General features: G+C 44.9%; 6 protein-coding genes, 2 long non-coding RNA genes and 1 pseudogene across 11 annotated transcripts; 5 read left to right on the top strand and 4 right to left on the bottom strand.

Moving 5' to 3' along the window:
- Positions 1-3,644: 3,644 nt before the first annotated feature.
- Positions 3,645-16,375, top strand: TNFRSF1A (TNF receptor superfamily member 1A). 2 transcript variants are annotated; one of them, XM_055315494.1, is made up of 10 exons: positions 3,645-3,947; positions 11,147-11,300; positions 11,561-11,689; positions 11,896-12,045; positions 12,288-12,366; positions 14,290-14,363; positions 14,491-14,601; positions 14,909-14,937; positions 15,096-15,375; positions 15,487-16,375. In XM_055315494.1, exons 1-10 carry the CDS (start codon positions 3,909-3,911, stop codon positions 15,801-15,803), a joined length of 1,362 nt encoding a protein of 453 aa, XP_055171469.1. In that variant the 5' UTR covers positions 3,645-3,908; the 3' UTR covers positions 15,804-16,375. The 2 variants fall into 2 exon arrangements, with proteins under 2 accessions (XP_055171469.1, XP_055171470.1); XM_055315495.1 differs by lacking the exon at positions 3,645-3,947 and adding an exon at positions 4,263-4,431.
- Positions 16,376-16,562: 187 nt separating this feature from the next.
- PLEKHG6 (pleckstrin homology and RhoGEF domain containing G6) lies at positions 16,563-32,771 on the bottom strand. Of its 3 annotated transcripts, none has more exons than XM_055315491.1 (17): positions 32,530-32,767; positions 32,032-32,198; positions 31,122-31,327; positions 29,675-29,830; positions 28,993-29,157; positions 28,561-28,656; positions 28,224-28,274; positions 27,686-27,835; positions 26,676-26,786; positions 26,371-26,520; positions 26,038-26,175; positions 25,611-25,730; positions 25,082-25,214; positions 24,850-24,965; positions 18,371-18,540; positions 16,989-17,681; positions 16,563-16,797 (listed from the first exon to the last, which is right to left on the bottom strand). In XM_055315491.1, the coding sequence occupies exons 3-17, from the start codon at positions 31,257-31,259 to the stop codon at positions 16,788-16,790; spliced, it is 2,397 nt and encodes a 798-aa protein (XP_055171466.1). In that variant the 5' UTR covers positions 31,260-31,327; positions 32,032-32,198; positions 32,530-32,767; the 3' UTR covers positions 16,563-16,787. The 3 variants fall into 3 exon arrangements, with proteins under 3 accessions (XP_055171466.1, XP_055171467.1, XP_055171468.1); XM_055315493.1 differs by lacking the exon at positions 16,563-16,797 and adding an exon at positions 20,284-20,401 and having other exon boundaries at positions 17,550-17,681; positions 32,530-32,771; XM_055315492.1 differs by lacking the exon at positions 32,032-32,198.
- A 51,123-nt stretch (positions 32,772-83,894) lies between these two features.
- Positions 83,895-85,234, bottom strand: LOC129503470 (TATA box-binding protein-associated factor RNA polymerase I subunit D-like; annotated as a pseudogene).
- A 25,673-nt stretch (positions 85,235-110,907) lies between these two features.
- Positions 110,908-144,020, bottom strand: CD9 (CD9 molecule). The gene is made up of 8 exons (XM_055315365.1): positions 143,820-144,020; positions 123,084-123,186; positions 116,177-116,274; positions 115,433-115,507; positions 113,631-113,729; positions 113,387-113,476; positions 112,648-112,731; positions 110,908-111,489 (listed from the first exon to the last, which is right to left on the bottom strand). The coding sequence occupies exons 1-8, from the start codon at positions 143,883-143,885 to the stop codon at positions 111,424-111,426; spliced, it is 681 nt and encodes a 226-aa protein (XP_055171340.1). The 5' UTR covers positions 143,886-144,020; the 3' UTR covers positions 110,908-111,423.
- LOC129503358 (uncharacterized) lies at positions 139,409-165,804 on the top strand. Its single transcript, XR_008663164.1, has 3 exons — positions 139,409-142,580; positions 161,787-162,991; positions 165,680-165,804. It is a non-coding gene; the product is annotated as an uncharacterized LOC129503358 (long non-coding RNA).
- A 39,016-nt stretch (positions 165,805-204,820) lies between these two features.
- VWF (von Willebrand factor) lies at positions 204,821-346,171 on the top strand. The gene is made up of 52 exons (XM_055315447.1): positions 204,821-204,965; positions 206,153-206,207; positions 207,691-207,855; positions 218,003-218,105; positions 218,392-218,600; positions 226,181-226,305; positions 239,044-239,260; positions 241,156-241,278; positions 242,150-242,261; positions 243,067-243,113; positions 251,862-251,998; positions 252,474-252,612; positions 253,686-253,786; positions 257,504-257,699; positions 258,380-258,595; positions 262,346-262,586; positions 268,286-268,380; positions 272,166-272,326; positions 282,752-282,855; positions 284,115-284,253; positions 286,797-286,931; positions 289,038-289,184; positions 290,297-290,437; positions 290,653-290,766; positions 292,219-292,375; positions 293,416-293,574; positions 294,255-294,390; positions 296,496-297,874; positions 300,032-300,148; positions 300,247-300,387; positions 300,652-300,795; positions 303,392-303,556; positions 304,506-304,549; positions 305,077-305,254; positions 309,717-309,937; positions 311,345-311,537; positions 311,705-312,046; positions 313,762-313,961; positions 320,056-320,158; positions 320,592-320,666; positions 321,914-322,018; positions 323,026-323,231; positions 325,626-325,775; positions 331,028-331,138; positions 332,050-332,230; positions 332,950-332,990; positions 333,585-333,701; positions 339,798-339,896; positions 340,566-340,694; positions 341,202-341,241; positions 345,293-345,390; positions 345,838-346,171. The coding sequence occupies exons 2-52, from the start codon at positions 206,153-206,155 to the stop codon at positions 346,024-346,026; spliced, it is 8,442 nt and encodes a 2,813-aa protein (XP_055171422.1). The 5' UTR covers positions 204,821-204,965; the 3' UTR covers positions 346,027-346,171.
- Positions 346,172-350,503: 4,332 nt separating this feature from the next.
- Positions 350,504-691,495, top strand: ANO2 (anoctamin 2). The gene is made up of 25 exons (XM_055315496.1): positions 350,504-350,609; positions 373,293-373,459; positions 374,706-375,032; positions 431,840-431,938; positions 450,836-450,987; positions 453,481-453,535; positions 456,065-456,116; positions 468,787-468,842; positions 470,208-470,249; positions 477,186-477,250; positions 517,402-517,536; positions 524,425-524,585; positions 529,477-529,559; positions 535,567-535,677; positions 614,150-614,224; positions 625,518-625,713; positions 643,429-643,540; positions 645,704-645,761; positions 645,923-646,023; positions 654,380-654,525; positions 674,625-674,777; positions 675,144-675,196; positions 677,274-677,455; positions 688,466-688,571; positions 690,578-691,495. Exons 1-25 carry the CDS (start codon positions 350,588-350,590, stop codon positions 690,845-690,847), a joined length of 2,979 nt encoding a protein of 992 aa, XP_055171471.1. The 5' UTR covers positions 350,504-350,587; the 3' UTR covers positions 690,848-691,495.
- Positions 691,496-753,752: 62,257 nt separating this feature from the next.
- Positions 753,753-823,166, bottom strand: NTF3 (neurotrophin 3). Its single transcript, XM_055315564.1, has 2 exons — positions 822,933-823,166; positions 753,753-754,818 (listed from the first exon to the last, which is right to left on the bottom strand). The coding sequence occupies exons 1-2, from the start codon at positions 822,948-822,950 to the stop codon at positions 754,024-754,026; spliced, it is 813 nt and encodes a 270-aa protein (XP_055171539.1). The 5' UTR covers positions 822,951-823,166; the 3' UTR covers positions 753,753-754,023.
- A 586-nt stretch (positions 823,167-823,752) lies between these two features.
- Positions 823,753-824,587, top strand: LOC129503464 (uncharacterized). Its single transcript, XR_008663176.1, has 3 exons — positions 823,753-823,848; positions 824,030-824,143; positions 824,485-824,587. It is a non-coding gene; the product is annotated as an uncharacterized LOC129503464 (long non-coding RNA).
- The last annotated feature ends 290,331 nt before the right edge of the window (positions 824,588-1,114,918 follow it).

The following is a 1,114,918-nucleotide window of genomic DNA, read 5'->3' as shown; positions in this document are numbered from 1 at the left end:
TGCTGAGCAGGAGGGCCATGCCATGGTGCTGCTCCCCTCAGGACACCTATTGGGGAGCGCTTGCGATGACTCACCCATGTCTACTGTTTGAACTTTCTTTCCCTCCCTAACTTTACTTACCATCACCAGACATCACCTCTTCAATTGCTAAGTGCCACTCTACACCCAGTTGCAAGATAACGCCCTCACTGCCCACCTCCCTATCAACTGACCCACAGTTGGGGGTGGGGGGAGAGGAGGAGGAGACTAGGGCCAGTTTCTTCTGGAACCTCAAAACCTGGTATATTCTGATTCTCTCATCATTGCAGAGAGGACAACAGCACCAACCCTCCTGCTTTTATTAAAGGAGAGACGGAGATGTGTGAGTGGAACCCCAGTTTTTTGGAATCCTGGTTCCTTCCTCCATGGTAGCCTCAGACCTGCAACCCGGAAGTCACTCTTCCTCCTCATCTTTGAGGACACCTCCCTGCTGCCTTGGTCTCATCCCCTCTTCATTACAATCTTCCTGTCCAGAGAGAGGGGCGATGGGAATCCTGGTGAGAAAGGGGGAGGTGCTGAAGGGAGTGGAGAAGTAGAAAAGGTTGTAACCAGAAACTGACATGAGGACTTCTGATTCGAGCCCGTGAGGGGAAATGGTGGTGTCACAACAGGCTCCCCTGTCCGAGCCCTTGGGTCCAGCCTGTCCTGGTCTGCTCTCTGCCGCGGCCCAGCCTGGGCCTTGTCCCTCCCCATCCTCAGCCCCTCTCCTCTGGCTGCAGGACAAAGCTGGCTCTGTTATGAATGACAGCTGTCTGCTCTCCACCCCCACAACCCCAGGCCCACTGCATTTCCATTCTGTGCTGTCTCTTCATCTTTTCCCTATATGTATTTAACTTTCTTAATCTTTTATCTCCATATACCCCTGGACCCCAGGATTAGGAGTCAGAATGTGGGTCTGAGAAGAAAGGCTTCAGGTTGCCTTTTTTTCTTACCTGATTGAAGTAACTTGCCCAAGCTCATAATTCTTACAGAACCAGCCTGGAGCCAGGTGTCCTGCTACTTATGACACATCCTGCCTCCCTGTGAGACATGGAATCAGATGACAGGGCTGGGGCTAGAACCCCTGGCACCCAGACTTGGAGTCCAGAGTCCTTTCTATCTGCTGCTACGTGTGTGTGTGTGTGTGTGTGTGTGTGTGTGATGTGACACGTGATGGAGGAAGAGGGGAACCTGTGCTCTGTTCTCGTCACCTGTTGCTCCACAAGCCCTAACAGTCATTCCTTCACCCCCTAGTTCACCCCTCTCTTATGTCTCCATCTCTGCAATTCCCTCCCATTATTTCTGCTTCCCTGGAAGGGGTCATGGCCACCTTTTCACCTCCTCCATGAGACTAGTTAGCCTTTCATATTCCTACAAACACCTACCTCTCACCATTTTTTTAAGACTTAATTTTTAAGAAAGATTTTATTCATGAGAGACACACAGAGAGGCAGAGACATAAGGCAGAAGGAGAAGCAGGCTCCCTGTGGAGGGCCCACTGCAGGACTTGATACCAGGACCCCAGGATCATGACCTGAGCCAAAGGAAGACACTTAATTTCTGAGCCACCCAGGTGCCCCTAAGACAGAATTTTATTGAACAATTTAATGCCACATTTTTCAAAATTTAAAGTACGTGCACATTTATCATAAACAAAGAAAGAAACTCTCTTTTTGTGCCAGGCTATGTATGTAATGGCTTTGACAGTTGGCACAGACTATTAAAAATTCCTCGTAACCTTAAAAACAGGATATTAAAGTTGTTATTAATTGTGAATACTATTAATTGCACAACTCCTAACATTACTACCGCTTATTGAATGCTTAATATATGGTAAACACTTCTATTTTAAGAAGCTGGAGGATGGGCTGAAGTCAGCCAGGGATGGAGGGCATCCGAGCTCCATTCTTATCTACAGATGCCCTGCCTTTGGGATCCAAGAGGGGAGGCCAGGGAGGGTGGAGTCCAATATGTGGGGTCAGCTGGTAGATCAAGGGGAGAAGGGACCAGGTGCTCTGATCCCAAGTTACAAAGACCTCTCCCTGTATCTCTAGCAACCTCAGTGGCTGGGGGACCTCAGGCCTGGACTGGGTATTGTGAAAGTCATTGTGCCCAGAGGCTATTTGGGCACCCTTGTACCCCTGTTGTACCCTTGTTGTGGGACACATCTGGGAGATATTCTGCACAAATGGGGGTGGCATGAAATACCCAGAGTATGGTATCTGACTCAAGGGGACAGACAGAAAAGTGGCAGTGTTATCTGTCATAGCAAAACGGGCACTCAACTGAAGTTAGGGTTTGGGGATTTCAGGGCTCAATTTTCTTATAAAACAAAGGGTTGGGATCCCTGGGTGGCGTAGCGGTTTGGCGCCTGCCTTTGGCCCGGGGCGCAATCCTGGAGACCCGGGATCGAATCCCACGTCGGGCTCCCTGCATGGAGCCTGCTTCTCCCTCTGCCTGTGTCTCTGCCTCTTTGTCTCTCTCTGTGTGACTATCATGAATAAATAAATAAAAAAAATCTTAAAAACAAAACAAAACAAAACAAAAAAAACCAAAGGGTTGTGGTAGATTACATCTAAGGTCAATTTGGATTGGTATATCGGAATATCTGGTAAAGAGGCAAGAATGTACTGGTAACGTGATCCAGATAGCTGTAATTTCCAAAGCATTTTCACAGATATGATCTCATTAATCCTTATGACATCATCTTCCCCATGTAGGTGGGCCAGGCAATGTTACCCTCACCTAATAAATGAGACTTGGTGGGGCACCTGGATGACGCAGTCGTTGAACTTCTGCCTTTGGTTCAGGTCGTGATCCCGGGGTCCTGGGATCGAGTCCCACATCAGGCTCCAGGTAGAGAGCCTGCTTCTCCCTCTGCCTCTCTCTCTGTGTCTCTCATGAATAAATAAATAAAATCTTAAAAATAAATAAATAAATGAGGCTTGGTGGAGGTTTTGCCGAAAGTCCCTCAACTTTTTGTGGCCGAGCCAGCATCAGCAGCTGGGGGCCCTGGCCAGGCAGAGTAGATGAGCACCAGACTGGTGGGAGGGTGTCAGGGCCCCAGTCAAGGCAGAAAGCCAAGGTTAGCGTTTACTTTGAGTCTGGGTTGGAGGGATAAATACCCAAGAGAGTGGGAGATTAGGGTGTCAGTGGAGAACTCTGGAGCAAAGGGAGGACTTACTACGGAACGCTGAGTGCCTGTCACAGGTCAGACACCTGTCCTGTCTCAGGAAATCTTCACAGCCACCCCATGAACTAGGTTCTCTCCAACTGGCAAACTGAAAAACAGACTCACAGGCTGTCTGTAGGTCGTTCGTTGGTCCAGGACCAGACAGCTAAAAAAGTAGAGGATTCTGAACTGGAACCCAGTGAATTAGATTCCAAAGCCCTGAGCCAGTCTACTGCTGGTCACGTGGGAAAGGTCTTGGGTGGTTGGGGTGGGGGGCTGTTCGCTCGTCGGGTCGGGGCTGGAGGGGTCGGATTGCTGGGCTGACGGCCCCAGGCTGCCGCCAGAGCCAGGGCTGCAGGCGCCTCTGACTGAGCTCCAAAGGGTTACAGCCCTTCGCCCCCCCTCCCCCGCCTCCTCCCTCCTCCTCCCCCAGGCTCTTCCTGTCCCGCAGTTGCGACACCCCATCTGCCACTCTCTCCCTTCCCTCCCACCTTCTCTCTGCTCTCTGCTTTACTTTTCTCCCAGTTCTCGGGACTCAGCCTCCAGCTCTGGCCTTTGGGGTTGGAGGTCCCGGGGACCGTCTCTCCAGTCCGCACCCGGGCTCCCCTGCCCGCCGCCCGGGCTCCTCTTGGGACCCGCCGGGCCCGCGCATCCCGGACCCCGCCGCCGCCACTGCCTGAGCCCTGATGGGGGAGTGAGAGGCCACGGCTGGCCGGACATGGGCCTCCCCACCGTGCCTGGCCTGCTGCTGCCACTGGTGAGCCCCGGGGCGGGACGAGGGCTGGGGGGCGGGGGGTAGGGGCCGCTGGAGAGGGCGCCGCCCGGCAGGAGTGGGCCCTCGCCGCCCGTCCGGACCTCGGGCCAGCCTGGCCCCACTTCCAGCGCGGCCAGGAGTTGGGGTTCCCCAATCGGCCGCCGGCCCTGAGTCGGAGGCAAGGGAGAGAGCGAAAGGCCAGCCGAGGCCAGCCGAGGAAGTCAGCTGGGGCTAGGGATTGGCTGGGAATGTGGGGGCAGGTGATCGCTGAGGGAGGGGTGGGGCCGATTCGGGAGAGTGAGGAAAGGAGTGCGAGAAGGTCGGTCAGCCCTCTCCCTCTCGGAGGCCAGATGGTTCAGAGTTGTGTCCTCGAGTCAGCTGGCCAGCGGGGGTGTGCGGGCCCTGGCCGAGCAGACCCCGGCGGAGGGGAGGAGCTGGATGCTAGGGAAGGGGGAAACTGAGGCCGGGAGCCGAGATGGATTGGTGGGTAAGTTTGGGATGCTGTGTCTGTGTGTCTGTGTGGAGGCGGGTATTTGGGTGTTGGGTGGGAACTGGACAGGGGCAGGGCAACCCCGTGGAGAGCCAGGACGCCCACCTGGAGGCACTCCCCACACTGTGCCTCTGGCTCAGCTTTTAGATGGGTGGCCTGTGTTGGACTGGGGACCCTCTCTAGCAGCCAGCACCACCTCCACCTGGTCCTGGCCCTGTGCCGGCCTTCCAGCCCCCTTCCCTCAGGCCTGGACAACAATCTCTTGGTTTCTTCTTTTACAGCTGGGTTTAGGGAAGTTAGTAGAAAGTTGTTTTCGTCACTGGAAAATGTCCCTTTCTTATGCCTCAGCCTTGTTTCAATGCTTCCCTGATCTCCTGTGCCATACCCTGGGTTCCTCTCTCCCCTACCTGGGTGGATGTTCCTGGCCTGCACTGGCCCGTTTCTTCGGGGTCCTTGCCCTTCCCTGGCCCACGTCCTCCCCGCACTCTCCTCTCCTCTGGATCTTGTCCTGTCTCTCCTAAGCATTCACTCCTTTTCTGTCGGTTTCTCCATGAGTCTCTTTTGAGACTTTTTTCCCTGGTTTCTCCCTCTCTTCTCTGCTGAGTCCACATTTCTAGACTCTGATTCCCCAGGCAGCACCTGTCTCCATCTGGGTCTCACTGTTCTTTTCACTGTCCCACCTCCTGTCTCCGCAGCCCACTGTCTCTTGACTTCTCTCAAGGCTGTACTTCTCCCAGGCTCCCTCTGCCCCCATCCAGTGTCCTGGGCTTACTTTACTTCTCTTCTCTCTTTTGGGGGTAGATCCCTTGGATTCAAATCCTAGCTCCCTCACAGACTAGCCACCTGAACCTGGGTGGCTTCCACGTCTTAGCTTCTTTATTTCTAAAGTGTAGGTAATAATCACAACCTCATTTCGAAGATGAAATAGATTGAGAGACAGTTGACCTTTGAACAACATGGGTTTGAACCATGCCATTCCACTTATATGCAGGTTTTTTTCCACTAAATACAGTATTATAAATATATTTTCTTTTTATGATTTTCTTAATAACATTTTCATTTCTCCAGCCTTCTTTATTGTAAGAATACAGCATACGATACACATAACATGCAAAATGTGTGCTAATCCATTGTTTAGGCTATTGGTAAGACATCCAGTCAACAGTAGGGTATTTGTAGTTATGTTTTAGAGGAGTCAAAAATTATATGTAGAGTTTTCACTAAGTGGGGCGGGCTGGTGCTCCTAACACCTGCATTGTTCAAGGGTCAACTATGTATTAAGAATTCAACTTATTAAATGCTGGGTCTGTGCTAGACATTATTTTAAGTGGGATTACAGTAGCAAGCAAAATCTCTGCCCCCATGGAGTCTACAGTCTAGTAGACGAATAAGGTATAGCAAATAGAAAACAATAAATGTTAGATTTGTATTGTTAGTATTTATTAGTAGTAATTACTTGGTGGCTACTGTGTTTGGAAAACATAGGGTATGGGTAGTCTGAATTGATAAAGGAAAGTGTCTGGGGGCTGGGGAGGAGGCTCCAGCCCATGTGGGAGTGTGACTGTGAAGGGACCCAAGCTAAGCCTGGAGCTGGAGGGGAAACAGAAGATATGCAAAGTCTGAGTTTTCAATTGTTCACCATTAATACTGAGCACTCTAGTATACTGTGTGTGGGTGGATAGGGGGAAGAATACTGGAGAGAGGATAGTAAAGCTTATAGGGTTTTGTTGTGCCTCAAAGAGTTTATGGTCTGTAAGACATCTTACAGCAAAAAAAAAAAAAAAAAAAGATTTCAGAACAGTCTGGGGGGGAAGACCCACAAAAGTGTTTTGATGCGGTGAACACCGAAGGGAGACAGACCAGGGAAGGGAATGAGCTGCCTTTTCTTGCTTAGCAGACCTCAACCGTGGTGTCAGGGCTCCAGGAGCACCCCCTGCCTAGAGCGCAGAGCCTACAGTGGATTGTCTCTGACCCAGCTGAGAACTTGACAGCGTGGGCTGTGTATTCGCTCTAAACCCCTAGAAGCCATATGGGACCTGGTGCCTAGATGGTGCTTCCTAACTCTTTGTTGAATGAATCAAGGAACAGGCATTGGTCAGATGGAATGAGGAAGAGAAAAACCTCACAGATAAGTGGATTTGGAGCTGAGATTCGAAGTCACTCATTGGAAAGATGGCTAGAAAAAAGGGAGACTGGTTTGAGGGAGAGTAGGGGAATGGAGAGGTGGGGTTTTGTGTTGGGGTTGGTGGTGGCAGGAAGCTGAACATTGTTGCTGGAAGTGGAAGGAGCATGTTGAAGAACAAGAAGAAATGAGAAAACTGAAGGGTGTTGGGGAGAGGATGAAGAGAGAATCTTGAGTGTGGTCCCAGGTAGAGGAATTCCTTCCTTCCTTCCTTCCTTCCTTCCTTCCTTCCTTCCTTCCTTCCTTCCTTCCTTCGACACAGTTCTCTGAGGGCCCATGCATCTGGGAACATGTTCAGGTAGTGAGGTGCCTCTGCAAGTACTCATTCAGGGAAGGAGTGACCTGTGGAAATGATGTTTGAGGTCAGGCTCTGGAGAGGAAGATTCCCACCCAACCTGTGGGTGCAAGTTGAAGCATGAACACAGATAAGAAAGTGTGTAGGATGGATTGGAGCAGGAAAGAGGCTGGCAGCTGAGCAGTCAGCGGGGAGACAGTTGCAATAATCTAAGAGTGAGGCAGCCCATGGATACGGACAGGACCAAGAGATCCTGTCCTCCAAAGAAGGACTGATGAGATGAACTGACAGACCCGATGGGCTCAGGACTGGGATGGGGCCTTGAGAAGAGAAGGGTGGCAAGGTTCTCAGTACCGGAACTATGATATTTGTCTAGACCAGGAGATTGACCAGTTGAGTTTGGGGCATGTTAAGGGTCAGAGCCAGATGAAGTGCACACCTAACAGGCTAGAGCAGGGCTTTTCAAACTCTAATCTGCCTTCATATCATTCATATCTGCTGCATGCAGTCACCAGTGATGCTCAAAAGGAGAGGAACACTGGTCAGACTCTCCAGTGGGGGAGTGTGTGTATGTGCGTGTGGGTGGGAAGGAGTGGGTATGATTTGAGAACTCTTCCTCCATCCGCTCTAATGGTGAGGGAGAGGAGAGAAGTTTGTTCCTATAAGGGGGCGCTGACTCTACTTCCCTCACTGGGAATCATTAGCTTTAACTGGAGTGGAACATAGATAAGTCATCAGATTGGCCAATCAATCTGTATTTATTTGGCTCCTCTCATTCTGGGGGCTGAGAAGATACCCAGGAGGATAAGACACTATCTCTGATCACACAGTCTCTCAGATTGCTCATCTCATAGAGTCTATGGTCATTTGTGGGAGATCATATCTACTCACCCAAGATAATTATATTATAGTAAAAGCCGAAAGTAGATACAGTTAATTCACGTTATTGAAGTTCACAGGAGGCTGAGCAGCTAATGAGCTTGTGCGGAGGAAGTGGTGTTAATAATGGAGGGCTTCGGGGCAGGGAGGTGGGGTCTCAGCTGAGCTCTTGGAGGAGAAGCTATCCTGAGCTCCCCAAAGATTTTGACACTAAAAGAACAAACACATCTTAATTTAATGAACAAATTAATGCAGGGGAAGGGCACAGCTAAGGTCTTGAGGTGCTGGGTCAGGGTTAGACCACAGGGTCGCTCTCTGCTCTCTGCTTCTCCGCCCCCTCTGCAGCCTCAACACAGGAAGTCACACTTGAAAGTCTCCCCAGGCGGAAGTTGTGGGGGAGTCGGAGGGGTGCCAGGCCACCCCCTCAACTGTGTCTCCACAGGCACCTCCCAGTTTCCTGCCTTTCCCCTGCTCCAAATGGCAGGTGCAGGCTGGCTAGTGTCTTTGGGCTCAGAGCTCACCTCCTAATTTAGCTGCAAGACGCAGCTGCTGAGGACCCGCTCCCTAGAGCCAGCTGGTGGGACTACTAGGAGTCAGAGAGGGCTGGCTGGAGCACTGCTAGGGGCTATGAGGGATCTGGGAAATGCTGTCCTCCATCCCTTCTTGGCCTGTTTCCTCACTCCTGGAAAGTGGGCCTTTCAGGGCTCTGGAATTTCTCCTGTACTGCCAGTGGACTTGGTGGGGGTAGGGCTGTAGAAGCCCAGAACTGGCCTTATTTCCTAAGGGTTGTTGGGGGACCCCAGGGAGGTCCCCGAACCCACCCCAACTGGCCAGAACCAGCCAGGCTGTGGGAATGCAGTGAACCCCGAGTGGGAGGGCAGCCTTGGTTTGCCTTCCTTTGGAAATGGGGAGTGTCAGGGGGCTCGTGGGAGAACCCAGGCAAAGGGTTTGTCTGTTGGGTACTGGTTAAACCCAGAGGAGGAGCAAGGGCAGGGCCTGGTCTTAAAGGAAGGATGCAGAGGGGCGGGAAGGAGCTGAGAGGCCCCTCAGGGAGGGGTGGGTAGTGACCTGATAGGAAGAAGCCAAGGGTCGAGGAGATTTCCCTTTGGGATGGAATGGGAGAGGGAGCCATTTCCCAAAACATGTGTGCCAAGTGGAACAGGGGTCTCTTGCCTGGCTCTTTTGAGGAGGAGGGGCAGGGGAGGAAGTATGCTCTGAGTGGGGATTGGAGGGAGAGCCTGGCCCCCAGGACAGAGGGCTCAGATGGGGTCTTAATGGCTGGCTGGTCCCCTCAGTCGTTCTGCTGACTCATGACCTTTGAGGAGCTGGGGAAGCTGCTGGTTCTCTCTCCCTTCCCCTAGCTGCCCTCCCTCCCTGGCCTGAGTCACTGGGCGGAGCTGCCGGGAAAAGCTTTTTCCCTTTCCCGGATCCGATTTAACCCCCAAAGTGCTGGAGAGGGAGGGAGACACGAGGATTGAGAAAGCCTCCCTCCCTCCTGGGACATTTACTCCTCACAGGCCAGGGGTCCCTGAAAAGCTGCCCCCTCCCACCAAGGCTGTCCCAGAACTGGAGCCTCCAGTTTTTCTTCCCGACCTTCGACCTCCTCTGCTGGTCCACTTTGCCCCCCTGAAGTGGTGGTGGTGGGGGGGGCGCGTGGAATTCCAAGTGCCAGCAAACTTAGGCGCAGAGAGCCCTTCTTCAGGCATAGGAACCACACTTTCAGGATTGAGAAGTTCTTCCCATTACCACCCCCAAACTCTTCCTGTTGCCTTGGACACCTCAGTCTTGTTGGGCGGGAGGTGACAGTGCTGGAGTGGGCCAAGGATGATGCTGCCATCTGGGTAGGGGAGGCGGTTTGCTGCTGTTTCCCAGGGTGGCTTCTGTTTGTGGCTGAGGCTCCAGCTTCCAGGTGGCAGCATCCCCCAGAGAGTGCCTCAGAGCGGGACCCACCTGCCCACCCTGCCTACTGGGCTGTGGGCTGCCATGCCCTCCTGTCCCATGCTGGGGTTTCTGTGATCAGATTAGCATGCTGCTCCCCAGGGTTGAACACACTTCGAGGACATCCTCTTATCTTTACATAAAGTGGCTCTCATAGCAGAGGGCAAAACAAATCAGGACCCAGGGAAAGCCAGAAAGAGGCTGACAGGAGCCCAAGGGGCAAAGTCTGGGTTGGAGCTAGACACTGACTCCTGGCTTTGCCATCTGGGGCTCAGAAGCCAGAACAGAGCAGGTGGTTCAGTTGCTGGTGGGGTTGCCCCAATGGTATAAAGCGTGCCTCCCAGAATGCCTGTGCAGAGGGCCACAGGGCTCCCTGATCCACCCTCAGCTCTTGACTCGATAGTCCTCTGAGCAGGACCAGTGGCCCCTGGCCAGCTTTAGTTGGTATAAACTACATATGCCTTTGTCCACTCCTGCCTGCCCGAAAAACTTTATCATCTACCTCATTCCTGGTCCAGAACTTTCCCTTTTACCCCCTCCCCTTTTGCCCCTGGCCAACCTGAGGCCTTTGTGCAGATTTCCTGGTGGAAGGGGATAAGGCGTGGAGCCTGAGGGCATAATCCTAAATGAGGTTCTGATAGAGATTTATAAAGAAACCCTTCAGGACACCTGAGTGGCTCAGTGGTTGAGCATCTACCTTTGGCTCAGGTTATGATCCCCAGGGTCTTGGGGTCAAGTTCAGCATCGGGCTCCCTACATGGAGCCTGCTTCTGCCTCTGCCTTTGTCTCTTGCCTCTCTCTGTGTGTCTCTCATGAATAAATAAATAAAATCTTTAAAAAAAAGAAATCCTTCCTTTCTACCCACTCCCTAGGAATGGTGCCCACAGAGACATCACTTACTTCCACACCAATCTGATTTTATAAAAAACCTTTTAACTGGTAGGACACAATCCAGGAAAGTAGACAGATCTTAACTGTTCATCTGTGAATGTTCACAAAGTGAATACACTGTCAACATAGCACCCCGATGGAGAAACACCACCTGAAGCCTTAGGGCTCCTGTTGGAAAGAAGGGCCATAATTGAGGTAACCAGCCAGTTCCCAAAAACACAAAACAAAAACATTCCTTAAACACTTGCCCCGTGTCTAGCACTATTAGCCGATATGGGGAAATAAGGATAAAATATAGCCCAGGCCTGGGGTCTACTAGCCTTGACTTGGAGGAACAAAAATTCGTACGAGGGAAGGATCAAGCACCAGATTCCATGGGGCCAGCCGGCTAAGCTCAGAGGAGGAGGAGTTGCCTGGGGAGAATGTTTTGCTGAGAAGGGACTTGAGCTGGGAAGGCTTTGGACTTGCCACCTCTAAGGCTCCCACCCTCCCTCTCCTGATGGGATCTCCTCTGATTCTTTCCCCAGGTGCTCCTGGCTCTGTTGGTGGAAATATACCCCATAAGCGTTACTGCACTTGTTCCTCACCCCCGGAACAGGGTGAAGAGAGCTATTCTGTGTCCCCAGGGAAAATATATTCACCCTCAAAACGATTCCATTTGCTGTACGAAGTGCCACAAAGGTAGGAGAAAGCGGTAACAGTGAATCTGCTCAGTTATGGGGTCCTGCTTCTTCCTTTGCCTTTTCCAGAAGTTCTAGAACCTGGGGGGGGGTGTCTTTCACCTCCAGTCTCCTAACTTTGCTGCCTCTCTTGGGCTGGGATTTCCTCCCATCTTTCCTCTCTTAGAGACTTGGGTGGAAGATGGCCCCAACTGTTCTCTCTAGCCTGGGGCTCCTTCCTTGAGCTCTCACTGCCACCTAACCTTGCCCCCCCCATCACAGGGACCTACCTGTACAATGACTGTCCAGGCCCAGGGCTGGACACGGACTGCAGGGAATGTGAAAACGGAACCTTTACAGCTTCAGAGAACCACCTCAGACAATGTCTTAGCTGCTCCAAATGCCGAAAAGGTGAGTCTCAGGAGGTTGCAAGGGCTCTAAACTGTTAGAGGAGCTTGCGTGCCTGTCTCTGTGTGTGGGCAGACAGAGCTCTGCTGGTGGGTGTGAGTGGGACTGCGTGTGCATGCATGAGTGCATGGGTGGGGATGTGTGTACAGAGAAAGGCACACACGCTGCGGTGGGTCGAGGGCTCATACCCCATCTCCTCCCCACTCCAGAAATGAACCAGGTGGAGATTTCTCCTTGTACTGTGAACCAGGACACGGTGTGTGGCTGCAGGAAGAACCAGTACCGGTTTTATTGGAGTGAAACCCTTTTCCAGTGCAATAACTGCAGCCTCTGCCTCAATGGCACGGTGCAGATCTCCTGTGAGCATGGCTCTCCCGACCCCAGCCCCCTCTCTGCCCTAGGGTGTCCCCATCTCAGGAAGAAGCTCTCCACCTCTGTGCCCCAGCCCCCTGATGCAACTCTTCCCCTCCTTCCCACTCCCCTGAAGTCTGTGGGACCACCTCCACTCTGGCCATCCACCCTCTGCCCTTCCTGGTTTTCCCTGTGATCCTTGGGGTGCAGGGCAGTCCTCCCTTAGCTGTGCTGTAATCTCTCCCCACAGGCCAAGAGAAGCAGAACACCATATGCACCTGCCACGCGGGGTTCTTTCTAAGAGAGCATGAATGCGTCTCTTGTGTGAAGTGAGTATCTCTGCCAGCTGCTGGGCATTGGATTGAGTGGGAGGGGGCTTGGGTGGGATGGGGTGGCTGCAGGTGAGAGCCACCGGCAGGGCAAGGGAGACACCCCAGGATGCTCCGGCTCTTAGTGACAAAACAGCAGAGTTCCCTCCACCTCTGACTTGCTCCTAAAATCTGAAGAAGTCTTTGGGGAGAGAGGCTCATGGACTTCCAGATCTTTTAGAGATTTGGATTTGGGGATGACAGGGTATACTGTAGTTCGATGATTCTAGGATGCATATTTTCACATTTCTGAAATCAGACTGCTTCTAACAATTGATGTGTCATGGTTTAGCTAGCAGCTGTGTGTGTGTGTGTGTGTGTGTGTGTAGTGGCATGTAAATAATGGTGTTTCTTATTACTAATGGCATCTTTGCTGTGATATGGTATTTCTCCCCCAGTCTCTGTTCAGGCCTCCTCACCTGTTTTGGCTCTACAGAGCTTGTTCTTGCACACATACTTGCAAAGAAGGAACTTGGAGGGCTCTAACATTCAAGTGACCTGGGTTTAAATCTCAGCTGGGCCACTTATTGGCTGTGTGACCTTGGGCAAGTTACTTAACATCTCTGAGCCTTAGTTTTCTCACCTTTAAAATAAGGATAATGACACCCACTTGGCAAGCTGTATAGCTACAAAGTGTCTGACACCAAACTATTTGTTTTCTTTTTCTACTAAGTCCTCTCTTACTTCAAAGAGCTTTTACACTGATTCCATGTGGTTCTCTCTCTCTCTCTCTTTTTAAGATTTTACTTATTTATTCATGAGAGACCCAGAGGGAGAGAGAGGCAGAGACATAGGCAGAGGGAGAAGCAGGCTCCATGCAGGGAGCCTGATGTGGGACTTGATCCCAGGTCTCCAGGTCTCCAGGATCACACTCCAAGCTGAAGGTGGCGCTAAACCGCTGAGCCACCAGGGCTGCCCCTCCATGTGGTTCTCACCAAGAACTTGTAAGATAGGCAAAAGTGCCTCTTCCTGTTTCAGATTCCTCCTGAGAGTTCACTTTCCTGAGTTCCTTCTAACCCCCCAAGAATTCTCATCACTCCATGCTGCCCAGTGACAACTCCTAACAGGGGAAGATGTGCTTGTTCTAGAGTACTCTTTGGCTGTCCCCCAACAATATGTATTTCAAAATTTTTCACACACATGTTTGACCCTTTTCTCAAAGTCAGGGATTGTCACTAGCAGTGTTATCTTTTTTAAAAAATATATTTTATTTATTTATTCATGAGAGACACAGAGAGAGGCAGAGACATAGCCATAGACAGATGCGAGACTCAATCCCAGGACCTGGGGATCACGACCTGAGCCAAAGGCTCAACCACTGAGCCACCCAAGCATCCCACTAGTACTGTTATCTCAAGAGAAAGCTCTTCAACCTCTCTTTACCATGGGATTCTCATCAGTGAAACAATTCAGTGATAGTTACCATTTTCTGAGCACATACTGTATGTCAGGCAGACTGATCTCACCTACTCCTCTATTCTGACAGGTGGGTAGGAACCTTATTTTACTCATGAGCAAACTGAGGCTTCCACAGGTAAATGACTTGTTTGGAGTCATACTGCCAGCCAATGAATGGGCTGGAATGCATGCTCTGCCTCTGATTGCTTTTGATTTTTTTCTACACAGCCTCCTCAAGATCATTTCCAGTTCTAAAGTTAAGTGATTTTGTGATTAACTTGTGTTTCATTCCCCTGAATCAGGACAGGTTTCATTTCCCAGGAGAGGTTTAATTTCTATTATACCAAGAGATACCTAAAAATATTTGCAGAGCAAGGAATTTCCAACAATGTGGAGGTTTTTTTTTTTTCTTTTTTTCTTTGTCTTTCCACCCTGTCTTCCTCTTATGGGAGGGCTCCTATCCACCTGTGCCATCTCTTCTTTTAGCTGTAAGAAAAACACAGAGTGCGCGAAGTTGTGCCTACCCCCCGTGGAAACAGTCAAGGTCCCCCAGGACCCAGGTGAGGAGAAATAACCCGGTTCCCAGGCTCACCTGCCCTGTCCTCATCCTTGCCCCTCCACTCAGCCAGCCAGCCCCACTGCCTCCTGCCGCGGCTGCCTTCTGACCACAGCCTGCCTTGTCTGTAGGCTCCACCGTGCTGTTGCCCCTGGTGATCCTCTTTGGTATTTGCGTTTTATCCTTCTCCATCGGTTTAATGTGTCGCTACCAACGGCAGAAGCCCAGGCTCTTCTCCATTGGTGAGTGGTGGTTGGGGGGGAGGGGGGGCCCAGCGTGCTGGTGGGGACGTGGGAAGAGGTGGGGTGGCATGATGGACCAGCACAGAGGGAAATGAGGAGTGTCCCCTCAGTTCTCTGCCAAGAACCCTGTTGGCAGGAGGTAGCCCTGATGGCTTGTGAGAGGTCACACTGCGTCAGTGCTTCTCTGGTCCCTGGGGCCGCTTTGGCCCTGAAGCATGTCACCACAAGTCCTCGTGGCCAGCCCCAGGATGGGCGCAGGGCTGAGAGAGGAAGTGAAATTTGTGACGCTTTGTTTCTTTTTTCTTAGTTTGTGGGAAACCAACACCGACGAAAGAGGTAAGATGAAATTAGGACCGTAGCCCCAATCTTCCCCGGTTGTCCATTATAATCATACCCAAATGGCCCTCGGCCAGCCCTACCTGCCTGTAGCCCCAACCCCTCTCCAGAATGGGGGGTTCCTCTTCTCCGCTAATGCTGTGCCTTCTCTCTTTTAGGGGGAGCCTGAGTCCCGGGCCTCAGTTCCGGGCTTCAGTCCCACCACGGGCTTCAGTCCCATCCCCAACCCCACCTGCACCCCCAGGTCCATCCTCACCCCCAGTCCCACCTTCACCCCTAGTGACTGGCCTAACGGCAGGGCTGCACGTCCAGTCTCCAGAGAGATGGCCCCACCGTGCCAGGGGGCTGGCCCCATCCTCACCTGGGCTCCAGCCTCCACCCCCGTCCCCACCCCTGTTCAGAAGTGGGAGGACAGCACCGCCACTCCGCGCACAGAAGGTGAGTTCCCAGCGGGTGCAGAGGGCCGGGCTCCTGGAGGGGCGTGGACGCGAGGGGAGCGGCGGGGGCGCGGGAGGCTCACGGCCCGCCCGCGCGCCCGCCCGCCCGCAGCGGACCCGGCGGACCCGGCGACGCTGTATGCGGTGGTGGACGGCGTGCCCCCGTCGCGCTGGAAGGAGTTCGTGCGGCGCCTGGGGCTGAGCGAGCACGAGATCGAGCGGCTGGAGCTGCAGAACGGGCGCTGCCTGCGGGAGGCGCACTACAGCATGCTGGCGGCCTGGCGGCGGCGCACCCCGCGGCGCGAGGCCACGCTGGAGCTGCTGGGCCGCGTGCTCCGCGACATGGAGCTGCGGGGCTGCCTGGAGGACATCGAGGAGGCGCTGAGCGCCCCCGCCTCGCTCTCGCCGGCGCCCCGCCTCCCTCGATGAGGCCGCGCCCCGCGCCGGGAGGGGCCTGCCCGAGGACCGCGGCCTGCGGGCGGGGCGGCCGGCAAGGACCCCTTCTTCTGGACCGGGCCCGTGGAGGGGCAGGCGTGGTTGGCAGCCACCTACTTGGTGCTACTCTTTTAGTGTACATAGGTTTTCTCTGCAGCTGGAGCCCTTCCGGAGGCTCCGCCTTGTGTGCGTGGCAGGTGTGAGTGTGTGCGTGTGCGCGCGCGTGTGATCCTGAGAGAGGTTGAGTGTGCCAGGAGCCCAAGCTTGTGGCTGCAGAGATAGGAGGCGCCCTGACCCCCCACCCATTTTGGGCTTAGAAAACCCAGAGAGGCGGCTTAGGGGCCTCTGGGGGGCACCTGGGCCTTTTTCACAGTACATAAGCAATCTTTGTATCAATTATGTTACACTAATAGAAACCGATTGCCCTTCTGCCACTGCTTGGACAAGCACAGAGGAAGCTGAACGGTTCCAAGGCAGGGGCAAGCACAGAACGATGGGGCCGCCAGCTGGAGCAGTGGACTTTTGTAAATACACTAAAACTTTGGAATTAAAGCTCTGCTCCTGGAGGGGCTGCTTCTGAGTGGTGGGTGTGGGAGGCTCCTGATGGGGTGGGATGGGAGAAGCCCTGAGCTTGAGCCAGACACCCCACCACCGTGATGCCAGCTGGCCGAGGAGTAGCCTGTGCTCACTCTGTGACCCCCCTCCCCACCAGGTTCTCTTTCTTCCCACCCTCGTCCAGCAATCACCAGGCAGTCATTTTTACGCACCACTTTATGGGGAGCTCTGGCCGGTCTGTGGTACAAAAATGTACAGCACTTGACCCCAAAGCTCTCAGAGCAGAAGAGGCGGAGTGCCCGAGCCAGGCTTCTTAGTGGGGAGTGTGGTCCTTGAGGTAGAGTCCAGGGGTGGGGTGATGACCAGCACTCTTGGGGGCAGAGATTTCCTCTGGGGAGAAATGCCAAAGGTCCTGAGCGTTCCTCACACCTCTCTGAAAAGAAAGGTGTTAGGTGGGTGTTAGGTCAAGTCAGATGTGGGGTGCCCTTCCTTGCCATCACCCCTGTGCTGGTAGTGCCCTCCTATCCTGACTCAGTCCCCACCAACATCCTACTCTGACACCCCTTTCCACTCCATACCAGCCCTCTTTGCTCCCTCCCAGGCCACCTTCCTTTCAGCACTTACGATGTGGACAGGGGGGTGTCCAGTTGTATGATGTAGGGCCCACGCATCCTCTGCAGTTGGCCTCGGGTCAGCTTCCGAGGCCTGCTGTTCCCAGGCTCCTGGAGGCCCTCAATCCTTTGGCTGGCCAGTTCTTCCCGGATCTCTCTGAGCATATCCTCAGCCCGGAGAGGGCGGGGGGAGGGGGTGCAGTCAGGTCCCACAAAGTGGGACACTTCTTCCTCATCCCCTGAGGACTCCCAGGGGCTTTCCCCAGCAGAGTCAGTGTGGGTTGGGGATGGAGGGTGCTGTCCCCAGAGTTGGGCCCTATGCAAGGTTTCCACTACCACGTTCCCGCCCACTGAGGTCCCATCTTCTTCCTCAGACCAGGTTGGTGTATCTCCCCTGGGAAGGCTGCTTCCTCTTCGGATAACTTGCCTTGGCAGTTCAGGGGCGCTTCGGCGTTGGGGAGCTTGGGGGTTGGCAGGCCGAGGGCGCAAAGGAACATCTCGGAGGTCCAGGGTGGAGAAGGTGAGGCGAGGGTCACGCCGAAGGGCCTGTGGGCGTAGACGGCTCACATAGTGGGGCCCCTTGGGGGAGCCTGGGATCAGGGTGCCGTAGCCAGAGTCTGAGGTATCATCCGGGACCGAGGGAGAGTCTTCATCTGTGTCTTCTGTCACCACCAGTTGAGGGATGATGGTCGAAAACTCAGGAGTCCTACAAGTAATAGTAAGAGTAAATGGTCAGAGTCTGGTGCTGAGGGATCAATTTCAAGTCTAGGAAGTCTCATCCCATCCAGAAATGGCCCCTCCTCCAAACTTAACTTTGGTATCACCTTCACACTGCATGATTATTTTCTCATCTTGCTGGCTAGACCGTAAGCCCCTCTAAGGCATTTTAGCCACAGCACTTGGGCTAGGACCTTGTATCAAGCAGGTGCTCAGGTATTTGCTGAGAGGTTCCTGAGCTCCCTTCAGGTTATCCCCAAGTGAAGGATCTTTTTTCTACTTAACCGTGCTGCTGCATATCTGTGTTCCTGTGAACGAACCTCTGACTCCAGGGATTTGGACCTCCTGGGGCCCTGCAGTGAAGCATTCTGCAAATCCATACTGGCTTTCCCTCTCCATTCCTGGCCTGGAGAGCCTGCTCTTCTCAGGGAGCTCACGTCTCTTGTGTCTGTGTCCCTCACCCAGACAACGGCAGACTGGCTAACCCCCTAGGCTGTCCCACAGGCCTTTCGTGTGCCTGGGGCCAACCTGTTCTACTCCAACCCATAACCTAGGTTCCTCAATCTATTCCCAATGCCCCCCAAAGGTGTGATGACACTTCTCTGCCTGTGGGTTCCTCTTCTCTTCCTGCCCTCAGCTCCCCTACTTTGAGAGACTTGTGGTCCCCTTGGGTCTTACCTCCCCTCTGCGCTGCTCTGAGAGCCCTCCGGGGAAGGCGGGGAAGGCGGGGAAGGCGAGGAGGGCCTGGTGCCTGAGGACTCCTGGTCCTGGTCCTGGTCCCGATAGAGAGCCAGGAGCTCCCTCTTCTGTTGGACATACTCCTCTGCCTTCAGCTTTTGCAGCGTGGCCTGGGAGGGGGCATACTTTCATTAACAGCTCTCATTTGTTTGAGACTTGCTGTATACCAGACAGGTGCTAAGTGCTTTACATACATCATTTCATTTGATCTTCACAGATTATGAATATACCATGAAGCCTATGAGGCAGACAGAATTTGTTACTCCTTCTTTACCACAGAAAAATGGAGACTCGGAATAAGTAACTGCCAAGGTCAATGAAGCCAAAGACAGGGGGAATGGAGCAAAAGACAGTGACCTGGCCCTGGGGGTGGCTGGGGTGAACAGAAGGCCCCTTCTCCTGCTTGTACAGTTCTTCCTGCTACTCCTGCCCCCTCTGCAAGCCCTCCATCCAGTCTGTCCCCTCCTTCAGGAAGCCCTCCCTGATGATGGTGATGAAAGTGTTCTGAATGGCTCTGGGCCTCAAGTTACTTCTCCTGCCACCAGGGAGGGTGGGGCCAGGCTTTCTCCTCTGCTATCCTTCAGAGATGAAAGCAAGACCATTGCAAGAGGAATGGAGAGAGGATACACCATATTTTTATCTTCTTCCCTCAACATTTTCACACAGGTGCCCTCAGAATAAAGTAGTGACATCTGAGAAGTGGCTTACAGGGCACCTCCACATGCATGTGGACATTTGATACACACCATCACCCTGCAGGGTGGACAGCATAGATATTAGCCCATTTCACAGATGAGAAAACAAGACTTAGAGAGACAAAGGCTTTTGCTCAAGGTCCCATGGGAAGAGAAGTGGAACTGGCACTGGGCCTTCTCTTTGAGTCCTGGTTCACCAACTGCACTGTTTTTTGAAGGGCAGCCTTAAAGGGCAAAGTGTTGCTAAAGGATGACATTTGCTTGGGAGGGGGGTAGGGAAGGCAGCAGAACCTGCAAAGAGGTTGAAGGCAGAGGCTGAGCAAAATCGAGGTACTGGTGGCAGCTATGGGCAGCTCTGATATCAGTACTCACTGGTATGGCCGTATCACTGTTAAAATATTGGAGTACTTCCATAACTGGTAAGCAAAGGGCTGCTATCTGAGCCTCCTACCTCCCTTCTCTAGGACTACCTGATCCCTCAAGATCCAGCAGCTACAGGGATAATATGTGGCACAGCAGGGGACCTCTAGGACACCTGCCTACCCCTAAGATGCTCCACTCTGACTGGATGATGACCATGCCATATTTGTTGCTATATATTTTGATGATCTCCCCAGCTTGAGGTATACGAACCAGCAAATACTAGACATTTGGACTTTCCCAAAGCCTCTCCAGAAACACAAGAGGTAGCTAGGGCAGGATAGGAGACATGTTGGAGAAATGGATAAACAGGGACAGGAAAATGACATCAAGTTTATATTGCAAGTTTCCTTTCTCTGGGTCTCCAGTCCCTCACTGTTGTGAGTGACAAAGCAGTGCAAAATTTCTTAGCAGTCTCAGAAGACTAGTGATTTGGCCGGAGCAAGGGATGGTGGGGCCTGAGTATAGGAAACCAGTACACTGCGGGGCCAGGTCCTGTGACCTCCTCCCTTGTCTCCAATGTGGGATAGAACAATTAGTAAGGACAGTGGGTGGAGTTGTTCTTGGGGCCAGGGTGGAGCTGGAGCAGCCTGCTTGTCTGGCTCAGATGCCATGCCCTTGGCCCCACATGACCCAAGTTCAACTGAGTGTTTGGGAAGTCCAGGATAGGGATGGTGTGTGGAGGGAAAGAACTGGAAGGAAGGGGTGGGATAATACAAGTATCTCCATTAAACTTACCCCTGGTCCAACTGAAGGAAAAAGAAGGGAGGAAGGGGACCTCCGGAACCAGGGAATGGGGCTGGGTCCTCCCAGACACCTCAAAGCCTCTCTGGCAACCCTGGGAGGATGTTCTCAGCTTGGGTAAGAAGAGAGACAAGTTGGGAAGGGAAGAGGAAATTGGTGCCTGAGCCAAAATGTGACCCCTCCACAAAGCCAAGAAGAGGAAGGGAGGGTTCCTCCAGAAGGAATCCCCCAGAAGGATTCTTCTTCCTTTGCCCTGGTGGAGAACATAAGTCTTGACAGGAAATGCCTCTTCTTCCCACTTCTGCCTCTGAGGTTGCTCCTAGATTCATCTGCTCCTCCCAAAGCTCCTAAGAAGACTAATATGGATCTCTCAAGGTGTCTACAGACTCTGAACAGCAGCTGTGAGGCCTTTTCCCAGGCAGTACCCAACCCTGCCTGGGGGCCACTGACCACCACTTTCTTTTAATGATGACAAAAACAAACATTTATGGAGCGCCTATTAAGTGCTGGGCCTCACGCCAAGCAGCATCAATAATTATCCCATCTCTTCTGCATGGTAGTGCCACTATCACTGCAATTCCCCAGATGGGGACTGGGGTTGGAGAGGTGACATAACTCCTGTAAGAACCACAAATAACACATAAGAGCTGGGCTCTGGATATTCCCTCAGCTGCCTGCTTCAGCCTCCCTCTGGTCTTTTCTTTTACCTCCGTCTCTGACAGCTTTTTCTAAATTTTTTTTTAATTTATTTATTTATGATAGTCACAGAGAGAGAGAGAGAGAGAGGCAGAGACACAGGCAGAGGGAGAAGCAGGCTCCATGCACCGGGAGCTCGACGTGGGATTCGATCCCGGGTCTCCAGGATCGCTCCCTGAGCCAAAGGCAGGCGCCAAACTGCTGCGCCACCCAGGGATCCCTCTAACAGCTTTTTCTATTCCCATCACTGGTTCCTTTTTCCTCTTCCCAGTTCCTAAATATGGAAATTTCCCAGGATTTAGTCTGTTTTCCCTAGAGAAGCTAATTTTTTTTTTTCCTGAAAGTTTAAGCTGCCCAGGTTAAACCTGTGGGGAATAAATCTACACCTACATTTCTGTGAGGGGGAGAAAGAAATAGTCCCACTCCTGGGCGGTTGCTCTATCAAGGGGACCAACAGATATTCTACTGCCCTTATCAATTTACAAAGACTGATGACAATAGAGAGCAGTTTTCTATAAGAATTTGGTGTGAGACAATAGCAGGATACACTAATTTCAGTTTCTTTGTTCTTTGTTTTGCTAAATGAGGACAGGGAGCTTGTGTACTGCTTGGTTATGTATCAGAAGTGACCTCTTTTCACCTGTTAAGTAGGAGTGAGACTTCTGGAGGTAAATTAGTTTGAATAAAATCCTAAGTTTGTAGTGGTCTCCTGGGAGCTCTAAATGTATTAAAAACTATAAATTTGGAGAGTAAAAAATAAATATGAGGATTTTGCCATAAAAAAAAGAAAGAAAGAGGAACGAAAGATAGAACCTCAAGATCTTGTGTCTTTCAGCCCTGCAGGATTGCCACTTCCTTGAATAACTAAACAAGCCACAAGGCTCCCCAGGGCAGCAGAGGGGGCCTTACTAGAGCCCCTTTCCTACACTATTTAAACAGAGACTAAACTCTGGATTCCCTTTTCTTAAACAGGCTCTCCACATTATGATATGATATTATAGATAAGATTGCAGGAAGAATGCTTTAGATCATTTAAAGATCAAAAATATTTTCACAAGTTTCAGAAGCATTAGGGCTTCTAATGTGCCAATGACAAATTATTATTATCTATTCATTAAAGCAAGCCCCACGAGAACCACTAATTTGATTTAAATTGTTAAAATAAGGGACACCTGGGTGGATCAGTGACTGAGCATCTGCTTTCAGCTCAGGGCATGATCCCAGAATGCCTGGGATCTCATCGGGCTCCCTGCATGGAGCCTGCTTCTCCCTCTGCCTGTGTCTCTGCCTCTCTCTCTCCATGTCTGTCATGAATAAATAAATAAAGTCTTTAAAAAATAAACTGTTAAAATAATAATGAAGTTGCATTCTTTAGAAATACTCTACATTAAGATATCTTTCTTTGTTCACAATACCTTCTTTTTTGTAATTGAGGTATAATTGACATTTTATTAGTTTCAGATGTACACATTAATGATCCAATATTTGTATATATTACAAAATAATCACTTCGGTAAATCCAGGTAACATCTGTCACCCTACATTTTATAATTTTTTTTTTCTTCTGGCTGAGAACTTTTAAGATCTATTCTCTTAGCAACTTTCGTAATTCATCTTTTGTCTCCACCTGAACCCCAGGGCTGTTTCTATACTTCCCAAAGCCCCGAAGATACCTCCACTTGGCTATCTCCCACTACATCATTACCCTAGACCCACCCCTCCCAGGAAGCCACAACGAATCCAAAAGGTTTCTCTCTTTGTAATTTCACTTTACTCAGGGGTTCCATTGCCAAAGCAATCTTTCAAATGGGAACTTTGGGAAGGAGATAATCCTTTGTTCTCTCTAACCTGTGACCTGTATCAGGGAGTATTTACCTAGAGTGGCAGTATGCTGCCTGCTTTATCAGAATGACTTCTTTGACTCTTCTCTATGAGGCAAGGACTGTTATCATTTGTGTCCACTGCAGATGAAGAAATGGAAGCTTAGAGAGGCCACATAACTCACCCAAGGTCATCTGGCTAGGAAGAGGTAGACCTGATGTCTGAACCTGGCTTTTCCTGCATTCAATATAGGCTTTTAACCACAGCTTCCTAAGGGCTCACCTGTCTCTTCCTCTTTAATTCTTTACACCCGCCCCCTACATGTTCCCCCCTTTTTGCAACATGTTCCTAAGAATCGGCACTAAACCTCAATATTTCACACCCAAACTGGTATAGTAAATCTCCCGGCACCAATCTCTCCCTCCCCCAGCCCACCTATCACCCTGCCAGCTCTCAATTCAAGAACACACTGATTTAATCATGGTATTCCCTTGCTCAAGAATCAATGGTGGCTCTTTCTTGTCAATCCGTTCAATTCAACCTTGTCCTGTCCACACTCTTCTGTAACTCCTGGGGGTCCTGTAGAACCTGCCCTCTCATCATTTGCTCACACAAACCCTTTGCTTCAGATTTAGACAGATGTGGTCATTGTCCCCAAAATAATCCAACCCAATTGCTCCCTTGATTTTTCTGCTCAGAGTCTTCCCTGTCCTTGAAAGGCCAATCCAAATCTTTAATCTTTGACCTTTCTGCTCCATGATGGGTTGAACAGAAGCCTCAGAAAGATATGTCTAGGTACTTACCTCCAGAACCTGTGAATGGGACCTTATTTGGGTCTTTGCAGATGTGCAAACTTCGTCAGTTAAGGATCTCAAGATGAGATCATCCTGGATTTAGGGTGGACTCTATATCTAATGACTGGTGTCTGCACAAGAGACTGAGTGGGAGATTGGACACAGAGACATATGAGAGGAAGGCCACATGAAGACAGAGGCAGAGACTGGAGTGACACAATCACAAGGTAAGGAAGCCACCAGAAGCTGGAAGAGGCAAAGGTAGATTCTCCTCTAGAGTCTTGGAGAGGAAATGTGGGCTTGCTAACACTCTGATTTCCAACTTCTGGCTTCCAGAACTGTGAGAGAATAAGTTTCTGTTGCTTTAAGCCATTAAGTTTGTGGTAACTAGTACAGCTCCATTTGGATCTTTTGAATTCCTCTAGCCTTTATCATATAAATCTGCCCCGTTAAATACCTTCACTTGCTCCATGTCATCTATAGGACAAAGTTCAAGTTCCTTAGCAAAGCGTCCAGTAGCAGGCATGATCTGAGAGTACCTACCTCCCAGCCTCTCTGCCACTATGCCTGCCTTTGGACTTTATATCCTGGTAATATGAACTACTAGGCCAACAGTTCTCTCAATACACACGATGTTTCATGTTTCTTGCATTTGAACGTTCTGCTTCTCCATTTGGAATGCCCTTCTTTCCCATCCTTGTTCCCCTAATGAACTCCTACATTGTTCCCACAAATGGTGCTCAGACAATAGCCTCTCTGTGAAGGTGTCTCAGCATACTTCCCTCAGCACTGTCCCTTTCCCAACCAACCCACTAGACAGAATGAATTACTCTCTTCTTGGTCATCGTTCCATTCTGTGTACATGTTTCTAATATTTGTATCCTAATTTGTCTAGCTTGGCTGCAGTGCATGTTCCCTGAGGGGGAGGAATGGTGCTTTATTATTTCCTGATTCCCTAGCACTCCATGAATGTTGAATGGAAGATGACATTCAGAAGATCATTGTTTCAGGGCGTTAAAACCTTTAGGGGATGCCATCTTGGGCTCTCCCAGTGACTGGCATAGTAGCTGGCCAAAGGCTTTCCTTCATCCTCTTGTGGATGGTTAAGGCTGTGTCTCCCTCCTGAGAGGCTGGGCCAGACTGAACCTGCATCCACCCCAGCCTCTTTATCTTCCTCCTTCCATCTAGTGCTCCCATTTCTGACCTCTGAGGATCCCTCCACCCCTTCCCACCTCTGGCTTTCACATACCTGGGCCTGCTGGGTCTTCTTTAGCCATTGGGCACAGTCTGTAGCACTGGGGCAGTGCACAATGAAGGCACTGGAGACACACTGGAAGTCAGTGAGATGGATCACCAGGAAGCTGTCTGGGTGGAGGAGAAGGTCTGCTCAAGGGCTAGACCTTATTTGATGCCCATCCTGACTGCTCCTTCCCCTTGCCAAGGGGAAAGGAGAAGGAAAGGTCCCCATAGGAGAGACATACTAGGGTCTCGTAGTGGTTGGCACACAAGCTTCTCCAGCATGAGTGGGGGGCGAATAACCTTGGCTCTGTCTGCCTTGCGCTGGGGTTTGGTCACCAGGAGCACGTCAGAGAAGAGGAAGAGGTACACGTCCAGCTGGGAAGCATGTGCAGGAGAGAGAAAGGGTCAGCTGGAGCAGGGGAAGGGCGGGACACAGATCAGGCTCCTGTGTGGTGTGCATGCATGGGTCTGCACGTGCACAAGGGACAAGTTCAGAACCGTGGAATGCTAATAGCTGGAAGGGGTGGCACTTTGGTCCCACCTCTCACTTTGTAGCCAGGGAACATGGCTGATTCAGGGACATACAAACAACCAGAGCTCAGCCATGCCATGTTGTCTTCCCAACACACATAGACAAAGACACACACACAGACATACAAACACACCTCTTTGCCCACTCCCAGCATTTCTAACCCTTCTGCTGTCTCCCAGCATCCCTCCCTTCTCTTCAATCTACCTCTCATCTTCTCCAATCTTCCTCACACCCCTTACCTTCCCTTCTCGCCCCTCCTTCACTCGCACGGGTCCCTCCAGCAGCAGCTGCCTGATGTGCTCAGAAGCAACTCCTAGCATGGGGGACATCAGGTCCAGGGTGCAGAATGGACGCAGGTTCTGAGGGACATGGGGTAGGGTGGATCGTGGGGCTGGGTAGGGTTGCCTCCCTCTCCCAGCCACAGTGGTTCTATGTTCTGTCACCAGAAACTCCTCCTCTCATCCTAGCCCTCTTGGAGGGAGAGGAAACATCCAGTACTTCCTTCTCACTCTTTGGAACTCCACCTCTTAGGCTCTCCTCATGGGGAAAGAATGCTGGGCAAGGCCCTTCTGTGGCACCTCTGTCCCGAACCCTCCAGGCTTCTGCTCATCTGTTTCCCTGTGGGTCTTGCTTTTTCTGAGCCTCCTTCCCTCTGCCCTCCCTCACCTTCTCCACCTCCTCACTGGACGGCTCCAGCACTTCATAGGGTCCGATGCGCTGGGCTGCGGCCACCAGGCTCTCCTGCTCTTCGCCCTGGCGAACCTGTTGATTGATGTGTCGCAGGAATGACTCCACAGCAGCAATCTATGTGACAGGCAGGGTACGAAAGGAGGAAGAGCTCAGCTCCTTACCCTGTACATGTAACCCAATCAATGACAACACAGGCGGCTAGCCAGTGCCACATGCATATGAAGAAAGAGAACTTTAAGAGTTCCTGGAAATCAGTTCCCACACATCAGTCCCCAGCTCCCAAGGGCATGGCCCTGCCAGGCCACCTACCATGGTGTTCAGGGCCTCTCGGACATGTGCCTCAGGACTCCTCTTAAGCACAGCCTGGAGCAGCAGGGGGTACTTGGTGATGCGCTGGTGGGGCTTGATGAGCAGGTCACCCAGCATCTGCCTTCCGGAGCGCTTGTGCTTCTCACACCACTGCCAGCAGAGGAGGGCAGGGGGTAAGGGGTCTGCAAGTCCCCCTGCTCCCCCATTCTAGTGATGGACTCAGCCTTGGACCCAGCTGGAGATCAGGGATGACCTGGTTGTCTAGGATCCACCCCAGCCCCTTTCCCAGGCTCCCTCTTTCCCACCTGCACAAAGGCATGGAAGAGAGGATTATTGTCTTGCTGCTCCCGGGCGTATGCCATGGTCCGCTTCACTTGTAGGCAGTATTGGACATAGGGCTGGAACCGCTGGCTGAACTGAGGGACAGATATGGCAGGCAGGGGAAGAAGATCATGAAATCCGGCCTCCAGTTACAGAACAGAGGGAGCAGGGCGGAGAGAGCCTCTCACTGACACTTAGTTCAGCTCGCACCAATCCCTACCCCCCATGACGCTATCCCCTGTGACTGCCAGTTCCTCTCTCTGGATTCCAGGGAGAAACTGAGGTCCCAGGGTGGCAGGCCCTGCCACCCTCTGAGCCCCCATGCATAGCCCCTGCTGTGCCCTGCCGCTCTGGACGTACTCTCTCATCATCAATAATTCAGCTGGAATGTTTTCAGAGCTGGACACTGCAGGTCCCATTTCACACAGGTGGTGGGTAGTGACCTGAGGTTTTCCCAGAAGCCCTGATCCTGTGGAAAAGGACTGCCTGTGGCTTCAGGAGACTATCCCTTCCACCTCTGTACCCCATTCCAGCTCTGCAAGGCCCATAGTTTTCCAGTTGGGTAAAATTGAGGAAGAAAGTCTGATTCTAGGCCTCTTACCACATTTCTCCATGCTCTGGTTGCCCTATAACCTTTTGTGTCCCCCTCCCCCAGTCACCCAGGGGATGCCTTGCTTAGGCTCCAGTCTTCTCCCAGCTGTTTGGCAATGGACCTCTGGCTAAGAAGTAAGATTTTGTAGTTAAGAGATTATGTATAACCCTTCCCTGAGATAGCTGCATTTCATTTCAAAAGAGTCACTAAAAGACCAAAGAACCTTTGGGACAGAGGTCATATCTGTGGAAAGAAGGGCAGGAGGTGAGACGATATTCTGGGATGGGGGCTATGCCCTCAGACTCCCTCAAGTCAAATGGAATAGGCATGCCCTGCACACAGGACTTCTCTGGGATCTCCCAGGCCTGCCCCAGCCAGATATGGCCCTTTGTCATGTCTCACCGTCAAGAAGCCATTTTGCAGGCTGACAGGGTCCAGAGGCCGGCCTGAGGTTCGAGTTTCCTCCAGGGTGGGCCCCAGCACCTCCTCCCAAAAGCTCTTGTGGACTCGAATCAGGCTGGGTATATTTCCAAACAAGGTCTCAACTGACACCTGGAGGAGGGAGCAGAACTTAGCCACAAGCCTTGGGAGGTCACTGTCAGGCAGCCCTGGCTATGGATAGGTGAGGACCCATAAACTTGGCTGGCAGAGGGTGGGGTCAGGGATGAAGCCTGCAGGGGAGCTGAGAGATCTAAAGGGCTGGGGCTTTCCCTTCTACTCCTCTGGCACTTCAGCTGAGCTCTTGCTGAGTCCTGGAAAATAACAGAGGCCAGCCTGCTTGGGGTCTAGAGCAGGAAGGGGAGTAGGAGGGCACTGGGTGTCCTAGAAAACAGGGCCATGGGAATTTGGACAGAGCAGCCTGTGGGGCTTTCTGGGATCCCACTCCCCTCCATGGCCTCAGAGCTTGGGATGTGCTGGGTTCTCCTGAGCACGCACTTACCTCGGTTAGCAGTTCCACTCGCTGCAAGTTCAGCAGGCCGGAGACAAGGAGCTGGAGGCAGGGAAAGATAAGGGTTTTAGTGCTTGACCTCCTCCTCTTGGGACCCTAACCTAGCCCTTCTATGTGTCCCCACCTCTGGCTTGACCACTGCTAACCAGCTTCCCAAAGATCCCCAGCAGGTCTCAAATGGGGGGATTTCTTGGTTGCCTGACTCCCCCCTTCTCCCCACACTCCTCCGTGGCCCTCCCTTCCTGCCTTGGGGGAGTGGGGGACAAAGCAAAGGAGGTGGGTGGATGAGCTGAAGCAGGGGCCTGGTCTGGAGCTGAGGGAAGCTCACATCAGTCATGATCTTGAGCTTCCGCACGTAGGTCAGCTCGGTGGTCAGCAGTTCCCAAAGGGCTTCCTGTTGGTGGCAAAGCTCCCGGCTCATCTCCTGGGGTGGGGATAGTGCTGGTTCAGTAGGGGTGTGATAAAAAGAATGGCAGCTACCACGTGTCAAATGCTACTAGAATCTACTTCATAGATGACCTTTTAATCCTCAAGTGTGTAGGTGGTGTTATCCCCATTTTACAGATGAAGCAACTGAGGCCCAGAGAGAGGTTTCCTGTCTCCATCCAGGTGTCACTAGTAAGCAGCAGAACCAGGAGCTGAACCTAGAGCAAGATGTCTCCAACCCATTTCTTCAGGCCTTTCCTTCTTCCGGGCCTGAGGTAAGGTGTATACGTGCATCTACAACACCACAGGGACAGACACTGTGTTCCAGGCCCACCTTGTGCCCAGGAACCAGCTCCTTCCAGGACTTCTCAATGACCAGGCCATTGTCGCTGCCCTCTCCTATCTCCCAGTATCGCCGGTCCTCAGGGGGCAGGCGGGGCATCCCAAACATGCTGAATGTATGCAGCCTCATCTCCAGCTGGTGGGCATTGGTGACTTCCTGGGGGAGCCGAAAAGGGGATCAGTCCTGGCCGTTTCCTGGGCATTCAGACCCCTGGCCTGGGGATGGCTGTCCACGCACATGTGTGTCTGGGAATGGGAGGTGGCAAGTAGCACTGTGAGTGGGGACACGGAAGCCTGGGGTATAGGGGAAAGGGTGTTGCTGGAACATGAATTAGAGAGGCACCTTGGTCTGACAGAGGAGTCGGACCTAGGCTCCCTGACCAGAGAGATACTTTCCAGGGCTCTTCTGAGATAGACCCCTTCAGAGGGATCTTCAGGTAGAGACTAGAGAGGGCTAGGGAACCAGTGGTCTCAGGCAACATTTTGACATTTGCCTATAAAATGGACACTTTAATGAGGCAGCATGGCTTGGAGATGCATCCCTGAGAGGATCTCTACACAGAACTGAATCCAGCTTCTTGGAAGGGCTGGCCATTCTCTCCACCCTGATCATCTGTGGAGGACACTACAGCTCAGGCTGTGAGCATGAGGATGGGAGAAGAGGGACCCCTTACCTTGACTTTGGGGGAGTGTGGTGGGCCAGCCCCAAAATGGCCTCCATGCTTCTTCTCGGGCTCTGGTTCTCGCAACTTCAGGGGAGACACGCTTCGGACGTGGCCAGAACCCTTGGCAAAGGGGACGTAGCCCTGGAGGTGTCGACCACTGGGATCCTGGAGGACAGAGAGCGGGGTGAGCTCTTGGGGCACCTCCCTTCCTCCAGAAGTCTCAGAGAGGTAGTGAGGGCCAGGCTCGACTCCAGATGGTGTCCCCTACTGCTGCAAGGGGGGCTGGCTCACTTCTCACCTCAAACCAGTTTGGGATGAGCCACTCCTGCCCTGAGTCACAGCAGCTGCTGCCAGGGAGGCCACGCTGAGCTGGGCAGGGGAACACCATCTTGGCTCCCCCAGTGGGCCCAGGGCTGGAAGTGGGGGCCTCTAGACCAGGGGCATGGGCACTTATACACCTGAGCCCTGGTGTGGATAATCCCCCAGCATCTGCCCCCTCACACATGTGCTCCTTGTACTGCAGGCTTGCACACACAACACAGAGTGCACACTGTGTTCTGAGTCCCTCACAGCTTCCCCCCACTGGGAGTGGCTTCCCTCTCATGTGGGGATAAGGGCACACACATGTGTGACCTCCTCCCCGGGGGGTGTGGAGCCCTGTCCTTTCCAGTTGGGAGTGGCTGCGCTTCTGCATGAGAGACAGACCACGGCCACAAGTCTCCTGGGCAGGCCTGGTCACATTCCTTGATCTGCCTGTGGCCTAACACCACATACTTCCTAGTCTCCCTTCCTGCCCTCATCCCTGGGAGAGTCCCCAACTGTCCTGCCCATCTCCCAGGGCCAAATCCTCTTCTAGGAAGGCAGGGGATACCCCCAGCTGGAAGCAGAACAGTCCCCAAGGTGGAGAGGAAGCTTGGAGGCAGAGGGAAAGACTATGTGGCCTCCACACTCCTTTCCTTGGTCAGTATTTGAGGTAAGCCAGGAGGGTGGAGCCACAGAGAAGCCAAGGCAGGCCCCTCCACTCCTCCCCACTTGCAGAGTAGGGACACCCTAACCTTTACTCTTCCTTCAGTGTTGACTCAGAGGGAGCAGGTCTCTGGGAGCTCACAGGCTCCTCCCATGTAGAGGCGGGAATCTGGGAGGTGCCCACCCCAGCAGAGTGGTTCGCTTCCCCCTCAGCCCCGCCCCCCCATTCTGCCCAGCTCCAGGCCTCAGACCTGTCTAACAGCACCTCCTCTGAGGGAGGGCCTGGCTTCTCCTGGCTCTCTGCCTCACTTGCTCCATCTGCCAGGGATGGGTGTGGAGTCCTGGGAGCCTGGCCCAACACTGCCCTCCTCTCCCTTGAAACCCAGGAAAAAAGGCAGGGGTGAGGGATAGGAACAGAGCAGGGCTTCCAGAGACCCCATATCCTCCCTCCTGCCCCAACCAGGTCACTTTTGGGGCAATCTGGACTCACCAGCCCAGGACCTCCTCGGAAATAGGGACTGCCAGGAAAACTCTGGTTGGAGGCCTGATGCCGGCCCCCATAGGTCTCAATGCGGGAGGCCACAAGTCCTCGAAAGGGATTCTCATCTGGAGGAGCAAAGGTCTGCATCTCTTCTCTCCCAGGTTACCTCTGAAGGATCATAGCTTCAATGTCCAGGAGAAAAGGATCCCCTGAGGCTGCAAAGAGAAAATAAACGAATGGAAAGGCCAGCCTTGATCAGGGGGAGGGAGGAGGGAAGAATGATGGGGTGGGGGATGGGGAGGAAGAGCCAAGGCCTTGTCACTTATCTGGGAGCAGAGCTGCCTATCTGTGACTTAATGGGGGTAGGGTATGACCCCGCACGCTGGGTAGAAAGCCCCTGGGAGCTATGCCTCCTTCCTCCCATGTATGCACATTTGGGGCACAAGCTCCCTCATGAGCCTCAAAGGATGCTGCAGTCCTAAGAGTAGCTGGGAGCAAAGGTCACAGGCAGGTACCCCGGCTTCCTGGATGTCCCCTCTTCCCACAGGGGTATTCCCTTGGTACCTAGCCACACCCTCCCTGAAGCCTAGGGTAAAGCTGCAGGGAGGCCATGGGGTGGGGGGCATCTGGAGACAGCACCACCTGCCCACTATTTTTGTACAGCTCCGAAGCTAAGAATGCTTTTTATGTGTTTAAATAATTGGAAAACATCAAAAGAAGAATATTCCATAACGCATGGAAAGTATATAAAATTCAAATTTTGGGGAAGATAAATAGAGTTTTCCTGGAACACAGCCACATTTACTCCTTTCTGTCTACCACTGTTCTCTTCCTAGTGGTGACAGAGATTGTTCCTGTAGACTTCAAGTCTAAAATATCCACTATCTGGCCCTTTACTGAAAGTTTGCCCACCCCTTACCTGGACCCTCCTGGCCACAGACAGGGAGGTGAGGGAGGACAGCTATGAGGCCGCGGGGCTTAGCGACGAGCCAAGTGACAGCAGGCTATGTTTGGTCTTCCCCAGGCTTTGGGAACACTCCACGGAGCTGGGAGCCAGGTGGGGGGCTCCATCCCTTCGCCCTAAACCTGGGTAGAGGACCCACCCTTTGAGTGGGCAGGGCTTGGAGAGCAGAGGCCTCCTGAGCAGGTGCTTGTCCCCCTTTGGAGGGGCCTGAGGACCCTGCTCAGCCCTTTCCTTACGTTTCTCTGATTTAGGAACCAAAGAGGAAAACGTTCATGGTCTCCCTGACCCCCTCCCAGTAATTCTCCCTCCGAGGGCTGGCTGCCTCCCTCTCGGTCTCCCTTCCCCTGGGGCTTGCGGAGCGCCGACCGCTGCGCTCTCGCCCCCACCCCAGCCCCCTGCCAGCCCCGCCCCGCCAGCCCCGCCCCGCCAGCCCGGCCCCCCGCAGCCGCTCACCTGGGCCCGCAGGTGTCCCGGCGCCCGCCGCCCGCGCTGCCGACCCCCGCCCGCGGGGCTCCCGGTCGCCGACGGCTCCCCCGGCGATGCCCGCCCCGCTGCGCGGCCTGGGTCTGGGACCGAGCGGCCCGCGGGTCCCGGGCAGCGAAGGGCCGGGCCGGGAGGGCAGGTGGCGGGAGAGGGGCGGGGCCAGCCGGCGGCCCCGCCCCCTCGCCGCGGGCCCGGGACCCGGCAGCTCCGCGCCGGCGCCGCTGGGGCCCTGGGGGACCCGGGTCCGGTGCCCGGGACGCGGCGGCCACCTCCCCGCCGCCCGACCGGGAGAGCTCGCTGCGCAGGGCCCCCTTCCCCTCCCGCCTTCGCCCCCGAACTCGCCAGCCACCTGGCCTGTGCGCAAGGCCCCGAACCGCGCGCCGCCCTCGCGTCCTCCCCTCGGGGCCAGACCCTTCCAGGCGCCCGAGTAATGAGGCACAAGTGGGAGGCTGGGCGTCGCGGGAGGAGGTGGTGGGGGTAATGAGCCAGGGATCTGTGACGTCCGCCTTGTGCAGGTGCAGTGGGCGGCCAGCTCTCCCCTCCTCCCCTGCCTAGCAGAGTGGGACTGCCAGCAGAGGAGGGCACAGGGGCCACGGGACCCTGGGGGCCCTCAACGCCGATTCTCTGGCTGAGTCCAAAGTGTGACCCTTATCTCTCACATGCCTGCCCTGGCCATCGGGTGGAAGGCTATCTTTGGACTTTGCCTTTGCTCCAGGGATGGCGCCGGGTGCCAGGCTGAGGCCTGACCCAACACTTCTCCCGCTCCTGAAGACTAGGGGTGAGAGGGACAAGGGTATCAGATGGGGGCGTCCTCACACCTCCCTGCTAGACAGGCACGGTTTAGGCTTCTCCTCCAGTCAAAGTGCCATCCCAGGACCTACAGCGGCTGCTGACATAGACACTGGAAGGACCCTTTCTGCGCATGACATGAATGGACCACACTTTCACATCCCTAAATCATGACACATCACCTGACAGAAGCGCTGGATATTGGTAATCAGAAGTGTCCACGGATGGGGCATCATTGTAATCTCAGGGTCCCAAAGCCAAAGTCAGTAGTGGTGTGGGCTGGGCAGGCCTGAGGGCCTCCTTCCCTCCCCCCTGTCCTGTGGTCTTCCTCCCACTAATCAGCTGTGCAGTGATTGACTTGACTCCTTCCGTTTGTAGAGCACTCTGAAACTTATGAAACATTTTCTTTTTTTTAAATTTTTATTTATTTATGATAGTCACAGAGAGAGAGAGAGAGAGAGAGAGAGAGAGAGAGGCAGAGACACAGGCAGAGGGAGAAGCAGGCTCCATGCACCGAGAGCCCGATGTGGGATTCGATCCCCGGTCTCCAGGATCGCACCCTGGGCCAAAGGCAGGCGCCAAACTGCTGCGCCACCCAGGGATCCTATGAAACACTTTCAAAAGCATAATCTCATTATTAGTCCTAGGGAAAAGGGTCTCCAGCCACCTCTCCTGTCTGCCACACTTCTTTATTTAAGATTTTATTTATTTATTCATGAGAGACACGCACAGAGAGAGGCAGAGACACAGGCTGAGGGAGAAGCAGGCTCCCTGCGGGGAACCTGGTACAGGACTCTATCCCAGGACCCCGGAATCATGCCTGGAGCCAAAGACAGAAGCTCAACCGCTGAGCCAACCAGGCGTCCCTCCCATCTACCACATTATACGCATTAGGGATTGCACATGTTTGAATCCTCACTTGGACTTTGATGACTCCATTTTGCTTGTCAGAGAAATCTTTATCATTGAATGGTTTCTAATTTTGTCTGCCCTCCTCATATTTACCCTCCAAAATTCTCTTTTTTCTGAGCTTGCTGTTATGTGATTGCTTGGTTGTTTCAGGAGAGTGCCTCCAGCTCCCTGCATCCTGCCTCCTGCTTTCTGCCTCCAGTGGATCAGCATGGATTTTAGGAAGAGGAGTCAAATGGGGCAGGAACCCTAGTGAAGAAAAGCCTTTTTGTCTTCCATTCACAGCCTGTGTGTGTGTGTGTGTGTGTGTGTGTGTGTGTGTGTGTAAGAGAGAGAGATTGAGGGGGGGCGGGAATAGAGATTCAGGGGTGACAAGAGTAGCCACGAGGGAGAGAGAGCTGATAAACCAGAAGATGGTGATTACCGGCAACATTAAATGACACCCCAGAGAGAGCTGGTGCCAAGGGGCCCCTGGCTTCTCCTCCCAGAATCTCCCAGAAGGAGGTGGAAGGAGGAGTAAGAGCGAAATGGAAGTTGAGAGAACACCAGTGACAAGCCTGGACTTACAGCGCTCTGGGGTGAGCCGGCTGGACTGGCCCAGGGGACGCAGGGAGAGTTAACCCTTTCACTTCCCTCCAGTCTGAGATCCAATCTCCACCCACCACTTCCCCGGGGGCCTGTCTTAGCCTCTCTGGGAGGAGAGGTTCCCAGGGAAAGCTGGAGTCTAAAAGCTGGAGGTGTGGCTGGGCACACGCTGTGGGTGGGCCAGGAGGCGGGACTCCTGGGATCTAGCCTTGTCAGATCCTTGCCCTCACAAGCTCTCCCCTCAGCGAGCCCCAGCTTCTGACAGGCTGAGGGGGAGCACAGCTCAGGGAGCTGAATGAAGCCCAGAGAGCCAGGGGCTTGAAGGGTGGCCTCTACTGTGGGGCCCTGGGGAGCACCTTGTCCTTGGCCCTGAGAGGGGCACCTGGATGCGTGTCTGTCCTACTGGCCAGCCCAGACTTTCCTTGCAGCTCTAGCCTGAGTCCTCTCCGTCCTCCGAGCCTGAGTTAGTTTCTCCTTTAGTGTGGGTGCCCTTCACCAGGGTATTTCCCAGCTCCACCCCACAGTTGATGAGAAGGTGTCTGTCTCTGGGGCCATCTGGGTTAATGAAGTGCTCACAGGGGCATCCTCCTTGGCCCAGGGTCAAGGAGAGGAAGGGAGCCTGAGGCCTTGAGCTGGGAGGCACCAGGGCACCTGAGGCAGCTAATCACCAGGAGGCCCAGCCACTGGGCAACTGCCAGTGCCTCTGACCAGAACTGTTGCCCTATTTCCCTTCTCCACCCCACCCCCCCCGCCCCCGCCTTCCTTCCACACTTACTGACAGGCTTTGTCTGTACAAGAAGGTACTAGGAGTGTATAGAACACATATTCCCAGTATGAGGAATATATTGTCCCCTTCCTAGTATAAGAGACAGTCCCTGGCTTCCAGGAGGCTACAGACCAGTGGAGAGACAGACGGACGGTGAAGAGAACACTGATCTGCGAGTCATACATACAAGGAACGAGCCAGGAGCTCCAGGAGCACTGTGGATGGACTAGCAGTTGCATGGAGGAGCCAGGGAATCTTCACAGAGGAGACGAACTTTGTATGGGTCTTGAAGGCTGAGTAGGAGTTTGATCCTCAGAGAAGAGGAAAGGGCATTGCTAGAGGAGGGAACAGTGTGAACAAAGACACTGGCATGTGGAGGAGCATGTTTAAAAAGAAATGGGGGGGGGTGGAGTGGTGGTGGTGCCTGAGTGGCTCAGTCGGTTAAGCATCTGTCTTTGGCTCAGGTCATGATCCCAGGGTCCTGGGATTGAGCCCTGCATCATGTGAGGCCCTGTGCTCAGTGGGGAGTCTGCTTCTTCCTCCGCCCCTCCCCCTACTTGTGCTTGCACACACGTGCTCTCTCTCTCTCAAAAAAATAAAATAATTTTTAAAAAAAGGCAGGGAGAAGGGCAGGCTTTCCCAAAGGTGTCCTGAAAGTCAGCTGTGGTGGCTGCTTGGGGACATCCTACCCTCCAAGCAGCTGATCTCTGGGTGGTGGCTAAGGAGGACAAACCCTCTTTCTGGCATTCAAGGACCTCTTCAATATGACCCCAATTACACTCCCTGCCTTCTACTTCCTTCTTCCCTACTCCATCCCAGGAAGTGTGCCCAGTCTCTGAGTCTGCCTCAGTGGCCCGGATTCCATGACTTTGTTCAAGGGCATGAGCCCTTCTCCTCAGCTGGCATGATGTTCTTGGCCCCCTTTCCCCATCTCCATTTCTGCCCCCTTCAGGGAGCTTCCCAGGGGGCTGCTTCCTTCATGAACCATTTCCTGCTAGTCTCCCAACCAGAGGGATCACTTTCCTTCCTGCTTTCAATGGCCTTGGCCACTGTGTTTCTTAAAAACACACCACTCACACCCTGCCCAGTACTGTTGTTAATCCATATGCCCATGTCCCTCACTAGACACCAAGCTCCTTGAGGGCAAGGCCTGGGAGAGGACTGGTAGCCAGTGTCTGTGAGATTGAACTGCATTGATTCGCTAGAGGATCCAAATAGATTCAACTTATAGGGGACACCTGGGTGGCTCAGCGGCTAAGTGTCTACCTTCGGCTCAGGTCATGATCCCAGGGTCCTGAGTCGAGTCCTGCATCAAGCTCCCTGTGGGGAGCCTGCTTCTCCCTCTGCCTGGGTCTCTGCCTCTCTCTGTGTGTCTCTTATGAATAAATAAATAAAATCTTTAAAAAAAATAGACTTGTGGGTGGACTTGCCTAATCTGTAATCTCTCCATCCCTGATCAAAGGAGCCACCTTTTTTTTTTTTTAAATATCCAGGACTCTTCCATAACTTCAGTTTGGCATTCCTGCTCTTTCGCTGTAGCTTCAGCACTTCCTTGATGCTCCCCCTAAAAGTTTCAGCCCCATTAGGAGGAATACACCGTGTAAGTTTTACCTTGCACATCACTGCTGATAGATTAGTAGTGGTCTCCCTAGAATATTATGCCAAGAAGGATGTGGATGATGGGGGCTCAGGAGAAAGAACCCCAAGATGGTTTAGCAACATATGCCATGTGAGGAGGCAGCGCTCCCTCTGCCTTCTGTTAGTTCATCAGATACTTTTCTCGCATAAAGCCAAGACTGGGGCAGTGTGAGAGCCTGGGTGAGGCTTTTGCCTTTGGTGGAAGCTGACGGAGGAGAGTGAGAAGAAGAGGAGCTGAGGTCTCCAAAGGTAGATTTATCCTCTTGAGATTTCCTAGAGCGAACCTTGGAGTCAAGTGTCTGAATGCCTGGGTCTATGTTCTTACTGTGCCTCCTCCTGATCTTGACATGATCAGTCCCCAGAGGTGGCTGTAGACTCAACCAGACCAATAAGGCTTCATGGTTCAGGATCCCCAGCAGATTCCTTAGCAGGTAAAGCGAAGGCGATAACATGGGGTTCTCCACCTGTGGGCATGTCCCTGATTCCTCTGTCTTCCTAGGCAGCCAAGGCTCCTCCAGAATGGCTCAGTCAGTTAAGCGTCCAACTCTTGATTTTGGCTCAGGTCAGAGTCTTGAGATCTAGCCCTGTGATGGGCTCTATGCTTAGTGCAGAGTCTGCTTGTTCCCCTCTCTCCACCTCTCTGCCTTTTGAGTGTGTGCGAGCTCTCTCTCTCTCAAGTAAAATAAAAATAAAATCTTTTAAAAAAGTTTTAAAAGAATGATAAGAATGTATCAAAAGTGAATAATATCTAGGGCAACCTGGGTGGCTCAGTGGTTTAGCGCCACCTTCAGCCCAGGGCATGATCCTGGAGACCCAAGAGGGAGTCCCACATCGAGCGCCCTGCATGGAGCCTGCTTCTCCCTCTGCCTGTGTCTCTACTTCTCTGTCTCTAAGTTTCTCATGAATAAATAAATAAAATCTTTAAAAAAGTGAATAATATCTAGAGATTATATCTAGAGAATAATCTCTAGATACTATCTAGAGAGTTATTTCCCAGCTTCCTATCTTTGCTCCATTGCACCTGGGGGCCATGGTCTCCCCTAGTGGCATTCCCTGGAAACCCTATGACTTGGTTTCTGCGACCAGGAGTGGACACACTCCCAAGCCTTGCCCTTCCCACTTGAATGGGACCCATGTGTTCTTGCAACCCAACATGCCTCTTCAGGCAAGAACACCGGCTAATGACTTTGGCAGATGGCCCCTGCTGCTACCTGATAACCTCCAGCAATGCTGCTCCCAATGTCTGTGCCTTTGTTCAAGTGGTTTTGATTAGTGGAGTCATTTGATTTCCTCTTTCGGGTCCATGCTGACAATGGGTCTCCACCTCTTCAGCCTGAGGTTAACTCAAAAGTACTTGTAATTGTGAAGCATAAGGCTCCAGTTGGTCTTTGTAAATGTTCTCCAAGTTAGTACAGCTTCGCTCCCTGCCACGCTCAACTTAGTGGCCCTCATTACGTAGTCTCGGATTACGGAAAGGCCTTGCTCATAGCACATGTATTTTGAGGCTCATGAGCCCAGGATGGTTGGCTGTTTTGTCCCATCTCATTATGATACATCTTGTGCAGATCAGAAGCACGGGCAGATATTTTACTCTTTGAGTAGATGACAGCACCACAGTCCTAGATCATTATTTCTAATTTCATTTGACAACCCAGATTTTCAGGAAGTTCCTTCTCATCTCTGACCCAAATACCTCCAGCTCAAACTTAAGATAATTTCCTCCTACTCCCAGAACTGTCCTTCTGCATGAATCCCTTTTCAGATAATTGAATTTGGGTCATTTTAGAGCCTATCCTTCAGAGACACTAGTTCTCTCAGTTTAGGTGGTTTATGTGGATAGGCACCTAGGTCTGTGTGCCAGGTACTGTGCTGGATGCCCCAGTGTAGATTAATCAACATTCCCTTACTACAACACAATGAAACAGGTATGACTGGGATAGTCCCATTTGATAGATGCAAGGCTGAATCTCGGAGGTCAAGTAACTTGGCTAAGGTCACAAAGCCAGAATGTGGAATGACTGGGATCTTATCCCCACATCTAACAAGGCTTTAGAGCTAGGGGTTGGTTCAACCACTAGCCTCCAAGCAAGAGACCTCTGTGTGCATTTAGGAAAGATGTCTTCCTCTGACTTTACCCCCACTTTACATTGGTCTCCACCCTAATTTTGCATTAATCCTCTCTTTCTGCTTGAACAACCTTCTGTCATAGCCTCATGCATTCCTTCCTGCTCTTTGTTCCATGTCAGCATCTTTGTTCAAAGGCAAGCCCTTCACCAGAGTTTCTGGGGCAAGAGGACATGACTTCTCTATATCTTCATCCTTATATGTAAATGAGGATAATGATATTAAATTTTAGGATAATTATTAATAATAACAGCTAATGTTTTAATAAAGCAATTATAGGTGCAGGCATAATTAAGCACTTGACATGTTTCATTTTATGTAATCCTTGCAAAAATTCTTGAGTTAGATATTACCCTCCTGGAACAAATAAAGAAACAGGCTCAGAGAGATTATGTAACATGCTTAGATGACCAGGATTTGAATTCACATTTGTCTCTCTCCAAAGCCTGCACCTTTTACCACTCTCCTTTGAGAAAATAAATGGGTTGTTCTGTGTAGCTTGCCACATTGCAAGAAAACCAAGGAAAACCCACTGTCTTGTTTCAATCCTCAAGGTCATCTCAGCATTCAAAGAAACAGAAATCTAACTCCCAAAGCCTTGAGAAGTAACATTGACCCTTGCTAAAGGCTGCTCACTTGGAGCACAGGGTCTTGTGGCTTACCACACAGCAACACTTCCTAAAAAGAAGCATCTTTGCACAGTTATTCCCTGTCCCCAAAAGAACCCTCCTCATGGTATCTTTTCAAACCTCTCTCATCTTCTTTTGTCTCCTGCCAACCCCTCTGTCTGTGCTTCCCTCCCTAGCTCCACTTCATTCCCTTTACAAAGCCATTCATTCTCATCTTGCCATCTGCAACTCTGTCCACCCTTCTGCTCAGTAAAACCAATGATTTTTTCAGAGCCTACCATTCTCTAAAGGGGGCAGTAAACCCATATGAGTTGAATAGGATTGTCCTTGGCATGCTGAGCACTGAATGCATGCCTGAGGGAGGTGGAAGGAAACCCTAATGAGTTGATGACACAATGGAGAGGGGAGTTAGAAGCTGACTTTCCCATGCCTGGGTGGCTCAGTTGGTTAAGTGTCTGCTGTCTGTCTACAACTCAAGTCCTGATCCCAGGGTCCTGGGATGGAGCCCCCATTCCATCTCTTATTCTCCCCCTCCTTTGGTACCTGGGGGAGGGAGGAGGAAGTGGAGTTATTTGTGCCTTCTTATTCACCGGCTGACTCAATGCTGAACATTGTGCAAGACTCAAATAAACCTCCATTCCTCATGTTTCCTCATGTTTCCAGTGCACAGTGCCCTTGCCTACCTTTGATTCCCGTTGTTTCATCCCTGTACGTCCCCGTACCATTTGTCTTGCCTTTACTGTCACCAAGCCTTCCAGGGTGGTGTCTCATCTCCTTAACGAGACCGTAGGCTCCTTGAAAGTAAGACCTTGTCTCTCCATAGTGCCTACCAACATGCTGGGTACATGAAATGAAGGAACTTAAAATAGATACTACAAAATATTGGATAGGGAGGTTGCTGGCAAATAAGGTTAAGAAAGGTCTCTGAAGTTTGCCTCCTGGCTCCATCACTCTGGCAGATCAGCCCCGGGGTTTTCATGCCTCTGTGGCTCTCTGCCATCCAAGAGCACCTCCCACACTCCCTCTGGGCTCAGCCTGGTGATTTGCTTTGGCCAATAGAGTGACAGAAATAATGATGCACTAGTTCCAGGCATAGGCCTCAAAAGGCTTTGTGCACTTTCATTCTCTCTGGGAACCTTCCCACCATCATGAGAATAAGCCTGGGGTAGCCTCCTGGAGGATGAGAGACCATGCAGAGTAGAGTCGAGTCATCCCAGCTGAGGCTGCTTTACACCATGAGTCCCCTGATCCATGACTGCAAATGACTGAGTGAGCCCAGAAGTGAGTCTAGTCTGGCCCAAATCAGCAGAGCCTCTTAGCCGACCATAGACTCATGCACAAAACTAATTACTACTAACCTGTATTAGAGGTTTTGTGGACATTTGTTACGCAGCATTAACATGACAATAGAGAATTGATACAACCATTTACCAGCTCTGTGACCTTGGGCAAGCTATTTAGTCTCCGTTTACTTCAACTTCCTTATCTGTAAAATGGGGATGCAGTGGACACTGTTGACAGCTTGCAGCCGAGTTTCCCCTTTCATGGTTTGTTTCAGCTGAAGAGCTGCCTTACTCAAGTTACTGCCCTCTCCTCTGGGACAGCCTATATCGTGACTGGCTGATGTGGAAGTATAAAGTTCCAGCCCTCTTGTTCCAATTTGGGCCAACTCTGCAGGATCATCGTTGCTCCAGAGCTGCCTGTGGGATCAACTAAGGCTTTTCTTGCAACTGTGTTGTCTCCCTACTTCTTCCCCAGCCTAGGCCTGTTTCATTTGTCCTCCACAGGAGTTGAGGCCAAGAGTGCCTCCAATAAACCTCTTCCATTTCATATCTTTATCTTACAGTCTGATTTCCCAGAACTCACCCGTGGGAGGGGCCGCAAATGACCATGTGGTGAGTTATGGCCAATGAGGTGGAAAGGGAAGAATCACATGGCAGTTTCCTGAAATGTTCCTTGTTAAGACTATTGTCTTCAAACTTTGTGCTTGTTCCCACTACCAAAAGAATTTTGGAAAACTATATACCCCCTTGCATATTTTTTAGACCTAAAATTTTTCCTTATAGTTTTAAATGCAACTTTTAGTGTATTATTAACATCAAAAAATAATTCACTTTTATTTTAACTTATTTTAAAACATCTTTTTAAAGTTGCAAAATAATACAATGACTTCTTATATACACTTTCCTTAGATTTATCAGTTATGAATATTTTGCCCTGTTTGCTCTCTCTCATACTCTTCACATCAGAATTATAGTATAAAATTGATCAAATAGAAATATATTTCAAATTCACATTAAACTTAAAAGTTTATTGGGATTGTACTTTCCTTCCTAAGTAAGATGGACAGAGCTTCCCCCTGACTTAAATTTTTTAATAGAGGCAGCATAGTGCAGTTGTTTAGCTCATGAATGGAATCAGGCAGCCTGTATTAGAAGCCTGGTTCTGCTACTTATTAGCTGTCTGGCCTTGGGCAAGTTATTTCTCTGTACCTCAATATATAATAATATATGTTATATATTATTGTAGATAATAATATCTGTCACATATGGGTTGTGATGAGGACCCAATGAGTTAATATTATAAGGTACTTAGAACTTTACCTGATGTATTTTAAATGCAATTTATGTGTATAATGTAAATAGAATGCATCAATGGACACATAATTATTTATTGCTGAAATAATGAAGATTCTGAGCAAATTAACAAGACAATATGGCTTACCAGTAAATTGGACACTTATGAGAGATGTATTAATGATTGTTGTTGAATGCATTATTTATAGGAGATCACATCACAGATGTTATTAAATTAATCTAATATAAACATGGTTGGAATAAACAAATGAGCTGAGAAGTGATTGATAATTGACAGCAAGTGGGAGACTCCTGCCCAAATTAAAAAAAAGAAAAGATCATGACTTACCATCATCCAATAATTTGGGGGCAAAAGTTACTGAAAATTTTTTCTATAAGTCAATAAATGTTTACAAAAATATGAAACACTGAAGTGCCTTTGATATATGCTTTTTATTTAAAGATGTTGTGTTCAGCTGTTGAAAGTAAATCTGAAACTTTTCACTTCCTCCTCCTTGAAGGAATGTGCAAAGGAGAAGCGACCCAGATCAGATGACTGTCAGAGCTGGCTGGCCACTCTTTAACCGCTAGTGGCTCAGTGAAGGCACGGAGTGCGCTTCATAGCAGGTCAGCATTGACCAGATCCTTTTTTTAGGAATCACAAATAGATTTTTTTTTAAAGATGTATTTATTTGAGAGAGAGAGAGAGAGAGAGAGAGAGAGAGAGAGAGAGAGAGGAGGGGCAAGAGGAAGAGAATCCTCAGGTAGACTCCTTGCTTGACTGAGGAGCCTGTTGCAAAGTGGGGCTTGATCCCAGGAGCCTGAGATCATGACCTGAGTGGAAATCAATAATTGGGCAATGAACTGAGTCCCCCAGGAGCCCCATGATTAGATTTTTAAGTACTCTCTACACCCGGCGTGGGGCTGGAACTCACAACCCTGAGATCAAGAGGCCCAGGATCTACCGACTGAGCCAGCTAGGCACCCTTAGGAATCATGCATAGTTAAGATGGATAGATGGGGCATGGAGCTCTGGTATGAGTTTGTCGTCTGCATGACTAAATGCCTTTAGTATTTCATTGCTTTGTGCTCAAAGGATTCTCCTTCAGCACTTAGGCATTCTGGGACAACTCGGGGCACGTAGAAATTAATACTGGCATCCTGCTGCCCTGCATGATACTATAACTGAATCCAGAACATCTAAACGTAGGCCATGATATCTTCCTTTTAATTTTGCACTGTGCCTGTAACAAAAATATACACATGACAGAGAAGGCATGAAGACCTATCATAGGTTTGTGTTGATTTCATTACAAAGAGATTCACCAAAACCCATATTTTGGCATCTGTTTTTTGCAGGGGGGGGGCACCAAGTTTTTCCACTCTAAGCATTATATCTTAATAAAAATCGGGAGGGATGAGAGGCTGAGGCTGAGGTGTTTGACAATGGCATGGATTATTTTTAAACACCTTTCTCCTCTTTTAGACAAAATTATTTTCTGCAGTAATTGTGAAATGAAATGATTCCATTTCATGCCTACTCTTACTAAACAAAAAAATTCCCACTTGGAATCTGTCCTTTTCACTGTTTAAATTTCAAACACAAATAAGAAGTCTAAGTAGACAGGTGCAAAATAACTCAATTTACTTCTTTTGTCTTTACATCCTCAGTGCTGTCATCCCTTCCTTTGAATCTCCTGTTTAAACGCAGAGATAAGTAGTTTGCCCAGATGGATGCGCTGAGCTGACCTAGCATGAAGGGGCCGTATGATCCAAAAGGGGCCCACTTGGCCTGAATCAGGAGTCGGGGGGAGGGGTGTATCACTGGAATTTCCAGAATTGAAATTCTCTGTAGAGGGCAGCCCCGGTGGCGCAGCGGTTTAGCACCGCCTGCAGCCCAGGGTGTGATCCTGGAGACCCAGGATCGAGTCCCACATCGGGCTTCCTGCATGGAGCCTGCTTCTCCCTCTGCCTGTGTCTCTGCCTCTCTCTTCGCTCTCTCTGAATGAATAAATAAATAAATCTTTAAAAAAAAAAAAGAAATTCTCTGTAGAATATAATGTTTCCTAAAAAACACATAAAAAATGCTAACTTGCTAATCTATTGTTGAAAGCCAGTGATAACTACAGCACTAGTTTAGATTTAGAACTTAGACCAACAAAATGTTTTCTCAGGAAAGGAATGTTTTTCCACTGATATTTAGAATTGCTGGTTGAGGTGATAAAGCGCAGCTGGCTTTTGGTTGATCACTGTTTTAAAATTCTCCACAACGCGCCCTATAGCCTGCTGGTGGTGGTGAGACCACAGCTGGTGAGAGGTCTACCTTTCTTTTCTAAAGTGGCAAGACAGTGGTGCATGCCAATAGGCAGGTGGGACAAGAGAATTGGCAGAGGCCTTGGCTGCAGACAGGAGTGTCTTAGGAAGGAGGGACAGGGAATTTGAGCTGGTGGAAAGCAATTGCCTTCCAATGGTGCTGAGTACCTGTTGGCAGATTTAATGACCTGTTTTACACGGCAGCCAGCACAAGCCCTTGTTCCTGTCTCCCTTCTGCTGTCTGGAGCAGATACTGCCATCCTGGATCATGAGGCTGAGGGACTCACCTGTAGGGCTGGCAGAGTGGGAAGGAGCCTGAAACCTCGAGGATTCCACGGAGAGCACCCTGTATCTCCAGACCTTATTCAAGTGAGTGAGAAATAAGATTCCATGTTTTCTGGGGTTCTGGGAAGGCCCTGACATTTAAGGGACCTGATACCTAAAGGATGAATAGGTGCTTTCTGAGTAAAAAGAAGAGCATTTCCAGCAGCAGGAAGCTCAGGTAGGAAAGTCAGGAGCCAAGAGACAGCATGATGAGTTTGAGGAATGGAAAGAAGCTCAAGTTGGAGAGACACCTGGGTGGCTGAGTGGTTAAGCATCTGCCTTTGGCTCAGGATGTGATTCTGGGGTCCTGGGATGGAGTCCCACATCAGGCTCCTGGCAGGGAGCCTGCTTCTCCCTCTTGTGTATGTCTCTGCCTCTCTGTGTTTCTCATAAATAAATAAAATCTTAAAAAAAAAAAGAAGCTCAGGATGGGGAAACGCAAAGTTCAAGGGGATATTGGGGGTCTTGAGAAGAAACTCCAGAAGAATTTCAAATGATTTATCTGTGCTTGTTGTTAGCCTTCCTGAATATCCGAGTTGGGAGCTCTGCTGTTCTAGGAAGTTCTCAGAGTCCAAACCAGATATCTAGGGCCCTGCCCTCCCAGGGTTGTTCCAGGCAACTTCTGTTAGTAAAGAATCCTGTTTATTACCCTCTGACTCACAGTCATCTGTGGTTTCCATGGTTGCCACCAACAATAAAGCATAAATCTAGTCCTGGAGACTGGGGAGTGCAGGTGGGGCTATTCTCTCCCTTGTCTGGCTCAGCACCCCAACAGCTTTGTCCAGGATATAGCAGAGGTGATTGGTGGGGAGAATGTGTGTCTACAGAATCTCAGGTGTGAGTTTCCTTGGGAGAAAATGAAAGAGAGGCTGGGGTATGGAGCTAGGGGTTAGGAACAGATCTCTGTAGTCAGGTGTGGGGGTACATACAATGCGTGACAGAGAACTGTGCAGCTCCTGCCTTCTCCAAATACTTATGGGAGGACTCAGGAAATGGAGAGACAAGGAATCTTGGGACACAGAAGAGTCAGAGCAGGATTTGGGAGACCTTGGGCAACCTTCTTCACCAGGGACAAGCAGGGTTCATTCCCTATTGTGGTGGATAGGCCAGATTTACAAATGCAAAGCCAAGAGGAATGGTCTATTTGACAACTGCTGGAGATGTACACAAAGGAACCGAAAGAAGGGAAAACCAAAATATAGATTTTAAAAGATTATCTCATCTCATACATTTGCATAGTCTTACAGGTTACAAAGGGCTTGTTTATCCATTGTTAATTTGCTTTTCACAGAACTCCTGGGAGGAAGCCAGGACAACAAAGAATACCAGTCTATTCTAAAATGGGGAGACTAGGGCTAACAGAAGTTAATTAACAAAGCCAAAGTCAAAACTAGGACTAGAATCTAGCCCTCTTGGCTCCCAGCCCAATGTTCTTTTTACTTAGTGTTTCTCAAACTTTGGCATCCATTAATGGATGTCTGGTGCACACAAGTACCTAAATTTTTTATACACTTAAAAAAATCATCACAAATTTTAAAATAATGTAATAAAGCACTTACAAAGTAACATCAATGGCTTTGTTTTAACTCAATGAAAGAGATATATTCGTGATCTTCACTAAAGTATCTATATTCAGCTTGGTATCCGGTATCCAGTATATTTTTTGAGCCATGGCTCAGATCTTGTATCCAGTATGGGGTTTTTGTTTGTTTGTTTGTTTGTTTTTAAGATTTCATTTACTCATTTGACAGAGAGAGAACAAGCAGGAGGAGTGGCAGGCAGAAGGAGAGGGAGAAATAGGCTCTCTGCCAAGCAGACAGCCCAATGTGGAGCTTGATCCCAGGACCCTGGGATCATGACCTGAGCCGAAGGCAGATGCTTAACTGACTGAGCTACCTAGGCGCCCCTGTTTTTTTTTTTTAACCATTTCTACCAAGTTAGAAAAATGGAAGGAATGGCATCAAGTGCTTCATCAGACAGTCCTTGGTAAGCAGATTAAACTCAGACTCAGAACTGTGGAGAACATTCTCAATGAAAATGGTTGGTCAAACTACCAGGACCTAGGTCTGTAAGCACATTATGTACAAAAGTTGGAATATTGACTGTTTTAACCTAGAAGTTGGGGGCAAATGGATTCCTTATCTAATTCTTGGCTTTGTTCAGCATTGGAAAGCAACTTCTTATCATGATGTACCATCTCAAGACTGTGTGTGTGTGTGTGTGTGTGTGTGGTAATATACATAACATAAAGCTTTCCAAGGCACCTGGGTGGCTCAGTGGTTGAGGGTCTGCCTTTGGCTCAGCACATGATGGCGGGGGGTGGGGGGGGGAGATCAAGTCCTGCATCAGGCTCCCCACTGGGAGCCTTCTTCTCCTTCTGCCCCTATGTCTCTGCCTCTCTCTCTGTGTCTCTCATGAATAAATAAGTAAAATCTTTTAAAAACACATACACACACACATAAAGTTTTCCATTTTATCAAAGTAGTTTTAAATATACCCAATAGCATATTTTTTATTTCTTTCTCAAGTAAAGCAAATATTGGGAAATAGTAAAACTTTGATGCTGCTACTGTGCCAGAGTTCTAGTTTTGAGACATCCTGATATTGTATCCCCATCATTGTGAGATTTTGGTCTTGAGTGATAGGTTCTGACATATCACTAAAGTACATTATGTGAGTAGGCCGTTTGCAATTGGAGAAATATTCTTTGTTGGCATTATCAATGTCATGAAGTGTCACCTTGCATTTCAAAAACTCATGTAATGAAAAGGAAGAAGTAAACTATCTTTATTGGCAGATGACATGATCCTATATATAGAAGACCCTAAAGAATTTACAAAACACCAATTACATACAGCTCATAAATAAATTCAGCAAAGTTGCAGGATACAGGATCAATATACAAAAACCAGTTGTGTTTCAATACAGTAGCAATGAACAATCTGAAAGAGAAATTAAGAAAACAATTTTCATTATAATAGCATCAAAAATAATAAAACACTTAGGGATAAATTTAACAAAAAAAGTCAAGACTTGTACACTCTGAAATACTGTTAAAAGAAATTAAAGATCTTCTATGCAAATCTAAGAACATCTTGTGTTCACTGTCTGAAAAATTTAACATCGTTAAGATGGCAATACTTGCCAAATTGGTCTCCAGATTCAAAGCAATCTCTGTCAAAACTGCTTTTTTCCCCCAGAAATGGGCAAGCTGATCCTAAGTCTCATATAGAGTCACAAGGGACCAAGAATAACTGAAACAATCTTGAAAAAACAAACAAACAAAATTGAAAGACTCACACTTCCCAATTTCAAAACTAATAATAATCACGACAGTGTGGTACTGGTGTAAGGACAGACATATAGAACAATTGAATAGAATTAAGAGTCCAGAAACAAACTCAGACATTTACAATTAATTGATTTTTGACAAAGATAGGAAGACCATTCAGCAGGGAAAAACTTTTTCAACAAATGATGCTGGGATATGTGGATATCCACATGCAAAAGAATGTGGAAGAAGGATTTCTTTCTTTTTTTAAAAAATATTTTATTTATTCATGAGAGACAGAGAGAGAGGCAGAGACACAGGCAGAGGGAGAAGCAGTCTCCCTGAAAGGAGCCTGATGTGGGACTCAATCCCTGGACCCCAGGATCACGACCTGAGCTGAAGGCAGACACTCAATTGCTGAGCCACCCAGGTGTCCCATGAATTTGGACTTCTATCTCATATCATACACAAATCTTTTTTTTTAAATTTTTATTTATTTATGATACACAGAGAGAGACACAGAGAGAGAGGCAGAGACACAGGCAGAGGGAGAAGCAGGATCCATGCATCGGGAGCCCCACGTGGGATTCGATCCCGGGTCTCCAGGATCACGCCCTGGGCCACAGGCAGGTGCCAAACCGCTGCGCCACCCAGGGATCCCATATCATACACAAATCTTAACTCAAAATGAATCAAAGGTCTAAATAAAAGAACTAATGGGATGCCTGAAAAGGTTATAGAATTATCATATGACCCAGCGATTCCATTCCTAGGTGTATATGCCTAAAAAACTGATTACACATTCACACAAAAACTTGTATATGAATATTCATCGCAGTGTTACAATAGCCAAAAATAGAACCAACACAGTTTGTCAAGTTATTAATGGAGAAGCAAAACGTGATATAGCCATATAATGGGATATTATTCAGCTATAGAAAGGAATGAAGTATTGATACATGCTACAACATGGGAGAACCTTGAAAACAGTATGCTAATTGAAAGAAGCCAACCCCAAAAGACCAAATACTGTATGATTCCACTGATAAAAAATGTCCAGAGTAGGCAAATCCATAGAGGCACAAAGTAGATTAGCAGTCGCCAGGGGGTTGGTGAAGGCAAGGAATTTGGACTAACTGCTAATAGGTGTGGGGTTTCTTTGCGCGGTGATTGAGGTGTTTTGGAATTAGTAGTGATGTTTGCACAACATAGTACATATACTAAAACCTTTGGAGGGTACACTTTAAAATGGCGAATTTTATGTTCTGTGAATTACATCTCAATAAAGAAGTTAAACTGGAACAAAACATTCATGTGAGCACCTTTGCCCCATAGAGTCAGAGTACTTTCTAGGCTTTAGGAGAAGGAAGCAGTTTCTCTTCTGTGCTGCTCATTTCTACCTGAACACATTGGAAAGAATGTACCCTTGGTGACTGCATTATGAATCACCGGGAAATGTTTCTATTTCCTTCAACACTGAATTGGATTCAGGAGGCATACTGAAGACTCTCAGTGGTTCTCTGTGAATTAAAATGTTTCAAACTGACCTTCAATACCAGTGACCAACAATACTAATCTTTACTGAGCCTCGATATCTGCCAATCATTGTACTAAGTAAGCCCTTGTATGTACTTCTTCACTAATCCTTACCCCAACTGTATGAAATAGGTATTATTATTATTATTACTACTACTGATCATCATCATTTCCAATGTTTATTTTTTAAGGATTCTAGTTTTGTTGTTGTTGTTGTTGTTGTTTATTTCAGAGAGAGAGAGAGCGCGAGAGAGCGAGAGAGAGAAAGAGAGAGAACAAACAGGGAGGGGCAGAGGGAGAGGGCGAAGCAGGTTCCCCACTGAGGAGGGAGCCCAATGCAGGGCTCCACCCCAGGACCCTGGGGTCACTGCCTGAGCCGAAGGCAGATGCTTAACCAACTGAGCCCCCCAGGAGCCCCCCATTTCCAATTATTTAGAGGGAAAAAACTAAAGCACAGGTAGGTACAGCTTCTTTCTTTCCTTCTTTCTTTTTTTTTTTTTTACAGCTTCTTTCATTACATCTTCAACCTCCTGCCTTCTTGCTCCCCAAACCAGTGCTCCATCTGTACTGATGCCAATGCGTCCCTTTCATTCACAAAACAATCTCTAATAACACAAACTATTTTTCTCTTGTAGGAGGGATTTTTAGAAAGAAACAGAACAAAACTTCGCTATTTTTGCCATCATCAACGTTGTCCCCATTCCAACATTGATTTTACAGTCTGTGTAGCACCCTGTCTGCCAGCTACATGATCTGCATCCGTGGCCTTTGATAAAGCGGCTCTCTAAGTATTTAGGTCATTCATCTCACAACTGCTTTGTCTATTGTTGTGGGACTTGGACCTGTATTCACTCTGAGGGGGGAAGACAACTTTGAGTCATGTGCCGTATTTCTGATGCGTTCTTTTGTCTTTAGAGCAAAATTAAATTTTTATTCTGGGAAATGCTATTTTGTGCTTATTTTGAAAAAGAAAAATCTGTAGACTCTGGCCATGACAAATTTTAATGACTTTGAGCCACTATTTGACATTTCATAGATGATAATGCATTGGGGACAAGGGGTGTACAGTCAGTAAAACATGGTTTCCAGGTAGCTCCTCTCTGGAGGGTTTTTTTTTTTTTTGCTTTATGTGCAAAATAACCACTCTTAACATTTTCCTTTGTCTCAATATATGCACACATATTATATGCCCACTGAAATCCTGCTCACTGAGCATGGATGACGTTGTTCTGAGTTGTCAGATTTATGTTGCTATCATCATTGCTGCTTTTATGACTCCATAAAGCACTTTTGAACCATTAGTGACTTTTTATAATTTGGGGATATAACATAGCACAACAGTATGAATACAGAGAGTATATTTTAAAACATAAACAAAAACATGCATAAGCTGGTCCCTTTAGTTACAGCAGTCCTGAAATCTTCAGGAGTGTAATAATTATTAATATAATGAGATGTCTGTGACAGCCATAAGTAATGTCATGTTTCAAATCTGTGAAACAGAAGGAACAAAATCATTTATCACTGTTCTCCCCTGAACCTACCAATTTACAGTTGATAAAACTGTCGTTGGAAACATTCTACTGCTCCAAGAGATTTTTATTTTTACTTTATTTTTATATTTTTAAGAGAATTTATTTGTTTGTTTATTTATTTATTTATTTATTTATTTATTTATTTATTTATTTATTTATGAGAGACACAGAGAAAGGCAGAGATACATATAAGCAGAGGGAGAAGCAGGCTCTCTTTGCAGGGAGCCCTATATGGGACTCAATCCCAGGACCCCAGGATCACACCCTGAACCGAAGGCAGATGCTCAACTACTGAGCCACCCAGGTGCCCCTCCAAGAGATTTTTAATTCCTATTAGATGAGCTGCGAGGGAGGTGATTAAAGATTAAATAGGGAGACAGAGGCCACGTGAAGTGTTGAGGGTAGACTCCCAGGGTGGAGCATAATCCCAAGGAACCCTGCCTTCCTCGGCGGGCCCGGGAGTCCCCTGCCGGCGGTACAGCCCACCACGAGGGGGCGCTGGACACCTAGGGACGCCAGCCTTGTTCAGCGAGTCCGTTTAGAATCGTTTGCTCCAGGCGTTCTTGAGCGCTATCCAAGCTTCAGCAATTTAATCGCATTCATTTGGTCTTCCTCCTTCATAGTAAAGTTTTCCTTTTTAAAAGATTTTATTCATTTATTTGACAGAGAGAGTGCACAAGCAGGGGGAGTGACACACAGAGGGAGAGTGCACAGCAGGGAGCCCATGCAGGATTGGATCCCAAGCCTCCCACCATGACCTGAGCCAAAGGCAGAGGCTTAACCCACTGAGCGGCTGAGCCACCCAGGCGCCCCTATATAGTAAAGGTTCTTCACCTGGTGACTGTGGTCAGGCTTCTGATGGTCAGTGAACATCTAGAATTTATATATAAAATATGTGTGCCTGGGATGAGCTGTATATTTTGGTTAGAGGAAAGTTTTATAGTGTTAATAAAACTTTCGAAAGGACTTGTGACATTTTCCCTCCCACCCCCACCACCCCCAAAAGCAATACTATCCCGTTGAAGGCATAGAATGTAATGCATCCCCTTGGCAGTATAGAATGCATGATGTTAGGTACTAATCTGTTGACATCTACGAGGGGCAAGCATTTAATACATGCTATTTAACATAATCCTCAGAACCACCTTGCCAGATAAAGAACCTGAAGTTCAAAGAGGTGAAAGTACTTTGCTCCAGACCACACGGCTACCTAGTGGGTAGACCCGGATTTAATTCCAGGAGTGGTTGACTCTCACTGCGATGTTGCTATTCCCGGGGGGGGGGGGGGGGGGGGGGGGGGGAAGCAAGAGAGACTCGCTCACCAGCAAACATACAGGAATACTGGCATGTGTCCAGTGGTGTGTTGGGTGTCAAGGGTAGAGGGGGAAACGGGACAGACTTGCTCCCTGCTTTCCTGAAGCTTAGTGCCTGGAGGAGGTGCTGGTAGTGGTGGTCACGTTAGCAGGGAAAGAGTCAACATACATGCAGGCAATTGCAAAATAAGAAAAGTGCTCTGATGGAAACACTTCAGAAGAGGACAGCTACATAGAAAAGGGGAGGGACATCTGGGTGGTTGAGCATCTGCCTTTGGCTCAGGGCGTGATCCCGGGGTCCTGGGATCGAGTATCGGGCTCCCCCATGGAGCCTGCCTCTCCCTCTGCCTGTGTCTCTGCCTCTCTCTCTCTGTGTCTCTCATGAATACATAAATAAAATCTTAAAAAAAAGGGGGGGGGGAATCTTCAGGTAGGATGGCTAGGGGAGGCCTGTGGAAATAGCGATCAGCTAAGAGTAAAGGATAGAAGGGGGCGGTTCAGTGGGTTAAGCATCTGCCTTAGGCTCAAGTCCTGCTCAGGGTCCTGGGATCCAGGTCCGCCACACCCCGCCCTCGGGGGGGTCCCTGCTCAGCGAGGAGTCTGCTTGCCCCTCCTCCTGCGCGTACCCTCCCCAGCTCATGCCCTCCCCCAGCACACGCGCCCCCCCCAAGTTCTCTCTCTCTCTCTCTCTCTCTCTCTCTCTCTCTCTGTTGACGGAGCAGAAGGCTAGCTGAGGACAAAGCAGAAGCTGCCTGCAACCCCCGCCCCCCACTCCTGGGTGGGCTCTGTGCCACACTCCTTCAGGAAGCTCCCTACTGTCTTGCCTCCCTAGAGGGAAAAACAGCCTTAACTTGACAATGGCAAGGCCCCCACTGTCCTGGAGGTCCTCTTTAGCATATGAATATTCTTTCAAAGGATCCTTGGGTGGCTCAGCGGCCGAGCGTCTGCCGTCCGTTCCAGGCGTGACCCGGGTCCCGGGATGGGTCCGCATCGGCCTCCTTGCGGGGAGCCTGCTTCTCCCTCTGCCTGTGTCTCTGCCTCTCTCGCGAATAAGTAAATACGATCATAAAGAGAGAGAGAGAGAGAGAGAGAGAGAGAGAGAGAGAGAGACGCCTGGGTGGCTCAGCAGTTGAGCGTCTGCCTTCCTCTCGGTCGTGATCCTGGAGTCCCGGGATCGAGTCCCACATCCGGCTCCCTGGATGGAGCCTGCTTCTTCCTCTGCCTATGAATCTGCCTCTCTCTTTGCGCCTCTTATGAATAAGTAAATAAAATAAAATAAAATACTCGGGATGCCTGGGTGGCTCAGTGGTTAAGCGTCTGCCTTTGGCCCAGGACGTGATCCTAGGGTCCCCGGATTAAGTCCCACAATGGGCTCCCTGCATGGAGCCTGCTTCTCCCTCTGCCCGTGTCTCTGCCTCTCTCTCTCTCTGTGTCTCTTATGAATAAATTAATAAAATCTTAAAAAAAGAAAATTCTTTCAAAAGCTTCCCTTCTCCATACCTCCCCCAACTCCCAAGTCTATAATCAGCCACCCCTCACAGCCCCTGGAGGAAGCAGCTGTTTCTGTCCGTGGGTCCTTTCCCCATGCATTAATAAAACCACCTATTTTTACACCAGACGTCTCAAGAATTCTTTCTTCGCTGTTGGCTCTGGACCTTACCAATGCTACTCCAAAAAACAAACTACCTCAATATTCTCAGGGAAATGAGAAGCCATTGTAGGATTTAAAACAGGGGAGAAAGGCCAGCTAATTTATATTTTTCTTATTTTATTTTTAATTGTAAAAATAAACATAAAATTTACCATCTTAACTACTTTGTTAAGTTTACAGCTCAAGTAGCTTAAGTGCATTCATACTGTGCAATTCTAGAAATCTTTTCATTTCCCAAAACTAAGACTCTCCACCCATTAAATAACCACTCTCCCCCTGCTCCCACTTCTCAGACTCACTACTCTATTTTTTTTCTGCGAATTTGACTACTCCAGGGATTTCCATGTAAGTGGAATCATACGGTACACAAGTATACTGTATTTTTTGGTGACTGGCTCATTTCACTTAGCATTATGTCCTCAAGATTCATCCATGTTGTAGCATGTGTCAGAATTTCCTTCCTTTTTAAGACTGAATACTATTCCATTGTATGTATGCCACATTTTGTTTACCTAAGTCATCTGTCCATGGACACTTCGTTGTTTCCACCTTTTGGCTACTGTGAGTCAGGCTGCTGTGAGCGTGAGTGTACAAATATCTCTGCAATACACTGCTTTCAATTGTTTTACTTTTCTTTCTAATTCATGTTTTAGAGATGATAATACATGAGTCTGACACAAATTTCAAAAGAGTAATTTTACTATGTCTGGGATGGAGAAGCCCTGGAGACCGTCAAAAGCGTAAGGATGTTATGTGGTCCCAGTCAGCAACCGGGGAGCCTGTCCTGAGGGGGCAGGCCTGCTGATGGGGAATAGTGGACTCTGTTGTTCCATTTTTAAAGTCCTGGGAGTCCTACAAGGGGCCATGTCAACTAGACAGTTGGGTATGAGTCTTGTGGGCAGGAAATAAACTCGGGGAGTCTCTGTGACATAGATAGTATCGGAGGTCATGGGGATGGTAAAGATGGCCAGGGCAGAGCAAATTGGAGACAATGGGGGCCTAGGACCAGACTTTGATGTTTACAGTTGGCTGGAGGAGGCAAAAGCTGAGGACCAGAAGGATAAGGAGGAAGTATGGGGCCCAGGGGCCAGGAGGAGGGAGTGATCCATTAGGGGGTGGTCACTGCCGTGACAGTGGTTGGGCCGGGGGGGGGGGGGGATCAAGAGGGATCAGGAGGCACCAACAAAATGGTGGCAGACCTTCCTGCTTGTTGCCCCCACCTCAGAACTTCCCCATCACCAGCAGACTGCCCAGACTGCCCGAGGACACGTAATCAGGGGGATACTGGACCTATGCAGGAAACCTGAACCATACTTACCCAGACCCCATATAAGGGTATGGGCAGTTATTGCCCCAGGCCAATTTCACCAGTAATCCGACTAATACCAATCATCCCCTGCAGACACACAACCCCTTACCCCCCTGCCCCCCCACCCCCCCACCCCCCGCGGGCCAGGGAACCCTGCCCCAGAGTGCATCCCATTAAAAGCCTGTCTAGACCAACTTTTGCCTGGACTCTCCATTGATCAGATTAAACCTGACAACAGTGAGAAGGCAGAGAAGCAATGTCCCCCTGGCCTGGGCCACATGGATCTGTTGGTCACATGGACTAGAGCAGTTCCAGCCCAAGCTAGGGGCAGAGGCCAGCAGAAGGGAGAACAGGTGTGCGAGCATGCAGACAGTGCTATCAAGAAGTTAGGCTCTGGGATCCTTGGGTGGCTCAGCGGTTTGGCACCGCCTTCGGCCCAGGGCATGATCCTGGAGGCCTGGGATCAGTCCCACATCAGGATCCCTGCATGGAGCCTGCTTCTCCCTCTGCCATTGTCTCTGCCTCTCTTTCTCTGTGTTTCTCAAGAATAAATAAATAAAATCTTAAAAAAAAAAAAAGTTTAGGCTCTAGGGCAGCCCGGGTGGCTCCGCTGTTTGGTGCCGTCTTTGGCCCAGGGCATGATCCTGGAGACTGGGGATCGAGTCCCACGTCGGGCTCCCTGCATGGAGCCTGCTTCTCCCCCTGCCTGTGTCTCTGCCTCTCTCTCTCTCTCTCTCTCTCTCTCTCTGTCTCATGAATAAATAAATAAAACCTTTAAGAGAAAAAAAAGAGAAGTTAGGCTCTAAAGATGGACAGAGAAATGGGCAGTCCTGAGCAAGAGGGATATGGAAAAAGAACAGAGTTTTTGGTAGTTGTTTTGGCTTTTAAAATGCATTCCACTATGGAAAACAGTATGAAAGTTCCTCAAAAGTTTAAAAATAGAAATAGCATTATGATCCCATAATTCCACTGTTGGGTATTTACTCAAAGAAAATGAAAACACTAATTCAAAAAGATATATAGGCATCCCATGTCTACTGCAGCATTATTTACAATGGCCAAGATAAGGAAACAACCTAAGTGTCCATTGAAAGATGAACTGGATAAAGGTGTGGTAGATAGACAATGGGATATTACTCAGCCATAAAAAAGAATGATATCTTGCCATTTGCAATGACATTGGCATGGACCTAGAGGGTGTTATGCTAAGTGAAATAAATCAGACAGAGAAAGGCAAGTACCATATGATCTCACTTACATGTGGAATCTTTCTTTTTTAAGATTTTATTTGTTTATTTGAGCATGTTGCACATGCACATGTGAGAGAGAGAGTGAGAGCGAGAGAGAGAACAAAGGAAGAAGGAGAGGGAGAATAAGTCTCCCTGTTGAGCACAGCGCCCAGTGTGGGGCTTGATCTCAGGACCTGGAGATCATGACCTGAGCCAAAGGCAGACACTTAACTAACAGAGCCACCCAGGTGCCCCCGATATATGGAATCTTAAAAACAAAACAAATGAACAAAAAAGGAGAAACAGACTCATAAATACAGAGGGCAAACTGGTGGTTGCCAGAGGGGAAGATGTGGAGAATGGGTTGGAGCATATGAAGGGGTTAAGAGGTAAAAACTTCTAATTATAAAATAAATAAATCATGGGGGTGAACAGCATAGGGAACATAAGCAATAATATTATAACTTTGTATGGTGGTGGATGGTAACTATGCTTATGGTAGTGAGCATTTCATAATGTATAGAAATGTAGGATTACATGTTGTACACCTGAAACTAATATAATGTGTGTCAACTGTACTTCAATAAAAGTAAAAAATAAAGAAAATTGGGGCTCAGTCAGTGTTGGAGGGAATGATGGGGGTGGCAGAGTGGGGTAAGAGGAGAAGTCGAGAGGATGGGATCCAGGGCTCCTGTGGACTGTTGGTCTCTGGGAGAAGGGACCCATTCTCTGGGGTGTCAGGAGAGGAAAGGAGATGGGGTCTGGTGTAGGTGGGTGAATTTGGTCATAGAAAGTTGGGAAAGCTCTTGTGTGATGGCTCTGTGTTCTGGAGAAGTGAGAAGAAAGCTGTCAGGTGAAATCTGGGAGGGACAGGGGGCCAAGAACAGTTTTGTGGGACAAGGAGAGTGGGAGAGAAAGCTTGCTTCAGAAATGTCTTAGGGGGCAGCCCCGGTGGCACAGCGGTTTAGCACCGCCTGCAGCCTGGGGTGTGATCCTGGAGACCCGGGATCGAGTCCCGCATCGGGCTCCCTACATGGAGCCTGCTTCTCCCTCTGCCTGCGTCTCTGCCTCTCTCTCTCTCTGTGTGTCTCTCATGAATAAATAAATAAAATCTTAAAAAAAAAAGAGAGAAAGAAAGAAATGTCTTAGGATCGCTGGCTGCCACTGGGGTCCACTGGAGGGTGGTAAGCAAGAGATCATAGCAATGTCATTGCCTGATTGATGTTTGTTCTCCAGCAAAGCTTGACTGTGTGGCCTGGAGAAGTTCATCTGGGGCTGAGATTTTGTTAGGTGATTATGATGTGAGGGAGGAAAGGGGATTGAGGATTTGTGCAAGGGAGTGACCAATGACGATCCATTAACCATCTGCTGGTGGGGAGGGAAGAAAAGCCAGAGGAGGGGCGACAGGCTGGAAATCTCTATGACACCAAAGGACTGGTTTACAGGAAGTCCTTGAGCAGGTGACCGGAACTGGGATGATGGGACAGGTGCCTGGGGAGGCGGGGCAGTTTCAGGTACATGATAAGATCCATGGTATGGCTCAGTAATGGGAAGTCGAAGGGGGAGGATTGTCATCAGGAAGGAAGAGGCCCAGGATAACAGGTCATGTGTGTGGATGTTGAGGCTGCCTGAAGGAACTGGAGGAGATGGGTGGAGAACTAGATGTGGACCAGGAGCTAAGTCTTCAAGGAAGGGAGGGGAGTGGCCAGGAGGCCAGATGACAGCAAGAGGGAGGACAGGGTGCTAGAGATGGATGCCCAAATTCTTCAAGGATGTTTATAAGGGATGTCAGGGGTGGTTGTTGGGACATAACTTCTGGAAGCAGCCATGAAAAGCCAGAAGGCCACCAACCTCACTTCTGGCCCCTAAAGTATGTGGGGAATGTGAGAGAGAGCATGTTCAAGGCTAGATTTGAAGAGGAAAATTCTGACCTTGACAGGGCATGAGGCACGAAGACTGGCAGCTGACAGAGCCCTAGAAAGTGTCCTTTCTTCCTGGAGACGTTTGGGAGCAGAATTGTCCCCCACTTCCCAATGCTTCATTTCGCTATCTTCCAATTTTTGTGAAGTCTGCTAGGGGCTGTCTGGCCTCATCTGGTGTAGAGACTTAATTCATTCCACATAATACTACAGAGCCTCAGATATGTAGACTGTTCTAGGCATTGCAGAGGTGACAGGGAATATAACAGAGAAAAAGAAATCCTGGTCCCCAGGAGCTGGGTCCTTAGCAGGACGATTTGTTTAGTTTCTCCTGCCCCCCCCCAAATATTTTATTTATTTATTTACTTGAGACAGAGAGAGAGAGAGAGAGAGAGAGAGAGAGAGAATGAATGGGGACTCAGGGGGAAAGGGAGAGGGACAAGCAGACTTCACGCTGAGCAGGGAGTTGGATGTGGGGCTGGATCTCATGACCCTGAGAACACGACCTGGGCCCAAATCAAGTCAGTCCCTTAATAGACTGAGGCACCCAGGTGCCCCTGTTTAGGTTTGTTTTTTATGCAAAAGCTACCAGCAGAGTAAATTACTCATGGGTGCTGGAATCTGGACGTGGAGTGCATTGAGTGAGTCACTTTTGTTGCTTGGAGGTAGGAAGGAGTGACTGAAAAAGCACCAAGGCTCAGTGTCCGAGGGCTGGAGCTGTGTGACCTTGAATAAATCATTTACTTTTTTAAAGACCTGTCCTGTTGGCTGATCTGTAAAGCAGGGGAATGATCCCTCATTCCTTGGATTGTTGTGGAATTAAATGAAAGTGTTGCCTAAATAATTAAGTTCTCTACAAATTGTCATTATGCTATTAACTCTTTATCTCTTTCTTTGAGGAGGGACACATAAGAGCACCTACTTCCACCAGGTGGCTTTAATAAAATTTATTTATTTAAAATGTAAATAAAATAAAGCACGTAAAAGGCTTAGCAAGATGTTTGGTACACGTAACGAGTAAAAGCTGGCCTCTAACATCAGTCCCCTGTTCATCTCCAGAGAATTCTTTGCTGTTTGATGACCAAACTCCATCAGGAAGGAGAAATGGGTAGTTGTGTCAGGCTGAGGGCTGGGGCTCAGGATCCTGGGGGCCAGGCGTGGGATCCCCCTGGGCTTGACATGGTGAGTGGGCAATTGGGGGAGGGGGGCTGCTCAGTTCCTTGGGGATGAAGCAGGAGGAGGCGGCCCATTGATGAGGAAGTCTTGTGAGATTTCTAGGAATAAGTGTAGCTGGAGGAGTGGTTGGGGATCCCTGCTTTCTTTTGCCTGCCCCTTCCCCTGACCTCCAAACTCCCTCACCCATTCATTCATTTGGTACATTTTCATGGAGGGCCTACTGGGTGAAAATCCTGCGATTTGCATTGGCAGAGTGGGGTGGTGGGGGTGGGGGTTAGCCAGACAGACAGGCTCACTGTTCTCTGGGCCCACATCCCATGTGGGGACAGAGGTGAATAGGAGTGGTAGGTGGTAGCCTAGGTCATTGGTCTTCTCCCTGGAAGCTAAGGGTCTGGTCTTTCCTCTTGGAGGTTGGGGTGGGTGGGGAGGACCTCTCCGCTTCCTGCTCCAATGTGGCATTGGCTTGGGGTCCCCGAGAGGGTGCAGAAATTCATCTTTTTTTTTTAAGATTTTATTTATTTATTCATGAGAGACACAGAGAGAGAGGCAGAGACACAGGCAGAGGGAGAAGCAGGCTCCATGGGGGAGCTGATGTGGGACTCGATGCCCATGCCGGGACCCCGGGTCACGCCCTGACAGAAGGTGGATGCTCAACCGCTGAGCCACCCGGGTGCCCCAAACTCATCTTTTAAAAGGACAATGCACTGTGTGAGAGAGAGAATGAGAGATGGGAGAGAGAAGAGACAGAGAAAGAATGAGAGAATGAGCGATAAAGAGAAGAAAGAGGAGAGAGAGAAAGTGAGAGAAAGAGGAGAGCGGGGAGAGAGGCCCCTGCTCAGCGGCAAGAAGGCGAGAGAAAAAGAGAGAGAGAGAGACAGAGACAGAGACAGAGACAGAGACAGAGACAGAGAGAGCGGGCGGGGCGGGCGGGGGGGGAGCCCTGCGGCTCAGCGGCTGCCCGCGGGCGGGGCGGGCGGGGCGGGCGGGGGGAGCGTGGCAGGGGCGCGGACGCGGGCGGCACCTCCCCGTGTGGCCGCGAGGGGGCGCCCCGGGCCGGCCTCCGGGACCCGAGCCCGCGGCGTGGGGCGGCGGCTCCCGCGGGTGACTCACCGCGGCGGTGGGAGGATGAGTCCGCTGCCGCCCCCCGGCCGGTGCCCCCTGTGCTCGGCCCGGCGCTCTCGGGGGCTCATGCGGGGTGCAGCCCGGGGGCTCCGGGGCTCCCTTCGCGAGGCCTCCCGGGGGCACCTGCTCCAAGAAGGGGGCTCCGGCCTGGGCCGCCCGGGGTCACGGCCCCTGCGGGCGCGGCGGGAGGGATGCGGGAGGGATGCGGGAGGGATGCGCCCCCGGCCGAAGCCCCGGCCCAGAGCCTGCCCTGCTCCCCGGGAGAGCCCCGCGCTTCCAGCTCTTCTCCCAGGAGGTCGGAGGGAATAGGCGCCCCTGGGTCCTGGCTGCAGGTAGAAGACGGCGCCCCGGGAGAGCCCGGCGCAGGACGACGCAGGACCAGGGGCCGCAAGGGCCTGGGCCTGGGCCCTGCGGGGGCGGCGGCCGGTGCCAGGCCTGTGAGGGCAGCCCAGAGCCCCCGGGCCCGCGGAGCCTGCCGCTGCACGCCCGGGGGGCTCCGAGGGCTCCGGGGGCTCCGAGGGCTCGAGGCTCCGAGGGCTCCGAGGGCTCCGAGGGCTCGCGGCCCGTTAACCACCTTGTTTGATTCTCACGACGCGGAGGCAGAAACACTGTGGTTGTCTCTGTATGGCCGCTGAGGAAGCAGAAGCCCAGAGGATTTAGGTGACTTGCCCAACATTACACAGCTAGGAAGTACGGTGCGGGAACGAACCCGGACGGCCTCTAGACGCGTTGTGCATGCAAACGACTTGGAATGTCAGTGGCATGGGGTCATGCCCCGGAAATTGTTTGCATTCAGGGTATCTGAAGAGGACGGTTACACACAGCACCCGAGGGGCGAGCTGTTTCCCTCTGGCCTTGTTAGCTCTGCCCCTCCTGCCCGAGGCCCAAGCTCTGTAGCTTTCCTGGGGTGCCACAGGCCAGCCGAATCGCTGAGTGGCACTCGGGTCCCATTGCTGAGCATCTGTACTGTCCCAGGACCGGGCCTCTGGCCGCCACCGTTATCCCTGCTGGTTTCGTAGGCCACGCTGTGGCTTTAAGGGAAGTTACCTTTAGCAGAGTTTCCCAAATACTTGCCAACGGAGCGAGGTGCACTCAAGGCCCATTAGAATCAGTTAGGGAGCATGTTAAACACACAGATCCCTCACCCCTTGGAGAGCAGAGATTCTCAAACTTGGACGTACACTGATGCTCTGATGCTCGATGAGTATCCTTCAGGACTTGAAGAAAGCCTGGGTTCTTCCCTCTAGGGACTCCGATTGAATACACCTAGGAGTCAGCCTGGGCAATAGGGACGATTCTGGTGTGCAGCTGAGATTGAAAACCATGGCTCCAAGGACTGAGTGAGCAGTGTCAAGGTGGCTCTAGGAACCTGTAATTTTACAAGACAGCTCCTACAATTTTCTTGTGTAGCCCCTGTTTGCCAACCTCTGGTGTAGAACCCAATTTCTTCTTTTTTATTTTCATTTTTCTTTAAGAAAAATTTAAAATATAAACTCGATTAGCCAACATATCATTAGTTTCCCATGTAGAGCTCAGTAATTCATCAGTTGCATGTCATACCCAGTGCCCATCACATCACGTGCCCTCCTTAATGCCCAGTGACCCCATTCCCTCATCTTCCAAACCCATTTTTTTTGCAACTGACTTTGAGCAGTGTCCCAGATTCTTTCAATGGAAGCATCTGTGTCACTCCTTTGGAGTCATGTCCCTTCTCAACCTCTCTGAGCCTCTGCCTCAGTTTATAGGATTTGTTTCTTTACCAGGCACCAGCCTTTTCACCCACATAGTGGGGTTCACTTCTTGCAGGTCCTGGGCAGGGCAGTTATGCCTCTGAGCTTCTCAGCTGGGGTTGGGACCCTTGGGCTCTGAGAGCTCAGACCAACATGCTGGCAGCCCTACTAAGACCTTAGTGAATTTTCATATCTGTCTTCTTTCCCCCAATTTCCAGTAGATTGTGTTATCAAGACACGTGAGTTGGGCAGAGTGATGACTTTCCCTCTTCCTGGGTCACATTGTTTATCTCTCTCTTTCAGTGTTGTATTCCAATCTGGAGTAGAGTTGTATCTGTCAGCTCCCAGCTTGATAGCCTTTTTTGCTTGTCTTTGGATACTGGGTGTTAATATTGTCCATCTCTGCCTTTTTTTGTATTTGAGAGAAACAGAGGGTGAGAAGGGGGAGAGAGAGAGAGAGAGAGAGAATCTTAAGCAGGCTCGACTCCCAGTGCAGAGCCTGATGTGGGGCTCGATCTCACAACCCTGAGATCATGACCTGAGCTGAGATTGAGAGTCAGACACTTAACTGACTGAGCCACTCAGACGCCCCTGGATACTAAGTGTTAAACTGGATCCTAGGTGCACATACTATAGTAGGTGTTAGGCTAGGAGACTAGGGACCTGTGTGTTGAACTAATTATGCGTCCTGAGTCATATTACTTAACCTCTCCGACTCTCAAATTCTGTATCCGTCAAATGGTCACAAGGTTTCTGTGTGGTTCAAATGAGATAGTCTACAAAGGTGTGCTTTGGTAACTACAAGTCAATCATGATGCCAATGTCATCTGTATTCATTGAGTTGGATAAACTGAGCTTTCTCATTCCTGGTTGGCAGAGTAAGGGGTAATGTATACCCTTTCATAGGGAATACGCATGTTGTCAGCAGCTGATATTAATGGTATATCCTAGAAGTTTGCCTCTTGTCCTCATTGAATTGGAGTACACTGACTGAGAGCCTACCCTGTGTACCAGGAATGGAATTAGATGTGAGAGGGTTCTAGGCTTTTTTTTTTTTTTGTTATTTATTTACGATAGTCATACAGAGAGAGAGAAAGGCAGAGACACAGGCAGAGGAAGAAGCAGGCTCCATGCACTGGGAGTCCTACGTGGGATTCAATCCCGGGTCTCCAGGATCACGCCCTGAGCCAAAGGCAGGCGCCAAACCGCTGCGCCACCCAGGGATCCCGGGTTCTAGGCTTTTTGTTAGCAAATCAGGCAATCCACATCAAAAAAGAAGTGGGTAATGGTGGGTGAAAACTCACTGCATGCTTTGGAATTTCAGAGAGAGTGTAGCATTAAGGACCAGAGCTTAAATCCTTGATGTAGATAAAGAATTACAACCAGCCAAGTCTAGAAGGACAGGTTGGAATTGGATGGAGGGAGGGGGGATGCAGGGAAATATGCTGTGAGAGATGCAGAGCTGGGATGAGGAGAGGCCTGAGGGAGAAGTATTGCATTTACAGGCCACCCCTTGTTGCCCTGATTTCTATAGTAACGAAGCTCAGCAGGATTGATCTAGACATGGAGGCCTCTTAGGCACCAGGGTCACAAAAGGGTGTCATAAGCGGTTGTCAGACAAGGCTATGGTTCCTTCCCTTCCTTTTTTTAAGCAAAAAGGCACATCCTTCTTCTCGTAGTCTCTGAAGGGAGACCTGGTGCCATGCCCCTCTAGAACCTGCTGCTCACTGGTAATCATTTTTGGTGCACTGACAAGGAAGGATGAATGAAAGCCTTCTTCCTCCCATCTCACCGGCAGGGTGCAGAGGCAGGGCAGCCACAGTTTGATACGTGTTTATGTTGCCAACACAGTAAAAGTTGCTTATTGACAACAGTTTAAACATGTTAGGTTGCCAGGTCACCCCTCATAGATAACTCCTGCATAACCAGCTCTCCTTCACACTGGGTTCTCTGTCACCCCCTGTGCCACCTCATTGTTATTTCCTCCCAACATAACATCATTTGTCCCAACCCAAAGCCCCCCCCACCCCCCCAGTGCCCCCCATCCCTCCCAGAGCTGCCATCCATTGTTCTCTTAAAAACTCTTTTTGGGAATGGATGCAACAAGGGAAATTACTCTGGAACTGAGGAGGAAGGAAAGAGGGACAGGAATGGAATGGGTGGGTGATGGAAAAAGTGACTTCCAGCCATTCCCAGGGCTTAGGTCTGGAAGGCAGTGCAGTGGTTGCTGTGGTGATGCTCAGAAAAGCACACAGCTGTTTGCTTTCTTCTCAGGACTGAATAATGTGTGTTGTGTCTTTTCCTCACTCCTCTAAAGCCTCAAGCCCGTGCCTCATCTGGAGTACAGATTCCCCAGGTTTAGCTGCTTGTGCTTCAATTTCCCAGCCTGACCGAAGGAAGACAAAGAGAGTATGATAGATATTCCGTTTGCCCCTCCATACCTGCTCCCCACCCTTCTCCACTTGCTCTGCACCCCAGAAGCCTTACCACTGTGGATCTCCTCTAGTGGGCTCCTCTGCCCTCTGGCTTCTCGTCAGCCCATGGGAGGCGCCTCAAGACCTGGAGGATGAGAGGGAGAATGGGATGGGCACTCATCCCCCTGGCTCACTTACCACTGGGCTGCTGATGGGCAGTGGCTTTATTCCTCTCCTGAATGCCCCAGTTCCTATTAGGTAGCCCTCCTCTGAAGCTCCAGGCCTGGCTGGCTCCTGCTCCCTTCCCCTTGCTTCTCCATACGTCGGAGGGGCAGTGGCTTCCAGCTCTTGCCAGCCCCAGAGTGCTTTACCATCCCTCATTGGTTTCCTTCAACCCTGCCTGGCCCTCTATGGTTAGCCCCTGCATTAAACTCTTCACAGTTACCCTCTTTGGATGCATTTCTGGTTTGCTGAGATCTTGGCAGATACAGAGAATGTCTCAACAATGAGGAAGGTAGGTGGTAGTCTCAGGACTCCTTTGTGGTCAGGGCTCTGGCAGGGTGGCTGTGTGGGTGCGGTAGTCTCCTCTGTGTAATTTGAGACATACCCAGACGACTGTCTTGCTCAGAAATAGCCAGGCTAAAATCCTTAAGTCAGAGGGCCATTCCTCTGGATTAAAACGTTTATCTGTAAAGAGGCCACACTTTCTAGCAAGGTGAGCACGTTATCTAGTCATTCATTTCTCAACGAGTCTTAGTTTCATCAGATAACACGCTTTACAGTAAGTTTCATAAATGCAACTTCTGTGTCTTCATTGTGTAAACATGGGTGGCATGGGGTCTGGTGTCTTAAATATCTAAATATCTGGTGTATAAATTTATTCACCATTCAGTGAATGTTTCCTTGTTTTTTTTTTTTAAGATTTTATTTATTTTACAGAGAGAGAGAGAGAGAGAGAGTGCACACACGTGTGAGAGAACCCTCACCGTAGGGGGAGGGGCAGAGGAAGAGGGAGAAGCATGCTCCCTGCTGAGCAGGGAACCTGATGTGGGGCTCAATGCAGGGCTCCATCCCAGGACTCTGGGATCATGGCCTGAGCCAAAGGCAGATGCTTAATTGACTGAGCCCCCAGGTGCCCCTAGTGATTGTTTCCTGAGTGCCTACTGTGTTCCAGGCACAATTCTAGGTGCTTGGGATATATTAATGAACGAAATAGAGAAAGATCCCCCTCAGGCAGAGAGACAGACAATAAATTATATGTATGTATAATGTTGAAGATGATGAATGCCATAGAAAAATAAAAAGAGCAGGATAAAGGAGAGGTGCCTGGGTGGCACAGTTGGTTAAGCATCTGATTCTTGGTTTCAGCTCAGATCTGATCTCAAGGATGTGGGATTGAACCCCAAGTCAGGGTCCACACTCAGCACAGAGTCTGCTTGGGTTTCTCTCTCCTCCCTCTGCCCTCCCCATCCCCCATCTCTCTCTCAAATAAATGAATAAATCTGTTTTAAAAAGAGGGAGCAGGATAAAGGAGATAAAAGGTGCTGGGGCAGGTGTTACTGAAATTTTATGTAGGGTATTTGGGGTGAGCGTTACTGAGAAGTTGACATTTGGGCACCTGGGTGGCTCAGTCAGTTAAGTGTCTGCCTTTGGCTCAGGTCATGATCCTAGGGTCCTAGGATTGAGCCCCCCCCATAGGGTTTTCTACTCAGCAAGGAGTCTGCTTCTCCCTCTACCCTTCCCACCTGCTCATGATCTCTCTGTCTCTTACTCTGTCAAATAAATAAAAAATCTTAGGGATGCCTGGGTGGCTCAGTGGTTGAGCATCTGCCTTTGGCTCAGGCATGATCCCAGAGTCCTGGGATTGAGTCCCATATCAAGCTTTCCAAAGGGAGCCTGGTTCTTCCTCTGCCTATGTCTCTGCCTGTCTCTGTGTGTCTCTCATAAATAAATAAAATCTTTTAAAAAATTAAAAATCTTGGAGGAGGGGCAAGATGGCGGAAGAGTAGGGTCCCCAAATCACCTGTCCCCAACAAATTACCTAGATAACCTTCAAACCATCCTGAAAATCTACGAATTCGGCCTGAGATTTAAAGAGAGACCAGCTGGAATGCTACAGTGAGAGGAGTTCACGCTTCTATCAAGGTAGGAAGACGGGGAAAAAGAAATAAAGGAACAAAAGGCCTCCGAGGGGGAGGGGCCCCGCGAGGAGCCGGGCTGAGGCCGGGGCGAGTGTCCCCAGGACAGGAAAGCCCCGTCCCGGAGGAGCAGGAGCTGCACCAACCTTCCCAGGCGGGCGGAAAGGGGCTCGCAGGGAGTTGGAGCAGGACCCAGGAGGGCGGGGATGCCCTCGGGCTCCCGGGGACACTAACAGACACCTGCGAGCGCAGGGGAGTGCTCCGAGCTCCCTAAGGGCTGCAGCACGCACCGGAGCAGCTCGGAGGGGCTCGGGAGCGGCTCCAGGGAGGGAGCTGCGGGGCGGGAGCGCAAATCCACCAGCGCAGGCCCCGGAGCACAGGGCGCCAGGACACAGCCCAGGATCCGGCCTCCCCCGGGACAGGCAGAGGCCGGGAGGGCCCAGGACAGCAAGGACGCTCCTGCCCCGAACTGAGCAGATCAGCGGCCCAGCCCGGGAGCCTCCAGGCCCTGCAGATGGAAAGCCGAGAGCCCCGAGCCGCCCGTAGTTCCTGCGGAGGCTGAATCCAGGCTTCCAGAGTTGCCATAGCAACTGCAACTGTTCCTCCTGAGACCTCACGGGGTAAACAACCCCCGCTGAGCCCTGCAGCAGGCAGGGGCAGAGCAGCTCCCCCAAGTGCTAACACCTGAAAATCAGCGCAACAGGCCCCTCCCCCAGAAGACCAGCTGGACGGACCAGTTCCAGGGGAAGTCAAGGGACTTAAAGTCTACAGAAATACTCCCCCGTGGTTTTTTTTTTTTCTTTTCTTTTTTCTTTTCTTTTTGATTTCTGATTGCTTCCCCCACCCCTTTTTTTTTCACCTTTCTTTCTTTTTCTTTCCCTTTTTCTTCTCTTCTTTCCTTTTTCTTTTCTTTTTCTTTTTTCTTTTTCTCTTTTCTTTCCTTCTCTCTCTTTTTCTCCTTTTCCCAATACAACTTGTTTTTGGCCACTCTGCACTGAGCAAAATGACTAGAAGGAAAACCTCACCTCAAAAGAAAGAATCAGAAACAGCCCTCTCTCCCACAGAGCTACAAAATCTGGATTACAATTCAATGTCAGAAAGCCAATTCAGAAGCACTATTATACAGCTACTGGTGGCTCTAGAAAAAAGCATTAAGGACTCACGAGACTTCATGACTGCAGAATTTAGATCCAATCAGGCAGAAATTAAAAATCAACTGAATGAGATGCAATCCAAACTAGAAGTCCTAACGACGAGGGTTAACGAGGTGGAAGAACGAGTGAGTGACATAGAAGACAAGTTAATGGCAAAGAGGGAAACTGAGGAAAAAAGAGATAAACAATTAAAGAACCATGAAGACAGATTAAGGGAAATAAATGACACTCTAAGGAAGAAAAACCTACGTTTAATTGGGGTTCCCGAGGGCGCCGAAAGGGACAGAGGGCCAGAATATGTATTTGAACAAATCCTAGCTGAAAACTTTCCCAATCTGGGAAGGGAAACAGGCATTCAGATCCAGGAAATAGAGAGATCCCCCCCTAAAATCAATAAAAACCGTTCAACACCTCGACATCTAATAGTGAAGCTTGCAAATTCCAAAGATAAAGAGAAGATCCTTAAAGCAGCAAGAGACAAGAAGTCCCTGACTTTCATGGGGAGGAATATTAGGATAACAGCAGACCTCTCCACAGAGACCTGGCAGGCCAGAAAGGGCTGGCAGGATATATTCAGGGTCCTAAATGAGAAGAACATGCAACCAAGAATACTTTATCCAGCAAGGCTCTCATTCAAAATGGAAGGAGAGATAAAGAGCTTCCAAGACAGGCAGGAACTGAAAGAATATGTGACCTCCAAACCAGCTCTGCAAGAAATTTTAAGGGGGACTCTTAAAATTCCCCTTTAAGAAGAAGTTCAGTGGAACAATCCACAAAAACAAGGACTAAATAGATATCATGATGACACTAAACTCATATCTGTCAATAGTAACTCTGAACGTGAACGGGCTTAATGACCCCATCAAAAGGCGCAGGGTTTCAGACTGGATAAAAAAGCAGGACCCATCTATTTGCTGTCTACAAGAGACTCATTTTAGACAGAAGGACACCTACAACCTGAAAATAAAAGGTTGGAGAACCATTTATCATTCAAATGGTTCTCAAAAGAAAGCAGGGGTAGCCATCCTTATATCAGATAAACTAAAATTCACTCCGAAGACAGTAGTGAGAGACGAAGAGGGACACTATATCATACTTAAAGGATCTATCCAACAAGAGGACTTAACAATCCTCAATATATATGCCCCGAATGTGGGAGCTGCCAAATACTTAAACGAATTATTAACCAAAGTAAAGAAATACTTAGATAATAATACACTTATACTTGGTGACTTCAATCTAGCTCTCTCTACCCTTGATAGGTCTTCTAAACACAACATCTCCAAAGAAACGAGAGCTTTAAATGATACACTGGACCAGATAGATTTCACAGATATCTACAGAACTTTACATCCAAACTCAACTGAATACACATTCTTCTCAAGTGCACATGGAACTTTTTCCAGAATAGACCACATACTGGGTCACAAATCGGGTCTGAACCGATACCAAAAGATTGGGATCGTCCCCTGCATATTCTCAGACCATAACGCCTTGAAATTAGAACTCAATCACAAGAAGAAGTTTGGAAGGACCTCAAACACGTGGAGGTTAAGGACCATCCTGCTAAAAGATAAAAGGGTCAACCAGGAAATTAAGGAAGAATTAAAAAGATTCATGGAAACTAATGAGAATGAAGATACAACTGTTCAAAATCTTTGGGATGCAGCAAAAGCAGTCCTGAGGGGGAAATACATCGCAATACAAGCATCCATTCAAAAACTGGAAAGAACTCAAATACAAAAGCTAACCTTACACATAAAGGAGCTAGAGAAGAAGCAGCAAATCGACCCGACGCCCAGCAGAAGAAGAGAGTTAATTAAAATTCGAGCAGAACTCAACGAAATTGAGACCAGAAGAACTGTGGAACAGATCAATAGAACCAGGAGTTGGTTCTTTGAAAGAATTAATAAGATAGATAAACCATTAGCCAACCTTATTAAAAAGAAGAGAGAGAAGACTCAAATTAATAAAATCATGAATGAGAAAGGAGAGATCACTACCAACACCAAGGAAATACAAACGATTTTAAAAACATATTATGAACAGCTCTACGCCAATAAATTAGGCAATCTAGAAGAAATGGACGCATTCCTGGAAAGCCACAAACTACCAAAACTGGAGCAGGAAGAAATAGAAAACCTGAACAGGCCAATAACCAGGGAGGAAATTGAAGAAGTCATCAAAAACCTCCCAAGACACAAGAGTCCAGGGCCAGATGGCTTCCCAGAGGAATTCTATCAAACGTTTAAAGAAGAAATCATACCTATTCTACTAAAGCTGTTTGGAAAGATAGAAAGAGATGGAGTACTTCCAAATTCATTCTATGAGGCCAGCATCACCTTAATTCCAAAACCAGACAAAGACCCCACCAAAAAGGAGAATTACAGACCAATATCCCTGATGAACATGGATGCAAAAATTCTCAACAAGATACTAGCCAATAGGATCCAACAACACATTAAGAAAATTATTCACCATGACCAAGTAGGATTTATCCCCGGGATGCAAGGCTGGTTCAACACTCGTAAAACAATCAATGTGATTCATCATATCAGCAAGAGAAAAACCAAGAACCATATGATCCTCTCATTAGATGCAGAGAAAGCATTTGACAAAATACAGCATCCATTCCTGATCAAAACTCTTCAGAGTGTAGGGATAGAGGGAACTTTCCTCGATATCTTAAAAGCCATCTACGAAAAGCCCACAGCAAATATCATTCTCAATGGGGAAGCACTGGGAGCCTTTCCCCTAAGATCAGGAACCAGACAGGGATTGTCCACTCTCACCACTGCTATTCAACATAGTATTGGAAGTCCTAGCCTCAGCAATCAGACAACAAAAAGACATTAAAGGCATTCAAATTGGCAAAGAAGAAGTCAAACTCTCCCTCTTCGCCGATGACATGATACTCTACATAGAAAACCCAAAAGCCTCCACCCCAAGATTGCTAGAACTCATACAGCAATTTGGTAGCGTGGCAGGATACAAAATCAATGCCCAGAAATCAATGGCATTCCTATACACTAACAATGAGACTGAAGAAAGAGAAATTAAGGAGTCAATCCCATTTACAATTGCACCCAAAAGCATAAGATACCTAGGGATAAACCTAACCAAAGAGGTAAAGGATCTATACCCTAAAAACTATAGAACACTTCTGAAAGAAATTGAGGAAGACACAAAGAGATGGAAAAATATTCCATGCTCATGGATTGGCAGAATTAATATTGTGAAAATGTCAATGTTACCCAGGGCAATTTACACGTTCAATGCAATCCCTATCAAAATACCATGGACTTTTTTCAGAGACTTAGAACAAATTATTTTAAGATTTGTGTGGAATCAGAAAAGACCCCGAATAGCCAGGGGAATTTTAAAAAAGAAAACCATAGCTGGGGGCATCACAATGCCAGATTTCAGGTTGTACTACAAAGCTGTGGTCATCAAGACAGTGTGGTACTGGCACAAAAACAGACACATAGACCAATGGAACAGAATAGAGAATCCAGAAATGGACCCTGAACTTTATGGTCAACTAATATTCGACAAAGGAGGAAAGACGATCCACTGGAAGAAAGACACTCTCTTCAATAAATGGTGCTGGGAAAATTGGTCATCCACATGCAGAAGAATGAAACTAGACCACTCTCTTGCACCATACACAAAGATAAACTCAAAATGGATGAAAGATTTAAATGTGAGACAAGACTCCATCAAAATCCTAGAGGAGAACACAGGCAACACCCTTTTTGAACTTGGCCACAGTAACTTCTTGCAAGATACATCCACGAAAACAAAAGAAACAAAAGCAAAAATGAACTATTGGGACTTCATCAAGATAAGAAGCTTTTGCACAGCAAAGGATACAGTCAACAAAACTCAAAGACAACCTACAGAATGGGAGAAGATATTTGCAAATAACATATCAGATAAAGGGCTAGTTTCCAAAATCTATAAAGAACTTATTAAACTCAACACCAAAGAAACAAACAATCCAATCATGAAATGGGCAAAAGACATGAAGAGAAATCTCACAGAGGAAGACATAGACATGGCCAACATGCACATGAGAAAATGCTCTGCATCACTTGCCATCAGGGAAATACAAATCAAAACCACAATGAGATACCACCTCACACCAGTGAGAATGGGGAAAATTAATAAGGCAGGAAACAACAAATGTTGGAGAGGATGCGGAGAAAAGGGAACCCTCTTACACTGTTGGTGGGAATGTGAACTGGTGCAGCCACTCTGGAAAACTGTGTGGAGGTTCCTCAAAGAATTAAAAATAGACCTGCCCTACGACCCAGCAATTGCACTGTTAGGGATTTACCCCGAAGATTCAGATGCAATGAAACGCCGGGGCACCTGCACCCCGATGTTTCTAGCAGCCATGTCCACAATAGCCAAACTGTGGAAGGAGCCTCGGTGCCCATCGAAAGATGAATGGATAAAGAAGATGTGGTTTATGTATACAATGGAATATTACTCAGCCATTAGAAACAACAAATACCCACCATTTGCTTCAACGTGGATGGAACTGGAGGGTATTATGCTGAGTGAAGTAAGTCAATCGGAGAAGGACAAACAGTGTATGTTCTCACTCATTTGGGGAATATGAATAATAGTGAAGGGGAATATAAGGGAAGGGAGAAGAAATGTGTGGGAGATATCAGAAAGGGACACAGAACATAAAGACTTCTAACTCTGGGAAATGAACTAGGGGTGGTGGAAGGGGAGGAGGGCGGGGGGTGGGGGTGAATGGGTGACGGGCACGGAGGGGGACACTTGACGGGATGAGCACTGGGTGTTATTCTGTATGTTGGTAAATTGAACACCAATAAAAATTAATTTATAAAAAAAAAATTAAAAATCTTTAAAAAAAGAGAGTGAGACAGAAGTTGATATTTGAGCAGACCTGAAGGAGTGGTGAGGATCTAGGCAGCTACTGGAAGGAGAGAGTGATATTCATAAAAGGAAGAGCCAGAGCAAGGGCTCTATATCTGGACTCTGCCTGGCACCTATAAGACACAACAGTGTGTTTGGAGCAGAGTGAGCAAGGGGGAAGTGGTTTGCCATGACGTCTTCTTGCTCTTCTTGCTTCCTTTCCTGTGTCTGACCTACATTTTAGGGTCTCTCACACCAGCTTTTAGGCCCCACTGAACCCTACTGAACCCTCTAACCCAGTACAGACTTCCTCTGTTCCCCTTGCTCAAAGTAGCCAAATCTCCTCCTGTTTCCTTAGTGTATCTGATCTCATGGACTGTTGATAAGGAAAACAAAAACTCCTAATAAATGCAACAAATGTTGCTCCTAGGAGTCTTTTTTTTTTTAATTTATTCATGAAAGACATACACAGAGAGGCAGAGACTCAGGCAGAGGGAGAAGCAGGCTCCCTGTGGGGAGTCTGATGCAGGACTTAATCTCAGGACCCTGGGATCATGACTTGAGCCCAAAAGCAGATGCTCAACCACTGAGCCACCCAGCGGCCCCCTCTCCTAGGAGTCTTTAAAGTGGATATTTTAGAATCAATTCCAGGGCAGCCCCGGTGGCGCAGCGGTTTAGCGCCGCCTGCAGCCCAGGGTGTGATCCTGGAGACCCTGGATCGAGTCCCATGTCGGGCTCTATGTGGGGAGCCTGCTTCTCCCTCTGCCTGTGTCTCTGTCTCTATGAATAAATAAATAAAAATCTTTAAAAAAAAGAATCAATTCCACACTGGTGAAATTTAATGCAGTGTAACAGACTGTATTAAAAACAACCAGGTATTGTCCGATCCAAGATAGCAACATAGGAGGCTCCTAAATTCACCTCCTCCCATGGACTCACCTAATCTATAGCTACACTTGGAGCAGTTTCCTCTGAAAGAAATCCAGGAATCAAATCAGTGACTTCTATACATTGGATGGATGAGAAAATACCCACCTCAAAATGGGTAGGAAAGTCTGGGACACAATCTTGCCATAACCCTTACCCCTACCATGGCATAACAACATACAGTTGGGAGAGAATTCACAACGCCCAATTTCTCTTGAGGAGCAAAGGCATGGACCCAGTATCTTATGCCCTAACTTTTAAGATTTCCACTTGAGGGCCGGGGTCCCCAGATACCTAGCTAGGAAAAACAATGGGGCTTGTATCTACAGGGCCCACAAGGGTATAGCAAACAAAGAAATGGTTTCTTAATGGGATGCCCTCCAGGACTCAGAGTAGAGAGAGCAGACAGAAATGTCTACCTCTGTATTTCCCAGAAAGAGGCATATTTGCATACTTTAAAATTTGCTGCCTAAGGGGCAGCCTTCTAATTTAACACACATCTAGGGGCTAACTTGTGATCCTCCCAGAAAGCAGATGTGGGGAGGCTGGCAGAGTTTTCTCCATGTTTACCTTCTGGCCTACTCCAGGTAACCTATATCTCCTTGGGAGAGCTTGTGCACATGTTTGATGCTCTGGCTTTTGCAGCTGCTAGTTAGAGGATGCAGCCCTTGATCACTTGGCTCTGGTGGCTAGCAAAGCTTGTGTTTGTGGATCTCACAGGATTGTGGCCAAAGAAAGAAAGAAAGAAAGAAAGAAAGAAAATTATTCTTTTTTAAAAAATTATTTATTAATTTTGGAGAGAGAAGAGGGGTGGAGGGAGAGGGAGAGAATCCTCAAGCAGACTCCCTGCTGAGCATGGAGCGTGATGTGGGATTCAATTCCAGGACCCCCAAGATCATGATCGGAGCCAAAATCAAGAGTTGGATGCTAAACCAACTGAGCCACCCAGGCATCCCAAAAAGAAACAGTTCTTAACCAGCTATTGTCCTAGGGCTCAGAGGGAGCAGATAAAAATATTCATTTCTCAGTCTTTCTCTGAAGGAGATCTATTTGCCTACTTTAAAAGCTACTGCCTAAGGGTCCAGCTTCTAATAAGCTTGTATTTAAGTGATAAGATCCTCCCCTCTGGGACACTGACAGGTCTTGGTACATGCTAAACTGCTGGGAGCCACTAAGAACAAAAAAGGTGGCTTGACAATCACGTAGTTTTGAGAGACAACTAAGGGCTCAGGATGGGCTGAACAATAAGGTTCATCTCCTACATGATACCAATCCTTCAAGACTAGAAGTGAAGGCTGTTTTATCTAATGTGTAGAAACCAATGCAAAGAGTCAAGAAAAGGGGTGCCTGGGTGGCTCAGTAGTTGAGCGTCTACCTTTGGCTCAGGTCATGATCCCAGGGTTCTGGGCTCCAGTCCTATATCAGTCTCCATGCAGGGAGCCTACTTCTCCCTCTACTTATGTCTCTGCCTCTTTCTCTATGTCTCTCATGAATAAAAAAAAAAAACTAAAAAAAAAAAAGTCAAGAAAAGTGGAGAAACAGAGGAATATGTTGTGAACAGAAGAACAAGGTAAAACTCCAGAAATAGAACTTAATGAAATAGAGATAAGAGATTTTTTTGTATAAAGAGTCCAAAAAATAGCCATAAAGGTGTTGTTCACTAAGGTCCGGAGAACAATGCATGAACAAAGTGAGAATTTTAACAAAGAGATAGGAAATATATGGAAGCACCAAACATAAATCATAGAACTGAGAATACAATTACTGAACTAAAATTGAGGAGAGGTTCAGTAGCAGACTAGAACAAGTGAAAGAAAGGATAAGCAAACTCAGAGACAGTGAAATTCATTTAATCAGAAAAGAAAAGAATGAAAAAGTAAAGATAGCTTAAGAGACTTATGGGATACCATTATAGAAGTCCCAGGAAGGAGGCAGGACCTGGTTGCACAATCAGTTGAGCATTTAACTCCTGGTTTCCACTCAGGTCGTGATATCAGGGTAGTGAAATCAAGCCCCATGTTGGGCTCTGTGGAATCTCCTTAAAAGATTCTCAAGGGGAACCCTTTTATACTCTTGGTGGGAATGCAAACTGGTGCAGGCATTCTGGAAAACAGTATGGAGTTTTCTCAAAAAGTTAAAAATAGAACTGCCCTATAGCCCAGCAATTGCACTATTAGGTATTTATCAAAAGGATACAAATATGGTGATTTGGAGGGGCATATGCACCCCAATGTTTATAGCAGCAATGTGCACAATAGCCAAAATATGTGATATATCATATCTTATTTATCCATTCATCTGTTGATGGACATCTGGGCTCTTTTCATATTTTGGCTATATGTATACATATATACATATATAATGGGATATATATATATATACACACACACACACACACATATATACATTTATATGATGGGACATTACTCAACTATCAAAAAGAATGAAATCTTGCCATTTGCAATGATGTGGATATAACCAGAGGGTATTATGCTAAGCAAAACAAGTCAGTCAGAGAAAGACAAACACTATATAATTTCACTCATATTTGGAATTAAAAAAAAGATTTTATTTATTCATGAGAGAGACAGAGAGGCAGAGACATAGTGCCCCTTATATTTGGAATTTAAGAAACAAAATAGATGAACCAAGGAGAAGAGAGGAAAAATAAGATGAAAACAGAAAGGGAGGCACACCATAAGAGACTCTTAACTGTAGGCAACAAACTGAGAGTTGCTGGAGGGGAGGTGGGTGAGAGGATGGGATACTTAGGTGATGGGCACAAAGGAGGGCCCTTGATATAATGAGCATTGGGTGTTATATGCAACTGATGAATCACTAAATTCTACCCCTGAAACTAACAATACAGTATATATTATCTAAATTGAATTCAAATAAAAATGAAAAAAAAGATGCTCTCTCTCTCCCTCTGCCCCTTGTCCCCCACTCTCTCTCTCAAATAAAAATAAATAAACCTTAGAAAAGAAGCCCCAGGAGGAAAAGAAAAAGAGAAAGGGGTAGAAATATTCAAAGAAATAATGGCTGAAAAATTCCCTAACCTAGGGAAAGAAACAGACATTCAGATCCAGGAAGTCCAGAGAGTTCCAAACAAGAAGATTCCAAAGAGACCCACAATAAGATACATTATAATTGAGTCATCAAAAGTTAAAAACAAGAGGAGACTCTTAAAAGTAGCCAAAGAAGAAAAAAAAAAAACCTGTTACATAGGGAACCCCACAGTACTATGAGAAGATCTTTCAGCAGAAAATTTTCATGCCAAAAGAAAGTGGCATGTAGTGATGCCTGGGTGGCTCAGCGGTTGAGCGTCTGTCTGCCTTCAGCCCAGGGCATGATCCTGGAGTCCCGGGATCGAGTCCTACATCAGGCTCCCTGTATAGAGCCTGTTTCTCCCTCTGCCTGTGTCTCTGCCTCTCTCTCTCTCTCTCTCTGTGTGACTATCATAAATAAATAAAAATTAAAAAAAAGTGGCATGTATATTCAAAGTGCTGAAAGAAAAAAAAAACAACCTGCCAACCAAGAATACTCTACCCAGCAACAATGTCCTTTAGAATTGAAGGAGAGAAAAAAAGAAAAAAAAATTAAGGAGAGAGTTTTCCAGACAAACGAAAGCTCCCCATCACCACTAGGCTAACTTTACAAGAAATGTTAAAGGGATTTTTTAAAGCTGAAATGAAAGGGGGTACCTGGATGGCTAGGTTGGCTGTGCATCTGACTCTTGATTTCGGTATTTCAGCTCAGGTCATGATCTCAGGGTCATGAGATCAAACCCCATGTCAGGCTCTGTGCTCACTGCAGAGTCTACTTGAGATTTTCTTTTTCCCTCTCCCTCTGCACCCCCCAGCTCATGCTATACCTATCTCTCTCAATAAATAAAATCTTAAAAAAAAAACAACAACAACTAAAATGAAAGGATTCCAATTAGCAACAGGAAAACATAAGAATGTATAAATCTTACCGGTACAGGTAAACATATAGTTAAATTCAGGATACTCTAATGTAATGATGGTGGGTTAATCACTTATAACTGTAGTATGAAGCTTAAAAGGTAAAAGTATTAAAAACCATAACAACAACAACTTGTGAATGGGTACACAAAGCAAAAAGATGTAAATTGTAACATTAAAAACATAAAATGTGTGTGAAGGGAGAAAAAAATGTAGAGCTTTAATATGTGCCTAATCTTACTTAAGTTGCTATCAGCTTAAAATAGAGTGTTATAAGATGTTTAATGTAAGTTTCATGGTAATCACAAAGCAAAACTCTATAGTAAAATACACAAAAGACAAAAAGAAAGGTCTCTGAGCATACCACTATAAAATATCACCAAATCACAAAGAAAGTGAGCAAGAGAAGAAGAGGCAAAACAATTACAATTATAGCTAGAAAGCAATTAACAAAATGACAATAAGTTCTTACTTATCAATAATTACTTTAAATGTAAATGGGAAAAATTTTCTAATCAAAAGACATAGAGTGGAGTAATGAAAAAATAAGATCTAGCTACATGCTGCCTCCAAGAGACTCACCTTAGGTTTAAGGACACACTTAAACTGAAAGTGAAGGGATGGAAAAAGATATCCCATGCAAATGGAAACCAAAAGAAAGCAGGCCTAGACAAAAATAGACATTAAGCCAAAGAGGGCCATTATATAATAATAAAGGGGTCACTGGAAGTACCCCAAGTATATAAAGCAAATATTAACAGACCCAAAGGGAGAAATAGACAGCAATATCATAAAAATAGGGGACTTCACTACCTCATTTTCAACAATGGACAAAACATCCAGACAAAAAATCAATATGGAAGCATAGCACCTAAATTACATGTTAGACCAGATAGACTTAACAGACATTTACATCATTCTATCCAGTAGCAACAGAATACACATTCTTCTCAAGTGCACATGAAACATTCTCCAGGATAGATTATATGCTAGGGCACAAAACAGGTTTTCATAAATTTTAGAAGATTAAAATAACCTCAAGCATCTTTTCTAACCACAATAGTATGATATTAGAATGAATTAAAATAAGAAAACTGGAAAATTCACAAATACATGAATGTCAAAAACACGCTGCAGGACAACCAATGAGTGGAAGATAAAGTCAAGAGAAATTTTTAAAACTTGAGACAGATGACAATGGAAGTACAACATACCAAAACATATGGAATTCTAAGAGATAAGTTCATAGCAATGAATGCCTACATTAAAGGGGGAAAAGGCCTCAGTAAACAACCTAACTTTTATCTCAAGAAATTAGGATCAAACTAAGCCCAAAGTTAGTAGATGGAAGGAAATAACAGTTATCAGAGTGGAACTAAATGAAATAGAGACTAAATAGACAATAGAAAAGGACAATAAACTAAGAGCTTTTTTTTTTAAATTAAGAAAATAGACAAGTTTTTCATTAGATTCACCACAAAAAAGTGAGAGGACTCAAATAAAATTATAAATGGAAGAGGAGACATTACAACTAAAACAAATGATCACACAAATACAGAAGACCATAAGACACTACTATGAACAATTATATGCCAATGAATTGGATAACCTAGAAGAAATGGCTAAATTCCTAGAAACATACAACCTACCAAGACTGAATCATGAAGAAATGGACAATCTTTATTTTATTTTATTATTTATACATTCATGTAAATATTTTATTTTTTGGCTTTTAAAATACATTTTGTATTTAAATTTTTTAATAATAAATTTATTTTTTATTGGTGTTCAATTTGCCAACATACAGAATAACACCCAGTGCTCATCCCGTCAAGCGCCCACCTCAGTGCCCGTCACCCATTCACCCCCACCCCCCACCCTCCTCCCCTTCCACCACCCCTAGTTCGTTTCCCAGAGTTAGGAGTCTTCATGTTCTGTCTCCCTTTCTGATATTTCCTACCCATTTCTTCTCCCTTTCCTTCTATTCCCTTTCACTATTATATTCCCCAAATGAATGAGACCATATAATGTTTGTCCTTCTCCGATTGACTTATTTCACTCAGCATAATACCCTCCAGTTCCATCCACGTTGAAGCAAATGGTGGGTACAATGGAATATTACTCAGCCATTAGAAATGACAAATACCCACCATTTGTTTCGACAATATTTATTTTAAAAATATTTTTTATTTTTTTGAGAGAGGGGCAGAGGGAGAGGGAGAGAGAGAATCTCAAGCAGGCTCGATCCCACAATCCTGAGATCATGACCTGAGCTGAAATCAAGAGTTGGATGCCCAACCGAGCCACCCAGGTGTTCCAAAACAGACAATCTGAACAGATCAAATACTAGGAAGATGATTGAACTGATAATCAAAGACCTCCCAACAAAGAAAAATCAAGGATCAGATGGCATCACTGGTGAATTGTAACAAACATTTAGAGAAGAATTAATGCCAATCCTTCTCAAACTCTTCCAAAACATAGAAGAAAAGGAGCACTTCCAAATTCATTTTGTAAGGCAGCATTACTTTTATATCAAAATCAGATAAGTACACTATAAGAAAAGAAAATTGCAAGTCACTATCCCTGATGAACATAGATACAAAAGTGCTCAATAAAATATTAGCAAACTAAACTGAGCAATACATTAAAAGGATCATACACCGTCATCAAGTGTGATTTATTCCAGAGATGCAAAGAGGATTCAACATCTGAAAATCAATGTGATATTCCACATTAACAAAATGAAAAATAAAATCATTATGATTATCTCAATAAATGCAGAAAAAGCATTTTACAAAATTCTGCATCCATTTATGATAAAAACTCTTAATGAACTAGGTATGGAGGGAACAAACTTCAAAACAATATTGGCCATGTATGACAAGCCCACAACTAACATCATACTCAACAGTGAAAACTGAAAGGTTTTCTCTCTGACATCACAAATGAGACAAGAGTGCTCACTCATAACACATGTATTCAATGCAGTGCTAGAATTCCTAGCAGAGCAGCTAGGCAAGAAAACAAAATAAAAGGTATCCAAATTAGAAAGGAAGAAGCAAAACTGTCTTAACTGCAGATGACATGATATTATATATAGAAAATCCTAAAGACTCCACCAAAAAACAGTTAGAACTAATAAACAAATTCAGTAAAGTTGTAGGATACAAAATCAATATATCACTGACCCTTGAACAACATGGGTTTGAACTGTACAGATCTGCTTATATGTGGGTTTTTTTCCCTTAAATAAATACTGTAAATGTACTTTCTAATGTACTATAAATGTATTTTCTCTTCTCTATGATTTTCTTTTTTCTCTCTATGATTTTCTCAATAGCATTTTCTTTTCTCTATCCTACTTTATTATAAGAATACAGAAAATAATACATATACAAATTATGTGTTAATTATTTATGTTATTGGTGAGGCTTCTGATCAACCCTAGGCTATTAGGAGTCAAGTTTTGGCGGAGTCAAAAGTTATACAAGGATTTTCAACTGTGTGGAGGGTTAACACCTCTAACTCCTGCATTGTTCAAGGGTCAATTGTACAAAAATCAATTAGGTTTCTATATGCTCATAAAGAACTACCAGAAAGAGAAATTAAGAGAACACTCTTATTTGTGATTTGCATGGGTAGGTCAGTTGGTTAAGCATCCAAATCTTGATTTTTGCTCAGGTCATAATCTACGGGTTGTGATCAAGCCCTGTGTTGGGTTCCATGCTGGGTGTGGAGTCTGCTTAAGATTCTCTCTCTCTCCCTCTGCCCACCTACCCCAAAAGAAAAGAAAACACTCTCATTTGCAATTACATCAAAAAGGATAAAATGCCCAGGGATAAATTTGATCAAGGAGTGAAAGATCTGTACATTGAAAATTATAAGATGTTGATCAAAGATATTAAAGAAGACACCAGTAAATGGAAGGATAGTTCATGTTCATGTATGGAAGAATTAATATTGTTAAAATGTTCATACTACCTAAAGCAATCCTTATCAAAATTCTAATGACATTTTTTACAGAAATAGAAAAAACAATCCTAAAATTTGTATGGAGCCACAAAAGACCCTGCATAACCAAAGCAATCTTGAGAAGGAAAAATGAAGCTCTAAGCATCATGCTTCCTAATTTCAAACTATATTGCAGAGCCCCAGTAATCAGAACAGTTTGGTATTCGCATAAAATGGGCACACAGATCAATCAAACAGAATAAAGAGCCAAAAAAAAAAAAGAATAAAGAGCCCAGAAATAAATCCACACATATTTAGTCAATTAATTTATGGCAAAGAAGCCAAGAATATGCAATGAGGAAAAGATAATTCCTTCAGTAAATGGTGCTGGGAAAACTGGACAGCCACATGCAAAAGAATGAAACTGGATCCCTAACTCACATCATACACAAAAATCAACTAAAAATAACTTCAAGATTTGAATGTATCTTCAAATACATTTGGATGTATTTTAGATCTGAAACCATAAAATTTCCAGAAAAAACACATAGCAGGTAAGCTCCTTGATATCATCCTTGGCAATGATTTTTTTTTTTATTTGACACCAAAGCAAAGGCAACAAAAGCAAAAATAAACAAGAGGAATTGCATCAAATGCAAAAGCTTCTGCACAGCAAAGGAAGCCATCAATAAAATAAAAAGTTAATCTATGGAATGGGAGAAAATATTAGCAAATCATACCTGCTAAGAGGTTAGTATGTAAAATATATAAAAACTCATACAATTCAATAGCAAACAAACAAACAAAACCCACACACAAAAAACTCCTAATTGGATTAAAAATGGCCAGAGAAACTATTCAGTATTTTTCTAAAAAAGGCATACACATTCAGTATTTTTCTAAAAAAGGCATATCGATGGCCAGCAAGTATATGAAAAGGTGCTCAACATCACCAGTTATCAAGGAAATGCCAATCAAAACCATAATGAGATGTCACATCACACCTATAAGAATGGCTTTCATCAAAACAAAACCAAAAACAAGAATAAGTGTCAATGAAGATGTGGAGAAAGAGAATCCTTGTGCCCTGTTGCTGGGAATATATTGGTGCAGCTACTGTGGAAAACAGTATGGAGTTTCCTCAAAACTTAAAAATAGAATTACCTTATGATCTAGAAATCCCATTTCTGAGTATTCATCTAAAGGAAAGGAAAACAAGATATTGAAGAGATATCTGCACTCCCATGTTCATTGTAGCATTATTTCTAACAGCCAAGGTATGGTAGCCACCTAAATGTCCATCCCTGTGTGAATGGATAAAGAAGATGGGATGTGTGTGTGTGTGTGTGTGTGTGTGCTTGTGTACATATACACAGAGGAATATTATTCAGTCATGAGAAAGAGGGAAGTCCTACTGTTTGTAACAGCATGGATGGATCTTTTTTTTTAAATTAATAAATTTTTATTTAAGATATTTTTATTTAAGATATTTGACATGTGATTCCTTCTGCCGCCAATCACCATAGTTCCACCAAAGCCAGAGTGATGATCTTCAACCAAAATAGCACTTTTAAAACAAACTTTTGTTCAATCCACAGCCGTCACTGTCCAGAGGTCTTCTTGGATCTCCACTTGAATATGGACATACTTCAAAAACTCCCCACTGTAATCTTTGAGGTCCAATTTCTTTAGAGCCCCATTTAGGGTCTAAATAGATAAATGATCTTCCTGGTTCTCAAACATCCTCTAAACATGAATGAGTTCAAATCGTATTCACCCCTAAACTATCACACTCTAGAACTGTACACATTGTTGGGATACGCCAATACCTTTAAGTCCAGACACTGTTTTCAAGTGAAAAGCCTTAATATTCATATTCCTATCTCTTCCTTTTCAGACCATTCTATCCTCTGTCCCATGTTTTTGGATTTTGATGCTCTCTTTTTAGACGAAGCAGCTTCTTCAGTATATTCCTCTTGTCCTAAATACAGATTCATTTTCTTGGTATTTCAGAACTTACTATGAATTCATTATTGTCCACCAATTTGATATCACATCCATCATCATGTTCAAGAGTTGTTGCAGCCTCTTCCACTGTTTCTGACTCTTCAATAGGAGAGAGAGATCCATCATCATCCAAGTATTTGTATCTACGACTGTCAAAATCTTCCCTTTCTAAATCTTCACCAACATTCATTTGTTTCAAGGATTCCTTGAGATAGTATTCATACTTCAATTTTTCAAGGTAGTTGAAAAATCCTCTTGCCACCGCTTGCTCAAAGCTTAAAATCTTTCTCCATGGTAATGGCTTTTTTACATTCTCAGATTCTAAAAATGGGAACCCAGATCCTTTGTCTTTAACTTGTTTCTTATTTATTTGGGAGCGTCTAGTGGTTTTTCTTCCTTCTGGTCTTCCCCTTGGTCTTTCTTTTGGCTTATATTTCCTCTTTTTACGTTTCTTTTTTTTGAATCTTTCAAAAATAGCTTTTAAAGTCAGTGGTCTTGGTTCAAAAGAGGAGTCACTAGATGAATCTCTTGCTTCAACACCTCCAGATGAACGAACAAACTTTCTAATAGGGTTTCTTTGTCCCTGTTTTGGTGAGTAAGGGACACACTGAGTCTTAAATAAGCTGCTACCAGAAGAATTGTCACTTTCATTGTCAATTTCTACAGCTGAATTAGATGCCATTATAGGTTGAGAAAATTCGTTACTTATTCTCCCCCAAGTCCTCTCCAAATTGTATTCACCACTTGTTTGCTTCAGAGTTCCCAACAACCACGCGGAAGGAAAGCAGCATGGATGGATCTTAAGGGCATTATACTAAGTGAAATAAGCTAGACAAAGACAGACAAATACTACATGATATATGTAGAATCTTAAAAAGAAAACGAAGTCAAACTCACAGAGACAATGTAGAAAAGTGGTTGCCAGGAGCTGGAGGCTGGGGGACATAGGGAGAAGTTAGTAAAAAGAGAGGTAAAAGGAGAGGTTAGAAAGACAAACTTTCACCTATGACATGGATAAGGTCTGAGGATGTAATGTATAGCATGGTGACTATAAGTAACTATAATATGTTGGATAACTGAAATTGTTAGGAGTAGAACCGAAATGTTCTCACCAAGAAAAGAAAAGAAGAGGGGGGACTCAGTGGGTAACTCAGTGGTTGTGTGTCTGCTTTCAGCTCAGATTGTGATCTCGGGGTCCTGGGATCAAGTCCTGCAATAGGCTCCTTGCAGGAAGTCTGCTTCTCCCTCTGCCTCTGTCTCTGTCTCTCTCTCTCTCTGTGTCTCTCATGAATAAATAAATGAAATCTTAAAAAAAAAAAGTAAAGAAGATAGAATGGAAGGAAGGATAAATATGTGAGTATGTGGGGTGGAGGTGTTAGTGAACTAGAATGCATATGTATATCGAATCACAGTGCATATGTATATCAAATCACTACGATGATCTACACTTTATCTCACGACTTTATATGTCAATTACACCTTGATAAGGCTGAAAAAAAAAACAATCAGTGTCCTTAGTTGCATATCTAGTAGCAAATATAGAAGTCATTCCTGTTGTGGTCAGAAGAGACATTTGTTTTTGGATATTTGATTCCTGGGGAACCTTGGGGAAGACCAGGGAAACTAGTTTGTAGGCTACCCAGACTCTATGACTACATCAGGAAGGACTGCCACCCTCCCTGGTCACAGGTAGTACATCTCATCCTGTTCGTGCTGGCCCCCCTGATACTCTCCAGCAGCCCCCGAATGCTGAGCCTCCACCTCCTCCATCACCAGGCCGTGCATCCCCTGTGGTAGCTGTGTCCTTCTGCTCTATTTTCACCTACAAGTTAAATTCATCTAGTTACCTCTGGTTGGTGGGGCATGGGTCACATGCCTTTGCACCTAGCTGCAAAGGAGGCCGGTAAAGCAAGTTTTCTGACTTTTACCTTGGGAAAAGGGGAATTCCTCAACCCAGGGAGGGTATTCAAATTGTTGCTTAGCGAGAAAACGTGACAAACGTCCCCCCAGTATAGAGCTATGTAGGGGCTGGGAAGGGAGAGCAAGAAGGGGTCACAGGCTCTCTGAGTCTGTGTTCTCAGCGGCAGCCAAAAGAAATGGACTCTGGTCAACCTAAGCCAAGCGTGTACGCAAAGGAGGAGTAAGAGTCGCTAATGGAGCATCTACCATGTGTTTTGTCACACCTGTTCTTTATTTTAACTCTCCCGTCAATCTTGTGAATTCGATTTTGTTGCTCCCTCTTTGCAGATGAAGAGACTGAGGCTCAGTGAGGTTAAGTGACCACAGATCAGATAGCTAGGAAGTGACAGAGATGTAACATTGAGATCTTTCTGATGTAAAATCCCATGCTGCTTCTGTGATTTATTTTTCTTTATTTTTATGTGCAGGGAGTGTCCAAAATCTCCAGATATTTTCCTGACTGCTGAGGCCTGGCAAAGGTGGCAAGTGGGGGTGGCCGCCAGAGGCTGTGGTGGAGGAGAGTGGAGGCAAGGGTATGCATGTGTGGGCTCTTTGTAGTCAGGTATTTATAAATCTGGACCTTTTCTCTTGTAGCAAATATTGGAGCTATTTCTCCTGGCGCTTAGACTCGGGAAGGTATCCATGCCACTGTTCACAGGAGCACATCCAAGAGAGGCAGGGCTGGGGGTCAGGTGAGGCCAGGCCAGCCTGGAGGTGTCCTGGAGACTTCTGGATGTACCATGTGACCACCGTGCCCTCAGGCTTTCTGGGAGAAACCATGCTGAACCAGGGGCCTGGGATGGGGCTTTAGGGTCAGGGCTGTGCCCACCTGGGTGATGGGCTGCCAGAAAGGGGACATAAGCAGGAAAATGCCTAGAAGGAGTAAAGTGGTGGCTCACTGGAGAGGTGATCTGGGCTCTGAAGTGCCCTGGGTTCTGAGCACTGTTCCCCTTCCTGAATTAGAAGGCCCATGGGTATGGCTGTTCTGGAATCCTCAGACCCTTCTTGCTGTCCGTTCCTTACGAGAATTCCCTCAGTGTTAGATCTACTGAGTGAGAGTGATTGTGGCAACCAGAAGAGGTGCACGAGGACAGTCCCTGATGGCAGAGCCCCATGTGGGCTGCCCTGTCACATTCACAAAGCCTGCGCCTGTGGCCTGTGGCCACCCACACTTGAGTCACTGATTCCTGCAGTTCATAGGGAGGCCTCAGGGCCAGAGCCTGATGCAGGGGTAAGATTTGGACCAGAAGCCAAGAGGGAAAGGAAGGGCCAGGCCTGAAGGACCATGAGGCGGGACAGTGAATTTCTAGTCGTGACATGGTGGCATAGCTTAGTGTTGGGGTGTGTTTTGAGTGGTATGTTACTCATCATAGTCAAAGTATGGTTTGTATTTTAAAGCATAGATTTACTTATTTACCTATTTTATTTTTATTAAATTATTTTTTTATTTATGATAGTCACAGAGAGAGAGAGAGAGAGAGAGAGAGAGAGAGAGAGAGGCAGAGACACAGGCAGAGGGAGAAGCAGGCTCCATGCACCGGGAGCCCGAAGTGGGATTCGATCCCGGATCTCCAGGATTGCGCCCTGGGCCAAAGGCAGGCGCCAAACCGCTGCGCCACCCAGAGATCCCTTATTTTATTTTTTAAAAGATTTTGTTTAGGGGTCCCTGTAGGGGGAACGGCAGGGGGTCTCATTAGGTGGATTTCCTCCTCTTCTTTTCAGGGATGGAGAGGTCCCTTGTGATAGATGACCCCACTGGAGCTGACTGGAAAATCCCAGATTGACTGATTTAAAATTCCACTCCTGGAGAAATTGAAACCGCAGTTAATCTCGGTTTGCTGTCCTGGGGGCAAAATGGGTTTCAAAATGTAGTGGACCTGGGTTCAGATCTCAGCTCCACTACTTACTGCACTGTGATCTGGAGAAAGTTCCTTGATCTGTTTCTCAGTGACACAAGTTACCTGAAACCACTCAGCATGATGCCAGTGGGCCAGGGCTCTGCCCCTGGTTCTGTCCCTAGCTGTCCTATGCAAATAGCCTCTCCTGTGCCTCTCTTCTCCATTTGCAAAAGAAGAGCAGTGGCCAGAGTGTTTCCAAAGGCACTTCCATATATTTTTAAAAGTTTTTATTATTTATTCATGAGAGACACACAGAGAGAGGCAGAGACACAGGCAGAGGGATAAGCAGGCTCCATGCAGGAGCCCCATGCAGGACTCGATCCCAGATCCCAGGATCATGACCTGAGCCCAAGGCAGAAGCTCAACCACTGAGCCACCCAGGCATCCCAGGTACTTCCATATTTAAGCCTCTTTAGCTTGAGGTATACCTCTCAGATTGTACACATTTAACACAGCAGGGAGCATCTCTCTTAGAGGAAAAAGATGGTGATCTTCCTACATCCAGCAATCCTATCCCCATGAGAAAGCATGCCCCTGCTCACCAGAGGAGCAATTAGGGAAGTTTATGCAGATGAAACAGCCTTCATGACAGTCTACGACGGTCTTTTTTTTTTTTTTAAGATTTTATTTATTTATTCACAAGAGACACACAGAGAGAGGCAGAGACATAGGTAGAGGGAGAAGCAGGCTCTCTGAGGGAGCCCGATGTGGGACTTGATCCCAGGACCCTGAGGCAAAGACAGATGCTCAACCCCTGAGCCACTAGGCACCTCCCTACCATAGTCTCTTTAAAGCTGCTTCAGAATCACATGAACTCTGCATCTCACCAGCAGGGAGGCAAGAAGAAGTGATAAGACCCAGAGCTGATAAGCCCCAACTTGTGAGCAATGCTTGTCTCCTTTCAGTTTCACAGCAGCTCTGGGGGCAGAGACTCTGACCACACTCTTATAGCACGCTGGGTATGGGGAGGGTGTTTAGGGCTCTTCATATACATATGTATATCTATCTAGATCTATCTATCTATCTATCTATCTATCTATCTATCTATCTATCATCTATTTATCTATCTATCATCTACCAAGAGAAAGTAATTTGTTTTAGGAAATTGGCTCATGTGATTATGGAGGCTGACAAGTCCAAAACATGCACAGTGGGTTCTCAGGGTAAAGAGCCAGGAAAGAGCAAAGGTTGGGCCATCTGCTGAAATTCTTCTTGCTCAAGGAGGTCAGTCTTATTCTATTCAGGCCTTCAATTGATTGGATGAGGCCCACCCATATAAAGGAGGGCAATTGGCTTTACTCAAAGGCCAGCAATTTTAATGTAAATCTCACCCAAAAATAGCATCACAGAAACACCCAGAATAATCTTTAACCAAATATCAGGGGGGGCGGGGCTGCGGTCAAGCCAAGTTGGTACATAGAACTAACCATCACAGGGCCTTTCTGTCTAATCCCTATGACGTGGGAGGTAGTTATTGGGATCCCTAATTGATGATGAGAGAATGAAGACTCAGAGAAGTAACAAGGTTAACTCAGGGCCACAGAGCTATGGTGGCCTGCAGTCATCAAGGAGTCATCTCCTACACAACTGGACCCAAGAATGTTTTCTGGGTGAGATACTTTGAAAACCAGTACCCTGGTGACCAGAGCAGAGATATGTGTGTAGTCACGTTCGACCCAGACGGAAAGTATGAACACACTTTTACCAGAAAGGTGGCAGCGGGACAGCTGAGTCATCCAACCTCTCAATACCAGGATCAGATTGGCTCATTCTCTCATCCCCATTGTGGAAAGTCCAGCGTTCTTCCTCAAGATTTCTCGGATTGCAGGGGGTGGAGGCGGGAATCCTTTCTCTGTCATTTGGCCTTGGGTCCCTGCAAGGCAGCGATCTTATCACGACTGCCTGAGCAGATCCTGTTTGTCAACCTTGCAACTTTTTTCTTTTTTTTTCAAAACTCACCTCTTCACCTCCCCACGTGACCGTGAAATGTCTGTGTGGCAGGTTTCCCTGATGGCCTGGGGAGATGGAGAGAATTTACAGGGCAGCAGGGAGGACTACAAATTGGGTCTTAGACCACGTGTTCTCCTACAGGCCTCGTGTGTCCATTTCTATAGCCCCGGCTCCAGCTCTGTTGTTGGGCATTCCCCCTTCCTCGTCTTCCTTCCTCTGCCCTCTATTGTCACTATCCTCTTCCTCTCAGAAATAAAATTAACTCCCTCACATTTCTCCTTCTTTCTTTTTAAGATTTTATTTATTTATTTGAGAGAGAGAGAGCACACAGGAACAGGGAGAGGGCAGGGAAGGGCAGAGGGAGAGGGAGAAGCCGACTCTCCACTGAGTAGGGAGCTGACGTGGGACTCGATCCCAGCACCCTAAAATCATGACCTGAGCTGAAGTCAGACACTTAATCCACTGAGCCACCCAGGTGCCCCCACATTTTCTTTCACAGGGGAATTCCACCGTCTTTCACCCTGAGTGTTCATTTTGGCTCCAGGCCTGGCTCAGGGGGTCCTGGGAGTGGGCAAATGCTTTCTGAGAATTCCCTGAGAGTCAGCGCTGCCTTGTGCTCTTGTGCCGGTTGGGGTCTGGCTCTTTCTCCCACAGGAGCTGGGATGAGACAGTGTCTGAGGCCAACCCTGGCGCTGCCCTTCCCAGGACTGGCCAGCTGAGAAGGTCACCTCCACCTGTCTAGCTTGTGGCAGGTGAAACTCTGCTCTGAGGACAGGTCCCCAGTCTACCATGGCAGAAGGCTCCAGGCTCTGATCCCATAGAACTCTGCGTTTTGTCATCCCCTGTGACTTGTCCACAGTGAGTAAGCACCCTGACCAGAGGGCAGGAGGGTTTGGTCTGAAATGGCACTTGACAGACTCTGCTCAGGTGCACACCCACCTTGAAGTCCACAGTGTCCCTCTCCGTCTGGGGCTCATGTATTCAGAGCCCCTTCGATGCCTCCTAGGAATCTTGCCCTGTTCCCTGCTATGGGCTTTGAAGGCTACACATGAAGCTCTATAGAGGTCAGATTCCCAGGCTCTGGTGGGCTTCGTGTTCCTGAAAAACGTGGGGTATGGGATGCTGGTGCTGTGAGTTTTGGAGGCAAACGGACATGCCTAAGTCCTGACTCCATCTCCATCATTTAGTGTGTCAATTTGGGCCAATGACTTAAAATTTCTGAATCTGGGATCCCTGGGTGGCGCAGCGGTTTGGCGCCTGCCTTTGGCCCAGGGCGCGATCCTGGAGACCCGGGATCGAATCCAACATCGGGCTCCCGGTGCATGGAGCCTGCTTCTCCCTCTGCCTGTGTCTCTGCCTCTCTCTCTCTCTGTGACTATCATAAATAAATAAAAATTAAAAAAAAATTTCTGAATCTTAGTTTCTCCATTTGTACAAAGAGGGATCACAACCCTTTCATCCTAGGGGCTGCTCAGAGGACTAGGAAGGTAAGATATGACATGCACTTTGCAAGAGATCCCCAGGTTCAGGACAAGGTCCAGGGAGCAGAGAGGCTGGCCCTGCCCTCTAGAGCCTCTGGCCCCTAAGAGGAGTGGGGCCTCACTGGGTGCCCCCACCCATCCCCCAACCTGGCTTCCTCACTAGACACCATTGGGAGATTTGATCTGTGCTTCCAGCTAAGGTCCCTAACGAAGACAGAGTGACTGCATCACCTATGTGAGTGCTGTAGGTTGATAGCCTGAGCCCTGGAGGCCAGAAAGCTCATACGTGGATGCTGAGATGCTCTGCTTCCCTGAATGACACCTCCAGATGACCCAGCCCTGGGCATGGACAGGGGCCCTTCTGCTGTTCTCTGTGTCTACCTCTCTATGTGAGCTGGTAACCTGTACTCTGGGGTGGGGAGCCAGTGTTTGGACAGAAGAAGAGGGATGGAAAAAATCAAGTTCAGGGTATTCACTGAATAATTTTTAGTGATACATTCTGTTCACTGGGCAGTACCACGTTTAGACCCGGGCCCAGTCTCCACTGCCCTGCTTCCCACTCCAGTGTGCCCTCTGACCCTCTCTACCCTACACATGAACTTGACCCAAGGAGCTCTGGGACTCATGCCCAGGGGCCCTTGGGGGGCTCTATAGCCAGACCTCAGTTCCAGGAAAACAGCCTAGAGTCAGCTCGCGTCTGTTGACAGGTGTGGGATCACAGAAGATTGAGTTGCCAGAATGGTGCCAACATGTTGATTTTATGTGACTCAAACTGTTTATCTAGACAGTGGCCCAGAAAAGGAATCTTTGCCCAGGACTGCCTTGCCTACACTGGAGGTGGCCTTAGTGCCGGGCACCTTGCCAGGCACTAGAACAAAACAACATCCCACCTCCCAGGAGCTTCTATTCTCGTCAGGGGAGGAAAATCAGGGTGATGGGGACTATGGAAAGACAGCAGACAGGTTAAGGGAGATAGATCACAGTAAGGAGGACTGTCTGGGAAGTCCTGACTGAGGAGCTGGCATGTGAAGAACAGTGGGAAAGGTGCCTGTGTATATTGGGGGACGAGCTCTCCAGGTAGAAGGGACAGGAAGTGGAGGCACGCACCTGTGCACCTGCTTGTCCTGAGCCAGAAGGAAAATGATGAGGATCTCAGCTGCACACCAGAGTTTGCAGGGCCTTCTGAAGACTGGCTTTCATTCAGAGAGGGAAAGTCATTGAGGGATCTGAGCCAAGTGCATGATCTGACTTATATTTTTAAATATAAGTGATTCTGTTCCTTCATGGTCACTGCCATGTAGTATTTCTGCACGCAAAGAAAACAATTCAGTTATCCGCTTTCCTGCAGTGACCTCCCGGGCTTCCAACTCTTTGCACTAATAAACAGCACCGTTGAGAAGACTATTTACACATCCCCAGGTGCGCCTGTGCAGGCATTTCTGTTGAGTTAGATACCCAGGAGAGGAATCGCTGAGTTGTATAGCATCATATTGCGACATCATGAGAAAAAGGCCAGGTTGTTTTCCAGGGTAAGCTGTACCCATTTACACTCCTCACTATATACAGGGGAGCCTGTTGTTGTATTGAAATGAAACCTCTTCCCACACATGGTCTTGTCAGGCTTAATATCTATTACCAGTTGAATGATATCAAATGGTACTTCCTGTGGCCTTCATTTTCACTGCCCTGATTACTGATGAAGCTGAGCCTCTCCATCCTCATTTAACCAGACCCACCAGCAGCCTTGGACCAGAGTCATCATTTCTTCCTTTTGGGAGCAGTTTCTCTGCTGGCATTCCTGGATCCTACACTCTTATTTCTCCCCTCCTCTCACTGGCTGCTTCTTCCTGGTTTCCTTGGCCCCTTTCTCCTTCCCTGCCTGACCTCCTGGCCCTGTCCTTGGATCTCTTCTCTTTCCTATTGTCACTTATTCTTAGGTCCTCTCATGCAGACTCTTGGCTTTCATATCAAGTATATGCTAATGTCTCCCAGTTTGGCTGCTTCCCAGATCCCCCTCCCAAACTTCAGGTATTGAACTTCTGACTGTCTTTCTCTATTTGGATTTCTAACTCTTGTATCTAAAATTCAACTCCTGAATCCTTCATTCCCCAGACTTCCTCCTAAGGTCTTCCCATATTGGTAGAAGACAGCTCCATATTTAAGACTTCTCAGGCCCCAAACCTTGGAGTTACCCTTGACTTTATCCCATCAGCAAATTCCACTAGGTTCCCCTTCCAAATGGTACCCACTTCTCACTGTCTCCTTTCCTACTTCCTTGGTGGAAGAGCCACCATCAGCTCTGACTTGGATTAATCCAATACTATCCTAACCTGCATCCTCCTCCTTGGTTTTCCTACCATCCATTCTCCAACCAGAGAGAAATCTTTAAGACATGAATCAGATCAAAGCACTCCCTCTGCTCTACTCAAATCCTGCAACGACTACCCATCTCATTCAGAGGAAAACCTGCCATCCTTGGAATGGCCTATGAGACCACCTGACCTCTTGCTTCCTTCTGACCTCCCCTTCTGTTACTCCTTTGCTCACTCTGCTCCAGCCTTACTGGCCTCTGTGCTAACCCTGGGACCTGTGGGCATCCTGGTTGTTATACTGAAATAGCTTCAGTGCCTTTGCTTATCGTCTGCCTCCTCCCAATAAAAAGCTCTTTCCTGGCAGGGCCTTTGTTTTCTTTACTGCCGTGTTTCTAGCACTTAGAACAGTACTTGGTACAGGGTGGACAGCTAATTCTTGAATAAAAGCAACTCATAGATTATTATTATCAGGAGCTGTGTAATCTAAACCAGATAAAGAGTAAGTTACGGAACTCTACATCATGAGGGGTGAGAGTCAGGGAGAAGGCGGTATGATCAATGGTTAGGAGGCTCTGGGTGGTGTTGGGAATTTATTGCTTCTGGACTATGAGAGACAATGAGTTTCAGTGATGGGGAGAGATTAAAGAGTGTGATACCTGGATTGAGTGGATGAAGGTTTTCTGTTCTTTTGCCTCATTAGTTACTTCACCTCAATCTCCTTTGTTGGTTTCTATTCAGCCTTTTGATTTCCAAAACTCGGAGTGAAGTAATGAATGTTCTAGAGCAGTGTTTTTCAAATTGAGAGACAATGTCCATTAGAGAATCATAAAATTAAGTTAGCCCATCTACAAAAATGAAGTAGAACAGAATAGGAAATAGCAGAGGACCATGCATGTAGCAAGGCTAAGTATCATATTATAAAACTTTATTTCATTTGTGTATATGTGCATGTGGGTTTTTATATATGATGGGTGTTATACTGAGTCACATGTATGGTTGGGTCTTGGACAAATAAGTTTGAAGGCCATGAGAGTGGGTGAGGAGGTCAGACAACTGACAGTCTAGATAGTTGGGCAGATTTTATTGTGAATCCTGAAATCACGAAGACTTTATAGAGGTAGTACTAGAAAGAAAGATACTTTACCAGGGTCCAAACTCTTCAAGAAATGTCCTGGGAGTTTGTAGATGATTGTAATTAAGTGGTGCTTGCTCCTTTCTGTAAGACTTCTAGTTCTAATCCTTATCTGTGCTTTCCCAGCCCAGAGCCTGCTGGCTCTTTTTTCCCCACCAGCACATTCCAACCTCAGTAGTCCTAGCAATCTGCTCCTAACTCCTGGGTCACAACTCCAGGGGCCAGATTCCTCACTCATCCCTCTGAGCATGCTCATTAGTGATTACAGCAATACACCATCAAGGTTAGCCATCATTTCCTGAGCCCCAATCCGTGCTCTATAGTAATCCTGCAAGGTACAAATTCCGCCTCGTTTTAAGGAAGAGAGCTGGGAGTTCAGAGGTTAAATGACTTGGCCAAGGTCACTCAGTGGCAGAGCTAGGATTTGAATTCAGGTCTGTTTTCCCGGTGAAGGCTTTGCAATGCAACCCTGTGGCCGCCCTCAACAGTTGATTTATTCACTCTTACAGACCATCCTCACAGCATGAAATTCAGATTTCATGCTTCAGTGCAAGTATGTATCACTACATTTCATGGAGGTTGGATTCTACAATTCTGACACCAATGCTGATGTGTGGTTTTTTTCCCTACACCAAGTAATTCTCTGACACCAGTGGGGTGTCCTACAATTCCATTCAATTCTGACATTATCCAGAGACAGCATCAGGTGCCACAGGTTGAGGCCTTAGTCCTGCAAGACTGTCTCTCTTTGCTTCAGACCCCAATCACAAGCCTAGATTGTTATTTGTACCTCTGACTGACTGGTTATAAGTGGGAGGTACCCTTACAGAACTTAGGAAACCACTTTATTTCCTAGATGACTGGCTATTACAAAGGATGTTAAAGGATAGGAATCAGCCAGTTGAAGAGATACATGGGACTTCTGTCTCCATGGAGTTTGGGGCCTGCCTGACACAGTAGCACATGGAAATGGTCTTTTCTACCAATGTGGAAGCCCTCTGAACCCTATCTTTCAGGTTTTTAATGGAAGCTTCATTACCTAGGTAATTTGATGAAATCATTGGCCACTGGAGATGAATTCAACCTCTAGCCCTTCTGCTCTCCCCCATTGTCAAGGGGGTGGTACTGAAAGTTCCAACCCTCCAATCACATGGTTGACTCTCCTAACACCCAGCTCCCACCCTTGCATGCTGTTCCAAAAGTAACCTCATTAATATAGCTGCGGGTGTGGTTGAAAGGAGTTTGCTATGAATATCAAGACATCATTATTGTTCTTAACACTAAAGAAATTCCAAGGAGGTTCCTGAAGGAGGTCAATGCCAGAAATGGAAAGAATGCCAAATATATATTTCTTTTTCTTTTTTTAAGGTTATTTATTTATTTGAGAGAGAGAGAGAGGGAGAGAGAGCACAAACAGGGTGGGGGCTGGTGAAGGGCAGAAGGGGAGGGAGCAGCAGACTCCCTGCTAAGCAGGGAGCCTGATGTAGGGCTTAATCCCAAGGACCCTGAAATCATGACCAGAGCAGAAGGCAGGCACTCAACTAACTGAACCACCCAGGCGCCCCCCAAATATATATTTCTTATGATAACTCAATCTGCAGGTTATTTCATAGAGTTGAAATGTAAACATCAACATTCTTTGATTTTTATTTTTTAATTAATTGAAAATTATTTAATTATTTTTATTATTTATTTTTTTAAAAAAATATTTTATTTATTTATTCATGAGAGATACAAAGAGAGAGGCAGAGACAGGCAGAGGGAGAAGCAGTTTCCCCGTGAGGAGCCTATTGTGGGACTTGATCACACCCTGAGCAGAAGGCAAATGCTCAACCACTGAGCCACCCAGGCATCCCTTGAATTAATTAGTTTTTAAAAGTAGGCTCCACACCCAGTGCAGAACCCAGCATGGGGCTTGAACTTACGACCCTGAGATCATGACTTGAGCTGAGATCAAGAGTCAGAGGCTTAGCTAAGGAGCCATCCATATGCCCCAATATCAAAATTCTTGAATGGCTACTGTTTTCACTGAATGCCACTCTTGTACCCAGACCTATATTGGGATTATAGGGAAAGAATGAATGCTGGGCTTTGGCCTCAAGAAGTTATAATCATGGGGACTTGAGACCTTAGAGATTCTCCACATTTAACAAATGACAAAACTGAGGCTTGGGTCATAATGCAGGAAAGAATTAGAGCAAGGATTAAGGATCACCTCACTGTAGTCATTTATAAACTCTTCGGTCAGTCCTCATCATTTCTTGAAGTTTTTAGTACCTGGTGAAAAGTGTCTCTAGCACTATCCCTATAAGATCTTGGTAGCTTCAGAATCCAGGTCTCCTGTCCAGGTTGAGACAATAAAAGGACAGTATGGGACATATATGAATCTGGCTCACAGTGTTAGGGCCTACCTAATCACCAGATCCTACCCTACTCCAGGTGTCCAGAGGCCATGTACCCCAGATGAGGCTGCCATCCCTCCCAGCCTAGGCCCTGGGAAATGAGTCTTGCTTCCTCTGACCCACTTACTGTAATTCCACTCCACTTGCCTGATTTAACAGTGAGTGTGTTGGGCAGCCCGGTGGCTCAGCGATTTGGCGCCGCCCTCAGTCTGGGTCGTGATCCTGGAGACCCAGGATGGAGTCCCACGTCGGGCTCCCTGCATGGAGCCTGCTTCTCCCTCTGTCTGCCTGTCTCTCTCTCTCTCTCTCTGTATCTCTATGAATAAATAAATAAAATCTTAAAAAAAACCCAAAACCAATGAGTATTTAATCAAAGAGAGAGGTGGGAGGAGGAATAAAATGAGTGAAGGTGAGTGAGAAGTACAGGCTTCCAGTTAGGGAGTGAGTAAGTCACAAGGAGGAAAGGCACAGTGTAGGGAATATAGTCAATGGTATTGTCCTAGCCTTTTATGGTGACAGATGGTAGCTACTCTCATGGTGAGCATTGTGTGCCATAGAGACTTGTTGAACCACTATGTGGTACACTTGAAACTAATGTGACATTGTGTGTCAACTGCACTTAAATTAAAAATTTTTTAGAAGGATGCCTGGGTGGCTCAGTGGTTGAGTGTCTGCCTGCGGCTCAGGTCGTGATCCCGGGTCCTGGGATCGAGTCCCACATCAGGCTCCCTGCAAGGAGCCTGCTTCTCCCTCTGCCTATGTCTCTGCCTCTCTCTCTCTGTGTCTCTCATGAATTAATATATAAAATATTTTTAAAAAATTAAGAAAAATTTTAAAAAGTAGAAGTATTGGGAAAAAAAAAGAATGAGTGTAGTCAGTTTTGGCCAATGAGATGTGAGAGGATGTCTTCTGAGGGAATTTAGGGAATAATTGTCATGTTCTTAAAAAGAAAAAGACATGCTGGGGATCCCTGGGTGGCTTAGCGGTTTGGCGCCTGCCTTTGGCCCAGGACGTGATCCTGGAGTCTGGGGATCGAGTCCCATATCGGGCTCCCTGCACAGAGCCTGCTTCTCTCTCTGCTTGTGTCTCTGCCTCTCTCTCTCTCTCTCTCTCTCTCTGTGTGTCTCTCATGAATAAATAAATAAAATCTTAAAAAAAAAAAGAAAAAGACATGCTGACAAAATATTTTCTTTTCTATTCTTTAAATATAGATGTTGTGGAAGGGGATGAAGCCTTGGGTTGGTTACAGTCACCTTGTGACCATGAAGGGACAAACTCTAGGGTGAAAGCCTCTGTGTTGAGGATGGTCAACCATGGAGCTGTTCTACCTCTGAATTCCTTGTGTGTGAGTAAATTCCTTCTTGGTTAAGATTTTTGAGTTCAGTTTCCTGAAATTTGCATCCCAAAGCGGCTTAACCAGTTAAGGTAGAGTTTGGCATCAGGTGGCCTTGGTTCTGAGGGCTGTGGAAGGTCCATGGCAGCCAAAGCTGTAAGCTAGAGGCTATTGCAGGTAAACCTGGGAATTTGGGTTTAATGCAATACAAATTATTTTTCCCTGTGTTACTGGCAGTGTATCAACCCAACAAGGTGGCCTTTTGAGTGGTGGTTCAGGGACCCAAGATCCTTTCTTCCTTCCTCTCTGACCTTGGAGTTTAGCTGGTAGGTGGGGGTGGGGAAGACACACTTGGCTTCTTAAATGCTGGAGGCTGGAAGTTATACTCATCACTTGTAGTTTTATTTCACTGGCTAGAAGTGGGTACAAGGAGACAAGGGCAGCCCCTTCCAGGAACAACTGCATCCTCCAAGAGGGGAGTATGAATATCGACAATCAGCAGGCCCTCTCTGCCTGAAGCTAGGATGATGGGGTAATGAGGGTCTGGGCTGGGCCTCCAGGAGGGAGGGACCCGTGAAGGAGGGAGAGAGGGGCCTTTAGGGTGGAGGTGGGCACAGTGTGTATTAAGGTAAAAAAGCTAATTCAAAGGGGACCCAGTTGGGGTAAGCCCTGCATTTAGTAGAGAGAATGAGACCAGAATACAAGGAGCCTCACCTGTCTGTGCCGGATTTGTTTTGTGTTCCCCAGAGTGGAGTTGCACTGTCATGCAGGTAGGCTCTATCTGAGTCCCTGCCTATTAAGCATTGGGATTTAGGATGAATCCCACAATATTCCATAACATGGATAAAGGACCAACGGGCTTTATTTATTGAGGGGTGGGAAAAAGAAAATTTACAAGCCCAGGGTCAGCAAAACTAAGTTGTCATGTTCTAATGAAGAGACCCTGGCCTTTTTTATGGGGCAGATACAAAAAAAGCAACCTTGTCAGTGGAAACACCCACAGGCCGCTTGGGGCCAGCCAGTCTAGATTTGGGTGCTCACTGTTGGCAATAGGGGGTGACCTGGCACCTGCCGATCTTAGATCCATGGGATGTTAAGTTGTGGAAAGCTGAGTTTGGGGCAATCCCTCCAACTCAGAGAAGCAGATCCCAATGAGCTCTGTGTCCATGCTACCCAGAGTGGGCTCGCAGGGCCACTTTCAGAAGGCTCTGGTCCTAGCACAGTTGGTATCTGAGGGTTTTGTAGTCTTTCATTGAGGTGAGGATCTAACATTTTTGTGTAACATTGTGGGAGGAGTCAGAGCCCTTGGATTCAGTAATAACAAGGCCACTCATTATGCAGCTACTACATGCTAGATACTTTATATTTTGCACTTAATAGATTCAACAAGGGGACGCCCAGGTGGCTCAGTGGTTAAGCATCTGCCTTTGGCTCAGGGCGTGATCCTGGAGTCCCCGGATCGAGTCCCACGTTGGGCTCCTGGCATGGAGCCTGCTTCTTACTCTGCCTGTGTCTCTGCCTCTCTCTGTGTCTCTCTCATGAATAAATAAATAAAGTCTTAAAAAAAAAATAGGTCCAACAAGCAGGGCCCATGTAACTTTACAGCCACTCTCTTTTGTCTCACTCTGTTCTTTTTTATTAGTATTTTATTTATTTAAAATAAATGGAGAGAGAGAGAGAGAGAGAGCACACAGAGGGAGAGGGAGAAGCAGGCTCCCCGCTGAGCAGGGAGCCTGATACAGGGCTCAATCCCAGGACCTTGGGATCATGACCTGAGCCGAAGGAAGATGGTTAACTGACTGAGCCACCCAGGCACCCCATGTTTTGCCCTGTCCTTAAATTGTGTTCAGTGGAAGTGTTCATCTTTGTCCAGGATGGATGTGTGGCAGTCTTGTGACTATCCTGATGACTTTCGGGGTAAAGTCTTAAAGTGACTTTGAGTTGCAAAACACAATCTTCATTCCAGAATTATAAGGTTTAGTCACAGGTGATAGAGCTTCCAATTAAAGTTATGGCTGCTTTCCTTGTGTTGGAAAGGAGTGTGGCCAGCATTTCCTTTCTTACTTGCTCACCTCTGCTCACCTAACTGCATTTTCTGAGCTCCCAGTTGGAGAAGGTTTTAGATATCCCAGGCCAATGATCAGAGGCATAGAATCAGTCTCCCCGTAGCCCTTGGGGTGCCAACAGCAGTGGGGACATGGCCTCTCCTCTGAGTCTCCTCTGAGTCTATAGCCTTACCTCCTCCCTCTGTTCCCCCACCCCTTACTTCTGTGTTCCCTCTTTCTCTTTTTTTTTCAGAAAAGATGTGTCTAACCAACTCTCTGTATTCAATTCTTTCTGATGAATTACCTATTTAAATTCTGTCTTCTTGGTCAGATTTTGATTATACATTTGTTATTTAATGATACCCAACCAGCTATAATTTAAAAAAGATTTAAATTATATTAAATATTATGGTCAATTATATGGAGAAAAGAATATAACATATGCTTATGTATGGCAGGGTTTAATAAGGTACTGTCTCCCTGGAAGAGCTTTGTACTTAGCTGAGTACTATGACCTTCCTTCTCTGCCTCTGCTTTAAACCCAGAGGGCACCTAATAAATCATTCATGGACCAAACTATGAATACACCTTTCATCACATTAGCATCATCAATAGGATCTGGAAGTGAGGAGGAGATGAGGGACTCCACTTTGGTCCAGAAGGAAATGAGGAGGGGCAGCCTGATACAACGGGTGGTGGCCACTGAATTTGAGTCTAGATTTTTCTAGGGCCAGTGGGGGCAGGAGACATGGTGGAAGAGTGGAGAAGATATTCTCCCTGGGTCCCTCTTGACATCATGGGGTTGGGTTTATTTTCAAGAGATTCAGAAGATTCTTAACTTCAATTTGTTGAATATCATCTTTACATTTCATCTTCATTCTCTGGTTCATTTAATTACCGATAACTTCTTTAAAGAGGAAGAAAAGTGGACCAAAGAGAGGTTGCTCCTCTTTATTTCCAAACCAAAGCAAGGTAGCTAGGTAAATGCTTCTGGCTTCTGTCCAAATGTTAGAACAGTTGTCTGTTGTTGACTCCACTCCTCACTGTTTCACGGGAGTCATGTACTCTTGCTCCTTCTCCCTTCTCTTACTCCAATCCTTCTCCTCTTTCTCTCTCTCTCTTCCTCTTCCTTCCCCTCCCCTCCACTCTCCCTTCCTTTTTTCTTCCCTTCTTCTTTCCTCCCCACCCCCTCCTTTTCCCTTTACTTCCTCCTCCCCCTTTCTCCCATTGACCTCCTCCTTCTCTACCTTCTTTTCTCTAATGATTTTTTTTAATTTTTTTTATTTTTTATTTTTTATTATTTTTTTTTTTCTCTAATGATTTTTAACAGACTTTGTTTCATGTGTTCCACACTTTTGGCCAGAAGCTTCAAAAATTACACCACCTTTACTACACTGTAAACAAAGCTATAACTTTACTATCAACCTTGATCAAAGCTGTCTCATCCCATATGTCAAAATCGTTACTCTGGGTGTGCCTGGGTGGTTGAGCATCTGTCTGCCTTCGGCTCAGGTCGTGATCCCAGGGTCTAGGATCGAGTCCTGCATCAGATTCCCCGCAAGGAGCCTGCTTCTGCCTCTGCCTGTGTCTCTGCCTCTCTGTCTCTCATGAATAAATAAATTAAAAAAAAAAAAAAGAATCATTACTCTGAAGGTATCCAAATTGGCAAGGAAAAAGATATGATACTGTATATAGAAAACCCTAAAGATTCCACCAAAAAACTACTAGAACTGATAAATTAATTCAGTAAAGTTGTAGGATACAAGATAATGTACAGAAATCTGTTGCATTTCTAATAATAAAGCAGCAGCAGGAAGTGAAATTAAGAAAACAATCCCATTTACGATTGCACCAAAACCAATAAAATAGGTAGGAATAAACTTAACCAACGAGGTGAAAGACTTGTACTCTGAAAGCTATAAAACAGGGTGGCGCAGCGGTTTGGCGCCTGCCTTTGGCCCAGGGCGCGATCCTGGAGACCCGGGATCGAATCCCACGTCGGGCTCCCGGTGCATGGAGCCTGCTTCTCCATCTGCCTGTGTCTCTGCCTCTCTCTCCTTCTCTCTCTGTGACTGTCATAAATAAAAAATAAAATAAAATAAAACTTGAAAGCTATAAAACATTCATGAAAGAATTTCAAGACAATGCAAAGAAAGGGAAAGACATACCACGTTCATGGGTTGGAAGAACAAATATTGTCAAAATGTCTTTACTACCCAAAGCAATCTACATACAGACTTAATGGGATCCTTATCAAAACATCAACAGTATTTTTCACAGAGCTAGAACAAACAATCCTAAAATTTGTATGAACCCACAAAAGACCTTGAATAGCCAAAACAATTTGAAAAAGAAAGACAAAACTTCAGGTATCACAATTTCAGGTTCAAGTTATATTACAAAATGGTAATAATTATAACAGGATGGTACTGGCATAAAAATAAACACGTAGATCAATAGAATAGGACAGAAAACACAGAAATAAACCCACAATTATATGGCCAATTAATCTATGACAAAGGAGGAATGAATTTACAATGGGAAAAAGACAAATGGTTCTGGGAAAATTGGATAGCTACATGCAAAAGAATGAAACTGGACCACTTTTTTTCACCTTACACAAAAATAAATTCAAAATGGATTAAAGACTTAAACGTGACACCTGAAACCATAAAAAATCTAGAAGAGAGCACAGGCAGTAATCTCTCTGACATTGGATGTAGCAACATTTTTCTAGATATGTCTTCTGAGGCAAGGGAAATAAAAGCAAAAATAAATTATTGGGACTACATCAAAATAAAAAGCTTCTATGCAGTGAGGGAAGCAAGCAACAAAACTAAAAAGCAACTAATGGAATGGGAGAAGATACTTGCGAATGACATATACAATACAGGGTTAGCACCCAAAATATATAAAGAACTGTTACAACACAACAGCCAAAATCCAAATAATCCAATTTAAAAATGGGCAGAAGATATGAACAGGCATCTCCAAAGAAGACATCCAGATGGCCAACAGACTCATGAAAAGGTGCTCAACATTACTCCCCATGAGGGAAATGCAAGTCAAAATTACAATGAGATATCACTTCACACTTGTCAGAGTAGCTAAAATAAAAAACACAAGAAACAACAAGTAGAAGTAGATGGATCCATAGAAAATGTTTACCTGGCACTGCACTGTGGAATCTTACATCTAATGTATTTTGATGCCTGAGTTGAAACCTCCATGTTATTATCCTGTTACATACACATGAACATTTAAAAATTGTTTTAAATTAATAGACTTTGTAAGAGCAGTTTTAGGTTCACAGTAACATTGACTGGAAAATACAAAGTTCCCAAATACCTCCCCCTCCCCAATACATACAATATAACCTCCCACACCATGAACACATATAACCTTTAACATTGGCATCAATGTGGTACATTTGTCACAACAGATGAACCAATGCTGACATATTGTCATCACCCAAAGGCCATAGTTTACCTTGCGTTACTGTAGCTCACCTTGACATTGTACATTCCATGGGTTTTGACAAATGTATTATGCCATGTATCTACATACACTATCCTTCACTGTCCTAAAAATCCTAAAAATCCACTGTGCTCCACCTATTCATCCTCTCTCCCTTCCTAACCCTTGGCAACCACCGATCTTTTTATTGTCTCCTTAGTTTTGCCTTTTCCAGAATGTCTTTTCAGATTAGCTTCTTTCACTTAGCAATATGCATTTAAGTTTCCTCTATGTCTTTTCACAGCTTGGTAGCTCACTTTTTTTTAACACTTTCAATTTTCAAAACTTCCTTGTGAGATATGCTTTATCAGCTGCTACTTATGCATGAAGAAACCAAGGCCCAAGACCATGCTAGTTGAATGCTACACCATAGATCTGTTTCAGTGTCTCCCTCTGAACTTCCCCCATAGCCAAAGGGCTTCTCTGGGCTTGACTGAGCTTTGTGGTCCTGGGCAAGTCACTGCCTCTTTTCTTTGGCCCTCAATGTTAAGAATATAGAATTTGTTAACATTTCTTTGGCCTATGTGTTAAGAATAGAGAATATTCCTCATGTTTCCCTAACTCCCAGGGCAGTGCTAAGGATCAGTTGGACCACCCAAAGTCTGCTATGAGCTCTGTAGGTACCAATGACTATCCTTGCAGGGTGTGTTGGAATAGCCCCCCTGGGTCCCTCACTGCCTTGCTTGGCCAGGGCAGCTCTGGCTCCTAGAGCCCTGCAGCATAGTAGAGATTCTACACTGGGATAAGATCTGATCCTGTCTGCATTGCTACAGGGGAAGCAGATGGTTTGGGGAAATCTAATTTAAAAGTGAAGAAATTGAATTAGCTCTCCAGGGGTCTGCTGGCCAATGCTTGAGTAAAAACTATTACATTAGCTTTTCAGGCCTCTCCAAGCCAGCATTAAAACTGAGGGCGGGTGGGGTGGGCTTAGGGGAAGAGGAGAGAACTTAGCTTGGTGGGGTAGAAGTCCTTACCTTCTGATGATCCCTGGCTTGGGACTAATGAACCTGTAGCTACCTCTGCCATTAACTTTCCATGTTCACAGACCCTCTCTGTAACTTCCCTTTTTCAGAGACCCACACATATAATCCTATTTCTCTTGGAGCGTGGTCACACTTGCTTAAGGAGAACATCCTCAATAGGCATTTTACGCTGAGAATTCCATTGCAAATCCCCTTGGGGTAAAGAGGACGAGCAGGGCTCATCCAGGGTGGCTGACCTAGGTATCCTTGAGCCAGTTAGCTCTGATCAGAAAAGTTGTCCCTGGGAGTCTTTTCTGCCTAATATCCTGTGCTTGGAAGGCCATCCAAAGGGCATCCTGAACATTAACACTACTCCCTTGGCCACAACCATAGAACCAGGGATGGGTGTCCTGACAAGAGATGCCAATGATGATGCTTCTTTCTGGAAGCTTGAAGGTGAGATGCAGGGAGAAGCAGAGATGCATATGCAGAGCCATGATGAGCCCATCTCAGGTCTCTGCTAGGTCTGTTGCACTATCCAGGCTAGAAGTTGTGGTTTGGCTGCTGAGCTGCTGAATATCCTTTTAACAAACCCTATTATTTAAGGAATGAGGTGCTCTTTTCCTTGCATCTTGAAGAGCCCAACAATAGCACTGAGTATGGAAAAAATGCAACAGTTTCAGATATCAAATGCTATTTTGAAATATTTGCAGGTTGCCCATGAAAATATTCACGGTTCTATTACTTTAATCTTTATGAGAGGTCCACCCCTCCCCCTTTTCCCCCTCCCCGCGAATAACGAAAAGAAAAACACCTATATAGAGAACACTGGTTTCCTGATGGAGGGGCCGAGGGCTGGGAGCCCCAAGATGGGCTACTTTGGCATGAACAATATTTTGAGTTAAAAGCAATCAAAACCCAGCAGATTCAGGAAAAGCTCTCCCCCTCCCCCCTCAACTGACTGTTTATACCATGAAGTGAGCTATTAAACAGAGTCCTCTTTACCTAAGACACCTATCTACATAGGCAACCTTTGTTTTCCAAACATCTTTCACCTTCCTGGTCTTTCTCCCCTTTGGATCCTCAGACCCTACCCCTCTCCTTAGCTCATACAAGTATCATGTTGTCTGATGGCATGTCCATGTCTGTGTGGATTCCCTGTACGTATGCTATTAAATGTGGTTTTCTCCTATTCATCTGTCTCATGTCAATTTCATTCTTAGTCCAGCTGGAAGGACCCTGAAGGGCAAAGGAAATTCTTCTGCCCCAACTCTATTTGCTTGGAGACTTACATCTGTATACTGTCTTAGAGATGGGAGGGATGTAGGAGTTCCTCAAGGCCCCATTGGTGCAGGATTTGGCACATCCCATCTCCAGCTTCTCCTGGAGCCTCCTTCACACTTTGGAGCCCACTACTCTGTTCAACAGCCCCAGGTTCTATGGAGTTTTCTTTGTATTAAGCCAACATCTCTTCTCTGTGAATTCTATCCTGAGTTCTCATTGTGGCCTCTGGGACATTATGTCCCTGGTCCACCTTACATCCCTTTAGATATTTGAAAACTAAGAGTGTTGTATTGCTGGTTCCCTCCATCCTACCCAGGTTAGAATCCCTTGGTCCTTCACTCTTCTCTTGGATGACATGGTTTTAGGCCCCTCCCCAATAAGGTCTCCCTTACCTCCAGGTCTTTGTAGTTGGCTCCCTTACTTTTTGAGGAGATGCCTCAGATTGGAGCATCATATTGCCCTGGGGCCTGACTGCTGCCCCTGTTGTGGTTTTATTATCTCCCTCCATCTGGATACCTGCCTCTCTGGATAGAACCCATGACAACCTCATCTCACAGTTTTGGCTTCTTTTAAATTTGTGGTGAGCTACATTTCCTTTTTCATTTTTTTTAAGGTTTTATTTATGAGAGACAGAGAGAGAGAGAGAGAGAGAGAGAGAGAGGCAGAGACACAGGCAGGGGGAGAAGTAGGCTCCATGCAGGGAGTCCGACGTGGGACTCGATCCCAGGTCTCCAGGATCAGGCCCGGGCTGAAGGTGGCGCTAAACTGCTGAGCCACTCGAGCTGCCTCTCTCTCTCTCTCTCTCTCTCTCTCTCTCTCTCTCTATATATATATATATATATATATATATATATATATTTTAAGATTTTATTTATTTGTGAGAGACAGAGAGAGAGAGGCAGAGACATAGACAGAGGGAGAGGCAGGCTCCTCACAGGGAGCCTGATGCGGGACTTGATCCCAGGACAGGGATCACGCCCTGAGGCAAAGGCAGATGCTCAACTGCTGAGCCACCCAGGTGTCCCCCTGGTCTCTTTTTCAAATGAAATTCTTTCTCCATCCTGCATTTATGTAAGGAGTTCTTCTAATTAAGAGGTTCCAGTATGTTCCTGTTAAATTTCTTCCTATGATATTAATCCTGGAGGCACCACTTGGGAAATGTGCAATAAAACTAGAGAAAGATGGAACTGGGTTCAAATCTGTATCCAATATGTTAACTGTACAATTTGGGGGCAAATACTTCTCCAAACTTCAAGTCCTCCAACTTTAAAATGGAGTAAAACACAACTCATTTGTTCCTTCCCATCTTCTTCATAGATTGGAATAATTAATACTCATGCTCTCACCATCTTTGTAACTGAGTACTCTTGTGACAGATTTTGGTCCATGATGTACAAATCTACGTCACCTTCCAGTCTTTTGGGGGAAGCTTTTACATTTTAGATAAAAGGGATACTTGTAGTGAGCATTTTACCTTGTCCCCTATTTCCTGCTGTGAATGTAGAGATGATTGGAGCTGTGGCAGCTACCTTGTGACAGGGGGAGAAGCCAAGAGAATCACAGATGTCATCTTTGCGAGGGCCTAGCTGCTAAATCAACACCTGTGATTGCTTCCAGACTTCATGTATAAAGGAAAAAACCCTATTATCTAGCCAGCCAAACATATGGTTAACTTATTACTCAGCTACAAGTAGGCAAGGGACAGGCAAAGGGAGAAGTAGATTCCCCAAGGTGAGCTTGATGCAGACCTTGATCCCAGGACTGCGGGATCACTACCTGAGCCAAAGGCACTCAACCACTGAGCCACCCAGGTGCCCCATATTCCAAACTATTTATAACACTGACCGGATAGGGCAAAGCAGGGTCACCCACCCAGCAATGGATCTCTCTCTTTATATGGGAGTGCTCACCCAGTTATAGATCTGTCTGATCATGCTATAAGACCACCCATACTACTCCATCCTGTGCCCAAGCAGCTCATGAGATGCTCTTATTTTCAGTGAAAAGAAAAAATACAGTGTCCTTTGGGAGTGTCCTAATGCACTAGTTAAAACCCTTTCCCCAGGGAAATGGCAGCAGCATGGAAGGAATGCTGGGATGCCTGGGGTCTTGCCTCTACCCTTGTACCTCTCAGCTCCACCCTAGGCAGTCCTTGAAGGGCACCAGGTAAAGTAACAATCTTTAATCACTCTTACTATCCACTTGTTTAGGTTCAAATTTATTGCCTCAGCACTGCCTTTTACTGTTGAACCAAGAAGCCAATACACCCAGCTATGTATCCATTCTTCTGCCCAAGGAGGTGCTTTCTGGACCCGCAGCTATTATTGGTATTGGCAATCTATTACTGCCTTTTTGTGACCTAGAACTTCCTAAGGCCTTTGTTCCAAAAGCCCTTCAGGCCCTGAGAGGTGTGGCCTACTTTGGTTTTGCCTTAGATGCAGAGCTTCAACTAGACTCATCTACCATGAGTCAGGGTGAGCTCACTGAGCTAGATGGAGAACAGCATGGGCCAGCTGGCTCTAGTTCTCAATGACCCCTCCTCTTCTGGTCTCAGGTAGTCCATAGGTCAGAGGGTAGCTAAGTGTTTATGACAGGCACCCCTCCACTCACCTTCCCACTGAGTCAGGTATAGATATTGTGCTGAAAATTGGGACAGATTTCTCCTGAAAATTCAAGTGAGGCTACTGGAGGTTGTCTGTGTAAACTTGGGGGTTGAAGACCAGCCTTTTTTCCAAGCCATGTGAGTAGCAGAGATGAGTGGTCTCTTTGGAGAGTAAAACACAGCACTCAGAAGTGCAGAGCTGCAGGGGTTCCTGGTCCATGGTTCTAGCAACTTCCTATGGCTCAACTGTGTTTTCACTCTTGGGTTCCAAGAGACACCACTTGTGTTCTTAAGTTTTCACTTCAGCCAGCCAATTGGCCCATTATTTATGAAAACTATTTAGACAGGGTACAAACCCGAGGTATTCCTTGATTTAATAGTAGCAATCTGTTATACTCTGACCCCATCCACTCTTTGGCAAAGCAGCAGAGTGGAAAAGCATGTAGATGGGACCTGCTTTTCCTAGAGGGAGCTAGCAGTCATGAACAGGGCAGATATTAGAACTAATCAGGGACTGTGATGCCTGACTTAAGATAGGCTCATTCACACTTTCATAAAAAGAACAGTTGATCTGTTATTTCCATATTAAAACAGTACAATTAGCTCTTAAATGCTCAGATTAATAAGGCTCTTGGGGCCACAGAATAGCAATGAGATGTAAGCATGTTAACCTTGGTTTTCCCCCTTCCTCAGCCTGGAAAGGCAATGGAAGCAGCATTTTGCAGCTCACACAAAACTGTTGCTCTTTTGCTGGCTCATGTCAGCTTCTTCAGCTCCTGGCCAGTGTGTGTTTAACTCCACTCCTTAGGGTTCTGGCCTCTGCAGGACCCACATGACCATCAGAGGAACAAGAATTGACACAGATTTGTCCGTCTTCATGGGTGCTAGTTCCGTGCTTGAGGTCTGGCCTATTGCTGTCTCAAACTATATCCTTCTGTCTTTCCCAATGTCTTTCCTGTGGGCTTCAAGTTCCATTGTCAGACGCAAAGACAATTGTCTTAAAGAGACTGCATTACCACTCTAATGATTATACAACGTCAAACCCCTGCAGCAAATTACACATATACACATACATACAAACACACATATATAAAATGTAAATTATAATATATACAATATTTAACACATAATATTCTGCTTCCCTGATCAAATGCTGATAGGTACACCACCATTTATTCAACCAACAAATATTAATTGATGACAAACACTTATTAAGCACTTTTGATGCACTAGACATTAGGTTCCAGGTGCTGGGGGTTCAGCAATGAATAAAACAAAGTCCCTGCCATCAGGGAGCTTGCCTTTACTATTGTCTTCCCAAGATACAACCCAATGCTACAAGAAAAAGTCAAGGGCTGGGATCTGGTGTGTATTCTCTATTAACAAATTGTGTGACCTTGGATCAAAATCCCTTCATCTCTCGCTTTCTTCATTAATCTAGTAGGGAGACCAGCTTTCCAATCTATTTCTCATATAAATGCAGTTAGAGCAAATAGCAGTTGGAAGACATCTGAAAAATAAATAGCTCTAAAAAAAAAAAAAAAAAAAAAAAAAGGAAGCAAAAACCAAAAACCAGTTCAAGATATTGTCATCATCATTTATTATGTATCAAATTGTCTTCAACATAAGTTACAACCTGATTAAATTTGATAGACATTTTTTTTTACTCTATTTAAAGACAAAAAAAAATTCTTTATGTACAATATCTCTTGTCTAGAGTCTAGCAAATATAGTACCTTTCATTGCAGGATTTCTGCTTAATATAATCAGCAAAAACAAACAACCAAAAAAATATAAACTAAAGCCAACCAAATCCCCAAATCTCTCAACTAAAAATACCAATATTGAATAAAGCATTAAAAAGACAAACATGGAATAACCTTTTTGTTTAGAAATGCAGAATGAATACTAAGGTTAGTGGCAAAAAAAAAAAAAAAATCAACAAAAACAACACACCAAAAAAAAACAAAACAAAAAAACCCAACCCCCCCCCCAAAAAAAAATATCCAAAAACACACAAAAAAACAAAACCCAAGAAAATAACCAACAATCTTTAGGGGTGGACTTTCCTGCTCAGGGGTGCAAGCTGACTCTAGACCATCTCTCGGCTCCTGCGGATAGCACAGCACAGGATCATACTGAAGATCATGCCAAATATCTAGAAGACAGAAAGGGACATGAGGAACAGGGCAGTTTTGCTGAGGGAAGGTTGAGGGAGGAACAATGTGAGTCATTTCGGCCAAGACAAACAAAGAATAGTGACCATGCGGCCAGGCACGTTGAAGCGTGCCCAAGTAGGAAAGATGGAAGCTGGGTAATGGGAAGAGTCACTGACTGGTGGGATACGGTGGGTCTGTGGTCACTTGCTCATGTAAACTGCACAAGCCACCTCCCTGAAGACATATCCAGAGTGTGACAAATAAGCTCAGAGCTAAATTTAATGCTCACATGCTAGATGATCCACACAGGCTTGTCCTTTGCATCTTTGTGTGCGTCTGTGTTTTATATTCTATTTTAAAAGGTACCGTTAGGTCTTTTACTGTAAGCGGCCTCAAGCTTTTCTTAGGTGTAAATAATCACTCAGAAAGGAAGCAATTTTCACTTTTGGGATAGTCTTACCTGGGCAGAGGGCCAAGTCCCTCACAGGGTTCTTATCACTCCCTCTTGGGGCAAGGGAGTGGGGGTGGTGACCCCAGGGAACCTTGTTTGCCCTTAATGGTTTTGAGGGGCTGATTAGCAGGACATTAAATCATCTGAAGCCGGGAATCTTCCTTCTGGCCATCTACCTTTGGATGCCTTTCAGACTATGGGTATGTGTGTGTGTGTGTGTGTGTGTGTTTATGTGTGAGAAACAACTCCCACCCATGTAACTTTTACTGAACTACTTCCTCTGGGAAAAGAAAAGCAGGCACATAAGGAATACATGTCCTGAAGATTATCCCAGGATAATAACAGGTCTGGGGGATCTATACCCTCGCTATTCAAAGCATGGTCCGTGGACCAGCAGCACCAGCATCACCTGATATTTACCCCTGAACCTTAACAGTTAAGACAATGTGTTCTGGAGATGCACAGAGCTCAAATCCCAGATGCTTCACCCATGAGCTCAGAGGCCCTGATCAACTCAACCTCTCCATCTCTTGACTCCCTAGCCTATAAATGAGGAATACCAATAGCTCCCACCTTATAGGTATGAGGAGGATTAAATGAGTTGATAAATGAACCGATTAATTAAAACAGTGCCTGGCCAGAGCGTGTGCTTAATAGATGTTAACTGCTAAGACAATCATTCCCTCCCGACATCCTCAATACTCACCATCACTACGGCAATCCCGATGCCCACCGCACCAATGATGTGGAATTTGTTTTGAAAGACCTCTTTTATGGCCTCAGGGCAGGGCTGAGGGGGGCAAAGCAAGACTTAGGTCATATACAGTCCCTGCTCCGGCACATCTCCTCCCTCCCATAGTACCTGTTTCACATAAGGAGCACCAGGAGTCCCAGAGAAAGGGCTAGGGACAGGAGTGCCCAAGCGTGCTGGCTGGGGGATGGAAAGGAGAAGTGAGGGACACGGAAGTGGGTATCTAAAGTCTGGGTAAGAAATAAGGGAAGCAAGGAGAGTAAGCCCCTGCTTTGGGGTCTAGCTCTTATCAGGCCATTGGGTTATTTCCTATTATTCTGAAGTCTGGACATTAGCTCTAGCTTACAATCATGAGCTCTTTGTATGTCTAAAAAGTGAGACTCCAGAATTCAGAGCACACCCGTCCTGATGGCTTGAGGGCTGGGGGACATGGAACAGAAGGAAGCAGTGGGCACTGAAGGCAGCCCAAGCACTTAGTTATTTCCCTGGTCTGGTCCTTGTTTTGCTGCCCTTGGGGAAACAGAGGCCTCCGGGGTGGGAAGCAAAGAGATGGCTACCGTGGGGCCTGTTCATAGGTAAGCAAAGTACTTCTGAAGCCCTCAGAACCCTGTCCTCCCAGAACAAGAGGGCAAGTTTTCACCTCAACTCTTGTGGGACTTGCCCAGAGCAAGTGGGCAGGGGCACGAGAGTTTACCTTCACTGTGATGGATGACAGCACATCCTTCTGGGGGCAGATGTCGGAGATAAACTGTTCCACTCCACCAACCAAACCACAGCAGTTCAACTGCAGAGGGAAGGGCAGGGATGGGAGGAAACAAATGAATAAAACAGATGACTGGGACAGACATGGACATGCCTGGCACACCAAGTATAACCTGTGTGCCCGCGCGTCCCAAAGGAAGGCCAGCAGGGTGGGAGTGTTTGGGAGGGTGACATACCGCGTAGTGGATGGCCTTCAGGGTGTCCCGTTGGGGCTCGTCCTTGGACTTCAGCTTGTTGTAGGTGTCCTTGTAAAACTCCTGGACTTCCTTAATCACCTATGATGGACAGACAAGAGAGGGGCAGATGTGATTTTCTTGAACAAATAAATATCACCTGTTCCATCTGGTGTGTACTCAGCCAACAGATTCCTGTGCTCAAAAAACATCATGGAGCAGACTGAAGCCACCAGACTGGTCAGGCCCCTCCCAGAGCCTCCGGGACTTTCTCGTCTCCACCCACATCCCTAGGAACCACTCAGACCATATTCCCTTCTTTTACACCTCTGGTTGGTCTCTTCCACCCAACATGGCTCCTTCCCATCTATTTGTGAACAAAATGGACTCTCCTCCATCTAAGGAATAGTAACACCACCACCACCACCACCACTACTAAAATCCTACTCCCAACCCAGCTAGTTTCACAGGGTTCCATCCTCTCTTCTTCACTTAGAGGCTGTGTGACTTTTGGCAAATTACCAGACCTCTCTGTACCTCTGTTTCTGCATATGTAAAATGGAAATTACAGCAGTCTGTGCCTCAGAGGTGACTGTAAGGATTTACAGGAAATATTGCATGTTAAGCTCTTAGCACAGTGCCTGGTACAGAGTAAATTTGGAATAAGTATTAGCTACCAAAATATGACGGACAATTGTTCTGCATTTGGGTACCTGGGTGCAACCTGGTTTAACAAACTCCTGTCCCTTGCCCCCAATTAACTGACCAACATCCATAATCTCCCTTTCAGCAGGCTTCCACTAGCATCTATTCCTATGTCTACAGCTCCAGCATTTATATCTGAATAGTTAAAAATCTCTTTCTTTCTCAACAGGGTTCCTGAATCTAGACTCCCTGCACTCCCTACTGCCGAACATGCCAAGATAGCCTTTCCTAAAACACTGTTCTGACATGGCCCATCCTGGCCCACAACTCTTCAGAGGCTCCCTGTGGCAGCCCACATTCAGCTGTCTTTAAAGCACTTTAAAACTACTTTAAAGTAGTTCCCCCTGCTCATTGGGGAACTACTTCTCCTTTTCCCTTTGCCACCTGCCCCCTGCTCATGCTCACATGCTCTCTCAAATAAGTAAGATCTTAAAAATAAATACATAAATAAAGTATTCAGTCTCCCACCAACTTTCCTCCTGAAATCCTGTCTGCTATCCATGGTGTAGGTCAATGCCTGCTTCTCTAGGAGGCCAGAAGAGATTTCCCTTTAGCATGCCACCTTCTTAGACCTCATGGAATTTTTGGATATAAAGGACTTTTTTTTTTTTAATAAAGGACTTTTATGACACTCATCAAAAGCATATCTTTCTCCCACAGGTAGGTGGCAGTTTTTAAAGCAGGGATCACAGCTTGCGCATCTGTGGACCTACATAGGGGTCTGGCCAGCACTCAGCTTGCGGTGGCTTATACTCATAGACGAGGTGAAGCAACGGGGTCCAGCCCACACTAAGCCATCCTTCCAGAGGAGATGGGGCAGAGCTGCTGAGGTGTGAGACAGGCCCAGTGAATGTTTCCTGAACACCTACTATGCACCAGCACCACTCAGGAAACCGGAAGCAGTGCTCGGCACAACACCCACCTTCCCTGTCCCTGGGGAGCTCATGTGGGAATGTGGTGAAGTAAGAGGAACGTTTGATGGATGCAAGCTGGGTGGCCCAGAGTGGCCAGCTGGGACACTCTGCCACCCTCATCACTCCCACCTCCCCAATTCCCAAAACTGTTGATCACTCCCAAGAGATCTCATGGGAGAAACCTACCTCATCTTTGTGGGAATATCCCCAGATGGCTGCAGCTATCTCGATCGCAAATATCACCAAGAGGAAGCCAAAGAACTAGAAGGCAAAGAAGGGGTGGGATGAAGAGAAATCCCAGTCAGCCAATGAGAGCAACCACATGGTATTCTGGAGAGCAAAGAACAAGTCTCAGGGGGGTCGGGCATCTGGTGGCACAAATGAGCAGCCTGGCAGGGACGAGGAAGATGTTCACAGGACTGTGAGCATTACGCCAAGGTGAGGAGTGATAGCGGTAATAGGAAGAGATTCTTCAGGAGGAAAGAACAGGGCATGGCCGACCCCAGAATTGCTATATCTTGGGTGTTAATTACGAGTCAGTGACAAAATGCCATTGCTCACTCACAAAGCCATAGGGAGCTGAGGAAACAAAGGGAATACACTTTGGAATTCAAAGAAAATCACAGCAAATTTTAAAATAAGAGAAGGCAAAGGTACCTGTGGATTCAGGGAAATAAAGCAAATGTGGTTCTCGAAAGAGGGGAAAATAAAGTCCTGGCATTTAGTCGCCTACGGAAGGGATAAGACAGAGGCAGCTCCAGAAAGGAAGAGGAGCAAGGCCTCACTGCAGGGGAGAAGCTGAGGAGAGCTCAAGCCCTCAGGGTACCCTCCTTCACCCCACCCCACCCCACCCCACCCGTCCTGTTCTGTGAGATCTCGGGCCTGAGGCCTGGGGTCAGAGTGGCTGCGGGGGGTGGAAGGGGTACTCACCAACCCCAGCATGCACTGGGACTCTTGCACGGCCCCACAGCAGCCCAGGAAACCCACCAGCATCATGAGGGCACCGGCTCCAATCAGAATATAAACTCCTGAGGGGAGAGGACAGAGGGCAAGGCATGGAGTCATTGTGTGGAAGCCCGGATAGGACCCGGAATTCCTTTTCCCCTTCTGTGAGAACCTGTGTCGCACCCCCATCCTTATTGCCCCTCTCTCAGGGAAAAAGTGTTTTACCCGACAAACAGCCTCCTCCACATCTGCTCTTAGGTCTCCTTCCCAACGATCTCTCTTCTAGGACCCCACCGCATCAAGCCCTCATTCCTATTTTACCCACGCCTTCCTAGAAGGTGCTCATGACCCCCTATCCAGTAGAGATCCACGCAAATCCCCAGATCTCATGCAGGACACAAACCAATCCAGTCTGTCAGATGTTTCCAGCAACACGAATCCACTGACACTAATTAAAATAGACCCTCCAAACTGGGGCTAACTTCCTGGGACACTGATGAGCCTCCTGCTGGCCTCTACTCAACAGAAGACTCTGTCAGGGGCACCTGGGTGGCTCTGCGGTTGAACGTCTTGCCTTTGGCTCAGGGCTCCTGGGATCGAGTCCCACATCAGGCTCCGTGAGGGGGGCCTACTTCTCCCTCTGCCTGTGTCTCTGCCTCTCTCTCTGTCTCTCATGAATAAGTAAATAAATAAAACTTAAAAAGAAGAAGAAGATGATGACTCTGTCAGAGCAAGTTTTCAGTAGGAAGGGGTAGTACACACTCAGACATCCATGCTCAATGGGCCAGCTCTGTCTCACTCCCGGGAGGGATGCTTCCCTGCCCCGCTTGCAGTGAGTGAGTAGGTGAGTGAGTACTTGCTCCAGTGCAGAGAACTCAAGCCTGGTGTCAGAAGACCATTGCTTTGATCTCAACTCTGTGACTAAGAGCTGTGTGATCCTGGTAAGATGGCTTTCCCCCTCTGGGCCTTGGTGGTCTCTTTATCAGTAAAATGGGAGCTTGGTGGCTAGAAAATTTTAAAGCATCCCATAGAGGGCACTGAAGGGATCTTAAAGTTGCGATTCATTTTGATTAGTTTCCTCCAGGTGGGAGGGTGAGTACACTGTTCCTAAATCCTCAATCTGAGTGACTGAGGGGGAGGTGGTGGTGAGAAGGGCAGTGACTGCTGCCTAGGCCCAACTCAATGTCAAACCCTGGGAGGGGAACACGTAGAGCCTGGCCCTCGTCATTCCATCATCACCCCCCAGGGAATGCCCAGAGGGGCCCGCCTTGTGGTTGTATTCTTGAGAAGCTACAGCTGTCCTGCTCCCCAGCACTCAAGCTCCGTAGGAAACCTGGCAGAGAAGCCCTGAGCCTCCCTATGTTGCAGGCATGTTCTGTTCAACCCTGGGAAGGGGGGCTCCTGTCATTTGTCGGAGAGCATGTCCCTGTCACATGGCTGAGAGCATGAACTGGTCTGAGAAGCCAGCTCTGTGACCCTGGGAAAGACACTTCATCTCTCTGTGTGATAGTTTTCTACCTGCATAATGGGGATGGTAGCGATGCCTGCCTTAGGCATCTGCCTTAGGCGTCGTCGTGAAGACTAAGGGATAGGATCCAAACGTGCACAACAAATGCTAGCTGCTGTTCATCTGAATAATACAGAGGATGGATGACAAGCATTCAGAGCCACAGTGATGCATTTTTATATACTTGCTGATCCCTCCCCCTACCAACTGGGCCTGGGGAGACTTCCCTGAAGTGCAAGCTGAAATGGGGAGTGTCTGTGATGTTTCCACACAATGCACAACAGGATAGTGTGCAGTGAGAACCTTGGCAGGTGCTACAGTGACTTCACTGTGCCACATCTGCACCCCCAGTCCAGAGCCGGGGCTTTGCAGGCAACAAACTCTGTGGCCCGCCTGCAGCTGAGGCTCACGGGCAGCCCGAGCAGAGCGCACACAAGGGAGCATTTGTGTCTCTCTCCTTTCCCCCCACATCTGTCGTGATGTCAAGTCACGTGGGCTTTCTGGCAAACCCCTATGCTGTATGAATATGGGTATTGTTCTCATGCATGCCTGGCCCAGACTGGGCAAGGGGACAAATGGAGGTTGTCCCCAAGTCAAGTCCTATCCTCCGGGGCCGTCCAATACTGCAGGGCCTCAGGTGGGACTCGGGTGGGCAGTGCAGCCCTCTGCACTGCACAGGTGCTGGAGGGGCAGCCCCACTTGGCTCCAGGCTCTGCCACAGGGACGCTGGCCAACCGCGGCAGTCAGGTGGCCCCCGTTTCTCCCCATCTCATCGGGGCAAGACAACGAAGGATGAGGTCACTCCTTTGAGCTCCATAGCAGGCGCTAAATAAATAGGAGGTATTAAGAGATCAAAAGGATTTACAAACACATGGAATTGAGTTGAGTAGGAATGAACAGACAGACATGTTTTCTGTAAGTCCAGACCTCGGCTCATAAGCCAGGACAGCCCTAGTAGAAGGCAGGGGAGCTGGGTCAGCAGCAATAGTAAGCTACTAAAGGAAAAAGCATTTCCCATGCAGACATAAGATTCTCCTCCTTATGGACATCTTGATAAATGGTAATTATTCATTCTTGGGCTCAGCAGATGAAGATTGTAGGACAAAGGTTGTTGGTTTTAAATCTTGCTTCAGGGATCCCTGGGTGGCGCAGCGGTTTGGCGCCTGCCTTTGGCTCAGGGCGCGATCCTGGAGACCCGGGATCGAATCCCATATCGGGCTCCCGGTGCATGGAGCCTGCTTCTCCCTCTGCCTGTGTCTCTGCCTCTCTCTCTCTCTCTGTGTGACTATCATAAATAAATAAATTAAAAAAAATTAAAAAAAAATAAATAAATCTTGCTTCAATAGGACGCCTGGGTGGCTCAGTCGGTTAAGTAAAGCATGACCCCCTTTGGCTCAGGTCATGATCCTGAGGGCCTGGGAATGAGCCCCACATGGAGCTCCTTGCTCAGTGGGGAGTCTGTTTCTCCTCCCTCTGCTGCTCCCCCTGCTTGTTTTCTCTTGCTCTGTCAAATAAATAAATACAATCTTAAAAAAAAAATAAAATAAATCTTGCTCAGGTAGCTGCAGATCTGGGGTGTCTTGGCTTCATTCTCTCCAGTTGGAGATGAAGATAAGCTATTCCCTGGCAGCTGTTTACAGGGATCTGAGCAGTGGCCATCAAGCCAGAGGGCAGCTCATCTGTAAGCAGCTCCTCTGGAAGCCATGGAAGCACTGGTGGGCCTGACTGCATCTTAGCAGGGTCATGCAGGCCTTCTCTCTAGAAAGGCTCCTCCTAGCCTACATCCTGAGCTTGTTAGCAAAGGCTGGCAATGATAAATGACAAAGCGTTCCCCTTTATAAAACAAGTGAATGTTAGCTTTCTGTCTGACTCATGGAAAAAGTTATTCGTCACGGAGCCTTCTCTGGGATTACTGTATTAATTTGCTTAAGGGCCTGTTTATTCTTTTTTCAGGCTGACATTATAGGCCTAGGCAGAGAAGAAAAGCCTTTGGTGGAGCAGAAGCATATGCCAGGGTGTCCTTTATACACAAAACTGAGCATTCTTTTCACCGGTGCATCAGGCAGGGCTTTGGGCTTCAGCTCCAGAGTGATACATCCGCCTCGTGTCACCATCTCAGCCCCATCTTGCAACTTAAAAGAATTTATTGTCTCCAAAATACTCAATCAAGGGCTCAGAGGAACCCTGCGCCGTTCTCCTGTGGCTCTCTCTTGGTCCGGCTCCCTCCCATCGATGGCTGTTCCCACTAACAAGCACCACGGGTGGACTCGAGTTTGCCTAGCATGGTACTCTTCTGTCTCGGAGAGGTGTAAGTGTGTAAGCTCTGTCAGCGTCAGGATGGGGAGAACTGGGCACTGAGCAAATAAACAAGCCCTAGGCCACAAGCTCGCTGAGGGCAAAAGCCATGTATCCTAGAAGTTACCAGGCACCTTGTCATAAAAAGAGGGATAGTCCTAGGGAGGGGTGGACATGCCTGACTTCTGACTGGAGCCCCCAGATGCCCTCACTTGGTGGCTATGGTTCTGGAAGGACACCAAGGAGTTAAGAAGAGCTGCTGGCCTGGGACCAAGAAAATGAAGTTCCCCAACATGTTTGTGGCCTGGGATTATGGATACTGCTGATGGGCTGAATCTCCCAGGGCCTGAATTGGAGAAGGCCCATATAAGGCTGTCAGCTGTTCTGGATTCACTAGCGACTGTTCTGAATGTTGGAAAAGTTTCTTTTTTTTCACTTGCTTCTTCTGCCTGGTTATGCATTCTTTCTCTATTTTAAAAGCCATCACCCCCTCTGGAGAAAAGACACCCCTGGGTCTTTCAAGTTTTCTGAAGGGTCAGTTGTGTGGTCAGGCTGGCCTGTGGGCTGCCCTGCAGGTGGTTAGGGCCCCAGTGCAAGGTACGGTCACCCCATGATACCCGGAGTATCAGCAGGGGCGGGGCTGGAACCCTGCCAGAGGAGGGGCCACAGGCCAGTACAAAGGCTGGTGTCACAGCTCAAGGGGGAAGGGGATACAGAGAATGAAGCCTCCTTGGCCCTTTGCCCATGAATGACGATGATTCACTTTTCCAGCGCACTCAGTGAAGTGCATGGCCCAGCCACACCCAAGTGGTCACTTGTTGACTGATGCTCTAGTGTCACTTGCATTGCCCTTCTTTGCTGGGGCTTCTGCAAGCAGAACAGTCTCCAAAGCTAAGCCCTTTCCTAGGGAAGTGGAGTGTCAGTGTTCCTCTGTTAGAGCTAAGGGGACAGTGGCCACTGGTCACTTCGGGTGGGACCACTGGCCATTGTGCATCCTGTGATTCCCAGAGGCAGGCTGTGGCTCCTTTAACCACCGTGCTCATCACTTTCCTGCCACCTTGCAGGACTTCCCCACCTGTCATTGGCCAGCTAGGGCCACCAGTGCTGGGGGCTCCTTCCCCTAACTACAATTTGGGTGAGGTCAAAGGCCAAAGGAGCCTCCTCCCTGACCCTGCCCACCCCCAACCCCCAATGGGGAACATCCAGTCAGTGGAGATACTTTCTCTTCCTACGTGGGGAGTGGAGTCCTCCCCACAATCTAGCATGGATAATCCGAGAAGCAGCTTTCATAGGCCTGGGTTCAAATCCTAGCCCTGTCTCTTGCCAGGTATGAAATCGGGCAAGTTCTTTAACTTTTAAGCCTTCATTTCTTCGAATATAAGTTGGGAATCAATCCATGTACCCTAAAGAATTATGAGGATTATATCACGTAACAATATGTGTGAGACAGTGAGTTACACACAAAGAAGACCCTTCCTCATGATTCCTCCACTCGCCAATGAGGTTCTTGTCTCCTACATCTAAAAACATGGGGAATTGGCCAGGGTCCTAGAAAACAAAAGATAGAAGCTGGTCTGCTGGCACGGGTGCAGCCAGGCACCTTGTGGAGAACTATGGCAGGTGGAGCAGGAGGCCTGGCTCTTCCCAGGGCACCCGGCCCCGACCACTGCCACTCGAGTCCACACTCCTGCACAGATCTACTCTCCTCTCTCCTCCAGAGGGTTCACAGCTCCCCCTCAGCACAGCACCCTTATGCTGCTCCCTGTGCACAGGGCAGCATTCCAGGCCCTCGTTGCTACAGCCCTGCAAAAATGTTGTTGCTAAAACAAGTCAGGGCATGCTGGAAACCTGCTCTCTAAAAACTTCATGTGTGCATGCGCGCGCGCGCGCGTGTGTGTGTGTGTGTATGTCTGTTTTTTTCAAAAAACATACTTGTGTTTTTTTCCCCTCACTTTCTTTCTGGAAATAGAGGGACACACCCTAAAAAATGCCCCAAAACAATAGCAACAGGCAGCACAAGCAGGGAAACTTCCACAGGGTCTAGGCGCATGCAGCCAAGGCAGCCAAGAGGGCCAACGCAGGCCCGCAGGCCCGGCTTAAGAGGCCTCTGGGAGGCGGGTAGGGGGTCTGTGCGCCTGTCAGCCGCTGTGTCCTTCCAGAAGGCCTGGGGGAGGACTCTCTCTAGACTGTATTCTCCAACTTTTCCTTTTCTTTTTTTTTTTTTTTTTTTAAATAACTTCTTTGGTGCGTAGGAAGGAAGTGACCAAACTTACACTTTGAGCTGATGACAAGGCAACATCATCCTAAAAATAGGGGGCTGCTCGTTTTTTGTAAATGAAATGTTTCCTGTCCCAAAACAGAAAAGACAGCTACGGATTTTGTGAGTTGACTAGAAACTGGGGAATTGCATTTGGTGAGCCTTGGAGGAGAGTGGAAGGGACAGAATAATTCTAGAAAAGATAAAAAGACGCCCAGGAGCCACTTGTAAGCTGCTAAAACTATTTGTATTTAAGTTGGAAACATTTGCCCTAATGCTAAAGCACCCTGGAAAACAAACAAATAAGACCAAATACCCAAGGCAGTTACCAGCCCAGGGGTCTGCTGGGCTGGCATCTCTGCCAGTCTCTTCTTCCTTTTGACGGTTTTATCCAGGAGGCAGGTGTTTTGGGTCTCAGCACCCCTATCTGCACAGTGGGGAGGATTCGCCTCTCCTAGTCCTGGCACTCTGGATCCCCAGGACAAACTTTTTTGAATTAAGGAAAATGAGCAAGTTTAAGAAGACTATACATTACGAGAGGGTCAGGGACAAGCACAGAGATTCTTAAACCCTCAAGAGTGGCAGCAACTTTGGCAGAGCCAACTTCCTATTGGGGGGATGGTCAGAATGCCAGACTTAGTCAGCATGATAAAAGAAACCACATCAGTCAAATGCAAATTCCTGGGCTCCACTACACAAAGCAAAGCTTGAAAGGGACGTGACAGGCCAATGTGGCCAGAGCAAAAGTCTTTCCCAAGGCCAATCCCTGGATCAATACAGAATCTCTACAGTTAGAGGAAGTACCAAGCACCCCCACCCCCCAACCACCTCACCTGTGTAGAAGCTAGAAGGCTGGGTGTCTTGCTCAAAGATGCTCTTGGTCTGAGAGTCGAACCGGAGCCATAGTCCAACGGCAAGGACTGCAATCCCAGCAAGCTGTAAGACAGACCAGATGTGGGCATTAGTCCTGGCTGCCAGGGGGAGCACAGTGCCACAGCACGGGAGGGGAGACTTGCAAAGGGCTCTGGGACCACCCTTGGCCTCTGCCTCTGTCTCTCGCTGTCCACCTGGTAGTGACAGTAGCCAGGGGATTGAGATCCATTTGTTAAAAATATCAGCAGGCTGGGAACAATTCACTACCAGCAGTCCAGCGGTAGAGTGGATACTTCATGGATGCTAGAATACTATACAGCAGTGGAAACGGATCACAGCAGCCATGCGCACTATGCGTGCACCTCACGATGCCAAAGTAAAGCAAGAGACACAAAAACATGTACAACGTGTTTTCTTATAGTTAAAAACTGCCCCACTGTTTAGGGGTATATGTAAATGACAAAGGAAAAGAAAAGAAAAAGAAAGCAATTGTCATAAAGCCAAGTGTGGGGTGTCCTGTAGGGTGAGGGAGGGAGGGAGGGAGGGAGGGATTTCTGGTAAGGGAATATAGCACTTGCAAGGGGGGTGTCTAGGGCACTGGCGATGGTCTAGCTTTGGACTTTGGTGCTGAGCTGTGGATATTTATTTCCTAATTATTCGTTAAACTGTTTGGGTTTCATGCACTACTCTGTGTATGTGCCCTATGATGACAAAGGAGACAAGTTGTTTGTTCAGTGGGCAGTTAAGCACCAATGAGGGCAGCTGTGAATCCTCACGAAATCACCAGGCTCAGTAAGTGAGACAGCAGGGTCTCCCCTGAGTGGCTCCCACCTGTCCTTTCCCTTTCACAAAAGCAAACCTCACAGGCTGAGCTGCCCTGGTCCAGGTTTGAGGCACGCGCTTCTGTACAAGCGATCCCTGTACACATCCAGACACCACACGTCTGAGTGATCCCCCAATCTTCCAAAAATTCCATTTCGTAGGTGGGCAAGTTGATACTGGACCCTAGGGCAGACTTGGCCGCTAAGGAACAGAACCAATGGGACAAATCCTGGCCCGGCATTGTTGATCTAGAAGCCTGTGCAGGCAGACCCCTACCGAGTTGTCCTCCACCCCTACTGCCTCTCACTGAGACCAGGACTTGCTTGAGGTGGACTCAGGCTGCAGTGTACGTGTGACTCACATGTGGGACAAGTGAGTGAGTGAGTGGCTCTCTGGGACCCCCCTTCTTGCCAGAGGCGCCATATGTCAGAGCACTGCTCCTCAGGGGGCCTGGTCCTCTGCCCTGGGAGCTGGGACAGCCCATGGGGTGGCCAGGTCTCTCTCTAATTGTTTGCTCCTTTCCTTTTGCTGGGGGCTTGGCGGTGGGTGTAGTGTGTCAGGTGGAGGTAGCAACTGTGGCGACAGGGCCTCTGTTTATAGTAGGGTCAAATCCTTGCTCACACCTCCAGCGATGCGATTCCACAGCGAGGCTCTGGAATTCCTGGCTCAGAGTTCTACTGCCTCAGTTTTCCAATCTGTACAACAGGAATGGTGAGATGTGGCCTTCCTTGCTTTTTAAGTATGGCTCAAAATAAAGGAGGTGATGTGAGAAGTATTTCAGAAGGAAGTACCAAGTGGGCATTGTGAGAATAACTTGATCAGCCCTCAGGTCACTCTCCTCCCCACGGAGGACAGTCATTCACTATCTCCCGAGACCTCTTAGCTCCCATCTGGTGAAAGGCAAACGTCCGGTAAGAAGTATGTGACACCAGATGCCCCGTTTCTACACAGTGAGGAAAGGAAAAACTCCTAGATGCCAGGCTTTCCTTCTTATTCACACAAGACTTGCTGGTGAGTGAGGGTCTCCTGGCCTCATCAAAGACAGCAGACATGGCCCTGTAGGGGAGAAGTAGGGTCTCTCCCTCATTTCTAGCCTGGGTACCCATTTCAGACTGCGTGTTTGAGACTTGGGAGTGCCACCGTTGGGCCCAGTTGGGACATTCCCATATGTGGGACATCCCGTATGCTGAGTTCAGGACAAGCCCGCATTAAGTGAGTCTTGACAGTGGTAGGCAGGCCCTGGCCTAGCTCCCCTGGGGTCCTGGAGAGTTAACAGAAAAAGGCAATACTTTCTCCTCTCCTTACACCATATGGAGGCCCAGTGAGACCCCTGGGCAAGGAGACTGTGGCCGCTGGCCTCATTGTGGATGTGATGGTGTTAACCTGAGAACACCGTAGGCAGGGGCTTCACATGCACTGGAGGGAGGTCTCAGTTTCAGTCAGCACTTGGCCACAAACCTTGTCCTTGGTCCTCCCTCCTGCCCTCATCTTGCTGAGAATACCTGGGGCCTAAGAGAGGCCCCTAGCTCTATGCTTTCTTAGTTAGGCTCAATCATTTCTCTCTGGGAATGATTCCATGGATAACAATGGGGTACCCAAATAAAACCCACCATGGTTTGGCCTCTTCCATTTTATAATTTTAAGGAGCCTGGACCAATGTGTAGAAGTCCAGTCATTTATCTGGTCTAGGCAAGGTGGTGGCAAGCAGAACATTGTGCTGGAGAACTGGAATCAGAAGAAAGACTTCAGGTCTCCCTTGGGGTGGGGAGGTCCCACACGTTTGGATCCCACCCAAAACCTAGCATCATCCTAGCATCAAAGCCACAGAACTTCACTAAAATGAAGAAGAAGCAGCTGGCTCTGGAGAAATGGAAAAAGCAGTCATTGACCTCAGTTTCTTATGCCTATAAACTCACCAAAGGGAGGTGGGGGAGGAAGGATCAAGACACCAAAGTAGAAGGCTCGGGCAGGCCGGGGAGCACATGGCTTACAAAAATCAGAGCGAGCCCTGCTGCCTTTCTGGATTGAATTACTGAGTTAATTGGCCTGAGAGGAAGATACGTAAGTCATGAGCTGCCCTATTTTTTTTCTAACACTATTGGAGAAATTGCATCGGTTGGCTGGGTCTCCATGGATGGCCCAGGGTCACAGGGCCACACAGAACTGGCACCACCTAATAATGGCTCATGGTTGTACAGGGGGCACTATCTATCCTCCAAGAATTCACTTTTTGGTGTGGCATGGAGGGGTGCCCAGCCCACCCCCACCTGGCTCTCACCCCTAGGAACTTGGAATACCGGGAGAAAATAAATGGCAAGAACCAGAGAGAGCCGTAACTCTGGAAAAAAGGGGCACTGAGTCCATTACGAAGGGACTCCATAAAACAAGAAAACAGGGGTCTGAAAGGCCAAGAGGGTACCGGTTTCCTCCCAGGTGAATGTGCTGACATGTGGCCAGAACACTGGCCTGTACAGTTACCACAGCTGCCATCTTGCTCGTGCAACAATGCAGGGATCTGAGCAGGTCTGATGGAGATGTTCAGTTGGCCAACCTTAGCTCACTCCTCCCCCACCCCCGAAAAAGAGTGATCTGCTCAAGACCACAACCTGTGTGGTAGGGATGGAAGTGCAAAGTCCAGAGCCTCTATTCCCAGCCTCTATTCCCAGCCTCAGGCACGATGGAGTCTATCTGGTGACCTCCTTTCCCAAAGGAAGCCAAAGAGAAACATCTTGGTTTTGCTGAGAAAAGCTCCTTTGCCTTCAGGCCAAAAATGGCGTCCTATCCATCTGACAGAGTGCAGAGAAAAAGGATAGCTACCCTTCATTGTTCTATTGGGAATTCTTAAATTCTTCACATGTGTTGGTTTTTTCTTAGACGATAACCATGAGAAAAACCTAAATTGAGCACATTCTACAAAATACTTGGCCAGCACTTCTCAGAACTGCTAAGGTCATCTCTGAGACACCAGGGAAGACAAGTGTCCCAGATCAGCGATGAAGAAGACATAGTAATTGTCACATGGGTCTCGTGGATGGGACCCTGGCACAGAAAGAGGACCTGACAGATAAATAAGTGAGAGCCGAATGAGCCTAGTTAACAGTAATGTACCACGTTGGTTCCTTAGTCATGACACATGGAGTGTGGTAGTAGAGGTATTAACCATAGGGGAAATGGTGGGGGATAAAGAGGCTCTCTATACTCTCTTTGCAACTTTTCTGTAGATCTGAAACTGTTCTAAAACTAAGAATATTTACATATACATACGTGTATGTATGTGTGTGTGTGTGTGTGTGTGTGTGTGTGTAGTATTTGGGAGGACTTCTTCGAAGCTTCCAGGTCTTTCTATCCAAAATTCCAAACAGAAACAAACCCTCTCTTCCTCTAGGCTTACTGCTCCTGGTTGCCGAATGTTCTGATACCTGCACCTTAGCTGGTGGCTTACAGCCTCCAGGTCCCCAGAAAGTAGTCACCATATGACACACCGAGCCTGCCTCCCGCCCTCCATGTGGGAGCGCAGCCATTGCCCAAGAGTCTTACGTGGCTTAGGTCAGTCACTCAGTTTTAAGTTTTAAGGCATTAACTGTGTCTTCAGGTTTCCTGAGGTCTCAGCAGCATGACTCTGCTGAACCCTGACCCCACATCTTCCTCAGCTGCCCCTTAGATGGTATCACTCAAGTTCCCAAATAAGTCTCATGTGTTCTCACCTCTGCTCACGCCAGCCCTCCCTCCTGGAAGGCAGTCTTGGCCACCTAGGCCTGCTGCTTCCCTATCAAGATGTCCTCAGTCTCCCCCTAAGGGAACACAATCCCATGAGCTTTGAAGGTGTTCTCTCCAGTGCCCTTCCTGTCATAGGTGTGCTGGGGTCAGGTCTCACTAGAGCACAAGCTCCTTCAGTGCCTGGCTGCTTCTCAGTCCTTCTAGTCCCCTGCTCTAACCACATCTTGGTCACGATAGTGAGTAATGATAAATCGGTGAACAAAGCATCAATCAATCAATCAACAAATATTTATCCAATAAATGAGAGGATTACTTCAATGGGACAGAATCTCAAACTCCCACGAGAATCCTCTCTCTCTCTCTCCGGTCCTCTTTACTTCAACAAGCCTCCTCTCCCATCTGGCTTTTCATTCAGATCCAACTTCTACTGTCTCACCACCATAGGTAGAAGCTGCCAAGAACAGTAACTTGTCCAGAGCAAATGCTGAGAAAGACCCATGAGGGCATGTGATGAATACTGCAGTGAGACTGAGGACAAATCCATGTGAAGTCTTTTGAAAATGAGAGTTTATGAAAAAGCCATGAGTCACTGTCCTTGCCCCACAAAAAAATCCAGTTTGACATTCCCATCTTTGCTGAGCGCACAGGTAACCCAGTCCCCCACGGCTTATGCCAGTTTCAGGGAACATGAACACCTAGCAGGGCCCCCACTTGGGCCCTGGTCATCTCCTCGGCCACCACCGAAAGCATGACTTGTTAAGGGCACCCACGCCAAGATGAACACTCCAGTGAGTCACACTATAAACCTGACTGGAGGGCCAGGCCCAGAAATCTTTTTTTTTTTTTTTCTTCAGGCCCAGAAATCTTACACTAAAACACACCTGGAGTTACGGGAAATGTCTTTTAATCCCAAAGGAGGATTGAAAACAAATCAAAACATAATGCCACTTAGGTGCACCTGGTTGCTCTGGACCCTATGCCAAGTTTGCAAAACTAGTTCTAGTTAGAAACTGAGGAAGTATTTACATATATTCAGCTCCACTATCAGAAACGCTTGAACAAAACCTGCAGAAAGATATGACAAGAAGGATGGGATCCCTGGGTGGCGCAGCGGTTTGGCGCCTGCCTTTGGCCCAGGGCGCGATCCTGGAGACCTGGGATCGAATCCCACGTCGGGCTTCCGGTGCATGGAGCCTGCTCCTCCCTCTGCCTGTGTCTCTGCCTCTCTCTCTCTCTCTGTGACTTTCATAAATAAATAAAAAAAAAATCTCTAGCTCCATCCTTAAAAAAAAAAAAAAGATATGACAAGGAGGAACAGTGCGTGTGTGTATGTGTGTGCACACGTGCAGGTAGCACTGCATCCCACCCCTCAGGTGGAAAGGGCCCTGTTTGCCTTGGACAAATCCCACTTCAAAGAAAAAATCTTCTCATGGCAAACAAACTGGGTGGTCTTGGCGAGGCCCCCTCTTTCCTTCTGTAATATGACCTGACTGGTCAAACTTTTTTTCAAGGACAAAATACTCATTATGATTTCTCTAACCAACTGCCTTAGGAAGCCCAGAAGAGGGAGAGTGGATCATTCTCCACACCTGGTTTCTGAGGCTGGCCTCAGACTTTCAGTAGTCACACCTGCACTTTGGTGGGGTTGGAGGTAGGCAGCAGTAGGACACAACAGGGGCAGGGGAAGGAGGGGTACTTGCTCTCCTGCTTCCTTTTCATTGTCCCTCTGGAAAACAATGCCCGTTCTTGTTACTTTGGTGAACGTGTGCTCAAGGAGATGCTACCACATTCTTCCGGAAGGGGCAGGTGGCATTATAGAAAGAATGACAGAGCAAGGAGTAGGAGGCCCTGGCTCTGCCACCTGTGCCACTCAGGGCCTGGTCTACATGCCGTGGGTGTCGGAGTCCCCGGAGGGTATTCTATATGTGTGCATCTGTCTCAGTCCCCCATCCTGCCAGGAGAGTCTCTGGCACACTTCTGCCGAGAAGTCCTGGATTAGCGGCAGGCAGTGGACTCTGGATCTAACTCTGGTCTGCCACCTAGGTGCTGTTTGACACTAAGCACTTTCCTTGGCTTCCCAGAACCAGGGTTGAAAGGGGAGGATTAAATGAGGTAATGCATGTACAACCCTCTGAAAACCACGATGTGGCATAGCCAGATTCTGTAAGGAAAATAACGACAACAATGAACCTTGAGAAAGACAAAAGACGACAGAAGGGTGATTCCTGGCACTTGGTGGCTGTCCATTGTGTCCCTTTATGATCTGAGGAGGTAGCTGGGCAGGAGGGAGCAGGGCGATTAAGGACACAGGTTCTGGTTTCTGTGGGTCTGTGCGAGTGCCCTGTGGTGGAGGGACGATGGATAAATTTACCTTCCCCACACCCATACATGCCTCCCAGAGCTCTGCTAGGATGAGGCAGGAATGGTAATTTGAATTACCTCCACGGGAAGGAGGTATTCATGGAGCAGACCAGAGAAGAAGGGGATTTTACCTCTTTACTTCCTTCAGAAAGATATGCCAGAAAAATAAGTCTTCAGAAGGCTATTTTAAGTTTTTTTTTTTAAGATTTTATTTATTTATTTGACACAGAAAGAGAGAGAGAGAGAGAGAGAGAGAGAGAGAGAGAGAGCACACAAACAGGGGAACAGCGGGCAGAGGGAAAGGGAGTAGCAGATTCCCCCTTGAGCAGGAAGCCAGATGCGGGGCCGATCCCAGAACCCTGGGATCATGACCTGAGCCGAAGGCAAAAGCTTCACTGATGGAACCACCCAGAAGTCCCTTATTTTATCTTTTGTAAAAGGTACCAAGCTTGGGAGACCTGTAGGCACACAGGTGGCACCCAGAAGTCAGTAACAGACCCAATAGCAAGGATGTGAGTTTCCCCTACTAGCATTTTCTGGGCCCCAAAATACCAGTCACGCTTTAAGAAAGCCTCAGAAGTGGAGATAAGGGCCTCTATGTTCACACAGGCTTCAACATTTAAAAACAAGTCAGGCCACCCAGACCTGTGGGCTTGGGCCTCACCCATCTCCATGGTAACCCTGGCTCACCACTGACTGCCAAGCCTTGGACAGGCTGATTCACTGTCAGGAGGCTGGGCCAGGCACTCACTGCAAGCACAAACAGGAACCCAGTCCCTACCACCTCTTCTGATCCTCTCCTGGCATGCTCCTCTGCCACCTCCAAATGAAGGCAGACGCAGTCATCTTTGGAAGGGCAAAGGCCCCCATCAGTGAGCAGCGGCTAGAGTCCTCCTGCACCCAGGCCCACTGTGCGGAGACACCACAAAAGCCAAACCCTGCTCTGCTGAGCAGGAAATACTGCCATGACTTTGCTTTCACTAAGGATCACTAGTAAAATGTTACTTCCCAGCAGAATTTAAAGATATCAGCAAGGGTTTGTTATTAACTTTAGTTTTATTAGAGGCAAGTAGAAAAACCCCAGAGGAGACCGACAGTCCTGGAGACTAAGTCTCTCCAGGAGTAGGATCATCCTAGAGGTCATCTCAGCCCTCTTGATAGCTTCTGCTCTGAGGCTTTTACCAAGCCACCCATCTGGGGACAGTGCTCAGATCTCCAGAACCTGGGCCACTGAGAAACTTGTTTCTAGACCAGCAGATCACACCATGTGGTCCCAGGCCAGCTGCTGCAGTAGCACCTGAGAATTCATTGGACATAAAAATTCACAATCCCTGTCCTAGACTTAACTGAACTAGGAACGAGTGGGGTGCGGCCCAGCAATCCCCCCAGATGATTCGAATGCCTGCTCACATTTTGAGAATCAATGCTCTAGGCCTTGATGTAAACACTGAACTATCGAGAAGGCATAGAGAACCTTTCTCTGGTGGGGAGTTCTGAACCCAGAGGCTAGTTTTCTAAACTCCAGGGCTAAAGGGCAGGAAGCCATGGAGGGAGGGTGGGGTGGGGGTACGAGATCTGGCTGGGCTCAGCTCCCCACAGGGAAGAATTTCTCCATTCCAATTTACACCGCAATTTAGAGAGTGTGGGCTCAGCAGTACCCCCTGGTGCTGTAGAGCCACAGGACCACCCCCAGACTGCTACAAAAGGACAGCTAAGGGGGAAGATACAGGACAGGTCCACGGAAGGAAGCAACAGGTATGAAAGAGATCATGGCTGGACAACTCCATGTTGAACCCTGTCAGCCTGGGAAGGCATAGTAAATGGGTCAAGTTAGAACCTGTGTTTGGCTTCCAAGTAAGTTTTCGCACAGGCTCAGCCCTGTGAACTCTCCTCCCCAAGAAGCCAAAATGCCTTCCACAGCCTCTGCAGCAGGGAACTCTTGGTAAAAACTTCCTCCAGATTTCTTCAACCTGTGTTTTCTCTAGGCTGGGCTGCCATTACGTACAAGCGAATTCTTCTCCTCAGCCAACCCTAAATTTTAGGGGGAAGAATTTTTTTTAAAAGAATACATGCAGAGGCTGATGGGTAATGACACTGTAGGTGAGTGTTGGGTTGACCTCTGGCAGGCTTTTCTGTCCGTGAGCAACTCCTTCAGAGGCTAGAGAAAGGATAATCAATAATGTAATCCCAGGAGCTGTTATTCCCGATGAGAATCAATCCATGCATGTCCCACATTACAGGAAGTGACTGGCCTACACCATCTCATTTAATCCCCTCGTCACCTTTATTTTATAGATGAAACAGGTTCCAGGAGGTTAAGTAACAACTCTCTCAGAAAGACACAGCCAGCAAGAGGCAGCGCTCACACTGAGTCAGACCACATAAGACATCTCAGAGCTACTATCCCTCCTGACACTGTGCTCCCTCCCTGCCCAGCTGGTGAATGGGAAGACTGGAAACCCCTGAGAACTTTCCTTGGGGCTTAAGAAGGGCCTCTGGACGTGCTGAATTTGGCAAGATGCTCTGCCTGAAACCTCAACCTGCCTGCTGCAGTGATGTGATTCTAGACTCAGGGCACTAGCTCCAGTCTAGGGGAAGGCGAAGGGGGATGGAGCACACCGCCACTCACTTCTCCTTGGGGTTCCTTCTCTCTCTCTCCTTCCCCTCCCCCTCTGTTGAGGGTGGGAGAGGTGGTGGTTTCAAGCCCCCCCATCACCAGGTAACAGGGAAAATGCTCCCTTCAGGGACAGCTCTGCCTTCTTTTTTCCTTCCTGCACAGTGTCCACACAGAAGCCACGGTGACTTGGGCTCAGCCCCACTCTAGGTAATCAAGAAAGTTCTTGATCTACCTCTTTTTGGGAAGCATGGACAGTGAACAGGAAAGGTGCTGAGGCCACCCTTCCTGGTTTGGAGGCAGAGATTTCTTCTCCCATGGCTACTGTTAAACTCCCATTTCAACTCCACGAAGGGGAGGCCTCTGCCAAATGGCACCAAGGCTATGGGGCCACATGCAGCTAAGGGCAAAGCTGGTCCACCTTTCCCACACAGCGGGAATCTTTGAAATGGGCATTTCATGGACAGGTGGAAAGATGAGTTCTCTAATTCACCTTCTGAAAGGGATGGAGCTTCATGGTAACATTTCAGCCGGGAACAATCCTGTGTGATGCAACGGAAGCAAGGAGACATGGGGGAATGTGAGTGTTTAGGACACTTCAATCTCTGAAATGTTCTGAGAGGCAGTAGTAACAGTAACTAACAGCCATAACTGCCAGAAGGAACGTCTGAGCTCTTGCTCTGAGCCAGGCACTGTGATATGCTTGATATTAAATATGCCATCATTGGGGCACCTGGGGGGCTCAGTCAGTTAAGCCTCTGCCTTAGGCTCAGGTCATGATCTCAGGGTCCTGGGATTGCACCCTCGCATTGGGCTCCCTGCTCAGTGAGGAGCCTGCTTCCCCTCCTCCACATGCTCTCTTTCTCATAAATAATCTTAAAAAATGCCATAATTTTTAACAACCCAATGACTTTGGTGGTATTACCTTCACTGATCAGATAAGGAAAGTGAGGCATAAGCAGAGTCAACATTTGCTGCCTCCCCAGGAATCTGCATTTAGGACAAGTCAACTCCTCCCATCCCCAACCACCACCCGGGTCATCATAAAGCACCCTGCCACCATGTGCTGCTCTTCTACCATACATCAGGGTGGACCCTCCAGGAGGTCAACAGCAAACCCAACCATCCCTGAGAAGCCAGGCTCCCGGGCAGGCACACTTCTGCCTCCTGCGACCACTTACTGCCCTCAATACTGAGAAAATGATGACACCTATCCTATCCCCTATACAATTCAATATTTAAAAAAAATCAGAATCATAAAATAAATATGAAGAAGTTAAAAAAAGTGCTTGTCTTTCCCATGAAGCTTGGGCATATGCTAATGTCCTGAGCACCTGCTTAGGTTGCCTGCTGACCTTGCAGAGATTCACTTTCTGGGGATTCTGTGTACTTGGTGGTGGTGGGGGGGGTGTCAGGGGAGGGGCTCCAGGGTGGAGGGGTTCAACAGCTACAGCATATGAATGCCATCAGTTTGCTAAGCATGGCTCTTTGGGGCCAACATGTATTCCAGCCTGGCCTCAGGCTAGTGTACGGCTAAGAGGGGAACCTGCTCTATAGGAGCAACAGTGGGATTTCCCAGGGAGAAGAGGAATATGAGGGAGCTAGATTTCTATGGTAAGGTCCTGCTGCCCCTTCTGAATCTAAGAGGGCTGGCTGAACTGAAATAGTTATGATCATCTCTTGAAATAGTTATGATCATCCCAGTTGGAGATGAGGAAATGGTCTCAGAGAGGTAAAATAACTTACCCAAGGTCACAGAGCAGGTATGGAGCAACTTAGCCATCAGCTCTCTCCTTCTGTCACATGCATAGCACTGGCCACACAGAGGTCAGTTATTTGACTGCCTGTCACATTCTTGGTGGAAGGGAGCTAGCGACGTCCCCTCTCTGGGGTGTGGCAAGGGATGAAGGGCCTTGTAAGCTTTTTTTCAGCACACCTTTATGGTAATGAGGCCGCGACCTGGTCTGAACAAGTTCAAGAGTTGAGAAATCCTCCCTTCCAAAGACGAAGTCAGCATCATTTAAAAACCAGAGCCCTTATTCTGACCAAGAGAGGAGAAAAGTTTTAGCTAATATGGTATGTTAGAATTAAGTAGTTTGGGGATGAAGGATCCAGAGGGAGGGCCTCTGCCCAAGATAACCTCTTTCTAAACAAGAAAACTCATTGCAAGTTTCCATGGCCTGCTTGCCAGACATGGAGCACACATCAGCCAGCCTATAAATCTGTTTTCTGCTGAAAACAGGCATTCTGATCTTAACCAAAATCATCTGATGTGGGGGATTGTTTTGGGGATGTTTTCCTTTAAATTCCAGAATACCACATATTTGTTTTCCATTGTGTATGCCTAAGATGCCTGGCGATTACAAACACACACACACACACACACACACACACACACACACACACACACATGCTTTCTCTCTCTCTTTTGTTTATACACTTTAGCCATGTGGACCAGCTAGCTTTCATTCCATCTGTGGGATTGGTTACCACTTGCTTGCATGGCCCTGAGTGGTGGGAGATGCCCCTTTGTTTATACCTTTTAAGCAATGCCATGTGGTGTGTGGATTGGCAGTGTTCGCAACAGGCACAGCCAGCACGGCTCAGTTCAGTGGCCCTCCTTCCCCATCATGGGGTGTTCTGAGCACAAAGCCAGGGGAGGGGCAAGAGCTGAGGTCTCCCAACTGCTGTGTCCAACCTATAATCTATCGTATCCCTTTGCCATGATCTCTGTCTTCATTTCAGGTCTCTTAATTATAGCTGCCATTTGCACAAGGCAGGTTTCAACTTATATGAAGATTTTGGGGATAAATTTAGTACAGTCCTGTAAATGTGTTTTCTCTTATGATTTTCTTAATAGCATTTTTATTTCTCTGGATTGCTTTATTGTAAAAATGTAGCATATAATACAGCATACAGAGTATGTGTTAATTGACAGTTTACGTTATTGGTAAGGCTTCTGGTCAACAGTAGGCTATCAGTAGTTAAGTTTTTGGGAAGTCAGAAGTTATAAAAAGATTTTTGAGTGAGTGGGGATTGGTGCACTGTTCGAGGGTTAACCGTGTGCTCCTGGGCAGCTAGCACTTTGATACTTGCTATGTCCCACACCCTGCCTGCAGCATTTCACTTGTACTCTTTTTCACAATAGACCCAGAAAGTAGGCAATGTTTACTTCCATCTTTTAGATGGGAAGACTTGGACGCAGCAGCAGCTCATCTGAGATCACGTAGCAAATAAACAGCTGAGCAAGAACTTGAACCCCGGACAGTATGATTGCAAAGCCCAGTTTCTCTCTGCTAAACTGTCTTTTTGATCAGTGTCATTAATTTCAGAGTCAGAATTTTGTACTTTTGTCCTGTCTCCTTCCTGGCCATATCTGATCTCATTTCAAAACTGTACCTTCTATTCTTAAAGGTCCCAGGAGAGCCCACCTGGAATAGCAGAGGGCTCTACCTTCTCAGGATGGGAAGGCACCTGCAATGGCCACCTGGCCTGGAGGTGTAACCTGACTTACACCCTGGTCTCTCTCTGAGCCCAGCTGCATGATAGACAGAGTTGAGAGAGGTTGAGAGAGAGAGACAGACAGACAGACAGAGACAGACTGAAAATGCATTTCTTCCTGCTGGCCTCTGGCCCAAGAACCTCATCCACAACCTTGCTGCATTGGCCAGAAAGTCAGTGTGGACACAAGCACTGCTCTGGGAAACAGATTCCCCAGAGTAACTTAACATTTCTTCTCATCCCATCTTAGCTACTGGTGCAAGTCTGGCTGCCCAATGGCCACCGTCCTCGTGTCCCCTGTAGGAATGGCCCCAAGGGGAAGCCCAGAACCTCTGCCCTTTCCCCATAGCACCATCCTGCCAGTGAAGGGCATGACCATAAGCCTGTATTAGAGCCCTGGCTATGGAGTCCTGGGAGCCACCTGCCCCCAGAGGATAATGCCAGCTTCTCATACTAACAGGTGGGCCCTCCTCAGCACTAGGAGAGGAGCTAATTTGTTTGAAATAAGCTTTCTAGGTCTCTTAGGGATTATCTGTCTTAGGGAGTCAGAGCTAGAATATGGTGGGAGTGGGGAAAGTAGGACCAGAAGACGTTCTCAGGTTGGCAGAAAGGAAGCTTTAGAAAGCTTAAGCACAAAAGTAACAGATTTAAATCCATAGCCCTGTATCATGAGAATGAACATGAAGCATTCACATTGCATCAGGGTGAGCAGGAGATAGAGTCTTAGTGGGAAGGGATTCTTGTCTCTGGACTGCATATTCTGCTCCCAGAGCAGGGCTGCTGCGGGGATCAGGGGGCTTGCTGCCCACTGTGTGGGGGTGGGGTGGGAGGGCACTGATGTGAGCTAATGAAAACCAGCACACTGCAACTGCTCACCTAGATGGGAAAAGGTGATATGGATTTGAACCTGTAAATAACTGTCTTAGTCCATTTCGGCTGCTATAAGCAACTACCAACAATGGGGCGGCTTAACAACAAAAAATTATTTTTCACAGTTCTGGAGACTGGAAAATTTGAGATTGAGGTACCAAGAGACTTGGTGTTTGGTGAGGAGATGCTTCCTGGGTCACAGAGGGCTGTCTTCTTGCTATAATTTCACATGGTGGAAGGGAGGAGGGTGCTCCCTGGGGCCTCTTCTTTTATAAGGGCACTAATGCCATCCATGAGAGCTCCATCCTCATGACCTAATCATCCCAAAGGCTCCAGCTCCAAATACCATCACCCTGGGTTGCAGGATTTAACACATGAATTTTGGGGGGAATACAAACATTATAGTCTACAGCACACTATCATTTTTAAAAAGCACCAAACTTCTATTGACTTGCAAAGCAATGAGTTCACAAGTAGGATTTTGCTGATCTATTTAAAGTTTTAATAAATCAGTTTTATCATTTATCATGCTATTGATTCAATCAATGTGGGTTTAAAGATAGAGCTAGAATGCTATAGGAACCTGTTTTGAATAATCAGACAGTTTTACTGTCTGATTACTTTTATTGTATTTTTAAGCCCCAGTCAAGGATTTCCTGCTATGATCCATGTGTTGTGTTGTCTTTATTCTTGGACACTGACATGCAGCTCATAGTGGGGACAGAAGGAAGGGGCTGTGTCTTGAGCAATTTGGAGGCAAGAGCTTAGAAGTCACGAGCCATTGGCCTCCCTGGCCTGAGAGGTGTTCACTGGAGCCTGGAATACACACTGAACATAATAGTAACATGATTAAGCTTTGAAGGCTGACTTTCCTAACAGAGCCAGCGAAAGTCACTGTTTCAGCATCCCTGTACAATGCCCGGCATGTGGACTGAACAAGAAGGACCTTTAAAACCCAGATTTCTGGGGCACCTGGGTGGCTTAGTCGGTTAAGAGGCCTGCATCCAGCTCCCAGTAGGGAGCCTGCTTATCCCTCCCAGAGCTCATGTTCTCTCTCACTGGCTCTCCCTCTCTCTCAAATAAATAAATACAGATCTTCAAAAACAAAAACCAAAAAACCCAGATATCTGATTTTTCTCCAAATCAATAGTCCTCATACCTCTCTACCCAGGGATCTTTGCTAGGATCAAATGAATCCAGGCTCCTCTCCATCAGAGGGCTTTACCTACCCCTGCTACTCAATCAAACTGAGTATCATCTCCTCAGGAGCCCAAATCCCTAAACAATCCACACACCCCCCTCCCTTTCTAAAGTCCTCAAGGGGAAGGCCAGGAGAGGTTGGCTGATTTTAGCCTCTATTTGGTAGGGAAAGAGGCGGAGGGAAAGTCAGAACTCAGTTCTTCCTAAACAAAAACAAATCACCCAAGCTATGGGAAAACCCTAACCCAAGAAGCAAAACTTAGCTAGAAGCTCATAAAGTCAGATTCTTCATGTGGACTGGAAATACAGAACACTCATTAAATTAATCGAGAGTCAAAGCCACTCCTTGGGCAATGATTAAGCTGAGAGTCAGAGCAAGTATGGGTGGGGAGGCTAGCTCTCCAGGCTAGGCTTCTCTTGATCATCAGGGAACTTAGCTTTTCTCAAATCACCCCCAGTCTCTGGGTAGTGGCGAGGCAACCCACTGCTCATGGCTGAAACATGGGATTCAGAACAGAGAAGAGGCTGCCTGGAGACCAAGAGAGAAAAACTAATATGAGGTGTTCATTGGCTTTCAGAAAAAAGCCAAAAAAAAAAAAAAAAGGCATATCATTTTTCTGGAGGCAGGTCTTACTGATTTTGTGGAATTCCCTTAAAAAGTAAGTTAAGGTCCATGAGTCTAGGACGATGGCACACAGTACTTAAAAACCTATTCAGAACTAAGTACTTTTTCGGGGTGGTGGAGGTGGTTGGGGCAGTAGAGGGGGGGGAGCTGGAATTACCGGATGGATGTAATTATTATAAAATTATCTCATCTGGAGACAGGATACTGCTTTCCACAGCTGCATGCCATCACTTGATGGAAAATGAAAATGTCCCGGGACCAGCATTACTTTTTCCACAGAATGCAACAGGCAAGTGATCTGCAGTCAGGCTTCAAAACCATAAATTAAAAAAAAAAAAAAAAAGTATTGTTAAGATTAGCCCTTCTGGTCTCCTGAATTCCATCTGTCATTTCCGAGGAGTTGAGAACATGGGGCCAACAGGCTCTTACCCAGAGTTTCAAAACCCTGGAACAAGGAAGTATGGAAGAGATGGAAAAGACTGCTTCTGCACCTCTGTGGTGGAAAAGACCTGCGGGGGGGGGGGGGGGGGGCGCAACAGCAGTCCCACTGACCCCCCCACCTGGGGAGTGGGGAACGCAGAACAAAAGCACGCACCTCCTCAAACATCACTCTCTTTTCCTGGCTGGACACAGGTCTATTGAGAATCCTCCTTGTCTACCAACGGGACAACAGGCCATAGAAGCCATGATAACCCATGGCCTCAGGTCCCTTACCCTGACCCACAGCCAGGTGCACCCATACCCAGGAAAGAACAGTTAAGGCTCCTGTTTTCTAGAAGAAAAGGTGCTTTTGCAGGTTCACAGTGTAATTATGAAATTCCAAACGGTGCGACCCAAAGCCACACCTCCTTATAAAATTGAATCGTACCGGAAAACAAACACACAAGTCAAACATGGGACACACAGCTCTGTGTCTAACAGAGAAGATTCACATCTAGTACAGAAGGGTGTGCGGAGGCCGACTGAGGTCTGAAGCCACAGACCGACTCATTTAGCTGAGTTGGGTGCTCTGGCAAGGAAGGCCCTCCGTGGGGCTGCTTACTAAAGTGGTTCCAAATGCCAGGGCCTCTTCCTTTGAGTACAGAAGAGTAAGGTCCGGAATGGTGCCATGTGCCACTCTGAAAGGAAAGCGGTAGAGTGAGGAACCCCCCTCCCCACAAAATCAGGAGTCAGAGCTTTGTTGTTGACAACCATTACAGAACAAAGTGAGGGGCAGGCCATCAAGATTCTGGGGAGGGGAGCAGTCCTATTTTCCTTAGCAGATGTAGACACCTGGCCTCGCCTCACCCCACCTGTCCCCAGACCTGCCGGCCTCAGTACAAACACGGCCAACTTTACCAGGGCTCCTGCTGTCTGTGTGCTAAAGGTGGAGAGCCATTTTAGGCAACAGTCCCAACTACTGGCTCAGCCCAACCACCAAGGCCAGGAGCTTCTGGAGAAAGCAGCCCCTGCCACTTCCCTGGGGACATCCCCTGCCCTGACCCCAGAGCCTGAGGTCTTAGGGTCTCTCTGCGCTGTGGCTTATTTTCATAAATGGGGCTGCCCCACTGTCAAAACGTGGTACCACACATAAAATGGAGAGGGTGTCCTGAAGTGGGAATCCCGGAGGTAGGGTGGGGATCATGAGGCTGGCAGCGATTCAGGAAGAGGAGCAAAGGAAGGGGTAGGGGGATGTGTGTGGAGTGTGGATTCCTGCCTACATCCCTGGTTTCAATTTCTACCCTCCTCTGGGAAGTGCTCCCACCCTCCCCACTGCCTAAATGTACTTCCAGCTGTGGAGTAACATCGGCCACAGCTGGAAGTTTATGGTGTCTGGGGTGAAGCTACTGTGCCAAGGGCATCACACACACTCTGTCATTTAACCCACAGCAGCTCCATGGGGTAGACACCAGCTCCAGCCTGGTGATGGGGAGACTGCATCCAGAGCAGCCCCACCCAAGGCGACAGAGGGAAATGTGAAGTTCACAGGAGAGAGACCAAGAATCAGGCCCCGGAGGTAAAGGCCCAATGATGCCAGGCTCTGAGGACAAGTCTTGGTAACAACCCCTGTGCATTCCCATCTCCTGACTCAGATTTTGGGTTGTGTGGCAAAGTCCCGAAAGGGACGGTTTGCGACCATTTGTTTCAACCCGTTGGCTTTACAGATCAGCAAACTGAGGTCTGGAGCACACAAACCACCTCCCCAAGGTGTTCAAGTGACACGAGGACAGAGGTAGACCAATACTCAGGTTCTTGTCCAGATTTCCACTGTGGTTTTTGGGAGCGGGGGCGGGGGCAGTGGAGTAGGTAGGGCAGTCTAGAAGAAAATATAGAAACAACGGAGAGCCAGGAAGTTAGAGTTGTGGGGATGTTGGATGAATAGACTGGTTGCTGGTCTGGCTGTGAGCATCAGAGGCCCTACTTGGGGAGGCCAGAGAGGGTAGGTTTAGCTGTCACCCAGGGTCCAATAGGGCTGAGGCCAGGGCTGGGGCAGAGGTATACCATCTTTCCATCCTGATCATCCCACTACCACTGAGGTAGGCTTCTTCTCTCTGGGTCCTACTAGGCCACCCATCTCAGCATCCTTTGTTCATGAGCCACTGGCCTCACAACTCCTGTTTTTCAAGGCCCACGTCAGATCCCAAATGCCAAGTGTATAAATCCCTGGTCTTGGGAGAAAAAGGTAACTGGTGCCATCATAACAATTCAATCAGGGTCCCTTTAAAGATATTTTTGAGAGCTTGTTTCTACCCAGCTGACCATGACAGCAGGCTGGAAGGGGAAGTACACCGGACTTTAAGCTAGTAAGACCTCCCTTCAAACTTCTGATGCTATCCTGCCACATGTCCCTGGATAAGTCACTTTACCCCTCCGGGGACTAGTTTCCTGGTCATCAGTACCATGGGGATAATGCTTCTAGCTCTGGCTTGTATCATGGGACTTGGAAAAGGCCTTTGCAGACTGTAAAATGCTGCACAAGTGGATCCTTATCTCCTTTATTCTATCATTTCTACAAGGACCTTGACACAGGGCTACTGAACAATCGTTACTTCAGAAAAACGTAGCTTCCTCCCCCAACACCAGCCCATTACCAGGTCCCCTTGTTGATTTCACGATGGAGACCCAAGAGGGCGGGACTCAAGTGTGGGACCCAGGCGTGGTGGTATTGGTTCGGTCTCTGTGATCCTGGGCCCCTCTTTGGTTCTCTGTTTCCTCACTGCGGATACGAGGGGCGGACTGGATGATCGCTAAAGTCATTCCTAATTCTGGACCCAAACATTTCCAGATTCAGTCATGTCCGTTTCAGATGACATAGCTGACCAGCAGCGCCTAGCCCAGGCAGGGGTAGCTTTGAATATGGGTGGGGTGGTAGGCTGGAGACAATAAAAGACTGGGCAGACACCAGAGGAGCCCTGGAACTTCCCAACAGACTCTTGCCTGTGCCACAGGGCAGATTGGGGGGGGGGGGGGGCTGGGTATGAGGGCCTATGGGAGTCTGTGGTTCCTTCCCCGCCTGAAATCCTGATGCAGCCTAGGCAGATAGATGAGGACGATGCAACAGACTGGTGGGTGAGATTGTGCTGGGGAGGAGAGAGGAAGAAGACTCCCCAAAGGACAGGGGTGGGGTGGGGCTTATCCGCCTTCTCACATTCTTTTCTGGTGCCAGAGGTTGGTGAGAGGAGGAAGTCAAGCCTGGGAGCGAGCTGGCTGGCTGGCTGGCTGCTGGTGGGAACACCAGGAGGAAAGAATGCCCACTGCTGAGGCAAGGTAGGGGTGGGTGGGTTCCTTAAAACAGGCCAGGTGTTGGGCAGGGGCACATCTATGTGCCATCCTCACTAGAACATGTGTTGTGTATGGTGACTCTTGCAAGGGCAGGTCAGTCTCTTACTGGCAGCTCCTGAGAGAGAATTAGAATCTCAAGAGGTTTGCTCCAAGGTTCCTGGGGACCCCAGTGACCAGCGCCAGGGGAGCAAGTACCGTATAGTTTTTGTTACAAGGCTCTGGTGGCATGCCCGTTTCTAGAGCCATCTCCCTGGTGGCATAGGGGCTGGGCTGCCTTTCCAAACTCCTTCCTGACTGCAGAGGAACAAACACTGTCCATCTGTGTGCAGGGGATGTGGCCCTCAGACTCAGGACACACGGGTCCCCTATTCCTTGCTTCTTTCTGTCTCAGGGTGGTCTCTTAATACCCCCAAGAGAAGGCGCGGAGGGAGCATCCCCTTTGGCACAGCCTCCATCAGACTTTGCATTTGCAGAGCGGGGTGAGCACGGGCCGGGCCGGCAGTGGGAGTCGGTCGGGCAGCTCCCGGCCTGGCTCGGCGTCCTCTCCAGGTGAACTGCCACTCTCCCAGGCCCCGCCTAGCCACTGGGTGGGCTGGCTTGGGGGTGTCCGCCAGGCGGGAGGGCCCGGGCTGCCAGTGGGCCGAGTGATCTTCCCCCGGAAATGGAGAAACACAGGACTAAAAGCGCCAACGGGCAGCTGCCTCTGCCTCGCCTCTCCCCAACTCTGAGCTCTCTCCGCTTCAGATACTTATCGCCTTTGGGGGAAAAAAAAAATCCAGACAAGCGAGTCTTTCAGGTAGTTTCGAGGGAGTTCCGACTTTCTCACGGCGGCTCAGAACCCGGCCTGCAAGCACCTCCTCGACCGTCGAGGGGGTCCCCGACCCTCACTCAGGTCGGGGTCCCAGGCCTCGGTCCACGCAGAAGTGCCATCAGCTCTGGGCCGAACCCTCCCGCCCCACTTAGGTCCTCCGGGCGCCCGCATCGCCCCCTCGGGGACCCCGCCCAGGTCACGAGCCGTCCTGCCCGCCCCCCGGGAGGGGCTCCGCCTCTCCCCGCCGCCTTCCCCTGCCTGCGCTCGGAGGGGCTGGGGGGCGAGGGGGCCGCCGCGGACCCGCGCCCCCCACGCCCCCCCGCGCCCCCCGCTCGGCGTCCCCCGGCGCGGCCAGGGTCCCCGACGGACAGGTGGCGCCGAGGAGCGCGCGCCGGCCGCTCGCCCTCACTCACCCAGAAGACGAAGTTAAAGCCGAAGAGCAGGTATTTGATGCACTTGGTGCCTCCTTTGACCGGCATGGCGCGGGCGGGCTGGCTGGGCCGGGCTGGCGTGGGACCGGGGACGCGCGGCCGGGACGAGCGGCACCACTCTCGGGGCCGAGGCGGCGGCGGCTGCGGGCGGGCCTCGGGGCTGCACTTTTAAAAAGTGCCCGTCCTCGCCGCGCGGCGGCCGCGGTGCGCATGTGCCGCGGACCCCGCCCCCGGCCGGCCCGGCCCGGCCCCACCTGCCCCGCCCCGGCCCCCAGGCCCGCTCCCGCCCCGCCCCCGGGCACCCCGGGCCGCGCCCCCCCCCCCCGGCCCCCGCACGGCCCCTTCCCCCGCCGCCCGCCCGGGCCCCCCAGCCGCCGGCCGCCCCCTCCTCCCAGCCGTCCCGGGATCGCTCCAGGCTCCCCTCCCCCCGCTTTTCCCTAAGAGCTCTGGGGCGCCTCGCCCTTCTGCGCTGGCTTTGTGGGCTCTGGGCTTCCCGCCCGAGCCCCCCACGTTGGGAGGCGTCCCTTGGGGTCGCTGGGGTCCAGTCCCCCCACTCAAGGCAGGCTGGCCGCGCCCTGAGCTCCATTTGAAGGGCCGCCGCCTGGCCTTGTTGCTCCTTGAGGCGGCTCCTTGCACACTTGCCCTGCCGGAGCCCACTCTTGCTCCGCACGTCGTGTGGGGGAGCAGGGATTAGCAGCTGGCAGTCCAGGTGGACAGAGGGGTTGCAGGCTCGTACGAGTAATTTTTCAAATGCGATTACCGAACAGTAACAGGGCTGAGAGTGTCGGGTGGTCCCGGAGAGCTCCCGGGCCTTGGGGTTTCCGTGCCCCGAGAGAAGAGAGAAGAGAGCCTTTGTAGCCGGGGCTTCTGTTCTTGCCTCTACTCCGCAGCACCCTCCCTCTTGCCCCTTGGCCTCCCGATGCTGAGCTCTAGACCTCTGGATGCTGAGCTCTGAGCTCGGCTCTCCTCAGCTCAACAACTTTCTGTAACTCCCCCGTGTTCAATGGCCCAAGGTGAAACTGCGCATCTTGCGTTCTGTTCTTTGTCTTGTGTCCGTGCTCAGCACTGCTCTACCTGGACCACGCCGCCCTTCTCAGCCCCCCAACTCTGCGTGGCCTAGCCCTCGCGTGTGGCATGTGGTGTGTGCCCTCCGGCTGCCTGGCCCTACCCTCTTCAGTTGTAGAAACTGTGAGGCTCCTCAAACATTCCTTTCCTGTTTCTCACCAAAGGATGAAACGATTCCCTCTTCTTTTGAAGTCCCCAAGCCCCTTTGTATCTTTTTTTTTTCTCCAAAATGAAGTTTCCTTTACAAAAGCAAGAAACATCAGAAAATACCAAGAAGCAAAAAAAGAACATAACTCAAATTTCACCCACCAGAAATGGAGGGTGTCGCACTTTGTGGCTCTTATATTAATGCTTATGACCACTCTCAGTTGTCTCATTGATTCATTCAAAAACATTGTTCAGCATCTGTTCATAAGGGGCATCATTAGGGGCAGGAGCTGGGTGTCCACTGGTGGAGGGATTCAGGCAGCCAGACAATGGGAGAGAGTACTGTTTGGGGTCACAGAGATAGAGCTGGGGCTGAGGGAGCTCAAAGGAGGGGCCTCTGGCACAGGTTGGGAAGTGATGCTGCTGAGCCAAAGGAAAAGTTGCTTCACAGGAGAATCTTGGGCAAAGCTTGGGGCTGGAGCTCATAGTTGGGGGAGGTCCGTGGGAAGTAGAGGTGGAGACCCAGCTGATGACACGACGGGGAGCCTCCCCTCACACACTTTGCACTCTGAGGTCTGGGGCCCCTGAGGGGTTCAGGTAGGGAGCGAGTTCCATCTGCTGTGTGATTTAGGTTGATGGCTACCTGTATTTTAGGTAGTTGCGTGGGGGGAGGGCAGGAGGTGCAGGCGGCAAGCCCCTTGGATAAGGATGATTGTTTGTCCAGACCTTGGCACAGAGCTTTGAGGGATTACATGGAAGGTGACAGGTGTCAGGTGATGTCAGGGGCCCTACAACTGAGTAGTGTGAGGGGAGCATGGGACACAAAAGGTGAGGTGAGGACATGTGGAGAGTAGTTAGGAGGCTCTAAAATGGGTCAGGTGAGAGACAAAGTGAAGAGGATGGGGTGAGGGGGTGTAGGCTAGAGAGTGCAGCCAAACCAGAAGAGAGGACAGTGTGTGTGTGTGTGTGTGTGTGTGTGTGTGTGTGTGGGCAGGGGTTGGTGGGGAGGAGAGAACCCAGCCAGAGCAGCAGGAGCTGGATTCTGGGGAACTCCATTCACGTGTTCTAATGCTTCTTGGGAGCCTACTGTGATGAGTAAGGAGAAGCAGAGAGACCAGGGTTCCCCTCCGTGTTGCATAATACCAAGAGTGGCCAAGTGGAGGAATTTTGGTAGTGCTTTGTCACTCACCCCAATCTAGTGTCCACTGAGGATGGTGGGGGCAGGGCAGCGTGTGGGAGTGGTAGAAAAATCAGACAATGTCCCATTGTGCTGCTCTCAGGGAGAGGCCACCTATCTAGAATCTAAGGAAAGAGGATTTTATCTTTTTATATTCTTCTCTCCTCTACTCCTCCCACCCTGCCCTTTCACCAACATAGGTGAGAGGAGTTCAGTAAATATTTAAGCTTATGATAGAAACTACTTCTTAGGGTAATGTGCATATTGAATGAGGTAATCCACTGAGACGGCTTAGTACAGTGCCTGACACACAAGTGTGCTAGAATGTTAGCTATTGTTACTATTACTGTTCCTATTCATACTCCAGAAATAATGGAGGGGGCTATAGTTAAATTCCAAATTACAAGCAATCAAGGGAGTCCCTATAATGTGAGTGTGGAGATCTGAATTCTTGATCCGACCCATGGGTTTATTTTGGACAAGTCGCTTCCTCTCTCTGGGCATCAAGCTCCTCACCTGCAGAACGAGCATTCTGGATTAGGAGATGGCAGGGTCCCCTCCATTCTGACGATCTATGGTGCCTCTGAGCCAAAGTGTGTTTATTACAGGCAGTTAGTTCTACAGACAACCAGGAAGGGTTGAGATGGAAAAAATATGGTTTGCTTTAGCTGGAAGGGGAAAATCTGGGTAAGCCCCTGAGTCAGAGATCACATGGAGGCAGAAAGGGCTTCCAGACTTTGTGGTGCTGGGAGTGGGGAACGGTCCCTCCCTTCCCTCAGGGCATCCTGTTTCTGGAAAAACCCGGATTCAGGCTGCGGGTCCGCTTTGGCTTTTGTGCGCCCCCTGGTGGTAAGATTTGACCCGCCGGGGGCCAGGCGGGCTAATGCCACACCCATCTCCCCGGGAGTGCTCATCCCTCTAGCCGCGGGAGGCAACCGCAGGACCCGCACTCTCACTGGCCCCCAACGCCCTCCTGGCCACCCCGCCAGGGGTCATTCTGGGGGTTCGCTTTCTCCCTGCTCCTGCTGCTGCAGCATTTTACCCTGCTGACCATCACTTCTTTCTAGACAGTTCTCCCTCCGCCTTCCCAGTGCTGTACCATGTTGGTTCACTCCCTTCACTTCTAGAAACTTCTTCCCTGCTTCTCTTAGTAAGCTCAAATGCCGTCCCTTCTCCTTGAACGCCCCAGGCTTTTCCTCCGTGGATCACCTTGTTTGAATCTCCCTCACGTGGGACTCTTGACTTTCATCATGTTCTCTTGTGTGTTCTCCTTTTGGTGGTGAGCTCCTCTAAAGTATACTTTACCTGATGAACTTCTGTGTTCTCCGAAGCAGCCAATCCCTTGCTGGCGGGCCAACCCCCCCCCCCTTCCCCAAACGTGTGTGGAAAAACTGGAGGAGTGGGCCTTCCTCAAGCTTTGCTCCCTGCCATCTGCTCTCCTCTCAGCTCTCTGGGAGCACTCCCTCCCTCTCATCATTTCTCTCTGGAGCTGCCTCTCTCTAAACTCATCGTGTTATCCGAGGGCCTATTAGGCAGTTCTCCTTTAATGGCCCTTCACATCCCAATCCCCCAAATGTGTGAGGATGTCACCTTGTACACCAGAGGGCATTTCATGCATGTGATCAAGTTAAGGATTGTGAGATAGAGGGGTTATCCTGGATTATGCAGGTGTGGCAGGTCTGATCCTGGGAGTCCTTATGAGAAGAGACAGGTAGGTCAGAGGTAGAGAAGGAAATGTGAAGGTAGAAGCAGAGGTCTGAGTGATATGCGGCCGTGTGCCAAGGAATGCAGGCAGCTGCTTCCAGAAGCTGGCAGCAACAAGGAACCTGATTTTCTCCTAAAGCTACATGAAGGAACAACTCATTTAAAGATTTTATTTATTTGACTAGAGAGAGAGAGAAAGAGAGAGAGAGAGTATGAAAACTAGCATAAGCAGAGGGAGCAGCAGAGGGAGAGGGAGAAGCAGGCTCCCTCCAAGCAGAGAGCCCAAAGTGGGGCTCAATCCCAGGACCTGGGGATCATGACCTGAGCTGAAGGCAGATGCTTAACTGGCTGAGCCCCCCAGGTGCCCCAGAACAACTCATTTTAGACTTCAGGCCTTCAGGACTGTAAAATAATGTGTTATGTTAAGCCACTAAATGTGTGGTAACTTGTTACAGAAGCAATTGGAATTTCAAAATAAATATACAGATCAGAGTTCATGACTTTGAGGGCCTCTCTGCTCCAGAAGCCATGCTTTTCACCCACTAGCTCCAAAACTCACATCACCTGTGACCGCTTCTCCCTCCAGTCCCATACCTGCTTCACGAATGTGAAGTATCTCTTGTACCACTCCTGGCCGTGACTGCAGAGTTGTCCAATTTAGAGATAAGGAAGCAAGCATAAAGCAGGAGATCGTGACTTACAGCCAAAGATCAAGGCTTCAGGCCTTCTGCTTCCAGCTCCCAGTGGGTTTCTCAGCCTTCATTCCTCCCCCGTGTAGGCCAGGCCCTCAGAACTCTTCCTAAGCCCAAACAACTGTCCTACCCTTGTCCTGACCCCCTGTCTTCACTTGTCCACTCTGCACACATCGCTCCACCCATTGCCTTGCACTGGGCTTGGGCTGCCCTGGGTTGCTCTACTCCAGCCATACCTTTCCACTGCATTAAACACGAATAGTCAACGTGGGGTCACCCATGTATAGTGGGCAGTTCATGAAGATGCCATGGGGCTCTGGATGAGAAGAGACAGCTCGCAGGCCAGAGAACGCCATTCTAAAAACCCTTCGTGGGAGCGCCTGGGTGATTCAGTTGGCTCTGGTTGTGCCTGATCTTAGGGTCCTGGGATCGAGCCCTGCTTTGGGAATCCCTGCTCAGCAGGGAGTCTGCTTCTCCCTCTCTCACCCAGCCCCTCCACCCTGCTTGTGTGCATGCTGTCTCTCAAATAAATAAATAAAATCATAAATAAATAAATAAACAAACAAATAAATAAATAAATAAATATTAAAAACCCTTTCTGAATGAATCTTTCTGCAAGCTCCCTTTCTGTGACAGCCACCCCTGCCTTTGTCCCCTGCCCCAGCTTCTTCCTCCCCTTCTGTCCAAGCCTTCTGTCCCTATGGAATGGTGGAGCCCTCACTTGGCATTTCCAGTTTGTATACTCTAATTCCACTCCCGCAGCTCAGTAAAGCGTCAAGTATTTCTCAGGGTCTGTCCTGTTTAGAGACTAGGGAGTGGGAAGGAGTTGGAGGTAATGAATATTTAATATATTTTTGTCTTACTCCTAAAGCTTTGCTTTCTTCTTTCCTGCTCATGTTTCCTGCTCCCAAACCTCCCAACTCCCTTTGCATTTACACCATTTTCCTTAGCACTTTCATCTTCTAACACAGGGGAGACTTTTCCCATCTATGGTCTGCTTCCTCCTGCTGGAATATAAACTCTACTGGAGTGGGCGGTTTGGATTGCCCTGTTTGCAGATGTGTCCCACGTTACTTGAACAGTGCCTGACACACAGTAGGTGCTTGATAAATATGTATTGATTGAACGTATGCAAAGCAAATGCTCCAGTTCTAAAATCATCACAAAAGCCCATTGCCCTCTTGTCTTAACTGATGGATATTTACACATCTGGGGTACTGTGTGTGCTCCTGCATCTATGCATCTACGTCTAATTTCCCACTTCCACCATCCTCAGCCCCAGCTCCCAGCTCCAGGCCCAGGCCCATCCTCCTCTCCTCCCCTGGATGCAGCTGATTGGGCTTTGAGGACAGTGGGGCCCCCCCATTCCCTGGTACCCTTGGTCACCTCAGTCTGCTCTGCCCCTTCCGGTACTCTTGTAGAGATTTCTTTCTGGGGCAGCCCTGGTGGCGCAGTGGTTTAGTGCCGCCTGCAGCCCAGGGCTTGATCCTGGAGACCCTGGATCGAGTCCCACGTCAGGCTCTCTGCATGGAGCCTGCTTCTCCCTCTGCCTGTGTCTCTGCCTCTCTCTCTGTCTCTGTCTCTATGAATAAATAAATAAAATCTTAAAAAAAAAGAGATTTCTTTCTGAATCATCCACTAGACTATTCAGACATTGTCTTGCATGATCATATCATACTTCATGCATCTTAAAAAAAAAAAATCTCCCCAACTAGATTATCAGCTCCTGTGGTACCCACTGTAGGTACTCCAGGGATACTCAGTGAAAAATAGTCCAAAGAATAACACTTGGGTGGGCACATATGATGTGCCAGGGGTTCTTCTACCTGCTATATAAACTCATTTAGCTCACAGATGGTCCCATAAGGTTGATAGTCTTACGATTTTTATTTTACAAACAGGTAAACTGAGGCACGAGTTGGTTAATTAACTGCAGCAGAGGCAGGATTTGAACTCAGGCAGCCCAGCTCCAGGGGACATGTGCTAACCTGCCTCTCCACAGGAGAGGAGGGTGAAGGGGCTGCATGTGACGCCTCATGGTGGCCTCATCTTGAACGTGCCTCATGCCTCAGAGCAAGCCGACTCTCTGCATCTTAGGGGATGACCACAGGTGGTATTTGCACCTTGGCCTGTCTTTCTGAACCTCCCTTGCCACAGCTGTGGAGCTAGGAGACTTACTGCTTTTTCTCTACCATACTGAGCGGGGATGGCTGCTGACTTCTGTTCTGAGTGGTAGTTCTAGATTCAGGAGGAGGATCAGAGGCTGGACACAGGCTCTTCCTGGAGTGGCAGTGTGTGTGTGTGTGTGTGTGTGTGTGTGTGTGTGTGTGTGTGTGTAAGACATGGGACCTTAGTATGTGGGTTCAGGCAGGTATGGACGGTGAATTATAGTTAAGGTGAACCTGGCAGTAAGAAGCTTTCACAAGTGTCCACCTGGGGCCTGTGGGAAGGGTTCAGAATGGGAGAATGTTGCCACAGAGCCACTGCCTGCAGACTGTAAAGTCTGGATACCACTGCATGATATAGGAGGCCCCCCAGCAATCTGGCTGTGTTGATGTCTCTCACCCATTTCCCTACTTCCAGTACCTTATACGCTCTAGCCATTTTGCCCTACTTTTCTTTTTTTTTTCCTTTCTCTTTCTTAATAGCTTTTTTTTTTTTAATTCCAGAGTGACTTTGAGTTTACAGATAATTTGCCAAAATAGTACAGCTTCCCCCTAATGTTAACCTCTTACATGACCATGGGATATTTGTCAAAACGAAGACCTTAATATGAATATAGCACTATTAACTGAACTGCAGATTTTATTCTGATCTCACCAATTTTTCCACTAATGTCCATTTCCTGTTCCAGTATCCAGTCCAAGATCCCACAGTGATTTAGTGTTTTGCATTCCTTTTAATTCTCTGAATTTGCTTGCCTCCTTCCCGTCCAGTTGCCTTTGACCCTGTCATTCATTTCCTTTGTCTCCTATAACTTTCCTATTCATGGCAAACTCTTATTCATCCTGCAGCAATCCCTCTGAAATAATGTGGGGAACTGGGGAGGAGTGGGATTTGAAGATCTGGCTGTTGAGCAATATTATCTGGGGAAATTGCCACTCTTCCTTCCACATCCAGGATCTCATTTGACTCTCAGTTGGATTTTATGGGTCCTTTATGTAAATGCACACAAATGCTAAAATACATTACTACCCACTCTCCTGCCCCCCCAACTGTGGTTCCTCAAAGTCCACAGGCCAGTTTCATAGGACAGTGCAGGTGGCTGGTGGCCAGCGAGGACCTGAACTCATTTGTCTGAGTTCCAGTTTCATTTGGTTTCATGCTTTGCCTGTCTCCACAGTTGCCCAGTCTGGGTATGCTTTGGTACAACACTTGGCTGAGTTTGGTGGATGGTGGACTTCCTGTGGTTTCTCACCACCATGCATATTTAGAATGATTGTATCATCTTTGGCTTCAGGGGCTTTCCTCAGGTTACTCCAGGCTAGAGTGTAGTTGGTGTCCCTCCACCCCCACCTCTACCGAGCAAGCAGGGAAACCCGCCAGAATGCCAGACTCCTGGGTTCCCTGACTCCATCTACCACCTGGAACTTTGGGGGTCCTTTGCCCCCCCAACCATCTCCTTTACCCTTGAGTCCCCACTGCTTGAGCTAACTTCACAGAGCACTGGGTTGGTATTTCCCTCTAAATTTTACTTTAGATGATTTAACATCTAAAATTTAACATTTACATGATTGAAAAAAATAAAAATACAAAAGAGTAGAGAGGGAGAAGTGTCCCTTCTGGAAATTGTTCTAGATTAAGATTAAGGAGTCATATTGGGACACCTCGGTGGGTTCAGTGGTTGAGTGTCTGCCTTTGGCCCAGGTCATGATCCCGGGGTCCTGGAATCGATGAGTCTGGTGTTGGGCTCCCTGCAGGAAGCCTGCTTCTCCCTCTGCCTATGTCTCTGCCTCTCTTTCTGTGTCTCTCATGAATAAATAAATAAAAATCTAAAAGACAAATCCTTTGATTAAAAAGAAAAAGATTAAGGAGTCATATCAACCAAGGGCAGCATGTGGACCTGGTTGGAATCCTCCTTCAATCAGATCAATTACTAAAAAAAAAAAGAAAAAAAAGAAAAAAAAAAAAGAAAATAATTTGTAGGCGATTGGGGATATTTAAATATTGACTAAGGAAATATTGTTAATTTTTTTTAGGAGGATGATGGTGTTGCGGTATATTTTTGAAAAATCCTCTCTCTTAGAGATTCATCCTGAAAAATTTTAAGGCTAGAATAATCTGGTGTCTAGGGCTTGCTTTAAACATCTCAGCAGCCCCTTCCCCAAAAGTGAGGGAAAGCAAATGAGGTAAGAATGGGAAAATGGTGGTAATTGTTGATGGACGGTGATGGGCATATGGGTTCATTATAGTTCTCTCCATACTCTAGTGTATATTTGAACACTTCCATAATGACAAAATACATCTCCATCCGACCACTCCATCCCCTTCCATTCTAGTCCTTCCCCAATAACCACTACTGGTTTTTATGGCTTTTTTAAATGCAAATAGTGATATGTATTATTACTCACTCCCTTTCCCCACCATTTTTTTGGCACCTTGCTATTGGAGCATTTGCCTTTTCCCATCTTTTTTTTTTTTAAGATTATCTATCTATTTATTTATTTATTTATTCATGAGAGACACAGAGAGAGGCAGAGACACAGAAAGAGGGAGAAGCAGATTCCTCACAGGGAGCCTGATGCGGGACCAGGCCCTGACTTGAAGGCAGATGCTCAACTGCTGAGCCACCTAGGCATCCCTGCCTTTTTCCATCTTTATCATATGCAGTAGGCAGAATAATGCCTCCTCCTTCAAATGTCCACTTCCTAATCCCCAGAACCCATGCATGTGTGACTTTACATGGCAAAAGGGACTTTGTAGGTGTGATTAAGGTTAAGAGCTTTGAGATGGGGAGCTTATCCTCAATTACACAAGTGCACCCCATCTCATCACGTGGATCCTTAAAATCAGAGCTGTGGTCCTGGCTGTGGTCTGAGGGAGATGTGACAAAATGTCAGGGAGACTGGACAGTGCTGGCTTTAATGCTGAAGGAAAGGAACCACCAGCCAAGGAATGAGGGTGGCCTCTAGCAGCTGGAAAAAGCAAAGGAACAAATTCTCCCTGAAAGCTCCCAGAAATAGGAATGCTGCCCTGCTGGCTCCTTGATTTTCAGCCCAGTGAAACCCATGTGTCAGACTTCTGACCTCTAGAAAATGCAAAAGAATAACTGTGTGTTTAAATCTGTAGTAATTTGTTACAGGAACAATGGAAAACTACTACTGTATATCTCGGAGATATTTCTGTATCAGGACAGGTTGGAACAGCATTAGTTTCTCACATTACACACTGGCTCTGAAGTCTGGCAGATCTGGCTGGAGTCCTGGCTCTGCCACGTACATGCTGTGCAATTTTGGGCAAGTTCCATTGCCTCTCTGAGCCTGTCTCCTTATCTGTAAAAAGGGAGTAATGAGAGCACTTAATATCATAGGGTTGCTCTGAGGGTTAAATCAATAGCACATGCAAAACTTTGAGCCCAGTGCCTGGCAACAGTAAACCTACACAAAAAAAGGACAGCTGTTAATAAGCACTGGGTGATATACTATATGTTGGCAAATCGAACTCCAAAAAAAAAATACATATAAAAAATTATACTATTAACATAAATATTATAACAAGGATCTTTCCCTGGGTACTCCAGGGGAGTGGTGCCCACCACTGCTCTCCCACTTTTTCCAAAGTTGAGGTTCCCTGCTTCCTGCATGAAAGGTGGGTTGAGGGCATGATGGGACCCTAGTGGGTTCCCATTTCACTTCCATGCGGCGTGGCTTCTCTGAGGGATGGGGACTTTGGGGATCCCTCTCGATGACCCAGGAGTCAGCCTGTGTGAGCTCACCCCCTCACCTACATTTTGGGATCACTGTGGGACCCTACAGAAAATATCCCACACATAGTAAAGTCCAAGAAATTCTGACTCCCTTCTCTCCTGCTCTGGGCCACACCTTCTGGGTTCCTTAACTGTTGCACTCCCTCTGGCTACTGGGGAGTACAGGGTGCTGACCTAGGGCCAGCCTCCAGAATCTTCTCAGTGGGAGCACTCTCTTTCCCCTTGGGGGAAGCACTGTCCTGCTCACTGTTGCAGCCCCCCCCCCCCCCCGCCCAGCCCTCCCCTCTTCTCTGGCCTCACAGTGCCTGGTGGCAGACAAAACTCCTCTCCATGCCACAGGAACCCACAGATGCTAATGCTTTTACTCAGCATGGAAATACTTCCTTATTTTTAGCTCTGGCCCTGGGCCATGCCACAGCTCCCCCCTCCAAGTGAACTTGTCCAGATCTGCGCGTTGTTTTCCCAAATTCGTGGTGTCGCAGGAATGTGCTCTGGTCATACAGCATTGCCAGGACTCTGCCCACACTCCTCTCTCCCAATCACCTTGTTTGCTTGTACACATCTGTTTCTGGCACACACACGCCCAAAAGTGTCTCCCCAGCTCCTTCCTCCATCTCATGTACCTGCCCTGTCTCTCTCCAGCAGAAAGGAAGAGTCCCAGGAAACCAAAGCTGGAGGGGACAAGGGAAGATGATGAGAGGAAGATACCATTTCCTTTTTGGCCCAAGGGGCTGGCTGGGGAGGGTGTTGTACGCTGCCCCGTGCATGCGTGCGTGTGCATGCACACACACACAGACACACATGCTGTGTCCTGCCTTGCATGGCATAGGGTTAGCTGTGGCTGGAGTAGCTAGCTTTCCGAGGCCAAAGTGGTTAACCCAGAGATTACTGCACTTTCCCTCCCAATTTAAATTTAAAATGAACAAACAACCCCCTTCTGAACAAAGAGTCTTAAACCAACAATGACATAGAAAACCAGGCTTCTAAACTGAGACCTGCGGTGTTTCCCATACTCCACCCCCACCTCCCACCCGCTGGGCAGACCGCATTCCAGCCTCTCAAGGCAAGCTTGCTTCCAAGCCCATTTAGCATGTATTTCAAGTCTGGGGAATGCTCCACTTCCAAACCTAGACTGGAAGTTCCCTGAAGGCATGGGACAGTTTGCTCCTATTGCTTTTTCATCCCTACATCCTCAGGGTAAAACCCAATTCCTGAAGGCCCACAGAGTATGGAGTACTTCTCCCAACACCCTAGGTCCCCACTCCCCAGACTCTGGGCTGTTTCAAGAGTCAACAGGTGCACTCCTCCTGGGGCTTGGGCACTTGCTCTTCCCTAGGCCTGGGCCTGGATCTCATGCCCAGGATCCCTTTTGGATCTCTGCTAGTGGATGACTTCTCAACTTTACAAATGACTCCGCCCAGCCCAGCCCAGCCCACCTGTTCCCTCCTCCCCTGCTTTGTTACCTCCATCACCCTCCTCACCACCTGCCTCAGTCTACGGTTGATTTGTTGTCTTTGTCTCCTTCCACTTGAATGTAAACTTCACAGGGAAAATAGCTGTTCCTTTTATTTGCCATTCTATCTCTAGGGCCTATACCAGGCCTTCGGTGGGTATTAATACATATTTGTTGAAAAGGAAGGGAGTGCTTAATATGTGTGGATGCATGTGACTTGCAGCAGAAACCTCTGGGCTAGGACAGCTGGGCCCCTGGATAAGGACATTGTCAAGGGAGAAAGGGGCCTCCTTGGCCTCCCTCTGGGGGTTAAGTGGTCACCCGCCATCCAGGTGGGACCCAGAGTGGGGAGGGCTGGTGTGTGGGACTCCCCAGGAGGCCCTGCTAGGCCTGGCCAGAGGTGAGAGGTTCCTGGCCCACCAGCCAGCTGTTCCTGCCCATCCCTTCCTGTGTAGTGAGTCAGCCAGCCTGGGGAAATGAGCCAGGGAACTGGCCCCAGTAGGGAGTATAGAGGGTTAGAGGTCAAAAAAACAAAGACCTTGCTCATCCACCCCTCGCACTCTGCCTGTCAGAGATGCCTGTTCTGTATTCCCCATCTCTGTCTTAGTCAGTGCATATCTACTATGGGTTGATTGCTCCCCCCCTTCAAGTCATATGTTGAGGTACCTCAGAATGTGACTGCAATTGGCAATAAGGCCAATTAATCAGTCAAGTTAAAATAAGATGATACTAGAGCAGAGTGTGGCCTAATCCACTATGATTGTGTTGTCCTAAAAAGAATGCCATGCAGATTTGGATGAATCTTTTTTTTTATGATTTTATTTATTCATGAGAGACACACACAGAGGCAGAGACACAGGCAGAGGGAAAAGCAGGCTCCCTGCAGGGAGTCCAATGCAGCATTTGATTCCAGGACCCCGGGATCATGACCTGAGCCCAAGGCAGCTGCTCAATTGCTGAGCCCCCCAGGAGTCCTGATATGGATGAATTTGAAAGATGTCATGCTAAGTGCAATCAGCCAGACACAAAAGGACAAACATTATACGATTCCACTTATGAGGTACCTAGAACAGTCAGACCCATAGAGACAGCCCACAGAGTGGGGCTCCCAGGGGCCAGGGGAGTGGGGAATGGGGAGTTAGTGTTTAATGCAGACAGAGTTTCAGTTCGGGAAGATGCAAAAGTTCTGGGATGGATGGTAGTGATGGTTGCCCAACATTGTGAATGTGCCTAATGCCACTGAACTCTATGCTTCAAAATGGTTGAAATGGTAAATTTTTTTTTAAGATTTTATTTTTTTATTTATGAAAGACACAGAGAGAGGCAGGGACACAGGCAGAGGGAGAGATAGTCTCCCTGAGGGGAGCCCCACGTGGGACTTGATCTCAGGACCCTGGGATCATGACCTAAGCAGAAGGCAGATGCTCAACCACTGAGCTACCCAGGCGTCTTGAAATGGTAAATTTTTTTAGTATATATTTCTCTCTCTCTCTCTCTCTCTCTCTCTCTCTCTCTCACACACACACACACACACACACACACACACTCATGAAGGCCCTGTGAAGAGAAAGAGACACGGACAAAGGGAAGACATTGTGAAGACACAGGGAGAACACCACCTACAGACCAAGGAGCAGCAGTGATGGCCCACAGACCACCAGAGGCTGGGGGAGAGGCTGAGATGCTGTCCCTCACAATGTCCATAAGAACCAGCCCTGCTCACATCTTCATTTCAGACTTCTGGCCCCTGGGGCCATGACACAATATGTTCCTGCTGTTTAGCACCCTCCTCAACCCCACACCCCCCTCTGTGGTAGGTTCTGGCAGCCCCAGGAAACAGATACAATACCACTCCTGGCCAGTAGTGCTTCCTCTCCACGTCCCTTGAGTTCTGGAATTTAGGGAGAAGGGAGAAGAGGAGCTGGTTTGTGAGGATTCTTCTGGTTCTGGCTTCCTTTCATTCCATTTATTCTCTTGGTTGCTCCTTTCCTCTGCTGCCTCCTCCCCTGCTCTATAGTCCCCACACAATGTCTCAACAGTTACTTGTTCAACATCTTCTCCCCCACTAGACTGTAGGTCCAGGAGGCAGGGACCTTTTGTGTTCATTCAGGGCTGTGTCCTCAGTGCCTGGCTCTTTGGAGCACTCAGTACACATTATAAATGGATGAATTCTGTAGAATGGGAAGGAATGAGCCTTGTTGCTTCACCACCCTGCTACCTCCTGGGCCCAGTCAGACAGGCTTTGACAAAATGTATGGGCTTATAATGAGCAGGGGCAGTAGAGTCCCTTTTGTGACCACAGTGGATGGTTGGGCCTCTCCTGGTGGGGTGGATGCTACCACAGAATGTCCTGAGGGTAAGGCAGGGGCCTGGTAGACAAAGCTGTTCCCTTAGGTCCACTCAACTCAAACCTAGCACTTGTCCAGTAATAGAAAGGCCAAGGAGAAAGACTTCCCATATTATGTCAGGCCGAGCCTGGAGTCCGATTGGGAGAGAAAACCCCTGGGTGGATATTGGAGTAAACATTTCCCTTTCTCTTTCTTACTCTGCCCTGCTCTGCCTCTCTGCTGTGGGAGCAAAATAAGAGGGGTGGGGGTGAGAATTAGAAGGAAACAGAAGGCCTCTCCTCATCTTTTATTCATAGATTCGATGAATATTTATGGGCTGTGTTTAGGCCAAGGATGGAGAGATGAGTAGACTCAATCCCCAACCTCAAGGAGCTCATGGCCTGAACAAGGAGATAGACAAGCAAACTGTCCCAGAACAAGGCCATGACTGCCTTGATGGAGTCTATGTGGGAGCTGAGGAAATACTCTGAGTGTGGGACTTGGTGAAGGCTGCATGAAGGAGGTGCCATCAGAGAAAGGTCTTGAAGGATGAATGGGAGTTTGACATGTAAAGAAGGGGAGAGGGTAGGAAGTGGGGAAGGCGTAAGATGAGCAGAGGGAATAGCACCTGGCAAAGCGGGAAGTCATGAAAGGACTGTAGGTCTGGGGTAATAAGCTTGGGCGTGGGGGTGGTGGGAGGCACTAATGGGAACCGCTGTTGTAGGGAGAGAGTGTGGCCAGAGTGCCTAGTGTACAGGACTCACGAACTTGGGCTTGCTCCTGAGATGGAGAAGGAGTGGATCTAGGTTGCAAGTGTGTGTGCTGGCTATCTTCTCTTCACCCCACTTCCTGTTAGTCCAGTCATCCTCTACCCTGTTCTCCTCCATACACTGCTTCACCTAGGCTCCCTGGCCCTGTGGTTGGAAGACAGGAAGAGCGATAGGTTGGGGTACTTATTTTCCCTAACCCCCCCACCCCCACCCCCGTCACCTTGTCACATTTCAGGCAGTGGCCATAGCTCTGGCTTTCCTTGGCTCTGGTACATGGCTTTCCTCTGTTTGCCACTCAGGCCCAGGAAAGTGGAAGCTTCCCATGGCAGGTAGTCCCCAGGTGCATCTCCACCCTGATCAGTTCACTTCACCCTGCATTAAACTCTCTTCAGAAACCCCTTTGGGGGCAGCCTGGGTGGCTCAGTGGTTTAGTGCCGCCTTCTGCCCAGGGCCTGATCCTGGAGACCTGGGATTGAGTCCCACGTCGGGCTCCCTGCATGGAGCCTGCTTGTCCCTCTGCCTGTGTCTGCCTCTCTCTCTCTCTCTCTCTCTCTCTCTCTCTCTGTCTCAAACGAATAAATAAGTAAAATCTTAAAAAAAAAAAAAAAAAAAGAAACCCCTTTGGGTGTTCCTTCTGCTTTTGTCCAGCAGCCTACCTGATGCAGTAGGGGTTTGGCTTAGCTAGCATTTGATGGGGAAATAGCCCTGGTGATGGTGAAGACCGGGGTGGGGAGAGATGGAGTCAAGGGCGCTGGTTAAGACCCCCCCTTTTTTTTGAAAGAGAGAGAGAGAGAGAGAGAGAGAATGTGCATGTGCCTGAGTGGGGGTGGGGAATACCCTGAGATCATGACCTGAGCCCAAATCAAGAGCCCAAATCAAGACACTCCACTGACTGGGGATCCCTGGGTGGCTCAGCGGTTTGGCGCCTGCCTTTGGCCCAGGGCGCGATCCTGGAGACCCGGGATCGAATCCCACGTCGGGCTCCCGGTGCATGGAGCCTGCTTCTCCCTCTGCCTGTGTCTCTGCCTCTCTCTCTCTCTCTCTCTGTCTGTCTATCATAAATAAATCTTTAAAAAAAAAAAAGACACTCCACTGACTGAGCTACCCAAGTGCTTCTGGTTAAGACACTTCAAGTCCAGGGGAGAGATGCTGGGCAGACATTGAGGCACTGGCTGTGGGATGGAGAGAAGAGGCCAGAACTGGGAGGCATTTCTGAATCGGAACAGTCAAGTTTTGCTGACTTCCTGGGTAGATGGGGGAGGTGAGCAGAAGGGAAAGATGGAGTCCCGAGACCTGCTTGGAAGATAGGAAATCTCGGTCTACAGTTGCTGCACAATAAGCCATAAAATCTGCTATTTCCAATCCAAATTCAGGACTCTAGAGTGTTTGCTTACCCTCTCCTATCTTGAAAACACATAAGTACCTTGGAGGCTGTGGTTAGATACCAAGAGGGCAAAACTGTTGGTAGAATCAGAGACAAAGACATTGAATCAAGTTAAGGTCGGTGACAGGGTCATTCACTTTTAATGTGTGCATCGATAGGCCACTAAGCATCCGTTCATTCATCCTTTTGTGCACCTCCCTTGTTTTATTTATTTATTTATTTATTTATTTATTTATTTATTTATTTATTTATTTATGACAGTCACACACACACACACACAGAGAGAGAGAGAGAGGCAGAAACACAGGCAGAGGGAGAAGCAGGCTCCATGCATCAGGAGCCCGATGTAGGATTCGATCCCGGGTCTCCAGGATCGCGCCCTGGGCCAAAGGCAGGCGCCAAACCGCTGCGCCACCCAGGGATCCCTGTGCACCTCCCTTGTGCTTTAAGAACCACCCTCTCCCCATCCTGGCACTTAAGCTTTGTGTGGGCTTGGCCAAAGTCTTCAAGGCCTTAGCTATGAGTAGGAGGGGCCTGGGCTCCAAATGGAGCCAATGAGACTGTTTGGAAGAAAGTGGGGGCTCCTCAAGGCTTAAGCCTGGAAGCATCAACTACAACTGCTATCTGCAGTCTTCATTTTGTCCTGGTAGGTAGCCTGAGAAGACACCAGCTCAGGGAGGAGATCAAAGCAGAGCTGAAACAGGGAGAGAAACCAGGGTTTTGTGGTCACATAAACTGCAAACAGCCCAGTCCTGCTCTTGTGCGTTTCAGTTTGTGAGCTCATATTGGGTTTCTGACTTTTTCTTTGTCTTTTTTGGTCCTTTGCAGCTGAGAAAGTCCTAGATGAAACAATAGCCCTCATCAAATTTTGTTTTAGATCCTAGTTTTTTAGAGATAGTGCCTCTGGGGCACCTGGGTGGCTCAGACGATGAAGCGATGAAGCATCTGACTCTTGATCTCAGCTCAGGTCTTGATCTTAGGGATGTGAGGGCTGGAACACTGGGCGTGGAACCTCCAAAAAAAAAAAATGTAGAGACAGTGCCTCCTGGTAAGTATAATGGGATTTGGTGAGAACATTAAAATTTCTCACTTGAACTAGCTCCTTCCATCTCAGGTCCCTGTTTGTGAAACACTGCCAGTGACACCTGCCTATTTTGAAGGCAAAATGAGAGAGAGAGAAAAAAAAAACAACTCTAAGGTGTTTTCCAAGTTTTAACTACTGCTATAACTAATTACTGCTATTTAATTATTGCCCTCCTTGTGGGCAGGCACTAAGGTGTTTTCTGTTTTTGTATGTACCGCAGAGACTGATTGGTGTGCCTCACACACAAAGCAGGTGGTCCATAGAGCTTTGTTCGAGTGGAACCGAATGTTCTTCTCGCTCATTCTCTCCAGACTACGGGTGAGGAAAACGGGAGTCACAGAGAGACAAACGAGCAAGCCACATGCCAGGAGCAGACTCAGGAAACCTGTCTCTGAGCGCAGTGGAGGCCAAGAGCAAAACCCTATCTCTCTGAGATGAGGCGACATCAGAAGAAAAGTGGATCCCATGGCTGCTGTGTCACTAGCCTGTGACTTTGGGTGAATCACGTCAGCACTCTGGGCCTGTGTTTTGTCATCATTCAAATAGGGCAGTCCTCACATGTCTCTGAGAGAGAGAAAGGGAGTCTACAGGGAGCAGGATGCAGGACCCCAAATTCATGACCTGAATCCAAGGGCAGATGCTTAACCGACTGAGCCACTCAGGGGCTCCTGTTTTTGTTCATTTTTAAAGATTATATCTTATTTTTTTAAAGGTTTTATTTATTTATTCATGAGACAGAGGGATAGGCAGAGGGAGAAGCAGGCTCCATGCAGGGAGCCGGATGCGGGACTCGACCCTGGGTCCCCAGGATCGCGCCCTGGGCCAAAGGCAGGCGCCAAACTGCTACGCCACCCAGGGATCCCCTAAAGATTTTATTTTTAAGCAACCTCCACATCTAGCATAGGGCTCAACACACCACGCAGAGATCAAGAGTCACATGTTCTACGGCCTGAGCCCTCCGTGCGCCCCCTAGGTGCAAGTCTTCGGAAGTACAAAACACCTTGCTCACTTCCTGCTCCCAGTGCAGACGCTCAGAGCTGCAGGTCCTGCTCTGCAGGTGCAGGTGCAGGTGCAGGTGCAGGTGCAGGTGCAGCGTCAGCAAAAGTGCCACATGCTTTGGGGCTAACGGAGCGCCTCCCTCCACACGATTTCCTGCGCTTCTCCCAGGCTCGGAAACATTCCTGGCAGGTGGTATTTCTTCCAGCGACAGAGAAGAAGCCAAGGCACTGAGAAGTGAGGTGACTCGCTGAAGGCCCTCCAGCTAATCTGAGATGAGGGTGAATTCACATCCAGCTCTTGCGACTTCCAGTTCAGGCCCTGCACAGGGCTCTGCGCCACCTGTCGGGAAAGCCAGTGCCCCTGGGCACTTGCTCGGCCGGTGCTCCATAAATGCTCAGAGGAAGGGCCCGCGCTGCTCTGGCCACGGTGAGAGGGCCTTGCTGCGGCCTGGCTGGTGGGGGCGCTGGAGGCCCAGGTTACCCAGTGGTTTATCTGGGGGGCCTTGCTGAGTCCACCATTCCTGGTGGAGGTGGGGTGCTTCAGCAGGGCTCGGTTGCGCAGCTCTCATGGGTGACGTGGGTGGCGAGGGAGGCGGCACTGTGTGTTGGCTGGGCCGGGAATAGCTCTTCCGGACATTGTGCTCACAGGTGCCCCGGGTCATGAACACAGAGACCCGGATGCCTTTGTAGCAGTCACAGCAACACCCTGTACTTCCCGCCCCACATTCCAAGGAGGCTCCCCAGCCTGCTCACTTATGGGAGGTCTCCCAGACGCCGGCTTCCCCTTCCTCTCCTGGACTCCATCCTCTTGAGGATGCGATGGCCATCTCCATGGTGTGACCTGGGGCGTGTGGGAGGGCCTCTGACCATGCAGTTCTCCCCATGTTGGGCAGCCCTCCTTCCAGAAATTATCTCTTGGCCCCACAAAATAATGTCATAGCAAACATTTTCTGATTCAGGCTCTGCTTAAGAGCTTTACATACTAATTTTGTCAATAGTTCCATGAGATAGATGCTATGGTTATCGCCCCTTTCCTGTTCTTAAGAAGGCAACTGAAGCATATAAGTCTTTTATTATTATTATTTTTTATTTTAAAATATTTTATTTTATTTATTCATGAGAGACAGAGAGAGAGAGAGAGCAGAGACATAGGCAGAGGGAGAAGCAGGCTCCCTTCTGGGAGCCCAATGCAAGACTTGGTCCCAGGACCCCAGGATCATTCCCTGAGTGGAAGGCAGATGCTCAACCACTTAGCTGCCTAAGTGCCCCCTTTTTATTATTAAAAAAGCTTTTTATTTTAGAACATTTCTAGATTTATAGAATTCTTGTGCAGAGGTAGTACAGAGAATTCCTGTGTACTCTCCTGTTCTGTTACAGACCTCCTGTATTAGTAGGGCACATACATCACTATCAAAAAACCAATATCCATACATTATCATTTTTTTTTAAATTTATTTTTTATTTATTTATGATAGTCACAGAGAGAGAGAGGCAGAGATACAGGCAGAGGGGAAAGCAGGCTACATGCACCGGGAGCCCGATGTGGTATTCGATCCTGGGTCTCCAGGATAGCGCCCTGGGCCAAAGGCAGGCGCCAAACCGCTGCGCCACCCAGGGATCCCTCCATACATTATCATTAAGTAAATTTCATAGTCTATTCAGATTTCTTTTTTTTTTTTTTAACCTAATGTCCCTTTTCTGCTCCAGGATGCCACATTACATTCAGCTGTCATGTCTCCTTAGGCTGCTTTTGGCTGTGACAGTTTCTCAGACATTTCTTGTTTTTGATGACCTTGACAGTTTTGAGGAGTACGGTCAGGAATTTGGTAGAATGTTCCTCAATTAGAATTTATCTGGTATTTTTCTCATGATTAGGCTGGGGTTATGGCTTTTAGAGAGGACGATCACAGAGGTAAAGTGCCCTTTGCATTATGTAGCAAGAATACATGCTATCAACATGACCTGTCACTGTTGGTTTACTACATATGAAGGGTATGTACTATCAACATGACCTGTGACTGTTCGTGTTGACCTTGATCACCTGGCTGAGGTACTGTTTTCTGTTGTAGACTTACTCTCCCTTTCCAATACTGTACTTAAGAGTTATTTTTTGAGCACTAAGAGGAGATGAAGTTGCGGACTCTCCTACAAGCAGGGGGGTGGGGTGGAGAAGGAGGGCAGAACAGGGTGGGGGCAGGTCTCCTACATCAGAAAAAGAATTTGCATGTGGCCAGGAGGGGAAGCCAGTGGCTTTTGAGGCAGGCTTGATGCAAGAGAAGAATAGAGGTTCAGGATTGGGACTGGAGCAGCCACTCAGCATGGCCCAGTGGTAGGAGAGCCACCTAGGCATTTCCCAGAGAAACAGGCAAGAGCTTGGGTGGCTTGGCTCTCATTTTCAAGGACCTCCTCTCTCAATAAGTGATGCAGACACAGAGACACGGTGACAGAACAACAAAAAAGGTACATGCTGTTCAGCTTTAAACTGCTATCTAAGGCAGCCCCGGTGGCGCAGCGGTTTGGTGCTGCCTGCAAGCCTGGGGTGTGATCCTGGGGACCCTGGATCGAGTCCCATGTCAGGCTCCCTGCGTGGAGCCTGCTTCTCCCTCTGCCTGTGTCTCTGCCTCTCTGTCTCTCTCTATGTGTCTCTATGAATAAATAAATAAATAAATAAATAAAATCTTAAAAAATATAAACTGCTCTCTATCAAATATAAACTGCTCTCTATCTTGCCATTGGACAATTTGGTGTAAGAGTTCAGGATAAGTAAATATTTGTTATAAATCCTGAAATTATTTTGTACATTAGCACCACAAGATTGCATTATTCAGATGAAAGTGTAAATTTTGCAGCATAAATATTTAAAATAGATCACAAGTTTCATAACCTTGTTTGGACACTTCCTCATTTTATAAAATATAGATACTGGTAGTTATAAAAGATGGCATTGGCCTGGGCCCCCTTATGGGAACCCTGACACACCAGACCTCTTTTGGCATCAGGGGCTGGGAAAAGGTGAACCCCACACTCAGAGGACTTGGAGGGCCAGCTGGATCAGAGCTTCTCTGAATTCTGTGAGCATGTCATGTGCTTACTTACACTCATCTGTCTGTTCCAGGTCATGAGCTGAGCATGTGAGACTGGATTTACATAGTTGATCTGAGAGCCAAGGCCCTGGCTTGCCACACTGTGGTCCCAACGTTGGAAGGAACATGAGAAAATAAAAGGATGCTTTGGACAGAAGTGGCCATCTGTGATTTTCAGCATAACTCCCAATGCCTGTCACTGTGCCGACATTACACAATTAGAGATAAATATCTGTGGATACTTGGGGGTCTAGGAGTTACCTGTTAAATGAAAATACCCCTAGGATCTGAAATCACTGTACCTTTTGGTAGAGGTAGTGGTCAGCCAGCTTCTTGAGAAGAGTGGAGTCCTGTGAGAGAGGGACCCAGGGCAGAAGACTGGAGAAAGGTGGCAGGGCTGCAAAGCACAAGGTGTGGGAGGCACGGGGAGGGGCAGTGGAAGGGAGGCCCCAAGAGCATTCATGAGTCTGTGGAAAGCTGTCCTGGTGACAACCTATTTATGGCTGTTTGGTCTCAGATGAATCACTGTCCCATGTTCCAGTTTCTCCACTTGTCTGTGACATAGGGACAATCCAGGTCGGTCAGGGGGAGACACTTTCCCCCATTTTCCCACCACACACTGTGTCACACACCACTGTTGCCATGGCCACCATCAGCTCTCATACACTATGAGCTCAGGGGCTCTGGGCTGAGGGCACAGCACAGATTATGCCTGATTGAATTCTCACAGCCTGGGACATAGGGTTACTGACTCCACTTTACAGTTGGGGAAACTGAGCTTTATAGAGCTCAGATGACATACCCAATGCCACCTGCTAGGGAGAGGTGGGTGTAGGGCCCCCATGGCTAGGTCAATCTGGTTCAGGGCTGGCAAACTTTTCCTACAAAAAAGTAAATATTTTAGGCTTTGTGGGTGCCATATGATGTCCTGTCCTCTTCCTCCTCCCTCTCTTTAAACTTTGAAGAGTGTCAAAACCATTCTTAGCTCACGAGTGGAACACAAACAGGCTGGATTTGGCTGACAGGCCATGGCTTCCCGACCCCTCGTAACAGGTAAATGGAAATGCAGGATGGTATGCCCTTCCAGGTTTCAGAGGGAATCTGAAGCCCACTCAGAGAATCCTGGGCCCAGGAGGGTGGCAGGGTTATCTGACTGGTCCAGATGGGTGCTGGTTCGCTGAAGACCCACTGGGATGTGGGCTCTGGGGCCTTTCTCATTGCCTGTTCACACCTGCCCCTCTGCCTGCCCCGCCTCCCCTCTGCTCCCTATTCTGTGGAGAGCCTTGTGGTGGTCACTGAGCCCAGGCCTCTCAACCTCCACATCACCTTCTCTTGCTTTCCTTTCTCCTGGGACTTCTGCTCTTGGTCAGGTAAGATCTTTAACCAGTTACCCATCCCTAAGCTTTTCTGCCAGGCTGCCTTGGTGGCTGGCGTGGGGTGGGAGGTGCTGAGGCAGGGAGGAGAAAAGGCATGGGAGAGCCACAGCCAGAAGGGCAGGAAGCTTAGCAATCTCTTTGTTCCTAAGGCATCTCAGAGTTAAGGAGGTTTGGGAAAGGAAGCTCTTGTGTAAACATGAGGCATTCTGTTTGTGTGGGAGGGGCCTGCCTTGCATGTGTATCATATTCAGCCAGTGCCTGTATGCTGGTGCAGAGGCCAGCTGGAAGGAGCAGGGGCCCGCGGTTCTAGGCAGCATAGAAAATAGGCTGGGCGTACACCTGGGTTCAAGTTCTGACACCATCACTGCCAACTCTGTGGCCTGGGTCAGTCCTTCAAACTCTCTCTCCTCATTTATAAAATGAGAGTAGCAATATTTGTCTCAGCAGGCATTGTAGAGTGTAGAAAGTAACACTGTTCATGAAATGCTTCCTACACACCAGGCACTATACTAAAGACTTTCTCTATATAGTTTATCCTCACTACTTGTGGATTCCATCTTTGCAAATTCACCTACTTACTAACATTTATGTGTAGCTCCCAAATCAACACTCAGTGATGTTTTCAGTCATTTCACAGTCATAGCAGTGAGACATTTGAGCTGCCCAGTGTACGTGTTCCCAGCTGAGGTTGAACAAGGCAATGCTCTTCCCTCTTGTTTCAGGTCCTATTGTCCTTTTTCATGCCTATATGGTGCCATGTTGTTCTTGTTTTTGTGCTTTTTGTTGGTGATTTCATGGTTTAACATGCTCCTCAATGTTGGGAAAACTGGATAGCCACATGCAAAAGAATGAAACTGACCACTGTCTTACACCATACACCAGAACAAACTCAAAAGGAATTAAAAATCTGAATGTGAAAAAAAATCTGAATGTGAGACCTGAAACCATAAAACTCTTAAAAGAAAACATAAGCAGTAATCTGTTTGGCATTAGCTTAGCCTTAGCAACATTTTCCTAGATATATCTCTGCAGGCAGAGGAAACAAAAACACAAACTACTGAGTCTACACTAAAATAAAAAGCCTTTGGACAGAGAAGGAAAACATCAGCAAAATAAAAAGGCAACCTGCTGAATGGGAGAATATATTTGTAAATGATATAGCCAATAAAGGGGTTAAAATCCACAATATAGAAAGACCCTATACAACTCAACATTAAAAAAACAAACAAACAATTTGATTTAAAAATGGACAGAGGACCTAAATAGACATTTTTCCAAAGAAGAAACCCCCTGGCCAACAGACATATGAAAAGATGTTCAACATCACTCATCATCAGGGAAATGCAAATCAAAACCACAATGAGATATCACTTCACACTTGTCAGAATGTCTGGAATAAAAAAGACCAGAAATAACAGTGTTGGAGAGGATGTAGAGAAAGGGAAACTCTCATGCACTGTTGGTGGGAATGTGAACTAGAGCAGCCACTGTGAAAGACAGTATGGAGTTTCATCAAAAAAATAAAAATAGGATTACCATATGATCCAGTAATTCCACTACTGAGTATTTGCCCAGAGAAAATGAAAACACTAATTCCAAAGGATATGTACAGTCTTATGTTCACTGAAGCATCATTTACAATTGCCAAGTATGGAAGCAGCCCAAGTATCCATTGATAGCTGAATGGATAAAGAAGAGGTGGTGTATACATACAATGGAATATACCATATACCCAAAAATGAGACTTTGTCATTTGCAACAACATGGATGGATCTAGAGGGTAGTAGGCTAAGTAAAATAAGTCAGACAGAGAAAGACAAATATTACATGATTTCACTTACATGTGGAATCTAAAAACAAAACAAATGAATAAACAGACCAAACAGACTCTTAAATACAAAGTGGTATTTGCAGAGAGGAGCTGGGTGAGTGGGGATGGGTGACACAGAGAAGAGGCATTAAGAGGTAAAAACTTCCAGTCACAAAATAAATGTCATGGAGATGAAAAGTCCAGCATTGGGAATAGAGTTAACATTATTGCAATAATGTACGATGACATATGGTGGCTGCACTTCTCGCAGTGCGCCCTTGAGTAATGTACAGAATTGTGGAATCAGCACGTAGTGCACCTGAAACTAGTATAACAGTGCACACCAATTATAGTTCAATAAATAAAAAAAAAGAACAACAAAAACGTCTGCCAAGTATAGTGCTGAAGCGCTGTCTAGGGCTTGTAAGCTCCAAAAGGCTATAACCTGCCTGACGAGGAAAGTAGGCGTGTTAGAGAAGCTTCATCTGGGCATGAGTAGTAGTGTTGTCGGCTATGAGGTCACGTGAAAGAATCTACAACAGATGTCAAATCATGTATTTTCAAACGGAAACCCATAAAGCCAGGTTATGTACTGAAGGGCTGATAGAAATGTGACTGCTCGCAGGCGCCTAATCCTTCCTGTACTTCCCGAGGGGCAGTGGTTGAATATTTGCCAATTTGATGTGCAGCAACTTCACAGAACATCACTACCTTGAATACCAAGAATCAACTATAGTAACTCATTTCATCATCACAACCAACCTATTAGGGCTAAAATTATCATCATTTTGCTGATGAGAACATGGAGACACAGAGATTGGCTGAAGCCATACAGCTCTAGGGGACACCAAGGCCAGCCAGTGACTTCTGAGTTAGGTTAAGTGACGTGCTGAGAGACTTAGGCAGTGCTCCACACGTTGTGTGCTCATCAAGGCTTTGCCACCCAGCGCCATTGTGGCAGAAAGGCCTTGAGAGACCATCTGAAGGTCTCTTAGACTATTCTAAGGCCTGTGATTTTCCCTCAGTTCTTCTGAGCTTGCTCTGCATTGTAGTAGTGATCTGGGTCTGTGGGCCAGTGGGTGGGGAGCTGTAGCTTCAGGAGTGGAAATTGGGGTGCAGGAGCTGTGGGCATGGGAGGGAGCATGCTGGGGTGGAAGATGCTGTGGGCTTGGGTGGTGTCCCAGAGGAGCCTGGGGAGAATCTGGGCTGTCACCTCTCCTGCTGTAGCAATGTCCTCAGAGCTGACTGGGGGTGGCTGGTGGGAGTATGATAGGCTCATTCTCTTTTGTAGAACTGTAACTTGAGGCAGAGAGAGCTCTCCAAGGTGACATGACACTTTGGGACTGACCAAGAACAGATCTCGTGAGGAATGATATTAAACATAGTCAATGATTATGTGGCTCAGCCACTAACCAATCACCCCAGATGTTGTAGACAAGGAGATTGTCCGCACTGGGGTTGTTGGCTGAATCCTGCCTAGTCCCAAGATCTGTCCTGGCTGCTTAGCTCTACCTCTCTGTCTCTTGTCACATACCCAGATGCACAGAGGTGGGTGGATTTTTCTTCTTCAGCAAGAATGGTACCCTTGTCTGTGTTCTATCAAGTCACACAAATCTTTAGCAGGTGCCTTTCCTGGACTATTCCAGTAGTGATGGGATTAGTGGTAGGGCTTACCTCTCCCTCACATCACAGTAATTATCCAGTAAGTGCCCTGTTAGTGAGACGTGAGAGCCAGGAATCTGGAGAGATGGTCTGACCTCGGACCCCAGATGTCCATCAGCCCATGACCTGGTGCAAGTACTCCTGCCTGTCTACCTCTAGTTCTTTTATAGGTAAAAGCACACACCTCACTGAGTGTTGTAAAGATGGAGTACAGCTTTACAGGTGGGCATCGGTCATATGTTGAAAAATTCCACACAAAAAAATGAAAAGAGTTGACCTGGGTCCTATCCCAAGAGGCTTACGCAGGGAGCAGGAGCTTGATATTTAGGTCAGATGGAACTGCTTTGGAGACTTACAAAGCAGAACCGCTACTTGGCCCCACATTCTCCTTCCCTTCTTTCACAGTCATTGGGTTTTATCTGGAAACACGACTTCCCAGAATAAAGTCTTTATTTCCCAGACTCCTTTTAGCCACTCAGCCAAATTCTGGCCAATGGTGTATGAGCAGAAGTGATGGGAATTGGGCACTTGGGTGGCTCAGTTGGTTGAGCAACCAGCTCTTGGTTTTGGCTCAGGTCATGATCTCAAGGTCCTGGGATCGAGCCCTACGTGGGGCTCCATCCTCAGCAGGGTGTCTGCTTAAAGATTCTCTCTCTCCCTCTCCCTCTGCTCCTCTTCCTGCCCACACTCTCATTCTCTCTTAATAAATAAATAAATAAACAAATAAATAAATCTTTATTTAAAAAATGAAAAAATAAGAAGAAAAAAAGAAGTGTTGGGTGTAACTTCTAGACATGTTCTTAAAGGGTAGCACTCTCTTCTCTGGCCCCCTCCTCTCCCCACTCCTTCCTCTTCCTTCCAGAGCCCGGATGTGGTGACAAGCTGTCTGAGACCAAGAGATACGGCCAGTAACCTCCCCTCCAAACCCTGTCCCATTCCCCCGGGATGGCAGAGCAAACATGGATGGTGCCGGGTCTCCACCGTGCAGAGCTGCTGTAGCAGCCTGAACTACTATGTAGAGAGTAATGCATGAGGGAGAAATGCTTTTTATCTCATTTGCAGCATAGTTGTTTGGATTGCCTGTTACAGCAGTCAGATCTGCTGCTTAACCATGTGAAGGTGAACTCGAAGGTGAAGTAAAAGCAGGTCTCAACAGGCTAGTTGCCAATGCATTGCTCTTATTTAAGGATAGGGGTTGGGCTGGGAATTTGGGAGGGCGGGTGGATATAAGAATACACTTGAGGGATGGCTCAGTCAGTTAAGTGTCTGCTTTGGGCTCAGGTCATGATCCCAGGGTCCTGGGATGGAGACCCATGTCTGGCTCCCTGCTCAGCAGGCAGCCTGCTTCTCCCTCTCCTGCTCCCCCTTCTTGTGTTTTGTGTGTGTGTGTGTGTGTGTGTGTGTGTGTGTGTGTGAAATAAATACATGAAGAACAGAGGGCAGAGAGTTAAAAAAAAAAAAAAAAGAATACCCTTGAGAAGGGCCCAGCAAGTTGCCAGACATCTTTGGGTCATTCTGGGAACTGTTGACTACCAGGCAGGACTTTAGAGATCTTAATGGCATACATACTCTTCCTGCATCTACCCGTTCCCTCACATCCTTCTTCCTTCCTGCCTCCCTTCCTCTCTCCCTTATCAACTGGCCATGCACTGTATCCACTCCCACTTTATATCTCTGAGAACACAGTGAGGAAGAAAAAGACAGTTCCCTATATCAAGGCATGATATAATGCAGACTTAATCCACTTAAGTCACAAGCCTCAGGAGTCATCCTCAACCCCTCTCTCACACCCTATAAAGAATTCATCAGCACGACTGGTCAGACCTACTTTCAAAATAGATCCAGAATCCGCCCTTGCATTCCTAGTCTCCTGGTCTAAGCCACCACCCAAAGTTCCTTGCTAGTTTGTATGCTTTTACCCTCACCCTCTTACCCATAGTCTGTTCTCAGTGGAGCACCCAGAAGGGCCCTCTTAGGCCATAAATCAGATCGTGTCATTTCTCTGCTCGAAAGTTTCCAGAAGTTCCTCATCTCTTCCAGAGTAAACCTTATGTTCCTTTCATTGGTCCCTAAAACCCTATATGACTGGGCCTTCAAGTCTCTGGCCTCAGCTCCTACCACGCTGCCCCTTGCTCAGGTAACATGGGGCTGCCATCAGCAAAGCTGGCATCTTCCACCTCAGGGCATTTGTGTGTAGCTCTCTTGGCCTTGACTACTTTTTCCTGAACTTTTCCATGGCTTGTCCCTCACACAGCTCTCTGCTCCCACATCACCTTCTCTGAGAGCACCTCCTGACTACCCTCCACAACTATCACTTGCCTCATCACTTGCTACCTGCCTTATCCTACTTTGTTTGCCTCCTGACATTTATTACCAATTTATATTTGTTTTAGGTGCCAGTAGGTTGAGTTCATGGAGAGGGCTGTCTTCCTGGTTTGCCTTCTCCGTAGCCTCCCTTGGGCTCCTTGGTATCACATAGACATGGAGATCTTGTGTCTCCTACTCTGCTCCTAAAGGTGCTGTCTGACCTTGAGGGCCCCACTCTATGATCCATCTTAAGCCTAATTACCTTTCAAAGGCTCCACCTCCAAATGCCATCACCCTGGGGGTTAGCGTTTCAACCTATGAGTGTTAGGAGCATACATTCAGTCCATGGCACTTGCTCGTTGACTTCCTCCTGCCACTAGGTATAAGCTCTTTGGGAGGACTGTCTGGCACTCTGGATCTCTGTCGCCTACAACAATGCCAGTGCACAGCTGGGACTTGGCATGTTCACTGGGTGGGGAGTGGGAGTGCGGGACAGATTGCTCTAACAGAGCACAGAGGCAGAGCTGCCTCCTCCAGGGGTCTAGAGAACGTAACTGGACCTGGGACTTGGAGGATGACCAGGACGGAGTGCTTGGCCTCAGTCTGCTCAGATGGTACACCAGGGTAGCCATGCCACTGCTCCGCCCTCTGTTCTGGAGAGTTGGTTTGGGGAGGAGAGAGCTGTCAGGAAGGAGTTGGAGGGATAGATGGTTCCATTACTCAGGAGCTTTGTCCAGGGTGGTCAGAGGGTGCGGTAGGGGCAGGAGGGATAGCTGGGATTAGAGAGAGGGTTCTGGAGGCAGGGGAGGGCCGGGAGGCATGGGTGGTGGTGGGAAGGCAGACTGAAGGGATGCACGTGTGGGACCAGCCTCTTCCAGACCATGGCTGCTGGAGTCCCCTGTGGCGCCCACTGTCCACTCCCAGGCCCGGCTGGGTGTTCACTTGGCCAGTACTTTGGGCAGCCTCGGCCTTTCCTTGCTGAATGGTTATTGCTAAACTCCAGAGGCAGAGTTAAGTAAATACTGGCTACCAGATTGGGGAACTAACATCATACAGGAAATGTTGAGGTGGGAGGTAGTGGGAGGACCAGTTGTGGGCTTCCTCTGCTAGGGGCCCCCACGAGCACACACCCAGCTCATTCATCCCCAGCCCTGTGAGAAGTGAAGTGGGTCATCCTGTGTTCCCAGGAGAAACTCTTGTTCATGATGTTCATTCGTTCCTATAGCTTGCAAAGCCTGGTTGAGCACCACATGCCAGGAACAAGCTGGGAATACAAGAAACCTTAGTGTGCCAAAATTTGTATACAATGTTCATGGTCTCCTTGTTCTGTACCTTTTCCTCCTCTTGCTCTTGAAACTTCTCTTCCACATCAGTTCCATGCCCTAGACTGGTGCCATATGCCTGACAGCAATGGTATGCTGATAAATGGTTAGTATTTGACTCTCTGGGAAAAAAAGCCCTGATCTGTACCTGATTAATGGTGGTGTAAATACTCTCACATGGCTACACATGGCTACATTTTCATGTTGCCACTGTGATGTCACTGAATGCAAAATTGGGCAGAGTAGCCCAGAGTAGATTGTAAAGCATGTCTGCCATGCAGATACAGCAGTCTGTCTGTCTGTATAACCTCAAGAGCATAGATAAGAGTAAAACACAAAATATGATTAGGGAGTGAGTTGTGAGTAGTTATTGTCTCTGTGAAATATAATTTAATTATAAGCTTTTATAATTTAATTTTGAATAATGATTGTATTTAATAATTGAGTCACAAAATTCCCGAAAATGTAACAATCAGCTCTCGCAAGCCAGCTTATCACCGCCTGGGAGCTTGTCTGAGATGCCTTAGAGGTCACACCAAATCTACTGCATCGCAGTAGGAATTTTAACACTTTTGACAATGTCCTCAAGTCATCTGGGTCTTAGAGTTGAGAAATGTGGCCATAGAGATAATCACTGTTTAGGATTTTGTATCTTTTAGAACCTTTTTCACAACAAAGATGCATATAATTTTCTATGATGTTTTTCTGGCTTTCTTTAAACATTTTTAAAACAGGCATTATTTTTTAGAGCAATTTTAAGTTCACAGCAAAATTGAACAGAAGGTACAGAGATTTCCCATAGATTCCCTGTTCCTATATATATATATATATATATATATATATATATAGCCTTCCCCAGTATCAACATCCCCCAGCAGAATAGTACATTTGCTATGAATGATAAGCCTATGCAGACACAATCTTATCACCCAGTGTCCATAATTTACATTAGGGTTCATTCTTGGTGTGTACCTTCTTGATGGGTTTTGACAAGTTTATAACGTGTATCTACCATTGCAGCATCATAGAGAATAGTTTCATTGCTCCAAACAGATGCATATAATTATTTTGATTTGTGTTTTAATAAAAATAAGAGTCACAATGTGTTTTTGCAAGTTTTTTTCCCACTTAATATATCTGATAACTTTCCATATCAGTCTATAGAGAGCTAGTTATTTTTAAGCTCTCCACAATATTTTAGGGACTGAATGAATCATGTTTTTTTTAAAAAAATCATCTCTCGGGATGCCTGGGTGGCTCAGTGGTTGAGGGTCTGCCTTCTGCTCAAGTTGTGATACCAGGGTCCTGGGGAAGCATATCAGCTTCCCTGCAGGGAGCCTGCTTCTCCCTCTGCCTGTATCTCTGCCTCTCTCTCTCTCTCTCTCTCTCTCTCGGTGTTTCTCATGAATAAATAAATAAAATCTTAAAAAAATTATCTCTCTGAGGGGACACATATTATTTTTCCCTTTTGCTTCAAGAAACCTCTTCATTAAATCTTTTCCGCTTAACTTTGTCTCAATTTCTTCATCAAAATCTACCTTAATAAAAAAAATCCTGAAAACTAATTTATACTAAAGGGTTGGAAGCTGAAAATAATAGTTGCAAGTGTCTTCCTTTTTTATCAGATTTAAAAAGCTTAGTTAAAATTTATCAATATTTCTTGAGATATTCACACATAAGTTTGTAAGGAAGCTAACAGGGAATATGAAGAAGTCAGATATAGCTCAATCTTAAAATGCTGATGGCCTAGAAAATGGAATGTAATCTATAGACATATAGTCCTAAAATGAGGTAGAACATATACTATGATTATTTCTACCCACAGAACACTTCTGATACCAAGCAGGTGGATTTCTTCCCCCCACATTAACTAATTCTCTGACACCAACTGAATGTCTTACAATTTTTCTTTTTTTGAGTGTCCTACAATTTAACTACACTGTGACACAGAGTTAGCAAGAGATCACACAAGTTAAAGGACTCAACCTCACAAAAATGACCCTGCATTAGATGTCACTTGCAAGTTGCAGGCTTTCTGTACTTCTGACCAAAAGGCTATAAATTGGAGGTTCCCATGACCAATCCTGCCCTCTGGCTTGATAATTTGCTATCATGCTTCACAGAATCCAGGAAAACACTTTACTTGCATTTATCTATTTATTATAAAGGATATAACTCAGGAACAGCCAGATGGAAGAGATGCATAGGGTAAGGTATGGGGAAGCTTCCATGCCCTCTGGGTATGCCACTCCCACAGCTTGACATGTTTGTTTGCCAACCTGTAGGTTCTCTCACCTCTACTGTTAAGAGTTCTTATGGGAATTCCGTTACACAGACCTGACTGGTTAAATCATCAGCCACTGGTAGTTAACTCAGCCTCTGACCCCTCTCTCCTCCCTAGGGGCAAGGATCGAAAGTTCTAACCCTCCAGTCATGCCTGGGTCTGGGTCTTTCTATAACCAGCACTCCCAACCTCACTCCCTCCACCCTGTCCTGAAGCTAGGTAGGGACCCCAGCCACAATAATCTCATTAGCATACAAAAGGCATTGCTATCACCCTGGAGAATCCAAGGGTCTTAGAAGCTCTTGTGTCAGGAACCAAGACCAAATTTGGACTAAGACCAAATATTAAAACAAAAGGTGTTCCTATCACCCTCTCGCTCAGGAAATTAGAAGCATTTTAGGATCTTGTCTGGAATTGAGATGAAGATGAAATACTTATTTTTAATTATATCACTATATCACCACATGTGTTGGAGACAGGACAGTTACAAGCAGCTTTGGTGCTGTAAGAACATAGAGGGAGAAAAGCTTAATTAAGAAACTGATGGCATTAGAGGCACTGACCAAAAAGTGGGGAAGTGCTCGTTTGTCCAGGGCCCTCAAATAGCATCGTAAGACACATGAGATGGTACTGTCAGCCTTAGGCTTATAGAGTGAGTGAGAAGAGAGCCCCAGCAGCCAGGGAGTGCTTTTAAACTGGTGCAGGGCATGCAACCGTCATGTCCACCCTGCCGTGAGATTTTTTTCCTCTATCCTTTTTTTTCTCCTGGTCTAGTGCCAGGCTCCTGTATTTCTGGGAAGCCTGATCCAAAAATGATGGCCATTCTAGTTGGTTCCTGCCTGAGGCTCAGCTAGGCCTGTGCAGTGGCTCTGGCTAGTTCCTGTTCCTTTGCTGTAGCAGGAATCAGGCTGTGATCAGTCCTGGGATGCAGTCCAGAGCTGGCTACAACCCCAAGCCTCGCCTGGCTGGACAGCTCGGTCTACACATCACTTGTCACGTCTTCCCCTCTCAGTTCCTCACACTTTGCCAGTGGGTGCCTGAGTCCTGAGACTCCATCAGTGAGCCATGTGGCACCAGGATGGCTCTAGCTTTTGCTACTTCCCAGGGTACAGAATGACCCTCCACCCACTGGCTTGAGTCACTTTCATGTCTTACCAGCCCAGGCTCCCAGCGCATTCTAACAGCCCAAGTCAAATTTTGAAATTTTTGCTTCAAGAACTTAAGTCTTGGGATCCCTGGGTGGCGCAGCGGTTTGGCGCCTGCCTTTGGCCCAGGGCGCGATCCTGGAGACCCGGGATCGAATCCCACGTCGGGCTCCCGGTGCACGGAGCCTGCTTCTCCCTCTGCCTGTGTCTCTGCCTCTCTCTCTCTCTGTGTGTGTGACTATCATAAATAAATAAAAAAAAAATTAAAAAAAAAAAAAAGAACTTAAGTCTTGGGGCAGCCCTGGGGGCTCCGGGGTTTAGCGCTGCCTTTGGCCCAGGGTGTGATCCTGGGGCCCCGGGATCAAGTCCCGCGTCGGTCTTCCTGCATGGAGTCTGTTTCTCCCTCTGTCTTTCTCTCTCTCTCTGTGTCTCTCATGAATAAATAAATAAAATCTTAAAAAAAAAAAAGAACTTAAGTCTTTTACCTTCTGTAACAAGGCCTTTTCTGTTCCTTAACAAAGTGGTGTTCTCTTTAAAGGATATTTGTTTGTTTGTTTTAGAATTTTATGTATAAAAAGTAAATGTAAAAAATCTATTATGAAACATATTAACAAAAGGAACATCTTTGAACACACTGCCTCACCCAAGAATTAGAACATGATTAATATGGTTGCATCTGCCTACCTCCCACTATCCTGAATTTTGTGTTTATTATTGCCTTGTCTTTAAGAGTAGCTTTATCACATATGTGTGTATCCACAAACTTAATATTTACTTTTCCTTATTTTCAAACCTTTTGAAAATGGAGTCATAATGTATGTACATAGTTTTGTGTTATAAATAATATTGTTGTTCATAAAAGAAAATGGTGTTTGGAGTGATTATGCCAATTTACAATCCTACAAGCAGTATATACAAGTCCACAATGGTCTACATTATAACAACCACTTAGTAATAGCAGACTTAAATTTTTGTCAAACTAGTTAATGTAAAAGGGGATTTTATTAGCTCATTTCTTTAATTATCAATAAAGCTGAGCATCTTTTTCTTTTTTTTTAAGATTTATTTATTTATGATAGACCTAGAGAGAGGGAAAGAGAGGGAGGCAGAGACACAGGAGGAGGGAGAAGCAGGCTCCATGCCAGGAGCCAGACGTGGGACTCGATCCTGAGTCCAGGATCATGCCCTGGGCCAAAGGCAGGCACTAAACCGCTGAGCCACCCAGGGATCCCTGAGCATCTTTTTCATTCATCAGCTGGGTTTTCTTTTCCTTGGAACACCTAATTTTTATCTTTTGGCCATTGTGCAACTGGGTTATTAATCTTAATGATTTTAGAAGGTCTTTATATTCTGGGTACTGGATCTGGTTATATGCTTTACAGATATTTTCTCCTAGTTTCTATCTCATTTTTTGATAAACAAAATTTTTGAATTTTAATACAGCTAAATACATCAATTGTCTTATGATTAGTATTTTTACATGCTTAATAGATCTACTCTGAAAAATTTAAAGTTTCACCTTTCATATTTAATCTATTGGGATTTCATATTTAATCATCTAATCTATTGGGAATTAAGTATGGTGTGAGATAGGAATCCAATTTCATTTTCTCTTCCATATCCATAACTGATTATTTCAGTACTCATTGAAAGGTCTAACTTCATCCAATTGATCTGGGATGTAACCTTTGTCAAATATGAAATTTCTATATATCTGTGAGTCTGTTTCTTGGCTCTTGACAGAAGTATTCTGATCAATTTGTCTGTACCCACATTAACACCATTCAGTCTAACATGCTATTGATTTATAACGAGTCTTTATATCATGTAGTGTAAGCCCTCTCATTCCATTCTTTTTCTTAAGGAGTCTGTTGATTATTTTTGGCCCATTGCAGTCTATTGATCAATCAATAGATAGATCCGCATGTTCAGGTTCTCAAAAAGCTTATTGAGATTTTGACTGGCATTGTATTGGGTCTACATCTCAATTGGGGACAACTAATATTGTTGTGATATTGAATCTAAATATTCATGATAGAACTCAAATTATTTAAGTCTTAATTAATGTCTTCTAGTAATATTTAGTGATTTTTCCCTACATGTATCAAATATCTTTTGTTTAGTCGGTTACTATGTTCTTATAGTCCTGAATTATGTTAAATGAGTTTCTTTTTTTACAACTGTATTTTCTGTTGCTAGTGTATATAAATGCAGTAGATTTTCAAATATTGATCTCATATTTGGTTGCCTTGCAAAGGATTTGTAATATTTTGTCTGTAGATACTTTTGAAACAATTACATCGTATGTGATTAATGATAGGATTGTTTCTTTATTTTTGCTTTGGTGACTTGAATTTACTTTGCTTGTTTTGTTGCATTGGCCAGGATTTCCAGTATAGTTTATTTATTTATTTAAAAGACTTATTTATTTATTTATTTATTTATTTATTTATTTATTTATTTATTATGAGAGACATAGAGAGAGAGGCAGAGACATAGACAGAGGGAGAAGCAGGCTCCCCGCAGGGAGCCCAGTGCTGGACTCAATCCCAGGACCCAGGGATCGCGACCTGAGCTGAAGGCAGATGCCCAACTACTGAGCCACTTCCCCAGTGTAGTTTAAACAGAAACAGTTAAGAGTGGGCATTCTATCTTGTTTGTTATTTTCAAGGGGATGATTTTATAATTCTTATAGATTTTTATCAGAATGATGAGGTTTCTGTTACTCTTAGTTAACTTAAGGTATTTCCTTCTATTTCAAGATTGCTGAGTAAATTTGCCAAATGCTTTTTCTGCATCAATGGAGATGCTCATCTTAATTAATTCATTATTTTATATTGAGATATAATTAACATACAACGTTATGTATTGTTTCAGGTATACAAAATAAATGATTTAATATATATATGTGTGTGTTGTGAAATGATTACCACAATAAGCCTAGTTAACATCTGTCACCATATATAATTACAGAATTTTTATTATTTTCATCCTTTAGTTTGCTAGTGTTGTGTGTCATAATAATGGATTTTTAAAATACTAAACCACCCCTAAATTTCTGGAATAAGTGAAACTTGGTCATACTATATTATCTTTTTTATATACTATTGGATTCAGTTGCTAATGTTTTGTTTAGGACTTTTTACATTTACTTTTTACTCTGTGTTCATGAGTAATCTGGCCAGTGATTTTCTTTTCTCATTTTTCATTTCTCATGTCTGGTGTTGGTATCAAGGTCGTATTATTAGATTCATATTCTGAAGTATGAATCTACTTTTCCTCATGGATGAGTTGACTGATGATTCTCTAATAGTGATTGAGTCCTTCTTGAACAGAGCACCAACTTTTAGCTGGCCACATAACTAAATATTTTATATCCTAGCTTCCCTTATAGTCCCGTATGTGATTAAATTTTGGCACTATCTCTTTTATTGACATCATAGTAAGTCACTTCTCTATAGTGTTGACCACTGGGATTTGTGTCCTGTGTTGAGAAATAGGTCCTTGAGGGCATTTGTTTCTAATAGTGACTAGTTTCATTAAAACTAAAAAAATGATATGGCATATAGACTTCTTAATGTGTATTTTTCTACATTGGGGTAGGATTAGAGAAATGTCTTCATTGCTTCTTGATATACATTTGCAGCTTCCCTAGATACCTTAACATAGTGGGAAAAAATATCAGTTTTTGAAGTCACAAAACCAGCAACTATTCACATGAAAGGATGTCAATTATGAAACATTTTTTTTCAGCTTTTACAAAGATCTTTAAAGACTTTTTCTTTGATGGCAAGAAAGTTTGCTTCTAAATATATGAACCGATGCATCTTTTGTATTAAACTAATAGTAATAATAATAACTAATAAATGAATTAACATGGATTGCAGCATAATAGACTGAACTTTACTTTTTTGTGATGGTTTTTTCTTTGATCCATGAGTTGGTAGTGTGCTTAAATTTTTCCAAGCATACAGAAATTTAAAAATAATTATATTTTGTTATTTACTTCTAATTAATTGTATTATGCTGAGAAACACCTTGATATTGATTCTTCAAAATTTGTTGAGACTTGTTTTGTAGTTTAGTACTTGGTCAATTGTTGTTAATGTTCTAAGTGTGTCATCCCTAATCGTTGGGTATAGAATTCTGTATACGTCTGATAAATCAAAATTATTGATTGTATTGTTCAAATTTCTTTTTTTTTCTAATTTTTTGTCTTTTTGATCTAACAGAAAGAGAGAGAGGTATGTTGACATCTCTCCATGATAAAGAATTTGTCAATCTCTCCCTGAGTTCTATTAATTTTGTATTTTATATATTTTGGGCCTATTTTATGGTTTATTTTACTAGGTTAATAATAATCATATCTTCTTAATAAATTGAACTTTTTATAATTATTTAATCTCATTCTCTATCTGTAATAATGCTTTTTTTTTCAAAAGTTCATTTTGTCTGATATTAATACAGCCACCCCAACCTCAAATATTTCCATGTCCATAGTTTTAGGTATGTCTCTCATAAACATCATAGAATTATATGGTATCCAGCTTCCAAGATAGACCTCTTATGAGTCTTGTCCCCCACTGTTCACATCCCTTATATAGTCTACTCCACTGAATGAGGCTGACCTGTGTAACTGATAAGATATTATGGAAATAACAAAGTTTGACTGTCAATGTTAGGCCATAAAAGACAATGTGTCTTTCATTTTGCTTTCTCTTGGATCACTTGCACTGGAGAAAGCCAATCATCATATCATGAGGACATTTCATCATCCCTATGGAGAGGTTAACACAACAAGACACTGGGACCTTCAGACAACAAACAGTATTCAATTTACTAGCCTTGTGGGTGAGCCATCTGGAAAGCAGACTCTCCAGCATCTGAGAGACCCTGAGCTAGAACCCCTGAGAGAAGCTAGCTGAATGCAAAGGAATATTTCTCAGCATCCAAAATAATATGGTCTCTAGTTATATTGAAACTCAGCTCTCCCCCCCCCCCCGAGAGAAAGAGAGCATAGGGGTTAGGGGCAGAGGGAAAGAGAGAATCTTAAACAGGCTCCATGCCCAGTGCAGACCTTGATGGAGGCCTCGATCTCACAACCTTGTTATCATGACCTGGCCTGAAATCAAGAGTCAGTTGCTCAACCAAATGAGTCACGTAGGCATCCTTAAAACTCAGCTTTCTCGGAGTGTCTTATTTTATTTTTATTTTTTTACCTTTGATAGAGAAGTGAATATAAAGAAATGTTTCTGTACTCTAAAAAAAAATGACAAGGCACTTGGAATGGCAATAAATGGCAATTGGTCTGGGGCCTTATTGTTGGGGACATAACAGCATGTGTTGGGACTGGTAAATTGGAGGGAACATGCCCATCCAAAGAGAGAAGATGCTCCTTTCCAGCTGATTTTTCCCTCATGAGAATGTGGCCCGGTGATGTAAAACCTGCCAGTCTTCCAACTGACACTAGAAATCCACATTTTAGTGTAAAAGATCCTGAATTTTTAACATTGGCCAAAAATTTAGAAACACACATGGAAATGAAACACACAGAATCATATGCACACGTGTCTGACTACTTTGGGAAAAGTGAGGGCCAAGAAGGTTAATCACTTTCTCAGGGCTGGGTACTGAGCAGGTGGAGACTCTGTGGCTTCTTCCATTTCAGAGATTCTGTGATTAAGTATAAGCAGTTATTCATTCAAATCAAGGATGTGGTTTGATCCCACTGTCTGCTAGCTACAAGGGCAGTATCCTAAATGTCTGTGGTCTTTGCTTTGAGCAAGAGGCTCCATCGTCCTTGAATGACTTGGGTGTGTGTGTGTGGTGGGGGGGGTGTTGCAGCTTGTTCAAGGCCCACAGTTGAGGATACATTAAGTTGTTTACACAAATATAGCAGGTAATTTAGTTTCACAGAAAGAGAGAAGTCAAAAACTTAGGACAGAAGGAAGAGTTTGAGGAAGTAAAAAGAGACCTGTTTTTTTTTTCTCTCTCTCTCTAAATCAACAAATGCTTTGTAGTATGGGAGAAGCCACTTTGTATAGGTAATGATTGTGTTCCAGGAAACCTCCAAGGCAAGTTCTCAGGGTTCATGAATGTGTGGGTAAAAGCCTCCTATGAGAGGGCATGGCCTGGTCTGGAGAGGCATGTTCTGTGTCTCCAAGAGAATGCTAGGACACGTAGACTAAATGAATTAAAAGCAGGAATTGCTTGGTCCGGTCAAATCATCTCATCCCAAAGCTCTTTCCCATCAATGAAGTCTGAGCTGAGAGGATTCCAGCCTGTGTTTCACAATAAACCAGGGAGGACTCAGCCAGACATTCTGGGTCCCTTCAGCTCTGTCCAGATGCCAGCGCCAGTTGGGAGAGTCTGAGCGAAAATGCCCATCCCTGAGATCGTCATCCTTACCTGATGCCTTTGCTTTTGGATTTGAGGGCTGAGCCATGAAGAAGTCTCAGCTTGGACTAAGCAGAGGGGAAGGCAGTGATGGTGTAGGGCAGAGAGCACTGGACCAAGAGTCAGAGGGAAAGGAGTGGACCTGGGCTTTTCCACTTCCTCACCGTGTGGCTGGTGGCAAGTCACTTTACTGAGAATTTACTTCCTCATCTGCAAATTGGGAACAGTATTGCCTGTTTTTGCTAACTCGTGGTGGTGGTATAAGGCTCTGAGGAGGTCATGCTGTGAAAGTGCTCTGAAAACCAAAAAGCACCACAGAAAGGATTCACATTACATCCAGCACATTTATACCCCTCCAGACCTTTTGCCTACCATGTTTCCCCTTGTGTTCTGCGTTCCAGCCATGCAAACTGTCTTTCAGTTTCTTTGTAGGAAGCTCCCTCCTGTCACTGGGCCTTTGCACATGCTGGTTCCATGGCCCAAAGAGCTCCTTTGCTTGGTTTTACTCCTACTCAACCTACGGCTCAGCTCAATTTGCAAACACTCTACCCTCTGCCCCCATCAGTTTAGGTTGGGATTCTCTATTGCAGGTGTGCCTCCATCACCACTATCTTACCAACACAACTCTTATCACTGTTTACAGTCCTAATTTGTTTAGATTCATGTCAATCTTTTTCCTAGATCATAAGCTCCATGAGGTCAGAGAATGACAGGTTTTTGCTCATCTTTGTCTTCACAGAGCCTCACCCGGATACCAAATAAATATTAGTGATTGTGGAGTAGGGTTCAGGAGGGTAGGTTAGCAGGGATTTTGGGTTTAGGTGCCAGGGTTAGGATCCTCAAAGAGAGAGAAACCAGTAAGGGCTGTCTCCTCTCTGAATAAGCTCTCTATGTTTGCACCTTTTCTTCCCCTCCCTTTGAGCCAAGCTGTGCCTCACTTTGTGATGTCCTATTGATGTCCATATATATTCTATACATCAAATTATGGCAACTAATTTATTAACGATAGGGTAGAGGATGCCTCTGTGTCCATCAGGAGAGGCAAGTAGATCTGGGTCCACAGAACAGCCAGCCAGAGCAAGAAGTGGGTTTCGGAACAAGGAGCCCAAGATGGTGCTCTGTCTGGAACACTGCTTGGGAGACTTGAATTATTAATAAAAATTCTAGGAAGCCTGCTTGCTTTTCAGGAACTTTTATCCAATTAAGGGAAGATTAATTCCAAGTATGCTTCCAAGCACCATAACTTTTTTTTTCATTTTGAAAACCTCATATTGATGTACAATATTCATAAAGAAAATCCACAGATTATAAGTACACAGTTCAGTACTTTATCACAAACTAGACACTTTGTGTCATCATCAGCATCTAGGTTAAGAAATTGAACATCACCAGCCCTCCAGAAAGTCCCCTCATCCTGCCTTCCATCACTACCTGCTCCTCCAAGGGGAACCACTCTCCTAACTTCTGACAGCCTAGACTAGTTCTGCCAGTGTTTGTATTCTATGTAAATGGAATATCCAGTAAGTACTTTATTGAACCTGGGTCTTTTCATTCAACATTGGAGTTGTGAAATTCATCTACACTGTAGGGTGTGGTTGGAAATCATTTTCACTGCTATATAATAACCCCTTGTGTGAACAAAACACAATGTATTTATCTGTTCTACTGTTGATGGACATCTGGGTTGTTTCCAGTTGGGGTTATTACCAATAGAAGCATTGATAGGTTTGATTTGTTGTAAAGAGGTATTAAAAAGTAAATCAAGCAATTTTTCACTGTGCTTTTTTTTTAGTTTTTTTTTCTCCAAAATCATTTTTTTAGGGAAGTGAGAATCTAGGTGAATAAAGAGCCTATCCTTTTTCCTCAGAATTCACAGATGATTTCGCCTTCCTCCTCTCATCTGCAACGTTACTTGGTAAGCTGAATTCTCACTAACTTTCTGTGTTTTCTTTTCCCTTGCACCCTTTTTTAACACTAAAAAAGTAAAGATCATTGTATGTATGTATGTATTTATAGATTTTATGTATTTATTCATGAGAGACACACAGAGAGAGGCAGAGACACAGGCAGAGGGAGAAGCAAACTCCCTGTGGGGAGCCCGATGTGGGACTTGATCTCAGGATCCTGGGATCACGCCCTGATCTGAAGGCAGATGCTGAACTACTGAGCCACCTAGGTGCTCCAATATGGAGAAATTTAAATAAGAAAATGACAACCTCTTGCCTCCCAGAGATAACTGCAAATGTATTAGCATATTTTTTTTTAAAAAAGACTTTATCCCTAAGCAATCTCCACACCCAATGTGGGGCTCAAACTCATGAACCCAAGGTCAAGAGTTGCAGTAGATCAGTTGCTCTACTGACTAAGCCAGTCAGGGGCTCCATGTTACGATATTTCTCTACAGTGTTTTCTTCTCCATAGATTTTACATGGTTGAGATTATACGGAATATGCACATTCATCTCTCCTTTCACTTGACTTTAGTCTGTAAGTATCTCGCTATGTCATTTGTAACTATTCTTCAATACTGTTTTTCCTGGCTACGTGATAATTCATCTCATGTGTGTGCCAAAAATTATTCAACTAATCTCCTAAACTGGGACATGTAGGATGATTACAATTTTATTTTGACAATTAGAAACAATGCTGCAGTGACTATCTGGGATGGAGATCTCTGTCCTCATTGTAGGTAGTTTCCTTAAATTAATTCCTAGAAGTGGAATTAACTGGATCAGGAGTATGAACATGTTACAGGAGTCTGGTACATCATGTGTTGCCAAGTTGCCATTTCTACACTCCTACTAGCTTTACAAGCTGAAAGCATGAAAGAACACATTTCATTGCATCTGCATCCACTTTGAATATTGCTTAATAGGGAGTATCTTCATATTGTTTGGTTTTAAGTATTTAAAAATGTCTCTTTCTCTCTCTTATTCTTTTTTTAAGTAGGCTCTATGCCCAGTGTGGAGGCCAATGTGGGGCTTGAACTCACGACCCTGAGACCATGACCTGAGCTGGAATCAAGAGTTGGATTCTTGACCAATTGAGCTACCCCGATGCCCCTAGATCAAACTTATGTAGTGTTTTTTAAAAAATAATTTTAATTTTTAATTTTTATTTTGAGAAGATTATAGATTCGTATGTAATTGTAAGGACTAATATGGAGAGATCCATTGTATCCTTTGCAATTTCCCTTGGTGGTAACATCTTGCAAAACTATAGTAGAATATTAGCTCCAGGAAACTGAAGTGGATATGATTCAACCATTTTTTTCAGACTTTACTAATTTTACTTGTATTCATTTGTGTGTGTGTGTGTGTATGTGTGTATTTAGTTCTGTATAGTTATATTATGTGTAGGTTTGTGTCTCCACCATCATGTCATTGTAAGGCCATCACAACAAAACTCTGTCTCATTCCTCTTTGAACCACAGACACCTCCCTTATGTACCCCCTTCCACACCTCTCTTCTGCCCCTAATCCTCTGTTTCTGTTATTCATATAAATGGAATTACATAGTGTGTCAACTTTTGGGGTTGACTTTTTTCCCTTACATGTTGCGTATGTATCAATAGTTTGTTCTTCCTTATTGCTGAGCAGTGTTTCATGTATGGATGGACCACCATGTGTTTATTAACCCAATGAAGGACATCTGGATTGTTTCCAGTTTTTGTATATTAAAAATAAAGCTGTTGGAACATTCATGTCTAGAACTTAGTGTGAACCTGTTTCCATTTCTCCTGCATAAATGCCCAAGAGGGCAATTAGTGTGTTTAACACCTGTTTAAAAATTTTTTTCCATTTTACCAGTTTGATCTACTTGACCTGTAGATAATTGAGAAAGACTCTGAGTTTGACATAGTGACTTATGTATTTTTGAAGATATTTTATAAGATGCATACAGGTTTAGAATTGGTATAAATTTCTGCCTGTCAAGTGAGAACTTCAGGGCCTGGGATAGTGGTTCTGGGTTCAAGAATCCTCCTGTACTGCTAGAACCAGAAACTCCACCAGACGCAGTGCTTCAAGACTCTGAAACTGTGGCAATAATAATGTCATGTCATAGTTACCAAGAACACGAGAAGATTAGTCTGAATTTATGCCATTTTTTTGACCTTGTGCTGCAAGCACGTCATCACCATCATAATGTCTATGGAGGAAGGAAGTGAGCATGCTATTTTGCCCACAGAAACCCTAGGAAAAAGGAAGTAGAGGAGGATGCCTTCCCTTCAGGTGCTGGCAGTTTATGCTGAGAGCTGGGAGCCTGGCTTGAAAAATCTGGTGTGTTTGTTTGTTTGGAGTGGACTGCTGAGAAAGTTCTCTTACCTTGCATGGCAGAAGAGATGCTCCAAATATACAAAGACAAGGTGAATATGAGCCCTGATAGGAAGTCTTTCCTCTCTTGAGGTTCTTTTGCATTTGTATCAGTTACACTCTAGAGAATTTACTTTGCAAGCAGGCAGGGGTAGACTCATGCATCCCCCCCCCACCTCTGGATAGCATTGCCTGAAGTTCCTCCAACAGCCACAGCTTCCCATGTGTTATTCTCTCTCTCTCTCTTTTTAAAGATTTTATTTATTTATGAGAGACACAGAGAGAGAGAGGCAGAGACAGGCAGAGGGAGAATTATGCTTCCTGTGCGGAGCCTGATGCAGGACTCGATCCCAGGACCCCAGGATCACGACCTGAGCCAAAGGCAGATGCTCAACCACTGAGCCACCCAGGCATCCCTCATGTGTGCTATTCTCTATTTGCATTGGTTCATCTTTCAGGGATTACTCTTCCTGGAGCCTCATAGCCCTTATTGTCCTCTCAACACTAATTGGGCAAGGCTGCCTTGAGACACATCTCATGAGAGCAGGGCTGTGCAGCCTGTGGTCTCTGCCCAAGTTTCATATTGCTGTTGTAAAAAATTGTCACAAACTTAGTGGCTTAAAACAACACTTTTTTTTTTTTTAAATAGTTCTGGAAGTCAGAAGTCTGAGGTGGGTCAAAATCAAGGAGACAGCAGAGCTGTGTTCCTTCTATAGTTTCTAGGGGAGAATCTGTTCCTTGCCTTGTCTGGCTTCCAGAGTCTACCTACTTTCCTTGGCTTGCAACCCCCTACCACTCCAAACTCTTTCTGTGATCACATCTCCTTCCCTGACTCTGACCCTATTGGGTTCTCAAGTAAGAACCTTTTCCATTAGATTGGGCTCACCAGGCAATCCGGGATAATCTCCCCGTCTCAAAACCATAAACTTAATCACATCTGCAAAGTCCTTTTTGCCATGTAAGGTGACATTCACAGGTTTGGGGGATTAGGATGAGGACACCTTTGGGCCTTTACTCTACTGCTCTGGCTGTATCTGCTCAAGCCCTGTGGCCCCCTTTTGTCTCTCACTGTGGATCTTCTGGAAGAGTCCATTGGTCACCTTACGGGTCTCCTTTTGTTTATCTGGCTTCTCTAAAATCCATGTCCACTGCAGCTCCTGTGTCTCACCCAGAGGTTACTGGATAAACACAAACCTCTGACCCTGGCTCAAGGTTCTCGACAGATTGTCTTCCCACTTTTTCTTGTCTTATCTCCTACTAGTCTCCTTTACTTGCTCGAATTACCAGCCTATTTAGCAATTTATTTATTTTAACATGCACAGAACTTTCCTGCTTCTGTGCTTTTATTTCTTCCTGTGCATCTGAAATCCCCATTTACCTCATTTCCATCTATCAACGTCTTGTTTGGCCTCATCATCAAAGACCTTAAAATGTAGATGACCACTGACCAGAAATTCCATGGGAATCTCATACAATGGAAATAGTCCTGAGGCTTATGCATAGATACAGGTTCAAAGTTGCTCACTGCAGCATTGTTAATAAAAAGAAAAAGTTGAACCAACCTAAATAGATATCCAACAATACGGAATTGGTTACATAAATTGTGGAAGCGAAGTGAAACACTATTCAGGGAACAAGAACAAAAACAAAACACCCCAAAATGTTAATGAGTTGAATATTCGTGAGATATTCAAAAACAAAAAACCAGATTACAAAACTATCTGTATGAAGAGATTTTATTTAAAAATTATATGTATATATTTTTCAAAAAGGAAAGTAACATGCTAAACTCTTTTTTTTTTCTTAAAGATTTTACTTGTTTATTCATGAGAAACACAGAGAGAGAGGCACAGACACAGGCAGAGGGAGAAGCAGGTCCCCTGCAGGCAGTTCCTTGCGGGACTCGATCCCTGATCCCCAGAACTGATGATCACGGCCCGAGCTGAAGGTGGATGCTCAACTGCTGAACCATCCAGAAGTCCCAACAGGCTAAACTCTTGATGATGATTCTGTGTAGTAGGATAATGGATGATTTAAATTTTTTTTTTAAATTTAAATTCCTTTTAATTATTATATAGTGTATTATTAGTTTCCGAGGTAGAGTTTAGTGATTCATCACTTGCATATGACACCTAGTGCTCATTACATGCCCTCCTTAATGCCCATCACCCAGCTGCCCCATCCCTCCACCCCGGCCCCTCCAGTGACCCTCGGTTTGTTTCTTATAGTTAAAGGTCTCTTATGGTTTGTCTCCCTCTCTGTTTTCATCTTATTTTATTTTTCCTTCCTTTCCCCTATGTTCATCTGTTTTGTTTCTTAAATTCCACATATGAGTGAAATTCTATGGTATTTACCTTTCTCTGACTCATTTTGGCTAACATAATACCCTCTACTTCCATCCGCCTCATTGCAAAGGATTATGGACAATTTTTATTTTCTTATCTTTATTTGTCCATTGTTTTTTTTCTACCTTAGCCACATGCTACTTTTATAATAATAAGAAAGTGATTAAAGTTGTTAAAATATCTCTACCTACCCTACCCAGGTCAGTTCAAACTCCATCCCTTCCTGCTAGGGAAGGTGTTGGTCTCCCTTGGCCATCATCCTGGATAAGGTGAGTGCTCTTTCCTTTGGCTCTCCGGCATGGTTTCTAAGCTCTTAGCACACTTCCTATATTTTTATTTAAGCAATTGCTACAGGGCAACCTCTGGGAGTAGAGTTCTATCGCTGTGGTATAAAGCCTCAGGGCTGTTCTTTGCCTTAGGGAGCACTGCTGGAGAGAGAGCACTCCCGGAGAGGGATACTCCGGCATCCCATATTATATCCCCCCTCCCCCCGCACACAGCCATGATGCGAGGCGGGGTGACTGGAGCTAGTGATTTGGAGGGTCACTTTTGTTAAGGGTTATGCTCCTGTGTTTGGAGGTAGGGTGGAGTCTTGGAAGGCAGGCTGCTTTCCAAATTCCATTCCTGTTCTCATGGAACTGATGGTCTGATTAGCGAGATAAGGCACCAACACATCACACTTTATAAAAAAAAATACAAAAATTGCCAACAGATATCTCGTGAACAGTATGAGGGCAGAGGAAGGAGAGGTCACACAGTCATGGCAGAGAGACATGCTCTGGGCTGTGGAAACATTAGGCCAATGTGGTTAGAACCCTGGACTGTATATGAAGGTATCTCAAACACTCATATAACTGAGGACTGTCGGCTTAGGTCTAAAGCTCTCATTTAATTTTTCTTTTTTTCTTTTTCTTTTTTTTAGATTTTATTTACTTATTCATGAGAGACATAGAAAGAAGCAGAGAGAGAGACAGAGACAGGAGAAGTCTCTATGCAAGGAGCCCGAAATCGGACTTGGTCCCAGGACTCCAGGATCATGCCCTGAGCCGAAGGCAGACGCTCAACCACAGAGTCACCCAGGCATCCCTTTCATTTCAAATAATGTGCTTTTATACAGGAGGGATTTTTAGAATCCTTGTGTATAAAAGCACAATTTATCGAATTTATAGGATCCCAGGAAAATCCACAGCCTCACTGGAAATATTAACTCAGAAAAGCCTTCCAGACAATTTTTAAATTTATTAACTGCAATTGCATTTAATATGTAAAATACCTAGTAAAATCACAGGGCTTGTACTGTCACATGTAAAACTTGGTGGCATGGCCTCTGACTTGGGATTTCCTTAGGTAATGGTCCTTGTAGTGAATGGCCCAATTCTAGGGATGCTATGTGGAGTCAGGGGTTGGGGGGCAGCCCCCAGTGTTCTCCTCACTCTGGCGGCCTACCCCCCATGCCAGGGTGGTTTATACAGCCCTCCGTGGGGCAGATCAGGAGTCCCCGCTGCATTTGACTATGCTCCCCCTGGGTTAGAGAAATAGTCTTCAGTGTTCCAGTCGAGAGTGTCATAAAATGGACATTCCAGTGTCATTTTAGAAATAGGCGGTGCTGAGTGTCCTATCAGTTATGGCCACAGAATGCCAGATGAGTGCATGACCCTGGTCTGATGTGACTGTCCTGTTGCAGAGCAATCCTGTGACTTTCCTTGTGTAATTTCCTTTGGCCAGAGTGGTGAGTGCTTTCTTTTTTAACCTCTGTGCTAACAAATGGGAGAGCAGCTCAGAACTTCCTCAGATACTGAGTAACGCTCTGCAGTTTCAGCTCTGAAGCTACTTTTTAATATTATATGCAAATTAAACACCATGGGGAGTTCAACAAACATTTATGGAGTGCTTACTATGTGCCATGCTCCGTGCCTAGCACTCTAGGAGACACCAGGATGAGTTACGCATGGTCCTTGTTCTAGGTGAGCTAAGACTGGAGAAGATAAGGCTTGAAGATGAAAGTGCACGACAAGATGAGTCCCACTGGAAATGTCAAGGGGCTCAAAGGCAGGAAAGTGGTTTCTAGTTGGGAAAGTGGGGGATGAGGGAGTGAGGAAAGGTAAATCAGCTCCTGGAAGAGTTACAGGTGTAGCCAAAGAAACAAGGACTTTGCATCAGCTGGAAGTGGGTTCAGATGCCCCAAGCAGCGTGATCCTTTGCAAGTTACTTAGCATCCTCTTTGGTAGGAGGAGTGGTTTATAGGAGTGTATGGTGCTCCCCAAAAGGTATGTCCACATTCTCACTCCTTGAACCCGTGAATGCGACCTTATTTGGGAAAAGGGTCAGAGCTCCAGGCTGGCTCAGTCGATAGAGAATGTGACTCTTGATCTCGGGGTTGTGGGTTCAAGCCCCACACTGTGTGTAGTGATAGCTTAAAAATAAAAATCTTAAAAAAAAAAAGAAAAAGAAAAAGGTATCTTTGCAGATATAATTAGGTTAGGGTTCCCAAGATGAGATAATTCTAGGTTACTTAGGTGGGCCCTAGATGTGATGACAAGAGTCCTGGCAAGAGACACAGAGGGGAGGCAGGCAGAAAGAAGAGTCAAAGGCCATGTGGGGCAGGCAGACATTTTTGTGGGCAGCCTCAAGTGAAGAAACGTCTGGAACCACCAAAAGCTTTGAGACACAAGGAAGTTCTCTCTCTGGGAGCCTTCAGAGGGAGTGTGGCCCTGCTGACACCTTGACTTCAGACTTCTACAGAACCATGAAATAATTCATTTCTGTTGTTTTTAGGCCATGCAGTTTGTGGCAATTTGTCACCGCAGCCCCAGGAAACCAATACAGGAGGATTAAGTATAAGAGTGTGTATGAAGCACCAAGCAGAGTGCCCGCACTAGGGAGGTGTTCACCAAATGACAAATCCTTTCTCCCCAGGGGAGGGATGTGGAAGGACTATAGCAGGCAAGAGGAGTGGGATGAGAGGAAGGTCTTTCGGACAGTGGGACTGAGTGAGCTGAGCACAGGAGGTGTCTAGGAGTGATGCCAGTGTGGGCAGGTGCACAGTGAGGGCGCTCAGGAGGCAGATAAGTGTGCCGGACTGGGGGCATGAGGCCCCAGAAGGAGTGTCCTCCAGAAAGGGAGGAGGGAGGGGCTTTAGAGCTCACCCTGCCACCTTCCCCTGCTGCTGTCCCTGCACTTTGGCTGATCCTGCCTTGCCTACACTTGGGGTTCAGGACAGAGCTAAGCAGTAGCCAGGGGAGCCAGAGGTCATGCTAACAGTGCCTGGAATTTGCTGGGCTGCTAGTCTTTAAAGGGATTGCGTGGGCTTGGGAAGGAGGAAGTGCAAGGGGATGGGCTAAGATCTGAGAACCTTGACTTTGCTTTCTGAGCATATGGCACCCCCTGGATTCTCACATCACCCTGCCTTTAAAGAACATTGCATTTAACTTGATTTATAGAAAATAAAATGATGTGGCATATCTTGTGAATGCACATTTGCGGACTAATATTATAGTCCCCATGAAAGATTGGAAGATAAATGTGTTTTTTTCCTAGATTTCATTTAGTTGTTTATTCATGAGAGATACAGAGGGAGAGGCAGAGATATAGGCAGAGGAAGAAGCAGGCTCCCGATGTGGGACTTGATTCCAAGACCCTGGGATCATGACCTGAGCCAAAGGTAATGCTCAACCACTGAGCCACAGAAGGTGCCCCAGAAGATAGATGTTTACAACTTTGTCCTATTTTTGGAATTTCTTGGCTACCGAAGTAGCAGTAATGCCTCAGAGAAGGAAACTATGGGGCTGGTAAGGTGACCAACTGTCCCAGTTTGGTGAGAACTGTCCCGGTGTTAAGTAATGAAAATCCCATGTCCTAAAGTCCCTCAGTTCACAGCAAAGAGTGACAATTATCATCCAACTGGCAAGAAGGGAGGTTTGACTTTCATAGTGCAGCCTTTCCAACACTTTGTTTTGTACTTTTACTTTGGAACTATGTTACCTAGCACCCCCTTCCCCCACCAAAAAACCATTAAACATACTATTTAATGAGAATAAGAATAATATTCTTAATCTACAAAGAGCTTAAATAGATCAGCAAGAAGACAAACAACTCAGTTGAAAATGAGCTGAAGACACAAGCAAGAACTTCACAAAGGAGGAAATACAAATGGAGAATATTAGAAAATATTTCCTGGGGTACCTGAGAAGGCCGGTTAAGCATTGTCTGCCTTGCTCAGGTCATGATCCTGGGGTCCTGGGATCAAGCCCTGAATGGCACTTAGCAGGGAGTCTGCTTCTTTCTTTCCCTCTGCCCCTCACCCTCTGCTCATGCTCTCTCTCTCTCTCAAATAAATAAATAAAATCTTTTTAAAAAAGAAAGAATATTTCCCCAAAATGAAGGAATAATGTTAAAACAATAATTTTATACCAATTTTTGCCAGTTAAATGACCAAATAATAAAAAAGAATTGCCTTAGCTCAGGTTGCTGACTTTCTTAAAAAAGATTTTATTTATTTTTTTAGAGTGGTGGGAGGAGCAGAGGAAGAGGGAGAGAGAGAACCCCAAGCAGACTCCTTGCTGAGTGCAGAGCCTGATGAGGGGCTTGACCTCACAATCTTGAGACGATGACCTGAGCTGAAATCAAGAGTGTGATGCTTAATCAACTGAGCCACCTAGGTGCCCCGGGCTCCTGACTCTTTAATGGTACTTCGATATAACAAAATACAACAGAGTGGGTGGCCTTAACAACAGATACTTATTTCTCATGGTTCTGGAGGCTGAAAGTCCAAGCTCAGGCTGCCAGTGGATTCAGTTCTTGGTGAGGGTCTGCATCCTGTCTTGCAGTTGCCTTCTCACTGTGTCCTTACATGTCAGAGAGAGAAAACTCAGGTGTCTCTTCTTCTTCTCCTATAAGCACTAATGTCATCAAGGGCCCCAACTTCATGGTCTCATTTAACCCTAACTACTGAAGGGCCCACCTCCCAATATCATCACAGTGGTAGGGAGGGCTTCAACATATGAATATTGGGGGACATATATTCAGTTCATAATAATAATAATAAGATGCTTTGAAAGGGTAAATTAGTATAATTTTTGGCAGAATACATAAAAATCTTAACAATTTTTGTGCCTTTTGACCAGCAATTTTTTTTTTACTGCTATGAATTTGTTTTAAGGTAATAGGCCACATGTGCAAAAATGTGTGTACAAGGATGCCAGTCACTGTGCTGCTTGTAAGGGCAAACGCCACATGCCAAGGTTCCTGGCTTCAGGGCTTTATCTTTTTATTTTATTTATTTTTTTTTTTTTTTTTAAAAAGACTTTCTTTATTTATTTGAGAGAGAGAGAGCACACAAGCAGGGGGAGAGGCAAAGAGAGAGGGAGAAGCAGACTCTCCACTGAGCAGGTAGCCTGATAAGGGGCTTGATGCCAGGACCCCAGATCATGACCTGAGCCGAAGGCAGATTCTTTTTTTTTTTTTTTTAAGATTTTATTTATTTATTCATAGAGACACACACAGAGAAAGAGGGAGGCGGAGACACAGGCAGAGGGAGAAGCAGGCTCCACTCAGAGAGCCCGACATGGGACTCGATCCCGGGTCTCCAGGATCACGCCCTGGGCTGCAGGCGGCGCTAAACCGCTGCACCACTGGGGCTGCCCCGAAGGCAGATTCTTAACTGACTGAGCCACCCAGGCTCCCAGGGCTTTATCTTTGAAATGCAAATTTCAACCATACAGAAAACTGAAAAGGATAATACAGTAGAATGGATACATTGATAATACAGCCAGCTTGGTTTGATCTCTACATGGCTCCATACTTGTCTCATATTTTTGAAATGATTAAATAAATAAAACATACACAAAGAGGGACAGCCCTTTACATATTGCTCTCTGGATCTCATCTTTGTTCTCCCTAGACGCAGCCACTACCCTGAATTTACTGGTTAACACACCATAAATATGTATGTGTACTTTACTGGTGATTAAACATATTTATAAGCAATAGTATACATGGTCTTTAGTTTTACATATATGTCATCACCCTGTAGAGATCCTTGGATACCTGCTTTTATTTCTTGCTCACCATTATTTTGGAATTTATCCATGTTGGTACACGCAGCCTAGATAATTTTTTTTAAAGTAGGCTCCACACCCAGCGTAGACCCCGATATGGGGCTGAACTCACAACCCTGAGGTCAAGACTTAAGCTGAGATCAAGATTTTTTTTTTTGCTTTCTTTTTTTTTTTTTTAAGATTTTATTTATTTATTCATGAGAGACACACAGAGGCAGAGACACAGGCTGAGGGAGAAGCAGGCTCCATGCAGGGAGCCCGACATGGGACTCCATCCTGGGATGCCAAGATCACGCCCTGGGCCGAAGGCAGGCACTAAACTGTTGAGCCACCCAGGAATCCCTGAGATCAAGATTTTGACTGCTGTTTGGCATTTCATAGGATGAATGTACCACAATTTATTTATTCATGCTGTTAAAGTGTGTTTAGGTTGTTTACACATTTTTGTGATTACATTCAGTGATGCAGGGAAGCATTCTGTGCAAGTTGCTTTGTGCACTTGGATGAAAGTTTCTCCAGGGGATATGCTTAGGAGTATAATTGCTGGGTCACAGGGGAGAGCATCTTTAAATATAATAGCTATTTCCACGTTTTTCTCCAAAGTGATATACCATTTGTCCTAACAACAGCAAATAGGAGTTCCAGTAGCCTCACATCCTTGCCAATCTGATGGGTAGATAACTAATTGTGGTATTATTTTGGATTTTCCTGATGACCAGCGGTGTTGAATGATTTTTCATCTGTTTACTGGACAAACGGGTTTCTTCCTTTCCTGTGAATTGTCTTTCTGTATTACTTGCTGAGTGCCCCTGGGTCGTTTGTCTATTTCTTTCTTTTTTTTTTTTTACTTTAAAAGAATTGAGAAATAATTGACATATAAAATTATATTAGTTCTAGTATGCAATATAATGATTTGATATTTGTATATATTATGACGTGATCACCACAATAAGTCTAGTTAACATCTGACATTGCCCATAGCTACATTTTTTTTTTTTCTGGTGATGAGAACTTTTAAGATCTACACTTTCAGCAACTTTCAAATATCCAATACAGTATTCTTTTTTTTAATTTTATTTATTTATTCATGAGAGACAGAGAGAGAGAGAGAGAGAGAGAGAGAGAGAGAGAGAGGCAGAGACACAGGCAGAGGGAGAAGCAGGCTCCATGCAGGGAGCCCGATGTGGGACTTGATCCTGGGTCTCCAGGATCAGGACCTGGGCTGAAGGCAGGCGCTAAACCATTGAGCCACCCAGGTGTCCCCTCAATACACTATTCTTTTTTTTTTTTTTTTAAGAATTTTTATTTATTTATTCATAGAGACAGAGAGGCAGAGACATAGGCAGAGGGAGAAGCAGGCTCCAGCAGGGAGCCCGATGCGGGACTCGATCCGGGATCTCCAGGATCGCGCCCTGGGCCAAAGGCAGGCGCCAAACCACTGCGCCACTCAGGGATCCCCTGTCTGAATTATTCTTAATCTTTCCTTTCCATATGGATTTTGATCAGCTTGTCCAATTTCATGAAAAATCTTGCTGCATTTTGATTGGAATTGCATTTAATTTACAGACTCATTTGAGGATAACTGGTATCTTTACATTATTGTGACTTAATAAGTATGAACACAGTGTGTCTCCCTGTTGCCTTTTCTTTTATGTCTTGTAACACAGTTTATGATTTTCTGCATAAAGGTATTGTACATATTTTATGGCATTTCTTTTTTTAAAATAGCAATCTCTTATATTGTTTACTTTTATTTTCTTTCAAAGTTTTTTTTTTTTAGTTTTTCTTTTTTTTTAAAGTTTATTTTTTTTTTAGTAATCTCTACACCCAATGTGGGGCTTCACCTCATGACCTAGGGATTAAGAGTTGCATGAGAGTAGCATCCTCCACCAATTGGCCAAGTGCCCCTTGAATTCATTCATTTTTTTTTTCCTGGAATTCATTCTTAAGTGCCTTACAGTGTTTGTTTTGCTGATAGAGTCATTTTAAAGATTCCATTTTATAATTATATTGGAACATAATAGGTTTTGAAAATTCATCTTGTTTCAGCAAACTGCTGAATTCTTTTTTTTTTTTTTTTTTTAGATTTTATTTATTCATGAGAGACACACAGAGAGAGGCAGAGACATAGGCAGAGGGAGAAAATGCAGGGAGCCTGATGCAGGACTTGATCCCAGTACCCCAGTATCACGACCTTAGCTGAAGGCAGATGCTCAAACACTGAGCCACCCAGGTGTCCTCTTTGGAATTTTTCTATGCAGACAGTGATGTCTTCAAATAATAACTATTTTGCTTCTTCCCTTCAAAGTCATATATATCCTTGAGTTCTTTTAGTGTACTGGCCTGAACGTCTGATCCAATGTTGAAAGCAGTGATGATACTGGGCATCTTTATATTCCAGTTGTTAAAGGGAAAGTGGCTTATAATGTATCATAATTGTGAAGTTTACTATCTTTCTTAGGTCAAGAATATTCCCTTCTTTTAGCAGTTTACTAAGAATTCTAAAAAATTTATGCATTTTAGAGTGCACATGTGAGAGAACACGAGCAGGAGAGGCAGACAGTGGGGGGTGGGGGAGAGAGACAGAGAGACAGAGTATCATAAGCAGATTCTGCACTGAGCACAGAGCCAGATGTGGGGCTTGATATGACCCTGAAATCATGACCTGAGCTGAAACCAAAAGTCAGACACTTAACTTACTGAGCCACCCAGGCGCCCCTTACTAAGATGTTTTTGATTATTTGTTTCGTATAAGTGAATATTGTTTACTTTTACCTGAAGCTTTTTTTCACTTTGCCTTATAATTCAATAATTTAAAAAATACATTTGGAGCTTATATTATGAAGTGCATGTGAATCTATAATTATTACCTCTTCCTGATGAGTTCAACTTTTTACCGACTTTTTATATTCTTTATGTCTAAAGATGACTTTTATCCTAGGTCAATTTTGCCTGATGGTAGTATAGCCAGCTTTCTCTTGGTTACCAATGATCTTTTGCTTTTTTTTCTTGCTGTCTTTGTGTCTTTATGGTTTAGGTCTTTTGAATGTTGCTGAGCTGTGAACCTTTTAAAAAAAATCCAATATGATAATCCTTCTCTTTACTGCTAATTAACCATGTTTGGATGTTTTGTGCTATCTTAATTCATGCTGTTTGCCCTGCTCTTTTTTGTGTCCCCCCACCCCCCCACCCCGGTCAATCTAGTTTTATTTCCTGTTTTTTCCTCCTTGGTTTGGAAAACTTACATTTAATTCTATTTTTAGTAGCCTCTCTTAAAATTCCAGTATGCATGGTAGCCTTAACCAAGCTACAGTTATTATCCCTTTCTGTCTCCTGAGCAATTCAAGGATCTTGATAATGCTTTCACTCCCATCACCCACTCCTTGTCTTAGGGGCTATTGCTATCTGGTAGTTTGGTTCTATCGTTTTTTTTTTTTTTTAACTCTTTAAGTAATCGTTGTTATTGTTAATGTTTTATGCAATCACTGCCTGCTCAGATATACCTCTGTATTACCAGTTTCTTGGTTTGCCTTTTTTTCTGACATTTTCTTTTTCTCTCCTTTTTTTTTTTTTTTCTGACATTTTCTTTCTGGGGTTAATTTCCTTCCTCCTGAAGCACTTTCTTTAGTAGTTCTCTCAGAAAGGTCTCCTAATGTTAAACACACTGTCATTTTTCTGAAAAATGTTTCTACTTTCTGCTAACTCTGAATGATAATTTAATTAGGCAGAACAGATGCTGCAGTGCCTCTCCTGAACTTTGTGTGATTCTTCTAGCCCACCAGTGTCTGCACCACTGTGCCTGAGGGCCACAAGTCTGGGGGATTAATGCCATCCAGGAGCAGCCCCTGACAATTAGTGATGTGGGTAGGTGTACAAATACCCCTGCTCTCTTGATCCAGGAGTGGGATAATTCTGAGCATGAGACTCACCCTTTCTCCATACTTTTATCACAGGATTAAGTTAAATGGCCCACATGATGGCTGTTCAATAAATATCTTTTATTGCCTGGCCTCCCTTCCTCATGTCATGTCCCTACTTCCCTGCTGGTGTTTCTTTTTCTCCAGATACGTTATCTGCACTAACACTCTCAGGACTGGCTTCTGCAGTGCATTCAAGCTAAGGCATGACATATAGACATCTATACCAAAGGACAGTTTCTCAGCACTTCTCTGGATTTTCTTATTCTATTATGTTTCTTAACCCATCTCTCATTTGTTCATCTCTTTGTCTTTTTGAATAATTTTCTCAGCTCTATCTTCCATCAGTTTTTTCTTCAGAAATGTATTTTGATTTTTCAGTGAATCTACTATGTATTTTCTTTTTTTTTTTATTTTTTATAAATTAATTTTTATTGGTGTTCAATTTACCAACATACAGAATAACACCCAGTGCTCATCCCGTCAAGTGTCCCCCTCCATGCCCGTCACCCATTCACCCCCACCCCCCGCCCTCCTCCCCTTCCACCACCCCTAGTTCATTTCCCAGAGTTAGAAGTCTTTATGTTCTGTGTCCCTTTCTGATATCTCCCACACATTTCTTCTCCCTTCCCTTATATTCCCCTTCACTATTATTCATATTCCCCAAATGAGTGAGAACATACACTGTTTGTCCTTCTCCGATTGACTTACTTCACTCAGCATAATACCCTCCAGTTCCATCCACGTTGAAGCAAATGGTGGGTATTTGTTGTTTCTAATGGCTGAGTAATATTCCATTGTATACATAAACCACATCTTCTTTATCCATTCATCTTTCGATGGGCACCGAGGCTCCTTCCACAGTTTGGCTATTGTGGACATGGCTGCTAGAAACATCGGGGTGCAGGTGCCCCGGCGTTTCATTGCATCTGAATCTTCGGGGTAAATCCCTAACAGTGCAATTGCTGGGTCGTAGGGCAGGTCTATTTTTAATTCTTTGAGGAACCTCCACACAGTTTTCCAGAGTGGCTGCACCAGTTCACATTCCCACCAACAGTGTAAGAGGGTTCCCCTTTCTCCGCATCCTCTCCAACATTTGTTGTTTCCTGCCTTATTAATTTTCCCCATTCTCACTGGTGTTACTATGTATTTTCATTTCTAAAAGTTCTTTCTCAAATCTTCCTTTTGTCTTCGTATCAAATTTGATTCCTTTATGTGTTCAATTCCTGATCTTTAGCCTATGACAGTTTTAACCACTTTGATTTTTTCCATCTCTGTTTGATCATTTTATTATCTGAAGTTCTTGGGGGATCTAATCCTGCTTTTGGTTGTGACTGTCTATTCTTGCTCATGGTGGATTGTCTTCTCAAGTGTTTTAACAGTTGTGATTTTGAGTTAATCCTCTGGAGAGCTTTATCTCTGGATATCGTATGGGAGCTGGGAAAAGGATTATATTTTTAGATAGATTTCATTTATTTGTTTCTGCTGGGAGCCCCTGGTATTGGTCCAAGACTTATTTCTGTGTCAACTTCTCAACTTGGGAGTTCCAGGACTGTGTGGTGATGACAATTTGAACCCAAAAACTCCATGAGTGTGGGCCCATGGCTACAGATTCTGGAGAAAGACTTTATTTTCCCATCACTAAAACCAATGGAGATAGACAAGATCCTTTTCCATGTTGGTGGCAGGGACTTTTCCGGGTCCATCCTTTGGAAGATTCCCTTTCAAATGTCAGTTTTATGCTGGGGTCTTGTCCAGAGCTCTACCTGGGTCAGGCCCAGAGCCTCATTTTGTATTCTTGCAGAGCTTAGCCTCAAGCCTGGAGGGTACCTGGACTCACTAACCCTGTAGACTGGTACCATTTCCTGCTCATGGGGATCCTTGATCTTTGGAAATATCCATTATTCTGCTCCCAGGTTAGCTGTGTGTTTAAAAAGTATTTGGAGGCGCCTGGGTGGCTCAGTGGTTGAGCACCTGCCTTCGGCTCATGATCCTTGGGTCCTGGGATCGAGTTCTACATCAGGCTCCCTGCATGGAGCCTGCTTCTCCCTCTGCCTGTGTCTCTGCCTCTCTCTGCATGTCTCTCATGAATAAATAAATAAATCTTTTTAAAAAAAGTATTTTTCTGGATGTCTGGGTGGCTCAGTGGTTCAGCATCTGCCTTTGGTTCAGGGTGTGATCCTGGGGTTCTGGGATCAAGTCCCGCATCAGGGTTCTTGCATGGAGCCTGCTTCTCCTGTATCTGCCCCCTCTGTGTTTCTCATGAGTAAATAAAATATTTGTTAAAAAGTATTCGTCATATATAACACAATATTTAAAGATATTTCACAGTGGGCAGATTTTCAGGTTTACCTAGCCAAAAAAAAAAAAAAAAAAAAACCAGCTGGAAGTGGAAATCCTTCAGTATCTTTTCCACTCTATCATACGAATTCTGCCTCTACCACCATTTTCTTCCTCAGGAACATTCATCCTCCTCTCCTGGGTGGTAGAGGGAGTGGTGGAGTGTGAGGCATGTGTGTGGGGAGGAGGGTGTTGGGGATGGGTGGTCCCCAGAGTCTTAGGGTAAGTGGTAACCACACATGAGAAGCAGTGAGGTGGGCCTCTTTGCTGAGTGTTTCTGAGTCGGCCTGTCACAGTGCCTGGATCCCCACCCTGAGAGACTCACCTTCCTCCTCTATTTTATCAGCTACCTCTTTTAGCAGGAATGAGTTTAGCCGACTAGGCTCTTACAAATGGGAGATTGGTGTATATGTGTGTGTGGTATGTATGTGGCACATGTATGTATGTGGTATGTGTATATATGTGTATGTGGTGTTGTGTGTGGTGTTCTGTGGGTGTTTGTGAGGTATGGGTAATGTATGTAGTGTGTGGTACATGTGGGTGTGGTATGTGTGGCGTGGTATGTATGATACATGTGTGCATATAGCGTGTGTGTGCGTGGTGTGTGTGTGTGTGGTGTATATGTGTATGGCGTGTGTGATATGTATGGATGGTATGTGTATGTGCATGTGCTATGTGTGCATTCTGTGTGGTGTGTGTATGTATGTGGTAATGTGGTGTATGTGTATGATGTGTGTATGTTGTATGTGTGCTGTGTGTATATGCATATGGTGGTATGTGTGTTTGTGTGGTGTGGGTAGTGTATGTATGCAGTGTGTATGTGATGTCATGTGGGTGTGGGTGTGGTGTATGTGTTGTGTGTGTATGCTCTATGTGTATAGGTGGCATATGTGGTATGTGTGGCACATGTGGTATGTGCATGTAGTGTGTATGTATGTGGCACGTGCATATATGTGGTATGTGTGTGATAGGCATTTATGTGGTGTGTGTGCATGTGTGGTGTACATGGTGTAAGTGTGTGATGTGTGTGTGGTGTAGGTAGTGTACGTGCTATGTATGTGATGTGTGGATATGTATGTGGTGTGTCATGTGCGGTGTGGTGTGTGTAATATGTGCATGTGATATGTGTATATGTGGTATGCACATATGTGTATGTGCATGTGGGGTGTGGTGGCTGTCTGGTATGTGCATGTGCGTGTGGGTAGGCGTTGTGTGTGGGTGTGTGTGTGCAGGAGGTCAGGAGGAGTCAGGCACCAGCAGTGGGAGGAAGAGTCTGTGGGGAGGATGGGAATGAAGCCCGCCCGGCCAACGTTTTCCAAAGGCCTGGGCTTCGGAGCAGGCCCCTCACTGGGTCGTCGGCGAATGGCCACCAGGACGCAGAGGGCCTGTTTTCGTCAGGGCCAGGACTGCATCATTCATACCTCAGCATGGGCAGGAAGCATTATTTCTCTTCTCTCTGCAAACACAGCGGCTAATTTGGCTCAGGTTGAGGTGTTTTTCCAAACTTCCCCGGTGTCTGGCCTTGGAAGCCGGATCCAGGAGCCGTGTGGATGGGGTCCAGATTCTTCCCCCTGCCCCGGGGACAGCCAGCCTTCCCGGTCATCCCCTGTGTGTGTGGAGGTCTCTGCGTGGGGAGGACCAGGGTTGGGGTGCGGGGGGCGTGGGGAGGCCAAGGCCCCTCATTATGGCAGCTGTCCGAGGTCTCCCACCAAACTTTTCAAAGCCTTATAGGCTTGGAGGTATTTCTAATACCGTTTCCGTTCATTGTTTCCTGTTAGTAATTAGCAGGAGGCCAATCCCTGCGGTGGCGGCCCAGGGCTATTGTGGTGGGGAAGGAGGGGGGTTGGTGGACGTCACCACAGGGCTTTATCTCCCCCTGGTCGCGGGCGTGCAGCCCCTGGGTCACTTAGCAGCGAGACAGCCCAGAGCCGCAGCATCCGGGTCGGCCTCAGCTGCTGGGAGCATGGCCTAGGCCGGTGGCACTGTCGTGTGGCCAGCTTCCCAGCGGACCTTCGAGATACCTGTTGGCTCCGCTTGCAGGGAAAGGTCTGATCTTTTGGGAGCAGGACTGGCTGAGTTGGGGGAGGAAGATCAGGACTGGTCTCAGCCCCTGGGGAAGAAGGGGTGTCCTCTGTCCCGGGGCTGGAAGGGCTTGTTTGGAGGGTGATCCAAAGCCAGGGACCACCCTTAGGCTGGCTCTTCACTTGTCATTGGGGTGTCCTGTGGCTGCTTCCGTGCAGGCCTGGCTTACTGCTTGTGATACTTGATGTGGCAAGCCTCGAATGGGTTTTGCTCTCAAGTCTGGGTGTCTTCTGGGAACAGCTTGATCTACCTGTGTGTTGGGAGGTTGTAGAGGGTCACCTGCTCTGAGGCCACGACGTGACTATCCCTGACGTTGAAGTGTTCCTCTCACAGGCGAATGACACATCGGGTTTGTCTCTTTTTGGTTGGTTGGACGAGGAATTGGGTAGCAAAGGAACCCCGGCCCAGCAAATCTCAGGTGATAGGTTCTGTACCCATTTAACAACGTTTTCAAGAGCAGAGGGCTGTGGCAGGGGCGCTAAGGGGTTGGAGTGTGCTCTGCAGCCAGGGTCAACGGTCTCTCTCCGGAGAGGGGCACGCTATGGGGGGCCTTGCCTGGGCCTGGGGCTACCAGCTCATTCATCATCATTCATCAGCTCATTGCCTGAGCCACTCCTCCGGGCTGGCACTAGGCCACGTGCTCATGGTATAGCGCTGGGGACTGACCAGCAAACCTGGTTGTTGAGTGTTCTCCATGTGTGGGTGCCTGTGGTGGGAGCAGAAGCATGAGATAGCTCCTTCTCTCCAGTTTGCTGCCAGGCGTGGAAGGATGAAGAGGCAGGAGGGAATTAGGTGCGTGTCAGCTCCTAGCTGGTGCAGGAGTGCGGGGTAATGAGGGGCCAGGCTGGCCTGGAGGCATAGAGAGGAGAGGCAGAGCTTTCCTCCTCTGTCTGGGCTCTGGGACTACGGTTTGGGGAAAGGCATCTGGGGTCTGGCTCACACTGATTCTTATTCTTGGGCCTGGTCCTGGCTGGGAGTTTTTTTTTGGGACTAGCACTCCATGTTCAAGGGCAAACAGGGGCCAGTGAAGATCAATCTTTTCTTGCTTTAAAAAAAAAAAATTCTTCCCACTTTGCACACGGACAGTAGTACATACCAGTAGCTCTCTGCGAGGACAGTGATCACTAATCATTTCTCCTGCTTCGTGGCAGATGAGTCCTACCAGACTTGCGAGGGTGCTGCTGGCTCTGGCCCTCATCTTGCCAGGTAGGTACCAAATTGCTTCTATTCTTTACTCCTGCCTCAGGGCCATTTGGAATAACTCCCTTTCAGGAATCAGCAGGTGTGTCTGGAGCTCACCTGTGTGGCCACCCTGGGTTAGGCTTGTGTTGGGCCCGCCAGAGTCACTGGTTAACTCCTCTCTTGAAGCTTCTTCAGAGCCCCCTGCCCCTGGCTTGTTTTCCCCAAGGAGCAGGTCCCTGCAAATGCCTACTCTGATTGGACAATTAAGAAGCACAAGGGCCGCACAAGAACAGTCCTCTATGATGGGGCTGCAGGCTGGGGAAGAAGGAATCTAAGACTTGGATAGAGATTGCTGAGGTCATCTAGTTGAACCTCTCAGAGTACCGACAAAGAGACTGAGGGTCAGAGAGGAAAAACAAATGCTCCAAAGTCACATAAAGCAAAGATAAGAGGTCAGTTCTCCTTGGTCCCAGGCCACTACTCTTTCACTGGACTACACTGCCTTATTTCCCTTGCTGAGATACTGAGTCTGTGAATGGTAAGAGGGACCCTTCTCTGTCCCCACTTAGACCACTCAGGGCCAGCAACATCCAGCCTGCTGCTCACAATGTAGAGTGGAGAAAAATGTATATTTTTCATAACTTCTACATCTTCTGACTAGGTGGGTCCTCTGCCAGTGGATCCAGAAAACTTAGAAATTTATTCTTTGGTGCCATACCTGATGACAACACACACACACACACACGCACACACACACACCCGGTGGGGAAGTGGCAGGAGGAGTGGCTAACTCCTGGGAGTTAGCTTGTGGCCCTAAGGGAGCTAACACTTCATAGATTCTATGAGTTGAACACACATACTAATTTATTTGAATATAAACTGTTCAAGATATACTAGAAGATTTATGTATAAGGATGCTCATTACAATCTACTTATGTTAAAAAATTTGGAAAAATGCTAACAGTAGGAAGTCACACTGTATACATTTAGATGCAAAACATACTATAGTCACTAAAAATCATATTTTGCAAGTATACAAAAATGGTATGACAAATTCTTTACAATCCATTGAGAAACAGACGGGTTATACAGTTTGTATGGGATAATTACAAATAAGTAAAAAAATCTGTAATTGTATATATGCTGTGAGATAGAAAGAGAAAACTAATGTTACCTCTAGTTATTGCTGAATGTTGGTAACATAACTTTACCCTATTTGTATTTTTCTTCTGTATTCTTCAAGTTTTCTCTGATAAGCATGTATTAACATTTTAAATCAGTAACTAAATGTCTTAAAATAAATAGATATCCTGAAGAGCTGTTACTTTATTATTGCTATGATTCCTCGGTGATTTTTGAGGGTCCAAAGCAACAACTTTAGTCTTGTTTAGGATGGAAAGTACTTCCCTACAGCCCAATTTTTATCAGACACAGCCTGATTTGTATAAGGCGGGAGTGGGTTGGGTTGATGATCCCAGATCTGCTCACTTGCAGTCTCTCCCTCCAGGGAAACTTTGTACAAAAGGGACTGTTGGAAGGTCATCGATGGCCCGATGTAGCCTCTTCGGAGGTGACTTCATCAACACCTTTGATGAGAGCATGTACAGCTTTGCGGGAGATTGCAGTTACCTCCTGGCTGGGGACTGCCAGGAACACTCCGTCTCACTTATCGGTGAGTCCGGGGCACTGAAGTGGGGGGATCCAGAGCAGGTGCCAGCTAAGCTCAACCCTAGGGTGAGGGCTGTGGGGGTATTCTGATGACAGCGCCTGAGCTTGCAGATTCCTGCAGAAGCACAGACGGGAATGGCCTTTCTATGACCTAGAGCTTCCCTCCAGGTCTCTCTCTTGGGAGCCTAGTGGGGTGGAGAGAGTCTTTCCAGTGGTTGTGTCCATTGCTTTGTGTCCAGGTGGTGCTCTGGGAGCTGTAAAACATCAAGAAAAACGATGAACCAGAAGATGCTCTGTAACACACAGAGTTCCTGGCACTTGGGAGGGGTCATTGCCACATTCTTGGTGGAATTCAGGGTACCTAGCGATGTTGATTGAGCACCTCATGTGCTCCTGGAGGAGTGCTGGTATGGTGTCTGCATTACCTCTGCACCCCGCGGTGGTTCTGAGATGTGCATATGGGTGCAGCCCCCTGTTTTACAAATGAAAAGTCCAGCCTGAGGAGGTGGCATGATCCTGCCAAGGGTTGACAGTTAATAAAAGCAAGAGCTGGATTTTGACCTGCACTTGTCAGGATGCATCAATGTTCTGCACTAAGGAGAGAGGGTGCTCTCCAGGGCTAGGAGTGGGGCTGGAGGTGGTGGTGGAAGATTGTGGTTTAGTGATCTTCACACTGGGAATGGATCAGATGTGTGTGACGTGTGAGTGAGGATGCTGCAGAACCTAGCAAGGACAGAGTTAGCAGCGTCGGGGAGATGATGTGGCAATGGAAGACCCACGTTGTTAAAGCAGTTCTTCATGACTGTTGGTAAAGAGAGTCAGGAAGGCTTTATTCAAGAGGGGCCATTGCCATGAGGGGGGTGCAGTAGGGGAGAGACATGAGGGCTCTACTCCAAATATAACAAGACCACGTGGGGACTTACAGCCAAGGAGCTGGGTGCAGGGTGGTGGTGGTGGTGGTGGTGTCAGTGGATGGGAAATGAAAGGGGAACACATCGGGGAAAACATCTGGCTAAGCCCGCCTGGTAGGGTTCTTGCTGAAGGCAGGCTGGGGTGATAAGATATTGAGGAGGGGTGTGAGGAACTGGTCAGATATTAAGGATGAGGGATTTTTGATAAACTGACCCAGGAAGATTCTTGCTAAACTGAACTAATCAGACCAAGGACAAAGCCTAAGGTGGGGACCTAACTGAGAGGTGGGCTCAGAGGAGCCCAGTTCAGGTTTGGTCAAGGTATGTTTTTGTCAACACTCAGACCCTTACCCAGATGCAGGCAGGAGGGCTCTAGGGGCGGTCACTGCACTGGTCTCCCAGGCTGGATGCAGCCCTCGGTGCTCAGTGCAGGGTGGGCTGTCTGGTTGCTGCGTGGTCTGACAGCTGCTGTAACTAGGAGGCTCCCCTGCTTCTCTGGCTGCTCCTTATGCCTTCACCACCTGCCCTACCTCTGCTAGAAGCTCTGTCTCAGTGTGAATTCAGTGGCCCCAAATTCACTAGGCTGCAATTGTTCCTCCTCCACCATGAGGAGGAGGAAGGACCATGTCCCACTCATCTTTGTTTCCTGGTGCTTGGCTCACTGGGGTCTCTGGCAGCCCTGACCATGCGGGTTCACAAAGCCCGGTGCCGTGTTGTATTGAAGAGCCTCCCTGATTTCATGAAAAGCATGGCATGAGAGGAGCCTTGGGGGAGGGGTTCTGTTGGGCAGAAAGGACAGAGCAGGGTGTGTGTGTGTGTGTGTGTGTGTGTGTGTGTGTGTGCTGCATGCAGGGGTGACAGCCTGAGGCGCAGGGAGGAGGCTGGAGGGTTGGATGACCTCTCATGGCAGCCCCAAGGGGGAGGTGAGTGTGGCTTGCACCAGGTTCTCAAACAACCTGTGTCAGGATCGCTGCAAGAGCTGATTAGAAACAGGTTGCTGGGCTCCATCACCAGAGTTTTTGAGTCCGTGGATCTGGATTGGGGAGTGAAATGTTCATTTCTTTCTTTTTTAAGATTTTATTTATTTATTCAGAGAGAGAGGCAGAGACATAGGCAGAGGGAGAAGCAGGTTCCCTATGGGGAGCCTGATGCCGGACCCAATCTCAGGACTCGGATCATGACCTGAGCCAAAGGCAGACGCTCAACCACTGAGCTGCCCAGGTGCCCCTGAAATGCTTATTTCCAATAAGTTCCCAGTTGCCTGCTGCTGCTGCTGCTGATTTGGGGACGAGACTTTGAGAAGCATGGGGCTGGGGAATAGCAGGAGGAAAGGCTGGGTCAGGGGGTGGGACTGACGGCCTGATAGGGAGTTTGTTCCTCAATTCAGCAGCAGTGAGGAGCTAGTCTAGTGAAGAGGGAAAGGCTACTTTGCCAAATATGGTCCAGAAAGTGAGAAAGGCAATAGGTAGGGTGGTCTTGGCCATGATAACCAGGCAGGGAATGTGAAAAGGACCACAGATATCCTTCGCGCATGACAAATGGAGAAAGCCATTCAGAATACTGAACTTACCCCCATCCACCCCTTGCTTTAGAGGCAGCAACTGGGTAGTGACTCAAGAGAGCAATTGTAGAGAAAAAGCAACCCCTCACCTTCCCTGGGAGGCTCAGGACCAAGCCCCTCCTGCCTCAGGTGGCCCCAATGTTTATTTTAAGTGGATTTCTGTACCTTCAAAATCATAGTGTAGTTACAGCAACATGATCTTCAGGGCATGATGCTAAATGAAATAAGAGAAAAATACTGTATGATCTCACTTCTATGTGGCATCTAGAAAAGAAAAGAAAAACAAAACCCAAACTCTTAGAAGAAGACATCAGATTCGTGGTTATCAGAGGCCGGTAATGGGTGAAGGGGGATTGGATACAGGTGGTCAAAAAATACAACCCTCCATTTCTAAGATAAGTCCTGGAGATGGGATGTACAACATGATGACCATGGCTAACACTGCCATGTGGTGTACAAAGCTCCTAAGAGAGCAAGTCTTAAAAGTTCTCATCACAAGGCAAACACCATTTCTTCCTTTTTAATTTCCCAATTAAAAAAAAAAAAAACAAAACAACCCACAACCCAGAGTGGCTTCTTGTATCTCCATAAAATATCCAAAAGTTCCTGGAGATAATATCTAAGATTAATTTATTTTTTAAAAATTAACATTTTTATTTTCAGCTAATTGTGGATTCAATGCAGTTATAAAAACAAAACACAACAACAGCTTACCCAGTTTACCCTTCATTGGTAACATTGTGCAAAACTATACTCAAATATCACAACTAGGAAATTGACATTGAAACCATCTTCTGATCTTTCTATGTGTTCTTAGTTCTACACATCTTAAAAAAATCATAGAGGGGTTCCATACAGACCTCTTACATAAGACCCCTTCCCTAAGATGAGTCTGGGATATCAGTGGGAATAGAGGATTAGGAGTGACAGGAGAAAAGATTTTGAAGGACAAGTGACACCCTCTCCACTGTGCGGCTTCTGGCTTCAGGAGACTTTCTGGGAAGGGGGACTATACGGAGACACTAGGGGTTGCTGTCTTGACTCCAGCGGCGGACTCCTTATCCTGGAGGTGGATTTGAAACAAGGTGTAATGAAATCTAAAACCCCACTCCGGACCCCTCCCCATTCAGGGTACGCCTCACAGGCGGGGAAACTTAGGCTGTCACTGTCACTTCCTCCAGGAAGCCCCCTGACCACTCTGGCCCAGTCCAGCCCTGGGCTCAACCACTCGTGGGGACCGATTGTTTTCCATCCCCTAGCAGGTGGTGGCTCTGCCCCCAGTGGAAAAGGAAGCTTAGAAAGAGCCACAGTTACAGTCAGAAAACCATGCACTGGTCTTGGCTCTCCTTCTTCACTGAGTCCTTAGGGAAGTGGGCATGCATCCTAGCTCCCACCGCCTCATCTTTAAGATGGAGATACCGTGAGGATCAAGGGAGAGAAAGTGTGAAGTGTTACCCCAATATTAGTGATTGAAAGTAGCCACCTTAACACAGGGTGTCCAATTGTTGGACGTGAACATGGTGGGCCATGGGGCCACGGGGCCCTGGAGGCTGTGTCTGTCAAGGTCGGGGGGACATTAGCTTGGGTTTGTGTCTGAGGCCTGGCGTTTCTGCCCATCCTTTTTGGGGTTTCAGGGGCCAAGGAGAAACTGCAGGGGTGTGTTAGGCCTCTATGTTTCAAAACATCTCAGTGGGAACCCCTCTGACCCCCACTGGGTTATTATTATTTTTTAAATTGTATTTATTTAGAGAATGAGTGAGAGAGTGAGAGAGAGAGAGAGCACAAGCAGGGGGAGAGGCAGAGGGAGAAGCAGACCCTCTGCTGAGCAGGGAGCCAGCTGCAGGGCTCAATCCCAGGATCCTGGGGTCCTGACCTGAGCTGAAGGTGGACACTTCACCCTCTGAGCCACCCAGGAGCCCCTGTGTTGTTCTTAAAACAACTCGTCAGCTGTCAGTTTTCTGGCAGGTAATTGGCCTAAAGAAGGCTATGGGTTAATCACTCTTTTCTTCAAAGATTTTATTTATCTATTTGAGAAAGAGATGGTTCAAGAGAGCATGAGTGAGGGAAAGGGGCCGAGAGAGAGGGAGAAACAGAGTCCCCACGGAGCAGAGAGTCTGATGTGGGCCTCGATCCCAGGACCCAGGGATCATGACCTGAGCCAAAGGCAGCCACTTAGCAGACTAAGCCACCCAGGCAGTCCCGGGTTAATCACACTTTAACTCAGATTCATTTAATTCCTACCAAAATTCATGCTGCTAACATCAGAGAGAATGGGTGGTTACTTTTGTATTTTTGGTGCTGCTGGTGGTGAGAGTGTTGGGAAGAGAGGAGTAATCTGAGGAGGCTGGGGCTGGGGAGGGTGGGTTGGCACGGCTGCTTCCAGGGCCCGAGGCACCAGGCACCAGGGTCAGGCACGCTTAACATGACACTTCCAATTTACACATGCATGTCTGTCCTCACATACACCTCTGCCCCATTGTTCTCCAATGACATCCTGTTTCCTTGCTTCCAAATCACAGATTTCCATTCCTCTAGAGGGCTTGTGGACCTTTTTCACATCCTGGGTAAAGTGTTTATGTCTAAGCATGAAGGACCACCTGGTGCAAAGGGAAAGAGCCTTTCCTTGATCCTGGCTCTTGGTTGGGGCAGGTCCAGGCAGGCCATGGCCACAGGTCCCACGGCCCACCGGTCCAGGAACCAGGCACAGGGACCACTGGAGTGCTGATGCCCACTGCTCAGAGACTGCTCTTCCCAAGGCAAGCTGCAGGATCTGGTTCCAAGCCAGCCCAGAGAGAGCCGTAGAACAACCGCCCCATGTTGAGTCACTTACCCAGAGGACCCTTAGTTTCCATATTAGTAAATGATGCTATTAGACCAGATCCCTGTTTTTTGGCATTTGTAACATGATCACTTGCATCAGAATCGCAGGCGTGGAGGTAGAGATGTTAGATTGTTAGAAATGCACATTAGTGATTTTCGCGTTCTAAAGTCCAGGAAAGCACCAGATCTGACCCTGGTTCTAGCTGCCAGCTTGCTACCCAGTACATGTCCCATCCAACATGTGGGGGAAAGCCTTGCTCCCTCACTTAGTCCCCTCGGTCACTGAGTTCATGAGGCCAGATGAGAGCGCCATGGGGAGAACCTCCCTGGTTTGCTCTGGCCTCTTGTGGGGGACACCCAGCCCATCTTCTCTCAATGGTTATAGGAAGCACTAACCTGTTTGTCTACAGAGTCCCTCCTGGGCTCACTGGCAATTTATAAGCTCGTTGTCCTAATGGCTGTACATCATCAGATCCTCCCCTGCGTTCTGCAGGGAGGGAAGGAAGCAAATAAAATATAAGGCTAATCCGGAGTTCCCTCCTGTATTAGTGGTTAACTCAATCCAGAGCACTCAGAGGCCCCGTTAGGCAGCTTTGTGTTTTGAAAGGAGATTTAGACTTGGAGTCAGGAAACCTGTGGATGGGCTCTGTCTTATGTTAACAGCATAAACCAATGGTTCTCAACCTGGTTGATTTTTCTCCTAGAGGACATTTGGCAGGATCTGGAGACATTTTGGATTGTCACAATTTGGGGGTGGATGCTACTGTCATTGAGTGGCTGGAGGTCGGTGTTCCTGCTAATTAGCCTGCCATACACCAGAAGGCCCTACCACACAGAGGTGCCTGGCCACAAATGTCACTCTTGCTGGGGTGGACAAACCATGTTGTCAACTTAGGCTTCAGTTTCTCTATCTCTACACCAGTGTTTTTCAAAGTGAGTCATAACATATGGATTTAAAATTAATGGGTGTAACCAGCATTTAAAGAAATTAAATGGAATAGATTAGAAAACCTTAGGTGTAGAGGGCACAGCACATGAAAGGGTAAGGGATGTGAAACGTATGGGTGTGTGTATATTGGGTCATGAAGTAAACTGCGTTTTTACTCTGCTTTCTGGGCAAAAACGTTTTGTTTTTTATTTTTTTTAAAAGCTTTTATTTGACAGAGAGATAGAGTAGGAGAGCACAAGCAGGGTTGGCAGAGAAGAAGGAGAAATAGGATCCCCATTGAACAGGAAGCCCGATGCAGGAGTCGATCCTGGGACCCTGTCTTCAGTGGTTGCTTAACCAACTGAGCCACCCAGGGGAGAATGAGCAAGAAGGTTTCTAAAGCCACCTGTTTAGACCATCCCCCAAGAGTTTTCCTGCTGCTATACTGTTTCTCTCTCTCTCTCTCTCTCTTAAAGATTTTTATGTTTAAGTAAACTCTACACCCAGCATGGAGCTTGAACCCACGACCCTCAGATCAGGAGTTGCATGCTCTACCAACTGAGCCAGCCAGGTACCCCCATGGTGTGTTTTTCTGTATTGAAGTCTTCTCCAGGTCACATTTCCAAAAATCTCCTTGCTGCCCATATGCTTTGGGTGTGGAGTTACTGCTCTTAGGGCCTCCCTCTGATGTCCAGTGTCAGGAATCCTGCAGGCTCTTCACAGTGTAGTGCCCGCCCCCTCTGCACTGTCCCCTGGACAAGTGATGATCCTGGGCAGCCAGCCACCCCCTTCCCCTGACAGGTGCAGCCTCACACAGTCTCTGTTCAGCAATGCTCCCTGGCTGCCTAATGTTGATCTTTCCTGGGCACATAGAGCCAGCTCTTCAAATACTTAAACCAGCGCCTGGTCTGAGAGTCCCAACTGTCTCACCATTCACTGGCTCTGTGACGATGGGCAAGTTATCCCGAGGGTAGCCACCTGGGTGGATCCAAGTCCCACTATCAGTGGGGACAGGCTGCCTTTATTATTTATTTGCAAAGAGTGGGGGCTCCCATGCACCCCCACACAGTGGGAGCCTTTCACCCTTACAGGGATAGTGAGCTCGGCTTTCCTAGGGCACCTGCCCTCCATGGAGCAAGCGACTATTTGGGTGATTCTACACCCTCGAAAGCTCTGACAGCTGCAGGGTGGTGGCTCACCCCAAGCTGCCTGGTTGCATCCAGAGCATTTCCTGCCCACCATCCAGCTACATGCTCCCTGGCTGACTTGTTCTCCAGAGCCTTTTGGAATCCTCGTGAGAGGATGGGAGAGCCTGCAGGAGAGGCACATGGGGATTCCTCTCATTTCTAGGAAGGAGATGCCTTTGGCTCAGAGGCAACATACTGGCTGAAGTTAACCCAGTGAAGCAGGGACAGGACTGCCTGTCCATCTGCTCTGTGACACTGGCCATGGAGGGCAAGGAAAATCACATTGATAAGGAGACAGTTTCTACGGTCATAAGGGACCCAGAGCCTCCAGCTTCCTGGGCTTATCATGCACCCTCTCCTGCAGGCAGGAGGTAGATGGAGCCGTGCCCTGTCGGGTAGGCTCGGCTCCAGAGGAGGCCCGGGAAGGGAGCTGGTCTTCGGTCCACTGCGAAGGCCCAGGGGCATGGAAGGCTCTGGGGAGGGTTCAGGCTGTCCAGGCTGAACCAGGCTGTCCCATTTGCTTGTTTTCTTGAGATTTTACCTCGGAAATGTCCAAACATGTAGAAACGTTGAAAGATTGAGACGGCGACCATCCCTCCATATGCCCACCGCTCAGATTCTGCCATTAGTGTTTTGCTCTCTGTCGGATCACCTCTCTGGGTGGCTGTGTTTGTTTTTCTTTGGCTAATTTCTTGCCGTCAGAAAGTTTGCTTAACTATTCAAAGATTTGCTTGCTGCAAAACTGTTCTAAGTGAAAACGCAGAGCCGGCAAGCTCGTTGGGGAAACAGGACAACGTCCCCTTTAATGTGGCCTGGAGCTCTGCAGACCGTGGTTTGTGGGCTGCAGGTGGTCTGGGGGCCTTCTCTGGGGACCCCTGAGTGGCTGTGGATCATTCAGGAATCTATTCTTAAAATGGGCCAGTTATTTACCTGTGACTCCCTCACTGAAATCTCAGCAGAAGCGACTGTATTTTCCGGTTGGTGTGTGCGTGCGTGTGTGCTTGCGTGTACGTGTATGTGTACATGTGTGTGTGCGTGCGTGCATGTATGCATGCGTGCTTGTGTATGTGTGTGTGCGTGTGTGCATGTGTATATGTGAGTGCATGGGTGCATGTGCACGTGTGTGTGCGTGTGTGCATGTGTGCATTGCAATAGCTCATCGCTGTCCTCCGGCAGCTCTGTCCAGCTCAAGCCTCAGCTGGGGAACTCTTTCTGACTTGGTCAGTGGCCCAAGCCATGGCAGCAGCCCATCTAATGCAAACATACCTTCCCACCTCCTGCACTTAGTTCTACATTCTATTATTATTATTATTATCATCATTATTATTACTTAATTTATTTCAGAGAGAGAGAGAGAGAGAGAGAGCACACGAGGAAGGGGGGCAAAGGGAGAAGGAGTCTCTTTGCCAAGCAGGGAGCCCGATGTGGGGCTTAATCCCAGGACCCTGGGATCATGACCTGAGCCACCCAGGTGCCCCCAGTTCCACAGACATTCTTGCCTCTTCTTTTGCTGAGCCACTGGAGCCTACACAGTTCTAGGAGAGGGAATATTTCCTCATTTTCAAGCCTAATTTTTTGCCTGGGTTCTTTGCCCCATTTCTGCAGGACCCTCAGGCGTCGAATTCCATATCTGACTCCCTCTTCTCCAGCATCTTCCATCTCCGTGTCTGCTGCTGCCCCTCATCTTTCTTTCTCATTTTTAGCAACTTCCCAGGCTCTGAGGCTTAAGACTCAGACTCTACATTGTTCCCTCTGGCTCCTTCACTCTCTGTGGCCAGTCAGTTATCTTTAGAGATTCCAGTTCTCAGGGCCCCGCAGTGGGATGAATCTCCATGGTGCTGTGCCAAATGGGGCTCCTGCTTGCTTCCCTGCTTTTAGGTCACTGCTCCCACCCTGGCCTCTGCAGGCCTCTGGGTTTGCCTCTCACAGCTGAACCCTTGTTCAGAGACGATTTTCTCATGTGTTCGCCTATTCACACATATCTCATGGCAATATCAATCATTTATTGCCTCCTTCCTGAGTTTCCCATGTGGATCAAGGCCCTTTGCCCGCAGGATCTCTAACCGTCTCCTAGAGAATCAAATTCAGTAAACTGAGACAGAACTCACGAGTCTCCATTTTAAACAAGAGCCCAGGGATTCTGATTTGGGTTGTCCTAAGAGGACATATTGCATAACTCTATTCTGGGGTACCTGTTACCGCTAACTCACAATGTTGCTTTTATTCACTGCCTTACAGTATGGTCAATTGCTGCCTGCTTCTCTTACTTAGATGGTAAGCTCCCAGAAGAAGGGGTCATGCTTTTTTTTTTTTAAAGATTTTATTTATTTATTCATGAGAGAGAGAGAGAGGCAGAGACATAAGCAGAGGGAGAAGCAGGGTCCCTGTGGGGAGCCTGATGTGGGACTCGATCCCAGGACCCCAGAATCATGACTTGATCCAAAGGCAGATGCTCAGCTACTGAGCGTCCCAGGGATCATGCTATTACAGTTTTCTTTTGAGAAATAGAAGAGACTATTAGTGAACCATGTATCCAGAAGGCACACAATAAGCATTTTTAGATGAAGGGAAAAATGAGTGAGTAAATGATATTTTGGGGAAGATTTTTTTGTTGTTGTTCATTTGTTACATCCTTGGGGAGAGTTTTCCATGAGATGGGATTAATGATGTACATCAGATGATTAGAGGTAAATATCCCGGCTTTTTTGGTAATAATCATAGTTACTGACTCTTTTCTCTTTCAGGGGGCTTCCAAAATGGCAAGAGAGTGAGTCTCTCCGTGTATCTCGGAGAATTTTTCGACATTCATTTGTTTGTCAATGGTACCATGCTGCAGGGGACCCAAAGGTAAGTCAGAAGCCCAGAATGTTCAGGTTAATATGGACCCTGGGGATCACTTTGCAACCCCCCTTGTTTTTTCAGATGAGGGAGCCGGGGCCCAGAGACAGGAAGTAAATGTGCCCAGGGAAAGTGAGTGGCAGGACTGGGTGAAAGCCCCATATCCCGACTCCTGGTCAAGGAGACTTTGCACCAAGGTCCCAAACCTGGAGCATGGGGTTGGGGTTGGAAGGTGGAGGGACATCCAGGAAATGCATGAGAAGCACGCTTCCTGAGCTCCTCCTTGTCCCTCCAGCATCTCCATGCCCTACGCCTCCAATGGGCTGTATCTAGAGGCCGAGGCTGGCTACTACAAGCTGTCCAGTGAGGCCTACGGCTTTGTGGCCAGAATTGATGGCAGTGGCAACTTTCAAGTCCTGCTGTCAGACAGATACTTCAACAAGACCTGTGGGCTGTGTGGCAACTTTAATATCTTTGCTGAGGATGACTTCAGGACTCAAGAAGGTAGGCTGTTCTGGGATGCCGTTGCCCTAAAGTTGTGGTTATGCTAATAATTTCACTGCTTACAAACCTTTGCTGACATTCCTCCCCCTGGCATGTCACGTTTATCCTGCCAACCTTAACTCTTAGCACTTCACCCCACTGCCTAGACCCCCTGGCAAACCACACTTTAGAGCCCCTCAAAGCTGACGGTTCAATTTTGAATTCACCCTAGCAGCTTAGGCAGGGTAGATGGTTGGTAGATGCTGGATGGTTTGAACAGATCATCCTGATTGAGTACAAGAGAACTTCATGGATGAAGTCTATACAGGGTGGTACACTGTCCAAAAAGGCCAGTTTATGTGTGTACTCATGAAGGTAATATGGACAATGTGAAACCACGACTCATCTTTAATTTTCTTTGGATAATTTCAATTACATAAACATTTAGTTAACAAGGCTCCCTTACCAACGCTGAACATCTGTACATGAGGTATTCTTCTTCCTTATGACCTAGTGACCCTCTGATTAAGGGGCAAAGCATCTAGAGAAATGGTTGGCCATTCCTTTCATTTCCCTGTATATGTTGAGAAATAGTAAGATCATTTGTTTTTGTCTTCGCCAGCACTGATTTCTCAAACTTTTTATAGACTGATACGTATATTTTTGAAGCCATAATTTTCCTCTAAATGCTGTCTTAGCCACACCAATTTTGATATTTTCATTTTCATTTAGTTCTATGGATTTTCTACTTTCCATGGAATTCTTTCTTAACCTATTAAAGTGTGTTCAAAATTTCCAGATGTTTAGAATTTCTGGTTATCTTTTGTAACTACATTGATTTCCAATTTACTTATTTGTTTAAAGATTTTATTTATTTATTCATGAGAGACACAGAAAGGGAGGCAGAGACACAGGCAGAGGCAGAAGCAGGCTGTCTGCGGGGAGGCTGATGCGGGACTCGATCCCAGGACCCCAGGATCACGCCTTGAGCCAAAGGCAGACGTTCAACCACTGAGCCACCCAGGTGCCCCTTGATTTCCAATTTAGAAATTTGGGGAGATTTGTTTCTGGCCTCCTACATGATCTGTTTTGCAATTCTACATAGGCTCCAAAATAATATATTCTCTGATTGGTACAGGGTTTTATATACACTTAATTCAAAAGTTCGTTAATTGTGCTATGCAAATACTCTATATACTTACTCCTTTTTGTCGGCTTCAACTACCCATTACTAAGAGAATTGTATTACATTTTTCTATAGTGGGGATGAATTTGTTAATTTCTTCATGTAAAGCTATCAAGTTTTGCTTTATTTTGAGCCTTTGCAATTAGATTTTAGAAATGTTGAATCTTAGTGAACTGTTCCTTTTTGGTAATGACTGGTCATTTTTAACAATGCCTTATGCCTTAAAAATCTGACATTAATATTTAGGCACCTCACCGTTTTCAGGTTAGTGTTTGCTCATTGTATCTTCTTTCACATTCTCAACCCGTCCGTGTTGGGTTTGTTTCAGATATACTGCATGAAAGAAGCACATAGCTGGCTTTCATTATGATTATTTTTAAAAGTCCGATTTATCGAGGTGTAATTTACATACAGTAAAGGCCACCCTTCCAGGTCTAAGAGCCTCCACAAAAGTGGAGAGCCATGTAACCACCACAGACTATGGGGCAGTGTCCTCTTTCGAGAGTTTTGTGCTCCTTTGTAGGTGAATTTTCCCCAAGCCTCTAGTCTTGGTAGCCAGCAACCTTTTCCCTTTTCCTATAGCTTTCTTTTTTTTTCTTTTTCCCCCAAATTCATGTAACTGATTCATGCCATACTTAAGAGTATTTTGCCTTCTAGGTCTGACTTCTTTCATTGAACATCACCCACCAGGCAACCATCTGTGTTGTTGCAGGTATCAGGAGATTGTTCCTGTTTGTTGTTGAGGAGAACTACAACAACGTGTTTACCCATTCACTGGCTGAAGGACGTTTTGTCGTGTCTAGTCTTTGGCAATTAAGGATAAAGCTGCTATAAACATGCATGTAGGGGGTGCCTAGGTGGCTTAGTCGGTTAAGAGTCCAACTCTTGATTTTTAGCTCAGGTCATGATCTCAGGGTTGTGAGATCTGGGGGCAGTCTGCTTTAGATTCTCTCTCTCCTTCTCCCTCTGCCCCTCCCTCCCTCTAAAAAAAATCATTTTCCCCCCTCCAATTTAAAAATTGTGGTAAACACACATAAAATAATATTTACTATCTTACTCATTTTTCGGCGCACACTTGAGTGGCATTAAGTACATTCATGCCACGGTGCAACCAATTTCGGTGTCTGTCTCCAGAACTCTTTTTCTCTTGCAAAACTGAAACTCTATACTCATTAAGCAATAACTTCCCCTTTTCCCTCCTCTTCCCCAGCCCCTGGCCACCACCATTCTGTGTTCTTTCTCTATGCTTCTGACAACTCCAAGTACCTCCTGTTAGTGGAATCATAGAGGATTTGTCTTTATGGGCCTGGCTTATCTCGCTTAGCATAATGTCTTTACAATCCATCCTTATGTTATGGCATATGTCAGAATTTCCTTTTTCTTTTGGTGTTTAAATCATTTCTTTCAACACAGGCATTGTTTTAAATTTGCACCTTATTTTACAACACATGCCAGCATCTAGAGAACAGGTTTGAGAACAACAGCATAAAAGGATTATTTGTCAACAATTTAACAAAAGTGCTTAAGGCCGTTTGTTTCAGAGGCACAGATGTGCCAGTCACAAAGGGGCACAAAGTAAATGGTCATACGCTCACAAATTTGCTTGGAAAGTAAAATATTACCTATTTACATTGTAATGTAAGTGGGGTATTCTGAAGTACTATCACTATTATTAACAATAAACTCTTAGGAAGAAAGTCTCTTTTTTATTGCAGTACAATTAACATCCAGCATTATATTAGTTTCAGGTGGACAACATAGTGATTCAACATTTCCTTACATTAATTACTCAGTGCTCATCAAGATAAGTGTAGGGCAGCCTGGGTGGCTCAGCAGTTTAGCACCGCCTTCGGCCCAGGGCGTGATCTTGGAGACCCGGGATCGAGTCTCACATAGGGCTTCCTGCATGGAACCTGCTTCTCCCTCTGCCTGTGTCTCTACTTCTCTCTCTGTGTCTCTCATGAATAAATAAATAAAATCTTAAAAAAAAAAAAGATAAGTGTAGTCACCATCTGTCACCAAACCACCTTTTATAATCTTATTAACTATACTCTTCTCCATGCTGTACTTTTCATCTCTGTGACTGATTTATTTTGTAACGTTAGTTCATACCTCTTACTCCCATTTAGCTCAGAATTTCCTTCATTTTTAAGCCCGAGTGTATGCTGTATGTGTCTATCATGTTTTGCTTATCCATTTGTATTGTAATGGACACTTGAGTTGTTTTCATGTTAGGCAGAGTGAATAATAATGCAACGAACTGAGGGTTACAGATATTTTTTCAAGACCTTGCCTTCTTTTGGGTAGATACCCAGAGGAGGAATTGCTGGATTACATGGCAATTCTATTCTTAGTTCTTTGAGGAGCTCCCATACTGCTTTCCATGGTGGTTCTGCCATTTCACATTCTACCTACAGGGCACAAGGGTTCCAGTTTCTCACAACCTCATCAATATTTGTTATTTTCTGTTTTTTTTTTTTTTTTGTTAATAGTTGCCATCATAGTAAATAAATATGAGGTGGTATTTGTGTACAGCTTTTTGTGTAGACATATACTTTAATTTCTCTGATAAATAGGAGTGGTATTAGTGGGTGGTATGCCAAGCATATGTTTAATTTTGTAATAAACTTCCCAACTGTTTCTCAAGTTGGCTGTGTCATCTGCATTTCTTCCAGCAATGTATGAGTTCCAGTTGCTCTGATTCATTGACACCATTTGTCTTAGTGATTTTAATAGATGTGTAGTAGTAGCTCACTATATCTCATCCTTGTTATTTTAATGTAACCTAATCTTTCCTGTCCTCTTACTGGGAAGTTTTGCCTCTTTTCATTCATTTTATATTCAGTTGTGGTGTTGATGTATTTGGATTTCTATTACCCATCTTATTTTGTGCTTTCTACTATTACTCCTTTTTAAAGTGTTATTTGTTGTTTTGGTTTTTTTTTTTAAGATTTTATTTATGTATTTGACAAAGGGAGAGAGAGTGAGCATGAGTAGGGAGAGTGGTGGGCAGAGGCAGAGAGAGAGGCAGACTTCCCACCAACCAGGGAGCCTGATTTGGGGCTCGAACCCAGGAGCCTGGAATCATGATCTGAGCCAAAGGCAGATAGATGCCCAACCAACTGAGCCACCCAGTTGTCCCTAAAATGTTACTTCTTTCCTCACGACCTCACTGACCCCTCCACTTTGAATACCACTAAATTTAGCATTTTTATTATGGCTTTACACAATCAGTGCTTCTTTAGATACACCTTCATGTTTATAGGTTCTTTGCCCATGATTTCTCCTTGTATCTTATTCTTTTTTCTAGGTTCAATTTCTGTTTTCCTAAAAAACATCCCTCAGTACTTCCTTCATTCAGGGTCTGGTAGTGATAATAGTGATAACTGGAACAAATACCCCCTCATTCTTATATGATACTTTAGCTAGGTATGGAATTCTAGGACATCAGTTATTTCTCATCGTACTTTGAGGATGTACTTGTTGCTCTTGAGAAGTAGGTTGTCAATCCAGTTGTTATTTCATTGCAGATAATATCTTTTAGCTTTGTATAAAAGTCACCTCTTTGTTCTTGATAGTGTGAAATTTTACTATGTTGTATCTATATGTAAGTTTTATTTTTATTTAAATATCTTTTTAAAAAGATTTTATTTATTTATTCATGAGAGACATGGAGAGAGAGGCAGAGACATAGGTAGAGGGAGAATCAGGCTCCCAATGCTGGGACTTGATCCCAAGATCCTGGGATCATGACCTGAGCCAAAGGCAGATGCTCAACCACTGAGCCACTCAGGTGCCCTGGTTTTATTTTTATTATATATTTTTAAAATACTTTACTTATGTATTTGAGAAAAGAGAGAGAGAGCACAAGTGGGGAGGGCAGAGGGGAGGGAGAAGGAAACACCCCACTGAGCAGGGGGCCCAATGAGGGGCTCGATTCCAGGACCCTTGGATCATGACCTAAACTGAAGGCAGATGCTCAACCAACTGAGCCACCCAGGTGCCCTGGTTTTAATTTCAGTATCTTGCCTGAGACTGTGATTCCTGAATCTGAGGATTCCTATCTTCCATCAGATTTAGAAAAATTTCAGTCATTTTCTCTCCTTCTGTTAGACATATGTTGGATATTTTTATTCCATCCCTTTTTCCCTCCTCATTACCTTACTTATGTTTTTCTCTCTATTCCTGTTTGTTGCTTTTTGGGTGGTGTGTTCATGCTGGCTGGTGAGAACTGATTATGTGTGTCTTTTCCATGTCAACATTCGAGTACTGTCCTATTGGTAGTTTGAAATCAGCAAATCCTAAAAATCAGGACTTTGCTTTTCTCCAGCCAGCTGGCTCATCAGCATATCATTACTTAGATCTATCTTCTAGCTCCCTAATTCCCTCAACTCTCTCTAATCTCCAGATGATGTCTAACCCATCAATTGAATTTTCTATTTCTTTGACTATATTTGTAACTTTAGAATGTAAATCTGGTCCTTCTTCAACTCTATTGTTTTTTTTCTTATTTTCTTGTCCTTTTATCAGGTTTCAATTTCTTCTTTTTAACAATAATTTTAAGTATATTTGTTTTATGGCCTCTATACAAAGATGGTATTATCTGAAGTTTTTGGAGTTCTCATGGTATATTAGAAAGTGGACAAGCCTGTGTGGCATGGTGACTAAGAACCCGGAAAGCACTTATTATAATGCCTGGCACACAGTAGAAACTCCATACATTTAAATTCCTTTTGGGGGATCCCTGGGTGGCACAGCGGTTTGGCACCTGCCTTTGGCCCAGGGCAGATCCTGGAGACCCGGGATCGAATCCCACATCGGGCTCCCGGTGCATGGAGACTGCTTCTCCCTCTGCCTGTGTCTCTGCCTCTCTCTCTCTGTGACTATCATAAATAAAAAAAAATTAAAAAATATTTAAAAAAAAATAAATTCCTTTTGGCTTCTCCCATGGCCAAAAGTCTGAAATTGAGGTGTTGGTAGGGCTGTACTCCCTCCTGAGGCCCTGCGGGAGAACCTGTTCCTTGCCTTTTCCAACTACTGCAAACAGTCCTTGGTTTATGGCTGCATCATCCCCATCTCTGCCTGTTACCACATCATCTTTTCTGTGTGTCTCTGTCTCTCCTCCCCCTGCTTCCCTCTTATAAGGATATGTGTGATTGCATCGAAGGCCCACTTAGGTAATCCAAAATAAGCTCTTCCTCTCAAGATCTCAAGATCACATCTGTTGTCCTATAAGAGAATGTTCATGGGTTCTGGGAATTAGGAAGTGAATCTTTGAGGGGGGCATTTTCCCTGCTTACCATGTCCCAGAAGCCAACTGACCACACCTCAAGGTCCTGCTTTTCTTTCCCCAAGGATAGTTGGTTTTCTATTCTCAAGTACATTATGTGACCTTGAAACATGCTTCACTCTTCTGGACCTGGTTATGCAAAAAGACTATATATATGCCTGAATGCTCCATGAGTCCTTTGCAGTGAAGACTCAGAAAGTGGTATTAGGAATTTCCTTTGCATGGTTTCTCCCTATGCCTGTGTCTCTGCCTCTCTCTCTCTCTGTCTCTCGTGAATAAATAAATAAAATCTTAAAAAAAAAAAAAAAGGGAATTTCCTTTGCAAAAAAAAAAAAAAAAAAAAAAAAAGAATCTCCTTTGGCATGTAAGCCTGCAGGCCCTCCCTTTGTTATGGGAGCTGACGGTGGCATGAAGGGTATAGGCCTAAGGCACAGATGTTGTGAGAGCACAGGGTTGGGGGTGGGGTGGGGGGGTGGGGGATGCAGTGACTGGGGGCTCAGCTTCCATTCTTATAAAAACATTTTGAGTGTCCACAAAGCACCAGATAAGAAGTCACAGATAAGAAACACAGCCTGCAGCCTGAATTAGGGAGCTCACAGTTGAAGGAAGTATGAACATAATCAAAACGAATACTAACACAATAAGAGTCTTGATGGAAAGATAGGGGGTTGTTGCTGAGGGAACACAGGTTGGGGAAGTGGGAAGGGAGTAGAACTAGTTCAGGACTAGTTCAGGAGGGCTTCCTGGAAGTGGCAGCTCTGGAGCTGCACCTCAAAGCATGAGATGAGTGGAAACAGTCAAGGTAATAGGTGGTGGAGAACATTCTGTCTAGATGGGAAAGATATGCAAGGACATGGAGACCGCATGGATGGGTATGCTCCTCATTGTCTTTCATGTTGTCTCCTCGCTCTGCCCACCCATCCAGCTGCCCCTTGCCACATACTGGCTGAGCTCTGATGCCTGTGTCCTGTGGTATTATGCTGAGGGCTGCATGAAAGGTACTCCCCACCCCAGACACCTAGGTACCAATCTAATGGAAGGTTGATTTGGGTGATGATAGACTTAGAGTTTTCACTCAGAAACCCTGGGTCAGGCTTAACTTCATTCCTGAAACTTTCTCCACAGGGACATTGACTTCGGACCCCTATGACTTTGCCAACTCCTGGGCCCTGAGCAGTGGGGAACAACGGTGCAAACGGGTGTCTCCTCTCAGCAGCCCATGCAATGTCTCCTCTGATGAAGTGCAGCAGGTGGGTAGGGCCTAGGCTGGGTGTGGTCGAATGGAGTGGGATTTCTAGGATCAAGAGATAGAATGTCATCTGGTCTCAGATCCTCCATCAAGGCACAGAGAGGGCCTACTTTCTGTGGGTTCTTCAAAGAAGGGTTCCCACATGCCCCTTTTCTCCTGAAAACCAAGTATGGCCAGAGTCTGGTTGGCTCTAATCTAATGCTGTTCTGGGCCTGGAACTCTGAAAATGGGTCTGTCTAATGAGTTGGTATAGTGAGCTACTAGACTTTTCTGTTTTACACTCTAATGCCCTCTCCAGTCTCCAAATATCTCCATCATCGCCTGCTAGCTATCTGAAATTCTGTAGTAGGAAACTATTACTTTTAAGGAGTTCAAGAAGGGGTTGTTATAAAGTGTAAATAGGAGGGCGAGGCCCCAAGGTCTTACCAGCATGTCAGCAGGAAGAAGGTTGCTTTATAGTCGGAGAAGCTGAGGAGGAAAAATGGGCAGGGTGGACCTGAGGTGTTCAACTCAGGCATGGTAACACTTTCCCAAGGCTGTGGTGGCACTTTGTCTCAAGTGAGTGGCTTACAACAATGGAAACATATTCTTTCATGGTTCTGGGGCCAGAAGTCTGAATTTAGTTTCCTCGGACCACAATTAAAATGTCAGTAGGGCTGCTCTCCCTCCGGAGGCTCTAGGGGAAAATCTTTCCTTTTCCAGCTCCTAGTGGCTGTGTCATACCTTGGCTTGTGGCCACATCAATCCAGTTGCTACCCCTGTGGTCACATGGTCTCCTTCTCATCTGCGTATGCCTCTGTCCTGAGACTCTTTCTTTCTTTAAAAAAGATTTTATTGATTTATTCATGAGAGACACAGAGGGAGAGGCAGAGACACAGGCAGAGGGAGAAGCAAGCTCCTTGCAGGGAGCCCAATGTGGGACTCGATTCCAGGACCTCGGGATCATGACCTGGGCTGATGGCAGATGCTCAACCGCTGAGCCACCCAGGTGCCCCATGGCCCCTATTTCTAACCACACGGTGGCTCATGAGCAGCTTCTTGCCCTGCAGAGTTGCCCCTTACCATCCCACTACCAGAACCTTCCCCTTGGAGAGGAGGGGGCAGGACTGCCCACCACCTCTATCTTCTGTAGGAGAGGCCTTGTGCCATGGTGGGTGGGGTGTTGAGAGGATGATGCTTTAGGTGGGGAAAGACCTCACTCAGTGGATGACCCCTCTCCCCCTTGGGGTCTGGCTGTTGGGGCTGAGAGAGGAGAAGCAGCATGGCTCCAGGGTGAAGTTAGGTCCCTGTCAGCATAGGGATTGCCCTACTGAGGCAGTGTGTAGTGACTCACTGCCTGGGGGACAAGGTTTCTTGGAGGTGTTATAAGTCAGCACCCTTGTGCAGGGAGTAACTGGGGACCTATCAGGAGCAGTGTCTGTAAGGGAGTGAGAGAGGCAGTGCTGGGCAGTGGAGAAGATGAATGGCCATGTACTTACAACTGAGGTCTCAGCCAATCCTTCAGGGAGCTCTGAAAGTCAGAGTGGCCCCGCTAGGCAAGCCTGAATGGTTGACCAGTTAGACTTTGGATGTAGGCTTCCTTTGGGTAGGGAAGTGAGACAGTTCTCTTGGGCTGAGGGCAATGCCTGCAGAGTGACTCAGCTGCGAGCCCTTGCTAGCCAGCGCTCTTCACCATGAGGGGGTGAGTCCTTGGCTTTGAAGGGCATCCATTCCGCTCAGATATCCCCTGCGAGCCAGCTTCTGAGCAGCTCTACCTCCCAGCCCCCACCCAGGGAGCAAGCACACTGGTCAGCCCACGGGTGTCAGCCCTGATGGGCGTCTACAGGCCACTGTGGGCCTCTACAGTTCTGCAGAGAGATGGCAAAACCAAACCATAGGAGGCTAAGTACCTGCCCAGAGTCACCAGCTAAGAAGCAGCAGAATCAATTCCCTGTCTCTGGCTCCCCCTTGTCTGCTGTTCTGGCCACCTTGCCTCGGACTACTCATTATCTTTGCCTGTGGTCCTTGAGTTTTCCCTCAGGAGATGGTTTCCAGGATTCTTAGGGTTCCTTTCAGCTCTAGAACTCTGTGTGTTTCAGTGGATTGGGCTAGAGAGACAGTTTCCAGTAAGTCTTAATAAGCGTTCAGTGGATGGATAAATGCCGAGTCAGTGGTGTTATGTGTCTGGGGGTTAGGACTATCCCCATGGTATCCATCCCCCATCAGCAGCTTGCAGAAGTCCGATTTACCCAGCTCTGCAGGGAAGTAGAGAAACTCTAGCCCTCTCCTCCTCCAGGAGCAAAATAACACACACAAGTGTACACACACACACACACACACACACACACACTCCCCTACCTTAGCACAAGAGACCTTCTTTACTAGCTGGTTATCTGTGCCGTGTTATCCATTTTCGTGGAACAATCTGATCTTCTAAACCAAGGGCTTTGTTAGGCATTGGAAAATATTCTAGCTTGATGTTTAGTCCAGCTGCCTAGATGGTAAACACAATTTCCAGTTTATAAACAAGCACATTCCAAATGCCTCTTTTTCTTGGGTTTCCAAGATTTTAGTGGTACTAGGTTTCCGGCTTGTCTGTAAACATCTGTGTCACCTGGAATGTAGCCCGGTACTGGCAACCGGCTAAGGCCGACCAAGTTCTAACACCCGGGAGGAGGGTGTTGTGTGGAAGAGGATAGTTTACTCTTCTTTCCAGGAAAACTTTTGAAATATCTGGTGCTTGCCCCTAGATTTTTTTCTCATCTGTGGGCCTTGGCATTATGCTAAGGATATGGGTTTGGGATCAGGCCATTTCCTGGCTTTGTAACTCTGGGCAAGACACTTACCTTGTCTAAGGCTCAGTTTCTCCATACGTACAACAGACATAGGAAGAGTAACTGCTATGCAGAGTCACTGTAAGGATCAGAGAAGGAGAGTATGTGTAGAGTGTTTGGTGCGGTGGGGCTCAATTGCATAAGCTGTTCTTGTTATTATTAACTATTATTATTATTTATTGACTCCTGGCATCCTCCTGCTGTCATGATAGTGACACATGCATGAAGTTAGAAGGAGAGAAGTTTTTTTTTAGCTTTTATTTATTTGTTCATGAGACACACACACACACACACACACACACACACAGGCAGAGGGAGAAGCAGGCTCTGTGTGCAGGGAGCCCAACGTGGGACTCGGTCCCTGGACCCCAGGATCATGCCCTGAGCCAAAGGCAGACACTCAACCACTGAGCCCCCAGGCATCCCAGGAGAGAAAGTTCCTACTCACATCCACGCTGAGGGGTGGGTGAGGGAAGCCAAATTTTCTTCTGGAGCTGCTTGGTAACCCAAGCGGATTTCAGACTGAGTGTCCTCCAGGAATCACATGCAGCGAGGGGCAGGAAGAGAGATTTTGATCACTTCTGCTCTTTATTTCCTAACTCACTGTTTTGCAGCTGGCAGGTGGTTCACCCTGTCCTGGCTTCCAGTGTTCTCTAGGCAGGAGCAGGGTTCAAGACAGGGGTGCCTCCACGGAGAGGTGGGGTTGTGGGTAACACCAGTCCCTCTCATACTGAATCGACTTTCTGAGGGCCTGGGTTTTGTCTCACTGTATTTTGCAAACGCAGGCTGCGCAGGGTAAGTGCTGGACAAGTATTCTCCCCACCCTCGGAGTACAAAGGGCTCCCCTCACTTATCTGTAAGACGTGGGAGGGGAAGACAAGATTTTCAAAGGAGAACCTGATACAGGCTGGCCCATTTGGGGAGTGAGACTACAGGGTGGGGGGTAAGAATCCATGAGAGAAGCCTGGTTTGTCTCCAGGGGCACTTGCAGGAGGCTCCAGCTGCAGGCTTGCTACTCACTTTGTCTCCTGGGTGCGATGAAGTCTTACTAACCAGTGTCCTGGGAGCAGCCTGACAAACTGGTTACCAAGTTCTTAGTGCCTGGGCTGATAGACCTCCCAAGGCATGGGCTTCTTTAAGCTCAGAACTAGTGTCAGGTTGTTTACCTCAGCAGACAGACCTGGCTTTGTCTCAGCCAATCGGGTTGTGTTCCCCCAAGCCCGGAGCGCGCTCATAGGCCAGGAAGCACAAGGACTCATCTCCTGGGAGGTGATTAGTGCTGGCTTCAGAACTGTTCAGAGGCCTGCTGGGTCCCCGGGGCTCCCCCAGGGTTCAGAAGTCAGGTCTGGCAAATGGGCAGCACTTACAAGTGCTTGTCCTTGTGGCTGGAAGGACCATTTGCAGTGGCAGAGGGTTCTGGGGGGAAGATGACATTGACCTAAGAACTTTCTTGAGAGCCTGCGGAATCTATGCCCCCACTTTCTGGTGCTTTCCCTTCTTTCCAAGCTGGTAGCAAGGAGTCAGCTTATTCTGATCCAGGTCATATTACTTATACCTAGGGGATGAATGTTTCCTTGTTATGCCAACAAAACTCCCCTGAGCCTCTCTCCTGGGACTAAATAATGGCTTGTTTGATTGCACGCAGATTTACAGGTTTTTTTCCCCCCAGCTTTTGAAACAGAGGGCAGGACTGCTGGAGTCTGGACCTCAGAGTGCAGACCTAGTAATAAAAAGCCCCAAGCTCCAAATGCTCAGATAAGTGATGTTAATTTGCAAGTAACTCTATTACACAATGAACATTTTAAGAAGATTCTTAGGTTGCCTTATATATATTTTTTCTTTTTAAATTCCCATTCTGTTGGTCTGGATACTGACTGAACTTTATAAAGGGATCCTGGATCCTGTCCTTGTCCTCAGTCTTCACTACAACAGGAAGCCCAAGGCTGCAGCTAGTCCATCCAGTGCTCTTGCTAATTAGAAAAAGATGCCTCTTCCTCAAGGCACTTTACCACTGCCTGTTGGAAAATTGCCATAATAAACATTAGACATGTGCATAGAATGTATAAATACACGTGTGTGGTGTCTACAGTGGGAAGGATAACCTCTCCACATGTTGCCACCATGCACTGGGGTGACCTGCAGACCTATTCTTTTTTTTATATATATATATTTTATTTATTTATTCATGATAGACACAGAGAGAGGCAGAGACACAGGCAGAGGGAGAAGCAGGCTCCATGCAAGGGGCCCGACCTGGGACTCGATCCCAGGACTCCAAGATCACTCCCTGGGCCGAAGGCAGGTGCTAAACCGCTGAGCCACCCAGGGATCCCTTGCAGACCTATTCTCAGTGGCCAGGACCTTGACTTCACTTCCACTGGGAAATGCTACTGCTGCAGCCATCCTCCCCCCCAGGATCACCTCCCCGCTCCCACCCTGACTGGGAAGGTCATCTCCTGCTTTTGCTGTTGCCATCTGAATGTGAGGACACTTTTAGGCCTCCAGGCGGCCCAAGAATTGTCTCTGTATGCCTCCCCAGAGTTGGTCCTCAAGATGACCAGTCTTTCTTAAGAAGATTGAGGATGCCACTGATCATTCGGCCGTCCAGTGGTCAATTGCCCAGTGGCAGCAACAGCCTCAGGCAGGTGTCTGCATCTATGATTCATCGATGTCAGGAATCATAGGCTTATAATAACTCAGAGGGGCAGTGAGCCTGTGTGCTTGTGGCGGGATGGGGGTGACCTTGACCAGTGTGCTTTCAGGATCTAGCCTTATAGCAGAGATCAGGGGCTGCCACAGGGTTTTAGAGATCTCCCCCTGCCCCCTCCCTCCCATCAAGTAGTACTTATCTGTCAAACCCTTGAGGAGGGTCAGATGAGGTTCTAGTACTCAAGCTTTGAGTTCAAATGCCTTCCTAACATAACATTTTCACAATCCTTTAACAAAATATTCCTTAAGTGGCTTTCTTTCCCTCTCCCTTCCCCCTGGTGAGGCAAGAATCCAATAGTGCCCATTCATACATGTTTATTGAGACATTCTGTGGGGCTTGGGTGACACTAAACTGCACAGGTTGGACCTGCAGTCTTGTTCAAGGGACAAACACCTACGGGAAGCTAAACAGCCATGAAAATGAACAACATAAATGCCATCCTGGGTCAGTAGAATTGCCAAAAGAACGGTGAGTGGTATGGTGGCTCAAGGGATCAGCTACTAGCATGGAGCTGATGGATCTTTCCTTCCTGGGAACAGGATGAGTGGAGAGGTTCCATCTCAGGGCTTGGACAGAGCCCAGAGTGTCTGGGGATAATGCTTGGCCCTTGTCTTGCCGGCCTGCTGAGACCTGCCCTGATCCCTGACAATTGCTCAGATAGCTCCCAGGAGACCAGGGTAGAGGGTAAGGAAATTCCTTTGGGATACGGGGACTGACTTCTGTGACACATCTACTATTACCCTACTTCTCATGAGGGCTGTACCCCAATCATCTCAGATAGAGGAATGTCTAACTCTGCCAAAAAAACCCCACATCCATTTGGTGGAAATCTATCAACCAGTTTCATGGGGGCTTTGTAAGCCAGATCTTGGAATGTGGGTGGGAGTCCCAGGCCAGCCAGAAGATATAAATAGAATCAGCAGCCCTCCCCCATCCATCCTTTGCTGGCTGACCAATGACAAACTTTGCCCTGCCACGAGGATGAATTCTTAAACCCACCACTCTGGACCTGTTCAGGCGCCAGGCGCCTCCAGACCTCCTCCAGTGGCCGTAGCAGGGCACCCACCCCAGGGCTGGAAAGATCAGGGCTTGGATGAACAATCTTGCACTTTATATATTAGCTTCTCCTTCCTTTGTTCACTTCAGTCCTAGGAATGCCCCCTCCCTTCTCCTTTGTCAGCTGTTTGGGAACAAACACAATAGCTAAGCTTTAGATCTCCTGCCACTGCTTTTTCTCCTCCCCAGCCCCTGGCCCCTCTGTGGCTGGGGATATGTGCTGCTTTTCTCTTCCCACCCCCTTAGAACCAGCTCAGCATCTCCAGGGAAGAGGCCTGGACTTCTTTAATGAACTGCAAATGTGATTAAGTTGGGCTGCAGTTGGGTCTGCACAGCCACCCAGGCAGGGTGAAGTCATGGGCTGACGGAACTGGGGCTGGACCCTCCTCTGGCAGCACAGACAGAGATGAAGGAAGACAGAAGCAGCTGATGCTGGGCCCTGGAGTCAGGGACATGCTGGAAGCGTGCACGTGAGCTGACTGGCGCTCGTGTCCCTGCACAAACAGTACAGCAGAGAGCTGAGTAGAAGCCATTCTCGAGCTGTGTGGCTGCTGTTGACAACAGGCCAACGACAATCACTATAAGCCCTAGATTGCCTTTCTTGTATCAGGTCATTTAGTTTTATTTTGCAGCAACCAGCTTCTGTAGGTATCACCGTCTGTGTTAGGGTTAGGTCCTGCTGTGAGTGACCGGCCACCTACAGTAACAACGGCTTATGTGACATAGAAGTTCATTTCTCTCTTGGTGTAAAGAAGCTCGGGTGGGACATCCAGGGCCAGCACAGGAAGCCTTGGTGTCAGATCCAGGGTCCTTTGGTCTTGTTTCTCTGTTGTTGTTGTTGGCATGGAGCTTCCACTTCATGGTCCAAGATGGCAGCTCATGCCCCAGGCATCACAACCATATCCCAACAGTGGGAAGAGAAGGGGCTGAAAAAGAAGTACCCTGCCCTGTAGGGGATGTGGCCTGGAACGTACCCCATGATCCTTCTGCTTATATCCTACTGGGCAAAACTTAGTTGTGGCTACTCCCAGCTGGCTTCTTTACAGGGGAGGAAACAAAATGCAGACACACACCTTGGAAGTGATGGGGTTGGGACTGTAGTACAACCACGCTTCTAAAACCTGTGCTCTATCTGCTGTATTACAGTTGTCTAATCTGGTGTGAGCAAACAGATGGGGAGGGTGGGGGCAGGGACGAAAACCATGTAAATTGTGGTCTGGTGACAGGTGACTGGCGTGTGGGTTGGAATCAGGCTTTGAACCCTGCTCTCTACAGTAGTTTGTAAACTACGTAGTCTGATGACCCCCTGACACTCTTAAAAATAATAGAAGATGTGAAAGAGATTTCTCTATGGATTACCTATTGATGATGAATTTGGATTATCTTCTGATATGTACTATACTAGATCATAAAACTGAGACATATACAACATACTCATTTAAAAAAATGAACACATTATATTTAACAAGATGGTATCTTTTAAATAAAAGCAAGTAAAAATTCCAAACAGAAAACTGGGTAGAGAGAAGAATGGCATTGTTTCACAGTTTTGCAAATATCTTTGCTATCTGGCTTAAGAGAAATCAGCTGGAGTCCCACATCAGTGTCTGTAGTCAGTCTGTGGTGTGATCACTTATCATCATGGAGCCTCTGGATAATTCCACTGTGCACTCATGACAGAGTGAGAGCCTAAAGGCCAAATAACATCTTAGTATTATTATAAAAATAGTTTTGATCTTCTGGAGCCCTGGAAGGATCTTGGGAGTCTATAGGGGGTTTCTGGACCAACCACACTTTGTGAACTACTGACCTAGGAATGCTTTCTTCTCTCCACACCTCAGTTTCCCAATCTGAAAGACTGTTTATCTTGCCTTTCTCTGAGGAGCTGTGTGTTCTCTGAAGGTGTTGCAGGCTTATGCAGGGCCAGTGTGTGGGAGCGGGTGCCAAGGTGGTCTCTGAAACAACTTCATTTGTTCAGGGGACATTGATGATGTGTGAGATGGGGAGCAGGGGTGGAGGGATGAGCTGGAGAGTAGCAGGATCACATCCTGGAAGACCTGGCTCTGCAGCCTATCTAAGGAGCTAGAAGTTTGCCCTTTAAGCTGAGGTGGGAATAGTCATATTTGCCTTATTTACTAACTTGGGCACATGCTAGAGACCTTGAGGCCACACGTCCAGTGTTTGTTGAGTGAAGGTTTGGTTGCCTCCTACCTGCCAACGTCTCTCCCCAGGGTCTGAGAGGACACGATGTGGGCCCCATCTCGGACTTATTTGTCTCAGGACCTGGCCTGGCCTGGCAGGGCTACCTGCGGTGGAGCAGGGAAGGCCGGGAGGCAGAGGTAGCAAGCTAGATGTGCCACCATGCTCCACCATGAGGCCCTTGGACTGTGGTTTCCCCAACAAGCCAATTTCAGGCCAGAGCTGAGCAGAGGAAGACCGGAGAGCAAGACGGGAAGACAGACTTTTCCGTTTGTCTCTGTTGAGAAAGAAATCCTAGCCAGATTATCAGGTGCACACATAAAGGCCAAAGGCATTGTTCTAAGGAGGGAGGTGGCTGTTTCTGCAGAAATCCACTCCCATCCTGCAGGCGAATAAGCAGAAAACACCCTTCTTGCTATAGCTTTCTGTAAACCATTTAATATCTCAAGGGACCTCCCAGGAAATGTGCTGGAGCACTGGTCCCACTTTTCCTCTGAGCAGGGAACAGACAGATTTGGGCCAGCTGGAGACGGGCCATGCAAGACTCTGCCCCATAGTGCTCTCAAAGTGGAAGGGGATGCCTGGATTCCTGGGTCTCTTCTTTTCTCTGGTTGACGGTGTGCTGTGCTGGTGAGAACCCTAGATGCCTGGTCCCTGTCCCTGTGGGAGTGTCCTGTGATATGGCCAGACCACTGTCCTACAGCCCAGGTGATGGCAGCATCACTAGAAAAAACTCATGTGTTGCCTTTTTGTTTTTTGTTCCAAGTTGTGAGTAAAAAGAAAGTTAGGCAAGGGCCTGAGCATCTGGCCCTCTCCGGGGACACTCTTGGATGCCCTTTCAGAGTCCAGGAACATCACTTTCTGAGGGGCATATCTCATGGGGTAGGCAATGTAGCAGAATGGAAAGAACTGGACACAGGCCTCAGCCTCCTCCTCTGAGCCTTAGGAGAGTCTGAGACCTGCCTATCGCAAAGAAGAGTGGGTCCCTCCTCCATCCCCCCACTGGAAAGAAACCCACTTTGGTTGGGAGCAGTGTGAACCTCTCAAATAAAAGATTAATGAGAGCAGCCCCTCTGTTCACTGCAATGTCCTTAAGATACTAGTAAAGTGATCATGTTATCATGGCAACCATTTGTCCCTATTTAGCCCAGTCTCCCCCAGGCGGATACAGGGGGTCAGGGACAAAGATGCCCTCTGTCCTGCTGCTGAGCTGCCTGCCATTCTGGAGGACAAGCCTACTGCAGGAGGGACAGTGGAAGGGACCTCTCTGGTGGCCAGGAGATCCTCGGTGATGATACGGAGTCATCATTTTTTTGGTGAAACCTTTATCCGCATGATTTCATTCAATCTCCACTCTACCATCTCATCATGTAGGAACTGTCATCCCTATTTGACAGAGGAGCAGGGCTTAAGAAAATAGCCCAAGGTCACACAGGTGGAAGAGGCAAAACTCAGATCCGGAGCCGTGAAGTTATAATAAGTCCAGGGCAGGACTCTTCCTGGCACGTTCTTCAGAAACCTCGGGTTCACCTGTGTAAAATACCTGGGGTGGCAAACGGCAAGACCTCGGTGGCCAGGGTCCCCTGGTCCACTACAGTGGGTCTTCATTCATCGATTGGCTTGCTCAGGGCACGAAGTGCCTGTTGGGATCATTCCCATGTTACTCAAGGACACCCCTCTCCAGCGAGGTGCGGAGATATGCCTCAGTCCCCATCGCCAGGAGGTGGCAGGGCCGGGCTTCAGCCTGCGGTGGCTGTGGAGTGTCCAACCTGATGGCAGGTAAGCCAGAAAGGTGGAGTCGTGGAGGGAGCAGCCGCTCTCAGCTGCTGGCTTCCGAGATGAGGAGCTGCTCGCGGTCTTTGCCCGCAGGTCTGTAATCCCCCAGCCCAGGCGGCTGTGGCTTTTCTGACAGGTGCAGCCACACCTGACCGCTTGGGCACCCCGTGGGGCCCTGGGCCTCCTTCTGAGGCCCCCACACCCAGGCCTGCTGTGAACTGGGGCAGCTGTGACATTCTGCCTGCTTCCTAGTGCTGATGCCAGACTCTGAGTCCCTGTGGGCAGGGCATGGATTTTCCCGAGGATGCAGCTTATCCCTGGTGTGGCCAGGGCGCTTCTTGTAGGTGGTGAGCCGCACTGGAGCAGACCGCTGTCCCTCTGGGCTTTCCATGGTCCCTCCATGCAAAAGAGCCTCGCAGTCCTGACCCCTGGCTCTTGGTTGCTCTGGCCATCCTTCTGTACGGTTTGAGCAGATCGATTTCCTTCCCTTCGAAATGGAACTTTTCTTCCCTCCTTTTTACTGTCCCCTTTACTCACACTGATTTACTCTGATTTATCCTTCAAGGCTCAGCCTTCCATTTATTTTATTTTATTTTATTTTTAAATTTTATTTTATTTTATTTATTTTTTTCAGCCTTCCATTTAAATGCTCTTGCACTTCTTTCTACTTCTTTCTTTTTGGCTGAAGGTTTTTTTTTTTTTAAATTTTTATTATTTACTTACTTATTTTTAAAAGTAGGCTCCATGTCCATCGTGCGGCTCAAACTCACAACCCTGAGATCAAGAGTCACGTGCTCTATGGACTGAGCCAGCCAGGCACCCCCTCAACTGAAGGTTTGAAGTCTGTTCACCACCTCTCTGCTCAGGGAGCATGTCTATGCATAAAAGGGCTGATGCCCCAGTGGCGGGGGGTGGGGGGAACCTGTGGTGACAGTACTGTACTGTGTCAAGTCCCAGACGCGTCATTGTTCCATCTACCACTAAGAAAAGCTGAGGAACAGAGAGAAGAAAGCAGAAAATAATGGAGAGAGAGGGAGAGAAATCACAGCGGGAGGCCTATTATCAGGGTTGGTGATTATTCAACTCAGTGACCTGATTTCCTGTAAAAATATAGTAAACAAATTAAAAACTAATCCTTTTATGCATTCTATAGATTCTCTTTGGGGTTTTGTATTAGTCAATATTCTGATGCAGAGAAGAGATTCCACTTTAGACAATTGGAATAAAAAGGATTTATTATAGCAGCTAGATGGCTTACAGGTTATTAAAGTGGCTGAATAAAAATCTGTAGGAGGGGATTCCAGAATCCATTCTCAAGTCTAGAAGAAAAACAGCTGCTGCCAATTGAAGTGTAATATCAGTTGGAAGATGCACTCCAACTTCAGAGACTTATTTTGTTACATAAAGAAAACTTTTATTTGCAGCAAATAAGGAGATCATGGGGAATGACTTCCAAAACTGTGACTCCCAACTTCAGAGATTTTAAATTGCAAAAAAAGAAAAAGAAAATGTGCATTTAGAATCATTAAAACACAGAATGCAGAGATGTTTACAAGTACAATATGTAGGAGTGTTTACCTGGCAGAGGATCTCCAGGACATTTCTGAGAATCCTAGCTAGAACTGATCCCGTCTGCCACCAGGAATCACCTAATGAACATTTGGAAAACCTGTCCCTGAACTCCACCCCAGATGCACCGAATTTGGATTTCAGCAGTGTTTGCTTTATGAAACTCCTTGTACCATTTCCTCCTGTATGGTGGGGAAGACCCAGTCGGGGAGAAGAGGAGGCTAGGTCAGTGGGAAGTAGACATCGATGACCATTCCTTGATGGCCTGGGTCGGTGCCCAGCACCTTTCTGCTCTGTGCTTGCCTAGGATCCCCCCTGCTGCTGCTGTCCAGAGGCCCTGGGCTCTGCATGTTCAGGGCTCAGTCTGGGAAGTAACTTTAGTCTCCAGCCACTTCTTGTAGCATGAGTTCAACATCTTTGCTTTGATGGATACAACTGTTTAATTTGACAAATGTTGACAAGCACCTACCCGGTGCCTGTGTGATGGAGCTTCCCTGGTCTTCCTGGCGGGGCTGGCTCTCCACGGAGCCACATTCAGGAAGGCACTAATCCAACGCACTGTCGAGCCAGGGCTGCATGGGTGCTGTCCTCACTGCCTGGCTTCTCGTTCCTGCAGGTCCTGTGGGAGCAGTGCCAGCTCCTGAAGAGTGCCTCGGTGTTTGCCCGCTGCCACCCGCTGGTGGACCCTGAGCCTTTTGTCGCCCTGTGTGAAAGGACTCTGTGCACCTGTGTCCAGGGGATGGAATGCCCTTGCGCAGTCCTCCTGGAGTATGCCCGGGCCTGTGCCCAGCAGGGGATTGTCTTGTACGGCTGGACCGACCACAGCGTCTGCCGTAAGTCAGTGGCCCACGCTCCCAGCTGGGGCTGAGTGCTGTCTGTCCTGGGGTGTCCCCAGGGAAGCCCTTGGGCTGTATCACCATCCTGAACCTTTGCCACACCCCAACTGGCCAGTGCCTACAGGGCCGATTGTGCCTGGGCCACCTGATCACGGATGGCTGGCCCACAGGGGGCATCCCTTCCCTTAAAGGCTATGGCTGGGAAGGCCTTCCTGGGCCTGTCCAAAGCCTCTGTTCTTTTTTTTTTTTTAATTTTTATTTATTTATTCATGAGAGACACACAGAGAGAGGCAGAGACACAGGCAGAGGGAGAAGCAGGCTCCATGCAGGGAGCCTGATGTGGGACTCAATCCCCAGGCCCCTGGGGATCACGCCCTGGGCAGAAGGCAGATGCTCACTGCTGAGCTACCCAGGTGTCCCCACTAGCCTCTGTTCTAAGCCAAGCCTCCCTCAGCATCTGTGACTCCCTCCAGAAATCTATTCCCTGGACTCGGAAAACCTTTCCCTGCCTTTGGGGGAGATCTCAGTTGTCTTGATTTCAAGTCACGTCTTCACCGCCTGCTAGTCTGAATTGATGAGGAGCAGGGAGTTGTCCACACTGTCCCTGGCGGCGTGATCTTGCAGAGCTTGGCGGGCTCTCAGTATATGAGCCCTTCTCTTTTATTAAACCACCCTTTTCTCCTCCTGGTAGTGCAGTGCTCTCCTTTACATCCACCTGACCTCGTGACACCTGTGGTTTGGATCTCCCAATCTCCCTAGGTCCCTAGTCACTGTCATTGTCACCATCCCCAAATTATCGTAATTATGTAGGATCTTCGGTGGTTATCTTGTAAGGACACTCCTCTCTCCCCAGACTTTCCATGGATCACAAGCCATGCAGAGGGACAACCTGGAATAATTACACAGGTCATTCTGGCTGATGGAGACAGAACAGCCAGCCAAATATTTACACCACACACATGTTTTTCAGTGTGTGTTTTTTCAGCTTATAAATTAGAGCTTTTATCTTTGCTGTGGGGGTGTGAGAAGGTGGCTATTAGCAGCTGGTTTCTCCTCTGTAAGATGGAGTGGCTGTTTTTCTAGGTCTTTGAAGATAGGGTGGGGGGAGATGCCTGGTGGCATCCTGGAGAAGAAGAGGTTTAGAGCAACGGTTTGATGTTGTGAAGCTCAGGAAAGATCATCGGTATGTTGCGGTTCTTGAGCTGCTCTAAGCATCAATCAGCCATAGGGTTGAGACACAAAGGAGGGGAACCAGTTCTTGCCCAGGAGGTGCTGGGTTCAGCGGTGGGAGGACAGACACCTAGGTGAAAAGGTTCTGAAGATAGTCCTGCAGCACAGTAGAAAATAAATATGGAACATGTCACCCATGCAGGGTAAGTGGGCATGGATGGTGTGTACCCTGTGCTGGGCGGGGCCTTTGACTGAGGCCAATTTCATGAGGAAGGGGAGCCTTCAGAGGAGGGATGTGATGGAAGATACCACTTACCCTTTGCTTGGCCCCAAGAGGACATTTATTTTAACCCAGAGGAGTTTGGTATTACCTCGAGAGGGTTTTAGGTGAAAGGACAGAGCATAGGGGAACAACAACAACAAAATACCAAGCCGTTCGTGGAAAACAGATGACCTGGGGGAAGGGATGGTGGTCCCAGGTGACCCTGCTGAGTCTTAGCCCTACAAGATGGAAGATGTTCCTTCAGGGGAGGGGTGGTTGCAGGGTGGTCTTGGAGGGCACATTGGCCATTGGGTTGCCATTGGGGTGGAGATGGTCCCTGGTGCCCTGAAGACAGAAGGGGGTAGACGAAAGAGCATAGAGGGTCTGAGTATGGTGTGGCTTATGAGGTCCTCTCTGGGAAGGAGCTGCTCTTGGGAGATTCTTGGGTCTTTCGTTTCAGGACCAGCATGCCCTGCTGGCATGGAGTACAAGGAGTGCATGTCCCCTTGCATCAGAACTTGCCAGAGCCTTCATGTCAAAGAAGTGTGTCAGGAGCAATGTGTAGATGGCTGCAGCTGCCCCGGTAACAAACTTCTCACTTTATTCACAAATCCGAGACCTTTTCAGTGCCCTTGGCTTGGGGAAGCCAGATGAAGGCCATTTGTGTTTGTTGCCCATTGCTGAAATCAGAAGCCTTTTATTTATTTTTAAGAAGTCTTTGTACCGACTGATCGGGATGGAGCTGGTGTTTATTTTTAATTTCTGTTTTCCCGTTGTACTATATCCATGAAAGCGCATGTGTCTAGGAAACAGAAGGACAGGCTGGGCTCCGACAGTGACTTTGTTTGGGGAGCACGTGACCTGATCTGAGTAGAAACAAATCCTCAGTTGAGTGTCAGGGAACCGGTCTGGGCGAAAGATATTTTAAAATGTCTCCTGGGTTTGCCATTTGACCTCAGCTGAAAAAGAACTTTGCACTAGAAAGTTTTTCTCAGGAGGGGCCATGTGGGCTTTGGTGGAAAATGCTGTTTAATTACTGAGAGTGAGGCCTGTGTGTTTTGACTAATGGCTTCCCCACTGGAAGATCTTGAACACAACTCTTGCCTCCTTTCGTCATCTGTGCCAGGAGATTAATAATGCTGTCTTTTTCATTGCATTAATGTGAAAGGTAAGGGTCATACAACAGGTTCTTCAAGTGTGCTGGGAGAAGCTCTCGGCCTAGACTCATGCCTTCATCACTGGTGGACCTTGGGCAAGGCTCTTTCCCCCAGTTCTTTGCCAAAAGAGAGATGAATAATCCCCCTCCCCCACTAATGGGAAGGAGCTACATCACAGAACAGGTTCTTTGAGTTTCCTGCAGAAGTCCAAAGCTGTGATCACCCACAGGGATTCTGTAGCTCTGAGATGAGTAATGATGATAAGTTGAGTCTTTGTCTTGATGCCCTTGAACCCAGAGGGCCAGCTCCTGGATGAAGGCCACTGCGTGGGAAGTGCTGAGTGTTCCTGTGTGCATGCTGGGCAACGGTACCCTCCAGGCGCTTCCCTCTTACAGGACTGCCACACCTGGTACCTGGGGCTGCGCTGTGTGGTCTGGGAGGGACTGTGGTGGGGGGCGGATAAGAAGAGGATGGCAGGAGAGGCAGGTGCAGGTGCAACAGGATCAGTCTGGGCAGAGGGACAGGAGGGAGAAGAGTTTAAGATGCCAAGGTGGGGCAATCCATGAGGAGGAGGAAGGATGGGCTGAGAGGAGGGGGCGGGGAGGAAAGGACCATTTACATGCAAACATTGTCTCTAGCTTCCCTCCAAACTACGTTTTAATTAATGAGTCTTTCTGAAGAAGGGCTATATGACAGCCACCACACCACAGGCGGTTCTCTCCTTGAAGACATAAGTGCTCTTGTTCCATCTCCAGGCCTCTTCCCTTTGCTGTCTTTTCCTGCTGGGCTGTCTTCCAGGAGCCTCCATGGGCTGCCCAGTGGGGGGTCTGCATGGTACACCTTTCAGCAGTCCTCTCTTCTCCTAGCTGTATAGGGGGTGAGGTGGGGGGTTGGAGGTGGGGAGGGCAGCTGGGGGGTAGGAATTTCATTGCTCAGCTGCTGGGTGGATTTTCAGGAACTTTGGGTCCTCTAGGTTTTCCTCTCATCTCTCCATCAGGGTTTCTCCCCTTGGCCTTAACTCCAAGACCCCTCTCTCTGGCCAAAGCCCTGTGCTCTTCACCTTCAGCCTCGTAAAGATCCCCCTAGTACCAGCTCCTTTCTTTTTCCCAGATCTCTCCCTTGGGGGGCTGTAGGATCTGTGATGGGCTCTAGATCTGTTCATGTGCTCTTGTGTTTGCACGATGACCCATGACCTGTGCTTCTCTCCCCAATAGCATTTGCCGAAATAGCCTGTGGATCTGCAGCAATGAAGAATGCCCAGGTAGGCCACCTTCCGCTCTTCTCCTCCCTTCTCGGAAGGGAACTAACGGTATGTCGCTGGGTGGCCGAATCTCAAGGCAAAGAGAAGGCGGCCTCTGCACAGGCTGGATACAACCCCCTGACCACAGCTCTGACTTTGGATCCCAGCTCTGCTACCCGCCTCACGGGGCCAGCAGAGGGATACCCTGCATAGCTGAAAGGCAGAATGCACCTGGGCTCAGGTTTTATTGTCCTTTTCTTCTCACCTGTTTGCTCAAAGGATTATGGTTCAGTGAGCTGTAAGAACGAGAGGGGTCACAGTCTACTAAACAAAGATGATGCAAATCCTTTGGAAATTAAGAGGAAGAAGGGCCAGGTGATTCTTTATGTTCAAAGTGAGAAGTTTCTGGAATGTCTGACAGGAAGATCTTAGAATGGCCTAGGAGCTAAGAAAATCAGACCTCCAAATGATTTCTTCTACCTCACTCCCTCCCTGGAAATCTCTTAGGAAAAGTTGCTTTATAATCTCTGCCCTTTACTTGGTCTTCTCTTTGGCCCCAAATCTATTCTGTTTGCTGCAAACTTTGCCCATCTGAGGCTCCCTTCTGCCTCACCCTCCAATAACCCTGGCTCTTCTCCTGATAATTTTCCTCTTTGTAATCACTCACACGGTGTTTGCTATGTGTTAGGCTCTGTGAAAACACTTTACACATGGCCTATGAGGCAGGTACAGTTTATTCTAGGTTTACAAAAGAAGAAGCAGAGCCAGAGATTACATAACTTCCTCAATGTCACACAGCGGTAAGAGACAATGACAGGACTCAAACTCACAACTATCTGATTGCTGCTTTTGCCCTTAGGTTTACTCTCTTTCCTTGATCTATTCCTTTGTAGGTATGTCTTTGCCATCCTTCATGGGCTCTGGAGAGGTCCCATGTTTATTTAAAGGCCAGCTCAGCCTCAGCTCTTATGCAGGATACTATTTTTTGAGTTCCCATGGGTTATAGAGTACAATAAAAAAGCTGCAAGGCAAACAGCCGGCTAACGGGCTCCCCTCCCTTTAGCCCCAAGAGGCCATTTGGCTTTGGTGGGCTGATGGGGCTTGAACATGGGTACTGGGATCATATTTGGGGCCTGTTGGCTGGAGGATCACTTAGGACCTTGCCTAGTGCCCACCACATTGGGAAAATTCTGGAACTAGATCAAAAGTGGGCATTAGGGCTAGGTCAATTAGTCTACCAGCCAGTTTACCTTCTATGCAATTTTTAAAGGAAGCGTGAAGAACAAAAGATTGTTCTTCCAAGGAATATTAATGTTCCAATTTAACATCATCCCACCCTGTGAAAAACCTAAGCAACCCTTCGAAAGACATGAAGTTGTTGCCAATGACTTAAATAAAAGTTAATGTCTAAATAATAAGCGTTCATTGTATAAGATCTGTGAGCCACAATGGATGGAATTAGGAATTTGTTTATTGTCTTTTGTTAGACTACCAGATTAGGAATTCTTTCTTTTCTTTTCTTTTTTGTTTTTTTTTTTTAAGATATTTATTTATTTGAGAGAGAGCGAGAGAGTAGGGAAAAGGCAGAGGGAGAGGGAGAGAGAGAATCTCAAGCAGACTCCCCATCAAGCACAGATCCCTATTTGGGGCATGATCCCACAACCCATGAGATCATGATCTGAGCCAAAATCATGAGTCCAATGTTCAACCAACTAAGGCACTCAACCAACTAAGGCACTCCCAGATTAGGAATTCTTAATAACTACTTTCTATATGGAGTATCTTCTACCTATCCATCTATCTGTCCAACCAACCAACCAACCAACCAACCAACCAACCAACCAACCAGCCATCCATGCAAACCTCTATCTGTCCATCCATTCAACCATCCATTGCTCTTCTAACCATCCATCCAACAATGATTTGAACACTCACTATGCATATGATGGAATGCTTGGTCTGGGGCAGATAATACAATCCTCTGGTATTCAGTTCAAAACTTAGAAGATAGTTTTGCCAAGGATGTAAGAAATTTTCTTGATGCCTTGATGGAAATATAACCAGTTCCAACTCTACTGCAGTCTACTGAGTGGTTTGATATTTTGCCAACACAGTCACTAAGCTCTTCCTCTGTATATTCAAAGCCTCAGCTCTGACCCTCTTTTTCTAGTTCTGGAGTTTAGTTGGTCATCTCCCACTCCATTTCTACATGTAGCACATAGGCATATTTCCATACCTTGCCATGATTCAGCTGTAAGGGGGGCTGTCTTATGCCCCCAGTGTGACAATTGCTGGTAGAGCTTCTGATGGGAAGGTTCTGGAAGGGGATATGCTTGACTCTGCTAGCATAGCAAAGAGCAAGCTATGGTTTGCCCACAATCCCTGCAAGAGCTGACATTGTGAATCTTAGAAATAGAGAGGGGTTTTGATTTTGATTCTCTTGGGTAAGATGAGAGTGTACTGGTCGTCTATTGTTGTGTAACAAATTACCTCAAACTTAGCAAACAGCAAACATTCATTATCTTACAGTTTCTGTATGTCAGGAACCTGGGTATGGCTGAGTCTGGCCCAAGATTTCTCATGAAGTTGCAGTCAAGTCTTTGGCTTGCACTGTGGTCTTATCTGAAGGCTCCATTGCGACTTTGAAGCTCAGTCATGTGATGGTTGGCAGGCCCTGGCGCCTCACCATGTGGACCTCTTGTGAAGGGATGCCTCGTGACATGATAGCTAGCTTCTTCTAGCGTGAGTGACCTCAGAGAGAGTGAGGGAGAGCAGCCAAGACAGAAGCCATGGTCTTTTAAAAACCCAATCTCTGAAATGACATCCTTCACTTCTGCTGTATTATATCTACTAGAAATAAGTCAAAGTATCCAGTCCATGTTCAAGGTGAGGGGATCACACGATGTCATGAATACAGGAGGTGGGACCATGGTGGGGAACATCTTAGAGGCTTCCTGGCTCAGGGAGTGTGGTGGATGGGGAGTGGGAGGGAAGAGAAATTGCCCAAAAGAGCATCAGGGGGAGGATATAGAGCATATATGGGGAGGGCTGGAGCTTAAATACTCCTGGGTAACTTCACTGCCCTCTGTATTCCTCTGTTCTTGTTAGGAGTTAGGGCAGCTCCAAGCAAAGCCGTGGTTTCCCCCAAACTTCCCTTTCTGTAACCCCAAGCCTCTCTTCCTCTTCCTTTCCTCTGCAACACATACTTCCCAGAAAAGTTCTGCCAATTTGGTTCCCATCAAACTGTAAATGTTTGGGCAGGGTCAACGAGGGAGGATCATGCTTATCGACAGGGACTATTCCTCGAATAAATAAAGCCCTGGTTAGTATTTCAAACTCCTGATGCAAGAGTGTGGAAGGTTCTCTTCTGCAGCTGGAAAGGTGTGAGTGGAGGGTTTCTCGTTTGCCCATCCTATGCACATGGACAGGTGGCGTAGCAGAGGCCTGGGGGCCTGGGTGGTGGACTTGCTCAGCCTGGCCGGAATTCCAGTCCCATTTCCCAGCTAGGTGACTTCTAGCAAACCACCTGATCATTTGCAGCCCCAGTTTCCTAATCTGTGACACAGGGGTGATAACAACGGCTTCATCTGGAGGAAGCTGTTACCTGACACAAAGTAAGCACTCAATAAACTTTAGCCGTCTTCATCCCCGCAGCCCCTGCAGCCTCATTCAGCAGGATCAGGGAAGGACTGAGACACAGGCAAGCACCCAAAGGAGTCTGGCATGGGGAGGGCTGGTGGGGTGCACGGTGTGGCTGGGGCTGTCGGGGCAGGCAGGAGAGTCAGAGTCTGGCCGTGGGGCAGGGGAGAGCCTTGGTGTAACTTATTACTCATCTGGTTCTGGGTAACTTCTGATGCATTCTAACCCAGCCCTGTGATTCACCTTTAGGATTCAAGCTGTTCTGAAGCCTTCGGGAAGACAGACTTGCACACTGGCTATAACAGAGACAGTGAGCAGGGCCAATGCCTGTCCAGTGAGAGCAGGCACTCCTAGGTAGCTGGGCTCACCTGGGGAATCTGAGTGCCCAAGTTCATGGAAACTCTCCTGGTGCCTGCCCCAGCCAGTACTAGGTTTTTTGGAGTCACATCAGTCCTCCTTCAGGACAAGCCAGTGTACCACCTTTAGAAGCCAGGGCTCTTCAATAAATACATTTATTATTATTATTTTTTAAAGGCATCTGGGTGGCTCAGTTGGTTGCGAGTCTGACTCTTGGTTTTGGCTCAGGTTATGATCTCACAGTCATGAGATCAAGCTCCACGCCAGGCTCTGCACTCAGGAGGGTGTCTGCTTGAGATTCTCTCTCCCTCTCTTTGCCCCTCTCCCCATTGTCTCTTTCAAATAAATAAATGAAATTTTTTTTTTATGATAGTCACACACACACAGAGAGAGAGAGAGAGAGGCAGAGACACAGGCAGAGGGAGAAGCCGGCTCCATGCACCGGGAGCCCGACGTGGGATTCGATCCCGGGTCTCCAGGATCGCGTCCTGGGCCAAAGGCAGGCGCTAAACTGCTGCGCCTCCCGGGGATCCCTAAATAAATGAATCTTAAAAAAAAAAAAAAAAAAAAAAAGAAGTAGAGGAAGCCAGGGCTTTTCTCCACTCAGTCTCTATATCCAGACTCAGCTGTACAGATGCCCCTTGGAATAGGCCTGTGTATGCCCAGGCTCAGAATGACTCAGGCTGGGCCCTCACAAAATCAGGCTTATGAGAAACTGCAGGAGCCAACCCATGAGGCAGTGTTGGGTGGTCTCAAGTGCTTTGGGCTCTGAAGTCAGACAGAATGCCCGCATGCAAATCCCTATCTGAGGACCTTGAGCCTTTGGGTGAGTTTTCCTCTGTGGTTTACTCTCCTGATCTGTGAACTAAGGGTAATGATGACTGCTTCATGGAAGCAGTAAACAAGATGTACTCATGGAGCACTTAGAAATGCACCTTGCAAGCACCTGCATGGCTCAGTCAGTTAAGCGTCTGACTTTGGCTCAGGTCATGATCTTAGGGACTCGTGACGGAGTCCCACATCAGACTCCCTACTCAGCAGGGAGCCTTCTTCTCCCTCTCCCTCTGCCCCTCTCCCTCTCGTGTTCTCTGACTCTCTTTCTCTCTGTCCAATAAATAAATACAATCTTAAAAAAAAAGTATCTTGCACATTTGGTGGAGATCATGTTATTGTGATTTAGAGGCAGGCTTTGGTGCAAACTTACGTTGGGGGAGTCTGTGTTGCTTTGCTAAGGGCCTGGGGGTTGGCATTTCTGTAGGCTGCCAGAACAGGATGGAAGCAGATGGGCTGAACAGAGAAGCCCTGTGGAGGACTCACTTACTGCAAACAAAAGGGTTTATTTTAGAAGAGGTAGTGTGTTTCCATCAGATGAGAGATTTCTTTCCATTTTCTTCAAGACGACAGATCTTTATTCACTTATTGGGTCTGCTTTAATTTCTAGCTGTTCTGCTTTTATTTTTATTTATTTATTTTTAAATATTTTATTTATTTATTCATGAGAGACACAGAGAGACGCAGAGACATAGGCAGAGGGAGAAGCAGGCTCTCTGCAAGAAGGAGGGGCTTGATCCTAGGACTCCGGGATCATGACCTGAGCCAAAGGCAGACCCTCAACTACTAAGCCACACACCCAGTTGCCCCTGTTCTGCTTTTTATGCTATTTTAAGAATCACCTCTTCAGTGATTCACCACACTTCCATTGCCCACCTTCTCCATCAGGTGGTGGGCCAGCTGTTGTGGGGAGCTGCCTTTTACTGGTTGACCAACTATCCGACTGGGAATGTCCTGACTGTCATGCTCTGGGCAGAGACTGGGTGACTTGCCCTGTAGCTTTTGTTCTGGTCAATTCTAGCTCCTGGGGCCAACTCCTAGCCCAGCAACTTCCCCATCTGTGTTCTTGGGTTTCCTGTGCTCTCAGTTTCGTCCTCAGTTATACCAAGTCAATAAACTAAATGTAGTATTTAGACTTGATTCCTGAGGCACTTCAGAACACAGGTCAGTGGGGGTCAGAGCAGGAAATCAGATCGGACAATTAGATTCTAGCTCTGAAAGTTTTGCTGGTGAATGTTTGTACATGTTTGTACATTGACCCATCTTTTCCTAGGTCTTGTCAGAGCTGATGCAGGTCCACTTTCATACTCAGATAAGAGCGCTCCTGAGAAAACAGAGAAAGGTCAGGGGAAGAATTCCCACCCACTTTATTGCCATCGGGTCAAGACATTAGACACAAAGGGCCACCCCACTCTGTTTGCAGGATGATGGTGGGTTCTGAGAAATCGCTGTTTTAGAAAGGCTTTCCTGTGACCCCATGGATTTGGAATTTCAGCACATTTACAATCAGCTGGGATGACCTTTGCCCCCACCTTCCTGCCTGTGCTACTCTGCCTTCCATGGATGGTGACTCCTCACTCTTGCTCCCCTTTGGGGGCAACACAGTGGGAAGACTGTTTCTACAAGCTGTTCCTACTTCAACACTTCTGACACCAAATGTGTGTGGTTTTTCCCCAAGCTAACCAAATCTTCGATTTCTGGAAACCAACTGGGTGTCCTATAGTTCAATTCTGACACTAACGACCAGGAATCAGTGCAGACCCAGCAGGTTAAGGGCTCGATCCCCTCAGACAGCCTGACTTCAGATGCTGATCACAAGTACTGGGTTCTCAAGGTGCCCCCATCTGTCTGGCTTGGCTACCAGTTGGGGGTTCCCACAATGCCTGATTCAGGGTCAGTAATTTGTGAGAGTGGCTCACAAAACTCAGGCATTTTACTTATTATTACTGGTTTGCTATGAAGGATATTATAAGGGATACAAATCAAAAGCCAGATGAAGCGATGCATGGGGCAAAGACCAGAAGTGTCCTGAGCACAGGAGCTTCTGTCCCTGTGGAACTGGGGTGTGGCCACCCTCCTGCTTGTGGATACATTGACGAACCCAGAAGCTTGCCAAGTCCTCTTCTTTAGGGGTTTTAATGGAGGTTTTATTACACAGGCATGATGGATCATCAATCCTCAGCCTCTCTCCTGTCCCTGGAGTCTGGGGGGAGGGGCGCGGGGTGCTGAAAGTTCCAACTCTCATCTTGCCTGGGTCTTTCTGGTGAGCAAGCCTCCCTGAAGCTACTACCCAGGGGCCCACCAAGAGTGGTTTCATTAGAGCAAAAGATGCTCCTATCACCCAGGATATTCCAAGGGTTTTAGGAGCTCTGTGTCAGGAACCAGGAATAAAGACTATATTTTTTATTATCACAGAGGGTGATGCTGACAATGATCTGGGGCCTCCCTAATTTCTCCTAATTTCTTCTGGGCTGAGTGTAGCTTCCTGTCCCAGGAAGAGGTCAGCCGCCCTGGGGGGACAGTCGGAGGACACTCATAGTATGCTGAGGCTCTTCTCCCTGGCCCTGCCTTCCAGCACACACCGAAGGCAGGACCACACCTGGATGCAAAGCTATGCCTGCCGTGCCCTTCAGTGCTAGTGTGGGCCTGAGGCGGCAGGTGGAGGGGGCCTGTGGAGCTTATCTTTGATAGATGAGCGGCTGGAATCTCTCTGCTGCCTCTGAGAACCCCCTGATCATGTGACGGAGCCAGCATCAGCCCTGGGGGGTGGGCCGAGGTGGCACTGGCTATAATACCCTCTTAGGCGGAACTTGAGGTTTAGACAGGATTAGTGCTGTGGAGAACAGGTGTCTGCAGTTTGGAGGTCAAGGGTGGCTGGGTGGGAAGGAGGGCCCCCTACTTTTACAGAATGGCCATGGTGTGTGTCTATATTTATTTTTCTAAAAAGTAGAAGGCCCAGATGGGAGGAAATACATAGAAGGAGTTTGGGAAGGGATCCAGATGCCCGCTTCAGCTTCAATGGGCCCATTGTAGTCTCTGGAGATGGGATTGCCCTGAGCTGGGGTGGGGCCTATAGGGGATCACTGGAGACCCTGGCAGAGGTTCCCCCCCGCCCACCCCACATGGACACTCTCCAGGATGTGTGGTCACTGGTTGGAAGTGCACAGGGCCAGCCGCATGGCTGGGTTGTGGTCTAGGGGAGGACAGAACAGGGTCAGGTGGAGGGTGAGCTGAGGGCTCTGCAATGGGGAATGATGAAGGGGAGTCCTCGTACCCACCCACAGATGTGTCAGCCTGAGCTAGGGAACTGGCTTGGGTGGTGGTGAGATCATGGGCAGATGGCCTCCTGGCCCCCCATTGGCCCCAACTGAAGTCACAACATTGACTTGCCCATGAGAAGGCCTTAGAGCGGCCCCTCGGCTGCGGGGCGAGGATGGCGCCCTGGCCCCTGCCCTGCTGAGCATGCCTGTCTCACCCCCCCACACCCCCTGTTCTCCATCTGGGCTGGCCTTTCTGCCTGCTTGCCTCAGAGGCCTCTCCTGGGTCGGGCCATGCCTCAGAGCCCCCCACAACAGCAGTGCAGAGAAAGGCCTCCCCCAGCAGAGCCAGAACCTGTGGGGTGGCGGTGGGGAAGGACTGGGAGCCACCCTGAACTGGGAGCTCAAGCTGCGGCTTGTGTGTGTGGCTGTCACTTCTCTTGGTTGTCCTTTTGGTAAGTGAGGCATTGAGCTGAAAATCCACCTCTGGCCTCTTGTGGTGTGAGGTCTGGGACCTGAGTTAGAGTCCCCCCCGTCGAACTCGTTTTCAGACTGGGGTGTGGGGAAGGATGCCTGTGGCGTTCCACAGGAGGTGCCCGGTGTGCCCATGCATCCCTCCTTTGCCGCCCCAAGGGGAGCCCTTCCCCTCCTCCTGTGTTTACTGCCTTCCTCTGTGTCCCTTCAGGCGAGTGTCTGGTCACAGGACAGTCCCACTTCAAGAGCTTCGACAACAGGTACTTCACCTTCAGTGGGGTCTGCCACTACCTGCTGGCCCAGGACTGCCAGGACCACACCTTCTCTGTTGTCATAGAGACCGTCCAGGTGAGCTTGACTGCCACCAGTCAGGAGGTGGGGATGGGGTGGGGGCAAGGTGGTCCTAGCTCCTTTATGAGCTGCTGTGCTATGTGCTAGACCAAGCTCCTCCAGAGACTGGAACGAGGAGGGAGAAATCTAGGGTGCACATGGCTCCCCTTGAGGATTGAAGTCCTAGTGCTTCTTTGGAACCACAGGCCCAAGCAACAGGAAGACAGCCAGAGGCCTAGAATAAAGACCAGACCTGGCCAGGGAAAGGGTGTGGGGAGCTGCGGGGCTTGGGGATGTGGGGCTTTGGGCTTCGTCCTGGGATGCCTCCAGGGGGGCCTACTCACTGAGACCATTCTGGGAGAATAGAATTGTTTCTCCTAATGAGGCCTCGGACTGTCTGGGCTTGCGCTCTTTCTCTGAGTAAGTGGGTCCCAGGCTGGGGCGCTGGGCAGGGGGTTTGTGGTAACATCACCCTGGGCGCCCCTCTTGGCAGTGTGCCGATGACCTGGATGCTGTCTGCACCCGCTCGGTCACTGTCCGCCTGCCTGGACATCACAACAGCCTTGTGAAGCTGAAGCACGGGGGAGGAGTCTCCATGGATGGCCAGGATATCCAGATTCCTCTCCTGCAAGGTGCGTTCCCTCCTCCTCCACTGGGGCCTGGGGCTGGTCCAACTCACCCCACAGAGCCTCCGCCCCTGCCCCTCAGCCATGCTAACTGCCCACCTCTTCTGTGAGGAGAGCTATCTGTGGAGGGATGGTTATTCTCAACATGCATCCTTGCAAAGAAGGAAAGCTTCCTGAAGGAGGAGGGGGAGTGGAGGAACTGTCTGGAGGCAAGGGAGCTTTGCTCCAGGCCAGGGAGAGAGGGTAGAGGGGCAAAGGGGACCAAGAAGATTTGGTTTGAGCCAAAGGGATGAGTTGAGGGTTGGGCACAACAGTACTGGTTCTGCTTTGAGGTGGGAGAGGAGCAGAAGCTGATGCGGGGAAGTTAGAGGGTGGCTGGTGGTGGGTCAGACCAGAGCCTGTCATGGGGCAAAGCCAGGCGACCCCTGTGACCTGTGGGAAAAACTTATCCAGTGAATTTGCTGGGTGGCCCCACACCCTTTTGGTAGCATAATTGCCACCTTCACCTTCAAAGTGGCTCTCAGAGCCCTCTGCCTTCTTGCCTGTGACCTCCGTGGACCGTGTGGCCCATTATCCTGGCATTACACATAGCAGGTCCACTTGTGTTTAATGCTGTGTGTGTCTCCCCAGGAGGTACCTTCCCCCAGGGCAAGAGGTATGTCTCCTACCTCGTTTCCAGTGAGAACTGCTGCATTCAGCTCTGCATGCAGCATGGTGCAGCCTAGAAGTGTTGTGCAAGGGCGGCAGGGGTGGGGAATGGGCTTCAGTGGGGGGCCAGCTCCTAAACCAAGGATGCAGAGGAGCCTCTGCCGCCCTCTTGTGCCAGTAGAGTGAATGGCAAGGCACAGCTGGGATCCCGGGGCTCCTTTCTAGGGAAGGCTGTTTGTACTAAACTCACCTGGATTATCCTTCCTCTGAAACCCCCTTATGTCTCATGGACATCCCTATCTGTCCCCAGCTCCTTGATTTCATTGTTACAGTCCTTTGTGAGAGACTCTGTCTCTCCCCACGACACATGGGCCTGTCACCACCTTGCCCTCTCGCTTCGGGGCCTACACCCTGTCCCTGCCCTGTTCCAGGTGACCTCCGCATCCAGCACACTGTGATGGCTTCCGTGCGCCTCAGCTACGGGGAGGACCTGCAGATGGATTGGGACGGCCGGGGCAGGCTGCTGGTGACGGTAGGTGCCCTCCCAAACACTGCCTCCCTGCCGCCTGGGCCTTACAAAGTGCCTCTTGTGCTCTGGCAGAGTGGCTTTATGTGGTGGGAGAAGAATTCCTCTCTCCCTGGGCCCTGCGCCCCCAGAGTGAGGAACAGGCCTCTCTTGTTTCGGAAAGACTGGTGTTTGTTGTCTCTAGGACCCCGGTTTGCCCTGGGGCTTCTGGCTTCTGGGGCTCTGGGACCTCAGGGGCTTCCAGAATGGGTGGACAGAGCAGCAGAGCCGGGCCAGCTCTCTGGGCAGGGCCTTTCCTGCTAGACCAGTGCCTCTCATGTTTTGGTCTTCAGACGCCATGGTACGCTTAAAAATTCCTGAAGACCCCAATCTTTTACGAAGGTTATAGCTGTCAGTATTTATCATATTAGAAATTAAATCAGAGACTTAATATATGAATTTTATGAATTCACTTAAAATTACAATAATAACCTATTGCACCTGAAACTAATGTAATAATATATGTCAATGACACTGCAATAAAAAACCCTAAGCAAAAAATGACAATAAAAAACCCACTACATGTTAATATAAACAGAATTTTTTCTTGAAAAATAGCCATGTTTTCCGAAACAAAAATAAGTAGTGAGAATACCATTGTTTTACATGTCTGCCAATTTCTTTAATGGCTGGCTTAACAGAAGACAGCTGGAGTCTCGCATCTACTTCTGCGTTCAATCCTTTGCAACATCATGTGTCATGTAGCCTCTCAAAAATTCCACTGCACACTTATAAGAGAATGAGAGGGGAAAAGCCAAATAACGTTGTTGTGTGATTAGGAAAATAGTTTTGGCCTCATGGACACCTTGAGAAGACCACACTTGGAGAACTGCTGCCCTAGATCATTCCTAGGATCTCTGGGGAATCCCCTCTGGTGCCCCAGGTCCTGTGTGCCATAAGTCCTTGGTATAATCCTGTGGTGGGCATCTGGGCATTCCTGATGAGATCCTGGTTTCTTCTGCCTCATGACACCATATTCTTTCCCTTGTCATAGAGTTCTGGAGAGAGTTCCATATTAGTGACTTTCCTCTCTTATCTGAAAAAAATCAACCTTATGAACACAGACCACACAGCAGGAAGATTTTGGGAGAGTTTCTTGTCAGCCTCTCATTTGCAATTAGAGATAAAATCCCTTTCTGAAGCAAGAAAGAACTCACCCTGGGTCTCATGGTCATTTGCTTACAGAGTGAGGACCAGAACTCAGTCAGGTCTTCTGACTCCCTCACCTGCTGTGCCCTGGTCTTCAGGGAGGGTGCCCCCTACCCTGCCATCATCCATTCCACCTTCTCTGTAACTTCCCATATCACAGAAAGGGTGCTCTTGATGTGAAGGCTGAGGTTGCTCTTGAGTCAAGCCAAGGGGACTGAAGGGACGGGGGAAGATACATCTTAGTGGGGGGATAGTGTGACAGCAGACCCGAGGGGTGACCAGAGGGACTCTGGGGGGCATGAGGTCACTCACAGTCTGGGAATGAGGGCAGAAGAGAGGGCGCTGAGGCATGGATGAGGAGAGGGAAGACATCATGGATTTCACTGCTCAGCTGGGGCCTGACCTTGACCTCTGGCATTACCTTTCAGCCTGTGTCCTCAGGAGAGCCTCATTCATTCATGAACTTAATCATTCGTTCAATCATTCACTCAACACACATCTAGCGAATGTCCGCAGGCACCATTTGAGAGGCCTAGGTTACAACTGTGAAACAAAACAGATAAGAATCCCTGCCTCGCTTCACTTACATTCCCCTTGGGGGAGACAGACAGTAAACAAAACCAACCAATAAATTATATCATATATTAGAAGATAATAAATCCTGAGGAGATAAATAAAGCAGCGAAAGCGATAAAAAGTGTCAGGGTCAGAGGATTTACATTTTATTTTATTTATTTTAAAGATTTTATTTATTCATGAGAGACACACAGAGAGAGAAGCAGAGACATAGGCAGAGGGAGAAAGAGGCTCCTTATGGGGCGCCTGGGGAGCCTGATGTGGGACTTGATCAGATGCTCAACCACTGAGCCACCCATTTTTACATTTTAAACAGTGACAGCAGGGACGGCCTCAGGGCCTAGTGTGGCAACACCTGAAATTTGTAAAGCAAACAAGGAAACATTATTCTCTCTTTTTAAAAAAGATTTTTATTTATTTATTCATGAGACACACACACACACACACACACACACACACACATAGAGAGAGAGAGGCAGAGATACAGGCAGAGGGGGAAGCAGGCTACATGCCAGGAGCCCGATGTGGGACTCAATCCTGGGTCTCCAGGATCACGCCCTGGGCCCAAGGCAGGCACTAAACCACTGAGCCACCTGGGCTGCCCTATTCTCTTTCTTTTATTGGTATTTCCTTGGGTGCATTTTTATATGGATCCAGAACCTTCCACTAGATTGTTCATCCAGCATCCTGTGAAGTCATAGCTGGAAGCTGGAAGGGGCTCCTAGAGATGACCATGCGGAGCCCAGTCCTAGTGCACAATGGTGTCAAGCCCGGGAGGCCATCCGGCCATGTTCATCACCGGCAGAGCAGGAGTTAGGACTCTGGGGTCCCAGCCCTGGCTCCATCTTTGGATCAGGGCCCTCTCAATAGAAACAGGTGGAGGCGCCCAGCTGTAGAGTGTGAAAGGCAGGTTTGATGCCCCAAGCTGTCCGTGAGTGTGCACTTTGGGATCAGAATGATGGAGAACAAACCAGATGCTGGTGGCCTGGAGTTGGATCCTCAGAACCGTCTTGGTCACCCATAGGAGGCTGCCCCAGAGACCTTGCTGACCCTGGCTCCTCCGATCACACTCCCTAGAGTCCTCCTTGGCTCATGGTCTTTTCTCTCCAATGACTTGTAGTGGCTGAGTCAACTCCAGCTGGGAAAGTGTTGTTCTTTGTCTCCAAATGTGAGCTCTGAGACTCGGACTATCATGGACTTAGCCTGCTACACAACCGCATGTGTGACAGATATAAGTGTTGAGTAAAGGGGTCAAGAGGTGCTGACTTCACACTTGATTCTCATGGGTGGCAAGGCTGGTAGGCTCCAGCATCTCCCTGAGAGGTGAGGGTGGTACAGAGCATGCTGGGCTGCGACTCAACCTGGCTGCTGGTCCCAGCTCTGCCACCTGCTCTGTGACCTTAGGCCAGGCACTTTCCCCTCTCTGGGACTCAGTGTCCCCATCTGTGTCCCTATCTGTAAGAGGCTACATGATCTCTCACACCCTTCTGGCAGGACGGCTCTTTGATTTTTTTTTTTTTTAAGATTTTATTTATTTACTCATAAGAGACACAGAGAGGCAGAGACACAGGGAGAGGCAGAGACACAGGCAGAGGGAGAAGCGGTTCCCTGGGGAGCTGGATGTGGGACTCCATCCCAGGTCCCCAGGATCACGACCTGAGCTGACGGCAGAGGCTCAACCACCCAGCCACCCAGACGCCCCTGCTCTCTGACGGACTCTTAATTAATGACAAGAGCCTCATGTTTCTAATGCGAAGCTTACCCCCCAGGAAGCTCCCTCTGCCCTGCAGCCTTGGGCTTAGCTGCGGTTTATTAAATTCGTCTTTATTTTTCACCCAGGGAGTGTCTTTTTATTGTATTATCATTACTTTTTTAATTAAAACCATCTCATTAGCGACAGGAAGCTGCGGCTGCCTGGGCGGCGGCGGCGGCCCCACGGTGGTCTGCCTCTCCCTGCAGCTGTCCGCGGCCTACGCGGGGAAGACGTGCGGCCTGTGCGGGAACTACAACGGCAACCGGGGGGACGACTTCGTGACGCCCGCGGGCCTGGCGGAGCCCCTGGTGGAGGACTTCGGGAACGCCTGGAAGCTGCACGGGGCCTGCGAGAACCTGCAGAAGCAGCACAGCGATCCCTGCAGCCTCAACCCGCGCCAGAGTACGTAAGCCCGGGGTGGGGGCCTCGCCGAGCCCCCCTCCCTCCCGAGGTCTCCGGCTTCCAGTGCGTTCCAAGGCACGGTGCACCGACGCTGGGGGGACAGGGGCACTTTGCTTTTACCGTCAGCATTTGATGATCTGCCTCTGGATCATTTATGCTTCAAAGTCCCTCGGCTGCGCATCCCGCCCCCCGGGGGCTGAACCCTGGGAAAGGAGAATAGTCCGTGTTTCCTGTCCCTGGACCTTCTCAGTCTGTCGGAGCAGCAGCCACACAGCCCCAGAATTCAATTATCGTCAGATAAACGCACTGGGGTGGCCACTGGCAGATTTATCTGTGGCAGCATTTCGGTTCCGCATTAACTTCCTCCCCTTACTCAGCCCATCATTGGAACTATTTCTCCTTTCTGTCAGCGGGTGCGGTGCTCGGGAAATGCAGTTTATTTGCATTTAAGCCAAACGTAATTAGAAAAGTTTATTGGCTGCAGAAGAAAAATGATGGTGATTTCCAGAGGCACGGGGGAGGCAGTGGCAGGGAGCGCAGCCCAGGGAGGAGCTGGTGGGGGCACTGCCGAGAGCGTCCGGCCCTCTGGGGGCAGGTGGGGGGGGGCGGTGGGCCGAGGGCGGGTGCGGGGCTCGGGGCTGCGCCCCGCCACGCCTGCGCACTGCTCTGTCCCGCCACAGCCAGGTTTGCAGACGAGGCGTGCGCGCTGCTGACGTCCTCCAAGTTCGAGCCCTGCCACCGAGCGGTGGGTCCTCAGCCCTACGTGCAGAACTGCCGCTACGACGTCTGCTCCTGCTCCGACGGCAGAGACTGTCTTTGCAGCGCCGTGGCCAACTACGCCGCAGCCTGTGCCCGGAGGGGCGTGCACATCGCGTGGCGGGAGCCCGGCTTCTGTGGTGGGTGCCCTCCCTGGCCGCCAGCACCCCTCTCCCCGCCCAGGGCCCAGCCGAGCCCTCCTCGGGTGCCTTGCACGCGGCTCGTCCTTTTCTAAGCACTGTCTCTGCATGCGTGCATTCAGAACCGGCCCGAGCGCCTGGGTCACGAGGACTGCCCATGTGCAGCCACTTTCCCCTCCCATCTCCAGCAGGACACGGTGGTGGGGCCTGGCTCCCCTACAGGACGGTGTGATTCTTCTGGCTTGTTCTGGCAGCGCGAGTAGCACCCCCCTGCCTGGACGCCAAGAACCTAGCAGGCGCTGCAAGCAGAGATTGCCTGTGGCTGCTGCCACCTAGCGTTCGATACGCGTGTGGCCCGGTTGCAGGGTGAATGGGTCCCAGATCCCCAAGGGTCTCTGCACGCAGGAGGGTCTCGCGAAGGCAGTGGGGGAACGCACTTACCAATCCTTCGCTTATAACTCCAGGCCAACCGTCAGAGGACTTCTGGCCCAAATCTCTGGCATTGATGAAGTTATGTCAAGTTGGATGACATCATTGTCCAAGGGCGACTTTGGAGTCTCACTCTGCCGTGTTAGATTTCTGCCACCAGAGCTGGTATCTGCTCAACATTCTGGCCCCGTGAGCGGCTACATGGCACTCACTTTGTTGTTGGTGCTGCTGCTCTGGGAACATGTGCTGGGTGGCCCAGTATGGTCAGGCAAAGCCAGTGGTGTAGAGCCTGAACCCTCTACCATTTTGAGGCATAGGTGGAAACTGCTTCTCTACTAGGTGCTGTCACACCGAATAAAAGGATAATTAGATTAATGCAGGGGCAACCAAGGAAGGCTTTCTGGAGGCAGTGTACTTGACTGGGCTATAAAAAGGCACCATCTTGGCAGAAAAGAGCTGTTCCATGGTGAGGCAATGGTAGTGATGGAAATTAGGATATTCTGGGATGAGGTATCATAAATACTCTGATTTTTAGGGTGAAGTAGATGTGGTCAGAAATGAAAATGTTAGTGATCCCGGCAGAAGCAGGAAAATAGGAGCTATGAGAAATGGTGAAAGGCTATAATATATCATGTGTTTGAAAAGAAAGGACGAGGGCTCTAGAAGTGTCACTGTTGGGGCCCAATGAGCCAACTCATGTTTGGAGTCTAAACAATGTCATAAAAAAGAGGAGCAGAGGCAGAAGTAAGGACAAAAGTGTCCATACCATGTCTATGCACGCATGCAGTTGTGCCTCCCTGTCCCTCTGGGTCCAGGACGCCACAGTGTCATGGCCAGCAGCTGGAGGAGTGGAGTCTGAGGCCTTGCTGGAACTGTGACTTCCCAGCTCTATGGCCTTGAACTCTTCATCTCGCCCTCCACAATTTAGCTTCCTCATTGGGGTTTGCTGTTTAGAAATTGGGCAAAGTAATGAGGAGGAATGGCACACTGTTCATGAATATGGTCGTCTGCCATATTATGGTGGTTGTCCACCAATATTAGGGATTCTTCATTATCAGTGTGCTAGGGCATCTGAAGGGTTTCCTAATTTAGGACATTGTCCCTCAGAAGCTGAGGGCTTACTGACATATTCTGTAATCTCAAAAGATCCGCCCTCCTTCACCTCCACTGGGAGCAGAACAAGAGAGAACAGGGACTGGGAGTTGGTTAGGGAGGCAGAAACTGTGGGGGTCCTGGGAAGGCATTTCTGTCTCTATGGGCTTCTGTGGAGGTGAACTAGAGAAAGGCTGCCCAGATGGCCCCAGTTGCCTGAACCCGAGGAGGGTGGGCATTTTCCTTTTGAAAAATGAACAGAGCTCCCTAACCCACTAACTCCATCCTTAAGGAGAGCTCATACCAACTGGGGATGCTCACAGAGTGAAGGCTGATCATGCAGCTACTTTGTGGGATGCTGTGAGGCGATGAGGCAGAGGCACGCACATTTTTTTTCTTGTAACATGACGAGACCATGGGCTCCTTGCAGGCTGGCACCAAGTCTTACCATTGCTGCATCTGTGAGCCTAGCACAGCCCCTGGGACTCAGTGGGCACACAATAAACCTTGTTAAACTGAGGTGTGCACCGCTGCTTCTGGGGAAGAAGGCCAAAGGATAAATCCAGTATGGCTCTAAGCCAGCTCTAGGGACGACAGTCTGTCAGAGAAAAAAACCTCTCAGCTCCAGCTGCTCCTTAGTGGGTTAAATATGACCTTATTATCATAGGTTTGATGGATCAAAAGTGAGTTGCATCTTTATTGCCCAGCACACCCCATCTTAATCCACCCTGCTCTGAATACCCAATCACTGCCCCCAACCTCTCTGCTGGTTCAGAGAAAAATCCATGTCTAATATGGTTACAGAGCCCCCTCTCTTCTCAGCTGCCCTCAAACACAGAAGCAGTTGCAGGAGGCGGGAGCTGCAGGGGCTCCCCAGATGTTCCCACCCCTGTGTCCGGGGTTCCTGGCCTGAGCTTCCTTTTACAGCTTCCATGACACGCGCTGCCATTGGGTTTCTACTGTAGAACTGGATTCCAATAGAGAGCAGAAGGATTCCAGTGGTCTTAGGAACAGTGTCCTCAGAGTGAGGTTCTCACTTCTCGGACAGCAGCTGATTAGCAATGGGAAAGCCTTCAGAAAGGGCAAAGTGCTTCCTGCACCTCCCCCCACCCCGTAAGGAATTTCATCATTGGGGTGCCTATGGGAATAGGCCAGGATCCAGGAGTGCCAGGTCTTTGTAGGCACTGGAAGACCCAGTCTCTGGCCCATCCCTCCCTTCTAGAGCCCACTGAGCTGGGGCTGTTTCCCCAGTCATCATCACGATAAAGTAGCAGGGAGGATTTGCCACATGCTGGGCATTACTCAGACCTGGTTGGTGCACTGAACCTTCATAACAACCCTGGGTGGGTTTTAGTCTGGTCCAGCAAGGAAACTGCTCTAGATCACTTTGTAACTAATGGCAGAACTGGGGCTCGGACCCAGGAATTTGGGAGACAGAGCCCACTGGCTTCCCTATGTTGCTGTTTGCCACCCATCCTCTTGGCTCCTGTGTGCTGTGCTATTTCTCTGTGGGAGGCCAGAGGAAGGGAGGGGGGAGGGGGGGTTAGTGGGGAGGCGGGGTGGCCTACTTCGCTAGCACAGGTACGAGGGTGGCCCTGCTCTCTGTGGCCGTCCTTGAAAGCATGGCTCCTAAGGGGTGGTTTCCTTTTTAGAGCATAATGGTGGAGAGCATGAGCTTTTGGGTCATGGAAAACTGGGTTCACATCCTGCCTCTGCTTCTGCCTGGGAGGCATGATCTTGACGGTCACTGAGTTTATGTTTGCATTTTCTTCCCTCTAGGAAGGGGGCTATGAGATCTAGCTCAATGAGAGGCATAAAAGGTATACAAGCTGTGTGAAGAGCAGGGTATACAGCAGGTGCTAAATTAATTATCATCATCCTGGGAGAAGTGCCCTTGTCTGCCACTTTCAGTTCTTTTTAATACTCATAGTGTCAAAATCCTCCCTATCCCTATGTAGATATCCCAGGCTTTAAGGATTCAGAGATGGCTAAGGCAGGAGCCCTCTGGCTCAGCAGAGGGGAAACTGTGTGCATCCATTATTATCATAGACATCTGCGAGCATGAAATCCAGTTTTGCTCATAGTGGGAAAGAAAGGTGGTGATCATAGAGATATAATTGGGGTCACAGCTGCAGGGGGTGGCAGCCCGAATCCTAGAACCACAGTCCTTGGCATTGGCGTGTTTCCATGCTTCCACTGAGGCCCTCCTTCCTCTACCCTCTCTTCTAGCGCTGAGCTGCCCCCAGGGCCAGGTGTACCTGCAGTGTGGGACCCCCTGCAACATGACCTGTCGCTCCCTCTCTTACCCGGAGGAGGACTGCAATGAGGTCTGCTTGGAAGGCTGCTTCTGCCCCCCAGGGCTGTACCTGGACGAGAGGGGAGACTGTGTGCCCAAGGCTCAGTGTCCCTGTTACTATGATGGTGAGATCTTTCAGCCCGAAGACATCTTCTCAGACCATCACACCATGTGGTAAGTGCGAGCGGCCGGACCAGGGACCTCAGGAATGGTGGAGCTTGTAAGGAAAATGGTCTTCTGGGTCCTTCATTTCACGGTTGGGAAACTGAGACCCAGGAAGGGAAGTGACTTGCCCTGAGTTGCACAGCAAGTCAGAAACAAAGCTTGGACTTCACCCAGCTCGAATGATTTCCTTACATCGCTGGAAACTAGAGCAGACTGCCAGTAGGATTTCCCATTTGCCTGTGCTAGGTCTCAGTTTCCCTTTCCAGAACAGTAAATGGGAGGGCTCCCTGTCCCCTCCCCTTTGGCTTCCTGGCAGTGAAAACAGACCACAGCAGGTTTGCCTTACTGGTGCATTGCTATCCTGACCCGCTTCGTGCACTTCCCTGAAAAACAGCTCCAATCCCACATGCTTCGTGTGGCCCTTTGCCGGTCAACAGCTCCAATCCCACATGCTTCGTGTGGCCCTTTGCCGTGACATGGTCTGTCACGGTCACAGGAGAAATGGGTAACATGTTTTGTTGGGCAAATGCTTCCTTGGCATGTGCTCTGCCCTGGGTGCTAGCCTAGAGGTTGGTGATCTAAAGGTGAACAAGACAGACACAGTGTGGGTCCCAAGGAAGATGATAGTCTATTAGGGAGACCTGATTATGGACTATTTCAGTCATAAAAGTAGAGAGAATAGTGTGACGAGCCCTAAGGCATCCATCCCCAGCTTCAGTGATTATTAACACTCTTCCATGCTTATTTATCCCCTTCTCCCCTCTTTGGCTGGAATAAAGAAAATCTCAGATATTATGTCATTTCTTTGAAAATATTTCATTATGTATTTCTAACAGATAAGCACTGAAAAAAACCAAACCTAACAGTAATATCATTATTAAGCTAAGTATTTACAACAATAAGATGAATGAGATGAATTTGCAGACCTTCCCAATCTCTGGTACCTGAAGCAAGTTGATGACACCTGGAGTAAAATAGTGGTTGTCATTGGACTTGGATGTTGGCAAAATGTGTTTTATCTCCCATCTGGACTGTGGCCTCCCCTAAGAGTAGAAACCGTAACTTAGGCCCTGGTTCCCAGCACCTGACACTCTTCTGGCAGAAAATAAGTACAATTAATGTTTGCTGAGATGAAATAACTATTGTTTGGTAGATTTTCCATTTTGTAGACATAAAAATCTCTACTCATTTGAAGTGGGCAGATTGCTTCCAATTGGGAGGAACTGGAGAAGACAGTGCAGGAGGTAGCTTGGGATTTGAGGAAGATTCTAGCAGTGGGTGTGGGGTAGGCCCATGGGATGGGGGCTTTGGGGTGGAACTGAGGCCCCAGAGCTAAAGCTTCCCTCACTCGTCCCCATGGTAAGTCCTCTGGGGGAGTGTGTGTTGTGGGGGGAGAAGAAAAGCCTGGAGGGATGTTGAGGTTCCTTGAAAGATAGGGTGAGGACTTGAGAGGTTTTAAACAGAGAGCAAGTAAACAGTCTGGAGGCATGTGTGTGTGCGGGGAGGGGGGCAGGGGGAAATGAAGGTTGCTGAAGATGGCCCTGAGGCTCTGAACTGGAATGCAAGGGAGGACCAGAAAAGCAAGAGGGCTCTTGCTTGCTTGTTGGTAGAGGGAAGATAATGAGTTTGGTCTTAGCTGAGGTGACTGAGTTACCAAGAGGGCATATTGGGGAGCAACGGAAACGGTTGCTAGAATGATGGGTGTAGTTGGAACTTGATGCTGGACAAGATTTGTGGGTATAGTCATGGGAGTAGAGAGCTCTACAAGGGTGTGGGCCGAGGAGCAGAAAAGGAGACTGAGTCTAGAGCTTGGGGGATGATCAGAGGGCCAGGAGAAGAGAAAGAGGATCCCATGAGAGAGGCCAAAGGAAAAAGGCCAGCAAAAAGGCATAACTAAGGCAGAGCCATATGGTCGAAGTGAAGGAAGCAGGGGATTAATAACATCATTTGGTTTGAGCGTTGGGCCTCAGCCCAGTGGTCATTTTACTGCAGTTGTCCAGTTGTGATTTTTGGGGTGTTTCTTTCTGGGATCTTAAAACAACACTGTTAGGAGGCAAGCATTGCTTTTTTAGTAAAGAATTTGAGGCTTAGAGAGATGACCACTTTCCTAAATCACCTAGCAAGTGATAGAACCCAGGGATTCTTGAACTCTTCATATTACATGGAGAGGAGGCTGTTGAATTTGGCAATCAGATGGTCATGGTGGACCTCATGTTGAAGTAGTATGGTGAGGAAGGAAGCCAGAGGGTACGAGGCAGGGGTGACTTGGAGGGCAGGAGGCATATCGGAGGCACAGGAAAGGTGGGAGATGAAGTGTCTTCAGGCCAGTTGTCTGGTCATCAAACAGGCATCACAGTACAGTGCTTGCTCTATTGCAAGCCAAGGTCTGGGTCAGAAGTTGATTATACACCTACCTGCAAGGATTTTCTTCTTTTTCTTTCTAAAAATAAAATCAAGCTTTTGGGTTATGCCCAAATGACAGACAGACTGTGACATTTGGGGGAGGATATCTTTAAATCATGTATTAGTTAGAAACCAGAGAGCACAACTTCTGCATGTGTCCAGAGAGGGAAGGGCTGATTCTCTTGCTCATTCAATAAATTTTGATTGAGCAGCAGCCACATTAAAAATATTCAAAATCGTTATATCAGAGAAATACAAATTAAAACTATGCGTGTTACTTCATACCTATTAGAGTGGAAAAATTTGAAATCTGGATAATGCCAGGTGTTGACAGGGCTGCAGAATATGAGGCCCCCAATCTGCTGCTGGTAGGACAGATATTTGTTCAGATAACTCAGTATCTTTCCAAAACCTAAATCTGATCATAATCACATATGATGACATAACATACCCCTGCTTGGAATCCTTAATAGCTTCCCTTCAGGAAGCTTTAGGATAGAGACCAAATCCCTAAGATGGCCTTCCAGGCCCCATGCACTCAAGCCCCTGTCTACCTCTCCCCTCTCCAGTCCCCTGGCTTTCTTTCATGTGGAAGGGACATCTCTTCCTTCAAGTGAAGGTCAGTTGCACCCCAGAGAGCAATTGGCACAGTTTATGCAAATTAGATATCCATCCTTGCTATTCCCACAGCTCTGCTCTGGGGCATGTATACTAAAGAAATTCTCCGGGGCGCCTGAGTGGCTCAGTCATTAAGCATCTACTCAGGTCATGATTCCAGGGTTCTGGAATAGAGCCCTGCATTAGGTTCCCTGCTGAGCTTCTCCCTCTCCCTGTGCCCCTCCACTCCACTCATGGTCTCTCTCTCAAATAAAGAACTAAAATGTTTTTTAAAAATGCTCACACAGACTCTTAAGAGCACATGTTTGAAGATTTTTTAAAAAAGATTTTATTAACTTATTCATGAGAGACAGAGAGAAGGCAGAGACATAGGGAGAGGGAGAAGCAGGTGCCTTGCAGGGAGCCTGGTGTGGGACTTGATCCTGGAACTCTGGGATCACGCCCTGAGCCAAAGACAGATGCTCAAGCGCTGAGCCACCCAGGAGTCCCAGCGTTTGAAGATGTTAATCATAGTTTTGTTTGTAGTGGTGAGGAGCAGGTGACAATCCATGCCCATCCCTGGGAGGGTATGTATGTAAAATGTAATGGATGCATACTATAGAGGGTTATCCAGCCTTAGAAGCACCAGGCAAGTAGGTATGTATTCACAGGATTGAATTTTTTTTTTTGAGAGAGAGAGAGTGGGAGGAAGAGGGGCAGAGGGAGAGAGAGAGAGAGAATCTTAAGCAGACTCCATGCTCAGCACAGAGCCTAACACAGGACTCAATCTCATGACCCTGAGACATCAACTGAGCTGAAATCAAGAGTCAGATGCTTAGCTGACTGGGCCACCCAAATGCCCCAGCAGGACTGAATATTAAAACACGGTGCTAAAGAAAACAGAAGAACAGAGTGTGATAGACAATACTGCTTATAGAATTTAAACATACATATGTGCAAAATAAACACATATTTTATAAGAATATATTCAGGCAGAGATACATGAAACAGAATAAAATTATATTAGTTTTCTTTATTTATTGCTGCATAAAAAAATTAACCCCAAATTTAGCAGCTTAAAACAATGAACATGTATAATCTCACCCAGTTTCTAAAGGTCAGGACTCCAGGAGCAGTGTGGCTAGGTGGTTCAGCTCAGGTTGGCTCATAAGGTTGTAGTCAAACTGTTGGCTAGGGCTGCAGTCATCTGGAGACTTGACTGGTGCTGGAAGGTGCATTCCGAGATCATTCTTATGGCTCTCGGCAGAAGGCTTAATTCAGTTTCTTGCCCCATGGACCTCTCCATTGGGCTGCTCATGAACTGGTTTTCCTAGACTGAATAATCCAGGAGAGAGCACCAAGACAGAAGCTGTAGTCTTTCATAACCTAATCTTAAGTGACATATGGTATGTCACTGTTGCCACATAATGTTGGTCACACAGACCAACCTTGGTGCAATAGTTGACACAAGAGCGTGAACACCAGGAGGTCACTGGGGGCCATTTAGGAGATCAGATATCATAAAAATAGTTGCTCATGTTAGGGAAGGGGATAGGGATTAGCAATATATTGAATACTTTATGCAAAGCCTTTTGCAGCTGTCTGCTGAGGAGAAAATGAGCAAGACCAGTCATGGCTTCTATCCTCTTAGATTTTATAGTCCAGTGACAGAGAGAAAGATGTTAACTAAATATTAATTCTAATACATGCAAAGTCACAAGGGTGGGAGGAAGAGAGAAGTACATGGTCTATGAGTGCTTGAAATGGGCTAGAGGAAGAGTAGGCAGGGGCTTGAGTGCATGGGGCCTGGAAGGCCATCTTAGGGATTTGGTCTCTATCCTAAGGCCTCCTGAGGGGAAGCTATTGAAGGAATCCGAGCAGGGATGTGACATAATCAGCTTTAGGTTTTGAAAAGATAATTGGGCTTCCAATACAATAATAATAGTTACAGGGACATCATCCATTAGGAGTTTTTGCCTTGTCCAAGTCAGAGGTGGAGTGGCTCATGGCAGTGGAGATAGAGAAATTTTGGAGATGAAGTCCAAGGGCTGGGTGATGGGCAGATATAGCGGGTGGGGAGATGGCGGTATCAGGCTGACCCCTCGTTTGCTGGTTTGTGAAACCGGATGGATGGTGGTATTATGCAGTGTATCAGACCCTGAAGGAGCACTGGCTTTGGTGGTGGTGGGGGGGTGGTCATGACTTCAGTTTTGGACATACGGGGTTTGGAGTCTTTGAGACACCAAGATGGCTGTCATGTAAGTGCTTGAATATATGGATCTCAGGTTCAAGGGAGAGATCCCAGCTGCTAATGTGAATGTGCAAGTCATCTCTGTCAAAGCAGCTGGGGATGTGGATGACAGCACAGAGTGACAAAAGAGAGCCGAGTGTGGAGCCAGCACAGGGGTGGGCTTGAAGGAACAACTAGGAAAGTAGGAGAAAACCAGGAAAGATTTTTTTCTTTCTCTAGAAGAACAGAATAGTGACAGTGATGAATACTGTGGGAAGGGATCAGGTGAGAAAAGAACTGAAGAAATTCCATTAGATTCGGTAACATGGAGGTCATTGGCAACCTTAGCAGGCAGTGTTTTCAATGAGTTATGGGACTGCCCCAAGTTGGAGGGGCAGAGAGTTGGTGGGAGGTGAGGAAAAAGAGCTGGCAAGTGTCACTGCTCTTGCAAAGCTGGGCTCTGACCTCCTCTTTGCAGCTACTGTGAGGATGGCTTCATGCACTGTACCACAAGTGGAGGCCTGGGAAGTCTGCTGCCCAACACGGTGCTCAGCAGCCCCCTGTCTCACCGCAGTGAGTACTACCCGCCTCCCCCCCCCCCCGCCCCCTGCAAGGACTCTTCTTCATCTCCCTGCTGGGTTGCTCTTGTCTTTTTTTTTTGGGGGGGGGGAGCTGCTTTGTCTGATGTGCACGTGCGTTTGGGCTTGGGTCAGGATTGACACAACTTTTGTGTTTGTGTGAGTGACTTCAGGCCTTGACATGCCTTGGCATGTGTATATCCAAATTACTGAGGCAAGGAGGAATTTTAGGCAGAAAGATCAAGTTATCTGCAAGATGGACTCAGTGAGACTCCTGCTTTGCCCATGGTGACCTTAACCTAATGAGCAGCTGTAAGTTGGTCTCCTTGATTGTGGAGAAGACCACCTCCTTCATTGGCCTCTTTTTTACTCAGGGACATGCTGATAAGGACATCTATCTATCTATCTATCTATCTATCTATCTATCTATCTATCTATCATCTACCTACTTACCTATCTAATAATTTTAATTTATGTATTTTTCTTCATCATGATAAATGTACTCTTTAATCCCCATCCACTATTTTCCCTGTATCCCCACCCCTTCCCCTCTGGTAACCAGCTGTTTGTTCTCTATAGTTAAGAGCCTGTTTCTTGGTTTGTCTCTCTCTTTTCTCCTTTGCCTTTTTTTTCGTTAAATTTCACATATGAGTGAGATCATATGGTATTTGTCTTTCTCTAACATATTTTGCCTAGCATTATACTCTAGCTCCATCTGAGTTGTTGCAAATGGCTAGATTTCATTCTTTTTATGACTGACTAATATTCCATTGTACGTATATACCACCGCTGCTTTATCCATTCATCTATGGATGGACATGTGGGATGTTACCATAGTCTACTGTAAATAATGCTGCAGTAAATGTAGGGGTGCATGTATCCTTTTGAAATAGCACTTTCATATTCATTGGGTAAATACCATGTAGTGGAATTATTGGATTGTATGGGAATTCTATTTTTAATTTTTTGAGGAACTTCCATACTGTTTTCCAGAGTGGCTTCACCAGTTTGAATTCCCACCAACAGTGCACGAGGGTTCCTTTTTCTCCACATCCCCACCAACACTTGTTGTTTCTTATGTTGTTGATTTTAGCCACTCTGACTGGTGTGCAGAGGTGATATCTCATTGGAGTTTTGATTTGTATTTCCCTGGCGATGAGTGATGTTGAGCACCTTTTCATGTGTGTGTTGGGCATTTGGATGCCTTTTTTGGAGAAAAGTCTTCTGTCCATATTTTAATTGGATTATTTGTTTTTTTGGGGTGTTGAGTTATGTCAGCTCTTTATATATTTTGGATACTAACCCTTCATCAGATATGCCATTTGCAAATAGCTTCTTCTATTCCATAAGTTGCCTTTTACTTTTGCTGATTGTTTCCTTCACTGTGCAGGAGCTTTTTATTTTGATGTAGTCCCAATAGTTTATTTTGACTTTTGTTTCTCTTGCCTCAGGGGACATATCTAGAAAAAAGTGACTACAGCTAATGTCAGAGAGATCACTGCCTGTGCTCTCTTCAAGTATTTTTATGCTTTCAGGTCTCATATTTAGGTCTTTAATGATAAGGACACCTGTTTATTTTTATTTATTTATTTGATGATTTATTTTTAAACATCACAAATAAGATTTTTTATTTGTCACCATTAACTGTCTTAATTTTAAACCGATTCTTGGACTGGTGGCTATATCCATAAGCTCATTCAACTTTAGCACCGGTCTCATCCCCAGTAGTTTTTCCAGAAAAACTACTACCTTCACCATGAAGCTCTAGGAGCTTTCCCAATTCAAACTTGGGCTTCTTCAGCATTTTTGCTTTTCTAACAAAGATATCATGGAGTGGATAAATAGACTGACAAGTCTTTTCTAGATCTTTTCTGATACTGTCTGGAATCAATTTATTGACCACTCCTTTCAAGAAGGACACCTGGTTAGAAAGCTTTTTCAGATGGATTTGAAAGAAGGGAGTTGAGACTCTTGGTTCTCAGTTTAAGGTCCTAATAGTAGCTACACTGGTTAAGGACAAGACACAGAAGGGAGAAGGGGCTGACCTGGCACTGATGGGACCATATTCATGTTTATGGATCAGAGAGAACTAATTGGCTTCCAGAGGGATACGTGCCTCGAAAGGACTGTCCCAGAAGGAGACGGATGACTTTAGGCAGATAAATGGGCCAATTTCAACCTCCAGCTTGACCACTTTTCTCTGCCTTTCACTTCTCTCAACACCCCACCTCTTCCAGTGAACCAGATGTGTGCTATACATTCGTTCCCCAGTTTGGCCCAGGTTAAGAAGTCAGGCTGCTTATGTGACTGATTGGGGAGCATCTCTCAGCCTTGAGCCGGGGTGAGATCCCAAGCACATGGGTGGCTCAGACATTGAAATCAGAACTTAAGATCTTGTCTTTTTCTATTCAGACTGCAGTAGCAAAATACCACAGACTAGGTGGCTTCACTGTGAGAAATGCAGAAATGTATTGCAGTTGTAGAGGCTGGAAGTCTAAGCTCAGGGTGCCGGCAAGGTCAGGTGTAGGTTGCAGGCTTCTCCTGTGTCCTCAGAGGGCAAGAGGGGCTGTTGAGCTTGTGGGGGACTCTCTTCATTAGGGCCCTAGCCCCATCTGTGAAAGCTCTACCCTTATGGCCCTCTCACTTTCCAAAGGGCTCACTTCCTATCACCACTACTTTTGGGGTCAGACTATGATTTTTGGGGGAGGGACATTCAGTCCATAGCAGGCACAAGGGTCACCTAGTCCTTCTGCTCCTCTCCCTGGTGGTTGCTTGTGTCCCCATCCTTTTGGGTGTTTTCTAGCCTGTGGTCTCTGGAAGGTGCTGATTTTTGAAGTCAGGAAGCTCCAAAATTTTTGTGCAATTTGGAAGATCCACTTAGTTTTTTAGGGTTTCGTTTTCCTAACAGAAGTTTCTGTATAAAAATAAGGCTGGAGCTTGTCCACAGGAGATAATAAGTGCTCTATATGGTAAGATATAAATGCCATGAGGTGCATTTATTTCTCTAAATCCAAGTTTTTGAAAGGAAAGTATTGTATCAGTCATCTGCTGTCATCATTTACTCAATCAGCCGTCAATACCTGATTGTCAGGAAATATGATATGTCTGTGAACAAAGGAGATAGAACCTCTGTTTTCATGGAACAGATATTCTGATATTCTAGTGTGGGGGAAGAGGGGTGCGGGCAATCAACAAGTAAGTAAAATAGCATATCAGAGAGTGGCGATAGATGAGGTCAGATGGAGGATAACAAAGCAGGGAGGGCAGGGAGAAGTGCCAAGGGACAGAGTATAGCAAATTTAAAAAGAGTGATGGGTGGCTAGTGGCTGGGCAGAGGATGGGAGCCATGGGAACAAAGTCCCCCTTAAAGATTTTGTGGCTAAATTAGTTGTGACCATTTTATGAATGGTCCATCTGGGGCCACAGAGGTTCCTTTTGAGCACCCGATGCAGGTCCTTTAAAGCCTAGGCCTAGACATTCCCACAGTGCATCCTGATTTCATGCAACCTGCTACAGTGGGTTCAAGGGGCATGAGGAGAGTGGGCTGACATAGGGATGCGGAGAGCAGGAGAGGCGCCTTCAATATTGGCAAAGGTCAGGGGCTCAGTTGAGTAGATGAGGTGGCCATCCAGCCTCACGGGGAGGTGGGGAGCACCTAATCCCAGGGAAGGGGGAAGCTGGGTCTCTGGAAGTGATTGACTGCAATGGGGTGGGCGTGGGGGTACCTAGGACAGTGTGGAAGGGAGATCCATTCACTCCTTTATTTTTCCTACCCACAAGGCAAAAGGAGCCTGTCCTGTCGGCCCCCCATGGTCAAGTTGGTGTGTCCCGCTGATAACCCGAGGGCTGAAGGACTGGAGTGTGCCAAAACCTGCCAGAACTATGACCTGCAGTGCATGAGCACAGGCTGCGTCTCTGGCTGCCTCTGCCCGCAGGGCATGGTAAGCCATCCCCGCCACGGGGTGGGGGTGGGCAGCTTTGCATTTTCCTGCAGGCAAAACTTGGATATGGTGGTTCTGGAGCAGAGAGAGGAAAAACCAGGAATGGTAAGGGGGTAGGGGTGGTGGCTGGTGGAGGTGGTGATGGGGTCAGGGGTGGGGGGGAGTCTCCTGGGGCTGACTCAGCCGACAGAGCTGGGAAGGGAGGTGGTGGGAAGGTGTCCGGAGTCCATCCTGATGTGGTCCGACAAAAACACAGGAACTTAGTGCACAGAGGTGCCATAGGAAGCAAAGTGTGTTATTTCTAGAAAATACTTACAACTGGAGACAGGCATTTCCCCTGGGATTTTCCCAAGAACATGCGGGAAGAGGAGAGGGCACATGCACACATTTGCATATTATTTGCATATAAAGGCCAGCCCAAGTCCCTACCTCTTTTTTTTTTTTTTCCTCTTCCTCTTCTTGAGACTTATTTTCCTCAACCATAAAGTGAGTCAAGAGGTCTTGGCCAGCTCTTAACATCCAGTGATTCTGGGGCTGGGGCTGCTGACATGCAGCCTGTGGCCAGCAGCTCCCCGAGTGCCTTGCATTGTCCAAGACAGGCCGGTTTGCCACCCCCAGGCTATGGATTGCTGCTGGCGGCAGTGATCTGAGTGTGCCCAGGCTCCTAGCCTCCCTCCCAAGTCTGCTTGTAGGCCGGTTATGTTTAAATACATTACAGCAGTCCCCCTACCCGTGGCTAGCTACCTACCGTCAACTGTGGTCCAGAGGCAGACACCTGTCATAGCCTAACGCTTTGTCTCAGTCATCTTCCGTTGTCTCATAATGAAGGTATCTTATTCTCACATCACATCATCTCATCACAAAGGCATGTTATCATCTCACATCAGCACCAGAAGAAGCGCGAGTGGGTACCATACAGTAAGCTACTTAGACCACAGTCATATAACTTACTATAGTCCTATAATTGTTTTATTTTTAGTTATTGCTCTTCATCTCTTACTGTGCCTGATTTATAAATTAAACTTTATCATAGGTGTGTGCATATAGGGGATGAAACAGTGTATGTGGGGGCTCGGTACTCTGCGACTGCTGCATACATGTTGTTATTCTTGTTATACTGCAGGTTATAACTTCTGGGTTTTTATCTTTCAAAAGCATCATGTCTTCTTGCTTTCCCTGTGATTTCCCATACCCAAAATGAGTAGGGTGGGGCTGGGGCAGGAGTTGTAGAGGTCAAAATGGGAGGGAGTAGGATGGCTCTCACACAACCATATAGGGTGTCGGTGATGTCCAGGCCTTGGCTTGGGGGGCGGGGTCCTGGGCCGTGGAAGCTGCCCGTATCCTGTGGGGGGAACTGGTGGCCCTCAGGCAGGCTGTGCATTGGAGTATGTGCAGGGCAGGTGATTTATCTCCTTTCTTCCACCCTTCCTCCAGGATAGAGAGACCAGCTGTTCACTTTCCCTGAGGTGTTCCCCTCTGCCTTTGCCTTTGATGATTCTGAACTGTCTTTTCTACTGGGAGAACTAGAGATTGGCCATGGAGCACCCCCAACCTGGAAGGTCTTGTTTGGTGCGTTTGCAGAAGGTGGCTATTCAAGGATGCTAAAGAAGGAGGGGAGACTCAGAGCTGGGGAGAGGCAAGAAATAAGATAGGGGAGAGGAAGCTTCTATATTGCTCTTATTTGACTGTCCTTTCACTGTACCTGGAGGAGAAATTCTCCAGACATCAGACAAGTCTCTGGTAAGAAAAGGGGCTTCACTCAGGGAATTATGTCAACATCAGAGACTCTTTTAAATAAACCTTTTTCTTCCCCCCAGTGAAGCAAACAGTACAGATCATCTTAGACAATAACCACAACAGTTGCATCACGGTCCCAAATCCCCAGTGGAGAGAGAAACCCCATGCATAGGATGTGGACACACTGTCGGGAGCTCACTGGCATCCCGAAGCCTCTGGCACACACCCTGAGGACAGTCTTTGGGTATCTGTCACACAATGAGCTGACTCTAACCTCAACTGCAGGGGATTCTAAACTCAAGAGCTTGGAGTCTAAGAGATTGGATTATTTTCACAACTGCTTCATGACGATGCTGATCGTTGAGGCCAAATTTGGCAGAGGAGAAAAGTTGGTGATTTATGAAGTGCGCAGTGTGCTGGCTGCTGCACCGGACACGTGTTCCTGGCCACAATGCAAAGACAAAGGAGCTGTGTGGGCCTGTGTGATGCTGTAGACATCCTACCCAGGGGTGTTTCTCCGTGTAGCCTGTCCCCTGTGGGAGGTGTGAGGACGTGGCCCGGACCTGAGGGTTTGGAAGAAGAGGTTGGGGATTCTGCATTCTGCGGACTTGAAAGGGGGCCGGGGTGGGGGTGGGGTGGGGCAGGAGCTCTTGCTGGGGGCAGATCTAGGAGAGCAGAAAGAGCACCTGAGTAGGAACAGGGCAGGGCCACACTCTCTGTTCAGGCTTCACTTGCCCTTGGGTGAGTGTTCCTTCTTTCTCTGAGCCTTGATTGCCTTATCTGTGTCATGGGTGCATAATTCCTGTTCATAATTCCTGCAGCGTTGGCTGTGGGCCCAAAGGGGTTGTAGGTGAAAGTGCTTACAGTATCTTAGGGATAGCTTTGATTCTTTTCATCAGTAACCGAAGCTCAGTCTCAGAGACTCTGCTGACCTCCTCCTTCTCTTCTGGTCCCCAGGAGAGATCTGTGCAGGGCCTGTTTCTTAAAATTTCAATCTGTCTTAGCCAAAGCTTTTATAAATACAATAGAAATGAATGATCAGAAAAAAAGAAATGAAAAAGCAAAGACATACAAAATATGAGCTCACCCCCGCCCTATTTTTATTAGATTTAACAGATGTGATGTATGACTCAGGCAAATTGCCGTATGATTTTCCCAGGCCTTATTCCATTTGTGTCCTCACATCATCACAGATTGGCACTGGTGTAGTGGACCACGCTTTGAGCAGCGCTGCTCTTGGTTGAGGATTGCCTCTCTCCGTACAAGGCATCTCTGGGCGTCCACTGCAAGGCCAACAGCAGCATCTGCCTGAAAGTATTGGGAATAGATTGGGAGTCCCCCCCTCTCTGCAGTTTATGCTAGGCTTGGCACCTGCTTAGAGCTGGGGTTTTCTGGCCATGTCATCTGCTCCCACACTGGTGCAAAGGTCTCCTTGCATGAAACACAGTAGGGGGATGCTTTTGATAAGGGGTCGATGCCCTGATAAATGGTTGGTTTATCAGGAAAAGAAGCTGCATGGAAAAGGCATTGAGTTGGAGTCCTATCCTTTCAGGTATGACTCCTGGCTCCTGACATTTAGTTAACAGAGTGGCAAGTTGCTTAAAATCTCTGACTTTTCTGATCTGTAAAACTGGGTTAGAAGGGTGGTTGGGAGGACTGGAGATGACAGTGGCAGGGTCATGGGAGTTGCTTAGTAAGTGGTACTTTGATGACTGCTGTTAGAAGCTTGTGGGGGAAAACCATGAATCATATTGTGAAAGGAGAGATGCTATAGGAAATTTAGCACATGCTGGGAGCAATTTTAAGACCTCAGTGTCCACATTCAGAGGCCCAGGAGACCAATAAAATAAGGGAGTTGCTTCGGAAAAATTTCTGTCTTTTTCTTCAATACAAAAATTCTTGAGTGGATTTGCCTTTATTGGAATATTACCCACTTTCACCACAAGGTGACAGCAAAGCACAACCCACTGCCCAGCTTGCTCATCCAGCCACCGTGTTAATTCTGAAGGAGCATCATACAGTGGAGGAGTGAGTAAGAGCCCTAAAGACTCATGATTTCTCTCTCTCTTTTTAAAAGATTTTACTTATTTATTCAGGAGAGGCAGAGACATAGGCAGAGGGAAAAGCAGGCTCTCTCCGGGGAACCTGATGTGGGACTCGATCCCAGGACTCTGGGATCACGACCTGAGCCAAAGGCAGACGCTCAACCACTGAGCCACCCTGGTGCCCCAAGACTCATGATTTCAACCCCTTCTATTCACACAAGAGTCTGAGGAAAGATGGGAACCAGAACCACTAAAGGCTACATAGTGATATAGTGGAAACCCTGGTTTCCTGAGTCCCAGACTGGGCTCCTTCATCCCTATTTGCCTCCCTCCCTTCCTTGAGGTGGTCTTGGAAAATGTGGTACTCCTGTCTGGGAGATGCTCACTTACCCTCTGAAATCTTGTAGTGACACTTTCCTAGCTGGTATCCAGTTCTGTTACTATTAGGAAGTCTTTGGCAACTGGGAAACCTGTTCCTTTCTCTGGTACTTTGATGCCTAGTTTTCTCATTGGCCCAGTATGAAGAATAAAAAGACTCTGGCACTGCTTTTTGAAATGTAGAGTTCGGGGCTCCAGGGCCTATCCAGGGTGGGCCTCCCATGTGGGCACTGTAAATCCCAAGAGATGTAATTTTAAAAGGCCCAAAAAGCCATTCTGTCTCAAAAGTATAATAAATATTTGTCACCTACTCAGGCTTACTGACATATAATGAGCACAAATTCATTTTGGTTAATAAGCAGGAGTTTTAGAGAAGACTACAGCCTTATAAATCCTCATAGCAAGTCATTCACAGCTTAGTATGAGTTATTTAATCAGTGTCTTTCTACCTTAGCAAACATCTAGTTGAAATCAGCTGTATTGAGCTGGAAGTATTGATGGGTAGAGAGAACAAATGATAGTTGGAAGGCAAAAAAGATTTTGGAGAATGGGGCAGTATGGTGTTCGTGTATGGGGGTGGTGGGGGAGGATGGGGCCTTTTCAGAGAAGAGTAACAAAGTAAATTTTTTTTCTGTTTCATAATTTTTCTTGGGGCTGCCTCAAGACCTAGTACCATGTTCTTGACATGAACTCAAGATGTCCCTAGTTGATGAATAGTGACAATGCTTTCTGCCTGTTTTCTTCTGAAGTCTTAGAAAGGCATTCATCAACTTTATCTTATCCTTCTCATGTCCCAAAGGGACAAACATTAGGCAGAGATGGTTCTCTTCATTTTAAACATGATGTTTAAGTGATTTTCTACAAACTCCAGGTAGGGACTGCTATCCTGGCTTACCCTATGTGTCTGACCAGTCTTTCTTCTAGATCCTGTTCATGCCCTGTGTTGTACCTTTATCTTTTTTATCTCCAGGGATTTTTTTTTTAAGATTTATTTATTTATTTATTCAGAGAGAGCGAAGAGAGAGGCAGAGACACAGGCAGAGGGAGAAGCAGGCTTCATGCAGGAAGCCCGACGTGGGACTCGATCCTGGGTCTCCAGGATCACACCCCAGGCTGCAGGCGGCGCTAAACCGCTGTGCCACCGGGGCTGCCCCAGGGATTTTTTTTTTTTTTTTTTTTTATAAATTAATTTTTATTGGTGTTCAATTTACCAACATACAGAATAACACCCAGTGCTCATCCCGTCAAGTGTACCCCTCAGTGCCCGTCACCCATTCACCCCCACCCCCACCCTCCTCCCCCTCCACCACCCCTAGTTCATTTCCCAGAGTTAGAAGTCTTTATGTTCTGTCTCCCTTTCTGATATTTCTCACACATTTCTTCTCCCTTCCCTTATATTCCCTTTCACTATTATTCATATTCCCCAAATGAATGAGAACATACACTGTTTGTCCTTCTCCGGTTACTGTGGCCAAGTTCAAAAAGGGTGTTGCCTGAGTTCTTCTCTGGGATTTTGATGGAATCTTGTCTCACATTTAGATCTTTCATCCATTTTGAGTTTATCTTTGTGTATGGTGCATGAGAGTGGTCCAGTTTCATTCTTCTGCATGTGGATGTCCAATTTTCCCAGCACCATTTATTGAAGAGACTGTCTTTCTTCTAGTGGATCGTCTTTCCTCCTTTATTGTATATTAGTTGAGCATAAAGTTCAGGGTCCACTTCTGGGTTCTCTGTTCTGTTCCATTGATCTATATGTCTGTTTTTGTGCCAGTACCACACTGTCTTGATGAACACAGCTTTGTAGTACAACCTGAAATCTGGCATTGTGATGCCCCCAGATATGGTTTTCTTTTTTTAAAATTCCCCTGGCTGTTTGGGGTCTTTTCTGATTCCACACAAATCTTAAAATAATTTGTTCTAAGTCTCTGAAGAAAGTCCATGGTATTTTGATAGGGATTGCATTATATGTGTAAATTGCCCTGGGTAACATTGACATTTTCACAATATTAATTCTGCCAATCCATGAGCATGGAATATTTTTCCATCTCTTTGTGTCTTCCTCAATTTCTTTCAGAAGTGTTCTGTAGTTTTTAGGGTATATTTTGAGAACCATTTGAATGGTAAATGGTTCTCCAACCTTTTATTTTCAGGTTGTAGGTGTCCTTCTGTCTAAAATGAGTCTCTTGTAGACAGCAAATAGATGGGTCCTGTTTTTTTATCCAGTCTGAAACTCTGCGCCTTTTGATGGGGTCATTAAGCCCATTCATGTTCAGAGTTACTTGAACTTCTTCTTAAAGGGGAGTTTTAAGAGTCCCCCTTAAAATTTCTTGCAGAGCTGGTTTGGAGGTCACATATTCTTTCAGTTCCTGCCTGTCTTGGAAGCTCTTTATCTCTCCTTCCATTTTGAATGAGAGCCTTGCTGGATAAAGTATTCTTGGTTGCATGTTCTTCTCATTTAGGACCCTGAATATATCCTGCCAGCCCTTTCTGGCCTGCCAGGTCTCTGTGGAGAGGTCTGCTGTTACCCTAATATTCCTCCCCATGAAAGTCAGGGACTTCTTGTCTCTTGCTGCCTTAAGGATCTTCTCTTTATCTTTGGAATTTGCAAGCTTCACTATTAGATGTCGAGGTGTTGAACGGTTTTTATTGATTTTAGGGGGGGATCTCTCTATTTCCTGGATCTGAATGCCTGTTTCCCTTCCCAGATTGGGAAAGTTTTCAGCTAGGATTTGTTCAAATACATATTCTGGCCCTCTGTCCCTTTCGGCGCCCTCGGGAACCCCAATTAAACGTAGGTTTTTCTTCCTCAGAGTGTCGTTCATTTGCCTTAATCTGTCTTCATGGTTCTTTAATTGTTTATCTCTTTTTTCCTCAGTTTCCCTCTTTGCCATTAACTTGTCTTCTATGTCACTCACTCGTTCTTCCACCTCGTTAACCCTCGTCGTTAGGACTTCTAGTTTGGATTGCATCTCATTCAATTGATTTTTAATTTCTGCCTGATTGGATCTAAATTCTGCAGTCATGAAGTCTCGTGAGGCCTTAATGCTTTTTTCTAGAGCCACCAGTAGCTGTATAATGGTGCTTCTGAATTGGCTTTCTGACATTGAAGTGTAATCCAGATTTTGTAACTCTGTGGGAAAGAGGGCTGTTTCTGATTCTTTCTTTTGAGGTGAGGTTTTCCTTCTAGTCATTTTGCTCAGTGCAGAGTGGCCAAAAACAAGTTGTATTGGAACACGGGGGAGTATCACTGGTCCGTCCAGCTGGTCTTCTGGGGGAGGGGCCTGCTGTGCTGGTTTTCAGGTGTTAGCACTTGGGGGAGCTGCTCTGCCCCTGCCTGCTGCCGGGCTCAGCGGGGGTTGTTTACCCCGTGGGACCCAGGGAGGAACAGCCGCAGTTGCTATGGCAACTCTGGAAGCCTGGATTCAGCCTCCGCAGGAACTACGGGGCTCGGGCTCTCGGCTCTCCGTCCGCAGGGCCTGGAGGCTCCGGGGCGGGGCCGCTGATCTGCTCAGCTCGGGGCAGGAGCGTCCTCGCTGTCCTGGGCCCTCCCGGCCTCTGCCTGTCCCGGGGGAGGCCGGATCCTGGGCTGTGTCCCGGCGCCCTGTGCTCCGGGGCCTGCGCTGTGGGATTCGCGCTCCCGCCCCGCAGCCCCCTCCGCGGAGCCGCTGCCCGAGCCCCTCCGAGCTGCTCCGGTCGGTCCCTCCGTGCGCGCTGCAGCCCTTAGGGAGCTCGGCGCACTCTCCCGGGGCGCAGGTGTCTGTTAGTGTCCCCGGGAGCCCGAGGGCATCCCCGCCCTCCTGGGTCCTGCTCCAACTCCCTGCGAGCCCCTTTCCGCCCGCCCGGGAAGGTTGGTGCAGCTCCTGCTCCTCCGGGACGGGGCTCTCCTGTCCTGGGGACACTCGCCCCGGCCTCAGCCCGGCTCCTCGCGGGGCCCCTCCCCCTCGGAGGCCTTTTGTTTCTTTATTTCTTTTTCCCCGTCTTCCTACCTTGATAGAAGCGCGAACTCTTCTCACTGTAGCATTCCAGCTGGTCTCTCTTTACATCTCAGGCCGAATTCGTAGATTTTCAGGATGGTTTGAAGGTTATCTAGGTAACTTGGTGGGGACAGGTGATTTGGGGACCCTGCTCTTCCGCCATCTTGCCCCTCCCCCGGGATTTTTTTTTTTTAATGCTTGAGGACTCTCTGGGTGTTTTTGGCTGGGCTGGTGTTATTTGATCTTCTCTCCAAAGTCAGAGCTGGTAATAAGGTATGGCCTGGAAACTTTCTTTTTTAATTTAAAGGTTATGCTTTGTCCCCTCTCCAGTTCTGGCTTATGGATTTAACTCTACACCCCTCTTGTCTTTATAGCAGTCCTCATCCAGAACCAAGGTCCTAATTTAATACTGTAATCCATCAGTAAGTCAAGGCAGAGAGGAGCCATATAGTTTATCAGTGAGAGCGCAGAAGTAGCAAATGGCAGCTGTGGCAGTGGTGGCATTATCTCACGATCATGCTGGGATTTAAATTTATGTCCATTGGAGGAGAGCTGGGAGCTGGATGCACCTCTGGGCCAGGGCTACGTGAGCTATGGGTGTGCAGGACTTTTTGTCGATAGGCTGAATATCCTAAAGAGAGGTCTAAAAACATCCAGCGTGCAGACCAGGAGGTGTGGGAGCCTCCAACCAGGCTGCCCGGAGGGGAAGGGGTGGTGCATGTTCTGCTAAGGAGAGGTGAGGTTAGCAAGGCTCTGTTTCCTGGAATCCATCCCCATGCATCACTTTTGTCTCACATAATGTTTCCAGTAAGGAGACTTCTTGCCTGGTCTCCATCAGCTGGAGGTATGGGCATTGGCGAGCACAAGCTTCCCCAGCGGATGCATCCATCATTCTTACTACTTAGCCACTAGGTGGCAGGCCTCGGACTCATGTCAGAGCTGATGAAGCTTGGCATGGGGGGTGGATATGTGGAAATGAACCCCAGTTGTAACGCTGCTGAAGGCTGTGGTAGGGAGACCTTCGCCGCCCCCTCCCTGTTCCTCCTAAGCTGCCATCTTCCCTACTGGATCCTTCTTGGAGGAACAGGGCCCGGCTGACCTGCCCCTCTTCCTCATTCTGTCTCCTACCCTCCCCTTCACTTAGGAGTTGAGGACTTAGGGTTGACTGAAGGTGGTGGTTACCATAGCGGAGGTTATTCTTCCCATCCCCTTCCAACACACACACACACACACACACACAACACACACACACACACATGACTTTTGCCTATGGTCCCTGCCCTGTTCCCAGGGCTCTATCCAGTTCCAAGCCCTGGGAACTCACGCTTGTCTGGGAGTGACTGGAGCACACAGATCCTGACATACAGACCAGGAGCTTCTCACTCCTTGGATAGCTCTGGAACCAAGGTCTGTTCACATGAAGGTGACCCAGAGCTCTTTTAGATCACCACCATTAGGCCATCCCCAGAGCAGACGTCCAGGGCTGCCTTCTGAAGTTGGGACAGAAGCATATCTACACACTAGGGTCAGAGTGGGTTTGGATAGCTCTTCCTGAGCCTACTAGGGCCGGTGGGTCTTAGTTCTTTTTTCCCCTGGCCCCTACAGACCTGAGGAATGTGACATGCTCATGTCCTTTGTGGGTGGAGGGCAGGGAAGCAGAGCATACCCCAGTGGAGGGGGTGTCAGAATCTCAGGGGACGGGGTGAGGAGTGGGCTTGTGGGACTTGACTATGCCCCAGACTCCCCTTTGGTCTATCCCTACCTATGGCCAGTATGCAACCTTCACCTCCACTGCACTAAATGCATTTAAATTTTACAAAATATATTGTCCATCTTTTTTATTGTAAACAATACATGCTCATTGATGAGCATTTGGAAAACAATTTTAAAAACCAAAGAAGAACTAACATTCTCCTTTTCTTCTATTTCACCCTTCCAGTTGGTTGGAACTTCTGTATTTCCTTCTAGTCTTTTTTTGACATATATGTATATATATGTATATAGTTTTGATACATATTTAGTTCTATAATTGGGACCATATGTATATACAGTTTTCCCTGTTGTAAACAGGGTCAGTATTTCTCACAGCATTTAAAAAATATTTTATTTATTCATGAGAGATGCACAGAGAGAGGTAGAGACATAGGCAGAGAGAGAAGCAGGCTCTGTGTGGGGAGGAGCCTGATGTGGAACTTGATCCCTGGATCCCGGGATCATGACCTGCTGTCTTCCCAGCAGGGCTTCAGATCACTCACTGTGGCCCCCAAAACATTTGGATTCCTTTCCTTTAGGTCCGGCATGAAAACAGGTGTGTGGCGCTGGAAAGATGTCCCTGCTTCCACCAAGGCCGAGAGTACGCCCCAGGGGAAACCGTGAAAATTGACTGCAACACTTGGTGAGGCCTGAGAGAGGCGTTCCTGGGGACCGAGCCGTTGGGGTGGAGTGAGCCGGAGTGGGGATGCGGGGGCCAACATGGCCACAGGACCTCTGGCACTTGCCTCCAGCACCCTGTGGGAATGTGGTTATTCTTTCCTTTTCTCTGTGCCTCTGTTTCTCTATCTGTAAAGTGGGGAGAATCTTTGTCCTCACCTGTGCTCACCCTGCATAGACACTCTCCCGGAGAGTAGTGTTTCCAAGAAGGACCTTGGCCCGTATTGATCAATACACATGCGGCCAAGCTGCCAAGAGGCACAGGCTTTGAAGGGTCCCTCTCTGGCCTTCTGCTGCCCCCTAAGCATACTGCAAGTGTGCTTGTCACAGCATGGTTTGAAAAGGACCTTCTGCAGGTGGTTGGTTTTCTTCTTCCTTCTCCGTGGCTACTCTTCATTGGCCTTTTGCTCTGCTCACGCACCATGCTGTGACTTCTGGGTTGCGCACAGCTTTAGGGAGAGATGCACGTGGACAGAGGCAGGAAGGGCTGGGAACTGGAAGGGGCTTCACTGTCTCTCAGGCCTGAGGTCTGAGCTTACCACTTCTGACGCACAGAGTGGGCTTCCTGATGTCAGCTCTGGTTACAGACCGGTGGGGGAGGGGTGGGGTGCTGTGGTAATGGGCAAATCACTGTAGATTTAAACATAGCTGTGAAAAAAAAATAAACATAGCTGTGTACACACAAAATCTCTCCTGGCAGAAGTTGCTGGTTAATCACTATTTTTCCAGCTCAGAACTTTGCTGGTGTTGTGTCTTGTTCTCCTCAGTGAGAGAACCTCAGAAGGCTCTCAGCCTCAGTGTCTGTTCTGTAGAGACCCCATGGCCACTCAGGCAACTTCCAGGGAGGCTGAACTTTAGCAAATCCATAGTGGGTGGTCTTCAGAGGATCTGGACCTCTTCTCCTGGCTGCCCGATCCCCTTGGGTGACCTGTTTGCTTCATTGCCTCCCTTCCCCCCTTGGAACAGGAGAGCAGTGTGGCTTCCCTTTCTCTTTCTTCACCCTATGCTCTAAAAATGTGACAGTTTATGACTGCAAACTGCCCCCCCCCGTCCACACCCTAAAGGCGGTGGCATCCTATACTTCTAGAGGCTTCCTGAAGGGTGCCACTCTGGTGGCACCCCAGAGTGGTCTGCATTCCTTCATTGTCTCTCGTTCCCCAATGCCCAGAAGAGCCCTCACCTCATGTTACCCATCTTGGTCATCCTGGCCATTACTGTTCCTAGTGTCTGTCGGGACCGGAAGTGGAACTGCACAGACCACGTGTGTGATGCCACTTGCTCTGCCATTGGCATGGCACACTACCTCACCTTCGACGGGCTCAAGTACCTGTTCCCTGGGGAGTGCCAGTATGTTCTGGTGCAGGTGAGAGGGATGGAGGGCGGGGTGCTGTTTGTCTCTCTGTGGGACTGGGAGGTGCTGACTGCCCTTTGGGGGTTTCTGGGTCAGGTTCTGCTATTCCTTCTGTAGAAATAGCTCTGGAGCTCATTTCTACTGGAATAATTTTCCAGCTCCTAAAAGAGGTGCCTGAAACTCAGAGCGATGGTCTGTCTTCCTTCAGCTGACATGGAGACTTACAGGGTGGAAGCTCATTTGTTGACCGGGCCGTGTGTAGGGGCCAGGCTATCATCAGCCCAAGTTAGCACTGACATGGACTTAGATAAACGCACTGGTTGCTTTTGGCAGACACAGCATCAGTCAGGATGCACAGTGGGGAGGGGAGCCAGGGCTGGACTGAGCCCCCTCACCCTCCCTGCTAGTGCCCTGGTGTGTGGCCCAGGACGAAGGGACACTGGGAATAGTCCCTGGAGTTGGCTTCCCGCCCTATGATCCTGTCGTCCACCATTTCCATTCCTAACCTAGTATTCAGAAGGCGGGGCGGGGGGGTGGGGAGGAGTCATACTGCCCAGGAAATCCTAACCGGTGAGTGAGGACCCCAGTCCCTCTGCCTTCCTCTCCCCACTGTGTGGATTCCTGTAAACTTCTCTTGCTCGTTGACACCAAAGTGAGTAAGCAAGGAGGTATGAGTGCTTTTCTTATGGGGGTGAGACAACTTGACTTTGTGAAGCTTTAAAACAAATGTGGTCTCTCTGTCTCCATTCTTGGGAGGAGGGGCAGGGGCTTGGCATGGTCTGAAGGGAGGACCGCAAACCCATAGAAGCCTCAGCCCCAGAGATAGAGCTGAGGAGCCCCATGAGTCAGGCAGTGAGAGTGTCTGAGCATGCATGTATGCAGAGCATGCTGGGAATGGGGCAGGATCAGTGACAGCACTGAACAGCTGTGCACAGAGCATGCTGGGAGTGAGCATCGGCACTAACCAAGCCTCTATCTCCCATATCCCAGTGTGGCCCCAGAGAGGCATGCAGCATTCTGGGGAGACAGACAAGTCATGCACATCATGACATGGTTTTATTGACACTTATGAACGTGGTGTGTACCCCCTTTTAGAGCTTTCCTACATATTATGTATGGCAGCCCGTCTTTTGATTATCTGCCTCCCAACCTTGGTTGCAAAAGATGAGGTGACACCAGTCTTGGGGCCCAACCATCCAGCCAATTTTATTTATTTATTTTTTTTTTTATGATAGTCACAGAGAGAGAGAGAGGCAGAGACACAGGCAGAGGGAGAAGCAGGCTCCATGCACCGGGAGCCTGACATGGGATTCGATCCTGAGTCTCCAGGATCGCGCCCTGGGCCAAAGGCAGGCGCCAAACCACTGCGCCACCCAGGGATCCCATCCAGCCAATTTTAAATGTGAGCACCCAGAAAACATGACTAGACCGATTTAGTGCAATGAAAAGGAGCTGGTCAGATCTGCTGCTCTCCAGCTTTCCCCCTGCCCAGCCAAAGCTTTCCCAAGTGGGCTAGTTTTAGAGTCCCTTTCAAATTGTGCTTCTTCGTGGTTGCTTGTTTTCCTTCACAGCCAGTCCTGTTGTTCCCTACTGATACTTTCCCCTGGATCCTCCCCTTTCTCCCTTCTTCCTTTAGGAGATATTATCAAGATTTGAATCTTTTTTAGCCAAATCTCAGTTGATGACAAGAACCATTTATAAAGCTCCTATACCTTTGTTCCCTCATTTATCCTTCACAATCCCATTAACTCAACACAGACCCATTTAACCTCTAAATCCCACTAAGTTGGCTGATCCTGACTTTTAGAGGGGCAGATTGTATGTGTGTATGTGTGTGTGTGTGTGTGGGGGGGGTGTCAGTGACTTGCTCAATGTAGCCAATAAATGGCAGAGCCAAGGCTCACACTTTTTTTTTTTTAGTGTCTTTTTTTTCTCCTATCATACCACAGCAATAGCCACCATGGAGAGATATTTTCTAGAAATGTGTCCCCTTTACCTTAATTTTCCATGCAATTGACCAAGACGGACCAGAACTCCCTCATCCTCTATTCCCAAACAGCTCAGTACCCATAGAGCTGTGTTGAATGACTTCTGGTTATATTTCTGGGCCAGCAGTCCAGAAGGATTCAACCAGAATTGAGAGCCACAGAGTGCCATGTGGTCAGACTGTCCTTAGCTGGGTAAGACTGAGCACTAACAGGTCTGGGTGGGGGTCTTTAGGCTGCTGTGTTTAGCAAAGCATACCACAGGCCTTTCCCCTTTTGCCTCTCTCCCTCCTTCTCTACCTCGTGCCCACTGACAATGGTTCATATGTAATGGCTGAAGATGACACACCTATCCTTTCTCCCCCCACCCTCATCTCATTCTCTTTCTCTCTCAATTTCATTCTCTCTGTCTCATACAGACACATGCACATGTATATACACATGTGCCTGGACATGGTAACATCCTTTAACGCATATCCTCCAATGGTCTGAGATGATGAGATGCTTATCTTCTGATCTGGGGAGAGGTAGCAGGGATAATATTTCTCTCCTGGCACCCCCTTTCCACAGGATTACTGTGGCAGTAACCCTGGGACCTTCCGGATCCTGGTGGGGAATGAGGGGTGCAGCTACCCCGCAGTGAAATGCAAGAAGCGGGTCACCATCCTGGTGGAAGGAGGAGAGATTGAACTGTTTGATGGGGAGGTGAGTGCCAGCCTGATTCCCTCCACCCTCATACCTCCTTTGTTCTTCTGTCAGCTGATTAAGAGCAGGCATTGAGTGTTGTTTAGAACTTGTGTGATGGAATATTGTACAGCCATTAAAGAGCATGAGGTACAGCTATATCATCTGACCTTGACATGTTCTATGAGAAGAACAAGTTGCAGATGACTATGGATGATGGATTCCCATTTTAGTGAAATAAAGTGCAGAGAGGTATGTGGAGAAAAGTGTGTAACTATCTGTAAAAGCGTAGTGCTTACCTCTGGAGGGTGGAGTGGGGATTGGAGGGCAGGAGGCCCTTCCCTTTCATATATCTATATCTATATCTATATCTACATCTATATCTATATCCAATACGTATATAAATATACATATATGCACACATCAGCACACATGTACATATATGACACACACGTATCATACATACATACATATGTATGTACCACAGCATAATATATCTCTATATATGCACATACACATATAATATAGACATATACACACATTTATACATGCATGTGCATATATCACATATACATGTAATATACAGATATATACCAGATATACATATATACATATGTATGTATACAACATATATAATAGATAAAAGCATGTATATATCATACACCACATCCATGTACACATAATATAAACATATGTACACACATATATATACATATATACTTATCTATCATATACAAATATATATGTACATGTATACATATATACATATGTACATGTGTTGTATACATGTAATAAATATACATATACACATATCCATCATCTATACACACACATATATATATACATATATAATATATACACAAATATATGCATATACATTATATGTAACACACAAAAACATTTATTTTGGGAAGTAAGGGTGTTTTGGCAGATTTTTACTCTATGTTTTTCAGTTCTTTTCAGATAAAATCTTTTTAAAAGAGCTCAAAAGAAAAGTAAACAGATTTAGTCCTTATATGCTAAGAGTTTATGAAGGGTTCTCAGAAGGGTGCAGAAGAACCACTTAGCCTCTTGTTTAAGATTCTGATCCTGGAAAAAAAAAGATTCTGATCCTGGGGTCCACCTTGGGATTCTGACTCACAGGTCTGGCTGGGACCCCAGAATCTGCATCTGGAGGACCACATAGTCTGGACACCATAGTTTCGCTTCTGCTGGTCTGAGCATCTTGTACTAGGGAGACCAGGGTCTGGGCTCAAACCTGTTCTGGTATCTTCATTTTGTTTCATGGTCTCAGCCCGCATGAAGCGAATAATGGGGCGAATTCCCCATTATTGACTGTCGGTCAGCAGTGTCAACCCTATTTCAAAGGATAGATGACAGTGGTGATGTCGAATAGGAGGTGTGCACTTATGATTGGCTCTGCATGTGGTATGTCACTAAGGAGAGAATCTTTATGAGGGGATGACAGGCTCTTAGCAACTTCGATTTTACAAATTAGTCAGCCAAACACGCAGAAGGGGGGTCCGAGTGTTAGGTGCTGGTGATAATTCAAGGGCTCAGGTCAGAGTCTTTCTAGAAATTGAAATCCGTGATTCCTGCCACCAGGGCCAAGTTCCTCAGTCTCCCTGTTCTGTCAGTTGTGATGCCTGATGACAGGGCCTCTGGAGAGCAGGGCATGGGGGAAGGAAAGGGAAGAGTACTCATTTATATAAACAGATTTTAAATGAATTGCCTAGAGGTTGTAGGCTTTAAATCATATTCATGTTAAAATCTATTTAGGAGACCACATGCATTTAATGATTAAGTATCAAAAAATCCTTTTTGTAAGGTGATGGCTATCTTCGGCTAGTTGGCCTCACTGTCCTTCGAATCTCACAATTATGATTTTGCTGCCATCTCTGCGGTCATCCCTTACTCATAGGATTCTTGGCCAGTGATAGGCAAGATGGGCCCAGAAATGTCCAGGCAGGGTCTTGGCCTCGAAGGGGCATGCTCTGACCAGGAGAAGCAAATAACCTGTGGTTCCGGAAGGCTGTGGCGGCAGGCAGGGGTTTGGGGTAGAGGGAGGAGCTGATCACACATGCCTGCCCTGCACTCTCCCTCTTCTCGTGCTTTGTCATCCTTCAGGTGAATGTGAAGAAACCCATGAAGGATGAGACTCACTTTGAGGTGGTGGAGTCTGGTCAGTACGTCATTCTGCTGCTGGGCAAGGCACTCTCTGTGGTCTGGGACCACCGCCTGAGCATCTCTGTGACCCTGAAGCAGACATACCAGGTCAGTGGTTTTCTCTGTCTCCTCTTCATCTTGCCTGTGACTTGCTGTTTCCACCTTCTTCAGCTCCCTGAGAAACAGCCCACTGCCCCTGTGCCCACCGTTGCAGAGGAAAGTGAGTGGTCCCCCAGTCTGGTCTCCCTCTCCACACAAATAAGACTATGGATTCAAGGCATGGAGTCAGCTTTGGTGGTTTCCTGAAAGTAGCTGCATGTAGGAAGGATGGTGGCGGGGGCCCACTCCCAACCCTGCAAACAGTTCCTTTTGCCATGTGTGGATCAAGGCATGGGCATCTTTGGGGGAGCTGTAGTGTTGCCCACTGCAACCCTGTGGAGATCATATTCTAGTGGGGCTGTTATTTTAGATTGGTTGGTCCGATGAATCTCACATTGGGAAAGTGGGCATGAACAGAGTCTTCAGGGAAGGGAGAGAGGGAGGCATGTAAATATCCAGACAAGAGAATTTAGGCAGGTGGCGGAGCATGTGCAAAGGCCCTCTGGTGGATGGTGTTTGGAGTATTTGAGCAAGGAGGCCAGTGTTCGGGACCTGTAGCTGCACATGAGTGCTTGTTGAATGCGTGGTAAGTGAACACAGGGACAAATAAGATATTGTGTCAACTTTGGTGGCATTCAGTATCCAGCAGAATGCTGGCCAGCCTGTTCTGGACAGGCTGCATTTGTTCAGATAATGGGCTTGCCTGTCCACAGTAAAGTAGGATCAGAACATTCTCTCTTTGGACCTGTACAGTCTTACTGATGTCATGTTGAAGCAGCTCCTCTCTCTGCTCAGCTTGCCACTGGGGAGATAGAGCCCTGGAGCTACTAGGGACAAGCCTGCCTGATTGCCACCTCTGCCCTTGGTGGATTGTGGGACATGGGCAGGTTGCCTCTCTTTGTGAGTGCCCTCTGTTTAACTTTAAGATGGGTGCGTGAGGAAGCCTGGGAGAAAATTTGGCAGGGACGCTGGTCTGTTTCTGGGTCTCCATCTTCATCCCTTTCCTGGCCTCCCCTTCCTCTGACGAGCCTGCATCCTCTGCTGCCCAGAACCTTCCTTTCCCTGAATCAGAGAGTTTGGCCCTAGGTTTACAATGCTCATGATCTCATCTTGTCTGTCAGGAGCAGGTGTGTGGCCTGTGTGGGAATTTTGATGGCATCCAGAACAATGATTTCACCAGCAGCAGCCTCCAAATAGAAGAAGACCCTGTGGACTTTGGGAACTCCTGGAAAGTGAACCCGCAGTGTGCCGACACCAAGAAAGTATGTCTGGGGTCTCCATGTAGCCCAAACCAGCAGGAGGTCTGCTTCCTGGAACATCCCTACCAGTCTCATGGGGGCTGCAGGGGTGGGGTGCGGTGTGGGATGTCAGGTGGTATGAACTGCAGTGGTGGCAGGGCTCTCGAGGAGAGTCTCTTGGATTCTTCTGGGTTGACTGGTCGGGGGGTCCTTCTGTGTCCTCTTGCTCTGTTCCCCAGGTACCACTGGACTCCTCTCCTGACGTCTGCCACAACAACATCATGAAGCAGACGATGGTAGATTCCTCCTGCAGGATCCTCACCAGTGATATTTTCCAGGACTGCAACAGGCTGGTGAGGGCTGTGGGGCAGACGGGGGCAGAAGAGTGCTAAGGGCTGGCCCAATGGATACTACCTTGGAGGCTGGGAAAGAATCTATATCAAGTCACCCCTTTACTCCCTTCCTTGGCTTCGGGCCGGGAAACAGAAAGCATAATGGACAGGGTATGAGGAGAGCAGTGCCTGGTGAATCATTTTTTCTTCTATTCAAGGTGTAGCTCTTCTGGCCATCTGCCAGCACTTCTCTTTGGGCCTTAGTGTTAAGGCTCTTTCCCCCACAGATTATCTCACCTCCCACACCAGAGCCAGGGATCTCATCTTCCTGTTACTGCCGCATGCTGACCTGAGCACCCTCTGCTTTCACAAAACCCTTCAGCTCCAGGTTCTTGTCTGACAGATACTCTTTTTCAGCCTATACTCTGTAGGGATTTTGAATCCTCATTGTAGGACTTCTTTTTGGGTCTTTATCTCAAATGGTGACAAAAAGTTCCCCAACGTTCAATTCACTTTCTGTCTGTCTCTGTATGAATATATATACACGTATGGGTGTGTGTGGCAACATGTATATATTTCTATACGTACATGCACACAGCAACCTACACACATGCGCTGCTCTGTAGCACCACATGTGGAAGAGACTGGATGAATTCCTGTACCTCAGGGCTCCTTCTCTCCATGCATTGACTTTTAATCCCTGAGGATAGTCCAGAAGACTACACAGGATTGCCTGGTTTGGTGGAAACCCTGGGCATCTGAGTTGGAGGAATGCTGATAGCAAGGCAGCCAGGGAAATCAGGATTGTTGGAATGTCCTGGGAACAATGATCTGCCTAACGTCTGGATTCATTCCTTCCACAACCACCTTGGAAATGGCCAGTGGGGGAGCAGCATGTGTCAGGGTGGGGAAGGTGGGCAGTGGTTACTATAGTTGAATGTGGGTGGTGGGTGGGTCAGCTTGAGGGGCAGGGCCCAGGCTGGCCAGGCTGGCCAGTGGAATAGCCCCACAGCCCCTCAGTGAGGCAATAGGAGCAGTCCTGATGCCTTTCCTCCTCTGTTTTGCTGAATTGAGGCAAGGGAGGAAAGTGACCAGCATGTATGTCTGTTTGCTTTATGTAGAAACATTGAAACACCCATGAGGTTGGGGGTGGGTTATGGGGATGGCTGGCTGGCTGAGCAAGTATGTGGAAAGATGGATAAAAGAGAAGGTTCTGGGAAATTCTAAGACACATTACTTTCTGTGAAAGGCCGGCGGCATTCCTTTATTAAACTTTTCTTATTGGAATCCAGATTAGAACCTAGAAATTATGCCTTTGTATCCACTCCCTGTTTGGGCTGCTGACGAGCATTTCCCCTCCCATGCTGGGGCCCCCATTGCCCTACTTTGACCACAAGAATATTCTCACTCAGATCAAAAGCCAGAGTTCCTAAGTTCTGCCCAGGCCTAGGCCACCCTGAGGTTCCCTTGCAGGTGGACCCTGAGCCATTCCTGGACATTTGCATCTATGACACTTGCTCCTGTGAGTCCATTGGGGACTGTGCCTGCTTCTGTGACACCATTGCTGCTTATGCCCATGTCTGTGCCCAGCATGGCAAGGTGGTGGCCTGGAGGACAGCCACATTCTGTCGTGAGTCCTGATGTCCCTCATGGTCTCAGACACCCTCCCTCATCCTTCATGAAGTTAGACCTAAAGACCTCAAAGTGAGGTGCAGGAGGATTCTTTCATGGGAAAGAAGACAAAGCTTCTATGTGGGGATGGATGGCCGAGGGCTGAAAGGAGTTATGACATTGATGTGAATGAAGAAGGACAGGGGACAGCGATTAAAGACATTGATATGTAAAGTTCCAGAAGAGGGAGAAAATAGAACAGTGATGAAGAGAAGAAGGAAGTCAATATATTCATTAAATTCAGTATCTTTAATTAGATACTATTATATTTGCCAATGGGAGTGAGCAATGCATACGTTTCTATGGAGTCTTTCTTCCTTGGCTGTGAGCAGATGATTGTTTTTTTAAAAATTAATTAATTAATTAAATTAATTTATTTTTTAAAGATTTTATTTATCTATTCATGAGAGACACACACAGAGAGAGGCAGAGACACAGGCAGAGGGAGAAGCAGGCTCCTCGCAGGGAGCCTGATATGGGACTCCATCCCGGATCCCGGGATCATGCCCTGAGCCAAAGGCAGATGCTCAACCGCTGACCTACCCAGGCATCCCAATTTATTTATTTTTAAAAAGTTTTATTTATTTATTTGAGAGAGAGCCAGAGAGCGAGCAAGCGAGAGAGCATGAGCGGGGGCAGGGGCAGAGGGAGAAGCAGTCTCCCCACTGAGCAGGGAGCCGGATGCAGGGCTCAATTCCAGGACCCCGAGATCATGACTGGTCTCAAGGCAGATGCTTATCCAACTGAGCCACCCAGACACCCCAGCTGATTGTTTTTATATGGAAAACTGATTCAGAACCATTCAGTTCCTGGTGAGGTGCTTTAAAACCCTGGCAGCCTCGAATACTGGTGATTCCCATAGCTCTTTAGTTCCCTGCCATCACCGTCACCTCCCCCAGGGCCATCACCACCATGGGTCTCACCACCATCTCTTTGGGGGACTTTGGTGCAGTCCTGGCTTCTCGGGTTGCACAACTTGGTTGTGTTCTGTCTACACAGCCCAGAATTGCGAGGAGCGGAATCTCCACGAGAACGGGTATGAGTGTGAGTGGCGCTATAACAGTTGTGCCCCTGCTTGTCCCATCACGTGCCAGCACCCCGAGCCACTGGCATGCCCTGTACAGTGTGTTGAAGGTTGCCATGCGCACTGCCCTCCAGGTAAGGCACCTGCCCCTGGGGCTGGACAGGCTGGGGGGTAGGCTGGGCTGTCAGGAAGGTTGCTTCCCTCTGGTGCTCCACTTCAGCCTTGCCCTGCGGTGCTCTGTTCCCATCTCTGCCACCCTGGGCTCTGCTTCAAGGTGCCCTTTCATCCAAGCCAGGCCAGCTGTGATTTTGTCAAGTTGAGCTCCTGGACGATGCTTGTGTTCGCCTATTTTGGGCTTATCACTGGGAGCACTTTCTGATAGAACTTTCTACAGGGATGGGGACGTTCTGCTGAAATGTGGTTCACGTGTCTGAGGAATTGAAGTTTCAATTTTGTTTTGTGTCTGTTCACACTTAAATTTAACTAGTCACCTGTGGTTACTGGCTACTCTGTGGGATAGCACAGATGGAGAGTAATCAAATATATTCTTGGGGCAACGTGAAAAGACCCCTGGAGATAAGATTTCCTTTGTCCTGAGGCTCGGGTGTGGTGAAGTAGGGTGAAGGAAAGCCCCCTCTCGGTCTTGCAGAGGGATAAGTTAAGCCCAAAGAAGGAACATTGCTCCCTTAGTGGTGAGGTGGTCCTTGAGAGAGGCAGGCAGACTAGATTCTGGGATAGGTCCCATTAGTTAAAACCGAGCCTTCCTTGTGTCAAAGGTGAGAGTTTTGCTTCCTAACGAGGATTTATCATGCAGGGCAAATCCTGGATGAGCTTTTGCAGACCTGCATCGACCCTGAAGACTGTCCTGTGTGTGAGGTGGCTGGTCGTCGCTTGGCCCCAGGAAAGAAAATCATCTTGAACCCCAATGACCCTGAGCACTGCCAAATTTGGTAAAACAGGCCCCCTGGTGTTTAAAGTGATAAATCCTACTATCTTCTCTGGGTCCTGCTCAGAGGTGTAGATCTGGGGAAGAGCTTTGCTATGTGAATCGAGAGGTTGAGTGTTGGGTTTGTTTTATTTCTTCTCTTTCAGAGAAGAGTTTTCTTCTCTTTAAGGACAGACTATATTGCTTCCTCAGAAAACACCTCTTAAGAGGTCAGGGTTTTTTTTGTTTTTTTTTGTTTTTTTTTTTTTTTGAGGTCAAAGTTTTTAGCCTTTTCTCACTTAAGGAAGGAGGTGATCTCTTACTGTCCCTGGAGATCACATCTAGTCTAGGACAGGTACCTCTGGAAGTCAAATTTCCTTTTTTCTCAGAACTCTGACTCCTCAGTGTGACATAGACACCTTGAGGCCACAACTGAGGTCCCAGGACAGGACTTTCATAATTGGGAGGGAAGACACTCATCGCTGCATCCCTGGGCTCTCCCCTGGATTACATCTGGGAGCTGGCCTTTGGGGAGGTGACCTTTGAGGAGGTGAGAAGGAGTCCTAAGGGTGAGCTCTGAGCTTTCTGAAGCTCTGCTCCCAAATAAGGAACATGTATTCAGATGTTGACGTGTTTAACACCACACCCTGACACTGATCAAGCCTTATGGGAACTTGAACTTGAGAACTTAAATTTTCTGGGGAAGGGCTGTGGCCACAGCTGCCAGCATCAGATCCCACCGCCACCATCTGTACAAACAAGGGGAACACTGCCTGGGGTAAATTTTCTAGCAAACACAGGAAACTAGAAAGTATGTCACTCACGCATTGTTAACCAAGGATTGAAGCAATAAATCGTGTGGACTATGGGGAAGTAGAAATTAACTTCCCAGTAAGATCCTGCCTGCCTACCCTATGTTGAAACAGAGACTGTAAGGAATTAAGAGAGGTGAATCCAACACTGGCTTGGGATTCTGAGCCACACAGGCATGAGAGCTTAGAGCCCTCTCTCAATCTCCCCCTGCTGGCACATGGGGAGGGGCAGCTGCCAGGGTATATACCATGGCTTCAGATAGCTGTGGACAGTAACTCCAAGGCAGGCTGGGGACGTTGATTGGGAGGCAAGCCACAGAGGACACTTCTCAGGCCTTAGGGCACTATGGCTTCCTGGCTTTACTGGGGGTGCTGAAGCCAAGTTGCTTCAAAGGCAGAGCATACGAATAGGAGAAGGTCCCAGGCTCTATGGCTCTCTACCATAGGGCAAGTTGATTTCACCTCTGGTCTGACATACTTTGTCATTTCTAGGACACTGGTGTGGAGTGACCAGAAGGGACTGGAAACTTGGCCTGGTAGTGCCGGAATTTGTAGGAGGGCAGGGGCTCTGCTACAGACTTGGGGTGTGTGCTTGGGGTTGGGTGTAGGGCCTAGACTCTCTCTAGCAGAAGACAGGTGTTTACCACATGGTTTTTGGAGGAATGAATGAACAAGCCAATGTCTTTTGCCCTAACATCTTGCACCCTCCTGAATACTGTTTCCAACTCTGTTCTGGGATAAAATTGGGATTTTGAATCTTTGTTCATCTTTACAAAATGTTTTCACTCCACTTTTTTTCTCCTTTCCTTAAGGCCCAATGTATTAAACATGATATAAAATGTATTCAGCTTCAATTCTGGTATAATAAATATGGTAAAGCATTTATCTTCAATAGGACATTCAAATGCCTTGGTCAGCATCAACATTTTAAAGCAATATTTATTTTTGGAGACACTTGGGAGAAAGTTTGGATTATAATTAAATATGTGTGCTGCTGAGATGTAGGTTGAAAAGACATTGACTTTGAAAGGCTATGTGGAGGGCCTAGAAGCAAGAGAGATTCTCCTCAGGTGCTGCGATGGGTTAGAGCTATGACTTTTAGAATAAAGGGAGGCCTTTGCTGCATGAGTAGGGGTGCTAACTGGGGACATATGCTAAAAAATGATGTGTCACTTGGGTGGGAAGTAACCCATGAGAGCTCAGTTTAGGTAGACCTGGCAGGCAGTTCTATGGGAATCTGTGGAATGGTTCTAGATAAGGCCAAGATGCACCCAGAGGTTCTTTCTGAACTATTTCTGGTTTTCTCTCTCTACTGCAGTCATTGTGATGGTGTCAACTTCACCTGTGAGGCCTGCAGAGAACCTGGAAGTCTTGTGGTGCCCCCCACAGAAGGCCCCATTGGCTCTACCACCTCGTATGTGGAGGACACGCCGGAGCCGCCCCTCCATGACTTCCACTGCAGCAGGCTTCTGGACCTGGTTTTCCTGCTGGATGGCTCCTCCAAGCTGTCTGAGGACGAGTTTGAAGTGCTGAAGGTCTTCGTGGTGGGCATGATGGAGCATCTGCACATCTCCCAGAAGCGGATCCGCGTGGCTGTGGTGGAGTACCACGACGGCTCCCATGCCTACATCGAGCTCAAGGACCGGAAGCGACCCTCAGAGCTGCGGCGCATCACCAGCCAGGTGAAGTACGCGGGCAGCGAGGTGGCCTCCACCAGTGAGGTCTTAAAGTACACGCTGTTCCAGATCTTTGGCAAGATCGACCGCCCGGAAGCGTCCCGCATTGCCCTGCTCCTGATGGCCAGCCAGGAGCCCCAGAGGCTGGCCCGGAATTTGGTCCGCTATGTGCAGGGCCTGAAGAAGAAGAAAGTCATTGTCATCCCTGTGGGCATCGGGCCCCACGCCAGCCTTAAGCAGATCCGCCTCATAGAGAAGCAGGCCCCTGAGAACAAGGCCTTTGTGCTCAGTGGTGTGGATGAGTTGGAGCAGCGAAGGGATGAGATCATCAACTACCTCTGTGACCTTGCCCCCGAAGCACCTGCCCCTACTCAGCATCCCCCAGTGGCCCAGGTCACGGTGGGTCCGGAGCTGTTGGGGGTTTCATCTCCAGGACCCAAAAGGAACTCCATGGTCCTGGATGTGGTGTTTGTCCTGGAAGGGTCAGACAAAATTGGTGAGGCCAACTTTAACAAAAGCAGGGAGTTCATGGAGGAGGTGATTCAGCGGATGGACGTGGGCCAGGACAGCATCCACATCACAGTGCTGCAGTACTCGTACATGGTGACTGTGGAGTACACCTTCAGGGAGGCGCAGTCCAAGGGCGAGGTCCTACAGCAGGTGCGGGATATCCGATACCGGGGTGGCAACAGGACCAACACTGGACTGGCCCTGCAATACCTGTCCGAACACAGCTTCTCGGTCAGCCAGGGGGACCGGGAGCAGGTACCTAACCTGGTCTACATGGTCACAGGAAACCCCGCTTCTGATGAGATCAAGCGGATGCCTGGAGACATCCAGGTGGTGCCCATCGGGGTGGGTCCACATGCCAATGTGCAGGAGCTGGAGAAGATTGGCTGGCCCAATGCCCCCATCCTCATCCATGACTTTGAGATGCTCCCTCGAGAGGCTCCTGATCTGGTGCTACAGAGGTGCTGCTCTGGAGAGGGGCTGCAGATCCCCACCCTCTCCCCCACCCCAGGTATGCAGGCACTTGGCCGGATGTGAGGGCTGCTGGTGGCTGGCAGAGATCCAGTTCTTGGATTCTAATCCTGCTTCCCTGCTCTGCCTTTAGTCAAACCCCGGTCTTTAGAGTGCCTTGTTTTCTCACCTCCTAGCCAGGGAGATGCATCCATGATCCTTTGCAGGAGTGGGGGATGAGGGAGAGGATCTTTTCTTATTGAGTGGGCTTGTAAATTCAAAGGTTATGCAAGGCTATTGTTAAAATGTAAACAATACCAAGGATATAGAGTGAAAAGTACAAGTCCTGCTTTATCACACAGCCTCATCCCCACCCAATCCCACTCCTTGCTTTGGAGGTAGTCTGTTAAATTTGGTGACTCTCAGCTCTGACCATGCTGGGCAGATAAAATCACTCTAAGTAGCTGTTGATCTTTGGGGCAAGGCCAGGAAGTTAGGTGACAGGTAGCGGAGTTAGTCTTCAGATTCTGGAGCCGGACTGCCTTAGTTTGAAATTCAACTCTGCCACGTACTACCTGGGTAATTTGGAGCAATTTCTTTTTGGTAATAATTTTGGGGTAATTTTGAGTGAGTACTTCTGTGTAGATCTCTGCTCCTCTGCCAAATGGAGATAACAGTAGTACTTGTAAAATGTTTAGAACAGTACTCAGCACATAGCCAAGTGCTCGAAAACTGGTTGTCACCAGTGCTCCTGTGACCGCCTTCTTAACTGATCCTAATGTCCAATCAGGTCTTAGTTCTTGAGCATAGGCCTGTTCAAGACATTCCTTGGTGTGTTTGGGACCATCCCAGAATAACTTTTCTTTTCCCCAAAGAGCTGTATTTTTTTTTCACTGAAGTGTGATTAATACACAGTGTTACATTAGTTTCAGGTGTACAACATAGAGATTCAATAATTGTGTTGAATTCTCAGTGCTTATCATGGTAGGTGTTCTCTTAATCCTCTTCACCTATTTCACCCATCCCTCCCACTTCTCCTTTGGCAACCACCAGTGTGCTCTTTATAGTTAAGAGTCTGTTCTTTTCATTTGTGTCTTTTTTCTTTGTTCATTTTTTTGTTTCTTAAATTCCACTTATGAGTAAAATCACATGGTATTTGTCTTTCTCTGACTTATTTCACTTAGCATTAGGTCTGCCCTTCAGCTCTATCCTTGTTGTTGCAAATGGCAATACTTCATTGTTTTTTATGGCTGAGTAATAGTACATTGTGTGTGTCTGTGTATGTATATATACACACCACCTCTTCTTTATCCATTCATCTATGGATGGACGCTTGGGCTGCTTCCATGTCTTGGCTATTGTAAGTAATGCTGCAATAAACATAGGAGTGCATATATCTTTTAGAGGACGTAGGAAGAAAGGAACCCTTGTGTACTGTTGGCAGGAAGGCAACCTGGTGGAAAAGACTATTGGAGGTTACTCAAAAAATTAAAAATAGAATTGCCATATGATCCAGTTATTCCACTAGTGGGTACTTACCCAGAGAAAATGAAACACTAACACACCACAATAACTAACTTTCTGTTAATGTCTCCTGATTCTCACACTTGTTGTAAGTGCATTTGTTTCTTTGTTTTTGTTTTAACCAGAGCCACAGATTTACATTCTTGTGATGCTTCTGCTGAGGACAGCAGTAATAGCATCGTCTTATCAAATCTCAGAATGGTCTTTGGGCCAGAGGTTGTTTCTGTGCTGTGATCAGGACTCTGCCCAAACATTACCATGAGTACACATCATGTATGGCACGTTAAGCGCCCTAAGATGTGAGAGCACATGAGCTGGTCCTCCAGCCCTCGGCTGCCACTCCATCTCCTTTAGCCATCTATCTCTCTGCTGTGCCACTCTGATATTTTGCTCAATTCTAGAAGAGTTGCAGCCTCCAGTTACTGAGGGAGCAGGTGCCTCTTGCTTTCATCTGTAGGCATTTAAGCAGCTTTTGGATAGATTCTGAGTCTTCCCAGTGTCTCCAAACCTAGGGCACTCATGGGCCCCTGTCACTCCTCCCTGGCCCATGTCACCACCAGGCAGGACCAGTGGAGACATCCTCCCCTTTGCGGCAGCCTCCTGCTCACCCTCGGATGCAGTGTCTGCTGCAGTGGGCCTGGTGGTCAGCTCCCCTGCCAGCACCTGTGTGCTCACTCTCCTGGTCTATTTGCAGATTGTAGCCAGCCCCTGGATGTGGTCCTCCTCCTGGATGGCTCTTCCAGCATTCCAGCTTCTTACTTTGATGAAATGAAGAGCTTCACCAAGGCTTTCATTTCAAGAGCTAATATAGGTGAGTGATATACTTGAAGGGGCAGGTTGAGAAGGAATGCTTTCTGGGGGCTCCACTTGATCCAGAGTGGGATTCTCATGTTCTTTCTCCCCCATTAGGGCCCCGGCTCACTCAAGTGTCAGTGCTGCAATATGGAAGCATCACCACCATCGATGTGCCTTGGAATGTAGCCTATGAGAAAGTCCATTTACTGAGCCTTGTGGACCTCATGCATCAGGAGGGAGGCCCCAGCCAAATTGGTAACCTGGTGCTATGAGCGGGAGCCTTGTCAGGTCTTAATTATTGGCATGCTTGACTGAGTAACCTCGGCCAGTCACTTTGTTCCTTGGGCTGCTTTCCTTTCCTGTAAAGTGTGGGCCCAGACGCTCCATCTGGATCTCACCTGTGTGTATCTCTGTCTCTGAATCATTCCGTTTAGACGACCTAAGGATCTCTTCTGAGACAGGCTGCCCAACATTCCTGCAGTTAGGACTGACTTGGTGTGGTCTGTTCTCCATTCTCAGGGGATGCTTTGGGCTTTGCCGTGCGATATGTCACCTCAGAAGTCCACGGTGCCAGGCCCGGAGCCTCGAAAGCGGTGGTTATCCTAGTCACAGATGTCTCCGTGGATTCAGTGGATGCTGCAGCCGAGGCCGCCAGATCCAACCGTAAGTGTGCAGTATATGATCCCGAGACTCTCGGAAACCACTGGAGGACTGAAAGTGGGAGGGTGGGGGGGTTGCTTTTGGGTGGCTTGGATGGCAGTGAATGCCTCAGAGCCCCCTGTGGCCTGGTTTCAAACATCAGGGACTGGCCTAATCATGTGTTACTTAGAAACCAAACCAAACCAAACGCGTTTGTCCTTCATTTGTCTGCATGCTTTCAACTGTCGCCTGTAATCTCTCCCCATTTTCCCTTTGTGTTCTGGGCGGGTCAGACCTCTACACCTTTCCTTTCTGAGGTGGTTTTCTTGCTCTGTCCCTGCTCTCACCACGTCTGAGGCCAGAGTGACTCAGTATAGGGTTGTGGGAACCATCAGACCTCCACATGTGCAGAGCCCTCTCCCGGTAATGGCCTAATGGGTGTGGGGTGCAGATTGGACAAGAGAAAGGGTGCAGCTTTAGGAAAGGAATGAGTGTGGGCATGACCAAGCATGCCAATAAACATGGCACCCCATGTTCTGTGAATAGCAACAGAATGTGAGCTGGGGCGGGTGGCATCATGCCCAGGGAGGGCAGGTGGCATTATGCCCAGGGAGGGCTTAACAATGTTAAGTCCCTGCATGGCCGCCTGGAGACTTGTTCATCCTTCAAAACCCTGCTCTGGAGTTGTCTTTGCTGTGATGTCTTCCTAAGAGAGTTATTCACTCCCTTTTCTGTATCATGTCTGAACAACTCCAAATGTGCAAGTCCCCTTGTATTTATTTGTTACGTTTCTGTATCTTGCAGTATCTTGCAGAACTTGGGGATCTTTGAGAGCAAGGGCAACATCTTGCTTATTTTCATGTCATCTGTGCATGATGCATGAAAGAGGTGTCCATCTAATATTTGCTGAATGAATGAAGGAGACATGTATATGAAATCGATTATTTTAGGGAAAAGGACCCTAAAAGGGAAAAGACATACATTTGGATGATACAGTGAGCTTACAAGAACTGAAAAGTTGCTGGTAGAAAATCAGTTCTAACCTTAGGCAAATTGCACATTCCTAGAACTTTCCAGAGAACTGAATTGTGGGATTTCAGGATGGAGATGCTTCTTCAGTATCATGAGTCCAAAGAAAGACTTTCATCTGGAAGGGAAGTAGTTGCAGTCTGGGGGAAACAGATGTGCCCTAGGGCAAGTCATTTGATGGTTCAAAGCCTCAGTTTCTCATCTACTAATGGGCACGTACATTCTCTGGGCTCAGGCCTATGACATTTTCTCTTCTCTACTTATACTCGCCCCCTGGATGGTCTCATTCAGTGTCATGGGTCTAAATCCATTCATACACCACTGACAATATTCCAATTCTCCAGCCTGGATCTCTCGCTTCGACTCCACCTTGATGTTCTAAAGATAAATTCAATGTAAATCAAATTCACACCTGAATCTCCTTCCGTAATTGTTCCCATCTTAGACAAGGGCAGTTCCATCCTTCCAGTTGCTCAGGCCAAAGGCATCTGTGATTCCTCTTTCTTTCTTAGGCCTCTGTCCAAACTATCAACAGACTACTGCTCCATCTTCAGAATATATTGAGAATCCCACCATGCCATATCATGTCCACCAGGGCCACACTTGTCTCCCACCTGGACCATTGTAATAGCTTTCTGATGGAACCAGGTGGACCAGCTGCCACCTTTGACCCCTGTAGTTCATAATCAACATGGCAGCTATAGTGACCCTTCAAAAATTGATCAGCCCAGGGGCACGTGGTTGGCTTAGTTTAAGGACCTGACTCTTAATTTCAGCTCAGGTCATGATCTCAGGGTCGTGGGATCGAGCCCTGTGTCAGGTTCCATGCCCAGTGCAGAGTCTGCTTGAGGGTTCTCTCTCCCTCTCTCTGTCCCTTCCCCACTAAAATAAATAAACAAAGCTTTAAAAAAATTAGCCCATGTCACTCTTCTGCTCTATAGTCTTAGCTGGCTTCCCACTTCATTCAGAGTACATTTTATGTCTTTACATGGCCTATGAAGCTTTGCATGGTCTGTGTCCCCCTCCCTCTCTTGTTTGCTCTGCTCCCACCACCCTGGAGCAAGCACTGATACTTTTGCTTGGGCACTTGTGCTCAAGACTGTTTCCTCTGCTTGGGATATCCTTATGGCTCCTTCAATCCTTACTTCAGGCTTCTGCTCAGATGCCATCTCTTCATCAAATGCTTCTCCAGTCCCCTTGCATGAAACAGTAACTCCCACTCCTACCACTGGGCACTCCCATCCTCATAGCCCATTTTGTTTTTTCCTAAGCCCTCATGCACATCTGAAATACTAGACATTTACTTATTTCTATGTTTTTTGTCTGTCTCTGCCCATGCGAAGTCCATAAAGACAGGATTTCATCTGCTCAGCTCACTGTATCCCCGTTGCTTAGAATAGTATCTGACACAGAGCGGTGTCATTAACATTGGTTGACTAATATCTTGCTTACAGGGTCAGTTTATGAGACCTGTCTGGAAAACATGAGGCTCTATGCAGATGCTGGGTACAGCTTCAGGCCTGTTCATTGAGGGCCTACCTGACCAAAGCAGGCTGACACAGACCCTTTCTCATTCCTCTGCTAACTCCAGGAGTGACAGTGTTCCCCATTGGAATCGGAGATCGGTACAATGAGGCCCAGCTGAGCAGCTTGGCAGGCCCAAAGGCTGGCTCCAATATGGTAAGGCTCCAGCGAATTGAAGACCTCCCAACCGTGGCCACCCTGGGAAATTCCTTCTTCCACAAGCTGTGCTCTGGTGAGTCTCATAATGTCTTTCTTACCCTCTCCAAAAACAAAAACAAAACCCAAGAACAAAACTCATTCTAGAGACCGGAGGGTGGCCATGCACAAACTATGACCTTGATGAAGATTGTTACATAGACTAGGACCTTCGGGTTTCTGCTTATGGAAAATTTGTACTACAAACATTCAAGGGACTACCAGAAAGTTCTTGGTGTATAGCTCTCCTTCCATCCTAACTGTCTGTCCATCAAGACTTTAGCAGAGGCACCCATGCTTACTCCTGCAGAGTGATCTGGGATGAAGAAGTGGAAGACAGCAGTAGGGAACCCCAGCATGCTGCAGACCATGGTCTTCTTCCCTGTGTCATATATTCACCCTTAGCATGCGGATACAGGGCCTTAGAAAGCCAGTAACATAGAATCTAATATCAGAGTACCAGAGTTTAAATTGACGTAGTGAGAATTTTTTTTTTTTACCACATAGGATTTTTTTTATCTGTTTTTATTTATTTTCCTAAAGTTAACTAGCTGTGAGTCAAAACCTACTACAGAGCTATTGCCCTTTTCTGCTGGAAAATAGCTCTCCTGGTGGGACTCTTAAAGATCTCTTTCAAATTTGGGGGATCTTGCCTCATTTCCTCCCCCTTCCCCTCATTAGGCACTGATCAATGTATGAAATGGGAAAAGGAAATACTGACCATGAGAGGCTTCATGCACTGGAGAGATTTCTGTGTTCTTACTGTTGTTATTACCATAATATTTAAGAACCACAAAGCACATGTGGGGAGAACCACAGAATGGCCACCTCTTAACCTGGTGGACCTGCATCCACATGGTTAAATTCCCACAGAGCCTTTGCAGAGCGAAGTCCACTTCACGGATGAGCCTGAGGCAGACATCGTGAAGGGCTTGGAGCTTCTGCCTAATGGGTGGGACCTCAGATCTTATATGTGTCTCTTTCAGGGTTTGATAGAATTTGCGTGGATGAGGATGGGAATGAGAAGAGGGTGAGTTCCTTTTGGCTGACTTTGTTTTTATAAAATAATTTTTAAAAAGATTTTATTTATTTATTAGAGAGAGAGACAGAGACAGCGAGAGAGCATGATTGGGGGAAGAGGGGGAGAAGTAGGCTCCCCACTGAGGAGGGGGCCTGATATAGGGCTTGATCCCAGGGCCCTGGGATCATGACCTGAGCCAAAGGCTCAGGCTTAACTGACTGAACCACCCATGCACCCCTCAGCTGACTTTGAAGGAAAGATCAGAAATGAGTATTTGGGGTGCTTGTTGCCCCTTGTTCCTCTTTTGGTCTTGGTTCAGTTCTCCCTCTTACCAGTATATCGTGCTTTTGTGTATGAGGGGGCCCAAGGGGGCATGGTTTCCACCTGTAAATCTTGTGTTCTGCATCCTTGCTGCTTGGGCCCGTGTCCAAATCCTAGTCTCTGTGTCCTCGGAGGAGATCAGTTGCCCAGTTGATGGGCTTCAGGCTGGCCTGGCTCAGCCTCTGCCTGCCTGAATCTGCTTCTTTCTTTTGCAGCCCGGGGACGTCTGGACCTTGCCAGACCAGTGCCACACAGTGACTTGCCTGCCAGACGGCCAGACCTTGCTGAAGAGTCATCGGGTCAACTGTGACCGGGGGCCAAGGCCTTCGTGCCCCAATGGCCAGCCCCCTCTCAGGGTAGAGGAGACCTGTGGCTGCCGCTGGACCTGTCCCTGTGAGTCCATTGCTTCACCAGCCTGGTTGGTGTTGCAGGGGCAGTGCTTTTAGTATGGCTGTGCAGAGTGGTAGACCAAGAGGTCCTTTCTCTCCTCACTAGCTGCAAAGTGCTACTTCATCCACTTTCCCTCCCTCTTGTGTCCTTTGGATGTATTTTCATTTAGTCCCAGGGATCGCTGTCTCCTCCTGTGTCTTTGGAAAGCACTTCCCCAGATAATACATAACCAGAAGGAAAAATTGATTTTCTGAGGTCAGTGCTCAGCCTGGCTGTTAGCAAGTCAGCCTTTAGGAGTCTATGCTAGAGAAGTATAGCAGTGAGAGTGACACCCCCAGAAAACTCTCCTCTCATACCTAGAGCTGTATGGGAGTTGGGTGCCATGGTACATCAACACAGTGGCCTGGTTTAAGAGAAGGATGTAGTCAACTCCATCTTGTGCAGATGTGTGGAGGGCATTCATCCATGGGGGCAGGTTAGTTCTCTGCCTATGGTTGGGAGAAATAGCTGCGTCTGGCAATACCTACTCAGCATTATTACTGTGTTGAAAGGACACAACCAGTGAGATAAAAGCAGAGCTGTATTTTATACCCCACCCTCCCTTGACAGTTTATTTCATGGGAGAAATTATCTCCCTGGACTGGATGAGAATGCTACCAGACCTCATGTCATTTTTGTTTATTCATAAAGAGTTCTATGGTTACTTTAAGTTATAAAACAAAGTCTCAACTTGTTAATTAGGTGCCTACTCCTGTGTAATAATCAAAGTCTAAAGTTTCAGTTAGGGTCAGAACAGCTCTCTAATCCCCATTTGGGCTGCCTGCCACCAGGACAGGGGTGAGTTCTGCTTCTCTTTTAGTTTTGGGCATGGGCAGGGAGGATGGAAGGGCGTTTCGAAGGTTCTCATGGGACTGGGGCTTCTGTGAGAGAGCTCTGTGCTCCTTGCCTGGCAGGTATTTAGAGCAACTGCTTTACCTTGTAGGTCTCACAGGTTCCCCTGCTATATTCCTCTGATACTCACTCTTGGGGAGCAGAAGGAGTATGTATCCTTGGGCTGGCTCCTTCTTCTAGCCATGCTTCTGTTTTTTTGTATCCGATCCCTCTTAGGCTCTCTCTCTTTTGGGGTCCTCCTGACCCTAAGGTAGAAGGTCTCTTAGGGTCACTTTTAGAACAATGGCAGGTCACAATTCCTTCCATAGGTGCTATCTCTCCCCCCCACCCCCACCCCCAGGACTCAGGCACTTTAGCCCCACCTTGGGAGTAGAGTGCACCTGCTTCCCCAAACTGCAGCAGTTGCTCTCCTGCTGTCTGGCCACTTCTGGGCAACGGTAATAGCTTCTTTATTTTACATTCTTCAGATATGTTTCAGACACTGGTCCAGGGTTCTCTGTAACTAAATGGTATGCAAACCCATCTCTGGGAGTGGCCTTTTGAAAGTCATGTTCATAAAGCTTGGGTGTCCCATTTGTCCCCAGTGGGGCACTAGAGGTGGGAAACTCACAACACAATAGGAGCTCTATGCAAACAAATTTTTTCTTAAATCCAGTCCCTCAATATGCTTCTTGACTCCTTTTATACCCTTGACTCTCTATATTCTCTTCTATCAGAAGCAGAGGATGAGATTTAGACTATTTTTAAGGATTAAAAAAATTTAAAACTTTTTATTTGGAATAATTTCAGATTTGCAAAAAAAGTTGCACAGATAGCACCAAGAATTCCTGTATATCTTTACCCAGATTGTGGTATCTTACATAATCACGGTGTAATGACTAAAATCAGGAATTAACATCCATAAAATACACCCATAACAATCTTATTTAGTTTTTGTCAGTTGCCCCACTAATGTCCTTTGTTCAGAGGTAGGATTCAACCCAGAATCACATGTGACATTATGTTTTCTTGTCTCTGTATTCTCCTTAAACCTGCAACAGATCCTTAGTATTTCTTTGATTTTTATGACCTTGACCTTTTTTGAAGAGTTCTGGCTAGTAATTTTGTAGAACAGCCCTCAATTTGGGTTAGATTCAGGTTATACATGTTGCCAAGAATACCCCAGAAGGCATACCTTGTCTTTTTTGGTTTATCGAGAGCAGGTACATGGTATCAATTTGCCTCATTACAGGTAATATTAAGTTTGTTGACTTGGTTTAGGTGGTATTTACCAGATTTTCCCACTGTAAAATTACTATTTTCCTCCTTGCAGTGAATAATGATTATGTACAAAGATATTTTGGAGCTATGGAAATATGCTTTTACCCATTAAGTTTACCATGCATTGATGATCCCTACCGGAAACAATATTTATTGTGGTGTTTGCCAAGTAGTGATTTTTTATTTCCTTCTTTTCCTCCACATTTGCTAGTTAGAATTCTACTGAAAGGAAGAGCTTTTTCCTTTTCTGTCATTTATTAATTCAGTTAATTATTTGTATCAACAAATAGACTCATTGGTTATTTTATTTTATGGAGTGTGATCAGTTACTGGCATTATTTGTTATCTTGGTCAGATGGTCCTGGATTTGGCTACTAGGAGTCCTTTCAATTTGACTAGGGTTCTTTTGACATCCTCAGCTCCATCTTTCACACAGTGGGGAGCCTGGCTCTCATTATCCACAATGTATTTCTCTGTTGGCTTAATCCCAGAATATACATAAAGTAGTTTCAGAATTGCTAACCAATGCTTGGATGGAAAACAAATCCACTAACTAGAGTGGGATATTCATATACAATTCTTTTTGACATGTGTCTTTGAGTACATAATACATTTCTCCCCAAAGTTATTTAGGATAGTTTCTCCCCTCCCTACAGTGCAGTTATGTTCTTCATTACTATGAGTTTAATTTGTTTCTGTCTGTATCCTGTTTTGGGTTTCCCTCATTCCCATCCTTGCTGATTTTATTCATTTGTTTGTTTTCAGTATGTGAATGTCTAACATGGATCCAAATGTGAGAATGTACAGAAAGGTTTACTCAGATATCACTCCAGCGTCCCCTTTCCTCCATCCTTTCTACTCATTTCCACCTATGTTCATGCAGGCAACCAGTCTCATTCATTTCAGCCTTCTTCTTCTTCACAAATGAGCTTTGCCTTTTTTTGCTTAAAAACGTAGCCCAGAAATTCTTTCTGTTAGTTCAAAGACAGCAGGGGAGATTGGAGAGGATCACAGAAGTGAAGTCATTTATCCAAGATCACAGTACCAGCAAGGGGTTGAGCAGAATGCAATCTGGAGTTTCCCTGGCTCTGAAGTAGCCTCTTTACTACCTGTGGAGGGCAATGCGATGGTGGGCAGAGCTGCTCTTGCTGGCTTGCACACATGAGTTAACCCCATTTCTTTGCCTGTGACTTGTTACATCCTCACAGCAGTTGGGGCTGATCTCCTTAAGACACTGACACTCTATACAACTGGATTGTTGGGGCCACTTGCAGCATGGGTTCAGTACTGCCACTTGGAAGTGACTGACTATTCCAGGACTCAGGATTCTGAGGGGACAAGCTCCTGGCAGGCTGTTCAGCTCTGAAAGCTGGTGCCTCCAGCCCCCTTCATTTGTTAGTGGCCATGCTGCCTGACATACAGGTCACTCGTGTAGGTGGAGGATGTCTAGACATGGTATGAATGAGGGACATTTGTGTGTTCCCACTGACCCACTGAGTCTGCCCTCTTGGGCTTTTATTTGCCTACCACCGCAGCTGTGGTCATGATTGCTCTGGAAAGCTTATCTCCAACTTCATTTTGGTCCAAGATTAGCTTTCAAATCACACATGGTGCTGCTACCTTCCATGGGGGGATTTTTACAGAATCATCTTATGCAGATGCAAGATGATTAGTATTCCCAAGTGCTGTTTTAATAGGAACCTCGAGAATTTGCTGATCATGTGAAAGAATGAGTGGCAAATAAGGAAGTGCTGAGACCCAATCATTTGTTTTGGCGTCAGAAATATTTCTCTTGTGTGATCTCTTAAAGGATCAAGTCAACATGGCCTCTTGTACCGTTAGAAACTTGGCAGCCAAGAGGACACATGTGTCTTTAGGTGAACTTTCTTTACAATGAGCTCATAAGCTCATGATATGCTTAGCTCCTCATGATTTCATCAAGTTATAACAACCCTGAAACTTAACTTTGTTTCCTGGGCCAAGGCATCCCTGTAGAGGAGATCATTCACTTTGCACACTAAAATTTTTTAGAAGTATGGTTCTATAATTTTCCATGTTTTTGTGTGATACTTGTCCTTCTAAACCTTCTGTAGAAAAATATGTACTGGCCAAGTGTTATTACCTAAGCTACTCTCTCTATCTCTTGGAATTTGTTTCCTAATATGTAAAAAGGAGGAAGTTAGACTACATGATCTCAAAGGGCCCATTCAGCTCTCAGCTCTATTTTTCTGTGGGTAGCTTGATAACATTGGCCTCTTTGCATGTATGGGAGTTTGGATCACATCACATCCAAGCTTTGCTCTCTCCTGTCCAGGTGTGTGTATGGGCAGCTCTACCCGGCACATCGTGACCTTTGATGGGCAGAATTTCAAGCTGACTGGCAGCTGTTCGTATGTCCTATTTCAAAACAAGGAGCAGGACCTGGAGGTGATTCTCCATAATGGTGCCTGCAGCCCTGGGGCGAGGGAGACCTGCATGAAATCCATTGAGGTGAAGCATGACGGCCTCTCAGTTGAGCTCCACAGTGACATGCAGGTGAGAGGTACTTTCTATAAGTCCCATGCATAGCAGGACCAGGACCTTGAAGAAGCCTCTACTGGCAGTTGGTTTTAGATGGTGTGTCTGTTAGGGACTCTGCCTTTTGCCTCATTAGCAGAGTACCAATTTTCTTAGGAAGTACTTATTTCTTTTTTTTTTAATATTTATTTATTTATTTATTTATTTATTTATTTATTTATTATTTATTTATGATAGTCATACAGAGAGAGAGAGAGAGAAGCAGAGACATAGGCAGAGGGAGAAGCAGGCTCCATGCACCGGGAGCCCGACGTGGGATTCGATCCCAGGTCTCCAGGATCGCGCCCTGGGCCAAAGGCAGGCGCCAAACTGCTGCGCCACCCAGAGATCCCGGAAGCACTTATTTCCATCTCCCCTGTGGCACGATTTCATGTTGTCCTGGGCCCAGACTTGGAAGAAAGGATCAATTTTAGTAGCATCAAATCACGGACATAGTGCTGGTTTCTGATGCTGGAAGAAAATTAGGCTTGGCACCAGTGCTGTTTACCCAGCAGGCATTTTGAGCCCCGTGCCTAAGGCATGTGAACTTTCCAAAGGAGAATTTTTTGGGCCTAAATTAGGGCCTTTGAAAATATTTAGGGCCTAAATGAGATGTATGGCTCCAGAATTCAAAAGGAAAACTGCAAAACTGGTAAAAATAAATGTTTGACTAAATGTTTACAAAAGGTTACATTATGCCAACTTCTTTATTTGTTTAGAAATCTTAAGTATTTCATTATGTGAAAAGAACTTGTAGGTTAGCTCTTCTCATTTTATCAGAATTCCTGAATATATGCACACTAATTCCTGAAAAATCATAGCTAGGCCTATATTAAATGAGCAACTCATAATCAAAAACTTCAAAATAATAATAAAAAACCTTCTAAAATTTTTAATATTAAAAATTATGTTCCTTGTGATACATGATTATCTTTTAATATGTTTGATATGATGTATAGTAGGGCCACCAAAGAGCTAGTGACCAAAAATCCATCCATCCATCCATAAATGGACTTACTATAGTCCCACGAGATGCCCCAGGAGACACTGCCCTGAGTTGGCAAAAAGCAGCTTTCACAGCCTATCCGGAGGGGTTGTCCTTCCCTGTTGAATGCACACAGACTCAGGGCTAGCTTTAACTCCTTGGCTTTCAGGTTCCAGGAGCATGGCCATCTGTTTAGGATTCTAATAATCTGTTCTGTCAAGCTCTGCAAAGCCCTTTATCTTAGAAGAGCTCCTGCCAAATATCAGAGTTTGTGGATGACACTGGAGTTGAGTGTGGCAGAAGTGGAGAGACTTTCAGTAACCTCAGGGAGAAGCTAAGAGTGAAATTCTAGGATTCCTTATTGCTATGACTACTGATGAGGCATTTTCTTCTTTGGGCAGATGACAGTGAATGGGAGACTAGTCTCCATCCCATATGTGGGTGGAGACATGGAAGTCAATGTTTATGGGACCATCATGTATGAGGTCAGATTCAACCATCTTGGCCACATCTTCACATTCACCCCCCAAAACAATGAGTTCCAGCTGCAGCTCAGCCCCAGGACCTTTGCTTCGAAGACATATGGTCTCTGTGGTGAGAAATTCTCCTTTGCTCTAGTCTCAGGACTCTTGGCAGCTTATATTCCTGGGTCCGGTTGGTTATAAGGTTCAGACACTGGTGGGGATGGAGACTGGCCAGGTCTCCTGCATCAATATGAAGGCACCCAGGGCTACTGATCTTGCCTTTCCTCATTTGTCTAGGGATCTGTGATGAGAACGGAGCCAATGACTTCATTCTGAGGGATGGGACAGTCACCACAGACTGGAAGGCACTCATCCAGGAATGGACCGTGCAGCAGCTTGGGAAGACATGCCAACCTGTCCCTGAGGAGCAGTGTCCTGTCTCCAGCAGTTCCCACTGCCAGGTCCTCCTCTCAGAATTGTTTGCCGAGTGCCACAAGGTCCTTGCTCCAGCCACCTTTTATGCCATGTGCCAGCCCGACAGTTGCCACCCGAAGAAAGTGTGTGAGGCAATTGCCTTGTATGCCCACCTCTGTCGAACCAAAGGGGTCTGTGTTGACTGGAGGAGGGCCAATTTCTGTGGTGAGTCTCCATATGCATCCCTTACAGTGTGAAGACCAACAAAGTATTGGGCTTGCTCAACCTCTTGGGTCTCATATTCTTTTTCTGGGTGATAAAGCACAAAATCCCTGCTTTCCCTATTACCTAGGATCCCAGTTAAGAAAAAATAAGATGGTAGATGTCTCAGTGACTTGAGTGTGGAATTTCTGTGTAAACAAGAGCATTTCAATAGTTCAGACAAATGTGATTTTAATGTATTGTACACACATAGGCATCAGCAAAGTACGGAATGACCAGTCACATTTCTGACTTTGACATTCCCCCAAGTTTAGCAAAGGCTCAGAGTAAGCCATGCCTGAGAAGGATTTTGAAATGTGAGTGGAATTTTCCTCTGAAATACCAAGCAGCATCTTAATGACAAATACCATTAGGATCACTAGTGGGGGTGCCTGCCCAAGGTCACCTCCCCTATTTGGACTTGGCATTTATTTATCATTCAACGTATAGGGGATACCATAGTGAATCAGATGTGATGCCTGCCTCAGGGGGCACTGGCACGAAAAGAGCACTGAACTTCAGCACCCCCAATTACTGAATATAACCCCTGATGTTCTCTGGAGGAAAGTCAATAATTCCAAGCATCTTGGAGTCTCAAAATTTATTATCATACAGCTGTCACAGCTCTAACTTATGGCTGGAGGACTTGGGCACCCTGGTCTCAGCTTACGGTCTGATCAGCTATTTTCTATCTGGACCTTGCTTTCTGCATCTCAGAATGAGATCGTTGGACTAGATAACTCCTAGGTTCCTTCCAGCTCTGGTGTTCTGAGTCCATTAGATGGAAGTACCTCCTTTTCAACCTGCCTACTGATCAAGGGGCAAATGATAATTTCCTGAATTACCCACAGTCCTTCTCTACTTAGTAATTTTTTTGTCTACCCCTGGCTACTTATTGTGCATTTACGGGAAATGCTTGGTGCTTTAAATCCTTAGACGCTCTTGCCGGCTGCCTTGGCACCATGAGTAGGCAGAGTGGGACAAGAGAGTTATCTTGTAGCTTTTCTTCATGCAACTCTTCATAGCTGTGGATTTCTTATTTAATTTAAGACGATTTTTAAAGGATTTAATACACCTGTATTCAAAAGAAAGACCCATAAAACTTCCTAAGGATACACAGGATCACATTATCAGTTAGGATTAAATTTGGCTCAAGTAACAGAGAAGTAAAATTCTCTGTTACACAGTTGGTCAGAGGGAGGTGGCTCCAGCTGGGTCTGGGTTTCAAACTGGATTCTAGGTTTTTGCTCATTCTCACTTGGGTGTGCTTTTTTTTCTCATGGTTTAAGATGGAGCTCTCATCCTTACATCCAGGTTCCAAATGGCAGCATGGAGGAAAGAGGGGAAGGGACAAAGGACATGTACAGCTGTCCTTGAACAAAAGAATTCTGGAAACTGCTATTGGAGTCTACATTTGCACCTACAGTTATTTGGTCAGAACTATAGTCATGTGACTATAGTTAGCTGCAGGGGAGGTTGGGAAATGTAGTCTGTAGTTTGTGGCCAGGTGCCTAGCTTAAAGGTCTATTTCCATGGAAAATGGAAGGAATAAAATTTAGTAGAAATTGGCCATTTCTGCCCAAGCAAGTTTGTTCAATGTTTAACCTCACTGAAGCAGCTATGCCTCTGTTTCTCTCTGGTTGGTGTGAGCTGAGTGTGACCTTGTTCTCTGTCTGTAGCTATGTCATGCCCACCATCCCTGGTGTACAACCACTGTGAGCATGGCTGCCCTCGGCTCTGTGAAGGCAATACAAGCTCCTGCGGGGACCAACCCTCAGAAGGCTGCTTCTGCCCCCCAAACCAAGTCATGCTGGAAGGTAGCTGTGTCCCCGAGGAGGCCTGTACCCAGTGCATCAGCGAGGATGGAGTCCGGCACCAGGTAGGAGCCTTGACCTTTCACCTGCTATGGAGCTGCTTCTCTCTCAGGTCAGTAGGGTGAAGTGTTCACCAGTGATTGGCCCCCTCCAACTGTGGCAGCCAGGGTTAACTCTTAAGGAGATCACTGAAGAATAGGGAAGCATAAGGCATAATGGCTCTGGAGCCAGACACATCTTGGTTCAAATCCTGGGTCTGTCATGTATTAGCTATGTAAGCAAACACCAAAGTATTAATAACACATTATGACTACCACTACTTCTATTACCATCATTATATTCATGTAAATAGAAGGCTGCAGGAACCCAGAAGGGGATGGGAAAAGAATATTTATATTAATAGCGGTGTCTAGTATTATTACAATATATTATGTACCTTGCATTGTACTAAGCATTACATATTCATTATCTCAACATTTTTTGGAAGTTTGTTTTGCAGGATATTGACAGTTACCTGTGGTCAAGAGAGTTCAAAGAACATTAGCTAGACAAGTTCCTTTATTGCAGGATTCTTAGAGCTTTAATGCGCTAATGTGTGGTGCAAGTGTGTAAGAGGGTTTTTGCTTCTCAAACTTATCTAACCATGGGACTTGTATGTGTGGTGGAGTGAGTGAATGTATATGTAGCATGCCCTTGGACTACGGTTCTACAGAACAGAGTAGGATGTTTTATGTCATTTTAATAAATACTTAAAAAAATCTTTAAGACAAAACCAAAACTTAGCTTACTTTGCCCATGGACATGGTTTGTTAAGTGATAGAATTGCGAATTGGACTCAATATTTAAGGCTCTAACTCCAAAGAACGTTTTCTTTCTTTCTTTCTTTCTTTCTTTCTTTCTTTCTTTCTTTCTTTCTTCTTCTTCTTTCTTTCTTTCTTTCTTCTTTCTTTCTTTCTTTCTTTTTTTCTCTCTTTTTTCTTTTTTTGGAATGTGCTCTTTCTGATGTGTGAAAATGCCTTTTTGCTAGATGTTCTTTGAGCTGATTTTCATGGGAATCGTGGAGTCAACAATTTTTGTAGCCCTTTACAGGTTTTTGAGTACATTTTGAAAGGATATTTACCAGACTCTCCCTCATCTTGGCCTAAGATGGCAATCATAGCTTCAAAGTTGACAACATGTACATTTGTAGTAGCTGGGCAGTGTGTGTGCACACGTGAATGTGTGCAGTGCTCCTGTCCTTCCTCTTTGACAGTGACGCTACAGAACCTGATAGAGGGAGAACAGATTTGGCTTCTAGCAAAAGAGAGTGAGTGTATTCTATGATCAGGGGCTACACCCCAGACCTAACATCTCCATTATCACCAGGGAGGACTTTTGTCACTAAGCGAACTAGGTGAAGTGACTCATATTTAATCACACTGGCAGGACTCAAGGTAAAGCTAGCTAACCAATCTAGATAATGATGGAAACAGTTATTCCCGTAACTACACTATTCTGTCCCAAACAATGTAGGCCATGCAATGGACTGTTTCCTTTGATTCTTCCTCAAACTCCGTGGGGTCGTTATTACATGTGCCATTGAGTGGGTGAGGAAACTGAGGCTCGGATGGCAGGAGGTGATAAAACCGTGGTTCCTATCCATGACACCAGGGCATCCCACAGTGTCCTAGCCTTGCCTTCAATCCCAATGGAACTGTGAGCTAAACTTTGAGCTGCATATTCATGGAAGCATGGGCATTCATCCAGTTATTACTGGATGGTTCTCATCTGCTCTGTTTTGTTATTGGGCTTTATCCCAGTGGACCCCGTTTGTTCTCACTGTGGAGTAGATGAATTAGGAGGGAAGACTAGTCACACTCTACTGCTGTATTTCAATTGCCAAATGAAGTAACTGCCTGTACTGTAATATTCTCCAAAACGAGTTCATAAAACCATACATCACTCTCTCTGATCTGCACAGCTCTTGGGGTCCCTTCCTCTAGGCTTGAAGGGTAGGTACTATTTATGTGTGGTGCCAGCACCCAGTGGTAATTTCAGCCTGCATTTGCTGGTAGTGCTAGGTGCTCTCAGAGGGAGGCAGAAATGGTCTCTGCCCTCTTCTTTGGCATTCTGCGATGAGAAGAAAGCTTGAGCTTGTAAAATGTTACTGGCTCCAGGAATATCATTTGGCTGCAGGGTGCTGAGAGTTGGAAGCTTGTGAATTTTATCTTTGTGTCTCCACCTGCCCCCTCTAACTCGACTTTCCTTCCCCACTCCCCTCACCTTCCATCCAACCCATTGGAATATGCATTTGAGTTGTGTGGAGAGTGCTTCTGAGTAGTGCAATATTTTGGACATAGAAACAGTCTTATAAACGTATTTCAGAACCAAGTGACAGTAAAATTAATCAAAAACTGTGAAGGGAACAAACACAGTTTTAGTTTACTTCAGAAAATATGGTTTAAATGGATGAAAATAGACATCTTATCAGCCACCTGCAATTTCAGCTTTCCCATTCACAGCAGAAAAGGAATAAAAATCTAACATGAAGAACATTTCCATTAAATGAAATTTCCTTAACTGAAAAATAAAGCTGAGACAACTTTTCTTCAGGGAAATAATCCAGAGTATAAATCTCTAGTGGTAACTTTGGAAGGGCAAAATATTTACCGGTTTCCATAGCCCTTGTTTACTTTACAGAATGCAGTGTAAACATATGAGCCTCTGTGGCCGGCTCAGGGGGGATCCAGGGCTGCGGGCTGGCTGTCCCTCTCTGGGTTGGGGGCTGTGTGGGCAGCGGGGACCGCCTCCATCACCCAGGACGGAGCACCTGGAGCCCGAGCTTCTTCCCTGGTCTCTGCTGGTCCGTGGCGGCCCAGGAATTACATTTTCCTGCATCTGCCCTCAGATCCTTGGCTGTGGTGGGTGGTGCTTGGTCGTTTGCTGTGTCCCTTCTCTGACCTGGGGCTTTGAAGACTTCAGTTTTCCCTTATCAGATTCTCTGTAGGCTGTTATTTTGTCGTCTTCATTTAATTTAGAACTCCCACCAGCTCTCATACCTGTTCTGCCCTGGAAATACTCCCTGCTGGCCTGGAGCCCGGTGGGCCATTCAGGACTGGCTGGAGTTGGCCTGTCCTGGTGCAGGAGTGCCACCTGCTGGTGTGCTTGCTGCATAACTAGACAGGTGATGCGGCTGCAGAGCTGGCCGCTGGTGCTTGTAGCTTAGCATTAGGCCAAAAGGGCCTTTACAGGGACCATAGATTCTGTCCCCTGCCTCAGGTATGCCTCCTTAAAGCTTCCTAAAAAAAAAAAAAAAAAATGAAAATCCCTAGGAAAGGGAGGCTTAATACCTAATTTTGGTCATTTATTGTGGTATTGTCCACTCTCAGGATGGTGGGAAAGTTGTATTATTTTTTCTTGAATTTAGATATCTAAAGTTCACATTTAAAAAGAGACAAAATCTCCCCAAAACATATAAAGAATATGATCCTCTCCTTTGACATCCCATCACGTTTGCCATTTAAAGGTCTATATATGGAACCCTTGATTTGCCATTTTCTTGGCATCACCATCCATGCAGAAAGCAGGAGAGAGGCAGGACAGAGAGAGGCCTACGGAGATGTGAGGTGTCCCCCTCCTTCTTCCTCTGAGGCCTGCGCCCTGTGCCCTCCCTGGCCTTCCCAGCCGCTAGGAGAGCACTGATCTCCCGGTGCTGGCTCCTGTCTTCTCCAGCCTGCTCACTCTCACCAGGGATGTCCTAATTCAACGCTCCTCTCTTTGAGGCAGGGTACTGCTTACAAAGCTTCAGGGCTGCTCTTTGCCTACCATATTAAACGCCAGCTCCCGAAGCTGACAGAGAAGGCCTCTAGAATCATCTAGATGTCCACAAGGACTTTTCATCCTCTGTTCCCATTTCTTTTTTCTTCTGCCTGAGTCCTTCCCTTCCAGCACAGGTGCACCTTGGTGAGGCCTTTTTGGAGCACTCCAGCCCCTGTGAACATTTCTTGTGCACCTGCTGTGGCTCTTGTATTTCTCATTTTTAAAAAATGCTTTATTGAGCTCTAGTTTCCATACAGTAAACAGCACCTTTTTAAGGGTAAGATTTGATGTATTTTGACATATGCACATACCCATAAAGCTGTCATCACAATCGAGATAACAAATATTTCCTTGGCAACCCCCAAGGTTGCCTCTTTTTAATGCATCCCTAGCCCCCATCTCCCACCCCCAGGCAACTGCTGCTCTGCTTCCTGACACTAGAGATGTATTACATTTTTTAGAATCTTCTATAAATGGGATCAGGCTGTGTGTACTCCTTTTGCCTGTCTTCTTTCACTCTGCATAATGTTTTTGAGATTCCCCCATGTTGCATGTTTTCATAGTTTGTTTTCATGGCTGAGTAATATGCCCTGCTGCAAATGGATCACAATTCATTTGTCTCATTCCACTTTTCATTGAGGAGTCTTATTTCCTCAATGAGCAGCAGCTGTTGAGGGCTGGGACTGAGTATTCTGAACACCCCCCCCACCCCCCCGCAGCACTGGCAGTGTGACCTGCCCGTGGCAGATGCTGTGATTACCCACAAGAGGCAGCTGTCATACAGAAAACACGTGGTGTCTGGGGCCAGGATGCCAGGTCCAAATCCTGGGATGTACTTACTGCCTGGTCACCACATTCCTTGTCTGTATCTCTATTCAGCATTTGTAAGCATAGATAATGACACCATATCTCCCCGGTATGGTTATTGTAAGGGGTAGAAAGTGAATAAATGCAAAGCCCTTAGAAAGATATCTTGAACATATTTAATGCCAGTTATTGCTGGGAGGCAGTGGAGCATAGTGTCAAAAAGATGGATTGTGGGTTGTATGGTGGCTCTGCCGCTGTGATGGTGTGACCTAAACAGAGGCCTCAGCATTCTCATTTGACAAGTGGGAGTAATACAGATATCCTTACCAGAAGGCTGCAATGAGAATTAAACAAGTCATTTATATAAAACCCATAGAACAGGGGCACCCGGGTGGCTCAGTCAATTAAGGGGGTACCTTCAGCTCAGGTTGTGATCCTGGGATACTGGGATCAAGTCTGCATCCTACTCCCTGTTCAGCGAGGAGCCTGCTTCTCCCTCTCCTTCTGCCCCATGGCCCCCATACCCTCCAGCTTCTCGCTCTCTCTCTCTCTCTCTCTCTCAAATAAATAAAATCTTTAAAAAAAAACCTCATAGGGATCCCTGGGTGGTGCAGTGGTTTGGCGCCTGCCTTTGGCCCAGGGCGCGATCCTGGAGACCCGGGATCGAATCCCATGTCGGGCTCTCGGTGCATGGAGCCTGCTTCTCCCTCTGCCTGTGTCTCTGCCTCTCTCTCTCTCTGTGTGTGACTATCATAAAAAAAATAAAATAAAAATAAAAAAACCCTCATAGAACAGTGGTACATAGCCTATGCTCTTTAGAGATTGGCTGGTATTATATACTGAGCCCTGGGAAGGTGTCAAGGGGGAGAGGTCCGAGGAGGACCAGCAGCGTGGGGGAAGGGTGATTTCCTCGGAGACCTCTGACCTCCTTTCTTCTCAGCTGACTGATTGCTGACCGTGGAAACAGAGGGAATAAATAAGACTCTTTTAACCTGGGAACATTTTAGAAGCCTTTGAGCTACTGGACAAGAATGCGTTTATTCAGAGACAGGCAATTTAAACGTGAATTTAATTTTAACTCTGCATTTGACTCACCGAGTGTAGAGGGATCCCGGGTCCTGGCTCTGCAGCCCGCATCTGTGCTGGTCACAGTCTGCAGGGCAAGGCAGGTCCCAGTGCACTCCCTTTGTGGGTGAGGAAACTGGTCCCAGGGGGAGTGACGCCCCACACTGGAGTTCAGGTCTCCCTGACTTCATGGCCCTCCTGCAGGGAGGGTCCTCTACAGCCTGTAGCTTGTCATTCCCCGAGGTTACAAAGCAGTGGGGCCACCTCTCTGGGCACCCCTGATGCTTCTCTGACTCTTTGCTCTCAGAGCCTCACACTGCTTTCAGCCTGTATATGTTCAGCCTGTATGTGAGACTGATGGAGGCCTGGATTGGGGTTTGTGTCCCCTGAGGGGAGACCGAGCCAGAGATGGGGGGCCTGACCCCCATGACCTCCTAGGCTTTGTGTCCCTGGTGGCATGGGCCCTCCCTGAGCCTTGTTTTCCTTCAGTTCCTGGAAACCTGGGTCCCAGCCCACCAGCCTTGCCAGATCTGCACATGCCTCAGTGGGCGAAAGGTCAACTGTACGTTGCAGCCCTGCCCCACAGCCAGAGGTGAGCCCCCCAACCCCCACCCCTCACCCCCTCTCCCTGCTGCTCTTGGCGGAAGAAGGATCCCTTGAGGCCCTGGCCATCCTGTCTGCATATCTGATGGGCCAGATACAAGCATCTTTTTCCTCCATCGCTGCTGCCCCACCCTTCCTACTGGACTTGGGGTCCCCTTTTCTGTACCTGGGGGGTAGACACTATTAGAGGTTCATCCTGCCCCCCTCTCCAACCCCAGCTTGGCCTTCAGACTCAGAGTCTCCTGGAGGGCACATTTGAGGGGCCACCGGGACACACCAAGGAGACTCATTTGTCAGAGGCCCCTGGGCCTGATTCTTGGCAGGCCTCCCATGCAGGGCCTGTGCTGGTATTCTGCAACATTTTACAGGCTGCATGCTGCAGCATTATTGATCTCTCTGCCTTCTGTGGCATTATCCGTCAGCTCCCACCTGTGGCCCGTGTGAAGTGGCCCGCCTCCGCCAGAACGCAGAGCAGTGCTGCCCGGAGTACGAGTGTGGTATGTGTCCCGCCCTGGGCATTTCTCCAGGGTCCTGACCCTGGCCCTGGCCCCAGGTGACCCATGCGGCAGGTACAGAAAGGTGTGGGTGGGCTCAGGCACAGGGTGCTCAAAAGGAGGTGGGTAAGGGCTGACTCTCTCTCCCCACCCTACCCCACCAAATAGCAAGAGTCACCTTTGGAAAGTAGGATTTGCTTCCTAGGAAACTTCTGCAGTGAATTATTAAATGTAAGGTTTGAGAGCATTAAACAAACAAACAAACAAACAAACAAACAGAATGGGGGTAATCTCTGGTGGGCAGTAGTGCAGAGATTTACTGAAGAAAAAGCCATGCCAAAGTAACCCATGTGCCTTTTCGATAAATTCAGAGTAGACTAGATATAGAGAAGGCCACACACAGGGCACCTTGATTTCAGCAAGTTATTCGTCAAAGTGTTTCATTATAGGCTTGCAAACTCCATGGTGAGTAATGGGCTGAATAAATAGTGTAATGAGATGAATCCAGAGCTGATGGAATTATGGTTAACAGGAGAGGAAATCTCCAGTGCCCCGTTGCTGTCCTGTCCAATGTGTTTATTAATTGTACGGATGGAGACATAAAGCACAGGCGTGTCAAGTTGGCAGTGATGCAAATCTTTGAGGGAGAGCAAATAGATCAAGGGATAGTCTACAGGGTCTAAAAAAGAATGAAATCATCTAGAAATTTATGTATGCTGATGAAATTTATAAGGCATGAATAAAGTCCCACATAGAAGGAGATGTGGCTTGAGAAAAACTTGTGGAAAATAGGTCTTAGCATGCTAACAATAGAGAGAACTGGGGGCATTATTTACCTCAAGCCCCTCATTTTATAGAAGGGATTAAACTTCTACAATGTGCCAGACACTTTGCCTGCATTATTTCATGACACCCTGAGACTGAGCCTGGAAGGTAGACCTTCCCACCTTGCAGAAGATGAGACCGAGGCCCAGAGAGTTCAAGTGATTTGGCTGAGATCTGAAAATCCCAGGAGTGACAAGAGTAATCAACACGAGCTTATCATAGGAATCGGATCTGTCTTTCTGTCTGTCTGTCTGTCTATCTACCTACCTATCACTCCTCCCCTTCTCTACCTCCACCTCCAACTTCATCTCATCCCTACCATGCACCTAAAACAGTAGAAGTCTGGAGGAATAGGAATGTTGGGTGCCACTCACAATAGTACCCTTGCTGACCTCTGAGTGGGCATCTCTCTTTCCTGGCCTCAGTGTGTGACCTGGTGAGCTGTGACCTGCCCCCGGTGCCTCCCTGCGAAGGTGGCCTCCAGATGACCCTGACCAATCCTGGCGAGTGCAGACCCAACTTCACCTGTGGTAAAGCCTCTGTGGATGCGGAGAGGGTGGCACGACCATTCTCTCCTGGCCTGGGGAAGGTGTCTTGTATTATAGTTCATTGAAGTCTAGGTTTTGCATACATCTGGAACTCAGGGGTGGGGGTGGTAAGATCACACCTGGATTGAGCCCTCCTAGCCACATGCTGCTGCAGGTGTACCAGGTGCAGATTACTTGATTTGTATCAGTGGATACAAATCTGTAGGTGCCCCCTGCCTCCGTTATGTTTAACTATTGAGCCACCAAAGAGTATAGTGCAAGCATAAGTTGGACTAAAAGTAAGACATGGCAAGGAACAGAATTGCATATGTAGCCTTTGAGAATATCCACCTTACATCAAGTGGAGTTCCTATCCTATTGATTTAGAGTCTCACTTGAGCTCCTAGATATAAGGCCTAGAGGGTAAGAGGAGATCTCTTTGTATTTGAAGGAAGTTGGGAAGAGGGAAAGGACACAGGAATGGGATTGCCATTTGTAAAATGATACTGTGGATTTGACAGAGTTGCTAGCATTCTTTCATTCAACATTGTTGGAGGACCTAAAACTATAGGGTATTGTTCTAGGTACTGAGCTGGGGATAGGATCACAAAAGCTACCAGCTTGTAAGCATTCTTGCCCACACATGCTGTGCCCAGGCTTATCTGGATCTTAGAGATTCTCTGTCTGAGGTCTCTGAGAATCCATAGCCGGAAGGACTTTCCTTCTTCATAGAGTGAAGACCAGGCAACCTTCACTTCTCCTCCACTAGAAGTCCTAGCTTCACATTTTTCCTTTTGATGGATGTTCTTATTTTTTCTGCAGACGAATTGTCTTTTGGTATGATTGAAAATCCCATAGTCCTTGAGCTCAGCTCTTGGGCATTTCTGATTTAATATTCTGGGTCTGGAGTTCCCTGGGATCTTATTATCATAGCTGAATACTTATGAACCCTGGCTGAATGCACTGCCCAGTGTGGCTGGACTGGGGCATCACTTGGTGCTGCCCCTCAGCCTGCAGGAAAGATGAATGCAGACGGGAGTCCCCGCCCTCTTGTCCCCCGCACCGGACGCCGGCCCTTCGGAAGACTCAGTGCTGTGACGAGTATGAGTGTGCATGCAACTGTGTCAACTCCACGGTGAGCTGCCCGCTGGGGTACCTGGCCTCGGCTGTCACCAACGACTGTGGCTGCACCACAACAACCTGCTTCCCTGACAAGGTAGGGGCTGCTTAGTTCTGGTTGGGAAGATGGCCAAACATTTGCTTCTCATGAAATATTTGCCTACCTAACCTTCCCCTCCTGCCCAACCCGAATACTTTAATGGTGGGTGAGCAGTCAGCATTCACCACAGCCTAATTAGCTTGGGAGGTATTTAGAGAGAACATACTATGTTCTTGGCATGGCTAGGTGCTAGGGTTACAAGCAAGCTATGAGACATGGGCCCTACCATTATAAAAAGCTTATTTTGTAGGTTAGTTGAGGAACTAATAAGATTGCATGAATTATTTAGCGACTGGTTAATAGTTTATTCATTTGTTAATTGCTATCAATTCATTGATGTAACTATCCATCTATCAATCTGTCCTTTCCTCCATCCATCCATCCATCCAATGTTTTTTTTTTACATTTTTTTATTTATTTATGATAGTCACACACAGAGAGAGAGAGAGAGGCAGAGACACAGGCAGGGGGAGAAGCAGGCTCCATGCACTGGGAGCCCGACGTGGGATTCGATCCCGGGTCTCCAGGATCGCGCCCTGGGCCAAACGCAGGCGCCAAACCGCTGCGCCACCCAGGGATCCCCATCCACCCAATGTTTACTGAGTAACAACTATATTCTAGCAGAGCTGGGACTTTGTTAGGTGTTATGGGAGAAATGTAAGATGCAGACTACTTATGATCTTGATAGTATATAGAAGACAATTGTCTATAAACAGAATACAATAAAGTGTCAAGGGATAGTACAGCTGGTATGTGCAAATAGCAGTCTTCTGGGGGAGAGATCCACCAAGATGACCTATCATGAGCCAGAATTGCAGCAGGAAGACCTGGGCATGATTGATGGTGAGCCCTGGAATGAATGACAGGGGGGAGCCATGGTTATCTTTCCCTGGATGCTTGCTGCTTGCAGGCTATCATTGCTTCCAGACCTTTTTGGTGAATAGAGCTTGGAAATATATTTTTAGAGAGAACAAAGCTCATGCACTCATAGTAATATTTTGGATTCAAATTCAATTATAAGGTTTTACTTAACTTCTTTGACTTATACTCCTACTACTTTTTTTCTAAGTTGTAAATACTGGTTTCTTAACATAATTGACACAATTAGTTATTTGCTTTATATTACAACATGCCTAGAATAGTCTCAAAAATAACAATGCCAATATTATTGCCAACAATTTAAGGCAACTGAGAGAGGTTTAAGATTTCTTTGCAGTTCTTTAGTGTAGGAATATAACCCATTAGGGATATATAGCCAAAATCCTGGGTTTTAAAGTTATTTGAAATAATTATTTTTCTTGTGTTATTTTGCCACTGCTTTGATCTAGTTAATCAGGTATTTTGGTTTGTTTTACATTTTTAGGGATTGCTTTTACTTCCTTTTTAATTTACTATTTTTGTACATGAAACATATCGTGGCATAGTAATATAGTTACTAATAATGCTGTAACAAATAGCCTCATACATCTGTCATTTTGTAGTTTGGGAAATTTGTCTTTTGAGATAGATTCCTAGAAGTAAGATTCTGGTTGGTAACATTTTCTAGCAGGCTTCTTAATAGAAGAACAAGGGGTCTCATTTAGTAAGGTCATTATATAGCAGCTGGAAGACCCAACAGAGAAGGGATAATGGCTTATAAATACTTATACTGCTATGATGTGAATGAGAGTGGAGACCTGTTCACAGCTTCAGAGGGCAGATTCAGGATTAATGTCAAAACTGTCATTAAGTGTCCTGATCAAACAGCTTCCTTACTGCCTCATTCCTACAGAATAAAGTCTGAGTATTGTGTACCATGTGCATACCAGGCTTTACATATTCTGATCCCAATCAACCTTTGTAGCTCCATTTCCCATATCCCTTCTATAGCCTACAGTTCTTCCAAGTAGGACCCCTTGTCTCTTAAACATACCCCATTCTCTGTGCCCCCAGAGTCTTTCCTTGTTATGCTCCTTGTCATCTGCAGGCTTCTGGGGGAATCCTATTCACCCCACTCACCTTCAGCCCATTATGTGTGGATGCGTGCTAAGTCCAGGAACTTTACTGGGTCTAAAGATTAGGGAACAGTTTTCTGTGTGATATGGGAGGGAGTTAAATGCAATTAAGACAGCGATGTGCCTGGATTAAGGCCACCAAGTGAGTTATTCCTGAGCCTGTGGTCCAAGAAGGACTCACCAGCACACACCAGCAATGGCTCTCTAAGGCTGGTGGGCAAGGAAGGGAAGAGGGCAAAATCTCCTTCATAAGCATCCCTCCAGGTGGGCAGAGACCATGTTAGTTTTATGTACTGCTGTATTCTCAGCACCTAAAGCAGGTTCCACACATAGTAGGCACTTACTTCTTGTTTCAATGACTGGAATAAGTTTGCTCATGGAAATCTTGTGTTTGTAGGTGTGTGTCCACCGAGGCACCATCTACCCTGTGGGCCAGTTCTGGGAGGAGGCCTGTGACGTGTGCACCTGCACGGACTTGGAGGACTCTGTGATGGGCCTGCGTGTGGCCCAGTGCTCCCAGAAGCCCTGTGAGGACAACTGCCTGTCGGTAAGGGGAGCAGAGGGGGCTGGGCACTGCCTGGAGCAGGCAAGGGAGAGAGTGGGGGAGTGGGGATTCTGGGAAGGGGCAAGAGACCCGTTGAGTAATTTCTGGTTCAGGGCCAGAGATGAGGGGAAGGAGAGGACTGAGGTTGGGTGAAAGGCAGCATTAGGGGAGGATTGCTGTTCTGTCTTTCTGTGAGTCTGTCCTTGGCCAGTGGCCATGTCTGTTGTATGGTCTTGAGTCCAGAGGGCTGTGGAGTTGGTTTGAGCAGAAATTGGATATAATGCCTAGAAAGGAGGACCTGATTTTTCCCCATATCTTCCTCCTCAGATATCACCTCAACCTGCCCCTAGAACAGACACACTCTATTCTTGCACATTTTAAAAAAAGATTTTATTTATTTATTCATGAGAGACACACACAGAGAGAGGCAGAGACACAGGCAGAAGGAGAAGCAGGCTCCATGCAGGGAGCCTGATGTGGGACTCAATCCTGGAACTCCAGGATCACACCCTGAGCCAAAGGCAGATGCTCAACCGCTGAGCCACCCAAGTGTCCCTATTCTTGCACATTTAAGACTGATCAGACCCTTGGGGTGCTTGGATGCCTCTGTCGGTTAAGTGTCTGCCTTCGGCTCAGTTCACAATCCCAGAGTCCTGGGATTGAGCTAGAGTTAGAGTCCAGCTCCCGGCTCAGTGGGGTATCTGCTTCTCCCTCTGCTTCTGCTCCTCCTCCTGGCTCATGCTGTTTCTCTCTCAAATAAATAAAATAAAATAAAATAAAATGAAATAAAATAAAATAATTGGGTCCTAGAAAAAAGGGCGTGATGATGTACAGGGAGAATTGGGGTCAGATTCTGGTTTAGTATTATTATTATTATTATTATTATTATTATTATTATTATTCCTTCAGTGTTATCAGGATGATAAAAGATAAAAGAGGAGTAGCCAGGACAGACAAGTACATATATCTTGTGCTTGTCTTCGTAACAGTAGTGGAGCTAATGCTCTTGATGCTGGTTTGGAAGTGGGTGGTTTGTTGATGGAAGGGGGGGCAATTATGAATCTTGAAGTGGGAGCCTCTGCTTAATTCATCTGCTCTCTACCTTCCTTGCTGTGACTGAGGAGGAGTGGAATTGTGAGGCACCCTTGGGAGAGGATGATGCAGTGGTATCCAGGTATGTCCACTGGGAACACTAAGTTTTGGAAACCCGTTGGTCTGCATCTCCTCCCACAGGCCATGGAAGGTGATGGAAATACTTGCTATCAAGCAAGGGAGTGCTGCTTAGAGGTCATTTTTGTAAAACTAGCACTCTCTCTATATATTTTTAAAGATTTTATTTATTTATTTATTTATTTATTTATTTATTTATTTATTTTTAAAGATTTTATTTATTTATTTGAGAGAGAGACAGACAGAGATAGTGAGAGAGAGCACGAATAGGGAGGAGAGGGAGAAGCAGGCTCCCCACTGAGCTGGGAACCTAATATGGAGCTTGATCCCAGGACCCTGGGATCATGACCTGAGCCGAAGGCAGTTGCTTAACTTGCTGAGCCACCCAGGCGCCCCAAGATTTTATTTATTATTTATTTATTTATTTATTTATTTATTTATTTATTTATTTATGTGAGAGAGAGAGCATGAGAGCAAATGGGTGGAGGGGCAGATGGAAAAGGAAAGAATCTCAAGCAGATACCATGTTGAGTGCGGAGCCTGACACATGACTCGATCTCACAACCTTGAGATCATGACCTGAGTCAAAATTAAAAGTTGGACACTTAACCAACTGAAGCAACCAGGTGCCCCAGCACCCAATATATTTTGTGTATCAGTAGGAAGTTTTGATTGCAAAGAACAGAGTCCACTCAAGCTAACTAAAATCAAAAGGGGATTTATGAAAAAGAGAATGTCTCAGAAATGAAATGCAGGAGATGTGAATGGGCACCACAGTCATAGAACATTTCTTTTCATTTATCCCATGAGCCCCTGTCTCTGCTTCTCTCTGCCCATCTGTTCCAGCTCCTCTACAGGTCAACTGCTGGTGGGAGGAAGTCTTGTTTTCTCGTAAATTTCATTTGCACACGGCTTTTTTGAATCTGGCTTCCCCTCAATATGGCTTTGCAGATCAGGGCTCATCCCTGTATAATCTGACTTCCTCAATCTTTGTATTCCATAGAGTAACTTCTCAGGAAGAAAATTGATGGGCTCAGCTCAGCCTCTGGATTGGGTCCTCTATCCAGTCCTCATCTGTCCCAGTCAACTATTAGGGAGGGTGCAGGTCTTGTGCTATAAACCTACCTGTCTAGAGGTGGTGCTGGAGACAATTTCACAAAAACTATGGGTATGGAGGTCAGGGGAATGGATGGAGGTGGCACCATGTCTAGATCTCTTGATTACATGATTGCTCTAGGGAATTATTTTAGAGACATGCTGGTCTTAGAGACTGAATATTTACACCTTCTGGGAAGAAGGGGGCCTAGTGCTTTAATTAAAGCTGAAGGGATGTGGGAGGCTGTACCATGATGTGTTGAGTTGAGGTGGGAGCTTCAGTGAAGCTGAAGAGAAGTGAAGAGATGGCTTCAGACTTCATTCTTCAGAGAGGGTAGTATCAGCTCTGGTCCAACTCCAGAGACATTTGGGCTCACTTACCCAATGTCTGAATTCATTTACTGTCTAGGTTGTGACATCAAGCAAACATAGGACAGCATTACCCCAAAAGAATAACATTACCACAGCCCTATGATTCTTCTTTTCTGAAGCCACAGTCTGCAGAAATAGACTTTCCCAAACCAACTCCGTGGTTCTCAGCTTTTCATGTCAGAAAAATGTAAAGCTAGAGAGGGGCAATGCTGGCTTCCCATGGAGTTTTATAGGTGGGCTTTTGTGCATATGGCCTTGCTTTCATGTTGACAGCAAGAGAAATTCCCACTCCTTTGTATAAATCTTGGAGGAGTTTTTCTTTGAAGGCTTATGACCACCAGATTCCCTACTCTTAGACTCCAGAATCAGACTACTTCATGGAATTTTAGGAACTGTGTTCTGAGGAACTGAATAAAATGCATTTCATTTCATTTATCTTCATGATTCTCTTCCAGAAGGAAGAGGAAGTAGGGCTGGTCTTCCCACTTGCCAGAAAGGATGCAGAGGACTAGCATAGGCAATGAAGCTTGAGATCAAGCTGGTGGATGACAGCTCACTTGAAGTCAGTAGACAGGGAGTGTCCTGACTACTGGCCCCATGCCCATTCTGATAGGCTAGTATACTGGCAACACCAGCATTGCAAGGACCAGTCTGATCCAGCCCGGAGACAAGGGACCAGAGTCCTATGCCTCCTACCTCCATTTCAGCTATGACAATTGCTTCAAGGATTATGTTACTAGGCACATCAGGAATTTATTCTCAGGGGCATCTGTCTTCAGATTAGGTGTATATTAAATGTACTTAGTTCCGTTCTAGTTTGCAAATATTTATATTTATTTATTTGAGAGAGAGAGAGGGAGAGAGAATGAGCAGGGGAGGCAGAGGGAGAGGGAGAGAGAATCCCAAGCAGACTCCTCACTGAGCATGGAGCCTGACATGGGGCTTTATCCTACAACCCTGAGATCACAACCTGAGCCAAAACCAAAACCAAGAGGTGGATGCTCAACTGACTGTTCCACCCAGTTGCCCCTACTTAGTTCTGTTTTTATTTGCAGAACCAGAGAAAACAGGTTGGAGAAGAGTAAGGAGAAGGTGTGAGATGTAGACTTTGAACAGGTATAAGCTAGAGGATTTGGAGGAGTATGGGAAAAGAAGGAGAGGTGACGTACAGTATGAACCTTGGTTGCACAGCAAGAAGATGGGGATATTGGAAGTGTGGAAGTAATCTTAGAAAGATGGCAGCCAGGAAATTTGGAGTGGAGGCATGGCTAAGAGTACTTGGGCATGCAAAGTTGGTGGGATTTTGGGAACAAGGCCTCTGGTCTGGGAGTCAGGCAACATACGGACATGTTTGCTTGTGATGGGGGAGGGAGGCAGCAGCAAACAGGAAGATTATGCGAATCCAGATGACCCAGCACTCTGAGAGAGACACACAAGACTGACTCTAGGTCCTTAAAGGGATTAATGACTCACTTCTGTGATCCCTTGAAACGTTGCTTCTTTTATGGCACTTTGTATATTCTGCTTGTAGTGGAGGGTGTCTAGATTGTATTTTTCTAATTTGTTGGCTCCTCCAAAGTACCCCAGTACATCATAGATGCACAATAAACGACTAGAATCTCAGCTGATAAAAGACTGGGGATGGCTCAGTGGGCACTGCTGTGATGCAGGTGGGGATATAAGTAGGTCCCATGTAGATGGTGCAAAGTTGAGCCAAGTCTCTGGAGTGCTTGCATTCTCCCCAGAGAGAGGCACCAGCATTGTGTGCATCTCCTGACTCGGCCCTGCTCTTGAGTGTTCCTGTGGAACAGAGCAGGCTTGGCATCCACGCCCATCCTGAACAGCTGCTGTCATTCCTTCTCTCTCAAGGATAGAGCTCCAAGATGAAGCATGATTCTGGGTTCTCTTTCTGTGGCTCCTGGGACGAATGTACACAGCAGTGTTTTGGCTGTTCTTTGTATATTGCTTCGGAGTTTCTGTGGAGGATTTCAGTCCAAGTGCCTAATGCTTTGGCCAGATGGGAGGAACCTCCAAGAGGCAAGAGGGGCTGGCCTATTTATAGGATGCTGGTCTCCCTGGCAGGATTTCTGGGAAATATCCATCTGTGTATTTTCTTATCTTACTATGCCCCATAAACCACTAGGTAATATCAAGCAATAGTCAGGGCAAACCCAGCTCTGCACATTGGTGAGAGGTCAAGATGCTCAGCTTGTATAGGTGTTTATCCCTATTAGAGAAGAGACTAGATCCTAGGCATCCTGATTGTTCTTCCCCAGTCAGTGAGGAGCCCTAGATTTGTCATGATAAACATCAGGCCAGCTAGCTGCTTCTGAGTGAGTTCTGGGCTGTCTTTAATACTCCCATGGACTAGATCTTGGTCTGAGAGTGGAAGCTCTCAGAGAGTAGGGTTATGTCTCTTCAGCTAGCATAAGACCTAGGGGTTGATGCCTCCTGACCACTTCATAGCATGATCCTGAAACTGGTAGATGACAGGGATGAAAGTGTTGACTCCAACCAGTCTGCAAAGCCCCAAGGCTCAGGACACATATGGAGCAGATAAGAACACCTGTGCCTTTGTTGCTGGGCTGTCCTTCCTCTCTGTCCCTTTTATTTTTCAGGGCTTCACTTATGTCCTTCATGAAGGCGAGTGCTGTGGGAGGTGTCTGCCATCTGCCTGTGAGGTGGTCATCGGTTCACCACGGGGCGACTCCCAGTCTCACTGGAAGAATGTACGTCTGGGACCCAGGCGGGGTGGGATGAAAGGTAGTGACCTTACCAGGGTGGCTGTCCATTCTGTGGTCCAGTGTTGCCTTTGACCTTTTTCCCCACCTTTTGGTTTCCCACAGGGAGTGCATCTGGCTGTGGTACTATCCAGATGTCCCCTGGGATTACTTTGCCCCTTAGGAACAGTTGGGATTGCCTCAGACTTCCCATTTGGTAGATGTGGGGAGAGGTCCAGTTCCTGCTCTAAGAGTTCTCTGAACTCCTGGGGGATTTGTGTCCTGTTTACCTTCGAATCTGAGGTCTGGTTTCCCTGAGTGGTTGGTGTGGGGTGTTGGCCTCACCATCCTGCAGGCATTGTAGGCCTACCACTGTTCCAAAGCTCCATGGGCTCTAAGTACTGTTGTGCCCTGTGTTGGGCCACTCATCCACAGGCCCAGAAGCCCCAGGGACAGATTGCTGGGCTGTAGGGGTCAGATGGCATCATCCCTAGCCCCTTGAGGAGTAGGTAGGAAGTAGCCCCTGGCTGGGAAATGGGTGGAGTTTCCCTTCCATACCTCTTCTATGTTAGCCCATGCTACCACTTCTTGGTCAGAGTGCCCTAGAGCCTCTGAACTCAGCTCACAGCCAGTGCCCAGGATGGAGGGGAGTGTCCCCAGGCTCCCCTAAAGTTGTGAAGACAGTGTCTGTAACTCATGGCTCTGAGCTAGGATCGTGGTCAGGGTGACTTTGACCCAGACTCACTGAAGGACTTGGGATGTGCCCCATTCATTCCCTCTGTGGGTCTTACCCTATGGGTGGTACTTAGATGTTAAGCTGGGGCTCATCCCCAGAGCCCAGATTGGCTCCCTGAGAGAACAGCACACTCCCATTGGGCCCTTGGCCCCAGCCTTATTCAACTTCAGTGCTCTAACCACAGGTTGGCTCTCAGTGGGCCTCCCCTGACAACCCCTGCCTCATCAATGAGTGTGTCCGAGTGAAGGAGGAGGTCTTTGTGCAACAGAGGAATGTCTCCTGCCCCCAGCTGAATGTCCCCACCTGCCCCACGGGCTTCCAGCTGAGCTGTAAGACCTCAGAGTGTTGTCCCACCTGTCACTGCGGTAAGGCGTGTGTCCAGGGGCCCTACATCTAAGCCTCTCTGTCCACCAAGGGCTCCTGAATTCTTTGCCTTTTAAGCAACTAGGGAAATGGGCAGGATACAAATTCTCCTTTCCGCTCCTAATGCTTTTGTGGGAAAGCAAATAAGATGAGAGAAAATCACAGGCTCCTGAAGGTCATCACTGTGCTCAGTGACTGTCTACCATTTTACTTGCATTTGCTCCTGTGAGTTAGTGAGTAGCAGACTCACCAACTCCAGACTTCTTGATCATTCACTGTATTGCCTCTACTGGGAAGGGGTACTCCCAACTTTCCACCCCAACCCTGCCAACAAATCAACCAACAAAATAGCGACTCTCTCTACCACCTGCTCTGAGTTCTTAGTGTGATTTGATTCTGGGACTTGAAGTTTCCAGAGCAGAGTTTCACTCTTTCAGAAGCCCAAGTGCCCTCCCCATCACTCCTGAAGTGTGGACCATGAAACAAGGCTGTTGCCTTGAGGATGCAGGGGAGAAAGGTCTCAGTGTGGGCTGGGTGGCAGGACACAGGCAGTCTGCCCTTGCTTGGCAGGCCTGGGGAAGCATGGCCACTGTAGCCCTGGCAGTAGGACCCACGGCACCTGGGGATGGGGCGGGGTGAGGGACTGCAGATGTAGGAGAGGGGCCCAGGTGGGGAGGAGGAGACCCTGAGGGATCAGCTCTGCACTTTGTCTCTCCCCTAGAGCCCCTGGAGGCCTGCTTGCTCAATGGTACCATCATTGGGGTAAGCCTTCTTCTACTGGGCGAGTTGTGGGGGAGGCCTAGGGGCACTGTGGGAAGGGCAGGCAGCTCAGTCATTCTGAAGTGGAAAGGAAAGGAAACAGGGAGCCCTACTCTCCACTTTCCTTTTTATTTTTTATTATTTATTATTTATTTATTTACTTATTTTTTTTTTATTATTATGTTTTACCCTCCACTTTCCATTGGCTCCTGGCTTCCCTGGCATCCTGGTGCCCAGGCTCCTGCTGTCTTGCTGACTCTCTAGGGACTCACCTTCTGCCTCCTACTCGGGCTCATCGGCATCTCTTCTGTGTGCAGAAGAGCACTCTGATGGTGTGACACACCCTTCAATCTATCCTCTTCTCCCCCTGCTCAGGCTCCCTTGCTGGCATGAAAGCTCTGACTTACTATTGCCATACTTGAGGTGGGAGGGCAGGAAGGGAGTGGGCCACTGGACACAGGAGGAGCTTCAGGGTGGTAGCTCATCTTGGCTGTGGGCAGCCAGGCCCCCTTTCTCCTCAGGTGTACTGCTGAGGTGAGTGGGAGGGTCAGGGGGTCAGGGTTCTGGGAGGCCTGACCCTGGTGCCTCTGGTTTCAGCCGGGGAAAAGTCTGATGATTGATGTGTGTACAACCTGCCGCTGCACCGTCCAGGTGGGAGTCATCTCTGGATTCAAGCTGGAGTGCAGGAAGACCACCTGTGAGGCGTGCCCCCTGGTAAGAGGGTTGTCAGGGACCTAGGATCCCTAGGTACCAGGATACTTGGGGGATCCAAGCACTGGGACCTCACTAGGATCTATCAATAAAGCTTTTGTTATTTTCTGATTGTGGATGATATTTAACAACTATCATGAAGAGTCTTACTTTGTAAATTCAAAGAATAAACACAAGACTTATAGTACCATTTTTATAGATCTTTATTTTTTTATACTACATTTTAAGAAGCATCACTACATTCTTTGATAACTTTAAAAATTAATTAGTTAACAAATATTTATCAGACACTTATTATGTGTAAAATTCTATGCAATATTCCTTGGGACAGATGTACCTCAACCTATACTTTCCTTATTGGGCATGGAAGTGGTTTAAAATCTTTCACCCTGTTTCTGCCAGGCCACAATGACTATGTTCACTCTGAAAGGCTCCTGAGGGTGGAATCTGAGAAGTGGAATCATCATTTCTAGTTGAACAGATTAAAACTGCATTTCACTGTTTTAAATTCTGACTCAGCCCCACCCCACAGAGCTGGACCAATGCTTCTTCCTCAAAGCCCCATCTTTGTTGGGGGCTCCTGCTTTTCTTGAAAACACAATTGGTCAGATGAGCTTCTCGGGAGCTAGAGGCACAGAATACAGTAATAGCTCTTTAGATGGTGCAGATGGAAGGCTTTCCCCCTCAACTTTGCCAGAGAGCAGGTCGGCTCTGGGGCAGAGTCTGGGAAGAGTCCTTCATATGAGTAGGAGCAAAGTCAGTCAGAGCAGGAGGGGACTTCAGGATTGTGATGAAGAACACTTGAGCAGGTCCTTCGTATGGAGTGTTCTACATGTGTGTTCTTTCTGGCACTTGGCAGAGTCACTCTCAAAGTAGGGGCTTAATAAAATATATATGGAGTGAATGGGTCTATGGGAGACACAGCGATTTCTTACAGAATGATTCCAAGAGAACATTCCTGCCTCAATTAGAACGAAGCCAATACATGCTTTTTTATTTTTTTAAATCCCAGTTGGTGCTTTAGGGTTTTGGATGGTGTATGTGCATGTAACAGCTCCCCTAGAATACATCTAGGCTTGAATGCAGAATGAAATAATGCTGTGTGGAGTTTGTGGCATCTTTTTCACCTTGGATGCCCACTGAACTACAACCAGTGCAGGAAAAAGTCCCCAGCAGCAGCCTCTGGAAGGAACGCTTTCTGGAGGGCAGGCTGCTACCTCTCTAACAGTGCCCTCTAGTGCCCAGAAGGTAGCACCGTAAGCTCCTCTTGCAACCATAGAAATCCAGCCTTAGAATCAATCCAGTCTACATCTAGGTTTCAGTATTTTAAAATCCATGGCCCTTTTTGGTATTCTCCCTCCTTTCCTCCAAAAATTATGATACCCCCCATGGCAGTGTCTTTACTTCCTCCCTCTTGAGAACTGCTAGATTCGTCCTCCTTCCATGTATCTCCCAAGTTTTGCTGAAAACTGCCTCAGTTGTCTCCATTCTAGATCAGCACCCTTAACTGGTCTTGCCACGCTCCTCTGCTGTGACGGTCAGAGGGGTCTCCTGCAGGTGAGGAGCTGTGGTGAATTGAGTTTCGGTAGGTCTGCTTGAACTGCCTCATCAGACTAAAGTGTTAGTGTCACTAGACAGGTGAGTCCCCATTTCCTCCCATGGGAGACCGTGCTTATACCTAAAAGGGCTATGAGACACAGGCAGGGCAGTGTTAGGGGCAGGATGGGACACGAGTAAGACTGACTGGGCTGCTCAGACCTTCACAGGTGAGGCAGGGAACTTGACTGGCAGGCGGAGGAAGTGGCTGCTCCTGATTGGATGTTCTGAGGAAAGCCCATTAAGCAGCATCTTACTAGGCCACCAGTGGCTCAGACAAGCCCTCTTACCTGGTGCAGCTGCATTCTGGCCTTGTAGGGCAGTGGATGTGCAGAGGGTCTGTTTTCTTTGTTTACTCCAGCAAGTGGGTCCTGCCATGCTCCCCCTCTGCCCCCCTCCCTTGTTCCCAATTCCAAAATCATCGCCCCTCTCCTATTACCTTCCACCCTCTCTTCTTTTTCTTCTGTTCTTTCTCCCTCCACAACACCCTCTGCCTTTCCTTATTCATGGCTTAATTGTGCCCTGTGCCTCTCTGGCATGTGGGTTTTGTCTCCACTGCTTCACTTAGCAGCCTGTTCCTCCCTTTGTCCCCTGCCCACTTTTTTCTCCTGTAAAGATTTTGTCCACTTCCCTCCCCTTGGGCCTGCTGAGCAAAGGGTGTTTCCTGGTCTCTTCTTCTGACACTTCCCTGAAAAGAAAAACACCCAGATCTCCATTCCCACAAAAATCCTGCCTGATTTAAGCCCTGTTAATTTCCTCCTCCTGACTGTACCACCCACACTCACTCATACTGTTATTCCATCCTTTTCTTTTTGTCCCCTTTACTTCAGCCCCACACCTTTCATGAATCATACATTTTTGAAAACACAGTTTAAAGCTCATCAGTGAAAAACAATCTGATGGCCTCAAACTCCAGCAGTGTCCTTCCCAGATTGAACCTGTGGTGGGGACCCAGGATCCCTGATTCTGTGCTGATTCTGCACTCATGTGCTTTCTACACAGCCTACTGCCTGACGATATATTGAGTTCAGAAGCTTGGTTTATGAGCAGCCAGTTGTTTAAATTCATTCTGAGCAAGCTTACTGACTCCTAACCTTGTTTGCCGATTAGGAGTATTCAGCCCATGTGCAATGAACATGGGAGCAAGGGGGAGAGGCCCATATTTTCTGTCTGAGGGCTTCAAACTGACTGACTAGAGATTCATGTTAGGAAAACCTCAGGACCCGAATGAATGAGTCTCTAAGTGGTTATTACTAAATGTGGCAAAATGAGAAAAACAATGACATTGTAGTTGGTTTCTCATATAATTCAACTTATTCTTTAAAAATGTTGTGAGATTATGTTCTTTTTTTTTCCAAAGTGCTGGGTTGCATTAAAATAGCTTTAATTTAGCTCCAGTGATGAAGCAGCTGATGGTAGCTTTTTGGTTTTTATTTTATTAACATTGTTGAAAATACTCTTACTTTGCAAGATAAAAGTTGGTCGCCCTTGGTTGTCTCTTTGGGGACATTTTTGCAAGACAGTGAAATCTTATTGTCTGGAAGCTGTTGCTTTTTCCAGCATAGATGTAAATGAAGGGCTGTCACTTAAAGCCATAGTCAAGGAGTTCCCAGCTCAACTCATCTCAGTGAGTGTAGTAGGCCTACTTAGAGGCAGGTGTGGGGCTACAATGACAACAGCATAGATTTAGTTTGAATTTACATGCTTCTCAAGGAGAACAAATGAAAATTTCAGATTGTGTTAAGTGTTATGAAGAATGTTTGTGTGTGTGTGTGTGTGTGTGTGTGTGTGTGGTATCTTGCAAGACCTCTTTGAGGAATGGTATTTGAAATGATTACTGAAGAATGAGAAAGAGCTAGCTATATGAAGCATGGGGAGGAGCATTCCAGATGGAGGGATAACATACACAAAGACTCTCAGTTGAGGAGGTTGGCATGTTCATGGTACTAGAAGGTGCACACGGGTAGATTGTCAAAAGCCAGAGTATGGTGGTAGAAGATAAAGTCATAAAATTAGGAAAGAATCATACATACAGGGCATTGTAGAACATGCTAAGAAGATTGGATTTTATCCTAAATGCAGTGGGATGCCATAGAGAATCTTATTTTTAAAATTTTTGTAAAATTATTATTTCTTAAAATGGGGATAGATTACCTGTAATAAAATGGACAGATGTTAAGTATATAGTTTGATGAAGTTTGACAAATGGATAAGCCTATGTAACCACTAAAATAGTAGTATGAAAAAATGCAGGTAAAAGGCCAATAGGGGAGAGAAAATGAAATTATAAACAAACAACCCAAAATAATATAGAAATTAATCAACAATAGGATGAATAACAGAGAAGACAAGTGAAATGAATAGCAAAATGGTAGATTTAAACCCAACCATATCGATAATTACATTAAATGTAAATGAGCAAAACAAAATCCCAATAAAAAATGGAGATTGTCAGGCTTAGATAAAAAAACAAGATCCAGTTAGTATGCTGTTTACAAGAAGTGTGCTTTTAATTTTATTTATTTATTATTGTTATTTTTTAAAGTAAGCTCTACCCCCAGCATGGGGCTTGAACTCATGACCCTCAGATCAAGAATCACATGCTCCACTGACTGTGCCAGCCAAGTCCCCCAAGATACATTTTCAATTTAAAGAGATGGAGAGATTAAAAATAAAATGGTGGAAAAAGATACACCAGTCGATGCTAAGAATAGGAATGCTAAGATGAATATATTAATACCAAACAAAATAGACTGTAAGATGAGGAATGTTACCAAAAATAAAGAAGGTTATTTCACAATTATAAAAGAGTAGATTCATCATGAAGACTCAAGAATCCTAAATGTGTTTGCATCTGGTACCAGAGTTTCCAATATATGAAACACAAATTGACAGAACTAGAGGGAGAAACAGGCTTATCCATAACCTTATTTCATAATTTTAATGTGATTTTTCTCAGTAATTGATAGGACAAATAGAAAAACATCAGTATAGATAGAAAAGATTTGGAAAACTGTATACACCAACTTGACCTAATTGAAATTAACAAACTACTATGCTCCCAAAGTGCAGAGCACACATTCTTCTCAAACGCATATGGAATTTTCACTTATCTGGACCAAATTCTGGGCCATAAAAAGATCAATAAATGTCAAAATTTTGAAATCATTTAGAGTATATTCTATAGACCACAATGAAATTTTTTTTAAAGATTTTATTTTTATTTATTCATGAGAATACACAGAGAAGAGAGAGAGAGAGGCAGAGACACAGGCAGAGGGAGAAGAAGGCTCCATGCAGGGAGCCCGACGTGGGACTCCATCCTGGGTCTCCAGGATCACGTCCTGGGCTGAAGGCGGCACTAAACTGCTGAGCCACCCGGGCTGCCCCCCACAATGAAATTTGATTGAAATTAGTAACAAGAAGGTATTTAGAAACATTCCCTCCATCTGATTTGGAACTTAAATAAAATATATTAAAATAATCCATGAATCAAAGAAGAAATCACAAATGAAGATAGAAAATATTTTGCCAGAGATAATAGAAGTTACTCTAGAGATTGCAATATACATCCTTGATTTATCATAATCTACCTTGGTTTGATAATATACATTTCATGTAGGATATACTTTCCCCCAATAATTTGTGCTACTGTTGTCAAACAGTTTACTTCTACATGAGAGATAAACTCATGTTATTTTTGTCATCCAGTGCCTTTCCACAATTGTTTAAAATATTTTGTCAAGAATTTATCATCTCTGTCTACAGAGGGTCAGTCCAATATAAGCTACTCTGCCATTACTGGAACCAGAATTCCATGGATGGTTTTTAAGCAAGGGAGTGACATGACTAGACTCATATGAAAGTCACTCTAGAAGATGTGTGGAGACCAACAGTACAAGGGCAAGAATGGAGGAAGGAAGACAAATTAAGACTATTACCAGAGTCTAGTGGTATATGATGATAGATATGATGATGACAGAGGACATTGGTCATGACAAGCAGAAGATGAGTTAAAGGGACATTTTTGGCATGATTTGATGATGGGGGTGGGGGAATGAGAAAAAGAAAGAAGTCAAGGATGACTCCCAGATTTCTGGTTTTGAGCAACTGGGTAATGAAGCCATTTACTAAGATAAGGTAGGACAGGAGAAGGATGAAATTTGGGACAAAAATCAAGTTGCATTTTGTGTATAAGTCTTGGATAGATAAGATAATTGTCAAGCAAACAATTGAATTTGTAAGTCTGGAGCTCAAAGGAGAGGTTTAATTTAATAGTTCTTATTACTAGAACATAAGCAAGATGTACATGTGTGGAGGGAAGGAATGCCATCTAGGGAACGGAGAACTGACAAAGGTTAGCCAAGAGTTGAATTGTAACTTTGTGAACTTTGGGTAAAACTGCTGGATGGAAAGATGAGAAGCTGGGAAAGTAAGCCTATGTATGATTGGGGTGTTCTGGGCAGGGGGGTTAACCAAGGCTGATTTTTCTCCTGGATACAGGGTTATAAGGAAGAGAAGAACCAAGGTGAATGCTGTGGGAGATGTCTGCCTATAGCTTGCACCATTCAGCTAAGAGGAGGACAGATCATGACACTGAAGGTGGGAGCAAGCTGAACTCATGTCACCACTTGATTTCCTATATTGGCATCTCTTCTTCAAGAAAGAGGGACTGAGTTTGGGTCAATATTAGATTCTCTCCTATTTCTGATTTTACAGACAAGAGATGGGTAGCCTATAGAAGATACAGAATTTTCTCTTTGATTTATTAATTTTTTTCACTCTTCTTGACAAGAGTGGAGTGGGTATAAGGTCCATGATTTGGAGTTGATTGATTTTTAGGATTTTTTTCCAGCCTCAACTGTCTGTAAGACTGGAAGGGCAATCAGGGTGAAACTGAGTCTGATCTATGATAATGAAAATTAGTTGTTAGCTGGGTGGTGGCTCCCTGGTTCATCTCTGGTTCAGTTATTGATGAGCTAGTTTACCCTCCGTATGTCTTAATTTTTAAAGCTTCTAGGTGGTCAGAAGAGTTTGGGGGATTCTCTGCATTTATGCAGCCCTATTCACAGAAAATAAGTTGTAAAATGGAGACTCCACTTCCATTGTGTGCTCTGGGTGTGGAGACTATAGATACAGTCTCATTTGTGTTTCGTAGTCCTCCAGATTGTTTCAATAACTTCAAGGAGTCAGGGTCGTGGCTTGAAGTGTCTTTGCAACCCAAAAAATGTCTTCAGATTTGCTCTACCCATTTCCCCTCTTTGTTTTCAGCGTGATGAGACTATCCAGGATGGCTGTGACAGTCACTTCTGCAAGGTCAATGAAAGAGGAGAGTACATCTGGGAGAAGAGAGTCACGGGTTGCCCACCTTTCGATGAACACAAGTGTCTGGCTGAGGGAGTGAGTAGTTGGAGCTCAGGCCCTACTTTCCTCTTCACAGCTTCATCTTTGACTTTAAGAACAGAGTCCTCTGAAACAGCAGGCAGTCTTCTCTGACATGATGTTCCAGTGTCGAAGGGAGCCCCCTGACCTAGTTTAAAAATCAATGAGGTTTTGAAATCAAAGCTTGTTGGAGAGACAAAAACCCTGTACTATGCGATGCTTTCAATGGATAAACCTTTCCTTGGGGGAGACTGAATCTGTGATCCTCGAATGGGAAGGTGAGAGATCAAATGATTTCTAGTCTCCTGGTGACACAACTGAGAGAGAATCCAGAATAATCAGAATTATTCCAGCTTGGTCAGGTAGGGTGGTAGCCTGTTCACATTTGTGATGGCAACCCACAGTTTATGTCTAGGGACCAAAGCTCGGCGCTGAGTCCAGAGCCAGGAAATAGCCTGAAGTGACCCAAAAGCTGTCTGCTGTATATTTTTTTGTGACTAATCTGGGACTTTGCTGTTTTCTTAGGGGAAAATCATGAAAATTCCAGGCACCTGCTGTGACACATGTAAGTATATTACCAATAGCTTGTCCTTTGAAATCCATCAGATCAAGTCCAGGAACTATCCTTTGGAGGAAGCTTCTTCTGGAAAGATAGTTCTATCTTTCTTTTATTTTGTTATTTTTTAAAAAAGATTTTATTTATGTATTCATGAGACACACACACACACACACACACACAGAGAGAGAGAGAGAGAGAGAGAGAGAGAGAGGCAGAGACACAGGCAGAGGGAGAAGCAGGCTCCATGCAAGGAGCCTGACGTGGGACTCGATTCCAGGTCTCCAGGATTGCACCCTGGGCCGAAGGCAGGCACTAAACTGCTGAGCCATCCAGGGATACCTGTATATTTTTTTTTTATTGGAGTTCGATTTGCCAAGATACAGTATAACACCCAGTACTCATCCCATCAAGTGCCCTCCTCAGTGTCTGTCACCCAGTCACCCCATCCTCCTGTCCACCTCCCCTTCCACTACCCCTTGTTCATTTCCCAGAGTTAGGAGTCTCTCATGTTTTGTCACCCTCTCTGATATTTCCCACTCATTTTCTCTCCTTTCCCCTTTAATCCCTTTCACTATTTTTTATATTCCCCGTATGAGTGAAACCATATGTTTGTCCTTTTCTGATTGACTTACTTCACTCAGCATAATACCCTCCGGTTCCAACCACGTCAAAGCAAATGGTGGGTATTCGTCTTTTCTGATGGCTGAGTAATATTCCATTGTATATATAGACCACATCTTCTTTATCCATTCATCTGTTGATGGACACTGAGGCTCCTTCCACAGTTTGGCTACTGGGGACACTGCTGCTATAAACACTGGGGTGCAGTGTCCTGGTGTTTCACTGCATCTGTATCTTTGGGGTAAATCCCCAGCAGTGCAATTGCTGGGTGGTAGGGTAGCTCTATTTTTAACTCTTTGAGGAACCTCCACACACTTTTCCAGAGTGGCTGCACCAGTTCGCATTCCCACCAACAATGCAAGAGGGTTCCCCTTTCTCCACATCCTCTCCAACATTTGTTGTTTCCTGTCTTGTTAATTTTCACCATTCTCACTTGTGTGAGGTGGTCTCTCATTGTGGTTTTGATTTGTATTTCCCTGATGACCAGTGATGCAGAACATTTTCTCATGTGCTTGTTGGCCATGTGTATATCTTCTTTGGGGAACTTTCTGTTCATGTCTTTTGCTCATTTCATGATTGGATTGTTTCTTTGCTGTTGAGATTAATAAGTTCTTTTTTTTTAAGATTTTGTTTATTTATTCATGAGAGACACACAGAGAGAGGCAGACACAGGCAGAGGGAGAAGCAGGCTCCATGCAGGGAGCCTGATGTGGGACTTGATCAGGCCCTGGGCTGAAGGCAGGAGCTAAACCATGGAGCTACCCAGGGATCCCAATAATAAGTTCTTTATAGATCTTGGATACTAGCCCTTTATCTGATATGTCATTTGCAAATAATCTTCTCCCATTCTGTAGGTTGTCTTTTAGTTTTGTTGACTGCTTCCTGTGCTGTGCAGAAGCTTTTTATCCTGATTAAGTCCCAATAGTTCATTTTTGCTTTTGTTTCCCTTGCTTTCATAGATGTATCTTGCAAGAAGTTGCTGTGGCCAAGTTCAAAAAGGGTGTTGCCTGTGTTCTCCTCTAGGATTATGATGGATTCTTGTCTCGCCTTTAGATCTTTCAACCATTTTGAGTTTATCTTTGTGTATGGTGTAAGAGAATTGTCCAGTTTCATTCTTCTGCACGTGGCTGTCCAATTTTCCCAGTACCATGCATTGAAGAGACTGTCCTTTTTCCAGTGGATAGTCTTCCCTGCTTTGTCGAATACTAGTTGACCATAGAGTTGAGGGACCATTTTTGGATTCTTTACTCTGTTCCATTGATCTATGTGTCTGTTCTTGTGCCAGTACCACACTGTCTTGATGATCACAGCTTTGTAGTACAACTTGAAATCCGGCATTGTGATGCCCCTGGCTCTGGTTTTCTTTTTCAATATTCCCCTGGCTATTCGGGGTCTTTTCTGATTCCATACAAATCTTAAGATTATTTGTTCCAACTCTCTGAAGAAAGTCCATGGTATTTTGATAGGGATTGCATTGAACGTGTAAATTGCCCTGGGTAGCACAGACATTTTTACAATATTAATTCTTCCAATCCATGAGCATGGAATATTTTTCCATCTCTTTGTCTTCCTCAATTTCTTTCAGAAGTGTTCTGTAGTTTTTAGAATATAGATCTGGAAAGATAGTTCTTAACCATTGACCAGTCACTAAGTTTAGCTCTGCATGGGACTGCCATCCTTCCTGAATGTTCTTAGACTGCCCTCTACTCAAATTGCCATTCACATCCCCGTGAAGCAGTCTCTTCGCTTTTTCCAAACTCTTGTTTCTCCCCTCCTAGAGGCAAGGGTGGCTCATGGTCCTGTGAAAGAATATCTTCTTTTTCCAACCAGAGCTCCTTGAAAAAAAGGCACACTTGATCGATAATCTTGACAGAGCAGGCACTCAATACACAAAGAATACATGCATTCTTTGATGGTCAGACAGCCACCTTCCAGAGAAAGAGAAGCCACCAGCTGGCTAACTTCAGCTCCCCCCTGTGGGCCATGAGGGCTGTAGATGCAGAGAACACACAGTCTTCTCAAGGGTTCAGAAGACTGATCTACATTGATTAACCTCCGCTTCTTCAGTCCTGGCCCCTCGTGGCCTTGCAATTATGTTATGCTGGAGCTCACAGCAGTGTTTTTGGGGCCAGAGCTTTACAAGGCTGCCCATCTGACAACAGTCTGACCCCCATTCTTGAGTTCACGAGTGCAAGTTAACTTGCAGATTTCTAGTGTTTGTGCTGTGTTCTCTAGATCTAGAATTACTTGCCTGGGCTAATATTTTTGTTTTGTCTAGTGTTTTGGTTTTTGCTTTATTTCGGGTTCATGGGCCCATGTTTGATATTGGATAAAGAAAGGAGGAGTGAAAGCGTGAATACCTTTGGTGCTCAGACATTCATTCTTTTCCTGATGGCTCAATCTGAGAATCCTTGCAATTGCTGTAACCAGGTGGCAGATTAAGGAAACGTGCTCCCAAGGCTACTCTTTCTGTGATTCCTGTCTGCATAAGTTTAAGAATGTGACGTCAGGAAACTGTCAGAGGAGATGAATGCTCTCTGGGCGCACTTAGCACACAGAATTTGGTCAAGAGACTGTTATCTGCAAAACTGGCAGGGAAGCAACCAGGGGCCTTTGTTGGTCAGTACTTTTGGGAGGTGGAGACCCTTCTTAAGGAGAGGAAGCCAGGCTCAGGGATTTAAACCTACAGCAGAAGAATATAGTATGTTGGCCTAAATATGTTCTCCTTATTCATTCTTGTGGTTGGCAGGCTTTCACTGTAAAATGAAGTTATCTGAAAGTTGGGAGGCAGGCTAATATGCAGTTAGAGTTGATTTAGTCAAAAATGGAAAACTTCCAGTGTTCAGATGGCGAATGGTGAGCTGGCATTAAATCTTAGAATTATCAGTGGCCCAAGTCGAGGTTCAAATCTGAATGCCACTAATCCCTGCCATGCCAGAGACTGGAGGCCACTATTCCCAAAGGAAGAACCCCATAAGGGCTCTTAGGGATCCTTTTAGCCCTTTGTGTGGCCATGACATTTGCCTTTCCTCTTTTCCAAAGGCAAAGATAGATAGATATTAATTATATTTATTGGCTACCTCATTGTCCATTAGCTTCCGGATATAGTTATAAGTCTAAGGAGATTGCTCCAGTCATTATGGTCTTTAGAATCTACAATTACATAAAAGCAAGTCTCATCGATCTCCATCACCAAAGCACAGCGGATCTAGGCTCCTCCTGCAATTAAAACTGTATCATTAAGTGAGTTAAATCCAGCTATAACTGTATCTCTGGATCTGAGGTGAACCATGATAACTCCCCTCCTCGAAGCTGGCTTTGGTGATTTGGTTACTGCGAAACTGACCTTTTTCCAGTAAAATGAGGGAAATGGGCCAGAGAGGATTCTATAGCATCTCATCCAGGCCCCAGTTCCCATCTCTCACCTGTCCTGTAGGTGAGGAGCCAGAATGCAAGGATATCATTGCCAAGCTGCAGCGTGTCAAAGTGGGAGACTGTAAGTCTGAAGAGGAAGTGGACATTCATTACTGTGAGGTAAGGGGGCCCTGGCTTCAGTGAGGTCTGGGTGGGGATGGGTGAGTCTCCTTGCTTGGACACACCTCTAGTTACATGTTAGAAGCACCTGGAAAATTCACAGGGAGAAGTGATAAGAACTGGAAGCATATTTTTTTAAGCAAATAAAAAATATTTTTTAATATAAAAAATACCCTATGGGAGGGTGAGGTGCTGGGACCTTTTGACTGCAGAAGAAAAAACCATAGAAAGATTCAAGTCATTTAAAGAGAATGGAGAGCGTTTAATGGAAGGTGGGAACTATGTTTCCTGATCAAACATGCATAGAAATTGCAGCTAGCAGGATTTGGGTGTAATAGGACCATAAGGATAGTGGATAAGTCAGACCTTCCTAAGATCTAGCTTTACAAATTGTCAAGCAGGATTCTTCAGCATGGCAATGCCCCACCTCTCTATGCTCTGTCACAGGGTAAATGTGCCAGCAAAGCCGTGTACTCCATCCACATGGAGGATGTGCAGGACCAGTGCTCCTGCTGCTCGCCCACCCAGACGGAGCCCATGCAGGTGCCCCTGCGCTGCACCAATGGCTCCCTCATCTACCATGAGATCCTCAATGCCATGCAATGCAGGTGTTCCCCCAGGAAGTGCAGCAAGTGAGGCCACTGCCCTGGATGCGTACTGTCGCCTGCCTTACCCGACCTGACTGGACTGGCCAGAGTGCTGCTCAGTCCTCCTCAGTCCTCGTGCTCTGCTCTTGTGCTTCCTGATCCCACAATAAAGGCCAATCTTTCACTTTGCAAAAGGCTGATGGTTCTCTGTGTCTTTTAGGCCGAGGTGACAGTGTTAGTTTGGGCCTGAGTTCCAAACCTGATTCTGAGGGAGTAGGCACAGGCTCTTTCTGAAAGAACTCCAGCCCCAGACATGGCCAACCTCTGGGAAATAGTGGTGTCTGCCTCCGTGGGGTGAAGACCACATTGTGTGGGAGCAGGCCTCCTCTGAAGTCAGCCCAAGTTCCTAAAGTAAAAGGGATTTGCTCAGGAACACAAGGTTCTCCAAGCTATGGATTGAGGGGCTTCTGAACAGAGCAGAGGGGTGGGTCCTGGAGCCAGGCTCCTGCCAAGACAGACATGGTTATTGCCAGCATGACTGACCTTGTGGTGACCTTGAGCAGGTATGCAAGGGTTTCTCTGAGCCGTGGGCTCCCTAAGTTCCTCTGTACTTTTGGTGGCCCCTACTGGAAACTAAGGTACCAAGGACTGAGGGAACTGGAAATGAGGTGCTGGCAGGTGCAGGACCAGCATCCCATCCAGCAGGTTTGGCCATGGGGGATGAGCCCTACACTTGTGGGCCTGGGTTCTCCACATGGCCCTTGTCCTATCGTATGGCCCCAAATAAGACCATTAGTGGTTCTTAGACTTAGTTCCCTCATCTGGGGAATAGGAATGTTAGTCTCACTCAGGGGGTTGAGAGGGTAAAATATGGCTGGAAGTCTGGGGGTAACTGTAAATTTTTCTTTCTTTTTTTTAAAGATTTTATTTACTCATGAGACAGAGAGAGAGAGAGGCAGAGACACAGGCAGAGGGAGAAGCAGGCTCCACGCAGGGAGCCCGACATGGGACTCAATCCTGGGACTCTGGGATCACTCCATGAGTCAAAGGCAGACACTCAACTGCTGAGCCACCCAGGCGTCCCTAAATTGTTCTTTAATAACATAAGGAGTGGCAAGAATGAAAATGAGAGGAAATCAAGATTTAAAGTGGGGGAATAAGTGCCTCTATTGTCAGTGGCACAGCACTAGGGATTTACTTTATCCTGTAGGGTCAAAGAGCTGAGTTTCTTTAGAGCTGCATGCTGCATGCCCGGGCCCTGCCCACTCCACACATCTTTGGTGAAGGGTAGAAATAACACCAAACTTCACCCAGTCCCCAAATCACTAACCGGTAATGTCAGTCGCAAGGAGAGATGGTCCTTCCTCAAAATTTATGTGAAGAGTTTACATGTATATGCTGGCAAGATGGTGGAGACCCTATCTGGGGAGAGAATACCCATGAGGATAAAGGGAATGCCCTGTGTTTGTGACAGGAATTTGATGGGAGAATTGATTTTTCATTCCAGGTCCTTTTAACACAGGAGAGACTCTAGCCACTGAAAGTGCTGGATGGTGGAGGTGGAAGGGATTTGGATACCATCCAATCCACTGCCCCTCCCCCCTCCCTTTACAGAGAATAAAAGCAGCCTAGAGAACTCAGACTTGTCAAAGGTCACACAGCTGCTGGGTGGCAGGGCAGGTTCAGAAGCCAGGTGCCTTGACACCTGGGTGAGCCCTCCCGGGCCACTCCACCAGAGCCACCCCATCCCTGTTGCTTTACAGTTTCGGTCCTTGCTGGCACATGAACCAACCGCTACTGCATATCTAGGATTCACCCACTTCCAATTCTGTGGGGAATCACCTGGAGGGGAGATTCATTACCAATGGCATGGATTGTGTTGAGCAGTTTTGGTGGGGGAGGTTACTTAAGTAGAGCAAAGGAAGAATGGACAGAAGTTTAATATAACTGCTCAATAATGCAAAGGTTGTCACCTGTCCATCACCCTGCCTCCAACTTCGAGTAGTCTCCGAGGTCTCCGTAGGAAACCAGATCCCCATGGAATTACCTCTCTCTCTTCTTACTGATCGCCTAACACTCTACCTGGGGATGAGCGGTTACTGGAGGCCCAGTAGAAACTCAGCCACAGAGAAACTCAGAGAGGTAGCCTCCCTCTCCAGCAGAAGGTGTCAATTTTCCAACTGCCTCTGCCTCCATTGCCTGAATTTCTCTTCGTATTTACTGATAGGACAATTCACTGTCCAGAATCAAGACAAATCAGAAAACCCGTATGTTTTGATTTTTTAAAAATGGCAGGGAGTAGGGTAAGGAGGCTGCAAAAAGAGAAGGTGGAAATGGAGGAGTGTCTCAGCCACTTCCCCTTACTTTGCAGGGATAATGGGGCAGAGCCTGCCTCTGGTCTCAGGGACTCCCTTCCTGCTGCCCCCAGACCAGGTGAGATGGAGGCTCCCAAGGTGAGTGTTTTAGGGGGAATCTCATGGAGAGAGCTCACAGACTAAGAAAGTGCAGAAGATGAAATGGAATAGATTAAGGAACCATGGCAGCTTTCCAGTGCTCTTGGCATTGAAAAGACACAGAGAAGGGTCCCTGGGAGTGAATGGGGGTGAAGGGCATTGCTTGGAAGAGAAAGAAGTCTAATAGCAAAGTGTTGGAGCGTGGACTCTGAGCGGGCTGGCTGCTTGGGGATTCCTGCATATCTCCTAGAGGCGAGTTGCTTGACTTTCTGCACTGTAGTCTCATCCGTCAGATGGGCACACTAGCAGTAACTCCTCGTGGGGTTGTGTCAGAATCAAAGAATTACCACGGGGAAAGCTCTGAGAAGGGTACCCCAGGAAGAGGAAGTCCTGTAGAGACGCAAGCCCTGATTACTCCCAGTGGCCAGAAGAAAGCTCTGGACAAGGACATAATCCCTTTGGTTTTCCTTCTGTGCTGCCCCTGACTCATTCTGTGTTGTCTATTCTTCTTTGTCCTCAAGCAAGTGGCAAGATATCACCACCAGCCTACCTCATCGGTGGAGGAGACATCATTCTTCACAGTGAAGGATAAATAGCATTCTTGACCTTAACATAATGCCCTTTCACTTTTTGGGTCTCTGGCATGAACGGACGTGTTGAGCTGCAGGGCATGTTGCAGTTGCAGATTCCATCATCCAGCAACAGCCCCCTCAGACAGCCTTCCATTTGTCCACTCATCATCACAAGGCACCTGAACCGGGTCACCTGTCATATGGGAAAGCTTGGTTCGTCTCACGGACGAACCAAGCTTCCTTGTCTCATGGAGTCAGAGAATGAATCTTGCGGACAATGGAGAGTGAGCAAAGTGATAGAGCTTTATTAAGCGGACATTCAGGGATCCCTGGGTGGCGCAGAGGTTTGGCGTCTGCCTTTGGCCCAGGGCGCGATCCTGGAGACCCGGGATCGAGTCCCACGTCGGGCTCCCGGTGCATGGAGCCTGCTTCTCCCTCTGCCTGTGTCTCTGCCTCTCTCTCTCTCTCTCTCTGTGTGACTATCATAAAAAAAAAAAAATTAAGCGGACATTCAGAGAAAGCTCTCAGAAGTGAGAGGGGTTCCGATAGGGTTGCCACCGAGGGCTTTTAGTGGCCGTCTTTTATTGAGAACCTAGGCAGGGAGCCTCGGCCTTGAGATTCTTGTGCAGTCCTGGTTTGAGCACCGACAATTGACAACACCTTAATGACCTATTTCTTTGTGGTCTGTGATTCCTTAGTAGCCGTTAAAGGGAGATACTCCCTTACCTTTTGGAGCTAGGGAGCCAGGCTTCTTTTCTCTGTTTTTACTATCTTAACTGTTTTCTTGGGATGGGTAGGAGCCTGACTGTGGGCCTTTTGGTGTCGTTGGGGTTTATGGGAGCCCACTGGCTCCCCGGGGAGGGGGGGCTGACTCTGGGCCTTTCCCTGTGTAGCCCCAACTGCCCCCAACCCCGTACTACAGCACCTGACCCAGGCGGCGGAGACCCAAGGCGCTGCTCTTGTTCCCCGGGACGGAGCCTCCAGGCTCCCTGCTCCAGCCCCTCGGTCCCAAGCGCCTCAGGGACGGTCCCGGAAGACCTAGCCTCCTCCTGCCTCTCGCGGCCCCTCGGTCCTGTCCTCGCCGCCGCCCTGCGCCCCCGCCTCCCGCCCCCGGGAGCCTCGGGCGACGTGGGGACAGCGGCGGAGCGCGGGCCCGGCGGGGGCGGGGGGGACTGGACCCGCTCGGCCAGACGGGGCGGGAGCTAATCCGGCTGCAGGTGCGCACCCGGCCCGGGTTGGCAGGCGCGTCCCTGGGAGCAGGGGGGCCGCCGCCCCGGCTGGGCCTCGGCCTCGCCGACCTCCGCGCGCCCTGGACGCGAGCCGCCCGCGGGCGAGCTCCTTCCCCGCCGGCGGCTCGCAGCGCCCGAGCCGGGGCGGCCCCGGGACCCCTCTGCGCGGGGCGGCGGGCGGCGGGAGGGCGGGGAGGAGCGGCGGGCGGCGGGCGGCGGGCGGCGGGGGCCGGGGGGCGGGCACGTCCGGGCGCCGCCGAGCGCCGTGGAATTAGCCCCGCGGCGGCCGCATAAGCCCGAGCGTTCGCCGGCGCGGCCGCGGGCCAGTCCCGGTGTCGCGTCCCGGTGCCCGCGCCATGGCCACCCCCGGGCTGCGCGGTGAGTCTCCCAGGGCCCGGCCCCGGGTCCCCCGCGTCGGTCTGTCCGGCCGGCCGGCGACTTCAGGGGGGAGGGGCGGGCAGTCCCGGAGCGGCCCCCCAACTCCTCGCCTTTGGGGCTGGTGACCCCACGTGAACCTGGGGAGGGAGGCGCCGGGCCAGGGTAGCCGAGGGGCGCCTGGGCAGTGCCCCCCACACTTACTTCATTTACTTACTTTTATCAAGGAGAGAGAAGGCAGGGCAAGAGGCGGAGGATTGGTGCTGCGGCTCACGGGTGATGGATGGTCAAGTCTCCCCTTTGCGTTTTGGCCTCGACCCCTTACTGGTCGTTGGCCCTGGAGCTCAGCGCGTCGGGGGCAGGCCGGCAGCTGGGGTTTAATTCTCAAGCCGTCTGCTGAGGACAGAGGTTCTGCTTCATCCCCAGCTACTTTGACGTTGGCCTCTCTGGCGTGTCCTCCGGATTTCAGGGACTCTCTGCCCACCCCGACCTAACCCGAACTGAATCTGCGTTCCAGAGGGTGCAGGGGAACGCAGGCACGCCTTTCCCGGGGACTTTTCTTTTAGGGGAGAAGTTGGTGGAGGTGGACTTTTGGGGGGGGGGCGGGGGCGGGACATTATTCGGCTGCATCTCTCAAGTTATACTGAGCAGACACATGCACCTGGGCAGGGTTGATGTTGCCTGGAAAGGGAATATGTTGAGTGGCTTTCTTCTGGTGGTTCTTGCGTGAGGCAGGAAGCGGGGAGGTGCCCACTGCATTGGCACAGAGAACCAAAGGAACGGGAAGGTAGATGTAAGTCATAGTCCTGAGATCTTGTGAGCTGGTGTGGAGAGATATCTCCAGGAACCATGTGGACCCTGCTTCTGGACAGAAGGCTCCATTGAACAAGGTTAGATCTAAGCCAAAGGGCAAGTGGCAGGTGGAGGGAGGATCTCAGACAAGGTGGGGGCTCTCCTAGGGGACTGTGGTACTCTGGGTCTCTCTGTTTGCCTGGACTTTGTTCTCGGACCTGACCTCAGAGCCCGGGCCCATCTAGCTGTCTGTCACCCTGCCCTGGCTGCTGGGCATCCAGGACCCATTTGCTCCTCTCACTGTGTCTTGCTAGACTCCTGTCCTTTTGGGAGGCAAAGACCTAATAGGATGGTCCTTTCCAGCAGCCTGGAATGCTCTCTGACTTACCTGTATGTGGGAACCTGGGCCACTTTGATGGCCCATTGAAGTGGATGTGTGAGGGTAGGTCGGGGTAGGTTTAAAAGACCTACCTTGGGTCCTGGTCTTGTTTCTACTTGTGCCTTCTCTGCCATCGTCCATTGCGGCACAAGGCTTGAGGACCAGAGGCATAAGACCTAACATGAAGCTTGTCTTTGACTTAATGAAATGAGGACCCGATTTTCTGGAAATCCACCCATCTGTGAACTCTTTCTGCTGGCTGAGAGACACTTGTCCCACTTTATTTGTGGTGTTCTTAGAGCTCATAGAGAACAGAAATTTGATTACTAGACACAAGGATCTTGCCTCTTGTTGCAAAACAGAATCGGTCTCTATTTGTGATCAGTGGTTGGGTAAGGCCTCTTTGCGGAGATGAGTTTGAACAGAGATTGTGCTCAGTGAAAGAACAAGCCATGCAGATATCTGGAGAATGATCTCACAAAGGCAAATATAGGTGAAAGACCCTGCGGCAGGAATGTACTTGAGCTGTCCAAAAAATAGTGGGGAAGCCAAGTGCCTGGGGCAGAGAGATGAAGAGCGAGAATGGCCAGAGTGAGCCAGATCATGCAGAGTCTTGTAGCTCAGGCCATCTGTTGTTGGCATTCAGAGAAAAGGAATACTAATAGTCATCAAGCATCTACTATATCCAGACACTGTGCTAGGTGCTCTGCCTCACAACAGCTTTGTTGTTAGTGTTCAGTCCATTTCATTGAAGAGGAGCCTGAAATTCTGAGAGGTTAAGAAATATGCCAGTTATATTGTGTTAACCACCGAATAATCACAGAGGGGTAAGGTTGGAATTCAAACTTGTTTTCCCCAGCACCTCACCTTGGGGCTTTTGTTCTGTTTATAAGAAGCCATTAAAAGGAAGTGTATGTGGGTACCAGCAAGGGGGGTGGTGGGAAATGTGGGGAGACCTGGGGCTTTAAGGGAGATACTGATTTTGCAAGGCTGTTAGGAAAGTGCCATGGTTACAGTCCAGGCAGGGCTGTGCCTATATACTATAGTTGACCCTTGAATTACATGGCTTTGAACTGCGTGGGTTCAGTAATATGCAGATTTTTTATAGTGTAGTACTAGAGGTGTATATGTTCTCCTTATAATTTTCTTAACATTTTCTTTTGTCTAGATTCTAATAATACAGTATCTAATACGTATATAAAACATGCATTAATTGACTGTTTATGTTACTGGTAAGGTTTCCAATGAGCAGTAGTCTATTAGTAGTTAAGTTTTGGGGGGAGTCAAAAGTTACATGCAGATATTTAACTGCACAATGAGACTGGCACCACTAACTCTGTGTTGAGTCAGCTGTATTTCCAGTCTGGCATCATGGTTAGTTTATCTACCGAGACCAAGCCCAAGAAGGCTGGTTGTCATAACCAAACTTGTAAGGAAATGTGCCACTGTGGTCTACATTGGAGACATGTTTTCACCAGCGTGGTTACCTGAGTTCCACATTAGGGTTTCTAGAGGCATGGGAAGCTGACCTTGTGACCACAGGGTGAAGAAGATGTACTTAGTGTCCTGATGGGCTCTAGCAAATCTGACTCAATATATTCCACTTGTAAGTGCAGCTCAGATCAGTTTAGAGGACACCTATGAGCTGTACTGTATGCCAGATACTGTGCTCACTGTTGGAGTTACAAAGATCAATAGGCACCTGCCTGTCAAGACCTTACATTCTAGACTCTTGGTACCCTAAGATAATCTCAGTACTTTAGCATCCTTATCCACTGTTGATGGTCATGGGAAGGAGGGGATAGAGTCAAACTTTGACCTGTTCAGACCACATCAATGACGTTAGCCTGACCACACTGTAGTTATTTCAATATGTACTAAATGTCTTTCTTGTACTCCTACTGACAACCTTGCTTTTCCTCCAGAAATTTCAAGGAAGTGCCTTTTAAGTCTGTCTGTCTGACAACTCTCCATCTAGGTAACTTTCCCTGAAATGAAACTACTGAAGGATTGCAGTTCTCACAATGAGCTGGTGTCACTCCCTCCCTCTGTTGAGCAAACACAATTTGTTAAAAAACAAATTTCAACCAAGTAAATTTGGAGATCTAATTGGTTTTATTAAATGATACATGAATTGGGCAGCATCCCATCTAGCAAGTAGAGGGGGAGCTCTGAGGAGTCCTACAAAATGGAAGGTTTTCATAGGAAGGAGGGTGAGGCAAAAAGTTATTAGCAAAAGAAAAAGGAATGTTTCAGGCTGGGAAATCATCTTTTGATTGGGGAAAGGGATGAAAAGGGGGAAAGGGATGAAAGTGCTTTTATTGTGCAGTTTATTACTTAACCAGTGCTGATCAGGGAATTTCAGACAAACCTTTCAAAGGTCACATTCCCAGGATAAAAGGTCACATTCCCGGGATAGGTTAGACCTGCTGGTTTGCTGGGTGTCTGTGTGTATCTGTGTGTGTCTGCACCTGTACCTGTGCAAATGACTCCATTTGGGGCCTGTTTCTCTTTTAATACCTTGTATCCTACAACTTCTTCACTGACACAGGGATAATCCACACTTTCTAGCAGTCCTTGGTGCCTGATATTCATCACTAGCTAAATAAAAATAGCTTAAAAAAAAGCAATACTATACTTCCAACGTGAAAAACATCTAAATACAGATAAAATAAAAAAGTTCCCTGTTTTTAAATATTTTTGGTAATTATTCTTCACTCAAATTCCTTTTTAATCTGTTTTTATTTTTGCCTGTATCAAATAACTATTTCTGCTTTTTATTAATCTTCAAACAGTTTGCAGAAGAGGAAAACCTAGATAACAATAATCCTTAAATGAACAAATGCCAAATAATGAAGGCTTGGGAGCACAGTATTATACCATAAAACCTAGACTAAGAATAGGTACTGCAGTTGAACAAAAATTTATCTGTGAACTTTCTGACAGACAGGTCAGAAAACAGCCAGCAAGTTACATGGGTTTCATCGTCTAATAGAAGGAGACTAGTTCTAGTTCATCCACATTAAACTTTAAGAAGAATGTCACAGTGATATTTGTGCTATTTATATGAGACATTGCCCAACCTAATGAGCTGTAGTTTCATTAATAGATTTTTGGAAAGAGTATTATTCATCACGTGAGCATTTATTGTTTCTGATTTTTTTTTCAAGTGGTGTTTGTGTTTTATTCTTCCCTGGCCCACTCCACTCTATTATGTTTTTAAAAATTGCTGTTTGCGAACCTGTAGATCCCCAGCCATTGGGTTAAAACTTCTAATTTGAAAAGTGGTGGCTTATAGCATATAAAAAGCTCCATGGAACAGCTCCCCAAGTTCCATCTGGTATCATTTCTGTTCAGCCTGAAGAACCTTCTGCAGCATGTCTTGAAGTGCAGATATGCTGGTGACAAATTCTCTCAGCTTCTATTTTTTTTAAGATTCTGTTTATTTATTAGAGAGAGTGGAGAGTGAGAGAGAGGGAGAGAGAGAGAGCAAGCAGGGGGAGGGGCAGAGGGAGAGGAAGGGAGAGAACCTCAAGCAGACTTGCCACTGAGCATGGAGGCCTACACAGGGCTTGATCCCATGACCCTGAGATCAGGACCTGAGCTGAAACTAAGAGCTCGAACTCGACTGACTGAGCCACCTAGGCGCCCCTCTCAGCTTGTGTTTTTATTTCATTCTCCTTTTGGAAGAATACTTGCATCAGATGCAAAATTAATAGGTTGACAGGTTTTTCCCTTCAAGACTCCAGGTGTTCTCTTTCGGTCTCCATGGTTTTGATGAGAAGTCAGCCTTAGTCCAGATTTTTGTTTTCCTTGTATGTAATACCTCCTTCTGGTAGCTCTCCATATTTTATTTTTATTTTTGGTGTTCGACAGTCAGCCTATGGTGTGCCCAGGATTGATTCTCTTTGTATTTTTCCTCCTTGAGTTTGTTGACCTTCTTGAATGTGGACGTTACTGTATTTTATCAACTTTTGGGATAATTTCACTCACTCTTTCTTCAATTGTTTTTCTGCTCCATTTTTATTCTCTTCTTTTTCTAACATGTATATTAGACCCATATGATCCCACCAGGTCCTGAGACTGTGTTGAATTTTTTCATTCTTCAGTCCTCTGTTCTCTAGATCAGATTGTTTCTATCAGTCCATCTTTTTTTTTTTTCTATCAGTCCATCTTTAACTTCACTGATCTTTTCTCTGCCTTCTCCAGTTTCCTGTCAGGCTCATCGAATGAAGTTTTTCTTTTGCATTATTGTACTTTTCAGTTCTAGGAATTTTAAAAAAGATTTTATTTATTTATTTATTCGTGAGAGACACAGAGACAGATGCAGAGACATAGGCAGAGGGAGAAGCAGGCTCCCCGTGGGGAGCCCAATGCAGAACTTGATCCCAGGACCCCGGGATCATGACCTGAGTCAAAGGCAGACACTCAACCACTGAGCCACTCAGGTGCCCCTGTACTTTTCAATTCTAGGAATTTTTATTTTGACTACCAGCCAGATTTATTAAGATATAATCACATACCATAAATCCACCCTTTAAAATGTGCAGTTTAGTAATTTTTATTCATAGAATTGTGCATCCATCACTGTTCTCTAATTTTAGAATATTTTCATCATCCAAAAAGAAACCTCATACTCATTGACAGCTGTTCACCTTTTCTCCCTCCCTCTAACTCCTGGCAACTGCTAATGTATTCCCTGTCTCCATGGATTTGCTTATTCTGGATGTTTAATATAAGTGGAATCACACTATATAGTGTTTTGTGTCTGAAACTGTTCTTTCACTGAGCATGTTTTCAGTGTTCAGTTGTATCATAACATGGGCCAATAGCTCAGTTCTTTTTATAGCTGAATAATATTCCCTTCTGTGGATATACCACATTTGTTCATTTATAATTTGATAGACATTTGGATTTCCACTTTCTGGTTACTATGAATAATGCTGCTATGAATGTTCAAGTATAAGTTTTTTTTTGTGTGTGTGTATGTGTATGTTTGTATTTCTCTTGGGTACATACCTAGAGTAGAATGGCTGGGTCTTTTTTCTTTTTTTTTGGCTGGGTCTTATAGAAGCTCTGTGTTTAACTTTTTCAGGAACTACTAGGCTGTTTTACAAAATGGCCATACGATTTGACATTCCCACCACCAACATCTGAAAGTTCTAATTTCTCCACATCCTCACCAACACTTGTTATTGTTTGTCTTTTTCAAAATCATAGCTATCCTAGTGGCGTAAAGTGGTATGTCACTGTAGTTTTGATTTGCGTTTCCTTAATGACTAATGATGCCAAATGTCTTTTCATGTGCTATTGAATATTTCTTGCTTATCTTCTTTGGAGAAGTGTCCCTTCATATACTTTGCTCATTTTCAAATTAAGTTGTTTGCTTTTTAATTGTTGAATTGTAAAGTCCTATATATATTTTGGATACAAGTCCTTATTGTGATATATGACTTAGAAATATTTCCTCCCATTCTCTAGGTTGCATATTCACTTTATTAATGGTATCTGTTTTTTTTTTTTTAAAGATTTTACTTATTTATTTAGGGAGGGAGCAGGAGCAGGGGGAGGAGTAGAGGGAGAGGGGGAGAGAGAGAGAGAATCTTAATCAGACTCAGCATGGACCCTGAAGTGGGGCTTCATCTCACGACCCTGAGATCATGACCTGAGCCGAAATCAAGAGTCAGATGTTCAACTGACTGAACCACCTGGGTACCCCATTCATGGTGTCTATTGAAACGTTTTTAATTTTGATGAAAGACAGTTTGCCTGTCTTTGATAACTTGTGCTTTTTGGCATAATAGCTAAGAAACCATTGCTTAACTTAAGGTAATAAAGATTTACTCCTGTGTTATCTTCCAAATGTTTTATAGCTTTAGCTATTGCATTTAGGTCTGGTATCTATTTTTGAAAATGTTAATTTTTATGTATGGTGTGAGGAAAGAGTTCAACTTCCTTCTTTTTTTTGAGGATATCCAGTTGTCCCGGTACTATTTCCCCATTTCTTTCCCTGCCTCTTAGTGCCTTTGTTGAAATTTAAGGTTTTATTTCTGCAGTCTTGATTCTAGGGACTGACCAAATTTTCTATCCTTATGCCAGTACCACAGTAGCTTTGTAGTAAGGTTTTTTTTTTTTGTACTTGATTTTGTATACTGCAACTTTACTGAATTAGTCTTAACAGTTCTTTGATAGTCTTTAGGGTTTTCTATATGTAATATTATGTCATCTGAAAATAGTGACAGTTTTAATTCTTCCTTTCCAATTTGGGTGTCTTTATTTCTTGTTCTTGCCTAACTGCTGTGCTTGTAGTAAGTTTTGAAATCAGAAAGTGTGAAACCAATTATATTGATTTTTGTTTATATTTTCTATTTCTCTGCACTTTTGCAGTTTCCATATCATCTATTTATTTATGTTTTCTGCTTTAAGTATTTTCTTGTTAAACCCAATATTTGGGCTCTCTTGAGATCAGGTGTGTGTGTGTGTGTGTGTGTGTGTGTGTGTGTGTGTTGTTTGTTTTTGGTGATTAAGCCCTGTTTATTTTAGAAGCATAAACAGCAGAGTTGGAAAGGAGTGATGAGAACAAAACACCAGTCCCTTTGACAGGGCCAGATCCAGCCCAGGCTGTGTCTCTGTGTGTGACCAAGGCTGGCCCAGCAGCCTTGACCAGCCTTTTCCAGTGAGAACAATGGAGGTGTGAATCTTTCATGATGTTGGGGGTAGAGTAAATTCGCTCCAGGTCCCTCTGGACCTAGTGAAAAAGGCCAGAGGACTGAGATGAGTTTTTATTACTTGTTTTGTGCCTTTCATGGGCCACTTATTCCTGTTTCTTGTGTGTCTAGTAAGTTTTGATGGTGAAATGGACATTGTGCTTGATATGACATTATCTTTCTTTCAGGAGAGTTAAAAACTTATTTTAAGAAAAGTTTTCTGGCATGCAGTTCAACTACTGGCCGATCCCTTTGAGCTTAATATTTATGTTTGGTTTTCTGCTTCATTAAGGTATATAATGTGGAAAATGCAAGGTATTTTTCATGATTCTCTAACTCGGTAAGACTTAACCTCTCAAGTCTGTCTCCCCTATTGATCTGTTCAGGGATTGGCCTTAGAAGCTTCTTTTTTAGGGATAGTCTACTATAAATATTTTTCTAGTGTGTGGTTCTCACTCTAGAATGGGGTCTTGTGTCTCAGCTGGATGTCCAAAATATTAGGACATGTTAATGAGGTCTTGCTGCTCTGGCTGGGATGGAACTTCAGCGTCTTCCAGGACTGTTTGACCCCAAACATCTTGTTCTGATCTCAGTGTTGTGGTAGCCTCTCTCTGGTCAGCCTCATACATTTCACCCTTATGCATGTGGAGTCTTGCTCTCAGCCAAGGACTCATGAAGGTCCCCAGAGGTCTCTCTGGAGAATTTTCTTTGCATAGATTCCTCCTCTCTTGTGCTCTGCCCCATAATTTTCAGCCATTGTAGCTGCTCCAAGCCTTGACTTCTGCCTCCTCAGTTCCGTGGGATTTTGCTTGCTTGGATTCCTGCTCCCTGAACTCCAGTCAATAATGTGTTTTCAATGGGGTTACATTTGTGACTTTCTGTTCTCAGGAATTGCAGTTCCATGCTGATGATTGTTCAGTGCCTGAAATGGTTGGCTTGTGTTATTTGTTTTGTTTTGTAGCTGTTTATAGAAGAATTTCCAGCCAGGACCAGTGATTTTATCGGTACTGGAAACTAGTTTTTGTCAGCAGGTTTTTAGTCAAAAAGTATTTTGTTGACAAATATTTTCAGATGTAGGTCATTGGCAAAGGCCAGAAATCACAGGACTTTCTAATATTAATTCTAAAGTGATCTTCATGATTTAGAAAAGAGTGAAATTGTTGTGTTTATTTAATTTTAATGAGAAGCTAAGATCCCAGCCTTAATTTTTGTCTTAAGGGAGAGTTGGACTATGGGGGTGCCTACAGGCAAGGCCACACTTTTCTTTAAAATCAGCTTTGTTACTGCTTAGCAGTACTTAAACTCAACATAACCAAAGTTCTGGAATTCTATAGCACAAAGCATGAGGGGAAGGGGTGGTTATTTTGCACAAAGCATAGGAGAGAAATCCTTCTGCTCATCTTTTCAGCATTTCGATTTTTTAATCCACTCTTTCATTGAGCACCTGCTGTGTGCCAGGCTGCAGTAAAGGTCAAAGATGATATACAGGCCTTACTTTTGAGAATCTCTCCCCATTTGTGGTTTGCAGAAATTATGAGGGGGCCGTTAAATCCATGGGGTTGGGAGAAGTTTGGGAAGGGGTCTGTTGAGAAGGGCTCTGACATGTGGATATTTGACTCTGATGGTATCTCAGAGGGCTAATTACTGCCCTTGTAGGTAGAGTTATTATTGTCTGCATTGCTAGTGAAGGAAGGGTGCTATATTAGTTAGGCTAACACTCAGCTAGCTGCTAAGGAATAGATCAAAAAATAAATGAGTAAAACGTGACAGTTTACCTCTTGCTAAAGCAATAATCCAGGTGAGTAAACAAGTTGGCTTGTTAGAGCTAGGTGGCTCTTAGCCATATAGCTTTTCAGGGAGCTAGCATGATGGCTTAGCCAATTTCAACTATGACTGCCAAGGTGGCCCTCAGGGTTGTCCTTCCAGTTATCTGAAAGGGGAGAAAAGCATGGAAGGGCAAGAAGGAGCATGCACAGAAAGTTTCTATGGGCCAGGTCTGGAAGTAGGACATGCCTCTCTGTTCACATCCCTCTGGCTGGAATTTGGTCTTGTAGCTACATTTAATTGCAAGACAGGCCAGGAAATAGGGTCTAGCTGTGTGCCCAGAAAGAAGAGGAGAGCATAGATTTTTTTGGTAAGCAGCTAGAAGTCTCTGTCTTAGGGGTTTCTCAAAAAATGATAATTTTGGTGTGGCAGGGTCACACTTATTTTCCTGTATTAAAGTTGCAGATTTACACACCTGTCTCTCCAAGTAAGGCTCTTCAAGTTTCAGCAGGACAGGGCAGGACAGGGGGTGGTAAATGCTTATTAAATGGTTTCTGAATGAAGGAATGAGTTTTTTTTAGTATAGTTTTATCTGTCTGTTACCAAAGTCCCCAAATGATGATGATATTGATAATAAGAACTGCTATTTATTGAGCATCTACTGAGCACTAAGCTTTGCAAGCATGATCTCATTTCTTTTTGTTTTATTTTATTTTATTGTTTTTAAAATTCCACATATGAGTGAGATCATATGGTATTTGTCTTTCCCTGACTGACTTATTTCACTTGGCATTATACTCTCTAGCTCTATCCATATTGTTGCAAATGGAAAGATTTCATTCTTTTTTATGGCCGAATAGTATTCCATTTGTGTGTGTGTGTGTGTGTGTGTGTGTGTGTGTGTGTATCACATGTTCTTTATCCATTGGGCTCTTGTAGATAATGCTGCTATAGACATAGTGGTGCATGTATCCCTTCGAATTAGTGTTTTTGCATTTTTTTGGTAAATACACAGTAGTGTGATTCCTGTATCATACAGCAGTTCTACTTTTAACTTTTTGAGGAATTTCCATACCATTTTTCCACAATGGCTGCATCAGTTTGCATTCCTACCAGCAGTGCATGTTGGGTCCTTTTTCTCTACATTCTCATCAGCATTTGTTGCTTGTGTCGTTGATTTTAGCTATTCTGACAGGTGTGAAGTCATATCTCATTGTTGTTTTGATTTGTATTTCCCTGATGATGAGTGATGTTGAGCATCTTTTCATGTGTCTGTTGGCCACCTATGTGTCTTTGGGAGAGATGTCTGTTTATATCTTCTGACCATTTTTAAATTTACTTGTTTTTTAGGTATTGAGTTCTATCAGTTCTTATATATTTTGGATACTAACTCTTTATTGGATATGCCATTTATAAATATTTTCTCCTATTCCATAGGTTGCCTTTTAGTCTTGTTGATCATTTCCTTCACTGTGAAGAAACTTAATTTTGATGCAATCCCAACAGTTTATTTTTACTTATTTCCCTTGCCTCAGTATCTAGAAAGATGTTGCTATAGCCAATGTCAGAGAGATTACTGTGTTCTCTTCAGGGATTTCTATGGTTTCAGGTCTCACATTGAGATCTTTAATTCATTTTGTGTTTATTTATGTGTATGATTTAAGAAAGTGGACTAATCTCATTCTTTTGCATATTGCTGTCTAGTTTCTCCAACACCACTTGTTAAAAAAAGACACCTGTCTTTTTCCAATTGGATATTCATTCCTCCTTTGTCAAAGATTGATTGACCATATACTTGTGGGTCCATTTCTGGGTTTTCTGTCTGACCCATTGAGCTATGTGTCTATTTTTATGCTAGTACCATGCTGTTTTAATCTATCACTTTGTAATGTAACTTGAAATCTGGAAGTGTGATGCCTGCATTTGTTTTTCTTTTTCAAGATTGCTTTGGCTATTTGGGGTCTTTTGCAGTTCCTTACAAATTTTGGGATTGTTTGTTCAACTTCTGTCAATGAAGGAATTAATTTATAGTGAATTGGTATGATATTAGTTGGCCAACAGATTCAGTTTCTTCTTTAAAATATTAAAAACTTTAAAAAAATTTAAAGTGATTAACTGACTAGTGCGAGCTGGAAGAAGCAGATGAAGGCATTGTGAATGTTGTTTTAAATGTGAAATACATATTTTATTTGTGCTTGAAACCCACACAATTCTTTGAGAGGCTACACTTGAATTTGATTTCTTCTTTGGAACTCAATGCTTTTCAGATTGGATTAGAGGGAAGAGAGGGAGAAATTATGAAAATAATGTATGAACTGGAGATACAGTTGCATATTTAAAAACATTTTTTTCAATAAAAATCTCATTATGAAGGATTGAACCAAGGCCCTAGTTATGGGACTTGGCTATCCCTGCTCCTCGGAAGTGAGGTGAAGTGATAAAATTCTGCCTGAGGGTCACCTTTTTAAAAAGTTGCTTTTTAACTGCATACCATATTATGATGGTCCTATATGTTGATCTTGAGGTTTTTCCTGGAATGGCACATATTTATGGTTTCAATTTAGAGGAAGATGCTTGCCTTTCTATTCGTTATGGCAGGTAGGTGAGCCTCCAGTTCATCTATTAACTATATCAAATTATTCAGGTACCAGTTAACTACATTTAATAACATTTAGTGTTTGAATTTACTTGGACTGTGTAGAACTCATTCCTACCCCCTCTGAGTCTCAAGCTTGTATTATTATCCAAGCTCTCCAGTATGCCTTAGAAGTCAACAAGCTGAACCAAAGCTGCAGAAGTGGAGGGTCTTAACCCTGGTTAAAGCACAGACTTCTTCTTCTTCTTCTTCTTCTTCTTCTTCTTCTTCTTCTTCTTCTTCTTAAGATTTTATTTATTTATTCATGAGAGACACACAGAGAGAGGCAGAGACACAGGCAAAGGGAGACGCAGGCTCCATGCAGGGAGCCTGATGTGAGACTCGATCCCAGGACTCCAGGATCACACCCTGGACGGAAGGCAGGCCCTAAACTGCTGAGCTACCCAGGGCTCCCCGCAACACACCGCTTCTATAGCCAGTGGACCAAGGGCTGCTCGTGGGGTGCCAAGCATGGTAGCTTTCTTTTCCTTCTCCAGTGACAGGCTTCCCTTGCTTTTGCTTCTGGGTTCATGCAGCACACCCATTTTTTTTTTTTTTATAACACCCAGGCCAAGGCAGGTCTTTAGCTCAAAATGTTTATTTTGGCTGTGCTAAGTGTCACTGAGTTTTTGTCCTAAGCTTACTTTATTCAAGTTCTTCTTCTTCTTCTTCTTCTTCTTCTTCTTCTTCTTCTTCTTCTTCTTTCTTCTTTTTTTTTACTTTATTCAAGTTCTAAGTGATACTCCTTTCTTTCATATGCCAAGACCTTGTGACTATATCTCTGCTCATATTTTTGATTCTGTAGACCAGGGACCTCACCCCTGGAGGCACAATAGAGCACCTTAGACAAATTAAGTCCAAATCTTGAGGTGGAGCCCAGACATCAATATTTTAACTTTCTTAGGTGATTCTAATTATGTGTCTAGGGTTGAGAACCAGCCAGTTCTCCACTGGTCCTCACTTTTCCCAATTGCTGAACGCTAATATTTTAAGTCTGGCTTCCCACGGCCATCTCTGCCTCCCCATAGAATGGCTGTTGTGTGCTTCTGTTTCTTCTTCTCCAGAACTACTTCTCTTGATTTTTGTCCTTTGGAATGTGGTGATCATCATATCACTGATAGTCAAATGAGGACACATCTGGTTTTAAGTAAGAACAATTTGTATTTGGCTAGGTCACAGCAGCCTAAGAGAAATGGAGTTATGAGAAATTTAAAAATGTGTCTCTCAAGCTCCCCCACCTCACTAGTTATTATGGGATCTCCAGTCCTTTTAAAAAGTTTGACCCAGCAATTATGGCAATTATGGGAGTCCCTTGAAGTGTCTCCAGTGTGTTTGTGAACAATTCTTCAAGCTTCTACGCGGTGTTAGCCATCTTAGTTGGTGCTTGATATTGAGAATTCCCTTTTCCCAAGCTGTGGGAAAATACTTGTCCTGCTCCCAAAGCCAGTTATGTGCAAGTCCTCATGCTTGGGGCTAAACATACCTGGTTTAAACATCCAAGATAGGCACTCTTCCTGTCCTCAAGGAGAGCACAACTGACAGATGTAGCTTATTGTCTATAAGATACGAACTTTACTCATATCAGTTAACCACGTCTGTAGCATAGAGAAAACTTTTGAGCAATTTCCTATAGATTATACATGTATTTGGGATATTTTATAAAATTCTGAGGTTCATCCATGTTCCTCCTGTCTGCTGAATTCCTCGTATCTCATCCAGATCCAAAAGCCTATGGAGCCTGGGCAGGAAGCTATGATTACAGGAGCTTTTGCCTTGGACCCAGTCCATTTTGGGCAACAGAAATCTGTTCCACCTTCTTTGGAGAGCTGGGAATAAGACAGAGATCGTCAATATTGGTTATACCAGGGGGAGGAGATAAGAGGTGGGAGATGTTTGTGGGTGATGGAGGAAGATGGGGGACATTGTGGGGACTCACCAAGTATGTCCAGGAGAGGAGTCAGTCACCCTCATAAAGCGTGTTTGCGTGCGTGTGTGCAAGCACGTGTGTGTGGTATGTATTAGAGGGGTTGGAGGAAGGTTCCATTGCATCATTGTGCTCTTTTCATGTTGAACTTGCACAACAGGTTATGATTAGCTAACAGAACAATTTTGATCAATTATGCTGTAGACTGGCCACTTCCTCCTACAGAAGGGAAGGGACATTTATACCTTAATCTCATCAGCCACTCTCCAAACCACAGTGTATGATGGGCTACCCATGAGTAGGTTTCATTTGGGAAACTCATCCAGATCCCAGTCTGTGGGTTTTGTTACTAAGGGAAGCATGTCCTGAAATGCTTATTCTTTTCTTGACCTGGGTCTGCACTTTTAGGGTCTTGGGTCTGAGCATCGACCACAAGTGGTCTTTGTTAAAAGGCTTTTTTAAAAGGATGAGAGGTGTTAAGAATGTTATCAGGAGGGGACTTGTCAAGTAGTCTTGGTTAAGAAGAGCTGTTTAAGGGCAGAAGGGAGAATAATGCCAAAGATCAAAAACCAAAGATAAGAAAAAGCAGGTCACTTTCTAGAAGCTGCTAATAGTTCAGTGTGTCTGGTATATGTGAGTGTGTGTGCGTGTGTGTGTGTGAGAGAGAGACAGAGACAGAGAGACAGAGAGACAGGGAGACAGGGAGACAGAGATAGAGACAGAGGGAGGGAGGAGTGGCCAGCAGGAGATGATTGATACTGTCAGGTCAACAGAAAAGATAGTAAGGGGCCTTGTAAGCCATGGTAGAAAGTGTGTATTATAAACCAAAAAGGTCCTTTTTCTTTTGCTCCTTCAATCCCACCACATAGCTGGCCACCAGCTGGGACCATGTGGGTGGGAAAGGAACATGAGGAGGAGAAGGCATGCCCTGCTCTCAGAAGGTTGATGATCTGAAACAGCCAGGCCCAGCAGATGATTGCAAAGCACATACAAATGATTGCCTTTCTCCCCACAATCTCTTTTCTTCCCTCACCCATTGGAATATGCCTGCTTACCTTTAGTAGATGCTTCTCAAAAGCCATGTACTCTGGGAGGCCTTTCCTGCTAGCTCTAAGCAGAGCTGTGGGCTCCTGCTTCTATAGGCCCTTGTTCATACTCCAGCTCTAGCTTTTCTCTTGTTCCTGAAATTATCTCCTTATTAGTCTCTTTTCCTCATGAGTCTGCCTTCCTTGTGAGAACCTAGGGCAAGTCTAATATTTCCAATATATTGCATAGTGCCAGGAAGTAAAATCATTCTGAAATGAATAGAGATGTGAAAGATGACACATACTTCTACATACTTCCATGCCCCAAAGACGGACAGTTGTGCTTAGAGCATGGCCAGATGGCATGTGCTTGGTGGGGGTGTGGTGGAAGGGGTAAGCAGGTCAGGGATGCATGTTTGGAGATGAAGGAGTATCAGACAGGTGGGCATGGCCCAGATCATGAAAGACTCTGTGTTCATATCAGACAGTCTAGTCTGGTTTTCATTTTCATCTAAGAAGAATGGAAACCATTGAATGGGAGTAACTTGGTCAGGTTGTGACCCAAGTATCAGAGGGAAGCAAGCTTAGTGGCAGGGAGGCCAGTTAGCTCTTCCTAATCCAGGCTCAAGATAAGGATGTACACTGTGGCCGTATCACCATTAGGAAGGGGATGTTTGGGGCACCTGGTGTCTCAGTGGTTGAGTGTGTCTGCCTTTGGCTCAAGTCATGATCCTGGGTCCTGAGTTTGAGTCCTGCATTAGGCTCCCCACAGGGGGCCTTCTTCTCCCTCTGCCTATGTCTCTGTCTCTCTCTGTGTGTCTCTCATGAATAAATAAATAAAAAAAAAATCTTTTTTTTTTTTTTTAAAGAGGATGTTTGAGCATCAATGGAGAGAGGGCTGTTTTTGAGTCAAGATAAGCAGAGCCCAAGAGGCAGATTGGCTAATGGTTCTTTTGTGTGGAGGGGACTGGAAGACCATTCTTCTGTTACTCTGGCCACAAGCAGAGTCTGAGAAAGATGCTGTTCAATAGGAAATGTTGGGCAGGGCCTTTGGGTCTAAATTTTAAGCTTGGAGCCTCAAATTTTAACTGTCAAATTCGTGTAAGAAAGCAGAGTAAGACTCCAGCATAAGTTAACCATAACAGAATGCAGTCCATCCATCCCAGGATGCTTGGGGAGGGACCAGGTTAGCTTCCTCAAAATCTGAAAGTGCCCTGGTCTCTCTGAGGCCCACCTGGAGTCTTGTTCCTGGCCTGCGAGAGTGTGGATGCACTGTCCCCCATAAGGTAGCCCTGGACTGTCTGGCTTTGCTGGAAGCAGTGGCCTTGAAAGGCTGGTGAGAGAGGTGGCCCTGCCTTTCACTTCACACTTTCCTGCTCATGGTTAGTAAATGAAGCAGTAATTACACCATGAGGGAAGCTTTGAGGAAGAGCCCTGCTGCCTGGAGGTCCAGCTCCCACAGGACACTGAGTCCTGCTGTTCTTTCTTGGAGACTCTGAAAACCTCCTAGGGCCCTGATGACTCACCTCCCCCTCCTCCCTGCCTGGTGAACCCACTTCTGGCTCCCAGTCTGTTCAGCCTGCTGCTGCCTTGCTCTTGACTGTGCCTCTTGGTCCCTTTGCTCCAGTTTTCCTGCCATCCCCTCCTGCCTGAACTCTCCTTACGCCCCTGAGTCTCCACAGCCTGCATGTGCTGGGCTCCCCTACTCAGAAGAGCTGGGCTCGCTCCTCACTCTGAAATGTGACCATGAAGATTCTCACTTAACTGTCCAGGAGCCATGACATGATTTGAAGGGTCCAGAGAGAATCCTTGCCCTGCAACCTCTCTCCCCTCAGCCAGCATGGTACTGCAGTGCCCACCATTGGAGAATTGGAGAATATTCTTCCCAGTAAAACCGGACCTTGGCCCCTGTATATATGCAGTGCTAGGGACATCTCCAGAGCCCTTTAGGGTTTCCAGAATGCTTTTACTTTTGTCTTTTACATGTTGCTTTTACATGTTGTCTCATGTTACATGTTACAATGCTTTTACATGTTGTCTCACGATGCCAACATGGGCTATCTGTACTTTGGAGTGTACTGGTTTCTAAGACAAGACAGCCAACAGCTAAATGGGGGAGTGGGTGTCAGGAACCCCTGATGGCAGATGGGAAAGCATAGCATGGAACGAGGACCACAGCTGGGGGGAAGCCATGGGTGGGCTGGGGGAGGGGACAGTGTGAAAGGGCAGACAATGGAAGGACCTTGGAACAAACCTTGCCTGCTTCTTCATTTAGATTTGGGGTTCTCCCTGCCTTTGGTCTCTGTTCATTTCCCCTCAGATCTCTGATCCTGTGCCTCCTTTGTCTGCCTCTCTAATGTAGCCTCTGGGTGGTGGAGGTTGGATTCATCTAGAAGGGACAGAGTTCACCTTTGAAATAGCAAGTTCTAAAGGATAAGAAAGTGTGTGATGGTCCCTGAAGGGGAAGGAAATTGTAGTAATGGGGGGGGGGGTACACAGCTAGTGCTTCTCCTGCCTCATTTAAGAGAGCTTCCAGAAGGAGGTGAATAGTCAGCAGGCTGGTGGGTGGCAGAGAATGGGAATTCTGGGGACTTGGGGGCAGAGTGACTAGGGTGAAGCAGAGAAGTCAGGGTGGGCCCTGAGGCCCCTGCAGTAGGATTGGGTAACAATCCCTCCCATTTTCTGTAGCTCATGTACCTCCAAGGGGTTGTAATATTTCCTCTTGCTGAATCATCACCCTTCTCCCTCTGGGGAGAAGATACAGTAATGACACCCTCCTCTCAATTGTGGAAGCAAAAACTGATGTTGGAGAAAATGCATTATTTTTCTGAAATTGTGGCAATGCCAGAATGGAGCGCTGAGGGTCCCCCCCCCCGCTCAGTGTGGGGCTCACCATGTGGCAGAGTGCTGATGGCGAGTCCTAGGAGGGTTGTGGAGCATGATGGAGAGCAGTGTGGTTGTCGATCTAGCACTTCTCAGTTGTCTGTAGAGCACACACACACACACACACACACACACAAACACACACACACACCCCTGTGCAACACCCATGTAGTCCCAAATCACGGCCTGATGTTTATTGAATTTCTTATTCCTGGCCTGAAAAAAGACTGTCAGCTGTGGTCTTGAGTCACTTAGGTGGCAGCTCCTCCAAACAGCAGCCTAAGACCAGAATATGGCCCTCCTCAAAAAGTGCAGCTCCCCTTCCCCTCATCACACACCCCTGTGGTCCCACTGTACTTCAGTGTCTTAGCAGATGGAGCAAAGAAGAACATTCAGAAAGACTAGCTCCAAAGAGAGGAATGGGAAGGACGGAGGGAACAAGGTTGGAGAACACATGGAGCATCTTTCTGTTCCCGGTAGAGCTTTTCTGCTCTGGCAATGGAGAGCCATTGAAGGGCTTTCAGTGGGAGAGGGGGGCAATGTGATTTAGAGAGGTCCCTCTGAAGGTGGTGGAGGAAAGTGAATGAAGGCAGCAGTGGAGGTGGGCAGGGCTGCAGCCAGGCTCAGGCTGTCCTCTGTCCACGCTTAGCAGGAGGCCCCTGGTCATTTTCAACTGGTTGCCCTTTGACTAGGTGAAGAGGGCCTACCTTTCCCCCCAGTGCAATCCTCTAGGAGGCTTATGACAGTTTGGCTGGCTGAAAGGTGGGCCAGTCCCATCTGGGGGAGTCAGTCAGGGTGTCAGATCTGGGCAAAAGTTTGGAGCAGAGGGGTTCCTTTGGCTGGACAGTCAACGCGCTGCCACCAATGGGTTGCCTTTATTTGGTGACCCCAGACAGTAAGCACCCCACTCTCCACGGTTCCCTGCTGACCAGTAGAGTCCACTGGATAAAACTTGGAGGCGTTCCTGTGCTGACTTTACATGTGTCTGTGTGTCCCCCAGGCCCTCCTTGTTCTACTTCAGGTGGTGGAATTTCAGTCTTGTCTGCAGAGGAAGCAAATTAGCTCTGCCTGTAGTATCTGAATATTTCTGTCGCTTCAGCTGCTTTTTGAAACAGGGATATGTTACTTTTGATTTTCTGGGTCCCTAATGATCAAAATAGCAGCTGGACAAAGAATCTTGTTCTAGCCGGAAGGAGGAACATGTGTAAGACCCTGGGCTGGGAGACGGTGTGGTGTATCCCAGACACTGCAGACAGAGCAGCATGGCTGGAACTCAGAGATACAGCAGGACACGGGGAGAGGCGAGGTGGAGACGTGAGCAGGCCAGGTTATGCAGGGTCTCGCAGCTTGAGAGTGGTGGAAAGCACTAGAAATCTCTACACATGTGGGTGTCATAGCTCAACATTTTGAAAGGACCCCCCTGGCTGCCTTTTGGGGGAACAGTGAAGGGGAGTTATGGTGGAAGCAGGGGGTGTCTTTTGGGAGGCTATTGGAGTAATGCAGCTGGATGTGCACGGTAGTTTGGATCAGGATGGTAGTCATAGAGGGTGGTGAAAAACAGATCGATTTGGGAGATATTTCAGGGAAAATTCCTAGGATTGGTGACACATTGGCTATGGGGCATGGGGGAAGAAGGCTTTCAAGGCTGCCTGTGGATTTTTGGTTTGTATGCTGAGTATAGCAGTGGCATTCATAGGGATGGGGAATCCTGGAAGAGAGTCCTCTTGCAGAGCAGATTGTAAGTTTGATTTTGACGTGTATGTTTTGAAGGGACTCTGAAGAATCCAAGTGGAGATGCCAAATAGGCAAGAGGATGTTTTGATCCAGGGGCTGGAAGAAAATAAGAGTTAAAGATAAAATGTTGAGGGTCATGATCACATAGGTAATAATTAAAACCATAGGAGTGAATGAGAATATCCAGGGAAAGGGTGAGAGTTTAGAGAAGAGGCCTTAGGTCTAAGCCTTGTGAAAATCCATTCTATTGATCCAGAGTGAGGTGAGCCATGCCCCCCCGGCATCCACAGCCCAGGGAGGCAGCTAAGTCCTGAGCACCTAGGGATCTGTTATGCAAGGCAGCCTGTGCCAAGAGCCAAGTGAAAGGTCAACTAAAGAAAGATCATTTTCAAATGGGTTTCATGTTCCATAGGCTATGTATGATGGTTTTTACTTTCCGATCGAACTCAATTCACCATTTTTCAGCTTCTTAGAGGAGTCCTATGAAGTATGTTCACCTACCCCATTCTTCTTGATGCCCAGGCTTCACTCAGGATGCACGCTCCCCACCCCCCACCCCCTGCCTTCATTTGCTGGTATAGGCCAGCTGTCTTGGGTCTCTCCACTTCTGTGTCGTTACTGCCTGGTATATCTTTCTGGACGTGGTACAACTCAGCCATATACTGTGTTCTCATTGTTGGGTTGGGGAGGAAGGTGGGTATGAAAGCAGAGCCTCAGGCAGCTGTAGTCCATGTGTCAGAGGCAAGAAAAGAGAGCTCCTGGGATGGCTGGTGGGTCTCTGGAGGCCAGCCTCAAACCCCAACTTGTATCTTCAGAGGCTTGTGGCTCCTGGATAGTGGTTTGCCTAAAGTTTGCGGCTGACTCTGAATCTGACCTACCTTGAGTCACCGTTGTGAATGTGAATGTAGCTGTCCAGGACGCTTGAGTGAGCATCCCCTTTGTCATCAGCTCAGCTATACAGCAGAGTGGTCTTGGGCTCCGCAGACATGTATCTGGAGGTTTTTAAGCCTTCCCTGGGCTGTAGAGCGCTGTTCTCAGTCTGCTCTGGGCCAGATGGTGGGCAAGCATGCAGAAAGGCATAAGGGGGGAGAGAAATGGCAAGACTGGGGACCAAAGAAGGAAGCCCCTTCCTTGATGTCCAGAGCTGGAGGCCCTCCATCACATCACCAGCACACACACCTACTACTGCCCTTCTGTGTTCTTTCCCCTGCTTTTTAGAAGTTGTCCACCCTTCAAGACCAGCGTTAGGATCAGTTCCCCTGGAAGCCTTCTGGCCTTGCTGACCTTCCACAGTAGGGATGAGAGCCCACAGTGTAAAAAAAAAGTCAGTTAGGAGAGCTTTGCTCTGCTGGCCTTCACTGTGCTTCCTGCCTGCCAGCTCTGCCTTCATGAAGAGGTGCTAAGTGCCTGCCTTTGGCCCAGGGTATGATCCTGGAGTCCCGGGGTTCGAGTCCCACATGCAGCCTGCTTCTCCCTCTGCCTGTGTCTCTGCCATTCTCTCCCCCCCTCATGAATAAATAAATAAATAAAATCTTAAGAAAAACAAAAGAGGTGCTAAGGTTTTCCAGTAGAGGGACCAAATGTTCTAGGGCTCCTGAACTGCCCAGCAGAGAGCTGGGCGCGGAAGGGGCTGCTCCACGGCCTGGTGACTGACTGAAAGCTCTGTTTCAAGCTGCTTTTTGTTCATCCCTTCTCATAGCAGGTGCTGGGGGTTGAGCTGGATATCCATGGTGTGTTTTCTTCTTAATACAGAGCTCAAAATGAAAATGATAATAATTATCATAATTGCCTTTTCTTGCACCCTCTTGGGCTAATGACTGCCCTGGATGTTTTGCAGATGCTTCTTTTCCTGGATTTCCCACTACTACCCTGCAAGTTTGGGATTCTCAGGTTATAGGTGGAGAAACAGGCCCAGAGAGGTCTCAGAGCAAGTGGTGGAGCTGAGGGCTAAGCCCAGGAGCCCTGTGCTGTGCTGCTTGACTGGAAGGAGTATTTCTTGGAAGTGGGGACAGATGGAGTGTGGTCAGCCTCGAAATCCTGGCAGCCCGGGGGCCTGGTCTGGGGTGTTTGGGAGCAAAGCAGAGTATTTCATGCTTCCGTCCCCTCAGGGTCTGACATTCTGCAATTCTGTCATCAGCCTGAGGCCCTTCCCTCCAGGGGTGAATCTGGAAGTTCTCTGAGATAGCACTGGCTGCTGCGGCAGGTGTTAGGGGGCTGCTCTGGGGAGGGCTGAACAGGGGCTGTGGCACTCTCAGGCCCTGCTGGAGGCAGCAGGTGTGGGGAAACCTCTCACTGGCATTGGAGGCAGCACTTTTGTCAGAGGAGGCCCCTGCCCTCGGGGGACTCACAGCCGGTCTGTCTGTCCTTGTTCTCTCCGACAGGAGGGGTGCAGCTGGCCTGGCTGCGCTCGGAAAGACCCTAAAACTTAAGCCTTTGGCATTAATTCAGGGTGTCTCTCCAGGGAGTGCTCACCCACCCTGGCTCACCTGAGCCACCTTCTCCTCTTGTCTGGGAATTATAAGTGATTATGACAGCCATCATCTGAAGGAGCTCCTGCTGGTGGCTCCTGCTCTGTGGGTGCACGTGTGTGCGTGTGCGTGTTTGTGTTTGTGTGTGTGTGTGTGTGTGTAGTGAGTGAGACCCTCTTCCTCATCCCACTGCTTCCTTCTACACTCTCCCCTACCCTGTGGCCAGTGTGACCCTGGCTAACCAAGGCCATGAGGAGGTGTGGCCTTTTTCTTAGGGATATCCCAGTGTCCCTCCCTCCGTGCCTCAGTTTCTTCATGTACTGGGTTTCCTGTCACCTGAAGCAGCTTTGCCTCCTTTGTCTTTCCCTCTCACAGATATCCCCCTGCTCCCTGGCTCCCCACGCCGGCTGAGCCCTCGGGCAGTGGACAGAGGGGGCCAGGATCCCAATCATGGACAGCAGTACCTCAGGGTACCTGGTTCCCAAGCCCCTGGCCGGGACTCAGGCCTGCCCTTCGGTGGAGGGAGCTCCTGCAGCGGCTCGGTGAGTGCTGGCGTCTGGTCAAGGCTGGCCCTTTGGGGGCCAGAAGGGAGCCTCTGGGCTGGGGCACTCTCCATCTGGGGGGCAGGTTTGTGTGTGTGTGTGTATGTGTGTGTGTGTGTGTGTGAAAGAGAGAGGGAGAGAGAAAGAGGCCCAGGGTTTTTGTGAGGGCCTTTTCTTCCCCTCCTTCTCCAAGTCTCAGCCACCCTGGAGTCTTGTGGTCAAAGGACAGGGAAGGGGAGGTGTGCACGTGATCCTACCTGTTGGTCTGCAGACTCCCTGGCTCCCCTCACACTTCTGAGGAACCAGACCTCTGCTGTGGCTGCTGGGAAGCTCTCCCCTGTGCCTGGTGCTTCATCTGGTTGCCCAGGTGACCTCTCAGGTGGCTGCAGAGGCAGCTGGGTATCAAACCAGTAATAAACAGGGAAACACCCAAAGGGAGGGAGGCAGGTCCCTCTCCTGCTCCGCCTTGTTCTTTTCCCTCCTCTCCTCTCAACCTCCCACCTCCAGGCTGGCTGAGAGCAGAAGTCGGTCCCCCTGCTGTGGTCTCTGGCAGGGTCCCTACTGGTGGCTGCAGAGGAAGGGGAGGAGGAGGAGGATGTGGGGCTGAGAGGGGCATAGTGTAGAGTAAATCTCTGTGGGGTGGGGCTGGGTGGGCCAGGTGACAAGAAATTGGCCTTTGTTCCAATGGATCCAGAGAACTTGCCGGTGAGTAACCTATGTGTGTAAGTATGCATGTGTTTGCAGGCTGGCCAGCAGAGCTGCAGGGAGATGGGTATGTGTGGCTGTGTCACAGTGCATGCAGCGGGCTATGTGTGTCAGGGTGCCCTGGGCTGGCGTGTGCATGCACAGATGTGCGCGCAGGAGAGCTGATGCGAGGTGCTGTGTGTAGGTGGGCTGTGTGTGTGTGTGCAGAAGTGTCATGGGGCTCTGGGGTGCAGGCACGTGTGGATGTACAGGGCTTTGCTGCTGTGTGTATAGACCGTGCATGCGAGCATCCATATGTGTGTGGTTGCCAGAGGGGGTATGAAGGCAATGGTGTCCAGGCTGTGGACAGGTGCGAGGAGGGCTGTGTGGGCTGGGGGTGGCAGAGGAACTTAGGTCACTCTGTCCTTTCACTGGGAGAGTCAGGCCTCTGGCCTGAGGGGTTGGCTTCCTAGTTCGCCTCCCTGACCCAGAGGTTAGCCTCCTCTGTCTCTCATTCTTCCTCACCAGAACTCACTGTCCCTGTCCTGTTCTCTCTGACCAGGTCATCAACAACTACCTGGATGCCAGCGAGCCAGTGTCCTCAGAGGCCCGTCTGAGCCGCATGCACTTCCACGACAACCAGAGGAAGGTCGACTATGTGCTTGCTTACCATTACCGGAAACGTGGGGTGCACCCTGGCCAGGGTTCCCCTGGCCATTCACTGGCGATTGTCTCCAATGGGGAGACAGGCAAGGCACCTCGTGCTGGGGGCCACGGTGACATTGAGCTGGGGCCGCTCGATGCCCTGGAGGAGGAGAGGAAGGAGCAGCGGGAGGAGTTTGAGCACAACCTGATGGAGGCCGGGCTGGAGCTCGAGAAGGACGTGGAGGTAAGGTCCAGCAGGTGGTAAAGGACTGTGGGATGGGTTGGCCCTGCGGGGGTGGGCTTTTGGTGATCGGTGTCACCTGCAGGGAGTGTTGGCTTTGTTCTGGAAGGTGACATTTTTTTATCTGCTGGGCAAAACAGATTCGAAAACTTGAGAAAGAGTATAGCTGGTGCCTCTGCCTAGGGGATCCCAGGTGGTGGTGGTGGTAGGGATGTGCCAGTTTGTTCTGTGGGCGCTGGCCTAGTTAGAGACTGGAGGCAAGACATTTCTTCCTGGTGTTCAAAGACCCTGTCCTGTGGACTTCTTCAAATGGTTTCCTTTGGATGAAGACCCAGATTGCCTGTTGAACTTTGGATCACATTCCTCTATAGGAGATATACGTCACTAAGGAATGTGCTTGCCTGGGGCCCTCTGAGGGAGGTGGTTAATTGGCATCTGAACATTGGACATGTTTTTATCAACTTGTGAGCTACATATGTCCTCACCTCTGGTCAGTAGCAGCCTAAGGGAATCTATGGAAATCCATTTATCTACATATTCATCTGTCCATCTTTCCATACATTCATTTATCCATCGATCCATTTCTTCATATCACAGTGATCTTTTAGAGATGACCTGCCCTAAACATCCTCTCCAGACTCATCTTCTACCCATCCTACCCTCCCGCACCTGCTCCAGCCCATTGGCCTTATCTTGGTTGTGTGTTGGTTACCCTTACCTCAGGGCCTTTGCACTGGTTGTCCTTTCTGCCTTGGGTACCCTTCCCCAGACCCATGCATGTTCAGTCTCTCACTTCAGACTTCTGTGTAAATGTCACCTCTTTCCAGACATCTTCCTGACCATCCTAAGATCCTTCCACCCTATCCCTCCATTCCTTGACTGTGCTTTAGTTTGCTTCATCACACTTAGCATTACTACCTGAAACAACATGATGGATTTTTGTTTCTTATCTGTGCCCCAACCAGCTTCATGAAGGCAGGGGTCTTGTTTGGTTCATTTCTGTATTCTCAGTACCTACGACAGAGTCTGAAGAACAAAGTGTAGTAGGTGCTTTACAAGTGTTAGTTGAATAAATAAGTGATTTCCCTGAATCTTAGGTTCCTCATCTGCAAAATTGTTAAATGCCCTACTGGGCTGTAGTTTTAGAGGTCCCATCCACAGATGGGGCAATGAAAACATTTAGCCCAATGTGTAGTATGTAGTAGGTGCTCAATAAATGCTCATTAGGATTATTTTAAATAGAGTCACGCTGAGGGGTGTGGTGGCATTCTCATCTGTTTTATAAGATTCAAGTTAATACTATCTCCAAATTGGAAGGGACCCCCCCCCCCGCCCCGCCATGCCGCCAAACTGGAATGTCATTTATCCATTTCTCTGGCCTCAGGAAGGATGGCACGTGGCCTGGCTCAGACCCTTGTCCTGCTGACCTGTGCTGCTTATCTAGACCTTTCAACTAGAAGCTGCTTCTCTCATTCTTTCCACTGATGTAGGGACATTGTGTTCTTTGATGACTAACTGGGGCTCCCTTACTCTCTTAATTGTCAGTTTTTGAAACCCAGAGCTCGCTTGATGCCTCAAATTAGAGTCTGGTGGGGAGGCTTCTCGAGGTAATTCTCTTTGAGGATCATACAAGGAGCTCTTGGTACGACCACTTGTGGGAGGCTCAGTCCCCACACCTATCTCTGGGTGTCAGGGAGCGGAGGCCCAGGCCTTGTTCAGCTTCTCAGTTGGGAAACAGCATCCTGCTCTGGCACCAACAAGCCTCACAGCCTTAGGTGAATGGCTTGCTCCTTTGTAGTCAGTTTCCATGTCTGTGTAAAGGGGGTTGCAATACATTCTTTATTGGGTTGTTTAAAGATGAAAACAAGACAAGTGAATTAAGTTCTTAGAACAGCAACAGGTGCATGTCACTGCTATTATTATTATTTAGAGTTGCCAGATTTAACAAAGTCAAGATGCCTAGTTACATTTGAATTTCAGTTTTACAGCAAGTAAATTTTTAGCATATAAGTATGTCCCAGGAAGTACTTGGGACATACTTGTATACTGAAGAAAATTAGTTGTTGCTGATCAACTCTTAACTACTACTACTATCAGTATCACTAACCAGCTTTGCTACCCATCAGCAGGTTCCATTTTGGTTGCTCTGGGATTTTCCTGGCTTTGGCTGGGAATTACGAAGGCCCAGAAATAGCTCTTGGGACTGACCAGTGTTTGATGGGGGCATGGAGCAGGTCCTGGATGGCTGTCCCTGGTTTGTTTGTTTGTTTATTTATTTAATTAATATAAATTTATTTTTTATTGGTGTTCAATTTGCCAACATATAGAATAACAGCCAGTGCTCATCTCATCAAGTGCCCCCCTCAGTGCCCGTCACCCAGTCACCCCCACCCTCTGCCCACCTCCCCTTCCACCCCCCCCAGTTCGTTTCCCGACTCGTTAGGAGTCTCTCATGTTCTGTCTCCCTTTCTGATATTTCCCTGGTTTGTAACCAGCTGGAAGCACCTCCCTCCTAGCCTCTCCCCTCCCACATCCCCTACCCCTGCTTCAAAGCCCTATGTAACTCTTCTCCATCATGAGGCGCTTCCAGGTTACTCAGCTCCTCAGAGCCCCCTTCTGTCAACAGAGCCCCCACCACTTATGTGGCCTTCATGACCTATAATCCTGCGATGTTGCCTCTCTCTCTCTCTCCTAAAAATTAATTATTGTTAATTTTGGGACCTCTGATGTAGTGTACGATTAACTTAACAGGATGCATCATCATTATAATGGGTCTGCAGGAGGACTCTCTCCTTACTTTCCTAAATACATGCCTTGTTCTTCATTGTCTGCTCTCTGCAGGGTGTCCTGCCTGTGTGTTTCTAGGGCATGTATGGTGGTGTGTTTGCTTTGTGCAAGTTTTTTATTATTATTTATTTATTTATTTTAAAAAAAAAGATTTTATTTATTTATTCATGAGAGACACAGAGAGAGAGAGGTAGAAGCATAGGCAGAGGGAGAAGCAGGCTCCATGCAGGGAGCCCGACGTGGGACTCGATCCTGGGACTCCAGGATCACGCCCTGAACCGAAGGCAGATGCAGAACCACTCAGGCATCTCACTTTTTCTTTCTTTCTTTCTTTCTTTCTTTCTTTCTTTCTTTCTTTCTTTCTTTCTTTCTTTCTTTCTTTCTTTTCCTTCTTTCTTTCTTTCTTCCTTTTTTTTTTAAGATTTTATTTATTCATGAGAGACACACAGAGAGAGGCAGAGACATAGGCAGAGGGAGAAGCAGGGGATGCAGGACTCAATCCCAGGACCCCGGGATCACGACCTGAGCCAAAGGCAGACACTCAATCACTGAGCCAGGTGTCTCTGTGCAAGTTTTTCATTTAAAAAGTAGGCTTTATTGTTTAGAGCAGTTTCAGATTTACAGAGAAACTAAATAGTGTTCCCATATACTCCATACCCAGTTTCCTCTACTGCCAACACCTATGTTAATAGGGTTCTTTTGTCACAATTAATGAACCAATATTGATATGCCACCATTAACTAAAATCTCTACTTTCTTCAGATTTAGTTTTTACCATTTGTCCTTTTTCTGTTCCAGGATTCCACCCCAGATACCACATTCCATTTAGTTGTCCTGCCTCCTTGGGCACCACTGGCGATGGCAGTTTCCCAAAACTGTACACATTTTTAATTTACCTAGGAGGCACTCTGTTTTACAACTCATTCTGTTTCTGACTTTTCCTCTCACCTTGTATTTTAAGACCACTCATGTTCTGCATGTGCATCTAATCCATTTTTTCTAATGGATGAGCACTTTGCAGTCACTACAGTTACCTGGTCACTTCCCTAAGGATAACAGGCACACATGTTGCCTCCAGCTGTGTGCCACCCCCACAAGATTGAGTAGAAACTGTCACCTCCTTCTGAGCCAGCACTACTTGATCTTCTCTGGCCCTTCTCCTGTCTCCCTGTCCATGCCACCCTGTTGGTGCTAAACCCTGGCTGGAGATTTATTAGCTGGAGCCTCTGAGGGCCTGAGCAGCTCTTCTAGGGGCCTGTTGGGGTCTTCAAAACGCTTCCCTTTGTCAGGATGCCCTGTCTGCCCAGAGCAGCAGCCTGCAGCTGACACCTCACGGGAGCGGGGCTGCTGCCTGGCTGCACCTGGTGGCCGCGTGCAAAGCAGATGTTGTGGCCCTACCTGTTCAGCTGTCCCTGCCCTTCTGGGTTACACTGCCTTTTAGGCTCAGGTTTCAATTTGATTTTAAGATAAATGGAGAGGAAATGGGTTTCTATCAGAGACCCATTAGAAATTATTTGTTTAGCCTTACAGATCAAGAGAACTTTGCATTCATCAAACCCTAACTGAAATATCATAGGAGCCATTTCTGACCCTGGTTGCTCTCTGTGTGTGCTTGACTCAGGATGTTGATTGGTGCATACCTTCCATTTGGTGTTTTACTTTTTCATTCCGTGGGCAAAGTTCCATGTATTGGCATTGTCCATGTTCATATTTTAAAGGCTTATTTATTTATTTATTTATTGGAGTTCAATTTGCCAACATATAGCATAACACCCAGTGCTTATCCCATCAAGTGCCCCTCTCAGTGCCCGTCACCCAGTCACCCCCACCCCCCACCCACCTCCCTTTCCACCACCCCTTGTTCGTTTCCCAGAGTTAGGAGTCTCTCATGTTCTGTCACCCTCTCTGATATTTCCCACTCATTTAGTATTTATCAGATGACGAAATGACAGTTTGCATATATGCTTTCTTATGTGTAGCCATTTGATTAAAATTTCATTTAAATACACCACTGGAGGTGCCTACAGGTGCATCCTCGCTGCCAATTTGGATACAGGAGAGCAACCTGTCTGGAGATAGGCATCGCCGTCAAGTGGGAAGCTAATGTGAGCATTTGAGGGACTCAGCCACCTCGAGCCTTCAGATGGGGTTGTGGAGTGGGTGGGCTGAACAGACCCTTCTGTGACACACCTCCTCCCAACCTCTTGCCCTGACCCAGACAGTCAGAAGGACAGAGGCAGAGACGCAGATGAACAACGGGCACCAGGAGATCCCAGAGCGAGGCTCAGTGCCATGCATGTGGTCGGCCCTGGGGGCGTTTGTGGACTTAGGGTATAAAGCCCTCCCCCCTCGCAGGTGCTGGAATCCCAGTAGGCATGGCCCACAGCTTCATCTGTGTGGGCAGCTGAACCTTCTGAAGTGGGAACGGTGAGGAGGGCATTGACAGGGAGGCCAGGGGTCCCCTTGCTCCGGACTAGCTTTCCCGGGCTTAAGGCACCAGAGAACGGACAGCAGAAGCTGCCTTTATTCAGGAGGAGCTGGCATCTCTGCCAGGTCCCTGGGCTGCTGTTGGCAGCGGCAGGCATGGAGAGGCAGAGTGCCAGCTGGGAGGTGCCAGGGGCCCACAGTTTCATTCACGAGGCAGTGCTCTCCTCTCTGACCTGGTCTTGGGTGGGATCCCGGGACTGACCAAATCCCTTCCCTCTCTGCAGAGGAGACCCCTCCCCCCAAGCCGTAGGATGGCCCTGACCCCTGACTGTTCACCTGTAGCCCTGGACATCTGACATCTCAACCTGAATTACTGCACTGAGCCAGAGAAATAGGCTAGGGGACATCTGAGATATAGGCCATCGGGATCTCCCAAGAGGGCTCATTTAGGAGAAAAAACGTGGGCTGAGAAAATTAGAATGTCTTCTCACTTTCTTAAAACCAGAGGCCACTGTTTCTTGACCTGTCATTACCGCCTGTTCCCACTTCTTTTACAGAAGAGTTTTTATACATCTGATGAAACAGCATTTGAACGGAGCTGGGGGGACTTGAGGAAATTGCTCTTTATCATTAATCTGTGGTTTTAGGGGAGGAAACCAACTTTCCTGAATGCCTTCAATGTGCCTGCTAATGTGAATCTTGCTTCCACTTGAGCTCCCTCATTTAGTCCTGGTGAATACCCTGCCAGGTGGCTGTTATCCTCATCTCTTGAAGGAGGTGAGGAAACAGACTCAGAGAGGCTAGTGCTCTGTCCTGGGGACATCTACTAAGTGATCCAGCTGGGATTTGAGCTTCATATGAGCTTTTGGGGTCTTTGTCATTCCAGGGGTGACTGCCAAGCCCTTGATAACACTTTCCTAGTCTTCCTTTCCCAGAATTCTTAGGGGAGGCTCCGGCCAACACAGGGCAAATACAAATGTGGATTTAATGATGCCCCAGTCCACGCCGTATCTTGGTGATGGCTGCTGTGCTCTCACAAGTGCAGGTGGGGAGCACTTGGTGATGCTGTCGACTTGTGCTAATGACTGAGGACAATGTGGTGATTTCCCCCAGGCTTTGCCTGTGTTCCTATCCCGTGTGCCCCACCTGGAGGCCACATGTGGTCCTCACCTGCCTCTCTTTGCTACCCCCAGGGGCCCTCCAGGGGACACAACGGAGACAGCCCCAGCAACCCCTGCCCCTGGGACTGCACAGCTGAGCAGAGCGGAGCCTCCGCAGGGCTGGCTGGATCTCATCTCCCAGGGAGCTGGGGGCTCTTGGCAGCCTGGGGTGTGTTACAGAGAGAAGTCGGGGTGGGGGAAGGCAAGCCCCTCAAAACTGGGTACGGATTTCCTTTTCCAAGGAGTTTAAAAAATTAACAGTATTCTCACTTGATGCTAATAGCAATCCCGTGGAGGTGGTTAGAGCAGCTCACGTCCCCTCATCCTGAGAAACATAAAATGCCTTGTTAAGCTGGTGAAGAGCCGGGCTGTGCCTTGCAACTGCTCCCTCTGTTCTCTTAAAACAACTGTCCAAGGGCGGCATTTTGTCTACATGGTCCCCTACCCGGAGATGAGCAGTGTCAGGGTTGTGAAAGAGGTCAGGCAGTGCGGGTCTAGTGGAAGGCAGGCTGAGAGTTTCTGCAGGGGATGGAGGTGGCTGGGGTGTGGCTTCCCTTCAGGTCCAGAGCTCTCTAGGATTCCTCAAAAGGGGCTGGAAGGAGTGTTGGGGCGTTGACTTGCCAGTCCCACCCTACAGAACAGAGGGTGAGGACCAGTGTCTGGCCTGGCCGAGGCCCTCGCCTTCTCCTAGCCAGAGCATCACCCCAGCCAGCTGTGTGTCCTGCTATTGAGGTCTGGAGACATCCAGGAGTCATATCTGGTGCTTGGTAGGCGATGAGGATGGTTCTGGGGCTGCTTCTAGCCTGATATGTCTCCTCACCGAAGACAAGGTCTCTCTGCCCCCCAGGTCAACTCATAAGGGTGCCTCCATACCTCATATCTGATGACCCTGGGGCTATGAGGCAGCGTCAGGACCTCTTAAACCTTGGGTGTTCTGAGAATAGAATTCAGGGGCAGAATTAATAAACTTGGGTGGTAGAAAATTGTCCTTTATTTTCACCAACACTTAACTAGAACTTAATGTTTACTTCAGTTAAGGATATAGGCACAGGGGCGCCTGGGTGGTGCAGTCAGTTGGGTGTCCAGCTCTTGGTGTCAGCTCAGGTCATGATCTTGAGGTCCTGGGATTGAGCCCCATGGTGGGCTCCATGCTTAGCATAGGGTCTGCTTGAAGTTCTCTCTCCCTCTTTCTCTGCCTTTCCTTCTCATGCTGGTTGTCTCTGGCTGTCTGTCTCTCTAAAATAAATAAATCTTTAAAAAAAGGATATAGGCACAAACCTACATTACTATGAGTTTCTGAGAGTTTGTCGTGGATAGAAATCACACAGAGTTGTATTGCATTGAATAGTTGTTGCCCAAATCTCCAATAGCATGTTACTCATCATTGCTTTGAAATTATGACAGTTTTGAGATATGCTGCTAGGTCTTGCTATCTAACGTGTTGATAAGGAAGCAAGTATATGACTATATTTTACATTTAAATGTTTTAGTGATTATATTTGTATATACATAGTCTTTCCTTATATTTTACACATATAAAAATATTCTGAGAAGGGGTCTCTAGATTTTAGCTGACTGTCTTAGGGCTCCAAGGCCCAAATAAGATTATGAACCCCTGAACATAATCCCTAAGACTTAGGAGAAACCAGGCATTGAGTGGTGGTCTCACCTGGCTGCTGTGGGAAGGGAAGAGAGCACATGCAGACACCCACTGGCTACTCTCTGGAGACGGCTGGCCCAGAGAAGATTCCTGAGGAGTCCTGAGGCAGGGGCCTAACTTGAGGGGCATGTCAGCTGAGCACACTTGTGACATCAGCTGAACCTTACATACTGCCCCTGCTATTTGGGGCCTGCATGGCTAATTGCATTTGGAAGCATGTGCTTTAGTCCATGATGTGCTTGAACCCAAGGACATGGAGAGGAAAGAGGGCTGAGCTGAGTGCCAGAAGACCTGGGTTCTAGATGCTGTTCTGCCACCAACTGGCTTCTTTTTGGACCTTGACTTCCTCATCTGGAAAAGGAGAAGGTTGGGCACCATCAGGGATTCTCAGACTGTGTGTTTGAGCATACTAGCTTCCTGTGACTTACACTGATGTAGTCAGTGCTAAACCGATACTGTCTTCTCATTTAACTGGAAAATTGCAGCGATAAAGGTAAATCTCAATTTAAAATTATTCTTAGGGGTGTCTGGGTGGTTCAGTTGGTTGAGCGTCCAACTCTTGATTTTGACTCAGGTCTTGATCTCAGGGTTGTGAGATCAAGCCCCACGGTGGGCTCTTTGCTGGCTCTGAAGACTGCTTAAGATTCTCTTTCTCTCCCTCTGCCCCACTTCTTCCTCCCCCACACCATTTTTTTTCCCTTTAAACCTTTGGAGGCTGCCTGCCATGAAGTACTTGCTGAGGGCAAAGGAAATGGATGAGAAGTACAAGGATATTAATGGGAAAACTTAGGATTGGCCAGTCATGTTTGGTTTTGCAACTTCGTTTTGGTTGTAGTTTTTTGTTGCCTATCTTGTGAGTTTTTCCACTAAAGTTTGTCTTTGTTTGAGTGTTGGGATTAAGCATGTTGGTATTGGAAGGACCTTTGTAAAGGGTTCTGCACTGTGGCCTGGAGGTATCTGAACAGCTCCTGTGGGGCTCCAGGGCCCCTGCCTGGTTGAGCATTTGTGAACATATGGCACCTGGAGATGCATTCTGCTAAGAAGGCTGACCTTTGTTCTGGAAGAGCAAACGGTTAGTGGATTGGTGAGTCTGAGCGGGGTGATGGCTCTTCTTCAGGGGAGATAATGCTCATGTTTACTTCACACCACAAACCAAAGCAATAGTGCCCTGATACATTCCCAGCCTTCCCTGTTCTGTGTGCCCTGACTATGAGGAGGACAAACCAACAGTACTTTGGAAGTAAAGGAAGAAGAACTGGCAGGGTTGTTAGCCATGTCACCATCTTCTGAAGCAGACAGTGCACTGTGGAGACCCCACCTTCCTTGACCCTCCACCCCTGTTGACATGGAGCTCAGCTAAGGCAAGAGCGCTGTGAATCTCCCCAGCAAGAGTCATGAAGATTGCCATTTATGTTGTGATGGCTCCGAAGAAGCCCTGGGTGGATTCTTACGTCTTCCACAATGTGTTCACCATCCGGTGAGCATCGCGGTTTGGGGGTCTCATATGCTGCATACCAGCCCACCAGGGATAACCACCAGATGCCGTGTCCAGCTCAGCAGTCTAAGGGGCTGGGTGACCCCTGGCATTCTCCTAACTGTCTTCTTGAGTTTCCAATCAGGAATCCATCCATGGCTGTCAGGTGTGGAAGGGTGGAGTATGTCTGGCTGTGAATGTTTTAGCTAAAGCTGTTTCTCCCTTCTCTCTGAAATTGTCCAGCCCAGGGAACTTACACTTAGCTCATCCACAGGCCCTGGGAGGGTAGAGGCTTCCCAGGCTGCAGAGAGGGCCTGTGGCGTTTTAGCACCTTTTTAGGAACAGGAAATCAGAAGGAGTGGAATTTGATGGGTATGCTGTTCTATTGTGTTTTCTTGGTCAAGTGCAGACATAGGAACCCCAAAGGCTTTGGAGCTGAAGCCCCGAGGCCCTAAGGTTTTGCGTGGGTTTGCTGCTGGCTCCCTACACACCCCACCCATCCCTGGTTACAGAGCTGTGTGTGTTGCTATGTACTGTTCTCACTGTGCACCATGGGGTTGGGGGTGGGGGCATTCAGACCAGTTCATGCCATGGTCTATGAGCAGGGCCTGGGAGCCCCAGCTCTGCTAGTGGAATGTTTTAGAAAACCAGTGGCTTTCAGTAGGAGTTACTTCCTGTGAGTTACGTGGGCCTGCCCAGCAGCAGAATGTAGTGGGAAGAATTTGGTGTGTGGGGGGCAACAAGTAGGATTCACTGGCATGTGCTTTGGGGCAAGTTTGTCAGCCATGCTGCATCGGTTTTCTTACTTGAGACCTGTAGCCGGCACCTTCCCCAGGTGAAAATACTTCATATTCCTCTTTGCCTTGGGTTTTCCATCTGCCAATGGGCTTGAGTTGGCTCTCCCACCTGTCCATGCTTTGCTTTAATTTTTAATTTTTTTAACCCCCCTATGAGGTGAGTTGAATTTCTTCCTCATGTTCCAAATGAATGAAAATGCCTATTGTGTGGATTTGGCACCCCCAAAGAGAGGAGGGGGTGCAGGGAGTTTACTGTCTAGCCAGGAGACGAGAGACTCATGAGGGCACATGTGCTGACTGAGGCTTTTCTGGGTTAGAAAGTCTTACAATTTCAGTTTTCTGAATACCATGATTGTAATTTTGGATACCATTGCGTACCAGTTTCAAGATTTTCAGGATAGGTGTTTACTATCTATACTGTTAGTTGTTGAATGTTTTTGCTAAAATGGCTCACTTTTAAAGCTTAAATTTATTTTAAAAGGAAATATTATGTTGTTATAAATGGAGAACCAATATCACTGACCAACAAATAGACAATACTGCAAAAATAGACCACACCAGTGATAAAATAAGCTTATTAATTCCTGGCTGGATGCAGCTGGCTGAAGATCTCAGGCTGGGGGACCTGCTCCATCTTCCTTGAGAAAGGAAGCTTCACTAATGTCGGAGATATTGAAAATATATTGGCATTTAACCGTGACTTTATCTTTGCAGAGTGATTGGAAAGGGGCTTTTTCACTATTTAAAAATGGTCTTTTAAAAAATATTTATTTATTTTAGAGAGAGGGAGGGGGAGAGAGCACACACATGTGTATGCATGAATGGGGGAGAGGCAGAGGGAGAGAATCCTCAAGCAGACTCCCCACTGAGGGCAGAGCCTAGTGTGAAACTTGGTCTCAAGACCCTGAGATTATGACCTGAGCTGAAACCAAGAGTTGGACTTGGCTTTACCCACCAAGCCACTCGGCACTCCTAAAAATGCTATTTAATACTCTGTTGTGTCTATTATATGATGCTCCTTGTTCCATGTTCCATGGTTGGGCAACATCACCGAAGCACTTAGCATACCCTCTGAGCTTCACTTGTCCCTAGATAGACTGAAGACTGTAATGTTCTGCTTTCTTTATTTCTTTGTACTGTGTCTGGCACATAGTAAATACTAAACAGTGTTTATTGAATTGATTCAAAGCATAATGTGTTAGCATAGACAGTAAGTACACTGTAGCACTGAGGGGAGGGACAGATCCATAAGAGTTGGGCTTGGCAAGGGAGGCTTTCCAGAGATGGGCCCCTCTCACAGCCACTTGGAACCTGTCCCTTCATTGCTCCTCATAAGCCCTTTTCCCCCTTGGTTTTCTTACCTCCTTCTCCAACCAGGGAAGAAAATGCCACTGCAACCTGCTTCCCCCTCAGAGCCACCCCCCCAGAGAAGGCTGAGGGGAGCCAAGACAGGGGTGGAGGAGTGGGACGAGGGAGGTTGGGGGAGGGAGGGGGACCAGGGTGGAAAGGGGATGGTGGGGGCATGTCAGGAGACCTGTGGGCTAAGCCTGAGTCCTTACGCTGCCCTCAGGTCCAGCATTAAGGGGAGTCTGGTGCCCTTCCCAGGGCAGAAGCTGAGCCCTGGGGGTTGTAGGCTATCCTCTTCTCTCATTCCATCCTCCTTGCTCTCTAGCTGCTTCCCTTTCTTCTTTTTGTCAGCAGCCTCTAGCCCTGCACCGGTGGGTGGATCCCACAGCCCTGAAGACCACTGCAGTGAAGAACTTAGTGGTGGTTGTGCTTGTCTGTGATGTGATTATACAGTCATCTAGGAAAAGACACAGGCACCATTGGCTGTGGACACTGTGTCAGTAGCTGCCTGCATGACCCATGGCTCTGCCCTGAAGGCCCCTCTGGCATTGGGACCCGACTGTCATCCAGTTTCTAGTAGTCCCAGTGTTGCTGGGGATGGGGGCAGTGGTATCTGTTCTCTCCCTCCCACCGTGGGAGTCTGGACCCTTCCCTTCCTGAACATCTTGCTGCTGCTAAGTTATTAGTAATGACCACCATTACTTCCACTGTGCTCGGTCCAACAAGGAGCTAATTTAATCCCTTTAACAACCCTCTGGAGTATTTACCATGACTATCCCTCTCTTGTAGAAGAGAACGGTGAGATTACCTGTCTTGGTCGGTCAAGGTCAAACAGCTGGTGTCAGATAGGGATGCAGACAGACCCTGGGTCTGAGCTCTCAGTCCCTGTGATGTCCGGCCTCTCCAGGATGCTTCTGTCACCTGGGCATGGGTGGGGGAGGGATGGCCTTATTCTTGCCATTGGGGTTGCTAGCAGTAAAGCAGGGTCAGGATTGGAGAAGGCAGCCTCTGAGCTGGACAGTCATCTCTGCTCACCTTCTTGCTCCCTGTGGTGTACACACCTGTCTTCCCTCCTGTCTGCATGGGGTAGGGGGTCATGAATTGGGGAAGAGTTGCACCCCACAGATACCTTTTAATTACAAGGTTTGTAATTTGCGTCTGTTGCAAGAATCTATCTGCTCAGGACTGGCCCTGAGTCCATTACATGGTGTGGAGCCAGCAGGCAGGGATGAGAGGCAGCACGTTGCCCAGGAGGGTGAGGCTGGAGGGGGCTGGGGAAACAGCAAGAACTGGGGAGCACACGGGTCCCAAGCTTCTTGAGGCCCCAGCAGGGAGGACAGTGAACCAAGGTTGCAGGTCAGCTTCCACGGGAAGCAGGGCGGAGACGACCTCTAGGTATGTGTACTGCCCTTTCCTGCCTTCAGGCTTCGGAGTGGGTCTGGGGTGACCAGGAGACATCGGTCTTGAGCATGCTCAGCCTTCCTTCCTTGTGGTTTCTCCCTGCCTGGTTTTGCCATCACTCAACATCCTCTGCATATACTCTCAGGTCTTTCCTTCAGATCCTTCATGTAACCCTGCATTTAGTAGCTGCACCCTAATGGGGGATCAAAGCCTCAGGCTTTTGGGCACCAGCAAGTGGAGCGGGGCTCTGGAAATCACACCCTGCTGGCTCTATTTCCAAGAGCTTTGGCCCCAGATGGGCCTCCCTCCTTCCTTTGCCCCCAGCTGTCATAAGCCGCTTACCTTAGAGCCTAATGCCCTAACAGCCAGGCAACATTTGGGATGGAATGCCCTTAAGTGCAGAGGCCTCTCTGCTGATCTGGGATGAGGGAGAAGGACGCGGTCAGTACATCTGGGGAGGTCAGTGTTTAATGAAGGAAACAGGAGGCAGACGGTTTTTCAGGGTCATGTGGGATGACCCCTGTAAATGCACAGGTTTCTTCCATGTGTGGCTACTTACAGAGGGTGAGTGGTTAATCTGCTCACAGCCTCCTGCATTCTGGGTCATTCCCTCCCACTGTTAGGATGCTCAGGAAATGGAAGCTAATTCAGTCATTAATCTTAGCCTAAGCCACGCTGAATCGGACAGAGACACTTGGATCTTCCTCCCTCGGACGCAGAGTGTAATACTCTCCAGGACCAAAGGGCTGTGGTTGATCCATGCTGCTCCCACCTTCACTAGTTTGGGTAATGGCAAACTGCCCAGACCTCATCTGGGTATATATGTAGGTACACATCCTAACTGTCCTGCAGTAGTGACTCGGACCAAGGGGAACAGGGCTGGAAGGTTTCCTGAAGGAGAAAGTTCTCATGTAAGCAAAGTTGGAATGCCAGGCTGAATCTGAATCCCAGCTCAGCCACCAAGCAATGGATAAGCTTGGGCAAACTGTATGACATCTCCTGTCCCTTTGGTTTTCTCACTGGATCTCTTTGAGTGGTTTCAAGGAAACATCTGACACATGGTGGACACAAAATATTGGTCAAGAAGGGGCACCTGGGTGATTCAGGTTGAGCGTCTGCCTTTGGCTCAGGGTTTGATCCTGGGGTCCTGGGATCAAGTCCCGCATCGGCCTTCCCTCAGGAAGCCTGCTTCTCCCACTGCCCATCTCTGCCTCTCTCTGTGTGTCTTTCATGAATAATTAGGTAGAATGTTAAAAAAAATATTGGTCAAGGAAATGAGATTCAGGGAGATGACACCCCTAAAGCACTATGAGCAGTGCCTGGCATTTGCCAGAGGTTCAGCTTTGGTTGCTATTCTAGTTCCTTAATCTCCGGTCCAGAGATCTCTAAAGAACTTTTGTCTTTTTCTGGCCTCTAGGCCAACCTGTCTATAAATGAGATGCAGTCTTCCATCCAAATGAGGCCCAGCCCTCTTCTGGTCTGGCTTCACAGACCAGTGGCAGACTCTAACACCTGCCTGCTGTCCACATGCTCTGGAGAGCCCTTCTTTAAAAGGCCCTCCCCCACCGCCCCTTCATCTTTCTGGAGTCTCTGGAAAGCTCTCTCAAGAGCTAAGACCCAATGTCCAATACCTTACCAGAAGGCTGACTGGTCTCCTGGAAGCCTCACCTGGGATCATAGAGACTTTTTTGTCTTCCTGGGCCTGTGACTAGGTCTTCAATGTTTGTGCTCTGGGTTGAGCTGACAGTGTCACTTATTACACTGAATACCTGATTTTAAAATCCTCATCCAACTTGAAGTGTTTATATAGTAGTCCTTTTTTGAAGTGAATAGTCAGTGTCATTTATCTGCTTTCTAAACCCGGACTTTCAAATCTCAAACTTGTTTGAAGGGAGGCACTCCTGTACCTTTCTCATGTGCTTTGGTGAGAAATGGCATACACTGTACAGCTCTAAGCACAGTCTAGCCTATCAACCTATGAGAAGAAGGGGGAATATAAACCAGTTCTTTTGCTCGCTTGTGCAGTATCGTAAAACTCAAGAGGGAAGCTCTTCTTGGGGTCTAACCCAACTCCCTCCAGAGCAACTGTCTGTTGGTGAAGGAACAGATCAGATGGCATGTATTTGATTGGCCCCGCTGGGTCTCATGTACGTGGGGATTTGTCCCCAGAGCCTTGTTTTGAAGCTCCCATGTCCTAGGCAATGGAGCCAGTGGGAGGATTGGGAAATACCTTCTTTGTGGGCCCAAGGAGGAAGAAGTCTGGCGATCTGCAGATTGGAGCTCTCTCTTCCCAGCTTTGTCTCAGACTTGGGACAGTCATGTGACTTTTCCCAGATCTTGCATTTCTGTGTTTGTGGCTGGTTTGGGTTCCTGTGTCTTCTGTTCCCTGTGGCATTGGTAAACAGGCCAGCCTGCCATTATCTGCAGAATCACATTGTCCTTGGTGGGCTGCGTGAGATGTCTGTAGGTCATCTTGTCTGCATCCCTGTGTCTGCAGCAGGCTTCCTGGGTCAGTGTCCTTCAAACATCTCCCCAGAGACTTCTTCATCACTTCAGATAATATGTCCCTGTTCTTTGTAGTGACAGGGTTCTTCCTAGAGTCTGACTTGAATCTCCCTTGCTGCCATCTTAACCCCATGGTCTACCTAATCTGGCCTCTAGAGAGGCAAGGAACAGCTGCTTGGCCCTGCCCCTGTTCCTTCCTTGTTCTTGTTGGGGTGTCACCTCCATGCATCCAGCTCGTGAATTCCCCAGCAATTTCTTTGTCACTAGATCACATTGCAAGCTCCTGTCCAAATGCTGTCTGGCCGCATCCTGTTCCAGGCATCTCCCTCCCACCTGAGTATTTGTGTTTCTGATTATTTATCCCCAGATGCAATGGCCACATTTTTCCAGGTTGAATCTGCTCTTTGTTACTTCCTGCCTGGGTTTGCTCACATCTCCAGGTCCCTTTTGCAGCCTCCACTTGCTGGGCGGTGTGCAGACTGAATGGAGCGGGTTGGGGAGAGCCTGTTCCCCTGCTGAGAAGGGCCCCACCCCTCTGAAGTCAAGACCCTCCCCAGGTGGACATCTAAACTGATGAACACAGAAAGCCATCAACTGCTGCCAGCAGGGGGACGACCTACATGGAGACCTGTCCCAGCTGTTGGGCTTTCCCTGAGTCTCCTGAGCGGAGAACAAGGGGACGCCTTCCTGCCCTCTTGGCCTTAGCTCTATCTGAACAGCCATCACCAGTTCTAATTAAATACTCAGCAGATGAAGCCCCCCCAGTGCCAGATGAGGCAGTTGGGGCCATTTCCTGTTGGGGAGGTGGCTGGGCCAGGATGGCAGAGGCCATACAAGTTAAACACAGGGGGAGAGTGAATGATTCCCCCTGCATTTTTTTTTTTTAAAGGAAGAGTTGATTTCATTTTAGTTTTTCCTCTTTTATTTTATTGTAAGCCCCTATGACTCAGAACGTCAAGAGTTACAAGGGACCTTTGAGAGTCTTTAATGCTCATCTTATTTTATAGATGGAGGCCCATGGAAGTTTGCTAACTTTCTTCAATTCCCAGAAGCGTGATAAATTGTCCTCTGCCTTCCTGATGGGTGCTTAGCATTAGGAGTGGAAAGAGTTAAAATCTGTCATGAGGAGGAGGAGCTCAGAAATGGAAGTCTTTCCTAACAAGCCTTCCTTCCTGCTGTGGCTTTCCTCACTCTTCACCTTGAACTAGAGGGCGATGTTGGGTACCATGGTACCTTTCCAGCCTCCCAGGGCTCTTGATTTGCCATGATTGGATCGAGGTCCAGGGGCATGCATGTGGGAGAGTCAGATGCTGCTCCCGGGAGAGTGTCACAACTCCAGTGACAGGGGGAAACCGTTAAAGACAGAACTCATGCATCCTGCTCCCTGCCCCAGTTCTCTTTCTCTCGACCCAGGCACAGCTTCTGAGTTTTGAACACGTTGCTATTTAGGAGGTTTCCTTAGAAGATGCTGATGAATTTGGAGTGATTTTAAAATTCACCTGGGGAAATAAACAGCTGCATCTTGGAACACAAACACATGCATTTGTACTGCTGTGTCTGTGCGCCCCACCCCCACCCTCCAGGCCATCTAGGAAAAGCCAGCATATCCAAACCACATAGAAACACAGAAACCCACATGGATGGGCTGAACGAGTGCTGCAAAGGGCAAGGGAGGAGCTATCCTGCAGATGGGCATATATCGTGCCAGGAGATGGTGTGGTCTTAAGAACATGCGTTTGGACTCCTAGAGACCATCGCATCCCTGGTTTGTGGGAACTCCTTGCAAGACAGGGGTGTTTCTCTTTTCTGAAAACCTTCTACTCTCCTAGGGAAGGGGAAGGAGGAAGGAGGAAAGGAACAAGCATTTGTAGTCACCTGAATATATGCCAGACTTTATTCTCTTCAAGCTATTGTGAAATTATTCCAATTTTATAGAAGCTGAGGTTTTTAGAGATGAAGCTCCATTTGAGAGCCATGCACTTTCCATGACACTGTGCTGCCAGCATATTCCCCTGGGTTCTGTGGGCCTACCTGACTAAGGATCTTAGAATCCATAGTTTTTAAGGGACCATTTGATTTTGTGGGATAGCTGCTAACCCACTATATGCATCTGTTTCCTCCTCTGAAGGTGGAACTCATGCGATTTGGCTGTTTGGCTGGGTTGTTAGAATTCCTAATAACATGAAGTCTGTGGTCCTCTGAGCTGTGATCAGGAATGACTACTAAAGAGATATTTGCTGGCCTCTAAGCTGGAAGCACTGTACAGAGGGGTTGTTTTAACTCATCTACTGTGCATCTAGCATGCTTGGGTATTTGCTGGGCGGAACTCAAGAGTCCCAGCTCAGGGCAGGGAGAGTCTCTCCCACCTTAATGAGATTTTGCAGCTTTTTGGCTATAGCTTGGTTTTACATGCCCATGCTCCCCTTTTTTTCCCTGTCTTTAGGAACCTCTCTTTCAACTCTGTTACCCCTCAGTTATGATCTCCTCAGTCTGCCTCTTCATGCCAGGCTTAACCTTTCTGTTGAAGGGTAATATATATCTGAAAAATATGAGTGTACAAATGTAAGTGTGCAACCAAATGGATACATGTGCGTAACTGCCACCCAGATGAAAAAAATAGAACATTTCCAGCCCTCTCTGGCCCCCTTAGGCCAGAGGGTCATGTGCCCCTGTCCAAAGGTCATAATATCCTTCACGCTTCATGTGTGAATATTGTCTTTTTTTGAATTTTATATAAATGGAATTATTCAATGCCTGGCCTTTTTTTTCCCTTCTCAACATTAAGTGTCTGAGAGTCATTTATATTGTGTATAGTGGTGGTTTATTCATTACTGCAAGGATATTTCTTTTGTTGTTTGAGTGTACTACCATTTACTTTTTCATTCTACTGTCAGTGGATGTTAGGGTTGTTTTTTGCTTTAGGCTATGAATAGTGTTGCTTTGACTGTTCTTTTGCAAGCCTTTTGGTGAGTGCACTTCTGATGGGTATACACTTTGGAGGGTGAAGTGCCAGGTCATATGGTATATATATGTTTGTTTAGCTTTAGTAGACATGACTGACCAGCTTCCAAAGTTTTTGTATCAATTTATACTTTCTCTTTTATTGAAAGATTTTATTTATTTATTCATGAGAGACACACAGAGGAAGACAGAGACACAGGCAGAGGGAGAAGCAGACTCCCTATGAGGATCCTGATGTGGGACTTGATCCCAGGACCCAGGGATCATGACCTGAGCCAAAGGCAGACACTCAACCACTGAGCCACCCAGGCACCCCAATTTATACCTTCCATTATCAGTGTCTGAGAGTTCCAGTCTCTCTACACACTTGACAACACTTGATCTTGTCAGTCATTTTAATTTTAGCCATTCTGGTTACATATGTAAGTGGTATCTCAATGTGGTTTTAATCTTCATTCTCTGATGGCTAATGAGATGAAAACCTTTTCATATGCATTGTTTTCCCCCCAGCCATTTGGAGATCCTCTTTTGTGAAGTGCTTGTTCATGTCTTTTGACCTTTTTATTTTATTATTTTATTTTATTTTATTTTAAAGAAGATTTTATTTATTCATGAGAGACAGACATAGAGAGAGAGAGAGAGAGAGAGAGAGAGAGAGGAGAGAGAGAGAAGCAGAGGGAGAAGCAGGCTCCATGCAAGGAGCCCGATGTAGGACCCCAGGATCATGCCCTGGGCCAAAGGCAGGTGCTAAACCACTGAACCACCCAGGGATCCCTCTTTTGACCTTTATAAAAGTTGAGTTGTCTATCCTTTCCTCATTGATTTGAAGGAGTTTTTCCTATATTCTTGGTACAAGTCTTGTGCTAACTATCTGCTTTCCAAATATCTTTTTTTCTATTCTGTGGTTTTCCTTTCATTCTTTGTATCTTTTGGTGGATAGAGGTTCTTAATTTTATTCTAGTTCAATTTATTAATCTTTTTCTTATGATTAGTACTTTTTATGCTCTGTTTAAGAGATCACCACCTCTGTAGTACAAGTCATGAATATATTCTTTGTTGATATCTCCCAGAACTTTATTGGTTAACGCTTCACATTTAGAGTACAATCCACATAGAATTTACTTTTTTCTTGCATGTGTGGTATGGTGTGAGTTGTGATTAATATTTTCCCCAATTAATATTTTCTGATTGACCCAACAGCATTTATTGAAAGAACCATCCTTTCCTGTGGCTCTGCAGTGTCATCAAACATGTGTAGGGGGCTGCTTCTAGATTCTCTATTTTATTCTATGGGTTCGTTTGACCATGTATGCACTAATATCTCATTATCTTTTATTTTTTTATTTTTTATTTTTATTTTTTAATATCTCATCTTAATCACTGCATTTTACATTAAATATTTCATAGACTTTCAAAATTTTTTACTTAATATTTCCATTTTTTTAATCTTAGGCAAGCTCCTTTAGTCTTCCTTCCATTCCCACCACTCTGCCCCAAATACCTTGTATAAATGACCATTGCCATCTGGTTGGTGTTAAAACCTAACAGAGGTATTTTAGTTTTCAGCTTCCCTATTCTTACAGCAGCATCCAGCACAGCTGACCATTCTTTCCTGTTTGAAACACTATCTAACCTGATGCCATGCTTTCCTGATTTCTCTCCTACTTCTCTGGCCACCTCCTCTAAGTCTTCCTGGCTGGGTTATTATTTTAAATGTTGGGTTGCTTTGAATCTCATTTCTAGGCACCCTCTTCTCATTTTACAGTTATTCTCAAGATGATTTATTTACAACATTTCTGCTGCCATCTTCATGGTAAAAGAGCTCCTAAATTTATGTCTCCATGTAGAATTTTCTTCAGAGCTTGAAATCATGAATCATCTCAATCAGAATTTTTTCTCAGTGGTTCTCTTACTGAATTATTTTTTAACCCAGAATTTTAAAAAAAAGATTTATTGAGAGAGAGAGAGAGAGAGAGAGAGAGAGAGAGAGAGAGAAGAGGGGCAGAGGAAGAGGGAGAGAGAGGGTCTCAAGCAGACTCCCCACTGAGTTTAGAACCTGACATGGGGTTCAATTTCATGGCCATGAGATCATGACCTGAGCTGAAACCAAGAGTTAGATGCTTAACCACCTTAGCCACCCTGGCACCCCAAACCAGAATTATTTTTACCTTCCTGTCCTTCTCTGTGTAACCAGATCCCCTCCAGTTGGGTCTTCAGACAAGGGGTTTAATCTCTTTAAGACTCAGTTTCCCAGGGATCCCTGGGTGGCTCAGTGGTTTGGTGCCTGCCTTCGGCCCAGGGCATAATCCTGGAGTCCCAGGATTGAGTCCCGTGTTGGGCTCCCTGTGTGGAGCCTGCTCCTCCTCTGTCTGTGATGTATCTCAACTTCTCTATCTGTGTCTCTCATGAATAAATAAATAAAATCTTAAAAAAAAGATTCAGTTGCCCCAGATCATTAACTGGGGTGAAATATTTCTCTCCTTCACAAGGAAGATAAGAGAATTACCTGATTTATTTCTGTCAAATTTCTTTGTTCTTTTAAGAGACAAATAATATCTCTATAAAATGTTGTCAACCCTCTTAGATTTCTACGAAACACGCTTCCTCATTTTCATCTACATTTTGACCATCTAGAATGATAGAGCTTCAAAGGGAGGGAAAATGAAGACCCAGACATATCAAGTGGATTCCTCCCACCACAACTGGTGATCAAGAATGCTCTCAGTTTGTCCCATCAGAGTCGCCTCATAAAAAACACTGGTGATTCTCAGAAACTGGAGATCTGATGTCCAGCCTTGATTATTGGTTCAGGGAAGGAAAAGAGCTGCCTTTCACTCTGCTGGGGAATTGACAAACAAGCCTGTTTATTTGTTCATTGCTTAGGCCCTATGATTCCTCCCAATAATCACTTTTTAGAACATTTTTAGGACAGAATCATCCCGTTTCAGTTAAAGCTGGAGTTTCACTATCATAGTGATTACTAATCAGGACTTCAATTAGATTGAAAGTTCCTTGTGTGTGTGTGTGTGTGTGTGTGTGTGTGTGTTCCATTTGTTCTCAAATTGTAGCATGATCAGAATTACCTGAAGAGTGAGAATATATTTCTTTGTATGGCTTTATTGGCCCTAGGGATTATGGTAGATATGCTTATTTTTTCACTGTCTATTCTGACTCATTGTTTTACCACTTCAAGGGGAGTAGAACCTTTACCATCTCATAAGTCCTTTTACCCTTCCTGCTTTGTTTTGTTGTTTTCTTATGTATTACAGTTATATATATTGAAAAACCTGTCAGAAATGTTATAATTTTTATTTTTAACTGGTAAACATATTTTTTAAAAAGATTTATTTATGAGAGAGAGAGAGAGAGAGAGAGAGAGAGAGAGAGAAAACACAGAGGGAGAGGGAGAAGCAGATTCCTTGCTGAGCATGGAGCCTGATGGGGGGGCTCCATCCTAGGACCCCAGGATCATGACCTGAACTTAAGTGTCAGTTGGCAGACACTTAACCAACTGAGCCTGCCAGGTGCCTCTAGACATATTTTAAAAAATAAGAAGAGAAGAATGGTATATTTCATTCACTCAGCTATTTACCATTCTTGTGGCTCTTTCTTCATTCCTGATGTTCTAAGTTTCCTTTTGGTGTCATTTCTCTTCTGTCTGAAGAATTTCCTTTAGCAGTGCTTTTAGAGCAAGTGTTTTGGCAATAAATTATCTTAGTTTTCCCTTCATCTGAGAAGATTTTATTTACAAATGATATTTTTATAGGTTATAGAATTCTGGGTTGATGATTCTTTTCTTTTTGCCTTTGCAAAATGTTATTCTACCATCTTCTGGGCCTTTGTGTTTCCTGATGAGAAATCTGTACTCATTCACATAATTGTTCCCTATTTATCTCTGGTGGTTTTTTTTCCCTTTATTTTTAGTTTTGTCAACAGTTTGATTATGATATGTCTGGGTATGGATTTCTTTGGGTTTATCCTCTTTAGGATTTACTGGGCTTCCTGAATCTGTATGTTTATATCTTTCACCAAATGTAGGAGAAAGTTTTCAGTTAATTTTTTTTTTTCCTGCACTGAACTCAGTCTTGTCTTTCTGGAGGTTTGGTGGCATTAATGTTAGATCTTTTTTGGCAATTTCCCATATGTCTCTGAGGTTCCGTTTGTGTTTTCAATCATTTTTTTCTCTGTTGTTCAGATTGGATGATTTCTATTGATTTTTTGAAGGACTTTCTTCATTTTGTCACCCGCATTCTGTTGTTGAGCCCATCAGTGAGCTTTTGATTGCAGTTAGTGTATTTTTCCCTGAAATTTCTGTTGAGTTCATTTTTATGTCTTCTGTTTTTTTGCTGAAATTTTCTATCAGTGTATTTCAAGAATGTTTGTCCTGTCTTGAGGCAATTTTTATAATAGCTACTTTAAAGTGTTTGTCAGATATTTAGTATCTTTGTGAACTTGACATCTGTTGTCTTTTTCCATAAAGACATTTCCTGGTTTCTTATATGCTTAGTAATTTCTGATTGTATCCTGGGCATTTTCAATATTACGAGACTCTGGGTCTTGTTTAAATCCTATTTGTGTTTTAGCAAGCAATTGATCTAAATGGCTTTGGCTACAAGTTCTGACCAGTACTCTGTGGGCTGTGGTTTCAATATCAGTTTCATTTTCAAAGCCTTGTGCTATTTGGATCTGTCCTGCAGATGCTACCAAGTGGCCAGTTTGGGAAACGGGCAGTGGTCTACCACACAATTTAGTCTTTAAAGTACGTAGCATGCTATTTAGATGTGTGCATATGGAGCCCAGGGGTAAGTGAAGGAATTCATTAACAGCCTTATGGGGCCACTTTGCTGTGCTCCTCTCTCTTCATGATCTTTCTGTGTCTTCTAGTTTGCCAGGATCCTTTTGTCACCTTTCCCCCCCAGAAACCTTGGAATCTGCTTTTTCTCCTTTGCCACATACTTCCTACAATTGCACCTGTATCTGGGACCAAGTGGTGGGAAGACACAGAGAGAGGCAGCAACAAGAGTTTGTTCCCCCCCTTTGGAGGCCTATCTCCTGTATTCAGAGGAGAACATTCCTTTCTCTCTCTCTCTCTCTCTCTCTCTCTCTCTCTTTTGAACATTCCTTTCTCTTAGACTTCTATGGGCCCATAGGATAGGGTGCAAAAGAATGAAGAAAATAAAGAGAGTTTTCTTCCATTCTCTCTGAGTGTTAAGAGACTCCTTTTTTATTTCTCCAGTCAAAACTAGAGGGCTTCTCTTGGGGCTCTTTGTGATGCTGATGATGCCCACATCTGGCTTTTGGACCACTTTGAGTCTAAGCTGGGAGGATACTGATGGAGAAAGACACCAGTTTGGTACTCATTTAAACTCCCTTCTTCTTCCTCAGTCTGCCTACTACTGTTCACTTTGCAGAATTCTAGGTAGCTGCTCCATACCTTCTCTTTGGGTTTTATAGCTTTATTCAGAAGAAGAGAAGCAGAGAGTGTGCTTATGTCATCTTACCTGAAATTGAGACTTTTGGAAGACTTGTTGAAAACACAGCTTTTCAGCCCTCACCCTGAGGGTTTCTGATTCAGTTAGTCTCAGGGCCTGAAAATTTGTATTCCTAATGAATTCCCAGATGCTGCTGATGCAGCTTGTTCCAGAACCACATTTTGAGAACCACTGATCTAGTCTATCCTCAAATAAACATGGGAAAACTTTTTGTCCAGAGTAGAATATAAGTCAAATTACTTCATTTTAGTAATTTTAAGTACCCAGTGGTTTATTATTTAATAAACAGAGAGAGAAAGGACAGTGGAAATCCCTTGGTTGAGCAGATGAGATTAAGGAAATAAAATATGGAGTTTATTATCTATTAGATGGCCAAATAGGAATTATGGTTGATGCTTTATAAGTTTATAGAACTTCACAAGCTTATAGAACTCAAAACTTGTGGAAATGTTATAATGGAGAATTTCCATTATTGAGATGTCTGCTCTAGGTATAAATTTTTAAAGCAGAATATCTTGGAATGTCTAGTAACTCTTGAATTTCTTTGTTTGTGGGCTATCCCTTTGACCATAGGAAAGACAGTAAGAGGAACTAAGTTTTCATCTCATTTCCAAATAACAAGGAAAAGCTGTTTGGCAAAGGAAGAACCCCACTTGGCCATGCCATCTTGGCAACGATGAAAGTACAGAATGTGGGGTGTGGTCAGATATAGATACCAGGCTTTTCATGTATATATATCGTAAATCAAAGAAAAGGTAGATATTGCTTGAATTTATATCACAAGAATCAGAATTTTAGAAAAAAGAAGTCCAGTTTTGCTCCCTGGTCTTTAACACAGGGCTTGAGAAGTGGTTGCTGGGTTGAGTTCTTTCTATCTCCCACCTTAATGTGTCTTGGGGAAAATCCTAGAAGTTAGAGCCACTCAAAAATCATTAACTTCAGATTAGGTATTTATAAATACAGAGCATTCCATCAATCTGTTCTGATATGCACACCTCTGCCTTGGGCTCTGGGTGGAAGGCTCTCCCCTGAGGGGGTCCCAGGCAGGTCTAAGGCAGGGCTTGTTCTGTTGCCCGATGCTATTCCAGTGTGGCCAGCTGGAAGCACATTCTCCTCTGGCCTGTGCACCAGCATTGAGGCTGCGAGCATCTAGAGCAGCTGTCATGATAGGGAAATGAGCTCTGCAACCACAAGAGGCCTTGCCACTTTCTCCAGACCTCTGGGGGAGATTTTCCATGCTGCTAAGGACTCAGTACTGTTGAGAATTACCACCTCTGGGCAGATTTGTTTTTCCCAAGTTGCAGGTCTAGGCAGAAAATTAAAAAAACAAAACACCAAAAAAAAAAAAAAAAAAAAAAGAATGGAATTTTAAGCCCCCAGGGCCACCGACCAGAGAAGGCACAGACTTAATGAGTCCTATTTTCCGTCTGTGCACCTGCTTTTGCTTGTCCACAGACACACGGCCTCTGAGCCTCTGTCCTCTGTCGTCTCAACTCTTAGTCCCAGGGCATTATTTACACAATTGCCCCTGGAGTCCTCCAGGCCACCAGGAGGCAGAGAAGGGCCATGGAGGGCTGCTTGGCTAAGTGAAACTCTGCAAACCATGAAGAGTCACTGTCCCCCTTTAAGAAGGCTTTACTTCTCATTAGGCCCTGATCTAAAAAGGCTTCATTTTCCCTTTGCTTGGGAACCACACTTTGTCATTCCTGAGTTATCTGTCTGGTGGCCAGCACATCCCAACTCTGGCACTGTCAGTGTGGCATGGCAAGGGAAGGACTGTGTAGAAGAGGACACATGGTCCTGGTTCCCAAGAAAGCCACAGGTGGGTGAAAGAGAAAAAGACACAAGACATTTAGAGTCTAAGAGTCCCATCCTTGTGTAGTGGTCTTGACTTCTGTCATGACTCCTGGGGGCTCAATCCGTATGCTGGCCTGCATTTTAGCACATTTCTTCTTGGAGTATGATTGCTCCTGTCCTGATCTTCCCAGCAGCATGTGCACTTCTTGAGGTCAGGGGTCATGTGGCATTAATTTCTGCATATCTGGGCATGAGCAGTATAGAAGAGTGGTTAAGGACTCCTGCTTAGGGGCCAGGCAAGTCTAGATCTAAATCCCTGTGTAAGTGTCAGAAGCTTTATCTCCTTCATTAGGAGTTTGCATTTACATTTTTTTAAAAAAGGAGGGGGTCATCTGGGTAGCTCAGTTGGTTAAGCATCTGACTCTTGGTTTTGGCTCAGGTCATGAGATTGAGCTTCATGTGGGGCTTGTGCTCAGCACGGAGTCTGCTTCAGACTGTTTCTCCTCCTTCTCTGCCACTCTCCTCCATGTAAGATAAATCTTAAAAAAAAAAAAAAAAGAAAAAAAAAAGAGCCTTATCAGTAGTATGCACCTCCCAGAGTTTATGTGAGGTATACAGAAGATAATGCTTGTGAAGCGCTTAGAGCTGTACTGGGCAAATTGCAATGTTCAGAAGACCTTAGGTCCCCTGCTCCTCCTCCTTCATTCTGTTCCACCTCCTTCCTTGTTTCCAGAGCTTCACATAGTGTTTGGCATAGAGAAGGTGTGCATAATCATTGGTTGAATGACTAAGAAAATGCCTAAAGAGAGCAAACGAATTATGACTCAGCAGTATGGCTTGTTGGGCCTCCTGGGACGGTTGCCTGCATGGCCCTGGACACTGGTGGGAATGGGCTGCTGCAGGGCTGTGGGAGGTGTTGGGGAAGTAGTGGGTTCTCTGGTCGGTCTCAGCCCTCTGTGCATGATCTGCTTGGAATCATACATTTTTACTGAGGGCGCTGCTGTATCAGGTAGGGTTACTTACCTAAATAATTGAATATTGGAAGATTTAACTTTCACTGTCCTGGATTTCTGTGAATCCATCATTACATTTTATTGGGATTTGAGGCTAGTGAACATAGCTCCTTACTATCTGTGGATTTTGTGGGTATTAGGAACCTGGGATCATGACCTGAGCCAAAGGCAGTTGCTTAACCAGCTGAGCTACCCAGGCTTCCCCTTTAATTGCTGTTAGAGTCAGGAGACATCACATAATTTTTTTGTAACTGTGGTGAAATGTACATAGGATTATCCATACAGTTTTCCATAACATAAAATGTACTGTGCTAGCCATTTTTAAGTGTACAGTTTTGTGGCATAAAATGCATTCACATTGTTGTACAACCATCACTACCACCCATCTTCTGAACTTTCTCATTTTCCCAAACAGAAGCTCTGTTTTATTAAACACTACCTGCCCATCTCCCCACCCCCACCCCCAGACAACCACCATTCCACTTTCTGACTCAACGAACTTTACTACTCCAGGGACTTCATATATGTGGAATCATACAGAATTTGTCCTTTTGTGTCCTTTTATTTCACTTAGCATAATGTAATTATGGTTAATCTATGTTGTAGCAATCTATGTAATCTATGTTCTTTTCATTTTTTTAAATAAAGATTTTATTTTTAAGCAATGTCCACACCCAATATGAGAGGTGCCCCAGATTCCCTTCCTTTTTAAGGCTGACTAGTAGTCCATTGTATGTAGAGACTAAATTTTTGTTTACTTATTCATCTGTCAACAGATATTTGGGTTGCTTCCATACTAATACTGCTAAGAACATGGGTGTACAGATATTTGAGCACTTACTTCTCCTTTTTGCTTTTCAACTTGCATGGAAGGATCAGGGTGGCTTAGGTTTGTAGGCTGGGAAGGGCCTCTCCTCCTAAAATGCAGGTCCTGAGTCCCAGGTAGGCATCTACCAGGTGATAGGGTCTTTAGTTTCTACTGGCAGTTCCTGTTCATGGAGGGGGCAATGGCATATGTCTTCAGAAAGACACAGGAAAGTTTGCCCTGGCTTTGGATGGAGTCAGCCTTGACAGAGTGCTGCCCATTTCTTATGTGTTGATTCTCAGTTGGGGTCTGTAAGTCAGATAGAGGTAGGACTGTACTGGCTCAGGGTCTTAATTAGCCACTGCACAACCCTTAGAGTCATCGCCAGTGTTGCTCATTAAGGATTGCATGGTTGAAAGGGATGTTCCAAAGAACATAGACCATGCTGGTAGTGTGCTCAGTGGTTAAGGGCTTGTACTCTGGATTTAGACTGCTTGGGTTCAAGTCTCGGCTCTGCCACTTACCGACCCCCTGAGCACATTATCAAACCTTTCATGGGATCACTTTTTTTCACCTGTGAAGTGGGAAAAAAATTGAGACTACTTTCTGCGTTTATTGAGAGAATCAAATGAGATAATGCATTTAAAATCTTTAGCACAGGGGCACCTGAGTGGCTCAGTCAGTTGAGCATCTGCCTTTGGCTCAGGTTGTGATCTCAGGGTCTTGGGATTAAGCCCCGCATTGGGCTCCCTGCTTGGTGGGGAGCCTGCTTTTTCCTCTCCCTCTGCAACTCTCCCTGCTTGTTCTCTCTCTCTCTCTCTGTCAAATAAATAAAATCTTTTAAGAAATAAATAAAATCTTTAGCACAGTGCCTGACATATGGTAAGTTGCCCTATAAATACTAGGTATTATTATATTTGCTTATGGCCGCTTCCCTTTACCCAGCCCTGGTCATTAGTCAGTAAGCATGAACCTCAGACATAGAATGGTTTCTTTAGTGCATTTTCCCTTCAGTTGTTCTCTCTCTGCAAAAGTCTGACATCAGCTCACCCAACCTGAAGGCTTGGTGAAAGCTCTGACACCTTGTAAAGCCTCGCTCTTCCCTAATAATGTTCTGTATGAGTCAGAGGCCGCCCAGAGTGTTTACACTTCCGGACCCCAGCACTGGGGAAGGGGTGGTGGCTGCCACTGGCTTTGTAAGCTTCCAGGCAGCTGGGGCCAACTGGAGAGGTCAACCCCACCAGAGGAAATTTCGTCCGGCTTCCATGGAATAGGAATATTAATCTGACATGGGGCCAGAGCAGACTGGACCAGAGGGAGATGAAATAGTAGAGCAAGAATGTAGTGCTTTCTGGTAGAATCAAGGCAATGGCTGGCTGCAGCAAATCGGAACCAGATTTTTGAACATGGTTCTGATGGTGGTGGATGGGAAAGTATTGTTTTTTCTTTGGGTCCTTTCTGCTCTTCATCCATGGCCCTCCCTTGGGGTTGTTTGTCCTTCACCGTGCTGGGGGGAGAGGGTGGGTTTGCGGGGCTGCCTGCTGGCTTCCTTTCACTTTTGTTTGGTCCATGTTCTGTCCAGATGTTCTAGAGCAATCTGCAGGCCCAGTGTGTTGTCTTAGATCATGGATTGGAGAGAAGGGCTATGAGTGATTGCTGTTTCCCTCCAATGGAGACTATTTGGCGAGGTGGAAGCACCCTCCCAAAGCAGGCTGGACACCCTCACTTGGCTCTCAGGAAATTTCCTGGCTTGTGTGTTGATATTGCCTGTTCACCACCTCTGGAATGGTGCAGAAAGTGTGGGCTGCCCTGGGTGAGGATAGAGATGGCCTCGGGGTCTCAGCGACCCCACCTTGCCATCAAGCTATGATTGCTTTTCATCAGGAGGTATTTGCAATTAGAGCAGCAGGAAGGAGGGGTAGGGTGGGGTGGGTTGGGCAGAAGGATAGGTTCTCAGGTATGCATCTGGCTGGCATTCATATTGTCTGCACATGAGGCTGCTCAGGGAGACAAGGTGAAGATGACACTTGTGAAACTGGAGCTTCCCTCATGTTCAGAACAGATGCCAGTGATTTCATCCTCTGCTCTCATGAAATTTACAATGTCCTTGTGGTGGCAGCTACAGAATCACTGTCCATCTTGGCTGTGAGCAAGTGTTGCTGGGCACCTTGGCTGGTGAGAGGCCTGGATTCAGAATGCCCTTCCCTAGGGGCGCTTGGATGGCTCAGTTGGTTGAGCGTCTCTTGATTCGACTCAGGGTGTGATCTCAGGCGTGAGATCGAGCCCTGCATCGAGCTCTATGCTCAGCTGGGATTCTTCTTCTTGCCCCTCACCCCACTCACACGCTTGCTCGCTCACTCTCTAAATAAATAAAATAAACACATAAATAAACAAACACACACACACACATACACCCTCTCCCCCAAGCCAGAACACCCTTCCCTTTATTGACTGTCAGGCCGTAGAATGTCAAGTTCAGTGTTTAGGGTCTGGATATAGATGACTATGGTTTATTAGCTCCATTTTTTACCAGCTGTGTGACCTTGGGCCACGTTTTAAACTGTTCTGTGCCTCTTTTTCTTTCTCTGACAAATGGTGGTCGTAATATAACCTCACCAGGGCTGTGAGAAGTATAAGTCAGCGCAGGGTTTAGAGAAGTGTCTGCCACTCATGGGCTGACATTCAGAGAGAGGAATCTTGTGATTTTTTTCCTGGGCTGATGTGGTGCACTCACGTTTATAAGATTTACAGCCTCAACCAAATTTCCCCATGTAGGCACAGGGTTACAGAGCTCAAACATTTTGCCTAGGTAAAAGGCTGTGGTCAATCAATGTTTGCCATTATAATTATTTATTATAAATACCTGGCATCATTTAAAGTGCAATAATAAAAAAAAAACATATCAGAGCTAGAAATGACCTGTGACATTAGTCACTGTATCCAGCCTCCTGCTTCTATGGGGCAAGGTGACGTGTCTTGCCAAGGCCCTGATTCGGGCAGTAGGAAAGCAGGAGCTTGAAGTGAGAACCTGAGCTCCCAGTCCAGGGCTCGCACTGCTTCTCTGCAGGGCTCTCTTCTCCAAATTCAAAGAGAGTCCTGCAGAACAGCCAGAGATCCAACAGCTAAGCAGACATCTGCACATACAAGGCTACTCAAGTCTTTGTGCTATTTCCAGTTGACAGTGTTGATGACTGAGCAAGAGAAATTACTCAGGATGCACATGAAATGAACTGCTAAGTGACGTTTCCGTGAGTGTGCGGAGTGGCTGTAAGTTTATGAGTAAGCTCTGGGGCAGAGGGCTTCCCCAGGTCTGGCTCATCCATACAGTAGGTGGACCTACCCCTGGGGTGTGTACGTCTTCTTCCTGGGGTGGACTGCGCTGGAGTCAGAGTGGGCTGTGTATGAGCCTCAGATATTTAGCTGATCTCCATTTTCAGCACCCAGCTGGTGACAGGAAGCCAGGGAAGGGGGAAGCCAGCTGCTCTGAGATTGGAGGTCGACGCACAGGTGGTGGCCTCCGTGGTTTTCAGCAGGGTGTGTGCTAGGGACCTGACACTCCTTGGTAATAAGGGGATCCCGTGGACCTCTAGCAGGGAAGCCACAAGGAGATGCCTCTGCCCATGCGCACCCTCCCTGTGCTCTCCTGCCTCCCCTTCCAGCTCTTAACCTCACCATCTTCTAGAGAATTTTCCTTTTGCCTATTGTCTCTCTGGTGGACAGCCCTGAGTGGCTCTGAAGATCGCAGTACTATAGCCCCTGACCCCAGTGGAAGCAAAGTCATGGCCTTTTCCTTGGGACCTGCGTTTGCTGCTGGACTTTGCGTCAGGAAAACAAAGACGGCTCTGTTTGGGGATGTGGGCGACCAGGCGCTCTCCTTTCTCCTTCCTGTTCTCTAATTGTTCTCTTAGACCACCCAGCTAATGCCTCTCTTAGCTTTGATGTTGGTTTCCTCTGAAGCTTGGAAAAGAAGACCTGTCACATGGCTAGGCTAGTGCTCTGGCCACCAGTCCCTCTGATGTCTGACCAAGCTGTGAATGTCCTCTGTCCTCTGTCCAGCCAGCGGGCCAGGTCCCGAAGCTGGCATGGTCCCTGCTCCATGCCTGTGGGGAGGAGTGCAGATCCTGGCCTTGCCGTTTGAAGGTATGATTAAGGGCCATGACTCTTCAAATGCCCTTCCATAAGAAGTGGAGAAGATCTAGCACAGTAGGTTTCTCAAGTCAAGTGGTCCCAGGAAATAACTCCAAATTTGAGTTTCCCGTTTGTAAAATGCAGACCACAGCCTCATGGGGTCCATCCACCTCCTTCTAGTGAACCTGGATCCCTGATGGAAGCTTGAGTTGGGGAGTGGCATTATTTCTTTCAGACCAAAGGAGAAGTGATAGATTATACTGACTGAGGAGATGCAGGTCAGGGTCTACTGGGATTGTCATGAAGTCTCTGTCTCAGCCTAGAGATGTTTTTGCCTATTCCTTTCCTTCCCACTCTTAAAGACCCCTGAAGAAAAGGCAGCACGTTTGTACTTAGTGCCATCCAGCCTTCCTCTTTCACTAGTGCTTTACATTTTGAAATCTCTTTCTGGGCCTCTCCAGCCACCCACCTCTAACTATAGCCAGAAAGAGTTAATTCGATTCTTGGCCACTGCCAGGAAGTCTCAATTTGCCAGCAGAGTCAGCCCAGGATGAGCATTATTGAAATTGCTAATTTATTTCTATAGCTTCGGTCTCCAGCCTGGAATGGAACAATGAGACCCAAAGTGTTCCAGACACATTGTTTGTTTAATAAAGGAACATTCTTCCAGCTGAACTGTATGGCTGTTGGATTTTCTGGTTTGATTGGTTACCCTCGTAAGCAGTTTGGATTTCTCTTGTTAGAGTTTGTGGGGGTAGGGGACTGAGGGGTCCATGAGCCCCTCTAATTATTATATCATTATTCCCCTGGCCCTGGCCTCTTACCTTGTCAAAAGGTTTGACTTCTGTAACATTGTCCTGCACCCGGAGAATTGGTTAAAGCTGTAAATCTCACAAAAATGAGTGTGCTGTATGGCCCCAGGAGAAATTACAGGATTGCCCTTTCTGAATTTCAACCCCTTTGGCTTTGAGAAGGCTGTTGATTTTATTATTGATCATTGAGTTTGATCTGATGCATTTCACAGAGACTTGGCTCTGTGGTTATGCTGTTGGCTCCAGGGGTAGCAGCTAGGCTGATGACGAGTTTTTCCGTTCCCCCCGCCAGATGCAAGAGGTGGTAGGGTAAGATGCAAAACTACTCCTCCCTTCCTTCTGGCAAGTCTGATTTGGATGCATGCATATGTGGGTTTCTTTATGTTACTGATGGCGTGCGTTAAATATTACTCTTGACATACTGCCAGACGCAGGGGGATAGATGGAATGACCTTTGGAAGACCCTTCTTGGTAAAATAGCTATGAATTTTTTTCTTGTTATTCTATGGGCTGGACATTTCTTTTTATTTCTGTAGATGTAGGTAGATGGACTATATGACTTAGCCTGGAACGGATGCCCTGAGGTCACCTTTGTCTCTCTGGCTCTGGAAAAAACCATCACAAATACAACCCATGATGCAGACAGTGAGTTTAGTTGGGGAGGTTGGGCAGTGGTCAGTATGAAGTGCTTCCTTCTATCCATCCATCCACCCACCATTTACCAAATGTCTGCTGAATTTTGGGAACTATGGTAATGTGCTCTATATTATTTAACTTTGTTTAATATTTCTATTTAGTGAAATCAGAGATAGTTTCAACTCTGTTTTTACTTGATCTTTTTTTTTTTTTTTTTTTTTTGTATTTGACACAGTTGACCACTTCTGACTTGGTGTTTTTCTCTTCCGAAGGTTTCCAGGGTCGTAACCTGATTTGTCCCTACATTTACTGTGCTTCTTTGGGCATCCTTATTCCTTCTCATGTGCTCCCTCCCCCTTATATTCCGTCTGTGCAGCAGTGTTCTCAGGTTCTATCTTCAGCTCCTTTCCTCCTTTTCCCTTCTCTTTTTTTTATAATAAATTTATTTTTTATTGGTGTTCAATTTACCAACATACAGAATAACACCCAGTGCTCATCCCTTTACCCTTCTCTTCAAACTCTCTGGACAGTTTTGCTGATGGCACCATGGCCGGGTTACTATTTACATGCATATGATGACTCTCAGATGCTTTGTTTTTTTAAAGATTTATTTATTTATTTATTCATGAAAAACACACAGAGAGAAGCAGAGATATAGGGGGAGAAGCAGCCTCCTCACAGGGAGCCCAATGCAGAACTCCATCCCAGGACCCCGGGATCATGCCCTGAGCCGAAGGTGGACACTCATTCGCTGAGCCACCCAGGCGTCCCAACTCTCAGATGCCCGTATATGACCTCTGCCATGTGCTTCAGGCTCCTCTGCCTGTCTCTTGGCCACACATACCTGGATGTCCAGGAAGATCTCAAACTCAGCATGTTCATAGTTGAACTCAGCATCTTCTCTGTCAATCCCATATCTTCTTGATTCTGTATCTTGAGGGATGTCTTAACCATTCTCCTTCTCAACCATGCCAGAATCTGGAAGCCATCAATGTCTCCCTTCCGATTTCATTGATGTGGAGACCAAGTAATGTCAGTCTTTTTTTCCCCTGTTTCCACCTGTCCTTCTCCAAAGCCACCACCCCAATTCCAGCACTCAGTATCCCCCCTTCCATTATTACAGTATCTCTTAACTGGCCCCTAGATTGTGCCCTCCTAACCATCTTCATACTGTATTCGGATGGCCTCTCTCCATGCAAATCTGATCAAGTCAGTCCCTTATTTAAAATCTTGCAGTGGCTTCCAAACACCTGAGATCATATTCACACTCCTTATGCATGCTGTAACTGGTTGCTGTGATTAGCCTCTTGCCCAGGAAGGTCTCTTCACTTACTTGACCCCAGACACACACCTGAGGCTCCAGTCACCCCAAACCACTTGCTGTGTGGCTTCTTGCCTCCACACTTTGTCCATGCTCTTCCATCCTCCTGGTGTGACCTTTCGTCCCCTGAGAAATGGGTCTCAGGTCATGCCTGTTCTCTTCTGTGAGGCCAACCTTGACCCCCTATGTTTCTTCCCTCCCTCTTCTATTCCAGCTTGCATAATGATGTATTTTCATGTCTGTTTCCCCACCAGACACAGAGCTCCACAAGTGTAGGGATGGCCTTATTCCTATAACCCTGGTGATTCATACAAGTCTTGTACCCTGAGAGAGCTCATTAGATATTTATGCCCCTAAGATTATTTTTCTTCTTCTGATCTGTATCTGAGCTACAGATATTTCATCATTTGTCTGGTTAGACTTTTTCTGTCTTACCATGTCGAAAATCCACCAGAAGCCATGAGAACTTCTGAAGTTAGTTTTGTTTCTCATGTTGGGTACAGTCAACTTTTATTATCCACTTTCTTCCCTCCAATCAGATGTTAAGCCTGACCTGAGTAGAACAAGATTAGCAATCTGCTTCAAGATGAAATCTTAGAAGGTACACCTTTGCTCCCTGCTCCACTTCCCATGGAAAACTGAAATCTTAATGAAGCTAATGGGTAGTGAGTTCCTCCAGAGGAGTTCTGAGTCTCAATGTCACCTTCCCTGGCTTCTCTAAGTAACAGAATACACATTTTCACCAAGGTTGTGTGTCCGTATAGGATGCTATATAAGTCAGTGGGAATCTGATGTTCCCATCAATCTGTCGGTTCATTTGGGGATTGTTGTCTAGCTCCGTTGCTGTTGGGTACTTCTTTCTATGCTGCGTGGACTGAGCTTAAGAGGAAGTCCATCATGTTAATATTCAGGGCAGTTGAGTGTTTGGGACGCACTTACTAGTATCTGAGTGTTGTGCTGGGGCTGGTAATACAGTGGGGAGCAGAACTGGTCCGTGCCCAGCAGGGCAGTGTCATATGTTGGAAAGACATTAAAGTTATGTGGATCTGAGTGTAAATCTTGATTACATCACTTCTTACTATGTGGTCCTGAGCAAGTTACTCAACCTTTTTGAGCTTCGGGGTTTCTTTACTTATAAATTGAGGATTATTCTACCTCCTTTATGGTCTTGTTGTAAGTATTAGAATGTACATCAGCAAAAAAAAAGAATGTACATCAGACATTCTTTGGTAGGTACAGTGCTTTCCACTTAAGAGAGACTCATAATGACTGTCCACTGTTACAGTAGTGATTATAGTAAAATATAAAACTCAGATTCTCTGGTCTGCTTCCGTTGATCATAATAGCTAAAATTTATAAGGTTTGTCTCTTAACACAGACTCTGTTCTCAGGGCTGTCCATGTATTAATACACTAAATCTTTATGATACTTTTTATTTTGTTGGAGGGGAGACTGAGGCTCAGGGAAGTTAAATAACCTGTCCAAGGTCACATAGCTGGTGAATGGTTGCTGGCAGACTCTGACCCAGGCTGTCTGGCTTCATATAGTGTCGTCATTGTCTTCTTCTTCTTCTTGTTGTTGTTGTTCTTCTTCTTCTCTTCTTCTTTTTTAAAGATTTTATTTATTTATTTGAGAGATATAAGGATAGCAACAGAGATAGAGAAAGAGAACATGAGTGGGGAGGAGAGGGAGAAGCAGGCTCCCCGCTGAGCAAGGAGCCTGACATGGGGCTTGATCCCAGGACCCTGGGATCACAACCTGAGCTGAAGGCAGACGCTTAACCGACTGAGCCACCCAGGTGCCCTCTATCTTGTATGCTCCTAAGCTCCATATTTTACTGCCTCTCCATGAAGTGCTTAGTCTCATAGTATTTCCAAGTCAGTATTTCCAAGTTAGTAACTGTATTTGTTTGTTCAGGCTGCCATCATAAATTACCCTGAACTTCTTGGCTGACGACAACAGGAGTTTTTGCTCACAGTTCCAGAGGCCAGAGTCCACAGACAGTCAAGGTGTCAGCAGGATTGGTAGCTTCTGGAGGCCCTGAAGGAGACTTGGCCCATGGCCCTCCCCTGGTTTCTGGTGGTTGCCAGCAATTTGCGGCTATCCTTGGCTCGTGGCCACATCACTCCAGTCCCTGCCCCTGTCTTCGTGTGACCTTTTTTCTTCTAAGGCCACCAGTCAGTGGATTTAGGGCCTGCCCTAACCCAGTAGGACATCATCTTCACTGATTATATCTGCAGTGGCCTCTTTCTGGGGTTCAAGGTGGATGTGAATATTTAGATGTTACTATTCAACTCTCTGTAATAACCATTTTCTCTTTAAAATGGGAAGTGACAAAGGAATGTTTATTTACTACCTTATTCCAAAAGTCAGGCAAAAGAATTCAAACGATGCTCTGAGAACCTGATTGTATTTTAGACCATGATTCTTTTTTTTTTAATATTTAAGTTATAGTTAGTTAACATACAGTGTCGTATTAGCTTCAGGGGTACAGTATAGTTACTCAACACTTGTATACAACACCTGATGCTCATCCCTAATCTCCATCACCTCCCCTCTGGAAAGCCCCCCCTCCCAGTTTATTCTTTATAGTTAAGGGTCTGTTTCTTGGTTTTCCACCCCCTGCTCTCTTTTGGGGGGCACACGGACAGACAGCGAACTAAGAAGGATATTTACTTCTTTCTCAGGTGGCCATGGCCCTGCCCAAGCCAAATACCATGATCCCTCACCCATACTCTTGCCCTGGCCTTCTCTGTAATCAAACCCCTTCATCCATTTCTCATTGGTTGTGGCCTTGAGTTTCTCTATTTTTCTCATGTTTCTCCTCCGAATGATCTCTGATTTATCTGTCCCTCTACCCCCTTGAGATGCATCAGTGAGAATAGAGTCTTCTCTGTCATTCTGTATGTGGCCTCTGTCATATGAGCTTTTTGTGGCGCCCTCATCATGTTGAAGCCCTGGGACTGGTTCTGATTACTGCTGTGATTTGGAGCAAGTCAGAGCCTCTCTGAGCTCAGGCTGATCTTTCATAGAATGGGGGACATTATACTCTATTGCAAGGATATCCTGAGTCAAGTCGCTTGATGGGTCTGGATGGTATTTCTTACCTGTGCAGCATAAGGAATGTAGTAGTGGTGGATATTGGGCCTGTGCTACAGGTTCAGATGAAAGGCACTGGAGACTTCCACAGATGTCTGCCTTCTGTGGTTGATCCCAGTCCCTGGAGAGCTAGCAGTTGGGAGCGTAGGAGGGGGTGGAGGAATGGATCCAGGAGGCAGAGCGTCTGGTCCAAACTTTTGATCAGGAGGTGCGCCCTTTGATGCAGCAGAAAAGAGTTCCCTCCAAGAGCTGTGCTGAGGCCAGCAGGCCAATTGCCTTCCCCCTGTGTTCCCTGGCAGGCACGGTACAAACTTGTGTGGCAGGGTTTCGGCTCTGGGCCACCCTCCCATTGGGGCTCGTCTACCTCTTGATATCTCAGGGGTCTGTCCTAGTGATGATCTCCCTAGGTCATGAGATGTGCAACCTGTGCCGTCATATCAGAACAGTAATGGGACAAGCATTTATTGGATATATGTATGTAGTATATATAAGGCACAGTATTAGACTGGGATTCAATAGTTGAAAGACACAAAGCCAGCCTTCAAGTAGACAATCACTGTAATTAGAGAAGGACCAAGGTGGAGGTGTATCTATCAGTAAATCCTATCCTAGATTAGTGGTTGGCAGGCTGATCAGCAGACCAAACCTGGCTCACCAGTTACTTTTGTGAATAAAATTGTACTGGCATTTGGCTATACTCATTTATTTGTGTATTGTCTATGGCTGCTTTTACAGGTTAGCAGCAGAGTTGAGTAGTTATGACAAAGACCATATGGCCTGCAGAGTGTTAAAATATTGACTGTCTACTCTTTTACAGAAAATGTTTGCTGCTCCCATCCTAGATGACAGGTCATCAGGCGAGAGAGTTCAAAAAAAAAAAAAAAGAAAAGAAAAGAAAAAGAAAAAGACATGGACCCTATTCTCAGGATATTTCTGGAGTTTTTGTCTATGCATCTCACACAGAATTCAGGGGAAGGTGAACTGGAGCAGCTGGCTGGGGGAGAGCCTGGGAGCCAGGAGTGAGGTTTTTGATTGGGAAGCAAGTGGTCAGAAAGCAGGGCAGGTGTGTGGAAGGCCTGAAGGGTTGGGAGGTGGCTGTGTGTGCACAGGTGTACCCCAGAGCCAAGCAAAGACAGGAGGCTGCAACAATAGAGGATTGCATGGACCTAAGGACATGCTGTAGTGACAAAGGTGACTCAGTGTAAAGCACCAAAGCAGCACATGACCCTGGGTGGGTCCTAACACATCATCTACCCCCACCATTCATTGCATTCATTGCACAAGGAAAGAGAAGAGAAGGGAACAGAGGTGGCTCCTGTAAGCTCACCTAGCTAGTGAATAGCAGGTCAGTTGGAAGTCTTGTCTTTCTCTGCCAGTTGTGATTTGAGCCCCCGGACACTGACCCTGTGACCTGGCTCTTTATGAGAAAGGTCTAGGAAACTCAAGGTTTTCCCCCAGAAGCCCCTCTCTCTCAACTTTTCTGTAGCTCTCAGACTTCCAGTCCCCTGTCCTAGCCTCTTGGGAGGTTACCCAGTCAGACTCGAAGGCAGAGTCTGGGCAGGGCTTCTCTCTGTGAGCTCCTCTGGTTCAGACTGGGGTCTCCATGGATGTGTGCGAAAACAAGGAGCCTCAAGGCCTTTATCCCCATCTTCCCACAGGTGAGGCAAAGTCCTGGTTTCTGGGGGCATCCCTTGGTTGGGATGGGAGCTGGGCCATGTTACCTCCTACTTCACAGCTGTAGCTGGTGTCACTGGGGCTGAGAGGGCTCTCAAGAAGGCTGTGAGGCTGTCGCTGAGGCCTGACCGGCTTTCTAGCTCCCCTCGCGTTTTCACACATGCTCTGGCCACCTTTCCTCCAGATCACTTTGCCACCCCTGAACAAGGAGCTTCTTGAAACACTGACTGTCTCCCAAGAAGGCTCATCAGCCCTGGGAGGATGTAGTTGGGATGCCATGCATTTTCGGTGATTGACAGAAACACCTCATCTGTCCCGATGTGTTGACGGAGTGGCTGGAAACACAGCCAGAGATGAGGCTCCAGCTCGGTCCGCCCCTAATCAACGGGACCTGCTCCTCCCAGCCTACTTTCAGTCTTTGAGCAGACTCCCCTTGGCCCCCCTAGCTTGCTGGATGGGCGCCAGCCACAGTCCCTCCAGCGAGGCCCTGGTGGGTCAGGGATGTGGGTGGGGAACTGAGCACAGCAAGCATGTGGCACAGAGTGAGTTGGACAGTGTTTGCCCACATAGTCCCAGATTTGTCATCCGTATAGCAATAGAATTGTTGTCCAGAGTCAGAGGCTCAGCTGGGATAGAGCTGGAGAACACAGGGCAGATTTCAGGAGCCTGGGGACACCAGGTGTCATGAGAGAGACAAAGAAAACTGCTTTAGGCGCTTACAGGCAACACCTCCACAATTCTGACCCTGGCAGGGTCTCTACCCAATTCAGTCCTCACCCCCTCTCTTTCAGCCCCCTTTGCTGGTCTTATTTATTTCCAGCAATGTAGATGCTGGTCACACATAGTAGCCATGCCCAAGTCATCAAATATTGAGAAAAAGAAAAGAGCCAAATGCAAATAGTACTCTGTCACTGAAGGGGATGACAAAGATGTGCATCTGCCTCGTGTGCACCCTTGGCGGGGGTTTCCCACAGCTCCCCCCATCAGCTCTTCACCTGAAGAATGAAGGATGCCATTTCTTCCATTCTGTGGGCCAGGGCTCTGAGTAGTTAGATGATCCGCTAAAGTCATTCAGAAGGAACAGCAGGACTGTCAGTATCTCTCATGTCTCCTCCCGGGACCAGCATGCTTTTCCTGGGGAAGCACTCTTTAGGAAGCATTTCCAGGGTCCTGACAGGGCTGGCCTTTCCTGTGGGCAAAAATGGAGATGTAGGCAGCATGTTTTTTAAAGAACAGAGAGAATTCTCATACCAGAAAAGCTTCCCTTTTAAAGTGTACAACCCAGTTGTTTTTACTATATTCGCAAAAATGTGTAATCACCAGGTGGGTGGAAGGATTTGAGCCTTTTCAGAGATACCCTTAGATGTTCATCCTCTCCCCCATCACCCTCCTCATGGGCCTTGGCGTCTGCTGTGAGTCCTGGGTGGGAGGAAGCGTTCAAGCCCCTGTCACAGTTCTGCTGTGTGGGACTGGATCTTCCTCAGCCTTTAGCACCTCAACGAGTTGCCTCGTCATCAACTGATGAACATAGTCTTTTGGTTGTCTCACAGTGCGGGAACACGACATTAGATTATGAGCTTCTTCAGGACATCCTGGGCCTTCCTTAGCTGGAAAAGTTGTGGGTGAAGTGACGGGTGAGCCAGAATGAGGGAACTTTCCGAGCAACACGGAAGCAGGTGGAGGGTCCCATGGAGTGCTCTCTGAAATGGCTGTACATCACGAGAGGGAGAACTGCAGACGTATCTTATTCCAACTTCCTTAACCTTGACCTTGTGAAAGCTGGTGGACATCCTGAGACTAGTCTCTGGACTGCTTCTCTGATGTTCTTGGTTGCAGGATAAATAAAAGGAGCTTAGAAAATTGTGTATCTCCAGCTTTCTCTGGTTTCCAGAACATCCATGAAGCTTCCTGAGTGTGGCCTGTGTGCAAAGCTTATGAAGGACTCGAGTGGGATGTGTTGGGCTTGCCAGCCTGCCATGGTCTCTTTGTAGGCTAAGACTTAGGAGTTCTGGGTTCTTTCACTATCCACTAGTAGGTTCTGCATTCCTTCATTGGTCTGTTTGGAGTGAACTGTTTGGAGAGCTGACTCTACCATAGGCACCAAACTAGGTATCTTCATGCTTGAGCAAGGCATGGACCCAGTTTTAAGAAATTGTCACTTTGATCCTTTAACAAATACAGATATTCCCAGGAGGCGTTCTGCTTTGGCTTGCTAATCACTGACAACTTGTGTAGATGAGTTTTCTCGATTCTATTCTCAAGAGCCGGTTTCCTTTGGGGCACTGGAAAAGACACTAAGTGTTCCTGTCCTCTCTCTGGTTATTTTCCTATGGGTCAGCATCCAGAGTTAAGACTGAGGCCACAGCTAGTCCATATGGCATCTTTGTGCCAATTAGAAAAAGGTATCCCTTCCTCAAGGTGCTTTATTTCCATTTTAAAAATTGTTTTAATATGATGATTTTGTTAGATCAAGACATCTGACTGCCATGTGTCATCAAACTATGAACTCTAAGATAACCTCTCTATGGTTGGGACCCCCTTAATGAGACCAGCTTTGTGCAGTACGTGACCCACACAACTGCACAGGATCAGCTTGGTTAGGATAAGTACTAGAGTTGAATAAGTATTCTTGCTGGCTGAGGACTGCTGCATTTTTCATCCTGGAGAAGGCTGCCTCATCCTGAGTTGGATCTTTGATCCTTTCAAGCTTTAGAATATGAGAACAGGAATGGGAGCCTTGGGGAAAGAAGACAGAAGAAATATAGTACTGTTTAGGTGGTGATAGTTTCTGCGACTCTGTGCTGGCGCTCACTCCTGGGAGGATGAGGACTTTGCAGCCCATCAAATTACTTTTGTGGTAGAATGACTGAAAGGCCAGTGCTTTGGGATGAATTGCTAAGAAAACTCCTAGCTTTCATGAAGTAAGAGATCTTTTAGTGTGAGGGGACCTTCTGAGTTCAATTTTATCATTGAAAGCAGAGGCCCAGGGAGGCTCAGGTGTGACACCCCTAAGGTACCAGAGATGGGAAGTGCTGGTATCGGGACCTGGGGCTCTGCATCACCAGCTCATGCCTTCTCTCTCCCACTGCTCACCCCTGGGAGTGAGCAGTGTTGGAATACTGTGGGTTCACATGAGTGGGAAAGACCGTGGGCTTGCTTTCTGCACAGACCCACAATAGTGGTGAATCCTGTTGGCTCAGAATAATGAACCTGCTATGCAGAGAAACACCTCCGTCCCACCCGCTTCTCAGAGGGAGATTGTTCAGCACTTTGGGCTTTTAACTTGCCCCTCCTGTTGTTCCCCGATGCCAAAGTAAGCCAAGCCTCAAAGCAAGTTCAACATTTGCTTCTTTTATCCCTTAAAACACACGTGTTTAGTGAAAATTGTGATATTCTTGGATTTAATGAGGGGCTCCTGCCTTTCTTCTAAGAGCCTCACTTGCCAAAGGCCCCCGGCAGCAGTTTGACTTCTCTGCAGCGCCTCATTTAAGCGCCCAGAGAATGAGCTGTACCTTATTCTCCTGATCGGTGTTGAGTGGGATGATGAATTATGAAGTTTTGAGCGAAAAGGGGGCAAATAGCTCAGGGAAACCCCTGTAGTTTTGAGAAGCCACTGCCTTGTTACAGCCAAATCAGAAGAGTCATCGTCAACTGAGGTGGAGAGGTAGGGGTAGGTGTCCACTTCATTGTGTTCCCCAGACCATTTTTCGTCCTCTTTTCCCTGGCCCTGAGTGACCTCTGGCTTGTGTTCTGGCCTGAATAAGGGTGAAACAGACAATGTGTGTTTGATTCTGGATATGATGCGCTAGACTAATTGCACCAATATAGAGGTGTCTGGAGATAGAGACAGAGGAGCCTCAGAAATCATCTTGACCCGTAAAGGGTTAAGGAGTGCAAATCTTCTCTTCCTTGTGTTGTTTGAGATAATGTCACTCCCCTCTCCCTATTTTTGTTGAAAACCTACTATGGGCTTAGCTCAAGGCAATGCCAGGAGGAACCAGTGAGCCTCAGAGCTGGGTTTTGGTCACCCTGGAGGTAAGGGAATCAGAGATGTCCACAATCAGACCCGGTGCTGCATGCCACAGATGAGTGACAAGTGAGGATACTGGTCTCACTTGCTTTAGGAGTTTGGAGGGACTTCTTGGAGAAGGTGTGACTCCAGTGAGAGGCTTGCCTTTGGAAGTAAGCCTCTGGGCACTAAGGGGGGGCACTTGATGGGATGAGCCCTGGGTGTTATATATGTTGGCAAATTGAACTCCAATAAAAAAATATACAAAAAAAAAAAAGAAAAGAAAAGAAAAGAAAAAGGAAGTGAGGCTCACAGAATGCCTCATGGCCCAGCCAGGTGGTGGGATGCAGGGCACCAGCTCAGCCGGCATCAGCACCTTCTCCATGTGGCCCTCACCATGAGGCTTCCATCAGTCCCTTGTCACTTACCTCTTGCTGCCCATTCTCCCACTTGCCACCTGTCACCACTGCCCCTAAGTCCTCATCTCCTCTCCCAGCTTTTCCCAGCTCCTCTCTCCTCGCTGTTTCTGATTACTCCCCCCAGTTGGTTACTTGCATTCTTCTGCATTGAATCTCATTTCGTTATTTCCTGTCCCATATTTTCTAAACTCCCCAGGTCCCTTCTCATTTATTTCCCCATCCTCTCTGGTGCTGTTTGTAGTGCCGCCCACTTTGTTATCTGTAGATTTAGTTAGCAGGGCTGATGACCCCTTCTCTTCCCGACCAGAGGCTACGGGGAGGGACAGGTGGTCTTAGGCAGGGCCAGCTTGATGGCAGTGTGTGTGCATGCACACGCAGGGTTATGGCTGTGGAAAAGCCAATTTTGGCTGCACGGAGAGGACATATTCCAAATTGGGCTCTCGCTTCATATAGGGGAAAAAAAATGCCCCAGGAGCCAGGTTTTTCTGGGAAAAAAGGGAGGATGCTGGAAACTGGATTGCACAGACCCCCTCTATTTGAATTCCTCTGGCCCTCAGACACCATCTGCAGAATCCAATTACTGTTAGCATTGAACACCTATTATGTGCTAGGCATGGTGCTAGATTCCTTTCTTGTATCACTGCTGGTCTTCATAAGTGCTCTGTGAGGTCACTGCTTTTTTGGATTATTATTTTTCTGTTTTACCAATAAGAAAAACGTGTCCCAGAGAAACTACATACCATATCCATGGTCACACAGGGCTGTAGGGAAAAGCTGAGATGTTAGGCTCTCTGAACTCTTCCTTAAATGTACCCTGCTTCTCAGAGACCACATCTACTGTATTCTCTGGCCCCCAAACCACTCTGGGCTAATGAATTATTTTCATAGCACTCTTGGAAGGTTGGCTAATTCTGGATATTTTTGGAAGCCCCACAAATAATCAACTCTTCTATTCTTTTTAATCATGATAGTGATGGGTCTTTTCTGACAATCTCTGATCAACTCAATATTAGATCCAAGATCTAGATCTTAGCTATTTTAATAGCCTTTATTCATAAGTTAATCTTTTCAAGATCTCCCTTAATGCCCCTCAAGTCTGGATCTTGTTGGGTGTGGCCAGGAAACTGGTGTGATAGATCTATGGGCAGCACCCTGGTTTTCAACTGTAGGTCTCTAAGCTCTAGGGTAGCAATTCTCGCTAGAACATTGTATATTTTAGGAAAGAGAATTTTCCTTGTGTGGGACTTTCCAAAACATGGAAGCATATTTGGCATCCCTTCCTCCATCCACAAAACGACCATGGTGCTCCCCAGTCATTGTGACAATCAGAAGTTTTCACCCATTTCCGGGGCGAAAGGTACAACTCTTGTAGTTTGCATAAAGGTGACACAGAGACTGTCTCAGGACCAAAGATGGGTCCTGAGCAGGTGAAGTTCTGGTCCTCCAGAGCTCAATAGGACTGCCCCTTGAAATATTTGGCTTGAGGAAAGGGCTCTTTAGCTGAAAAAAAGCATATGACTAGTGTTGTAGAAGGCTTTATAGCTTCTTTGTGCGTGTTTAAAGTCTACCTGCCTCTCTATATAAGAGATCTGTTATAAAGGATGAATGGCCCTTAGAATAAAGAGCCAGAGCCCTGCCTTTAAGCAATCTTCCTTTGACCTGCAGAAGGTCACAGTGGCACATGGGAAGTTTGCACCTTATTCTGTTGACCACAGCCTAGACTAGCTGTGGAGCAGATGGACAGTCCCTGCCCATCTATTGTATTTCTTGGACTCACTGGCAAATGGGAAGAACTTCCCAACTTGAGCTCTGCTCAGAGGAGGAAGGCATTTTCTCAGGGGTACTCTTGTTATTCTTTTTCCTACCGAAGATCTAATGAACGTAGGTGACCGTACGGGGTTGATCCATCCAGGTTGCTGTTGTGAAGTTCATGGACAGCAGTAACACAGAGTGGGCAAGTGTGATCAGTACAGGCCACATCTCAGCCCTCTGGCTCCCTGGCTTCCACCCTACTTCAGGCGGGCTGGGCTCCACACCCTGCACACATTCCTCCTTGCATCTTTGTCTGCCTGTTCCTTCTCTTCAGGCCACCCACAACCCTTTTGTATCTGCCAATCCCATCATACAGTGTTCAGAGTAAAACTCACATTCCCTGTCCTCCCATGGCATCCTTTCTGGCTCCCCTAGCCCAGACTCAGCTCTTCCACTGGTTTCTTGTATCAGCGAGAACTCTTGGTTGCATGGACAGAAAACCCAACTCAAACTGGCTTAAACAACAAAGAGAATTTATGAGCTTATGTGATCAGAAAGTCCATAAGTAAATTTGATGAAGTTTGATCCAGCTGCTCAAATGATGTCCCCAAGGACTCACTATTTCTCCATCATTTTGCTTAAGCTTCTGAAGGTTCTACTTCTATTTCCTCAGTGGTCCCTTGACTGACCCAGGTCTTCCCTTTATGGAGCAAGTTGACTGCCACTATTCTCCCCAGAGTTCTAACAGAAAGGGAAAGCTGCTCTCTCTGGAAGCCCTGGCCAAAATTTCTTCAACGTCTTATTGGTTCTGACTGCATTACAAACAGATTCCAGAACCAATTGTTTTGGCTGAGAGGAAGGATATGCTGATTGGCTCAGGCTAATTGGGGTCATCCCTGGAGGTGGTGATAGAGTCAGTTCCACTGAAAACATTGGCTGAGATCTAGGAGGACTGTTTCTCTCCAAGCAAAATCTGGCAATTATTGATGAGGTAAAGGCAAGAATCATATGAATAATCACTAGTTGTCTTGTCCATTTGGACATTAATTACCTCCTCATCATGATATTATTCATCTGTTTCATGTGTTAGATATATTCATCCAGTTTCCAAAGACTCTGAAAGCCATGTGATGGTATATAATAGCTTATATTTCTTCTGTATGCCTTTAGCTCTTAGCACATTGCTGAACACACAGTTGTTGCCCAATAAATACTTGCTGAGTTGAAATATGTCGAGATGATTGAATCATAGGAAATTGTGGGGCTATTCCCTAGGGGAGAGGTGAGTCACGGCTAAGAAAAGACAAGGGCATATCTTTGGGAGGCAGAGGAGTTAATTAATGATAGCCTGAAGATTTTATGCAGGGGTCTCCAGGAGGGAAGAAGAGTATCAAAATCAAAGAATCACATAGGTTTTGAGTTAGGAGGAATATTAACAATAGTGTACTTGTACAGGTAATACAGTGGGCTTTTAAATGCCTAGAAATGTTTCTCTCTGAGTGGGACATTTATCCCAGGGGCTAAAGGAAGGAAGGTGAGGAAGGAGGTACTGGGCACTGCTGCCCAAAGGTTTGATGGCAGCTGAATGCAATGGTACTCATTGCTGATCTGCAGGGTGACCCTAGGATTTATCATCCAATTCGGGGTGTTTTTGTAATGCTACGGTGCTCTATGGGATGGGATGATGAGGCAAGGAAAGTAGACAGGGACTGTCCCAGTCCACCAAGGACCTATCGATAGTCCTTGGTCTGGGTCTGTGTCAGCCACCCAACTGGGGGCCCTCTGCCCACCTCCCTTCCCCTGGGCATTGAAAGGCTCACAGCATCCTGCTGGAGGCGAGTGGGAAGCCCACACACGGCTGAGGGCTAGCCTTTTGCAGCATCTGATTCTACTTGCAGGATGTCGACTGTCCAAAATACTTTCACTGTGACAAATAGGAAAGGGCAGCATTTTCCTCTGGTCTTTCCTCATGGTTCATCCATGACCTTTTCCTGCCCTGTCTGGGGCTTGGCCTGTATGCCTGAAGCCTGGTCCTCAGCCCCCCTGGCCTGCCTTAGTTTGGGGAGAGGCCCTGGCCTTTCTGTCAACGTCTTAACAGCTTATGGATTCTTATCCTCTCTTTTTATAGAAATTTGGTCCCTGGCTTATGGGTTCTGTTTAGCTCTTTACTGGATACAGTGCAAATTCCCAAGAGAAACTTTCTCTTTTATCTTTGACTTCACTTGGTGTTGTTGAGATATGTGCAAGAAACTATTGCCGTGGTGGGCTCAGCTATGATTTCTCTCAGGTAGGACCCAAGAAGTTTAGTAGGATTCCTGTGGAGGTCAAAGGCATATGTTATCTGTCTAAAGGTAGGGCCATGCTCTGTATTTTGACACTGAAAGCAGAGAATTGGCAGTGACTTCCCCTGAGTTCATGCTTAAGAAAATCCTTTTTATATATATGTTATAGTTTGCAGAATACTTTATGTGATCTGATTTGCTTCTGAGATACCATTGGATCAGTATTAAACTCTGAATATTTATTTATTTACTAAAAACTAACATATGGCGTACTGTTAAATAAATAACATATTGATTTAACATATTTTAATGAAAATTAATGATATTTTCCCAAACAAAAAAATGTGAAAAGTGTGGCATTGTTTTACATTTTTCCTCTAACTTTACTGGGGTGTAACTGATATGTGGTAAACTCCAAATATTTAAAGCATTGAATCTGTTTGGTTCTGACGTATGGCCACACCAGTGAAACTACTATCAGAATTGAGGTAATGAATATATTTATCCCCAAGAGAGTCTGTGCGTGTCTTTGTACCATTTATCCTTTTGTCCTCCAGGTAGTATTAGTTATTACAATTATTTTAACATGGTCTCTGAATTTCAAGGGCTTTGGTGACTTGTCCTAAGTGGTGCAGCTGGTAAGTGATAGAGCTGGGCTCCCAGACTGGGTCCTCAGGCCCAAGTACCCACGACCTTCCCACAGCATGTCATATATGGTGAAGATTTTCTCTCATTTCTTCTGCAAGATTTTTGAAGTAAAATGAAGCCCAGAGAACACTTAATCCCACTCTGTTTGTGTGTCACTCCTTCCAGGGTGCCATGCTGCCCTTGGGGGCCTCTGCTCAGGGATTTTGTGGAGCAGCAGGTTCTCTCAGCCCTTGGTATGAAAGAGGGTCTGACTCATCAGTTTTCCTGGATTCACCCTCATGACTTTATCTACTCCTGAGCTTTGAGTGGGGGCTTTCTGGAGGGCTCCTGTCTGGAGCACAGTGATAGATGATACACAGAGTAGATAGACACTATGGTATGGGTCTAGAGATCATCTCCCTTCTGGACACCTGTCCATTTTGGTAGCTGATCCCAAGGGGTCCCCTTTCAGCCTTGGGTGTCTTCCCCTTCCAGGAACTTTGGTGATAGCTATTTACTTTGAAAAAAGGATGAAAAAAGATTGGCTGAATTTTCATTTCTATAGGACCTTGGCTATGTTGTCCCGAGTCTTTGGTTGGGGACTAGGTGAAGCCTTTCCTGTAAGAAAGGACATGCTCTGGGTATTTTTTGGGATGGCAGTATCCCAGTGGGCATTTGGTCCTGCCCTCTGCCTCTGCTGACCCATTCCCACCTTGGCCTGGAGAGGCTGGGGTTCAAGAGGAGGTTCTATTGCTCTGAGCTGGGGCCTCTCAGGAAAGCAAGCTTTCATCTCTCCTCCTCCAGTCAGGACACTCTTCCCTGTGCTGAATTCTAAGTCTCTGGGTCTCCAGGAAGTCCAGGCAGAGCCTGCTCCCTGACCATAGATTGGAAGGTCCCGATAGCTGAAGGGAGGTTAAACTTTGGTCTTAACAGTGACATAGGAGACCAGGGTGTTCCTCAGACAGAGCGGTTCAAAGAACCCCTCATTTCCTGTTCTCATTTCAAAAGTGTCAGGGCCACACCCCGCCCTCCCCTTTAGTCTGTGACGATGGCTGTCCCGGCCACAGTCTCAGCAGCACACAGTAGAACTCCTCTGACTGTGCACTGTCAGCATGGGGATCTAAGAACATGGGGAGTCACCAGGGGCTTCTCTCAACCTCGCTGTGGGGCCGTATGCCTGTGGTCCCTGCCCATCCAAGGTGAGCTAGGCTGCTGATATCTCAGACGAGTCTGGCCCTGCTTTGTCCCTCTCCATCTTCTACACATTCATCTCCCCGCCCTCCCTCTGGCAGCCCTGTTCCTGGGCCATGATGTGCTACAGCAGATGTTCTCAGTGCACAGCGGGGCCCGGGACCAGAGTACACTCAAGCGTCTGGGGTCAGCATCGAGGTGGCTTGGCAGGCCTGTGTGGGAAGGAGGCTTGTGGAGTATCGGTTTCCAGTGTTTGGCCAGGGCTGCCTTCCATTCATTCTTGTTTCTCTAGAGGGAGGACGTGGTCTTGCAAAGCCACATGCAGTCTTGGATAACAACAGCAAGACATAAACAATACAGATAATCTCACCAGGAGTGCTTGGCCTCCGGTCCCTGCCAAGGGCCTTGAGAAGTGGCTGGAACACTGGAGAGAGGTGGCTGGGGGTGCAGTTCCCTCTCCCAACGCTGCTGTTCCTGCATCCCTCATTTACCTCCTCTCTTGTGGAGGGAGAGGCTGTGGGATTGCCCTCAGATGGATTGGGAGCCCTTGGGGACATGTGGTGCCATCCCGCTCACGGGATATGGGACAGACCCTGGTGTCAGGAGCCCTGGGTTTCATTCCTGGCTGTTACTAACTAGCTGTATGTCCATGTCCAAGCAACTGAGCCTCCTCTGTTCTAGGTCTTCATTTGTTATTTGGGAAAGATATGTTAACTATTTTTAGAGGCCTCTTTATCTCCAGAGTTCTTTGGTCAAATCAATTTATTCTTTTGAAATTCTCCATGCCCATCAACTGGCCCTGCTTTGAGCTGTCCACACAGGGATGTTGAATGATATCATAGAAGTCTGATGCTTGGCAAGTAAAGATACCAGAGACTTTTACATTTGAAATGTTTTTTATTTTCCAAGGTATCCCTGATTCTTTTCCTTATTATTTTTTTAATAATAAATTTATTTTTGATTGGTGTTCAATTTGCCAACATACAGAATAACACCCAGTGCTCATCCTGTCAAGTGCCCCCCTCAGTGCCCGTCACCCATTCACCCCCACCCCCCGCCCTTCTCCCCTTCCACCACCCCTAGTTCATTTCCCAGAGTTAGGAGTCTTTATGTTCTGTCTCCCTTTCTGATATTTCCTACCCAATCTTTTCCTTAATGCTACAACACCTTATAAGACCATAAGGCAGAGGGGTTCTAGGTATATGCAGTCCCAGCTCAGTTCAGATTATGGTTTGTGAGCACCAGAATGAATGTGTGCAGATGGGTTAGGCCTCCAGAAAGAGAGAAGTGATCTGCAAATGCAATGAGGACCAGGGCCTACTGAGTAATGGAGATGCCCTCCTACAAGGTCTTCATAAGATTCCTTGTCAGGTGGAATCTTGAATAATGTTAGTTGTTGACCTGAGAAAATGATTCAGAAATGACACTTTTTATTTTTTTATTAATGAAAGACATACAGAGAGAGGCAGGCTCCCCATGGGGAGCCTGAGGCAGGACTCCATCCCAGGAACAAGGGATCACGACCTGAGCCAAAGGCAGATGCTCAACCACTGAGCCACCCAGGTGCCCCCAGAAATGACACTTAAGAGTAATTGAGTCATTCTCTTGAAGTAGAACTAGATTTAAATGTGATTGGCCAAAGGTCACCAATTACTTCTGGGCTATTGTAGCCAATTTTTAGAAATAAATCATAGGATCCAAGAAGAACTAACTAGGTATTGGTGCATAGTAAAGTTACGATACATACTTACCGAGTATGTACTCTATGCCAGTACTGTGTTGGCTGCTGAGGACAAAGCAGTCAACAAGATAGACACGCTCTTTGTCCTCATAGAGCTTAAGGTCTAACCAGGAAGACAAGCATTAGACACCTACTCATAATGATTGTGCTAATGGTCAGTGCTATGAAAGAGAAGGATGGGAGCCATACAGGTAAGAGGGGGGACCACCCATAATCCAGGGTTTAGAAAAAGCCTCCTGGAGGAAGTCGTCTTTCACCTGAGAGCCAGTTAGAAGTTGGCTGGGTCTGAAGGTAGGGGAGGACCTTGCAGAGGAGGGGACAGAGTGTGAGGAGGTTCTGAAGTGGGACACTGGCTGGATGGGGAGGTACCGTGGTGGGAAGCTGGCTGGAGCAGTTGGAAACAAATGGGAAGGGTGTGGCTATAGTCTAGGGAGGGGGCAGAGGTGCTGGTGTCTTAGAGAAGGTACCTATGATCAGGCCTGCTCTTGAGGTGACTTTAGAGGGGAAGGGGGGCGGGATGCACTGGCTGATTAGGCAGGGCACAGGTTCTAGATAGAGATCTGACTTTGCTTTGGGAACTCCATGTTCCATTGATTTAGTTAGTGGTGAACAGGGCAAGGAAACCAACTGACAACACAACTTAAAAGAGACTGAGAGAACCAAAAGTCAGATTATGACTGAGGACTACAGGAGGCCCCCTTATCTGTGTGGATACTTTCCAGAGTCTCCCAGTGGATGCCTGAAAGTATGAATGGTACTGAACTCTACATACACTGTTGCTGTTTTCCCCCCCATACATGCTATTCATTTCATTTGACCAGAATGCCTGCATCCTCTTCTTGGGTACCTTTTCCTGACATCCAGGAGATGGAGAAACAGAATTTGTAGGGTTTTATGAAAATAGAATCATGGTGAAAGCAGTAGGACAATTTTGTGAGACATTTCAACTGAGCTGGAGAGATTTTTCTGTCTCTGTTGTCTATTTCATATTTCTTGCAACTGAGATAGTTGTCCTCAAGATGGATGGGCTTGTGCTTGCTTGCAGAAATCTTTGGGCACTGGTTCTCTCTCCTCTGTCTGATGACCAGAACCAAATGACACATTACAGTTCCTTTTCTATGAACCTGAGTTTTAGTTGCCTGATGAGATTTGGGAGCCCTTCCAGTCACATTAATTACATATTTATAAAATCTTTTCTAGAGATGGCCTATATGCTCTGATACACAATCTATTATATATTTTATGTTGAATTTCATGTTGTGTCAAAAAGTCATGTTTTCTAACTTTGCCCTCAAAGTCTGGAGATGTGCTATGTTTTGAACCTGTGAATTCTTGTAGAACACAAGGGACATTTTGAAAATCCTGTAGAGACTTTTAAAAGTTCAAGGGCAGTCAACAAGGATTAGTTAATCACAATCATAATGTAACAGGAACTGGTATTCCCTGAATCTTTCTGTTGACTGCTGGGATTTAGGGAAAATCTCCTGTGTGTCCAGCTATGTGCTGGGGTGCTGGAGGAACACAAAAGAACCAACAGATACTGTCTCATCAGTCATTTAAGTCAGGTGGAGCAAATCACTAGGGTCAAGGCTGACATCTCGAATGGCCCACATTTCAGGCCCTGTGGCAGAGACTTCGCAGAAACCTTATCTCCAATCCTCACAACAGACCAGTAGTGTTTCTCACCTTTATTCAGATAAAGAAACTGAGGTTCACTTGGTTTAGTGCCCTGCCCAACATCCTACGGCTGTAAAATCCAGGATTTACATCTTAATCTGTTTTTATTTGGAGCTCAAGCTCTTTCCACTCCCCTGCTGTACCAGAGAGAATCCAAATTGGGGGAGAATGGATCAGTTGGTCCCAGAGAAGAAGGAAGCCATTTTTTTTCTTTACAGCTCAATTTGTGTTTACCTCCAATTTTAGATGCCTTGGTTAGTAAAAAAGAGCTTCTGCACTTGGTGATGGTTCTGCTCAGGGGTTTTCAAGTATTTTTTTTTTTCTCCAGGAGACACAGCCAGTCACGCCAGCTAACATTTCACATCAGCTTGTATGATTTTCTTTTTATGAGAAGGTAACAATACTGCATGGATTGAAAGGGACATGACTGGATGTTAGTACCACACGATTGCATTCCAGCTTTTATCTTCATTTGAAACAAATCTCATTTGAGGAGAATGAAGGAAAATTATGTTTTGCTGGAGGGAAAACTAGCAAAGAGGTCAGGCTGCAATGAATAGACCCTCTAAAATCACAATGGCTAAACAATTTTACCTTTCACATAAAAATCCCGGGGACAGGGGATCCCTGGGTGGCTCAGCGGTTCGGCGCCTGCCTTTGGCCCAGGGCGTGATCCTGGGGTCCCGGGGTCGAGTCCCACGTCGGGCTCCCTGCATAGGGCTTTCTTCTCCGTCTGCTTGTGTCTCTGCCTCTCTCTCTCTCTTTCTGTGTCATGAATAAATAAATAAAATTTAGAAAAAAAAATCCCGGCGACAGCCCAGGGCTGTTATGACACTCTGCGAGGATAGGACCCAACTTTTCTCTCAATACTTTGCTGTTTCTGGCCTTGACTTTGACTGCAAGGTCTGATGTGCTTGTCTCTATGTTCCAGGCAGCAGATCGGGGGGAGGAGGGTGATGGAGGGCCAAAGGGCACCTATTTGCTGTCTTTGAAGAGGGTTGCCAGCAGCTGCTTCATGACACTTCTACTTACATACACCATGTTGCTTAAAAATTAGTGTTATGATTACACCTAACTGCAGGGGAGATATAGACTTGTTTCTGGATGGCCATACTCTTAGTTTGCAAGTGGATGAAGGAGATGAGAATGACCATCAGGGGAGAGCCAGCATTTTGTCACCAACGCCATGGGTTTTGACTCTTGTCTTCTCAACCCTTCCTCAAACTTTGAACATCTGCAGCCACTTAACAAATATTCACTACACACTTCCACTACCCATTATAGATTAAGTTAAAAAAAAAGGCATTCATCACAACTTAAAAGTAAGGACAAAACATCATATATTAAAATCAGGAATAGTCATGATTTCATTTCAGTGAGAAGGATGGTACCGTTTGCCGTCTTTCACCAAAAACATCTTTCCTGGGGCCATAGCGGAGAGCTGGGGCTACAGGTCAGCTTCCCAGATGGTTTCCTTTCTTACCCTTCATTTTCACTAAATTAGAAGAGCTTAAATTACAGTTAGGAGTAGCAGCAAGTGATGGATGACTCAGCCTAGTAATCCTGGATATTGTAACCATAGACAGACATGGAAATTGAGGAGATTCCTTGCTGAAAGCCACTTCCAGTGTTTTGTCAGAACAATGTCATCCTTAGAAGCTGGAAGGCTGAGTGTTTCATCTTAGGACTGCCTCATTGGTTCCTTATCCATCTTTTGATTTTGATTTTAGTCCAAAAAGCGTGTCTTAATGTTCTGTTACAGACTTTGGCGGTGGTTTGTAACTCTGCCTGGTAACATGCCATGTCTGTCCCCAGTGGACAAGAAGATCACCAGGTAGAGCATAGACTGCTTGGATCTGAATACTTTTTAAAATCACACTATCTATGTAACTTTGGGCCAACTATTTAAATTTATTAAATTCCCTACCTTGATTTCTTCAACTGTAAAATGGAGTAGGTCATGGTACCTACTGACAGCATGGCTGTGAATATTTTTTGTGCCAAAGTACATGACTATCTGGTTCTGTCCTGGCACATGATATATACTCAGCTAAATACACATCATGGTTATTGTTGTTTTTTTTTTTTCAGGTGTTTGCAAACTCTAGACTCTCCAAGACTCATACCACAGTTCAGTGTTTGTACAAAATCTTAGTTTCTTCTTTTTTATTCTGCCTTACAAATCATAAGTTTTCATCTCCGAAGTGGGGGATAGGTTTTGGATGTGTGAATTACTGAATATATTGTGGGACTGCCATACAGAATCATAGAGAGAGTCTTCAATTGCCTTATGAACATCATCAAGAATCTCTTTATCGTATTCATTGTCATGTGAGCATCGTCATGGCTTGTATACTTCTGTGGGGAAAGCAGTCCTCTGGTTGCCACCTATTTTTTTCTGCCCAGCACAAAAGCAGATGGTCAGAGGCTGCTTCTACTATTATCTTTAACACAAAACCAAGACCAGAGGGTGGACTGTTGAACACCAACTGGTCTTTGTGAATGAAGCTGGAAAATGTTCCAAAGGGGATATCCATCTTTACATAAGCTGTAACACTTTTGCTGCACGCAGAGTTGGTGTCTTCTCAGTCCTGGGCTCTGTGCTTCCTGCTTCACAAAATACACAGTAATTCAGTAGGAACCTCAAGGAGTGTAGGGGGTCAGTGGAACAAAAAGCTATGAGCATTCTCTCTGTAGAGCACACTCACTTCCCTCACTGACCCTTGGCTGTGCCCTGATGTCAGTGGCTGGCTGGCCGGTATACCAGCATCTTCCCACCATGGTGCATGGGTTCTACGTGATTTCTAGCAGTCATCTGAGAAGGGGTGCTGTCGACTTGTTCTCCTTTCTCTGTGAACAAACACCATGTTTGTAATGAATTCTGCAGGTGGTTTAAGAAGCTTCTTACCAATAATGGGGCTTTTGCCTATTTTTCTGACTTGTTTTGGTTTCCTTTCATTCTTCAGTGACAAAACTAAATTGAAAATGTCAGAAGTAGTTGCTTTATTTGTGTGCTTATTTTGAAAAGTTTGAGGTTTTATGTGAAGATGGGGAAAAACTGACAGCTTCATGTCATTTTTTTAAATCACAGACCAATTTTTGTCACACTGTGACCAAGATTACTGACTCATGGAGACCTAATTTTCAAATACTCATTTCTGCATTTTCTTTCCTTTTAATTTTTGGGTGAAATTACTACACTCACAGAATCACTTGTCCTGGGACATAGATTCATATTCTATATTCACACTAGATCTCTGTCCATGATTTATGTTTATGATGTCATTTTTCATTGCATCGTTTACATTATTATTTATTATTATTAGTTTTGGACTTAGGTGAACTACTTTTGCCATTTGGGGCTCTGACACAGCACAGTAGGAACACAGATACAAACTTAACAGTAAACAATGAAACTCTGTGAATGGGATGAGTGGCAGGCTGTTCACCAAATGCCAGCAAAAGTCCTGTAACTGCTACAAAGAGTGTGATAGGATTTCTGTGAAACTCAGAGTTGCTTACATTTAAAATCTGGGGCCATACTCATTTTAATTCTTCTTTTCCTCTGAAACCACCAAACCTCCAGGGACCACACTTTGGGAACAGTACTCTGTGATTTTTGATGAGAGCCTTTCTGGAACAGAACTGGTGAATGGGATATGGGCAGGAGGGGACTGGGTCCTGGTGAAGTTAAAAGACAACAAACACCAGAAACTGAAGAAACACCAGGCTTCTGGTTTGGGAAAGTTGGGGAGACAGGAATTTAAACTATGTCCTTCTAAGTGTTTCCATTTTTTCTTTCTTTGTATCTTACAGAATAAAAGCCAGGGATCCATCTTTGTCCGGATCCACGCCCCATGGCAGGTGCTGGCCAGAGAGGCGGAGTTCTTGAAGATCAAAGTCCCCACCAAGAAAGTATGAGGATGTTTCTTCTGGGTTTGGGGTCCTCCTGAGGGCTGGCTGGGAATAGTGTGGGGACAAGGCCAGGGTTTGGGAGATGAGGGGTGTGGAGTTGAAATGGCAATTGCCTCCCCAGGGATCCTAAGTATGGGGCAGTGATGTGGATAGGGTCGGAAGAAAGTTGGGGTACAGAGAGGGGCAGGGTTTGGGAGATCCCTTTACCACAGAGCTCCCTTGGAATATGCTTCGTGAGAAGTCAGCCATGGCCTGGTCCAGTTTCTTGGCCCCTTTGTTACACTTCCTTTCTCCCTCTTCTTGATGTCCCAACACTGGCAGGCTTTTTTTTTTTTTTTTTTCCTTTTTAAAGAGCAAACAGCAAGGAGAGCAGACAGCAAGTCTTGCTGATTGGGTCAGCAGCATGTAGGCAGAATAGCACTAAACTTGCTGTGAAGATCCTTGTTCTGGCTGTGACTCTGCCACTGAGTACTATGTGGTGGTGGCTTTCACTCATCTCTTCTGTAAAATAGAATGTTCTTAATCAGAAGAGTTGATTTTAAAAAAACCATTTGGGAAAAAATCATTTGGGGAATGTTTTAAAAATGATTGTCAAACAGTGAACAACCACAGACATGAATATCAGCTACAAACATTCTGCCAGTAAGAAGTAAATGTTTTGGGGTCACGTACCTGAGTATCTTGTTTTCACAAGGACGACACCAGGGTCTTTCCCCCTTCAGTTGCACTGCTGTATTGTCTCCTAGTTTTGGATATCTTGCTCCTAATCCCATTGTCCTCAAATGCAGGTGCCATCTTTGTCATGGCCCTCCACTCCTTGTCCACTGATGTTCTCCCCAACTCGCCTCAAGTATTAGTTTTAGACGGAGGCTTCTGCTTCTTTATAGTAGTGACCTAACCTGGCCAACCCTTTCACTTCTCTTTCTTCTGCTTCTAACTAACCTCAATATATTTCTTATCCTTTCTCTGGTTTATGTAAGTATCCAGTGTTCTCTTAATCTCATTCTGTTTGTATCTTGCTTCTTGTGTTTTTTTCTCTGCTGGCTGATCCTTGGAAAGAAGGTGAGCAAAACTCTAATGGCCATGCTATGGCTTCTATCTCCCAGGATGCTCCTTATAACAGGAAAGCTAGAGACATAGAAAAAGTGTGTATCCTTCTGTTCTCTCTTATGCCTCTTTCTTCTTTGCTCTCCTTCCCATCCTTCTTCCTTCCCCCTTCCACATCCCTCTCCTGATGCCTTTTCCTTGCCTCTTCTCTGTTCTTAGGACATCCTGCCATACCTCTTATTTCTCTATCACCTTCTCCTCCTCATTCCTAGACTCAGCCCCCACATAATGCCTGCCCTTGGTCTCTACTCATTATTTCACAGGGTCATATCTTTGAGAGCATAGATCTGCTTAAATGACCCATCTTCCCATAGAGTTACGTGCTCGCCATACTCTTAGGCTACTGGAACTGCCACCTATATAGTTTAGGTAATGCCTGTACTTGAACTTGTAGATAAGATAATGAGGGTAAGGACATATTACAATGCAACCATCTCTGAGTTTCCCTCCTTCTTTGTCTTTATCTTTTTGCATTTTAAAAATAATTCAAATATATTTGACATAACTTTGTGTAAACTTAAGGTCTACGACATGTAAATTTGATACATTTTTGTACTGTAATATGGTTACCATTATAGCAATAATTAACACCTCTGTTACTGTTACATAATTATTCTTTCTTTTTAGTGGTTGGAATAATTAAGTTCTGGTCTCTTAGTGAGTTTGATGGCTATAATACAATATTGTCTGTATTCACTGTACTGTGCATTAGCTCTCTAGCGCTTATTTCCTACTCGTTGCAAATATGTATCATTACACTATATCTCTCCTATCCCTCTGCCTTCTCCATTCCCTGGTAACCACCCTTTTACTCTCTGTTTTTACAGGTTTGGTTTCTTAGAGCCCACATATAAGTGATAGTACTTAGTACATTTTTTCCCTGACTTAATATCACTTAGCATCATATGCTCAGAGTTCATCCATGTTGCAAATGGTGGATGTTCTTGTTTCTCATGGCTGAGTGAGATTCCATCATGCACACATACCACATCTTCCTTATCCATTCATTTGTTGATGGACAATTAGGCTGTGCCTGGTCCTCCTTCCTTTTGAAGGCATAGGGTGGCAGACACTGTGCTAGATGAGTCCTCAGAAGCCCAGACTTTGTTCTGTATGTATTTGCTGGGTGATGTGGGGATGTCACTTCTTTTTTCAGAGTCCCAGTTCCTCACTTAAGGTATGGGCATCATACCTGCCCTATTTTTCTTAGAAGGCTGTTGTAAGACTCTAACTACTAACCGGTGCTATGGAAGTATGGAAGTTTATCACTGTGTCCATGTGCTGGAATATTTTTACGTGCATTCTCAATTCTTAGTGCCCCAGTCCACTTCCCTGCAGCTAGCACCACTGGACGTCCCACTGTAGAGGGTCTTTGGAGAGACACTACTGGGCACGGAAATAATCCAGGCTCTCCAACAGCTTAGAGTCAGAGAGCACAACAGGAGGAATGCACATACCAGACATCAAAGCGTGAATTAAATATTGTCTCAAATGGTGGCTTGTTAGCACAGCACAGCTCTCTATGCAAATAGGGTGGACCACAGAATCTGGAGACAGGAAAGCCAGGTGGTGGCTCCTAGAATGTTGCAGATACAACAGGCGGAGCTTTTCTCTGAAGTTTCTGGGTCCCAGACTTGACACAGGTGGACTGTTGTGGCATAGTTCTGCGGGTTCAGCCACATGGCCCCATTCTTCTTTGTATTCACAGAATGCAGTGGCTGACCTCACAGGGGATGTCATAACAAGGAGAGGGTGGGTATAATTCTGGAGGCAGGGTAGGATGAGTATGTTTTTCAAAATCAATCTGGGAACCTGATTACAAGGGTGAAGGTGTGGAGTACACCCAGTTTGTGAGATGGACCGGGAGGACAAGACTGGGCGATCTGCAGAAGGCTAGCATTGGGACCAGTGGCATTTTTGTCCTGTCTTAGTGGGTTTGGAAAGTGACCACAATGAGAATAAACCACATGTGCAGAGAGCCACATCCTGGTGGTCAGGGTAAAGCGGAGGGAGACTGAGGCATGGCGCGGGATCAGTTGAGTATCCTTCAGGCCGGTGGACATTTGAATTGTAACTCAGCAGGGTCTGGAGACCAGGAAGATGGAGAGGAAATCACAAAATTGAGATCTCAAACCTGGACAAACCCATAGTAATGCGTCCAGGGACTCGGAGTCCTGAACACAGATATTAACTGGGAGGGGGAATCTTGGAAGGAAGCATTTGTTTTCCAAAAACAACAACACGAGAGCCAGCATTTTGTGAGGACACTCCACATCCATGCACAGGAAAGGGGCGGATAGTCCTGGCCTTTGGCCCCGGGCAGCCTGAGAAGGTTTGAAATGGGTGCTTTCTCAGTTTTGCTCCTTACCAGCATTTATGTTTCTCTCTTATTCACTTTTGATACACATGAATGAACATCCTCCCACCCTTTCACCCCTTATTTCATTTATTCTCTAAGTGCTTTCTACAGCAGAGACAAGGCTGGGAACAGACAAGGGGGAGGTAACGGAGTCCATCCTTGAAATCATTTTAATCTAGCCAGAGGCCACTGAATTTGGAAGAAATGACATGCCTGGGGTGGGTGAACATCACTTTTGCCCAGTCTGTCAGAATTTCCGTGGCTGTTCTGAAGAGAGAGACTGATATTGCAGGGGCCATATTTGTTGTTCCCAGGAGCCTGTGAGGACTTTAGCATGCAAGTAGCATGCAAGTGAGCCCTTTGCATGCAAGTAGATGCTGTTAACTTCCAGCAAGTTGTACCTTTTGAGGAAAGCAAGCTTAGAGCAAATCTCTCTTATCTCCAAAACAGGAATAACAAATGTCATGGTGGGCTATTGTGAGGAGTGGTACTGATGTGGGATGCCTAACACAGAGGCACATGTAACACATGGTAGCTGGTACTATGACTTTTATCACTATTGTTCATATGTGATGTACAGAGGGCAACATGGTTGGCAACAAATCGAGTGGCTCTTTCCTGCTATTTCCTATTAGCAGTATTGGGGGGAAATTGGACCCAGTTCCTTCAACCTGCTAAGGCAGCCAGAACCCAGGCTTGGAATCTGTGGGGAGGCAGGAACAGATGGCCTCTGAACTGTGTGCTGGGGGATTTCTGTTTCCTAGAGTGTGGCTCCTTGGGGCATCCCTAGCATAATGGCTACATGTATGAGGTCGGTGAGTTTTACTACTGGCTCTGCCCCCACGAACCTGGCATTCATTTACATTTTAGCCTATTTCCCAAAACAGGACTTGTGATGGATTACGACCAAAATCATAAATACATATGGATCATTTTTAGAAAAGACACATAAAAAATAACTCTGTAATTGGAGGAAAGTAAGTTAGTGCAGGGAAAATGATAGTAAAAATGAAGAATAAAAGTGATTCATGCACATGTGACAGATGTCACTTTGAGCTTCCTGGTAGCGGGGGCACAGGGATGGACTGTGGCTCACATAATCCGTGGAAATGAGCATCTGTTTTGGCAGAGAAGGCAAACTTTTTGCTGTCGTTAAAGCATAATTGTTATGTAAAGGACACCAACAATATAAGGGCAGATTTTCAATAATGAGTTTGTATGAGGCACTAGAATATTCTTTGTATAGCCATTTCTTGACCTGCTTCTGTATAAAAACTGAGAATGTCATGTTAAACTGTTGTGCAGGGTGGATTCTAGTACAAAGTAATGTATGTAAATTTCTGATGAGCCAATGATGCAAAAACACAAGTCCAGAAATGTCATTTATTCTTTAAGTCTCTCCATGGAATCCATGGTTTGAAATATCTTTTATCTACTAAACAGCACTTATTAAAGAATAATTCATCTTTTCATTTTCATTAACTGAAAAAAATATAACTACCAGAAGAAGAAGAAAAAGAAGAAATTTCTGATTACTGTGAGATAATTGGTGTTACCACACTGAACGAATATAATTCCAGCTAAAAAGCAAAGCCACTTGGCATTTTGGTTAGCCTGAGTGGCCTCGTAGAGGAAAATATTAATTCTATTATTGTAAATATTGCAATTATTGGAAGTTGTTCTTGGGTACCTGCTACTGCATCCCAAGAGTTTCTGATTTGGTAACCATGGCTTTTGCAAAAAAGCTCCACAGTAAGACCCTCCCTCCAGCTAATGGTATCCAGCCAGCTTCAGGGACTTGCCCAATTAGGACTAGAGCACCTCTTCTTAGTTATCCAGAGTTGATCCTTGTATTAATCAGGACTCTCCAGAGAAACAGGACCCATTGGATGTGTGTGTGTGTGTGTGTGTGTGTGTGTGTGTGTGTGTTTGGGTAGTGGGTATATTATATATGTTATATAATATATATATTATCACTTGGATTGTTCCAAGTGATTATGGAGGCTGAGAAGTCCCAAGATAGGCAGGTGGCAACCTGGAGACCCAGGAGAGCTAATGGTGTAAGTTCCAGTCAAATGCCCATCAGGCTCAAGACCCAAAAAGAGCCTATTTCAGTTCAGGTCTGAGGGAAGGAAAAGATCAATGTCTCAGCTCAAACAATCAGGCAGGAGGAGTTCCTTCTTACTCAGCCTTTTTGTTCTATTCAAACTTTCAACTGATTGGATGAGGCCCACCTGCAAGAGAAGGGCAAGCTGCTTTACTCAGTCTACCCATTCAAATGTTAATCTCATCCAAAAACACCTTCACAGACACTCTCAGAATAATGTTTGGCTAAATATCTGGGCACCCCATGGGCAGTCAAGTTGACACATGAAATTAACCATCATAAGCACTTGTGCTTTTAAGGTCCATAATGCTTTTTGTAGTGGTTCAAATAGAGGTGTCCAAAAATATATGCCCAAGCCCTAACCCTGGAACTTGTGAATGTGATCTTATTTGGAAAAAAGACTCTTTGCAGATATAATTTGGTAAAGATCTCAAGATAAGATCATCCTGGATGTAGGATAGGCCCAAATCCAAGGACAGGCTGAAAGAGAATTGAGATCCACAGACATGTAGGGTAGAAAACCGGGTGAAGTTCAAAGTAAGACCCTGTTGGAGTCTTACTGGAGCCCTCCTGGGAAGGTTTTTCCCTTAGAACCTTTGGAGAGGATGCAGCCCTGCTGGCATCCTAATTCCAGACCTGTGGCTTTCACAACTGTGAGGGCATGTATTTCTGCTGTTTCAAGACACCCAGTGTGTGGTAGTTTGTTATGACAGCCCTCGGAAATGAGTACACTCTCCCTCTGGGCAGGAAGCAAGTCAATGATCCAAGACCCAGGTGTCAGGTAGGCTTGTGGGCTTGCTCTGCATCCCAGGAATCCACTTTGCATCTTCTCTGTTCATTCCTCAGCACTGGGCTTTGGGCTTGTCTAAAGAAGACTTTGTGCAAGCATCCTCTTGCATGATCTTTCCATGTTTATGCCTATTTCATGTTCCAGATTTCTGCTTTGATGAGATCTGAGTCTGAAAGTGGCTCACCTTAGCATACATGCTGTAAGGAGACCCAGTGTGGCTGCAAAGTACTGTGTATATTCAGTTCAGCAGTTGTTTTCCCACTTGTAGTTCTGCTTCAAAGGTAACTGTGGGTTTGATGAGGTGAAAGCTTCTGCCTTGGTAAGGGATATATGTAAATAAGGATGTTAGCTTCCCCACATTTCATAATTCATAATTGACTTGAAGAGAAAGGGAGGTAATAAAACCACTCTCAATGCTGTCAGTTAAAAACAAAATATCTGAAAATAAAAGGACTTAAAACTGTAGATATAAGTTGGGAAATAATTAAACTGAGTTTAAAATACAGCTTATGCTTCTGATGTGCTATGTTCTTTGATAGGAGTGTTATATGCTTTTCATTTTTATCCTCAAGACAATATGAGGTAGGTGCTAGCTTTAGCCCCATTTTATAGATGAGAGAACCAACTCAGAGAAGTTAATAAGCTTATCTTAGATCACATGCCATGAAGGGGTTAGATCTAGGACTCATTTCTGTCTGACTGCAAAGTCGAGCTACTACCTGACCTTACCAAGGAGTCCAAAATGAGGCTTGAGCTAGCATGGTCTAGAATAGCATTTCTCAGCAAATAGCATAGAATGGTGGTGGTCTTCCATTCCGTTTTTTTTTTTTTAAGATTGTACTTATTTATTTGAGAGAGAGAAAGAGCACATAGAGGGAGACTGAGAGGGAAAAGCAGACTTCCCACTGAGCTGGCAGCCCAACACGGGACTTGATCCCAGGACCCTGAGATCATGACCTGAGCCAAAGGCAGTGCTTAACTGACTAAGCCACCCAAACACCCCTGGGCTTCCATTTAAAAAAAACAACTCATAGTCTAACAAAGTCTAGAAACACTAATTATTATAGTGAATCTGAGCAATTAAAAGTTCTGAGAAAACTTGTAGTGAAGAACATGGTTCCATTTTATCCAGCTCTTCCTGCTGAATGCTTGTAAATTATTTGCGGGTGTATTCCTAGGTATCCTAGGGAACCAGTCATCTGTAGAACATACTCTGGGAAACTCCATCCTAGATAAATATTCCTGGGCTGGGGGGCTGGGAGGTAACACATCTGCATTTTTCCTTTGTCATTGCTTTGGACTGGCATGGTGATTTACTTAGCAGTCCTGGAATATAATATCTTTCTCACTTGTAAGGTTCAGAGGTTGGACCTTGACTTCTCTGTCATATCTTTAAAATGCTGGGGTCCACATGCCAGCCAAATGACAGTAAATTTGTTCATTCTCTCTTCTATTGTTGATGTTAGCAGAGGGACCTGAGGACAGATACTCCTGTGGAGTCATTCACAGTCTGATTGTGTCCAAATACCTAAAAGTGTCCTACATCTGCCGCTTCTTCAAGCTGTGTGTTAAATGAGGTAGTACACTTAGCCTGTGGATCCCTACTCCATATATGGGGCTGCCCTTTGTCCCTGAGCCCAGTAATGTCACTGAATTTTCTCTCAGTTTCCCTGCCCATGCCTCTCTGTGGAGCCTACTCTGAGCTCCCTGATTTTAGACTCTTGTCAAGAGGGAGTACTTTACTCTCTCTTCCAGGGGCTGGAGCCTTTTAAGATGCTTTCAGTATTTGCCTCTGGTCCTGGAATGATATCCCCATCTTCTCTAAATACACAATAAACAATAAAGAAATTCCTTCTTAGTGACCCAGCCCAAATCTCACTTTCCTCATAGAACCTCCTTCATTCCTTACATGGATTTTTTAGGCAACCTACAGTCAGGATTTTTTCATCCAGTACTTTTTCCTTAACTACTTTGGGTGCCTTACTCTTATGTCTCCAAAGGTGCCATTAGCACTCTGGCCCCTCTCCCAAAAGTAGGAACTATAGTTTGTATTTTCTCTGTATTCCCTGCAAATTCTAGTTTGGTGTTACCTAAATAATAGATGAATAGTAAATATGAGATTGATCAGCTGATGGATGCCAGATCGAGCTTGCTCCCCCAGCCCCAGGACCTTCTGGCAGTTGTGATCCACAGTGTAATAGCAGGGTTTTCAGCTCGCAGCTGTGTACAGTTCATGCAGTCTTCTAGAACAGGAGGCACATTCTTTTCCCTCCTCACTCTGGCCAACTTGTCCCTTCATCGGGTGGTGAGCTAATTACTCTTTGGGGGCTGTTTTGATAGTTCATTGAATCCTCTCTGGTGATCAGAAAAGAAAAAGGAGGAGAAACTCGATGAGCTTTGTCAAGGATAGAGAACCTGTGGGCCTCTGGTCACAGGGAGAGGGTCACTGTCTGCTCAGCCTTCAAGATGCCTTTTAGGGCAGACTCTTTTTATTATTACTGGCAGTAATTTTTAAATGAAGCAGAACTGTTGGTGTTTACATAGGGTTGGCTGTAGATGGGGCCTTGCCCCATGTTGTCATTGTCTGTTCCCAGACATTTGTTTTTAATAGAGGCGTAGCTGAGAGGGTAGAGTTTGTATTTGATATCTTTATGGGCTTTTGGTGCACACTCTTTGATTGCTATTTAAATAGGCTGGAAAGAGTGCAGAATACTTTGACTTTTTATTCCTTTTTTGTTTTCAGTAATGCTTCTCATTTTTCAAAAATAAAAACAAAATAATTGATGCCACCTACGTGTTGTAGTTTGAGGAAGGAACCTGACATGGCACACGGCCATGTTCTAGATATGCATATGGGCCTGGTGAGACCGCAGAGGTCTGGCCCACCTGGCTCCATCAGTGGATAAGTCTGTTGCAGGGCTTAAAAACAGTGAAGCTGAAAATATGTAAATGTAATGGGAAGTGAATTTGAATGGTTGTATTAAGTTGTTTTAAAGACTCGGGGCTAAAAAATGGAGATAGAGGTGGTGGCTTTTCTTTCTTTAGGCTCTCGAGTCTTGTCCTTCTGAACTGGGGTAGTACATGCCAGCCTGGGGTCAGCTGGGACCCAGACACCAGACCCAGTGCGGCCGGGCAGTGGACAGACCATTTAATTTATCATCCCAAGGTGTCCTTTGAGGGTGGAAGAGTTATTAATGATCATGCCAGGACACAGTACTAGATGTTGAGTATGCCAGGACTGTCCCGAGTAACTGGCCCATGTGGGTGCTCTTCAGCTCGGCCATGACTGCTCCTGAGGGTGTTTGGGGAGAGGAGAGGCAGAGACGCAAGTAGGGGCAGTCAGCTTCTGGCTCTTAGGGCTCATGGATGGAGAGCTCTTCTTACCCATTAAGAGCTGGGGTTGGTAACATATTGACTCTTAACACCTCTTTAGATCTGATGTTACATTTTCAGAAATTTTGCAAGCTGATTGTTACAGCATTGGTAGCTTGAAAATGACCAGGGTAGGCATTATTTATACCATACAAATCCACAAATGTTACACATCAGCAACCCCCAGCACCTTGTTCCAGTTAGTTGGTAAGTGTTTACCAGCATTGGGTGGATAAAAGCCCAAGGATGGGCACTGGGTGGAATGGCAGAGCGGGACCACTGATGTGTCCCATGGCCGGGGCTAGGTCCAACCTGAGGGTGTTCTGTGATTCCTGCTGTGGGCAGGAAGGGCTGTTAGTCAGAGAGGGGCCAGGAATGAGACAATGTTTCTGCCAGGGACTCTAAGTGGATGCCATATCTGCCACCTCTGGTTCAGAAACTGATTTCCTGCCACTCCCTACTTGCTCACTCTTCTCTAGCCACAATGGCCTCCTTGCTGCTCCTCCAGAATGCCAAGCCCGTTTCCATCTCAGGGTGTTTCGGTTTGCTCTTCTGTCTGCCTGGAAGACCTTCTGTAACTACCCCCAGAACTCTCTTACTTCACTGGGGACATATGAGCAGAGCCATATGTCCCCTTCTCAGACAGGCCTTCCCGACCACCCTATGTGAGGTAGGCCCCCTGCCACTTTCCACCCCCTTCTCTTATTTTTCCTTTCTAACACTTGGCACTGCCTACTCCTGAGTCATGTATTTGTCTTCTTGTTTGATTGTCTCCCCACTACATTGGAAGCTCCATGAGGACAGGGATTTGGTTTTGTGGTGCAGGCAGCACCTAGAAGGGGCCTAGTATAGGGCAGGCACGAAACCAGTATGTGTGAATGAATGAATGATGAGTAATGAAACACATAGCACACCTAATCTGTCATGGCAGGGGGCTGCAGACTGATGCTGAATGGGCTCTTGAGGCCCATATAAGGGCATTAGGGAGGACCACTGCCATCCCTTAGGGCTGTCTGTAGGGGTGGGGCTGGCAGCACATGTACCCTGATGGCCATCCCTGATCTGGGTTTTCAGCTGCTCCTTCAGTTGCCAAGAAATGTTTGGGAAGAGTCTCACTGTACCTTGAATGGGGCTAGGTTGTGTAGAGGGGGTTCATAGCCTTTTTGGAAGGCCGTATTTTTCACTCAACTACCGACCCATCCATCCACCCATCCACACATCCATCCATCCATCCATCCACCTAGTGAATACCTGTTGAGTATCACTATGTATGAGATAACCCAGCTGAGAGTGGGTGATGCAGTGGTGACTACAACTGGTCCTGGCACCATGTGGCTTCGGGATGGTGAAGATTCAGATGATAGCTATATGAACTGGGAGGCACCCACAGAGGAAAAAGCAGGATGGACGGAGAACCAACCAGTGGAAATTAATTTAGGTGGGGGGCAGGGTGAACGAAGGTGCCATTTGAGCTTAGACCTGAGGGCTGGGTTGCGGTTGGTCAGGTAGAGAGGGTACCTGAGAACCTTCCCAGAAGAGGGAAGTACATATCATCCAGTCCCCAAGGTAAGAAAACCCCAGCCAATGCGGGGAAAATGAGAGGATGATCGCACGCCAATGTGCGTGCAGTGGGAGGCAGGAGGCACGGCTCACAAGGCTTTGTCAGCCAAGTCAGTAGACCATATTTTTAAAGTCAGCAAATGTTCATTCATGTGTGGAGGGCATACCAAAACAGAAGAACCATGAATGAATATAGAGTTAGGTTAGGCAATGGGAGAATGTGTATTTTGTACATGTCACTTTCCATGCTCACTAGTGCTTCAGACAGGAAATTGACCTGTAGACACCAGTAGGGATGAAAAGACCACTTCATTTCTACTGTTGGTGTCACACAAAGTCTCCCTGTGGGATCTAGGATACAGCTGACCTTTGGGGCTCCTACTGCTGTTTTCACTTTGGTGAATAGCTTAACACTCACATGCAAGGGTAAATGCTCCTCAGGTCCAGTGCAGAGTGTGTGTGCACATGTGACCCACCCTCTGCCCTCAGGTACCAACATGAGGACAGGGGGACAAATTCTGCTGCATTTTAACTTTACTTCCTCATGACTTCTTTAGTCCAGAGGCTTCTACACTCCTCCAGCTGGTGGTTTGTGATGCCATGCTCCACACTGACTTCTCAGTGAGCCTGTGTCTTTTGCAATTAAATGTCAGTAAGTGGTTGTGATGATAATCTTCAGCCCAGCCCTCCCTCCCATGATGAGTGAGCTATCATAAATAATAACAGTTGGGCCTCCAGTGACCAGAGAAGCAGAGGAAAGCATAAATAGACGAAAAGACACAGGTAATCAGAAGTACTAGCTTTTGGGTCATGGGGTGTGTAAGCAGACACGCATGCTCACAGCTGGGCTCACTCTCCATGTTTATGCCTGGTCTCTGCTCATCTCACTGACTTTTCCTACAAGTTGTAAGGAGAAGCCTTCTTAGGTCACTACTGTTAAGGGACTCATAGATAATCAAGATTATGTTATTTATAGCTTATATTGTTACACCTTCTCCTTGATCTTTGGGGTCATTGGACCTCTTCATGTTCCTATGACATTGGGCATATTAATAAAATTTTCTGTGCCTTGTTTCTTTAGCTGTAAAGTGGGGACAGTACTATGTATCTGTTCATGATAGATATAACCATAGCCTTGGTTCTTTGCATCAAGGAGGGAACATGATTCCCATGCAGGAAGAAAACAAATCAGCCCTTAGACTACAGTGCTGTGTCCCTCCAGAGGGGAGAGGCAAAGGGAGACAAGGGGGGAAAAAGAAGTAAGAAAAGAAGGAATATCGGTAAACCTTTTAGACTGTGACAATGAGGCCAAAGTGAGCTTTTATGAGAACCACATTTGAGCCCTGGAATAAAAAATAAGAGCAACATACTTTAAAAATTATTTATGATTTTAAGCACATGAAAGGCGTATCGTGTACCCAGGGAGGGCATAATGGGGAACAGCTGGCTAACATGTGTCTTGCCATTTCTGAGGATGTTCATAATTCTCTGATGTCCAAGAATAACAGTAATAACGATGCCGCCGCTGAGCATATTAATGATAATAAAGAGGATCGGGGTGCCTTTCATGGATCCTGCTGGACACAAGAGAAGAGCCTGGGCTGCTGGGTTTGGTGGGACTGAGAGGGAGCTCCAGCCTATGTCCCTGGCGGATCATGGAACCCTTCCAAGGATCAAAGGTTGAAGGAAAGAGCCTGGATGGGGAAGTCTGAAAACCCAGGTTTCAGGCCTGGTTTCACCACTGACTCTGGCAATTCCTTGCACCTCTGAGTCTCAGTTTTCCCACCTGTAAAATAGCGATGCTAATACGTCTTGGTAGGCATGGTTGCAGAGTTTTCAGGGAGCCCAATAAAATGGGGCTTGCTGAAGTGCCAGACACATGGCAAGGCATTCTGTGTTGGAAGGGTCATCACTATCTTTGTGCTTCTCCAGCACTTGGCAGATCAACCACCAAGTTCAGCGCCTGGCATCTAGGAGATGCGTACAATGTTGAAACACAGACACATCATGAGTGTTTCTTTTTCATTAAATGTTTAAAGCTGTAGAATGTTAGACTTGGACAGTACTTTATAAGGCACGTAGTCTAGTTCTTTCTTTTATGATTTGTTAAGTGGATCTGGAGCAGTGCACAGTCTAGGGCTAATTATCAACACTGCTGAGTTGACCTGAGCACTCTAGCCAGTGCCCTGTGGATGAGGAGATTTTCCATTCTGCCTGATGGGAAGAGGTGCTATTTTAAGTCCTTTTAGATGCTTCTTTGTCCAGGCTCAACTAGTTCTCTTGTATCCATGTGGCCAAATACTCATGGGGACCTTTTGCAGACTTCTGGGGCTACCTGTGACGCTCTGTCCTTGGGGCTCCTCTGTCCTGTGAACTCCAGTTGCCTTGTCCTCCCCAGAATTACAGCTCTGTCTTTCAGTCCAGGGGGTTTGATGGGTTCCACTTGTCTCCCCTTCCTGTCCCATGGCTGAGAACCTATCCCAAGGCAGTGAGCTGGAGCCACCCAGGAACCATCTTGCTTGTTTCCTGGCTCCCGGAAACTTTGTTGCCCAATGGCCAGTGTCCTGAAAATAAAGGTCTTGGTCCATTGGAGCTGCTGTAGTGAAATGCCATGGGCAGTGTGGCTTATAAATGAGGAATTTCTTTCTCACAATTCTGGAGGCCAAGAAGTCTAAGGCCAGGGTGCCTGCATGGTTGGGTGAGGGTCCTTTTCCTTATTCATAGCTGGTCCTTCCTCGTGTGTCTTCACATGGTGGGAGGGGCTCCACTCTGATGACCAGTTCAGCTCCCAAAGGCCCCATCTTCTGTACCATCACATTGAGCATTAAATATTTCAAAATGGGAATTTTGGGGAAACACAAATTTTCAGACTACAGCACCCATTATTTCATGTTTTTTGTCTGGGTGTTTTGGTTGTTTCAGGGAGTAAATCTGGTCCCTGTTACTTCCTGTTACTCACATGGTGGGAAGTGGGTGTTCCCTGGTTCTCCCTTTAGAGATGAAGAACTTGAGAGGGAGAGTGACTTGCCTAAAGTTCTGCTCTGTGGCGTCAGCAAGGACCAGGACCCCGGTCCTTCACTTAGTAGACATTCTTGTGTTCCTGTTGTGATCCAGGCACACAGGGTGTGGTCCCTGCTCTCCAGAAGTTTACAGTCTGCTGGGGAGACAGAAAAGTGAGCCAAGAATTAGAGAAGAACATGATAAATTGTATTACACAGGTATTCATTCAGAGGGTACTAAAGAAGCATGACAAGAAGTGAGTGGCCAAGAAGTTTTTTTGGGAAAATTGATATTGAAGCCTAGTAGTGAAGGAGAAGTAGGAATAGTCCAAGTGAAAAGGGAGGGAAGAAGTTTCAGGAATAGATCCAATGCATGCTCAGGCACGGAGGTAGGGAGTGGTTCTTTGTCTTATAAGCTTAGTGTCCATGATATTGTGGACACCACAGATACCACGGGGCCACCCACCTATGTTTTATTGTCGGTATGTGTCTGGCTTCATCCCCCAAGAGTCCCTGAAGTCTGGGAAGTCTCTTTCCAGCATAAGTCAATCAGATCTTTCAGCCTGGGCATGTTTTTATAGGGGCTTGGTCAGGGCTATGGATGTTACCTTGATATTTCTGGTGAGACTCGCCTTCTCCAGCTTTTACATTTTTCCTGGAGGCATATGATATTGCTTTCAATGATTTTGAGTACCCATCCTCTCCCCATCAATAAACAGTCAAAACTTACCCTGACCTATGCCTGGTCCCTCTAAAGACACAATATAGGTGCCTACTCCTCTTAAGTGTTTCTCTAAGTGAGCTCCACTAGATCCACTGCCACAGTGAGAGTCAAGAACTGCAGGGAGGTTTTCAGCTAATCTGCCAGAACAAAGCTTCGAGATAGTTGCTGGGTTATTAATCTGTATCAGTTGAATACAGGCATTCCTGGCCTCTGCTGGGGCTGGGCTCCCAAGTACCTTTGTACTTGGTGAGGACAGGAAGAGAGTCAGAGTCTTTGGGCTTTTGACTTTATTCTTCAGTCTGGTTTATTTCTTCCAGGCCTGTTAACTTCTGGCTCTTCTGTCCCCAGCCTGGGCTGCTTCAGTGGCAGCAACTGCCATCGTCAATGCTAATTTCCTCAAAATTTATCATTCATTCAGGCAGTCAGTCAGTCATTCAAAGATAGGGAAAAGTTTGGACAGTATCCTGCCTTCATGGAGATCATGGTTTGGTAGGACAGCTGGACATTAATCCAATAATCTTTCAAATAAATTCTCAAATACAGGAGAGGAATTTGAGCCCATGAAATACCGTGAAGGTGGGACTTGACCTTGTCTGGAAGCCAAGAAGGACTTTCCCAAGGAAGTGATGATTGAGTGAGGCATTAAATGTGGACAGAGTTGGGGTGGGGGCAGGGAGAAGATGAAGAATATGTCGAGCTCTGAGCATGTTGGGAAAACTGAAAGAGGGCCAGCAGTTGGGTGAAGTGAGGAAGGGAAACATGGAGACTCTTACAGGGTTTGCATTAAGATCTTTCTGTTAATCCATGGGCTGTGTTAAGAACTTTGCTGTTGGGGCAGCCCGGGTGGCTCAGCAGTTTAGCTCCTGCCTTTGGCCCAGGGTGTGATCCTGGAGTCCCGGGATCAAGTCCCACGTCAGGCTCCCTGCATGGAGCCTGCTTCTCCCTCTGCCTCTTTCTCTCTCTCTCTCTCTGTCCCTATGAATAAATAAATAAAATCTAAAAAAAAAGAACTTTGCAATGTAACTGTTGAAGGCTTCTTTCCAGAGAAGTGATATGATCAGATTTTTTGCTTCAGAAACATCACAGTGTCCCCAGTGCAGAGAGTAAATTAAAGGTGGACAAGAGGAGGGTTGCCAGATGAAATACAGGATGCCTAGTTAAATTGAAATTTCAGATAAACGATGACTACTTTTTTTGTCTAAGTGTTTCCCAAATGCTGCATGGAACCGTACATCCACTAAAAAATGGCTCACTGTTTATCTGAGATTCAAGTTTAACTGGACATCTTGAATTTTTCTTTGATAAACCCGGTAACCGTAAGCACAGGATGTGGAGAGATCAGTTCCTGTAGTAGTTGAAGGCAGGCTATCCAGACTAGGAAAGCAGAGGTAGACATTGAGGGAAGTGGACCAAGAAGTACCCTGGTGGATCTAAATCTGTCATCCCAAGGCATCTGGAAGACAGAGTCCATCAGCTTCCGTCCTGTTCTGAAACTTCGATTTCCATGCAAGTGCCGTTGAAAGACACATGGTGATGGGTATAATGAGCACCCTGCAGTCTCGGTGCAGGGCCACCTGCCTGGTCAGTACCTGCCCTCTGGGGATGACCTGTGAGGTGTGTGCTGGGAACCCATGAGGGGGTCGTCTTGTTGCCCACATCCTTCTAGGCCCAAGGATTCCTGCATCGCGTTGATCAGTGTGTGAAGGAGAGATTTGTCAGAATGGCCAAGAACCTAGGGACAATAGAGGCACGATTATAAGTTACACACTGTTTTCCCCCCATGGCAACTCATGTTGTAGCAAATGAAGCAGTGGAGCAGAGCATTCAAGAACACAGACTGCCCGGGGGTTCAGCTGTTCCAGCAGTTACTAGCTGGTTTAGACGGTCTATGTGCTGTAAGATAACCAGGCCATTTAAACCCTTCAATGCAGCTTGAACTTTTCTACCTTTTCGTTTGCCCAGAATATCTTTTCCTGCATCTCTTCGAGCCTTATTCATTCAAGCTATTTATAAAGTAATGTTAGTAGAAGTATGATCAAACAAGATAAAACATGTATAGAAAATAAAACAACTGCCCATCACCAGGGAAATGACTAAACAAATTAGCATTTACATCTGCTGTGTAATTTATTAAGGTAGTTGTATATGAACTGACCTGGAAAGATAATATATCTGTGATATATTCCTAAGTGAAACAGGCAAATGGTAGAATAATACATGAAATATGATCATAGTTGTGTTTAGAAAGGAATGTGTGTGGAGAAGGGGATGAAATGTACTTTAAATTGTTAATAGAGATTTCCTCTGGAAAGGAGGGAAGGATTGGGTTGAAAGTAAAAGGGAACTGCTCACATTTAGTTAACATATACATTTATGGTTTTGGTTTGTTAACTAGTTGAAATAATATTTCATTAGAAATTTTGTTAGAATAAACAAACCATGGTTATGTTTCAGTTGTTAGATTGGGAATGTTCTTCCCCTCCCCCTAACTTATTATTTTATTAAAGAACAAAATGATAACAAAGTTACCTTTCTGTGAAAGCCCAACAGAAATCCTACTCCCTGGACGAAACATTTTTCTGATGTGTCAACTGGATGTACTGTCTCCTTTTTTGAACCACCAAATACTTTTTGTGACTTTCGTGGCATTTCTCTCTATCTTGTATTTCATGCCTATTTTATTGCCTCTCTAGATTTAAGCCACTGGAGGGATATCGTGATAGAAGAAAATCAGCTTTCAAGCTAGAAGATCTGGATGTTGGCTCTTGCTCTGATTTTCTTTTGCAGTATGACAAATTAGCCCAAACTTAATAGCTAAAAAACACAGTCTCTTTTTTTTCTTTCTCATGTGGTTTTGGTCAGGAAGTTGAGCAGAGCTGGGCTGGATGGTTCTTTTGTTCCATGCGGGTATTGAGTTGGATCACTTGGTAGAATTTACCTGGGTTTTGAGCTGGACAGGAGGGTTCAGGAAAACTTTGCTCACATGCCTGATGCATGGCCCAATAGCTGAAAGGCTGGACTTAGCCTAAGTTCTTTCTCTTCCTACTTGGTGGCCATGGACTTCCTTCTAGTGGACCTGGGCTTCCGGAGACCAAGGCAGACCAAAACAGAACTGCCCATCTTCTAAGGATGCAGCTGGCATAGTGTCACTTCTGCTGTACCAGTTAAGGAGCTACAGAGTCTGCTCAGATTTAAGGGGGTAGGAACAGAACAGCACCTCTTAAAAGGAAAATTTGTATAAAAAGTTTGTGGCCATCTTTAATCCATCACAGCTTTGCTATGAGAAGTACAACCTCCATGTCTCAATGACTACATCTATAAACAAGGAAGACCAAGAGCTACAGTGTATGCAAAAGCACCCTGTGCATTATAAAAAAAAAGCTATATGGACTATAAATATCAGTAATTGTCTTGGTACTAACTCGATGCCTCGCTCAAGGCACATACTTGTTGGAGGTTTAATGCTTTGAAGGCGGACTCATTTATCAGATATTTCCTAGGAGGAACACAAAAAAATGGATGTGGATGATCACATAGGGGCATGGTGCAGCTGTAAAGTACAGACTTCGATTCGGTTGACATAAGTTAGATCCACGCTGTCACTCAGTTACTATCTGTATGACCTTTCTTGATGCATCACAATTTTCTATGATGGGGAAATTAAGGCTCAGAAAGGGCCAGGGCCCACACCCTTGTGAAAGCCCTGGGCGGTGGGGGGCTGAGGGGAAGGACAGGGCTCTGCTTGCTTCTCCCAAACTCCTCCTCTTTCCACAGTGTGCCCCACTGGGGGTGTGTGTCCCGTGCCACTGTGGTTGTGAGTCATTCTTCTTGCAGTTGGATATGGCCTCTTTTTTAGGCCTGGGGCTTTGCCTTTCCTAGATGTACGAGATCAAATCAGAAGGCAGCATTGCAAAGAAGTTCAACGAGCTTCTGCAGAAGCTGAGCTCACCCTTGAAGCCCAGAGTTCCAGAGCACAGTAGCAACAAGATGAAAAACCTCTCCTACCCGTTCTCCAGGGAGAAAATGTACCTGTGAGTATGGGAGCTGTGGGTAGGGACATGAGAGGGGGCGGGAAGAGAAATCAAACACCACTCAGTGCCTTGGCTCCCATAGCAAATGCCCCAGAGCCTGGGAGATGGGAGGGGTGGGACTTGCTCTCATGGCCAATTGTTCCCTGGCTCTGCTTTCTGAATCCCCTTCCCCAAGTGAAATTATCCCAAAGATCTCCCCAATATTTGCCCAATGGCTTGCGGAGACACCTGCCATTTCAGTCCTTTTGCATGATGGATGGTGAATCATGGAGCACATCACCATACACTTCAGGGCTCTGTGAGAAAATGGTCAGAGACCTGTTTCCCTTCTATGGGGAAATGGTTGTGCTCAGTTCCTAGTCTAATAATAGGGTTTCAACATACTGCAGTCACCCAGAGAGATGGAGGACAAAGCTTCGGGATTCTTGTATCCCCAGCTGCTTACTCATGTACTTACCTCAGATGCCAATTGCAAGTCCACATTATTCCCAGTGCTTCTGACTTGCTGGCTGTAGCTCAGAGGTTTCCATGACCTCCTCTTTGAGTTTGATTACTTTGCTAGAAAAGCTCATAGAACTCAGAAAACTAGTTTACTCACCAGGTTACTAATTTATGACAAAGGATACAAAGCCACAGCCAGATGAAGAGATAGAGAAAGGGAGGTTCTGCAGGAAGGTGCTGGTGTGCTTGTGGAGGTTGGGGTCAGCAGGGTGGCACATGGAAGTGTTCTGGTTCCCCAACCTGGAAACTCTGCAAATCCTTTCCTTTTGTTTTATTTTAAAGCTTTTGTTTTTATTTATACATGAGAGACAGAGAGTCAGAGAAACATAGGCAGAGGGAGAATCAGGCTCCCCATGGGGAGCTCCATGTGTGACTCAATCCCAGGGCCCTGAGATCATGACCTGAGCCAAAGGCAGATACTCAGCCACTGAGCCACCCAGGTGTCCCTCATTTTGGGTTTTTATAGAGGCTTCATTACAAAGGCATGGTTGATTAAATCATGGGCCATTGGAGATTGATTCAACCTTCAGCCCCTCTCCCCTCCCTGGGAATCAGGGGTGAGATTTAAAGTTCCAAGTCTCTATTCGTGGTTGGTTCCGCTGGCATCCAGCTACTCCCCTCTCCATCATTAGGGGATTTCCTAAAGTCACCTCACTGCCATTGTGCCACTCCAGTTGTGGTGGAAGGGGGGAGACAAGACACCCATCTCAGCCTTAAGCGATTTCAGGCTTTTAGGAACTGAGGAGAGGAGATCAAATATTATGACAAAGATGCTCCCATTCCTCTTGTTACTCAGGAAATTCCAAGGGTTTGGGGCGCTAGGGTCAGGAGCCCAGGGTGTATTCATTGTAAGTCACAATATCCTCTCCCCTCATGAGATGGCTATTCACATACAAACGTCTTTCTCTTATGGAGAGGGAACCAAGGCCCAGGGTCTGTCTGTGGTTGCACAGTATCAGGTGGCTGAACTGGGACGGGCACGCTGATCGCCTAGCCTGCCATTCTTTTTGTGCACTGTGCTACTTCTGTGCTTCCCCTTCTCTGGGCCTTCCTTCATGCCAGCCAGTGCTGGCATCTGAACTGCCATCTCCCATGCATCTCCCATTCATTCAGTGCCTGGGACCCTTCACATCCAGGGTCCTGGGACTTCCATCTGGAAGAATCTTCTGTTCTTCCCACCCCAAAAGATGCTCTCCATCCTCTGAGTTTTCATAACAGTGGTCTGGGTACTGCCATATTCTGCTCTTCATCTGTTACTAGGAGACTCCCCCACCCCATGTGACGGGGCCCCTGGGGGTGCTGGGAGCATATTCCTGGCTTCTGGGTGTCCTCTAGCCCCATGCCTGGAGCACAGTCAGCTCTAGACGAGTGTTCTCTTTAGTGAAAGGTCACAATTTGAACATTAGAGCAGACACAGAACTTGCATAATTAGGAGGTTGGTGGCTAATTGATGTGACAGTCGTGACAACATTGAAAGTTTGAAAAACAAAGAGTTCCCAACCCAGCACCTGGAAACTATACTCTTTTTGGTGCTGATTATATTTTTTACTGTCTTTGTTTGTGCATAGGAATCCTTTCTACATACTTTTATGTTTAAAACTTATCATAGTATTAACATTTTCCTATCAGAGTCTGAAATTTTCTATTTATGAATTTCTCATAATTCTAATTGTCAATGACTGCATGATAATCCATCCTATAGATTTTGGAATTCCAATTTATGTCCATAACCCTTATTATAAGTAACTTTGTATGGGACTTTTTTCTTCTATTGAATTTGTATTTCCTAGGATACATTTTCATGGTAAGCTCTCAGAGTTACTGGGTCAAAGAAAAATTATAAACATTGTGTGCCTGAGCAGGTGCGAGCATGTGTGTCTTATACATCTTGCTGTGTTGCCTTCTGAAGGTTTGCTCTGAGTTTGGGATGACAGTGGCATCAGGACAAGGGTCATGAAATGAGTCAACCTTCTGTTTTCTTGGTATCTCCAGGTATAACATCCAAGACAAGGACACCTTCTTTGATAATGCCACCCGTAGCCGCATTGTAAGTACAAAGGTCCACCAGTGGTGGTGGGCTATGGAAGTGAGGGGAAGGCTGAGTACCCAATGTGGCAGGCCTTCTCTCGCTCTCCCTGCTACCTTCCATTGTCATTTGCTTGGAGTTGCCTAGCAACTGAAAGAAGTGTACAGGAGCTTCCTAATCTTCATTGCAAAAGGCAGAGCAAACAACTGTCCACACTCAGGTTGAGAGGAGTGCCTTTTCTTTAGGATTCTCCACCCAGGCCTGCCTTGGAATCACAGAAACAGGAAATGTGAGAGCTGGTGGGGTGACCTTGCTTTGCAGTTGGGGAAGCAGAGGCTCTGAGAAGCAATAGATAAAAAAAAAATTCATACAGATCATTAGTGTCTGAATGAGGACTCATTGCTGGGCTACCATGTTTCTGGTAACTTCAGAGGAGTCTTGTGAATTTACATTCCAGGGAATGCTAGCTAGGACTAGCCCCAAACTAAAATTACTAGCCCATTCAAAATTCATGACTTTAGCTGTTTTTCTACATTTTTTTCCCTTTGAAATCAAATTTTTGAATTTTGTAGGATGATTGATACTAATGAAAATCTGTATATGGCCTTATGGTCCTCATCTGAGCTATAGCATGTCTCTATTCCCTGATCTGATTATTCTCTCTCCGCCTAGAGAACATTCAGCCTAAGGACAGAGAAGAAAAAGAAGGGCGCAAGGAATGCTGCATGCTTACTCATGCCACAGTGGGAACATGGCAGTGTGTTTCCATTGATGCCCAGGGAGGACTTTGTTTCCACAGAGGAGGAGTGAGGGAGGGTTAGATCTCTAGAAGGACTTCCAAATCAGTAGGGTGATAGGAATAAGAAGGGACAGATGATTAGAGGAAGCTGTAGAACATGTCCAGGGCACACTGAAAACATGGCCTTGACCTTTTGCTTGCAGCTTGGGCAGGAAAACACTGCAGGTCTCTTAGCCTAGTCTTTTAGGAAGGTTTAAAATGGGCACATGATTCCTTTTATCATCCTATGGAAAAAAGCATTAACTTCCATTTTTTTGGTTGATGCTATTACAAGCCATTTAAATATCACTGTGGCTTGGGTCTCATGTCTATGGGGGAGTTATAGAGTGTTGTGGAAAGTACTTGTAAAATAGTACAATGCCATATAAATGCTGTTCCTAATTATTATTGCTGTTGAATTACTGCACAGTATTATAAATGAATTAAGCATTATTGGGCCTGATACCGCTGGAAGTTATTTATTTCCCACTCCCTCTAGGTCTGTGGCTGGAAGGTGGGGGTGTGAATGATGATGGAGGAACACATTTATCTCATTCAGTTCTCATTCTGGAAGCTTCTTCCTTTCCCCAGTCCATCTCACATAGTGAAAAGGAGGAGAAAGGAGCCCTAGAGTTTTGTCTTGGGGTTACTCTGCCCTGGACTTTTGTCTGAGGACCTTGTTCACATCTGTAAACATCATCCTTGTACCCTTTCTTTGTGGGTGTCTAAACACCCTGAGTATTTGTCCCAGAGCAGACTGCCTTGCTGGGCACCTCTTTAGAGCCTGGTGCAAGCTTGGGACCCACTAGGGCACTGGAGGGCACTAGGTGGCCAACAGGTTTACCTGAGTCCCTGTTCCCTCTGCAGGGAGGACTCAGCAGCCCTCCTTTGCAGGTGAGGGATATTCCCCTGCAAGCCCCATGTCCAGGCCTTCATTGGCTTGGGCATGCAGTGGCCATTGAGCTGGCAGTCTGTCGTGTGCCCCGAAGTTCTCTGAGACATGGAGTCTGGAGGAAGCATCCAACCGGGGAGACAAGATTAGGACTCAGGAAAAAAAGAGAGAAATAATAGTAACATTGAGCAAGATGTAGGTGGCCCTTTTTCTTTTTTAAAACTTGAAAAGTTACTTTTTAAAAATTTTATTTAAATTCAATTAATTAGTATATAGCGTGTTATCAGTTTCACAGGTAGAGTTCGATGATTCTTCTGTTGCATACACCACCCAGTGCTCAATACATCACGTGCCCTCTTTAATGCCCACCACCTAGTTACCTGTTTTTTAGTTTACAAAGCACTTTCATGGTTTCTTAAAGCAGCTCTGAGAGTTAGCTCCATTACAGAGAAGACCATGGACTGTCAGGGTCTGTGGACGGCTAGGAGCCAGCCCTGGAGCCAGATTCGGTGGCCTCCCTGTCCTGTGCTTTCCCCAGCGTGGCACGACTCAGGGCTGGTGGAGAGGACAGTCTGGCCTGGGCACAGGGTCTGGGCTCCCTGCTGTGTTTTCCTTACCTCCAATAACTGCAGTCAATTTATAGCCTTCCTTTATTCTTTTCAGGGTGGGGGGAAGAAGGTTGTGTGTGTGAGGGGCTTAGATTCTTTGTTTCCTCAAAGCACTTAAGTTTGAATGGGTTTGACAGGCAGGGCACGAGCTTGGCACATGCTGGGCTTCCCCCTCCCTGGAAGTGGGTTCAGCTGTCTGGTCCACTTCATGCCCCCTGGTGCAGTGACACACTTGGTCACAGTGCTCACAGCCCTACTGTTGTCTGTTTTAGGTGCACGAGATCCTGAAGCGCACGGCCTGTTCTCGAGCCAACAACACAATGGGTAAGGACCCCCTTGCCTGCCCGTGGGCCCCCACTGCTGATGGGCTGCCCAGGGGGCCAGAGCTGTCCTTTCAGTGGCTCCCTGTGGGGGGGCGGGCAGCAAAGAACAAAACAAATACCCCCGCTCCCCCCCACTCTGCCCAGAAGAGGGAAGGCTGTTTTCACTCAGGGCCAGAAGTCCTGCTTGGTCTCCAGGAGCAGCAGTGCTCCATTTTTTTTGGGGGGGGGGCGGGGTGCTCCCCAGATTGCTGTAACTTCTCCCAGACCTTCATCCCTGTCTTCACAGTCTCTGAAAGTTTTTAATAATCACCCAAACATGGAAGTAGTTTATTTACTTCTTTTTTTAAGAAGGAAGGCATCTCAGGGGATCCCTGGGTGGCTCAGCACGGTGTTTAGTGCCTGCCTTTGGCCCAGGGCGTGATCTGGGGTCCCGGGATCGAGTCCCATGTTGGGCTCCCTGCATGGAGCCTGCTTCTCCCTCTGCCTGTGTCTCTGCTCTCTCTCTCTCTCTCTCTCTCTCTCACTCTCTGTGTCTCTCATTAATAAATAAATAAAATCTTAAAAAAAACCTCTCAGGGTTGAGTTAAAAAAAAAAAAAAAGAAGGAAGGCATCTCAGAGGCCCTGTAGTGCAGCCTCCTCCATTACGTGTGAAGGAGCTGGCCGCCCACAGGGTGAGTGACTTGTCTGAGAGGCCACATGTTAGTCTGAACATGCGGCTCTGGAGTTCAGCATTCCTGTCACCAAATGTGGCTGAATCTGTTCCCCTTGTGGCTTGTTTTTGAAATTTGAGGATATTAGTCTTTGCAGCAGGAATGTCAGCATTTGGGGGCCCATAAGGCAGGCCAACTGATGTTGGTGGACTTTGCAGAAGACATACATAATGGTTGAGGTAAACAGGGAGCTTGTGAATATGAGCACGTATCCTTTCCACAGGAATCACTCTGCAGGCTGAGCTCTTTCCAGTGGTTCAGCCATCACTCAGAATGGCTTTTAAAACCTTTGAGAGAAATTCCTTCAGAAAACACTCTGGGGTGGCAAATCTCTCACTTTTGAGTCAGCTTTGAGTTAAAAAGAGTCTAGAGTCATTTAGAGGCAAGTGTAGTGAGTAATGTGGTTACTCAGGCCAATGTAGTCACTCAAGCTAATGATAATAATGGCTAATTTTGGAGAGTTTTGAGAGGGACTCCTAAGCTGCCTCACTACCAGGACCAGGAGAATGGTACTGAAGAAGGAACCAGAACAGGTTTTATATAGTGATAGTGCTTTTAGTATAGCACAGAACTTCTCAAGGGGGCGATTTATGTGTGACTGCTTTGATGTACTCCTCTTGCTACAGAATTACAAATAACACTCTAATTTTTAAAAGTCAAGTCTTCTACATGATGTTATTTGTCTGGACCATGGTGCTGATGAGGCCAGGATGTGAATAAGGGAGGTAATTAATTAGCCCAGCCTGATTCCATGGAACAGACTGAGGCCCTTGCTTGGAGCAGTCATTTGTCCTTGGTTACAAGGACTACCAGAGGAATCGAGAGATCTTAAAATGTATTTGTATTTCTTGTGGCTTCTATCAGAATTTTTAAATTTGCCTCTCTTCTTGACCAGTTCACCCCTCCGTTCCATTAATCTGCCTTTTATCATGTTACACCATCCCCAACTGGACCAAACCTGCTCCCTCAGGTGTCTTGGGAAACTTCCTACTTGCCACATTTTGTAGCCTTTTTCTTAGTTCATCTTTTTTAACCTTCTACATCCTCCCAAACCTTCTTTACCAATCTCCGTCTTCTGAGAGTTGATATCTAGAAAGGTGCTACTGCTCTACTAACCTGTTGCCGTTCTGTTTCTGCTGTGGCCACACTTTTTGGTTGATTCTTCTTCCTTCTCCTAGATTTTAGATGTTTTCTTCTACATATTCCCATGGCCTCCTTACTTTCTCTCTATACAGATGACTAGCAACCATGTATTTCTTTTTTTTTTTTTTCAGGATTTGTTTATTGGGACACCTGGGTGACTCAGTCAGTTAAGCGTCTTTGGCTCAGGTCATGGGACCAAGCCCCACATTAGGCTCTCTATTCAGTGGGGAGCATGCTTCTCCCTCTGCACCTCCCCCTCCATTCATGCACTGTCTTTTGCTTTCTCTCTCTCTCAAATAAATAATCCAAAAAATTTATTTATTTATTTGAGAGAGAGAGAATATGCATGAGTGAGGGGAGGGGCACACGGAAAGGGAGAGAGAGAGAGAATCTCAAGCAGACTCCTTGCTGAGTGTGGAGCCTGCTATTGGCTCTATCCCATGATCCTGAGATCATGATCTGAGCTGAAACCAAGAGTCGAACGCCTAACTGACTGAGCTATCTAGGCGCCCTTGGCAACCATGTATTTCTATTTCTCACTTTTCTGACCAGTTCCAGCAAACATTTCCAACTGCCAGATGGATACCTCCCCTGAGATATTCATCAGAGCCTTAAAATCAATATGTGAAATGTCCATTGTATTTAATTCCCTTTCTCTCCCACTTCTCTTCCTGTTGACGTGCCCACTGTCTTCTGTTTTTGCTCACACATTTCCCTTTACTTGAACATCCTACTCCCATTATCCTCATGCCCATCCCCAGACCAACCATGATTGTCTCACAGGTTCTCCCAGTGCCCTCTTCTTGGAGCTCCCACCAGACTCAGTCTCTTTCTTGCTGATCATTATGTCCATGGCTTGGACTCCCAGAGAGTCCTAGAGGTGTATCTGAGTCATCTTTTATGCCTCAGGACACCGAGCTACCTGCCTTGTACATTCTACTCTGTCAGTTTGTTTCAGTGAGTTAATTAAACATGTTTAGTCTGTTAACCCACACCAGTTGCTGGTAATTGTGTCCATGGACAAATGGCTTAACTTCTCTGCAACTCAGTTTCCTTTGATGTCGAGTGGAGATATCTATCTCCATTATCTTGCAGAGTTTTTGAGAAGATGAAGTGTAGAGCTGTTAGTTTGTTTTACGAACTGGAAAGTCCTTAAAAACTGAAGTTTATTTTGAGAGATAGTCTCTCGGTTGTTGAAAGGCCATTAGAGACCTTCTGCTTTAATATCAAATGTCCCCCCTTTTTTTCCCCTTTGAGCATCTGAGTTTTTTGGTGATGTCTCACGTTAAACATCCTAAATATTTTGTTGTTGGTGAGTAGCTTTCAAAAATTTCTTTCTTTTTTGACATTCAGAAAACATTTATTAAGCACCTACTATGTGTCAAATGATGGTATAGAAACTCAGAGATGTCAAGATGAATTTGACCTCATTTCTAGCCTTGAGAAGCTCTTGGTTTAGCCGTATAGACATTTAGACAGACATATAAATAAATAACTATGAAATAATCTGCTAGGTACAGCTATAGAGACATGTCCAGAGTGCAGAGGGAACACAGAAGTGGAAGCAGTTACCTTCATGTATGTGTCTAAGTATCAAGATACACTATCTAATATTCACTTTGTAGCTCAGGGGAAAGTTGGCATGTTAGTAATTCTACAAATGGGGAACGGAGAGGACATGTGACTTGTCCAGGGTCACATACTGAATCACTGTCAGAATTAGGTCTAGAACTTGGGTTTCTTTGCTCCAAATCCTATTTCTGCTACTTTTGGAACACTGTAATCTAGGGGTGGAATTAGGTTAAGTCTTTAAAGCCTGTTACTACAGAAGCAGTCGTTATCTGGCCACCAATCTATAGGCACTTGAAGTGGAAGAGAAGCCTACCTTCTTTTGACATACATTGAACCTGAGTTCCTAAACACCAAAGTAGGATCTTGGCAGGGACCTTGGCAGGGAGACATGGAGAAGTGAATTCTGTCTCCATTAAATTTGCCTAGATTTTAGTAGGCTGTGTTGTGTCCATTAGCCTCAGTTTTCCTGCACTTATAAAATGATGAAAATGAAGGAAAACAGAAGGTAAGGTATCATAAAGCCTCTTTTTTAGTGCCATTCTAATGTAAATTAAATCTTAGGTAAGCAACTCAGTACACAGTAAATTTTGAAATCCCATTATTGATTTCTGTGCTCTAAGCATGGGCATTATATAACAAGTGATGAATGATTTTTTTTCTTTAGATTCTCAGAACTAAATATCCGACTATGCACTTGACATCTATCTTCATGCAGATGCTCTGAAAAAACCTCAGCCACGATTTAAACCTCCCAAAATACAGATTTCTCTTTGGGGGAGACAACCCAACTCCCATTTATATACCCCAAACTTCAGTGAACCCTAGTTCTTAATTTCTCAAGCCAGAAACTATAACAAAGTGCTGTTGAGTTGACCACGTGAACATGTCTGAAATAGGTACAGTTTGACTCTTTACAGCCATTATCCTGCTCTATGTTAAATGTTTTTTTTTTTTTACCCTGAATTTACTATCCCAAACAGTAAGGGGTCTTCTTAGATCCCATTTTGTCCATTTCTAACCTATGCCATAAGATATAGGCTGTATGAGCTTTCTAAAATGCAAATCTGATTCTTTCACTGGTCTGCTTGAAATGGTAAAATAGATCACATTTCCCTTAGATGAAATCCAAACCACTTCATAGTTACATATTGTTATGGGCCTGATGTTTGTGTTCCCAGGCCCCCCACCCCCAAATCCATATGTTGAAGCCCTAACCCCCACCCAAAAGTCTGTTAGTTCAGCAGTAGTTGTCAGTGATTTCCTGGGTTTGTAACAAGGGTCATACGACTGAATTTCTCTGCTTCCTAGCAGAAGAGAACCCTGAGACTGATTTTCAAGTTGTCTTCCAGCTGGGAAAGTCAAGCTCCTCCTAAGCTCTTTGGCCAATGTACCATCTTACTTAGAAAGTCAGAAAAACTGAGAAATGTAGTGACACTCAGAGGCCTCACGATAACATGGCCTTTTGAGCTATGGGGTAAATTTTGATTTTATTGCCCTTCTCTCTGGGTTTATAGAGAAGCACAAATGGCTGGAATTGACTTAGATTCCTCCAGAGGATTGTTGCCTCATAGAAAGAAGAGAAAAAGGGAAAACAGAACAATGCTTGGCACTGTTTTCCAAGGTATTTGTGTTGATTCTTCCCCTTTAATATAGTCATTACTGCAGCCAGTTTACAAAGCTTTATTCCCTTTGTTGGTGTAGCCAGTTACAAAGGGAATCAAGAGATAGAGAAAATAAAGGTTAGAATCAAAGATGGAAAATATGCAAAAGATAATAATAATTAAAAAACATTCCCTTTCACTTAGTACTATTACTTTTTTTTCCTTGTGGAAATACATTTATTTGAGGCTGACTTTTGCAAAGCATGAAGCTATATACAAGTTGCCTGTATGGCATTATTTATATTCCTGTCTTGCTCCACAAAATTTCTGAGGTGGCTCACAAGAAAAACAATAAAACAGCATAATATAAATAAATTAAGAAATAAGAACCAGGAAAAGCACAAATTAAAATAGAATTTCAAAACAGGGAAAAATAGAATACAAATATTCAAACCATAAGGCCCTGTAGTTCCTACAGTTGGGCTGCAAATTTGACCTTGAACCAAAGTGGACGGGGAATATATCAGTGGTTTAGCCCTCAAAGTCCTCAGCAACATCTTTTGGTACAGAGATTTTTCTAGAATCTCTTGTACTCTGCTTCCTTATATAGAATAGATCAAGGTATATCCTCTGTATAGACGCATATGTAACCTTTTCTGGATGAATCAGGATCATCACTAGAAACATAAATTTTGAAAATATTTCCTTAAGGATCTTCCAAGAATCCTTAGGGTCGTTTGCTTACACTCTCTGATATCTTGAATCTTGGACTCTGGTAACCTCTTTCTCTGAATTCTGTTCTTTCAGTTTTGCTTTGCTGTCTCTGGGAGATGGAAAAACAAGCTTATTAGAATTTTGGGTGAAGAGAGAGAAAATTCTTGGAGGGAGGGATTGCAGGATTCTGCTGTGGTTACAGTACACAACATTAGGGAATGGATTTTGTAAGATCTAGGTATCTTTTCTTCTGGGCTCTCTGTTGTGAAAACTGAGATAAGCAGATAAGAGATCTCTGAACAAATAAGGTATTACTGTAACCAGAATAATGATGACCCCTTGTGCATGTGCACATTTTTACTCACTTCTCTTGTGATCCTTGAAGCCACCACACAGAGTAGGGTCAGTAGATGTTAACCAATTTCAGGTCGGAGAGATTAACAGGGTGCCTGAGGTCAGAGACTTAAAGCCATATTTAGAACCCAGGTGCCCTGGCTTCTCTTCATGCTCTTTAAATTAATTAATAAAATAAAATAAATTAATAAGTGGATGAGGTTTTGGGGGAAGGGTTTCTCAGAGAGGTGGAAGCTGAGGCCTTCCCAGTTTAACATCCATTCATTTACTCAGTGGATATTTACTGAGCGCCTACTATATGTCATTCATATTCTAGAATTAAGGAATAGAGTAACGAATCAACCAGACACAACAGACACAAACCCCTGCTCTTAAGGGGCTTACATACAAGGTAACATTTGAGGAGAAGAAGTAGTAAGGTGCCACATGGCTTGTGAGATACATGATATAAGAGAGATACATGCAAGAAGAGCAAATAATACAGAAGACATGATGGGAGCCACTTCAGAGAATCAGGGTCCTAACGGGAACAAATGACACACTCAAAGTAGGATAATTTAAGGTGAGAATATTGAGAGACCATTTACAAAGGTGTGGACAGGTAGTTGGGGATGCTTAGACTTAGCAGCAGTAAAGCTGTTCCTAGCTCTGGATTCAAGAGGTGAGAAAAAGATTGCTAGAACATAGGTGGACAGGGCTGGGTAGAGGAGACCCATGGGGAGAAACAGGTTGCTATTCAGGGAGGAGGTCAGGTGGTCCCATCTCCCTCAGACCTGCCAAACCCAGTAGAAAGGCAGAGAGCAAGGGAGACTACTCATGTCAGATAGAGAAGGGGAGAGAGTGTATCTAGAAGGAGCAAAAGGAAGATAGGTGCACACCCAACAAGGCTGGAGAAGCAGGTGACATTTCAGCTCTGGGATGAACAAATTGAGAACCTTAGGTCAAGTCACATTCCCTTTATGGGCCCATTTCTTTCTTTTCTTGTTAACATAACAAGGGACCCCCTCAGCGTGCTTGAAGCTTCTAATTCCATCTCCAGCATTTCCTAGACTTAGATTCAAAGGAACAACATGGTCTCCTTTCCTTAAGAGCCAGCTAGGCTCAGGGAGGGGGCTGGCTTTCCTATAAATTCACAATGGGCAGGTCCCAGGGCATAGCCAGGACTTGAAGTTGCACTCAAAGAGCATGGGAGTAGACAGTGAAAGGGAAGGTGAGGGCAGGGAGGATTCAGGACCACTGGCCAAGGTGATCGGGAGAAAAGACTGCACTCCTGCATCGATCCTTTGCACATGGCCATGAGTGACATTGCTCAGGTGTGGTCCCACTCCACTGGCATCTGAATCCCCTGGTGCACTTCTGAAGGCCCTAGTTCTCTAGATTCCACACTCGATTTGCTGAGTCAGAATCTGCAGGGGCAGGGCCCCAGAGGCTGCATTTTTAACAAGCTACCCAGGTGATTCTTAGGAACTCTAAGGTTAGATAAAGAGGACTATGGGCTAGCAGCCACAGGCTTCTTGACCTGCTCACATCTGAGAATGGAAAGAATGATGCAGACTGCTCTGTCCTCTGGGGGGTTGGTCATTATTTTTTTGAGGTACCCAAAGATGACCAAGTCATCTCTGTGAAGGGCCTTATTGTTGCTAATACTTTTCTGTCATTTGTCATATGGACATTTAGCATTCAATCCCTTTTGTCTGAGCCAGCAGTAGGGCCTCTTGGACTTTCTATCTCATTTTCTTCTTTTTTTCTTTCCTTTGGTGGAAGAATGGGCAGGAGGGTAAAAATAAGCATAAGAAGGCAATGAAAGGGTTACTGTCCTATGGGTGGATTGGCATTTGCCCATGGTCTTTTGATTGTGAGGGTTTCTTCTGTGACCCAGCTTTTCTCTCTTATTTACCCCTGGAAGTGAGGTATGATGGACTAACACACACACACACACACACACACACTGTCCGAATATATTTGTGAGTTTGGGTTCTGCAAGGTGGTGATAGCACTTGAGCAATCTTGGCCCAGTGAAACTCAGTCTAGCCCCACGATGCCTCCTTCATCGACGTGATGTCAGGTCAACTGTCAGGGCCCTGCAGATTCACCCTGTCATGGAATGCCTTTTTAAACACTGAAGCATAATTACCATAGGATGTTATATTAGTTTCAGGTGTCCAACACCGTGATTCAGCAGATTTTGTACATTATTCAGTGCTCACCACGATAAGTGTAGTTGCCATCTGGCACCATAAAACATTACTGCAGTATCATTGACTGGATGCCTTTAAAGCACACCTTTCTGTAGAGAGAAACCCAAGCCCCCTTGGCCATGTCAGAGGGAGAGAGACACCTTTTCTTTTGTATGGAAGTTATTGCTGCCTTTTTGTGGACAGAAAATTACAGATTGATGGAACTACATTTTCATAGACATTTTGGTGTCAGAGCATTTCAACAAATGTACGCTTTGGGCTTCTCTCCTCCCCGCTGAGGAGACGATGTCTTAATTATTTTGACCGAAGCCAGACCATGTTGTGCGTTGTAAACATCTGGTTTATCATTCATCCAGCTGAACTGGTTTATATTTTGTTAGAAGAAAAGGCTCAGGATTAAAGGCATTTAAGTAATTAAGCACACGTCAAGACAATTTGGTGATGGGTAAATATAGTCTCTGTTAAATGCACCGTCTGGGGCCTCTGGTTTAGATTTACGTCCGGCTGGAGTACGTGGATGAAAGCAGAATGCCGGGCGGACTGGGCCCTGTTCTGGGGGGGGAATCAAAACCAAATGGGTTTTTAAGAGTTCACCATTCCTCTAAGTACCTGTCCCTCTGGATAAGTTTCCTTTGAGTTTGGCCTGGAGGGAAAAGAGCTGCAGTCCCTGTCACCCAGCGGCACTTGTAGATTTAATGAGGCTCTCTTTGGGAGGCTGACCATAAACTGTGCTTTAGTTGACCCTTTGTGTCCGGGAAACCAGAGATGTCTTGGAAGCTAAATGCTAGGCCTCAGGATTTGTGTTCTGAGTGTGTGTTTTCAGATACTGATCCTGGTGCCTGACCCTGGCCCTCTGGATGCCAAGCAACAGCATTGCCAGGCCTGGCTGGGTCAGGCTGTGTAGAGCTGTGGTTGGTGCTGGGCAGAGGAGAAGCATGAGCCTTTTCCTTTAGGGATTATAGTTCTAACAGCTAGAGATAGGAAGAACCTAGTGACTTAACGGGACTGCAGGGATCAGTGAGGAGGTCCTCAGTGGGCAGTGCTGTGTTTGAGCCGAGGCACTATTATTCCTCTTTGTGGAGAGAGGTGAAAAGAAGTGTCCTCTGTGCCTTCTCCTTCCTGGCTGCCCTTCTGGGGACAGTGGGATGAGAGGTTGGGGGTCTCTCTCTCTCTCTTTTTCTATCTTTCCCCCTCTCCCTGGGTCTAGAACAGAGAGGAAATACTAGATGTGATCCTGAAGAGAAAAGCTTTGCCATTATGGCCAGATGGATGGGACATGATGGAACCAATTAGCTCATTTTTGCTGAAAAGAAAGAAAAAAATTCAGAATTTCAGTTTTCAAAGCAGAGACTCTTTTTTGAAAAAACCCAAAAAAACAAAAACGTTTGATTATTTTCTTCTTTCAAACTGATTTCCATGCTAGTTTGGGGGTAGGATCTTTGTTTCTGAAGTCTGTGGGTGACACAAGAGGCCAAAGCAATTCCCATTCTTGGGTGAAATTGTGGATGAATAGTTATTTCAACTTGCCTCCCCCCTCCCCCTACCACTCTCCCCACCACTCCTTCTTTTATGTGCTGTTCCCTCCCTTTATGGCAGCCACTGATTGGGATGGCCCACATCACGCCATCTGGAAAAGAGGAGGTACACAACCATGAAGGACAGAGGCACGTTCTGTTACAGCATTTTGGGGTTCTGCTTCTCTGGGTTGGGACAACTCAGGTTTGATGACCTGAATTGTATTGGCCCCAAGACAAAGAACCATTGGTTGGGCTTCTTCTCTAGGAAATAGACTAATCAACCAGAGTTTAAAGGTTCTTCATCGGCAGAGATTGCCATAGAACACTGGTGGAGTGAGGAAGATGGTGCCTGTGATAAATGGGAAGAGATACTGCAGTGAATTTAGCCATGGGGCTGGTTACTCTCACCAGCCATATCTCTTCCGTGTTCCCAGCAGTGAACTAGGTGCTGTGAGAGATATAGATGAGGGGGGAGGGCTCTTGGGTACCTTGTGAACCTCCAGGGAACACAAAACAGTGGGCTGACAACACGCTACAAGTGAAGAGAGCTACCTGCGTTAGGCACATGGTGCACAGCAGGCTTTATTTGAGATGAGAGGTAGGGTACACAGCTTTAGACCTCCAGTGATTTGAGATCCTTATGAGGATCTGGCAGCAGGACCTGTGAATTCAGGTTGTCAGCTTATTGCTGTCAGACATTCGGCTGCTGTGCTCAGTGCCCAGCAAAGCCAAGAGTTCCACACCTGTTTCACTTTCTCCATGCAGTCTGGGGACTGTCCTCAGGGTGTATGCTACTGCTGTTGCTGCGGCCACCACGGGTGTGAGTGCAGGGATTGGGGGTGGTGGGTAGTGTGCAGGTGCGGTCTACTTTATAGCTCGCCCTGCCTGGGCTGCTTCAGCGTCTTTCTGCATCGATAGCCCTTTTGTAGCTTTGAGCCACCCCTACCCCCTCTCCTGACTCGGGACTCTTCCTCTTGATTATTGTAGGGTGGCTTTGCATTGCTGTGGTTATGGCTCTTGAACTGATTAATGATGCTCAGAGTGAAATTTTAGTCTTGTGAGTAAGACAGATCTGCAGCTCATTCAGCCCCTGGGCACTCCTCCCCCATCCACACTCCCTTTACCCACCCTCTGTCCCCCCCTTCTGCCAAGTTATTTCAGATGGTTTATGTTCATGCCAAGGAGAAAGCTTAAAATCAAGAAAAGACTGACCCACCCTTTGGTGATGCTGCAGCTCTCAACTCACTGCAAGAGCAGTCACTTCTGAGAGCGCCCCCTGCAGTCTCCCGAGGGCCTCTGCTTCCACGTGGGGCTCATGGCTGGTCTTCCTGGCATCCAGAGCCCTAGTAATGAGGCGAATAGGGTTAGGAGGAGGCCCTTGAGGAGAGAGGATTGTTTGAGAGTCTCTGCAGTCTCTGAGTATGTGGGTGGGGTATTGCTTGGGAAGGGGGAGGTGGAAAATGTCTAGATTTGTTATCCATCCTTGTCGTTTATCCAGAGCCATGCAAATGCAGATTACTTAGCATTAGTACATGATACATGTTTTCCTCTAAAACCACTTTCTTCTCATCTCATGACTGTCTACAGTCTCTCTGGAAAGAATGGTTCAGGACCGAAAGTGTGTTTGAGACAGGGGAAATGACCGTGTCCCAGAGCTCACCGACCCTCCTCCGTATCCAGGATTACATGTGCATCCTTGCATAGTAGGGTCCTTGGTACTGCTACTGGGGGTTAGTGGGATATAATGTATCCCATATGGGAGCCAGTGACCCAGGACAGACTATCCTGAGTCAGAACATTCAGGCCATTTTATAGTCTCTGAATAAAACTGTGAATGAAACAAATAAACAGCACCGCCTCTGTGCAGAAAGTTTTCTGTTGTGACTATACTGGAGTTATAGGGACAGAGTCATTTACTCATTTAGCATATGTTTAGTAGAGTCTGCTTTATGCATGTGATGTGAAATACTGTTAGGATTAAAAATGAATCTCTTGTGTGGTTTTCAAACTTTGTGACCTCAAAAACCCTTTACACTTTAAAAATTTTTTGAGAGCATCGAAAGAACTTTTGTTTAGGTGGGTTAGTTAATACTTACTGTATTAGGAGTTAAAACTGAGAAAGTTTTAAAGCACAAGGATACACAAGCACCCATTCTATTAGCTGTCAGGGGGGTGATGACATCCCATTCACAAAACCCCACTCTATACTCATAACAGAATAGGAGGGAAAAAGTAAATAATGTCCTAGTGCTATTAATAAAATTAGTTTTGACCTTGTGAACCTCCTGAACGGGTCATGGGGACTCTCAGTGTTCTTCAGGACACATACACTTTGAGAATCACTGCCCTACAGTCACCTACCTCAAGGAGCTAGCTAATGGTCCAGGCAGACCAGGGTTGGGGAGGGATGAACACTGCTCTGGGAAAGAACAGGAAGGCACCAGAAATGAGTTCCGATACTGAGCTGTGGGATGCTCTGACACATCCTTTTATTGGTCATAATGACAGTAATCTGTAGAGTGATTCCTGCACTGTCACTGAACACAGGGAGCATCACCTGGTGGTGGTAGAGGTGGTGGTGCCGGAGAGTCTGTGGCAGTATGGAGGCCTGAGGATGGGGCAAGTGAGGTTTGAGAGAGCTCATTTGACCTTGGAATGTAACTTTGTATTGGGGAAATACAAATATTGTTCTCAAGTTAAGAACTAAAGCTCCACAGAAACTTCTAGATGGGGGTGCCAGAGGAGCACACAGTGAACCTCAGCTGGGAAGTGGTGGGGGTTAATACTTACCCATAGACAGAGGTTAAGTCGAGAAACCTCTGCCCTACAGTTAACCACTTTCATCTTCTCTCCTTTCACAGGCATTAACTCTCTGATAGCAAACAATATCTACGAGGCTGCCTACCCTCTTCATGATGTAAGTATCTTTTCTGCCACCTGCTCCCGGTGGTCTTCAGATGGTGGTGCCCACAGGCGACACAGTGTATACCAAGCGGGGCAGAGAGGAGTCATGCTGCAGCTCAGAAACCTGGGCTGTTTCTGGCTTTCTCAGGGTGGACAGTTATTCCCACAACTATCTGGGTATTGCCCTGATGGCAAGCTGGTTTCGGTGTAAGTGTACCCCACACTCTGTGCACTGGTTTTGGGAGGCCATGTGAGAAGGCAGATGTGGCATGCAAGTGTTAGAAGGGAGGAGGTGGTGGCGAAGGTGGGTGGGTGGTGGTGGAAGGAAGGTCTAGGGCCCAGGTCACTCAATCCTGGATGGTCAGACCCTAAAATGACCGAAGAATGGCATTTTGTACATGATTGTTTTGTGTGGGTGTGAAATTCCTCGTCCTTAATAGGCAAATAAATACATATTAAGTATCAGATCTTTTTTTTTTTTTTAGATTTTACTTATTTATTTGAGAGAGAGAGTGGGAGACCACGAGTGGGGGAACGGGCAGAGGGAGAGGGAGAAGCAGACTTCCTGCAGAACAGCGAGCCCAACGATGTGAGGCTGGATCTCAGGACCCCCAAGATCATGACCTGAGCCGAAGGCTGATGCTTAACCCACTGAGACACCCAGGCGCCCCAATTCAATTTTTTTAAATAGATTTTAATATTTTTTGAAGAAAATCTCTCAAAATTCCTTACACTATTGTTTGGTTAAGCAGAGAAAACAGACTGTAAATAGAGCTTTCCTTGATGGGAAGTAGTGTTATAGACATCCTGTAACAAGGTGCAGCGATGTTCTTCAAGACGCTTCGTGAAGAACTTAACTGGCCCATGAACTAAATGCCCTCACAGCTGCTCTCCTCACGGACTGGTCACTTCTTTCTCATGTGTTCCACGTGTATGCCGAATGAGGCTGTGGAGCGGGGCTCCCTGAGTCCCTAAGGAACTTCCAGATGACAGTCTGTCTCCAGTGATACTGTTGCTGTGGGCACATATGACGTTAGGTTCAGCCACTTGTGGACGGGGGTGTGTGCTGTGGCACAGGGTGATCTTGGATGGTGTGCTGGGTGGCCACGGGCTCTGGCACTGCCTTTGCTCTGAGGAGGCACAGGCGGGTCGCAGGTGCATAGGAGGGGAGCATCTTTGTGTGAGAAGCTGTCCAGGAGACACTGCAAGTGTCACTGCCCAACAAAATGGAATATTGGCTCCTTACTATGTTGTGCTTTTGACTTTCCCCAAAAGGGGAATGATAGAAAGAGATGACGCCAGAGAATAGAAAAGAAAACCCTTTCTCTGGTTTTGCTAATTCCCTTGGCTTTATGCAGCAGTGCTTTCTCTCTTACAGGGTGAATACGACAGCCCCGGGGATGACATGAATGACAGAAAGGTGAGCGGGCCCTGGGCTGCCGGGAATGCTGGGGCACGGGAGACTGTGGGTGGGTGTGGAACTAGCCCCAGACGTCCTGAAGGTTCTTTTTACCCGCTTAAGTACTCTTCAGCAGTTCTTCCACAGTTCCCTGCCCTCCAGGCATTGGAAATATGGGGGCCATTTCTGGCCATTGACATGACTGTGTGTGTGTGTGTGTGTGTGTGTGCACGTGGGTGCTACTGGCTTTTCGCACCTGGAGGGGCCAGCAGGGCTACTATCCTGAGGTCTGTCCTACAGTCCCACCCAGAAACATCATCCCATGCCTGGTGACCAGAGGGCTTCAACTGAGAAACACTGAGAGCCCCAATTCCTTAATTTATAGGTGGGGAGACTGAGGCACAGTCAGTGCCACAGTGGGCACCTTGCCCATGATAACACTGTCATGGTGAACAGAGAGGAGGCTTGGAAGACCTCTCACTCCCAAAGCCAGTGGCCCTGCTAAAAATGTATTATTATCCATGCCACCGTGGCTTTATTTTTTGGGGGAGGGGTCATCTTTAGCTTATTCTTCTTGCCCTCAAGGCAGACAAGTGGGGTATAACCATGCCCAAGTTAAAGATGAGAAATATGAGGGCGCAGGAGTCTCAGTCATGGTGATGCTCTGGGCAGCTGGGAATCAGAGGTGACAGGAGAGGGAAAGGCCCCTTTGGAAGGACCCCTCCCGTGGCAACCACAGCACCCGCCCCTACCATGCTCTCCAGGCCCTCCTGCCCAGATCCTGGTTCTTCTGTGTGGGTGTGCCCCCCCCCACCATGACATGGCGCTCTAAGGATCACTCGCCTCTTCAGTGGGGACTTCCCCATCTGGCTGTCAACCCCCTCATGCCATCCTTCCACCAGCTCCCCAGCCATCAGCCACTCTGGCAAGTGGAGGAGGGAGGGCAGGGGCAGGAGGGCTGAGGAATTGAAGCCTGAGGAGTTCCCCCCACCCCAGCTCTGTTGTCTGGAAAATTACTCATCCCCCAAGTTGCCTTTTGAGCAGCCTTCTTTTTATCCTGCCTATTAGTCCCTGTTATGAAGTGTTAAGTATTAAAAACATAAAAGGTCTTTTCCAGAAATACTGCTGTGATTGCTTACACATGTCCCCTCTCTGCCTGCCCAGGGAATCTGCTGTAGTATTGCGATGTCTTAACCTCATCTGTTTTCTATCTGATGCTAATAGTCTCGGTGTTTAATTTCCTGAAAAGTCCCGGATCAGTTAAAGGAAAAGGAGGAAGCGTTTCTCCTCACATCTCACCTAGCTCACCCCAACCGTTTTCTGTCCTCCCACTCTCTCATTTCATGTTCCTCCCCTTTAAAGAGTGATCGCCACCACTGCCCACCTAAGAATCCTCCTGCTGAGTGGGTGGTGACCCCAGCCATCAAGGTGGAGCACTTTACAGGAACATTCCAGGGACTAGGAACACACAGTAACTCCTGGGAGGGATCATCCAGACCTCTGTTATCTGCACAGAGGCAGAGGGAAGCGAATTGTAGACCATCTGAAGTATATGTTTATTTGTCTTTGGGATGCTGTTATGTTATTATTAGTGATACAGCCTCGTAGCACAGATTTTTTCTTTTCAGGAGATATTTTGCATAGGCAAGTAGAATGGTCCCCAGTGCACGGCCAGACTGGCGGAATGAGTAGTCTGGGAGGCAGGGAGAGACCAGCTCGGATGGAGCTGTGTCTTGGAGGTTAATTCCCAGAGCTGATGTCAAAAGGCAGCCAGCTGTCTTTGAGAGACAAGAAGCCCATTTCTTGTGGCTTTGCTGTGGGTTTGCTGACCAGTCCTTATTCTCCTCTGCCTGCCGGAGTCCTGATTATGGAAATAGGCTTTGCTGGGGTGGGGGTAAGAGAATCCTTGAGAGAGGGAAAGCTCTTTTTTTTTTTTTTTTTTGCTCCCTATCCATTTGGGTTGGAAAACTGATTCCTGGCAAGGTGAGGAGATGGTTCCAATGGCTTGAAATGATTGTCAAGTCAGGACTAAAACCCTGTGCACAGCGCAGCCAGCACCCTGCAGGCGGGTATTCCACACCCTGTGTATGGCAAGGGGAATTCTCAGCATCGTGCTGGCTTCCTTCCTTCCCGCAGTGTCACGGTGTATGGCTGGGGCCGAGAAGGATCCTCAAGAAGAAAGAGTCTAAACCTCTGAATAAATGCAGCATATTGATTTGTTTTAATTGTATTATAATAGCCTAGTGTTCTTGGAGAGGGCTGCAGGAAGGATTTTGGTTGGGTGCCAGGGAGAATCCTTGCATCTGTTGCTGGAGGACGTGGAAAAGGGTTGGGAGCTGCAGGGGGATCCCCCTCTGGGGGTCTCCAGAGGTGACTTGCAAGGGCATCCCAAGCTGCCGGTCCTGCCAGTTCCTGGATGTTCTTCTTTACTCTACCCTGCCATTTGTGCCTGTTCCCTGATCTCCCTGAGGCCCAGGCTCCTTGTGGGCAGATCCCAGGAAAGCCCAGAGGCCCCTGGGAATGCACTCTTCTTCCCTTCCAGCTTGCCTCGTGTAGTTGTGCGTCTCGATGACTCAGCCCTGGCTAGGGGCTGGCAGTCTCTCTCTCCGGTTCCTGGAGGGTAATTAACGCACCCTGCCTCGGGAGAACAGGGGGTTTCCGCCTTTCTAGAAAGCAAGGCAACAGGAAGAGGAGCAGCATGGGTGTGGATGGTCCCCTCCCTCCAGCCACTGCCAGTAGCCACCTAGTTCCATGTGAGCCAAGACCTGCCTGCTTTTCTCAAGCACCCCAGGGAAGTGACCGTAAGCATCTGAGGGCTCCCTACAGCATCCTCACCCACCTACAGGGGAGCCTACAGCACATCACTGGACTGTGATTCTCTTTAGCAATCTTTAAACCCCGACTCTTGGATTTTCCAGCTTTTTTTGGCAGGTGATTGTCTTCTCTAGTGGATGGTTATAAACCCCAATGAGTGTACCCAACGTAAAAGGTGTACAAAGAGAGTCAGGTCTGTTTTTCTGACCAGAAAGGTACTTTGGTTCTGGGTTTCACTTGAGGATTGATTTTTTTCCCCTTCTGCACTAGTTTTGCTAGTGGAGAAGGCCTAGGGAGTCAAAGCAGCTTGCCAAAAATTCAAACAGTTCATTGCAAGATCTGGGAGTAGCCTTCCCTTCTCTTCCATTCACTTCACCCTGCCCCATCACCACCTCACAGTTGGCTGCAGCTGGCATCTTTGTTCCTGGTGCAGGTCCAGCCCTCTGAGAAGCCTGAGGCCTTCGAGAGAGCCAGGAGTCTCAAACATCTTGCCGTTTTCTGGCATTGCAAGTGGTTTTAACAGTTGGGTTCTTTTTTTAAAAAAATAATTTTTAAAAAAGGTTTTATTTATTTATTCATGAAAGATACACAGAGAGAGACAGAGACATAAGCAGAGGGAGAAGCAGGCTCTCTGTGGGGAGCCCAGTGTGGGACTCGATCCCATGACCACACTCTGAGCCAAAGGCAGGTGCTCAACCACTGAGCCACTCAGATGCCCCAACAGTTGGGTTCTTTTATGGTTTCACAAAATACTAAAACCAACTGACCCACTGTCAAGTGTGAACACCAGGGAGCCAACTGGTTGCTTGAATGCATCAGGCAGGGGGGTGAGTCCCTGTGGGTCATTGCTACCTAAAGGTTTGGGGTCAGGCCGACATGTCTGGAATTCCATCCAGGGCCTCTGATATGAGGCACTGTCCATTGAGAGGGAGCTGCAGACTTTCCCTAATCTATTCGCAGGGTTGGCCAGTCGTGAAGAGGACATGGTGTGGCTCTGAGGGAGAAAGTAGATTTGCTAAAACCTGCATTAGCAGTATCTAGACACTGCATATTTAAAGGGATTGTTACAAGATACTGTGGATGTCTTCCTGCACTTTACTCCACCACACTAATCCCCGTGGGGCAGAGGCTCCAGAGCATACCTCCCTCCACCCTGATGGCTAGTCTGTTCTGGGACACTGCAGCCTGGGCTGTAGTAGCATGACCCACTTGGTCTCTAAGTATGTGTGAGTGAACATTTGTAGGAATGGGGAAGGGTCTACAGTGCTCCCCGCCCGTTTCCTTGCCTCCCCTGCAGGGAGGCATGAGCCAGCTTGGGCAGAGCATTTGGCCCTAACTGCCGTGTCCCTTCCCAGGTTTGGTGCTCTGTAGTGGCAGCTCCCTCACAGGGGCTGCCCCGTCACATCCTCTGTGCCCATACAGCCTGTCTTCACTGAGCTCACGCAGCTCTCTTGGCTCAGCCTCATCTGTATCCACAAACAGAATCTAGCTTTGTGCTTGGAGGGCACTATACTGAAAAAGGGACCTCCAGATGTCCTTACAGCTCTCAGTGTGGGCCGGAGCCAACTGTACCAAACTGGTTCTCAGAGCATTTTTAGTTTTTCCCTCCCAGGTAGTGGCAGATAGGTGCTCTCAGGTTCAGGTTTTGGCTTGTTATGTGACTCAGAGAGGAATCCATTCTGGAGCTGGAGGTCAGAGCCTATGAGGCAGGCAGTGACGACCCACAGCCCTCGGGGGAGTCCTTGCCCGTACCTCCTGACGCACGCGGGCCTCCCTGTGGGCCACGGATGATGTCACTGTGACAGCTGGGTGCTGGTGAGTGCAGGGATTGCACTAGGAGAGGGAATAGAGACCCAGGGCAGCAGAAGCACCTGAGGTGTAAGGGAGGAGGAGATTTAATGATCATGCTGGAATTCGGTTAGGAGCCACCTGTCTGGAGGGAGCAGCATCCAAACTCATGGATTCACATCTTCCTCTGCCAGTCACACAACCCTCTTTTGTGTCTGGGTTTCCTCCTTTGCAGGTGGTGCCAAGTGTGGCTGCAGTTTGCTCTCTCAGGGTCCGTGCAGTTTCAGGTTCTGCTTTGCCGAGAACCTGGAGATACTATCACAATTAAGAGTCTACACCCATGAAGAAGGAATGCTAGTTCTTATGTCAGTTTGTGAAAAAATCATGTCTTTAAAGGGTCTTCAGTGAAAAGGACGGCTTCCTGATGTTCAACTGGATATCCAAAATATCCAGTTAGAGCTGCTTCTCCTGGACAGAATTCCTTGTGAATTCTCTGTGACGTGTAAGGACGTGTGGTGTGTGAGGAGAACAGAGAACATAACAGGACAGCCAGTTGCAAACCTGTCAATTCTAGACAGAGAATTTATTACATGCTAAGGCCTTTTTCTTGTGGGTATCTTGATGATGCCTAATTATTTCATTTACCTTTGGATAATCTGTGAAGCTCGCTGGCCACGTGTTTGAAACTGAAATGCGGTTTGTTCAAGAGTGACACCTAGGTTTTGTCCAGGGGCTGGCTCTGCTAAAGTTGCTGTGCAAACATCACAAGATGACATGGCTTAATGTGGGGGTGTTGCCCCCACACCAGCACAGAAACCACTCTTGTCAAGGTCATGAGTGACCTTAAAGTCACCTAATCTGGAGGTCACTTCTCCATTCTCACCTGACCTGACCCATCAGCGGTGTTTGACACAGCTGGTCGTTTTCTTCTTTTTGAAACCAGTTGTCCTGGGGCTTCTGGGACACCACACACTGCTAGCTCTCCACATCGTTGGCTGCTCTTCTGTCTCCTTTGCTGCTCATCATCTCCTTGGTCTCTTAATGTTGCCACTCACCACTGTCATCCTCTTCTTTACCCACTTCCTCTCCCTTGGTGGTTGCCTCCATAGTTTAATGACCTTACAAGTCATTTCCTGTCAGACATCTCCCAAATTTACATCTTCTTTGTAAATTTAGGAGGTAAACACTTCTTTGAAATCCAGAGGCTTACACCCAGTTGCTTACTCAGTAGCCCCATGGGGATGCCTACAGGGCACCCAGACTGAGCTCCTGCTCCTCTCCTTCCTCACTGGCTTTTCCAAAGCACATGGTGTCACCATTTACGCAGTGCCTCAGGACAAGTCCTCCATCTCACCCCACATCCAATCTGACACTAAGTCTTACTCTACCATTAAAACATAATCATTATCACCCACTGCCTCGGTGCTGAAGGCCGCCTTCGCCTCCCCTGGACCACTACAGAGACCCCTGCTCCTGTGCTAGCTCTCAGTCTCTTCCCCATACAGCAGCTGGCATGAGCGATCTCCAGTCCACACCAGATCATTCCTCCTCATGGCTGCATATCTCTCCCTGGCTTCCTTCACAGTACAAAGGTTTTAGCATGGCCTGCATGCCCCTGAGTGGTCTGCCACCTTGGTACCTTCTGATGTTATCTCTGATTATTCTCCTCATGCTCACGCTGCCCCAGCCACCTGGATTCCCTATTTCCCCAGGACATACCACACATGCTTTCCTCAGGGCCTTTGCACAGGAAGAGCATGCTTCTGCCAGGCATGTTCCTTCACTTCCTTCAGGTCTCAGCTCAATGTCACCTTGGAGAGGCCTTCCTTTGCCATCTGCCTGAAATAACACCCTACCCTACTGCCCTGCCCTTGGTGTTCTGCTCCCTTGCCTTGATTTAGTTTTCCTTATGGCATTTATAAATCTTGTATGTTGATGTGTTTCTGTTTGTCCCCATACATCAGGGCATAAGATCTATGGTAGCAATGACTTTGGTTTACAGCTGTCTGCAGCATCTGGCACGTAGTAGGTGCTCAATAAGTACTTGTTTAAGGAGTGAATGAAGGAATGCCAGGTTCTGTTTTGCTGGACTAAGCCAGGCAAGGGAGTGAAATGTGGGGTTATAACTGGCAGGTATAGCAGGCACTGCCCCGGAGTGTGGTGAAGGTCACCTTTATTATATGGGGAAGGGAAGTCAGCCTGTGTGGCCTCCTGCCTTTGGATACCTTCCTCGTGGATGTCTTGTAAGAATTTTCCTAGAAGCTGGGCTTTGAGGATAAAAGTTTGACTTGCTAAGGTGGACTGAAAAAATGGTCCCCTCGACCTCTAATCTGTTTCCCTCTTTTTCTTGTTTAGCTGCTGTATCAGGAATGGGCACGCTATGGAGTGTTTTATAAGTTTCAACCTATTGACCTCATCAGGTAAGATGTGGGGGGCACTCTTGGGAGGACCCTAGAGTTGCAAATTCTGAAAGATACCCATCAACCCTCTTAACCCTTGGCATTCAGTCTACTGACCAAGCAGAGGCACCTGCTTTTCTGGGCTGTGATAATCCTGCTGTATGTCTGATGCCTGGGGAAGCAGCACAAGGACAGAGGGTGATAGGGTCTGTTTCGGGGCAGCAGATAATGTAATTGACATATCATGACTTCTGTCTTGAAGTCTTCAGCCTATGGTCTCTTTCCTTGCCTGCTCGTGTGTGTGTGTGTGTGTGTGTGTGGTGTGTGGTGGTATGCAGTTATCCCTCGTATATTGTCCTTCACATTTGTCCTGGAGGATGGGGTAAAGCAGATCCTTGGGTTATGCCCAAGTGGCCACGGTGTTGAACAAGAGAAGGGAAGACCTGGCAAATCACATGAGGACTAAGCTGGCTGGTCTAAGAGTGAATGTCAGCTTTTTCTGGTTTCTCCACATTAGAAGGGAGAAGAAACAGAGTCTTGGGATCCCTCCCTTCAGTGCCACCCTCCTGGTACCTTGGGAGTTTTCCTAGCTTCTACAGAAGATTAATGAAAGTCCTTTGAGAGAACTTACTAGAATGCTATAGGTCTGACTAGTCTAAATGGGTCGAGGGCTTCAGAAACTCAGTGGGCCCTTGGAGCCCAGCATCTTTCCCAGCTGGAATGTTGGGAGGCACCACTGTGCAGTGGGAAAGCATGGGCTGAGAGTGGAGGCTGAGCCCACCTAGGGGCTATTGCTTCTTTGGGAAAGCTACATTCTCTCTCTGGTCTTCAGGATCCTGCTTATCACAAATTTGGGGAAAAATGGGAGACTGACCTAAGGGATCAGTGAAGAAACCTGGTAACCCATACTCATTTGGAAAAGATGGGAACTTCTGGCCCATGACTGACATGATGGACTCACTGCCACACGGTCACTTGTGGCTCTTATAATGAGCTAATTAATCAGCCGGTAAACACAGAGAGTGTTCCTGGCTAATTGCCCTGGCCTGGGATTGTGAGAGGGGCAGCAGCCAGAAGGACTGTGTCCAGAGGGAGGAATTCCAGCTTCTTCTTGGAAGAAGAAAGCAGCCTGGGGGCCGCAGTTTGGGTAGGTTCACCTCCCACCCAGAGATATGATGGCCCTCCCAGGGAACTGGGAGCTCGGTTTGGACGTCTCTTGACGGCAGGTGTTTGTTACAGCTGAAGACCGTTAACTGAAGTGCTGGGGTCCAGAGCAGGGCCACGGGGTGCCTGTGAGTGAGGCTTCCTCACCCCGCACCTCCCATTCCTGGGCCGCCTTGTATGAAGCATGGGCCACCTAGACTGTTCCCTGGGCCACACCAAGGCTGTTTCCTCCATGCTTGGTGGGCTTTGATCTTTCTCTCTGCATCCCAAGTGGCCACCCACTCTGTCGCCTGTTTTCTCCAACTACTCATTCGTTTTTTAAAAATATGATTAAAAAATAAGAACTCTCCCTACCAGAGAGCCTTGTCTCCCCCCCCCCCCCCCAGAGACCTCAGGTGACTGGCTGCCAGCTAAGTGGGAAATGGCTCCAATGTGCACTCAGTTTTGGCCACCAAAGCAGCCTCACCTGCAGTGGAAGAATTGCCTTTGGAGCAAAGCCCTGCTCTGGGGCCTGGCGGTTCCTGAGGACACAGAGCTCAAATCTGTCTAGACAGGGCATGGTGTGCTGCAGAATTGGAGGCTGTCCACTGCTCCTCACGCATCAGATGGCTCAGGGAGCTCCCATAGCCCCTGGGTGAAGCCAGCAGCTTGGCTGGTTTGGCCAAAAGGGAGGAAGGCTGGAGCCTCAGGCATCTCTCGAAGGCTGGCTGGAGGGGAAGGGAAGGGGAGGCTGGATAGTATGCCTGGGGGGGGTCCCAGGGGGGGCTGCTGTCTACCCAGTGGTATAAGAAACTCTGACCTGGAGCCACTGGAAGGAAAAAGTGACAGTAATTGGGGGGTGGGTGGGAGGGAAGGGCCGGGGCATTAGGGGCAAGCCGAGTAATAGGTGGGTAAGCGAGGTGGCAAGCAACAACACATTGCTAGAGGGTTCATGAACAGGGAGAAAACAGGGTGCAGGGTGTGGGCCACGGCTACCCGCACTCAGCAGGTGCCACCCGAAACTCATGTTACAATTGCCTTCCAAATGGCCCAACTCACTTTTTCTGATTCTGTCAAGGCCACCTCCTTCCTCCTCTTTGTCGGCTGTCCTTTCTCCTTTCCCACGGCCTGCCCTGACGCCAGGTCCTGTGGGTGCTTCTCACTGCCCATTCTCTCCAGCGGCTTCTCCATCTTTCCTGCCGCCACCTGTCGGGACCCACCTGGCCCACGGAGTCCAGCCGGTGGCTGCCTTCCCTGAGCCGTCACCGGCCCCCACACCGGGTCAGTGCTGTTCTGCTGCTACTTTACTAACGTGGACTATACTCTCTTTGTGCTGCATGTAGAAATTGCACCCATATGTTTGTGTTGAAAGATTGGCAGAAGCAGGGGAGTCTTACAGAAGTTAGAAATGATAATTGATACAAAGCTTACTAGGAGGTATTCCCGCCTATTTCCTTGGACACTCAGCTCCTTATTTTCAGTGCGGAGCTTCTGTTCCTCCTGTGGATTCCCAGTGCTCCTCCCTTATGCCAACCATTTGGAACATTCTAAAGCATTGAGCAGTTGGGAACTCAGTGGAGGGGTGTGGGGAGGGAGGGGAGAACTGTTTGCGTTTTGAAAGCCCCAGAACTGTCTTTCCCCTTCCACAGGCCTTCAAGCCTAAACTTGCAGTTTGGGGTTTGAGGCTCCTTTCCCAGGTGTTGGAAGTGGACAGAGGGGAGGCAAGGCACCCTTCCCTGTACCTTTCACCCCTGCCTCCTGCTGCTGCACCTTCATTCATGCCCAGCAGGCTGCACTGTGAGTCTGCTGATGACTGGTTCCCAGCCCAACAGGGCTCTCCAACCCTGGATCCTATCTTTGCTCTAGAAAGCTTGGGTGGGGCGTGAGCTGAGTGTGTGTGTGTGTGTGTGTGTGTGTGTGTGTATAAACGTTGCCTGGAAAGTTCTCCAGGGAGGTATCCAGCAGGGATGCCACTCACAGTAGTTCTCTCTGGCAACTTCTAGCCAGCAGCACTTGTGCCCTGGCAGGAACACAGCTTATGACCAAGACAATGGATGAAATGATGCCTTAGCTGCAAGTAAATGACTCCTCTGGTCCCTTAGGAGCCATGAGAGGGTCCTCACAGCCAGAAAAGTAGATTTTTTTTTTTTTTTTTTTTGCCTATATACTGCTCTGGGTTTACTCCCTAACATCCTAGGAGGGAATCAGTCTTATTTTCCGGGGAATCGGGGGACTTGGGGCCTCTTGGATTTGTACAGATGTGACCCACTATTAGTCAGGGCCATGACCTGTCTTTTCACTAAGATTAATGTCTGCTCACAGGCTGATTTTTTAGCAGGAAGGTTTTAATATGGATGAGACAAAGGTTTTAAATCTGAGTCTGATTAGCTCCTGTGTTGAAGCTGATCTACAAAATTTTTGTTTTTAACCCTGGCACTGGCTGCATATGATGGTGTGAGAAAGAGAGGAGGTCCAGAAGTCTCCTAAGCTTAGCATGATGGCAGCACATTGGCTTTGGGGAATTCACCCAGGGGATAACACCATAGCGTTTGCTGTACGGAATCAGGAATACAGTCTGGAGAGGAGTGATTCCCTTTCAGGAATGCCCACTTCATGAGGGAGGCTTCCTAAAAATCAGGCTCTGGGCATGAAACCCATCCATGTGGCAGCTCTGGAGTTCTCTTAGAAATGTCCTGGCTTGAAGCCTTCAGATATGAACACTTCCACAGTGGCTTGAGAGTGATTTCTATGGGGTTGTACCATCTCAGGAGCCTTTGGGCCTCATCTGATGAGACGAGTGGCCCTGTGTCCCCACCTTGCTACATACACATCTTTGTCACCTTAGAATCCCAGATCTTTCTATCCTAGCCCGTGGGGAGCCTGTCTGGAGCCTTGGCATCACAGGAGCTGCCTTTCCCTCCTCCTACATAAGACAGAGGGTCTTGTCCTCCCCAGAGTTCTCCAGGAGAGCCTCTAGAAGGCTGTGTGATTTGATCCATCCCTCTTGGTCTCTGGGCCCCACTTCTACCCTCCTGAAATGTGACCCATCTAAATCCCTCCAGAAGGAAGACAGAGGAAGCCACATTCTTTCTTAGGAGGCTTCTCAGCAGGCCAGGCTCAGGGAGGACCAGCTGCAGCTGGTTTGGGGGAGGGAATGGAGAGTAAAAAAATGTTGATCAACCTGTGATTAATTATTTCCTGAGCCCTGCTGCCTCCTCCTTGATCCTTCTCTGGGATGTATAAAGGCAGTTCAGTCCAATGCAGTATAAGCATTTACTGATGCTTACGGTGAGCAAGTCTTTGTGCTAGGCAGCATGAGGAGGTGAAGTGAATCCAGCAGTTATGTAGGGAGGTAGGCATATGCAAGGCAGTATGAAGTGAGGGCTTATAAGGATTATAACATAAGTACAAACCTAATACTGCAGGGCAACAGATGAAGAGTAATTGCTACTAGCAGAATAAGGGAAGGCTTCCTGGAAGAGGTGGCCCTTGAATTAGAAATGCTCCTTTCTGAAAAGCTGAGGTTAAAGGACATGAATGTGTCTTCATAGCCAGCCTGGGCTACTCCATATATGGATTTACTGTTTAGCCTGCTATCAATGGCCAGAAATCCCACTGACCCAAAGTCAGATCCTTCACAACTATTGATTGTGAGTGGTTTAGGTCAAAAGTTGACTTGGAAGCCTTACCTGTGTAGATTCTGTGCCAGTCTGGCCCACGTCCCTCATTCTGCCCTGTGAGTTAGAGAATCCAGTGTTGAAGTTGGTGAGGCTAGATCCAAGGGAGGGGAGGCCAAGGAGAGGTGCAATATAGGACTAGACCCTGGTGTTTGCATGGGTCCCAACATTTGAAGTATTGGATTTAGCTGGGAAGCATTTTGCAGGCTGGAAAGAATTAGCATCTTGTGGGCCTGAAGAATGTTCCTTTTCCTTCCAGAGGTCAAGAAGTAGAGTAGACACGGAACAACAGGCTGTAGCAGATTAAGGCAGGGCCTAAACAAGGATGGTAATGTTCTGTGCTATTATATTCTGGCCCATTTTACAGATGAGGAAATAAGTTAGGCTGTTTATTAAGTCTAGCTTCTCCTCCTGGGGGAAAGCCTGTGGCCTGTGACCTATAAGGAGTTGGAATAAAGTGTTCTCCACTCTAGGCTGTACCCAGAGGCTGGCTTGGTCATAGGAGGGCAGCCTCTCAAGTTTCAGAACAGCCTTCCATGGATGGTGGCTCCTGTTTCAGATCAAACTCTTCATTCTGCCTAGAATGTCAGCCTTATGGTACAAATGGTGGATCCCCAGCACCAGGAAGCCACACACACACACACACACACACACACACACACACACTTCCCAGGCCCACCCGGAATTCCATGGGCAGCACTGGGGTAGGACCAGGCTGTACGGCTCACAGCTCATTGCCTCCTTGATTCTTTTCTATCCAACATCCTGGGGATGGAAGAGAGGCTGCTATTATTCTAAAAATATATGGCAAGCTATATACTGCATGTCCCTTTGGTCCCTCATGAGCAACGAACTCTGAGTTACAACCACCGGTACCAAACCGTGGCACAGAGAGGTGGACAGCACTTACGGGTCAGCATCTTGAGGCCTGGCCTGGAGCGAAGGGATGGAGACTTGCTCTCTCACAGCATACTCATCTAGCAAATGCCCAGCCTTGGCTTGATTTTTCTTGTAGTAGAGAGCACATTGCCTCAGGCGAAGCTTGTTTCTCTGCTGGACATTTCTAGCCACTAGGAGGTCATGGAACCAGAGAAGTAACTTTGCCGGTTTCCCTCCTTTTGATTCCAGTTCAGCTTCCAGGAGCTCAGTCCTTTAAAAAATGGAAAAGAACTCTTGTGTCCCTAACAGCTCTCACGTACCTGAGGTTTTTTTTTTTTCTTTTTTCTGTACATGTATAACACTCCCGGGCCTTTCTGCATGTCCTCATGTGACACAGGATGCTCAGCAGCAGCATCGTCCCGATGCTTCTTTTCTGGGCTCAGTGGCCTGGAAAACTTAGAGCAGGGTCCTTCTACACACCTTACCTGGTGTAGGGGAACTAACACATATTTTCCATTGACCATATATCAGATGCTAGTGCCGGGCACATGGAAATGAGCTCGAGGTCAGGGTCAGACCTCTAAGCCTGTAGATGACCCCTAGCTTTTCTGGGAAATGAAGGGACAAGCTGGTGGAGAAATGCAAAAAGCAACTGTGAGGCTGTAAAAAATAGCACGTGGAAAAGATCATGAGGGGAAACTAGGAAACTGGGACCCCCAAACTAGTTATCTATGGTGATGGGCTCAGGTGAATTGGCTATGCCTAAGGCAAAGATTATTGGGGGTGACCATAACTATTTCTGGGAACATCCATGTGATGTGTTATGGCCCTCAAAGACCCTGGAAATTGTCAAGACACATTTTTAGGATCACATCACTTGCCAAATCATGGCAAAGCCTCACGTGTGTCTAAGGTCATCACACCCAAGGAAAACCTCAGCCAGACTGGAAATAGTTCAGGGAAGAAAAAGCGAATGTGATCAGAGATTTGGAGAGGATGCATCTGAAGACAGTCTTAAACAAATAAGAGCTCCCTATTCAGGAAGAAAATGGAGAGGGAGCGAGGCTGCCACTTACAAAGTTAGAGGATGGATAGAGCATGCATTGAGTCCTGGCTTAGGGACATTCCTGTAGACTAGGAGCAGTGGGTTAAGAATGAAAAGAACTTTCTTTTAGCTCCAGCTTTGTTTCCAGTTGATGTAATGTCTGGACAAGCCATTTTCTCCTGAACCTCAGTTTTCTTGGCTATGAAATAGGGACTATACGACCTGTTCCACATGGCCCACGATGTTATTTTGAAGACTGTGATAAAGTATCACACAAATACTGTGATGATGGACATAGTCTTGGTTAAATAAAGGTATTATTTATCCACTCCCTAGAGGAAAACAATAATATTCCCTAAGCTGGCAGGATTTTGCATAGCTCTCCAGCTCAGGAGTTTTGACAAATACTGTATAATCCTAAGACTATGTTTGTTTTGTTTTTACTGTAAATCAATGCATTTTAACCATGTACCTTTGTGTGTGGGCTCCCAATGATCCTGCAAAGTGGGTATTCTTACCTCCATTTTACAGATGAGGATACTGAATTCGGTGAGACAAGGAGCTTCCATAAGCCACAGAGCCAGCCCATCTGGGGTTCAAACCAAGGCCTACCTGACCCCAGAAATGATTGTTTTTTTTGTTTTGTTTTTTCCCTTGTAACATGTGGCTGAAGGTGACACAGAGCAAGCTAGGTTTCCAGCTATCTGATGTTAAGCTCTGAGGGAAAACTGGTGTGGGGTCAGTACCACTCTGGTCAGTGGAGCTCACTGGCCATAGTCAGCCTCTGCCTTACAGTGGGGTTGTTGTCATGAGCATTCCCCTATGCATAGCAGGAATGATGGGCCACTCTTAGCTTGTTGAGCTAGATAGAATCATTTGTGCCTCTGTTAAGCAGAGAATGCCATGTTTTTGATTTCTCAATTCCACTTTTTATAGTTTTTTTGTTGTGACATCTTCCATGTTGTCAGCTGTCACTTCTTGTTTTTGTCAACTTAGTAGCTCTCTCCATGGCACTACTGTATTGCGGGGTCTCAGTTGTAGGTTTCACAACAGACATCCCCACTGGTTTGCACTGGGCACTGGGGGAGACTCTTCTGTGGCCTGTCCCAGTGCCTGGCTCCTGTCCAGTGTGGGAATTGTGGAGGCTCTGCCTCTGTCATGGGAATGTCTTCTTGTTTTCCAGTGAGAGTGAAGTGGGGTTTCTGAAGCTCTAGGGGCCTCAGACATGGGAGCAGAGTAAGTATGACACCATCAGATCACAGAAACCCAGACTCTCGAAGGTTTTTCTTAAAACAGAACTGAGAGTCTGTTAAACAGAATGGATCTTCACGGGTTCACTGGATGAAGAGCTTTGTCCTGGGATTGGTGTCAAAGCTAAAAGAAGGCAGGGAACAGGAAGCTCGAAGTGTCATCGCGGGACACAAGGTGCTTCCAGTAGAACGCTGCTGATGGAGGTCACAGAGCTCTAAGTAGTATAATTATAAGCGGGTGGCTGACACACACAGCGATCTGTCAGTGTGCCAGGGCCAGGTTGTAGAAGGTTTCAAAGGGGTAGTAATTTGATTTAGTATGGTTTGTGAGAGAAAAAGGCAACTTATGGGACAGGTGAGTTTGGAGTAGAAAGCAGAGATTTGAAAGAGAAAAGAATTCTGGTTGGGAGATTTACAGGACCTGGGTGAAAGCATTCTTGGTCAAGAGAGGCTGACTGGTAGAGATCCAAGTGTGGCTGGGGCCGAGGAGGGGCTGAGAAGCAAGCAGAGGGTTACAGGCAGTGGTTGGAGGAGACATTTGAAACAGTGAGGAAAGAGAGCCCAGGCAAAGGGGTCAGGACAGGGGACAACCAACTGTCAAGTGATTTCTCTGGAATTTAGGCAGGTGGCAAAACAGCTTATAGTGGTTTGGGAACTTGTGTGCTCCTAGCTATGAGGTGAGAGCAGACGGCTTCTCGCCTACTCTCTTGGGAAACTTTGGGCAAGTCATTCAGCCCCTTTGGACCTGGTGTGATCTCTCTCCCTGACAGAGAAAGGGGAATCTGTCCTCCCCGACAAAGCCTCTCGGCTGGCTGTGGCAGGTGCAAGCCTGTCTGTGGGAGTCAAGGACCTCAGGTAGATCTAAGGGACTGATCTTGCCTTAGAAAGAGTGAGAGGACTAGCATGTGGATAAGTTACCATGGACACGGCCCAACTGTTTGATCCCGGGAGCCACTGTCTCACCATGTGTCTCTGGAACCCTTGAGCTCCCCGTTCCTGCTAATGATATTCCCTTGAGTGATGTTCTCCACCCACACCACATGGGTATGTAACCAACATAAACAGAAAATGTCTTAACACGTTGAATAACATTGGCGGATCACACGTTACAACAACAACCACAAGATAGCTAAATTTAATTAGCCTGACACGCCTGGGCTTTTCGCAGAGGGACATGCCTCTGTTTTAGAAACGGAAAACCACAGCATTTTGTGGGTCTGGAAGTTACAGACATAAGCAAGAAACAAAAACAAAACAAAACAAAACAAAAAACTTCAAGATCCCTGCCTGGGAGATTGCTGTCCTCCAGTACCTTTGGGATTATGGCAAGGTATTCAGAGATATGAGTAGTTGGCTAACAGCCAAGGACTGCTGTCTGCCCCTGGTGCAGTGGTTGACTCAGGCTGTGGAAGATGTGGTAGCCTGGCTCACCCAGCCCATTGAAGGGACTCAGGAGAACCCTCCTTGAGGGCACAGGCCCCAGGGTTGTTGGGTCGGCCTCATCATTTTCTTTCGTAGAATCCATGTTCAATTGAACACAAAGAGACAGAAAGGGGATTGGAGGATTGGAGTTTTCAGCTTTGTATTTGGGCATTTTAATCTGGACGAGGGTAAGGACAATTACTGATTTCCAGCTGTTAGCAATAACAAAATGACTGTATTTCCTTGGGTTGATACTCTGTGTACTCCTCAACCTTTAATTAGGAAGGTAAGCTGCTCAGTTGAGAGAAGAACCATGCCAAGGGTGTCTCTTTGCCCCACTCGTGAGCACTCTGCCACCTGGAAACCCCACCTGATAAATCTGATGTACATTATTCCCCAAGAATGTCCTTTCACTTTGGTCATTCCCCATGCTTATTCAATGGTCTGTTTCCCCTCTTTCTCAAGTCCTGTGACATCATATCTCCCTTGGGGATACTAGCACTTCTCTGAAGGCTTGACATCTTTCTATCAAATCTTGTGAGACCATATCTTCCTTTGGCTATATTAGCCCTTCTCTGAAGGTTTAGCATCTAACTGTGCAGTTGGAAAGAAGACTCCATGTTTTGGGAAAGAGATTTCAGAGACCATGTAATTCAGTTTAGTTTTATACAGCATGTTCATTGTGCCAGTTTGTTTTATACAGCATGTTCATTGTGCCAGCATGTTCACTGTTTTAGGCACTGGAGTTAAAGTGATAAAAAGATAGATATGAACTGACTTTGGGTGATGAGATAATTTATCATCTAACCTGGAACACTTTTGACAGTGATGGTGAGTACAATTAATAATTATGCTGACTGTAGTAGTCAGCTATTGTCACAATAATGCTGCATAACAAACTATCCCAGAGTCAGTAGCTTACAACAGCAGTCATTTATTTGTCTATCTCATGTGTCTTTAGGCTGATTGGAAAAGCTCTGCTTCAGGCTAAGGGTTGGCTGGGCTTGGCTCTAGACTCCAGACTGTGTTCAGGTCTTCATAAGTCTGTACATTATCCTTAGATCAGAAGCTAGTTGGAACATGGTCCTCTCATGATGCATCATAAGACCACAAGCAAAGAAATGGAAACAAACAGTACCTCTTATAGTAACACTGACATCACATTCCCTAGTGTTCCATTGACCAAAGAAGTCACATGGCCAAGGACAAATCCATGTTTCTGGGAAGTACACTCTTACTTAAGGAAAGAGGAGTTCATATTTGCTGAACGCCAATCTAACCTACCACACTGAGACAGCAATGTAAACCAGGACTGTCCCAGGAATATCTGAACCTGTGGTCCATGCTAGTTTGATCTCATGGAGCTTGTGATCTAGCAGGGACCACTGATAATGCATAGTTAATTTTAAGGGTGACATGGTTTACAGTATAGGAGCGCGGAATATAATGGGCATAAAGATACAGGATAATCCAACGTAGTTGGAGAAGGACTCCCTAAGGAAGTAAGTTTGAACTCAGATTTGATACATGAGTAAAACCAAAGATAAGCCAGACAAAGGTGAATGGAGTAATGACAGTAGCTAATATTATATGGCACTTCCTGTACTGGTAGGGACTGCTTCAGCTCTTTGCATTTGCTGGCTTACAACAACCTTTGGAGATAGATACTATTATAGTCACTTTATAGAGGAGATACCAAAACACAAAGGATTGTTGAGTCACCCAAGCTCACACAGCTAGTAAGTCAGAGGTAAGTGTTGGGTTCCCAAGTCTGGCTCCAGAGTCAGGTCTCTTTGCCACTGGGAATACTGCTGCACTGTTGGGAGAGGGTGCCTGGGGTGCAGGAGCATTAGGTCTGCACTGAGGGGAGTGACAGTGGCAGGTGTCAGGGCCTAGAGGATCTCGTAGGCTGGTTGAGGATTTTGGAATTTATCCTAAGGACAAAAGTACATCCTGGAAGGGTTTGGCTTATATGGGTGCACTTGTGTGGGTGGCACTTACATGATCCAGTTAGCTTTTACTTTTAAAGGACTTGATATTCTTCCTTGTGGGGCACTAGAAAGAGCTTTCTTGTTTTGTGCCAGACAGGATGGAGGGCCTGGGGGCAGGGTAGGGGATATCTGGGAGAAAAGCAGCTTCTGCTCCTGGGTATCTTCTGTCCTTCTAAGAGGACATGATGCTCTGGGTGGTTTGATGCCAAGTTCAGAGTCTCTTTTCTGTTCCCTCCCTTCATGTCCTAACTAACTCACAGATTTTACTAGTTGTAATGCCCCTGTTCCCCAGTGGTAGCTGTGTCAGTGGGCATGGCAATGACCATTACTAACAGCATCAATCCCCATGCTCACTGTGCACCTGTTTTACCATGTCTGTTGTATGTATGATCTGCTTGAATATTCATGGTAACCCTGTAAACTTTGGACAGTCATCATTCCTGTTGTCAAGAGGAGGATACTGCAACAGAATGGATAAGTCACTTGCTCCAGATCTCAGGCAGTAAAACTTTAGAGCCCATTTATCTTAACTGTTTTTGTTACACCCTGAGGAAGGAAGATGTTGGTGAGACACAGGGGCTGCCTCCTGAAAGGGGCCTCGAGGCAATGGTAGGGAACAGTGGACCAATGTGTTCAGATGTTAGATGGGATGATGAAGGGACTCTAGATCTTTTGGAATAAAACAAATCTGGTTCATTAAGGGAGTATGCTGAAGATCATGAGGACAATTTTAGATTTGGGGAGGTCTTTGAAAGCCATTCTCTCACTTTATAAAAAAGGAATCCAAATCCTCTAAAAGATTTAATGGGGCAGAGGGACAGAGGTATCATGTCTGAGGCTACTTTTAGATAAGGAATCATTAATTTGTGCTTTTGTCACCTGCTGACATTTAATATGGACAGTGGTGACCTGGGAGGTAAAAGGGTGTGTGGAGTTAGAGATAGTGGTGATCCTCCAGGCAGGTTGACTTACTGCTACCTTCCTCACCTAATAGTAGGGGGGTTGGGCCAGGTGATCTATAGCATCACTTCCAGGGCCAACTTTCTAGGCTCTGTAGATAGAATCTCAAGTCTGAAGCTGGTCTGGGGGCAGGGCCCCCTAGGTCTCACAAGGAGGCAATTTGAAGTAGAGATTAGAGCCCAGGAATCTGGATCCCAGTTCTAAACTCCACCCATTCACTCACCACCACCTAGGGAACCCCTGTTACAACACCCCTGGATTTCTCTCTTCCTCTCCCTTTTCCCAAACACCCCATCTCTGTTTTATTTTGCCTCTCCAGCTTTGATCACATCTGGAGCATTTTGTGGAGTTGATGAGTGTGTGTTTTCCTGTTGGGACACATGGTGTATATCAGAGGCACTTAAGAAGCTTTGGACGGGTGGAAAAGTCTGCGTGGCATCTCAGAGGCTGCTGGCCTGGGGAGTGGATGGCAGCTGCATGGCAGGAGACCTGGCATGGGGGCTGGCTGACTCTGGGAAGGCCAGACCACTGCTCCAAATGGATTTGAGTTATTTTAGTGGGGTTGGTGCATGGGAATTAGGTGTGTGTGTGTGGCCACACATGAGTGTGGAAGAAGAATGGAAGGCCCTCTACCTTGTTGCCAAGGGACACGGCCCTTCAAAGCTTTGCTCTCCATGGTAACTCTGGCTCTTATCTGCGTATATGCACATCGAATAACATAAAGCAGAGGTGTTTTTTTTTTTTTGTTTTGTTTTTTTTTTATCGGTACGATGAGTGATGAATGTGAACATGGGGCAAAGAGGCAGCCATGCTCGGTCTGTGAAAGATGATAGTATTTGCCAGTGAACCCCCGGGCAGGACCAGTGAGCAGTGAGGATAGATGAGATGTGCAGTGGGGCCCCCCGTGGTGAATGGGCTGGGAACATGCCCAGTCCCCTGACCAGGATTCTCTGCTGTCCATTATCCCCTCCCTCGGTGTTGGCCTTTCGTCCTCAGGGGCCCAGTTGTGGGCAGGAGGCAGTTGGTGTGTTTCTGTGGAGGTGAAGATACTTTCAGGAAGTATCTTTAAGAAGAATGGTGGTGGTAGAAGCAGACAGATTGTATGAGAGTGATTCTGAAGGACCCAAGTCACCCTTGCCCTACTTTTCTTTATTCTTTTCATGGGTAGTGAGGAAGAGTGGGTGTGCCCAGGCAGATCTGTTTACCACTCATTTAGAGCCTGACTCCTGGCAAAATGTTTCAGAACCCATCAGTGCCCTCCTGAGTCCTTCCCACCCCCTCCCAGGGCTTGAGTTAGTGATCTTCAGCCTTCATGGCTGTGGGTATCTCCCTCTAAAGTTCTCTGGTCCCCCTGCACTTTCCCCTTCTCCCTCCTCCAGTAACCATCAGGCTTTCTTCTTTCTTCCATCTACTTTCCTTACCAGTCCATCCCAGCTGCTCTGTACCCATTCACCCCTAGTGACATCTTCCAGACTTGGAGACGAGTGACCCCCATCGTGGCCTGCCAGAGGGGATTTTGGAAAGTTGATAGAAGGTATTCATTGGCTCAGGGCAGAGGTGCTGTTGGGGAATGCCACACAGAGCTCAGCCTAGAAAGTCACTTATGCTCTTGCAACTCTAACAGAGAACAGTCATTCCTGTCCATGGCTCAAATTAAATTGCAGATGCCCCTAACTCAGGGTTAGGAACGTAAACAGCCAGTGGGTTGTAGACTTCAAACTCGGCAGGAGAGTGGCCTGGAGAGGGCTGGCTGGGGATGGATTTTCCAACTGATGTTTTTCCAGGGGCTTCCCTGACTTCTTGGATTCCGGGCACCAGAGCACCTCTCTTGGGCAGCACATCTGGGATTGTGGCTCCTCCTTGGTTGTGAGGCAGTTGTGAGCGGAGATTTCTTCCATTTAACTTGTCCTGCTTAGAGAGAAGGTTTAGACAGAGACTGGAGAATTGAGTGAATGCCTGCAGAATCACACTGCATGGTCAGACATTTAGAATCTAGTTGTGATGCAGTCCCAGGAGCCTAGGTCTGAGTTCAGGACACCGTGATAAGGGCTGAGCTTGTAGGCCTGGCCTGGGGAGGTAGGCAACTGAACCATGTGCTGGCACCTGGGGAGGTAGGCAACTGAACCATGTGCTGGCAGTTGGCTTGCTATCGATTTCCTCATTGTTCAAAACACTCAGTGGTTCTAACACCTACACTGTGATAGGAATAAATAATGACGACAGTAATAATGAAAAATCCTGGCCTTCGAGGAGCTTTTAGTCAACTTGGTGAGAAGATGAGTCAGCTAGTATATAAGGATGTGTGATGGATGCCCAGACAGGATATGTGCGGTGGAACTCAGAGGGCTCCCAAACTAGAGGATGCTGGGAATATGCATGACTGAGCTGAGTTCCAAATCATGATGGAAGCTGGTTGGAGAGGATGGGGATAGGCATTCCCGGCAGGGAGAACAGCATGGATTGAGGCATGCAGAGGTGAGAAAGCATAGTAATTCAGGGGTTTACAGGGAGCTGCGTGTGGCTGGAGTGAAGAGTATACGTGTGTGGGGAGGAGGGGTGTAAGGCAGGAAAATTAGGCAGGCATCAGATCATAAAACCAGCATGAAATACTCAGCTCAAGTGATGGGGAAGGATTTTGAATAGGAAGCTGGTAAGATTGCACTGCAGAATGTTATTTGAGGGATAAAGTTCCCCTAACTGCCTTTCCCAGAAGTCAGTCTGTCACAGCAATGGCAATGCCAGGCCTTGTGGAAATGGGGCATAGGTGAGTCTCTGGCAGGAAAGATGGTACCAGGGTGGGAGAAAGGGCAAAGCTTCTTGGAGAGGGAGATCTCACAGGAGTAATCAGAAGCTTAGGAAAGACAGCTCAGTAGCCCAAGGCTGTGCAGCTAATTTGCAGCAGGACTGCTGAGTGGAAGCCAGATGTGAATAGTGATCCCACGGTCCTGCTCTGTGGTGGCCCTAGCTTCTCCGTTTTCAGCACTGTTACCTGTGGAAATGAGCAGCAAGAGTATTCGTGGGAACATTTGTGCAAAATCCATGAGCAGATTGCAAATTTACCATCAACCGTGGAGTTTTGCCAAGATACTTTCTAAGAGCTGGTTTACTGGTTTATGCTTCCTCTCCTCTGTTCTCTGTTCTCCCGGGGGGTAGAGATTATGAAGAACAGAGGTAGCACTTGTTGGCCAGCATCAGTCCAGGTGGAGTTGTGTCATGCTGTCTAGTCATTAAGCTCTCAGTCCTTGAGAATAGGAGGCATACTTACCATCTTTTCCATCGGCACACATCTGGAAAAAGTACTTACCTTGAAAGATAACAGAGTCAAAAAAAAAAAAAAAAGAAAAAGAAAAAAAAAGAAAGATAACAGAGTCAAGATTCAAGGATTTTTTTTAAATAAACATTCTTTTTATTAGTCATAACATGGTGACTGTGTATTTGCTGTTTCTGAAAAGTGATCCAAACTCTACATCCAGAGATGAAAAATTCTTATAGAATTTTGTAATAAGTATACATGTTGGGTTAAAGAAATTTTATAGTCGTTGGAGTGCCATGAAATTAATACTTGCAATCCAGATTGCTGTAGTTTACACTTTTTCTGTATGTTTCAAATCAGGTGTGTACCATTTGTACTGAGAACACCACAGAATGAATTATCCAAAGTCCATTGATTTTACTATGTGTTTTGGTTTGTAAACAAATTGTAGTAATTTCTTGCACATTTTTGGAAATTAATTGTTTAAGAATTTATGTATCTGCTTATAGATACAGTATGTAAATAAAAATTTCGTTCACAAAAAAAAATGTTCTTGACAAGAAGAACCCTGATCCCAAACCAACAAGGTGAAATTTAATAGTGATAAATGTAAAGTCAGGAATGTAAATACAGTGCAGGAGTAGGAAAACCTGATGTGGGAGGGATTTGTGTGAATGAAATGGGGGGTGGTAGTGAGTTGAACACAGCTAAACATGAGCTCTCAATTGGTTTTCAAATGTGAGCTTGTCTTAACTGAACTGATGAACTCATGGGGTATGGATAAGGAATAATTATGGTGTCACTGACCTTGAGCCGTCAGTCCTCCATGGAAGCCGGTGCTCAAATCTGGGCATTCCATGCTAAGGAAGAGTCACAGGTGTTGCAGATTGGTGGCTCTGGGGGAGATTTCAGCCAGGAGACATTTCAAAAAATTTGGGGCAGAAGAGGTTTTAAAAACATTACACATGAATGTTTCCAATTGGAACCTATGCTTTCTGGCTCCCCATACCTCCCAGCATTCTCTACTGTCTAATAACCAGTAGCTCACATTTCTGCTGTGTGCCTTTATACTATCCATTTAAACCATGACCCTTGAATTAGAGATTCCCAATTCTACACCTCTCCCCCACACATATACTCTTCTCTCCAGCCACACGCAGCTCCCTGTAAACCCCTGAATTACTATGCTTTTTCACCCCTGCATGCCTCAATCCATGCTGTTCTCCGTGCTTGGAATGCCTATCCCTATCCTCTCCAACCACCAGAATCACCTGAGAAACCTTTTGAGCACAGATTCCCTACTTCTACATCTGGCCATGGTGGAGTACCTGCTATAAGACTAGCTTTTCTGCCATAAACAAATACAGGCCGCATTAAAATTTATGTTAATAACTGTTTCTAGACTTCAGACAGCAGATAAGTAATCCCTGAAAAAAGGTTAGCCCTATTGTTGCTCTGGACAAGTACAAAATAAAATAGCAAGATGGCATACTTCAATCTAAGCATATTGGTAATTACATCAAGCATAAATGGGCTAAACATCAAAGTTAAGAGGTAGAGATTGTGAGATTGTATAAAAAAGCAACATGTAACTATGTGCTGCCTACTACAAACATCCTTCAAATATAAAGGCACAGACAGGTTAAAAGTAGAAGGATGAAAAGAGATATGGCAAACACTAATCCAAAGGAAGCTGAAGTGGCTATGTCCATATCAGACAAAATAGACTTTAGAGTAGGGAATATTATCAGAGGTATGGATATTTGTATTGATAAAGGAGCCAGCTCCTTAAGAAGATGCAATGACCCTATTTATGATTGTGTGTACCTGAAAAAACACATGGAGCAGAAATGAACAAAACAGAAAGGAGAAATAGACAAAATCACAATGATATCTAGGGATCTCAACTCTCTCAATAATGGACAGGATGAGTAGCTGATCAGTTAAGGATATAGTAGCCTTGAACATTATGAATATTTGATATTGATATTCAAAGAACACTGCACCCAAACTGCAGCAAACACATTCTTTTCATGTGCACATGGGCCATTTACTGAGCTAGACCATATTCTAGCCCCTAAAACAAGCTCCAGTGATTTTTAGGCATTGAGGTCACATGGCATATACCGTCAGACTGCAGTGGCGTTAAGGTAGAGATCATTAACAAAAAGGCCCGTGTTCCTCTGCCCCTGTGTTTGTGCAGGACCACATACCTCATTCATCTGTTGCATGATGACCTAAGCCAATTCAGCCACGCACAGTTCTTTTCGATAGCCTCTGAGGTTTTGAAGTAAGTGACATTTAACAAGTGTGAAAAATAATGGTTCATACTATGTGTTCCAAGTGTCCCAACTTGTTCTTTTGTATTCTCTGACCATCTCCATGCATGAAAGATTCACTCCAGGCAAAACCCTCAATTCTAGAGGCAAAACTTTGTTGTCACCTTTATAAACAGTGTCAGGGAGATAGAATCCAGAGACTCAGCTAGACATGGGGCCGTTTAGGGGTTTAGCCTGAGGCGTCATCCCTAGGACAAGGGGTATTGGCCTCCTTGGATATTTATAAGCCAGGATAGGAGTATGTCTGAAATAGGTCAAGCCAGTCCACATTATTTGAACGCCTCTAATTTTGCCAAATGAGAGCCCTTTTCTAGCATTTGCTATGCTAGTCAACAGGCCATTATTTTTACCCGTGAAAATCCATTTCTGACACTCTATGCTAATTAACCAAGCTGTGCTTGTCGACAGAGATAAGCAAAGCAGAGATGCCACCTGTGAGCACGGGCTTTCTGAATAGAGTGCCAGCTGAACACCTGGGCTGTCCTGGCTAGCACCTGCATTAGAGGTTCAGTCAAGTGAGACACATCCTCTCACACTTTATATGATGATGTATTTTGAAGTAAATTCTACACAGTGTAACATTTTCCTAGATGGTTTCCCCTTCTTTCAACGATGGCCAGGAAAGAATGCCCGTTTCCCCTTCCCTTCCAACCTATTCCAATACCTCGAGAAGTGATCAAGGTTTCCTTTGCTCCTTCCAGAACAGCTTCCAGGAACATCTTTATGCTTGTTTTTGGAGCCTCCCTCAAAATATACATAGCCCCTACTGCCTGCCCTGCCTTGTAACTTTGATTTAAGACTCGTAATTACTGAGAGCAGAGAGCGGAGTTGGCTGAGTTTCCCTGCTAGTGTGTTTACAAGTGAGTAGTCACGTAAATGGCTATTAACTTTCTCTCTGTGGTTGTCATACTAATTGTTTTATGCTCAGATAATTACTTTCAGTGATTACTTTGCTCACTTGTAGTCTCTCTCCTGAAATCAAAGGAAAGGCTGCATGTGTTGAGAGACAAGGGGTGGATGTTTCTCTGTTTTCTAACATGATGGCTTGTGGAAATGAAAAAATCGGACATTGCTGCTTAGAGGCCAGGGCCTGGGATAAATGATGCCTGTGAAATGAGGAGAAATTAGTTTTACATATTTTTTACTTTTTATTTTGATGTCATTTCAAACTTACAGGAGAACTGTGAAAGTAATTCAAAGGACTCCCATATTGTTGGTACTGAGATTTATTGGTTGTTCACATTTTACTGCATATGCTCTGTCATTTTCTCTCTCTCTCTCTCTCCCCACATACACAAATATATTATTATTATTGAACCATTTAGGAAAATGTGGCAGGCATCATGCTTTTTATCTCTAAATACCTGAGTGTGTGTTTTCCAAAAACAAGGATTTTTCCTACAGTGTGATTTTCAAAACTGGGAAATTTAGTACTGCCATTATCTATCCTAGAATCCATATTGGAATTTCAGTGGTCCCAATAAGTCTTGTGTTACAATTTAGGGTTGTTATATTTCTTTAGGCTCTTTTGATTTGTAATCTTTTCTTAAGTCTTTCATGACTTTGGCATATTTGAAGAATAAAGGATCATTTTGTTGAAGGTCTCTCAGTTTGGGTTAGTCTGATGTTTCCTCATGACTGGATCAAGATTATGTATTTTTAGTAGGAATCCTACCTAAGCAATGTGTATCCTTTTCAATATATCACAACAAGAGGCCCATGGTGTCTGTGTGTTCATTTCATGGTGACATTAGCTTTGATCACTGGGTTATGGTGGTGTTTGCTAGATTCTTTCACTGAGTGGTTATTGGTTTTCTTCTGTAATTAATAAGAAATTTGTGAGGACAGTCTTTGAGACCCTGCAAATATCCTGATCCTTGTCAGATTTTCACCCATTACTTGCAGCAAACTAGAATTGTTTTTGGGTTATTTTACCTCTTGGGACAGCATTTTGAAGGAAGAAGTCAAGGAGAAGGTCCTTATTAAAGGTTTTGCTTGGTGTATGATTGTTCTCTGTCCCTGTTCCCTAGCAGACATGTAGCATTTCCTGGAGGAAGTAGATTTTTAGATTACTTAACTTGAGAATAGAGAAGAGAGATTAATTTACCTTTAAATGACTGCATGTATGCACATGTGTGAGTATATTTGGGGAGAGGGGAAGTGACAAAAAATGGGGAAACAGGAGAAGGAAGCTTGGCTAGAGAAGGAAGTAAGCAAACTACTGTTGAATGAGTTCTTGATTCAATAATGTCAATGCATAGTAAGTTTCTCTAGTTAATCAGGTGAGCAGCAGCCAATCAGGTTTCCCATTTTAGATATGGAATCCTGGATCTAGGAGGGTTCTCCAGAGGACATCTGATTCAACTCTCTGCCTCTCGGTAGGAATCACTGGAAATGTTGGATGGGTTGGGCTTTCCTTTACTTTTTGATACTTCAGAGGGAAGATACCACCAGTCTTTCTTACATAACATAGAACTGGAACTTGGAGAACAAAAAAGATCAGTTGAGGTCCCCATTTTTAAGAAATCTCTATATTCTTGAGATGCTTCCTGTGACCATTCCCCACTGCCATCAAAGTTCTTTTGGACTTTATTATTGTTATTATTTTTGGCCTTTAAATCTATAATTGATCCCACTGTTTTTGGACTGTTCAGTCTGGACTACACTTACTTTGACACTTCACACTCAAGTGTCCGTTATTGTTCAGTACACTTTTATGTCGAACTGGTCTTAGTTTGAGATGATTATTTCTCATTGATTCAAAGAGTCTGCTGATTGTAAGATATACATTATTTTATGTAATACTTAAAGGTAAACATTCAAATTGATGAAACATGGTATAAGAACATTGGTGGTAGAACCTATCATTTGTACTTGTTCATTTATTCATTCAACATCTATTCACCTTAAAATGATGTGCCAGTTTTTGTAGGGAGGTACAAAGAATTCCCTTCAGCACTTAGCTGAAATTCAAGAAAATAGAGGAAAAAAATTAGATTTGGACAAACTTGAAGCGATCCTTGTTCTACCATTTCCTAGCTAGGAGGCAGAAGCTTTATGATCTTGGGAAGCTCATTTAACTTCTTTATGTCTCAGTCCTTATCTACAAAATGAGGTTAATAATACCCATTCTTGTAGTGCTGTTGTGACGACTGGTAATAATATTTGAAAGTCATCTACTTTGTGTCTGACACATGGTGCAAGCCTTATTGGTAAGCATTCAACAAATATTTGTAAATAGATTGATTTATAGGTGTGTGATTAATATGCTCTGTTATGAGTGCATTACAACTGGTCATTCCTTTTGATGTCTGAACTGTGTTCCCTCTGCTCTAATGGAAGCCATTTTGTTCCATTTCCAGTGGAGATGGAGAACAGCTGGACACCAACCCTTTGATAAAGTCTGAGGACAGAAGTAGACTCCCCTGTATACATTGGTCTTGAGACTGTAGGGAAATGATGCGTCACCTTACCCATCTAAGTGTCAAGGATTTGGGGGCCATTTATTTCTAGTTCCCTCTGGCAGTCCACATGTCTGCTCTGGCTGAATTGCAGTTACTTTCCCGGCTGTCAGTGTTAATGACAGGGCTGGGTGCCACTGCTCTTTGGATTTGTTGACCAGCGACAATTATTTCCCCAGCATGTTCCAAGCTTGCTTAAAACCATACTATGCATTCTGGTCCCTGGCCGTTCTTTTGTTTTTTCCTTTTCATTTTGAAATCTGTGTGTGTGTGTGTTTCTGGCATGAGGAGAGGAAGATGGGGGTGGGGAGATACAATCAAATCCATATGTTTGTGATGCATTTGCCCCGAAATAATAAGACAACATTGCTGGGAAGAGCCTTTGGATGCCTTAGGAGCCACTTTGACAAGCCCCATGCAGCCTCTGCAGCAACTCATCCCAGGCTGCTGCTTGCCAGGCTTTGAGAAGCACATTCACATGGGGACACTGCCCCTTCCCCTCCCTTCCCTTCCCTTCCCTTCCCTTCCCTTCCCTTCCCTTCCCTTCCCTTCCCTTCCCTTCTTCTTGCTGCCTTTGTCTCTAAGACCTTGTCTCCTCTGTATCCTCAACATATGGTGAAAGACTTTCCCTTCTTTCTGGAGCCTCACTGAGGCCATAGCTGATGCTGACTACTACTAACCTCACTGCCTGATGGAAAGACCATTCCTTTTCTCATCCACAGTGCTGAGGATCCTTGGTTGATGCTGGTGCTGCAAGCCACAGCTTAAAGCGATGCTGGACCTCCTTCTTGCCAACTGCCTATATACTTCCTTCAAACTCATGCCAGTTTCCATATCTGATTATTCCCTTTCTTTCACCCTAGCCCTTTCTGCATATTTCATGCATCTGCTATAATGTGTCCAGGATTCCAGAAGTACTTTGGAGGATGTTTGGATAAGGGATTCATGACCTTCCTCTAAGATCTGGAAGCTGAGTTCTTCAGGGCCGGCCATGTTCAGGAGCTCATTCCCTGACATTCTGGTGTGGTCCTCCCAGTTATGGCATTGCTCTGCACTCACATACCCCAGGAGCCATGCCAAGGATCTGTAAGCATGTGACCTTTGACTTAAGCTTTGAGTTCTACTAGACTTCACATTTGTATACTGATGGGAAGAAGACACTGGGACTGAGGTTGCATCTAAGCCTAAAGGAATTCCTTATCCCTGGTCCTTAGGTCAAAGTTGCAGGGAGAAAGCTCTTGGGGGAGGGTGTATGATAAGAGCTGCTCAAAGGTAGATTCTTCCAGGGAATCAGGAGCCTGGTCACCAGAGACTGGTACTGCCCCTGCATGGCTTCAGTCCTAAAAGCCATTCACCCGAATAGTGAATCACTTGAAGCTTGCTTTCTTCTACTTGCCATTACTTGACCCACAGAGGAGCTTACTTCACATGTTCATCATTCATGCATTCAGCGGGGATTTACCAAATGCTGGGAAACAGCAGAGCTTTGTATAATGTCCAGGTGAGGAGAAAAATATGTATAATCCTTGAGGTGTTACAGTATGGCTGGGGAGATAAGATACAACCACTTAAATGGCAAGAAAGTAGTAGAGCTGCAAGAGTTCAGGCAGAGGAGGCAGAAGATATGGTCTCAGTCCCAGCATCCCCTGTCATAGTTCCTTATCTTTGGGCTGATTGTTTCAATCTGTGACCTTTACTTTCTTTTCTAAGGAGTATTTGGGAGGATTACATGTGATAGAGTATGTGAATGTACTTTGTGCAATATAACATGCAGTGCAAATTTTCAGTACTGTTGATTTTAATAAGAAAGCTGCTGTGCAATGCAGAGAAACTAGTTTTTAGAATGTAGGTGAGGTATGAAGACATATGTCTGCCAAGAGTGTTTATGACCTGTGCATGATCTGAGGAAAGAATAAGTGGATTGAGGGGGATATTTTGATTGTCTCCCTTGTGGCCTTGGCATACCTAAGCATCTTTACCCCCAACCATGATATGTGAGGATGGGATTTAGATGTTGGTTTATGTCAAAGTGTCGACATAAACTGTGCTGCTCCATTCATAACTATCATTTGCTGTTTACAACACCAAAGGCTGCAGTGGGTGCTGGGCAGGGCACCGGCTGAAGGGTTTCTGAGCCAAAGGAGTGTATGTTGTCAGAGACCAGGAAGGTGCACCATGGAGAGATGAGAAGTAGAAAACTATTTTGACGAAGCCCTGGAGAAATGATTTATGGTGCTCAGGACAGTGCATCTCAATCATTGGAAAAGCAATTAGGAGGTTTTTAATTTTTATTCTTCCATAATTTTTAACAAGACTCATGGGCACATGGTCATCTTCTGGGTCAAGATAAGACAGTGGAGATTGTTGCTGTTTTGTAGGATCAATTTTTTATGTGTGTGTATAAGACAGAGGGAGGGGGAGGGAGGGAGGGAGGGAGGGAGGGAGGGAATTATCCCAGTTCTCTTAGCCATTAATCATATTCTAGCATTAGAGGAGGGAGGTACAGTTAGTGGAGGAAAGAAGGGATTTGGAGTTGGTACAGTGGGGCAGTGGAAAAGATCAAAGATTCTCAAAATAGACATCTGGTGGAAATTCAGGTGTGTAGCTAATGGGTGTGGATATGGGGCATGGGATTCTCCCATACTTGTTTTCCTTATCTGCAAATGGGAGGATAATTTCTAACTCAGAGGGTAGGGATTAACTTCTCTATGTATGTAAAAAGCAGGGTAGGTGCTTATTATAGGTTCTTTTCTTCCCTTCTTGGTGGATGAGAGGGGAACAAATTCAGGGAAAAAAGAAGTCCTCAAGAAGAGGTGCAGTGCCCAATGGCAGAACAAACAGGGTTATTTTTAAGGTAAGAAGTGTACCTTGAATCAGAAAGAAAAATAACCAGGGCTCAGTTAAGTTTTCACATGGATGAACCCATGAATGTGGGCTGCAGAAGCTCACAACAGCCATGGCCTGTGTCTTGGTAATGAGCAGACGTGGTTTGGCAGGGCTGGGATCCGATTGAACTCTTCTAGAGGTTCCACCATGACGTCAGGTGTTCTTCAAAAACATCAATACCAACATTGTCCATGAGCTTATAGTAAAAGCTGTGCTTTGTATAAAGATGTTCTTTTCATCAACCTTTCAACATGAAATATAACAGGTTTGTTGACATGATTGTTACACATCCTAGTGCTGGTCTTTCTTTCCCCCTGAGAATATTGAAGAACACTGAAGAATGATTTCTTTTCTTTTTTCTTTTTTTTTTTTGTCATACGGGAAAAAGGGCTTATTTTTTTCTGCCACCCACACACATTATGGAATAGTGAAGTCAAAACAGTTCTCCAACCTCTTCTTATTCTAATCTCTGGCCTCTTTTCTTTTTGAAGGAATGTGGAGTAAGGAAGCCACAGCAATTTTTGCTGGAACCTTCTGCTTTAAAATTCTTAAAGCACTTCTCATATGCTGTCTCAGTGGATATTTGTGACTGCTTAATGAGATGAAGGTCACTTGCATTTAACAGTGACAACTAGTTGCTGGGAGACCTTGAAGCAGGACCATTCTGTGACAGTTGTGCAGAGCTGAACAGGGCATCTGGCCGAGGGAGTATTAGGGGGCTGGAATTCACTCCATGTTGTCACCAAGTCATGAGCCTTGGCACTTCTTTCTCATTCATACTGAAGGTGGCAGTGATCCTGCCTTGGACAGGACCTTTCTGGGCTTTGGTTTCCCCACCTACCAAATAGAATTAATTTTAGAATCCTTATGCCAGAAGGATTATGTATTTTTAAGTCCATGTCCCCCTTTTCCTAACTAGACTGGGAATTAGAACATGACAACGACGATGATGGTGATAATCATGCTAGCTACCTAACATTTCTGAGCATTTACTATGTACCAAGTGATGTTTCAAGCAATTCATGTGTATTAACTCATATGAGTCTCTATTGTCCCTGCATCAAATTCTGTTCTCTCATGGTGACTATTCCTTGTTTTTGGTGGGAGTTTTGGACAAGTCTGATAATGTCCTCAGTTCCCTAATCTGTAAAATGAGAGGATTGTAACAGATCAGCAACTTCTAACTCTCCTCACATTCTTTTTTGACTTTTGAACCTTGTATTATTTAGGAAAGAGGTGATACATTCAAATGGGTAATTGATTAAGGGAAATCTAGAGAGGATGGGAAGACAATCTAGGTATCAGCAACAGTGGGGAGCTGTTAGTACCTCCAGGGCCAAAAGGGCAAGAGGAATTTGTGGTTACAGAACTCAAAGAGGGCTGTGGCTCTGGAGCCACTGTGCAGGAGAGGCTCCTGATGGGCACTGTGGCCCCACTGCCAGCCCAGGGCTTTGTGGTCAGATGGTTAGGGGGAAAAAGTGCCCCACTGTCTTTATTCCCCTATCCTTTGATTTCCTGCTGATGCCTTCCATTGGCCAACCCAGAAGCCAGAGAAACAGGAGACCTGGTTGACTCTCTCCACTGAGGCCACCCTCATGGGGCACAGACCATGTGGAACTGGGTGGGTGGAGGGTAGGTGTGTAGCTCTACACAGACCACCTTCATGGCAGTGGATCTCTAATATCCTAAACCTGCTTAAGAACTGTTTTTAAGTCAGTATTTTATGGAATATGATGAAGAAATGATTCTAAGTAAAAGTATTTTATTTTAAATGAATATTAATGGATATTATACTATAAAATTCATTGCATATAATCTTTTATAATACTCATACATAAAGATAAGTTTATTCTTTTTGATAAACATAGTACACAATGTTTATGTTATCACATTAAATTATGCAAAAAGGAAAAACATGTCCCAACAAATACATTTTTAAGTAGCAGAGTGTGTCATCTTGGTTTGGGTAATGATGTATATAAAAAGATTAGATTTTATTATCATGTTACATTTTCCAAATAGAAAAACACTCTTGTGACTTGAAATTTAGTATGTTGTAGTTTGAGTTCAAAATTTAATATTATTCTTCATTCCCAAATTAAGAGCTAAAAGAGAAAGTTTTAGGTTACTTTTGCAAGGACTTCTCTGCAGATGAATGTAGTAATTGGGGACAACCCTTAACTCTCAATATATGAAAAGTCAATTGGATATAATTGGGTATACTAGCTCCTCCCACCTTTTAACATTGAGTTTTGGCAATGAGAATATCTTTATATGTCATATTTTGAAATTATATGTCATAATTTTGATCAGTGGTATGCAGTTTATGGATCTGTGTGAATATCACCTAAAGGTAAATTTATTGATTTCTTTCTTGCCATTTTAATGTTCTCCATTAACATGTTATATTTCAACATCAGTATTCCTTCTGTTTCCATCTTTATTTAAAGATTGGTTGTGGGTAAAAAAAATAAATATTTAAGACTGAAAATGGAAACAATTTTAAATGGTCAAAACCACTAAGTGATAAGTGATCAGGGACTAGGCATCAAGTATGTGTCTGAAATCACCCTCTGTTGGGTCCTGGAGGTCCACTTGCTGCTCATTAATAAACAGAAAATGTCTGCATAATCATTTTATATACATTTTTGCAAATAGAAATTGAAACAGATGCCATCCTGCCTTCTCCAATGTGAGTGTGCTTCTGGGTCATAGGGTATTCTAAACCGCTGAGCAGCGAATTCTGTTTGTTTATTTATTGTTAAGATTTTTTTTGTTTATTCATGAGAGACACACAGAGAGAGGCAGAGACATAGGCAGAGAGAGAAGTAGACTCCCTGTGGGGAGCCTGATGTGGAACTCGATTCCAGGACCCCAGGATCATGACCTGGGGTGAAGGCAGACACTCAACCACTGAGCCACCCAAGCGTCCTGTGAATTCTGTTTTAGATGAGCCTTAGAGTTCTTTTTTAGTTTTTTTTAAATTAAAATAGAAAACAAACCATAATACTTAGTAAACCAGGAAGCTCCAGTCTGCCTTATCATCTACTCTGTTATCAAAGAGAGGCATGTCAGGGGTTACAGTCATGCCTGTGGGATGACTGTAGATTGGAAATCAGCCAGCCCTGAGATGGAGTGCAGATTCTTCTCTTGTTAGCTGTGTGACGACACAAGTGACTCAGTTTCTCAGAGTTGTTCTCAGCTCATGCAGTGAAGAGGGATAGGCCTGATAATCACCACACGGGGTGATTGTGAGGAGTTCATCATCCACTAAACAAATGCATATGAGGTCACTTCTGTGTGTCAGACACATTCCAGACACCAAGGATGCAATTGTGAGGAGGATAGAAAATGTCTCTGCTCTCGTGAAACCTAGACTCTAGCAGCAGAGATGGACCCAAACACCAATAGGCTTAGGAAACAATGTTAAGTAATGAGAAGTGTTATGAAGAAGAAAGAAGCAAGGCCAGATATTGGGTGACGTTTGGGTTGGGGGAGATAATGGAAGGCCTTTCTAAGGAAGTAGCATGAGAAGGTCTGAGGAAAGGGCCTTCCCTGACTAAGGCACAGCCATAGCAAAGGCCTTGAGGTGGGAGCAGATGTGGTGTGCTTGAGGAACAAGAGGGCCAAGTGAGCTGGAGCAAAGCCAAAGGGGAATGGGGAGCAGCAGGAGAGAATGGAATTGGACTTGTTTCAAGGGGATAAGGGGCTTGGAGTCAGAGCTGTAGGTTATGAAAACATTTTCAGCTATTATTGTACATGTTATATAAAGTCATACAATTATCTGGAGCAGAGGATTAATGAGTCTGAGAGATGTTTTAAAAGATTCTTGTCTTCTGTGTAGTGCAGAGATTGTAGGGATAAAGGTAAAAGTGACTCCAGGAGAGGGATTAGAGCAGTGGGGCCAGGATGTGAGTTGTGGAGATGGTGAGATGTGGTTGGATTTGGTATATTTTTGAAAGTGGAGTGTACAGAAATTTGCTGATGGACTGAATGTGGAATGTGATAAACAGTTGATGGTCTTCCATGTTTTTGTCCTAAGTACATGGTTCTGTGTCCTGAAATGTGGAAGACTGGGGAGGACAGTTGAAGAGTGGCAGAGAGGTAGAGAAACCAAGAGTTGCACTTTGGCTGTGTTGACCTTGAAACTCTTAGCCACCCATAAAGGAAGTGTCAGTTCAGCTGGTGGAGTCGTGAGTTTGAAAACCAACAAACTAGAAAAATACCAATCATTTTGCTTTTTTCTCTGGTTTCATCTCATGAACTGGAGATAGATCACACAGCTGGGAAATGAGGCTTTTTGACTATTTTAGGGTTGTTGGGAATCTACCGCCATTGCTGATAACTCTTGGAAGGGCTTCCTGAAAGGCACTCCTCTCTGCTTTGTGATATGGTGTGGTAATTGAGAGCAGGGGCTTTTGGTCCTCAGTGGATTAGAGTTGGAATATTGCATCCACAGCCAAATGGCTTCATCCTCTTGGATAAGGTGTTAGACTTTTGAGTTCCCATCCCTTCATCTATTAAATGGGGATATAAAGCCTACTTCTAGGGCTACACACAGACTTGTGAATTTTGTGCCTTACCCATAGGTCTCCAGCTGACGGGGCAAGTGGGGATGGGAACGCACATCATACTCTTTCTCCAAGCCTTGTGCCTTGATGTGGTATTGTGTATTCCCAGAGGAAGGAGCCTTTTCATTTACACAAGGACACCATTTTTGCCAAGCCCGGCATTCATTCACTCTCAGGATTCTTGTGAGGATCATAGGAGAGAATGCATGAGAGCATTTCCCAGCATACCTGGAATGAAGTGGACAATCAGAGATAGAGATAGTTTCATTTCTTTTATTTTGTGGTCTGTGTTTTCTTTCAGAGGTCCACCCAACTGCTGAAAGAAATCCACAAACAAGTGGAAAGACCCAGGTTCAGCACTTGTCTTGAATATTTCTCCTGGGCTCTGGAGAGAATCCTGCCAAAGCATGGTTGACAGAATCTTGGTTCTGGCTTCTGGAGCTTGTTTTTTACCCCTGCCTTGTTTTTTCCACTTTAACTCACTTTCCTAGCCCTGATTTTTTTGTCTGCCTAATTTACCTACCTGTCGCCTGCACCTCTCTTCTCTGTTTGACCCTGAGCATGGCATCTGGAACTTCTGATCCCTGGCCCTACCCCATCTTCTATCCTATTTGCATTGTCCAGACACATCTGCTGCTTACAGGGCCAGTGATGGGCCACGCCAGCCCAGCCAATTCTGACTCCTGGGCCTAGGCCTGCAGCTTCCCTGGCTTCATACAGTAGTTCTTTATTTGGAAACCTTTTAAAATAGAGGACTTGGTAGGGGAGAGGGAGACACTTGACAGAAGTGGCTCAGGAGAGTGTCATGGACATAGTGTGCTCTAATTCCAAGGAGTGTTTTTTTCCCCTCTGGAACTTCTGAAGCATTCTCATGCCATTAACTGGCATCTGTGTTGTCTCTTAATGTCAGGACTTGAGCCAAGCCAGGTTTTCACAGTCCTGAAGCCTAGCCCTTTTTTCAGTCTACTTTCTGAATTTGCCTCATATTTGCAAAATGCTCTTTTCAGAAGGAGGCCTTCTCTTGGCCTTTCTGGGAGGGCTAAGAACCAAAAGCCTTCTGGTCCTCCATTATTTTTTTTAATTTTTATTTTTTTGTATATTTTTTTATTGGAGTTTGATTTGCCAACATATAGTATAACACCCAGTGCTCATCCCATTAAGTGCCCCCCTCAGTGCCCGTCATTATTGATTGGAAGAGCCAGCTACTATGTCTGCTGGCCTGTGCCCAGGAGAGGGGGAGGCAGCCTGGCTTCTGCAGTCAGCTTTGGCAGAAGGATGACAATCCAGCTGTTACTCCTCAACTAGTGGGACCCCCACACAGAGATGGGTTCAGGCCCTGGATTGCCAGGCCAGTGATCAGAAGGCAGAAGCTGGGAGGTGGGATAAGGGGAGGTCTGGAGAATCTAATGTTCTGTGACCATGAGTCCTTTCTCATGAGCATGTCTGTATTGGGATTATGAGTCCTAAGAAAAGAAAATGATAAGCACCATTCTTTTTTAAAAAATTTTATTTATTTATTCATAAGAGACACATAGAGAGATGCAGAGACATAGTCAGAAGGAGAAGCAGGCTCCTTGGGGAGCCTGATGAGGGACTCAATCCCTGGATCCCAGGATTATGACCTGAGCCGAAGGCAGACGCTCAACCACTGAGCCACCCAGGCATCCCAATAAGCACCAACCTTTAATGACTATAACACATATTTGTACAGAGTATGTTTGAAATGTCTTTTGATACAGTTTCTCTTCTTGGATTTCTTGTCCAAAAACCTTTCTGCTACCCACCCTCACCATTCCTAGCCCCAGGGAAGATTAGAGGGAGCAGTACTCCTTAGGAATGGGGTGGGAAGTAGTGGGGATAAGACATGGGGAGATTCCCATCAGGAAGAAAGGGAATATAAACTTTTCCAATGAAGGAAGATTGTTATAAGAGAGAAATAGAAATATGTAAAAGGGTAAGATTTGAGAGGTCATTATTCTGGTGCTTTCCCTGCCTTGGGGTCAAATGGTTCTGGAGTAGGAGTAGGGGGTGGAAGTAAGGGGAGTAGAAGCACCTAAATATTTTGGGGGTGAATCCTAGTGCCCAGGGTTTGCACCTCGTATCTTAGAATGCAGCCTGGGGAAATGACAAGTTCTTTAGAGAAGCCCATCATCCAGCATGGTGCGAGTGTTCATGATGCTGCGCAGGCAGCTGACTAAGAATAGCTGAGCCTGAAACAGCGCCTCCTAAATCCTACAGACCACAGATGCAGTTTGGATGATCCAGAGGTTTTCATGAAACCCACTGACTTGAAGAGGCTATGACTGGGACAAGGAAGAGGCAGCACATGCTTGGAGGTGCCAGCTGGATTCCCCAGTAGGACCCTGCTAGCCTGCCTATGCCCTGGTAGATGCCTGTATCATACAGCCCAGCTCAGCTACTGAGTAGCAGGGACCAGCGCAAGGCTCTAAGGTCTAGACCAGGAAATTCCCAGAAGCTCCCTCTGCTCTTCCATCTGAAAGATGCATACACTTCCTCCTCACCTAAATTCTATCTTGTGAAGGGGATGGTGTGAGGAATCTCCTTGAGCAGGGCAAGACAGTTCCAACAGGGAGCTTGAACCTCAAATTGACTGTATATTTATCCTAACGAGACTTTTAAAAAACCTGACAAAACCAAGTCACCTTTGGGGCGCCTGGGTGGCTCAGTCAGTTAAGCATCTACCTTCAGCTCAGGTCATGATCCTGGGATCTTGGGATGGAGCCCTGTGTTGGGCTCCTTGTTCAGTGGAGAGTCTGCTTTTCCTTCTCCCTTCTGACTGTCCTGCTGTGCCCTCTGTTGTGCATATTCTCTCAAATAAATAAATTATTTTTTAAAAACCTCACCTTTAACTGTTTTGCTCATCTGAATATAACTTTAATTCCAACACTAATTTTTAACTTGCCTTGTAACGTTTTGCAAGCATTAAATGACATACTGTGTAGAAAGCACTTAACCCCAGAGCTTGGCATATGGTGCATGCTGAATAAATGTTGCATTTCTTCTCTTACTCTCCAGTGCTGACCCCTTATACAACCATAGTCCACTTACATTATTTTCAAGAGTTGAGGGGACAGAAAAGGAACATTGGTAATTTAAAAGGTAGAAACCTCATTGGCCCTGTCTCATGGTATCACCAAGGAGAGGCCTTTGCTAGCTGCCTAGCTTCTTCTGTTCCTGGGAATTTCCAGGCTGTCTTCCAGAGAACCAACCATTATGAACTCTAATTAAAGGCTTCGAACTTTTTCTTTGGCACCCCTGCACCTGCCCACAGTCTGTCTCCTGAGGGGCTGGAAAAGCCTGAGCTTTTCATAAGACTAGGAAGGAAGGTGATGTGCTTGCCATCCTGTCAGGCTGATGCAGGCTTGGCAGGAGTTGAGAGCAGAAGTTGCCCCCCTCCGGCTAACAGGGCCAGCTCCCCTGGAACACACCCTGCTGGCATGTCTGCTCTGCTTCTGATCTGATTGCTTGGGAATGGTGCAAGCAACATTCAACCTCCATCGCTGCTTGAGCTACCCAGCCAAATGCCAACCTTGCACTTCAGGGTTGGCAATCTAGTTCTGGAAGTCTTGTCTTTTGTTAGCATGGCTTTCTGTGCCTCATTAAGGTAAAAACTCCCTGTTCAGGTCTGGTGACAGACTGGGCTTGAATGACATGTACACCTGATGTGGATTATATGCCACTTGGCTTGAAGGCAAGAGAATGGATGAGATGATCTTCAGGGAATCTGCTGGCTTGTAGATTAGAAGACATATGGTGTCTTTTAAAAATCTTTTTAAGATTGCTTTGTCTATTTGGGGTCTTTTGTGGCTCCGTACAAGTTTCAGTATCACTTATTCTAGTTTTGTGAAAAATGCTGTTGGCATTTTTATAGGAATTACATTAAATCTATAGATTGCTTTGGGTAATATGGACATTGTAACAATATTAATTCACTTAATCCATGAACATGGAATAACTTTCTGTTTGTTTGCAACATCTTCAATTTCTTTTCTTTTTTTTAAAGTAGAACTACTAAGATCAGTTTTATTTTTTCAAATTTATTTTTTATTGGTGTTCAATTTGCCAACATATAGAATAAAACCCAGTGCTCATCCCATCAAGTGCCCCCCTCAGTGCCCGTCACCCAGTCACCCCCAACCCCGCCCACCTCCCTTTCTAACACCCCTAGTTTGTTTCCCAGAGTTAGGTCAATTTCCCTTCATTGGTGTTTTATAGTTTTTGGAGTATAGGTGTTTTACCTCTTCAGTTAAGTTTATGGAGTTTTTTTTTTTTTTTGGTGCAGTTGTAAATGGAATTTTTTTCTTAACTTCTCTTTTTGCTACTTCGTTATTAATTATAGAAGTGCTACTGATTTGGGGTATTAATTTAGTATTCTAAAGCTTCACTGAATTCATTTATTATTTCTAATTTTTTTTTTTTGGTTTTCTATATATACTATCATGTCATCTGCGAATAGTGACAGGTTAACAACATCTTTGCTAATACGGATACTTCTAATTTCTTTTTCATACCTGATTGCTGTGGCCAGGACTTCCAGTACTGTGTTTAAAAGTGGTGAGAATAAATATCCTTGTCTTGTTCTTCATCTTAGAAGAAAATTTCTGTTTTTCTGTATTAAGATGTTAGCAGTGGGTTTTGAGATATGTTCCTTCTAACTCTACATTGTTGAAGTTTTTTTTTAATCATGAATTGATGTTGATATTTTGTCAAATGCTTTTTCTGCATCTAGTGATAAGATCATATGATTATCATCCTTCATTTTGTTGATGAGATGTATCAGGTTGATTGATTTGTGAGTATTGAACCATTCTTGCATCCTCATAATAAATCCCATTTGATTGTGGTGAATAATCCTTTCAGTCTTGAGAAAGAAAAACAAAGTTAGAGGTATCACATTTCCAGATCTCAATGTATGCTACAAGGCAGTAGTAATCAAAACAGTATGGTACAGACACAAAAATAGACACATAGATCAATGGAACAGAATAGAGAGCCCAGAAATAAACCCATGATTTTTAAAAAAGATTTTATTTATTTATTCATGAGAGACACACACAGAGAGAGGCAGAGACAGGCTCCCCACAGGGAGCCCAATGTGGGACTCGATCCCGGGACAAGGATCATGCCCTGAGCCAAAGGCAGATGCTCAACTGCTGAGCCACCCAGACATCCCTAAACCCATGATTATATGGTCAGTTAACCTATGGCAAAGAAGCAAGAATTTATGCAATGGAGAAAAAGAGGATCTTTAGTAAATGATGTTGGGAAAACTGGACAGCTATATGTAAAGAATGAAACTAGACTACTTTCTAACACCATACACAAAAATCAACTCAAAATGGATTAAAGACCTAAGTGTGAGGCCTGAAACCATAAAAATTCTAGAAGAGAGCACAGGCAGTAATTTCTCTGACCTTGGCCATAGCAAGATTTTTCTAGACATGTCTCCTAAAGCAAGGGAAACAAAAGCAGTAATAAACTACATCAAAATTAAAAGCTTCTGTAAAGTGAAGGAAATGATAAAACTAAAAGACAACCTACTGAATGGGAGAAGATAGTTACAAATGATATATCTGATAAGGGGTTAATATCCAAAATATATTAAGACCAAAGACAACACCAAAAAAAAATAACCAATTAAAAAATGAGTGGAGGACCTGAACAGACCTTTTTCCAAAGAAGGCATACAAATGGCCAAAAGACACATAAAAAGTTCAACATCTCTAATCATCAGGGAAATGCAAATCAAAACCATAATGAGATATCACTTCACACCTGTGAGAATGGCTAAAATTAAAAAACAAGAAATAGCCAGTGTTGGCAAGGATGTGGAGAAAAAGGAATCCTTGTGCACTGTTGGTGGAAATGCAAATGGTGCCACCATACTGTGGGTTAACAACAGTATGGAGTTTCCTCAAGAAATTAAAAACAAATACCAAATGATCCGATAATTCCACCACTGAGTATTCACCCAAAGAAAATGAAAACACTCATTCAAAAGCATATATGTACCTCTCTGTCTTTGCAGGATTATTTACAATAGCCAAGCTATGGAAGCAACCAAAGAGTCCACTGATAAGTGGATAGGAAGATGTGGCGTGTGTGTATGTGTGTGTGTATGTGTGTGTGAATATCACACAGCCATTAAAGGATGAGATTTTGATATTTGCAACAACGTGGATGGACCTAAAAGGTATTATACTAAGCAAAATAAGTCAGATTGAGAAAGACAGATACCATATGATTTCACTCATATGTGGAACCAAAAGAACAAAAGCACACCAAATGAATAAACAAAGAGCAGAAGAATCAGACATGTAAACACAGAGACCAAACTCATGATTGCCAGTGGGAGCGTGGGTAAAATGGGTGAAGGTGAGTGGGAGAACAGGCTTCCGGTTATGGAATGAGTAAGTCACAGGAATAAAAGGCATAGCATAGGAATATAGTAAATGATATTGTAATAGCATGGTGCAGTGACAGATGGTAGCTACACTGTGGTGAGCATAGCGTAATGTTGAAAGTTGTTAAATCACTGTTTTATACCTGAAACTAATGTAGCATGGTACATCAACTACACTAAAAAAATGAATAAAAATTTAAAAATAAAACCAGTTTAAAATCAAAACATAATATACTTATATAAAGCTGTATATGCAATAAATATACAGCTCACTGAATTCTTGCAACCTGAACATACCCATACAACTAGTGTGCAGATCAAGGAAGAATATGATTGGCCCTACTATCTGGACTCCTAGCACAGTTATTTTGTTTTTCAACTTTATATTAATAGAATAATTAAATATATATTTTAGTGCGTGGCTTCTTTTGCTCCATGTTGTGTTGATGGAATTTATCCATATAGTTGCATGTTCTTGTAATGTGTTAATTTCCATTCCATTGGGCAAGTATAGCACAACGTATTTATTCATTTTATTGCTTATAGGCATCTGGGGGGTTTCCAATTTGGGGCTATTATAAATAGTGCTGCTGTGAATGTTCCTGTATGTATCTCTTAGTGCACATGTGTGCTTTTCTGTTGGGCATATACTTAGGAAGAGAGTTGTTGCATCACTGGGGCCCTTGCTCAGCTGTAGTAGATACTGCCCAGCAGTTTTTCCAAAGTAGATCTACCTATATACATCCCACCTGCACTGTGTAAGCATTCTGGTTTCTCCACATTTGGCCAAGACTTGGTATTTCCCCTCTTTTTCATTTTTACCGTTCTCTTGACTATGTAGAGGTATTGTGTTGTGGTTTCATTTGTTTTTCCCTGATGATCTGATGATTAGAAAGGTTGAATACCTTTTCATATGTTTATTGGTCAATTGGGCATCTTTTTTTTTTTTTAAGTGGGAGTGGGACAGAGGGAAAGGAGAGAGAAACTTAAGCATGTGGAGCCCAAGCCAGGGCTTGATCTCATGACCCTGAGATCATAACCTGAGCTGAAATCAAGAGTTTGGTGCTTAAATGACTGAGCCACTCAGGCACCCCAAATGGATATCTTTTTAATGAAAAGATTTTTTTCTGTTGGATTCATAATTCTTATTGATCTGTGGAAGTTCTTTATGTATTCCAGATACAAGTCCACATATACACATATTTTTTCCCCTATTCCTTGGCCTGTCTTTTTACTCACTTAAGAATACCATTTGAACAGAAAATTTTCATTTTAATGTAGTAGATCACATGGACTTTTAGAATAAATGTCATCCATAACATTTATTAGTTAACATTTATTACTTGCTTACTATGTCTTCCTCTACCTTGCTCATTGCACTTTCACATTAACATATTTTTTAAAAAAGATTTATTTATTTATGAGAGAGAGAGAGAGAGAGAGAGAGAGAGGCAGAGACACAGGAGGGAGAAGCAGGCTCCATGCCGGGAGCCTGACGCGGACTTGATCCCAGGACTCCAGGATCGCGCTCTGGGCCAAAGGCAGGTGCCAAACTGCTGAGCCACCCAGGGATCCCCTGTGCTGTTGATTTTTAGTTTAACTTAATTGTGGTCAGGGAGTAAAATTTTCATTACTTCAATCCTTTTAAATTTGTTAGATTGACTTTATGACTCAGAAAATGGGGCAGCCTGGGTGGCTTAGTGGTTTAGCGCCGCCTTGGGGAGACCCGGGATCAAGTCCCACATTGGGTTCCCTGCATGGAGCCTGCTTCTCCCTCTGCCTGTGTCTCTGCCTCTCTATCTCTCCTCTCTGTGTTTCTCATGAGTAAATACATTTAAAAAATCTTTATGACTTAGAAAATGGACTCTCTTGCTGAAAAGAATGTATTTTCTACTGTTCAGTGGATTGTTCTATAAATATCAGTTAGGTCAAGTTGGTTTGTGGTGACTTCTGTGTCCTTAACTGATTTTACATCTCTTTATTCTCTCCATTACTTGAAAGAGAAGTGTTGGTATCTCCAATTTATACTTGAGATTTTGTCTAATCATCCTTTTAGTTCAGTTGGTTTTTATTCTATGCATTTTGATGTATGTAGGTGATCTATGCATTTTACTGCATGCATTCAGGATTATAAGGCCTCTCTAATGAAATGAATGATAATGTTGTCATTCATTGATGCCCCTCTTTATCCCAGGCTATATTCTTTGTTCTGAAGCCTCCTCTGTATGTCCCAGTTTCCTTTTGATTCATGTTTGCATGGTATATATTTTTTTATTTCTTCACTTTTTTTCTGTATATGCCTTTATAATAAAAATGGATTTGTACATTTACATGTTATCATTAATGTATTTATATTATAAAACCACCATCTTGCTATTTGTTTTCTATTTGTTTTGTCTGTAGTTTGTTTCTGTTTTTCCTCTTTTCATGACTTCTTTGCAAATATGTATATTTTATGGTCCATTTCATCTCCAACATTGGTCTATTAATTATACTTATTTTTAAAATTCAGTGGTTGCTCTAGGGTTTACAGAATCCATCTTTAACTTACCATATTCCATCACTATTACCAGTATTTCTCTGCCTTTTATGTATTATTGCCTTCCTCCATGAAATTTTGACACTACACACACACACACACACACACACACACACACACACACACACACAGTATATCTGTTTATGTTCTGTGGCCCTAAAAAACACTGTAATATGTAATATAGATTTTGGCCTCCAAAGAACTAGTTTTATCCCTATGGGAGCACTATTTCATGTAGTATTCTGGGTTGAGTTTTTTTTTTTTTTCTTTCCATACTTTAAGGGTGTCACTCTATTATCTTCTGGCTTACATAGTTTCTGCCAAGAAATTGACTGTAAATCTAACCTTTGTTCCTTTGCATATAATATCCTCTCTTTCTCATCTTCCCCTCCCCAGCACCACCCTCACCCCCACGTCAGCTTAATTAAAGATTTTATATCTTTGGTTTTTAGATTTGATTAAGATATGTGTAGGTGTGTAGGTTTCTGTTTTGGTTTTAATATTTATTCTGCTTGGGATCCTCTGGAGTTCTTAGATCTATGTTGGGTTGTTTTTGATTAAATTGGAGAAGTTTTTTAGACATAATCCATTCAAATATTTCTTCTGTCCTCCTTCCCTTAATCTTCCTGGGACTTCGGTTACATGTATGATAGACCCTAGGATGTTATCCTCTTTCTTACCCCTCCCCCAAAGCAGACTGTTGATCGTTGTCACTCAGTGATTGAATGAGAGGTGATGCTGGGAGGTGGGTGTACTTCTATGCCTCTCTGCAACTAAAGAGGCCCTTCCCAGTTTCCTACCTTGATCATTACCCTCTTCATGAGTACCAGATGGCGGTCATTGGCTGGGATCTTGTGAATGAGTGTAAACCTCTCTTGTATCTGGAGTTCCCAAGTGATTCTAATCTGTCCTGCTAAACTATACTCAGCCTTTCAGAGTTTACAAGATTATATCTTTTTTTCTTTGTACTCATTTTAATAACGATGGCCTTTTTCTCCCATGCTCTGCCAAATCTGAAACTGTTTGCATGTCCTATCTTTCCTTGGAGGGGCCTGTCATTTTTTTTTTAATTCGGTTCATATGATTACCCTGCAGCCTCCACTCTCTGATGGGTTCAACGAAAGTTTGATGTCCCAGATTATCCAGATTTCCCTGGTTGTTAGGTGGAAGTCACATTTTCTTGCCACTGTTTATATCTGAGATGGGAGCAGCACCTCTGGTAGTAGATAAATAGATTGTACTCACTGTACTAATTCTTTTGTCCTCACATCAAAGAGTGGCCTGCACTCCCATATCCCTACTGTATTTTGTGTCAGAGCCTCTTGGGAAATAAAATATACTGTTTCTCTGTGGTTTGTATTTTTTTCATCAGGTGTCCATCACCAATATTTATTTAAAGGAAAAATTTAGTTTTAGAGACCTTGTGTGATAATTTACTAACTTCCTGCACCTAGGGATCAAAAAGATAATGGATTATTAATTTTCTCTTTAAAATAATCATTTTATTATATTATTAGTTTCAGAATGCAGAAAGATAAAGAAATAAACACCACCTGTAATCCCATCAGCTAAAGAAACCATTGCTAATCTTTTACCAAAATGCTTCTAGTCTTTTTTCTATGAATTTAAGGTTGGTGTATGTAAGTCCACATGCCCACCTAGATAATTTGCATGTTTTGTTCACATAAGCTAGTTCTGAAAAGGTGTGTTTTTCTGTGGGCTGTGGTACTCATGAGATAATGATGTGTTCCTCATGTTTGTTTGGTAAAGATGCCAAAATAGTATGGCCTATTTTCAGTTTGCTGTTAGGGCTGGATTCCTTCTAGGGGCTATTTCATGTGAATAGCCAGGATTCCCTGGTGTGTGTGTGTGTGTGTGTGTGTGTGTGTGTGTGTGTGTGTGTGTGTGTGTGAAAGAGAGAGAGAGAGAGAGAGAGATTCCCAGGGAACATAATTCATAACTGAAGAGACTGGTTCTTTGTGCTGAGGTCCTTCATGCACCACCTAACTTTCATCTCTTTGTTTACACTGACCTGTTGTCAGGTTTAGAACAAACTGAAATGGGGGATCCCTGGGTGGCGCAGCGGTTTGGCGCCTGCCTTTGGCCCAGGGCGCGATCCTGGAGACCTGGGATCGAATCCCACGTCGGGCTCCCGGTGCATGGAGCCTGCTTCTCCCTCTGCCTGCTGCTCTCTCTCGCTCTCTCTCTCTCTCTCTGTGTGTGTGTGACTATCATAAATAAATAAAAATTAAAAAAAAAAAGAAAGAACAAACCGAAATGGGAGAGATGGATGGTGTTTGTCATGTGTGTTGTGATTTTCTTTCTTTTTCAGAAAGTATTTTGGAGAAAAAATTGGACTGTATTTTGCCTGGCTGGGATTATATACATCATTCCTTATTCCTTCTTCTGTAATTGGAGTGATCGTGTTTCTTTATGGATGTGCAACAATCGAAGAAGATATTCCCAGGTGAGATGACTTTAAAGAAAAAGCCTCAGTTCCCACATGGCAGTAGTTTAGAGTTTCATTGCAGTTGAAAGTACAGTTCACATGCTTCCTTCCAAAGTCCTCACCCTCTACTCTCTCCTCCCCTTACCACACACGTAACCTCCCTCCAGAGACAGATCTGGGAACTCCAGAGCCTGGGAATGGCTTCAGAGCCCGCTGGGGGCGGCTCCCTCCCTTTCCTAGTTAAGCTCTTCTCCAGGGCCAGGGTATGATGTGGGCAACTGGATTCTACCTGGTGGAAAAAAAATCCATGCCTGAGAAATGTGTTTTCCCCTCCACTTTATGACTTTTTTCTCTGGATTCTCATAAGACCCAAGGTGGGAAATGCTGAGTGGCATTGGGTAGCAATCACATGTCTATATGGTCAAACACTAATGGGGTAAAATTCTGTGAGGCTGTCCATAGAGGCAGCCAGTTCTGGAAGTGAGAAGGGCCCACCCTCTGGTTCAGGAAGTCAGAAACTTCAGGGGACAGGCCCCATAGTGGGGCTCTTGGAGAGCCAAGAGAAGGAACAAAGGCTGGTCCTTATGGTGAAAAGAGAGTCTTCAAAGAATAGTAGCACTTAAAAATAGCCTACTTAGGGTGTGGGGTGGCTCAGTCAGTTAAGCATCCAACTCTTGATTTTGACTCAAGTCATGGTCTTAGAGTCATGAGATTGAGCCCCCAGGGGCAGGTGCCGCTCCACAAGCACATACAGAGAGACTTGGTCATTGACCAGGCCCTGCTGTCGCATCAGCAGTTCTAGGTCCTCTGGCCTCACAGTCTTACGGCCAGCATGAGCAGCAAATGCCTCCAAGTCGTCACAAAGATGCTGGAAATACCTGTCCAGGCATTTCTCCACCATCTCAACAGCCTTCTTCTCCATGGGCATCTTAGCACAGAAGCTAAAGAATTTCACATAGTGGCTCAGTCCAGTCTTTTGGGGATCTTGACGGGGCCTGGAGCCAGGGGCTAGGGCTCTGGGAGGAAGCCTGGTCGACAGAGGCTCCAGAGGAGTTAAGACTCCAGAGGAGTCTCCAGAGGAGATAAGACTGCAGTGCTAGATGGTGGGGCTGGCTCAAGAAACTGAGGTCACCTGGCCTGAGGAAACTGAGTGGTGCTGGAGGCCAACCCTGGACTTGCTCTTCTATCAAAGATATCCTCATCTTCTGAAGATACTTTTGGCTCATTAGTCTCAACAGCTTCTGTCATTTCTCTATATCCCTTAGAATTTTCTGTCCTGACAGGGCTGGTGCTGGGTGTGGAGCCTGCTTCAGATTCTCTCCCTTCCTTGGTCAGTGCCCCTCCACCCTGCTAACACTCTGTCTCCTCTCTCTGTCTCTCTCTTAAAAAAAATAGCATCCTTTAGGATGGACAGCATTACATAGTAGTTGTAAGAGTGGATAGCTTCATTCCCTGAATCTTCCTTCCCTTGGCTGTAAACAGGGATAATAACATGTGCCTAGTTGTGAGGATTCAAGGAGACAATGTTTGGCACACAGTAGAATATTAATAAATAATTGTTGAAAGAATCAACATACGTGGAAATAAAGTACAAGTCGCAAGAGAGACACTTAACTTATATTTAGAATTTAAATCTCTTGACATATTCAAAACCGTCCTTGAAAACCAAAGCATGGTTAATGTATTTTAATACTTTTTCAGTTGCAAGTGATAGAAATGCAACATGAACTAGCTGAAGAAAAAGAAAAAGAAAAAAGAAAAGAAGGGGAATCTATTATGAGGATTCTGGGGTGTATCAGGGAACACAGTGGCAGGCATGTGGCTAGCATAAGGGCCAATGGAAATAGGGACTCTTGTTTATTTCCCATCTCTGGTTCTTTCCTGTATTTGTTTCACTACAGATTTTCCCCATTGGATATAAACATTCCTACCAATAGCTCATAGGTATTGTTTCTTAGAGCTTTCTCTTTGAGTGGTTCCATATGAAAAAGTCCTATTGACTCACTTTTTTTTTCTATTGACTCACTTTGGATTAGGGTACAGGCCCTGGGCCCATAGTCGTGGCTGTGGGGCAGGATCACATTGTACCAATAGGATGTTCCCTCAGTAGCCAGGTGAATGAGGACACTTGGCAGACTGTGGGTGTCCACTGTAGTTGGAGGAAGTAATGGCCATTCTGAAGAAAGGGCCAAGAGCTGGGCTCCTTTGGGGAAAGGAGTTACCAGTTATCTCTTCTTGTTACCATCTACATAATCTACAGAAATGGTCTTATGAATTAGAAACTAGGGTTGGTGTTTCCAATAGTTAGAACAAAGCTAAATAACGGTATAAGAGACAAGGATTTGGATATTTTTGTGTATAACACTCCAGTACCAGCTGCTCAGTGTTTTGACTTGGAACTCTGTGACCTTTATCACATAACATATAGGTTGGAGGTTCTGCCTCCCTCAGGACAACTAGCATGAGGGAAAAACTAATACTTACCAAATGCTTGCTTTGTGCCAGGTATGGTGCTGGGTGTTTCTCATGTACTAGTTTCTTTGATCCTGTAGAGATCATGGTTGTAAACTGTTAGATTGGTTTTATTTTAAACTAACAGAGATGGAGAAATTGATGCTAGTGCAGTCATATAACTGGTCCGACTACAGCAACTAATAATTGTTACAACCTGATTTGACCTCAATTGTCTTCTACTCCAAAGTCTTTACTTTTCCCATAATATATGAAGTCTTGGGCACCTGGCTGGCTCAGTGGATTAAGCATCTGCCTTAGGCTGAGGTCATGATCTCAGGGCCCTGGGATGAGTCCTGCATTGGGCTCCCTGCTCATCGGGAATCTGCTTCTCCCTCTCCTTCTCCCTCTCCCTCCTGCTCATGCTTATATTCTCTCTCTCTCTCTCTCTCATAAATAAATAAATAAATAAATAAATAAATAAATAAATAAATAAATAAAATCTTTAAAAAAAGATGTAAAGTCTCCCAGAATGCTCATATCCTCCTTGGCAGCCAACTGGCTTTGCTTGGTCATTTCTTAGAAAACATGGCTCCCACGTTTCTCTTGCCCAGTTTGATCCCTAGAGAGCTGGGGCTCAGGTTGATTCAAACTAGAAAACTCTACACTGTGCATGGAGAACCAGGGCCAATGTAGAGGGTGGGCCATCGGAGTGCCGGTTTACATCAGGATTTAGGACGTATGCCTTGGTTCCTCATCTGGGAATACATCCGATGGTGACCATTATAGCTGGAAATGACCATGGTCTACACATACTGAAAAATATATATCTATACACATGCACTCATATATGGTATATATGCATGTAAAATGTGATCATTATCACTGCAGATGTATCTTATTACCTGTCAGAATGTATAATATTTCATAAACTACATATAGCAACCCATTAGTGGATTGTAGAATCAGTGTAATGGTTATTTTTTTAAATGAATGAGAATAAGATAGCAAAGAATAGAATGAAATATAATGTTAGTACTCATCACAAGAAGGAAGTATGGGTATTGCTTCATGAAATTTTAGTTAGCTATATAAGTATGTTTATAGAGGAGAGGGGGAATATATATATATATTTGCATACTGGAATCTGATATAAAAGATCGCTTTTAAACTGTAGGTCACAGTCAAAAAAAGTTTGAAATTGATGTTGTAAAGCTGAAATTTTGGTTGTTGGTTGTTCAGACTCAGGTGGGATGTGATAAATGAAGATGTAAATAATAGAAAAAAATAAGTGTATTATGAATATTTTTTAAAGGACTGCTCTTTAATCATAATTATATACCCATCAAAAATCTAGGCTCAAAAAAAAATCTAGGCTCAATGGACTTGATGAAAATTCATAAAATAGCACTCCCTATCAACAAAAGGATAGTCTTTAAATCCTAATACTGAATCTAAACAAATACATACTCTTCCGGGATCTGTGTCTGTCACCAATGCCTAAGCATGATTAAAAACTTGTACCATTCCTGGGGTTACTTTACAGGGTTTCTAATTTTGACATTAAGCCTGGAGTTTACTATCTATGCATCATTTTTTTTTAAATGTGGCCTTCATCCAGTTCTCCCCAGTGGTTATGTCTCATATAACTTTAGGACGATATCAAAAGCAGAAAATTTACATTATGTGGAACTTTAAATGGTACCTTTTATCTTCAGCAACTTTGATATATGAGATACAAATATGACTTATGAAAAATAATTCCACATGTGAATGAAATATCTATAGAATTTACTATAAGGGTTGGTTCCATTTATTAGGTACTTGCTTATATGGGTAGGGAAGACTGGAGCGTTAAAAAAAAAAGGCTGATTGATCTAAACCATCTTATTAAAAAACAAAAAGGTTACTTCAGGTCTGAGACCTTAACAGCAGACACTGTGTCTGAATTTCTGGAATAATTGCCATGTTGCACCTTCTCCCTTCACACCAGCACAGCCTTGCATCATCTAACTTGTGAGCAATGAGTTACTGATTAAGAACACCACTCACTTTGGGGTTCTGGTTCAGCTGATTGCTGGGCCATTTATCAACCTTCTTGTGCTTTCTAGAGAAAATGATAGACTGGAGAAATACAGCATTCGATTTATAGGCACAGTTGCTTCCAACTAGAAATCCATGGATTATGCAGTTCATGAATAACCCAGATAGGATTTCAATTCTAGCCGAGTTCCTCTCATCTTTCCACTTCTCTTTTCAGCCTTGCCTAGGCAGGCAGCCTCTCTCAGAGAATGCAAAGTCATTTTAATATCATCCTGAGGCAGAATTTCTCCAGAATTCTGTTCAAACTGCTTGCATTCAAACAGACAAACAAGCAAACAATACGACCCAATACATATAAAGCATTCTGACTTCAAATTTAAATGATCTAGGGAATAGCCATGCGATGATGGCTGCCATTTTGTACAAATGATCAGCAGTTGACTGTCCTCCCAAAAACAGACACAGCACTTATGTTTCAAAGTGCTTTGTACTTTGTTAGCTAGTTGCTAGCACATTTTTCATTCCTGACCTTTTGGCATCGACTGCTTTTGATTAGGTTTAGGCTAGGAGTATCCCTCCCCAAGTCTATGTGTAAAAAATAAAATAAAAGCCCCAAAAAGCAAAGTGACATCCCTGACACACACATATACCTGAAGGGCAGCATTGAGGAACCTCTTATGTTCTCAGACATGGCTTAAACGCACAGCCCCTTACTAAAATTTATATGGACCAACAGTTTTCTGTGTGAATCTGTTTTCTAGGAGGGGACTCTCCTCTCTGAAAGTAGAAACTCCTTCTCAATGATACACCAGACACTTGTCTGACCCAGAAGACAGAATAAACCTTGCTCTCTAGTTACCCATAAGAATGTGCCCAAGTGAAACCAGCATGGCTGAACTTACTATTAAGATGTTATTATTTAATATTGTCATTGTGAATGAGTCACTGGTATTGACACTTGCCAATGGAGAGCTTAGCAGCAAGTCAAGTGGAGGAACGAGGATTTATTCTTAGAGACCTAGAGTTTCCATTCTCTCACACAGAAGGCCTTTCCTTGCTGTGGGCTTAATAGCTCATTAAAAACAAACCTGAAAGCTGGGACTTGACAGCCAGGGACAGTCCTCAGGAAAGCCCTTCATCTTCCTAATGAAGGGGAGCTGGACCCAGGCACCCCTTGACTTCTGGGTTTCATCTAAGCACTTCCATTAGCACATAGGGTACCAGCCAGCTCACCCTGGTGATGGCCTCCCACTCATCAGCCATGCTCTGTAGTACCCTCTGCAGCCTTTTTCCAGAGGGAACAAAACAGTGGTTTTCAGTGTAGGACCCTCTGCCTCCCCATAACTGTGTCTCCAGCTGCTCCATGAGAACAGCCAATGCTTCATTTTCATTAAATCTTGAGTTCTCCACCCTGCTGCCCCAAACAATGAACATAACCACCTACCCATTCCCCAGGGGAAACATTACACACCAGAGTGATGAGTTCACTCATTTTCCTACCAATATGTAGTGTGGAGGGACGCTAGGGAAGCCAATTAGGGCTGGTAGTACTTTGGTTCTTATTCGCAAGCATTCATATAAGCCTGAATTTATTGGATAGCTAACCATCGAAAGAGTGAATGGAATTTCAACTATATTCATTAGTCCACTAAATAGAAATATACTGAGACTAGGTTAGAATATAGCTAACGGTTATTTGACTCATGCTTCTCTCTATAAGTATCATAGAATCTAGACTTTGGAAGAAATTACCCTATTCTTTCATTCCCCCTAGTCCCATTTCATGGTTTTGATCATTCTTACTAGGCTGAGGTTAGATCCCATTCTACAAATGTTCATGCAGCTGGTGCATTTGGAAAGGGCCTCTAACCCAGCTCTGACTCCAGTCTTCTTCACGTGGCTTCTCCTTGAGAAATTAGAGCTTGTGTTGATCCAGCCATACTCTTGTGTTTGCTTCTCATGACCAGGTCTCACACATCTGTGAGGCAGCCAGTAGGCTTTAAAGGAGATGGTCTGTGCTTGCATGATGATGGTGAAATCCAATTTCAGACAGGTGACGGATTCATAGTTGTTGGTGCTCCCCACCAATCTCTTAGACTCAGCACATTTTGAAGGGACTTTATGGATCATCCTGCAGTGTACAACATTCCTGGCAGATGCTCATGAATTTTCTGCTAGAATACCTCTAATGACGGGTCCATACCTCAGAAGGGGCCCACCCGTTTCTTTGAAAAAAATACAGGAATAATGCTCTCATGGCAAAGAATCCAATTCCAATGTCTTTAACACACCTCACTTTTGGAGCAAATAAACTTGGCCGTGGATTTGGAGTGGGAGATGTCTTTAGAGCAGCTTGCTTGTGGTGGGTCCTGCCTTAGCTCTCATTGACCCAGCAGCCTCTCTCTTCCTCAGCAAAGAGATGTGTGACCAGCAGAATGCCTTCACCATGTGTCCCCTGTGTGACAAGTCCTGTGATTACTGGAACCTCAGCTCAGCCTGTGGCACAGCAAAGGCAAGCCACCTGTTTGACAACCCTGCCACCGTCTTCTTCTCTATCTTCATGGCTCTGTGGGGTAAGTGGTAATACCTTATTTTGGTAATACCTTAAATGGGTACAGTGACCATGCTCTAAAGCCCATATCCTTTGATTTATGTTCTTTAGTATTTAGTCTTTATACCTTAAGAAGTATTTTAGGGACAATAGATTTCTCTCTTTTACTTTTATATGTGAGTAGTACTAGGAATTCCTGCATAGTTTTATGTATTTTTTAAAAGATATGAGATAGTCATCTTGTATTAATCTCATGTAGAAATTATTCAGAATTTGAACCCAACACATGTTTTAAAATGAGTGGGAAGAATCAGAGAGGGTGACAAAACATGAGAGACTCCTAACTGGGAAATGAACAATGGGTAGTGGAAGGGGAGGTGGGTGGGGGGATGGGTTGGTGACTGGGTGACAGGCACTGAGGAGGGCACTTGACGGGATGAGCACTGGGTGTTATACTATATGTTGGCAAATTGAACTACAATAAAAAAATATACATTAAAAAAAAAAGAAAATCCCTAGCACACGCATGAGGAACTCCAGATGTATCTACTAAGATAGGGGAAGTCATCAATGTCCACTATAATAACACTCAGAGTTGTGGGGTGACTGCCATGGCCACAGAGTTAGCTGGTGGGGAATGTTGGCCCAAACTTGATCTCCTGACTCTAGATTCTGTGCAATTTCCGGACACCATGAGTGCAGACAGTAGAGATTTTACTCAATGCCAGAGTAGTGTTTTCAGTATTTCCACCAAAGGGATTTGTGAAGGAAAGAACAGATAGTTCCATCATTTTCTTCCTCCTCCCTTTGTCTCCCCAGAGTATTAGGGTAATAAACTTTCTCTGGGCCATAGCCATCTGACCATAAACACACACACACACACACACACACACACACACACGCATACACACGGAAACACTTCTGTTCACAAACTGGAATGGAATAACCCAAAATAATAACCCTGTGATAACTGGACATTTCCAAGAAGATACACCCACATGTATCATACAAGGAACAAAGTCAACATGGTTCAGCCCATCTTGAGTAGCCACCTGATTTTCACTTTTTACTCATCATTGGATATGCAGGCCCTTAGTTTCTCCATTAGATCACAGAATGGCAGGGTTGTAATCCCACTGCAGAGGATGCTTGATTATCTCTGACTCCGTGGGGCCTGGAGGACATGCCAGGATGGGACCATGAGTCACACATTCCTGAAAGTGTGAAGAGGAGAGTGGGAGAGGTCTGTTTTCAGTAGTGCTAGGAGTAATAACACAAGCTTTTTCTGTTCCCTGTAGGGACCTCTCCTTGGGTGGAGATAGAACCAGACTGGAAAGATTGCCATATTACTAGGCCACCAAGGAACATTTCCAGGGGACACTCTATTCTCTGTTCTCAGGTGGAAATGCACTGCCTAGGGGCACACAGGCAGTAGTCAGCCCACAGAAGTAGGGACAGAGAGTAGGAGGAAGTGACACTTATCACCATGTGGCTCTGGAAGTGTTCCCAGGAGGAACTCAATAGAACCAGCTGAAGCTGAAGCTTGTTGCCTAGGGAGCCTTAGGTAGCAGCTCTGTGTCTGCTTGTTAAGCAGGACATCTCGTGATTACCCCAGATCCATCAGAACTGATTTGGAACCTGGAATGCACATTCAATGTTCGATACATTGCAATCCTAATTCCCATTTATTTGTCTTAAGGGATTCCCATGACTTGAGTGGCTATAGTTTCATAATACTGAGTCCATGATCCCTTACAGACTTCCTGGGGATGTAATTCCTTGTTGTAGAGAAACTTGGTTTTCAGTTGTACTTTGCCACTCTCAAGCCCCAACAACAACCTCATCTCTTTCCTCAATAGCTGTAATTAACAGATGCCTCCTACCCCCTGGGATCTGTGGTAATTTACTGCCGCTGCCCCTGCCCCTCTTGCTCCCTCTCATGTGGCAACACAGGAAAAGCATAAAGGGTGGGATGCGTCAGAGCTTCCTGGCATAGCGTGGGCTTCAGTTGTGTTTTTTTTTTTTTTTTAACAGCTTTGCTGTGTTTTATGTGATTGTGTATTTCGTTGCAGCAGCCAAGAGCCGCTGGGCATGATTGCCTGCAAATTACAATTAAAAATAATAGTACTGCCTCTCATTACAATGATTATTATGATCAGTGGTGCTGTGCGTGGTGGGCCTGGCCTGAGGCCCAATCTGCCAGAAGGAAGACTGGGGAGAAGTGGTTCTCTGCAGAGAGATTCTCTGTCAGTGGAACCATAGTAGGGGCTACTGAGCCCGGGCACATGGAGGGTGCTGGTCAGTATGGACTGGGTCTGTGGAGCCTTCAGGCCTAGCTCCCAGCTCCTCTGTGGTTTGGCTTCGGATTCTAGGGAGCTTCAGAAAGTGAATGAAGCCTTACTGAAAAGGAAAGTAAAGGGACGGGGTTTCTGAACTCTGTTCTGAATAGAAGTTAAGAACATTGACCTAGGGGCCAGGTGGTCCTAGATGTGTGTCTCACAGTCCTACTCCTTACCAGCTGGGGTCCATCACAAGACAGTGCAGATCTAGCTCTGTGTCATAAAAGTCAGCACTCTTAACCCAGGTACCATATACCTACGGCAAGATTCTTAACCTTTGGACATCATCATGCTCATCCTTAAGAATGGTTAAGGAATACCTACCTCATAGGGTTCTTGTGTTGGGTGAATGAGATATGTGTGTAGAGCACTTAGCATAGTGCCTGGCATACAGGGCACACAGGAGATGTGAGCTGTTCTTTGCCATTATGACAATCCTCCCTTGTCCTCATGACTCCTCTTCAGTGACTTCTTTGCTCCCTCTCATCTGTTCCCATGGTCTGGCTTCTCTTTATAGAGCCTGCAGTCAGGAAGCATTCTGAGCCCTGCTGTATGCAGAGCCCTCCTCAGGCACTGAGACAAGGATAGGAAAAGGAGAAATGCCCTCCTCCCCACCTTGCTCTCAGAGCATCCCCAGCCCCATTCCAGTGTTGGGAGGTCAGGATGCACTTATGTGAAAAAGCCTCAAATCCAAGGGAGAAACCACATGAATCTGTGCACTGTAACACAGCACCATGTAAAACAAATGTAGCTGTTAGCAACTGCGCATTCAACCAATCTGTGGGTGTTTGTTCTGCTTAGTTCTGTGCCGTGCCCGAGGTAAACAGCCAGCTAAGAGCTGAGGAATTTCACAGTCCAATTACTATGCTGCAGACCTGAATGGCAACCAACAGTGCAGTGCTGCACACAGTGAAGGGCACCGGGGGTTTTCCTGGTGGGTGGTGTCGAGGTGTGGGGGTGACCTCAGAGAGTATCACTTCCCTTCCTTTCCAGGGCACTGGACTCTAAGTACAGTAGAAGTGTAGAAAAGAGGGTGCCCCAAGCAGAATGGATCAGGAAAGGATGGTGGTAGGCAGTGGAGGGCAGCATAGGGAGGCAGGACAGTTTGCATGAGTTGGAGATGGGGAGGGCAATGAGGAGGTGACCGTAGCAGTGATGCAGCTGTGAGGTTGTGTGTTGACAGACCAAAGGAATGGATTTAGTAGACACATGGGTCAGGCCACATACAAAGGATCCCCCCATCAAGAGAAAAGAACTTAAGACAATAGGGAGCCATTGAAAGTCTAGATGGGGGAGTGTTGGCATCTTCCCTCTCCTCGCCCCTTCTTCACTGTCCAGGTGTCATTGTTCTTCAAGCTCACATGGCTTCTCTAGCAATCAGAACTCCCTCTGCTGCCTGCCCACAGCCTTTTACTGTGCCTTTCTTAAGGCCCTGATCACTTTGTGCCTTTTATTGTAGTTGTTTACAGCCATTCCCTATAGACTGTAAACAGTTTGAGAGCAACATCCACATAAGATTCACCTGATCTCCCTCGTGGTGTCTAGGACAGTGTTTTGTGTATTACAGATACCTCAGGCAGGCCCAGTTCTTTGTGCAGGGTTGGAAATTTATTCCAGCTTGCTCAAAGAACAAGAGCTATGTTATAAGAAAGCAAGAAGCAAGCTCATGGGTGCAGGTAATGGAAGGGAGCCAGGCTTCTGGGAACCGGAGCTGGAGGAGCTGTCAGAAATCCTGGCCCTTTCTCCTTTTGGGTATTAGCTGTGTGGCTCATCCCATTCCTGCTTCCTTTTGTGTCTCTTGGTTTCAGTTTTCAAAAGAGAGAATCTGCATAGTCCCTCAGCAGGCTCTGGATTAGGTGTTCAGACTTGGTATGACAAGCCACGGCTGTAGAGTGGAGGGGTTGGTTTTCCCTGGACCATGTTGGGCTGGCCCTTCAAGGGGCTGCAGGTGGCAGGCAGACTGACTGGCATGTGGGTATGGGAGTGTAGGGAGGCCCTCAGCAGCTACTTGCTAAACAGATGGAGGGCTGGGCAAATGCCCCTTCAGGGAGAGGACTCTGCCAGCGGCATGCAGGCTGCCTTGGAAGGCTGAGACACTGGAGTCAATGGAACCATTAGGAGACTGTTACATAGTCTCAGGATGGGATGCTTGGGGTCCAGAGAAGGGAAGTGGTGCTAGAGACACAAAGATGGGAAAAAGAGTGAGGGCTCTGAGGATGGGGCAGGAAGAAAGAATGTATGTGTAGGGAAGATGAACATTGTCAAAAAAGACTACAGACCCTTCCATTCTCGTTTTCTTCATCCTTCCATCTTTCTTTCATTTCTAGAGGTCACTGTTCACCCTCTTCTCATAACCTAGATGTGTGTGTGGGTGTATCTCCCCTTAACATCTATCGGGCTCTCAGGGATGGGGAATATTTTGAGCAGTTCCAGCTAGAAGTAGGAGGAAGGGAGTAAGTGCTTTAAAGAGAGTCCAAAAATTTGAAACCTCCAAGTTTATCCTCCACCCCTATTGGTGAACCCAAAGGGTACTCAAAATCCATTCTTTAATAGGATTTCTTCTTTCTTTTTAAGCTACCATGTTTCTTGAAAACTGGAAGAGATTACAGATGCGGCTGGGCTACTTCTGGGACCTGACTGGTATAGAAGAGGAAGAAGTGAGTTCCTTTGCATACTTCTCTGGGCCCTTGCTTGATTTCATTCTGGAAATAGATTTTCTGGAGTGAGATGACCACTTAACATTTGGGGTCACATCAGCTAGTCACTGGCTCCATGGTCTTAACCATGGTTGATATGCACTGAAGTCAAGAGTTCAAATCCCTGCTCTTCTCTTGAGCAGCAAGACATTGGACCTGATGGGTAGTCAGATGTCCTGGTGAACCTCACTGGAAAAAGAAATGGCACGAGAGAAAAGCCTTTGTGGTAGCTTTGAGATTTAACTTGACATTCCTCTACCTCCCATCTCCTGGGTGCTAGTGTGCATGAGGCCAGAGAGCAGGAATCGCTATCATGTAACCCAGAATGCATATGTCAGAACGCCTCTGTAAGCCTACTGAAGACCAAGGGAGAGGTATGGGTGCCAGAGGCTGATTGCCTTTGATGCCTATGGAAGGCGAAAGAAGCAATGAACTACTACAGTGTAAGCCAGTAAAGGATGGGTCAAACTGGCAGATGAGCTAAGGGCAAAGGGTAGGTTCTTTTAGAGTCTAGTTTTATGGACAGATAATACTTAATGACTGAAAACAAATCAGCCTTCCCTCTGGCTCCTATGAGAACTAGAGCCCCATTCCTGATGTCAGGAAGCTGGCAATGAGTAACGTGTGCACAGTTGCTCACAGTTCTTATCTATTCCTGCATGTTCCCATTGACTGAACAGATGTGAATATTGTATAGAGGCTCCTGATATTGTGGACATTGTTGTTGAGGTGCTGAGGACAGTGTCTGGAAAGACCAGAAGACACTGGCATTTGCCTGAGTAGTTACTTGCAAATCCTGGCCACAGGCATTATGGCAGCTGCATGGAGAGCAGGCCTTTTCTGCTTTCTCCCACAGTAATGGATGTGCCTCACCTTAGGCTTCGGATTGCTGGCTTTGTGGCCCTGTTGTCTTACGACCAAACAAATGAAATCTGCAATTTACTCTTGTTCTCAAGCCTGCATGGCTCCATATGTCTATAGCATGATGTCATCTCTTCTCCTTGATGCTCTAATGGAGCAGGTGGGCATTTCCATTACCATGCATTGAGTATGTGTGCTCACTGTATTCCAGCCCGGTGCATTCAGCATATGCTTGGCGACCATCATGGGTTCTGCGGCAGATCAGAGAATATACACTTGGATTCTACCTTCAGAGAGGATACAAATTAGGAAGATAAGCATCAGGGAATAATGAAAGCAATTGCATTTCTTGGGGGAATAATGACCAAATGAGTGCTTCCAGTAAAAGTGGGACTGTGGGGGTGGTCCTGTTGGGACATTCTAATCATACGGGTTCCATCTGCTTCAGCAGAGAGATTGACAAGGGAGTTTTGGCCACGTGTGGGGAAGTGGGAGCTCTGTTCTCCTAATGCAGGGCCTATCATGTCTCCCAAGAAGAGAAGAAGAAACATCCTGGCATCCAGGCCTAAATGGGTCCAGAGACAAGCTAGGTGTGTCTGCTAAGTAGAGCTGTGGAAGCCAGCCAGTCTCTGCTAGGAGGTGTAAACACACACAGAGAAAGCCATAGGTTATGATTCGATGCCTTCAAAAATCTCAGTCACAGGCTCTTGGAAGGGTTGGAAATATAATCAATTTTCTTTCTGTAGCCAGGTTTCCTGCTTTCTGACGAACCCAGAGAGCAGTGGTAACCTCATGGGAGGTACATGATCTCAGGAACTCTTAGGCAGGCTGAGAGGGGTCTGGCCAAGACTGGTTTGCCTGTAGCACAAGGAGATGTTCCTCATGGGCTCTGGTCACATCTGCTGGGTGAACTTACTGCAAAGTGGCTTGGTTCTACAGCATGGTTTGTGTGCCCTGAGTGTGCAAGCCCTGAGCCAGGCATGGTTGAGAGGGAGGACAGCCTTGTCTTTTCCTTAAACGTGTTTATATTTCAGACTAGAATATCAAACATGCTTTAAATTCAGTATAGTCTGAACATAGGCATTAAGCACCTACTATGTACCACCTTTTAGTATGGAGTATGGAACTATGTCAAACAGTCTCTGAGTAGCTCCAAAGGCTTACACTCAGCTAGGGTGCTTTCTGGCCTCTGAATATTTAGAATGCGATGGTGAATATGTAAGAGAAATTTCTTCTGGCTAATGTAGCCAGAAGAGGAGTGCATTTTTTTTTAACCTGAGTTTTGAAGACTGGTCAAATTTCACTGGGTAGCAAAGAGGGGAGAGGGTGCCCACAAGGAGAAACAGCAAGCAGAAGTCTTGATCTGGGAAAATTGAGGTGTAGATCAGAAAAAGCAAGATGTCCAGAAAGTGCAGTGCAGTTGGATGCAGGAACGGGTTTGGGGATGGCCGAAGCAATAAATACAGCCATGTAGCCAGGACAGGGGGCTTATTGACAGCTGGTCTGTGTCTCTTGTAGGTCATGGGAAGGCATAGAGGGCAGGATAGAATTATATTTATGACTTTGCAAGAGTCCTAGGACTTATCTGAAGTGTGAGCAGGTTTAACGTGCATTCAGGTGAGAAGCAGGAGCATACCATGGCAGGTATGACTTGGACACTGGGGAGAGGGAGACAGGAGCCCTTGGAGGTCATGATTAGGAGTTTTTTTCTATTTTAACCAGACACTGTCTCCAGGTGTCAGGAATATTCTCTGGGCCAGCTTTCTGTAACCCTAAGACATCATGCTTCTCTATGGTCTGCATTAGGAGATACTATGTGGGCCACACCAGGAAGAGTTGAACAAGTGGTGTGACTCAAGTCCAGGTGGCGAATCACGGAGAAGGGAAGGAGGGTGGAGACTGCTTTCTTTCAGGGTAGGGAAGGACTTGAACAACCAAACCCAAGATCAGCTTCCTGGGTCGGTGTGGCCCCTGCCTAAGGGTTCCTCCATTTGGAACCAGCAGGGACACCTCGAGGGACTTACTGAAAGACTCTTTGGATCCTGTTCTTGCTGAAGGGAGGCCTGCCAGACCTCAAGAGTTTTTTGCTCTGACATGGGTTAATCTTCAGCTCAGTGGGCCTCCCTCCCTGACCCAGTTAGCTTCTATCAGGCCCCATGTGTTCCTCTGAGAGACTGTGGTCTTATCTTGACACAGATGTCCTCCCCTCTGTCTCTCCCATCCCTCATCTGTCATATCAAATTTTAGGTGTCCTACATGGCTTCCTAGCACAAAGGAAGCCAAATTCTCTACCTACCTTTTCTGACCTCAGTACATATTATTCTCCTCCTTGCTCAGACCTTCTAGCCACATAGACCTTCATTCTCTCCCAGGTTTATGCCAGTCTTTGCACTGGCTATTCCCTCTGCCTAGAATGCTCTAGTCTCCACATGGCCTGTCCTTTCTTGGCTTTTCCATCCCATCCTAAATGTTACCCTCCTCAGACTCCGGGCTTTCCCTGAATCCCCATTCTAAAGCAGCCATCTTGTTTTATTTCTTCTACTCTTCTTATCCCTAGCTGCTGGCTTCTTATTTGTGTGTTCGTTTGCTTATTGTCACCTTCCTTCACTTGAAGATAGGCTCCACTGTGGCCTCAGAGCCTGGAAAGAAGTGCAGAGTGCAGCAGGAGCTTGAAAACTCTTTGATGAAGACATTTGTTGACTGTGTCTCTGGATTTACCTCTTTAGATCAAAGAAGGCTGGTCCTGAGCTGTCCTTCAGACAGCTCCTGAGGAGACCAACCAGGTGGAAGCCACTTTGGGAATATTTCCCAGGGTTTTAGTGGGAGGAGTTATGTATTTCTGATGATTTTGCATCAGACTACCACCCAGAGAGACCAGGGTGTACGAGGAACATTAGGAATAAGGAGGACCCTCCCATGGATGGGTGCATTGGCCCTACAGGGGCTAGATTCTGCTCTGGTCAGGAGCTCAGTTGTCCAGCTCCCTGCCTTTGAGGAATTCTGTAACCTCACTTGATCTTCTTGGCCACAGACAGAGAGATCCTTGTCTGACCTGCTTTAGCTGGAATGCAGAACAGCTTAAGACTCTGCTTTGAGAGTCCTGGACTCCTGTTTATACGCTGAGAATGCTCAGCTTGTTCTAGACAGATAAGGGATTTTGAATGGGGGTCTCGCATGGGATGAGGTGGGCCATAGCCACAACTAGAGGGATGTGAGGACATGCCTCTCTGTGATGTCACGGACTATCTTTGGAAAGTCAGAGGCAGGTCAAGAGCAGCCCTCCTAGTCAGTAGGGGAAGTTCTTAGCCCCTTTGCCAGGTATGAAAGGTAGAAACAACTCTAGCTAGAGGGGGTTTAGAATGCACATAATCATACTCACCGAAAAGATATTTCCATAGCTTTTTTAATGAAAATATTGTATGGAAATAATAAAAATGAAAAGTACCAGATTTCAGGGGCATGGAGGCCAACTTCAAACCAAAGTTCTCATACTATTCCTGTGGGATGTTAACTGATGGGGACAAAAGGATTTTTGCAAGAAATGATGGGTTTAAAAACATTAGGCAAGTGTCTTCACGGTAGAACTTTTCAGAGCTTCTGATATGCTCTAATTACCTCTCTCAAGTGGTATATCGTGTGGCCTTTTCCAATCTCTTAGACCCTGGAATCCCTTTTTAAAAACTACAAATCTTTTAGCATACACATTAGGAAATGATATGGTGGAGAACAGATAAAGGTGAGAGACAAAATCAGTGAACTTCACAATCATTTAGAGATTTCTGGGTGCTCTGCATGGTGCTCATTACTATGAGAAATACAAAATAAGATAGATTAGATTGCAGATCCTCATATTAGTATAAAAAGACTCTCACATCCAAAACATCTAGGAAATAATAGAAGAAAAATATGTAACTAAGAACTGCGTGTGGTAGCAGCTATAAAACTCTAGGCCACTTGAGAGGCAGGAGACTCCCCCAGGTATGCTGTAGCAGAGATGTCTTGGAAGGGATGGGGCTGATGCATGTTTAGAGATCAGTAATGATGGGATGCCTTAATACCCTTGAATTTGTCATGTTGTATTGGTCATGTTTATAAGCCACACGCATGGTTTCTCCTCTCCAATGTCATGGCATGTCCTGGGAAAGCCAAAGACTGGTCAGGAGACTAGCTTGTTGGTTTTTGGAGTCTCTAACGTGTGAAGCGGTGGTAATGAAATGTGTGTTCTCTGAGTCAACTGTGAGCCAAAGCCTGAATCCTTGCCTAGGAGTTATCGATAAATGATGCAGGAACATGAAGCCCTCACACCTGTAAGATATTCGTCCTTGGACGCTGCAGGGAAGACCTGCCAATGAAGCCAGGTGTACACTGTTAAATTCTCTTTGAAGTAAGTCATGCATCTTCCTGCTTCAGCATCTGCATTGATTTGACCGTAGTCCTCTTGATTAGTTAGGTGCTCTTTCCCATGCCTGGTGACTCACTATTCAGGTTTGTATTGCTGAATGGCTATGTGATATCTCTTGAGCATTGGTGTACTTGCCAATGAGTTACTCACCTAGGCTGTACAGGAAACAGGTTCAGGCAAGTGAGTTTTAAGATTCCCTGTGGCCATCTTTAACTTTGATGTTTATTGGTCGCCATTTTAGTTTGCAGAATAATGGAGCAGGAAGAAGTTGTGTCATTGTCCTAACTCCCAGCTGTGGGGTACATCTGTTTCTCTAGCTGGAATTTGACTCATTGAAACTTAAAGTTTGAGGTATGAGGATAGTTAGTAGGATGACCAGATGCTTCTGTTCATATCAGTTACCCAGTTAACGTTTCCTCTCTCCTTTCTCACTGGTGCCATCCCCAGGAACGTGCCCAGGTTTGGTTTTCAGTGTGGTAACAACTGTTGTGTGTCCCTTCTCTCTCCCCCCACATTGTGTTCCTGGTCTAGACTCCTTGTGATCGTGTGTGGTGTAATGGTTCATGTCCAATAGCATTTGATCCTAACCTGACTTTACTGTACTTGTGGTGTCTGGTTATAACCCACAGGCTATAACCCACAGGTTATAACCACAGAGTCACTCTCTGCCTGTTTACTAACCACACATTGACTCTTGGGTTTTAGGAACATTCCCGGCCTGAGTATGAAACCAAAGTTCGAGAGAAAATGTTGAAGACCAGCGGCAAGTCAGTTGTCCAGAAATTGGGTACCAATATGACTGAGAATGAAGATGAGGTAAGATGTTCACCTGCTGTTCTCTGTCTTTTTTATTTCTTAAGATCCTGTTGTCATTTCATTTGGAATGCCTTCATGGACAGAGACTAGACTAAGGGAAGGGGTTGATGGGAATGGGACAGGGGGGAATGATTCATGACCCTTCTTGTTGACCTGCACCCAGAGCTCATGGGGAGTGGGCCTTTGCCATGACTTGGTTTGTCTCTCTTTCCTGGGTGGCAGTGTTTAGGCAAAATGGGAAAGCACATTAGAGAAGAAAGAAACAGTTTCAGGCCTGGTTCCTCCGGAATCCATCACCTCAATATCTAATAATGATAACTACCACCATACTAACTAGCATAATGGTAGCTAACCCTTGTCGAATGCTTGCTCTAGGCTAGGTGTCAGTCTCAGTGCATTATATATTTTATTCTCACAATAAATTTGTGAAGCTGGCACTCTGGTTAGGTATATGGAAACTAATGAAAAACAGTTATGTTCATAGCTTAAGTCAGTTGTCAGAGGTCACCCAGCCAGGAAATGGTGAGTGGATCTGGGATTCCAAGCCTGGTTCATCTCTGACAGTCTAGTGCAGCTAACCACTATGTAAACCTGCCTTTCAAATGCAATGAAGAGGTCCAAGCAAGAAATTACTCTCTTAGGGCTGGCAGAGGCAAATTCATGCCTGTGCTCACTTGAGCTACTCATACAGTTTTCCTTATATTTCATTTTATCTAGGTGGGCTTTCACAAGTAGATGATGGTGAACCTGTCTTCTGAGTCCTATTTCGGAATTTTAGGATGGCATTAAGACATTAAAACAGAGCTTCAGAATCTGTGCTGTGATCTGTAAATACTCATAGTGTGTGTGAGCTGAGGGTACGGTGTAGGGGGCTCCTCTTTGGCAGTGCCTGTCTGCTCTGAGTTCCACCCTTCTTTGAAACCAAGAGTGAGTGAGTGTGTGTGTGTGTGTGTGTGTGTGTGTGTGTGTTTATGTCTTTCCTAATCTGGCTCCTGAAAAAAATCAACAAGATTGGAAATCTGTTGTTTTTGCATGTGTCTTTTCTCCATCTTGGATTTGAATTCAAATTTCATTTAATTTTACATTCTTAAAGTTGGAACCATTCATGTTAACATGCAAATTTATTCAAGCACCAAAACAGAAGAATGTAGTGTTTTTGAGCCAGAACACTGGCTTTTTTCTTCTTTCTCTTTCTCTCTCTCTCTCTTTCTTGAGAAAACAAGACTTAAACAGAAGAGAAAGAGGGTGGCCCTCTGAGTTATTTTTTTTTCCTAGACAAGAAGTAAGTCCAAGACCACCAATTATTCAGGGAAATAATGAATTCATTCTTAGGAAAGCCTAATCATCACCACCACCCTCATCAGAAAGCATACATTTTGTGTTCTGTCAGCTTCAGCAACTCCAGGCAACCTTCTTTCTCCACACCAGAGCAATATACAATGGGTAATTTTATGGAAATCACATGTAACTTTTATTGACCACTGACTCATTTAATTTTAATTCCATAGACGGGAATGCCAAGGAGCTGGAATTGCGTACATTGAGGCTGTGGTTCTAATATAAACTTTGCTTGGATATATATGCATGATAGGTTGCATAACTTTCAGGAACCATGAATAATTGAAAAACATCTGAATGCATTATAAATGATACATATGTTTATGTTTTAGCATTCAACATCTATTTCCATTACACTGTTGAGAATGCAAAGCTCAAAGCATCTAATGTCTTATGGGCACTGGGGAGAAAATGACCTTCCCAGATGAGCAGGGCAAGATGAAAATGGCCTGGAGTTGGATTGTCAGCATCCTCCTCATGTTCCCTCCATTCTATAGTAAATATTCTGTTCTTGCTATAAATCTAGCCAAAGGTGGGAAATGATGGATGATGGGAGGAAAACATGTTGCTGTCTGATGGGACAGATGCTGTTCATACTTGCAGGAAGAGTCAAGGTCAATGTTCATGGCATAACATGGCTCTGGGGCACCCTCATCTGTGGGATATTTAGGAAAGGCACCTTCTGCTGGGGAACAGACAGAGACTAAGACCCAAAGTCTAGCTGGTTGTTTTGGATATGTGCCTTTCATCCCAGAGGATCATCTTGTCTCTGCCTTCACTGTGACCCTGAGGCTGCATATCTCCTTACTTTCCCTCTTTTTGGATGATTAGCTACCATTTATTGAGACTCAGAGTGGTATGGGAATTTGCTGAAGACCACATAACTTGTAGGGAAGCTGATAGTCAAACTCTGCTAGCTTCACCTAATCCCCAAGGCCCATTGCTCTTTTTTTTTTTTTAAGTTTGTAGATACCAAGCCCATTGTTAAAAATATCTTTATTGAGATTTAGTCCTCAGACTATAAAATTCACCCATTTAAAATCTATAATTCATTAGTTTTTAGTGCATTTGCAGATTTGTGTAGCCATTTCCATTGTCTAAGTTTAAAATATTTTTATTACCCCAAAAAGAAACCCTTTCCCCAGTAGTTACCAAGCTCTGGGAAACAACTAATCTACTTTGTGTTCTACGGAATTGCCTATTCTGGACTTTCATGTCAGTGGAATCATGCAAAATGTGTCTGTAGCTTCTTTCACTTGGCAAAGCATTCTCATGATTCATCCATGTTTTAGCTACATCAGTACTTAACTCTTTTTTATTGCCAAATAATGTTCCATATTTTGTATATACCTCATTTATCAGTTGATGGACATCTGGACCCACTTATTGGGTATTATGAATAGTGATGCTATGAATATTTGTGTACAAATTTTTGTGTGGAGGTATGTTTTCATATATCTTGGATGCATAAGTAAGAGTGGAATTACTGGGTCTCATGGTACCTGCATATATAACACTTTGAAGAACTACCATGCTATTTCTCAGACTAACCATGCCATTTTACATTGTTTTAAAGATTTATTTATTTTAAAGAGAGAGTGAGAGCACAAGCATGCATTTACAGGTGGAGGGGGAGGGCAGGAGAGGTAGAGAATCTGTCCTTATACCAGTGCCACATTGTTTTAATTACTATACCTGTGTAATAAGTGTTGAAATTGAGGATGTGATTTTGACTTTGTGCTTCTGTTTCAATTATTTTGATGATTCTGAGTGCCTTGCATTTCTATATGAATTTCATGACCAGATTGTCAGTTTCTGCAAAAAACCCAAGCTAGGATTTTTGGTATTGATTGCGTTGAATCTGCAGATTAATTTAGGAACTATTGCCATCTTATCATAGTAAAGTCTTATAATCTATGAACATGGTATATCTTTTTATTTAGATCTTCTTTAGTTTCTTGCAACAGTGTTTTATATTTTCAGTGTACAAGTCGTGTACGTGTTTTGTTAAATTTGTTTATGATTATTTTATTCTTTTTGATGTTATTAAAATGTAATTGTTTTCTTAATTTCACTTTTGCATTGTTCATTACTAGCATATAAAAATATAATAGATTTTTAAAAAATATTTATTTATTTTAGAGAGAGAGAGAGAGCCTGTGAGTGAGCATGGGGGGGGAGGCAGAGGGCAAGGGTGAGAGAAACTCCAGCACACTCCTATTTGAGCTCAGAGGTTCACATGGGGCTTAATCTCACAACCCTGAGATCATGACCTGAGCTGAAACCAAGAGTTGGATGCTCAACTGACTGTGCCACCCAGGGACCCCTTGATTTTTTTGTATATTGATTTTGTATCCCACAACTGCTGACCTCATTTTTAATTGTTTTTAGTGAATTCCTTAGGATTTTCTATTTATGAAATCATGTCATCTGTGAATAGTTTTACTTCTTCCTTCCCCAATCTGGATGCATTTTATTTCTTTCTTTCCCTATCTCTCTCTTTCTATTTTACCCAGCTGATTGCCCTGACTAGAATTTTTTGTACAATGTTGAACAGAAGTGGTGAGAGCGGACTTCCTTGTCTTTTTCTTGATCTTAGAAGGAAAAAAAAAAATCAGTCTTTCGCCTTTAAGTATGATGTTCACTGTAGCCCATTGCTTTTTTGTTCCCTCTTTATAAATTTCCCAGAGAACAATTTATATCACATCATCATGATGTTGATCTGAAATGAAACATTCTATACTGTAATGAGGTGATGACTACCATCTCCAGATTGTGGAGGTATAATGTGGTATGACTGATGGTTGGCAGGGTCATGGTACTCTCATCAGGTAGAGAAACTTTTCTCTGTCACATGGGGAGATTGAATTATAGCTTCTGCAGTTCTAAGAGTTGGTAGCTTTCTTTGTTTATATGATAGATGATGTTGGTCATTAGCCCATAACTTTGGGGCATAGACTGTTCCTTATTTGTCTTAGATGTTGTTAATTTAGATATTCTTATATCTGTTTTTTTTTTACATTTGCCTTTTTTAAAAGTTCTTACTTAAATTCCAGTTAGTTAACATACAGCATAATATTGGTTTCAGGTGTACAATATAGTGATTCAACACTTCCATAGAACACTCAATATTCATGATTTACTTCACCATCCCCCCACCCACCTCCCCATCAGTTCTCTACACTTAAGAGTCTGGGGACACCTAGGTAGCTCAGCAGTTGCATGTCTGCCTTTGGCTCAGGGCAGAAGGGCATGATCCTGGGTCCGGGGATGGAGTCCTGCATCAGGCTCCCGGCGAGGAGCCTGCTTCTCCCTCTGCCTATGTTTCTGCATCTCTCTGTGTGTCTCTCATGAATAAAAAAGTAAAATCTTAAAAAAAAAAAAGAGTCTGTTACTTGGTTTGCACCTCTCTCTCTCTCTCTCTTTCTCTTTACCTCTTTGCTCATTTGTTTTGTTTCTTAAATTCTACATATAAATGTAATTATATGGTATTTGTCTTTCTCTGACTGACTCATTTCGCTTAACATTATACTCTGTGGCTCCATCCATGTCATTGCAAATGGCAAGATTTCATTCTTTTTGATGGCTGAGTAATAGTCCATTATACACACATACACACACACACACCATTTCTTCATTATCCATTGATCAGTTGGTGAATACTTGGGCTGTTTTCATAATTTGGCTATTGTAGATAATGCTGCTATAAACATCAGGGTGCATGTATACCTTTGAATTAGTATTTTTGTATCATTTGGGTAAATACTTAGTACTGCAGTTGCTAGATCATAGGGTAGTTCTCTTTTTAACTTTTTGAAGAAACTCCATACTGTTTTTCGGAGTGGCTGTACCAGTTTGCACTCCTAGCAACAGTACAAGAGGGTTCCTTTTTCTCCACATCTTTGCCAACACTTGTTTTTGCATTTTTTATTTTAGCCATTCTGACAGGTATGAAGTGATATCTCATTGTAGTTTTCATTTGTATTTCACTGGGGATCAGTGATATTGACATCTTTTCATATCTGTTGACCATTTGTGTGTCTTTGGACAAATGTCTATTCATGTCTTTTGCCTATTTTTAATTGAATTATTCATTTTTGGGGTGTTGACTTTATAAATTCTTTATACATTTTGGATACTAACCCTTTATTGAATATGTAATTTGCAGATATCTTCTCCCATTCCATAGGTTCCCTTTTAATTTTGTTGATTGTTTCTTTCACTGCAGAAGCTTTTTATTTTGATGGAGTCCTAATAGCTTATTTTTGCTTTTGTTTCACTTGTCTCAGGATACCTATCTAGAAGGAAGTTGCTACAGCTGATATCAAAGAGGTTATTGCCTGTGTTTTCTTCTAGGATTTTTATGGTTTCAGGTCTTACTTTTAGATCTTTAATCCATTTTGCACCTATTTTTGTGTATGGTGTAAGAAATTGGTCCAGTTTCATTTTTTTGCATGTTGCTGTCCAGTTTTGCCAATACCATTTTTGAAGAGATTATCTTTTTTCCATTGGGTATTCTTTTATGCTTTGTCAAAGATTAATTGACCATGTAGTTGTGAGTTCATTGCTGGATTTTCTATTCTGTTCTGTTGATGGCTGTGTCTATTTTTGTGCCAGTACCATACTGTCTTGATTGCTACAGCCTTGTAATATAACTTGAAGTCTGGAATTGTGATGCCTCCAGATTTGCTTTTCTTTTTCAAGGTTGCTTTGGCTATTTGGGGTCTCATGTGGTTCCATACAAATGCTACTGGTATTTTGATAGGGATTGCATTAAATGTGTAGATTGCTTTGGGTAATATCGACATTTTAACAATATTTGTTCTTCCTATCCATGAGCATGGAATATTTTTCCATTTCTTTGTGTCATCTTCAATTTCTTCCATCACTGTTTTATAGTTTTCAGAGTACAGGTCTTTTACTTCTTTGGTTAGATTTATTCCCAGGTATCTTACGGTTTTTGGTGCAATTGTAAATGGACTTGATACCTTAATTTCTTTTTTTGCTGTTTCATTATTGCAACAGATTTCTGATTCTGTATCTTGTGGCTCTACCGAATTTGTTCATCAGTTCTGTCAGTTTTTTGGTGGAGTCTTTTGGGTTTTCTATATAGAGTATCATGTCACCCACAAATAATGAAAGTTTTACTTCTTCCTTGTTGATTTGGGGGACTTTTTATTTCTTTTTGTTGTCTGATTGCTGTGGCTAAGACTTTCAGGGCTATGTTAAATAACAGTGGTGAGAGTGGAGATCCCTGTCTTGTTCCTGACCATAGAGGAAAAGCTCTCAGCTTTTCCTCATTGAGTATGATGTCAGCTGTTGGTTTTTCATATATGGCCTTTATTATGTTGAGGTATGTTCCCTCTAAACCTACTTTGTTGTGGGTTTTTATCATGAATGGGTGTTGTATTTTGTCAAATGCTTTTTTTCTGCATCTCTTGAAATGATCGCATGGTTCTTATCCTTTCTTTTATTAATGTGGTGTGTCATGTTGATTGATTTGTGAATGTTGAACCACCTTTGCAACCCAGAAATAAATCCCACTTGATTGTGGTAAATGATTTTTTAAAATGTACTGTTGGATTCATTTTGCTAGTATTTTATTGAGAATTTTTGCACCCATGTTCATCAGGGATATTAGCCTTACTTCTCTTTTTTAGTAGAGCCTTCGTCTGGTTTTGGTATCAGGGTAATATTGACTTCATAGTATGAATTTGGAAGTTTTCCTTCCTTTTCTATTTTTTTTGAATAGTTTGAAAAGAATAGGTATTAACCCTTCTTTAAATTTCTGATAGAATTCACCTGTGAATCCATCTGGCCCTGGACTATTGTTTGTTCGGAGTTTCCTGATTACTGATTCCGTTTCTTTGCTTGTTATCAGTTTGTTAGTTTTCCATTTCTTCCTGTTTCAGTTTTGGTATGTATGTCTTTTTAGAAATTTGTCTATTTCTTCCTGGTTGTTTGATTTTTTTGGTATATATATTTTCATAATCTCTGATAATTGTATTTTTGTGGTATTCGTTGTGATTTTTCCTCTCTCATTTGTGATTTTATTTATTTATGTCCTTTCTCTTTTCCTTTTTGATAAATCTGGCTATGGGCTTACCAATTTTATTAATTTTTTCAATGAACCATCTCCTGGTTTCATTGATCTATTCTGCTGGGGTTTTTTAAGTTTCTATATCATTTATTTCTGGCCTAATCTTTTTATTTCCTTCCTCTGCTAATCTTAGACTGTATTCATTTTTCTTTTTCTGACTCCTTTAGGTGTAAGGTTAGGTTGTTTATTTGGAATTTTTCTTGCAATATGAACCTTTTACTGTCACTTTTGCTGCATTCCAGAGATTTTGGACTGTTGTGTTTTCATTTTCACTTGTGTCCATGTATTTTTTTAATTTCCTTTTGATTTCCTGATTGACCCATTCTTTGTTTATAAACATGTTGCCTAGCCTCCATGTATTTGTGTTTTTCCAAATTTTTTCTTGTGGTTGACTTCTAGTTTCATAGCATTGTGATCAGAAAAGGTGCATGGTATGATTACAGTCTTTTAGTATTTGTTGAGACTTGTTTTGTGACCTAAAATGTGATATATTCTGGAAATGTTCCATGTATGCTTGTAAAGAATATGTATTCTGCTATTTTAGGATTAAATGTTCTGTAATATATCTGTTAAGTCCATCTGGTCCTGTGTATCATTCAAAGCCATTGTTTCTTTGTTGATTTTCTGTTTAGGTGATCTGTCCATTGATATAAAGGGGCTTTTAAAGTCCCTTCCTGTTATTCTATTATTGTTAATTAGTTCCTTTATGTTTGTTATTAACTTTTTTATATTTGGGTGCTTCCATGTTGGGTGCATTAATATTTTCAATTGTTAGATCTTCTTGTTGAATTGTTCCCTTTATGATTATATAGTGTCCTTCTTGTCTCTTATTACAGTCTTTGTTTTGAAATCCAGTTTGTCTGATATAAGTATTGCTACTCCATCTTTCTTTTGATGTGCATTTGTATGATAAATGTTTCTCCATCTCTTCACTTCCAATCTGCAGGTGTCTTTAGGTCCAAAATAGGTCTCTTCATAGGCTTCTTACATCTATTATGATTTTCATGATTTTCAAGGGTATGGGCATAGTGAGGATAGGAGTAATGATAAAATTATGAGTGGTATTTATGGGCTGCTTACTGTGTGTAAGGCTTTACATGTTTTATTTCATTTAGTCTCAAAACCATTAATATCTCCAATTTATATAAGATAAGGCTCAAGATTAAAGAAATAAACAACTTGCTTGGTGCTGACATGTGAGCCAGATGGTCTGACTCAAGAGCAGTGCTATTGACCACTGTGCTCCTCTGTCTTTCAAATGTTTTCCCTCAACATATCCTCAAATACTACTAAAAAGTCATGCTTGTTTCTTCTTCCTTATACTAAAGGCAAGAAGGATAGCAGTATTCATTGGAAAGATGAGTATAAGACAAACTTGCTACCCCACTGTTTCTTTTTGTGTTAATTGCTCATGGGGTGATGTTCTATTTCCACTGAGGATAATAGTAAGTAGAATTAGCTCAATTTGCAGCAGCAGGTTCAACAGACAGTAGGGAAAACTCAGGAACATAAACACAGATATATATATATATGTTGTGTTTCCAAGGAAGAATATAGAGTCTGAGACTTTTAATAAAAGAATAAGCTCTTTTTTTTTTTTCCTGGATCAGCTTAAATCTTTTCTGGACTAGTCTGTCCTGGACAGATTTGGAGCTTTTCTCAAGTTTCCCTCTGGGGCAAGATTTTTCTGTTTTTACAGGATGATAAAGCTCTAAGCTGAATACAAATGGCAAGGTGCTATGGATAGCAGCGGTGGGGGGGGGGGGGTTGGGGGAAGTCCCAATCTTTCCTCTCATCTCTTTGACTTTTCACTCAGCCCCTTTTGATTCCAACCCATGCCTCCTTTTTTTTCCCCTAATAAACTTTGTATTAGCTAGGGTACACTCAGAAAGCAGAGCACATGCCAGTTGAGGGAAAACAATACGAGGACCTAATTGCAGAGGTGTTTGAACTGGGCAAGTAGGGGGAAACGGGGACCAGAGAGGCAGCCACAGGGAATTACTGTGATTCTTAGAACTGGAAAGATAAGGAGGGAGGTGGAATTACCAGAAGCCAGGTGCTGGGACCACGCAGTGGGGGCTGGAACCCTGCAGAAAGTGCTGCCATTTCTGGAGATGTAAATGGAGAGAATGGAGGGAAAGAACACGAATCTCCCCCCTCCTGCCCTCCTGTTTCCCACCAGTGCCGCCTTTCCCCATTGGCCAAACCTAACTGAAAGGCAACTGTTGGCTTTGTCAAGGGAACATCATTTTCAAGGGTCAGTACCCTGCCACAGCCAAACAGAGGAAGAGAATGGCAGAGAGTAGATCTGAGAGCAAGTGGCAAATGCACAAGTGTTCAATCAGTAAGCCAGAGTATTCCTCTTATTCATTGTAGCTGGCAAGACACAGATCATCACTAGCCTGGCCCTTTTTTGGGGGAGCTGAGAAACTTTTGGGGCAGAGAAATAAAAATTTGGCAAAAAGCATAAGAATGCCTGCCACTGACATAATGCTCAGTCGTTCAGACTGCTCCTGAGTTGTATTTGTGTGAGCATGTGTGAGTGTTTGTTAGCATGTGTGTGTTGGAGAGACAGAGCACGGGTGTGAGGGGGTTATTGGAGTGACAGGGGTAGATTCAGATAACTGATGGCTTCAAAGAGGAGGAGAAATTTTTTTTTTTAGAGATTTTATTCACTTATTCATGAGAGACAGAGAGAGAGAGAGAGAGGCAGAGACATAGGCAGAGGGAGAAGCAGGCTCCGTGTGGGGAGCCCAAAGCAGAACTTGATCCCAGGACCCCGGGATCATGACCTGAGCCAAAGGCAGGCCCTCAACCACTGAGCCACCCAGATGTCCCAGAAATGTATTTTTGTGTCAAGGGACAAGGAGTATGTAGCAAGCTGGGGGGGGTGGCAAATGTGAGTCTTCAACGCATGTTCTCCTGTGAAGAGTCTCACTAAAAGGACTCTAAAATAAACTCCTCTTTAACTGGTCCTGGGGGTTTACCTCCTGAGACTCGCCCCCCAACTGTTTATCCAGCGTGGCTGCAGCACCTGTCGTCCCCGTGCAGCCAGGCACGGCCTGCGATGCTGCACTTAATGAATGTTTTATAGGGAGCGTCGAAGCTGGAGCATGTGCCAAGACAAGGCCTGGGGAGAGATGGGTGTTAATTTACTGTACCGTGCACCACCGTGGGGACAATTATTTCAAAAGAAAACTCATCTAAAGTCAAAGTATTGAAACATTTACGACAGATGCCTCTGGCAGGCGCAAAAAACAAACATGTGGAGTAAATTATGCATCATTGCAGGGCCTTTGACAAGGAGGCCGTGGGGCAACAGCAGGAAGCCAGGGACCTTCAGAGAGTCTGGGGAGAAGAGGGGGTGGGGGGAAGGATCTGCCTGGACCCTCACTCTGGGCCAATGGGCTCTGGCCTTGGCTTTCCATGAAGGCCCTGGTAGTCTATGGGGGATGTTCCTGGGGAGCAGACTCAAGTTCCCTCGGGCCCTCTTTGAAGGCACTAAATGCCTTGACCATTTGAGGGTAAAAAAAAAAAGAATTTAAGTAATTGTCTCAGACCCTCCTTAAGAGGTTAAAGAAGGTTCCCCATTAGCGCAGGGAAGCAGTGGGAGGGGAGCAGGAAATGACTCCATTTGCCAGAGAAGGACATTGTGAAGAGCTGAGGTGAGGCTTGAGGCCGGGGCCATTGCAAAAAGCCAAGATCCCTAGTCTGCTGTATTTTTGGGGTGTCTCATGGCCTCACACTATTAAGGCTGAGTTTATGGAGACAGGGGCCACTCTGTGCCTTCATTCTGTCCTGCGCTTCTGCATGAACTGAAGACTAGCTGTCACATCTGGAAGGAGGCAGATTCTGTCCCATGCTGCAGGACCTCCCAGAAGAGTCAAGCCCCTTGGCTCACAGATCAGCCACTGACTTGAACTGATGAGGACCGGCTGACCAGGGCTGGTCCCCTCTCAGATCCTGTGGTGCCATGCCATTCATCCCTGTTCCCCTGGAATTCCTCAGGTTTGATGTTAAGGGCAAGGGGACAGACAGGTCATTGTGTACGATGTAGCTCCGCAGCAAAACACAACTTACAAAGTCGAATTGTTGCTTGAAGGCCACCCCCTGACAATTTCATGTACTTTTATTTATTTTATTTTATTTTATTTTATTTTATTTTATTTTATTTTATTTTATTTCATCTTATTTTATTAATTTTATTTTATGTTTTTACCAATTGTCATTTTTTTTTTTTTATTTTTTTTTTTTTATTTTTTTTTTTTTACTTATGATAGTCACAGAGAGAGAGAGGCAGAGACACAGGCGGAGGGAGAAGCAGGCTCCATGCACCGGGAGCCTGACGTGGGATTCGATCCCGGGTCTCCAGGATCGCGCCCTGGGCCAAAGGCAGGCGCCAAACTGCTGCGCCACCCAGGGATCCCCAATTGTCATTTTTTTAAAAAAATTCCTTGTTTCCAGCTCTGGGTCATCTGTTTCTCGTTCTCTTACTCTCCATCCCCTTCCCACTCTCTGGCTCTCCCTGTCTTCCATCTTTCAGGAGAGGTTTCTGTTTCTCACCTGTGGTCCCCTCCTCCTGGGGGCAGTCTTGTCAAGGGAAATGAGTAGGCGAAGGAGCAGAGAAATGGATGACTAGGGAGTCAATCCTATTTGACCATAGAATGGAGATGTCTTCTTAGGAGTCGTAGTTAAGGACTTAAATTTGGCATTTTGGGGTTCTGCATCCCTTTCCATTATTGGTGGGATTCTGCTCCACCTAGAGGAAGGGCCAGGCTAGGATATATGGTCCTTGCAAGCAGCCTGCAGGCCACAGCCCCAGACTACCAGAGGACAGTGGCCTTCTCTGCCATGGCATCAAGAAGTGAGTAGTGTGTGAGCAGTTGACTCCAGGAAGGCTACTGGAGGAGTGTTATGGAACAGCCCACAGGTGATTCTGACTACCCCCTTCAGAGTCACTGTTGTGGGAAGTGAGACAAGATGGAGGTTTCCTGAAGAGGGAAATGTCATGAGGAGCAGTAAGTGAGATGCGTCTGCCTCTCAGTGTACTGCAGAGCCTGGCTGGGTCTTTTAGTGAGTAAGTCCCTCCACTGGAGTTTGGGACTGACCCTCTCTGCACAGAATTTAGCCCTATCTGAAGTGGTGTTGCAGGTAACGTTTTTTAAACATTAAAATTGTGGGGTTTTTGTTTATGGTTGTCATACAGGAGAAGTTCCACAGTACAGATAGAATGAAGGGCTTTCTCACTCTCATCTCCTCCAAATGTTATTTGTCTCCCTAGAGGTAGCCATAGTTACAGTTTGGTCTGTATACTTCCAGAACTTTTCTTGGGTCCTTTGATTAATGGGTGACCTTTATCTATTTTGGTTATGGGCTTATTCGCACACATACATGTACACACATACATTCAGGAAAGAGTCATGGACAAACTGTTTCATTATGTTGAGAATGTTTTTTAAGGTAGGAAGTCTGAATTTTTCAAACAGTGCCACAAGACACCCCCAGAGTGCCACAGTGAACTCATAGAGGTGTTGTGGAATTTGTAAACATTTATGAGGAAAGCCCAATAATATGTGATGTCTGTCAGACATGAAATGAATGACCGCCTTGACTGTGTCAGGGTGAACACACATGATATGCCTTCTGATGTCATCCTGTCTTAATGAGGTTGCTTATATTACCAGTTCTGCACAGAGCCATCATAGAATAGGAGATGATAGTGGTCATGTCTGGGCTGATTCCAAGGTTGGCAAAGAGGGATACTGTCCAGCAGGTGAGCACATGCTTTAAGTAAGTAGTTAAGGCTAAGAATGAACTAAAATATGTTTTCCTTCAAGTTATGTGTATTTTTTTCCCAAATGGCTACTGAAGTTGTTAGGGCATAGTAAGGAAATACTAAGTTATTTGGACTCAACTACTCTTTAAATGACACCGTTAAGTATTTCTTCTAGCCTAGGGCATTGTGTAAAAATGATGGAGACGTCAAGGGTGCCAGGAGCCAAGAAAGTTTGGGAACTGCCACGTTAAAAACTTCCTAAGTCCTGTAGCGATTTCAGAGTAAAGTATACAGCCAGGAGCAGAGAAGTTTAAAGAAATAGTGAGTTTTAAAGTTGCAGGAATTTGTGTGGGGGTGGCAGTATTGTGTGGCAAAGTGTGTGCTGGGAAAGTGCCAAGCGGACTGGCTTCTTCTACACTTGCTCTGACTATGCTCTTAGGCCTTGCCGTACATCTGCCCCAGGACAGTCTCTCTGTGTCTCTGCCTCTGTCTGCCTCTTTCTCTCTGTGTCTCTCTGTGTGCCTGTGTGTGTGGGGGGGGGGCACTGAGGGTTTCTGATTATGGGCATCACTTTAAATCCTTGGGTCTAAAAATAAACCCGGCATCTTCTTATCCAGAAGACTTTGCTTTACTTACAGTCTCCTGGGTGGTTTGGGCTTCATGGGGAGGGATGCCAGAGAAGCACAGAATGTGTCCATAAACATATCCCGTTGTGGAGCATGGGAATTACTCATCCCAAGGAGAGACTCCTCGGGTGGCCCAGGCCATCAGATGGGGGGCTCTGGCCCTCTTCAACTGACAGCCCACTCTCAGCATCAGAAGTGCTGGCTAAAATAAGACCTTCCCTATGCTCTCACTGTATACATTTCTCCTGGCCCAGGTCTAAATTAAGAAGTTACAAATAAGGAGAGTCCAGAAGACTGTGTTATGGAGGAGAAGCTGGGGAGATGAGGCAGCCCTTGAAATGAAAGCATGGTGGGGGACGAGAAGCGGTGGCTCTGGCCTTGGAGCAAAGGCTGGGCACGTTCAAGATGGTATTTCAGCCTAGACCTTCATGGAAAACACAAGGCCCAAATATGTGCAGTGATGGAGAATGTTGGAACAGTACGGTAGCAAGCGAAGGCCAGCACATACCATCAGGGTGTGTGATGTTTGCCACTATTGACTTGCAGTTTGGACTTCGCTTTTTTCGGTCTAAATGATTTTTCCATATACGGCCTGAAGCATGTAAATTAAGTTTGTCTTTTGCTGTCTGGGCCAAGGTCATTATTTCACTTCCCTAGAATTCACTGGAAGCACACATAAGCCCTTCAGGTTCCTTTGCTCTCTTCTCCATCATGTGCCAGAAAATCAAGTGTTGGTTTAAAAAATTCCTGCAGGGTCAGGAGGTGTTCTGGCTCCCTGTGATTCCTTTGATGGGATGATCTCAAATAAAGCTCTCAAAGAAAACAGGTGGGATGGCTCTCTTGTGGACAGAGAAAGCAAGAGTCCTCAAGATGATGCTCTCCTACCAGTCATTACACAGACTAGGGGCAGTTTTAGGAACCTTCTCTCTTCCAACAGCACTGGGGCCTGCTCAGCTCAGCCAGGCTCCACCTGGTTAGCCCAGGGTTTTTACTCAGAGCATCTGTGGCCCCATCACTGAGTGCACAGAGTTCTTCCTGGATATGACTTCCTTCACTCCCACAAATAATAAGGAACTAGGTAGAAGAAAAGACAGGGTCCCTACTTAAGTTTCCCCCAGATGCAGATGCTGAGCCAAGGATTCAAGTGCAAAATTTATTCAAGAAGTGGAAACCCCTGTAGTGGAATAGGAAAGTGACAGAGGAGAGAAGGGAGCTACTGAAGGGTGCCTTGTTAGTCAGGTTCAATTGGAGCTGCTTCTGCTGAGAAATTCTGGGAGCTGAGCTAGAACAGGCACTTCACAGTGTTACTGCCTGAGTGGGGAAGAGTTCCCATTGGTCACCATTGAGGGAAGGTGTGTGTGTGTGTGTGTGTGTGTGTGTGTGAACTCTCCTCTACTTCTGGCCTGCCATGAACATGCACATGAGCAAAAAAGACTTAGGCTACCAAAACAAGCGTTCAGGCAAAGAGATACAGGGGTGGCAGTTGAAATTTAGACCTTCCCACTCTATGGGAAGGCACATGGAGATTTAGCGTAAGACACCAACAGCATAGAGGTTCTAAGCCCTAAAATGCATCAGTCAAGATCCATTCAGAAAATTGAAATCCCAGGAGTTGGGCAGAGGAAACTTAATACAGGGAAAGTTAGTTTGAAAGGTGTCTGAATCACTGACAAGCTAAACAGGGATGGTGAAGCAACAGGAGGTTGGAGCTCAGAGGTAAGGAGCAACAGGAGGTTGGGGAACCAGGGTATAAGGGGCTGTTAACCAGAGCTCAGGGCCAGGCTGCCTGGATGCTAAAACCATGGTGGAAGCTGCATGGTGGGAGATGGGGCCATTAGGGGAAGGGCAGGCCAGCGGGTCCTGGAATTGTCGTGGGGCTGCAGCCACTGCATGAAGCAGATAGATGGAGGGGAGCAATACTCAGGATTCTTCTTTCCATCCACCTGCCAATCCACTGCCATTACTTGAATTGGTTGAGTTTAGCCCAAAGCCAGTTGGTGAGGGAGTCTGGGAAATGACACTTCAGGAACCACTGCTGGTACATTACATGTTAGAGCAAAGAATGGGCAGATTTAAGAGGAAGCAGGAAAACACTGGCCTGGTCATAACCCTTTATCTGACATAAACACATGCTTCCACCTTCCATTTCTCAGCTTTTTTTTTTTTTTTTTTTTTTTTGCTACATGACTATTGGGTTTATCATCCCCAAAGCAGACTCTAGGAATTTTTAAGAAATTTGGATGGCCGCCATTTTGGGAAAGGGTAGGTGATAGGATGGGGAATATACCCTTGCTCCCCTCTGTTCTGAGGTGTCTTAGGGTTGTCCCTGTGCCTTTTGTTCTGGATATCCTGCCCCCATCATGGGGGTCACTGAAGAAACATCATATCTTAAATACATCCTTTTTTTCTGTGTCTCCTATACCCAGGCTTGCCAAGGTTTGATTTTTGCTCTGTTTCAGTGAGGCAGGTTTCCTTCTTTTCAAAACCTGGAGCATACTGGTTTCGTTCTTTCTGTCTCTCAAATCATTACCACGTAGATATGTTGGCTTTTATCTGTTCAATAAAACCAAATGTCAACATTCTATTTGCTAGAAATAGCTATTTGAAGTCATGCTAACTTGCCTCCCCACCAGGACTCCTCATGCCTCCAATGGTTACTTCATTTGTTCTCCCAACCTTCCTGGAAAGAAGTATGTCTGCGTAGTCTCCTGTTCTTTCAGATGGGGCAGCCTAAGTGAGGTTTTCATGACTCATGTGTACCAACTCTAGACCAAGCCATTGCCAGTCTCCAGTTCCCTTGGTTACCACTTCTGAGTTGGGTTTACTTAAAAGCCAACTTAATCCATAATATGCCTAAGAATGCAGTAACCCATGTTTCTATTTTTTTTAATCTATAAGGCCAGATCAGTAAGTGTATTTAATATTCATAGGCTACTAGGAAAATGACATTCTAAGAGAATGACATCCTGCTATCCCAAGGAGGCCAGATAGTTCAAGGCAAAATACACATTGGAATTGGGTCCTTAGAGGTACCATCCCCAGAGACCCAGAGTCAAAAAGGAGTTGGATCCATTTATGGGAAAGGTAAGCAGAGGATGTTAATTTAGTTATGTCTTTGGGTTTTGGAAACTGGAGCAAGGTGGTAACGGGAAGTGAGGCGATCTTTGATTTAACTCACCTTCTCTCCCTGTCATCTCTGTAAATCACACTTCTTTCTTTGAAGAAGATGTCCAAAACCAACTCCTGTGGGGTCTTTCTTATTTCTGTTATCTTGACTCTCAGCTTAAGATGAGATGTAGTAATAAGACAACCTTGAAATGCAATTCTGAATCTTCTGGGCTCATTTGGGCATTCCATTTTCTCTGACAAATGAGCATGCTTTGTCCTCCAACTGGTGGGAGATGACAGAAGGACAGACATTATCCTGGGCCTTGAGGAGTGCTGGAGGCTTCTGCATGGTTCCCACATTGCCTTCATACCAGGGTTTGCTACCAGCTGAAGCTGGCTGGGGCACAGCTAGGCAAAGGGGTAGCCTGCTTTGTGAGTCATTCTTCATCCAGATTTTTCCAGAGTCAGTTCCTCATCTGGAGAGCTACTGCTGTTGCATTTCTTCAAAATACTATGCTTTCCCAACATTATGATGCCACATGCAGGATTCTCTGTACAGCAGCTTTCTTTTTGCTTGGTCTAGGGCACATGGGCCTGTACCAATTTTCATGGAACCTTTTGACAACTTACATCCCTGTGGTGGAGATACACATAATTTTGGAAGGGTTGCCACCCACTCAGGGCCACACAGTCCTGCTCATTAATGGCCTGGAGTTGGACCTAGCTTCATGATTCCTCAGGAAGGACAGAAGGGTGGTGTTCAGTTGGCTGTAGATATTTGACATCCAATTCATTTTTACAGGATCTGCCAGCCAACTTACATAAATTTTGTTCTGAATTTGGGCATCTGCATTGAGTTTAGAGAATTGCAGCAGGAAGTTTGCCCTGGAAATGTACTCAGTCGAATATTCGCACTCCTTAGCATGAAGTGACTCCTATCCAAGAATCTCAGAGAGCTTGTCTATAAACATGAATGAATTAATCCTCCCAACACCACTGTGTGCTCTTTGCCAGCTGGATTATTTTAAGGGAAGTGACCAGTCCAGGGGCCTATAGTGAGTCATGAAAGAACTTGCTCATAACCAGGGAGTTTGGACTGCAGGATGCTGGGTGGAGCCAAGGACCACTCTGGGTCCTTCCACCCCCACTTCTTGGAGTGTCAGGATGGGGGGAGTCAGCAATCAGCACAATAGTCCTGGCAATGCCTGGCTACCTTCCAGCTCAGCACATCCTTCTTCAGCATCCTCATCACCAGCCCCCTAAAACCATGGCTTTGTCAAACTAAATAACTTTTATTTTTTCAGTATATAAAAGTAAAATGTGCTAAGTGTAGAAAATCTAAAAAGAGAAGTTATATATAAAGAAGGAAAGTAAATCATTCATTATTTCATCTCCCAGAAAAACTCTTGTAAGCCCCATTTTAATGTTATATTGTCACATGGTAAAAAAATCATTCTACATATTTAATTTTCTGTCACGATTTCTTTACTTAGTTTCAGAACATGAGGAGTTCCCAGTCTTGCTAAATACAACTCATGAGCATCATTTCAATAATTGCATAATATGTCATCATGTGGATATATTGGATTTTTCTTAGCCCTTACCCTTTAGTTAACATATGATGAACACATTCATTTCTTTCCATGAATTTTAGGTTAGTTGGATTAATAATCATATGAACATATTATAGTTTTCTTAGTCCCTATCCTGTGGTTGAATATATTTTTACTTCTTATTTTAGTGGGAGATGGTTTGGATTCTTTCAGGAGGATTATATTAATAGGAGAGATTACTAGAAGCTTAAGGTCTTTATTTGGTTACCGGTTTCCTAATTGCACACACTTTGGTGCTTGTTGAAGGAACTACATAGATACAGCCCTGACATGTGACTGGTATGTGGAGGCTGCATGAGTGTAATTATCCTTCTTGCCACTGCTCAGTTGTTCACTGTGAGCGAAGTGGGTCAGGTCACTGGATCCATGAATCTATCCATGTCCTAGAACTTTCCCATTGACTTGGGTACCCCTTCTGGGAAAGCAGGAGCCCTTTGTTCTATCTGCATGTGTGATGGGGAGAGCAGATGTTCTGGAGCATAGGTGGGTCATTATCAGAGACTCTGGGCTTCAGTTTTGGCCAGGGAGCCATTTATCACATCCTGGGAATGGGTGGGTAACTTGTATCAAATCCTAGAACTGTCTACATCTTCTGACTCCATCATTAATGTGGAAAAATGCTTGTGGGGCAATGGATGGATCATGAGTGCTTCTCCAATGAAGATATTTTATCATTTGAACTCAGGCTGATTTTTGGCAGGGAAATCAGTGGGACAAATTGTGAGCTATGGTTTTTTGCTCCAAGAGGAAATGTGTCCCGGTTGGTGAATGATCAACCAAAAAAGTATGAAATGATAACTTAAACTTCTGGAAATAATTTAGAGGGCACGTAGGGTCACTCTGACTTCCGAGAAAGGGAAAGATTAGAAAATCTTTGTTGTTGAGATGCTGATTTTTTCCCCAGCTTTACAACATGTATACACAAACACTGTTGACCTATGGGAAATATTATTAATTCAGAAGAGCCCTTGATAAATACTTTAATATGATATTCTTTCTTTAGTACCATTTTTCATTTGACTTGAACTTTCCATTGATAGTCACTTTATTTCCCTGTAGTACCTAGGCATACCTTCAAACTCTTTGATAAATCAGGAAAATGCTGTATAGCCCTAAAACTGATCTAATGGGGCTCTGAATTTGGAATGCATTTTGAACTTTCCCCTGTCTTTGCTTTTCCAATCATACATAATTTAGAATAGAGGCTCCTAACTAGTTCATGCTGTGATTCTAAACTGGGCACCTTTGAAATTCTAAAAATGTAAATTCTTAATCAGAGTTAAAATAAGTAGACCTCATTAAAAGGAAGAAGAAGGAGGGGGAGGAGGAGCCAAGGAATGGCTGAAGCTACTACTATTTGTGGATAACAACGAGCACCACATTAGAACCCCATTCTCCATATTTTTTTAGTCTTTTCCCATAAATGGAGTGTTTCAAGGCTATTTCTAGCTTGCTGGAGGCCTGAACAGAAAACAAAGCTGGCAGTAACACCAAGCTTCTCAGACCTGGGGGCTGGCTAATGTTTCTTGGGCATGGCGTACAACCTGCCATGGCCTCAGCTCCACTGGAAGTCCCAGAGCCAGCCTCCCTGCCTTCTCAGTCCTTGTTTACTCCTTGTTTGGGTGGTAGGAAGTGGAATGAGTCCTTATCTGAGATTCCTTCTTGACCTTTGTTTGGACTCAGAGACGTGGACTAAGAGCAGAGACGGAGGACTAATGTGGATTTGGCTAAAATGAGCGTGTCCTTTGAACTTTTGCCAAACAAAGGTCACTTCAGAGTGATCTGATAGAGTGGCAGATAATCCACATGTGGGAAAGTAGAAGGAATGGGCCAGAATTTTGGCAGGCCTAAGCAAAGCAGGGAGGTTGCTCAAAGTCTGTAGGCTCTGGGCCAGAACCTGATACTAGATCTTGTTTCTTCCGGCTTTAGCATCCCTCCCTCTGTCTCCTTTCTTTGGCAGAAGCTGGGAGCTGGCAGACAGAAGGAAAGCCTGAGGTGGCTCCCCAAGAAAATGAGACTAGTGTCTCTGGGCCAGCTGAGCCCTGAGGGGAAGGGTGTAGCTGGGAACACCCCCTGGCCCCCAGGCTTTTTTAGCCAATATCATGGATGGTAGATGGTGGATGAAGGATTCAATCTGAGTTTTCTTGTTTGGGAACTAGCAGGGGAGTCTGGCCACTTGAAATCTGGAAGGTGGTGAGGTTGCCAGGGTGAGTCATGCCAGAGGGGACTTGGTAACAACTGTTCCATAAACAAGCCAGGAGTTCCTACTTCCCTAGAGCCCACCACGTGTCACCTTCCATCTTTCTTCCAGGAAGTTCCATAAACCTTGCCTCCTTGCCCTGACCCCTCTTGGTGATTTAATTCATGTATTGTCACAATGCTGATTATAATGTTGGCATCCAGGGTCAGGGGGCATTTAGCATTCTACTCAGTCACCTGCCCGAGTTTCCCCAAATGGAAAGTGTGGCTGCTTTCTGGAAGAAAATGTTTAAAGTAGTTTGAGACACAAATGAATCTTCAAACACTGAAATTTATTTGATATCTGTATCCTTCATTTCAAAAATAAGTAAGAAACTAAAACGAGAATAATTTCATGTGTCGCATGCTTGTTAGATTACACCGATTTTGAAAGATTTCGTTGTATAAGCCAGAAACATGAGAGCCATCCTTGGTGACTCTTCCCCTCATCTGCACATCTGATGAACCCGTTTGCTGGGGTGTGCTTAATGTCCTGAATTTATCCCTTCTTCTTTATCCTACAACTTCAGGCCCTCATCACATCTCGCCCAGACCTCTTCAGTGACCCCCTTCCCTCAGCACCCTGACTGGTCTCCTGCCTCTTGTCAGGCCCCCTTCCAGCTGTGTCAGAGGGATCTGTCCAGAATGCAAATCTGATTATGACACTCCCTTGCCTCAAATCCTCTAATGCTCTCCAGAGTGTGCAGGATTATTTTCAAGCTCCTTGGCTTTACCCACGAGCCCCTATATGACCCACCATTCCCCAACTGCATCTCCCACTCCCCCACATGAAGCCAGTCGGCCAAACATTTCCCAACTACTTGCAGTTCTCTGAGTACCTCTTGCTGAATCATGGCTCAGTGACTTTGGGCATGCAAGTCTCTTTGCTCAGAAGATGCTTTCCCTGTTTCTATCCAGCACTACTCCTTCTTGTCTAGGAAACTTAGGGCTAATGTCATCTCCACTGGGAGGCCATCTCTCACTCCCCTGGCAGATGTAGCTGTTGGCCTTTGTATTTATGTTCCAGGGCTATTGTAACAAATTACAGCAACCTGGGTGGCTTAAAACAACAGAAATGCATTCTCTCACAGTTCTAGAGGTCAGAAGTCCAACATAGAGGTTCTGGCCAGGTGACACTCCCTCTGAAGGCCCTGAGAACCCTTTCTTGCCTTGTCCAGCTTCTGGTGGCTCCAGGCATTCCTTGGCTTGTGGTTACTTCACTCCAGTGTCTGCCTCTGTCTTCATTTGGCCTCCTCCCTGTGTGTCTTCTCCCCTCGTCTTACACAAGGACTCTGGTCATTGGATTTAGGCCCCCCACACTAGGTCCAGGATTGTCTCATCTTAAGACCTTTAGTTAAGTTACATCTGCAAAGGCCCTTCTCCCAAATAAAGTCACATTCACAGGTTCCAGGGGTTGGGACTTAGGTATACAGTTTGGGGAGTCACACTTCAACCCACTCCAGTCCTTCTAGGACCCTATGTATTCCTTTTAGGAGGGACTTTTCTGTAGACCTTTCAAGCATCAATTGATATTCCTACTCCCCAAGAATTAAATCTCTTTGAGGGCAGGTCTTCAGTTTGACCTTGCATCTTTGGCTTCTGGCTCAGGCCCTGGCTGCATCTCAGTGTGACATTTTTGTTACATTTAAGAAACAACTACCTGGGCACTTGGGTGGCTCAGGGGTTGAGTGTCTGCTTTTGATTCAGATCATGATCCTGGGGTCCTGGGATCGAGTCCCACATCAGGCTCACTGCAGGGAGCCTGCTTCTCCCTCTGCCTGTGTCTCTGCCTCTTTCTCTCTCTCTGTGTGTGTCTCTCATGAATGAATAAATAAAATCTTTAAAAAGAAAAGAAAAGACAACTACCTAAGGCTGTCTGTAGGTCCTTATCTTTAGTCCAGACTGGTGGAGGCAGGCTTAGAAGCAGCAACTTGGACAGTATCACCTCTGCAAAGAGTTTGAGGAACCATCCAGCTCGAGGAACCGGTTTCTGCAGTTTTGTTTGGATCAGAAGTGTATTTTTAGGCTAATTTATTTCAAGGAATATCCAGAAGAGGACCTTGGGAATGTCCCAAATCACAGAGAGAGCCCAAACAAGCTCATCTACATTCTAATGTGTATTTTCTGGTGTATGATGACAATGTGAACATTTTTTTAAAGTTACCAAGTGGCTGAGAGGAAGCACTGTTTTTAAACATGTATAGGCATTACCTGGATTCCCTCCATTTCAAATGAGAGTCTAGTTTTTGAGGGAGGAGCTAGTAGTCTTGGGGTATTGGTCAATAAATTACAATGTGCTACATTTGTGAGACCTGCAACTGTTATTCTCTGGGCCTCAGTTTATTTATTTTATCTTTAAACAACTGATAAGAACATAACTCCCAGCTTCTTGATTTTCTTTATCCACTTGTGGTTAAAATTTTCCCTAGGAGTCCAAAATCTCATCTATCAAATCAGTCTACAGATGAGTAGTGTGGCCCTACTATGTGCCATATACTTATCCATATGCCTGGATAAATAAGATCACTCTGTGATTATTATAGTCCTTTGGAGACATGAAGCTTCCACTGTTCAGGGGGTTTTCATCCTTGGTTATGGGAGACAAACATGAAAAAAATTTGGCAAGAGGCTCCTAGCTCCTGTTTAACCACCGCCTTCTCTCTTTGAGGTCTCCCTTCCCAACCCACATTAACAAGACTGTTTATGTGAAAGAACCTATAAAATCAAACTGTTCTTTTGGAAAAGGGAGAATGCAGCTAATTCTCAGTGCTGTGTAAACTATTTACGAAAGGCTTAAGTGTTCTCGGTCATCTCTGCCCCGTGTCACGGACAGGGAAAAGTCCTGAGTGCCAGGCCCTCTTCTTCGTGCAGAGCTGACTATACCATTCACATCTCTGAGGAGCTCTTGCAGCAGCTGGGACATGTCCTTGCTTTCCACATCAACCACCTGTTACAGATTGGCCCAGTGTTCGAGAATCAAAGCCTTTGTAATCTTGGGCTTTAATGAAGGGCTTCCCATCTTCAGGGAAAGCTTCTAATCACACTGGTCTCACTTTCAACTTTTCACCTCTTCTCAACACCTTTCTTCATTCACCATCTCACTGCCAGCCCCTGGGCCATTATTTCTGTTCCACCGCTGAATCCTCAGCCCAGCTACCAAGCTCAGCTCATGCAACGTGGCAGATGTTCAAGGCCCTGCCGTCCAACACATTCTTACTCTTATTGTGTGACTTTTTCAGTTCCTGCAACTATCCTGGACTGCTGGACCCGCACCCACCCCACTCCTTTTACTCTGCATTTTCTTCCATGGCCCAAACCTGCTGGCCTATGATGCTTCTTGTCCTTACAGAACAGTTTGGCTGGGACATGAGTTCTGGCTACCAGCTAAAGGCACTGGAACTGTACCCCCACCTCTCTTTTGAGGTTTGGGCACCCCTAGAGTTTTTCACAGTCAGATCACCATGAGTGCAGAGAGGACAAAGAAGGAGGGACGTGATGGTGGTGGGTTACTCATTTGCCCTAAATATGTTGCTTTCAGAAAATATAGATTCTCAAAGAGATGGTCAAATTATATATGAATGTAGAACAATGTATATGAGTAAAGAAGCTGAGGTAAGATCAGTGGATGGGGGATGCTGGGGAGGAGTTTCAAGCCCTCTCATAGCTTTCCTGTAGGCCCCTGGTTGGTTGCCAAACCCTCACTCAAATGGAACCTAAGTGTGCTCAATATTGATCCCTTCTGGGCTCAAGGTTATAGCAGCAGAGAGGTTTAAATACTTGGAAAGAGTTGCAGTTAAAAATATTTTGATCAAGACTATGCTTTGGACAACGGGGACTGTCACAGGGGAGGACACTCTTCTTCCTTTTAAAGGCATTATCCAGAAGCTATACATGTGACATCTACTCTTATTTCATGAGCCAGAATTTAGGCAATGGCCACTCCTCGTGGAAAGAGAGGCTGGGGAGTATAGCTTTTCTTCTGGACATCTACAGACTCAGCTACAACAAGAAGCTACAACACTGTGAGAAAGGAAATGGATTTGAGGAACACCAGCAACCTTGCCTGGGGGGTGTCAACATATTCACACACATATTGAATATATATATTCAATATATTCACTAAGTGAATAATATATATATATATTCAATATATTCACTAAGTACCATACCTAAGTGGAGGCTTGTGGAAGAGCCAAACTAGAGGAGATTTGCAAATGATCCCAAGTGAGGTTTACAGAATCACTTATCAGCGAGTATTTGTTGAGCACCTGCCCTGTGACAGACACTATGCCAGGAGCTATGGATGGAAAAGTGAATGAGATGGAGTTGATCTCTATCTTTGTGAAGCTTCCAATTTATGAAGAAGATAGATTATTTTTTAGCATTTTTTAAAAGATTTTATTTATTTATTCATGAGAGACACAGAGAGAGAGAGAGAGAGAGAGGCAGAGACACAGGCAGAGGGAGAAGCGGGCTCCATGCAGGGAGCCTGATGAAGGACTCAGTGCCGGGTCTCCAGGATCACACCCTGGGCCAAAGGCAGGGGCTAAACCGCTGAGCCACCCAGGGATCCCCAGAAGATAGACTTTGGATAAGGAGATAATTACTTACCTCATAATTTCATTCAGTGACACAACTGGTATGTGACTGTGTAACAGGAGAAACTGGCCTGCTCTGAAGAGTCAAAGAACCTTTGCTGATGAACTGGCATTTAATGAAGACTGAAAAGCTGAGTAGAAGTTGGGGGGAAGGGGGAAGAGAGGAGTCAATGTGCCTTACATGCATTACGAGGTGCCAGGCCCTGTTTGAAATACCTTTAATTTTTACAGCATGGAGCTTTCAAGCTGGTGATCTCCACAGATCAGGAAATTGAGATAGAGCTTAGGTGAGGAATCTAAAGTCACAGGGTGTTGGGTGACTCAGGGAACCCTGGCCCCCCAGGCAGCCTGACACCAGGGCACATTCCCTGAACCACTGTGTAACTAAATATTAAGGGACCTGCTTAGCAGTCAAGGAAAAGGATGTACTGTGGGATGTCCTGTGGAGAGCAGGGGCCCAGATGGGGCTGAAGGAACTTTGAAAGTCCGGCTAAGAGTTTGGCCTTTTTCTTAAGACCAATGGGAAGTCACTGAAAGATTTTAAAAGAAGGGACACTCTGATCAGATTTGTATTTTACAATGCTCTGGCTGCTGTATGGAGTGCTGGGGATGTAACACCAGGTCCAGGGACATCAGTGATGACAATATCTTTTAGGCCAGGGAAGTAGGAATAGATACAACTCTAGATATGTAGCAGGTAGTATTCACCGGGTTTGGTTAGGGAGACAGGTAAGAACCACACAAAAGTGTCTCATTTAAATAGCTGGGAGGTGGTGATTTTCTTTACTAAGGTGGGGGAAGACAGGAGGAGAAGCAATTGGGGAAAGATGATGAGTTCAGTTTTGTACATACTGAATCAAAGTGTTTATAGAATGTCCATGTGGAGAGGTCATTTTGGCAGTTGGATCCAGAGCTCAGAAGAGAAGTCTGGGCCAGAGATATAAATTTGACATTTAGATGGTATTTGAGACATAGACATAGACAAAATAGGGATGTCTTTGTCGATAAATATCTTGCTATTTAGAATATATCATTTAGAATAAAATGAACACAAGACAGTTTAGCAGCATCACACCGCATGGTGTGAATTTCATATATGCCATCTGTTTAAAGGAAGGAGAAACCAATGGGAAGCTGGGAAGGCTGACAGTGGTGGATAGCATTTCAAAGATAAGCCCCGAAGATACATGGATCATCAGACTCATGTGCTAGAAACTTGATTGAGCATCCTCTGGGGGAGATATCTGGGAGCACAGGTTGCAGAAGGCCTCAGAGCCCTGAACTGGGTCAGAGACTTACTTCTGCCTCTTCCTAACTGCCTCACCTTGGGGACACATTTGACTTCCCTGAACTACTAGTATTGACACCCATCATATCTGACACACAGGCTGGTGTGACAGGATCTAAACCTAAATGAATTATGTACATTGTAAAGCCATATGGATTTGAAAAGCTGTATTGTTAAGTGAAATTTCAGGTCCAGAGTGGACAAGGTCATCTGGCTGGTGAGTGTGGGAAGTTGGCCTTGGAGCTCTGATCTTCCAACTTTCAGAGAGAGGAATGAGCATTGTAGTGGTTACTAGCTTCACGCCTTTGAGCAGATTCTGTACCTTCTCTGACTCTCATCTGCCTCATATGCAACTGAGGAGGTAACACCATCAAGTCAAATATAAAATATTTTGTGAATGTTTACTATGTGCCAAGCATGTTCTAGATTATGGGATTATAGCAGTGAGTGAAGCGCAAAGTACCTGCTTTCAAGGAGCTTCCATTTTGGTGGTAGGAGGACAGACAACAGAGTTGCCTGTAAACATGGTGAACATGTAGTGTGTTGGAGCATGATGAGTGCTCTGAAGAAAGATAAAGCAGAGGACGGAGACAAAAGGAAATGAGAGGAGTGTCAGGAGGTGTGACCTCAGTCACACCTCAGTGTCAGGAGGTGGAGGGAGAGGTGGACAGGGAAGATCTCTCTGATAAAGTATGTTTGATCAGACATCATCATGAAGTAAGAAAGCAAACAGTATGGAGACCTGGGAAGAGAGCAAACAGGCAAAGCAAATAGTAAATGCAAAGGTCCCATGGCAGGAATCCTCTTGATGTGTTTGAAGAACAGTCAGAAGGCCAGAGTGACAGTAACAGAGCAAAGGGAGAGTGGGAGGAAGTGAGGTCTGGGAGGCGGTCGGTGATAGGATCTTGTAGGGCTTTGTTGGCCACAGCAAGGACTTTATTCGCTGTGAGATGAGCAGCCACTACAGCTTTTTCAACGAGGCATAATGGATAATATTTGTCCTATTGGTAGAGTTTTTGTGAGGAGCGGATGAGGTAGGTAATGCATGGAGCAGATGAGGTAGGTAATGCATATAAAATTGCTTCATGAATTGGAAAGTTAGGTTCATGAATATTTCCAAGGTCTTTAACTGGCCAAGCAGTAACAGAGCCAGAATAGAAGACAGTGTCCCTGATTCCCAAGCCACCCCTCTTTCCATGGCACCCTGGGTCTCCCTCAGAAAGCGTGGGGTTCAGTGTCAGTGTAGAACCAGGCCAAACCCTTGAGCAAGGGCCAAGGCACTCTCTTCTTCCCAAGCCAAAGGGCTTTGGGAACCTCAGTGACCTGGCAGCATTTGACTCTTGGAAGGAGCTATAGGGGATTGTGATCTTAAATGGATAGCAATAAGGGAGCTGAAACCATCCAAGGAAGTTGGGGCTTGGGCAGAAGAGATTGTCTTAAATTAAACACAGACCTCCGCTTGGGGCTGGACTAGAGAAGCTAAAACACCAGGACTTAAGAGGAAAAACCAACAGTTATGATAGGTTTTGGAGAATTCCTTTACTATCTGCTTAGGAAGCCACAGAGTGGCCAAAAACAATAGAGTCCGAATTTGTAAGAATTTATTGTTGTTTATATAGTATTAGGCATGGATTAAGCAGATGTAATAGTACGTGAATTGGGGTATCCAGAGGTGACCTTATATCGTCTACCCCTGTCTTCCACAGACCAACTCTATAGATGGCCACATCTGGCCGAGGGCTCTAACTGGCCCTCCCTTTCTGTGGGCAGATTGATACGATGCTGGAGGGTGACAAGGGGAAGGCTCACTGGGGTTCTTGGCTGGGATTGGAGGTCTGGAACCCTTGTATCTTCTCTGTTTGTTTAAGATGGGTTTCTCCCTCTCTCTCTCTGCTCTCCTCTTTTTCTGCCTTTCTTTCCTTTTTTTTTCCTCTCCCTCCCTCCATCATAGACAGAAGACATTCACCAACATTTGATTTTCCCTCTATTAAAGTTCTAATAGTTCATAGGACAACTATCTACATATCACACACCCAGAGAGTCCACCCCCTACAAGAATATATCATCACAGAATCTCCATTCCCAATAAAATATGCCCTATATGCCTACTAAGTGGTCCTCATAAATCACCAGCTCTTAGGAAAATAAAGTGTCATAATTTTTTTCAATGAAATTTTGTTGGATTCCAACTGTATAAAAGCCATAATGATGAACAATCTGTTAGCAAAATTATGTTTCTTAACCAAAGGTATGATTTTCCCAGAAGTGACAGGCAATTGATATTCCAATTTCAATTACTTTAAGTAGGCAAGTTTTAAAAACATAACTACCTTAATGTCTATGTATTTTTCAAATAACACTTGTTATAATCTAAGGTTTCTTTGCCTATAGTTCCCTCATATCTGAATCTTGGTAAACTCAGAAATAGATTTCCTCTAAAATCATAGAAAGCAATGGGGTACAATTAAAAATGTGTATATGAAATATGTATAGGATATTTAACACACACACACACACACACACACACACACTCATATTCTTGCTCACTCGGGGGGTTTCCAAGGGCAGAATCAAGTCCAAGTGGTAAAAGTTTCAGGGAAGACAGATTTCAGATTCCTCAGGGAAGAACTTTTTTAACCGTCAAATCTGCCCACCAACAGAATTGGCTGCATCACAAAGTTCAGCAAAAGGCTGGGGTTTTTTTTGAGAACTTTGTAAATACCAGAAGCTTCCAATGACAGGACTGTTCTAAAAAGAGCATTATTTTATGCCTGCCCGTTTAAAAACCATGCCTTATAACAAGTAGAGAAGGAGCTGCTGTCATGGCACATGGTGAGTGTGGCCTGCTGAACTGGAAACGACTGGTTGGTGATGTCACAGAAAGCCCATGGACGGGGCGGATATAGATTGTGATCGATGATAGCAATCTTGATAATGCAGGAGTCATGAGGGATTTCAGACATTTATGTATTCTGGCAAGAAGCTAATACTCTGAAATATTTAATTGCAATTCTGCAAATGTATTATAAGCAATAGTCCCCTCCCCTCCCCCACCTTTCTTTTCCAATCCTTTTGCTCTTTTGGATCTAAGACTGAAAAATTCCAAAAATAGCACACACATCCTTGTCAGATCAGATCCTTATTCCAGGTATTCTATTGTAGTGAGCTCCCCATTTCTGGAAGTGATCAAATAGAAGGTAATATGGATAATTGTGAGAAACAGTAAATGAGGAATTTCTGCTTTGTGTGGCTGGAGGAAACTGATAATATGCTTTTAAAGTTGTGAAATGTTTTGAACACACTGAAGAATTTAAAAAGTAAATTAATGAGTACCTATGTAACCAAGACACAGTTTCGTCATCTTTGTTTTGTCATCTCTGCTTCAGATCTCTTTTTTGGTAAATGTCATTACAAATATGAATGAAGCCCTTCCTCTTACCTTCTTGCTCCTTCTCTTCCTAGAGCTTACTAATATTCTGAAGTTTGTGTTTACTATTTTCAGGATATTTGTGTGCTTTTATTTAATGTACATGCACACAAATACTCTACAGTATTTTTTGCGCATTTGCAAACTTGATCTAAATAGTATCGGGCTATGATTTTGTTGTTTGCTTTTTTGCTCAGCATTGTTTTTCAGATAGATCATGTTGATATATGTACCTCTAGTACATTCACTAAAACTGAATTACCATATTCCTTAGATCAATCTACTGGCATTTAACTATCCACTGAGGTTGATTCCTTATTTTCTACTGCCGGTGATGCACTTATGAATCCTCTTAAACACGTGTCTGGGAGCATTTACGTAGGAATTTCTCTAGGAATAGAATTACTTACTCTTTGAGAATACACATCTTTACAGGATATAATCAAATTGTTCTCTAAAATGACTGAAGTAATTTATGCTCCCACTAATTGTATATCCCTACCATTTCCTGCCGATAGCAGAATTTAAATTTTGCCAATTGATAATAAGTATATGGTGTTTCATCAGCCTTTAAATTTAGTCTTTTTTGTGTGTGTGCTTTTTGTTTTTTTGGATTTGTGCCTCTTTGTGTTTTGTTTAAGAAATCTTTCTCTACCCTGTAAGATCATAAAGATAGTCCATTTTTCCTAATTTTTTTCATGAATACTTTCCTACATAAATCTTGAAACTACCTAAAATTTATTTTCACATATAGAGTGCAGCAGGGACCAATTTTCATGGTTTTCTGTATAATGATTTTATTTACATCTTCTGGGTCACTAATAAAAATGAACATCTCTTCCTATGTTTATCATCCATGTGAATTGATTGTTCTAATTTTCTCATTTTCTTTTTTTTTTAATTTTCTCATTTTCCTTTTGAATTGTCTGCTGATTTACAGGAATTCTTTATGTATTGTGGACACTATATTTGTGAGTCGTATGAATTGCAAACATCTTCTTCCAGTCTGTGGCTTTTTTTCTTTTTTTTTTACTATGACTATGGCATTCTTAGATGAACATTGGCACTGTTTTGGTTTTTCGATAGAACTTGTGAAACATGGCCCTGATATGTATCAAGTGTGCTAGTTGTGGTTTTCATATTATCTGTAACCTGCTAAAATTTTGCCTTCTTGCATTATCAGTTACTGACTGTACTACATTGAAATCTCTTTTGTGATGGGACATTTATGAAAATCAACAATGTCTCAAGCAGGAGGCGGGACTGAACATACCTTATAGAATTTGTATTATGAAAATCATATTTCCTGAACATGAGGCAGTTAATTTAGAAATTATTCCGAAGGGTGATAAAAACTACCTCCATATTTTTAAAGTTGAAAGAATGTCCTCCAAAAACCTTATGTGTTGAAAAGCAATGAGAAAAGGATTGGACTTCAATGATGACAGTTAAATATTGAGTTTATCAATTTCTTCTACATGAGAAATTGATAACCTACTCATGTAGGTCTAAGTTTTGATTGTTAGTAGTTGTCTGGTCATTTAGAACTGGTAGATTAGTACATTTATCTGGAACTGAGTCTTTCCTTATTGTAGCACCAGCTTAGGCATACTTAAAGAAGATGCTATTTCATATATTTTTCCTAGAATTAGTATGTTTTCCATACTTGGAAGGAGTTTGCTCCACATTTTGTGTACCATACTGCCAGAAATGGGAGTGTGTCTTTCATTTTCTGTGTAGTAGACAGTTACATTTTCTGCAAACAATGATAATTTTGCTTTTTTGTTTTAATTTTCGTATTTGTTTTCTTGTCCTACTGTATAGCCAGTGTCCTTAGTACCATGTTCCCTAAAAATGCAAGCTTGTAGTTAATTTTATTTGATTTTAAATGGAATGCTTTTAATATTTTATCCATAAATAGGAAATTTGCTGGTTTGTTTTTGTTTTTTGTCGAGACCATTTATCAGGTAAAAAGAAATTCCCTTCTGTTCCTATTTTGCTATGATACTTAAAATTAAAATTTCAAATACTTTTTTTTGAGTTTTTTATTGAGTAGACTCAAATAATCATGTGGCTTTTCTCCTTTAACCTTTGAATACAAGGATCTTCAGTGATAGAGCTCTGACATTAAACTGCACATACATAACTGGTAAAAACCAAGACGGTCATTATGTACTTATTTTAGCCTATTGCCATATTCAGTTTGCTTATATTTTATTAGGATATTTACATCTATATTTATTAGTGACATTGGACCAGAGGTTTTCTTTTTCTTGTGCTGTGTCTGGTTGTAGTGCCAAGATTATAAAAGCTGCATGTCATTAGTTCAGACTGTTCCTTCTTTTTTATTTTCTGAAATATATTCTCAAAGGGCAAGCTTATTTGTTTCTCCAAAGTCTGATAAAATTCATTTTTAAAATGTCTGGGCCACCTGCTGGGTTTTTGTTGGTGGTTTTTAATTTTGGAATTCTTTTTGCTGGTGCTATTCTATTAAGGTTTTTATCTTCTTGATTCTGTGTTGTTAAATTTTATTTTCCTAGGAAGTTGTCCATTTTGTACATATTTGCAAATTTACTGGTATGCATTTTTTCATAGAATTGTCTTTTGAAGTTCCTAATCTTTGTTGCATCTGCAACTGTGTTATTGCCTTTGTGATTCCAAATATTGTTTGTGTCTTCTTTCTTTTTAAAAATATGATCAGTGTGGCAGATGCTTATTAGTCTTTAAAAAAAGACCAGATTTTGGCTTAATTTACCCTTTCTGTTGTTTGTATTCTATTTCATTTATTCCCATCTTCTATTACTTCTTTCTCCTTTTTCTTTTTTTTAAGATTTTATTTATTTATTTGAGAAAGAGTGAGAGAGAGAGAGAGAGCATGAGCAGGAGGAGGGGCAGAAGGAGAGGGAGAGAGAGAATCTCAAGCAGATTCCATGCTGAGCATGGAGCCCAGTGTGGGGCTTGATATCATGACCCTGAAATCATGACCTGAGCTGAAATCAAAAGTCGGATCCTTAACTCACTGACCCACCCAGGCACCACCCTCCTTTCTGCTTTCTTTGGGCTTACTCTGTTCTTTGTTGTTGAATGTCTAACTTACCAATTTCTAGTCTTATTTCCTTTATAATAAAAGCATGTACATTTATTATCATTTGTCTTGTTCATTTATTCATTCCTTCCTCAATTCAATAAACATCTATATGCCAGTCACTATTCTAGGTTCTGTGAATTCATCAGTGGACAAAACAACCAAAAGCCCTGCCCTTATAATTTAAAAATTCTATTTAAAAAAAAAATAAAATTCTATTTTGATTTCTTTATCTTGTGAGTTATTTAGAAGTATGTTTTACATCCCTAGTGATATAGGGGTGAGGAGATTGTTGTCTTGGCTATTTCTAATTGACTTGAGTTTTGTTGAGAAAATGTGGCATGTATGATATTAATTTTGGGGATACTTGTGAGATTTGCTTTGTGACCTGTAATTTGTTGTTGTTGTTATTATTATCTTGTAAAACTTCCATGTCTGCTCGGAAAGAATGCTAACCAGTGATCTTAAGTTCCTTTTCAACCTGGCAATTCAGTGGTTCTATGTCAACATCAATAACTCTGCCTGATTTGACATGCTGTTCGAAGTTGTAGTTAAAAGGACCTAATTCGCATTGAGGCTGATTCAGTAGTGAGTCAGGAGTGGTGCTTGAGTGCTCTCCACTGTAAGACAAGAGTTTAATGAGGGCCAGTCTCCTTTTCCTTTTCAGAAGTAGTGGGGCAGGGAATTAGGAATATTGAAACCAGAAAAACCCATTAGAAGTTGTCCATTGCTGGCAGCAACCTAGCTGCGTAACTATGAGTAATTATTCAACAGATAATTAACACAGCACTTAAGTATGGACTTTACAAATACCAACTGTTCTCCCCATTAATACCAGTGCTCTTAATCTTCATACCAGGCCTTGACAGTGTTCATATTATCATCCCCAGTTTTCTGATGAGGAGACTGGTCCTCCGAGAGATTAAGTCCTAAAATCTTATGGTCAGGATTAGATTCAGGCAACCTCTGATCCCAGGGACCATGCTCTCAATGATTCCATGATGCCACCTCCCACACAGATTTGATGTTTGACTTTTGTTAAATACATATTTCCTTGCCTACCAAAGACTTCCAGTATCAAATCCTTCTAGGGATTTGTTTTGTTTTGTTTCTAAAGCTTATTTTTAATTAAGTATTTAAATTTTAATTCCAGTAGAGTTAACATATTAGTTTCAGGTATACAGAATAGTGACTCAACACCTCCATACATCACCAGGTGGTCATCACAACAAGTGCTCTCCTACTCTCCATCACGTATTTCACCCCATTCACCTGCCTCCCCTCCCTTCTGGTAACCATCAATTCTCTATAGTTAAGAGTCTGTTTCTCGGTTTGTTTCTAGGAATAAAGCATTGAAAGCCATGTGCTTCCCATGTCTCCAGGTTGATTCTGATATCCAAAGCCAGGCTTTGGAACCACCATCAGGTCATTCCCTTCATTTGACAGATGGGAAATTGGGGCTAGAAGGGAGGAAGGGATTTGCCTACTAGTTAATGGCAAGTGAAGGAAAAATCTGATCCCCTGAGGCTTGTCCCTCTGAAGCTCTGTGAGGATGCTGGGGAGTTCAGTGATCCTGACATTGCCCTAGAAAGCCAGGCTCACCATTCTGCTTGTGGATCTGAACAGCTCAACCTTCCACCAAAAGAATTCATGGAGACTGCCTCCATCTGACTTTCTGTCCTTTTTAAAGATTTTATTTATTTGACAGAAAGAGAGCCAGCCCACAGGTAGGGGGAACGGCAGAAGGAGAGAGAGAGAGATACAGACTCCTCACTGAGCTGGGAGCCCAAGAGCTAGGATCATGACCTGAGCTGAAGGCAGATGCTTAACCGGCTGAGCCCCCCCAAGTGCCCCAGGACTTTCCATCATTCTTTATTTCTCTTTCTCTTCCTGTTCCTGTATCTCTGTCTCTCTCTGTCTGACTGATGCTCCATCTCCTTAGAATTGAAGCAGAGATCCTGGAAGCTTTGGGGCTGGTGTGAGCCTTGGGGAACATTATTTTATAGTGGAGAGAGCTTTAGAACCAAATGGGACTGGTTCAAGTCCCAGATCTGCCCCTCTCTGACTTTGTCATATTGGCCAGTTTGGCTTACTGTCCTCTCAGCTTCCTCATCTTTATAGAGGGACATCATATGACCAACCTTACAGGATCTTGAGAGAGCTAAGTAGGAGCACACTTGTAAAGTGCCTGGTACAGGAGAACAAGAGCACATATTAAGAGGCCTCACTCTATGCCAGACACAGATCCAGGCCCTAGGGATGCAGCCATGAGGGAAAGGAATAAAGTCTCTACCCTCAAGGGATTTGCAGTCTAGTAGTGACAGACACATTAAACAAGTGAACAAGTAGATATATCATGTGTTCAGTAGCAATATGTACTGTGAAGATAAAGCAGAGCAAGGGGATAGACTGAAGAGGCAGATAGGGTGGTCAGGAGTGGCCTCTCTGGCACAGTGACGATTGAGCAGAAATGAGTGAAGGAGCAAGGCAAGCAATGGGGAGAGTGAGGGGTTACAGGCAGAGGGAGCAGCGAGTGCAAAGGCCCTGATAGAGCAGGTGTGTTGTGCTCAAAGAGCAATGAGGAAGAGGAGGCCACTGCAACCAGACCAGAGAGTTCTTGAGAGAGGAAGAAGTAGCCAGAGGGAAAGGCAGGAGTGGGGGCGGGTGGTTGGGGTCAGATGTGTAGAGCCTATAGACCTTGGAGGCCTCTGGTTTTCCTCTGGATGAAATGAGAAGTCACGGGCACTCTGAGCAGTGACTGACATGGTCACTAACATGTTCGAATGGTCACCCTGGTTGCTTTGTGCCAACCAGACTGTTGGGGGCAAGGACTCAGCAGGGGATCAATAGGAGGCTATTGCAGTGGTCCTGGGGAGAAAACCGTGTCCTGAACAAGGGGGCTAGCCATAGAGCCGGTGATAAACGTCCCTGTTCTGGCTCTATTCTGAAGGCAAATCCCTTAGGATTTGCTGATGGAGTGAGTTCAAGATATGAGGGAAAGAAATCAAGGATGACTCTAAGATTTTGGCCTGCACACCTGGAAAGATACTGGTTAGGGAGGAAGTCTGGAATTTAGTGGCGCACATGTGACATGGTGAGAGCTGTTACAGATCCATGTAGAGTTGAAGAGAAGTCACTTGGATACGTTTAGGGCCACGTTGTCCTCATCTATAAAGAGGGGTGTCATAATACCAACCTTGTAGGATCCTGAGAGGACTAAGCAGAAGTACACTTATAAAATGCCTGGTACTTGGGAACAACATATGCTGATTGATGCCACACTCTGTGCCAGATACAGACTCAGGCTGGAGAGTCAGCGGCATTTAGAGGCTTTCTCAGCCGTAAGATTCTCTGAGCGCACTAAATGGGTGAGTGTAGATAGAGAAGAGAGGTGCCCAAGAAGTGAGACTGGGCCTGTCTGAAGTTTAGAGGCTGCGATTAGGAGGCACAGCCAGAGTCGCTGAGCCCTGGCAGGTCACGTAGGAGGAGGAGTCCCAGAGGGTCAGGTGGGGACAAGGACTCAGAAGGACATGGCTATGTGACTGTGACTGGAGCTCAGCAGTGCCAGTTTTCATTCTGCTGCTTTCTGAGGTTACCTCCCTCTTCCCTGGACAACTCTTCTCTCACACAGTCTGCCTCATAACCTCCTGGTCTGTGAATGGGCACTGGGCAGAGGGCCTCTCGTCATCACTCGCAGACCGCCAAGGCTATGGACATCTTGCTAGCTTGGGACCCAGGCTAGCTCGGGAGGCTGGGGTTCTGCGGTAAGACTGCACAGCGGGAACGCCACACCCTACACCTGAGTGTTACGAACTGCCCCTAGGACCTGAACTTATGTGATGGCAATTATCAAAACCCGATCTTGGCCTGTGCCAAGGATCTCTGAGCCCCTGTCGTAGAGGAGGGGCTTAAGTGAACCATAGTGGCAACATAAATCCAGGAGTCTATGCATATCCTTGAATTCAGCATTCGGTACCAACCCGATGTCAACCAACTACTGAGTTAGTGGCTAAAGAAGATAAGAATCTTACTGTAGATGACAAATCTCCAGCTTGAGCATATATCTTTTTTGAATAGCTTACATAAAAAAGAAATAAGGGCAAAAACTTAGAAATCATCCTTGATTCTTCTTGTTCCCTTGTACCCTGTGTAGCTAATCCACAATAAGTACCTTTGGCTCTACTACTGAAATATATCCCTCTCTGTACCCTCTCACCCTCCTTCCTCTTCCCTGCAAACCTTGTCCAGACCCCCATCACCTGCCTGGGTTATTGTGAGAACTACCTGCCTGCTCTGTCTGGAGGCCTCATTCCCTTGTAGTCCAGTTTCATATGTTAGCTGAGATGAGCTTTCCGAAGTATAGATCAGACAGTATATATCACCCCCATAAAACCTACCAGAGGCCTCCTCCATTGTGTCTGTAAGACCCCACAAGATCTGGCCCCCATCTCCCTCTCTCCTTCCACACTTCACCTTGTTCACTATGCAAACTGGATTTGCTCTTTTCTGTCCCTGAAATATATCCATCCTGGGGTCTTTGGTTTGCTGTTTGTTCTTCTGGAAGGTTCTTTCTTAGTGTCCTCTTTGGCCATCTGCTCTCTGTAGTCCGCTGTCAGCTTATTACTCCTTCAGAGAGACCTTTGCCAGCCCTAGCTCTAGTGGTCCTCCTGCCTTCCCCTGTGTGGTTTTCCCCATAGCACCCGACAGTGCCCCAGATGGTCTTACTCATTTATTTCTTCCTTGTTTGCTGACTGCCTCTCCCCTCTTTATGTCAGCTCCTTGAAGATGGGGAGTCTGTCATTCCAATTTTAGCATATATGCCCAGAAACGAGCACAAAGATGGGGAGCCTGTCAGACTCCTTACTGCCAGGTACTCTGTCTCTGGAGTGGTGCAGAGACTAAGTAGGTGTTTATTCAACTACGTAACTTAGTAAATGCCTGCTGACTGATCATCGACAACCAGAACTTACAAAATTATATTAAGTCTAATTTCTGATTTTCATGAGGCTTCTGGCTTTTTTGTATATCCAGAACAGGATAACTTGTTCCAAGTATAATGAACATTGGTAATTCTTCCTGAATCTTTGAGTCAATTGAGGCCTAGAGTGAGGGGCCAAGGACCCTCTTCCCCATGGTAGGAGTCGTGGGGCCCACCCACCTCAGCTCCCAGTCCCTCTTCTCACCAAGCAGTGCCACACAAAAAGGTGACATGGGGATGGGAGGAAACCTCAAGTGGCCACCTTTGAAACTCTCACCCCAGAGGTAACTTGGCTGATGCCCCAGCTTGAGCTAGGACAGACCAGGCACAGAGCAAAGGAGAATTTCACCCCGCGGAGGAAGGAGACTTTCAGGAATCCGCAGAGCTGGCCAAGTTATGTTAACATGAAGCTGGCCAAGAGATTTGGCTGCTTCGTTTTCCTCCTGGAGATCCAAAGTCAGTAGCAACTGTGGATTCCCTCATTTCAGAGCACTCACTCTTATTTGGCTTTTTTTTTCTAAGTGTGTTGTTTCAGGGAATCCTGAGTGAGAAAATAGTGAGGCTGGGAGGCAGGCAGTTCCAAAGCTGTGGGTTTCAATCCCGGCAGCTTTGGGACCCGATTCAAGGTGGTTTGAGACCCTTGTCACCTTCCCCTCCGTGTCTCCATGACTCTCATAAGTTAGCTCTGTTGCAAGTGCCTGTGTTAAGGAGTGATTTCATCGCTAGGTCCAGCCAGCTCGTCGATTCTCAGAGCAAAAATCTGCCGAGGTAATTTTAGAATTGACTTTGCCCTGCTGTGTCTGCTTGTGCAGGGCATATGGAGAGCTGCTTTCTGCAAGCGGTCTGAGACTTAAACATGTCACAACGAAGCTCACACACTGCCCACGTTGGGAGTCTGTCTTATGTCAGCATCTTACACAAGCAACATTTTAGCTGCCTTGCTTAGAAAAAATCATTTTCCATCAGAAGCCTCCAAGAAGGGAGGAAGAATACAAAGCAGGCTTAAGTTCAACAATTATTTCTTGAGTGTTTACTATGTGCCAGACATGGGGCGGGCGACTCAGCAGGGTCACATCCTAAGCGAGGCCACGAGAAAGACAAAGACCACAGCAGGCCTGGCAGCTGTCCTTAGACCTGCCCATCACCACGGGCACCCTTGCGGGAGACTCAGCCCACCTGTTAGTGTGTCACATCTGGCTTGCAAGGCAGCAGGTCTCCAGCAGCAGGACTGCCAAACTCAGAAATCCCAAGTGGGTTTGTAGGAAAGGTAAGAACCAGTCACAAGAGTGGGGCAGAGTCCGTGAGAGTTCAGGAGCAGGACCTCAGTCACCATGGGTGAGTTGGGGCCTGGCCCTGAAGATCACACCTAGTGAGGACCTGAGACACCAGGCATGAAGTTAGAACCATGGATTCCAGTTTCCACCAAGAAAGTATTGGAATGAAACCAATTTCTACCTCCTGCAAAAAACTTGTCTCTGGGCTCATGACCCTACCTCTCCCTGTCTACTCCTGGGCTTTTACTCAAAATTGATATTTTTTCTTCCACATTTATAATCTTTAACCCCTCCTTATCTCCAGTTCTTGCCCTAAAACTGGGTCAAAGTCCTGCTATCTTACAAACGCCCCCTTCAATCTGTACCTCCCAAGTATGCTGTTCTTGATGCCAGTAGCCGTCTTCCTCTTACTGCTCTTCTTCTGGAACTTCCCACCTTGGCCTCCTTACATCCCATTTGCCCTTCCGTAACTTTGCCATCTGTTTCCTTCCCCAGATCTTCTGAAATGGGTCTCCCTAGATATCATTAGTTACCTCCCTAATCAGTACACTCTGTGGCTTTCACTTCATCTTCACTCTCTTCATGGAGAGGGTGAATCACCGATTTGAGGCCACGGCCCTTTAAGATTTGCATTTCCTGTGCTGGACAACAGGGTCAGGGCTTAGGAGACCAGGTGTGTGGAGACTTGGGGATATTCCTGGTGCTTGAAGAGCTCTAATGAGGGAGGGGCACTGTCTCATGGGCCAGGGTTTTCTCTTTAGCAAAGGGAAGGACCAGGGATTGTGCAGAAGAATGCCAGCCTTGGATGAACTAGGCACCACCCAGGCTCTATTACCCTTTGACCTATTTGCAGAGTAAATTTGCAAATCCAGATTAAGCTGTGTGCCATTGTCCCCCAGCTTTGGATAAAGCAGCATGCCTAATTGAAATTTTCACCTTTTTGATCTCAGCCCTTTATATCTAGGTTCCCAAGGATTTGAGAAGGTGCAGATGGGATTAGATTAGTCAGTACTTTAAGACTCCTTCAAAAGGGAGCAGAGGAGTCAAGCCTTTGTTTGGGGGCAGTTGGGCTTTAGGAATTGACTGTAAGAAAATCATTGTTGATGGTGTCACCAGGGCTTTGTGTTAATTAAAAGAGCCCTCTGATTAAAGCAGAGAGGGGTGACTGGTTCTCTCTGTGAAGGACTATCTTTGACCCGGGCCTCTTGTAGCACTCAGCTGGTCTTTGCTTCTCCGGCTCCCAAGAAGGACAGGCTTCCTTCCTTTCACAATTTCCCAAAGCACTGAATGTTCCAAAGCCATCCCTACCCCCCCCCCCAACCCCCCACTGGAGCTGATGGGCCCAGTGCACTGCTCAGGCCCCAATTCAGCAGTAGAGTTATGACCTCTTCCCCACCACTATTGTTTTATTCTTTATTTCTGCTCCCCCTAATCATTGAAGTAGAAACCTGGAAGAAGAAGAAGAGGGCTTGGGGCAATGACTAATACTATTTCTTAGTGGTCTTATTGGATTTCACCAGACATTCATGATGATCATACCACAGTCCTCATAATATATACATTTCCTTAATGCCTTTAACTCTTAGCAGCATAATGTCAAGGCAAAGGCAGGAGAAGGAACTAGTGCAGGACAGGAGGCCAGACCACCTACTATCCTTTTCAGCAGTCCAATATTTGCTGTGTAACCTTGGGGAAGTTTCTCTCCTTCTCTGTGTCTGTTGCCCCACACATGTAACAGAGGTAATCATGCTCGTCCTCTCCCTGCCTCAGAGGGAATGAGAGGATGAATGAGATCATGTCTGTAAGTGTGTGGAATTCCTTGGAGAAAGGTACTGTGGAAATTCACAGATGTTGGGTATTTGTGCAGCACTCCAAGTTCTCAGAAAACACAGCCTTGTGTGGGGGACACCTTGAATGCTGCTAACACTTGGCATCAAGCCCCAGCATCCATAACATGCAACGGGGACTGGATGTGCCCTAGCCTCCATGCAGAACCCCACCTGACCAGCCCAGACGTACCAATGCTAACCCCTTCTGAAGAGTTTCTGTATCAAGGCAATTGCACATGCTTCATTGGAAGTATATCCCAGGGTTTCAGAAATCCCCCCTTTAGGGCAGTCTTCCCAGCATGGGGCTGTGCTGACTCTCACTTCCTTTCGTTCTATATTCAGTGAAGGACATTCATTCATTTTTATTTAGTGACTGTTCTCAGCTATCCACAGAATTAGGAGGTGAACAGGACCGGCCCATTGAGCTGGGGGTCCAGTGCAAAAGGCAGATCATCAAAAAGTGTGTGACACAAATTGTGCATAATTGAAAAGGTGGAAAGCAGTGCCTTGCTCAGTCCTTCATAACATAGCGTAACTCATTTGGTTAAAACACCATTTCTCAACTATTCTCAGCCTAAGACATGCCAAGTGCTTAACTCAGTCACTTAAGATGTTTTGCATTCGTTTCAAGGAGTTTCTTCTCTATACCCCATGTACACATCATCCTTAACCCCCTCACCCCGCTCCAGCTACATTTGAGTGAATGCGTGTACACCCAAACTTTCTGTGAGCCTCCTCTACTCAAATTTGGATCTTTCATCCTGGCTTTCATGAATATATTTGCAAAACACCCAGATTTCCAGAAACAATGAGTGGGACATAGTAAGTGCAGATGAGGCAAGAAAACAGGGTGGGATCCTTGTATTTTCACTGTCTGCACAAGGAAGGAACTAAAAGATACTTATTGAATTGGCATTGCTAGACAATCAGAAAACTGTTCCTACCAGGGATATTGACCGTGCTGGACATCAGAGCCACTGGCATCCTTGGGTGAGCTGCTTGCTGCCAGGTTTTGGTGACTCACACTAGCTTTCCAGAGGACCCAAGAGCCCCAGCACTCCCTTAATATGCCCCTAGACCTTCAACAGAATGAACTGCTCCCCCTTTGTGGTTCCACAGGGTTTAAATGGATTTCTATTTTATTAGTAATAACAGTTGACTGCTTTTGTGGCATGGTTTAATGGTATAGATCTGTTTCCCCTTCTAGACTCTGTGCTCCTTAGAGGGGATGGACTGCATCTAATTTGTCTTTGTCTCTTCATTAATCCAGCACATAGTAAGTGCATAATAAATATTTGGGAAAGAAAGAAGGAATGTAGACATTTTATATCAAAATCTATAAGGAGGGGTGCCTGGGTGGCTCAGTCGGTTAAATGGCTAACTTTGGCTCAGGTCATGATCCCAGCATCCTGGAATCAAGCCCCCCGTGTCAGGCTCCCTGCACAGAGGGGAATTTGCTCCTCCTTCTCCCTCTGCCCCTCCCCCTGCTCATACTCTCTCTCAAATAAGTAAATTAAATCTTAAAAAAAAAATAAATCCACAAGGAGAGCTCTGAAAATACCTATTCATGGTACTTATTTAGCACCAAAAGTTGTTAAGTATTTAAGAAACTTTTGTTTTGTTTTGTTTTGTTTTGTTAATACAGAAAGTATAGGTAGTAGTTCTGTAGGGGTCAACAGATTTGGCCGACGACCTGTGAGAGCACACACATGCTTTTCATTTCTTAGGGTGCAGTGGGCAGGCAGTGGAGGGCTCTGCCAGGGAAGGCAAGTGAAACCCTTCCTGGACCTAATCCTGAGGGAGTCTGCCCACTTGCTTGCTATGTAGAGATTGCCCTACATCATCTGAGAGACTGCCCTACCTCTCTGCCAGCTACCAGACTATTCCCTTTCCCAATGAGAAGAAGCCAGTCTCAGTAGAATTATCTCTTCTGCCACTTGAGGGAAGTGCTGCTCCAGAGGAAGGATTGGGGAAGTGGCCAGTTCCTCTGTGGGCAGAGCTATTTCTAGAAGCCAGGCTGGCATAAGAAGGCTGCCCCCGGCAGTCATCCTGTCTGGCCCTCTGCTCTCCTTCTCTGTCCTGGATGGGTGGAGGTGAGTGGTGATGGAGGGAATGGTGATGAAGGCAAGAAGTTGACCTGACCAGGGGGATGGACTGTCATCAGCCCTTTGCTCCTGTCATCCTTTCTATGTTCACAGAGCCTGCTGGGGACATGCCAAGAGTATTGTTGGTACCCTGTAAACCCCCAGCTTTCCCAGTGCTCTTCTAATTGGCTAAGTTCAGATGGCCCCACATGCCTCACTCTGAGGCCAGGTCCCTATTCAGGGTGGCTTAGCAGATGTAAGGGGCCATCTTTGCCTTTTCTCCCACTGGCCATCCTAGGAGTAGAAAGGGCTTATTCCTCATAACCAAGCCAAGGTTGGTCCAGGTCACACCTGCTTGCACTGTATACAGATCTGGCACCAAAGAACCTTGACTTCTTGAGCACGTGCTATGTACCTGACACAGAACTAGACCTTGTCCCTATATTAGCTTATTTAGTTCCCATTACATCACCTCTTGGAGTAGAATAATTTGATACAATGTATAAAGGGGAAAATGGAGGCTCACCAAAACAGACAATGTGCCTGATCTCCTAGGATAGTAAGTAGTGAAGTCAACGTCTGCAGGAAGGGCCCATGACTCCAGAGCCTGTGCTTGGAAACACAGTTTTAGCACCAGCCTCTCTAGGACCTACAGAAGGAAGATGAAAATGAGTGAGCAATGTGGACTTTATTCTTGAGTAATGGTTAGAATGGGAACCAGGGTAACTTCATGGGGAGGAGGCACCCAAGATTTCTGCAGATGCATGTGTCCTGCCATGTATTCTATCCTCCTAGGGTATAGAGATTTATGATGAAATATGGTTAGTAGGGGAGGGTTTCCTAGAGGAAGTGAAGTTTTGAGCAAGGCTGAAGGCTAGATCCAAGGCCACTAGAGTGGTTGGGAAGAAGTTGTACTCTGTTGGAGGAACAGTATTCCCAGGTGGAAGCCGGCCCACTTTCAACCATGACCACCAGCCCTCCTGTGGCCCCCAGAGAGGGACAGATCCCTGTGCAGTGTCCAGTATATATAAACTAATTTCTTCTTACTCAGCTGTCGGATTATCAACTCAATGGCAAAGACTTTCTCTATTTCATTATCGTATTGTCTATGTCTAGCCCACAGCTCAAACTCAGTGAATATTTGTGATTTGGTGCTCTGATCCCACAGAGGAGCAATAGTCCCCTGGGCAGTGGGTCAGCAGTGACCCAGGGGCTAAAAACCCCAGAGCAGCTGGTGTTTCTGGCGTGGCTGCTTGTTGCCAGATCTGGGTACCACATTGTGAGCTGAGAAGCCCTAGGGTCTGGTAGGTGTGTGGGAAGGACACCTGGCATGAAGGGCCCCAGGGCAGATGCTGGGCCTGCCTGAGCTTTGCGTGTGACCAGGGTGGGAGTGGGGGAGGGCTGTTTACAGTCTCCTCTCTCCATGCCTTCCAGTCACTGCTCACATCTGCCACACATCTAAATTATAGATGGTGGAACACTGTGCCACACAGAGGCAGAGGGAGGACCCAAGTGGAGCAGATTCAAGAGAGATCAAAGTAGGAGTGGAGGCAAGACAGCTGAGAGGCCAAACCTTGGAAGGACCTGACTAGTGGGTGTGCTCACTTGGAGGATGGGGACCATCTCAAGTCTCTATCATGGCCTCCTCCATGAAGCCCTCTCTGATCTCCCCTACCTGCACTGACCACTTTTTCCTCCCTCCCCTAAAGTTCTCTTACACATATCATCTCTTTGACTTTTCGACATACGATTATGGTGACTCTGTTTTCTGAACTGAAAAACCAAGACATGTTACCTAACAATGAATCCGATTGTTAAAATTGAGGTTGTCCAGAAAAATCCACTATATGTGGCCAACACAAAATTGACTCTGTGGTCCTCCTCACCTTGACTTGCCTATTTCAATCTGTTGTTATTTATTTAGGTTTTCTTTTTATTTATTTTTTTTAGAGAGAGAGAGAAGGGAGGAGGGGCAGAAGGAGAAGGAAAGAGAGAATCTTAAGCAAACTCCATACCCATTGCGGAGCCTGACGTGGAGCCTGATGAAGGGCTCAATCTCGCAACCCTGAGATCATGATCTGAGCTGAAATCAAGAGTCAGATGCGTAACTGACTGAGCTACCCAGATACCCCAAAATCAGTTATTTGTTTAGGTTTCTTTTTAAGATTTTATTTATTTATTTTGACAGAAAGAGCCAGAGAGCACAAGCAGGGGAATGGCAGATGGAGAGGGAGAAGCAGTCTCCCCAACAACAGGGAGCCTGATGTGGGGCTCGGTCCCAGGACCCTGGAATCATGACCTGAGCTGAAGGCAGACACTTACCTGCCTGAGTCACTCAGGTGCCCCTATTTGTTTAGTTTTAAAGTTCTCATTTGTCTGAGCCTTGTCTCCTCAACCAGATTAAAGTGTGTTGAAGGGAAGATAGTATACATTGCATTCCCTTGAATTTTTGGAATTTTTTTACAGATCTCTGACAGTTCATCTATGTTTCTGAGACTGGGAGAGACATCTGAATCTTTCCTTTATGTCTTGATTCTTTTTTTTCCAAAATAAGATAATCCAGGCTCTTGCCTAAGCTGTGTTTTCTATCTTTAATTGTCAGCTTACTTGGAGAGAAGGCCATGAGAAGGCTTATGGTGATGTTAAGGCAGAGGGCTAGAGGTAGTGTGTCTCACAGTCCAGGCTCAGGATATGCTTTAGAATGTACAGAGTAGAGACAGGTCCAAGGGCACTGCAGAAAGGAAGTGGCCCCAGGGGACAGTGGTGACCTCATCTCAGCCCTCAGTGCTCACAAGGCCCTAGAAGTCACTATTCCTCCCTGCTTTCCCCTGATAAATACAGACATCTCAGTGTGGAAAAGAAAAAAATCAGTGTTTTCTTGTCTCTCCATCTGCCTTCAAATAAGACCAAATTTCACCATTCCACTCAGGTGAGTGATCTTTATTGGGTATTCAGATATGGTACCAGCCATATGGTTAGCTCCCTGAAGTCAGAGAACCATAGTTCATCATTTTGTTTCCCACCGTGTTTGGCATGGCAGTAGCCACATAGCAGAGTTCAATAAATCCAACACAGGGGAGGAGATGGCCAGTCCTTATGTGTTGCCTATTTTCATGCCTAACTGCCTTCACAAACACAGGCTCTTTTGTGTTTTTTTGGCCTAGGGCATGACCTGAGCTAGACACAGAAAGTTCCAGGGCTTTGGAGCTGAACAGCATGAACTGCAGAGCTCTTAGCCCTGGCTGCTGTGAGAAACCCACCACTACCCAGCCTCCATCCCTCACTGTTATCACTGACCTTCCATATTCCTTACCTTTGCCCAGTCCCACCGAGGGGGGGTAGGGGAATGCAGCCTATAATTCAATCAAGAGCATAACTACTTCTCTTGTAGATTTTTCATTTATCTCTTAAACCTCAAAAGACCGGAATTCCAAGCCTACTTTTTGATTTTGATGAATATAGGAGTTGGGAAAATTTAAGAGTCCCAAGCTGTAAGATAGGAAGCCTAGAAAGAAAGGCACAGGTCTTAGGAGAAAGAGTTCAAGAACCATTGACCTAAACTTATCTCTACCCATCTCTTTCCTCCCTTTTTCCTTGGAAAACAGGAAAATCTGTTAAAGAGAAGGAATTGACATCATTTTAAAAATAATTTAAGTGAAGCAATGGACCTGTTCTTCCAAAATGCCTCCCTCTGCCCCTCTGTTTTCCAGCAAAGTCTATGCTTCTCCTCTCGATCCACGAAGGAAACTTTCCAAGACTGTGTTCCTGGGGGTTAGTCAAAGGAAGTGTAGGTTTGTGGCTTTAACGGGAAACAAGGGAAAAGTAGGGCTGTCAAGGAGGAGATGTAAGAACTTAATAAATAGCCTTTTGACTCAAAAAATAGCCACAGGGGCCATAAGCAGTAATGGGCTCTAGGGAGTGACAAGAGGATATGAAGCTGAATAAGGAAGGAAAAGGTTAGAGGGAAAGAGTAAATTTCCCCCTGGGTGGAAGTGGCCCCAAGAGCAGTAGGGAATTGGTTCATTAACTTTTGGTGGGACTTGCACTTTTAGCATTATTCCCAGGGAGGGGAGTAGGAAGACAGGCGGGGTCAGCCACAACTCTGAACGCTGTCCTCATTGGAGCTTGTCCCCAGGGACCCCCTGCTTTGGCCTCATCCTTGTGGGAAATGGATCACACCTTGGCCCTCGGCCCCTCCCTTTTGTGCCATGACCTTGATGTCACTGAACCAAAAGTCACAAAATCCATGAGAGTCCTAGCAAATGTGAGACATGGAAATGACCAGCCTCACGTATCTGCAGCCCTTCGCTCCCTTCACAGAAGAGAACACGAAGGGCAGACAGGAGAAGTGACTTCTGGAGGTCACCTGGCTGCCCAGCTGTGATTCCATCCCAGGTCTCTTTATAGGGATGCTACTGTTCTGGGTTTATCTGAGGTCTCTTCCCTGCTTAGGGATTGCCTTTCCACGCACAAGAGCACAAGGTAGTGCCCTGGCGCAGAGTCCTTTGCACTGGTCCTATGGCTGGTGGCAGTGGCACTGGGGCCTTCAGACAAGTCATGTGTGCCTCCTCCACTCAGGGTGTGTCTCAATTTGATTCTGGGGCAGAAAGCTTTTCCATTCTTCCCTGCGGAGCAGTTCTGCCATCCAGAGGTTAGTCCCTTGTCCCTTATAAGAGCTTAACCTTGTCTGTGTCATTTACCCGGAGACCACCTGCAAGTCACCTCCCATCAATCCACATGACCAGAACACCAGCAGGTGGCTAGCCACGACATATCTCACCGTTCCTTCGGATCTTTTCTTTCATCATTACATGGCTCTGTGTTCATAGAGCCCCAGAGTTAGGAGGGACAACCTACGGGTTCCAGGAAGTCCTACCATGTCTCTGATAGTTGCTCATTTAGTCTCTGCTTGAATGCTTCTGGGGATGGAGACTTGCTACTTCATCATACAGCCTGTTTCACCTTTTTATTGGGAACCCCACAGTTTCCACCCATGGGTCCTAGTGCTGCCCACTAGGCTCACACAGCCCACACAGCCATCCTCATTAAGGCAGTTCTTCTGATGTTTGAAGGCACTGTCCTGCCTTGCTTGAGTGTTTTCCATTCCCAGCAAAACATTCCATGTATTCACCCATTCCTAACTTGATGCTGTTTCTAGACGTTTTACTATTCTGGTCACCTTCTCCTATTTGTCAGTGTCCCTTTTAATCGGTGCCAGAGAAGAACTCCAAATGTGGGAAGAGTTGAACTTATTCAGTTTGTTTCAAATATTGTACATCTGTCAACATAATCTGAGTTTTAGAGGCTGCCTCACACTTTTGGCTTATGCTGAGCTCAGATTCTATAGACATCCCCCCTCCCCAAGTCTCATTGGGATGAGCTGACATTGGCATGGGCTGTACTCACCCATATGCTTTTCTAAACCTAAATGTAGGTCTGACAATTGTCAGATTCAAACCCAACTTGTGAATTTCAGCTCCTCTTGCTAGGCAACTGAGACCTTCATGGGTACTCCTGCTGCCAGCCAGTGTGTTAATCTGCTCTTTCCGGCTTGGTGATATTTGCACATTTTAAGCTTTACTGTCTGCCTTCATCCAAATCCTCAATGACCATATTGACCAGGAAAAAGGAAAAGACGGTGGCACCCTATTAAGGACTTTCCTTCATTATTTCACTTGTTAACACCTCTTGAGTATTTTTACTCAACTAATTACAAGTCCATCTAATTCTGCATAATAGAGAAAAAAAGATGATGTTTACTCCACGTCAGCACTTTCCCTTGGAAAAGTATTGTACCTCAGTCCCTAGTGTTTGCCTTGATATGTCTCTTTACACAGAGACTGTGGTCCCAGACATGTCAGTCTTTCCTTTGGCAGAGAGACAGCTGGCAATTTGGCTTCCTAACCCAGAGCCCAGAGATACCCTCACCACCTAGTTGGTGCCCTGAAGATTTTGGCTTTAAGCATGGGTGGACTTGGAGCAGACTTGAGGCACTGGTCCAAGGCTCTGGTTGGACAGCCCTTCAGAATTCCTAACATAAATGATACTGGCACATCTGGTGGAGGGTGGAGGGATAGGGATCCAGCTATGCAGCTAGTGTTCCAAACTGAGAGTCTTTCTAAATTAGCATCAGAACATCTTCAGGGTCACCCCCAAGAAATACATGTCAAAATCTGCCAGCTTCAATTACCCAGGGGCCATGGTTTCCAAACTGAGCCTCAAGAATAGAACTTTTTTTTTTTTAAGATTTTATTTATTCATGAGAGACACAGAGAGAGAGAGGCAGAGACATAGGCAGAGGGAGAAGCAGCTCCCTGCGGGAAGCCTGATAGAGGATTCGATCCCAATACCCCAGAATCACAACCTGAGTCAAAGGCAGACACTCAACCACTGCACCACCCAGGCGTCCCAGGGAGTGGAACTTCTCAGCAAGGGATCAGGGCCCAAGGCCTTTGATGGCTTCAGGGAAGAAAGCAACGTATCCATAGTCTCATTCTTTTCTCTGGGGTGGTTTTCTTCCCTACCTCCAGCAGATCTTTGTCTCCCACTTATGTTCAGCAAAACATGTTTGTTTGTTTTCTTAACATTTCATGCACTCAGGAGTACTCCAGCTTTCACACTGCTCATAGCCTCCCCCACATTCTGGGAGAATGTGGGCTGAGGGAGAAAAGACGCCATCCAGGGATATGGCTGCTTTCCCAGAAGGGGGTGCTCTAGGGAAGAGAAACAGGGTGCTTCCTGTTTTCCATGGAAGAAAAGATGGGATGAGTGTTCCTTTTCTCTTTCCCAGAAAGGAGATGCCTTTTGAAGGTATAAATCCTCACTGGCAGCCATGGCCTTTGGTTAGGAGAGCCAGACCTTCCTCTGCTGCCAGGAGAGGACCAAGGGTAGGGTCATGTGGGTGGTGGTGGTGTGGTGGTGGTGTGATGTTGGGTGGGACTGATGGCCTCTGCTCTGGAGAAGGGACAGTGCAGAGATGTTCCCCAGCATTCCCAGAGGACCCAATCAGGGCCTGGGCAGAACTGAAACATCCATTGTCCCTCTATCTGCAAAGTCCCCTTGGGGGAGGAGGTAGGATGGTGAGGGATAATGGATGCTTATAGGATAATAACTAATAAAAGGACAATAAGTAATAACTAATAAAAGGATGAATGCTTATTGAAAGGTTAGTGCCTTCTTGAAACTCCAGACATCAAGAAGTAGAATAAAATTGTCTTTGCTTATATTCTGCAACAGGGAGTGGCTTGACCCCATTGCCTTGTGGGGCATATCGGTTTGCCTTTCCCATTTATCTCCTGTAAGTCTGACTTCTGTATGAACAGGAATTTGTCTTCCATGCTTTATTCTCCTTTCCAGTGGGTTCTGAGGGCCTTCCCAGCACCACACACTGCCACACCTTACCCCAATCCTGAATGTCTCCTGGAGCCTCTTCCTCCCCTGCCTCACACCCCTCCTGAGTCCTAAAAATCACTGTCTCTTCTAGTGCCTGCAGCCCATGTGTTTCTTTCTTTTCAATTTGGTGTCAGCTTTGTAGTGCATTTTTAAAGGAAAGAACCCTTTTTAAGGCATTTTGATTTTTTAAAAAATATTTTATCTATTTAGATAGCGTGAGCGGGGGCGGGGGGTGGTACGGAGGGACAGAGGGAGAGAGAGAATCTCACGCAGACTCCACACTGAGCATGGAGCCAACATGGGGCTTGATCTCACAACCCTGAGATCATGACCTGAGCTGAAATCAAGACTTAAACACTTAACTGATGAAGCCACCCAGGTGTTCCTTAACCTCTTTATTTTTAAAATCTTATAATAAGGTGGCATTTGAAGTAACGTATTATATTTTTTCTCTTTATAAACCAGTCCTTGTTTACTGCAGGTAAATTAGAAACTACAAAAAAGAAGCATCCTTCCTAATGTGATCACTGTTAACATTTTGGCATCTTTTCCTTTGAATCTGTGTGTCTCTGTGTGTAAATAAGATGGTTTATGCTGTACACTTTGTGGCCTGAGCTTTTTACCCAATAATTATCGTGAATAGGGAGCCACATTTCATCTTGTTTGTTGGCTTGATGCTTCTAAAAGTAAACAGTGGCATCCTTTTGTTGTTCATCCTTTGTCAGTACAAGACAGTTGCCCAGCATGTTTGTTTCTTGGCTAAGCTGTGACTGAGCTTTCTTTCCAATTCTTTCTGTATATCTGTGAGATCCTCTTTCAATGATTGATGCCTGTCCAGAGTGTATTTCTTACCATGGTGCTCAGAGAGCTTCTTCGCCTGCAAGAGAGGCAGCTCTTGATAAGAACCCCGCTTTCTCCTTGTCCTCTCTTGCCCCATGTTTGGTTCCTAGTGAAAGGAGAGGCCCTGAGGAGGAAGGGGAGCAGAGTGGTTGCATAGAGTGACATCCTGGAAGAAATGATATGGCTCTAGATCCAGGAGCCCTCTGTTGAGGAGAGGTCAGAGGGAAATCAGAGAGATATCCTGTCTTAGAAGGGTTGTTCAACTAGAAGTAGGTATGTCCTGCTCTCCAGGACCCCAAGGATAGGGTGAGCACATGAGTTGCATGAATCGCCAAGCAGACGAGAATGTAGAAATCATGGACATCTCTTTTTTACAGACGAGGAAACTTGGCTCCAGAATGGAACAGTTCCTACAGCAAGTAACAGCAAAGAATGGACTTGGCCCTGGGGCCTCTGACTCCCAGTACAGAATTACCACCTCAGCCCAGTGATAGAGCGTCTCTAAGGACTGACTAGACTGGTGGTGACATATTGAATTAGGAGGCCAAGGGCAAATGAAGCTCCTACTTGAAAAATGTCAGGAGTAAGGCTCAGTTCATTTCTTCTTTTCTATAAGAAAGGCCAGGGTTTGAGGATGTAGGGATCTAGGGGAGGTGATGACTGGCAGCCCTTACCTGAAAAGAAGCCATTCTACCAGGAGGTGTTTCTTAAATGCCTGATTTAGGCTACCACTGAGACCAAGAAATCCAGTGACTCAGTGGTCTCTGCCCTCAGAGTGTTTATGAAACACTTCATTGAGTAGTGGAGACTTTGGATGTTGCAGACACGAGAAAAAGATAGTAATGGGTTGCCACTGGCAGAAAGCTTTTGGAAGAAGCCAGTGTCACAGAGATGAATAGGATGTATACATACATAGAAAGGTAGCAGGAAGAGTGTCACATCTGGCCGTGGAGTCACACTGACCAAGACTCAGATTCCAGACTTCTCATTACATTCATTCATTCATAATCCATCCATCTATCCATTCATTCACTCATCCATCCATCCATCCATGCATCTATCCATCCATCCATCCACCATTTATTCACTCATTCATTTATTCAACTAATATTTTTGGGGGGGCAGGAGCTCTTGTAGGTTTTAGGAGTATGGGAATAGACACCCCCTGCTCTCATGCAGCTTACATTCTAGTTAGGTTGCAGAGTGACCTTGGGCAGCTCAGCCTTCCAGCCCTGAGCTTTATTTTTTTTTTCAGCCCTGAGCTTTAAAGCTGTTATGCTGACCCCACCTTGCAGGGCTGTTGTGAGTGAGTGAGGTGGTGCTATGAGGCTAGAGTGGGGGTACCTACACAAAGCCCTTCTCAGCACCCAGCCCATGCAAATCACCTGCAGATGGTCACTGTTGTTACCGGGATGATGGTATTATAATTTATTATTATTTGAGACAAAGAGCTGGTAGGAAGATACTCCCCTACTGTCTGAGAGAAGAAGTTGGCTGACGGGGAACAGGAAGAAATGAGGATGGGAACAAGAATTGGGAGAAAGCCTTGGAGGGAGAAAATTGAAAGCCAGGGAGCAGAGTTGAAGCCCAATCCAGTAAGCAATGGGGGTGGTAGTAGTGTTCTGCTCTGATAGGGCCAGGGGTTCCTGAAGGCCACAGCCATGATAAGAAAATAAGTCACATATATCCTGTACTACCAGCCTACTGGATGCTCTGCTAAACATTTTGCAAAGATACTTGCACTAATTCCTTGTAACTCCCCCAGGAAGCAGAAGCTTAAGATGGGGAAACAGGCTCAGGGGAGTAAAATAATGGCCCAGGACCAAGCATTAGAGGTAAGATTCAAACCCAGGCCTTGTAACCACTGTACTTGGAATGGCCTTCCTGAAGTGTGGTGGAAGTGGCTAGCAGCCGGACTCAGCAGAGCTCTGTACCTCTCCCACAGAACACTTCTAGGAAGAGGTGGCTTCTAGGAAGAGGTGGCCACCAACGCCAACAGGAGGCCACGACCGTGGAAGGAGCCTTGTGCTTGCCATCTTCTCTGTTTGAGACAGTGCTACTTATCAGAGCTGCAAAGTGCCTTCAGCTGTGGCTGGCTGAGAGAGATTTCCCAGGGTTGTGTTTGGGGAGGGGTGACATGTTTATGTGGAGGTGGTGACTGTGTTGGCTCCCTAAGAAAAGATTGGGATGAGAGCCCAGTGCACAGTCTTGGGACTTGACAAGAGATTCTCTGGTGGCCTGGAAAAGTTGCGTACCTTGCAGATGAAGTCAGAAAGTTACCAGCCCATGGTAGTTGTACTTTGCTCTCCTTTTCTTTGCTTGTGAGCTACCACAAATTTGTAATTATTTATACTGGAGAGTAGAAAGTGGTAGCAGTCTACATCTAAAGCAATGACTGATTGCCAGAGAGTTCTCTTTCATGTGTGGAGTCCCTGTGTAAATGTTTCCTCCAGGGGTTCACCCTCTCTTGCCCGTGACTGAAGCCAGCACTAAAGAAATGTGACTTCCCAAGATCGTCTATCCAATCCAAGACTGGAGTTGGTATGGTTGGTGAGGGCAGGTCAGAGGTGAAGTGGGGGAGGATGGGTGTCCTTGGGGAGCCAGGAGGGGCAATAAAGGTAGCCCCACAAGAGGGTTTCTCATCCCTTCCCCAAACCTGGTGCTGCCACTTCACCCCTACTGGACTTGCCCGCCCTTCCAACTCAGTGCTGTCAAGGGGCAGGTCCAAATATTGCCAGCAAGGAACCATTAGAATCCACATGATTCCTAAAATGAATACTAAATATGAAGAAAACCATCATTTCTGCTTCACTGGCGGGAGGGTAGGAAGTGAGCACTGGCTCAGGAGAGGCTTGTGTTACCAAAGTAAACCATCGCCAGTCTGGTGTTAAAAGGAGCCAGTTCTCTGTCTCTTCATGCTTATTCCAGGTTCCATTAAATCAGAATTTAGTAATCAATCAGATTCTACTAATATTTATTTTATGAAGTGGCTACTACCAGGCTGAGGCTTTCACATAGTTAGGTCATTTAGTCATTTGAAGAGAGAAGGGCTCAGAATTTATCTTTGCATGATCTATGAGGAAAAGGTTTACTAAGAGAATGAGTGGTGTGTGCAAGATTGCCAGGGGCGATTTTAGACTACTTAAGTAAGAGGACAAACTGCTTCCGAGAAGCCCACCAGGGCTTCTGAGATACTCCCTTACGTGGTATAAAAAAAAAACACAGTTCAATTGAGTAAATTTTTTAAATCCTGTTGGCTTTATTCAATGATTGATGAATCGGGCAGCATTCAACCCACCAGGCAGAAAGGAGCTCCTAAGAGCTATGCAAAATAAGAGACTTTTATTGGCAGGAGGGGGTGGAACAAGGATTTTGCTTAGCAAGGAGCAGATTGTTTAAAGTGAGATCACCATCTTTGAAGTGAAGGCAGGGGTCTATGGGGTGGATGACCTCACTGGTACTGATTGGGTAAAGTCCAAACTGACTGGTTAAGATCACATTCCTGGGAGAGGCTGAATCTGCAGTTGGGTTAGTTATTAAGTCTGGGTTTGGTGACATGGCACAAGAGACTCTGGGTCCTGTTTTCTCTTTATCAGCAGGCAAAGAGCAGATCCAGGAAACAGCACTGTGGGAGGGCCCAGGATAGAAAGTCAATGAACTAGCTTCCATTTCTGGTTCTGTGCCACATCAGGTCCCCATTTCTCCAGCTTGTCCACAAAGACAGGATAGCCTTTCTCAAGCCTCACCAAACGTACTGATCAGGGTGCATGGTGTGCCTCCTTTTGTGTAAGAGAGGGAGAAAATGTGAATAAATGCACCCACACATCTGTACTTCTGTACTCGTGACATTGTGTAGGCTGGTCAGGAAATGAGTAGCCATGAGAGGTAGGAGTGATAACTACACAGGTGTAGACACAAGTGGGAAGAAGATTCCTCACCATGGATACACTGGATTTTGGGAGCCACTGGAACACATTACCTGTCTACAAAATAAATTCATAAAAAAGCCTTCTGAAATCCAGAAATAATATTATATAGAACTTCCAAACAAAAGGGAAGTTAGGGCATTATCTGCCCTAAGACACCAATGTTGACACTAAGTGCTATGAAATTACCTTTGAAATTGTTCATTTTTAGACTCTTACCCAAGACAGATGTTATTCTTCATCACCAGATCATTTGGAAGAGATTTTTTTTAATAATTAATTTTTATTGGTGTTCAATTTACCAACATACAGAATAACACCCAGTGCTCATCCCGTCAAGTGTCCCCCTCAGTGCCCGTCACCCATTCACCCCCACCCCCCGCCCTCCTCCCCCTCCACCACCCCTAGTTCATTTCCCAGAGTTAGAAGTCTTTATGTTCTGTCTCCCTTTCTGATATTTCCCACACATTTCTTCTCCCTTCCCTTATATTCCCTTTCACTATTATTCATATTCCCCAAATGGAGAACATACACTGTTTGTCCTTCTCCGATTGACTTACTTCACTCAGCATAATACCCTCCTGTTCCATCCACGTTGAAGCAAATGGTGGGTATTTGTCGTTTCTAATGGCTGAGGAATATTCCATTGTATACATAGACCACATATTCTTTATCCATTCATCTTTCGATGGACACCGAGGCTCCTTCCACAGTTTGGCTATTGTGGACATGGCTGCTAGAAACATCGGGGTGCAGGTGTCCCGGCGTTTCATTGCATCTGAATCTTTGGGGTAAATCCCTAACAGTGCAATTGCTGGGTCGTAGGGCAGGTCTATTTTTAACTCTTTGAGGAACCTCCACACAGTTTTCCAGAGTGGCTGCACCAGTTCACATTCCCACCAACAGTGTAAGAGGGTTCCCTTTTCTCCGCATCCTCTCCAACATTTGTGGTTTCCTGCCTTGTTAATTTTCCCCATTCTCACTGGTGTGAGGTGGTATCTCATTGTGGTTTTGATTTGTATTTCCCTGATGGCAAGTGATGCAGAGCATTTTCTCATGTGCATGTTGGCCATGTCTATGTCTTCCTCTGTGAGATTTCTCTTCATGTCTTTTGCCCATTTCATGATTGGATTGTTTGTTTCTTTGGTGTTGAGTTTAATAAGTTCTTTATAGATTTTGGAAACTAGCCCTTTATCTGATATGTTATTTGCAAATATCTTCTCCCATTCTGTAGGTTGTCTTTTAGTTTTGTTGACTGTATCCTTTGCTGTTCAAAAGCTTCTTATCTTGATGAAGTCCCAATAGTTCATTTTTGCTTTTGTTTCTTTTGCTTTCGTGGATGTATCTTGCAAGAAGTTACTGTGGCCAAGTTCAAAAAGGGTGTTGCCTGTGTTCTCCTCTAGGATTTTGATGGAGTCTTGTCTCACATTTAGATCTTTCATCCATTTTGAGTTTATCTTTGTGTATGGTGCAAGAGAGTGGTCTAGTTTCATTCTTCTGCATGTGGATGACCAATTTTCCCAGCACCATTTATTGAAGAGACTGTCTTTCTTCCAGTGGATAGTCTTTCCTCCTTTATTGAATATTAGTTGACCATAAAGTTCAGGGTCCACTTCTGGGTTCTCTATTCTGTTCCATTGATCTATATGTCTGTTTTTGTGCCAGTACCACACTGTCTTGATGACCACAGCTTTGTAGTACAACCTGAAATCTGGCATTGTGATGCCCCCAGATATGGTTTTCTTTTTTAAAATTCCCCTGGCTATTCGGGGTCTTTTCTGATTCCACACAAATCTTAAAATAATTTGTTCTAAGTCTCTGAAGAAAGTCCATGGTATTTTGATAGGGATTGCATTATACGTGTAAATTGCCCTGGGTAACATTGACATTTTCACAATATTAATTCTGCCAATCCATGAGCATGGAATATTTTTCCATCTCTTTGTGTCTTCCTCAATTTCTTTCAGAAGTGTTCTATAGTTTTTAGGGTATATTTTGAGGACCATTTGAATGGCAAATGTTTCTCCAACCTTTTATTTTCAGGTTGTAGGTGTCCTTCTGTCTAAAATGAGTCTCTTGTAGACAGCAAATAGATGGGTCCTGCTTTTTTATCCAGTCTGAAATCCTGCGCCTTTTGATGGGGTCATTAAGCCCGTTCACGTTCAGAGTTACTATTGACAGATATGAGTTTAGTGTCATCATGATATCTATTTAGTCCTTGTTTTTGTGGATTGTTCCACTGAACTTCTTCTTAAAGGGGAATTTTAAGAGTCCCCCTTAAAATTTCTTGCAGAGCTGGTTTGGAGGTCACATATTCTTTCAGTTCCTGCCTGTCTTGGAAGCTCTTTATCTCTCCTTCCATTTTGAATGAGAGCCTTGCTGGATAAAGTATTCTTGGTTGCATGTTCTTCTCATTTAGGACCCTGAATATATCCTGCCAGCCCTTTCTGGCCTGCCAGGTCTCTGTGGAGAGGTCTGCTGTTACCCTAATATTCCTCCCCATGAAAGTCAGGGACTTCTTGTCTCTTGCTGCTTTAAGGATCTTCTCTTTATCTTTGGAATTTGCAAGCTTCACTATTAGATGTCGAGGTGTTGAACGGTTTTTATTGATTTTAGGGGGGGATCTCTCTATTTCCTGGATCTGAATGCCTGTTTCCCTTCCCAGATTGGGAAAGTTTTCAGCTAGGATTTGTTCAAATACATATTCTGGCCCTCTGTCCCTTTCGGCGCCCTCAGGAACCCCAATTAAACGTAGGTCTTTCTTCCTTAGGCTGTCATTTATTTCCCTTAATCTGTCTTCATGGTCTTTTAATTGTCTGTCTCTTTTTTCCTCAGTTTCCTTCTTTGCCATTAACTTGTCTTCTATGTCACTCACTCGTTCTTCCACCTCGTTAACCCTTGTCGTTAGGACTTCTAGTTTGGATTGCATCTCATTCAATTGATTTTTAATTTCTGCCTGATTGGATCTAAATTCTGCAGTCATGAAGTCTCGTGAGTCCTTAATGCTTTTTTCTAGAGCCACCAGTAGCTGTAGAATAGTGCTTCTGAATTGGCTTTCTGACATTGAATTGTAATCCAGATTTTGTAACTCTGTGGGAGAGAGGGCTGTTTCTGATTTTTTCTTTTGAGGTGAGGTTTTCCTCCTAGTCATTTTGATCAGTGCAGAGTGGCCAAAAACAAGTTGTATTGGGAAAAGGAGAGAAAGAGAGAGAAGGAAAGAAAAGAGAAAAAGAAAAAAGAAAAAGAAAAAAGAGAAGAAAAAGAGAAAGAAAAAGAAAAAAGGTGAAAAAAAGGGGGGTGGGGGAAGCAATGAGAAATCAAAAAGAAAAGAAAAAAGAAAAAAAAAAAAACAAAAAACACGGGGGAGTATCTTCTGATTCTGTAGACTTTAAGTCCCTTGACTTCCCCTGGAACTGGTCCGTCCAGGTGGTCTTCTGGGGGAGGGGCCTGCTGTGCTGATTTTCAGGTGTTAGCACTTGGGGGAGCTGCTCTGCCCCTGCCTGCTGCAGGGCTCAGCGGGGGTTGTTTACCCCGTGAGGCCCCAGGAGGAACAGCCGCAGTTGCTATGGCAACTCTGGAAGCCTGGATTCAGCCTCCGCAGGAACTACGGGGCTCGGGGCTCTGGGTTCTCCGTCCGCAGGGCCTGGAGGCTCCGGGGCGGGGCCGCTGATCTGCTCAGCTCGGGGCAGGAGCGTCCTCGCTGTCCTGGGCCCTCCCGGCCTCTGCCTGTCCCGGGGGAGGCCGGATCCTGGGCTGTGTCCCGGCGCCCTGTGCTCCGGGGCCTGCGCTGTTGGATTCGCGCTCCCGGCCGCGCAGCCCCCTCCGCGCTGAGCCTCTTCCTCTGTGGGAGCCGCCGCCCGAGCCCCTCCGAGCTGCTCCGGGTCCCGCCGTGCGCGCTGCAGCCCTTAGTGAGCTCGGAGCACTCTCCTGCGCTCGCAGGTGTCTGTTAGTGTCCCCGGGAGCCCGAGGGCATCCCCGCCCTCCTGGGTCCTGCTCCAACTCCCTGCGGGCCCCTTTCCCCCGGGAAGGTTGGTGCAGCTCCTGCTTCTCCGGGACGGGGCTCTCCTGTCCTGGGGACACTCGCCCCGGCCTCAGCCCGGCTCCTCGCGGGGCCCTCCCCCTCGGAGGCCTTTTGTTCCTTTATTTCTTTTTCCCCGTCTTCCTACCTTGATAGAAGCGCGAACTCTTCTCACTGTAGCGTTCCAGCTGGTCTCTCTTTAAATCTCAGGCCGAATTCGTAGATTTTCAGGATGATGTGAAGGTTATCTAGGTAATTTGGTGGGGACAGGTGATTTGGGGACCCTACTCTTCCGCCATCTTGCCCCTCCTCCATTTGGAAGAGATTTTAACTGTATTGGGGCTCCACTACTTTCTCTACTTCCGCAGCAGCCACATGCATGTGCACCACACGCACACCCTCTCCCACACACACCTTAGAAAGCAAACTCCTTTACACCAGGGAGCTGACATCCAAAGATCATCCACACTAGGCCCAAACCTAACCTGAAAGAAAATGAGCTGAGCAGCATTTATTTGAAGAACTTGATTCTTCAACCCAAGGACCGTGCTTTTTAATACAAGAGCATTCAGAAGGGCACAGAGTACGGAACCTCACTAGCCCTCTGTTATCATTCACAGCCCCTGCCTATGTGAAGCATGAACAGCCTCCCTGAGAATGCACCAACAGCACAGCACACCATGTGAATGGACCACAATTATAGAGTGGGGTTTGACTTCTTTCCCCAGTGTCATAGAGTTGAAAAACTTTTACATATCCTCAAATTGGCGGGCAGCCTGATCATGAGTTTAAGCTGCTCCCTCGTGGTTCTATGGAAATCCAGGAGATGGCCACAGAGAATCCAGTGTGTCGGGAATCCAGCCATGGCTTGAAGTGTTGCCTGACTTAGAGAGAAGGTGTGGAGGAAGCCTTCAGAGGCTGAGCCCGTCCAGCCTCCAGCCAGGAGGAGACACCGGGGCAGTGCCATGCCCAGTGACATGTGTGCAAATGCATGTCCCACAGCAGGCACCGTGGGTGGTTCGAATGGGAGAGGTGACTGGACAATGTTTCTCATGCTCTTTGGTGTTTGCTGGTTGGCCAACCAATGTGTTGCTGCAGGAGTGTTGAGAGAAAGTTAAAATGTGGTGTGAGAAAACGTGACCCTGCTGGTGAAATTCCTGTCATGGAGGGGAAGAGATTTCTAGGACATGGGCCTTGGCAAAATATAGTCAGTGTAAGGGAAATGGTTGAACATGTCTCCATGCTTTCAAGTACTGTTGTTGTTACTTGTGCTGTGTTGTTTTTCCCTTCAAGGGGCTATTTGTGGAAAATTTTATAGATCCCAAGGTTGAACTTCCAAACAAACGCAAGCTGCAGCCAGCTCTAGCACTGCAGATGGCTGGGTTCCTGGTGTGGCTTTTGAGAAGTGAGTTTCTTTTTGCTTATCTCCATCTATCCCCTCTGCCCTCACACACACACACACACACACACACACACACAGAATCAGTGCACATGCATGCAAATGCTTGCACACACACACGTGCACGCATGCACATGCACACATTAACACAGAATTCCTTCCTTGCAGAAGAGATGGGCAGTCCCCTCTCCATTCTAGACCAAACTCATTTGAAGATGAAGACTATTCTGGTGATATTTTTGTCTCTTTGTACAGTTTGTGAGTAAATTTAAAAAATATCACTGTGAGCAGACTTAAAGTTGCTGAGGGGGCAGGTCTGTGTGCTACACAGTGTTAGAGCCTCTAACAATGCCTACCCAATGCTCTTGGGGACTCAGCAAATGTTTCCAGGTGATGATTGTGACTTTGAGGAGGCCCTATATTCCTTATTTCTCAAGTGAAAGGTGGAAAGGGGCCCCTGGCAGAGGAAAGGAAGGTGGAAAGATGTTTTTCCTCATCTCTTCAACTTTTTGCAGTGGTAGGCTTCTCCTGGAAGCAAACCTGTACCTTCAAAGAACCCCAGTCTGAGGTCAGGCATGGTTCTGAGCGAGCAGGTACCAGTTGTGTGGGACAGTCACCTCCCCGGAGCTGGGGAGCTAGGGAGCTGGGGCTGGGGGAGATCACATGGAAATAGGAAACTCTGGTCCCAGACCCAGCTCTCCCCAGCACTGTGCAGAACCTCCACATTTCCTTGGCTCTGCCATGGTTCCCCATGGTTAAAGTGGGACTAGGAAGGCCTGCCTCACATTGTGGCCAAGAGGATTGTTTTAAGCGCATTTATTACTGGAGTGTTTCAAACATGCACAGAAACGGAGGAGACCGTAGAGTGAACCTTCAGATCCTCTTACCCAGCTTCAGTAATGACAGCTCACGGCCAGCTTGTGTCATCTGTACCCCCACTCGTGGCTTCTGCCTCACTATTAGCCCCCAACACCAGAACGTGAGGATGTAAAGGAAAGAAACAATGGTGTGGAAGTGCCTTCTAGAGTCCCTAACAGGTAGTAGATACTTCAAAAATGTCTGTGGAATCTGAAATGTGATAGTATGAGTTTTAGAATTATTACTTCCTAGCACCTCTAGGTGGTATGGGGGTGGGCAGAAATGTTGGTAGATGCCACACTATTTCTTCCTGTCTCAAGGTGAGAAGACCTAGTTGTAGGTCAAGTGATTTGTCTAAGGTCCAGAAGCCACCAAGGATTATGAGGCTGTTACCAGGACCCTGGTCTCCCACATCCCAAGTGTGTTCCTTGCCCCCATGCTGCCACTTCTGCATTGATTTTTTCCTTTTGGCTATCTTTTTGGAGAGGAACAGACTTGTAACATTTTTTTGTGGGCTCACAGTTTAAAGAGAACCTGTTTACGGGGCTAGCTAACCACACATCCATGGACACAACTTCTTACTATCTTGGAAGGATTGACAACCCCAGTTCACTTCATCAAATGCTTAGTGTGTTACCTTTTGCCTCAATCTCCGGAAAGTGGGAGATGGGTAAGAGAGGATCGCTGTTCTCGGGGAGCTCACAGTCTCATGTGCTCAGAGACACGCAGATAACCAAGCAGCACAGAAAGCAGTGAGCATATGTCGGCAGCGTGGACCAAGTGCCAAGGGTGCCATGAGGATACTGTGGAACTCTTTAGCACTGTCTCTATGAAGGATTACCCATCCTACCAAAAATTGCAACCCTGGCACTCTGGCAATTTGTGCTTGCGTTTATACAATTTTGAAAGCTGACTGCTAGATTTAAGGCTATCCCTGTAATCTTTTCATGAACTAAGAGTCCTTATTAGGCCAGTTTCACAGACCACTAGGGGAAGCATGCTCCCCCAGTGGAAGAACCATCTAGTACTCTGTTATTCAGTATTATCCACCATGAAAGTTAAGGCCAGCTATGGACAGTTAGCTAACTGCAGAGTTAGGAGGACTGGTCTGCACAGACCACCCTCACCTCTGATACAGATTGCAAGTCTGGGGGTCCCCAGGACTCCCTTACATTTGCTAACTTGCTGGAAGGACTCACAGAATTTTCTGAAAGCTAGCACAGTTTATTTCAGGAAGGAACATAGATTGAAATCAGCGAAGGGATGAAGTGCATAGGGTGGAGTCCAAGTACCAAATACAGAACATCTAGCATCCCCTCCCCATATGGTCAGGACAGTGTCACTTTCTTAGCATCAATGTGTGACAGCACTCACAAAGTGTTGCCAGTCAGGACAATTGCCCAGAGCTTTGGTATCTAAAGTTTTTCTTGGACCTTGATCATATACCACCTGCATGGCTGACCTTTAGTCTCTAGCCCGTCTGGGGGTAGAACTGATGCCATGTGGCCCAAAGACCCCATCATAAATCACATTGTTTTACTGTCTGGTGGCCAGATCCCCCAGACAGACAAAGATGCTCCCATCAGGCATGGTGTTTGAAGTAGCCAGGGGCAAATACCAGACCTCTTTTTGGTTAAGGTTAATTGCTGACTACCCAGCCACCCAAGAGTCTTCGTCTGCAAAAAGATCAGAGGCCAGCTTTGTAGGGGAGCTGGAAGCTTTGAGAGAAGAAATGAGGTGAGCATAGTAATGAGCATAGTTCTGAAAATCGTTTTACTTTTTTAAGGTAAAATCTGGTAGTGGGGAATTTAAGCTTTTTTTTTTTCCTCTGGCTCCTGAATGGTCACCCAGCAAATCAATCACAGAGCCAGGGCTAGAACCTGCCTTTAGGAGTGCTTCTTCACCACAGCCCAGTGGGAACAGTGAACCCTCAACTCCAGGGCAGCCCTGGGGTAGCTGCCTGATGCTTTCCTCCCCACACTCAAGAAGGAGAGAGAGAAGAAGTCAACAGGGGTGCCCATAGACAGGAGAATTTGAATCTCTTTCCTTCCCTTCTGTCCTAGCAGTTTTTCTTGACATCATGATGACTCGGATGGAAAGAAGGAGAGAAAGCAAGAGTTAAGAAGGAAACTCCTTATTTCTATCAGGCATTTGGTGCCCTGGTACCTTTCTTTTAGGTTACCTGCCATTTTCAAGGGGGTGGATTTCCCTCCCCTCTTCTGCCTCAATCTTCATTGTTTTTTGTATTAGAAATAAAACAATACATCATGCATAAATTCTGATCTGGCTCATGCATGATCCTAGGAAGCCCTGGCTGCCCTTTGTCAGAGTCTGGAGTTAGAGTGGTGAGTGGTGCTGAGGTCGGGAGAGGCCAAGCTCTCAAGTTAGGCTGTGCCTTTTGTTCCCAAGTAAAGGGATGCTTGTGCATGACCTAGGACCCAACTCCAGCCACTCCTGGGGGTTAAGCATTCGAGAGATGACTTGAGCTCATTGGAAAAAAACAAAACAAAACAGCAAACCCTTAGCCTATGATACAGGGAGATGGCTGTACCCTGTGGTACAGAGCAGGGAGCCTGGTTGGAGCAGCTGAGGCTGCAGATTTCCAGGCAGTCATTGCCCAACAATGCAGTGAGTCAGGGCCTGGAGTGCAAGGAGGTGACGTGTGTTGACTCCCTGGGTGGGGGCTGGGGGGACCTGGATATGGGAGAGGCTGTAGAGTGGAGGGGGTTCCCCCAGATAGACACAGCATTGGGTCACCCTTGGTTTCTGATTCTTGGCTGCAGGCTGGGGAGAGGCAGGGCCCAGCCTTACTTTGTGAGGCAGTGAGTAAAATCTCTTTTGGGCACAAGGTGTGCATGTCTGGCTTGGTCCCGCCAGTCTGTCTGTTTTTCAGGAAGAAAGCTATGAGCAGGATGAAAAGAGAAACTTGAGAAGCAAATGCAGATAGATCTTCTCCTTAATGCTAAAGCTGAGGGTTGAGAGGCTGAGCATTGAAAACAAGGCCATTGTCCTGACAGCCCAGCAGTAGCATCTGCAGTGAGTGGTATGAAGCTAGAGTAACCAGGAATATGGGTTCTTGCCCTAGGCCAGTAACAGTTTAAGACTCAGAGTCAGGAGAGCGGATGAGAAGGTTCCAGTGTATGTGCAACCACAACTCGCAGATCAAATCCCTCACTTCCATGAGGTCTGATATTCCCTTTACCTTTTGTGTTTGCTTCATGGAGAATCCCTGCAGCTCAGGGGAGAGAACAGAGGTGAAGGGCCAATGGGAGAAGAACATCTCCAAGGTGCAAGGGAATGGGTTGTTGATTAGCATAAGGTCAAATCATTATTTGCTGGTTGAAGAAAAAAATACCTTGCTGGAGGGCAGAAGTCCTGATCTGTGATCCTAGGTCAGTTAAGGGGATTGAGCAACTCTTGCCAAACTGCTATGGGACAGGTAGTTGGCTGCCAAAGAAGCCAACAGTCCTATGGTCAGCTGGGTCTGTGATTGTTGGATTACATGGAGATACTTCTAGTCTTCTCAGAGCCTCTTGGATGCATTGGCCTAATATATTTCCTAAAGGAGAGAGAGGTTGTGCATGTGGAACATCTGTGAATACCTGGAAAATCCAGTGTTCTGAAGGACACAGTGTAAGGAATGCAGGAAGGATAAAAAGAACAAAGATTTGGAATTATTCAGATTTGGATTAAAACTCCAGCTCAATGACTTATTAATGTACTGGTGTAACCCTGGTCAAGTAACTAATCTTTCTGGGTCCTAATTTCCCCAGATGTAAAACAGGTCTAATAATTCCTCTCTCACAAAGTTATTGTGAAGAATAAATGGGATCTAATACATAAAGAATCCTAAAAAGTGCCAATAACATAGTAAGCACATAATAAAGGAATGGATGGATGGATGGATGGATGGATGGATGGATAGGCAGATAGATAGGTGGATGGATAGATGAATGGGTAGATAGATGGGTGAAGGGTGAGTGAATGGATGGGTGGGTGGATGAGTGAATGGGTGAATGGATGAGTGGGTGGATAGATAGATGAGTGGGTAGATAGAAGGGTAGATGGGTGGGTGGATGGAGGAGTGGGTGTATAGATGGGTTGATGAATGGGTGGGTGGATGTATGGATGGAAGAGTGGGTGTATAGATGGGTGTGTGAGAGGGTGGCTGGGTGGATGAATGGATGTATCGATGGGTGGATGGTTGGATGGATGAGTGGGTATATGGATGGGTGGTGGATGGGTTGATGGATGGATGAGTGGATATATCGATGGGTGAATGGATGGATGGATGAATGGGTGGATGTATGGGTGGTGGGTGGATGGGTGAGTGGATGGATAGATAGAATAGTCAGTCTTGGACCACTACATTAGCTAAGCAGAATCACTGTCCTGGGGCACTCACAGACCACAAAACATTATGTGTGTGTGAATGTGTATGTGTGCACGCATGTGTATGCAAGCACTCATTCATGCATTCCCCTTAGTCTTTTCTGAACATAAAAGTTAGGAGTTCTTCCACCATTCTTCCACAGTGTTCTGGACATGGCCACATCCCAGAAAGTATTCCACTGCACTATAACTGTTTACCCATCTGTCTGTGTCATGATATTGAGAGTCTTAGAGGACAGCATAGTCCATGTGCACAGTAGACACTCACAATATCACTGTAAAAGGACTTGTCAGCACCTCTTCTCAATAGTCTGGCAAGTAGGACACTAGTGGCATCTGAGAGGCCTGATCCCACCAGCCTTTTAACATATTGTAACCATGTCAAAAAATGGATGCTCTGAGCTCAGTACTCGCTGAGGAGGCAGAGATGCTGATGACAAGGTCTGTATATGGACCAAAGGAGGGCCGGGTGGTGCAGCAGTGAAGTAGGTCCTGCTGATAGCATCAGGCCTCAGGTCCTTCCCTTCTTCACCAGTTGGCCTGGTGCTAGTCATCTGCAGCAGCTGCTGTGGGTCAGCTTGGATTCATGGAAGCCAAGTTTGCCGTTCCATGCTGGGATCTGCATACACTCAGTAACCGTCTATGGGCCGAACCTCATCCTGAGCCCTGTGGCAGTGGCAACAGAAAAAGCTAGGCAAAGACTACCCATGCATTCAACAACAGCAACCATCCTCCTCCTTGCTCCTCCATTTCTTCCCCTTTCTAGATTTTTCTTCCTCTCTTTTGCCCCACTCTCCCTGTCTCTGCCAGAGCCTGGTGAGGCATGCCAAGGACACTGACTTCTATTCTGGTTCTGTGGCTCTGTCTGGGATATCCTCCACCTAGCCGGACAGAGCTGACTCTTGGTCATAGAGGGCACAGAACCCAAAGGAGAGGCATGTGTGTATGGGGCAGGATGTCGCCTCACCTGCCATCCATGCGAAAGGAGACATCTAGTATGGATTATTTCACTTTTGAATTTCAGAATGGGTTGCTGAAGAGTACGTGTTCTAGTGGATGTGGGTGTGTCTCTAGCAGGAGGTGCCAGGGCTGGCATTGGAGATTACTGTTCTCCTGAAGAGTAATGGAGGACACCTCCTTGATCAGGGACCCCCGGTTTGAGGAAGATCTAGAGAGTCCTCTGCATGTCTTACCCAATCTTCCTTGCTGGAATTCCTTTCCATTTGTTCTGACTCCGGTTTTTAATGAAGAGGAATAGCAACTAACCACTGTCGTCTACTAGTTAACAAAATCTGAAACCAAACCAACAAACATTGCAGGCTTAAGTTTGGTTGTCACAGAACACCATGATGAGAGCTAATTACAGTGCCTTTTTGCCAGTTTACTGCTGTTGCAAGTTCCTGAGCAATTGTTTCTCATGCAGTCCTAGTTACAAACTGTCGCTGGTTTAGATGTGCACAACATAACAATGTAACTGTGGTGTCAGAGTAACAGCTCTGTCCCTGGGCTGAGGGCAGGACAAATTGACTGTTCTTACTAAAACAATGAACAGAGTGCTCTTCCTGGGAAAAGTTCATTATTTCTTCATTTGCACGTGGAATCATTCAGAGGGCTCACTCTTTAAAAGTTACCAACATATTTCCAAATGTGTGTGTGTATATATATATATATATATATCAGACTGAGAAGCCTGTCCCTCTGCTTTTGAATGGAGGACAGCTACCACCTATTATGGTGCCTCTGATGCTGCTTCTGCACACAGTGGGAGATTTCAAAGCTCAACAAATTCACAAAATGCAACGTAAACTTTACAGATGAAGTCAGGTCATCAGCTGCTGTTCTAGGCAGGTCTTCTTTGAAATGTCACACAAGTGCTTTGAAGGCCAAACCAGGCCTCCGCTGCTCACCTTCCAAGCATGGCTGAGGCCAGGGGGTGCTCTCACCTCTCGTTCTGGCCCTCCGTGAGCTGCCGACACAGCATAGTAGATCTGAAATTTACCCCCGCGCTCGATCTAATTGGTGCCAGCTCTGTCCCTGTAGTCAGCTTGTGGGAGGGCGGGGTGGGGGTGTGTGGATAGGAGCCAGTTGGCAGTGGGGCTGGGCCAGCAGGGCAGCTGACACTGACACGACAGATTCTGTGTGGACACTCTGCTCCTAAAGGCATTGTCCCCAAGCCTGTTTCCACATTGTGAGCTCCTCTCCAAAGCTCTGTTCACAGAGGGGCAAGCCACAGGAATACAGGCCCTGGATCAGAAACAGCAAGGGAGGGGTGAGTCTTAACGAACTGAAGTGCCCAAATTGGGCTGATCTATGGCATTACCCCAGAAATATTTTCAAAACCAGATTCTTTCACCCCCAAGATTCTGACTGAGTAGATCTGGGGCAAGGCCAGAAACTGGTGTAGTTTGAAAAGTTCCCTGAGTGATTGTCATGATTAGCTGATGTGGGAGACAATGACACTGGCCTGGGTGTCCTATTCCAGCCTCACCCCCCCACACACAACAGTGGCCCCCATCTTCTCTTTGGCCTGAGCATCTGCTGGGGGTTGAGCCCCCAACTCTCTCCTGTCCAGCTTCCAGGGCCAGGATCGTGCCTGCCCCAGCAGGATAAGGCCTGGATACCCTCTGAGAGTGTCACCATGGTACAGAGGTGATAGATACAGACAGGAATGTAGAGCCATATATGTTTGGTAGAAAAAAAGAAAAAGAGTATGGAGGCTGAAGAAAGCAAGAATAAGGAGGGATTTCATGAGGAACTTCCCATTTGTAAACAAATCATCTGCAGATCAGTTCTCTGTTCTGTGGGCTAGAACGTAATGAAAGGATCCAGACTGACGCTAGAGGTTTGTGGGTTAGACTAAGAGATAATATGTGACCTAAGTGTGGCTGTAGGGCCTCTGTCACAGGGATCTTCCTGATTGCCCAGGATGGCTTATAGCCTCCTTGCCTGGAGGCAGGAGGGTGGATCAGAACACAGCTGGGTATCTGTCGCCATCTGGAACACTTCCCTGCAGCATTTTCCATAGAAAAGCTGTCCCCGTTGGCACATGCCAGTGGGACCTGCACTTGACTGTTTTTCTTAATACGTTGAAAAGTCACCATGAACCTTTTGCATCTTCTCCGTAGGTCTTGGCACTGGTGCAAAATGCAACGCAGCACTACAACATTGTTTTGTGGGCTCCTCTTGTGTGAAACTGGATTTGCTGCACTCAGAGACTAAATACACAAGCTCAACCTTATGAGCGCTGAGCACTACAAAAATGAGCTAGGCTGTTGCTGGCAAGCTAATGTTCACCTGCTGGGTCATACTTGCATGTCAACCCCATGGGCTAGGCTGACCTCAGTGCTGGAGATTCAGCATGGAATTAGACACAGAGGCTGCCTGCCCCACGGAGCTTAATGTTTTCCTAAAAGAGACAGGAGACAAATAAACAAGATAACTTTGGCAGTGAAGAGGGCTGTGATCGAGATTGGTAAGGGCCAGGGGGGAGGGACTGGGGCATTGGGACAGACCCCATGGGGCATGGGGACAGACCTGAGAGTGGAAGGGTGGGCAGAGTGCCCAGCTGGGTAAAGAGGTGGAAGAGGAGTCTGACAAAGGTCTTGGGGTGGAAACCAGCTGGCATGTTCAATGAACAGGAAGGAAGCCAATGGACAGAGGTGGCGTAAGCAAAGGATTGAAGGTGAGAAATAAAATTTGAGAGGAGCCAGAGCCCAGATCATGTCAGCCTTGGAGTCTGGCACGGGGTTTAGATGCATTCTTAGTCCATAGTCATTTGGCTTAAGGCCTTTGGTGCGATGTTCTAGATGAGGTGGCATATTAAGGATTCATGTGTAGTACTAGTGGAGGGCACTGATGGCTTTAGCCCAGACCAGTCCTTTTAAAGACATGGAGTCCTGTAGAGGGACAGTGTAGAAGGGTGTCCCCTCAAGAGAGTGAGTCGGGAGGGGCTGTCTCCAGTTTGAAACCAGGCAGGGCATCTGGTGGAACAGTGGGGACTGGGGTCAGGGAGGGAGAGGAGCTCAGGCCAGTACTGGAACCCAGGAAGGCCAAGGTCAGGAAAGTGAAGCAGGAAGCTATCTGAGGAGCCTCAGGGGTCAAAGTAAGCAGGCCGGACCTCAGGACGGGAGACGGGGAGCCAGAGTCTGTTTTTCTATGTCTGCTGGGAAAACCAAACAGTGGGAGGATTAAAGAATGTTTTCCATTTTAGCCACAAATTATACTGTTTTCAGCCCTGGGCTTCAGGCATGTAGACTTAGGTGCTGTGCCACATGACTCCCTCATGCTCCTTTGCCAAGACTTTCCTCCTCCATTGAGACTCTGTCCCTAAAAGTCTTTCTCTATCTCTAGACTCTCTAGCTGGCTCTGGGCATTAGTCATGGGTAGGTCCACAGGGCTGAGGAGCAGGATTGGTGGGCTTAGCTAAAGAGGCTGTGTGTGCTTGGACTGTAGGGACCATGACCAGTCTGCAGGGCCTCAGGCTCAGTGAAGGGAGGAACATGCACCAAAAGCTGGCCTTACTCTTCTGGACAGGCCATGAAGGCTTTCTGGAGGAGGAGCTATTTTAGGAGGGTGAACTAAAGAGAGAGAAAAGGTGATAAAGTTGGTGGCATCTCTGTTCCTAGAGTAGAGGTTTTTGAGAGTTCTTGAGGGTTCACCCAGCAGAGGAAGCACTGAGCAGCCATGTCTGAGGGCAGAGTGGCACCAGAATGGCAGAAGGAGGCCACACAGGATAGTTATGTAGCTTTGGAACAGGAAGAGTGGCCCTTGGGTCTGTGCTGTAGGAAGCATTGCCCAAAGTGAACTGGGGTTTGTTTTACTTTGACAAGGACACTTCACCTAATGTGTTCCAGCCAGCGCCAAGGCCCCTAGTAGATGAAGCCATAGTAATGCTGGTAATGATATTAGGTAACAGGTACTGTGTACTGTGTGCCAAGCACAGACCCATGCAGATTCCCACATGTTACCTCATTTCATTTTCACAGAGGCTGTCTTGCACAATTGCCACTACTTTCAGTCTCATTCTTAAGGATGAGGGCATTGAGGTGTAGAGAAGTTAGTCACATGCCTACAGCCACATAGTAGGTATGCAAATTGGGAATCAGACCCAGGCAGCTGCCTCCAGACTCAACTGCCTTGCATGGTTCTTGGGGCAATGCTGGCTCTCCCAACCAGGCTGGTGGGGTGTCTAGCTCTCACAAGGAAGAAGCAAAAGGAGACGAAAGAAGATAAACGAGCAAAGAATGTGGGTTTTTTTCTTCTTCTTTTAAATGCAGCTTTATGGCCCCATTTTACAGATTGCGGGCCTCCAGCCCTGGCCTCACTTTTTTCCTTAGTATTTTATGTAGAGGGCTCCAGAAATTCACAGTGTAACTCCTCTCAGTCTATGGCTCTCATTTATGTAGTAAAAGGGCACTGAATCCCATCTCTGCCTCTAACATACACGCTGTCCTGTGAGTGGCGGAATTTAGGATGTAGGCTGCCTCAGATATTAACCTCCATCTGAAAATGGGCTCGGGGGTCCCCCTGACAGTGGTGCACCAATGGGTCAGCCTGTGAAAGTAAATGAAGCTCCTTAACCCTGAGACCTGCAGCCATACAAGACAGGATGTCACCCCTCCTCTCCCAGAGCCCAGGCGTCCCTAGGTTTTCTTGGGTCCTCACCTCTGACAGTGCCCCAGGGATGCTCCAATGGAAAAGTATCTCGCACTTCTTCTCATTTCCCCTCTCTGCCTAGTGTTTCACCCCTACTCAACCCACCATCCTCTGAGTCTCCCATGTATTTGTGTCTCCTGTGACCAGCTGTGTCAAATCGTGGTACATCAGAGGCATTAGCACAAGGACCTCAGGAATGGCACTTGATCTACTTGGAGGGCTTACGTTCTTGACAATGACACCTAAACAAGCTATTGCTGTTTGACCCTTATTCAGACACAGTTGAACCTGGATTAAGACTTTTCTTTAGTGTTCCACCTAACCCCCCTTTTAAGTCAAGCTCCCAGTCCTGCTCTTGCATGGGGCCCCAGCCTGGGACTGGCTCCTATTGGTCATGAGATTTAACCAGTCCTGGTTCAGCCTTGTCATTGGAAATAGGTAGTTCCCCCAAATGATTTCACTTGGAAGCCCCATCTAAGCACTACCAACCCTCTTCATCCTCAGTTCTCCCTCTATTGTAGTGGTTGGATCCCTTGTCTCAGGAAACTAAGGCAAAGTGTCCCTAGAGGCAGGGCAAAGGAAGCGGCAATTCTTCTCCGACCTAGCATTGGCCTCACTGAATTCTAAGTGCCGAGACCATGCCTTCCTTGCCTCCTTGCACAGAGAGGGACCCAGGTGAGGCTGGTTAGATATGTCCAGAGTTCAGGTCCACAAACCTGATAGGAGACACACTGGCTGCACATTTATTTAGCTTACATTATGTGCCTGCTGCAGTGCTTAAACACCAGGTAGTTGCAGACAAATAAGACATGGTCTCTGCTCTCCTGGAGCTGATAGTCCATGAGGAGAGACAAGGACATCAGCAGTTACAGCAGAAGGTAACAAGACCAAGGATGCTCAGGGCCTGAACTGGGGTGCCAGTGGTGGAAAGGAAAGGAAAAGCAGACAAGGAAAGTGGTTATGGAGCTAGGTTCTATAGGACTTGGGGCACCTGCAGGTGAGTGTGGGGGAGGAAATAGCCCAAGAAAATGCCTCAGTTTCAGGCTTTCTCTCAGGCTCAAAGGGTTGTGGTTCAGTTCACTGAGCCAAGGGGTGAAGAAGAAGGGTAAGAAGGTTTATGGAGAAAGAAGATTCATTCCTCTGGGACATTTTGAGCTTGGGACATTCCACTGAGCCCATGCCCTTGAGTTCCCTCCCCAAAACCCATAACTTTAGTCTAATTATGAGGAAAACTTAAGCTAAGCCTATATTGAGGAACATTCTATAGGATACTTGACCAGTAACCCTCAAAACAAGGTCATCAGGACAAGGAAAGTCTGAGAAACCACCATAGTTTAGAGGAGCCTAAGGAGATATGATCATTAAATATAATGTGGCCTCTTGGATGGGACCCTGGAACAGAAAAAGGATATTAGGTAACCACTAAGAAAATCCAAATATAGTATAAGCTTTAGGTAGTAATAATAATGTACAGTATGGGTTCATTGGTGGTGAAAATTATACCCACATTCATGTAATAGGGGAAACTAAGTGTATACACCTATACTGTCTGTACCATCTTTGAAACTTTTCTGTATATTGAAAGCTCTTCTAAAGTAAAGGGTTTATTGAAAGGAAAGAAAGTAGAGGAAGAAATTCTCATCATCACTGGTACAAATGCAGAACAGCGCAGCCATTTTGGCAGTCTTACAGTTGCTTATAAAATCAAACATAGACTTACCCTATGACTTAGCAGTTCCACAACTTAGTATTTACTTAAGTGAAACCAAAACCTATGCTCACATTGAAGCCAGTACACGAAGACTTATAATGGCTTTATTTGTAATCACAAGAAACTGGAAACAGCCCAGACATCTCTCAGCTACTGCTAGGTACCGTGGCACATCCCTACACTGAGACACTATTTAGCAATGAGAAAGATCAAGCCCCTGAGAATGCCACATGGCTGAATCTCAGCTGTGTCATGATAAGTGAAGGAAGTTAGCCTCAAAAGGCTCCACACTGTCTGAGTTTACTTAGATGGCATTCTGGAAAAGGCAAAACTAAAGGCACTCATGCCAGGAGCTGGAGATTGGGAAGCTGGACTCCAAAAGGACAAGGTAGAGGGAATATTGAGTGAATTGGAATTGTTCCTCATCCTGATTGTGGTTGTGGCTACAAAACAGTATATGTTCACAGTGCACAGAAGTGCACACTAATAGAGTGAATTTTGCTGTTTAAATTCCATCTTAAAAGTGAAAAAATAAAACAACTGAGGGATGATTGGCCACTTCTTAAAACCATTCTCCAAGGGATGTGTTTAAATAGTATTCTCACCTGTTGCACTTTCAGTGCTCCCATTTCCAACTGTTCGGTCTGCCAAAAGGGCATTTTGGTGGTTTTAAGTGAATATCACTATGCTGTGTGCTGTTTGGAGACTCAGAAGGGGGAGCCACAGTCCAGGAACAAAGACCCAAAGCAAAGACAAAGAGATGACAGCTAGGCTTATATTTGAACAATGGGGAAATGAGGAAAGTGCCTCCTAATCACCTGCTTTTGATATAATCATGAAGCTGATGAGATCTTACTTTTGTACGACATCTTATAGCTTACAGGGCTCTCACAGGCATTCCCCCATGATCCACATAATGCTTCTCCCACTGAGATGGGATATAAGTTGTCGCCTTCCTTGTTAAAAGGAGACAGAGGGGGCATACCTGGGTGATTCAGTCTCTTGAGCACGTGACTCTTCGTTTTGGCTCAGGTTATGATCTCAGCATCATGGGTTTGAGCCCTGCATTGGGCTTCACACTCAGAGCAGAGTCTGCTTAAGATTCTTTCTCTCTTTCTCCCTCTGCCTGCCTCCCCACCCCCACCCTCCACTTGCACACACATACTCTCTGAAAGAGAGAGAGAGAAAGAAGAGAAAGAAAAAAGAAAGAAAGAAAGAAAGAAAGAAAGAAAGAAAAAGAAAGAAAGAAAGAAAGAAGGAAGAAAGAAAGAAAGAAGAAGAAGAAGAAGAAGAAAGAAAGAAAGAAAGAAAGAAAAAAAAGAAAGAAAGAAAGAAAGAAAGAAAGAAAGAAAGAAAGAAAGAAAGAAAGAAAATTTTTTAAAAATAGGAGAGGGAGGTACTGAGAGTTCTCACTTACCTCTGTGCGTGGCTCAGAGCTCTCCATAGGTTGGTAATCAACATAAGACACATGGTAACTTGGTGTGGTATGACTATCTTATGTAGTTGACAAATAAAGAATATAATTACTTTATAGATGATGAAACTGAGGTTCTAGGAATTTTCCGAGGTCACTTGGCTAGTAAGCATTAGTGGCAAGAGTTCAACTCAGATGTTCGGCTTCCAAGCCTGCTTCTCTTTGTCTTATCCTGTATGTTGGCAATGAGACTTTGCTGCATAGTGTATTTAAATTAATGGCATTTTGCCATGAATCTTCACCTCTTTAATGTGCCAGTGAGTGGAGAGTTCCAGTTAGCTTCCACTATCGGAGTCAGTTGTAACATATAAAGGCAGCTTTACTCACTGTCATCTTTACTAGTAACTTTGGGAGCCTGGAAGCAGTCTGCATTCTTTGTGTTCCTCTCAGTTCCTGTGTTTGGATAGTGTCTGCATATATGAGAACTGTGTGTATGTTGGAAACTGTGACTTCTAGAAAAAAAACAACTCATCAGGGTAAACATGAGAGGGAAGGTGATTTTTCAACAAACACCAGAATATCTATAGCAGAATAAGTACTTTTCTTTCAGATAACTGCTTTGAGAGGATATCCAATTCAGTTGCTTTCTACTTATGTCTCATTTTTATGCAAAATAAATACACCATGTTCCTTACCAGGACTAGCTCTGAGAAGCCTTTCCTCTGACTCCTTAGTGGTCTCTGAGTTCCTTCTGGGCAGAGCTGAGCCTTCTGCCCTCCACGTCCTCAGGTATCTAGACCAGAGTATGGCCCTCCAGGGGGCTCAGACTGTGTCTGTTGAGTGGAACTGAACTAAAACTCATTATCTGGGACAGGGTTGTCACTGCAGGGTGGAGGATAGTCCACAGACATCTCATCCCCCTTGATCTCTGGCCTGAAGAACGTGGACAACACTGGCAGGAAGCCTTAGCCAAAACTATCTCAGTTGCCTGACTTTGCCCACAGGTTTATTAGTCATTCCGTACAACTGTACTTCTTTCTTTGAGCCCATTTGTCCTTGGCCACATTTCCTGCTCCTTGACTTTTACTTCCCCTTACACCATTTCTATCCACCTATGCTGTCTAGTGTCCACCAGACACTATCCAACTCTGCCCTGAGGGCCACTCCAAGCCTCATTTCAGCCTCACTGACTGGTTTTTCTCGCCCCCTTCCCTCATGTTACGGACCGAGCATAGGTTTTTCTACCCCTCCTTTCCTGCTCCTCACTCAGAAGCCCCACTAGGGAGGAACTGGTGACCAAATGAACCTCTAACTAGAGTTTTCCTGGATCACCACTGATATTTCAGTGCAATGGTATTCCTGATATTTCACGGATATTCCTCGTTCGCTGGGGTTTAAGGCAGAACCTCTCATCTCTAGGTCAGAGAACAGGAAAATAGAGAATCATCAAAACCTTCCTAGCCCTGAGAGGCCTCACAAAGAGCCCACCACACTCCGCCATATTTCCATTCAGAATCCCTATTGAGTGTTATCCACCGCACATTGCCCATGTTCCTCATCAAAATCTTACAGGAAAACATTACTAGTGTGAGTGAAACTAAGAATTAACACTGAAGGAGGTAAATAAAAGAAAGCTCTATTCCCTCTTAATGTTGGCCTAACTTAAAATATGAATGAGCCTTCTTTCAGTCCTAATAGAAATACGTTTATATGTTCCCATGTATTCAGAATAGTTTGACCTGTAGTTACCCATTCTCACCGTATGATGATAAGTCTGCAAGGCTCGAAGTCTAGAGCCTGGATTTGGTCAAGCTGTCTTTGAAAGCTGAGTATCACTTGCTTATGTCATCTGGAAATGACAGTGCTAGTCACTGAATGGCTTCTGCCCTAACACTCACTCCTGCTTCCATTATCGAGCCAGTTCAGCCCTGTGCTGAATTCCAGCATGCAGTGAGAAAGACACATTTTTTCTCAAGTTGCCCAAAGGCTCACCCTCCAGATAACCCTCTTTTCCAAACAGCAAGTGATCCCTAAAGCTTTTTGGTATGACTGTCCCTTCCATCTCATTAGACTGTGAGCCCCCCAGGGCAGCAATCATATCCACTTTCTTCTGTTTCCCCACCATGCCTGGTGCCAAGGTCTGAACTCAGTGGTCACCCACTGGCTTTTAGAAAGATGTCTTTCAGGCCAGGAGGGCCCTTAACTTACAGTACAAGCTCTCAAAGGCTAGATGGCACTGTTGCTAGAGCCAAATCCGGTGTATTCTGAAATAAGGGGGAGAAGGGAAGAGAAAATAGAGCAGGAAGCCCTGGACTGTGGACTTGCTGAGTTTGACTTGGACTTGTTACAGAGATGCGTGAGGACTCCTCCAGCACGGAGGGTTTTGCTACTTCACAGCCCTTTACCCACATGGCCCCAGTGAGGCTTCACCACAACCTTGGTAGAGACAGGACACTGCACCAATTCTAACTTTGTAGAAAAGCAGCTCAGAGAAATCAATGCCTGGGCTCCAGTTAAATGGCAGCGAATCAGCAGAGATTTCTGCCATCCATGCCTTGTTGGCATTGCTCTGCCAGGGCAAAACTCCTGGAGTTTGCCTAAGGAGGACTGTGGTTGGTGGCATGGCTGTCCCAGGACAGTCACTTGGGTGAACTGGACCCAGTCTGAGGGGGAAAGGTAAGGTTAGCAAACAGATTGACTGCAAGGTACCAGCCTCATCTCTGCCTCAATATGTGTGCTTTTTTGACCAGGGGAGAATACAGTCATTTTGGAGGAAACAGATGATAACACATATAGATTCTTTGAAGAAAGGCAACTGTAGGTGATTTGTACACTTACTAGGATTGAAGGTGAATGGTTGTTGTTTCATTTAAAGAATGACTTATTTTAAGATGCTGCTCAATGATTGGTTTCTTTTTAAAAAAAAAGACTTTATTTATTCATGAGAGACACAGAAAGAGACGCAGAAACACAGGCAGAGGGAGAAGCAGGCTCCATGCAAAGAGCTTGATGTGGGACTCGATCCCAGGAATCTGGGATCAGGCCCTGAGCCAAAGGCAGACACTCAACCACCGAGCCACCCAGGCATCCCTCAATGGTTGGTTTCTAAATGTCATTTGTCCATTGCTTCATTATGTTCACATGTTTCTCATTAAAATGATACAAAGCAGAGAAAACCATTCTGTGTGGTAGGTGGGATGGGTGTCATGACTGTGCCCATTCTACAGATGAAGAAATAGAGGGTCAGAAATGATCACACATTTGATCACTGAAATTTCATCTCGGTATGAGGCTGGAATCAAATCTCCTCTTTCCACCATAGTTTTTCCAGGCTATTTAGAAATCACAAAGTTTGGAGGGCTGTTGTGGATATGGAGGGTAAAGCATCAGAGACTAGGAGAACAGAAGAGTAATGAATGATTAAGGATATGCAATGTGCAAATTTGAGAGAAAATCAATATTTCTGTTGTTTGTGCCATCTGATTGTACTCTCCTGTTTCCCCAGGATGATGAAGATAAGCTGACCTGGAAAGATCGTTTCCCGGGTTACTTGGTGAACTTCGCCTCCATCTTATTTATGGTAATTTTCTTGATGGAACACCTGCTTATGACTTATGCATGTAGATCCTGTAGAGCAAATGCTGTGGGTATGTTATTCTAGAATGCTGTGGCGATAATGAGGAGGTAGTAAGGATGAAGCCACAGTCTTCCTTGTCTAAACAGCAAGGATCTTTCTGATAGTGAGGCCACTGTGGGTATCAGTCACCTGGAGAGGGAAAGGTGATTCCTTCAGACCCAGAATGGAGGTCAGTGGCCTTGAATGGCTCCAGAAGGAGGTTTTATCTTCCCAGATAGAAGATGGTAGCAAGGTTCTATCTTGCCAGGCTTGAGCACAGGGTTTTGAAGTTGGAACTTCCAGGAATGCCTTCTGCATTGAGACAGATCAAGACCTTGGAAGAAGTAACCCAGGTAAGAAGTAATTCCAGGCAGAATCGTGGCATCCTGTTCAGGCTTCAGGCTGGCTCTCCCTGATGGTTTGTGGAAGAGAACAAAGCCTGGAAACCACAGAAGACAGACAGCTTGGGCTCTGTGTGAGCCCAATTCTGTAGCTTCCCTGTAGTTATTGTGTTTATTTCCCTGTGTGCTCCGTTAGAGTTTGGAAGAACCTTTTCAAAAGACCCAGATGAATCTCAGCTGTATCAGGGAAGATGAAGAATGGGTCTGTGGTTCACGTTCGAGTCAGATCAATGAGGTGGTAACACATCATTCTTGGGAGCCAGGATGGTTGAGACCACAGTGAGTGGATCGAGAAGACTTCAGGAAGGTGAAACTCAGAGAACTAAACTCAGATCACTGAGACCCCTTGCCCTCCACACCCCCCTTTATGGTAGATTCCTTCTAGTATTCAAGGATGGAACTTGTGTTTTCAAAAGGAAGGTTGTGTCCTTCCATCATTTCTGAGCAGGACTACACATTAGTTGTGGGGTTATAGTTTCTTATTCTGGGACTGAAATCATAATAATTTTCTGGACCTCCTTATCAACATTACCTCTGGCCCTGACCCAAGGTTATTATTGTTGTTGTGACCATTGAGGACAGGAGCCATGTCTTAATCACAGAAATTAGAAGGAATCCTAGGCACCATCTATTTCAGCACCTCATTTCACAGATGAAGTACAGAGGTGATGGATGCCTTGCCAAAACTGAGACATCTGCATTCATTACCTTCTCATTTCTTAACAAGAGCAAAGCATGCAGAATTTATTCAGGAATATGTGGTGAATCGCAATGTGTTAAACTGAAGTGATATAAAGTTTAATTTAGCATATCAAAGCCTCCCACAATATACATATTATTGTCAAAGAGTTCATTCATTCAGGAAATATTTAACAGAGGGCACCTGGCAGGCTCAGTTTCTGGAGTGTGCAACTCTTAATCTCCAGGATTGTGAGTTTGAAGACCATGTTGGGTGCAGACATTACTTAAAATCTTAAAAAAAAATTAAATATATCTAACAGGTGCCAACTGTATGCTTGACACTATTCTTAGGCATTGGGGATAGAATAGAAAATAAAATAATCTCTCCTTAAGGAGTTTCCAGATAGCAAATATGTGCCTAAATAAGGAAACTGATCAGTAAAATAGACTTCTATCTCCAGTAGTGGTAGGTGAGGCTCTTTGTAGCATCCCCTCTTGCTGAAAAGAAGAAATATTGGATAAATATATTTTTCATTCTTCTTAAAGTCTTGAGGGGATGATAGGTTAGTAAAGAATATGAGACTCTTCCTAATACAGATCCATCTAAGGGAAATGGAACCAAGGAAACAAATACCTGGGCCCTAAAAGTGCTTTAGCCTTGAGGGCATCTTCTCATCTAGGTGAACTTGGGCTTTGGTTTTGAGTGGTTTTATGGGGCAAGGGAAGAAAAATTTGGGTGTGGCTGGCTCAAAGTGGCGATGCTAACAGGAAGTTCTCACCAAGTTAAAATGGAACACCACAAAAAAGCTACACTCTCCAAATAAAGATGAAGTAGAACTAAACACATCCCTTCCCCATCCATGGGACTGCAAGAACATTATAAGGAGAACAGGAAGAAAAAGGGAAACAAAACCCTAAAAAGTGGCCACAGGTGATCCCTATCATGGAATTCTGGCCTGATTTGTCACTTGGGAGGACCCGGGAACCTCAGGCTATAAACTTGGTTCAGGACAAGTCGTGTTTCCAGGTGCCCAGCAGAAGCAAGCACAAGTTCTCTCTGTAGGAAGTCACATCCCGCCAGTCCTCAAAAAATGCCCCAAAATAATTTTTCAAGGGCAAAGAAGAGAATATAGTTAAAAATAATCAGTTATATAAGAAGCTAAAGCACAAATGGAAGAGAACCAGTGTGGAGAGAGAGCAAAAACTAAAGATACTAGAAATATCAGTCACAGGTTAAAACACCCCATTTGAAAATATCTGCAAAAAAAAGAAATTATGTTTAAAATGACTTAAGGATTTGAAAACCACCCAATAAATCTTCTAGAACTGAATATATATCAATGAGATGTGTACTATATAATAATGAATATATACATAAATATGAACATATAAATATATATAATATTTTGTATATACATCCTCCTCCCCCTGCCCCATGGGTGGGTTTAACAACAAATTAGACATAGCTGAAGAGGTAATTTGTGAGCTGCAGTACAGGTTAGAAGAAAGTATCCATAGTGCAGCATAGGGAGGCAAAAGATTGAAAATTCAAAAGAGAAATTAAAGATTTGGAAATAGAGTGAGAACATTTCACATGTATTTAATTGCACTACTGGAAAAAGAGGTGAGAATAGTAATGGACAAGATACAGTGACTGTTGGTCTCCTGATTGGCTAGTTCTGCCAACAGAATTCCAACTCAGAGATTGAAGAATCCCAGTGAAATTCAAGCAGGAAAAAGAAAAAGAAATCTACATCTAGATTCATGACAGTGAAATCGTAGAATATATAAGACACAAGAAGGGGCACCTGGGTGGCTCAGTTGGATGAGCATCTGACTCTTGATTTCAGCTCAAGTCATGATCTCAGGATCCTGGGATCAAGTCCTACATTGGGCTTCATGTACAAATTGGAGTCTGCTTGAGGATTCTCTCTCTCCCTTTCCCTCTGCCCATCGCCCCTCACTCCCACATGCATCCCCTCCTCCTTCTCTTTCTCAAATAAATAAATAAATCTTTTTTAAAAAGACACAAGAAAAATCTTAAGTGCAGTCAAAAATCAAAAGACAAATGACCTTCAAGAGATTGTTCCATCAGCCGTTGATTTTGCATAGCTTTTAGAAGCCAGAATACAGTGATGTGTTATCTTCATGTGCTGGAAATAAAACAATTGCTAACCTAAAATTCTATACCTAGAATTCTAATGTAGAAGTAAGTATTAGAATAAAGTAAAGGTATTTATAGCCAAACAAATATTGAGGGTTTGCCACCAACTGAATCTTTCACTAAAGGAAGTCCTAAGAATGTACTTCAGATGTGATCTCATACGGAAAAAACATAGTTTTAAGAAGGAATGAAGAACAAAGTGGTAAATATGTGGGAAAATCTATATAAATGTTTGGTTGTAAACAATGATGATTTCTCATAGAGTTAAAAATATGGAAGAGGGCCACCTGGCTGGCTTAAGTGAGACTCTTGATCTTGAGATCATTTGTTCAAGACTCACATTGGGTGTGGAGCCTACTTAAAATTAAATAATTTAAAAAAATTTAAAGATAAGGTGGAATCGGGGTGTCTGGGTGGCTCAGTTTGGTTAAGTATCTGCCTTTGGCTTAGGTCATGATCTCCAGGTCCTGGGACTGAGCCCCCATGTCGGGCTCCTTGCTCAGCCGGGAGTCGGCTTCTCCATCTCCCGTTGACTCTCCCTCTGTTTATGCACTCTCACACTCTCTCTCTCTCTCTCTCAAATAAATCAATAAAATCTTAAAAAATATAAGGTAGAAAAAAATTAGGTAGAATTACAGTGCATACAATAATAATAGCATATAAGTTGAGTGGGCAATAATGAAACAAAAACATTGTAAGATCTTTATATTTTCTCCCTGACAATTTATATGGAAGCACAAAGTCTAAGAATGGTCAAGACATTCTTGGAGAACCCAGGTAGTTCAGTCACCTAAGTATTTTGGCTCAGGTCATGATCTCTGGGTCCTGGGATCAGGCTGTGGCAGACTCTGCACTCAGTGGGGAATCTGCTTGAGGATTCTCTCTCTCCCTCTCCCTCTGCACCTCCCTCTGCACACACTCTCTCCCTAAAATAAATAAATCAATCTTTAAAAAAAAAAGAAGATAGTCAAGACACTCCTGAAGAGGAGTAAAGAGGGCTAAGGTACTCTACCAAATAGAAACTTACTATAAAACAGTAATAAGTATGACAGTGTGATATTGTTGCAGGAATATAATTAGACTGGTGGAACAAAACAGAAAGCCAAGAGTCAGATCCATGCAAATAGCACTGCTTATACTTGGAAAAAAAGGTGGATCCATAAAAATTTCATTACAGGGTGCAAAACAGAAGTTCAGAATTACTCTAAGGTTGTTATCTTGAATAATCAAAAGCTAGAGTTAAGCTTCCTGGAATAGGGAAGAATTCTGAAATTGCCTTCATGTTGAATATAAATCTGCAGTTCAGAGGAAACCTGATAAGATGGTATAGGTGCTATTAAAAGCCATGAGATTGTACACAATCACCAGGAGAGTGAGGGTAGCTAGAGGAAAGTCTAAGAGTTGAGTCCCAAGACACTGCCATGTTCAAATTTGGGCGCATGAGGAGGATCCAAAAAACAAGATCAAAAGTAACAGCTGGCAGAGTGTGGACAGTCCTGGAAGCCAAGAAACTATTGCAAGGGGAGGGCAATCAATGATGTCAGATGCCAGTGATAGGTCAGGCAAGAAGAGAACTGAAAAGAGAAGCTTGTCTGCTGTCCAAGAGAGGACCTGGGATCATCATCATCACTGTCAACAACAAATAGGTTACTGCATCACCACTGACAAATACAGGCATACCTTTGTCTTATTGTATTTTATCTTATTACACTTTGCAGGTTTTAACATTTTTTACAAATTGAAGGTTTGTGATAACCCTGTATTGAACAAATCTATTTGTGCCATTTTTCTAAAGAGTTTGGCTTATTTCTTGCCTCTGTATCATAGTTTAACAATTCTTTTTTTAAAAAGATTGATTTATTTATTATAGAGAGCATGCATGTGCATGAGTGAACATGCAAGTGGGGAGGGGCAGAGGGAGAGAAAGAGAATCTCAAGCTGACTCCCAACTGAGCAGGGAGCCTGATTCAAGACTCAATCCCACAACCCTGAAATGTGACCTGAGTCAAAACCAAGAGTCAGACCCTTAACTGAGTCAGTCACCCACAAACCCCTAGGTTGGGAATCCTTACATTATTTCAGACTTTTTCATTATTATTACCTTTGTTATGGTGATCTGTGATCAGTGATTACAACTGACTGGAAGCTCAGATGATGGTGGTTAGCATTTTTTAGCAATAAAGTGTTTTTTAATCAAGGTATGTACATTGATTTTTTTTAAGGCATTATGCTACTGTACCCTTAATAGATTACAGTAGAGTATAAACATAACCTTTATATGTACTGGATAACCACAAAATTCATTTGATTTTCTTCATTGCAATATTTGCTTTATTGTGCTGGTCTGGAACCAAACCCACAATACTCTTGAGGTCTGCTTGTACTGAAAACTGGGTCAGTGGTGGGTCATCTGCCCAAAGTTCTATATTTTTAAAAATTCCATAGAGGCCTCCTAACTAGACTGGAGGGTGCAGTAATTTATTGTTGTTGTTTAGAAATATTATATGATTATTTCTCCATCTTCCCTTTTCTAACCCCACCTACCTCTACATCTTCATACAAATGGGAGATTCTGTATCAGAACCAAGAACTAATTGCTATATCTCACTGATGCCTGGGGTCTTGTAATCAGCCAGTGCTGAGCCTGGACTGTGTGAGCAGAAGCTGAGAAGACAGTGGTAGGGATGGGGTGGAACCCCTTTAAAGATCACCCCTTTAGGGGCACCTGGTGGCTCAGTGTGTTAAGTGTCTGCCTTTGGCTCAGGTCATGATTCTAGGGTCCTGGGATTGACCCCATGTCAGGCTCCTTGCTCAGCAGAGAGTCTGCTTCTCTCTCTCTCCCACTCCCCCTGCTTGTGTTCTCTCTCTCTGTCAAATTAAATAAATAAAATCTTAAAAAAAGGTCGCCCCTTTATAGTCAGGTTCTCTTGGGTTCACTGAGATAAGGATTAGTATAACTCCATCTTACTTTCAAAAATATTCCAGGTTAGGCAATAAATTATATAGTCTCCTACCTATTAGATTTTTAAAAATCTTTATTTTGTGCTAACTTGTTCTCATTTTTCTTTTTTTCATTTTAAAAGATGTCTCAATATTCTAAAGAAAAGGGCTTGGCACTGCCCTAGAACAAGGTGTGGAGTGGGAGATAAAGGGGTCATGATAGTATTTATAAAAAATTGGGATTTGGTTATGGAATTAGGATAAGCCAAAGGCACCTACTACAACACACATGACTACTGATATACTTCCCTCCTCCACCCCCTGTAACTAAATCTTGGCAGAAGATGCCAAGGCCATGGCCATGGGGAGGGTTTTAGGGATGCCAATCTGTCACATTAACTGGGGTTATTTTTCGTGGAATGGTGAGCACAAAGCAATGTCCCAGTGCTCTGTTCCTCTTCCCCACCTGTGATAGAGGGCAGCATGGACAAAGATGAATTTTCCTTCTTTTCCAACCCAACGTGTTGAACTCAGTTTCTTTCCTTTTTAAAAAAATTTTCAAAGATGCATTTAATTAGTTGGGAGAGAGCATGAATGGGGGTGAGGATGGGGCCAAAGGAGAGGGAGAGAGAATCCCAAGCAGACTTCCTTTGAGCAGTGAGCCCCCATTGGAGGGCTGAGATCATGACCTGAGCTGAAAGCAAGAGTTGGATGCTCAACTGACTGAGCCCCCCAGGTGCCCCTTTATTCCCTTTTTGAATTAAACTTCTTTTGTTTTCTTTTTATGTGGGAGGGGATTATCAGAAGCAGTGTCCCTATACTAGAGCTTGGTGCCTGAGCTTCCTTCCCATGCCCAAGACAGTCATTTACTTCTACTTGTGTATTGGGAACCAGCCATCAGAAACCCTCCTCCTTAACCTGACTTATTGCAGGGGCCTCCTAACTGTGCCTTTAGAGATCATCAGCCTACTCATCTTTTTAAAATCTAGATCAAATCATGTCACTTCTCTGCTCAAAACTCTCTTAAGGCTCTGCATCTCGTGAGATATAGAAGCCACCATCCTTATACTACATCCTTGTCTATATAACCTTGTACATCCTTGCACTACATCCTCCTCTCCACCCCCACCCCTCCCTTTCTTTCTCCTTTAGCTACCCTCTGCCTGATAGCCCCTTCCCTCAGACGTCCTCCGTCAGAGCCTTGCTGAAATGTCACCTCCTCACCTATGCCTCACCTACATCTTTCCTGACCACCCTATTTTAAATTTTAAATCCCTATACTCCTGTTTTGCTGTATTTGTTTCTATAGTATTTACTATACCAGATATACTAATTGATGTGTTTTAGTAGTTGGTTGTCTGACTTTCCCCACTAGAAGATCCTGTGTGATTTGTTCACTACTATATCCCTGACACTTAGAATGGTGACTGGCATATAGAAGGCACTCAAGACATATTTTGTGAATGGCTGAATGAAGAAATGAATTAGTTAATCAGATTAATAAGTTGCCAGGGACACCTTATTATGTCAAAGTCGTTAGTGTGTTTCTGGTTTAAAATTGAGCTACTATTTCTATGCCCTGTTCTAGGCTGGGTATGTTCCCCCTGGTTTCAGCCCAGGTTGCTTCTGACTTGTCCATTTCTGCTTGCTTTTTAAAAATTCCTTTCCCCAAGCCTTTCTCATAGGAAACTGACCCAAAACTACTTCCGTGGGATTTTCTCTAATCCCCCCGCTCTCTACTCAGAGTGTATGAAGCACATGAACTGAGCCTGTACTCTGTCCAGCTGCTACAAGGCTCATCCTTGTATATGTGCAATGATTTTTTCAACTTTGATTCAGAATGCAAGATCTGAAGGGCAGGGACCAGACCTGTTCTCCTTCCTCATAGCGTTAAATAGGATTCTGGACTCTGTTGCCTGGCTTTTGTTGCCGTTTGGTTATATCCATAAGTAAAGCTATGGGATCAGAATACCAAAGGCAATGGGGAGCATGATGATGTTCTCATGTGCTAGGGAACTAGATTCTTAGAGCCAGAGACCAGCAAATCTTTGCCAGGCAGGTTCCACAGTGAGGCAATGCTGTGAAATAGCATGAGGCACAGAATGCAGTACAAGACCAACCCCCACTTTTGACCTATTTGAGGGGACACTGATCACAGACATAAAATATACTCAGTGTACATTTGCTGAATTTAACAAACAAAATCAACATTGCAGCCATGGTGGTGAAAACAGAGCTAGATTTAGTACTAGATGAGCTATATTCTAATGTTGAGTTGGGGTTGTAGATGTGGGAGCCATATAGCAGGGTTCAAATCCTGGACAGTCAGTAAATCACATCCACAAAAGGCTTATTTTATATTACTGTTATAAGGATTAGTGTTCATGAACATGTGCATCCAATAACAAAATCAAGAGGACACAAATGGACTAGATAATGATGATGTTACCACTGTTAGCATCCCAGCTTTGCCAGGAACTGCCCAGACCTTAGAACCATCACATTGCTGCTTTTTTTGGGCCTCAGTTTCCTTATATATGAGATTGGAGGCAGGATGTGGCTGATCCATGAATGCTAAAATCCTTTAACTCCTACCAGAATCCTGGAGACGAGGGTTGTAGTCCGTGCCTTGTGACCTTGAGCAAGCCACTGCACCTTCCATGCCTGTTTCCTCATCTGCAAAGTGGTCATGGGACTGGGCTGGTCTTCTCCGTGCTCTTCTAACTTGAGAACTGTGATTACTGAGGGGCTTGTAGGCAACCTCGAAGGACAGGTCAGAGCCTGGTTTCTCTAGTGGCCTGCGAAATCAGGGGCAGAGAGATGAGGATGGCACAGAGCAGCAGCAGAGGGTTGGGGAGGGGTGTGTCAGAGGCAGGGCTGAGGAGGCAGGGAGGGTGGAAAAGGGGCTTCCCTAAGTGAGTTAGAGCAGTGCCTCTAGAACTTGAATAGGAATCTGGTTCAAGTGCAGATTCTGAACCAGTGTGTCTGGCGTTGTGCTTGAGATTCTGCGTGCTCCGAGGCTCCCAGACGATGCAGCAGGTCCACAGATCACACTCTGGGTAGCAGTGAAGAGTTCTCTTCCTCCCCTAGTTTAGCAGCGGGGGCCTCTTGGAGAAGAATTGAAGCTGATCTCCTTCCCACTCATTCCTCCATGCCCCACCCCCAAGACCCCAAAGCCAAAGCTGTTTTGGCCATTGTTGTTTTCCCCCAGACCCACCCACAAAAGTACACTCTTTGATGCCCTGACCTCCCCCACCTCATCAATACCACCATTGCCGGCCTTCACTGCAAAAGTGATTTTGGGGGAAAAGAATCTCACACCGTGTTTTCCAGGCCCTTTCTGTCTGGCAGTGACAATCCCAGAGGAACAGGAAGTGAAAATGTCTAAATTGTTGGAGAGCGGTGATGTCATGTCCAGGTTTTCCCACTCACATGGTCGTCATTCTTCCCTCGTCCTGGAGGCTGGGGCTTTTGGTGCTCCCACCCTCCACCCTGCATCAGAAGACTCCCACACAGTGTCCTTCCCATCTTGCCTCTCCTCCACCCTGACATACATGCATGTGTGTGCACATGTGTGCGTGCGTGCACACGCACACACTCTCTACCCAGAGAACACTGCCATCCTGCCTGCCATATGTCGGCCTTCTTTTGCACACTGTGGCCCATAGGACAAATAGTAATATTTGTACAGCATACAGGGATAACTAGCTAAGGCTGCCACCAGCACCCCCAGGCCGCAGCATCCCCAGGCAGCCCCCAGAGGTCTGAAGACATTCATACCTTGACACATCTGCAACCTAGTCCCCAGTCCTCATTTTGGGGGAAAAGAGGACCCTCATTGGTCCATCAGGGTCCTAAGTACTGCTTGCAAAGCATTGCTTGAGCCAGGGCCCCGTCTCCTCCTCCCCTCCTTTCCTCTCCACACCGCCTTCTCCTCCTCTTCTTCCTAGGGAGGGAACATGTCATCCAGGACAGTTTAGAGTTTCAGAAGGAACCTCTTCTCTCCCCATGTTTCCAAGTAGCTCTCCAGACCCAGTGCCAGCCCCCCTTCCCCTGACCCAGAGGAAATACTACCTAAACAGCCTCCTCTGCGGAAAGGATTCTAAGAAAGAAGACTTCAAATGACTGAAACAAATTAGAATTTTGCTCTGAGCAGGTTATCAACCTGGCCTGTCTCATGTCCTCCCTCTGCCCTCTCCAAGGGCTCACTCAGGGCACTTTTTTCCCCCAATGTCCTTGGACTTCATGGGAACAGCCCTTCCTGGGCTGTGATGGGAGAGGAGATGGACTGGTCTGGGAGCACAGTTTATTATTCCTTGGTTCTAGAAAGAGGAAGAAGTGGCGAACCCTTAGAGGTCAAGTGGCTGGTAAACTTTCCTTTTAACAACACAGCCAGAGATTTCAGCACTGAATGAGAAATCTGAGTCCTCATTCCGGGTGCTGGTAGAGAAATCTTTGAGTGATGTTTTGTTTACCTGAGGATCGAGGGTCTACCAGTCTCACTCCTAGTTTCTCTCCCTTTATTCTTCTTTGGGGAGCCCTCCCGTATGCAGTGCAAGAACCTCTAATTCACTGCTTCTCAGCTCAAACACCTTCAGTGGCTCCCTGTTTCCTTCCATTGAGATCCCAGTTTCTATCCCATGATTCCACCTGATTTAGCTTGCCCCTCTGTACGCAGCCCCTTCATTGAGCACGTGGTACCTTCTCTGGTATTACTCACTGTGGTTTAATAAGAGTTCAGCTTACCTCCATAGTCGATTGGATGTCCCCTAGTGAAAGAAACCACGTTGCATGTGCTGCACGCACTTTCTCTGGTGTTTGCATTCTTGGGGTTTTGTGTGTGTTGTTGACCATTCTGTATCTGGTAAAAATGGAAGGTGCTCTCTCATGGACAGCACCCCTGTCCTCAGAATTTGCACATGAGTCCAGAGGGTGTGCAGCCCCCTGTTACCCACGAGTGGACTCCAGATTCATAGAGTTCCTGACGTAGCAAATAGGACAGTTGGCTGAGCCAGTAGTAGTTGCTCAGCACTTGCCTGCTGAGCTCTGACTCTCCCTGTCTCCCAAACAGATCGCCCTGACGTTCTCCATTGTCTTTGGGGTCATTGTGTACCGCATCACGACTGCAGCAGCTCTGTCTCTCAACAAGACCACACGCTCCAATGTCCGGGTGACAGTGACAGCAACAGCGGTCATCATCAACCTCGTGGTCATCCTCATCCTGGATGAGATCTATGGTGCCGTGGCCACATGGCTCACCAAAATCGGTACTGTGTCACAAAATCCCGTGTTTCCCCAAGGCCCCCTGAACACAGTCAGCTCAAAGCACACAGGGATCTTGGTGGTGGTGACTGAAAAAAGGAATAGGGACCAAATGCTTTGCACGGGACATTTTAACCAGAGAAATGAGGAAGTACAGTGTTTCTGTACTTGCAGGGCCTGCCAGGGGCCTCCCCTCAGGCAAAGATCCTCCCTAGGACATTCTCTATCAGTTGTCTTCTAGCCCAACCAAGCTGAGTGCCTCACTGTCCCCTAAGCATCATACACAGGATCTCTTCTTTTTAGCCTAAAGACGAGACAGGTTCAACACTTCTGGTTACAAGTCACCAAGTTTTAGATCTCTGCACTTTCCCAGGAGTGTTTACAGAGTCAAAAAAGCTCTTGATACTTGAGCCCTGGAGGGTCTTATCTATCCTCATCTTGCCGAGGCCCCAGAAAATCCATACATTCCCCACGCACTGAGCAGACTTCAAAGAGGCATCTCAGACTTCCCAAGCTTCAAGCCAGTGAGAAAAATGTGGTGGCCTCAGTATTCAGACGTGTCATTTGAGCCGCAACCTGCTGTTGCCTAAGCGCCACTTTTTTGGCATTTGTGCTTATTAGATGGGGGGAGGGCTGAGAGCTGAGACCCTTTCCTCATGGTACTTACCCTGGGTGGCCTGCGTGCATGCACCTCTCTTCCTGGTTGAATCTGAGGACCTGGACTGTCTGCTGCTCACTGGCCTCAGAAAAGTTGAATTAATGATATGATACTTTGAAGTCACTGACCAGTGAGAAGCTAGACACTTGATAGGATAGGTCTTCAAGAGAACCTTCCCTAGAGGATCAGAAAATTCCAGAAAGGTCTCACTAATTCTGATTAAAGGGATTCTTTCAGTGCTTTTCTCTAGCCCAGGCTCTACACACAGTGGATGTTGAATTTTGGTTTCTATGTGGATGTAGGCAGGGTACCTTCTAGAGTGGAGGCATGTGCACGTTCATCAAAGTGATCTGTGTTCCTTTATAAATTTCTTGAGGAGAGTCAGCAGAGGATGTTGCTTCAGTGTGTCTAGTGGCATGTAGGACTCTATGGAAGCACTTAGGGGGAGCATCCAACACTCCTGAGGGCACAAGGGAGGCCTCTGAGACAAGGGCATCAAGTTGCTTTACCCACAGATAAGTGGTATTAGGATAGGCAGGAGGACAAGAGTTCCTAGCAGAGGAATGAGAATGAGAGGTACACACTGAAGAGAGAGATCAGATCCCTTGGGGTTAAGAAAGGCCCACGGAGGCGTGCATGTGGCTGGGCTTATATGCTTCTTTGAAGTCTGGGTAGAATTTTGGTGCCAAGCGAGGAGCAGAGAGCTCCACCTGCAAAAGAAGGAAAACATAGAGCATGTCCAGGGTGTGAGAGGAGCCCAGTGTGGCAGTTCCTATTGGATTGCCGAGGGCACAGCAGACAGGGGGATCTGGGCCCAGAGCATTGACTGAGACCTGATCTTTCAGTGGAAGACCTTGAATGCCAGGCCGAGAGCTCTGCTTCTTTTCACAGGCAAGGAGAAAGCGTTTGCCAGAGTTCAAGGGCCATGCAATAAAAAGTACCCATCTTTCTGGCCTGATCACTGAACTAGCTGAGAAGGAATGCAAAGGCAAAGATTTCACTTTTAAGGTTAAAAAGAAGACTACATGGGAGGAAGCAGCTTAGCAGAGAGCCAGAGAGGTTTCCTAATACCAGATTACAGACAGACTTTCCTCCCAGTGGCCCAGAGGCAGAGGACAGAGAAGCCTGGCAAGTCTCAGGACATGGTGGGGAGGGAGGCCCAGAAGAACACCTGCTTCTTGCAGGCCCTTGGCTCCTGAGAGGAAGTGCAGAGGAAGTGGGTAGATGGCGAATGCCAGTGTCACCTTCTAGACAGACCAATGAAATAAGTTTCTGTACCCTGAGAGGGGAAAGGAGTGAGTTCGAGGAGATTAGGCAGGGCATTACTACTAAGCGCACTCCCTCCACATTGGGGAGACATGGGAAGTGGAGAGAAGCATTCCCCATCCCCCTCAAGGGCTCTGACCTCACACCACTGGTGATTTTTTTGAAGAGGGCAACATGAATGGAGCTATATGCTTGTAAAACTACCCTGGCAGGAACCTAGGATGCCACAGAGAAGAGAGAGGCAGGGAGGCCTACTATAAAGGAGATTATTGAGTGTGTTTGGCAGGAAGGAGGGAAGAGAGGAGCAGGAAGCCAGCAGTGGTGCAGAAATATCTCCCTGTTGCCATCTGCATTACTCTATCTCACTTGTCTTCCACAACTCTGGAGAGTAGGAGGGCTAGAATTCTAGCTAGAGTGTGGCCCACGATCAAAACCTCATTAACAAGTATTTAGTGAGCACCTCCCATTACCAGGCTGGGCAGATTCTCTTTGCATCAGGCCAGAAAACACCATCCACACTGTGAAGCTGTGTCCAGTGTTTCTAATAGCACCCCTTCCCTCACCCAGGAAGTTGGTGCTCCTTCTGGCTGTGAAACCAGGGGCCGGTGAGGACATCTGTGCCCTGGAAAGGAGATGAAATTCTAGTAACTACAATTTGTTGTTTCTGATAGTGGTCCTCCTAAAGCGACTTTAAACTTAAAAGAATTCCATTATCCCATTTCATTCTCACAAAAACTGTGCAGTCGGCAAGGGAAGTGTCATCTCCTCATTTTACTGAAGTTCACACTCAGAGTCTCCCTCTGAAATGCAGATACTTTCTGTGAGATGCTGATGCGAGTTTCTTACTGACGGGACTGAAATGGTGTATTAGGGCCCCGTGCAGGAACCTGTCTGGGCCTCGTCGGTGCTGCCCTTGTCTGCCTGCAACCGGGTGCTCCCAGAAGGCTCAGAGAGGTGTTTTTGTATAGCGGAAGAGCCACTGAATTAGGGAGCCCAATGGAAGGAAGCTTTGAGGTCTGGACCTGGCTCCTCCTCCCTCCCATCCACAGATGTGTGGCATTGGGCAAAACAGGGAGCTTTTCTGGAATGAATTTAATGGATCCTTCCTTCATCATTTCCTCCCTCCTGTCCACGATCATCACCTCTGTGAGGGCTGTCATCACAGCCTAAGGACTGTGGACCACTGGCTTGGAAATCCACCAAAAAAAAAAAAAAAGGAAATCCCACCCAGTCAGTCATTCTCAGACTTTCTCCCTGGGCTGGGGGAGGGGAGCACCACTCCCATCAGCCCCCACAGAAAGTTTTCCTTTTGGTCTCAGATCAAATATAAACTAAGATTTGAGGCTGTTGGCCACCTTCTTCCCAGTGTCCTCCTCCGCCCTGGGTGACCCACCTGACATCACCCTGTATGTTCCCACCTCTGTGCTGTGTTTAGGCTGCTGTAAGTGCTCTCACGGCCCTCAGCGACCCTCCTTTTAAGGGACTTCTAGAGGCCTGCCTCCCCCATCCTTTTCTGGACACTCAGCCAACTTCTGAACTCCTCGGACACAGATCATGCTTTCACTTGTTCATCGCTCAGAATGCGGCGTGCCTGCTGGGTGCCAGGCACAATTCTGGGAATATAGTTGGAAATAAGGAAGACATGGCCCCTACTCTCACTATGTTTACGCTGTAATACTGGAAAGATCAACAGTGAGTGGGAATATTTATGGAGGGTGAGAAAGCAAAAACAGTCACGTGACTGTGGTTTGGGGTTGTGCACTCTGGTCAAGTGGTCAGGAAAGGCCTGTTGAGGTGGTACCATGGTGGCTGAGACCAGGGCGACAGGAAGGCCCTGGAACACGGAGACCTGGAGGGAGAGCTCTAGGAAAAGGCAGTAGCAGAGGCAGAGGGGAGGGTGCAGAACAGCAGAGGGGACACTGCACCACAGACTGGTGGCCTGTAAAGCAGCAGGTGCGAGGACACTTGGGGTGTATTGATGAATACAGTGAACTCACTGGAGTTCATCACGTACTGTCTTCTCTCATTGCTGGACTTGTACGTGTGTGTTTACTAGTCTTGGAATAGATGAGGCTCTTCCAGGGTAAAAAATTAACCTTAAAATCTCTGGTGCATAGTGCAAAGTCATTTATCTGTTCTCACTCATGCTCCACATCCAGTGTGTCAGGATGGGGGGCTCGGCTCACACAGCCGCTCTAGGGTGCAGACGGATGGAGGCCACACAGCCACATCAGCTGTGAGCCACACAGGTCTGGGGGCACCGTCCCTCACTTCCGCTCACAGCACGCTGGCTGGAAGCAGCCTAATTGAGAAGAGGCCGGAAAATGTGTAGAAGTGCATGGACATTCCATGAGCAGGAAAGGTCCCTGCTGCTTGCTCCAGCCAGGCCGTAGCGCCTTGGAGGGGCTTCTGGAGGACAGCTGCTCGGTCTTCCCTTTCTCTTCCTGCCCCCTGTGGTGCCTGCCTCACAGTAGACCTTAGCACAAGTTTCTGAATGCAGTTATTGGTTAAATGCATCTCTGTCTTCTTTCGTGCATTCAAAAGGCTTTTTTTTTTTCCCCCAAGGAATGTCCTTAGGCTGGGCATCCGGGAAGCCACAGCAGAAGCTACAGTGGACAGTTACACGTTCTTTATCTCCTACTTACTAAAGAACCCGAGGAGATTTTGAGATGAGAAAGGTGAATGTAAAGTTGTTGTGATGGGACAGTGACTTGACAGACACAACGGAGGGATTGAAAGGTTGGAAGCGCCCTTCACGGCAGTGCGTGCACGCTTGCCCACCAGTGGCAGTGGCTGTGTACCACGGGGTGCCCAGTACACCTGCCGGCCAAGGGGTGGCTGCAGACTCCAGGCCTTCATGGGGACATAGAGCTGTGAAGAATGCCACCTAATGGAGTGAGGATTCTACCAGAATTGGGGGCTTCCTTTGCCATTCTCACGCTGGCTTTAAAACCCATCTGGCTTCGTGCCTCAGATCTCCTGATTGATGAGGAGGCTGTGACCACTGCCTTGCTCACCAGGTGCAAACAGCTGGTGTAAACAACCCCAACAAGTTCCCAAGTGTTTCCTGCAAGGCTGGGTGGTGAAGACCGATTCCTTGGGAGCATCCTCCAACAGACCCAGACGTCAGGCCGATCTGAGGGCTGTTCTTGCCACAAATATTTGTGACAAGAAACAGAATTTGTTAGAAGTTGGCTCCGCAGTGGTAGATAAAGGGGGTAATAGTCTTCCTGGCTACCACATAACAATGATCATGGGCTTGGGTGCAAGACATATTGTGATCTGGAGCCCAGAGACAGGGACTGAGCTAAACCCTGCAGTGGTGGTATGGGGTCGCTAGGGAAAAGTGAATGAAGCTTGGGGCCTTGACAGCCAAGGACCTCTATATAAGTTGTGCAGCCCAGTGCAGCAGCATCAGGACTAGTTTGTGAGAATCCCAGTGAATGGGGGGAGGCAGGGACAGGATGGGCCCCAGTGATCTATCTGTTCATTCTTGAAGGAGTTTTAGGTCGTGGTCATAGGAAAGGGTCTGGTTCCTGGGATGGGAAACAAGCAAGAGCTGGGAAGGACATCAGGACCTCAGATTCCCAGGCAAGTCAGACAGGGCTCAGCTGTCCTGGGAGGCTAGGTACGGGGCAAGGTGACAAGAGTCACCAAGTAGACGAGCTCAAGGTATGCTTTGGCCCTAGTCTGTTCATCTGCTATCACAGAATACCTCAGGGTGGGTATAGATGGCAGAAATGTGTTTCTCATCCTCTGGAGGCTAAAAGTCTGAGATCTGAGATCAAGACACCAACAGGGTTGAGGAAGGGTCCTCTCCCAGTTCACAGACATCTGTCTGTGTCCTCACATGGCAGAGAGACTAGGGGCCTTTTCTGGAGCCTCTTTTACACGGGCACTCCTGTCACTTATGATGGTTCCACTCTCATGGCCTGAGCCTTTCCCAAAGGCCCCACCTTCTAATACCATAACCTTGGGGATTAGGTTCCCAATGTATGAATTTTGGGGGGACACACACTCGCATAGCAAAGCAGCTTCCTCCTTTGGACACAGGGATATACCATGCCTTTGAGGCAGCAAGCTTCTGAGCCCACACAGAGGGAGCAGGATTCTAGTGCTCCTGAAAACTGTAGGTTCTTATCCTGACCCATGTAGGCATGGGTTGGGCTTGGCCTGGAAGGGAAGCCTGTCCACACTCCAGTTGTTAAGGAAATCTAGCTGGAGACAGAGTGGGGAGGCAGCGCTCACAGGAGGTTTCTAGACTGAGTAACCAAGACGCCACCAGCAGCTTGTTTCTATCATTCTTTATCTCTAGCTCTGCTGCCATGCCTCCTCTTCCTCTTCCAAGACCATGTGCACAGTGCTGGCAGTGTGTGGAGCTGTGCAGTTGATTTTTCACTCTCTGGCAGGCCTCTGCGAGTTACAGGGTTGAGCTTCTTGCAGGTACTCAAAGAATGGTGACTGTGTCAAGGCAGAGTCTCCAATTCTCTTGAACATGGCTTTGTTTGTGAGCTGTTTAAATGTAGCCAATGTCTTGCAGTTTTGCTGCCCCGGGGGCCGCTGAAGTGCAGCCAGGTTTTAACGCATCATGTACGCATCATGTACTGGGCACTGGTGGGCACTATACATATCATGCCACAGACTTTTCACTGTAGTGCCAGGAAATTGTTCATTGCTTTCATATTACTTCTGGGAAGCCTGAGAAGTTTAGGAACTTGACACATGAGCCCATGGTTGTGGGGTATGTGTGTACACATGTGTGCATGCACACACCAAACACTGCTCTAAGCATTTTCTATTTATCAGTATATTTAATCCTCAGAACAGCCCCCAAGGGCATCAGGAGTCTTTTTTTTTTAAGGATTTTATTGGTTTATTCATGAAAGACACACAGAGAGCAGAGACACAGGCAGAGGGAGAAGCAGGCTCCCTGCGGACAGCCCAAGGTGGGATTCAATCCCAGGACCCCAGGATCACGACCTGAGCCAAAGGCAGATGCTCAACCACTGAGCCACCCAGGTGCCCAGGTGTTGGGAGTCTCAACATGACCATTTTAGAGTCAGAAGACTGAGCCACAGAGAGATGAATAACAAGCCCGAGTTCATGGGGCTGGTAGGGGATGAGTGAGACCTCACTGCTGAGACCGTGATGCTCTGCTGTCTGGTAATATGTAGCTGTTCTTGTCCTCAGGAGATTTTAGAGGTGTTTGCGAAAGCAGAAGAAAACACCACCCACGGCTCAGAAGGTTTAAAGGGCAATGCCCCAATCCATATGAATGACAGGTGGTAGGGGTCTCGGGAGGGGCAGGGAACCTCAGAGCAAACTCTGCACGCATGAGAACACCTGCTGCTTAGGTTCACAGACTCTGGGGTCCCACATGCTTCATTAAATTAAAAACAATTTTTTTTTCCGAAGAATTGAAGTGCCTCAGTCTAAAATGTTGTATCCAGTTCTAAGCCATCCCCAAGGAAAGCCAATCTATTACTACTAAGGAGAAAAGAGAGGGAAGGAAAAAAAGGAGAGGAAGCTCAGTACCAAATGCTACTAGGACATCAAAAAAATATTTAAAGAAAGTTTTGGACATACACGGATGGATCTAATTTTCCATCAAATGTGGACAACGTGTGTTTTCAGAGTCAGGGGGACATGCTGGCTTTGTTGGCTCTGAGTACTGAGACAAGGGGACTCGGCTTCACTGCAGCCTAAGCCTGCCCAGGAGCGTAATTTCACAGCACGTTCGCATGTAGACACGTGTGGATGCATGTAGATGCATGTGGACACATGTAGATGTGTGTGGACCAGGACCTGTGCTCTCTCAGGTGGGGGGCAGAGGTGCGGAGACCCTAGTGCTGGTCATTTGAAAACCAGCCTAAGAGTCAGGTCTACCCGGGTTGCATTCACACTCTTGCATTCACACCCCCCCCACCCCTGCCTGACTCTCTGGGTGGCCTCCAGCAACTGGGGGGGGGCAGCACCTCCTGCCTGCCCATCTGTGAGGCCAGGGGAAGGGTGTGGCACGGGGGGATCCTGCCATTGTCTGTGGGCCCCCTCTGTGCTGTGGGCATGAAGTCTTGTAAAACGTTGTCTGGGAGGGACAGGGACCACAGGAGGCTGCTGCTAATAATAAAAAAGACCTGATCATGGTTAAAGCCCCAGTTCAGGGAGCAATTCTTTCCAGTTAGAGGAAACTATTATTAGAAACATGCTACTTATAATAGTTTAATACAGCTGGCAAGAATTCCTTCCCAAACTTGAGCCATAACTATGAACATGACTCTTTTATGTTTCCGGTTAATCAGGGGAGCACTCCTCTCTCCTGTTAGCAGAAGTCCAGTCTATTCCTCTCCCGGCTCAAGACTTGAAGCATGAGGAGAGCAAGGAGTATGCTGGGCACTCTCCATTTGCCATGTTTTCTCTCCAGACCCCTTTGCCACCAGGTCCTGTGCCCCAAAGCCCCTTCAAGTGGCATCACAGGGGCTCCCCAGCTCTGACCTCCAGTTGGGTTCTGCCGATAGGAAGCCGTGGAAGAGCAGGAGGAAACTTAGCAGGCCAGAGAGGGGATTGGGGCTGGTTCTTCCCTGCTTCTCCCTCATCTTTGGCAGAACTGCATCCTTTCCTGAGCACAGCTCCTACAGAGGAGTCCTCCCTCGCAATCGTCCTTGGGCTCCCGTGACCCCATTTCTTCTTCTCACCCCTTCGCCGCTCTAAGTAGTCCCTTTGTTACACTGCCCTCCTTGGAGGTGAACTCTGTGTCCTGCTGGGGTCTTGACTAATAGGAGGGGGTCCGGCGAGGATCCATGTTTGAACCGGAAAGTACCTGCAGTACATCTGGCCTTTCCTGCTCCTGGCTCTCATTGCTACACACCATTGCTGTTCGATGCCAGCCCTGTCCCCTCTGATGGAAGAGGCTGGGCCATTGCTGAGAGGGTCCCTCTGCACTGCAGGTCCCCGGTGGGCCATTGTTCTTCAGGGAAGATAGTCCTCCTGTCCAGAGCAAGCTCAGCTGAAGGGCTGCAGCTGGCAGGGTCTCCTGCTTTCAGGGATTCGTATGCCACTCCACCCCATCTCCAGGATGCCGTCCATCCCACGGACCCAGAACCAAGGACTCCTTTCTCCTCCTGGAAATCCACCCGAGGAGCATACAGCTTATCTCCTTAAACTTGAAAAGCGCAGTAGATCTTTATTTCCCTCAGTCTATACACGAAATGTTTAAGAATGGTTCCCTCTGAGGAGTCAGGACAGCGAGGCTTGGAAAAGTAAATCATTTGTCTGGGGACAGTGTGGGACCAAAACGTCCTTCCAGTCCAAGATCTTCCTCTCTGCTTCTGGTACAGCCCTGTGACTTGTGTCACAGAACGCAGAAGACCAGAAGCTGGAAGCACTTGGGTTATCACTCGGTGTACCTGCCGCCTGCGGCCATGGCTTGCTCAAGGCTCCGGTTCCTCGAAGCTGGAAGCTGGCCGGGTATACCAGCCAACTGGATGCTTTCCAGCTGGTGCAGTGCTCCTCCCCACCAGGGGCATGGCCCAGGAAGCACAAAAGCACAGAGGTCCAAGGACTCTGTGCATCCAACATTGAGCTCTTATGTTTTCCTCCATACCCGTTACTTCCCACCCATCTGTTTTCCCCTCTCAGGAGGTGGAACCACCACCCACTCAAATGCTCCTACTAAAACCCAGTTGTCACCCTGGACCTCTCTCTCTGTGTCCCTTTTTCCCCCCACATCTTGATTCCAGTCTGTGAAGTATGGCCTCTTTCACCTTCATCCATACCCCAGATCTGACCACTGTTCACAAGTTCCCATCCTAACATTGGTCGTCTCTTGCCTGGACCACTGTACGCTTCTCATTTGTCTCTCTGCTTCTGTGACTGTCCCTGCCACTACACACACACACACAGAGCTTGTTTTCTGTGATCCTTTTAAAATTTAATCTCACTCTATCCCTTCCTTGTGCAAAACGCCAAGGCAACTTCCCATTGTGCTTCCTGTGAGATCTGAGATCCTTCTCGTTGACCCGCCCCTGCCTTCCCCTCCAGCTCTATTGCCTAAATAAATGGTTTCTCCTTGCTCAGAATGCTTCAGACCCTTGGGTCTTTCCATTCCCTCTATACCTATAGCTCTTGCCCCTGGCTCCTCCCGGGACCCGCAGGAGCTCCACAGCATCCCTGGGGCCTCAGCAGAGAGGACAGCTTCCCAGAGGCCTCTCTTGACCACTCCGACTAAAGCAGTCTTCTCCCTGCCTTTTATCCTCATGGCTCTCCAGAGTTGTACATTCGTCTATGCCCCTCTTCTGACTGTAAGCTCCACATGGCAGGGAGTATATTGGTTCAGCCACCGCTGTATTCTCAGTGCCTGATGCCTGGCACATAGTAGCCACTTGAGAAATATTTGTGAAACAAAAAAAAAGAAGAGAAAGATAAAACATTCCCTCTGAGCTATCTTCTGTGGGAAGACGTGAGATGAGCTAAGGTGGTATGGGTCTCTTCCTTCACTGGGTTTGGTTTCCAGACCAGGGTGTTTGCAAGATGCCCCACTGTGGTCACAAACCGGGCACACCTACCTATTCTCTCCCTGCTCCTATCATTGCCAAGGGGAGACAGTCCTCATAGGGCAATTTTAACAATCAAATGGGGAATCCACGTTCAAGTACCCGTATAGTACCTGGTACATAGTGGGCACCAGGCTTAGGGTACTCCTGATTGGCCCATAATGGGACCAGTCAATGTCTCCTCTCTCTCTCTCTCTCTCTCTCTCTCTCTCTCTCCCCCCCCTCTCAAGTGCTCCCTTCCTACTTAGTCTCCTTCTTTCTTACAATGAGGTGCCCTGGGGTGCTGTCACCTTGGGGGTTAGGCTGCTAGACAGCATGGTAGGTCTCCCAGCCCTTCATCTAGGAGCTGTCACCTTGGGGGTTAGGCTGCTAGACAGCATGGTAGGTCTCCCAGCCCTTCATCTTCCTGACTCTAAGGGAGGGATCCCTTGCACTAAAGACACTCTCTAGGGCTACAGGAGTATCTCAGGAGCACCCATCCTTAATCTCCAGTTCTGGAGCTCTCTGCTCCCTTAGGCAATGCACTGGATGCTTAATTACCCAGCTGGCTGGCTTTTCCTATGGTGATTCCCTCCTAATGGCACAAACAAGGCAACAACATCACATAGGAGGCCAAGACACACCTGCCCTGCCCCCGCCCCCACAAACACACACACACACACACACACACACACACACACACACACACACACACCACACAGACGGAGGGAAGGCCAGATGGTAGGGCTGTCAGAAAACATTGCTGTTTGCAAAGGCTTGATCTGCCCTGGGGGAGAGGCAGGGAAAGCTGGCGCCTTTGCCTCTGACTCAGCCAGAGGTTCAGGCCCTCCTTCCTTCGCCCAGAGCAGTGCCAGGGCTGCTACTACTTGACATACACACTTGGACATCCCTTCATGCCTTTTTGTTGCCATGGCCCTAGCTGTGCTGGCTGGCTTTGGGGGCTCCGGCTACACTGAGCTGCTTCTCAACAATTCAGCGGCATCCTCTTGCTGGTCATACTGTTTCTATATGATTAGGATGGAGCTCTGGGGACTTTGAATTCTGAGCGGCCCCCTAGGACTAACTTGGGCTTTCATACTAATTATTTTCCAAGGTAGTTTACAGCTGGGTCATTTGTAGTCATATTTTTTCATGACATGATGCTCCAGAGGTTTAACACTTAAGAGAAAATGAGGCGGGTAAAGGCTCTGCATGGATATTCTATCCGATTGCCCTTCTGGTTCTGGATGGAGCCTGCCCTCTGTTGGAGATCTACCTCGGCAGGTTGGAAGCAGGCAAAACCCTCAGAAGGCCTCCAGTCGATGTGGGGTGACTTTCTGGGGGACGTGGGATTTCAGAAACCAATAATGATAGAGGGGGTTTGCTTTCTGCCCACTCACGTGCTCTGTGTTGACTCCCCTGTGGTGATCGTGACCTAAAGGCACTGTGTTTGGAGTTTTATGAAGCACAAGGCTCTGAGCTGTTCTCTCATGGGCTCAGATTTGGGCCACTCCAGAGGTCTGTGTCTTATGAGGGTAACCTGCCAGTGGCCTGAAGTGCAGATGGTCCTTCTTGGCCTGAAGACATCATTCCATCCCAAGTAGACTCTGGGAAAACTTGTATTTCTTGAGTCACGTAGTCTGCGTCCTGGACAGATGAGACTCCTGGTGCTGGCTGAGAGAGATCCCGCAGTCCACCTGGAGCTTCAGGGCTTTGACACTCCCTACCCCCACCCCAGTTATCTCCATCCCTGGGGGGAGGTGTCCCCTGAAGGCCTCCTTCCCTGGAAGGCTCAGCAAAGCACAGAACATGGCTACAGAGCCTCTCTGAGGTGGGGACACCGAGCTGATTTAGTGGCCTATCAAGTGGTTTGGATTGTTTATTGGAAATGCCCATTATTTATGGTGGCTCATGGCCCTCAAAGCACAGGCAAAGGCTGTTTTTAGAAATAAAACTAATAAATAATAACTAGGTCCATGATTTATCAGTATGGAGGAAGGGAGCCCCTCATTTCCAGTTGGAGCAAAGCGTCCTGAAAGGATCAGATTCTCTCTCCCAAGAACTTGGAGGAAATTCCTGCAGGGATTGGGAGATCTGAGAACAAAGAGTTCAAAGGAGATTATAAAAGAAAATCAAAGACACGTGCCTCTCTGCACCTCATCCTTAATCTCCTTCTAGCCACATTGACAAGTTTCCCAAATTTTCAGCTCATTAGATCTGATTACTTATTTTGGGGTGACAGAAGTTTTAATTGTCTTAGCCCCAAACTATTTTAAAATGAGAGACAAGAAGTGGTTGTTACTGTTGAATTGGCTGCCTTGGTGACTGGTCTAAGGATCAAAATCCTACTGAAAACCTTTTCCTTTCCACTCCCTCCCTCCTCTTCCCTCCCCCTCTCCCTCCTTTCCTCTCTCCCTCCTTCCTCTCCCTTCCTTCCCTCCCACTCCTTCCCACTCCCTCCTCCTTCCCTCTCTCCCTCCTTCCTTCTCCCTCCCTCCCTTCCCTTCTTCCTTCACTCTCTCCCCACCTCCCTTCTTGCCTCTCCCCCCTTCCTTCCCCCTTTTTTCCCTCCCTCCTTCCCTACTTCCCTTCCCTTCCCTCCTTCCTTCCCTTCTACCTTCCCCTCTCCCTCTCCTCCTCCCTCCTTTCCTTACCCTTTCCCCTGCCATCCCTTCCTTCTTTCCTTCCTTTTGTCCTTCCCTTCTTGCTCCTCCTTCCTCCTCTTTCTTTCTCTCTCCTCTGTAGCCCAGCACAACAGGGCACATGGACAGTCTCTGTTCATGACCCTGTGCCCATCTTGATACAGGACTCAGTCCTTTGGTGTATCCCTCCCCCAAGAACAAATCCAGGATTCTCTGAACACTGGTGAGGAAAGCAGGTTTTAATGCATCTTTATTGAAGATTCCATGGAAAGGCTAATGAGGGGCCCCACTGCAAATGACAGGACAGTTAAGGAGCATTTCTGCTGGGCACATCTGCCCCCCTCCCCATCACTCCTGTTTTCTTCTTTGGCCTGGGCTCTGACCTCCTGTCTCTGTCCGTACCTCGCAAGGCACAGGCTGTAGCCTTTCTGGGTCCTGCATCTAATTCCAACACCCCCATCTCTTATCTTGTGGGTAAGGTAGGGAAATTTAAATTAATTAAATGAATCTGAAATGGAAATAAAGGAGATTTAACTCTCTTTTGCTGTTGCTTTCTTGTTACTTCATACCCATAGGCATTGGTCCTTCCTTGGAACACGACCGGCGATTTTTAGGAAATTTTTGGAATGTTTTCAGTATTCCAAGTCATATTTTTTTCATGTCACTCATTCATTCATTCATCCATCCATCCATCATCCATTCATTCACTTATTCAGTAAATATACTTAGTAGGGTACATCTAGTGACAGCTATGACCCATCAGAAGGTGAATCTGACTGTGTTCATTGTGGAAAAGCCATCCAAACTGTGCATGGCAGGGCTGGGTGACACGGGGCTAGGGAAAATGAGGGTTAACAGTGACATGGGGGTACAGAGTTAGGAGATCTTCAAATGGCAAGTGGCCTTAGAAACTGTGGGCAGACAATTCCTTGGCCTCAGCCTTGTTTCCTTTTGTCAAAGAGAATAAGAATCAGACTGAAGACAGGGATTTGGACCTTGAGCCCAGGCAAGACTTGATAAACATAAATCAAACAGGGAGGCACTGGCCACTTTGGCAGAATTCGTAGCAGGGAGTTTTGAAAAAGCCATTACAGGTTAAATATCTGAAGGGCTTTGCTAATGCATATAAACTGAAGAAGAAGTAGCAGACGAGGCAGTGTTCACTGTGAATGGTGAGTACAGACCATGATCCAAATGCTTGCTGGGTAAGGCAGTGGGGATCGGCCTGGACTTCTAGCTCATGGGACTGCATCCATGTTCCTCCGAGTGTGGCAAGGAGAAAAGCACAAAGGTGTCTACCAGCTGCGTGTTATCATGGTAGACTTTTCCACCTTCATCTCCTATAAAATGATGGCGATGTTCCAGATTCCCTAGCAGACTGTGTTTATTTCCAGAGTTGTCTGGAGGATGTCAGGAAGCTTGGCCTAGGAGTTCTGTGGAGGTGGGGACTGGGGCTTTTCAATTAGACCTTCCCAGCCATGTGTCAGCAGGGTCACCTGCTAGCTATCCTCACTGCTGATTGGTAGTAAGTGCCCATTAATCAACATGGAAATGATTCCCAGAACTTTAGGGGCTAGACAGGTGCACAAACACCTGGCAGCAGATGGCCCAACCCTGCTGCAGAAAGCAGGGCTGCTGGCTTGGAGGAGGTGATGGAGTGGGAGGACACTATTCAGGACAATAGAAACTATTGTTTATTGAGATCTGGCACTTGCTAAGCACTAGGCTGAGGGCTTTATAAGCATCTTATCTTGTCTTCAGGATGACCTGGGAGGCAGATGTCAGTACGCTTTTTATGTAAGTTCAGTCCTCTACGCTCTGTATTTGAAGTTCGGTGTGTCTGATGCAACTCTCTGTCCCTATGGCCATCTCTGGAGCAAAATAAGCAAATAGTCACTCCCCTCAACTCCCCTGAGCCCAGAATAGCATGAGTGGGTGCTCTGTAGGTTCAGGATGGCCTGCCAGGACCTCTAGGACTGTTCATGAGCATAAGCAAACTAAAGTGGGCTTCAGGATGATGGGGCTCTTGAGAATGAACCAGTTTTCAGTGTTGCTGGCTGCCCAGGAGCGACGCCATGTTTCTTAGGGTTCATGGGGGCTAGGTCAGGACTAGACAATTGGGTAGCTCTCATTTCCCCAGGCCTTAGGGAGAAGTGGAGGCCAAGATCTCAATTATGATAGTAGTGCTATGGCATCTCTAAGCTTTCCTAGGTCTCAAGGCCCCTCCCAGGGCCATGGGTCCCTAGAGGCTCACGTTCTGCCTATGACAGTCTCCTCAGCAGGTCACTGCTCATGCTTGGACCAACACTGATGCATCATCTGTTATACTCAGGACTGTGTTCTAAGATTGCAAATGAATGAGGGGCTCACTGAGCTGTGTGGGAAGACAGATCATGGATACATAGCATTCTTCTCCCTAAGATCCCCTTCTGCCATGACTAGAGGGGAATGGATTCCTTGCCAATCAGAGATTAAATCTGGAAAAGACTTGGCAGTTTGAAAAAGGCTTTCCCAGAGACCTTGGCAAATGAAGCTCCTTGCAGGAAGTGTGGAGTCATATTCATCCTGGCAGCATGCAGGTGGTACTCAATGAATGTGAACTGACCAGTCACAAATATTTCTTAGGTACATATCGAGTGGGCTGAGAGTGGAGGGTGGGGAGGTGAAAGAAGATGTGTGGTGTAAACAGCAGCCAAAAGTCCTGATTTCATAGTGTGGTGTAGTAAAAATTATCTTTGGAGACAGGCAGATCTGGGTTCAGACCTTAACTCTCATGTAATCCAGACTTACTGGCTCTGTGATCTAGAGCAAGGCTCTCACCTCTCTGGACTTCAGCTGCCTTTATTTGTAAAAGTGAGATGTGATACCTCCCTCACATAGGTAGGTAAGGATGAAACAGGGTAGCAAGTGTGTGCACCTGGGTGTGATGCCACCTGTGGAGCAGCTTGGAGCAGACACCCCTGTACAGCACACACATCTCCACTGACTACCATGGAGGTCACTCAGCTCTCTGCCTGCAGGTGTTCTCTGGTTGTAAGCATGCTCAGCCCATGCACAGGAGAAGGCAGAAACGCTAGGGAGTCATGTCCAGGGGTAACCTCACTCCAGCGGTAACCTTCAACCAGTGAGGGACTCCACTTTCACACTCCTTAGTGTAATCATTATGAGGGGTGTTTCACAGTCTCCTAGAAGGTCCCAGGGGGACTGAGCTCCAGTAGCCTGCAGCATGAAATTGCTCATGAACACATCCATGCTGCCTTCCCTCCCTTCTCTGGCTCATTCCCTCGCCACGTTTGCTAGGAGCACTTCCGAAATAAACCACTTATTCCCAAACTGCTTATTTCTTGACATAGCAGGCAACACCAACTAAGACAGAAGATCAATGAAAGCTCCTGTTGTGATTTTCAGAGGGCATGGATATAGGTAATGAATGCAGGGAAACATAAAATACCATAGAAGAAAAATAATACCACCATCTGAAGTCATCTAGGAAAGCTTCAGGAAGGAGATTACAGACCACATTTGATCTGAATGCTAAGGGTTGAGAAGGATTTGTACAGGAGGGGATGGGCCTGGGAAGGGAATTTCAGGACAGAAAACAGTGTTGTATCCATTCTTCCAAAGATTCCTACTAAAGCTGTGTGTGAGTCAGGTGGGCAAACAAGTCACATGGACCCGTGCGTCAAACTCATCTGGACACACCACCTCCTGGCTGGCATGGTCCTGGTTGTTTGGCTTTATGCTCAGCACCCTTTAAGGCGATACCGTATTAGTGCATGTGCTGCAGGGCTAGGGCTTTCCTTCTGCCCCTGAAGTGTGGCCCTATAACCTTCTATCTTTGCCAAGCCAGTTGCCAAGACCTGTGAATCCTCAGCAAACACTCTGCCCCATTGTTCACCAGAATGTCCCATGGAACTTGAGTCTTCTGAAGGCATCGTGAGGTTTCTGCCCAGTGTTTCTCAGGATCCTTGGGGGATTCTGTGCTGACTCCTCTGCTTGAACTTCTTAGGACTCACTGGACTTGCTGTGACCCCCAAATCTGAGACATTAGTCTTATGTTTGTTTCACTTATCTGATGATCCTGTATCGTGCATCCTTTGAGTAAACAAATACAAGGTGTCTCATTCTATCCAGAGAGCATACAGATGCAGAGTTTCCTTCTAGAAATGAAGGAGGAGAGAAAGAGGAATAATGTCACGGTGCCTAAGACAAGTCTCTGCTGCTTATTGAGTAGTTCATTGGTTAACAAAAGCCTTTTTCATCAGGGACCTTTGTTCAAAAGCTGAATTCCTCTTGATGAAGTGAGAGTGCTTCGAGGAAGCTCTCCTGCTCAGATCCCCCATAGAAAAGCACAGTGTGAAACCATTGCTGGAGTGGGGAGGACGGTGGAAGAAGAAAGATGATGATTATATGTTCCCTTTGCTTTCTGTAGCTCCATTGTACCTGGTTATCTATTTGGGACCTCCCAGATGAATTCAATTCTAATGTGCCAGAGAGACATGTCTCTTGGTTTCTACCTTGGAGGAATGAGAGCTGAAAGACAACAGTTCACGTAGTCGGAGTTAAAACTCTGACGGGGTGAAAAATCTGTCTCTCAGACTTATCAGCTTTGCTTTTATCTTTCAGAGGTTCCAAAAACAGAACAGACTTTTGAAGAACGGCTGATACTCAAAGCTTTCTTGCTAAAGTTTGTCAATGCCTACTCACCCATCTTCTATGTGGCCTTTTTCAAGGGGAGGTGAGTATAATGGGGTCACACATGGAAGGGCAACTTGTCACTAAGACAGGGCCCCCCACTAGAGTCAGCCTGTCCCATGTTAGTCCCATTCCCCACTTCCATCTGTATCACACTGCTGGTGAAGCAATGGCATTAGCATGATAGCATTTGGGGTTAGAATCTTCAGGTTCTGACAACCAGGGAACCTGTACAGGGATTTGACCCTGGGCCTCCCAATGTTAAGGACGGGATAGGAGGGAATTTCAGGTCTAGCGCGTGGCTTCTAGGTCTTGCAGTGCAGACTTCACAGGTTAAGGGCACAGTCTTCCACGAGACTGCCCTCACTCCAGACACTAGCTGCAGGCTCTGGGGTTCCTCTGCCACTCCAGATTCAGACTCACTGGCTATGGCCACTAACTCCTCAGGTTTGATAATTCTCTAGAATGACTCACAGAACTTAGGAATGTTCTACACTTAAAATTACAGTTTTATTATAAAGGGATACAATCCAAACTAGCAAATGGGAGAGGCACAATGGGTGAGGTTTAAGAAGGTCCTAAAGGGAAGTGTCCATGTCCTCAGTATGCATTAGCTCCTGGCACATCAATGCATCTCACCAACCAGGAAGCTCCAGACCTCAGTGCCCACAATTGGTAAGGTTGCATCACATAGGTATAATTGCTTGAATCATTTGCCCCATGACTGAGCTTTGCCTCAGCCCCTTCCCCTCCTGAGGTCAGGCTGCTACTACCTAAATCAAAGGCCCAACCCTCCAGTCAGATGTTTGGTTTTTCTGGCTACCCCCACCCCATCCTGAGATGTTTAATTGCATAAATTAGCATAAATTTAAATATAGTCCTAAATGCCCAGCTTGAATAACAAAGAGACTCCTACTGGGAAACTAAGGATTTAGAGGCTTCTCCAAGAACCAGCAACAAAGGCCAGTCAGATTATTATGTAATACATCTAGATGTAAAATCACTTCTGATAACTATTTCTCAGGGTAGGTCAGTTGGCTACCTATAAGGAGATTTCCCAGTAGGCATTAATTTTGTCAGGAAAGCTTCCCTAGCACTAAATTCTCATCAAGCAAGCATCCATAGCAAGAGCTATTATTGCATATATTTGATAGTTTCTTACAAATATATTTGTGACCAAAACCACAACCCCCTTCTTGGGATGGTTGCCCTTGACTCTTACAAAATTAGAGTAGTAGAGAGACTGTCCTTATTAATGGGTGCTTTCCACTGGTGCTTTCTCTCTAAATTTGATATCAATAGCAAGTTTCATACATCAATATTCCAGGCCAAAAAATAGGGTCCTGACTCTTAGGTGACTCTTAGATAAATTTGTGGTATACTGAAAGAGATGGTCTTGTCAACAGCACATTGCAATAAGTGCTGTAATAGAAGTATAAAGAGAAAGTGTTGGTGAAATACTTAATTGTGAACAGAGACAGTGAGAAGACTTCATAGAGGAAAGATTGGAGCTGAGCCTTAAATAGATGGGTAGGCTTTCCACGGGTGGATGAGGGGCTAATATTTCAAGTAAGAAGGAGTTTTCTCATGACCTGGCTGGTTCCATGATGGGCTTCTCCACTCCACTTCTCCCCACCTGCCCCACCTTCTTGTCCTCAATAAAATAAACCCTACTTGGAAAAAGAAGGAGCAGGCTACTTCCGTGGCTTTGAATATTTTCAGTAAGAAGTCTGCATTTTTCTTTTCTGATCCCAGAAATCTCTACTTGCAACTTTAGCCTATCTCCTCCTCCATTTCCTGGGAAAACAGAAACTCTCACTGAGGAGCTGCAATCAGAACTCAATCCTTGACATTAGATGAGGGAAGAAGGTGCAAAGATAGTACACTTCGAGTTAATCCAGACCTTGTGGTGTTTAGGCCCAGAAACTATCACATGTGCACATACATGGGACATTCCCAACCCCACACCGGCCCCAGCCTCAGCCCCTGTCCCCTGGAACTTGGGTTAAGAGGTGAACTGTAGGTGGAACAGGTGATGGCTAGCCCTTAACACGATGTAAAGTCCTACCACTGGGTGATTCAGCTCCCTGCCCTGGCCAGCACTTTCAGGGAGAGTGATGGACAGTGCCTGTTCCACTCAGAAGGCATGCCTTCAAGCAGCCCCACCTTTCTTCTTCCCTAACTCTCCCACACTTCTGGATTTCAGGTTTGTGGGCAGGCCTGGAAGCTACGTTTACGTGTTTGATGGTTACCGCATGGAAGAGGCAAGTACAGCCTGGGTGTTACACGTCCACCTGGTGGTTTATAGGTGTACCCCTGGCCCCAGCCCCAGCCTGAGCCCTGGCCCCAGCCTTTCTTCTTGCCTGTGCCTCTCTGAGCTCTACTTGGTCTAACCACATCTTCTGTTATCTTCTCTTCTGGGCAGTGTGCTCCAGGGGGCTGCCTAATGGAGCTCTGCATTCAGCTCAGCATCATTATGTTGGGAAAACAGTTGATCCAGAACAACATCTTTGAGATCGGAGTCCCGTAAGTAATGAACTCCTTTTCCTTCTCCGTTTGCTGTCCGGGGCCTAGTCCAGCAGGGCCCCACTTTCAGCAGGGTGCTCCTGGCCTCCTCCTCTCAGACAGCTGGTTATTTACTCCTCTGTCCACTTGCCAATAATTTTCCCCTTGAGGCAGGGCACCTCCCACGAGGCTTGCTTGCTAATCTAATTCAAGAGGTTTAAGGCTCAGAAAGATTAATAAGCACTTGCTTCAGGAACTTAATGACAAAGTGGCAGAGCTAGGAATCAGGTATCTTGGACCTCAAAGTGCTCTCTGTCCTCCCATTGAATAAGTAAAAAAGATGCATTGTGGTGGATATAAATGAATACAAAAGTTGGAAATATTACATAATAATTTAGAGAAATCTCTAAGAAACTGTGGAATATGTGATCTTAGAGGGGGAAAGACATGGAGCTGGTAAAGCTCAGGCTGGGTCTTCATGTGGATCTTCTCTCCTCTCCCACATGGTTTTATACCAATTTCATAGAATGACTCCTTTCAGTTAGATGTTGCCTTGAGATAGTCATGAAAATAAACACTGAGTCATAGGCACAGGATTGAAAAGAAATGAAAACTCAATAATGAAAATCTACCTTCAGGTCAAAGAAAAATGTAACCCCCTCTCCCCACCATCACCATCTTGCATTTCTATTGCTTTTTGGTGCTCATGTACCATTCCTTAGGCTCAGTCCTTAGAGTGTTTTTCCGCCCTCACTCTGAGAGCCTCAGGGGTAGCCCTAGGGTGTATGCTTTTCTTGGAAGAGGATTGGCAAGCATGTTGATGCCTGGGCATCTTCTTGCACCTCCTTGTTTAATCTAGCCTCTCGTCATCGGTCAGGAAATCATCACTTTTGAGAAACTTCACCCTCTGAAAGTGTGTGCTGTTCCCTGCTTTCTGATTGAAAGTCATTCGGTGATAGTCAAGCAAAGCTGGTGAAACACATGGTCACCGTTCTCTAGGAGCTTACCATCTCAGAAAGAGACCACATTTGTTATGGATAAACATCCAGAAAATATACAGGCCAGGAAAAGATGTACCAAAGCCACATGTGGCTCCTTTGAAGCCACAAGACCAGCCCCTCCACTACTGCTACAAAGGAAAGTCTCCGTTCTCCTTCAGACATCTGGGGAAGACACCTGTCCTTCCAGAACATTGTTATTCTGCTCTGGGTGGAATTGTATACAGCTTGCAAACATGAGATTTATTCATCCCTGGACATCTGTTCTACCACTTAGTCCATTCACTCTGGATCCAGAGGCCTTTTATAGAGTATAAGAGAGACAAGAGCGCAGGCATATGTTTGGACAGTGTATTGGCATGTCCCCCATCCATCAACTCCATCAGCTCCAGAGCAGATGAAATTAACACATGGCTGTTTGCCTTGAAGGCTAAATTTTCTTGTTTATGCTTGATGCATGTTTAATGTGCCACACTTTAATTGATGGCAATTGCACAGTGACTCATAAAGCTGTGGGCAAGTCACTTCTCTAAGTCTTGCTGTCCCCCTCTCTTAATGAAAATGATGGCATTAGACTAATCTCTAAGGTGTTCTTATTTCAGCTCTGACATTCAGGGAGCCTCTCCTCTATTCATTGAAGCTGGGCCCTACTGGTTCCAATTGCAGGTCACTTCTGTTTCAAAAGACTTCCTCATTTCAGTTTCTAGTCTGCCAAAGGACACATACAACATAATTATGCTATATATATATATATATATATATATATATATATACACACACATACACACGTATATATATATATGTATATATATACACACATACACACATATACACATATGCTACATAAGATATGTAGTTAATTATAGTAATAAATATGTATTTAGTCCCTAAAGATGTAGAGCAAAAATTCTTCTATCAAGCCTCAGTGTCTTTTATCTCTAAAGCTCTTTATAATTATATGGGTTCTATTCTAAGTTCAGTCATATGAAATCACAATGATGGTGATTATTGGATTTTCCACTCTCAACTCAGAGCCCATTCTCAGCAAATTAGACCACATCCAATCCAGAGTTCAAGCACCTGGTGATATCTTTTTGTGTGACACCATTGAGAAACGTGAAATAAGCAAGAAAATCAAAAGGAGTCCTTCATAGTCAAAAGAGAAATGACAATTGAACCTGACAGTGAAGAAGGAGAAGTATTATAAAAATCAGATTTAGTGGTCTTGAATTCTTTGATGGAGGTAGCATATCTCAGTAGGTCAGGGACTGTCCAACAGATCTGGGTTTAAATTGAGGCATTATAATATACTCACTGTGTGACTTGTTAAAGTTGCTCTAAAAGGATTCTCATGCAACGTGGCTTATGTAAAAATAAAGGTTGGATGAATGCCCAGCTGTCTGGAAAATAGAAAATATGGACTCCAAAAAAGGAAGAACCATTCTTAGAGTTTCTAGGCAGCCTAGGTGACTAAGCGTCATTACCTTTTTGTTTGTAAGTGATGCTTTGTGAGTGTTGCAAGTCCAAGAATGAGATTGAAAAGACCAAGTCAGGAACACCGTTTTTCTCTTCTGTCCGGGGCCTAATGGCCTTTGGCTTACATGCCTTCAGATGCTTCCCCCGCAGGGGAGATAAATATTAGTCTTAGAGGCCAGATTTGATTTTTAAAAACAGAGGCAAGTCTGAGGAGTTAGATAGGTGATCATACTCGGGGTAAAAATATAAGATTATACAGCTAAAAGTTGTTTATCCTCTACTTCTGAAAGGAATTTTCTAAGATTCTTCCAAAGAAAATTTTGAAATGTTAAAGACCAATTGACTTTTATCAGTAAGCCAGGTAATCAGCTGTGATTTATTCCTCTTCACAAGGACAAAATATTCTTCTTAGATTCTGTGTGTGTGTGTGTCTTGCAGAAAGTACGATAACCACAATTTTGTTGCCCTTGAGAATCATAACAGTCCAGTAGGCTTCTTGTAGAACATTGTTTCCCAATCTTCAGTGATTTGTGAGCCAACTTTTGAAGTTGTTTTCTCCATACCTACCTAAACAGCTGTTTACATATTAATTTCCTCTAAACCAACTCACTTTTTGTTTAAATTCATAACATTTTTGAAAATGGAAAACAAACACTGCCAGTGACCATGAATAGCAAATTACAGTAGAAAGCAACACGATAAAAAGTAAACATTATTAGACAAATGATAACATCGGCCTAGGATCTGCATTCTCCTTGTTATAGAGGAAGCCGCACAGGCACTGGGGAGTTGTTAAAGACATGCCAGCAGCAGACTGGGGGTTTTTCCTTGACTGCCATCAAAGGGACTGAATGAGAGCAGGAAAGGAAAGAACTCTCCCAGATGATCTAATGAGATGAAGACCAAGTCTAGAGCCCTCCAAAGTCTCAAAAGAACTGCTATTGGAATGTGTCTGTTGCTCAAGAAACATTGCTTTAGAGCAATATTATCACCTGTTAATCCCACAGGTTTCCAGAAGGCTGGTACAATGTGGGCCATGTCCATGGATACTGTACAGATGCCCTGTGGGACCTGGATGAGCTTTACCAGCCTGCCCAGACTCTCCATTGCTACCCCTAAATCTGGTTGGTGCCAGATAGGCCTCAAAATCTACAGGGCCATGCAGAAGCCCAGCTTTGTCCAGGCACCTTCCACCAGGCAGCAGCAGTCCCATCTTCGCTAGGCTTGATTCAGGGCCTGGAGATGGAAAAGCAATGTGCTTCCAAGGGAGGCAGTAAAACTGGGGGCAATAGGCTCTTTAAAGGCAGCTCTGCGACTAATTGAGGACATAATAATAAATAAAACTACATTGCGTGATCTGGCCTTGGACTCTCCCTACTCAGCAACCTCAGGCTCCTGGGGCCTGACACAGTTGTGACAGATGCTTTCCAGAGAGGAGCTGGATGGTTTTAAACATTACAGGCCCCAGAACAATGCTCATCGGCAGCTCCATCTGAGATGACTTCAGACATGGCGGGCAGAATCGGATCTCATGCTATTTACTGCCCAAGTCCCCTGATGGGGGTTTCCATACCCGCCTCGTGCTGCTGCCCCACACACCCCGCCTTTCCCACATGTGTTTGTGCAAGATAGACTTTGGATCCAGATTGTATGGTGCCCCTGAAATATGGCCCCCACATCCCAACTTCTCAGTATAATTTTATCTGAAACTCAGCTTCAGTTATCCTTGAAGCAAAATTGAAAATGGTCCTTTTATCATTAAGAAAGATGGACTTTTTTTTTTTTTGATAAAAGGTAAAATGCAGTCTTTTTCAAATGCCAGATTCTCTCCTGGACAAAGTCTGAGAAAGACAGAGCAAATACTTCCACTAGCGAGGTGTCCCCCATCCCTATTCTTACTAAAAACACCAGATCACATCCCAGAATAGCTGTAATGTACCCTGGACACGGCCAGTAAGATTTTATAAACTCTCTGCTTTTTCTTTCTCAGTAAATGTGATAAATATTACATTTCAAGACATAAAACAGTCTCTCTTTAAAGCCATTACAGGTGAAGGAGGTCTGTGTTCTCCAAGACAGAGGAATCTGGCCATGAATCAGAAGTTTAAGGAACAAATTTGAACCTTGTCGGGTGTCAAGGAAAGGGATACATAGCTCAGACAGTGCCGTGTTCCTCTTCTTTGGCCCATGTAGGGCTTGGTTCTGTTTTCCCTAATGAGACTTGAGGCCTGTGAAGCCTGGGTCTATGGAGAGCTGCCTGGGGCCCAGAGTCCTGTGGCAGGAAGGCCTCAGGTGTGACAATCACCCTGGTCTTGGGGTGAGCCTGTGGAGTGCAAGCGAAGGAAAGGCTCTGAGCCTTCCGGACACTTTCTCAGACCTGTCATAAAAAGGGGACGGAAATATAGCAGAGCAGATGAAAAAGACAAGAGGTAACATCAAAGGAGTTATTTTAACGAGCGAGTGCATCATACGGTCGGAATCATAATCTAAAGTTTTCCAAACGGCCCATCTGTATGTTATACAGTTTGCAGGATTCCTGTTAAATCCTGTTCTTGAGGGACTTTCTTTATTAATCTTTTTTAATGGTCACTGAGATCTCCAGGAGAACTTCTGGGAAGGAGGAGTGCCTAAAAATTATTTGTGGATTTTTTCCTACCACACCGTCTTTGACCTCCCACAATGTGTAACACTGTGACTGCACTCTTTCCCAAAGCTCCCCTCCCCCCTCTTCCCTCTCTACCACATGGTCTTGCAGTTGGCATTCTGTTCCTCAACTGCTGCTTTCTTGCCCTTGGAAGACCCTATGCCCTCTCTCTGCATCCCTTGACTGTTGGTATTCCTTTTCTGCACTCCACCCACATGTGGGCTCATTGCTAGTTTCGGTTCTTCTCTCCAGGATGGTTCTTAATATTGTTAGCTTCCACCTGGACCTATTTGAAGGGCTCTCTGCCCATGTATAGAACGCTTCCTGGATTTCTACTTAGTTATCATATGGGATCCTCTGCCTCAATGGTCCTTCTCCCCTTTATCAAAATGGCTTCCTCTTTAGTGCTCCTGTCCAAGGAAACTACCACCACCTACACACATGGCCAAGAAGCTCAGGATAGTCCTTGGTTCCTCATTCTGCTTCCCTTCCCATGTCCAGGTCACCCCCAGTTTCTTAACTCTGCTTCCTGAGTCTGTCTCTGTCTGTCCTCCTGTCTACTGCGGTCATCCTGGACTCTGTGGACATGATCTCTCACCTGAGCTGCTACCTAAGATGGCCAACAAGGCCTTCCATGCTGTGAACTTGCTCTTTCCTCACTTTTTCTCTCCTACTCTATGCTCCGAGCATTTGGAACTCCTTCAGTCCCTTCTCTGAGCCATTTTCACATTTGCCTTGGGCCATTACCTAGAACACACCTTCTCCCTCTTCCCCGCACTTCTTTCATCTTTCATCATTTAGTTGGTTTACACATCTCTTCCTCAGGGAAAACGTCCCCTGATTTAGGCCAGGTTCATTTTCTTCGTTTTCTATTCTCATAATTACCTAAATATCTCCCTTCATAAGACTCACTACATATTATTGGTAGCACGCACACATTTATTTATTTATTTATTTATTTATTTATTTATTTATTCTTTTAAAGATCTTATTTATTTATTCATGAGACACACACACACAGAGAGAGAGAGAGAGGCAGAGACACAGGCAGAGGGAGAAGCAGGCTCCTTGCAGGGAGCCCGATGTGGGACTCGATCCCGGGTCTCCAGGATCATGCCCTGGGCTGAAGGCGGCACTAAACCGCTGAGCCACTCAGGCTGCCCAGTAGCACTTATTTAAATGTCCACTTTTCCAGCTAGGTCATTAAACACATAAGATGTCTTTTTTTTTTTCCTGGAGACCATCCTCCTGTTCAAACCAAAACTGTTCACTAAACTTTTTATATAGCCACTAATCCCAGTTAGATCCACTACTTCCTTTTTCTGATAGATTTCTTATTTGCTAGATTCCATTGTTTCCTTTCTTGTTTTATATCCTTGGTTGGTGAAAACCATCTTCTAGGAACTTCACGAGAGTAAATGCTTGGAAGGATATCTTTTTTAAAACCTTGCATGGTTTACAATTCTTTATTCTGTCTTTGCACTTGGTGTCTAAATTGGCTGGGCATAAAATCTCTTGCTAAAATTCATTTGCCTTCTCAATATTAATATTTTTTCTAGCCTTTTCTAGGGTCAAGGGCTGATGTGGAGAATTCTATGTTTTTATTCCAAATAATTTTTAGAGAATCTTTCTCTCTGGACATGGAAGCTTTTAGAATCCTATTCATTATTCCTAGAGTGGTGAAATCTCATGGTGATGGACTCTGGTGGAAGTCCTTTTTCTTATCATTATGCTCAGTAGGTCCTCTCAACCAGAAAATGTGTATCTTTCAGCTCTGGGACATTTTCTTGTATTTCCTTGTACTTTTCTTCCCATTTTCTCTGTCTTCTTTTTACATTATCAATTTTTTCTTCATCTCTCCTGTCTTGGCCTACAGAAAAGGTCTATCCAGTCCACATGATTTGGCTTCAGAATATTTAGGTTCCACCTAGGTTTTTCTTTATTTCTTATTATCAGATAATTATTGCTTGCTCTTTGATTATGAAATACTGTATTTTACTCCTGCTTCTGTGGATCTCAACTCATTCTTTAAATCCTTCTTTGATGATGATGATGGTGATGACAAGGACTAGGATAAATACATTTATTGAGCTCTTAGCATGTACCAAGCCCTAAGTTAAGTATGCTACATAGATTAGCTCCCTTAACTGACCCTGGACTAGTTAATATTTATTTTCTCATAGATAGGAAATTTAAAGCTTATGGAGTTTTAATAGCTTGTCCAAGAAAATATAGCTGGTGAGTTGTGAAACTGGGTTTTAAGCAATTATTTTCTGCCATCAAAGATCAGAATTTTACCCACTACACTACATCACCATACTATGTCTTCTTGATGGTAAATGGTATTACACAGGACCCTAATCAAAACATTATTTTGAACTATTAGATTTCCACTGTCAGAAGCCCTTTCTAAGAATGGAAGCCATACCTAAATGATACTGAGAATACTCTTCTGGAAATAGCTACGTAGAAGTTAGATGATTCCATGTGGGGAATGTGGGGGGGAATGCCTGCATTATATGGAGTATGGACTTCAAAACCCCTTTAACTCTCCAAGGCTGATTCTGACCACTCTGCTATTAATTCTCCTCCCAACTATCTCCTAGAAACTTTCTCTTAGATCAGTTAACAGAACTGGCACCTTATTCCTTTACCTAATTTCATTCTCTGTGATTATATATCAATGGAAAGTATGAAAAGACTATACCCCTCAGGCATATTTTAGCATCTAGTATTGAAAATAATAAAGTTATTTATTGATTGCTTACTATATCCAGTTATTATGCTAGGGATCATACAAAACATTGTTTCACTTAATCTTCAGAAGCTAGGCTATTATTATTTTGGTTGATTTAGTCTACTTGGGCTGTCATAACAAAATATCATAGACTGGTTGGCATAAACAACAGAAATTTATTTCTCACAGTTCTGGAGACTGGAAAATCCAAGATCAATGACTGGCAGTTTGTTGTCTATGAGGGCCCCCTTCCTGGGTTTCAGAAAACTATCTTCTTACTGTGTCCTCCCCCACATACTGTAGAGAGAAAGATCAGTGCTTCTCCTTTTCTTATAAGGCTACCAATCCTATTGGACTAGGACCCCAGCTTTATGACCTCACTTAATTACCTCCTAAATACCCTGTTATCCTCAAATGTAGTCACATCTAGCGTTAGCACTTCAACAGATGACTCATGGGGGAATTCAATTTAACCTGTGAGAGTTCCAGAGGATTTTGGTGACTGGTCCATTTCTTTCCCAGGAAGCTAAAGAAACTATTTCGGAAGCTGAAAGATGAGACAGAACCTCGAGAAACTGACTCTGCCCACTCGAAGCATCCAGAGCAGTGGGACCTAGACTACAGCTTGGAGCCATATACTGGACTGACTCCAGAGTACATGGAGATGAGTAAGATCCCATGATCTTTCCTTCTACTGGGGGGAGGTTTACACAGGGTGTCTGCATGAAGGGCAAGGAAGAGGGTTAGGGGAATGATAGGGGCAGTCTCTGCATCTTCTTGAGCTTCATCCTACACAGTGTCACCTTCAGTGCCACATGGAAGTGGGGAGGGTAGAGTAGAAGGAATCCTGGAATGAGAACCAGGAGCAACTCTTATTACCACCTTGACACTAGGGTGATACATTCTTATTCTTGGGCTTCTTCTCATCTATGAAATGAGAAGTTTGGTCTCTCAGGTCTCTTCCCCTGGTTTCTGTCATTGGTAAACCTGAAAGGGTTTATTGAAATTTCCATTAAGGAAGAGTAAAGTAATCCTATGACACTCAGGGCAAGGATACATATGTCTTTGACATGGAGAATATAGGAGAGTCCACCACTGTACTCAAGTGGGGCTGGGTAAAATGTTAACTTTTCTCTTAAAAAGTTGGGATGTTTATGTAGGGGATGAGAGGTAGATTTCTCATTACAGAGCCTCTTGCTCTTCTTATATAAAGCTTGAAAGCAAGAGTGCATGTGGTATATAGGCTGGTAGAACACAGTCATTTCAGAGGTGGTTTTTAGCCATGAATTCTCCATTTTAGATTAGCTGCCTTCAAACTCTTGGTTTCATGTGAATAATCCTGACCTTTTATTGGGGTGGATATTTGAGAAGCCTCTTCCCCTGACTTGGAACTAACGAATTAAAAACATTGGACCAAGAGGTCAGCCACATCACCTCAACATTTACTCAAGTTAGAATGTGTGGAGATCCATTGGAAGAATCATTCAGTACTCTATCATTGGCCCAGTGTTGTGTTTGCATAATGGCTCTTGCCTCCTGTGGTTCATCATGTGTAATAGGGGACCCCCATGCCTCTCTGTGTACCAGGTCCTTCACTTGTTATTTCTAATGGATACTTCTCCTCTTCTGTTTATAAGAATGTGTGTATGTATGTTAAGGGTGGAGGGATGGATAGGGTCTAGGTTAGGTGGGTATGAAAGTTCTGTGGTTCTAAAATTCCAAGCAAAATCTTCACCTTGTAATCTAAATAAACTCACCAGAGAAAGAACAATCATTATATCTATTGCAGGAACAAGAGGCTAGGACCTAGTTTAGGTAAGCATGGAGTTCCCTTATGCTCTTTACCTTTATCTAAGTGCTGCTGCCGATCCTTCTCCAACAGTGAACCGGGTATTTATGCCAAGGCAATCACTTCTATGGCAGATGCCACCTCTCTATGTCTACCATCCTATCAGACAGAAATTACTGCCACAGGGTGAGGCTTCTATTGGGCTCTGTCTCCCACCCAACCCCTACCCTCCAACCCCAGCCCTCCAACCCCTCACAGAGCTGTCCATGTAGGTTTTCCTGGCCTGCCTATCTGTCTGTCTGGGTAGCTGGCTATTTCAGAGCTTCTTCTTTTGAGTCCTTGAGAGCAGAGACACTTGAGCTCTATTCCCTAGATTCAAACCCTGGCTCTGTGACCAACTTATCTGGACAGCTTTGGGTAAGTGGCTACCTTATATGTGTCTCAATTTGCTCTAGCTGTAAAAATAAATAATACATGAAATAATAATTAATAATAATTATAATATCTACTGCATGAGATTGTTGTACTTAATGCATTAGTATCTGTGAAGTGCTTAGAAGAGTATCTGGCACATCTAAAAGCCATGTGTCATCAAGTATTGCTATTTCTCTTAATGGTCTTGAGGCCCTAGGAAAGCAGAGTGTAGGGATATATGTGCACTTTGTCTGCCATCATGTTGCTGAATGGACACCCAGTATGTGTTCAGACTTGGGCAATTTGCAAAGTAAAAGAAGAGGGGAAAAAACCAAGAACTAGACTTAATGACCTCTGAAAAAAGTTCATACTCCGATTTTGTGGAGTGAAATTCATTCTATAGATTAAAACACACACACACACACACACACACACACACACACACCTCCTTGTAGGCTATAAGGGAACAAAACAACCATATAACAGAAAGTTTGAAAATACAGAAAAGAAGGGAATAGGTCTCCCAAACTTACCTTGAATCAGCCCAATTTTTTTTAGCATTTTGGTACCATTTCTTCTTAGACCCTTTTTATTAGGCATATGATTTTTAAATAAAGTTGTAATCATAAACACACATTTGTTGCTCTTTTTTCACTTAGTATTAGATGAATAAATATTTCCAAGTTGTCATATATTATTCAAAACTAAGAGCTGCATGATAAATGATCCCTCTAATAAATGTACCATAGTGTATTTGCCGATTTTCCAGTGAAGCACATTGGAGACCCATTTTCCAATTCTTCCCCTGTTTTAATGATCTAATATATATTATATTCCTGCCTATAATCTTTTCCATATTTACTAATGATTCCTCAAGGTAGATTCCCACAGATGTGATTACTAGATTGAGGGTATAGCCATTGTATAGTTCTTGATTTATTTTACCAAATTGCTTTTTTAAAAAATATTTTATTATTCATTCATGAGAGACACAGAGAGACAGAGACATAGACAAAGGGAGAAGCAGGCTTCCTGCGAGGAGCCTGATATGGGACTTGATCCCAGGATCCCAGGATCAGGACCTGAGCCAAAGGCAGAGGTTCAACCACTGAGCCACCCAGGTGCCCCCCAAATTGCTTTTTAAAAGGGTTAGACCAATTCACAGAGCCACAGGCAATGTATGAAATACTCTTCTGGTGAATACAAGTTATTTAGTATCTTGAGGTAATGTGATATGAAGGAATTATCAGTGTACAGTAAGCTTGAGATTCTCAGCGTGTGGCCACCTTGTTCTACCTTGTTGATCTGAATATTCCAAACTCATCCTTTAAGACAGCTTTTCACAGTGTTTTCTCTGTAGAGTCCTCCTAGACCAAGCCCCGTTCCCCCTGCATGAGGAATTATTATTTGCATAAATTATTTAATTCATTAGTTTTATTAATAATTAATTATTTGCATTTCTGTCCCAATGTTACATATCGTATATACACTGACAGTGTATCTAACAGGATTATGGTAATATTGCTCACATATCTGTTCTTCTACAGACCCAGTCTATTGGATTCTAAAGAACAGTGTGTAGGAATCATGGCTTATTCATCCTCATGCCCTCCATAACCCAGCACATTTCCTGGCACATAATAGATACTGTGTCTGATAAACAAAGATAAATAAATGAATGAATGATTTATTACTTAATGAGGGAAGGTTTCTTAACAGAAGTAAGTGTTTAACAACTTTAAGAGGCAAATGAAGGATCATTTTCAAAGTGGGGCTTGGTTGATGGTGGGTCAAGCATGTTTTGAAAAGAGATTTCCAGCTGTAGATAGGATATTGGACTTGATCCCCAAGGTCCCTTTTGGTTCTGACAGTCTACAAATTAACAATAAGAGTAAGGGAGAGCATTCCAAGAAAAAGGATTCACAAGGTCAAAGAGTCTTCTGATAAGTGTTAACAAAGCAAATGGTGGTTTTGGGGTAGGGAGAGTTTAGAAGAAGATCTCGTATGTGAATGGTGAACCCTGAAGATCAGACAAGTTTGTGTTTCACATCAGGCCATAGAGAGGAGTTGTAAAATCTTGACCAGCGCTGTGACTGTGTTTCCCTTCAGGAAATAGGCAGCAAGTACAGAGGGGAAGTGGTAAGACAGAGGAAGGAAGAAGAAACAGAGGTGTACTTGTTTACTCATTCTTGTATTTGTCAAACACTTACTGAGCATAAGAACAAGTTTGGAGACCAGGACAGAGTCCTCAACAGTTCAGAAGGATAGTGATTCAGTCAACAATTCCACTGATTCTGGTTGAGTCTTCTGTGGACGAAGAAGCCTGGATCACACTTGGGTTTTCCCAGCTGGGTTCCACAGATACTCACTCCCAGAATTCTTTAGGCCATTTTACTAAGGTATCAGTCATTTTAGAGACATGACGATTTTATTTTGTATTTATATAAGTACAAGTCCTGTGTTTCTGAGTTAGATTCCTTTGATTCCTTTTGTCTCTGGAATATCCTCTTCCCCCTTGAAGGGAGCATTTGCGCCCATGTACAATCAAAGTCAGGGCTGCAGACTAAACTTTACCAAACATTATTCCATCTGGCAGTGTAGGCTGAGTGAGGGTAGGGGTGGGCCCTGGAGCCAAACCACCAGGTTCCTTGTCCCAAGCCTGTTACGGCTAGCTACATGACTCTGGGCTTGACACATAAGGTCAGCCAGGCTCAGTTTTCTTGTCCAGAGAGTAGATTTGATGATAGTAGCACCTACCTTATAGGATGGTTCTGAGAAGTAGGTCATGGATAGACAGTAGTTAAAAACCAGGGCTTGGTACAAGTAGGTTCTCATGAATACTAACTGCCACTGTTCTTGTCAAGAGTCCAATTTCTTTACCTTTAATTTGGGAATTAATTTTTAGAACTAAAAAAAATTTGAAGCCCAGGGGCGCCTGGGGGGCTCAGTCAGTTAAGTGACTGACTCGTAATTTCTGCTCAGGTTATGATGTCAGGGTTGTAAGACTGAGCCCTGAGTCAGGTTCCATGCTCAGCAGGGAGTCTGCTTGAGATTCCCTCCCTCTCCCCTTGCCCCTGCATGCCCCCCCCACTCACTCTTGTGCATGCACTCTCTCTCTCTCCCTCCCTCTCTCTCTCTCTCAAAGGAAGGGAAGAAAGAAAGAAGATAGAAAGAAAGAAAGAAAGGAGGAAAGAAAGAAAGAAAGAAAGAAAGAAAGAAAGAAAGAAAGAAAGAAAGAAAGAAAGGAGAAAGGAAAAAGAAAATAAACTCTTAAAAAAAATAAACAGTCTGAAGCCCTTAATGTAATGAGCCCTGGAGGTAGGCTCTACTCTTGAGTGTAGGGTTGGGTAGCGCTGTTGATAGAATGAGGGTACTGATTCAAAGGCATCCCATTCAGAAGCCCTAGATGTAAACACTCCAAGATGTTTGCCTTTTCAGAGAACTCTAAGCCCTAAGGGCTCTACTTGTCAAGCCTGGCATCCCAAATGGGCTCTTTTGTCATCTGTTTATCTAAAACCCACAAACTTTGTTCCTTTAGTCATCCAAAAAATAATCACCATTGTCTTCCTGACTCAGGAATTCAATTATCCCCCTTAGAGCCTTCCTCCAGCTTCTTAAATACAGCCCAGGTTTTGAGGCCCTTAATGCGGGTGACAGGATGAATTTCTTCTGTCATTCACCTAGTCATTAGGGGAGATCTCATTTTTCTTGGTCATGAGTTTACATCCTATCAAACTTTAATAGAAAGGGAGGTGCCTTATGCTTGCAAATGTACATATTCATTCATTTGAAGTGAAGGCCAGATCATGACTTTGGAGGGCCAAGAGCTGACCATCCCCTCCTTGTCTAGATATGTCCACCAAGACCTGTGAGTATCACCCAGTGGCTAGAAATGCATGGCTGATCCTCCTCAGAGACCAGGGTTGTACTACTCTCCTGAAATGGCCGATTCAAACCTCTTTTTTCAGGAAGGACGTCCTGGAATTGGCATAGACCCTGCCTTCTTCTCCAACATTCCTCTCTGACTTTGCATCAGCTGCAGCTGAGGAAGGGCCTGCTCAGTATGGTCCAGAACCTTTTTTATTCATGGCTCCTTACTTCACTGGCTTTGCATCTACTAAGAATTTTGCATTCCCACTCCAGCCCTCACTGTTCCTCCTTTTTCTTCTTCTTCCTCTTCTTTTTTATTTTTATTTATTTTTTAAAAAGATTTTATTTATTTATTTGAGAGAGAGAGAGAGAGAGAGAGAGAGAAGGAGAGCATGAGCAAGGGGAAGGGAAGAAGGAGAGGGAGGAGCAGACTCCCTGCAGAGCAGGGAGCCCACTGCAGGTCTCCATCCCAGGACCCTGGGATCATGACCTGAGCCCAAGGCAGACACGTAACTGACTGAGCCACCCAGGCGCCCAGGCACATCTTTTTTTTTTTTTTTTTTTTTTTTTTATTAACTGTGTTCCCCATGCTGAACTTTTCATCTCCACGATCTATTTGTTTTATAACTGGAAGTGTTTACCTCCATGTGACTACAGATGCATCCTAACTTGTCTCCTGCTTCCTTTCCCCCTTTCCCATTTCCTTCTCACTTTTGTTTTTTTTTAATTTTTATTTATTTATGATAGTCACACAGAGAGAGAGAAAGAGAGAGGCAGAGACATAGACAGAGGGAGAAGCAGGCTCCATGCACCGGGAGCCCGACGTGGGATTCGATCCCGGGTCTCCAGGATCGCGCCCTGGGCCAAAGGCAAGCGCCAAACCTCTGTGCCACCCAAGGATCCCCTCCTTCTCACTTTTGAAAATGGCTTTTCCAAAATGCAGTCCAGAGCATGTTATATTTTCTATGTAAAATCGTTCCACATTACTGACTTGCCTTACATTAAAGTTCAAGTGCCCTGCATGGTGCAGCTGGCAAGGGCCTCCACACGCTGGCTCTGCAGATGTACACCTGCTAGTCTCCTGCTTCTGGGGTTGGGTTACCTGTGCTGGTCTGTCTGCCTACAGCAAGTTCTTGCTGAACTGCTTAGGCCCAAACATGTCTCTTGAAAGCAGTTTTGGGTTCTTCCATCAACAATTCCTCTCATCCCCTACACCTGCTTTGGTAGAGAAAAAAAATGTGGTTGAGGAAGAGACACCTCTTTTTCCCCCACCTAATGTCACCACTAGGCACAATTCCTGGAATGGAGTAAGACCCCAATAAGATAAATTTTTTTTAAAGATGGATTTATTTTTCTTCAAGAGAGCAGGGGCGAGCAAGAGGGGCAGCAGAGGAGGGAGAGAATCACCAAACAGACTCCCCACTGTTCATGGGCCAGATGCAGGGGTCTGTCCCAGGGCCCCTAGCTTGCAACCTGAACTGAAACCAAGAGTTGGAAACTTACCTGAGCTGCCCAGGCGCCCTTCAATAAAATGTTTCTTAAATGAATGGCACTTTAGTTCCCTTCCTTCAGTGGCAGAGAAATAGAGACCTCACGTCTCTCTAGCCTGTGATATTTGGGCCGGCTTCCCTGTTCACAGTGCACATATTTCTCTATATTTCTTATGTGCAGCAATTTCCATCTCCCAAGACCAAGGTGAACCATGTTTATTATCAGGGCTTCCCTCAAAGAAAAGTCACTTCTGGCTTTAATTTGCTCCTTTGCCTCTGGGGATCAAGTTGTTAGCAGAAGTGGACAGAGTGGAACGCTCCCCCTCAGACTCAGATTTAAGCTCAACTACGATTTCATGTCTTCCCTCTGCAGTGCCGCCATCCTGGCCATCCCCGAGGGCATTGCTGGGTCAGGATCTCAAGGGCTAGTGGCAGAGAGAGAGGGGCAGACAGGTACAGGAAAGGGCCTTGTCACAAAACAAGAACAAAATAAAACAAAATGCAGCTAACTGTGTTTTCCTCAGAGAGGCTAGACCTCTAAAGGTTCCATTTGACTGAGCAGAGGTGTGTTACAGAGAATGATCCATTCTCTTCTTTGTTTTGTCCTGTTGTTGCCAGCTCACCAAACTTCCTTGGTGAACCCATGTATCAAGGCAGCACTAACTCTGGCCTGCAACTAGAGACTTCTCTCCCAGCGTCTCAGGCTTATTTGGGGGCATTAGACCAGGCCAGGTGAAGAATCAATCCCTGGGGAGACATTTCTCAGCTCCTCTGCCTGGAGACTCTACTCCTGTGACTATTCCTTTGTCCCTGTTCGATCACATGGATGGTTTCACTGCCTTCTGGGCCCCTAGCTGAGAAATCTCAACATCGCTTTGCTTCCACTTTTCTGTGTCCATATCCCTTCCATCTGGGCAGTTTGGACTTTCCTCTGGAATATCTCTGGAAGCCACTTCTTCTGCTCAGCCACTTAACCTCCTATACCTGGTGCTTTTCCTGGCACAATCTCAACACATCCTTTGCAACCACCAACCACTATCTTGCTACTGCTCTGTTACATTTTCCAACATTAGCATTGGTCTTGTCATCCATTATTCAAAGACTTCCAGGGTTCCAATTCTTTACCAGGGCCTTTGTGGGACGTCCTTTCAATGCATTTAACCCTAGGCCCCTTTACGCATCCTTGGTCCAGCCAAAATGGATCCCAGCAGGCAATTTCTCACCCACAGCTCCCATTTCACTCCTTTCGTCTCTGACCTTCCCTAGCCACCTTGCCCTGGAACTCCTGGTGCCTTCTCATTCTGGGGTCACCTCCTCCCCAAAGCCCCTTCCCTCCCTTACCCTCCTTTCCTTCCCTGCCCTCCCCCATTCCTCAGGATTTTAGCTGCCCTCACTGCCCCTCCCCCGCCAGGATTTCAGACAGGCTGCTTCCTAAGCCAGCAATGCCTCTGATAGCTCTTGGTAACTAAATTCCTGGGGTAACTAAATTCCTAGTGCAGGCCCCACCACTACACTAACATTGAAGAGACTCCTAACTCTGGGAAACAAACAAAGGTTTGTTTAAAGAAGATGTGGTCTATATATACAATGGACTATTACTCAGCCATCAGAAACGATGAATACCCACCATTTGCTTCCACGTGGATGGAACTGGAGGGTATTGTGCTGAGTGAAGTAAGTCAGTCGGAGAAGGACCAACATTATATGGTTTCATTCATACGGGGAATATAAAAAATAGTGAAGGGGATTAAAGGGGAAAGGAGAGAAAATGAGTGGGAGATATCAGAGAGGGTGACAAAGCATGAGAGACTCCTAACTCTGGGAAATGAACAAGGGGTAGTGGGGAAGTGGGTGGGGAGACAGGGTGACTGGGTGACTGGGTGATGGGCACTGAGGGGGACACTTGATGGGATGAGCACTGGATGTTATACTATATGTTGGCAAATTGAATTTAAATAAAATACTAAAACACACACACACCAAAAAGCCCTCGTAAGGAGTGACTGAATACACGAGGGTAGCCCTTATCCGGCTCCGCCTTTCTCTCTCTAGGCTGAAACATCTCCCTTCCTGCAACAGTGCAGTCCATTCTCATGTAGTAATGGGCTGAGAAACCAGTGGGTAGGTTACCAAGAATGGGAGTTACCCATGTTTCTCCCCCTCCTTTACTGTTTCCCCCTCCCCCGCCTCCCCTTTGCTTCTGCCTTCTCCCCTCCCCCAGCTCAGGCCTATTATGTACTCCTTTCCAGGGCCTAAGCCAAGGAAATAAGAGAAGGCGTAATATGAACCCTTCCACGCTGCTCTTAGGTAGCAGCCCTGGGAAATAGCTTGCTGGGGGGAAGAGAAGACTGAGGTCCACAAATATCACAACCTTGTCAGAGGCAATAGTTTCTGCCAATCCTGTGGAATGACTACAGGTTGGTGGTAGTAAGCCTATCACTGCTTCTGACTTCTCTGCATCTCTGTTTTCAAAGCCAAGCCCCTTTTCTCTTCGGATGATCAACGTAAGGCAGAGCAAACAATCTCTGCTTCCAGTCTTCACAGGGTGTCTGTCAGGTGAGAAGCCGGTGTGACTCCAGCTCTGCCTTTATCTGGAAGTGTGACCTTGAGCACATCATCTCTCTGGACCTCACTTTCCTCCTTGACATTATAGGGAATTAGACCAGATGATGAGTTTCCGCAGAGATGCGACCCACTGGTCTGTGATCAATACCAATTGTGTAATATGTCACAAGTTGGGTGCTACTGATCATATCATTTAAAAATATAAGGTGGAGCGGAGTCAATGTCACCCTCACTTTCTCACATTTCCAGATTATTTTTGAGTGAGAGAGCAAGGCAGGTTTCAGCATGCACAAAACCTGCCATCCTCCCCCCGCCCCATTTAGAAGTGAATGAACATAATCATTTTTCACTGAGTGCCTTGACAAGAATAAAGAGTTTCAAACCCTGGTAACATCTAGGGTCTCTTCCAATGTTGGCATTCCATTTCATACATCCAGCTAGATAATACACTTGGAAGCCAGGAGGCCCAGGGAGTGATGCGAGTTGCCTAAGATCACCCTGCAGATCCATTAGTGGAACTGAGGCTAGAGCCTCTTTCCAGATCATTTCACAGGAAACTTTCATTAGGACCCATGGGAACTTGGGCTTTAGTGGAGGGATAGGGGTAGAGTGAGCTTTCCTCCTTCCTTCCCAACAGGCTAGACCTCTCAATTCCAGAAAGACCTTTGTCTTGGGCTTTGAACAAAAATGCGAGCAGTGAAACCAAAGCTGCCCACTCCCTCTGGTGTGCCTGACATGGTGATCCTTGGCTCTGCTCTCAGCTGTCAGCTTCCTTCTCCGTGATCCCCAGGACCACCCGTGCAGACAGGAAGTGTGTTGAGCCCACTCTGAGCCTGTCAGTTGTAATGGTGAGGCTGGTCATCAGTTGAGGGAGGCAGCAGGGAGAAATGTATTATATTTACATTTTTCTCAATTGAGCTGGAACCAGGGCCCAGGGTCCAGGAGGCATGGGGGAGGGGCAACTAGGTGAAGGGGAAGCTGGGAGTGGGGGTGAGGCTGGGAGTTGGCCTGTGGAGGGGGCCCTGGCTGCAAGGAGCTACCTCTGGGCAGGCCTAGGTGGTGGGGATGGGCTGGCCCCAACAGAAACCTGAGAGTGGGGGATTAAGCGGGAGAAACCTGTGAGGGAGGCAGCAAGCTTTCGAGGGAATCTCCAATATCAAACCCTTTTCCTGAAGAGTTTACTGTGAGGGGGACTTCAAGGGTAGTCGTCCTCCCGACCCCCACCACTCTGAGGGGAGGAAGGAATGCCAGCCCAGGAGCAGGCTAACATTAATCATCACTGTCCCCAACCCCAGAATGAGGCTTCAAAGCTTTTTGGCCACAGGCCCCTCACAGCCCCATCATGGAGTTTAACACAGGACCTGATGGCAGGAAATTCTTCTGTTGCTTTAAGGGCTGCAAGCATGGTTCTGTGAAGCTTATGGCAGTTTGGCTCTTACAGAATGGAATTTGGTATAAGAATATAGGCCTGAATTTAATTCTACAAGTTCCAAAGACTCTCTTGATCAAGTTTTATTACCATTTGATCAGATAAATAAGTGATATAATTGAAGACCAATGGCCTATGTTCATATTCACGGAATTGTGAAGGGAACTTCTTGAGGGCAGAATTTGTGTCTTATTCATAGCACCTAACCGTGGGGCCTGGCACACAGTAGGTGCTTAATAAATGTCTGAAGGAGAAAGAAAGGAATAAAGAGTGAAAGAGGTGGTTCTATAGTGAAGACCTTGAAGACGAAGTGGCAATTGGACTCTCCAGGTATCACTGTTCACCAGAGCTCTCCAGACCCCTTGGCTGTGTTGATTCAGTTGGGACACCCCCCAAAGCCCCCAAACAGGAGCCAAGATGCTTTATTTTCAGGTACTTATAATGAGGGAATTCTATCCTCCCAAAGGCAGGTCTCTTGCAGCAATACAAATTGGTAGACTTGTCCAATCTGGGTAGTTAAGGCAAAATATCCTATGTAATAGTCAGCTACTGCTATGATAAAACTTTATAACAAATAGCCCAAAGTCTTAGTGACTTGCAAGTGAGACAGAGAATAAAGGACAATGGAAAGAGCTGGCTCCAGACATCAATGAGTATCCTTCCCTGGTAATGATCAAGCAAAGGAAGCCAAGTGGCTTTTTTTTTTTTACTCTTTCTTATTAGAGAAACAGTAGAAAAGTCCAGATAGAGCAATAACTTAGGTGACACCCAAGATCCCTTCCATATTCTGATGTCCTTTGGTCATGGATGGCAGAGGACTGCACTGGATAACTTCCAAGTTTCCAACAGACTGGAGAAGTAAATCTAGTCCCAAGGGTGCCTTAGCTGTAAATGATTAAATATTCCAGAGTATCTGTACAATCATTAGCACTGAAGCCTGAATATCCTTTCATAGTACTTCAAGATTGTCTGCTACAAGGTAATGTCTTAAAGAGCCGGGAAATTCCTTTCCCTGAGCCATCCTGTTTATACAAACTGAGTCATCTCACTAGATAATCAGGCACCTGCCATCTTCTCCAAATCACATTTAAATACAGTGTAGGCAGTATCCAGGGTCTCATTCTAGTATTTCTGGGAAGTACGGTGAGTCACAGGTCATATCTCTGTCTCTCTGTCTCTCTGTCTGTCTCTCTCTCTTGCTTTTGAGGCATACATTGCTTGTCATTTTTTATGCTAGGAGTCCCTCTCCCCATACATACTTAAGAGAAAAGGCAAGAGTATATCTAGATACCATACCTCTCAGTGTACTACTGAAGGCTCCTGACATCCAGGAGATGCCCAGTCAGTGCTTGCAAAATGAGTGAATGAGTGAATGGAAGGCAGTCTTTAAGGTTAAAACTTACTGAGCACTCCATCACTTTCCCATTTCTTTTCTTGCTGTGGCAACCAGGAAGCTCAGAGTACACTTTGTTGCTCAGATATAGCCCCTGAATGGGTACTTAGAGTTTGCATATTTGTTTCTCCCTCCTTTCTTTGTTATTTATTTTTCCTCCCTAAAATTCCATAAGCCTAATTATGAGTTCTTTTTGTTGACTTTTTCACAGCCCTTTGGGGAGATGAAAGGGCAAAGGAATAAATGAAATGAAGTCATGATTTGTTGCTTGGGAACTTGTTTCCAATCATGCCTGGTTTCATTGCCCTTCCACCTCACTGAATGTGTTACCACAGCCCAAATGAGTAGATGGGAGGATGGATGGATGGATGGGTAGATGAGGGGAAGGAATGAATAACTGGCCTTCACATTTCCATTTTGCAGGTGGATAAAGTAAACAAGAATGAGTAAGCCAAGTCATTCATTTGCCCCCAATAAACATTTACTGGAAATTCACTAGGCTGTTCTCTGAAATTCAGAAATAAACCAGTATGTCTCACCAACTCAATTTGGTCTAGTTTTACGAAGCTGAACTAGGTGCATTGATTTAATTTTTTGAGGTGGCACAAATGCAGGCCAGACCAAAGCAAGGACACAGAAAACAGCAGGGACAGCTCCAATGCACCAGCTGTAGAAGACATGTGAGTGAATAATCTTTGGAGATTGAAGATATGGGTACACATTGCTGGTTCATTGTCTGACAAGAAGATTAGAAATCAGATCAGAGAAGATCCAATAAGCTGCTCTAGGAGATGTGAGAGCAGCTAGGGAGGGGGAAGGACACTGTTGCATCGGGGTAGAATATTTACATTTTTGTGTGCTGAAAGGACATTGAATTTGGTTGGCAGCAGAAACTATCTTTTTTTCCCATCTTCATCAATTGCTAGGTACGTGGCCCTGGGAAGATTATTTCACCTCTCTAAGCCTCAGCTTTCTTACTTGAAAAATGGAAATAATAACACTTGACACCGAAGATTATTTTACAAACCAGAGAGCATGCTATCTACACATGATAGATGTGTAGGAAATGTTGGTTGAAGGTCCATGAAGTCTGAGCATTTGGAGTTTTACTTAGAGGCTGTGGAAGAGGAGAAGTGGGCAGAGTTTTCCAGACTATACTGTCCAGGCCTTTAAGCACCCTGTGGCTGAGAGCCACATTCTTCTGCCCTTTGCTAAGGTCATCAGCAGGGTTCATCCCAGAAGGCTCCCAGCTTCTGTTCCCAAGGTAGAGAAGAGGGCTGCTTACGGGTTGGTCTCCATTGTACTATCAACCTGTGTTCTATTGTTATAACTAGACTCTGAATTGTTGACTAGCAGGACTCTCAAAAGTCACTGGATCTTCTTTCTCCATCTGAAGAAACTAGTATTTCACAGTTCATGTGGCAGTGAGGAAATAGTGGGGGGCTGGGTCTCTTTTAATCACAAAGAATATGCCTTGCTGATCTTGTCCCAGTGTTGCATTGATTTGTATGCAGTAAACCCGTAATATTCCTTTAAGCCTGTTCCTTCCTATTATGACTTCCAGAGTTTCTGAATTTAGTCTGATCTGTTGTATAAAACCCAGGTGATTCTCTACGTATCGAAAAGGAATTCCATGTACTGTCTTTATTTCCTAAGTAAGTTTGGATATTTGGATCACTGGTTTTCAGGAAAGATCTTAACTACCAGCCATATAGCCAGCCTTCAAATGCCTCCTTTACTTTGTTCTTCAAGTCAAGCCCAATGGTTGTGAAGCCTTAGGGATCTGCTGTGAATTATTCCTGCCCCAGTGCTCTTTTAATGCTTCTGTTAGAGTTCTAACTCTATGACACCAGCAGGGTTTGTTTACATGTCCAACTTCTCCATTGTATACTATGAGTTCTTGGGAGGATGGCACAGTAATCTGTTCATCCTTGTTTCCTAGCAACAGATATAGTGCCTAGTATGTAGAATGTGCTCAATAAATGATTGTTGGATGGACAAATGAATGAATGGGGAGAACCTTCTTATACTCTTTCAGGGCTTTTAACTGTTTTCCTAAGCAGTAGAGTCCCATGCTCATGCCCTCATTATCTCTTCCCATTTAATGATCAACCAACTCTTGTGATTCCTTTTTATACCAGATACTCTCAGTGCTGAGCTCCATTGGCTTCCCTTGCCCTCAGGTGAAGGGCATCACTGGGTACAGCCTTGTAATATGGGTTGATGAAATAAACAGTGTGACCTTCCCTTAATATATGTTCACATAAGCATTTATATTAATGGACTGTTTCTAGCTGAATCTTTTCAGCAATTGCTTCCTGAGTGAGAAGACAAACTCACATTAATGAGTGTGACTTGCACTGTTTTTTAGTGATTCAAGAAAGGGAGTATTTTTAAGCCCCCAGTTTTTAATCTCCTTGAGCAGACTGTGTTGTTTTTCCTAAGCTATAGAAAGTTAAGGGAAAAAAATACTGAAACAATTTTCATTAGATTTAAACTCTCCTAACTTATACCACTTTCTTCAAAGTCTTCTGTACAAGTTACAGCACTATAAACTGCTGTGTGGAGGTGTCAGCTTTTCATGCCCCATCTCGTGTCACCATCACTAAGTATAATGATTTCCATTCACACAGTTTAGTCTGCCTCTTTTTGTATCTGTTTTGAGTTTACAGCTGGTGAAAAAATAAGTTTGTATTGGTGAAACAAATAGCCTCTGAACACCTGCTCTGGGATAGGCAACACACAAAATTGTGAGGATTCAATAAAGAATCAGATATGTCCATGATCTCAAGGGATTCCCCACCTTGGGAGCAAGTCAAATAGACAGAATGACATGTGCAAGGCATTATGGGAGTGAAGAGGTTTGATGCCCATGGTACTCACTTCTTCCTGGGTGAGGTGGTGGGACTCGGTTAGAGGGTCTTCATAGAGAAGGTTAGGTTTGAGTTGGACCTGAAATGTTGACAGTAATTCAGTCAGTATACAAGAAGAGAAGAAAAATTAGTGCAGCACAGATAGTAGTGGTACGAATGAAGGCTCAGGAATATGGAAAACACGGTGAGTTCGAAGAAGTACAAATAGATTTTGAAATGGTTGGAAAGTAGTCAGAGTTGATCTCCAAGCACAACAGCTAAATATTAGCCCTGAGCTCAAAGCATGGGTGGGGAGGAGATGTGTCTGAAAAAATACATTGGAGTTAGATCACAAAGGGTCTTAAATGCCATGACAAGGATCTGGGCTTTAGAGTGTGTGTGTGTGTGTGTGTGTGTGTGTGTGTGTGTGTGCGTGCATGCATGTATGTATGTATGCATGCTCGTGTGCACACACATAAGCACGTCTGTTGGGTGGGTGGATATTTTCACTGAAGAATTTTATTTTTTTAAGATTTATTTATTTATTTATTCATGAGAGACACACAGAGAGAAAGAGGCAGAGACACAGGCAGAAGGAGAAGCAGGCCCCATGCAGGGAGCCCAGCATGGGACTCAATCCCTGGTCTCCAGGATCACACCCCAGGCCGAAGGCAGCACTAAACCGCCGAGCCACGGGGGCTGCCCCAAGAATTTTAGATATATGAGTAAAAACTGTGTTCCATCAAAAGCTTTTCCGCCAATCTTTTCTACCTAATGTACTATTTTTCTTCTTTAAGCAGATTGTCCTGGAATGTCCTTGCTGGAAGCCATCTTGTTTAGTTTAATCCACTTCTCCTTGTTATTTTAACCTAAGCCCAGGTAATGAAGGCCAAGATTTTAATTGTCTCTAGCATCAGGCAGCTTGGGCTGGTGTTGATTTTAGAAGGTTCTGGAGAGGGAGATGAAAACAGCAAAGGAGTTTGGGCCTCGGAGTGTTTCCAGTCTTTGTGCTTCCAGCTTAGCCTTTCTGGAGCACTTTACAGCAGGCTTTGTAAAGATTTAGTTGAAATCAACCTACAGATTCCTCTCTAATTGCCTTGGCCAGGTTTAATCTGTTCTTGGTCAAGCCAAGCTGGCTTCTATTATGCAGTGTGCTGAGGGTTCGGGTGTTATTCTTATCCTAATGGAGGCTGGCTGTTTTTAGAAGCAAATCTCAGTGTTGGTGAAGGCCGGTATCATTGTGTCCTCTGAAGTGAACCCAGAAGGACACCCATCTGATACAACATTTAGGCCTTTGACTAAAAAGGAAAAATCCTGGATTTGGCATTTGTATGCCAGAGGGTTATAGTTTCATATATATATTTTTCTCCCCAAGATAAGACGAAGCTTCCTATTTGTTTCTGCCTCTTTTGGGTTGATTCCTGGAAATGGGCAATGCACCTCATTCAAGCAGGCAGGCAGCACCTGCAGCTGGGAACATCTGCAGAGAGTGGCTTCTCATGACCTTGGGTACCCTGAGTAACATCAGAGCAGGGATGGGGTGTGTCTTGTCACTGCAAACCCAGCACCACTGGCCTTGGCTGAGCCCACCCCCTTGAGGTCATCCAGTGCTAGAGACACAAGCTTACATGGCAAGGAGGAAAATCAGAACCATGTCATGGCCTTAGGGTAATTCATGCACTCAGTTAGGATTGAGCCACCACTGAACAACGTTTGTGTTGACATAACAAAGACCAAAGGGAGCCTGTGTATCTGGAGAGTTTATGAAGGTTGAACAGCAAACCATCAGGGTAACCCCAGGTAGAGGGCTCCTATCTGCCGCTGGAGATCACGTGAAGGAAAGGAGAGTGAGTGGACAGTCCTATTTTCCTATATCCTGAAAGAGACGAGGTTTCTGAGTGCCATTTGCTCAAGCATGGAGAGGGCAAGCTGTCTCCCTTTATAGCCACTCAGAAGTAACCTGACCCTTCCTTCCCCCATCAGTCTCCTTGCCAGGCCCTTGTGGGGGCTTTGGAGAGTTTACAGTGTTTTGCTAGAGGAGGTCACTTACAAGAAAAAGAACATTTGCCCTGTAGAACTGAGCTCATTTGGATCAAGAAGGCCAATTGAGAAGTTCATAAATAAAAGACATGTTCATATATATACTTAAATACAGACATGCATTTTACAGGCTTTAGATAACTAGTCTAACATCTGTTTTGCTTTCCTTTTTAATTCCATCCCCTCCACCCCCTTTGCCCCCACCCCACCCCTGACTCTAAAATGAATTCCTCAGCAAAGCCTGATTTAAAAGATGCCGTAGACCTTGCATTTTGAACAGGCTCCCAGAGCTTGTTTTTGAAGATTTCTCCTCCCCATCCCCACCACCACAACTCCTTCGGCCAGCTTGGCAGGCATCATTCCAAGGTCCCAACCTTGACAAATACGTGCCTTCTGGTGCATCTTGCCACCAACTGGCACCTGCCAGTCTCCTAGGGCCAGCTGAGAGTCTGCTGGGCATCAGGAACCATGGCAGTGACAGACTTGCATCAGCAAGGGCAATAACCCACACCTATGGGCCCAAGCAGATGGCCAAATCAAAAGCAGTTCCACACATATTCTCTTTCTCAAAACTTCTACTGTGGCTAGGCATATCCCTCCGTGGACGTTTTTTATTTTATTATTAGGTTTTTAGTTTAGATCCTGGTTTTTCATTCTTTATTTACATATCCTAGAACCTTGAAGCTTGCCCAAGAGAATGAGGATCACAGCATCATTACAAATCAGACCCAAGAGGAATTTAAACCAGTCTCTTCAGAACTGATCAACAAGGATGCTGAAGCCCCTTGAAACAGAGAGAATTGCCGAAGGACATATGGCTAGTGAGAATCATATCCAGGGCTGGAGGTCAGGTCTCCTGACCCTCATTCAGTGCTTACACATTAAATTCATGTCTGTTTAACATACAGATATACAGTATACATTGCAGCCACCTGTAAGTGTTGCTATTTAATCCAATAAGAGTAAAAATATACCTAACAGGTAACATTATTGAGCAATTATTAAGTAGCAGACATTTTCTAAGCACCTGGTATCTAAGCACTTGAATATCATTCACCCTTGTGATAACCTAGATGGGAATCATCATCCTCAATTTACAATTGAAGTAACTGAGACCTGGAGAAGTTAAATATCTTGCCCTTGGTACGTAGGGGAGTTCTAGTAGACTGTGGCTTTCCTGGGACTCAGGACTGTGGTAACTGAGCCCCTACGGATAGATGGAGCCCTTGCCTGTCTAGTGGAGTGAGTAGATCCGTCACAATAGCACACAGAGGTGGCTGTAACAGAGGCAGGTACCAAGGTGGGGACAAGGGTAGAGAGAAGGAAGGGGATTCTCCAAGGAGATGGCAGTCAAATGGTCTTGGGGAGGCATAGACATTGTTAGCTGGAGAACGAGTGCGTGTGCATGGGTGAATGGGAGCACCTGCTGTGTTCGGGGAAGATCCCGAAGTGGGGAAGCTCAGTGCCAGAGGCAGATGCATCATGGCTGTGGGGGGAGGGATGTTGAGAGATGGGGCTAGAGAGGTAGGTTGAGAGCAGACTGTAAAGGACCTGTATCCCACGATAAGAAATTTGGTCTGTATAAGTAAACAGAGGGGATCCAACAGTCATTTTTTTATGATAGGTTACTACCAGGATCAGACTACTGGGGGGTTTGAGGGAAGAGACTATAGACGCCTGGGAAGACTGGTGACAAAGGAAGCAGTTAGGGGGTCCTGCAGTTGCCCAGACTGAAATGATGAGGGGCTGGACGCCTTACAGCCATCTGATTGGCACAGGCTTCCTCCACTCCTTTGCTCAAACTGCTTCCATGGCTTGGAATGCTGTCTTCAATCCAGGCCCATCTTTCAAGATTAAGGTTAGGTGTTTGATATGGAGGTTCTCCTTAGTCTTCACCCTGAATGGGCTTGTGCTCCCCCTCTTTTGGGTCTCCACTATCTCTGGTACATTCCTCTTTCTCTCTCGGCACGCATAAAATCTTGGTGCACATCTTTGTGTACATTTCTCTCTTCTGCTTTACACCCAGCTCCCTAAAAGCAGGACCAGACCTTTGCCTCCTTAAATACTTGGCAAGGTGCCTGACATTCATTGAACTCTCAATAAATGTGTGATGAATGAGTCCACTTTCTAAATAAAGGCAGTGACCACAGATATGAAAAGAAGAGGCCAAATTTGGGAGGTGACTTTTTTTTTTAAGTTATATTAGGGGTTGGCAAACTGGCCCATGGGCCAAATCCAGCCCACTTTATATACTACTTTTGTAAATAAAGTTTTATTGGAACACAGCCAAGCTCATTTGTCTACATTTGTCTCTAGCTGGTTTCGCTCTACAATGGCAGAGTTAAGTCACTGTGACAAAATTACATGACCTGCAAATACAAAAATATTTACTCTCTGGACACTTACTGAGAAAGGTTGTCAACCTGTGAGTTAGAAGACCAGGATTAGTGACCCAAGATAAAGAGCAACAGAAAGGGGATACCTGGGTGGCTCAGTGGTTGAGCTTCTGCTTTTGGTTCAGGACATGATCCCAGGGCTCCAGGATCGAGTCCCACATCGGGCCCCCTGCAGGGAACCTGCTTCTCCCTCTGCCTATGTCTCTGCCTCTCTCTGTGTGTCTCTCATGAATAAATAAATAAAAGCTTAAAAAAATAGAATGATGAAAAGGAGAGCATCGGACTTCCTTTTCTCACATCTCACTGTGAGAAACCAGAGCTTTCCTCCAGGTGATGGCCTTGGCCCGTGGGCCTGTGGGCACCGAGAGAGAAGGACCCACACCTACGGGGCAGGAGGAAAAGGGAGTGTAGGAGAACAAGGTGGGAAAGAGACCCCGTAAGAAACGACGAGAGGCCATGGCTGCAAGGCAGAGTTTACCTAGATCTCGCTTCTTCCCAGTGAAGCTTCTTACGCTTTTCTCTCTCTTAGTCATCCAGTTTGGCTTTGTCACCCTCTTTGTGGCCTCCTTCCCTCTGGCACCTGTGTTTGCCCTCCTCAACAACGTCATTGAAGTGCGACTTGATGCAAAGAAGTTTGTGACCGAGCTGAGACGGCCAGATGCCGTGAGAACCAAAGATATCGGTATGTCCGCTGCTTAGAGACCATGACAGGCCCTCCACCTCTGTCCATCCCCTTGCCCCCCAGTGACCTTCTACTGCTGTCACACTATGTCTGGATGCAAGAGGGGTGGAGGAGGCCCTTGCCTCTTCATCCCTTGGAGCTCCTCATCCTCATATCTACGGGTTACAGGAGGCCTTTGTCCATCCCCACCTGTTCCCCTGGTTTCCAGACAGGGGGTATCTAAGCCTTTCCAGGAAGGCCATCCCTGGGGGACCCCTGCAAACTTCCACCAGTACCTTGCCTGCAGAGCATCACCCTGAGGTGCAGCCTTGTCATCACCAAGCCAAGGGTGGGAGTGAGCCAGGCGCCCTACTTTCTGTCTTGCAGGGATTTGGTTTGACATTCTCTCCGGGATTGGCAAGTTCTCCGTTATCAGCAACGTAAGTGTTCCATTCATGACCCCCTAGCTCTGTGGGAAGGGAGCTGCAGAAGGGGACTCCAGGGGAGCTGAGGTCTTCAAAGCAGGGTACCAGCCCATGTTAGCTCCCAGCCTTTTCCTCTTGGAGCGTTGCTCAAGGCAGCCCCCAGTTAATAGTGCGTACATGCCTTCTAACTCACCATGCCGTGGCCAGGCCTATGCAACGTTCTCGGTAATTTCACGATGCGCAAGAAAGGTAATTATCCACCAGAACGCATACCTTGGCCTTAAGAGTCAAGATCTGATCTTTCCTCGGAGCCAAGAATAACGAGGAAAGAATGCCGCCTATCTATCCATCGCTTTCTTTTCTTTTTCTACTCCCGAGCTAGACAATACCTGGAGCGTTGCCTGGGCTGCAGTTCCTAATTACAGTTCCTCCAAGCTGTCAAGGCAAAGTCGTAATTATTCCTATGGACTCCGGCACACATAGGTTAAGATAGGACATACAAGAAGAGGGGTCCTACCTGTTGTGACCTCCTTAACGGCCTTGCCAGACCAGTCCACATTTCAGAGGAAATCCTGCTGGGCCCAAGCCAATAGGAGCTTTTGCTTTAGCCTTCTGTATGGATGGTGGTCAGCCAGGGCCTTTTCTTCTACCTCCCAAGAAAACCCTGTAGACCAGTGCAAACCAAGAAAGCCACCACCCCCTTCCCCTGGGAGAGAAACATGGGTTCTGGTTGTGACTTGGTTGTCTATTAAGAACACATAAAATAACTAGAGAGGTGTGGGGAGAGGCAGAGAGAATCAGCCCCCTGCATTTTTTAAAAAATGATTTTATTTATTCATGAGAGACACAGAGAGAGGCAGAGGGAGAAGCAGTCTCCTTCTGGGGAACCCAATATGAGACTCGATCCTGGGTCTCTGGGACCATGCCCTGAACTGAAGGCAGATGCCCAACCGCTGAGCCACTCAGGCGTCCCAACCCCCTGCATTTTGAATGCTTGACACAAGAAGCACACATCTTAAGACTGACAAATCAGGTACACTTTGGAAACTAAATCTGTAGCCACGTTGGACTGTGTTTGCTTGAAAAGAGGCTTTGCCTACCGGCACTTTCCAACATATGAAACAATGACAGGAAGTCTTACCTCCCTGGCCTTGCTAAAGACTTTGTTACCAATCTGTAAGAATGGAAGAGCATAAGATTACCCACCAAAAAGGATCATTCTGGAAATTAAATGGGAAGATGAAAGGACCTCTAGCAAATGCTCAGTAAGTACATTACTCATTCTCAAATATGGTTATAGCCATCCACACTCACATATACCTTTAGAAAACAATACCTAAACTACATTTTTTAAAGGGCTTTAATTGTTGGTGCAGAATACAGTGTAAACACCTGCCAGAAAGATTTAAGATTTTCTTTGCAGAAAGTACCCCCATGTTCAAACACGCAATCATTCACTCATTGTTTGGTTTGCTCCGTAGACATTTATAGAACACTTAAATATGCCAGACAGCACATTGGGTATGTGTGGTTCGATCGGGCAAGACCCACTCCTTCCCCTCTGTGTCTCAGTTTTCCTGAGTCAAACAGTTGAAAAACAACTTCCATTATGTGCTGTGCTAAAAAGTGCCAAGAGACAATGGTCAAATGGAGGGACCTATTCTTGCATATCTGTGGTATTCCTGGTTCTCCGGTATCACCCAGAGGCAGAGGTCCATGGTCATTCAGTGTCCTTGCACCTTGTGTATAAGTGGCACTCTTATCACTATCAGTAATCTTCTCAGAAAATCTTCTACTCTGCCTCGGCTTGGCCAACACTCGGATATCTCAGAGGGGCTCCTTCCCTCCAGAACCCAATGATCCATACTAGCTGAGCATCCTTAGCCACCAGCCACTGTCTAGCAGATTCACTTAACACATGTCAGAGGTGGAGAAGCTGCATAAACTCAGAGATAAGGATTTCTCTCTCAGAGCAGTGCCTCTGGATGGGGAGTCCCAAGGGAACCGGTCTCTCTGCCCCAGAGAGATGCTGTGCCACCTGGACGGCATCTGTCTCAACCACCCCTCAAGTACTTGCACTTCTGTCCTCCAGGCTTTTGTCATCGCCGTGACCTCTGACTTCATTCCCCGCCTGGTGTACCAGTATGCCTATAGTCACAACGGGACTCTGCATGGCTTTGTCAACCACACCCTCTCCTTTTTCAACGTCAGCCAGCTAAAAGAAGGAACGCAGCCAGAAAACTCACAGTTTGACCAGGAGGTTCAGTTCTGCAGGTAAAGTCATTGGGAGGAGGAGGGCAGCAGATGACTAGAAGTGGTAGATCCCAAGTAGTTATCTGGAATATCTAGATTTCTATCACTCTCCTCCCCCTCCTTCTCCTACCCTCAATGCCCTGAGTCATGCTAAATCAATTTCAGTGAATTAATGAATATTTATTGAGTGTCTTTGCTAGACACTACAGAGCAGACAAAGAAGTATATAGACTTGTCTTTACCACCAAGGGGGTCATAGTCTGGTTGGAAGAACCCAGCAGAGAAGATAGGACATAGCAGGCTATTCAGGAATTCTATCCAGTGTGGACCATGAGCACTGTGGGTGTTCAGGGGAGAGGAAGATCAGTGGGAACTAGAAAGGAAAGGATAGACTTCCTGGAGGGCCGGTGAGGAGTTGTAAGACAGAGAGTCTGCTAGGTGGGGAGTTGGCAGGGGCTACTCATGGGGTGAGGATGAATTTGGGGTGCTAGATGAACATTTAATGGCTCGGTAATGTAGTTAGCAAGAAGAACACTTCAAAGATAATAAGGAATAATATGGGAAATACAGGGTATCAAAACTCCTAGGATGGTATTAGCTAAAGCATTGTTGAATTTGAACAAGTAGGATGAAGTAGATAATGGGAAATCTTGAAATATTGCAGGAAATGCAATGTGATGCAACAGGAAGTGAGCTTTTTAGTACCAGGAATGGTCAATAAAGTGTAGGCTTAGGAAAAGTAATCTAGTCTCGGAGAGAAGGATGCACTAGAATTGGGGGAGCCCAAGGAGGGCAGCCAAGGTGCTGCCATTAATCAGACATGACCCATGGCAGGTGTAGACCAGAGCAGTGGAAGGAAGGAGGAGGAGGTGAGAAGATGAGCTATTTACTGGAATACATGACAGTGCTGGTGGCAAGAGACCTAAGAGGGAGCCCAAATCAAGACTATCTCTCAAGATTGGGCCAAAGTCAGAGGTGGGTCCATTGACAGGGATGGGGAAGATGCTCAGAGAATCTAGTTTCATGGTACCTATGATGAATTTGATTTCCATCACATTGATTTAAAAAATGGTGGGCAAGTTTTCACCTAACTCCTAGACCCAACTAAGCTAGAATTCCTGAGAGATCCAGGTCAGAATCTTGATTGAAAACCACCAACATGGGGATCACGGAAGCCAAGAAACAGAAAACTCTCCACTATTAACACAAGAAGGACAAATAAAGAGAAAAAACACAGGGGAATAAATTCTTTAACCATTTTGTATCCTTGTGAAATGATAGTCCCCAGGAAATACTTGAGCCAAGATCACATTACCTATATTAAAAAAAAAATAGAACAGGGGCTCCTGGGTGACTCAGTCAGTTAAGTACCTGCCTTTGGCTCAGGTAATGACCATGGGGTCTGGGGATCAAACCTTGCATTGGGGGTTCCTGCTCAGGGGGGAGTCTGCTTCTCCGTCTCCCTCTGCCTCTCCCCCCTGCTTGTGCTCTCTTCTCAAATAAATAAATAAATAAAATCTTTAAAAAATAGAACAATAACTACAACAAAAACCAAAACCTAAGAAAGGTATTGAGGGGCCAATGGAGGGCTTTTCCAGGCCATCCTCAAGTGTATCTGATGTAAGGACTTGTGATGCCTCCGTGGGAGACGCAGTGCTTGAGTAGTGTTGTAGCACTGGTGACCTTGAGTGCATCTGTCATGCTTTCCCACCTGGTACCCAAGGCACACCATTCATGAGATAGCTGCTCGGGCTCTGATTCACAAGAGAGAAAACGAATTGGCTTTCCCAGCTCAGATAGCTGAGTGATGCAACCTTACCAATTTGTGATTTAAATAGAAAGGTATTCTGGTCCTAGCAGGGATAACTGTAGGGTTCAACTCTGGCCAATCAGGACAAGACTCAAAACTAGGGGCCAGATCTAAGAACAGGTAAGTGAATTTATTCACAGAAATGGATTCAGGTCAGCTTAGATGAATGCAAGTAGCTAGTACTTGCGCATCTGGGGGTAGAGAGGGTCTAACTCTTAGATGAAGTCTGATGCAGGAATATTTGCTGCTACATGGTGCACTGCCCTGGGGCCACCCTTCTGTACATCTGGCATGTCAGACTGTCTGTCCTTGGTGTTGGATTTTGGCCTACAGATCCGAAAGACAGAGTTCCACTATACAGAGGATGTGTTCCAGCTTGAGGCTTCTCTGGTAGCATCTAGATATGCTCCAGCAGAGTGCATGAAGTCAGTCAGCAGGTTTACATTAAACATGCACTGAGAAGTAATATTTAAAGAATCATTTCTATAATTGGAAGGTATAGAAATGATCTCGTTGAAGTTCCTTATTCTACATAAGAAGAAACCGAGGCTTAGAATTGTGAAGAATTCTCTGAGTTACTGAGGTTTCAGTGACAGATCCTGAAGTAAAACTCAAGTTCATCCAAGAACAGAAGCTTCAATGTCCAGGCATAGCAGGGAGCAGCACCAGTATGGGTTGTGTGGGGAAGCAAGGCTAACACTATATGTGAGGGGTTTGTTAAAGATTTATTTATTTGAAAAAGAGCACAGGTGGGGAGGGGCAGAGGGAGTGAGAGAAACTCTAAGCAGACTCTGCTGAATGCAGAGCCCGATGCAGGGCTCACTCTCATGGCCCTGAGATCATGACCTGAGCTGAAACCAAGAGTTGGACACTTAACCCCCTGTGTCACCCATGCATTCCATGTGTGTTTCTTTAGTTGGTCTAGAAGCACAAGTCTGTTGAGCACTGAGGGTCTGTGACCTTGCCCCTGACAATTAGATCTTTTGGTAACACTATGAATATGCTTTCCAGATATACCAGGGGCTTCTGCTGGTTTAAACATAAAAGGGCTTTAACGGGCCTCCATATTGAAAGTTGAGAGTCATTCTAATTTTAGGCAAGACTTGATTGAATCAAGTCTGCAAAAACCAAGTCTTTGTCCACTTCCCTCCCAACTCTACTCCAGTCAATAAATATGGGGTATGGAGTATGACTGCCAGCAGCTATTGGATCTAAGTCCAGATGGGAACATACCTCTTTCCCAATGATCCTGCAAAAGTCTCATCAGCCATGACCAGTATGCATGCTCTCCCCAGAACTAATCACTGTAGCCAGAGGAGGACTTGGGGGTTGGAGGTGGAATGAGCTTCATCTGAAGAACAGAGTAGGAGGAAGTTCCCCGGTGAGAACTTACGACGAATGGACACAACAACAAATGCCCAACATACCAGATATTATTACTACACATAGAGCAGATCAAGCTTTGTTGTATCTGCTTTCAGAGTCACTGGACTCGCCAACCAGCTGCAACGCCCCGATAACTCTTCTCTCCATTGTTGCCGTGCAAGCTAATGGGATTGTGGCTTATCTGTGGCCCATTAAACAACAATAAACCTCTTCCAACAAAGTGGCAGAATTATTACTGGGTGCATTTGTAGGAAGTGCATTCTATACTTCTGCTAAGAAAATTTATCTGCAAGATCAAACCAAAATGAGTCTTGGAGTCATGTTCTCCTTACTCAGGACCAGTAAGGATTTTGAGTTCACTGTGCAACTATTTTTCAGACCTTACTATAGAGGCTTGTTGGGTGCAGGAATAAGACACAATACCTTCCTCAAGAAGTCTAGATGGAGGAGACAGGCAAGTCAGCAAGGAATTAAAGCAATGTATAATGGGGTAACTTCAAGGAGCTCTGAGAGCCCCAAAGTAGGAGGCCTGCACCTAACCCAGACCTAAGTATTCCGAGGATGCTTCAAGGAAGCTAAAACCTAAAGACTGAACAGTACAAGGTTGGCCAGACTGATGCTCTCTTGACCCTCCTCATTCACGCAACTGAGCCAGCCTGGGTGGTGAGTGGAGTGGGAGGAGTGCTGGGGGACCCAAAGGGAGCATCACCTGGTGAAGGGGACCTGGGGGAACAAGACATTCCAGGGAGATGGGCTCCTTGTTGTTTGGTGGTGGGAGCTGGAGGGTAAGCTCCGAGGGGTGAGGCGGGAAGAAAATACAGAAGCCAGACCAAGAACGTGATGGTCATATGGAGGCATGTGCACTCCGTCTTAGGGCAGCAGGGAGCCATAGGGAGCAGGGCTGAAATTATACTTTATGTTGGTGTTCTCTCTGGCTGCAGTGTGAAGACCAGTGGGTTATATTTAAAATAAAGAGATGTATTTAAAATAAAGAGATTTAAAATAAAGAGATGTTGCTCTGCGGTATAAGCAAGTATCCAGAGAGTAGGGTCAACATATTATCTAGATAGAGCATATCAAATAGGTCTACTTTGGGGCTGCCTATTTCTAAATGGGCAATAACTGTTGAATCAGATCCCTGCCTCAGTGGGTCCTACTTACTGCATGCTGCATGAACTTGCCCAGCTCACCGAAGTCTCAGGAGTTTTGGAGTGGCGGCAACCTACTGATGCCATAAGTCAGGAACCATCAGTGGCTTTAAGAAATAGAAATGAACGAGAGAGAGAGAGAGAGAGAGAGAGAGAGAGAGAGAGAGAGAAAGATGGGGGAGAAGGGGAAAGACATAGGGCGGGAGAGGGAGGGAGGAAAGGAGAGATTGTAAGAGATGGAGGTAGCTCTATGGCTAGCCCCAGAGCCAGTGTTTAAAACTGCTCCTGTGGTGGGAAATGAAGTTTGTTCTGATTTTCTGGCAAATAGTGTTGGGAACTCAATGACCCTTCTTATTCTTAGCTTTCAGTGACCTCTGGAGATAAATGTGGTCAAATAAAACTGAGGTCTCGGGCCCCAGCCCAGCCTTGCCAGGGATAGAGGTATCTTAAAAATAGCAATAAAAGTTAGGACAAGTCTCCAGCTGCCCAATTGAGATGCATTCCCAGCATTTTTAGAACAACGTTTGCTTCAGTCCTCTAACTACTCCGGCAAGGCTGCTCCATAAACAGTCCCAGTGACATCAGTCTTCAGGCCAGATCGGTGGCTATTGACAAGGGTGGAAGGGCTATCCTGTCATGTAGGCTAGATGGTGGCCCAGGCTCCTGGCTCCACTGGGAGGGAGCATAGAGTTCAGCAGGGGAGGGCCTGGCCGGGGATCCGGGTCCCAGAGCCTGGGGAGCCTGCTAGGGCATGGTCAACCCAGTGGGTCTGCTGGGAGGTGCTGAGCATCCTTCGGTGGCACCTGCCAGGTTTCTCTGCAGTGTCTGAGTTCTTTCATATCCCAAGGTCATGTGAAAAGTCTTTGAAGAAGCGAGCTGTCTTCAGTCCATGGCGGCCTCTCATCTGCTCCTCACTGACGGCAGAGGGAGAGTCAGCTTTTCCGGGTGTTGACTTTTCCTGATCTTTATCACCCGCTGGATTAACATGGTTCTCATTAGTTCCTAATTGCCTGTACTATTCTCCTTTGTTAAAGGCCAATTTCAGAAGGCAGTTTGAAGTTGCTCAGATAGTATGAAAATATTGTATGTAATTGTGTTTAGCATTAATATGACATTAATATGACTATTTAAAAAAATTTTTTTAACATACCACTGTTTGGAGTTGAGAAATGTATTGACTGATTCATAATGTAACTAAAACCTCATTTTTGGAAAAAGCAGTCCCTGATTGTTGATGACTAACTCCTCAGTTTGTTATGTCAGCACCTTCCTGCCAATGGTGATTTTGTGTGATGATGAACTGTGGCAGATGCCCTTGTCACTGTCGCTGGCCACCCCCCTGCAAGTGAGGATGGGAGGGGCATCTGAGCCAGGAGTCTCTGTAACCTCTCTGTACCTCAGTGTCCCCGTCTATAAATATGAGGACTTGGAATGGATAATATCCAAAGATTCTTTTCTGCTTCTTTCTAAAAAAATTAATATTTCATGACACATGTAAAATATTAAAAACTTAAAACATTACGGGCAACCTAACACTGTCTTACATCTACCTTAACCTCTGCCCCGTCCTAGGTACCTCCCCAACAGAACTCATAGTAATCAATACATCTGCGTGCGTCTTTCCCAAACCTTCTTCCATGCATTAACGTCAAGTAAGCTCATAGAACCTGTATGGGGTTTCATGGCTGTGTTCTATAATAATGAAATATATTTTAAATTAATGGGAACCTTATTTCTTTAGATAGTGTATAAATTCAACTCGTTGTGATTTTTCATAGTGCTAGAACAATCTAGATATCCTAAAGTAATTTAAAGCTAAAATATAATGGTGATTGTTTTATCCGTTTCACTTGCTGCATATGAGGCTGTCTTGGTTAACACTATGATTTTGCTCCTAAAAGCTTAACATAAAAGTGCATTTGGGTCCACTGAAGATGGCCATTAATTATGTCCTCTTGAAATTATCATTTTTTATAACAAAAGAAATTCTGCACACGTTTGTATATTTACAAAAGGAAAAGAAAAGACGTTCTTCATAATCCTCATCTTTGTCATTCTCTCCCAGAAGAAACCATTGTGTTTCTTCTTTATGGAAGCCTCCAGAAATCACATGCACACGTGTTGTCTTTTTTAACTTTCACTGTGTTTTCCTTTAACATTTAATGCACCTGCATGCATGCACATGCATGCACCTGTTCATTTATTTGTGGTTGGTGGGAGAGATCTGGAGCCCTTCTGTGTGCTCAGCACAGAGATACACATTTTACTAGCTCCACTTTACAGATTAGAATGCTGAGGTTCAGAGATGAGAAACAGGTTTCTAGGGGTCTTACAGCTAGTAAGTGACAGAGCCACTCCCAGTGCACACTTGCTTTTTAGACAGTTTAGTGGTTTTGTAATTGCAAGCCTCACATCATTACGAGACTCAAGGGCACTCAAAATTAATGTCAAGTCTCAAAGAGAATAAGATGAGCTTTGGAGAGGAAACTGTAAGATCTAGAAATGGCTCTTAAAGTCATACCTGCAAACTTAAATGCCAGCCAACAGGTGCAAGAAGTGACTAGATGTGGGGGTTCACCCAGTGCTTGGCCACTCAGCAAGACTTTGGGAGAACCATCCCTCAAACATGGATAAACTTCTGGTTTTGGAAAGCCTTTGAGCTGATGGGAATGGAGCAGAAGTTCTGCTTCCCACTGGCCTGAGGCTTACCTATTTTGTGCCATTTACCTGGACATAGATCCCGAGAGAAGCCTCTTGCAGTTGTGGCATTGGCTGACTGATTCACATCAGTATGGTGGGAAACTTGGAGCATCAATGCCTGAATAGTCTGAAATCCCCTTGGAATGCCAGGAGGAACTGGGAGCAGGGGTTTATGTGGTCTGGCCTCTTAACAGGAGAGGTGTTTTCCCATAAGCTACCTCCAGTCAAAGAGAAAGAATAGCTATTGTTTATTGGGCACATATCTGGTAGGTCAGGTGGTGTACTGCACACTCTTCATTGACATTGCCTCTTCATCACATCCCTATGAGATGGAACACTGAGGCCATTTTGTAGACCAGCACCTTGGCCATCAGAACATCGGGCAACTTTCTAGAGGCCATAGAACCAAAGTGGCAAAGGTAACATCAAGCCCTCATCTGGTGATTCTAAAAGCCCATGCTTTTTTGTGTACTGTGCCCTGGGCTTAGAAGCCAACAGACCTGTCACCATGGTGGACACAATTAAGTCCATTGGTCACTCACTTTTTAAAAAGATTTTATTCATTTCTTTGATAGAGACAGAGTGAGAAAGAGCATGTAGAAGCAGTGGAGAGGCAGAGGGAGAGGGAAAGGAGGATTCCCACTGAGCAGGGAGCCCAATGCAGGGCTCAATCCCAGGACCCCAGGATCATGACCTGAGCCAAAGGTCATGGCTTAACCAACTGAGCCACCCAGGCATCCTGGTCATCCATCTTTTGTGACCATTTCTAATCTTAAAGATAATTATCTCTTTAAGTAGTGTCTTCTTATTACTCAGTGGAAACACTTGATAAGCTTGACTTCTTAGGATGACACTTTAAAAAAATTATGAAATCTGAACTTATACTGGAATGTAAACAACTACTCCTTTCCTGGTGACAGAGGCTTAGGGGAATAATATTTTTCAAACCATGAGTCATTGTTCATTAGTGGGCTTAGAAAATCACCTTAGTGGGTCATGGTCAGCATTATAAAGATGAGAATAGGATCAGACAGGAGAGGATAGAATCAGAAAATATTGGTGTATCACACACGGCAAGGGTGTGATTTTTCATTTCATGACATAAACTTTTGTGTGTGTTAATGGAAAATGTGTCTCTTACGACTGCGGGTCACAGGTTTTTTTTTTAAGTTAGTTTTGGAAAGGGAAATAGGAACAGATGCATAATTCATTACATTGTATATTGTTCTTTCCTATGGGTACTTTGTCCTGTAGCTCCTGCCAGAGCTACCTTTAGCCCATTGGCATGGCAGTGTTTTCAGGTAAAGCTTTCTGGAAATATCCTGTGTTAATCTTTTCCCAGATCTCTGATGAAATGGATGTGTCTCTTAGATTTTAAAAATATTTTAGAAATGTGTGGGAGATATCAGAAAGGGACACAGAACATAAAGACTTCTAACTCTGGGAAATGAACTAGGGGTGGTGGAAGGGGAGGAGGGCAGGGGGTGGGGGTGAATGGGTGACGGGCACGGAGGGGGACACTTGACGGGATGAGCACTGGGTGTTATTCTGTATGTTGGTTAATTGAACACCAATAAAAATTAATTTATTAAAAAAAATCGTAAAAAAAATATTTTGGACACTCAGGGAGGGCAAAGTGACATTTCCAAAACTGGGGTGAGTGAGTATCAGAGGTGGGACCAGAATTAGATTATTTATGGATTTTTTTTCAGACTGGGAAAAAGAGGGGTGAGCAGGGGCTCCTACAGCAAGGTCAGTGAGCAGCTGTTCCTTTGTAGATGGAGCTAGAGAACATGAGAAGCAGACTTTGATTGTAGCAGGAGGGATGGGGCTGTACCTGGGGGAGGGTATCCCTGTGGTACAAAGTGGGCATATATGCCGCACCCATCCTCCTGAAGTCTTGAGGACAGAAGATGAATTCCCTTTGGCCATGGGGTCCTTGCTGGGGCAGCAGGAGAGAGGGTGAGCATGAGAATTTTCCCATGTAAGGTCTGTCCCTCTCCATTTAGCCATGTTCCTCTTGTCTTCCGCTAGCAAGCATGATCTGGAGCCCACCGAGCTTGTGTCCTCAGCCACGGGTGGATATGCTGAATCCTGTGGCGTTTTGCTGGGTTGCAGTCAGCTTTGCTTTTCATCTGGATGTCAAAGCAAGCCTGCAACAGCTGTGATCAGCTGTTGGAAGGGGGGCGGCCAGGGAAGGGGCAGCTCCTGGCCTCCTGCCCAGCCCTAGTCAACTGCTTAGTGTCCACCTCTGCGTGTTTCTTTCTGTTGCTGCCTCTGGCGCTGTGCCTTTGTGTGTGTGTGTGTGTGTGTGTGTGTGTGTGTGCACCTCTTGTCCTCTTCCTCTTTTTTCCTTCTCTTCTTCCTGCATCTCTCCATAGACAGTTGGAAACTACCATACTTTGTCCTGGATCTTAGGGTAGCTGGCTCATTCCAGGTCGGGAAGGAACAGAAAGTATCCATTTCTAGGGCACTTAGGGGGCTCAGTCCATTAAGCATCTGACTCTTGATTTCAGGGATGGGCACATGCTGCATGTTCAGTATAGGTTGTTTTCCCCCCTGTCCCCTCCTCGGATAGAGTCCCCACCCTGCCTGCCTTGCAGTCTTGCACCCCCCTTGGTGGCCTGATGCCACCCCACTTCTTCCCCTAGGGATTATTTTGCTTTTACTAAGCATCAAAGATCTGTGGAATTCCATGGAGAGAACAGTTCCATGAAGGGTCATAATTCTTCTGGTGCCAGCTCTTGTCACTTTTCCAGGCTTGGAAAAAAGTAAGTCTGAGAAAATGAGACTTTTTTTAGAGAGTGGTAGGGCCAAGGGGGAGGGAGAGAGAATCTCAAGCCGACTCTGCACTGAACATGAAGCCCAACAAAGGGGTCGAGCTCACGACCCTGAGATCATGACCTGAGCCAAAACCAAGAGTCAGACACTTAACTGACTGAGCTGCCCAGGCACCCTGAAAATGAGCCATTTTTAATATGAGTCATCATAGGATAGAGGTGGAAGAGCAATGGTGAGGAAAAACTCTAGATCTCTCGTGGGCCCAAGGAAGAGGCATGACTTCACATCAGGCACTACTAACATTTTCTTTCTTCTTCTTTTTTTTTTACATTTTTAAAATTTAAATTTGATTTGCCAACATATAGTATAACACCCAGTGCTCATCCCTCCTCAGTGCCCGTCACCCAGTCACCCCATCCCCCTGCCCACCTCCCCTTCCACTACCCCTTGTTCGTTTCCCAGAGTTAGGAGTCTCTCGTGGTTTGTCTCCCTCTCTAATTTTTCCCACTCAGTTCCCCTCTTTTCCCTTATAGTCCCTTTCACTATCATATTTCATGTATGAGTGAAACTGTATCATGATTGTCCTTTCTTAAGCCACATGGACAGATTATAAACGTGGTTGGCAGAACCGAGGATACCAACCAACCATCACTATTACCACCGTTCCCCAAATGCACTCAGCCTTCAGCTTGGGTTGACTCAGCCTTCACTGGGGTGCAAGGGTGCAGCCACCTCTATGGCCGTTCCCAAAGCAGCCGGCCAGGAAGGAAACCTGGAGTTGTCTGCAGGCGCCTGTGTCTTTCCTGAGTCCAGGGGCTGCTGGAACTGTCCAAGGTTTCTGGGCATCTCCCTCAGCTCTTGAGCTCATGTGCTAGTGGGGCCAACATGAACCCACTGTCCTGGGCTCCTCTCATGATTCCTGGGCTCCTCTGAAAGAAGAATACAGAAACCAGAGGAAGCCATGGGGGATGTTAGAGAGTGTGGGAAAAAGGCATTTCCAGGCCGACACTGGAGTTTTTTGGACTTTGATCCTGTTATTCCATGGCTTGTTGGTGGGACCATGGATTCCTCTGACTCTGCGTGCTTCCTGCAATTTCCTGAGTCTGGGAGCGAGGGTTTTGCCGGCTGCTCTGATCCTTGAGGATCTCAAACACCCTCTTCTCTCCAGTTCTTCCTAGTCTTAACACTACATTTCTCTCTGCCCAGGTTTAAGGATTACCGAGAGCCTCCGTGGGCCCCAAACCCATATGAGTTTTCCAAGCAGTACTGGTCCATTCTGTCTGCCCGTTTGGCTTTTGTCATAATCTTCCAGGTGAGTTGTCCAGATAAGGAGTAGCCTCCAGGCCACGGAGGTAAAGACAGCCATGTCTCCTCGCCTGCCCCTCCTCTCCATGTGTTCTCCATGTGGCGTTGTGACATAGGGGTCCCTGCAAGTGGCCAGCAGGAGGGAGCACCTCCCCAGAGGAGGCAGGAAGCACTCTTGAGAGGACTTCCATGAATGGATGAATTCGCAGAAAGAGAATAGCGCTCCGAGTAAGTTTACAAGGCAGATGTGGGATAAGTTACAGGGTGGAGATAGATTCCCATTTAGACCTAAGACAAGAAAGGAAGCAAGAAGAACGGCGGGGCCCAGAATCCCCACCTTACTGCAGACAAACAGCCCCGCCTGGTCTCTGCAGTTCACGAAAGGACTTGGGTTCCAAACGGTTCTTCTAGCTCTGGGCCAACTCCTTCCTTTATTGGTGAGCTCCGGCCCCTGAGACATCTGGCAGGGAGGGCCCCAGAGACATCCGGCCATGCCTCATTGAATGAATAGCAAACCTGAGCCCGCGATTGCTATCTCTGACAATAGCCAGAGCTCAGGTTGCATGGCCCAGATCCGGGGGTACATGGGCCCCCAGCTCCCACTCGGGGGGTCCTGCCGCCTTTCAAGCGGGGCTGGAGCACGAGCCCAGATCCTTTTCTCTTCCACTCCCCCAGGCTTTTGTATTCCCTGAAGGCAGATCTCTGGAGGGCTCTAAGATATCCTGCCCCGACCCCAGCCCGGGAAGTGGAGAAGCCCATCAGCTAGTCTTTCACCTAAAGAAGACAGCCATTCTTCCTCTGAGAAGATGGGGCGATTTTTTGAAAACCTGCTCCAACACCCCCTGCAGGCATCCACTGGCTTTCCCACACGTCACATGTAACACTCGTTCACACTGTGAAAGTTGGTTTAAGGGAAGAGTGTGACTTGAAGCAGCTCTAGAGCATGAAAGGCTCCCAGGAGCGTCTGGAAGCTCCTGGCCCGGGAGCTATTACTAGTCCCCTGGCTCTCCCTGGGGCCCCTAGGTACAAGCGAGGGTCAAGGTTAAGGTAGGAATAGGTTTGGAACCTGGAAGACAGCCATGCCCTAAGGATCTCATCCTGGGCTCATCCCTGTCCCTGGATCTCAGAGCGAGCGTGTGATTGGCAGGCAGAGAATGCCACAACTGGGGTGGGGAAACTGCCTGGCTTGGGGAGCTGGGTGGGAACCAGGTAATAAGCGCAGCTGTCATATATCGGGCCCCGCTGGCACAGTTGTAATGCATTCACCGCTTCAGTGAAAAATACTGCAGGGAAACGTAGTCCTGTCTTACCTGTGTTTGCAAGGCGGGGATGGGGCTCAGCAGGTGGGGAAGGAAGCTGATTGCAAGTGTTCACAGAAGCTCAGAATGGAGATGGGGGAGCTGAAGGCAGGGGCCTGAGACTGGCCAGTGTGACTAGCATGGCTGGACAGAAGAGGGAGCAGGATCAGGTAAGTGTGAGGTTGGCCGAGGCCAGAGTTCAGTGCGGAGACCAAAGGCCCATCTCTGATCTGGAGCGCTGAGCGCAGGCTGGAAGCGAGAGGGGAGCAGCCGGCCCAGTGATGGCCTGGAGGGGCCAGCAGGCCCCGTGCCCACTTCCCAGGGAGCCCTGGAGCCGGGCGCCCGAGGCTGAGAGGCCTGGCAGGAAGAACAGGAAGGGGAAAAGCCAGCTGACACTTCTCAGGCCCCGCCATATGGGAGGTGTTGACTTTCATCCTGACGGCAACTTAGGGGCGCGGGTAGTATTACTGCTCCACTTTCTACATGGGGACACTGCGGGCCATTTCTGCTCATTGGTGAAGACCACCTGCTACTAGGTAGGGAGCCAGAATACCACGGAGGTGTCCTGCTCCTGGGGCTCTGCTCTCCACTGCCCCCGCCGTGGCACCACACAGCCAGCCCCACTGCCGGAGGACAGGGCAAGGGTGGACAAGGTGCACTGGGGACCCACGGGACCGGGCCTCGCCCCTCAACCCCTCTCCCTTGCTTTTGGCAGAACCTTGTGATGTTCCTGAGCGTCCTGGTGGACTGGATGATTCCAGACATCCCCACGGACATCAGCGACCAGATCAAGAAGGAGAAGGGCTTGTTGGTGGACTTCTTCCTGAAAGAGGAGCATGAGAAACTCAAGCTGTCGGACGAGCCGGGCCAGAGGAGCCTGGGAGGGGGGCGTCACAGCAGGAGCCGAGCACCCAGCTCGGCACCCTCGGGCCAGAGCCAGCCGGGCAGCATCGCATCCTCTGGTTCTCAGCACACCAACGTGTGAGCGAGCCGCCCCCGCGGGCCGCTGTGGCAGCCGGGGACCTCACGGAGCACCCGTGCACCTGCGTGGGCGTGGGGGCTGGCGTCCGCGGGGGCTGGCCTGAGGGGCCCTCGCGAAGGTGTGTGTGTGCAGAGAGGGGGTGCGAGAGCGAGCGAGTGAATGAGCAGAGGCAGGAAAAGAAACGGGGCTGCTTCTCAGAAACTTCAAGCTTAAGTTTCTTTTAGGTCCTCTTTGTATCCTTTGGGGGGCTTGGTACCCTCTTTTGAATTACTTGGCGAGAGAGCTGGGTGTCTCTACCCCAGAGCCCCCAGGCGCCATGAGCCTTCCTTGCATTCCCTCGGGTGTCCTCTCTCTCAGGCAGGCACAGACTGTGAGAGAAGCAAACCCCCATCCTGAGTGATCCCTCACCCCTTCCCTCCATCTTCCGGGGAGCAGACCCCTCTATGTCACTTGCAGCTGGGACTGTCACTGTCCCACCGGGTGCAAATTAAGTCACAGGGCTGATTGCTGTGGCCACTGGACTTGATGGTGAGTGGTAGAGGCCTAAACCCGGGCTTGTCTCCAGTTCATGTCGTGGGGATGCTTTGAGCTTGTGCAACTAACCATCACTTTATGCAGGTTCATATTTAAAGTAATCAAATAAATTGAAACATTCTTTATAAAACTATGTCTCCATGTCTTTGGTTCTCTACCCTTTGGTCACTGCCTACCAATATTTATTGAACACCTACTATACCTCAGATACTTTTCTCGGAGGAGAGATGCAGGAGAGTACAAGAGAAGAGACCTCTGCCTCCTGGAGTTTCCTGGGAGAGGGAGACAATAAACTGATAAATATATAGGGCTTCAGCTAGTAATAAGGTCTAAGGAGAAATATAAGGGAGAAGGGAAATGTGAAAGCACCGGAGGTAAGGGGCTTGTCATTCTGCATATGAATTAATGACAAACCCAAGATGCTTCAGAACTCTCATCTTTCCTCTCAGAAGGGGGGTCAGTTGAGGGGGAGGTGTGGGAGGGGGAGAGATTTTCAAGTATAGTTGGAAGCAAAGGCCAAACATCATTCATCATTATCTTTCACACACCTCAACCTCACCTGCTGTCCAGAAAACAGTTGCACCAGGGCCTTCGGACCTGGCCCCAGTTCCTCCCAGGTCAGTCTGACCAGAGACCAACTTGGTGTCTGGATGGAAGCTTCAAGGAGGGCCACGCCTCAGAGGAGAGATGAGTGTTCTCAGGTTGCAGCACACCTGGTGATTCACGGGCCCCCAGGTGCTGGGCTGGTCATCCTTGCTGCTCATCATGACTTCTGTTGCCTCCTGGCCACGTGCAGGACTGCACCAGCTCTTGCTCTAGAAGGTAGTCCTTTCTTTCACGGGGACACCAGGGCCTAGATACAGCTTTAGTGGGAGCCGCAGACAATCCTGTCCCACGCCACTCACGTACCAGCAGTCCTACAATACATTTTAACCACCTGACACTTTCGTGTTCAAACTCAGGTTGTGAGCCCAGATGCAAACCACAGTATTATCAAAACAAAATAAAAGCCTGACAACAGGCTTCAGCTAACCTGGAGGAAGAGAAGTGGCCAACAGGGAAAAAAAATTCACTTGAGGCACACTAGTAACATGGAGATTGCAGGCCCATAAAAAGAAGGCTATCCTCAGGGACCCCTCCTACTGGTGTGAATGGGTTGGTGTTTCCCGGAAGCAGTGATGGTCCACACTGGATGTCCAGGGGCCGCCTCCGGCACCAAGACACATGCCTTGCACGACAGTGCCTGGCTCAGCACCCCACCTCTCTTCCTTATTTTTTCCAAGTAAACTTTTTTCGATGATCACAGAGGTGCCACTTGCACCCCAGGAGTCAGAGAATCTGAAAACCATTGAGGAAGAAAGTGGAATCACCCACAGTCCCCAAATTCAGAATCAACATCAGCAATTGCTGTATTTCCTTTCAGACTCTCGTTCCCTCTCAAACCCATGTGTATTTTAGGTTACAATCCTGCAGAATATGCTGCCTTGCTATCTTTTTTCCACTTCATATATCTCATCAATTCTGTTATCTCATAAATTTCAGTTTTCAGTTTTGAATGTTGTTCAAGATTACATACCCGACACCTACCATGTGTCAGGCTCTGTATCAGGCCATCACTTGATACAATGATTCCTGCCCCCGGGGAGCTTACATTCTTGTGGGTGAGTCAGGAAGACATCATAATGAAAATATTCGTATGCTACGAGGTAGTAAGTGGTATGGGGAAAAAGAAAAAGTTGAGTAAGGTAGAGGGGATTAGTAGGTGATCCATTTTATTTCCTTTGCATAATGGGCCTCTTGCTTTGTTATTCCTGCCCCACCTTGTCCTGTAAAGGGATGGGAGATGGGCTGTGGATGCCTGTGGTGGCCAGACCTCACCCAAGGGACTGGGTCAGATCTAGATGGAGAGGAAGGGAGAGTTCATCTGCCCATAGGTTTCACCCTGAAAGGACTTTGCTTTCTTCCTCTTCTCCCACAAGAAGTGAATTAGGAATTCTGTGATCTGCCCTCATGACCACCAGTTGTGCCTGCCTACCATAGCAGCAACTGGCTAAGTATTTAGGCTAAGTGTGAAGAACTTCCCAAAGGATTTGTTAAGCTGGGTAGAGAGATGGTATGTGCAGGCCCAATTTAAAACAAACAATAGAACCTTCTCTGAGCTCTTTAAGTAAATAACATAGGGTCATCTGGGTGGCTCAGTGGTTGAGCATCTGCCTTCAGCTCAGGGTGTGATCCTGGGGTACTGGGACCAAGTCCCACATCGGGCTCCCTGCAGGGAGCCTGCTTCTCCCCCTGCCTGTGTCTCTGCCTCTTTCTGTGTGTCTCTCATGAATAAATAAATAAAATCTTTTTTAAAAAAGAAATAATTCATTTTGACATTTCATTATAAAATACCAAAAAAAAAAATAATTGTGAGCAAACATCTGAAACCTGAAGAAAGGAAAAAATATCCCTCCATTTCCTATGCCCTTTCTCCAGAAATAATAACAGTGATGTTTGGATTTATTTTGAGCTCATTTGTGTTTTCATGGTGTATGTTCAGCCCTCTACATTGGTCTGTAATAGCATCTATTTTGTTTAATCATATAAGTAATATATACTCATTGAGGAAGACGTAGAAAATGCAGAAAAAAAATGTAAATAAAACAGTTTAAATTATTTAAGTTTTTCCCTCCAAGAGAAACAGTCATGAGCCCCAGGTGGAGGGCTTGGCATATTTACTACTGGGTTCATCAGTTTTTCCTTATTAAGAATAAAAAGAAGTGAAATCCATTTGATGGTTGATTCAAAGAAATAATCTTAATGGCTATTTCCTTGTGCTCATTGTAAAGAAAAGAAGGTGGAATAAAAGGTAGACTTCCCTTCCCATTTTCCCCTCTCACGGCCTCTTCAAAGCAGGCCTGTCTCGAACAATCCTGCTTGGGAAAATACATGGTGCTATTCTCAGGATCTTTTTTCCTTCTTTCTTTCTTTCTTTCTTTCTTTCTTTCTTTCTTTCTTTCTTTCTTTCTTTCTTCCTTTCTTTCTTTCTTCTTTCTTTCTTTCTTTCTTTCTTTCTTTCTTTCTTTCTTTCTTCTTTCTTTCTTTCTTCTTTCTTTCTTTCTTTCTTCTTTCTTTCTTTCTTCTTTCTTTTTCTTTCTTTCTTTCTTTCTTCTTTCTTTCTTTGTTTCTATTCTGTCTTTCTTTCTTCTTCTTTCTTTCTTTTTTCTTTTCCTTCCTTTCTTTCTTTTTTTCTTTCTTTCAACATTTTTCAGCTATATTGAGGTATAATTGACAAAATTGTAAGATATTTGAAGTGCATAGCATGGTGATTTGATACATGTATATATTATAAGAGGACTTCTACTATCAAGTTATTTTATTTATTTATTTATTTTGCTGTCTACGGGAGATCTACTTTTTTTCTTTTCAATTTTTTACTTAGATTTTAGTTAGTTAACATACAGTGCAATATTGGTTTCAGGGGTAGAATTGAATGATTCATCACTTACATATAACAGCAGTGCTCATCACAAGTGCCCTCCTTGGGGCACCTGGGTGGCTCAGTGCTTGAGCATCTGCCCTTGGCTTGGGTCATGATCCCGGCGTCCTGGGATCAAGTCCCACAGCAGTCTTCCCGCAGGGAACCTGCTTCTCCCTCTGCCTATGTCTCTGCCTCTCTCTCTCTCTGTTACTCATGAATAAATAAATAAAATCTTTTTAAAAAGTGCCCTCCTTAATCCCCATCACCTACTAGCCCATCCCCCACTCACCTCCCTCCATGGACATTTTGTTCTGTATCCCTAAGAATCTCTCTCTTTAAAAGAAAAAAAAAGATTTCATTTATTATTCATGAGAGACATAGAGAGGCAGAGAAATAGGCAGAGGGAGAAGCAGGCTCCAAGCAGGGAGCCTGATGTGGGACTCGATCCCGGGACTCCAGGATTATGCCCTGGGCCAAAGGCAGGCGCTAAACCGCTAAGCCACCCAGACATCCCCCCTAAGAATCTTTTATGGTTTGTTTCTCTCTCTTTTTACCCCTCCCATGTGTTCATCTGTTTTCTTTCTTAAATTCCACATATGAGTGAAATTATATGGTATTTGTCTTTCTCTGACTTATTTCACTGAGCACAATACCCTCTGGCTCCATCCATGTTGTTGCAAATGGCAAGATTTCATTCTTTTTGATGGCTGAGTAATATTTCTTGTATCACCTCTTCTTTATCCATTCATCAGTTAATGGACATTTGGGCTCTCTCCATAGTTGACTATTGTTAATAATGCTTCTATAAATATCGGGCTGCATGTGCCCTTTCAGGTCTGTACTTTTTGTATCCTTCGGGTAAATCCCTAGTAGTGCAATTGCTGGATTGTAGGTAGTTCTATTTTTAACTTTTTGAGGAACCTCCATACTGTTTTCCAGAGTGGCTGCCTCAGGAGGATTTTAAAGACACAGAAAATCATCATTAACTCCTTCTCAAATGGCCCTTATTTTGCCATATCCAAAGATGAATGAAAGCCTTTTTGGTTTGCTGATCCACCCAGCACAATGTTCTAACTTTGTATAGAGCTTAGCTCTTACTAAGAAAGATGGGAGGGAAACTTATCAGGTGCTCTTTTAAACTGCCATAAATTGTAGGAGATTCCAGCAGGCTGTGTAAGGCATTTCTAAGAAGCAAGGACAGGAATGAGGTGGGAAAACCCAGGGACCAGTCTTTGCTTTCATGGTTGCTTGAAATACGTAGTCAAACAGGGTCTGGGATTAAAAATAAATGAGGAAAGTGCTCCTGTCTTTTCATATTGTCACAGTTTTGCCTTAGTTGGCCAGAGTATGCCTTTAGGAAGAGTGTTTTTAACAATGCAGTGTTAAAAGGTCCCTTCAGGACTCAAGTGCCAGTGTGAAGCCCACCTTAGAACTGCTATAAAGTGGAAGGGGGATGCCTGGACCAGGGCCACTCCTCCGCTGGGGGCTGCATCTCATCTCTGCAGGGGGCCAAGGCCTACCTTGGCTCAATTCCAGATAATTCTAAAGGTTCCCTCAGTGCCAGAGCTCCATGTGGAATGGACTGAAATGTCTTGCAATTCAGCAGTTCTCATTCTGCTTACCTCACTCCCCCCACAGGTGTCCTTCTGGAGCACACTTCCAGGCAACCCCCTGCAGGCCAGGTATGCAGCTCCCCATCTCAGAGTCTGCTTCCCAGAGAATCCGATCCAAAACACAACACTGGGCATTTGCTTTTGTTGGAATGATGACTGGATTTACCTTTCTCAAGTCACCATCCTTAGTTTCCAAACATTGTGGCTGTGGCAATGAATACAGACTCATCACTGGTTCAGAGGAAAAACCTCTAGAATAAGCCTGATTCATATCCCCTTGTATGTTTCTTTTTCCTCCTGCCTTGGTGTTAATAGGATTTTAAAATGTGTTCTTGGAATTCAAAAATTTTACTGGAATGGGTCTTGATGTGGGTTTATTTAATATGCCTGAAATGAGGTAATCACCTTCAGTCTGCATATTCACTCCTTTCTCAGCTCTGGAAGGTATTCTTCCGGTATAGAAGTGGAGTCTAGTATAGCCATCCCAACCGTTTTTGATTACTTTAAGGAAACACTGAAGTTGTAGATCAGCTTTCCAGTTTTTTATCTTCATGTCCACCATGTTTTTTCTGAGCACGTGTCTCCTTCTCCAGATCCTCTATGTATCAGGAGTATGCCCTTCCCCGAGTGCCATGTTACTTCTTTTCTCCCCCCCCCTCCCCTTGGAATCAATCCATCTATAATCGCTAATAAATTATTTGAGCAGCTCCTAAGCTCTCACTTGTATGATCCTCCATAGATAAGGTGAAGATTTCTCCTAACGCCCCCATAACCCTACTCTCCTGGGCTACTTCTTCCTGTGGTACTACTGGCTTTGCCTACTGTATATATTTTCCAAGGCACTCTCCCTGCCAGTAAATGAAGAAGTTGGACTGCACCAAGGCTAGCATCCATTCTTGTGTGGCCCCGTAGGGCTCTACAGGTTCACCATGGCCCCGCAAACCTCTACAGGTTCAGTCTTATCTTCCACGTTACCATTCTACTCATCTTTCGCAACCCAGGCCCTTGCCATCTGTGTCTCAGATAACCCAATTCAGCGCAGAGAAGGGTTGCAGGACTTTCTACTCTTGCCCCGACCCCCAGAGGTATCCGATCTGCTCAGCCACAGCAGAGGGCGCCAGAGAGCAGAACCCATCCTTAAAGGCTTAGCCCCAAATTCTGGAAGACAAAGCAGATGTTTCTTCAGAATGCAGCCTTATTTGCACATCTGGCTAGCCTCCTGCTTGGAGGAGGCCATCTGGCTGGGCCCTGTTTGGTCCAGCAGAGAATGGCAGTGCCCCCAGAACTAGACCCCTCCCGAACCAGGCTAGAACACATGTCTCCCCACAACTCTCATGCAGAGGCAGTGGCACCCACTTATCCTGCTCCTCCCATGGCGTTTTCAGCTTTATCTGTGGAAAGGAAGTGCAAGGCGAAAGCCAGATGGGAATTCAAAAAGACAGCTCTACATATGAGTTCAGGAACCTTCATGTTTTATTGACCCACCTTCGTCTCACTCCTGTCTGCCTAACAGAACAAGGAGCTGAGGACTGAGGCTCCCAAGCCAAGATGTCTTCCTCAATTAGGGGAATGAAGCCTTAGGCCCTAAGGGAAGGAGGCAGACTTTTGACATGGATCCCACATCATAACCTGCTCCTAGTTTTCTTCCAGCGTGATGGACTCCGGTTGGCCTGCATCTAATTCTTCAGAGAGTATGTGTCAACTTCTATCAAGAACCACATCTGCTTGGTCTGAATGAGGCTAGCTGAGAAACAGATGAGGCCCCCCAAAACAGACCTCATCAACCCTTTGCCATGGGCCACATTCTGACTCAACTCAGAAACTCTTGCCAGTGTTTGCCCAACAACTTCAAATTAGGTTTTCTTAGCAGCCAACCTCTGATTTCACTATACTCCACCTGTCACTTTTGATTGCTCACTGTCTTTTCCCAGGGCGAGGCTTTTTTCTCCTTGTCTTCTCAATGGCTCCGACTTCCTTCCAGAAAGTCCCCTGAAGCTCCTCTCCAGGTCAATGGGCAGCATATGCAGAGCACATTTCAATATCATTCTGTCAAAAGTAGGGAGGATTATTAACATGGGCAGATTCCAGTTTTGCAGGGCCAGAAGCTTCTACAATTTTAGGGATCCTCTTTAAGAAAAGGCACCTAAAATTATTAAATAAAATCAGACACAAAGGTGAATATTTCTCATGAAATGTAAGTTCCAAATATGAATTTTAGGCTAAACTAGACGGGTCAAGGAATCCATTACAAATAGTTTTATTTTATTAATGAACTGACTCACTCACCTTTTATATTACAGTACTGCTACCTCCACACTTGTAGTCCTGTGCCCTTTGCTTTTCACAACTGTGTTTTCAATTAGGAAAGAGAAAGGTAATTCATTCTTTCCCCCAGCAAAGTTAATCAACATTTGCTTTTTATTTCTTTTTTTTGTCTGTTTTTGATGGGTACTGCCATAGGTTTACTTGCACAAATAGCGCAGAAGGACACTAGCTCCACACAGAAGCCCAAAGGTCACACCAGTTCTTCTGTCCTCACAGAGGCAGACAGAAGATTCTACACTGGAGCCTTTGTGGGGGGCTGGGCACTTTTTGGGTTCTGTGCCAGGAACTGGAGGCAGAGTCACAGATGCAACCTGGGCCTGGGTTTGAACCTTGGCCTTGAACTTTGGCCAAGCAGAGCCTGAGACCCTCAGCAAGGCGGGCACCAGCATGTTCCCCGAGCTTGTAGGCAAGTGATGTAGGCCAGTGAGTTGAGCCTGTGGTTGCTGCCCTTTGGGATCTTGGGATTGACTTCCTTGGGCTTGAAGAGGCCTCACCAGCCTCACCACGTGCACTCATGGCCTTGATGTTGTTGGAGGCATCTTCTCCAGGTCCTTCTTGTGTTTCTTGGCAAAGTGCATGTTCCTTGGGAACTTGAGTCCTCCACATTAAGAGATTCCTATCTTTGTGATGGGGGTATCTTGATGCCATTTCTGTGCCATTTTCCTGACTGCTTGTGTGTGGTGTGCTTCTCGGACTTGGCGGTGTCTGTACTGAAGCCCAAGGTTGCCCATATGCCTTGTATTTCTCATGGAAAATAGAGACATAGAAAGTCTTTTTCAGTTCCACAGCTTGTTGTCGGTGATTGCATCTGAATGTTAAGACTATTGTCAGGGCACCTGGGTGGCTCAATGATTGAGTGTCTGCCTTTGGCTCAGGTCATGATCCTGGGGTCCTGGGATTGAGTTCTGCATCAGGTTCCCCGCAGGGAGCTGCTTTTCTCTCTGCCTCTGTTTCTGCCTCTGTCTCTGTGTCTCTTATGAATAAATAAACAAAATCTTAAAAAAAAAGATTATTATCAAATTTGGGAAAGCTTCTCTCAAGTTTCTTTCATATATAATAAGCTCTAAGACATGAAAGAATCTTCCATACATTTCAAAAGTTGTTTTGCCTCCACTTCCTGATTATCCTTGGCTACCCTGGGACGAGATTCCCTGTAAAGTTACCTCCTCTTATTGGCCCCATTTTCATTGTCACTGGAACTGAAGCCACAAGAGCTTCAACCCTGGGGTGCAGACTACAACCTGTGTTTCTCCAAAATGATGACACCTCCCTCAGAAGCCCATTGGCCTGGGTGCTCTGCCCGAGGCCCTTGGAGTGACAGTACTAGTAGTGACAGTGATGACATCAGTAAGAGCCAGTTCTGTGCCAAGAACTGTCCACTCGTCACCTTGCTTAATCCTCATAACCTCCTTTCTACTCCCCATTTTGCACTTAACCAGATGAGCCACACCACCAGCTTGGATTGCACATCCCTCTCTTTTGTATTAATCACTTTAGTGCCTACATAATTTTGAACAAAGTTGGAATGAGAGGCTGTGGGCATCTCCTTCCTAAGGCCTCCTACCTTTGATACCTCCACCTCAAGGGAGCTCTCTGGGACCCCTGGAAGAGATGGCAGGGGAGTATTCGTCCTCTTTGGTTAATGCAACATGGAGACACCACTGGGGATACTTGCCACTCCACATCGGCACCCTTGCTGACATAGCAAAGTCGTGCCCCACAGCTGGGCTCCAAGGTACAACCTCGTTGTGCCTGAGGGGCTTCCAGCCTCACCGCATATGCACTAGGTTCAGCCTTTCCCCGGGAACAGCCAAATCTTTGTAGTAAGTCAGATTCCCTGGCCTGGCACCCCTTCTGCACAGGGACATCCCCTCTGAGGCTTTGTTTGTTTTTTTTTTTTTTTAAGATTTTATTTGTTTATTCATGAGAGACACAAAGAGAGAGGCAGAGACACAGGCAGAGGGAGAAGCAGTCTTCCTGCGGGGGGCCTGATGTGAGACTCGATCCCGGGACCCTGGGATCACACCCTGAGCCGAAAGCAGACACTCCCCTGGGGTCTTTCTTGACAGACTGATCCACTCTGATAAATGCTGATTTGGGATTTTCAGTAGGGGGTTTCAGAGTGTCGAGGAAAATCTTCCCGCCAGCCCCAGCTGAGTCTAAGGGTCTGCCTCCCTAAGGCTACAGAAGCTCCCCATCTCCTTCCACTCTGGAGACTCCTTTGTGACACAGAGGGAAATCTTTGTGGCAGCCGTCACTGAATCTGGAGCCTCTAATCTGACCCGGCAGAGATGGTGTGTGGGGTCGTGGCGGGGGATTCTGATGCTCTGTCACACGCAGATGCAGAACTTGAGGATCAGAGAAACTGATGGAGTGATGGAGTGGCCAAGGTGGAATGAACTGCAGTCGCCTCCCCCCGGAGCCTGTGCTCTTATTAATCATTTATTGAAAAAAAGCGAGAAGGCCCGATTCTCAGCTGTGTGTGTTTGGGTAAAGCCTCTGCGGGGACAGAGACTCATATGACACCTGAGAAAGGTACTGTAATGGAAAATGCACTCTGTCGTGGAGCTGGACTTGGTGCTAGCGCCCACTCTCCCAGTGGGCAAGTTCTAACTTCTCTGAGCTCTTTCTCCCTCCAGAACATGGAAACCATACCTGCCCTCTCTCCTTCTCAGGATTGTCCTCAGTAGGCCACCGAGCATGAGACCAATATGAAGGAGTGACAACAAACATGTACATTTCTAAGAAGACGAATATTATCATCAATGGCTAAGACAAAGGTATGACCAGTATAGGATCCACTGCTAGAGACCAGTCTTGCCAACAGTAAATCTAAAGTCTGGACATGGCCTTTCCAAGACGGTGGCACAGATGCCAGGAAATGGAGTACTTGCATGCTAGAATGATCTCTACAGAGTAGAGCGCTGGCCTGGTTAGCATTCTTGCCATCAGCACGTTTGCTAAACTCCATCTCGGGCTGGGTTTCCAGATGAGTAAACTATTGAGGAAGACCTCAAAGGCAATGTCACTCCCCAACATTCACTAGAATTATTGTCTTTCCTCTCCACTTCTGTTAACGTGCCTTGGCTTTTAAAACAAATGCCTTGCTTTGACGTCGAGTAAGTATGTCGTGGTTTTCTTAAAAACATTGTACCAACTCCATTAAAAACATATCAAGTGATACCCAAGTATAAGCTTCAGTCACTAGGACCGTGATTTTCAGAAAATGCATTAATCTAAACTAATTTTTCATGGTTTTCGTGGTTTCCTTGAGTGGTCTTTATAAATGTCTACTAAAGGAAAAAGAATTTATTGTGGGAGCAGGGTAGACGTCTGAATTGAAATGCTTCATCATCAAGACTGAAATCCCCTCAGAAGAAAACAGGCTTTTCTACTGATCTTTGGATGAGTACTTCAGAGCATCATGGCACATGTATTATCCAAGATAGTGACTCTGGTTATACTCACGCCTTTTCAAGATGCCACATGGAGGCAATTATTTTCTAGGATCGCAAAGTCAGAAAATGCCAAAGGACCCCTCAGAGAACTGACAACCAAGAATATAGTCTTTCTGAAAAGTATCTTCTGTCTATCGACAACAGTCTACAGTCTCAAATCTATTTTTAGTAAGGGTAGAAATAAAGAATCAAATGCCCATTGAAGAGCATGATAATTTATATTGGAAAGATGTTATGTAGCCATTTCTCTACCCCTTATAGGTGATGCAGGTGGGCAGTGGCATGTTATTTGGAAAACACATGGTCAGAGATTTTTTTTAATTTTTTTTTAAGTTTTTTGTTTTTTTTGGTCAGAGATTTTTTTAAAACAAAACAGATTTTTGTTCTTTTTTTTTTTTTTTTAGAGAGAGAGAGAGTGCAAGGGGCGGGGGAGGGACAGAGGGAGAGACTGAGTCAGAAACAGAGACAGAGACAGAGAGAATCTTAAGCAGTTTGCATGTCAGTGTGGAGCCCAACTCGGGGCTCAGTCTCACGACTCTGAGATCATGACCTGAGCCAAAATCAAGAGTTGGCCGGTTAACCAACTGAGCCACCCAGATGCCCCTAGATTACCCATTCTCTCTCTCTCTCTCTCTTTTTTTTTTTAGATTACTCATTCTGAAAAGAGATTTGAAGCCACTATTATATATACAAGGGAGTTAAAGTAGAGAGGAGTTGGCAAATACATGCAGAATGTGTCAGGTAACAGGCAACACGAGGCTTACCAATTCATTAAATTGCTTCAACAGAGGCTACATAGCTTCACCGAATATTTACTGTTTGATCCCTACTGTTTGAGCAGGAGGACTGCTCCAGACTGTCTATGGCTCCTAGCTGCCTACCCCTCCACCCTGCTCATGATTGCGTAGGGTGCCCAGCCCTGGTGACCTCTCTCCTGGCCTGTGCCATCCTCACTGGACTGAGATCTCTGCTCTTCCCTCAGTTCTCATGCCTGGGGACCTTCCTGTGAGCTCACATCAGCCTGGTCCTTTGTCCCTGGGCATGCCCTTCCACGATGCTTCTTACGACAGGCTGGGAGACTCCTGGTTCACTGTGATCATGCCCTCTTGGCCTAGGATTAGTGTTCCACCAACTCCTTGCACAAACACTTAACAATTGCCTCTTTTATTTTTCAGGGGAATAATGCTGACACTGTGGGTCAGGGTCAGAAAAGGGATGGATGTGTATGTATGTAGTAACCACTCATTAGGACTATTTTGGACCAGGAACATCAGAGTCGTGTTTTGTAACTCTCATAAAGACCCCTAACAATAATCACATTTTATGGATAAACACCAGGTGCTCTAAGACACTCCGAGTTGCTTAAGGACACCTAGTTAAGACACTCAAGCCACATGTGAAACCTGGCTCTGTCTTAGAGGCCATGCTATTTCCTCTCTGCCATGCTGCCATCAGTTTCTTTCTCCAGGCTTTCCCCCCCATTATTTAATTATACAAACTCTCTACTTTGGTCAAACCCATCTGTTGTGATCTTTTACATATTTCCATGTTCCTTTCCTGGGCTTTTGCTACATCTGGAATGCTCATTTCTGGTGTGCTGCCAGAAAACCCATGGTTTTACACCTGACCTTTGGTTCCCACTCAAGGCTGTGAGCACCAAACGGCCAGCCTTTCCTCTGTGCTGTTTTTCAGACAATCCTCTCTCCCATCACCAGCTCGTCACTCTTCTATCATAAAACCACTGCAACTGGGCTTGCACGCCGGCAGGCCTGGTGTTAGCATACTCACCCCGTGGAAAGTATGTACGGCTCACCCGTGGGCTTGGCTTCCTTTAAGGAAGATGAGCACTTGTTTTTCATCTCTAGGATCCAGAGCCTCACGCAGTCCCTGGACATAGAGTCTGCACTCAGTAAAGGTGGGTTGCTTTAAGGCAGAAGGACAGGAACGGATGGAGAGAGGTAAGGAGCAAGGTGTGGCTGGAATACTCACCACAGTAGGTGTTTAGAAGGTGGTCAGTGATGAGGCTTGCTTGCTTGCTTGCTTTTTTTTAAGATTTTATTTATGTATCCATGAGAGACACAGAGAGAGAGGCAGAGGGTGAAGCAGGCTCCCTGTGGGGAACCCGATGCGGGACTTGATCCCAGGACCCCAGGATCATGACCTGAGCCAAAGGCAGACACTCACTCCACCACTGAGCCACCCAATGGCTCCCAGTGATGAGGCTTTCACTGGAAAGCAACAATGTCCCACCACTGTGCTCCCCTTTCCACGCCTCATCGCCTGGCTCTCCACAGCCATGTCACAGGGAATCAAAGCCCATATTTCACAGCCAGCAAGGCCAGATTGAGGACTAAAAGATTCAAATAATTTTCTAGATTATAAATAGCCACTGCCCATCCCCACCCTCACCCCAAGTTCTCCTCCCAAGCATACTCCCAGGCCACCCTAGTTACTCCCTGGAGGCCCTCTGCTCCTCCCTGCGATTCTGGAAGTAAATAAAGGAGTGCTGCTTGTCACACCAAGGGGACCTGGGGACTCTGTACGTGTCCAGGCTGTTCCAAATACAAAATTTTTACATATCTCTGCATAAAAGTACCAGTTTCTGGGTGCTTAGTCCTGGAAGTCTCATGGATTTCCACTTGCCCTCCATCCTACCCCACCCAGAACTCCCCTTCTGGAGCATTGAATCCTTGGAATTTGCTCAGATACTCTGAGTGCAGATTGTCTCCTCTTGCCTCAAGGCTCTAAGGTCCCTGAAGGCAGCCAACATAAACAAACCTTGAGGAATTTGCCTGAGTTCATTCCAAAGGAAACAAGCCGGGTAGCTGCCTACCTTTGCCTTGGCTCCATGACATAAGTGAAATCCAAGACAGGAAAACCTTTGACGTCTATCAAGTTGGCTTCGCTGAAGAAATCTTATCAAGAAATGTTGGCCCAAAACTGGAGATTTCCTGAAGAGACTGTAGCTAAGGCAAGGGCAAAGGCAAAGGTTTGCATGTCTCCAATTCCTCAGGTCCCTCATCTGCCTCCCCAAATCCTGGTCTCTTCCTAAACGAAGAGGTAATTATCATTTTTAATCTGATCTGAGGACATGTATTAATCACAGCTGGCCTGGCGTCACCTTCCCAAAGCCCTGGAGAGTCTCCATCTTTATTATGTCCTAGTGAATGTAGTCAGAGCCAGTTGGCATTCTTTCCAAGGGCGACTAAGTGGCTAAGATGCATCTGCATTCAAGGCAATTGATGTTTTCTCAACACCAGATAATAGATTTAAACACAAAGAAACCCATTTTAATGAACACCTGCTATCTTCTCCATGCAATAAATCTTTTGCGGGAGAGAGAGGACAGTGCTCACACCATTCTCCCTGCTTACACTTAATTCATTTCCTTCCCCTTTCTCCCTCCTGCTGAGAAAGGACTCCCAGATGCTAAAATGTGCCAAACTCTGGCCTGCATGGTGGTGACATGACTCAGACACACAGTGATAATTCCCATGGGTTGTGGATTCCTCTGGAGGTCACCTCCTTCCTCCTCCTGCTTCCGGGCCTGGAACCTTATCAAACTCATCCCAGACTGGGACGTCAAAGACCGAATGGGCAAATGAGCCCTGGCCTGAAAACAATTAGTCTGAGATGAAAGGAAACCATGTTCCAGGAAAGAGAGAATGGCCACTGGAACAGATAATACAAACCAGCCTCTGGCACCATATTGCCCAAGGCCTGCAGTGGCCAACCTCAGGCTGGTGTCATTACAGCCTCGTTAAACATGAGAATGGTGTACAGAACATCTGAGAGGGGGCAAAAGGCTAATTATGTAGAACTGAAACTCAGAATTTATCTGACTCAAAATTGTTTTTAGGAGATGGGACTCCACAGCCACCATGAATTACACTGGTGGCATGGGCTGGCTTTCATAGATCCCAAGGTGAATGTGGAAGTGCCTGCTTTCCGGGGTTCAAGTCCTACAACCTCATGAAACACATGAATCTTTTCTTACCCAAGGCCTCTCTACTTGGGGATCCTACACCTGAGATTCTCACATCCCTTGTCCCCTTACTTTATTCAAGTCACTACTCAACTCTTACTTCCTCTAAGAGGCCTTCTTTGACCACCAGGCATCCAGACACTCAGGGCTGTATAGACTGGTGATATATTCTACTCTTTGGAGGATAGACCTACAGAAGAGGACATGTAGCCCTGGGAGTGGGTTTGGGGTGATTTAGTCAGAAAATTCTGGGGTCTTGAATATCGGAAGTAGTCTAGAAGGGGGTATGCCTCGCTGCATGGGGAGGTGTGTGGCTGGCAGAGAGCCAGAACAGACACAGGGCTTCCCTTGAAGAATCCAGAGGATTCATGTAGGCTTCTTTCCTCAAGGCCATCTCAGAGCTGTAAGATGGCCTCTGATCCAGCTGTCACTTTATTTAGGGGAAGAGGAGTAAAGCTCCTCTGCTTAGGAGCTTTCTGGAAGTGCCACTCTGTAACTTCTTTATTGTCTGGGACACCTTATTGTCTGGGACTTAGTCACATGCTCCCCCACCCGCAAGAGGGAGCCTGAGAAGTATAGTTTTCTTTGCTGGGCACATTGCCCTGTTTCCCAACAAAGTCCAGTTTCCATTGGTGAGGAGAAAGAGGAGAATAGACTTGCATTGGGCACTGCGTATTCTCTGCCCCCATCCTTCCACATGCTTCTCCTAGACCTTTAAATAGAGAAGGAAAAGGTCTAGCTTGAAGTCGAAGCTGCATGAAACAAAAGCACCAGGAGGGAGGTGAGGCTGTTCATGCAGGAAGGGGCCAGATCATAACTGGCCTTGAAGGCCAACTTGAGTAACGGAGGGATTCCAGGCATGGCTCTTGAGGTCTCAGGTGGTGACAGCTGCCTGTGTTAAGGGCACGTGCTTTGTGCAGGGCACAAAGTCCAATATTTTTATATACGTGAGTTCATTGGACCCTAATCACCAAGCTATGAGGCGGATTTTGTGGTTTCCATTTTTCAGAGGAAGAACTGGAAGCTGTCAAGTATCTTGGCTGTCAAAGGCTGGCTTTCTTCCTATTGTATCTGATTCCAAAGCTCATGCTCCTACTCTCGTGCAACACTCTGCCAAGTGTCCAGAGGCAGCTCCACAGCCCAGCTTCCTGGAATCTTCAACACTCAGCTTCTCTCTTCTATCACCACCCCTGTTTCCTTTCCCTGTAATCCTTTCCTTTCCCAAGTTCCCTATAGTTGATCTCCTGCTCCTTCTCTCAGTAATGGCCCATGCAGCCTACAAGTCAGGGTTGGAGACTGTCTCCACCTTCTGGCTCAGGCAGGTGTCATCATCCTGCCAGGAAGAGTGCTGGAGACTCCCATGCTGATGAATGGGGGAGGACAGGAAGGCTCAGCTCCCTACCTCCAGTGCAGAGGCAATCTGAGCCAACTGGTCACATGAGTGCTTCCAAGGGTCTCATCATGGATTATGCATGAGGATCATCTAAAGGATGGTATGAGATCATGTTGTATATTTCAGCAACAAGTCCCCCACTTGGTGGGTGTTTCTAAGATCTGGCAAGTAAGGAAATGTGCCTGGGTGGTATGAACTCAGTAAATACGTACTGATGCTGGGATGGTGACTTCACCTTTCCTCTGCAGTCCCCAAACCTTCTGTGTACACCTCCTGACCTCCCTCCATGGATGAAGCCTGATTCTATAGGAGAGACAAGGAGGATGGGAAGGAAGGAGGAAAGAAGGGAGGGAGAGAAGGAGTAAGTGTGACTCAGACCTCTGCAGCCTACAGGTCAGGTGAAACTCTGGTGCCTAGCTCAGGCTCCAGCTCCACGTTATCAGGTTCTCTTTCCTAGGGATTTCTGGCAATTCCTGGGAACTCTTGCTCTCATAGCATCAGTGTGTCTCAGCTGCTGCTGCTCCCTAGCCAGTGGCTGAGCTCCGGCCATCACTCCAATCCTTGCCAGGTCTTGGAAGGTCTTAACTTCAAAAGTCCAGCTTCCCTTGAGCTGCCACTTTTCACTGCTCCTATGTAGACAGAGATCCATCCTTTAATTCTCTAACTAAGATCAGACAACCAAGAATCAAGATTAGCAGATTTTACCAATAGACAATTCTATACAACTTTAAGTTGTGAGTGGGAGAAATCTTCCTCGTGTAAACGGGGAAGTTTGAGGATAAAGTTGACCTCAGGAACCATGGACACTCAACCAGGTCTTCCTTCCTCCTTCTCTCCATTCCTTCCACTCATCTCTCCTTCCTTCTCTTCACCTCTACAGGGTGATATCAGGAGGATATGGCTAAAGTATCTCTAGGTTTACATATCCCAGCTTTGTGACTGCAGAAGAAAGTCACTCTCCTGGCTTCTGTATATAAAAGACCAGAAAAAACTCTGATTGGGTGATAGGGCTACCCTGGCCCACTGCTTGTAGCCATGGGCATGTTTTACCCTGTTAGCCAGGTCTGACCTGGGGGGTTTACCCTGACCCACAGGAAGGTGGTATGTGGTTCCTAAGCTTTGCCGTCTCTACCAGGTGATCTGCTTGGTTCCTGGAGGCCTTTTCCAATAGCCCAGAACTCCCCTGGCAGAGATGCAGAATAGTCCTCTGGAACCCCAGCAATTGACCTGAGGGCTCAGAAATGAAACACATCTGGAAAATGAGAATGTGGCACTAGAAGAAGGTGGTTCTAAAGCAACTTTTCAAGTTCCTTCCAGGGTTCTTAATCTGTTGGCTCCAGGATGCTGAAGTCTTGGGAGAAGTTGATTATAATACTCCTGGATATTTGTTTGGAAAATACTTATTGGATACACTTAGTATAAAGACCCTTGTTGGCAAGAATGATCACTGACTCATGGAGGCTGCCCTTCTATGCCTCTGTGGATCTGATGGTGGCAGAGAGTTATCATGTCCATTTCCTAGATGCGGTACAAGGACCTACCTCATTACAGTGAGTAGGGAGCTGGTCTTCTTGACCACCTCATCCAGTGTTCTCTTGTCTATAGCACTTTCGCTCATGGTCTTAGCCAGAAGACTATAGGACCCAAGCCTGCATAGATAAGAAGACCCCTGGAGAGAGTATCTGGTGCTCTTTGCCTTCTCTCCAACCTCAGTGACCACTGTTCCTGGGGCCAGATTGTTCCCTCTGACACTCAGCAGACTGGGTTAGAAGGCTCTTTCCTTAGGACTCTCCCATTTTCCCCAACACACACATTCACACACGCTTGAGCTCATGCCACGGGGATCATATATTCCCTTCTTCCAAATGTTCTCTCAGCTCAGATGTTCTTTTGTGAGTTTCACTTGTGATGACAAGGAGGAGATAAGGGAAATGAGGTGGAGGTGAAACTGCATTTTCATCTTGCTGTCTGCACTGCCCAATTCTCAGAAGAGTTCAGCTTTTATTGAGTTATGTGCTGATGCAGGCGGGTAGAAGGCAGTTGGTCCAAGGGATATGTTTTGGGGGGTGTGAGAATCTCATCTTGCTGATCCACTACTTGGCAAGTCTGAGCTGAGCATTTCATCTTTGCCTGGTTCAGGACAAAGTGTTAAGAGATTCAGAGGCATGGAGGTACTAGAATTTGGAAGGATAATTTGATACGTGTACTTGCGAGCACAATGTTTTCAGAAAGCTGTGCCAAGTGCCAAATTTGTGAACAACAAATTTTTGGTGAGCAAGGACATGTTAGCTGTTGAAGTACCATTTGAACTAAGCCAAGGAACATGACCGGTTTCTTACAGATGGAAAACAAAAGGTGGGGAGATTATGCTTGTCCAGGCAGTAGATAGCTGGGCTGCTAGATGGGGCTGTGACTGCAGGGCTAGAGGGGGAGGTACAGGTAGACAACAAATAAAATAAGAATTAGGACTTGGTCTTTTGTAAAACCCTAGGAGGCAGTATGAATGAATCAATTAATCAATCAGCATTTACAGAATACTCTCAGTGTGCTGGGGTCTGGGGGCTCAGAAGTGTATAAGACAGGATCTGGGACCTTATACTAAAACATAGAATAATTGGATAAGAAAGCATTTGATATAATAAAATGAATCTGCATAAATCAGACAGGAAGCTCTGAGTCTTTCCTAGTTATGGCCACAGTAGACCAGATGCCATGCTCCCTACTGCATTCCGGTGTGACTATATAACCCATTCTCATTAATGAATTAAGGTGAGTGACCTGGAAGTCTTTTTCAAAGGAAAGTGTACCTTCTCCACTGCTCTCCCCACCTACATGCTGGGTGTAGATTCATAAACAGCAGGACTCTGAGTCCCTGAGCGCTGGAATCTTTCATACCAGGGCACTTATACTGGCCTGGTATGAGAGTCAGAAGTAAGGACACCTGGGTGGCTCAGTGGTTGAGTGCCTGCCTTCAGCTCAGGATGTGATCCTGGAGTCCTGGGATCAAGTCCTACATCGGGATCCCTGCATGGAGCCTGCTTCTCCCTCTGCCTATGTCTCTGTCTCTCTCTCTGTCTCTCATGAATAAATAAATAAAATCTTTAAAAAAATGCGAGTCAGAAGTACACCTCTCTCATGTCAAGCTACTGATATGTTGGGGTTTATTTATTACAGCAGCTGATGCTTTCTAGGCTCTTTCACATTAGGCATCCCATGTAACAAAATCAGCCAGGCAATCCCTTAGTAGCATTTTCTGGGACTCCATTCTAGAGCTAAGGACACACAGCTGGATGTTCATGGAGTCCTGCAGAGAGTTGGAGCATAGGTTGAAATGAGACTGAGTTTGTCTCAGGGTATTCTGACTCTGCTTCCTCCAAGTGCCCAAGAGAGAAACATCTCTGCTCCTGCCCACTCTCCTTCCCCTTAGGACTCACAATAACCTAGAGGGATCATGTGCTCACCCTCCTTGCTTTCCTACAGACCTGCTCATGGGAGATCCTGGCTTATCGCTGAAGGAGATTCTATAATCTTTCATTTTCTGCCAGATCCTTGATTATGAAAAATTTAATACAGTTTCATAGTTTAAGACACTATTTGCATTATGCAGCTTTCCAAAACCAATTTGAGCCATTTCCCAAAAGAGGTATAACATTGGTAATGAATCAGAGTGGATCATAAGGAGAAGGGGTACAAAGCATGTGAGTGAGTGAGACAGGGATAGAGGTAGAGGGAGTGCGCTAGGGCTCCAGGTCCTCGGGTGCCACCGGCCCTCCAGACCCACAGGAGGGTCAGCTTGCCTCTCTGTCCAGGGTCTGCCTTGGCAGATTGGGGAATCTTGTCTCTGGTGCCCTCTTACTTCCCCATCCCACCCAGTCCCACTCCTGAGGTCCTTGTCCGGCTTCCTTCCACTGTCACCCAAAACCCACAATATTCTACACCTGGCCCCAGGTAAGCATGTTTATAATGTCCACTTCCCAGACTTACATCATTTCTCTTCTGAAGAAAAAAAAGGGGGGGGGTGGTGCCCAAGAAGGGCCTTTTGAAGCCTGAAAAATATCTAAGGCCCAAAAGAAGAAATTGCTGTAGTTGTAGAACACAAATTAGTGTAACCACATTGGAAAGTTGTGTCTGAAAGTTAACATACACATTTCTGAGGAGCCACCAGCATCCACAAGTAAGAATATACCTGGCAACATCATATATTTGTGAGGAAAAAAAAAGATTATAAAAGAATGTGCATAGCAACATTATTTGTAATAGCCAAACTGGAAACAAACTTCATGCCATCCATAGTACATGGATAAATTGATTGTGATAAATTAATACGAGGGAATACCTTACAGCAAAGAAAAAAATACAAGCCTTACTACATGCAAAAGCATGAATCTCACAGGAATAATACGGAATAAAACGAGCCATCTATGAAAAATATTTAAAGGATGATTTTGTTTATATGGAATTCAAAAACATGCAAAAATTTTTTTTAGATTTTATTTATTTATTCATGAGAGATGCAGAGAGAGAGAAAGAGAGAGAGAGAGGGGCAGAGACATAGGTAGAAGGAGAAGCAGGCTCTCTGTGGGGAGCCTGATATAGAACTTGAACCCAGGACCTCGGGATCACAACCTGAGCCAAAGGCAGATGCTCAACCACTGAGCCACCCAGGCAACACCAAGCAAAACATTTTTACAAAAAAAAAAAAAAAAAAAAAAGAGTACTGGTTATTTTGGAAGTGACTGGGAAGGCAGGAGGGAAGCTTCTGAGGCCACAAAGAGGTCTTCTCAGTGCCTGGAACTTTCTATGCCTTTGACTTGGATGGTGGTTTCATGGGCTTCAGATTTATGGATCTTATTGTATGCATGCTCTACTATAATCTTAAAATATTCAGATAAAAAAGGAAGCTTTAAATTAGGATTGCAGACACTGGCAATTGGTGGCTAAGATACTTCAGACAGGGAGTCATCGACAGGGTCTGTGCCCCCAGCCTGTGGAGGTGCTAGGGGCATGGCCCATCCTTGTCTTCAGGGAGCTCTGGAGTGCATGTGGGAAATTCTCTGCTTTACCCTCTCTGTTCCTTCTCTGTGAGACCTAGATGGCCTCCCCACAGGAGCCGGAAATGGAACAACTCAGCCCATGCCTGCCTATGGAGAGGAGCGGTGCTGCTTGCCTGACAGCCTCTCCCAAGCCACTCATGCTCCCATTTTGCTGGGCACTATTTCATTGTCTTTTTTATCCCCTGAGACTGTCAGTAGTCTTCTCTCTCTCTCTCTCTCTCTCTCTCTCTCTCTCTCTCTCCCACTGAGAAGGCAGGAGCCATTAGAGGCAGAACTCTGCCTCCAGCCTGCAGGCCCCTGAACCTGCCCATCCACCCTCCAGTGCTTTTGGGTCTGGGCCCCTCCTGCCCCACCTGTTTCTCTCTCCGGGATCATTCCCATCAACATGAACAAGCTGTAGTATTTCCCATATTGAGATACAAGTAGAAAAACTTCTCCCTCCAATCACTGTCCCATTTATCCGCTCTCCTTTAGAGTAAAATTTCTCAAGAGTTTTAGATCTCTGTGGTCTCCACAGGGAAGATTTTTCTCCTATTCTCCTTTATTACCTGATCTGGATCCTGCTTCTTCTCCAGCTTTGCCTGCTCCATGGGGTGATACTCAGAATGCTAAATGACACAAAAATGGGTGCTCGCAGAGGCCCTGACCTATGTGAATGGGTGCCCACCATGGGGTGCAGGTGCCCTGCTGTGCCAGGCATCCCCCTGCAGCTGCTGGACACGAGGACTTCCAATGGGGAGGCCAGGTCTCTGTGGTTAGGGTAATGCTGTGGTGGCACTTGAGAGTTTGGAAGAGAGGTCGTCCAGTCTGGACAGTTTTCGGGATCTTCCCAATCGCTACTCCCGTATAGGTGCGTGTTGGCTGAACATCAGCATTGCTCCTACATTTTCTTCCTGTTCACTCTGCTCCTGCCACGCTGAACGCCACGCCATGTGCCAGGCACGCCTGTGTGGAGTGCTCCCCTGCATGAGGCTCACTCCCTCACTCCTGCACACCTCTGTCTACATTTCTTTGTCAAGATAAGCTCATGATGATTGCCAGCATCCCCATCACCTGGACTTCCCTTGTCATTGTCCAGTTCTCTCGGCCGTCTGGTACACCCTATGTTTACTTGTTTATTTTTTATTGTCTATAGCTCCACAGGAAAGTGGACTTCAAGAGGGAAGGGGATTCGATTTTCTTCCTGCTGCAGCTCCAGGACCTGCACCTTGTAGGCCCTTGATGAAACTGTTAAATGAATGAATACACAAACGTTCTGTTATTAAATAAGGCTAATAATTAGTACCACCCAACCTTTGTGCTGAAACTCAGAGTAAGGAAAAATGTTGTGAGGGTCAGAGCTACCTGTGGGAGGAATGGGATCTTTCAAAGAGATGGTGTGCTCTTGGTTTGGGGGACTCTGCATTTTGTAGGAAAATCTGGCTTCCACCAATCTTGGCCTCAACTGATGCAACTCATTTAATCCCTTGGGGCCTCTGTGTCCCCATCTGCAAGATGGGGTAATATCAGCCATGTCACAGGGTTATATTGACAGGATATACAAAGTGCTTACCATAATGCCCCACACATGTTGGGCTTATACAGTCGGTTCCCCCCCCCCACCCTTTCTTCTCTTATCCCTTCAGGGGTGTGGTACTCCTCAGATGGGCAGGCAGCTTCAAGGGTGCATGAGTCGATGGGGCACCTAGAGTTAGGCAGGGGCTGGAGAGAGGGATGAGGGTGGGGATTGGTGCCACCACTCCCACTGGGATGGATCCAGGCTGCTGAGTTGGAGGGCACAGAGCAGGCCCCATCTGTGCCACCAGGCCTTCTGTGATGATCTGGGAGAAATGACAAGCACTATCCCAGATCATGCATATTCAAAGCCCAGTCTGGTTTCCTGGCACAATGGGCCAGAACAACAAAGCAGGTAACAGCTTGCCTCCTTGAGTCAAACCCTGAGTAACTGGGTCGTTTAGGTCTGAATTGATGGCGCAGGATGGGATCCCAAGAAGATGCTACATCTTTTTCTTTGGATTCAGGTGGCCTATCTCTAAAAGAAGGTTTCTTATCCAAGATTCCATGACTTCCAAGATATGTTTGGATAGAATTCATCCAAGAACTTGGATGGGAAAAAAAATACATGTTTATTTTACTAACCTCTAACTGAATTGTAGCACATCCTTCTATTTTGAGTATAGGCACCAGATTACATTACTAATAGTGTACTAGTGACGTTGTCACCAACAGAACTCACAGATAGTTTCATATCACATCCTATTTGTTGCAAATGTCATGAAAATATCATCATTCTCAACACTACTTAGAAATAATGGTAGTTTTTTAGAATTGCTGCAATATTACTTAATGCATTGTTAAAGAGACATTTTTATCATGTTTTTGTAATATTTCAATACTTTTTTATAATACCTTTGGTTTAATTTGTAATACTATGTGTTTCAATTATAGTACTATATATTTCATTGTGTTCTAGGTTTAAAAAAAAAAACATTATTCTGAGCAGTGGCTATGGACTTTAACAAATTGCCAGAGGGATCCATGGCTCCAGAAACTTCTCTATACCACCTCTTTCAAAACTTCTAAACCATTTTGAAGAGACAGATGTATGTTGTGCCGGGTCTTGTGTGTGTGTGCATATATGTGTTCATGTTCCTGACCCAGAAATAAGCCATCAATCTAGTTTCAGGAACACTCCGTTATGTCAAATTCTGATCCTTTCTTCCTGTCATAAAACCAGAATACCTGGTGTCAGCAGGCCAGGAGAATAGCTACCTACCTGACGCTAGTCTTCCCCACACCACAGTGAAGTCACCTGAAGCCATCTCCTCTCAAAGGTGATTGGCTAGGTCAGTAGGCTCCTTATTCCTGTGCCTAATCTCCCAGCCCTGTCATCATCCACCCACCCAGGACCACACTGGCACTGATTACCTTCCTGAGCTTTTTCATCTTTCCCCATCTGTTATTCACAGAAGGTTTAAGCTTCTTTTTAGATCCAAAAACTTCACTCTACTAAGAAAAACAAAATATAGTACCATCAGCTGAAAATTAGTAAATTGTCAGGTCCCCATATAAAGAGAGGAGCTTCAGAAGAGCCCAGGAATCTTTGCTGATTCCAGTGGCCAAGTCACTTATCTTGACCCCTGCTTCTCTAGCCACATTGGCAAGACTCCTTGGCTTGAAAACACCTGAGCAGACACCTTTGCTGTTTTTCCATTTTAATGAGATAGGTTAGGTCAGTGGAAATAAGAAAGACAGCAGAGTGCTGTGTTCAGAATTGACCAAGAATAATACTAATCTGGAGCTGTTGAAAGCCAGAACGTTCCCTCCTCTGTCTCCTTCTTGAGTGGCTTGAGGACTAAGTAATAAGAACACAGACACATAATGAGAAAGTATTATCCTTGGCCCTGAAGATACAATGGTGGATAAGATGATGTCTCTCCTCACACTTTGCAGGGGAAAATGAAACATAAATGAAAAGAGAATAAGATTACAGAGTATATTAATGAGGACTTTTTTGGTTGCATGTAACAGACACCCAATTAAAATTAGTTCAGGGAAGAGAGCATAGGCAGCAATCTCTCTGACATCAGCTGTAGCAACACCTTTCTAGATATGTTTCCTGAGGCAAGGGAAACAAAAGCAAAAATGAACTGTTGGGACTACATCAAAATAAAAAGGTTTTGTGCTGTGAAGGAAACAATCAACAAAACTAAAAGGCAACCTACTGAATGGGAGAAGATATTTGCAAATGACATATGATAAAGGGTTGGTGTCTAAAATATATAAAGAACTGATACTACTCAATATTCAAAAAACAAATAATTCAATTAAAAATGTGCAGAAGACACGAACAGACATTTCTCTAAAGAAGACATACAGATAGCTTTAGACATGTGAAAAGATGTTCAACATCACTCATCAGGAAAATGCAAATCAAAACTACAATGAGATATCACCTCACACCTGTCATAGAATGAAAAACACAAGAAATGACAAGTGTTGGTGAGGATGTGGAGAAAAGGGGACCCTCTTGCTCTGTTGGTGGGAATATAAACTGCTGCAGCCACTGTGGAAAACAGTATGGTAGTTCCTCAAAAAATTAAAAATAGAACTACCCTACAATCTAGGAATAGCACTACTGAGTATTTCCCCCCCACCCCCCCCCCCCAAATACAAAAACATCCTTTCTAGCATGTGTAAGAATGCCTGAAAAGGGTTCTGACTGGCCAGACTTGGGTCACATATTGATCCCCAAACAGACTGGTCAGGTAAGAACAAAGTCTTATTGGTCAGCATGGGCCATGTGTTTCTCCTCTGATGGTGTCTCTCAATTGAGAGTCCCATCAGAATCAGAATCACACAGGGTGGGATGAGGAGCATATCCCAATCAAGACAGGATTTGGAACAGAAAAAAAGTGATAGGTGTCCACTTCTTGGGAACCATGGCAAATGCTGGCTGGCCAGTCAATCATTGATAAAATGACTGTGATTTAGGACCAGGACACTTAGATTCCAGTCACTGCTCTCATAGGAGTTAGCGTGGACGGATCTCCGTACATGGGAAGTCTGCGGCCATTAGACACTCTCCCAGTTCATTTCCATTCTGTGACTGTGGCTTTTAAGTAACCTCTCCTACCTCTCATTCAGTTAGGATGTTTTGGTTACAAGTTATGGATGACCTTGGCTCAAAAGTTTTAAGCAATGAGGGGGTTCATTTCTTAGATGAGAAGGCACAAGAAGAGCCAGCTTCATAGGTCAGGGCTCTGGCTCCTCACCCTGTGGTTCTCCTGCTCTTTCCTCTTCCACAGAGTGGCTTCATCTTCAGGCTAATTCCCCTCATGGTCATAAGTTGGCCATGACGGTTCCAGGCATATCACTGGACCATGTCCATTGGAAGAACAGGGTAGCTCTTTCTTCCATCTCTCATTTAGAATGAAGTAACCAACTCAATATTCCCTGAAGTCTCTCCCTTCTGGAGGTGGATACCTGAGAAATCTCAGGGTTCTCAGTGTTCCTTCAGGAGAGATGAAGGAGAAGTGACTGTTGGGTAGGTAATAAACAAGGTTTGCTCACAATTCCCATTTCAGATGGGCTTCCCTCTACAGCCTTGGTTGCTTTTGCTGCCTGCCTAGGTGAGGTTAGGAATGTGTTATTTCTCTAGGTGGCTCTGAGGATCCTGGTAGGATGCAGTCAGCATGAAGGTGATGAACTTCTTTCACACGTGACTCTACAAATGGAAGAAGATATTAATCCCACATTGTATGAGTCGCATTGCTTCCTGGGTTATCCTTCAGAGAAGAGAGCCGTGGCCCAGTGGCATGAGGGATAAATGACCTGCTCATTTTGTGCTTTTCAAGGTACATCATAGATGGGGGGTAGATGGATAGAGAGAAGGACAGGAAACTCTGACTTGGGGACTGGGTCTCTGTTCAAGGCTGGCTGCTGGAATTAGCCCTTTAGTTCCATAGCTGGAGCCCCATTCCAGAAGTGGGCCTGTTTCTCTGCTGTAATTTCATAGAGGAAAATGCTACCTCTTCCTTTATTAACCTATAGATTCTGAAAAAAGACATCAAAGTCACACCTGCAAATAGTTTGGATGTTGGCATCATCAGATAGAAATAAATAAATACCTTTGCTATGCTTAAAGAGATAAAATCAAGGCTTGGAAACAATTAGTAAAGGACCAAAGACTGTCAAAGAAACCAGTGAGATTTTAAAATGAATCAAAGGTAACTTCTAGAAACTGAGAAATATAATAATTAAAATCAAATGCAGTGGATGGATTAAACAGCAAATTAAACAGCTAAAGAGAGAACTAATGACTCAGAAGACAGGTTCAAAGAAATTTCCCAAAAGAAAGCATAGAGAAACAAAAAGATTTAGAATACTTATGTCAAAATATGTGGATTTTAGAGTGAGAAATTCTAATATGTATATACTTTTAAGGATATGCATATCTCTGAAGAATTGCATACCTAACAATTCCACTCCAAACCTTAACCAGCCGAACAATTCACAACCAAGACAGAACTCTTGCATTTATATATTGGGAGAGAGAGAGAGAGAGAGAGAGAAGAACATTCATGGCAGCAATGCTTTATATAGCAATAAAAAACCAAAAACTAGAGAGTAGTAGGAATACAAATTATGCCCTATATTTTATATACATATTATATATAAATTATATTGTGACTGTGGAATTCTATCAAAAAGTGAAAACTAATGAAAAATTATTTTATACATCATCAAGGATGGGTCATGAAAGTAATGCTGAATTTTAAAAAAGGTAAGTCACAGAAAGATACATGCAAAACTATCTCATTCATACAAAATTTGAAAGCATGAAGAGCATGAACAATGGAGTGATTCACTGAGTAGGGATACAAGAATATGTGAAAATATTTTATTTATTTATTTATTTATTTATTTATTTATTTATTTTAAAGATTTTATTTATTTATTAATGAGAGACAGAGAGAGAGAGAGAGAAGAGAGAGAGAGGCAGAGACACAGGCAGAGGGAGAAGCAGGCTCCACACAGGGAGCCCGATGGGGGACTTGATCCGGGCGTCATCCTGGCTGTCCAGGATGACGCCCGGGGCTGAAGGCGGCGCTAAACCGCTGAGTCACCAGGGCTGCCCTGTGAAAATGTCTTAAAACGTGAAGAAATGATAGACAAAAGTCAGGCTACCTCTGGGGGTTAAGGGAGCATGATGGGACCAGGGATAAGCACATGGGAGCTAATGTTCTACCACTTGAGCTGAGCAGGGGCTTCATATGCACATTTATTGATTTTGGCATCCTTTTGTTTGTGTTAAAAGTTTCCTTTGCATATACTTACTATATAAAAATAAATGTATGGAAAAATACATATCAAGCAAATATGTACCAAGCACATTACCAAGTTTATTCAGACAAAGTACACTTTGAAGTAAATTTCATTCAAAGGGAGAAGGAGAGGTACTATTCATCAGTAAAATGAATAGACAAAATAATATAGTGATCATAAACATGTATGCACCTAATAACAAAGTCTTGAAGTATATAAAATAAAACTGAGACTTAACTTTTGAGATATAGATAAATCATTTGTTGGACTGGTGATTTTAACACATTCCTTTGTGAAACTATTTAATTAAATTGACAAAAAAGAAAAGGTATGATAGATCTAAACTGTCTATCAACTGTGCAACTAATAAGCCTGAACTAATACATATATATTTCACACCTAATAAATATAGAATGCATATGCTTTACAAGAACACATGGAATATTCACGAAAGTCAACAGCAAACTTGGGTAACAAAGGAAGCCTCAATAAATTGCAAAGAACCAGCATTGCACAAACTATACTCTGATTATAATGCTATACAATGAAGACTTGATTTAAAAAGGATAGTTTTTAAAAATTCTGTATGCCTGGAAACTAAAACGCATGCTACTGAACAACCCTTTGGCTAAAGGGGAAGTCAGAGGGAAAAGTATGAAGTACTTGAAACTGAACAGAATAAAAGCACCATATGTCCAAATATGTGGGGCACAACTAAATCACTTCTTTGAGAGAAATTTACAGCTTTTTATACATTTATCACAAAGCAAGAAAGAACAAAAACAAATGAGCTAAGCTTTCAACTCAAGAAGGTAAAATAAAAGCAATTGAGTAAACCCATAGAACCAAAAAAGATAGAAAATTAGAATGAGACAGAAATAAAGAAATGTATTTCATTCATGAATTGTCAATCTAACATTGTAACTATTTCAGTTCTCTCCAGAATAATCTATAAATCCATTGTAATTCCAAGCTAGATCTCAAAAGGACTTTTTGAGGGCCATAAATTTATTCCGAATGTGTATCAAAGAATATAGACCCACAAATAACTAATTAAACTTTGTAAAAAAAATAAGGTAAAAACACTTTGTAAAGAGAAAATAAGTCAAGATAGTCATCTTACTAAAAAAAAAATATGAGGAGCACCTGGGTGGTTCAGGCAGTAAGGCATTTGTCCTCAGGTCATGATCTTGCAGTCGTGGAATATGCTGTGTCCACTCCCTGCTAAGTGAGGAGTCTGCTGCTCCCTCTGGCCCTCCCACCAGCTCGTGCTCTCTCTCTCTCTCTCTCTCTCTCTCTCTAGCTTGCTCTCTCTCAAATAAGAATTTAAAAATATATATTTTTTAAAGATTTTATTTATTTATTCATGACAGAGAGAGAGAGGCACAGACACAGGCAGAGGGAGAAGTAGGCTTCATGCAGGGAGCCTGAAACAGGACTCAATCCCAGGACTCCAGGATCACACCCTGGTGGCACTAAACCACTGAGCCACCCGGGATGCCCCTAAAAATATTTGTAAAAAGAAAATATGAAAATATTACAAACCTATAGTAATGTATCAATAAAAGCAATGTGATTTTGGTATGGGGATAGGCAAAGAGATCAATGCAATAGAATTCAGTGCTACAAACCTCAATATATTCATATACATTCCTTTCCTAATATATATGTATGAATCACCACAAAATCATGAAGAAAAGAATTATAATGGAGGGAGATAAATTGCATACCTACCTTAACAAATGTAAATGTGAGCTTTTGAAAGATTAATGATCTATATATGAAAAGTAAAATTATAACATCATAAAAGAAAGAGGTAATACATCTGTAATTTTGGTATAGGGGAGTATTTATTAAATGACACTCCAAAAGCACAAACCTAATGGAAATAAAGAAATGATACATTTGATTTTATCAGAATTTATATTTAACAGAAGATATCACTGTCAAGGAGAATAAACCAATAACATATTGGGAGGTGTTTATGAAAAAAAATAGGCTGGGATTAGTATCTAGGATGTTCAACAAACAGAAATCAGCAGGAAATATGTGGGCTCCCAAAGGAATAATGTGGAAAAGTTATGAATAAGCAATCTACAATAGGAGGAAATCCAAATGGCCAACAAATATATAAATGGATGCTAAATAGTAATAGTAGTAATTACTAAACATTTAACATATGTATCACACTTCTACTAGTTCACTTATTCCTCATATTAATACCATGAGGTAGTTCTATTACTATCTTCATTTTATAGAAGCAAAACAGAGGCATGGAGAAGTGTCTTATCCAAGGTCATATAGCTAGTAAGTGATGGAGTGAAGGTTTGAACTCATAGTCTTAACTACCACAAAACCCCAACTTTCCTTTCATCAGAGTGTCAAAGATGTTGGTAAGGACAAAGGAAACAGACAGTTCTGTGTACTTCTGGCAGGAGGACAATCTGGCAACAAGGTCCTAGACAGAAACCTGAGAATGGTGAGTACAAGTGAGTATACCTTTCCCTAATGACTGAAGCCCTGGTCACAAGAGGACATGAGCAGAGTTAGGTGCAGGCTAGCTGCATGCCCCCAGGGGCTTGGGTACCTGTAAAGGGATGGGTGCCCCATTGAATGCTAGGTAGTGACGACCAAAGCCAAGGCTTAGAGAGATATACAGCATCACGGGCAAATCTGAAAAATGTACTTTTAAGTTAAAAAAGAGAAGAAACAGGGATCCCTGGGTGGCGCAGCGGTTTGGCGCCTCCCTTTGGCCCAGGGCGCGATCCTGGAGACGCAGAATCGAATCCCACATCGGGCTCCCGGTGCATGGAGCCTGCTTCTCCCTCTGCCTATGTCTCTGCGCCTCTCTCTCTCTCTCTCTCTCTCTCTCTCTCTCTCTCTCTATCATAAATAAATAAAAATAAAAAATAAATAAAAAAAGAAGAAACAGAAAGTCCACAGCAGGATGCCATGTTTATAGATTAAACATGCAAACACAAAGTATTTAAAATGTGTTTTAGAAAGACTATTTCTATTGGGGTGCCTGGGTGGCTCAGTCGGTTGAGTGCCTGACTCTTGATTTCAGCTCAGGTGGAAGGAGCCCTGTGCCTGGCTCCACACTCATTTTTGGGTCTGCTAGAGATTGCTTCCCCTGCTCCTCCTTCCACCTGTGTGTATGAGCGCTCTCCCTCTCTCTGTCTCTAAAATAAATAGATAAAGCTTTTTAAAAAATCCATTTCTATGAGGATTTGTATCAAACACATTGAGAGTGCGGTGAGATGACTGGGAATTGAGGCCGTAGAGGAAAAGATTAATAAAACAACACCAGTGGGAACTGTGCATGGTCACTATTTGCCATGGTCGGAGGAGGGGGATTAGCTCTCTCTTCCCTACCTAGTGTTGCATACACACTTCCTTGAAAAGCCCATCTCTCCAGATGCTGCCTGCCCCTATAGAGCCCTTCCTGGGCAGGTCGCAGTGGCCAGAACTCAGCCTTGCCTCTATGAGACCCTGGTTTCCCTCGGCTGTGTAATTCCTAGAACAAGGAATTTTGGTCAGATCCAGACCTCAGGCCTGAGGTTGGGCATCTGACCCTCTGTGGTAGTGACACAGACCTGCATCACAGCCAGGTGGCACTTCAGGGGGGCATGGCTCCTTCTCGCCAAGGCCCACCATACTGCATCCCACGGGCTAAGCTCCACAGGGCCTCCCACCAGATTGCCTGCCCCGTTCTTGCCTGCCACTGCTGGGCTCAGGGGACCACAGTGTCCCTGACCCAGAGCCTCCTTTTCCCTCTGTCACCCCAGTAAGGGAGATGCCCTTCTCGTTCCTTGTCCAGAGTGGCACTTCTCCAAGACAGCCCCACCCCACTCCCATTCCTTGAAGTTCTCAGGGTCAGACTGCAGGAGTGCCAGGTGTACTTCAGGCCAGCCTTGTTCCTGTCTTCTAGTTGTGTGGGTGTTCAGCAGTTTTGTACTGTCTGAGTGTGTCACTTGGCACTTTTAGATGCGTTGCTTTATATTAACTTCATTTCCTATGTATGCATTTAGTGTCTCCTGCCAGACTGATGGCTTTCAAGAAACAGAGCTTGTCCCACTCCTCAATTCCTTGGCCATGCGTATGTGTGTGCCCCGGGGCAATGTTTGTTTTGCTATTTTTCAGCGGTGGGATGGACCAGCCAGGAGTCAGGTATACCCTGGCATCACAGCCTTCCCCTGCCTCATCCAACCTACTTGACCAGGGTGCGGTAGGACCCGATTAGGAAAACCAACAGAGCTAATGGGGTAGAAACAACAACTCCTGTGAGTCTGGATCTCTACAGCTTACAAAAGCTCCTTCACAGACACACATTTAACTGTTACAAACTCCCGAGGCCCAGCGCCTAACTCAAACCCCAGGAGGCTGCAGGTTGCTGGGGCAGGTTGGATTTTCCATATTCTGCATCCACCACCAGGATTTTCAGAGAAGCCGAGTCCAACCAGTTGCTGTCTTATTCTGAACTGGAACGCGCTGTGACTGTGCGCTGGAATTTGGGCCCAGCCTTCTGGCCTGTCCCACTCTGCAGAAGCAGGACCACCTTGGCCTGCAGGGAAGGGAATGCTAACCAGCTTTAACACTTCTTTCCCCAAATGGCTTTCCTCCTAATCAATCCCAGGGCTCCCCCTTTGGCTGCAGGGAGATGCTGACAGAGACACTCCAAATGCTCAGTGCCACACAGTAGCAGCTTCGACTGCAAATACCCCAAATTGTGTTTAGACAGCATTAAAACCTGGTTAGCAGCAGGAAGCTGGCTTGGGCCCTGCCTCCATCCTGGTCTGGCTGGCTCTCTGCTCACACTCGGGACAGAAAGAACATGCTCGCTGGCCTGTCTGCTTCCCCAGAGAAATGTGTCTCTGTCCTTATCCCTGGGGACACAGCAGAGTTGGGGAGAGAGCTTTTGATGGAAACTGGGTCCCCTGCCTTCCCGGCACCTAGCTCTCCTCCCTCTGTCCGAGTGGTGGGTGATGATAGGAGAAGCATGGAACCAGAGGTGGAGCATAGTTACTTGAGTTTATGGGTTTCCTGTGGTTGCTGGGACAAATCAAACTCAGAGCCTTAAGACAACAGAAATGTATTGTCTCTCAGTTCTGGGGCCAGAGGTCCAAAATCATTCCATGGGGCCAAAATCAACCTGTCTGCTGGGCCACCTGGGGGAGAGCCTGTTCTTGTGTCTTCCAGGACCGGGTGATTTGCAGGCATATCCCTCCCCTCTTTGGGGTCAGCATCTTTTCTCTCTTTCTCTGTTCACCTTCTCCTTGGTGGGGGTCAAGTCTCCCTCTACCTCTCTCTTATCAGGATACATGGAATTGCATTTGGGGCCCATCCAGAGAATCCAGTAGAATCTCTCCAACTCAACACCTTTGCTTTGATCACTTCTGCTAAGGCTCCTCTCCCCACCACGTATCAGGTAATGTTCCCAGGTCCCAGCCATTATCAGGACATAGATATCTTCCAGGGGCGGAACTTTTCTGAAGCCTTTTCCAACCTCTAATTCCTTATGGTGCTGGGGAAGTCTACTTCCTCTCTCTGGGCCTCAGTTTCACCATTTGTGAAGTGTGAGGCCTGGCTAAGGTGCCTCTGAAGCCCTTCCAGGGCTCTGGCTTCATTAGCCTCCCCCCACCACTCAATCCAGTGGCACGCCCCAGCCTGTTTCGGGAAAGACCAGCCTCTCCTCAGTGCCGGGAGGTGTGTTTTCAGGTGGGGGGCTCATTGCCCTCCCCAGCAGGGCCATTTCCTGGGGAGTTTCAATTGCCAGAGGTGTCAGGGCAGTGACTGAAAGGTGGCCTGTGCTCTCATGGGGTGTCTGTCAGACCTGTGCCAACACCTGCCACCCAGCTCCGGGCCTGGGACAGTGAGAAGGAAACAAGGGTAGGGGTGGGAAGGGCAGAGAGGCAGGACCCTTCCCTCCCACCCCTGAATCTAATGCTTGCTGATTCAGTTCCTCTCAACAGGAACATGAGGGGCGGTCAGCCTCTGCCCCACAGCCCCCACTCCTCCCCTCCTTTCCCTCTGCTCCCTGCTCCCCCCGCCCCGCCCAGCTGCACACTCCCTATAGTAAACACATGACCTCATGTCTGGCTGCCTGACATTCTGGAGGCTGTCCAAGGAGCCTAGGCAGGTGGGCATCCCAAGCTCCTCAGCACCAAGCAGCCGCCACCCCAGGCTGCACCACCAGCCCTGTACTCTTGGATTTTAAAACCAAGCTCTGCAAACCTGGCCACCAGCCCCATGCTCTGCTCCCTCTCCGTTCTGTGGGGAGCCCTCAAGCCCCTCTTGTGCCTTGAGGTGACCTCGTGTCCACCCCTCTCAGCATCAATGCACCTCCTCTCTTAGCTATCAGGAATCTCAGCACCCCCATCTTAGCTATCAGGAATCTCAGTACCATCAGCAATTACCGAGGCAGAACTCTGTTTCGGGGGCGGGGGGGCGCCTGGCACCTGCTGAGCACTCTGCTAAACACTTTCCATGTGTGATCTAACTTATTCCTCAAAACCACAATCCTGAGTGGTCCGTGTTATTACTGCCTTCCTTAGAGGTAAGCAAGCGGAGACCTGGATAAGTCATGGATTGGCCCATGGCCGCCCCGCTGGTCAAATGGCAGCCAGGACTTGAACCACCCTGCCTGAATTCAGCACAGTACCCCCTCCACCCCCAGCACTGAGCCATCCCACACATCATTCATGCCCCAACCTGAAATGTCTCTCTTCTGTCTCTTTGCCAGGCACGTCCTTCTCCACCTTTGAGGCTTTGATCACCTCTCAACATTGCCATGATTGCTCTTTTCCAGAAGCCTCCTTCTACTTAGGTTCATCCCAGACCATACTTGTCTTTACTGTAAAATTCCCTGCAGATGCCAGGTTAGTGTTGATGGATGGCAGGTGGAGTCCTGGTCAACTCTTGGGCCTCCTGTCTTCTAATCTGCAACCTGGAGGGGTTTGATGAGTCTATTCCCTTCTATCCTTACTGCTGCTCTGACCTCTATTCCCTTGCAGACCTACCCACCAAACCTGCTGGAGAGAGAATAGAGAGCCAGCACCAGCCCTGTCCCTCACCCAACCTCCTGGCCTCCGGTATGAGCCATGCTGCCCAGGGTCTGGAAGGTTGTGGGGATCCAGTGAGCACCCACGTGGTCTGCCTCCCACACCAACTCTTCTTGGGGCACGTTCCACAGACTGATTGCGCTCAGTCTCCTCTTCTTGGCTTCTGATTGGCCCCTGGCAAAGAGCACAGGCCTCGTAGTCACATCGGCCCAGGTTAAATACCAGCTCTGCCACTGAACAGCCATGTCCTTGAAACTCTTTGGGCCTCAGATTCCTCCCCTGTAAGATGGGGATCCTATGACTTCAGAGTGTTGTAAGATCTGAAGGAATGTGGCATGGTAGCTGGCCGAAGGTAACCCTGGTGATGGTAGCTCCTTGTCTGGGCCTCCCCCTGCCCTCCCCATTGCCATACCACCAACACCCAGAGCCATTTCCTGACCTCTGCTTTCTCCTGTGGCACCTGTTGCTTTGCCTCATCTCCTATTGGCTCCTCCACTACCAGTCTCTTACTGTGTTTTACCTTTCCCAGCTGACCACTCCTCGTGTCAAGATGCAGCCACTGGTGATGCTTGCTTGTCTACAAAACAGCCAAGCTGAGGAAGAACCTAGAACTGGACATGATAATGATGCCTTGCAAGTTTTCGGACCACAGAGGAATCTCCAGCAGAGATTAAGAAGGTAAACATAAGGGATCCCTGGGAGGCTCAGCGGTTTAGTGCCTGCCTTTGGCCCAGGGTGTGATTCTGGGGTCCCTGCATGGAGCCTGCTTCTCCCTCTGCCTGTGTCTCTGCTTCTCTCTCTGTGTCCCTCATGAATAAATAAAATCTTTAAAGAAAAAAAAAGGAAGGTAAACATAGCATTTAGGGGGGCTGCTATTATTACCACCTTTTTAAATCAATTAAGATTGGATTTTACTGGGATGAGACAGGAAATTATGGCATCAAAAGCATGGAAACAGTCAAGACAGTGCAATGATTTTTTCTTCTTTTTTTTTTAAAGACTTTATTTATTTATTTATTTATTTATTTATTTATTTATTTATTGGACAGAGAGAGAGAGGGAGAGAGAGAACATGAGCAGTGGGAGAAAGAGGCAGCGAGGGAGAGCAGACTCCCCCATGGAGCAGGGAGCCTCGATCCCAGAACCCTGAGATCATGGCATGAGCTGAAGGCTGATGCTTCACCGACAGATGCTCAGACAGTGCCGTGATTTCACATGGTGATAGCAATGAAACACAACCAGGACTCAGAATCGGCTGAGAGAAGTCCAGGCCAAACCACTATATAGCCGTCAACTATATAGCCAACTATATATAGCCCCCTACTATAGTTGTTCTGCCCCATCCCCATGTCCGAGAATCTCTCTCCCTCTCTGTTCTTCCATGAAATTCTGCTCCGAACCTACCGTCCCTACAGCTCCTACCCACAGACTAGGAGGGCTGGTGCGATCCAAGGGACCACCTGGACTCATGGCTCCCAAGTTTGGCTGCTCCTCAAAACCACCATAGGCATCTAAAAAATTACAGATCCTGGGCTTGTGTTCCAAGTCCACTGACTCAGAATCTCTAGAGAGTGTGATTACAGAGAGTGTGATTTTAAAAAAACTCTCAGGTTATTCTTCCGAACACCCAAACTATCAACCCCCTGGCTTGCTCCTGTCCCCACATCACACTGCTGAGGAATGAGGTTGAGGGGTGAGGTGGCTCAGCGTCAGAGCCAAGGGAAGCAGGATGGACAGACCCTTGGAGGGGGTCCTCTATCACCACACGATCCCATCCCTATTGGCCGGCAGCATGCCCGCTCTCCTGTGTACATGTACGCCTGTGGCCATGGTGCTGGGCTCCGAGATCACATCACAGCTGTGGATCCCATCTTTCATCTGGAAACTGGGGGCAGGCGTGCCCTCTACTCTCTTCTGATCCTATCAGGGGAACCTGGGGCTGGGGTCTCTATGCATGGGATCCAATTATGTGATCTTTCCAACTCATTTTGCCTCCAAAAGAATAGGCCATCGAAAATAATCTGTGTCATTCCAGTTTTGGAACATTTTAGTTGCACCTACATTCTTTTATATTTTTGAACTCCACCATAAAATACATATCCTCTTGGAACAGGTTACTCCGGCGGACAGAACCTTGAATGGTCAAGGTGACTCTTTCCTTCCTCTTTTCTGGAGCATAAAGCACTTAACTGAGCATCACAGCTTCCACTTGGATGCAGGGAAGTTGAGGGACAATGAGGGGACATGGATTCAAAACATCTCAGCAAAGCAGGAGAAAGCTGGTTCTAGAGTCTTTTAATTCCAGATTAAAAGAAGTATGGTAATAGTCTGTCAAACAAGGACAATTCACATGGCATCCTGAGGTAAGGAAAAGCTTTTCTGCATCTGATTTCATAGTAAAGAAGACAAGATGTCCACATGGCTTTTATGTGGTTTTCTGTTTTGAGGATGAAACAGGCACCAGCCCTCCCACCCCAAGTGAAAAACTAACATGTTTCATAGTTTACAAAATGCTTTCGCACGCATTCTCTCTCCAAATCCTGTGAGAGAGATATTACTCTATCACTGTCAGACTCTGTACAGATAAGATAAACTGAGGCTAGGTGGTTAAAGTTCCTTCCATCTGACCGCTGTGTTTCTCTGAAGGCAGAGCTGACCTGCGCGGGGCCAGGACTGGTGTCCTGTCTCAGTGGTCCCATGTGACCTCAGGACCCTGCCCGTACCTCCCTGATCTCTGTCCCTTGCTCTGCTGCTGGCAGTGGATACTTCCATTTCAGCCATAACATTGGCTCAAGTTTGGGGGCTGCTAGTATTTGAGCAATTTACATACCTTGCCCTATTTTTCGCATATGAAAACCTTGCATTTAAAAAAATTGTTTTTATTACAGTTCAATTTGCCAACATACAGCATAACATCCAGTGCTCATCCCATCAAGTGCTCTCCTCAGTGCCCATCACCCAGTTACCCCAACCCCCTACCTGCCTCCCCAAACAAAGGTTAGTGTATGGGGAGAAAAGCATGCATTTTGGAGCAAATACACAGAATGAGAGAATGTCCTGTAGGTTTTCCACGCACCCCTCCAAATCTTTTCTCCATCCTTCTCTCCCTGCTCTGTGCTATGGGGCTGACCCACACCGGCCCACAAGGGGCTCCGTTGCCCACCAGCAAGAAGTTGGGTCCAGCCCATGCAGGACACCAGCAGGAGATGGGAGGAGGAGGATGAGGTTGAAATGCATCCCAGCTTTTCCTCGCAGAGGTCCCAGCTCCCGCCAATCAGTCCTCTCTACTCTGTATGCAGCTTCCAGGAAGCACCTCCTAACCTTCCCCCCAGGCAGGGGGTGGGGGGTGAGGGTAGGGGGGTTAGGGTTGGGGGTGGGGAGCTGGTTGTGGCAGTGGCCCGAGGCAATGGGAAAACTGTGGGCCCCTTTAGACATATGATTTTTAATGTTTTTTTTCTAGAACAGTAGCTGAAAAAAATACAGAAAAATTGAAAAGTGGGTGTATCAAAACTCACATTATTTTTTATTTTTTAAATATTTTATTTATACTCTCCACTGAATGTATTATAACTTTATTTCCCAGGCTTGGATGGAAGTGAACTCATCATTAGTACTTCAAAAATCTATTTCTTGGCTAATCTTATTTTCAATTGAGAGTTTTGAGTTACAACAAGTAAGAGGAAATAATTTTGAAAATGTTTGATGTATGAAGATCTTATCAACAGGTACCAATATACTTTTTGAATTAAAGAAGAAATGAAAGGGGCTCCTGGGTGGCTCAGTTGGTTAAGCATTCTGACTCTTGGTTTCAGTTCAGGTCATGATCTCAGGGTCCTGAGATCAAACCCCCACGTCTGATACCACATTCAACAAGGGTCTGCTTACTACTCTATCATCCTCTGCCCCTCCTCCATCTCTCTCTCAATAATAAATAAATAAATAAATAAATAAATAAATCCTTTAAAAAGAAGAAGAAATAATGAAAAACTAAGGAAATTGGAAATGTATGAATCAAAGATCAGAGTACCAATTGGCATGAGAACAACGCATATCGAATAGAACTTAAGATTTTAGATGTCCAACTTTCACATTTCAGATGGACACATGAAAAGGAAACAAAAATCTTTGGATTTTGAATTCATAACTGTAAGAAGTAATTTTCCATGTACAAATTTCCAGTAATTTGTAAAGATCTGATTTACAAAAAAAAGTCACTGCCTTAGTTCTTAAACATACTGTTCATATGAGCATTATAGAAATCTCTTCTGAAATAGCTTTAGCAGACATGTAAATCATTGATAATGTGAAATCGGCATTGCATTTGAATCTTCTAAAACTGATTCACACATTTTGTGTAGTGTGGTCTTTTCCAAATTTGGAAAAGTAGCCATGAGTTGTTTTTTTTTTAACCATCCCAGTTAGTGTTGTCTTGCAAGAGAAGTTGTGGTGAGCTGAAGTTAACTAAAAATTATTTAAGATAGTCACTTAATCAAGAGCTATTGTCAAACATGGCAGTTCTCTCAATTGAAAATGACATAAATCAACAAATAGAGGGGCACCTGCGTGGCTCAGTCAGTTAACCATCCAACTCTTGATTTCGGCTCAGGTCATGATCTTAGGGTCTTGAGATCCAGCCCCTCATCGGGCTCCATACTCAGCAAAGAGTCTGCTTGAGATTCTCTCTCTCCCTCCCTCTCTGCCCTTCCCCCCTCACAAGTGCTCTCTCTCCCTCTCTCTCTCTCAAATAAATAAATAAATAAATAAATCTTTTAAAAAACCACAAAGTAGATTCTGAAAACCCTATTGATGAAGCTGCTTTTATTTTAAGTGAGCTGCTTTTATTTTAAGTAATGATACAGTCTGGTTTTGATGTAAATGAAATATTTAAGTTTCAAATAACACTGAGCTGTATCCACTTACTTTTAATTTTCAATATTTTTAAAAACTCTATGTTCTGGGAAAAAATTAACCATTAAGAATATACAGAAACATGTATCTATAGGGATACACATTTTTTCCTTTTGCCTCAGGCTCCCACATGGCTCAGCAAGGCATTGTTAAAGCTTCTATTTCATTTAGGATTTTGATATTTTGTTCTCTATGGGTTTTTTATATTGACTTTAATTTGAAAACATATTGCTTCAAGATATTCTTTGTCTTGACTGCTGAGTTGCTCGGCGTCTCTTCCCTTGCTCATCTTCGTCTGACCCTCCCTAAGTCATGGTGCCATGCTGTTCCTAGTCCCCAGGTGATTTGCCACCCCCTCATGCCCTCATTTTTGTAAACAGCCCCTTAATACAATTATCCAATTTGACTGTACCATTGCTTCCTGCTGGAGTCCTGACTAATACAACAGGGTTGCATAACTAGCAGGTAGCAAAACCAGGGTTCAAATTCAATCCTGTGTGACTCCAGAGTTCTTGCCCACTCCCCTGTGCTGTGTGGCCTTTCTCGTGGGAACAAGAACTTGGAAAAGTGAGACTGTCCAGGAGACAGCTAACCTATTGAGACATCTGTGCTCTCTTTTCCCATCTGGAAGGGCAGGATTGCACAAGCTGGTCCCCCCCAACCCCCATCTCCTTCCCAGGCACACTGCCGTCTGGGGCTGTTTGTCCTCCACCTGGGAATCCCCAGGCCTCAGGCGGGCAGGCTTCAGGAGAGAGAGGATTCCATGCCCAATTTTTTCTTCTTTTCCAACTCATCCTCTAATTGGAAATGACCCCATGCAGCTGTCAGCCTGAAGGCCTCCAGTGTCTACACCTCACCCTGTGCCAATTGCGGAGATCCTTGTTGAGATGACCTCAAGCGCATACGCCCAGGAAGACATTAACAACTGGTTATTTGCCCCTGACAGGAAGGCCCTGGGGAGCACAGCCTTGGGGCTCCTGAAGCCTGGCAGTGCTCCTAGAAACCAGAGACCCACATGCACCTTGCCTGTTTGCAGTCACTAGCAAGTCCCAGCCTGCCCTATGAGGGGTGGGGACAGCTGGAGAGAGGAGGTGCCTGGGAAGGGGGGGCCTCTCCCATCTGCAGGCACTGAGAACACCAAGTGCAGTGCCTTAGAAGGGAGCCACAGAGGGACTTTCTCTGGCCACAGTTTGAGACACAATTTTCCTTCTAGAGGTTGATCCTCTTGTTGAGAAACCAAAGACTAAGGCTGGCTTACCTTCTCCGAGCCTGTTTCCTCCTCAGTAAAATGGAAGTAACCACAGTACCTCTTTGGTTGGGAGGGAGGAAGGCATGATTTAAAGAAAGGAAAGCAGGGGCATCTGGGTGTCTCAGTGGTTGAGATTCTGCCTTTGGCTCATGGGGTCCTGGGATCGAGTCCCACATTGGGGTTCCTGTGGGGAGCCTGCTTCTCCCTCTGCCTGTGTCTCTACCTCTCTCTGTGTGTCTCTCACGAATAAATAATAAAATCTTAAAACAAAGAAAGAAGAACAAATGCTTCTCTCTCTTTTTTAACAGAGAAACAATGGGATTTAATTCATGCTTTCTGAATTCCAAGAGTAATGTTTTTGAGCTATGCTGTCGACTTGCCCCTTCACTTAATGATTATCTTACAAATCAAAACATTTAGAAATATTAGGAGAATCAGTGTGAACACACAGGAATCACTTCCCTAAATGCCTATCCTGCAGCTGGGAAAGACAAGGTACTGTTCAGTTTGCTAGGCATACAGTGGGACCCAAGAGAGCTGGGATCGCTGTGCCAGGTGACCCACACTCAGCATCCAATCAGTAAATAAACAAGTACACAATACAACATAAGGAGGGTACGCACTATTCAAAGGGCTGGAGAGACAAAGGGGTTGCAGAGGAAGAGCAGGGTTGTGTTATTTAACAGTGGGTATTTTAGCTCTGTTGGTCACAGAAGTTCTTTCTAAAGTGGTAGGAATTGAGGAGAGATGATAGGTCATAAAAAGTAGTCCATGAAGGGACCTAGGTCAGTAGGATCACGGGCAGAGGGAATGGGTCATGCAAAGGCCCTGAGGCAGGAATGTTTGGTGGATTTAAGGACAAGCAGTATTGCCCATCTGACTAGAGCAAGGTTGACAAGAAGGAAAGTGATGGGAAATGTGGTGAGAGAGATAGAGTCATCTGGGGTCTGGTAAGCTCTGATAAGTTTGGATTTTATTTTAAGTGAGGTAGGAAGTCCCTGGAGGGTTTTGAGTTGAGAATGACCATAATCAGACTTCTGTTTGAATGGGATCTTTGGCCCACTAGTTACAGAGTACATAGAGGAGAAAGACTGAAGTGGGAAGATCAGTTAGATGTGTGCAGAAGTCTGGGGGACAGGGGTTGATGGCTTGTGGCAGGGTAGTGGTGGTGGATTCAGTGGGAAGTGGTTGGCTTCTGTGTACATTGTGAGGGTGGTGTTATTGCATTTATAATGGGTTAGATAAAGCACAAAAGAGAAAAACATGATAGATTTTTTTGATATGAATATAAATGGGTTTGCTTTGTTTTTACATGATGGCCCTCTATTTTCAGCCAGAGCTAGTAAGTGAACAGAGGGGTCACTTACAGAGGTGGGTAAACGCTACGGGAGGAGGGAAAGACAAGGTACTGGAGATGGAGATGGCTGGAAATCAAGAGTTTGCTTCTGAGCATTAATAGTAGTCGCAGAGAGATGCAATTTGAGTAAAATTTGAAGAACTATAAAATCATAAGTAATATAATCTTGCTAATTGAACTTTCTAATTGCTGATCATTGATTAATCTGGCTTTCTCACCATTTAGAAGGAACAACTAAATCTGAATGTACTGATATATTGACTTATGTTCCTAGGGCTTTTCCTTTTTTTTTTTTAAGATTTTATTTATTTATTCATGAGAGACACAGAGAGAGGCAGGGAGAGAGACAGAGACACAGGCAGAGACAGGGGAAGCAGGCTCCATGCAAAAAGCCCGATATGGGACTCGATCCTGGCCAGGATCATGCCCTCAGCTGAAGGCAGATGCTCAACTGCTGAGCCACCCAAGCATCCCTCCTAGGGCTTTTCTGATTATGAACTAGTAAGTTTTTTGAGGGCAAGGACTCTGCCTTATTTATTTTTGTCATTTCCAGTGTCTACCTGCTTTAGGATAGACTTCTAACAAATGTTCGTTGAACCCAAAGGGAAATGGAATGCTTGTACTAAAACAGGGTCAGTCCTCAGCAAACCTAAGACGTGCCTGAGCGCTCCTGCTTTTTCATCATCTTACTGACTGTGACCTCATGGAGGCCTCTACTGGAACACAGCCAAATCTGCATCCCCCACAGGGGCCCAGCCCACCCATAAAAGTAGCCATCCATCCCTACATCTGATTTCCATTTCACTTGATAGCTCATGCCACTGAGGCTGAGGTGGGACGTGTGTTCATCCACATGATGCATGTCCTCTCTACTGTAATTCAAAAGACTGATTCTTCAGACCATAATTTCAGATGCCACTGGCAACTGACTGATACTTTATGTCACCCAGTTTTTAAGAGACCTTGAAAAATAAAATCATATCACATAGTTGTCTATATGTCTTTATACTAAAAGCTGAACTTTTGGGTGGGAAATGATATTTTTAAGAAACAAATTAGTGCAGAGGCAGGAAGAGCAGACCACATGCAGGGATGGTCAAGGAGCAAAATACGGGGGGGGGGGCTGGAATGCTATGGGGGAAGATTCTGAGTGTATCATCTCTAAGCTATTGCTATATAATGAGCCACTGTGTAACAGCCATTCATCATCACTCACAGGTCCATGGATCAGTTGCACAGTTCTCCTGATCAGAATCGAGCTTGGCTCATCTTTGCTGACATTGGCTGGGCTTGGCTGGGCAGTTCTTCTGGGGGTGACTGGGGGTCATTCATGTGTCCCACCCTCCAGGAAGCTAGCCTGGCACATGGCAGTTCAGGATTCCAAGAAGGAAAAAGGAATTGTGCAAGGCCTCTTGAAACCTGGGCTCTGAATTTACTCATCAATACCTCTAGTGCATTCTTTTGGCCATATTGGCTGTAAAGCCAGTTCAAATTTAAGGAATGAGGACATAGGCTCCACCTCCAGGTGAGAATTCACATGGCAAACGACTTAGATACAGGGTGAACTGGAGCCATCTGTGCAGGGTGGGGTTGGGGGGGCAATCTCCCTTCTCATTTCTTGTCAAATAGAGTCCTCATGATCATTGTGTGGCATATCCCAAAGGAAGGACAGCCCCAGAGAGTAGCAGGTGAGGGCCTGGTCACCAGGAACGAGGTCCTCTGTTTCCTATAATTCCCAGAGATGCTAGATTGTGAGCCTTTTTGTCAAGGGAGCAGCCCCCTTTATGAATGTTATCTGGGGTGGGCATCAGAAGCTCACCCCTTTCTAGCTTCTCCTTCCTTTACAGAAAACTGAGGCCCAAAATGGGAAGTGATTTGATGAAGGTCACACAGCTACTGCTAGCTCCAGGAGAATCCAGATGTATATCAAGGGACAAGAAGTGGGGTCTTTTGTTTGTTTTCTGTTTTTGTTTTTAACTTCCCTAACGTAAACTGACAATCCATTCCAAAGTGAGGGAAGGAGTCACACTTCTTAGGTTGTAGGGAACACATTTTGAGAAATGAGAAAGGAATTTCAGGACCTTAGAGGATAAGGATGTGATGGAAAAAGGAAGGAAAAACTAAAGTCTCAGTGTCCAGAGACCATCCAGTGCCTCTGAGCCGCCTGGCAGGAGCCAAAAGGGCATCTGATCTCAAGGAGCAGATTGTCTTTGAAGGAAAATAGTCAGCATTATTTTTCTTTCCTGATTCTGGTCCCTTTCTTCGTCTTCTCTGCTCTACCATATTTTCTCTATCTCCTTATAAAAAGAAATGTACATGCTAGGTCTTATAAACACTTATTTATTTTTTTAAAGATTTACTCACTTAAGAGAGAATACAAGTAGGAGGGGCAGAGGGCAAGGGAGAGAGGATTGGAAGCAGACTCTGCATGGAGCCAGGAGCCTGATTTGGGGCTCAATCCCACAACCCTGAGATCATGAAGCAAAAGCAAGAGCCAAAAATCAAGAGTCAGATGCTTAACCTACTGAGCCACCCGGGCGCCCCTTAAATGCATACTTAAGATAATAAAATCTATGTTTCGAGTGCCTGCCACGTGCTGGGTATCCTTACAGGCGCTGATGACGCTGCAGCAGAAAGAAGAGCGGGCCCCTGTTCTCAAGGTGCTTGCACTCTGGTGAGCGCAAAACAGTAGGCAGGGACATCACCTCCAGGAGGGGCTACCGCAGCAGAGATGGAGAGCAGGGAAGGCTTCCTGGGGAGGTGACCTTTAAAGTTGCCATGGGCAAGGCAAGAAGGAGAGGGCAGGTGGAAATGGGAGGAAAGAGCCTTCTGGTGGGGCAGCCCGGCCACCGGCCGGTTCGAGAACCTTCTTCGGCAGAGCAGAAGGGGACGGTCCTGTCACCTCTAACTCAGTTCAGGTTTTGCTCTCCAAACAAAGAGTTGTTTTTATTTTTTCCTTGAAGCTTTTTCCTCTTTGAAAACAGGCTGTCAGAAGTCGGCTCAGAAGCCATTTGCTGGCCTGTGGGGGGAAGAAACACACATCACTCCCGCCTTGATCGCCCTCAGTGCAGCCAGCGCCCTGGTGTGTGGGGCAAGAAAGATTTGAGCCCTGGAACCGCATCCAATTTCCCCCAACCCCAGTAACCAGATCTCATGGGCTTGACAAGTGGGCCCTCTCCCCACTTCCCGCATCATCCCTGCCCCCTGGAATTCCTGGGCCGAACAGCTGCACTCAGGGCTCAGTTTTCAATGAAACAATAAAATACTCCTGCGTGTCCCTAAGAGGATGGCATTTATGACTGGGGTGGGCCAGATTCCCTGCGCAGACACCCCCTCCCCGATTCCCAGGCTCACCAGCCCAGACGTCCACATGTCCCACAGCCTGTCCTGAAGCCTCTGGGAACTGCAGCATGGGTGCCCCAGAAGGCCCCTGCCCTGGGACATGCGGGGGGACAAGAGAGACACGCACATCCAAGCAAATAGGAGGCCCTTGGCCAAGAAGCATGAAGCACACCTTTGCTTCCTGGGCCATCCAGTGGGGCACCCTCCTTGGCACTACACCTTCTCCCAGAACCCCCCCACCCCCCCCACCCTGCCCTGCCCCACGCACACAGCTGCCTGGGGTGACTGTCTGCTCTGTGGTTCAAGGACAGGAAAGCCCTCCCTGGCTCTGAAAGGAGAGCGGGTGTGGCCCACATTCCACCCGCATCACTCTTCCCTCTCCCCTCCCCCACTCCCTGCCTCTGCCCTGTGTTCTTCCTTAGTGGAGCAAGAAGTCCTGGACTCTCACAAATTTCTCCTGCACTCAGCATTCATGCTTGGACCATGCACACCAATATCCCCAGACTCCCTTCCAAGTGCTCCCTGGACTGTCCATGCCAGCTTCCACAGGAGGGGGCAGGGAGGGCAGCGGGCCAGCCCACCACTCAGTGTCGGGCCTCCCCTCGTCTCAGGCTCGGAGTGTGTGCTGTTATGTTACCTACTTCATTTAATTTTGTCCTTCCTGATTTCTAAACACAGAACCGCGGAGAGCAGGGGTAGGAGGCCTAGGTCTCATAAACATGACAGAAATGAGACCAAAATTGACATTGTTAGGGATGCTCAAGGAAGAACCAAGAAGCCATAAGCAGGTTCACCAGGATTAAGCCGATGGACTGTGTTCCAGGGGATGCCAGATGCATTCCCGCTGTAGGCCTTCTACACAGAATGCTTCCCGGGGCTTGCACAGTCCTCTTGCTTCTAAGTTTCCAAGTTCTTGCTCAGAGCTCGGCATATCCATGGGGCTTCCTGACCTTCCTGTCCACCCTCCCCAGCCTTCTCGGACCTCAGCTCCATTCTGCTTTCTCCTTCTACTCCCCATGCCCTTAATCACCAACTCGCAGACTGACTTATTGGTTATGTGTCCTTTCTATTGTCTGCCTCCTTCCATGAAAGATTAATCCCAAATACCTCAGCTAAGGTCTGGTACCTAAGATATTTGACATTTCATTCATATTGGCATTTCATTACAAATGCTGGATTGTAAAGGAAATAAATTAGCAAACATGTTCAAAATACGGGCAGCCTATTGCAAAAATTGTACAAAACAGGATGAAGAGTTACCACGATGTTGCAATTTCTTCTAGATGCCTGGGAAAATACACACCCCGGCCTTGTAAGTCTATGAATCTGCTTTCGGATTTTTTTTGTACTGCATAGTTTCAGAAACACTACACCTAACAATCAGGATGGCTCTTGAAAAAGCTGAGCCCAGAGTTAGAGCAGAATTTAAGGAAGGAGAGTGAAATCCAGAAAGCCTTCTCGGAAGAGGCACTGGGACCTGCCTTTCTAGTGGTTGATGTTTGGCACACAGTGGGGTGAAGTTTTGCAGTGCCCTCTTGCCAAGCTGGGATGGGCTGGGACTAGGGCCTGGGCCTATCTGGAATATTCACTCGGGGTGTGCGGCTGGCCTTTGCAGTAGTGTAGCCAGCTCATGCACTCCGTCTAATAGGAAACGGGAGACAAACGTGTGGTAGAGGAGTAGAGGGTGCAGCTGCCAATGAGGCCTGAGAGAAGGGGACAGGGAGATCCCCTCGAGCTCAGACAGGGTTGGCCCTCACTACCAGTTTCCTCTGATTCTCCTGATCACACCCTTAATAAAAACATCAGCTATACAGTGGTGAGCACTTGTGAAGTGCCCGGTCCTGGGTACTAAGTGCTTTTCCTGCAACAATAACTCACTAACTTCTCATGGTTACAACTGTCTTGTGTTCTTTGGTTCCTTTCTGTCCAGAGCTGGTAGAGGATGGAATTTGTGTCAAAGCTGCAGCCGCCTGGCTCAGAGCCCGCACAGTTAGCCACCTTGAGGGGACACGCTGGGGGGCCAATGAGGGACCCCTCTGACCCACCTGACAACTCCCTCACCCTGAGAGAATGCAGAGGTTTGGTGTGGAATGGATAACAAAAACCAAACCATTCTGTGCTGCTGAAAAAGACAAACAGAAAAACCTTACGCACAAAACCAGAGAAAATCTTATTTTGGTCGACCAGATGAACAGAGGAGACAGTACCCTCAGAGTCACCCTCATTTGGGGTTCAGGAAATGGTTTCTCTTTCCCTACGTGCAAACGCAGAAAACGTGCATTGTCCTAACCTCACAGAAATTCACTGCAGCCTGAATTGTGGCACTGAACATGGGTGTCACTGGCTGGGGCAAGTGCTGGTGACTGGCTGGGGGGCCGTGCACTGGATGCTTGTGTTGGTTTAGTTCTTCTGAGTCCCAGCCTTCAACCTTGACCAGGGCTGATTTACCAGGAAGCTAATGAAGCTTCAGTTTCCCTCATGGCTCCAGCCCTTCCAAAGGCTGGGAGGCACCCTTGTAATGTCTTCATATGTGGCATGGCTTTTAAAATCTTGTGGAAGTAAGATTAAGATTATTTTGACATTAAAAAAAGATTATTCTGATATCAAAAAACAAGCTGTAACAAAAAAAATTTCAGATCGCACAAACATATTAATTCATTAGGAGAAATACATAAATTTCCGGTGGAAGTGATCCATTTCCAATAGAAGTATTGTTACATAATCCAGTTAAAGGAAAGGAATAAATTATACATTCACATGGAAAAAAGATCTCTCTTCTTTTGCTGATGCAACAAAAACTGCTATCATTGACAAATATATAACATAACCCCACAGCAGGAGCGATGATGACAGACTGCTTAATGAATGTTGGCAATTCAGAAAGCAGGTGAGATTAATCACTGCGTTAAAAAAAATGGAAATGTCCTGACATTTTTCAGTTAATATGTGAAAGTCTTTAATAGAGCTTTTTCTAAATTTGGTGACAATTCTAAAAATGCACATGACATTATCAAGGATAAATTGTGAGCCTGGAAGCAACTTTCCCTGAATATCAATATTATAAAAAGCAAAATGCGATAGCCCATGCTACCAGCTAAGCTAAGGTCTCTTTCTCTTCTCTCTATAGAAAACAACACAATGAAACTATTGTCAGATGTGAATAATACACAGACACAAAATATGGGAAAGAAAGTGTCATAAAAGTATGTTGGGCAATTAATGAAATTATTAGCATTAGGCTTTTCATATTTTCTGATTTTTTTAAAAGAACTTATCGACCATTACCATTTAATTTGTGGTGATTTATTTTTCTTCTTTAAGTATCTGTGCTGGTTTGTTAGGGCTGCCATAGCAAAGGACTACAGACTGGGGTTTAGGCCACGGGAATGGATTGTCTTGCAATTCCGAAGGCTGGAAGTCCAAGATCAAGGTGTCGGCAGGGTTGGTTTCTTCTGAGGGCTGTGAGGGAGGGATATGTTGGTTCGCAGATGGCGGTCTTCTTCCTGTGTCTTCACGCAGCCGGCCTTCCCTTCGTGCTTGTGTTGCGCATGCGTGTATCCTAACCTCACCTTCTAAGGACATCAGTCATATTGGATTAAGGGCCACCTTAATGATTCCTGTAACTTCATTACCTCTTTGAAGACCATACCTCCAAATACAGCCACATTTTGAGATATTGGGGGTAAGATTTCAACACGTGAATTTGGGGGGAAGGGGAGGTGTGCATAATTATGCCTATAATCATATCCAATCTTTTATTGTTTTTAAAAAGGATATCAGATATTCCTTTCAAGTTGCAAGCACTAGGAAATCTGGACATATGAGTATCTCTTTTGCTTTTAGAATCTCCTATTCTGAAGTGTATAACCTTGCATACAAGAAGTCTTTCCAATTCGATAATGTTTATTGTAGACCTACTATGTGTGGGTAGTACTCACACTGGAGCTCCAGCAAGGACAGCCATGGGCCCTGCTTGCTCAGTCCCCGGGAGTGGTGAGTGCTGGGAGGGCAGCCCAGAGCAGGAGCAGGTAAGCCTCATGGGGTGCCACCCAGGCAGTAACCCAGGGCCCTTCCTGTGCTTGGGGCTAATGTTTTGATGCCATTGCTTTGAAATTATTTATTATTTATGAATAAGAGATCCCATGCTTGTCTTGAGCATTAGGCGCTGCAGATTCTGTCCCCTGTCCCAAGGAGGGAAATTGTAACAGCATCTGGTGGGGCCAAGCTAGTGCTGGTGGCTAGCTGGGGTTTTTCTCTCAGAAAAAGTGGAGGATGAGCACCCGGAAGGGGACCAATGTGTGCAAGATGTGTGGGAGTGCTACATGTAATCCTCTACTCTCTCCCTCCCCACGAATCAGAGGAAATCAGTCCTGTATGGAGAACATCTTGAAGCCGGAGCTCTGGAGATGGAGGATGTGGGACTGAGTGCCAGCACTCTCCTTAATCTCCTGTGACTGCTGGAGAGGTACGACGCTGCTCTGGGGCTCAGCACCCTCATCTGCCACAGGGAAGGAAGTCAAGAGCCAGGACTTCATACCTGTGCTACCTCTCCTTTTCTGGTGTCGCTTTCAAGTCAGTGAAGGGGCTGGGGGGGCATCATGTGTGATGAAGGTTGTGGACAGGGAAGGATCTGGAGAGGGCCTAGAGGGGGGCACTACACCACGGCGGGACATGTGCATGGCAGGTCTGAGAAATAGGGAGACATCAGTGGAGGCTTATCTCAGTGTCTGTGAGAGAGAGAAAAATCACCAGAAAAGAGACTAGTCTACACTGTTGGTGACTCCAAGTGCCCAAAAGCTTGGATTCTAGCAATGGGGAACTCCTGGAAGCATTTGGGTGGGACCTGATGAGAGTGACATTTGATGAAAACTCATGTCTGGGAATGCTGTCATTCAGCTTCTTTAAAAGGAGATGGGAAAGCTAGCACTGCTTCGGGGGCTGCTGCGGGGGTGTGTGTGTGAGACTCTGCCTCTTTGGATCAGGCATACAGGACACAACAATGCAAAGGAATCCATGGGGCCGCCAGGAGCCTCTTGCTCTGAAGACCACCAGAACTAGGCTTCCTGTCTTCCTGCCCTCTTACAGAGTTGCAGCCTTGCTGACCATGAGTTGAGAAGAGATGTGTAGGTCGCTAGCCTGGAACAGAGCCTGTGGGTTTCAGAGGCAAAACGAGGCTACAAGACTCACTGGGCTGACTGTCAGGCTGACATGAAGCAGGGTTCATGTCAAAAGTTCAGGAGGAAGCATGACAGGATAAGAGGGAGAGGAAGCAATGTGGACAGTGCAATTGTCCCGGGACTGAGACCCAGCATCTGGACGTCCAGCTGCAGGAGACGAGAAAAGGCAGTAACCAGAGCTTGTCCTCCCTCCAGGCCAAGGGGACCAGGGAATGCACAGGGGGAATGCCAAGTGGTGGGTCAAAACCCACTTCATCATGAGCGGGGAAGTGGCCCTGCCATATGCTGAGTCCTGCAACCCTGTTCTCCAAATCTGGCTTTCAACCCACCAGGATGCCTCCCAGAGCTCTCCCTTCAACCTGACTCTGAGCATGCCCTTCCTCTAGAGAGGCTGTAAGAGCGCGTCCTCAGATGGACACCAGTGCCATCAAATGGCTACAGTGCTGCCACACCTGCTGGCCACATCTGTCCCTCTCACTCCAGGCAAGCCTGAGTCGGCACAGATACAGTGAAGCAGCCAGAGCAGGTGGTCCAGGGGGTACAGAGTATCAGAGGGTAGAGATGAAATTTGGGGCCCTTCTTGACAGATAAGACTCTTGGACCCATGGTGACCTATCTACCAAAAGTCTTTCTGCTGAGCTCCCACAGGACACAGACTCTCCTTCTCTGCAGAACTAGGTCTACTTTCCTTAGCATGGCATACCTGCCTCCATGGTGTGGTCCTTGCCACCCTCACTTGTTGTGTTCCATTGGTTGGCCTGAAGCAAAAAGCTCCCCCTTTATCTCTGCCCTGATAACAATCTGTTATGAAGCTGTAGAAACATTGATCACATGGCTATCTGTGTCTGTCTCTCCAGGAGTGTGTGCTGCCATCACAAGCAGGATCCTGACACAGAGCCAGAGCTGAGTGAAGAGGGCATGATGTGGCCTAGAGACAACTTGCCTCATCTGAGGTCTCGTGGGGGGACCAGCGTGGTCGGGTTCACATCTGTAGTTCTTGATGGATGCATGAGCTCTTGCTTGTCCATGTTTCTCTTACCTCTTGCTAAGCTGAAAGGACCAGGACAGGGCAACGTCTCTCCCAGCAGCAGCGGGAGACCTGAGCTCTGCTGGAACCACTATCTGCTAGAACACAAGGAGGAGAAAAGGTAGGTGTTGCAATAGGAATTGGTATAAATCAGGAATCCTCTGCTCTACGACCTCCTTCCCACCCAGTTGGTACTGTGCTTTTGGAATCTAAGATATTTTTATAGACTTCAGAAAGCTTTCAGATTTGGTCTGGACTAAAAAATTAGAGCATGATGGATCTGGGCAAGACAAAGAGACACCTCCTTAGAAGTGAGGGTGGCAGGGGGCAGCAAAATAATGTGTACCTTTCTGCAAGTTCCCCCAAGGGAGATCCCACTAGCTTTCTTCTGGGGTCCTCAGGAATTTCTTATAAGCCAGCACTCAAAGAGGGTCCAGTGGGGCCCCCAGGACCCTGCTCCAGCCTGTGGCCATCCAGTGGTCTACACTGCCTGTTCCAGCTATAGACATCTTTACTTTTCCCCCCGAGAGGCAGGTCCTACACCATTTCCATTATAAGGAGGCTGAATGTAATCAGGCAACTTACCCAAGATCACATGATTATGAATGGCGCTATCAGGGGTCAAGTGTAGTCAGCTGAACTTGGGTCCTTACATCACACTGCAAAAACCCAAGGGCAAGTATCTGGAGGGTCTGAGAGCCACAGATGGAAGATTCCATGTGGAAAAATCTGGTCTCTGGGAAGTCCCTGGAAACAGCAGAAGCATTTGCTGGCAGGGCAGACCCTGGGGTGATGTCTGTAAGGCCCCTGCAAAAGCTTTTACATTAACCTAGTAGAAGCATCTAGACCACTCCTGTCTCTCACCCCTGTAGCTCTGTCAAGGAGTCTATTGAGGCAGTGTGGAGGGTGTTCTGCACAGGATGACTAAAGACCTACTCATCCTGGCTCTGCCCTGCATATTGGCTGTGTGACCTTGGCTGGGTTGCCTGAACTCTCTGGAGTCTAGTTGGCTTATAGGTTGGGGTGGGAAGTAGTTCTAATGACCTTTCTTGGAACTCTGCTTGCCTCTCCTTGCAGTTTCAATCTCTTATCCCAGCCACTCATTTTTAAGGTAGGCTGGTATAGCACACACGATACTTTGTAATGGAAGAAGAAATGCTTTTATACCCACTTTCCAGGAAGGAAAACTGAGGGTTGCAGAATACAAATGACTCCACTACAGTCTCAACAGAAGTCACCCTGATGGGGCCTTAGGCATAGTTTTCTTGAAATATGACTTAGAATAAAAGAAAGTTCCTTTGGGGTACCGGAGCCAGAAACCTAGCCTCGGGTGGGGCAAACCTCTCTACCTAACCAGGCTGGGGAGCTGCTGGCAGGAGCCAGAGGCCCAGAAATTCAGAGGGAGTGGCCTGCCCCCCACCTGTTCCCCTCACCGCAGGGCTTTCAGCATCTGGAGGAGGACCAGCGGGCCCTCCCTACTGGCAGGAGGGAGTGACCAACTCTTGTTTCTCTGGAATGGAACAGGTTTGACAGGATAAAAAGTCTCTCAGAGGGAGGGAAGGCTGAAGAAGCCCCTCAGGCAAAAAGCAACACTTTGCAAAAGGGAGAATGGGGTGTCTAAGGTCTCTGATAAAAAGCTTTGCCCAGAGATGATTCATTCATGGGTCCCTGTTTGCAACTTCCATTGCCAAAGCCTGACTTTTGACTTTTGGTTGCAGATCCTATGCTTCAGTTAGGGCCATTAATTGCTCAGAGTACATGAAATGTGTTTGGCTTCCCTTAGGTACACTGACTGACGTGTCGGGCTTGAATTTCACAGCAGCAAGCATTTTAATCATGAAAATACAAGGCATGTAACACCACCATCCCCGTCCCCACCTGCTCCCTGCTCATTCCTATCCTTGGCCTGTTTCAGGTTTCTTCTTAGTGGTTACCCCTGCCTGAAATGATATTATATATATATTTACTTCTTTCTTTATCTTTTCTCCCTGTTGTGTGCTGTAGGCGGGAAGCTCCACTAACTACAGTATAGGAGACAAACAATGCCTGTTTGTCGTTGTACTAAACAATGCCTAGGAGGAGAGCTGGCACATAGGTAGTCTCTAGGGAGCTCTGCTGAATGAATGTATGCCCGAATGGTCGAATGATTGCTCCACTGGTACACGATGTGCTTTATTTAAGAAGTGTAAACTAGGGATGCCTGGGTGGCTCAGTGGTTGAGTGTCTTCTTTCGGCTCAGGGCATGATCCTGGGGTCTTGGGATCAAGTCCCACGTTGGGCTCTCCTCAAGGAGACTGTTTCACTCTCTGCCTGTGTCTCTGCATCTCTCTGTGTGTCTCTCATAAATAAATAAATAAATCTTTTAAAAAAGAAGAAGTGCAACCATAGCCCTGGTTCATGGCCTTGTTTTGCTTTGTTTCCCTTAATTTATATTTAAAAGTTGTTTTCTTCCAACTCAGTTTCTCATTCCCACATTTCCACCAATGGAATAATGGAGTCTCCAAGCTTAGGACTGAACAGGGACACTAATGATTGTAGAATATTGGATATTCTACTCCCCCAACTCATCATCGACATTGAAAGAACTAAAGAGCAATACAATCTTCTACACTAATCCATTCTCCCTTAGGTTTGATCCAAATTCTTCATCTTGTTGTAAGCTCAGTTTACTAAAGGGACTCATTCGTTCGTTTGTACTATAAAATACTATTGAAGACCTACTGAGAGCATGCTGCTCAGCATTTGGGATACGGTTCTAAAACCCATTTGGTAGTTACTGACTACCAAATGGGGCAGCCAAATGGGGCAACATATCCAACAAATGATCATACAAATAACCATAGAGCTCATTTTGGCCTTGTTTTGTGGCAGGAGGTAAAATTCTGTGTGCTTGGGAACACACAATGGTGGGGTAATGAACTCAGGAGGAGGTTTTGGGAGAGGTACCCCCCAGGGGAAAGGAATTTGCAAACTGAGATCTGAAGACTGAGCAGGAGTGAATCCGAACCAAGGGAAAGACACTCAAGGTAGAGGGATGTGGCATGTGTACACCTCCAGAACAGACGGTGTTTGGCTCCTTCCAGGATTTTCCCGATAGAGGAATCTTTCATTTTCCTGATTGACCAAGGGACTTTCAAAGAGGCATGTTAATAATTGGTAAAGGTCCTAGCCCAGAAAATAGAACCACAAGAAGTCTTTTTTTTTTTTTTGCCAGAATCTTTACATTTCAGCTCCCCAACAACTGACTTTTCCCTTTAAAAGGTAACCTGAGTTTTCTGTGATAGTAGTGTCCTCAAGCAGGCTGCTGAGGCACATCTCCAGGGAATGACACTGCCCTGGGCCTCAGAATATTCATTTGCTTCTCCTCTGTCATCTCTAAGCTGTCTGTCCAGCTTTCAAAGTGATAAAGAAGGAGGGTGGAATAGATTGCATGCAGTGGAGGCCTGACCATAGATCCCCAGAGGAGTCCAGATTCCACACCCTGATTTACTGATGAGCTTCAACCCATCCATGGAGCTCCCACTAGACCCATTTGCAAATGGCTTATTTCTGTTGGAGCACTCCTAAGTAAGGAAGAAACAGCCTTTCGTTACCCCAAACATAAAACTCTCTTGGTAACTAGCTCTCTACCCAATAGAGAGTTTGTCCCATGGCCTCCTCAAACTCACTGTTTATAGTTCCTGCCTACAAACCCACTCATCTTGCTGTCCTCTTGAATTTGCTTTAAAACCAATATGCCTCAAGGATGTTGTGGTCATCTTCCTTAACAACTTCCTCTCTCACCTTCCACATCTGCTGGTTACTGATAACATTTTTTTTTAAGATTTTAAATTTTACTTATTTATGAGAGACACAGAGAGAGGCAGAGACACAGGCAGAAGGAGAAGTAGGCTCCTTGCAGGGAGCCCGATGCAGGACTCAATCCCATGACCCCGGGATCATGACCTGAGCCAAAGACAGACACTCAACCACTGAGCCCTCCAGGTTCTCCTACTGATGACATTTCAAAAAATGCTTTTCCAACCCAACATTTCTCCCCATCCTCATTGCCTTCTCCTTAGCCTGTCCCTCTCTTGTTATTTCCTGCTGGTCTTCCAGCTATCACTCCATCAACCGATCTCCAGTCTGTCTGTTACACTGCCACCAAAATCATCTTCTTTTAAAGAAAAGAGCTGAAAACCTCTGTTGACTCCTCATTGCTTAGTAAACCAGTGATCTCAAAGTGTGTAGCACCATCACCTGGGAACTGGTTAGAAATACACATTCTCAGGCTCTACCCCAGATGTAAGGAGTCAGAAACTCAGGTGATGTGGCCCAGCAATGAGTTTTAGCAAATTTTCTTGGTCATTTTTCTGAAGCTAAAGTTGGGGGGTGGGGGACTCAAAGAATCAGATACAAATTTCATAGACTTTCATTCACACATGACTTTGAATTATTTGGTCCCAGCTTCTCTCCAGCTTCCTATAGTCCTAAAATTCTTGTTACCCCAAACCTTTTACTTTTCTCTAGGTATGTCAGACCCTTTCACTCTTATGCACTTTTGTAGGCTATTCTTCTGTCTGAAATATCTTTCCTTTCATTCTTCCCTGTCAAGCTTCTCCTACTCATCCTTAAGAGCCAGCTCAGAGGTCACCTCTTCAGTGAAGCTTGCCTCAACTGTCCCAAGCAGCATTTAGTTGTTTATTGTCTAGCTTCCTGTAGCCCTTTTGTTGGCAGCTTAGTTATAGATGTTGTATCTGCAGATGCGGCTTTGACATAGGGAATGGATTTCTACCAGATAATTAGAGCCATTTTAAAATAGAGCCAGCTCCCTGTGAGGAGGTGTTTATAGAGGAGATGTGGGAATTATGAGGTCCACTTTAAGCTGCTATACATTAAAGTCTCACCCTTTCTACACCGCTCTCCTGGGAGGGATGACATCTCTTGTGCTGACACCATATGCTTGAACAGGGTGCATGACATCCCATAGGCATTCCACAAATTAAAAACAAAATGATTGAATGAATAAGAGATTTCTGCCTTGTAAGGGAGGATGAAAGTTTCTATCCAAATATGAAATTCCTGTCTTCTATCTCCTTGCAAAAGCCTCAGAGAAAAAAGACAGCAATGCTGGTCTGTACACTTCGAGAAGCCACAACCACCTTAGCACAGGGATTGTTGAGCTGCTGGGTGGGGGATGGAAGGTGTGAGGTGGGAGGGCCACTGGAAATTGTTGGGAATCACTGCCGTACTAACTCTTCAATCTCCCCTGTGTGTTAAGTATACGCCACCCTCCTTGCTCCCCTCACCCCATTGCAATTCAGCCATCAGGGTCCCCTGAAACAGTCAGCATCTTCTCCATTACTGCATCACTCACTCTGGTAAGAGCATTGCACCTCCAAACCACAGAGACCTCTGGGGCTTTGATCCAGGCACTTTCCCTTATTAGCTGTTCAGCCTTGGGCAAGTGACAACTTTTGTTAACCAGCGTTCTCAGCTGTAGGAAGGAGTTAAAACTACCAGGTGCACACAGTGCTTTACGTGGAGGGATCAGCCAGGAAATGATCACCATTACTATTATTTATTCTTTGGTCTGGTCCTATCTTCTACCCCTTAAGCCCAGCACCAGCTTCCAGTGCTTTCTTACTGAATCAAAAAGCCCACAAATCCAACTCCTGTTTTGGCTGGTGGAGTCTGCCTCATGCTTTTTCTGTCTGTAAATCCTCAACCCTGATCAGTCTGTTTTCTAGCCCCAAGAATGTTCATTTTCCATATGCTCACCAGCTGGCTACCAGCTCGGTCTCCTAAAGGTTAAACTTTAGAATGTTCCAGGGCATTCTTTTTGAGCATTATCTTTTCTTTAAAAAATGCAATACATCAATGGTTATGTAGTCAAAGCAGCTACACACACACACACATACATGCACGCATGCACACCCACCTCCATACATCTCCATGTGAAAAACCATCTACCTCTAAAGAGTGTTTCCCAACTTTCCAATAAACTTTTATATTTTCTTGCCATGGAGACTTCTATCATTGACAGGCAATTCATTACAGGAACTCTGTAACAAGTAAGCCACACTCATCAGTGGTAGGCAGCTTCTAAAAAAGGCTTTTGTTATCTCTGGGCCATTGCCTTCCACCTTCTTGCTTCTCCATACCCCCAGCCCCCGCCATAGGCACATCTGTGCTTGTTTCATTGGCCTGCTGTATGCTGTAACCAAATACAGGCGAGCACCGAAGGAAACAAATCCACTGCCCTTCGGAGCGCTTCCGACCGGCTCTGTGGTTCTGCTCTTCCCAGCTGGGCCAGCCTCCATTTGGGACCAAACAAAGACCCAGGGGTTCCAGGCAACACAGAGGTGCTTGTGTTTGCAGCTTGTTGTGGACATGTGAGCCTTTCGAGACATCCACTCGCCCTGTGTACCTTGAGAAGCCATGTGTAAGGAGTTTGGATCTCCTTAGATTTGGAGGGTAGGCTGTAGAAGGTTCCAGTTGAGAGAATCAGCCTTCAGTGGCCGCGGCTCTTCATGGGTCTGTGGAACTGAGCACATTTAAGGACCTTGGGTCAGGGGTGCGGACAGTGATGGGGGTGGGTGGGGTGGAGTTGGAGTGGGAGGAGGGGCTGCTGTGGGCTGTTGGCTCTTCTCTGGGCTTCAGAGTACCTTCCCCAGGGCCAAGCAGAGCCAGAAATCTGGGAGGCAAAGCCCAGCCTGATTGAGAACCTGGCATTGGGTTTGCAGCCCCAGCGCCATCAGAACTTGAAGTCTGGGGGATGCTTCTTCCTGGAAGCCACACAAACCCCTGGGTAGCCATAAACTGACTACACAGATTTCATTTCTGAACACATGTTCAAAGGTGATAAAACAAATGCAGATGGTTTCTCCAAGCCTCAGTGGAGTGTTTTTACGTGGGCTAAAGTAAAAAGCACACACAAACACACATATGGGAAGTGAACCACAGAGAAATTCTCAAAAATACCAACCCTAAAAGATCAACCTGGAGCAAGACTTGTTGGACACAAGTGAGAGGGAGAGGCAGCAAGAACAAGGCTGTCCCAAGCATTTGCAAGAAGGAACAAAATCCACACGCACACATATCGGAAAATCACATAGGTTGCTAGTGAGAGTTAGAAATACCTTTCTAACTAGGTAGCTAACTTTCTGCCTAACTTTCTACCACACCTAGCTGGTGTGGCAGCTGAGGATTCAAGGCCTGTCAGTGAGACGGGGCCAGAGGGACTGGGAAAATGCTCCTTTGGGACTGTGTCCTGTGGGATCAGTGATTGATAGACTTTAATCAAGGGGTTAATCCTCCACCTTGAACTTTGGAAGTTCCTACCAGAATTCCTGAATAAGGACCTGTGCAAATCCCTCGATAGCTAATCTTCCTCCTCCTCCTCCTCCTCCTCCTCCTCCTCAGTAATACTCAGAGGGATTTAGGAGGCAAGAACTGGATGATTTCATTACAGTGCAAAACAATCTTCTGATGTCAGCACTACCCTCATTGTATAGGACCAGGAAAGAAAGGCTCCGAGAGTTTAAGCATGTGCTCAAGTTCACACAGCTTGTAGATGGAGGCACCCGAGAGGCTTGTGGGAGGACAGAGAGATTCCCCCGCTGGTGGCCAACGGGGCCTCTCACCACAGCCTCCATAGAGAAGTGAGGACTGTCCAGGCTGGCCACTGCCCCTCTGTGCGGTAGAGTCTCATGATGTCGAAAGCCCCTATCAGGACAGGGGAGTCATCCGAGGACATGCGGCTGTTGGCAACGAAGCTGGGCCAAAACCTGTTCCTCCTATCCTGTGAAGCTTCACACTGGAGCACACCTGCCCGTGTCCTCAAGCTCTGTGTCAGGAAACCAGGCAGGGCGGGAAGATGAAGACGAGTGTAGAGTTTTCCCGGAGCCAGACACCAGCCCGAGTCTCCTCTATTGCAGAGAAGGGTTTGATCATGGGGCTCTGGCAAAGGCAGGTGTGTACACTGGTACAACAGGCCTCCTATGAATCTTGAGGAAGGCTCTGCCCTGGGCTCACTAAGCCCGACATGTTGACTTTGGCAGCACTTGAATGCCCTCTTACGCCAATAAAGTTACTCAAATGGAACCGGGTAATGCATCTTTGCTCTGCCACTCAGCACAGGGGAGGCAGAGCCATCCCAATGGCCTGCAGGCTGGCGCTCCTTTCTGGAAGGTTTTCATCTCCTCCCCAGGCTCACTTTGTTATCAGAGCAACACTAAGCTCAGAAGCACGCTGCTCCAGAGTCCCTCTCCATGTGCAAGCGAACTCCTTTCTCTAGGTCCTGTTGTTTAGGGACAGTGCTTTCCCAGGCTGGGGGCTGTGTCACCCAAGCCCATCTCCCCAGGCAGCCAGACCCTCTAGATAGGCCCTATACCTACTTGGAATAGCAAGTCCAGAAGAGGAACATTAGTTCCAGTCTGAGAAGATGGCTTGGGCTCAACCATAAGACAGCTGTTAATCTACCTGCTGGTTTATTGTGTTCTTGTTCATGAAACAGGTGCTACAAATGTTTTCACACAGGCAAGTTTGCTTTCCATGTCCCTAAGACTGTAATGTTCATCCTTAAATGCAAACTGTCACACAGAAGGGGGGGCCAGGGATGGCTAGTTAAGAGGAAACTAGACTGTGTCCTCATTTGAGCATGGACTTAACTCTTCACTCTGCCACCCGCCTGATCAATGACCAGGGCCAAGTTAAATTTCCTCTCCTGTGACCTGGAGATGATAATGTCTACCTCAAAGGACCTGTGGCAAGGAAGGGGACATTGTTTGGAAATGCCCAGCAGAAGGTGGGCATAAAGGAAATTCTTCACGTCCTGCCTTCGTATTTGAGGCGTCCAGAATCAAATGCAGTATGATGATGTGCTTAACCAACACCACTGCAATTTGCTGAGGCTGTTTCAAGAGGTTCAAGCCACATAAAGAACGCATATTTTATTAGGCATGTGTTAGAGAGATCTTGGGGCGTGGGCTGCTCTAGACAGAGCACATGCTTTGAGGAGAGGGCTATGCAGGGAAGGTGCAGGACAGGGCTCCAGAGAAGGACAGTGAGTAACTAGGCCTCCGACAAGATGGGAGGGGAGAGTCGCTCTAGCGCCAGGGGGAAGGTCTGCTTTCCAGCGGGGGGAGGGGGGGAGTGCTTGGGGGAGCCACTGTGTCTTCCTCAGGCCTGCCTCTTTGGATGGGTGTAGCCATCATCACAGGGATCCCTCTGCGACTCTGTAACACCTTCCTTCCATCTGAGCTTTTACCTGTCAGAATGATAAACCCACCAAAAGTGATACAGAGAAATGTGCTAGCTAAAAAAGGAGACAGAGGGAAGGAAGAAGGAGTGATCTCCAATGCCTGCCCTATGCTAGGAAGTCTGCAGTGATTATTTAGCTGATTTATTTAGCATCCTAATGATAGCCCCGTGAGTTAGCAAGAATCCCCATGGGGCCTTCTGACCCTAGGAAATCCAGGCTCTGAGAGCCTGCAAAGCCTTGCCCCCAGTCACAAGGAAGGGAGGACCTGCGATGTGAACCCAGGTCTGACTGAAGTGCAAGCATTTTCCAATTCTCAGGCAGCCCCCCCTCTTTTGGGGGGGGCCATGAGCCCCAAGGATCTCAAATGAGGAAGTTCTCTTCTGCGTGTAGATTATTCATGATTCATTTCAGCTGGCTTCTGGGTAACCATACAATTATTCTGTTACAAACAGTTAAAACATTTTTTCCTATATGCCTAAAAGGAAGAAAACCACTTACAGAAAGCAAAAACAAAAATCAGAGCCAAAAAAAAAAAAAAAAAAATTCCAACCCTTAACCTCAAACCCCAAAACAACAAATGTGCTGAAAAAAACCTTCCAAACTAAAATTGCCAGGTTTGTTGTTACTGTTCCGGGACCATAACATTGAGGACAATCGCAGTTCTGGTTGGCGAAAGTGACAGCAGAGAAACGAGAGCAAGTCCTCGGCCGTGGACTTGCTGGCCAGAATTAAGCATGGAGCTCACAGCTCCCGGGTATCGTTGCAACGACTGCGGTAACCGTGCATTTAATTAGCTCATTAAACATGAAGTATACATCACTGTGTCTACACACAACTCTGACAGCATCTGATTTCAACAAGTTTACTAAAACGACAGTCATGGCCTTGACAATACTGAATGCAGAATACTGGTGTACACAGATTTTACAGAGCTGCTCCTGAGAGCCGGGTCACAAAATAAGGTTTAACAGATGGGAGAGGCCTGAGGGAAGGCAAGCACACTGATTTTTATTGAGAAAAAAAGCTTATATACTGTAGGGTTGCTGAAGTTTAATAAATAAAGGTCAACTTATAATATATAAAAACAATATAAACATTTATATGCTACATGCATATCATATAATTTAAAGTAATAATTTATATATGGGGAGAGATGCCAATCTATGTTCTTCCGATTTTTCTTGACAAGGCACACACACAGGAGGTGTCTATCCGTATCCACCGCCAGCCCACCAGTTTATTGTTTTCTGACGTCAGTGCTCGGACGTAGGTTTGGGACGTTTTGCACTGAGAGTTCCAGTGTTTATCGTCAATCCCCCTGCAACCGTTTTTGACGGGCCTGGCTTCTTTACATCTTGTCTCATAAAAATATTGTTTGACGGGAGAGTTGCCGGTTTTGATCTCTCCCAGCACTGTGACCTGGTGTCCGCGGATGTCGATGGCCGATGACTTGTCGGTCACCCACAGGCTCTCGCTGTCGCACACGGAGTATTCCCCCCGGTGACTCTTATGCTCCGCGTACCTCTTCCTGCGAGACGTTCTGTTGGCCGCCACAGGGTTGCCCACGTAATCCTCCATGAGATACAAGGGAGGGGGCTCCAGGGGGGTGCTGTCACTCAGCAGGACCCGGGGCGAGCTGTAGCGTCTCTGCTGCCGCAGCACTTCGGTGTCCATTGCCATCACCGGCTGGAACGCCGACCTGGCCGGCTCCCCGCGCTCGGGCTTGCGGGGGGCCTCTGCTTTGGGCAGGGTGCTCTGGTAGTTCTCCTTAACGTCCACCATCTGCTTGGAGAGCTTGTTTTTCAAAATATCGGCCTGGATCAGCTTAATAATCAGGGAATTTAGCGAGTCTTCAGGCAAATTCCTTTGATCCATGTTGTTACCTTGGATGCCACGGAGATACGCGAGAAATATCACATAAAACAAGATGGACATCACCTTGTTCACCTGTAAGATCTGAAAAAGAAACACAGGTGTTAGGGGCGGGCAGTGGCAGCTGAATCCATGTCACTCTGGGCTGAGCAGCCCCGTGAGAGCAGGCAAGAGAACTCAGGCTCCTCTCTGATGTCCGGAGACCAGGGCCGTCGGTTTCTTTCCTTGGGAAACACTGCCTCCATAGGAATCCTCTTAAATTTTTTTGAAACTTATTTTTATTACATTATTATCATTTTTTAAGATTGAATTTACTCATGAGAGATCCACAGAGACAGGCAGAGACATAGGCAGAGGGAATCAAGCTCCCTGCTGGGAGCCTGATGCAGGACTCGATCCCAGGACCCTGGGATCACGACCTGAGCCAAAGGCAGATGCTCAACCACTGAGCCACCCACGTGCCCCAAATTTGTTTTTTTAAATTAAATAAACCAAAACCATGAGTCATGAAGAGGTCTACATTATAGAGGAGTTAGGGCTGTCCCCAGGACCCGGGGCCCCAGGAGCCTTTAGGACAGAGGGAGGAGTAGGTTCACACTTAGGACTTCCACCTCTGCTCTCTTTCCTAGACAGACATCCCCCATGGCATCTGCATTTGATGTCTGCACTTATCTTCAGACTTCTGTTGTGTGTGCATGAAGTCCTGCCACTTGTTTAAATACCACTTGAGCCTGAGAAGACCACAGTCCACTCAACCTTGGCAAATTATGAAGAAGTTGAACCTGAAAATTGTAAAGGTATATTTACATTCTTCTGGCAACAGGAGCAGACTTGCAATTGTGTCAAGGAACGGAGCTCCACCTCCCTCCCCCACACCTAATGCAGCTTCTGGATCTCTCAAAGGAGTACCCTGAGGCTGGGGTCCCATCTGCTGCCTGCATGCTGCAGCATCACAGCATCTTCCTCGGCCAGGCCACCTCTGGTGGAGCTGTTCTCCGGCCCTTGTAATGAGCTCATGGGCTGCTCCCTACTCTGAGAGGGCCTGGCCTAGCTCTCCAATGGACATGCCTCACCAGGGCGCCCAACTGCTTCCCAGACACTCCCTTGCAGAAGATAGAGGCACAGAGGCAACCAGCTCAAGTTAATGCGCTGGACTTGCCCCGAAAGGCAAGACTCCTTGTGGATGCATTTTCTTTTCTTGTTTGGCCTTTACATGCTAAGTTTCTAGAACACAATGTTTCTTCTGGTGGTTGCATTTTCAGTTTGCTTTCTCCCTGTTTAAATGGTACTTTATTTAACCCATCCGCCCTCTCCTTTGGTTGCCAGAGCAGAACCGCGACACAAGGTTTCCATTGGGTCCTTAAGGAATTATAGGGCTTATCTCAAGATACCTTTCTGGCTGGTCTGTCCCTCACCAGAGCTTTTCCGAAGGCTGGTGCTGGAAGGAGGCTCTTCAGGTGGGGAGGGCTGGCAGCCGGAGCGATCTCCACCTTGTCCCGTGATCCACACCACCCCCGTGAGGTATCCATACCTTAGTTACCATTGCCACCACCTCACTGCCCCCCAGGGGTTCACAGTTTCCTCTTTAAAGCTCTCAGCATGGAAAATAAAAAACCTTCCCTCCATTCACCTTTGGTACTTGCAGAGAGACTTCACTAAATCCAGGGGGAAAATAGAACGGAAATAAACAAGAGAGACACAAGAATCAGAGAGCAGCCCTGCTTACCAAGTACCCATGTCTGAGCTTGCCCACACTAACTGGCTCCTGAGACTTCCAGACGCAGACTCTCCCCCATCTTGTCTGAAGCACTGCTCGCTTGTCCCCAAAGGCCAACAAGGCTGCAGGCATTCTGCTCCTACTTCCTCCCCCTGGCTCTTGGCCCACCTCTTTGATAAGGGGATCATCTTCCTTCCATGGGAACTACTCTTTGTGGACTACTGACTCCTCAAGGTCAAAGCCGAGAGAAGGATGCTAGCTTTGCTGCCCACCCCTAGAGACTGTTCTAAGAATCCTATTATCCTAGGAAAGTGGTTCCCACAGGATAACTACTCTCCCTCCCATTCTGCATATCATTGACATTTCCTTCAATATTACAGACCCAACAAAATGAAGCTGGAACACAAAACGTATGGCATGCATGCAACTAGAATTGCATGCCCTTTCTCCCCGCTCCAAACAGAATACAGCTGCAATAAAACAATCTGGGACTAAAAGTCTATCAAAAAAGTTTATTCAGTCTTCCCAAAGCCCAGCCACTGCAAGCTAAGATTACGCAGGATACCTGCTCATGAGGAAATAGATCAAGTATGGTCAGCGAGGGGAGGTCCCAGAGAGGATGAGGGTTGATGTACATACAGATTGGCCAGGTAATGATAAGGGCGTATCGACAGGAAGAAGGATGGATGGTGCCAGTGGGCTGGGGATGCAAAAAGAAGCATCTACGTGGCTGGTGCCTGAACACAGAACCAAAGGGCTTTAAGGGTAGAAGAGCCATATGAGGAGAGCACTGAATCCAGCTCCTTCACTGCATAGGTGAGGAAACCCTATCTGCAGTGGAAAGAGGAGGAGAAATCACAGGGAAGAGGGGTCCTCTAGCGGCCTTTTCTGTCAGATCACACCTGGGCTCGCACGCCCCAGCCCCAGCCCATTTGCTCTTTCAAAGCTGCCGGAACAAGCTTTAGGAGCTGTGTACACGTGCTGTTCCTTTCTGCTGGCAGGCTTTCCTCCCCTCTCCTGTTGAAATTATACCCATTCTTCGGTGCCTGGTTGGAAAGTGAGCTTTTCTACGAGGGCCTCCAAAAGCAGTAAGGCCTCTGAGAAGCAGCAACTGCCACTTCCTCTGCATTTCTGCAGCATGTTTCCGATTCGCTGCCGTGGCAGGTCTGACAGGCCTCAGGCCTCTAGGTACTTTACTCACTAGATTCCCTCTCCTCCAGGGCCCTCCAACGACCCCCTGCCCGCCTGTGGGCCTCCCGCCCTCCCACCCCATATCGACACCATGGTGAATACAAGGTGGAGGTGCAAGTCTGGATGCAGTGAGTCAGGGACGGAAAGGAGGGTGGCTGACGGCAGAAGAGCCACCTCATTTGCAGGGCCTAGCGCAAAGGTAATTTAGACCCTGCAGGGTGGTGGCAGGAGATGTGACTGCCTTTGAGCCAAGACTCTCAAGCCCCTGCATGCATGCCCTGTGTCCCATCAGATCTCACTTACAGAACCCCTATTTAAAGGTAAAATTCTTAAGAACTTCAAAATGGCAACCACAGCATTAAACTGAATGTAGAGTCCCCTGCTTGAGTGCAGGAGCTTGGACGATGGGCATGCATACCTAGGAAGCCAGCCTTGGCAGCAGGGCGACAGCGTTCCATTTTGGTGAAACTGTTTGAAGGTGAGAGTAGCCATCCATTTTAGGTCGGGAGAGATGGGCAAAGCCCACAGAGTGCTGCGTGGAGGGGGTCAGGTTCAGAGCCTGGGACAGGAGCTGTGACTTCAGCCTGGAGATATGCAGAATGAAAAGGCCCTCATGACCACCTGCTTTCCTCCTCTGGGCAGTGGTGACCAAGGACTGTGGGTTCTAATGAGGCAGTGGGAGAAGTCAGAATTGTCAGGAAGGAACACTGTATCACTGATATGGCTCAGAACTGCCAAAGCATGCTGATTATGAAAAGCAGAATACGGGGCAGCCCAGGTGGCTCAGCAATTTAGCACTGCCTTTAGCCCAGGGCCTGATCCTGGAGACCCGGGATCGAGTCCTACATCGGGCTCCCTGCATGGAGCCTGCTTCTCCCTCTGCCTGTGTCTCTGCCTCTCTCTCTGTCTGTCTCATGAATAAATAAATAAAATTAAAAAAAAAAAACAAAGAAAAGAAAAGCAGAATAACTTGTAACTGATTTTATTATTTTTAGCTTCTGCCCAGACAATACTTAGCTGCTGTACCTGGGCTGACTGCTCCTAGCAGCCCACCTGGTGGTGCACTGCCTCGGGGAGCCCCAGGCATTGGGTGCATTAGAACACAGGTCTCCTGACTCAGGCAACTCTGACCCCTCTCGGATCCCAAGCACAGAAACTCAGCCGGAAGAAATCAGGCCATCATCGGTGGGGGTGGGGGGTGGGAGAGACACACAGGAAAAAATTAGTAATATAAGAGTTTCTAAATGCCTCTTAGCATTGGTCCTACCCCTTCCTGGAGCACCACAATTCCCTACCATTGATTCCAAAACCTTACCATGATACTTGAGATAAGCTGTGGGAATAAATCAACTGCAGACTGGTAAGTGTTTCTAACCCACTTGTAAGGCTGTATTAAAGCCCAGCCGGAGTGCCTGTGGCTGCCACCTTGATAATCTGCTTGTAGCTTTTTCATGGAGAGTAAGTCCAAGAATGTTGCTATTAGAACTTCCAAAACACAGATGTTTGAAGCTGGAAAGGGCCCTGTGGAAACCCCTCATTTTGTTTTTGTTTTTTTAAGATTTTATTTTTTCACGAGAGACACAGAGAAAGAGGCAGAGACATAGGCAGAGGGAGAAGCAGGCTTCACGCAGGGAGCCCGATGCAGGACTCCATTTCAGGACCCTGGGGTCACCACCTGAGCCAAAGGCAGATGCTCAACCACTGAGCCACCCAGACGTCTCAAATCTGTCATTTTGACAAGTAAGGAAACTGAGGCCTGGTGTGGGGATGGAGGGCTTCGTCTAAGATTAGACTCCTCAGTAATGGCAGAGAGTGACAGATGACACGGTTCTAAAGTTCAAGAAAAATCATGTGGCTTGTGCCTAAGTAACATTATTATGAGGGTTTAATCATGAAATCTATACAAAAGCACTTAGCACAGTCTCTGGCCTGCAGTGGCACCCTGGGAATGTCAGCTGGACATGAATTTGAGTTCCCTGTGGCAACAGAGTGGCTGCATGCCTCCCTGCATACATACGAGCTACCAAGCAGCTGAAGTCAGGAATTCCTTTCCACATACAGCCCACAGCAATCTGCATCAGCACAGAGCTTTCTCCCAAATGCCACTGCTAGCAAGTGCTTGGATCTCGGACCAGCCACACTCGTTGTGGCAGAAGTAAAGATTGTTGCAAATTGAAAGCACAGAGCACAGGAAAATCACAAAAGCAAACACGCATGAGAGGCTGTGAAGTGGTGTTTCTGGATAAGCTGAGGGCAAAAAGAGCCCAAATCTGATCTCTGGCTCCTTCTAGTCACCAGAGTCTGTATTTTCCACCCCATCTTCTGGAGTAGGCTTTCCCAGAAGACTAGCTCCCTGGAGTCGGGAGTGAAGAGTGAAGAAAGGATGGCAGTGCCAGATTGACCCAGGCAAGGCACATCAGTGAATTTTTCGATTTAGTAGAACCTCTATGCTTCTTCTTTTTTGGTCACTATTTTTTTTAAAAAAAGATGTTATTTATTTATTCATGAGAGACACAGAGAGAGAGGCAGAGACATAGGCAGAGGGAGAAGCAGGATCCCTGCAGGGAACCCGATGTGGGACTCAATCCCAGGACCCCAGGATCACACCCTGAGCCAAAGGCAGACGCTCAACCACTGAGCCACCCAGGTGTCCCCTCTGTTGGTCACTATTAATAAAGACCCCATCTAAGCCTGCTATTGTGTTATCATTGGCCACATGTCTTCTCTTGCATGAGGGGCCATGTCCTCTTCATCCACCCACGACTGCTGCCTCACACGGGGCTGCAGGGTCTCCATGTCTACTTAGTGAATGAGTGCCCACCAGGATCAAGACCTGCCCAAGACACTGCTCCCTGGCCCAAGATCCTGTATGGGCTTCTGCCAAGCCTGGTCTGGAAGCCACTCAACTCTGCCTTCTTTTCCCAAAGAAAATACAAGCCCTGGCTCTGAAGTAGGCCATGGTCCCCAGGCTCTTCTTGGCTATAATTGGAAAAAGACCTGTTAAAGACCTCAGTAAAACCCCCTTCCTACACTCTCCCCAGTGCCCATTTCCCCTGCACTGAGTTTTCCAAGATCCTGACCAACTAGCAGATGCTATTTTGCTCACTTAGAAATGCTTTCCCACATATGGTGTTTTCTCGTTCCCCGGAGCCACATTCCTACAAGGTTTCACCATCCCTCAAAATACTCAAAAGAGAGCAATTTCTGATTTCTCCTTTCTGGCTCAGTTTACAACACACACACACACACACACACACACACACACACACACACACAGAGGGGTTTGGGGTAAAGCAGCTGAAATGGAAATGAAAACTGGTTGGAGAGTGGGGTGTAACAGGACCTGAGTGTCGTCCCCGTCCCTCCCCACACCCCGTGTCTGTCGTTTGGCACACAAACACCTGGGGGCGCTCTCTTCTGAGTTCCAATCTACCTTTCCAGGACTAGCTTCCCAGCAGGCGCACCTCCTCCTGACCTTGGACCTAGAGACTTTACTTGCTGCACATGTGTGGAGTGAATACTTAGCCCAGCTGGAGTGGGAGCATCAGGAACAGAAATGCTAAGTGCCAGGGACTGTCGTTCATCAAACCTTTAATCTCAGTTAACAGCTCCTCTGAGGTATGTACTAACATTCCCCCATTTCAGATGGGGAGACTGAGGCACAAAATGGTTAATAACCAGCTAGCAAGCAAGCAGCAGAGCCAGGATTTGATCACAGTCCCACTTTGCAACTGATGTCCTTAAGGATTAGGCTTTGTGGTCAGTCTGTCCCTCCTCTTGAATATTCCAGAGAGTTTATTGCCAGAGGAAGTTCAGGTTTAAAGGCTGGAACCAGGACAGGTTCCACCCAGCGGGTCAAGCATCTCTGCAGGAATCCCAGCTCTGGGCAGCAGTTCTCGGTGTTTGAGGCCACCACTCCTGTTTCCTCCTCCCCATATTCTCTCTGCAAGTGTTTGCCATGCAAGGAAACAAACTCCTGTCCCCCTTAGGCCTGATGTCCTTCCAGGTCAGCCTCTCCACGGGTCATCCATCCCCACATAGGCCATGTGTCGTGGTGGACGGAGCACCAGATGCCCCATCTCAAGCCCTGGCTCTGGTGCCAGTGCTGGAAATCGGGGTGACTTACAAATAAGGCACAGAGGCTGTGTTCTGGCTGTTCTCAGGGAAGAGGCATGAGATCAAAGTGGAAGCACTTTTTAACTTGCCAAGTTTTTAATATGCAAATTCTAGAGATTTCATTGTTTCCGGTACAGCCACATCCTCCGGAGGCAAATGCCTTTCTCTGGCTAGGTTAACAAGGACACTGTCCAGCTGTATCCAGAAGGGCCTAATTCTTTGGAGAATTTCTGCAGCCATGACATGGTCTCTGACTAATGCTAAGGGCTCAAAAGACTACATCCTGCCAGATAACCCTAATATCTTGTTCAGGGACTGGAAAGGGGGAGAGGTGGTAAGGCGATAGATTTAAAGTAGAATGACAAAAAGGAAAGGAATGTGGTGGAAATACTAAACTAAGGCCATACAGAAGGCTGGCTAAGCTTGCTACCCATATCTTGATTGCAGAATTAATTCAAATTGGCTTTGTTCTGAAACCAGGTCCTGAGGCCTGAAAATTAGTCGGGCCATATGAAGATGTTCTGACCCATGCAGGGAGAGAGAGAGATCCTGGTGGAGCCTCCACGGGGGATTGGTCTGGTTTTGGTTAATCTCTTTATTAATGATCCGGAAGCAGGATAGAGGAAAAAGTGGCAGATTAATTAAAACGCACAGATGATGCTCAAAAGGAAGGTGCTACAAACACCGGTGAGGACAGACCAATTATTCCCCAGCACCCGTGGGGGTTGGCAGCCTGGAAATAGCACGATGAGATTCAAACTGGAAACACATAGGTTAACTCACTGGGGGCGAGATGAATCCAAAACCAACAAGGGAGGGAAATGGTTGTAAAGGGATGAAGGGAAGGAGTGACTTGGAATGGCTACAAGGAGTAAATGAGAAATGAACTCACATGACTAGGGCTATGTGGGTTTCCATGGCCTCGTCTTCTTCCTCTATAGCCCTCTGTTCTTTCCTAAATCCCATTCCATTCATTCTGAGCACCCTCTGGAGTGGTGGCAACTCTTTCGTTCCCTGTTTTATGAAGCACAAAAATACTCAAACGGAGCTTCAGAGAGGGCAAGAAGTAGAGCCAGGATTGCAGAGCCAAGTGGATGGCTGTCACCAAAAGATGCCGACTGGCTTGCTCTGTGTTCCCCCAAACTGGAAGTGAACAGTGACAGGAAGAAGGAAGAGCCTCCTCTCTGTACTTTGCTTTGTGACATCTTGTTTGAGAGCCCTGGTCCCTGGCAGACCCTCACCTACACAGTCAAAATAACAGGTGAGAGCAGAGGCAAGGAGGTGGATTGCTCTCCTGTTCCTCCTGTTAAAACTTATTTTTTAAAAAATATTTTATTTATTTGTTCATGAGCGTCACAAGCAGAGAGGCAGAGACACAGGCAGAGGGAGAAGCAGGCTCCCTGCAGAGAGCCTGATGTGGGACTCGATCCCAGGACCCCGGGATCATGACCTCAGCCAAACGCAGATGCTCAACCACTGAGCCACCCACGTGCTCCTAAAACTTCCTTATTAACTCAGAGTTCGGAAATTGTCTGACATGGAGAACACTTGGCCCAAGATCTGGGGGAGGACAAGGTCCTGAACTTTCAGGGGATGCTGGCTTCCCAGTGGAAACAAGGCACACAGTCAACAGGGAAGGCCTATCCTAGGATGAAACAAAACAGAATAGAGCATCTCAAAAGGTTTCCTTGCCTCTCTCAGTAAGGAATTTCTGAAACTAGTCTCTTCTCGGAGGCCGGAAAATGAGCAAGACGGATTCCAGAAGGGACAAGGAGCCTGTATCCGAAAACCAAACTCAGTGCCCTGAGCTGGAAGTTGAGAGCTGTGAGTTTGCTTTTGCACAGCTGTTGGAAGAGGAATTTTACATTGTTCAAAGCACACCCTCTCCTCGGGCCCCAAGGCAGCGAAAGACGGAAGGTATGGCGCATGTCAAAACAATGTGCATCAGCAGCTCCGAGAGCAAGGTAGCACGGTTATTCCTCAGGCCAAGGAATCCTCTGGCGTGGACCTGTCTTGGCAAAGACATCTGAAAGGAGCTTGGTATGCCAACACAAGCCCCAGGAAATCCCGATTTACTTTATCCTTTGCGTACTACATACTCTGATTTCATGGCCAGAGGGTGGACAAGGAAGGATCTCCAGAGAAGATCTGAGTCAATCCAGCTACTGGCCATAATGGCATGTATTTATAAATTTAGTTTTCTTTGTTCTGGGCACTAACAGTCATTCATCACTGTGCAAAAAGGTGTGCATATATGGGCTCGTGTGTGTGCACGGGTGCCAACACACACACACACACACACAGAGGCTATTTCTAAATTATTGTATCGCTTAATATTCTAAGACATTTTGATTTTGGTTTTGTTTTCTGCATTGGGGGAAACCCCCTTTTCCAAGTGTGAGAACACACAAGGGAAGGTTGCTTCAGTTATACAGACAGTTGGGGGTACAGCTGGCATTCGACTCTTAGCATCAGAGGAGAACTGTCCAAGTCAACCTTCTGTTTTAGATTCATGCTTCATGTTGGGGTTGGATTTATGTGTCGAGCATCTGCATTACCTGCAAAGTGCTATACAGCTGTAAGTCAATATAATTACAAGGTAGAGGCTGCTGAATTGATCCTTAATAAATATAATAAATTATGATGATGATAATAAATTACTTATCTTGTCCACCCAGCCAAGAACAGGTCACAAAATGGCAGAAGAAGAACTTGGCTTGGTTGTGAGAGCTGGGAGCTAAGGGAAATCCCGAAGCACAACTTCCATTCACACTCTGGATGCCTCTTCCAAACCAAGACCACAGCTGACTTGGCAACGCCCAAACCTTTGTGCATCAACCAGAGCAGTGGCAGCGAGAAGGGGATCAACCCAAACCATAATGGTTTGGCCCTACGAGGACTTGGCTGCAGTGTGGTCAGATGGCAGCCTTTCTCCTCCGGGCTTGGCCATCGGGGCCATGTCAAATATAGCCTCTGTCTCCCCCTCAGGCTCCCCCCTGGTCTCACAGCCAACTTCCTTTCATGAGGATGAGAGATTGGCAAATGGTCCGTGGCTATCTTTGTTCTGGAACCTCTCTCCTGGAAACTGAAGGCTCCGAGTGCCACGGCTTCCTCCTACTCTCCAGGGCACCTCTCCCCTCTGCTCACCCTGGCCACCATAATTCACCTGAGCACCTGACAGACCAGGAAACTGAGGCAGGAGAGACATCTATGGGACTTCCCAAGCCTCTTCTCACCGGCTTATAAAGTGATGTTGGGATGTGCACACAGAGAGGAAATCAATCTTTTACCCAAACTGGAGTGTGCAGTAGGCACTTCATAAACATTATGACTCCAATCCCAAACAGTCTACGGCTCTCTTTCTGGGCAGCTGGGCTTGTCCTCTGAAAGCAATTTTGGCACCAACACTCCCAACCCAAAGCTGTCTTTAATCACAGACACAGTCATAATAATCGCTTGTAATAACAGCTAGCATTTACTGAGCCTCGCCATATGCTAGGGACTTTGTGGGACACTTTACATGGATTATCTCAATTAAGCCTCACAGATATGATTATTATCCCCACTTTGCAGTTAAGGAAACTGAGGCTCAGAGGGATTAAGTCATGTTGTCTGAGATCACACATTGGCTGAGAGGCAGAGCCAGGACATCAACCCCTGACTGTATGACCCTGCAGGGCCTTACTTGCAGCCAATACTGCAGAACAACTTCCAGTTCATTCCAGAGAGTCTAAGGCACCTGCCACTTGCTTGGAGTGAACTAGGAAGTGAGCACCACACTAGTATATTAATGCTTCTTTCCCTTTTTACAGAAAGGGACATCAGGACAAAGCCTCTGAAATGTAAAGAGTACATATCATAGGCTAAGCCTGGTGTCACCAATTCATAGTGGCTGAAAAACATCCCCTATGCCACATAGGACTATTGGACTCACCTACATGTCCCCTGGCTTCCCAATACGTAAAACACTTCTTTCCTCCCTCATTATTTGAGGAAGGAAGACCAAGAACCCAGGGTTTTTTTTTTTAAATTGCTAGATTTTTTTTTTTAAGGTAAGACAGATTTCTGATACTTTGATTTTCTTTGTAGTATATTTGCAAATGGCAAGGAGTAATAAAATAATGTGGGCTCCTGGCACATTTCCTGTTCTGATTTATCAACAAAACCCAATTCTGCCACTAACGAGCTTTGTAGCAAAGGGAGAACCATTGCTTGTCTTAAGGTATCAACTCCTGATGGTATTTCTCCATGAGGTGCTGCTGGTATTTGGGCAGAGTAGTTCTTTGTTGCTCATTCTTGCCCTGGCCCCCCATCACCTAATACCAGTCATGCACCCCAGTCACAGTGACAACCAGAAAAATGCACCCATACTCTCCGAATCCATCTCATCTGGGGAGGCTTTATCCTTCTTAGTTAGGAGTCATATGACATAACGTTGGTGGACTACAGTGGTGGTCCTTAACCATTTTTGGATCGCTGACCCTTTTCAGAATGTGACAGATGCATATGTGTGCACAGAGAGCAACTTTTCAGAAAACTTCCAAGGCAGTTCAGACTTCTTGAAGTCTAACCCAGAGGCCCATAGATCCTAAGTGAGGAATTCTCAAACTAAAGAATTTTTTAAAGATTTATTTATTTATTTATTTGAAAGAGTAAGTGGGGGGAGGGGCAGAGGGAGAGAACCCCAAACAGTCTCCTGCTGAGCGCAGAGCCCAACATAGGGCTTGATCTCAAGACCCATGAGATCATGACCTCAGCCAAAATCAAGAGAGTCATATGCCTTAACCAACTGAGATACCCAGGCTAAAGAGTTCTAAAGGTTCTTCCTAAGCTGGAATACTCTATTTTTCTATTACCCTCTGCCAACTCTGAGCCATTTCTTCACCAGACCAAATGATCCCCATTACTGCTCTCATTTTCTGATCCTCCCCATTTTTCTGTGTCACTTTGAGGTAATGGAGCCAGGCACCAACATCCTAATCCGTAGCATGGAAAGTTATGGCAGGAAAGTGACCTGCCCCAGATGAAACAACAAATTAGTGGAAAAACCAAAAATAAAGGCCAGCTCTCCAGAGGACCAGTCCTGCATTGCTCATTTAAAAAACACAAGACAATATATTTAATAACACAGGAGGGAAACTTGTCCACAAGGCTCACTGCCTATAGGGCTTCCTAGAGGAGGCAGAGGGGTCCCATGTGAGCAACATGGCCCTTTTAACACTACCATAAGAGGGCTGGAGTGCTCAATGCCTGACTCCACCAAAGAGGTGACCCGTGGAAGCAGAATCTTTCCCTCCTTCTTCCTTTTACAAATATTTGTGTAGCACCAGTACCATCCTTCACATGATATCCACATTCCTCAAGGGCTTTGGGATTGTGTGCATTTTCCTTCCCATGTCTGATCCCATCACTCTGGATGACCTCATCTCCAACCTGATGGCTTTCCATCCCTCTGGTCTCTCCTTTCCTCAATTGCTCCCAAGACCAGGGCTCTCCATTATGTTTGAAAACCTCATTGTTTCTGAAGAGCTTCTATGCATCCCAACCGTCGTTATGATTCTAGGGATGCCAAGCATTTAGTGCAGCCACACGTGCTCTCAGAGGTCAGAGGACTGCAGGGTGGTCACAAAACCTCAGAAGCTTGAGAGAGCTTTAAGCATCAATCGAGGCTCTCTTGATATAGCAGGTACCAAAAAAAAAAAAAAAAGATATAGCAGGTACCGAAAATGGATCAATCTACAAAACAGTCTAGCCAGAAAATATACTGGAGGCAGACATCATGCACAAGCACGTTGCTAGTTTAAAATGCAGCTGCCCATTTTTGGCACTCTGTCTAGGGGTGAAGTCCATGTGCCTTCCCCTTGTATGTGGGTGGCCTGTGGCTGTTTGGCCAATACGGTATAGCAGAAGTCATGCTATATGACTTCCAAGGCTAGGCCCCAAGAGGCCATGAAGCTTCCACCTGTTCAAGCCCTGAGCTACCACATGAGTGGTCTGACAGCCCCAAGGCCACCATGCTGGAGAGGCTCCCCTGGATGGCCCTCTAGCTGGCCCTGCCAAGGCACCAGTCTTGCAAGTAAAACTGACCTAAATAATCCAGACCAGCCCATCAGCCAACTGAATACTACCTGTGACCTCTGCTGAGGCCACACAAAAATCACTCGGCCCAGCAGTCCTCAAAATTCCTGAGCCACAAAATCATGAGAATTGAAAAAATGGTTGCATTTTATGCCACTAAGTTTGGAGTGGTTTGCTACATAGTGAAAGCAAACAAACACCCAGAGCTGCAAAAACCATACAGGATCAAATGTGTCGTTTGTTAGTTTCAATGATGACATTTCATGAAATTTGTCCAAGGGCGTCTGAGTAAATTCTTGTAGGACAGCTCTAAAATGGACTTCTAGGACTATTGCCAGCACACTGCTGATGACTTGAGGCTGGAATTGAGAAGAGGAGGGGCCCCTTGGAGCCGCCAATCATCTGAAGGTGTGCGCCAGCCCTGATGGGCCTGACCACAAAGTGGCAACACAGTGTGAAGCCACCCTCTACTCTTTGAGCCTTCAAGGTGTGTGTGCACATGCATGTGTGCCTGTGTATGTTAGAGAGAAGGAAGGAGGGAGGGATGGAGGGAGGTAGATACTGTGACAGACCGGCAGACAAAATTTTCCTAAACAGGGGGTTTCAGCTGAGTCAAAGGCCCCTGGACTGGTGTAATTTTTCTTGGCTAGGGAAAAACAGGGTGACTGGGAGTGAATGTCCCCTCCAAAGCAACCATCTCTGTAGCCCCAGAGGCCATGTGCACTTTGATCCATGTTAGAAACACCCTGCCCTGACATCGTCTCCCCCGCCCCTGATATCCATGCCCTAGCTTACACTTCCCTCCCATCCACCAGAGAAATGATCAAGCTGGTGCTGCAGACAGGCAGGTAGCCACAGATCGGGGACCACAGGAAAGCGTGAAGGCAGGAACACTCGAGTTCAAAAAGAGCTGGCAATGATGTAGAGGCCCATGATGGTAGAGGCCATCTAGAACTTGTTCTCAGAGTGGGTTGGGGCAGTGCCAGCAGCCCGTGGTCTTCAGGGGTAGGGGAAGAGCAGGGTTCCAACTAATGCATGTGCTGTTGGGAAAGAGGTTAGGCTGTGTGTGAGTGTGAGTACGCCTGTGTATGAATAGCTTTGTGTGTAACTGTGTCTGTAAACACGAATGTGTATCTGTGTGAGTATCTGTGTGTCCGTGTGTATATCTGGGTTTATGTATCTGTGAGTGTGTCTGTGTGTGACTGTGTAGAAATCTGTGTGTCCATGTGAATATCTGTGTGTGCTGTGTGCATCTGCAGGTGAGTGTGTAATGTGTATGCACATATCTGTGTGAACAGCTGTGTGTATGTGTGAGTGTGTGGGGTATCTATGTGTGCATGTCTGTGTGAACATTGTTGTGTGTGATGTGTGTGTTGAGTGTGTGGTGTGCATGTTTGTGTGGATATCTTGTGTGGTGTGTATGTCTGTATGTCTGCATGTGAGTATGTGGTATGCATATGTGTGACTGTGAATATTTGTGTGAGCATGTGTCTGTGTGTGGTGTGTACCTGTGTGTGTGTGTGCATGTGACCATGTAGTGTGTGTCTGTGTCTGTCTGTGTGTGTGCAGTATGCTGGGAGGGGGCTGCTGACACAGGAAGAAAACCCAAGGGTTAAGAGGACTCCAAAGACAGGGGTGGGCGGTGCACCCCAGTTTGTAGCGTCTGTGGGACCTTGGACAAGCCTTTTCTCCCCCACCTTCCAGGTTTCAGTTTCCTCTTCCAGAGAGCGAGGGGATCAGAATAAATCATCCAAGATCCTTTCAGTGCTCTCAGTGTGCCCTCCACAGGGGGTCAAAGGCAGGACTCTGGGTCAGTGCTCTCCTTCTGGCCCCCTGGACACAGGACTGAGAGATGGCCCTGGGGGTCTCCCTCCGCCCCAGCCCCCGCCACAGACACACACACACATACACACACCCCACGCCTGCTCTGCTAGGCTCAAGAGGAGGGTGCAAGGCTCCGGTGGCCTTCTTGGGTCCCTGTGAATTGGAAACATGAAAGGACAGGCAGGGGAGAAGCCCAGGAGATAGAGAAACTGTGGGTCAGGTTTGCATTTCTCATTATTTCTCCAGCCCTTCTCAAATTCCTTTTGTTTAGAAACCTCCTTGTTTCGGAAGGCCTCCCCTCCCCCATCCCACCCCTGGAAAACTCTAGGAGCTCCTCCAGCCTGTAACCCTTCCCCATAACACGTTCCATATGTCGGGCACTCTCCGCGAGACGCTTGCACTCACTTTCCTGGTCCCATCATCCGCGGGCTGCCACACTGCCTCTCCCTGGAAGAGCCGAGGAAGCAGGGGCGTGGGCTGGGGGGGGCTCCTCAGCTTTTCTTAGGATTCTCGCAGGTTTGCCTCCTGAGCGCCTTTGGCCCGCCCTTAGACCCTCCTTGAGGCCCTGGGTCTGTCTAACTGAGCCGCGCTCTGACTGAGCTTGCAGCATCACTTGCTTAGAGCCGCTTTTAGAGAGGGCAGCACAGTGTTCTATTGTCTTCCCCTTCCTGGCTCTGCTCCCCCTCCTCCCCGTGGCTAGCCACCATGGTAAATAAAGGCTGATGGGATTTCTCCAACGTGACTTCCAATATACCTCATGGGGAGGCACACAGACCTTCCATCCCTCCTCACCCACCCCTGCCCCATGCACCCCACCCCCTCGCCCCACCAGCCCTTATGACTTTCCGACGCATCTTTTGATGATTGCGCTTGACTCTTGAAAAATACAATGTGTGGCTTCGCACTGGTTTTTGGTGGGTTTACCAAAAGGCAGAAGGTGGGTTTCCACGGCTCTGCAGGGTTTGCGTTGGAAGGGATGAAGACTTCAGACTGGTCAAGGGAGCCTGCGGACTGTGTAGCTCCTCTTCCACAAAAGCGTAATTGTACTTAGAGGCTTCATCCCTATAGGTGCTCTAGAGAGCAAGTAGAGGCCACCTTGAGACAGGCTGTGAACCTGATGATCACAGCCAAGGGCAAGTGGAGAAAACACGAGGCCCCAGGGGCTTGATCGAGGGTTCAGGGCCTTGCAGAACAGGCACATGGGTCCCAGGAAGAGAAACACATTTGCAGACATGGCAAAGCCTTCAACTCTCTTAGAGGAAGAAAGGTTGATACACTCAGCACCTGCTGTATGCCAAGGACGGCAATTTAAAACTTCTATCCTACTGTCTTTAGGTTTTTTGGTCTAGATGGAGTCAGGAAAATCAAAAGAGGTTATTTCTATTTTAAAGCTGAGAAATTGAGGGCATAGAGGTAGTGAGTGATGAGCTCAAAGTTATTACAGCCAGCTAGAGGTAAGACTAGAACCAGAAGCCCCACTCCCTGACTCCTGGTCCTACACTCTTCCTGAAAGACAACCTCTCTACTCTCAAAGTCCTAAAGAGAACATAGGGCAGACCACATGCCTGTGATCCCCCAAGAAGCAGAGCTCCTTCATCTTTCTGTGGCTTCTGGGAGAGCCCCGGTGGGATAAAATGCACACCACACTTTTCTCTAGGCTCGCTGGGTCTGCAATGGGCCAGCTTATATGAAGTGAGTCATTTCCGAAGCCAGGCTACCTCTGGCTGCGAGACCATCCTCCTGTCCAGACAGATGGAAGGAGCCTGCCATCAGCCCCGAGTTCTACACCCACTTCTTTATAAGCCACCCCTACTCCCCTGCTCCCACCCTCCCTCAACCCACCTATCTCTAGTGTGAGAAGATTTACTGCATTCCAGAGAGATCAGACAACATGTTAAGCACAAGTGCATGTTAAAAACAATCTTTCTCCACAATACCTGCATTAAGAAAATGACAACAATAATGAAAGAAAACACATCTGACAATGGGTTTGGGTGATGCACGGTGGCTAATGAGACGGCTGAACTAACATAATTGGGGGATCCGACTTCAGAAGCTTTCAATTATGCTCAATGGGCTTGGCGAGGCATGCTGCAATTTGGTGCTAATGAGTGGATTAATCTGGAGGAGAAGCTGAGACCCAAGAATGTGCAGGAATGCATCCTGACACCGAGCTGGGCATGCCACAGTGGGGCCAATGGGGACCTGATGGACTGAAGTGGGAAAGGTTGTAGGCTCAGAGTAGGGCAGTCATCTCTGGCCAACTGACGAGTTCTTCCACCACTGGACCAACCCACAAAGCACTAGAGCCATCTATTTCAGGGAGATCTATTGCAGTTTACTAGAAAGCATGCAGTAGTGAGTTTCCAGGCATGCAGTCTAAATGACCCGATTAACTGGATTTAATAGAGCCGATTGCAGAGAGCTCCTTCCAGACCTGAGGCTCTGATTCTGTGTTGATGTTATGAAGGCAAAACACTTTACCACAGGGAGGATAACGGGGTCACGGAGATGTGTGGGAGCAGTGAGTGACTTCCACCCCCCACACTCCCCACCCCCACCCCGTGTGGGTGAGTCACATGGTTGGGAGGGAGGGGATCGCTCGCTGCAGGCTATGGTCAAACGGAAGGGTCTGGAAATACGCTGGCACTGATTCAGAATGTGGAATCTTTGATCCTAGAACATGATACATTTTAATTCCCCTTGGTGATGTTAATAATATAGTTGGCTAATGCCACACTAACAGAATTTATGAAGCACCACTCATCCAGGAAAAGGAAGAAGTAATGACCTCAGTTTGTCCCTATTCATGCTTCTAAAGAGGCTGAGTGCAAATCAAAGTTTTGTGAGCTGAATTATATTTTGAAGAATACTAGAAAGGCTTATGACAAAAAATCTTATTGTGGATTCCTATGGAAGGCAGTAAAATGCCATACTTCAACTTAAAAAATTTATATATTAGACTTGTTTTAGCTTAAAGCAAAATCTAGAGCAACTATGCTATAAATACATTACAATTCCACAGTGAATACGTATGCTTGGAGATTAAATTCTTCACCAAGGCGTCAGGAAGACTTCTTTATCCTTTGATGAGCTCTTCAATTAACTGGGTGCCCTGTGAATGTGTATCATTCCTTATGGCTTATTCTCCAAACTAGAAATCTGGAAGAAGAAAAGAGGCAGGAGAACTTCCTACTGGAAGTTCCCATTTTTTCCACTCTTGTGTCTTAAACAATGTCAGCCCAAGTTCCCACAGTAAACCACATCTTGGTTTTCTTAAAAGGTCCTGATAAGGAAAGGAACAGAAGGAAAAGGAGGGTGAGCAGAAAGTATACATTCTACTTACTGAAGGTTCAAGAACACTTGGAATGTCAATACTGATGATAGCTCACCTCACTGAGCAGGACCCCATGCCAGGAACTATGCTAGAACTCTAGAGTCATAACCAATTTGATTCTACAATAGCTTTCCCAGGAAGGTCCTCCAGTTCATAGTCTCCTATCTGAAACTCTGTATATTACTATATATTACCTAATACTCTCAGTGGGCCTGGGCAGTCCCCCATGATTAAAAGACCTAATATTTCTGCTGCAAGATTTTAAGCACTCACCGAAGGGAGGGAGGGAGATCGCATTGATTCAGGTCATATTCCGTAGCCAAATGGATCTGCTGTAACCTCAAGAAATGACACTGAGTTTTTGAGCTTTTTGGATTTTTGAGTTACAAAGAAGAGACTGGGGGTGTTTGTTATTCCCCTTAGTTCATAAATAAAGAAGCCACACCCAAGAGAAAGTGGCTTGCCTGAGATCACACCACAGCCACACAGCTAAGTAGGTAGTGAAGAATAGCAGCAGAGCTGGGATTCAAACCCAGGCATGTCTGACACCAAAATCCACATTCTCAAACACCAGGCCATGCTGGTGGTGTCCCTCGGTTGAGTCCTGAGAGAATTAAAACTCCCTACAATGGTTTTCTGAGGAGACAAAATTAAACTGTGATTGCATACACCCTTTCTTATGTTTAAAGAATTTTTTCCTTAAATAAATTTCTCTAGAGAGAGTCTTTTTCTTTATAAAATAAGAGCATATTGAAGACTATTCTAAAAATGCAAAAGTATATAAAGAAATCTATCAGCTCCCACAAGTATCATTATGGAATATTTGTGTGTCCAGCCTTTTTTAAACACATGCGAAGTTTTTCTCCGCATTCCAGAGTTGGGAATGTTTAATGTATGTCATTCTGTGACATTCTTACTTAATCTTATAATTGAAGCGTTTACCCATCATATTAGAATTCTACAAACAAAATTTTGACAGCTACATAATATTCCATCATAGGAATGTGTTGTGATTCACTGGATCACAGCCCTTTGTAGGAAACTTCTTATTTCCAGTTCTCCGCTCTCATAAACAAAGCTGCGGTAAATGTCTTCACGCGCAGAGCTGACCCTTGCTATGAGTTATTGCCTCGAGCATGAGCTCAGCCGATCCGCCAGCCTCGGGCCCATCTGCCCTGCAGCCACCTCAGTGTCACGTGGACTGGAGCCTCTATCCTCCCTGCTGACTATCAGGTTGATCAGAGGCAGGAACAGCACATACACACTGTTTGCTGCCCAGCAAATTCATGTTCTCGGGTTCAGTAGAGCCCCTGCTGTGGATCAACAAGGTGCTGCTATTTCCAGCGCCTCAGAGGATTGCATTTTTGAAGCGACACTTGTCTCCTGAGGTCTCTCAGAACACAGAAAACCCTGTCTCCTGTGCAGAGCCCCTCAGATAGGAACGCCTTAACTCCTTACCCACTGGAATCCACTTGAATATGCACAGTTGCGGGGACAGATCCTGGTACCCCCAACCTGTGCACTCTCAAAAGTGAAAGGGGGTACTATTGAGCATGTGGCCGGGGGGGAAGGGCTGCACCACTGGCCTGCCCTGGGTTGGCCATCGTTTCTTCCAAGTGTCCACCTGTCCCTGGCACGGCCCTCTCTAACCGGACCTAGGATGACACACTGGTCCCACTCCCTCCCATTTGCTCAGGAGTCTCCTTCCACCTAGGCCTCCAACCTGGCTCTGGCCTCAGCCTGCCCCTCTACAGACTTCCTCTCCTTGGTATATAGAGTTCACCTGTTGCCAACCTTTAAAAAAAGACAAAAATAGTTGTTTTCTCCAAGGATGACTACCTGGCCCAGCTGAGCTTTGCATAGGAGCACCTGTCACTCTGTCCATTTCCTCAGCCCCTTGCAACAGACAGGATCCCTACCTTCCATCACTGGGCCACCAGGCCCCTCACGAAGCAGCACTACCAGGCCTCCCCTGAGCATCTCATTTCTATCAGATAGACAGACACCTGCAGTCCTTCCTTCAGCTGCTGTGATAGCACCTGCCATCAGAACTGACCTTCCAGTGCATTCAATGCTGTTTCCCCAAATCCTGTTTTCTCACCTGTGCTTGTGACTGCACAACTGCACACACCTGTCCATGTGGGCTAACTCTCACACCCCCGCCTCCAGCTCAGATCTCACTTTTAGACTCCATGCCAGAGAATGCAACTGCCCCCTGGGCATCTCCACTTGAATGATTCAGAGGCATTTTGAGGGTGATATGTCCCCAACCAACATCACCACCTTCCCCCAAATTCTGCTCGTCCTCTGGCCTCCTGTGTTTGCTCCCAGGCAAGGGCACCAACATTCACCATGTATGGTACAAGCTTGAGTCTTTGCCCTTCCCTGTCCCTGATCTTTAATTTCAGGTGATACTGTCTCTGAGATGGTCTCTGAGACCCTATTTTGTCCTCTCCCAGACTCCTGGCATTTCTTCTCAACACCAGAATGGAATGAGCTTTCTCAGGTTGAGCCTTATTGGGTCACTCCTGAACTGCAAAAGTTTGTTCTTTTCTAAAACCTTCAGGATAAAGCCCAAATCCCTTGGCCAGGCATGGGCCCTTCCCAACCTGGCTCCTGGGTGTCTCCTTCCTAGACCTCATCTCTCACTATTCTTCCCTTACCCTTCACACGCCAACCACAGGGAGGGGCTTCAGTTCTGCAAACGCACCTGGTGTCTTCTCACCTCTGCATGGACTCTCCTGACCTCCCTCACTTTCCTGGCTGATTCCTATTTGTCTATCTGGTCTGTTCCAACTCCAACCCCCTGTCGACTTCTCTCAGCACTTTCCCATTCTTTTATAACCATGCTTTTACTGTCTGTCCCCCCCAGCAGACTGCAAGCTCTTTTTCCATGTCTGATGTCCTCAGCTCCTACAATGGTGCTGAGCTCATGGTAGGTACTGTATAAAAGTTCTAGAAACAAAGTCCCTGGAGCAAAAGGATGAACCTCTTGAGAAGTATGTCCACTTGGGCACCTGGGTGGCTCAGCAGTTGAGCATCTGCCTTTGGCTCAGGGTGTGATTCCGGGGTCCTTGGATCGAGTCTCGCATTGGGCTCCCTGCATGGAGCCCGCTTCTCCCATCTCTCTGTGTCTTGTGAATAAATGAAATCTTAAAAAAAATAAGTATGGCCATTTATGCTTTTTCCTTGGTATAGTCATTATTAGGTTCTCCCTTTCATGCTCACTCTTTTCAAAAGGCTGTTGATATGGAATACCTGCATCCCATAAAAATACTTGCTTAGAGTCCAGAGCAAGAAGGTGGCCAGGGGAATCAGCTGAGGATGCTTATGTGAGGGTTGGGAGAAGGGGTTTCTGGAAGTCCTGAGAGATGGTGGCTGATGTGGGTGATGGATCTCTCAAATGAAACTGTGTATCAGCAACTACCAAGAAAGGACTCAGCTGCCAAAAAAAAGGAAAATAAAAATTTCAATTCTAGCATCCCCCGCCCACTGTCCAGAAGCAGCAGGGTTGTGTCTCTTCAGGAAGGAGAAGCAGGGAGGAAGGTGGCTCTCTATTGTGTAGAGAAAGACACTTGCACTAAGGTGGGAAGGAACCTGCACAGAGGTCCGAAGGCCCTCTAGACCTGAGCCTCCTCTTCCTTACTCTCTACCTGCTACTAGACTATGATGCCTCCAGCAAGGCCTCTTGGTCCTGCAGTCCTAGTGCAGTATCCGCATTATACAGGGGATTCCTAGCAATGGGAGAGAATGCACAAGACCAGAGAACCTGCAAATAAAAGCAAGTTCAATGACAAATACCCACCATTTGCTTCAATGTGGATGGAACTGGAGGGCATTATGCTGAGTGAAATAAGTCAATCGGAGAAGGACAACATTATATGTTCTCATTCATTTAATATAAATAATAGTGAAAGGGAATAGAAGGGAAGGGAGAAGAAATGGGTAGGAAATATCAGAAGGGGAGACAGTCTTTATGTCTCCTAAAGAGATATAAAGACTCCTAACTCTGGGAAACGAACTAGGGGTGGTGGAAGGGGAGGGGCGGGCGGTGGGGGTGAATGGGTGATGGGCACTGAGGGGGGCGCTTGACAGGATGAGCACTGGGTGTTATTCTGTATGTTTGCAAATTGAACACAATAAAAATAAATTTATTATTAAAAAAAAAGCACTTGCAAACGTGAAATTAGGGCTGGGCCAAAAGGCTGCTTAGCCCCTGCTGTGATGGTCCAGGGAGGTCCAGGGAGGGCCTCCTACCAGGTCAGGAGGGTCCTGCAGCTCTAGGAGACACTGGGCTTCATTGTTCCTGAGGGCAGAACCCCCATCACATTCACCTTGGAAACCTCAGTGTGGAACACAGCACCTGGCACAACATAAGCTGCCCAAATCTTTTATGGGTCATAAAGGATTTACTCACAAGAGCTGTACAAGGATCTGGGAAGAGCCAAATAGGCAAAAGGTAAAGAAAAAGGCGACTGTGGGGTGCTGGATGGCTCTGACGGTTAAGGGTCCGACTCTTGATGTCAGCTCACGTTGTGATCTCAGGGTCATGGGATCGAGCCCTGTGTTGGGCTCCATGTTCAGTGAAGAGTCCACTTGAGATTCTCTTCCACTCTCACTGTCTCTCCCCCTGCTCTAGCTCTCTCTTTCCAAAATAACAAAATATCTTAAAAAAAAAAAAAAAGAAAAAGAAGGCTTAAATCCCTCATGGTGACAAAAAGAAGGTTTGGGCTCATGTCTTTAAAAAGACCTCTTAGGTGAGAGAAGGCAGTTTTGAACTCGGCTAGAACTTCCCCAAAATATATGCATACTTTACAAGTAAACCTCAGAGAAGTGCTCTTCTGGCCCAAAGGAAAATAAGGCTTGAGAATTTTTTTTAACCCTTAAGACGTTCACTGAATAACAGTTCTTGAAGTAAATTAAAATAGTCATTAATATAGCAATCTGAGGTCACTGATTTTCTAGAGCAGAAAGCAAAAGGCTAGCTACTGAGACTAGCTCCTGGCAGTGGTGGCCTCTCTGACCCTGCCACTTCTCTTAGCATCACCCTCCTGGGAACCCTGGGTCCCTGACAGGGGGCGGGGGCGAGGGGGGGACGGCACGCAGGGGTGGATGTGGGGAGGGGAACAGGTGTACGTGGGAAGAGACCAGTGAAGGTGGCAATGCCAGCCTTGAAAAACTGCCCAGTCGCCCAGCATCACAGGACATCAGTGCCTCTCCACCCCCTCCCCAGGCGGGTTCAAATCATAGCAACACAAAACTGACCAGGAGGGACAGAGTAAGTAACCACTGAAGGGAAAAAGTGAGGATGGTGGCAGTGGTGGGGCCCGGATACCAAAATAATTCCTAATAAATATACTGTTCCGTATATTTTCAAATTGATCATTATAGTAGTTCAATGACCTATGAGGACCAATTGTCTTTTCATTTTAAATCTAAGCAAAATGAATCGTAGGAAGGTTAAATGAATCGCCCAATGGCAAGCAGCCTGTAAGTGACACAGCCAGGACTAGCACCCCCAACCTCACATACTCACGTACACGACATGCCTGAGCATGCTTTCCCTTCCCACTACATGGCCCCCAGCCCTCTTTCACCGACACACTCCTAGTGTTCTTGCCCATCTCATGAAGGTAATGCCTGGGTATAGATTTTTCAAAGTATTCCCATTAGAAAATAAGTAAAAACTTGAAACTTCTTTAGAGCTTGATTATGTATAGATGACAACCTTACTGTTAACTAAGTAACCTACTTCTTATCAGGTGATGCTTTCCTGAGTGGATCACAGGTATCACGTTTATCAGAAACCAGGTGAAAACTGACAGTAGACAGACGGTCTCAGGACCCCCAGATTAGTTTTCGGTCTTGTACCTAATGCATTCCTGCATCAGCCTTCCAGGGATTATGCAAGGCAGTGGGGGACTCAATCACCCATCAAGACAAAACCTCCAGGATGCCAAATCCGACTTTCTAACTTCCAGGAGGAAAGAGACTTCCCTGCCAAAAGGCATCTACCTCTGCCCGAATTCTGCAGAGATCTGGAAATCTCTTCCCAGTGATCAAATTCAAATCTATGCCGAGATCCGCCTCTGCCTCCAATGCTTTTTGTGTGGATTTCTGATCATTCTTCAGCAGCCCCCACCCAGACCCCCTTCTTTGTCTCCAAGAAGAGCTCCCCAAGAGTATGGCCACACAGCAAGAGATGCACCTAATAAGCAGCCCATGCTGCAGCTGAGCCTCTTAAGAGGCCTCTTGGAAGGGCCATGGTTCCTCTCAGACATCCATGCCCCTGAGTCTACCCAAAAGCTCCTTTACTGCAAAGCCAGTCCCTTTTCTTTGAGTACGCTCTGGGTAGGATCGGGAGTGTCAACATGATCCTGCTTCTATATTTTAGCATTACTTTATAATTTCTGTATATTATTGCACTAGAGTTTCCCTAACTCACATAAGAGCTTCTGTGTGACAGATGAGGAAACTAAGGCCCGATGAGGAAAGTGACATATTTAAAGTTACCCCCTGGCTGATGACACAAGGCGAAGCATGAATCCAGGTGTGCTGACCCCTTGTGAATTGCTGTTTCCAAAGGCAGTCTGCTCCACATTAATAGCCCATGAAACAGTCTATAAAAGCCAGGGGAATTTTTTAGTGCTAGAAAAGGCCTTAAAGTCAGTGAGTCTGCGTTTCTCAACACAAATTATACTGTGGAAGAATAAACTATTTAAAGTGTCTATTGCAAGACCCAGTAAGGGGGTAGGACAGAGGAGACAATCCTGGAGGAAATGAATTGCAACTTTGTCTGCCAAAAGGAAGGGTGGGGAGGAGAAAGAGCTCAAAACAGGTGTTGACAACATGCCCAGCTTCTGGGAATGCCAGCAGTGGAGAGACACACACATTTTGTACTTCAAAATAACAGCCTTTATCAGATGTCATCTGGGCTGCAAACTCATCTTATAATCAGTATGTGTTTCTTTGAAGAGAAGTCTCAGGGCTGGGTGGCATGCCCTGAGGATGCACTTGGGCTCTGTAGGTGAGCCAAACACCATGTCTTTGGGTCTCATAGCAGTGCTGGCTGGTACAGATGGGCAAAGGCAGGGGAACCCATTTGTGACGCCACTGCCCCAGGTCCTGGGAGAAGGCAGGGGCATGTTTATCCAGGACAGGAAGTAAAGAGGAGGACATAGCCCGTGCCCTCCAGCCAAGGGAGGATAGGTGGTGGAGGAGATTTATCAACAGGAACTGCACAAACTGTTCACTCAGGTTACAGTGGACCTCCAAATGCAATGCCCCCAGGAACATGGATGTTCCTGCTTCCACTTCAGCATCCAGGCCATGACACAGGGATCAGGAATAGATTTTTGGGTGAGGTGGTGTTCTCCTGCTGCAAAACTTGGATGTGCTAGATACTCTCTCCTGGAGCATGTGGCAGTTAATCCGGCTTCCTGGTCTCAGTGGATTTATTAAGGGGGTTTTGTCTCCATATCAGAGGAGGGGAAGAATCCCAACCATATAATTCCTCCCCATGAAAACCTGTACACCAGAAGCTCCTCTTAAAATCAACTCATGAACAACTAACAATGCAAAAGGGAAATGCAGTTCCTCTCATTGTTTCTTTTCTTTTTTTTTTTTTAAGAGAGAGAGCTCATGAGCAGGAGGTGGGAGGGGGGGCAGAGAGAGAATCTTACACAGGTTCCATGCTTAGTTCAGAGCCTGACATGGGACTCGATCTCATGATGCTGAGATCATGACCTGAGCCAAAATCAAGAGTCTGATGCTTAACCCACTGAGCCACCCAGGAAACTCTCCTTTTTTAAAATTTTAAATAAAAGGTGTCTCACTAAATCAAAGACATGGGTAATTAATAAAACAATGGAGGCCATGAATAAAACATTATCTCATAAGAATTAAATGTTGGGCGCCTGGGTGGCAAGGTCAGTTGAGCCTCCAACCCTTGGTTTGGTTCAGCTTGTGATCTCAAGGTCATGAGATCCAGACCTGAGTTGGGCTCCACACTCAACACAGAGTCTGCTTAAGACTCTTTCTACTGCCCCTCCACCCCACTTTCTCTCTTTCTCTCTCTCTCAAATAAATACATCTTATGTTTAAAAAATTAAGTGTTAAAAAATGCATGGTTCAGGGGAACCAGAGTGGATCAGTCAGTTAAACATCGGACTTTGACTCGGGTCATGATCTCAGGATCCTGGGATCAAGCCCTGTGTCAGGCTCCCCGATCAGTGGGGGTCTGCTTGTCCCTCTCCCGCTGTCCCCTCCCCTGGCTTGTGCTCTCTCTCTCTCTTAAATAAATAAATTATTTTTTAAAAAATGCATGGTTCAAAATTGTTTTTATATTATTTTGGAACGTGAAAAAGATGTTCACCAAAGATCTGTAATCTTCAAGGAAGGCTTGGCCGGTGTTCCCACATTTTGCCTTACTGGTCAGGGTTAGTTGTGGATTAATGATAAAGTCCCATCCAGTTCCAGGTTCATCTATAGCCCGTAGTTTAGTGAAGATGTGGGAACTTCCCTTTTATGCTGTTCACTTGAGATGGTCACTGCACCCCGGGGAATGTCTAATGCCCCCAACTGTGGCAGTGATTCCCCGTGCAGTTCTCAGCCTGTCTCCAGGACTCTACACACCCTTGCCCCTCCCTGCCTCCCTCCAAAGACCATGGCTGAGCTTTGTCTCTCCCCCGAAGAACTCTCCTCTCCTCACCTGCTGTTTGGGAAAGTGGATCTGTCCTCATTATACTCTGACTCCTCCAGACTGTCACTCTGAATATTGTAAAGTTAAATTTTCAGAATTCAGGGGCACCTGGGGGGCTCAGTGGTTGAGCATCTGCCTTTGGCTCAGGTCATGATCCTGGGGTTCTGGGATCGAGTCCCACATCAGGATCCCCACAGGGAGACTGCTTCTCCCTCTGCCTAGGTCTCTCTCTCTCTCTCTATGTGTGTCTCTCATGAATAAATAAATAAAATCTTAAAAAAATTTTTTTCAGAATTCACAAAACGCTTTTCTCTCTTAAGTGCCTGGCTCTGGAAATTAAAGCCATGACTTGCCAGAATCGATTCTGGCAAGTCAACTGACTTCCCTGTTCTAGTGGTATCCACGCTTCACGATGAGGTGGTGTGTTAATGACCTTGCAGGTTGCAGGGGGAGGGGGGCTTCCCTATCGCTCCGAATACTGTCCTGCTTTGCTATACCCACATAACCAGGCGGTGTAATTACTGGACTAGTAGAATTTGGCATGTGGGGCACGCACCAAGAATCTACCACTAAGCTGCCATTTCTGAGTCCATCTCCATGCTGTCATCTAGGCCCTCTATGTGTCAGAGCTTCCCCAGGGCCCCCTCGTATCCTTCCTTCCAGACAAAAGAAAGGACCTGTGACAGGATGTGAATGAAGACTGAGAAAGCACTCTCGGAAGCGGGAGTCATGGAGAAGCAAACCACCCACCTCACTCTTCGCTATCCCACTGCATGGATGAGATTTAGGACTGGGGATAAATGAAGTCTGCCGTCAGTTTAGAACTCATTTTTATTAAGCCAGATTTAGATAGCTCTTCTTAAAAAGTAAAAAGAGCCCATAGGGTTCTCAAAATGAATCCAGTTTAGGTGATAGGCATTAAGACACTGATTTGGAGAAAGATGAAAAGAAATTATAGGCATGATGGAAAATATATCTCTCTTTCAACCTGTAATATACATAAATTACATGTAACACACACACACACACACACACACACATATGTATTTAAGTGTGTATATATAAAACAGCCTGAGAGATGGAGGACACAGCATGAATTATATGAACAAATCAAGGCAGAGTTGATATCACTGAACAGACTGTGATTATGTTGATTGAAACCAGGTTTAAAGGACCAGGGGAATTTGTTTGGGAACAGAGAACAGGACCAAAATATTCCCTCAGAGAGGAAATCTCATCAGAGGAGAACCATGGGGGTGGGGAGCAAGGGAAGGGGGGGAAAGGCAGGGGGCGGAGCCGGCTCAGTGGCTGAGTTTGGGAAAGTAGAATCAATCTGTCCACTTGCAAGGGTGTACAAGTACTACAGCATGAAACATGAGGGGACAGGATGGTGGGACAAAGGAGAATCTGGGCAGGGAGGGAGGAAGAGAACAGGAAAGGCCGCCAGTAAGACCCTGCCTGTCTATCCCTCTGCTGGGAAATAAATTCACTCCAATTTGGTAACGTACCAGTGAAACATACTTCATCTCTAATTGTTGGAATTCAAGGATGGACGTTCATCATGTTTAGGTTTGAAGGAAGTAAGATTAATGGACAGGTCTAGCAAGATGAATCAAAAGAATCTTTTTAGGCACAACCATTTGAGGACGAGTGAGAGGCAGGAGATAGAAGAATCTGGCATTTGGCCAATCCCTTGGAGAAGAAAATGGCAAATTCAGAATTCCTACCTTCTAAGCCAGTCAAAGCCACTCACAGCTGCAGGTGACCACAGCCTGAGCGAATGACAACCTCTCAGGGACGTCACAACATGAGGTCGCACTCCCCAGAGGGAATCTCCCAAATAACATGCTTTGAAATGATGATGGCATTTAAAGACCAGTCATCACAGGAGAGGAGGATTTTAGCACTTGGGGGGCCATAAAAGTGATTTAACTCCTCAGCCCTTATTTTACAGCTGAAGAAACCAAGACCCAAGGAGCCAAGGTGGGCTGCCCAAGGTCACAGCCAGTGAAGGATCCAGCTAACACCGGGTTTTGTGCACTCTTAATTGCATGTCAGTTTCTAACTATTCTTTTTTAGTGTTTTTTTTCTTTCAAATTTTCTGCACTTTTATAACAACATTGTAACCTTCATTAGATCAATTAAATCACAGAAGACACTCAAGGGACTTTGGCCTCAGACTGAAGTAAGTTAAATACAGAACAGAAATAAGCAATACACTAAAGGCTTCTTCCTCCCAGGCACCAGGATGTGTGCATTTGGGAGAACAAAATTCTGCTCCTCTGAACGCGGTCACTGAAGTAATGGGAAGGATGGAGGAGAAGGATTGATGAAGGTCACAGAACCCAAACCCCAGAAGCAGCTCTTCCTCATTTCCTTCCAATGCTCCCCAAGGGAGCTTAGTAAATCCCTAGTCTCCAAGGCACAGAGGAAAACTTGCAGGGGCGGTTTGTTCCCGATGCCCCCTTCTCCACCTCCCCTCCCTGAACAGAACTAACGAGAACAGAGAGTTCAGGTTCCCCAGTCGGTCTGTCCCAGGGCAGACGACTGCCAGCCCCCCTGGGAAATCCCAACCTACAGCATTTCTTGCCTGTTCATTCTAAAGTGGAGGAATTTTTATTTTCAAGTTCGAACAGGAGACTCTACCCAGGGGGAAAACACTCGGCAAATAGCATTTCATTGAGTAGGCAGTACTTTCTGGCTATAGACAGTTCTCTGCTACATTCGAGCAGCTTCAGAGTTCTCATTCCCCTCTCTTATCCTCTTCCCCGGACTCCCCTAATGCGAGTATGTGCGCACACACATGTCACTTCTGGGATGACTGGATGCCTAGAAAAGTCTGGATCAAAAGGAGAATTTGTTAAAAAGAAAAGAAGAAGAAGAAGAAGAATTTGTCTGAAGAATTATGAGGGAACAAGAAGTTGTCCTGAAAGACACCCCTGGGGCTTGCAGAACATTCCTCTGGCCTTATCCTTGCAGGCTGGTTTTAGAACTCAACCGCACAAGAAGGGACAGCCCCATTCTGCTGGCACACTGGGGGCAGCCCCGTCACAGACCAAGAGCCACCCTCACCACCGTGCATCTCGCCACTGGCCACAGGACTTGCTCAAGATGACACTGAGACATCACAGGGCTGGCTTCAAAGATGTGAAAAGCTCCAGTATTGACCTGTGCCCCTGGAAACCTAGAGGCAGCTCAGCCTGGGGAGTGGGGCATGGCCCTAACAATACTCCCAGGTCTGGCTTCTACCTTCCTTGGCCTGGTGGCCCCATGTAAGCCCAGCAATCTCCAGCGACGCCGAGCTCCAAATGGTATGAAGATGGTGGAGTCGGAGGACCTGCCTCTCAGTGCCGGCTCTGCCACTTAGAAGATGACAGTCGTGAGTGTCCTGTCATTTCTCTAAGCCTTGACAAGTGTCTGTGGCAATGCCTCCTAAGTAGCTCCTCCTGGTGCATGGCCTCTTAGATGAGCATGGATGCTCATATGACATGAATGCCAACCTTCGTGGACATGCTATTGCTGTGGCACCCTTGATGGGGAAGCTTAGTAGGTCCCCAACTCAGGAAATGCAGTGCCACCACGTGAGCCATGTGGTTAGGGGCTCTGATGCAAGGGGGTGGGGGCTGGGATGTCAGAAAGACCCCACCTGAAGGCCTGCTCTGCCGTCTCTTAGCCATCTGTGCATATATCACATACTTCCTAGGAGCCTCAGTTGTCCCAGCTGTAAAGTCAGGCTAATACTGCCAACCTTGCAGAGCAGTGAAGAGGAATAAATGAGGCATTTCATGGTAGGCACCCAGTGTGAACATTGCCTGGTACACGGTAGGCATTCAGTAAATGCCGGGTCCATTCATTCAGGAAAAGTACTCATTTGACTTGAATTTCCCACGGAAAAGCTTCTGAGTAATGAACTCCTCCTTCTTTTTGCCTCCTGTGAATTCTGCGTAGAGACAACAGCGAAGCACTCGTTGTCATGGTGATACCTACCACCTTAGAAGGCAGACGTGAAAAGCTGTCATTCTCAGCAGCAAGGGTCATTCCAGATCAGAGCTGCGTCAGCTGCCTTGCTCTGGGCCACAGGCTCCAGTCAGTTCTCTGCCGCCTTGAGTCCAGCTCTCCATGTCCCCAAGGACTTCAGCCCACAGTGGCCTCTCCCAGCTCCAGAGTCCACTGCTCTTAGGGGGAAGGGGATGCTTCTCGCTTAGCATGGAATAGGGAGCAGCACTGAACCCAGGCCAGGAGCCCTGCTCTGAGTGGCAGGCCTCACACCTACTACTTCTGTGAGTTGCGCATACTGATTCATCTCTCTGAGCCTTAGTTTCCACATCTGGAAAAAAGAGAAGAGGACACCTGACCTGTCCACTGTAGGAGGCTCTTTCCAGTCTCAATGGATATAATGCGAGTCTTGAATGAAGGCTTAAAGAGATGGGTGCAGATGCTAGTGAAAACATTTCTCATGTGAGTGACTTGCCTTCTTTTGGAGGCTGTAAGCTGTGCAGACGCTCTGAAGTGCAGGTATCCTAGCTTACATCCTCCATCCTCATCCCCCACCCTGGACACAGATGCCTACATTGAGTGCACAGGAAGAAAGAAACAAATATTGAATTCAAATAAATGTAAGTGAGGGTAGAACATGGTCTTTCTGAGTCATGATAATTGAGAATCTTCCTTGGGTTAGAGGCTCTCTAATCTTGGCCTGGCATCACCATTGATCATACAGGAGAGGTTAATGTTACAGATTCTCAGGCCCCACCCCGGGCTTCCTGAATCAACAGCACCCAGGAAAGAGGCCTAGGAACAAATATCAAATAAGTCCCCTACAATGATGCTATTAAACATCAGATCTGGGAACCACTACTTCTTCCAGGCCTCCCCATCTGTCTCAACACTGGCAGGAATCTCCACCCCACATGACCCCAGTACCACACCCCACACAGGAACTGCTCAAAAAGCACTTACTGAATTGAGCTGAAATTCCAAGGTGGTGGCCGGCAAAACAGAGCCTGTTGGAACCTCTCAGATGAGAAGGATGAGCTGAGCTGTCTACTAGTGCCAAAGCAGAAAACAGATGAGTGTGGCTTAGGCCAAGCCTAGAACTGGACCTCTGATTTCTACTTTCATGTGGAGTGAAGTACCACTTTGTTCCCACTCCCCTCTCAAAGAGGCATGCTAAATAAATAAATACGTGTTCCTGTCACCTTTTGTCATCATCACAAAATCATAGGTGTTGGACGTAGAATAACCTAATTCAACCTCCTGATTCTACAGGTGTGGAAACAGGCCCAGGGAGTGGAGGCAGTGGCTTGACCAAGTTCTCCCAGCAAGTGAGTGCCCCAGTGGTGTGGCGTAATGGGAAGAGAACCAAGCCAGCTGTCCAATTATCCGGCATTCTGCAGATCTGCCAAGATCCCACACTGGATTTGCTCCAGTACCAATACGTATCAGACTTCTGCCTCTAACATCCAACATCAGCAAAAGAAGGCATCTTGTCCCTTAGGTGATGCCCTTTATACAAATCCAGCCTCATAACAACCTGTACCCTTTGGGGCTCTTTATCTCCACAGTGTCACTCTGGGGGCTCCTTCTGCCTACTGGTCCTACTGCCCTATCCTCACCATCTCTGCCCACCCATCTAGAGCCCGACAGCCAGACTGATTCCAAAGACTACAATCACTTAATTCTTCCACCAAGTCTTTTGGGATCTGCCTCCCAAGGCATTTTGATGTTCTCTTTTGTAGGTCTTCCATTCCGCCTTTCCTATGTCTATTTCTTAATCCCTCATGATTAAGGGACTACATTTTTATGCCTTTCAACAGGCCTTACATTGTCTAGCACGCACACTTAGGTGATCAATACGTATTTGTTTAATTAAACTGAATCTTGACCTGATGCAATGATCTGGTCCTGCCTCTCTCATTCCAGAAGAAAGGGCAGAAGGCCCTTGGGTACAGAGTGCCCACACATGAATGGAAAGATAGAAAAGGTGTAATCCAGATACAATTTGAAGCCATAGGGAAGAGATCTATTCAGCATGCCTTTTTCAGTGCAAACCAGTAGGACAGGGGGTAAAACACATGCACTATATAGAATATAGGTATGTATGTAAACTTGAGAAGGTATTTTTTTAAAAGATTTATTTATTTGAGAGAGAGAGTGTGTGTGCCCACAAGTGAGAGGAGCAGAGGGAGATGGAAAGAGAATCTAAAGCAGATTCTACACTGAGTGCGTTGCCTGATGCAGGGGCTTGATCTCACGACCCAAAGAACACAACCTGAGTTGAACCCAGGAGTCAGATGCTCAACCAAGTGGGCCACCCAGGCACCCCCAGAATGTATTTTAAAGTCATCAATATCTCAGAATATATACATTTATGATATTAAGTGTTCAATTTCCTCAAGAACAGTCCCTGAGGCTGCTGGGTTCTGCAAATACCTCCTTCCCAATCTGGAGGCAGGGCTGGATTCTGGTCTGATATCGCCTTATTTCTCAGCATGCCCTGAACACCACTCTGGAGTCTTCTGACCTTGGCATGAGGTAAACTACAGTGAAACCTCCTCCAGCATATCCTGCCCTACCCCCTCTGTATCAACCAGTTGTACCAAGATCTCTACCAAGATCTCTTCTGGAACTTTCTTCAGTCACATGAGCTGCTCTGGAGAGCCAAGTACTAATGCAGGCCTGGTGTGGCCACATGGCTACACACTTAGCGTGTCAGGTCCCGACATGCTGGTGTTAACTGTGTCCTCCTGGGGTAACAAGGGAGCATTATATTAGTTCACGAAAGAGGGATTTTATAACAGTCTTAAGCATGTGAAGTTAAAGTGAGGTGGATTTAGAGGGCCCAGCTGTTCTCCATCTGCCTTCACTGAGGACATTAAAAACAACAGCAAGGGTGAAAGAAGTACTACTCATTGTCCCACATGTTGGAGGTTGCAAGTTATGCCTGTGCCACTTCAAATTCTATTCGCTTACCATTTGCTGAGAGGTTACAATGTATCAGGCACTGTTCTAGGCACCCCCACATAATGCTATCTTACATTTTATATGCTATCCTACTGCATCCTTGCCTCAGACCTTGATGATAAGCAAAACATGCTTATCAGGATGCTGATGTTAGAGAATCATTATTAACAATTAATTATTAATAAGTAGTAGGTCAGGGACTAGAATTCAGGTATTCTGATTCTAAACTTAATATTCTTTCTATTAAACTAGAGGTTTCAATGGGTTTCAGTCTAACTTCCAAATCTGTTTAGTTGATACATATGGCAACCTGGAGGCCTACATAAAGGATTAAAAGACTTGGTGAACTCAGTGGGAACAAGTGTGCTGATTGATTAGTGATGTCTGCTGCGGGCAAGGGAGTGATGTGATTGATTAGTCATGTCTGCTCTGAGCAAAAGTGGAGAGTGTCCACATGTATGATGAATGTATTTGTCACCCCTGCACCGAAGCACACTTCAGCTAATGAACAGGTTACCCTATTACAGAGTTTGAATACAAATCTGATTCCCCACCACATCTTTTTAACACTTATCCATACACATACCCCTCAAATATTTTCAACTTTCTTTTCCCAAGCTCTCCACATTTTTAAAGTCACAAGCCCAAAAACAACAGCAACAACAACACAAAACAAGTCTTGGATTCGTAAGGCTTGTGCACACAGATTTCCCTTCTAAGGGCTTCTTCCTGTAGGCTGCCTCAGTTTGACCTTCTTCATTATCCAGAAAGGCCCTTTGGGGAGGGAAACCATTCTCAAAACACAGAGGGTGGCATGTTTTACATGTCCCTTGACAATTTTTCCCTGGAACGACCCTTACCGACAGAGGGCTGCAGCTGATGGAGCATGAGGAATGGAGTCCGGGAGAGTCAGGGGTGTGAAGCCAAGGAAGGAGGGTGGCAAGACGACAGGACAGCACATGGGGTCAAAAGGCAGAGCACAGGCGGCCAAGCAGCCACTTTCAGAGTGCAGGGAAAACAGCTCTGCCGTGTGAGCAGAGAGCTGAGGAGTGCGAAGAGCAAGGCTTATGACCACTAGCCCTTCTGTCTGAAAGTGATTTACTGCCTCGTGCAGCCAACATTTGAAAAAAAAAAAAAAAAGGAAAAGAGAGGGAGGAAATGTCTCTTCTTCATTTTAGCTCCAGTGTCTTAATCATCAGAGTCATGTGGACGTTGTGCTCCAGGCAGGACTGACCGCAGCTGAGATCCTGGAGAAACCGGATCCTACCCTGGGCCCCCTTTAAAGTGATTAAACTCGTATCAGACCAGGCTGGACCCCCTGACAGCAAAGACGTCATGCTTGGAGCAGCAATCCGGGGAAATGCTCATTGGGTAAATCAAGGCCTTAAAAAATAATTACAGTTCACACATCCTGAAGCAATAATGACTTCAAAACCCCCTTCACATGTGATTTATATATAAGCACATTTCCCCCTTGAACCCTCTCCTCCATTTCCATTCTGCTCACTCCACCCAAATCCAAGTGGTTAGAAAGTCAATATTCCTAGGTCCTGCTAAAAAGTCCAGATGGAAAAACCCCTGGTCTGTATCAGGAGAAAAAGAACTGCTAACACCACCTGCCATTAAAATTCTTATACACCCAATTGTGCATGAATGTGAATATGTGCATGTATTCCAAGAAGTTCAAAGGAAAAAAAGAGAAAAATTAATTAAGCCTCCACCTCTCTGCCAAGGAATCAAGTGCTCTCTGGGGCCTGGTTTTTGAGGCAAAGAAATATACTGCTACAGGGCTGCTGGTTCTGATCCAGTCTATTGCATAAAGAAGGGAGAGAATGAGGTTAAATCTGGGAGGGGGGGCACTGGAATCGACCCTGACCTCTTCTGTTGTCTCTAGGAAGGTATCCTAGGTTGTGAGTGGGAATGATCACTAAAAGTGCATCTGTTATATGCCAAGGCTGGCATAAGTAGAGGTAGAAAGGAACATATAAAGATGGAGAAATCCCGTGGGTGGTTGGCCTTGTGGTGACTGATTCTGCTTCCACGAGATCCCAAGGGCGGGGGGGGGGGGGGACTGATAAGTGGGATTGGGAAAAGGGAAATTCAAGAGGATAAGCTGGCCCCTTAGGACAAATTGCAAATTAGAATGAGCATCTGGGATGACTAGTCAAATATTCCAATGTCGGTCGTAAAGACGTGAACCAAGTGCTCAGACATGCCTGTGAAAAAGAAAGAACCAGATACCCCAAAGAGAAAGCAGCTGAAGAAGGGTGACCCCTCCCAGACCCTGCTGATGGATCTGTCCTAGGACTGTAGTGCCTTCTGGAAAACACCCCCCACCCCCACCCCCACCCCCGGCACCTTGATAACCTGGGTCTGGGACATCAGTTGAGCTCTGGTCTTTTCTTATATTGCAACCCCAGGTGTAAAGAAATGGAAATGAAATTTCACAGCCAGGCAAAGATCCAATACGTGTGTTCCTCCCTGAAGATAATTGAAATCCAAAAACAGCTCCGAAGAGGATGGAATCGCTTATAAGACCTCTGGGAAATAGCCTCTTGCCTGGGTGTGAAGGGCAGGAGCCAATGCCGGGTGTCACTCTGGCAGGGGAACAACAACGAGATCTTTGAGAGTGAGGGACAGGCATGTCCTTAATTGAGCAGCCTGGTGGCAGGCACTGAGCCTTGAGCTTCTTAAAGCCTCTTCCTCCTCCACTGGCAAGAACCAGCTGCCTCCCAGGAGCTTCCAAGAAACTGTATGGGGGTTGGGGGGGGAGGGTGTGGTCAGTCTCCATTCTCTGACTTCATCCCATATGAGAATCCAGAAAAGGAAGAGAAGATGAACTCTAAGCACAGGAAGGAGAAAACCAGTTTGACGGTGGGGGTGGGGTGAGGGGCCAAATCAGGTGTTGGCTTTGGGAGCAAGTAGAGTGCTCACCATTGAGAAATGTGGACAGGGAGGGAATCAACAAAGATCAAGCTACAGACAGCACTGTGACAGTCAAACCAGCTTCCCCAGATGGAAGGCTGATGGGATTTTCCATGGCATGCCAAGAACCCAAACTGAGAAGTGAGTTACCACTTAGTAAAACAGAAGAAGGGTTTGGTCACGTCCATGTGTGAGCATGATGTCTGTGAGTGTGTGTGTGTGTGTGTGTGTATGTGTGTGCATGCATGCCCCCTTTTTCCACATCACTAGTCACAGAGAAAGAGGGACCAGTTCGTCTACCTGCCAAAATCATTTCAGAGCTTGTTTTAAGAGACTAAGCTCCTTGTGAAGAAGGGATTAAATCTCATTCGACTTTTTACCTGGCTGTGTGGCATGGAGTAAATGTTTGCCAAAGTGAGTGAGGGTTAGTCACCTGTTCTGGGAATTCAAGATGGTATCCTCAGAAAGTTTGTTCTTTAATCCCAGGCCGGATCTCAGAACCAGTTCCAGGTTTCTGCTGGATAAACACCTTCCATTCACTCCTCTATTCATTTGACAACTACTTTTAAGCCAGCCACTGTGTTAGGTGTGCTTGGAACAATGCTATGGACAAGTGGCGATGGTTCCTGCCTGCAAGAAGTCTGGAGTCTAGTAAAAAAGTGTTGAACCAATAGTCAGAATACAAAATGCTGGTGTTAGGAAAAATACAGGGTGCTATGAGAATGTGCAGCAGGGGACCCTAACACAAGGCGGGATTAGGGACAAACTCCCAAAGGAAGAGATATTCAAACTGACACCTGATGAATCAGGCAAGGGCATTCAGGATAGAGAGCAGTGGTTCTAGGTAGCGAGTTCGATTTCCCAAGTATAAAGGCTCAGAGGCAAGAAGGTGCATTTGTGTATACTGAGAAACAAAACACAATCCAGTTTGGCTGAGGGAGAGGGAGATGGATAAAGGAGAAGAGAGAAAAGGCAGGGGGAGGGGAGGAGAAAGATGCATAAAGAAGAGGGGGATCGTGAACAGTCTTGAGAATTGTGATAAGGACTCAAGTAATAGCGCACCATTATAAAATTTCATGTTGGAAAATGAGCCAATTAGCTTTGCAAAGTGTGGAGAACAGCAAGAGACGATGGTGGTTTTGATTAGGGTAATGGCAATGGAAATGAGGAGATGGGGACAAAGTTGAGAGATATTCTGGAGTTCAGGATTAGGAGGATGTGGAGGTTGCCCAGTCACGGGAACAACAGTGAGATAAGCTGGGGAGAACTGGTGTCTGATTGGACCAAATGCAATAGCAGGTGGCCCCGTTTACTAAGCTGGGAAACAATGCAGAATATGCACTGGAAGGAAAGCAGGTCTGCAGCACAGAGGAGCCCATGCTGAGGTTGGGGGATTCCGAGTGTTAGGTACCCAGAAGACATCTGAATGGCCTATCTCCTGGGCGGTTGAATGTACAGGTCTGGACCCTAAGAGAAAGTACCCATATGTTTGGGAGTCAGCATTGGGCAGAAAAGGGAGGCCCCTGGAATGCTTGACATTGGCTATGGAGAGTGTGTAGGAAGAGGAGAGCCCACGTCAGATGGAGGAGAAAAAATCAGCTAAGTAAAGAATAAAGACCCAGAGGCAGGATGAAAAGCAGGACAATGCAGTAGATCGTGGGAAGACAGAACTGCAAGAAAGAAGAAAGCATGAAGAAGATTCTCAAAGGCCATGCCAGATGAGGTTGGCTCTCTTCACTGGGCTTAGTGATGTAAGAGCCATGGGCCAAGGAAGGCTCTGGGGCACTTTGGTGGTGACACTCAGACTGCAGTGGGTTTGAGCATGGAACAGAACTTGCAGAAACAGCAACTCCACTGAAGAAGTCAGGGTATAAAGAGGAGAGAATCAACTGGAATGGAGCATCTTGTGGTGGCGAGGGGGACACCCGTGGCTCTAGTTCACAGATCCCCGGGTCTTCCTGCCAACGGCACCCAATGACTGGACTACATTAATTTTTAACTTCTGACCTCAAATCTTAATATGCCATGAATTTATATGGTTCCTGTTCTCTCTGGAATTCAAAACACTTCATAAATATTTTCTCTTTGTTCTCAGTCCATACATGTAGCAAAAGCAGCTAGACGATCATTCTCTTCCTTTTGCAGGTGAGCAAACCCAGGCTGACACTGCCTCGGCCCCATGACCTGGTGGGTGGATGGAGATGGGAAGACAGCTCAGCAGCCCCCTTCTTCCTCGTGCACCCATCTCTCCTGGTCCAGCAGCCGTGGGATGCTTGGCACACTCTTGCTACTAACAGAGCAGTTATTCGAGGACTCTGATAAACTCGGGCCCAAATCACTTGACCTAAGGGAGCTTGCTCTGCTCCCCTGTCTATTTCAGGAAGCCTGGTAAAAATCTTGGCAAACAGCAGAGCTCAGAAACTGAATCTGGTCCTCATCATCCCATCTGGGCTGAGCTGTGGAGAGGGAATCTTACACAAACCTCTCCTCCAACAGTCAGACACTTAGCAGACTAATGCCAGAGCTCTGACCCCGAGTCACGGCTCCGAGGGGGAGGGGTGGAGGTGGGCTCCCCCCGGCTCACAGCCAGGGGGGCAGAAACAGAATGTAGACCACCTCTGCACAAACAGCTTTCTGCAGAGCAAGCGGCAGCCCTGCCTGAGGCAGTTAGGTGCAGCCGGCCCGGCAGCAGAGGGATGGATTAAATAACGCTGGCAAGGCTCCACCTGGGGCTGAAGAGTCCAAAGCTCCCAGTGTTCAGTACATTCCTAGAGCGAGAAAAGGAAGCGGAAGTAGGTTGCAGAATCACAGAAGTTGGGAGATCATTCATTCGTTTTTCACTCATTTAATCAATGTCGATCTATGTGATTCTCTCAAAGGACTGGTACATCCCCTCCTAAAGGGCATTTGGAAATGTGTGCAGGTGATTTGGGTGGCATGATGACTAGGAGAGGGGAAGATGCTATAAGCATTCAATGCTTGCACTGCATCCTGTACCAAGCACTGTCCTGTGCAAACTGCCCACAGGATCCCTGCTAAGAAAACCCAATGCCCACTGCAGACCATAGCCCATTGACTACGGATGTCGGATGTCCGATGTCGTAGGACACTGGGAGGAAGGAGCTATCGACATGCAAACACCTGGCCTGGCCTGCCGTGAGGCCACACCCCTCCTATTTCTCTATTCCTAGCACTGAGACTTATCCTGTCTGGGGCGGGCAATTATGACCTCTGTGTGCCAGAGCTGGTTTTCTTTTCTTAGACTCTGTGGACCATCTAATGCTTCCCACCGACCTTCATTCCTGATCCTTCTCTCTGCTTATCCTTCACCATCCCTGCCAATCACGAAAGGGGCCTCAGCAGAAGGATGTGCAGAGCCACCTTCTTGCATCAGCATCTGGGGGTCAGCAGCTCATTCTAGTTTATCTGCTGGATGCCCCCAAGGAAGACATTCACTTCTCTGACCCATCCCTCCCTTCTCCTTCCCCATCATCCTTATAAACAGGGTGCAGACCTTGGTCTCACATTACCCAGAATGCAAGCAGGCTAAATTGGACAGCATGAGAAGGGTTAGGGCTCCTCTGAGTACCAGGCAGTGTGTTTGTGTGTGTGTGTGTGTGTGTGCGCGCGCGCGCGCGCGCGCGTGCGTGTGCCGAGGAGAGCTGAGTAGATGATCATGGCCCCGAGACGCATTTAACCTATGAGGGCAGTCCCTCTGCAATCGGAGCTGGAGCCAGGCCCAGACACTCCTGCCCCACCCCGGCGCGCAGGCATCTTTCGCTCAGCTCCCGGCGAAAGCCCAGGCCGGAGCCCAGGCCGTCCCAGGCTGTGTTCCAGAAGCTTGGCACAGCCTCCCAGAGCTGACAACGATCTAAGACAGATGTGTGCCGTCAAGGAGTAATGGGAATCATGAAAAGGAGCAGCAAGCTTACGTGTGGAAAGACACAGCAGCTGGTAGGGGAGAGAAGCGGGAGCTGTTTAAGAAGGAGCAGGCCGGGCACCAGATGCACACTGGTCGGGAAGCTGTTGCAACAGGAAGGTGTGCTGGACTCTCTGCAGGGGTCCGAGAGCTCCCATTTGCTCTACACATTAGGCTCTAATTGAGAATTCTGTTCCGGCCAAGAAGGGACCCTGGGGATTAGCCATCCGCCTCCCATCTCACCCACGGAGAAACCAGGTTGAATGCTTCAGCCCAAGGCACAGAGCCTAGTGGCAGGGCTGGGACAAGAACTCGTGGCTGCCAAGCAACCTTCTGCGACCTCCTCGCCAATCTGGTGCTTTGCTTACTGAACTTCCCTGATTTTTCCACCCCTTGCACACTTACCTCCATCCTCTGCTTTCCCCCTACCCCCATCACTTCCTGCTGTTCCCTCCCAGCTGGGCTCCTCCTGCTGCCTGTTGTCTCTGTGGCTCCTGGAAACTCCCAGATCATTGGAAGAAGAAGGCAGGAGTCGTATCGAAAATAAAAATTAGTGAAAGGGAACAGAGGGGAAGGGAGAAGAAATGGGTAGGAAATATCAGAAAGGGAGACAAAACATGAGAGACACCTAACTCTGGGACACGAACAAGGGGTAGTAGAAGGGGAAGTGGGCGGGGGGTTGGGGTGACTGGGTGACAGGCACTGAGCGGGGCACTTGGCGGGATGAGCACTGGGTGTTATGCTATATGTTGGCAAATTGAACTCCAATTAAATTAAAAAAAAAAAACCCAAAAAAGAAAAAGAAAAGAAAAATGTGGGGTGCCTGGGTGGCTCAGTGGTTGAGCATCTGCCTTTGGCTCAGGTCGTGATTCCGGGGTCCTGGGATGGAGTCCTACATCGGGCTCCTTGCAGAGAGCAAGTCTGCCTGTGTCTTTGCCTCTCTGTGTGTCTCTCATGAATAAATAAATAAAATATTTAAAAAAATAAAAGAAAAGAAAAATGATTGGATTGGGACAAGGAAGGCAAGACACCTTCCTCCTTGGCTATCAACTGTTGCCGAGACAGACAGAGGCTCTGCTCAAAGGCCTTGCCCCTCTTCATCTTAATTCTGAAAAACTGGCTGTATTTGAACACAGCCTGCCCAGCACGGTGTGAATATGTGGAGGAGTGTGAATCCTTAACATCTTCCCTTCCTCTTACAGGTTGAATTGCATCCCCCAGGAAGATATGGAAAGTCTTAAACACCCAGCACCTCAGAATATGACTTTATTTGGAAATAGGGTCTTTACAGAGGCAATCAAGTTACAATGGGGTCATGGCAGTGGGTCCTAATACAACTGGTGTCCTTATAAAATCCGGAAATTGGGACACAGCCAGCCAGGCACAGAGGGAAAACAACGTGAAAACATGCAGGGAGAATGGCATGTAGAGAGTAAGAATTTGAGTGATGCATCTACAAGCCAAAGGACACATCAAGCCACCAGAAGCTGAGGGAAAGGCATGAGGGGTTCCTTCCCTGGCATCTCCAGATGGAGCACGGCCCCACCAACACCTTCATTTTGGATCTCAGGGCTCCTGAACGGTGAGGCAATACATTCTTGTTTGAAGCCACCCAGGCTGTGATTCGTTTGTTCAGCATCCCTAGGAGACTCACACAGTACTTCCCGGGTAGTCTTCCTCGGTGGCCTGCCCTGCCCTAGGGCTTCACTCCACTGTCCACAACAGACTATTTAGGTTGAGTTTTTATCAACGCACCACAAAGTACAAGCCACGTCATGGATATTGTGGATTGCCAGAGCTCCTAGAACACGTCTAGGACACCTAAACTGATGTCCCCAACCTCCCCCCCCTCCCCCCAAAGCAGCCGCTCCAGGAAGTTCTGGTTACCACACCACCTTGGCATTGCTGGGTAGACAAGAGCTTCAGGACAGATGTCTCTGGTCTGTGGTCAGCTGGGGAAAAGATCCCGAACTAGAGGGGAGCTGGAAGGGGCACGAGGCTAGGCAAACGGGAAAAGAAAACCCTCAACTACCCATGCATCTGCGAGGAGAATGAAGCCAACATAGATCTAAAGGGTTTGTAAGTAATAGGGAGAGCAGTCGTACAGTGCAGCACAGAGACGAAGCCAGCTGGAAAAGCGGCCAGCCAGGCTCATTCCCCCTCAATGGAACAAATAACCTGATAAGGAGGGAGAGTCCAAGAGGGATGGGAAGGAGTAGCATGAACATGTGGGCAGGTCAGGAAGCCCAGAAAAGCCCATGCTCTGTAAAATAGGGAGGGTCTAAGGGGTGTTGAGGGAGAAGGAAAGGAAACAACTGGAAGTGGGGGGAGGAGCTGGTGTTAGGGCTTCCTGGGGGAAAAGTCCCTGGCAAGTCATGTGCACAGGCACCCAGGTGCTAACACACTAGCAAAGAACTTTGCAAGTTGAAACAAAATGGACACACAGGTTAAGAATGACAGTCTGTTACTGATTTATCCATCTTAAAATGTATCTAATAAACTGCCTTTTAATAAGTGCTTCCTGTGTGCCAGGCACAGTTTGAAGCATTTTACATGGATTTGATTGTTTTGCCCTCACGCAATACGATGAAGTAGTTTGATTATTAGCCCCATTTTACAGGAGAGGAAATTGAGGATGAGTGGCAGATAGGTAAAGTAACCTGCTCAAGGCCACTCTGCCAGTGAGCGATGGAGCTGGTCTGGCTCCCACATCCCAGTTCTTTTCTACTGTGCAACAGGACATGTGCACTTAGCTCAAAGGTGGCGGGTGGGGTGGGAGAGAAGATAAGAGGAGAACAATCCAAAAACTAGATCAAGAATGCACATATGCCCAAAAGAGAACACTAATGGAGGGAAGGAGGAGGGGAGGACAGGGTTTCTCATGACCCACAGTGGTCTGCACTAAGGCTGCTCCCGGGGCCAGGGGCAGAGATGTCGAGATACCCTTCTACTGTCCTGAGATAACCATCAGCTCAGATTCCCCACTAGGAACTGAAAAACTTTTTAAAAATCACCACCTTCAAAACAATGTTAACATCTTTAAGCCCAGAAAGGTAATTTGTAGAAATCTGTTTTAAGAAAATAATCAGATATGTGCATAAAAAAAATCTATTTAAAAGGATGGTTAACCCTAGTGTAAAAACAGTGGCCAAAATGGAAACACACCACAGCCATGAAATGGTTCAAATATGTTGCACAATGAACTAAAAGAAAAAATCATCTTACACAGGAATACTTGAAAACATGGGGAAATACATGCAATACACAGAGTGGGAAATGCCATTTAAAGATTATTTATCAAGTATGATGAGCTCCCTTACTCAGAAAAGGAAATATGCACACAGAGACACATAAACATGCACACGTGTATACACACACAGAGAAAGAACTGCGAGGGATAACATTCTGGAAATTGTCTTCCTCTTCGTGTATCCTAACACTTTCCTAATTCTCTGTGGTGAGCACACATTAGGACAGGTATGTATTTCACAATCAGAAAACAATGTTGTAAGTACTTCTGGGAGGGTCCCAAAGCTTTAGCGGTCATTTTTAGCTGTCTGTGTCTCACCTACTTTCCACTGACCAGGTGCAAGAAGAGGGCATTCGAAGCACCTCAATCAGCTCTATGGTACTCCTTTGGCTCAGATCTTAATTTAAGAAAAAACAAAACTTTTGAATTAAGGAGACAGCTGTTTTGTGTTTCCAATTAGAGAAAAGAACCATTCAAATATTAATGATAATCTGCTGACTTAATATGGACTTAAGGAAGGACCCCCTATTCAGGAGACCAAGTAGGGCTGAGAGTACCCTGTGGCTGGGTACTGTCACATACCGCATCTAGTAGATGGCACTTGTGTCGTTTACACAGCGAGGCAAGGAGGGTGAGAAGTGCTAGAAAGGTGGGCAGAACAGAAGGAAAATTAACTATAAATAAACAAGAAGGCAGTGTGAACTAGTGGTTAGGAACATAGACTCTGGAATCAGAAGAGTGATTCCAAGCTTGGTGCCACGACTTCTTAGCCATTTAATCTCGGGTGAACTGTATGGTGGTTTCACAAATGTTTACTGAGCAACTACTATGTATTATGTCCTACCTCAGGTCTTGGAAATAGAGCAGTGAAGCCAGAACACAAAAATGTGCTGCCCCCACGGAATTTATTTATAATACGGAGAAAAAGAGGAACATCTGGGTGGCTCAGTCAGTTCAGTGTCTGCCTCCGGCTCAGGTCATGATCCTGGGGTCCTGGCATCGAGCCCCACAATAGGTCAGGCTCCCTGCTAGGCATGGAGCCTGCTTCTGCCCCTCCCCCATCTTGTGCACACGCTCTCTCTCTCTGTCGGTCTCAAATAAATAAATAAATAAATAATAAATAAATAAATAAAATCTTTAAAATAATAGAGACAAAAAGATAACACATTAGAAAAACAAGTAAAACATATAGTTTCTCAGATGATCTTAGGAGCAGTGGTGAAAAATCTGCCCAAGCCTCAGCTGCTTTGTCTGCAAAATGGAATTGGAATTATAAATACTGCTCTTTCACCAAGTACTTGTGTGGATTCATGAGGTCACACATAAGGCACTGGGCATGATTCCCACTTTGATAAATATTAACAGTTACCATTATTTTGCAATTAAAGGAGCCAAATCTACTCTTGTCTGAGTGATGACACAGGGAATTATAAGAAATGGTTGCAACCATTCAGAAAATACAGAGGCAAAGGGGATTCATCCCCCGCAATGAGGAGCCATCAAACCACCAACACCGTAGTAGGTACTCACTGAGCTTCCTACCCACTGAGACAAAGAGCAAAATTTTTCTCACTTGGGGCTTATCCAACCCCAGAAGTCATCCCAGGAATCCATGATCACTTCTATTATCATTTAATCAACATAATATCTGCCCTTTGGTTTCTCCCTGCTCAGGATTTAACAAAAGGCACAAGATGCAGTGAACTTCCCCTGCTCCCCTGCTGCTCTGCCATCATTTCTTTCCCCACTTCTCTCTAAGGATGGCAGAGGCTCATCTAAGGCCTCACATTTCCAGGGCCATTTGGGAGCCATGAGATTGGTCAATGGCTCAAAGGGACTTCTCCCAAAGCCTGGTGGAGCCAAACTAGAGATCAGAGTGTAGATTTCCACACTTATCTTAGGAATGAACCCCCAGAATACAAGGGTACTTCTGATCCTTGCTCCAACCATGGGCCAATAGCCAAGGATTCTCTGGGGGAAGAAGGAAAGCAATGGTGCCCTGGCTACTCAGAAGGAAAAGCCTTCCAGAACTCTATTTTATAAGCCTTGCCTTCTAGACTCTGGGAGAGGAAACGAGTCATCAGAAGTTCCCAAAGAGCACAAAGAGACAGACGTGTGTGTTTGTAGATGTGCACGTGCGCATGTGTTTGTAGATGTGCACGTGCCGGCATACGTGTGTACAAGAATGTTTTAAGTAACTAAATGCAGAGCTTAAATCAGATGGATTATCCCAGGGTTTCACAGACCAGTAGCTTATTTTTGGTGGACCTCAGAGGAGCTAAATGATTTGTTTGCACTTGACATCAAAAAGGATAGCTGTTAGTGCTTTTCCTCTTCTCTCCGTAAAGCTAGGTTTGGCAGAGCTCTGGCTCTAACTCAGGACTGAGAAGTGCTAGGATTTTCTGTGAAGCCTGCTGCTACACTTATATCCTTCCTTTCCTGGGACTGGGATGACAATGTGCACCCATGCTGCACACAGAGAAGCACTTCAGGAAAGCTGAATCTCAAAATGCTACAACCTAACAAAGCGGAACCCCATGAGACAGAACGTTATGTTAAACTAGGAACAGATGAGAAGACCCCAAGAGGAGTTTCTAGAAAGTTCAAAGAGCACTCCGAGGGGGAAATAATGCAAACCAAAAACAGAAAAAGGGAAGAGAGGAGCTGTGAGGGGATGCAATTGGCTCTTTCCCCCAAACCACAATGCCCAGGGAGCGGAGGAAGCTACCCTGAGACAGACACAGCTTCTCTTACTGCTGGGCAGGAGCTCTCTCTTTCTGGCACACTGGTCAAGCCCCAAACACCGCCTGCCCTTCCCCACCTCTGTGCCCCTGACTGTGCTATCTAGATCTATCCCTTAGAACTTTCTTGCCTGATCCAGGGGTCTCTTCAACCATCTACCAAACCTCTTTGGAACTCTAACTGCCCTCTGTGTACACCATGCCCGTTGCCCTAATCCTTTCTCTCAAGTTTTGTTTAGTTGGGGAGATCTTACTTCCCGAGATGTACTGAACATTCCTAGAGGTGAGGAACCACGCATTTTTGTATTCCCTACAGCACAGGACACAATACCTTACCATATCAGGCACTCGGTAGCTCACGCCGAATGAGTGGTTTTTTTAGAACAAAAATTTATGCCCGTTAGATCACTGAGCAGAGTTCATTTTTCAGGGGAGAGAAATGAAGCATACTGAACATTCTGACTGCTTTTCTTTCCCTGGTGCTCCTGCGAGCCACACATACAGTGCTCAGGCATGAAAAGCAAGCTCTCTCCGGGAGGCTTCCAGAACCCAACAAGGACCATGGTGCTAGGGCTCTGACTGCCCCTTTCTTCCATCACAACTTTCTTTCCCTCAGCCTCCACTGCTCGTCCAGCAGCAAATCCTTCCAGTCCCGCTTCCAAAACAGATCCCCAGTCTTCTGGCTTCTTCGACCTCACTCATGACCACACGAGTCCAGGCCACCATCCTCTCTGGCCCCCTGTATTGGTGTCTGACAGTCTCACTGACTCTGCAGCCCGCCCCTTGCAAGGCAGAGGAACCTTTTAAAAAGGTTAACTGTATGCCATGATTCCCTGCTCCAAACCCTCCAGTGGCCTTCTGTTATACTTGAAGGGGGAGAAAACTCTGGTTTCCTGACATATTTTCTGGGGACATGGGGAGGTCCTGGCTTCTCATTACATGCTTCAACTCATCACACAAATAAACTCTGTAAATGGCCCCTGAGGCCCTACACGATCTGGCCGGCCTCTCTTAGTGCTCTCTGTCTCAGCCACACAAGCCGTTTTGCTGGTTCTTGAACATACCCATCCAAACTTCCCTCTCCCAACTTAATCAGGATAAAAAGCTTCTGCACAACAAAAGAAACAGTCAACAAAACTAAAAGACAACCTACAGAATGGGAGAAGATATTTGCAAGTGACATATCAGATAAAGGGCTAATATCCAAGATCTATAAAGAACTTAACAAACTCAACACCCAAGAAATAAACAATCCAATCCTGAAATGGGCAGAAGACATGAACAGAAATTTCCCCAAAGAAGACCTACACATGGCTAACAAGCACGTGAGGAAATGCTCTGCATCACTTGCCATCAGGGAAATACAAATCAAAACCACAATGAGATACCACCTCACACCAGTGAGAATGGGGGAAATTAACAAGGCAGGAAATAACAAATGTTGGCGAGGATGTGGAGAAAGGGGAACCCTCTTGCACTGTTGGTGGGAATGTGAACTGGTGCAGCCACTCTGGAAAACTGTGTGGAGGTTCCTCAAAGAGTTAAAAATAGATCTGCCCTACGACCCAGCAATTGCACTCCTGGGGATTTACCCCAAAGATACAGATGCAGTGAAATGCTGGGACACTGCACCCCAATGTTTATAGCAGCAATGTCCACAATAGCCAAACTGTGGAAGGAGCCTCGGTGTCCACTGAAAGATGAATGAATAAAGATGTGGTCTATATATACAATGGAATATTACTCAGCCAACAGAAGAGATGAATACCCACCATTTGCTTCAACGTGGATGGAACTGGAGGGTATTATGCTGAGTGAAGTAAGTCAATCGGAGAAGGATAAACATTATATGGTCTGACTCATACGGGGAATATAAGAAATATTAAAGGGATTATAGGGGAAAGGAGAGAAAATGAATGGGAAATATCAGAGAGGGTGACCAAACACGAAAGATTCCTAATTCTGGGAAACCAACAAGGAGTAGTAGAAGGGGAGGTGGTGGGGGGATGGGGTGACTAGGTGATGGGCACTGAGGGGGGCACTGGACTGGATGAGCCCTGGGTGTTATACTCTATGTTGGCAAATCGAACTCCAATAAAAAAAAATGAACAGAAAAAAAATTCCCTCTCTCACTGCCTCACACCACTTTGTTTTATTGTCCATCATGGCCCTGGGCCTCAGAAGAAATGTCATTTTTTTGATCTATTGATATGCTTGTTTGTTTCTGCATTTATGGATTGTCTCCACTGGAATGTAGGCTCCATGAGGGCAGAGGGTTAAGTTTTCCCATCCACTTCTCTACCACTGCATCTGAAATGGTGCCTAGCACACAGCAGGCACTTACTAAATATTTCTGGATAAAAAAAATCTTTCAGGATACTGATGTAAGAATTACTTGCCAGCAGAGCTCTTTCTTGGGTCAATTTTAATACCTAAAGAAATTCCTAGAGATCAGAAATTGAAAGCCATGATTTAATTGCCATGCCAGTCAATCAGCCTACTTTTTAAGGTTATCTAGTTGAAAGTTCTCATGGAAAAAAAATAGGTTTTAAAAATGACCACAAACCTTCCCACAGAGATGTGCTCAACAAAGATAGATCCTGCAGGGCTGAAGAGTATTGTCAAATTCTGTTACCCACCGTACTGCCGTAGATATGTCTGCCTGGGGCTCAGTTCGGTGTAATCAACATTTCTTGAACACTGGAATTCAGGTCCCGGTGAACATAAAGGTGATTAAAATATGGCTTGTACCAGCAAAAAGCATACAGATGCACTGGGGAGACAGACACACGAGTACCATGTTTGCAGGGGGGCACAGGGTAGTAATGTGATAAATGGCAAGCCAGAGATCTGTTTTGGGCTCCAGGGAAGGTTTCCTGCATGAGCACCCCTAATGGTCAGCCAGGCAAACGTAGGAGGAAAGAAACCCTAAGAGTTGGGAGAAGCATAAACAAAAGTACAATTGTGAGACCCCACGGTGGTGAGCAGAGTGTATTATGGAGAGATAAGCAAGTCATGTTCTAGGAGCCTGGATTATATTTGGTGTGATGGAGAGAGTCTTCAATAGCACCTTATTTATTCAAACGTACAAGCGTTGGGCAGTACAGGGTATGTCCACTCTTTTATTCCATCATCAACAAAATTGTTTATCACCAAAAAAATCCCAGCTAATGTAGGAAACAGAGACAAGAGTGAGAAGAAAGACAAGGGCTGAGACTTTTGAAGCCCACTCAAGAGTTAATCTAACAATTAGATAAAAGGCTACAACAAAAGAAGAATCTCACTAATGAAATTGTGTATTTCTTACAGACAGGCATGTGGCTTTATTGAAAGGATGGATGAATGGAAGCTGGGCAGACAACAACTGTCTGAGCAGAACATCCTGAACAGAGGTGATGCAGTGGTGATGGGCAGCCTGAGAGGCTGGGAGTCAGATCCAGTTTCTGATCAAAGCTCCATTGGGCAAGCCACTTCACATCTCTGAGTCTTAGTTTCCTCATCTGTAAAATGTGGGAACTTATGTCTAGGGGTCTTGCCCAGTCACTGAAGGGACTGGGATTGCACAGGGGGATACCTGGTGCCATGACCCCAAGGGCAAATAAATCCTGAACAGAATTATCACATTAAAAACTCTCCTCAGGGATCAGAAACTGGTTATCTTAAGGGCCTAGGGTTTAAGGATATGAATCTTTGCCATTTGGGATATTCCTAAGGCCTTCGTTGTTTAATCTCACATTCAGCTTCAAAAATGCAGGGGATTAAAAGTAAAATGGTCACACAATTGGGAATTGCATGTACACGGTGAGGGGCTGGTCACACAATTGGGAACTGCATGTACACAGTGAGGGGCTGCACGTTTTGACTTTATGAGGACAGCACAGGGGACCTTCAGATAAGAGGGCTAAGATCTGTGCTTGGGAAGGGAAGCTGAGCACTGGACTACCAGCCTTTCATCTAGAAGGCAAGCTCCAGGATCCCGGTGCTGTCCGGCATGTGTGAGGGAGAGAGAAGACCCCACCTACCAAACCTCACCAAGCCTTCTGCCTAAACTATGAGCAGAATTTATTTCTCGCTTGTCAACTCAGGGAAAGACCCTGATTGAACTGTTTACCCAATGATGAAGACCAGGGACGGTCCTAAGTGTGGCCTGAGTCCCAGCAAGAGCCTTGCAGGGACATGTCAACTGGTCCTTATCCTAACAGGATGCTGCTTTTGTCACACTGGCCTGCCTTTTGTTAACTGCTTCTCTCTTCCCTGGTGCAGAGGCTCGTAAGGAGAGGCACAGGTGCTGTGTCCTGCCCAGAAGAGATTGGTCTCTTCAGACTGTCCCAGTCTATGCTCACCTGAGAATCCTCCCATGCCACATTGTTGTTTTTAGTTCTGATGTGACTGACTGACCATCTTAATGGATAATTTGGGGATGGTGGTGGTAAATGCTCAGTCCATGGGCCTGTGCTCTGAGAACAGCTGCACCTTTGTTGAAAGGCTGGGCTTCTGAAGTTATTTAAGTACGACATGACATGACTTGGTGCCCTGGTCTGTGGCTAATGAACCAGCACAAACCTCTGACTCTAGCTGGGTGAATGAGGATCTTTCTCTGAGGAATCTGAGATGGGGGTCCTGGGACAGTCCGTTGCTAGGCCCAGAATGGTGTGGGCTGTGGGGGGGGAGGTACAGATGCATAGAGAGCAGAGCCACATGACCCTGCAGAGAATGGCCTCCAGGCTCCTTAGTTAACATCTTATGAAATCGTTTGCTGTTCCTACCCGTGGGTCCCCAAGATGGCCCTGTGTCTAGTTATTTTTCCCCCTCCGGTTAATCAAGAACATTCAAAATAAAATCATGATAGTAATAACCAACATGTATTGAACCTGGACCATGTTCCAGACTCAGAGAGCCACATACTATGTCTCATTTATTCCTTCCAACAATATGATGATGTCATTTTACATTTAAGAAAAACCACTCAATCTTAGCAATACCAATCAAGATCGCATAGCTAAGAAGTGAAGCTGGGATTTAAGACTTGGGCCAATGGCCTTTTAATGACAATACTATAGAGATAACAGGTCAGTTCAGCCAGAGCACCACAAGCCCTTGCTGTGGGGCAAGCACCATGCTCAGTGGTCTAGCTACTCCCACCATGACCGTCACCATAGCAGTGGGCTACGTAGCAGTGTTTATGCCGGCTGGAGCATTCGGAGAACTTTGAGGGGACTCTCTTTCAATATGGCAGACCAAGTATCCCCTGCAGTTCTCTTCCTCCTGTTATCAAATCCAGACACATAACAGAAAATACATGAAAATAAATGCCTGGGCTTGAAAACAAGCAGGGGGACTCTCCTGGCCAGAAACTGTAAGGAATCCTACACGCCCCCCCCCACATCCACATGAAGGTAAACATTTAAGAAGCCACAGACAACTTGAGAAGCTGACACCCAGCGCAGAAGCCAGGCGTGATGAATGTAGGAGAACCTGCCACAGAAGATAATTTGGCAGTGAGAATAACTGACCACCTATCCAAGGAAAGCCAGCACACTGAAAAGAAACCAGCAATCTGGTATCAGGAAAACTCAAACCCAAGGAAGCAGTTAAAATGAAATTTAAAAAAATCAAGTGAGCGGTATAACTCTTTGGGATATCATTTTTCTCTTTTATATATGTACACTAAATCAAGAAAATGAATTATGGGCAAAAAAAGGCAATCAGAAGGGGACTGTGAATATTTTATCATCTCGAAAATATAAGGTGCTTCATCCACAAAATGAGAATAGGATGTTTCAAGGAGATTTTTTTCTTTCTTTTTTTTCTTTTTTATTTTTTTCTTTCTTTTTTTAAAATATTTTATTTATTCATTCATGAGAGACAGAGAGAGGCAGAGACACAGGCAGAGGGAGAAGCGGGCTCCCTGCAGGGAGCCCGGTGCAGGACTCCATCCCAGGACCCCAGGATCACACCCTGAGCCAAAGGCAGACGCTCAACCACTGAGCCACCCAGGTGCCCCTCTTCCCAGTTTTTTTCTGATGCCACCTGAAGGCTACCTCCCAGACTCCTAGGGTTTGCAGGAGCGCCCAGGTGCTGCAGAGTCTTCATCAGGAACAGTTCTCCAGCCAGCCTTGGAGAAGAACCAACTTCAAACAGACCGATGTTCTATCAGCATAAGAATATACCAGTTTCAGCCATAACATGTATTTGTAATTTACAGCTTGGAAAACACTTTCCTATGCATCATCTCATCTGAAACTCTGCATTAATTATCTTAAGTAGATAAGATTTATCATCCGAGTTTACAAAAGAGGAAATTAAGGCTTTAAGAGGTTGCAACTATTAGCGATTGATAGAAGTGGAAATAGAATTGAGTCCTCCTCAGAGCATGAGAGACTCCTAACTCTGGGAAACTAACTAGGGGTGGTGGAAGGGGAGGTGGGCGGGGGGTGGGGGTGACTGGGTGGCGGGCACTGAGGTGGGCACTTGACGGGATGAGCACTGGGTGCTATTCTATATGTTGTCAAATTGAACACCAATAAAAAATAAATTTATATTAAAAAAAGAATTGAATCCTCTTGCTTAAATGTTAGTTCTCAATATAGTTCACCGTAATGAAGTTTTACATTTCTTCACCTTTCGCTCTAAGGCAGAAATAGCCTGAGGAGCATTTTCTCCTGAAGCTCCTGAGCACAATCCTATGCAGAGAGGGATGCTCTTACTGCCCAAAGTGCTTCATATTCCTCAATACTACTGTCCACTTTGTACTCAGTTCATGAACCCTTCCTTCAGAACACAGTCTAGACTGGATTTTAGAAAACAAAATAAATTGCCTAGAGTCCAGAAATAAATGCTTCAGCTCATCTTTCTCCTCTTTCCTTTGAAACATTATTAATCCTTGACTTAAAAAAAAAAAAAAAAGCCACTGTTGAAGGGGATTGCTGGGGTGGTGGGGGAGGGGCAGATGGTGGCAGCTACACGTTGCCAAGAATGACTTCAGTTCCATCCACTTGATACACAGAGAAAGACAGCCCTGGGCTTCCTGCCTCCACTGCTCTTTGCAGGGTTTGTCTCTGGCTATGACAGTGCAATCTTTTGGCAGTCCCCTATGCAGGATGAGGCCTGCCCCCACCTCACTGCCCAGTGCTGCAGAACAGAGCACAGTCACATCAACTCTGACCTCCTCCCCTGAACCACCTCCCCAGTGTCCACATCTGGTGAGCGTGGCTCACTCCACCACATCATAGTTCTTAAACCACCCTCAGGCCGCTCTGCCGTCCGAAGCATCCCAGGTCCAAAATGCTTACAGCAGCCCACACTGAGCAGTGGGTGCTAGGCATCCAGCCCCAGCCTGCCTGACAGCATACACTGTAATATCTTTTTGTAAACGAGAAAGCCAGAGACGGCAATGATTCCAGATGGTCCACTCTGCACTTCAGGAATATGTGGTTGGAAACATAACTTTTTCAGATTTTATTGATTTTTTCAAACCTTGATTGTTAGGTTCCTTCTCTGACCCTCTGCTCCCTGGCCCTCCTGTCAGCCCTGGCTTTCTAACAAGACAATGTCAAGGGGAAGAATAACTACTTTCTTGGGCAGGGAGGGCCCATGGTTAAGGCATGGCCTCAGGCTGGACCTCCACAGCTAAGCCTAGAGGAGGGTCTCCGACTGGTGTGCACATTCTCAGGAAGAACCAGTGCAAGAAATCTGATCACTCAGAGACCACAAACCATTTTGCATCTTAAATGCACTGTGGAAGCCTGGTAGGGTATCTGCCTCTGAGGGCTGTTGGGGAAACTAATGAGTTAACATTTACAAAAGTGCCTGCACAGCATTAATGTCCTGGGAATGCTGGTCTACCCTCCTTTCTCCTGCTCGGTACCATTCACCCTCAAAAACCCCTCCAGTAGATGGGGGATGGTGGGGGTGCGTCATAATCTGCTGATTGCTTGTGATCTGCTCTCCTGGTATCCAGTTTCTGAGGCAAATGCTAGGTAGTAAGGGAGTAGGAGAGCTCAGACCACATTTGCTAGGTATCCTTAACAAGGTGAGGAACTCTCGCAAGCACACCAAGAGGGATGGTGTGCACACAGCGGGCTGATGCTGTGAGCCAGTGGTTCTCAACCCTGGTAGCACATAGGAATCACCTGGTGAGCATTAAAAAGTACAGAGGCCTCTGTTCCAACCCTAGATATTCAACTTCAATTGGCCTGAATATCATCCAGAGCAATCAGTGAGCCAAAGGTTAAAGATCTTCAAGTGCAAAGTGAGTTCAGAACAGCAAAAGTGAAGTCATCTCTGTTGAGAAAAGCCCTTTGAGAGGACACCTGAGGTTCCCCTGGGTTTCCTTTGACTTCACTAGGCAGAGTTCTGGCATTCCCATATCCCAAGTTGCTGGGTGGCATGCCAAGTGTCTGTCTGGGCCACTGTCACACACACTCTCCTTTTATAATATGCTACAAACAATGTGACCTTGTAAATAGCTCTCTTTACAGATCCAGTACTGACAAAGAGGTTCTGCAGATTTGGGTATTTTTAGGAGACTTCGAAACACACACACACACACACACACACACACACAAGAATAATCTTTATTTTTTTTGAAAGACTTTTATTTATTTATTCAGGAGAGACACAGAGACAGAGAGAGGCAGAGACAGAGGCAGAGGGAGAAGCAGACTCCATGCAGGGAGCCCGATGTGGGACTCGATCCCAGAACCCCAGGATCATGACCTGAGCCAAAGGCAGACGCTCAACCACTGAGCCACCCAGGCATCCGGCCATAAGAATAATCTATAGGTGGATCTGATATTCAGGAATCTGAGACCCAGAAACTGTTCACATCTGTTCACATTTCATTTTGTGCCTATGAAAAGGTCTGCAATGCAAGCAGCCCCCTCTGGAGCAAGTCACTGTCACAGCCTCACGTTTTCTGGGGTGCAACTCCAAAAGCCACCTTCTTTTTTGATTGTAAACAAAACCAAATTCAGATGGAAATGCACAGAAAAAGAAAACCTGCCAACCACTCTAAACTCTGAGCATTATGAATTCCTACTTTACTTCCTGTTTCCCCACAGTCAAAGCCACTCCTCTCAGCACACTATCCTCCTTTTTCCTGGGCTGGGATCATGTTTCCTAGCCAGCACTAGTCCGAGTAGCCAAAGACCAAATCAGGCTTGATGTTCCCCCTCTGTATTTCATTCATTTGTTCACTCACTCATTCATTCTTCCACCAATTCAATAGCCATTCTTTCATTGCACAGCTACAAATTAAAAGCCGTCCTCCACATTGCAGCCAGAGTGATCCTTTTCAAAGCCAAAGCCTGACTGTGCCCTCTCTGGGCACAGTAGTGCCCATCACCCTTGGTAAAGACGGGGGCCCCCTGTTGGCTCTTGCCTACTCCACACCTCTCTGTACACATCATCCCACATTGCTCTGTGCACCACCTACCCGGGGATCTCTCAGTTCTTCTGACTCCTGGTATGCTCACCTTGCAGCCACTTCCCACCTGCTTCCTCACCTGGAACCCTCTTCCCCCTCACCCCCTCCTGCTTTCACAGATGCTTACAAATCACATCACAGGCTGTCAGAAAGTGTCCCTCTCTATTTCCTGGGATTGTTCCTGGGATTGCTTGGAGCTGATGATCTCCCTCCACACCGACTGCTCTTGGAGGCAAGTTCTTTTCTATCTCTATTGTAGCCCCCACTTGCTGTTTGTCTTTGGACAAGAGTTTCAGACATCACTGTGCCCCAGGAAAACATGTGAAAAACAACCGGAATCCTTCTCCAAACCCCTAACATTTTTTTCCCATTTCAGTAAAAAAAATTGGACCGTCTCGAATGGCTCTATCCTTGACTGTGCCTCTGTCGAGTGGTCCTTCAAATGACTCAGGAGACTTACAGCAGACAGACAGTAACTTTATACGGCAGCCCCCAAAAGTTCAGATGTAAACACGTATTCCCAATTCATACAAGAGCCAAAAAGTAAAAGGGGAATGTCAGAGGATTAGAGTGACAAGCTGAGGTCTCTCTGCCAGTAACCCAACCACATCCAACTTGATTTCCTAGATTTGCTAATAGACTACAATCTAAAATATCTTTTTCTCTTATTCCCCACCCCCCCACACACACCCCCAAGGCACAAGAACATGAAATCAACTGAATGTTTCCTTGGCGATCATTTAAATGCTAGGAAAGAGAGAGAAGAGTATGAGGGTGAGTGATGAAAACAACTTCAACCATTTACTTCCACAACTATCAAAAAGTGGCAGGTAGTTAAAAACAACAACATCATAATAGCAAAGCCTTGAACTATAGTGTTGGGGAACTCCATGCTTGAGCCATGACCAACGCTAGGGCACCGATGCAGTTTTTTGGGGGAGGGGGTTGCTAACTCTGACTCAAGCACCATGCAGATAGATCTTCAGAAGGAAGGTCAGGAGAGAGACGGAGGGGAGGAGTGTGGCAAACACCCAGCGAAGCCACTCATCCACTTGTGTTTGTGTTTGCACATCCCCCAATGTTCCTCTGGGAAATACTGCCTCTCCCACTGTGTGTGGGGCCATCAGGGCAGGCAGGGCCACTTCTTGAGGTGCCCACCCCCCCGTAAGGACTCTGGCACTATTGCTTCCTGACAGGCCGGACAGCAGGAGCCACCTCCCTCTGCATGCAGGTGTGGCATGTAATGCAGGGTCAAGGAAGGGATAGCCCTCAGGCAGCAAGACCACCAGCCCCAGGTCCCAAGGCAGCCCTGGAGGTCCCAGACCTCTCAGCTCAGAGCCTGTGCCACGACACCAGACAGGTCCCTCGGGAAGCTCCCACTGATTCCTAGAACTGCAAGCAGACCTGGACGTGCTACTCCACATGTCTTTCTAACCACTCCAGCCTACAAGGACTCCTCCTTCCTCCAAACTCTCAGATCCCCTTGCTCCCTGCCACTGTGTGCCACTTACCAACATATCCTGCCCCCCTCACCGCCCCCACAAGTCTATTTGCTTGCATTCTGTCCCAGACTCCCACACAGACTGCAAAGTTCTTGAAAGCAGAACCCTGCCTTTCACCCCTTACGGTTCCCCTGTGGTGCCTAGCATGGTGGCTAAGAAGAATCAGGTTAAGACAAGAGGCCCTCTTCAAGTTACACTTTTGTTTAGTGTCTAGGAAAAACATCTAAGAGATGTGTTATGTTGTTTTTTTTAAAGACCCCTTATAAATTCCAAAGAAATTATTAACAAGGATCTGCTGCCTATTCTAGTTCTCCTAGTATCTGGACCAATTAAAAACAGGATGTGAAAAAAAAAAAGTACTGAGGAGCTCACTGAGCAAGAGGGACTCGCAGGACAGAAGTGGACAGTAGATGGCAGTCTGTCCCTGTGTCAACAGTGGCCACAGAGGCAGTAACTACACAGAGAGGCTACAGGAGAAGCAGTGAGCTTCAGGCAGATGCACCCCTGTCCACGCAAACTGAAGCCGGAGCAAGGATACTGCTGAAAAGCACACCTGTGAGTACACACACTTACACATCTACCAAGCCCCAACACCTGTATGACACACACCTTCCCCAAACTCTCCCCATGAAGGACCAAGGCACGCATCCCAGTGGGCTCTGAGCATCCACCGCCAGAGCCTGGGCTGAGCAGCGGGAACTAGGCCACCAGAAAGCCACTGCCCTGCAGGAGGGAAAAACCTCCTGACCCAGACGATTCCTAATCATTGTTCACACTAAAAAAAACCACACTCCAATCAGGGGCCTGCACTTGACCTTCCAATGCTCAGACTGCTCCTCTCTGGAACACAACGATGACCACCCCCCCCCCATGTCCCTCACCTGCTCCTGTATCCTCAAGGTCAGGGGCACACCATTCACCTGCATCTTCTCCAACATCTAGCACATGGCCCGATACCAACCAGCAACCAACACAATGTTTAGTGAATAACCTTTACACATGTATTTTCCAAGAGTCTGGAGATGGATTGCCCTAATTCATATGCAATGACACCCAACTCACCTGTGACCAAAGCCCAAATTTGCAGAAGAGCTTGGCAGACTAAGACATGGGGTGGGGAGTCTCTGAGGGGAGCAGGAACAGCCTTTCCAAGTGAGCAGGAAGGCAATGAGCCTCATGGCCTTAGCCTTGGGACAGGCCAGAAGGAGACACAGAGAACACATCTCTGGACCCTCGGCTGGAAATGTCCCCTCTCTGAGCCTGGCTCTGAGTGCACCGAGGTCTGGCTTCACAGATGACCTGTCATGCACTCATTCCCCAACACATTTCTGCAGCAGACCTGCTCAAGGTGTTGGGGGACACAAAGATGAAAAGTCCAGATCCTTTCTTTACAGAGCTCACATTGTAGTGAAAGGTAGGAATGCAAATAAAACTCAGGCTGCTAAGTGCTATAACACAGGAAAGCTAGGGAGGGAGTCACGGGCTCTGGGGGTGGGGGAATGCAGGGAGGCTTCCCAGAGAAGATAGGTAAAGCAGAGATGTGAAGGATGGCTTCCACATTCTTGGTGAGGAAGGAGGGGAGGGCATCCCAAAGACAGAACGTATACTCCGGGGCCATCTCAGATTCAAGAACAGATGTATGTTTCCGCCACTTGTGACATCTTGTAATCAGAGGACATTTCCCTTTACATTTAAGCCACATCCCCTTATGGATCCAGTCATCCAGGTTCTCTACTTATCCCTGATTCCTACAATAACGGATGAGACAGGAAAGACTTTAGGGATCAGCAAAGCTAGTAGACCTCAAGTCTCTCACTTAGCACATGAGCCAAGTGGAAACCTGGTGTGACTCAGGGATCCCCGAAAATTGCACGGTTCGTCTCTGAGTTAAGGGTGGAGTATGGTCTTCTTGCTCAGAGCTCAGGAGCCTTCTGATTTAGCTTACTGAATTCTGCTACCCACAGACAATTTTCTCCCATATAAACCTCTCTCTATGCTCCCAAGTTCTAATCCAAGATCTGCCACAAATCTGGCAAGCTTGCTTCTTCAGCACTTTATAAACATACACTCATCCATATGTTCAATAACTTATCTGGCATCACATAACTTAATTTCCTCCTCCACCCCCTCCACGTTTCTGCACATAAGTCCTGCAGGCCAGCAGGGATACCTGGAAATCCCAGGCATGGGCCGCAGTGAGGTTCAGGGAGCAACAGAATCAGAGTATGTGAGCTGCCACGACTGGCAGGGTCCTTCCCCCTTCTAGCAAATCCAGTTCACTTCTTTTCCACAAGGGGACACAGAGACCCAAGGAAGGGGAGTGATTTGCTCAAGGTCATGCAGCCAGTTTGATTTCTTTGCCAGGAGAGATGGGGCAAGCCTTTGGAGGTGGTAGCGAGGTGTCAGGAGAGCTGGGCTCCTTTTCAACTGTGGGACACACTTGTTGGCAATCAGGTGATTCCCAGGGCTGCATTTTCCTCCAGAATCCAGGGGAGGCAAGGCACATGTCCTATGTACCACCAGAAGCAGGTCTGCTAGACACAGCATGGAAATAATGCCACACTACAAACTTGATACATATTCCCTGAGGGATAATTTAGAGCCGGGGGGGGGGGTATTTTTTAATTCTAGGGTCTGAGACCTAGAAACAGAAGGAAGGGGGCAGTACATTGCCAGGACCTGGCTGTCATAGATAGGTAATAATGAAAAGGCTATGTCCTCTTATACAGAAAAAAAAGCATCAGCCTCCATGTGAAAAGTCATTTTAAATAAAATAAACACATATTTTTAAGTACCTACAATCTCACAGGCTCTAGGTTAGTGTTCTACAGATGTCTGCACCCTGTAAATACCTTTTGGTAACAAAACAGTCATTCTCATGAATTGTCTTGAAGATGTAGTGAGAGGGATGCTGTGGAAATCAGCAGAAGGAGAAGAAAGAATAAGAGCCTCCAGTCAGGGCCCTCAGAGATGGCAGCAGGCACCCCAAGCACCCCTCTGGTTCCCCTACTTCTGGTATTGCTCAGGGAGGGGCACGTGGCAGGCAAGGGCCAGGGCTGGAGGGCTTCCACTGCTCTGTGCCAAACACAGCCTTGGGGACCCAGTCCTTAGCAGCAACCCCTACCCCGACCTTTCAGCACGGAATTGACATCCACTCTGGCCCCAGCGTACACGCAGTCAGTTCCTGAGCCTATCAGGGAAAGTCATCTTCCAAATTCTGAGGGGCCCTCGTGTTCTCCATGCAAATTCTCTTTTACTTTGATTCTGTGCAACCCTCATCCCAGGACTCAAGAATGCTGGGACCTACCACCTCTTGTGGGCGTGTGGATCAAAACCAGATGTCCAGTTCCGATCTTATAGAGTTTACAAGGAGGCAATTGTGGCTTAAATCAATACCCCCATTCTGGAAGGGTAGATTCCCTTGTCAACAGAACGGGAAGTGAAGGGGGGAGGGCCCAATGGGAGACAGATCTGACACATGCTTGCCAGCAGGTGGCTAAAAAGCCTCAACATTTGTCTTGAGTGTGAAAATGAACCTTCCAGTGGAGCAGGTTACCCTGTGGGGTGACAAGCTTTGCCGAGGCCTACCAATCTCTCATCTGTTTGACATCACAGAATGCAGAAAACACAATCTGACTGGTAGATGATAGACTTGGGTCTATCACAGGCTTCAGGATAGAAAGCCAGCAGCACATCAACATCTAGTTGTGTAACCTTATACATATCCTTCAACCTCATGTAACATCAGCCTTCCCATCTGGAAATGAGATTAACCTGGCCATTGAGACAATGCCATGCAATATTTGTAATAATGCCTGGTACCTGGTAAGTACTCATATATTAACTATCATCATCAATCATCATCATTCATCTTAAAGGTAGGTACTTGTCTTAGTCAGCAACACAACATTGACACTAAGAAGAACTCATGTAGAAGCTTGATGATTAGGCCTGATGCTAAACCCAACCTCTCTCAACTCTGTACATACAGTACCGGGTAAGCCAAATTCATGAGCATTCTTAGCCAAAACATAACATGATGGCAAATTCTTTGCATGCCTTTCTGCCTTTGGCTAAGCCATTTCCCAAAGATAAAGAGCAGTTCAAGATGCACTCTTAGCAAGGCGTGGACTGTGGAGGAGGATGGGGCCACTGTAGAAGCTTAGGATGCTGGAATTGGAATGGGACTTTGAGATCTTCTAAATCAAGTTCCTCATTTACAGATGGGTAAATCGAGGCCTGAAGAGAATGCTGAGGGTCACATAACAATAGCTGGTTAGTGACAGAGCTCAGTAACAAGTGTGATTCCCCACCTCTAGGTGAGGAGGCTTTCTGCTGCTGGGTGCTGCATGACATCACCTTATTGGCCCGAGATCTTTTGAGATCAGTAAGCTACCATTTACTCCTACAGCTCTGGCCTTGAATGAACAGGAACCCTAAGATTTTAAAAAAATCCCTGACTGAATGAATCCATAAAAGACCTGGGTCTTTTCTAAAACTGCTATTAAAAAGTGAGCAATCACAACAGACCACACCAAATTTCACTCCAAAATCTGTTTTTCTCTAGCTAAATTGCACTTCTACTCAGAAGTCTGTCCTGTCAGGATGTCAAGAGCGACAGACAGCCTCTGGCATTTCCCAACTAAGACTGCTTGAAAAGGATCATGGCATAGATGAGGCTATGAAACAGCCAATGCATACTCAGGGCTGCATGCACTCTCCAGCCTGTTGGCATTTTTCGGTAGAATGAAAGGCTGAGTTACAGAAAACTACAAATGCTTTAAAGATCTTGGGCCATATAAATACGCTTTCACAGGTTCGAAAGTGAGTTCTCTGTAAGATTTACCTTTGCCCAGCCTCGATCTTAATAGAAATATGTCCAGGCAAGAGCAAGGTACCATCTATACTGACCTCATACTTCTTAAAAGTTCACCCATCCTCCATCCTTATATACAAATAATCTGCTACCAACTTTTCCCACAAGCTGGCCCTTCTGCAAGAAGCAATATAATGATCGTCTCATCTGAGCCAGATAGCCATATACCTTCCACCTCTGACATAAGCTCTGCAAACGCCACCTGCCCACCCAGGGCCACTCCTGAGCTTCTGTATTCCCGAGCACACAGACACATATCCCATGCTCTTCTCTCACTCTGCACACGTCTATGCACAAAGTACATCCACAGCCCTTATCAGCAGCACCACACAGGGCTTATGCCTGTCTCCAGTAGAAGATTTGGTCCCACTCCAATGGACTCAATTTTAAATAAAACTAAATCTAAAACCCTAGCAACGGTCATTAGTTCAACATCTCCACCGCCAGAAACTGCCTGCCTCATTAAAGAGTAAAACAGCAGCTGGTGAGGTCTCCAGGCAGGGTGGTGGGTTTTCAAGATCTTCGGTGTCGCCCTACTCTCCTCTCGCACTTCAGCCAACTCGACGATTTACATTCCCTCCAGTTGGGGCCAGAGAACTGTAACTGCTCAGGAAAAGGTCTGGAGAAGCCCAGAGCAGAAGCTGCTGCTTCATGAGCCGTCTTGAACGGAGGGGAAGTGGAGAGGCCTGAACATCTGATCCATCTGGGAGTGGAATTGCAGGGATGGGAAATGTTATGTAATTAAACTCTGCTGGCCTGTCCCGCCTGGGGAATGTGAGACCCATCAGCAGTGACCTCTTCCAATCAACTTAATTGGCCCCATCTCGCCAAGAAAAGCAACAGAATTGGTTTAGTGCCTCATGGAAATAGCTTAGCTCCTGACTATTTATGGCCACTGAACTCAAGGATGGGAGCCTGACTCCGAGCCAGGAGTTGACAGCGTGTGCTGACTTCTGGGAGGACTTGGAGGCTTCAGTGGATTTCCTTGCCTCTCTGGGCCTCCATTTCTGTCTCTGGGGGAAGGCGCTGTAACATTGTGCTGCACTGGGCACAAGGCATTTCACAAACCCCAAGCCTCTACTGGGCAGGCTCTTGCCTCGAAGGACCCACAGTCTAGAGAAAAACAGACCTTCATCACCACCTCCAATGGCTGGACATTGGTCCTCTTTTATTCAAATATGCCAAGGACCATTCCTACCTCCTCTGTTTCCAAAGTCATAGTCGTTTTAGTGTCATGATCTACACAGCTCATGCTAAGGACAGGAGAATGTCTCTGATAATTAAGAACATTGATTTTGGGGCCACCTTTCTTCAGAACAGTTCAAGGACCATTAATGAGCACAGATTCCCATCAACTGCAATCTAGGCTAGCTTGCCTTTGTTTAGTGGGTGAGTAAACTGAGGCAGTTATAGAAAGTTCTGTGCACACTACATGAGCAGTACACATGCAGTGGTTATTAAGACTGTTTTACCAACTTGGGAAGGGGTAGATATCCCATTTTTACTATGGTTCACAGACATGCCACTGCCTATATTCAATGAGACTTCATCTCTGAGTGAAACTTTGTATTCCGAGGCACATGGAGCTTTGGGGAAAAAGAAAAAAGAGCTTTTCTCCTCCTAGAGTCAGTACTGAGATTTGGACCCTCTCCCAAAGTCACACTGCTCCAAAGGGGCACAACTGAACTACAATCAAGGCATTCCTGCCATCTTCAGGAATATTTGCACGGGATCTTCTGACCAAGAATGGTCAAAGCCTTTATCAACTTTCTAAGGATGAATTTAACCTAAAAATAAGGTAGAACCTCAAAATGACACAGCTCGATGTCATGAATTTAAAAATGTCAGGAGTCAAAGTCTCCCCAGTTATACGCCCTCACATTACTAGAACCCAATAAACGAGGTTCCCTATCACTTGGTCCAGGTGAGCAGGTATGTGCAGCCTAAAGCATACCTTCCTCTACCTGCTCTGATGCAGTTACCACACTAGCTGTCTTAAGGTATGAATGCCACCAATTTCACGTTTCCCTCACTTCCCAAATGCTTCCAGAAGCCTACAGCTCTTCTTTTATGTATACCCTTTTGACTTAAAATATACATCTGAGCATCCAAGACAAAGTTCATCTTTCCTCAGGCACACAGAAGTCCTGCAAAAACATATGCCCTACCCCCTCATGAGGGCCAGAACTTATATGCCTCTATCCTCTGGCTAGCTTTCTCTCAATTACTTAACCTTGGCCTCACACATGGACACATGCACATGCACATACATGCACACCAGGTTAGCTGTATGCTCACAGTCCAGAAAACATCAAAGATTACCAATCGCTCCCATCCCTCATCTTCCCTGATCACAGCTTCTCCATCACCAGCTCCACGTATTAAGTCTCATTCCTGCTAGTGAGTAAGTCCTGCACATTCCCAGAAACTGAATCCTCCAATGTGTCAGGACCTGCACTCTGACCTGAATTGCAGCACCCGCCCCAAATCGCCAGCCTACACCCCCTACAGGAAACAGTAACACCCTTCAGCTGCCTCCCCAATACACAAAACCATACATCATCCCTATCTTTATGCCCCTTTTTCACAACACAGATACATTTCAAGTCAGCTTCCCTTTGGCCCCCAAGATCCATAAACATCTCTAGAAACGGAATTATAATTCTTAAAGAAACCTCAACTAGCACTGAGCTCTCTTCATTTCTCTTGGCAAAACTGCGGCAGTCAGCTGAGTCTGAGGAGGATTTTTTCCAGGGCACTGTGCTATGCCCCAGGACCCAGCAACGTGCTCAGCATCCAGTAGGCATTCCATAAATGTTAATTAATAATCAATATAAATTGGTAACAATGAATCCCTCTATTAAATGAGAAACCTATCATCCAACATAATACAACACGCGTCTCTGCCATCAAGCATGCAAAATAGTTCCCCCCACTCACTCCAATCTTATGGAGACATCCTCCCTGATCCTCACCTAATGCCAACACACAGGACTTTCCTCCTTAAATGTACACCCCTCATTCTAAGCCTTCTCCAATTACTTCCTCTCTGGGGAGGGTAGGTAAGAGGAGAAGGCAAAAACCAACCCAGCATCCTTGTCTGCAAATGCCTTGTTGCTCCATAATGAGTGTCTGAGCCCATACTTTCCTATCCCCGGCATATCCCAATGCCATTCCAGCCAAATTTCCCCATGCACTCATAAAATTCACACTCTGCCCTGCAAAGAGAATCACACCCGCCCCCCCATCCCTTTGGTAATCCTCAGGAGCCCAACCTTCCAGACAGTCCACCTTTCACTCCTACCCACAGCCACCCTCCCCCGCCACACCCACTCCATGTGTCTGTGCAGGCATGCACAAGCCATCTGTCTTCAACACACTGTACCTCTCCTCCTGCTCTGACACCCTTCACGGGCACAGATTTCTCATTAGCTACACCTATGTTCCCACATGCTCTCATCTCCTGCCAGTCACACGTATGCCCATCCAACAGACGCCTCAGAAACACACACCTCCACTGCACATAGAGGAAGGTGGAGTTCTGGCTCTCTCTGGCCATCTGCAATGCACACTCCGGTGCAGAGACTCTCCAGAAACCTCCTTCCCTGACCACACAGAGCACCCAAGGGCCCCAGATCTCCCTCCAATAGGAAACCAGACCCCAGTCACACAGAACCCAATCCTCCACAACCAGCTGCAATCCAGTCCTCAAGAACGCAAATTCTCACACACTCCTTGCTGCAGGCCTGCAGACTTGCTATTTTCTTCCAACACGGTCACAGAGCTTGCTTTCTTTTCATCGCCCCCCCAACTCCCAACACCATGCCCCAGTCTAAGTGTATGAGCTCTCCAAGGCAGAGGCGGTTGGATTTTGTCCTCTCAGTTTTACCTCTCAACTTTCCTTGTGCAACAGGTCAGGAAGGAATTGGGGGCTGCAGGGGGGAGGCCAGCTGAATATGCTGGAGAATTTCTGAGTGTAGGGAACACAGAACAGATTGCAATGTGCCCTCTGTTACAACTTTCTGCCCTCCTGACGTTTAGGACAGAGGGCTTAGATATTTTTCTTGCTCTAAGCTCTGGAGGCTGGGAGGGGGAATCTCTTTCTGAAAAAGCAAGTTGTCCAGCATATTCTCTCATCGGTGAATTTTAAACGTGAGGCTCCAGGAGTGACACCCACCTCCGTTTGGGCCACCCCTCCAACTCCCGCCCCCAGCTCCTCGCACACATAAACAAGTCCCGCTGGGCGAGCGCCGTGCCCCAGCTCTCCCGCGCTGAGCCCTGCGCTCGGGTGGCGCCTCCGCTCAGACTCTAAACCTGCCACCCACCGCCAGAGGTCGAAAGGAGGCGGTCTAGTTCAGCGTTTTCCTCCACCTGGAGTGCCCCCAGACTCGGGGAAGTGGGGAGCGGTCCCTTAACAGTTGGCAGCTCCAACCCGGTTCCGTACGAGGGTCTCAGTTCCGTGCCTTGGCAGCGCAGCTGAGGAACGCAGCAGCCAAACTCCCCCCAAAGCGGCAGCAGCACCTCGCCGCGCACCCACTTGCCCCCGAAAGCAACGAGCAGAGTCCCCTCTCCGACCCTCACCCCTCCTTTCCCCGAACCTTCAATTCCCAAGCGTCCCAGGCTTCATGTGGAGTGTGAGCAGCGCTCTGGGCAGTGCGGTAATTTGGCCCACTGGGGGTCCTCTGGACGCCCACCTAGCTCTGCCGGTCCCCAGTCTCCCGGCCTTCCCACACCTCCGACTCAAATTCCTAGGGCTGGCCTGGAGAGGACGCAAGGAATTCCCCGGGGACGGCCGGTCGGCGAGCCCGTCGCTCCCCCGCGGGGTCCCAGATGCGCGGGCTGCGCGCGGAGCTCCAACATCTGCGCAGAGACCCCGGGTGGGGCTGCGGCGGGGTGGGCGCTGGCCGTCGCGGCCCCGGGTGCGTGGCAGTGGCCGGGAAAAGCCTTCGGGAGAGGCAGGGTGCTCCGCGACAGGTACGCCGCCGCGCCCGGCGAGTTGCAACTTCCCAGTTTGGGGAGCGCCGAGTCCCCTCCCCCAGCCCTCTCCCGGGCCCGGGGCGGGGGAGGCGTGCGGGGAACCCAGCGCTGCGGGGAGCGGGGCGCCGGGCGCGTGCCGGGGACCCCCGGCGGCACGCTCGCCTGTTCCCCGCGCGGGATCTGCCTGCCACCCCCTTTTGTTACAGGATGCGCGGGGAGCTCTCCTGCAGGAGCAGGCGGGTGTGTTGGTTGGGGGTTGGGGGGCGGTTCTGCTGAATCCCTCTGCCCTTCCGTCGTCCCTATTTCCCCTCGCCTCCGCCCCCACTTCCAATCCAGGTCCCTTAAACCTGATCACTTTCCCAGATTCTGGGCGGTTTCTCTGGCAGCCGGGGGACGGGAGCAGAGGTGGGGAGGAGTGTGCGTGTGCGTGTGTGTCTGTGGTGAGGAGGGGGTGGCTGCGGTTGCGCCTCGGCCGGGCAGATCCCAGCGCAAACTTCGCGGGAGGCACGAGCCCGGGAAAGTGAGCGAGCGCCGAGCGATGGGGGTGGGGGCGGAGTGCAGAGTCGGGGGCCCCCGCGCCGGTGCACCGGCGAACCTCCCCCACTCAGGCCCTCACCTCCGAACCTGCCACCCAACGCGCCCGCCTCCCCTTACCGTGGCAGAAGTAACCATGGCATCCGTGTGACTGTTTCCAGGGACGTCGACATGAAGAGAAAGGTGGACACGACCTCGGTCATTCAAAGTCCCCCCCACCCCGCCGCCGCCACTACCCAGCAGGGGGGGAAAAGGGAAGAAGAAAAAGAAAGAAAGGAAAGGAAGGGAAGGGAAGGGAAGAAAGTAGTTGCGCCGGGCTCTCCGGCGGGGCCGCGCGCGGAGCTGCTCGGTAGGGAGAGGAGCCTTCAACTCTGAGTCCCGTGAACATAATCTGCGCGGTTATAACCAGCCAACCCGGCCAGATGGCTCCGCGCTCAGCGCCTTAACCCCTTCGGCGCCGAGCCGCCCGCCCCCGCGCCCCGCCGCCGCGCGCCTCGCCCGCTTGCGCCCCTGCGCCCCTGCGCCCCTGCGCCTTGGGGCTGGGGGGCGGGCAGTGGGCCGACAGGGTCATTTCTTCTAGCCTGTCCTAAAGAAAAACACCAACAAACTTCCGAATTAATAGTATGCTGCAGGATCCCTCCTTTTAGAGATCCAGGAAAAAACGAAATATCCAACTTTTCACTACATTTTACATGTTCATGTCTTCAGCCTGTCTTGTTTGTTCCGCTTCTTTAAACATTTCTTTTTGATCTTCATTTTCCTTCCTTTTTATTTAAGATTTTCCTTTCTAGGCAGAAGGGCCTTTCCTGCCCCTTCCCCCTGGCGGCTTGGGTCTAATGTGCAAACTCCTCCTCCAAACCTTAGACCCTTCCAGCTCTAGATCTCTCCCCACCTCCTATCAAGCCCACCCGTCACTCCTTCCCCCACTCCACAGCACGAACACGCCCAAGGACTATCGCTCCCCAGCGAACTCGCTGCACTCAGGGACCAGTCCCCAGGACGCTGTGCAGGCGGTCAAGGACAGCGAGTCAGAGAGGTAGGGGACGGGGCTCAGGGGACCCAAGGACGGGGTGGCCGTGCGTGTGTGTGTGTGTGTGTGTGTGTGTGTGTGTGTGTTTGCGGGAGCGTGAACGCGAACGTGGAAGGGAGAGGGGGATGGATGGGAGACTCCCATTTGACCCAGACTCCTACTTCTAAGCCCCTTCCTTCCAAACTAGGATGGGGCCCTGCAGCTGAGCACCCGTCCAGCACCCACCAGTCTGCACGCAGGAGGCAGCGCGGGGAAGCAGAAAAGGCGAACCACAAGCAAACCTCTAAGGAGCCCTCCGAAAGTAGTGACGCTCACTCCCCCACCAGCAGATTATTCAAGGAAGGGATGGGCGGGAGGGGGGCAAAATCTCTTATTTCGCGATAATTTTAGCTGCCCATTAGACCCCACTTGTTCTGAGATCGTTCTCTCTAAATTTACCGAGTTAAGTCATCTTTCTTTCGTCCATTTGCCTTCGAGAGAAGTGAGGGGTTGGGGGGTGGGAATGTCGCTTCAGGGGTCAATGAAAAATCCAGAGCTTCTGAGTTTAGTTTTGCACTTCTGAGCCCCTGCTGCCCAGTTCTCTGGGCAGTGGCTTGGCCCACTCCATCTCTGAGCACCCCCCTCCCCCCTTCCTTCCTGCAGCCTCTGCCATCCCTCGGCCACTTCTCTTGCCAGGACCTTTTGACTCGCGCGATTGGGGGAGGGGAGCAAGTAAGTATCCCTTCTCGTCCCTGCCCTGCCAGTCCAGGTGTCTAAGAAGCAACCCACTCTATGTTTCAGCCAGGGTCCAGGTTCAAAAAAAATCCAAATTCCTTTGATTTGTTTGAGAATTTGGTCCAACACGGAGAAGCATCGGCACTGCGCCTACCAGATGAGGCCCAAGCAGCTGCAGAGAGAGGCTGCGGGTCCGAGCGTAGGTAGGAAGGGACGAGGAGTCGGGGGCTGCGTACTAGATAGATCCTCCCTGCCTCATCATTATCCTGGCAGATGGAGGCTGCTACATCGGAAACGGCCAGAAGCGCCCACTGAGGCCCAGCGGCGGCGCTCCCGCAGTCCCTGGGAAGACTGGGGTCCTCCTTCAGTGCCTCCCTGGTCCCCAAATGTCGAGGTCCTTCTCCGGACCACAGGAACCTGCCGAGGGGTTCCCTCCACTCGGCTCACAGCACCGGGAAGGTCTGGATTGGGCGTGATCTGCTGGGTCCTGGTTTTCTCCCTCTGCTCTGGCCCCCACTCCCTGCCCTCCCCCACTTTCCGCACTTCACCCCCACCTCCGCTGTCAAACGAGAGATTCAGGCCCAGTTTCAGCTCCACTGGTCAAGTTCTAGGCGCTCTTTTTTGGAGCTCCGGGTCCTCCGGTAACCCGAGGGTTGCAGGGAAAGAGGTGGTTGGCTCCTGCTGCAGTGAGGAACGGGTTAAAAACATGTGCGGGCTGATCCGCTTGCAGCTCCCCCGGTCACTGGCAGTCTGGCGGGAGGAGGAGAAGGAGGGGGGCAAACTTAAATTTGAAAAATCAGAAGGGAAAAAAAAAGAAGAAAAGGCAGCAGTGAGTTTAAGACCCGATTTGTTCCGCAGATGCCGAGCACGGACTGGCCGCCACAGTTTGCCAGGACCTAGGCAATCACAGGAAGAGTTTGTATTGTTTTCCAACAGGGGTGAGGGGGTGGGGGGCTGTCCTGCGCTGGTGGGTCCGTCTTTGCGTGCAATCAACACGCCTTGTAATATGAGAGGTGACACCTTAATCTTGCCAAATATGTATGGTGCCTTGGGGGTGGGGGGTGGGGAGGGAGAGGCTGAGGAAAGGAGAGAGGAAGAGAGCAAGAGAACCCGACAGAAACAGAGGGTAAAAGATGCATTTTCCTCACTTTTTTCCAAATGGAGAGTTCCTGGTCCTTCCTTTTGTGAAAGACCTTTTTTTTCAGACAATTTCTCCCTGGAGCAGGCAAGCTGCCTTTTCCTTCAGTTTTCCTTTCTACTTCAGAGCTAAAGATTCTCCTCTCCTACCTCAAAAATACTAGGGACTAATGCCCCAGGTCTCTCTATTGACTTTTAAGAGAAGCAATGTGATAAAAGAAGGCGGCCAGAAAAAGGAATAGAAAGCATGTGTATTTTTTTAAAGAGTAAAAGATTATTGTATATCATCATGTAATTAATTTTGGAACTGCAGAACATTTGGACTTCTAAGCAAATCCATCTTTCTAAATAGAAAAAGATCTTACTGGTGTAGATAGCTCAAGCAAAGAACAGAACTAGGAGGTAAGCCAATGAGTTCATGCCCCATAGACAGAGCTGGGTGTGGAAGTCCATCCAAGACAAGGTCTCTCCTGATGAGTCAGGTAATCTCCTTTCTCCATGCTGATTCCTTGGTCATGGCCTTGCATCTGTTGACTGTATTTTTAGGCTACTAAACTTTCTTTTTCTCCCTGCCCGGTCTGAATGTAAGGCCCTGACTCCTGAAAGTTGTTTGTGAGGGCAGGAACTAGATCCAGTGATTGAAAGCACCCTTTCAAAATCTCTCCTAAAGCAAATTTCTAGAGCGTGCCTTCTGCCCACCCTTATCTTTTGCAATAGCACCACTCTGTGGTTGAAACACTGAATAGAAACAAAATGGAAATGGAGTGAATTATGCCTTTACCTTATGAAAAACAGTATTGATCTACTGGATGTTTCAGTTAAATGGGCTCTGTGTTGGGGGGTGGGGGTGCTGCTGCTCAGCATGTGGCAAAGGAGGGGAATCTGTGCAGTAGCTGTGTGTGATTAATTCATTATGACATGGTGACCCAAGAAATGAGAGAATTGGGCTCGGTGGCCTCCAAGGACCCTTTCCTGCACGACCACACGTGGCCAAGGTTCTTTTCCCCAGCACCACAGAGTTCGCCTTGAATGTATGGCCTCTCCCATTGTGGCTATTACCCCCCTCTGCCTTAGATTGCTAAGCTATCCTCCTCACCTTAGCTGATCCTAAAGTGTTTGCAAGTTGCCTCTTCTGCTGCTGGAGGGCACTGTGGAGAGGTTTGCAGAATGCTTGCATCTACTTTCTTTTCTCCAATTTTAGTATATGTGCTGCCGAAGCGAGCACTACTTTTTTTTCTCTACACCATCCACTCCTACCCCCACTCACTCAGACAGCTGCTTGAGCTCCTGGAGCCCGAAAGTCTATGTTTCTGAAACAATTAAAGTGCCTGCCAAAGGTGTTTGCATAGGGACTGGGAATTTAAGGGCCCAGGAAGGCTGTGTGTTACCTTGGCTTCTGGCACTCAAACCATTCCTGGCTGCCCACCCATTACTACACCCATGGTAACTACGGCATTATTAACCAACAGCCACAGGAGCTATCCTGCCAATTAGCAACTCCACCCAAATGCCCTGAAGAGTCTTGGGAGCCATTCTTCTTTATCTTTTTCTTTTTTTGTGGGTGCAGATGTCTGCAGAAACTGAGTGACTTTATGTTTATTCAGCGAGCCCAGGTTTTCCCTGAATTGTTCATCATCTTGTGAAAGCCCAGCTTTGCTGCTATTAACACTGATCTCTAAACAAAGCAAAGAGACAGGTCAAATTCCATCAGTCTCTGTGTCCCTGCCACACATTTAATAGTTAAGGAAACCAAGGCTCTGGCTTCTCCATGAATATCCTTAGGGAAACAAACAAACAAAAATGTAGTAACAGACCAAGAAGTAGAACTCCTTGAAAGAATAGATCTTGGAATCTTATCAACCTACATTCCATGTCCCCTCCTTTACTGGTTGTTGTGTCTTTGACAGGTTCCTGAACTTCTCAGATGCTGTTCCTAATTGGTAGAAACAATGCCAACCTCATAGGAGTATTATGGAGGCCACATGAACGAATTGATTTAAAATGCCCAGCACAGTGCCAGGCACAATGGAAGCACCAGTCTAATAGTCCTCCTACCAGAAACCCTGCCAATCACGGTGGTGGGGGAATCCCAGCTTCGCTCTGGAATGTCGTGTTTGTTATTTGTAAACTGTCTTGAAACACTTCATTAATGTTCATGGTTATATATTTTTCCCTTGGACAAAGAGAAAGAAATGAGCAGATTTAAGTAGTGGATGTATTTAGAATTTATATGGTTTCCCAACATGGACCTCAGAAAGCATGAAAGGCATAGTTGAAGGATTTCAGCATCTCATCTTATTCATTCTTTGTCTCTAAAGCAGAACCACCTCATCACGTAAGAGGAAATTCCAACATGTCCTTCAACTTGTAACAGATTGCCTAGTCTATTACTGGTTTGTTGTTATTGCTAATAATGTTCTAGGGCTTACATTGAACAATATGATGAATTACATTGACTAACAATGGATCAACTCATTTTGTGAAATAGCATACATATTCATAATTATGTTTCAAGAAATTACCCATAATGATAGAGGGAAGGTATGTATTCCTACCACACAGGTGGATATTGAAATCATAATAAAGTCTCCTATTTCACCAGTCATGACATGAATTCCTCACCACCCTATAAATTAACTTTATGCTGCACCAAACTCCACTCATAAAAAAAAAAAAAAATGACATTAAGGTTTCCTAGGTAACTAATGCACTTCCAAAGGGAATAGGCCTCAGGAGACAAAGAGGGCAGGGAAAAGATGGGGGTGGGGAAGTGAAGAAAAAGGAAAAAAAAAACACCCTAGATTAGACGCATGTGACATAAACAAAATATTTCATGGGTAAGAACTCATAAAGTTTTATTGCCTGGGCTTGACATAGATATGGTACTGCCATTAATTCCATCTTCAGACAGTAAAATACTCAATAGGCGAGCCCTCTCATTAGGGATGCCAGCATTTCCTATTTGAGGTTCGGATTAACAAATGGTGAGAGTAATCCATCCCTTACATTCATCTGCCAAGCTGTGTCCACTCACCAGCCAGCTGTTTCTTGAGGCCTCCATGGTTGTATTTAGACATAACCAAATGTTGAGATGAATATGAAAAATAGGAGTTGAAAATAGGATTGATCTAGATGTTTCGAAATATGCAAATGCTTTCCATCTTACAGACGCTGGGAACACTGGAGCAGGTCTGTTAGCCTCAGGAGAAGGTGGCACCCCAGGATTGAATGGACAGGGTCCAAGGTCCCATTTCCAAAAACCCCTACTCCCACCTGGTGGTCTTTTCACTGTGGCTTCCTTCTGGGGAAGGGTCTGGATGCTAAAGAACACTTGAATGCTTAGGAAGAAATGGGAGATTGTAAGTGGAGCGTAGGCTTTAATTTATGCTATAAGAATTTTGAGCAGTTCTTAAAGACAGCGAAACCCAGAGAAGATCTATGAGCTGGAGACTGGAAGAATGAGAATGTGAACTAGCTTTGTCACTGCTCTGTGAGCTAGAGGAAATGGCTGAACTTTTCAGTTTGTTTCAGTTCATTGGTTTTTACCATGTGTTAAAGGGATTTAACCTCATTTTCTTGTATAATTGGAAATATAAGTAAGAAAACAAAAAAACCCACACACTAATTTGAATATAATTGGGAATTTTGTATTATCTGCTTTCCATCTCCGGTAGCCCCAGATTGATTGATGTCTGTAGGTGGAAATTCTAACAAGCCACAGCCAGGTGATTTCTCTGTGCAAAGTATGGTGAGTTTCCCTTGTGATTCCCATAGCGGAAGTGTTCCTGCTCTTTTCTACTGGGACAGTCATTGTTGAGTGCAGCCTGTGTTTTGCATGTTTGATGCCCTGGTGGAAAAGGGACAGAAGATGCTGGTTCATGGCTGGAAAGTTGATGGGAAAGCTAGCACTGTGTTCCTCACACAATACCTTCCATTGGGCATTTTGGGATTTGCTTTGATTGGGCACCTGTGGTGGGATTGAGGATTAGAAAAGTATCTGGCCATACCCTCCATTTACTACTCTTAGTTCATACTAAGGAGTGAGGAAAGTCTAAGAAGCAAACATGTAGCAATCCAAAGGTGCAGCTTTCCCAAGGATTTTAGGCTAAGTAGGATGAGGACCCAGGTCTCCTTATCCCTTAATAGGAGCCCTGCCCAGCCTAGCCATGTGTATGACAATGACATATAATAACATATCCTGTGAATACTCTCTTCTTACACATCTCTCCCCAGAATTCAGGCTGGCAAATGTCACTTCACTCATCCTCCTGACCCCAAGACCAGTCCTCACTCACACTGACAAGATAGGTATGGGATGCAGTGGGGGACAAGGAAGATTCATTCTATTATCCATGTATCCTTGAAAACATTCTCTCCATTCCAGTGGCCTAGGAAAACTAAGGAAGGGAAATTAATCACAGGGTTTTTTACTTTAAAGACCTTATCCCTAGGGTTCTCACAAAACAGAAAAAAAGAAAAAAAGAGGTATTAATAGTTCTTGGAGGCCAAGGAAAGCTGTGTTCAAGTTAAGATAAGTTTATGTGCCCCCACTTTCCCCAACACACAGGAATAGTCAGATAGATATACCCATGAAGCCAACCCATCTGATGGTTTTCTCTATTTACCAGGCAGTTCACTGACAGTTCTGCTCCTGTTCTCATCCTCAGAGCAGGCTGTCCACAGGCCCCCATTCAGAATGCAAATGCTAAAGCAGCAAAGAGTACCCAAGCTGGGATCTGATAGAAACATAAATGCCCAGCACAGGAAGGAATGTTAGCAGGTGAGAACTTCTTTTCAGATCACCGTCATCATCATGATCACAACATGTAGCAGTTATTGAGTGTTTACTGGGTGCTAGGTACTGTTAATAAGTTTAATATAATATACCAGGCCCTGTTTCAAGTGCTGTGTGTATGTGTATATGCATACACACCTCTGTGTAAGTGTGTATACTGGTGTTAGCACTGACCTAGAGATTGTTCATGGCTGAGCTCCTGTGTGATCTTAGGCAAGCTACTTGTCTCTTCCTAGATCTCAATTTTTTAAATCTGTAAAGTAGAGATAATAAGAGTACCTACTTTGTAGTTTTTTTTCCCAAGGATTAAATGATGTACCGGTAGGCACTATTATTTTTTAAAAGATTTTATTTATTTATTTATTTGAGAGAGAGAGAAAGCATGCCTGTGAAGGGGGAGGAGAGCAGAGGGAGATGGGAAGAGAATCTTAAGCAGACCTTCTGCTGAGTGAGGAGCCCACAAAGGGCTAGATCCCATGACACTGCGATCATGATCGGAGCTGAAATCAAGAGTTAGACGCTCAACTGGCTGAGCTACCCAGGTGCCCCAGTAGGTACTATTATTATCTTTACTTTAGAGATTTAAAACATTGAGCCACAAAGAGTTTATATAACTTGTCCAGGTATACATAGTAAATGTAAGGGTCAAAACAAGTAGTAAATAAGGGTCAAAACAGAGGTTTGAACCTCAACTGCTTGTTACCACTCCACCATCCGCCCTTGAGAGGTGGTGTTTTAACAGATGAGGAAACTGAGGTCTAGGAGGGAGGAACAACTTGCCTAAGAACACTCAGAGGAGCTCTGATGTGAGCCAGCTTTCCTGTCTGTAGTCCAAGGCTATGAGCAGTAGTAGTAGAGCTGCAGTGTCCAGAATCTATTCTTCTGCCCTCAAGGTTGTCCCAGAGTGGGCAGGGAAACAAGGAAATGGATGATGAGGTCGAGTAAGAACACATCCATCTGTGGCCTTTTACGTGCCTTTCTTGGTGACTGTAGCTCACACTGGAACAGTGACTTGGTACATAGAACAAGGACTGGTTTCAGCACTTACCCGTCTCTTCAGCAAGTTCCTTTGTCCTGACAAAGGTACCTGTGTAACTACATGACTATCTTAGCCAAAGAACTTCCACAAGCAGCAGGACAAAGCTACACAGTGTCAGATTGCCAAGAAATTCTTCCCAGGGAGTAAGCCCTTGGCTTTGGCTTCAATGATTAAAACACTAATCAAAACTGCTAGTGTTTATAACATCGAGATACACAGGAAAAAAGTTGAGTCTCAAGTGTCTCATGAGTAATAAAAGCCCACTCATTATCTATAGAACCCTGGAGTAGGGACACCTGGGTGGCTCAGCAGGGCCTGCCTTCAGTCCAGGGCGTGATCCTGGAGTCCTGGGATAGAGTCCCACATCGGGATCTCTACATGGAGCCTGCTTCTCCCTCTGCCTGTGTCTCTGCCTCACTTTCTCTCTGGATCTCTCATGAATAAATAAATAAGATCTTAAAAAAAAAAAAGAACCCTAGAGTAGAACATTATGGCCAATTGATGTTTTGCTACAAATGTTTATTTGAATCCCATACAGTCATGCAAATGTCTCTCCTTCCAGGATAGACATAGACTTAAGTGACACTTAGAGCTCAATCTGAGTAGAGAAACCAGTGTTCAAAACTTGCCTTTGAATGAACTTTGAATCTGGAGCTGCTGCCACGATAGTAAGCATGGGGCCTCAGATTTCTATTCACTGCTTCACCATGTTGACGTGAGGATAAGAGAGTTCCACTGGTTCTTCTCCCTCTGCTTAAAAGATGCATTGCCAAAGGTTTTTATGCAACATAGTTGGAAATAGCCTTCTATACATAGAAATTAATAGACCAAAAACTATGTCTTTTTTTTTTTCAGGGTTAGCAGAGAGTCCATGTTTAAGATGAAGATGGGCTCATAATTGCCAGGAGATTCATAGTATGAATCACTGGTCCACACTCCATATCTCAAATTGGAAAACAGAAACTGGCTACAAAGTAGAATCGATGAATGAATGACTTACGTTCTTTTGGATGGGAAGGCACCTGAGATTCCCCTAGTCCTAGCTTTCATTTTATAGAGAAAGTTATTAAGAGGCTCCTCAGTGAGAGCACTGTAACTCAAACTCCTGATTCCCCCAGTGGTGCTTCCTTTACTCTCTCCATGCAACTCCCAGGAAATAGACACACTTCATGTTTTCCTCCTGGAAATGTTTTCCAGGTCCCTGTGATTTCTTCCCTACCTTTTCTTCTTTCCTTTATTTCATTACTTGTTTCAATTTAGTTTAATATTTCATTTCCTTTGTTTTGTTCCCATCGTGCACCACTGGCAAAACAAGGGAGAATTAACATCACACGCAGAAGGCAAGGTTTCAGTAAGAATTGGAAAAGAGTTTTAATTACAGGAGAGGTCAAAGGACCACCTTAAACGTGAGGTGGATGCTCTCCTATTGGTTGGTCCTTTCTGAAGAGAGAGGATTAATTAGATGAACTTTATTTTTCCATACTGTTCTAGATAACATTTTGAGACTTGCACTGACATGAATCTTTTCCCTCAGATTGTTCTTGCTTTTTTATCTTCTTTCCTTTGTATTGAAAATGCCAAAGGATCTATTTTGCGAGGGGAATGCTTCTTTGGTAGATTCTTTTTTTTTTTTTTCTTGCAGTAGAGCTAACAGTAAAACCTAGGGTCATATCATTTACTCTCTTGTTTACGTCCTTATTCCTTCCTTGTTAAAGAACTGACACCAATATCTGTCCTTGGCATTATGGATCTCAGGAGCCTAGGAACATCTAATAAATAGGATTTGAAGAGTCAGATATCTATAGGGTTATATTATGTAAATGAAAATGTGACTGTTCTGCAAGACTTCAAGGGGTAGAACTTGGAGTGGTGAGTGGAATTTATAGGGGTGCAAATGTCAAGTCAAGACAAGGGTGTTGGTTCTGACATAGAGAATTTCAAAAACTAGAACCAATCACTTCATAGCTAATGCATTGTTTTCCTATCACTGGACAAGCTCAGGCATAGGACCATCTTCAAACAATGTTATTGGAGGGGTTTCAGATTTGGATAGGTAATTGAACTATCACACCTCAGCGATCTGGTCACTTTAGCAAGTATGTACTTTCCCAAAGCATGATGTATATATTAAGATTATATTTGATATACTAAGATCTTTTGGTGGTACATTAATAAACATTTTAAGTTATATAGTTATATTTAGTTTGTTTTAATGTATCAATTCAAAACTTCCTTTAAAAAACACGTTTGTTTGGGACATTCACTTCTGATTATTGCAAACTAAATTATAATATACCAATCTTTCCACCAAAAGTACTTTAAAAAGCTGAAAAATATTTTTAGAAGCCATCTGAAGGTTCTACTTATGATATAGTTGTGTAAATCCTTCTAAATATAAACTAGGGATAAGAGAATGGAAAAGTAGGCAGACTCTCCAGGAGAGTTGACATTTCAAGAAAAGAACAAGATAGGGTGAGTTTTCAGTCTTTTAAAATTTTTAACTTGAGGGCAGTCTTCAGGTGGTATCACATGAAGTAGCGAAAGCTTAAAGGAAGAAACAGACAATTCTCAGTAATAGCTTGAGATTTTAATACCCCTGTCTATGCAATTAGTAGAATTTATAATAATCTAAATACCAGTAAAGGCAAATATGATATAATTAATCACCTTGACTTAATTACTATTTGTAGAACACTACATCCAATAAATGCAGATACACATTCTTATCAAGTACACATGGTATATTTACAATGATAGTCCCCATGCTGCATAATAAAACAAGCCTTATTAGATTTAAGGAATAAAAATAATGTAGAGCATATTCTCCAACTACAATGGAATAAAACTAAAAATCAATAAAAATTAGATATGTAGAAACTTCTAAGTATTTAGAAATTAAGCAACATATTTTTAACTATTCTGTAGGTCAAAGAAGAAATCACATGGGAAATTAGAATATATCCTGATCTCTACAGTAATGAAAATACAGCCACCTTCTCAAAAATCTGTGTGGTATGGATAAAACAGCACTTAGAGGGAAAGTTACTGCTTTAAATGTTTATGTTAAAAAGAAGAAAGATCTTAAAATTAATGACCAAATATTTCACCTTAGAAATCTAGAAAGAGGGATCCCTGGGTGGCGCAGCGGTTTGGCGCCTGCCTTTGGCCCAGGGCGCGATCCTGGAGACCCCGGATCGAATCCCACATCGGGCTCCCGGTACATGGAGCCTGCTTCTCCCTCTGCCTGTGTCTCTGCCTCTCTCTCTCTCTCTCTCTCTCTCTCTCTCTCTCTCTGTGACTATCATAAATAAATAAAAATTAAAAAAAAAAGAAATCTAGAAAGAGCACAGTAAACTAAAAGCAAATGAGAAGAAAGAACTCTTAAGAAAAAAAAAGCAACAAAATAGAAACTAATAGAGCCAAAATTTGAAAAGATTAACAAAATTGGTTACCTCCTAGCTAGATTGGAAATGAAAGAGAAGAAAATTACCAGTATCCAAAATGAAGAGGGACCGTCACTCAAATCCTACCAATGTTAAAAGGAAACTATCATGAAAACTGTCATGAAATAAATTTGACAACTTAGATGAGATGGGCTAAGTATTTGAGCTTAACTGATGGTCAGATAGAATATCTGAATAGCCTTTATGTATTAGAAAAATTGAATTTTGTTATCATAAACCTTCTCACCAATAAAACAATAGAAAAAGATGGTTTGATAAATTCTGTCAAAATGTACAATTTACAAAAGAATAATATCAGACTTAAAATACTTCATAAGTTGTTATATGTAGCCAGTGTAATGCTAATACCAAAATTTGACAAGGAAATTAGTAAGAAAGAAAGGAAAGGAAGAGAAAGGAAGAAAGTGAAAGAAAAAATAAAATGATAGACCAATATCTCTTATGAACATAAATGCAAAAATTCTTAACAAAATATGAACACATAGAATCCAGCAATATATATTATCATCAAGTAGGATTTATCCTAGTAATGCAATTTATTCTAGAAAACCAATCAATATAATTCACTCTATTGATACAATGAAGAAGAAAAATCATAGTGTGTTTTCAATAGACTTAGGAAAAGCATTTGACAATATTAAATTTAGTACTTATTTGTGATAAATACACACATGTAAACACACTGAGCAAACTATCAACAAAAGGGAACTTTCTTAATCTGACAAAAAGAATCTAAAAAGTACTGACAACTGACATGATACTTAATGGTGAACATATGAACACATTTTTCCCCTAAGATCAAGAACAAGGCAAAGGATACAAATATTTTAGGTATCCTTTAATAGAAGAGATAAGCAAGTTGTTGTATATTCATATAATGGAATACTCTTCAGCAATAAAATAAGAACAAATTATGGATACACACAACAATATGGATGAATCTCAAAAATATTATATTGTAATAAGCCTTACACAAAATCATATATTGTATGTGCTTCCAAATCTATGAAGTTTTACAATGGGCAAAAAAATCTAATGTGCAAAAAAAATTATAACAACTGTTGTCTCTGGGGTGGTGAGTGGGAAATAACTGGGAAGAGCCATGAATGATAGAGGTTTGGATTATACAGTGCATACATTTGTCAATATACAATCTATGCTTACTTAAAATTTACAAAATTCAATTAACGTAAATTTTGTGTCTAAAGAAAATTGTCTGTAAGGCAATATTGAACCCTAGTTAATGAAATGCACCCTGACATATTTAAAGGGAGTTGTCCTCAAGGCATTCATATATTTTTTAATGCATCAAATAAAAAGCTGAATTGATGGATGGACAGAAGGACAGATGGATGGAGACATAAAATAAGCCAATCATGAAGAAAATATAAATTTTAGAATCTGGTCTATGGGTATGTGGCTGTTTACCGTAAAATACTTTAATGTTTTCTATATGTCTGAAAATTCCCATACTAAAATATTGGAGGAAGAGATAGGAAAAAATGTGCTTGGAGTAGTTGGAAAGATACCACAGCACCATGAATACAAGGGGACAAGTTGTCAGAGAACAGGGAAGCACAGAGAAGTGACACTGATCTTTAGCTGCATTTTTCTCTTGAAACAGATGTTGATTTGTAAGTAGCAGCTTAGAAAATGAAAAACCAAGATGAACTTTCCGTAATCTCTCTAAACTTTAGAGATAGCAGTTGGAGTTCAAGAATCACTGAGAAGTGCTTTCAGTTTTGATAATTGAAAGTCTACTTCTTAGGATAAAGGGGAACCAAAAATAGAACCACTTTTGCAATGACGGAAACCCAAGTTCCAATCAGCTCAAAATAGGATTAAGATAATCTTTCCTTAGCCTAAGTGCCTAACAGAAACAAAAGAAAATCCTTACTGGAGTACACCGTGCTTCAATTATTTGCATAACTGTCCTTACACACACCAGGAAACGTGTTCAAATGTTTAAGAAACAAGAGAGAAAAATCAGACAACAGGAAGAAACCCCAAAGTTGTCAATATATTGAAGTTAATAGACATACATTTTAAAAACAGTTGTGATTATTATGTTAAAAATTAATAGCAAGATGGGAAATATAATGAATTTATATAAAACATTATAAATGTTATGCTAGAACTGAAAGATTACAACAGGAAGTTAAGAATGCAATTTAAATACAACTGAAGAGGAGATGAGTAAACCAAAAGAGATATGTTACAAGCATGGAATGAAAAAATATTAAGAAATATCTAAAAGGATTTAAGAACATGTGATACACAGAGGAGAGATCAAATACACATATACCTGGTGCCCAACTAAGGAGAGGAAAAGAGAATGGTGCAGGAGCAATATCAGAAAATATAATGGTCAAAAATTTTCAAAAGTTGATTAAAGACACTCCACCACATATTCAAGAAATTTGCCATACCTGGTATAGGATAAACAGAAAGAAAACCACAGTGCACATCCCAATAAATTTTCTGAAAACAAGGACAAAAAGAAAAATGTGAAAGTGTGTACCAGAAAAAAAGATGCATTATCTTCAACTGCAGTAAGACTTATCAAGGACTTTTCAACAGAAACCATGGGAGTAAGAAGACAAGAAAATTTCAAAGTATAGAAGAAAATAAATTTATTTTTTATTGGTGTTCAATTTGCCAACATATAGAATAACACCCATTGCTCATCCCATCAAGTGCCCCCCTCAGTGCACCCTCTTTCTCAAATAAATAAAATCTTTAAAGAAAAAAAAAAGAAAATAATTAATCATCCAATAACATATCCTTCAAAATATGTGAAGTAAAGTTATTTTCAGATAATTAAACTAAGATCATTTGTTATTGAAAGATCTGTACCGAAAGAAATTTTAAGGGGAGTTATTTCTACATAAGGAAAATGATTTCATATAAAAGAAAAATATAAGAAAGAAAATAACAGAAAGCAACAGAATGTTTAAATATGTGGCAAGTGTGAATGGATACTAACTGTATGAAACCATAAAATATCTTACAGAATTAGATTCACAACAAACAAAGCACAAAGAGCAGTAAGTTATGAATGAGCAAAATTTTCTAAGACCCTTGCATTCTTTGGGAAGTGATAGTACTAATGTATATTAAATTTTAATAATTCAAAATTACATGTCTCTACGACAATCACAAAATGAACAATAAAAGAAGGTTTATTGAAGATGTTAATGTGGAGGTTGGGGAAAATATTAGTTCCAAAGGCCAGAAAAGAGAGAAAGAGCATAGTGTAGGTAAGACAGAACGACTAGTAAAGTAATACAGAATTGAACCTAAATATATGTAATTTGCAAAAAAAAACCCTATTTTTAGTAGCAAATGATTATAAGTTGAAATCTAAAAAAGTATCATTTCAATTCTAAAAAAGTACCGTTTCAATAGAATAAAAACATGTTCTAAAAATAAGTCTAATAAAAGTTGTATAACATCTTTACATAGAAAAGTACAAAAATTATTGAGAGGAATTAAAGATTTACATGACTTTATATACCATGTTCATAGATTGGAAGACTCAATATTATAAAGATGTTAATTTTTCTCAAAGTAGTTTGTTCATTTGATATAATCCCAAATAAAAGGAAAGTGTGTGTATGTGTGTGTGTGTGTAAATTGATGAGCTGATTCTCAAATTTATATTTTAAATTTTCTGAAAACCACCAACTTGAGCCAAGTCATTCTTGAAAAACATCAAAGTTAGTGACTTATACTACCTAATATCCCGAGTCATTATGAAGCTCCATCAATTAAGACAATGGGTATTTGCTAAGAACATACTAAGTTAATGGACCAGTGTAAGGAATGCAGAAGCAGACTCATATGGTCACTTATGGCACTGAAAGATATGGGGATAATTAAAATAAATTATGTTGGATCAATGAGATGGTCACTTGGAAAAATATGATTATTGCCCGTATTTCATACTAGATACAAAAATTACTACAGTTGTATTGCAAACCTAAATGTAAAAGGTAAAATAATAAGGTTTATAGAACATATTATGAAAACTTTTTCATAATCCTAAGATAAGGAAAGATTTCTTAAGACATAAAGAAAGCACTAACCATAAAGGAAAAGATTCATAAATTGGACTATGTTAAACTTAAGAATGTTTCTTTAAAGGTACCATTAAAAAGTAAAAGGGCAAGTCAGAGTTAGAGAAGATATGTACAATACATATTAGGAACAAAGGGCTTGTGTCCAGAGCATGTAAATAACTACTACAAATAAATTAGAATAAGTAAGACAATGCAGTAGAAAAATGGATGAAGGCTTGAACTTGAAAACACTTCATTAAAAAGAATATCTAAATGCAAAAATGTACAACCTCATTAGTCAAAATGGGAATATAAATTAAAGACATAACGCAATACCACTGCATCTACACCAGAGTGACTAAACATCATTAAAAAAAAAAACCTGACAATAGCAAATATTGGTAAAGATGTAGAGCAACCAGAAATCCTGCTAGTGTGAATATAAATTGGTACAATTGCTTTAGGAAACTGTTTTATCTCTATTTATTAGAGGTGAACATACACTTATCTTTGACCCAGCAATTTCACTACAAAATATATATTCAATAGAAATAAAAAAAAGAAATATATTGTGCTTCTGCACCAAAAAACATGTGCAAAATGTTTGTAGTTGCAGTATTTTTGAGATGATGGAAATGCCCCTCAACTGTGGAGTGAACAAATAAATTGTAGTGTATTCATACAATGGAATACTCTACAGAAAATGAAAATCATGAATTATTGCCACATGTGATAAACATAGAAAAATCTGACTTCAAAAATATTGAACAAAAAGGCAGACAAAAAAGCTGTACATAATATCATAATTTCATTTTTAATAAGTTGCTAAAAGAAGCTAAACTAAGTTGTGGTTTTTGAAGTTAGGATAGTGATTACGTGTGAGAAGAAAATGTAGTGCTTAAGAAAGAGGCAGGATGAGGGATTCTAGAATATTGGTGATCATTTCTCAATTGGGATGATAGTTACATATGAGTGTTTACTTTTCAAAAATTTACCAAGTTATATATTAGTATTAGGGAACTTCTCTACACTAATATTATACCTCAATATTTTTTTTAAAAAAATCTAATTAAGCAAAAAAATCTAATTAAGCAAAACTAAGTAAGCAATTTAAAGAAAAATATTAAGTTTATAATAGTTTTATTGGTATGTTTATATGGGAAAAACATGTGGTTAGCAAAAGACAGAAGTTTGGGAAATATTGAGCTTGTAACAACTTATGTTCTATATATTGCATTTTTGGGGTATCTTTTTATGTCTAACTAGGCTTTTTACGTCTAAAAAGGCAGTCTGTCCTGACTCTACGCATTTCCTAGCCTTCACCATTCTACTGTCTGTAGAGCCATGTCACACTTTAGATAGCACCTTGTCTGATCTCTAAGCAACAGGGTACCAAGTAATAGGGGAAGGTACCAAGCAACAGGGGATGTTTCAAATGATGTAGCATGTCTCAAGTCTCCAAGTGTGGTCTTTATTTCACTTAAATTACAATAAAGCTTGGTAAATTTAGCATATTCATCCATCCTACTTCTGTGAAATCCCTTTACCAGTCCCCCTTGGATGACCTCCATCCTAAAATGGGTTAATATATGTGAGAGAGCCTAGGATAACTTTTCAAAGAAAAGAAAAGAAAAGAAAAGAAAAGAAAGGAAGGAAAAAAAGAAAAAGAAGATGGACAGGAAAGCAAGGGCTATAGAACCAAACTTGTTTTGAATCCCAACATTTTAGGCGCTGGCTGGAGAATTGGGGCAAGATAATTAACAGAAGTTGGTTACTCTGAGCCAATGTCTCTTCATCTGTAAAATGAGTTGTTGTGACAATCAAATAGGATAATAGATGGGAGCCCCTTGGTACTGCACCTAGAAAAGAGAACCCACAAAGTTATGGGGTCTGCATTGCCTCACCATTCAACTGCTTCAAGAGAGGGATCAAGAGAGAAGGAAATGTTCTCAAGATATTGTGTGTCTCAGACACAGGGTGTTATTTATCAAACACCAGGCAGACTACTTTAACATGTGAGAGGAAGGGCAAGGTTAACTCTCCTGAGACCATCTGTAATAGATCCCTCATGGAGCCTGCACTTGAAGAATTTTGGTTGAACTAAACTCATGCAAAGTCATGGTTTCTAGAAAGCCTCTGTCAAAAAAGTGTCAGTTGAGAAGGACAGCTCACTTGTGCTCATTAGCACCCATCCGTTTATCAGATCAGCTGGCTCAGGTCAAGAAGGTACATTCCGTTGCAAAGAAGCAGTTACCCCTATTAGAGGGGGGCAGCCGAGTTGGTGATCCCGTGGAAGCCATAAGTGAATAAGAGAGAGACTTTTGTCTAGTGGCTAAAAACACAAATTGTAGAGTCACTGTATTTGGATTTAGGGTCCCTTGGCACCTCTAAATGTAGAAAAATTACCAAATTTTTCTGTCTCAGTTTCTGCATCTCTAAAATGGAAATGATGGCTGAGTGGAAGGAATGACAGGAAGCAGGGTATGAAGACCATTCTAAGGAATGTCTTCAAGAGTCATTTGCTTCTATTTCAGGCTCCTTATTTACAGCACCTTTCATAAAATGACTTAAAGTCCTATTACTGTTTTGTCAAAATCAGTTGCACCATTAAAAGATGTTTCCTCCATCTGATATGCCAATTAGAGTTTAGAAAAATGATCCAGTATAATGGAAAGAACACTGGATTAGGAGTGTTTTAAACTTGCCTATATCATGGATATACCACATAATACTCATAGAGCCACTTCCCCCCTGAGAGATTCACTTTTTATCTGCAGGATGAGGGGCTGCACTAGACAATTTCTAAATACACTCCCAGTTATAACATTTTACAATCTTTTTCAGTTTGCCAATTTGTTTCAGGCTCTGAACTGATGGAAGTGTTTGGGACATGCTTGTCCAGGTGACATTGCCAACTGACTTCATGAGACATCTTTCCTATTCCTCATCTGTGGTCTTGAGTGAGTAACTGGAGTTTTCTGTTCTCCTTGATAAACAGATATTGGGGAAAGTTTCTGTGTGCCTGTTGATGGAGTAACAGATCCCAAATCTATTTGCAGCCTCCATGGAAGAAAAAAGCAAAGAGAGAATAAAAGATTACCCAGTAAATTTTTAAATTCCAATCTCTGGCTTCACTAAACTACACATTAACATATGAAATGAATTAGCATTTACAGTCTTTGACAATTGTTGTAATATCTGAGATATCATGAAAAATGGATCAGACACTGAAAACAGGCAGATACTTTTGTTTTCAAAAGAGGAGACAAAAATTACTTCAGGACACTAGATTAAATTGAACAGTCTGGAATGAGTGTCTTGTAGGCAGCATGTAGATGATTCTTGTTTTTTTATCCATTCTGATACCCTTTTTTCCTTTTTTTTGTCTTTTTTTAAATATAAATTCAATTAGCCAATGTATAGTACATCATTAGTTTGAGATGTAGAGTTCAATAATTCATCAGTTGCATATAACATCAGTGTGAGCTCATCATGTCATGTGCCCTCCTTAATGCCCATCACCGAGTTACCCCATCCTCACCCCCTCCAGCAACTCTTAGTTTGTTTCCTTTTTTTTTAAATTTATTTATTTATGATAGTCACAGAGAGAGAGAGAGAGGCGCAGAGACAGAGGCAGAGGGAGAAACAGGCTCCATGCACCGGGAGCCCGACGTGGGATTCGATCCCGGATCTCCAGGATCGCGCCCTGGGCCAAAGGCAGGCGCGAAACCGCTGCGCCACCCAGGGTTTGTTTCCTAAAGTTAAGAGTCTCTCATGTTTTTTCTCCCTCTCTGATAACTTCCCATTCAGTTTTCCCTCCCTTCCCTTATGATCCTCTGTGCTGTTTCTTATATTCCACCTATGAGTGAAACCATATGATAATTGTCTTTCTCTGATTGGCTTATTTCACTAGCATAATATCCTCCAGTTCCATCCGTGTCAGTGTAAATGGTAAGTATTCATCCTTTCTGATGACTGAATAATATTCCCGTGTGTGTGTGTGTGTGTGTGTGTGTGTGTGTGTGTAACATCTTTATCCATTCATCTGTTGATGGACTTCTTGGCTCCTTCCACAGTTTGGCTATTATGGACATTGGTGCTATAAATGTTGGGATGCAGGTGCCCCTTCAGATCACCACATTTGTATCTTTGGGGTAAATACCTAGTAGTGCAATTGCTGGGTCATAGGGTAGCTCTATTTTTAATTCTTTGAGGAAGCTTCACACTGTTTTCCAGAGTGGTTGTACCAGCTTCCATTCCCACCAACAATGTAAGGGGGTTCCCCTTTCTCTGCATCCTTGCCAACATTTGTTGCTTCCTGTCTTGTTAATTTTAGCCATTCTGACAGATATGAAGTGATATCTCATTGTGGTTTTGATTTGTATTTCCCTGTGCCAAGTGATGTGGAGAGACACCTTATGTTATGTTATGTTATATATTATATTTTATTTATTTATTTATTTATTTATTTATTTATTTATTTATGACTTACATACACACACACACACACACACACAGAGGCAGAGACAGGCAGAGGGGGAAGTAGGCTCCTTGCAGAGAGCCTGATGTGCGACTCAATGCCAGACCCTAGGATCATGACCTGAGCCAAAAGCAGATGCTCAAACCCTGAGCCACCCAGGCATCCCACCTTATGTCTTTTGATTGGAGTGTTTAGTCTGTTTAGAAAAGATGATTAAATAGATGGTTTTGAGTTTTTACACTCGAAGGTGATAGTTTCTAGGATCTAGGAAGGATTCACTGAAAATGCCACAGCAGCTGGACTAGTCACCAGGGAATCAGGCAGTCTCAGTGGGTTAAGGTCAACCTATACTCAAGTCCCAAGAGGCATGGACAGAGCTATGTCCATGTTCTATACTTTTCATCAATGACTTGAAAGAATATAAGAGTTCAAACTTTGCATAAAGATAGAACTACTCCATGACCTAGCAATTACACTAGTAGGTATTTACCCAAAGGATACAAAAATACATATTTGAGGGGGTATATGCACCCCAGTGCTTATAGCAGCATTATCTACAATAGCCAAACTGTAGAAAGAGCCCAAATGTCCATTGGCTGATAAATGGATAAAGAAGATGTGGTACACATACAAACACACACACAATGGAATATATCACTCAGCCATCAAAAAGAATGAAATCTTGCCATTTGCAAGGATGTGGATGGAGCTAGATTAAGCTAAGCAAAATAAATCAGCCAGAGAAAGACAAATACCATACAATTTCACTCATTTAGGAAACAAAACAGATGAATGTTTGGGAAGGGGAAAAAAGAGGAGGAGGGGAGGCAAACCATAAGACACTCTTCATGATAGGGAAAAAACTGAGGGTTGATGGAGGGAGATGGATGAGGGATGGGCTGACGGGTGACAGGTATTAAGGAGGGCACTTGTGATGAACACTAAGTATTTTATATTTTATATAAGCGATGAATTACTAAATTCTACTCCTGAAGCCAAAAAAAAATGTTCCAACTTTCCAAATTTATGAGTTACTACAGTCTTGGAAATATTTGTTAATTAGATGAATGGCAGAAATAATATTCAAAAGAATTTTGAAACTTAAAATGTTGGGTAGAAGCTAGCAATATAGGGATGCCTCAGTGGCTCAGCAGTTGAGTGTCTGCCTTCAGCTCAGTGCGTGATCCAGGAGTGCAGGGATTGAGTCCCACGTCGGGCTCCCTGCATGGAGCCTGCTTCTCCCTCTGCCTGGGTCTCTGCCTCTCTCTCTGTGCCTCTCATGAATAAATAAATAAAATCTTAAAAAAAAAGAAACTAGCAAAGTTTGAACTCTTATATTCTTTCAAGTCATTGATGAAAAGTATAGAACATGGACATAGCTCTGTCCATGCGTCTTGGGACTTGAGTATAGGTTGACCTTAACCCACTGAGACTGCCTGATTTCCTGGTGACTAGTCCAGCTGCTGTGGCATTTTCAGTGAATCCTTCCTAGATCCTTAAAAAAACCTTAAAAAAAAAAGAAATTTTATGAATTTAAAAATGAAAGAAAGGACAAAAAATTCGAGACCTGCATTTAGATGCAAAGGCAGTTCTGGCAGGACAGCAGATGAGGGATCTGGCTGGAAGAGTAGTTTATGTGGAAGACAGCAGGAGCTTCAGTAGAATATGGACAGAACTGAAATGGTAATACAGTCTTAGGCTGCATCCAATGACCTTTAGATTCCTTAAGGGATCCAATCCCAGGGACACTGGTCAGACATTCCAGGTATAGGGGAAGTTGGACTGCCACAGGCCTATGGGACCAAAGTCCCTTACAACCTATTAGTTGATTGTCCTTCTGAATCCCAGTGCAGTTTCATCTTGGTGTTTTCTAGCTCTGAGTGCAAGGAATATACTTTTCTCTCCATTGGATGGTTTATCTTGTGCATGATCATGTCCAGAGCACCAGCCTATTTGGATGACAAATAAACTCACTTGAAATCTCCCCAATTTGTTGAATAGTTCCTTTTAAAAGCATTCTAGCAGCAGCTCAAAGGAGCTTTTGGAGGCAAGGTACTTGACCACTCAGAGAATATGTGTGAGGGTCTTTTTCACACATGCAAGATGAAGCTGTGTTCCTATAGGAATTGTAGTCTGGAGTCTGATAGTGTCAAGGCAGAATCAGAGTTTATCAAGTAAATGAGAGAGGCTGATGGTTAGGAGTTGAGCTGTGCAGGCCAAATCCAGGTACAGGGCCAAATCTCAGCTCCAGAACTTACTACTGTGTGACCTTGTACAAGTCATTGAGCTTTTCCATGCTTCTTTTTTCTTGTCTGAAAAATGGAGCGGATGATGACAATAGTACATACTTAATAGGGGTGCAGGGAGTATTCAATGAGCTAATATGTTAAAGAGCTTAGAAACAGCTGTGTGACCATGGGCAAGTTGCTTGATGTTTCTCAACTCTTAAGTAAGGATGATAATATTACCCACTTACCATGAATATTACCCATAGCCATGAAACTCAAGTAAGACTATGGACAACGTTCTTTTCATAGTGTCTGGCCCCTTGTGGGGCAATAACCTTGACAGATATTAACCAGAAAAAACACAATTTCTCTAGACCTTTGACACACAACCTATTCCAAAATGAGGACCATGGTCTGTTGCCAAGAAACAAAAATGTCATCATGCCCTATACAGAATAGTGACTGCCCTTCTGGTATCCATTAACTGAGAATATTCGTGGTCACAGAAAGATACAAATTCAATGATTCTTTTAAATGGATGTTTATTTTGATAATCTTAGCATGTACATCCACCTGGAATATGGTAGCACATGTACGTACAAAATACATGCATCCAACAGCAGCCCTTAATGCTAACCCAGTAAGGCCGCAAATGCAGCAGTGTGTGGACATACTTTCAAGTGTGCTTAGATGCAGCTGGGGGGTGTGCTCTACCCCTGCAGCTCTGGAAAACTCAGGCCATGGTGAGCTCTGCACTGAGTATCTCCTCCCCCTTGGATACTCATGTCACTGCTTCACTTCACATCAGGGCTTTTCCCTCTCTCCTACCTTTCTTACAAAATGTACTCCCAGCACTCTTGTCAGACAACCAGGGAGTGATGCATTGATTATGGGCTTTGGAGTGGCAATGACCTTCCCCTTGTTGTTTGTGTGAACTTGAACAATTCATATCACCTGCTTCTTGACCTATATAATAGAGATTTTAATAATTTCTTCCTTTCAAAAATAAGTAATGTGATATATGTCAAAGACTTGGCAACATCAGTGGTTGCTAACTGCCTTGTTTCCCTTTCTCTTCTTTATGTGACATTCTATATCTCTCTGTATAGTGCCCCAGTCCAGTACACTTTAGATGAGAGATCATTAATAAATATTTGGGTGATTAATGGATCACCTGTCAGTTCTATGCCTTTTCATATTGTTTGGGTGAATGGTTATTTTAAGTGATTGAGCTGAGATATTAGGATATGATTAGAATAAAACTTTCTTAAATTTAAATAGGCCTTAACCCAAGGAATAATTAATGTAGGAATTCCAGGTACCCATATAGGCCAATGAACTACATATTCGGATGCAGTATCTTGGTGGGTCATCACACCATGTACATCATGGTATGCTTTGCCCGAGGAAAGTGATTACGCAGGTGTGGCTCTTTCTCTGTGTCCCTTTAATCCATAGTTTCAATCAAATGTATGTTATATAGTATTTTAATTCATCTACTTGTATCTGCCTGGTCTCTATCAGACAGGAAGAAATTTCTCTGGACTGGGTCATATTCACCTTTGTACCACCAGTATCTATCATTTGTTTGACAGATAAAGACGCTTGACAAATATTGAGTGCAGGAACAAAAAGCTAAAAGAAAAAAGCTGAATCATATGGCCCTCTTGAAACAGAAAAGTGTGCTACTCTTGTATCAGTAGAAGACAAGTTTTCATTCCCTGTGATGGTGAAGCCTCATTTGATCCAGTGGGAGGGGCCCACCTTGACTCACCTCTGAGACAAAATGTCTCCAGCACTATTTTCAAGACTTGGCCTTGACATTTAGAATTGGACACACCAGGCAGCCAGCAGAAGGCACACATTTCTTTTCCAAAAATACTATACTGGGAAAGAGGAAATATATCTTACTTTTCTAAGAAGTAATTTAATTATCCGACAGCTAACATGACCATGGAGACTCCCCGCATAGCTTTTGGGAGACTCTGATCTCATTCCTTTCTTCCTTCCACATGGCTTTGGTTCAAGTACAACGTAAACCAATGGCACTGTGCCGGGAGGCTTTACAAAGAAGGTGCTTACCTTCTCTGGCCAGTGACCTCCCTCCAAATCTGACCTCATTGGCATTTGTCTCTTCTGAAAGATTAAAAGCGCATTGTCCAGAGTCTTTTGGGGGCAGTCTATTTCTTTGCAACCCCCACCCTTGTGACTTCTTCATGGAGAAAGCCCTAGAAAATGGCCCCAAACATTGCAGTCTGCTCCTAAATGGGCTCCCTATCTGCCATTTCCCCACTCTGTCTCCCTGCTGTCACATCAGTAATATCTCCAAAAAAGCAGAGATTCAAGTCAAATTATCCTGCCTTGTCCAAGTCACAACCCTACTGTTGAGCCTACAGGATAAATCAGGATCCAAAGCACACATGCGTGATCTTTTACCCTCTGGGCTTTTTCTGTCTTACACCTCTTCTGTCTTATCCCCTAACCTCTCCCTATGAGACACCATCTGATACATCCAACTCTTTCAATAGGAACTTGCCATGATTGTGCTTTTGCATCATCTGTTCTCTTGGCCTAGAATTACCTTTGCATATTCAATCTCTACTGGAATAAGAAAGACAGCCTGGAGTTGTGGGGAGTTCCCCACATCATAGGGGAGCTCAATCCAGGAAACTTATATAAAGGACCTACTCCGGCCAGAAGACCCATTCAATCTGTTGTTCCCTTACAAAAATTGAAGCATTTTTTTTCTTGTGTGTTGCCTTAAGATACCTGATTTGTTATGAGTATAGGGAGCTGCCTTGCTATTGCGAGCTGAATTGTGTGTCTCTCAATTTCATATGTCGAAGCCCCAACCCCCAGTACCTCAGAATGTGACTGTATTTGGAGATACGGCCTTTAATGAGGTGATGAAGTTAAAATGCAGCTATTAGGGTGGGTTCTAATCCAGTCTGACTGGTGTCCCTCTAAGAAGAGGAAATTTGGACACACATGGAAGCACCATGAGTACATGTATATAGAGGAAAGGTCATGTGAGGACACAGCGAGGAGGTGGCGATCTGCAAGCCAAAGAGTGAGGCCTCAGGAAAAACCAAACCTGCCAACACCTGCATCTTAGACTTGAAGCTTCTAGAACTATGAGAAAATATATTTCTATTGTTTAAGCCACCAATTCTGTGATGCTTTCTTATGGTGGCCCCAGCAGACTTATATGCTGGTAACAAAAATAATTTTCTTATTCATCTTTGAATTGTTTAAATTCTTAGTTCTTAGAGCTTCTTGGAAAATAGAAGATAATAAATGTATATCAAATGACAGAAATTCCAAGAGGAACTGGATGTAAGCACGACGTTCTGAGGGAAAGGATGCACTCAGCCCAAGAGAGATTGGGAGAACTTGCAAGAATTTGGGGCATTAATAAAAATGTTAGGGAATTTCAGCACTGCCCTTCACTCCCACATAACCAGTCAGGCACGTGCTCAGCTGCCCTCTAAAGATGTCTCTTCCCTCCTGAAGGCCTTCACATCACTTTTGGATGAAATGAGTTTCAAGATTCTTGACTTAGTTTTCATTTATTTATTTATTATTATAAGGAAATAAGAGGAGGGTCTCCGTTTTTCCATGTCAAATTTATTAGTATAACCTCCACCCCACATATTGTCTTCCACCTCTTAAAAATAGGACATTCCTCTTTAATGAAATAACATGCCAGCAACAAAGACAAATGGAGAGTAGCAAGAAAAAGAACTAGGGAGGCTGTGAATTGCTTTCTTTCTTTCCCATACAAATATAGCAAGAGAATGTCCGAATGCATAATAGTGCTTTGGGGAAAGATCTCAGCCCATTTATAGGGGAATAGTGAGGACTCTGCTTTTTATTGTGCCAACTTCTCTACTTGAGGGAAAATTGATGTTGGAGCCAAGTTTTACCCAGAGTGACCTTTTCCTTCTCTTCCTCCTCAAACTACATCTCCAGATTGTCTTCTGGGATTAACTTTCCTGTGTTGCCCTACCTGTTGCAGTGTTCCTTTTCCTCTGTGTGCATACCCCATTCACTTGTGTAGTCTTGTGAGCTTCTCCAATTTATACTGGTTAGTATGCATTTAAAAAAAAATCAAGTTCATAAAGCTTTCGTTTCAAGGTGTGACTGCCTGGCTTATGTCTGATGCCCATTTGCTTTGCAAATGTTTGCCTACTATCTGAAAGAACAGATGAGATTAAACTTGACTTCCTACCTCCACCCTAATGCATAAACACACACACACACACACACACACACACACACACACACACACACGATTGTGTGGGTTTACTGGCTATTGCCTGCAGCTGGAGAGAGCTGACCCAGTTGAATGTGTGACTCCAAGACATAGACGAAAACAGTGAGTTGAGATGCTCCCAGAGAACTTAGAGAATAAACACTGAATGATGGAGCCACAGAGAAACTGAGGCCATTCACCTGATTCTGGCAGAACCAGAATAGAAAGGCCTCTTGACTTTTAATTCTGTCCTGGCCCAGACATCCTTTGTGGCTGCTTGGTTTGGAAGCCAGTTCACCAGCTTGTCCACTGGTTCTGAAAGCTATCTAATATACTTTCAAGAAATTCTACATGCAGTTGGGGAGAGTGAAAATATAGAGGTGGTGTGGATTAGAGGGAAGATACCAACAATAATTGCCCCTCTTACAAGTTCTGTTTGGCAGCCTTGCTGGGGATCCTCATAGACACCCCCCTTCCTTCTGTATACACACATGCACACACAGAGGCGCATGCACGCACATGCACACATGCACACTTACAAGCACACATGGACACAAATAGTTCTCCGATCTACACCCTTTCCTTGGTAGCCCGCCAACCTCAATGAGCTGTCAGATTTTCACCTGCCTCACAGAGTGTCTTGACCCACAGTTGCCTTTAAACAGGGCATCATGCCCTGGACTGCTAATTCTTCACCAATCCTATTAGAACTGCCTAGTCTCAGCTCTTGTCATGTCATTTGCACCCATTCCAGGAAAACATTGATGAGCCCATTGCAGTTAATGATGGCATGTCAAGTATTGCCAGAAGGCCAGTGGGGAAGAGATTATTTTAGAGGAAAGGGGCCCCCTTAGATTACACCACAAGTGTTCCCTGTATTTTAAGCTGGCTCTACTTGATGCCTTGGGGCTATAGACAGCCTGCTGCAGAATTTCTACCTTGATAAGTGTTTGGAGAGAAGCCTGATTAGACTTCAGTCTTTAATATGGTAAAGGGAACATCTCAACTACGTTGAAAACATGTTTTCTTATAGCTCTAGGCAGTTCTAACGTTTAAATATGGGTCAATCTGATGATTTCATATTCAGTCAGTAACTCATTTCTATTCTGATCTCCAGTTTCTCAGTGTGCAACTCTGTAAGAGAGCAAGACTGTGTCTCCACTTCTCCTTCAGGGTGTGGAGACTAATGATCTCAACCCCACAGAAGCCCTCCAGAGTTGGAGACAGCTGGTTCTCTAAAGTAAATTGGACAATACAGCTGATGAATGAGGCAGTGTTAATTAATGCACCTAGAATAAATGGCTTATGGTAATTCCTTCATTCAGCATATATTTACTCACAAAACAGCTTTGTTTTGATTTTCTCAAGGAGACTCTGACATCTCCTTGGAGGTACAGAAAAGTCAAAATCTGTTATTTTCAGAAATAAAAGGCTGAAGAAGAAAGAATAAAATTTAGGCTCCCAGTTTGAAGTCCCCAAGCCAGAGCATGCCATATGTGATAAAACATAGGTATTAATAGTCCCCTTCTCCTTCTCATTGCTTTCTTATATGGGCCCAAGAAGCTCCGTTATTCCCGAGCATTCCCATTAACATGGCTAATGCAGTGATTCCTCTGATTCCTCCAAATTCATCTTTGTCCTAAGCATTCGTATAGAGTGGAATTTTTAAAATTTAGCATTGTGAAGAAGTACAAGGAGCAAGGATTTGATATGGTAAAGAGGCTCTTCCCACTCCAGCAATGTGAGAACCATAGATTTTATAAAAAAAACTCAGGTTTCAGAATTAGGGCGAAAGACCTGTGTTTCAATTTTCCATTTGATTAGCTAGATCATCTCTCTAACCCTTCTTTCTTCATCAGTGAAGTAAGGGATAACTATACCTCCCTCAAAGAGTGGTGTGTGCATATGTGAGTTTTGAGTTAAAAAAAAAGAAAATGCCTTTGAAGTGCTCATTACAGTATGTGGCACAGAGTAAGTTTTTAATAACTATTAACCCCTGTTTCTTCCAAGTTTCAACCCTGAGAACTGAATGAAGCCGCATTCACTTCTCCTTCTTTGCATCATGCCTGTCTTTTCAGCTCTGAAGCTTTTTCCCTCCTTGTGGAACTGAAGGGAGGTTTAGGTAGAATTATAGGAGTCCCCAGTGCCCATCCTGTGCCCCACTTGGCACCCTTGGCACCTCAAAGGTCTTCAGAGAAAGAGAGTCCTGTCTTAATTCCTTCTCTCTCTCTCTCTCTCTACACACACACACACACACACACACACACACACTCTCTCTCTCTCTCTCTCTCTCTCACCGTGGGATGGGTTCACAAAGGGTCTCTTCAAATGATACTATGCAGTCTCTAGTATGCTGTGATTAACTGATCAGAGTCTGCTCATCCTTAAGGTGTGTTTCAGATTTGCTTCCATAGCCTTATGTAATTAGAATATGGTTGTGGAGGGGCACATGGGTAACTCAGTTGATTGAGCATCCAACTCTTGATTTTGGCTTAAGTCATGATGTCAGAATCATGAGATCAAGCCCCATGTCAGGCTCTGCACTGAGTGGGGAGTCTGCTTAAGATTCTCTCACTCCCTCCACCCTGCCCCTGCCCGCACTCTCTCTCAATAAATAAATAAATAAATAAATAAATAAATAAATAAATAAATAAAATATAGTTATGGAGATATAAAAAATGATTCAAAGAATCAATGCACTTCCTTGCATCAAATGGTAAAAGAGCCATTAGCTGAGAAGCATTCTCTATGAAGGAGAGGCCCAGGCCAGTTCTCTACATTGCTGAATTTCTCTGCTTCATGGTTAATCACAACTCAGAGAAAACTCTGGAGGACTGCATAATCCACCCAAAGGCAACTGTTTAGGAACCTCAGAAATCTCCCCCCATTATCCAGCAAGTTCCCAGGCTCTCCAGTGAGGGCCTGCTTGGTTTTCACTAATTTAATCAGCCATGCAAAGGAAACAGAGGGGTTGCATTTGGCTCTAGGGAATTTTCATTATGCTGTGTTATTAGAAGGTAATACTACCTTATGGAATAATATCAGGGAGAGGCTCATGTAACATTGGACCTAGAAGAGTCCTTGGAGACAATCCAGTTCAATCCCAGACTTTAAAGAACAGGAAACCAAGGCTCACAACAGGGAAGTGCCTTGCTCATCTGACACAGATACTGTAGTTGGTGACAGATCTCAAGCAACAACCTGGGTTTTTAGGTCATGTTGCTGCCTTATCTGTTTCATTCTGACATAATAATTCTGTGGTCATTGGAATCTACTAGACCGAGATTTGTATTCATCGTTTATTTTTAAACATTGGGGATTCCCCTTATTACTCTTATTTCGGCAACTACTGCTTGAGGGATGGACACGTTGAAAAATAGGGATGAGTGAATAGTCAGTGAATGCTGCTCTTAGCCTGCTTTCTGGCTACCTGCACTGGCCTAAATGAACTATGCAGTGGACAGATATGGCTTCATCTGGTGCTAGGCAGATAGTGTTCCTTCCTCCAGGACCTAGGAATGCAGACAGTCCCTTCCTTCTCATCCTCACAGTGCTTCCTGTATTGTAGGGGCTCAACGACATCAGGGCAAAAGAAAGAAAGAATGAATCAATGGCCAAGTAATGAATTGGGCCCCACATGTTAGAGTTCCACTCTTTTAACTCTTACTTCCTGGGGTCCTCCTACTTTTTTTCCGAAGTGCCTAGAATCACAGATTTTTAGGACTAGAAAGGGAAAGGAAAGTCTAGATTACCAGAGGCAACCCAGTTGCTTTCCAGAATGGAGTTTGAAGACAGTAAGTGGTTGGTCAAGGCTCACAGAGTGACTCTGTGTCAGGACTGGGATTGGATTCTAGCTTTTGTGACTCCTGGTCTAAGAGCTAAGTTTTTCTTATCACTCTATTCCTTCTAATGTTCTCTCCCAGAACATCCCATACCTTGTCTCTTAACCTGGAAAATGTGTTCCAAGAGCCACCTTAAAAGCTCATGATATGATGTGTTCCAGGGTGATATCCTCAGTAAGAAAGAGCCTACCAAGTTGGAGTAATGGCAAGCATGCAAAGCATGGCTAATCCCTTGTACTGAAAGATAAAGATCCACTTCCCTGTAACCAGAAGGACCAATCTAGCTCAGCTGAGACCCATTTGTGAAAGTGGTGCTCCCCTAGTCTCTCTGAGGGCTGGGGCCAAAGTAGGGGGTGATAAGCATCTTCATCACTTCTCACCATAGTGCACTCTAGTTTATTCTTCTCTCATATGATGCTCACAGATCTTCAAGGTTGGTAGGAGTAATATAATACCCATCCTTAAAGACATGGACAGAGGCTCAGAAATTAGAGATTTGGCCAAGGTCTTACAGTTACTATAACTGAGTGAGGACTCAGGTGCCTGGTGACAGATTTAGGATGAGATATTGAAGAGAGGGGATATGCCATAGTCTCCAAGGCTGACCTCAGTGAGGACAACCATTACCTTCCACATCACATTTGGTGGCATCACAGTTCAAGAGAGAGAATTAGATTGAGAGAATTGTGATTCTCAGTACAGAAGTTCTCAGTTTTCTCCCTAAAACACCCAAGGAGAACTGCATAAGTTTGGCCATTTGCTGTAACAAGGCAACTTGAAAATACAGTCTCATTAAATAAGAATCTTTCCTCTATTTCATAATAACTTGAGATGAATGGCTCAGGCTGGCAGGGTAGCTTTGCTCCTTGAGGTTGTACAGGGGCTTAGATTTCCCTTGTATTGTGGCTTTGTGATTGCCTAGGATGTTGTCCTCCTTGCACAATAGAAATTGGGTCTTAACCACATCTCTCTTCCAAGCTATTGGAAAGGGAATGAAAAGAAGTGTGGACAAGAGTTTGCCATTAAGCAAGTCACATGGAATTTGCTCATGCCATTTTTCTTATTGGTAAGGATTTACTTCGTGAGGCTAATTCCATCTGCAAAATCCTTAGAAATAAGTTTGTAAATAAGTGGGTATGTATCTTGCTAATTGTGGTGTGTGTGTGTGTGTGTGTGTTCAGGCATGGTTCTATAACCAGAAGAAAGAAGGAAAAGTAGGTACCAGGGACAATTAGCAGTCTCTAGCACAGTGGCTAAAAAATCTGGTACCTCATTGAGACTTTCTGATAATAAGAAATAAAAGAATAGTGCACGTTTATTGAGTGCATACTGAAGGCTGAAGACTAGGCTAAGTAGATTATGTACGTTGTCTTATTTAATGTCCAGAATAACTCTGAACCACTAGGAAAATATCCACTCATTACTGTTCTTCAACTGTTAATTATGCTTAATGTAAAAGCAATCCAAAGCGGTATTTGTAGATAGTTCATTCATTCATTCATTCATTCATTCATTCATAAAGTATTGAGGACTTTCTAGGTAGTAGGTTCTAGGCTTATCATTGCTTATTCGATACTGAGTAAAGCAGACGTGGTGTCTGTCTGCAAGAAATTTATAAACTAAAGAAGGGGATGGACATTAATGATGTAAGAACAGCAACAACTAATAATTCCACAAGTACAAGTTGCAGGAAGTGCTGTGAAGAAAACAGTAGCTTACTCTAGACTGAGCGAACTGGAAGGCTTAGAAGAAGTAATGTCTCAGCTGTGCTATGAAATATGGACAGGAGGCATGACAGGAGTGGGGGCGGAAATCTCCAGGGAGAGGGAACAGCCCTGCAAAGACTTTCAGGCAGGAGGGAACTTGGTCAGGCAGGAGACCAGCTTAGCTGGAGCTTAGTGAGTGAGGAAGAGCCAGTAGAAGATTAGGATGTTCCAGAAGGCTCAGGGCAGGCCACACAGGGCCTTGAAGGCTGTGCTTAGGAGTTGTATTTTTATCTTGCACCAGTGATATGTTTTCAGGGGTGAAGGCATTGATTTATATTGTACTAAGATCCCTCTTGTTCAATTTTTTTTTAATTTTTTATTTATTTACGATAGTCACAGAGAGAGAGAGAGAGAGAGAGAGAGAGGCAGAGACACAGGCAGAGGGAGAAGCAGGCTCCACGCACCGGGAGCCCAACGTGGGACTCGATCCGGGGTCTCCAGGATCACGCCCTGGGCCAAAGGCAGGCGCCAAACCGCTGCGCCACCCAGGGATCCCGATCCCTCTTGTTCATATGGAGAATGGAGAGAGGAAAAAGAAGAACAGGGAAAAGAGAAAGATTCAGAAGCTGTTACAGTAGTTCAGGGAAGTAATAATGGGGTCTTAGGCCAGGGGGTGGATAGCAGAGGTGGAGAGGATCATGTGTGCTAGGGGTCTGTTTTGGGTTGAGTGATAGATTGGATTAGATATGGTGGAAGGACGTAGCCCTGAGTGAAGTTAAGAAAGATTAGCTCTCTCAGGTTTCTGGTTGAAGGAGTTGGTAGATGGCAAAGAGGAAGAGAGGGGCCAGATTTAGGTGATGAGATAGTGATAAATACAGTAGGCCAAGTGCAGATTTTGGAACAAGTGTGGTAGCTAAGGGACTACAGAGTTAAGTTAGGCCTGTTCTGGGTCAATGATCCACATGTATGTCATAGGCATAGGCATTGATAATTCATAAATGAGGGGTTCTGTGGGGGTTAGAGTCATTTCATCAGATCAGTCTGGGGTGCTGTGGGCAGAGCTTCTTAAACTGTACCTTCAAGTGTGATCCCTAAATCATGGGAAAGAGTGATACTGTGCACCCCAGGGATCCAATGATATAGAGAAAACAGGCTTTGAATTACTTTGTCTTCTGCTTTATCATAAAAGCTAGAGAGAAAACAATTTTCCATTCCATAATATATATATGCATATATATATGTACACAAAATGTACAGAAGTAATTTTGGAAATATTTGTAAATATATTGATACATTTTATCTTGTATCTATGTAAATATGATGTGATGGTATTAGTATTAAATTATATCTCAGATTACTTATGAGCAAGTGACATTGGTCATTCAGGAAGAAGCATTTCATTTAACTGTGGTTTCCTATACCTCCTGGCATGAAGTCCGGCATTCTTAAAGGGTATGTGCCCACGTTTTAGAAGAATATGATTGTCAATGAATAAAAATTAGAATAGAAATTAGTAGATCTGGTTCCAGGATCATCATCAGTTTTGGGTAAGATGGTTTTCCCATCCCTGGAATGTTGGTAATACTGTCCATCTACTCAGCCTACAGTGGTTGACTGATTCCAAAGTGCCACATACACCCATCATGTCGTTTTATCAGTCAGCTGAGCAGGCATTGCCTGTCCTGACAAGAGGTACCGTGCATTTCTGCTCCTAAGCTGTGTGTGAAGACCAAATTAAGCCGAGCAGTAACAGCAGAACTATGATAATACTCTGTAGCTCTGGAACTGACCCAGGGCACACACCACAGACAAACAGACACAGGGTCTTGTTCCAGGAGGAAGTACCTCCCCAGTCCTGGGCTCATTTCACAGAAGTGGGAGTGGGAGGCCTGGCTGGGAGGTGACCTCCATTAGCTCTGAACCTGCACTTCCTCCTCTTTCTTTCTTTCCTTAGAGATTTATTTATTCATTTGCTTTGGCGTAGTTAATGGGGACTCAGGTTGGGAATGGCGGGGGGCCAGTAGACTGCCTCGGATGGAGGATGTTATATATTGCTTCCTGAAAGGTGAAATCTGGGGGCGGAAGGTTGACATCTGGGGGCAGGCAGGGTGGGAGGAAGGGAGGGAGTGAGAAGGGAAGGGTTGGGAGCTGAGGTCTGCTCTAATTGAATATCTACTGCACAAGATGGATGATCAGCACCCCCCACCCCCTACGCCCCCACCCCCCCAACCCCGGGAGCAATTAGAAAAGAAGTAGCAGGAAGAAAGCCAGGGAAAAGGGCTGGATGGGGAAAGAGAAAAAGAGTCACAGAGAGACAAGGCTCAGTGGTGTCTCAATCTCAGAATAAGGAGGATGAACCAGGCAACCAAGGTGGGGATGGAGTGGGAGGATGGAGGCAGTAGATGCCTCACATCCGATAGCAGGGCATCCTAGGGCAGGGGCAGCTGGTGGGATTTAAGAGAGGTCCTGTCTCCCCTTTGCACCTCACATCTCCATGTTTGATGATGCATGGAATTCATTGTTTAGCTTTAAGGTTTTGAGTCCCCTATGGGAAGCAATATTTTTAAATTGTTGTCATTGTTTCACACTACAGCATGAATGGGCCATGTGGTGGTGTGGGGGGAGGTTTTCAGGAGCAAGCTAACACCTGGGGTGGGGAGAAAGCAAGTGTGGAGTAGGAGAGGAGGCATGAGGAAGAGTGGATGGGACCCAGGATGCAGAAATACCATTTTTGTCTCCCTATCACCTGAATCTGAGTGCTCCCTGGCCGAATCTGGGTATTTCCATGCCCTGCTGCAGAAACACCAAGTGACACAGGAGGGGTGACGAGGAGATGGGGGACAAGTGAAGCTGGCTCAGGGTAAGGACAAGAGCAGGGAGCAGGGAGTATGTGTCAGTATTGGGAGGGCATAGATAGAAACTTGCTTCAGGGACAAGCAAGTGCCAAACTCAGAGGCTCTTAAGGAGAAGCTTATGGAAAAGAGTTTCCGGAAGGACAGTAGGTGGGTGGCAGACAAAATGGGAACGATCTTAAATGTATACTCTGGAGCTTGGACTTGATTTTATAGATCACCAGTGAGAATCCCTGGAGCTTTCTGAGCATGGAGAAGAGAAAGGGAGGGAAGAAAACCAGCACTCTGATCTTCTCTTCATAACACCTGGGAAGGGAGGTCTTACCTCTGCTTTCTGTGACTGAACAGGCTATAGAACTTGCCCAAGAACCTTGTCCTGAAAAGCAGCAGAACTGAGATTCAAATCTAGGTCTATCTGATGCCCAGATCTATGCTTTTCAGGACAACATGTTGGAGTGTCTTAGTAAGATTGAAATTTCCTGCCAATATGTCATGTTTTCTTAGTGAGTGTATTAGTTCTAGGGCTGCCAAAATGAATGACCACAGACTCAGAGGCTTATGGCAAGAGAAATTTATTCTCTTTCAGTTCTGGAAGCCAGAAGTGTGAAATCAAGCTTTCCCCTAAAGGCTTCCTTGCCTCCTTCAGCTTCTGGTGGCTCCAGGCATTTCTTGGCTTGGGGTAACTCTGCTCCAGTTCTTGCCTCTGTCTTCGCATGGCCATACCTGTGTATCTCTGCTCCTTCTCATCTCTTATGAGGACCCTTGACATTGGAATGAGAGTCCATCTTAATCCAGAATGATCTTGCTCTAAGATCTTCCACTTTCTTGTATCTGTGAAGACCTTTTTTTTCCAAATAAGGTCACGCTCACAGGTTCTAGGTGGACATGTCTTCTGGGGGCCACTACTCAACCCACTGCATGAGTGTGGTGAAGGCTCTGGGATGTGCTTTTCCCCTTTTAGTCCCAGAATCAACAGCAGTGTGGGCATGGCATCTTCTAGTTTTAGCAGCACTGGTGCCAAGGAATGAGAAGGAAGAGATGATGTGTGTCCTCTATGTGGATGGGGAGATGAGGCTCAAACTCTGAAAAGCTATCCTGGGGGTTCATAGTCAGGCTGGAACTAGACTCCTGGCTGGCAGTAGGGCAAGACAGAGGGCTGATTTCTTTACAAACAGGAACAACTTCTCGTTCTAGACTATCTGAAATAATGATATTTCCTCTCCTGACTGTCCAGACCAACTTCTATTATCACAATTTGGGCCTGTGCCCTGTGCTGCATAGAGACTCTTAGCTAAAAAGACCCTTAGCAATGGCTGAAAGTGAAGTAAAGTTTTAATGACTTGGGTCAATAAGAAAACTGGTCACTGGCTTTCAGAGATCTAAGGGGGGCTCCTTTCCCCAGTTTCACATGTTCCAGGCTAGCTGGTGCAATGGTTATGGATGCCTAAGGCTGCTTCTTGCAGGCCACTTTCAGGGCTCACCACCAATCCCTAAAGATGGCAATGGTTACATTTGTGAATGACCTATACAGGCCCTGAGCCCCAAGGTCTGATGCTGCCCTCCACATGGCTGCAGAGGAGGAGGTGTTCTGAAACCCCTGAGCAGTGGTCACTGAGTAGGCCTAGGGGTTCAAACAAGGAGCATGCTTTAATATGAATGTGTTTTATGAATCAGGAGAGAAATTCTAAGAGTATTTCAGAGCCCCCTCAGTACCCAAGTCAGGTGTCAAACCAGCCCTGCTCTCCTGTCAGCTTGGAGGATCTGCTTCCCTATGTTGGGACCCAGATGTCTGACATGTGTTTGCTGGGAATGGAGATAGGAAGAAGGAGGGGGAAGGGAGAGAATGGAAGGGAGATTGGTAGGGGAGTAAGGACTGGAGAAAGACAGAGAGAGATAAATATAAGGAAGAGAAAGGAGAATTTGAGGAGAGAAAAACTTATTGGCTACTGATTTTTTTCATGATAACTTTTTAAAATCACAAATACGATTTCATGATATTTTAAAATAGCAAATAGTGTCTTATTCCAAAAAGTATGTTTTTGATGACCTTTCTTTGCTAATGTCTCAAGCATAGATAGGGTTAAGGATTTGTGTATCAGATAGAGCACTCCAAATAGACAAGCATTTGCAAAATGAAGTGAAGTCATCGTGAAAAGTCCTTATATTTGTTTGGTAGTTCAAAATGTACAAAGCAATTTCACATATACTATATGAGTGGATCCTTTGAGGAAAGAAAGAAAACAGGTTTTTATTTTTAATTGGGAGAGCTAAAGAAAAACAAATCCTAGAGTCTTACCATCTAACTCTTCCAACTTCTTACGTTTTCCTCCAGAGTGCTGATCATTATGCATGTGTGAGGATGTTTATGTAACATGAGGAAGAATAGTCTACTTCAAAGCTGTCCAAGAATGGGAGACCCAGGGTCAGGAAGAAGTGAGTAGCTCTTCAGTAGAGGATATTGTGATTCCAGTTGTATCCCCACCCATCCAGTTAAATCTACATCCACATCCTAACCCCCAGGACTTGTGAATGTGCCTTAATGGGAAATAGGGTCTTTAAATGAAATTAAGTTAAGGATCTTGAGATGGGATCAACCTGGATGGAAGGAAGGCCCTAGATCCAGTGGTATCTGTATAAGAGGAAGGAGAGTAAGATTTGAGGCCCAAATACAGATCAAAGCAGAGACTTGAGTGGTGTTGCCATAAGCCAAGGAAAACTGGAGACCACCAGAAGCCAGGAGAGTCAAGGAAGTATTCTCTCTGGAGCCTTTAGAGGAGAATGGACCTGCCTGCAGACTCATCAATTTCAGACTGCTGGCTTCTAGAGCCATGAGACAATAAATCCCTGTTGGTTTAAGCTATCTACTTTGTGGTGATTTCCTGTGGGCAAAGGGGATGTATGTTCCCTTAATAAAGATGTCTTCCATGGAGTCTGAGGATCAGAAAATCAGGTTGTTGATCAGGTGACTTTCATCTAATTCTCAGATTTTATGATTCATAGCATTTTTACTCAACTGCATTATGTCCTTATAATTTAACATTCTGCTTTCATATTCAGTATAATTTTATGTATATAAATTCATGTTTTTATCTGTAATGGCTATATGCCACCGAAAGGGTGTGTCATAATTACCTGACCCCTCTCTAAACATTGATGCAAATTGTTTCTGTGGTTTTTACTATTACATGTAATGCTGCTGCAAACCTAAGTTCTCATGCAGCCATCTTTCCTCTGATATCCCATGATGGTGCCTCTCAGCTAGGGTGAAGTCTCCCTAGAGACATTCAGCCATGTCTGGAGACTTTGGTTGTCACAAGTTGTTGGTGAGAGTTGCTATTGGCATCTAGTGGGCAGAGGCTGGGGCTGCTGTTAAGCATCCTATAATGCATAAGATATAATTCCACAAGAAAATACTCCCCAGTCCAAAATGTCAGTAGTGCTGAGATTGAGAAAACATACCCTAGGACAAAATCTTAGGAGGGGAATAGATTCATCCTTGCGTTTGACTCTTGATACATGTTTGGGGATTACAAACACCGTGGTGGAGCAGAGATACAGAGAGGTAGAGGTCTGGGCCACAGTCCACGGCTCCTAGTGGCTGAGCCAGAGTCAGAACTTTGGTGCAGACTTCATCCAGAGCTATCATCGTCTTAGCCCAGCTGTGTCTCCTCCACAGTCTAATGCCAGGAAACCATCCAACAAACTCTCAGGACCAAGAGCTGATGAGAGATAAACACACTTGGGCCTTTGGGGCTGAGGCTTTGATGATATTGAGGGAACGGATTTACCTCTCCTCTAAACAGAACCCCAATTCCTACTGCATCAGGAAGACTTCTCTAAATACTCTGGCCACCCTGTCCTGCCACACTGTAAGTGCCCCTCATTGCCTGCACTGCTTAGGAAAGCACTTTAACATGTCTGGTACATGGTAGGCCCTTAATAGATGCTTGAAAATGTCTGAATGATGATCAGCTTAATAGCTTTCTGTGAACCGTCCTGAGTCTGCAATTAGTAGTCTGAAATGGTGACATGCTTTTTGAAACATGGAATGGTGGCAGAGCCTCTGCACGCTGCTTCATTTTCTGAGACTGAGGGGCTGCTCCCCATCAGATAGTGGAGGAGCCCATTCCATCACTGCTCTCAGAGCACAATCGGAGCAGAGCTGTCTCTGTGTCATCTTCGGACCTCTTAAGAATACAGATAGCTACTTTATAGGTTTGAAATCCATCACCTCCCTGAAGCCCAGAGCTATGTTTATATGTGCATAGTTGAGCAGGGCTTCCCTTCCCCCACCATCATCATGGAAGGAGCTTGAGTGTTCAAGAGAATTGGTTTGGGTAAAGCACTACTCCTTGTCAGCAAATGGGATAAAACTATAATAAAGCACAGGGCAGGGAAGGGGCAAATATTCCTTTAGCATAATAAGGTGAGGATTATTATCTTGCAAGAAATAAAATTAAAGGAATACAAATTTCTCATGAAGAGTCTTCAGAATGACATTAATCCTCATGATGGTGTAATGTGCCAGCTCCAGATCCTTTATGGGGAAGAACAGGCACAGTCCAGAGTAAAGCCCCGTTGCCCTCATTTCTTTTCCTCTGTCCCATGTGTAGTCCAGGGCTCCCTCCCTACTCTACCCCTTCCCACTTCTTGGAAGCCAGAACACACTCTTTTGTTTTATTGGGATTAAGTTTCAGATATTTTATTGGGAGATTTCAGATATACGAAGCCTGATGAGATGGAGACCTCATTACTGTATCAGGAAAGTGACACAGCCTGTGCCAGGAGAGGGGAAGAGACACCAAAGGCCGAAGGTCTTAAAGAGAGAGAACCCCCCCCAAAAAAAAAAGAGAGAGAGAGAGAACCCCATAGGTCTGAGAGAAGAACGAAAGAGGACACAGACCTGCACGTGGTGCAAGAGGAATGGGTAGCAAGGCCAGGGGCTGATGCCTGATTCCCATCCTTCACCCCTTCCCCTCAGGCTGAATGTGACCAAATCCCTTCAGTGGGAGCTGCTTCATTGGCCACCCCCACCCCCATCCCTTGTGGTCATTGAATAGGTATAAACCACATCACTTTATGGATTATTGGGTGGCAGGAAGTATTTTCCCTCAGTGTGTGACCCAGTTGGAAAAGGGTAAATAAGATTCCCCTTCATTAGCCATCAGTCTCTGTGGGACATTAAACAAGTGTCCTCTATGCAGGTTATATTCAGATAAGAAAACTGAGGACCAAGGTGGTCTATTGGCGTCATGGTAAAATAGCATGTTTTAGGCTCAGGACTCTGAGCACAGTGCTCTTCCCCATATCTGAATGTCTCTGTGCCCCTGGGAGGAGAGAATGGACCCACCTGTATCATCTCTAGGGGCTGGTGGTGTCCAGCTGGAGACATGGCTGTCTGCACAGCCAAGGGGGAGGGCGTGATGTCCCGATCTGTGTACCACATGAGATTAATGAATTTCAGTGTGTGATTCATAGTGCCTAACTTCTCCCTTCCATGCTACAGTGGAACGGAATGAGAGGGGCTTTGCTCTCCAAAGAGCCTCAGGAGAGTCTCTGAAAGGCACTGATCATTTCAGAGGGCACATTACCTCTTCGAAGGACAGTTTGGCTGCAGTGGAGCAGTAAAAGTGTGTAAAGTGTGCTGCAAATAGAAAGTCCCTGTTGTCTGATACGCAGTGGAACAAGTGCACTGAACTGCTTCCAGAGAGATCCTTCGTATTTTTAAAGGAGCAAAAATATCCTTCATGCCGCAAAAATCACAATCCTCTCCTTATCCATCAAAGCCCAATGAAAACTTAACCTCTTTCTTTCTGTTTTATTTATTTTTAAAGAAGTGAACATATTGGCATAGCCCTTTTTTTCCTCTTTCCTTCTTTCCCTCACATCTTGCCAATTAAAAGTAGTGCAGGCTGAAAGGTGGGTGTGGAGGAGGTGGTGACCATGGTAATGAGAGGAGAGACTATAAGTAATAGTCAAACATTTAACACATATATAGTTAGGCATGCATCCAAAAAATAAAAATATTTTTATTCACCTAACATGTTTATTGATCACCTATCATATTGGTACTATAAAGAAGAAGCCAAGGGAATGAGCAGGTCTAGTTAGCAAGATAAAATATGTATGCTGATTACTGCAATAGGAAAAGTCAGTACCTATATATATATAATATGGTATTTCAGAGAAAACTTTCAGCTATAAAGACCATGGAGGCCTAGTGGAGGCCTAAGGTGACATTTTTGTTGAGCCCAAGGAATACACAGGATTGAGGTATGAGTGGGTGGGAAGTAGTAGGGATTATTGATAAGTGAGCCAACACAAACAACAAGATAGCAACACAGAATTATGGGCTAAATGCTGAAGATGGTAAATCACACAGGTTGGGTGAGGTTTAGATAAAGTGTATGATGAAAAATAGTGGAAACTATGTTTGGAAAGATATGTTGGTATCAGATGGTGGACTATATCTGGTGGATTATGCTGGCTGCATAGGACTGGAATATAATGAGAGTGGTATTCACCCACACTGGCAGGCAGGTGCGTGAAACTGAGGCAGGAAGAGTGGTTATGAGGCTATGCAGTGGCCCAGAAGAAAGGCGATGAAGCCCTGCATTGTAACAATGGCTTGGGTTGGAGAGGATGTTAAATCACAGAGGTTGAATTGATGGGATTTATAATTGACCATTTATCAAGCGGAAGGAGAAGGCAAAGTTCAAGATAGCTTGAAGGTTTCCATATTGTGAAGTCCAAATCAGGGTGCTCTATGGAAAGAATTGGGAAGTAAAAGAAAAGCAGCTGATTCTTGAGAGAAGATGAGAAATTCAGCTCTGGAAACATTGACTGTGTCACTCCACAGGAATTTGCGTGTAGATGGAGATGTGTATCAGCTCTTTTTCAGCAAATGCAAGGTTGCAGTTTCAAAGTTGGGTGTTATCAGAAGAAAGGCTATAATTAGAGCAAAGAGACTGGCTGAGATTGTCATGAACACATCTAGATGACGCCAGAGAAGAGAGGAGAGGAATGGTGAGGTCAAATCTTTGGATAAGCTATGGTTTAAAAGAGAGAAAAAAAAGAGTTGTTTTTTTTTTTTTTAAAAAAAAAAGGGGGATACCTGGGTGGCTCAGCGGTTTAGCCCCTGCCTTTGGCCCAGGGCACGATCCTGGAGTCCTGGGATCGAGTCCCACATCAGGCTCCTGGCATGGAACCTGCTTCTCCCTCCTTCTGTGTCTCTGCCTCTCTCTCTCTCCCTCTCTCTCTCTCTCTCTCTCTCTCTATCATAAATAAATAAAATAAATAAATCTTTAAAAAAAAGACATTGGAGAGATAAGAAAACAGAAGAAGGAGGAAGAAGAGGAAGAGTGTTCAAAAGGAGTAATCAGAGAGGCTGGTGGGCAAAAAGATCACTACAGTACATTGGAAACTGAGTCAGGCAATATTAGGTTTGCTGTATGAAATGGAAAATCAAAATAACAATGGTTTAAAATGTTAGAGATTTGATTTTTTTTTCCACATGGAATAAATCTGAAGTAATTGGTAGGCTGGAATGACTTCTTCATGATGTCATCAAGAACTTGGTGTTCCATGTTTCTGTTCCATGGCCTTGTAAAAATGGCCATGTAAAAAATGTCTTCCTTGTTAAAGTTTCCCTTGTGGTCCAAATGGCTGCTGGAGCTCCAGCCATCACATCCACACTGCAATAATTGGAAGAAGTGGGGGAAAGACAAAAATGCTTGTGTTGTCTTTATGCACTACTTTGTAGACCCTTACCTCTAAGTCCTAATAGGCAACATCTGAATCCCTATTATTAGCTGCATTTTACAGCAGTGAGGCTGGGAAATGTGCTATTTGCACTGCTGCCCCAACTAAAATGAGAGCTTATTTGTAAGTAAAAAGGTAAACAGCTCATAGATAAGCAATCAGTAGGAATCTTTACCGTAGAAGCCGAAGGTGAAGAGTGTTTCATGTAGGAAAGAGGAGCCAGTAGCAGTGGTTTTAAAAGTGGGTCACCAAAAAAAAAAAAAAAAAAAAGTGGGTTACCAAACAACCAGCTGCTTCAGCATCACTTGTGAATTTGTTAGAAATGCAGGACCTTGGGCTCTACCTTTGGCCTGTTGAACCAAAAACTTTGAGGGTGGGACCCAGAAATCCCACTTGTTTTAACAAGCCCTCTGGGAGATTCTGATGCTTCTTAAAATTTGAGGGCCACCAATTAGTAAGTTTAAGTGCTGCCACTTATTTCAAATGGTTTGCTTAGACTATCATGTATAAGACAGAATATTAAGTCCCTCTATTTATATTATATCATTTAATAGATGGTTTAGTTAAGGGACTGTATGTGCAAATAATAGTAATTAAAATTACACAAAGAGATGGAAAAATATTCCATGCTCATGGCCTGGCAGAATTAATATTGTGAAAATGTCAATGTTACCCAGGGCAATTTACACGTTTAATGCAATCCCTATCAAAATACCATGGACTTTCTTCAGAGACTTAGAACAAATTATTTTAAGATTTGTGTGGAATCAGAAAAGAGCCCGAATAGCCAGGGGAATTTTAAAAAAGAAAACCATATCTGGGGGCATCACAATGCCAGATTTTAGGTTGTACTACAAAGCTGTGGTCATCAAGACAGTGTGGTACTGGCACAAAAACAGACACATAGATCAATGGAACAGAATAGAGAACCCAGAAGTGGACCCTCAACTTTATGGTCAACTAATATTCGATAAAGGAGGAAAGACGATCCATTGGAAGAAAGACAATCTCTTCAATAAATGGTGCTGGGAAAACTGGACATCCACATGCAGAAGAATGAAACTAGACCACTCTCTTGCACCATACACAAAGATAAACTCAAAATGGATGAAAGATCTAAATGTGAGACAAGATTCCATCAAAATCCTAGAGGAGAACACAGGCAACACCCTTTTTGAACCGGCCACAGTAACTTCTTGCAAGATACATCCACGAAGGCAAAAGAAACAAAAGCAAAAATGAACTACTGGGACTTCATCAAGATAAGAAGCTTCTGCACAGCAAAGGATACAGTCAACAAAACTAAATGACAACCTACAGAATGGGAGAAGAGATTTGCAAATGACGTCTCAGATAAAGGGCTAGTATCCAAGATCTATAAAGAACTTAATAAACTCAACAGCAAAGAAACAAACAATCCAATCATGAAATGGGCAAAAGACATGAAGAGAAATCTCACAGAGGAAGACATAGACATGGCCAACATGCACATGAGAAAATGCTCTGCATCACTTGCCATCAGGGAAATACAAATCAAAACCACAATGAGAGACCACCTCACACCAGTGAGAATGGGGAAAATTAACAAGGCAGGAAACAACAAATGTTGGAGAGGATGCGGAGAAAAGGGAACCCTCTTACACTGTTGGTGGGAATGTGAACTGGTGCAGCCACTCTGGAAAACTGTGTGGAGGTTCCTCAAAGAGTTAAAAATAGACCTGCCCTACGACCCACCAATTGCACTGCTGGGGATTTACCCGAAGATTCAGATGCAATGAAACGCTGGGACACCTGCACCCCGATGTTTCTAGCAGCCATGTCCACAATAGCCAAACTGTGGAAGGAGCCTCGGTGTCCATCGAAAGATGAATGGATAAAGAAGATGTGGTTTATGTATACAATGGAATATTACTCAGCCATTAGAAACGACAAATACCCACCATTTGCTTCAATGTGGATGGAACTGGAGGGTATTATGCTGAGTGAAGTAAGTCAATCGGAGAAGGACAATATATAAATAAAATATATAAATATATTTATATAATATATTATATATAAATATAAATAATAGTGAAAGGGAATATAAGGGAAGGGAGAAGAAATGTATGGGAAATATCAGAAAGGGAGACAGAACATGAAGACTCCTAACTCTGGGAAACGAACTAGGGGTGGTGGAAGGGGAAGAGGGTGGGGGATGGGGGTGAATGGGTGACGGGCACTGAGGGGGGCACTTGACGGGATGAGCACTGGGTGTTATTCTGTATGTTGGTAAATTGAACACCAATAATAATAAATTTATTAAAAATAATAATAATAAATAAAAAAATAAAATTACACCAAAATGATTAAATGTTTCTTTAATGATTTTGAAAGGTCTTACTATAACCCATTGAAATTCTTCTGAATATTCCTTTATATTTTACAGGACTAAGAAAAAAATCTGATTATGCGACCATTCTATTTATCCTAATTTTTAGATAGAGTTTTTGACACAAAAACTTTACAACCTCTTTGAATATCTGGTCACATGTACAGTGTGAAACAGTGTCCCAGTAGAAAACACACAATTATCTGCTAGTAATTGAGGAAGAGACACATTGAATAATCTTCTAAGTGTCAGGTAATATGACCACGGGCACTTACTTCCTTTTGTAACTTCTCATAAGAGCTGTGAACAGATATAAGTTGACTGATTAGAGTTTTTCTTAGTTCATATTTCCCATACAAAGAGACAACTAAATAGGCAAATGATCCCAGAGATTGTTAGAAAATTGAGAGGGGAAAGATCATCAGTCCAGGCAGTCTTCTTACCAGATGATCAGCCAGAGAGTTACTAATGTCTATTCCCATTTACTCTTTCATTTGTTCATTTAAGCAACGTTTTTAAAATGCTTGCCACATCAGGTATGGTACTGAGCTTGGGATACAGAGACAGGTCAGATCAGTGTCTGCTCTGGAGAAGTGCATGTGCACTCTCTCAAGGGGGAGGTGGATGGGAGAGACACATGCCATTGACAGTTACTGTGGTAGACATGGGGGCAAGCCTGCGAGGCACAGAAAGGTCTTCTTCTTGGGAAAGAAAGGATCCAGGATTTCTCTCTTTTAATTGGCTTCTCATCTAGATTTGAAGTTTTACAAGAGCAGGGGCAAAGTTTTCTCTATATTACACAAGCTCTTCCTCTCCCTTACTGCCAAACAATGGGCCCGAAAAAAACTCGAATCATGATAGTTCTATGGCTGCTATAGCCAATGACCTTACAGATAGTCTTAAGTATTCAGAGTTTTCTGCTGTTGCATGCTTCCTAGTGTGCAGACCCACAGTGGTATCCAGGGGTCAGCCCTGAACTTTAACCATTGCTTTGGTTAGCTGTGTGTATGCACACGCATGTGTGTGTGTGTGTGTGCATATGTGCATCTGTGTGCACACACAACATCTGGAGAACATTAAGAAAGTAAAAAACCCAACCTCATCATGTTGTAACACACTTTTGTTATTGAACCCAAGTACCCTATAAAAGTTGTCTTTTACTCTGGAAAGAAAATATTTGTTCCTACACCTGTTGTTGGCTGTTACCAAGTGATTTCTTATGGTCTTTGATCAGATGAATTTATTCCCCCTTATTTTGACATTTTCTTCCCAAAGATCATTCTGAATTTCTGCCAGACACTGTTCATTCACAAAACATGGTGAGGCATTCCCATGACACTGGGCAACTGGGAAGACCACTCCTGGGAGTGGCAGTATCTGCTGATTCTTCTATTCCTGTTGTACAAATGTCTACCCTACTAGCTGTACTGTGATCCATCTCACCATCTTAGAAAGAGATGAGCAATAAGTCCTGCAAAGTGACAAAATTGCATTGCTCCTGGGATAGTAAAGAACATAGCCTGACTAGAATACAGAGTGTGGGTAAGACAGAGAGAGTGGAAAGATTTTGTACCATAGATTAAAGAGTCTGGACTCCATGTGTCCTAACCAGTCACCCGATCTTAATCAGGTCCCTTCTCGGGACCTCTGTTTCTTCGTCTGTAAAATGAATCAGGTTGGATTAGAAGCCTCTTGTGACAGGTAATAAAGAGAAGGCACTTAGCACAGTTCAGTGGTATGTTGGAAGGGTTGTTAGGTAAGAGTAATCAGGGCTTTAGAATGGATGGCATTGAAGAAGTATTGGATGCAGGGAATTTGCCTAAGAAGTTATTTCAGTATGCTAGGCTGCCTCCTGCTTAGCACCTGGGCCCTTGATGCCGGCATCTGAAGCAACAGACATTGTGTCTCTACTGCCACCCACCACCATGGTGTCATCTTTTGGCTGCTCAGAAGTCCAAGGCAATGTCAAGTGTGACTTGCTGGTCAGTCAGTAAAGAGTTTGGCATAATCTCTCCTCTTGGATGGGTGCAGGATGGGTCTCAGAGGCAGTGGGTCTGCTATCTTCCCTGCTGGTTCTCAAAGCACCAGTTAAGTACATTCTGCAGAAGCAAGCCCCTGACATCAGGGTGGAGGATGGCCCATCCAAATTCAGTTTCTCAAGTGCACATGAAACTCTACGAGAGATGAGGAGGGTAGCTGAGAGGGCAGTCCCTGCTCTCAGGACCTCTTGGCTCCTCTCCTACACAAGGGCTAGCACTCCCCTTGGTTTTTGCTGCTGGCACCTGCCAAACTTAAAATAACATCTGAGCTTCTGTGGAAATTGTGGGAGGTGGGACAGAGGTTATTTTATCCATTTTATTTACAAGGAACCAGAGACTCAATGTTGGGGTGACTTACCTAGTTTACAGAGCTACTAGGTCAGACCTGGAACTCCCCCTGAGTCTTCCAAATCCATTAGTTGATTCTGGTAGATGGTCTTACTGGGCCCAAGGGAGTCCACTCAACCCTGGAGAGACTCAGCTACTGGGGAAAGAATACTCCAGCCTTTTTCTTGCACTCTAGTCTCCAGCCAAAGACTTCCATTGCCAGAACCCTGTAGGAAGCTGGGTGGCAGGAGAGCCTGGGTGATGTGGTAGAGAAGGGCAGTATGTGGCTTTGGAGGAGCAAATAGAGGGCACCTAGCTTACCTGGCATCCCATGAGGATCTCCATCCCTGTGCTTACACTTGTAGTGGGTTCCCCTAACATGGGCATCCTCAAAGCCTCTAGCATTCGGTGCCTGCTGCTCTGGGGTAGAAGGTCATAACCTTCTTTGACGTAAGTCAGGGGGCTGGCGAACTTGGGGAGGTAAAAAAAAGTCATCTTTGTTCTCACTCAACTCTGGCTGAAATTTAGTGTTTCCTTCAGTTATGAAATAGGTAAAAAGCCAAGGTAGAATCAGCAGTAACTGTGACATCATCAGCAATAGGATGTTTTTTATGTATATTACAGATTTGACAGGTATCTAGAAATAGGCTTTACATTCTTGACAACTTCCAAACTGCAGCAATTATTAGACTTGCATGTAGATGATGTTGTTTAAAGTGTTTGTTATAAGAAAGCACATCATTGTATCACAGATTTGTTTTTTATGATTTTTGACAATATTTCTCAATAAAGTTGGTATCTTTTTCAATCCTCTGTATTTTATTTTATACATTTAATTTTTTTTTCTGAGTCCATAGAAGTCCAGAGCTGTCCAGAGAAGCAGAAATGATCCTATTATGAAGGCTTCTTGTCTCCCCTGGGGGTTTGGGTCCAGGACAGGGAAGAGGGCTCCATGTGAGGAGTCACAGCCTGGAAGGGGAGTATCTGCCGTGCTGAAGCTGGTTGGGGTCATTGCCACCAAAATTCAATTTTCTTTTCCTGGGCCTTAGTTTCTCTGTGCTCCCCTCTACCCTCCACACCTGCTTGGTGGGGCGCACCGCCACTTCCTGGGGAATATAGACAACACAGTGAGAGGGAGGGGTAGCAGCCTGGGAAAGTGAACTGGAGTGGTTGATAGATGGCCAGAGAGAACCAGACAGAGGTGACAAGCAGGGCAGGCGTGCTGGCCTTGCCATTCCCAAGGCATCCCAGAAATCCTTGGGAAGAAGACCTGACAAAGACTGGACTCCTACGGCCGAACACCTTGCAGGCTTGGCCGGGCTCCCCTGTGATGGTGAATCCATAAGGCCAAAGACTCTGGGACATGTCCTAGCTTTGCACTACTAGGAAAGCAAAAACGCTGCCAGTTACAGTTCTGAGGTGCTATCAGCTATAAAATGGATCCTGATTTCAGACATGCTAAAATGTGAATAAATGTGTTCTCAGAACTGATAGAATTTGGGAGTTAAATATTTCGTTGAAGAGGGACTCCCCACTCCCAGGGTTGGCAGGTGCAGGGACATTTGTATTTTCTACTGCCATTGTTGGTGGCCTTGTTCTTCTCCCTAGTGTGTGAGCCTGCTGAGAGCCAGGGCTGTGTCCTAGCCTTTCTGTTTCCTTCACATGGAGCACAATGCCTTTCTCACGGTAGATGCTCCAAAACTGTTCCTTGTGTTAATACCTGACTGGCTGAATGTAGCAATGAGAGGCGGAATTGATGGCCGTGTCCTTCAGTAGTGTTTCCAGGTGAGGAGGTGAGTGGAAGAAGCCATCCAGCCCAGCGGAAGGATTATTTTATCATGGACATATTAGGCTTGTTAGCTCATGGTGATAACAAAAAGCAGATGGACTTTTAAAAAAAAAAAAAAAAGATTTTATTTATTTATTTGACACAGAGAAAGCACAAGCAAAAAGGGAGCAGCAGGTAGAAGGAGAAGGAGAAGCAGACTCTGTGCTGAGCAAGGAGCTGGATGTGGGGCTTGATCTTAGGACACTAAGATCATGACCTGAGCCGAAGGCAGACACTTAACCGACTGAGCCACCCAGGTGTCCCAAAAAGCAGACTGATTTTTAATGTATTTTATTATTGTTTTTAAATCTTCTGCCTACAATGCGCACCCTTAGTGCTTGCACCCAGGGCAGACCACCCTCTCTGCCCTTTCTTATGTGCCTCACATAAATATATGAAGTGCGTTAAAATGCCAAAGCAGTGCGCAATAGCCAAAGCAGAGTCAGTGACTACAGATCTCTGTTGCCAATGTAAGCAGTCACGGCCTCTCTTTATTTGAGATTTTGCCTTGAAAACTTGCAGATGCTGAATAGCACTGAGAAGTACTGAATGCAGAACAAATGAACAGCTCTCACTATTGACATCATGCTCCAGATGCTGTCCCTCCCCCTCATCTCCTGGTGACAGAATCAACACTGCCATTCCCAGAAGAAATGATTCCCTAGGGAACCATGGAACATCTGCTTAATGACTTTCAAGAGAACCTATGGTTTTGGTACCATGGATTGGGAAAGGAGAGTGTCTACGTGGAGTTTCTGCCCTCATCAGCTCTGCATCCCAGCCTTGCATCCTAGCAACTGGGCCAGCAAGCTGGGTGAAGGCTGACCAGGCCACATTTCCCCAGGGATGTTGGGAAGAGGGAGAGAATGAGGGAGGGACGCATTGACTGCAGCTTGCTGGGATGACTTGTGAGGCCTGGGACAGCCCAGTATTCATGAGTCACTTCAGCTAAGTTTCGTGCCGGTGTCAGTGGCAGAACAGATGGGCAGTCAGAGCAAAGACATTTGGTTTGATTCTAGCCCAGCACGGCCCTGTCCAATGCATCAGCCTTAGGACAGACCCAGAGTGGTCAGGTCTGTGCTGACATGGATGAGGACACACACACACACACACACACACACACACACACACACACAGAATAGGGCTCCCTGGTCCTGGAAATGGCAGGCAGAGACCAGGAACTATGCCCATCATTCCTTCTCCACTCGATCCTTCCACTTTCATTGAGCACCAGTTATACAAAGAAAAGCCCTTCCCTCAAAGAGCAAATGGAGAGACCGTTAGGTGCACAGGTGCATCAACAGGATGCAAGCAGATGGCAAGTGGATGGGAAATAACAATGGCCAAAACTTGGACAGTGTTTCATAATTAAGAAAGCCTTCCCTTAAATCTATTATGTTGTTTGTTTCAAACAGTAGTCATGCAAAGTTGTATTATCATCCCAAAGTTGTAGATCATCTGGCATCCTCATCTCAATTCAGAATCCATTCCATACCACTCCACCCTTACATGAGCTTTCTTGGGGGGATGGGCACAAAGGATGTGATACCCGTTTGCTCGGTTAGGAAACAGTGTGGTTTAAGAGTCTTGGTTCATAACAGTATTGGTGACTTAATGATCTTGGCATCTCCTGCCTCATCATTCCCTCAACCTCTCTTGCCCACTTAACATTTCACTGGATCCCCCAAGAAATGGTTGCCTTTCTTCCGTCCTGGACATGAATGTGCTTTATGCTGTTGTGTTTTTGTTTTTGTTTTTTTAAGAAATGTAATTTTATTGCTTTTATGTTCACAGAATGTCTCTAGTAACAGAAGAGAGAAGGGAGGTGGTAAGAATACATTTGATTATTCTACTTAATAAATGCAGGTGTAGAAAAGGTAGTTAGATAGATATAGATGGACAGCAATATTCTTTATTGCTATTACCCAGTAAAAAGATAGAAATCACTAGTAATTTTCACATTTAACAACATGGAATTTAAGAGCAGTATTGATTGGTATGTGATAATTTTCTAAAAGCTTTCCATGCTTACTTATTTTCATTTCATTTTATTTATTTTTTTTGTTTCTTTATTTTTTAAAGGGGGAGGGAGGAAGGGGCCAGAGGGAGAGGGGGAAAGAGAGAATCCCAAGCAGGCTCCACATCCAGTGCAGAGCCTGACACAGGGCTCAATCTCACGACCCTGAGATCATGACTGGAGCCGAAATCAAGAGTTAAATGCTTGACTGACTGAGCCACCCAGATGCCCTTATCTTATTTTTGATTGGTTTCATTGTTTAATTGGGGCATAATTGATGCATAATATATTAGTTTCAGGTGTACAACATAATGATTTGATATTTGTATATATCATGAAATGATCACCACAATAAGTCTAGTTAACATCTATAACCACACAGTTATGATTTATTTTCTTATGATGAGAACTTTTGAGATCTACTCTCTTAGCAACTTTTAAATAAATAGTACAATGTTGTTAACTATAGTTACCATACTGTATATTACATCATAGGATTTATTTATTTTGTAATTGGAAGTTTATGCCTTTTCACTCCCTTCACCCATTTCCTGATTTATCCTCTTTACATCTTTCCCTACTTCTTTGGGACTTATATTTTTCTCCATCCCTGGAAGGCCTGTTTCCTGGACAGGAGATGGGCAAGTTGGTGGGGTAGGGTTGGTATGATTTTTACCAAGGAGCTAAGAAAGTACTATGAAGGCTCACTGAACCCATTTGTCCCTCAGGACAATGATTAGAGTTAAACACAGTGGCATCCGCCTCACCCTACATCCTAGAAATCAGGCCTGCATGCAATATCTTCAGGGAAACCCACACTTCCCCCAGGTAAGGAAAGCCCGGGATGAGTCACCAGGGTTGGAATCCAGACAGCAGGCTGTTTCAAGTTTTTTTTTCTGTGCTTTTTCAGGCAAGAACTTTGGAGATCTTGTTGTTCTAGGATCTGTTATAATCTTCTGATGCCCACTTCCTGAGTGTTCTGACCTGAACTCACACATGCTCTCTGTTTTCCCTTTAGAAATGGCTCTTGCTCATTTCCAAACTCCAGCTTTTAACAAAAAATATATAAGTGTCTGTAAGAACGAGCTCTGGCCACTCTTCCGATTAGGAGCAATGAATCCTGTCAGATGTCACTTCCTAATGAGATGATTTGGATATCTTCGGGATATGGGGAGAGAGGAGGGAGATTGCATGGGGGATGGTGTTGGAGTGGGGGTGGGAATGCCAATGTCGGTTTATTGATAGTCGGCAGGATGACATTCTTGTTTCATCACATGATGAGTGTTTTCAAGGCACTGAGCCAAGACCAGCCATAAACCTGTCTGGGGAAACATCTCCGTGAAATATTCCCGAACTCACAAAGCAGATGTCTACGGAGGCAACACGGCTCACCTGATTCACTCCTTAAGGCAGCCATAAAACATGTGACCTGCAAGAAGGGTGGGCTTCGGTGGGCTTCGTGTAGCCAGTTGGTGACAGAGCCAGGATTGGAACCTAGGTCTATTGAGCCATAAGTTCATATTCTTTTTTTTTTTTTTTTAAGATTTTATTTATTCATGAGAGACACACAGAGAGAGGCAGAGACACAGGCAGAGGGAGAAGCAGGCTCCATGCAGGAGCCCCATGCAGGACTCGATCCCGGGACTCCAGGATCATGCCCTGGGCCAAAGGCATTAGTTAACCGCTGAGCCACGCAGGGATCCCCTTATATTCTTTTCACAGCTCTGGAGTATAGACACTCAAGGGATAGCCATTTTCATTCTAACTTAGCCATCAGGTTCGTGACCTTGGTTATGTTTCTTCTCTGCTCTGGGCTTCGGTTTCTTCCTCTGTAAGATAGGGTTTTGGAAAGGCTGACCTTTAGCAGCCTAGGGCAGAAACCATACCCCTGCCCAGGACACGGAGGGCTGCCTGGCACTCAGTAGGTGCAATATGCATACCTATGGAAAGAATGCATCAGTGTTTCATGATTCTAGGAATGTCCATTCTCATATTAACTCCTTGTCTTTAAATCTGCTCTTGATCCATTTATGGGTGATCTTCCACATTCTGCTTATTTTATATAAGGTGAGCTTTTAAAAGAAAGAAACTGTTTCTAGGTCCTTCTGTTAGAATTATGCCTATTACAACACTCTTGTGACAAAAGAGGCTTGGCCTGTTCTATGAACAGTGATAATGACCGTGATGGTGGTATACATATGGAAACTTCAGATGTTATTATGGTCCTTACACTTGAAGGATGGCCCTTTTGTTCTTTTCTACCTTGTCCTTCATGCTTTGGGTCATTGGTTGGTATCATATTAATGTGCACATGCTATCGTTAAGTGCATGAGAAGGTATGTATCCATGAGTTTGTGTGTGTGTGTTCCATTCTTCAGTGTGTTGACTTATGTTATTTTTGCTTTCTCAACATCTTTTTTTCTCTCCTTCTAACAGCTCAGTTTTCTTTAGGTAACACCCTTCCCCCATTCTGACATTATATACCAGAAGTAGAGAAGTTCCTACCTGTTTCAAGGAGAGATAATCAGGCTATTAAACCCTCCTGGTCACAGGGCTTTGTTCAGCAATCAACACATGATCTGATCTGATCTAAAGAGAATCAAGTCTTGATAAAACCATTGGAAATACAAGTTTATCTTTCTGTTGGGCTTGTAACAGTAGATGTAAGCCTGTACAACCAGCAGACAACTTTCTCACCTCCACTGTGAGTGGAAGATTTGCTAAAGAATGGAGACTATGCAGAAGAAAGCAGAACTGGGAGAAAGAGAAGGACATGGTTTGAGATTCTGGAGCCAACTGCACCTAAAGCCAACATTCCCCAGGGTTTTAGTTGTGTGAGCCAATACATTCCTACTTTCGGTGTAGCCAGTTTGGGTTTACTGCTGCTTGTAGCTGAGTGATAAAATTCCATTGCACTGTGAAGCTCTGGATAGCTCTGATCCTCTGCATCTCCTCTCGTTGTCAGGTCTAAGTTGTGGGGATGCCAAGCCCTGGTTTTGTCCCCTTCTCTGGCCTGCCTCCTCAAGCAGTACCTTGCCTAGAGCCTCAGAGGAGCATGGCTTTCAGCTTTGAGCACGCTGAGTGGAGCCTGGCTTACAATTATCTGCTATCACAACTGCTTCTTATAATCTTCATCTAATTTCATGATTATTTTCATACTTAAACCACTATGCCAGGTTCCACGGAAGGTTCAAATAAACCACATATTCCATTTTTTCATTTTAGGGAAATTCTCCCCTATTTTATATGTCATCTTTCTCTGTCCTTTTTGTTCAGTTTTTGACTTTAGGGAAATCAGCTACATAAGTTATTCACATGTTGAATTGTCGTTCCTCTCCTCTATGTCTATTATATTCCAATTGATTTTCTCACATTATAATTTTTTCTACATTTGCTAGGATTATCTCGAGCCCTTTTTCTATGTTAATCTTTTGACTTCCAACTAAAACTGTCCTTTTTCTCACTGTTTCTTATTGATTGATTGATTGATTTATGTTTTGTTTATATCTCAAAGTTTTCTTTCAGATCTGCCAACATCTTATTTTATTATCTCGTCTTTAAGCTATTTTTTAAAATTCAGTTCAAGTTCTTACGTTTTTCTAGAGTATGAAGCATAAGCACTTTGATTCTGTTCCTTGGATTATCTTTCACGTTGAGGTATTGTCTTCCAAATTTTGCTTCCTGTTGTAGCTTACACAAGATGTTTGATGCTTGGTGTGCTTGTTCTGATTCTAATTGCTCTGATATCTGTAGGGGATCTTGGCTCAGCTCCTTTCCCTTTTGTATACGAGAACTGTGTGTCTTTGCTGTTAATCTAAGGCTGAGAGGTTAAGAATTGAATTCCATCCACTTCTCTGTCTGAGGATCTGAGAACTTAGAGGCAGAGAGTCACCTGGGGCAATGCCCATTGTGTTTAATGTCCTATAGCACAATGCACTACCCAGGTGGGCATGCTGTCTCCTGTCCTGAGGACTGCCCATCAAATTCAAAGCAGATCCCAAGAGCTTAGTCTCCAACAGAGATGGTCAACATATGTTTATTACTGCTTCACACCCCTGTCTTTCATGCCCCATTTACTCCCACCCAGCAGGAGGTGGAAAAGATAAAGATGATCCACTTCATCCACCACTCTTAATTCAAGACTTCTAATAAGATTTTCAGTATTTTGTGAGGCACCTGGGTGGTGCAGTCTGTTAAGTGTCTGACTCTTGGTTTCTGTTCAAGGCATTATCTCAGGTTTATGAGATCGAGCCCTGGATTGGGCTCTGGGTATGCTCTTCCTCTGCCCCTCTCACTCATTCTCTCTCTCTCTCTCTCTCTCTCAAATAAATAAATAAATCTTAAAGAAAGATTTTCGGTATTTTGTCAACTCAGGTGTTCTGTTTCAGGGATGAGGGGATGCTAAGAGTTCCCTGTTTTTATCCTTGGTTTCACCTTTTGAAGTTTTTAGGTTGAGATTTTATTTTGTTACTTGTTTAGCAGCTGACAGTAAATTTTTGCTGAATTTTAATATATTTGCTCCCTAGGTCTAAGCGCAGGAGACATCACTAGAGGCAGCATGACATCACCAAAAGAACAAAGTCTCTGCAGCTTATCAGACCAGCTAAGAGACCCTGAGTGTCTCGAGATTCAGTCTATTCTCTGATCATGGGAACAGTCATGCTTAACTTGCAGAACTGCTGGAGGAGAAACCAAAGGAAGGGGGATGTGGCTGAGCTTGGCAGAGGGAAGGGAAGAGAAAAGTGAATGGAGAACAGAGGCAAAGCATGACATGACCTCATCTCTCCAGTCCAGAATTCCTTCCATTGTTAGGAATGCTGAATAAGAAATGCTTGGCATGTGATACATACTCAAAATGGTGACTATTATGAGGTAAGATAGGTGTCAGGCCATGCAGGATGGGCATTCCTCAATGAAGAAGGGTAGAGCATGAGGGGTGATCATTTTGGGGCCATGGTTTACTGTGTGCACTTTCCTGTGCTGCTTATAAGACTCCTTGGCAAAATGTGGAGGTGGTAACTATGTGAGTGTGTGTGTGTGTGGGGGGGGGGGGGGTTTGCATGCTGCCTTTGCCTTCACATCAGCCTGACCCAGCAATTTACTTGTTCTCTAACTGGGGAATAGATTTCTTCATTAGGGTGTGCTCTTGGTTTACCAAATTTTCTTCCTTTATTTTCTTCTACAAATCCTTTTATGAAAATCACATCTGGCCATAGGCAGGGTTGTGATCTGAGGCAGAGGGCTAGCATCTTACCATGCTTGGAATAGCTAGGATGATAACTCCTGGATTTTCTACTCACATTTTTCTCTACCATATTTTGTGGTAGACAGTAAAACTTTTGAAGTGATGAACTATCCCTAATGCCTAAACTTGGCCTGGCTATGGATTGGACCAACACTTGGAGCTGTTGATGCATCTGTAGGCTGTCCCTGGGTACCCCTTCCAACTAATGAACAGTGTTTATAGGATAGAGGGAACATGGAGACCCCTCTGGAATAGTCAGTGTCCTCTACTGACTGCTGTGAAGATCAAAAGTGTACATGAGGGATCCCTGGGTGGCGCAGCGGTTTGGCGCCTGCCTTTGGCCCAGGGCGCGATCTTGGAGACCCGGGATCGAATCCCACGTCGGGCTCCCGGTGCATGGAGCCTGCTTCTCCCTCTGCCTGTGTCTCTGCCTCTCTCTCTCTGTGTGTGACTATCATAAAGAAATAAAAATTAAAAAAAAAAAGGAAAAGTGTACATGAGTATGTATGACCTCTTAAATATTAGACAAAAAAAAAATCACATCTTTCAAAGTCTCAGGACAGCCATGTATCAGGCCTATCACAGCTACTGTAGAAAAATCCAGGATCAAAGCACAGAGGCAGCAGAACACAAGAATGAAGTGTGTCTATAAGGACATACATCTGTCTTTGTGACCTCTCGAAGATTGATTTTTCTCATCTGTAAGGTGGAATAATAATAGTACCTACCATATAGCTTTGTTGTTTAGGATTAATGCTTGTGGAACACCTGGTATATTGCCTGATAAAAAGTAAGTACCCAGTAAATGAAGTCCTTTGTTATTTCTTGTAGTTGTGTTCATTTACTAGTTAATAGAGTAGTGTGATGCACATGTACACACAACTAAGGAGTTGTGTGATTTTCCTCTTTAAGTTGTATGCTTGTATAGGGAAATCTAGGGACTGTATCTCCCCTTCATCTTATCTGCAGTTCCTGGGTACCGGGGAGATTTAATCTATTTTGTTGAATTACTTACATCAGGGTGTCTGGAGATATGTTTAAAAGAATGCTGGCATAGAGCTGGTATTTAGTAAATTTTTGTTGAATGAATGCAAATGAATGAAAAAATCTTTTAAAAATATCTTCAAAGAAAATGAGCTTGATCCATAGTAAGCAAAATATAGATGAGCCACAAAGGACTACTTCTCTATACCAAGCAATGACAAACTATAAAAGAGAAATGAGAGAGCAAACTGAGGGTTTCCAGAGGGGAGGTGGTGGGGGGATGGGTGAAATAGGTGTTTGGGGATTAAAGAGATCACTTATCATGATGAGCACTGAGTAATGTATAGAATTATTTAGTCACTGTATTGTACTTTTGAAACTAATATAACACTGTATGATAACTAGACTGGAATCAAAATAAAAAGTTAATTAAAAAGAATTGAAAGAGGCTATAAACTCTTTTTTTAAAAAAAATATTATGAATCTAGAGGCAGATGGAACAAAAACTTAACTTTGGATTCTCATATAGTCCTTAGACTCTAAAAATTTATTAATGAGAATCTTTGATATTAAAGAACTACAGAGAGAAGCGTGTTTTCACAAGCCACTTGTGTCACAAATTCAAAGAAGCAGAGGACTTTGTGAGAGTAAATTAAGACAAACAAACCAAGATTTCACCCAAAGCAAGACAACCCTGTCAGATTTCCATGCTTCAGTTTTAGGCTGTTGGTGGTGGTCAAGGTCCTGTGTACTCAATTTGTTCGTCTAGTCAGAATAGAGGTATAACCTTAATAGATGGAATTGTGAATATGGACACCCAGAAGAGCTTGTATTCTGTTACTTATGAAATATAATTCTGATATCCTTGTTTCCACATTAATGTTGAACTTTATCAAATACCAGTTCAGGAAATCTTATGGGCCAAGAAGTGAACTGGATGAGGTCTGTGAATGAGAGAGTGTGTGGAGGGTCTGTTGTTGCATGGGATAATGGAAAGGGTTGAAAAAGCCACATTTATGACTCTGGATCTTGCCCTTATTGATAAATACCATGCTGCCTCTTGTAGCCAGTACCACCCAATTTGGCACTGAAGTATTCTAGAGTGGTTTTTTGCATTAGCTCTTTCCCTCTGAAAGCAGACAACAGCCCTTATACTCTTTGATTCTTTCAAGTGCTTAGCTCAGTGTAAAAAAGGGTTGACTGATTGCTATGGATCAACAGATTTCATTTACTAAGTGTAGGCACCAGAATGCCTTAGACTTACTTATCATGAGACTGAGTGTCAGATATCAGACAGCGCCCAGCATAAAAATCACCCATGAGAAGGAGCTGACTTAGCCCCTAGAAATTTCTGGTATTCATGACTTTTATTTTTGTCCTTGGTAGGGAGAAAAATTAGGGAGCCAAGGCTATTTGGGTTGTCATCGGGGAATTTGGAGGAATGGTGTAGGAAAGCAGCAGTTATAAGTGTCATAGGAATTTGGGTAGACATGTTTATGGGGTTGGCATTTTGAAGGCTGGATAGAAATACCTCGTGTGTGTGTGTGTCTGTGTGTGTCTGTGTGCATGAGAATGTGTTTAAGGGCCTAAGCTAGTAACTTCTAAAAAGACAAGAAAATGTGGAAAGAATAAAAAAACCTGTGGCATATAATTTTTTGCAATAGATTATTTTAGAAGAAAAATATGGATATGACTGTAACTGCAGTTAGATAGAACATCGTTTCTGCACCTGTTCAACTATGACTCTGGGCATATAATTTTTTGCAATAGATTATTTTAGAAGAAAAATATGGATATGACTGTAACTGCAGTTAGATAGAACATCGTTTCTGCACCTGTTCAACTATGACTCTGGGCATAAAATTTTTTGCAATAGATTATTTTAGAAGAAAAATATGGATATGACTGTAACTGCAGTTAGATAGAACATCGTTTCTGCACCTGTTCAACTATGACCCTGGGCAAACAGGGACAGGTCAACACTGAGATAGGAGACCATCAGGTCAAAGAGCTGTGCTTGTCACAGTGGCATCATCACCAACATTCCAACCTCATGACCCAAAGACCATTACATCAGTAATTGGCCCAATATGGCACCATGTTGGGAATTATTAGCCAGACATTGTTCTCACCTCAGATGGCATGATGGATGGGATTGGATCTTTTAAACAAGCAGAATGTATATGATTCCTGAACAAGAGCATGATTTAGGTGCCATCCAGTGGCCCTAAAAAGCAGCCAGCATCCTTGAAAAGACTGCAAATGGTGAATTTTTTTTGTCTTGTTTTATCACCATTTTCGAGCAGTCCTCCATCTCCATAGTCCAGGCTGATAGCCATGCAACACTATAGACAGCCAACTAGCATTGCTAAATATTGGCAGTCTGTGTTTGCATGTGAGTGTGTGCATATATGTGAGGGTAAGACACACAAATGTGGAGAACGAATAGAGAAGAGATCAATGCACTTGATTTTGAAGAGCATTTAATAATGCTGATTTAGCTACTTCCTGCTTGGGCTTGTGTAACTGCAGAATCAAATTCTCTCATTCTTAGGACTTTTTGAAGATGGTTGAATCCCTTTCTCAGAGAAAGAAAAGATGCAGGCTTAGGTGCAGGTCAGATTTTAATATTTCTTAATTGATCTAGGCAGAAGGACGTTTTTAAACTAGGCTTCACATAATGAGGCAGAATTCATGAAATGCCCCTTGGATCTATCACCAGATACTTTTAAGAGAGAATTAATCACAGACCCCAGAGAAAAGGACTGCTGGAGGGGAAACATGAAGGAGGGGGACATGGCTGAACTTGGCAGAGAGAGAGGAAGCGAGAGGTGGATGGAGAACAGAGGCAAAGCACCGCATGACCTCATCTCTCCAGTCCTGAAATCCTTCGCAGTCTCTGCTCTGCTTTCCGGAGGGACTGGGCCAGCCTCTCCCTCTTCCAATCTATCCTGAACACTGTGGCCCTATTAATCTTCCTAAATCACTGCTCACCTCTCATCACTCCCCTTCTGAAGAGTCAGAGGTGGTTCCCTATTGCCTGCTAAATCAAATCCGGCTTCTCTGCCTCACTTGCGTTGACTTCCGGAATTTGGACCTCCCCAGCCTGTCCAGCAACTTTCAGCCATCACTTCTATTTCAGCAGCCTGGACTCCTCACTGTGTCTTGAAGAGCTCAAGGCTTTCCCACCTCTACACGTTTGCTCTGCTGTTCCTCCTGATGGGACTGTTGCTCCACTTTGCTCTACCCAGCCTCCCTCTCTGACTCTTAGGGCCTGTGTCTAGCCCTACCCTCTCCATAGATGTAGCCTTCTGACTACCCCAGTCCTCTCTGAAGTCTCTCCTCTCTGGTAGATGTTTAACAACAGGCTTTCTAGGGGTGGGGGATTGAGGGAATAAGTGCATTCATGTATGCTCATGAGTTCATTACAGATTTAATGATATAAAAAATGTACAGTACACAATTTACAAACAATAAAATATACAGTACTCTTATTGTAAGTTCCCTGTAGTGAATTGCTTTCTGTAAAATGTTTTCATTGATGCTTGTCAAACTTTTGTATCTGTAATCAACCTATGATTGCGATTAGCAAACAAGCATTGTTCTGACAGGAATACTGGTTGACACTGTAATGAGTGAAATAATGTGAAACAACAGAGACATGTCACAGTTTCACTGACTCTTCAGTGGCATGAGAGGCTTCTTGCTGAATTGGATAATAGTTTTCAAATGCTCAAGGTGTGTGTGTATGTGTTATTCACCATGCAGTGGTTACAGACATTCCTAATTTAGTTTGCATTAACATTTTCCCCATCACTTTGCTAAGTCTAGACAATCAACAAGACAGTAAACCAAGCCTTGATTTGTAGCATTAGCCAATTTCTATTGTGTCTATAGTCCTGCCACAGCCAATTTCAAGCCACCAATGTGACTTTACTGAATGTGATGTTGGGAGAGGTGTAGCAGCACATTATTATATAGTTTTTCTACCATACTTTGTCCAGATACAATCTCAGGTGCACAGATAATAGGAAGATGTTGTAAAGTAAATAGAAAGTGATGAATTTTGAGTATTTATAATTTTTGTTTTGATTATATCAAACTGTAAGCTTATATAGTATAATTTTCAACATTGGCTGAAAAAATTCCTAAAGTTTAATAATCGGACCTCACAAGTCAATTCAAGCTGTCAGTACAAATCAACTCTATCACACCACTGTCTGACTTTGATATCTGGAAAATTAAGTGCCAGGCATCATGTGAGGCACTGGGATAAAGAGATGAATAACCCATCCTTGTCCCGAAGGATTTCACAACCCATTCGGGTTAACAGGTAAGTCAACAGATAATGACAATAGATTTGGAGTGCAGTGGAGGCACGAGAAGACTTCCAGGGATTATGGAAGCCCATAAAGAGAAGGCTGTTAACTCATGGTGGTGATCAGGTGGTTGGTTGTACAGAGTAGATGATTTTACACGGAACCCAGAAGGATTATGAGGAATGTATCAGGTAGAGTATATAGGGCTGGACATTTCAGGCATGGGAGGGGATCCAAGTTCAAGTACAAAGATCCAAGTTCATGCAGCACCAGGTAATTTGGCATGGCTGGAGAGGTGGAGATTGAGATGGGGCTGGCTGGAGGTAGGAACAGCCAGACATGATACTTTTTGGGAAGGCTGAAAGTTGATTTGAAAGCACTCATAATCATGACCATAAGCTCATTGTTTCATGATTCCCTATTTTTCCCTTGGTGCATGTTTTTAAAATGTTTCAACTCATAAAGATAAATCTTACTTTTAACCCATATAATACTAATTCATTTATCTGCCCTACTCACCATACAGAGAGCCAGAGAAACTTTTTGGATTATTGGCACATGAAACCTTTGTGGAACTTTTTTTTCTTCTTGAATGTTTCAATTCCTTTTATTTCTTTTGTTGCAGACAAAGGGACACAAGACTTTATGTCCCATTATATAGGTAGGCCAACAGAGAAGGTTAGAGAGGTGAAAAGTTAAAAGAATCCTGAAAATTGGGACACCTGGGTGGCTCAGTGGTTGAGAGTCTGCCTTTGGCTCAGGGCATGATTCTGTGGTCTGGGATTAAGCCTCACATCTGTTTTCCTGTGAGGAGCCTACCTCTCCCTCTGCCTGTGTCTCTGCCTCTCTGTGTGTGTCTCTCATGAATCTTAAAAAATAACCTTGAAAATCAAATATGTTATATCTCTCAGGGCTGCACAATTGACCAGTGGCAGGGCTGGATAAAAGATCCAATTTTTTTTTCAGTGTGGGCATCTACCTACAAACATGTGATTCCACTTTGATTCCAAATCTTAGCTACACATCATTCACCCTCCTGAATGGTTCTGTAGTTTCCTGTGACATGGTGATGTGGAAAACATTTGAAATGTAAAAGAACATTAAGCAAATCAGAGAATTGGGTTGGTTGGCTTAAAAAGTTGAGCCAGCTTAAGCAGAGAGCACATAAAGTATCTTCAAAATAAATAAATAAATAAATAAATAAATAAATAAATAAATAAATAAATAAAAAAAACCCAGTCAAAACCTTCTCAGAAACATTTGGAAACCAAAACCTTTGAACCCAGAACTGTCAAGGGAAGATCTTAAAAAATTGTTTTGCTTTGTGTGTGTTCAGTATATTCAATTAATATGAGGGCTTGGTTCCCAAACATATGGAAGAGATTTTTCATCAAAAGGACTTTTGAGTGGGTTTCAAATTTCTAGTTGTTGCCTGTCACTTGATATAAAATATCCGATATTTAGGATGCCTGGGTGGCTCAGCAGTTGAGCGTCTGCCTTTTCCCTCGGGGGGTGAGCCCGTGTTCACAGGATCGAGTCTCACATTGGGCTCCTTGAATAGAGCCTACTTCTCTCTCTGCCTCTCTCTCTCTCTCTCTCTGTCTCTCATGAATAAATGAATGAATATTTTAAAAAATATATCTGATTTTCAAGATTTTTTTAAAGCCAAGCAGAAAAGTAGATAAAACTGCTTTCCCTGCTGAAGTGGGCTGGAGGTATATCGATGGGGCTTATAGAGGACAGTCTCCTTGGTGACAGTGAGGCAAATCAGTAAGGGTTGAGAAGACTAAGTGGCAGGTAAACACACTCATTTTCCTAGCAGGAAAGGATGATGAATCCTCCAGGGAAAGGATTCTTGTTGCCATGGTGAATGGTAGAAAGAGTCCAGAAAGAAGAAAGCTGTGGAAAAACTTGAAAAAACCCCCTGAAGCTACATGGCTCCATGTATCAGGACTACCTGTGAGGAAGAAGAGGTAGGATGCATTCTCGTTGGCTGTGTGGAAACACTCCCTCAGCATCAGTTTGACAAGTAGAAAGCCCATCCTCAGGTAGTCCTCCCAATTTATCTTCACAGTTCTCTAATGATCCAGTTTGGTTTCCCAACCAACCACCCAGAATGAGGCATAAAAATCTCTTCATGCTCTAGAAAAGCAGTAAAGGGAAAAGTGAGTGGTCTGACTTTACCTTAGCAAGAGATATCATTGTCAAATCCACTTGCAGTTTGGTCCTTGATAACAGAGACCATGCCTAACCCTGGGTGGGCTCTTATTGTGTGCCATGTGTATATATGCTGTAACAGTTATTATATTGCTTTGCAATTTCCTGACTATTGACCTCTTCTTCTACCGAATTGCAAGCACCTTGATATTAATTGTTGCCTCTCATCCATCTTCAACCCCAAACATGAGCTGATGCATTAAAGAATTTAATAAATATAAGATAAACAAATTTTTAAAAGAATTTCTATGCACCTTTAAGACTCAGCTCAAATATCACCCCCCTGGACCACTGGGAGGGTCCCACTGAGTCCCATGATTTCGCTGAGTGATGCCCTTACCTCATTGACTGATCTGTGTATGGATCCATCTTCTCCATCCATTCCTGTGTCTGTGACTTTCTATATCCTTCAAATCAAGCCCACTTATAACAATTCTGAATTAAATTTTAGAGACAGTAACTGGTGGGCGGGGCAGGGTGGGGAAGGCTAACTATGTCTCCAATGCGGCCTGATCATTTCAGAGACAGAGACTCCACAGTCTCTTGACCACCACAGGCTGACTGAACCACATAGGACTGGAGAACAACAGGAGGAAGGGACAAGAGGGTGACTGTGTGGCGTAGCCTCCAGCCATATATATTTTTCTCCTTCTAACAATTTCAAATAGGTTATGAGGAGAAAAGGCCAAGGTCATTGCTAACTACCAGTCTTCTACTGATGGAGGAGGGGAAATTGTAAAATGTGAGACGGCAATTAGTTAGATGGCTGCAGAAAGACCATAAAAATTACTCATTGTCACAGGAAGAATTTATTCTGGTTCATGAAAATTATCCTGCTTCAGAGAACAGGTTTGCAAGTAATTGCAACAATTTTGCCTGAATCTCCATGGACTGTAAGCCTGGCCCTGAGGTAATCTCTTGCAGGTGCCTTTGTATGCAGATGGACAGGGAGGGGGAGGAACAGGTAGCAGCTCTTGGGGGAATAGCCATCCACTTTCTGAGTCTATTTTTCCTGCTCATCAGTAAAACTTCTCATGTTTAGCCAGGTATTCATCTCTTTCACAAAAGTCATTTTGATAATCTTGGAAATTGTGTTCACTTCCCACTGGGTTACCTAAGAAAAGTGCTCAGCATGGGGTGGTGCCTGGGCTGCCAGACTGTCAAAACAAGTCTCAAATTCTAAGGTTCTCCCCTGGTGGGGTTGGTCATTTCTTACTAGTCTCCTCCTAGCTCTGTAAATGATCCCAGGAAGGATCTTTATCTATTTCATATGCTTTCTTGTTATGTGTTTTTTGTTTGTTTTGCTTTGTTTTAGCTGCTTGAAAGACATCTTTCTTTTTTAAGATTTTATTTATTTTTTATTTGACAAAGAGAGAGAGAGCAAGAGAAGGCAGAGAGGGAAAGGCAGGGAGCCTGACACAAGCTTTGATCCCAGGACCCCAGGATCATGACCTGAGCCAAAGGCAGACACTTTACCGATGGAGCCACCCAGGGGTCCCAAAAGCACCTTATTAAGTCCAGAGAGATGTAGGTTGAAATCCAAGCAATACCACTTGCTGTCATGTAACCACAAGAGCCCTTGAGATGATTCTGGGAAGCATACCCAGGAAGCTTATTCTGTGAGAAGCACTGAACATGGTTTCCCTTCAGCAGTGATGGGTCAAGATAACACGGTTATGTTGCTATGTGACCAGATGAGGGGGTGTCCCTTCATGGAATCTACATGCTTGATGCCAGGAGTTAGCTGCTGGTGAGAGTCCCAGAGTGAGAGGGGGCCTGAGACACTGTGTTCCTAATCTCTCCCAGAACAACCCACAGCTTTGGCCTACCCTTCCTGCCTGCAGAGCTCCAGAGCATCTGATCTGCAGAGACATCACATTTCTTTCACCCTCCAGTGATTTTGAAAAATGCTAGATGTGCTGAGAGATGGTGACCAACTGGAATGGGTCTGGTTAAGCACTGGGATAGGAAGGAGATAGGCAGTGGAAGTTCTAATGGGTTGGGTTGTAATACTAGGTTGGGAGCTAAGTCTCTGCATTCGGTTAGAAAATAACGCTTGAGGGAGTAAAGATAATGCATAACCCTTGCTGACTGAATTTCCTTCAGAAGATACAGAATCAATCACTTTATTTATCATTTTTACAGAAGTGTAATATAGTGAAATGTAAAGCCCTATAGTAAGCTCTTTCAAATATTCAGTCTTTGAAACAACCAGACAAGATTAATGCTATTGTCACAAAAGAGGATAAAGATGTATAAATATGTTAAGACCGCAAAACTTTTTTTTAATTAAAGATTCTCTTTATTTATTCACGAGAGACACACACACACCCACATGCAGAGAGAGAGAGAGAGAGGCAGAGACACAGGCAGAGGGAGAAGCAGGCTCCATGCAGGGAGCCCGATCCAGGACTCAATCAGGGACTCGATTAGGGACTCGATTAGGGACTCCAGGATCACGACCTGAGCCAAAGGCAGATGCTCAACTGCTGAGCCACCCAGGCATCCCTAAGACCATGCAACTTCTAAGTGGCAGAGCTAGGAAGCCTGGTTTGGGGGTTGTGCCCTTAAATTTATTCCATGAAAAACAAAACAAAACAAAAAACAATGCTATGCTGCCTCCCAATCTTAAAGATGCCTGGATCCTCTTAACTCTCATGACTTCCGTCTCCATGCTGCTTCAGCCTTGCACATCCAGACCTCATCCTGAGTCTAGTTATGACTTACAACCACTTTGTCTCAGATTTTTTTTCCCAATGAAGAGGGTTTTATTTTTTTTTAAGAGATAGAATTCTTCCAACTCCAAAATTCTGTACTTTATGATTTATAAAATATTGGGAATCACCCAAAGGCAGATTAACTAAGACTTAATTCAGCTACTCTATCTCAAAAAATCTTAAAATAAGAATTTACAAGACTATTGTTTTTAGTCTAACATTTATGCTTTATTGAGATTAAAATCTCAATATCTACAGCCATCCTGATCACTGTTCCTCTAGTTTTAAGGACAAGGTCTCCATCTTTCCATTCAAAGTACATATGGCTGCCCATGCCAATCACTTCCTTTCCACCTGCCTCCTTACAGATCTGCTTGTATTAGTCACCCTTTCGATTCTGTAATGCAAGCAAGGAATGCAACCATTCCCTAATTATTCATTCTCCTTAATTAAGTGTTAAATATACTTGATTTCTTTCCCATTCTAAAAATTAAGATAAAAAAAAATTCCTTTCATTCCTTAGTATCCCTGTGCCTACAGATGTTGTTTGCTTCCCTCCTCACAGAAACATCTTGAAAGATTAGTGTATATCTTCCTTCTTTAATTTCTCATTAAACCAAGTTTGGAATTCTTTTTCCCTCTAGCCTTTTATTTGCTATTTTGGTTTTTGCTTTGTTTTGTTTTAGACTTGAGAAAGGACATAAGAGAGTAAAGAAATGGAATTTTTAATGTCTGCTCCTGTTGAAAGCCATATGATACTTTTTTTGAAAAGATTTTATTTATTCATGAGAGACACACAGAGAGAGAGGCAGAGATATAGGCAGAGGGAGAAGCAGGCTCTCTGTGGGCAGCCCGATGCAGGAGTCGATCCTGGGATTCCAGGATCATGACCTGAGCCAAAGGCAGAGCACTGGGTGTTATACTATATGTTGGCAAATCAAACTCCAATAAAAAAAAATATACAAAAAAACAAAAACAAACAAACAAACAAACAAACAAAAAAACAAAGGCAGACGCTCAGCCACTGAGCCACCCAGGCGTCCCTATATGATACTTGATTAAAACGTTCTTGTAGCCCATTTAAGTATTTCAAAAATTGAAGTTTCTGAAATAGACCTAATTCTTCTCAAATCTAGTATCTATATCAGGGTGTATTCTTTTTCTAGTGCTGCCATGACAAATTACCCAGAAACTTGGTGTCTTAAAACAACAGAAATGTATTCTTTCACAGTTCTGGAGTGCAGGAATCTGAAATCAAGGTGTTGGTGGAGCAGTACTCCCAGCAGAGGTGGAAGAGTAGAATGTGTTCCTTACCTCTTTCTGCCTCTGGTGGCTAAGGGCATTCACTGTGGCTGCCTTACTCCAAGCTCTGCCCCATCTTCACATGATGTTCTCCTCCTTGTCTTCTCTCTTCTGTCTTTTATAGAAACACTTATCATGGGATTAAAGGCCCACCTAGGTAATCCTAGATGATCTCACCTCAGGACCACTTAATTGTATCTACAAAGACACTTTTTTTCATGTAAGGTAAAATTCACAGGATCATGATGTGGACACATCATTTTGAGGGTGATCATTCTATTCACTACACAGAGCATGGGCTAATAAAATGCTATAGTGGAAGATTAACCTTCTTTTTTTTTTTTTTTCACAATTAGCCTACAGTGTTCTATTAGTTTTAGATGCACAAAGTTTTGTACATTTCTCCATTTATCCATACTCATCAAGATAAGTATATTCTTTTTTAAAAATATTTTATTTATTTATTAGAGACCGAGAGAGAGAGAGAGAGAGAGAGAGAGAGAGAGAGAGAGAGGCAGAGAATACAGGCAGAGGGAGAAGCAGGCTCCATGCAGGGAGCCCCCCCGATGTGGGACTTGAACCCGGGTCTCCAGGATCATGCCCTGGGCTGAAGGCCCCACTAAGGCGCTAAGCCACCGGGGCTGCCCCAAATAAGTGTACTCTTAATACTCGTCACCTATTTCATCTGTCTCCTCACATATCTCCCTTCTGGTAACCATCAATTTGCTCTGTATTTGAGTCTGTCTTTTTATTTCACTCTTTTTTTTGTTTGTTGGTACTGTTTATTAAATTCCACATATGAGTGAAATCATATGACATTTGTCTTTCTCCAAATAACATTTCATTTAGCATTATACTCTTGGGGTCCTTCCATGTCGTTGCAAGATTTCATTGTGTTTATTTTATAGCCAAGCAATATTTCATTATGTATATATAAAATATCTATCATCTATTATCTATCTATCTATCTATCTATCTATCTATCTATCTATCTATCATCTATCTCAACTTCTTTATCCATTTTCTTTATCCATTCATCTATAGTTGGACACTAGGGTTGCATCTATATCTTGTCTGTTGTAAATAATGCTTCAATAAACATAGGGGCACATGTATCTTTTTTAATTTGTGTTTTCATTTTCTTTCGGTAAACACTGAGAATGGAATGATTCTACTTTTAAATTTTTCAGGAATCTCCATACTGTTTTCCACAGTGGTTTCACCAACTTGCATTCCCAACCAACAGTTCATAAGAGTTCTTTTTCCCCACATCCTTGCCAACACTTGTTATTTCTTATGTTTTTAATGTTAGCCATTCTGACAGGCGTAGTGATATCTCATTGTGGTTTTGATCTGCACTTCTCTGATGAGTAGTGGTGTTGAGCATTTTTTATGTGTTTGTTGGTCATCTGTATGTCTTGTTTGGAAAAATGTCCATTCAGGTCCTCTGTTTATTTTTAAATCAGATTATTTGTTTTGTTGGTGTTGAGTTGTAGAAGTTACTTGTATATTTTTGATATTGATCCCTTATCAGATATATCATTTACAAATATCTTCTCTCATTCAGTAGGTTGCCTTTTTGTTTTGCTAATTGTTTCTTTTGTTGTGTGAAATCTTTTTATTTTGAGGTAGTCTCAATAGTTTAATTTTGCTTTTGTTTGCCTTGTCTGATGAAACATACCTATAAAAATGTTTCTATGGCTGATGTCAAAGAAATTATTGTTTATATTGTCTTTTAGGAGTTTTATAGTTTTGAGTCTCACCATTCAGGTCTTTAATTCATTTTGAGTTTATTTTTGTGTATGGTGTAGGAAAGTAGTCTAATTTTACTCTTCTTCATATAGCTGTCTAGTTTTCCCAGAACAATTTGCTGAAGAAATGGTCTTTTCCCCATTGTATATTCTTGCCACTTTTATTGTAGACAAATTGACCATATGAGCATGGATTTATTTCTGGGCTTTCTATTCTGATCCATTTGTTTATGTGTAGTTAATCTTCATATTATAGAAAATGAATACAAGCATTGAATGTAAATTGTAACTAAAACAGGATTTAGATTAAAAAGGATAAAGAACAAAAATTGAGAGAATCTATGTGTTTTGGAGTACTTGTGATACCAAAATTATAAGATGCCTCCAGATTGATTGTCTATTTTGGCAAAGTTTTCCTAATTGTTGATAGTAGATATTTGTTGTTGTGTGGCTTCTCAGTATCTGTTTCAGCTATTTTTTCCCATTTGGTAACAGTATTGGGCATTTCCTCTTTCAATACGCCAAACTTCTGGAGAGGCCACCTCTCCACTGTAGGAGGGAACACATGATACAGACCTGGCAAATATATATTTCTTTGGCTAAGATGATTGGTTCAGAGATGGACATATGGCCCAATCACAATCAATGAGAATTTTGCTAGGATTTTTGAGAGAGGCAGGGAAATTTTCCCTAGAGACTTGAATCTGAGATGATCTGAGACTGCTGCTGCCAAGGTTTAAGAATGAGACCAATACAATGGGAGCAGAACAAAGCCTGCCAAAGTCACTCAAGCCCTTGGGATAAGTCGCTTTTTCAGTACTATTCCTTTGTTATATGAGCCCACACCTTCCTTTTTATTGCTTAGGCAAGTTGATGTTGGATTCTCTGCTACTTGCAACTAAGAATTCTACTTTATTGATATACCATTCTTTCAAAATAGAATGAAGGTATGCTAAACATTTCAGATATTTCAAGAGTAAATGTGTGCAATTAAGTGGTTTTTAGTATGTTCAGAGTTGCACAATGATCACCACTATCTAATTCCAGTATATTTTCACGATCCCAAAACAAAGCTCTGTGTTCATTAGCAGTTATTCTCCACACTCCATTTCACTCCCCTCTAGACTCTGGCAACCACTTTTGGTTTCTATGGATTTGCTTATTCCACCCACTTCATATAAACAGATTCATACAATTTGCAGACTTTTGTGTTTGGTTCTTTCATTTAGCATGATACTTTTCATGGTTTCTATATGTATCAGGTATCAGTACTGCACTCCTGTTTATTGTTGACAACATTCCACTGTATGGATATATCACATCATGTTTATTCATTCCTCAGTTAATGGACATTTGGTTGTTTCCATTTCCACATTTTGGCTATTATGAATAATGCTGCTATGAACATCTGTATATAGGTTTTCATGTGTAAAATATTTTCATTTCTCTTGGGAATATGTTTAGAAGTGGAATTTCCAGATCATATTGTACCTCTATATTTATCTTTTTGAAGAACTGTCATTTTTCAAAAATGACTGCACATTTTTGTTCTGCCAGAAATGTATGAGATTTCCAGTTTCTCTATGTCCTCACTAACATTGTTATTGTATGTCTTTTTTATTATTTCATGCCTTTCAGAAGACATGAAATGGTATCTCATTGGGGTTGTGATTTGCATTTCTATGTTTAAAGATGCTGACCATCTCTGCATGTTCTTTTTGGCCATTTGCATATATTTTTTGAAAAATGTCTATCAAATTCTTCACTTATTTACAAAATTGTGGGTTTTTTTTTTTTTTTTGGTCCTTTCATAGTTGGTTTACAATTTACAAGAAGAGTTCTTTATATATTCTGGATACAAATCCTTTATCAGATATGGGGATGACAAATATTTTTGCAATCCATGGGTTACCTTTTCATGTTTTTTTGATAGTGTCCTTTGAAAGACAAAAGTTTTTAATTCTGAGGAAGACTGATTTATCTATTTTTGTTGTTGTTGCTTGTGCTTTGGTGTCATATCTAAGAAACCATTCAAACAGTAATGCAAAGTCATGAAGATATATTCTTTCATTTTCTTCCAAGAGCTTTTAATGTTTTAGCTCTTATATCTATGATGCACTCAGTTAATTTTGGCATATGGTGCAAGGAAGGGGTCCAAGTACATTATTTTGCATGTGGATATGTAGATATCCTATCGTCATTTGTTGAAAAGACTATTATTTCCCTATGAACTCATCGTGGCACTTTTGTTGAAAATGAGTTGACTATTCATATATAGGTTTATTTCTGAGCTTTAAATTCTGTTCTATTGACCTAAGTCTATCCTTGTGCTAGCACTATTCTGTCTTGATCAATGTTGCTTTTGAGGTAAATATTGAAATTGAGTAGTGCAAGTCTTCCAACTTTTTCTAAGATTATTTTGGCTACTCAAGGTCCCTTGAATTGTCATAGGAATTTTAGGGTCTACATTTCAAATTATGCAAAACAGACTGCTGGAAGTTTTATTGGGATAGTGTTGAATCTGTAGATCATCTTGAGGAGTATTGCAATCTTAAGAATATTAAGTTTTCTGATCCATGAATATAGGATTTCTTATTTATTTGGGGTTTATTTAATTTCTTTCAAAAATGTTTTTTTTAATTTTCAATTAACACAATTGTCATGTTTTGTTAAATTCATTCCTAGATATTTAATTATTTTTGATGTTAATATAAAAAGAAGAGTTTCTTTCCTTCTATTTTCTGGGGTTTTTTATTGCTAATATGTAGAAATCCAATTGGTTTGTGTATATTGATTTTTTATCCTGAAATCTTGATGAACTCACTTAGTGATACTTAGTTTCTTGTGGATTCCCTAGGATTTCTTTATATACAAGATCATATGATGTGCAAATATAGTTTTTTTTCTTCCAGTCTGAATGCCTTTTATTTAGTTTGCTTGCCTAATTTCTCTAACTAACACTTTCAGTACAAAGTTGAACAGAAGTTATGGGAATAAGAATCTTTGTTTTGTTCCCAATCTTAGGGAAAATATTTTATTTCTTACTATTAAGCATGATATTAGCTATGAGATTTTTGTATGTACCCTTGACCAGATTGAGGAATTTCCCTTCTGTCCCTAAATTGTTGAATGTTTTATCATGAAAGAGTTTGGATTTTGTTAAATGCTTTTTATGCATCTTTTAAGATGGACATATGGTTTTTGTCCTTTATCAACATATTACATTGATTGATTTTCATGTTAAACCAACCTTGCATAAAGGGTTGATAAATACTAATACTAAAATAAATACTACTTGGTTGTGATATATAATCCTTTTCATATATTTCTGGATTTCTTTTGTTAGATTTTTTTCACCTATATTCATAAAAGTTATTGAATTCCTCTTGTGATATCTTTGCCTTTGGTATCAGGACAATATAACCCTCATAGGATGAATTAGAAGTTGTCCCTTCTTTATTTTTCTTTTCTTGGGGAAAAGTTTTTGAAGGATTGATGTTAATTTGTCTTAAATGATTGATAGAATTCACCAGTAAATCCATCTAAGCCTGGGCTTTTTTGCTGGGAAGTTTTTTGACTGCTAATTCAATCTTTTTCTTTTAGATCTCATCAGATTTTCTCCATGAGTTAGTGTTGATAGTTTGTGTCTTTCTAGGAATTTGTTTATTTCATCTACATTATCTTTTTGGCATACTATTAATAATATACTTTTTTTTTCCTGTAAGGTTGGTAGCAATGTCCACTCTTTCATCTCTCATTCCTGACTTTTGTAATTTGAGTGTCTCTCTCTCCCTTCTTCCTTAATTTCTCTCCCTATGATGTTCCTTTTCTTTTTTTCTTTTCTCAATATAGCTAAAGGATTGTCAATTAAAAGAAATCTTTAAAAAAATGGTTTTGCTTATTTTCTCTACTATTTTTCTATTTTAATTTCATGTTTCTCCATTCTAACTTTTTATAATTTTCTTTTTTCAGGTTGTTTTGTATTTGGTTTGCTCTTATCTTTTGTAGTTTCTCAGGGTGGAAGACTATGGTATTGATTTGAACCATTTCTTCTTTTCTAATATGGGAATTTGTAGCTATAAAATTTCCTGTAAATACTACTTTAGCTATTTGTGTTTTTGTTTCCATTTATCTCAAATTGTTTTTGGATTTCCCTTGTATTTTTTTTCTTTGGCTCTAATTAGGCTTCTAAGGCTGCCACAACAAAATACTACAGACGAGGTGGCTAAAGCAACAGACATTTATTTTCTCAAGTTCCGCAGGCCAGAACACTAACATCAAGATACCACCAGAGCTAGTTTCTGGTGAGATCTTTCTTCCTGGCTTACAGACATAAATTTCCCTCTATTTCTATGTGGAAATAAAGATATCTCTGGTGTGTCTTCCTCTTCTTATAAAGACACTAGTCTTAGATTTTATCCCTAACCTTATAACCTTATTCAACTTTAATTATATCTTTAAAGACCCTATCTTCAAATATAGTCATAATAGGCGTTAGGTCTTCAACATATAAATTTTGAGGGACACAACTCAGCCCATAAAAAAATCTACTGGTTATGTTCTATTATTTACTTTACACATATTTGTGATTTTCTGAAATTTCATTCTTTTTTAAATTTCTAACTTCATTACACGTGATTGAAGAATATACTTTGAATGTTTTCTGCCCTCTTTGGACATTTGTTAAGGCTTGTTTTATACCCTAAAATATATTTATCCTGGAGAATATTCCATATGCACTTGAGAAGAATGGGTATTATGCTGTTGTTGGGTAGAATGCTTTATAGCTATCTCTTAGATCTAATTTGTTTATAGTGTTATTTAAGTGTTATATTCCCTTATTTATTTTCTTCTAGCTGTACTGTCCCTTATTGAGAATAGACTATTGAACTATTCAACTATTGTTGAAGTGTTTATTTCTCTTTTCAATTCTTTTTTTTTTTTTTTCTTCTTCAACTCTGACAGATTTTACTTCATGTTTATCTAATAGTCCAATCTGGGGCTCTGTTGTTAGGTATAGTTTTGGGCTTAAATTCTATTTTTGTGATATAAGTAAAGCCATCCCAGTTCTTTTTTGGCTATTGATTGTATGGTATTTCTTTTTCTAGAACTTTTAACTTTCAACTTTTGTGTCTTTGAATCTAAAGCATGTCCCTTATAGGCAGCATACAGTTAGGTCATTTTTAAAGATTCATTTGTCACTCTTTTTCTTTAATTGCAGTGTTTGGTCCACTTACATTCACTGTAATTACTGCTAAGATAAGATTTATGTCTGTACTTTTGGTTTCTTTCTTTCTTTCTTTCTTTCTTTCTTTCTTTCTTTCTTTCTTTCTTTCTGAGAGAGAGAGAGTGAGTGTGAGTTGGGGTGGAAGGACAGAGGAAGAGAGAGAATCCTAAGCAAGCTCTATGCCTGGCCCTGATGCAGGGCTCCATCTCATGACCCCAAGATCATGACCTGAGCCAAAAGCAAGAGTCAGACACTTAACTGACTCAGCCACCCAGGCATCCTGGTCTTTACATTCTATATAGCTTATGTATGGTTTTTCTTTATTCCTCCAAACTGCCTTTTCTTGTGTTAAATAGATATTTTCTAGTGTGCAATTTAAATTCCCTTGTTTCTTTTAGTATATCATTTTGAAGTATTTTGAGATTGCTCTATGCATTATAATCAACATCTTAATTTATGCAACTGTAGACTATATTAATACCAGCTTAATTTTAACAATTTTCAAAAACTTCTCTTCTGTATACTTTTAGCTCCCCTTATGCTGTTGATGTCACCATAACACCTTTGTGTACAGTGTATCCATCAATATAGATTAATAATTATTGTCTTATGCAGCTGTCTTCCAAATCAGATAGGAGAAAAAGTAGTTGCAAACAAAAATATACATTTATATATTGTTATATACTTATCTATAAAGTTACTTTTACCAGCGCTCCTTATTTATTTATCTGGACTTCAGTAATTTTCTAATGTCCTTCCATTTCAAACTGAACGCGTCCTTTAGTGTTTATAAGACACATGCATTAGCAATGAATTTACTCAATTTTTTTGTTTATCTGGGATTGTTTTAATTGTTCCTTGTTTTTGAATGTTATTTTGCTGGTTATAGATTTCTTTGTTTGCATTCATTTCTTTCAGCTTATTTTTATTTGAGTATAGTTGACACACAACATTACTTTAGTTTCAGGTATACAACATAGTGATTCCACAAGTCTGTATAGCATGCTATCCTCACCACAGTAAGTATAGTTACCATCTATCACCATACAACACTATTGCAATACTATTAACTATATGCTTTATACTTACCTTTTATTCCCATGACATTTTCATTCCATAACTGGAAACCTGTATCTCCCACTCTCCTTCACCCATTTTACCTCTTCCCTCTACCCTCCTCATCTCACTACCTTTTGGCCTCCCTGACTTCTGATGAAGAGTCACCTGTTAATCTTATTGAGGATCTCTTGTATAATCAATCACTTTTCTCTTGCTTCTCTCAAGATTCTTTTTATTTGTCTTTCAATAGTTGGACTATGATAAATCTAGATGTGGATCTCTTTGAGTTTATCTTAATTAGAGTCTGTTGAGATTTTTTAAACATGTGGATTATTTTTTTTTCAAAAAATTTGGAGAAATTTGGTCATTATTCCTTTACATATTCTTTCCCCTTCCTTTCTCTCATCTTCTTCTGAAACTTCTATATCTGTATGTTGATGGTGTCTGACAGGTCTCTGAGGCTTTGTTAATTTTTCCTCATTTTTTCCCCATTCTGTTCCTTAGACTAAATAATCTCAATTGAGATTATGTACTATCTTCACTGATTCTTTCTTTTACCAACTCAAATGTGTTATTGGACCATTTTAGTAAAATTTTCATTTCAGTTAGTGTATTTTTCAACTCCAGAATCTTTGTTTAGTGATGTGTGTGTGTGTGTGTGTGTGTGTGTGTTTTAATATTTCTTTCTCTTGACTGGTATTCTCTGTTTGGTGAGGCACTGTTCTCATATCTTCCTTTAGTTTTCTAGACATGATATCCTTTAGTTCTTTGAACATATAATAGCTGATCTAAAGTGTTTATCTAATAGTCCAATCTGGGGTTCCTCAGGAACAATTTCTATTGACTGCTTTTTCCCCTGTGTATAGATCATAATTTCCTGTTTCTTTGTGTCTCACAATTTTTCTTGAAAACTGGACATTTAAAAATAATGTCATGTAGTAACTCTGGAAATCAGAGTCCTCCTCTGTCTAAAGTTTGTTGTTCTTATTTTTTGTTGTCTTAATCGTTTAATCTGTCTCTTGAACTACTTCTGTAAAGTTTGTGTCTTTGTTGTGTGTGGTCACTGAGGTCTCTACCATTTAGCTTAGTGGTCAGCTAGTAATGGGACAAAGATATCTTTTTAAGATTACATTTTGGGGAGGGGGGCACCTGGGTGTCTCAATGGTTGAGCATCTGCTTTTGACTCAGGTCATGATCCCAGGGTCCTGGGACTGAGTTTCATATCAGGGTCCCCAGGAAGCCTGCTTCTTCCCTCTGCCTATGTCTTTCATGAATAAATAAATAAAATATTTTTAAAAATATATTTTCTTTCATGAATAAATAAATAAAATCTTTAAAAATATATATTTTTTTAAATTTTTAAGTAAGCTCTACACACAATGTGAAGGTTGAACTTACAACCCTAAGATCAAGAGTCATGTGGTCTATTGACTGAACAAGTTGGGCTCCCCATAAACTTTTTGAGATTCATCCACATTAATTAATTAATTAATTATCTACATCCAATTAATTAATTAACTAATTAATTAATTTTTAGAGAGGGGCTGGGGCAGAGGGAGAGAGAGGGAGAGGGTCTTAAGTAGGTTCTATGCCTAACATAGAACCAGACATGAGGTTCAATCTCACAACCCTGGGATTATGACCTGAGCTGAAATCAAGAGTTAGATGCTTAAGCAACTGAGTCACCCAGGCACCCTTATTCTTATTTTTTTTTAAATATGCTCTAGGCTCAATATTGGGCTTGAACTCATGACCCTGAGATAAAGAGTCACATGCTCTACTGACTCAGGTGCCTGGGACAAAGATATCTTTAAATGACTTAATCAGTAAATCTCCCAGCTTTCATTATGTGCTAGGTATGGATTCTGGGCCCTGGTTGTTTATAATATTGCCCTAGCCTTCACTTCTTGTTGTTGCAGAGGCCTGATGACAGCCAGAGGTGAGAAATCAGGGTGTTCTCAGGCATATGCACATGGTATACAGGCTTCTAAACTCCTAAGAATATGTCAGAGCTTCTCAATGTCCCCTACAGACATTGTATTCCTCAAATTTTCCCTTTAAGATTTGTTTCTAAACCTCTTGTTTGTCTTACCTGGTATTGCCACCTCAAACAGTAGTCATGTTAAATAATTGACTGATTTTTATTTTGATTCTTGACAAACACTCTCTAGTAGGTCTCTCAGAGGGCTGGGGATTTTAGAGACATTTAGGGACATTTAGAGACATTTAGGGATTCCAGACATGTTACCTAAACTTATCTCCTCTTAACTGCAAAATATTAAGATGAATTTTGTTATTTTCCCACTTAGATCTATAGATGCTGGCAACTGACTTTCCCATAACATTTAACCCTTTTCAAACCAGTTTCATCATTTTTTCCATTGGAATATCTCTGACACAACTGTACTCTTTGTTTTCCTTTCCCATATTGGGAGACTCTATTTTCCACTCAATTTTTTCTGTAAACTGAAGGTCCAACTTAAGCATGTCTTCTTAAACCAGTAGACCATGGGATGGAGACTCAATTCCTGTTTAGCACTTTGCACAATTATTGCTATCATTCTAAGAGACAGGTAACAAAACAAAAGCATTGTCTTTGTTTTAAGCCTTAGCATATCAATATGGGTAATGAAAGTAAAAACAAATACTAAATTCCCAAGTTGTAAGACAGAGCAAAAGACAAAGTATGTGTGAAAGAGATTTATAAATTAAGTGCTACAAAAAGTTTTATAATTCAACACCAAACTGATTATCAACTGGAGGTATTGGAACCCAGGGATTTGATTTGTCTAAGATTTAGAAGAGTGACACTTGGAATATTAGAAGGTTACTCATAGTCTCTATAGTATGTAGAGTATGTTCCTCCTAAAATTTTGCTCCCAAGGCATCTCATTGAACTCACCTAGTCTCAGTTCTTTTTTTCTTTTTAAAGATTTTATTTACTCATGAAAGACACACAGAGAGAGGCAGAGACACAGGCAGAGGGAGAAGCAGGCTCCCTGTGGGGAGCCTGATGGGAGACTTGATCCCAGGACTCTGGGATCAAGCCCTGAGCCTAAGGCAGATGCCCAGCCACCGAGCAACCCAGGCATCCTACCTAGTCTCAGTTCTGCTACTCATTTCATCTTTCCCCATCCTTTCCTCAGAGGTAAACATTTCTATTTTCTTTGTTTTTCACAAATGTGGGTATGGAGGTAAATGCAGACATTTAAGCAGTTCAGTGGCTCTAGATTGCTGTATGCCTACAGCAGACTCAGAGCAGACATTGCCAGCCCTCTTTGGGTCCCTTGGGCATTGCCCACCTGATCAGTGGCTGTTGCAGACAAAGGAGGATGTGGAATGGCATGGGGGAGGAGGTTGTGTTAGGGAGCGGATCTTCTATGAGAGCAGGGTCCCTGTGTTAAAGGAGTTCCTTCTGGGAATTCAGCCCAATAGACCCACAGGTATGCACAAACAGGGAACAGAGAAATCAATGAATGCCTGGTCTGTGCCTGGGCTTGTGGAAAAGGATTGCATTTCCTTTCCTTTTGTCTATTCATAGATTCTCAGACCACTAATTCCTTTAATCAATAGCGAAGATTTGTACCAGGTGTCTCAGAGATGCCAGGATTTGCTTGTTGGGTTAATGCCACTTAATCCTCTCTCTTGCAGAGCCTGCTCAGGGACTTTACATAGAACCCACGTGGCAGCTGGTTTCTCCAGAGTGGTTAAAATGCATGGGACCACAGATTGAAGAGGCCAGTGGCAAACTCTGTTTTACTAGTCATTGCTAATTCATATAGCACTTGTTTGTACAGTTTTCAAAGGACTTGCACATTCATATTCCAGCAGGCAGACAGGACAGAGATTACTATATCACATAGAATTCAAGAAAGAAAAATGCAGCAATTTTTTATTAATGGTACACCACTGATTAAAAACCTATCCCAAATTCAGAGGACATTAAAGTATAATTAAATGTGTGTGTATATGCATGTGTGTGCTTGTGTTTCCTAGAATCTTGTGTCTTGTATTTTGGAATCAATTACATTTAATTCCGTGTCTGGCAGGCAAGAAAAACTAAGGCCCAGAGAAGTTAAATGACAAAGCTAAGTCCCTAGTTCACTAGTTCCCAGTTTCTTAGTTCCTAGGTCCATACGATTTTTAATACAAAGTCTGTAATACAGTATGTAAGACAACTTGGACAAACCACATACCTACTCTGGATCTTATTTCTCTCATCTGTGAAGTCAGGATAAGAATATTTTGTATCCCTGCCCCAGAGGGTTATTATGAGGCTCAAATTAGATGATGCAACTGGTTCTTCTATTTTTTCATTAATTGACCAAGAATTTACTGACTGTCTCCCATGTGGTAAGCACCATGTCAGGTTCAAGGAATTGAATGGAGACAGATGTGGCCCTTGCCTTTGTGAAATTCCAAATATAGCACTTTGTAATTTGCAAAGGACAATATGATTATGATGTATTATTGTTGCTATTATTATTATAGGAGAGGCTGACAGAAAAGCCCTTGAATGGGACCTCATGGGACTGTCAATGAAAGAGTAGAAGGTGGTGCCCCACATTTTCCTGCAATAAACCTCTAGATATGGTGCACAGAATTTTCCAGGCCTAATCGTAACACTTATATGTCTTAAATCTGAATTCATGCCCCAATGCATTTTCCCAATCCTTTCTCACTCTGGGACTCCCTATTTCCCATCTAGTCCCTTGAACTTGTCATGGATTTTCCCATCTCTGTGTCTTATTTCCATCCTTTCATCTTCTCAACTCTATTTGGAAAAATCCTGCCCATCCTCAAGACCCAGGTTTTCTGAATATTTTTCTAATCACCTCATACCACAGTGATTTCCTTCCTCTCAATCCCTTCAGCATGTTTTGTGGCCCCAGTCATTCAGCATTTGCCATGTTCTAATTTTGCTGCAGCTAACTCTGTGTATGCCTTGTCTTCCTACCTGAGGAAAGGGCCCTACCCTGCTCATCATTTCCTCTCTCTCAGCATCTAGTATCCATGTGTTGACTTAGTGATGATGGAGATTTTCCCCATTTGAAACTGCCTCACCATCCTTATCCTTGGATTCTGTAGAGAGTGAATGCAGCCTTTTATAAAATGGAAAGCACAAGTTCCCTGTTGTAAAACCAAAGATAGAAACTGGTACAGCACCTCATCCAGAGATGTTCTCCAAGTTGAGAGGCTGAAGCGAAGTGACAGATGGACTTCTTAAGGTATGTACATTGGGCCCTGCTCCAGGCATTTTGTTTATTTTTCTAGCACCCTCTCCATTCTCCAATCTTAAGAAGAGAATGGAATTGGTATGGAACACTAGGAGAGAGGTACTTACCACGGATAGCTCCATGATGCCTGACACTATAATTATTGCTTAGTAAATATTTTTGGAATGAATAAATTAAAAAGCAAACATGATCTAGGTGGCCAGGTGAGAAGGTAGTCAGGGGAAGTGGCAGATGTCAGAGGCTACAAGGTCTAGTTCATTTTTTTGCCAACTGACTGATGGTTCCATTGTTGTCTGGGAGACAGTTGTAAAATTACAGTATCTTACTCAAACAGACCAAGCCCACTCCCATTTCGGGGTCTTAATACAATATTTTCACTTCCCAGATGCTCTTTCTCCAGATTATCTGTTGGTGTATTTTCTTACTTCATCTAATACTCCTTTTAAATAAAAAGTTCAGCAGAAAAGCCTTTCAAAACTACATTTTAAACAACACCTTCCATCACTGTCTATCCCCCAACACACTTTCTTTTCTTAATAGCATTCATTACCCTCCCCCCAGAACAATTATAGTCTAGATGAAGGTACTGCCTAGAAATGTGCAGTACATAGCCCATGTGGCCGTATGCAGTGGTCTCTCTTTAGAGGACATATGTATCTATTGTTTTATTTATTCATTGTCAGTATCATCACTAAAATATAAGCTGTATGATAAAGACTTTGTTGTCTACTGAATCCCTAGTGCCTAGAACAGAGCTTGGCACACAGTAAGTATTCAATAAATATTTGTTGGTTGGGTGAATAGATGGATGGGTGAGATTTGAGACTAATATTATCTTTACTCCTATGGCATGATAAAGATCTCTTTCCTATATCCCTTCTCAAAGAATGGAGAGCAGAGTTCAAACAATTTCTTTCATAGATCTGTATCAAGTCAAATCTTGCAGGGTATTAGCAACCGTCTCATGCAAACCTCTTATTTACATGTGCAGAAACTGAGACTCTGAGAGATACTGGGGTTTTTCCTAGATCACCCTAACAAGTTCATGAAATAGTGGCAGAGCTAACCAGAATCCAGACCCTTTATTGCTCTGCCTAGTGCTCTTTCATCCTACATTGTTGACACTCCCACTTGAGTGATGGAAGATTTAAACCTTCTATAATGTAAAATAGACCCATGCCTTGGATCAGAGTTTTCTTTTTGAAACAGGAAATTGCAGCTAATTTGAATGGCCCAGAATGACTTTCAATAAGCTCTACCCATCTGAACCCAAGCCATACTCAAGTAGTTCTCCTAGCATTAATTTATTTGTAACAAACATCTGACCTTACATAATAAAAAACTCCATTCTGCCAGGATCCTTCTATCAAACAAGCAAAAGACGGACAAATGCTCCTTTCCTGAGCCATCCAAAAGTATCATTAACAACCCAGACATTATGTGGGCAGATATATGCAGAGCTCCAATCTTCCAGGCAACTGGTATGACAACCCATTCCAGGCTCATCACAGAAAAGCCAAGGCCCAAGAGTACTTAAATACATCAAGTCTTTATTAAGAGCTACCTACTGCCTAACACTAGGTTTCAATACAGTTGTAGAGATGAGGGAAAAGTCAATATCAAGTGCACATATCTTTGGAGGTTAAAAGTGATGAGCTATGTGTGGGAAGAGGGACAAAGAGTTCAGGAAGAGATGGATGGGTCAGAGAAGGTCTCAGGAAAGAGGTAGTAATTCCACTGAACCTTGAGGGATGAATGGGATTGGTACAGTTAAGCACCTTCAGAATATGTAAAAAAAAAAATGAACAAAGCTGTGGCAGTAGGAATGGTCTAGGATCTAGATTCCTAGGAATATTTATAGGACATATGAGATTCTAGTGAAAAGTATTTGCAAAAATAGAAGATCATAAGTAGTAAAGGTTCATTATGGAGAGTTGGAAGTCAGAAAGAGGAATTAGACATTACACTGTAAGGGATAGTAAGTATAGCTAGCAAAAAAAAAAAAAAGTGACATGATGGAAGGAAGATACCAATAGGTAGATATGGATTTGTTGGAAAGAAAAGAAAGAGAAAACTGAAGGAATAAAAGGCCATGTGGAGGGCTGAACCAGAGAGAAAAGTGTTTGACATGATGAAAGCCATCTCTGCACATGGCCTTCTCAGCCTCCACCCTCCTCAAATGTATTCTAACCTGGGTGGGTAGATTCTATTCTTCAAAATATCAGGGAAATAGATCTATACCTCTCCTAGGAGCACTGCCTCTGTTATTTGTGATTCCAAAGGTTGGAAAGTTCTTCCTTTGGTTTAGCCTGAATCCTTTTCATGGTCATTTACATTTTCCTTCCTCTGAACCCAACAGTAAGGGGAAAAGGAAGTAATCCTGTAGAGCAGATTTCATAAAGTTATCCTAGAATGGCACTCCTGGAAGGGATCTTTGAAACCATTCAATTCTACCTTCTCTTAAAGGTCAGAAAACAGAAGTCACACAGCTAATCTGTGGCCAGACTGGGAGTTTCTGCCACCACACACTTTGTCATTACAATCTTCTGGTCATTAAGAACTTCCCCTAATCCTGCTTCTCCTCCCAAGTCCCACTAGCTCAAAGGAGGGGTTTTACCAGTCCTCTCTGGGAACAGTCAAAATGCAAAGTTTTCTAAATGGTTTGTTTTGGGACCAAAGAGTCTATCTTTAAAAGGAGGTATTGATTTGACTAATAACCACTGGAATTTCATTGACAATTTACAACCTTCTGTGTTTGTTACTAAACCCATTATTCACTAGGTCTGAGTGCATACAAATCTGAGGATCTGACCTCATCCTCTTTTTGACCTTTGACATAATCCAGAAGCTGAACAGATTCCTTTCCAGCTCCCAGCTTGAGCAATAGTGGACAGTCTTTTATGATATTGATGCACATCTTGACTTGTGGCTTCAGAAAGAAAATCTTTCTTCTTCCTTTTCAGCTCTAAAGCTGTCCTTCAGCCTGGCTGCCTGGGGTACACATGCCTGAGACTTGGATTCAATCCTTTTCTCTAATGTTTTAGTTATAAGCAAAACCACGAAGAAAAATTTTTCATAGTAAGTCCACTTCAAACATGCATAGCCAGTGAGCGTTCATCAGGATAGAATTTGGGGTTGGAAGGAGTATACAGACCTGATCAGAACTCATTCGCATGCCATGGATTTCTTCTCCACCTGTACCTATGACACTGACTAAGGAAATGACTGTCTTTGTCTCAGAGCAGTTTTACTGCTGCCAAATTATTTTTCTGGTTTACCCAACCTTTTTCCTTTTTCCATTCTGGCATTCATTGCTCCATGTTGGTCAGTGTACAATAGGAAACAGAATGTGCTTACACACTGAAAACTTTAAAATATGCAATTCATTTAGTGTGGAAACTTGCCTGGGGGAAGAGATCAGGCTTTCCTGGTGACCGGTATAGGACATGCACATTCAAAATATCCTGAGTGTAGAACTTGACCTGCAGAAGTTATCTTTTGGACTAGCTGAGGCTTGTCAGGAAGAGACATTCCCTGACTTTCTTCAAGAGTTCTAGAGAAAAAATTTTGAGGCTGCTCTGGTGTCCTGCTTTAAGAGCCAGGAGAGATAAAATAATCTTAAGGAACCTTGGCACTAAAGATAATCTTATTGACAACAAATGCTGAGGGTTATGAAGAACAAATGATGTGGCTCATTCACTAAGGCATTGTAGAAATGAACCTAGAATGGAGGATTGGCTTCTCAAGTCTACACCCTGTAGGTAGGACTTCAGAGTATAACGTGCTGGTCTAAAACACTGGGTCCATGTCAGAGGCCCTCGTCAGGGTCCTGGATTACATCACTCAAGTACCCATGGTTCTCCTTGCTTTTCCTTTCTTCTTAGATTTATTCTGTCCCTTCCCCATAAGCACCTACTCTTAAAGAAAACAAATCTTGTCTCTTTGTTTTCTTGGACTGAAAAAGTAATTAAGAAGCCACCTATATATAGTCTATTCCCCTATTTCCAGGCCAGGCTACAGTTTACCCCAAAATCATCCTCTTCATGATCCAGATATGTTTGAACCAGACTTGTGTTGTCATAGTAGACCCATTTCTGTTTTTCATTTGAGTTTGATTTCAAAAGCACTGCAGGGAATAAAAGATAAATAACCCAATTAAAAAAAAAAGAATTTGATTGGAAAGACATCCCTCCAAAAGATATACAAATGGCCGATAGCACATAAGAAGATGCTTAATATCATTGCCAGCAGGAAAATGTAAATTAAAGCCATGGAGAGATACCATTTCATATCCACTAGGATGATTATAATAAAAGAAGATAGAAAACTGCAAGCATTGGTGAGGATGTGGAGAAATTGGAACCCTCTCACATTGCTCAAAGTATCATAAATGCTGCATGCCATTTGGCATTCATAAGAGCCCAAAATGGAAACAATTAAAATGTCCATAAATGGATGAATGGATAAACAAAATGCCATATATCCATACAATGAAATATTATTTGGTCATAAAATGTAATGAAGTAGTAACTAACACATGATACAATGTAGATGAAATCTTGAAAATGTTAATCTAAGTGAAGGCAGTCTGTCACAAATGACCATATTTTGTATAATTCCATGTATATGAAATGTCCAGGTTAAGCAAATCCAGCGACAGAAAGTGGGTTAGTGATTGTCTAGGGTTAAGTACAATAAGAGAAAGGGAAATGACTGCTAATGGGTAAAGGGTTTCTTTTTGAGATGATAAAAATGCTCTGGATAGTAACGATGGCTGCACAATTCTGGGAATATACTAAAAACCAATGAATGGTAGGTACAACTTTAAGGTGAATTTTATGGTTTTATCTCAATTAAGCTTTTATTTAAAAAAAAAACAAACTTCAGAGGCAGAAAGAAGACACGAGAGGAAGAAAGGGGGCAATTTAAAGGAACTAGACAATGAATTTATTATAAAACAAAAATTTTAATTTTTATTACTGTAAATTCTACATTCCCAACAAAATTTATGTATTTTTTAATGCTGTATTTTAAAAATATGTGGTTTTCTCAAACTGAGGCCATTGCTAACAGGAGCTTCTATTGCATTTAGGACAGAGGCGGCATAGCCTCGTTTGCAAACCTGACAGGAAATTTACACCAAATCCTGACAGGAAATTTACACCAAATCCCTCTTGCACAATCTGGTAGAGTGAGCTGGTGACACAAGTTCGGGTTGGATATTCTCCAGTATCAGGTTGGGGTGAAGTTGGTTTTCTTTGATTATCTCCTTCAGGGATAGGATAATGTGGGGAAGTGGAGGCTATAGAATAAGAATCTAGATCTCTGGCTCCTCAATGAATGTCACACTGATTCTATTCTGCGAAGTGCTTTAGGGATTAAGAGACTATCCTGCAATCCAATGAGGAACAGCATTTGGCATGTAAGTAGCCGGAGGAAATGTGGTATACAGAGCATAACACTTGACATCAAGCCTATAGGCTACTCGTTAAGTCATCGTCTTGACTATCTGCCTGACATTAGGTTAGTCACTTAGTTTCCTCAGCTATAAAAATGGGAATAATAATAATGAGAGTAATGAACTTTATAACCTAGAAATTAGAAATCATCTAACACAGTCTATTTCAAATCCTAACCATCACTCTACCAGATCCGACCTCCATTTTCAGACTCCCCTCCCCTTGATGTTTTTGAAAATGGTTGGCCAATCTCTGTATAAGTTGGCTAGTCCTAAAAAGTCTACAATATATTAAGTTGGAGTTTACCATCTTGCATCTGAGACCTTTATGTGCTCCCATTGTACCTTGCCCTTGACAGAAGTTTGAAGACCAAAATCTAACACCACCTACAGCTTTGCTTCTTCAGGCTAGATGCGCGTCCATGTCATCTAAAGCTCTTCATGTAGCTTGGTTTCAAGTGCTCCACTATCTTGGTTATTCTCTGAACATATTCCAGACTGCCAGCTTCTTTAAGTACTAAAACCAGTCCTAAAAAGTCAGCAGAATAGCGTGGACTTCACCTTCCTTCTGGACAGCACATTAGTGTTGTATTAGTATGTATTTATTACTATCAGTATGAATTTGCATCTGTTCTGTGACAACTATATTCACAAGTAACTAAACGTTGCAATCTGCCAAACGCATAAACTCCTTTTCACATTAGATCCTTTAGCACAATCTTCTTCAATTCTTTCACTTGTGCCCTCTATTTTTTGGACTAAAGTATCAGATTTTTTTATTTTCCCCATCAGGTGCCATGATCTCAGCCCATTTCCTGCTCTGCAGATGCATATCAGGTTGAGGTGTTTTGATAATGTGCTGATGACAATGAGGGAAACAAAGAAAAATAGATATACCAGGTCTACGTTTAAGGTCCTCTGTTGAGAAATCAGTGTCTATAGATTAACCTTGCAGCCAGTGGAAGAATGTACACAGAAAGACACTCTACTCATGCAAACCAGGCTTCTGCCCTCTCCAGAACAAATGTTTCCTGTTCATGTCTTCCTCATATCCTGAGTTAGGAGTCCTACAATGATCATTTGAGCCAATCTTGAAGGCGTCAGTGAGGGAAGTGAAAGAGGAGTAGATAGAAGGAAAGAAAGGAGGTGAAGAAAAGAAAAGGAGTAGAAGACAAAGAAATATGGTGGATGATTTTTGGAATGTCTACTTAGTTTTGGCCACATTCTTGTGCTTGAGCTCTATGGGATGTCCCCTTATTCTTATAATTTTATTTTATTAATTATTTGTTTCATTTATTGTTTTGCTTATGCTACAATAATGTGTTTTCTTTTGCTTGAAACAGTCCTGCAAATCATAAATAACCTAAGAGCAGAGTCATAATTATGTTAATGATCTTGACAAATGTGAAAACTGAGGCTAACATAGGTTTAACCAATCATTTGAAACTATATAATGGCTGACAAAGAAACACTGAAGTTTTAGGCTGTCCAAGGGCCATAAAGAATGGGCAAGGAAATCCAAAGTTTTTAAGCAGAGAGATGAGAGGGCTAGTACTATTTACAAGGACATAAAATGTTTTATGAAATATATACTGGGTAGTTACTTTAATGAAAACAGAAGGAATTCTGGGAGGACACAAAAGCCATTCCCCAGAAAACCAAATATCTGAATAGCCTGTAAATGTGCAGATTCTGCCTTTGTGGAACTTCAAATGAGACTAGATGATAAGCCATTCTAGATGGTGAGACATTCAAGCAACATTCCTGAGCATCTGTTATGCATCTAGCAATGTGCAGGATATACAAGAAATGCCATATACAACCCTGCCCATAAGAAGCTTAAAGGATCATTAGGAACATAGAACAATGCCATTAGCAAACAATACAAGGCAGCATATAATTAATTTTCCCAAGGTGTGGTACAGATCTACACATTATAAGAAATTAGTAAGTGGAAAATTCTCCATGGTTCAGAATTGTTGGAAAAGAATTCAAGAACAAGTTTAGACTTGAGCTTAAGTATGGATGTATGGAAAAGGGTTCAGAAACTCCCATGATAGGAAGAGAAGAGAAGGAAGAGAGGGAAGGCAGAAAGTAGGGAGGCGGGTATTAGGATAGGCTGCAGTATAAGCCAGATGACAATGGAATTAGCACAGCTGGCATGAGGGAATGAGCTTGGCTGAAGACTGCCTTTGCCAAACCCTCATTTTTGATGCAGCTCTGGATCTGCTTCTCCAGGAAACCCCTCCTAACACTAAATCTTTCTGACCTCCTAACACCGTCGTCACTCCTGACTGTGCCTTGTGTTGCTTTAGTTGCTGATATTTCCAATGTCTACATCATTTCATTTGAAAATTTTTTATCTTCCCAACAAGACAGTAAACCCCTTAAGGATAAGGACTCTGTGTGTTTTGGTATTCACCCAAAGCTCAATGCAATAAGCTGAGTTTCAAGTTCTTATGATAAATAAACCTGTTTAAAATGGACCGGGTAGAATGGATACCATTCCTGGCTCCAGTCTTTTGGGAGCCTCTGTTCTCTATGATCTTTAATTCTTCATCCCAAGGCTTTGCTGAGTGTTGTAGTCAGGTTGCAGGCATGTGGAAGGGGAGGTAGAGGCAGGCACCTAGGGCTGCAGCAATCATCTCAGCTCTACCCTTACTAGGTGGCTAATCACAGTCCCGGCATACGACCCCTGAGTAGAAATTAGGTGCACTCAATAATAAGTTAGGAAACAAGTAAAGCTTTGCATTAAAATAGGAAGGAAGGGCCCCTGTTTCTCCTACTATTGGTTGAGACACTTTCACTACGATGCCCAGTCTGGAGTGGGAAGTATAGCTGGTGTACAGAATATTAGCACCAAAAAACCCCATTGGAGCCCTTTGGGAAGTGTTTAGATTGCCCTATCACATCTATCTTGACGGTCTTCTTTCATCCTTTGCAAATCAAATTTTTAGGTGAGGAGGCAGCCACATATTTCAAATGCACTTGCCTCTAGATATGAAAACATTTGGAATATTATGGTAAAGCCTAGGAAAATTATCTGATGATCTTCATTTCTCTTCTGGATTTGAGACCTGTTTGACTCTCCTGTGTATCTGGCTGCAGATCACTACAGCTGTGTGGACCTCATACCTAGGAGCACTGGTGTGGCCCAGCTCAGCTGAGATGGAGAGATAGAACTGGCTCCCAGGGGAGTTTAGGGGAAAACCAGGCTTCTTTTGGATTCTACTCTGACTGTGCTAGTTATTAGATGTATGTCCTTGAGCAAATTATCTCATCTGAGTCTCAGTTTCTTTGTTTTTAAAGATTTTATTTATTTGTTTTAGAGAAAGAGAGAGAGCAAGGCAGAGCAGGGGGAAGGGCTCAGGAAAAAGGAAGGAGAGAGAATTCTCAGGCATACTCCCTGCTGAGGGCAGAGCAAGATGTGGGGATGCATCCCAGAATCCTGAGATCAGGACCTGAGCCGAAATCAAGAGTCAGATACTTAAATTGACTGAGTGACCAAAGTGCCCCATCAGTTTCTTCATTTTTTAAATGAAAATAGTAGTAATGCGAAACTGAAGAGATGTTTGCAAAGATTAAATGAGATTATATATACAGGATGGCTTTGGCACAGCAGCTGAGCAGAGTAAGCACTTGATAAGCGATAGCTCTTATAATTATTATCACTCGGTGCATTCTGGAGCATCATCCCTTGCCCAGCCGTACTCAGGTGATTCTGTCTTGAATAGGGCTTGGGTAGAGCAGAGGGGAGGTGATGGGTCTGAATGTGTGTTGGTCAAAAGGGATAGGTGTATCCTGAGAACATTATAGTATCATGGGTGTGCCTCAGTCCCAAACCTGGTAAGAGAATCTCTGACAAAGGCGAGTCATAAGTCTGAGCAGCATATGATGCTCATGTCTCGGGCAAACCCTGCTTCCCATCCTGCCCAGGGGGCTGTTCCCACAGAAAAGGATTTACCAGTCACACATACTCTTAAATGTCCTGCATCTCTCAGTCTCTGTCTCTATCTCTCTGTCTCTTCTTGGTTTTCAGACTCATTAGAAGACTTAGGGCCATTTTAGGGACCTTGATTCATCGCCATTAAAATACACATGCATAGCCCTTGCTTGATGCACCTATTTGGACCTACTGATAAATGACTAGATGGCATTCCTTGTTAGGCAGATCATGTCTGGACTGACATGAGGGATTATATGTTCACTCATAGGGTATCACTTGTGGGAGCACCACAAACCTTGCCCCAAACATCTTGTCATTTACCATAGAGACAGAAGTTCTATCATACCAGAATCTTTCTTTGGCATTAAAGCTTAATAAAACTATACATATCTCTGGGCAGGAATGATTCCTTAACTCAAAACCAGTCATTAACCTCTTTTTTTTTTTTTTTTTTTTTGGTCATTAACCTCTTAATGTTAAATAGTGCACAAGGATTTTATTCATCAAAGAAATTAAGAAAGAAATAAGTATGAGGCTACAAGAAATAAAATAAAATAAAATAAAATAAAATAAAATGATTGGGTGGCAGTGCAAAAGGCTCCTGTGAGACACAGCTGATGACTTTAGTCCAGAGTATGTAGACCTGGGCAGCTGGGTAATATGAGGATGCTGGTTGCAGGTTGCCTGAAGAAATCTGCTGAAAGTGAGGTAGAAGAGCAAGACAGCACTTTCACCCACTTCACAATTCTGACTCGATTCTGAGGAATCATTCTTTTTGCCATGTCTGGAACTGAAAAGTCAAGCTTGGAGACATAAGGCAAGCTCTTATCAAAGAGAGAACACATGTAGCAGGATTAGGCCCTGTGGACATGAATAACTCAACCGGGCTGGCACCGATGTCTTCCCAATCTGCTCTGAAGGGAGTGATCCCACAGGCTGAGACATAACCTCACCGCCAAAGCCAAAGTATGTCATGGAGCTTTTAATAACCCTGCCTGTCCCTGCCTCCCCCACAAAGGGGAACAGCTGGCCTCACCCTCCCTTCTTCTCATTGTCACTTTCTCTCTGTGATTCCAAGGCATTGTCTTTAAATGGGTGTCCCCATGCTAAGAAGCATGATTTCAGGATATAAGCAGCAATCATTTTATAATTTCTTTAATGCTATTGTTGCTGGGATTGCCTCTCTACGTGATGGTTACAAAAGGCAGGTTGGGAGATTCAGTCTAATTAGGGACCCACCAAACTTTTTACCTGCCTGTAGTTTCAGTCCCACCCATGTTTACCTGGGCCATCCGGGCCCCACTACACCTCCTACCCTCAACGCAGATGGATCTCAGCATTGTCTGTGAGAGCTTCAGACCAGCATATGGTCAGCTCTACATTTGGTGACTTCTTATCTCCCTTTTAATGCCTCTCTGCTCACTTGTGGAGACCCTCAGCAGTGTGTTGGAGTCTATGCTTACCACACAGCAAGTAGGATTGTTAATTTCTAGGAATTTTGTGAGCCAGTTGATATCACATTGGCCTGGTGGGAATATTTACATTCATGGAAAACAGGAGATGCTTCAAAACAGCACATCACTGCCCTCTCCTTCACTCAGGAAACCTGCTCCTTCATGCAGCCTACCGAGGCCTTTTCTTTTCTTTCTCTTCCACATTACCATTTCCCAGGTGTGAGCCCTTTCTTTTTTGCTCACCACTAGCTGTTATTGGATGAGATCTAATAAAGTACTTCCTCCCACTGTATTAAAAGTAATAATTGCTACCCCTCTTATGACACTTGCACTTTAACTTTGGATAAAACTTTGAGCCAAGGGAATCACCCTGTGGTTCCATTCATGATATTCCAAGTAGCTAGTTTGGGGTGAAGACCTTCCTAGAACTGTTTGCTTGAAAGTTGTTCCAGTGTGTTAGGTGGCAGGGTGGTATCACATCATCTTCCTGCCTGGAATAATGCAAATATTGCTGGCCTAGAACAGGCAGTCAGTCAGTGAGGTAAACCTGTCATTGCCCTTCCCACCTAACGGTTCAACCTTATGTCATGTTTTCAAGTAAGTGGATCCCTCTATATCCATAAGCATAAAGATTGTTCTAAAATCTTAACCTGATTCTTCAAGATTTAGTATTTCTTTCCAACTGAACTAAGGTTCCCTAGAAACAACCATACTTTGGAAGTGGATGTGTTGGTGTTGCTATTGTTGTAGTTCCCAAAATCCCCCATCATTGGAGACTAGGATACTTTAGTCACATGTGCATGTCCAGTTGGGGAAGGAAAACTACCATCCTCTAATAGAAGGCACATACTTCGAGAGAGCAAGTCAATTGACTCTCAATTTCTTGAGTTATCTTAAGTTTCCTTACCCTTCTTTCCAATTCTTTCAACCTCCCCCAGGTCCTTCCTGACCTCACTTCAAATTCTTCTTGAATGGTCATGAAGACTTGGCTCTGGTGAAGATCTGTCTAGAGCAGGAGGTGAAGGAAGAATTGCCCTAAAGCTTCTACATGCCATTTTTAAAAAGGAACATGAACCTTACCACACTTAATCATACTATGCTCTCCCTTGCATAGGCTTTTACACTGGGGCCAAGCCTCTGATGGATTATGGGTGATAATTGTCAAAGCCTTGATTTTTATTTCTGTATTCCAGAATCAGGTTGACTTTGAAAACCATAGTATCACATTTTACTATGATTTCTTGTTCTCTGCCATAACAGTTATAACAGCTATCATTAATAGTTTATGGGCTTACTTGTTTAAATTATGTCTCCTTTCCTAAACCGTAAGCTCCACCAAGGCATTAGTGATTGTCTGTCTTATTTATCATTACGTCCCCAGCACTTGGCAAAATATGGTAGCACAGTACATACTTGTTAAGCGACCTTAGGATCTTTCTCAACCAGAACTTCTTCCCTCATTTTGTGCTTGTATTTGTTTTTCTGCCTATGATACAGTAACTTGAATTTAATAATATTGAACTACTACTTAACCAGGAAGCAGAATGGTCTGAAAGCACAAGTTCTTTAAATGTTTCTGCTTTCTGACTATACAGTAATTCTGGTGGGGCATCCAATTATTAATTCTAACTCCAGAGTGTACATTCTTACCAACTTCTTAACATCTTTAGTGACCCAGTTAGTTTAGCTGCCTAGACAATTATTAATGAAATCTAGGTCAGAATGAATAGGGAAATAGACCTATGTTTTGAACTTCATCCATTTCCTGGTATATGAAGCTTCCATGAAAAACTAAAAATAGTCCACACATACCCATATGCCTTACTGGCAACACAACTCCTAGGTCTTACCCTTGATTGATTAACAAAGGCAAAGATTCCTCATCCCACTTTCAAGTATGAAAATTGCTCTTGTGCTCTGTCTCCCAGGGCTGTTTCAAAGAGTTAAGATAATGGCTACAGAAGTTCTTTAACAGGAAAAGGCACTATAATGAGCTGTCCCTTATGTCGAAAGAAGATAATACTGATCTACTTTCAATAGGGCATGTGCTGGAAGGTGTTTTCTCAGTAGCCAATATTGGTTTCTATTGCTTCATGCTGTCTTTCTGACTAGAACTTCCTGAAAATAATGGTTCTATATAAGGCCAGGACTGTGTTATAGACACTATCCACTGATCCTACTATTGCCTCTGTGGCATCTTCTTAAATTCTGATGACATCTTTCAGGTGCATTTTCGGTCCCCTGACTGCTAATGTTGATGCCAATCCCCACTCCCACATCACTGAGCACAGCTGAATTCTGGGTACAGCCCCTGAAGCTATCTCTTACTAACTAGGTCCTTTAGTCAGACCTGTAGATAACTACTTCTGAAGCATGACCATTAACCTGCTAGGACTTCATCTGGATGTTTTATGGTATAGACACAGGTTCTTAGAGTGTGGTCCCTCAACCAGCTGCATCACCCAAGAACTTATTAACAATACAAATTCTCAGATGCCACCATAGACCAGTGAATCAAAAGCTCTGGTTATAAGGTCCAAAAATCTGTGTATGAACAGGCTCTCCAGCTGATTCATATTCAAGTTTGAGAACCACTGGTTCAGACCATATTTAGTCTCAGAATTTTTCAAATGAGAACTTGGAATGGAATTGTCAAGCAGAAAGTTCTTTAAAATATCATATTGTTCACCCTCCTATTTTTCAGGTGATTAAATTGAGGCCATATGATTTGCCCAAAGATACAGTACATTCCTAGCAGAGCCTGGGTCTCATGCATTCATATTCAGAGCTCTAAGAATATATAGATCATAGTGTTCCCATGAGCTTCGGCCTTGGAAATGTGTTCATCTCTCGTGTCAGGGCAAAAACCAGCTTCTCTTGGGCTTTGACCTTTCTCAGCTGAGATGCAGCTTTCTCCTTCTAATCTTTCCTCCTAATCTCTAACCGCACCCCAAAGCAGAACTGTCTTGGAGAAAAAAAAGTCTCCAGTGGCTTGGTGCAGAAGTATGGTCTCTCTTCCGGAGCACTAACAGGTGACTCCCAAATGTAATTGTTACTCAGATTCCTTGCATGCCTGAAAACAGATGGGCAGTCCATAGAGGACTCCCTCCTGGAATTTTGGGAAAACCTATTCACAGAGGTGGGGGAGGGGCTGCAAAATCTCTCTGAACAGGTCAGCTGCAAATGCACAAGGCCTGGCAACCTTCACTGCCCTTAAAAAGGAAAGAACTTTCTGTGTTTTGGGACAATCCATTATCACTTGGGAAAAAACAAAACAAAACCTTAAACCTCCTTCCAGCCTCTGCTGCCTACGTCCTTCCAACTCAGGACTATTGCCAGCTTTAAATTTCATCTATCATTTGAGACCATATGTGGAAATTCTGATCACTGACATTTTTATTTTTATCTCTCAGACTGAAAAGCCTTGTCTCTCTTCCAAACCATCTTATTAAAAGGCTAGAGTTGACTCCAAGTGCTTCAGGCAGAATGGTGACAAGTGAGAGGGAGAGAGAGGGAAAGTTTGGTGTTTGGGAAGGACAGAGCTGGTGCAAATCCTAGCTTGTCCTGGGCTCTCCTGGAGGGTGTCCGCATCATTCAGAAAGACTCCACTAACTCTCTCCTACCAAGACCTTCAAAAATCTCTGACTTAACACAATCTGCCCATCTCCTCTCCCCTAAACACAGTTCTCTGTGTTACTCTCTGTCAATGGAGGTTTAAACAGTAAGTTGTTAGAAGAACATTGGGTCCTTATACTTCCAAAAAAAAAAAAAATCCTTTTTTTCCCTCTGACTTTGGCATCATGTTTTTGGTATTACGTACTCTAACTATTTGCCTTCAGGCAATCTGTAAATTAATATTTGCAAAGAGGTGATCACTAAAAGCCCATATGGGTTCACTGAAAATTTGCCATGTGGAACTAACTCCATTTCCTCTTTTAAAAATGGTTATGAGGCAGTAAATCAGAGGAATGCTATAGTTATAGAGAGTATCTTTATATCAGAAAAGCATCTAACAGTGTTTTATGATGGCCATATTGAAAAAAACACACACAAAAACAAAACAAAGAAATAAAGGTTATATTTGATTACTGCATATGGACTCAATTGTACTTAATCAACCTGGATGAAGGTCATTTGTGCCGTAACCTGTGTCTTTCCCCATTATGCCTTCCTTGTCTCTTCTTCAGTGATTTTTACAAAAGTGTAGAACTGTTTATCAGATGTGTGTGAGGTATATTAGAGAGAAAGACAAACATTTTAGATTAACAAGATGACAATTCAGACATTCTCAAAAGATAGAAATGTTTAGTTAGCTAAAAGCTAAAAGAATTTTTAACATACAACCATGCAATCAATTACATAAACAGAAAATGAAGGAGAACTGGCTTAATAGTCATCAATTAAAATAAAACAAAACAAAACTTAGGGTTTCCATTGACCATAAGCTCAGAAATGAAACTGCCAAGAAGGCCAAACATGATTTGACTCTATTAATAGAAGTATAGGGAACAGATCAAAGGAGACAATGGCCCCACTGCACTCTGCACTGGTCAGACCACAGCTGGACTATTGCCTTGTCTTCTTCTGCAAGCAACATTCTTACAGGCACATTGACAGGAGAGTATGCAGCCGACCAGAACTGGAGTGGTAAGCAGCCCAGAATTCAATTCATCTATGCTTCAAGAAATGAGAAGTTTCAAGAGGTTCAAGAAATTATAAGAAGGCAGATTTCAACACAATGAAAAGAAAATTTTCTAATAAAATTGTCTAATAATGATGTCTTTTTCTTACAAATTAATGAATTGCCTTCAAAGAAAGAGAAGCTGTAAGAAATATTAGATATTCTATTGAGTAGATTTCTGTATTGCATGGAGACCCTATTAAAAAATATGACTTCTAGGTCTTTATTAAGACTGCTTCAAAACCAAAGACTTTGTATTTGGGCTAGTTTTTCCTCCAGATCAATCCCCTGGACTGGAAATCAGAAATTTGGATTTCACATATGATTTTGTGAAGAACTACCTGGGCAACTGATTTCTCTCTGGGTTTCACTTTTTTATTCCACTTGGAAAGTGGGAAGGATGAGTTACATAATAGCTAAGATCACTGTTAGGAGAAATATCTGATTTATTATATACATTTTGCACTTATTAAAATAACTGAATTGGAGAAATTACCACTGATTAGATAGAATTAGAATTTTTGGAATCTTATCTTGCAAAGCATAAATTCCAAGATCTGCTTGAAGAAGTTATTTTTTTTCCCATTCCCCTAAGAATATTTAAGAAAGTAATCCACTAATTTCTGCAAATGGACATTTTTCAGCAATGGTGGCTACAGGGTTCTTTTTCAGAAATGAAATTCATAGGAGGTATTCAATGCTTTATACATTGTGGCAACATTTAAAAGCTATGAAAATGTTGACACCAAGCCTCATAACTTTCATAAGCACTATAGAAAGACCTTTTGTCCTCACTGGCAGAGAAGTAACTAAATATAGCTACATTGAAGAGTGATTTAACTACATCTATTAAAATTTCAAATGATCTTGCCTTTTGACCAGCTATTCCATTTCCAGTGTCTACCCTATGGTAATGTACACATGTGTATGAAAAGGCCTGGACAAGGATAGCCATTGTAGCTCCGTTTATAATAACAAAAACCTGAAAACATCGATATGTTAATCAGCATGGTAAAGGCTAACCAAGCCATTGCATATCTATCCAGGGAACACTATGCAGTAAGCTAATGAGAGGATATTGATGTGTAAAATCCTACACTTCCTGCTAGTCAGTGAAAAAAAAAAGAAAAAAAGTTGCAAAGAATATATTCAACCCAACCACAATAGCATGTCGTTTGACCTGTATAAAATGGGCCTTGCACTTTGCCTTTGATTTTTCTGAATTGGAGGATAACATTTTAAATTAAGAAATTTTAAATTAAAATATAGAATTATTCTTTAAAAATTGACTTTTAAATCAAAACTGACAGCTTATTTTGTATAAAACATATATAGAAATAAAATGTACAACAATAGCAGGAAAGGATGAGAAGAGGTTGGAAATATACTGTTAGAATACTCAGACTGTATGTTAAATGATAGAATATTAATTGATGGCAGGCTCTAATAATTTAAAGACAATTACTGTGAACTCTAGAGCAACCCTTTAAAAATTAAAACATAGGTATAGCTAATATGCCACAGTGTAGATGAAATGAAATAATAAAAATATTTAATAAACCTAAAAGAAGTTCCCCCCCAAAAAAGACAAAAAGGAAACAGAGACTAGATGGCAAGGGGGGTGGGGGGGGGGGGGGGGGGGGGGGGGGGGGGGGGGGGGGGGGGGGGGGGGGGGGGGGGGGGGGGGGTGGGGGGGGGGGGGGGGGGGGGGGGGGGGGGGGGGGGGGGGGGGTTTTTTTTTTGTTTTTTTTTGTTTTTGGTGTGGTTGTTTTTTTTGGGGGGGGGGGGGGGGGGGGGGTTTTTTTTTGTGTGGTGTTTTTTTTGTATTTGTTGAGGGAGTGTTAAATTTGATGGTGTGTAGGATAATAGTGTATGTGTGTTAATAGAAGGGGTTTGTGTGTGGGAGGGGTTTTGTTTGTGGGGTGGGTTGTGAATTGGGTTTGTGTGTTATGGTGGTGATGGGATTTGAGTTGTGGGGGGTGTGGGTGAAGGATGTATATAATTTTTTAGTATGATTGTGTGTGTGGTAATTTTTGGTGTAGGATAGGTTTTTGATAGTAATTGGGGTTGTTGTATGGTTTGTTGTATTTTATGATTTAATGTTTGGATGTTATTTGAGTTTGGGTTGGTGAGTTGGAGTGTTTGGGGTTTGTTTTGATGATTTATAGTTTGGGTTTGGTGTGTGTGTTTTTAATAAGGTTTTAGTGTTTGAGATTATTGATTATATTGTTTTTGACAGAACAAGTAGATAAAAACTACTGAAGATATAATGGTATCAACCAACTTGACCTAATTAACATTTATAGAACATTCTGCCAACAACTGTAGAATACACATTTGGTGCACATCAAACATTCATCAGAATTAATCCTATTCTAGTCCATAAGACAAGTCTCAATACTTTTAAGAGGGTTGAAATCGTACAAAACACGATTTTAATCATAATGGAATTAAATTTTAAAGTATTTTAAGAATTTCTCAAAGGGTAATTATAAATGTATTAGGGGGATGGGTGAGAAACCTAGAAATATATTTGCTTAAAGTCATCAAAAGTGTGGAATTGAGCTTCTTGATTTTTAAGGTGGCACAAAATATAATTGATTCTTTTATTCTTTTTAATTCCTTCAAGACCACAGACCCTTTCAAGACTCCTCCTCTCACCATCTAGTATTTAGAGATTCCTTTTCACAGAAGCAGAGTAGGTGCAGTTGCTTCCATGGTGTATTAGAAAACAGAACATGAAATACCCCTGTCCTTCAGCCCCAAATATCTCCCTTCACTGCCTGTCATCCTGACCACCATTAAAGCTGAGTTGAGTATTAGTTCAAGTATAAAATACTTGAGCCCCAAAAGATATATCAGTCACAATTTAAAATAGATTATTTTGTCATAGGTAAACAAATCAGGCCAGTAAGGCACCAATACATTTTTATCGAGGGAAATGAGAAAATATCAAAGTGTCCAGACCATGGTCCTACATCGAAAAAGCCCAGAAAAGAAGCTTCTGCAGAACCCCTGAAGAAGCTCATGGTAACAAGCATTATCAGGAGAGAAAAAAAAGGGGGATGGGAAGAGATGAGGATAGGTAGAGCACAGGAAGAAGATGTAGATCCCGGGCCTATTTGTGATTTTCTTAGGACCACATGTGTAGTAGAGAAGCAAGGCCACTCAAGACAGGAAACTGGTTCCTATCTCTACTGAAGTAATGTCATAGATCTGATCAGAATGAGAATTTATTCCTTCACTTTTGTCTGCCTCTCAGGGGGATGTGAATGGCTGAAACATATTCTGGCAGGCACAAGGGCTTTACCATGGAATGTTCCATGACGTGGACCCAATGGCCCCAGAGGGAATATTTTCCTAAGGGGTACTGGTTAGAAGATTTATTCTGTTGGATGGTATTCCTTTGTTTCCCAGGGTCTAACTAGATGTTCTTGTGCTACCCCTGCCCCTACTCATAAGATTGTCTTTTGAGTTTGCTATGGCTGTGTGAATTCCTTACTCTCTGCACCATGGAAAACCTAGAGAAACTGACAGGTAAGACATTTGGTCACCTCCTGATGCAGTTTGAGGAGCCAGCCCTTCCTTCAATGCCACTTCTTTCCCCCAAGTTGCCCTTCTTACAATTATAATTCCCTTTTCTTTTGACAAAGCCCTATCAGTTTTACATTTTTGAAGGGCAAAATTTGAGCCTTATCCATCTTGGAGTTCCTTTAAAGGAAAGAGGGACAGGGACGCCTGGGTGGCTCAGTGGTTGAGCATCTGCCTTTGGCTCACGTCATGATCCTGGAGTTCCTGGATTGAGTCCCACATCGTGCTCCCTGCAGGGATCCTGCTTCTCCCTCCTCCTGTGTCTTTGCCTCTCTCTCTCTCTCTATGTCTATCATGAATAAATAAAATCTTTTAAAAAAATAAAATACAATCTTAAAAAAAAAAAGGACAATTCTTCATTCAGAACTCCTCATACCCAAGTCAGTTCCATAAATATTTGTTGGATTGTGTTTCATTATGACCTGTTAAAATGTAAAACCTCTTGGAGAAGTGCAACATTAAACCTTATTAATCAAATGTGTTACAATAGGCATAAGAATTCTCTCCAAAGGAAGGTTGATTGGAGGGAAAGGATATAAAGATGGCAGATAATGTTTTGAAGAGTCCGATAGACACTAAAGCAATGAAAAGGTATTTCATTAAGAGGATATGAAGGATGTAAAATAAACTTCAAGTCCCTCACAATACGACCAAGGGACTGACCATGTACCCTTGGTTATGATAATTCACCCTGTCCACAGAAGTGGCATATCAGAAGCTATGTTTCTGCTCTGTGACCTTAATGCCACAGACATTACTGGTCCATTACTGAACCAGGAGTGAGTATCTGATTAAAGCTGAATCAGAGCTATTCTTTCAAGGACAGACCTGAGAAATCACAATTGAGAATTGCGAATGAATCAGTGTCCTCAACAGCAAAGCACTGGGCAGTGTGTCCACACACTTTAGCTGCCTCTCGCCCTTGCACAACTAAGCTGTTCAACTTGCCCTTGGATTACAGTAATGCTAATTTTTGCTTAAGCTTACTTGACTTGTTTTCTATTACTTTTTTACAAAAGAAATGTAACAGATACAGAGATGCATTTTGCCTCCCATTTTTTAGAAAAGATTTTATTTATTTATTTATTTATGAGAGACACAGAAAGAGGCAGAGACATAGGTAGAGGGAGAAACAGACTCCCTGCAGTGAGCCTGATGTGGGACTTGATCCCAGGACCCTGGAATAATGACCTGAGCCAAGGACAGACGCTCAACCACTGAGCCACCCAGCTGCCCCTTGCCTTCTATTTTTGAGATGAACAGTCCAGGTTGGTGATTGGGAGTCAGTATGACCTGAAGAGAAGTACTCAGATTTTGAAGAAAGGCAAACCTGGTTGATTCCCAGCTCCATTACTTTCTGTGAGTGATGTGACCTAAAGGATATCAGCGAAGTTCTCCAAGCCTCAGTTCTTTTATCTGCAAGATGGAGTTAGTGATCCATATGTCATAGGTTTGTGATAGGATTGTGACAGGGCATAAAAGAGCTAATATGTGCAAAGAGACTGGCCCATAATAACTGCTTTTTCTACCTGTGTTGCTTCATTTTTTTTTCAGGCATTCATCAGACAATATTTCCACAAGCATTTAGACATTCTAGAGGCTCTAAGAAAGGTTATTTTTAATGCTTTTCAATAATCTAGTTTTCATTCTTTTTAATATGTATAAGCACAGTAAAGAAAAAATGATGCTGAGCAATGAGCACAGAATGGGGGTAAAGTGCTGACTCTACCCTTGGATACAGTTGTGTGACCTTACACAAGTCATTTCTCCTCTTTGGGGGTGTTTCTACATTTGTGCAATGAGAAGAGTAGCCTGGGTTGTGTTCTTAGAATGCAAATAAGATGTTTTACCCACTGGGGCACTACTGGGGCACCATTGGCATTCTGAATGGGATGATCCTTCATTAAATGGGAAGGTCTAGCTCCCATAATACATGATGTTTAGCATCCCTGCTCCTCACTTTCTAAATACCAATAGCACATCCAGACATTGTGACCAAAATGTGCCCCAGATTTGAAGAACTAAACAGGCAGTATTGGCCAGGTTGAGTAGCACTTTGTTGAACTAAATAAAATAGTTTTAGCAATCAAACAAGTTTAGGAAATGTTAAGTGAAGTTGCATAGGTTTCTTTAGTGTTTCTCAAAACCTTTATTATGTGAATTTGCAGATGAATGGGTCCATTTCTCATTTAACTCAACTCTTACTTGGGATTGAGCTTGGGGACACTGATAAAGAGCAAGTATGTGTCCCATAATTGTATTTTGGATACTCACAGTGAACCACAAGCTTATGCTCTTTCTGTGACCATACTTCATGCAGATACAGAGCAGCACATTGTCTAAGAAAGAAAAAAAATGAAATAATATTGTTTTGTTGTTGTAAGTAAGGACAACTAAAGGAAACTCTGGCTGTTACATACTTTTTCGATCTGTCTGCAAGAAATTCCCCCTCTGGGAAGCATAGTGAGAGTAAGAAAATCCAGGAGGTAAAGACAAATAGAATGGATATTGCAGCTAGAGTATAAAATGGAAGAAATGGAGCATGCCTGGTCTCCACACCTGGTCTAAATTTTATAGGACAAGCTCACTGAGGGAGCCGTAACAGAACAAAGTCCCTTCATTGTGTCCCCATTAATTTACCATTCCATTACCAGTGCAGAATGAATTTTACATTTTCAAGACTCACCTCTCATCCAAACATTGGCCCTGTTCCAAGGATATACTGTTCAGTCAAGGAGGTTACAGTTTTTTTGCAAAGTCTATCTTGAGGTCTGGAATAGATTCTCTTGATTGCCATTAATGTGTTGGCTTTATTTTAGTTCCCCACTTCTTCTGTGGCTGGCATTGGCTGGTTTGATGAACAAAAGTAACTAGAGCTGAATCAATAAGGAAGGTATTCCTGACAAAAGATTCTGATCAGCTTTAAGGAAACTTCCAGAAGCCACAGGCAGGACTGTGTAGAAAGCCTGCCCTGAGGCTTGTGGAGTGGCCAGGTTTGGACTGTGGCCATAAATCTATTAGCTCAATTTCTTTTCTTGCTGTGAAAAATATTTTTAGCTTATTATTTGACTTATTTTAATTAATTAATTAATAATTAATTAACTCACTTATTGAACAAATACTTATTGTGAGTGAGTGATACTGCTTTTGGTACTGGATAAACAACAGTAAACAGGATAGTCAAGGTTCATATACTTATTGAGCTTATATTTGAGTAAAGGAGACAGACAGTAGACAGTGAAGCAAATAAACAAGTAAAAATGATGTTAGAAGGGACAAGTGCTTTGAAAAAGCAGAGTAAAGGGTTAATGGATGATGATATGGGGTTAGAAGTTTACTATTTTATATAAAATGTCAAAGATCGCCTCTCCATGAGGTTTGAATGAAGGGATGAGCCATATGAAAATTTGAAGAAAAAGCATTAATGTCAGGAGGAACAATGAGTGTGAAGGGTCATAAGCAGGATTGAAATTGTGTGCTCAAGAGGAGCATGGAGGCAGTGTGGCTAATGCAAACTGAGAGAGGTGAGAAGTGGTAGAAGAGGAAGAGAAGTATGCATGGCCCAAACTGTGTACAGTCCTGGAGATTATGATAAGGGGTTTGATTTTTGAGAGTTTGGAGTAAAGCAATGACACTCTTTTGTGTTTAAAAAAACCATTTTAGATGTTAGAGGACAGAAAGTAAGAGATAGCAAGAATGGAAGAAGAAATAATCATACTGGGGCATGATCAGGAGCAAGAAAATCTGTTTAAAAACTGCTGCAGTAGTTTAGGTAAAGATTATAGTAGCTTGGACTAGGGTGATAGCAAGGAAAGTGGTAAGAAAAGTGTTTGGATTGAGACAGTGTTGCAAATACTTCATTTAGTCCCCCTTTTTTCTCAACTTTTCTACAGTTACATTAGGGCCAGATGACTAGTTCTGACCGATGAACAAAATGAATATGTGTTACATCCAGGTATGGCACTTAAGAGCTAGTCAGTCTTGGGACGCCTGGGTGGCTCAGCGGTCTGCCTTCAATTCAGGGCGTGATTCCGGGATTGAGTCAGTCCCGCATCGGGCTCCCTGCAAGGAGCCTGCTTCTCCCTCTGCCTATGTCTCTGCCTCTCTCTCTATCTCTCATGAATAAATAAATCTTTTTGTTTGTTCTAAAGAGCTAGTCTGTCTCTGCTATCTCTGTCCTCCCTGATCACAGCAATCTGGGCATCATGTGTGCCAAAGGATGGATGAAGGTCTCCTAACTCATAATGAACCAACTTTTCTCATGTTAAATTCTGAGATTTAAGGAATTCTGTCAAGAGGAAAATGAAAATATTAATTCAAAAACATATGCAGCCCTATGTTTATTGCAGCATTATTTAAATAGACAAGTTATGGAAGCAACCCAAGTGTCCATCGACTGATGAATGAATAAGGATATGATATATATACACACATACATACACATACACTATATATATATATTCCACACATCATATATATACCAAATATATACATTTATATGTATATATGTATATAAAGTGGAATATTAGTCATAAAAATGAATGAAATTTTGCCATTTGCAACAATATGGATGGAGCTAGAGGATATAATAGTAAGTGAAATAAATCAGAAAAAATGCCATATGATTTCACTCATGTATGGAATTTAAGAAACAAAGTAATTGAACAAAGAAAATAAAAGAGATAAAGAAGAAATCCAGATTATTAAATATAGAAAACAAACTGTTGGTTGCCAGAGAGGAGGTAGATGGGGGGATAAGTGAAATAAGTGAAAGGGATTAAAAGCACACTTAATGTGATGAGCACTGAGTAATTACATAATTGTTCAATCATTATTTTATACACCTGAAACTAACACTATATGTTAATTATACTTGATTAATATTAATAAACAAATGAAGTATTTATTCTGGCATCTAACATTGCTTACTCTGAAAAGTATGATATATATTTCAAGGTGAATCCAATAGGATATATTTAGGGTACAAAAGAGAGAGAAAACTCCAAGATAATGCAACATTTTCTTACTGTTATTATAGGGTGAATTATAGTGCCATTTATGCAGATGACAAACATTATGGAGAAGCAGCAGATTTCAGTGTGAAACTCAAGAGTTTGAGTTTGGACACATTAAGGTTTAACTGCCCATTAAATATCCAAATGAATTGGATGCACAGTCTTGAGTTCAGGAGAGAATCATGGCTGGTGAAACAGATTAGATAGTCATTATCTTCAGATTGAAATTCTATTCAAGGTCATAGACTGGATCAGACCATCCAGGCAGAAAAGTGTGTTATTCAATGCAATGAGGAAATAGCACTCAAATCTGTGTCATCTCAGGATTTTTGGAGGGGCAACAGATGAATACAGGAAATCAAATAGATAATGATTCTCTTCACTCTTTTCTCCCTTGTTCTCATATGGAATCTAATTTTGACCTGGTTCCTAGAGGGAGCATGTACAGTGGTAATGATAGTGTTCAAGGAATGGAAGTGGTATACAAAGAGAAATAGGATAATGGGAGTGCTTTGCTCAGGACCAGCCAAAGTTGGATATTCCTCAGTTTAGAAGACCTTTTCACCCTCCGCCTAAATCATCTAGTTTGTGTTCTTCAAATCCTGTACTCTCTTTACTGTAGCCATCTCCTTATTCCCATAATTGGGCCTCCAATGCATTCAAAGTTAGGAGGCTGATTTGAATTGGGATGAGAAGACCTTCAAAACTGAAGATGACACAAGTTTGGCTGTCCTGGACATTTACTAACTGGACCTCATTTGCTTTATTTTGAAAAGGGAATATGGGATGCTATCAGCAAAAATAGCAGAGCAAGAACCTCCAACAATTTATCACTCCAAAAAAAAGCAACAATTAGCAAAAATTGTCAGAACTAACATTTTTAGAACTCTAGAAATTATGGTTTATAGTAAACTCATAAACATTTATTCAAGATAAACAGCTGAATCTCAGTAAGAACAGCAAGATTTGTGTTTTTTTAACTAGCTCTACTTCCATTCTCTGCTCTCTAGCTCAACTATAGCCTCAAGAAATAATAGCTCACATGTCCAATGCAGCATAGCATCCATCTGTGGCAGAACAGAACTGGGAAAAAAAGAAAGAAAAAGAAAGAAAAGAAAGAAAGAAAAGAAAAAAAAGAAAAGAAAAGAAAAGAAAAGAAAAAAGAAAAGAAAAGAAAAGAAAGAAAAGAAAAGAAAAGAACTGGAGCTTTTTGGAAAAAAAACTCATTTCTAAAGAATTATCATTCTTTCATCTGTCAGGTGATTCCTTACAAGATCCCACTTACAAGGCTGACTCAAGCTCATTCAGTGTGAAAAGCCTTTTCGTTGGGCAAGGAGAAGGAGCATTGGTTGAAATAATTACAGCAAATGTGTTAACTTGGTGGCTCCATGAGCTGATGGATAATGGCTGGTATAAAGACTAACCCACAGTTTAAAAGGAAAAGTTGGGAGACGCCTGGGCGGCTCAGCAGTTGAACATCTGCCTTCGGCTCAGGGCATGATCCTGGAGTCCTGGGATCTGAGCCCCACATGGGGCTCCCTGAATGGAGCCTGCTTCTCCCTCTGCCTGTGTCTCTGCCTCCCTCTATGTATGTCTCATGAATAAAAAAATAAAATCTTTAAAAATAAATAAATAAAAGGAAAAGTTGAGAAATGAGCTGTCAATAGGGCTTTGAAAAGCTCCAACATATTCTTGAATGTCTAGAAGTCCACGTGGATGCATAGGGCTATGCACATATCCAGGAAAGATGTGAAGTGGCCTTAAGCTTACATCTCTGGATGATGTTGAAGTTGTGTACAAGCAGGAAGTGAAGTTTGTAAACCGTGAAACATGTGAAAAGTGAAGAATGTCAGGCCGAACTGTAAATGGCCTAGCTGGGTGTTGAAGTTTGTCCCAAGACACGCAAATAGAGGCCCTTGGCAAACACTGGGATATTTATTGGTAGATTTATCAGGTAAAATTAGGTTTTGCTGCAACTGACAGAAAATTGAAACAAAATAAAAAAGCAATAGGAAAAAAACCCCAATTACTTAAATAAAATAGGTTTATTTTTCTACTAAGTAAAGGAGGACAGAACTAAACATTTCAGGACTGGTATTATAGCTCTGGACATGAGGTTCAGGCTAATCCTAGCTTTCCATGTAGCATATCTGGAGTAGCCCATGTTCTCTGAACTCAAGATGACTGATAAATTTCAGCTATCACATTTGTATTCCAGGGGCAGAATGGAATAAGGTTTAAATAAAAAAGAAACAAAGAGCACACACAAGCAATCATTTAAGGGTTTTTTTCAGAAGTGACACAGACCTTCCATTGAACAGAGTTTACTTACTACAAGGAAGACTAAGAAATGCAGATTTTTATTAGGGGAAGTCTTGTGCTCAGCTTAAAATGCGGCAATGAAAGAAAGGAAATAATGAATATTTGGATAGGTAATTGGTAGTCTCTGTCATTGTGTGATTAGAGATTTGGGGGTGGGAAAATGAAGAGGAACTGAGGTCTACATCAAAGTTGGCATAAGGCAAAAAAGAAAGACTGCACAGGAGGATGGACATAAAACTGGATACTATGGAATGAATAAGTTAAGGGAATAAAAGATACAATATGGAGAATATAGTCAATGGTATTGTAATAGCATTGCATGGTGACAATTGGTAGCTACACTTATGATGAGTATAGCCTAACACATAGAGATGCTGAATCACTATGTTGTACACCTGAAACTAATGTAACATTGTATGTCAATTATACTCAGATTTTCAAAAAATGCAAAATAGCTAAAAAAACTGGGTATAATATTAATAATACTCCGTAATCTGAAATGGAAATAAATCCTATACTAAAAACAAAGTTAAGAACTTGCTAAAGATATTCTTTTAGATTCCAAGGTCAGTTTTTAGAGTAAGGGAGTTGAGATATTACACAAAATACTGTTGACTGGATGACTTTTCCAGTCCTCTGGAACCCAGAAGCCCATCATGGACATAAGTACAGTTTTCCTTAGGTGCTCTAGAGATGTCCAAGGGATGTTATGTAGGGATCATTTGAGTCTGAGTGCATGGTTTCAATGTATCTCATTTTTGGAAAGGGTTGATGGGCAAGATTCTACTATTTCTCTTTCAGCAAAAGAAGAAAGATTGAGTGATAATGGAGCATATTAAGTTCAAAATGGCAGTTTTGATTATTTCAAACAAGTAGAATCTACTAGTCAGATACTTAATGCTAGTAGCAGGTGGAGTCAAGTGTAAAGGGAAAAATACTACTTTTACCTTCTACAAGTTTGGCCTATACTCTATAAAGTATTTCTCTATATTTCACAGAATACTATATGATATAAAAAGGTTTCAAAGAGCTAAAATAAAAAATAGTGTAGTCTGCTCCTAGAGATTAGTAATTAACACTAGGTATTAAATATGCTCAAGGCTCAGAAAATCCTGAAGTAAAGAAACTTAACTTAGTAAAAGCTAGTGCTCCCAATCATCTGGCCCCTCAAAACATTTTTCAGTATTTCATGAAATTCCTCAGAACACAGTTTGGGAAACTGTGCCATAGAAGAGTACTTTATCTGCAGTAAAAGAAAGTATTTTCTTAATGTCCAATGTTTCATGGATTGATACTTTCATTTAAAATTACAAAAAAATGAACTGCTAGAAAAATGAAAAAAGGTGGTCACACAAAATATGAGTAAAATATTTTATTATCAGAGTCAACAGTCATAAGATTACTGTCAAAATGTCAAAAAAGTTTCCAACAGTTCACTATGGAAAGTTCTGCAGTTATTTCACTGTAGAGAGGCAACAAAGAGTTGGTGGACTTACTCCAGTCCACTGACCAGGTGGTATTAACGTACCACTGCCATACAGCATCCCCTCTTCTTTTGTATCTTTCCTAAGGTAAACTATCCCATTCCTTTCCTCATAATGCATATTTTGCGTTTCTCATGACCAAAAGGCCAGTGTTTGAAAATATGACCCATAAGCTTGGGTTTAACTCAAAGAAACAAAATGAGAGAAACACAAGCTTGGCTTTTGGAATTTAGGTTTGGCTTTTAATATGAGAGAGAGAATCTTCTCTGCCTGGAAGTTGTACTTAGCTGCTCCTGTTGATCGTTTATCCTTTTACATAACTGAGGATATATCCATAGATAACTGGAGCCTTAAATGAAGGGAGAAAATAGGCAACTTCAGTCTAGAGTTATTTAGAGTCCTTCTTGACATTTCTGTTGATCGTCGAACTCCTAAGCTTTTACCCCCACTTGTCTGGCACTGTTGATACCACCTGTCCCTTTTAGGGGACATCTACCTCTTTGCAGTTGGTCTCATGTTTATTTGACTTAGAATACCCTCTGTGGTCAGGCTCCTGGACTTTCAGGATATTCCGATCCCTAATATTAGAGGGGTACTTCAATTTCCCCTTACCTCTTTGGAATATAAAAGTTCCAGATTCACAGAAATAGATGAAAAGTTCCTGAGAAATTGGGGTTTGATAGGTTGATCCTGATAATGAATAATTGGGGATGAAAAAACACTTAAATGTCCGGGTTGAGACCAAGACCAAGACAATTTGTCAACAGAGGAGTTATTCTGGAGTAGAGCCCCTTCAGCTATCAGGGGTTGTCAAATTGGAGGTATAGGGATAGAGACCCAAAACAAAAAAGCCAGCTTTTATCTTCTGTATCATAAATAACTAACTTGGTTCTACTTCAGATAAAGAACGTCTTTGAGATGGGCCAAATAATAAGCTATTTCTAAAAATGAGGCATATTAAGGTAGCTCTGTTAGTAGCAGGAGGTAGACAGGGATATGTTTCCTCTGAGAATCTAGGATTGCTTTCCAGAATCTCTTGCCTCAGTCTGTACTGATTAGGGGGTTGATCAACTCTCTCCCACCAGCCAACATAACACAAGACAGAAAAACAAACAAAAACCAAACAAAACTCCCCACAAAACTGTCTCCAAGCATCACACTAAAATAAAATGATGCAAAATTCAGATAGAGAAAGTCATATGTTGGGAGGAAATAACTATTCCCTCTTCCTGAACTTCCATTTGGAGAGATATACATTAGCAGAACATTCCTAGCCTCCCAAGGAGGCTTCTTATTCATTTCTCCCAAGACAGAAGAGGTGATTTTCTAGTTGATGAGTTTAGGATGAGCAATTGAACCTCAATGGCTCATTTCTTCCTTCTTTGGGATGTGACTGCAAAGAGTTCATATCCTGAAAAACTCTGAAATGCGTCAATGCCTCTACCGTTGTAGAGTAGATCCATGATTGTCCAATGCTGCTTGTGCCAGTGGGAGGTGATTGCCTAACTAGGGGTTCAGTATTAGGAAGCCCACTTTCCCCACACTTCTAAGCTATTTTCTTTAATAACCATATCAATAACAAGGGAAAGATTTTATTCTCTATATGTCTATTCTTGGGCCCAGTGGTTTGGTGCTGCCTTCCGCCCAGGGTGTGACCCTGGAGACTCAGGATGAGGTCCCACATCGGGCTCCCTGCATGGAGCCTGCTCCTCCCTCTGCCTGTGTCTCTACCTCTCTCTCACTGTGCCGCTCAAGAATAAATAAATAAATAAATCTTAAAAAAAATAAATGTCTATTCTTCTGTGTGAGTTTGTTCAGAATTCAAACTTTAAAAAGAGGACTATTGTATATTGACCCCCTCAGGCACCTAAATAAATTATTGGTATTTAAATAGTTTCTTATGGGGGTAGGCTCTCTGACAGGATCATAAAACCTACCTGGTAGGGTTCTTACAGAATTTAATCAATCAGTGTTTGAGAAGGCAACTTGTGAATTGTGGTGTAGTATACTAATATAAAGGATTAATAGTGATAATGATGTCAATAATAATGACAACAATAAGGTGAAATATGAACTTCTCCATCTTGATCCTAGCCACAAATTCCTTGCTTCCTCTTAATCTTTTCCACGCCTCCACACCAGCCAACATGTATCAGTTAGATAGTGAATGACCTTAAACTGCAACATTTAAAACGACTATCTCTATAGAGCTCAAATGCCCTTTACTTTTCAATTCTAGGAAGTGTGGAAGGTAGTTACTAAGAAAAAAAATTGGTAGTGTTTACCAAAAATACTTGAGGCTTTAAAGATGGTGAAATTGTTTCTAACAAATTGGATTTTTAGGCAAATAATGAATGAGAAGCTGCTGGAATATTTATTTGAGTTCCTAAGAATGCCCAAACATTCTTGCTCTGACAGTCAGAATCAAAACAAATGGTTCCATTTCTTAAACATTTCCTGGTATGATGAACATTTCCCTTTATTTAGAAGAAGAAACAGTTTGAGTTGTGAAGCTGCACATCAATTAAATACTGCTTGAGAGAACAAACATTTATTTAGGAATGCTTTTAAAAAGCAATAGGATAGACCTTTAATGCCTTAATTTTTCATCCTTCAAAATGGTGAGGAGAAAGATGTAGAAATAATATTTCCTTTCTCATGAAGCTGTTTTAAAAATTAATAAATTAGTGCTTATTAAGTGCTTGGCTAAAAGATGAGGTGAAAAATATCAAACATCGTTTCTATTATTCTATTCCAAATGCTTATCTGTCACTGATAAAAGCCTGAGCCGCAGGCATAATCTTTTGTACTCTTGTCTTTGCAGAGAATCACCTACAAGTTCCCTTTATTCTAGTGATAAATCATAATTAATAATTCATCCATTATGTTATCAGAGATACAAGGCCAAGGATGCACTGCCCCGAGCATTGGCAGGCTCAGCGCTCTCTCTCTCTCTCTCCCCACTGCCTGTTATTTGTTTGCAGTGCAGAGATGTGTCCATGGCAAAGACCCATGAGGCCTGAAGGGAAAGGCACCCTCTTGGTTAATTCAAATCCATGGCTCTGGAAGATGCATTTGGCATCTTTTAGGGAGAGGCCACTGCTAGTGACATCAGAAGACTGAAGGAAACAAAGAGGAGAAAATGGCTAAGGGATGGGTCAGAGCTTAACCATGCCTGGAAGCTTAAGGGAGCATATTTTCTAACTCATCCTCTCTGGCTTATAGCGGACTTATTTGACACACCTGAGTTATCAATGATTTGACTCTGCTCATTACATATGCCCCTCACTCAGCAGAAACTCATCTAATGGATTTCAACTGAAGGCTTGATCAGTGGTCAGAACTTCACTTTAAGAAATGACATCCTTCCTTCCCAGAATTTACAATATATGGGAAATCCTAGGGAATCATCATATCTTTCCACTGCCACCATGACCCTAGATGTTTTGTCTGTACTCTGGCCATAAGCAAACTCCTGCTATTAGGCCAGGATTAACAACTGGATGTGTTAAGACAACCTAAAAAGGGAAGTGGTCATGAGCTAAAGAAACCACACATTAATCCAGGAACCGAATAGGCAACACAGGAATAATCTACTTAATCTGCCTGCTGATGGCTGTCAGGCTTTGGTCAGTGGCCAAATCTCTCCAGACAGACCACAGGGCAATCTTGCATTCCAAAGTTTTTGTTCTTTTTTTCTTTTAATATTTTTTTTTATAGTCAATGTCATAAGTTTGTAAACAGAATAATGGGTTGGATGGGTCATGGCCTGATTTTAGAAAGGTGTCATTTCAGACCATAGTCAGAGTATTTTAGGTTGTATAGAATCTGTGAGACCATTCAATATAACGTTTTTATTTTATAGATGGGAAAACAAAAGGCTCAGATAATGGTTCCATCCAGAATTGTATGTTTGTAGGTGCCAGTATCAAAACTCCCAAAATAGGAGCCCCCCATTACCCCTAGTCATACTTCTTAATTATACTCTCCTAATTTGTTCTCCTTGTATAAAAGTATAGTAGGAAACTATGCTTTTTGTCTTCCTTGGTCTAACTACCTCTGTGCAAAGGACAGATAAACTATCACCTTGTAGATTTTTCCCTCAAACCTTATCCCAACACCTCTTTTATAATACTTTTCACTCTGCAGATTTGTTGTTTATGTCTGCCTACCTTTGCTAGGCTTTGGGCCCTGGTCCTCACACACAGTAGGCACTTAATATAATTTTATTTACATAAAATGGCATCAACAACAATATATGAAAAGAAGTCAGAAAACTCAAGTGGTGGAAAGTATACACAGTACGAAAGACTTACCTTAAAGAGAAAATCAGAAATATCCAGAATAATCTGGTCAAACAGCTAAATCTCAATGGATGGGCATAAAAGGCAACATTTTGGTACTGTATTATAGTTAAAATGATAAAATATTATAGTTCTGCACTGTGATTTATACTTTCAGTAATTCTATATTGTGATTTATTTTGAGCTCAACCCATTTTGTTGTACTGTTAGGTCAATTTGAGAAAAATTCTTAGATCAAAATCAACTCTGTTTGGAGTGTGACATAATCCTATTCCTTACTCACTGTGACACATGCTAAAACAATACACAGAACTCAAAGCCGAGCACCCTATCCCTACAACAATTGTCAGCCATGAGGAATGTGGGTAAAGGTTGAGGCACATCCCAAGAAGTCCCCCATGGATGTGTGTGACTGCTCTGTTGTTGGGGGATGTGGTCGAACATGGTGGCTAATTTTACACCTCCTGGGCTTATGCTGAAGATAATTTAAAATCCTAGTCTACATCTAGTGTACATACAGTAAACCATGAATAGATGTTGTATTCGTAGTCATAGTAGCTGTTTTGAATTGTGAAAGAAAGGCCAAGTTTTGTGTTCTTTCTCCTTCATCTTTCTGTATCCTGTCCTATCATGCTCTTGTTCATCTGCACATCTCAAGTAGGCAAAAATCACTCATAGAGTAAGCGTTGGTGTACTGTAGTGATTATGAGTTCCAGCTCTGCAGCAAACTACCAGAGTTTAAGTCTTGGCTTTGTTTTTTATTAGCTGTGAGACCTTGGGCCACTTACTTAACTTTCCTATGTCTCAGTTTCCTTATCTAAAAATGGGGATGATAATAAACCTACTTCATAGTGCTGTGTAAGGATCACATTAATTAGTGAACATGAAGTTTTTGGAACATGTTTGACACAGGGTAGGCTCCTCAATAAAAGTTAGCTAATTCTCCTCTCTTAATTCTTTTTGAGATACCAGAGAGTCTTCTCCCAATATGTTTCCCTTCCTCTGAGGCCTCTGTTGTTGACCTCTATATACTGGGGAGACTATCTCTGAGCCAAGGCAAAAGTTAAGGAAGAAAGGAGAGGGTATAGAAGATATAGTCCAGATCCATAGACTGCACAGAAGCATGGAGTCAAGACAGAGTCAAGAATCAAATCTGAGCCAGCACTCAGGATGCAAGGTCAGGCAACATCCAGAGGTCAAGAGAGGTTTTCAGGTAAGCATTCAAGGGGGCAGAAACAGGTCACAAAAGGCAGAACATCTAAAGACTTTGAAATTGAGGCAAAGTCTCTTTTAGACAAGTTCTATTTTAAAGACTTCCCAGGCCATAGCCCCAAAAAGCAATCTACAACCAGGCATATAAGATATGTAATTTATTCACTTAATTTGTTGATAAATATGTAACGAGTGCTTATGCCAGGCACTGTTCTAGGCACTAGGGGGTTTAGCAGGGAGTCAGTTAGACAGAACTCCCTGCCATCATGGGTTTTATATTACATTACTTTCTGCATAAGATACTTTCACATGTAGGGTAAATTCCTAATAATAGGTCCTGATTAAGAGTTCAATGACAGAGAAAAAAGACAGTGGTTATGTTTAAGATACATGATACCTTCACCTTATCCAGTGTGTTCTGTCCTTTTTCATCCCATCCAGGACTAAATAATGAAATAGGACATTATTTTAGATGTTATCTTGGATCTTCTCCAATTTATACCTAAAACAAACAATTTGCTTAAAATTTTGCAACTTTATCATCAGTAACTAAATGTTATCTTCACAACTCACACCCAATCCTTGATCTTCTCCCACTAAGGATGTGCTTAGACACAAGGTCCTTTGGTATAATTTCTCTCCATTCTTGGCAGAATCTGAAAAATGACCAAACTAGTCAAGATAAGCCAGGCTGGTGAGAGTGTGCATGTAGTTGGGGGAGAGTTAAGGACCCTGTAGCATTGTGGAGGCTTGAGGAGTCTCTTCTCCCTGACCTGGTCAGTACCCAAGGATTCATTCCAGACAGCTTTCTCCAGTGGCACCAGCACTGAAAAGCTCAAGGCTGGTGCATCTGCCCTGGTGCTGACCAAGCACTTTCCTGCCCGAGTGTGGGGCCACATCCTCAGCATGTTGCTGTCACCCCTGTCCCAGTCTGACCCCTGGCTCCCCAGAATATCAAAATGACGATATGAAGCTGTTCTTTTGCAGAGCTGATGGAGATTTCTGTTGGTTCCCAGTTGCTATGAAAACTCCTTCCACAAATAAATATTTGGATACAGTTGAGGAACAAACCCCCCTTCAAGACTGTGTGTATTTTATTTAATACTGAAAGTATTTAAGCATAGTTCAGTGCACAAATTGGCAATAGCCAGCTCTTTTCAGAAGGAATGTTGCTTCCCTTTGACCATGCACTATCCATTTCTAACTTCTCCTTTTTCCTCTCTTCTCCTTCCTGCTTGTTTTCTCTTGGATCTTTTTCTCTTCACATTTTCTTTTCCCCTTTTGTACTCTCAGATCTTTACTACATTCTCTCGTGTGTCTCCTTTTCTTCTTTTTTCTCCTACTTTGCCTTCTCTCATTGTAAAGCAGAGCATATTCTGGACAATGAAATCTGTACATAGCCGGTTTTGATCAGCTCTGGTCCTCAAGACCATGAGTGACAGAAGCCCCTGTCCCTTGGCCTCCTGTCGCAGTATAGGCCTGTGGCCAAGACCCACTTCCGGCGCTTGCTGGAGAGATGCTGAGAGGTCCTCCTGGCAAGTGCACAGATGGTGGGTGATGGAGTCCGGATGCCGAGACTTAGGGCAGGTCAAAACAATGATTGCTCAAGTGTAAACTGTGCTAATTGCTGGGGACAAAGGGAGAGCCAGGTCCCAGTGGAGTACATGTCAGGGTGGAGTACCATAAACAAGGGGTGGCTTAAATTGTTCACAGATTAATGTTAAGGCTCCCGGCCTGAGCTTCCAGACTGCTTTGGCTTTAATCCTCACTTTACTGATGTAGAGACTGAGCTCTGCCATTTCACTCCAGCATGTAAAAGCTGGCTTTGATTATCTGTAGGGTCTTTCCTAATGGTGCAGATATTTTTGACAGACATCTCATTTAAAACATTGTAGATAGAATGACAGGCAGTTTTGGCATTTGTTTTGTATTTATCCTATTTGAATTTTGTTGTCTTTCCTGTTCTTCTAATTTCTTTTGTGTGAATTTATTATTTTCAATATATTATTTTATCTTATTGATTAACTTCTTGCTATATTTCTTTGTATCATTTTTACTAGCTGCTCTATACATTACAATATACATCTTTGACTTATTATAGTATACCTTCAAGCAATATTATACTAATTTACAACCAATATTATACTACTTTACTACTCATTATAACCATGCAATTCCATTTACTTCTTTCCTGCCTTTTGTTATTTTGTTATATGACATTTAGCTAACTTCTATATATATTATAACCCCCAAATCCATTGTTACTTACTTTGTTTAATAAATATATACTACACTATACTATCTATCTATATTATCTATCATCTATCTTTTTATCTGTTTCATCATTATATTTATATCAAACCTTTCTGTTATTCTTCATTTCTTCCTGCTGATGTGGTCAGAGTTTCTATCATCAGTTTTCATAACTCTGGATCACTTCTTTAAGCATTTCTTAAACTTCAGGTATTCTAGAAATGAATTATGCCAGTTTTTGTCTATGTAAAATTGTTCATTTTTGCTATTATATTTGAAGTATATTTTCATTTATATAGTTCTAGGGCTTTTTTTTCTTCTTTCAGAGTTTTAAAGATGAAATTCCATTGTCTTTTGGCCTAGATCATATCCTATGTTTATAAGAAGTTAGTCCTTCTTTTCATTGTTCTTTGATATACAATGAGTTTGCTCACTCTGACTATTCTTAGATATCTTCTTTACCATTGTTTTTTTTACCATTTTTTTCTATGATGTGCCTAGGGACGTGTGAGTGTGTGTGTGTGTGTGTGTGTGTGTGTGTGTGTATAAACTGTTGTGGTTATCACTACTTGTGGTTGGTTTGCTGAGCATCTTGGATCTGTGTATTAATACTTTTCCTAAATTTAGAACATTTTCTCTTTTTTTAATTTAAATTCAATTAGCCAACATATAGTACATCATTAGTTTCAGATGTAGTTTTCAATAGGTCTTCAAAGATTCTTCTGCCCATTTTGTCTCTCCTCTCCATTTGGTAGGACCACATACATTTTGGATGCTCTTCTCCCTCCTAATTTTTTTCCTCCTCACTATTCGTTGTGTTTCAGTTTGAATAATTTCTATTGAATAAACTTTATATTGAGTGATCTTTTTGTCTTTACTCTTAATTTTCTCTTAAGTGGATCAAAAAAGTTTTTCATTTCTGACATACTTTTTATTTCTAGAAGTTTCATAATTATTTAAGAATCCCTGCCTGATGATTGTATTATCTGAATCATTACTCATTCTGCTCCAGTGGACTATTTCTTGATTGGTACATGCCTTGTCATTCTGTATGCCAAGTGTTTTGTGTAAAAGAACAATATTATTTCAGTAAACGTAACTAACAAGAAAAGAGTAGGTCCCTTTTTCTGTCAGGCCACTATTATGCGATGGGAAGGAAATGAATCAATCTGTCTACATTTGAACTGGGCCTAGGCTTTATTGCAGCTTTAGTTAGATTCATCTAGCCACTGCTCTAAAATATTTTGGGGTGGAATCCAGAACTTCTCCTATAGCAGGTATTTGAGAACTTGCATGATTGTGGAGTTCAGCTGCCAGCTTTCAGGTGGGTGAGAAGTTCTTTCTTTTCCAGTTGCAGTACTAGTGTATTGTACCTCAGATGTGTTTTCACTCTGCTGACATGTCCCCAGTGTTTTGGAAAACTACCTCAGTGCATTTGGTGAAGGTCTAAGGTGCCTCAGGATTTCTCTTAGCTATCTCATCTTACCTCTAAGTGTTGGCAACTGCTGTTTTGCACTTGATGATGGTCCTCAGTTCTTATGCCCCATCCTCAGGCTTTGGAAGCCTCTGCAGTGTACTTGCTGAAGGTCTGGAATATCTTAGAGGGATCTATCTTAGCTCTCCTGCCTTAACCATAGCCTTTTAGAGAACTACCCCAAAGCATATGATGAAGGCTATATAGGAAAGAGTTGTTTGGTAGACACAGACTTATTTTGTGCTGGGGCTCCTTGACATTTTAATCCCTCAATCTAGCCCACTTATGACCATCTAAAGTTCATTAAAAGTTTAACTGTTTCTCCTTATTCCATCAATGGTACATTTCTCCTCTTTCTGTTGCTCTGCCAGGGGTGAAATGAGCCATGGGTCTCATCTTTCCTGGGAAGTGCTCATCACTTTCTGGAATTCTGTTCTTTTTATTTTTTTAAGATTTTATTTATTTATTCATGAGAGACACAGAGAGAGAGGCAGAGATATGTAGAGGGAGAAGCAGGCTGTCTGTGGGAGCCTGATGTAGGACTCGATCCCAGGACCCTGGGATCATGACCTGAGCCAAAGGTAGGTTCTCAACCACGGAGCCACCCAGGCGTCCCTCTGGAATTTAGTTCTTTTAGATATATATTTTTTTCATCTAAGCTGTCTTATAGATTTGTTTTAAAAAGCCATGTTTTTTGGGCGGCCCTGGTGGCTCAGCGGTTTAGTGCTGCCTTCAGCCCAGGGCCTTATTCTGGAGACCCGGGATCGAGTCCCACGTTGGGCTCCCTGCATGGAGCCTGCTTCTCCCTCTGCGTGTGTCTCTGCCTCTCTCTTTCTCTCTGTGTCTCTCATGAATAAATAAATAAAATCATTTTTAAGCCTTTTTTTTTAGCTGATCAAACTTGTTCTCGTTGTTAGAATAAGATCTCTTTTCACTTTCTATGTCTTAATAGGAAACAGAAATCTTATTTATAGTCTTCTTAACCATTTCTACTTTCTCTAAAGTTCAAACTGGAAAATTCTTCCATTTAGATAAGCAAAAGTCATAGTGGAATCAAAACACAGATTGCTGAAGTCAATAAACATACTAAGATACTTTCAGGATCAAACAATTTCCATTTACTTTATCAGGTAAATACTTATGTGAGGAGGACCTAGGGTTTCACTCATGCTTTATCTACTCCAGGATTTCCTTTCATAATCTCATTCCAGTTAAAGTACCTGCAACCCAGACTGTCCCATAAGAGATGGAGTATTTTCCCTGCCTCTGAAGTCTTATCCAAAACATGTGTGCTCTGACAAGTGAGAGCTGGAGCTCATTCACCTGGACTATGATGAGAAACAATTGGAGATTGAACCTGTGTTTGGCTAGCATGTTTCATTCTTTGAACTCATCCTACTAAGCACCCCTCTTTGACCTTTTAGGTGGCCTACCCAGGCATTGACCATTCTATCTCTAAACTCTCTTCCAAGAGACACTGCATAAATATCTCAACCTAACATTTTTATCCTTTTCTTATGTCCCTCTTGGTATTTCTGCACATTATTTCTTCATAGTGGGCCTTCAGTTATAGGCCAACAAAATCTAAATTCACTGTATTCATTCCCTTAGTGAATGGGATCATCTAGCTTTATGGCTTTAAATGACATCTGTATACTGTTGTACATGCCAGTGCCTACCAACTGATATCAGTCTTGCATAAAGTATTACAGAGAACAGAATTATGCATACTTTTTTGTTTAAGGCAAAATTTAAAGAATAAGTTATTGGTAGACACATCCCAAAGTCTCAATTATATGTCAGTATGACTGTAATCTAGTCCAGTAGGTAGCTGACAAATCACAAGACATAGTAGTCCACATCTCTACATATAGGTAAAGTACTCAGAAAGACTCTTGTGGGTGATACTCAGATGTCCAAGTCAACCAGTACTGGCAGTGGCATTAGAGGGAGACTGACAACAAATAAGACCCTAGCCCTCGACTACTTTGTGACTCCTAAATGTCTCTGTTTCCTGGAATGACAGAGGATGCAAGATATAGCTTGAGTGTAGATGGCAGCTAAAGTATAAGGCAGATGAACAAGGTAGCAGGTGGTGCACAGGTTAAAAGACTAACAGTGATGGATTGGGTTTGAGTCTTGGGTATGCCACTTATGTGTTGTGGTGACTTCAGCACTTTATTTAACCTTTTTCATTGTTTCTTCTGCTATAAAATGAGGATGATGATAGCTACTTCATTGGGTTTGGGGGATATTCATGAAAAGAATAATTGTGAAAGTTCCTGGTTTATAACAGACATTCCTTTATCATTTACTTCTCTTCATCTGAAATTATGGCACTTGGTTTATGGCTCAAGCTGATTGTGGGTTTTTGCAGCTGATATTACTATTATTGTTGTCATTGTTGTTACTGTGGTTGTTACTATAGACACTGGAACACTGGAATGGAAAAAAGCAATTAATTGACTACAACAGAGCCTCTGGTGATGTTGACAAACAGCTTTCCCCACAATTTAATTTGTGGAACAAGGGAAACAAAACCAGATCAAAGTTAGACGAATTAACTTTGGGATAATTCATAACAAATTAAATTGATATTTGTAAGCCTGTTGTTGTAGAGGAACATTTCCCAGTTCACATCATGCCTGAGATGTGTGGCATTTCTCAGACCCCCAGCAAGTGTTGATGGCCTGCATCTCTTCCTGAGGAGGTAGTGGCTAGGTAGTATTCCCTTAGAACCACTCTCAAAGTCACATTTCATGCCTGCATGATGGCAAATAAGTTAGCGTTCACATCAGTCTGCATTTGCATGCTTTGTTACAGCTGATGAATTAGACAAAAAACATGGAAGGAGAACAAAGCAAAGTCATTCTGTATAAAAGCCATTCTTCAAGCTCACTCATTTGTCAGACCCTGGTTTTTGAAGATACACAGAACTTTCTAAACACATCTTTCAAGCTTCATTTCTACAGAGAAAAAACTGACACACTGACTACGAGTTCATGAACTTGAAGCCAATCACTGAATCGGTTCTTACTTCAGTGGTTGGTTTTTACCTCAAAGGAACTTTTTTATCACCTCTTCTAATTTTAATTCCAAGAAAGAAAGAAATAAGAAGATAGAAACATTTATCTGATTTTTATTTGATGTGCTTCTTTGCAAGGTACTTTTAAAAGGGAGAATATACTTATATATAGTTATGTACAGGTTAAAATATAGCAAAATTATGGCAATGCATATCAAATTTGCTTCTTTGGTGTGGTTAGATCAATTGTTGATATTCTGATTCCAGTCATGACTTCTTCTCTGGGCGCTTAGTTCTGAGCTTTCTTTATTTTTTTTTTATTTTTTATTTTTTAAATTTTTTATTTACTTATGATAGTCAGAGAGAGAGAGAGAAAGAGAGAGAGAGAGAGAGAGAGAGAGAGAGGCAGAGACACAGGCAGAGGGAGAAGCAGGCTCCATGCACTGGGAGCCCGACATGGGATTCGATCCCGGGTCTCCAGGATCGCGCCCTGGGCCAAAGGCAGGCGCCAAACCACTGCGCCACCCAGGGATCCCTGAGCTTTCTTTAATCTCTTTCTACATCTCACATTAGTTCATATTAGGGCTGTTCAATGTGGTTGTTTCCTTGTATAAAACTACTTCACAAGGAGCATTCAGCCCCTGTTGTTCTGCATATTCCAATGTTAGATTTTTGAATACGCAGTTTTCAACAATTATATGTCTAGTTTTGGCTACATTGGTTCCTAATTGAGAGCACACAGAATGATCCAAAATTTTGAAAAGCCCCTTCAACTAGAGAAACTCTACTTTTGTCATCTGGAATGCTTTCTTTTTTCCTTGACCGGGTAGGAAAGAGTTGCATAAGCTTCCAACTTTAGTGGAAGTCTGAACAATTCCTGAAGTTCTCTCTACTCAAAGGCATTTATTTCCTACAATTTGACTGACTGATTTCTATATTATATTATTCTGTGTCACCCTCCAATCCAACCCAGCTGTCCAGCGATATATTAAGACTGCATCTACTGCTGTCTTAGTATGGTTTTTTGATTATCTGTTTGTTTCTCATTATGGCATGGATGTACTTTGTATAAATGTTACCTCATCATAACCCTACAAGATAGCTTTTAGAAGATATGTAAATTGATAAGAAAACTGATGCTCAGAAAGATTAAGTAGTTTGTCCAAATTCACACTGCCAGGAGGTGGTAGAACTGGACTGCAGATGAGGGCAATCTTAATCCAAAATTCTGTTCTTCCTATTGACTCTGGAAACCTCAGTTGTGGTCCATAAGCTGGGTGACTCCCACAGGGTCAGATCAAGCACAGGTCTGTAAGGTTTTTTCTGAGCAGCATGTCAGAGCTACATCCCACAACACACTTAGCATATTCATTGAGTTCCTCTGTTTCTGCTATGGCTATGCTTCTTTGTCCTGCTGAGTGCTGACTGTAATATGGATTTCAGAAGCAGCTAAGCACAAGAAACCACATACAAGCTAATGTGATTCAATGTCTCATTCTTAGATTATATTTCAATAGTCATAGAATGTCAGCACTAGAAGAGAACCTAGAGGGTGAGTCAAACCTCTTGTCTGATAGATTGAACCAACCATAGGACCACCCAGAGAGCAGACTCCTTCTGTCCATGCAAAGATAGGGTTAGGAATGTGAAGACGCATTATCAAAGCTTTTGCAACCTGACGGTGAGCACCAAAAGACAACCCTGTGTGGAGGAAAGTTTGTGGCTGCTAACAATAATCTATGGTGACATCTCATTGGAGATTTATTTAGGCACTAGCCTCGGCCACAGATGCTTTGTGTTTGGAATTCACAATGGAGAAGGTGCTTTGTCTATACTATATAATATTGTTGTATAGTGCTTTAATTATTATCATGAGCTAATGATTAAAATACATTTTAGCAATTGGAGTTTTAACACAAAGCAATGACTCAAAGTCACCTCCTGTCTATTAGGTACTTAGCAGCTAAAATTTACCAATCACTAGAGATCAATGGGTTAAAAGTCACAGATACCTTCAACTTCCTGTTAAGTATGCCCATGCTATCACTCTTAAGTAGATAGAATCTAATAACACTTGATAGGATGAGCACTGGGTGTTATAGCATATGTTGGCAAATTGAAATTCAATAAAAAAGGTCTAATAATATCTGAATTTTATTTATCTTTTACAAATGACAAAAGGTTTTTATATAAATAAATTCCTTTACTTGATGCCACAATCCTGCAAGTTAAGTAGAACATTAATTGTTCTTTTTCACAGATGAAAAATGGGAACTTAGAGAGCTTGAGACCAGAGTTACACGGCTATGTCTTGGTTGAATTGAGACTTCAATGCAGGTCTTGTGTATCTAGGTCTGCAGTCTTCTTATACTCTCATAAGGTCAAAGAATCTTTCTAATGTGAGCTTGAACACAGACACTTAACCCTTTACGTTTGAGACTAACATGCATTAACTTTCACTCAGGGTCCTGTTGATTAGGGGCTCAGAGCTCTGACCAAATTTTCTCACGTATCAGTGACTTCCAATCTTATTCATTCAGTGAATGAATTAATTCAGTGGCTCATTATTAAGTATCTGCCTGTACCAAGTACTGAGGACATTTTAGTGACTCTATGACCTCACAGAGCTTATAGTATAGTAGGGAGGACAGACAAATAAATAACCAAGTGGGTAGAAGCTTTCAAAGAAGAAATACAACATTATAGGAGCATATATATGAGAGAGAGGGTATAAGAAAGAGCCCCAAAGGATAAGAAATCCCGAGAATTGACGGATGGGTAGGGAGAGGAATGTGCCAGGCTAAAGGATCATTTGTATGTTAGAAGCCAGAACTGAGAGCACACAGTGAACAGCCAAAGAGGAGAAAGAAATATAGTATGATGCTTGGATCATAAAGTGGTGAGCAGAGGAAGTTAGGAGGTGAAGCTTGAAAGTTAGCTAGGGATTGGGGCATAGATTGCCTTATAGGCTACAATAAGGGTTTGGGACTTCTCAAAATAACGGGGAGGTATCACTAGGTTTTAAATCACTGTGACATCCAACTACTTTTTTTTTTTTTTACCAACTATTACTTTTACTCTAATGACAACAGAGAGAAGAATTTGGATCATAAACACAAGAAAAACACAGAACACTTGGGTACCTCTGTCACTTAGTTTGAGCACCAGCTCACCATGAGAGGTTACACCAACATTTTCTACTGGAATTAATTCTGTGTAGGCTTCAGGAAAATACTTTTACCTATCTGTGGCTGAAAGGCAAGTATATCTGTTTAGAGTAAAATACACGGGGTGTGTTCATGTTAGAGATCAACATTGCTTTAGGAGTGGGAAGGATTTGACTGGAGAAGCTATTGGATAAAAAAAAAAGACAAATTGATTAATCTATCCTTCCTCTCAGCGTCAACATGGTAGATTTTTGTATAACAGGTGCTTATATGCCAGTAATGAAAGAACTCATGTTCTTATCTCTGTATTTCAGTTCTTGGTTCTCAGGATACTCACAACTCAACAATTGTCCATGGCAACTGAAGATATTCTGCAATACCAAGTCCTTCATATTACCCTTTAGTTTGTGTAATATTATTAATATTACTTAATATCTACATAGGGATGATGAAACTATAAGTCAAATGATAAACTTTAAATATTTTATAATATTTTTAATAGTTTATTATGTGCTATCCCATTACAATATTGAAGATGATATGTAAAGTTCATAGCTGATTTCCAAATGTAAGTACCATTTGAAGAATATTATTAAAATTTTAAGTGATAGTCCCTATGTAAAACAAAGTTTCTCCAAATTTGAATTCCTAAGAAGCTATTTACAACTAATGGGGCACTTGGGTGGTTCAGTGGTGAAGCATCTGCTTTCAGCTCAGGTCATGATCCCAGAGTCCTGGGATGGAGCCCCACCTTGGGCTCCCTGCTCAGTGGGGAGCCTGCTTCTCTCACTCCATCTCCCTTTCCATCTCCCTCTACCTACTGCTCCCCCTGCTAGTGCTCTGTCAAATAAATTTTTAAAAATCTTTTTTTTAAAGAAGCTATTTATAACTAAAATAACTTAAGAAATATTGTACTATAAATGAAATAAAAATATGTGCACATTTTGATTATAAGAATATAATTAAAAATTTTGCTGAAATAAAGGCAATACAAATTTTAAAATAAATGTTATAACACAAAAGTATAATTACTTATGAATCACAATATTTTAAAAATATGAATGATAATGCATTTTCTTACGTGTGAATTATCCTATTTATTTTATAGCTCATCTAAATACTATCAGTTCACCATTAGAACATTCAGGAATGTTCAAGAATAAATAGATTTAGTCATTGGTGTTTTGTTCATACAAAAACAATGGGTGACCATATTTTTCTATTTTGCATTACAAAGATATATTTGCTAAAGTAGGAGAATAGAACTTATTGTATTTGACTATTTGCTAGCCTAACATAACTTTTAGATAATTAGACATTATGTGGGCCTCTATAGGTACTCTTGCCATGGGCCCCCAAAATGTTAGGGTTTTCCTACACCAAAGAGTATGTGCTCCAGAATTCAGATTTTAATTACCTTCTTTCTGAAAACCCCTTCTTCAATGACTTCATACTTTTCCTTGGCTTCAATTCTTGTTTTTGTGCAAATAACTTCCAAATTTTTGTCACCCAAACTCCAATCCTGCATCTACCAATTATTTTGGGCAATTCTATTTGTCCCCTCGTGGGAAAGCATATGTTTCTGGAGAACACAGTCCATGAATTATATATATGTTATAATATATAATATATATTATATTATATGTACTTACTATATATATATTATATATATACACAAGTAAATTATAAATATATATATATATATTTGTACTTCACAATATTTAGCACCTTGCTTTCCACTTACACATAAGTAAATTTGTGGGTAAAGGATAGATGAAGAAGTCATGAAAGGTTTCAGACAAAATTTTATGGAAATTTGGATGGTGGAAGAAGAACATAGAAATAGTGGAAAGATGACTGTTGCTGCCAATATATACTCTGCTGTCATTAGAATCCCAGAGCCTCAAAGTTGGAGGAGACCCTGAACATGACCTTGTCTAACTCTCATTTACAGATGAGAAAGTAATGGCTCTCAGAGGGGAAGTGACTCCTATAGAGCCACATGGTCATTAAGTGGCAGTTAAGACTCCATCCTGGATCTCCTGAATCCCAGATGCTTCCTTTGGGATTGAGGCACTCATTCCCCAGGTGTTGTGCTGGCTACTGAAGACTCATAGCTGGATCCTTCTCTGGGGATTGGCCTTGGCAAAAGGGAGTAATTCCTAAAGCTGCATTGCCCCTAATTATGCTTGCTTCCCAGGGGCAGCCTGCATTTAGTGACGGACCGATGTAGAAGTACAGAGGTCTGGCCCCCTTGCCTCCTTCAGGACACCCCTGAATTCTCACCTCAACTCCTGAGTACCCTGCAGGGTTGACTGGGGCCTGCAGTTCAACCTCTGCCTCTGCCCAACCCTGGTCCTCTGGCTTTTCCATTGATCTCCTACACAAAAATCTCTATCTTAGAACCTGTTTTATGGAGAACATGGCCTAAAATATCATCTAAGGAAGTTTTTTTTTTTTTAAAGAAACTGAAATCTGGAGTCTCTGATCCAAAAGTATCTTGGTTATGATTAAAAAATATATAAAAAGGATACCTTTTATTTCTAGCCACCACCTTTTCTCCTTCTGACTTTGTCCTTTCCCTCAACATGCCTCCTACCACACAGCCCATCAGAGGACTTATATTCATGTCCTGACAATTGTTGGAGGATTTTATAACTCCAGTCAGCCAAGTTCTACCTTTCAGTCTCCCTCTGGAGCCTTCCTCAAAAGATGTTTTCTATTTGTATTACTTAAAATCCCTCTTGGCAGGAATGGGTCAGACTGGTTTATACAAATACTGCTTACTTCTGTACTAATGACTTATAATCCAATCTGCCTTCCTCGGCTGGGTTGTCTCCTTCTACTTGTCTTCCACACCCCATAAACATAGCTAAACCCAGACAGCTTGGAAGCAGGCACAGAAAGAAGAACATGTCATTATTTTCCATCTTAACATAGGCTGCTCCTCCTGTACCTGGTCCATAGCTTTTCTTGAGAGCAGGAAAAAATACAGAGGCATATTCGACTTAACACTGCTCTGGGTCAGAGTCCTGGAAGCCACAAAATTAACAGTGTACTCTTTATGTCTGCTAGCAGAATAGCTTCATCCCTCTTTTAGAAATTTCAGTAAATGGTCGACTTTCTCCAGGAAGCTGTCCCGTATCAACTCTACCCATTCTGAAAACAAGTGACAGTTTCTGACTCAGTAAATCACCTTTGCTCTTCTCTCACATTAAACCCCTCTCCCCATCTAAACATACAGTATACTTACTGATGGTGGGTGATCAGCCACTATATGTGTAATCTGGAGATGATCTAGGGGGATTCTAAACTACCAAATAACAAACTGATGGTATGGGACTTTTGAAGCTTCTCATCTACACTGTCACCAAGGCACCAACTCAGAAATTTCACTCTGTCTACATTCATTTTCCCCCCTAGCTCTTCTTTTACATACTCCCTTGTACTATCTGCAAATCTATCTGTCTTCCGGACTAGTCTGGGTGTTCCTCAGAGGGCAAGAACCACACCAATCAGCTTTGTATCTGATCTCTGCTCCTCACCTCACTATCTGGTTTTCACAGATTTGGAAGTCATTACATATATGTTAAGCAGTACTATATATATTTTTTAGATTTTATTTATTTGAGAGAGAGAGTACAAGTGGGGGTGAGGAGGGGCAGAGGGAAAGAGAGAAGCAGGCTCCCCACTGAGCAGGGAAGCCTGACATGGGGTTCCATCCCAGGACCCCAAGATCATGACCAGAGCTGAAGGCAGATGCTTAACCAATGAGCCACCCAGGTACCCCTAAGCAGTAATATTTCATGTAGTAGGAGGAGGCAAAAATTAGAGTTTGTGATTCTCCAGAAAAATTTCTCCTTAGTTAGTACCAGCAAGTACTTGATGTCCTTCACTGAGGGACACTGTCCTGGTGTGGTGGTATGCACTGATCTGTGGTGGATGCCAGATTTCCCATGTGTGGTCACAGTGACCTTAAACACTTCTCTTCTGTGGTCATCACTTTCACATCAATAAATTGTCGGTGCTCTCTCTCAGGTCACACTGTCACATATTCTTTCCTGTGACTGATTTTCTAAGGTCTCAGGTGAAGGCATTCAAATCATTGGCTTTAGGGCAAAATGTTAATCTTTTACATGCTGAAGAAAAATACACTCTTCATAACACTAAATGAACTTTAAATTGTACCTTTCTATCCAAGCTTTCTGTATGGATATTAATATATCCAACCAAGTCTTCATCTTTGTATTCTATTAGGGAGTGGGAGGGTGGGGAGGGGAGGGACAGATAAGGCTACACAACTCTGTAAAGAGTCTTTGTCAAAATCTTAGTCTGCACGTGTGTGTGTGCTTCTTTCTGCCACCCTAATTTGTCAAGTTCTTGAAGAAAGTGACTAACATATATAGTACTTTGGAATCCCATCTTGTATCTTGCCCCCAATCAACATTACTGCTTTGTCAAAGGCTTTACATTAAAAGAAGCAAAGTGTCTTACCTAAGATCACATAGAGTCAGTGACCCATAAGCACTTATATGGAGTGCTGTTAAAGTGACTAATTACAAACAATAATACGTTGTAAGAAAGAAAGCTTGTTTTAGGCCTGTTTTTTTTACAAGGGTGTGAAGGAGGGCACAGCAAAGCACTGGGTATTTGGATGAAAATACTAATTTGCATTGTTCCTGCATATATTTGGCATGGTGGTCTTCACTAGGATGAATCAAAAATTAAACAATTGGTTGGGACCATCGTTGGTAATCTCCTGTCAATTACAGATGCTCTTTTTATTAATCTGCATGGGCTGCCATAACAAAACACCACAGTGGTTTAAACAACAGAAATTTATTTTCTTACAGTTCTGCAGGCTGGAAGCCCAAGATCAAGGTGACAGCAGGGTTGGTTTCTGTTGAGATTTCTTTCCTTAGCTTGCAGATGGCTGTGTTCGCCCTGTGTCCTCACATGGCTTTCCTCCGAGTGTGCTCACTCCTGGTATTTCTTCCTCTTCTTATTAAGGATGCCAGTTCTACTGGATTAGGGCTCCACCCAATGACCTAATTTAAACTTAATCACCTCCTGAAAAGCAGTAGGTCCAAAAAAATCACATTGGGGATTAGGACTTCAACCTATGAATTTTGGGAGATGCAATTTAGTCCATAATACTTTTCAAACAGAGTTTTTGGAACAAAATAGGCATGGAAATGAGAGGCTTAGTCTTGTTGCTTTGTTTTGTTTTTTAATTTTTTTTTATTTGAGTATAGTTGACACACAATGTTACATTAGTTTCAGGTGTACAATATAGTGATTCAACACGTTTATACATTATGCTCTGCTCACCACAAGTGTAGCTACCATCTGTCACCATGCAACACCATTACAATATCATTGACTATATTCCTTATGTTGTGCCTTTTATTCCCATGACTTATTCATTCCATAACTAGAAGCTTGTATCTCCCACTCCTCTTCACCCACTTTGAGGAGCTTAGTTTTAAAACCACTTAAAAATCAACTTACCATTACTCATTTGAGACACAAGATGCTGAGAGGATTTAACTTAGTAAATAAAGTCATTAAAGTAATCAGGGAGCTATTTGTGCTCAGCCTTAGAAAGTAGTTTTATTATTTCCCCATTTTGTACCAGGTTGAATTTTCAGATTAAATCTCTAGTCTGGTTTCCAAAGGTTGTTCCCAACTCTTTGCTATAAAATTTTGTATGTATATGTCTCGTTTTATCTCTGTTTGGGCAAAGTTGTCAGAAGTAAAATTTCTGGGCATTGGGTGTGTGCACATTTGACCAAATCTTGTACATTTTGTATTAAAATGGCTGCTCTGGTTTACACCCTAACATGCAAAGCAATGTTTCCTTTTTCCCCAGTACTTTGTATTATAACAATATTTGCTTTATTTTCCTATTTCTACCAATTTCATAGGTATAAAGTGGTGTTTCACATTATACTTGGTTTCGCATTGTACTGATTAGTAATCAAGTTGACCACCTATTTGCATATGCAATATTTTATCAGCTTTCACCTTCTATAAACTGTCTATATATTTTCTTGGGTTTCCTGACTGTTTCTTGCAGATTTACATAAGTTTCTTATATATTCTGGATTATAATCAGTCATGTGTTTTGCAACATATTTTCCCTGTCTGGCAACTGTGTGGAGAGTTTTTCTCAGAACAAAATATTTCATTTTTATGTGGTCAAATCCAAAGTTTTTCCCCTTATGCTAGATGCTTTTGCATCTTGGTTAGCAAATCTTTGTTCAATAGAAGAGCACAGAGATAGTTTCCAAATTTTCTTCTAATAGTTTTATAATTTCACCTGTCACATTTCAACCTTTAATCTGGCAGCAATTTATTTTTCCAAGTACTTTGAATTTGAATTTGACTTTTCTCTGTGTTTTTCAATTTCTCCATCACATTCTACCAAATAATTAATCCTATCACTATTGGTTTGTATGTCTCTTCTGTGGTAAACAAAGTTCCCCTACATGCATGAGTTCTCTTTCTGAATCCTCTGTTCCATTTCATTGATGTTTCTCTTTGTCATGCTAGTTTTAATTAATTTGTCTTTGTAACAAGTTTTAATATATAGTAGGTAAAGAGCTTCCTCTTTTTGTTCTTTTTTTAAAAAATAAGTCCTTCATAGACCTTTATTATTCCATATGAATTTTTAGTATTATTTTATCTTGTCCTGATAGAATTTACACTGAAATTATGTAAATTTTATATACTACTTAAGGAGAGAATTGGAATTTTTATGTGTTTCCTCATTCATGACCATGGGATTGTTCTCAGTATACTGAGGTTTTTTGTTTTTTTTTTTTAAATGCCCTGTCAGTTATTTTATCATTTCTTTCCATGTAGATCTTACACATTTTTGCTAATTTCTTGTTACTTATGAACTTTTAATTCCTATTTTAAATAGTATTTTCATTTGTAGATTCTTTGTGGGTTTATTATCTTGTTATAAATATGACTTAATTTTCAAAGACTTTTTTTAAATAATAAATTTATTTTTTATTGGTGTTCAATTTGCGAACATACAGAATAACACCCAGTGCTCATCCCGTCAAGGGCCTCCCTCAGTGCCCGTCACCCATTCACCCCCACCTCCCGCCCTCCTCCCCTTCCACCACCCCTAGAGTTAGGAGTCTTTATGTTCTGTCTCCCTTTCTGATATTTCCTACCCATTTCTTCTCCCTTCCCTTATAATCCCTTTCACTATTATTTATATTCCCCAAATGAATGAGAACATATAATGTTTGTCCTTCTCCGATTGACTTATTTCACTCAACAGAATACCCTCCAGTTCCATCCACATCGAAGCAAATGGTGGGTATTTGTCATTTCTAATGGCTGAGGAATATTCCATTGTATACATAAACCACATCTTCTTTATCCATTCATCTTTCAATGGATACCAAGGCTCCTTCCACAGTTTGGCTATTGTGGACATGGCTGCTAGAAACATCGGGGTGCAGGTGTCCCGGTGTTTCATTACATCTGTATCTTTGGGGTAAATCCCCAACAGTGCAATTGCTTGGTCGTAGGGCAGGTCTATTTTTAACTCTTTGAGGAACCTCCACACAGTTTTCCAGAGTGGCTGCACCAGTTCACATTCCCACCAACAGTGTAAGAGGGTTCCCTTTTCTCCGCATCCTCTCCAACATTTGTGGTTTCCTGCCTTGTTAATTTTCCCCATTCTCACTGGTGTGAGGTGGTCTCTCATTGTGGGTTTGATTTGTATTCCCCTGATGGCAAGTGATGCAGAGCATTTTCTCATGTGCCTGTTGGCCATGTCTATGTCTTCCTCTGTGAGATTTCTCTTCATGTCTTTTGCCCATTTCATGATTGGATTGTTTGTTTCTTTGCTGTTGAGTTTAATAAGTTCTTTATAGATCTTGGAAACTAGCCCTTTATCTGAGACATCATTTGCAAATATCTTCTCCCATTCTGTAGGTTGTCTTTTAGTTTTGTTGACTGTATCCTTTGCTGTGCAGAAGCTTCTTATCTTGATGAAGTCCCAATAGTTCATTTTTGCTTTTGTTTCTTTTGCCTTCGTGGATGTATCTTGCAAGAAGTTACTGTGGTTGAGTTCAAAAAGGGTGTTGCCTGTGTTCTCCTCTAGGATTTTGATGGAATCTTGTCTCACATTTAGATCTTTCATCCATTTTGAGTTTATCTTTGTGTATGGTGCAAGAGAGTGGTCTAGTTTCATTCTTCTGCATGTGCATGTCCAGTTTTCCCAGCACCATTTATTGAAGAGACTGTCTTTCTTCCAATGGATAGTCTTTCCTCCTTTATCGAATATTAGTTGACCATAAAGTTGAGGGTCCACTTCTGGGTTCTCTATTCTGTTCCATTGATCTATGTGTCTGTTTTTGTGCCAGTACCACACTGTCTTGATGGCCACAGCTTTGTAGTACAACCTGAAATCTGGCATTGTGATGCCCCCAGATATGGTTTTCTTTTTTAAAATTTCCCTGGCTATTCGGGCTCTTTTCTGATTCCACACAAATTTTAAAATAATTTGTTCTAACTCTCTGAAGAAAGTCCATGGTATTTTGATAGGGATTGCATTAAACGTGTAAATTTCCCTGGGTAACATTGACATTTTCACAATATTAATTCTGCCAATCCATGAGCATGAAATATTTTTCCATCTCTTTGTGTCTTCCTCAATTTCTTTCAGAAGTGTTCTATAGTTTTTAGGGTATAGATCCCTTACCTCTTTGGTTAGGTTTATTCCTAGGTATCTTATGCTTTTGGGTGCAATTGTAAATGGGATTGACTCCTTAATTTCTCTTTCTTCAGTCTCATTGTTAGTGTATAGAAATGCCACTGACTTCTGGGCATTGATTTTGTATCCTGCCACGCTGCCAAATTGCTGTATGAGTTCTAGCAATCTTGGGGTGGAGGCTTTTGGGTTTTCTAAGTAGAGTATCATGTCACCTGCGAAGAGGGAGAGTTTGACTTCTTCTTTGCCAATTTGAATGCCTTTAATGTCTTTTTGTTGTCTGATTGCTGAGGCTAGGACTTCCAGTACTATGCTGAATAGCAGTGGTGAGAGTGGACATCCCTGTCTTGTTCCTGATCTTAGGGGAAAGGCTCCCAGTGCTTCCCTATTGAGAATTATATTTGCTGTGGGCCTTTCGTAGATGGCTTTTAAGATGTTGAGGAAAGTTCCCTCTATCCCTACACTCTGAAGAGTTTTGATCAGGAATGGATGCTGTATTTTGTCAAATGCTTTCTCTGCATCTAATGAGAGGATCATATGGTTCTTGGTTTTTCTCTTGCTGATATGATGAATCACATTGATTGCTTTACGAGTGTTGAACCAGCCTTGTGTCCCAGGAATAAATCCTACTTGGTCATGGTGAATAGTTTTCTTAATGTGTTGTTGGATCCTATTGGCTAGTATCTTGTTGAGAATTTTTGCATCCATGTTCTTCAGGGATATTGGTCTATAATTCTCCTCAAAGACTTTTTTGCTTGAGTATTATTATAGTAGCTTTCCGATTTTCTTGGATTGTGTAAATGGTCATTTTATGTATTATTATTTTTCTCTTTCTTTCTAATTCTTATGCCTCATTTCTTTTTCTTGTCACTTATCTATTGGCCAGAACTGCTTGAACTCTGCTGAATGAAGGATGCATAACTACAAATATCTTATCATCTCCCTAACTTTAAAGGGAACGTTTCAAAAACTTCTCTAACAGGTAAAAAGAACAAGTCCAAGACATTTAGAAGATATTTTAGACATTTAGTGTCTAAATTAGTTTCTATAAATTAGACATTTATAATTAGTCATCATAAAAAATTAAATTAAATTGCGGGTAGATACCATGGCATTTTGGAAGTTATGAGCTTGCTGTATTGTTGATAGAAAAGGATGCTATCCAAGGTTAAAGAGATGCTACATACATACTAGAATTCAACAGTCTATCCTTATTTTTATCAGAAAGATCAAAAGATAGTTGAATCAACAAATTGTTGAAATTGATGTTAATTCAGTGCTATTTCCTTATGCTATCTAAAATTTGTGTCACACATTTTGGTAATATTTCTAGAAAATGAGTATTTTTAAGAGTGCTCTAAGCAAATAAATGACATAATCAAAGTGCTAATGGTTGACTTGGATCCTTCCTCTCTTTGACCCCAAATGCTAGAAAGCACTAAGTTTTGTGGATTGCTGAAGACTCTTCACTTCTGTCCATGTGGCCCCATTGTCCCTATCATAACCTGAGTAATAAGCCTCCTGGCTTTTCCTGCCACCATGTTCTTGTCTATCCTGTCACTAGAGTAATGGGCCTGAGAGCAATCTACTATACACTGGTACTTTTGAGTTGCCATAAGTCTCTCAGAAACAGCCCTGCTGCTGAGGAAACAGTGTGTGCTGGAGTTAAATTAGCTCCCCCTCCCCTGCATTTCATTAGCACCTTCCCCTCTCCATGCCCATGCTTGCTGCCTTTGGTTCTTGGTGTTATCTCTTCTCCTGGTCTCTATGTCAGGACTGTGCTGAAAGATACCTGGCACCTTCTGGAGTGACTCATTGACTGTCTTTGCTTTGACATTTGGTGTCATTTAACTTTGTAATAGGATTTGGCATTCACCTTTATCTTCATCTTGCTGTTCTTCTAGACCCAACCCACAGTCCATTTCTGGTCTCCTTTCATTCATGGCTAAATGACCATAGTTTCCTGTATTGAGAAATCTCCTGATACCTATTGTAGGTAAGAGAAAGCCTTCTTTTCAATACAATATGCAAGGCCACATCTACCTCTCCAGCATATCTCCAGCTATAGCAGGCATCTCATTGTCCCCTGATCAGCTGCCATTCCTCCTGGTAGCCATGGACTTCCATGCTTCTTTGTCTTTAGACTTGCAGTTACCTCTCTTTTAAGTGCAACTTTTCCCCACCTTTTATCTTTTAATCCCTATTGGTCATAAAGAACCAGTTTCAATGTCAGCTCTTTCCCACTTTATCTCCAGAGTAAATAATTCCTTCCTTTATGCTCTAACAGCAGGTATTCATATTTGCATTATTGTCTTTCATTGCCTTTTGGCTGTTATCAGATTTCAGATCCGTTAAATTAGTACATGGATACCTTAATTTTTCTTTCCCCATAATTTAGTTTAGAAACATGGACTTGATATGTGTTGAGGAGTTTGTATGACATGAACAATAAAAATATTTGGGAAGATTGATTTGGTGGTCACATGCAAGACAACTCATAATGAAAGACTGAATAGAGAGTACCCAGAGACAAACTTCCATGCCCTATAATGATTTAAGTAGGGCTGAAATTGTGGTGGGGTGCCTGGATGGCTCAGTAGGTTGAGCATCCAACTCTTGATTTTGACTCAGGTCATGATCTCAGGGTCATGGGATCAAGCCTTGCATTGAGCTCCATGCTCAGCTGAGAATCTGCTTGAGATTCTCTTCCCTCTACCCTTTCCACCACCCCCCCCCCAAATAAATAAAACTTAAAAAAAAAGTGGATGTAAGATTCCAGGATAGAATGACCAAAGATGATGATGGTGACTAGAAGCAACAAGAGAAGAGAAGCAATTGAAATGTCCTGGAATTTTGAGTGTAGGTGCATAGGGGACTGATGGTTTATTAACAGAAACAGGGAAGTAAGGAAGAGGAGGTGACCTTGAAGGAAAGCCATATTGGGTTTGAAAGCATCCAGGACATACAATTACAGAGTCCCACAGGCCTTCTGAAATATGGGTCCAGTGCTGAGGATGTAGATTTAACACAGTCTGGGGAAATGCAATAGTTGAAGTTGTGGTCAGAGACTGGAGTTATTAGTATAAGAGTATAAAGAAGGAGAAAACAGATGCTGTGGAGAAATGCTCTGCTGGGGGAACTAAAGGAAGAAAATTAGGGCACAGAGACTGAGGAGGAGAAAAGGCCAGAAAGTAGGTGTGAACCAGCAGTGTCTTGCTTCCAAAGCCCAAAAGAAAGAATTCCAAAGAGTAAAAGGTCAACAATATCAAATTCTGTGTAGAAGATGGGACTGAAGATGAAGCCTTTGGATTTGGCCTTGGGGAGGGCCTTGGTGACCTTCAAGAGAACCATTCTTGAGCAGACGAGGGGGTGGGGACACTGCCGGATGTGAAGAAGAAAGTGGGCGGGGAGGAAGCAGAGGTGGCAGGTGCGGCCCATTCACTGGGGAATTTGCCAGGACAGGGTGGAGGGGGGCTGGTAAGAGGGCCCTGAGGCCAGAGCCGTGATGTGTGTTTGCTACTGCACATCCAGACCCTTGTTGATGAGGTTGAGTCTAGCTTAAAACACTGTTTCATTGTCCCCTCTCCTCTATTCCAGGGGCCATCACCTTTTGTCTGGTTTTGAGAACAACCTACAGGCTTTTCTGTTTCAATTTCTCATCACACCTTGCTCTTTCCAGGTCTGCTCCAAGCAGTTTTCTGATCCTAGTACTCCCACAGTCAAAGATGAAACTCAGCCCAGTGCCTCATCTATCCATGCTTAAGCCTAACTTCCTTTCAGGATCTTGTCCCCTCCTTTCAGAATGGCTGCCACCATTCCCCCAGCCTGCACTTCAACCACAGTGGGCCTCTGCTGACTGTGCATGTCCAGCACTTTCCAGACCTGCCTTTCCTATCCCTGATTCCCCAGAATAACCTGCCGCAACACGAGTCCAACCGGCCTCCAAAGTCACTCTCTTCTGGTCTGCTTTCTGTGATTCTCACACATTTCCTTTTTTTTTTTTTTTTTTTTTTCCCTTCTTCTTAAGCTGGAAACTGATTTCCAGAATTCACTTTTGTCACAAGACATAATTCTTTCTTTCTTTTTCCCAACGAGCATCTCCTTTTTTGTGTTTGGGCATGCTGTAGGAAAAGCTGAGGAGCCTGCATCTTCCAGCCAGAGAGTGAACCTGCATCTGCCCCACATGCAAGCCAGAGGTACTTCTGAAACCACTTGTGAATGTTCTCTTAACCATGCAGACTTCCTGATTTCCCAAATTTCTTATGGCTTTAATGCACCAATAACATTTTGTTTATACCAGGTTAACAAGACTTATTTTACATATATATCTATATGTAAAATATCTCTCTCTCTGTGTGTATATATATATATATATATATATGTATGTGCATGCATGAGTATGTGTGTGTAAATATATACATATATGTGTGTAAATATATACATATATATGTATATATGATATGTATATATCATATATACATATATATGATATATATATGATATATATATATATATTATATACAGAGAGAGAGAGAGAGAGTTTATATCTACATACCCATACTGTCTTCCTATTGCTTTTGAGGGCAGTCTTGTGTTTTACCTCTTTTATATCCTCTACTATAAGCCTACTGCAGGCCTATATCCTAAGGACTTAATAAACTTGAATAGTAGGTAAATAGTCCTCCAGCTTCTGAATCAGTCAGGAGGATGTGGAAACGGACAGGTACCAGAGGAGATGGACTTTTCCATCATCCAGGTGGAATGGCTCCACGGTGGGTGAAGTGGCCCTCCGCCTGTCCCATGGCATCAGACAGATGCTCTAATATCCACTGTCAGTGCCCTACAACACTGCTAGGGGCAGAGGACGGCTCAGTGCTGTCCAGGCCGGCACCTGCTGATACTGAACTCAGCACCATGTCACAGGCTGCCTGGTAGCATATGACTGTCTCCCATGTGGCTGTCTAGTTGCTCCAGCAAGACTCAACAACGAGCACTGACTGTGTAGATCCTTGCTGCATGCCAGGTGCTATCACATAGTTTTCATATTTAAAACTCATAGAAGCCCTTGTGGTTAGGCATTACTATTATTATAGTTGTTCAGGGGAGACATGGAGTTTCAAAGGCTTGCCAAAGTCATGTGACTAACAAATGCCAAAGTCAGAATCTGGACCAAGATGATGTGAGCTCCTTTCCCCCTTTTTCACTCTTTGAGGGCAGGACAGTGCTTGGCCCCTGCCTCCCACCCCCGAGCTAGCCCTGCCTCCTGTTGGCCCAGCAGCCTGCTCTGCCCAGAGTTCCCTATACACCCTTTGTGTAAAATTGAAGTGAATGCACCTTCCTTGTTGCAGTGTGCAGAGGATGGAAAACCCCAGCTCTTGTTCCTGCCCATGCTCAGTGCCAAGCTAAGCCCCTGCAGGTGTGAGGGCAGAGTGATAAATACTCGCTGCATTGTTCTCCTTGTCAGCACCAAACAACACCAGCTCTCTTTTCCTGGGGAAGCTGATGAATAAATGAGAGACGCCACCCAGACAAAGCAAGCTATGCCTTAGGCTGTGCCTGGGTGACTCCAGATGAATTGTTAAGGGGTGAATCCATTTTGTGACCTTTACGATGGAAGAAACTGGAGATCATAACCACCTCCACTGGCTGCATGACACCCCAGTGCCAGTGCCAGTGCCAGAGCCAGAGGGGATGAGGTGCTGCCAAACAGCCCTCCCTGTGCTGGGCCTTGGTGAAAGCCTGGTGAGGCTTACCTCCTCTTCCTTCACCTCTGAAACACCACATGTTACTCTCACAATAACCTAGGGAGCAGGATATTTTATCACAAACATGAGAATCCCTCGTGCTTGAACAGAACTTTATAGCTTACAAAGAAGTTCTGGGCCATCTAATGAGGCATCGTGAAAAGGACATGTATCCTGAGCCTCCTTCCTTAGAGCAGGGAACACAGACTCAGAGAGGAGATGGGACTTACCATAGAACACACAGCAAATGAGACGCAGATTCACACATGGATGCTGGTCTCCTGGCTCCAGGTCCAGGGCTTTTTCTGTTCTTTTATAGCTGCCTTTCTTGGCAGGAGTCTCAGGATACATCAGTAAGATGTGCCCTTCTTACCACAGCCTGCCTACGTGAGTAAGATGTCTCCTGTTTTCTCAGGAGGACAGTGACTGGAACTGGATAGTTTCAGCTCTTAATTCATTTGCAGATTCCATAGAAGAGACTTCAAGAAGAGTTCTTGGCAGGAATTTTTGAGGCCCCAGTGAAAATGCCAAGGGTCTTAGTAACATCTGAATAGCTTGGAGCAAAGGAAAAGCTATCATCCAAGCCATACCTGAAATTCTGGGATCTACTTAGAAGAGTGAGGTGACTCATAGCTTTACAGAAGGCTATACCATAAAGCGAAATATGGAATCTTCTACAAACTTTTGGGGGCGATATAAATATCCCTGTTTTTAATATGTTAATAAATTAGTACAATTCAATATATTAAATTATAAATTAATATAATAAAATATAACTAGAATATAATAATAAATTAATAAATGAGAAGTAATGGAATTAACATAAAGTAACTTTAAAAATTACTTTTGAAATCCTAATTTGTAACTGGGAGGTGCTTAATTTGTGCTAAGGTAGGCAAGCTGGCCTGGCTTCCACCCTTTGGGGGCATTCCAATTTAAGATTCTTTTTTTTTTTTATAAATATTTCCATTTTAGTCAACATTTTCTAACCCCAATCTTTTTTTTTTTTAAAGATTATTTATTTATTTATTCATGAGAGACACAGAGAGAGAGAGGCAGAGGGAGAAGCAGGCTCCATGCAGGGAGCCCGATGTGGGACTCAATCCGGGGAACCCAGGATCACGCCCTGGGCTGAAGGCAGCGCTAAACCGCTGAGCCACCCAGGCTGCCCCCAAATTAAGATTCTTAAGGAAAGTTCTGATCCTAGGGACACAGTGTTTTTTCCTACTTTCTCTGGAATAAGTGCTATTCTGTCTTATACAGTGGTCCCTCCCTTGGACTTGCCACCAGGTGACAAAGGAAGAGTTTTAAGATCCACAGCTAAGGCAGGACCTGGCCTCTCTTGGCAATGTGTGAGCTCATCCTGATTCCTTCACATGTTTGAGATCTAGAAACCACAGAGCCTTCAGCATGCTTTCATCTGCCTTAGGCTTCCCAGATCTAGAGGTTGGTTGAGAAGGCAGAGCTGAATCTGTGCCATGAATGGAGCAGGGCCTGTGTGTTCATTGTTAGGGACAGCCCTACCTAAGAACACCTGCCTACATTTGGGTTCTGCTTCCTCTTCATTCCTTCATTGCCTAGGGCAGAAAAAGGATCTTTTCCCATTCATTCATTCAATGTACATCCATTCATTCACTATTCACTGTAGCTATTTCCTGAGCACCTCTAAATTACAGGGAATTGTTCTGGATTTTGGGAATACTATAGTGAATCAAACAGATGAAAACTTCTCCCTCTGTGGGGTTTACATTTCCACTGGTGAGTCTTCTGTGGAGTATATGATGTCTACAAAAGTGTCATACATAAATAAAATAAATAATGATATGTAGGGGACAGCCCCGGTGGCTCAGCGGTTTAGCGCCACCTTCAGCCTGGGGTGTGATCCTGGAGACCCGGGATCGAGTCCCACGTTGGGGTCCCTGGCATGGAACCTGCTTCTCCCTCTGCCTGTGTCTCTGCCTCTCTCTCTCTCTCTCTCTCTCTCTCTCTCTCTCTCTCTCTGTGTGTGTGTCTCTCATGGATAAATAAATCTTAAAAAAAAAAATGAAATGTATACTACATGATGGTAAATGCCTAATGAAATGGGAGACCAAGGGTCTCAGGGATGAGGATTGTAGCTGTATTAAGCATTCACGGTATGCCTTACCAAAAAGGTGACATACAAAGAAAAAACTTTGAAGAAAGTAGGGAAGTGACCTATATAAGAATCTGGGGTCAGAGGGGACAGCTGGAGCCAAGTCCCCCCAGTGGGAAGTGTCCTGACATGTTTGGGAAACGTCAGAAGATTGGTGGGACAGAGTGGAGTGGTTCGGGGCAAGAGAGGTCTTGGGGGACACACACTCTCTTGGGCTGTGTGGACCACTGTAAGGACTTTGGCTTTCCCTCCAGAGAAGTGGGGAGTCATTGGAGGTGGCCTCTGGGGCTGATTTCTGATTTAACAGCATCACGTTGGGAGCTGTGCTGGGAATAGATAATTGGGGGGTAATGGTAGAAGCAAAAAGACTAGTTAAAAACGTTTTCAGGTTTTCTGGAGGTGATGGCGGTTTTGGTCAGGGTGGTAGCAGTGAAGAAGTGAGGCATGTCACAGGTGTGCCCCTATTTTGAAGCCTGAGCCAATGGAATTTCCTGTCCGATTAGATGTGGAGCATGCGACAGAGAGGGTTTAAGGTGATTCCCAGGTTTTTATCCTGAGCAGCTGCCATCGGCGAGTTAGTAAGGCTGTGAGAGCACTGTTAGGGGAGGCAGAACAGATGGTCCATCCTGTGCTTGATTTCTGAGCAGCAACATGGTGCAATGAGAAGATTCTGGCTCTGCTACTTCCGGGCTCAATGACCCTGGGCAAGTCATGGTCCCTCTGAGTCTCCATTCCTTCAGCAGCAAAGGGGAGATATTATTAGTAAGTGCTACCTACTTCAAAGGAGCGTGTGAGGGCTCAGAATCTCATGGGGACTAGCACAGGGGCACACAACTGGACTCAGTGAATGAGTGGTTGTGGTTTGCATTCATTCACACAGGATCAGAGCAATCAACATTTTCCAGGCTCTGAAAGGCAGAGTCTGTGTGTGCCTGGGCAAATGCCTCCTTTGAAGTCTTAAAGGTCAGCGCTTTGCCAGCTGCCTGCTGGAGACAAAAGGCAGCCTGATTTTCCCCATTGTTGCTTTTTGTTTCCTACTTTGTCTACCTCGAACAAAGGCCTGAGGCCAGTGCCATAGACTGAGGGGACAATCCTCCTGGAGACTCCATTGCTGCTGGCAGACTTTTACCCCCTGTACAAAGGGAGAGGTCACACCTGCCACTCCCACAGTGTCTCCTCCATGACCTGCCTCATGGAAAGAACTCTGCTTTGTGGCCACACCTGCGTTCCAGTCCTGCCACTAACAGGCTGGGTGGCCTTGGTAAAGTTACTTTACCTTCTTGAGCTTGTTTTGCTTCTCTGCAGAATGGGAATAATGTGGCACATTTTCCAGAGTTGTGGTAGATGCCACTCATGCCCTGGGACCTTGGTTTGAATTCTACCTTTGTTATTTCCCAGCTGTGTGGTCCTGTACAAGTTACTTATAGCCTCTATGCCTCAGTTTCCACATTTTATTTTTTAGAAGATTTTATTTATTTCTTTATGAGAGACACAGAAAGAGGCAGAGATATAGGCAGAGAGAGAAGCAGGCTCCATGCAGGGATCCTGATGAGGAACTCTATCCCAGGACTCCAGGATCATGCCCCGAGCCAAAGGAAGACACTCAACCACTGAGCCACCCAGGCACCCCTCATTTTCCATATATTTTTTTTTAAAGTAATTTTTTTTAATTTTTATTTATTTATGATAGTCACACAGAGAAAGAGAGAGGCAGAGACACAGGCAGAGGGAGAAGCAGGCTCCATGCACCAGGAGCCCGACGTGGGATTCGATCCTGGGTCTCCAGGATCGTGCCCTGGGCCAAAGGCAGGCGCTAAACCGCTGCGCCACCCAGGGATCCCTCATTTTCCATATTTTAAAACAGGGACTATAATAGCACATACTTCATAGGGGTCCTGTGAGAATCAAGTGAAAAAAATAATAATGTTTAAATCAGAACATGATATATAGGCTCTCAAAAACCATTAGCTATTATCAGGAATACATAAAAGTGCTTCGAAATGCTATAGCACTTTAAATATATGACATGACATAACATTATTATGTTTGCCTTGAATTTGTGAAGTTCCCAAGCCTATCCCCTGATTCTTATGTTAGAGTCACATGTTTTCTACAGAAGCACCTAGATATAAGCAAAACTTTAGGCATTTATTTGGAAGAGGGGAATGGGACCCTTTAATATATGCTTGACATATATTTAAAAACCTCAGTATTCAGAAAAATGTTACAGAATAAAAAGGAGAATGAACATTCAACAGGATGAAAAGCACCTCCAGATGATCTGATTTTGTACATTAAGTTTTCAACTTAATGCAAAGTCCACCATCTCTGGCCTGTCTCCTGCAATTGCTAGGAAGTCAGGCACTATCTGCCATGATGTCCAAGTATATGTGCAAGCTGGTGGTTTATGAATGGCATATGTTCAGACTGAGCATAGAAAACATGTGGGCATGTGTCAAGATGATTTTTTTAAAAAAGACAAAAGGAATACCTGAGAGATTCTGAAATTTACGGTACCAAGAATCACTAAAGCAATAGCAGTCAACATGTATGGTAAACACCAGTCACTGGTTGCCAACTATGTGACTTAAGGCCACATTAATCCGTGCTCTAGACAGATGTACATGACATGCCTCATATGCAAGACTACTGAGCCAGCTGCCCCTCTGCTTTTTTCATTTGTTCCTCAACTACTGAGAGCCTAGTTTATACCAGGTCTTGTGGTTGGCCTCACCAATTGGTGAGCTCACCCGAACTAGGTCTATTTCTGTGGGTAAATACCTTTTCATGCATGCAGAACTGGACTTTTTTCTATATCTTGCCACTTACCAGATGTGTAATACAGAACCACCTGCTTATATTGCCTTAAATCCTAAATCTTGATTTTCTCCACATGCAAACTTAAAAACATACTACTTATTCCTCAAGGTGGTTAGGAAGATCATTCATGAATTTTGTAAATAGTCATATTAACTAGAAGACATTATTGCCCCAACCTTGCATTCGTCCTTCTGTCTTTTTGCATTTCAGTTTCTGATTTGTGATAGAGTGGTCAATAGCTTTCTGTCATCTAGAACATAGAGAAGAGTAAAAAGCACCAAGAGGCCAAGACTATTACTTTTTCCTTTGATCAAACTCCCTATGAAGCTCTATGTCTGTGTAGCACATCTAGAAAGGAGAGCAAACATTTACTACCACCCAACTTCTCAGACACACTTACAACTCCTATTGTGACTTATCACTGGGTTCTAATCCAATTTAATTCAGCAGCCTCTGAAAATCATTTCTCTTCCTCTGAGTTGAAATTCCCTTCTCCATAAGACAGGAGGCTGTATTAAGAAGTCTCAAAGTTCTCTGTGGTTGACAGATCTCATTGTTGTATTTCTATCATCTGATCAATGAACATAATATTTAGTCAATTTACTTGACATATTAAGTTGCATTGTTGTTTGTTATTATAATTAAAATAATAAAATCCACTGGTGTTCTTTCGTCTCCTAGGTCTGCATACTATAAACATTTCTGACAGTCTCTTAAAAGAATAACTTGAAAGTAGATTCTTCCATCAGCCACAGAGAAATTCTACTGGCCTGGTTCAACTACATGCCAGTAGATCACCACTGCTATCCTTCAAGACTTGAGAACCAAGAAGGATTTGAGTTAGTGAGGAGGGGGCAGAAAAGCTGAGAGAGTCAGTAAATAAAGGACTAACCTTTTGAAGGAGGAGCTACGTCAAAACATGCATTGTGTTTTGGGTGGACGCTCCAAGAATTTCTGTGGTCTTCAGTGAGGCAAAAGAGACCCATATAGAGGAAGATAGGAAGATTTTTGCTGTCATTCAGCTCTCTACCATAATTTTACTAAAGCCCACAGAGGGCAAGTAGCTTGCCTGAGGTAACTCAGATACCTGATAGCAGAGTGTATTTCTAGGAACCCAATCCTGTCTGTTTCTACTTCATCTGTCCCTTCAGCTAATCCCCATATAAGGGGGCCTTTATCCACTTTGAAAGGAGAAGCAGAGATCTGAGAAACATTCAGTATAGTTGTCTGATAACACACTGCATTTTGTTGTCATTAGCAAATCCATTGCTTTGACTGGCTTTTATCCATCATGAAATAGGGGCCAATTGGCATGTGTCTATACTGATTTAACTGTAAAAGTCTCATCAAGGTCATCTTAATAGTCAGGTTCAGTCATCTGATTAGGCTTTCCAAAAATATGTTCTCTCTTTACATTAGTTGGGAAAGCTGTAGCCCAGACACACATTTGCTTGTGTGCCTACAAGCTCATACACATACACATGCACGCACACATACATGCCTGTACACATACACATTTAAGATGTGTGAGAGTACATATGGTGTCTATGGAAGAGTGTGAATTTGTGGATTTTGTAACATGGCAATACCTAGAGGAGTAAATTGCTTTCCCAAAAGCAGCGTGTTTTTTTCTAGCTCTAAGAGTTATAGTTTGTGATTCTGTGTTGACTGAGGGATGACTGAAGACTTTCAGTTCTCTAAAAGTACATGTGTGCTTCCTGACAGAGAAGGGCCCAGGCCAAAGTCATGTGATTCTTGATGGTAATCCTGTGGATGGAAATGAAACACAGGAGAAGCTTTGGATGATTAGAACTTTTGGGTTCAGGACCCCCACAGAGCCCATAGACTTGTCACTGTACTCCAGCCTCACACTGTCAGAGCAGTGGACTGGAAGGAGTGCTGGATGTACCATGATTTATGCTGGGACCATGTCCCTGCATACGCTTACTGCCATTGACCATGTGAGGGGCACCGTTAGGTTCTGAGGTACCAAGGTAAATAAGTCATGGCTTCTATGGCTTCCATCATTGCATAGTTCATATGCTGACAGGGAAGATATATTTATTTTTTTTAATTTTTTTTAATTTTTTTATTTATTTATGATAGTCACAGAGAGAGAGAGAGAGGCAGAGACATAGGCAGAGGGAGAAGCAGGCTCCATGCACCGGGAGCCCGATGTGGGATTCGATCCCGGGTCTCCAGGATCGCGCCCTGGGCCAAAGGCAGGCGCGAAACCGCTGTGCCATCCAGGAATCCCGATATATTTATTTTTAAGTATGATTAAATATGAACAATGTTTTACTTATAGTTATATAAAAATACCAAAGGAAGACAGGAAAGAGAATATCATTCTTCCTTGGAGGAATTTTTCTCTAATGCTGGTATAATGTTCACTTGATTAAGGTAAAGTAAGTATTCTTTAAACACTTTCACTATTTGATTATTATATATATTATACAATATGTTTCATTATTGCTTCTTTGTGTTAAGATTTGGAGAGAAATAACTATTTTGAAGAAAAACAAAGGAGACCTGAGGAGCAAAGCCAAGTCTCCTATTGCCTCTCATTTAATCATTCAACATTGCCAAAGTAAAATCCCCATATCCAGCCATTGGCTGGACTCAGGATATAAAGACAAGTGAGAAGTCCTTGCCCACTTCTCAGAGAAGCTACCTTCCAGGTCAGCTGCAGAGTATCCACAGGGTCAGTCCTCAGCCAGCACCACAAGATAGTGTTCAAAGAACTCACCTAAGCCAAGCAGAGAGCATTAGCCCACCCCTGGGCTAAGCCTCCCAGAGGGTATCTTGTCTGGTTAGCCTTGATGGCACATCTGTCCAAAGCTCTGTTTCTGGCATTGTAGCCCAGATCTGATGAGTCCTATTGGCATTTCTGGAACCTGACCTTGTCCACTTCTCACTCTGGACTGTTTGGGCATCTGGTGACACACATCTCACATTTAGACCCAATTGTTGATGAGGCTTCCTTATGCTTTGTGAAAGGCCTGATGGAGCCAGAGAAAGCTCTATAATAATTGGATTCTCCTAGAACTGGGATGGCAAAGACATTTCTCCTCCTTTGTCATCTCTGCTCATTAAATGTGGCTGCCTAGGACATTTTGTTGTAATGTGAGGCTTGCTGGAGGGAGTGGTGGCAAGGGGGCTTGCTGTGCTTTCTTCAGGATCTCAAGGAGCATACATAGTTTCCTAGAATCTCTAGCTGACTGTGAGTCATTGAAAGCTGAACTGTATAAGCTGAATAGGTTGTTAGGAAAAGTAATATATAATATGATATGATATGATATGATATGATATGATATGATATAATAATATAATATTTTTACATGATGCAACTCCAGAAGACTCAGATTGGGTCTTTCTCAACCTAGTGCACAAAGCAAAGTGATCCCCTGGTTTCCAAGGAAAAAACAGTGGGCCTTTCATTACTCACTTTACAGGTTATCTCCTGGAGATCTTACTTTCCAGTATGCTGGGGAGCAGCAATAATTTACTTGTTTACTCTTCTTCTAAGCTGTAGCTTGTGGCCCAGAGAGGGGAGCAAGAGAAGGAAAGTCCCCCCTTTTCCACCAAAACACGTAATTAGAACACCCCAACCTCTTCTAAGACATAGTTTTGAAGTATGAACCAGCCTGAGTGAGTTAATGACAAGGGTCGAGGGGGCAGGTTCTGCTTTTTGTCTGGTGGGGCTGGTCTAGGAGCTCATCAGGGGGCTATGACTGAAGAGCTCCACTGTTTTCCCAGGCTCCTCAGGTCAGGTGTTCAGTTCTGCTCCTGCCAGATGGTCCAGTGCTTGAACACGACCTTTGCGATAGTAAAATAGCCTCATATATTTGAATAGTATTTTATAGCTTATAAAGAACCTTCGTATGTTATCTCATTTGAGCCATGGAAATCCCAGAGACAAAACATTATTATTCTCATTTTACAAATGAAGAAACTAAATCCAGAGAAATTTAAATGGTTTTCCAATGGTTATATGCTCACTCGGTGACTAACCATGGCTTAGCCCTAAGTCATCTGGCTCTGAAAAGCCCCTTTCCCTCTAGCATGGGTGCATTCCTGAGGCAAGTAGAAATAATTTTTGGATTGTTAGCTCTTTGGGATTATGTGTACCAGTCTTTCTTTTCAGTAGCAGAGATAAAATGGGAGCTGATAGGAAATGCCTGCTTATTGTTTTGAAAGAGTTGAGAATGAAAAGTGAATGAAAATTTGAATGCCTGGACTCGTTGCCAAGGAGTGCTGTTTTGTGCTTTGGAAAGTTTATATAGTGGCAGTGATTCATGTCTCTTGAATGGCTATACTAGTATCTTGCCTAGATAGAAGGGAAAAGAGGTAAGATGGGGTTTCAGATTTTCATCTAATGTAGTCTGTCTTTAGAATTTCTAGGGCATCACCTTTCACCCATGTCCAGTCACCTCCTGATGTCATCTGCCATCAAGGAACCTGGCTGCCTGACCTTTTGAGGCTACCTCCCAAAGACATAGAATGTTCATGTCAACATCTCATGAAGACCCCTGAGAAAAGGGCCATCACCATGCAGTAATGTAGGCATGCTCACCATAAGGGTCTGACAAACCTCTTAGCTGCTGTGGTACTTCACGTGGAAGTAGACAGTTACATTAAAAACAAACAAACAAACAAACAAACACATTTTGGCATCCCAAAACCTATTTTATATGAAGGCGGTATTGTAGATATCATTTTCACAATTTGGCACAAATGGATGCTATGTGTTTAGGACTTAGAAAGGCATGACACAATTCTTGGATTTTGCTAAAGAAACATTTAAATGTAAATTTAGGGCAAGCAATGTATTATTGTATACTAAGATAAAGGATTAAATAATAAAAGTGATATAAAAATCATGAAGATTCAGGAAACACAAATGACCAACAATGAGCAAAATATTTCTTACAAATAGTAGTACATAGTGGCAGTGATACCTTTACCGCTTAAAATCATCATATATAGGGCAGCCCGTGTGGCTCAGCAGTTTAGCTCTGCCTTCGACTCAGGGAGTGATCCTGGAGACCAGGGATCGAGTCCCATGTCGGGCTCCCTGCGTGGAGCCTGCTTCTCCCTCTGCCTGTGTCTCTGCCTCTCTCTCTCTCTCTCTCTCTCTCTCTCTCTCTCTATGTCTATCAAGGATAAATAAATAAAATCTTTTTAAAAAAAGAATAAATAAAATCTTTAAAAAAGAAATCATCAAAAATAAGAGTGTGCTCGAGGAGTTCAATCATTAATCAATAGCAGATGAGTCAGGAGACACCTGGGTGGCTCAGCGGTTTAGCGCCTGCCTCCTGCCTAGGGCATGATCCTGGCGTCCCCGGATTGAATCCCACATCAGGCGTGGAGCCTCCTTCTCCCTCTGCCTATGTCTCTGCCATTCTCTCCCTCTGGGTCTCTCATGAATAAATAAATAAAATCTTTTTAAAAGATATAGCAAATGAGTCAGAATAAAACAGGTCTCTCAATTTTAGCACTATTGACATTGGGGTCAGATTTGTTGTTGTTGTTGTTGTTGGGGCTTATTGTAGGATGTTGAGTGGCATTCCTGGCCTCTACCCTCTAATACACAGTAGTACTATTCCATCCCAACCTCTATTTGTGACAACAAAAAATATCTCTAGATAATACCAAAAGTCTTTGGGGGAAAAACCTCCCAGTGATGAGAAACACTAGAAGAGAGAAACACAAAATCAGAAAGAAGGACTTTAGGATTTATAAGTGTTGATTCTAACTTAATTAAATGTACAGACTTTTGGGAAGAAAAAGAAAGGGGGGTAAACTTGAGAAATGCCCATCCAAACACTTGCCAGGGTACCTCACAGTCCCTTCAGCATTAAGCATTAAGTCATAATCTCTCTGGAAGGCATGACCAAAGTTGGATCCTCTTGGGTATTCTGTTTTCCCTCATTTCATTGAGCAACCTCCAGACTATCAATCGTTGTCCCAGATAACTTTCCCTTAGGGAGAGACTTCACTGGTGAAAGATGTAAATGACATCTTGTCTACCTGACAGTCATACTTTTCTTTTATATAAGTGAACTGACATGGTAATTTATCTGTCAGTCTCTGGGAGCTAGGTTAGTGTTAAGTCATTATCTATGATATATGTTGGGATCTCTACAAGACCGAATTTTTGAGCCTGAAAAACTTAATGAATTTTACAAGATTAAAGCATACTTGTGAAACATTTTAGAAGACAACCTGTCCTCTTTGGTTATCTAATTGCTATAAAACAAACCACTCCAAAACTTAGTGGCTTAAAACAATAGCTACTTCATTGCTCACAACTGTATAGATCAAAAATTCTATTCTGGCCCGGCGCAATGTGGACACATGTTATCACTGGAGTCACTCCTGTGGCTTCATTTATGCCCGGGGCTTTGTTGCTGCCAGGAAGCTGAGGCATCTCAGTGCTCCTCCACTTGGCCTTTTTCTCCAACAGGAGAGTCCGGTCTTTGTCCTACAGCGGAGCCAGGCTCTAAGCATGCAAAAGCAGAAACTGCTAGATCTCTCAAGGCCTAGGTCTAGAAGTGACACAGTGTCACTTCCTCCTTATATTTGCCAAAGAAAGTCAAAAGTAGTCCAGTCTGCATTCAATGAGAAGGGGAATATACTCCAAAACTTTATGGAAAACGTATCAAAGTAGCATTTCAAAAATGTACATGGAAGTGGAAAGATTACTATGGCCATCATTGGAAACAATATACCTTACTATCACAGAAAAAACTCCAACAAGGTTCATTAAAAACCTATAAAGTGGGATCCCTGGGTGGCGCAGCGGTTTGGCGCCTGCCTTTGGCCCAGGGCGCGATCCTGGAGACCCGGGATCAAATCCCACATCGGGCTCCCGGTGCATGGAGCCTGCTTCTCCCTCTACCTGTGTCTCTGCCTCTCTCTCTCTCTCTCTCTGTGTGACTATCATAAAAAAAAAAAAAAAAAACTCTCAAATTTGTCTACTCTGAGGATCTAGTGCTTTGTCAATTACAGATCTGGTTTAAAAAAAAAACCTATAAAGTTTTTGAGATTAGTATAGTAAAGAAAGTATCATGACCTTGAATTTTAGGACAGAGGTTATTAAAAATAAGCAGGCCTCTGGGCTCCAATCTTCTTTGGTCAGAGAACAGACTGAGAAATCTATTCAGGTGAAAATGCAATTCATTTCTTATGGAAAATGAAAGATGGGTTAAAGGGCCAAAGACCAGAGAGCAAAGCCAAAAACTGAGGAAAACCATAAATTGGGGAACGACTTCTGGAAAGCAGACATGAACTCTGATCAAGGAAACATCCTTGACAATGAGGTCAGGAGAACTGAAAACATTTGTCTGGATATCAAAATTGCTCTGGACCAGTGATTACTGAGTGCTTCCCAATATTTCTATTTTTAATTGGAATATCCCTGCCTTATCCTGGCATCTTGTGAGTGTGGAGGGCAGATAACCTTTCCTCCTAGTTCACAGGTCTCCAGGACTCTCATCTACATCTGTATCTGCTCATAAGATGAGCATAAGAGCATAAGAGATATAAGCATAAGAGATCATAAGGCCATCTATTTTGAAAACTCTAAGCACATGCCACAGCTTTCATCAGGAAGTGAGGTCTATGTCCCCTTCCCCTGAATCTGAGCTGACCTTATATATTGTCTTGAGTCATAGAATGTGGTGGAAATTATTCTGTGTGACTTCTGTACTTAGAACTTATGAGGTCTGGCAGCTTTCATGTTGGTGCTGTCGGGGCCCTAAACCACAGTATGAGAAAGTCCAGGCTAACTAGCTGGAAAAAGAGGCTGAATGGAGGAGTACTAAGGTGCCTCAGCTGACTTCCAGCATCAAATGCCCACATATGTGCCTAAAGACATTTGGATCCTCTAATCCCAGCAATACCTACTCAGTACCAGGTGGGACAGAGTTAAGCCATCCCTGCTGAGCCTTGCCCCAATCATGAATCCACAAAATCATGAACAAATTAAATGGGTGTTATTTTAAGCCACTATGTTTTGGGATAGTTTGTTACACAAACAAGAAAAAATGGAAACATACCCCATTCTTACAGTGTGATTTTTCTTCTATTTTGTGCTGCCTACTTTTCACTTTCTCCCTAAATATTTTTAAGAAACACCCCACAATTTCAACTTCTTAGCAGATTCTAGGACATTTCATTGTTAAAACAGTTGCATAAAGGCCAGGAAAGCACAGTGGCACTATGGGACACTTCTGATTCCACTAATGCAATGATCAAAGACCTAGAGCTGACAGTAGACTTAGACAGGCATAGGAGGTATCACCACAGACTTCCAGGTTTAGAACCCTCCTCTAGCTTCCAATAGTAAAATGTCAAATCATGTTTACTCTCCCCTACCCCTCGTCCTCTTCCACCCATTACCCCCAAACCAGACTTAATCATCATCCTCTATGTGAGATGCTTGCTTCTGCTTACAGTGTGTTGTGGGAACTATCAGGATCCCCAAGATCGCAGCCTATAGGAAGGAATCAGACCACCAGTATGTCTTAGCTTTAAGAAAGGTCACCAATTATGCAGATAATTCTCTGCTTCCAGATGAATTTTGGGTTGTCCTTGCCCTCTGCAGTTACTTCTAAGAAATCAGCTGTTAGATATTAGTCCCTGAAGTGAACTGCTTTTCCAGATCACTGAAAACCAAACAGGCCTAGATTTTCCATAGAGGTGTCCATTCCACGTCAAGGGAAGAAAAGAAGGGAGATTTGAAGAAGTTTGGAATTTTTATGGGGTTAAGAGCAGCAGTCATGTTGGGTGACCTGATTATTTTGGCTTTGGACACAGAGGCAAAAGAAGTCTCCCACCTCTCAGACACAATATCTATATTATTAGCAAAATTATAAATATCCTTACTTGACATACACCAAAGTCCAAATAAGGAGAAAAGCAGCAGTAATTCTGGGAATCTGTCCTAAGTTTACAGTTACAGAATGACTTGTTTTGGAATCTGATGAGAAATATATGAACTAGAAACCAATGGTATGAAAACATCACCAGGACTGAAGATAAATGCTCCAATGGAGCTGTCATGTCCCAAGAATCTGTAGCCTTGGGCTTGAATCCCAGCCAGGCCACCAACCTCAGCTGAACTATTTGTATTGCTTGATGATCCTTTTATATCCAGGATGTTCTCTTCTTAAATCCATCACTTAACCCCACCCCACACTCCCAGCACCACAAACTTGATTCTACTTCCTCAAAAAATAAGACCATTAAGAATGAAGCACTTCAATTTCCAACCTTCTCCAACAACACAACTTCAAAATTTCAGCTCTTTCATGGGTCTGCTTCTTTCCTCTAAGTGTCACTGTCCAGCTTCCAGTCATCTGATACTCGTAGTTCTTGATGCCATCCCCTTCTGCATCCTTAGGACTGTGTTGCAACTACTGCCTTATTCCTTGATACATCTGCAACCTCTATTCTTTCCTGGCTCCTTAACCTTTGTTGGTAAATATGCTAAGTCTTGCCTCTCCTTATAAATTACCTCTCTTGACTCTCAGTATTTTTCCAACCACCAACCTGTCCTTTATTCTTCTGGAAAACTGTATGCTCCTAAAATATATGTCTATACTCATTGTATCTACTATATTATAATATAATCACTTCTCAACCTATTTCAGACTTTTCTCCCACACTGTTCCACTTCCCTGCTCTGCCCAAGGTCACTGTGCAGCTAAATGCATTATATCATATCCACTGGGTGCCTTTCAGTCCTTATGTTATCAGACATTTCCTCTGTATTTAACATTGTGACCATGAACTCCTTACTCCCTTAGCATCTGGGGTATTTGCTCATCTCTTTTGTTTCAGCTTGCACCTCTTCAGGGATCTTGCTTTGCCTGCCTCACAGAAGACACTTCAGCTTCCTCCTTAAATATGCTACCCTCAGGAATAAGGCCTTGATCCACTACCATTTTTCCTGTAAATGGTCTTAGTAACTCTGTTTTATATACTCACTGTTAAGGACAACATATCCCTATATCCAGCCTTAATCTCTTCTCTGAGAGTCACACTTGCCCTCCCAGTCATGATCAATTATTCTTTCTCATCCTATTTCTCCTTCTCTCCATACTCTCACTTTCTCTATCTATAATTCTATCATCCACCTTATCACTCATGTGAGGAACTTGAAATCATCCTATACTCCTTTTTCTCCCTCATCCCCATATCTGACCAGTCACCAAGTCTAGCTGACTTTCCCTCTTAAATACTTTTCAAATTTCTTTCCTCTCTGTACTTCTGCTGTCCTTAGCTCAGCTCCTTATCAGCTCTTACTCAGCTTATTGAAATCATACCCACTTTGAAAGCCTTCCTTCCATATTAGTCTCTTAAAATTCACTCTCCATATGAGGAAAGAATATTCTATCTAAATGTAAACATGTTATTCCCATGCTTAATCCTTTAAACGTTGCCTATTATCTGCAGAAATAACTCCAATCTCTCTCCCAGGTTGTAAAAGGCCCATCTAATCTCATTTTCTGTCACTCCATTTTCTTGTGCTCTGTTTCCATACTGACCAACTGCTAGTGGTTCCCTCACACTCCTCTTTTTCTTGAACACCTATGCTCATACACAGAATTTTCTTCTTTCCTTTCACTGCCTGAGTAACTCATTCCCTTTTAGAACCAAAGTCAAGCATTAGCTCCTCTAAGAAGCCTCCTTCAAATCTGTAGGTTGAACTCCATGTCCCTCCCCTGCTCCCATGGCATTTGGTACCTGCATCTCTCTCTCTCATCCCCTAACCTGTCAGATTTTATCTACATGTCTAATGGATGTGTTTGCTCCCTACAATGTCATAGATTCCATAAGGACAGGAACAAATTCATCATTGGAGCCTTGAAATAACACACAATCTAGACACGGTAGGCACTTAATGAATGTTTGAATGGAACAGGATGACCTGGTTGAACTTAGGATATCACCCTCCTTGCATAGGCTCCAGTTTCTTCATCTGTAAATGAGTTGAGTTAAATTTTGTCTGTTAAAGGTTTCTCTCCCCTCCAACACCTCATGCTTTTGTGATCTTCTGAGCGGTGTTGATAGGACATAGTTGTCCAAATGTCTTCTTTTCATTCTACTGCCTTTGGAATAGACTTAAAAAGAAGAAGAAGAAAAATAATGATAGCTTATGCTGCATGTTACTTGGCACAGGCACTATTGAATGGCCTTTAAAAGTAATGACTCATTGGGGCACCTGGGTGGCTCAATAGGTTAGGTATCTGACTCTTGGTTTCAGCTCATGTCATGATTTCAGGGTTATGGTATTGAGCCCCGTGTTGGGCTCCACACTGGGCATGGAGCCTGAACGAGAGTCTTTCTCTCCTTTTCCCTCTGCCCCTCCCTCACTCTCTAAAAAAAATAAATAAATAAAAATAAAAAGTAATGACTTATTTGATACACCTGCTCAATGAGTGGGTATTATTATTATCCCATTTTGTATGTGGGGAAACTGAGGTACAGAGTAACCTTCCCAAAGTCATGTGTGTAGGAAGAGGTAGCACCTTCAGAAGATGTGATATAAGAGCCTGCACTTAGAGGTGCCTGCGTGACTCAGTCAGTTGAACATCTGGTTCTTAATTTTGGCTCAGGTCATGATCTCAGGGTCGTGGGATAGAGCCCCACATGGAGTCTCAGGTCAGGTTCTGCATTCAGCAGGGAGTCTGCTTGTAGATTCTCTCTCTCCCTCTGGCCCTTCCCCCACTTGTGTGCGCACATGCTCTCTCTCAAATCAATCAATCAATTGATCTATCTTTAAAAAAAGTCTGCACTTATAATCATGACACTAGAATGCGTAGAGGGACAGCCAGCCAGATACAGAGATACAATAGATATGCTAAAGGGAAGAGTAAAAAATTAATGCTGAGTATTAGAAGGAGGCGGGAGGTTTGTAACTCATTCCCTGATACTCACCGAAGCGCAACTTGGTTCAGCACATGATAAGGAGCAGCACAATGGTACTTAAGCCACTAGTGGCCTTGTAGGCATTGTGTTGGTAAAAAGGAAGAAATTGGTCTTTATGAGGAGTGTTTGGGTATAATGAATTCTTCCTGCATTTGTCATCATAGTGCTAATTAGGCTATATTTTGTGGGCTTTAATGTGGCTCTGGCCAGAATTTCCTAGATATTTTATTGTAATTTAGCATTAGTCAGGCTTCAGTTAATGGACATAGGCAGCTTTATTCACCCTGGTGTGGGTCCCACCATTGCTATTATATCTTTTGATATTCATCCTCATGACACTAATCAGCAAGTATTGATTTAGACATTGTACATTTCCATAGGAATTCCATTTTAATTCAACATTAGAGTGCCATTAAAATGTAAAGGCAAGGGCATGCAGAAGTCGCCTTAAAGCATTACTGCCTCAGGAAAATCTGCTGGTTTTCATCATTTTGCCATCTGTGCTTGGAGGAGGACAAAGGATGGAGTAGTTTCCTTTATGATTCACACTGAGGCCCCATGGCTGCTTTATGACATGGCCCATTGGTCAGAGGTTGAAGAGTGGTGATAGAGGGAAGGGAAGGTGGCTCAGGGTGCGGGACACCCACTTACATCTCTGCCCTACCAAAGATTCTGCTGAAGCCTGCATCATGTAGCAGTATTCTCAAATAATAATGGAAATGGGGTAGGGGGATGGATCTGGGAACGGAGAGGCCCAGCAGATCATTAGGATAGAGGAAGAGCAGTGGAGTTTGGCTTTCTCATGCTGGGAACACTCTAAATCCTTGTGCCCCTCAAGTAAAGATTCTCTAGGAGGTATAGTGCATCAAACTGAATCTTAAAAAGTCCTGTTATTTTTTTTATTCTTTCTCGGTGAGAGCAATAGACAGGAATCTCTTGTTTTGTTCATCTATAATGTGTCCTTATGTCTTTGGCTTTCCCAGGTCCCATTGTCAACATCCTTCCCTTTTTCTTAGTTATTCTCCCCTGGGCTAGGAACATCCAGGATGCTCATCAAGGTCGAGAAGAGTCAAAGTCTAGGAGAGAGACAAAGAACAGATTCTCCCTCAAACCTCCAAAAAGGAACTGACCCTGCACACATCTTGATTTCAAATTTCTGGCCTCCAGAACTGTAAGAGAACAAATTTCTGCTATTTTAGGTCACTTTGTTGTGGTAATTTGCTATGGTAGCCCTAGAAAGTGATACACATACTGAGGTAAGACATAAATTTCACCTGCTTGTTCCTGTGTAAGCCTCCCCACTGCTTGCAAGCTAAGTCCCAATTTCCTAGCATCCCTGCCAAGCATCTCCATGGGGCTAGGCCCTACACATTTCTCCATCCCAATCTCACATGTCACCCACCCTTTGAAACAACTTTCCTTAAGCCACGCAGAGCAGAGCCCTTTGCCTCATCTCTGCATCACCTCTTTACCTTCTGCATACCTGCCCAGTCCTCCGTTGGAGCTCCTATTCCACTCTGACAAGCATGATTGCATGCCTGTCTTCTTTCATTGTCTGTCTTCCCCACAGGCTCTTAATAAGCCCTTCTTTATAGAGTGTTGATTAATTGAGAGAAAGATGATTTCTTACTCATCTTTGAGTTCCTGGTGCCCAGCATAATGCCAGCACATAATACATGTTCAGTGGATGTTTGCAGGATGGAGGACAGGGTTGGCTCTCTGAGGAATGCTCATGTTTGGGAGACAAGGGGCAAGAGTAGGGTAGGGAGAAGCAGCTGTTCTCCACATTGGCTTCCTTATCTATTGTCTACATTCCTGTTTGCTCCATGGTTCCCTGTTCCCATGTGTCCTGCACATGGTAGGCATTCATTAAAGACTGCCAAGTAATGGAAGAAAGGAGCAATTAAGGGAGGAAGTTGTAGTAGCAGGAAAATAGCTTGCTATGGATGGGAGCAGATAGAGCTTCACCCATATACACTGTCCCATATGGATCCCTAATACAGATGTGATGGTGGACAGATAAACAGAGTATTTTGTTTGTGCCCTAGGACTATACAAACCTCCAGAAGTGGTTGTCTCTGCAGACCCACAGACTTATTTTAAGGCCCTTTTGAAAAGAATAATCATAGAATTATAGGATTTTGGAGTTAAAAGGTGCATTAGAGAATATCTATCTACGTTCAAGGATCTTCAAATTTTAGTTATGGGGAAGCCTGAAGATCATTTATATCCTGCTTCATTAGCATCTGTACTTGTATTGATGAAGAAGAAATTGAGGATCAGAGTGGGAAGGTGGCTTACTTGAGGCCACACAACTAATTACCATGGTTTCTGTGATTCTATTCTCCTGTGTCACTTTGACATTTGTGTAGCATTGGTGTTCTTTTCCAATAGCATTCAAGAACAAGAATTTCTGGGTAGCCCGGGTGGTTTAGTGGTTTAGCGCCACCTTCAGCCCAGGGCGTGATCTTGGAGTCCCACATTGGCTCCCTGCATGGAACCTCCTTCTCCCTCTGCCTGTGTCTCTGTGTGTCTCTCTCTGTGTGTCTCTCATGAATAAACAAACAAAATCTTAAAAAAAAAAAAAGAACAAAAACTGCCCACGGATGGCACCATGGCCTTTTCCACCTCTTATACACATTCTCCTGCAGTGTTTGATCCTTTTCTGACCTAAGAAAAGCCCAGGGCACATTGGTAGTGGGAAAAATTATTTAAGACATCCCATTCCCTATTACTCCTCCCTGGCTTTGCTGGCATGGACTTGCTGGATCTCTCCTCTTTGCCTGGCACCCACTCCCCACATCTCTTATTTTCCACACATACTCCACATGCCCAGGAAGATACTCATTTGTGTCTTCCACATATCTGTGTGGCTATGCTCTTCCAGAAACCAGTGCCTCACTCAGTTCCTTTTGAAGTGCCAGCCAAGCAAAAGAGGAAGATCCTGTCTTCACAGTGGAGATGCAGCAGTTACCATCTCCTTTCAAGCAGAAAAGCCCCAGTGGATCTTAAGAATTCCTTTCTAGGGCAGCTCAGGTAGCTCAGCGGTTTAGCACTGCCTTCAGCCTGGGCATGATCCTGGAGACCCAGGATCGAGTCCCACGTTGGGCTCCCTGCATGGAGCCTGCTTCTCCCTCTGCCTGTGTCTCTGCCTCTCTTTCTGTGTCTCTCATGAATAAATAAATAAATAATCTTTAAAAAAAAGAATTCCTAAAAAAATAAAAATAAAAAAATAAAAAAAGAATTCCTTTTTTTTAAAAAAAAAATAATAATTCCTTCCTAACTGGCATAAGGAGATTTTGGATTCAGAAGGAGGTCAGTCTCTTTAAGTGACAGGATTGTGGAATTTGAAGTCATGTGATCCAGCATTGTGTCAATGGCTCCTGTTCCTAAAGCTATTTGAGCATTTAGGGGTCCTTACTTGATTTATCACAAATTCACCATACAGGGGACATCTTTACAGGGCTGGCAAATGAGTAATACTGAGAAAAAGTTACAGAAACCGTATAAACATTGTGAAGACCTAGGGTGAGAAGACCACATAATAGCTCTGTATTTGGGTCTGCAGGATGGAGTGTTGCAGAGTTGCTGTTGGAACTAAGATGAAGGAAATAAACTCTAGGGCTCGGAGATGCTAATACTGATGTGCAGAGAAGGAAGAGAGGCTTTTTGGGCAGAGAGGCTCTTTCTTGGGCATGATCTGTCCAATGACATTTTTCACAGAGATAGAAAAAAGTCCTAAGATTTGTTTGGAACCACAAAAGACTGCAAATAGCCAAAGCAATCTTGAGAAAGAAGAACATAACCAGAGGCATCACATTTACTAATTTCAAACTATACTGCAAAGCCATAGTAATCGTAGTATGGTATCAACGTAAAAGAGGCACACATCTAAAAGCAATAGAAAAGATATCCCATAAATAAACTCATGCCTATATGGCCAATTAATATACAACAAAGGATTCAAGAATAAACAAAGTGTCCATCAATGGATGAATGGATAAGAAGGATATCCTGTGTGTGGGGGGGGGATGGAATAATATGGAATAATAATGGAATGTTATTCAGCCATGAGGGAGAAGAACATGCTGCCATATGCAACAGCAAGGATGGAACTTGAGGGCATTATGCTAGATGAACTAAGTCAGACAGAAAAAGCTGTATACTGTATGATCTCATTTGTAGGTAGAGTCTACAAACAACTGAACTCATAGATAAGGGGAACAGGCTGATTAGTTGCCAGAGGTGGGGAGGCAGGGGGTGAAAGAAATGGTGAAATGGTGAAACGGTCAAACTTCCAGTTATAATAGAAATAAGTCCTAGGAATATAATATACTGCATAGTGACTCTAGTTAACATTCTCTTGTATGTTTGAAAGTTTCTGAGAATAGACTTTGAAAGTTCTCATCACAAGAAAAAAATTGTAACTATGTGGTGGACGTTAACTAAAATCATGTAATCATTTTGTAAAATACATATATCAAGTCATTATGTTGTATACCTTAAACTAATTGAGTGTTACATGTCAATTACATCTCACTAAAACTGTAAAAAATAAATGAAGAAAAGAACAGCACTCTTGCCCATACATATAATTTCTCCAATACCAGTTGTGTCACAACAATAGAGATGACATCTGACCTCTGGTCTACTTTGGAAAAAGCATCTGAGAAGTAGTCCTGTGTGGTATAAAGGCTCTGGGGCAGATATCTTGGGTTGTGTCCTGGTTCTGACATTTACTAGCTGGAGGCTCTGGGTCTTAATCTCTTGGGGGAACTCAGTTTTCTTGTTGAAAATGGTAATACCAACAACTCCTTTTTTAGTTTGTTTCAGGGTTAAATTAGTTAATATTAGTTAATATGAGTTACTATTAGTTAATCCTGGGAGTAGAACACTCACAGGATTCCTTGACACTTAATAAATATTCAATAATATTAATAAATAGTAACAGTTACCAATATATAACGTTAAGTGGGAAAAACACAACTTGCACACTGATATTTACATTTATTTAAATGTGGTATAGTTTTACCTTTCCTTAAAATACATTTGAGTGCTTAGTGATTATCAAATAGGTTTATCATTATGTTTTTATTTTTATAGCTACTGCTTAAGTAATTGGGTCATTAGGTGGTGTTCGTTTTCCATCAGTTATAAGAGGTTAGCTTCTGCAGCCCCCTAACAAGTTAGACAATTATCTAAATTGCAAGCATGATGTCAAGAGAGCATATTCAGCTGATGAAGAGCTTACCTTTATGGCACAATATTAATGGCAATCATCAAAACCTTGTCTTCTAATGGGATTGCCAGTAAATAGGCGAATGAGCTTGGTTCCTTTAAGTCTGGCATCACGGGCCCGTTAAGCCCAAATGTTTAGAATTTCTTAACAAATCCATATTTTGCAAATGTAATCACACTAGACATAGATCGGTTTGGGACCATGGAGAAGAACTCCGACTCCCCATTATGCTCTACTAAATGTAGATGCCAAATGATCTGCTGATAAAGTTTAACAGTTGGCTCTTGGGGGGCAGGAGGAGAGCCCTGATTTGTAGCATTTACCAATTTCGGTGGTGTAAATGCTCCTACCATGGCCAGTCTCAAGCTACCACTGAATGCATAGTCTGAAGGAATTTCAAGTTACCAAATGCAGAGTTTGGGGAAAAGATGCTAACGACCAGCTCTCATGGGCTAGTGCCAGCTGACTCCAGCACCTCAGGGCCTCCCAAAGTAGGTACATCTCTTGTCAGGGAAGTGAAATTTTAGGAGTCAATTTGGCAGGAGAGATATTCACTCACCAGGTCCTTGCATTACCAACTCTGGTATTAAATAGTGTTTATTCTGAGCCAGGTGCTCTTCTAAGCTTGTCACAAATATTAACCCGCTTAGTTCTTAAAGAAACTGTAATTCTTATTTATAGAGACAGTGACTGAGGGACAGAGACATTTAGTAATGTGCTCAAAGTCACTCAGCTGGCAAGTGGTAGAGATCAGATTCAGATGTAGGCAATCTGGCTCTAGTTACAGGGGCTTTGACCATTGCACTCTGCACCCTGTTCCTTCTCAGTCTCTATCTTTATCTCTCTATCTCTGTCTCTTGAAAACAAAAATTGATGTAAACTTTTTTAAAAAGTAAGCTAAAAATAGAGAGTGAGGCAAACCATAAGAGGGTTTGAACTCTAGGAAACACCTGAGGCATGCTGGAAGGGAGATTGGTAGGGAGATTGGTAGGGAGATGGGGTTATTGGGGGGTGGGCATTAAGGAGGGCATGTATTATAGGCAACTGATGAATCACTAAATTCTACCCCTGAAACTAGTAACATAGTATATGTTAACTAAATTGAATTTAAGTAAAGAATTAAACGAAACTATGTAAACTTTATATTTATCACACCGATCTTTTGCTTTCCTCCTGCTTTCAGTACACATTATAGTTATTTTATCCTCTTATTACATCTTTTGCTTATGTACCTCTCCTACCAGACTATAAACTTCCTGGGATTAGGGACCAGAACAGGCACTCAATGAATTGTAGTTGTCTGTGTGGATGAAACTTCCCTCACTCTCCCACTGGATCTGTCTCCTGTCCCAGAATGTAACATGTGAAGGCAAGAATGAAGACTATCTTTGCTGTCATATTAGTAATTAGCACTGCACCAAGTGCATTGAACTGTCTGCACTTGGACTTTTAGTTGCTTCCAATGTCATCCTATTAAAGGTAGCTCGTATTCGAGCACATCCATGAACTCATATAGCACTTGCCTTTGTCCATCTCTATGTGCTTGTCTTGGTTTCCTTCTTGGATTCTGACATGAGCCAAAGCTGTGTCTTTTTATCTCCGTAGCTCGGGATCTAGCATAATGCCTACTGTTTCATAGGCATGCCAAACATGTTTTCAGGTTGAAGCTAAAAGAAGATGTTTAATAAGCACTCGTTAATGGTGGATTAGTAAAGCAGATATTGTTCCTCAAAGGAGACCATGTCTGATAGGAAAGGTCCTTGAGTTATTAACACAGGTGATTTAATATATATATGTATATATAATATCTGGGATGTTGGTTACAGAATGACAGATTGAAGGATTGTACTGACGTGCTGTGGATGACTTTGAAAATTATTTGAGAAAAAGAATAAGGTTTTCCAGGAAGAGTATTGACTGGGGAGCCCAGAGTTCAGGATTTGAGATCTGGTTTGTCCACATGTACACCATATGACCCTAGAGGAGTTCCACTTCACCGTTCCGGGATAAGAGATCTGTAGGTCTTTCCAGTTAATTGTTCCTGAGTTAAATATCTAGTGTATCCTAGAAGAAGGAAGTTAATGCCCCAAATTGCTCTGGAACTCTAAGAGTTAAACGTGTGCCCAACACTGAATATTGAGGATGCAAAAGAAATAACATGTGACTATGGAGTTGAACAATTCATTTCATAAATCTCAATGAAACATAACGACCTGATTAATATTAATTGCCTTCTCCATTCTTTCCAGGCATAGGGTGAGGATGGAGGAAAAAAGAAGGAGGGAAGAGAACAGAAGGGACTGAATTCTTAAGTGGTGTGATTCAATTACCTCCGAAAGATCTCTGAAGATTAGCGTGCAATTACTACTAATTGCAAATAGACTGATAATGATTACAATTCATCACTCTTCTTGGCCTTGTTCTAAACAAGACCACAGGCATTAGTGCGGATTAATCACATGAATGCTCAGTGCTCCAGGGGCTGTGGACACTAAGTTTTGGATGATTATGTATTCTGAATGGTGGAGAAACAGAGTCTCGGGGATTGCTAAGGACATCCAATCCCACCCTCGCCCACCACCCACCTCTGTCGCCTACCTCACCTAACCTAGAGACATGAGTGGCCCCTCTTCTGGTGACCATACTTGAGAAAGCAACAACAACAAAAATACCCTTCCTTTAATCTGGGTCCCAATTGCTCATATTTGGAAATTGTATCCAAGTGACCAACCTACCTCCTTCTTGTTATGGTGGATTCTGTAACTGGAGCCTAGGAGCTGGAAGCGTGGACACAGATGCTAGAGAATTCAGTTTTGTTTCCATTTCTATGGACCTGAACAGCAGAAATTGGGACCTTGATTTTCTTGCCTATAAAATATAGATAATACTTTGCCTAAACTATGATCTTCTCTTTTGTTTTGTTAAAGTGGTAATTATACGGGAAACCCAACATGGGTCTTTGAGAAAGCTACTCTGTATATACAAATTAGAAATTATTTTAGGCTTCCTTTTGGTATTTCTCCCATCCAAGTACTAACCAGGCCCGACCCTGCTTAGCTTCCGAGATCAGACGAGATCGGGCGCGTTCAGGGTGGTATGGCTGTAGACGTCTCTTTTGGTATTTCTAAAGAAATCACTTATGACTGTGTGTGTCAGAAAACTCATGGCCCTTTCAAACATAAAAACAATCTCGTGCAGCCATTGTTATTAATACGTCACCCTTTGCCCCCTTGACAACAGAAAACATGGCAAATGTCTGGTACCATGAAACGGTCAAATCCGGACATGATATGAGGAGGCATTTCTCTGGAGAGGCTGGCACTGTTCCGTACCCACCACAGCCTAGCATGGCACGGATGTGGTCAGTCAGTTCCTCCTCACCACTCACACATGGGTTATCCATCTGTTGCTCCTCTGAAGAAGCGTTGAATCCCATCCTCATTTCTTTATGCTGATTCTTCATTGAAAAACTGTACATCATTATTAAAGTTAATTTTTTTTACTATCCACTGCTTCCCCCCAAAAAAACAAGCAGCCCAAAAAACCCAAAACAAAAACAACTACAAAAAACCAAGTAGCCACACTAAAAAGCAAAGGATATAGCTTCCCAAAGCTGATGCAATTTATCTTTGGTTTATTCTTTGCCTTGGATTACCCACATTGAGAAATAACTTGTTAAAATACTAAAGTTCTGAGTACATCAGTACCTGATTCTATCAGTGGAGAATTTCCTGCTATTTCCCTTGTACAGATTGCTTCTTGGGGGAATGGAGCTGACCTCCCTGTAGGGAATTGAGAGTTTGCTTCTACCATGACAGAAGAGAACTATAGCACTGTTAAATGCACCAGCCCATTCTCTCCTGTACTGTACTTCTACTTTGATCCCCAAATAAGGAAACCTCATTATAAGAGGCATCAGACAGAGGAGTCCCCCTGCTCCCACAAAGCTGCTTTGTTGTTTTAGAGTTACGGATACTAGAGAATCAGTATAAGCTAGTCATTGTCTTGTTTTGTCTGGACACAAATAGCCAACCTCATTGCTTATTTCTACTAACACAGAAAGGTAAGCATGAGTGAGTATCCTTATCGATATTTTATAGCATGATTGATTTGAAATGGTTCTTCTGCAGACATAGTAAATAATTTTTCATGCCCATTTTACAGGTGGTAATCTAAAGAGTAATTTTCAGAGTAAAATCCCAGTATTGGAACACTAAGTTCTTGTGATATACCCTAGTACCCTTACAATTTCTGGAGCTCTTGGGGCACCCCAAAAGCTATGGCTGACAGATTATATCCAAGGGTCTAGTCCTAAAAACCCCACACTCTTACAACTTCAGCTCAAGTCTGTGTTCACAATCAGCACACACAGTTGTCATTCTTAAGTCACCAGGAAAATGTGGCAGTAGAAAAAATTCAGGGCTTTGCTACAGGCCTGAACTCAGTTTCTCATGCAACCAGATGCTGGAATCCATCAGGCTTCCCTGGGAGCCACAGCTGCCTCTAATCTTCCCAGTTCCACTTTGATTTCAAATCTGTGCCACAGATACACACTGATCCACTGGTTGTATACCTAGGGAGAGTTCTCAGACTCTAGTGAACGGGAAGTTACCTGGCAAGTCTGCTTAACATGCATTTAAATCCCATCCCAGTGTTCCTGGTTCACTAGGACTGCGGTATAATAGGAGAAATCAAAATTTTATCCAGCTCCTCAGGTGATCAGGTGCAGTTATTCTGTGAAGTACATAAGAGGCCCACTACTGAAGCCGGGGGGGGGGGGGTGGAGGGTCTCTCTGTCTGGAAATTCTAATCAGGAGATCTGAGACTTCATGCTGCTTTTCTTTTTTATTCTCTTCTTCGTGCTCAGTTTCTTTGCCTAAAAAATCGGAGACAGTAAACCCTTCTTGTAAGGTTCTTTCATGCCAGAGTGAAGGTCCCAGTGACAACATTCCTGGTATAGGATGAATTGTGTCCTCTTAAAATGATATGCTAGAGTCTTAAGCCACAGGACCTAAGAATGTGGTATCACTTGGAAGTAGGGTCTTTACAGAGGCAATCAATCAAATGAGGTTGTTAGGGTGGGTCCTAATCCAACATGACTGGTGTCCTTATAAAAAGGGGGAAATTCAGACATAGGGAGGCATAGTTACAGGGAGAATGCATGTGAACATTGGCATTATGGGGGCAAAAGCGAAGGAACGCCCAGGACTCAGGAGAGAGACCTAGAACAGATCCTTCCCTGGCATCTTCAGAGAAAGCATGACCCTGGCCAAATCTTAATCTTGGACTTCTAGCCTCCAGAACTGAGAGTCAATGAATTTCTGCTGTTTGAGCTGTGTGGTTTGCAGTACTGTGTTATGGCAGCCCCAGGAAATGAACACAATGCCTAAAGCTTCTGGGACACATGAACCCCATGTATTTTTGTCACTGGCATGTGTAAGTCTTGTTAGAGGCTTGTCCCCTGGGGTCAAAACTGATGAACATGGGCTACACCAAGGACAAGCCAAGGGCAGCTGAGTCCCTGATGTTTTATGTTTGACTGGAGTGGAGACTCTTGTCATGAGAGGTTGACAGGGGGCCCATTTCTTTCTTGTTTCTTTGATTCTCCTGAGTAGTCAAGAAGTTTGTGCCACTCAGTTACTCCAGTACAAAAAGAAATGCCAGATCTCTTCACAGGCCATGGGAATCTATTGAATCAGGTGATGGAGGAAGCAATGCATTGTGAGTGAACATTAATCAAACTCTTACCACAAGCCAGGTACTCTTCTCACTGCCATAGAAATGCTGTGATTACCCAGATAGCTCACAGATGACGAAACCAAGGCACAAAGAGATGAAGTCCCTTCACAGAGGTCACACAACTCAAAAGTGGGGAAAATGTCAGTCTGGACCAGTAGGCACAGAGAGAATGGCAGGGAACACAGAGTGATTCATTTAATAAAAATATCTTCCAAAAAGTTTCATTTGAACTAGTCATTGGAGAAAAAGAAGGAGATTGCAAATAAATAAATAAATAAATAAATAAATAAATAAATAAATAAATAAAGCAAGCTATATGTAGGAAGGTAAAGGAAAAGATCTCTAGAGAAGGTAAAGCTTCTGCCCAATGTGGGTGGGCTCACCTTGTCTAGGGAAGTCTAAGATTTTGGCCTGGTCAGAGCATTAGAGAAAGGCTCAAGTTTGCGGCTGATTTCCAGAGATGGTCACCATGAAGATGACCCCTTTTATTCTGGGATGCCCTCTCCTGAACAAGGCCTTGTTATCATCACATCATCATCCTGTCATCATCACTTTTCCATCGATGTTATTTTGCAGTTGATACATGCCTTTCACAGTATCACAGTATCATTTGCTCATTATGTCATGCTATTAGATACACAGAACTTTTAACCAGTTAAAGAAGAAACCCAGTTTCAGGAGATTTCAGTGATTTGTTTGCGATCTCCAGCCAGAGATCTGACTTTTGGAGCCAGGATGTAAATCCAGGAGTGCTGACCTTCCCCACCTACCCAGGCCCTTTCTCATCTAGCCTCTAGCCAGCTCCGGACTCTGGGCTCTGGGCTGCTAGGAGCTGTTGGGTTTGGGTGTCAGGTCCAGAGTTCTTGCTCCTCCTTGCCCCATTAATTATCCCCAGGGCTCCCTGCCCAGAGGAATTCAGAACATGCTGTGGTTATTTGTGGAGCACTTTGTCTCTGGGAGATGGGGGCTTACACAGCTCAGAAAAAGCAGCACTTGCCCACACAGACAACACTGCCCAAGGCTATTAATATACAAGCACAATAGCTTAATGACAAGGTGGAGTGTGGTTTACCCTGGCCACAGGACTTCTCAGTCATGGAGACTGTATTATTTTACAGCAACCCCAGCAAGAAGACTCTTGCCCCTCTTCTGATTCAGCATGTACCTTAGAAGACGAGAAAGGGCTTTGCATGGAACTCCAATTGTCTGTCTTTGGTATCTTTCCTGGGAGATAAGGACAAATGGAGGCTTGAAGTCTTAAAATAATATTTGATTAGTGCCCCCCTCTTTTTTTTCCCTAAAGCATCCCAAGCATTCCGCATTTGTTGTCTTTCTCAATCTTAGGGTTATCTTTGTTTCTAGGGAAAGGGTAAACATTTTTAATGCATTTATTCACTCAGAAAACACTTACTGTGTAGCTACCATGCACCTAAACCATCCTAGGCTCTGATGATACTAAAGGAGGAAGAGAGAGTTCATTTGCTCAAGCTCATAGCCTGGTGGACAAAGACATTTAATACATTGTGGTATCATAGTGCGATGATCTCTGTACCTAAGCTAAGCATAAGAGGCTATAATACTACAAAGGAAGGAGTAGTTAACTCTTTCTAGAAAAGACAGAAGTCAAGGAGACTTCAAAGAGAAGAAATCATTGCACTGGCTCTCAGGGATGAATAGACATTTGGCAGGGCAAAATGGGGAAGGGCATTCCATCAAAGGGAAGAGCAAGTGCAAAGTCAGGGAGATATGCACTAGCCTGGCAGCCAAGATAAAGGATGTAAATCTCAGAGAGGGAGGGAATAGTATGGAGGGGTACAAAGAAGATGGATAGCAAAGAGCAGACTTGCAAGAATCTGAATGTCTTTGGGCCCTAGTTTTGGAGTTAATATCCTTATGAGCCTCTCCTGCTCTTCTTTCACTAGGTGATATTGCCCACAACGTGTCTAGCTGTGTGCCCATGCTACAGACTCAGGTGTTTCAAAGCCACCATGAGGGCCATGAAGTTTCCCTGCAGTCCAGACTGCTTTAAGAACTGTGGTGGTGCCTCTAGCAGGGACAATTTGGCTTCAAGAAATGTGGAAGGCAGAGTGATGGCTAAGGCAGAAATGATGGAATGAAGACAGTGAAAACCTATCAGTTGTGACCCATGAAACTCAGACCATTCTGATATATTTGGAGAGTTAGGAGGCTTTGAAGGGCCCTCTAATCAGCATACCAGGTTGGGCCTTACTTTCTTATTTGTAACATTTAAGAACCTAGTGATAGACCCACATCTCATTAGTGTAAATTACCCAGGGCCACCTATAACCCTAGTCCTTTGCTCCAGTGAAGATTGAAAGGCCTGAGGGACACCAAGATTGAACCATGAAATGTCATTAGCTGAATCTCAGTCCTCACAACTCCCAGAACTAATTATAGAGCTGGGAGTGGCTGGGGCCAGACCCCTCTGATATAAAAAGATTTTATGAAAGGCAAAGCAGGGGGGAGGCAACAATAATTCTCACCCTATTATATTCCTTTCAATTATTTACAGTACTAGGCACTGGTGGTGAACAAATATAGAGACTGGAATCCAGTGAGGTCACACTGGTGTTCTGGAAGCCAGTGATGCCGTATTGGAATCTGGGGACACCATGAGGCAATGTTTCAGCTGCCCCTGCATTCCTTACCTCCCATTGTTTCTGTCTTTCTCTCTCTCCACCTCCCCTTCCCCCAACAGCCAAGGTTAGGAGCACAGACCCCATGGTGAGAATTCTAAGTTTGATCCCATGTCCAGGACTCACATAGATCCTCCATCCAGGGTTTTAAGAAGACTCACATTTGTTCTCCTGAGCACAACAGAAAATGAATACTGGATGAATGCAAAACCAACATAGGGATAGTGCTAGTGAGTATGACCTGAAGATCATGTGAGTGCCCTTTGACCATGACAGAGCCCTTGAACAACAGCTCAGTAACATCAAAGGTCTATGTGCTCCTCAATGTTTCACAACCTCCTTAGTAGTAGTTGACATCTCAGCCAGTTGGGTTTTGGATAATGAAATGTGAGCATGGATACAAGCCACTTGAGGCCTGCCCTTAAAAATATGCTCTTGAATCGTCCAGCTTTTCTGTGGTGGCCTTAGATGCCACATGTATCAGGTATAGTTAGAAGATAGGGAAGCTCCTTGACCCACCAATTTTTAGACTATTACGTAAACAAGGAATAAATGTGTGTTTTAAGGATTTTTATTTATTTATCTATTTTAAGAGATGGAAAGAACACAAGCATGGGACAGGAGCAGAGGAAGAAGGACGAGCAGACTTCATGCTGAGCATAGAGCCTGACACAAGGCTTGATTCCATGAACCCAAGATCATGATGTGAGCCAAAATCAGAAGTCAAGCACTTAATTGAGCCATTCAGGAACCTCAAAAATAGATGTTTTTAGTAATGCCATATTATTGATGTCGGGGCTATCTGATGTGACAGTGTAAGCCCCTTAGAGCCCCAGCAGGAGGCATAAACTTTGTAAAGAACAAGGAAGGAAAAAAAAAAAGCCTACTGCAATAAATCTTTTTCTTGATCTAATGATTCATGTTTCAGAATAACCCTTGAGCTGCAGGTTAGAAGAAAGGTTATAGTACATAAGTCCTTGGGCAGGCCCCCTCTGTCACTGCCTCAGAACTGAAACAATGTAACATCTCCAGGAGTAGTGGACAAAGGGAATCTTTCCTGGAACAGATCCCAACAGGCTCCCTGGAATTCTGTGCTATCAGGAATGGTAAACTAAGTAGCAACAAACTCTGGAAACAATATAAAATAGCCCACCGGTTTGTAGGTGCATGCAGGCACACACTCTTTTTCCCATGTGGTATAATCTTGCAATTTGTGCCTATCTCCAGGTGATTATATAACAGAGAAGACTGATTGGCATGCCCAGTTATAGTGGCTTTTATGGGTCCTTGGTTTCCATACTTCTGAATGGCTCAGGACCTGTTTTTGAAGGACTTAGACATCTTTTTGAACCAATGACATATTTTTTCTTCTAGAAATCCTTTTCTACATTTCTAAAACTCTCCCTCTCTTCCTTCCACCTCTACCTATAGTCTAGTTTCTCAGCTTGAACCTCTGACAGCCTTCTTATCTATTCCTGTGGTCATGAGAAAGGGGCACAATAGATATTTCAGAAGATAAGACCCCCCCCATGATTTCAATATATCCCCTTTAGAAAGCAGATGAGTCTGATTTGAGAGGACCCCAGCACATAAGGCTTCCTGGAGTCAGGCATTTGGCGATATTTATTAACTTAGTCACTGAGGCAGAAAACCAGAAACAGAGGACAGTTCCAGAGTTCATTCTTTTTGGGTCCACAAAGCACCACATCAGGAGTCATTAAAGCCCAGGGATCGCACTAAGATATATACAGAGGAAGTTTCTGCCATACCCTCCCCATCACCATCATTTTCTTCCTAAGTATGTGGCCTCCCCAAACAGATCCCTCTCCCCAGGATATTGTCAGCTTCATTTCTACCTGAGTACACTCCCCAAAACCAGCACTGCTCATATCACTCCTTTGCCTAAAAGCTTTCCAAGATTCCCTCCTGCCTTATGGAAAACTTTAACCTGGCATTCAAAGCCTCTGAAATCTGTACCCATTTTACCTTTCCAAGTCCATCCTTCTCTAATCTCTTTTCCCATACTTTCAAACCTCCCACATCACCCATATCCCATACCTCCCCACCACCTCCTGAAAGGCCACCAAGGCCCTGCCCTCTCCGATTGGAAAATTTCTGTAGGTCTTTCAAATTGTCACCCTGCCTTATAGCCTTCCTGCTCCTTGCTGTCCCTGGGTATTAAAGGTCTCTTCCAGTTAAAAATGCCATAGCTCTTTGAACTTCCCATTTATATTTAACACATTCAGCTGCATATTATAATTATTGCAGAGCTGTTTTTTCCTCCATGTTTAGAGAATGAGATCTTTGAGAATGTGAATCCTGCATATTCATGGTGACATCCTTCATGGTGTATGCATGTCTGTGCCTTTGCAGGGTAGTTGCTCAATAAATGTATATGCCATTGAATTGAATACAGGGCAGGAGTTAGCTTAACATTAAAATTTAATCAGGCTATTATCCAAAGTGGCAATCAAGAGTTGACTGGACTTTCTTGAAATTTGATCAGATAAATCTTTAAAGAGCAGCCTTTCTTGGAAAAATAAAAGGGAGGGAGGAGGTGTTCAAGTCAACAGAAAAATAAATGGTAGCCACCTCATTTTTAGATCTTAGCCAGGAACCTGTCTTTCTGCAAAGAAGTCTGGCACCACACCCTCTGGAATGACAAATTGCAAGGCTTATGGGTCATGAGGTTGCACGGAAAGAGAGCACTCTCTCCATTTACCAATTGTTTTCCGACTCCCTCCGCTAATCGGGAATCTCCGCTAGAAAATGACACCGGGTGTGTGTTGTTGAGTTTCGCCTGCTCTCAGGCCTGCTGGTGCCTCCCAGACCCTTTGATCCTGGGCTTCTATTGTCTCCTGAAACCAATCCTTTCCATTTTGTATTTTCCCTCCTAGATCACCTGATACCTCTAAGCAACCAGGTGTTTCTTTGAGAAGCCAGAAGCTGATAACCTGGACTTGCTAATCTAACCCCCAGTCCATGTTCTTTGTAGTGGAAGACTCTGGGTGGAGATTCTTTCCACTGGGAGGTGGGTGCCAACCCTCCCTTTCAAACTTGTTCGTCAGCAAACTATAGAGGATGCCAGAGATGTTTGGGGCTACAGAAGCACCATTGGAATAAGTAAATAACTTTACAAGACAGTTATTTCAAGGTAGTATATAATTTAGATGTACAAGTTTTTGGTTAAAAAAGTAAATGAAATACAGTTACTCCTATTATTTTGTAGATATCACTTGACTGATTACACCTCCATAGCTTGATTATCAATCCCTTGGTACAAAAACAATGTCTTAGACATCTTTTGTGCCCCACACTATGTCTAGTCTTAAACTGAAAATGCTATAAGCACATACACCTTGTTGACTTGTTTCTTGGTTTTTGGATGAGATATTTTCTTGGATTATATACTTCACTAATTTTTTTCCATTAATTGTAACAACCAATTCAAAATAGTTGCTCAATATTTTATTAGTCCTCACTGAAGCTCAGTGAAGAGTAGGGATGATTGTCATTCTCTAGATATTTTGAAGTTTGGGATCAAGACCAAAGTGCTTGAGTGATTTCCCAGGCATCACCGAATAAGCCAGTGATAGAACCCCCCAGTTGGGAAAGAAAAATTCATGGGAACAGAGCAGGGATTTTTTTATGTGGTAGGTAGATCCACTGAGCACAGTTAAGTGAAACATATGATTGGAGTTTCTAGAAGGGAGAGTCTAAATCCATCTTGATGCCAACTGGGTTCCCTACATCTAAAGAGAAACGGGTATAACAGAGTCTCAGCACTATTTTGGGCCATTCTTCTTGCTCAAAGGGACAACCCATGAGCAACTCTTCCCAGAATTAGCCTCAGAAGGGTATGAAAGTGTGTGCTGAGGCACATGAGAGCAGAGGCCTGAGGTTGGGCTTGATCTCACGACTTGCATTTGACATTCAGCCAAGTACCAATTAACTTCTCCATATGTTTCCCAGAACACAGAGGGCCTTCCTCTAGCATAGGCAAGGCCTGTCTTCAAACACATCCAAAGTTGAGAGACATGTTATGCCAGCAGGCAGTGTCCTGGTTAGTTAGACACCTTAAACAAATGGATCAGGGCCTCCTATGGGACCATGTCAATACCAAGGGATAGATACTGCATTTGCACATAATTTCCAAGATTCCTCTAAAACTCCATGATTCTGGTCAAACTAAATGCATATCTGTTGGCTGGCTGGTCCTAGTGGTACACAATAATGCTTCTATGACTTTAAATTCATGGGTTAATTCTAGGCATCTTCACAATCTGTGTTGCAATCTACTTGCATTAACATTTAAAACACTTTCAAAGGTTTTGTGTAGGCAATAAAGCGGACTGGTACAATATGAAGACCAAAGTCTTTCTTTGCCAATAAGACAGCTTGATTTTATCCACCGCCCCCCCCCCCACCCAGTAAACCAGTTAGGTGTATGACATGAGATTTCCCTTAAACTTGGAAGAAGCAAAGAATTTGGGATCAGAAAACCTTAGTTCAGGTGCTTTGTTGATTAATTGTGCAACTTTGAGCAAATTACTGAACCTCCCTGAGTCTCAGTTTCTTCATTTGAAAAATAAGAACCTAATACCTAATTCACACGGGTATAAAAGGATTAAATGGGGTAATGTATGTATAAGTGCTTTGAAAATGGTAAAGAATGATACAAATGCGCCTTCCCATTGTTTTATTCACAGTGCTCCTGCCTGACTGCATCCACTTAACCCACTCTCCAAGATCTAGAATCAGATTTCAACCATATGGAATCATCCACGATGCAGCAGATGGGTTTACAAGTCTCTTGGTCTCTTCGTGTAACTAACAGCCAAGAAGTCTAAAGCTTGCATTGTTTACATGGAAGATGTTTCTTGCTCTTCTCTTGCCCGTTCCCACGCCATACCATCAGAACTTGCCACCTTTTTTGTTTTTTTTTTTTTCAGTGCAGTTCTTTAACTGGGATCCTCTGCACATAGACTCCATCCAACTATTTCCTCCCTCTATCAGTGGCTACCTCGCTATAAGTTTAGCTCTATGATTTACAGCTTTTTCATAGTTGATGCCTGAACTGTGTTTCACAACAACCCAAGGAAGTAAAAAAAAGAGTGATATTGTCATTCTTCTCTTATGGGCAGAGAGCCTGAGGTGCAGAGAGGCTTACTACTGAGAGATGCTGCAAGAATGGCTCATCTGACTCCAAGTCCAGTGCTCTTTTTCGATGCCATGCAGTCTTTTCTTCATAGAGGCAAACTGCCTAGAGCCTGAGGGAACTTCAAGAGATTTCTATCTTGCAGTGAGATAACAAAGACCCAGAGAAGGCACCGAGGGGACTTCCTCATGACCATTTCTGTCATTGCTATTATTCCACCTCTGACCCTCAGAAGTCTCCATGTGAGCTGCTTCTGTGTATGTGGCCTGCATTTTGCTAGGGAGCTGGGAGATACAGAAGAAATTTGAATAATTCTCTAACAGTTAAGGAACTTTCTAACAAGCAAGGGAGATAAAAATTAATGTATTAAAATCCTTAAAACAGCTCAAGGGGACATGGGAGGCATTCTCCCTAAGACCAAAATTTCTTAAACTCTGAATTCAAGTCTGGTCTCATTATTTGAGGTTCAAAAGTATAGTCCACATGGTAGATTTAAGTTTAAGCCCTCCCTGACTGGTCATGTTCTAAATTCCCACAGTGACCACCTATGTCACTCCTTCAGCTCATGTGGGTAAGATGGCTTTCCTATTTTAGTGGAGACAGGAAGGATACCGTGAGAAGGAAACCAAGAAAGTACAGTCTTTAGTAGCATTTTTCATGAGTGTTGCAGGCTTCCCCATAGAAAATAACTTCTTGGGTTGGCTTTCTGGTTTTTCCTTAATCAAGTAGACCTACTTCCTACTTAGCAGAATATTTCTAAAGGGGGAATTAAGCATTTTACCTAATGATTGCTGAAGGAACCTGTGCTTTGTCACCCAACTTGCCCTGGGAAGGTGTATTGATCATGTTCTCAGGCCTTGAAGACTTGCAGGTTGTCCTGGAGCCCAGAGAATAGGGCTGCCTGAGGCTAGAACATCTACTAGGCACCCCACTAATGATGCTCTTCTCACACACCACCTTGATTGTCAGAAAGCATCTCATAAGACTGTCTAATAATGGCATTCCTGGGCTGGCAGAGATGGCCCTTGGATAGGCAATGGCCACATGCTGGATTAGTCCCAAATTTCTATTCTAATATTCTGTCTGCTAAGGCAGAGAGAGAGCTGAGCTGATGCAATTTTATGCTCTCTGAACACATTTACCAAAGCCACCTGGTCCTTAGGAGAGGCAAGATGGAATAAAAGTGAAGGAAGGCTCCAGGCCCATAGTCCAGGTTGGAACCTAGGATGAAGGAACAGAATAGATGGTGAGAATTCAGTAGCCTCATGATGCTGAGGCTTTGTGAACCTCCAAATAACAGGTGCTACGGGTGTACTGCACCAGTCAAGTTCCAGAGGCCACGCCGTGTAGCATTTGGTGTGAGAAAAAGCTGGCCATGAACTCCTGCTAGTCCACATACACATTGTACAATCTTGGACTGGTTGTTTTTTTTTTAATTTTTTTTTAATTTATGATAGTCACACACACACAGAGAGAGAGAGGCAGAGAGAGAAGCAGGCTCCATGCACCGGGAGCCCGATGTGGGATTTGATCCCGGGTCTCCAGGATCGCGCCCTGGGCCAAAGGCAGGCACCAAACCGCTGCGCCACCCAGGGATCCCCTGGACTGGTTGTTTTAACATCAGTTTCTGTGAGCTTGTCTCCGTTGGAGGACTATGAGTGTTTGTTACAATGTTTGTAGGCACTCAAAAATGCTGACTGGTTATTATCACTTTTATCCTATGCCACGTATAGAGATAAATATGATCTAAGCAGATCAAAAAGTTACAAAGACAATTCCTGGCCTAGCAGTTTCCTAAAGTGAATCAACTAAGTGTGTATGTGTGTGTTTGTGTGTAAGAAACAGTAGCATAGGAGGCTAGGTTACACAGCAATAATCAAGAAAGTTTCAAAGCTGAAAGACAAGGCTGTAGCCCTATCTTTGCTTCTGCACTGCCTAGGCGGCTAGCTAGCCTTGGACTGGTCATGCAACCTCTGTCTTTCTTATCTACTTAAATAGGGATAACAGTTCCTCCCTTGTCGATTATCGCACAGAAAAGTTTTTGTTGAGGGCAAATACCATTTGGTAGGTCAAAATGCTCTGGAAACATAAAGTGTTATACAATTATAAGGGATAGTAATTATTTGAGCCCAAATGAGGCTCTGGACACTGAAGTGTTCTATGTTAGGACTAAAGTAATATACTTTTGATTATCTGTGTTTTACCGTTCACTCTCCATAGCTTGCCATCCTGAGATCTCTCTTCCCTCCCTGTGGTCCAAGTCCCCAGTCTTACAGCATTACAGCTTGGTCCACAGTGTGGTGACTACATTGGCCACAAGCTTTGGGGAAAATCAGAAGACAACAAACATTGGAAAAGCATCTTCAAAACATGTGGTAAAAGCACAAATGTGGTGATCATCTGTGGGGAGAACAATGGAATAGCAATTTGATTAATGATTCCCTTGGAAGTTATAGGGCACAGAAGCAATCTGGCCTTCATGGAGGAAGAGGAAGGCAGTGAGTCCAACTGCTCTCACCGAGCCTGAGCCTGGACCATGTGGCCCACTACTTCCATCCCTTCCTCAATCATTTCCTCAGGGCAGCGCTGCCTCCCTCAAAGATTTTCTCAAAAGACCATTGAATTTCCCTGGACTGACCTCTATGAATGTTCTTTCAGTTACCCTAGGAATTTGGCTGTAACTGTGATTGGATTCCTTAAACCAGCCCACCTTACACTCCGGGAATGTCAGAACTATCCTGGCAAGCTACGGGGGCATCCAGAGGACACTCAGCTGTTCCTCTGCAATGTTGCTCAGAGAGTGATGACTATTACCATAAAAGGGAACTCCCATCTCACACTAGGTTCCAAGAGTCCTGGTGCCCGGGGGTCATGTTGTGAAAATCTGTATCCTCTGCTCAGTGTCTATAATAGTGATTTACACAAGGGTGGAGAGTGGAGGGCAGAGGATTAGTAGAAGGAGAAATAGTACGTTCATCCCTCTCCAAGAGGACTTGGTATTCTTACTCTGGGGCTACCTCTGATCTTCTGTTCCTGGAATCCATCCCCCTATACCACCCAAAGTAGTTGATCAAGATTTATAAAATATATCACTACTTCAGAACATACCCCACGTACTTTCTATAACCACATTAAATTTAACTTGCAGAAAATCATATTTATTGACTTTCTGCCCCATGGTAGGCACTGTGGTGGGGGAGTCACTACCTTCTTAGAGCCTCAGACCAGAAGAATCTCATTCAGACATTTATCAATTACCTAGGTTAGGGTTGGTATTCTGCTGGATGCTGAGGAAATAAAGATACTTTGACTGTCAAGGCCAACCCTTTATTGTACAGGGGAGGCTGCCAAACCTCAAAGGGGTGTGAATTTCCCAAGATCACAGAGAGAGTGGCAGAGCCAGACCCAGCACCCGCATCACCCACCTCCCATTTCGGTGCTTGGTCATGACACTGCTGCTCTACCCAGCTTCTTTTGGGAGTCTGTCCTTGCTGGCAGAAGGGGAAGAGCATCAGTCTTTCATCGGAAGATCTGGGGTCAGGTCTTAGGTCTTCCAGTCATTCAGAGAAAGTTCCAGAAGCAATACTGTATACCTAATATTGCTTTACCTCTGTTTTCCTGGCATCATATTACACTTGTGGGTGTTTTCTGGGTAAGCGGATGGGCCAGAGGAAAGAAGGAAAGAGGAAAGAGCCTGGTGGGTTGACTGAAGGCAAGGGAAGCATAGGACATTGGGGGACAGTGTGAGAGACTTCTGGTGAGATCTTCATTCAAGCAGAAATCACCTAAAATGTTCTTTTCTGACCAAGGGCTATGAAATGCTTGGGAAAGCCGGTGGAAGTTAAAAACATATCTGAGCTGGTGTTGGGGATAAGTGTGAGGTGTGGATTGAAGCCTCAACTTAAGGAAGTAACTGGGCTGGTCCCTATCTCCACATATTCCGGCACTACTCTCTGCTCTGCAGAATATGCCTTCCTGGGGCTTTGGACTGAAAAGGATAGAGAAGCATAAAGCATAGAGAAGATAAAGGAGGTTCTCTTTCCCCCTCCTCACTCCTAACCAAAGAGAAAGTGGCACCGTGCATCTGATGGTGCTTTCTCCAAAATGGAGTCACACAGCTTCCACTGCGGCTCAGGTGAGGAAAAGTGTGCCTCTGTGATGCTGGCATGGCTCCAGCTTCCTCCACTCTGTGCTCTTCCTGCCAATTAACGCATCCGTCCTTCCCCACAGGTGGGGAAATGGCCCGTGACTGCTGTCTGGCTGCCGGGGCCAGCACAGCTCCGACCCTGAAACCCCACTCAGGGGTGAGCTACAGGGGTAAGGGGACCCCTCTGGAGAGGAGCACGTGGGTCCGGAACCAACTCTCCCCCTCCTCCTTGCAGGAGAGAAGAGGGGGAAGACCAGGCTGGGGATGGCAGAGAAATTTGGGGGCTGGTTTAAGGGAAACAGACTGAGCTGCTTACAGCCTGCCGAGGCTGCCAGCAGCCCCAGATGGCGCAGAACCTGCTGCTCTTGCTGAAAATTGATTTTGGAGGCAGTGAGGGAAGGAGGAGGGGAAGCGGGGAAAGGGGTTGTTGAGCAGGGGGTGGGGTGGGAAGACTTGCCAAATGGAGGGTGGAATTTAGAAGCTTTGATAAAGACACTTAGTCCAAACACTCTGGGGGCAGAGATAAAGCCCTCAATAGAAAGGGTGAGGGGATCTGGCCTCTGTGTTCTTCCTCTGTTTCACCTTGCTACTTTCCATTCTCCGTCCATCCCATTACTGATCTTGGAGGACACCCCCGCCATGCTGCCTCTATGCTGTGGGGTGCAGCAGGCTGGTGGAGGGGGTGACTGGCCTTGGAAAGCACCATCAGCCAAGGACCGCCCCCTGTGCCCCCAGCCCTCAGAGGGCAAGTGACCCTAAGGAAACTTACCTTTCAGCGCCTCTCATTTGGGCAAGGCCTTCCTGTGCCCTGCATCTAGCTCTCTAACCATAATTTTGCATTCCTTTCCTTGAAGAAGGCACCACATTTATGTAAGCTTCAGCCACACAACACCTATTGCCCCCCTCCCACCTCACCCCGCTTATTCACTCATTCTGCAAAACCTAACTGGGCAACCCCAGAGGCCAAGCACCTCACTAAGCCCTGGGAACAGACCCCCCACTACTGGATGTGATCCTCATTGAATTCCTAGGACTCTATGAAGACTAGCACAGATTTACCAGAGATTCGAGCAATGAAAACAAAGTTGGTAGGATGAAGAGATCACATTCTGGTGGAAGCTGAGAAGGAAAAGTGTCAGGGTGGTGATTATATTTGGGGTAAGACCTGAGCTGCAGCAAAGATCAAAGGGAAGACGTGGTCTGCGAGGTGGAGGGAGGAGGACAGGGCCCCTTCAGGCAAATGTGAGGACATAAGTGCCTGGAGTGGAGCGGTGGGGAGCAGTACCTTTTGGCCCGAATGGGAATATTCAGGGTGGCCAGTGGCTCCTTGTGTGGCCATGCTGTGTGGTTTGCACTCATCTCTGCAGATAGCAAGGCTTCCCTGGGCTGAGGTAACAAGACTGGTCACTGGGGCACAGTCCCTGAGGAATGCCTTGCAGACTGGCTTCAGGGGGACAGGAAATTGGAGGACAGGTATGAAGGCAGGTAACAATTCAGGTGAAAGATAAATAAAGCAGGGGGAATGGGAACAATCTGACTTCCACCAAGAAGGCAGGCAAGATCTTCATTTTTATGGGGACATGAAGATCAAGTGAGGGTAGTGAGCCCTGTAGGGCAAGTGCTCAGGAAAGCACTTAGTGTGAAGAGTCAGTTAAAGGCTCCCAGCTAGCTGTGGAGCAGACAGCCTGGGTCTTCAGACTTGATGTTACAGACACATTTCCAACTTCCGGTAGACCCTCCAAACAGCCGGGGAGAGAGTTGGACATGACTCCCTGCTTCTATATTATAAAGGAGGAAACTGGCTTAGACAAAGGGCCTGCTCAAGGACCCCCCCTCCCCAGGACGTCACAGGTGGAGTCAGGGAGAGAACACAGGCTCTAGTCCAGGGTTCTCCCCAAGCTAGATGTCCATTAGGATTCATGGTGCATCCTGGACAGTCTGCATGGCTGTGATTGGACAAAGGTGCCTGCATTCTCCAAGGACCTCTTAGGCTCTGTGTGCCATGGCAGAGGGACCATCACACCCTGTTTCTGCATCTCCCCAAATGTGTGGAGCTGGAAAGCCTACCTCACTGACATGACTCTCCTTTCATCTCATTTGATTCTTGCCTTATCATTAAAAAGTAGCAATCCTCTAGCCAAATGCAGAATGAGGAACATGACCTTCTCTTGACTAGCAAGTGTTGCTTTTTTTTTTTTTTAAAGAAAGAATTAAGAGTTGTAACAAGGCATCTGCCCAGCCTAGGAAGGGCCACTCTCCCCAGAGGCATGCTGCTGCTTGCCTCTAATGCCTGGGTGCAGATTTTTAATCTGCTCAAAGGTGTCAGCATCATCTCTGATCTGAAGAGCTGACTCTCTCCTCCTGTGCTTAGCTGCATCTTGGAAGGGAAGGTGAGACTGGTTCTGTGCATTAGCCCTTCCTTGTGATCCAGTCAACACTGGTCCCTGGGAGACCAGTCCATTTAAGACCCTGAGCAGTGGAATTGCTCCTAGCCACTGAGACTTTCCCCAGGAGCTGAGTGTAGAGTAGTTTCTGTTACCTGACCTACATTTATTCATACATGATTTAGGCAGGGAACACTATGAGGGCCAGGGATTATCAGGGAGAGACCCAGCCTTGCAGGGCCACTGGTTTGAGGAGTTCATCACCATGCCGTCCTGCCTTTAAGGGATGTCTCACCCCTGGAAGAACCATACTCACCACAGCCCCATAAAGATGATTCCATCTGAATAGAAACAAAAGCTTGAGTGAGGGAGAGAGATTTCTCCCCTCCAACTTGCCACAGAAGGCAGAACACAGAAGTGCTGGGCTGAGGCACCCCAAAGTTAGCCTGTAGGATCCCAGCTTCTCTTGTCTCAATACATTCTACCTTGGCAAAACCTTACATATTGACCCCATAAAGCCTCCATGCTCTCTCCTCCTTCTGCCAAAACTACACTCCGGAATGCATATGATGAAGTCTTTTATTCTAACCTACAACTTTTGCAGCTACCTCTCACAAGGCTGCTTACACCATGATAGGGAATAAATCTAAGGTGCTAATCTGTATATAGAATGCACTAGATCTTAGGGAGCAGGAATCAGGAAGATCTCTCTAAAATCATGTTAGAGTGGAAAGAGCACAGGAGTGAGAGTGAGGAGTTTTAATTTCTGGGAGGGTTCTGCTGTTAATCTGCTGGCCACCTCTAGAAGATCACCTAAACTCTTTGGATATTTGTTTCCTCCTTCGAGAAATGGCCATGATAGTCCCAGCTTCCCACCATGGTTATCAGGATGAAAAGAGATGAAGTGTATCAAGCACATAGCATTACAGCCACAACTAACAGAAAGTCTGTAATGATCAGTTGATTCATTGCTTCCTTCATCTCTTTACGCAGTTGCTCACAAAATCCCCTCACAGGGCATCTGCCTTGTCCACTTGCAGGCTGTCCTTGGATCTGAGCCCCATCCCTTTGCATCCACAAAACTCCTGATCCAGAGTCAGTCCCTAGCACCCATCTCTTTAGAAACCCAGAAATCCCATTCATCAAGAGACAGAGTTTTCCCGAATAAAGCCTGAAAAGCATGGGAGACTGCAGGGAGAGAGTCTATACAGCTGAATCTTACTCCAGTCTTGTCTCTGGGCAACTGAGAACCCTGCTTGTAGCTTACTCCAAATCAGCATCTTGCTTATCGCCCCCTGTGGCTCTTCTCCTGCCTTGGCCTTGGCAGAGACCGCGCCAACAAGGCAGCAGCAGACCTTCCAGTGCACAGCCGGAGGCGGTGTCAGAGGTTAGGGCGGGGGCAGCCGGGGCTTGGGGGGAACAGACAGGCTGTGTCAGACTGGAACCCCAGTTTGGATGCCTGCTGAGCTCTGGCCGATCTTGGAAGTTTTCTTGAACCTCTCTCATTTCCTAATTTTATTTTATTTTAAGATTTTATTTATTTATTCATGAGAGACACAGAGAGAGAGGCTCTCTGTGACAGACACAGAGACACAGGCAGAGGGAGAAGCAGGCCCCATGCAGGGAGCCCGACTTGGGACTCGATCCCGGGTATCCAGGATCACACCCGGGCTGCAGGCGGCGCTAAACCGCTGCGCCACCGGGGCTGCCCTCATTTCCTAATTTTAAACCATGAATAATAATATGCCTGAAGTGCCCGGGAGACCTGTAGCATTTATCATTGTGGTTACTGTCTGTCATTAGGAAGTTATGGAAGTTGATGGGCCTCCATAGGGACGATAGAGGTCACCTACAAGGTTTCCCGGGGGAACCAGCAAGGCTCCCACACCTCCTCAATATTTTCCTGGGCTGGACTTTCTTTTTAAGATTCAGGCTTCAGGTTCAGACTTTGATCTTTCTGGGAGCACACATACTCTTGACACTCCTTGATCCTTTGTAGGATGACTATATGCTAAGAGAATGAGGGCCCCCTGTCAGGTCAGTAGGTAAGAGTCTTTAGCAATCGGCAGAGAAATTTGAAAAACGAAGGCAATCAAAAGTTAAGACCACATTTTTCTAAGGGCCTAGTTTTCCCTTAGTCCCAAGAGATCTAAAGTGATTTTTATCCCCTGCAAAGCTGAAATGCATTCAAAACCTCCTCCCTTCTCCCCCAACCCAGAAGTCTTAAAAAGAAAACCAAGAGATATCAAAGCAGGGAAGCCTAGGACGCTCCATTTGCCCCCAGGTCCATACTTCACCTTTCTCACTGTGTCTAAAGTTGATTTATTTGTGATGTGAGGCAGGTGAGTATTTTCACAGCAATTTTGCTTCATTCCATGCTTCTGAGCTCTTTGAGATTTGCAAAACTCTTTTATGTCTTCTCACATGCTCATCATCCCAGGTCTTACCAATAGAAAGTGGAAGGAAGGGGATGCAAATATAGGTTCCTTTTTCTCCAAATCCCATGTTCTACACCAGTGGGATGGATGAGAAATGCAGGGCCATTATCTTTACAGAATCGCACAAGCCAGCAGCCAGGAGAGGGGGCTCCACAGGGCCATGCATTAGTCCTCCTGGGCATCATTAGCATGCAGCCTGCGCTCTTCAAGACAGCACAAGGTTCAGTCTGTCAGTGAGTGATCTATGATGTGTCACTTGTGCTATTAACAGGCATTTTCCATTTTGGCAGTCTCAGCACATTTAGCTCCTCTTCCACAAGAGCACCGCTCTGTCCTCCATTAATAACCACTTCAAACTTGTGCAGTCCCCACCTGGGCAATTCCATCTCAGGCTTTTCTCCCAGGGCAGGGCTGGACTCCACAGTCATTGGTGGTGATGGGGATATTCTCTATCCAGAGGAATGAGCTGCTATTCTGTAGCCTGAAAAATACAGGACAGGGGAAGACTGCCCTACACACTGTGAGCTTTCAATAAATCTCTATTAATGAGTGAATTAATTAAAGGTAGAAGTGAAAAAGGATTTTGCTTGGTGGGGGTTGTCTGTTGCTCTCTGGATCAGATCCCATAGCAGGAGATGAGGAAGGAGAAAAGGATGATAGTACAGGCCCTGCCTTGTTGGTACTTTTGCTTAGCAAGGTGGGAAGACCTGTATAAAAATATGTAGCAGAGGGACCCAGAAGGGGACTGGTTCTACACACTCATGGAGGGTTTCAGACATAATAAGACCTGTTGGGACATTTCAAAACATGTGAGCCAGAATTAATAAAAAATCTCCCTTGTTCTACGTGTTCTGCCAGTTTAGACACTTTATCTGGTTACTCCCTCCTCAAAATCCCCAGTGGTTATGAAGTGAAGTCCTAGCCTCTCCTTCATATGAGTTGCTATCTTACTATCCAGGCTCTAAGCTCTACTAACTTTTCCATCCCACTAGCAATGAGGTGTGAGAATCCAGAAAAAAAGTGATCTGGAAACAAAACTCCTCCTGATTACTAAAACCCTGGATTTCTTCCCAAGTGGACTTCAAGTCATAATCAGAATCTGTCCTCCCCTTGGCATTCAAAGCCTGCTGTAATCTAATGCCATTGTCTTACCCAAACTCAGATCCCATTTCTCTCACAGGAAAGGATGACAATACAAGGATGTCTCCATTCCTTCCCTTGGGTTACTGCCCATGACCTGAACGCCTTTGCTCCTCTTTTCTCACTTCTTTCAAGTCCAGCCGGAAGTTAGCCCATCTTCTCTGAGGAGCTGTCCTCACTATCTTAGCTCATATTCTTCTTTATCATAAGTCTCTACAGCACAGATAACTTATTCTCATTAACTGATGGAGGCCACATTTTCCTCTTGTTATATTCTATATTTTGCCTAGCATGGTGCTTAGCACTGAGAAACAACTGTGCAACACAAAAGGCTCACTGAAAAAAATGCCACCCATGGCTAACTGATCAATCACACTGATTCTCTAGTGGTGGTTTAGACGATGTGGGGAGCAGAGAAGCTAGAAGGAGAGAGGAGAAATGCAACCTGAAATATCAACCTAGATGTTTCTTGTACTATCAGTAGAGAAACCTTAGCCAAGGTCAAACCTGCCATTCCAGGAGTCCTTGGTGCTGCCGGAAGACAGCTCCAATGGGGATCAGCAGGTAAGAGCTCACTCTGGCACCCTGCTTCTCTAGCAGAAGGTATCAGTGCCACCCTGTGGCATTCCATTGGATCTTCCTTTGGAAAGGCCTGATATTTTCCTTGCAAACAGTCATAAAAAAAAAAAGAGAGAGAGAGAGAGAGAGAGAGAGAGAGGAATCTATGGACCAGGAGGGAAGTAGCAAAGCCAATTTGGAATCAACTTTGGCCAAGGAAATGGCGCAATCTAGTTTTAATGAGATTAAATCAAATTACTTCCAAAAGGAGATGTAATTATGACAGCAACTTCTTTGGGGGCAGGCTGGAATTTATTCTCTTTTGGAGAGCCAAGACCGGATTTAGCTTTTCATGAGCCTGGGGCAGCAAAGATATGGGGGAGCTCCAGAATGTTTTTCTTTCACAAAGAAAAATTTCGACCAAAGAAGAAAATTCAATTAGGTCAAGCAAATGAAAGAGCAGAGCCTAGAGGTTAACCTAGGGTAAATGGACGTGGGGGAAAAACTCCTTTATTGTGACCATTCCCGATAGTTTCATAGTTGTGAAAAATGATGGAGTAATACTGTGCCTGAAAGCCTACGTGTGTGTGTGTGGGGGGGTCTGTAGGAACATATCAGTGACCTATGTGACATTAGCAGTCCCCTTTGCCTATGGAGGATATGTTCCAAGACCCCCCAGTGGATGCCTAAAACTGCAGATAGTATCAACCCCCCCATATATAGTTTATATAACAGCATGCATATATATGTATATACAGTCTGTGTGTGTATACTGCTTTTTCCTATACATGTATACTTATGATAAAGTTTAATTATAAATTAGGTATAGTAAGAGATCCACAACAATAACTAATACTAAGATAGAACATTCATCATAATATATTATAATAAAAGTTATGTGAATGTGGTCTCTCTCTCTCTTTTTCAAATATCTTACTGTAGTATACTCACCCTTCTTCTTGTGATGATGTGAGATGATAAAATGCCTACATGATGAGATGAAGTGAGGTGAATGACACAAGCCCTGTGACTTAATGTTAGGTTATTACTGACCTTCTGATGATACTCAGAAGAAAGATCATCTGTCTTCAGGTTGTGGTTGACTGTGGGTAACTGAAACCCAGGAAAGCAAAGCTACAGGTCATAGGACAATACTATATATTGATACATTCAAATCACGTTGAAAGTCTACAATAGCCACTAAAACCAGTTTCTGTTATTGAGTACTCATTATATGCTTGGTTCTAGCCCCAAAACTTTATATTTATTATCCCATAAAAGAGATCATCTTTATAACAATTCAGTGACTTCGGAATTATATCCATTTTACAGATGAAGAAACTGAAGATCAGAAATGCCAATTTTGCCTAAGAGTATCCCACTTGTAAGAGGCCAAGTCAGAATTCAAACACAGGCCTTTTTTATTCCACATCATTCTGATCTGGTATTTGGGGCTACACTGAGACAGGCTGAATGATCTGGGGCTCTTACAGTCTGGGTGTACTTCCATCCTATTGTGTACTATACTTTGTTATAATTACTTATGCCCTGCCAGACAATGAGAATCCATATCCTTAGCTCTCAGCAAAATTACTGCCCTTTTAGGTGAGGTACCACACAAGTAGACCCTAAGCAGAGGATTTGTGTGCACGTGTTTTAAAAAAGTGCTCCCAAGAGATACATGAGAAGGAAATAGAGAAAGCAGGATAGAGAATTTGTTCTTTCTGGAAGAATGGAAGCTATAAGCCACGGTGGGGGGATCCCTGGGTGGCTCAGTGGTTTAGAGCCTGCCTTTGGCCCAAGGCATGATCCTGGAGAGCAGGGATCGAGTCCCACATCAGGCTCCCTGCATGGAGCCTGTTTCTCTCTCTGCCTGTGTCTCTGCTTCTCTCTCTCTCTCTCTCTCTCTCTCTCTCTCTGTGTGTGTGTGTGTGTGTGTGTGTGTGTCTCAGGAATAAATAAATAAAATATTAAAAAAAAAAAGCCACTGTGGGATGAGAGTTTAGCAGAGGGTGGTAAACTTCTAGGCTTTCCAACTCCAGCTCTTCCATGAAGGGCTCTAGTAGCATAAGGATAGTCTTTTTAAAAAAGGATGCAGTTGAAAGCCATTCACAACAAAGCACTCAGAAGCGGGGATGGGTACACAGACAAGAAGTGTCTGCCATAATCATGGTCTTTGAACTTAGGAATCTGGATTGAAAGTCCTATATTAGCCATTGGAGTTGGAGAATTTTAGAGCAGAAACCTGAATCACAGTGTAGCTGAATGAAAGACTATTCATTTACAACTGCAGGAAGCCAGTTGCCAAAGCCATGGCTGGTAATATAGGTCAGAGGCTATGTGGCAAGATGCAAGAGGTGCCCAATACCATATATTTTAGTTTATTTGTGAATCTAGGCATGGATGAATCTTCCCTATCCATGTCCAGAGTTCACTGTTGTTAGGAAGGCAGAAGAGCTTGGCACAAAAATGTTTTATTGACTTGGAAGGAGCTATAGGGGATGGTCAATTGAAGAAGAAGCCAGGTCTTTTGATTGTAGAAATCATGACTTAATGATTCAGCCACTAAACAGTTATTCAGAGGTCTAGAATCCCTTCTTAAATGCATGGATGGCATGCCCTAACTGAATCTCTAGCCTGAGAAACAGCTCCATCCTTCATTCTAAGGGAAAGTACACTGTTTTTCTCTCCCATCTGTGAATTTCATTGTTCAAATTGTGACAAGGATGGGCCAGGAACAGTGTGGCAACCTTGTGGAGGAGGTAAGGGGAGGTCTGTATCCTCAGTCAACCCCATGTAGACCAACTTTGCTTCCCAAAATACAAGATGCTGGGGACAGGGGCAGGGAGGGGGCTCTGGTGCACAGGGAATGGATACATAGAGATTAGAGAAGATAAGGACAAAGGAGAGTAGAGGGGTCTCTGACTGGGAGGGAGGAGGCTGCTGAAGCCAGGTCTCCTGGGGCAGTGTGTGGGGGGATTACAAACCCTCTGAAAGAGAGCCAATCTGCCCCCTTTACCTAACAGCTTTACCTCCTAGCAGGGGCCTGGCAGCACTACAGCTACTGCTCTCTTCTTTTTCCTGGCATCGCTAGCCTACATCAATTGACTTCTTCCTCTAGAACTAGAATTGAGAAACTCCCTGAACAAAGACTCTTGTGCCTGATCTCAGGTTCTGCCAAAGTTGCACTTGGCCCACCTGGTGCTTTATCCTCCACCCTTCTCATCTTGTTCCAGAAACTCATCCACTCCTGAAAGTTTGATTTGATTCTTCTTCTTCCCTTATCCCCCAAGAGTAACCACCATCTCCCCTTGTTTCTTCCCTTGAAGTATATCTTCCATTTGATTTACTTTCTTGGGCCATGTGATAGAGTGGAAAGAACATGAGATGTGTGTTCCAAGGATCTCTATTCAAATACTGGCCTTTCTACTTGCTGGTCATGTGGGATTGAATGCTTCTTTCTTCTCCTTCCTTCTCCCCTCCCCTCCCTCCCCTCCCAGCATCCTGTCCTCTACCACCTGGACTGCATGGCCATCAGCTTGGATTCCACCTGCCAGAGCTGTGTGTATACCTCCTGCCTTACTACTCACACTTTCCACCCAGGCTAGATGCTCTCAGTTATCTACAATAACCAACTTAGAATTGGTTTCTGCCCCAACAGGATCCATCAGAAGTTCTGGTCCTGAAAAAAAAAAAATCTGACCAAAATTAAAGATGATTTTTTTCCCTTGGAGTTTTAGATTCAAACCCCTGGCCTATCTGTAGCTTGTTGATGAATGAAGCCCAGTGGGACAAAATGGTCACTTTAGTACAACTGTACACTTATGTATGACTATGAATGCCAAAGAGGTTAGAGTTGTTAGTATTATGAACATGTCAGCAAAATAATTGAAGTAGCTGGAAAGCCAGGAAAAGCCGACCGTGGCAATGGGTATGTGTTCTATAGTACAGTGTATTAACTGAAAGTTTGAGGTTTGGTAAGCTCAACAGATCAGGAAACAATTGCCATTGAAATGATAGTTTGTCAGAGCTCCCAAGGACAGGAGACATCCCAGTCCTTGGGGAACCACAGGGTCAGTCAGGAGGCAGAGGGAGAGGGGCAAACTGTGGATGAGAACCTTATTGTGGTTTCTACCGGAATAAATGGGCAAGGCATGGTAAGCCGGCTGAGGATTGACTGTTTGAATAATTTCACTGAGCACTGGGACAGAGGTGCTGTCCCTTGTTGTCTGGTACCTGGCCTTGGGATGATTAGGGCAGGTGGATAGTGACCAGGAGTGTGGGAGCCAAATAAAGGAGGTGGTTGGTGTGGGGACCCTGGGTAAGTCTGCTTGTATTTAAAAATCATATTCACAGGCAAGTTGTTTACTATCTCTAGGAACTGGTTAGTGCTGATAGGAGCAGCCTTTTCAGGGTCAGAGAGGTCCCAGATGTTGTCAAAGTATCAGAATAAAGGATATGGTTAATGCAGTATGACTGGTAAAGAAAGAAATAAAACTAGGATCAGAAGCCTATTTCTCCTGTGTGGAGTATAATACTGACCCAAGGGAAGCTGAAGCAAGTGAACTGTCTCCTTGAGGCTTGCCATTTGGGAGAAAAAGGAATACCATGGGGGTAAGTCCAATGAAATTCTTTGCAATTCACACAAACTTGTGAAATTAAAGCATAATTATTTTTACCAATACTTAGCATCAATTAATCCCCTGGTCCAAACAAATAATTCTAGTTGTCAACTACAACTCTAAATAATGAATATGTGAATAGTGGTTGTCAGAATAAACTGGTTTTTAAAGATAACATTGAGAAAACCTTGAGGGCAAGTATCAGCACTAGCAGTATTATGGGAATAATTCTCTTTTTCAAAATAACAGATTTGTATCAATAGCATATCTCCCTCCCTTAAACTAAGCAGGCTGCTCACTCATGAGAACTGAGTGGATGCCAGATGACTCCACTTGATCCTTGTCCCCTGCTGTGCCCCGCACACAGGACTCCTAGGGAAGGAGGCAAGACAGGGTACCACACACAACAATATGTAAATGCAGTATAAACACACAGAACTGTGTGTGTGCATCGTATTTAAACACTAAGCAGAAATAAAACTGTACAAAATGTTACAGGGCCATCTTGTTCACGTAGATGAATTCACATGATTGATGCATTGGCTTGTTCTCTAAATGCATACAGAACATGAGAGTGCCTAGCTTTTGGGAAAGCTGTAAGTTTGCTTTTTTGAATCTCTACTTCTCAGGATAGAAGCCTCCTTGTTCCTGCTCGATGACCAGGTAGTTGGTCAGTTAATCAAAACAGTTGGTTCAAATGGGCAATCAGTACATATAGAACACACATATGATAAACCTTTCATTTTAATTCAAAACATGTTGGGTACTTATTATAAAACTTTATATGTAGAGCCAAAGCCACATGCCTGGGGATATAGATCTGAAAATGACCATTCTAGTCTTTCTTTTTTGTATGAACCATACTCTTAAAGCATCCTTGACAATTTTCATTTGCAATTTCTTCAAAGTAGGGTAAGAGGTTACATGTGTGAAGAATCTGAGTTCAGAAACGTAGATTTTCATAACTTTTGTTTTGATCTTTTATATTTGTTTTACCCAAATCTAATTGATATCAATTCTCATTAATAATTCATCTTTATTGAGACATTCAAGAGCATTCAATTTAGTTTTCACAGAAACTTTTGTTCTTATTCTATTTAACTAGTATTAAATTGAGTTAATTATTTGGAAAAAAATAAGTAGAACCACATAAGCCAGTATTATAGCAAACACAAGTGACTCTTGGTAAACTTACTGCCCTCCTGGAGGCATCAAAGCTGTGTGAGCAAGCAGCCTAACATTCTGTCCTGCCATGTAGTGGGACACCCAGCATTAATAGGAAACTAAGTATTGAGCCATCAAGGACTCTTGAAAGTGGAGATTCACTAAGACAGCTTCGCTTATATTTCCTGATCCCATCCTCTCTTCTTGTTTTAATGCTAACAGTACTTTATTCAGGTGTAGTCAACATACATTAAAATGTATGATTGTTAAGTATGTAACTCAATGCACTCATGTAAATAGTACCTAGACCAAAATAAAGAACATTTCCATCACTCTGCAAAGTTCCTTCTTGGACCTTCAAGACTATCCCTGCTCCCTCAAAGATAACCACTGTTTTGATTTCTGTTATCATGGATTAATTTTGTCTGTTCTTAAACTTTCCTAAAAGAAATCATCTCAACTTTTTGTGTCTGGTTCCTTTTCCTTAACATAATGCTTTTGAGGTTAATCCATATTATTCTAAGTATCATTAGCTTTTTCTTTTTATGAATTGCTGAGATGTATTTGATTCCCACCTTCTTAAACGAGTTCACTGACAACCACTTCAGCTAGGAAGGAGAGAGAAAGTAAAAGGAGAAGACTTTCAGCTATCATTCTAACTGTAGATTTTACTAGCTGCTCTCAGCAATACTGTGTTCACCTAGAGGCCCAGGGTGAATCTCCTCCAACAATGTGTGCACTGACAGATCAAAACTTAAAGCTAGGGGCATTATCTAAGTGGTCGAGAATCTACAAACTTATTTAGCTATGTTTCTCTTTTCCTCCATCCAACCAACTCAGACATGGAAGAACCAGTTTGGGAAACTATCTTGGGTCCAGCCATGACACGATTGGTAATTCACTGTGACTTGTTCAGAAGCTAACAGCCCATTTTCAGTACCCACGGGTGACAGTGATGGCTACCTGCTCATCAATATTTAAAAACCCTGCCAAGGAGCCCTGTGAGATTAGGCTTGCCTACATAGCCAAATGAATCACTCATGGGTAGGATACTTGGGGTTATTTGAACATAGATTCTATTTTGCAATTACCTTATGACAATATAATTCAGTGAATCCACTTTGGGATAGGTTAAAACTACAAAAGGGACTAACCTTCTTTCTCTCTTGAATTCAGTGCTTTTTGAGAATCTTATCTCCTCTGCATCAGGAAACATTGGTGGCTCAAGGCCAAATCCATTTGGCAACTATTGAGGCTCTGCTCAGCATGACTGACAAGGCCAGTGGTTGTTGAGAGGTTCAAGGAGCAAAAGGAGGGCGGAACTCAGATTGTTCATGCTGGGCAGTTGGCAAAGGCACACTTCCAAGGCTGGGGCAATGCTTATTGATTGATAGGGACAGTGAGCAAGACAGGGGAAAGTCTGCTGGCAGGTCTGGTCCATCCTTCACTGCTTGGGTTGGTTGGTACTAATTGTCCAAAAATCATCAGGCTGGTGTCTGGCAGGACACCCTTGATGATCAGAGGTGTAGTTTGCCCTAAGATTTTAGTTTTATACCTTGGTGTCTTGATGGAAAGAATAGGAATAATAAGCAAGAAGACTTAAAAGTATAAAATAACATTGGGAAGAAAGCTTTCTACCCTTCTTGTCTGCCTGCACATTTTACCCTCTCACTTCCTTCAAAGAGCTGAGATATTTGCTCAGATAGATGGAGAACTGTGGATTTCATGCTTAAGAATATGTTGGCTGAGCTCAACAAATGGATGTCAGCCTCTTGGTTTGCAACTTTCCAAGATGTAAAACCACTCTCAGTTTGGTGCAACTCTTTTCTTAGTGGACCAAGATGTAAAGACCATTCTTAGCTTGGCTCAACTTTTCTCTCAGTGGAGATCTTAGTTTCACAGATGTAGTCCAGGACAGAGAACCAGGACTCATGTTCTGATCCCTAACTGGCACATCAATGAGGCAGTTAGGGTTCTCAAACGTCAGATCCTACTGCTCACCAGGAGGGACTGCCCTACCCTATGATAGAGGTGTACTTTCAAAAAGTGTGTTAGAAAGATTCCTTACAAAGTACATAGAGATATGAGGAAGATTATTAAAATACATAGGAAGCACTCTCCTAATAGTCAAACTGGTAATATATTCTTGAGCTTATTCTAAGGTAAAAGCCCTAATGTCCTAACAAGGGCCTAACAAGGAGCCTCAAGGGGCTCAATGAACAGGCTGGGGGCCCAGGATGGCAAGATGGGGTCTCTCCAGGAGGCCATATGTGGGAGGAGGGCCTGAATGTGCTACTCAGCTCTGCCCAGCTGTCAGGTGTGGGGTAGCCAACAGGAGGTCCCTCCCTGTCAATTATCAGCATTCATTACTTACATGAAGCCAGCTGGTCACCATCACCCATGTGGGAAGAACTAGAGGGTGGTGATGACAGTTGAAGGAACCTGATTCTGGACAAGGACTTTAGATTTCTGCTTAGATTCACTGAAAGAAGAGGATATGGAATGAAATAAAAAAAATGACTTTCAGGTGTGGGGAGAACTTTAAAATATGGAGTGTCCTCTCCACTTCAGTGAGGTGGGAAAAAAAAAGGAAGCCAACTGGATAGTCCAAGGAAGAATGGATTAGTCTGAAGAAGTACTATGGGCAAAATGGCAAGTATTATAATCTCACCTTCTACTCAACCACATAGAGCAAAAGTCTCAGCCATTCTCTCAGGGTCGCCACTTTCAAACAGAGGCTCTTGAAGCACCTTTTCTTATCACGAAACATATCTTCAATTTCTTTGTTCATAGGATCTACCCTGGGCCAGCAGCCAGGAGCATAATACTCTGCCACGTGACCCTAGACCTTCCCCTTTCCTGCCATCTCCTCTCTGTTTCCCCATCATTGAGCTTCTCTTTCATACCTCCACTCCCCTGGACCCACGTGCACCTTGCCAATCCACCCTCCAAACCACTATTCATGGCATTCATGTAGTCCTGCTCATCTTTTAAATCGAGACTCAAGGCCTATTCTTCCAAGAAGCTTTTCTCTGTCGATGCAACCCTAGAAGGTTGTAAAACATAGAAACTCCTCATCTCTGTTCTAGGAGCTTTACTTTCATATCTCTTCAACTCTGAGTTCTTGCTGTCAGTGTTGACACCTGGAATGACACAATTTTCCAAAGATAGACAGCTCAACCAGGTATCTGGTTTCTGGTAAAGGACGGGACCCATAACATGGGGTTCTAGGAAATTTGGCTGCATCACTCCTATCACCCTTCCTGATGGGAAGCACCTGGAGACAAAGAAACTTTATGATCCCTTGAGAAACAACTATTCTCTGGGGCTCTGTATCTAGGCTTGAGACCAGTGACTCGGAAGCTATTTTTCACTCTGTGACTTCCATAAAGTCTCTGAAGACTCTGTCAATCCTGTCTTCTTCACATACGTACTTATTTTCCCAGTCCCCTCCCCACTCAAGGTCACATGGAGATCATGGGCAAGTTGCCATTAGGGCAGGAATAGCTTGGTGCCCTTCACATTGCTCTTGTTCATTTGTTCAGCCTTTACTCACAGTAGTGATTATGTGTTGTGAGGGGTGAGGTCAGAGAAAGAAGACGCCTGACAGCAGGTTTTCCCCTCTTGTAGTGCCATAAGCTATACTCTTCCAGTCCCAAACTTGCTACCTGGTCAGCAAAACCGGAGAGACTCTGATGGCAGGTGATCCATTCTTCTTGCTTGGGTTGATTGGTACTAGCTATTCAAAAATCATTAAGCTGGTATCTGGCAGGACATCCCTGATGAATCAAGACAAGTTTACCCTGAGATGTTGGTTATATGCCTTGGCTTCTCATTGACAGGAATGGCAGGCAGGGGGAGATAAGCAAGAAGATGAAATGAGAAAGGATAAAATAAACATTAGGAACTAGACAAACCCTCCTTAGAAGACTAATTGTTGCTAGGACATGTCTCCTTGGGGTCTGAACCTATACCCTAAAAGCTTAGAAAAGTATTCTTTGCAGACTACAATATTTTTCCCTGAAAGGAGTTATTGTAATTATTATTTTCATCATCTTACAACACTTCCAGGACATGTTTTATTACTCCTTATGATGTAAAGGGTAATAAATTGACCCTGCTTCTTAATCAGTTTCCTCTGTCATGATTTCTCTTCCAGAAGAATAGTAAACACAGTGAGGGACTTCACTGTTCATCTCATTTTAGGACTAAGCAGTTTCATGTAAACTGTTTTATTCAAGGGCAGCATTCCCTGGAGGAGAGGAACACAGAGGAGAAGCCCAGGGGCTATGGAGGATGGAGCAGGTCATGCTAGAGGATGGGGCAAGGCTGGGCTCTGATGAGGAAACATTGGGGAATGGTTTGTCCTCCATAATCCCCTGGAAAATTCCTCAAAAGTCCTGAACTTGCTAAATCCCCTTTGGGTTTTCCTGTAGGGTCCAGAGACAGCAAGCAGGAGTGTTTGTCATTGTTCACTTGCAATTGCTACTGAATGTTCTGATGTGTCTTCCTTCTCTTCTCAACTGGGATGTAGGAGAGGAAGGTGTACATTAGTCTGAATGCTCCCACAGACACCCCACCTTAGAACCAATCAAAATCCGAGAGGAAGGAGAATAAGCTCTCTCTTGACTTTTTCTGCCTTTCTCAATGTGTGACATGTGCAGGTGAATGATGGAGAGGAGGAGAAGCATCCTGGCCAAGTTGGTGGGTCAGCATTACTGTTTCTCCTATCCATGATGTTTTCCTTGTTAAAAAACAAAAGGACTACAGTAAGTCACCAGCCTCCTCCCTTCTAGAGCTGATGATGTGAAGATCAAAAGGGAGAAAGTGATAAGAAGGAAGTAGAAAAATGCAAGAGATTATGATCCTCTCAATGAATGACACAGGGCCTTCCCAACCTCCAACCCTGGAGGCCTTCATCCTGCCAGCAGGGTCTGAGTCTGTACCTCCCACAGCTGCTCAATTTAGAGATCCTGCGGAGGAGTCCCCGCTGATCCCTTGAGACCCACGGGGCTATTTCCAGCTCTCCGGTTGTCTCCTCTCTGCCAGGACTTGGGTATCAAAGCAACCGAGGAGACCTGGTGGCTGCTTTTTCTGTCTTTTTTAGAGGTTATGAGCCTGTGCCTTCCCCCAAAGCTTCTTCCCTCAACCAGGAGCACAGAGTCCATGGATAGTCAGAGGCCCAGGGCTCAGAGACTCACCTTGACCTCCTCGACCACAGCAGAGGCAATGGGACTCCCTTAGCAATTTACCCAAGGTTGACAGATCTCACACTATACCCAGGCTTTCTGATTCATGTTCCTGGGCTTTTCTATCTTAATCTTGTACATTATTTTTACTGATGAGAAAACAAACAAAAAAGGACTCTTTACTCAGATTTAGTACTCATGCAAATGACCTAAACCAGCCCCAGGGATAACTCCAAGTGCTCTTGTGCCATGGAGCTCTTACCTCTCTCCTCTGCCTCAACTTCTTAACCTCCAGTGTTTGATGCTGTTCTCTAGACCCCGATTTTGGAGTCCTCCACCCACCGTGCAACATGCTAAGAGGAAAGCTGGGCTCCTCCTGGCTGTGTGACTAAGGATAACTCAACCTCTCTGAGCCTCCATTTCCTTATCTATAAATGGAAGTAATGAACACTTTGTCCTGACTATACCTCTAAGATCAAATATACAATGGGGATTTGTAGACTACAAAGTGTCATCGAATGCCAATTGTAAGTATCTTTAAACTTTCCCTTAAGGTTTCTTTCACCCACATGGTGGAATTCCTTGTAAGAACCATGAAGAATTGCCCTGGTGATATCTAAGCCAGGACCCATCAGTTCAGCTATGTGTGGTGCTGCCCTATTTATATTCAAGTGTAGATTTAGCCCTGGGATAATGGGAGAAGAAAATCATTGTTGTTTTTCAAGTTGGTTACAGTTTATTCTTTTTTTTTTTTTTTTTGAAGTAGAAGATCTAAGAATAAGGGATAGAGTGAAGGAATGAACATATAGGTGAAAGTTTGAGAAGAATAAAAACTAAGGGCAGCCCGGGTAGCTCAGCGGTTTAGCGCCACCTGCAGCCAGGGGTGTGATCCTGGAGGCCCCAGGATCGAGTCCCATGTCGGGCTCCCTGCATGGAGGCTGTTTCTCCCTCTGCCTGTGTCTCTGCCTCTCTTTCTCTCTCTGTGTCTCTCATGAATAAATAAATAACATCTTAAAAAAAAACCCTAAAGAATGGAGGTGGCCCCAGTAGACCCCTCGATATCTATCCCAAGCCCTCTGCTGGTCACCCATCAAGGTCTTGTTTACTCTTTTCCTGGCTTCAGTTCTAGATGTCTGGGTCAAGCCTACTCTTATTTGGGAGCAGGAAATGATTGACCCGTAACACAAGCCTATAATAATAAGTAGCCTTGTGTCATAAAATGCAAGCCCTCTGCAGAGCCCTGCATTTGGAAAACGCTGAGGCATTTGCAAGTTGCTTCCCAGAATATATTTGGTATCTTGCTTCCCTTCCCTCTTCTACAGAACAAGACATAGTCCAGGCAGGTCAGCCCACAGCCTGGCAGGAACCGGAGTCAGCCCATCACCCACAGACTGACCACTTAACAGGCATTTGCCCTGCCTTCCATTAAATGTTCAGCACCATTTGATGAGCACATCTTAAAACATGCATAAAAGTAGAGGGGGCAGCTTGAAAAAGGCAGCTCACCATCATCACCCAAGGTATGCGAATGCCCCTGGAATGTCTGTGGCGCAGCCTCTCCATCTCAGGCTGGATAGCCGAGGGCAGGGACTGAGGGGCAGGGTGGTATGTTCAGGGAGTGAGCTGGAGGGGGGTGGACACCTTAGGCAGAGTTGAGCTCAGTCCTGGAGATGACCACTTCTGCAAGCCTGGTGTGGGCCTTGGGGAGGCTCTCTCTGGAACCTGGCTTTTGAGACAAGGAGACAGGGCCAGGAACAGAATGGAGCATGCCTGTTTCTGGACTGGATTTCTGGATTCAGGCCCAGCTGAAGCTTTCAGAAATCCCCTAGGAACCATGGAGGAACCTACAGCTCCTCCTAAGATTTTGGTCAGTTTGACTGTGTAGCAATGGGACCCTTTTTTTCCGGTCCAAACTTTTTGGCTCTGCTTTGGCAACCTTTTTTTTTTGATCCCTGATGACGATGGAAGGGAGCTTCTCCCCACTGTTCTTATATTCAGCTGTGGGCCTGGCAGGGAAGCAATTAACCTGGGTATGGTATGGTATGGTATGGTATGGTATGGGAAGAATCAAAAGGCTTCATTCCCTCAAAAGCATATTTTTAAAGCTTGAAATCCTCTCATTAGGGTTTCATTCTTTTCACATAAAGTTTTCTCTCTGCTAGTTAAAATGTAAATCCTTCCTAGGAGGGGAACAGTGCCAAACCATGCACATCTTGGTAGCAGTGAACTTCTAGTGGCTCCTGGGAGTGGCATGTAGAGGGAAGGGAAGAGAAGGCATGAGAGTCCTGGACCCTGAGGGTCGGGGATGTAAATTTCAGGAAAGAAGGGGGCTGCACAGATCTCAGTATTTGAGTTCCAGCTCCAACTCTTATTTAGCTGAGGTTTCTTTGAGCCTCAAGTTCACCAGCTCTAAGTAAGATTAATTATGCCTACCTCGCTTGTCCGCCTTCCAGGGTTGCTATGGGGACATGATTAGATGTCTAACGTGGAAGGGTTTTGCAGAGTGTGAAAGGCTCACCAATGTCAGAGGCTGTTATTTGCAAGCCTCCCCTTAGCCCCCTCAATCCACCTTCTGCCTCTCTGCTGGTTCTTGCATGTGGCTGCTGCTGGCCAAGCTACAGACCCGCTGATGGGGCTTCTGGTAGAGACCACAAATAACACTCTGCCTCCTGCATCTCTCCAACCTTGTAACATCAGCATCCCCCTGGACACCACAGGCTGCCAGTCTCAAGCCTTCATGAAAACCAACGGGTAGAGGCTCCAATATCATATTCAGGGGGCTGTGCCCACAGGCAGCAGGCGCCGATCAGTACTGTTGCTGTGAAAAACAGGAGGGGTGACAGAAGGGAGCTCTGGGGGGCATAAATGCCTTGGCCCCCAGCCCGCCCTCTCCAAAGGACTTGATCTATGTCTCCCTGTGGCAATGGCTGGAGAACAGAGTGAGGCTGCCAGAGTATGATGCTGGGAACAGGAGGGAATTTGCCAAACTCAACTCTGGAACGGGTCACATTTGCCGTCTTTGGGAAAAGACAAGAAAAGTATCTCAGATCTGTTCTAGGCCCAGCCTCAGGGCTGATCAGAGGGGTGGGGGATGAATACAGATTTTCCTCCCTTGGAGTTCTCTCCTTCAGCAGATTCTTGAAGCAGGGAAACCCATTTCCAGCATTCCAAAGCCACACTAGAAAGGTATCCATGTGCATACATACTGAGGAGTTTGGTTTGGTTTTATTCGATTACCTCTACTATTATTCCCTGCCCCTGAAATACCTCAGCGGTATGATGATCTCATACCCTGACCTTCTTCCCTATACCACTTTTAAACACACACACACACACACACACACACACACACACACACACGAACATACACACCCTCAAAAGGCACTGGTTCCTTGAGAGAACCCGCTGGCTCTCTCAGGACTCTAATTTGGGCATGTAGTAGGTTAAAAGAAGAATCCAGTTAGTGGGTTTATCTGAGGAATGCAATCTTTTAATTATTTAATCCATCTGGAATTTATTTTTGTATTCACTATGCAGTAAAAATAGAGAAAAGTTGGAAAGCTACTCAGTTTGTTGTATCACTTTTACCCTATATAAAAACAACAACAAAAATACTACACACACCTATTTCCCCGTGGGCATTGGTTTAAAAACCTTTATAAACTTACCAAAAAAATTCAGTACTACATCAGTGACATAAATTTGCCTTCCTTTAAGATGGTTGTATGTTTTAACTTGACCTCGAGGGTAGAAGCAGGGAATGAGGAAAGAGTTTGGAAAATAGCAAATTTCTCCAAGTGTCTGCTATGAAGCAGGAAGCCTAGAGGTCTTGGGGTCCTCCAAGGCCCCACCAAAAACCTCTGCCAATTGCATGTAGAAAATCCAAGAAACTCTGCAGAGTTTGAGAACAGGGAACCAGAAGCAGATGTAGTACTGAATCTCATCATGGTAAATCAGCATAGCTGTTAGGGAAGGTAAGCTTCAAAAATATTGTTATAATATGTAGCAGAGTTCAAATCACATCCTGTTGGTGTAAAACCCCAAGTGGCTGGGCCAGGGATGGTTCACGGTGACTGCAGACAGACAGCTGCCTCACTCTCCACCCTACCATCTGTGTGTACTTTCTGGGGTGGAAGTCCTATCATGTCAAATGTCAGGATTCAAATGTTTTGAGGATGTTATATGGTTTTGTAACTAGTCTCTGACTACTAGGGAGATCATATCCTCCACACACTTTACACCCTTATCTATCTGATGCTGGGCAATTTCCTTAGTGAAGCACAGTAGGCTTTCAGGACCTGGCTTCTGCTCATCCTTCTAGAAACATCTTTACCACCCTTCTCCTATACCTGTTGTCTAATTGTACTAAACCATTTTCAGTTTCATGAACATGTCCTCCCTCTTATCTCCATACTTTTTCCTTTGCCATTCCTTTGGCCTGTAATTCTCAGCCTGAATTAGGTATTCCTTCTCTGTGCTGCTGTTAGAGTAGCAACTATCTGGATTTGACACCCATCAGAGTACTTACTGTAGTATAATCACATGTTTACTTATGCTCCCTGCTAGAATGGGGACAGCCAAGGGCAGGGGACATGTTTTATCCAGTTTTTATTCCTGGTGCCACTACAGTGCCTGAAACAGGGCAGATGCTCAACGTCTTTGGTGTAACTTATTATGTCTAGTATTTTAGCCCCTTTTTTGAAAGATTGTATAGTGTATTTAGGGAAGACGGATTACTGCTAACTTCTAATAGGCATAGACTAAAGAATGAAGACTGTGACAGGAAAAAAAAAAGAAAGAAAGAAAATTAAGCTGTGGACAGTGAAGAGGTTAATCCAAAAAGAAATAGCATCATTAGCTCCAATATTATTATTCATCGTAGCCATTTCATTCATTAATTCATTGTAGTTTATTTAAAAACGTTTTTCTTTTTTGAGAAAATGGGCGAGGGGCAGAAGGAAAGGGAGAGAAAGAATCTTAAACAGGCTCCATGCCCGCATAGAGCTCTACCTTGGGGCTCAATCTCCTGACCGTAAGATCATGACCTAAGCTGAAATCAAGTGTCAGATGCTTAAATGACTGAGCCACCCAGGTGCCCTTCATTAATTAATTTTTAAATAAAAATTATTGGGGATGCCTGGGTGGCTCAGTGGTTAAGCATCTGCCTTTAGCTCAGGGTGTGATGCTAGAGTCCTGGATCAAGTCCTGCACTGGGCTCCCCACAGGGAACCTGCTTCTCCCTCTACGTCTCTGCCTCTCTCTGTGTGTCTCTCATGAATAAATAAATAAAATCTTTAAAAAATAACATTAAAAAAATAAAAATAAAATTTATTGAATACTCTATTGGTCACAATGAGTTAGGCGGTGCCTTGCTGACAAATAGCTTTGAAAATCTCAATAATTAAATATAACAAAAGCTCATGTGTCATATCTCCAATATGGGTTAGTAGGTGGGGGCAATACTACAGTCTATGCTCACATCACTTCTGCTCCCAAGCTCGGATCAGATTTGTCCCCACCCAACAAGGTGGCAGGGCCTGTGGGAAGCTAAGAGCGAATATTTGGTAAGTGGCACTCATGCTGCCATAAGCACCATCTATGTTCAAGATATCGAACTAAGCATTGAGGATGATATAAATGAATATGTACTCCCACTTTTCCCCCATGGAGTTCATAGTCAAATGGACAATAAGAAGTTTAAGTATGGACATAAAAGTTATAAGGCAGGATGTGCTGCCAGGCTTCTTAGCTACAGTCATCTTCTTAGTAATGAGCTCACTACAGTGGGTCGACTTTCAGAGTCAAGTTCATAGGAGCCCTGCATTAATCCAGCCTGTTCGATACAATGCCTATATCTGTGCAATAATCACTAAGATGCACTACTGTGGGGGGATTTTTCTTTCCCTTGTGTGACCCTAGATACTGAGAAGTATTCAGCTTCATTTTTTCCCTTTTGGGTACAAGGTTCTGTTCTGATTCTGTTTTAATTACTCCTCTTCTCCTCTCTTCTCTTCTTCTCTAGGTAGGCTTTCCTAATTCCTATTCCCTTTCCTCAGGAATTACATCCTGCACCTTTCTCTGGTCAAGGGAGCTGGCAGCTTAATATGAAACCACAGTGTCTTATTACCTCGAGAGGCTGAGAATGAAGCCAAACACCCCTCTGGTATCAGGGAACCTTGAGCTTTGGAGACTCAAAGAAAGTCAAAAGTGCCATAGAGAAGGTATAAATGAACATTTTCTTACTCTGCATCCTGTTATCTGTGTTGAGGCACATGGTACAACAAAGTGCAGAGGTTCATTTTCTTTCTCCTCTTTTATTCTCCATGCAGCTTCCCTTTCTCACCCTCTGCCAATTGTGTGGTGACTTTCTGTCACTGCAAGTTATTCAGGCTCTCCATTTATGTCTGCACCTTCCAGACAGTCTCTGGTTTCACACCCAGCCTAACCCTTCCTTTTCTTCCACCCAATAAAACTACCTGTCCTGAGTCCCCTTTCTCCTCAGATGACCTGTGCACAAAAGGCACCAAGAGTGCTGGCCTGGCCAACTGGTCAAACACCGAGAGGTACAAGATTATTTGTGGGATCCCAGGGCCCAGGGCTGCTCTAGGTTAGGAGAGGAAGGTCTGGCCTAGCCAAGTAGCCAGCTGGCTCTCTTGGCTGTGTGCTACTGTCAGCTCTCTATCATGTACTGGTCTGGAATATGAATGTACTTGGAAGGCATAGAGTGAGGAGAATAAAGACTACAGAGGGGCCACCTTGTGCTTTTCTCATATATTAGCAGCAGATACAAAGAGGGCTATGTGATTATGAGCCATAAATAAAGTATATATTTTTTCATTGCAAATTTCCTCTCTAAAAATTCTCCCCTTCCATGTGCTTCTTCTACATGTTTAATTGTTACCTGTCATTGGATGATCACATTTTAGGAAGAATTGCTCAGAAAGGACCATGGACAATACAAAGGAATGAACACCAGTGGCTAAATCTCAGGCATCTGTGATTATGTCACTGAGGAAATACATTTTCATGAATGAGGACCTCCCAGCAAGCCTGAAATCCTGCACTGTGGGCAAGGCAGCTAGCCTCGACCTGCAAAGTGACATACCTCAGCTTCCATCTGATACAAAGCCATGAAACTCATGTTTTGCTGTGTACAGGAGAAAAACAATTTGTGGTGAATGTATGATTCACCCAGGGAGAAAACTGAAGCTGGTTGTTGGGGATTTTCAAAGAGAAGGTAGTGAGAGCCGATAAGTATTTGAAGTCCACTGTGCAAGTATATAGTGGGGTGAAGTGAAAACAATTCACATAGCACTTCAAAAGCTACTTAACTTTCCTGATTCAAACCTTTTCTAGACAATATTTATCTTGGTTGAGACCTTAGATGCTTTCTCATCAAATATCCAGTCCACATAGGAATTCTCTTTCCAATGTCCATGAGAAGTGGCTATTCAGCCTCTCCTGATCACACACAGAGATGACTGTCTATTGCCTTGTAAGCCACCTCTTTCCCTGGAGAATCACTCCAACTGATGAATGAAACTTACTGGTACCAGCACCTATGCCTTTAGTTTGGTGAAGCTTACTTACCCTCTTGAGATGCTCAGTTAAACATGGACGCCCTCGTAATCATTTTACTCTAGAACACTGTAGTGGGGAGTGTGGTGGTCAGGGAAAGCTTGAGAGACATTTTGTGGAAATGTTATGAACTCCCCAATACCTTCCCAGAAGCCAACTCCTCCCAGTCAGTCAGGGCTCCATGTTACCACCTCACTTCCGCTACTTCTTGATTACCATATTTGTAGTGTCATCCTTTCTATCAATAGTTGCTCGGTTTTTTCCTCACTCTTCTTTGCCTTCTTTACAGACTGGAGCTCCATGTGGTACAACAAAGAGATGCTAACATACAATGACTTGAAATATGATCGTTTGTTTCTTTCTCGGGTAGCTGTCTAACCAGCAAGGCAGCTCTCTTCCTCCACTAGCTCACTCAGGGACTCAGGCGCTTTCCCTTTGTAGCTCTGCATGGCCAAAGCTGAGCAGAGAAGACAGAGTCCAAGGGCAGCAGTTGCAGTGCAGGCAGGTGAGGCAGAAATTGCACGCGTTAATTCCACTCATGTTCCAGTGATGAGAATTTAGTCCTAAGGCCCCACCTCACTGCCGGAATCTGTGAAACGTGGTTTCTAGGGGGACAGCCTTGTGCCCAGGAAGACAGAATAAAGAGACTTTGGAGTTTAGGATGGACAATGGTAATTACCAGTCTACCACATATTTTATGTGCTCCTTTCCTCTGTCTTTCCTTTTCTACTTCTTCCCTCATTCCCCTTATCTGCTTCTCCTTTCTATCTGAACCAGCCATAATGTGCAAAGTGTGTGTAGAGTGCATGTGTGCATATATCCATGTATATTCATATGCACATATATCCACAAACATATATGTGTGTGCATATATTTCCTACACATATATGTATGTGTGTGTATGAAATATATACATATATATGGAAAGAATATATATATGCTCTTTCTGTATATATACACACATATAGGTTGGGCTGAATTTGAGAGGTACCTACAGCCTGTGTAAAGGCATACCACCACACAGCACTATCCTGGTTTCATCTTTTTCTGGTTCCCTTCCTATGGTTTTGACTTTTTAGCAGGCCTCTCTTCCTCATAGATCCCAGGTACAAAGAAGGTGAGGCTTCTGACAGCTCTAAGCAGCATGCTCCACTTGTAAGGGAATGGGCTCAGACTTCACTACAAAGAGAGGAAGTATATGCACAGGGAAGCCCCTTCTCTCCCCTGCCCTCACTCTTTCCTTTGTCATCAGCTGGTCTTGACCTCCTGGGTATTCACCCCTACAACAACCAGACTCAACCATATAACAAAATCTGTTTATGCACTTAGGAGCCTAACCCCTTAGGTCAAGTAGACAATACCTACCACTGAAATATCAGAAAAGAAATAGACAAGAGGTTGCCAAAGAGAGGGATTATAGAATCCAACTTGGAAATTCAGACAGTAGGAAATAAGTTAGTCATGTTCCAGCTATTATGCATGCAACAAATGTCTAAAATATTTTTTGAAATTGTTTTGGAGGGTGGTAGGGAATGGAGTACCAAGATGACTTCTTTTTAAATTCTCCAAAATGCTACCTGCATAAAGAATGAACAAATGTCAGGGACAGGCATATTTTGGACTGAACTTCAATGAACTGATGGCAGGCCTTTCCATTCTGAAAATATAAAAATTGAAAGCTGCCAGGGCTCAGAGCAGACCATGCATTTGCATCCTATTTAAATAATGTGCAAGAATCTTTGGTTGGATGGGAGTTTTTAGCCTTGTCAGAGAACTTTGGAAGTACTCAGAGTGGAAATGCCAAGGATACCCATGGGCTGTGTCACCTGACAGCTTGAAACCAGCTGAAGTGCCCACAGTGAGATACTCCCACACCTGCGGAGAAAGGTCTTCTATTTTGCAGTGGCAAACCAGGTATGCTTGTCAGAAACTTCTCTAGGTGCACCTGGTCTAGAGAGTGGGGCTTGAATTATGAAGTAGAATCTCCTCCTACCATCTGCCAGTAGTTCAGCTGCCCACATGCACATTTTTACCAAACAATTCCTGAAGCCTAGAGCCTAGGGCTCTGCCACAGGGTGTTCCCTCCTTGCACGAGCTGGGCCTATCTACAAGACATCCAAAGGCAAAACCCCAAGAGATATCAGGCTAATGCTTGGAAACATCATAGTCAGTGTAAGGAAAATCACATGCTATAACTATCACACAGGGTACACTCAGTCAACATCTGCTGAGTGAATGAACAGAACAATAGAGAATCCACTTATGGAAAAACAGCCTATGGATCAGTGGCCAGGCTATGTGGCATTCTCCAGAGGGGGATCCTACATACAAAGTATGTAAAGCAAATAACATTTATTGTTACTAAACCAAATTATTATTTGATAGGAATAGCTGAGATAAGCTTATCTAAATAATTCTTGAGAAAAGGACAGAGTATTACTCTTATTTCTGATGTGCATTAAGGGCACTGTTTATTTTGTTTTGTTTATAGCTTGATCACTATGGAACACAAACATTCTGGAGGAGGTTTTCGTGGAAAAAAGAAGTCTCTGTTAGGAGTGTGACTGGAACAAGACAAATTCCCCTCATCCCTAGAGGTAAATTATTTCTATCAATAAATTGACTGTGGTGGCATATTAAAGATGACTGCAAATTATGCCCTATGCCTCTCTTAAGTGATGGCATGTCTTTTCCCTCCCCCTGAATCTGCATGGCTTGTGACTACTTTCACCAATGGGCTGACTATGGTAGAAGTGAGGCTACTGTGAAGACTGGCAGCTTCTGCCTTGGTCTATGGGACCTGAGCTGTCATGTGAATAGTCCAACAACATTGACAAAGAGATCATGTGGATATGCCCTGGAACACATGAAAAGGGAGAGAGGCCAGGTGACATCAGCTGTCCCCACTAAAGCACCATGTGTGTGAGATAAAGTCATCGGATGCTTCAGGCCAGTCCAGCTCTCAGCTGAATACCACTGAGTGACTCCAGCCACTCAGCCACTACCACAAGGAACAGAACAACTGCTCAGCTAAACTCTGCTCAAAGTCTTGACTCACAAAATAGTTTTAAAAACTAGTTATTATGTTAAATCCACTGGATTTGAAGTAGCTTTTTGGAGCAGCTCCTCCATTTGGAATAGCTTTTTATATAGCAATAGATAGCCTGAAAAACCGTACACATGATTATAAAATCAAATTAGCAAAAAGTCATCAATTATGAACTCCCTGAATAAGCACTATATTTTTTTACTTTCAGAGCAGAGGAATGTTCTGAGGAGTTTCAGAGAGTCAGAGAAAACTATCCCCCCAAATCAGGGATAATGACTCACCAAAGTAAAATAAATACCACTAAGTTGAAGTGCTAAACAAGGAGATACAAATCTTTTTTTTAAAATAATAAATTTATTTTTTATTGGTGTTCAATTTGCCAAAATACAGAATAAAGGGAGAAGAAATGGGTAAGAAATATCAGAAAGGGAGACAGAACATAAAGACTCCTAACTCTGGGAAACGAACTAAGGGTGGTGGAAGGGGAGGAGGGCAGGGGGTGGGGGTGAATGGGAGATACAAATCTATGAAGAGCACTAGGTCCTCCAAATGAGAGCTCTGTCCTATGAGCAGTTCAGCCCTTGACTCACACTCACTGGGGCTTGCACCCAGTGACTCCAGAACTCCCTAGAGCATCAGGTATCTGCCCTCCTTCTTTAAGACACAGCCAGCCAGGATCTCCTTCACTGCTTCTGGGGGGAGGGGCCAGCAAGGCCGGCCCTTGCTGGCCTTATGAGTGACAAGCCAGCAGCCATATTAGCGTGCACCAGGAACTGGCTGTGGAAGGCTGTTTGATCAGGGTGGAATTAAAGTAGTTCATTTTCTAAAGTGCCAGGAGACCTGGCGATGAACCTTTGTGAAGTGAAAACCATAACCACAGCACCCTCACAGAGATGCAATTCATCATGGGCATGACGGGTCGGTCAACAAAAAGGGCTCTCTTTCTTCTGTTGATACACAAAAGCAATCTCGTTTCCTCTGTGCCGCAGTGGGAAGACCACTGGACTCCTTTTAGACACTGTGGCAGTCTGCAGGGAGTCCTGCTAAAAAACTGGTCCATCCCCAGGGGTCAGAGCAGCACACACATCATGAGGGGGGTGCAGAGCAGAGATGTGATAGGAACTCCAGAGTCTGTACCCCTCATATTTCCTCTAATCAAGAATGGAAGTAGTTTGAAGTGAGGGTAGTTTGGGATGGGAGTGAAACCCAATTTTGTTTCTTGTTCTTTTCTAATCAAGATGGAACATAAGAAGTGATCTCAGGAATAAGAGAGATATTTTTGCTTCTTGGTGACCTGAGGCCAGCAGTCAGCCAAACACATTCTCTCCCTTCTCAGATTCAGTTACACATGTGTGGGCTTTCAGACCCCTCTTCCCAGCTTCTAAATTCTAACCAGGTGAGTCATGGATAACCAGAATTCCCTATTGGGCCACAGGGAGCTGTTCTATAGACTCTGCATCAGATCTGATCTGACTCAACACTTCTTCTGAAGGGGTCCATTCAAGAGCAACCATACGTTCTTTAGGTTTTCCTGAAGTGCAAAACTCTGGGATCTGGGAAATTTTTTACAAGCACACTGTTTCCCTTGCAACTTTTCCAGAGGCACCTGAAGTTTGTCTGTTGTCTTTCTCTCTCACCTCCTCTTCCCATTCCTGGTGATAAATTCAGTTTGTGGTTTGTGATATCCTGTTCAGAAAGCCTTTGATAAGGCCATATCTTCAGTGTTCCCCTGTATCACCTTTGGACATCCTGACCACCCCCACCCTCCCACACAGGGTCTGTGCCAAGTGGAAGCAGCACCCCCTCTAGCGGCCAATGCCTTTAGGCTTCTAACCCTTCCCCAAGGCTGCTGGGGAGACCATGCTAAATAATGTCAGGGGTTAACCCAAAAGAAAACAAAACAAAAAAACCCAAAACACTTCCTTTGTTTTTTTTTTAACAGAAATCCGTTATCCAATGCAAAGGACATTCTGGGGTCATTCATGTGAATGACCTTCTGTCTCTCCCCTGCTCTCTGTTCTGCACTGCACCCTTCTGCATTGGGTCAACACGAGAGATTAGAGGGCTGGCTAATTGCATTCTCTGGAACTCAGTATCTCTGTCTTTCATATAGGAAAAGTGATCCTTTCTGCTGCCATCATTTGGAGTACCCTGCCCATAGGGAACGGTTCTCTGTCTTTATAATTCTTCACCAATGTCTCCCAACATCAATGACACTTCTTCATTGACATCACAGTGGTCTGTATAACATAAATCTCATTCTCTGCTTAGAGGTCTTCTACAACAGGGATAAAATCAAGACATTGCAAGTGTTCATCCTTTCCTTAACCCACTCCTTACCAGAACAAGAGGACTTCAGGGAGGGAGAGTCTTTTTTTTTTTTTTTTAATATTTTATTTATTTATTCATGAGACACACACACAGAGAGAGAAAGAGAGAGAGAGAGGCAAAGACACAGGCAAAGAGAGAAGCAGGCTCCATGCAGGGAGCCTGACGTGGGGCCCTGGGCTGAAGGTCATGCTAAACCGCTGAGCCACCCGGGCTGCCCAGGGATGGAGAGTCTTAAAGGACTTCTGATGCAGTTTTCTGGGTGTTGGACAACAAAATTACATTCCTCCCACCCCTCATCCCTACCTTGGCTCCCAGGTTCTCACCAGCTGGGTAGAGTGATCTGAATTTTTGCTGGGTGTGAGGAGTCATAAACAGGCCCAGATTTATTTGCTTGCTATTCAGGGTTTTTCCACTGCCTCTGGAGTGAAATTAGAGACCTCAGTGCACCCCTGCTCCCAGGGCTACTCTCTCTACACTGCCTTCTCTTCCCTGCATGCACAGAGCTGTAGGAGACTCTCAAAGAGAGAGATGCCTCTCTAGTCCTCCTGGTTCCACACCTGTGGTTTCTCAAACTCATCCCCAGACTCTCTGGTTCCTCACTGAGTGCTTTCATGGTGCTCCCTCACCTTCATGTCTTCCCTGCACCCTCATGATGGCCAAGGCCCCTCTAATGTACACACACACTACCTTAGCCTCCATCTCTCAAGATGCATGTGGAAAAGATCACAGATTCCCAAGAAGACAGGAGCCCCAGAAACTCAGTCCAGCCTACTCATTTCCAGGTGTATTCATTCATGTTCTTTGAAGAACTTACAGAGAAATCAAGTTGACAACTTCCTATCACAACACACTGTCCACCTCATAATCTTCTCTCTCCCAAATCTCCTTAATGTTCAGCAGCAAATCATATCATCTCAAAAGAAGACCATGATTTAGGAAGAGAGGTATTTTGTAGCCTCAAAGATTATGATTCAGTTCTACTCTTTCTACCCCCAGGCCTTCTGTTATTCAGACAAAATTATCTTAATTCCTTGAAACCCACTTTTTGGAGATATAAAACTTGGAGACATCTTCATAGATTTTTTTTTTAATTGGAGATTTTGCCTAAGAATATTCTGCCCTCAAAATTTCTTTTCTCTTGGCATTTTCTTGTGAGATTCATCTGGAGAATATAACTGTTTAATAAACAGTGAGGATAATTCTCAGGCCCAACTCTTTGGTGTGGATGAAGGAATCGGGAGGTAGAGCAGGATCCTTTCTTCTTGGTGAGCACAAGACAGAAAAAGTCTGTGAGAAAAAGGCATTTCCTTGACACATTTTGGGAGTGATCTGCAATCCTTTGCGCTGACTTTTTGGGTTCTACTTTGATGTTCAATTATTAAGGCAAGGGCTAAACTTTGCACTGGATGGTGGCAATCAGAAAATGGGTCTAATCTGGTTAGTACTCAACCCAGGCAAATGAGTCTACACTGAAATTCAGTTCTCTTTATAGAGCTATACATAAGCCAGGGATACAATTGAAAGCAACTATGTTAATTCACTCACTAGATTAAAAAGCGGCTTCATGATTGAAAAAACCACAAACCTAAGATGTCAGATTGGCCCTGGATGAGAGGTAGGATTCTCTGAGGAAGACCTTGTCATAGATTTCTTTATAGCAGCTTTGAGATGCTATAAGGAGAGGCTAAATATTGATAGAAATAACTTGATCTTCATCCTTGGGAGAAACCTCCTTGAGTGTTGCTTCTCACAGAGCCTAGTAAATATTTTCAGTTGGCAGGGTTTGTGGTTGGGAAAGTCAAGAAGCCAAGATTCCCTGTTCTGGCCCATTGAAGAATAAGTAAAGTATGAAATAGGTGGGCGGTCTTATCACATGTACTTTCCATAACAGAGATTTTGGAGTTGAAAACTGGAGGCAATATGGTTTGGTGACAACATCATAAAAGTTACTTCAGTGAAATGTAAATACACTTCCTTGGTCCATACACATACGTGCATGCATGCAGTCACAGACAGAACTGTGATGAGTCAAAGTCTTTGTTGTCAAAACCAAGGGAGTGTGTGGTACTCAGTGGAGCCAAGCAAATCCAAAGCAGAACAGGCACCATCCTGAAGAACACCCTGGAAACTGAAGGTGGGAGGAGTGGGGTCTGGGGATGAGGAGTGTGCCCCTCAGAAGCAGAAGACAAGCTCCAGAGCCTGCTGTTTGGGGTTTATTGAGTTATTTGCCTGGAGGAGGACTTGCATTCTTGTGGCATGTGCTTTCTTGCATCTTTCGTCACTTAGGCAGTCTCTTCTGCCTAGAGGGATGGATAAGACTTCACAGGAGGAGACTCTGACAATTCCAAGGGGTCCCATGAGGAGATTTTTTCCATGGGTTGCAAATGCACAGAAATGAACTAGCATCCCCCAACTAAAGGAAGGATTTTATCTGACCCTTTGTCTTCCTTTAGGTAGATACTTAGACTAGTCATTACAGATGGCAAATATTTATGTAGATTTTTCTTTCTTGGCATGAGAATACAGTGACCTTTGTTAATTATTCTAATATGCTACACAATTTTTCCTCCACTGAAGAAAAATCAATGCCACATATGGAAATGGAAAGCTCATATTCTCTCTCTCTCTCTCTCTCTCTCTCTCTCTCACACACACACACACACACACACACACACACCGTGGCACTTGGTTTTGGTTCATTTTGGCCAACCAAAGAGGTTTCCATGTGCTTTTTTCTTTGGACATTCCCAAATGACTTGGAATGTAGTGGATTGTCTACTAGGAAACACTTTATACAGGTTGATTCAGTCATTAATTGCTCTGTGGTTTCTGACTAATTCCTTCCTTCCCTTTGGTGCAGTGTATCCTTTCAAGGATAAAGAGGTTTCAGGGCTACTTGGCAGCTTCACAACTTCCATTTGCTTAAAAATGTGGAGACACCACCTAGATTGAAAAAAAAAATGAAAGAGTTACAAATTCTGTCGCTCCAGGGAAGTACAGTCATCCAAGTCCACACATTCCATCCAAGAATGTTCCTGGCTGAGCCAATTCTCCAAGTCAGATACAGAAACAAAGCCTTTCATTTGGGCACCCAGATGCTTGACTTAAAGGACCCATGAGAGACTATATCAGAGTGGGAACAAAGGAGGTCTACAGAAATGATGACAACCAAGTACCTGATGCTGAGCTCTACTTTTACATGTGTTGGGGCCCCTTAGAAAAGTATAAGCTCAAAATAAATTCTGAACCAAACCTAAGATAGTTGAGATTGACAGCAGCCATATGAAGTAGTTAATTTCCACTATGGGATGGAATGATCACGTTTACATTTGGTTAGTTAATACCAACATTAGCTGCTAATATCAATGATACATGACCCTACACAAGCCATTTGGGTTAAGATGAAAGTGATTAACTAGTAATAATGCTGTTTATGTGCAGCATTACAAGACTATGTATTTTGCTTGCATTAACTCATTTAGATTCCCAACATCACTTCAATTTCCCATCTGAGGCTTCAAGAAGTTAAGTAATCTGCCAGGGTCAATCACACAGTTGATTTCAAACTCCACTGCAGAACCTGATTCCTAGGCTTTAAGGTATTCTAACATTTGTTATTTAGAAACTGTACCAGCAACTCAGGGTAAACTATGCCTGCCTTTCCTATGGCTCTAATTAGAATGTTAGCTAAAAAAAAAAAAAAAAAAAGAATGCTAGTTTTCCTAAGGGCATAAGTCAGTTTCTTATTTTCTTTCATTTCCTTCAAAATGCTCAACACAACTGTGCACAGAATGAGCTAAATAATGTTGACTCACTCACTCACTCAGGGAATTTGGCCAACAATTAACTCTTATCTCTTGCCATCTTGCTACGTGTTGGCAGTTCTGCTTCACCCTCAATTGCTGCTTGAGTCTGTTAAGATACTAAAGAGAGGTTTGGAAACAGGATTGTGTGTTGATAATTATTTTTCCTGGATTCATGATAATATTGAAGAGGAAAAGGCTAAGGGTGAGTTTCTCAATGAAAAAAGTAGTAAATAGAATCTCCTAAGAAATAAAGAAGAAGGAACAGGGAAAGTGGAAAGTAGTAGGTAGGAAAAGTGAGGCAAACCATTGATAGAGAAGGATAGTTCAGAAAGAATTGTCTAACTATGTTTACGTTGATGACAATTTGAACATTTGATATACAGCCTTATGAATTTTTATTTGGATAACTTGAGCTTACAACAACTTGGCTCTGAATCTAGGCAAAGGAATAAAAATGTAGCAAACAAATTCAAGAAATCTGCAGAGAAAACTATGAAGTCAGTGAGTAGTTCATATAAGCCTATGGTAGAGGGTAGTGAGATGGGTTTGCCATCCAGCCCCTTCCCTCTCTCACAGAAGGAACTCCTTTTCTCCATGGAGACAGAATAGTTTGGCAAAGTACTTTGCTGTCACTCTGCTTGGCCATATTTTCTTGAAGACAAATGACAGTGGTCACAAACATATAAATGTCAATCAGACAGTCAGTAAATAAGTATTTGAGTACCTGCTTTCCCTTGGAATGGGAAGATCCAAGAGACATATGTTATGATGCCCAATTTGTTCCATTTCAGTTTAGTTGGAAAGACCCCAAAACAAGGATAGCAAATACATAGTACACACACTGTCCTTGTCTCTGCTTGTCCTTGGGGGCAGATGTCCTAAATCAATCATGATACACATTCTCACCAAATTAAGATGCTGCTTCAGAATCCTTCTCCTCGCAGCATTATATGCAACCTCTACTAACCATTCAGAGTTGTTTCGAGGAAGGAGACCTAGTTCCCATCCTTGCCCTGGACCATCTCAAGGAGAAGAACAGCAGTCTAAAATACGGAATTATTCTATGATACATTATGATACAGTATAATGAGGAGTTCAGAGGACATGGAGATGCCTCAGAGCCATAGTACATGGGCATTTTTACCAACCAAGTGGGTCTTGAGCTCCATGTAGGAGAAAGGCTGTGGTTGAGATTGGCATAAGAAAGGGAGGGCCTACCCATAGCAAGAACCTGGATGTAGGCCCCGTGGGGACAAAACAGGTCCAACATTCACAGAAGAGAAGCAGAACTTGAGGAAAACTCACTCATTCACCACCGTCTGATGAAGGACTGAGTCCAGCCTTGGTAAGTACTAAAAGGGGAGAGGGTTGACTACCTAGCAACTATCGCTATATACTGTAAACTAAAGAGGGCAGGAAGGAAGGCTAATGGCCAGAAAATGTAATTAAATATCAAAGCAGAGCTGAGAGCCACCAGCATAGAGGACTGTTAGAAGTGACACATAAAGATTCTGAACCTCCAAAACTAATATATAGGAAACTTCTTCATGGTGCTGAATTTTCAGTAAAAAAAATGTGCAAAGAAGTGTAGGAGGTCACAGGAAAATTAAAATGTCTTATGGCTTTCCATCATGGAGAAGATAAAGCAGCTGAAGGTAAGGTGAGAGGTATTTATAACTGCCTCTTCTCAAGAAGGTGCTCTTCTCAACAAGCTGTTTTAATTTCCAGTGAAGGCAGAATAGAAAGAGCTATCTTATAGCAAGTGATATTTAGGAAAGACACAAGAAGTGTTCTATTTAGAGTTGTTGGAGCCTGGTTTGCATCATGAATGATATGATGTCTCTTTTACTGAGATCTTCAAGAACAAGAGAAATGCCCATAAATTTTATTTATATTATCTACAGTTCTACCTGGAGGCAGAGAGAAAACTAAATGGCCTCTGAAAGTCCATTCCAGGCAAGATGCTAAAGCTGTAAACAGTATGCAATCCCAGACTAGCTAAGCAAGACGGTGTCTTGGAGAAGCTATTTCCATGCACTATTTGATGTCTCCTGCCTCCCTCGCCTATAATCACACCACTGCTCATATAAGTCAACAAAAACAGAATGGAACCATTCTGACATCAGGTATTGCCCAAACATCTCTTCCTTTGCTTGCTTTGCCTCTTATAGGCATTGCCATTCCCTTGCATGAATGAGACTGCTTTGCTAGAAATGAAATTAACTAAAAGGAGATGGAACCAATTAGTCCCATTTCAAGAGAGACAGAAGTTGCTATGGAAACCTACATGTGCATGGAATTCCCTACAGAAATGGTTATGGGTATATGGTTTGAAAGTTTTCACCAGGGTTGGTGATACTATCAGATATAAATATTTGGGGCAAAATTATATTTAACTAAGACTTTGAACTCTGGTGTTCCTAGCAGAAGATACCACTGAGGAGTACAGCAGCTAGAACTCAAATTCTTAGAAATTTGATTTTTATTAAATGAAATCTAACAAAGAATTTTAAGTTGCTTGTACCTTCATTTTCATTCTCTAAAGTGGAGTTAAAGCCGCACATCTACTTAAGTATTAAAACAGCATGTTTTGGGAAGAAAAAGACAGGAGCCTTAATGGTCTAAAAGCCAACAAAAGCAATCTCCTGCTATACTTGTATTGAGCACCAGAAAAGAAACAAAGAATATTAGTGGTTGGGCTACTCAGGATCAGCACACATTGTCAAAGTATGGAGGGCAGGATCACTTAGCAAATTCAAGGAGGCAACATAAAGCAGGAGCAGGAAAGGTGCTGAAAAATATACTCATTAGATATTTTAGCATGAAATGATTGTACTTAAGATAATTCTACAATTGTAGGGAGACACTCCCATTCCCTAGGAAAACATAGAAGGATGTAGGTTTCTGTATTTCTCCACAAATTCTGATTGCTTTCTTTTCTTAACAAGGGACATGGAATGGTATAGACCAAAGGGTATATATGTACAAGGATGATACAGTCAAGTTGACCTGGAAAAATTCCTATGTACTCATCAAGGAAAGGTAAAGGAAGTCTTGAAATCAGCAGAGGAATACTTTTCATCCTTGAGATATAGAAAAGGAAATTTGTTCAAAAGGAATGTAATGAAGAAAGAGTGAATAAGACAATGAAGGAATCAAAAATATCGATCTTGAAGACTCAGAAAAATCCACAGAGAAATATGCAGTATACTGTGTTAGAAAATTTATACTGATTTCATAGTACCCTTCAGTGAATGGGCAAATCTGTTATCCCCAAAAAGAATCTATTTATTTTCCATCTTGGGTTGGTAGTTGGGTCTGTGTCCTGCTCTCCTAGACTTGTTGAGCTAAGAAGTGGGATTCTTTCCCCAATGTCCACCATCCCTCCCACTCTACCTCTGCCAACTCCCATTATAGAAGCAGTCGAAAGTCTCAAATAGTGTCATCTGTGATTGTCTGCCTAATCCATTAGTATTAAGCTTCAAGGGATTCCAGCCATTCTTCTGATAGCTGTACAAAATTTATGGTGGATGTTTCTCTTAGCCTTTTCTCCTGTGGGGTGATGGTACATTCAACCAACAGCATTCATCCTGTTGTTGATACTTGGCCCTGAGAACAAATTCTCTGAGGCCCAGGTAGGAGTATGCATGGTATTTGGGGGTAGTCCGTATCTCAAACCTCATGTAGTACACATTCTTTTCTTCTGGCCTCCTCTCCTTAAAATCATGAAGACCTGTGCTGAATATCGACTGCCAATCATTGTGTTTGGAAGTTAGCCTGTGAGAGCGTAGTGGCCCCTACATTCAGGGGAAAGAGACAGAGTTCAAGGCAGCAGTGAGATGAGAGGACCTCCAGCGAGTTCAACAAACACTCCTATTTAGTTGGTTTATTAGTTTCCTGAGGTTACTGAAGCAAAGTGCCACAAACTTGGTGGCTGGAAACAATAGAAATTTATTCATTCATAACTATAAAGCTAGAAGTCCAAAATCTGGGAGGGCTGTGCTTCCACCAGGTGGTCTGGGGAGAATCCCTCCTGTCTCTTCCAGCTTTGGCAACTACTCCAGCCTTTCTGACTTATGATGACATCACTTTGATCTCTGCTTCGCTTTCACATCCCCTTTTCTTCTGTGTGCCTGTCTTTTCTATGTGTCTGTCTATTAAATATACATATGATTGCATTTAGGGCCCACCTGATGATCCAGGATAAGCTCCTTTTTTCAAAATCCTTAACTCAATCACATCTGCAAAAACCCTTTTTTTCCAAATAAAGTAACATTCATAGATTCTGGAGATTTGACATGGATATCTTTTGGGGGCCATTTTTCAGCCTGTCACAGTAAGGAAGAAACTGAAATTAATTTTGCAAGGCATACAGTATCTCATTTAAATCATACACCAGTATGTCAAGTGTTCTTATTCACATTCTATAGATGAGGAAATTTGAAGGTGGTGAAACTTTCCCAGGATCATTGAGCTAATAAGCAGAAGACTTGGGCTCTGTCTGACTTCTCATTCACTCTGTTCTGCAGGCTGTGATGAGCTGGGGATGTCATGCTATTTTATTAGCTGTGCGCTCATGGGTAAGCCACTTGACCTCTCTGGGGCTCAGTTTACTCACTGGCTGATAAGTTGGCTATCTCAATGTCCCTTGCATCTTTATGATTCTTATACCAAGAAACATCTAATGCCCAAATGAAATTATAGTATGGTTTGGATAGAGTTAGTGTTGGACAGAGGAACTGTTTTGATCTTGCTGTTACCAAGAAATTCTTCATAAAGAAGACCGAGCTTCTTAAGGATAGAGACTAACTTGTCCAGTTCCTACTTTGATTCTCTAGCAAGTACTACAGGAAGAGTTCACTCGTATGGCCAGTCATTTTTTCATCACATATTTTTTAAGCAGCTTCAGTTTTTTCCAGGGACTTTAGGCACTAAGAACACAATGGATTTTTGAAAACCCAACATAGTTCCTGTTGGAATTTAAAATTATCAGATTGAAGAAGTCAGTTCCCTTTCTCTATAGCAGAATGGATTATTTAGTACTAGAACCTTTAGAACAATGGTTGCCAAATTTTAGTCTGCATCAAAATCCCCCAGAGAACTTACTATAACAGTCTCTTGTTCAATAGGTCTTGACTGGGGCCTTAGAATTTCCATTTTTAATAAGTTCCCAGGTGATGCTGATGCTGCTGGGCTGAGAACTACACTATGAGGATCACTGCTCCAGGGAAATAATTTCCAACCAGTGGAGCTGTGTCCCCTAGGTCCACAGACTACTATAGGTCCCCATATGGACCGCTAGGACCATAGGCTAGTATAGCACTTTATGAGCAGTAAGTATAGTCTTTTGGCTGAATAAGTAAAAGCAAAACTACCATTATGTGGGCTTGTTTAAACATTTTGAAGTTAAAAAGAAATGTTCACTCTTAAAAACTTTAGTAACCCTTGAACAAAAGCCAGAAAATCAATCAGGTTTTATCTTTTTTTTTTTTTCTTGCCAGCACTAATCTTTTGGCAGAGGTTTCTATAGTGTTGTGTTGAGAACAAATTGAATTCTGCATTTTGGCTCAGTAGAAAAGAAGGCCATAACTGATTATAAATATTTGTCTAAATGAGGAGAAGGAATAAAAGAATCAGTACCCTGTATTTATCTTTTTTTTTAATTTAAATATTTAAGTTGTTACAATTTAGACTTGGATCCCCTTCTCTTCTCACTTTTCACTCTTACCCTTGGGCTATCCCATGGCTTTAAAGATAACCTACATGCTGACAGTGGCCTTCATATATCTTGCCCAGCTTTCTCCTCTGACTTCCAGAGCTATATTTCCAACTGCCTCTTGACATCTCTACTATGATATTGCACATGCATCTCCCAGTGGACAACAAATGTTCAACAACAGATTCCTGATTTTCTCCTCAAACTGTTTTAATTCCATCTTAATAAATGGTACATAAACTATCCCTTTATCTTGAGAAAAGTTCTTGATTTCTCTTTGCTCATTTGTAATATCTAATCCATCCCTCAGTTTTATTGATTCTACATCCAGAGCATAACTTAAATTCATTAGCTTCTTTCTGTATTCAGCCTCATTCACAGAAATTTACCAACATCTCTCATGTGTCAACAGCCTCATGATTGGTCTCCCTACTGCTGTTCTTCCTTCTGTTTGATGCAAAGTCTAAGTGATATTCTTCTCACCTTAGAATCATCAGGGTAAAATTCCATCATTCTTTAGGTGCCCCCAAGGCCCTGCATAATCTAGAGCCTGCCCACCCCTCCAACCTCAGTTCTGCTACTTCCCTTGTCACACTGGTCTTTCCTTGGTTTCTCAAGCACTTCTCCACCTAAGGGCTTCATCATTCCCTGTCTACCTGGAATGTGCCTTTCCCACTCTGCCTCACACACACACCCATTCTTCTGGTCACAACTGAATATATCACTTCCTTGAAGAGGCTTCCCTGGATCGCCCAATACTCTCTTGTAGTATCCTATATGTCTTCATTCCACTTAGCCAAAATTATAAATATCTTGTTTGATGTCTCTGTTTCTGTGACACCATAAGCCTTAAGAAGGGAAGGGATGTGTCTATATGATCTCATCACTATACCTCAGCATTTAGCTCAGTACCTTCAGGTGCTCAATTACTATTTTTGAAGTGAAGGAATTAATAACACCAGAAGGATTGAAACACTTTACTGTTCATCTCAGGCCATCCTCTCTTCTGCTTGTCTGTATGGTTTCTCTAGTTCCTTGCTTTCTCCCATATGAAATCTTGATTTTACTCAGACTAGAATGTTTAGCTGATTCTGGGACAGAGAGGGTTAATGACAGACAAGATGGCAAATGTTCTCATTTATAACAACTTTTTGGTCTGAGTTCTCAGCCTGGGAACTCTAAACCGTTGCATCCACCCTCTGGCTCCTAGAGATAGTTCTTCTGGCTGAGTTGGTGAGCTCTGTGGTATGTCAGGGTGAAATTGCTTTGCCTTTTACTCCTTACCACAATAGACCACAATACGCGCTTTGGGAGAAAGGAGCTTGTTTGAGGCAGCAGATTTGGAACTGTCTCCACTCCATAGATTTGTTTTGGTTTTGTACTTACAAAGTTTTATAACTCTCTAGGCATTTCTAACATCATCCATAGTTTTATTCCAGATTCCACAGCCCAGCTTTAGGAGAGAGAGAGAGAATAAAGTACATTTTATTTTGAAGACTAGCACTGAAGAAAGAGCAAGTGGGATATGGTTATTACGAGGGTTGACTGGTGGGAGAGGCTGGAGTAGAAGTAGTAGGCTGTTGACCAAGAGCAGCCTCTCCAGAGCTTTCCCCACACAGGATCAGAGAAACTGAACTGTGGCCAGGTGGTCCCATGCTGAAGCAAAATCTGGCTCTTCCCTGCGCTGGCCTCTTAGGAGCAAGACCTCTTGGCTTCTGCTTTTCCAGCAATAAGATTGGAAGTGGTTGTTGCAATCCTGAGAGTTCTGTGCATTCAAGGGCATGCAGAAGAGCTAAGACACTCAGGAAAGAAAGTTAGACATGCCTAAAATCTTATGTATCTATTCCTTTTTTTTTTCATTTGAGTGAGGTTAGTAAAATGCTATGTTACATTTGCTTCAGGTATGCAACCTAGTGATTTCTAATTCTTTACTGGGTTTCCAAAGACATTGCTGATTGAAGAAGTTGAACTTCCCAGACAAAATACCAATTGAGAAAATGCCTATACTTCTTACTGTTTCTCCCTTTTCTGTTTCTCATGCTTTTCACCAAATTCCTAGATTTCAGGCATGCTATGGACTGAATGTTTGTGACCCCTCCTTACCTTGGCCCCCTGCCACCCACCTGCAATGTTGAAGCCCTAATACCAATTATGGCTATGTTTGGAAAGGAGGCTTCTATGGAAGTATTAAGGCTAACTGAGATCATGAAGGTAGAGCCCTGATATAAAAGAGTTATGTCCTTATAAAAAGAGACACTAGAGAGATCGCTGTCTGTTTATATCTCTCACTTTGCATGTACCCACCAAGGGAAGGCCTCATGAGGATATATCACCTACAAGTCAGAAGAGCCCTTACCAAGAACTAAATTAGCCACCATCTTGGTCTGGGACTTTTAGCCTACAGAACTGGGAGAAAACACATCTTTGTGACTCCATCTGTGGCGTTTGGTTGTGGCAGCCTGAGCAGGTAAATATGAAGGGCCAACAGATCTTCCTCTCACCTTCATTCCAAAACTCATCTGCCTTGGGTTCTATTCCATCAGCGGGGGTGTGACAAGTTAATCCATGCTGATATGATCATTGGGAACGAGTTTTAGTCCCTTTCATATCCCAAGAATCCTAGCAGTGAATGGGACTTTTGACAACCATCAAATAACAATCTAGTGGCCACTTACTTGTCCTTGCTCCATCCCTCCTTTATACCATAAGCTGGATTTGGGGCTGACTTGGGTTATCAAGTAAGGAGAAAGATCAGAAGAGGAGGTGATGGAAATTAAAAAAAAAGTGTTTATTTATGCATCTCTTATAAGCCTAGTACTTTGCTAGATACCAGGGAAGCAAAAATGAGTAAGATGCTTCCTTCATCCCTAAACTCAGTGTTTAAAGAAATAAAGGTCTAGTAAACAGTGAAAACATACTAATTCACTGCTATATTTTAAGTTTTTCTGTTATCTGTGAAATGTGACATATAGTGAGTCTGGTTTTATAATTTTCCTCTAAAAAACTTCATTAATGTTCAATTTTTTTAAATGTTCAAAGGACAAAAGAGGGTGGTGGATCTCTTTAAGAAATATCACCTGGCAAGAAGCCAGAGATAGCTAATAAGAAATCTTCAGAATTCTGAATAGGGTAGACTATATATTCTTATGTACATCAGGGTAGGCTGAGCAAGCAATATGAGAGCTCAGCCACCAGGAAAATGAATTCTGATTGAAAGGATATCATTCCAGGGTTTGCCCCTGGGAGTCAGCCTATTTTTTAGATTTTATTCTTCCTACCTCCTTGTCCTTCCTTCCTTCTCTCTCTCTCTCTCTCTCTCTCTCTCTTCCTACCTACCCCTCCCTTCTCCCTCTTTTCCTCTTTCTTTCTTCTTTCCTGTTTCTTTTTTTTCTTCCTTTCCTTTTCCTTCCCTTCCCTTCCCTTTCTTTTTTGGACACTTAAAACAGGAAATCCTAGAATGATTTTCTTTTGTTAATGAGGTTAGCCCAGTTCTGCAAAATGGGAAGGTGCAAGAAATGTATGTCTAATCACAGGAGGGATGCTTGGCACCTGAAAGGAGAAAGGGGAAAAGAGGGAAAGAAGCCTTACTCTCTAGGAGTAATTTGTGCTCCAAGGCACTCCCAGGGCCAGAGGTGGGCACAACATCTGCTCCAGAGCTCCAGGACAACTAGTTCTTCCCTCTGACTCAGTGTTTCATGAAGGTTACCTTGTTTCTGATCCCTGATAGGACGACCTGGAGTTTATTTAGAAAGATACTTCATTATCACTGGGTGTTTGTATTTCTTCACATAGTATTAAAATTTAGTGGAAGTTGATATAAATACATTGTGCAATTGTTTGCAACCAGAGATGAATTGTTATTTATGTTTTATGTTAACAAAAAGTTACTGTTTGTAGGAAAAGCATGTGGAGCTGGACCATATGGAAATTTGGGGAAACCTAAAGACTTTGGATATTTAGTCATATTCCCAGGCGTTACTTCAGAAGTGATTCCAAACTTAGTAGAAAAGAGCCAACTACAATAAGGAAGGTGAGATCTGTATCCTGAGCTTGGATTGATAGATATTAAGTGGTGGTCAGTGTCTCACCTGCATTGCCTACCAGTCAAAGAGGTGCTGATTTCTTCTTGCAGAACTTCAGAGCCTGGAGAAGTTTACTGTTTCCTCAAATGCCTCCCCCAGCCCTTGTCCCAGGGATATCTTATGGGATATGGACTGATTTTTTAGGGGATCAAGATAGTTCAAGTAGGAACCTGGACTCCTCGCATAACAGGGGGAAAAGACATGTAGGAGGCAAGAAACCTAAAATTTCTCTAAAGGAGTAAGGAACAAAACAAAACACAAAGCGGGATTTGTACCAGTTCTTTAGATGCCTACATACAAATTTGTTTGGAGATAAAGGGGATTAGGGGATATAGGGAAATGCAGAAACAGAGTGAAATAAAGCCAGTGGGCTGGGCATGTTGTCACATACGTTTCCATCAGACTTGAGGAGGGGAATGTCTGGGGCCAGGGAGGAGGAGGGGCCCTGAGAGGCACTCCCAGTCTTCGTGTGATATTTTAAGATGTTATGCATCTGGGGAGATATTCCCTTTGGGCTCTGAGGGGAACTCCTCCTGGGTGTTTGCTCCAAGCCTGAGGTACAACTCTGAGAAGGGAGGGAAAAGTTGTGAGGTGGCATAACATGATTGGACTTTGTGTTCAGTGGTGTGTGGTGCCCCTGGGCACAGATGGATCTAGTTTAGCCTCCATGTGGCATGTTTCTCCAGATTGGATTAACTCATGCTACCAGAAGGATTAAGCACTCAGCATGTGTTCATTGGTCATTCATTCAAGACATGTGAGCCAAGGCTCCAAGCCTATGGCACCTGCTCCATTGTCCCATCAGACTTCGCTTACAAAATACAAATTAAAAGATATAATTAAGAATTTCAAGATGGTGGCTGCAGAGCATTAAACCTCAAGCCTCTGAGTGTGGAGCCTGGCATGGCTGCACTGGTCACACACCCATGAAGTCAGCAGTGTCTGCAATGTTTTTCTAAAAATGTTATATTAGGTAGACTTCATTGGCTTTTGTTATTTGTAACCAAAACTCTAAATAAAACAGAAATTGGTACCAGCCAGTGGTATCCAGGAATCTGAAGTAAAACTGGAGAACTGGGTCCAGTTAAAACAAAGAACAGTGAAAATCGATATGATATTAAGTATAATAATTTGGCAATCCGTGGTTTGCAGTGTTGAAATAGCCAATTGGATTGTTGTCTGTGGTTACTTAGAATATGGTGTGTTCATTGAAGTGAAGGCTTTGGGAGTTGGGGTGGCCACTACTTTGGAAAAATGTAGATGATAGGACAAAATCAAGGGATGTGTAGTTGACTGGTCACTTCTAGATAGCACAAAGAGCAAGAATAATAAGATCGAATTCCTAAATTTTCTGCTGAAGACATAATGAAGCTCAAGAACTTTCTATGACCTTGTGAAAAGAATCTCTTGAGTCTTGCAGGCACAAAGCTCAGACAAAAACAATTTCACAGTTTGATCCTATGGCTGTCAATTTACAACATTAAATTCACAACCTTTTGAAGGGCCGTATGTGAAAGTTAGGACACTAATTAAGAATGACCGGGAAGCCGAGATCTGGAATGGGATATATAGGAGCATTAAGAGCATTTGGAATAATTTTTATATACCTGAGCAAAAGCTGACTTTCCTCCTTCCTTGTTAGATAAAGCTGTTAAGTTTTGCCTGAAAGCCATGTAATTCTTTTGATGAGTTGATTCTTCTCATGTCTCATTCCAATTACTCATAATTATCTCCTGACCTATAACTACAAACATCCCAAAGAGCCAATAACAAAATCAAAGTATATTAGGAGGGCTCCAGCATCTTTAATCAAAGCTTTAAAGGTTGTTGTCTTTAGGCAACATCTAGGCAGTGATCTAATGAGACACACTACCCTCAAAGTATGTTTTTCTATTTTAATGGTTTTGGAAAGATTCCAGGCCAAATAGTAGCTCATTATCACTGCAAATAAGGAAAATATGGTCATTGTAATAGTTTGGTCTACATAGTTATTAGAATGGTCTCAACTATAGAGATCTTAAGTAATGATTAATTCATCATGAGATCACCAGTCCCAAAAGAGATAGGTGGCCTAAGTAAGTACAGCTTGATTTTGGTAACTTACAAACTCCAGCTCTGGTGTACAAAGGCTAGTCTTAGACTTCATGGTAAAAGTCATGACCCCTTACCCAAGCTCCACACATGAAACAGTTTACTAACCTAAAGCTTCCTTTAGAGAAGGGCTTTGCAGGGTATATGTACTATATACCATGGGTCTTTTTCTTAGCCTTCTCCAAAGAATATTATATCCATTAAGCAAGGTAAAAGCGTCCTAAGGAAGGGGAAATACTCCGATGTGTGGGTAATTGGTCTCTGCACCTAAGCTAAACTATTTCTCGGGAACCTGAAACACTATTGTGACCAAATAGTCATAACGAGAGCCTAAGAGGATCAGAAGCAACTCATTAGCATGGCTTATAAAAACAGAAAATAATAAGTGTTAGCAAAGATATGAGGACATTGGAATCTTTGTGCGTTGCTGGTGGAAATATAAAATTGTGCAACTACTTTGGAAAACAATATGGCAGTTCCTATAGAAACTATAAATAGTATTACCATATGATCCAACAATTCACTTCTGGGCCTATACACAAAAGAATTGAAAGTGAAGACTTAAGCAGATATTTGTGCACCCATACTCACAGCAGCATTATTCACAAAGCAGACAGGTAGAAGCAATCCAAGTGTTCATCAACAAATGAATGGATAGGGTTGCTTGGGTGGCTCAGTGGTTGAGCATCTGTCTTCTGCCCAGAGCATGACCCTAGGGTTGTGGAATCGACTCCCACATGGGGCTCCCTGCAGGGAGCCTGCTTCTCCCCTTGCCTATGTCTCTGCCTCTCTCTGTGTGTCTCTTATGAATAGATAAATAAAAAATTTTAAAACACAAAAAACCCCAAATGAATGGATAAACAAAATATGACCTATACATACAACAAAATATTATTCAAAAGGAAAGAAATTCTGACACATGCCACAACATGTATGACTGTTAAGGACATGATACTAAGTGAAATAAGCTAGTCTCAAAAGAACAAATACCATATAATCCCACTTGTATAAGGTCACAGACAGAAAGTAGAATTGTTATTACCAGGGCCAAGAGGGAGTAAGAATTATTGTTTAAGGAATCTCAGTTTGGGGAGATTCTAAAATGAAGGAGAAGCTGAAACTTCTATCATCTACTATTAAGGAGATTTGATGATTGTTTTGATCTTGAAGGCTACAATAACAAATTTGGTTGTGCTGTTCCAGTCCATTTACCGAGTGATCTGAAAAGCTGCCAGCCCAAACTAGAGACCTTTCTTCAAATGGCCCAGGCCCAGTTCAAGCACACCTGCTTTATGTCCCAAAGTTGCTCAGAATTAATTCTATCAGAGATAACAAAATATCTATGGCAAATAGGGATGCTGCTGGGGCCAGATCCAAAAGAGAATTGCTGAGGACAACACTAGGGCTTTGAGTAAAGCTAGTAATTTATAGCTTGATATAGATCTTAATGGAGATGAATAATATGCCATGTGTGCCCAGGAGACTCTGACATTAAGATACACACACACACACACACACACACACACACAACCAGGGGCAAAGCAAGTACTGAATGCACCTTTCAATTGCACAAGCAGGTTATCCACATTCCTGAGCACTTACTCCTGCCTTTCTGTGATCCCACCCTCTGTACCTGACTCTCTGAGAGATTCCCTGTGATCACATGGCCAAGGATGAAAAAAATTGGAAACTGGTTTGGGTATGGCTCTACAGAACTGCCAATTCAAGCCAGAAAGTGATAGCTGGAGCACCACAGCCCTAACCAAAGATGATTTGATTTGACAGAAAAGAAAATTCTCCCAGGAAAAAAAACTATCACATTTTATTTTTTTTTTAAAGTAAGAAAAGATAAAGAGATAAATCCCTGGGCCCTATTGCTAGAGCTGCTCAGGCCTTAGGAGTGGGTTGGTCCATGTATTTTCTTAAAGACCCCATCTCAAACTTCTATATTCCCTTAATAGATATCTACAGATTTACTCTAATGCTTCCTCACTAATGACCCCCTGTGATGTGACAATCCTCATTATAAGATAAGAAAACAAGATAACCCCTCAAAAAGATAGAGGCAGAACTTCACTCTCTCTCTTTCTCCCTTTTTTCCTCTAATCCCCAATTCTGCAGTCAAGCATCAAGAGAATGACAGAAATCAAAGCTGAGGCAGATGTACTGCCCATCACACCTCTCCAAATCCTACTACTATATCTCCACAGGGCCTTAAACATGTCTTCTTTTATATGGCCAAATTAGATTTCATAGCATTCTGGCATATGAGTGATGATCCCAAAAGCCCTAGGAAAGTTAGAAAATGTTTCAATATGAGATATAGTCATTGTTGATATTCTCAAAGTAAGTTACCTGTCAGTAGATAAGGGAAGCTATTAATGAACCCATTGATTGGGCCTAGTTTATAGTTCTGAAAGAAAAGATGACTGAAAAGTAAAACAAATATTTAAGGGAAACTTCCCTTATATTAAAACATAGTGTCAGTCTGGGTTCCTGCTGGAATTATGCAGGCTCACATATGGATTCCTCATTCATAACTGTAAAACTTCAGCCAAGCAATAATGATCATAATAAACCAAGGAGACCCTGGGTTAAACAAATGATTACAGTTGACAATAGAGGTGTAAACATGACCCTAATTAATGAATCTATAATCTCTCTTCTGAGTGTCTGGCCATTAGCCATGCTTCTAATTAAACCAAGTTCAGGAGCAGCATTCCATCACCCAAGAATGCAGCAGCATTCTGAATTTCTCAACAGATTGACCACCCCAGTCTTGATTTTTTCAGCCTCTGTTTCTTTATCTGTTTAAATTCAAACAAAGTTTTAATTGTTAATAAGACTGGCTTCCAAAACATCTTTAGTCTTTGGTCAATCTTTATCTTTACTCTGCAAGAATAGAGAGAAGCTGGGGTGGAAAGCTAAAGATGAACATTGCATATTTACCAGATGGCCCTGCCATGGGTCAAGAGATGGAGCCAAGAGATGGAACAGGCCCTTATTCTAGAGGTGTCAACAAATTAATATAGCTAAAAATAAAAATAAGGCAGTAAGAGTGTGTTCACCTATCTCAGATTGTCAAAGGATAGAAGAGACCTTTGGAGGTTAATAAGTCCATCCCCCTGTCTCAGAGCATGGTTCTCTACTGAGAACTAAAGACTAGCACCTTCTGCTAAGGTCCACCAAGATCTAAGTCCATCTTTGGGCTAGCAACCTGTATTCTATGTGCTTTCAGGCTCTGTGAACTATGTGTGATCAAAATACTCTAAGGAATTGGTGGGTTTCTCACATATACTCCATGACATCTGTTCTTTAGCCTGCCAGCCACATTTGATGCTAAGGCAGAAAGAGCTGTCTCCCAAACAGAATCTTTTGCCATACATCTATCGTGTGGCGTTGACAGTCCTTCATGCAGTGTGGTGCGGGGGCAATGATATCTCAGTAAAAATTCTTGCTAGGATCCAATGATTTATTTAGCTAACAGCTTAGTTAATTATGTCAGTTTGACAATTTCAAGAGGGAAGGAAAAACACACACGGGCTGGATGAGGAGATTGTCTTAGTGGTATTTGATGCCAAGACATGATTAAGAAACCCACTGATTTCTTGGTAAAAATCTCTTAGGCTATCATACATTCTCCTATAATCAAGACCACCACTACATTTTGAAAGAAACATATTTTCTCCCCACACTTAAACAAGGCAAAGACAAAAATAGAAACACACACACACAACGGGCAATAAAGAATCCCAAAGACCAAATAAACATTTATTGTTCAAATAACAGAACATTTCCTCTGGAAGGAGAATGGGCCCATCACTAGAAATTGGAAGATATGGCCTCCAGTTTCTGCTCTGCTTCTGGGTGACTGTCTCTTGACTTAACTTTCTTGTCATCTAAGAAAAAATAACCAAATAAAAGCCCAAAGCCCTCACAGTTCTTGCATGCCAAAATGTTGCCAGATCATGAATGCTCAGGTCGCAAGAGAGACCTGGAAGAGGGCAGGGAGTTGAGTAGACATCAATTGGCATTAAGCAGATATCACAGGTTCTCTACTTTATAGCCAAAGCCATTTTACCCACCCTGGCTGAAGAAGGCTTTCCTTGTTTGTTACAGCACTAGTCTCATCACCTTCACTTCATTCAAAGGCTCAACTGCAGCATTCTCTTTACACAAAATTCTTCCTAATCTCTTTCTCCCATAGGCCTTGAGGCTAGTCATGATTTATTCATCCTTTCCATACATATTTTTGAGTGCCTGCTATAAGAGAGACACTGTTCCCAGTGCTAGGGATACAGGAAAAAAAAACTACTTCCGTTGTCATGGAGATACCTGCTACAGCTTCAATACCTTCCTGCATGAGAAATGGACCAGGTGTCATTCTCAGGGACAGGAGAAGGAGGGACCACAGGCAAACAATTTCAGCATTCTAGAGGTGGAAGACAAAAATAAAGTCTGCAAATAGACTATAATAAAATAGTCTACAAGTTTGTAACATGGCCTTATTCTCTTCCAGATCGAGCAATAGTAAGTGTAACAGCAATCACTAACATGTACATAGCACCTTACAGTTGAGAAATTCTTTTATTTTTTAAAGATTTTATTTATTTAGCTGAGAGAGAGAGAACATGTGCATGTGCACAAGTTGGGGGGGGTGGCGCAGAGGGACAGGGACAAGCAGACTCCTGACTGTGCACAGAGCCTAAGGCAGATGCACAGATCTGGGACTGGATCCCAGGACCCTGAGATCATAACCTGAGCTGAAGTCAGACACTTAACCAACTGAGCCAGCCAGGTGTCCCAAGAAATCCTTTTGACAAATATTCCATCCTTTCCTTTAATAAAAATCCTTCAAAGGATTATTAGTTTTGTAATAAATTAAATTGATGAATGCACAGAGTTTTAAATGATCCCCCCAAGATAACTAGTAAACAGCAGAGCTGAGGCTAACTCTGGTTTTCACTTCAGATCTCATACTCTTTCTATTATGATGAAACTACTCTGAACATTTCTTATTCCATTTTCTTTTTTTAAAATACTGTTTTAGTGGGCTGAAGCTTGCCAAATCCTCATTCTAACTACAAATCATGGAGCCTCCCCCATGAACTTACCAACTGCTCCCAGAGTTACTTCTTAAATCTTGTTTTAGCCATTAAATTTTGATCTGATAAGTAAAGCAGTCATTTTAACTATACACCATAGAGAAACTAAAATAGGGGGAAAGTGACTAACCCCTCACTACATTTTGCTTGTCAACTGAAACAAAACAATTCAGGACTAGATTTAGAAGTCTGTCAGTGGTTCTAGAGATAAGGAGCTTTGGGGATTGTCTTCAGGCTCATAAAAGATGCTCATTTCACTTCCACTGAGAATGGAAAAAATGGGAAATATTGAGCTTGTGGCACAAAGAGTTTAAATTAAAGATGCAACAGAACTTCAAGAAAATGAGAGCAATCATTCATTGGAATATATAGGTGCCTCAGGAAGTGACATAATCTGCTTCTCTTGACATATTGTTCCTCTAAGAGGCTTGGATGGAGGATAGGAAGCAGAGGCAATGACAGAATGATCAAGGCCCCATCCAGTATTTACTCTGCAGATTCAAGGAAGAATGATACAGTAGAAAGATGGACAGGGATTCCAGTGACCTGGGCTCTCCAGAGCCTGCCACTATCTAGCTGCGTACCCTCAGGAAGGACATCAAACTCCTGAGTCTTAGTTTCTTCATCTTAATCATAAATGAGACTACTGGATCTTGGTCTAACTTCCTTGACAGATCATCATGAGCAGCACTTGAGATAACCTCCTATATATGTAAATTCATAAGGGAAAACATCTTTTGTTTTTATTACTACTGTATTCCAAGCATATGCCTGGACCTGGTACACAGTAGACATTCAATAAATGTTTGAAAAATAGATTTATAAATAGCACATATAAAAATACTTTGAATGTAGGGGAAAAATGGAAATGCGAAGTATTACAGCTATTTCAACTATCTGTGGAGACTATTTCAGTGTTATGTCCCACTACCTCTCCCACCTTTGTACTATCCCATGTGCATTCCTGTCAGTCAGGATCAGTTCAAAAGGGACAAATAACATTGATCTCTACAAAGTAAAATCAAGCTGGTGACTGGGAAACACAATATGGAAAAAGTTGATGTGAGGGATGTTGCTACGAGCTACTCTCTTGAATTACTCTCCTTGTTTTCCATAAGTCTTGTTGAAATAAGTGTGAAAGAACCCACTTTGCCATTTTGATCAGAACTCAACAGGGAATAAAAAAAAGAACTCAACAGGGACACGGCATAGGAAGCAGGAGGAGAGTCTTTCAAGTCTATCCTCTGAAGAAAGCCTTTTGATAGACCATCCTCTAATTCCTAGAGGGCAGTTAGCTTCCGTCCCAGCTGACTGCAGGCAGTTATGATCAGATAATTGAATAGGCATATATCCTATGTAATCAAAAGAAACTGGTACCCATCTCCCAATTCGACATTAAGTTAGTATTTTTCCAGACAACCTCCCTGCCCCATCACATAGTTGCTTCTCAAATGTAAATGTCAAGTGAGGCAGCAGAAATTAATTTAATATGCTTTATGGGCACTGGGTAATACCCAGAAGGCTAACAATGGCAGAACAGAATTATAAAAGAATTGAGAGTGAGTATGCTTTATAGACCCTGGCACATTGCCCAGGGCAGTAGAGTAAGTGGGAGAAGGAAACACTGGTAATTGGGGTCAGTGGTCAGCTTTCTTCTCAGCATGAGTGGTTTTTAGAATCACCAGAATTTTTCCTTTCAAAGACAGCACACAGGCTTTTTGTTCTGAGGCCTACCTCAAAGACAGGATGCTTGGGTTTTCTGATATACAGGTACCAGGTGACTGGAGGTGGCAGTAAATTTGGTTCTAACAAGTGTGGAATTCACTGTGTGCGGAATTAGGATAGGAGCACCTAATTGACATTGTGTCTGCATTAAAACACTTTAGCATATGGTGAAGTGACTGGCTCTGAAATTAGATCATATAGATTTAAATTCCACTTTTACCATTTATTGACTATGCAAACTTAGGCAGCTTACTTAACCTCCCTGTGCCTTAGATTTCATATTTATAGACTACAATAATAATGGTACCTATTTTAGAGGACTTTTGAAAGAAATAAATTAGTTGATACTTGTCAAGGACATAGAAAAGTGACTGAAACATAGCAAATACTCAGTTGATACTGGTTTTAATAATTATCTGTCAATGGTATGCAATTTGGACTTTACAATTTTAGATTAGAAATGTCTACCTTTTCCAACTTTCTCGATTCTCCATTGGTGTTCAGAGATCATAATGCTTCTGTGATTCATGATCATGTTGCTACTTTTGATGTATGTTCAATTTCTATCAACAGGAGGTAGAGACAAAAAAGCACTTCTGGCCATCAAAGTCCTCCTCAGCTTGAGTATAAATTGATTTGTTAAGCTGGGTGACTCTAAGAAAACCTCAATTTGCTAATTTTTTAAATAAGGAGGTTGGACCGGTTGATCTCTAGGGATGCTTTAGTCCCCAAATTCAAGAAATCTACTGCCCCCATGGAGGCTCAGAGACTCTCATATCTAAATCCTTTAGTGACTAAGCTTGGTTTCTACTTCGTGTTGAATACCAGGGATGTATCAGCAATTCTTGTTTTCCAACTTACATTTTCATCGTATTTTCTGCCTCACTCCCACTTCTCCCTCACTTGGCAATGTGGGGTCCTTGTGTCAGCAAGTGAGAGGAACTGAAATTTCCAGAGCCCAAATAGCCTGAAAACTTCTTCTCTTGTTTCCCACTCCGCCCTCACATTTCTTGCAGTTTCTGAAGATACTTGGTCTTTTTTCTTCTACAACATTTTCTCAACCACAGACATTCTGGTAAGAGGAGAGGAAACAGGTGAATGGGTCTCTCTCGTGTAGTCATGGTGCCATTATTCTTCCTTTAGTATATCATCAAATCAGCCAGGAGTTGAAGTCCTAATATTATGTGCAGGCAGTGTAAGTGAAACCCCCTGACTTATACATGGTCTTAAAAGCCAGGATGGATATGAATTATAATATGATATGATTCTTAGCTTAGGACCCTGATGTAGAGAAATTATATATGACCATAAAATAGTCCACCAGCGCTCTCTCCTGTTAACATTTATATGTCTCTTGGATTAACATTTGATTCCCCTACCAAACTATAAGTTCCATGAAGGTGGGGACTATATTTTTACTTTCTACAGCATCCCTAACATTGAACAGAGTGCCTGATATATAATAAGCTCTCAATAAATATTTATTGAGTAAATACATGAAAGAGTATTAGATTAGATTAGTCATTTGGAACTAAAAGTCATACCAAGTCCTTGTTTTAGGAATGAGGCGAAGAAGAGAAAATTCTATCAAGAATGAATAGAAATAGTACAGGAGCCATGAAATGATCAAAATCTTCTGGTCCTTCATTGAGAAGATTCCTGTTATACTACAGGAACATCTTGGTTTGGCCGTGAGCATATTGCAATGTCCTCCTTCTCCAAAAAATGACCTTTGGGAAATCTGAGTCCAATCATCTTAGGAATTGATGCCCAGGAAGACAAATGACACCTTTAGGAGCTAAACTTCTGAGCAGGTAACAGAGTTATGTCAGCCAAAATAAGGTTAAAAGTGAGCATGGATATTAAAACAACAATTTACCATGACAAATTCATGGGGCTTAGTCCAAGAATGTAATATTTAAAATCAATCAATCAAATACCTCATATTAATGTCTAAAAAAAAAGTAGTATCAATTGATGCAGAAAGAGAATATGACAAAATTCAATGTCTATGTGCAACCCAAAATTTCATCAAGCAAGGAATAGCAGAGAACTTCCTTATATGATAAAGGACATCTATAAAAAAAAAAGCCTATAGCTAACATTATACTTACTGTTGAAAGACAGAATGCTTCCCATCTTAGATTAGAACAAGGCAAGGATGTCCATTCTCAACACTCCTGTTCAACATTGTACTAGAATTCTTAAAGTGCAATAAAGTAAGAAAAAGGAATAAAAGTCGTGTAGATTAGAAACAAGGAAAGTTGTCACTATTCACAGATGACATGATTATCTACATAGAACATCCTAAGGAATCTACAAAAAATATGAGTCCTAAGGACTCATAAAAACTAAGAAAGGTCACAGGATACAAGGTCAATGCAAAAAAATAATCATATTTCCAGATACCAGCAATAAACAACTGGAATCAGAAATTATATATACATTTTATTTACAATAGATTCAAAACCCAAATTATTTAGGCATAAATCTAACAATATGTATAGGGTCTGCATGCTGCAAAATGCTGATTTAGAAATCAAAGAAAATTTCAATAAGTGGAAACACATTCTCAAATAGCAAAGATAACGATCTGAATCCCAATCCAAATTCCAGCAGGCCTTTTTTTTTTTTTTTTTGGTAGAAACCAACAAGCTAATTCCAAAATTCGTCTGGAAACACAAGGAGACTAGAATAGTCAAAACAACCTGGAAACAGAAGAATCAAGTTGGAGGACTTAAACTCCCTGATTTCAAGACTTATTATAAAGCTATAGTAATTAAGACAACAAAGTATTTTTAGTAAGACAGAAAATTAGATGAATGAAATAGAGAACTTAGAAGTGGACTCATCCCCCTATGACCTTTTCTTTCCAAGGTGCAATGTAGATCATAGACCCTAAAACTTTAAAAATTCTAGAAGAAAACGTAAAAGAAAATCTTTGTCATCTTGGGTTTGATGTGGATTTCTTGGATACAACACCAAAACAAGACCCCTAAAATAAACATTGAGAAATTAGACTTCATCAAAATTAGGTACTTCTGTTCATTAAAAGACATGCTTAAGTGAAAGAACAGACTAGGAGAAAAATCTTACAAATCGTGTATCTGATAAAGTTTTTGTATCCCAGAATATAGATAGAACTCTCAAAATTCAGGAAGGAGCCTTGGTGCCCATCTAAAGATGAATGGATAAAGAAGATGTGGTTTATGTATACAATGGAATATTACTCAGCCATTAGAAACGACAAATACCCACCATTTGCTTCAACGTGGATGGAACTGGAGGGTATTATGCTGAGTGAAGTGAGTCAATCGGAGAAGGACAAACAGTGTATGTTCTCATTCATTTGGGGAATATGAATAATAGTGAAGGGGAATATAAGGGAAGGGAGAAAAAATGTGTGGGAGATATCAGAAAGGGAGACAGAACATAAAGACTTCCAACTCTGGGAAATGAACTAGGGGTGGTGGAAGGGGAGGAGGGCGGGGGGTGGGGGTGAATGGGTGACGGGCACGGAGGGGGACACTTGACGGGATGAGCACTGGGTGTTATTCTGTATGTTGGTAAATTGAACACCAATAAAAATTAATTTATTAAAAAAAAGGAATAAGAAAATAAAACTATTTTAAACCAATTTAAAAATGAGCATAAGGTTTGAATAAACACTTCACCAAAGGGACACAAGATGTCCATGAACATCTCATTAAGGGAAATGTGGATTCAAAGCATAATGTGATACCACTACTTACTTATTAGAATGGTTCAATAAAAAATACTGACAGTATAAAATGCTGATGGGAATGCAAAGCAACTGATGGGAATGCAAAGTGGAAAAACAGTTTGACAGTTTCCCATAATGTTAAACATATACTTATCATGTGATTTAGCAATCTCACTCCTGGGTATTCAGCCAAGAGAAATGAGAACTTACACAAAAACCTGTACATAAATATTTATAGCAGCTCCATTCATAATTATCGAAAACTGAAAACAACCCCAAAGCCCTTTAACAGGTGAATGGATAAACAAATAGTGGTAAGTTCATACAGATGCTACTCAGTAATGAAAATAATAATTAGGAAGTACCGACACACACAACAACTTGGATGAATCTCAAAGACACTACGCTGAGTGAAAGAAGCTAGCTTCAGAAGGTTGCATCCTGTATGATTCCATTTGTATGACATTCTCAAAAAGATAACATTATAGTGATAGAGAAAAGATCAGTAGTTGCCAAGAGTTGAGACCATGGAGAAAATGTGAAAATAAAAGGGTAGTGTGAGAGAGTTTTTTGGAGTTATGGAGCTGTGCTGCATTCTGATTGTAGTGCTAGTTATAAGATTCTGTATATACGTCAAAACTCATAGCACTGTAAACCCCTGCAAAAGCCAGTTTTGCCATATTTTAATTTTTCAAAAGGAACACAGAGCTATTTTTGAAGGAAATGAATATGTAAAAGGGCAGAAGAAGAGGGTCAGATGGAAGAGGAAGAGGCAGAAGCAGAATTTTCCTTGGCTCTTGGTTTATGGACTATCTTGAATATGAGTCTTAGGTCTTGTTCAGCGCTGACCTGCAAAAGTTGTGTCCCTTCTAGACCTCTGGTTGCTTCCTTGGGTACATATCTCCCTCCATGGCATTGTATTAGGCACTCCATCACGGGTTGGGATATCAGTGAAAGACTTAAGCATGGGGCTTTCCCAATGACTGGGCTCTCACATAAGTGTCACTCTCACTATCAACCACCAGCAGTACTATCCCTCTTGCCCAAGTCTCTGCCTTCCCTGCACTCTGGATGCCCTCTAAATGGCACGAGCCCAAAGCAGGGACAGTCACTTGTCTACTCACTTTGCAAATATTTACAGAGTCCCTATTGGGTACCAGGCAGAGCCAGGGACCCTGCTGCCAGGCTGAGGCCCACGGCATATTCTGGAGGGCACGGCTGTCAAAGCAGCTGTCCTCACGAGGCCAGCAGTGGTATGTCCTGTCCCAAAGGTCCCAGGCTGTTATCTCATTTCCCATCTTTGTTGATTTTAAATGCTTTCCAACACTTCACCCCTTTCTCATATGAAGATTTAAACATAGGCAGATGTACATCCAATATGGCAATATTTTTCTGTTGACTCACTAACCTCCATTAGCACGTGCTTCCTTAACTCTCTGATGGTATTCAGTTTGTATTTGGAATGATTTATCTCAGCCTACTGTCAGAAAAATTCATTCTTTTTCTGTTTCCAGAAATGTGAGACTGGAGAGATTAGGTGTTAAAGAACATCAGTGACTTGTCCAAAGTCACCCAACAGATTGGCAGTAGAACTGGAAGTAGAACTTATCTCACAAAAGTGCCAAGTTCTTTCCCACAGTCAGACTGGGGAGCTGAAGATCTTCCATACAGAACAATTGCTAAAAATCCCTCTCTAGAAACTGGACGGAAATGGAAGAAACTCTCTCCCAAATAGCTGCTCAAGCATCGTAGGACAGAAATACTTTCAAAATACAGTCATGTCCTGGGGGCAAGAGATGTTTTTGATATAAGTTGCGATGACAGCAGTTTGCAACAGACCCACATTCGGGGAACTGTTCCAGCATGCCAGAGGTTTGGAGGCTTTTAACTCTCATAATTCATCCTCACACACGCCAACTAAGCTAAAGCAATGTTAAGGGGCTGACAAACCACAAAGACCAGGAAATGCAGAGTGAACGGCTGATCGGAAGAGCAATAGGAGGCAAATGTATATCAAAAGGCAATCTGGGAGCACAGGCTGGCCCTGTGAGGCTTGAAAGCAATTGTGATCATTTCCCAGCACAACAAAGGCCTCCAGCCAGAAGGTGTCCAGAGGGGGAAGGGGTGGAGATGTCCATCTGAGGTGACCCACCTTGCTACCTAGAAGTCATCTGCAGGATGGCTGGCCTACTGCTGGGCTTAGGCTGAGGCTTTACTGAGTGAGAACACTTAATGTGATGCTTGCTTTCCTAAATTAGCACTTATTTCCCTGGAAGCAAAAGCAGAGTTACGGAATCTGGGTTAGCTCAGGAGGGTGTTACTGAGTGGGACCATTCAACCAGGGGGCACAATCCCACCCACCCACTTCTCTACCTTCATTCTCTGCCCCTAACACCCCATGCAGGTCTCATCTAGGCAATTTCCCTCACCTTCTTCTTCCTGATGCCTCTTCTCCAACTTTAGGTTCTCGGCATAAAAATAACAGAGCACAAACAAGGCAGATACCCCCAGCACCTGCTCTCTCCTTTCCAGTAAATATGCCACTCTGCGATAAGAGTTAGAGAAAAAACAGAGTTCAGAAAGGCAGCACCAGGAACCCACCCCACATGTCCATCCCATGCCTTATCTCCTCCCTGCCTTGGTGACCCACTTCCTACCTGACCCAGAGCTTCAGGCACCCATCCACCAGCATCAGTTTCTATCCATGAGATTGACCGCATCTGCCCTCCTGGCTGTTTAGCTGAAAAATGAGGACAAGTCAAGAGCCTGAGACCCTAAACAATCTCTCATCAGTGAGAACCAGAAATCTACTGTGGGGCTTAGTGTCGGTGGGAATGAAATTTGGATACTACCATTGACCTTAGTGGTCTTGATTGATGGGGGAGCATTTGATGGCCATTAGAAGATCTCCGTGCTGATCCTGGCTCTGACTAGTTGAGTGACCAACAGCATGTCATTTGCCCTCTCAGGTCTGCTTCAGATGCAACCATGAGCTTGCTCAGTGCCCCTGTTAACAGATGAGGGGAAGGGCGCAGCAGAATTTTCCACCCAGACAGCCCTTTCTGGACAGCCCTTGACTCTTGTCTAGTGCCTCTTGGACTCCAGGACATAAGAACTCTGCTGGGGTCCCAAACATAGAACCTGAACCCTCTGATGCCTTCTGATTGGACCATGTTCTCAAGCCACTGAGCACAAATGACATTCTGGAAAAAACTCTCCCTCTCCAGCATTCAAGGAGCCACCTTTTTCCCCAACCTCCTCTCCTTGTGAATCCCGATGGCAGAGACTAAGCACAACTCTCCTGCCTGCCACTGAAGCTCTGGATTCTTTTTAAAATGAGTGGGAAAAATCAGAGAGGGTGACAAAACACAAGAGACTCCTAACTCTGGGAAAGGAACAAGGGGTAGAGGAAGAGGAGGTGGATGGGGGGATGGGGTGACTGAGTGATGGGCACTGAGGAGTGCACTGGACGGAATGAGCAGTGGGTGTTATACTATATGTTGGCAAATCAAACTCCAATAAAAAAATATACATACAAAAAAATAAGATTGTTGGAAAGGGCTGTACTGCCTGATCAAAGAATCCTTAGGGAGGTGCTGCCCTCTGCTGGGAGACACACAAAAGAGAGACCCCTAAATTCAGGCTCTCCTGGTCTCTAATTCCCCTCACGGTAGAGGAAACACACTGCTCTGCGTTCTGGAGCTTGCCAGAGAAGGACATCATATATGGAAGCAGAGAAATGATAGATGAAACTCGGAATCCAACAAACGGGGGGACCGTCCCCGAAAGATGGGCAAAGTCCCAAGAGGGCAGGACAGAACGTGAGAGGTTAATTGCTGTCATCCCCTTGCCTCTGAGCAAGCCCTCAGGCATCCCTGGCATTAAAAAGAATAATAGTAATAATAATCTTTAAGAACATCTCTGTCTCACAAGTTCTCCCTTCCTTTGGGTCAGTGACTAGCAGCGAAGAATCCAGGTTTGGGTGCCAACCATGCGCTTAGCACACACACACACGAGTTAGTCCCAGCCCACGGTGAGCTCGCTCATCGTCGAAGAGGCGGAAAAGTGGCCAAAGAAAAGAACGTAACCGGGCGAATGTGCCTGATGCTAAAAGAGCGGATGGGAGTGATGGGAAACACAAGCAGGGCGGTGGGCTTCTGGATCCTGAAGAAGGTGTCCTGCAGCAGAAGGCACTTGGCTGAGCTTGACGGAATGCAGGGGATTTAGGAAATGGTAGGCAGGAAGAAAAGGAATAGAGATAGGAGAATGTGCATAGACTGGCCTGCACGTGGAAGAGACAAAAACCAGTATTTGTTCCTTCTCCCGTGTCTCCCTCCCCTCCGGGTTGAGCAAACAACAGGCCACTCAGCTGGAGCTGAACAGCCCACCATCGCAAGCTGCAGCCGGGTCAGAGTTTACATACAACCTCTGTCTATAAATAGCGCCGTGCTTGTGCTTACACACCCCCCTCTGAAAATAGCATTGGCTGTTCTCACAGTGACTTTGAAAGGAGGGTTTATATTTAGTTTACTCTCTCCCATCTATTTATATTTCTTTTGTTTACATAAATATTCCTCTCCATTTATTGCTGTCATGTCTGGGCACCTGATGTCATTAGAAGAACACAGCAACTTCATTCCAAACGAACCGGGCAGCTAAATGCATTCTCCGACCCCCGGTCTGTGCTCAAGTGTGCTTCTTAGAATTCCACAGTTCCATGCTTGAGCCTTGCAAAAGGACTTAAGAAGTCTTCTCTCTCTCTCTCTCTCTCTCTCTCTCTCTCTCTCTCCCTTTTAAATCTGTACTCTGCCTCCAGCTAGATTCCCTGGAACTGGGCTGTTTAAATTTCCCAGGCCTCCCAGGAAGGGAGCGGCACCCCACCCCCTTTGTCCTAAATTGGCACTTTACAACCTTTGGCTCACTTCTGGTGGAGCAACCAAGATCCGACCCGGGCTCAGAGGGCCCTGCAAATGCTCTCAGGCACCATGCCTGCAGCCAGTCCCTTTCCCCCGCCGCAGCGCTCCCACCCTGCTTTCCTTTAGCTCCCCAGTTATCACTTGTATCAATCTTTTCACAGTGTTCGTTAATTCTCCTTAGATCTTGCCTTCAGATTCTGAACTTTCCTTAAGACCGAGTGCTTAGAATCCTAGTGAGACCCTGGGTTTGGTTGAAGAACGTTGGAAAAGTGCTTCTGAGTCCCTGGGATGACAACAAGTCTAGTCACAAAGGTCATGGGGTCACCTCAGGGTATCATAAACACCCTGGGGCTGACTTGAACTCTTTTCTACCTTCCTCCCAGGAGGGTGGCAAGGACATAAGCTCTTGAGGCAGATAGTCCTAGAGGCACAACTCTGCTGCATATGGCTGTGTAGTCTTGGGCAAGTCCATAAACCTCCGTGAGCCTCAGTTTCCTCATCTGCCAAGCAGAGATGATACCTTTCAAAGTTGTGAGAAAATACAAAGTGTAGGAAGAATAGGTGTCCAGTAGTTACTAAGTGTCTAATATTCCCTTCCCTGCCCACATATGCTCCCTGGCATTTTTCAAAGCCCCATTCTGATGAAGACTTCCCATGGCTTCCATAGGTTCTCAGGAAGTCTAAATCTGCTCACTGACGTATGAGCCAGAGCTCCTAGGCAGGTGCAGGCCCTTCTGAATATATAGCACAAGTTTTGAGTCATTTTCAGGATCCTCAGAAAGAGATTAACTTGCTACATAGTGTTGGTACCTTCAATGGACCACCTGGGAAGAACAATGAATAGAATCCTGCTCTGTGTACAAAGTATCCTAGGGGAGGTATACACCCTCCATCTCTGATGAGGAAGGAGTCAGAAGAGTAGGAGATGGGGAAGCAAGACAGAGAGAGAGGCATCAAAGGGGGAGCACCCAGGTGTGGGAGGGTTCAGACCCCTGAGGAGAAATAAGACCCGCAAACACTTCATTCTCCCACTTGGACTCTCATTCTTGGCTCTTAATCTCACCCTCTTCTGGCTCTCACTGAGCACGCAGCCAGTCTGGTGTTTATTCCAAGTAATCTTGTGTTTTAGTGTAAAATTGGATTCAATTTTAAAGGTCTTCTCTAATATGCCTGCTAAGGAACATGAGCCACCTGGTAAAACTGGGACTCTAGGTGCCTCCTCATCACAATCCCCATCCTGGTCAGGGTCAGCATTTTGGCTTCTGGAAGGAAGAAGGGGATGAAAGCCCAGGGTCCCCTAGAGAGCTGGTGGCCAAAGAAGGTAGTCATCAAGGTAAGCAACGGATTGCTTATTGGACTAAAACCACTCACCCAGACCGACAATCCCTGAAGAATCCAGTTTCTTCGAGAAACGGAGAGTCAAAGGGGCTCCCACACTTACCCCTTCTCCCCCCCTCACCTGGATAGCTTCTACCTTCTTTCAGCCCCAACGTGACATCAGTTCCTCCCCTGGAAACCCTGCACAGCATGTTCTGGGGAGCTGGTTCTTCCATGTTCTTCTACAGCCCTCCATTGACTTCCCCATTAGTCTGGTGCCGTCTGCTATTTCTTGTCTCACTCCTGCCTCATGACTCCCCATAACCTCATTCTGTTTCCAATGGGGGAGTGGCTGCTCTCACTAGCGTCTCAGTGTTAGTCAGGCCTGGAAGTTACTTGAGCCACTCTTTGTTTCTCAGTCAATAGCTATTTGTAGAGTCTTGGTGATGAGCCCTGCATTGTTCTGAGCACTTGGCGTCCATTAATGAACCAACCAGGGCAAAATCCTCTATGATCATGAAGCCAACATTGGCTTTCCTGATCTAGGGCTAATTATAGCTCCTGACGTTAACATTGCCCTCATTCCTGACCAATATTTTCACTTACCTTGCTGCATTTGACCCCCGTCACAGCCTTGGAGTTTGTCTTGGCTTATCCCACAGGCACCATTGGAAGGGGAAGAAGAGAGGCACATGCAAAGCTCACATCCCCTGTTTGTCAAAGAGCGATTCACAGGTGGTGGCAGGACTAGAATCCAGGGCTCCTGATTCTCACGGTAGGCTCTGTAGTTCTCTGACTCCTGCCTTGATGCTACCTAGATCCAAGCCTGCCATTTCTGAGGCAGCATCACCCCCGGAGGAGGACTCCCGGCTCCCTTCAACATACTGTTACCCCTCATCCCTGAGTTACTGGCTTCCTCAGTTCTAGCCACTGTGCAGCACTTACTAAAGTGCCACATTAAGCTGTTCAATACCAGTCTGAGTATCACACATTCCTGGTGAGACTGTAAAATCCCAGAAGCCTTGGGGCTGCAGAGAGAGCCTCTGGACCATAGTAGCTCCTCCTGACTGGTATGCTCCATCAGGAGAGGTTCCAAGATGGCCCTTAGGGCTGCTTAGAAGGGTATGGAGCCTCACTCTAAGACCTCTGGCTGCAGGCAGCCTCATTTGTTTATCCTGGTGAACTGTACAAATCACTTTATATGTGTGCCATTCTATAAAAATATGATGCAAAGCTTTGCTTATATTCCCTAGCAGAGAACTGGACGCATGGCTGGTGGTTAATAGATATCTGGCAATGCATTAAATACTAAAAAGACAAACTTTAACATCATTTCAAAGCTGGGAGGGATGGGGGAAGTATCCGGTTATTGCAAATGGGGACTGAGGCCTGGGGAAGCTAATGACTAATTGAAGGTCACACAGCTAATAAGTATCAGAGTTGGGAAATGTTTCCAGGGAAAATGGCTTTATGTTTGCCTGTAAGCCTGCCTAGAGCACACGGGAGGCTGGGTGAAGTCAGAGACCAGGCCTTTTACATTAGCCCCAGATGCCTGGCGTCTCAGAGGACAGCTGGGGCCACTTGACAGAGATATCTACTCCCGTGCAAGGCAGCATCTCTGAAGGCATAGGGGACACCTGCAAGCCAGATGTGATGGCTGGAGGTTGGATTTTGTTGATACTAGGTACGATGCACCACCCTCAGCCTCCACTCCTGCCAATATGATTAGTGAGTAGAATTTTGTAACAAGGGAAAAAGGCTGAGCAGAAACACATCTGGCATGCAGTGTACCATGCAAGATGCCAAGACAAGACATGGCTATCAATGACTCAGTCCCTATGGAACTCCATCCAGGCTATTGGTTAGAAAAAAGCGGGAGCATTTATGGAAAGAGATTAGAATAGATTTGAGTCCTGAGTCTCTGGATAGCTGGTTGTGGGGCATGGTGAAGTCACTTAGCATCTCCTGGCTCCATTTTCTCATCTGCGAGGACATGAAAAGTTCAGACTAGACAACACCTAAGATTCTTGACATTCTGGTTAATTCCTCTTTTTTGATGTCTTCATATGTTAGCAAAAGAGCTTCTAGTGGTTGCACAGGTAGGTACACTAACCTTCTCTGTTATTAGCAGGAAAAGAACAGATAGTACTGCGTTTAGAATATAATGAAATCAAACCATGTACCCAGCATAATGTCTGACATGTAGTGGACTTACAATGAATATTGATTGAAAGAAAAAAAAAACAGAAGGAAGGAAGGAAGGAAGGAAAGAAAAGAGAAGGGAAGGAAGGAAGGGCCAATTCAGCATACTATTTTTTCTACCTAAGTTATGAAAGCTAGTATTACCTTAGAATTTTTATTTTTTTTTAATTTTTATTTATTTATGATAGTCACAGAGAGAGAGAGAGAGAGAGAGAGAGAGAGAGAGAGGCAGAGACACAGGCAGAGGGAGAAGCAGGCTCCATGCACCGGGAGCCCGACGTGGGATTCGATCCCGGGCCTCCAGGATCGCGCCCTGGGCCAAAGGCAGGCGCCAAACCACTGCACCACCCAGGGATCCCACCTTAGAATTTTTATTCCAAGTACTATTCTAAGTACTTAAATATATTAATTCTTTAACTTGACACCCAAACTGTGAGAGAGATGGGCTCATTTTACAGATGAAGTGAAAGAGGCACAGAGAAATTTACAAATGTACCCCAAGTCACCCAGCTGCTAAGTGTAGAGTCAAGATTTGACTTTCCATCTTTTATCCCTCACCTGTGTCTTCCACATAATTGTGTTAAGGTGAGTAAAAGAACGAGGTAGTTGGTTATGGCTGAGAAGCCAAAATATAATGACACCAGAAAGAGGTTCAGACTCAGGAGACCCAAACAAGTCATGTCTACTCCACTTGGATCAGGATAGTACTTAGATTCCAGGAAGACCATGCTGGCCAAGGTAATTGGCTGGCCACTGTCCAATGTAAATAGTTTATCTTCCTAAATATCCCCACCTCCTGCAGCAGCTATTTCCAATGTAATAGGGTCAGTGGAAAAGATTGTTGGAGCCAAAACATTTCAGTATGGATACCAGCTCTGCTATTTAGTGTGTGTATTTAGTCAGTCATACCTTGTGTCTCAGTTTCCTCATTTGGGTCATTAAGATTTTAGACCATCTTTAAAGCACGTAGCCCCAAACCTGACAAATAGTCAGCTTTTAGTGATATAACTTCCCTTCGCTTCTGTTTGTTTCTCAAATTCTAGAAACTTAAGCTCAGATTTTATCATTTATTCTAAGATGGGATGGAGAGACCCAAAGTGTGCTGTATCTCTCAATTCATAGTCCCGAGAAAGATCCACAAGCTGTCAGATGGTGGTAGGCATGCAGGAAGCCAGGGCACTCATGCGCTAAGCTAGAGCTTGTCACCTTAGGCCTGAGCTAAGGCCCATCCTCTACTCTTGGGCAGAAATCCAATTAAGCCACAGATAATTCACCCTCATCAAAGATTTCCTTAGGTGTAGCACTCCACAAGCTTCCTTGGCAATAAGTTCCTTCTTTTGTCTAACTGGCATCCTTTCTATTATAATTTGATCTCACTTCCTTTGCTCTGACTCTAAGGGGAAAGAATAACAGCTGGTCACCGCCACCCACGTACTAGCCCTTCCGATAAAGGATGCTAGTGCCAAAACATGGAGTTCCAAAAGCCTGTGCTTTCATCCTGTCGTAAAACTCGATCCAACTGAGTTGGGAGCTTTGTGGTTTAGATATCAGTTGAGTCAACCTCAGTGGGTACCAGGCAGTCTGTGGGCAGCAGAAGATATTTCCTATGCCATGGGAGTAGGCCTCCTGGTCTTACTGTGGTGGCAGGTGGAGCAGAGTCCACCTGTCACTCCTTTAGCTTTCTATCCAAGGTGTGAGTGAAGAGGAAGGTTTCTGGGTAGTCTTCTGGACAGAATAACAGATAGGAGGTGATGGGAATGAAGACCCGTAATACTCCCCAAGAATAGTGTGGATGATCCGAAGAGGAAATTTAAATAGCTTACAAATATGTGAAAGCTATCAAACTCACTAGTTATCAAAAGATGTAGCTTAATTTCAAAAGATGTCATTTCCTGCCTCTTGGTAAATTTTGGATTTTGTTTATTTTTTTTTATGGTAAGGCAGTTTTAGTGGAAAGGCAGGGATTAAACTCTCTCATACATGGCTGGTAGGAGTGTAAACTGGATTATAATTTTTGGACAGCAATTGTCAATATCAGCCAAAGCCTTCAAAGCATTCTTTCAGTAAACATTTTTATATATTCTATAAAAATACTGATTAATATATAAAATTAATTAAGCTACATTCACTACAGTATTTTTTAACAACTTCAAAATATTTTTGGAACAAATTATATGTCCAATAATAAGGATTTAGTTAAATAAATTAAAGCTCATTGGGATTGTGGAAAAGTATACAGTCATTAAATATTAAAAAAATGTAAAGACAGAAAAATAGGATATAATAGGTGAAAAATAACATATACAACAACTATCTCTACATTGACATTAATATCTATATGTATCCATCTATGCATTATCTAACTGTGGAAGGATATATATCAAAATATTGATTTTGCTTGTGTCTAGGTGGTGCCATTTTAGGTCTTTTTACTAGTCTCAGTTTTTCTTTAGATTGTGGTATCTAACATTTATTCAAAAAACATATATTCCATTTGAGTTAAGGAAATATGATAATGTGATTTTAAGAATAGAACAGTATAGAAAAACTACCACCACCCGCCACCCCCCCCCCCCCGCCAACTCCCTATAAGAAAAGGACAAACCAAGATCAGCCTTGGAAAGAAACATTTACTGAAAAATGGTGTGCAGGTTAAAGGGAGTATGGAAAAGGGGAGGCATAGCCCAGGTTTTTCTTTGTTAGAAGTGGCTGGGAGCGTTGCACTTGTGTGTCTGCTTCTGAACCTTAGATTTTAGATCAGTGGTGGCTACACTCATGGTGAGCAGAGCATAATGTATAGACTTGTTGAATCATTATGTTGCACACCTGAAACTAATGCTACACTGTGTGTCAACTACAGTAAAAAATAAAATAAGGAACAATAAGGAAAAAGATCTTTGTTCAAAAGTTACCCCTATTTGGCTCAGCACTTCCAGTCCTCCCCGAAAGAAATAAAAACACTTGTCCATGCAAATACTATACATGAATGATCACAATAGCTTTATTCAGAACAGTCAAAAAGTGTAAACAAGTCAAACATTCATCCACTGATTAATAAAATGTGGAGTATGTAGAGAAGGGACTCTAATTCTGCAATTAAAAAGAATAAAGTATTGATATACACCTAGGTGAAATTCACAAGCGCTTGCTCACTGAAAAATGCCAGACAGGAACGCCACCGCACATGGTATGGCTCCATTTATATGAAACATCCAGAATCAGCAAATCTATAGAGACAGAAAGTAAATTAGTGGTTGCCTGACACGAGGCAGGAGAGGCTGGGAAATTCGAAGTGAGTGCAAGTGGACATGAGGTTTCTCTTGGAACTGATGGAAATGTTCTAAAATCAGATTGGGGTGATGGCTGCACAACTCTGTACATATACTAAAAACTCAAATAGTATACTAAAGTAAATTTTAGAACATATAAATTATATCTCAAAATAAAACCTAAAAGAAATACCCATAGGTGAAATGATGCTGTACTTGAGGAACACAATGCTTTGGATGCATTTATTCATTCAAGTATTCATTCCTCAAACATCTTCAAGTATACTCAATTCGCCAATATTATTCTAAGGATATGAGTGAAAAAAATAAAAATTACCGATTGTGTTTTAGTGATCTGCAAATCAGTTTACAGTCAATCAATATCTATCAATATTATCAATAGACTCTTACCTACATGGGCAGGGACATTTGTTATTCTCTTTTTACCCATCAGATGTTGCACAGTAGCTGACATACGGTAGACCCTATCTGACATATTGGATAAATGAATTAAGTAGGTACAAGAGCTGGAAAGTTTAGAAAGAGAAATAGAGAAAGCTATCCTTTCCTTCAGCAGATCCCTGGAGTGGCACGGAGGGAGGGAAGGTCATAAGGGAAAAAGATGCCAAGAGCTAAGGAGAGAAGATACAGATGTTCTGGCTTTTTGAGGACCAGAGAAGAGTGTTTCTGAAGCTCCGATTCACAGGGTTTTTAGCAGATAGTACTGTGTGTGTGGTAAGTCCCTCAAGCCACATTTTCCAAGATCCTGTCCAGCATATTGTGATTCAAGGATGGAGACTGGGGACTTCTAAGCTTCCTGTCATTTCTCCCAGTCTACCCTTTCCCGGGTGATACAATGGGCAGCTCTGTGGAGCTTCATGTCTGCTTCCACTCAAGGTCCCTATTTGGCACAGGCCACCTGATAGGAAATGGTTGTCAACACCTGTGCCACTCCACCTCCAGCCTCTGCCTGGAGTGTTCCAGAGCTGTCTTTATTCATTGCCTCTCTACTCCAGGAGGGCCTCTTGGAACTTTGCAATGTGCATCCAAAGCTATAAAGATGACCCAGGGATTTTACTTCTAGGAACAAATGGGAAGAAGGCAATCAGTGATATTTACAGTGATAACTATATAAACTATATAAGGTTGTTCTCTGTGACATTGGAACACTGATGACATTGCAACATTGGAAGCTGCCTAAATGAGTAGTGGGGGAATGGTTAATTCAGCTATACTACAGCTGTGTGATGAAATACTAGATAGTCATAACAATCCTCTTGCAAGCAAATCTAATTATAACAGGAGGAATTTGACCTTGACATATTATTAAGTGAAAAAATGTAGATTGTAATATGCAACCTTTAGTATCACCTCGATTTTGTAGGTTATATATTTAAGCTATCTATTTGGAGGAAGGAATAGTAGGAAGACAGCTTCTACGCAGCAGGGAAATTGGGATTTGGGGTGGTTGGTGTCTAGGCAGCTGGTGAATCCATGCATGCACGCATTCATAGAGAAGAGTGGTAAATATGTATAAGCTCAAAAACAGATATCACAGGTTGCTGGTATTATGGTGAATATTTATGTGTATTTGTGCTTTTCAGAATTTTCCAGTTTCTGCAAGGAAAAAAGACAATTTTTTTAAGATAGAGAGCAAGAGCATGAGTGCTGTAAGGAAGGTGCAGAGGGAGAGGGAGAGAGAGAATCTTAAGCAGACTCCATGCCTAGCATGGAGCCCAACAGAGGGCTCGATCTCAGGCTGCTGAGATTATGACTGGAGCCTAAACTAAGAGTCGGTTGCTTAACTGACTGAGACACCCAGGTGCTCCAGAAAAAAAGACAACTTTTAAAAATTGTTCATAGCGGACAGCCCAGGTGGCTCAGTGGTTTAGCACCGCCTTCAGCGCCCAGGGTGTGATCCTGGAGACCCGGGATCGGGTCCCATGTCAGGCTCCTACATGGAGCCTGCTTCTCCCTCTGCCTGTGTCTCTTGCCTCTCTCTCTCTCTCTCTCTCTCTCTCTCTCTCTCTCTCTCCTCTCTGTGTGTCTCTAATGAATAAATAAAAGAAAATCTTTAAAAAAAAAACTGTTCATAGCAAAAGGATCAGCAGCTTCTTTTAAAAAAAAAAGATACTTTAAGATGCCAGGTAAAAATTTGTTCTGCATATTACCCTGTCAGATGTGTTCTAGTTGCCCTGAGTCTGACCTCAGTGCCCTAAACCATAAACTGTCAGAGCAACCAGATGGCCTGACAACTTCACTCCTCTGCAACTGACCACAGGCAGACAGCACAAGGGAAGGGAAGATGAGGGCTGCTTCTCTTGCAGGGAATGATAATAATTTCAAATGGGTAGAGGCTTCTCTCTTCTAAGTTTGGAACTGATGTTTTATATCCTGATGAGTGTCATTCTTCACGTGATTGGAAGTCCAGTGGGAAAAACCCAAAGTGCTGCCTGCAGTGCCTGCTTCTCACTCTCTGAGCCTCCCACCTCAGCCCAAGGAAGCAGAGGGAAGCTCAGAGGGTGGATAGGGTATGCTTCTTTGTGCATTTTGGTCCTGGAGGGCTTCTTGGAGGAGGAGGGATTTTTAGAATGAATTAAAAGCTAGTAGAGAGGATGAGATGATCTGGGAGAAAGCACATATGAGAACAATCATTTATCCACAGGAATAATACAAGTCCACCTTTAAAGATGAGCTGAGTCTCATCTTCCCTAGTCTGAGGACTTTATAAAAGATCCATATATGTCAGACCCCAGGAACAGGATGAGTTCAACGTATATGTAGCGCTGGGTGTCTGCCCATTCTAGGAAAGGAGTCTTGGCCATATATATGGAATTTTCTCCCTTTACTCCATGGGGCACTGTAGGATGGGAAGGTGAGGAGTGTGGTCAAGATAGAGGGAAGCACCCCCGCACCATGACCACCTCCAGCCAGCATGATGGTGATTGGGAGGACTTTGTACAAACAGGGTGGCTGTTGGACAAAACTGTCATGCACCTGTGGTCCAACCCACAGAGAGCAAAACGGGGACCTCTAGGGGTACCGAGGACAGGGTCTTTTCTAGATTTGTTTTCTGCTATTTCTCCAGAGCCAACACAAGACCTAGTGCAGAACGGGGCCCCAAATTATTTCATGCATTGATGTACAAGTGCATGTGGGCTGAAGGTGGTGGAATAGTGCTGCCCTGTTTGACTGAGGGAACACTGATTTGAAGGCTCCTCAAGTAGACTGTGAGAAGATGCTCAGCTGACGTCCTGGGTGTCTCTGTGGTGAGAACAGACTCTGGCTCAGGAAAAGCTGGGGAAAGGAGCTGAGGATGTCACTAACCCAAGATGGAGACACCCCTTCCATTTCTTTTCCTTCTTGACAGGAGCCTGATGGAACCCAGGGACACCTGGGGGAGGGGGAAGGGGGCTTCGCATTGCACAAGGCAGCCCCCTCACTAGAGCTGGACTCACCCTCACCGAGGGTGCCTTCCAGACGGGTGGCTGCAAGGGGTTGCTGTGGCGGCTGGGGGACTGGACATGTGGGCTCAAAGGTTATCTTAGAAATTGAGTGTGGAACTGCTTCTCTGAATTGTCACAGGCACCTAGGAGGGTTTTGAGTTTGAGATGCAGACCATGGGAAGGGAAGCTCTGAGGTGTTCATCAGTATCCGCCCTTCCTTCATCTTGGCATCTCATACTCCAGTTGTTCTTCCCTTCATAGGGTTTCAGTGAGAAGAACCCAAGTCCCTCAGAGCATGCAGGGAGGGAAGCATCTCCTCTCACTTAGAGTAATATGTCCTTTCACATCCTGACAGGAGCCTTTGTCTCCCCTCTCCAGCCTCCGGCTTGTCAAGGGGGCTAAGGGATTGAGTCACCAAGATTTTAGTAACATGAGGGCAGAGCTAAGCCAGGGGAGAGAACCGAAGGCAGTGTGTCTCCTTGCGATGCCCACAGATGGGCGCCCCTGCACTTACACATACACACACATGTACATACGCACTCACACGCACTGCTTCTTAATCTTCACTCCCTGGGGTTCTCTTATACCTGGGACTGGGTTGAGTGGGGGAATGAGAGGTTTTTAATTATGCACTTTTTAAAGATTTTATTTATTTATTCATGAGAGACATACACAGAGAGGCAGAGACACAGGCAGAGGGGGAAGCAGGCTCCCTGCAGGGAGCCTCATGCGGGACTTGATCCTAGGATCCTGGGATCACACCCTGAGCCAAAGGTAGATGCTCAACCACTGAGTCACCCAGGCGTCCCTTAATTATACATTTAAAACTTGTTTGTTTTCCTATTGTTACAATAGTAACATAATCATTACAGAAAAATGAAATAATAGACAAGAAAAAACTCCACTGCCATCTTTTTAGAGAAACTGCCCACACTAATACCAAACTCTGTAACCTTCCAGATAGTTTCTATGCTTAAGTTTTTCTTATGATTATGATATTTAGACAGTAGGTATGTAGATATAGGTATGCACAGATATAGAGATGGATATAGATGTAGGTATATGAAATGTATATATATATATATACATACATATTTTAACATTTAAAAAAGTGAGATTATGCTCTTATACTATGCCTTTTTTTATTTATCTAACATGTAGAAAAAATCTTTTTCCGGCCCACAATATAGGTCTACAAAAAGTATGCTAAATGATTAAAGACTATGCTTCTGGAACATTGGCATAGTTAACCAGTTCTCCACTGTTGGACACTTAGGATATATTCAATTCTATAAAATAAATTTTATTAAGGCCAAATTTTTATTCTATCCACTAATGATACATTCAATTATGGTTCAGTTATAATATTCAATTGTGCAGAATATGTGAGTACACCATATCTTTTTCCTTTTTGATGGGATTCAGACAAAAATGAAATGGATTGGAATTCCTCTCTTTTTAAGGCTCAAACTTGTAGCAGTACTACAAATAGCCAGTGCTTTTACTGTGTGTGTGCACCTCCTAATCCTCGCTGTTATAAAAACAAATACCCATCAACTGTGCTGGAGGGAAAGCTGAATTACCTTTTCTCTCCCTCTGCAGAAAATGGTTTCATAAAGTTGTTGCTATATGGGAAAATGACTGAAAGGAAGATAGGGCAGAAAAAGCACTTTGTCAAGAAGTTATTTAATGAAAATACTATTAGTTTCCAGATTTTGAGATATTTGTTGCAATATTTTACTTATTTTACTATTTTGTGACATATTTTACTTATTGTGGTGCGTTTTCTCATTCTAAATAGATGTATTTTGGTACTTAACTCTGCATTGTGATTTGCATTTTTTCCCCTATGATTGTGCAAGTTTATGCCTGTCAGAGCCTACGTGCACACCTGGTAACCCCTGTATTTCCCAGGTACAGTGTCGGCCACGGAGAAATTCCCTCAGCTAATGTTTATGGACCAGAACTGATGGCGCCAGATTTGGCTAGTGCGCATGCAGCCCCACCAAAAGGCACGGAGATGAACAAGAGGTACAGTCTTATGTGTGTGTTCCCTGGATATTTAAGGCGCTGTGATGCCTTAAACACAGGTTGGCCTGCTCTTTTCCTGAGTCCCCCCTCCCCTTTCCCTGTCTTCCCGGTAACACTACCATTTCACTTTACTGCTGTTTTTCCTACCTGCCCCTTCTCTCTGTCCCCCTGTCCCTTCTCCCTCTCTCCCCACTCTCTCCTCTTTGCCTCAATCTCTCATTTTCCTTCCAAATCCAGAATAAGATCTTCATAAATATCTGGCAAATAGGGCAGATGAGAAAATGGAGGCTCAGTGGCTGAACTGGCACCCACTTCCGATTCCCTGCCAGAGCGTTCTTCCAGAGAGCCCATGTCAGCCTGTGTCCTCCCTGTGTGGCCTGAGGGGTCTTATAAAGGTAGATAGATCCAATGTGTGCTCAGAAAACTGCCGAGGGGGCCCTGTGGCATAACCTGGCAGGTTATGTGTGATGCCCCCTCTTCTGCCTTCCTGAGCCCTCTCCTCCCTCACTAGGCCTCAGGAATTGCTGTGCAGGGCCACAGGGAGGAGAGTGGGCTATAAGGAGAATTTGGCAACTGGTAAATCTGTCTTCGAGGATCTCACAGGCAACAGTGTGGGTGCTGTCCACCTGCCAGCCTCCCACCAGCACAGGCTCCCGGATGCTTGTTCAACCCACATCTAGGGGCGAGAGCCAACCCCCAGCCCTCTGCCAGTGCAAACTTTGCACCCGTTCTGGAAGAGGGCAAGAAGGGGGAGGAGGAGGACCAGAGGAAAATAGGGAGAAGGAGGTCCTGCAAAAATCCTACCTCCTCTACAAAGCTTCCACTGCCCCTTCAAGCCCCTGGCGTCATTTCCTCCTCAAGGCTTCCAGAACATTCATCAGACCACCTGTCAGCATTATGTAGCATGTATGTCTTTCTTACTCTTTTATGTGAATAAAATTTGTCTCAACTGCCCAAAGCTGTTTTACATACAGACATGATGCATTATTTATTTCTGTTACCCCATACCTAGGACAGCAGCAGGTGGTTAAGAAACACTTACCAACTGGGTCGCTACTTTGACAATGCTAAGATTACACCTCCAGGCTGCGCTGGAAACAGACCCATTTCACCTAGAGTTCTGAGTCTCAGGTCATTTACAGTTTGATATTCCCACTGGGGAAGGAATCCAATTTATTACTGTCATCACGGACAGTGATGTGGGTCACACAGCCACTCATGGGGATGGCAAGAAAGAGGAGATGGAGGAGAGCTAGTGTGCAGAAATTTACCTCACCATCTCTCAGATCCAAGAACTTCCCTAATCACCTCTGTGACTCTTCTTCCTTCTCCAGGATGTTCCCAGCCAGATAATTGTGAGAAGCTCCACCAGCCAACAACAGAACTAACATCAAAGAAGCCACTCCTTTCCAGGAACCACTGCCCACGCTTTTTGATATGTGTGTGGAAAACTGCATGTGTCTTCTGTGTCTGTGGAACCTACCCCTGAGAAGGGAAAACACTCCTTGTGGAAGCAGAGCCATCTAGTGCAGCAGTCCCAAACTGGGAGAAATACACCACAAGGGGTGAGAGAAACATTACTGGTGCATGGAGAGGTATTCATGGTTTTCAGGAAGGTTGCTCTCATTTCAAGTCTTCTTCTTCCCTTCAAGGAGAGTGTCTCAGTCAGATATTACAATGTCCTTAACTCTTCTCAAACCCAAAGCTCCCATTTCAACCCCAAATGAATAGGTCATGGAGTGACAGCCTTCAATAGATCGCAACACCCAGCTAGCTTCATAACACTGCTTTCCTTTGGTCTCCAATATTTGGAGTAAATAGTACTGCTTTTTCATTGGCCTTAGTGATAGAGTTTCCCTTTAAAGTAACTATACTTAAGTCAAAAACGGGTCTGGTTAAAGAAGAAGTATTAAGTAATAGCACAGGTGTTTGCTGGCATGCCAAAAATGGTGAAAGCTATGTTTATGACTCGAGGCTGGGAACCAATGAAACTGAGAAACAGAGAATGAAGTCAGAAGTGCCTCGTTCCCATCCTCATCCTGGTGCTCTCCAGCATGTGCCTTGGACAAGTCACTGCACCTCTTTCATTACTGTTTGCTCATATGTAACCCGAGGAGAGTTAGCAGGCCAAAGACTTTTAAAGTATATTCTGATTCTGAAATTCTATGATGCTTTTATTATATTGTGTGTGAGAAGTGACGGAAGAAGAGACCATGGAAAGAACAGAACAGTTAAAGAAGGTGAGATTCTTCTGTTTGTGGTCTTTGAAGTAAAGGTGAACTCTCTCTCTTTGATTTCACTATGGACTGAGTCCTAAGAGCAAAGCCAATCTGTTAGCAATTCTGTCTATAGCCATGCCTCGCCGACCCACTGGCCCTCGGAGACAGGGAAAGCACAGCTCTCAGCTTCCTCAGACATGGAAGCTACTTTAATTCTGAAGATAAACAGCCGGAAGGGAGAAATGAAGATTCCTAGCCTGTCTGCCTGGTTGGAAGGCCCCTCACTAATCTCCCCATCCTGAAATCCGAAGCCCTGGGAATGGTCTGTTCATGAATGGCCTAATAGACAGAGAACTCCTTGGGGGATCCCTATCAGCCCTTGCTTTTCTCCCCATTGTGACAGGTGAAATGAGAAGCTTGGGGATAAAGCAGTTAGTCCCCTTTCTGGAAGCCTGGTTAGAACTGTGGATAGGACAGGGAAGCAAGGGTAAGCCCCCTGCTCCAGGGTCTGGAGAAACGAGAAGTTTGACTTTGTTCCCCCTCTTGGCATTAGAAACCTGTTTGAAATGAGAGAGAAGAGATCAGATCTTGGATGAATTTTTCTAATAGTCCTTGAGATTAGTTGAGCAAAATGCCTGAATCTGAGCAGCTCAGAGGTAGAATAAGCTCTAACATGGCTCCGGGAAAATCAAGAAAGGGAAGACATGGAGACAGAGGCTAAAACTACTGAGAAGTGCCGGGAGAACATGGCTGCTGTGCAAGTCCCAAGCTGTGGCTCAGAGCCTGAAGACCATTTCTTGAATGATACCGGACATGTTTATTATACGTGTGATGAATTTGAACGGAGAAGCCATGAAATAAAGAAGCTAAATAACTTAGCTCAGAAAGGAATGTCTCAATTCACCTCCAACTGGGCTTTGGCCTGAGGTCTTCTCTCTTTAACCAATCACAATTCATTCTTCTGGTATCTCCTCAGAATTTTTACCTGTAGATTCTAAATAGGAATTTTTAATAGTTTTTGTCTATCTTCTGTATCAGAGCAGCCAGCTAAAGTACTCATGGGAGTGTACACTGTGTCTGTAGATGAGGAGTGGTGGGGACTGTAGGGGGATGGGGAGTCCAGACCCCATCTCCAGATAGCGGCCAAGGCTTACTTCCTCTGCTGACTGCAGAGAAACCAGTTCAAAGTCCTTAATTGTTTGGGTTCTTACTCTCAATTCCAACATGTTGTGGGTTTGTATGTGTGGAGAGGGTGGGGTTCTCCACAAGCAATTCTCCAATACTATCCGGATATCCTAGAATTCAACTTGATTCTGACTCTATCACCCTGAGATAATACCAGATTCCATAGGTTGAGGGCTCAGGCCCAACAGGCTGCCTCTGCCCCTCCATTTCATTTTCTTTTTAATAATAAATTTTTTATTGGTGTTCAATTTGCCAACATACAGAATAGCACCCAGTGCTCATCCTGTCAAGTGCTCCCCTCAGTGCCCATCACCCAGTCACCCCCACCCCCACCCACCTCCCCTTCCACCACCCCTAGTTCATTTCCCAGAGTTAGGAGTCTTTCGTGTTCTGTCTCCCTTTCTGATATTTCCCACACATTTCTTCTCCCTTCCCCTCTGTTCCCTTTCACTATTATTTATATTCCCCAAATGAATGAGACCATGTAATGTTTGTCCTTCTCCGATTGACTTATTTCACTCAGCATAATACCCTCCAGGTCCATCCACATCAAAGCAAATGGTGGGTATTTGTCGTTTCTTTCTTTTTTTTTCTTTTTTTTTTTTTTTCTTGCAGGCTCCATGCAAGGAGCCCGATGTGGGACTCAATCCCAGGTCTCCAGGATCACACCCTGGGCTGCAGGCGGCGCCAAGCCGCTGCGCCACCGGGACTGCCCGTATTTGTTGTTTCTAATGGCTGACGAATATTCCATTGTATACATAGACCACATCTCCTTTATCCATTCATCTTTCGATGGACACCGAGGCTCCTTCCACAGTTTGGCTATTGTGGACAGATAAACTAAAATTTACCCAAGACTGTAGTGAGAGATGAAGAGGGACACTATATCATGCCCCTCCATTTCAGCACCAATCACTAGTCCAGGTTGTCACCTTGCCTTCTGACCCACTGGCTAAAAATTAGAAGTTCCTACTCTTTGAGTTTGATCAATTTGCTAGAGCTCACACAACTCAGAGAAACATATTACTTGCTAGTTGATTGGTTTATTATAAAAGGATATAACTCAGGAATAGCCTATGGATAAAATGCATAGGGCAAGGTACGTGGGAAAGGGCCCAGAGCTCCTTTGCTCTGTCTTCAAATCTCCAACATTCACCATCTGGAAAACTTTTTGAAATTGTCTTTCTGGGGTTTTATGGAGGCTTTGTTACACAGGTATGATGGATTAAATCTTTGGCCATTAACAATTGAACTCTCTAGCCCTTCTCCCCTCCCCAGAGGTCAGGGAGAAGGACTGAAAATTCCTGCACTCTAATCACATAGTATGTTCTTCTAGCAATCAGCCCCTAACCTTAGGTGCTTCTGAAAGTTACCTCGTTCAGATATTTTCATGGCTCTTATCATCTAGGAAATCCCAAGAGTTCTAGAAGCTCTGTGCTAGAGACAGGAACTAAAACTATATATATATATATATATATATATATATATATATATATATATATTTCTTATTACAAATCATAGTATCACACTAACCAACTTGGATTTTTCAAGGGAATCAAAAATTCCAGGATTGTTTTTTGAAAATTCTGTATGTGTATGTATGTCTCTCTCTATCTTTTTTTTAAGATTTCATTTATTTATTCATGAGAGAGAGAGAGAGAGAGAGAGAGAGAGAGACAGGCAGAAGCAGGCTCCATGCAGGGATCCCGATATGGGACTCGATCCCGGGACTCCAGGATCACGCCCTGGGCAGAACCAGGCGCTAAACAGCTGAGCCACCCAGGGATCCCCCGCCCCCCCCCGCCTCTATCTCTCTATCTATCATCTATCTAGTGTTGGGAGGAAATAGGTTTGCAGGTCACCAATTTGCAGTTGTTAAAAAGACAAAATTCAACTAAGTAATTCGGATGTTTAAATGGCTTCGCTAAATGAGTCATGAATCAGCATCCTGTCTAGCAAGCAGAGAGATGCCCAGAGGAAGTATACAAAATGGAAAGTTTTTATAGGAAGGAGGGTGGGACAAGAAGTTATTAGCAGCAAAAACCAAAAAGCAAAAACAAAACAAAACAAATTGTTTCAGGCTAGAAACCATATTTTTGGGGGGAAATCGTAGGGTTTTCTATCATGTAGATTACCTACCTCACCAATGCTGATTTGGAAATTTCAGACTGACTTTTAAAAAGTCACATTCCTGGGATAGCTTGAAACTCTAATTAAGGCTTGGTTTGCTGTTTTGGGGGTACAAGTGACTCTAGTTTGGGCTTGTTTTTTTTTTCTTTTTTAATACAACCCATATCATCCATCTTTCTTCCCATTTTCACATCATCAGCCCTATCTAGATGAGTTTGTGCCCATCCTCGGAATCCCTGCCCTCACCCCAACCTTTGCTTCCTTACTCTGGAAGCAAGACCTGGGATTTAATGAAGTTAAGAGAACCGTAAGTCCTAGAAAAGTTGTTTAGAATCTTCACTTAGCACCTCCCTGTCCCATTTCCTGCTAAGATCAGAGACATGCTCCATTCCTTTCTGCCCACCTCAAGATATCAGTAAGTGTGTTCTACCCACAACTTTTCAATGAATATTCCTTGACATCCTGGTGCCATGACCAGAGCGCTGAGTCATATAAAGAATGTGTTTATAATGGAAAGAAAAATGGACATGGAATTAGGAGATCAAGAAATTTGAAGGCATTCTGGTTATAAGAATAAATGTCTAGAGTGAAAATGGATTGAAGAATGAGGACTTGTCTATTTCTTCAGAGAACGAGATACATGTGGGAGGTAGTGAGCAGTAGATTAGACTGAGGTTTGGGAATGAGGTGGGCTTTGGGATGGGCTTTGACAGACCTGTTGGGACACTGAGCTACTCTACTTTAGTCTTCTCAAACATTAACCCATGTTCACTAGTGGCAGAGGCGACAAATATATTTCTTGGGGGCCTAGGGATCTAATCCAAAGTAGTGTACTTCAAGCTTCAAATTTCCCTTCTACTTCCTGTGCTATCATCAGAATGTTTGTTACTTTTATATTCTATTCCATAGGTTTTTAAAATATAAAATAATAACATTTTCCTCAATTTTGGAGTACCATTAGGTAGAGAGCCTGTTGTAACCTTGCTATGAATACCTTGTTTCAGAAGGACCACCATGGGCCATGAACAGGAGAGTGATATAGTCAGAGCAAGAACAGAATGACGACTTATGCATGTCAGGCAGCCAGTGACAAATGACAGTGGTTTGGACCAGAGTAGAGGCAATGAAAATGAAGAGCAGTGACAGACTCCAGGTAATGCTGCCAGGTAGAGCTGATGCATTCACAGTCCAGACTTACTGATTTTTTGATGCCTTTAAAAACAGCTCTGAGTACTTTTCACCAACTAGGGAACATGCTGGGCTGACCAGATTCCAGCATCAGATAATACAATGACTCAATGACAAATGCAGCTTCTCAGGCCTACTTTGGTTTAGGGCTGGCAACGTCTTAGTTCAAAGAATAGCAAAGATACTCCCCAATTACAATAGGCTTAAGCTAGACTTACCTCAGTTTAGACAGGGAGTTGCTTTGACTAAACAATATTTAGATAACAAGTTAGATGCACATGAATCAAAGCTGTGTGTGGCCAGCTCTCCCCACATAAGGATGGCACCCTAGGGGTAGGGTGGAGGTTGAATGGAGATGGTGAGGGTGAGAAAGGGCACTGATGGAAAGCATTTGAGGTTCTGTCTAAAAAAATAAAGATATGTACAAAAGTAGAAGCAATTGCTCCAAACTTGCTTTCCCAATCCCAAAGTTGCCCTGAGCCTTGCTTGGTCTTAATCTGATAGATGTAATGAAGCCAAACTTCCTGAGTGCTCTGTTTGGCAAATCTGAGGCCAATTCCATCCTGGGCTAGAGATGCTCTTGTCTTAATCATCTAACCCTTTGCCCCTCTGCTTGCAGGTTTCCACACAAGCACAAAACAAGTCTTGGGACTTTCTGTGAATAGACACAAGGAGCTTAGATAACCCAAGTTTCCATGTAACTCCATATCATCTATATTTGGAAAATGCATTAATAAATTATTTCAAAAGTTGTTTACTCACTTAACAAAGAGCTTCTTTGCACTCCTGGGTGTGTATGTGCACCCTGGAGGGGGTATGGGGCCCCTGGGTGAGCTGGTGTGAAGTGTCACTGCAGTCTGGAGATGAGAACAGTTATAGAAGGGAGATAGGGAAGAAGTAATATCATAACCAGCTTTGATTGTGCTCTTGTCTTGTAGGAGCAGGAGAGCTGAAGAGTTGAGTGGAAGCCTGGGTTGAGGTCTGGACAACTCATCAACCAAGAAGGACTGCACACTGATAATAAAAGAATCCACTTAATTAAAAAGCAATGTCTGACAAGTCCCTTTTAAGTCACCTGCACCACATCTTATGCATCATCTTGGCTTTTCAGAGAAGTGCTCAGAGGGACACCTGGGTGGCTCAGCAGTTGAGCATCTGCCTTTGGCTCAGGGTGTGATCCTGGAGTCCCAGGATCGGGTCCCATCAGGCTTCCTGCATGGAGCCCACTTCTCCCTCTATGTCTCTGCCTCCCTCTCTCTGTGTCTCTCATGAATAAATAAATAAAATCTTAAAAAAAAAGAAGTGCTCAGAGGACAGGCTGAGTATAGTAAGCACCGTATGTATGCTTTCCAATATTATTATTAACATTTTTTAGAATGTTGACATACCCAGGGCTTATGCAAAGCACTGAGGGTGCAGATGAAAATGACACAGTCTGGGTCCTCAAGGAGTTCACATTCTCAGGTCTCAGTAATGTATCTTCCTCATCATGTATTGTGGTTCTGTTTTCTCCCTGCCACACCCCCAGCCCTACTGTGCTCATGTACACCAGTGAAGGCTCTGAGAACCTACAAGTATAGTGGCAATGTTTAAGTGGGACAATGAGGCAGAACTTCCCATTGATCTGGGGTTGCCACATGAAATATAGGCTATTAAGTTAAATTTGAATTTCAGATACAAGTAACTGAGTATGTTGTTTCTTTCTGTGTGTTTTGCCAAATCTGGCAGCCCCAAAAGGCCACAGCATCAGGCTGGCCACCAAGAACTATGGAGTCTGTCTTCCAGATCCCTATCTTCTTTTTCTATGCATTGTCCCCTTCCATCAGATTCTTATCATTGTTCTCTCCTCCAATACTACTCTTAAAAACATCTAGAATTTTCCTAATGTGAATTTAATGCTCCCAGGGATATGAAATTATAAGTTCTTACCTTTAATTATGAAGAAAAGTTTATACTTCAGTTTAAGGGAATATTAAGCTCTAGTTGAGGGGTGGAATTGTGATTTCAGGCAGAAAGTCTCCTTGGGATATTGGAATCACACAGTGTTTACTATAGGCTCCTCAGCTCACATGTGAGGCCAGTGATGCCCCACCTGCCTCACCCTTCTCTTTTGGCTACTCACTTCCCTTTGGTAAGGGAATTCAATTTCTGAATTCTCACTGCAATATGCTCCAGTTCTCTCAGTCTTTGCCTTGGACTCCTTTTCCCAGCTGCTGCTGACTTTCCAGAGCTACATGTTGATAGAAGCCTGATGTCTTTCCCTAACTCCTCTGCACTTCCTCCTAGGAAGTACTTCAGTGGTCCTGGAGAAGAGCACGCAATACCTTTCTGTTCCCTGGTTGAGACCAGAGGCTGCCCTTTTTGCTCTCCATGCTTATTATTGTAATGCACGTTGGCCAGGCAATAGCTTTTAAAAGAACTGCTTCATTTGGCAGACACCTCATCTGCCTGCCCTTTGTGAAGTGCTTGTTAATGATGTGTGCAAAACCCATATTTATCACAGCAGACAAGTAATCTCACATTGATTCATTTCCTTTCTCTGGGACATGTCTGGACTCTTCCTGCCTCAATGACCCCACAGTAGGAAAGGTAATACTAACTGAACTTTTATCCTGCATCTTTTATCCTTGAGGCTCAAATTCACTTTTACCCATTCTCCTACACATCCACTTCCCAGTCAAGAGGTGAAGGTGAAGATAATTCTTTACTGCTTTACTCCCCTTTCCTTCTTTCTTACTCTTTTTTGACAAATGTTCACTGACCCAAAGTGACTCCTTCTTCAGGGGTTTGGCTTCTGTGTTCTGGCATCTGGTCCTGTCTGCATTCTTTATCCCTTCTTAGAGCTTGTCTATGTCAACCAAATCCCACCATTCGTGAATTAGGATGTCTGATTTGACTCAGAAGGCACTTTATTTCCTCCCAGTGATGGCTACGGCCTTTTCTATTAGGGAAAAGAGTGCAGATCTGGGTTCTGAAACCTGCATGGTTTTGATCCTTAGACTCTCAGTGGCCTTGGGACCTAAAAGTACAGAATATATTAGAATTGAAATATCTTGGGAATCAAGATTGTGTGTTACCCATCTCTTTATCTCCATAAGACTAGGTAAGTGCCTGGCACACAGCAGGTGCTCAAAAGTGACTGATGCATGAATGAATGTGCTCCAACTTTAGACGCTATGCTCTTAAGTGATGATACGAGATGTTAGTGTGGTCTACCAAGACCAACATTAGTAAGGACCATTAAAATCTTATCACTTTGTAGAATAGCTGGAGCTAAGGTTATTGGTCCTCAAGAACTGGTCAGAATTCTAGCATCATATCGTGTTAAGATTCAGGAATGACATGTTGGATCCATGGAGTTTTAAGAATAAAAGTAAGAAGAGTTAGTAAACGCAGCCCTGGTGGTGCAGCGGTTTAGTGCCGCCTGCAGCCCGAGGTGTGATCCTGGAGACCCGAGATCGAGTCCCACGTCGGGCTCCCTGCATGGAGCCTGTTTCTCCCTCTGCCTGTGTCTCTGCCTATCTCTCTCTGTGTGTCTCTATGAATAAATAAATAAATAAAATCTTCAGAACTAGCAAAATGGTGAAAGGGAATATAAGGGAAGGGAGAAGAAATGTGTGGGAAATATCAGAAAGGGAGACAGAACATAAAGACTTCTAACTCTGGGAAATGAACTAGGGGTGGTGGAGGGGGAGGAGGGCGGGGGGTGGGGGTGAATGGGTGACGGGCACTGAGGGGGACACTCGACGGGATGAGCACTGGGTGTTATTCTGTATGTTGATAAATTGAACACCAATAAAAATTAATTTATTTAAAAAAAAAGAACTAGCAAAATGAATGGCTATTATCCTTAGACTAAAGACCAAAGGATAATCTAGAAATACAGGAATAGAGATTTGTGAAAATCCAAGGCCATCAGGATGATTTATGGTAATCTCAGGGAGTCAGTCTGGAAAACCATTGCAACTAGGAAGCTGACATGAAAGAAAAGGTGGTGGACAGCTTTCAGAGAAAGCAAGAATGTGGAACTCGTAATTCAATATTAACCAAGAGAGAAACTGGTCAGAATAAAGATTCTAGGTTGATATGCAGACAACTGATTTTTAGCAAAGTTGTAAATTCAGTGAAGAAAGGATAGTCTTTTTGAGAAATGATGCTAGGACAATTGGATAGCCATAAGAAAAAAATAAAGAAAAATTAAAAAAAGGAAAGTTTCAATCCAAACTTTACATCATTTACAAAAATTATATCTCACTGTATCAGAGACCTAGATATAAAACTGAAAACTATAAGACTTCTAGGAAAAAAACTTCAGAGAAAACCTTATGAATTGCACAAATATTTCTTATATGTAACATCAAAAGCATGATTCATAAAGGAACAAACTGATAAATTGAACATCATCAATGTTAAGAACCATTCTTTTCAAGAAACTGCATTAAGAAAATGAGGAGACAAGCCACAGAGTAGGAGAAAACAATTGTAAATCATATTGTCTTATAAAGAACTTAAGTTCCAAATATGATAAAGTACTCTGCAAACTCAAAATCAGAAAACAAATAATCTGAATAATAAAATGGGAAGAAGATGTGAATACATACTTCACCCAAGAAGATATACAGATGGAATATAAACACATAAAAAGATGGTCAACATTGTTTGTCATCAGGAATATGTAAATAAAATTGAAATCATGATATTCCATTTTACACCTATCAGAATGGCAAAACAAAAAAAGAGTGACCACACCAAATATTAGCAAAAATGTGGAAAAACTGGAACTTTCATATCATACATGGTGAGTGGGAATGTAAAATGGTACAGCATTTTTCAAACCAAGTTTTTTTGAAAACTGTTTCCTAAAAGTTAAATTTGTATTACTGTATGATCCAGCCATTCCACTCCTATTTACTCAAGATAAAGGAAAGCATATGCCCATACAAAGACTTGTACACAAATATCAGCTTTATTTATAATTGCCCCAAATCTGGAAACAGCCTTAATGTCAATCAACAGGTAAACTGATGAATTAAACTGTGGTATACCCATACAGTGGAATACTATTCAGCGATAAAAAGGAATGAACTAGTGATATACTGAACAACATAAATGAATTTCAAAATAATTTTGCTGAGTGAAATATGCAAGACAAAAAAGAGCATATGGTATGATCACACATTCAGTAAAATACAAACTAATATTTAGTGGTAAAAAACAGATTAGTGATTGTCTGGGAATAGGGGCAGGAGGGATTGTAATGAAGCATGAAGAAGATTTAGGGGGTGATAGGTTTATTATCTTGATTCTGATGATAGTTTCACAGGTACAACACATGTCAACATGTATAAAATTGTTCTTTATTTTTTTAAGACTTCATTTATTCATGAGACACACACAGAGAGAGAGGCAGAGACAGGCAGAGGGAGAAGCAGGTTCTATGCAGGGAGTCTGATGTGGGACTCAATCCTGGGTCCCTAGGATCAAAGCCCCAGGCTAAAGGTGGCACTAAACCACTGAGCCACCCGGGCTGCCCTGTTCTCCTTAAATGTAAAATTTACTGTATGCCAATCAGGTCTCAGTAAAACTGTTAAGAGTACATATGTCCAAGTTCTAGCAATTTCCCTCCCTATTTCTTACTGTAGAGATCAGCATTGAAACTCTCAGGAATGCACACTGTTTCACAGGCTACTTTGTCTCCTTCATGATAGACTAGGGGAGGAACAGCAGATAGGGTTATATTTTAGACAGTGTTGTCTTTGGGAGAGATTTAAACAGTTTCTGGAATGAGTAGATTTTGCACAAATTTCCCACAATGATCAGGAATTCCTACAGATTACACAAATACACTAACACACATGCTCCACTTACATGTTCACAAAAGACAATTCAACGGAAAAAAAAAACATGAGCAAGAGATCTGAATAAGTGATCCAAAGAAGGAGCAGCATGCATTTATGCTAATCATCAAAATTATAAATTAGAAACACATTGATAAACCCACTTCCCACCCATTAAATTAAGGATAAAAATTTGAATCGGGTAGCACCAAGCACTGGCTAAGACAAAACAATTAGAACTCTGATACTTTGTTGGGTGCACACTGAGACTACCAAATTAAGGATAAACTTGGCAAAGCCAAAGATTCTCATGCTCTACATGGAGAAAGTCCACTTCTTGGTATGAACTCTCAGGCAATGCTGGTACATGCACATAAGAAAACATAAAGTATCATAACAGTGAAAAATGAAACAGTCTAAAAGCCCTTTCCCAGATGATGCATAAATAAATTATGGCATATTCATACAATAAAATTCTATACAGTGGCAAAAATGAATGAGCAAAAGTCACAGATATGAAAGATTCTTAAAAACTTAATGTTCAGAGAAAAACAAATTGTAGCATAATTCACGGAGTAGATGGTCATTTAAACAACATGTTCTACATGCCTTAGGGGCATATTCCTATGAGTAAAGGCAGAGTAACATGTATGGGAATTATAAACTCTGAATTCAGTGTAAGAGCATCATGGGTGGTTTCAACTGTGTGGATGTTTTATTTATTAACTTCAATTGTGGATACTTGTATTATTCTTTACCCTGCTTGTACATCAAAAACATTTCATAATCATTTTTTTTCAAAATAGTTACTCTAAGCTGTTTGCTTTTTATTGCTTCCTTGTTATCCCACAGAATGAGGCTCTGCCCACTTTACCAAACATGGAGCAGCTTAGGTTTGATTGTTAATAATGCCTGTGATTATATCATCACATCTGCAGTTGTTCTGGCCCCAGCCTCTCTCTCAACCATGCTCCGTAACTGGGATGAGAGCGCATCAGAGGATTCCTAAGCAGGGGGGTGGGCTCCCTGCATCCTCCAGTGCGAGTTTCTCCATCCTTCTCTGCATCACCTCTAGCCTTCCATCATAGATGACCAGTGCTTTTTCCTCTTAGTTTGTTTAAACCCTGACTGCTGCCTGATTTCAGGGCTTTCCTGTGTAGACTGAGAAACTAGAGAGGTGCCAGGACTATGGTATGTTGAAGCCGTGATGCAGCTGAAAGTTGAGATATAGGTAGGCTTTTTTGTATTTGTTTCGTGAATTTGTGTTGTTCCTCCAATTTCAACATTGCACTTGAAAGTTCAAGTCTCTGTGTGAGAAAATCTCCAAATAGCTATGATTCACAGATAATTCTATTCACACCTGATAATCACAAGTGTTGGCAAACGTGGAAGTTCATACATTTTTATAAATGGTGTTGGGCATATAAATTATTTCAGCACCGTTGGAGGATAATCTCTTGATTTCGGCAAAAGTAAAAATGTAAATACCTTTAAGCTCCTCAAATCTGCTTCCAGGAGGATTCTAGCAAATGTGCACGATGAAATTGAGAAACACTCGAGTCCATAAAGAAGTCCATATTCTTATAATGGACAATAATAAAGCAATGAAATAGATGGCGATGTCTATATATTTGGGATGAATACATTTCCAAATGGTAATGTTATATATTAAAAAAAAAGAAGTTATAGAAAGATGCATGCTATAGAATACCACTTGTGGAAGGTTCAAAGTTATAAAAACTTAATACTATTTGTCACTTATGGGTGCATACACATGAAGAAATAAAAACAGATATGGTGGAAATAGTAAACATCAAATTCAGATGCTTTTTATGAGGTAAGGAGAAGAACAAGATTAGGGAGGAGTTCACTCAAGGACCTCAAGTTTATATGTGATATTTAGTTGTTTTTACTGTTTTTGTTTTATTTTTAATTTTTTAAATTTAATTTTTGCTGTTCATTTGTTTAGAAAGAGAGAGTGGAGAGGAGGGGCAGAGGGAGCAGGAGAGGGAGAATCTTTTTTTTTAAGATTTTTTTAATTTATCTATTGAGAGAGAGAGAGAGAGAGAGAGAGAGAGAGCAAGCACAAGAGTTGGGGAGGGGCCGAGGGAGAGGGAGAAGCAGACACCCAGCTGAGCAGGGAGCCGGACACAGGGCTCCATCCCAGGACCCCATCCCAGGACCCCAGGATCATGACCTGAGCTGAAGGCAGACGCTTAACCAACTGAGCCACCCCGGTGCCAGAAGAGGGAGAATCTTAAGCAGACTCTCTGCTGTGCATCAACTGGATGCGGGTTGATCCCAGGATCCTGAGATCATGACCTGAGCTGAAACGAAGAATTGGACACTCAACCAACTGCACTACCCAGGCACCCCGGTTTTGACTGTTTTAAATCAAATGCCTTAATTCAGTACTCATCTCTAAAACTGGACATTTTCTAAATTCAGGATCAACTTTTTTTCGGTAAGAGAACTTCCTAGATTATGTTGAATTTTTCCACTGCACCATATCTGGAAATACCCCATGTTTTAATGATGGAAAACTGATGGAAATGACACAGACAGCGGCAATGTAATCATTCTGTGGCAAAGTTTCCCATCCATTTTCACTGGGTAGTTCCATCCACTGGTGCTCATTGCCTGGATGGATGATTTCATCTGATGTCGCAAAATGGTGCTTTTCTAATTCAATCATTTTTTCACTCTATTAGTTGGAATTAGTCTGTAAAGAAATGGATCTTTCTTCATCTGCAAGGGGTACTTAGCTATCCTGAAGTATAGGTTACACAAGAACTACATTCCCTGTTTCCTTTTCACTACCAAGTTTCAGAATCGGGAGCTGCTTTTCTTTCTCTAAAAAAAAATCTGGAAAAAAAGGCTAAATGTTAAGATTTTATAAAGCTGGGTGGTGAGAATCCGAGTGTTTATGCTATTGTCTAAACCTTTCTAAGCTTTGAAATATTTTATGTTGAAATGTTTAATTGAACAGAAAAAAAATCCTATTTTTGTAAAGTTCAAGATATACTTGAAGTGTTCTTACGACATTAAGAAAGAAGCTTGACCTAAACTTCAAGAGTAGAAGTTATATAAAATTTTAGAGACCTAATAACATTTGTTTAAAAGGTAGGAAGGACGGGGAAAAAGAAATAAGCTACTAATATAAACCAGTTGATTGAGGAGCAAATATAGCCACTCAAGAGCCCAGTGGGGAAGTGAGAGGCATGCAGTGTTCAGTGGTCTGCTTTTTTCAAATGAGAAAAAAATGAGCAAGCCAAGTAAGCAAGCAAGCAAACAAACAAACAGAAAGACTAAAATGTTCTCTAAAGAGGCCTGACTCAGGAGGGGAAAGCTGCCACAGCAGGCAGCACAGAGTGAGCAGGGGAAGCAGCCAGGAGCCGGAAGGGCCTAAAAGCTGGCAGGGGTGTGCCAAAGGGAGGGTACAAGGGAAGTGGCATTTTGACACATGCCTGGAAGGAGTGCTGGCATAAGACTTAAGACCCTAGGAATGCATCCAAGCACTTCTATTTGGGAACCTGGGAAGGAAATGCATGCATAAACTTAATTAAGCAGAACTAGGTTTGGTGGAACTGGAACCCAGGCAAGGGATCTAGGACAGAGGTGAAGAGCCGGGTTTCTGGAATCAAGGAAAATCAGTGTGTGAATCTGGAGTCCACACTTGTCAGTTGGGTAACCCAAAAGCCTGTTACTTGACCATGCTGGGCTTAGGTTTCTTCATTCACAAGACACAATAAAATAATACCTCTTCCTAGAGCTGTTGCCACAGGGTTAAGTGAGATCATTGTGCCGTAGCCTAGTTGGTTTAGAACAGAGATTCTACCCTTACTGCTATTATTATCCTTTTTGTTTATTTAAATGTACAAATCCATTGATACCAAACGTTATGCTGTTATAAAGGCCACTCAAGTGGGATGAGCCTTCATTTGGGTTATTATTATTTTATGCTCTAAAATAATTTTCATTGAAAGACCATCTGTAAGAATAAGAAAGAGAAAGTCTGTATGTGCATCTCTTTATGTTTTTGCACACACCTAGACTCACAGGGTGGCCTGGGATTGTTTCAGAGAGCTTTTTGGTGAAAGAGGAAGGGAGGGAGGATGGGGAGACGGGCCTGTGGTCAAGTGGCCTCACTAATCTGTGCCCTAGCTGCCTCACCTATAGAAATCCATGGATATGAGGTCCACATTGAATAAACATTATTTCCACAGCACTTTACTCTGTGTATCTTTGTACATACCTGGTATAGTAACAACCACCAGCATGTGTCACACTCGACTGCACCACCCACTGAATATGCCAGTTAATGTTCCAGCAAAATTTAGGGACTTTGGCAGCGAGTATGTATTTATGTCTCTGTACATCACAAACATGTTCTGATATATTGGCTGTTCCTAGATCAAATGGAAGGTGATATTTCAAAGAGACCATAAAACAATTTGAAAGCTCTGAAAGCAATTATGAATGAGAGCCAGCAACACTCCCAACGGATCTAGACCTCCATCCCAGGAAGCCACACTTCAGGAAATGTACCTGTTTATAACACTTTCTCTTGGCCTCTTTTCTCTCTTCCTCTGAATTCTTCTATCTCCACCTTTCATAACTTTATGGAATCTGTTGTAAAGAAGGGGCTGTCACCCTGAGGTTTACACTCCATGGCAGTGGCTGCTTATATGACTTTTCGGCTATTGAGACCAGAGCCCACCTTTCAGGAGCTCAGTATCAGAGGGCCGTTCTGCTTCTCTCTTCTTCTTTGCTTTTGGTACAGGTCAGTGGATGCTAGAAACATCCATCTACAACAAGGACACCCTCTCTCTACTGGCCTGAGCAAGTGAGAGAAAAGCTCTGGCACCCCATTCATGGGGCACTGTTCCCAAGGTCAAATCACTCTCACTCTCATTCCTTTCACGAATGAAGAATGTCAGAAAAATGCCAAACAGCCATGTTTTGGGGTGATTAAGCAAAGAGACTGACACATGATAACATATCAGGCCTTCAAACACAGATTCTCTGTGGTCGCCACGAAAAAGAAGGGGCCCAGAACCTTGCACTGTGGGGAAAGGACACACACAAACAACACAGGCTCACCAATGCTCATGTGGAAATGTATAATCCAGAGTAGACTCATCTGGCACACACCAGATATAGAAACGCTGTGAGAACGCAGATTTTAAGTGTGTATGGGGGGAGGGGCAGCTCATTTTTGACTTAGCAGTTAGAAAAAACCTTCTGAAGATTTTGCTTGCTGGTAGGTCAGATCCCAATGCCCATGCACTGCATTTAAGGTTCAGGTGGCACGTCTGCAAGGTCCCGGGCAATTGCGTCCTCGGAATGAGTCCATAAAAGGAAAAGCTGACATGAAGTGGTTGAATCTGCTGGATCTGAGCCAGGTGTTCTCACAATTCTGGCTGAGTTAAGGAGAGAGTGTAGGAGTAAAGCTTACTAAAGAAGGGAACCATAAAATATGTATGGCACTCTTCTGGCCTTAAGGCAGGATTTCTGGAACAAAAGGGGGCAAGCATAGGTCCTACTCTTGAGATAGGGCATAGATATTAGCTACCCAAATACAATATAAAATACTCAAAATGCAATAGGAAAGGATGAAAATTGTGGTCAAAGAACAGATTGGCTTCTATGGGGAGCCTCCAGATGAGATTCATGTATTTAGTGAACAAACATTTAGTGACTGCCTGTCACAAACATCGTAGCAGGTCCTGGTGATACAAAGGCAGAAGTTCTGCTCTTGGGTAGCTTCAAGGTTAGCAGATAGACACGGTCATAGGCAGAGAAGCCTAATAGAAGTTCCTGAGAAGGATGGTTTGGTTTCATTAGAAGCAATTAGAAAAAGAGAGAGACTGATATCTTGAAGACTGACCCAGCATTTGGGAGTTATCTAGGGAATGACTTCTAACCAAGAGGACTGACTGTAATCTCATAAATGGAATTAACCCTTCCTGTTGAGGGCGTCTGGGAGCAGAACCCTTGAAAACGTGAGTTTGGAGAATGCTTTTCTTAATTGCACCCCAATTAAGAGAAGCTCAGAGGACATACCTTCACACCCTTGGTTACAGACAAACAAGATTGCGGCAGCAGTATCTAAAAGGTCAAATATATTTCTAAGAAGTTTCTGGAAGCTCACTTCACAGAGCTGTGAAATAAAAAATCTTCATTATTGATACATAGGAAGAAGAGTTTAAGAAATAAATCAAGGGGGTGCCTGGGTGGCTCAGTTGTTGAGCATCTGCATTTGGCTCAGGTCGTGATCCCAGGGTCCTGGGATCGAGTCCCATATCAGACTCCCCGCAGGGGGCCTGCTTCTCCCTCTACCTGTGTCTCTGCCTCTCTTTCTATGTCTCTCGTGAATAAATAAATGTTAAAAGAAAGAAGAAAGAAAGAAAGAAAGAAAGAAAGAGAGAGAGAGAGAGAGAGAGAAAGAAAGAAGAAAGAAAGAAAGAAAGAAAGAAAGAAAGAAAGAAAGAAAGAAAGAAAGAAAGAAAGAAAGAAAGAGAAACCTAAGAATTCCACATGGAATCCAAGGTAATTTGCATAACAAGATCTGGGACTCTTGGAGCAGTTTTTAAAGTTTAGAGAGAGGGTCATATTACCGTGTCCCCACTGCAAAAACACAGGCACAGATGCATGTACACACACACAAATGCAACATTCTAAATGAGGTAGGTGGGCAGCCCCGGTGGTGTAGCGGTTTAGTGCTGCCTGCAGCCAAGGGCGAGATACTGGAGACCGGGGATCCAGTCCCACATCAGGCTCCCTGCATGGTGCCTGCTTCTCCCTCTGCCTGTGTCTCTGCCTCTCTCTCTAGCTGTGTCTCTGCCTCTCTCTCTAGCTGTGTCTCTATGAATAAATAAATTTTAAAAAAACCTTTAAAAGAATAAAAATAAATGAGGTAGGTAAGTTTTAGCTGTGGTGCGGGGAAAGGACTACAGGCTTTTGAGCCAGGTAGATTCGAGCCCAAATCTGGCCTAGCCATGCAATAATTCTACAGCTGGGGCAAGCTCTATGACTTCTCTGAGGTTCAATTTCCTTATCAGTATTAAGAATCATAATACCTACTCCATGTCCTTGTTATGAATGTTAATAATAATATTACTCATCAGCTCTCGAGTACTAACTCTGAACCAGGCAATGAGCAAACACTTGATCTCATTTAGTTCTTATAACAGCCCTGTAATTGTAGGTATTTTAGAGATAAAGAAACTGAACCTTAGAGAAGCTAAGTAGCCGGTCCATTGTTGCACAATTTGCAAATGTTGGAGGCAAGATTCAGAACCCGTATTTATCAAAACTGCACTATGATCTCTGTAAGAAGCCCAAGGCAGCACGTGAAGAATGGAAGTCATTCAAGGAATGGGGATCTCCACGTCCCGCACACCTCTTCCCCTTGTTTCTCCCAGTGCCTTAATTTCTCTCTAGCTCTCTCAATGTGTGCGTCTCTAAAATGTGTATGCTTCTAATTCATTTGTTGAGGTCTCTGTATGCCTTGGACATATGTTTATTTCACTATTTCTCTCATGGTGTGTGTGTGTGTGTGTGTGTGTGTGTGTATGTCTGTTTCTGTCCATATTATAGAGTTTCAAACGACTTACCGAGTAAGCACTGTTCTGGGTCCCCTCCTGATCACAAGCACATACTCTAGTAGAAAACAATTCCTTTGTGGTTTTTTTATTAGAACTCTAGCATATACACTGGCCATTCTTGGAAGAGGAGAATGCTTCATTTTTTCCTTGTTTTTGAAGAAGAAAAAACATCCTCCAGTCCTTCTTGTTTATGTAACCTTTAGACAGGAGGTGGAGATTTGCTCAATTCCACAGAAAAACAAAAAATGAAAATTATTTCTCCCATAAAGCTTGAAGACCCATATTTATAAACATAAGAAACCTAATAGAGTCTGCCAATGGAGGGGAAAATAATCTTCTCAGGCTGCTGTAAGAATATGTTGTGTGTAGCCAGTGAAGAAAGTCTGGACAGCAGAGGACATTCCAGTGCCAAACAAGGGACAAGGGTCAAAAGGATAAAAGTCATCTGACCTTACCCCATACCTTTCTGGAAAGAGAAGCCTGGTTGATGATGGGAAAGGGAAGCTTTTCATCCTTCCAAAACAATTGGAAAACTCGCTGCAAAAGAAAGCCTTTTCATGATTGGGCAGAAGAAGGATAGAGGGATTCATACAAAGGTTTATACATTTGATTCATGCAAAAGAAAAGGTGGATACATGGGTAGAAGATGTCAGTACTCAAAATGTATTTCAGTTGTGATGTTCTCTGTATTCATCCATCATACAGTGTGTTTTCTGTATGTTGTACAGTATATTATATATGTGTTTTCTAGAAACATCTAATCTGGGAATCTTCATTCAGTGTACACACAGAGAACCACAGACTTCCAGACCTTATCAGACAGCAAACTTTAATCTTCTGTAAGAAGCTCTAATATGTCCTGCAACATCTACACAGGCAAGAGCTCTGTGTTTTTTAAAGATTTTATTTATTTATTCATGAGAGACACAGAGAGAGAGAGAGAGAGAGAGAAAGAGGCAGAGGCACAGGCAGAGGGAGAAGCAGGCTCCTTGTAGGAAGCCCAATGCAGGACTCGATCCTAGGATCCCAGGATCACGCCCTGAACAAAGGCAGATGCTCAACTGCTGAGCCACCCAGACATCCCAAGAGCTCTAACTTTGACAAATGCTTTACTGAAATCCAGACCCTCCATCTATATTGCATTTGCCTGACTTGCCAGCTAAGAACGTTCTTCACTGGACATGTTTTATGATTTGTCCTTAGTGATCTCCAGATGATTCCTAAGTGATCAGATCACTCCTCTTCCAAAATGTACACACCATCTTCCAACAATCCCTTTTGGAATCTGCCCTGGCTCCCAAGTCTCCACATTCTTCCACTTTTGACAGTCGTGTCATGTTTACCTGAAGGTTGGTGTCCACCACATCTCCTGTTGTCTCTGGTTCTCCACCAACTACCAGAGCTGCTCAGCAAGCACACCCCAGGTCTCCTGCACCAGAATCCCCTTAGACCAGTAAGGTGAGCCACATAAAGAGCATCTAGAAGTTCTGACACCTCTTCATCTAGGGCAGCTTCAATTTCCCCTGGCCAGTTCATTCCAATTAGAGGGTCATTCTCTTAGACAAGAATACCAGAACTGGAGAAGGCCAGAGAGCTCCATGTTCTCTCTGTCGCCTCTCTGTCTGACCAGGAACCCGAAGCACTGAGCCCTGTACTTGACTCAGCACCAAATGTGCCTTAAAAACCCTTTGGGTTGTTTTGCATTTACTATTGTCCTTACTTTCTCAAAGCTTTGACAAGAGTTAATTTTGGTTTTTGTTTTGTTTTGTTTTGTTTTTGACAAGAGTTAATTTTGGAACCAATTACATAGACAAAAGAGGAGAAACCCCTTTTCTTTTCTTCAAAATGGTGGATTTACCCTGGACTGAAGACTGAGAAAAGTTGAGGGCTTGGAGTAAACAGGAAGATTACTTTAAGGACTTCATATCTCTGGGCCTCCAGATCCCTGGAAAAGAAATTTCTCTTGCACTTCTAGCCATTGTCAAGAATTTCCTTGTTCCTTTTTCTTTCAACTCAAATCCCATCTGTTTCCTTGATCCTGTGTCACTATCAGACAGTAAGACACCCAGGACCAGAAGCCCCTTTTATTCTTCACAATCCTGAGTACAAAGCTCCAGGCAGAATGGACACTGTTGCACTGACGATGATACAAGATAACAATGGTCTAGGCTACTCTGAACCACTAAGCAGTTGTTAAGAACATGAGCTTTGAACATAAGTTCAAATCCTAATTATATGACTTTGGGAACATCTCTTAATGCTCCTATGATTTAATTTTTATTTATGCAACTGATCTGATAGAATTGTTGTGATGAATATATCGATAATATATGAATGGTCAATAAATGGTACCAATGATTTATATTTCATCACCAACAGTAAAATGAAGACATGGAATTTACCTCATAAAATTATCTTGAAGATTAAATGAAAAAAAAAGTAGGTTAAAAAGACCTGCTACATTGCAAGCATTTAATAAATGTTAGCTTATTTTCTTCCTCCAGAAAATGAATATGATTATAAATTACCCTGGCAACAATTTTATAGATCAATTAAGTAATGTGATTAAAAGCTAGTTAACCTACAAACCACAGCTAAATATCAATTTGTAAATTATTGGCATATACAAATAAAATATCTTTAACTCTAAAATTGTCTCAAACTTAATTGAATTGACTTTGAATTTTCAAGAGGCACTTTGAAGTTTAGAATTGGGTATAGTGTTGTGTGGTGTGGTTGTTAGTATAAAGGAAAGAACAAGGAATTCCTCTTAGAAGATCTGAGTTTCTACTCATGTGATGTCAGACAAAATACTGAACCCCCTTAGTTCCTATCTACAAAATGAGAGTCATAGTAATTCTTGTTCAACTTATTATATAAGGTATACAAATCAAATAGCTGAAAACATTTTGCAAGCTGCAAAGCATTATGTAGAAGTTAGCTATTGTTGGGTAATGTGACTATAAATGCACTTAAAATTATACACTGGATTTTTAGGGAATAAGGTTAGGACCTAATAAATCTAATATTATTTTGTTGATCTATCAGAGTCCTCACTTATGCCTTTTGATGGAAAGAAGCTATTTTAGAACATGAGTCAAATACCAAGTTGTTATAAGATAATTTTTAAAAGAGAGTATAATCATTATTTTCATACAAGCATAAAATGAAATATCAAAATTTTTAGCTAACTCATTAATCAGTGAGGGAGCCAGTAAGATATCACACCAGGTCAAAAAAGAATTAAAAGAAACATATGTTTATGTGAAGTAAAGGAAGGCTGAGATTAGTTTACAAATAGATACAAAACCTGGCCTATCCGCAGTGCAACAGTCAATTACACTGTAACAAACACAACAAATTTGTACTATGGAAAGAATCCTATGGATTAATGTCAGTTTCATACAATTTAAAGAATTGTCAAATAGCTCAAAGAGAATGAGAGGCAAAGATAATCTGGATGGAGAGCTAGTCAAGACACCCAGAAATATGGATCTATATTTAAAAGTCAATTTAAAAGATTTTCACAATTTTTCCTGACTGCTATAAGAAACAAGAGATCCAAAATGAAGCCTCTTGTGTTATGCCCCATGTCATCAAACAAAGACTTAGTGATAGTTTCAGCTTTCCCAGAAATGGCATCTTAAACCAGTCAATCAGGAATCAATCACCTAGTCAGCCCTGGACAGGCAATCTGCCTGATAGACCCTTCTCATCCCCTAAAAGGAGGTAGCTTTGCTGTAACCAACCTGTTTCTCCGCCTGTGTGAAGTCCTTTTTCCTTCTCCCTTCTGCCTATGAAAGTCTTTTGTTTTGTAGAGCTCCTCAGAGATGTGCTAGATTGGATGCTGTCCCATTCATGAATCACCGAATAAAGTCAGTTAAGATAAAGTCAATAAGATCTAAATTTTAAAAATTTATTCAATCATATTTTGTTTTTAATAGAACTAAGAAGTAGGTTAATCCAATAACTTAGTAGTTATTAGATCAATGCTAAGTACTTTCTGTGTACAGGGGACAGATTGGGTTGAGGAAGAGGGAGCATTATCACTTATGTGTCTTGAACATCCAGGCACTTGAATTTTGGTTAGGGCCACCTTCTCTTTCCTTTACTTTCAATCATTTCCCTCCACACTAAGAATGTTCTGGTTTACCAATTCAGAGTTTCTTCATGCCCTTACCTAAGGAAGCTGAAACAGACAGCAGCCAGCATGGATCCTGGTGGTTTCCAAACAGGGTGTTTTTGGAAGCTCCTCTTAGAGGATCTCTGTGAATGGCCCTGTAATTGTTTTTAAGGCATTTCAATGCCATGGAAAGTTATAACAGCAGACCCAGAGCACACGTGGTCCCCTTTAGCAGTTCAAAGGCATAGGTTTTATGTGAATAAGGAAAGTAGGAGAGAATGACAGGGAGTGAACTGGATAGTCCTTAGTTTTGAAAGTTATTTTTCAGTGAGAAAAAAAAATATATTTTTCATCACCGCCATCATCATCACTACCAGCAACTTCAGCAGTAGCAAATTCACATGCTAAAAACCTTTTACAAATCTTGAAGCAGCTATACAATCAGTGGAACAATTTTGAATGTATCTGCCTATTTCAGGCAAAATCATATGGGGAAATTTTATAAGGCATCAGTGACAACATTTTATATGTTTTTTGCTGGGCCATTTCCAATCATCTTCAAACAAGTTTTCTAAGTTCTAAGAAAGTAAATAAAATGACCATGCACTTTATACAAATGTGAATCTCTGTAGCATATTCGTACAATTGAAAACATACATTTGCTGTTTCCAACGAATTTACTCATTTGTTTTTATTACGGATGTCTTATAAGACGTGGTCAATCATAAGCTCTGATCTAGAGCCCAATATTTGGTTAGGAATGCAACCTCCAAAACTACAGGATTGTTCAGAAGCAAAAATAAGGACTTGTGTAAAAATGGATGTCCTTATAATAAAAGAGATCCTTGATTCTTCGATTGGGAAATAATTGATTTTTGAAGATGAAAGATTACTTTTTCAATATTATGGAGCACTCATCAGATTTTCTGCCCATACTGAGTTTTATACAGGTTGGTGACTGGTTGATCAACTCAGTGATACTCATTCGTTCATTCATTCATTCATTCAGTCAGTCAGTCAGTCAGTCAGTCAAGAAAACAGTGTTTTCAGCATGAATTATTTGCCAAACACTTAATCAGAATTGGAGATATATAACGAATGACACTGTCATTGCTTTCAAGAAGATAAAATCTGTTTAGAAAAACAGACCAGGGATCCCTGGGTGGCGCAGCGGTTTGGCGCCTGCCTTTGGCCCAGGGCGCGATCCTGGAGACCCGGGATCCAATCCCACATCAGGCTCCTGGTGCATGGAGCCTGCTTCTCCCTCTGCCTATGTCTCTGCCTTTCTCTCTCTCTCTCTCTCTCTCTCTATCATAAATAAATAAAAATTAAAAAAAAAGAAAAACAGACCAATGATGTACCCAATGATGGTACATGAGCAAGGGGAGTCTACCTTGACTTTGGGCTTTGAAAACATTATCTGAGACATAGGCCTAGAATAAATCAGGAGACAAACCAGAGAAACACGCAGGAGCATATAGACTATGGCCAAAGATTAATCTAAAATTTCCAAGCATTTAATACCGCCAGTTTAGCAGCATTTGAACATAGTTTGGGAAGTCACAAGAGCATACAAAACAGTGCACCATCTCCTTGAGCAGTTCAAAGGCAGCAGTTTTTCATGAACAGGGTAGGCAAGAGAGAGTGACCAGGAGGCAATTAATTGATTAGCAAGGAAAAAAGGGGGCTTATGTGCATTGTGTGTTTTTTATTAAAAAATAAATAAATAAGTGAACTTGACTTTTAATTCAAAATTGAAGTTCTTCTTAGGTAAGACTTCATTTTCCTCATTTATTATCATATCTACTTCTTGCTCACATATGTACTTGAAAATTATCCTCACTGACTTAAGCAAGCAATGAAGAAAGGGACTGTGGGGACTGTGGGATGGCTTGTTGGATTAGGGGCTGAAGAGTCACTCCCAAGCCCTAACTTGATAGAGGAAAAGAAGAAAATTAAAATAGGGTTCCCTTATCTACCTCCTTAACATCTGTGTCAAAATATTCTTCACACAGAATTGGAGACCATCAAGCACATTGAGAGCATTGTCAAATACTCTTGAAAGCCCACATGCCTAAAATCAACCTATGAGAGATGAGATTTGGGACCATGAATTAACAATGAGATAGTAAAATCTCTGTGGTACTCCTACCCATCTTTTTACTCCAAATCTCCTCCCTTATTGAGATTCCCTCCTCCCTGTCAAAACCTAATCTCTTCAAAGTTTCTTCTATGATCACAAATATTTAAGTCACTAAGTTTTCTGTGCCAGGAGTATTTGCAATTTAATTGTCAAACTTACAGTAGAGATACTCTGTCCCCTAAATAATGGGTTCTTTCTTACTTTTGCTTTCTCCTTCCTTCCAGGATTCTAGAGGGAGATTCTGATTGGTCTGGCTAGGTCGGTGGTTTTCCCTACTTGGTGCTCATCAGACTCACCTGGAAAGCTTGGTGATTGCTGTTTCCCATACCTTAGAGATTCCTTTTTTTTTTTTTTTTTAAGACCAAGGTTATTTATTATTTTTAGAAAATTTCCTTTTCTATGTTGCTGATTTGAACTGGCAATTTACTAAGGTGCCTACAGAGATAAGTATATATTTTCCACGAAAGGTATCTTGTCAGTGTCTGGGAAATATTTCTCAATTAAATGGGTAATTTAAATGTTCTGTGGTTGCTTCCTGACAAATGTTTTCTTACTGAAATGGGTATCTTCTAACTGTGACTTGATGAATTTTTCTGGTGGAAGTGAACAGAGGTATCAGTGGTCTAGAAGGTCGGGTTCTCAGATTCTCATTTGTTGGTTTAAGTTTCCAACTTACTTTTTCGCAAGGGATTTGGACCTAGTTAGAGTTAATTCTCGGGGCTCATCCCCAAGGGGATGGAAATCCCTACCTTAGAGATTCTGATTTAATTGCTGTGGGCTATGGCTTGGACAGTGGTCATATTTTCAAATATCTGTGGGTAATTGTCACAGGTATTCAAGTTTGAAAATGATTAGTCTAAATCATTCTGCATGGAATATTTCCCAGTACATATGGTGCTATCTTGTGCCCACAAAGAATCAGGCTTTGGTGAGACTAAATTGATAATCAGTTTCTACAGTTGACATTCCTACTATTTGCCAGAAATAGAAAAATATCTAGATCCTTGAAGTCATTATTGATGATGGTCAGGTTTTTTTGTTTGTTTGTTTTGGAAAATAGAGTATTTTGTTACTTACAACCAAGAACATTTAAGTTGGTCAATACAGGATAAGCTATGGCATAATAACAAACTTCAACATTTCAGGGATTAAATACACTTAAAGTTTATTTTTTCACCTCATATCTAGTGCAGGCTAAATAATCTACCTCCGTTTATCAGTTGTGCCAACTGAGACACATCCCCTCCAAAGCAGACTGTGATCAGAGGGAGTATATGATTTTGTCTGTCAACTTGGCTAAGCTATGACTCTCAGTTTAGTCAAACACTAGACATTGCCATGAAGGTGTTTTATACATGTCATTAACATTTACAATTGCTTGACTTTATTTTTCTTAATTTTTTAAATGGATTTTTATTTATTTCTTTGAGAGAGAGCACAAGAGAGAGCACAATGTGGGAAGGGGCAGAGGGAGATAGAGAAGCAGACTCCCCGCTGAGCAAGGATCCCAATGCTGGACTTGATCCCAGGACTCTGGGATCATGACCTGAGAGTAAGGGAGACACTTAGCTGACTGAGCCACCTAGACACTCCTATAACTACTTGACTTTAAGAAGATGAAGTAAAGGGACATCCAGGTGCTGGCCCACCCTACAGATTTCCTATGTATATGACTTGCCTTATAGCCATAAGACAATTTACTTTGGTGGCATAAACTTGGTTTTGCAACTTGCTGGATGTATGAACATGATAAAGTGATCTATCTTCTTTTAAGCCTCAGTCTACATTCTGATAAAATGAAGATAGTGATACCTAACCCATTAGGTGCTTAAGAGGATTAAATGAGGTAATTTGTATGACATTTAGTATTCTAAACTGATAGTTATTAAGCAAGATTTGGTCTAGAATTCCTGGTTATAAATGAAGGCAAAATTAGGTGTTAAATTAGCTAAAATTAAGTGTTCACAAGGACTAGTCAAATGGGAGATCAGGCATCCTGGGTATATACTTTTTGGTAGTCTGTGGCATCTCCATGGCATCACTAGTGTCTTGGGCTAGATGGAGTCTCCCAGCATTTTATAGTTCAATCTCTGTTTTCAACAAAAGTATACGCCCCCATACATACAATATATTCTAGGATATATCTGCCCAGGTCCATTCCATGTGAGAACTATTCTCTTGGGGGTCTGGGTTGACTACAGGGAGGGTAATAAGGGACATGGCAATGGGGGGATGAGGAGGTGAATGGTGCCCAGACTGTGCTTGCCTTAGACCTAGGCCTTAGTGTTCTCTGAAGCCAGGAAGAAAAGGAGCAGGAGGAGAGAGTTGAAAATGGTACCAAAAGACAACTAGATGTGGGAATATCAGAGAGGGACAGAAAACAGTAAGACCAGAGGGGTAGAGCTGTCCCTGGATTCTTGGCCCAAGTTGACATTCTTTTAAATCCTTTATAAAAATAAAAGAGAAAGGATAAAAAGTAATTTTATTGCAAGAAGGCTACTGCTTTCAATTCTCCCATGGAAAGAAGGACAAAAGCAAGAAATTCATTCCTCAATTTTGCCAAATCACAGCAAAGCACGTAAGAGGGATAGTCTAATTCCCAAGCGGCATTATAGAAAACATCAGAATGAATGAAATTTAAGCCTGAATGCAAACATCTGTGGAATTTTTACTTAGAGGAGGGAAAAAAGAACAGGAGATTAAGACCTACAGCATCTGAAAGAGTAGGTTAATAAAAATAATAAGTATTTACTGCAGTTTTGTAACTCAAATGGCACTCCCACATGTCAAAGATTTGCTGGAACATCAACATCCTTGAGAAACCACAATGTTTACCCCATGTTTAACATGCACGTAATGTACCCAGGAGTGTTCTTTTTGCCTTCCCAGGCCTCTTTCATCCCTCTTCTGCTACAGAAACTTTCTTTCTTGTGAGAATCCATTGCAAGTGGTTTGACTACAGCTGCTCTGACACCAATCTATCCTTCCTAGGTCCTGTCAAAGGGGTGCTTCTGTGACCCAGGCCTGGCCTCTTGCACGCCCATGCGTGAGGCAACTGCTCAGAAATAGGCATATAACCCAAATAGGGCTAACCAGAGCCTTCTCCATGTTTTGAGATACAGACTTTGAGAAAGAGCAAGGAGCTTTTTTCTTTGGGATCATGAAAGCAGAGGACCAGAAATCCTGGAGAAGCATGGATCCAGCTTTGCCATTGCATTGGATGCCTGCTGAGAACTAAGACAGTGAAGGGGAAAGGAAGCAGGTTCAAGAGATGAAGAGAGTCTCAATTCTGATGGTAGCTTCCCAATAGGGAACATGCTTTCTCACTCCCTAAGGAAACCCTTGAGTGACTAGTACCAATAAGAAAAGGGCTATTCAAGTGCTATAGGCCTCTGAAGGAAGACCATCCTCATCATCCTCATTAACTTTCTGAGATGGAGGACAAGGGCAATGGACCATCCTGTACCCAAGAAGAGTTAGCCAGTGTGGCCTTCCAAGGAACTCAGTGCTCTGACACACGGACACTTTTTTATCCCTGTCAAGATTCAAATGGTGTCTGCACTATAGACTTGTTTTCCTCTTTTCATTTGACTAGGATATTTAATTTGGGGGGGGGCGTATATTAAATATTCAGTGAAAATTCACTTCATATAAAAACTTACCTAATTGAGGCCTCATAAAAGGACATGTCCTAAAATACCCCAGCATCTTCTAAGTCTCTCAATCATGAACATCAGCACAATTTCTAAAAGAGCTACCATGGGTACAGTTACAGGGAAATAGAGAGACTGCCAGGTGAGCACTTAACCTTAAAATAAAGCCTTCCTAGGAGGAGTTTATCGTGATTGTCTTAAATGGAAACTTAAACGTGTGTGTGTGTGCGTGTGTGTACACATATGCAGAAGGGAGGGGGATTTGGAGGAAGAGGAGAGGGAGAAGAAACCACCTGAAGAGCACCTAAACCTGTACGCTTTGAAGGCAGAAGAGTGAAGGCAAAGTGCTGGCAGTGAGGGAGATGGGAGTGCTCAAGTGACGATTTCATCTCAGAAGTCAGTCTACAGTGGCTCCAGAGCACAAATGGGGCAGCCAGAGTACTTGTACTCAGTCCCCAAGGTAACTCAATTAGTCCTAGTCCAATGTGGATGTGGAGAAAATAAAATAAATGAAGCAAAAGGCAAAAGTAAGATGGCATTCAAACAAATTCCTAAAATTAAAAAAAGGAGCAAGTGGGATGAGAGGAAGATATTTTAATGGTCATAAAAATCTGAAACCAAAAATTGAAATGTCTCCTATGACTTTTAGCTGAATACTTCAATCATTCTTATTAAGGGAGTGGGGAAGATAGAAGAAGAACCACTCTTAGTTCCAGAGCCAAATTTTAGTGCTACTGTGTGTTGATTGTAGCAAGGTATGTAAACTTTTAGGCCTTGCTATGCTCATCTGTAACATGAGTGTGATAATGCCTCCCTTTCAGGACTGGCAAGGAGAATGAAGCCAGTATGCATCACAAGTACCCAGGACTGTGTCTGGTAGGCAGTAAGTTTCCCCACTTATCTCTGTTCCATGCTCTGGCTATGTTCCTAGTGCCCAGGTCAGGGCTTCTAAGTAATAGTACCTGACCTTCTGCCCTCATTCTGATGCTAACGGACATGTGTCCCAACCTCAGGTATGTGCATTACCAATGGTTAAGAGCCTGTCTACTCTTCCTGGAAAGGGAAAAGTGGTGGATGGACTGGTCCAGCACAAGTAGAAGTCCACCTGCGTGCTGGCATTACCTTTAACTAGGCCCCAGTTGTTTCCCAGCTACCACTTTCATGTTCACATCAAGCAACTCATTGGGCTTAAGTGGAATTGCAGAGTGAGAACCATCCATAGAAAATACTTCTTTTCCAAAACCATATGCTGGGCACCAGGCCAAACAGCAGGACTCGTGGCTGCCTCTGATTTCCTTGAATCAGCTGCCAGTGGCTTTGCTGCTCTGCTCCCCAGGTTTCTGGTAAAACAGCTTAAGTCTTCAAAAAAGCTGTAACTGCACAGATACAAAGGAATAGCAGGTTTGCCAAAATACTTCCAGGTACTGTGTCTTTGAATGAGACACGAGAGGGCTAGAAGGTGATTATCCCTCCACACACAGGTATTTGGAGATACAGATCTTCTTGAATGCCTTAGAGTAGAGGATGTCAGGTAGAAAGAGAGGGATGGATAGTTATTCTTTCTTAAGAACTTGTTTTTCTAATTTTGAAATAATGCATATTTAGTGGAGAAAACTTCAACGCCATGTGTTAGTCAAGGCAATTAACGTCAGTTCCTATATCAAACAATCTCAAAATCACAGTAGATTAACACAATAAAAATGCATTTCTCACACAAAGTTGAACAAAAATGCACCTCAGTGAGTGGTTCTCTCTGGTGACTCCCCTCCAAGTGGTGACTTAGGGATCCAGAAGTCTTTATTCTTGCTGCCTCAGAGCCAGGGCTTCAGAGTCTTAAGCTAGACCCTCTGTATCATTTGATCAGTCAACAAGGAAATAGAGAGAGAGAGAGAGAGAGAGAGAGAGAGGATTTCTCTGGATTTTCTAAAGTGAGGACTGTAAGTACTTTACTTTTCCTATATCCCAGTGGCCAGAGTTGATCCCATCGCCAACTGACATGCAAAGAGGCTGGGAAATATGGTTTTCTTAAATGCCTAGAAGGAAAATGGCATTGGTAGGGCTGACTCAGAGCTCCCCTTCTGCCATACCACCTAATAGCAATAGAGTACAACAGATCACCAATGAGCCTGAGACAGTTTACTGTTAACAAATGGCTCATATGTTTTGTGACCTTTTCCCATGCATATATAAATAGATAAATACACTTGCAAAATGGCATCACAAGACAATATACTGTTTTAGAGCATATTTTTAAAAATATTTTATTTATTTATTCATAAGAGACAAAGGGAGAGGCAGAGACATAGGCAGAGGGAGAAGCAGGCTCCATGCCGGGAGCCCAATGTGGGACTCGATCCTGGAACTCCAGGATTACACCCTGAGCCGAAGGCAGATGCTCAACCTCTGAGCCACCCAGGCACCCCTGGAGCATTTTTTTTAAACTCTGCAACTTAACTATAAACATTTCTCAATAACTCAACCTTAAGAAGCAACATAGTATTGCTGTCTATATGGACTGATTGTATCAACCTGTGGTGAGATTGGTTCTAATCCAATGCTAGATAGTCTTGGTTTTCTTTCATAAACTACAATGTAATATAAACATTCATAAAGTTGCTGTTTATTTACTCAGGATAAATTCCTAGAAATGATATCTGTAAATCAAAGAGAAGTACATTCTTTAGGGCTGATAAAGTGGCTTCAAAATATTTCCTTTCCTAGAATTTTATTTGGGGGAAGGTTAACCACCACCACAAGATTTTTTGCAAATCTCCAGAGTTCTAAGCAGACAGTTCTCTCCCTAGAGGTGTCCTGTCTAAAGGGTCCTCCTCAGCTCCTAATTTATGAGGAAATAAATTTAATTTTGGCAAGTTGGGAGGGAAGAACATATGAAATTGTGAGGACTAAAGTTGGATGAGCCCATGGTGCACATCAGGCATAATGCGAGAAGCCTTACAAAGAATTATATTTAGTATTTATGACAAGCTTGAGAGGTACATAAGTATTACCCTAGTATTGTGGAGAGCACTAAGATTCAGGGAATCTGTTATTTGCCAAAGGCTGTTAATGGTATGGTCAGAACTCAAATAGGACCTGCCTCAGGCAAAATTGTAAGGCTGATGAATGAAACTTGTTCTTTGTTTTTTTCTCTTCCTCATCTTTGGGTCCCCATGAGTCTCTTATCTCTAACCCCTTTACTCTAACAAAGCAGAACAAGACCCATAGGCTATGACAAAGGGCACTGGTCAGAAAATCAGAAGAACTAAGCTGGGATCCTGTTTGGATTTTTTTTTTATGATAGTAGAGAGAGAGAGAGAGAGAGAGAGAGAGAGGCAGAGACACAGGCAGAGGGAGAAGCAGGCTCCATGCGCCGGGAGCCCGACGTGGGATTCGATCCTGGGTCTCCAGGATCGCACCCTGGGGCAAAGGCAGGCGCTAAACCGCTGCGCCATCCAGGGATCCCTGGATTTTTTTTTTTTCAATCGATATGCTACACTGACCTTGGTGAATCTGTTTTCTTATCTGTAGAAAGAGGAGTTCAAACCAGGTAGCCTCTACATCTCTTTCATGTCCAAAAATTATAGACAAACAACACATCTATGGAGATCCTGGAAGGTCTGCCAAGTGGCTGGTATCCTTGAAATGCTCCTGCTTGCTCTGTGATGGGGAGCCACTGAAAATTGATAAAGTGATCTGGGGAGATAGGACCTGAGGTCATATTGGGAAATATTGGGAGAATATTGGGAGATATTGGTGAGAAATTAGAATCTTCGTTATCAGTTAAAGTCACTTTAATACCAGGGGAAAATGGTCTATTCAAATTGAAGTATATTGTAAAATTAATGAAATTTGAGTAGTGATACCCAGGTTCTGTTCTCAGTTCTGCTGTAAGTTAGATGTACATGTGTATGACATTTTAATCTCTCCATGTTAGCAAATACTTATCGAAGATTACATAAAGTACAGATGCATCAATTATTAAGAATTAAATCCCAGATTGACCTTAATAATAGGTCATCAATATTTACTTGTACTTTTGTCTGTGTGGATTTTGGTTATATTTTCTAAAACATCAAGTGTCCTATGTACATTCCCTTCTTAGAGGAAGTACATTTCAAAACTCTTTGTTTTTGTTTTTTTTTAATAAATTAATTTTTATTGGTGTTCGATTTACCAACATACAGAATAACACCCAGTGCTCATCCCGTCAAGTGTCTCCTTCAGTGCCCGTCACCCATTCACCCCCACCCCCGCCCTCCTCCCCTTCCACCACCCCTAGTTCATTTCCCAGAGTTAGGAGTCTTTATGTTCTGTCTCCCTTTCTGATATTTCCCACACATTTCTTCTCCCTTCCCTTATATTCCCTTTCACTATTATTCATATTCCCCAAATGAATGAGAACATACACTGTTTGTCCTTCTCCGATTGACTTACTTCACTCAGCATAATACCCTCCAGTTCCATCCACGTCGAAGCAAATGGTGGGTATTTGTCGTTTCTAATGACTGCAAAACTCTGTTTTGAAACAAAGAAAGTAAAAATAGACGGAAAAGGGCAATATGGAAGAAGGAGGAGAAAATTGGGCCCAATTCTCCTACTTCATTTATGTCATACGCGGTTTTCAGCCTTCAAGGTCACAAAGTAGAGCAAATTCCATTGAAATAGAAGTAGAACTCTCCAAAAGAAAATTTAAACTTAAGGTCGGAATAGAACCAAAGGCTTGGAAGCCAACTCTCTATTCATAAAAGATATTTTAAATCAATAACATTGGAAACAATGGGTAATATAGTTCCTTGGCATACCATAAGCATAAAGCTATCTATGAATTCATGAGGGGAATTATATTTTAAAAATCAGTAATAACAGAAATGATGAAACATCAGCTTGGGCAGAACTCAACTTCAGATACTGAGTCCATCTGTCCATTAAAGGTCAAGAAAAGTCCATAATTCCTTGTCTTGCAGTAAATCCATGCAACTTCTAAATGGAGCTGAAGTGCATGTGTTTCTCATTCATCCAAGACTTAAGCTCTGCAAACCCTACTAAGAAGAGCAATCAGCTGTCAGGCTGATAACCTGCACTCCCTCATGCTAAATTAAGTCCTTGTAGAGCTTCAAGAGTCCATGGTTGGAGGCCCAGAACAGACCATGTTCCTAGAGATGTGATCCAGTAGAAGGTCCTCACAACCCAGCCAGTGGCTTACAATGAGGAATGCCTGTTTCCCCTTTCTATTGGGATCTGGATCACCAACATTTCAGCCTGGCAGGGTTTTCCCCCCTTTTTTGTAAATGAGTAGCCAACAGCTGGGAACTGTGTCCTGAAACCCCTTCTCCTGAAGTTTCTCCCTGAAGTGATGATGAATTCATGGGTTCGCCTAAGAAAAATAAACCCAGAACTTCTGGCTGCTGGATTCCGTATTTGTTCCCCAGATTAGATAAAAGGCTTATTCCTCTTTCAAACATAAGGAATTATCCCCAGATCAAAGTAAAAGCCCTTGAAACAAGTGATAAATGATTAAGATGCACGGGCCTTTGGCTATCCCTGAAAGGGATTCTGTGGTGAGGAAGTAAATCTGGTCCCAAAAGCGGTTGCAGAAGTTAAGTACTTTATAATCCTATTATAATGGGAAAAGAATCAGACCCATGGGGTTTGAGCAGGCTTTTACTTGACTAGGCATTATGTTTGGGAAGCATGGTTGGTCATGGAGTATATCTAAATATGGGTATTCATTCCTGGGGTTATTTTTTTGGCTTTACTGCTAACATCTAAGATATTTTTAAAATGTTAAAATAGTATAATTTTGAATAAGTTGAATAATAAAAAATGACCATTCTGGAGAGTTGGTTTTCTTAATAGCCAGAAAATTATTTTCCTTTTAATTCATGCTGAAAATTTTTCTATGATTATGAGCTAATTGTTTGCAGCAGGAATAACATTCAACTAAGAGTCGGGGGAAGAGGGTTTGATCTACTGGTTCTTCCACTAACTGTGTGACCTGAGCCAACTGGTTTTCCCTCCCAGAACTTCAGTTTCCAAATCTACCAAGGGAGAAGATTGGACTGAGTGGTCTCTGAAGCTCCTCCTTGCATTGCTAATCCACTTCTTTGCCTGAGGGACAGTGCACCCCACTGAATCCTTCCTTGATTGTGGTGGGTCACCATGTTGAGCACCAGTTCTTATCCTGTGGAGGTGGGGAAGGAACCTACTGGGCTGATGTGCCCTTCCCATGGAAGACATGTGTTGAACTAGAGATAGGAAGGACCTCAGGATAACTGGGAAGGAGAAAGACAAAACAAAGGAATCTAGCTGAAAATATTGAGCAGATAGTTGATGAAAGCTTCATTAGTGTTCTGCAGACTTTTTAACAGAGTAGTTTAAAGGGAAAAATATCTCCATTGAATGAAGACTCTAGCTATTTACTTTGGGGATTCATTGCTTTGCAATTACTAGCCTAGACCAGGATAGCTCTGCCAAATGGGCTACAGGGGAATGTATTTTCTTTGAAGATTTCCTGATCCTGTATTTTATAGGTTGCATGAATGCCCAGGTTTTAAAACCACATGACTGCTAAAAGCAGTTTGGCGCTGAAAAGAATTCTAATGGAAATGACAAAATAAGTTAAGAGAGAGGGTTTTAAACATCTCAGGTCAAAGAGAACAAGAGACACCTGTCCCTCTGAGGAGAGAAATGACAGATAACCTTGGGGATCCTTTCTAAGTACCAGAGTTAAAGGATTGCAGGTACATCCCTTGCGGCGTTGTTAGCAGTCCTTCTGAAGGTGAAGAAACCTGCCATCACTGAGAGCCTTCCAGTCAGTAATACCCTGCTGCTCTCTGGTTTCCTACAGAGTTAATTGGCCCCTTCAGAAAATGGCCTGTAAAGCCATTTCCAAGGGGCCTCACAATCCTTATGAACTAGAACTCTCCTGCTCCGAGGGTGAGGATGGAGATGGTTGAATTGGAAGTAGAACCAGGCTTCAGAATAGAAAAATACAATCCAGCAGAGCTTGTGCTAATAATATAGTTTAATAGAGTTCAGAGCACTACTAGGCTGATATTTTTCTTTTATGAATAAGGATATTGGTAAATGAAATCCAGGATGCTTTTGCTGTCAGAGGCTGCTGTCGTGGAGAAAGAGACCACAACATCAGCTGGAGATAGCTTTGCCATAAGCTGAAAAATCTGTATTTTGGAACCAAATGAAGTGTATGTGTGGTAGAGGATGGTTTTTACTTACAGACTTATTTTTATAGGGGGTTAAAACCTAAGACACCCTTCTTAGCTGCAAAAAGTGGGAATTAGTCTTTGACAGTCAGGTGAAGGTGAAGGTCCTCATGACACACAGACAGGAGAGAAATAAATGTGTAAGCTAGTGAAGTGTATTGGCTACTTGTAAGATACGTTGATTAAAAGGGTCAGAGTGTAAGCCTTGGTAAAACATCAAAGGATTTTTGTTTTTGCTGAGATTTTACATTTCTTAACTAGGAGGACTGCTTTTTCAGTTTTTTTAAAAAGATTTTATTTATTTATTCATGAGAGACACACAGTTAGAGAGAGGTGCAGAGACACAGGCAGAAAGAGAAGCAGGCTCCATGCAGGGAGCCTGATGCAGACTCCATCCCCGGTCTCCAGGATCACATCCTGGGCCAAAGGTGGCGCCAAACCACTGAGCCACCTGGGCTGCCCGATTTTAAGTTAACTGAGGTAGACTGGTTGGAGAATTTTACCTACCCCAGAGGGAAACTTTTATTCTCCTTATTTCATGTTTTCATGCTATAATGTTTACTGCCTAGTAGATTGGTTCTTTCCAGCTTTAACCAAATCCTTCTGGGCCTTTCCCCAAGTAGAATTAGTATATTAAAAACTAAGCATAGTGTAGTCTTTTTCCTTTTCTCTGTCTTTGGCCTTACTCTCCTGATGGTGACATTGAGCATGTCTACTCTGCAAACCAAATTCTACCAAGATATTTGGGGAGGGAAGGGGTAATGGGAAGTCCATTTGAGGCCATGTGTTTCAACCACTTACTGAATTCAGCTTCATCCATCATAAAAATGACATGTTGATATCCATCTATTCAATTCTTGTATATACTCAATTAGTTCCTAACTTAAAAATAATTACAGGTGTGATCACTCACAAACCTTAAGGTCCCAGAGTAGGTTTATTAAGCAAAGCCCACTGAGTGGGCTTGCAAAATCTGTAAGATTTCTTTTTAATTTATTTATTCATGATAGACAGAGACAGAGACAGAGAGAGAGAGAGAGAGAGAGAGAGGCAGAAACACAAGCAGAGGGAGAAGCAGGCTCCATGCAGGGAGCCTGACATGGGACTCGATCCTGGGACTCCAGAATCACACCCTGGGCCAAAGGCAGGTGCTAAACCCCTGAGCCACTCAGGGATCCCTGTAAGAATTTTTTTGTCTATATAAGGT

This window comes from Nyctereutes procyonoides, unplaced genomic scaffold, assembly GCF_905146905.1.
Source record: "Nyctereutes procyonoides isolate TBG_1078 unplaced genomic scaffold, NYPRO_anot_genome, whole genome shotgun sequence".
Lineage (NCBI taxonomy): Eukaryota > Metazoa > Chordata > Mammalia > Carnivora > Canidae > Nyctereutes > Nyctereutes procyonoides.
This window is presented reverse-complemented; position numbering and strand designations above follow the sequence as displayed.

Excerpts from the sequence above, each read along its gene's own strand:
- PLEKHG6 (XM_055315491.1), bottom strand. The coding sequence starts at position 31,259 with ATGCAGACCTTTGCTCCTCCAGATGAGAATCCCTTTCGAGGACTTGTG. Across the intron at positions 26,787-27,685 it reads TGCAAAATGGCTTCTTGACG|TTCAGCCAGCGGTTCCAGCC; the intron begins GTGAGACATGAC and ends TCTGTCCCTCAG. Across the intron at positions 25,215-25,610 it reads AGGAGGGGCGAGAAGGGAAG|CTGGACGTGTACCTCTTCCT; the intron begins GTAAGGGGTGTG and ends CATGCTTCCCAG.
- ANO2 (XM_055315496.1), top strand. The coding sequence starts at position 350,588 with ATGGCCACCCCCGGGCTGCGCG. Across the intron at positions 535,678-614,149 it reads TGACTGAGAATGAAGATGAG|GATGATGAAGATAAGCTGAC; the intron begins GTAAGATGTTCA and ends CTGTTTCCCCAG. Across the intron at positions 645,762-645,922 it reads ATGGTTACCGCATGGAAGAG|TGTGCTCCAGGGGGCTGCCT; the intron begins GCAAGTACAGCC and ends TCTTCTGGGCAG.
- VWF (XM_055315447.1), top strand. The coding sequence starts at position 206,153 with ATGAGTCCTACCAGACTTGCGAGGGTGCTGCTGGCTCTGGCCCTCATC. Across the intron at positions 242,262-243,066 it reads TTACAGGACTGCCACACCTG|CATTTGCCGAAATAGCCTGT; the intron begins GTACCTGGGGCT and ends TCTCCCCAATAG. Across the intron at positions 322,019-323,025 it reads CAGACCCAACTTCACCTGTG|CCTGCAGGAAAGATGAATGC; the intron begins GTAAAGCCTCTG and ends GCTGCCCCTCAG.
- CD9 (XM_055315365.1), bottom strand. The coding sequence starts at position 143,885 with ATGCCGGTCAAAGGAGGCACCAAGTGCATCAAATACCTGCTCTTCGGC. Across the intron at positions 123,187-143,819 it reads GCTTTAACTTCGTCTTCTGG|CTTGCTGGGATTGCAGTCCT; the intron begins GTGAGTGAGGGC and ends TCTGTCTTACAG. Across the intron at positions 113,730-115,432 it reads GATATTCCCACAAAGATGAG|GTGATTAAGGAAGTCCAGGA; the intron begins GTAGGTTTCTCC and ends TGTCCATCATAG.
- TNFRSF1A (XM_055315494.1), top strand. The coding sequence starts at position 3,909 with ATGGGCCTCCCCACCGTGCCTGGCCTGCTGCTGCCACTG. Across the intron at positions 11,690-11,895 it reads CTGCTCCAAATGCCGAAAAG|AAATGAACCAGGTGGAGATT; the intron begins GTGAGTCTCAGG and ends TCCCCACTCCAG. Across the intron at positions 14,602-14,908 it reads GCCCAGGCTCTTCTCCATTG|TTTGTGGGAAACCAACACCG; the intron begins GTGAGTGGTGGT and ends CTTTTTTCTTAG.